Here is a 1,153,433-nt window from a genome sequence, read left to right on the forward strand (position 1 = left end):
CCACCTTGTAAACGGTGTGGAAGGTATGATTCCATGCACAGTAAAGATCCTCCTGGAGGCCCTCAGTGCTCCTGGTACCAGTCTTCTAGACCCAGACAGCACAACATGGCTGCTGCCGACCAGAAACCTGAATCTGCCATCCCTCTGATGATACAAGCCCGAGCAGGGGAAGTCAGAACAATAAGTGTCCTGTCACAGGGAGGTGTGACCACCTCCCAGACAGGGTTTAGTATATTGGGGACGGGTGGGAGCGCTTGCCAGCGCCACTCAGTCTGCTAGAAGGGCACATTTGGTGCCCTCCTTGCATAGTCTCGTTCAAACCAGCTCAGGGAGTCTGTGAAACTGGACAAAGGACATGGGAGTGAGCCTGTGAAACTGGACAAAGGACATGGGAGTATCCGCCCCACTGTCCAACCCCTCCCCAAGTAGGGAACCCTGAATCATCCCAACCCATTCCTTAGAGTACTTAAGGGCTTACTTGAGGGTGGGTCCCTCGATTTGTCGTAGGGCAAGATTCGTTTCAAGACACCACTTCTTCAACCGTCTGGGCACCCTCAACTTCGCTCTGGGCATCAAGGCTGCAACTGGAAAGATTCCTGCTGCTCCTGATCTCGTTGCCCTGCTCGTCTGCTGCAGCGTCTGTGCATGTGCTCCATACAGGAACCTTCCAAGGCACGTGGGCAATGAAGACACCTGAAGAAATCTCCCTTGAAGTGAAGAAGTCTTTTCCCTACATATGCAGGGACTGCAACTAAGCGGACCGGTCTGCTGATCCTGGGCTCCCACGGACTTCCGAAGGCTCAGAAACACAGGTGGTGGTTCTTCACATCCCTCGAGGCCTGCCCTGTCCTCACCAAGTTTGAGGCCAGTATCCCTCGTTGGAGCAGCAGGAACCGAACCCCTATGCACCGCATCAACTTGCTGTTGGAAAGGCTTGTTGGCTTCCTTCCATCAAGATCTTCGGGCTCCAAGTAGCCCCAACCTCAAGCATCTCCTGTGACCAAGATCTTCGTCCTCACCGCATCACATGCACCATGGGCCTGCATGTTTGGTGAGCTGCTCTAGATCCTCTGGCAACTCAATGCCTCCTGCCTGTGGGTCCTCATTAGGGTCTTCTTTGATTGCTGGGGGCTCCCCTGCTTGCTCTTGGCCTGCGCTGGCTACCCTGCTTGTGGTTAGTCACCTGGACCTTGCTGGTCCCAACACTGCACCTTCTTCGCTTTCTACATGGTTTGCAGTTGCTAAGGCTTGTTGGTGCTCCCAACAGACACCGACCCCTCAATTCTCGACATCCCATGTGGGAAAGCTCATGAACGACTTCCACAGCGTCGCCTGGTCCTCACAGCTGCAGGTCCAAGGTCATTCCATCTCTGACACAGGTGGGCATTCGTCTTCTGTGAATCCTGGTCACTTCTGAGTGGCATAGACTCTGTCCCTTCTGATTGCAGGTTCTTCACATCTTGAATCCACCTGGGGGTTCCACTGGACACTTTCACCTTCTCCAGCAGCGGCATCTTCCTGAAGTCTCCCATTGAGTTTGACGGTGGTTTCCGGCGCCACTTCATTTCTTCAGGGTCCACTGGGAAGGGTCTTTAAAAGGGCCTTTTTTAAAATTGCAATCGCGATTTACCCGTTGACTTGTATTGAGAACGGGGTTGTGTTCCCACACTGCACACAACCTTTATGGAGTTCCTAGATACTCACTTTGGGTGGGTCCCCGACACGTCTATGTCATCTGGGTATAGTCTTGACTTGAGTCGTGGTTCGCTTACCACTATTTTAGTATATGGTTTGGTCTCCCCCCTGGTGACCACTGTATTTCGTGCTCCGTACCGGTTTCTTTTCAAAAGTATTGTGTGCATTGGGTTTATCTCCGGCTAGGACATATCTGTATGTGTTAGGGGGTGTCTTATGATAAATGCATATTTTTTAGGTCTCGCCTGACCCAGCGCATGTGCTGGTCTGGCGAGACTTATTGAGAGGGCTCCAAAAAGTGCTACCAGGCCAGTCTAGAGCTACAGTGCATGTGCGTGGGCGCCGCGCTTTACCGAGGTTACTTTCACTTTCACGGCCGCTTTGATGTTTGCTCGTGATCGCCATCGCGATCACTTTCACTTTTGCGGCCGCACGGCGGCTTTGCATAGCCAATAGGTCTCGCTTTTGGGACCTTATAAGTATTTAGTTATGCAACTGTTGCATAGCTAAACACTTATAAGGTCCCAAAGGCGAGACCTATTGGCTATGCCAATGCTTGTTATAAATATACTGTGGTTCTTTTTCACTTAATCTATACCTATGAGATTATGTTCTGCTAAAACAAGCTGCTCTCCACAGCTATCACTTGGAGAGCTTTCAAAGGTTATCGAAGACAACTAAAAATCACCATAAATGTCTGGATTGGTGCAGGGTGCCCACTTACATAAGTGTGCATCATATTCCAAGCCAGCCTCTCACACTGGGGTTCACTATAAACGTGCCAAAGTCACACCTGACTCCTTCTCAGACGATCCCTTTCATCTGAGCAGTTCTGGACACAGTGCGGTTTCGTGCTTATCCTCCCGAGCAGCGAGTACTGGATATTCAGGCTATGATTGCGATATTTCAGCCTCTATCCTGGATTTTGGTGAGACTGACTCTATGGCTCTTGGACCTCATGGCCTCCTGCATCATGTTGGATTATACATGCAAGGTGGTTATATGATGGTTCTGCAGTGGTACTTGAAGTTCAATGGGCACAGCATCAGGTAAATCTCACAGACGTGGTTCAGATCTCGGAAGGAACTTCAAAAGATCTGCAGTGGTGGTTAACAAACCGTAATTGGGGCAATACCAGACATTTCTCCCTTCCCCAGCAAGATCTCACAGTTGTGACATACCCATCACTTCTGGGATGGGGTGGCACCTGGGAGAGATGGAGATCAGGGACCCTGTTATCTGGCGGAGATGGGGTTCCACATATATTTGTTGGAGTTACGAGCAAGACAACACCACCGTCATGTGGTACTGCAACAAACTGGGCAGGGTGGGGTTGTGGACCCTTTGTCGAGAGGCTCTTCGTCTCTGGATATGGCTGGAGCAGCAGGGCATAACCCTGGTGGTTCAACATCTGGCAGGTTCTTTGAACGCCAGAGTGGACAAACAAGGCCGTCGATGCCTAGGGGATCACGAATGGTGCTTCCAGCAGAGGTGGTGCAAGGTCTCTTTCAGCAGTGGGGAGAACCTTGGTTAGATTTGTTCGCCTCCGAAAAGAATCGCAGTGTCAGTGGTACTGCGCACTGTAGTTTCCAACGCGGCTATCGCTCGGCGACACTTCATCACGAGTGAAGCTCAGGCCTGTTGTACACCTTTCCGCCCATACCATTCCTGCACAGGGTACTGCAGAAGATCAGGAGCGACCGGGCCCAAGTCCTTCTTGTGGCTCCAGACTGGTCAAGGAGAGTCTGGTATCCAGAGCTTTTGAGAATGAGAATCGATCATCCGATCAGCCTGCCCCATCAGGAGGATCTTCTGTCGCAGCAGTAGGGGAGGGTTCTCCACCTGAACCGGTCAACTCTGCGCCTCCATGCATGAAGATTGAGCGGCGACAGATGATCGCTTTTGGCCTTTCTCCCGAAGTCTGTAATGTTATTCTGGCAGCCAGGCAGCCCTCCACTAAAACAGTCTACGACTGGCGTTGGCAGAAATTTGTATTATACTGTACAGAAAGGTCCATTGAGCATCTTTCAACTTCTCTTTCCACTGTCCTTTTATTCATTCTAACCCTTGCCCAACAGGGTTCTGCTTTGGGAACTCTCAAGGGTTACCTTTTTGCTCGGTTTGCTTTTTTGCGGCTGCCAGACCAACCCTCACTCCAAGTCTCCTATTTTAAAAAGATTTCTAAAAGGGCTGGCTCGCTTGTTTCCAACCACGCCCTTTGTTGTGCCACAGTGGGACCTTAATTTGGTCCTTCACGATCTGATGTGTGCTCCCTTTGAGCCTTTGCACAATTGTCCTTCCTGGCTGTTGACTATCAAAACAACCTTCTTGGTGGCAATTGCATCTGCCCAGAGGGTGAGTGAGTTGCAGGCGTCATCTTGCTTGCCTCCTTATCTTATGTCCTTTCCGAACAAGGTGGTTCTTTGCACCAGGGTATCTTTTTTGCAAAAGGTTGTGACCCCATTCCATCTGGGTCAGTCCATTGCTTTGGCGACCTTCTTTGCTCCCCCGCATCCCTCTAAGGTAGAGCAGCTTCTCCATCAACTTGGCCCCAAAAGAGTGTTGTTCTACCTTGACCGCACAAAAGATTTCCGGATGGATGACCTTCTCTTTGTGTGGAACGTGGGAACAAAGAAGGAAAGGGCCGTGCAGAAAAGGACCAATTATCACTAGTTTGTTGTGAGAAGCTGGCTTGGTTTACGATGCACACTTACGCAAGTTGGCACCCTGCACCAATCCACATGACCCTTATGGTGATTTTAGTGGGATTAGACAACCTCAGGAAGCTCTTGAAGTGGTAGCTGTGGAGACCAGCCTTCCGGCTTAGTCCAGAAGGAGTGTAAAGCAGCTTGTTTTACCAGAACATAATCTTAATGGTATAGATTAAGTGATAAAGAACCACACAATGTATTTATAAAAATAGGTATTTATTATAAGATACTCACTAACACATACAGATCTCTCCTAGCCGGAGATGTACACAATGCACACAATACTTTTCAAAAAAAATAGGTAACTAGCACGAAATACACAGTGGTCACCAGGGGGAGAACAAACCAAATACTAAAATATTGGTATGCGAACCACAACTCGAGTCAAGACTATACCCAGAAGACATAGAATTGCTGGGTGCCCAAGGAGCCACCTAAGGTGAGTATCTAGGAACCCCACGGAGGTCGTGTGCAGTGTGGGAACACAACCGCGTTCTCATTACAATTCAATGGGTAAGTCGCGGTTGCAATTTTAAAGAAGGACCCTTCCCCGTGGATCGTAAAGAAACTCTGTGGAAGACCGAAGTTCGGAGAGCCACCCCACTCGTGGATACCCTAGTAACCAGAATACCTACACCAGGGAGGTCGGGTGCATACGTGTGAAGTTTCTTCGGAAACCACTGTCTAACTCAATGGAAGACTTCGGGAAGATTGCGCTGCTGGGGAAGGTGATAGTGTCTGGTAGAACCCAAAGGTGGATTCAAGGTGAGTAGTACCTGTAAGCAGAGGGGACCGAGTCAATGCTACTCAAGAGTGTCCAGGAGGCACGTACGACGAATGCCCACCGATGTCGAGCGTTGCAGGAGAGATGACGGTGACCTTGGATCTGCAGCTGTGAGGACCAGGCTATGCTGTGGAAGACCAGGAGCCGTTCACGAGCGGCCCCACGTCGAATGTCAAGAGTTGAGGGGTCGGTGTCTGTCGGGAGCACCAACAAGCCTTGGCAACAGCAAACCACGTAGAAAGCGAAGAAGGTGCAGTGTCGGGACCAGTAAGGTCCAGGTGACTCACTACAAGCAGGGTTGTCAGGTCAGGCCCCAAGCAAGCAGGGGAGCCTTCAAAAATCAAGAAAGACCCTCAAGAGGACACACAGGCGGGAGGCACCGGAGTCGCAAGAGGACCTCGAGCAGCTCACCAAAGGTGCAGGCCCACAGTGCAAGTGATGCGGTAAAGACGAGGATCTTGATCACAGGAGATGCTTGAGGTGGGGGCTACTTGGAGCCCGAAGATCTTGATGGAAGGAAGCCAAAAAGCCTTTGCAACAGCAAGTTGACACAGTGCACAGGGGTTCTGTTCCTGTGCCTCTGACGAGGGATACTAGCCTCAAACTTGGTGAGAGGACAGAGCAGGCCTCCAGGGATGTGAAGAACCACCACCTGTGTTGCTGAGCCTTTCGGAGTCTGTGGGAGTCCAGGATCAGCAGATCAGTCAGCTTAGTTGCGGTGCCTGCAGATGCAGGGAAGTGACTCCTTCAATTCAAAGGAGATACCATCAGGTGTCTTGGATTTCCACAGGCCTTGGAAGGTTACTGTATGGATCACCGGCATGGACGTTGCAGCAGACGGGCAGGGCGACGAGACCAGGAGCACCAGGAGTCTACCTAGTTGCAGTCTTGAGGCCCAGAGCGAAGTCCAGATTTCCCAAACGGTTGAAGAAGTGGTGTCTTGAAATTTATCTTGTCCGACGACTAATCTAGGTACCCACCCTCAGGTAAATCCTTAAGTACCCTAGGGAAAGGGTTGGGACGAATCGGGGATCCCTCCCAGGGGCAGGGTCGGACAGTGGGGAGAATACTCCCATGTCCACTGTCTAGTTTCACGCCAGAGTGGGAGCGAACGGCTCCCTGAGCTGGTTTGAACTAGACTATGCAAGGGGGGCACCAAATGTGTCCTTCAAGCAGACTGAGTGGCGCTGCAAGCGCTCCCACCTGGCCCCAATACACTAAGCCCTGTCTGGGAGGAAGTCGCACCTCCCTGTGACAGGATACCTATTGTTCTGCCTTCCACTGCTCGAGCTTGGATCATCAACAGGAGGACAGAATCGTGTCTCTGGTCAGCAACAGCTATGTGGTGCTGTCCGGGAGCATTAATGGCCTCCCGGAGGAGCTTTACAGTGCATGGAATCTGACGTCCCACACGGTTTACGGTGTAGAGGTACGATTCCAACATGTTTGACACTAAACATGATAGGGTTCGTTACAACCAGTTTAGAGATGGTCATCGAGTAATGACGAATGGCCACTAGGTCTCGTAATGGCTAATGCAATTACAACCCGGGAAATGGACACCGGAGGTTGTAGGGGTGTCTTGCTCATTCAGGGGCACCCTTCCATTTAGAACCGAGCACCCAGCCTTCAGGATTTAAAGGCCTGCTTTAGGGGTGACTTGTACGTTTTAAGTGCAGTGACCACAAATACAGGGAAACCTATATCTGTTGTGAGTGGAGCTTACACAGGCAGGCCTGTAGATACAGTTTGAGGGGTCCCTCATGGGTGGCATAATACATGCTTCAGCCCCTGGTGTACCTATGCCCTGGGTACCTCCGTGCCAAATACTAGGGACTGATAAGGGTGCACCAGTGTCCAACCTGGGATGTACCTAAGTACTTACCATACCAATTTAGGGGAGAGAGCACAGAGACTGGGCTCCTGATTAGCAGGATCCCAGACAGACTAGTCAGCATAGCACCAGGCAAAAAGTGGGGGTAACCATAAAAGCAGATCCTACTTTACTACACAACCCCCCCACCCCCAAACGTAAGGAGATGAGGCTAATCTTTGCCAGTTGAGTCTTCATTTTCTAAGCGAAATATCTGGATAGTCCATCTGCATTGGCATAGTTACTCCCAGGTCTAAGTTCCAATGTATAGTCCATCCCATGTAGGGAAATGGACCACCTCAAACGTATGGGATTTTCACCCTTCATCTGTTTAAGCCAAGAAGGGGTCTGTCTGAACAATGAAGTGAGTGCCAAACAGATATGGCCTCAGCGTCTTCAAGGCCCAGACCACAGCAAAGTCTTCCCTCCCAATGGCTGACCAATGTTTCTCCCTGGGGGTCAACCTACTGCTGATAAAAGCTACTGGTTGATCCTGGCACTCTGCTTTTAGTTGTGATATCACAGCCCCTACACCTATCTCAGATGCATCTGTCTGGACAATGAAAGTTTTGGAGTAGTCAGGACTTTGCAGGATGGGAGCAGGGCACATGGCCTGCTTCAGGTCATCAAATGCCTTTGGACAGCGCACTGTTCACTGAACTTTCTTTGGCATTTCCTTTGTTTTAAGATCATTCAGGGGAGTCACAATGGACCCATTTCCCTTGAAAAATCGTCTGTGGTACCCAGTCAAGCCCAAGAAAGCTCTGACTTGAGTCTGGGTAGTGGGAGCAATCCAGTCCACAATGTTATGGATTTTGCTCCCCAATGGTTGAACCTGGCCTCCACCTACCAGGTGGCCCAATTACACAACCTCACTCTGCCCTATCTGGCACTTAGTCGCCTTGATAGTGGGGGCCTGCCTTTTGCAGGCCATCCATAACATTTGAGGTGGACCAGGTGATCCTCCCAGGTGGAGCTAAAGACAGCTATATCATCTAGGTATGCTGAACTATAGGCTTCCAGATCTGTTAGGACTTTGTTCAACAACCACTGAAATGTGGCAGGTGCATTCTTCAGAACAAAGGGCATCACACTCAATTGGTTATTCCACTAGGTGTTGAGAATGCTGTTTTTAGCTTGGAATCCTCAGCTAGCCTGATATGCCAGCAGTCAGGTAAAATGTACTCAGAAAAATGGCTAAGACCAAAGTATCTAAGTTCATCTGCCATTGGAATGGGACGGGCATCAGTCCTAGTGACTGCATTGAGGCCTCTGTAGTCCACACAAAACCTACCCTTGGTGTAAGGTTTTGATACAGACAGGAGGTGTCTGAAGGCTCAATGACCCCCAATTCCTGCATCATTTGGAACTCTGTCCTGATGCAATCCCTGACCTTATCAGGCTGTCTGTAGATTTTACTCTTAAGAGGCAGGCTGTCCCCTGTGTCCACTTCATGGGTACACCAGGTGGTCTGACTGGGTGTCAGGGAGAACATGTGTACTGATTGAAGACCTGCCTACAATCAGTTTGATATTGGTCAGTGAGGCTGCCTGCCAAGGCTAATCCATCCACTGACCCATCATCAGGGTTCTGAGAGAGGAGATCAGGGAGAGGATCACTCTCTTCCTCCTGTCCCTCATCAGTTGCCATGAGCAAGCCCATGTCAGCCCGGTCCACAAAAGGTTTCAGGTGGTTCACATGAAGTACCCTATGGCGACGTCCACCAAGTAGGTGACCTCACCTTTTTGTTCAAGGATAGTGTGGGGGGCACGCCACTTGTCCTGGAGAGCTGCTGAGGCCACAGGCTCCAACACCCACACTTTCTGGCCTGGCTGGTAATAGTCAAGATAGCCTTATGGTCATGCCAAGCTTTTTGAAGTTCCTGGCTGGCATCCAGGTTTTTGCTGGCATTCTTCATGTCCTCAACAGTGCATGAATGCAGAGCAAGGACATAGTACACAATGTCCTGTTTAGGGGATTTGAGAGGTTGCTCCCACCCTTCCTTCACTAGACACAATGGACCCCTAACTTGATGTCCAAACAGAAGCACAAATAGGCTGTAGCCAACCCCCTTCTGAGGAACCTCTCTGTAGGCAAAGAGAAGGCAGGGTAGTAAGACATCTCATTTTCATCTAAACTTTTCTGGGAGTCCCATGATCATACCCTTTATGGTCTTGTTAAACCTTTCAACAAGTCCATTGCACTATGGATGGTAGCGTGTGGTAAACTTATAGTTTACTCCACACTCTTTCCACATAGCAGTGATCTAACTAGACATGAAGTTTGTACTTCTGTCTGTTGAGACCTCCTTCGGGAAGCCCACTCTGAAAAAGATTCCCAGGAGGTCCCTGGCCACTACAGTAGCTGTAGTGGTTCTAATGGGAATGGCCTCTGGGTACCTAGTGGCATGATCCACCACCACTAGTATATAACTGGCCAGATGCCATTTGAGGGTTCAATGGACCAACAATGTCAATCCCTACCCTTTTGAAGGTGACCCCCAACTACTGGATTTGGAATTAAAGGAGCCTTTGTGGTGCCACCTGACTTACCGCTGGCTTGGCAAGTGGCACAGGAGCGACACAACTCCTTTGTGTCCTCAGACATATGGGGCCATTGAAAATGAGGGACAAGCCTGTCACAAGCCTTGCTTTGCCCTAAGTATCCTGCAAGAGGACTATCATGTGCCAGGGAGAGTAGAAAACCTCTGAACTTCTGGGGTATTACCAACCTCCTAGTGGCTCCATGCTTGGTGGATCTACCTTCCGAGTACAGAAGCCCATCCTCCTCATAGATCCTATGGGACTCATTGATATTCTTAGCTTCCTCAGCAGTAGCCTACTGTCTCAGGGGTTCAAGAGAGGGGCAGGTCTGCTGTGCCAAACTAGAATCTGCCCTGTAAGTGCACCCTGCCCCTAAGAACTCTGCCTGTTCAGACTCAAGTTCCTCTGGGACAGTACCTTCACATGGGTTGAGATCATCTCCCTCAGGAGGCTGATCTTCACTGGGAGTTTGTGAGGAGGATTAAGCTTTACCCTTCCTACGCCTTCTCTTGGGAGGCATCTGATCCATATTTCCAGAATCCAGTGCCTTGCCAGTGCTGAGCTGTTTGGCCCGAGCCCTGGTGACTGCAAACGCACTGGCAGAGATGCCCATCATCTATGCATGAGTCCTGAACTCCACTTCAGCCCAATCTGAAGTCTCTAGACCATTGCCCAACAATCAATCTATAGGGAGGTCTGGAGATACTACAACATTTTTAGGTCCAGTTACCCCTCCCCAGTTGAGGTTCACAACTGCCAAGGAATGGTCAGTCCTGACATTGCTAGCATTGGTGACTTGGTTCATTTGTCCAAGTGTGAGCTGATCAGGGGACACAAGTTTCTCTGTTTATGGGATTGACTAGTAAGGTGGCAAGGTCTATGCCACCATCGCCGACTAGAAAAGCCTGAGCTGGAATTTTTACTAAGTCAGAACCCATCTCAGAACCCAAATTTAACCCCACTAATCCCTTGGTTGCTGTACTACCACTTGTACTTGTGCTAGGGGGAGCAGGTGCCTTAGGAGCAGTGTTAGTAGGAGTTTCCTTGGCCTTTGGACAATCAGCATCCCTATTCCAGTGGGTCTTCACCTTACAGAGGTAGCACCAAAGTTTATTTTTGCCTTTCTTGGAATTTTTGGACTCACCCCCAGATTCAGGTTTTTGAGGACGTTGTGAAGACTTTTTTGTTTTATCTGTAGCCTTATCCCCACCCTTATCCTTTGATTTAGAAGAATCTTTTGCTTCTTCTGTTCACATCCATTACAATGGTTGTTCTGCCTAACCCTGGTGCAGATCCATTTGTCTGCCTTCTTTCCCAATTCTTAGGGAGAGGTCCGACCAGAGTCCACCAGGTACTGATGCAAAAGTTGGTTCTGACAGTTAAAGATGTGCTCTCTTATAATCAAATTGTACAATCCTGCATAGTCCTGCACCTTGCTTCCATGAAGCCAGCCTTCCAGAGCCTTAATAGCACTGTCTACTAAATCTACTCAGTCCTCGGTGTGTGCCTTCTGGGTGTCTCTGAACTTAATCCTATACTGTTCAGTGGTTTAGCCAAATCCATCTGTGATAACTCTTCAGTACTGAGTAATTGTCAGCATCCTGTTCTCTAACAGCGAGGAGCTTATCTCTACCTTTGTTAGCAAAGGATAGCCACAGGATAGCTGCCCAATACTCTTGAGGGTCGCTCTAAACTTCACAGGCCCTCTCCAAAGCAGTGATCTATTTATGCATGTCATCCCCCGCCTGGTAAGGAGGGACTATCCTGCTCAGGTTCCTAATGTCAAAAGAGGTTTCTCTGATTCTAGCGACACTGTTGGTGCCACCATGGAACTCTAGTCTGTTTCTTCCTAGCCTTCTGTACTTCCAGGGACTCTTTGTCACAGGCTAACTGATCTCCCCTGAGCCCAAGTTTGAGTTTCTCAAGTTTGAGCAATTGGTATTCCCTGTCAAAAGAGCTGTCCCTTTTTACTAAAGATGGAGGTCCCTTTGGAAGTGGCTGAGGTATGAGATTCTCTAGAGGAGGATCTAGATCTCCTTGGTCTACATGGAGCCTCCCAAGAGGAACAAAGGTTATCTCCTCTGTGCCATCTGCACTATACCCTGAGGTGGTCAGAGTTTGGCAGGTTGGAATCATTTGAGTCCTACTGCCCATACTCAGAATTGAGATCATCAGGGGGTGCCCCTGATGCTCCCTCTTCAGGAGTATCCTCACCCACATTATCCTGTCCTTTTGCTTCTACATGGTGACCATCATCCTCATGTAGCAACTCTAAAAGCAGCTTAATGGTGGGGTTGCCATCTGTCTTTATCTTTCTAAGACTACACAGGGTCTTTAGTGCCTTGAACTTTATACCACTGTACTTAGCAGACTGGGGTACATTAGTATCTCCAACTAAATACATGATTCTAGGTGTAGTGAGGTGTTGCACCTACTTATCCTAGAGGAAACTAAAATCTCCGAGCTTGGAGAAAGGGTTGTGCTAAACTCTTAACTACCCAGCCCTAAATTCAGTAGAACTTAGTCTAAGCTGTATTATATGAGTCTAATATTAGTGATGGTTTTTCAATTAATCCACACCAAGATTATCTGGTTAAACAATGCAGGCTTGAATCCCAACCGCTGCACACCACTGTGAGTGGGCAACCTGCCCTAATTCAGACTACCCTTTTGGTGATTTTAGTGGTCTTAGACAACCTTAGAAAGCTTGCTAAGTGGTAGCTGTGGAGAGAAGCCTTCAGGCTTAGTCCAGAAGGAGTGTAAAACAGCTTGTTTGACCAGAACATAATCTTATTGGTATAGATTAGGTGAAAAAGAACAACACACTGTAATTATAAAAATAGGTATTTATAATGAGACACTTACAGATATCTTCTAGTCTGAGATGTACACAATGCACACAATACTTTTCAATAGAAAAAGGTAAGTAGCATGAAATACAGTGGTCACCAGGGGGAGACCAAACCATATACTAAAATAGTGGTATGCGAACCACAACTTGAATCAAGACTATACCAAGAAGACGTAGAAGTGCCAGAGACCCAAGGAACCACCCAAAGTGAGTATCTAGGAACCCCACTGAGGTCGTGTGCAGTGTGGGAGCACAACTGCGTTCTCAATATAAGTCAACGGGTAAATTGCGGTTGCAATTTTAAAGAAGGGACCCTTCCCCGTGGACCCTGAAGATACCTGTGGAAGGCAGAAGGTTGGAGAGCCACCCCACCTGTGGATACCCAAGGAACCAGGATGCCTACACCAGGGAAGCCGGGTGCATAGGTGTAAAGTGGCATCAGAAACCACAGTCTAACTCAATGGAAGACTTCAGGAAGATGCCACTGCTGGGGAAGGTAAAAATGTCCAGTGGAACCCAAAGGTGGATTCAAGGTTAGAAGTACCTGCAAACAGAGGGGACAGAGCCTATGCCACTCAGGAGTGGCCAGGAGGAACGTTAGACGAATGCCCACCGATGTTGAGTGTTGCTTGAGAGATGACAGTGACCTTGGAGCTGCAGCTGTGAGAACCAGGCGACACAGTGGAAGAACAGGAGCCGTTCACGAGCTGTCCCACGTCGGATGTCGAGAGTTGTCGATGCCCGTTTGGAGCACCAATAATCCTTGACAACTGCAGATAACGTGGCAAGAGAAGAAGGTGCAGTGTCGGGACCAGCAAGGTCCAGGTCACTTAACACAGGCAGGGGAGTCATGGCAGGCCCGAGCAATCCGGGTTGCCTGCAGAAATCAAGGAAGACCCCCAAGAGGACCCACAGGCCGGAGGCACAGGAGTCGCAAGGGGACTTTGAGCAGCTCAGCAAAGATGCAGGCCCCTGGTGCAAGTGATACGTTGAGGACGGATATCTTTATCACAGGAGATGCTTGAGGTGGGGGCTACTTGGAGGACGAAGATCTTGATGTAAGTAGGCCAACAAGCCTTTGCAACAGCAAGTCGAGGCGGTGCATAGGGGTTGGGTTCCTGGGGCTCCGATGACGGATACTGGCCTCAAACATAGTGAGAGGACAGGGCAGGCCTTGTGGTATGTGAAGAACCACCACCTGTGTTGCTGAACCTTTCGGAGTCCGTGGGAGCACAGGATCAGCATACCAGTCAGCCTAGTTGCGGTGCCTGCAGATGCAGAAAAGTGACTCCTTCACTTCAAGGGAGATTCTTTCAGGTGTCTTGGATGTCCACAGAACTTGGAAGGTTCCTGTATGAATCACAGGCACGGATGTTGCAGCATACAAGCAGGGCGACGAGACCAGGAGCATCAGGAGTCTACCTAGTTGCAGTCTTGAGGCCCAGAGCGAAGTCCAGAGTGCCCAGATGGTCGAAGAAGTGGTGTGTTGAAATTGATTATGTCCCACGACGAATCTAGCGGCCCACCCTCAGGTAAGCCCTTAAGTACCCTAAGGAAAGAGTTGGGACGATTCAGGGTTCATTCCCAGGGGAGGGGACGACATTCGAGAGGATACTTCCATGTCCTTTGTCCAGTTTCGAGCGGGAGCCAAATGGCTCCCTGAGCTGGTTTGAACTGGACTATGCAAGGAGGGCACTAAATGTGCCCTTCAAGTAGACTGAGTGGCTCTGGCAAGCTCCCCCACCCGGCCCCAATACACTAAACCCTGTCTGGGAGGTCATCACACGTCACTGTGACAGGATACCTGTTTTGCCTTCCCCCTGCTCAAGCTTGGCTCAGCAGCAGTAGGGCAGATTCTTGCCTCTGGTCGGCAGCCGCCATGTTGTGCTGTCCGGGTCTAGAAGACTGGTACCGGGAGCACTGAGGGCCTCCAGGAGGAGCTTTACAGTGCATGAAATTATACATTCCACACCGTTTACGGGGTGGGGGTATGGGTGTATGATTCCAACATGTTTGATACCAAACATGATAGGGTTTGTTACAGCCAGTTTAGAGATGGTCATCGCGTAATTATGCATGGCCACTCTATGTATCATAATGGCTGATGCACTTACAACCCAGGAGAATGGACTCTGGGGTGTCTTGCTCATGCAGGGGCACCCTCACACTTAGAACCGAGCACCCTGCCTTCAGGATTGAAGCACAAGTTACTTACTTTCGGTAACGATATATCTGTAAGAAACATTAGTTGGTTATGGACTCCTTCCCTTAGAATTCCCCCAGGCGTCAGACTGGATCCGAAAAGTTTTTTTTCATCAGCAGTAATTCTGCGCATCGGAGGGTGGCGTCTGTCGGCTCTGTGTCTGTCGTGGTCGCCGGGTTGACGTCGCGGCAGCTACTTGGACGCCGCCCTCGCCCGCTGACGTTAGTTCTGTATACGACTTTCTGCGCCAGAAACGCAGAGACATCCAAGACACTGACTACTCGTGCACAAAATTAGGGCCCTTAAAGGATGTCCTTAACCCTAGAAATCAGTTCGCAGAATGGGGAGGATGGGTGGGCAGTAAGGAATCTATAACTGTTTCTTACAGATGTATAGTTACCGAAGGTAAGTAACTTGTGCATCTGAAAGAAACTCGTTAGTTATAGATTCCTTACCTTAGAATAGATACCCCAGCAATACCAACCCCGGTGGTGGGTCTGCGAACCAAGATCACACCAGAAAGTCCTGGAGAACAGAACGACCAAAGAAGCTGTCTCTCTGGACTTGGCTGTCAAGGCATTAGTGTTTGGTGAACGTGTGCAGCGATGCCCACGTGGCCACCTGACAGATGTCATTCAGAGGAACTCCTCTTCCCAAGGCAGACTAGTGGCTGCCGTCGCCCTGGTGGAATGGGCGCGTAGCCCGACTGGAGGCTCCTTTTTAGCCAGAGAGTAACATGCCTTAATACACAACACGACCCATCGAGAAATGGTGCGTTTGTGTACGGCCCAACCCTTCTTTGCGCCCACGTAGCCAACAAAAAGTTGATCATCCACCTGGAACTGTTTTGTGCGATCCAGATAGGAGAGCACACGTTTTGGGTCCAGGCGGTGGAGCATCTCTTCCTCCTTCGAAGGACGCGGAGGCAGAAAGAAGGTGGGCCAAGTGATGGTCTGCCCGATGCGGAAGGCAGTGACCACCTTAGGAAGGAAGGATGGACGGGTCCGTAGAACCACCTTGTCTGGCTGAACAGACAGGAAAGGAGGTTTTGAAGAAAGGGCCTGGAGCTCACTCACCCTTCTAGCAAAAGTAATGGCTACCAGGAAAGCAGTCTTGAGGGTCAAGAGACGCAAGGGACAGTTATGAAGCGGCTCAAAGAGAGCGCACATTAAATAAGTTGGAACAAGATTCAAGTCTCACTGAGGCATAACGAAGGAGATTGGAGGAAAAAGATGTGTTAAGCCTTTTAAGAAATGGTTAACTACCGGGGAAAAGAGAAGGCTGATCTGGCAGCTGAAGGAATGCAGAGATGGCTGAAAGATGGCCCTTGATAGTGCCCAGAGCAGAGCCCTGCTGGGCCAAAGAGAGAAGAAACAAGAGAACCTCAGAAAGAGGGTCAGGAAGGGGATCCACAGCCTTTGCTGTGCACCATGCCACAAATGTGTTCCACCCGCAGGCGTATCAGTCTTAGTGGAGTGGCTGCCAAGATTACGTCACAGACTTCGGGAGGTAGGTCGAAAGACGTCAACTGCCGTCGCTCAATCTCCACGCATGGAGGTGGAGACTGGACAGGTTCGGGTGGAGGACCGTCCCCTGCTGCTGCAACAGAAGATCCTCCCAAAGAGGCAGTCTGACCGGAGGATCGATGGCCATGTTGAGCAGATCGGGACACCAGACTCTTCGTGCCCAATCCGGAGCCACAAGAATGACTTTGGCCCGGTCGCACCTGATCTTCAGCACTCTGGGCAGAAGTGGTATAGGCGGAAAGGCGTACAACAGACCGCAACTCCACACGCGGCAAAAAGCGTCGCCTAGTGAGTGCTGCCTTGGAAATTCCAATGCGCAGAATTGCTGACATTGCACGTTCTCTTCGGTGGCAAATAGATCTAACCAAGGCTCTCCCCACTGTCGAAAGACGTTGCACTACCTCCGAGTGAAGACGCCATTTGTGATCCATCATGCGCCTGCGGCTGAGTTTGTCCGCCCTGGCGTTCAGACAACCTGCCAGGTGTTGAACCACCAGGGAAATGCTCTGATGTTCCAGCCATGTCCAGAGGCGGAGGGCCTCTTGATATAGGGTCCACGACCCCACCCCGCCTTGTATGTTGCAGTACCACATGGTGGTGGTGTTGTCCGTGAACACCTGCACTACTCTTCCCCGGACAGAGGGAAGGAATGCTTTCAGTGCAAGACGAGACGCCCGGAGCTCCAGAAGGTTGATGTGAAGCATGGACTCCGCTGGAGACCAGAGCCCTCTGATCTCCGCCTCCCCCATGTGGCCGCCCCATCCCAGAAGGGATGTGTCCGTCACCACAGTGTGGTCTGGTTGGGGAAGGGAGAGGGATCTGCCATAGACCCAATCCTGGATCATGAGCCCCCACTGCAGTTGTCGTGCAGTGCACTCCAAGATCTGAACGCAATCTGACCGATTCCCTGTATGCTGAGCTCACTGAAACTTCAGGTCCCACTGCAGAGCCTGCATATGCCACCTGGCATGATCTACCAGCAGGATTCAGTAGGCCATGAGGCCCGGCAGCCTCCGAGTCATTCGGTCTGAAACCCGGAATAGGGGATGAAAAATCTGAATCATAGTCCGAATATCCTGGACTCGCTGTTCGGGAGAATAGACCCAAAACCGCCTTGTCTAGAACCATTCTGATAAAGAGGAGCTTCTGAGCGGGAATCAGGTGCGACTTCAGCACATTGATGGAGAACCCCAGCGAATGCAGGAGGTCGGCCATTGTCTGGAGATGGGAGACAACTGCTTGGGGCGAACCCGTTTTCAACAGCCAGTTGACTGAATCCCCTGATCTGCTCATATGAGCTGCGACCACCGCCATCCCTTTTGTGAACACTCGAGGGGCGCTGGTAAGGCCAAAGGGTAGCACGGTAAACTGAAAGTGCTCGTGGCCTATCGTGAACCGTAGGTAATGCCGGTGGGCCGGCAGGACGGGAATGTGAAAATAAGCATCCTGCAAGTCCAACGCTACCATCCAGTCTTCCGGGTCGAGAGCAGACAAGACCTGAGGAAGCGTCAACATTTTGAACTTCTCCTTCTGGAGGAAGCGATTGACGTCCCTGAGGTCCAAGATAGGACGCAGGCCCTTGTCGTCCTTGGGGACCAGAGAGTAGTTGGAATAACAACCACAACCTACTTCTAGGACAGGAAGGCGCTCGATGGCTCCCTTGGCCAAGAGAGCTGCAACTTCCTGCTGGAGATGGGCAGGTGATCCTCCGACATGCGACGGTATCTTGGTGGCATGGCTGGAGGGCTAGTCTCGAAGGGGAGGGAGTAGCCCCTTCGGACTATTTGAAAAACCCACCTGTCCGACATAATGATGCACCAGTGGGGGAGGTGATGGCAAATCCTGCTGCCCACTGCTGTTTGATGGGCCTGAAAGGACGGATTAGAAGGATTGGAGGCTGCTGCAGAGGGGTGGGGGGGGGAGTTGGTGGACTGGCCCGCCCGAACCACTGCGTTGGTTCCCACGTCCCCAGTCGCGTGAAGGAACTTCCTGTGGCTCCCGCTGTGACGTAGTTGCGCACCCCTTCTGTAGCTGCGAATGGGGCGAAAAGCAGACTGTGCCGGACGGGTGGAGAGGCCCAAGGACTTGGCCGTAGCCTGTGAGTCCTTGAAGAGCTCTACGGCGTTGTCTGCTTTGTCGCCAAAGAGGCGACGCCCATCAAAGGGCATGTTTATCAAGGTATTCTGAACATTCTCTGAAAAGCCAGTGGACCTCATCCAGGCGTAGCGACAAAGCGCTACAGACGTGGAAATGGTTCTGCCCAGAGAGTCGGTGGTGTCCAGCCCACAACGTATCGTAAACTTTGCTGCATCCCACACGGGTAACAGCCTGGGAGAGTACTGCCCAGGCCTCCTCCAGATACCAAGGCAGCACTTGTGCCACCGTATCCCACACTGAGTGGGAATAACGGCCCAAGAGACATGCGGTGTTTACGGACCGCAGTCCTAATCCGACAGAAGAGAAACATTTCTTGCCAAGGTGGTCTAGCTTCTTGGATTCCCTTCCCGGTGGAGCGGTAGGGAAGGCGCTCTTAAAAGTGGAAGCTTGGACTACCAAGCTCTCCGGGGTGGGATGTTAGGAGAGGAAATTGGGGTCGCCCGGTGCCGGGGGTGGCATCAGGCAATCATCCTGTCCACGGGAGCCCCCGTGTTGGTCCTGGACCACGTGCCAAAAAGGACGTCGGTGAGGGCCTCGTTAAATGGCAGCAGGGACTCCGAATAGCTCGCAGCCGGTTTAAACACCTCTGTCAGGAGGTTAGTCCTGACCGCCACCGTAGGAAGCTCGAGGTTGAGAGCCTAGGCCGCCCTACGCAACACCACTGCATATGACGCTCCCTCCTCCGTAGCCACGGTAGGAGGAAACTACATGCCAAAGTCAGGGGAGGTATCCAAACCACTGGCATCCCCCAGTTCCTCTCTCCAATCCTGTTCACTGTCCAACTGGTCAGTTAAAGGGTCACTTGACCCTTCCCAGTCGTCCTTCTCCTCATCATCTGGGTGCCATTGTGGTTGAAAAGGGACCCCAGGAGTAAACAGGGGCACAAAAACCCCACCCGGCGCCGGATCCGGCGTTTCGGCTCAGTGTCCACATTGGGATGGAGGCCGGGGTCGACGCCAGCCAGGGGGCGGACCGGTGTCAAGTGTGTTAGTGGTGCCGTCGGAAGCGACGGAGGCGTAACGAGGTCAACCAGCGCCAATCCGAATCCAGGCCTGGATCCAAGGGGGGGCCTGCGGCGCTGTGGCCGGAGACGCCGGCAGCGAGGACCTAGGATACCCAACGAAGTCCGCAAGGCCCGAAGGCATGCCGGCGGGGGTCAGTCCGCCCACAGATGGCACGCATCACCTCGTAGAACGTACGAAGCTGGGCGGGAGTTGCACCGGGTTCCTCTTTGAGCACGGCGGTGAGCCGCGGGAGGGGCACCATCCACGTGACTCGTCGGATGGGCCGACTGACGAGGAGAAGTTAAAGAGCGACGATGCTTCTTCATCTTCTTCTTATGCTTCGACTTACCCGACCCAGAGTGCGACTACTTCGATGATTTCGAACCGGAATGGTGGTGCCTCCGCGACCGGTCCCTCGACCTCCCTCTCGACTGGGACCTCAAACGGCGCAGAATCGACTGCAGGTGTTCAAGCAGCTTTCGGAACCGCTCCCGCAAAGCCTTCGAGCAGTCGGAGCACGACTTGGGGTCATGGTCGCGCTCCAGGCACTGACCCTGCCGGTGCACTTTCGGGCCCTGTGGACTCGGTTGGGGGAGGCCTAGGTCTTCGCTGCCGGTGGCTCCAGCTCCAACGCCGCAGACCCCCCTTGGATCCAGATCTGGATCGGTGCCGGTTGACCTTGTTATGCCTCCACCGGCGCAGCTTTCGATGGCACCACTACCGCGCTCGCCGCCGGTCGGCACCTCGGCCGGCTTCGACCCCAGCCTCCATCCCTACGTGGACACGGAGCCGGACCGGCTTCGTCCGACGCAGGATCTGGTGCCGGGTGGGGTTTTTGTTCCTCTATTCACTCCTGGGGTCCCTTTTCAACCACAAAGGCACCCAGATGAGGAGGAGGACTGGGAGGGGTCAGGTGACCCTTTAACTGACCAGTTGGACAGTTAATAGGACTGGAGAGAGGAACTGGCGGATGCTAGTGGTTTGGACACCTCCCCCCTGACCTTGGCATGTTGTCTCCTCCTACCGTGGCTACGGAGGAGGGAGCATCATACGCAGTGGTGTTGCATAGGTCGGCCTAGGCTCTCAACCTCGAACTTCCTACGGTGGTGGTCAGGACTAACCTCCTGACAGAGGTGCCTCAACCGGCTGCGAGCTCTTCGGAGCCCCTGCTGCCGTTTAATGAGGCCCTCACCGACGTCCTTCTGGGCACATGGTCCAGGCCCAACACGGGTGCTCCCGTGGACAGGATGATTGCCCAACGCCACCCCCGGCTCCGGGCGACCCCACTTTCCTCTCCCAACATCCCACCCCGTAGAGCTTGGTAGTCCAAGCTTCCACTTCTAAGAGCGCCTTCCCTACTGCTCCACCGGAAAGGGAATCCAAGAAGCTGGACCACCTTGGCAAGAAACGTTTCTCTTCCACCAGTTTAGGACTGCGGTCTGTAAACCCTACATGTCTCTTGGGCCGTTATTCCCACTCAGTGTGGGATACGGTGGTACAAGTGCTGCCTCTGTGTCCGGAGTAGGCCCAGGCAGTGCTCTCCCCCACGCTGTTGCCGCCGGGAGGGATGCAGCAAAGTTTGATACGTTATGGGCTGGACACCGCCGACTCTCTGGGCAGGACCATTTCAACGTCTGTAGCGCTTCATCGCTATGCCTGTATGGGGTCCACTGGCTTTTCAGGGGATGTCCAGAACACCTTGATGGACATGCTGTTTGAGGACCGTCGCCTTTTTGGCGACAAAGCAGACAACGCCCTAGAGAGCTTTAAGGACTTGCGGGCTATGGCCAAGTCCTTGAGCCTCTCCACCCGTCCGGCGCAGTCTGCTTTTCGCCCCTTTCGTGGCTACAGAAGGGGTCCCCCACTATGTCGCTCCCAGAGCCACAAGAAGTTACCCAACGTTTGTGCGGCTGCGACGCGGGAACCAACACCGTGGGTCAAGGGGCCAGCGGGCGGGCCAGTCCACCAACCTCCCCTCTGCAGCAGCCTCCAAACCCTCCTAGTATGACCTTTCAGACCCATGAAACACAGCAGGATTTGCCATCACCTCCCCCACTGGTGCACCATCACATCGGACAGGTGGGTTTTGCATATAGTCCGAAGGGGCTACTCCCTCCCCTTCGAGACTACCCCTCCCGCCGTGCCACCGAGATACCACCGCATGTCGGAGGATCACCTGGCCCTTCTCCAGCAGGAAGTTACTGCTCTCTTGGCCAAGGGAGCCATCGAGCGCGTTCCTGTCCTAGAAGTAGGTCGTGGTTGTTATTCCCACTACTTTCTGGTCCCCAAGAAGGACAAGGGCCTGCGTCCTCACTTGGACCTCAGGGACGTCAATCGCTTCCTCCGGAAGGACAAGTTTAAAATGTTGACGCTTGCTCAGGTCTTGTCTGCTTTCGACACGGAAGACTGGAGGGTAGCGTTGGACTTGCAGGATGCTTATTTTCACATTCCGGTCCTGCCGGCCCACCTACGTTACTTACGGTTCACAGTAGGCCACAAGCACTTTCAGTTTACCGTGCTCCCCTTTGGCTTTACCAGCGCCCCTCGTTAGTTCACTAAATTGATGGCGGTGGTCGCAACTCATCTGCGCATATCAGTGGTTTAAGTCTTCCCCTTTCTCGACGACTGGCTGTTGAAAGCAGGTTCGCCCCAGGCAGTCGTCTCCCACCTCCAGACTACGGCTGACATCCTGCATTCGCTGGGGTTCTCCATCAGTGTGCCGAAGTCCCACCTGATTCCCTCTCAGAAGCTCCTCTTCATCGGAGCGGTTCTGGACACGACGCGGTTTTGGGTCTATCCTCCCGAACAGCGAACAGGGGAATCTGTCAGATTGCGTCCAGGTCTCTGAGGGCACTGCACGACAACTGCAGTGGTGGCTCACGAACAAGGATTGGATCAATGGCAGATCCCTCTCCCTTCCCCAACCAGACCACACTGTGGTGACTGACGCATCCCTTCTGGGATGGGGCGGCCACATGGGGGAGGCGGAGATCAGAGGCCTCTGGTCTCCGAACGAGTCTGAGCTTCACATCAACCTTCTGGAGCTCCGGGTGATTAGTCTTGCACGGAGAGCATTCTTTCCCTCTGTCCGGGGAAGAGTAGTGCAGGTGTTCACGGACAACATCACCACCATTTGGTACTACAACAAACAAGGCGGGGTGTGGTCGTGGACCCTATGTCAAGAGACATTTCCCTGGTGGTTCAACACCTGGCAGGTTTTCTGAACGCCAGGGCGGATGAACGCAGCTGCAGGTGTATGATGGATCATGAATGGCGTCTTCACACGGCGGTGGTGCAAGGTCTCTTTCGACAGTGGGGAAAGCCTTGGTTAAATCTATTGGCCACTGAAGAGAACGCGCAATGTCAGCAATTCTGTGCGTTGGAATTTCCAAGGCGGCACTCGCTAGGCGACACTTTTCGTCGCTAGTGGAGTTGAGGTCTATTGTACGCCTTTCTGCCTATACCACTTCTGAACAGACTGCTGAAGAAGATCAGGCGCGACCGGGCCCAAGTCATTCTTGTGGCTCCGGATTGGGCACGAAGAGCCTGGTATCCCGAGCTGCTCAACATGGCCATCAATCCTCCGATCAGACTGCCTCTTCGGGAGGATCTTCAGTCGCAGCAGCAGGGGACGGCCCTCCACCCAAACCTGTCCTGTCTCCACCTCCTTGCGTGAAGATTGAGCGACGGCAGTTGACATCTTTCGACCTGCTTCTCGAAGTCTGTGACGTCATCTTGGCAGCCAGTCGTCCCTCCACTAAGACGGTATACGCCTGCCAGTGGAACAAATTTGAGGCATGGTGCACAGCAAAGGCTGTGGATCCCCTTTTTGCCCCTCTTTCTGAGGTTCTCTTGTTTCTTCTCTCTTTGGCCCAGCAGGGCTCTGCTCTCGGAACTATCAAGGGCTATATTTCAGCCATCTCTGCCTTCCTTTGGCTGCTAGATGAGCCTTCTCTTTTCAAGTCCCCGGTAGTTAACCGTTTCTTAAAAGGTTTAACACATCTTTTTCCTCTAATCTCCTTCGTTATGCCTCAGTAGGACTTGTTCTAACTTATTTAATGTGCGCTCCCTTTGAGCCGCTTCACTACTGTTTCTTGCGTCTCTTGACTCTCAAGACTGCTTTCCTAGTAGCCATCACTTCTGCTTGAAGGGTGAGTGGGCTCCAGGCCCTTTTTTCAAAACCTCCTTTCCGGTCTGTTCATCCGGACAAGTTGGTTCTCCGGACCCGTCCATCCTTCCTTCCTAAGGTGGTCACTGCCTTTCACATCAGGCAGACCATCACTTTGCCCACCTTCTTCTCGTCTCCGCATTCTTCGAAGGAGGAAGAGAGGCTCCACTGTCTGGACCCAAAATGTGCGCTCTCCTATCTGGATAGCACAAAACAGTTCCGGGTGGGTGATCAACTTTTTGTTGGCTACGTGGGTGCAAAGACGGGTCGGGCCCTACACAAACGCACCATTTCTCGATGGGTCGTGTTGTGTATTAAGGCTGGTTACTCTCTGGCTAAAAATGACCCTCCAGTCGGGCTACGTGCCCATTCCACCAGGGCGACGGCAGCCACTACTGCCTTGGGAAGAGGAGTTCCTCTGAATGACATCTGTCAGGCTGCCACGTGGACATCGCTGCACACGTTCACCAAACACTACTGCCTGGACAGCCAAGTCCGGAGAGACGGCTTCTTTGGCCGTTCTGTTCTCCAGGACTTTCTGGTGTGATCTTGGTTCGCAGACCCACCACCGGGTATGGTATTGCTGGGGTATCTATTCTAAGGTAAGGAATCTATAAATAAAGTGTTTCTTTCAGATGCAGCAGTTATTTACCTTCTGTAACGATATATCTGTAAGAAACATTAGGTTCGAGGCATATGAGCTGCAGATCACACACTAAGGATAAGATCGCCATCTGGTGTTGGGCTCGGATGATTGCAGGTTGTTGTTGTCTTCGGAAGAAGTCTTTGGTCACGAGATAGGTGACTCCTCCTCTGGACAACAGTGCGCATCCACTCCATCCTCAGATTGTTTTTTTCCGCCATTGGGTTCGGATGAACTTTTTTCCGCTCCAGCAGAAAACTTCTAGCAATCACAACAACTCTGAAAAATGTATAACTCGACGTCGAAATCCCGTCGGACCGGATCCGGACGCGGCTGATGGAAAGGACACCCTTTAAAAAATGCCCCCAATGTGGAGCAAAGTTCCCCCACAGTGATCACCACGAGGTCTGTAATTTGTGCCTCTCACCAGACCACAACAAACCCAGCTGTCCAGCTTGCGCCGCATTCCGTTCGAAGAAAACTATCCGGGACCAAAGAGCTCGACGCCATATCATGGCCAAACCGGTTCCGGAACCAGAAGACATCTTTGCACAGGATGTCCCCGATGACGATTCCGAAGACCTCCAGATCGTGTCCGAGGCGACTATTCTGATCCGGGGCAGCCTGTGAGTACCAGCTCCCCTACCCCACCCCACCAAAAAAGACATTGGTCAAGACTCTGCCAGCTGGGCCCAGTCGCGATCCAAAATCATCTTAAGAAGCCCCGCCCCCGGACCCGGCTCCGAAGAAAACTAAGCCTGCAGGTGGCTCGGGCTCGAGCAAACCTCATATTATTGTGCCTACAATACCTTCGGCACCGAAGCAGGCTCAGAGGCCGAAATCTCCATCGGCAGCGAAACGTCACTCGGCACCGACGCCTCCACCGGCACCGAAACGTTCTTCGGCGCCGAGGTCTCCACCGGCACCGAAAGGTCCTTCGGCACCAAAAGGTTCTTCGGTACCGAAAACTCCATCGGACTCAAAGTTCTTCGGCACCAAAGACATCCTCGGTGCTGAAAAAAGTCCACAAAGAACCTGCCGATCTCACAAAACCCAGATCGGAACCCAAAAAGTCAGCGCCACAGCCACCATCGGACACTGAGGGACTTTTTCGGCCAGATCCAACGCAAAAACGCATTTACATCAATCCTAAAACCGGACATGTAACAGCGGTGCCATACAAGAAAAGGAAGCTGGACACAACACCTCCTCCAGCTCCTCTAAAGAAGGACTGTGCCACTTCACCCATACGTCCTTCCTCTCCTATATTACCTCCTATCCCATCCCCCCCACCCCCACCGCCTGCTCCTCTACCATCTCCTTCTCACACACCACCTCTACAGGATGATGATGATTTAGGGGGAGGGGGAGACCCGGATTTCTTTAATGATCCCACTGATCCTACTGATTCCTTTACACTCCCGGACACGGCACCCATAGATGACTGGGCTTACCCTATGCCTGACATGCCTGATCCCGCTCCATACCCCTCGAAACCCTCCCCTCCTGATGACCATTTAGGGTTTGGTCAGGTTATAAACAGGGCGGCACTGTTTCATGGCGTCACCATGCACACAGACACACCTGAGGAAGATTTTCTCCTCGACACCTTTGAGCAGTCGCAAAAAACCGTTCACATTTTACCCATGATTAAGGGCGTGATAAAGCACGCCACTGAGGTTTTTAAAGACCCTGTTAGGGCCAGGGTTCTTAACCCCCGGATAGAAAAAAAATACAGACCGGCACCACAGGATCCTGCGTACATCAAAGCGCAACTCCCCTTAGACTCTCTAGTCGTGTCAAATGCCAGAAAGCGGGCGAACTCCCAAACAACCGGAGACACACCGCCCCCAGACAAAGAGTCTAAACTCTTGGAGACTTCCGGCAAAAGGGTTGCCGCACAAGCTGCTAACCACTGGCGTATTGCCAATACACAGGCCCTATTGGCTCGCTATGATAGGGCTTATTATGATCAACTAGAGGACCTTTTGCAACACTTGCCTGATCAATATAAATCCCAGGCCAATGACCTCATCCAAGAGGGTAAACTAATATCAAATGCCTCCATCAAATGTGCATTAGACGCAGCGGACACCGCCTCTAGGGCAGTCAACACAAGCGTATTGCTTAGACGCCACGCATGGCTCCGCATTTCCGGCTTTAAGCCGGAAGTACAAACCACCATTCTTGCTCAACCCTTTAATCAGGAGCAACTATTCGGACCCGCAGTAGACACTGCATTAGAAAAAATGAAGAAGGATAATGAGACTGCCAAATCAATGGGAGCATTACAGTCTCCTCAAGCCAGAGGCTCCGTTAGTCGCTCCTTTTATAGAGGGGCCTCCAAAAATGTGGGAACAGACACCTCTTCCACCTTCAAAACATCAGGTCAAACATCCCCTAACAGAGGATATTTTAGAGGAGGTTACAGAGGAAATGATACCAAAGGCCGAGGGCGGGGCAACAACAACACCCGCACCTCTACCGCCACTAAACAGTGACTTACCACCGCTCCCCCCAGACCATTCCACTCCGGTCGGGGGAAGACTTCAACTGTTCCTACCTGTCTGGAATTCCATCACAACAGACAGGTGGGTAAGACAAATTATCCAGTCTGGCTACTGCCTCAAACTCATAAACACCCCCCCCAAACATACCACCCAAACACCGTCCCATGTCGTCTCACCACCTCACGCTCCTCAAACAGGAAATTCAGTCTTTGCTTCAAAAACACGCAATAGAACCAGTTACACTCCAACATCATGGCACAGGAGTATATTCCCTATACTTCCTCATTCCCAAAAAGGACAAGACCTTAAGACCCATACTAGACCTCAGACTACTAAACCAGTATATACAATCAGACCACTTCCACATGATCACTCTCCAGAAGGTCCTTCCATTACTTCAACAAGGCGACTTCCTTGCCACATTGGACCTCAAGGACGCATATTTTCACATCCCTATGCATCCTGCGCACAGGAAGTATCTGCGATTCGTGGTAGACGGTCAGCACTATCAGTTTACAGTTCTCCCATTCGGAGTAACAACCGCACCCAGGGTATTCACCAAATGCTTAGCAGTTGTGGCAGCGCATCTCAGGAGACAACAAATCCATGTCTTCCCCTATCTGGACGATTGGCTCATAAAAGCTGATACTCTCGACAAATGCGTTCTCCACACTCACCGCACTATTCAAACCCTACACAACTTGGGATTTACAATCAACTATCCCAAATCTCAACTACAGCCCTCCCACGTACATTAATACCTGGGAGCCACCATAGATACATCCAAGGCCATACCTTATCCCAGCACAGCCATGATAGCCAACATACAAAATCTCATCAAACAATTTCAAACACAACACTCTCTTCCAGCAAGAGTGTTCATGCAACTCTTAGGCATGATGGCGTCATGCATCTCCATAGTACCCCACGCACGCCTTCAAATGCGTCCCTTACAGGAATGTCTAGCACAACAGTGGAATCCGGCCCACGGACAACTTACCGATCTAGTGTTGGTGGACAGCCGCTCACTTCGTTCACTGAAGTGGTGGAACACCATCAACCTGTCCAAAGGGCGACCGTTCTTAGAGCCTCTTCCACAAGTTGTGCTGACCACCAACGCATCTCTCACAGGGTGGGGAGCCCACCTCCTTCAACACACCACTCAGGGCAGGTGGACCACTCAACAAAAACAGCTCCACATCAATCACCTAGAACTTCTGGCGGTGTTCCTAGCACTCAAATCCTTCCAAGTGCATCTAAAAAACAAAACTGTCCTCATCCGCACGGACAACATGACCACAATGTATTACATACAGAAGCAGGGGGGGGACACATTCTCTACAACTGTCCCAACTTGCACAACAAATCTGGAGATGGGCGATTCCCCAAAACATCTACCTGCTAGCAGAACACCTCCCAGGGGTTCAGAACCAGGTGGCCGACCTCCTAAGTCGCCACACACAGCAAATCCATGAATGGGAATTACACCCCAAAGTCCTACTCCCATTCTTCCAAAAGTGGGGACAACCAGACATAGACCTGTTTGCCACAAAAGAAAACGCAAAATGCCCAACCTTCGCCGCCAGGTTTCCACACCCACAGTCAAAGGGCAATGCGATATGGATGAACTGGTCACGCAGATTTGCGTACGCTTTTCGGCCTCTCCCACTCATTCCATTTGTGGTACGCAAACTGAAACAACAGTCGCTAATGCTCATCCTAGTAGCTCCCACTTGGGCACGTCAACCCTGGTTCACCACACTTCTGGAACTATCTCTAGTTCCACATCAAAAATTGCGTTTTTTCTCGGCTCTGTTAACCCAGAACCATGGAGAAATCAGACACCCAGATCCGCAAACTCTGAACTTGGCAATCTGGCTCCTGAAGTCTTAGAGTTCGGATACCTCAACCTTCCTCCAGACTGTATGAATATCATAAAAGAAGCCAGAAGACCTACTACTAGGGCGTGTTATGCGGCAAAATGGAAAAGATTTGCCATTTACTGCACTAACAATGACATACGTCCACTTGATGCGTCCATCCAAAACATCATTTGCTATTTACTACACTTGCAAAGATGCAATTTAGCGTATTCCTCTATACGTCTACATCTAGCGGCATTAGCAGCCTACTTGCAAAATAGGCAACACCTGTCCCTCTTTAAGGTACCAGCCATTAAAGCATTTATGGAAGGTCTTAAAAGAATTATTCCTCCAAGATTACTACCTTCACCAGTGTGGAACCTTAATATTGTTCTAACAAGGCTCATGGGTCCCCCATTTGAACCAATGCACAAATGCGAACTGCAGTTCCTAACATGGAAAGTGGCTTTCCTTGTCGCAATCCCTGCGAAGAGTAAGTGAAATACAAGCCTTAACTCTTGAAGAACCCTTCCTACGACTACATCGTAACAAAGTGGTTCTTAGGACAAATCAAAAAATTCCTCCCTAAAGTCATCTCCCCTTTCCATCTAAACCAGTCAGCCGAACTGCCAGTCTTCTTCCCTAATCCAGACTCAGTAGCTGAGAGGGCACGTCATACCTTAGATGTTAAAAGAGCCTTGCTTTATTACATCGAAAGAACCAAACCTTTTCGAAAAACCAAGCAACTGTTTGTTGCTTTCGCTCCACCACATAAAGGCAACCCTATTTCCAAATCGGGTATAGCCAGGTGGATAGTTAAATGTATCCAAATATGTTACCAAAAAGCTAAACGTACTCTTACAGTTCCCCCTAGGGCGCACTCCACGCGTAAAATAGGGGCTTCTATGGCATTCTTAGGGAACATCCCCTTAGACGACATTTGCAAAGCAGCCACATGGTCTACTACACACACCTTCACTAAGCACTACTGTGTCGATGTGCAATCCAAACAACAAGCTTCAGTAGGCCAAGTTGTCCTAAAACTCTGTTCCAAACTGCTGCAACGGATACAGGTGACCACCGCTAGGGGAGACACTGCTATATAGTCTATCCTTAGTGTGTGATCTGCAGCTTATATGCCTCGAACGGAATATGCTACTTACCAGTATGCATCTGTTCTTGGCATGTAGAGCTGCAGAGCAACACACGCCCACCCGCCTCCCCGGGACCTGTATCTGTTCCAGCATTGTCTTAGACACTACACATGGACATCCTTTCTCTTTACTTCTTATACACCATCATTTCCCATCATGGTGAAAAACAATCTGAGGATGGAGTGGATGCCCATGCGCACTGTAGTCCAGAGGAGGAGTCACCTATCTCGTGACCAAAGACTTCTTCCGAAGACAACAACAACCTGCAATCATCCGAGCCCAACACCAGATGGCGATCTTATCTGTAGTGTGTGGCTCTGCAGCTCTACATGCCAAGAATAGATGCATACTGGTAAGTAGCATATTCCTTATAGATTCCTTACCGCCCCACCCATCCTCTCCGTTTTGATTTCTAGGGTTGAGAACATCCTTTCAGGGCCCTAGTTTTGTGCACCAGTGGTCAGTGCGCGGAAAGTCGTGTACAGAGCTGACGTCAGCGCGCGAGGGCGCCGTCTAAGTAGCTGCTGCAACGTCATCCCGCGGACCACGACGCCAACGACGGACGCGGAGCCGACCGACGCCACCTTAAGACGTGCAGAGGTACTGCTGACAAAAAAACTTTCCAGATAGTCTGATGCCTGTGTGCAAATCTAAGGTAAGGAATTTATAACTAACTGATGTTTCTTACAGATGTATCGTTTCTGAAGTTAAGTAACTTGTGCTTTAAGTGCAGTGACCTTAGATTTTTTTTGTTTGAATTTGTTTGAGTTTTGACATTTCAGGTATCTTAAAACCGTATTTCTTGTTATGAATTACATGCAATTGTATAGTTGCAGTGTTTCAACTAGCAGATTAGCGTTGGCATTGTACTTTGCACATCATTGTTAGGTATCTATATTACATTCCTAATGTTACATGTCCATTAATTCAGTTTGTATTGATCATATTCTTCCTGCAGTACACCTGTGAGCATAAGCTCCTGCTTTAGGAGCTATATCTGCCTCCGCTATCGTTGTGGGTCGTAGTGTAATGTCCCAGCGATAGGGTACAGTTCCTACCAGTTGGTACCGATGTCAAAGCTGTTGGGTTGTATCCTTAACTCATAACTTGGCATTTAACTAGGGTAGGAATTAGGGGGTCAACATGGGTGTGTACAGTCAGAAGGGAATTCCCTATTTGACGGTTTATGGCCATTTGGCAGGTCCTGGCTGTGCGTGTAGGGGGATGTGGCAGTTGCACCCGAATTATCGTGGGTTTGCGACAAGTGCGCTGCTTGTGTGAAGTTCTCTCTGATATGTGTTTGGCCCTGCCCGCTGTTCCTGTACACCATGCAGTGACCTTAGATATAGGAAAACCTATATCTTTTGTAAATGGTGCTAGCACCTGCTTATACAGTCTGCAATTGCAGGCCTGTAGTTACAGGTTGAGTGGTTCCTCATGGGTGGCATAATACATGCTTCAGTCCATGGAGGACCTTTGTCTACCTTTGCCCTGGGTACCTCAGTGTCATATACTAGGGGCTGCTAAGGATACACCAGTGTCCAATCTGGGATTTACCTAAGTACTTACCATACAAATTTAGTCGAGAAAGCACAGTGACTGGGGTTTTGATTAGCAGGATCCCAGTCAGACTGTTCAAACACAATAGCACCAGGCAAAAAGTGGGGGGTAACCATAAAAGCAGATCCTACTTTCCTACAGTCGTTTTCTGCATCAAGATCTGTTAAGCCTTGGCAAAGAAGCAGCCCCCGGAGGGATTAATGGGCCCATTCCACCAGGGGAAAGCCTGCGACGGCGGCCTTGGCTCGGGGTGTCCCAGTCCAAGACATCTGTCAGGCAGCAACGTGGGCTTCTTTGCACACGTTTGCATAACATTATTGCCTGGATGGTCAGGTGCGCAGGGACGGGCATTTTGCCCACTTGGTCCTGCAAGTCCTTTTAGTATAGGATGTGAGTCCGCAACCCATCGCTGGGATGGTATGGCTCGGGTATCTGATACAAAGGTAAGGAATCTACATCTAGAAGTCTCTATCAGATGAACCAGTTGCTTACCTTTGTTAACGTATTATCTGGTAGAGATTCCATCAAGCTGCAGATTGCTTACAACCCCACCCATGCCCTCCCGCTTTGTGGACTGATATTGAAGGACTATGGTTGTTTCCCCTTTCAGGCCCCTAGTTTTGCACACAACTACATCAGTTACTTAGTGGCTCTGTGCTTCTGGCGTGGAAAAAACAAGAAGTACTGATGGCTGCGCACCTGGGTGGCGCCTATATAGGCACTGCCATATCATAATAAATGCTGACAACGTCACGCGGAGCCGAATTGAGCCACCATTTGTTGTGCGCAAGAGCTATTGCTCAGAAAAAGTTTCCGGATCCCGCCTGACGCCTGGGTAATTCAAAGGTAAGGAATCTGCAGCTAGATAGTCTCTATCAGATAATGCATTACCGAAGTTAAGTAACTTGTTCTTTTGGATCCAGTATGGCACATAAGGATATTCAAGTGATGGGGAATTTGTTATCTGATATAGACTGCTAGCTGCAGATTCCTTACCTTAGAATTTCTCAGGCCTCAGGCTGGATCTGGAAACTTTTGCTGAGCAATACCCCTTGCACGTGACGTCGGGTGGCTCAGTACGGCTCTGTGTGACGTCGTTGGCATCGGTAATGATGTTGCAGTGCCTATATAGGTACCACGCAGGCGCGTGGATGTCAGTTCTTTTCTTTCCGCGGCAGTTAAGCGCCGATCCCGGAAAAGCTAGCCCTCTGCCGCTTTTTGGCAAACTTTTTCTCAACTTTTGGGTAAATTTTGAATTTTTCCGACTTCGTGTGGGAGTGATCTCTTTGAGGAAGACAGGTTTCAAGCCGTGCGCGACTTGTTCATTTCGGTTATCGATTCCCACTGCGTATGTCTGTGGAGTCTTCAGCGAGACCACTATACGAAGTAGTGTTCAGACTGTCGGTCGATTGCTCCGAAGACCTTGAGGGAGCGAGCGATGGTGTCGACTGCCGGGCAGCGAGTAACTTTGTCAAGCGAGACACAAAGGAGGTCACGGTCCCATTTAAAGAAGAGGAGGTCACGGGACCGCTCATGGAGCCCTAAGTTCTCTTCCTCCCATTCGAGGTCCTCGGGACACTCGGGGCAGAGGCATAAGAAGTCGTCCAAGCGAACTTGTTCTTCACCTCCACTTCCGTCTGTCGTCGAGAGAGGTAAGGAGCACCGACACTCTGGGCACGATTCTGCAGAGCTGGAACCAGAGTCTACTTCGCGTCTCCCTCCCACTTTCTGGTAGCTGGAGCGATTACCGCTCAAATAAGAGTTTTACAAAGCCATGCGCCACGTATTTGAGCGGAACAACCCTGCTGGTAGGCCTTCGGACCCCGCGGAGTCGAAAGGGGCCCCATTGAGTTCGACGCCGTCTGCTGCAGCCATGACGCTGATGGGGCCCTAGGGATCTGGATCCGGTTTGATGCCAGCGTGACCTTCCCCGAAGTCGAAACCGAAGTCTGCCTGCGGCGTCACCAATGCCAGTTGGTGGCGCAAGCCCCATCCTTATCCCTGACAACGCAGAGCCGGAACGACTTGGATCGATGGCAATTCCGATGTCGACAGAACCCAGAGGATCTATGTTGTCGCATGAGCACTTTGAGGATGTACTAGGCTCAGGAGAGGGTTGGGAGGGGTCTAGGGACCCTCTTGAAACCCAGGAAGTCTCTGAGGAGAATTTGGAATGGTAGGGGGAACTTGGGTAGGCCAGTGGACAGGATACTTCTCCAGTTACCGCCATGCTCTCTCCCACTACAGTGAGTACGAAGTCAGGAGCATCCTATGCCATGGAGGTTAAGAGGGCAGCTGAGGTCCTTGGACTGGAGCTGGCCTTGGTGCAGGTCTGGACTAATCTCCTGGCTGAGGTGCTTCAAACTGGGGCTTCCTCTTCCGAACCCCTGTTGCCCTTTAATGAGGCACTTACAGATGTCCTTCTAGAAACATGGTCCAAACCGAACACGGGCTCCTGTGAATAGGACGATTGCACCCCACCATCGCCCATCTCCAGATGACCCAAAATTCCTCAGCCAACACTTCACCCCAGAGAGTTTAGTGGTGTAGGCATCTACGTCCCAAGGCACATTCCCTTCTGCTCCTCCTGATGGCAAATCCAAGAGGCTGGATTAATTGAGGAGTTGTTTTCTTCCTCCAGCCTGGCATTGCGGTCGGTGAATACTGCGTGCTTATTTGGCCGGTTCTCTCATTCCCTTGGGGAGACTGTTGCTCAAGTGCTGCCACAGGTCCTGGAGGAGGCCTGGGCTGTGCTCTCCCAAGCTGTTGAGGATGGGAGATGCGCAGCAAAATTCACCATACGGTGTGGTCTAGATAAGACGATTCGCTATTTAGATCAATTTAAAAAACGACGGCCTTGAGGCACCACGCGTGGCTTTGTACAACTGTCTTCTTGGGCGATGTCAAAACCAATTTGATGGACATGCTCTTTGATGGAACCTGCCTTTTTAGGGAAAAGGCAGACTTTGCCCTGGTCAGGTTAAAGGACTCTCGAGCTACTTCCAGATCCTTGGGCCTCTTCTCGATCCCTGTGGCCAGTCTTCCTTTCGCCCTGTTTGTGGCAATGGTAGGGGTTTCCAGCCGTGCCAGCCATATCACAGCCACAGTCCCGCACAGACTACCCAAGCCCTGCAAGGACGTGGACATCAAGCAATCCAATCTCCGAATGGAGGCCGGAAGAAGTCTATCACACTGTCCCCAGCAGCCCCAGCCTCCAATCAATCCTAGGCTGATTCTGCAGGATCACACTACTCCAGTTGATGGGAGAATTTGTCATCATCTCCCTCACTGGAGATCCATAGCATCGGACAAGTGGGTCTTGCAGTTAGTCCAGGAGGGTTATTCCCTACCTTTTCTTTCTTTTCCTCCTCCTATTCTGCCAAATCAGGAATGGCTGATGGAGGATCATTTAAAGTTGCTCCAAAAGGAAGTTGTGGCTCTCTTGGCAACGGGAGCTATAGAAAGGGTCCCAGTTTCAGAAGTAGACAGTGGTATTCCTACTACTTTCTGATTTCAAAGAAGAATAAGGGGGTACGACCCATTTTAGATCTTCAGACCGTCAAACTCTTCCTCAAAAAGGAGAAATTAATCATGTTCACTCTGGCTCAGGTCATGTGTGTCCTAAACCAAGAGGATTGGATGGTAGCATTGGACCTGCAGAATGTGTATTTTCATATTCCCATCCTGCCGGGCCGCAGACGTTGCCTGCGGTTCAGGGTAGGCTGCTAGCACTTTCAGTTTACTGTGCTCCCCTTTGGCCTTACCAGTGCCCCCTTGGGTTTTCACCAGGGTGATGGAGGTGATCACAGCTCATCTGCGCAGGTTAGGGATATCAGTCTTCCCCTACCTCGACGACTGACTGTTGAGGGCGTCTTCGCCCCAGGCTGGCGTCTCCCACCTTCAGACTATGGCAAACCTTCTCCGTTCGCTGGGATTCTCTAGAAACGTGCCAAAGTCACACCTGACTACTTCTCAGACGCTCCCTTTCATCGGCGCTGTTCTGGATTCAGTGCAGTTTTGGGCTTATCCTCCTGAGTAGCAAGTCCAGGATATTCAGGCTATGATTCCGATATTTCAACCTCTGTCCTGGATTTTAGTGAGACTGACCCTGAGGCTTTTCGGCCTCATGGCCTCCTGCATCCTGTTGGTAAGACACATTAGATGGCATATGCAGGCTCTGCAGTGGGACTTGAAGTTCCAATGAGCACAGCATCATGGAAATCTCAGACGTGGTTCAGTTCTCAGAAGGAACTACAAAAGATCTGCAGTGGTGGTTAACGAACCGCGATTGGGCCAATGGTAGATCCCTCTCCCTTCAGCAACCAGATCTCACAGTCCTGACAGATGCTTCATTGCTGGGATGGGGCGGCCACCTGGGAGAGCTTGACATCAGGGGACACTTGTCTCCGGCGCAGACGGGGCTCCGCATACATTTATTGGAGCTCTGAACGATTCAGTTGGCATTAAAGGCATTCCTACCCTATGGCAAGGGGTAGTTAGTGCAGGTGTTCACTGATGACACAACGGCCATGTGGTACTGCAACAAGCAGGGCAGGGTGTGGTCGTGGACCCTTTGTCAAGAGGCCCTGTGTCTCTGGACATGGCTGGAATGGCATAGCATAACCCTGATGGTTCAACGCCTGGCAGGTTCTCTGAATACCTGGACGTAGGAACTAAGCCGTCAATGCTTAGCGGATCACGAGTTGCGTCTTCAGTTGGAGGAGGAACAAGGTCTCTTTTAGCAGTGGGGAGAACCTTGGTTAGATTTGTTTGCCTCCAAAGAGAACGCGCATTGTCAGCGGTACTGCCCGCTGGAGTTTCCAAGGCGGCTATTGCTCAGCAATGCTTTTCGTCGCGAGTGGAGCTCATGTATGTTGTACGCCTTTCTGCCCATACCATTCCTCCCCAGGGTTCTGAAGCAGATCAGGGGCGACCGGGCCCCAAGTCATTCTTGTGGCTCCGGACTGGGCGAGGAGAGTCTGTTATCTAGAGCTTCTGAGAATGAGTATCGATCCTCCGATCAGGCTGCCCCTTCGGGAGGATCTTCTGTCACAGCAGCAGGGGAGGGTTCTCCACCCGAACCGGTCAACTCTACGCCTCCATAAATGGAGATTGAGCAGCAGCAGTTGATAGCTTTTGACTTTCCTCCTGAAGTCTAACGTTATTCTGGTGGCCAGACGGCCTTCCGCTAAGACTGAATACACCTGCTGTTGGCAGAAACTGGTATTATACTGTACAGAAATGTCCATTGACCCTCTTTCTGCTTCTTTCTACTGTCCTTTTATTCATTCTAACCCTTGCCCAGCAGGTCTCTGCCTTGGTAACTCTCAAGAGTTACCTTTCTGCTTTGTCTGTGTTTTCTGCAGCTGCCAGACCAACCCTCTCTTTTCAAGTCTCCAATTGTAAATAGGTTTTTAAAGGGGCTTGTGCACATGTTTCCGCCCACGCCCTTTGTTATGCCACAGTGGGACTTTAATTTGGTCCTCGCTGATCTTGTGTGCTCCCTTCGAGCCTTTACACAACTGTCCCTTCCAGCTGCTTACCATCAAGAGAGCCTTTTTAGTGGCAATTGATCTGCCTCGAGAGTAAGTGAGTTGCAGGCGTCATCTTGCCCGCCTCCCTACCTTATGTATTTTCAAGACAAAGTGGTGCTTCGCACCCGTGCTTAATTTTTGCCAAAAGTTGTGACCCCTTCCATCTGGGTAAATCCATCACGCTGCCCATCTTCTTTGCTCCCCCGCATCCCTCTAAGTAAGAGGAGCATCCCCACCGACTGGACTCAAAAAGAGCTTTGTTGTTCTACCTTGACTGCCCAAAAGAGTTCTGGGTGGATGACCAACTCTTTGTGGGGCCTGTGAGAGCGAAGATGGAAGGGCAGTGCCGTACCGTAAAGGACCATCTCTCGCTGGGTCGTTCTCTGCATTAAGATCTGCTATGCCTTGGCTAAGAAGCAGCCCCCTGAGGGATTAAAGGCCCATTCCACCAGGGTAAAGGCTGCAACTACGGCCTTGGCTCGGGTTGTCTCAGTCCTTGACATCTGCCAGTCTGCAACATAGGCATCCTTGCACACTAGTCTCCCGTTGTAAATAGATATCTAAAAGGGCTGTCTCACTTATTTCCACCCACGCCCCTTGTTATGCCACAGTGAAACCTTAATTTGGTCCCTCCCTATCTGATGTGTGCTCCTTTTGAGCCTTTGCACAATTGTCCCCTCCAGCTGTTAACCATCAAAACAACCTTCTTAGTGGTGATTACATCTGCCCGGAGGGTGAGTAAGTTGCAGGTGTTATCTTGTTCACCTCCTTATCTTATGTCCTTTCCGGACAAGGTGGTGCTTCACACCATGGCATCCTTTTTGCCAAAGGTTGTGACCCCATTCCATCTGGGTCAGTCCATTACTTTGCCCACCTTCTTTGCTCCCTCGTATCCCTCTAAGGAAGAGGAGCATCTCCACCGACTGGACCCAAAAAGAGCAATGTTGCTCTACCTTGACCGCACAAAAAAAGAGTTCCGGGTGGATGACCAACTCTTTGTGGGGTACTTGGGAGCAAGGACCATCTCTTCTTCGGTCGTTTTTTGCTCCAAGATCTGTTATGCCTTGGCAAAGAAGCAGCCCCCTGAAGGATTGAGACCCCATTCCACCAGGGGAAAGCCTGCGACTACGGCCTTGACTCGGGGTGTCCCAGTCCAAGACATCTGTCAGGCAGCGACGTGGGCTTCCTTGCACACATTGGCAAAACATTTCTGCCTTAAATGTCAAGTGCGCAGGAATGGACATTTTGCACATTTAGTCCTGCAAGACCTCTTAGTTTAGGATGCGAGTCCGCAACCCACCTCCAGGATGGTATGGCTCGGGTAACCGATTCAAAGGTAAAGAATCTGCAGCTAGACGTCTCTATCAGATAAACAAGTTACTTGTCTTCGGTAATGCATTATCTGGTAGAGACACTATCTAGCGGCAAAATCCTTACAGCCTCACCCATGCCTCCCAGCTTTGCGGACTGATATTGTAGGGCTAGTGTTGTTCCCCTTTACAGGGCTCTAGTTTTGCACACAACTACGTCAGTTGCTTTGTGGTTCTGCACTTCTGGCATGGAAAAAACAAAAAGTACTGATGTCTGCGCGCCTGGGTGGCGCCTATATAAGCACCACGACATCATATCCGACAATAACAATGCCGACGACGTCACGCGGAGCGGAATTGCGCCACCCGACGTCGCGTACAAGGGGTATTGCTCAGCAAAAGTTTCCGGATCCAGCCTGACACCTGGGAATTTCAAAGGTAAGTAATCTGCAGCTAGATAGTCTCTACCAGATAATGCGTTACCGAATGCAAGTAACATGTTTGTTAAGCAGAGTATCCATCAGGAAGATAGTTACTAAAGGCATGTAACTTTTTCTTATGGCACATTAGGGTCCTGTGATCCAGTCATATGATTGTCCAAGAGCAGAGGGACATTGGAACATATGGCTTTTGATTCCAAAAGTGTCATCCAAGTAACAGATTTGCACCTCGGCAAAGTTTAAATTAAATGAAGACTGATATCTAACCCATATCGTAGAACATTTTTGTAGTGATTATTTTGCCACTTTAGATCCCAGGGTTTGGAGCCATTTGTCACTGCGTAGTCCTCCCTCACCCTTCAAGGCTAAAAATGTTAGTCTAATAATACATTTATGCAAAAACAGTTGATGGACAGAATGCAGAACAATGTCAAACATTCACCCCAGTACAGAGATCTGGGCCTAAATCAATCGTTTTTTTGCTCATCATGCCATTCCAGTTTGAACCCAGCCATATGCAAATCAGTCTTGACCCTGTGGCCAATGGGAGCAGTCCAGTCCGAACTACCAGGCCAGGTCCTCTCTGGACTGGAAACAAGCATCCTAGGACCAGTTTCGGGGTTTCACCCCTCTTCAACCAGGATAGCTTGACTCCAGTGGCATGGAGAGCACGGGACCCACTTCTGGGCATACCCGTCCTACCCGGGGTGACAAATGCAAAAACAATTGATGGACAGAATGCAGAACAATGTCATACATTGACCCCAGTGCAGAGATCTGTAATAATAAACTTACCCATCTAAATCTTTGAATCTGATGCCTTTCTCCTTAAGAATTCTAAATAACTGCGACTACCTGATTTGTTTTCCAGACACACAAAACATATGCATTGAATGGGGGAGTCATCAAGTGTATGAACAAAGCATAGGTTGTGAACATTTAACAGGAGCATTAAACAGCATTTGTAATGTAATGTTTTTATTGTCTTTTAGAAAAACATGCCAAAATTCAACAAAATTCCCTTCTACCTCCAGCCTCACTCCTCATCTGGGGCAAAAACATTGAAGAAGTAAGTTCTTGTTTTCTTCTCTTTCAAGCAGCTATGGTTTGTGTTTTTGACACATAGCTAACATTATGGAATAATTCCTTTGGTCTGAACATTAACTCTCCATGCCCTTGTCTGTTACGGAGTAATCATTTTCAGTACTGGGATAAATTATTCCACCTCAAATTCTTTATAATTTCTTCATAGGTTTGAATATGAACATTTTCATTTTACTAATTTGAGATGGGGAAAGAAATAATTCCTATTCTTGCAATGCCTCCCGTTGCCTCCTTTGTTTCTCTGCCTTTGTTTTGTCTTTGACGCGTAACGGTTTTCTGGGACTTTCCGGGTGGTTTCGTATTTACTTTGTTTCTACTTCACTCTTGCTGTAGCAGTGCGATGGCTACTTTGAAGAAGACGGGATTCAAGCCTTCCAAGGAGTGTGGGGGACATATGTCCACCACGGATTCCCACAACAACTTTCTCTGGTGCCTTTCGTCGCACCACAACGTTGAAGGATGTTCCAGCTGTCGGAAGATGTATCTGAAGGCGTTGAAAGAGCGCAAGGCCAAGCTGTTCATGGCACGGGTGAAAAAGGAGAAGAGGGGTCGCAAGAGATCTAAATGGAACTTGTCGACTTTGCATACCTCGAAGTCGAGACAGAAGAAGCAGCGAAGGCATGGATCTCAACGTCTATCCTCGAAGACTAGGGCTTTGAGGTCGACTTTCCCAGCTCTGCGACGTCATGCTAAGGGTGTTGTCTCGCTGTCGCCTTCTCCACAGGGGACTCATTCTCTGACGCCCAGGGGTTCATCGGCGCCCAGGGTTTCCCCGGCGCCCAGGGAGTCTTCGCCTTTACCAGATCCGATGACCCCGGCACTGCCGCCGCCACAGCTCTCCATGCGGCCTCGAATGGATCCTGACCCTGTAGTTCTAAATCCTTATCCACCCTTTTCAGGTCGGTCCTGTGTCTGATCCGTTGCATTTTCTCAATGCGATGTTTGGCATGTTTGCCAAGGCATCCTACCCTACTGTGGTGCCGTCTGGCCCTGTGGTTCCGCTTGCCTATAACTTGGACATCCCTCATGCCAACGGCGCCGTCATAGCAGTTTCCGGCTCCAAGTTTTTCAACGCTGATACCACAGTCTCCAATGCCATCTGGTGTTGTGCCGACGCCTTTTCGGCTTCAAGCGGGCTGTTGCCCGCTTCCGAGGGTCCTCCTCCGGCGCCGATGTCCCTGGCGCCGCTGCCGTCGATCCCGAAGATGCGTTCCATTAGAGAAGCCCAAAGGCTTCCGGAGGAAGAGGAGTGCCAGCAGGATCAGGTGGAAGAAGGATAAATCCTCAACTCCTTTGATGAATTTGAGGGCCTTTGTGAGGCCAGTGGCTTAGGGACTTCCCCGTAGTTGGAGTTTTTGTCCCCAAAAGCCTTACCTTCACAGTATGTTACACCATACCATGCTGTCATCAGAAAGGCTGCTGACCTTTTGGACCTTCAACTGTCCATGGCTGAGATCAGGTCAAATATACTTACTGAGGTGTTGCATTCTCCATCTTCTGTTATGGAACCTCTGTTTGTTGCCTTTCAATGAGGCTTTGACTGAGCCGATTTTGGAGGTGTGGCAGAACCCTTATCATCCCCTGCTGTATCAAGGACTGTGGCAAGACAATATAAGCCTGCTGCCCATCCTTCGCCGGAAAGCTTGGTGGTACAGGCTTCTTGTTCTAAGCAGTCGGCTGGGTCTTTTCCCCTCCCCTCTGGGGGACAGGGACTCAAAGAAAAAGGAGCAGTATGTCAAGAAGGCTTTCTCCTCTGCATGTATGGCGTTGGAGTCCACCAACACCACATGCTTGTTGGGGAGGTATATCCATGCCTTAATGGACTCAGCTAAACAGTTGGCACCTAAGTTACCAGAGGATGACCGTAGATCCTTTTTGGAATTTTTGGCAGACACGCAGGCTGCAGTCCGTCAGGTAATCCAGTCGGGCTGGATACTACAGATTCTCAAGCCAGGGTGATGGGTTCCTCCAGAAGGCATGCTTGGCTCAGTTCTTCGGGATTCTCTCCGGATGTACAGGCTACTCTTCTTGATCTTCCTTTTGGTGGGTCCAGACTTTTTGGTACAAAGGCGTATTCGGCTTTGCAACATTTCTAGGACAGTAGAGCTACTGCAAAATCCTTAGGACTGCAGTCCCAACCTAGGAGTTATGGATGTAGGAGGTACCGAGGTTTTGGGAAGACTGCTTCCTTTCGAGGCCGTCAGCAGCCACAACAGCAGCAGAACCCTCTGTACAAATCGTACAGAGAAAAGGGTGGAGGCTGTCTGCAGGGGGCCTCCCGGCATCAGTCCTCCCACTGTTCTTCCTCCCCTATCCCCACCACTGGTACCATGGGAAAGCAGCCCTAGATCCCCCATCTTGGAGCATGTTGGTCCTGTAGGGGGTTGGTGCCCCATTTTCTGGAAATGTATTACATCAGACCTTTGGGTTTTGAATCTTGTAGAGAATGGGTACGCCCTACCCTTCCAAGAGTTTCCACCTCCGTACCCTCCTCACCAGGGCTGGTTTTCAGAGGACCAATTGCTGCTGCTGTAGCAGGAGTTTCTTGCCTTACTGCAGAAAGGTGCGATAGAGGTGGTTCTAGAGAAGGAATGGGGGCAGGGATGTTACTCATGTTATTTCTTGATCCCCAAGAAGGATGGCAGGTTAAGGCCAATGTTAGACATCAGGGTCTTGAATTTTTACCTCAAGCAGGAGAATTTCTAGATGTTGACCCTAGCTCAGGTTCTTCTGGTGCTGCAGCAAGAAGACTGGATTGTGTTGATCGATTTACAGGATGCGTGTTTTCACATTCCCATCCTGAAGTCGCATCAGAAGTATCTCCGTTTTACAGTAGGGTCTCTGCACTACCAGTTTGCAGTCTTCCTGTTCGACTTACTTCCGCACCTTGGGTCTTCACAAAGGTGATGGCGCGGGTGGCAGCTCATTTCAGAAGGTCGGGGATTCCGGTTTTCCCCTATCTGGACGACTGGCTGCTCAAAGCAAAGTCACCTGAGATGGTGCTGCATCATCTGCAGGTAACAACACAGCTGTTATTCGACTTGGGTTTTTTGATAAATGTACCCAGATCTCACCTGGTGCCCTCTCAGCTCAGCCTGTTCATAGGGGCAGTACTGGACACTAATGTGGTTTGAGCTTTCCCGCCTCCGCAGAGGATTCTCAACATTCAGGAGAGGATTCCTTTGTTTCACAATGGAGCGGTTGTTCCAATCCAAGTTCCTACGCCTGATCGGTCTGTTCGCTTCCTGCGTACTGTTGGTCAACCATGCACGCTGGCACATGAGGGCACTCCAGTGGTGTCTCCGCAGGCAGTGGTATCAGCACAATGCAAATCTCGGGGAGATGGTCAGAATCTCCAGAGACACTGCAGCGGAGCGGTCTTGTTGGAGTGTGCCTGGCAACCTGTCTCAAGGGAAGCCTTTTCAACCTCCTCCACTGGTGGTCACAGTGATCACGGATGCCTCCACTGTAATGTGGGATGCTCAGCTGGGGGATCTGGAGATCAAGGGTCTTTGGTCCCCGGAGGAAAGGTTGCTCCACATCTACCTTCTGGAATTGCGGGCAATAAGTTTGGCTCTCAAGGCCTTCCTTCCCTCCCTTCGCGGTCAGTTGGTTCAAGTCCTGACGGACAACACTACTGCGATGTGGTACATAAACAAACAGGGAAGTGTAGGGTCGTATTGTCTCTGCAGCGAGGCTCTGCAACTCTGGTCCTGGGCTCATGGCCATCAGATTTGTTTAGTTGCAAATCATCTGGCCGGGGTGTTAAATGTAGGTGCAGACATTCTCAGTTGGCAGTACTCTGCCGATCACACGTGGCGGCTTCAACCGGAGGTGGTCCATCACATCTTCATGATGTGGAGGTTTCCTCGGTTGGACTGTTTTGCCACTCAAGAGACCGCACACTGTCCCTTGTTCTGCAGTCTTAAAGAGTCGATGCTGGGAGCGTTTGGGGACGTGTTTCAATTGGATTGAGGCTCACAACTCCTTTACGCGTCCCCCCCCCCCCCCCCATTTTCTGGAAATGTTTTACATCAGACCTTTGGGTTTTGAATCTTGTAGAGAATGGGTACGCCCTACCCTTCCAAGAGTTTCCACCACCTTACCCTCCTCGCCAGGGCTGGTTTTCCCTGGCCTCCCCCCCCCCCCCATACCCTTCCTCAAGTTCTGAGTAAAATTTGTCAGGACAGGGCCCAAGTCTTATTGATTGCCCAGGATTGGCCAAGAAAGGTGTGGTGCACAGACCTTCTTCACCTCTCATCACACCCTCCGCCTCATCTCCCCCTCGGGGCAGACCTCTCGCAGTCGCAGGGGCAGATTCTACACTGCCACCTTCAGAGCCTGCTCCTTTATGCTTGGAGATGGAACGGGGCAATCCGAGTTCGTTCTTTCTCCCACCGGATGTGGTGGATGTTATTTTATCATCCAGGAGACACTCCACCAAATCTATTTATTCTTCTTGATGGTCCAAGTTTGTGAAGTGGTGTGGAGAGAGATCAATTGATCCTTTGAATGCCCATTTATCTGATGTGCTTGGTTTTTCATTTTTCTTGGCCCAGCAAGGTTGTGCTGTGGCTACGATAAAGGGTAACTTGTCTGCCTTCCTTTGTTTGCCAGACCAGCCGTCTTTATTTAAGGCCCCCGTTGTCATGAGGTTCATTAAGGGCCTCACTAATTGGTTCCCTCCCACTCCCTTTATTATGCCTCAGTGGAATTTGAATTTAGTACTAACATTTCTTATGGGGTTTCCTTTTTAGTCTCTTCATAGTTGCCCGTTGAGGCTTCTTACTTTCAAGACAGTTTTTCTGATTGGTATTTCCTCTGCCAGGAGAGTAAGTGAGCTTCAGGCTCTTAGCTTTAACCCTCCTTTTTTAACCATTCATGCAGATAAGATGGTTCTCAGCACCAGGCCTGCTTTCCTGCCTAAGGTGGTTACTCCTTTCCATCTTACAGTCAATTACCTTACCTACCGTCTATCCTCTCCCCTCACCCTTCCAAGGAGGAGGAGAGACTTTACCGCTTGGACCCTAGGAGTCGGCTTTTCCCTGTACAAAACCAGGGACTTAAGACTGGATAACCAGCTCTTCGTTGGCTATATTGGAAGGATGAAGGGCAAAGCTGTCCACAAACTAACACTCTCCTGGTTAATCATCTTTTGCATCAAGATCTGCTACACCTTGGCCAAGAAGGAGCCACCTGAAGGTATTGGAGCTTATTCCATCAGAGCTAAGTCATCATCTTCTGTTTTGGCTAGAAGTGTCCCTGTTGTAGACATCTGCAAGGCAGCAATTTCGGCCTCCCTGCACACTTTGGCGAAGCATTACTGCTTAGATTCGGAGGGATGGCCATTTTGCACGTTCTGTTCTGCAGGGTTTTTTGGAATAGGGAGGTGGACGCCCTCCTCCGGGAGAGGAACTGCTTGGAGATTCAATGCAAAAGGTGAAGAATGAACAGGCAGATGCATCCATCAGAAGAACAAGTTACTTACCTTTGGTCATGCCTTTTTTGGTGGATACAGTATCTGCCTGTGGATTCCTCACTGACCCACCCCCTTCCCCGTTGTCCACCTGCATATACAGAAAGAGTTCTTATTGTTTGACATTGTTGTTTATCATGTCATTTTCTTGTCATACAATTTGTTCTAAAGAAATGCTTTGGTTTTAGCTTTTCCTCTTTACATATATACTGTATGTATTTGTGTATGTATTTTGTATGCTGTATGCTCTTGTATTATGTTGTTGGTCCACCCGTTCGCCACGAGGACATGGAAAAAATGGGTGGAACTGACATCAGCACACTGACAAGGTCGTCTTATGGCTCCAATGACATCACGCGGGGTCGAGGGCGGAGCTGTTCCATTGTGACGTCCTCGACGTGGGAGAGCTAGAAAAATATTTCTGTGGAATGCTGGCACAGGGGGAAATGCAAAATGTGAGGAATCCACAGGCAGATACTGCATACACCAGAAAAAGCTTTACCGAAGGTAAGTAACTTGTTTTTCTATTCCCCACTCACACCCCCACTGGCTTCTCGCATCTTGTGCCCCAGGTAATAAAACACTAGTCCCAAAAACCGCTCACAATTATTTTTTTGTCCACTGCGGAATTTTGCAAACCTCTCCCGGTTCTTCAATTATCGGATAGGGATGCAATCCTACAGCTCATACGCACGAAAGGCACCCGGATCGATATATCCTGACTAGTTGGACTCCAGTGGGATACCAGGTACCTGCCTGGTCCCCTCGACAGGGTCATCCAGAGCATCGACAACAGGAGATAAAAACTGAGAGTGACGAAGGGAACCAAGGTAGAAGTCACAATCTAGAAGAGAAAGTCGGGGCAGGATCTGGGTCCGCCCAGACGGAACATTGCAGGCTTCGGACACCGAAACAGTTCAGGAATCGGAAACCGCGACCCAGGATACAGGACTTGATCCTTTTTGTCTAGAGGAACCAGTTGAATGAATGGCACGATGGAGTGCAGACAAAGGTTGGCATGAAGGAGGAAAGGTGAGAGAGACAATAACATGTAATAGTGTGGACATGGTATACAAGTAAGCCCAGCGGAGACTCAAGTTGATAAAGATGACTGTCGTGGGGAGGCATGGGTGGCGACACGCGAAGCACTCATGACTTCCTGGGGTAGGCTGTAAAAACATAAATACATTGCATACCGACACCACCTCCATATGGAAGGTGATACGTCTGGGGCATTATTTGCGAGATTGATTATGTCAAAATCCACAGCCCTCCCAATAGTGCAATTACAAGACGGGAATGGGGATTTGATCTGTACCCAAGGGGCATTTATAAACATATTGGGCCAGCATCTAGCTAATGCCTATCAAACAAGTCTAACACACCCACAGAAATATTAGTCCTATCTAGACCATATTGAAATAACTCAGCTGGACCCTGGGGAGGCAGAAGCACTGGCATCCCCTATAACTAAGGAATAATTATGTTATCAGACTTCTCAAAACCGCCAAGTGCCCAGGCAGTGATGGTCTCCTGGCCGAATTTTATCAGAGATAAAACGTAGATAATTATTGAGCGGGATTCTAGCAGCTAGGTTATTACCTCATATGCCACGCTTGGTACATCCGGACCAAGCTGGATTTATACCCAGGAGGAACACTATTCATAACTTGAGAAGACTGGCACATATTTGGCATGCCCCAATATTACTGACTGAAGACTGAGCTCTGGCAAAGCTAGACATGGAGCAGACTTTCAACTTTGTAAAGTGGGAATGCATCTGGGCGGTCCTCCGAAAAATGGGGATGAGTTTGGCTTTTCTCCAGTGGGTTCAATTGTTATATACGAACCAGACGTCCCGAGTGCGCCTCAGCAAATTCAGCTTGACCGGGAGAACGAGGCAGGAATGCCCCCTGTCGCCGCTGCTGTTTGCGGTGGAGATGGAGCCCTTGGCGATAACGCGAAGAAAAAGTATTGAGGGTTGGAGAATCCGTTTGGGAGATACAGGTCATCTCCCTATATTTACCTAAGATGTCCAACCAATGCAGTGCCTGTGAATGAGTTGGAAAAATTTGGAGTGTTCTCCGGTCTCCAGATAAACCTTGGGAAGTCGAAAATAATCCCAATTGGCAGACTGATGCAGGTGCCATCCGGGGCCCACCCAGAGGTGGGTCTGCCATTTAAAACAGAAGGTATAAGGTGTTTGGGAGTTCAGTGGTGGCACTCCCCCCTCATTATTCCTGGAGCATACTATAGGGAGACTAATATAAGGTATCCGTACCTCTGTGGGATTGTGGAAGTCCCTGCCTCTTTCTTTGATGGGAAGTGTGGTAATCATAGAAATTATAATACTACCCTGATGCCTTTACACCCTACAACATTACTTCTATGAAATCCCGAAGTCATTTTTTACGTTGTTAGTCAGTTTGATAGTGGAATTGTTGTGGGGCAACAAACGTAAACTGGTGAAACTAGGAACTCTCCCACGGAAATGGGTGGATGGAGGACTGGAGATCCCCTGTATGAACCTTTACTACATAGCGGCTCAATTGCAACACTCGGTCCACTGGCTGGAAAGGATAGTAACTGGGGGAGAAGAGAGTACTGGTGGGCACCTACGGGAGAAACCCCCTATCAAGTGACTTATGATGGGTGCTGCAATTCCAAAAGAATACTCCTACATAATTAGACATGTGACAAAAGTGTGGGAGGATACAGTTAGGAGAGTAATCCGGAAGACACCCTATGCCAGAGGTCTTCCAACTTTTGTAGGTTGGTATCAGAAGCAGCACTATAAGCTTACTTATGCAAAGACAACAAATACACCCCAGAATGGAGCAGTGCAAACTTTCATTAGCCAAATAATACAACTCGCTTTGCAGCAGGAAATACTTTCCTCAAGCAAAGAACAAGTAGAGCAAATGCAGCAGTATGCCAAGTTTCCTTAGCCAAACGACACAGGCAGAGCACAGGCAGCAACACAGTAATTGCCTCACACAGGTGGCAGGACAGCACAAGCAGCAGCAGGGCAAACATGGAATGTCCAGCAGCATCAGCAGAGCCTCAAACATCCACAGAACCAGAAAAGCACAAACGAGAACAGTATAGACACCCCTCACACCAGAAACCAGTACAAGAAAGTAAGCAGCATTAGTCAAGCTACTACCACGATCATTGCAGACAACAGATGCACGAGGCCAGAGCATCCTTCCACAAAAAGAGAGGAAACTTTGGCCATGTATGTAGGGAACACAGGGAAAGAAGGAGGGGAGAGGCACTTGAACACCCCCTTTTCCAAAGGAGGGAAAGCAATACCTAGCAGACATTGGGGCCTGTCTGTAGAGACGTCTTCTGGAAAGGTCTACTCGACTAATGGAAAAGAAAGGCCGTGGGGTGGGGAAGACATTTTTTCCTGAAAATAGTTACTGTATGGGCTCAGCAGTGCAGACAAACCTGCCATCGCTAGTCTTTAAAGGAATGCATACTCTGTGGCGGTCTGCATCTTAAATAGAGTGTAAATGCTGCAGTTGGGCATTAATGAAACCATCATTGGTAAAGCCTTTTGTCTTGTGTTTTTTAGGTCTATGTGTTTGTTAGAATGGGTGTATATTGTTTGATAATACTAGACACAAAATCAGAAACCACACTTCCAGAGATGTATATGCAAACATACCACTTCCAGAAGCAAACATACATGCAGAGCAAAACACACACAGATGCACATGCAACCAGAAAATCCATATTGGCACTAGGTGGATGTTGGTTAGATACCTGGATGGATGGATCGATGGCTGAATGACTGTATACAAGGAGAAACAGATGGCTGCCTGAGCACAAAATGGATGGGTGTGGTTATATACATGAATGGATTCAATGTGTGTATGGATATATGTTTAGTTGTGGGTTGATGGAAGAATGGGTGGATGTGAATGGATGGTTAGGTGCTTGGTTAATGAACACATGAGGATGAACCAAACAAAAGTGCGATCAGTTTTATATACTATCACTTCATGTTCAAGCAATATATACATGCATTTAAATACTAATGATAAAATAAGAATATATATATAGCACTAACTATACCAACAACAACAAAAATGTTTCATATACAGTGGACAATGACAGAGCTATTAACCCAACAGAAGAGCCCTTGAGTCCGGAACCCACATCATGGCTCATGACTACACTTTGGTCTCCTTCACCCCATACCCTCTGATTTCATTGGACTTCTCACTTAGAATCAGTCATTTCAGCTGCAATGGGAGGCAAGGAGTCTCCTCTATGAAATCGCGAACGGGAAGGAACAGGACTGTCTGTTCGTTTTGCTTTCGGTTTTAGCTGAGGAGACTTCCTGCCTCCCACTGCAGCTGAAGCATTTCAGCTCTACCAATTAACCCCCTTCTGGGACAGTGAACTGTTAGCTCTTAACAGACAACGGCATGGGCAGGTCGTGCCCCATGATTTCCCCTCTCCCCCCCCCTCCAACCCTCTGTAAATGGAGTTCTCTAATGAAAAACAATTCCCATTTGAAATGGGTGAAGACTTCGACCCGGGACAACAAAGGTAAGATTTTAGAGTGGCGTGCGCGCCCCCCCCCTGAGATGGTGTTGCGCCCCCCTGGGGCGGCGCGCCCCACAGATTGAAGAACTCTGCCCTTGTGCGTTATAAGACCCTTTAAACAAATTGCAGACCCCATGTCTGTCCAAAGTTGGAAAGACGGAGAATGACACACTATGGGGGGTTTTGTATAGTAACAGCAGGTTTCTGACACCGGAGCAGGCTGCAACTACTTTTGAATTGGAAGTGGAACAATACCTGCAGTATGTAAAGATAGCAGCAGTGGGCCCGGGGCGGTGTGGACCTCCTTCCCAGAGGAGCCCCTTAGTACAGCAGTGCTCACAATACTATTATCTATGGCGGGAGTGCGCCCCCCCCCCCCCCCCTGAGATGGTGTTGCGCCCCCCTGGGGGGGCGCGCCCCACAGATTGAAGAACTCTGCCCTTGTGGGTTATAAGACCCTTTAAACAAATTGCAGACCCCATGTCTGTCCAAAGTTGGAAAGACGGAGAATGACACACTATGGGGGGTTTTGTATAGTAACGGCAGGTTTCTGACACGGAAGCAGGCTGCAACTACTTTTGAATTGGAAGTGGAACAATACCTGCAGTATGTAAAGATAGCAGCAGTGGGCCCGGGGCGGTGCGGACCTCCTTCCCAGAGGAGCCCCCTAGTACAGCAGTGCTCACAATGCTATTATCTATGGCGGGAGGATGTCGCTTAAATATATATCTTTTCGAGACGACATGCCAGCCACAGCCCTTCAGATAAAGGCAAGGTGGGAGGAGGAATCGGAGGAGTCCATATCAGAGCAGGACTAGGCGACTAGGCAAGCGTGCATGAGGGAGTACGGGAAGTAAGTTCCAATGCGCGATTTAAATTAATTCAATATAACATCATACACCAAGTATATTTAACCCTGTACAGATTAAGTAAAATGTATCCGGAACGGTCAGATGCTTGCCCTAGATGTGGTGAATCAATAGCTTTCTTCGTTCCTATGATATGGGCATGCCAGAACTTGAGTCTCTTCTGGGAGGACGGGCTGGAAAAAATACACAAGGCTACAGGATGGTCCATTCCTAGGACAATACGCTCAGTCCTACTGGATCTAATTCCCAGTCCAAAACAGAAAAAGTGAATCAGAAAATGTGGTTAATAGATTTCAGTGAATGGGCTACGGCTGAATTGATCCGGATGAAAAAAATTTGAAATGATGAAAAACTCAAAGATGATGTGCAGACGTGGTCTGAGATGACTGCAGATCTAAGAGACCCTCAAGGGGAGGAGGTGGAAAAGGGGGACAATACAAAACAGAGCCCGGGGTACCGAAGGGGCGGGGGTAGGAAATTCTGAAGCTTGATCAAATTTACTGCATTCAGGATGATGGTTATTGAGCTTAAGAAGAAAGTGCAGATAAAGGACTCAAGACACGAAGGGGATGGGTGGGTGAAGTGTGAGTTACATTTTGATTTGAGTGGCACAGAAGTTATAATTGTGTTACAATGAGAATCAGATCTTGTGAAGACAGAAATGCTGCTATTACTGTGTATACTATGTGAAACACAGTATTGGATTAATCAGTGAAATGCCAATAAAGATGGTTAAAAAAAGAGGGCTGCAGCATACCACAAGGTGGATTAGCATGTCACACCTGAGGTAGAGGACTTCCTGGTGGAGACTTTATCTAGAACGGAAAAATCTGTATAATCTTCTCACGATAAAGTCAATGCTGAAGCAATCTGTAGAGATTTTCAAGGACTCAGTAAAAGGTAGAGTACTGCCACCTAGGGTGGAAAGAAAGTATAAGGCCTCTTTCAGACCCACTCCACATCAGTGGACATCCGTCCCCATATTCTCTAGTAGTGGCTACAGCACGGAATCACTCTGCATTACAAGCGACAGGAGATGTACCTCCTCCTGGAAAGGCGAGTAAGCAGATTGAGGCTGCCGCCAGAAGGGGGCTGTAGGGAATCCCAATCATTGGTGCATTGCTAATTCTGTAAGCCTGCTCTGTAAATACAACCGGGCACAATGGGATGAGATGGAAGATCTCCTCCAGCTCCCATGTGAATATAAAAAGAAAGGGTACATGTTGTCACAGATGGGAACCTTGCATCTAATGCAACCATTAGATGTGCTCTGGATGCAGCTTACACTTCAGCAAGGAGTAACATTTCTGCTGTCCTTTTACACAGACATGCGTGGCTGCCTATTTCAAGATTCAAACCTCAGGTGCAGCAACACCTTCTATTAGTGCCCCCAAACATCTCTTCAGCTTGAAGGTCGATGAAATGTTAGAAAATATTGAAAAGGGCACTGAGATGGCCAAAGTGATGGGCGCGCTGCAAACAGCTGGCTCGTGCCAGCCCTTTCAGAAGCAGCAGGGCAGGGGTGGAGGTAAAGCACCCACCACAGATCTGAGGCAATCCTGCCATTGATGCATCAGGCCTACCAACAACAGAGAGGAAAAGGTTTTGGTAGTGGATCATGCAGAAGCAATAGAAACAGGAGAAAGTGCAGAGGTATTCCATCTAAAGGTGCCGCCTCCACTTCTGAACAGTGACTCCCATTGCGTTCCAATCCCCTCGACCACCCAGCTCCTGTCGGGGGTAGACTTCTGAGGTTTCAGACACAGTGGGCTGTAATCACGTGGGACCAGTGTGTACTGTCAATAGTGAAGCACGTTAACTGTCTAGAACTCCTAGCAACCCCATCCAACATTCCTCCACGCAGACACATCCTCAGCCCTCAACACTTACATCTTCTCAAGGAAGAAGTAAAGGTGCTCCTTGCCAAAGGAGCCATCAAACCAGTTCCAAAAATGTATCTGGGCATAGGAGTGTATTCACTATACTTTCAAGTCTCAAATAATGACAGAACATTGTGGTGTATTGTAGACCACAGACCACTCAACCAATACATCCTATCGGAACATTTTCATATGGTGACCCTTCAGGATGTAATTCCACTTTTGCAGGAAGGCGAGTTCGTGACAAACCTCAACCTCAAAAATGCTTATTTCCATGCACTCTTTACAGGAGTGCTTAGCATCACAAAGGTCACAAGCGGAGGGCAGTATAGAGGATCTAGTGGTGATTCAGCCAACAGTTAATTGTTCCCTGCAATAGTGGAACAGCTACAATCTGCTTCAGGAAAGGGTCTTCAAGGATCCAAATCCGCAAGTGACCATTACCATAGACTCTTCACTCATGGGTTGAAGGGCGCTCATATTAGAAATGACAGTACTAGGAGTATGGACTTCTCTGCAAAGAACTAATCATCAGTTTTCTAGAACTCCATGCAATTCAGTTAGTGCTCAAGGACGTCCTAGCATACATTCATCATAAGGAGGTCCTTATAAAAAGTGACAATATGACAGCAATGTATTACATACAAAAACAAGGAGGCACTCATTCTCCACTCATGTCAATTAGTGCAGAACATATGGAGACGGGCATTACAACACCACATTCAACTCCTGGCAGATTATCTCCTGGGAGAAGAAAATGACACTTCGGACCTCCTAAGCAGGACACAGCAAAAAGTCCATGAGTGGGATGCCCACCCACCAGTCCTAATAAGAGATGGGGTACACCAAAACTAGATCTATTCCAAACAGTGGAAAAATGCAAAATGCCAACACTTCGCTTCCACCCACAGTCACTAGGCAATGCACTATGGGTGAACTGGGCAGGGATTTTTGCCTGCACTTTTCCACCTCTCCCAGTACTTCCATATGTGGTGAGGAAATTCAGGCAAACCCGTCTCACCCTCATTCTAGTAGCTCCCACATGAGCATGACAACCACAGTACCCCACATTACTGGAAGTGTCAGTGGTCCCTCACGAGAAGCTCCCCAGGCAGCAAGATCTTCTGACACAAAACAATGGGCCAATCAGGCACCCAGAAACCAAACAGCTCAATCTAGCCATCTGGCTCCTGAAGTCCTAGAGTTTGGTTACATAAATCTGCCGTCTGAATATATGAACCTTCTTAAAGAAGTGAGAGGCTCTACCACTAGAACTTGCTATTCAGCTAAATGGAAATGATCTGTATGTTACTGCATGGCTCAACACATTGATCCTATCAACCCTACAGTACAAAATGTGTAATGCTAGCTACTACATCTCCAAAGGTCAGGTCTAGCTTACACATCCATACGTCTTCACCTCGCAGCCATTGCTGCGCCCTTACGATATAGAGAACATCGCTCACTGTTAAAAACACCTGTTGTCAAAACATTCATCGAAGGTCTGAAAATGGTAATACCTCCAAGAACACCACCGGCTCCAGTATGGAATCTCATTTTGCTATTAACTAGACTCATGGTTCCCCCTTTTGTGTCCTTGCATTGCTGTCCACTTCAATAACTTTCTAGGAAAACTGCATTCTTAGTAGCATTCACCTCTTTGTGAATGGTTAGTGATGTACAAGCACTCACTGTTCTTTCAAATGCATAAGGACAGAGCAATCCTAAAACCTAATCCGAAATGTTTGTCTAAAGTTCTGTTGTCTTTTAATCTTAATCAGACCATTGAGCTCCCAGTGTTCTTTTTCAATCCACATTCAGGAGCTGAAAGAACCCTTCACTCTTTAGATGTTAAAAGAGCACTATTATACCATAATGACAGAACAAAATCATTTAGAAAAACACAGATGTTTGTAGCTTTCTCTAACCCCAGACGGGGCTACGCTATAGCCAAAGCAGGGATTGCTAGATGGATAGTCAAATGCTTTCAGACTTGTTATGTCAAGGCAAAAAGGACCTTACCCGTGCCCCCCAGAAGCTCCTTCTCCTAGGAAGAAGGGTACGTCCATTGCTTTCTTAGGTAACATTCCTATAGCGGACATTTGTAAAGCAGCTACTTGGTCAACTCCACACACTTGCCAAACACTATTCTGTGGATGTCCTCGCACGCCAACATTCATATATAGACAAGCTGTACTGAGAACTTTATTCCAAGCATATGCAACACCCAGTGACTAACTACTACTTGGTGATAACTGCTACAGTCACACACACTGCAAATGGATTATGTTACTTACTTTGCAAGCATCTATTTATCACATGTTGTGCTGTAGATTCACAAGGGCCCACCCACCTCCCTGGAAGTCAGTGGTTGTGCAAGATAATGTACATATATTCTAGATATTCTCTTTAGTTTCATTCACGCTTCATGACCATCACTATGAACACCATCTAGCTCCACTACACTTAAACCTGATGTCTAAAAATCTGAAGATGGAGCTGATGACCATTCACATTGCCTCTAAGCGGAGTCGTCACTGGATCCTGTGACTCAAAAGACGACCTTGAAGAAAAACATGTTGTAAACACTCAAGCCCAACTCTAGATGGCCAGAGTGTGCGCCGCATGTGAATCTACAGCACTCCATGCAACGCATAGATGCTTACAAGGTAAGAAGCATAATCATTCCATCTCATCCACAATGTGTCTTCTGTCCATATGATCAAGTCCCTGGTAAGAATAACCCTTTCATAGGGTCACGAGATGTGCAAGATAATTCATGCTGGTGATGTAGGTATTATGGCATTTTTTCAATGTGCTCTCGAGATCAAGGGAGTAAGATGAAAATGCTCTCCCAACTTGTTTGCTATAGTTGTAACTCAGAAATATACCATGATGTTGAAATTAAAGTAAAGTTTCTTCTGTAACAATACCCATATCATGTAGTGTAGTAAGCAGCATTTATGGAGAATTCTGTTTGATGTTGATGAATGTGCATTATTCTGCAAACTAAATGATGCCGGAGCCTTGAAGAATACAGATGAGCACTCTGCGCCTTTTCTTCCGCTCTTTGTTGCAGAAAAAGAATCCTACTTTCAAACACCCAATCTTATCAGCCTTACTTACAGTGACTTTCCTCTGAGCACAAAGCCCTTCTCACCCTTTTCGTTGTCTCTCTTCCTCACTACTATAATCCCCTCCCAGCTCAACTTGTATAATTTCGCCCTACAGCCCCCTAAGAATTCTGAAAATTAGATCTGGATGGTATCTTTAGGGGAAGGTAGATTCAGATGTGAAAGGGGTACATGGGAGGACTTTGTTCCAGGGTTGGCCATGTAGTCCAATGTGTTTTGACGGCGGGTGGTGTGGGGCTTTGTTTGGAAAGATTCAGGCACTCTTTATCAAAGTGATGAAAGCCCTCAGCACCAATAGTCTTTAGCTGAAAGCATGCTTGTTCTTTTGAAAACTTTGAAAGATAATTTGATTTTTTGCATGTCTTCTTTCTGCAGAGACAGACTTTCAGCAAGTGATATGTTGCAAGTCAGAAAGGTAATGGAGCATGTTTATGAAAAAATCATCAACCTGGATAATGAATCCCAGACCACAAGTTCCTCCAATAATGAAAAGCCAGGAGAACAAGAAAAGGAGGAGGACGTTGCACAGTTAGCTGAAGAGAAAATAGAACTTTTGTGTCAGGATCAGGTAAGTCGGATGGAGGCCCAGAATTGTTACATCTGTTTTAAGGCAAAGATTAATTTCTTGGCTGAAGGAAAATTGTTAGACCTGGCACCATTGGCGTGAGTCTCCCTTCCATTTTTTTGCTGTGTCTCCTCTGTTTTTGCTGGTTATAGATGCTCTGGGCGCTGTGCCACTGCCATTCAGTGCCACAGCGCAAATGCTCCCTTTGTAAAGATGACCTATGAATTGGTACATCCATGATTGGCTTATTTGGTTTACCTGTTAGTCCCTAGTAGCGTGGCCTGTGTGTGCCCAGGGCTGGTAAACCGAATGCTGCTGGTGGGCCTGCAGCACTGGTTTGTGCCACCCACAGAAGCAGCTTGTAAAGTGTGTCTCAGACCTGCCACTGCAGTGTCTGCGTGCAGTCCAGAACTGCCATCTTGGCTGTGAAGTGCACCCACTTCCCAGCCCCTAAACCTTCCCTTGGCATCCTGTAAGCCCCCCTTATCATAGGGCGCATTGTATGTGTAAGGTAGGACATGCCCTGATGTATGTAGCATGTCCTAGTAGTGAATTACACCCCATTTCGTTTTTCACTACTGTAAGGCTACCTGTTCTCCATAGGCCAGAATGGGAGGTCTGGGCTATTACATTCTATAGTCCTAACTGACCCATAGAACATGGTAGAAAAACGAATCTAGTATGCCTGAGCTCAGAATATTAAAATACATCTTTTAGTGAAGGTTATTTTTATATCCTGTTTTTGAAACTACCACTTTTAGAGTATAGGTACTTCCTTGCCTAAGCCTTCCAGTTTACTCTGCTATGATGTGTATTGGCTGTCTGGTTTTGGAGGGACAGGGCAGGCTGAGTCAGACCTGGGGTGAATAGAGCGACCTGCCTTGGTGTGAGGGGAGGGGTAGCTCCTGCACTTAAATAAGACTGTGCCTGGCAAGGTGAATGCTGGCTCCACCTCCCACTGTGCGTCTGAGGCAGACCCCCTCTTTCTGAAAGGAAGGATGCAGCCTGATCAACAATGTGCTCCAGGGCTGGGCAGAACTGGTTCTGGCTGGGTTCAGAGACTTGGGACCCCCTAAGAACAAAGACTTTGGGGGTATAAATATTTGTGCACAAACCCCTACAAATGGTATTGCTCCTGGATAACAAGAAGAACCTCTGTCCGTGGGACTACAAGAATCTGCAGGAGAAGGACTGTCCTTGTGCTTGTGTGCTGTTTCTGGGACTGGCCTGCAGCTGTTACTACTGGACTTCAAGAAGAGGAAAAGAACTTTGATTGGACTTTTATTTCTTTTGCTACAGCAACTACCCAAGGGCTAGGAGAGAGCTAGCCTCCTGCTGGAGTCTCAGGCACATCAGACTCCACCATCAGCCTCCTGTTTCCTCCCAGCGAGGATTACTATCTGCAGGTGAGGCTCCTGTGTGTTCCAGGACCTCTATTTCTACTGCTGAGAAGAGAGCGCTGAAAATCGTCGCTAACCTCCGTTAGCGAGCCGCTGCAGCTGGTGAGCGTGAGAAAAATCGCCGCTCTGCTGTCGCCGAGTGCTCGCTAACCCCGAAGATCGTCGCAGCACCTGTCTGCGGGCCTGAAAACGCCCGCTATCCGAAGATCGTCGCAGCACCTGTCTGCGGGCCTGAAAACGCCCGCTATCTGGAAATCATCGCAACAGGATCATCGCAGCGCGGACGCCGAGCGTTCGCCATTTTTCCCCGCATCGAATCCGGATCGTCGCTTCCTCGCGGAGCGCCATCTTTGTCAACGTAGCAAGATCGCACACGCAACAGGCTCGGTGCATCATCCTCCCTTCGCGGAAAGGATTTCATCGCATCACCGGCTTAGCGTGAGGAAGTTTGTCGCTTTGTCCTGCCCGCAACCCAGCGCATCATCCTCCCTTGCGGTAAGGATTCAACGCATCGCTGGTTAGCGTGAGGAAATTTATCGCTACAACGCCTTAGCGACATTTTTGTTGCTTTGCTCCAGGAACTAGTTACTTTGTGAGTAAAAGGGTCGCAGAGACCACTGCCTTGAACCAAACATCATTTTGTGCATCCTGAACTATTTTTCCTTGCAGCATTTCTAAAGTAATTATATTTTTATAGTATTGTGGATTTTTACTGTTATTGGTCTTGTGATTAAGTCTATATAAAAATACCTATTTTTTCATAACTACTTGAGTGGTGTCCATTTGTAGTGTTCCTCATTATATTACTGTGTATGGTCATAAATGCTTCACACGCTGCCTCTGAGATAAGCCTAGCTGCTCGTGCTACGTTACCACAGGGTTGAGCAGGGGTTGTCAAAGGGTGTAGGCTGCTTACTCTGACTTAGGAAGAAGGGTCCCTACTTGGACAGTGGCCAGCCATTGCCAACTAGAGACCCCCATTTCTAACATTGGTGGTCAGCGGTGAGGATCTGGACTTGCATTTATGATTGCATACAGTAATTATAGTGTACACTACTAGTGAATGCAGACCATAACATAACCACGTACGTTTTTGGAGATTTTCTGATTCTATTTTTGATCGTTATTGCCAGTTATTGCTACAATGGGCAAGCCCAGATCCAATGCCTCTGAGGATCTCTCCTGGGAAGAAGAGAAATTAGACACCTACAATGCCAAGCAGCTCAAATATTTTTGCAAACGCTTCACAGTCCCTATCACAGGTCTCACCAAAAGGGAAGAGTATTACAAGGCATTGAAGGCCTGGCTAGAAGCCAGGGATGCCCCTAGGAATGAGGAAGGGCCTGTGGAGGGGGGAGAGAATGCAGGAGAGCAGCAGGAAGAAACTGTAGGTTTGGTAGGGGATAAAGCAGTTTCCAGCCCGGGCACTAGTGTGTCCTCAAGAGGTCTGTCTCCAGAAGAGATGGAGGACAGGAAGAGAGATAGGCGGCATAATATGGAGATGGCCAAACTTAAATTGGATGGTCAGAAGGACCTAGAGAATAAGAAGTTGGAAGTTGAGATAATGAAGATGAAATTTGAACATGAGACTTTTGAGGGAATTGGAGGTTAAGGCCAAGAGTATTGAGATCTCCCCCTCTGGTGGCAGCATACCAGTAGTGCATACTGAGAGTAGAGTATATATCCCTAAAGATGTTATTAAGGATTTTCATAAAAGTGAGGATATTGGGCAATGGTTTGCCGCTTATGAATTAGCTATGGTGTCCCACCGGGTCCCTGAGAAGGATTGGGGAGCGGGGTTGTGGGGACGCTTTGTGAGTGAGGGGAGGGATACCTTGTTGGACCTACCCCCAGAAAGTAGGATGATTTATGCCCACATGAAGGAAGCTTTGATTACCCGCTATGGTTTGACCCCTGAAATGTACAGGCAGAGATTTAGAACCTGCAAGAAGATAGAGGGTACCACGTGGGTAGAATATGTGTCTTTTTTTGGCAGAGCAATGGAGCGCTGGGTAAAAGGCAGCAAAGTAGAAACTTTTGAGCAACTGTATGACTTGATTGCATGGGAGCATTTTTCTAGTAACTGTTTTCCTGAGCTACGCCAGCATCTGATAGATTGCATTCTGACTAACCCTAGGAAGCTTGCTGAGGAGGCGGACCGCTGGGTGAGCACCCGGGTTCGCAAGGGTCCAGTGGGAGACTTCGCCAAAGGTGGCCAGGGTCCCCAGCAGAGAGGTGGGGGGACAGGGGTAACCCAAGGGAGTTCCACCGAGGGCCCCAAGATAATTCCCAAGGGAACCAGGCAGTGGTATCCCAGCCTCCCCCAGATAAGAAGCCAGTGCCTCCAACAGGTAATCCTGTTCCAAGGAGGCCCCCTACTTGTTTTAAGTGTGGCCAGGTGGCCACAGATACTTTGACCCCCAGTGTCCCCAAAAGGATACTCCTGCACCACCCCGTGCACCGCCCCGCCAGCTTGCTAGTGTAGCCCTGGGGGAGGAGGAGATGGGTGCCCCAGGTGGGTGGGACCCCGTAGAGTTGACCCTTGTCTCACTAGTAGACTTTGAAATGGTTCCTAAGCCTGCACTGCCTGATAACACTAAAAAATACAGGCAGTGGGTAACCATCAATGGCCATAGAGTGGAGGCTCTGAGGGACACAGGAGCCAGTGTAACTGCTGTCAGCTCCCGGTTGGTGTCCAAAGAGCAGGTTGTGCCCCACGCATTCTACCCAGTAGTGTCTGCAGACAACACAGAGAGCCAATGTGAGGTGGCTCAGGTTCCCTTTGAGTGGGGGGGGGGGGGGTCTCAGGAACTCTTCAGGTGGCTGTGAGGCCCGCCATGCCTGTGGACTGTCTATTGGGCAATGATTTAGAGAACTCACCGTGGGCAACAGTGGAGAGGAGAGCTCACTTGCAAATGTTGGGACTGCCTGAGTGGGCATGTGCTACCACTCGGTCCATGGCAGCCAAAGAGAGTGTTGAGAAAGACCTGGAGCCTGAGAATATGGCCCAGGTCCCTGCCTTAGAGGGAGAGGGCAGGGGGTGTGGGAAACCGGCCCCCTTGGTTCCCACGGCCCAGGAGGGAGCAGACCCTGAGGGGATGCCCTGGAGCCTACCAGGGAGCAGAGTACCGACCTGGGGGACCTGCCTGAGCTGACCCAGTGGCAGCAGGAAGGGGGGGCCCACCAGGGAGGAGTTTTGTGAACAGAGAACTTGCCCCTCTCTTGAGGGTATGCGGCAACAGGCTGCAGCCCAGGCAGCAGGTGATATGTCCGGTTCACATCTGATTTATTGGGAGAACAGTCTCCTGTATAGCGAGCCTAAGGTTGCTGAGCCGGGGTCAGCCCGTGTGCTGGTGGTACCCGAGTGCTTCAGAACCTTCCTACTGGCGTTGGCTCATGACATTCCATTGGCAGGACATCTGGGGCAGACCAAGACCTTTGAAAGGCTGGTCACCCACTTTTATTGGCCCGAGATGCGCAAGAGTTCAGATACGTATTGTAGGACCTGTGAGACTTGCCAGGCAAGTGGGAAGAGTGGGGGGAAGATCAAAGCCCCCACTCCAACGCTTCCCAGTTGTTAGCACCCCATTCGAGCGAGTGGGCATTGACATTGTGGGGCCTCTGGACCCCAAGACAGCCATGGGCAACAGGTACATCCTGGTCTTGGTGGACCATGCCACCCGGTACCCTGAAGCCATCCCGCTCAGGACAGTGACGGCCCCCGTGGTGGGACGTGCACTGATGGGGATCTTCTCCCGTGTGGGGTTCCCCAGAGAGGTGGTGAGCGACAGGGGGACCAACTTCATCTCCCAGTATATGAAGTCTCTGTGGAAGGAGTGTGGGGTGACTTACAAGTTCACCACTCCTTACCACCCCCAGGGTAACGGTCTGGTTGAGAGATTCAACCGGACCTTGAAGGGCATGATCATGGGCCTAGAGGAGCCCCTGAGGCGTAAGTGGGACGTCCTCTTGCCATGCCTGTTGTTTGCATACCGTGAAGTGCCACAGAAGTCCTTAGGGTTCAGCCCCTTTGAACTGCTCTATGGCCATTCGGTAAGAGGGCCTCTGAGTTTGGTCAAGGAAGGCTGGGAGCAATCTCCCAGGAAACCTCCCCAGGATGTGTTTAGCTACATCCTGGCCTTCAGGAACCAAACTCGGCGTTTCAGAAACATTGCTGAGGCAAATCTGGAAGCCAGCCAGGAGGAGATGAAACATTGGCACGACCAGAATGCCACTCTGGTCGAGTTTCAACCTGGTCAAAAGGTTTGGGTACTGGCCCCAGTGGAGCTCTGTGCGCTCCAAGATAAGTGGACCGGTCCATTCGAGGTGGTGGAGCGAAAAAGTCAAGTTACCTATTTGGTGGACTTTAAATCTCCCAGGAACCCCCTGCGGGTCCTGCATGTGAATCGCCTAAAGCCCCACTTTCGAGGTCTGAAGTGGGCATGCTTCTTGCCACAGATGCAGGGATGGAGGAGGAGAGTGAGCCTCTTCCTGACCTCCTGTGTGCGGGAGAGAAGGATGGGTCAGTGGAGGGTGTGCTCCTCTCCACCACACTGACCCCAGAACAGCAGAGAGATTGCCACCAGCTGTTGGGGCAATTCCCAGATTTATTTTCCCTGGTACCTGGTGTCACTGACTGGTGCGTCCATGAGGTAGACACCGGGGACAGTCCTCCTGTCAAGCACAAGGCTTACAGGGTGACCGACAGGGTAAGGGCCTGCATTAAGGAGGAGGTCTCCAAAATGTTTGCCCTGGGGGTGATTGAGTCGTCTAGCAGCCCTTGGTCCAGCCCCGTGGTCTTGGTGCCAAAGGCTGCAGCGCCTGGTGACACGCCAGAACTTAGGTTCTGTGTGGACTACCGAGGTCTCAATTTGGTCACGAGGACCGACGCGCACCCCATCCCCAGAGCTGATGAGCTCATAGATCGGTTGGGGGCTGCCCGGTACCTCAGCACGTTTGATCTAACGTCTGGGTACTGGCAGATCGCCTTAACTGATGGGGCAAAGGAGAGGTCCGCATTCTCCACCCCAGATGGGCACTACCAGTTCCGTGTGATGCCCTTTGGGATGAAGAATGCCCCTGCCACCTTTCAGAGGTTGGTCAACCAGGTGTTGGCTGGGCTGGAGGATTTCAGTGCCGCCTACCTGGACGACATTGCCGTATTTAGTTCCTCATGGGAGGACCACTTACGCCACCTCTGGGAAGTGTTGATGGCGCTGCACAGAGCAGGCCTCACAATCCAGGCCAGTAAGTGCCAGATTGGGCAGGGTTCGGTGGTGTACTTAGGACACCAGGTAGGGAGTAGCCAGGTGGCCCCTCTACAGCCCAAGATTGAGACCATCCTGGCTTGGGAGCCCCCCAGGACCCAGACCCAGGTGAGGGCCTTCTTAGGACTCACGGGTTATTACAGGAGGTTTGTCAAGGGGTATGGCAGCATTGTTGCCCCCTTGACTGAGCTGACTTCCAAGAAGCAGCCCAAGATTGTGAACTGGACTGACACCTGTCAGAAAGCTTTTGATGCTCTCAAGACTGCCATGTGTACAGCACCCGTACTCCAGGCGCCCAACTTTGCTAAGGAATTTCTTGTCCAGACAGACGCTTCAGAGCATGGGGTGGGGGCTGTTCTGTCACAGATGAATGAGGGACTAGACCAACCTGTAGCCTTCATCAGTAGGAGGTTACTTCCACGGGAACAGAGGTGGAGTGCGATCGAGCGAGAGGCATTTGCTGTGGTCTGGGCGCTGAAGAAGCTGAGACCATACCTGTTTGGGACTCACTTCCGGGTTCAGACCGACCACAGGCCCCTCAGGTGGTTAATGCAGATGAGGGGTGAGAATCCCAAGTTGTTAAGGTGGTCCATTTCCCTACAGGGTATGGACTTTACGGTGGAACACCGCCCTGGTACAGAACACGCCAATGCTGATGGTCTGTCCAGATTTTTCCGCCTTAGTGATGAGAACCTCCCAGGGGATGGGTAGTTCTCCCCACATTTCAGCTGGAGGGGACGTGTGTTAGACCTGGCACCATTGGCTTGAGTCTCCCTTCCATTGTTTCGCTGTGTCTCCTCTGTTTTTGCTGGTTATAGATGCTCTGGGCGCTGTGCCACTGCCATTCAGTGCCACAGCGCGAATGCTCCCTTTGTAAAGATGTTACAACAAACAAAGATGACCTATGAATTGGTACATCCATGATTGGCTTATTTGGTTTACCTGTTAGTCCCTAGTAGCGTGGCCTGTGTGTGCCCAGGGGTGGTAAACCGAATGCTGCTGGTGGGCCTGCAGCACTGGTTTGTGCCACCCACAGAAGCAGCTTGTAAAGTGTCTCACAGACCTGCCACTGCAGTGTCTGCGTGCAGTCCAGAACTGCCATCTTGGCTGTGAAGTGCACCCACTTCCCAGCCCCTAAACCTTCCCTTGGCATCCTGTAAGCCCCCCTTATCATAGGGCGCATTGTATGTGTAAGGTAGGACATGCCCTGATGTATGTAGCATGTCCTAGTAGTGAATTACACCCCATTTCGTTTTTCACTACTGTAAGGCTACCTGTTCTCCATAGTCCAGAATGGGAGGTCTGGGCTATTACATTCTATAGTCCTAACTGACCCACAGAACATGGTAGAAAAACGAATCTAGTATGCCTGAGCTCAGAATATTAAAATACATCTTTTAGTGAAGGTTATTTTTATATCCTGTGTTTGAAACTACCACTTTTAGAGTATAGGTACTTTCTTGCCTAAGCCTTCCAGTTTGCTCTGCTATGATGTGTATTGGCTGTCTGGTTTTGGAGGGACAGGGCAGGCTGAGTCAGACCTGGGGTGAATAGAGCGACCTGCCTTGGTGTGAGGGGAGGGGTAGCTCCTGCACTTGAATATGACTGTGCCTGGCAAGGTGAATGCTGGCTCCACCTCCCACTGTGCGTCTGAGGCAGACCCCCTCTTTCTGAAAGGAAGGATGCAGCCTGATCAACAAAGTGCTCCAGGGCTGGGCAGAACTGGTTCTGGCTGGGTTCAGAGACTTGGGACCCCTAAGAACAAAGACTTTGGGGGTATAAATATTTGTGCACAAACCCCTACAAATGGTATTGCTCCTGGATAACAAGAAGAACCTCTGTCCGTGGGACTACAAGAATCTGCAGGAGAAGGACTGTCCTTGTGCTTGTGTGCTGTTTCTGGGACTGGCCTGCAGCTGTTACTACTGGACTTCAAGAAGAGGAAAAGAACTTTGATTGGACTTTTATTTCTTTTGCTACAGCAACTACCCAAGGGCTAGGAGAGAGCTAGCCTCCTGCTGGTGTCTCAGGCACATCAGACTCCACCATCAGCCTCCTGTTTCCTCCCAGCGAGGATTACTATCTGCAGGTGAGGCTCCTGTGTGTTCCAGGACCTCTATTTCTACTGCTGAGAAGAGAGCGCTGAAAATTGTTGCTAACCTCCGTTAGCGAGCCGCTGCAGCTGGTGAGCGTGAGAAAAATCGCCGCTCCGCTGTCGCCGAGTGCTCGCTAACCCCGAAGATCGTAGCAGCACCTGTCTGCGGGCCTGAAAACGCCCGCTATCCGAAGATCGTCGCAGCACCTTTCTGCGGGCCTGAAAACGCCCGCTATCTGGAAATCATCGCAACAGGATCATCGCAGCGCGGACGCCGAGCGTTCGCCATTTTTCCCCGCATCGAATCCGGATCGTCGCTTCCTCGCGGAGCGCCATCTTTGTCAACGCAGCAAGATCGCACACGCAACAGGCTCGGTGCATCATCCTCCCTTCGCGGCAAGGATTTCATCGCATCACCGGCTTAGCGTGAGGAAGTTTGTCGCTTTGTCCTGCCCGCAACCCAGCGCATCATCCTCCCTTGCGGTAAGGATTCAACGCATCGCTGGTTAGCGTGAGGAAATTTATCGCTACAACGCATTAGCGACATTTTTGTTGCTTTGCTCCAGGAACCAGATACTTTGTGAGTAAAAGGGTCGCAGAGACCACTGCCTTGAACCAAACATCATTTTGTGCATCCTGAACTATTTTTCCTCGCAGCATTTCTAAAGTAATTATATTTTTATAGTATTGTGGATTTTTACTGTTATTGGTCTTGTGATTAAGTCTATATAAAAATACCTATTTTTTCATAACTACTTGAGTGGTGTCCATTTGTAGTGTTCCTCATTATATTACTGTGTATGGTCATAAATGCTTCACACACTGCCTCTGAGATAAGCCTAGCTGCTCGTGCTACGTTACCACAGGGTTGAGCAGGGGTTGTCAAAGAGTGTAGGCTGCTTACTCTGACTTAGGAAGAAGGGTCCCTACTTGGACAGTGGCCAGCCATTGCCAACTAGAGACCCCCATTTCTAACAAAAATGCATTGTGTTGTTCTTATTCAATGTTGTCCCTCTTTCATACAAGCAGTGCAGATCTATGTAGAGCTATCCTGAATTCTCAAAAGGTACTTGCTAGGAGAAAGAAATGAAGAGGTCTTGTGGTAGGCTGATTTAAGATAAACTTTTCATCATCACATATGCAGTTCTTGATATCAAATGCATAATGGTTCAACTTACTTTACCAGATCTGAAAGAGACTGTTAGTTATAGATTCCTTACTTTAGAATTACCCCCATGCGTCAGACTGGATCCGGAGAATTTTTCTTAGCAGTACCCCTGCATGTCGGTAGGTGGCGTCAGTCAACTCCACGTCCTTCGTCTGTGTCGTGGTAGCCGGGATGACGCCACAGTGTTTATTAGGACGCCGACCCTGTCCGTTCTTTCTTTTTCTGCGCCAGCCTTGCGCAGATCTGGAGAGAGCTTGCCCCTTAGTCACTTTTTGACTAGCGCTTTTCGAGTTTTTGTTGATGGCTTTTTTTTGGGCCTACGACTCCTGGTGCACGAGGGATGTCCCATCGCCGAACCGGATTCAAGCCTTGTGACTCTGGTCACAAACTGATGTCAGTTACAGATTCGCACCTCGTGTGCCTCTGGTGCCTGGGGCGTGACCCGAAGTCGTGCTCCGACTGTCGGGCCATGAACCCGAAGCCTTTGTGGGAGCGGTCCTTTAAGCTTTTGGAGGCCCGGCAGTTTGCTCCGCGCATCTCGAGGTCCCTGTCGAGAAGAAGGTCTCTGGACCGGTAGCGGAGCCACCATCACCACTCGTCTTTGAAGTCTTCGTCTTCGGGTAAGTCAAAGCACAAGAAGGCGTAGAAGCACCATCGCTCTTTGCCTTTGTCCCGTCCATCGGCCGGCGCCATGCAGGATCCAGAGCGTTGTCGCTCCGCCCTTGGAGCCTGCTTCTGGGACGGCTCCGCGCTTCCCTCCCTTTCTGGGAGCCGGAGCGTCCCCTGCCCAGCTTCGTGCCTTTTAGAACGCGCCCCGCAGACTCTGCTAGGGGCCCTGGGCATTCAATGCCGGCAGCTGCTGCGCCAGAGGGCCCCCGAGGATCCAGGTCTCGATCTGCACCGATTCCAGGGACGATGCCCCCGATGTCGGTTGTGCCCCTGACCGGCTTTGACACCAGCCTCACCCCCGACTTGGACACGACACCGGACCGATGTTGCTCGACCTTGGTACCAGCGCTGAAGGGTACTTTTGTACCCCTGTTCATTCCTGGTGTTCCTTTTCACCCTGAGTGGCGACCAGAGGAGGACTGGGAGGGGCCTGTAGACCCTTTGACTGACCAGCTTGAAGAGCCAGACTGGCGAGAGAACCTGGGTGTTGCCAGTGGTTTGGTTAGCTCCCCAGACCTTGGCATGCTTCCTTCCACTACCGTGGCTACGGAGGAGGGAGCTTTCTATGCAGTGGTGTTGCTTAGGGCGGCTGAGGCCTTGGGCCTTGAGCTTCCTACGGTGTCAGTCAGGACTAAGCTCCTGACGGAGGTGCTTCAACCGGCAGCGGCCTCTTCGGAGCCTTCCCAGACGTCTTTCCAAGCCCAGCACAGGGGCTTCTGTGGACAGGATGATTGCCAAATGCCACCACTCTGTCCCAAGCGACCCACTTTTCCTCTCCCAACACCTAAGCCCCGAGAGCTTGGTCGTGCAAGCCTCATCCTCTAACGGCGTCTTCCCTACTCCTTCCCCAGATAGGGAATCCAAGATGCTGGGCCACCTTTGGAAGATGTTTTCTTCTGCCAGCTTAGCGCTGCGTCGGTGAACACCGCATGCCTCTTGGCCCGTTATACCCATACAGTGTGGAATACTTTTGCCCCGTGCTGCCACAGTGCCAGGAGGAGGCCCGGGCTGTACTCACATGGGCAGTGGCAGAGGGTAGAGACGCAGCTAAGTTCACCATCCAGTGTGGGCTGGATGCCACCGACTCTCTGGGAAGAACGGTTTCTACGTCAGTAGCCCTGAGGAGCTACACCTGGTTGAGGACGTCTGGTTTCTCTGGGGATGTCCAATCCACCCTACTGGACATGCCCTTTGATGGCCATCATCTTTTCGGTGATAACGCAGACTTGCCGCTCAAGCGCTTCAAGGATTCTAGGGCTACAACCAGGCCATTGGGCATTGCGTCAACTTCTTGTCCCACTCAGTCTGCCTTTCGTGGCTATGGAATGGTTGCCCTGCCACGCTCGACACAGTCCAGCCATCGGCCTACACAAGCTCACCAGCCTCTGCGTGGCCATGGACATGGGACCCAGCTACTCAGGTCTGGGGGCCAGCGGGTGGGCCAGTACACCCATCACCCCCCTGCAGCCTCCAAGCACTCCTAGTCCAATCTTTCAGGGCCACCAGAGGCCAGTGGGCGGCAAGATTCTCCATCACCTCCCCCACTGGCAAACCATCACGTCAGACTGGTGGATTTTGCAGATAGTCCGAAGGGGCTACTTCCTCCCCTTCGAGACTACCCCTCCCTCCATGCCACCGTCATTCCATTGCATGTCGGAGGATCACTTGGCCCTTCTCTGCCAGGACGTTACAGCTCTCTTGGCCAAGGGAGCTATCAAACGGGTCCCTGGGCCAGATGTTGGTCGTGGTTTTTACTCTTTCTGGTACCCAAGAAGGACAAAGGCCTGCGTCCTATCTTAGACCCCAGGGCCCTCAACCGTTTCCTCCAGAAGGAGAAGTTAAACATGCTCACTTTGGCTCGGGTTCTGTCTACCCTCGACCCCGGAGACTGGATGTGGTAGCATTGGACTTGCCGGACGCATACTTCCATATCCCCATCCTGCCTGCCCACAGACGTTACCTACGGTTCACGGTAGGCCACGAGCATTTTCAGTTTGCCGTGCTTCCCTTTGGCCTTACCAGTGCCCCTCAGGTGTTCACGAAAGTGATGGTGATCGTCGCAGCTCATCTGCGCTGATCAGGGGTTCCAGTCTTCCCCTATCTTGACAACTGGCTGTTGAAAGCGGGATCGCCCCAGGCTTTTGTCTCCCACCTCCAGACTACTGCGGACCTCCTGCACTCGCTGAGGTTCACTATCAACGTGCCGAAGTCCCATCTGACCCCCTTCTCAGAAGCTCCTTTAAATCGTAGCAGTTCTTGCTACAGCGCAGTTTCGGGCTTATCCTCCGGAGCAGCGTGTCCAGGATATTCGGGCTATGATACAGATGTTTCAGCCTCTATCCTGGATTTCGGTGAGAATGACCCTGAGGCTGCTGGGCCTCATGGCCTCCTGCATCCTGCTGGTGGTTTATGCCAGATGTGGGCTCTGCAGTGGGACCTGAAGTTCAAGCGGGCGCAGCATCAGGAGAATCTTTCAGACTACGTCCAAATCTCGGAGGCGACTGCATGTCAACTGCAGTGGTGGCTAACGAACTAGGATTGGGTCAGAGGCAGATCCCTCTCCCTTCCCCAACCAGACCTCACAGTGGGGACAGATGCGTCAGTCCTGGGATGGGGCAGCCATCTGGGAGAGGCAGAGATCAGAAGACTGTAGTCTCCAGCTGAGTCTGGGCTCCATATCAACCTGCTGGAGTTCCGGGCGATTCATCTGGCACTGAAGACATTCCTTCCCTCTCTCAAAGGGAAGGTGGTGCAGGTGTTCACAGACGACAACACCGCCATGTGTGGTACTGCAACGAACAAGGCGGGTGGGGTCGTGGACCCTATGTCCAGAGGCTCTTCGTCTCTGGACATGGCTGGAACATCAGTTCATGTCCCTGGTGGTTCAACACCTGGCAGATTCTCTGAAAGCCAGGGCGGACAAACTCAGCCGTTGCTGTATGATGGATCACGAATTACGTCTTCACTCGGAGGTGGTGCAAGGTCTCTTTCAGCAGTGGGGAGAGCCTTGGTTAGATCTCTTCGCCACCGAAGAGAACACGTAATGACGCTTTTCGTCACAAGTGGAACTGCGGCCTTCTGTGCTCCTTTCCGCCTGTACCACTTCTACCCAGCGTGCTGAAGATGAAGCGCGACCGGGCCCAAGTCATTCTTGTGGCTCCGGACTGGATACGATAAGTTTGATACCCCGGACTTTTGAGCATGGCCATTGATCCTCTGATCAGACTGCCTCTTCGAGAGGATCTTCTGTCACAGCAGCAGGGGAGGGTCCTCCACCCGAACCTGTCCAGTCTCCACCTCCTTGCGTGGAGATTGAGCAGCGACAGTTGACAGCTTTTGAACTTTCTACTGAAGATTGTAATGTCATCTTGGCGACCAGGCAGTCCTCCACTAAAACGGTGTACGCCTGTAGAGGGAGCAAATTTGTGTCGTGATGCACAGCAAAGGCGGTGGATCCCTTTTCTGCCCCTCGTTCGGAGGTTCTCTTGTATATACTTTCTTTGGTCCAGCAGGGCTCTGCCCTGGGCACTCTTGAAGGCTACCTTTAGGCCATTTCGGCCTTTCTTTGCATTCCTGATCAGCCTTCTCTTTTCAAGTCCCATATTGTAAATAGATTTCTAAAGGGCATTACTCACCTCTTTCTCCATTCATAATGCCCCTGTGGGACTTGAACATGGTCTTAACCTATCTTATGTGCGCTCCCTTCGAGCCTCTTCACAACCGTCCTCTCCGGCTCTTCTCTTTGAAAACAGCTTACCTGGTTGCCATCACCTCTGCTCGCAGGGTGAGTAAGCTTCAGGCTTTTTCTTCAAAACCTCCTTTTCTGGCTGTTCATCCGGACAAAGTAGTCCTTCGCACAAGGCCCTCTTTTCTTCCCAAAGTGTTTACCTCTTTCCATATATGACAGACCATCACTTTGCCCACCTTCTTCCTGCCTCCACACCCTTCCAAGGAGGAGGAGAGACTCCACCGTCTGGACCCAAAACGTGCACTGTCTTTCTACCTCGACTGCACAAAAGATTTTTGGGTGGATGATCAACTCTTTGTTGGATATGTGGTGGCCAAGAAAGGTCAGCCTATACAAAAACACTCCATCTCTCAATGGGTTGTCCTATGCATTAAAATCTGCTACTGCTTGGCTAAGAGGGAACCTCTAGTGGGACTGCGTGCCCACTACACCAGGGCAATAGCAGCACATACTGCCTTAGGGCGTGGAGTTCTGCTCCTTCACATCTGTTAGGCGGCTACATGGGCATCTCGGCACACATTCACCAAACATTACTACCTGGGCAGACCAGTCTGGAGAGAGAGCTATTTCAGCCGCTCTGTTCTCCAGGACTTTGTGGTGTGAACTTGGTTTGCACTCCCACCTCCGGGGTTGGCATTGCTGGGGTATCTATTCTAAGGTAAGGAATCTATAACTAACAGTCTTTCAGATGAATAAGTTATTTACCTTCGATAACGATGTATCTGTAAGAGACATATGTTAGTTATAGATTCCTTACCACCCCACCCATCCTCCCCGTTCTGCGAACTGACTTTTAGGAATAGGGACTCCATTCCAGGGCCCTAGTTATGTGCACCAGTGGTCAGTGTCTTGCATGGCTCTGCGCTTGTAGCGTGGAAAGTCGTGTCAGAACTGATGTCAGAGCACAGGGGCGCCATCTAAATAGACGCCACAAGGTCATCCCGGCGATCACAACGTCGACAACGGACGCGGAGCCGACCAATGCCACTTATCGACGCTCAGGGGTACTGCTAAGAAAAAATTCTACGGATCCAGCCTGACGCCTGGGGGTAATGCTAAGGTAAGGAATCTATAACTAACATATGTCTCTTACAGATGCATTGTTGCCCAAGGTAAGGAACTTGTTCATGTGTGCCTCAATGTATATTATTTTGAATGTGCATCAATACATGGTTGCTTTTAAACTTGAAAATACATTACTTATGGATAGTTTGTACCACAGATATCTTATCAATAAAAATATATCAGACTGAACTAAACCAAACCTCTTCATATCAGAAATTGTTGCTAGGTGGTGCCTAAATGATCCCAGTCATGGAGCCATACCAGGAGTTACTAGATGTGATGGAAAAGCTCTCTAAATGTGTCAATGACCGCTTGTGTCACCATAGATAGCTTGTTTTTTTAATGTCTTGCTTCAATGTTATCAGATTTCTCAAATATTTTGTGGTGCCATGTCTCCATCAAAATGTCTTAGATCATGGAAAGCACAAGAGTCTGAAATCTGTGATGGCTGCTGCAGTTGGTGATTGTGGTTTGGCTGCACTCTTTTCTGCAGCCAGAAAACTTAAATAGAAGGATCTGGGTCATTGTAGCAACTACTTCAGTTGCTATTTTCGTGACATTAAAAACCATAAACCATTTAGTCATGATGGATTCTACAGTTATAGCAAGGCAAAAAGGTGATGGACGGAATACTGAACATTGTCATGCATTCACTGCCTAGCAGTTCGGGATGGTCTGTTCACATGGGGAGCAGGTTCAAGAGTGATTTGCATATGGCTGGGTCCAAACTGGGGTGGCATGTTAAGCAAAATAATGATGGATTTAACCCAAATCTCTTACTCGTGGTGAATGTTTGACAATGTTCGGCATTCCGTCTCATCTTTTTGTGTTGCTGTGAGTTCTACAGATATAGATGTCAACATATTTTATCAATTAAAATAATTACTTTCAAAATGCATATAAACCTATCTCAAGCAAATGTTGCCCAATGAGGTGCCTTGATTTCCCATTGTAAGTAAGTTAAAGTACAGATTCGTAGGCATTATTCGGCCTTATATACACTATTTTGTATGTGGCAGACAGAAACGTTTGCAGGCAATAAGAGGAACGCGCTAATATTTTAAAGTGTTACCTTCTTTTTCAAATCACCCTACAATATCAATGCATTGATGTCCCAAACAGAAATACAGGAAAATTGTATAAACTGATCCATCCTCTCATTTACACTCTGCCCAAGGTGGAGAAAAAGGCAATTTAGTGAGGTTACAGGAGCCATATAAATCAAACATTGGCTCCTGGAAACAAACTGAGTTGGTGAAATAGTATGAAGATTGCTACACCAATGATTGAGCTTAGGGAGTGTATGGGAAGTTCACATAACTGCCAATAGCTAGATAAAAGCTACCAAAACGAAACCTACAGTAAAGTCTTCCTCCACACCCAACCCCACCCCCAACACATGAAGTGAGGTAAGGTTGAAGCTGGGAATTGAGTGAAATTGCAGGTCCTGCTACAGCAAGGCAACTGCTTCAGAAATGTCCACTCTGATAAGGGTTTGAAACATTATTCCCTCCCCGGCCTTAATGTTGGATTGGAAATTGGCAGGGATGGGTGGAAGGAGACTGCCACCTTGGGACTGACCGAACAGGAGCCTCTTTGGTCTGTTCAGCGTGTAGTCAATTTGTTTGAAACATTCTGCTGTGGCATCCACAGATGATACTTAGCAGCAGGCCTTAGGAAACTGAAATATCCAGTATAAACAAAGGAATAGACCAGTGGGTCCCATTTTTTGTTGGTAAGTACAGCGTGGCTATAAAAATTGATGGAGCATAGAACCTCCCAAAAGCCAGTTATGACAAAATGCAACCAGAAAATACCACTATTCTGCCCCTTGTAGTCCAGAGCTGGGGTATAGGAGGAATCGATTAGTAATGCCATAGAGCCTGTGGCAGCCAAGCACAGACATCCGAAACCAATATCAAAGAAAGGTTTAATTCTCCACATTGTCCAGCCCACCTCTGATGTCCAGAAAATCCCCCAGTGAGATGAGGGGAATGCAGTATTTCAAGAGAATCCAGAAAATGCCAAACTATAGATCTGCCCAAAATTTGAGGTTGGGAAAAACAAGGCTGGTAGAGCAGGGGAAGAGACTTTCAGAATAAAAAGTTTAGTAAGGATAAAACCAAATTCAGACCACCAAGGCGCGTGTAAATCTGAGGTGGGAGATGCAGAAAATCCTGCTCATTAAAAACTAACCAGAAAAAAAGTGCCAGCAAGTCAACCGCTTCACATTTCCTTCCCCGTCATTGAAGAAAGGTCTCGGAAGAGTTCATTGAGAAGAGCTAGAAGAGGGAACACAGTCCTGATCAACACAGAATTGGTTTCTAAAACAAAAAAAGGAATGTGAACCTTTTACATAAGCATCATCCCATTGTCACCCCGCCAGCCTCCAAGAATTTGTTTCTCCTATGCAGAAATCGGTAGTGTATTGCTGCTGGAAAAAAAACATCTCAGATACTGTAAAGCTGCCAGAGCATTTGGCTTGCACAATTAAAAAGCTAGAAAAGCCGGACTAGGGTTTTGCTACAAGAAGGCTTTAAATTTAAAAAGTTGTACCTCACAGCCCATAAACATGTAGAGAATATATATTGTACAGATGTGGCAAAAAGGAGAGTAATGCTGCAGCATGATCATTTCACAGAACATTAGAAAGCAATAATTGAAGCCTTGGTGAGATGTAAGTTTGCGCTATATAAAACTCTGTAAAATAAAAAAAATTATATGTAGGAGCTTGAATGTCTCAATGTGACGTATAGAGAGCAACCTAACTTGATCTCGAGAGATAATATATAGGACCGAGATACAGAAAGCTGCAAAGTGCCGGGTGCAGTTGTGTATAGGGGTTTACAGGGTTGGGAAGAGTAGGTACTGTGGAAGGAAGAGGGGACCCATTTGACATGCGTAGGGAGTTTGGCCGCTGTAGTAGAGAGAGGTGCACAGGGGGAGTGGACGCTGGAGTCAAATAGTTAGGGGGGTGGAGGAGTTTCTCTGAGAGTTCAGCAACATGTTGATTATATTGCGACTAATATGAATCAACATATATGGAACATCTGCTTTTTCTGGAAGTGGAGAATAGATATCTTTTGCCAGATCTGCACCTGAAAGTGAAGTGGGATGCCATGGGTTTCTGTCTGGAGAAGACTTTGTGTATTGCCAATTCCTTCTTGTATTTTAATAATTGAGTCAGGAGGTGCTCCTTCTACGTGTTGTGCATGTAGTGCGACGATGGTGGAAAGTTGGAGTTCTTGGAGTGTAAGAGTAATTCTGCTATATTTACAAACTTTTGAGACTGGCACTATGTATTCTATTGAATTCAATAGATCAAGTGGCACTATTGGATACTGGCAAAATAGGAATTACTTTCAACAATATGGGATAAAACCAGCCCCTGGACTGCCATTTAAAGTCTTCCTCTGGGAGGAAGGGCTTCACTTTGCAAAGCAAAATCAGACTAGCTAGTTCCACAGTCTCTGATTTATTTGCGTGTGATGTTGGTCTCAATGCTGATGTTGATGCCTCATGACTACAGGACAGTACACTGCCTGCAAATCTTTGAAACATCCCAAAATATCTTTGAAAATGATCCTGTACTGTTTGGTTGCAAACATTGGTGAGGAGTACCGATTCTGTCTTGGTGGTATTCAGCTTAAAGTAGGATTTGTAAATCCATGCTTAAATGGCAGTTTCCGGTGGTCGGTGTTGTGGCCCAATGAAAGTTTGAGGTGCATATGGGTGTTGTCCAGGTGTTATACTAAAATATTGTAATCCGTGCACACCCAAAGGAAGGGTATTTTTAGGTCTCAACTGAGTCAGCGCATGCGTTGATCTGCGAGACATTTAGTAAGCGGGGTTTCAAAGTGCTACCCCATGCTTTTGATGGCCTAGTGCTTGCGTTCGTGCGTGCACGCGCACACCCGCCAGCTTTCACCGTCCGAGGCGCCATCTGGACCGCGATCAGTTTCACTTTCGTGTTCCACTTTCGCGCGCGCACACGGCTCCCGTTCGCGCACACAACTCCCGTTCGCGGCCGCACGTCATTACCAGATTGTTAGTTGAATGAGACCAACTTCTTAAATTGATAAACTCACTAAATTGTGAAAAATTGCTTAACCATGTTAAATTTTGGCAGTCTGTATTATGGAACTTTACTTTTTGCATTACTCATCAGACTTAAGGACCAACAAGTCCCAGCTTGCATAGCGCAATTGCATAAAAGCAGAACAGGTTGGAGAAGGTAACTAGAGCACTTTAATAAAGCGTGCAGTTTTTAATGTAAAAAGTGACATCTAATAGGCTTCTGAGGCGCTGATCGTCCCGGGAGAGGTCTGCAAAAGAGGCCGCAGGCATTGTTTACATTCGGGCAGCTCATCTTTTCGCCAGGTCTCTTCTAACATGACTTGACAAAGGGGGGATAAAGCGAGAAGCGCGCTCGGCACATTTGGTTGGGCTTGTGGTGGTGCACGCGCATTTTATACAGCCTTGTACCTTTTCAGAACTCGTCCCTCCCTCGTCACTAAATCATCGACAAAAGTGCCAACTCTGTGAGTTAACTTAAATGCCGCACTCTTCTACCTGCATTCTGCCTCCTGCCCTCCTCAATGGCGAAACACAGCAACGTATTTTTTTAAAGCCCACTTGACTCCAGTTTTTTTTTTTTTTTTTTTTTTTTTCTTTTTTTATTGGTTTGTGCGAGCTCTTTGCATGCAGTGATGAACAAACAGAACCATTTCCAAGGCACATGTCAAAGTGTATATTTTATAGGTCTAGTGTTGGGTAAGACCTTTTCGATTTTACTAAAGTTATGTGGCGTGTACTTATTTCAGCCAGCCCTTTACCTCTATTGTTTCTGCTATTGTCATGAACATTTTTCTTTAGCCCACTGCAGCATGCTACATGGGGCAACAGGTAAGCCCACTTCAGCCATTGGCTAACACACTGAGTGACGGAAAGCCCCTCTTTCTGCTGACCATTCCGTGCTTCAGCGAGGGTCTCCCTAAATAATCTGTGCTGGCTGGAAATAGAGGCGCAGATGATGAAAAAAATTATTTTAAAAAATTGCATCTTGGGGACACTACCTAGGGTTGCAATAGAAGCTCTTGGCTTTAAAGAAGCTTGTGCAAGTCCCATGGAATGAGCAGCTTATAATAAGCAGTTCCTCAGCAAAGTCCTTGTCTCCACTGCAGGACAAGAACTCATTTGCATAGAGACAACACGCTTGGACAGTTGTCAACACATCAGTTTGAAACCCCAAGCATACTTGATAACCCATTCTTCACTGGCTATAAAACTCTTGTTTATGCTGTTTTGCTTCAGGCAATTTGACACGACATGTACTACTCTGAGGTGCACTTGTGTTTCGAAATACTTAGGAATCAGGGTGGTATTTGCCAATAAATTCCTTGCATTTTATTTAAATGATTTAAATGGAATGTTAAAAATAACCTGGCTTCCCAGCGATATACACCGTATAGAAAGGACTGATCAACATGAAAAGGCTGTCCTTTTCTGTTTGATATTTTTATTTTGAGTCTCTTGTCCAATTTTTAACTCATGATAAAATAGAAGTACCTACTCGCCAACAAGCTTTGGGGAACAAGCATGGCTTAATTGCTTAGTCAGAAGGTGAAGCAATGATCAAAGCTTTAAGTTTGTATTTTTTTAGTAGGTATATTTACATTATCTAGCATTATTGACTGGCTCTGTGGCCAATAACGGTACTTATTGCTTTTCAATTGACCCAGTGCTGAGCTGCAGGCTAGGGTACTGATGGAGCGTTACGGACAGTAACTAGGGATGTTCACCGGCTATACTCCATTTGGTAATAAGTAGAGTTGTGCAGTTCGTACAAACTTTCTTCTTTCAGCCCTGTCTCGTTGCTCAAGGATGTTCGACTATTTTCATAGATGGCTTACTCTGTTCTGAAAGACATTCCAAAACCTGCAGCTATGCATTGCTTTTTGTGGAATCAAGCTGGCTGTTGTGTTCTTAACATTTCAATGTAAATAATAATGTAATGATGGCGGAGCCAGTCAAAAAACCAAGTAATTGACCGTCACCTGACTTATGACCTGCGTTGGAGTCTGACACTAAGGTCAATAATTCCATTATTGTTTAATTCTGTGACTTGCTCCCCATTTTTAGATCGAGCCTGGTGCTCCACATTTCAACATTCTCTAATTGATTTCCTTTCCATTGTTAATGCCCCACTTCTACATGCTACCACGATGCACACAGGTAACTTTTCAACATGCTGCACAGCAGCCTCAATCCTCTACACCGTTCCTTAAAGACATTGGCAAAGCCAATAGCTCTGGCTAAACACTTATAAGGTCCCAAAGGCGAGACCTATTGGCTATGCCAATGCTTGTTGTAAATATTTAGTACATAATATGTTTCTCAAAACAAAGGCTGCACAGATGTCAAGCAGAACAAGAGAACATGGGTTGCCATGGTCTGAGATATAAGGGCGTCCTTGGGCTTCTTAGCAGCTCCGTACAAAATCAACAAACTGAAGTGAATAGACAGTGTTGAGTATGTATAAGTCAATATTAAGGAGAGTAGTTAAAAAGTACTGTTGCTATTGTTTCAGACGTATATCGATCTTCTTTAGACTAGTGATGAGGAGGAGAAACTGAGTGGCAACTCCAATTTATTTTTTCTGCTCTAGCACTTTTCTTTGGTCAATATTGCTTTGCTAAGACAATATTAAGCATACAGAGGTATCAGGTCACAAGTTTCCAAAGCCAATTGAGAATTAATCTGAATTAGAACATCCTTCATAATTCCATGGTTTTAATCTCCAACTATAACACTGGTGACCTACTAAGTTAAAGCCTGAAAAAGTAAATGATAATCCTGCAAAGTTTTATAGTATGCATCAGAATTATATAATTTCCTTCTTGTGAGAACTGGCTTGTAAAATGCAAACTATTATACTTCTTTAATCTCAGATTATAAGCAGGAAAACTTTACACTGAAGAAAAGACGTCTGTTCATGTGAAGTAATGGGTAGTGGTCATTTTGGTGGAGATGTACTACATTTTCGCAGATTTGGCAGAGCTGCACTTTGCAAGCTGGCCCAGAGACAGAGTATGGTGATCTTGGATGGTTAATGAAGCGGTCCTGAATGCCAAACTGCCCTAAAGACTTGCCTCATTCAGTACATTTCTTTAAGCTTAATAGCGATCATGTCTCTCAAGAAGTGCACAATGATTTTCAGTTTTCCTGTAGAAAGCCTGTTCCACTGTCTCTGGCTGTCCACTTCAGAATATGTTTCATGTTTGTCCGCATAAGAAATTGAAAACCATACATTAGTATGGCTAGACAATTTCTATGCTTATCATTTTAGCACTATTTACAAATCTGAACAACAATTGACAGGCCTTTAGGATATTTAACTAACTTGTGATGTATTAGATTTTGTGCAGATCCTTCAGTCGGGGCACAATCTCATGCGTAAGGCAAAAGTGTGTTCGAGGCTTGTATAGCTGTAGATAAACATGCTTTGCATACTCCTGCCATCTAGTGTTGGATCCGAATGTGTGCAAGTTGTTTTTCTTCGAAGAAGTTGTAGGGAAGCTGGCTCTGTATATACTACACCAAAATGAGGTATAGTGTGCACAGAGTCCAGTGGAACCCCAAAGGTATGCAGAGGTATACGTAGATAGCACCTTACTCTCTATTTGTGGTAGTGTGGGCGAGCAGTAAGGCTTTATCAGCGGGTAGTGTTAAGCATTTGTTGTATATACTCAGGCAGCAAATGAAGTCTCACACACAGACTGAACTCAGACCAATTTGTTTGCATAAAAAATATCTAGTTATATTTATTTTCTAGAACCAAGCAAGCCTGGCACAGGTAAGTGTAAATGGTACTTTTCAAGGCAGGTTGACCAATACAAGCAAGCTGAATGAAAATTACTTTGTTACAGGTATGTAAATACGTTGAATACAGTTGAAATTACTGTTGGATTACTTTTGATTACTTTACAGATTACTTTATGGATTACTTTTTCCGTGTGATATGCCTAGATATCCCGTTATGACATTTCCTAGAGAAAAGGTGAGTAAAGCAGTTTTGAGATATTTGCAGTTTTTCAAGTTATACAAAACCAACTCCACACAGAACAATTTTGAGGGAAAACCAGTCCATGTATTCCTGTGGAGAAAATGTCGTTATTGGTTAACAGGTAAGTACTTGGTTGTGGGAGTTGGTATTCTGGGGTAAGAACCAGGGATCCCCCAGGGCCAAGGGTGCACCCTCCGCGGCACCAGGGGTGCTGGGTGCAGAGGCCCAATGCTATACAATGGGGGATAGGCGGCCTCCGGTTGGAGACTGCTCGTGAGCAGGCCACAAGGTTGTGGGAGCAAAGCTCCTGGTGTTCAGCTCAGGGCAAGGGGGAATCCAAGTTAGCACGCAAGGTACACCCGCAGGGGAGGCTGGGTGCAGGGTGCCCTGTTGATTTCAATGGGGATTCTCCAGTTACAATGAAGACTGCAGGCTCGGGGATGAAGATCTTCTGGAGGTGACTTCTGGTTGGGGAGGTAAGTTGGGATGCCTGGGGATGCTGGGACACCGTTGGTTGGTCCACCCAAGGCCCTGGGACGTCAGTGCAGGGGTGGCTTTAGGTGTCTGGTTTTTCTTACCAGCTCCGGTCATGGTAGGGTGTATCCTCCAGAAAGAGGCTGCAGGATTCGCTTGGAGATTCTAGGCAGGTCCGATCACCAAATCTCAGGTCTGTATCGCCGGTGAGACCTCCTCGTAGTGTGGACCATTCAAACTTGGCTGTAGGCATCTGGTGCAGAGTGGTGTAGACTCACGGTTCTGGGTGGGCGCTTGAGTCTGTGGGTGAGCAAATCCGGTGCTCACAGGAGACAAAGTCTGTGACTTGGAAGGCAGTATAGGTCCTCCAAATTCTGGAGTCTGCTGGCTGCAGGCTGCAGGACACACCGGGATTTCGCTGGAGCAGGTTCGAGGTGGGGACAGGCCAGTAAGGCTGGGGCCAAGCCAGTGGGCGGTGTCCTCTTAGTTTCAGCACAGCTTCTTCGGTCCTTCTTCTCTTCTTGTCAATTCTTGTCTGAGGAGGCAATTTCAGGGTTGCCCCTAAATACTAGATTTAGGGGTGTTACAGGTAAGTAAAGGTTGTGACCAATAGGTCCCTTCCTTGGAGTGGGTACACCCCCTATTATGCCACTAGTCAGTAGGAGGGGGGCATATGCCTCACTCTGGTAGACTGTTCCTCCCCCCCCCCCCCCTCCCTCCATCTGCAAGATGGCGGGGACAGAGTTGTGCTTCAACTCGCCTCCCCCACCTGACTGGGGTTGGCAAAGGTGGGCACACCTCCCTTCCTCACTTGGTTTTCCCCGACGATTCTCCTGCCCAAAGTGGGTATCAGAACCAGTGGGGGCTAGTTGCTGGAAGCAGCAAAGACCTGGGGAAGCTCACAAAGGTGGCAAGCCTTTAAAGCTTCCCCTTCCTGGACCCTGCCAATCCTGGGGGAGGAGGCTTGGCACCTCGTCCCATGATGTGCATTGTTTCAGATCCCCGAGAGCAGCAGGCTCTTGACCCAGGGGTCCAGAAACATGTCTGGTGGTGGCAGTTGGCGAGCAGCCACTCAGCCTGGACACTAGTGTTAAGTTATTTTTCAGGGGGCATCTTTAAGATCCCCTCCAAATGCATTTCCTATTGAATCCCACACTGGCAGTGTGGGTTTAATGTGCTGAGAAGTTTGATCCCAAACTTCCTAGTTTTCAGTAAAGCCATTATGATGCTGTGGAGTTCTTAATGAAAAACTTCCAGCACCAACTACTCTTAATGGGATTGCTGCACTTACAATGTCTAAGAATTGGCTTAGACACTGTAGGGGTACAGGGCTCATGCACCTGTATCCTCACCACTAGTATAGCGCACCCAGCTAGAGGGGTGGCTGACCTATGCCACACACCAGTAAAGGTACAGGGCCTCTAAGGGTGGCACAATAAGTGCTGCAGCCCTTAGAGGCCTTCCCTGGCCACAGTGCTCTTGGTACCAGTGGTACAATTTCCAAGGGTCTGACCTGTGGCCAAAGAGTACTAATTGGGTTTTGTTTTTAATGCAGTTTAGGGAAAGAACATAGGCCCTGGTACCTGTTTGGCAGGATCCCACGGCACACTCAAAGTACATCAGCAGTTTAGCAAAAAGTGGGGGAAACCATGCAAAAAGAGGGCACTTACTTACAGAATTCTATTGAGTCATGAGTTTGAGTGACGACTTCTCTTGGTAATAATATGAATGGGCATCAACTCCATTGTTGGATTTAATTACAAAAGAGGTAATAGTGTTCCCAAAATGGGTAGACAACCGCACATCAAATATACATTCCTGTCACATGAAACCAGTAAATGGCGTATTGAATTCACAATTGATGTTAGTATGGCGGGGTGCTGATATGACTGTAAACACTCAGAACTGACACTGAAGAATCAACTCGTCAAAAAGACCAGCTAATAACGCACACCCTTATCTGAAGTATACATGGTCTAAGAGCAATACAATGTATATTGACCAGTATTATTGATAAGTAAATGAACAATTTCAGAAAAGTTCTTGGAGGACTCAAAATGTTCCGTAGTTCCACTGGATGGAATAAAATACTTGTCACAGCTTCAAACAGATGATCTTTTTATTGGTTCTGAAACCCATATTCAGTATCCGAAATTAGCAATCCAATATCCAAAGCAGCCAACACGTGTTTCGTCCGTGCTAAATATGCACAATGACTTTCTCAAGGCTGTGGACATAGAAATAAGTACATAAGTACTGTGATAAAATTTTCCAGAAAAAACAATATTTAGAGTTAAACAAAAACAGCTCAACTTTGATTATAAAACCCAACAATTAAGTAGGAAGAAAAGATCTCACCAATAGTGAAAAGAAAAGTCCCAAAGCCATTGAAGTGCTCCAGTGCGAAATTCAGTGAGCCAAATCTGACACCCAGAGTAGTGACTGCCAAATACTAAAATAGAGATAGACCAAAAATAAACGAAAAAATATAGTAATCCACTAGTGATATGTTGTATGTTAAAGAAATCCGAATCTAGCATAAAGACCCATGTCATGAGTCCTATGATGCTAGAGAAATATATATACAGTCATCTAGTAATCCACCAAACATAGTAGTGTGTGCTGTCCCGGATCTACGTACAGTATGAACAAATGCCAAAACCTCCTATAAGGTAAACTGTAGCAATAAAGGACGGAGATAAATAATTTAAGACCCACCTAATGGTTGGTATTGTCGATTTCAAAATACAAAGCCAAGTGTCAATAACGAGATGTCTAACTACTAAGACATCGCCATACAGTATATGCAAACGTCACGTGAACTCTAGTAAAGAGAATACATAAATAACTATGTCAAAATTTTGTAACCACAATTCAAAGTATCATGTAAAAATAAAAGAAATCACATACAAAGTTTGTTTCTCTCTAGCAGTAAACTGTATTGTACCATACAACCTGTAAGTTTAATTTTAGCATTCCACTCTATAAGGAAACACAGTTGCCTACTATTGCAACAACAGTACTACACAACCACATTATATCTTGGACCATGTATACTTCAGATAAGGGTGTGCGTTATTAGCTGGTCTTTTTGATCCATTGTTAGATTGTTTCCTTTCTGCCGTCTAGTTCCGTCATGTTTGCTTGCGCTCCAGGTCGCGACCGTTACGGATCTCTTTGGTTCCCAGTCCCAAGCGATTCAAAAGCCATACTGGTGCGGGTATTGCTTTCGATTTGCTTTACCAGTCTGCGTATTGAGGGATGACCTGTTCGGCAATTAAGACGTTGGTGCAGAACACCACCATCCACAAGCTTCCGTACTGTAAAGTGGCATTCTCTGGCGAAGACAGTTCTGAATCCAAACATGAACTCAACTTCGAGGTAACAGACATCACACCAGTGGACGAAGTAGTGAGTTATGTACCCTCTGCCCCTTCAACCCTGTGTTGAACACTTGAAAAGACTCACAGCACCTCTAGAACTAGAGGCTGTTTGAACACCACTGCCTCATGGCCATGGTTGGCATCGAGTGGCTGGTTCAGAAGCCCTGCCCTTTGGCTCGGAACCAAAGCACCTGCCTAAGCGAAATCCTTCGGCACTGACAACCTCAGCACCTACCTTCCCATTGGTGATGAGCCTAATCCTTCCACATTCACCGATTCAGCACCGAGCGGAACTTCGGCACCGAAACACAAACATGGGTCTAACCCGAAACCTTTCATCCAGCTCATGCCGCAACTCCAGTCGAACTGATTCTCCATAAATTATAGGAGAAAATGAACTCCAAACAAAGACAGATCCAGATTCAGCCTCAGACTGGATGTATCCTCACAAGGCCTCCGGCTAGAAGACCGCCATTATCAAAAAGACAGCTGTCTTTTCAAAAGGCAATTGATTTACCTACTCTACCAAAAAAGAGGAAGATGAACAAGGCAACTAGTCTCTTACCACTTCCCCCATCCTCACCACCATCACACTCTCCATTTCCACCAGTCTGTTGGAGATCCCCAAGACTTCTCACCTCAGGGATTCAGGGGGGACACAGGTGGACACCATGTAGGGGATTATGCATTTCGAATGACACCACATGATTACCCCTGGAATGCATACAATGTGTACCTTCCAGGGGACGCTGCTCCTGACATATATCCTGCACTTCCATAACCTCCTGATGATTCCACAACATATCAAGAGTTAGTAGGCAGGGCAGCTGCTTTCCATGACTTAAAACTACACAACTCCTAGAAGAGGATATCCTTTTCAACATTCATCTACACATTAGGGCACCCAATACCCATGCTGAAGGCTTTGTTGCGTCACACGGACAACATTTTCAAAGACCCTTTTAGGGCTTGTATGATAACACCCAGGGTCGATTTAAAAAAATAAATAAATAAATAAAATAAAAATAAAAAATTGATATATACATCTCCTCTCTCTCTCTCTCTCTCCCTCTCTCTCCCCCCCTCTCTCCCCCCCTCTCTCCCCCCCTCTCTCTCCCCCTCTCTCTCTCCCCCTCTCTCTCTCCCCCTCTCTCTCTCCCCCTCTCTCTCTCCCCCTCTCTCTCTCCCCCTCTCTCTCTCCTCTCGGTATTCCGCTTCATTTGCGCAGTCCTACGCAAGAAAACAGACGGATACGGACCACAGTTTGGTGCTTGATTTTTATTTAGTGCAAGAGGTCGCCATGACGTGTTTCAGCCCTTCCCACGGGCCTTGATCACATGACTATATATATATATATGTGTGTGTATATATATATATATGTGTGTATGTATATGTGTGTGTGTATATATTAATTAATCGGGCATTGACTGCAAGTGTGTTGAGCTCCGGCAATCTCTGCCATATTGTGGAGTATAATTGGGACATTTATTTTCTCCGTGGGAAACGATGTTTAGTGACGCTGAGAGGCTTGAAGCTGCTGATGCAGTCTTTCAGGGTGCCACAGCAAGGCTTGATCAAACGGCAGGAACGAGCACAGACAGAGGACCAGATAATTTGAAGGGCTGGTTCATCAAACTAGAACGTACCTATGAAAAAGAAATCAGGAAGTGGTGGGAGGCCACCTCCCTGCAAAAATACCTAGATGTAGGACGTATCCCCAGAGGGCTTCGGATATACACAATTCCTTCATACGAAAATCCGGATCCCAATTTGCTGAAGGACTGGGCCGAACATACGGTGGCATCTTCCAAAGGCATGGTCCAGATTCTGATAACATATGCCAAAAGCGACAGAGCAAAACTCCTAGATGAAATTAAGGAGATTGAGCAGCAGATCTCCACACTTGGCGAATCAGAGGAGACGGACAGCCTTAGGAACAAAATGAAAACAAGACTCATAGCATATGAAAATGATATTAAGAGACGTAAGCAAAGTAAGTTTGCAAGAGACCAGCAAGACTATGAGTCAGGCAGAGTACTTACCATCGCCAAAAAGTATGATGCACCAAGGAGAACTCTCCAAACAGCAACTCTGAAAAGTAGAACACTAGATCCGGTGGATACATCGGAGTCTGAGGTGGAAATTGACCGACCAGAGAGAGAAAATGCTCTGAGGGATCTAGGAACAGATGGGATTAAGGAACCGGATTTTCCCAAGGAGTACAAAGTAATGAAGGAATCATGGAGGAGATACCCGCAAAGAGTGAAACCCCCAGACAGAAACATCGCAAAACCAGGAGAGGGGGTAAGAATCGCAAGAGGAGGTGGGACACCCCGAACAACGAGGGGCAGGCGAGGAGCCAACAGAAAATAGACACGCAAACAGTGGTCAACCTTTCTGGAAGAGTGTTGACCGATGAAGAAATTGGAGTCCTCGAGAGGGGCCTAACGTTTTGCCCAACTTCTGAATGGGACTATGTACAAACCAGGATAGACCTCTATTGTTTCGTACGCAAACTGAAATTATAGAAAACTTTTAAATTACGTCCAATCTTGCCACCACCGGCGACACCACATCAAATAACGGATACATTAACAGGACAAGATCTTGAGGCACTGGAAACTTTATATGATCTACAAAAAGGCATGACATCAACGGAACCAGGTGAGGAGGAGATTCCTCTTCTGGGTATCAACCAAACCAGTGGCAAAAGTAAATTTAAGAAGAAGTCCAAGTTCATTCCAAAAATGCCCTTTGATGCAATCGATTGCTTTCATGACTCTGTGATCAGAGATCTCAACAAATTAAGGTCACATGACAGTCAACGGCAATTGAAAAGTTACCATTTTTATAATCTATCTAAAGCTCAGTGGGCAGCAGTCAAGACTCTCAAAGAAGACACAAACATCATCATCAAACAGTCTGATAAAGGCGGCAATGTGGTGGTGATGTCCAGAGAGTTCTACAAAGAGGAAGCATTACGACTACTTGGTGATGCAACTAGCTACGAAACAATCAATAGAGAAAGGTACAACACCAGTGTGACATTATTTTATGATTTGCTTGATAAATGGAAAAACTGTGGTATTTTGGAGGAGGACGAATTCCAGTTCATCAAAGTGGACAGTCCGGTATTGCCGACCTTCTACCACTTACCGAAAATCCACAAGGACGCCCTCAAACCACCAGGGCGCCCCATAGTTTCAAGCAAAGAGAGTTTGTTGGAAAAGGTGTCTATTTATGTAGATCACTTTCTTTTTCCCCTTGTAGCAGATCTAAGCTCTTTTATTCAGGACACTACTGATTTCATTAAACGCATACAAGAGATACAGTGGGAGCCGGACTTTGTACTGATAACCATGGACATAACCAGCCTCTATACCTGTATTGCACATAATAATGGGTTGAAAGCACTCCATTATTTTCTGAAAGCCAGACCTTTGAAGTTCCAGATGCACAATAATATGTTGTTGGAATTTGCTGAATTTTGTTTATGCAACAATATTTTTCTATTTGGTGGTCATCTATATCTGCAAACCCAGGGCACCGCGATGGGCACGTGCTTCGCCCCCAGCTACGCGAATTTGTTCGTAGGCTGGTGGGAGAAGCACGTGGCCTGGGCGGATAACAACGAGGTATGGGTCGAGAAAATTGCCCTATGGGCACGTTACATCGATGACCTATTCATCGTTTGGAAAGGCACGCCCGAAGAGGCAAAAGAGTATATAGATAGCTTGAATGATAATACCCTCAATCTACGATTCACAAGCTACATGAGCAAGACTGAGGTACCATTTTTAGACCTTTCAGTTTTTGTGGCAGATGGCAAAATTTGCACAAAGCTTTATCGCAAGTCCACTGCAGGGAATACAGTTTTGCATTACAAAAGTCAGCATCCTCAGTCATTAATTCGGAGCATTCCATACGGGGAGTTGTTGCGGCTGAAAAGAAATTGCACGCTCCCCGAGGATTATACCCAGGCAGCTAGTGAATCGTTGAGCAGATTTAGATCAAGAGGATATACCAGTGATCTCCTCAATGATACTGCCCTAAAAGTACAGGCAATTGAGAGACAGTCTTTATTGGGCTCAAAAGAATCTAAAAAGACTTCGGCAGCAGAAAAAATGGAAAGTCCCCGACTTATTTTAGGTTTTTCCACACAAGCTAGAACCATCAGAGGACTAGTAGAAAAGAATTGGAAAATACTGCAGACGGACAATGTTATTGGTAAAACTATCTCCGAGCAACCTGAGGTAACTTATCGCAAAAGTAAATCATTGAAAGATTTATTAGTACGCAGTCACTTTTCCGACAGTACCCCCCAAAAAAACTGTGTCTGGTTTCTACCCGTGCCTTTCATGTAAGGCATGCAAGAACAGCAAAAAGGTTAAAGAGTATATGGTCCCCGGCAGAAGGGGAATGTGCACTATTAATAGGTTCATGAACTGCAACACGAACTTTGTTGTCTGTTTGACATGCCCGTGTGGTCTCCAATACGACGGAAGCACCATTCATCCAGCGAAGAAACGAGTGTTGGAGCACACACGGGCAATCACAAACCGGGACACTAATTACCCGGTAGCGAGGCATTTTGCCGAAAAACATGAATCTCGCAGCGACAAGCTAAGCTATTTCTGCCTAGACCATGTCCCCGTTACTGAAAGAGGCGGAGACAGGGTCAAAGAGCTGCGTCAATTGGAGGCACGCTTTATTGTTGAACTCCAGACACGCACTCCTGGGGGTTTGAATATGGAGGAAGAACTGTGGTCCTTTATTGGTTAAATCAAAGTCCAATCCCAGGTGACATTTTGTATGCAATTGGATCTAGAAAAGTAACAGTAAATTGGCTATTTAAGCAGTGTGTGGTGTACATACACATTTATTGCATTTAACACTTATCTATGCATTACTTGCTTGCATGTTGTTGTATAAAGGATTCTGCAATGATGCATTTTCACCTAACGTCAAACCACTACCAGGCAATAGCCCATTTGAGGGCTCTATTTAACCTATATAGGTAAAATCTATTGTTAGCATGATTCTTTGGCAATGTACTAAATTATAGTGACCCTAGACGGAGTTCTCTTAAATCCTTACATGCCGGGTGATGGAGCAACATTTATAATGAATTTTTTGCAATTGATTATGACAATATATGCAAGTGAATGAATTGATTTTTCCCTCCTTTTAGGCAATTTGCAAATTGTGCATATCCGTTTTGCATGCTCCATATGTCTAGAGGGTCGAATGTTGTTTTATGCAACCGCATAGCTGCCATGGTTTGATGAATTACCTTGTTAATTTTGCCTTCAGTTTTTCTGTTTAATTGACTAGGCTAAAATGGCCGACACACAATGATTGATTTTCAGTAATCTATATGATTAGTCCTCTGTCGGTTTTGCTCATTTTCCTTCTTGTCCAATGAAGACAGTTATTATTTATATGTGGCTTTTTCAATGCATCAACTGACACTGACGAAGGCCAGGGTGCCGGAACGCGTGTGTCGGCTTTCACGGAGAGTGATTAATAAAGATTACGTTTTGGAAAACGAGCTCGGAGTGCGCTTCACGTTATCTTGGGAGACGTGGTGTTTTTGGAGATATATATATATATATATATATATATATATATATATATATATATATATATATATATATATATATATATATATATATATATATATATAATCTACTGGTGGTCGCCAGTAGATAGTTATAGTTAGGACCGAGTTTCCATAGGAAATCTGAAAATTCTATTTTGAATAACTTTGGCGCCGGTTGACGAATCCTCGCGAAATTTTCAAAACTAATGGGGCGCTCCGTTCAGCTCCTACCTTGAAAGTCTCGGGGTGATTCGTCAAGCGGGAACGAGAAAAAAGGGGGGTCCCAAAACGCGTTTTCCCCATGCATTTTTCCATAGGACCTTTAGTCGAAGGTACAGCCCGAACGGCTGAACAGAATTACTTGAAATTTGGCAGAGAGGAAGTCCTGAGGTCAGGGAAGTGCCTTTTGCAGGTCTGGTGTCAATCTGTTCAGTAGTTCCTGAGAAAATAGCATTTAAAAGCATATAAATATCTATAAGCGCGCACCGTGCGAGCACCCTAACGTGCGCGAGCGTAATTCTGATCGGTGGTTACATGTTAGTCAACGTTCGAATCGGTCGAAATCAGGAAGTGTCGGCCGCCATTTTGTTTGTTTTCAGTGCGAGAGTGAAAAAGGAAGGTGGCGAACGTGAAAAGGGGGCAGGGTAGAGAGTTCCTGACCCCCTAGCCTTTGTCAGGGGGTCCCTGAAGGACCCCGAAGGCACCTGCTTCGCCCCCAGCTATGCGAATTTGCATATGGGCTGGTGGGAGGAGCAAGTGATCAGAGTGCAGTACCACAGAGAATGGGACAACCATATAATGCATTGGAGTCGGTTCATTGACGACCTATTTCTGGTGTGGAGGGGTACTGAAGAAGTCAAATTGTTCATAGCCCAAATTCAAAGAAACTATTTGAATCTGAACTTTACAAGTGAAATTAGTAATGTAAGTGTTAATTTCCTTGATTTAACAGTTTACATTGACAATGGGAAAGTTGAGACTAAACTGTTCAGGAAACCTACCTCCGGTAATACCCTGTTGCACGCCCATAGTTTCCATCCTGTAAATTTAAAGAGGAGCATTCCTTATGGAGAGAGCCTTAGAGTTAGGCGAAACTGTAGTGCACCAGAAGAATGCAGGAGGGAATTAGATACATTGACTAGAAGATTTAAAAGTAGAGGTTATCCAGACGCTTGGATAGACAATGGTGTGAACAAATCATTGAAGAAGAAAAGAGAGGAAGTCTTGTTTGATACCAATAAGAAGACTAGTAAAAATAGTGATGATCAATGTAGGTTCATCACTACTTTTAGCAGGCAACATGATGATGTGAGAAGAATACTGAATAAACATTGGCACGTAATAAGACATGATCCTCTGCTTGGTAAACAAGTCGCTAAGAGACCGCAAATCACTTTCCGAAAGGCTAAATCCTTCAAACAGGCACTAGTAAGTAATACAATGAGAAAGCAGCCAGTTAAAACAACTTGGTTAAGCAATAAACAAGGTTTCATCAAGTGCACCAAATGCAAGGCTTGTACCTATGGAATTAACATGTCACAATACAAAGTAGGCCTTACAAATGTGATGAGGAAGATTAAAGGCCGATATACCTGCAAAACAGATCATGCAATCTACATACTGCAGTGCCCTTGTGGCCTGCGCTACGTGGGCAGCACGATTCTCGAAGTTCACAAGCAGGTCTTGCAGCATTTGAGGGCGATCAAGAATGGGGATAGGTCATACCCAGTAGCCCGGCACTTTGAGAAAGTCCATAATCAAGACCCCAAAGGGCTAACTTACTATGTGATCGACTCGGTAAAAGCAAATGTAAGAAGAGGCAATAGAGTCAAGAAACTGCGGAGGCTTGAGTCTCGATATATTATAGAGTTGAATTCTAAACAACCTGAAGGCCTGAACATGGAGGAAGATTTACACACTCACTTATAGTTAGTAATAGTCAAGCGTTGCCTTTGAAAAGCATGTTTTAATTAAGAAGAGAGAGAGAGAAACTTGATAGACTCAAAAGGATCACTAAATATGAATAGTATGGAATGGTTGTTACAAGTCGATTGATTTAAGCCCACTTGGGCATGAATTTTTGGGCAAATGAATGAATTATTTGTATTCAAGTTAATTTGTTGAGCCGAGGTTTCAGCAAATTATATAGTAAGTGTAAGCTCACTTGAGCGAAATAAGGATGTAATGCGCTGTGTTAACGAATCTCACTTGAGTTTTATTTATAATATGAGTAAATTTACACAGGCTCTCGTTAATCTAAATGACTACGTTTTGTCGTTTTGCATGCGGTATCAATAAAGCTTACTGAAGCTTGAATTTGCAATATACACAGCAGCGATAACATAGAGAATACAAGAATTAAATTGCCCCTGTGATACGAGTAATTTAAATTAACGAATTGCTCATTAGAAAAATTGTACAACCAAAGTATTATGCGTTAGAAAATATTTTGTGTGATTATGTTGCCATAAACTACGAGTCTGTTTTTTATGTCATTTAAAGTTGTAGTCACAATCTGCATGTGTTGCACTTTAAAAAATGGCCGCGTTTTACAATACTTGTACCAGTGAGCAGACTGCTTGGCAGTCGAAACACGTTTGGTGGCGGCAGAAGAATAAATGTTTGAACCCGCACATGGCGTCGTCATCGTTTTTTGAAATATTTGTTTGACTCACCTCGAGGAGTCTAAATCAACGACGCACGAGGAGTACGAAAGGAATATATATATATATTTATATTTATATATATATATATATATATATATATATAATCTACTGGCCAGTAGATAGTTATAGTTGGGACCGTGTTTCCATAGGAAATCCACAACATTCTATTTGGAATAACTTTGGCGCCGGTTGACGAATCCTCGCGAAATTTTCAAAATAGGTGGGGCGCTCCGCTCCTACCCTGAAAGTCTCGGGGGGGATTCGTCAAGCGGGGGCTGAGAAAAAAGGGGGTCCCAAAACGCCTTTTCTCCATGCAATTTTCCATAGGGACCTTTAGTCCAAGGTACAGCCCGAACGGCTGAACAGAATTACTTGAAATTTGGCAGAGAGGTAGTCCTCAGCTCAGGGAAGTGCCTTTTGCAGGTCTGGTGTCAATCTGTTCAGTAGTTCCTGAGAAAATCAAAAGTAAAATCATATATATATGTGGGCGGAGCCTAACCACACATCTCATCCTGAGATCTGATTGGCTGTCAGCACTTCATCCAAGAAGTGTTGGCAGCCATCTTGGGACCAATATACATGATAGCACCTCATTAAAAAGCATTGCAGTAAATAGAAGGTTTTAAGACTTTAGTTACATTATAAATCATTTGTTGATGGTACCGTACTCATTTTAGGAATTGTGGTATGTTCTAAGGTGATTTCACCATGTGAAAAAGCCTTCTGCTGGGATATCATGATTGAGAGAAAAATATTTTCTCATGCTTTTCCCACAGAGGTTTGGAAGGTGATCTATAAGCTAAATTGAGAGCTTATTTTCTGTAAATTCGCATTATCTTTCTCAGTCATGTGAGAATGAAGTCTGACATTCTCAGTAAAACATGTACATCCAACAAGGGCAGAGACTGTCAGTTGATTCCTTTGTGTTCTACTGCAGCTTCCCAGAGTGTTCCAAAGAACAACTAGAGCGCTAACAGTCCGACTTATGATAAACGTATGGCACACCTGAAGCCATCTTGCTTGGATTAAAGTGGTAACTCTTAAAACATTTAATTTAAAAAGGAACAAAATGAGGGGGTTCATTTTTCCATAACAAGTATGATTAGTGCTGCAGAAAGAAAAACTAGGGCACATTTTGACTTCTGAAATCCTCTTTTATTTCATTAAAAAATTCTGACATGCAGACTGAAACATGCAGTTTCAATACCAGCAGCAGTTTTCCCTGGTGAGCAGTAGCTTTACTACAGTGATCTAATGAGCAAAAAGAGTGCTAACATTCTGAATTCATGGCAAATGTGTGACACATCTGAATGCCTTCTTGATGGAATCAAAGTAAAAAGCTGAAAGTATTTCCTACTGAGGAGACTGCAGTAAATGAGGAAACTTCATAACAAATAAGTCTCCCAAGATGGCCACCAGAGACAAAAGAGCCCAAATGTAGCCCAAATATCACCCAGATGTAGCCCAAGTATAGCCCAATGACAGAATGTCCCAGAGTGTTCTTAAAAACAACTAGAGCGCTTACTGTCTTCATTATGACAAAAGTATGGCACACCTGAAGCCATCTTGATTGGAATAAACTGGTAACACTTAAAACATTTAATTTAAAAAGGAACACAATGAGGGGGTTCATTTTGCCATAGAAATTATGATTAATGCTGCAGAAAGAAAATGACGGCACATTTTGAGTGACTTCTCAAATCCTCTTCTATTTCATTAAAAAATTCTGACATGCAGACTGAAACATGCACTTTTAATACCAGGAGCAGACTTCCATGGTGAACAGTAGTTTTACTACAGTGATCTAATGGGCAACTAGAGTGCTAACTTTCAGAATTTATGGCAAATGTGTGACATATCTGAATACCTTCATGATGGAATCAAAGTAAAAAACTGAAAGCATTTCCTACTGAGGAGACTGCAGTACATGAGGAAATTAGGAAACTTCATAACAAATAAATCTCCCATGATGGCCACCGGAGACAAAAGAGCCCAAATGTAGCCCAAAATCACCCAGATGTAGCCCAAATATAGCCCAATGACAGAAGTGTGCAAAACACTTATTATTTTGTGTTTTTGCAGTGTTATATAGTGCAGACTTGTCAGGTATTGGAGTGCTTTACATGAGCATTGGTTACATCACACAAGAACAAATTCATTTTGGTTGTAGACATGGGGAGATTAAGTGATTTGACCAGAATCACAGAATGTCGAGCTGAAGCAGAAACTCCAACCTGGTTCCCCAGTTGCAAAGTCTGCAGTTCTGGAAGTAACACCACATGCTCTCCCCTAAATGCAACATTTAATCAAGTGGTCAACTGGATAAAAAAACATAAAGATAACAAATAATTTAAAAGTGCTTTGTCGCTATTTGAAAACTCAGAAAATATGTCCTTATTTTAGTCTTTTAGAGCACTAACCATAATTTTGATGCCAATAAGACCCTCTCATATATGTAATTTCTAAAGGAAATGCTCTAGGTATTACAGTTTTGATTACATCAAGAGGACGTCGGGCGTTCCACACTTTTGTAATAAATATAGAATGTTAGCAATCTAGTTGTTCATTGGGATACTGTTGAGAGGCAGAGGCCAGGGGCACGGACTCTGAAAATTAAAGGCAGGTAGGAGGGTGCAAAGGCAACAATTTAACCACACTGAGCAGGCAGGAAGGGCCGTGGCAGCACAACAGACTATGGAGGGCAGTGGAAAGGGGGGCAGGGGCAACAAACCAACAATACAGGACTTGCAAGAGAGGCTGTGGCAATGTAATAGAGCATTGTGGGCAGAAGGAAGAGGCAATGGTAGTACAACCATACATGCCAACAGACACGATTCAGCCAGGAAACGTCCAATGTTTTTAAGCTCAAATGGGCTTTATTTGATCTGTCTCCTGTCTACAATCTCCTCTTTTTCAATGTAACGCAAAGGGGAAAATCCATACCCCAGTTTTTTTTCAAAATCTCCCTCTTACCAAGTTCAAAATGTTCGCAAGTATGGTACATTGAATCATGGTAGGCAGGAGGAATTGGGGTAGGGACATGGACTCGGATAACAGAGGACAGGAGGGACATGGAGAGGTGCACCAAACTGACCCTGCAGGGCAGGCATCAGGGTTTGCAGCAGCACAATACACCACACCGGGCATGCGGGACGGGAGTGCAGCACAACAATCCATAGAAAGCAAGAGGGAGGGGACAGGACCATGCACATGGACAACAGAGAACAGAGGGGCAAGAGGCAATGGTAGCTAGCTGACCATAATGGACAGACAGGAGAGAAAGCTGCAGCATAACAGACCATAAAGGGCAGGAGGGACGGATCAGGGGCATTACAATGGAACAGACAAGCCAGGAGGGAGGGAGTAGGGGTCTGCACATGTAAACAGAGGGCTGGGGGCAAGGGGGCAGGGCAGGAGCAGCAAGATAGCCATGGAGGTCAGGCAGGATGGGCACTAGAAGCAAGACACACCATGAAGAGCAACAGTGAGACTGTGATGGCATACACACAGACCATGGAGGGAAAGTGGGAGGGGGTCAGGGGCAGCTAACTGACCACACAGGGAAGGTGGGAGGGGCCATGGCAGCACAGAAGACCATGCATGGCAAGTGGGAGGGTTAGTGGCAGCACAATGGCTATGATGGGCAAGAAGGAGGGTGCAGGGGCATGCACAAAGGATGATGGAGGATAGAAGGGATGGTCAGGACCTGTGCACAGACAAGAAAGTTCAGGGGAAGGGGCCTCACAACAGACCGCACGGGGCAGGCAGGAGGAGCAGTTGCAGCACAACAGACCAGGGAGGGCAGAAGGGTGTGGCAGTACAATGGACCATGTAGGACAGGAGGAAGAGGATAGGGGCATGGCATGTGGACAGGAAGGGTGGAGGTGGCAGGGACAGGTTACAGTCATCTGTCAATGCTAGGCAGGTGGGAGGGGAGTGGCAGCTCAACAGAACACTCAGAGTAGATAGGAGTGGCAGGTCCATGGAACATAGTGGGCAAAAAGTATGGAGCAGAGGCATGCACAAAGACATCAGAGGGCAGGGGGAAGGAGAATAGGGGCAGCAAGCTAAGCACAGAGGCTAAGCAGGAGGTCAATGTTGGGGCATAGAATTGGGCAATGGAGGGCAGGAGGAGGGGACTGGTACATCATACTAAATTGAGGGCAGTGGCAGCACATCAGACCATGCATGGCAGGAGGGAGGAGGCTAGTCCATGGGTACACACAACAGAGGATAGGGAGGAGGGGGATGGGGCAGCAAGCTAACTGTTCAGACAAGGCGGGTATTAGGAACTTTATTGTTTTTAAAACGTGTCTGTGCGAACTACTTAAAATATGAACACGTATGCAGCATAATCTCACTTTTATTCAGGAAGTAGAGGACGTTTGTGACTGTAACTCCGGGCTCACTTGGCAGAAATACCCCCTGACCCTCCACCCCCTATCGCAAAATGTAATGCCCGTGAAAAGGGTAGGTGAACACAGTGTTATATAGAACATAGTCCTGAGAGCACGATTGAAAATTAAAACTAGATATAGTGTATGGTATAAACTATGCACCAAAAAGTGTGATATAAGATGAACCGGGCGTGAAATATAATATGCAATACATTGTGCGCAATGACAGATTCATTGGAGAGCGCGAGATAGCACAGGCACTAGCGCGTGCTATGCGATGTGCGCCTTGGAGTGTAATATGCACAGGGCAGTGTTGTGTAACCTAACTAGTCTCTAAAGTTGTAATATAAAATATGTGCTGGGGAGTGTAACGTTGCATATGCACTGTGACAAAGATATGGATCCCAGATTGTAATATGTATGGCATAGCACTGTGCGTTATAACATAGGCATCGAGGAAGGCACGTTAGATGGGGCAATATAACCCGTGCGAAGGCAAGTGTGGCATGACATATTCACGGGGTGGTGTTACAGTGCACATGGGCTAGAGAGTGTCATAGCATATGCACTAGCTGGTGGAATACAACACAGAGGTGTGTGGCACTCGGCAGGCAATGGTGGGTGTAACACAGCATTGGGCTCAGCCAGGAGCACGCTGTGACTCTCAAGTGATGTTTGTCCCCTTTCCAGAGAGTAAAATAAAAAGTATTACACATCCGGCAGTGGATGTGTGTTTTATTAACCGTGAGGGGGGGTTTCTTACATAGTTTTGGTCGAATTTTTGTCGAATCCCCTTTGAATGGCTTGGTGTGCATGTGTATTAAATGTGCCCGTCAATAGCTACCCATGTTTTTATAAATAAACGACAAGGGTGTCTACCGGGATTAGGCACGGTAGGGCATCAGACATGTCAGAGCTTTACTAGTGGTGTAAATACATTCCACGTGGATTCATTGTATGCATAGTCGCCTTTTAATGAATATCACTCAAATGGTGATAGGTACGTACGGTTTGTCCAGCATGTCCTAGGTGTCTATAAATATATATTTTTTAAAAATAATAAGAAACAGTGGCCGGCCCTGGGGATTGGGGTCAAAAAAATATAATTAGAAGACAGGCCCGGGGGGATGGGGTCATCAGGGCCAATAAATTAGAATAAGAAGGGGAACCACACAGCCCCCCTTCTTAAAAAATTAAAATAAATAAAAGACTGGCATCGTGCCGGAGGCCACGCCCCTCCTTGCAGCACTCTGCAAATGCGCCCCCTGGCGAGTTGTAAGTTGGGGAATTCCTCTTCAATACTGAGGGTCCCTGAGGGCCAACTAGCCCAACAGGCATCTCCAGTATGCGCCAGGGAGCTGCGCTGCAGACAGGTGTTCTGAGGCCAAGCCCCTTTTTACACCTCTCTGCAACGCAGCTCTGTGGCGCTTACTGGAGGTACCTAGTGGTCTAGTTTGACCCTAGGGACCCTTAGGATTCAAGGGGACTTAATCTCTCAACTTAGAACAGCCACAGGGCGCGTTTACACAGTGGTGAAGGGAGGGGACGGGGCCTGAGGTGACGTGTGCAAACACGCACTATGGCACGTTTTAAATTGGGGATATAATTTCCCTTCAATACTGAGGGCCCCTGGGGGCTAACCAGCCCACCAAGTGCTTCCAGTAAGCGCCACTGAGCTGCATTGCAGAGAGGTGGACCAGACTGTGCCACTTTTTACACCTCTCTGCAACGCAGCTCTGTGGTACTTACTGGAGGTACCTAGTGGGCTAGTTGGACCCTAGGGACCCTCAGGATTCAAATGAACTTAATCTCCCAACTAAAAACGGACACAGGGCGTGTTTACACAGTGGTGAAGGGAGGGGACGGGGCCTGAGTTAACGTGTGCAAAAACGCCCTGTGGCCTGTTTTAAGAGGTAGTTATAATCCCCCTGCCCTATTATATACTAGGGGCTTACAGAGGAGGTCATGCTAATCACAGGGGGACCCCAACGCATGATGTTCCCTAGTGTATGTAGGTGTTTTCACTGTATTCTAAGTGTCTTTTAACATAGCACTGGCTCTAGGACTGGTTAGTCAGACTCAGTTACCACCAGTATCCGTCTGAAAAAGTTGAGGGTACAGGATGATTTTGCAACAAGGATTATTTCTGCTCTTCTTTGTGTTCTTTCTGCACGTTATCCTTCTTCCTGCACTTTTCTTAGTCTTTGAGGACTTCTGTTGCTGCACTTCTTTTTTTTCTTTCTGTGCATTTTTTCTTCTTTCTTCACATGTCCTATCTCTGTAGGCATAGTTAGAAATTAGCATTTAAAAAACCTTTGAAATTCACAGAAAAAAACATAGGTTTCAGGCACGTTATAGTTAGGAATTAGCATTTAAAAAACCTCAGAAATTCACTGGAAAAACCATAGGTTTCAGGGGTGTTCTAGTTAGCTGGACTTTTCACTTGTACAAAACCATTGAAATTCCCCCGTTATAGTTAGTTCAGGCAACTATAACTCACGCGACCGCAATCTTTTGCTGATGACATATGTGTCTTTATGAAAAAAAAATATTTGTAATATATGTATAGCTAAAATTTAATGGAAGAAGACATGGGCAAATAAGTGTCTAAATACATTATTAGCATCAGCAGAGGATTGCGGTCGCGTGAGTTATAGTTGCCTGCACTAACTATAACGGGGGAATTTCATTGGTTTTTTATCAATAAAATGTCCAGCTAACTATAACATGTGTGAAACCTATGGTTTTTTCAGTGAATATATATATATATATTCACTGAAAAAAACATAGGTTTCAGGCACGTTATAGTTAGGAATTAGCATTTAAAAAATCTTAGAAATGCACTGAAAAAAACATAGGTTTCAGGGGCGTTATAGTTAGCTGGACTTTTAATTCGTACAAAACCATTGAAATTCCCCCGTTATAGTTAGTTCAGCTAACTATAACTTGCGCGCCCGCAATGCACTGCTGATGACGTCACATATTACATCACTCATGACATGGTCAGTGACGTCACTCATGACATCACTGATGACATCATCCAGTGAATGTGTTTTTCTGAAAATTACATATGTTTTATATATGTATATCTCAAGGTCGATGGAAGAATAAATGGGTATATAAGTGTCTAAATGGATGATTTGTTTTTGAAAAATTGATTGTATAACTGACTAAGTGTATCTTAGTGAATACATGGCTTAGTGAGTAATGTTTAAATATGTAAATATCTGTATCAGTCTCTCACTTTGTGTATAAGTGGCTGCATGGGTTGGTGAGTAGCTACACGAGTGTCTATATAGGTTATTAGTTGGTTTTTTGAGTATCAGTATGAGTGTCTGAGTGTCTGTATGGTTCGGTGGGGGGTATTACGTAGTGCATAGGTGCATGAATGAGTGACTCACTATATGTTGAAGACAGCATGTGTGCAGGACTGTATGGGTGGATGAGTGTGTGCATGGGTGTGTTAGTGAGTGATAGACTGTCTCAATAGTGTCTTTATGAGTAACTACATATGTTTTAAACTAGTACATGTGACTATTGGTGTATATAAGTGAGTATATGTGAGAGTGAGAGATTGAAAGAGTTCCTGTATGAATAAGTATGTGTTTCTATAAGTGATTGTTTAAAAGACTAAGTATGTGTGAGTTTTTGTAGAAGTAAGTGTGGTGGTGTGTGTAGAAGTGTATATGCAAGTAAATGGATGTTTGATTCTTTATTAGCATGAGTGATTGTGTGTGAGTAACTCTATGGATGAGTGGCGTTGTGTAACAGGATGTATTGGTGTGTGAGTACATATGATGAATGAGTACATGTATGAGTGACTGTAAAGGACTGTTGGTGAATGAGTGGATGTGTATGTGGATTTTAGAATTACTGAATAGGTTGTTGTACCTGGTATTGGTATGTCCATTGTTTTGAACATTGTAGTTTCTATTTTTGAATGTGTGTATCAAAGGTTATATTAGGGGAAGAGGAGGTCTGCCACTCTATCACAAGGATGATGTCATCAGTGATGTCATTAGTGATGTCATCAGTGATGTCACTGACCATGTCATGAGTGATGTAATATGTGACGTCATCAGCAGTGCATTGCGTGCGCGCGAGTTATAGTTAGCTGAACACGCCCTGTGGCCGTTTTAAGTTGGGAGATTAAGTTAATTTGAATCCTGAGGGTCCCTAGGGTCCAACTAGCCCACTAGGTACCTCCAGTATGCGCCACAGAGCTGCGTTGCAGAGAGGTGTAAAAAGGGGCACGGCCTGCACCACCTCTCTGCAACGCAGAGCAGTGGCACTTACTGGAAGCACCTGGTGGGCTAGTTGGCCCCCAGGGTCCCTCAGGATTGAAAGGGAATTATTTCCCCAACTTAAAACGCGCCACAGGGCGTGTTTGCACACATCACCTCAGGCCCCGTCCCCTCCCTTCACCACTGTGTAAACGCGCCCTGTGGCCGTTCTAAGTTGAGAGATTAAGTCCCCTTGAATCCTAAGGGTCCCTAGGGTCAAACTAGCCCACTAGGTACCTCCAGTAAGCGCCACAGAGCTGCGTTGCATAGAGGTGTAAAAAGGGGCGTGGCCTCAGAACACCTGTCTGCAACGCAGCTCCCTGGCGCACACTGGAGATACCTGTTGGGCTAGTTGGCCCTCAGGGACCCTCAGTATTCAAGGGGAATTAATTCCCCAACTTACAACTGGCCAGGGGACGCGTTTGCAGAGTGCTGCATGGAGGGGGCGTGGCCTCCAGCGCGATGCCGGTCTTTTATTTATTTTATTTTTTTACGAAGGAGGGCTGTGTGGCCCCCCTTCTTTTTCTAATTTACTGGCCATGGGGACCCCATCCCCCAGGGCCTGCACCCTAATTTGTTTTGTAGAAAAAAATTCATTTGGCCCTCCCAAGGCCTTAATCAGCCCCGGGGACCCCAACCCCCGGGTTCATGGCCTTTTTTTAACTTAAATTCTTTAGGAGGGGACTACGTTGCCCCCTCCTCAGGCCACTTATGGCTCCGGGGACCCCATCCCCCGGGGCCGGCCTTTGTTTTTTATTATTTTAAAAATATATATATTTATAGAAACACCTAGGACATGCTGGACAAACCGTATGTACCTATCACCACGACGATTTGCGTGATATTCATTAAAAGGCGACTATGCATAGAATGAATCCACATGGAATGTATTTACACTGCTAGTGAAGCTCTGACGTGTCTGACGCCCTACCGTGCCTAATCCCGGCGCCCCCACCGGTGGTTACTCTCCAAGTAGACACCCTTGTCGTTTATTTATACAAACATGGGTAGCTATTGACGGGCACATTTAATATACACGCACACCAAGCCATTCAAAGGGGATTCGACAAAAATTCGACCAAACTATGCAAGAAACCCCCCTCACGGTTAATAAAAAACACATCCACCGCCGGATGTGTAATACTTTTTATTTTACTCTCTGGAAAGGAGACGTACCTCACTTGAGAGTCACAGCGTGCTCCTGGCTGAGCCCAATGCTGTGTTACACCCACCAGTGCCCGCCGATTGCCTCACACCTCTGTGATGTATTCCACCAGCTAGTGCGTATGCTATGACACTCTCTAGCCCATGTGCACTGTAACACCACCCCGTGAATATGTCATGCCACACTTGCCTTCGCACGGGTTATATTGCCCCATCTAACGTGCCTTCCTCGATGTGTATGTTATAACGCACAGCGCTATGCCATACATATTACAATCTGGGATCCATCTCTTTGTCACAGTGCATATGCAACGTTACACTCCCCAGCACATATTTTATATTACAACTTTAGAGACTAGTTGTGTTACACAACACTGCCCAGTGCATATTACACTCCATAGCGCATAGCACGCGCTAGTGCCTGTGCTATCTCACGCTCTCCAATGAATCTGTCATTGCGCACAATGTATTGCATATTATATTTCACGCCCGGTTCATCTTATATCACACTTTTTGGTGCATAGTTTATACCATATACTACATCTAGTTTTCATTTTCAATCGTGCTCTCAGGACTATGTTCTATATAACACTGCGTCCACCTACCCTTTTCACGGGCATTTAATTTTGCGATGGGGGTGGAGGGTCAGGGGGTGTTTCTGCCAAGTGAGCCCGGAGTCACAGTCACAAACGTCCTCTTCTTCCTGAATAAAAGTGAGATTATGCTGCATACTTGTTCATATTTTAAGTAGTTCGCACAGACACACATTTTAAAAACAATAAAGTTCCTAATACCCACCTTCTCTTAACAGTTAGCTTGCTGCCCCATCCACCTCCTCCCTATCCTCTGTTGTCTGAATCCATGGACTAGCCTCCTCCCTCCTGCCATGCATGGTCTGATGTGCTGTCACTGCCCTCCATTTAGCATGATGTACCAGTCCACTCCTCCTGCCCTCCATTGCCCAATTCTATGGCCCATCATTGACCTCCTGCTTAGCCTCTGTGATTAGCTTCCTTCCCCCTGCTCTCCGATGTCTTTGTGCATGCCCCTGCTCCATCCTTTTTGTCCACCATGTTCCATGGACCTGCCACTCCTATCTATTGAGTGTTCTGTTGAGCTGCCACTCCCCTCCCACCTGCCTAGCATTGTCAGATGACTGTAACCTGTCCCTGCCACCTCCACCCTGCCTGTCCACATGCCATGCCCCTATCCCTTTCCTCCTGTCCTCCACGGTCCATTTTACTGCCACACCCTTCTGCCCTCCCTGGTCTGTTGTGCTGCAACTGCTCCTCCTGCCTGCCCCGCGCGGTCTATTGTGAGGCCCCTTCCCCTGAACTCTCTTGTCAGTGCCCAGGTCCTGACCCTCCCTTCTATCCTCCATGGTCCTTTGTGCATGCCCCTGCACCCTCCTTCTTGCCCATCATAGCCATTGTGCTGCCACTAACCCTCCCGCTTGCCATGCATGGTCTTCTGTGCTGCCATGGCCCCTCCCACCTTCCCTGTGTGGGCAGCTAGCTGCCCCTGAGCCCCTCCCACCTTCCCTCCATGGTCAGTGTGTATGCCACCATAGTCTCATTGTTGCTCTCCATGGTGTGTCTTGTTTTTAGTGCCCATCATGCCTGACCTCCATGGTCATCTTGCTGCTTCTGCCCTGCCCCCTTCCCCCCAGCCCTCTGTTTACATGTGCAGACCCCTACTCCCTCCCTCCTGGCTTGTCTGTTCCATTGTAATGCCCCTGATCCGTCACTCCTGCCCTTTATGGTCTGTTATGCTGCAGCTTTCTCTCCTGTCTGTCCATTATGGTCAGCTAGCTACCATTGCCTCTTTCCCATCTGTTCTCTGTTGTGCATGGTCCTGTCCCCTCCCTATTGCTTTCTATGGATTGTTGTGCTGCACTCCCGTCCCGCATGCGCTGTGTGGTGTATTGTGCTACTGCAAAGCCTGATGCCTGCCCTGTAGGGTCAGTTTGGTGCACCTCTCCATGTCCCTCCTGTCCTCTGTTATCCGAGTCCATGTCCCTACCCCAATTCCTCCTGCCTACCATGATTCAATGTACCATACTTGCGAACATTTTGTAAGAGGGAGATTTTGAAAAAAAACTGGGGTATTGATTTTCCCCTTTGAGTTACATTGAAAAAGAGGAGATTGTAGACAGGAGACAGATCAAATAAAGCCCATTTGAGCTTAAAAACATTGGACGTTTCCTGGCTGAAACGGGTCTGTTGGCATGTATGGTTGTACTACCACTGCCTCTTCCTTCTGCCCACAATGGTCTATTATATTGCCACAGCCTCTCTTGCCAGTCCTGTATTGTTGGATTGTTGCCCCTGCCCCCTTTCCACTGCCCTCCATAGTCTGTTGTGCTGCCACTGCCCTTCCTGCCTGCCCAGTGTGGTCAAATTGTTGCCTCTGCACTCTCCTACCTGCCTTCAATGTTCAGAGTCCGTGCCCCTGGCCTCTGCCTCTCAACAGTATCCCAATGAACAACTAGATTGCTAACATTCTATATTTATTACAAAAGTGTGGAACGCCTGACGTCATCTTGATGTAATCAAAACTGTAATACCTAGAGTATTTCCTTTAGAAATTACATATATGAGAGGGTCTTATTTGCATCAAAATTATGGTTAGTGCTTTATAAAACTAAAATGAGGACATATTTTCTGAGTTTTCAAATAGCGACAAAGAACTTTTAAATTATTTGTAATCTTTGTTTTTTTATCCAGTTGACCACTTGATTAAATGTTGCACCTTGGCGAGAGGATGTGGTGTTACTTCCAGAGCTGCAGACTTTGCAACTGGGGAACCAGGTTGGAGTTTCTGCTTCAGCTCAACATTGTGATTGTTGTCAAATCACTTAATCTCCCCATGTCTACAACCAAAATGAATTCTATCTTGTGTGATGTAACCAATGCTCATGTAAAGCATTCCAATACCTGACAAGTCTGCACTATATAAAACTGCAAATACACAAAAAATAAGTGTTTTGCACACTTCTGTCATTGAGCTACATGTGGGCTACATCTGGGTGATATTTGTGCTGCATTTAGGCTCTTTTGTGTCTGGTGGCCATCTTGGGAGATTTATTTGTTATGAAGTTTCCTCATTTACTGCAGTCTCCTCAGTGGGAATACTTTCAGTTTTTTATTTTGGTTCCACCAAGAAGGCATTCAGATGTGTCACACATTTGTCATAAATTCTGAATGTTAGCACTCTAGTTGCTCATTAGATCACTGTAGTAAAACTACTGCTCACCAGGGAAGTCTGCTGCTGTTATTCAAAGTGCATGTTTCAGTCTGCATGTCAGAATGTTTTAATGAAATAGAAGAGGATTTGAGAAGTCACTCAAAATGTGCCCTAATTTTTCTTTCTGCAGCACTAAGCATACTTTCTATGGCAAAATGAACCCCCTCATTTTGTTCCTTTTTAAATTAAATGTTTTAAGAATTACCACTTTATTCCAACCAAGATGGCTTCAGGTGTGCCATACGTTTGTCATAAGTAGGACTGTTAGCGCACTAGCTGTTCTTTAGAACACTCTGGGAAGCTGCAGTAGAACACAAAGGAATCAACTGACAGTCTCTGCCCTTGTTGGATATACATGTTTTACTGAGTGTCAGACTTCATTCTCACATGACTGAGAAAGATAATGTGAATTTACAGAAAATATGCTCTCAGTTAGCTTATAGATCACCTTCCAAACCTCTGTGGGAAAAGCATGAGTAAATAGTTTTCTCTCAAACATGATTAATGATATCACAGCAGAAGGCTTTTTCACATGGTAAAATCACCTTAGAACACACCACAATTCGTAAAATGAGTATGGTACCATCAACAAATGATTTATAATGTAACTAAAGTCTTAAAACCTTCTATTAACTGCAATGCTTTTTAATGAGGTGCTATCATGTATATTGGTCCCAAGATGGCTGCCAAAACTTCTTGGATGAAGTGCTGACAGCCAATCAGATCTCACGATGAGATGTGTGGTTAGGCTCCGCCCAGATATACATGTGATTTTACTTTTGATTTTCTCAGGAACTACTGAATGGATTTACACCATTTAAGCAAAAGGCACATGCCTGACCTGAGGACTACCTCTTTGCCAAATTTCAAGTAATTCTGTTCAGCCGTTCGGGCTGTACCTTCGACTAAAGGTCCTATGGGAAAATGCATGGGGAAAACGTGTTTTGGGACCCCCCTTTTTTCTCAGACCCCGCTTGACGAATCACCCCGTGACTTTCAGGGTAGGAGCTGAGCGGAGCGCCCTATTAGTTTTGATAATTTCACGAAGATAAGTCAACCGGCGCTAAAGTTATTCAAAATAGAATTTTCAGATTTCCTATGGGAACTCGGTCCTAACTATAACTATCTACTGGCGACCGCCAGTAGATTATATATATATATATATTCACTGAAAAAACCATAGGTTTCACACATGTTATAGTTAGCGGAAATTTTACTGATAAAAAACCAATGAAATTCCCCCGTTATAGTTAGTGCAGGCAACTATAACTCACGCGACCGCAATCCTCTGCTGATGCTAATACTGTATTTAGACACTTATTTGCCCATGTCTTCTTCCATACATTTTTAGCTATACATATATTACAAATATTTTTTTTTCATAAAGACACATATGTCATCAGCAGAAGTTTGCGGTCGCGTGAGTTATAGTTGCCTGCACTAACTATAACGGGGGAATTTCATTTGTTTTTTTATCAGTAAAATTTCCGCTAACTATAACATGTGTGAAACCTATGGTTTTTTCAGTGAATTTGCAAGGTTTTTTAAATGCTAATTCCTAACTATAACGTGTGTGAAACCTATGGTTTTTTCAGTGAATTTGTACGGTTTTTTAAATGCTAAGTTACTTTACGCCATATGTGGCGTGCGTGCCCACTTAACGCAGTTCGTTCCGTGCGCGCACCGTGCGCGCACAGTGAGCACGCGGTGCGCTTCGCGCACCGCGCGCCCACTTTACGCAGTTAGTGCCGTGCACGCACGGTGGGCACGCGGTGCGCTACGCGCACCGCGTGCCCACGTTACGCTAGATGGGCCATGTACGCACGATGCGCTTCGCGCACCGTGCGCACATGGAGGACATATGATGCACTTCATTTTGAAAGGTAATATTTTAATTTTTCGTATATTTTATAAGCCATGCACAAATGGTGCCCTTCGGGCACCATTTGCACACGGGGTGGAGAGAGTGTGGATAATTTTTTTTTTTATTATTATTTTTTTTAAATATTTTAGTTTATCTCATAGCTAATAAGCCATGCACAATTGGTGCCCTGCGGGCACCAATTGCACACGGGGTGGAGAGAGTGTGGATAATTTTTTATTTTTTTTTATTTTTTACCGTACGCGTACGGTAAGCGTAATCGGCGAAATTACCGAAAAAATAAAAATTCCGTTTTTGGCCTTGGGGGATCTTTGGGGACTCCCTCAACATGGCTATGTGTGTGGGAGCTGTCTAAACAGCCCCTTTACATGTTTTTGGGCTTTATATTTTAGAAATCACTCAGTGCGAGAGAGAAAATGGCGGCCGCCGCTTCCTGGTTTCGGCCGATTCGAATGTTTACTAAGATCTAAGAGCCAATCAGAATCGCGCTTGCGCACGCCACCGTACGCGTACGGTAAGCGTACCGTAAGCGCACCGTAAGCTGGCTCAGATATATATATTGATTTAAAGGCTATTTTCTCAATCTACTGAACAGATTTACACCAAACCTACAAAAGGCACTTCCTTGACCTGAGGACTACCTCTCTGCCAAATTTCTAGTAATTCTGTTCAGCCGTTCGGGCTGTAGCCCTGTCTAAAGGTCCTATGGAAAAATGCATGGGAAAAATGCATGGGAAAAACGCGTTTTGGGACCCCCCTTTTATCTCAGCCCCCGCTTGACGAATCCCCCCCGAGACTTTCAGGGTAGGAGCGGAGCGTAGCGCCCCACCTATTTTGAAAAATTCGCGAGGATTCGTCGACCGGCGCCAAAGTTATTCAAAATAGAATGTTGCGGATTTCCTATGGAAACGTGGTCCTAACTATAACTACCTACTGGCGACCGCCAGTAGGTAATATATATATATAGTAGTTATAGCTTAGGACCTATTTTCCATAGGAAATCCGCAACATTCTATTTGGAATAAAGTTAATATAGTCCGCTCCTATCCTGAAAATTTCACAGTGATTCGTCAATCAGGGGCCGAGAAAAAAGGGGGGTCCCAAAACGCGCTTTCCCCATGCATTTTCCCATAGCACCTGTTGACGCAGCTAGAGCCCGAAGTGCTGAACGGAATTACACCAAATTTGGCAAAGAGGTAGTCCTCAGTTCAGACTCGTGCCTTTTGCTTAAATGTTGTAAATCCGTTCAGTAGTTCCTGAGAAAATAAAAAGTAAAATCACATATATCTGGGCGGAGCCTAACCACACATCTCATCGTGAGATCTGATTGGCTGTCAGCACTTCATCCAAGAAGCGTTAGCAGCCATCTTGGGACCAATATACATGATAGCACCTCATTAAAAAGCATTGCAGTAAATAGAAGGTTTTAAGACTTTAGTTACATTATAAATCATTTGTTGATGGTACCGTACTCATTTTAGGAATTGTGGTGTGTTCTAAGGTTCTTACCATTTGAAAAAGCCTTCTGCTATGATATCATGAATCATGTTTGAGAGAACTATTTTCTCATGCTTTTCCCACAGAGATTTGGAAGGTGATCTATAAGCTAAACTGCGAGCATATTTTCTGTAAATTCACATTATCTTTCTCAGTCATGTGAGAATGAAGTCTGACATTCTCAGTAAAACATGTACATCCAACAAGGGCAGAGACTGTCAGTTGATTCCTTTGTGTTCTACTGTAGCTTCCCAGAGTGTTCTAAAGAACAACTAGAGCGCTAACAGTCTTACCTATGACAAACGTATGGCACACCTGAAGCCATCTTGAATGGAATAAAGTGGTAACACTTAAAACATTTAATTTACAAAGGAACAAAATGAGGGGGTTCATTTTGCCATAGAAATTACGATTAGTGCTGCAGAAAGAAAAATTAGGGCACATTTTGACTTCTCAAATCCTCTTCTATTTCAGAAAAAAATTCTGACATGCAGACTGAAACATGCACTTTGAATACCAGCAGCAGACTTCCCTGGTGAGCGGTAGCTTTACTACAGAACCAAAGTAAAAAACAAAGTATTTCCTACTGAGGAGACTGCAGTAAATGAGGAAAATGGGAAACTTCATAACAAATAAATCTCCCAAGATGGCCACCAGAGACAAAAGAGCCCAAATGCAGCACAAATATCACCCAGATGTAGCCCAATGACAGAAGTGTGCAAAACACTTATTTTTTGTTTATTTGCAGTTTTATATAGTACAGACTTGTCAGGTACTGGAGTGCTTTACATGAGCATTGGTTACATCACACAAGATCAAATTCATTTTGGTTGTAGACATGGGGAGATTAAGTGATTTGACCAGAATCACAGAATGTTGAGCTGAAGCAGAAACTCCAACCTGGTTCCCCAGTTGCAAAGTCTGCAGCTCTGGAAGTAACACCACATCCTCTCCCCTATTTATTTAGAAATCTGTTTATTGAGTTTGCAGGTATCATCACACATTACATCATACTTAATCAGCGAGCATCATTACATACATCATTCGGCCAAGTGTCAGTGCACAGCGCCTGCAGTCTAGTTGCGTGACATTAACTGAAAAGTAAGTAGCAGTGCCCAAAGGTACAACCTGCGAGGCTATGAGTAAATCTACCTCCGTGCGTGATGTTGTGGCCACAGCTCTTGTGGAGAGCATCCGCTCACCATCTCCTGTACCAGTTACGTGCTAATCCCGGTGCATCCCCAAACAGTTATACAAACAGTGCTAAACTCCCCGTTCAGGAACTGGGTAGCTGTCTCCTCAACAGCCTAGCAACTAAAACAACTCCCAACAGCAGCTCGCAAGTTCTAGTCTAGACGGCCCCTCTCCTCTGACCCCTCTCCCGTCGGGCTCCGACCTCCCCAGCCCCCCCCACCAGGGGGGGGCTGGGGAGGGAGGGATCTGCGGCATGCACTGTCCTGACCTTTAAGCCTGCCATACCCACCAGCGCAGCATCTCGACCAGGCGGACAGCGCCCCATCGCCTAGCGCAGCTCCTACAACGCGTCCCTGCCTCCTCCTGGGGCCACCTCCTCCGATTGCAGCAGGGTCTGCAGCATCTCCCCCCAACCACATCCTCTCCCCTAGGTGCAACATTTAATCAAGTGGTCAACTGGATAAAAAAAATAAAAAAAAAGATTACAAATAATTTTAAAGTTCTTTGTCGCTTTTTAAAAACTCAGAAAATATGTCCTCATTTTAGTTTTTTAGAGCACTAATCATAATTTTGATGCAAATAAGGCCCTCTCATATATGTAATTTCTAAAGGAAATACTCTAGGTATTAGTTTTGATTACATCAAGATGACGTCGGGCGTTCCACACTTTTGTAATAAATATAGAATGTTAGCAATCTAGTTGTTCATTGGGATACTGTTGAGAGGCAGAGGCCAGGGGCACGGACTCTGAAAATTGAAGGCAGGTAGGAGAGTGCAGAGGCAACAATTTGACCACACTGGGCAGGCAGGAAGGGCAGTGGCAGCACAACAGACTATGGAGGGCAGTGGAAAGGGGGGCAGGGGCAACAAACCAACAATACAGGACTGGCAAGAGAGGCTGTGGCAATATAATAGACCATTGTGGGCAGAAGGAAGAGGCAGTGGTAGTACAACCATACATGCCAACAGACCCATTTCAGCCAGGAAACGTCCAATGTTTTTAAGCTCAAATGGGCTTTATTTGATCTGTCTCCTGTCTACAATCTCCTCTTTTTCAATGTAACTCAAAGGGGAAAATCAATACCCCAGTTTTTTTTCAAAATCTCCCTCTTACCAAGTTCAACATTTTCGCAAGTATGGTACATTGGATCATGGTAGGCAGGAGGAATTAGGGTAGGGACATGGACTCGGAAAACAGAGGACAGGAGGGACATGGAGAGGTGCACCAAACTGACCCTACAGGACAGGCATCAAGGTTTGCAGCAGCACAATACACCACACAGCGCATGCGTGACGGGAGTGCAGCACAACAATCCATAGAAAGCAATAGGGAGGGGACAGGACCATGCACATGGACAACAGAGAACAGAGGGGAAAGAGGCAATGGTAGCTAGCTGACCATAATGGACAGACAGGAGAGCAAGCTGCAGCATAACAGACCATAAAGGGCAGGAGGGATGGATCGGGGGCATTACAATGGAACAGACAAGCAAGGAGGGTGGGAATAGGGGTCTGCACGTGGAAACAGAGGGCTGGGGGCAAGGGGGCAGGGCAGGAGCAGCAAGATGACCATGGAGGTCAGGCAGGATGGGCACTAGAAACAAGACACACCATGGAGAGCAACAATGAGACTATGGTGGCATACACACAGACCATGGTGGGAAGGTGGGAGGGGGTCAGGGGCAGCTAGCTGACCACACAGGGAAGGTGGGAGGGGCCATGGCAGCACTGAAGACCATGCATGGCAAGCGGGAGGGTTAGTGGCAGCACAATGGCTATGATGGGCAAGAAGGAGGGTGCAGAGGCATGCACAAAGGACCATGGAGGATAGAAGGGAGGGTCAGGACCTGGGCACAGACAGAGTTCAGGGGAAGGGGCCTCACAACAGACCGCATGGGGCAGGCAGGAGGAGCAGTTGCAGCACAACAGACCAGGGAGGGCAGAAGGGTGTGGCAGTAAAATGGACCATGGAGGACAGGAGCAATGGGATAGGGGCATGGCATGGGGACAGGCAGGGTGGAGGTGTCAGGGACAGGTTACAGTCATCTGACAATGCTAGGCAGGTGGGAGGGGAGTGGCAGCTCAACAGAACACTCAGAATAGATAGGAGTGGCAGGTCCATGGAACATGGTGGGCAAAAAGGATGGAGCGGGGGCATGCACAAAGACATCGGAGGGCAGGGGGAAGGAGAATAAGGGCAGCAAGCTAAGCACAGAGGCTAAGCAGGAGGAAAATGATGGGCCATAGAATTGGGCAATGGAGGGCAGGAGGAGTGTACTGGTACATCATGCTAAATGGAGGGCAGTGGCAGCACATCAGACCATGCATGGCAGGAGGGAGGAGGCTAGTCCATGGATTCAGACAACAGAGGATAGGGAGGAGGTGGATGGGGCAGCAAGCGAACTGTTCAGAGAAGGTGGGTATTAGGAACTTTATTGTTTTTAAAATGTGTGTCTGTGCGAACTACTTAAAATATGAACAAGTATGCAGCATAATCTCACTTTTATTCAGGAAGAAGAGGACGTTTGTGACTGTGACTCCGGGCTCACTTGGCAGAAACACCCCCTGACCCTCCACCCCCCATCGCAAAATGTAATACCTGTGAAAAGGGTAGGTGGACGCAGTGTTATATAGAACATAGTCCTGAGAGCACGATTGAAAATGAAAACTTGATATAGTATATGGTATAAACTATGCACCAAAAAGTGTGATATAAGATGAACCGGGGCGTAAAATATAATATGCAATACATTGTGCGCAATGACAGATTCATTGGAGAGCGCGAGATAGCACAGGCACTAGCGCGTGCTATGCGATATGCACCTTTGGAGTGTAATATGCACAGGGCAGTGTTGTGTAACCTAACTAGTCTTTAAAGTTGTAATATAAAATATGTGCTGGGGAGTGTAACGTGGCATATGCACTGTGACAAAGATATGGATCCCAGATTGTAATATGTATGGCATAGCGCTGTGCGTTATAACATAGGCATCGAGGAAGGCACGTTAGATGGGGCAATATAACCCGTGCGAAGGCAAGTGTGGCATGACATATTCACCGGGTGGTGTTACAGTGCACATGGGCTAGAGAGTGTCATAGCATACGCACTATCTGGTGGAATACAACACAGAGGTGTGAGGCACTCGGCGGGCACTGGTGGGTGTAACGCAGCATTGGGCTCAGCCAGGAGCACGCTGTGACTCTCAAGTGAGGTTCGTCTCCTTTCCAGAGAGTAAAATAAAAAGTATTACACATCCGGCGGTGGATGTGTGTTTTATTAACCGTGAGGGGGGTTTCTTGCATAGTTTGGTCAAATTTTTGTTGAATCCCCTTTGAATGGCTTGGTGTGCGTGTATATTAAATGTGCCCGTCAATAGCTACCCATGTTTGTATAAATAAACGACAAGGGTGTCTACTTGGAGAGTACCCACCGGTGGGGGCGCCGGGATTAGGCACGGTAGGGCGTCAGACACGTCAGAGCTTCACTAGCGGTGTAAATACATTCCATGTGGATTCATTCTATGCATAGTCGCCTTTTAATGAATATCACGCAAATCGTCATGGTGATAGGTACATACGGTTTGTCCAGCATGTCCTAGGTGTTTCTATAAATATATATTTTTTTAAATAATAAAAAACAAAGCACGGCCCCGGGGGATGGGGTCCCCGGGGCCATAAGTGGCCTGAGGAGGGGGGCAACGCAGCCCCCTCCTAAAGAATTAAAAAAAAAAAAAAAAAAAGGCCATGACCCGGGGGTTGGGGTCCCCGGGGCCGATTAAGGCCTTGGAAGGGCCAAATTTATTTTCTTCAACAAAAAAAATTAGGGTGCAGGCCCTGGGGGATGGAGTCCCCAGGGCCAGTAAATTAGAAAAAGGGGGGCCACACAGCCCTCCTTCTAAAAAAAAAAAAAAAATAAATAAATGACCGGCATCGCGCTGAAGGCCACGCCCCCTCCTTGCAGCACTCTGCAAACGCGCCCCCTGGCCAGTTGTAAGTTGGGGAATTAATTCCCCTTCAATACTGAGGGTCCCTGAGGGCCAACTAGCCCAACAGGTATCTCCAGTATGCGCCAGGGAGCTGCGTTGCAGACAAGTGTTCTGAGGCCACGCCCCTTTTTACACCTCTATGTAACGCAGCTTGGTGGCGCTTACTGGAGGTACCTAGTGGGCTAGTTTGACCCTAGGGACCCTTAGGACTCAAGGGGACTTAATCTCTCAACTTACAACAGCCACAGGGCGCGTTTACACAGTGGTGAAGGGAGGGGACGGGGCCTAAGGTGACGTGTGCAAACACGCCCTGTGGCGCGTTTTAAGTTGGGGAAATAATTCCTTTGCAATCCTGAGGGACCCTGGGGGCCAACTAGCCCACCAGGTGCTTCCAGTAAGCGCCACTGCTCTGCGTGGCAGAGAGGTGGTGCAGGCCGTGCCCCTTTTTACACCTCTCTGCAATGGCGCTTACTGGACGTACCTAGTGGGCTATTTTGCCCCTAGGGATCCTCAGGATTCAAGGGGGACTTAATCTCCCAACTTAAACGGCCACAGGGCGTGTCTACACAGTGGTGAAGGGAGGGGACGCGGCCTTAGTTAACGTGTGCAAACAAGCCCTGTGGCGCGTTTTAAGAGGTAGTTTTAATCCCCTGCCCCATTATATACTAGGGGCTTACAGAGGAGGTCATGCTGATCACAGGGGGACCCCAACGCATAGTGTTCCCTAGTGTATGTAGGTGTTTTCACTGTATTCTGAGTGTCTTTTAACATAGCACTGGCTCTAGGACTGGTTACTCATACTCAGTTACCGCCAGTATCCATCTGAGAAAGTTGAGGGTACAGGATGATTTTGCAACAAGGATTATTTCTGCTCTTCTGTTTGTTCTTTCTGCACGTTATCCTTCTTCCTGCACTTTTCTTCGTCTTTGAGGACTTCTGTTGCTTCTTTCTGCATTTCTTTTTTTTCTTTCTGTGCGTTTTTTTCTTCTTTCTTCACATATCCTATCTCTGTAGGCATAGTTGGAAATTAGCATTTAAAAAACCTTTGAAATTCACTGAAAAAACCATAGGTTTCAGGCACATTATAGTTAGGAATTAGCATTTAAAAAACCTTAGAAATTCACTGAAAAAAACATAGGTTTCAGGGGCGTTATAGTTAGCTGGACTTTTCACTCGTACAAAACCATTGAAATTCCCCCGTTATAGTTAGTTCAGCTAACTATAACTTGCGCGCCCGCAATGCACTGCTGATAACGTCACATATTACATCACACATGACATGGTCAGTGACATCACTCATGACATCTCAAATGACATCACTGATGACATCATCCTTGTGATAGTGGCAGACCTCTTCTCCCCCCCAATATAACCTTTGATACACACATTCAAAAATAGAAACTAAAATTTTCAAAACAATGGACACACCAATATCAGTTACAACAATCTATTCAGTAATTCTAAGATCCACATACACATCCACTCATTCACCAACAGTCCTATACAGTCACTCATACATGTACTCACTCATCATATGTACTCATACACCTATACATCCTGTTACACAACGCCTCTCATCCATAGAGTTACTTACACAGATAGTCGCTCATGCTAATAAAGAATCAAACATCCATTTACTTGCATATACAGTTATACACACACCACCACACTTACCTCTACAGAAACTTACATATGCTTAGTCTTTTAAACAATCACTTATATAAACACATACTTATTCATACAGGAACTCTTTCAATCTCTCACTCTCACATATACTCACTTATATACATCAATAGTCACATATACTAGTTTAAAACGTATGTAGTTACTCATAAAGACACTATTGAGACAGTCATTCACTCACTAACCTACCCATGCACGCACTCATCCACCCATACAGTCCTGCACACATGCTGTCTTCAACACATGCAAACAGTGAGTCACTCATTCATGCACCTATGCACTACGTAATACCCCCCACCGAACCATACAGACACTTAGACACTCATACTGATACTCAAAAAACCAACTAATAACCTATATAGACACTCATGTAGCTACTCACCAACCCATGCAGCCACCTATACACAAAGTGAGAGACTGATACAGATATTTACATATTTAAACATTACTCACTAAGCCATGTATTCACCAAGATACACTTAATCAGTCAGTTACACAATCAATTTTTCAAAAACAAATCATCCATTTAGACACTTATATACCCATTTATTCTTCCATAGACCTTGAGATCTACATATATAAAACATATGTAATTTTCAGAAAAACACACATTCACTGGATGATGTCATGAGTGATGTCACCGACCATGTCGTGAGTGATGTAATATGTGACGTCGTCAGCAGTGCATTGCGGGCGCGCGAGTTATAGTTAGCTGAACTAACTATAACGGGGGAATATCAATATAGCGCATATTGCACGGACATTCCAGGAGATATACCACGTGATCCGTGGTGCAAGTGATAAATTTCCTGATCGGTTTATCCTTGCCATCCTGTGTCTTGTAACTCCTGCAGCTAACAGAGTTCTTACAAGCTTTGCAGGAGTTACACTTGTGAAAACCATCCCTGGCATGTAGCCAAGTCTGATTAGATTCCATTTGTTGGTAACTTCTTACCAGTATATATATATATATATATATATATATATATATATATATATATATCTCGAGCTCACATTTCCGTCACGCCCCTTCACTCGCGGTCGGGTGCTTTCTATGCGGCGACGGACTCCGCACTTAGTCAAGGCTCCGGGTACAAAGGCACCAGCACTCACGGGAACAGTTGTCCAATTTTATTTTATTTGGACCAGCTTACAGCAAAACGCGTTTCGGCTATCGCCTTCGTCAATTGCTAGAGGCATCGACTTTTCAGTGGACATAAATACTCCATTTACAAACATAAACATCAACATAGGACTTACTCCAGTCCACTTTGGCGGCCATTGCTAAACATGCAAACATCATTCTCAATTGCAATAAAATTCTGCCCTGAATGGGCCTTTCAAAGCATCACACCCTGGATGGGTTTTGTCCTGCCATATGTTGAAAAACAATTTAAGTAAAAAATAATACTTCATAATCAGGAGCAAATATCAATACATAGATACTTCAGACTACAGGTGGACAGCCAACTCCTCCCCACTATTCAGACCAAGTGGCATTTGTGTCTGTACATCAATAATGTACCTGGATTCAAGTTTCCTGAGTTGTAACTGTCTGTCACCCCCTCTAACATTTAGTGGTACGTGGTCCAGGCAAAAAAAGCTTAATAAATCCCTATTACTCTGGTGAAAGGATTCAAAGTGTCTTGCCACTGGATATGACACATCTCTATTGTTAATAGCCCTCATATGTTCCAAAATGCGTACCTTAGTTGGGTGAATCGGGCTCCCTATGTAATATAAACCACAGGGGCAAACCAGACAGTAGACTGTGAAACTAGTATTGCAATTCATCAGCTTGTTAATCTTTCTGGGGGACTTGAGACCTGGAACTTTATAATGTGTTGTTTTCCTGCTGTTTCTACAGGCCCTGCATTTTAAGCACGGATAAAATCCTGTTATTCTCCCAAAAGGTGATGTTATCCTCTCTGTATTGCAATGGCTTTGTACTAGGTCATCACGTAACGTTCTAGCTCTCCTGAATGTCAATGGTGGTGCCTTGGGTATATCCTTCCCTAAAACTGAATCCGTTTTCAGGATATGCCAATTCCTTCTCAATATATTTCTGATGACCTGAGCATCTTCAGAATAATCAATAATTATCCTGAATTTGTTGTCGATCTTTTTTGCTGGTCTGGTAATGTGATCCTCATTTTTAATCAAATCAAGTCTAGACTTCATTTCTGCTTTTCTGATAGCCTCATTTAGGATGTCCTGATGGTAACCTCTCTGCCTGAACCTATTCATGCTTTCTCTCGCTGCCACTTGATAGTCACTATCTAGGGAACAATTTCGCTTAATCCTGAGGAGTTCACCGTAAGGAATACTACTTGTAGTCTTCTCAAAATGGCAACTTCGGGCATGCAATACGGAATTCCCCGCGGTCGGTTTTCTATGCAAGCGAGTGGACAGTCTACCTTCCATGGGGAACACCACTAGGTCCAAGTAGTTTACACATTTGTTACTGATATCCCCTGTGAACCTAAGGTTTAGGTCATTGTTGTTAAGTATTTCAACAAAATCATTCGCCATTCGTTCAGTACCATTAAAAACAATGAACAAATCATCAATGTATCTTGTCCAACAAATGACTTTCTGAGTCCAACATACATTGGTCTCCGCCCAGGCCACCTGCTCCTCCCACCAGCCCACGAACAAGTTCGCGTAGCTGGGGGCGAAGCAGGTCCCCATCGCGGTACCGCATGTCTGTTTAAACAAGACATCCTGAAACAGAAAAATATTGTTATGCAAGCAAAATCTCACGAACTCAATTATCATTGTATTATGTTCTGCCAAATGAATTGGTCGATCATTCAGGAAGTATTGAACCGCCTGGATTCCTTGGTCATGATTGATGCTTGTGTATAGACTGGATATGTCGAGGGTCATCATTACAAAGTCATTTTCCCAATGTACATTTTGTACTTGTTTCAAAAAATCCTTGGTATCCTTGATGTAGGAAGTGAGTTTAGTGACTGGTTCAGACAAAAAGAAATCAACATACTTGGACATGTGTTCCGTTAGACTTCCCAAAGAAGAAACAATTGGACGACCGGGGGGGTTAACAGGGTCTTTATGTAGCTTTGGTAAGTGGTAAAATGTAGGAATTTTCGGATGCCTACATTCCAAAAAACCATACTCTTCTTTGGATAGCATCCCCTTATGGTACCACCTATTCAAAAGATTCCTGTAAGATATTACACTGCTCTCAAATTCTTTGCGTGTTATCTTCATATAACTGGATGTATCATTAAGTTGATTCAGTGCTTCTTTCTGATAATAGTCAAAGGTCATCAAGACGACATTGCCCCCCTTGTCAGATGGTTTACAGATAATGGATTTATCATTCTGTAGATCCTTGATCGCCTGTTTTTGTTTCTCAGTAATGTTACCCCTCCTTCTGTTGTCCAAGTTGCTTCCTCTTAGTTTAATCAAATCCAGTGTCACTGCCTCTGTGAATGTATCAATAGAGTCAGCCGGCATCATCGGCACAAATTTAGACGTTGGTTTGAATGGGCTACCTGGATTGATTTGAATAATCTCCGATTGATCCACTCCTTTCTTTGTGATCAATTGTCTGGGGTCACCCTCGTGCTGTAGGTCTTCCATAACTGCCAATGTTTCCAAATCGCCAGCTGTGAGATTTTCCATTTCACTGGTAGATGGTGTTTCTTTCTCTTTTGTAGATTTTTTGCCTTGAAAATATTTTGCGAGTTTCATTTTTCGCGCAAATCGGAACAAATCAATCTTGGTTTGCGTGTATTCAGATCTCTTTGAAGGGCAGAAACTTAATCCGTATTGGAGAACTTTTAATTCAGCCTCGGTTAGTGTTCTCGGTGTTAGATTCACCACTGTAAGAGATTCCGTTGTTATCGTCTCGCCCCTCTCCTGCTCCGGGTGATCCGAGGAGATGCGGTGCTGCTGCTTGCTCCAGCCGCCCCTCCTTGTTCTGCGTCTGCTTTTTTCCTTTGTGGCATTGGTTTGCCTCTTCCACCTCTGCCCCACGTTTCCCGGATAATGCGAAATTCCTTGTGAAAAGGTGTTGCCGCTACGTCTTCAGCACGTCTTATTTCTCTTTCATCGCTACTCAACTCTGCATCCGTAACTTCTGATTCTGATGTGTCGCGTTGCTCAGTTGTTGCTTTGCCTTTGCGACTGAGTAATTGTCTTCTAGGTAAATCATACCTTTTGGCAAAAGTCAGGACGCGATGCAATAATAACTTCCTAGGCAATTGACGTGATTAGTAAATTGATATTTAAAATGTGTCCAAATAGTATAGCCAAAACAGTTTTTTAAAAAAATTCACATTAATGTTTATTGTTAATATGATTCTCACAGAATCAAAGACCAGATCAGTAAAAAAAGCGATTCAACAGTGCATTTATACATAATGTAGACATTCAATGTAATAATATTCATCAAACTAGTCAGGACGCGCCCTTGCTCGTAATCTCGCTCATCGCGCTCGAACTTACTTTGTTTCCTTTGTCTGATTTTGAGTTCATAGGTTGTGATACGTTTTTTCATACCCTCTTTGAACTCCTCCAATTTACTCTTGTCGCATTGTTTTTCAATCTCCTCCTCCAATGTTTTAATCTCCTGTAGCGTGGTGTCCCTATTGCTCCAGGCGAACTTGATCAATATCAATAACATGCCCTTAGAGGAGGCCGCTGTGTGCTCCGCCCATTCCTCCAACAATTTGGGGTTCGGGTTTTCGTAGGCGGGAATGGTGTAGATTCTGAGACCACGAGGGACTCTTTCCACATCGATATAGTGCTGTAGCGAGGTGGCCTCCCACCATTTTCGTATTTGACGTTCGTGGAGTCTTTCTAAATGTGCAAACTGTTCCTTCAAAGCATTGGACCCACGGGTCCCATTTTGTCCGCCGTCAATATCGCTCCCACCTGAACGAGTATCGGTTCTCTTTTTAAATATTTCGTTGGCCACTTCACGTCGCGCCTCTACATTGAACATAACTCTTATGTGAAAATCAAAGTTATCTGCTGTTTGTTCCCTCGACCTGCCGCAGTTCAGTACACAGTTATAAGGATTTAAATGTCAAATTCCTACCCGCTCCAGGAATCCCTTCACCAAGTACGAGTCCAAACGCGAAGGAGTTCACGTCTTCCTCTGCTCGGCTACAGTAACGGGCTCTCCACGCGGTGAAACAATGTTGCAAGATTCGTTGCGGCGGTGAAGAGGAATTCAATCGAGCTCACATTTCCGTCACGCCCCTTCACTCGCGGTCGGGTGCTTTCTATGCGGCGACGGACTCCGCACTTAGTCAAGGCTCCGGGTACAAAGGCACCAGCACTCACGGGAACAGTTGTCCAATTTTATTTTATTTGGACCAGCTTACAGCAAAACGCGTTTCGGCTATCGCCTTCGTCAATTGCTAGAGGCATCGACTTTTCAGTGGACATAAATACTCCATTTACAAACATAAACATCAACATAGGACTTACTCCAGTCCAGTCCACTTTGGCGGCCATTGCTAAACATGCAAACATCATTCTCAATTGATATATATATTTTTTTTAATTTAAATACCCTCTCCCTCAGATCCCATTTATATCCGAGGACAGGTACCACCAGATTCACTAGTAAAAACCAGCGCTTGTGAAAGATCACTCAAGCTAGCAGTGATGCGCCCCCACCCGACAAGGAGAGCAAGTGCATTGATGCAGCTGGGAAAATGGTGGCAGTCCAAACTGCAAACTATTGGCGTATCACCAACTCACAAGGTTTTGCTGGCCAGGTATTCCCGTGCTTACTGGGACAAAATAGAGGAGCTCCTCCAACATCTCCCAGATGAGTACCGGAAAAGGGGACAAGAACTTGTTGCAGAGGGCAAACATAGATAACACTTTAAGGACTAGGCAGTTGTCCAGGAGGCAACTAAACTTTAGCAATCTGACCAGGTTATGTCATCCACCTGCAGTTTTAATGAGTTGATCACCAACTCATTGGCTATGGTCCTTCCTGCAAGGTGGCATAAAACCTTCAGCGAAGTAAAAAGTCCCCTTGGTTTAACGCCCACTTATTTGCCCTAAAAATGGTTTGCAAGCATCTGGAGAGAAAATCTTATAACTAAGCCAGCAAACTTCTGTATAGGACAACCATTAGGTCCTATCATGTGAAAATAAAGGCCTCACAATCAGCCTATTTTCCTCCAAAATTGAGCTCTCCAACAACTCCCTTAAAGTGATCCTTCAAATCCTAAAAGACATCACAGGGCTGAAGCTCTCTCTTTTCCCCAGAAGACTTGCTAAAGCACAGTAGTAATCTGGCTCTTTTATTTCAGAAGATGATTCTGGACATCTGCTATTATTTCCCCAACAGCTCAAACCTTGAGGATCCCTCAGGTGGCCCCTTAATGCAGCCAAAAGAAACTCTTGCCTTCTTTTCTGACAATGCGTTAAGCCTCCTCACAGATCTCTTTAGGGCAATACAGTCAGGCTCTCCTCTCAACCCTGCCTTCCTTCACATTCTCAGGCAAAGGTCTGATAGCATTGCTTCATCCTTGGTGGATCTGCTTAACCTCTCCCTCTTCTGGGGGCAGGTCCCTCCACAATGGAAACCACTTTAAAGAAAGTCCAGTCTTGATCCCCTTTGTTTAACTACAAGCGGATCTCTCTGTTACCAGGAGCCTTGAAGCTCCTGGAGAAACATGTTAACCGTCACCTTTCTGCCTTCCTGCATTACAACGAAATCCTCCACCCCTCTCAAATACAGTTTAGACCTCGGAACAGCACAGAAATAGCTTTGCTGGCAGGGGTCGAGGAATCAAGACATTTGCTCTACCAAAGAGGATCGGCAGTCATCATCCTCTTAGACCTCAGTGCGGCCTTCGATGCGGTAGATCATGCCACACATCTATCGAGTATCAAAAGTGGGCATCGATGGCTGTGCACTGAAATGGCTTTCTTCCTTTTTGGAGACTAGAACATTCCAGGTTTTAGATCACTCATGTTATTCAGACATTCTCCCTTTGAGCTGTGGGGTGAATCAGGGGTCCTCCCTGAGCCCCACACTTTTAAAACTTTGCCTGCTCCCCCTAGCTGATATTGTGCATTCCCATAGGTTGATATTGGTCTCCTACGCTGACAACACTCTTTGGTTATCTCAATCTCCCCCGATCCCAGCTCTAGTCATCTCAGCCTGGCCCAATGTCTTCAGGAAGTAGCCAAATGGATAGCTAACTGTAAACTGAAGCTCAATGAAGACAGGACAGAAGTTATTATAGTGGGCAATAATCTCAGCAAAATATTCCAATCCCAGTCCCTGACTGTCTGGAGAGGCTTACTACCCTCAAATGTATGATAAAGGGTCTTGGTATGTGGCTAGATGCCAGCCTCATGATGGACCACCAGGCCAAACATCTTGCCGCTAACTGCTTTTCTTAGACTGTTAAAAAAGGTTATTAATCTCCTTCCTTTTTCAACCAGAAGACTAATCATCCAGGCCCTTATTTCACGCATTGACTATGGTAATGCCTTCTACCTCGGTTCCCCCCAATACTTGATCAAGAGACTGCAGTCACTCGCAATGCCACAGCCTGGCTTCTTATCCATCTTCCAAGCCACCAATTTGCAAAAATGCCTTGAAAGACCTACACTGGCTCCCAGTTAAGCAGCGAGTGCAATTTAAGGCACTATGTCTTTTGCATAGTTCACTTCACAAGAAAGGTCCTCTCCTGCTATGGTCACTAGCCATGCCATACATTCCTAGGAGGTCGCTCAGATTCCCCTCCGCCCATCTGCTGCAGGTTCCCAAGATTGAGATCTTGTTGGGGAGGCCATTCACTCTCCTCTGGCCAACTAACTCTGGAACACACTCCCACTTAAACAGCGTCAGCTGACCAATGAACTCTCTTCACAAAAGGCCTTGAAAACCTGACTCTTTAGCAACTAAGCCCCCCTCAGCAGTGTACTGGCTATTATGAAGACTGTTCTAGTGCTGAGAGGCCTACGGGTAGCCATGTGCTCGATAAGAATCATAGAAGAGCATGCCTCTATATGTTGTGCCCTAGACTCTGCCGACACAGCGGCATGAGGAATTAACACTAGCATCCTGCTCCACCGCCATGCTTGGCTGCGTATTTCAGGCTTCAACCCAGAAGTACAACATAACCTCCTAAGTGTCCCCTTTGATAAGGTACATCTCTTTGGGCCCCAACGTCAACGAGGCCCTAGAAAAAATTGAAAAAGACACAAACTGCGAAATCCATGGGGGCACTTCAGACACCTACACCTCGGGGTTCCTTTCCCTGCTCAGGCTACCATGGAGGCTCCAAAAACACAACTCCAGAAACCTCCTTATCTTACCAACCTAGCCAAAATCAGTGCTCGTCCACGGAGGTTAGTACAAAGACTCCTACAGAGGCAACAACACCAACGGTGAAGGCACATGCGTTTCCCTGCACGGGGAACACCCACCAGCAAACAGTGACTTCCCTCACCTTCCCCCATACCATATAAAACCTGTCTGGGCTTGTAAACAAACATTTCTACCCAAAGGCAGGCAATAACATCAGACCAGTGGGTGTTGGACATTATCCACCATGGTTACTGTCTGGAGCTCATCGCAACCCCCCCAAACATTGCACCTCGCACCCAAAGGCTGTCACTGGAACATCAAACACTGCTCAAACAGGAAGTTCAAGCTCTTCTTCTCAAGGGAGCTTTAAAACCTGTCCCTCTACAACATCAAGGGTATACGCCCTATACTTCCTAATCCCCAAAAAGGACTGATCTTTGTGGCCCATTTTAGATATAAGGCGACTAAACCACATCGCAAATACCTACGATTTGTGATAGCAGGAATTGAAAGTCCTACCTTTCGGGTTACTACTGCTCATCTATGCCAGCAACACACTCAAGCTACCATAGATCTTCTCCATCAGTTGCGTTTCAGCGTCAATTTAACAAAATCTCACCTTCAACCTCAACAAATTCAGCTGTATCTGGGAGTTAACCTGAATATGCAACTAGGATTAACTTCTCTCAATACAGCAAGAATTCAAAATTTTCAAACACTGCTATTCCAATTTCAACCCAATCAGCAATTCCCAGTAAGAATAGTCATGTGGCTCCTATGCATGGCTTCTTGCATTGCCATAGTACCACGTGCATGACTACACATGCACCCTTTGCAGGAATGCCTAGCGCAACTGTGGTCTCAATCATAGGGTCAATTACAAGATCTATTGTTGATAAACAGCCTCACTCATCACTCTCTGCAGTAGTGGACCACCAACAACCTATGAAAAAAGGGCGGTCTTTTCTAGATCCCGTTCCTCACATCACTCTGCCAATGGATGCATCTCTCACAGACTGGGGTACACACTTACAAGTACAATACCTCACAGTCAAGGGTCTTTGGGATTCCAAGCACCAAGTTCTCCCCATCCACTACCTAGAGCTTCAAGCTGTTCACCTAACATTGAAAGTGTTCCTACCTCACCTGATCGGCAAGGCTGTCATAGTCCAGACGGACAACACAACTTGTGAGTGACCAGGAGGCATGGAAAAGTAATGCCGACTGATATCGGACAGTTTAGGTTATTTAAAGACACCCTTGTTGCTGCAGCTGTGTGAGCCAGGTGGCACTGAGTAAGACCAGGAGCTGTACACGAGCTGTCCCACATTGGATTTCGGTGACCAAGGGCTCGGTGTCCAACAGGAGCACCAACAAGCCTTGGTAGATACAACTGGTGTGGAGAACAAAGAAGGAGCAACATTGGGACCAGCAAAGTTCAAGGTACTCACCACTAGCAGGAGAGTCGGAGCGGGCCCGTATCAAGCAGGAAAGCCAGCTGAAGTAGAAGACCCTCAGGAGGAGACACAGTCCGAAGGCACAAGAGTCGCAAGAGGACTTCCAGCAGCTTACCAAGGAGGAAGACCACGGTGCAGAGGATGTGTTGAGGGGGCTGTACTTGGCAGGAAGAGATGCTGGAGGCTGGTGCTTCTTGTAGCCCGAAGATCTCTGGAGTGCAGAGCCAACAATCCTTGAAAACTGCAAGTTGACGCGGTGCACAGGCGTTCGGTTCCAGCGAGGGATACTGGCCTCAAAATTGCAGAGAGGACAGGTCAGGCCTCGAGGGAGGTGCAGAACCACCACCTGTATTGCTGAGCCTTTCGAAGTTTATGGGATGTTGCGAGCAGATGACCGGTCAACTGCTTTGCCTGCAGATGCAGGAGAGCGAGTCCTTCACTCGAAGGGAGATTACTTTGGGTGTCCTTGATGCCCACAGGTCTGTTGAAGATCCTGAAAGAAGCACAGACACAGATGACGACGAAGACTTGCAGATCAGCAAGACCAGGAGCTGCGGGAGTCTTTCTTGGTGCAGTCTCGGTTCCAAGCGAAGTCCAAGTGTCCATATGGTAGAAGAGTGACATGGTTTCAGGCTGGAGTCTTGTCCCACGACGAATCTGAAGTGCCACCCACAGGTTAGCCCTTAAGTACCCCAAGGAAAGGGTTTGAACGACTCTGGTCCCTCACAGAGGAAGGGTGGACATAGGGGAAGATACACCATGTCCTTTTTCCAGTTTTGTGTCAGAACGGGAAGCAAGAGCTCCCTGAACTGGCTCAAGCCGGAGAATGCTTCAAAGCAGTCTGGTGGCGCAGACAAGCATCCCCACCCCAGCCAAATACACCAAGTCCAGTCTGGGAAGTGGTCACACCTCCCTGTGACAGGAAACCTACTGTTCTACCTTCCCCTGCTCAAGCATTGCTTAGCAGGAGGAGGGCAGAATTGCGTCTGTGGTCGGCAGTAGCTCTAGCTTGCTGTCAGACCCTGAAAAGCTGTTACTGGTAGTATGGGAATACCCCAAGAGAGCCCTCCCAGTGCATGGATCATACTTCGAACACTGGAATCTGTGTTGGGGTAGGATCCCAACATGTTTGATACCAAACATGACCGGGTTCAGTGCAGCCTATATATAATTAAGCCTCTTGTAATGACTGATGTCCACTATATGTATTAAAATAGCTGACCGCGCTTACAAGAATCTACTCCCTGGTATGTAGGGGTGTCCTGCTCATGCAGGGGCATCCTCACACTGCTAACCAAGCACCCTGCCCTCAGGACTGAAGAGCCTGCCATAGGGGTGGCTTATAAGTTTTGAATGTAGTGACCTTGGATATAAAGAAACGTATCTTTCGTGAGAGGTGCAAGCACCAACTCACACATGCAGCAATGGCAGGCCTTTAGTCACAGTTTAAGTGGACTCCCATGGGTGGCACAATGCATGCTGCAGCCCATGGGAGACCCCTAGTGTACTTATGCCCTGGGTACCTTAGTACCATATACTATGGACTTACAAGGGTACACCAGTAGCCAATTTTGGATGTACAAAAGTACTTACCAGGGTCAGATTAGGTGGAAAATTGTTTACCGAATACATTTACAGTTCTCTGGGCTTGCATTCACATCCACTAGATTACATCTTGCAGCAGTAGCTGCCTATCTGCAAAATAGATAACACCTGTCTTTATTCAAAGTACCAGTTATTAAACCCTTCGTGGAGGGTCTTAAGAGTGATTGCACCTCAGGTTCCACCTACACCCTCCTGGAATCCGAACGTTGCTCTCACAAGACTCATAGGTTCTCCATTTGAACCCCTACATAACTACCCCCTCCAGTTTCTCTCTTGGATGGGGGCATTTCTAATTGCTATTACATCACTACGACGTGTTAGTAAGCTCCAGGCATTAACCTTAGAACAACCCTTCTTCCAACTTCACAGGGACAGGGTGGCCCTCCGCCCCAGCCCAAAATTCCTCTCAAGGTCTTCTTTCACTTTCCTCTCAACCAATCTATTGAGCTGCCGTTTTCTTTCCACAACCAAACTCAGTTGCAGAAAGGGCTTTCCATACATTAGATATCGAAGGAGTCATCACGTACTACATTGGCATAACTAAAACTTAAAGAAAAACAAAGCAAATGAAAACCTATATCCAAATTTGGCATAGCCAGATGGATAGTTAAGTGCATTCAAACATGTTCCGTTAAAGCCAAAAAATAGTTACCTACACCCCCTAGACCACACTCTACTTGAAAAATAGGGGCTTCCATGGCTTTCCTGGGTAACATCGCACTAGCTGACATATGCAAAGCAGCTACATGCACCACACACCTACACAGCGTTATTGTGTGGATATTCCAGCACGCCAACAAGCTAATGTAAGACAGGCAGCGCTATGAACACTCTTTCAAATAACAGCTACTCCCACATGTTAGCCACTGCTTTGAGAAGCACTGCTTTACAGTCTATGCAAAGCATGTGTATCTACAGCTACACATGCTTCGAACGGATTAGGTTACCCTGTAAGCTTTTGTTCGTGTCATGTAGTGGTGAAGATTCACATGCACTTACCTTCCTCCCTGGACACCTGTGGCCATTGCAGTTACCTTTACCTTATTTTTTTGCTATACATAGACATCTCCTTACTACACTTACTTTACACTCCATTGTCACCCGCCTGCGGAAAAACAATCTAACAGTGGAGTCGATGCCCATGCGCATTATCACCAAGAGGTGTCAGAGGAACTTGTGAATCGAAAGACTTCAAAGAAAAACAACTTGCACTCATCCGGATCCTACACCAGATGGCAGGAGTATGCAAAGCATGTGAATCAACAGCACTACATGCCACGAACAGATGCTTACAGGGTAAGTAACGTACTCATTATGTGCTAATAACTTTGACCCCATTTCACTAATTTGCTTAAAGGTTTGGCAGTAAGGTGCCACACTGCTTCTAGCACAACTTTCTCAAAATGCATGCAGATCTGCGGGGGGGAGGGGCAAAAGATAAAAGGGATGATCAAAACATCTTTTGTTCACTAATGTTTTGTGCTACTTGTACCTAAAAACAGAGTTGTCGTTTTGACTAGTCTTGGATTAATGAAAACTTTATTTCTGATTTTCATGTAAAACATCTTTTTTTGTTTTTAATACCTTGGTCTACAATTAGTGTGGCACAAAGGTGTTACTGCATTGATGGAACAAAGGGTCTTCAGCACACCAACTATTTGTTGCTTTACGAAATAAGGACACTCTCCAAACGGTATAAGTGTTTTAGCATGCATCAGGTTCTGTTTCTTTATGCTTGTAGATTAGAGAATAATACCTTTAAAGGGCAGATGTTGGAACACTGTTGTGGAGAAATATTTCACTAAAGGAGAGCTGTCAATAGGCTAATTGAACAGTGATCAGTAGTTGCTACTGCATTGCTATTTTTAGATGGGCGATTGCAGCCCTTTGCAGAACCTAGTTCAAGCCTGGGCTCCCTACTTGTTTCTTTCTCTATAAGATCATTTCACCTTATACAAGGGACAATTGAAATGTGTGCATGATCCACCACTGTAGAATAAAATGTTAGTAGCCTGTAGCAGTAGTTCTCTTCAATGCTATAATTTATATGCCGCCCTCACATTTTTAGGTTGAGCCTGTGCTAGCGCGCAAGCGCTGCTCTGGTCATCTGGTATAGGAACTGTACAGAGGAGAAGCCCCGCCCACATTTTTCTTGTCTCTGACCTTCATAAATGCTGGTGCCTAATTCCTTCATAGACCTTTAGTCCCTCCTTAGTGACGTCAATGTCGCAATTTGTATCCTCCCATGGCTACTGGACCCTTTACTTCGTTTCTTACTCGTAAGCACTATGTTCTTTAATGAGTTTGTCCTACGTGAGGCACAATGTGCTCTTATTACATTCAGCGCAGTGCGCGCTTTCACTTTTTAAGGTGCCAGGACAATCGCTGCCACTTGTCTTTCTTTGCAGTCAGGCACCCCAGGATGCGAAGCACTCGCCATTAGAGCCCCTTTGTTCGGCAAAGGCCGCCCGTCTCTCTCTCCCTGCGTGTATGTTTCGCATTGTGCAGCCTCTCCCACCGCCGCTCTCGCCTCTACAGAGCACTGCTGGGGCCGAGCTCTCTGCTGTTATCAATTCGCCTGCATGCTCCAGCTCTGCTGCGTCACTTCCGCCCAGGCAAGCCCTGCTGTGGTTCTGCAGCTCTGTTCGCAGGAGGAGAGTGGCTGCCGTGGGTGGTAAATACAGGTATGCGGGGAGGGTTGTGTGGCCAGTGCGGGGCACAGCAAACCTGGGGCGGTCACTGGACAAGAAGGGCCCAGCCCACGGACAGTGTTGGGAGCTTCAGGCGTTCCAGTTCCGTCCTGGCCCGCACTGTCTCTTCCTTAAGTCCGCGGATAAGGTCCGCCTGGGGAATACTGTTGTTCTCCAGGCCTCCCCTGCCAAGGAGTCGCCCCTGCTTGAGCTAGGCTCACAATAGCGATAGCAGGGATGTGAACACTGTGCCAAGCTCCTGCGGGGGTTGGTGGGGAAGTTTGAGTACCAAGCACTGGGTTCAAGTTCATTCTGGCAATAGGGACAGACCCAGGGGTCCGTGCATACGTCCATCTCAACCCCGGTGAGTGTAGAGCATGGCACCATGCAAATTAGTAGACGCTTTCACCATCCCTGAAACGGTTGCTTCTCAACCACTCTCACTATTGAGTTATTTTGGTACCATAAACATGAGCGGTGTCCCCTGGACCATTGAGTGGAAGACTTATTTCTTGTGTCTAAAAGTGTGAAATACGTTATCCAGTGGTGTTTTTAATGATATATCCTGTGATCTATTTCTGTTACATTATGCAGTGTTAACAATCGAAAATTTCTATATTTATTACTAGCCTGAAGCATTGCCAACCCTATAAGGGAGTGATCCAAGGTCTGGGTTGTCTCCGGTGTGTATCGACTGTGCAGATGTTTGTCCCGTTTTATGGCGCTGTGCCGACTCTTTAATTTATGAAATTCTATAAAGCCTGAATTCGGCACAAGGTCGTGCGTGTGTTTATTGTAGATCCTATGTTCCACAGGCATAACATAGCAACATGTCCAAAAAGTGTCTCCAAAATCGGGCAGCGCAGAGTCGTCCCTTGATTTCCCCTCCCCCTCCCCCCCCCTTCCCTTACCCTCCCCCAACACCGTTGTCTGTCGCCAGAATTACACTAGCTTGGTGTTTTCTTCCATAACCTAAGGTGTGCATACAAAGGCCTTGTACATAAGGCAGTCGTCAAACACCTGTCCTTGGAACAAGTGGGAGAAGTGCTGCATTCTTGTAATTGCTTTAGTGGGTAGCTTTTCCTCATACCCTCTCCTCTTTATCCTCCCTCAACAGGTCCCAATGTATTCTCTTTCATTGAGATCTCTTCTCCCCGTTTCTCCCTATCGTTATTACCTGTTCACTCTGGAATAAAACGCTGTTCTCTGCATGGTGCTTAGGAACTATAACACCACCTGTTATTTCACTTTCTCTTATTAGATCTCCTCTATGCTTCTGTTTTTAGTAGCAGTTTGCATCTCTGTGCCTGTAGATCTTAATTAATTAATTTGCATTACCTCGCTTATTTAGCATATTGAGAGCAGTGCAACACGTTGCCGTTATACATATAAGAATACCAGTATTATACGTTTTGCTTATATATGTGTGTTGGCAATCGCTTGGGTACTGTCTGTGGAATTACGTTTGACAGCAGACATTCATTACTTTTAGGTCAGGCCTACATAACTGGTTAGGTCGTGGTTGCCTCATGTAAACAAATCTTATAAATAAAAAATACCTATATATGTACTTAGGAGGTGCTTTGCTACTGCCCTTTTTATTTATTGGTGTGGTCAGCAGTCATTAATACTTTTGCTTACGCCCACCACAGCATTCAGCAGGGGATGATGGGACTGCTCACATTGGCCATTGGATCTTTCTGATCACACATGCACATCTTTCTAACAAGCATTTACAATGCAATAGGTCTCGCATTTGCTACAAGCAAGGCTGGCAGTAAAAGAACTGCAATTACTTCCCAGCCTTGCTTTTCGTAATCAACGACTGAGTACAAAGTGTGTGTTTACACACCGCTTGCAGGTTTAAACAAGCATTGGCATAGCCAATAGGTCTCGCCTTTGGGACCTTATAAGTGTTTAGCCATGCCACACATTATCCCCACTCATTATCCCCACTCACATGCCTACACAGTCCAACAACACATAGCATGCTGGAACCAGGAGGGCCAATCTTATAAGAAGAAAACTCAACAGACGAGGTTGGTTATAAATAACAGAATTGTTAGAAGCGCATCATCAGACATGAGTCAACTTAAAATCTAAGCGGTCTTCAGAAAGAAAAAACTGTCAACCACAGACGCTAATTGCCTTGTTGGTGCTAGTGTGGTGCAGTGAGGGGCAAATATGCTTGAAGGGTGGTTAAATAGCAATTGTAGTGGCAGTAGATGAAGGTTTTCAGGCTAATTCAGGCTGTCAGATCCCTACAGGAGGTAGCATTCTAAGCCCTAGCTGGTTTGCAGCCGAGTCCATACATGCATGCAGCACAGTATTGCACTACCCTGGAGAGCATATCATGCACAGCCTCAAAAGACAGCGTGGGTCAATCTGATGAACACAGATGGTACTAGTGCGTTTGCTTTAGTGTGAAAATATTTAACATCTCCGGGGTGGGATCGTGGGCCGGATTGCAGGGCTGCTCTTTTCTGTGAAGGAGGAAGTCTCCCTCATGGGAGCTAGAATCCAGTGACTCGTTAATGGCTGTATTTTCCTTCTCAGGTTTTAGCATTGACTCATAATGCGCAATGTACATACAACACACATACATTTTCAGAACTCACGAAAACTAAAGAGGAGACTGACTTCTCAGTGATGGACCCAACCTCCCAAAGCGTATTCACAATGCCCCTGCTTATTCAGGACAAACCAAACGAGTGCAAGGACCCCGGTCCCCTGACATGCCCGGGCATGGACCGATACTGGCTGACCAAGGGAACTCTTTTGTTAGGTGTCCGAGAGGCACAGAGAGACATTTCTCCGCTGCACACAATCCTAGCAAGGGTTGGTGTTCACGAGAAAGCATGCTTCATGCGGCCAAGTTTTGAATGGGCACACTACAAAAACCCTAGCAATGGTATATGTGTTCCAAGGGCACACATATACCACTAATGGCAGACAGATGTGCCTGATCCTTGGCACTCCAACTGTATTTCACTGCTGGGAAGCTTGCAAACATGAACACATAGAAGGTATAGACGCGTGCCTAATTTCTGACAACGGACCTAAAATCCAATCTCAGCATCATTCTTTGAGCAAATTGTGTGACCTTGGGCAAATTCTTTTATCCTCCTTTAAACTCGTATCCTTTAAAACCAACAAATGGGGAGCGCTTGCAGACAGTCTGATGGCAGTGATTCGAGTTTTGATTCGAGTTTTATATCAAATTAAAAAACGGGAACGGAACAAACTCATCCCATACATTATTGTGGTAGGTGCCCACGGATATAGGGTTAAATGGTGCATTAGACGCCACAGGCCCCACCAACACGCTTCCTTTATGATAGGAGAATGCCCAACATCTCGGAGATTTGCTCTCTGCTCCTCCCTGATATTTGTATATTGGTACTGTGACCAAATATATGGTATTATCCTTCACCGCAAACGATGCCCAAACTGTAAAAGAAGAGAGTTTTACGGATATGTTAGTCCTTCCGGGCCGACGAAATGACCAAAATAAAGATCGTCACAGTTTAGAGCTCCAAGTGACTCTTATGAAATCAGTGTCTGGAACGCATAGCATCAAAGACGAGCGGGACATCAAAGTGCGGTGTCATTCAATCATAGCTTCAAGGCTTCTGAGCGCTAGCCGATAATTATTTTCTGTGAAGCACTAGTCACTGTGGAAGGTGTCCCTGCTATCCCAGATGTGAGAAGTCAGTTTGATATGATAATAAGCAGTATTTGGAATTATTGTATTTGGCAGGGGGAAGGTGGGGCGGAGCAAGACAGTACTGGCAAGTGAACAGGAGTCATTTTGTACTGAGTAATTCTGCCTGTGTGAATTAGTGTGCATGTAGACAAACCAGGCAGCAGCATGTGATTCGGTTTAAAAAAACGGCGCTTGATGCTCAGAAGGGGGAGCTGGAGGCTACAGGTCCCTGGCATAGAAGGAGGAAGGGTAGCTGCATCCCCTGTGTGGCAACAGGAGACAGGCATTACCGGGGGTACAGGATAAAAAAACATTTGCGGCCGCGAAAGTGAAAGCGTGATGGAGTGAAAGCGCTGCAGCATCCTCTGGACTTCCGGCGCTAGGCTCGACCTAATGAACACAGCTGTTTTTAAGCCGTCGTGCTTGTGCTAGCTTGCCCCTAGCGGGGACACAGACTTTTTTTGCAATTTGATATCTCTATTCAAATTGTGCCACATGCACGGTTTGCAAAAAGGCTAGATAGATTTAGAGGGCAAAACAGAGTTTGATCAGGCATTCCATGAAAGTCATCCATTTATTATGTGCCGCTAAGGGGCCTAGTGTCAAGCAAATGGGGCTCATAACAGACATTGTGATTTTCTTTTCCATCATCCTTGGCAGATGCTTTGTGTCAACTTGCACAGTATAAATGTATAACTTGCAATTTTATTCTAATGGAATTATAGATTGGGGATATTGCTGGCCTGGCACCAGGAAGTACTCCTGTTAAACAGTGTGCACCTGTGGGCTAAGGCAGAGCTACTCCAGCATTTAGTAAAAGTTAAGCAATACAAAAGGCATGGAAGTTCACGGGGGGGGCGATGGGGTCCTTATAACTTTGCTTTAGAAAATCTATACAAAAAAGTAATGTACTATTTAGTTACACAAACGATAAAAACATCGAGTATGCAAGACGTCGACGTGAGAGTGAAAGACATTTTACTATTGTTACCTTTTTGAGGCAGTGGTTTAATGTTGATTCGAATCGAGCAGATTGTATTTCGGCATGTTAACGCGCTGTTAAGTTTGTTGAGCTTGCGTGCAGTTACTGAAATAATTTTGGTTGAATCCTCTCCCGTTGCTCATATGCAGATAATTGAGTCTGGCGTCGTGGGAATGTTTTTGTCATGCTGTTCTGTGCCTGTGAACTTTCTACGGGACACAGAGTGCGGCTTTTAATTCATATAAAGACAATTTAGTTGCAGTTTATGGAATGTTCTAAATGAGCAAAGCAGCTGTAAACGTACGGTTTACAGTGCAACCACATGGTGTTCTAGCCAGTCTTTTTTTTTTTTTTTTTTTTTCTTTTTTGAAGAAATGGTATTAAAAGACAAAAGTATCCCAAAAGGAAAGTGGGCGAAAGAATCACACTGAAAGGGAAAGAGCGCTTTTGTTTAGAAAATAAACACTGCCGCCCGGTCCTGAGTGGTATCCTAAACATAGCTAAACATTCCGGCGTGTTTATTCATTCTGGCCATTTCATTGCGTGCTACCTCAGAGCCACAGATGGACAGCTGGAGTTTCCAGGCATAATTAATATATAATGCGCTGCTCCTGCAGTGTGGCGCTCTTGTGACCAGCTGCCGCCCTGGGGTCTGTGAGCAGGCTTCCCTGAGCCCAGCAGGACCCCGAGTGATAGTTTTGAATTTTAAGATGTGCTTGCGCACATCCTGTGTAGAGAATGCGTGAGAATACGTAGCAAACGGTCAGGTAATCTCCGTGCCACTGAACGGTTTTCTCATCTGACCCCTTATCTTTGAGGTTTGTTGTCGTATAGATTTAAGTAATAGTCCAAGAAATTTACCCCAGACCCTTACACAAATAAACACAGTCCCATTGAAAGAGGCAGCACTTTATTGGATTTCACAGAATGAAGTCCGGGCTGCACATATATCTGAACGCTAGGCCTCGGGTACATCAAACATCAATATACAACAAGCATTGGCCGCAAAAGTGACGCAGCCGCGAAAGTGATCGCGTGTTGCGAGTGCTGCGCTTAATGCGCATGGCGAGGAAAGCCATATGGCGCCTCTGCTCGTAAGCGCGCGCATATGCACTGTAGCTCTAGGCTGGCCATGGTAGCATTTTTTGGAGCCCTCGCAAAAAGTCTCACCAGACCAGCGCATGCGCTGGGTCAGGCGAGACCTAAAAATATATAAATCAAAGGCATTGTCATTTACTACACCAATATCTCAAAATATAGAAAATGCAAGACCTATTGCATTGCAAATGCTTGTTATATTATGGTGCTGACATTGGTGTAGCGTTTCTGCCATTAGTAAGGCCTTGTAGCTCAGTGGCCTTTCTGGGGTTGCCTCTGCATGAGATTCTTAGGTTTCTTCCTCACACCACAGTCCCAGCCTTCTGTGCTGATCTGGACAGGGTGTCCTGGTCCATTTCCTGTTTTGCAGTATTGTTCTGTTGGTGTCAGATTGTGCTGTATGAGGGACTTCAATATGTTGTGCTCTGAAGCATTAATTTGTGCCATCTGTTTAAAATACATAATTCTTAGCAAATCTGCCAGAGGTATTCAATAATCCTTGTAAAGTTGAAAAAATATATAATCTGAAAGAAACACGTTAGTTAGATTCCTCACCTTAGAATATCCCCAGGCGTCAGACTGGATCCGGAAGATTTTTCGTCAGCAATACCCCTTGCGCGTCGCTAGGCGTCGTCTGCGGCTCCGCGTCTGTCGTCGGCGTCGTGCGCCGGAATGACGTCGTCGGAGTACTTAGCCGCCGCCCTCGCGCGCTGACGTCAGTTCTTCTTTTTTCCGCGCCAGTAAGCGCAGATCCGGGAGAGCTACCCCTTTTAGTCTTTTTTGACTAAATCTTTTTTGATCACTTTTGATCCTTGTCTGTCGACATCTGGTGCCGGTAGGATGCCTGGGTTCAAGGCTTGCGAGGATTGCCATCGACTGATGTCGGTGACCGACCACCACCGCCGGTGCCTCTACTGTTTAGGCCCCGACCACGACGCGGAGTCGTGCTCCGATTGCCAGGCCCTGACTTCGAAGGCTCGGCGGGAGCGGTCCCGCAAGCTTCTCGAGCTTCGCCACTCGGCTCCGCGTCGTGCGCGATCCCGGTCCAGGAGGAGGTCCAAGGATCGCTCGCGGAGCCCTAGCCGACGCTACCATCGATCGTCGGGCTCCAAGTCGTCGGGTAAGTCCAAACGCTCTAAGAAGTCCAAGCGGCGACATCGCTCTTCGGACTCCCCTCGCCGGTCGCGCGACTCGGCCGAGGGTCCAAGTGGTTCCACCCCCGCGGCTCCGGCGGAGCCGCAGGCGCCGCGCCCGTCCCCATACCCTCCGGTCCCTGGGACTAACGCGACGCCGGCGGAGGTCAGTGCCTTCCTCTCGGCCATGAGGAGCCTGGCCCCGCCGTCGACGCCCGCTGGCGCGCCTTCGGGCCCCGCGGACTCGACTGGGCAACCTTGCCTGCCGGCGGCTTCGGCCCCGGCGCCGTCGACGACTCCGGTCTGGACGCCGCAGGTCCCCGCGGGGCCCATGCCTGGGCCCCCGTCGACGCCGGTTGACCTAACCACTCCTCCACCGGCGCCGGCGCATGAACCACCGACGCCGTCACCGGCGCCGCCGGCGCAGACGCCTACACCTCCGGTGCCGCCGCCGCCTTTGGTGCCGACTCCGGACGGCGTCCAACCCCAGTTTAGCCCTATTCCGGACCCGGCGCCGCAACGGCGTCGACCGACGCCACGTCCGGCGCCGCTTGAGACCTATCATCTCTACAGTCCGGCTCCGATCATTCCTCCTGTTTATCAGGAATCGGACGACGGGGGCGACTGGGAGGGGTTCGAGGACCCTATGGCTGTTCAGTCGCAGCTTTCACAGGACTGGGCAGATGAACTGGGGGAGGCCAGTGGTCTAGATACCTCGCCAGACACTGGATTCACTTCTCCTCCGACTGTGGCTTCGGAGGAGGGTGCAGCATTTTCTGTGGTGCTGCGCAAGGCGGCCGCAGCCCTTGGGCTCGAGCTGCCTGCCGTGGCTGTGAGGACTAACATCCTCACTGAGGTGCTTCAAACCGCAGCAAGCTCCACTGAGCCTCTGCTGCCGTTCAATGAGGCCCTCACTGACGTTCTGCAGGGCATCTGGTCCAAGCCCTCCACAGTTCCTCCTGTGGATAGGAACGTTGCCAGGCGCCACCGCCCTGCTCCGGGCGACCCCAGTTTCCTGTCCCAACACCCCACCCCGAGAGTCTGGTTATCCAGGCCTCTACCTCCCAATCCTCCTTCCCGACCGCTCCGCCGGACCGGGATTCCAAGAGACTCGAGCAGTTTGGCAAGAAACTGTTCTCGTCCCTTAGTTTGGGCCTGCGGTCTTTAAACACCGCCTGTCTCTTGGACCGTTATTCCCATTCTCTGTGGGATACGGTGGAGGACGTGCTGCCCCTGTGTCCGGAGGAGGTCCGGACACGTCTTACCCAGGCTTTGGCCGATGGGAGGGATGCAGCGCGGCACGCCATACGATGTGGGCTTGACACCACGGACTCGCTGGGTCGGGCAATTTCCACCACGGTGGCGCTCCGCCGCCACGCCTGGATGCGGTCCACGTCATTTTCCGGGGATGTCCAGAACACCCTCATGGACATGCCCTTTGATGGCACTCGCCTGTTTGGTGAGAAGGCGGACAGTGCGCTGAACCGCTTTAAGGACTCCCGGGCTACGGCCAAGTCCTTGGGCCTCTCGGCTCCGCGGGCGCACACCTCCGCTTTTCGCCCCTTTCGTGGCCAAGGAAGGGGCGCCTCCTCACGTCCGCCCAGCCACCAGCCGCAGAACCAACCTGCGCGCGGTCGCGGACGTGGTTTCCGCCGTGGCGGATCTGGAGGACGACGTGGTCAGCCCACATCCACCCCGGCAGCATCCGCCTCAAAGCCTTCCTAGTCCGAGCTTTCAGGCCCATTCCACGCCAGTGGGCGGCAGAGTTCGCCATCACCTGCTCCACTGGCGGTCCATTACATCGGACAGGTGGGTGCTGCAAATCGTCCGCAGGGGCTACTCCCTCCCCTTCGAGTCGACCCCTCCAGCCATGCCACCGCAGCACCACCGTATCTCGGGGGATCATTTGAATCTTCTCCGCGAGGAAGTTTCGGCCCTCTTGGCCAAGGGGGCCGTCGAGCGCGTTCCGAGTCCAGAAGTAGGTCGTGGTTGTTATTCCCACTACTTTCTGGTTCCCAAGAAGGGCAAAGGGGGCCTACGCCCCATCTTGGACCTCCGGAACGTCAATGCCTTCCTCCGAAAGGAAAGGTTCAAGATGTTAACCTTGGCTCAGGTTCTAGCTGCCCTAGACCCCGGAGACTGGATGGTAGCGTTGGACTTGCAGGACGCATACTTCCATATCCCCGTCCTGCCGGCCCACCGGCGTTACCTGCGGTTCACGGTGGGCCAAGAGCATTTTCAGTTTACCGTGCTCCCCTTCGGCCTCACCAGTGCCCCTCGGGTGTTCACGAAAGTGATGGCGGTGGTCGCAGCTCATCTGCGCAGATCAGGGGTTCCAGTCTTCCCCTATCTCGACGACTGGTTGTTGAAGGCGGGCTCGCCCCAGGCAGTCGTCTCCCACCTCCAGACTACGGCGGATCTCCTGCATTTGCTGGGATTTTCCATCAACGTGCCGAAGTCACACCTGAGTCCCTCTCAGAAGCTCCTCTTCATCGGAGCAGTTCTCGATTCGGCGCAGTTCCGGGTCTATCCACCGGAACAGCGGGTCCGGGATATACAGGCCCTGATTCCCATCTTTCGGCCTCTATCCTGGGTTTCGGTCAGGCTAGTGTTGCGGCTTCTGGGGCTGATGGCCTCCTGCATCCTACTAGTGCATCACGCCAGGCGGCGCATGCGGGCTCTGCAGTGGGACCTGAAGTTTCAGTGGGCCCAGCATCACGGCAACCTGTCCGACCATGTCTTGATCTCGGAGGGCACTGCACAACAGTTGCAGTGGTGGCTCACGGACCGCGATTGGGTCATGGGCAGGAGCCTCTCCCTTCCCCAACCGGAGCATGTCGTAGTGACGGATGCGTCCCTCCTGGGCTGGGGTGGCCATATGGGAGAGGCGGAGATCAGAGGCCTCTGGTCTCCGGCGGAGTCTCGTCTCCACATCAACCTGTTGGAGTTGAGAGCGATCCGACTTGCACTGAAAGCCTTCCTTCCCTCTGTCAGGGGCAGTGTCGTGCAGGTGTTCACGGACAACACCACCGCCATGTGGTATTGCAACAAACAGGGCGGGGTGGGGTCGTGGACCCTTTGTCAGGAGGCTCTGCGCCTCTGGACGTGGCTGGAACACCAGGGCGTCACCCTAGTGGTTCAACATCTGGCGGGCTCTCTGAACGCCAGAGCGGACGAACTCAGCCGCCGGTGCATGATGGATCACGAATGGCGTCTGAACTCCGAAGTGGCGCAAGGTCTCTTTCAGCAGTTGGGAGAGCCTTGGTTAGATCTATTCGCCACCGAAGAGAACGCGCAATGTCAGCAGTTCTGCGCGCTGGAATTTCCAAGGCGGCACTCGCTCGGCGACGCTTTTCGTCACAAGTGGAGTTGCGGTCTGTTGTACGCCTTTCCGCCTATACCACTTCTGCCCAGAGTGCTGAAGAAGATCAGGCACGACCGGGCCCAAGTCATCTTGGTGGCTCCGGATTGGGCACGAAGATACTGGTATCCCGAGCTACTCAGTATGTTGACCGATCCCCCGATACGTCTGCCCCTTCGGGAGGATCTTCTGTCGCAGCAGCAGGGGACGGTCCTCCACCCGAACCTGTCCAGCCTCCACCTCCATGCGTGGAGATTGAGCGGCGGCAGTTGATGCCATTTGACTTGCCTCCTGAAGTCTGTGATATCATTCTGGCAGCCAGGCGTCCCTCCACAAAGACGGTATACGCCTGCCGGTGGAACAAATTTGTGGCATGGTGCACAGCAAAGGCTGTGGATCCCCTTTCCGCCCCTCTTTCTGAGGTTCTCCTCTTTCTTCTTTCTCTGGCCCGGCAGGGCTCTGCCCTGGGCACCCTGAAAGGTTATCTTGCTGCCATCTCCGCCTTCTTGCGGCTTCCTGATCAGCCTTCTCTTTTCAAGTCCCCTGTGGTTACACGCTTTCTAAAAGGCATTACTCACACGTTCCCTCCTGTCCCTTTTGTAATGCCTCAGTGGGACTTGAATCTGGTCTTGACATTCCTGATGTGCGCTCCCTTCGAGCCTCTTCACAATTGTCCTCTTCGTCTTCTGACTCTTAAGACTGCTTTTCTGGTAGCCATCACCTCGGCTAGACGGGTGAGTGAGCTCCAGGCTTTATCTTCAAAGCCTCCTTTTCTCTCTGTTCATCCGGACAAGGTTGTCCTTCGGCCTCGTCCTTCCTTTCTTCCGAAAGTGGTGACTCCATTTCATCTTGGGCAGTCTGTCACCTTGCCCACCTTCTTTCCGCCTCCGCATCCTTCCAAAGAGGAAGAGAGGCTCCACCGTCTGGACCCAAAACGTGCGCTCTCCTTTTATCTGGACCGCACGAAACAGTTCCGGGTGGACGACCAGCTTTTTGTTGGGTACGTGGGCGCTAAGAAGGGGAAAGCTGTGCACAAACGGACCATCCCTCGGTGGGTCGTTTTGTGTATCATATTTTGCTATTCTTTGGCGAAAAAGGACCCTCCTGTTGGGCTGCGCGCCCATTCTACTCTGGCCACAGCGGCTACTACTGCTTTGGGACGGGGAGTCCCTTTGCAGGACATCTGTCAGGCGGCGACGTGGGCTTCGTTACACACGTTTGCCAGGCATTATTGCCTTGACAGCCAAGTCCGGAGGGATGGCTTCTTTGGCCGTTCTGTCCTCCAGGACTTTCTGGTGTGATCTTGGTTCGCAGACCCACCACCGGGGATGGTATTGCTTGGGTATCTATTCTAAGGTGAGGAATCTAACTAACGTGTTTCTTTCAGATGAACAAGTTACTTACCTTCGGTAACGATGTATCTGTAAGAAACATTAGTTAGATTCCTCACCGACCCACCCATCCTCCCCGTTCTGCGAACTGACATCTAGGGTTAAGGTTGTCCTTTTCAGGCCCCTAGATTTTATTTTTGGCACCAGTGTCGGTCTTTGCATGGCTCTGCGTTCCTGGCGCGGAAAGCTATGTACAAGAACTGACGTCAGCGCGCGAGGGCGGCGTCTAAGTACTCCGACGTCATTCCGGCGCACGACGCCGACGACGGATGCGGAGCCGCAGACGACGCCTAGCGACGCGCAAGGGGTATTGCTGACGAAAAATCTTCCGGATCCAGTCTGACGCCTGGGGATATTCTAAGGTGAGGAATCTAACTAACTAATGTTTCTTACAGATACATCGTTACCGAAGGTAAGTAACTTGTTCTACAATTCAAGAAGTTGTAATCCTCAGGGTGTCCGGTGTAATTCGTAAGTAACTTTTCCTTGCTTTTCAAACGTTAGATGCTTGGTAGAAATAGAATGTAAAGTATGTGATTTTCAGATCTTTTTCGTAGTTCTTTATAGATCTACTTTATCATTTCATTTGTGCTGGGTTTAAACTGCAAAGTCCCCTAGTAACACAGGTATACAGAAAGACTAAATTCTGCTCTTTTTCTCAGGTATTGGATCCCAATATGGACCTTCGAACTGTGAAGCACTTCATTTGGAAGAGTGGAGGTGATCTTACTCTTCATTATCGGCAGAAATCAACATGAAAAGACTGAAAAAAACTCAGATGGTTGTTGTTTTCTTTGATCTTAATGTACTGGTTCAGAGAGTAGTACTGTAGGCGCTCTCTGGCCCTTTGAGGTTATCAAGACTTCCAGCGAGTGATTTGGTATGGGCAGAACTTGTACATTGAATTGAAGTGACTGTGACACCTGTAACATTGGAGAAGGAGAAACGTTCTGCCAAGATGAGGATGATGCGTTGGAGTGGCTCATGTTTGTAAGATTTACGGGAAGTCAACTTGTGCCCGTCAATATCTTTACAATGTATGTCCTCCTTATGTATATCCATAACATAATGTAATCATCTTTATGCGTGATATGAAACACTCTTTTGCCCATAGTTACTGTTAAGTCTATTTCCAAGCATGCACGCTCTTTTTAAGTACATTCCATTGTTAATGTATTCTGACCCTATTTTAACAGGTTTTTTTTCACAGGAAAAAACAGCACATGCTTACATTCGAAACTAGTATATTCTGCACAACCTGAATCCACTTTTAACTCTGAAATAAGCATAGATTACCAGATTTGTTTTATTTCATAATCTCAAACCTGCTATTGCAGCAAGAGTGATCGGCATCATTTAGATCAACTTTATGTAGCAGGGTAAATTGTGATGCTGTGCATCATAATTGAACAAGATATCTGTAAAGCATTTTAGATGGCTGGAAAATCTAGTTCAAGTCCTGCATACTCTCTCAATGACATTTAAAAAGTCTTTCTGTGAAGAAGACAGGCAGCTGTTCTCTTATATATGGTATCTTTTTACCATTATACCTACTCCCAATTAATTTAAGAATTCCCTACTGTTTGTTCATTATAAAAATAGCAAAGCAAATAAATATAATATTTAGAATATGAAAATGAGTATTGATTTTGTTACTAAAGCTGGATACAGATCTTTTTTCATTCTGCGATCTTCCCAATCAGTCCTATACTTGAATGTCTACTAAACCTATCAGACTTCACAATTCCTCCTTTCCAGGGTCTTTAATTGCCATTATAACCCAAAAAATAGTTTCTGAAATGTGGCAGTATATTGTATCAGCATTCCAAATGTTTAGAAATAGAAGTACATTTTACTGGCATATATCTTACACTTTATTAGGAGCAGGTACGCTTCTTTATCCCATCTATCCCAGCCATATTTAAATTGAAATCACTGGAAATTAAATACTGGGCAAGGTAAAAGAGAAGGTATATTTTTTAGCTTAGATTGATGGTGGGCAGAGATAGATTCCATAAATCCTTTGTTACTTTAACATTTTGTAGTGTTGGCTATCCAAGATTGTATAATTTTGATACGTCATACTAATTTGTTTCCTGGTTCACATTTTTGTTCAACATCGTACATTTTTGTCTGAAGTACTAAATATTATTAATTGTAATTGTTTTAATACAAAATGTCCTGTTACTTTTAATCATGTCTGATTCAAGATTTGTTCTTATAAGCTTGTGTCCTTCCTAGTAGTCTTTTCCAAACCTTTTTCTTGTCTCATTTTCGTGGTTTAAAATGTGATGACATTTCATCACAACCAATCCCACCACTCCCTGCCCCCTTTAATAGATTAAAGTCTGGTAGAATGGAACAAACCTGTCTGCAATGCCAAGAGATCTGTATTTCATGGATGTATATAATAAAATTATTTGTTTAAAGTATTTCTAATTTTGAAGCTTGTTTATTATATTCCTAACATGTCAAAAAGAACCACGATTTTGGCAGATTAGACTGAGAACTGGACACTGTATAAGAACTGCTGTGACAAGCTAGATGTACCTAATCCCTTAATACTGTTAACCCTGCATAGATTCCATTTTTAAGTCTAATTCTAATGTCTTGAGCAAAATCAACTGTACTTAACAGAACCAGTATGTTTGAACCAGTGCTCGCGTGCATTTTTAAAATACTTCTATGTCAAAGCAAAAATTGCCTGTAAACTTGTGTGTGTGTAACAGTAAGCAATCTATGGAGCAGTCCTAAAACACTTCGAGAACAGAATCAACATCTACACCTCACAAGTCAACTCCCAAAATGGAACTTATAAAAATTCATCATTGTCAAATCCTCAACAAAGGAATAATCCTTCTGGCACCATCCCTGCAACCAGACCTGACTTCTGAAAAGTACCTCAAACAACCCAACGTGACCGATTTCAGATGACTGCTCAAGACATTGAAGTGTTTAAGAATTCAAACGGTTTTCCTATCTTTGAGTTGAATGTCAGTCAGTGAAAACAGCTTATCTCCCTTCCACTTTTCAGAGTTCTCAACATCGCAGGTATATTTTGCTCTTCAGATCTAGGGAGTTTATGAATTTTCTAGAGTGGGACATATCTTAGAAGGGATGTAGACAATACGGTAGACACCCTTGTATCCTAGATGTCTCACACCATGGAGCGCTATGTTATACTTAGTCTTAATGGCTGCGTTCATTACAAAGTCTCACAGCTGGGACTTATCATTCTTCCATAGAACTATGACATTTTTTTCTAAGAGTGGTAGATGCATGCTATACAAATTCTATACAAGTGCTAAGTAACATAGGTTTTCAGATCTGTGCTTAGAAGATACTTTTAGTACACTAAAGGTACACCTAAAAGATAGAAATGCTGTGTATTTCGATGAATTAATATCCATGCTTCATTTTCTACCATCAAACAGGGTTTTCAGAAGCAACTACAACTCTAAAGAAATGCCTCTATTTGTAGAATGTATTGGCTGCAGAAACACATCCTGTGCACACTCCTGCCATCTAGTGTTGGGCCCGGACGCTGCAATTTGTTTTTCTTGAGGAAGTCTGTTATGGTCTGCGTCATAGCTCTTCCACCCTGAGGCAATGTGCATGTTGAATGGCTCCTTTTGTTAGATTAGATACTTAATGGAGAAAACAAGATTGGAAATCGACAGCAAAAACAGTTGGAACCGTGTAGGAGTCAATCAGAAAGCAACCAACTTCGACATCATTGCCTTCAACACCTATTGAGACTGCTGGTCTCCGGGTAATGGAGGCTGGCAAGGACACTCTTTAGTATGTGCTCTCAGTGTGGGGCGAAGTACGCCTACTCTAACACCCACAACGTCTGTAACCTGTGTTGCTCGCCGGAGCACAAATAATAGGACTGTGCCACGTGCAACATATTTGAAAATAAGAAAGCACTTTGAAGCAGATGGGATTGGCGGGGCTAGCACACAATATGGAGATACCAACGGAGGCTTCACCTAAAGAACCCCACCAGCTTCACACCAGCGAAGGTGAGATGGATGCCGATGTCACAACTGGAGGAAGGTATGTTATCGCCATCCCCTTCTGATGCCTCCAATGAGTCCAGTGGGTGTGAAGAGTCCGATGTGCAGGTCGATGACACTACGCACCAAGCTCCGCTGCCAGGGTCTGGCCCAGAACGAAACGACTTCAATGGTCGTAGGTACAATTAACCCACCCCGCTAGTAGAAAATCCTGCATAAGTTTCCTCCTCAAGGCCACGGTGCACCACATCCCTCGGGCTCTTATCGACACTGAAAGAGTGCCTCGGAGCCAAGACAGGACGAAAATATTCTCTATCCCGATCTGGTGACAAGGCCTACAGAGAGGCATGGAGCCCACACCAGGCTGACATCGATGTCAAAACAACCATCGACCTCGAACCACAAAACGCCCATGCCATTCTTCGGCACAGGACAACCACTCGAAGCCGAATAAGTGATCGGTGTCAGGCTATAAGGGATTCAAAACACTCCTCTACTCCCACTTAAAAGATCACGGTCTGTCTTTGACTTAGAAGAAAACCATGGATCCAACAGTGCCAGAGAAACAGGCTATAGTATCGCAAAAACCAATAATGCAGGCAGAAGGGAATGTTTTTGAAGGCCTTCACGAATTCATGCAGAAGCGGCACCGTAAGTAAACATCCAAAATGTAGAGTTTATAGGTGCGCATAGACTGATCAACCCACAGGCCCCACAGCTCATAATAATGGACACCAGACTCACAGCTCAACAGTACGAGACGGAAGTCCTGTGCGACCTCCGCTCCTTTATTTAAGCTCTCTGGCCACGCCTGGCCAGAGAGTGATACAATGTGTGGGGTTTATTCCGGTGTCCTTGTCGGCCTTGCCAAACACTAGACCGCTACATCCCTTCTCAAATTAGATTTTAACAAAACTCTCTCATAGTTCAACATACGAATTCCGCAAGTCTCTGGCTCGGCTGCGGATTTGGCCGGAGGTCATACCGCTGCGATCGCATGCGTTGGCTGGCAGTTGGGCTGCTCGTTTCGGGGCATCTTGAGCTGGGTGTTGGTTCACTTTCAGGCTCCCGACTCACAAGCCCCTCGTCTCTACCTGCTCCTTCTGTCTGGCCGGGATGGACCTCTTCTTGGTATGTGTCATTACTCACTTGCTGGTGGCCAGCCGGCACATCAACTTCCGGGGCTTGGACTCTTTTGAACCACGACACGTTCCGGGTGATGGTCTCTCCTCCTTTCTCCGCCGTAACCGCGGTTCCCCTGATCTTTGTCACCGTCCATAGCCCCGGCTCATATGCGGTGCGGAACTTGCCTCCACCCCAGCGATTCCTCACCAGCACTGTGTGGTCTTGCATGATGATTCTGGAGCAGGCTCTTCTCTTTTTGCTGGTTTTATCATTGGTTGCCAGCCTGCGATCTTGCGTGCTTTCTGGGTCATATGGTTGTGGTGCCCAGGTGTCAGCCATGGGTAAGGTGTCTCTCCGAGGTCCTGCCAGCATCAATGACCATGGTGCCCTCTGGGTGGTGCAATGCGGTGTGCTTCTGTATTCCCGCAGGAATGTCTGGAGGGCTGCTTCGGGGTCTGTTTGATCGGCCATGGCGATGCGAAATACTTTGTTTATGGTTCGCATGAAGCGTTCTACTTCGCCATTTGCTTGCGGCCATTGCAGAGTGATGCGGCGGTGCCTGATCCCGAGCTGCGTCAGAAAGTCTTGGAATTCTCCTCCATTGTCTGTTTTGATGACTTGCGGCAGTCCGAATAGTGCGAATGCCTTTTCCCACACTGGCCGCAGGTGGTGGAATGCTGTAGATGGGAGTATTTCCACGATGGGATACTTGGTGTAGCTGTCGACGATGACTGCTGTTACTCTCCCGTCTGGAAAGCTTCCAAAGTCTAGGCTCACCCACGACCACGGGGATGGGGCTGGTTCTTCCGTAATTACCGGTGCTGGAGACTCCTGACTACTGGTGAGTTGACATGCTCGGCAGTTCCTGACGACTCTCTCGACTGATTCATCTAGCCCTGGGAACCACATTTTCTCTCTCATCTTGGATTTCATCCTGTTGATCCCTTGATGGCCTTCATGCGCCAATAGGGTTGTTTGTTCTTGAAGGTCCGCTGGTACTACTACCTTGGATCCCCTCAGAATCACTCCGTTGTAAGCCCCGCTTAGCTCGTCTCGGATCTTCCATAGTTTCCCTAGCCGCTGTCGGTCGGTCTCGGTCCATCTGCTGATATTGTGTAGGAAGTGTTCCCACGACCCAGCCTTCAGGGCAGTTGCCACCGGCTGGAGGACCGCATCATTCTCCGTGTGCCTTTTGACTTCTTCAATTGTGAGGGCTTTGGGACAGGCCCACTGGGAAATCATGTTTAGGTAGTCTTCTATTTGCTGCTCCTGGTGAGAGTGGTCGGCCGTGTGGTCCGATGGGTGCCGTGAAAGGAAGTCGGCCGGGTTTTTAGCTCCTGGTCTGTATACTAGATCTAGTTGGTAGTGCTGCAGCTGTATGGCCCAGCGCTCGATCCTTGGTGGTGGATGCAGCAAGGTGCCTTTGAACACCGACAGTAGCGGTTGGTGATCTGTTACGACCCGGAAGGGATGTCCGCTGAGGTATAGATGGAAATGATTACACCCCCACTTGATGGCGAGCGCTTCACGCTCGATTTGTGAATACCTGGTTTCGGTAGCTGTAAGCGCCTTACTTGCAAATGCTAGGGGAACCCATCTCCCAGGCTCTATTTCTTGGGTCAGTAGCGCACCTAGGCAGACGGGGCTGGCATTGACTATCAGCTCTGTTGCTTTGGCGGTGTCAAAGTATGCCATGGTTGTCTTTTCTTGCAGTGTTGCTTTTACCTTGCGAAAAGCCTCCTCTTTCGGACCCCATGTCCACACTGCATCTTTCTTCGTCAGTGCTCGCAGGGGCTCGGATATTGTGGCAAGGTCGGGTATAAAACGTCTGCAATATGTTGCCATACCCAGGAAACTCCTCGCGTCCGCCGTCGTCTGAGGAGCCGGAGCATGTTGGATCGCCTGAGACTTCTGGGGGTCTACCTTCACGCCATCTTGGCTGAACACGTAGCCGAAAAACCCACTGGATTTCTTGAAGAACTGGCATTTATCTTTGTGAATGGTTACCCCATACTCAGCCAGTCGCTGGAGGGTTGCTCTCAGGTGCCGATGGTGCTCTTCCATTGTTGCCGAGTGGATCAGAATGTCGTCACTGACATTTAGAACTCCCTGAAGTCCTGATAATAGCTCTTTTACTGCGTTTTGAAAGATCTCTGCCGCAGAAGAAATGCCAAAGTTTAGTCGTTTGTAACGCCGGAGCCCTAGGTGAGTAGAAAAAGTGGTAATGTACAGACTTTCTTTGGCTAACCTCAGTTGGTGATAGCCCGTGTTAAGATCCAACTTGGAGAACCACCAGGAACCATTTAGGTCTGCTAGGATGTTGTCTACGGTGGGTGTGATGTGCCTCTTGATGGCTTGGTTGGGCATGCGCATGTCTATGCAAAGCCGGATCTTCCCAGGATGCTTTGGCTTTTCCGCTATCACCATCGGGGACACCCATGGGGTGGGTCCCGTCACTTTTTCTATGACACCTTGTCGCTCCAGCTCTTCTAATTCTTGTTCTACGAGCGGCCGGAGGTGGAATGGTATCCGTCGGTGTCCTAATGCTACGGGCGCTACTGCCTTGTCAATGTGGAGCTTCACAGGCGGTCTTCTTATGCTCCCTAGGCCTTTGAACAGCTGGGGGAACATCTCCAGGATCTCTTCGTTCTGTAGTGTTCTTACCGCGTTTGCAAATGTCACGAGACCTAAATCTTCCGCAGTGTGGCTCCCTACCAATATGTCCGCCTCTCGGTCGACCACGTGGAATGTTGTGATAACTTCATGATCTTCGGCTTTCACTTGGACTGTCATTTTGCCTTTCAGGGGCAGCGGCGTTTGGCTGCCATATGTGAAAATCTTCACCTGTGATGGTAGTAGAGCTGGCCTTGGTTTTAACTGTTTGTATTGTTGGCATCCCATAACATTTACTGACGCCCCTGTGTCGATAAGCGCAGTTACGGAAGAACCCGCAATTTCGATGGAGCAAGTTGGCTGCGGTCGTCGTCTTCGCTTGAGGTCGCTGGCGAACGAAATCATATGACACACCTCTTCTTCATCTGTTGACGAGTCCTCGAGATATTGCCTGCATTGCATTGCTGGCCTACCTCCTTTCGTGACTTCCGCTTCTTCTAGCGTCAGGTGTCTGACTGCTCTCGACTGTGGCTGGCGGTTCCTCTGTTCCTCATGCCACCTCGACATACACTTGCGAAGTGGTTAGGGATGTTACACTTCGAGCACACCTTTCCTCTTGCCGGGCACTCTTCTGGCAGGTGTTCTTCTCTTCCGCAGTATCCACACTGCGATCTCCGCGCGCTTCTAGGTGGCCACCTGCCTCGGGCTCTTTTCTGCTGCGTGCGTATCGCGTCCACCTTTTCCGTTTTTATTGTTACTGGCTGTTCTCCTGGTTGGATCAGGGCAGCGTCCATGGCGGTCGCTCTGACCTCTGATAACTCGTGGGATCGCGCTAGCACTAAGATGTCTTCCAGCAGAATGCGCGGCTGCTGGAGTATGAGGGTTCGTAGGGTTTTGTTGCGGCACCCCTGGATTACTTGTGACCGTACTTCCTTGATTTGGTCATCCTCGGTGCACGTGCTGGCCAATTCCCGTAGTTGTGCGTGGAACGCATCCATTGATTCTCCTTCTCTTTGGCGTGCCTGGTGGAGCTTAAAGCGTTCGTAATCAGGTTTAGCTGAGGGTCGAAATGAGCATTCAGGGCTGTCACCGCTGCATCGTAGTCTGTTGGAGGCCCTGTGTTAGGGAGGTGTGGGAAAAGTTTGTATATTTCGTCCCCTGCTTAATGAAGTAGCAGGGATTGCTTCACAGCCCCATCGGTTTCTCTGGTGGCGATGAAATAGTTATCTAGACGGCCAATCCAGATGGTCCATCTGGGCGACGCAGTGGCCGGGTCGATCAGCTTACTGAACGGAGGCAATGCGCTGATTTGGGAGTGTTGAGGAGTTGGTAGCGCCGCTGGAACCACTGCCTGTGGGCCTACTTGTTGCGACGAGGATGCTGGTGGGTTAGACATGATTCTGGTGGGTTAGACATGATTATGGCAGGGTGCCGGGCCTTTGTCTTGGTGATACTTGATTTATCTGTCTTTCTTCACTGCTGCTCTGTGCCTCAGCTTTGTGTGTCACCCTGTGTTTTCTGGGCCATGTGATGGGGCCTTGCTGACTGTGAGCCATGTGGAGGCACTGGAGGGGCAGCCACTCAAGTTTATGCACCACTGCAGGGCTAACTGGCAGATGGGTGTGCAGGTATGCACTTCCTGCCGCTTGTTTCCCCTCCTGGAGGATCGTCGCGTGAGCGCTGACCTCTGGGTCCTTCGCGCCGGATCGTGCTGCCGGGGGGCGGGGCTTCGCGCCCGTGTTAACTTTAGGAGCGGGCCGGGAGCACGAGCGGGCCAGACGCTGAGCTCACGCGCCAGATGCCACTCACCGATTCACTCTCGGGCACCACGAGGTACGCGCTCGACACAGCGCTCGATGTTTGCGCTCGCTCCGGCGCTCTTGCTGGCAGCAACCGTCCTTCTCCGATGTCGGCAGCTGCAGGGTCGGGCCGCGGAGATTAGCTGGGCGATGCGGGCGGGTCACGTCGTGAAGATCCCTACTCGTCGCCAGTGTAGAGTTTATAGGTGCGCATAGACTTATCAACCCACAGGCCCCACAGCTCATCATAATGGACATCAGACTCACAGCTCAACAGAACGAGACGGAAGTCCAGTGCGACCTCCGCTTCTTTATTTAAGCTCTCTGGCCACGCCTGGCCAGAGAGTGATACAATGTGTGGGGTTTATTCCGGTGTCCTTGTCGGCCTTGCCAAACACTAGACCGCTACACAAGACAAAGTCAGGACTTGGATTATCCACAGCCACTACCAAAAAAGGTAGCAACAGAACATAGGGCCACAAGCTCCATGCCATTAAGTCAACCTGTCACCCTCACCCACTCAAGAAGTTGGGGGCAGAGCCGGCCCAGATCATGAGGCCAACTACTCTGACTTGCAAGGGAAAACAGCCTTAACTACGAGGTTTTTACCTTGTTGTGCATTTACCACGCATTTTTTACCGTGAATATGCATTTACAACGCATGTCAATACCACTCATTTAAGTTAAGTTGAGAGAGAGTGGGGGGGGTCTCCCCACATAAATACATTGTTTTTAAATCTAAAAACAATGCGTGGTATTGGCATGTGTTGTAAATGCATATTTGTGGTAAAAACGTGTGCTAAAAAATGCGTGGCAATGGCACACAATGTATGTACCGTCGTCCAACCACTCGCAGGTTGATACACAATACAGCCCAGACCCGTGGGATGACTATGATGTAGTCCATCCAGATACTGACATATAACCACCTGTCCTGGATAAAGCATCTCCAGCGGATGATACCTCCTCGTTCAATAGAGTGATACTAAGTGCAGCGGAATATCGCAAACTGCCAATGCACAATACAGAGGAGGAAACGTATATCCTGTTAGAAACGTTTTCCAGAAAACAAAGCACAGTCCAATATCTACCCATGATGTATTCTGTGCTGAAGGTATCTAAAGACCTTTTTAAAGACTCCGTCAAATCTGATAGAAACCTCTAGACGCAGATTCCTTAACTTTTGAATTCTACCCAGGCGCCATTCTAGATCCGGATTTTTCAGCAGTACCTCTGCGTGCCTAGGGAGGTGTTGTACAGCTCTGCGATGACGTCTACTCCGGTCAAGATGTTAGTGGAGCCATAGAAGTCCCATACGGCACGCAGACGTCTATTTCTTCTTTAACGCGCTGTAACGCGGAGCTGGAGAAAGGGTTCCTAGAGTCTATTTTTTTTTTTTTTTTTTTTCTTTTTTTTTTTTTTCTCCTTGCTTTGAAACTTTGTGTTGGTGGAACAGTGTGCCTTTGTTTAATGTCTACAGGTTTCAAACCTTGTCGGTCTTGTAGCATACAATTTGTCTGTGTTATCTGTAAGAAACAGTTAATTATAGTCCTTACCTTAGAAATACCCCCAGGCGTCAGACTAGATCCAGAAAGTTTTTCGTCAGCAGTACCCCTGCGTGTCGGAAGGTGGCGTTGGTCGAGTCCGTCGGCGGCGTCGGGGTCTCTGGGATGATGACGTCGCGGTAGCTACATAGAGGCCACCCTTGCACGCTGATGTCAGTTCTTTCTCTGCGACAGCAAGCGCCGATCCGGAGAGAGCGATACCCCAGTCACTTTTTGACTGAATTTTTTGAGACTTTTTTCGACTGAGTTCTTGAGTCTTCAACCGACTCCTGGTGCACGAGGGATGCCCAGTTTCAAGGCATGCGGTTCCAGTACCCGACTGATGTCGGTGACGGATCCGCACCACATGTGCCTCTTCTGCCTGGAGTGCGACCATGACCCCAAATCATGCTCTGGCTGTCGAACCATGGCCCTGAAGTCGTTGCGGGAGCGGTCCCTAAAGCTCCTCGAGGCCCGCCAGTCTGCTCTGCTTCGCGCAAGGTCCTAGTCGCATGGGAGGTCGAGGGACCGATCACGGAGTCATCATCACTCCTCTTCTAAGTCTTCACACTCTGGGTCAGGTAAGTCGAAGCATAAGAAGAAGTCGAAGAGGCAGCCTTTGGTCCTTTCGAGAACACTGCTGGGGCTCATCCCATAATTTTGAGTTAGGCTCTCTTGATCCTTGGGGCACTATATGTCTCACCGGGAGGGGGTCTGCTGTGGGCACACTGACGAGGGGGGGTGGGGGTAGAGAGGGGGCTGGGTGGGGTGGGGGTGTTAGGGAAGAAAATGCTGCGGAACTAGCTTCTCCTGAACTGTCCTAAGTTGCCTAGCTCTCTTGCACGAGGCTATTGTATGTAACCTTGATTTCATGCTGCGATGGTTGGGGAAAAATCAATAAAAATTCTTTAAAAAAAAAAAAAAAAGGCGTCGAAGAAGCATCGTCGCTCTTTGACTTCCCCTCGTCAATCGGCCGACACGACGCAGGGTGTGGGTGATGCCCATCCCGGGCTTCGCGTGCGGAGCCTTCAGGGTCGACTCTGGCCTTCCCTCCCAGCCCGGGACAGGGAGCGACCCCTGCCCAGCTTCCTCAATTTTACAAAGCGATGCACCGCATATTTGAGCAGCCAGACACCGCCGGTGCGCCTTCCGGCACCGCCGACTCTGCTGGGGGCCCTAGGCCTTCGACGCCGGCGGCTCCAGCCTTGGCACCGCAGGGCCCCCTTGGATCCAGGCCTGGATCCAGATTGACGCCAGTAGATCTTGTGACACCGCCACTGGCAAACTCCACCAGCACCATGTCCGCCGCCGATGAGTACTTTTGTCCCTGTGTTCCACCCTGGCCATTTTCAGCCAGTTTGGCAGCCAGAGGAGGGTGAGGAAGACTGGGAGGGGTCTGGGGACCGTTTAACAGACCAGTTGGAGTATGATCTGGACTGGAGATAGGAACTGGGGGATGCCAGTGGTCTGGATACCTCCCCAGGCCTAGGCATGTTGTCTCCTCCTACCGTCATATGCAGTGGTGTTGCATAGGGCGGCCGAGGCTCTCCACCTCGAGCTACCTACAGTGGCAGTCAGGACTAACCTCCTGACAGAGATCCTTCAACCGGCAACGAGCTCTTCGGAATCCCTGTTGCCGTTTAATGAAGCCCTCAAGGAAATCCTTTTGGGCACGTGGTCCAGGCCAAACACAGAGGCTCCTGTGGGCAGAATGATTGTCAGACGCCACCGCCCGGCCCCGTGCGACCCCACTTTCCTCTCCCAAGACCCCACCCCTGAGAGCTTGGTGGTTCAAGCCTCTACTTAAGGCGCCTTCCCTACCGCACCACCGGAAAGGGAATCCAAAAAGCTGACCCACCATGGGAAGAAAATGTTTTCTTCTGCCAGCTTGAGACTGCGGTCGGTAAACACCGCATATCTGTTGGCCAGTTACACCCACTCTGTGTGGGATACAGTGGGGCAGGTGCTGCCTCAGTGCCTGGGCGAGGCCCGGGCCATACCCTCGCCAGAAGTTGCCAAGGGGAGAGATGCAGCAAAGTTTACTATCCTCCGTGGGCTGGATACCACCAAGGCACTTGGCAGGACGATTTCAATGTCAGTAGCCCTTTGAAGCTACGCCTGGTTGCGTTCGACTGGTTTTTCCGGGAATGTCCTTTCCACCCTTATGGACATGCCTTTTGATGGCTGCTGCCTTTTCGGCAACAAGGCAGACAACGCGCTGGAACGCTTTAAGGGCTCTCGGGCTACGGCCAGGTCCTTGGGCCTCTCCACCACCCACCCTGCGCAGTCTGCCTTTTGCCCCTTTCGTGGCTACGGAAGGGGGTGCCTCCCTACTTCCCATCCAAAGCCACAAGCACTTTGACCAGAGAACTGGAGGCGTAAACGACTATCGCAAGAGATTCAATCGTTTACTGTGAGGGATGTTATGACCCACAAGCTTAATTCCAGATGTCTGCACGTGCACTGTTGGCCGCACAGTCTTTCCGTTCATAGAGCTCGTTTGAGCCCAATTTCTTCATTTACACAGCCTGAATCACTAAGCTGTGATTTTAAGTGCTCTTACCAAGTGCTGATGAAGACCCCAATCTAAGGATCTAATCACCTTGAACAGACAAAGGGGAAACGTTAACTATCACCATTACCATACAAGCCCTGATGACTGTAATTTATTAACAGTGTCCCTAAGTGCTATGTATATCTATTAGAACAATTGACCTTTAACAGGACGGATAGGTCTTGCTATATGAATCTGATGTGTATATATGTCACTATACCTCTCCTTTGACCTTTACCTTTACCCACTCACTAAGAACCCAACACTCCCACCCATCCTTCCCTTACACTAGAGCACTTTTGATTACGTGTGCATCTATGATGCTAGAGCAACTTGATTGCCTAAGCAAATGTGCTTAATGTTTTGAAAAGAATTGCATGAAATGCAGAGTATGCCTAATTGAAGTTGTGAATGCCATTTATTCCTTTTCTAAAAGTGTTGCTACTGTGACCATTTGTTTACTATACTGCAAAGCCACAGGCCGGTGCAAGCTGTTCAGCCCCAGCACGGCCGGGGACGTGGGGACCACCGGCGTGGTTCTGGGAGCCAGCAAGCGGGCCAGTCCACCACAGCCCCCTCTGCAGCATCTTCCAAACCTTCCTAGTCTGACCTTAAAAGGCCAGCAAACGCAAGTGGGTGACAGGATCCTCCACTGGCGCACCATGACGTTGGACAGGTGGGTTTTGCAAATAGTCCGATGGGGCTACTCCCTCCCCTTCAAGACTACCCCTCCCTCCATGCCACCTCAGTATCATCGCATGTCTGAGTATCACCTGCCCATTCTCCAACAGGAAGTTTCTGCACTCTTGGCCAAGGGTGCCATCGAGCGCGTTCCTGCCCCAGAAGTAGGTCATGATTGCTATTCCCACTACTTTCTGGTTCCTAAGAAGGACAAAGGCCTGCGTCCTAGCTTGGATCTCAGGAACGTCAACCGCTTCCTCTGGAAGGAGAAGTTCAAGATGTTGACGCTTGCTCACGTCTTGCCTGCCCTAGACCCTGTAGACTGGATGGTAGCGTTGGGACTTGCAGGACGCTTACTTTCACATCCCCACCTTCCGGCCCACCGGCGTTACCTGTGGTTCACGGTAGGCCACGAGCAGTTTCAGTTTACCATGCTCCCCTTTGGCCTTACGAGCATCCCTCGGGTGTTCACGAAAGTGATGGAGGTGGTCGCAGCTCATCTACGCAGATCAGAGGTTCCAGTCTTCCCCTATCTCGACAACTGGCTGTTGAAGGAGGGCTCGCACCAGGCTGTCGTCTCCCACCTCCAGACCATGGCAGACATCCTGCATTCGCTGGGGTTCTCCATCAACGTGCCGAAGTCACACTTGGTCACCTCTCAGAAGCTCCTCTTCATCAGAGCGGTTCTGAACACGACGCAGTTTCAGGTTTATCCTCCCGAACAGCGAGTCCGGGATATTCGGACTATGATTGCGATCTTTCAGCCTCTATCCCGGGTTTCGGTCAGGATGACCCTGAGGCTGCTTGGCCTCATGGCCTCCTGCATCCTGCTGGTCAATCATGCCAGGTGGCATATGCTGGCTCTGCAGTAGGACCTGAAGTTCCAGTGGGCTCAACATCAGGGGAATCTATCCAATTGCGTCCAGATCTTGGAAGGCACTGCACAACAATTGCAGTTGTGGCTCACGAATCAGGGTTGGCTCAGCGGCGGATCCCTCTCCCTTCCCCAACCAGAACACCGTGATGACAGATGCATCACTTCTGGGATAGGTCGGCCACATGGAAGAGGCAGAGATCAGAGGCCTCTAGTCTCTGTCGGAGTCCGAGCTCCACATCAACCTTCTGGAACTTCGGGCGATCCATCTTGCACTCAAAGCCTTCCTTCCCTCTGTCCGGGGAAGAGTAGTGTAGGTGTTCACGGACAACACCACCGCCATGTGGTACTGCAACAAACAAGGCGGGGTTATGGACCCTATGTAACAAGGCCCTCCGCCTCTGGACATGGATGAAACATCAGGGCATATCCCTGGTGGTTCCACACCTGGCAGGTTCACTGAACGCCAGAGCCGACTAACTCAGCCGCCGGTGCATTATGGATCACAAATGGTGTCTTCACTCGAGGTGGTGCAAGGTCTCTTTCAGCAGTGGGGAGAGCCTTGGTTAGATCGATTTGCCACCGAAGAGAACGCGCAATGTCAGCAGTTATGCGTGTTAGAATTTCCAAGTCGCCACTCGCTGGGCAATGCTTTTCGTTGTGAGTGGAATTGCGGTCTTCTTTACGCCTTTACGCCTATACCACTTCTGCCCAGAGTGCTGAAGAAGATCAAGTGCGACCGGGCCCAAGTCTTTCTTGTGGCTCCAGATTGGGCACGAAGAGTATGGTGTCCTGAGCTGCTCAACATGGCCACCAATCCTCCGATCAGACTGCCTCTTAGGGAGGATCTTCTGTTGCAGCAGCTGGGGACGGTCCTCCTTCCAAACCTGTCCAGCCTCCCCCTCCTTGTGTGGAGATTGAGCGGCGGGAGTTGACGTCGTTTGACCTGCCTCTCGAAGTATGTGATGTTATCTTGACAGCCAGACGTCCCTCCACTAAGATGGTATACACCTGCAGATGGAATACACTTGTGGCATGGTGCACAGCAAAGGCTGTGGACCCCTTTCTGCCTCCCTTTCTGAGGTTCTCTTTGTTATCCTTTCTTTAGCCCAGCAGAGCTCTGCTCTGGGCACTCTTAAGGGCCACCTCTCGGCCATTTCAGCCATTCTCAGGCTCCCTGATCAGATCCGGAGAGAGCAGTACCCCCAGTCAATTTTTGACTGAGTTTTTTGCGACTTTTGTAGACTTTGTTTTTGAGTCTTCAACCGACTCCTGGTGCACGAGGGATGCCCGGATTCAAGGCATGCGGTTCCTGGACCCGACTGATGTCGGTGACGGATGCGCACCGCACGTGCCTCTTCTGCCTGGAGTGCGACCATGACCCCAAGTCGTGCTCCGACTGTCGAACCATGCCCGAAGTCTTTGTGGGAGCGGTCCCAAAAGTTTGTCGAGGCCCGGCAGTCGGTTCCGTGACACGCAAGGTCCCGGTCGCGTGGGAGGTCGAGGGACCGATTGTGTAGTCATCATCATTCCACTTCTAAGTCTTCGCACTCTGGGTCAGGTAAGTCGAAGCATAAGAAGTTGAAGAAGTATCATCGCTCTTCAACTTCCCCTCGTCCATCGGCCGACGCGACGCTGGGTGCGGGTGGTGCCCATCCCGGGCTCCGCGTGCGGAGCCTTCAGGGTCGACTCTGGCCTTCCCTCCCTGCCCGGGACAGGAAGCGACCCCTGCCCAGCTTCCTCAATTTTACGAAGCGATGCACGCCATCTTTGGGTAGCCCAACTCCGCTAGCGCGCCTTCCGGCTCCGCGGACTCGGCTGGGGGCCCTGGGCCTTCGACGCCCGTGGCCCCAGCCTTGGCACCGCAGGGCCTGGATCCGGATTGGTGAAGGTAGATCTCGTGACACCTCCACTGGCGCAGACTCCACCAGCACCACGTCCGCAGCCGATGCTGGCTGGACACCCACCCGGCGTCGGCCCTGGCTTCCAACCAGATGTAGACACTGAGCCGGATTAGCGTCGTCCGATGCTGGATCCGACACCGAGGAGTACTTTTGTCCCTGTGTTCCACCCTGGCCATCTTCAGCCAGTTTGGCAGCCAGAGGATGGTGAGGAAGACTGGGAGGGGTCTGGGGACCATTTGACAGACCAGTTGGAGTACGATCCGGACTGGAGAGAGGAACTGGGGGATGCCAGTGGTCTGGATACCTCCCCAGACCTAGGCATTGTCTTCTCCTGCACACAGGATGATTGCTCGGCCCCGTGCGACTCCACTTTCCTCTCCCAAGACCCCACCCCTGAGAGCTTGGTGGTTCAAGCCTCTACTTCTAAAGGCGACTTCCCTTCCGCACCACCGGAAAGGGAACCCAAAAAGCTGGCCCACCATGGGAAGAAAATGTTGTCTTCCGCCAGCTTGGGACTGCGGTCGGTAAACACCACATGTCTGTTGGGCCGTTACACCCACTCTGTGCGGGATACGGTGGCGCAGGTGCTCCTTCAGTGCCCGAACAAGGGCCGGGGGCCATACTCTCCCTTGCAGTTGCGAGAGTAGAGACGCAGCAAAGTTTACTATCTACTGTGGGCTGGATACCGCCGAAGCACTTGGCAGGACGATTTCAATGGACGCGGAGTCGGCCGACGCCACCTTCCGACGCGCGGGGGTACTTCTGACTAAAAGCTTTCCGATCCAGTCTGATGCCATGGGGTAATTCTAAGGTAAGGAATTTATAACTAACATATGTTTTTTACAGATATATCGTTACCGAAGGTAAGTAACTTGTTCGTTTAGGCGAGCACCACGATGCAGAGGATTGTGGCTTCTGCCAGGAGCTAAAGCCGAAGTCGTTAAACAGCGTTTGAAGTTGATGGCAGTGTGTGTGTGTCAATGCCTCGGAGGCTTTCGAGCCTCGGTCTTCATCTCGGGAAGAGCATTTGCGGGGTCGATCTAGGAGCCAAAGCTGTTCTGGAGGACGTCATTCTCTGGGGAAGTCAAAAGGTAAGCGGGTGTGAAGTTGTGGCATTCTCTGACTTCACCGCATCGAGACTCCTTCTCCCATGACTCCGCCTGTTTGACGGTTTAGGAGGCCATAGGCGACTCTGCAACGTCTCTCCTCGTGTTTCCGAGAGTTGGGGCATCGATGGCTCAGATGAGGTAATATTATAATTCCTTGCACCTCCTCTTTGGTCCCCTATCTCCCTTTGGAGTTCCCGTAGGCCCCAAAAAGGTGGGTGGGGCACTATCTGAGGGTTTGCCCTTGGTGACGGTTGAGCCGTTGAAGTCGAGAGGTCAGCGCTGGTTGACGTAGGCTGCCGACGCTTTGGCGCAGGTCCACATTCCTTCTGGATCATGACCTATGATGACTGACTTCCATCAGCTGACTCCGACACCGCTGACGAAGTTGCTTCTCCTTCGTGTAGGCGTCGTACGATGTCTGATGCAAAGTCTACTATTCAGACTGAGGGGAATATGCAAGTTTTGATTCCTTCTCAGGAAGAGGTTGTGGAAAGACAGCATGTGTCGATTGTGGCAGGGCCCTTTCAGTCCATTTCTGACATTAATGTGCTTCAGATGGAGGAGTGCTGGTTTTCTGCTCTGGGAGAGGCTAGTGACCTGGATTTATCACCAGCATCAGGGTTGCTTTCTCCCCCCTGGTCTTGCTATGGAGGCAAGTTCCTCCTTTGTAGATATGCTAAGAAAAGTGGCTACAGTTTTAAACTTGTCACTCCTGCGGTGCAAAGGTCCACAGACCCTTTGATTGAGATCCTTTTTCAGGGATAGACATTTGGGGAGGCCCTTTTTCATATTTTATTAGGTACTTGGACCAAGCCGGAGTCGGGAGTCTCAGTGGACGGAGATTTTGCACGTACCCACCTGCGTTCACCTGGGGACCCAGGTTGTCTTCGTAGACACCCTTCTACCTGTAGCTTGGTGACTCAAGTTGCGACTTTTTCACAGGATGTAGACTCTGTTCCTAAAACTCCAGTGGGTAAGGAGTCCAGGAGTCATAAGCATATGATAAACACATCTTTGCTTCGGCAAGCTCTGCCTTGAGATCCATAAATACATCTTGTGTGCTGGGGCGATATTCCCATGCTTTATGGAATTCGCTACAGAATGTGTTGCCATCTCTTCTGGGTAACCTCAGCTCGGAGATTGGTGATTTGATTAAAGATGGTCAGCAGGCTGCTAGGATTACCATAAGTTGTGGTATGGACTCTACGGACTCTGTGGGTCACGCTATGTCATCGGCAGTGGCATTGAGGCGTCAGTCTTGCTTGGTAACTTTGGGTGCCCATCTTTTTAGGAGTCAAGCTGATGCAGCATAAAGACGCTTCTGTGACAGACGGAGGTCTTCAGAATCCGTGCTTTTCATTGTTTGTTACTGGGTAACTTGTCATTATACTTGAGATGCAGCCTATTGCTTTATACGTGAGTAAGCTTTGTTAGGGCATTTTACATGTCCGTTGTTGATTTGACCACTTGGTGTCCTGCAAGAGCAGATGTTTTATTCTCAGTATCATTTGTTCCTTGTTTAGGATTGGTTTAGATGACCGAGGGAGGTTTCCCTTTGTCCCTTGCTCTCTGAGGATGAGCTTTGTGCCCAAGAGGTTATTGTCAAGAGTCTTGCCTTCTTGTATGCAAGATTTTCTGAAGCAAGCTTTTTTTGAAGCAGTTCAGTATTCTAAAATGTGCATGGCTTTGACCTTTTGTTGTCTCCCATAGGGACATGTTGGTATGCCAGTGGTAAGTCTGGTACATAGGCGTGACATCTATTCTTTTCAATGAAGGTTTTGGACAATCAAAAAAAAAAGTTTGGTACATAGGGACGTTCTGGTCTTTACTCGTTAGAGTAATCAGCGCAGTATGTCCTCTCTGCTAGTGTGGTGTGCATTTTTAGGTCTCGCCTGGCGTTAGCAGCGCACAGCGCTGCTCTCACTATGCGAGGGCTTTTTGTAATCAATTCAACATGTGCAGGCGTATGGAGGGACAAAGATGCCGTTGAGCTGTCAACATACGGCTGCAAATGAACGTGCATGTGGACAGCCCGACGCCATCTTTGTCCCTCTGTACGCGTACACATGTAAAAAGCCCTCGCATGGCGAGAGCAGCGCTGTGCGCTGCTAACGCCGTCGGGCTGTCAACATGCGCGAATGCGCAGGTGGACAGCCCGCTGCCATCTTTGGTTTACCTGAGAGAGAGGGGGCTCAGTAGTTCGCGCTGCTCCTTTAGTGATACAGCTTCCTCCATCTTTGTTTTACCTGAGAGAGAGAGGGGGAGGCGCTCTCCTGTCCCGGGCACACTCTGATCTTCTTTGCCAGGCATAGGGAAGGTACCGGGCGCTTCCCTGTTTTAGCAGTTGATTCTGTATTTGTGTTTTTCTACGTTTCGATCTCCTTGTTCTCTTCTCTCGTCATCTAGAAACACCACATCACTAGGCCTCTCATTGTGTATGTTTACAATGTCCATTCGCAACAGAGTGGGCAGAGTTATTGGGTCATTTTGTGGCAGACTGATTCCGGAAGTACCGTGAGAAAAAAAAATCAGAGGGGTAACAAGTGACCACAGACAGGCCTAAATATCCCAACTACATTATGCTTCAAAACCCGTAAATAAGAAATGACACTGGGCGGTGTACGAGTCGTCAGTCCATGAGACAGCCCTCGCCGCTGCTGAATTGTGTCGGCATATGTTGAACTGCTGCTGTGGAGAGTTCAGTAAATATGTGTCTGGCAATAAGAGGGTCTACATGCCTCGCTGGCTGAGATTAAATCAGCTTTTGTCCGAGTCAGTAACGAAATTTCCAACTGGCTGAGGGTAAGTGTCTGTCTGCGTGCCTCACTGTGTGGAAATGTTTGTCTGGGAGAGGGAAGGAATGAATAACCTTTGAGGTGAGATTGAGAAAGCGCAGCCTCTCTTGGAGACGAGACAGCGAGTTGGTGGGGTTCAGTAAAATCTATCATGGCCTTTGGTGGGTGACAGAAGCATTAGTCAGTGTGTGTGTGACGTCAGTTTAAATAAAACAAACCAGCGTGTCTCATTGGTTGAGGGGGAGCTATTTCCGGTTGGGTAAGACTGAGATTAAATTGGTAGGTAAAACCCAGTGAATTTGCATGTCATTGCATAGATTGCCCATTGCGTTGAGCGAGCTCAAGAAGCAATATATAAAGGCAATTACAACCTAGCTGAGCTGGAGTTGCTTTGAGTGCATAGGTACGGTGTCGCTTCTGGGTTAAAAGTTGGGGCGCCAGACTGCATGTCTGAATGAATGGAAGAGGCTGAATATCTTCCTATTCAAGTGTGACAGAGGGTTTCAGGTTGCTGAGGGAACGTCAAAGGATGTCCGCTCATATAAACCCTGAGCAATGGAGCAAGAGCTGGGCAATGCAGAGAGGCCACAATTGGCCCTTTATTCATAAAGTCACAGTTCAAATGAAGACCGCACGAGCTGGCATCTGAGCTATCGCAGGGGGCCTTGTGAGGCATTGCCACCTTTGGAGGATTAAGCCGTCAGCACAGGGTTCATGGTATGCAGGCGCTTTTGGGAAAGGCTATCGTGTGCATGGACCAGTGCTTCCATTGCACGTGACCTGGGAAGTGCTGTGGCTCCAGGGCGCTTGGTTTCTTGCCTTAAACATTCCTTGCCCTGGCGGTGCCTGGTGGCCTTTTCATCAGTGTCTGTCATATCTAGAGCATACAAGAAGTGCTTGTCATATCTGGAGCATACAGGAGGTGCAGTGGTGGCATGCCCCTGCTCTCTCTCGGGCTCAAAGGTACAATCCTGTCTCGATGGCCACAGCTACCATTCATTCAGCAGGTGCAGTGGCCCAGGGCTCATGGGTGCTAGGAGCCCACCAGTGCAACCCAATTACAGCTGGTCTGTATAATACATCAATGAGTTGGTGGCGGTAGTTTTCTTGCTTGCATTAGAATTAAGGTTACCCGATGACCTCACCGTTACTAAGGACACAGTGCTCCACTCCTGTGATTTAGTTTAACAACCTATTGCATTAGGGGATTTGTTGTCCCGGTTCGCTTCCTTTTAGCTAGTTCAACGTAATGAATGAGGTATTTGTATAGTGAGACAGTTGCCCTAACAAGCAGTGAAAATGCAATAGGTCTTGGCTTTGATTAAGTTAAAGCCATTTACTTTGCTAATGGTATTGTATAGCAAAGCAAATGGCTTTAACTTATTGAAAGGCGAGACCTATTGCATTTTTAATTATTATAGTGCTGATGGATTCAGGGCCTGCGCTTTGTATTCTTTTGAATACATATTCTTGTTGTTCACCCTACATTAAAGTCCTCTTGGACTATGTGTTTTATGGTGCAGGTTGTTTTCTCCTCCTGAATGGACTGCATATCTACATTTTTATTATATGTGCTTCACTTTTTGGAAAATTGTGTGAGTAAACTCAGTTTATGGTGTATTCTTTGAAAGACTCGAGTTAGTTGCATTCTCTTCTGTGGAAGGGATAGGTAATAGAGCTAGATTAATTTTTTCATTCCTAGAACACAATGGGGTGAACTCTGTATCTTATGCTGTGTGATAGGTAGTGTCGGAAACAATCTGATGAAGACTTCTAGCTGCAGTTTCCTTACCTGTTTTCGGTAATACAATTTATGTTTGGAGTTTTTTTAGGCTTTATAGGAAGTTCTTCTTGTTATTCTTCCACAATGCTTTTTTCATCTGTCTAGAAGGATATATATTACCTGTCTTTTTGGGTATATATCTATATCTGTGTTTTGAAAGTCTTTGGGAAATTATCGCTGTGACTTCTTGAGGTGTTCTTGTCATCAAATTGTTTCGTATGAACACTTTGTGACTTTTTTTTTTCTTTTCATATTGCAGGATTATTATTTGAGTCTCCGAGGCAACATTAGTAAGGCTTTCCGGGTAACTGCATGACATTGTGCACAAAGCTGCAATTGGTATTTTGTGTTTCCATGTGTAATCTTTGTGCTGCATCCATAAATAGGCAGACATCACATGGCCAGTATGTCCTGCTTAAGAAATTAACTATCTTAAACTTTCTGGTGAGTTCCTTTCAATTCCAAGCAGGAATCAAGTCAGTTTCACGGAGGACAAAACTTATATTGATTCAAAAGAAGAACCAGTCCTGAAAGAGGTCATCGGCATCATGACAGCCATGAACAAACGCCACTCAGAGAGAGGATAAGGATTCTTCCCCTGTAGTTCAAGACACCGTAATACTTTGTGCCTTTTGTTGATCATTGTGTGCTGAACCGCTTTGTGTTCTTTATTAAATTCAAACCTATTAGTGTCATTTTATTCTCTTTCCAGTGCATTATGTAATCTTGGAGTGGTCATTTTGTTCCAACACAATTCTCTATACCATGGAGGTATTATTCTTCATCTTTCTTTTGGTGTTCTTTCATCTTTGTATAATGGAATGAGTTCTGAGTCCTCTTTTGGTTTTTATCAGGACAGTTCTTTCTCTGCTATTTCTTTGTTATGAAGAATGCTGATTACATGACTTTTGTCTTGCACTCGGTTCTTTTGTCAACAAGTTCTCTTTTTCCCGTGGGGGATGAGGAGAATGTCTGCTAACTGACAGGTGGTTCTTTTTTCCGATTGCCTTCAAGGGCCGATTCTCTTGGGCCTGTAATGGTGTAGGGTTGTTTTTTTATATGTATGTTCTGCAACAGTGATTATGGATTCTATTAAGAGCCAAGCTCTTGTTCTGCTATTCCTACGTACATTTGTTCGGTTATTAGTTATGACCGGCTGGTTCTCCTAGTGAACTTTTGTAGGATTAGTTCACAGACCCTCCTCTAGTGGTGTATAGCTATCGTATTTAATTCCAAAGTTAAGGAATCCGCAGCTAGATGTCTCTGTCAGATGTGAAAGTAACTTACCTTCGGTAACGTAATACCTGGTAGAGACCCAGTCTAGCCGCAGATTCATTAACTCCCTGCCTATTCTCCCCACTCTGCGAATAGCCTATGAGGTAAGCGCTCTTCCTTTTTCAGTACTGGTTTTATGTACCAGTGATCACTATGTCAGCCTATGTTAGGACTAAACAGACCGCTTACCCTGGCCACATTGGTTTTGTTTAGATGTGGCCATACCACCCATTTCCAAATGTGTGTGGTCTGTAGAGTGGGGGTGTTTTTCTCTTTCACACTGGATTGCACACCAGTGGGTAGTATGGATTTAATTGTTCTTTCTTTGAAAGTCTTTGTTTGGTATCATCACATCTTGTTATGGCACTATCAATATGTCACGTAATGGTGTGATTCAACAAGCAGCTTGGTGTTGTCTTTATAGGTTTAGTTTGCTGTTACCATGCCATTCATTACCATTGATGAATGGCCTATGGAGTGTAAGGTTTTCTTCCTTAACATGATGGTAATTCAACAGGGTGCATTGTTTCAAGTAGCCCTGTGCTTTGATTCTTTTGGGGTTTTCTTTAAAATACATGTCTGGTATTAAGGTACCATTTGATGTTTCTTCTTTATAAATGTATAATTAAAAAAAAAATCTTTTTGGCACACTGTTTCTACAAGCATTTTCTATAGTGGCTCTGCGTTCTGGCATGGAGAGTTTCACAGAAGAAACTGATGTCCGTGCTCCAGAGAGGAATTATATGGCTCCACTGCATGACCAGAGTTGACGTCATTGCAGAGCCCACAACGCTGTCCCCGGTGCGCAGAGGTACTACTGAAAAATGTCCGGATCCACACTAGCACCTGGGGAGAATTCAAAAGTTAATGAATCTGCGGCTAGACTGTGTCTCTACCAGATGTTATGTTACTGTTGGCAAGTAACTTTTACATCAAGGGTACTTACCTCTAGGATTGAAAGAAAAAACAGGCCTTCACCTTCAGACCTTCTACATCAGAGGACACCCAACTGCAGACTCCTTAGTTATCATTACACCTCGTAAAAGAGCAGCATCCCAAACCCAGAGGAAGCTCCTCCTCCCCTATAAGGAGAGTAAGCACATTGACGCAGCAGCGAAAAGGGTTGCAACTGGTCATGCAGACACTGGAGAATTGCCAATTCAGTCAGCCTTCCATCATGCTATACTAGAGATACATGGGATGAGATGGAAGAACTGTTGTAACATCTCCCAGAGCAATATAAGAACAAGCATTTGCAATGCAATAGGTCTCGCATTTACGCGAGTTTGAGCTATTGGCATTGTAAATGACAATGCCTTTTTATGTTTTGGTTTTTAAAACATAAATAAAAGGCATTGTCATTTACAATGCCAATAGCTTAAACTTGCGTAAATGCGAGACCTGTTGCATTGCAAATGCTTGTTTAAATGGGTGACTATGTCAGGATAGAAAAAAAGAGAGTTACACATTCTCCCACCCTTGCAGAATTGTTAAACGCAATAACAAAGGGTTCTTCATCCAAGATGGAAAGTGCTGGAATAGTAAAAGATTTCCAAATATGTACAAGCTTGTGAGAATGAGTATGAATGTGATGGGGAAGTTTCTATGAACGTGCTTAACCATTTTAGAAATATTGTCTCTCTAAGCTGTTATTTCTGACTGGCTGGTAATTGTTTTTCCATTCGGTCAAACTTGATATATCAATTTTTCCCTACTTTAGCCTGCTTAGTAGGTTATGGATTTCTTCTCCGGTTAACTCGCCCAGCATGTTTGCAGGGTTGGGGCTTCCTGCTTTTAATAACATTTTAATGCATATGGGGAGATGATCGCTTACCTGGTTCTGGGGTTGCAAGAAGCCTGTAACTAAGGGGGCAGATTTATGTTGCACTTGCGTCACTTTTGCGCCGCCGTTGCGTCACGTTTGTGACGCAGCAGCGGCGCAAATCCTGCGCCATGGTGCGGGGTATTTACAACGTGACGCATCTGGGAGATGCGTCACGTTGTAAAGCCCTGCGCCACATGTAGGCGTTCCAGGGCAGGTGGGGGCGTTCCGGCGCAGGAACGCCTCCTAAAAGTGGCTGAGTGAAATCTACAAGATTTCACTCAGTCACTTTTAGGCCCATGCTGCGTCAAAACCCTGCGCCTGCTTGAAGCAGGCGTAAGGATTGACGCAGCATTGTAAAGATAGGGCCCCCCAGATCATTGCTGGAGCTGCGTCGCGCTTGCGACGCAACTCCAGCAATGCGCCACTTTTCGGCACAGATGCGTCACGTATCTGTGCCGTTTTTGCCCCATGGTGCGCCACATTATAAATGCGGCGCATCCATGGTGCCGCAGCAGTGGCGCATAATAACTGGCGCATCCCTGCTGATATGCAGGGATGCGCCAGTCGTCATAAATCTGCCCCAATGATTGGAGATGAGTATTCATAAAAACATAATCAATAGTTGCTTTTTGACTGCCAGAAGTGCAGATTTGACAGTCATAAGTTGTGACTTGGGTTGATCTCAGGCAGTGTACATTTAAAAATGAAGCTATCATGTTGCCGGCTGAATCCCTCAGTGTATTGGTGTCTTTGTCTGATCCCAGGTTGTAGGTATTGAAATCTCCTGCTATTATTATCCCACAGTTTGGGATGTTCAGTAAGTCTTCCATTGTTCCCACCAGCTCCGACGGTTCGCCTTGACGGGGGCTGTCCTTACAGTTGAAATAAACGTTCAGTAGTAGAGTCAGTGTTAGCCTGCCATTTGTTTTCAACCCTTGTAGGTATAAAGCCTGAACCATGTCTGAGCCTGTTGGGGTTTTTACTACTTTTATTGATGTGTTCAAATTTACCTACATATAGAGCCCCCCTGTTGGCCTCCCAAATAAATTATACTTTTTGGCTGGATGTTGGGATTAACAGTTGTCATGAGCCAGGTTTCCTGTAAGCAAAGAAAGCGTTGATTTCAGCCCAAACACATTCCAAGATATTATTTTTAATGTGTTTTCTGCTCCTCTCCTTACTAGCCCCTTTGTTCCCTTTGTGCTAGGAGCAGGTGTGGTGGGGGCCTCCTTTGGTAGACGCCAGCCAGTTCCCATCGTTGGTGTGGTCGGCATCCTTTGGTCCCTCAGTGATTTATTTCACACCTCATAGTGGCATTCATCGAGGCCAGGCAAATCTTTAAATTAGGAAGTGGCTTCGCGGCCCTTTAATATGGACTTTCTTTGTATTTGTGTTTTTACATCAGAATAATCCACTAACATTTACAGGTATCTGTCTGCTTCTGGTTCCTAAAAATGTATCTCCCAATTGGCTAGTTGGTCTTTTACTGTTATAACCGTTTCGGCTATTGCGCGGGGTTTTCCATGTAACTAACGTTTACTCTCTAGTTGCTTAGGGCCTTAAATTGTACACGCAGTAGATCTTCTATGTTGTGATGAGTTAGCTGTGGTATGTGATGAAGAACTTGTAACATAGTTGCCCTATTTAAAATACCCTTATTACCTCGGGCTGTGTATTCTGGGGTATATATCTCAATTTTGTTCTCTGTGTTCTTTTTAGTATGTTCTCCCGCCCTTGTGCTTGGAACGTGCCTTTTTAGCTAATGTTCGTTGTTTATTTTTAGGCTGGCGTACATTTGTGATCAGCTAGCATCACGTTGCCAATTTATGTCAAATTGAGCAGACTTGTGAGATGGTGACTGGCCCCTGGTATTTTTCGTTGCTGGTGGCCCTGTTTGTACTTGTATTTGCCTGCTTAATCGCCCCATCTGGTCGCTGTTCCTTGTGGGTTCCGTCGGGGTGGGAGGTGGTAGGTGGTAGGATGGCTTGAGGCTGCCCCTCCTCCTCCGTGCTGGCTCCTTTGGACAATGTTAGCTGAGACTGTGAAACTAATTGTATCCTTGACAGTTTATCGGAATTGATGGCAGGCCTTGATGCCAAGAAAATTGGGGACAGCTTATTTGTTGTCTTTGATTGTTGAGCGATGTCTGGCTTCTGTGGCATTGATGTCTTTGATTGCGGGGCGAAATCGAATGTTGCATTGGTGGAGATATTGACCTTATCTCAGACCTCTATCCGTGTATATAGTTAGTTACTGATTCTTGTTGTCTCTTCTGGCGTCGCCCTGGACACATTACAGGCAGTTCAATCAATCAATCAATCAATCATTTGTAAAGCGCACTACATACCCGCGAGGGTCTCAAGGCGCTAGGGGGGTGCTACTGATCGAACAGCCAGGTCTTGAGTATCCTCCTGAAGGTCAGCAGGTCTTGGGTCTGTCGTAGGCTCAGTGGGAGGGTGTTCCATGTCTTGGCGGCGAGGTGGGAGAAGGATCTCCCGCCGGTGGTGGTTCTTCGGATGCGCGGGACGGTGGCGAGTCAGAGGTCGGCGGAGCGGAGCTGGTGGTTGGGGATGTAGGAGAGCCATCTGTTGAGGTAGGCTGGGCCGGTCTTAAGTGCTTTGTGTGCGTGGAAGAGGAGCTTGAAGGATATCCTCTTGTTGATGCGGAGCCAGTGCAGGTTTCTCAAGTGGGGGGTGATGTGGCCGTGTCGTGGTACGTCGAGGATCAGTCGTGCCGAGGAGTTTTGGATGCGCTGTAGTCGTTTGAGCGTGGTCGGGGCTCCCGCGTAGAGGGCGTTTCCGTAGTCTAGTCTGCTGCTGACGAGGGCCTGGGTGACTGTCTTTCTTGTATTTGTCGGGATCCATCTGTAGATCTTGTGGAGTATGCGGAGGGTGTTGAAGCAGGAGGAGGAGACGGCGTTGACTTGCTTGGTCATTGAGAGCGTTGAGTCGAGGATGATTCCCAGGTTGTGTGCGTGGTCTGTGGGTGTCGGGGCTGCCCCCAGTGCCGTCGGCCACCAGGAGTTGTCCCGGGCTGAGGGGTTGGAGCCGAGGATGAGGACCTCCATCTTGTCCGAGTTCAGTTTTAGGCAGCTGATCTTCATCCAGTAAGCGACGGCCTTCATTCCTTCGTGGAGGTTGGCTTTGGCGGTGATGGGGTCCTTGGTGAAGGAGAGGATCAGCTGAGTGTCGTCTGCATAGGAGATTATGTTGAGGTCGTGCTGTCGGGCGATGTGTGCGAGCGGGGCCATGTAAATGTTGAACAGTGTCTGGCTGAGGGAGGATCCCTGGGGTACGCCGCAGATGATCTCGGAGGCTTTGGAACGGAATGGGGGGAGGCGGACGCTCTGGGTTCTGCCGGAGAGGAAGGAGGTGGTCCATTCCAGGGCCTTGTCTCAGATTCCTGCAGTGTGGAGGTGTGCGCGTAGTGTGCGGTGGCAGACGGTGTCGAAGGTGGCGGAGAGGTCTAGGAGGATGAGTGCTGCTGTCTCACCGTTGTCCAGTAGGGTCCTGATGTCGGTGGTGGCGATGAGGGCAGTCTCGGTGCTGTGGTTGCTGCGGAACCCTGACTGGGAAGGGTCCAGGATTCTGTTTTCTTCGAGGTATCGGGTTAGCTGCCTGTTGACGATTTTATCGATGACCTTGGCCGGGAAGGGGAGCAGAGAGATGGGATGGAACTTCTTGCGGTCTCTTGGGTCTGCCTTAGGTTTTTTGAGTAGGACGTTTATCTTGGCGTGTTTCCAGCTCTCTGGGAAGGTCGTGGTCTCGAGGGAGAGGTTGATGACGTTGCGCAGGTGGGGCGCAATGGAGCTGCTTGCTTTGTTGAAGATGTGGTGCGGGAATGGGTCTGACAGAGAGCCGGAGTGGATTGTGGTCATGGTCTTGATGGTGTCATCGACGCGCACGCTGGCCCAGGCTAGCAGGGGGTCGTGGTCGATGGAGGGTCTGTTGTGTTGCTGTCTGTTGGGTCTGTTGGGGCTGTCTGGGTGTTGAAGCTGTCGTGGATGTCTGCTATCTTGCGGTGGAAGACGGTGGCGAGGGAGTCGCACAGGGATTGCGACGGCGGGATGTCGTCGGTGTTGGAGCTTGGGTTGGAGAGTTCCTTCACGATGTTGAAGAGCTCCTTGCTATTGTGTGCGTTGTTGTCAAGGCGGTCTTTGAAGGAGGTCCTCTTGGCCACCCTGATGAGGTGGTGGTGGTTGCGGATGGCGTCCTTGTGTGCTGCGTGGCTGTCCGGAGTTTGTTCACTGTGCCATTCCTTCTCTAGTTTGGCATTTTGTCAGCTGTTGGAAGATCCTTTTTGATAGTTACCTTTCCCCATTGCGACCAATTGTGACATGGTAGGTGGTGTGTCCTTTCCTGCTGTGTTGTCACTTTTGTTATGGGGAGCAGTAAAGTTGGAATTTTCTTGCGGATCTGGATCCTGTACCCTATCCTCTATGTAATTGCGTATCTGGTCTGCCGTCAACTGTTGCCTTTGTTTTAAGTCTGTTATCAAAGTTGTGAAAACTTCCTGCAAAGAACTGAGTTTCTCCACTATGGGGAGGCATGTGCACGTCGTTGTTTGGTGGCTGTTTAATGAGTCCAGTTTGCCCTCCACTGTATCCATTTTTCTGCTATCCCCGTTATAACTGTTGCTATTACCTGTATTGTATCCATTTGGAGCTGCAGTCAGAGTTGTATTTTTTTAAAACAGGAGGCAATTTTCTTGTGTGCATCCAGATGCAGGTGTATACTTAGTTTTGTAGAGTAACTGTGAACAGCCCAGGTGCCTCTCTGTTGTTATCTTCCGAACCCTGGGTGTACCTGTGCACCATACAGGAACCTTCCAAGGCCTGTGGACATCCAAGACATCTGAAGGAATCTCCCTTGAAGTGAAGGAGTCACTTCCCTGCATCTGCAGGCACTGCAACTAAGCCGACTGGTCTGCTGATCATGGGCTCCCATGGGCTCCGAAAGGCTCAGTAACACAGGTGGTGGTTCTTCACATCCCTCAAGGCCTGCCCTGTCCTTTCACCAAGTTTGAGGCCATTACCCCTTGTCTGAGCCGCAGGAACCGAACCCCTGTGCACCGCATCGACTTGCAGTTGCAAAGGCGTGTTGGCTTCCTTCCACTAAGATCTTCGGGCTCCAAGTAGCCACAGCCTCAAGCATCTCCAGTGACCAAGTTTTTTGTCCTCACTGCATCACTTGCACCATGGGCCTGCATCTTTGGTGAGCTGCTTGAGGTCCTCTCGCAACTCCAGTGCCACTGACCTGTGGGTCCTCTTGAGGTTCATCTTCGAATTTCTTGGGCTCCCCTAAATGCTCAGGCCTGCCCTGACTCCCCTGCTTGTGGTGAGTCTCCTTGACCTTGCTGGTCCCGACATTATACCTTGTTCAACTTCCATGTTGGTTGCAGTTGCCAAGGCTTGTTGGTGCTCCTGCCAGTCACCGACCCCTCAACTCTCGACATCCAACGTGGGACAGCTTGTGTACAGCTCCTGGTCTTCCACAGCATCACCTGGTCCACACAGCTGCAGTTTCAAGGTCACCCTCAGTTCGCCTGCAACATTACATCGGTGGGCATTCTTTTTCCGTGCTCCCTGGGCACTCCTGAGTGGCATAGAATCTGTCCCATCTGCTTGCAAGTTCTTCACATCTTGAATCCACCTTTGGGTTCCACCTGACACTTTCACCTTGTCCAGCAGCTGATTCTTCCTGAAGTCCTCCAGTGGGGTCGACGGCGGTTTCCGACGCCACTTCACACCAATGCATCCGGCTTCCCTGGTGCAGGAATTCTGGTTCCTAAGTTACCCCGCAGGTGGGTGGCTCTCCAGCCTTCTGTCTTCCACTGGGTTTCTTCAGGGTCCACTGGGAAGGGTCCAATTGCAACCGCGACTTACCTATTGACTTGCATTGATCCCGCGTTTGTGTTCCCACTCTGCACACAGCCTCCGTGGGGCTCCTGGTTACTTACCTTGGGTGGTTCATTGGGTCCCCGGCACTTCTGTGTCTTCTGGGTATAGTCTTGACTTGAGTCGTCGTTCGCATACCACTATTTTAGTATATGGTTTGGTCTTTCCTTGGTGACCACTGTGTATTTCGTGCTACTTAGCTTTTTCTATTGCAAAGTATTGTGTGCATTGTGTATATCTCTGGCTAGGAGATATCTGTATGTGTTAGTGAGTGTCTTATAATAAATACATATATTTATAAATACACTGTGTGGTTCTTTCTCACTTAATCTATACCTACAAGATTATGTTTTGGTAAAACATGCTGCTTTACACTCCTTCTGGACTAAGCCTGAAGGCTGCTCTCCACAGCTACATCTTAGAGAGCTTTCTAAGGTTGTCTAAGACCACTAAAATCACCATAAGGGTTGTCTGGATTGGTGCAAGGTGCCCACTTACATAAGTGTACACCATATACCAAGCCAGATTCTCTCTAGGGGTTTGTGTCCGAGATGGCTCATGGGGGCCGCTACCTAGACCTTGAAGCGATTCATTGTTTTTCCTGCTTTTGAGGTTAGTTAACTTGCGGGGAGGTCAGGTCCAATGATATTTCAATAAACTCTAGTTCTTCCTGTGCCTGCTCATCTTCCAGATGTAATCATGGATATGCCTCCTGCTTATCTGTGTTCTTTCGGGGCAGGGTTCAATTGGCTTGCATCTGGCCCTTCGTTAAAATTTCCTGCGAAGTGGGGCCTGGAGTAAAGTACTTGGTAATTTTCTCAACATAAGGGGATGGGAGAGTGGTAGGTGTTTACGCACTACGGGCATAAGAGGCTTTGATGGATCCTTGTGATGGGTGGACATAGCTCCTGGTTTCCCCTTTTTCCTCATGTTTCTTTTTTGTCAGTGTTTGCCTCTGTTGTGTTCTTACTTGTTTATGCTTTTTATTGCGTTTCTTGTCTTGTAACTTGACCGGTAATCTGTAATTCAATTTCCAGCTGGAGTTAAGACCCTTGCTCATTTTTTTATGCCCCAAAACGTTTTTGCTCCGTCTTCTTTCTGTACTGTATCCTTCCTGGGTGAAGTTGATATCATTTGTGTCGTTGGCATACTGGTTCCTGTGTAGTGCCACGTGGCTTTGTTCTTGCGGAGGGATGCAAGATTGGTCGTCTGCAGCAGAGGCAGGGAGCTCACCCAGGCCACAAGCCGCACCCGGGCCTAGCTGGGCCGCTTCTGTCATCTTGGGCTCACCCTTGTCAATGCCCATGCTGCAGGGTCTAACCCTGCAGCTACCTTGCTGAGGCCCCTATCCACCCCGAGTTCTGCCAAGAATCTGACCAGGCTCTAATGGGTTTTGTTTGTGCTTTTCCCTGCTCCGGTATTGACCCCACGTGAGTTGGGGATGACAATCTTACAGTCCTCACCCCCCCCCCCCCCGTGGTGCATGCCACTCGGATGCGCAATCAGCAGTTGCCACCTTACCGGAGGTCACGATCCTTCCCTCCCCCTCTGCTCTGGGCGGAACCAGGAACTGGTCAGTGGTCAGAGCCCGTGGTCAGGGGCCATGCCCGCCCTTGTTGCGCGCTATGGCCCCTCCTGGTCTAGCTTTGGTTCGCCGCCTCCCCCCTGTGGATGCTTCCCACTGGTCGTGGCTCCACTCTCCATGCCACGCCGTAGCGAGAGCTGGTGCGGCGGACTGTCCTCTCCGACTCGCTCACTCCGGTTCGCCTTCACCTCACTCACAGTACCTTTCATGTAAATACCAGCTGCTTCCTCGCCTTCGTCCCTTTAACGGGAAGGCCTCGGCGCCAGGTGCTGCTTGGGCCAAGCGCGAACAAAAAATTTGTGCAGCTTCTGGACACAACACTACTGGAGCTGTCCCTAGTACATCATGAGAAGCTTCCCACCATTCCAGATCTTCCTCATTTTTTTCGAATTTGACAAAACGTAGAGAAAAAGCCTGTCAAAAAAGCAACAAAGGGGTAGCTCTTCCAGGATCGGCGCTTAACTGGCGCCGAAAGAACTGACGTCCGTTCTCCTGGGTGGCACCTATAGTGGTACCGCAATGTCATTACTGACGCTACCAATGCCGAGGACGTCGCGCGGAACTGGATGGAGGTACAGTATTGGTAAGGAATCTGCAGCTAGAAGTTTCAATCAGATAAGGAGTTACCAAAGATAAGTACCTAGTCCATCTGATAGAGACATGATCTAGCCGCAGATGTCTTACCGACCCACCCATCCTCCCCACACTGCGGATTGGTTTTTAGTGTCAGGGTTGTTCCCCCTTCAGGGCCCTAGTTATGTTTTTTAACACACTATGGACAGTTATTTTATTGCTCCGTGCTTCCGGCGTGGAAAGTACTGATGTCACCGTGCCAAGGTGGCGCCAATATAGACATCGCAGATGTCATGATTATTACGAACAAGAAGCCGATGATGTCAGGCGGAGTCAACCGTTGCCACCTATCTGCACGCAGGGATACTGCTATCAAAAACCTTCCGGAACCAGCCTGACACCTGTGAGTTCGAAGGTAAGGAATCTGCGACTAGATTATGTCTCTACCAGATAAGGCATCACCAAAGGTAAGTAACTTGTCCATCGATGCATATCTTCAGAAGAGAAGACGACAATCTCTTTTTCGCATACCAGTGATAAAAGCATTCATGAAGGGACTCCTAAGAGTAATTCCACCAATAATACCTCCCGTTCCATCATGATATTTATACCGTGTATTATTAACATGATTTATGTCGACACCCTTTGAATCAGTGCATAAATGTAAAATTCAGTTACTAAAATGGAAAGTGGTTTTCCTGGTTGAAATTACGTAGCTAAGAAGAGTAAGCGAAATGCATGCACTAACTATTGAGGAACCTTATTTCCAATTATTCCAAGACAAAGTTAGACTATGCCCAAACCCAAGGTTTCTGCCAAAAGTGATATCCCCATTCCACTTAAATCAAACAGACTTACTGGTTTACTTCCCAAAACCAGCAACAGTTGCAGAAAGAGTGTTACGTACACTAGATGTTAAAGGAGCCCATATTTACTATGAGGAAAGAACAAACTGATTTAGAAAATCACAACTCTTTGTAGCTTTTTCAAATCCAAGGAATGGTAACCCCATCTCAAAGGCAGGAATTGCTAGATGGATTGTAAATTGTATACAGATTTGCTACATTAAGCAAAACAAACACTACCCACAACGCCAAGGCCTCATTCCACTAGGAAAAAGGGAACATCAATAGCCTTCTTGGGAAATATCTCGCAAACAGACATTTGTAAAGCGGCAACATGGACACACCCACACACTTTTACCAAACCCTATTTTGTTCATATGCAAGCTAGACAGCAAGCTCTAGTGAGACACAGTTCTACGTGCATTATTTCAAGCAAATACACCATCTGATTCCTAAAGCCACCGCAAGAGGAGTACTGCTTTACAGTTGATGCATAGCGTGTATCTGCAGCCAACACTTGCTATGAATGGAGTATGTACTTACCCTGTAAGCATCAAACCGTAGCTTTTAATGCTGCAGATTCACATGCACCTTACTGCCTCCCCGGCAGGTATTTGATGGTGCGACATACACACAACCACTTTAAGCACGTTCAACTGCAAATGCTAACTTAGCAGATTATATCCTCAATTCCTGTGTGGCAGGGAAAAACCTTTACAGTCTAACGAAGAAGCCGTTGAGCATGCATTTTGCCTTGAGGAGGAAATATGACGCACAATGTCGACTATAAAAGACTTCCTTGAGAAAAACAAATTGCAGAGTCCTGGCCCAACTCTAGATGGCAGGAGTGTGCATAGCATGTGAATCTGCACCACTACACGCTATGAATAGATGCTTACAGGGTAAGAAACATACTTCTTTTGCATGATGACCTCCAAAGTTTTAGACTGAAGCTTCTGGTTTTTCGATCAGAGTGCACTAAGGCCTAATAAGCAGATCTCAGTACCAGTGTTCTAACCTCTTACAAAATGTATGTTGATTTGGCTAACCCTGGTGGGCATACGCTGACTCACATTTAAGTACCTGTTTTTATGGTACCCAGGGCATGTGAGACAGTGTCCGTCCAGGGCTGCAGCACTGAGTCTATGTCAGGACCGGAGGTGAGGATTATGCTTTATCTTCCTTCGCTTTATTATTTGATAGCAGCCAGATTTTCAAAACCTATGCAACAACACTACCATTCCCATGAAGCTCTGGGAATGAGAAAAACATCAACAAACTCCCTTCAAGCACCAGTCAGGTCCACATAGTTCACAATATAGTCTTTCAACTGTGTTCCTTCTTCCTCTTTCTTTGCAGCTCGCAGGCGTAAGATAAGTGCCTCGAAATTGCCTGCTTGATTTGTGTGATCTTCATTGTCCTATCTAGAGTTTATAATTGACCATTGCATTGCTTGTATGCTACGTTGCTTGGTAATGCCCGGTTACTTTCTGTTTGTTTGTTTTCCTTGATCACGGGAACGCTCTTCTCTCCTTCGCGATTGGATTTATTGGTGCGGCTCTGAAGTGCGGTGGGGACCTCTCACCGCTAGAGGGCGTGTGCTCCAGCCCAGCGCCGTCGCGCAGCTCGGTTCCCCTCACAGCGGGTACAGAGCCACGTGCCTGAGCCTAGGAGCCTACGCCTGGAGAGTGATGCCCCCACAGGTTGTCTGTACAGCCCGATTGGGCTTTAATTGCAATAGTTTTGTTGAAGCCCTTGCAGGATTCTGTAAAAATCCTTTCCCTGACGCCCCAGGGGTCTGTACCATTATCAGGCACTGACACCACCCAGGACGACACGCTCCTAGGCGGCCCCGCCCCCAACATTATCTCCTGCACCAGAGGTTTTGTGTCCTGGGTCTTTGACCCATTTGAAGTGCGGCACCACCCACTCATATTTTTGGGGCTGTAACCCCACATTGTCAGTAGTTACCTGCTAGCCTTGGGTTCCATGCAGGTTTCTGTGAGCGATTGTTCTATAATCACTCTAGCAGCGTTGTGTCCCTGCCTTAATGTTTTTGCACCCACGCCTAGCCTGCCTTTTGCTCCAGGGTTACTACCTTTTGCTCCAGCTTCTGCGCAGTGCCCCTTATGGTGGGCATGGTGAAGCTGGGAGACGTGTTTCAAGGGGAAGCAGACCCCTTAGGTTTTCTCCAGTGGGATGATAATTTTTACGATGCAGTTGATCAATCAATTTGCAGAGCAGTGTCTGAGGCTATGTCCTCATTAGAAGATCGCCTCTCACAAAAGATTGCACTCGAATGTGCAAAAATTGCAGGGTCGCTTCAGACCCTCCCGGCGAACTCTACCCAACCCGTGGATTCCTAGCCCCCCCTTGCAAAAAGTGCTGGCTAAACGCCGCCGGGAGGCCGGTATAGATTTTGATGCATTTGACAGGCTGAAGCAAGCATTTTTGGCACAACTCACTGCCCCCACCCTGGCGAACTGGGACCCAGCTGGTCTATTTACAGAACCCAGTCCCCAGACCCCCAGAGTGATGACCCCCAAGGAAACTCCGATGAGGAACCGGATCCATCTAGACCGTGGCTTCCCTGTTACCTGCCCCTCCCTCCCCAAACCAAAGTAGTGCTGACCCTACTTCGGACATGCGTGACCCAGATGAACAAATGAATGAATATAAAATTTGTGGAGTGCGGACTTAGCCCAAGGGCGTCAAGGCGCTGTATGCGGAAACTGGGGGTGCAGACAGAAAGACATGCTCAAACCGAGGTCTGGGAAAAGAGCCAGGTCTTTAAGATTTTGTGGAAAAGCAAGAGGGACACCTGGCTCGAAAGCTCATCTGGGAGTGAGTTCCACAGTTTAGAAGCAGCCGTGGCAAAGGCTCTCCCTCTCCATTTGGCTTTCTTGAACCTCGGTACTGTTAACAGATTTTTGTCCGAGGACCGGCGCAACCTACTGGGAACATAGTGATGGACAATAGCCTCAATCCCCTCTGGGCCTGAGCCATAATAGGCCTCATGAGTCAGGTACAGGGTTTTGAAGAGGATCCTACGGTCCATAGGAAGCCAGTGCAGCAGCTTAATATAGGCTGTGACTGAATGATATTTTGGAAGGTACAGCACCAGCCTGGACGCCGCATTCTGCACCAACTGCAGGCGCCTCACTAGACCCTTATTAATGCCCAAATAAAGTGCATTACAATAGTCCAATGTGGATGTTACCAGGGCAATGACGGCCTGCTTGCGAGCATCAAAGGAGAGGAAATTAGAACATTTTCTGAGGATCCTAATGATCCTGAAACAGGTGGAGACAATCCTGCTGACCTGCAAATTGAGAGAGAGAGCGAGATATCCACAATAACCCCAAGGTTCTTACCATTCGATACCGGGCAGGGACAGGCACCAAGCGTGTTCGGCCACCAGTCACTAGACCAGATTTCCTGTTTACTACCAAAAATCAGGACCTCGGTCTTCTCTCCATTCAATTTCAGAAAGTTATCCATCATGCAGGAAGAAACTGCCTGCATGCAACTCCTGAAGTTAAGAGCAGAATCCCTTATACTATGCGAGATGGACACCATTATTTGGGTGTCGTCCGCATAGGACAGCACCTCTAGCCCAAAGGATCTCACAACCTTAGCAAGAGGAGCAACGTAGATATTAAAGATTGTTGGGCTCAGGGAGGAGCCCTGAGGAACACCACACAGCAGAGGTTTAGGGGCTGAGTAGAAGTGGCCAAGCTTCACTGTCTGTGCCCGTTCACTAAGGAAGGAAGCAAGAAGCCCCAAAGCCGAGCCCCCGATACCTATCTCTCTAAGGCATTCAACCAGCCAGTGAGGGGACAGGGTATCCAAGGCTGCTGTAAGGTCAAGTAGGACAAGCAGGGTAGTATGCCCTACGTCCACTTGAGTACGGATGTTGTTAAATATAGCCGTCCATGCGGTCTCCGTACTGTGGTGGCTTCTGAATCCATGTTGTGAACCATCAAGTAGGTGGGGATCCTTTAGGTAGGTGCTGAGATGGGAATTTAAGTACGTTTCCAGTATCTTGGCTGGAACGGGAAGCAAAGAGATTGGCCGATAATTCTTCAGTTCTTCTGGGTCTAGAGAAGGTTTCTTTAAAAGAGGCTTCACTACAGCCGTCTTCCACAGAGTGGGATACAGTCCTTCTGAAATGGCCGCATTCAGGACCACTGTAAGATGAGGGATAATATTCTCACGGCAGGTATTTAGCACCTTAAGGGGGCAGGGATCCAATGGGGAGCCCGATTTAACTCAATCAAGGAGCCGATCAGTCACCTCCAGCGACATGCAGGGAAAGATGAGCAGCCTAGGAGACTCCTCCGTAAGCGAGGCCTCCCTCAGAAGAGGAGAAGGTTGAGCAGGCGACCTAGTGTTGGAGTTAGATGCTTCCAGCAAAGAGTAGATGTCTCGGATTTTGGTGTGAAAAAAGTCAGATATCTCCTGGGAAAATTCTGATGGGTTAGTGATATGAGGGGAGGAAAGAGAGTTAATGACCTTAAAAAGGTCCCTAGGGGATTTCATAGATTCTGTGATCTTTGAAAAGTATAATCTCTTTTCCTCCATGATAGCTAATGTATACTCTTTTAGACACTGTTTATGCAGTTCCCTACTCAGAGGTTCTAAGTCTGCACGCCACAACCTCTCTTGTTTGCGGCAACCCTGTCTCAGCTTTCTGAGTCTCTCCGTGAACCAGGGAGCAGAGGGTTTTGTTCTCGCTGAGTATTGCTTCGTGACAGGCACCGAAAAATCCATTGCTGCTGACAGTTTTTGCGATAGTTCAGCTGCTGCCAGATTGGCATCCTGATGCTTAGCATGCTTAAGGTTATTGAGGAAATTGGAGAGCGCCTCCTTACTTGTTAGGCTAAGGTTCCTCCTTTCCTCCAGAATCCTGTTGCTGAAAGGAGGCATCACTGATGCCAGGAAGTGTAAATGGCAAAGTGATCAGACCAAACAAGGGGAACAGGGTCCCCCACTGTTATACGCGGGTCATTAGAAAAGACACCGTCAAGGATGTGCTCACCTATATGGGTAGGATTTCTGACCAGCTGTGAGAAACTACAGCTACTCAGTTTCCAAAAGATAATGGGTATCCTTACATGAGGCATTGTCTAAATGAAAATTGAAATCCCCCAGGAGAGTGAAGTTAAATATCTCAAACTAGGGTTCTAACAGCCTACTGAAATCCTGAGTAAAAGAAGTCCTGGAACCTGGCTGCCTATAACATAGGACACCAGAGAAGCTTTCCGTGGGGTGAGGGTTAATGGAAAAGTAGAAGGCCTGATAGGGATCATGAGGGGCGGTCAATGCCGGAGTACGGCAGGTCTGGGTTTCTCTATGCAGAATACCCACCCCCCCCTCGCCGTCCAACCCTATCCAAAAACCCACGTTGGCTTTCTTACTGGGATGAAATCTCTGAAGGCGGCCTTATTATTGATCAAAGATCTAACATTGATAAGAAAGCCCTGTGCATTCTGTTCTTTAAGAGGGGGTCTGGTTGCCTTATTATCAGACCGGATGTTGCAATCCTGTTTTAGTGAAGTATTGCAACCAGTGCATACTAGGTGCAACTTCCTAACTTCTCCGGGTCCAAGGTGTGATAACACGGAACCCTTTCTGGTCGAAGACCTAACAATACCTCTCTAGTATAACAAGTCCGTCCCAGCTGGTCACGGATATAAGGGGCAGCATCTCTGGCGCATGGCGCGGTCTTGGCGCGGACGGGCGGAGATGAGATCATTCACCCGCGTTCTTCCAAATGGACCCCTTCGGACAAGGTAGTAAGTTATGTAGCAGGCCGCATTCGCAAGCTGCTGGAGAAGGAATTTTGCAGTTACCGTCTGGCAGAGCGCTCCCGTCCTTCTCTCGAGGGCAAGGTGGGCCTCACCCCAAGCTGGATCCTCGAATGTCCACCTTCCTCCAAAAGTTCATGAAGGATCCAAAAAAGAGGATAGATAGGTCCTGGCGGGCGTGCCAGGACAAACTCCTGGATGTCCTTGGTCCATTGACAAAACTTCTTGACATGGCGAAGGATGTTTTGTCTGGTTGGGCGCAACGCACCGTCATATTTATATGTAATGCAACCTGCACCCTATCAACTCAGGGTAGCCCCTCTTTGTTAATCAAGGTTGACCACAAGCTGGGGGAACCGGCTGACTCTGTGGCAGGGGCGTTTGCTGAGGGGGGCCTCTTTGGGGAGCCCTTTATCAAAGAGCTGGGCAAATTTGTAAATACTTTCACCTCACTGGACCGAGCCAAGTCCTCCAGTAAGAGAATTTTTCATGCCAGAGTTTTCCAAGGGGCTGGACGAGGCAGGGGCCTCTCATCCAGCAATGCTCAAGCACACTATACTTCTAAAGGGCAAGGCCTCCGGCTAGGCCAATATCGAGACCAATTTCTACCCGAGAAGACTTTGAGGCAGGGGTAGCAGAGGAGCCTCGACAACCAATTCTTCCAGTGAGTGTTCTCCCTTCTTCTTTGCTAAGAGTAGAGGGCCTGCTGGTAAATTTCACCCAGGCTTGAGAGTCCATTACAGGTCCCCTGTAATGGACCTATGCTTATAAACGATCAGGAGGTTTCACATAGAGTTCCACGGCTCTCCCAGACAGGATTCCCATCCTCGTTCCATTCAGTTTTCAGGCTTCCATGCAGGGTTGGTGGATGCAGAGGTTGCAGCCCTCCTCTCCAAAGGGGCTGTTGCTCTAGCAACTCCTCACATGTGGGGTTTAATCAGCAATATCTTTCTAGTCCAGAAGACGGTTGGGGGCCAGAGACTGGTCATCAACCTCTGGTATTTCAACAAGTGGCTGGTATAGTGCCGCTTCAAAATAGGAGGGATCTCCCTCCCTGCTGTAACTACTCTCCTAAGTTCCTTTGAAGACGCCTCGGGACACAGGAATAATCTTGCTAAATCTCATGCCCTTAATCTTACTCTTCAGACCTCGGAAGTCCGGGAATTACAAGATCTGATTCCGGTACAGTGGACTGACGTAACAATTCGGTACTTGGGCCTAGACTTGACCCCCACGCTCTCGACATGGACCTCGTCCAATTGGCCTAGATTTAGGAAAGCCATCCGTGAGGAACTGCATAGATGTAAGGGCCTTCCTCTTGCATGGTTAGGTTGCATCAATACTATTAAAATGTCTCTTCTTCCTAAAATCTTATATCTTTTTCAAACCCTTCCCACTCCTATACCACAGTCTGATATTCTTGCCCTACAGCGTGCCCCAACCTTCTGGAATACTATTGGGCCTGTCACCGTTAGACTTTTGTGGAACTTGGCATGGCTACTGCGAGGGGCCCGCCCCCGCAGCGCCTACATAGCCACCCCTACGAGAACAGTACTAGAGATCTGGGATAAGTTGGCGATATCCCGAGGCCTAACGACATTTCCCTCCCCTAACACGCCTATAGCACGTAACCCCATGTTCCCTCCTGCTCTGCAAACCCAGGCATTTAGTGCATGGACAGAGAGGGAGTGCCGGGTTATCCATGACCTCTTTCAGGACAATGACTTCCTTACATTTGAACAATGTAGGCAAACTTTTCATCTCACTGAGGGGACACAAATGCAATATTAACAGCCACGTCATTGGCTTAGTTCCCAGACTTACACCCAGGGAGCCACCTTTGAATCCTTGGTTCGCAAATTTGAGGGTTCGAAAGGTCTGATCTCTAATACATACACCGTTTTGCAACATTCTCAGCGACCCATACCACATGGATACCAGACGCGATGGGCTGTAGACTTGGAAGAGTATATACCTCCAGAGGGGTGGGCTTGACTGTGGCAGGATATCCCAAGGGTATACCGGAGCATGTCCCAACGCGAGTCAGCATATAAATTAATGACGCAGTGGTATTACACCCCAACCCGCTTGCACCAGATGTTCCCAAGCTCCCCCCGACCTGCCTGAGTGATAGAGGCGACTTAATTCACATTTGGTGGTCCTGCCCGATACTCACGATGTTTTGGAAGGAGGTCCTCAGTCATATCAAAGAGGTGGTGAGCTTCCCTATTCCTTTCTCCCTGCTAGTCACGCTCTTAGGCATCAAACCCCCAACTCTAACTGCTATGACAGACACGGACTGGCACTTGATTCTCCACTTACTGGGAGCCGCTCAACAGTCAATATCTTTATTTTGGAAAAAGCCACACACCCCCTCCTCCATAGCCCCCTAGTTTCTATGATTGTGGAATGTTTTAGCCCTTGAATTACTTACAGCCTGCCTCAACCACGCAGATGCAAGATTTGACCGCATTTGGCAGCCACTTGTACACTATTTCACCATGTCTAGGCACTCCCACTGGTTCCCCCCAGATTACTGGCCTTAGTTGTTTGAAGACTCCCTTGAACCATTCTTTAGGGGTTGGAAGCTGGGCCCCCAGAACAGCCCACCTTAATCAGAAGGCCTGCCCTCTTGCCCCCTGATGACCCTTTAGCTCCCAATTTGGGGTCTGAATTCTCCCAGTGCACCCTCCTTTTCCTCTCCCCTCTCCTGAGGGAATTTCTCTCTCGTTTTTTCTTTTGTATCATTATTTTTTATATAATTGCCGACAGGTCTCTGCTTCTTTCTGAGTCTAAAGGGCTCTCTTGGACAGTGAGAAGAACGTATATATTATGAGGTCATGCATACGACGGCCCCAAAGATTTCATCGATGTGTCCATGATAACAACACATTGGGCATTCGGAGTACGGAGAGCCTCTTGTTTTATAGTTTTATCCCTTTACTCTCCCCTGGAAGTGGGTATATTGTTAGGATAGTTGGGGATGGGGCTTAGGCATGTACGGTTCTCCTCCACTATGGCATACTTTACAATAGAAGTTTTGGTGATATCCTGCATGGATTCAACTACGCTCTGAATGTTCTTATTATGTTGTTTCACCACGTAATATAGAATGTGGACTTATTAGATGCTCTTCTTACAGGGACGTGTCCTCAATTTGTTTGAACTTTTGCTTCTGTTCTTTATTCAATAAACAGAATTTACAAAAAAAAGTAATTTAAATAATTGTATATTCTTCAAGCTACCTCTAATGTATTATACAAGGTATTCAAAATCCAAAAGTAAAAATTCAGTGCAGGTTCTCAGCTAAAATATTTATTTACAAAACATGTTGTGTTTTTGAGTGATTGTTATAAAGCACATATTTCAATTAAAGGAAAAGTAATCCAGGGGAAAAATAAATAGGAGGGATCCATCTCCTTCGTCTTTCGTCCGGAGGACTGGCTGGTCCGCCTCGACCTCAAGGATATGTATCTGGCAATCCCAATATTCCCACCACACAGGCATTTTCTGCAGTTCCTTTGGCAACACCAAAACTAGGAGTGTATCACTCTACCTTTTGGACTCTCCTCCGCCCCTTGGTGCTTCACCAAGGTCCTCGAACCAGTCATGGAGCACCTCTGGGCGCAGGGAATCAGTCTTATCGTTTACCTGGACGATATGCTCTTAATGGGTCCATGTTCTGACAAACTTTCTCCCCACTTGCAGGTGGCAATCAACCTCCTACAGGGCCTGGGATTCATCATAAACGAGAACAGGTCTTTTTCTGTTCCACTCCCGAAAGGCGATCTTTCTAGGTTTCTCCATAGAGACACTCTCATCCACCCTCAGCCTTTCCATCTCAGAAATGACAAAGATCCGCCACCACCTGAGGCGTACCTTAGCCAGGCAGAAGGTCTCTCTTAGGCAAATCGCTCGTCTAGTGGGCCTCCTCTCCTTGTCTATTCAGGCCACCTTTTCCGAGCCTCTCCACTACCGTGTCCTGCAGCGTCTGAAAGCTGCCCATTTACACAAGGGCCTCACTCTAAAATGGTTGCCCTGTCCGACGAGGAACACGCCGAGATCCAATTGTGGCTGGATCACATGGACGCGTGGAACAGAGCAATTTTTGGTTCCGCCCTAGACCTGGTCATAGAGTCAAACGCAAGCAGGTCAGGCTGGGGCGCTCGCTGTGGAGAGTTCTCCACTGGAGGGTTGTGGTCGCCAGCCGAACAGAACTTACATTTCAATTGTCTGCTGCTAGGATTCAATCCAGTTGTGCGTCCTCCTCAAAATGGACAACGTATCTGCGGTCCGTTATATCAATCATTTGGGTGGAACCAGATCCAAAGTTCTCTCCGATCTAGCCACCCAGTTTTGGCAGTACTGCCTAGATCATCAGATTTCGGTCACAGCAGAATACCTACCTGATCGGGTCAATCAGGTAGCTGACTTCCAATCCCGACATCTGAATCACCTGTAGCTTAGCAAGCAAGGTCTCTCCTACTTCGGCCAACAGAGCGTTCCCGTAGTCTAATCTGCTAATCACCATAGCTTGAAGCAGGGTTCTGCAACAGTTTATGGGCAGATAAGGAAATATCCTGCGCAAAAGACGCAGGCAGTAGTAGCAGGAGCTAGTTGTGGCAGCAATATGATCTTTCATAGTTAATGTACGATCAAGTTTTATCCCTACATTTTTTACAGTTTGTTTGGGCACAGGAACTGCTCCCAAATGGTTGAGGCTTTCCCCATTAGCATGATCTCCGTTTTTCGAGGGTTCAGCTGGAGGCAATTCTCAGTCATCCAGCTGGATATTGCATTCCAGCAGTAAAACAAATTTTCTCTGTTTCTAAATTAGGGCCAACAGTGAACATAAGCTGAGTATCATCAGCATATGAAATGATTTCAAAACTGAACTGCTCTACAATCTTTGCCAGAGGGGCCATATATATATTGAATAAAGTCGGACTTAAACAGGAACCCTGAGGTACGCCCTTATCCAGGTGCGTTTTTCCTGAGAGATAGGGCCCTAACATAATAGTTTGTCTGTCTGACAAAAAAATGCTGCAGCCATTTTAGGGCTGTATCTTGGATACCGCAGGCCATGTAATCTTTGCACAAGCTTTAAATGCGAGATGGTATCAAAGGCCGCAGAGAGAACTAATTGGATCAGTACTATTGATCCTCTAGCGTCCATTACCTGTCTAAGGGAGTCAGTCACGGCCAGAAGGGCAGTCTCCGTGCTGAACCCAGGGCGGATTCCCGATTGTGAGGGGTCCAGAACTTTGTTGGTTTCAAGATATGACCCCAACTGCATATTAAGCTTTCCAATTGCTTACCCAACAGAGGTAGCAGGGAAAAAGGACGATAATTGCTGAATACTTGTGGGTCAGCCGTAGGTTTTCAATATCGGCCGTACATAGGCTTCCTTCCATATCGTGGGGATGGTTCCCGTTTGTATTGAATAGTTAAACATATTTTGAATTCCAGGAGCGCAGCAGGTGGCTAGGAGAGCCATCGTCTTCGGGGGACAGAGGCCTATATTTTCTGGCCAGTTTGGCATCAGATAGCCTGGCCTATAGGCCCAATAATACTTTCAGTTCAGCCATTTCAGCTGGCCATATGCCTGTGGATGACTCCCCAGTGAGAAGTGAGAGGAAACCCCTTTGTATGTCAGCTTCTCAGTGGGATAAGGCTCTCCTTGTCCCTGGAACCCCGTTACTCTGCCTTTTGGGATGTAAACCAGGTGCTGAATTCGTTTTTGTCCTGGCAACCAAACCAATACCTGTCCAGGAAGGAGCTGTCTGCCAAACTCGCAATGTTGCTTTGCCTGATTTCATGTCGTAGGGTGTCGGATGTTCGAGGACTAGATATTTCGAGCAGAACTTTTTGTCCATCGGGAGTCTCTTTCACAGTAAGTACAAGGACTAAATGTAACACCTGGGTCATATCGTACCCAGCCTTTCCAGGGTTATCAAAACTGTCTGTAGTGCAATGCCTGAAGGCATATGAGGCGATGTTGTGCACTTCTAAATTCCCTCAAAGTCATGCAAAGCAGTGCATCATGGAGGTTAGGGTTACTCTGTCTGAAGGAAGCATTCCATTGGTGCAACATGGGTGTTGGCATTACAATCTCAAATTATATTTTTATTTAAATAAAACACTAGCAACTAACCGGAGTTTACTGGGGCCCAGATTTTCAAAACTCACACACACCACAGTGCTGCACCCAAAGATGATGCACTGAGTTGCGTGACAAGGAGGAAGCAGGAAAGTGCCATATCTACAAAGATATGGTACTAATTTGTATGTAAAACAAACACAAGGAGATGATGGATGGAGCACTGAAGCTTTTCAGACCGTAACCCCCAGTCACAGATCTGGGTTGAATCCATAATCATTCTTTAGCTCACTTCGTCATTGCGCACCCAAGATGTATGTGCATTGTGCTGTCTAAAGTTTTCATCTATACATTCTTATTGACATTTTCATAATCAACATATCACTTCTTACATAAGAAGATATCACAATGCGGTTCTGTTGCAGGGATTTTGCTGGGAAGCAGAACTGTGTTTTGGGATAACAGGACATCAGAATTTAGGGATTGAGGTGTCTATTTACTAAGATTTAACACAGTGTTTGCATCACAAAAGTGACAAAACAATGCTAAATCTTTATCTATTTACTTTCCAAAGTAACACCTGTTTTACACTGGAAAATCACTTGAAAGTAACTGCGCTGCTTAGCATTACTTGGCGCCAAGGGGGCATCGCATGGGCGTTCTCATGCAACCACCTCAGGTTTCTGATGCTAAACCCTATTTACTTAAAAAGGTAGACATGGTTAAGCATCAGAAAATAACTCCCATTTCGGATAGGCACTATGAAGGAGAAACACTTTTTTCTTCTTTATTTTCATACCTTGCGTGTGTGCTGCACAGTACAGCACACATACAAAGTGGGAAAATGTTTTTAAGTTAGTCTAAGCATAGTATTTTGTATTGGAAGGGTATCCCTCTGTGAGAAAGGGCCCTCTTTCTTGCATGGTATGCCCCCACTTTTTGCTGAATTGCTGATGTTCTTCTACTGAGTGTGCCCTGGGCTCCTGCTAATCAGGTACCCAGGACCTATGTTCCTTCCCCAAAACTCCATTGAAGCCTAAACCCAATTGGCATCTCTGGCCACATGTCAGCCCCTGGTAAATGGTACCACAGGTACCCAGGGCACTGTGACCAGAGAAGACCTCTAAGGGCTGCAGCACTTATTGTGCCACCCATAGAGTTCCTGTACCCTGACACACACACACTGCCTTTGCAGGCTGCTTGTCTTTGTGCAGAACAAAGTGAAGAGTCGACATGGCACACATCCCTGTGTGCCAAGCCCACAAACCACCGCCCTGGCATACATCAGTCACTCCTCTAGCTGGATGCCCTATGCCAGTGGTGAGGGTACAGGTACAAGAGCCCTATATCCCTACAGTGCCCAAGTCCATTCCTGGGCACTGTAAGTGCAGTGCTGCCATTAAGAGTATATGGTGCTGGGAGTTTGTCATTACGAACTCCACTACAACATAATGGCTACACTGAAGACTGGGAAGTTTGGTATCAAACTTCTCAGCACATTAAACCCACACTGATGCGAGTGTGGGATTTATTGTAAAATGCACAACAGAGGGCATCTTAGAGATGCTCCCTGAAACTCGACCAACTTCTAGTGACCTGACTGAGTGGCTGCTTATGCTGCCACAAACAGACATGTTTCTGGACCCCTGGGTCGAGAGCCTGCTGCTCTTGGGGCCCTGAAACAATGCACATCCTGGGATGAGTTACCAAGCCTCCTCCCCCAGGATGGGCAGGGTTCACGAAGGGGAAGCTTCAAAGGCATGCCACCTTTGTGAGCCTCCCCAGATCATTTGCTGCTTTCAGAAACTGGTCCCCACTGGTTCTACCCACACTTTGGGCGGGAGAACCGGTGGGAAAAACAAGTGAGGTAAAGAGGTGTGCCCACCTCTGCCAATTCCACCCCTCAGGTGAGGGAGGCGAGGTGAAGCACAACTCTGAGTCCCTGCCATCTTGAGAATGGGGGGACCCACCCAATCAGGGACAGGCTTCTGTCCCCCTCCCACTGGAGAGTGGAAGAATAGGGGGTGTACCCACCCCAGGGAAGGGACCCATTGGTGCCTGCCCTTTACCTACCTGTAACGCCCCTAAATTTAGTATTTAGGGGGCACCCTGAACCTTGAAAAGAAGAAGAAGAAGGACCGAACAGCCGTGCAGCCAGGTAACAGTAGGACAACACCCACTGACTTTTCCCCAGCCCTACTGGCCCCAGCCTTACAGCTCCTGCGAAATCTCGGTGTGTCCTGCAGCCAGCAACCTCAAAAACCCTGGAGGACCTAACTGCCCTCACTTCCAAGACTGCTTCTCCCATGAACACCGAGTTTGTTCAAACTGCAGCTTCTGGCTCCGGCCGGATATCGCGAATCGAGCTCACTCTGCACCCGCCGAACCCGGCCCAAGCTCGAGTGGAAAAACACAACGAGGAGGTCCCCCCCAGCGATCCTGACCCGAGATCCGGAGACCCCTGTACTGCCTCAAGCCTCCAGCCGACGCCTGCAGCCTAAATCCATGAGGCCCCCCTGACCGCGACCCGGAGCTGGTAAGAAGATCTGACCCCAAAAGGCACCCCTGCACCTGATGCCCCACAGCCTTTTGTGCCCAAACCAACGGTGCCTAACCAACCCTTAACTTCCCAAATTACCTCTCGAAGTGGTGGTCGCACCCAGAAGTCCTTCGTCTCCCTGCCTGCAGCGTTTTTGCAAACCGGAGGTTCTCCATTGAAAACAACAGGGCACCCGACCTCAAAACAGCACCCTGCACCCGGCCGCCCTAGTGCCACTGAGGGTGAAACAAAAGTGCATCACTGACCCTGGGGGACCACTGAGTCTAACCCCAGAACCTTAACTCCCACAATCGATTACTTACCTACAAACCAATAACCTGTTTTTCCTCCCTAGGATAACATTGGCAATTTTCTTTCAAAAAGTTTCTAAGTGTGGAGTTCGGAAATCTAAACATATTCTTTAAAAATCGCACAAGTAACCAAAACTTATTTACTTACCTGTTTGCAGGAAATGTCCCAGTGCTGAATCCAGGTATCCAGCACTGAGTAAGAAAAGTAACGTAAAAAGTAACTTACCTGTAATTTACTGAAAAAGCGTATTCATTTCAATGCACTGTTTTTCTCCAAAAAATGACTGTGTGGAGTTTTGAAATCTAAAGATATTCTTTAAAAATCATGCAAATAACCAAAACATAATAACTTACCTGTTTACAGGAAATGTCCCAGTGCTGAATCTTTCAAGAACTTAACATAGCAAAATGGAAAACTAGAGAAAAGACGCTCCTGAACGACTCTGTGCGGAGCGACAGTTTGCAGCGCTTGCTGCAGCCCAAATTGTTCAAGCATGAATATCTGACTCAGAAATTGGAAAAAGTCCAGGATGAAATGAACAAGCAAATTGTGGAAAAGCAAATCCGTGAAACCCTAAGAGAAATCGAAGACATAAACCAGCTGTCTGAGGAGCGATTGATTGGACAAAGAACCGATGAACATGACTGGGAGAAGATTTCAAGTGTCCACTTTGAAGGAACCCGCACTGCGAGTGAGCTTCGGAAGTTCTGGCAGAACAGCGAGCATCCGGACATCAACAAAAATGAGTGGCGCGAGGAGGAGGTGGAAACCTTACAAACGGTAGCAGCCAAACACAACTGTATGGACTGGCAATCAATTGCCAACAAACTTGGGACAAGCCGGACAGCCTTCCAGTGCCTGCAGAAGTATCAGAAGTATAACAAGAATTTTAAGAGAGTGGACCAAAGAAGAGGACGAGATGCTCACTCATTTGGTTGAACAAATGAGAGTTGGAATCCATATACCATACCAGAAAATGGCATACTACATGGAGGGCAGAGATACTTTCCAGTTGATTTACCGCTGGACCAAATCTGCGGATCCCAGATTGAAAAAAGGTCCTTGGACACCAGAAGAAGATGCTGTCAGAATCCCTTGCCTGAGCCCTAGATGGCTGCCTCAGTGTTCCCTACCACGTCGTGCTACTCCTCTGAGAAAAAAACGGACTTCGACCAGAACACGAACACATCCCCCATCCGGCTTAAATGGCAGCCCCAGCTCCTTCTCTGGTTTGTTTTTTACCCCCCCCTTTTTCTTTTACCTCTATCCTCTAGTGGGGACATGCTCTTCCAATACTTGACTATGCTACTGTAGCCCATGTATCTATTCAAAACTGTTTTTCATGAATGCTGAGACCTGAGCAACATGGCTGATGCCCGGTGGAGCTGTCAGTCAGCTATTGAGGAGATTGGCCCTGGTTTCCCCCTTGACCGTCACCTACCCAGACGGACATTGGGCACAGTTCTTCCTCGTCTCCCTACTATGGCTCTTTTCTCCCCTCCCCCCTACGAATTCTCTCAACACTGTTTTTGTGTACTGTACCTTACTATGCTCTTGTAATTGATGTAACTTTTAATGCAATGATCCTAAATGTAAAGCGCTCTGATACCCTCTTGGGTCAAGTTCGCGCTATATAAAACTTTATAAATAAATAAAGGTATGCAGCACGGAGTTAGAAAAGTAACGTAAAAAGTAACTTACCTGTAATTTACAGAAAAAGCCTATTCATTTCAATGTACTATATTTGCTAAGTGTTGCAACCTGCTGAATGCCATGTAAATCAAAGAAAGTACAAGTTCTATTGCATTTTCAGACTATCTATATCCAGTAATTTATTACTGAAAAGTATGTAATGCTTACCTGTGCCAGGCTTCTTGGTTCTAAAAATAAAACAATAGTATATATTTTTATACACAATTGGCCTAGAGTTCAGTTATTGAGTGCGTGAATTCATTTGCTGACTGTGTGTGTACATCAAATGCTTAACACTGTCCTCTGATACTGCCTTACTGCCCGACCACTCTACCACAAATAGAGAGTAAGGTCCTATCTAACTTTAACCTCTGCCTACCTCTGGGATCACTTGCTCTCTATACACACCATACCTCATTTTAGTGAAGTATATATAGAGCCATTTTCCTACACCCTCCAGTACAAAACCTATGCTAGACTCACAGAGACACCCTTGCACTATGGTGCAAAGGTGTGTCTGTGGTGAACGGCTGCACATTTCTGCACCAGCGTTAGGAAGAGGGGAGAGGGGAGTGCCATAGTTCTGTAAATATGGTGGTCTCTTGCTCTCTACTTCTCATGCAGCGCAACACAGCATTTGCAGCTGCTGCACTGCAAAGAAACTGGTAAATCTGGCCCGAGTCTCTCTACTATGTCAGTACCTGTAGCAGTGGAGTAACAAAACTTGAGGGGGGCCCCCCTGCAGGGTACATTGAGGGGCCCCCTTCAGACTCAATCTGGAGCTCTCTAGCTAAAGTTCAGTGCTGAGGGGGCCCCCTGCACTGCAGGGGCCTGTTTTACGCCCCTGACCTGTAGGTCCAAATCCAACTAGCTCACACTGCCTCACATGAACTCCTAACCTTTTCAGAGTAGCAGGCGATTTCGGCAAACCTAGAACATAAACATCTAATCCCCAAGGGGGCCGGGGAAACAGATCATCACCTTTCCTTTCCAACTCATGCATGTCCATAGCAAACAAAAGAAAGACACAAAATAAGTTTACAATATATTTATTGAACCTATTGTAGTGTATTTTGAAGGAAGTGTGCTGTGATAAGTAAACAAATACAACTGAGCATCGTAATTAACATTACTAGCAGACTGTATACAATGAATAACCAAACCATGACAACTAATTTATCTATCTAGGCCTACCCCCACTATGCCAGCACACATATATATTAGTGATCTTTGGGATTAGCACCAGACCCCATACCTGGTGTGTGTAGTTAGGTCGTCCGCATCATAGGTGTAAACTCAGTTTATGCAAGGCTGCTGTCTCTGTTCCAGGACCGGTCTCTCTGCTGGAATTCTCCTCTCTGCTCAGAGGTGGGGGGGGCAGTAGGCAGGGGGGAATGAGACAGTTTATATGATAAGAACTAGTGTGTTAGAAAAATGCTACTGTGTTATGTCTAAAAAGGTTAGATGTTTCTGACAGGTACAAGAAAACAGTGCATATGCATCCCGCTTGACAATGACCACTCTAAGAGGGCTGCCGTAGTCATGAGGCTGTTTAGTTGCACTACTGGTTCGTCTGGACATTATGATGTACTCACGGTGCGTCTGGCAAGCCTCTGTTGGCTACACCTTACACCGGGGAAGTGAGCAGCTTATGAACATCCGATACTCCCTTTCTGGTCAATTAAACAAGCTCTAGGCTCAAATTAAAACAAACATTTGCAACGAGCAGTACAGTTTACCTGCTCGGCCATCCTTAAGTTCCCCGTCAGTTCTTACCTGTCTCACTTTGTTCCCACTCAATTGTAGTAATTACTAACAGCTGACTGCAATTCAAACTAGTTTGACATCATGTGGCAGCCCTACGCTACAAAACCGACCCAAACCCCTCATTCTACACCTACAGGCTGGCAGAGGAGGGTAGGTCTAGTTACACTTTCCTGCGGGGATCACGTGAGTTCATATCTGTTGTGTTTTGTACCTAGTCACTCTGTAGTACCTTTTGACTTACCTGCTTTATCAAATATTTCACACTAAATGTATACTGGGTTTTACTTACTGGTACTGTTTGATATAAAAAATGACTACTATCACTGACACTAAAGAACAGTTACAGAGGATACAGGAGGATTTAGCGGACTATAAGAACTATATGGTAAACCAGAAAATTAAGGGACCTAGAAGGAACCTCGAGAGGTATTCCCATGAATGGGCATTTCCTTATACTGAAGACAAATATTATCAGTCAGGCAGTGAACAAGTTCCATCTACTAGATACCAAAGAGGTGACCGTCAACAGGTCAGACGAACTCCACAGAACTGGACTTTTGACAATACATCAAGTGAGGAGGAAGAGGGGTCACATTCTTCAGGTCAAGGGAGGGTTATATTCAATCCCCAAACACAGTCCAATCAGGATCTGGGATCTCTACTGCGTTCTTTTTTAGGTCAGGCTCAGCAGGGCAACAGAGGGGGAGGACCCAGGGGCAGAGGCAGGGCCAGGCACAATCAGACACAGACAGAATCAGACACAAACATGGCAAATGTTCTCACCACGTCTGACTCGCAGCCGGGGCAGGACGCCGATATAAACAATATTGTGGTAAAACCTCTCTGACTATTAGTTAACGACAAGCGAGTTGAGAGTCCTTTATAGAGGGTTAGGGTATGTCCCCACCCCACGCCATGATCTATTCAAATGCAGGATGGAGGTCCAAGAAGCAATGAGAAAAATTAAGACCAAAAATGTTTTTGCTAATAAGGAACAAGATCCCCCCTCTGTTTTCTCAACTAACCTTCATCGCCCGTCTCAATTTTGTCCTCCATATTCATCACTGGGTCCAGAAGTCTTAGTCTTTGAACAGAAGGTATTGGATGAGATTAAATTGCTGGAGTAATCACATCAGCAAAACCCCTTCAATAATATGAGTAAGATCGATTGGCAGGCAGTTAAATCCTTACAAGATAATGCATCCATAACAATCAAGTCTGCCGATAAAGGCAGGGCCGTAGTGTTAATGAATACCTGTGATTATGAAGCAGAGGTATTGAGGTTGTTGCATGATAGGAAAAACTATAAACCACTCCTTAGGGACCTAGCAGCCGAACTTTTGAGCATAATCACAGCGATGGTATCACAGGCAAGAGAGAAAAAGTGGATAACCAGTAAAGAGGCAGATTTTCTGATTAATGTAAAACCCAGAACACCGGCGTTTTACATTTTACCTAAAATCCATAAGACCCAACGGCCTCCTCCAGGGCGCCCGATAGTTTCGGGTATCTCCTCTGCACTCAAACTGCGGTAGCAATTTGCAGATTTCTTTTTGAGAGAATCAGTAATTAAACAATTGTTCTATGTTCAGGATACTACTGACATTCTGAATATTATTGATGACATGGAATTTGATCCTTTACAACAGTTTTTAGTCACAATTGACATTGAGTCTCTATATACGAGCATACCCCAAGAGGCAACGCTGGTGGCAACAGCTCGCGCTCTTGGGGCTCAAGAATGGTTTTATGACACTCCGCAGTCATTTGTGATGCAGTGTGTCGAGTTGGCTCTGACCCGCAACTATTTCTGTTACAAGGACGATTTGTTTTTGCAAATCTCGGGCACTTCAATGGGCGCAACCTTTGTGCCCAGTCTGACCTGCATTTATGTAGGCCAGTTTGAGGAACACCACCTGTACCAGTCATATAACCCCTTCCAGAGGCTTATTTGCCTCTGGAAGAGGTATATTGATGATGTTTTATGTGTATGGTCAGGACCACATCATCTGTTACGTGAATTTTTGGACTGGCTGAATGGCAGGGATGAATGCTTAAAGTTTACGTGGCAGATAAGTAATGAAAGAGCAACTTATCCCGACCTGGACATCGGCGTGGTTAATAAACTCAGTACAACTGTGCATCAAAAACCAACTGATAAAAATTCATTGCTACACTATCAATCTTTCCATCCAAGAGCTCTGAGGGACAATCTCCCGGTGGGCCAGTTCCTTAGATATCGTAGGAATTGCTCTTCAACATCTGACTACCTGCAACAATCTGAAAGACTCAGTGAGAAATTAGTCCAGCGAGCCTACCCAAGGAAAATTGTCACCAGAGCCCGTAAAAGGGCCCATAATACCCCTGAGATGTACTTCTCGAAAGAAATTGCAAGGAGTCTAGGGATTGTATGCCAGTGGTACTTATGTTTGACCCTCTAGCCACTAAGATTCGGCAAGCAATAAGAAAACATTGGTCGCTATTGTCTACCAGCGACTTCCAAATGCCACAACCCAGATTCGCGTTTAAACGAACGCAGAATTTGAAGGACAGATTGGTCCATACTAGACCGATGCACTGCACTGTGAATGCCACTGTCCCACCGGGTCATTACCCGTGTGGCTGTTGCTCGGTTTGCGAGCTAACAGAGAAGACTACCGAACTCCAGCTGCTTAATGGGAAGACGTGGTATTTAAACCAGTTCAGTAACTGTAACACATCAAATGTGATTTACAGACTGACTTGCCCATGTGGATTGCACTACATAGGTTTAACATCTCGTAAGGTCAAGGTTCGAGTGCAAGAGCATCTTAGCACAATTAAGGCAGGTAAACTGACCACAAGACTGGTACAACACTATAGAGAACATCCACACAGCCATAAAGCATTAACATGGCTAGTAATGGAGAAGGTAGTGGATGATGTGAGTGGCCTGGAGAAAAAACTCACTGTGAAAGAAGAGCGCGTTGGATTTTTTCTGAGAAGGTAGATCAGATTGGCCTTAATGATCAGATTGGTTTTAGACGGCCAATGTTCATCTACTAATCCTGTTCCACTCAACCTTATCCTGATGACATTGATGAAGGGTGCTGAAGTAGCAACATATGTAGCTGTTGATTTTGGATTCATATTATCAGTTTGGACTGATGGCTACTCTATCTGGTACATGGTGATGTAACTTATTTACACCTTTGCCACTGTCATTCCTGGTTTGACCCTATCTATTTGCCCATATGTCTTTCTGAACGTGTTTTGATAGTTCAAGTTATCACTATATTAAAGTATGGGCCTTTCTGTTTTTAACACTAGACATGATGTATATTAATCGCGCAAGCTCTTTCATAGTACTTCTTTGCCACTCTAAGATGGCGCCCGTTCCTGCCAAAATAATATTGATCCCAGAGCGGAGGTCACATGATCGGAGAAACCGTGTACTTTTTAACCGATAAACAATGGCCGGCGGAGTTGCTGCCGGGTTGATTTACCGCTCGAAGTTCCTGGGAAGCGGTAAGAGTATGTGTGAGGAGAGTGATGGGACCTCATGGTTTGCGAGCAAGTATGGGCATGTTTGGTGCTCAATTATTTTTTATCGGGTAACGGGCGGAGAACAACACTCCACCTGGTCATTATGTATTGATTAAGCCTAAGTGACGTTTCTGAGATTCCAGAAATGCGATTATTGGGAGAATGAAACAACAACATGATAAACTGTGAAAAACGTAAACCTCATTCTCGACTTTAGCACGAGTACTTATATATTAAGCAAGGTTGGGGCTCAGTTACCAATAAAGCCCCTGTAATGATGAACGGCGAGTAAGCTGTATGTGCGAGTAGACGAGTAGTATTAGTCGAGAGAGCACTGTGGTATGTAACTGATGGCAATTTGTGGAGATCTGCACTTTTGTCTAGAGTGCTGAGGTTGTCAGCACTTTGTGATGTTTCATAGTTTTAAGCACTTGGTGTTACACTACGTGGGAATTGACTATGGCTTTTGAATATGAATCTCCAAGTACCTGGAGTAGGTGATAGGCTGGTTACTCGAGTTAGTTGATTACGTGACATGAAATTTAGTGTAGCTACTGCACCTCTCATGTACCATGATCAGTAGCAATGTATGATTTCTTTCCACAGATATAAATACTTAGCAACGAAAGTGCTTTTAAAAGGGACGAAAACTGTATTTGATACACTTCCCCTTGACTTGGTGGGAGCTGGTATGTGGGACCATAGCTCCTACTAGGTAAATATCATATGACGGAATAACAGGACTAGTGGTTAGTGTTGATCCACTTGTCCAAGTTCTATGATTTTAACCTGTACTGAAGAGAGCCTCGAGATGGATATATTCCTTTTAAACAAGTTTCTTTCTTTCTTTGTGTGTCTGTCAGTCTCTCTTTTTTGATGTTATTTGTCCAGGGAGGTGATAGTTGACCTGGTTTGCCCTGATGAATTTGCCACAAATTATATGGCAATGAAACATGTTGGCCGTCACTAAAGTGGTCTACAACATGCTGTGCTTTTAACTTGGTACAGACTCGCAGTTCGGAATAAAGGCGAACAGTGTCTGTGAGTTTAGTCCATTTTTAAATAGAGACCTCTTGTGTCTCATTTCTTTCACGGGGGACAAAAGTTTCTTTTTCACTTCCTTCTTTACTGGACACATCACTTTTTCTGTGGGAAAGTTATCAATGCTGATACAAACGTGGACAAGCTGGTGAGAACCTACCAGTAGCTCCTCTGGTGGTGCGCACGTGAGATACTTTCTCCTTTCTCTACACTTTTTTAGCACATATACACTTGAAATTGGGGGTATGTGTTAATTTCAGAGTACTGACTGACCACCTCTTCCTCTTTTTCTTTTCAAGTTTTTTTAACGACTAGCAGGTACATATGATAGGGCTATAGTAAGCTATAAATTAGTTGGCTGAGGATTTTGATAAAAATGTCTTTCCTCTTCCCTTTCCTATATATATATATATATTCACTTAAAAAACCATAGGTTTCACACATGTTATAGTTAGCTGGGCATTTCACTCGTGAAAAACCATTGAAATTTCCACGTTATAGTTAGTGCAGGCAACTATAACTCACGCGACCGCAATCCTCTGTTGATGCTAATACTGTATTTAGACACTTATTTACCCATGTCTTCTTCCATTAATTTTTAGCTATACATATATTACAAATATTTTTTTTTCAGACAAACACATATGTCATCAGTGATGTAATATCTGACGTCATCAGCAGAGGATTGCGGTCGCGTGAGTTATAGTTGCCTGCACTAACTATAACGTGGAAATTTCAATGGTTTTTCACAAGTGAAATGCCCAGCTAACTATAACGTGTGAAACCTATGGTTTTTTAAGTGAATTTGCAAGGTTTTTTAAATGCTAATTCCTAACTATAACGTGTGTGAAACTTATGGTTTTTTTCAGTGAATTTGTACGGTTTTTTAAATGCTAATTTATGTATTTATTTATTTTTTTAAAGTTTTTTCACCGTGCGCGTACCGTGCGCGCGGTGCGCTTTGCGCACCGCGCGCCCACGTTACGTAGTTCGCAGAATTTTTCCGTTTCTACCGTGCGCGTACGCTACGCGCACTCCGCAATTTTTCGTAAAAAAATTAAAATACATTTTTGCCCTTGGGGGTCCTTCTGGGACCCCCCTGACCAAGGCTAGGGGGTCAGGAACTGTCCAGCCTGCCCCCTTTTCACGTTATCCACCTTTGTTTTCACCCCCTCAGACTGCGAGAGACAAAATGGCGGCCGACACTTCCTGGTTTCGACCGATTCGAATGTTTACTAAGATCTAACAACCAATCAGAATCGCGCACGGCAAGCTTACGGTACGCGCTCGGAGCGCGCCTATAGATATATATATTGATTTAAATGCTATTTTCTCAGGAACTACTGAACAGATTGACACCAGACCTGCAAAAGGCACATCCCTGACCTGAGGACTACCTCTCTGCCAAATTTCAAGTAATTCTGTTCAGCCGTTCGGGCTGCAGCTTGGACTAAAGGTCCTATGGAAAAATGCATGGGGAAAACACGTTTTGGGACCCCCCCTTTTTCTCAGCCCCCGCTTGACGAATCCCCCCGAGACTTTCACGGAAGGAGCGGAGCGAAGCGCCCCACCTATTTTGAGAATTTCGCGAGGATTCGTCAATCGGCGCCAAAGTTATTCAAAATAGAATGTTGCGGATTTCTTATGGAAACACGGTCCTAACTATAACTATCTACTGGCGACCGCCAGTAGATTATATATATATATATATATATATATATATATATAATCTACTGGCGGTCGCCAGTAGATAGTTATAGTTAGGACCGAGTTCCCATAGGAAATCTGAAAATTCTATTTTGAATAACTTTGGCGCCGGTTGACTGATCTTCGTGAAATTTTCAAAACTAATGGGGCGCTCCGCTCAGCTCCTACCCTGAAAGTCTCGGGGTGATTCGTCAAGCAGGGGCTGAGAAAAAAGGGGGGTCCCAAAACGCGTTTTCCCCATGCATTTTCCCATAGGACCTTTAGTCGAAGGTACAGCCCGAACGGCTGAACAGAATTACTTGAAATTTGGCAAAGAGGTAGTCCTCAGGTCAGGCATGTGCCTTTTGCTTAAATGGTGTAAATCCGTTCAGTAGTTCCTGAGAAAATCAAAAGTAAAATCACATATATATCTGGGCGGAGCCTAACCACACATCTCATCGTGAGATCTGATTGGCTGTCAGCACTTCATCCAAGAAGTGTTGGCAGCCATCTTGGGACCAATATACATGATTGCACCTCATTAAAAAGCATTGCAGTTAATAGAAGGTTTTGAAACTTTAGTTACATTATAAATCATTTGTTGATGGTACCATACTCATTTAAGGAATTGTGGTGTGTTCTAAGGTGATTTTACCATGTGAAAAAGCATTCTGCTGTGATATCATGAATCATGTTTGAGAGAAAACTATTTTCTCATGCTTTTCCCACAGAGGTTTGGAAGGTGATCTATAAGCTAAACTGAGAGCATATTTTCTGTAAATTCACATTATCTTTCTCAGTCATGTGAGAATGAAGTCTGACATTCTCAGTAAAACATGTACATCCAACAAGGGCAGAGACTGTCAGTTGATTCCTTTGTGTTCTACTGCAGCTTCCCAGAGTGTTCCAAAGAACAACTAGAGCGCTAACAGTCCTACTCATGATAAACGTATGGCACACCTGAAGCCATCTTGCTTGGATTAAAGTGGCAACTCTTAAAACATTTAATTTAAAAAGGAACAAAATGAGGGGGTTCATTTTTCCATAACAAGTATGATTAGTGCTGCAGAAAGAAAAATTAGGGCACATTGAGTGACCTCTTAAATCCTCTTCTATTTCAATAAAAAAATTCTGACATGCAGACTGAAACATGCACTTTCAATACCAGCAGCAGACTTCCCTGGTGAGCAGTAGCTTTACTACAGTGATCTAATGAGCAACTAGAGTGCTAACATTCAGAATTTATGGCAAATGTGTGACACATCTGAATGCCTTCTTGATGGAATCAAAGTAAAAAACTGAAAGCATTTCCTACTGAGGAGACTGTAGTAAATGAGGAAATTAGGAAAAATCATAACAAATAAGTCTCCCAAAATGGCCACCAGAGACAAAAGAGCCCAAATGTAGCCCAAATATCACCCAAATGTAGCCCAATGACAGAATGTCCCAGAGTGTGCTAACAAACAACTAGAGCGCTAACAGTCTTACTTATGACAAAAGTATGGCACACCTGAAGCCACCTTGATTGGAATAAACTGGTAACACTTAAAACATTTAATTTACAAAGGAACACAATGAGGGGATTCATTTTGCCATAGAAATTATGATTAGTGCTGCAGAAAGAAAAATTAGGGCACATTTTGACTTCTCAAATCCTCTTTTATGTCATAAAAAAATTCTGACATGCAGACTGAAACATGCACTTTGAATACCAGCAGCAGACTTCCGTGGTGAGCAGTACCTTTACTACAGTGATCTAATGAGCAACTAGAGTGCTAACATTCAGAATTTATGGCAAATGTGTGACATATCTGAATACCTTCTTGATGGAATCAAAGTAAAAAACTGAAAGCATTTCCTACTGAGGAGACTGCAGTAAATGAGGAAATTAGGAAACTTCATAACAAATAAATCTCCCAAGATGGCCACCAGACACAAAAGAGTCTAAATGCAGCACAAATATCACCCAGATGTAGCCCACATGTAGCCCAATGACAGAAGTGTGCAAAACACTTATTTTGTGTGCATTTGCAGTTTTATATAGTGCAGACTTGTCAGGTATTGGAATGCTTTACATGAGCGTTGGTTACATCACACAAGATCAAATTCATTTTGGTTGTAGACATGGGGAGATTAAGTGATTTGACCACAATCACAGAATGTTGAGCTGAAGCAGAAACTCCACCTGGTTCCCCAGTTGCAACGTCTGCAGCTCTGGAAGTAACACCACATCCTCTCGCCAAGGTGCAACATTTAATCAAGTAGTCAACTGGATAAAAAAACATGAAGATTACAAATAATTTGAAAGTTTTGTCGCTATTTGAAAACTCAGAAAATATGTCCTCATTTTAGTTTTTTAGAGCACTAACCATAATTTTGATGCAAATAAGACCCTCTCATAGATGTAATTTCTAAAGGAAATACTCTAGGTATTACAGTTTTGATTACATCAAGATGACGTCAGGCGTTCCACACTTTTGTAATAAATATCGAATGTTAGCAATCTTGTTGTTCATTGGGATACTGTTGAGAGGCAGAGGCCAGGGGCACGGACTCTGTAAAATTGAAGGCAGGTAGGAGAGTGCAGAGGCAACAATTTGACCACACTGGGCAGGCAGGAAGGGCAGTGGCAGCACAACAGACTATGGAGGGCAGTGGAAAGGGGGGCAGGGGCAACAAACCAACAATACAGGACTGGCAAGAGAGGCTGTGGCAATATAATAAACCATTGTGGGCAGAAGGAAGAGGCAGTGGTAGTACAACCATACATGCCAACAGACACGTTTCAGCCAGGAAACGTCCAATGTTTTTAAGCTCAAATGGGCTTTATTTGATCTGTCTCCTGTCTACAATCTCCTCTTTTTCAATGTAACTCAAAGGGGAAAATCAATACCCCAGTTTTTTTTCAAAATCTCCCTCTTACAAAATGTTCGCAAGTATGGTACATTGAATCATGGTAGGCAGGAGGAATTGGGGTAGGGACATGGACTCGGATAACAGAGGACAGGAGGGACATGGAGAGGTGCACCAAACTGACCCTACAGGGCAGGCATCAGGGTTTGCAGCAGCACAATACACCACACAGCGCATGCGGGATGGGAGTGCAGCACAACAATCCATAGAAAGCAATAGGGAGGGGCAGGACCATGCACATGGACAACAGAGAACAGATGGGAAAGAGGCAATGGTAGCTAGCTGACGATAATGGACAGGCAGGAGAGAAAGCTGCAGCATAACAGACCATAAAGGGCAGGAGGGACGGATCAGGGGCATTACAATGGAACAGACAAGCCAGGAGGGAGGGAATAGGGGGTCTGCACATGGAAACTGGGTGCTGGGGGCTGGGGGCAGGGCAGGAGCAGCAAGATGACCATGGAGGTCAGGCAGGATGGGAACTAGAAACAAGACACCATGGAGAGCAGCAGTGAGACTATGATGGCATACACACAGACCATGGAGGGAAGGTGGGAGGGGGTCAAGGGCAGCTAGCTGACCACACAGGGAAGGTGGGAGGGGCCATGGCAGCACAAGGGCTATGATGGGCAAGGAGGAGGGTGCAGGGGCATGCACAAAGGACCATGGAGGATAGAAGGGAGGGTCAGGACCTGGGCACAGACAAGAGAGTTCAGGGGAAGGGGCCTCACAACAGACCGCGCGGGGCAGGCAGGAGGAGCAGTTGCAGCACAACAGATCAGGGAGGGCAGAAGGGTGTGGCAGTAAAATGGACCATGGAGGACAGGAGGAAGGGGATAGGGGCATGGCATGTGGACAGGCAGGGTGGAGGTGGCAGTCATCTGACAATGCTAGGCAGGTGGGAGGGGAGTGGCAGCTCAACAGAACACTCAGAGTAGATAGGAGTGGCAGGTGCATGGAACATAGTGGGCAAAAAGGATGGAGCAGGGGCATGCACAAAGACATCGGAGGACAGGGGGAAGGAGAATAGAGGCAGCAAGCTAAGCACAGAGGCTAAGCAGGAGGTCAATGATGGGCCATAGAATTGGGCAATGGAGGGCAGGAGGAGTGGACTGGTACATCATGCTAAATGGAGGGCAGTGGCAGCACATCAGACCATGCATGGCAGGAGGGAGGAGGCTAGTCCATGGATTCAGACAACAGTGGATAGGGAGGAGGTGGATGGGGCAGCAAGCTAACTGTTCAGAGAAGGTGGGTATTAGGAACTTTATTGTTTTTAAAATGTGTGTCTGTGCGAACTACTTAAAATATGAACAAGTATGCAGCATAATCTCACTTTTATTCAGGAAGAAGAGGACGTTTGTGACTGTGACTCCGGGCTCACTTGGCAGAAACACCCCCTGACCCTCCACCCCCATCGCAAAATTAAATGCCCGTGAAAAGGGTAGGTGGACGCAGTGTTATATAGAACATAGTCCTGAGAGCACGATAGAAAATGAAAGGTAGATGTAGTATATGGTATAAACTATGCACCAAAAAGTGTGATATAAGATGAACCGGGGCGTGAAATATAATATTCAATACATTGTGCGCAATGACAGATTCATTGGAGAGCGCGAGATAGCACAGGCACTAGCGCGTGCTATGCGCTATGCGCCTTGGAGTGAAATATGCACAGGGCAGTGTTGTGTAACCTAACTAGTCTCTAAAGTTGTAATATAAAACATGTGCTGGGGAGTGTAACGTTGCATATGCACTGTGACAAAGATATGGATCCCAGATTGTAATATGTATGGCATAGCGCTGTGCGTTATAACATACACATCGAGGAAGGCACGTTAGATGGGGCAATATAACCCGTGCGAAGGCAAGTTTGGCATGACATATTCACGGGGTGGTGTTACAGTGCACATGGGCTAGAGAGTGTCATAGCATACGCACTAGCTGGTGGAATACAACACAGAGGTGTGAGGCAATCGGCGGGCACTGGTGGGTGTAACACAGCATTGGGCTCAGCCAGGAGAGTAAAATAAAAAGTATTACACATCCGGCGGTGGATGTGTTTTTTTATTAACCGTGAGGGGGGTTTCTTGCAAAGTTTGGTCGAATTTTTGTCGAACCCCCTTTGAATGGCTTGGTGTGCGTGTATATTAAATGTGCCCGTCAATAGCTACCCATGTTTGTATAAATAAACAACAAGGGTGTCTAATTGGAGAGTACCCACCGGCGGGGGCGCCGGGATTAGGCACGGTAGGGCGTCAGACACGTCAGAGCTTCACTAGCGGTGTAAATACAGTCCATGTGGATTCATTCTATGCATAGTCGCCTTTTAATGAATATCACGCAAATCGTCGTGGTGATAGGTACATACGGTTTGTCCAGCATGTCCTAGGTGTTTCTATAAATATATATATTTTTAAAATAATAAAACACAAAGGCCGGCCCCGGGGGATGGGGTCCCCGGAGCCATAAGTGGCCTGAGGAGGGGGGCAACGCAGCCCCCTCCTAAAGAATTTAAATTAAAAAAAGGCCATGACCCGGGGGTTGGGGTCCCCGGGGCCGATTAAGGCCTTGGGAGGGCCAAATTTATTTTTTTCAACAAAAAAAATTAGGGTGCAGGCCCTGGGGGATGGGATCCCCAGGGCCAGTAAATTAGAAAAAAAAAGGGGGGCCACACAGCCCTCTTTCTTAAAATAAATAAAAGACCGGCATCGCACTGGAGGCTACGCCCCCTCCTTGCAGCACTCTGCAAACGCGCCCCCTGGCCAGTTGTAAGTTGGGGAATTAATTTCCCTTCAATACTGAGGGTCCCTGAGGGCCAACTAGCCCAACAGGTATCTCCAGTGTGCGCCAGGGAGCTGCTTTGCAGACAGGTGTTCTGAGGCCACGCCCCTTTTGACACCTCTCTGCAACGCAGCTCTGTGGCGCTTACTGGAGGTACCTAGTGGTCTAGTTTGACCCTAGGGACCCTTAGGATTCAAGGGGACTTAATCTCTCAACTTGGAACGGCCACAGGGCGTGTTTACACAGTGGTGAAGGGAGGGGACGGGGCCTGAGGTGACGTGTGCAAACACGCCCTGTGGCGCGTTTTAAGTTGGGGAAATAATTCCCCTTCAATCCTGAGGGCCCCTGGGGGCTAACTAGCCCACCAGGTGCTTCCAGTAAGCGCCACTGAGCTGCGTTGCAGAGAGGTGGTCCAGGCCGTGCCACTTTATACACCTCTCTGCAACGCAGCTCTGTGGCGCTTACTGGAGGTACCTAGTGGTCTAGTTGGACCCTAGGGACCCTCAGGATTCAAGGGGACTTAATCTCCCAACTTAAAACGGCCACAGGTCGTGTTTACACAGTGGGGAAGTGAGGGGACGGGGCCTGAGGTGACGTGTGCAAACACGCCCTGTGGCGCGTTTTAAGAGGTAGTTTTAATCCCCCTGCCCTATTATATACTAGGGGCTTACAGAGGAGGTCATGCTGATCACAGGGGGACCCCAACGCATAATGTTCTCTAGTGTATGTAGGTGTTTTCACTGTATTCTGAGTGTCTTTTAACACAGCACTGGCTCTAGGACTGGTTAGTCAGACTCAGTTACCACCAGTATCCGTCTGAAAAAGTTGAGGGTACAGGATGATTTTGCAACAAGGCTTCTTTCTGCTCTTCTGTTTGTTCTTTTTGCACGTTCTCCTTCTTCCTGCACTTTTCTTCGTCTTTGAGGACTTCTGTTGCTTCTTTCTGCATTTCTTGGTTTTCTTTCTGTGCGTTTTTTCTTCTTTCTTCACATGTCCTATTTCTGTAGGCATAGTTAGAAATTAGCATTTAAAAAACCTTAGAAATTCACTGAAAAAACCATAGGTTTCAGGGGCGTTCTAGTTAGCTGGACTTTTCACTCGTACAAAACCATTGAAATTCCCCTGTTATAGTTAGTTCAGCTAACTATAACTCGCGCGCCTGCAGTGCACTGCTGATGACGTCACATATTACATCACTCATGACATGGTCAGTGACATCACTCATGACATCACTGATGACATCTCAAATGACATCACTAATGACATCACTAATGACATCACTAATGACATCACTAATGACATCACTAATGACATCATCCTTGTGATAGAGTGGCAGACCTCCTCTTCCCCTAATATAACCTTTGTAGTTTCTATTTTTGAATGTGTGTATCAATGTTCAAAACAATGGACATACCAATACCAGTTACAACAACCTATTCAGTAATTCTAAGATCCACATACACATCCACTCATTCACCAACAGTCCTATACAGTCACTCATACATGTACTCACTCATCATATGTACTCATACACCTATACATCCTGTTACACAACGCCTCTCATCCATAGAGTTACTCACACATATAGTCACTCATGCTAATAAAGAATCAAACATCCATTTACTTGCATATACAGTTATACACACACACCACCACACTTACTTCTACAGAAACTTACACATACTTAGTCTTTTAAACAATCACTTATAGTAACACATACTTATTCATACAGGAACTCTTTCAATCTCTCACATATACTCACTTATATACACCAATAGTCACATATACTAGTTTAAAACATATGTAGTTACTCATAAAGACACTATTGAGACAGTCTATCACTCACTAACACACCCATGCACACACCCATACAGTCCTGCACACATGCTGTCTTCAACACATACAAACAGTGAGTCACTCATTCATGCACCTATGCACTACGTAATACCCCCCACCGAACCATATAGACACTCAGACATACTTATACTCAAAAAAACAACTAATATCCTATATAGACACTCATGTAGCTACTCACCAACCCATGCAGCCACTTATACACAAAGCGAGAGACTGATACAGATATTTACACATTTAAACATTACTCACTTAGCCATGTATTCACTAAGATACACTTAATCAATCAGTTATACAATCAATTTTTCAAAAACAAATCATCCATTTAGACACTTATATACCCATTTATTCTTCGATCGACCTTGAGATATACATATATAAAACATATGTACTTTTCAGAAAAACACACATTCACTGGATGATGTCTTCAGCGATGTCATTTGAGATGTCATCAGTGATGTCATGAGTGATGTCACTGACCATGTCATGAGTGATGTAATATGTGACGTCATCAGCAGTGCATTGCGGGCGCGCAAGTTATAGTTAGCTGAACTAACTAGAACGGGGGAATTTCAATGGTTTTGTACGAGTGAAAAGTCCAGCTAACTATAACGCCCCTGAAACCTATGGTTTTTTCAGTGAATATATATATAAATTGAGAAAAGTGCCTATGTGTCCCAGATCTTTGTTGTAAGAATAACTGTTTGATTTGTACCAGTTTTCTCAGCAGATGAGTCGTGGACCTCTGCCTCACCTAAAAGGATTTTTTCTCCTGAATTTCGGGTACGGTCTTTAGAAATACACTGCTCATGCTCACTATAGTATCATGATTTTACCATATGGTCTCTCTCAAATGATTATGATGCCTCTACTATATAACTGATATGGTTAATTAACTACTTCTGTCCTCAGCACACATACTATCATTGTAAGTGGTGTGTGTCCTTTTATGTTCTCTTTCTAAAAAAACTCAATTTACAACTGTGCAGCACCACACAGGGAGCGCAACACTTCAATGACCATGAACCAAAATGTTTCAATGTCTATGGAAGTCTGAAGGCAATTCTCTCATAACTACTATATATTTATTTTCTCATCTTCATAGCTGGAATCAACCCCCACTCGATGATGCAGGTGCAGTATCCATTACTCTACTGGGCACCCAATACTTAATGTTGGGCCCGCATACTTTCACACATAGGGTAAGCAATTTATTGGACGTAATGAAATGCCAATTGACCCTTTAGGCAACGCAGGCATGAAACATGTTGAACCCACCACATCTTTCACATATTAGCTATTAGGGTACATTGTTACCTCAAGATAGCGTCCTTGATTTTACTGCGTCAAGGGACCATTACCCCACAAATACTCCCTTAGTTCACTTAGACTCTTACTTCACTCCCTCCACTACCCTATTTTTTGACCCCTCACTTGCACTCATCCAACGGTGTTTACGGTCAAAAGATATCTGCTAAAGAGCCCCTAGGCTAATCAAGCATTGCAGCGCCGACTTGACGAGGAGCACCCTATGATGAAGCATGACACCATACCAGGTGTGTGAGGGCACTATGATCTGACCATTCAGATCCCTGCAATCCTCGTAGTCGGGCTATTGATTCCACTCTAAATAGGGTTCACTCTGTCCCCCCAGAGGAACTATTCCTTTAATATGTTTTGTTACATTATTCCGGGAGGAGTGTGGGTGTAGGACCTCATTAAATATATCTCCTTGTCCCCCTTCGATTACGCACAAAAAAACTAAAACATTTTGAGACAGCCCACTAAGACGTATACTTTGGTAAATCTGGCCCCAGGTTTTTTTCACGTTTATATCTTTGAATGGGTGGGGGCTAAAGTATTGCCACTAATTTCTCCCTTCTTGATGCAATGTAATTGTGGCCTTTGCCTGAATTCCTTTGGCTTGAGGGTGGAGACCAGATGCTGGGTTAGGAAAGAATAGAGACAACTTCTCTTGGAAATTCAATGGGGCCCTCGTTACGAGAGGCTGCTAATTACTTGTTTTTACTGAGCAATGCCGTTTGCAAATGGGAAGTGTGAACAGTGGGAATACAGTTCCTATTCCTCAGGTGAGGAATTTTCTAGGGAGGGCCTTTCCGCTGTGTCTGATTACTGCTACAGGAAGGCTTAATGATAGCCAAATGCAGGATATCACTTAATTATGCCTATGTTTTGGGAGCTCCCAATTAGACACAGCCCCAGTGCTACCTGCCCTCACAAGCATCCACTAAAACACTCTTCCCCTTCCTCCCACCATGATAATCCAATGGAAAGGGGAGGATCATTTCTAGCACAAACACTTCAAGTGCAGCATTCCTATTGCGTGTTTTTCTTCCATCTCATTTTATGGGATAATGAAACCATATTTATATATATATATATATATTTTTTTTTTATAACACCACATTTTATTGACTTTCATTGATTCCAACTGGGCATACTCCCTACATGAAGACATTGACACCAGGATAATCTGGATATACACTATTGACTACACAACTTGTAATACAACGCAAACTTTATGCAGACAGTTTCCAAGCCCATGCAATAAAGAAGGTGAAAATGTGTACTCAAACATGCAGTACAAGTATGCTGCGTGCAGTCTTTGGTGAACATGAGAATGATAATAAATATATCCATCAAGGTGTCCGGGGAGGAAGGTAGATACACCGATATGTTGCCATCTGGACTATATTTTCCTAGGTTTCTGGGGGCAACCTTGTGCCTGAAAAACTGCCAGCTCGGTGCCCATACATCTGTCCAGTTCTTGTCTCCATTTTACCACTGTCGGAGCAATGTCCCTTTTACCGATCGTGAGAGCCAGGAAGAGCAGGTGCTGTTTGTACCGGTTCCCCCCTATCGCATCCATGCTATGTAATAGGAACAGTTTTGTGTCGTGAGGGAGATCCCAACCTAACACCTCACCCAAACATGCCGACACTTTACGCCAGAAGGGCAGTATGGCAGTGCAGCTCCACACTGTATGCAGAAAGGTTCCCTCCTCCCTCCCACAACGCATACATTGGGGAGACTGAACTTGTATAATATACTCTGTGGAAATATTTGAACTGGATAAGTCGATATCTGGAGGACACCGCTGCGCCCCTGGGGCTGGCTAAAGCCTGGGTCCAGTCATCAGCCACTGTTGTGTTTCTATTTAGATACCCGTATATAGGTTTCCCTGAATCATGTCCTTATATAGGCACAATTCGCTTTGCCCTTATTTAGGCATAGAATCCCAGTCCTTATTTAGGCATTAGCCATGCAATCCAAATACAGGCATGGTCACCTACATCTGTCCATCCCACGTCACAACGAGTTCTTAGAAACCAGACCCTTAAGCCGAACGGGAGATCCCTAGCTAGGATTATTGATTTCTCCAAGAACTCATCTATTGTGCATGAACTACTATTCCTTAGGGGTTCATCCATGATGTCTTCCTCTGCCCGACTTTACGTCAATGCTAGCATTCATAAGCACCTTCCAGGTATAAATATACCTTCCCTTACCATGGCAAATCACAGCACGACTTGACTGCACGGTTCGCCTCGGCAAGTTCGGAATAGACCATATCCCGGCCTGACGCACTGACCAGACGCTGTCATCCCTGCTTGCAGAGAATCCAGCTTCCAGTGTTCTGACTCCCTTCGCGGGGTGTTAGGTGGGAATCTCTTTCTGGGTCTCAAACTCTCTCTCATTCTAAAGGTATGGAGCTGACTAGAACCTAGAGGGACTCTTGGCGTACTAAACTTAGTATATACCATACTATAGAAAACAGTACATACTTCTTACCTCGTACTACACTTAGGTAAGGTATATGGGGTAGAACTATTTAGAGGCTTCAGACGAGTATTCACTTTTTAGCCTGTGTTATTTATGTATGTGTATATGATTATATGTCATAGCTAAAAGACAATGCTATTGCAGTATTATTGATTCTTGCTGCTTACTCTGTGCGTATTATATCTTGCTTACTGTCTAATGATTGTAACAGCTCATATCTCTTACACGAGAAACAAGACTGTTCAATAAACCCTTTTTATTGAAATGCCTGTCTATCTATTTCTGTGTAACTCTAGAGAAACTAAGCTTGCACGATTGACTGAGTGAAACTTTTATCTATTGTTTCCACGATTCTGAGACGCATTCCGATTCTAAGGGAAACAAAGTTGTCATGTTTATGCGGTTGTCAGAAACTAATCCCTTCTTGTTCATTCGAGAAGTTTCTAGTGACCTCTGAGTTAGCTGGCACACACAAGTAATTAAGTTTAATGTACTCGATAGGAGCATACTGACCTTAGTCCTATGCAGAAACTATAGTGTATAATATTCCAATGCGCAGAGCCTATAAGGGAAATAGGAACTACACTACACCGCTAGGTCCGGTATATTGTCCTGCCATGCCTGTCTGGTTTTATGCAGTGTTGTTTTAGAGTGTGTGGTTAGGGTCTGGTAGACCAGTCTAATTTTATGGTCCCCTATAAGAGGTCAGTCTTCAAGAGAATGGAACTCTGGCAAGCTGTCCAGGGTACGGATTGTAGGAGCCAAAGTGAGGCGCAATTTCAAATATTTATAAAACTATGACTTATGCAACTGGGATTCCAGCTGCTGAAAGGATTTTAAGGTCGTTCCCTTCATAATATCTCCCAATGTGGATATGCCTACCACGTCCCAATGACGGAATCCAGGCAGGGCAGCAATGTGGCGCAAATGGGTTCCGTGCCAGAGGGGAGTCGCCTGGGTCAGCCGACCACGCAACCCCATCCGCCCAACATACCGCCAGAGTCGAATTACAGTCCTGCCAGCAGGGGGGTAGGAAATCAAGGCCCCGTGCACTATAAAGCAGCTGCAGGAGGGGGGCCCCTTCCAATATTGTGTTCCAGTGTGAACGCAGAATCCAAAACCATATTTATTTTAATACTATTTACCCACAGCGGATGGTGGTGTGTGCACAGTGGTGTTCTCATGGCCTAAAATAATATTGCAACATCCCTTGGGGAGAGTCGCCCTGTTTAAAATGACGATTCTCCCCATATTCCTCTATGTCCTCCAAAACACCCCCTTCTGCTTTCTTCGAGCCTGGTTTCGGGAGCTGGATAGTATGGCCACCAAATTCCTTGGGGGGTGGCGGGGACCTTGTCTTGCTCTGACTCAATGCCGGATTCCTTCCTTCGATGGGGGTATGGGGATGACACATTTATACTTGTACTACTTGGCGACCTGCCTACTTATCATACATGATTGGTTTAATGGGGGCTGGTCCTCCCCAGCCTATAGGCTTGAACTGAGCGAGCTAGGTTTGCCCAAAATCTAGTCCCTGCTGTACGGGGAGTCCATTCCGTCCACCTTACCAGAGGTGACACGCACCGCGATTTTGGCCTGGCGGGCAGCTCTGCGTCATACCCAATGGACACACAAGTTAACTCAGCATGTGCCTCTCTGGCAAGGCATATGGCTCTGGGAAGTCAGTGGCTTGCAGGGATTTAGAGCGTGGGACCTTATAGGGATCTCACAGCACGGGGACATGTGGGCGAGCGGCCACATGCACTCCTTCCAAGACCTTCAGTCCAGGTACTCCCTACACCCAACACAATCTTACAAATATCTGCAACTGTGACATGCCCTCCATGTACACATATCGGAAGATACAACGATCCCCGAGTACAGCGCTCCCGAAGCGCAGATTATGTTGGGCGACCTAGGGAAGGGGGATATTTCCCACATTTACCGGACACTGGTTAATAACACCCCAACCTCACTGGACCGGCTTCGAGGCCAATGGGAGGAGTGGGTGGGTTCACTGGACGAGGAGGACTGGCAAGAAGCTCTCATGGCACCCAAAACGATTAATGCATCAGCTAAGATCCACTTGATCCAACTATACTATTTACACGCTGCTTATTTAACCCCAGTATGCCTTAATCAGGCAGGCTTTTACCCGACTGCTTCCTGCACACGGTGCGGCCAAGCCCGGCTGATTTTTTCCATATGGTATGGGCATGTCCCCTTTAGGCAAGGTTCTGGAGAGACATCGAGGAAGAGCTCACAGAAATCCTGGGGTGGGAAGTCCCCCATGACCCATGGCACTCACTCCTCGGGATTACAGATAGGCTGGAGGGGTCTAGGAACGAGAAGCTATTTTCAACATGGCTATGGTCGTGGCTAAGTGAGACATAGCCGCGTCTTGGAAGCTTCTAGCTCCGCCTTGCTCTGGGAGGTGACGAAAGGGGGTGGACTGGTGTGCGACACAAGAAAAACCTATGTACGAAGCACAGAGTTGTCCAAGTAAGTACCGTGGGGTGTGGGGCTCGCGATTCCCACCGCACACTCGCAGCCAGACTTCAAGACGCGGGGATACAAGGAACCACCCTCGTCTGGATCCAATCCTCCCTCACTGGCAGAACTCAAAGGATCAGACTCCCTCCCTTCATCTCCAAACCCACCGATATCGACTACAGAGTACCCCAGGGTTCCTCACTCAGCCCCACGCTCTTTAACATCTACATGGCCCCCCCTCGCCACCATCGTAAGACTACATGGGCTCAGCATTGTATCCTACGCCGATGACACCCAGCTCATCCTCTCACTCACCAAGAAACCCGAAGACACCAGACTGTTTCCAGGAAGGAATGAAGAATGTGGCAACCTGGATAAAAGACAGCTGTCTGAAGCTCAACTCAGAGAAGACTAGGTCCTCATCCTCGGACCCTGCATGTCCGCCTGGGACAACACCTGGTGGCCCTCCGCCGTCGGGAATCCACCCACCCCTACTGACCACACACGAAACCTCAGCCTCATCCTCGACTCCTCCCTCGCCATGAATCGCCAGATCAACACCGCCGCTTCCACCAGTTTCAACTGCCTGCACATCTGCAAGCCCCTCAAATGGATCCCACCCGACTGCAGATAGACAGTCACCCACGCACTCATAACCAGCAGATTGGACTACGGCAACGCCTTATATGCCGGAATTAACAGAACTGTACTACACAGACTCCAGACGATCCAGAACGCCGCCGCCAGACTCATCCTCGTGACTCCGCGCCATGAACACATGACCCAACACCTGCAAGACCTCCACTGGCTCCCCATCGAGAGGAGGGTCACCTTCAAACTCCTCACCCACGCCTACAAATCCATCAACATCGGACCCAAGTACCTTAACGAGAGAGTTTCCTTCCACGTACCCAAAAGGAACCGCCGCTCCGCAGACCTCGCGCTGACTGAGGTCCCCTGCATCCGCAGAACAAGAACAGGTGGGAGAGCCTTCTACATCGCAGCCAAAACCTGGAACAAACTCCCCGTGCACATCAGACGACGCTCCCCAACCCTGCTAACCTTCAGGAAGGACCTCAAGACCTGGCTCTTCGACTGAACCGAAACTACGACTGATCCGGAGCTGCTCCCCCCCCCCCAGTGCCTTGAGACCCTCACGGGTGAGTAGTGCACTTTACCAACCCTTGATTGATTGGGGCAAATAAATGAGTACCATGGAGTAGTTAAAATTGTGTGCACATTGTTTATATCCAACTGAATCTTATGGGGTCGAGAGTACTGGGAGTGTTCATTTACTCGACTGGGGATTGTTATCCTCTCTGTCCACTGCTGATTTGCTGGTGTTTGTTTACTGTCAAAAACAAAATTGTTAATAAAAAAAGTAATATTGCAACACAAATAATGTTGGCATAGTGCTGGTGAGACGAGGTAAAGATGTTTTTGGCTACATTAATTGTAATATATCTGTTTTGTTGAGAACAGTGTGATAACCGCTGATGTTCATTGTGATTCTTTAAGGATATCTGGAAGTACACTCACTGCTTTCATCTGGGTACGGACACTGCCTTTTTTCTCTCTTGTATTCAGATTCTTTTTTCCATTCAAGTTTTCAGTCCGTAAAGTAGTTGTTCAGCTACAATCAATGTTTTTGGGGGTTTTCTACCCTGGGTGAAGGTACTGCAGCCGTCAATTCCACTACCAACTTATTCCCATTAATGAAACATTCCAACCGCATCCTTAAAATTCCATGTAGTAGAAGGAATGCCACCCAAGTATCCCTGAAGCTGGTCAACGGACTACCCTGAGGTTTACCTGGGAAGTGAGAGAATAAGCATATAAGAACAAGCATTGGAAAAGCCAATAGGTCTCACCTATTCAGGAGCATTTGGCTTTGGTAATGCGTTTTATCCATGTTATATAGATCAGTGTAGCTGCTGTTTAGCAGGGCTAAATGCTAGTAGACTGGAGTAGATTGGAATGAGCGAGTTGGGTAGATTAGCGGGGTAAATAAAGTGGGGTAGATTATGGTAGGGTGAAGTGGTATATATTGGAGTGGGGAAGAGCGGGGTAGATTGGGGGAGAGGGATAGATTAGAGTGATTTGGGGTAGATTTGGGGGTAGGGTAGGCTCTCTGGAATGCACTACCCCCCACCCAAATCAGGAACATCCAAAATCAACTATCTTTCAGGAAGACTCTAAGGAACTGGCTTTTTTCCTGTTAAAATTGTTCTCTTGGCTTCTTCTTGGGCCATTGCTGCAGCTAGTTTTTACTTCTGGACTTGCACTGGGAAACCCATTCTTTGGGGCATTTATGCACTATATAAATTTAACATAACATTTAACATATTTTAATACAAACCTGGCTAACAGAACATCACATCCTAGAGGACTGCCAGGCGAGGTTCAGGGTTGGGATTAGTACCTTGGACTAGGTGTTCCGCTTCAGTGCTCTATGCTGGAAATACGCAGCGCTGAAGCAAGCCCATCATTATGTTGCCTTCATTGATTTGAGGGCAGCATGTGATCTGGTTTCCAGGGACAACCTTTGGCCAGTCCTGGAGGCGTATGGTATTCCACATAATATTCTCGGAATTAAAAAAATTCAACATTTACACTCATATGCTCAGGTCAGGTGGAATGGGGGGTGGGAGACCTTACATCCAAGAGAAGTATCAAGCGTGGGGTTAGGCAAGGTTGTGTGCTTGCTCTAACACTTTAGTTTGTATATAAATGGTGCAGTACAGTGGCTAGCAAATTGCCTGCCCGATGCACCAAAACTAGCAGGCAAGAGTCACCCCATTGTAATGTCTGCAGATGATGCGTTGTGAATATCCCGTACATCCTTTGCCGCTCAAGGTGTCTTGAGATACTCGGTAAAAACAAAATGTATGGCCCTAAACATCCATCATTCTTTTAGGGGTAAAATAGAGATTGAGGGGGTTCCACTGGAGCAGGTAAAGTCTTTCGATTATTTAGGAGTAAGATTATCAGATAACATGGCTTGGTTATAGCATATAAGAAAAAGCAAACTATTTTACTTCAGAGAGCCATGGCCATAGGGAAGAAATTTAAGGCCACCTCTAGGGGAGCTGTAACCCCAGTGCTGGAAGTGTGTCGGGGGCAACCTATGGTGCTGAGCTTCGGGGATATGCAGATTACTGACCTCACTCTTGTGGAAAATAGATGTATTAGGTTTCTTTTTTACCTTCCTATACGTACTCCCCTTACCCCACTTCGTTTTGATCTAGGTCTAGGAAGGATTGATCATATGATCACCCTAAAACCCTTAATGTATTGACTCCATATTTAGAACACCCCAGAATTGAGAACATATAGGGATGGCCTGGCGGAGATTATTAGGTTAGACAAGGAACGCACTTGACGAGAGGCAGACGCCGATATTCTTGGTGAGAGGAGCGCCTGGTAAAGGGCTCCTGTCTCGCTATTGTTACAACTCGCTAATACTGTTTAACTTGTTTTTTTGCACTGTGTTTATCGGAATTTGTTTTTACTTGTTTTGAATTATTAACTAATCATATCGCCTTTACCTGCACTGTGTCCCCGGTCCACCGCCAATTGTTTGGATTGTGTGGAGGGACGTGAATCGCTACCAATCAGCTGCTCTCCAGCTGACTATTCACCCTCCTTAAAAGTAGATGCCTCTCACGCTGCGGACGCGTGCAGCGGGCGCGCCGCTGGCATGCCTAAGGCAAGCCCGTCTGCCAGAACCCCTGCCCGAACCAATAACGGCCACATAACCTATGCCTGCAAAACCCTTTTAGCCTTGGGACTATCCCCAACCCACACTGCCCACCTTTCTTCCCTGATAGTTCCTTCTAACTGCCCCTGCTGTGGACTCACCTTCCCACCATACCCCCATCTGAAATTTACTTATAAATAGAACTCAACGACGATTAAGACTAAGAAGAATGAACTTCATACTCAACTTACCTTTTTTTTTAGCCTCAATTGTCGATCATTATTAGATATTCTTGATCTCCTTACCGACTCTCAACCTGATGCCATCTTTTTAACGGAGACCTGGCTCAATGAGAGCTCTGGACCCAATATTGCATATGCACTTCCCCCTAACTACGCATATATTGGGAAGAGTCGCGCAGTCAGAAATGGTGGTGGCATAGCAATAATTTTTAAAACAGCCTACACGTGCAAATGGGAAGACCTGGATTTTAAGGACTGTGAAGCCGGTCTATTTAAACTTTTGTTATCCCCTAACTTCACTCTTTCTGGGACCCTAATTTATCGCCCTCCTGGACCCTGGGCAGCTTCACTCCCAGACCACATCGCCCCCTTATTATTAGAGGCCACCAATTTTATGATTTTAGGTGACTTGAATCTACACTTTAATGAAGATTCCTGCATTACCAGCTCTACTCTTTCAGCCGACTTTGCTTCTATGAATGTTTTCCTCCATAACTCAGGCCCCACTCCTAAGGCAGAACATTTATTGGATCCAATTTTCTCTAACCTTACCACCATTTCTTGCAAACAAGCTATCCCCATTCCCGAGTCCGACCACTTTCTTGTTGAATTTAAGATTACACAAACGGTGCCTGAAGCATTTAGCTTCTCTAGCTAGTCCTAGAAATTGCAGAAATTGGAAAAATCTAGATATTAACAGCCTGAACCTTCTTCTGAACAACACCATGCATGTAACACCGATAGCTAACTTAGATGACGATAAGGTCATCCACAATTGGCTAACTTCTGCCATTGATGCATGCCTTCCGTTGTCCAATAAAAAAAAATTGGGCCACCATCGCCCTCCAGCTCCATGGTTCTCAGAAAAACTTAAAATAGAAAAAACTAACTGTAAAAATTTAGACAGACGCTGGCGGAAAAACTATGAGCCAGCAAAAAAAAATCCTCGTATAAACTAACTTTGAACTATCATTTAATGTGTAATGCTGCTCGGGCTGAGCACGCCAATCATATTTCACAATCACAAAACTTCCCCCAAAGTGCTGTTTAGACTAGTGAAGGAACTCTCTGGTGACACCTGTCAACCCGAGCCTCCAGGTCTTGACTCCAAACAGTGCAACGATTTGGCAACATTTTTTGTGGATAAATTGATAAAATCTACTCTGAATTTTACAAACATACGACTACCACTATAAAACTACAACCTAATTATTGTACATCACCTTGTACCTCACAAGCAGTAGCCAGAGTCAGTAGCAACAGTCTCCTGGACGAATGGACTCACCTTGACATCATTTCCTTCTGTAACATTCTTATGAGTATTACGTGTGGCTCCCCACAGGACCAGATCCCCCCCCCTACCGTGCTTCAAAAACTTGACCTCCCCATACTCTCCTCTATCATGGAGCTCCTTAACACATCACTCCAGGAAGCTAGGGTTCCTGCGGCATGCGATGGTCCTCCCCCTACTAAAAAAAAGCCAACTCCGACCCTGATGTCCTCTCTAAGTTCCACCCTATTTCCCTGCTTCCCGTTTTCTCTAAGATCTTGGAAAAGCACATCAACCTCCAATTGACTAAGTTTGTTGAGGCTCAAAATATCTTACATCCATCTCAATCGGGCTTTAGAGCCGGCTTTTCCACAGAATCGACACTACTGGGAGTTACCAAGAATATTTGTCAACTAATCAATAAAGGAGAGACGGTGGCACTTATCCTATTGGATTTAAGTGCAGCATTTGATACTGTTTCCCACTCCTCAATCCTAAAGATTCTTGATACTAAGGGCATCGGCGGTAAGGCACTCATGTGGCTGTCCAGCTTTCTATCAAACAGGACCTTCCAGGTCTTTTCCTCTACTGCTCATTCCCGGACTCAGGTGTCCCCCTTTGGAGTCCCCCAGGGCTCCATTCTCAGTCCATTGCTCTTTAACATCTAGGTCAGCCCACTGGCTACAATAGCAGAGCAAGCAGGCCTAACTATTTACTCCTACGCTGATGACAACCAGCTTATCTTTTCGCTTTCCTCCAAGGAAACTTTAAAGTCAACTACTCTCCAACCAGGGTTATTAAAGATAGCCGACTAGATGCACGCAAATAAACTTAAGCTAAATGGAGGAAAAACTGAACTCCTCATCTTCGGTAACAAAAAATCTCTCTGGGGCCCCCTAACACTGGCCTCCGCAGATGGGTGATCTTCCCCTCTCATCATAATCGACACGCAACCTCGGCGTCATTATTGACGATCAACTGTCAATGAAGCAGCAAGTGATTAAAGTTGCTTCAACTTGCTTTGTTATTCAAAAGTATCTTAGGAAAATCCTGTGGATGCTTCCCTCAGCCACTCAAAAAACTCATCTAGGCTTTGGTAGTATCCAGATTGGACTACGGTAACGTGCTCTATCTGGGTGCCGGCAAGGTAGTAAACCGCAAGCTACTGGTAGTCCAAAACTCTCAGCAAGACTGCTCTGCCAACTTCCTAGAACGGCTCCCACCTCTGGTGTACTCCGTGAACTTCACTGGCTGAGAATTGACAAACGCGTCAAATTCAAAGCCCTCTGCTATATGCATAGAATAAACATGGGTTCAGCTCCCCACTATCTAAGTGCCTTGGTCCAACACTATCACCCTTCACGCTTACTTCGATCCTCGAATCAATAAAAATTTCAGGTGCCCAGAATCAAACTAGCTAGAATGGGAGGACGCTCTTTTTCCTTTCTAGCTCCCTCCCTATGGAACTCCCTTCCTATCCACTTACGTCATGAAAAGCAGTATCTCAAATTTTGCAAAAATTTGAAAACATGGCTTTTTAATCAGTAAATCCTGTGAATCCTCCTGCTTGCCCTTGCCTCTTGTCTTGCATTGTCCATAGGCACCGGGAAACCTCCGGGTAGCTGTGTGCCATACAAATTCAATAAATAAATCAAACTCTGTCTCCCCTGGTTAAAAAAAGATAAAAACCTTGTGCGACTTAAGATGGAAGATGTATGGTCACAGCCTGATAAGCTGCCAAAAGACTGCAAAGCAACATTAAAACAAATCTACTGGGAGGGCTCCCTGGAACGCTTATGTGTAGACCATAAAGCGGGGAGCCTCACTGACAAGTTTTTGAGCCACGACTGTGGGATTTTTTTTTTTAGCCCTATCTGGACAGAATAAGTCCAGCCAAAGCCAAAACTTTGTATATTAAATTTAGGTTTGGCATGTTACCCCTAAATTCATTTACATCCACTTGGGATAAAACCAACCCTGTATCATCTAACTGCCCAGTCTGTCTACACTCGGATGAAACTATGGACCACTTTCTATTCTCTCCTGGTTATATTGTGTCCCACAAAAAAAAAGGATCTTATGTGTGTGTAAGCTGATAGCCGTTGCCCACTTTTGGGAAGCCTCCAGACTTTTTTTTAGTGTGATACGAAGGAGGTAATTGTTTTCAGTACGTTTAGATTCCTATTATGGGCATGGCGTCTCGGAACACACAAGATAAAAGCGATATAATGGGAAATCCATGAGGGACGAGGCTTTACCACCCATATAATAAACATGCACTTTAACTGGTTTTAAGTCTATATCTGTGGGAATGTCCCTGAAATAATGTAATGAGGTTTTATTGTTTTAACTATTATGTATAATGGGATAGGCTTATTTTTTAGTGTAATTGTATTGTTTTTGTTAATTGTGTCTTATTCATGAACTTTTATGGCTACGAAAGCCGAAATTAAATATATAAAGTAAACCTTATTTAATAGCTTTTCTGCTGCTAACCTTGCTAGAAAATGTTTGGGTAGTCACTACTGATAATCCTGGGTAGATTGCGCATATTGTAGTGAACATTATTTTACAGTGATAAAAGTTACTAATAGCTCAGGAGACTTTTCTTCAGCAGAATTAGATCTCACCACTGAAAAGGTTGGAGACCCCTGATTTGAGCACTCAGGAGTTGGTCATGAAACAAAAGCAACAATCTTTAGAATTTAACTACAGGATAAATCCCTTTCTCTGGCTGTTATATTGACTACATATAGTAACCACTTGATTTGTCCAAATTTTCCTTGGTTCTGGGCTGGGCTGCATAGTAATAAAGGGCATTTGTAAAGTGCACAGCTACCTCTAGCGTGGAAGATAGCAGAGAAGAAGAACCAGGCCGCTAATCCCTTAGCTTAAAGAGCCAGGTGTTCAGTGTCTTTCTGAACTCCTGCTCAGAGTTCAGCATGTATAAGTGGGGAGGCAAGTCATTCCACAGTTTGGTGGTCTCCACCAAGAACGATCTACCTTCCCCCCCTCCGCCTAGATTTAGAGAGGCAGGGGACAGTGAGCTAGCATTGGTGATTGGATTTTAAGGACCGCTCTTGGTGGTAAGTGCGAAGTCTCTTCCTCAGGTAGCAAGGGCCCCTGCCCTGGTTGCCACAAAACACAATCGTCAGGGCCTTGTATTCAATTGTCCTGGTAACTGGGAGCCAACAGAGTTGTTTGAGATGCAGGGAGATGTGATGGCGCAGTGGGACCTAGCAGACAAGCCTTGCTGCAGCATTCTGCACCATTTGCAGCCTTCTGATCAGACACCTAGGCAAGCCCAGGTAGAGCCGTTAGCGTAGTCAAGGTGAGAGGTCACAAGGGCATGAACTGTGATCCTTCAGCTTTTTTCCGGCACGAAGCCCAGGAATTATCTGATGGTTCTCATTTTTCCAAAACAGGACTTGGGCCAAAAGGGTCAGGTCTTTGTCCCACCTGACACCTAGGTTTTTGACCAGGTCTTTAAGCACAGGTGGGGCATAGAGTTCTCCAGGCCACCATAGGCCTGCGGTGGGGGGAGTCTTGGTTGAAAAATAAGACCTCTGTTTTATCGGGGTTAAGTTTTGCGAAGTTTCAGTTCATCCAGATCGCTAGGTCTTTAAGAGAGTTTCTGAAAGAGTCAAAAGCTGCAGCAGAGTTATCTTTAAAGAAAACACCAGCTGTGTGTCATCCGCATAGGATATCACCTTGACCCCTCTCCTAGTGAGGAGAGCTGCCAGTGGAGTCAAATACTGAAACGTAGCAGGCTCAAGGCTGATCCTTTAGTAACTCCACATCTGAGTGGTTTCACAGAGGAGGTGTACAGGCAGAAAAAGACTTGTTTGCCGTGGCCGTAAAGATAGGAGGGAACAATGCCATCCCCTGGACACCTATATGCTTCAGTCTTTCTAGCAGGATCGAGTGACCGTATTGAATGCTGCTGAAAGGCCGAGGAGCACTACAGGCAGATGGAATCTACTACTCCGAGCAGTGCAGTTTCAGGGCTGTACCCTGTGCGGAAGCCAGATTGCGAATCATGTAGCAGCTCATTGGCTTCCACAAAGTTAGGTAGTTGAAGATGGGCCAGTTTCTCTAGTTTTTTTGGCTGGAGCAAGATAGGCCTGAAGTTGCTGGGTACTTACGGGTCAGCATTGGCCTTCAGGATAGGTAATAGGTAGGTATGTTTCCATGCAGAAGGGAAGATCCCAGACCTAAGTGAGATGTTCCAGATGTGATAAAGGACCGGGTTAAGCCAGTTGGCTACTAGCCTAAACTGCAGAGATGGGCAAGGGTGCCCAGGCGACCCAGATTTGCATTTCCGCAGTTCAGCCAGAGAAACCTCCGAGGGAATCCTGGAAAAGGAAGATCAAACTAGCTGGTTCTTGGGGGCTGTGGATGTCACCTGAACCTCTAGGATCTGGAGCCAGGGGGATCAAGGCAAAGATCTGCATAACTTTTTCTTTGAAGAAATTTGAGAGGCTGCTGCACAGGTCCTGAGGCTGTCAGGCTTCGTGCTCCAGTACTGTGGGATTAGTGAAAGATTTCACTTTCCTGAAAACTTCCCTAGATGAACTTTTTGCACTGGTGATGCGATCAGTCAGGAAATCCCTTCTTTTGGAGAAATTTGTGGTCTTCTTTTAAGACATTTTTAGATAGGTGTTTGGCATCTTGTGAGTAGCACTTTCTCCATTCACGTTCCAATCTGTACTCTTGTTTTTTTTGCATCTGATTTCCTCTGTGAACCAAGGGGCAGATGGTGTAGCTCTAGAGAAGCTAACGGATCTCAGAGGGGCAAGTGTATCAAGCGCAGCCGTCAACCAAGTATTCAGACTCGCAGTGTCGTGGTCGGCATTTCCCATGAGGAGAGGTCTCGAGTCATCCAGTGTAGAACCTAGGGCCTCAGGGGTGGCCCTGTGCCAGTTCCTTTTGACTACCTTGGGTCAGGTAGGTACCCTTGGTGTGGTCTTCATGGGGAACCAGAAAGGGACAAGGCAGTGGTGCGACCAGATAATATGTATCGGCTTGTCGACCCTCACCTCCTGCATATTCGTGCAGATGAGGTCAAGCATGTGTCCGGCTTTATGGGTGGGAGAAGAGACCAGTTGGACAAAGATTAAAGCCAGCAAGGGTCAATATGAAATTTGCACTATGGGTGCAATGGGGGTCGTCTACATGGAGGTTGAGTTCACCTAGGACTGTAAAATTTGTGTACTGGGTGGATGCTCGAGTGATCTGGTCTGCCAGAATCATCGTGGCACTATGACAGCAATCCGGTGGCCTGTATAGCAGAAGCCCCAAGAAGGAGAAGGTGGGGGATAGTTTAATACAGGAATGCTACCAATTTGATCAAGGTTGAGGGTGGAAGTCTCCCATGTGTCTATATACACAATAGCCACCCTGCCCCAGTGTCTTTAGCCCCCCTATTGGAGCAGACTATGCGACATCCCAGAGGAATTGCCAGGGGAACCGAAAGGTTCATGTATTCCCTTAGCGGAGTCTGTGAGAAACATATCATCCCACTTGTTATCTTCGAGGGATTGGTTAGCTCTCAAGTGCGTGCTTGAGTAAGGATCTACAGTTGATTAGGCAGGTTTTCATTTTGCTGGGACTGGAATTCTGAGGTGGGACGCGACCAACCTCAGAGTCCTGATTGGAAAATTCGAAGTTAAGGGCGAAATTGCATGCCGGGCAGCAATAGGTCTTGCGTATCCACCCCCCCCCCCCCCAGAGTGGCACGGGGAGGGTCAGCACATTTATTAGGCCTAAGTGCCAGCAATTCATTTCTCCCCATCTTACCATTTTGCTGCTATTGATTTGGGCAGCATGGCTGGCGCTGGTTGCGATCCGGGCGCGGACGGGCTTGCCTTTGGCACGCCCGCTGTGCATCCACGTAGCCGTGGTGATTAAATAGCAGCCAGACGAGAGAACTGGTCTGCTAATCTGGGGAAAATGGTGGCAGAATGTCACCGCAGGAGCGAGAAAAATTGCGCTCAAGCAGGACTTCACCACGCCAGTCAATGGCCGTTCAAGTACTCCGCTCCGGGGGAGCGGCGAGACCACGTTGAGCAGGGGATCAGAAAGGATATTAAAATCCCCTTTGGGGCAGTGTGAATCATAAGTTTAAAATCAAGCAAAAACATACAAATGAGCAGTAAAAATATTAAATTAAAACTCCTTTAAAACCAGCAAATATAAAAATAAGGTTAAAGAGAGGGGCTGTGCACCCTGCAACACGCAGCAGTGCACAGCGCAGCAAAGACAGAAGATTCTGGAGCAGGAGAAACGCTTACGAAGGAGGAGGAGCATGATCTGGGCCTGGCGGGCGACGTCCACCAGCTTCAACAGGAGGTGCTGCGACTAACGGAGCAGAACTTGGATCTGCAGGCCCACGCGGAAGACCTGGAAAACCGATCTCGTAGCAACAACATCCGTATCCGAGCGGTGCCCTGGGGCGGCGAGGCGGGAGATCTGCGTGGATATGTTGAAGCTCTCTTCTTGCAAATTCTTGGCGACGATGATCTCCATGGGGTCAAGATGGACAGGGTCCACAGAGTGGGGCTGCCGAGAGGTTCGGTGTCCCCCCCCACCAGACATCTTGGTCTGCGTCAATGATTTCTAGCTCAAGGAAAGTATTCTTCGACAGGCGAGGAGTGTCACTAACTTACTCTTCAGTGATCACCGCCCTCAACTCTTCCAGGATCTGGCGGCCTCTACGCTGCAGAAGCGACGTGAATTTCGACCAGTGACAACGTTCCTACGAGATCAGAATGTGGCGTACTCCTGGGGTCATCCCTTTCGCCTCATCTTCTGATGGCAGAACAGGCTGGTCCAACTTAGATCACTGCAGGCAGCCAGGGACCTTCTTGGGCTGGAGGATACAGCACCCTCGCGGGGAGATGGGCATTCGCCGTCGCGGCGCCAGCGGCGCTCCTCGTCCTGGCACAGAGTAGGAAGGCAGGCGGAGCAGAACGGGCCAGACACGGCGGCCAGTCAGCAGGAACGGAATGGAGCGGTGGCCTCCGTGGCGACTGCGACGGGGGTGGCGCCGCGGGACAGCTCGTCGGCGGCTTGATGGCAGAGGGAAGGCTGTTTGGCGGTGGAGGGACGCCCCTCCCTCATCCGCTCAGGTACTGTGGGTAACTATGTACTTTTGGGGAAGACGCCCCGGGCCGGTGAGCGACTGGGACACTGACTGTCTCCTGGGACATCGTTTCCTGAGGGTCTTAACGTCAGCCCTCCTGGTTGAAATGTTTGTGTTGTTGCAATTTTTATGTTGGAGTTGGTTTTTATTTTTTGCCTTTGGTTTTGGTTGGAGTGTTGGGTGGGGGGGTCCTGGGGGGAGAGGGGGGGGCTGCGGGGGGGGGTGGGTGGAGGAGGGCGGGGGAACTGTCAGTGGTGGTGGCCACAAGCTGCTTGAAAGGTGGAAGTGCCGGTCTCCGTTGGTGGGGGCTTGGAGAGCGGGGCCGGGGAGGGTAGTGGGGAGAGGTTATGCGGTAAGGGTTAGGAGGCACGCTAGGCTTCGAGGGGGTCTGTACCCGAGGCGGGGTGGGGGGCGGGGCATCGGCGGGTGTGGGCGCTGTCACTTGGGCTTTGGGTCGATCTGTGGCAAGAGCCAAGGTTGCCGCTGGGGAGGGTTTGGGGGTTCTGGCCCTGAGGTGAGCTATTGGCCGGCTTTGGAGGAGCTTTTTATGGACGGTGATGGTATAGGGAGCGGGGAGTTCCATTTGTATAGTGGGATTCTGGTTGAGCTGGGAGTTGGGCTGTGTGAAGAATGCCTGTTACCTTAGGAACTTGGAATGTGAAGGGGCTGAACTCTCCCCAGAAACGCCAAAAGGTCTGGAAGTATATCCTGGATCACCACTTAGATGTGGTTGGTCACCAGGAGACCAACCTGGCTCGGCGGGATGAAGCCCGGTTGAAGCATAAGCAATTCCCCCTTATTTATAGGTCCCGGCGGCTTCCAAGCAGCGGGGAGTAGCCCTGATGTTTCGCTCGACGCTTTACTTCCAGCCCTTGGGGGTTAGGAACGACAGGGAGGGTAGGTGGCTCCTTGTTAAGGGGGTGCTTCTTGGTAGGAAATGCTCGTTCCCCGTGCTGTACGCTCCCAATGTGGGGCAAAATAGATTCCTCCTGGACCTTCTGCGATCGGCAGAGGATTTTGCGGAAGGGGCACTCTTCGTGCTGGGAGACGTTAACTTGGTGTGGGATAGGGAGTTGGACTGCTCTCACCGCCGGAGAACGGAGACAGGGGTATTCTCCGACGAGACGCGCAGGCGTTTTGAGGAGCTGGGCTTGTTAGACGGATGGCGCTCTCTATACCCCCTCTCCCGAGACTACACTTTTTTCTCCCATGTGCATCACTCGTACTCACGCTCACGCTTAGATCACATCTTAGTCAGTCCCTCCGGGGGTCCCTGAATGAGGCCAAGATTTTTCCTCTTGCTATCTCCGATCACAGCCTGTTTGCGCTGGGCCTCCAGTGGGCGCCGGTGGGAAATGCTCCGCGCCGGTGGTACTTTCCGGCATCACTGGTAAGAGACGATCCCTCCTGCAGGGCACTCCGTAAGGCGATTCGGGAGTTCTTTGAGCTTAACCCGGTGCAGGACACCTCCGTTTTTACTACCTGGGATGCCTTTAAGGCTTCCATACGGGGTAGCTGCTTGGCCATTAACGCGGCTCTTAACAGATTAAGGAGGGCGGAGCGCGAGGCGTTGGAGGTAGAGCTCGCGGTGCGGGAACAAGCGCATAAGGCCCAACCTTCCAGGCAGACGTTGCGGCCCCTGACTGCTGTCCGGGGCAAACTCCGAGCTCACTATAACAATCGGTCGGAGCTCACCCTCCTGAAGCTTCGCCAGCTCTCCTACGCTCAGGGGAACAAGGTGGGGAGGCATTTGGCCCGCCAGTTGTGCCGTAAGCGTGAAAAAGACTACATCGGAGGCATCCAGGATCTGTCCGGCTCGTTACAGCAGTGTGATGCGACCAAGGCTGAGCGCTTCGGGGAGTTCTATGCGGCGTTGTACGCGGGGGAGTCCCTGAACCCAGCTACCCAGAGGGAGTATTTGCGCGCGCTCCCGCTCCCCCAGGTATCTGGGGCATGGAATGACCTGCTTTCTGGCCCTATTACTAGGGAGGAGGTGCTGGGGGCCATTAAGTCTCTGAAGCCCCACAAAGCACCGGGTGCGGATGGTTTCACGGCCCTTTTCTACCAGACCTTTGCCGCTGATATTAGTGGCTTCTTGGTTCAGCTGTTCAACGCTATGGCCGAATCGGGGGCTTCCTCGACGTCTATGGCAGAAGCGGTTATCTCGGTCATCCCCAAACCCGGTAAGGACCCCACGGTCTGTTCATCGTACAGGCCGATCGCCTTGCTCAATCTCGATGCCAAGCTTTACTCTTCCATACTGGCGGCCCGCTTGCAGGATCTGATGCCGGTTCTTATCCACCCGGACCAATCGGGGTTTATCAAGGGGTGTCAAACTCATGATAACACTAGGAGGGTGATTCATCTCATTGAGAAGGCCAATCGCTTCCACATCCCGGCGGTCTTAATCGGCCTAGATGCCGAAAAGGCCTTTGATCGGGTGGACTGGCAGTTCCTCTTACGTACCCTGGCGGCGTTTGGGTTCTCGGACCGCTTCCTGACGATGCTCAAGGCCAATTATAGCGGCCCCCATTCGAGGGTCGCGGTTAATGGCTACTTGTCATCCCCTTTTCCGCACACGCGGGGGACGAGGCAAGGATGCCCTCTTTCCCCCTTGCTGTTTGCGCTGAGTATCGAACCCTTGGCGCTGGCGATCAGGGGAAACCCGGACATACGCGGTTTGCCCTTTACAGGCGAGCAACACAAGATTTCCCTGTTTGCGGACGACGTCTTGCTTACGCTTGCGGACCCTGTGCACTCCCTTCCCCACGTTCAGGCGGCCCTGGCGGACTTTGAGGCGGTGGCGGGTTTTAAGGTGAATTATGACAAATCTTATATCCTTAACCTCACGCTGTCATCGGGAGAGGTGGAGCGCCTCCAGACGCTTTCGCCCCTGTCGTGGGCTCATTCCTCCTTACTGTATTTGGGGGTACGTTTGACCCCCACGGTGGGGAAACTGTACTCTGCTAATTTCCCCCCCTTGCTGGCCACGATCCAATCTGATTTGAACCGCTGGAAGCCGTTGTTTATCTCCTGGCTGGGTAGGATACACGCAATTAAAATGACGCTCCTTCCGAAGCTCCTATATTTATTCCTGGCGCTCCCTATTGTCATAGACGGTGACTTCTTCCGCCGCATAAAGACGCTTATGCTCCGTTTCGTGTGGCAGGGGGGACGGGCGAGATTCTCTTTTGCTACTCTCCGGCGCCCTCGGGGGGAGGGGGGTGTGGGCTTCCTGGACCCGCTCCTTTACTATAAGGCAGCGCAATTGCGGATTTTGGTGGAATGGACCCAACCACTCTCGGAGAAACACTGGCTCCACATGGACAGAAGTGTGACGGGGCACACGATCTGGGATTTAGTGTGGAAGCCTAAGGGGGATAGACCCAAGAATGCGTACATCAGCACGCCAACCGGCACTACCCGTAAGGTATGGGACTCGGTTTCTGGAGACGAGCGTTGGACTACGTTCCCGTCGCCTTTTACTCCCATTCATTTCAACCCGGCCTTCCCGCCTGCAATGCAAGAGGGGCCTTTTGATGCTTGGAGGGAAGGGGGTTGTCTCGCTCTGACGCATCTGTTTCATGGCGCTGCCCCGCTCACGTTTACTAACTGTGGCCGGGATTATGGGGTCCCCCAGACGGAACAGTTCCGCCACACACAAATGCTGCACTGGGCCCTTTCCCCGTCGGTTCGAGAGGCGGCGACGCGGCCGCCCACCCCTTTCGAGGCCTTTCTTTCTCGCACCACGACGATGCGCGGGGCCATCTCCTTTATTTATAGCCACCTCTTGACTACCGCGCTCTCCCCGAGGCCGCACTACATGGGCCTATGGGAGGACATCCTGGGACGCGCCATCTCAAAGGAAGAGTGGTCCCACCTGTGGAGAGATTTGACCAAACACAACCGCTCGGTGGAACTCCGCGAGGCACATCTCAAGACCATGATGGACTGGTACCTTTCCCCCGCCAAATTACACCGCATCTTCCCAGCTGCTTCCGACTGGTGCTGGAGGGGCTGTGGTCTCCTGGGGGACTTACGCCACATCTGGTGGGACTGCCCGATCATTCGGCCCTATTGGGAGGAAATACTGTCCCATATTAGGGAGATCCTGGGCTATCCGATCGCGGACTCCTTGGCCTATGTGCTGCTGGGTCTTCGGGAACCCCTTCTTGAGCACCAGACACGTGCCGATAAAAGGATCCTTTGGCTTTGTGTGGGGGCGGCTAAGATCACTCTGGCGGCGGCCTGGAAGAGGAGGGAGGCCCCGGCGATCTCCTTGTGGCATGCGAGACTGTGGAAGTTGCTGAGCATGGAACGGATGGCTGATGTCTTCTTGGGGTCCTTTAAGAACTTCATTTTCTGTTGGGGGCCACTGGTCCGCTTTCTCTCTAACGGGCTGCCGGCGGCGGTGTGTCCTCCCTCGACTAGAGCTCTCCAATTGTTTCAGGTATAACTTTGGCTAGAAGTTTGTCACAAGTATGACTGATCGCCACCACCACTGGGGGGGGGGGTAGGGGGGGATGTTGGTGGGGGGAATTTGTTACTTTATGTTTGGTTCGTTTTGACACTACTGGAGGTGGAGGGGGTGCCCGAACGTGCTAGGCTTGCAACGGCAGGCCCCAACAGCTTGAGCCTTCAGGATCGTGCTGTGAAGCGGGAGAGGAGCACCACTACTAAACTTTGCACCCCAGGTCTGGTTTGATCCCTCTATTAATGAGTGGCTGGCTGCTTGGTTCGACCGGAGACTTGGAGGCTCTCTACGCTCTCTGGCCCACCCTATTATTATGAGTATCTCCTGCGAGGGCAGTTGTGCGGAAATGTCGCTTGGTTTTCCTTTCCGTGTTTAAAATGTTAATAAAATATAATTTTACAAAAAGCAGCAGTTTGGGATTTTACTGGAGAAGATGTGGGCCTGATGAGAAATGTGGATCCAGTAAAAATTTCTGTAAAAGATGGAATAGTTTACCCAAACATCCCACAATACAGACTGACACCTGAAATAATTGAAGGAATAACTCCTATAATTGAGAAAATGATCCAGCAAGGGGTGTTAAGGGAAATATTGAGCAGCCCATGTAATTCCCCTATAATGGGACTGAAGAAACCTAATGGGAAGTTCAGAATAGTGCAGGATTTGAGAAAAATCAACAAGATTGTTGTGTCATGCTGTCCCATTGTGCCAAATCCATCAGTAATTTTGTATCAGAGTCCCCATGATGCAGAATGGTACACAGTAATTGATTTGTGCCATGCTTTCTTTTCAATCCCGTTGCATCATGACAGCCAGCCGATTTTTGCATTTCGGTTTGGAGAGCGAATTTTGGCATGGTGCCGAATTCCACAGGGGTATACAGAGAGCCCCTCAATATTTAATCAGTTGCTGAAGAAATCTCTGGAGAGTCTAGCAATGCCTGAAAATTCAGTTTTGGTCCAGTACATTGATGACCTGCGTGTGGCATCAAAAACACGTGAAGCTTGTGAAGTAGACGCCATTACTTTGCTGAATCACTTGGCAGATGGAGGATTAAAAGTATCTCCAGCCAAATTGCAATTCTGTAAAAGAGAAGTCCAGTATCTAGGACATAATATTGAGAAAGGCCTGAGGAAAGTGACCATAGACAGGATCAAAATCATCAGAGGAATGAGAGCCCCGATGACACAAAGGGAGGTGAGAATGTTCCTGGGAATGGTTGGTTATTGTCGGCAGTGGATAAGTAATTTTTCCTTAATTGACAAGCCATTGATTAAATTGACCAAAAGTGAAGTAAAAGACCCATTGGAATTAAACCCAGAAGAATTGGCAGCATTCAAAGAATTAAATAACAGGCTATGTGAAGCACCTGCACTGGGAATGCCAGACTACGAGAAAGAATTTGAATTGTACTGCAGTGAGAGGAATGGTTGTGCACTCTGTGTTAATCCAGAAACATGGACGTCTCAGGAGACCAATTGCGTACTTCTCATCAACACTTGACCCAGTAGCTGTGGGTTTACCAGGTTGCCTAAAAGCACTAGCTGCTACATGCAGAAGTCTGGAACAAAGTGAGGGAATCATTATGGGATACCCTGTACGGGTATTTGTACCTCATGATGTGGCAATCCTTTTAACAAGGAGCCGGACACAGTTTATGTCACATAGTCGGCTGACTAAATATGAGAAAGTCATTCTTGGTGCATCAAATGTGAGTCTTGAGAGATGTGTGAATGTGAATCCAGCAACGCTGTTGCCAGATGCTGAAAGCGTGGAGGTAAGAGATGATGTTGATCATGATTGCCTGGATGTGCTTGATTACTGTACAAAACCTAGACGAGACATAAGAGTTCTGCCACTGCCTGAGAGTGATCATGTGTTATTTGTGGATGGATCTTGTCTGAGAACTGATGAAGGAGTGCTGAGTGCCGCATATGCAGTGTGTACAGTTTCAGGAGTTGTGGAAGCATCACCTTTGAGAGGAGTTAAATCCGCTCAAGTGGCAGAATTGGTGGCACTAACAAAGGCTTGCAAGATTGGAAAGAATGTAAGAGTGACTGTGATGACTGACAGCCAGTACGGCTTCGGAATTGTCCATGATTTTGGCCAGTTATGGCTACAAAGAGGTTTCCTGACCTCAAGTGGAACTCCCATAAAGAATGCTGAAGTGGTTGGAAAATTGCTTGAGGCGATACAGCTGCCCAAAGAACTAGCGGTTGTAAAATGTGCTGCTCATAGTCAAGGTGATGATTTCATCACTCTTGGGAACAAATTTGCCAATGACATAGCACAGTATTGTGCAAGAAATAACCATTCCATTAACCGGGGAAAGGAAAGGGAAATGTCTTCTTGTTCCTTAATGTTTACTAACGTAGTAGGAACATGGGAGTAAGTGAAGCAGTTGCAGGATGAGGCAGAAGATGAGGAAATTAAAGATTGGGTGAAAGCAGGCTGTGCACCAAGGGAAAAAGACCACGTGTGGGTCTATAGGGATGGAAGACCAGTCATGCCTAATAGCATGCTGTCAACAATGGCACGAATGTATCATGGCCAGGGACACCTGGGAAGGGATGCTATGATAAGGGCCTTTAAGCAGACCTGGTACAATGCAAAATTCAGGTTAATAGCAGAGAGTCTCTGTCAGAGATGCCTGATATGTCAGCAATACAATCATGGAAAGAAAACAGTGGTGAGCCTAGGTACAATAGGCAGGGAAGGAAGACCCTTCACCAGAATGCAGGTAGACTTCATCGAAATGCCCCAAGTCAATAGGTTGAGGTATGTCCTGGTGGTAGTCTGTTTGTTCTCCAGGTGGGTGGAGGCATTTCCAACAAGAAGAAATGATGGGATAACAGTGGCCAAGCTATTGTTAAGAGAATTCATCCCAAGGTACGGGTTCCCAGTGACAATTGAATCAGACAGAGGAGGACACTTTTATAATGAAATCATGGGTTTGATCTGTGAAGCATTAAGTGTACAGCAGAAACTACATTGTGCCTACCGACCAGAGGCTTCTGGTGTGGTTGAACGAATGAATGGTACCATCAAAAACAGAATTGGCAAAATGTGTCTAGCCACAGGAATGAAATGGCCTGATGTCTTGCCTCTAGTCCTGATGACAATTAGGTCTACTCCAGACAGAACAACAGGTTTGAGTCCACATGAAATTATCATGGGACGTGCTATGAGGCATGCGTTTGTACCAGTCAACAAGCTGATGACTATAATTGATGACATGATTTTGGATTACTGTAAAGGCCTGGCTGACGCAGTCCATTCTGTGTTTCACCAGGTTGGAAAAGACGCCACCACACTTGAAAGGAAACCAGCCCATGATCTGAGCCCAGGGGACTGGGTAAGAATAAAAGTCCACAGAAGAAGAAATTGCCTGGTTCCAAGGTGGGGAAGGCCAAGGCAAGTTGTTCTGACCACAACGACTGCTGTGAAGTGTGTTGGAGTGAAAAATTGGATACATGCAAGTCACACTCAGAGTTCCAAATCCAAGTGACGGCATTGGAAAGAATACTTTGATGAATCAGATTCCAGTGATGATGCAGACAATGAGACAGTAAAAAGAAAAAGGAATCCTGAAAGGGGGGAAAGTGGGCCAAGAGCAACTTTTGTCCCACTAAAAGGAATTCTGAAAAGAACATTGCAAACTTCAGAGACAAGTCCAGATTCTGAATAAGTGCCTGAAGTCCCAACTACCAGTGACGAACACAAAAAGAAAGAAAGAAAAGAAAAGAATATTCCAACAGAAGTGACACCTGAACCAAATGAGAAAATTGGAAAGTTCCACCTGAGATAATTCTTTAAGAAGAAGGGACAGAAAAAGAAAGAGAGGGACAGATTGCGGAAAAACCCCGAGGAGGTGTAGGGAACATCGACACTAAGCTAGGTGAAGGGACAAGTAGACAGCAAGAAGATTGCGTGTCGGAGACCCGAGGAGGGACAGAAGTAGGGCAATCTCAATCGGTGGGAAAAGAGACTGTTGGTGAAAAGGAAGTTGTTGGAGGAGGGAAAATTGTTGATGAACAAGAAGCAACTGAGACAGAATCTGATGAAAGTGAGAATGAGATACATGAAGGTCGAGTTCTGAGAAAGAGAACTTGGATTGGGGAGAAAAACAGTAAAGAAGGAAAGCAAAAAAGAATTGCTAAAGGAGATCTTTGGCCCAATAAGATAAAGAGACTGAGATATCGACTGACACGAGTTAACCCCTCGAAAGCTGAACAGGTGAACGAAGTGTCAAGTCAAAACCAAACGAAAGAAGGAGAAACAGAAATATCTGAAGAAAACAAAACAATCAGAAAACCCAACCAGAAGTATAAGTCACCAGAATGGACGTATGTGGCACTGCCTGAACAAGGAGAAGAGGCAGACAGTCAAGGAAATCCAGAGGAGACTTTGCTGAGAGTGGTTGAAGAAGAAGCAGCAGTTGGAATCCTGAGAGTTATCTTGTCCGACATTGGAGAAGAAACGGATGTTCAGGACTTAATACAGTTTGATGATAATGAGGAAGAAGTGAAAAGTGATGAAAGACCAGATTGAGTAAATCCAAAGAAGTCATTTGAAAAAGAAAGTGAAGAAATAAATTAGAAACTAACAGATTGTAATAACCTGTTGGGTACTTGCTGCCCTAGAAATTCGGTAGTGGAGTAGAAGAGGCTAAATCAAAAGACACGGTCGAGTTAACCAGATGGCTAACACAGAGAATAATCAAAGTAGATGTACCTTCATGAAGAGATGGTGCAAGATGTGCTGCTGCTGTACAGGATTATTAATGCTTCTTTGGAGCGTGCTTGCTCTATTAATTTCTTTCAAAGTAACAAAAGACACTTTAGGAGGGCATACTGAGAATATGACTAACATAGGGAAGAGTTCACAGAAGATAGTTCCGACTAGAACTAGCAATGTATATATACATAAGGATAGGTCTATTAATGATTTTTCTAGCAATGTGTTTTCAAAATTATTGTACGAATACGTAAAGACAATGGATGTAAGGGATTGCTACGTCTGCATGCAATTACCTGCTTCTGTTTCAGAAGGAGTGACTTACCATCACCTTCCAGCTACGTATGGAATATCATGTAGTGTGTTGATTAGTATATGTTATCAATGAGGGAAATTAGATTATAAAATGTCAAATGTAGATAATATTCTTGGGCAATTGCCTATGAATAAAGAACTGAATCCTGCTCAGGAAGCTAACACTTTCGGTGGGATTTTAATAGAAATTAGAGAATTAACATTAGAATATGTTTTTAGAAACAATTTAACATGCAGTTTGAAGGAAGAAGAGAAAACATTCCTAGACATGGTTGAGAGAAGAAGATTGAACATGCATAAGAAAGCAGAAGGACATAAAATTAGTGAAACCATGTGGGACATTGAGAAAGAAAAAGAGTTGAAAAATGGAGCCAGTCCAACTATGGCTATAGATGCACCACAGAAAGGCAAACTATGCATTACCAGGAAGAAATCCCAGTATGATTATTATTTCATAGGGACTAGTGTTTGCCATGATACATATTTTATTGCAACCGGATGGGGATTTAGAGGTGGAGAAGATCCAGTCTTTCCGGGAGTGTATTATATTTGTGGGAACAAGGCTTATTACAGGTTGCCTGACCATTGGTATGGCACACGTTATGTTGGCCTGGTCTTTCCAAAGATTTCACATCTATCACATGGATAGAGTAGAAAACGCTGAACAAACTAATCCATTAAAACGCTATAGAAGAGAAACATGGACAGAAATTGTAGGAGATATTTTTGGAGCTTTAATACCAGCAGTGGGAATATCATTGAATGCATTTGGCATTCGGAAATTGTCAACAGTGGTAGATCGTTTGTCAACAAGCACCGCTGGAGGTTTTCTTTTGGTAAATACTGAAATGGTTGCTTTACGCGCTATGGCAATGCAAAATTGACTTGCCCTTGATATTCTATTGGCAAAAGAGGGTGCTGAAAGTTCAACATTGTTGCACTTACATTCCTGACGAAAGCAAAGATCTAAAGGTCTATATCAAAAATATTACTGATTTGCATGATGAATTAGTACCACTGGAAGCTGAAAGTATCTGGACTAAAATGGCTAATAAGATGATTGCTATTAAGAATTTCGTAGCTAAAATAGGTAGTACCATATTTGGTAAAATATTATTTCCATTAACGTGTGTAATTATTGCATTATTAATCCTTAGACTAGGATGTATGTGTTGTAGATATAGAAGAAATAAAAAGAAAATCAGACGAGAAAATATAAAAAGAAGAGAAAAGAAACCAGAAAGAGATTTACAAGAAATAGAATTAGAAGAATGGAGGGAAAGTGTATATTTAGAAGCAAAAAAAGAAGATGATAAAGAAACAAGAGTTTAAAAATAAACAAGAAGACATTTTGAATTTCTTCAAAAAGGGGAAATAAATTGATTTTTGAGTTTTTTGATTTTGTGGTGATATCATCACCAAAGGGGGGATTGCTGGAGCAGGTTTTATATAATAAAACCTAACACCTGTTCCATTTTCGTATGTCATTATTAAAAGTACTACTGATTAATTATAATAATTAATGATTTGCCGTGTTTTGTTTAATCAACATTATTAACAGAAGAATTACATGTGGGAATGCATCTGCATGGCTTAAATAATAAGTAAACTAAGTTAGTATGCAAACTTACAAAACAGATGTTGCTTATGTGATGTTAGTGTGTTATGCGCTTAAAATAAATATGCATTAATGGCTTTAGATATCGCAAATGGCTAGATAAATACACACACATAAGGGTATTAGCAGGGGAATAACACTGTTTTAATTATTTCCATGTATTAATTATGATTTTATGTCTTTTTCGCTTAAGTTGACCATTGTGGCCTGCTATAAAATGGCCACCAACTGCAGCCTATTCTCGAGTAGATGAAAATATGAAAAGATGCTTTGCACTGACTGCGACCCTGTCCTCTGTGCGACCTGGAAGGCCATGTTGATAACAGCTTTCTGGGAATCCTGCCAGACGCCCCTGAACGTGCAGAATTTGTACTGATTAATGAACTTTTAAAGATGGTAAACCGGACCTATACAAGAAAAGAGACACTTTTTATCGAAGTCAAGTCCGAACGCAATGAACTTTTGCTACAAAGAACCTTGCTATTCAAAACTTTGCGAAGAGAAGCGCATGGGAATATTTGCACATGTTGCAGTGAAATCCGGTTGTTCAATTTGAGCTAACCAATAGGATTCGCGGGAATTTAGAAATGTAACGTTATTAATGTAAATTTTGGTATAAATATTAGTAGACTAGAGAGGTCTAGCGCCACTTCTTCTCCAATCAATGATCAGAGGTCCCGACGCTGACGGAGAGGACGGTGACTCTACATGACGGCATAGAAAACTTTAATAACTGCTGAGGACCAGTTCTGACTTAGAAAACGACTATTAGCCAGAATAGGTAAATATGACAAAAATGATCTTGCATTTATTTGGCATTCCTTGCATTTTGATTTAGATAAACAATATTCTGTTTGAATTACTGTGTCGGGTGGTTATTTCATTGATATGTTTATTGAATATTTAGAGTGTTAAGTTTTGTTACCAAACCTATGTACAACTAGATGATTCGATTGACCTCAGGGTACATGCAGATTGGTTAGTAACAGAAAGGTTTCCCCTTTTATATGGTACGGATAGAGTGGTAGGATGAATGTTGGTGTTATGGGCCCCATCAGCGTGTGATGTGTGTGTGTGCGTGTGACTGTGAAATCACTCCGTCCGTGGAAGTAGAGGGGATTCGGAAGCTCCGATCTGCACAACCACAGTCAATCCCATGAAGGAGATCTTGACAGTAAGTAACTGTGTTCCAAAATAGATGCTGTTCCCGACTATAATCTTGCAGTAATGTCATCTGTATCTTTGCTATGTGAACTCCCCTTGCAAATCAAAGTATTGTAGTTAAACTCAGTACATATTTCAAGGTCTTATAAATGCCATAAAACCTCTTACAGTTACTGAGTATATTATCTTCATATAAATAAAAACCTTATATCTTGTATGTAAAAGAACAACAGTGCTGATAAAAGCGCTGTCTGAACAAGAATTCTACTTCACAGCCCCCTCCAAGAGTAAGCCAAAACTGATCGGCTTCACTACCCTCCGAAAGTCAAAGCCGAAAAAGAAGGTACTTGGCAATTCAGTGAGCTCGCAGTAGTACCAGGTTCTTGTGTTTCCAAGGACAACAGCAATATTTGTCACATGGATTGCCTAACTACCATTGGGCCACACAGGCTCCAAAGGAGTGACCTAGCAGCGTACTTAAAGGCATTCAGGTGGACTGAATGAATGATGAATTTTTTATTTGTGTGGTTACTTAAGACCATTACAAAATACATTTAAAAAAAAACTTTTGAGGGTCGAAAAATAAATATATGTGCCGGGGATTATTAAAATCAGGTTTCTTTTTAGTTTTTTTGTTTGTTCTTTTTTATTTTTATTTTTTAAACATGCGACGTAGGGATGGGATTTTAAGGCTGAAAGAGACCCGAGGTGAGTCAGTTGTTCAGCGATGGCCAGACCTCCGGGACTGTGTCCCTAACATTTAGGGGCCGCCGGGCTGTTCACCGGACTCAGCCTGCGGAGACTTGTTCTTCAATGTTGTACGGGTATGGTAAACAAATTTCCCCAAATTTAGCCATGTGCTTCACAGTTTCCAGAGTGTAGAGCTGTTGGACCACCTCTTTTGCTGTGCAGGTGCCCAGTTGAAGAAGGATAGGTCTAAGATGGATTCCACGAACTAGCCGCAGGGCAGCAAAATAAGATATGTGCCAGAGACTCTCTTTTTTAGTTGCAGAGGTGACACTCTGTAATGCCCAACCATGCTTTCCCAGTTGGATATAATTCTTTTAGGGGGAGTGGATGTCTGGCTGCTAGAATCCGATATAGAGCTTGTCTCCCCACGGGCTGCGGGAGGTGGGGCTTGTGGCTAAGCAGAACGTGAGGGAGACATTGGGTTTCATGAAAGTCTCTGGCTGCCAAGGATTCCATGTCCAGACTGCGAGAGCGAAGGTGTAGTTGCTTTTTTATTGTTGTTTTGATGGTAGCGTAGTTGATTATACTAGGGTTCCAGTTCACTGTTGCAAGTTGCAGAGGATCTTTGGCTGTAGCAAGGCAGGCAGACCAAGGATTGCTTGGTTGTAGAAAAATGAATTTTATGACGGCCTTCATGATGTTCTCCGGAGCCGCAGTTGTTAATAAAAATATTTCGCCAGGGCAGCCAGCTCGTCTAATTTTTGTTAGCTAAGATCGAATTCCAGGCGAATCAAGATATTTCTAGTGCAGGCTGGAAAATGGAATATCTTTTTGTACGCTGTGCAATGTTTTTTTTCCCCCAAGTCCTGCGCAAACCTTCCTGGAAATACCTGTTGCGCGTAGGTAAGGGACGGTAGTAATTTAGCCCTCAATACTCCTTGAATGGCTGTAGTTGTTGGACTATCTAAAATGGCACATCATTTACAGAGGGCATAGGTGACCATCTTTCCTTTCTGCCGCAGTTTGTGGAGGTGGGCCCGTGGGCGTCTCGTTTTGCTAAGCCAGGCCCCAAGGTAGTTATAGGTTTGTACACAGTCCAGGTGGACTGGTGGCCTATTCAACAGGGCTTCCTTGCAGGCCAGTGCCTCTAACAGACTTGTAGGGCTATAGCAAATAGGTCACATTATGGGATCCTGACAAGTGACTGACTCCCAGCTTTAGTGACCTAACAGATAATCAGGCCTTTAAGAAATTATCTTAATTTTCTTGTAGGCTAGTCCTCCTTTGGAAAACCATAAGATTTAGACCAGTCCCAGGTCTGAGTGTGACTTAATCACATCAGATGGGTTCTGCCTAAGTCCTGCCATCCTTACACAGACTCCGGTCTGTCAGGAATGCTCCCTGTATACTTTCCATTCCTAACATCTGGGTGGCAATGGCATACATGCCATACCTACCCACAGGAGCTGAAAGCTCAGCATAACCCAAGGGCTCAGTAGAGACAAACCCGTGTTTTGAACACCATTGGTAACATCAGTAGGTCTTACACTGCATCCAGACCTCACACCGTCTCCTCCGGCACACACCATGGTATCTAGGGCATTCGTACCCCACCAGTTGGGCTGAGAGCAGATGGAATGTTCAACCACTGGAAGCAAAGCCACTTGTAGTCTGTCAGGATAGTCACCATACGCTGAAAGAGAAAAGTAACAGTGGAACTTGACACTTCAGGCAAACGCAAATACCGACCAACTTCAACCATGTGGCAAGTAAACCCCAACTGAGCAAAAAGGTCTAACTTTGTGTTCATAGTTAAAAACTTTTGTGTGACCGGCACAAATATGTGCAAGAGGAACATTTTATAAAGCATTTTCTTTTTGAAATAAAAGTATTTGTAAGAGCATTGCTGGAACAGGAGCCTGTGTCTTGTTAATAATTGTGATGAGAGATATTTTATAATTCTAATGAGGAGAGTGGTTTTCAAAAGCAGTTACTGAATTCACTGTGGGAAAGAAAATAGATTTTTCAAAACAATTTTATTGAGAATGGTCAGTAAAAGACCATTTCAAGGTTCAGTTCCAGCTCCCCACTGAAGACATTGGGCTGCGATGCAAATAGGTGGTCCCTCTCACATAGTGCGTACACAATGTGGAAGTCGCGGAACTTTACCCATACACAACCACCCCATCCCCAAGGTGAGTAAGAGACATATTTAAAGTGTGTGGTTTTACCAAGACGTACCTATTTAATCAAGCAAAACACATTCAAAGAATACAATGGCAGTCCTTAAAGGAGTTTGATATGCAACGCAAAAAAACAAGGAAAGCAACGCAGATTGTACATCAGTGACTCTTGAAATACATCAACCAAAATATATTTTGCCATTATTCCTCAATCCCATGATAAATACTTCCCAAGTGCATTGTAGCCGGCAGACTCTTTCCATTTACTTCTCCTGCAGGGGCAGGAACTTGGTGTCAACACTTCACGTTCCTACCAGGGTTGACTGCATGTGGTCATGGGACAAAAGAGGGAGCTCTCTGGGCCCGCAGAGCTCTTTAGCCCGTGGCCTCGGTGCCCCCAGATACTGTCGCGGCCTGTGCAGGTAAGCGTGGTGGGGCGGTGGAGCGGGCGGGGGGTAAGTCGAGAGATGACGGAACAATTTATTTATTTAATTTTACCTATGACGTTGTCTGTCGACTTCCCCCCTCCTGCCCCGCCCCTGCCCCACCGCGCTTATCTGCGCTGCTCGCCTCTGCTCCGATGACAACACACACCTTGCCGGAGACCCCTTTGCAAGGTCCTGCACGTGGTGTGGCCAATGGTGGCCCTTGGCTACATGCAGAGTCCACCAGCCCAATTAAGCATCCGGTCAGAAACAGTGAAGAACAAAGAAGCAGTAACCAAAATGTCCCTGTATGTTGTAATGTTTGCAGAATGGCCCTGAGACAAAAAACATCACAACCAGGTGACAACATCCTTCCACCTTGGCAAAATCCTCTGTTTGTGAGTAATACTTAAAACAGGTGTTGCAGAACAACACAAGAAAGTGTAACTGACAGGTGGTGGAACACTTCCAATACAGAGCTAGGACCAGTGTAGTATAGGGGCGGGGTGCTTAGAAACCAGAGACATCTACAAATAATGTGCTGACACATCTCTATGAGTGACAAGTGTACCCCCAAAGAAGTCCTACTAAAAGACTCTAAAACAGGTAAGGTGTATCAGCAATGGTATGTAACCTTGGTGTTACTTGAGCATAATATTGAGTGTTAAAAGGTCTAATCGTAGCTGTTTTTTGTCAGTTCTCCCCAGCGGTCATAGCGGTATTGAAGCATGTTGACAAGGCCTGTATTTCTCTCCCTATTTTTTTGCATCCCTGCCAAGTACCACGCATCAGAGATTAAGCGGACACATTTTAGTGCTGATGTCTGCATCACCACACTGAAATGCATTAGTCACTCCTTAGCACAGTGTGTGCATCATGAGTGTCAGACTTGACAGCCTTGGGTTGATCTTCCTTCAAACTTTTCGCCTGCCTGCCTCCGATTTAGATGAATTTGTGCTTCTGCTGGCCTTAGGACACTGTGCATTTTACCACTGCTGATCAGTGTTAAAGGGCTTGATCTCATTCCCCTAAGCATGGTTTGATTGGCATATCCATAATTGACATTTAATTTACCTATAATTCCCTAGTAGAGTGCACTGCACGTGCCTAGGGCCTGTAAATTAAATGCTACTAGTGGGCCTGCAGCACTGATTGCGGCAACCACGGAAGTGACCCTTTAAACATGTTTCAGTCCTGCCATTGCAGAGCCTGTGTGTGCCGTTTTAAACTGCCATGTCAACCTGGCAAGTTATACCTCTTGCCAGGCCCAAACTTTCCTTTTTAATACATATAGGTCACCTGTAGGGTAGGTCCTGGACAGCCCAAGGGGCAGAGGGCAATGTATTTAAAAAGCAGGATGTTTACTTTTATTTATATGTCCTGGTAGTGAAAAACTCTCACCGTTGTTAATTACCACTACAAGCCCTATATCTCCCATAGGATAACATTGTGATTACCTTATTACATCGTATACGATTAATTTCCAAATGGTAAAATATAACTGGTTCATGTTTGGTGCCTTGGACTCCTAATTTAAAATCCTAAATTATGGTGAAGTCGGATTTTAAATTACAATTCTGAAAATGTCACTATTCGAGAGTTTCCATTTTCTTGCATTAGCCACTTGGTACCTGTAGCCTGTCTCTGGTTCCATGACTGGGTGTAGTTGGCAGTTGGGCTGTGTGTAATTGTGTATTTCACCTAGACAGCCACACACAATGGGAGCTTAGGTGTGACTGAGTGGGTTATCCTGACAGGATTAGACTGTGTGCTGTCTCCACACAAAGGATTGCCTATCCCCCTGGTGTTAGTCTGGAGCTAGGGTTCACAGGGCAAGACATCTGTGCACTTCAAAGGGCAGTCTTTGAATTCTATTCCACTTCAAAGGCTCTACTGGGTATAAGTACTGGACCTCAAACACCACCACTTAAGTACACTTCTGACCTATGGATACCCTGTCAGGAAGAAGGACTGTCGTGCTGCTGAAGGACTGCCAATCTGCTAGATTGCTGCTCTCGCAATACTGCTGCCCTCCTTGCCAGGGTGAGAGGACTGGACCAGCATCACCTGAACCCAGAACCCAGAGTGACCCCAACGGCTAGTTGGCTGGCCGACTGATCGGAAGCTTCAGGGACATAACAGCTTCCAAAAACTTTGCATCTGCACCTGGACTCTGCCATCTGTGAGTCTACCCAGCTAAATTGTGCCACCCCAGTCCGGCACCCTTGGAAGTGGGCCTAAGGTGCTTACCAGCAGAACCGATGCAGCTTCTCCTTTGAGCAGTGCATCCTCCAGTCGAACCCATGCACCTCCTCCACTGAGCGGCACATCCTCGAACAGAAAGGACATCGCTGTATGGATTGGACTTGGCACAAAAGGTTCACATCGTCCAACTGGTCAGACACTTTATGAGCATTTCTTTTGCTTTGTTCAGAGACCTGTAAATCCCTTATTAGGTCCAGAGCTGCTAAATTTCCATTGTAAGTGAAAGGTATAGGTAATTTTACAATAGAACTGGTTTCTATGTCTCAAGATACCTGCAGACCCTTCCAACCCAGCCCATGAACATCACCATCATCCAAATGTGGATGAGGCATCCTTGAGTCTTCGTCTTCTTGTTACCCAGCCCTCATTTCAACTAGCACTTCGACAAGGGGATCTTTGACTCCGGCCTGCTCACCAGAGTCTCCGGCATTATCTTCCACTATGCAGACCCCCGCATGCACTTCCCAGTGGAGACCGGCCTCTCCGAGGTATGTGACTCATGTTTCCAGTAGCACATGCTACGGCCGACCTCTCACTGCATACAGGTAGTTGTTATGGCAAGTGCATAAACCCATCGAGGTGGTAGCGGCAGCTGTCGGGTTGGTGAATTCCTTGACAATGTTGAAGAGTTCTTTGTCCTTATTGGAGCAGGAATCGAGCTTGATGATGAGGGCTACTTTCCTGTCTTATTTCATCATTGCGTCAACGCAGACACCCTTGCGTCATGTTGCAAGGGTGCCTGCATTGCGAGGGGGATTGTGTTTGTGCAGGAAGGGACACCCTCAGGCACAAAAGCAATCACTGATGACATTTCCTCTTTTTATGTGTGCTGCAGAATGCAGGATAAATAGAAAAAGGAAAAATCGAGGAGAAATAAAAGTATTTCTCCTCGCTTCATCACTCCTACACCTCTCCTGGGGAGGAGTAGGAATTTGACGTATTCACAGGTTTGCGATTCCTCATAAATCTGGGAATGCTTCAGATGCCATGGGTTTTGTGTGGGAACACCCACAGCAACCCCCAAGGAATGCCGCTTCCACACAGTTTTCTGCGTGAAAGGGGCAGATACTTACAAGGCATGAAAAGCGATGTAAAGTGGTTTGTGTGGCCTTGTAAATATACTACGGCGCATTGCGCCACCGGAGCGTCAGAAAAGTGATGGGGTGGCTGTGCCTGCCAGGGCCTCGTAAATGAGGCCCATAGAATCTGTTATCAGCACCGAAGGTCCGGTTTTAATACCTGTGCCATGCATTAACACAATGCTGTGGCTTGTTACTGTATATCTAGAGATAATTACAATATTTATACTGAGGACTGGGCTCTGTTACTGAGAGGTGCGGGTTTGAGGTGGGTAGGAATGGTGTTGGGAGATTGATGGTCGGGAACAAAGTCCATTTAAATCTGATTTAAATCTCCTTCATTTCCGTCTTTCTGTCCTGTTTTTGGGATAGGTGTTTGGACCCATGGTTAAGGTAGTTGGGGTGACAGGTGTACTTGCGGTAAAGGTCTGTGTCTTTTTTTGGGAGGGGGTTGAGTCTGTGTGTAATCTGCAAGTTACACTTTCAAACAGCGCAGCTCAGGTTATTCGTTTAATGTATATTCATCTTGCAGGGAACGAAGGAGTGCTTGATACAATCATCTGTGTACAGAGAATGAATGGTGTTTATGTCTTCATTGTCATGATTGATGTGTGGCAATATCCATTTCAATGCAGCTGTAAAAGACAAATTGTCAGCATCCCAAGAAATAGTCTCCCCTGATGCCTGACTTTGAAGCCAGGTTTAATTTTCGGGGGACATTTAAAAATGTAGAGGTGTAAAGGGATCAATGGGATTCTGACTGCTCCAGCAGCCAATGCAGTGTAAGCTGCACAGCCAAACAGAGACAAGGACACATATTCTACAGCTATTTTGTTGGTCTTTCGTCTTTAGGTAACTGCATACAAAATAGCCATACACCTATATGAATGATAGGTCAAACAAGTTAAAGAAGTTGATTGGAAATACATTCTTTTGGATTTAGATTATGAAACCTCAATTGGTTAATGTAATCACTGCAGAGGTTTTGCTTGTAACCGGAGAGAAACAGAATTGAGCCCTGGTTGGCGCAATGGGGAATACTAACTTCTGTACAATAGTGCTATGAGCTCGAAGCCGGCAACTTTAATCTCTGTAAACATGCGCATTGTTGTAAAATTGTATTGCATAGTGCACACAGCATAACCTAGGCTTGCCCCAAACATGCAGAGATTTAGTGTTTGTTATAAAGCAACTATTAATCTTCCATTTGGGTGTTTTGCAGTAGTTTCAAGATCTTTCTAAAGCTTCTCATTGCTTTAAAGGGTGTAATTTCTATTTTTTTTTTTTCTATGCACTTCATTGCTTGATTTTACTTGTGAGACAGTTTGACTCTAAGTGTCATACATTTGGGAGTTGAATGGCACATTGAAACCAGGGAAATGTCACACATAAGTAATGTGCAAACTTGGTAGCTATGTTTTAGTTGTCCTTTTGACATCACTCACTAACTAGAGCATAGGAATCAAATGTGCAAAGCATACAAGCATCTCAGAGGGGGAGATGCAGACGGGCATTACCATCTCCGATGCCTCCGCAGCAGATAGAAAATATACAGTTCTCCGGAGCAAGCAAATAAATCTCAACATTACTTGTTCCTTTTCTGCCCAAAATGACCAAAACCACTGAATGGCTATCTCAAAGGACAGGGTAGAACCTCCTATGTATTGAAACAGGAAAGCGTGATACAGGTAATCGAAGGCTGCTGACAGGCCTAACATATTGTGCTGTGGCGTGCCTCGACAGCCTAGACCAGATAATTATACAAGACAATCACAAATCTGTATCCCTTTCATCTTTGGGGCAGACAGGCACTTGTGAAGGAAACCCAATCTTTCTCTAGAATCTTGGGGCCTTCCATGTGGAAAAACCACAAGGGCCGTACATTGTTCAGTACAGTGGTGTCTTAGTCAGGATTCTTTTGCAGAGTGTACATACAGACCTTTGCAGAGACTGAGACACCACCCTTCAACTTAGCAGAAGATTGGCCATATTAGTCATTAAAGCTGCAACCGTTTCTCCATGCATACATTTATTGCAATAACTGGCAGGTCTGCCAGAGAGACTGAAGCACCTACATCACTCATGACATAGTCAGTGACTTCAGTGATGACATCATTGATGACAACTCAAACGACATCACTGATGACATCATCCACAGACCCACTCAAACCCCCATACAGCCTCTCATACACACAAGCACACACTCACATACATACCCATTCAAAGACCCTTAAAACTATTGACACACTCACTCATACAGCCACTCACATAACCACTCACTCACCCATACAGCCACTCACACTCCCACTCAGCCCCATACAGCTACTCACACATCCACAAAACTACTCCCACTCATAGACCCATACAGCCACTCACAGCCAAATAATCGCTCACATACCCATTCACACACCCACTCACACAACCACTCACTCACCCATACAGCCACTCACACAGCCACTCACTCAGCCATACAGCTACTCACTCACCCATACAGCTACTCACACATCCATCCACTCATCTCCAAAACCACTTACATACCCATTCACCATTAAATACAATCACTCTCATGCCCAATCACTCATCCACACAACCACTCACACAAATACTTACTGTGCAAAATAGCCACTCAAACACCCACCTACTTACCCATACACCCAAACAGCCACTCACTTACTCGTGCATCCACTTACACACCCAGTCACCCACCCATTGAGCCATTCAAACAGCCACTCACTCACCCATACAGCTCCTCACACACCCACGTATTCACCCATACAGCTACTCACACACCCACTTATTCACCCACACAGCCACTCACACCCAAACAGCCACTCAGACTCCCACTCCCCCATTGATTCAGACAGTCACAGTGCCACTCAGATGACCTTTATTAGAAATAGTATCACTCATTAGTAGTACAAAAAAATAGTATTTTAACATATGCTGTAGCTTAGTATACATCTAACTTTTATGAAACACTTGCACTCACTGTATGATGCCATCAATGATGTCATCAGTGATGTCATTTGAGATGTCATCAGTGATGTCCCTGACCATGTCATGAGTGATGTAATATGTGAGGTCATAAGCAGCGCATTGCGGGGTTGTAAGTTATAGTTAGCTCAGGTAACTATAATTGGTTTTGAATGAGTGAAATCAGAACCTAACTAGAACGTCCATGTAACCTTTGTTTTTTTTCAGTGAATATATACATACATATATATATATATATATATATGGAAAAGGAAATTGAACCACAAGGGGATCCGCAATCTAAACCAAAAATGGTGGAGGAAATGAATGTGCGCCTTAAGAAAGAGGAAGAAAAAATAAAGAACCGTAAAACATACAAGTTTAGACGTGATCGGAATGATTATGCGAACGGACAGATATTTACGTTCGCAAGAAGGTATGACTCAATGCGGGTTGATACGGCAAAAAAACACACGGGCAACAAAGAGGACAGAAGAAATTATCAAGCCAATACCAATGCATCCCCCTCAGCCTCTGAGTTAAGCTCAGCCGTGGAGAGCGGGTCTGAGTCAGAAAACGTGGGAACAAGATCGGAGGCAAATAATATTAAATTAACATTGGGGGAAGAGTTAGAGATTTTAAAACGCAGCCGGAGAGAAACATTGAGACCACGCACCCAGGTACCCGGAAAAACAGGGCAACCCAACGGAGAAGGGAGCGTAGGAAAGCAAGGAGAAGGCGTCAGGAGACGCGGGAGAGGCAGGGCTCGTCGATAGGGGGTCTAGCAATGGAAAATCAATATGCTGACCCCGCTACCTCAGAAAATAACAACACTATTGTCAACCTTGCGGGAATCGATCTCTCCGCTGCAGAAAAGCAACTTTTATCATTGGGACTTTCTTACTGCCCAGAATCTAATTTCAATTATACTCAGACCCGTGCAGATATCTATAAATTTATACGCAAATTGAAATTGAAAAATTACCACCATCAGCGCAGTGCCAGGGGAGGACTTGAGCAAGCTGAAGGAGCAATTCAGGCCTCAGAGATGCATGGCCTGCGGGGGTCTGACTATGAGATATTCAATGACCTGCGGAGTTTGGAAAGAGGAGACTTAGAGGCCACAGATATCCATAATCAGTCCCAAGGGGCAGTTAGGTCAACCAGCGTGCAAGCATCCCAAATTCTAGGTATGGATGTCAAACCATGGACTCCATTCAAACAAAAATCTATATTTGTCCCTATTATGGCAAGAGACTCCATAGACGTTTTTAATGAACAGATTGTGGCACAAATTAAGAGACTCAACATTGCTATCAATAATGCCAACAATAAGAAATTTACCAATCACGAGAGGAGATATTGGCAACTCATTAAGAAATTGAGAGAAAATCATGAGATCATCATACGTAACTCGGACAAAGGAGGCAATTTGGTGCTATGGCCACTAAAGGAATATTTGGAAGAAGCATACAGCCAATTGAACAACACAGAGTGTTATAAAAAGGGTCTCACCTGTTAAATTCAAGGACACACGAGAGACCTTGTTTTCTCAACTTGTAGCTTGGATAAGTATGGGTTTACTCAGTTGGGATGAATTTAAATACCTTAAAAAGGAGCATGCTATCATTCCCGTGATTTATTTCATACCCAAACTACACAAAGATATGAATAAACCCCCAGGACGTCCCATTATTGCTGCATGTGATGGCCTGTTAGAAAACCTGTCTAGGTACATTGATTTTTTCCTGCAAGATTTTGTAAGAATTTGAAGTCATTCGTGCAGGATACAAGTGACTTTTTGAGAAAAGTGCAGAACATCACATGGAAAACCACTTATTTAATGATAGCATTTGATGTATCATCATTATATACTTGTATTAGGAATAATGATGGTATGAGGGCTGTGGAATATTTCTTGATGAATAGACCGATTGATTTTTTTCATCATAACAAAATGCTCCTTAAAATGCTTTTATTCTGCTTAGAAAATAATTTGTTTCTGTTTAATGGTAAAATGTACCAACAGATTCAGGGAGTTGCTATGGGGGCCAGCTTCTCTCCTAGCTACGCCTGTTTATTTATGGGATGGTGGGAGGAGCTGGTCCTCATGCAACAACATGAGCAGATTTTTACTAGGAGAGTGGTCACTTGGCTCCACTATATTGATGATCTGTTTATAGTATGGGATGGCGATGTTGAAAGTGCCACATCTTTCATTGAAATGTTAAATGACAATTCGCTCAATTTGAATTTTACTTCAGATATAAGCAAAGAGAAAGTCACATTTCTGGATGTGCAAATCCAGATAACAAACAATAGGTTATCTACTACCCTCTTCAGGAAACCGACGGCAGGTAATACATTACTTCATGCCTCTAGTGCACATCCTCCACACCTCATTAAGAGCATCCCCTATGGGGAGATGCTCCGCATTAGACGCATATGCAGTGAGGAGGAAGAATGCAACATAAAACAGAGGGAGAACCGTATTAGGTTCCTGGACAGGGGATATAGCTCAGAAGTAATTGATTCAGCCATTATTAAATCTAAGTCTTTGGCTAGACATGATTTATTGAAATATAAAGATATTTCAGCTAGCCAGAAAAGAGGAGAGGAACACATCAGGTTGATTTTAGGATTCTCACGTCAAGAAAAGCAAATAAGGAATATAGTGAGAAAAAGCTGGCCCATTGTGAAAGATGACCCAATAATTGGAGAATTATTACCCAATAATCCTTCAGTTACTTTCAGGAAAACTAATAGCATGGGTATGGCATTGGTCAAAAGCAACCTGGAGATGGGCAGTAAAGGCTCATGGCTGACGACGAGAAAGGGATTCTTTAAATGTGCATCATGCAAGGCATGCAAATATGCAATCAACACTAAGACCTATATTACAGCATTTGGGTCCAAACTATGTGAAATTGGGCATTTCCTTACATGTAAGTCAGAATATGTAGTTTATGTGCTCACTTGCAGCTGTAATTTAAGATATGTAGGAAGCACAAAGCTGCCTGTGCATAAAAGAATCCTTCAACACATACGAGCAATATGCAACAATGATGAGAATTATCCGGTTGCAAGACATTTTAAGATTAACCATAATAGTGACGCAAAGTATTTGAAATATTATGTTATTGACACTGTCACCCCACAAAGAAGAGGAGGGGATAGGGAATCTAAACTGAGAAGGCTGGAAACAACGTATATTCTGCAGTTTGATTCCAAATACCCCAGGGGTCTGAATAACAGTGAAGATTTATATACATTTCTATAACAGTTGGGCAAAGGACAAATATCACCCTTTGGGGAATCAAAACATAATATATAGGACACAATAAGGATAATATTGTTCTTTATTATTGGTTCTTCCTATAAGGGTGCGCATCATCGATCTTCATTACAGAAAAATATATTTTAAGGCAAATTTTAGGATGATATTTATATATTTATAATGTTTTAGGATAGATTTTAGAAATTGGTAAAGGAAAGTATATTATATGCTTCCACTTACTTTTGAATGATTTCTGGCAGGGTCTACCTAATATATTTAAATACTTATTTATTGTCATCCTGAACCCATTTGCACTTTAAAAATACTCTTGCTGTTTGCACATCCTTTCAACCCACAATAGAGCTGATATGATACAATAAGTGGGGTTGGTAAGGCATTGAGATCTGGATTGGTCACCTTTTGATAACCTGAAATGTTGTAATGTTTATTATATTGTATTGGGTTATTTGCACTTTATTTTAATTTTATTCTGGCTAGCACTTTTGTCAAATGTCAGTTTTGGACACAATGAAACATGGAATGAATACAAGCATTTATGCTAATATTAGTACCTCAGGATATCTAGGAAAATAGTATCCTTGGGGCAATGTGGGGGTACATATATATAATTATGTCAGCATTTATGAAAAAATGAAAAGAAGGGCAAATTGGAATGTTTACATTTATTTAATTATTGTACCGTCTACAGTACCTCTTCGCTACATTGCAATGTTTTCTCTATGTCCATTAATTGAGCCACTTGCACTTGCACTTTAAATAGTGTGGTTACAAGCTAATGAGTTGTCATGTGATCAAGGGCGGGATCGCCCGAAACGCGAAATGGCGGATTTGGCTGAATAAAATATAGCACAAGAATCACTGGGTCTGCGCTCGTTTGTTTCATCAGGAAAAGAAAGTGAAGACGAGTTGTTGCAGATATATATATATATATACACACACATATATGATCTTCACCAAACTCCCACAGCTGCTAGCTGCAAAATGGGACACAGACACCAGTTGAGTGCATTTTCTTAGTGTATTTGCTTTTGCTCTGCATGGCCTGATGGTGCGTTTCTCCCACTTCCTGGGCTTGTTCACATGACGAGACTGGAATCTGTCCATGCCTCTATATACACCATACACCAAGTGATTACATTGTGACACCGTGATAATAGAAAACAAAGTCCACTTATATTGTAGTTTTACATAAACCCGCATTGAAATCAATATTATTAGCTTTGTAATACTAAACAATGTACAGGGAATGCTACCAGCTAGTTGCATAAATATTATCTAGCAACCTGGACCATAGAAATAACTGAAAATGCTATGGTATAATTATAGATGAATCTAAAGTGCAGAGTGCAATCATATTAACGTTGATATTTTGTGCAAAGGTATGCCATGTACAAAGTCATATTTGTTAAAGGTTCATAAAGTAGTTATTCCTACTAGGATATCCTAACACCCCTTCTATTAAATGAATCATGCCCCCACATTGCATTTCATCTGGGTTAATGTACTTTATAATCACGCTTCGCTTAAACTGACCAGGCTATTACTGCATAGTGCAAATTAATGCAATGTACAAATCTAGCAATAAAATGCATAGTGCAAACAATTTCTTATTACGGCATAATGCTTGAAATTGATTGTGGATAAGCGATAAAAGCGCATTAGAGGAAACGCTCATAAGATAAATACATTAGTGCTGGGCAAAATTATGGCTAAAACCAACTTCTAAAAACATAGCGGGGTTTATAATATAAAAACCTATGACTTAACAATTACAAAAAACAAGGCACTGTTCATATAAACCTATAGCATATGTTACAAAATCTATTGTCCACTTTTGGTATGAATATTCCTGTTCCCTTGTTTATAATACCTTAAATTAATAAACACAATGCTACTGAAATGTTGGGAAGTAAAACCTTAAGGTGAATTACCATTGTCATTCATATATATGTGGAAACTCTGTTAAAACCTCCTAAAAGTGCTAAAGTGCTGGTGCGAATATTAAAATGTGATAAAGAAAACTAAAATCAGTTTAATTAAAAACAGACGGGAATTGTTATCAACATTTTCATCACGGAATCAAATCCTGTACTATTAGAGACATTCATGTCTAGCATGAATGTGCATTGGGTTACTGAGGGGAAATTTAAGAGATAATGTAATAAAGAGATACAATTAATTTTAAATGTAATTCTCTCTATAAATAAATGTGAAGTTCTTCCCCATTGTTTAATCCATTTGTGGTTCTGGTGTCCAGTTCTAGTATAAATTTTGACTCCAAAATTTTCATCACGGAATCAAATCCTGTACTATTAGAGACATTCATGTCTAGCATGAATGTGCATAGGGTTACTGAGGGGAAATTTAAGAGATAATGTAATAAAGAGATACAATTACTTTTAAATGTAATTCTCTCTATAAATAAATGTGAAGTTCTTCCCCATTGTTTAATCCATTTGGGGTTCTGGTGTCCAGTTCTAGTATAAATTTTGACTCCAATTGTCTTAAAAATTTCTCCCTATTTCCACCTTGTCTCATAGGGGGCACAGCAGCGATGACAAAGTACTTTAAGTCATTTAGATTGTTGCAATGTACTGCTCTAAAATGTCTGGCCACTGGATTGGTCATGTCAGAATTCACTATGGCTCTTATGTGCTGGAGAATGCACACATGCACTTTTGTGTTGTCCACATATTGCAAATCGCATGAGCAACTCAAGACGTAGACAGCATATTCAGTACAACAGTTGTATCTACCCTGCAGCTTGCTCATGCTGGGGCCATATGGTGTGGTGTATTGGGTAGTATTGATCCCGAATTTACACGCACGGCATGAACTACATTTGGTGAACCCATTCTGCGGTGTTAGCCACATAGTGCTAGATTTCGATTTGTTAGAGACTAGTTCTAGGCTGGACCTCACTAGGGCATTATGCATGGATTTAGACTTTCTAAATGTCAATGCTGGTGGAGTGGAAAACAGAATATTTAGTACAGAATCCGCTTGTATAATCGGCCAGTGTTTATTATGGCCCTCATTTTTCAGTGTTGACTATTGAATGTGGTTAGGAATCTCATTTCTCTATTAACCGTGTTTGTATTGTCGCGGAGATTAGCGGGTACTGGAGGTGATACCTCTTTGTTCCATAGCAGATCTATACAAGTTTGTGTTCTTACTTTAGTTAGGGCCAGTTGAATGATCATTTTACTGTAACCTCTAGCTGCAAATCTGCTACTACTGTCTTTCACACGGCTTTCAAACATCGTGTCGGTACTGCATATTCTGCATAACCTAAGGAATTTCCCGTAGGGGATACTCCTGATTAAATGTCCAGGATGGAAACTCAACGCATAGAGTTCCCTGTCGTGCTCTTTCTGTGGAGGGTAGTTTCTAATATCTTATCCTTAATGTAAATATGTACATCTAGGAAATCAATAGATTCACTGTCTACTTTGGCAGTAAATTGTAGATTGAGGCAGTTCATATTTTATGCCTCAGTTAACATGTTTGCTGATTCCATAGATCCCTTCCAGACAAAAAAAGATATCGTTGATGAAGCGCATCCAACAAAGACCTCTCTGTGTTTCACTTTGAGAACCTGCTCCTCCCACCAACCCACGTGTAAACATGCATAGCTGGGGGAGAAGCAGGCCCCCATTGTGACTCCTCTAATTTGCTGGTATATGTCTTTATTAAACATAAAGAAGTTGTTATGAAGACAGAAGGATATATATACACTATCATTTTCCCATGTTGGTGCATTTCTATAGATCTGTTTTTTTGAGAAAATTGTACTACATTTATACCATCCGAATGGTTAATACTAGTATATAGTGCACAAATGTCTAAGGTAACAAGCAGACAATCCTCTGACCATTGTATATCCTTTGTCTGTTTTAAAAAGTCATTTGTGTCCCTTTTATAGGAGGGCAGTGAAGTAACTAGATCTTGTAAATAAAAATTCACATACTCTGACATCTTTTCTAGTAAGCCCCCTTTGGCACTGATTATAGGCCTTCCAGGGACTGGAGTAGTCTTTTTGTGTATTTTTGGTATAAATTACATGATTGGTATGACTGGAAAGTCCGTCCTCAAATAGGAAAGTTCATCGCTGGTGAGTAAGCTTTCTCTTTTCCATTTATTTAGATGCTGTAAGCATAAAGCGTTTACTGATTTTAATTGCTGAGAGTTAGATTTTCTATAACATTTGTCATCATCTAGATGTTTAGCGGCTTCAATCAAATAATCACTTCTTGGCCATGAGACAATATTGCCTCCTTTATCCGATTTATTTATTATGACTTCACTGTGATCTTGAAGCTTTTTGATTAGATCTTGATAACGTTTATATTTGAATCTGGTTCCTCCCTTTCGGCCTTTAATCGAAAGGCATAGTTTCCTAACGTCCTCTATTACCACATCTTGATATAGATCAATGGCATCCCGCGACATTATCGGGACAAAGATTGATTTAGGTTTGAAAGGGGATGCCTCAGTCCGTGATGTTTTATGACCATTTGTCTTAGAAGATCTTGAGTTGATGATGTGGAGAGTCCTCACTATACTATCCTGATAGGGATCCCAGGAAGGAAATAAATATATATACATATATATATATATATATATATATATATATATATATATATATATATATATCAGAAAAGCATTTCTCGCGCGGGTCCAAGCGCAGGAAAAAGAAGGTTTTTCTTGAAAGGAGATTGTATTGAGAGACTCAGACGCGTTTCGACAGCACGGTCTTTGTCAAGGAGTCATACAGAGCAAACCAGGAAGTGGCAGTGCTATTTCAAACAGTTCCTGTTACAAGTTAATAAACATGGAAAAAACCTTGGTAAATGTTGCTGGTCTACGTCATTATTTTTATAAGACACACTCTACCAAACTTTACACTCATTAGTGCAAGCAAAATGTAACAATGAATTCAACAGTTAATATAGTCACTGTAATTCATGATTAAACATTGGGATTGATTTTCAAGCAATAATGCAATGAATTCATTGGTGCTATTCAAATATAGTGTATGAACCAAAATTTGTCATTGCAAGTTATATTTACACAAGTGCAGAAAAGCCAAGTGGCAGTGAACCCGCATGCATTCAGTGTTCAAATAATATAGGGCTCATATGAATTCCTCCAAGTAAAGTCTGAGTTCAAAACACAAATGTAAATTAATAAATCGAGGTTGGCAAGTGCAGAGATTGTCCATCTTATCAATAGCCAAGGTAGTGTGAATGGAAAAAAACACACTGGATTAAATCCATTCCTGGTTTCATAACAAAAATTAAAAGATGAACATCGGTTACTGTGGTGGTGAGTTGGCATGAGCCGGCGCCATCGGGTAACCAGGGGAATGCGTGGGAAGAACGGGAGGCTGAGTAGTAAGGGACATGAGATCTCATCATTTCAGCCTAAATGGACATGGAGGTCCTCCTCATGGTTATATATATATAGATAGATTTATCATTGCTCAAAGACTCTTTTCCAGTTCCGAAAAAGAGAACAGCACTCGCGGGGGCGGTTTACCGATGTTTAATTACGGCGCAACAAACGCGTTTCGGAAGACTCCTTCAGTGTTTACACACCACACTGAGAAGCGCCATATTTAAATGTTATTTGATTCAAGGAATTAGCATTAAAACGGACCATTTTAATTTCGCCGTTTTTGGGCGCCATTTGGAGGTATTCATATTTGCATAATGGTACTTTACACAGTCAGATAACATTCATATTAATTCCAAACATTCCGTATAAACAGTTAATTGTTTTATCACTAATTCCGCCGTGTATTGGCACCTTTAGCTGTTATACCCATGCATCTGAAAATTAATTCTCTCATACTAGGCGCCAGGCATATTGCTCAGACAGAGAGCACAAGAAATTGCAATGCGATCAAATCATAGCAAATATTCACAATTAATTTAGCCCATTTTGCCGTGTATCGGCTTTGAAAATATACAATTCGGACTACTCTGTCCCACAGTTGCCCTTCATCAAGGTCCTCATCAATAGGAATACATAGAACATCTGAATGACAATAATATGAATTTAAGGTTCACATGGGACATTAGTTCAGTGGCAGAGAATTATCTTGGCCTTAGGGTTTGCGTGCAGGAAGGGGAGCTGGTCACAGCATTAAATCGTAATCCGACGGCAGGTAATTCAACATTGCATGCAGCAAGTAGCCACCCTCCCAGACTGATAAACAGCATACCCTATGGAGAATTCCTTAGGCTAAAATGAAACTGCTCCAGAAACTGTGATTTCAAATCAGCAGCCAGGGAGAGCATCTGTTGGCCCGACCATGAGTGATCCGGAATAATGGTGCCAAGGAGCAGTGATATATATAACTATATATGTGTGTATATATATATATATATATATATATATATATATGATATGCCTATTTCTTATGGACTACCTTCAAGGTGATTTGTTGATCTTAATAAAGCCCTCGCAAAATTCCGGAGTGTGCCGTGCTTGTTTTTCATGGGAAACGAGCATTGGTCTTTGTGTTTGGTCCGCGGGCTGGAAGCGGACAAAACGGCACACCCTCCCGATCTGGAGCACCTTGGAGACACCAGCACCTTTGGAAACTTTGTTTTGTGGCAAAACAAGGCGCCCCCCCTAACAGTTGTATTGCCATCTGGCTTCACGATCTGCAATGGGGAGGGAGGAGGCATTATGGTATGCCTGACGAAGGAACCAGCGAGGTCTTTTACACCCCCGTGGGCACTTGAGCTGGTTTGCGGACTGGGCTCATGAATGTGAGAGCACCACTTGATGTTTGGAGCGTCTTGAAATATATTCATTCGCCCACTCGGACTTCAAGTCCCAGCATCCCTTGCCTGTGGGAGTGGCATCGCCTTGCACTGCACATGATGTGGAGGAGGGGCATGTTGAACTTTTAAACAGACTCAGAAGCAACAGCGACTGGACTGTGTGCTGACCCTCGATGGATCTGCTGACACCGGCACTGACGAGGCGACTCATCGCCGAAACGCGTATGCCATGGCTTCACGACCTGCCAGCATGTTGATATGCCTATTTCTTATGGACTACCAGCAAGGTGATTTGTTGATCTTAATAAAGCCCTCGCAAAATTCCGGAGTGTACCGTGCTTGTTTTTCATGGGAAACGAGCGTTGGTCTTTATATATATATATATATATATATATATATATATATATATATATATATATATATATATTCGTACAGAATCCTCCCTCACACGACAAGATCGTAGTCGCATGAAAGCAAAAGCTAAAGGCAGCCAGGGCACAATTTCTATCAGCGTGTTTATTCTCTTTTTTGCAGCAGAAAGAAAACGCGAGTATCTTTTTGCTGCAAAAAAGAGAATAAACACGCTGATTGAAATTGTGCCCTGGCTGCCTTTTGCATTTATGCAACTACGATCTCGTCTTGTGTGGAAGGATCCTGTATGAATATTAAGGGGCCTGGCACCCCGCCTAGGGCCGCCGTCAATAGGGAGAGGAAATCGGCACCCACACGAGGAATATATTATATATATATATATATATATTCACTGAAAAAACATAGGTTTCACACATGTTGTAGTTAGCTGGCCATTTCCCTCGTAAAAAACCATTGAAATTCCCCCGTTATAGTTAGTTCAGCTAACTATAACTTGCGCGACCGCAATCCACTGCTGATGACGTCACATATTATATCACTCATGACATGGTCAGTGACATCACTGATGACATCTCAAATGACATCACTGATGACATCACTGATGACATCATCCTTGTGTAAGAGTGGCAGACCTCCTCTTATCCTAATATAAACTTTGATACACACATTGAAAAATACAAACTAAAGTTTTGAAAACTATAGAGATACCAATACCAGTTAGAACAACCTATTCAGTAATTCCAAAATCTACATACGCATCCACTCATTCATCAACACTTCTATATAGTCACTCATACATGTACTCAGTCATCATATGTACTCATACACCTATACATCCTGTTACACACCTACACTCATACATAGAGTTACTCACACACATACTCACACATGCAAATAAACATCCATTTACTTGCATGTACAGCTATACACACACCAGTACACTTACTTCTACAGAAACGTACACATACTTACTCTCTAAAACAATCACTTATAGAAACACATACTTATTTATACAGGAACTCTTCCAATCTCTCACTCTCATATATCCTCACTTATATACATCAATACTCACATATACTAGTTCAAAACATATGGACTTACTCATAAAGACACTATTGAGACAGTCATTCACTCTCTTACTCACCCATACACACACTCATCCACCCATACTGTCCTGCTCACATACTGTCTTCAAAATACATACAGTGAGTCACTCATTCATGCGTCCATATGCTAAGTAACATCCCCCACTGAACCATACAGACACTCATACTGATACTCTAAAAACGAACTAATACCCCATATACACACTCATGTAGCTACTCACCAACCCATGCAGCCACTTATCCACAAAGTGAGACACTGATACAGATATTTAAATATTTAAACATTACTCACTAATACTTGTATTCACTAAGATACTGTTAATAAGTCAGTTATACAATTAATTTTACAAAAAAACCCATCCATTTAGACACTTATTTACCCATTTTTTCTTCCACTCACCTTTAGATATACATATATAAAAAATATTTATTTTTCAGAAAGACACATTCACTGGATGATGTCATCAGTGATGTCATTTGAGATGTCATCAGTGATGTCATGAGTGATGTCACTGACCATGTCATGAGTGATGTAATATGTGACGTCATCAGCAGTGGATTGCGGTCGCGCGAGTTATAGTTAGCTGAACTAACTATAACGGGGGAATTTCAATGGTTTTTCACGAGGGAAATGTCCAGCTAACTATAACATGTGTGAAACCTATGGTTTTTTCTGTGAATTTGCAAGGTTTTTTAATTGCTAATTCCTAACTATAACGTGTGTGAAACCTATGGTTTTTTAAGTGAATTTGCAAGGTTTTTTAAATGCTAATTTCTAACTAGAACGTGTGTGAAACCTATGGTTTTTTTAGTGAATTTGTAAGGTTTTTTAAATGCTAATTTATGTATGTATTATTATATTTTTTATATATTTATTTTACAATAAACTACCTATGTATATAGTTATAGATTGACTGTATCCTGTAATATGGAACGGCTCAGCTCTTTTTTTTTTATTTGGATAAACTTGAACAGCATAGTTAATATCTTCTATAAACTTATAAACAGTTTTAAATGTTTTTTTTTAAAGGGTTTTTCACCGTGCGCGCACGGTGCGCGCACCCCGCGATTTAAAAAAAAAAAAATGTTTTTTTCACCCTTCGGGGTCCTTCAGGGACCCCCTGACAAAGGCTAGGGGGTCAGGAACTCTCTACCCTGCCCCCTTTTCACGTTCTCCACCTTTCTTTTTCACTGCGACACAGAAAATGGCGTCCAACACTTCCTGATTTCGACCGATTCGAATGTTGACTGACATCTAACCACCAATCAGAATTACGCTCGCGCACAGCACCGTGCGCGCATATAGATATTTATGTACTTTTAACTGCAATTTTCTCAGGAACTACTGAACAGATTGACACCATATATGCAAAAGGCACATGCCTGACCTGAGGACTACCTCTTTGCCAAATTTCAAGTAATTCTGTTCAGCCGTTCGGGCTGTACCTTCGACTAAAGCTCCTATGGGAAAATGCATGGGGAAAACGCGTTTTGGGACCCCCTTTTTTTCTCAGCCCCCGCATGACTAATCACCCCGAGACTTTCAGGGTAGGAGCTGAGCGGAGCGCCCCATTAGTTTTGAAAATTTCACGAGGATTCGTCAACCGGCGCCAAAGTTATTCAAAATAGAATTTTCAGATTTCCTATGGGAACTTGGTCCTAACTATAACTATCTACTGGCGACCGCCAGTAGATAATATATATACACACATATACACACGCATGTGTACAGCGGCAGCTCCTCCCCAACAGCAGCTGCAAAACTTTGCAAATAAAACAATAATAAACCATGTTTATTATAGTTTTATTTTTCTCCTACCTTGTAATCTTGGGGGTGGTATCACAGGGTGACAGGCACTGAGGGGGATGGTGGACACTGCCTTCAGTGCGCATGATGGTTTGGCCAGCTGTGTTAGGCCAGCCAAACAGTCATGCGCACCAAAGCTGTCTCCAACCCGAGCTGCATTGCCAGGTTGGAGACAGCAGGCATAGGCTCCCAGTCTCACTGGGAGCAGTGGTGGCTCGCACAGGGAGTGCTGCGGGGCGTGGGATGGGGTGGGGGAGGAGCAAGGTGGGGTAGTAGTGGACTCCGACAGAAGGCAGAACTTAGTAAGGTAAATAAATAAATAAAGCTATTTACCTTGCACGCTGCATCGCCAGCTGTAAGCTGTGCATCATCCTGGGAAAAGGGCAGGAAGATGTAGCATACCACTAATGTATATGGGGCGGTTCCAAACAGGTGGGACTTGTAGGCAAGTTTACATACTTCTGGTTTTTTAAAAGTTTAGAACACGATCTCCGGTCTCAACAGCAGATGATTAGAAAGAACCACCTCATCACACTACATGAGATTTTGTGCTCAATAAAAGCAAGCATGCAAACACCTCCATCAAGGATTACAGGTAACTTTTCAGTGGAAATGCAGAGAAAACACACTTGGTGTGCCTTGGCCATGCGAACGAAGTTAGGATGATTAGTACCTTACAGAAGCTGAGCTTCAATTCAGGCACCTGCTTTGTTTGCATCTGTAAGTACTTCCCCTTGAGGTTTTATTCCTGTGAAATGAGCATCGTGCCAGAATGAATCCTCCCCAGCGTATTTATCCAAGAAGACACCACAGTTTTGTGCAACGCCTCTACCCAACTGGAGCACTTTCTACTGGCAAATTAGTAAGTGCTACCATACTGGGTAAATGTATAGTGCATCTCCTGCACTACAGCTGCGTAAGGGACACTGATGAAATGTCTCCAGTGACCTTGTGTGTCTGTAAATTTGCCAATGTGATTTTTCCTCAAGAGTCTTCACCAGATATCTTTACATGGTGTAACTGCAGGGAAAACACACTTGGATGTTTTGTACTTTACAGAAGTAAGTGCTTCTTTGTTTGGTGGAGATGCAATCGTATTCCTAGGCATCAAGACCCTGTCTCCAAAATCAGCAGGAAACATGCCCCGAGGGCTGCACGTAGCCCCTTCCCTCTTTTTTAAAAAAAAAAGGAATTTGCCCCAGGGAGGTGGTGGTGGTGGTCCCTGGGGCCAGCGGGTCTGCCAACCCCCACTAAATTTAACAAATAACCCCGGGGAGGTGGCAGTTCCCAAGCCCTGCAGGGGTCTGCGCACCCGTTCCCTCATTTTTTAAAAAGCCCTGGGGAGTTGGTGGTCTATAACTATAACGTCCCTGTAACCTTTGTTTTTTCAGTGAATATATATACATATATCGCTGCCTCATTAGGAATTGTTTTAACCATTTTGGTTTTATGTCTTAGCACAATTTTGCACATGCGAATCTTTGGGTTCACCAGGTGATAGGTCAAATGCACTAGCACTTTCATTGTAGACATATAGTGACCATTACTACAGCCCACTTGGGCAATATTAAGAATGTTGTTTCAACAATTGATTTGTGCAACAAGATGGTTGTACATCAAGATGAATAACATGCTTTTATCGTGATAAAAATAAGTTTACATTGGTTTGACTTTTTAAAAAAAAAAGCAAGCTGTTATCATATCGATTGAAACGCTGATTACATTACTGAGCATTTGCATCTTTTACATATTTATATATTGAATATTTATGTATTTATATGTATGTATTTATTGGATTGCACACTGCTCGATTTGCACATATTTATTTTTTATGTGTAGGAATTGTTTACCATTCATGATCTTCATGTTGAACAATGCGAGTATTTCCACTATGTCTATCACTTTTTCGTCACCAATTGCTGTGCTTTTCACTTTAAAAGGTTATGCCGGCCCCCTTAATGTGTCATGTGATCAAGGCCCCACGAGGGCTGAAACGCGTTATGGCTGGGTGCACGGGTTTGAAATAAATTATACTGCACCAGATTTGGGTTCGCTGTGTCTTTGTTCGAGGAAACGAATGTGAAAGAGACATTTCATGCGCATATATATATATCAGATTGATAAAGCCTGCTGCAAATGCACAGTTTATGCTCTTTGTCACATAGATATTCTTGTATTGTTAGTGAGCTGTGGCCCGAAATCATGGTCCACAGCTCCATTGCAAAGCTCCACATCAGTACTCCAAAGCCAGTCCTAGTCCCTGAGCGAACATTAATTGTGATTGGAGTAAGAGAGAGAGAGAGTAAGAGTGTGTGAGTGAGAGAGTGAGGGTGAGTGAGAGAGTGAGGGGGAGTGAGAGAGTGAGGGGGAGTGAGAGAGTGAGGGGGAGTGAGAGAGTGAGGGGGAGTGAGAGAGTGAGGGGGAGTGAGAGAGTGAGGGGGAGTGAGAGAGTGAGGGGGAGTGAGTGAGTGAGTGTGTGCACGCGTGCATGCACACACATACATGGTGTAATACTGCCTATGGCATAATTGCAGTAACTATTGATACTGTATGGCCATTAATGGCTTCATGGATTCCACACCTTCATTAAATGCATAATGACAATAATTCCTGGCATATTGTGGGCATTCATGGAATGATGCTAAACCTTGGTGTAATGTTAGCCCTAGTACAATTGTATTAATGATGTGTCTTACAAGGACGACCATTGTATGTGACAGTGATACATGGGACCACATGGCAGGCAGAACCCATTCATGTGTGGCAGTTATATATTTGAGCACTTGATGAAAATGTCAAACAGATGTTTAGGCACAGAAAAAGAAAATGTTATCTATTGGGGAAAAAAGAAATGAGTTGTTGACGGAAATTGCACGCTTTTGTTTTGGGGAATTGAGTTAAGTTTACCAAAAAGAAAAGGTTGCAATAGACAACAAAACAGGTGCATTTCCACAATCAGAAAAGCTGATGTCTATGAACAAAATGATTACATTTTCACATAAATTCTTAAAACTGATATTTGATCACACAATTGCTGTAAAAAAACAATACTCTGTTGGTAATAGTGGTGTAACCTGTTTGCTATCAGACTCTGATAGTTTTCCACAACCTTGGGTCACATCACTACTGTAATAAGCTTGGCACCTGAGAGCTAATCTCCGTTGTGGGGGCAAGATGGAACAATGAAAGGAAGCTAAGTGTATGAGGTGAAGAAGAATACTATGACAAATGAGAGGTCATCTGAAATTGTATGTTCTGAACTATCTGTAGTACTTTTGTAGATACTTGTTACAATTCGTTACAATTTTTCAGAGGTTTTCTGTAGGGAGCTCCAACATCACTGGGATGGCCCTGGAGATTTTTGCATATCATGAAAGTATTGTCATATTTCATGAGTGCACCTTCAGAAACTATGACTCTTTTTCAGCAAATCTATGTGCAATCTGTTCCCCGTTTTTTCACAATGTTCTCAGTGAAGGAGAGGATGACCTCAAGTTATCCCGGAGAATGTTGGGTCAAACAACTTCACTCACTTGCTTTGTTTAATTTGGGGTATGTATCAACACCACACCACTTTGAACGACCACCAGCTGATACTGATCCACCACCATTTTGTCTCCCACTGTTTTGTCTCAACTCTTCCCCTAGACACATATTTGAGATTTTGTTCCACAACAAAATGCAACTCAATCTCTTTGTCACCTGAAACACCATCCCCTCTTGCTGCTACCACGTCATCTACAAAATCGTTTAACAGACCTTCAACACTGTCAAAAATCGATTAATGCACAAGCCTTCCATCTCAACTCTTTCCAACTCTTGAAGAAACCTTTATCTTCACTATCTACACTGTCTTCAGCTTTCCCAGGGCAACCTTTATTTACTATTACCAGCATTAGACAAGCTAGTTTGTGATGGACAAATGTCCTTGTGCCCGTTCCCTATGGCTGCATTCAAATTCACAAAGGGCAGTGCCACCTACCAACCTTGCACAGACTAAATTAAATCACATCCCCACCCACACCCTCTGCTTGAAACACAACAGAGCCAATGGCCATCTCCTCCTGTGCCAACCTCACAGTTGAGATCACTTTTCTCCTGACTCGTCTCCATTGGACTTCTTTCAATCTTGATCTGAAATCCCTCCTGCCCTTCGCACTCTCAATATGCCCCTCCAAAAACACCTTCTCCTACTTGATGGTCTCCCTGACACCACGGCCATCGAAAGAAGACATAACATGGGCAAACTATATCATGACCACTCTGAGGACTTCATGAACCATATGTGTTGTCTTGTATTGTTTGCTATCCTCCCTTCTCACTTTCTGATGTTTCCCACCAAGCACTTTACCTATCCTAAGTGCCACGTCTGATGTAAACTCTGCACAGTGTTCCTCTCTAAGATACTCAACAACTCTGCAAAAGAGAAAATATTTTATAACACTTACGATCAGTCGTTCCCCATCCAGTGACATAGCAGGGATAACCATTGGACAACTTGATGTTCTTAGCCGGTAACTGAGCTATTGCAATATAGCCGTTATTGTAGGCGGGGGAACTCATCTGTAGCAAGGCAATGTCATACCTGAAAAAAATCAGAGCATGCAATACAGAGATTTATTGAGGTATGCTGGAAAGTAGTCACTATAACTAGACAAAGGAAAAGGAATGGCTGTAGTATTCTTTGGTCTCTTGGAAAACGTATAACTGATAATAATAGACAAAAGGGACTGCTGATTCGATGAGTGGAGTATGCATTGACAAAGCCAATAGGCATTGTATTTATTATATGGTCAAATCATTTGATACTAATGTCAAATGACGTTTGCCTCACACTATACAGGAATACACATTCATTTAACATAGGGACTTGCATGTACTTGGAATTTTTTGGGGGGGTACATGGCTTTGGGAACCAACAGGCTGTGTTTTATGGTGGACAAAGCCCCAGCCTTTTAGGGGGCCCCCCTGATAGAGCCAGCTGATTTCTACACACAGTTTGCCGTGATGACCTTGAATTATTCCTTAACATAATTTATTTTAATTTATTTTTAATGTGGGTGATGTTACAAAGTCTATTACAGACATTTTACAATGAAGTGTGTTTATATTTCATACAACATCCATTAAAAAACGTTGTTTTTTTTTTAGATCAAAACAGGACCTCACATATAAGAAATGAGAGGGCTTCACTCACAGAGGTTATTTGCAGTAAATTAATGAGCTGCCGCTGTGTTATAATATTGAAAACACGTCACAATCCCTGACTATTCGATGTAAACACATTTAGAATTTGGAGGAGTGTGCCTGAGCACTGTCAGAGAACAGAACAAAGAGGACATGAAAGAGCTGAAATTGGATCATAAATTCAAATCTAGTCCGTACAGGGGCCCCCAAAATATGTTTGGCCCAGGGCCCCCAAAATCCTTAAGATGTCCCTGGTCTTCTGCAGGCTGTGGGAGGAGTGCTATAGGGGGCAGCAGGGGTAGTTGTATTGTTTTAGGTGCATTTTTTCCAGGTGAGAGGGAACTGTAGAACTTAGTATGCATGTTATGATCCTTGGGGAATATTACAAAGCTAGTATTCTCTTATCAAATTCCAAGAGCTCTCCCATAAGTTCAGCAACTTATTTTCAAACAATCAACCTTAAAGACACAGTGCCTAGAACCAACACATACAACCCTGCCAAGTAGCAACCATAGTCAGACGCCTTCTTCACGGAATCCTTTTGAAGACAGTCAAGCATAACGACCTGTAGCTCAAGGCCATGAAGAAATGTGTAATACCAGGTTGGTGTATATGTTTTCAGTTTGGGAATTTAAGGTTATGCCATTTTTTCATTTTTACCATGCACAAGTAAAATATGGAAGTCTACAGAGAACCAATCCGCTGTACAAACCCTGTTGGCGTAGAATTGTCATCCAAAGTTTTATGGACAAGGCTTAGTACATCAGGTCTAATGTTCACCAAAAGTATTCCTCCAAGACAGTCCGCAAAGGGGACCAGGTGCTAGCAAGATGGACCATCCTGACAGAATGGGAGATGTGGAGCTATGCACAGCACCACATACATTTCTAAGGAGATGCCTTTGGCACACACACAAATGACTTTACACTAGCCTTTTGTCATGCCAGACATCCTGGGACCAGGGCAGGGAGAAAGGAAATTCCAGAGCCATCTGTTTGACTCCGGAAACTTCTTACACTTCACAACTGAAACGGGTATAAAGGACCCTCAGATCAATTCTTTAGTTCATTTCTAGACCTCAGAGTACTGCCCTATTTGCTGAGGCCTACTGTGTACTTTAGAGGACTGCCCTGTTGCTCCAAGAGGGCTTCACCACTGCCCTCCAAGTGGTGACCCCCAGTTCTGGACCCTTGGAAGTGGTGCTAAATGCATCCATCCAGCCAAAATCTAAAACTTTGGACTTGCAAAATGATCTGTCAAAAAGTGCTCTGAGAACTGAGAGCAGACTATGACCTACCTCCTAGCCGATCCGCCCAAGGTGCATCGCCAGTAGGCCTGACTTGGTGGTAGCTCCTGCTACATTCTTCTCCGTAGCAGCAAATCAAGTTCAGTGACTCCTTTCTGGAAGGGTATTTAGCCTCCTGGAGCCCTTGTCAGATACAGCCTGCAACTTCGCCCCACTAGAGATCTTCAACTTCCAAAAAAGAGACTACGTCCGAATGACATCTTCACTGCAGCTTTCTCCAACAGCTCCCTGACGATGACGCCGCCTCCTTCTCAGACACTGCCAGCTGCTTTGCCCCACTGAACTTAACCTTCTCAGACATTTTTCTTAGAAATTTCTCCTGAGTCTGTAGTTAAGCACAGACAGCGTCTACTCTACTTCTAATATCCAAATTGAGCTTCACCACGGTCAGCCAAAACTTTCGACTTTGCCCCAATCTCTCTCGACTCGAAGCCCGTGGTTGGCACTGTGATATTTTAGGTGCTAGATTGCACTAAAAGCTTTCAAAATTTATATCTCCGATTCTACTGATTGAATTTCTGTCATTTGGGTGTCAAATAACGTATTACACGTTACTCTATTTTCTAAATTAGTGCGGGATTTTTCTTGTGGTGTGTTTTCACTTTATTATTGTTTCAGTGCTGTATAAATACTTTAAAAATTGCCTCCAAGTTTAAGCTTGACTACTTTTGTGGCAAGCTACCAGAGCGTTAAGTGACGAGTATTGTGGTTACACCCCCCTCAACCAACATTTCTCACAGGTAGGGATTTTTTTTTTTTTTTTAAGTCTGACGCTGACAAAAACCTTTTGTCATGAACATGAACAGAGAGGCGTTTAGGTCCACCCACTTCAGCCTTTGCTTGGTTTGGGTAAGCTCCCTTCAACTACTGACTGTGTGAAGTGTCTTTCACACTTGGATGAGCCCACAGCACTATTGCACATGTTTACATTTTCTGATTGCTAAAGAAGTTGTCCATCTCCAGAATCACAGTTGTCCCTTATCAAATGTTTCCAGCACCTGTACATTTGCTGGATAATTTCCTTTCCTCAATGGATGAATCTGGATGTTCCAAAAAGGCCCCAAGTTCCATGAACATAACGCCAGGCAAAGACATCAATGCCTGGTTCCATTAGAAGACCTTAGAAGGAGCACAGGACCTGCATCCGGTAGGCCTCCAAGATCACACTCTCTCCCAGACATGACCATGTATTCATGATCAAGGTGAATATTTTTTTTTTTAAATCAATGGAAACTCTGTGCAAAAGTGTGCTCCATGATCTGTGCCTGCAGATGCCATTCACACACAGACACGCACACATGTATGTCCTGTGTGTATGTGCAAGTGTACATGCTGTCAACGTGCCTTTGGGACAGTTTGTGTTGTGTGTGCATATGTATGTGCCACTTTTAATTATGCTCTCCGTGCATGCATATCTGCCAACAGGATCGTCAGTCTGTGTATGCACTATGGAAAAAACAAGACCTGCTGCCTTTACCAATGCATGTTTATATTTGCAGAGGAGTTTTAGCATCTGTGTCCTGAGTGTTCAAAAACTGGAAGAGATCTAGGACTTGGTGGGGAACAGGATGCCTAGGGTGTGCATCCTTTAAATTAATATTTGGCAGATCGTGCCTGCTGACTAGCCTCCGCGAGGCCTGGGTTGCCGACGGGTTGGAACTGGACGACGAGGACTGGATCTCCGCGGTGGCCTCTCCGAAGGAGGTGGCCATCCCGGCTCGCCTTCGCTTCGTCCAGTTTAAGATCCTCCACCGGGTTTACGTGACGGGGCCAAGGCTTCTACGTATGGGCTTTGCTGGTGACGGATTGTGTAAGCGTGGCTGTGGTGCTTTGGCAACTTTCATGCATATTTTGTGGGAGTGCCCAAAGGTGGAGCGATTCTGGCGTGGTGTGCATGAGGTCCTGCGTGTGGTTACGCGTGTCGCGCTGTTGCCTGAAGCGAGGAGATGCTTGCTGAATGTGTGGGAACCAAATGACTATTCGGTCCCGCAGAAGCGGTGGGTGACTCTGGGATACATGATAGCTAAGCGTGACATTGCTCAATTGTGGGGATCCCAGAGGCCCCCGGCGGTGTTGGCCTGGAAAGAACATATGGATTGGTGTATGTTTCGTGAAAAGGTAGTGTATGTGGCGAGGGGTAAGCCTGGGGCGTGGGTGAAAATCTGGGGCCCCTGGAACGCCTATCGCGGGGGTATTTGTGAGCCGCCACTGCTACCGGCCGCCTCACCAGCTCCGTCCCCCTAGCCGACCCCCTCCCCTAGCCGCGGGCATGTTGTTCCCCTGTCCTTGATCTATTCCCATTCCCCTCTTCAGAGTTTGGCTGCTGGTTGGGATCCCCCACTTAAGGAGCACGTGCCGTCACTTTGGATTGCGGGTTGCCTTGCGGGTGTGGTTTTTTGTGTTGTTCTGTTTTGAAAAAAAGGAAACCGTATTTTGGGCTTGGAGTTATGTGGCCTGCGTCATTGATATCTCCTGATTTACCGATCTGCACCGCCAAGAGACTTTTACTGTAGGTATATCATATGCTTCTGCCACTCTAGCGGCCGGCCGGATGGTTGTAGGCCCATACCTGTAACCTTTTTAACATGTAATAAACGGTTTAAAAAAAAAAACAACAAAAACAAATTAATATTTGGGTGACACTGTGTAAATCAGGAACAGCACCATGAGGGCTGGAATTTGATAGCTAGAAAGAGTCAGAGAAAGGAGAACACCATGCATGTTTTGTTGGATGGCATTCTTATTGAATTCATGTTAAGACAGTGTGGGCTAAGGAGCCAATGGAAAAAAGGAGAATGGATTGCTATTAATGCGATGGATGATATAGTTACAGATGGGTGAGCATACAGAAAGTCAGGGTGGGTTGCCTTTGGTGTGAATGACTTGGCTGTGGGAACTGATCAGATTGTAGTCATCGGGGGAGACTCAGTTTAAAATTTTTGATCTTTAGAAATTTCGAGAAGCTTTAAGTGTCCTATTGGTAGGATATGTGTGTTTTGTGAGCATGGATAGGCCAGTAGGCAGTCTAGTTCACAAAATTATCAGTACAGTGGGGTGTGGGAATGAAGTGGAAGTAGGAGGTAGTACATTTAGTGATGTGTCCTTCAGCCTCTGATTCTTTCTGAAATCCCATAGACGGACTCACCTATTCTTCTATCACAATCTATGACCCGCATTCACTTTGGAGTTCTCCTACAATTCTTTTAAAAGCCAACCCATCTGTCCTCCAGAACATCCACCTTTGTTTTCCAAGGGCCTGGTTTCGTGAACTGGACAGTATGGCCACCAGATTTCTCAGAAGGGAGGGGGGGGGGCACTTCTGGCCCTGACTCTATGTCGGATTCCCTCATTTGATGGGGGGATGAGGATTACGCATTTATATCTGTACTTTTTGGCTACGTGCCTCCTGGTCATACACGACGGGTTCAACGGGGGCTGGTCAGACCCACCTTACCGGCTCAAACTGAGCGAACTGGGTCTGTCCAAAATCCAATCATTGATGTATGGGGGGTCCATTCTATGCCGGTTACCAGAAGTGACGCGCTCTGTTCTGTTGGCCTGGCGGGCTGCAATGCGTCATACTCACTTGACACGCAGGCTGACTCAGTGCACGCCTCTCTGGCTTGGTACTTGGCTCCGAGAGGTCAGTGGGTTGCAGGGTTTTAGACCATGGGATCTCATAGGAATCTCACAACTTGGTTATGTGTGGACAAGCTGCCATATGCGCCCCTTCCAGGCCCGTTACTCCCTGCACCCATCTCAATTTTATAAATACTTGCAACTGCGACATACCCTCCACATCCATATCACCGCTGACACCAGGATCTCAGAGTATAGCCCCACCGAAGCACAGACTATGCTGGGAGATTTAGGCAAAGGGGCCATTGCTCGTATCTACCAAACATTGGTTAACAACACCCCCACTACACTGGATACTTTGAGAAGCCAATGGGAAGAATGGGTGGGTCCGCTCGATGTGGATTGGCGTGATGCCCTTATGGTGCCCAAGACGGTCACTGCGTCAGCCAAATTCAGATTGATACAACTATACTACTTGCATGCCGCCTACTTAACCCCCTGCGCCTCAATCAGGCGGGCCTGTACCCAAGCGCATCCTGCACGAGGTGCGGTCATGCCCCAGCTGATTTTTTCCACATGGTCTGGGCATGCCCCCACCTGGCGCGATTCTGGGGTGATATCGAGGAGGAGCTCACAAACCTTGGGGTGGGAAGTCCATCATGACCCACGACACACTCTGCTGGGGATTACAGATGGGCTGGACGGGTCCAGGAATAAATAATTATTTTTTAACACGTCCATGGTAGTGGCCAAACGAGACATAGCTGCGGCTTGGTAATGTCTGGTTCCACGCTGCACAGGGAGGTGGCGAAGGGGGGTAGACTGGTGCGCGACCCAGGAAAAAACCTTGTACGAGGCACAAGGGTGCCCCAAAAAGTACAGCAGGATGTGGGGTAAATGGCTGGGTACCGTGGAGTAGTCAAAGTAATGTATATAATTGTTCTACCTACTTGTGCCTTAAGAAGTCTGGACTAATGAGATGTTATGCTCCTGTAATTAGCGGCGAATTGTCATCTTCCGTGTATCATGCTGATTTGATGATGATGTTTGGTTTTCAAAACAATAAAATTGATTATCAAAAAAAAAAGCCAACCCATCCAGCTGCATGGCACCAGGAATAACAATGTAGGAATATTGTCTGGCATAAATGTTGTACCCTAAATATTGTGAACATAAATATTGTCCTGTTTGTGTTAATAGAAAATCTAAAAACACTCGGCAATATTTTTATAAATGACTATAAACTACTGCCCAGTCTCCCTTCTGCCTCATTTCTCCAGTACACATGACAGAGTGGCCCTCTACTAATTGACCAGCTTCCTCTCTACCCAACATCATGACAAACATTTAGAATTACAAGTCTGGTATATGCAGTGCACAGAGACAGATCTCACACATATCCTCTACTTCTTTACCTCAGCACAATGTAAACACCTCTGCTCTATCTTCACAGGATTTGAGATGCCTTTTTGCGGATCCACACATTCTACTCAACACTCTAGCCACACAAAGAATCACAAGCAGTGTCTTCTTCAACTGTCCTCCTAACTCTATGGATGCTCATTCTTTATGTCATGAGTCACTAACAAAGAGGCCTTCCCCATAGGCATCCCACAAAGATTTAGTCCCCGCGCTTCACTCTATACATCACCCAGTAGCAGCCCGTCCTTAAGGGCGGTTGGGACCCACCCCCTACGTTTTTCACAAACATGAAGAGTGTCTGTCAGGCTGAGCAAAGGTCAGCCCGACAGCCACTCTTCATGTTCAGGTCAGGCAGCCAGGAGCTATACATGCATTAAATGCGCAGGCGTCAGGCTGCCTGAGATAAACATTGCCAGGCTGTAAATTTCAAAGCCCTGTGGCTGTGACCTCTTCAGCCCGGCAAGGGGCTTGGAGGTCCTCCCCTTATAGCGAGGGCGATTGTCAGAGACAGACTTAGATGTAGATTCTTTGGTTTTAAGCCCGAAAATGCCCAAGGTGGATTGTCCATCCGTGACGATCATCACAGAGTGGGCTGGTGACAGCAGACTCATTAACCCCATCCGCTCTGTGATAAGGGACAGCCCTCTTCTCTCCCATAAAAAAGTCAGCCAATGAGAGGAGGCAGCCCAATCCTCCAGGAACCACCTAGCTTTCCCACCTGCCACCCGAGATCACTGGGCGACTGACAAGTTTGGTGTGTGAGTATGTATGAATGTATGTGTTGTGGTGTGGTGTGTGCATGCTGTGAATGGGTTTGTGCATGATTATGTGCTTGTGAATGAAGGGTGTAAGTGTGCGCACTTGTGAATGGATAGGTGTGAGTGAGTATATTGATGGGTGAGTATAGGTATGTATATGAGTGGCCAACCCAACACCCACCCAGGGGTGTAACACAGGCCCCCGCATCCCCCGCAGTGCGGGGGGGGCCCCGAGCTGCAGGGGGGCCCTCTGCCCAGTACTCGGGCCTTAGAGCTCCAAATTAAATCCAGAATGGGGGCCCCTCTGTGTACCTTGCAGGGGAGGCCCCCTCAGCTTTCGTTACGCCAGTGCACCCGCCCCCGCTCGAATAACCAACCACTACTGACACCACCATCATTTCCATTTAAGAATCTCTTATCATCCAAGCGCAAATGACACAATTTGCTCCTCCTTCCCCAACCCTTACTCAAGCCACATATTAAGACAGCTCTCTAGACTCAAACGTTGAATAATGCCTTGCTGCTTCATCCTCAATCCAGAAACAAACCAAAACAAACCTTTTTTTTAGTATTCTCAATTGTTTTACAGCACATGCCATGCACCCAACACTATAATCTTCCAACAACAACTTGGTCATCCACTTCGACACTGCTACCACCTCAGCGTGAGCATAGGATCCACTGCAATATGAGCAAAATACGTTCAAGCATCATACCCATGCTGCCACACTGACAGCAAGCTAGATTGATGCTAAAGTCAATAGGGGAGAGGAGTTGGCCTAACCACTAGGGTCGTCGACCTCGAATCTGGGGAACTGGGTTCGAGTCTTGGCAATGATGTTGAACATCATGTGATTCTGGGAAAATCACTTAATCTCCCCCTGCCTAACCAAACAAAAAAATGAATGTGTGTCCTCATGTAACGTAATTGGTTCTATGTAAAGCACTCCGATACCCGATTCGGGTCAAGTTCACGCTATATAAAACTCTGCAAAAACAAAGTAGCCTGCTTTTCTCCCATCAAGTCCTTGACAATGTCCTCAGCTTTGCAACAAAAGTACTATACATGTTTTCCACTCTACCCCCAACTCCATCCATTAGACCAGTGCCCTTTTGAACATCTTAACCCTATCTTCTGTTCAAGCCACCGCTTAGCCTCTCCACACCGGGCGACAGTAGTCACACCCTAGATTGGTTAATTCCAACCGAGATCGATGGCACGTCATGGTCTCACAAACACTGTATGCATCCTTGCGGTTCAGATCAATTGCACAACTAGCTGCTCTCGCTGAAATGTAATAGCCTAAGAAATCGAGTGTATCCCTTCCCTCTGTTCTTGTAAGATTATTAAATCCTATCTCACTCTTCAAGAAGCAGTGGCGGTGCGTCCATTGGGGCGCAGGGGCGGAGCCCCACTTAACGCGCGAACGCACGCGACGCGGAAGGCAGCTCAGCTCTTACACTGTGTATGTACTGTAGCGGCCGGGAGTCGGGACATCAAGGGGGTGGGGCCGGGGGGCGAGCACTGACACTGACTGACAGCGGCTCGCAATGTATTTGCGCATGCTCGAGTTTGGCTCTCGACAAGCACGAGCATGCGCATTCGCCGCACTGTCTATGATGTACTATGTACTGAGAGGAGGGGGCCGAGAGGCCGAGGGTTGCCTCATGCAGCAGCCCCTTCTCTCGGTATCCGGGCGAGCCCTATCCGTGCTCTTTAGCCAATCCAGGGCAGGCGCTGCTAATGCAGCGTCTCTGGATTGGCTGAGAGCCTGAGGCAGCATACGACGAAACTGCATTGGGTGCCGCGCAACTATGGCCAATCACTGTGGCTTATGTCTGAACACAGTGACAGTGATTGGCCATGAGGTGCGCAGCGCACTCTCTGCAGTCTGCAGTCCGTCGCGTCATCACGCACGCGGTGCCACACTGTCTGCATACACCACACCTCGTGGCGGCGATGTACAGTGTGTGTGTGTCAGCTCTCCGACTCCCGGACCAGTCATGTGGTGTGACTCGTGTCGTCGAGGACTCCTAACGTGACTGCCAGTGCCATCGTGACCGTGGTGTTTCGAGAAAGGTAAATTAGATTCTGTTGAGATTCTAGGTGGTGCGGAGAATCAGAGATGTATTTAGAATTGTTAATTTATAGAAGCTTGTGATTGTTTTGTGAAAGTGAAAGACTAGGGTGACTGATATATATTGTACTGCACGATTTGTATAGTACTGCGGACATGCATCTACATTGCTGCTAAAAGCGGGAGAATGGGGCCTTGAGTCGGGTCTTTAACGTTACTCATGTGTGGGCTAGGCTTTGGAAGTGCATGCTGCTGCAGGATCGGACATTTGAAACGCAAATGCACGTTTTCGTACATGCCAACATTTCAGAAGAGCAAAGTGGGAGATGTAAAAAAAAAAAATCGGGAGAATGGGGCCTTGTATCGGGTTACTGTCATGTGTCACACTACTCCAAGGCATTGCTTCCAGTACTCAAGTATGGCCATCTTTAGCCCCTTCCAAACCAGCTTTTAGTTGTGCAATCCCAAGTGCTGCCTGTCCAGCATAACCTGACCTCAATGGACAGCATGTGACTCACTCGCACTGTTCAGCAACAAAAGACACCAGGTCTGTATGTGCTACTTCAGTGCATCGGAAGAGTTCCACAGGGCTAAGCCTGACCCCCATTCTTTTGGTCATATACTAAAGTGGACTGGTCTCCATCATGAGCGATTCCATCAACATTTGATGTGCATGTGGATGATTGACAGATCTACTTTGCCATCAAAGGGGTCCTTCCATGATCAGTCAACCTTCCTTCGATACCTTTTTAAATTCCCCATACAGACTAGTACATTTTAATTATTTTTAAACACCAACAATTTTGAACTCACATCGACTGGAAAGCCATATCCTAACTATCTCATTTAAATTTGGCTTGCTGAACGAGGGTTCGGCCCTAACAATCTTTAGTCTCTAAAAGTGTGCTTGGCAGTAATCATTTTACCTCATAGCCTATTTTTCAACTCAAATTAATCAAATTGCACATTTTAAAACTACAGTGCATCAGCAATCTAAGCTCATTGCTGAACATCCCTGATAGAGTGTCAATGGCTGCACTCCCAATCTTCCTGGGACAATCTGACCATATCTGCTGATCTCAGAAAACTATTCACAAGCGTCAACTCCTAACAACTGTTGGCCCAGGAATACTTTGCCATCTCAGCCACCAAGACCACATCTCTTCTATTGGGGTTTCCAGTAATACCTGACTATAGGCACATTTTAAACAAAGACATTTTCAGGAATGTGATCTTATATGTACATTACCTTGGGGGATGTTAATTGGTTCAATGTTTTTTCAAAGTTGTATTATTTATTGAGTTTTGTTGAAAAGTTGTACAGAGGTTTGGATGTTCCCATTAATAAGCCAAGTGAAACCTTCCTCAAAGATTCACCCTCCTTTGGTAGGCATTAGGTGGGAGTGGCATGGAACTATCTGCTACAACTAGGTGAACGACTATACAAATATGTAGGTTTGAATTTATAACCTACAACAAGGTAAAGAAGGGATACTTTTACTTCTCTTGCCCAAGTCTAAAGGTAAACATCTCTTGGGAAAATGATATCCGATATGCATGTTAACAACTGAGACAGTGATCTCACTACCCATTTTAAGGCCAAATAAACAACTTGTCCAGAGCATGCATCTACATGTCCAGAGCATGCATCTACATGTCAAGAGCATGCACCTCCAACATGTCGAGAGCATGCACCTCCAACATGTCGAGAGCATGCATCTACAACCTGTCTGGAGGATGCATCTACAACCTGTCGGGAGGATGCATCTACAACATGTCGGGAGGATGCATCTACAACATGTCTAGAGGATGCATCTATAACATGTCTAGAGGATGCATCTACAACATGTCTAGAGGATGCATCTACAACATGTCTAGATGATGCATCCACATGTCTGGAGCATGCATCCACATGTCTGGAGCATGCATCCACATGTCTGGAGCATGCATCCACATGTCTTGAGGATGCATCTACATGTTTTGAGCATGCAACTACAACATGTCTAGAGGATGCATCTACGACATGTCTAGAGGATGCATCTACATGTCTAGTGGATGCACCTACAACAAGTCTAGAGGATGCATCTACCACATGTCGAGAGCATGCATCCACATGTCTAGAGGATGCATCTACAACATATCTAGAGCATACATCTACAACATGTCTAGAACATGCAACTACAACATGTATAGAGCATGCATCTACAACATGTCTAGAACATGCAACTACAACATGTATAGAGGATGCATCTACAACATGTCTAGAGGATGCATCTACAACATGTCTAGAGGATGCATCTACAACATGTCTAGAGGATGCATCTACAACAAGTCTAGAGGATGCATCTACCACATGTCAAGAGCATGCATCTACAACATGCCTAGAGCATTCATCCACATGTCTAGAGGATACATCTACAACATGTCTAGAGGATGAATCTACAACATGTCTAGAGCATGCATCTACATCATGTCTAGAACATGCATCTGCAACATGTCTAGAGCATGCATCTGCAACATGTCTAGAGCATGCATCTGCATGTCTAGCGGCTGCATCTACAACATGTCTAGAGGATGCATCTACAACATGTCTAGAGGATGCATCTACATGTCTAGAGCATGCATCTCCAACATGTCTAGAGGATGAATCTACAACACACCTAGAGCATGCATCTACAACATGTCTAGAACATGCATCTACAACATGTCTTGAGGATGCATCTACAACATGTTTGAAGGATGAATCTACATGTCTAGCGGATATCTGCAGGTGTTTTAATATTGTTAGAGAAGCCAAGTAAACGTGGAAATTTTAGATGGGTCACCTTGGTACATTGCAAGCTTTGGTCATAAAATCCAGACACAGCGTTTACGTTTTTGGTCGTTTGAATTGCGTTAATGTTCATTAAAGCATTGATCATACATTACCCATTTGCAAGGAAGTTGGGATTCCAGAGTTCATGAGTGATTATGTTTTTAATTTTGACGAAATATTCCGTGCCATCTGGTTCAGAAAGACCGTGCTCGCCCAGTGCCACACGATACGAGACTTCTTCGCTGAAAGTGAGTTAAGACATCGTTCCAATTTTATTTTACAAATCTGCATTTAAGAAAATTTCATATGCATATCAATTTTGCATTGCGTTCTTAAAAAATCAATACAATGATTAAAGCTAGAGGCTAAGAATCTGATTAGTGTGTCGGAAAATCCCAACCGTGTGCAATCACCTGTATGCACAGGGGTCAAAATTCAGAGATTTTTCCGCAATTAGGACATGCTAAACTCCAAATTCCCCGATAAGGTTCAGATGGTAAGAGCAGCAGGAATTTAGCAGGGGAAATGATCCTCTATTTACCAGTATATGTAGGTTTTGATTCAATAAGCACCAGAAGCTGCATGGCATTCCCCATTTAATTGGAAAAGGCAGAAATTATAGCACTTGATAAATTCCAAACACTGGAGAGTCCAATTTTATTGGGTGTGATAACTTCCACTCGTAATCAGGTTCCTTATGTCAAGCAATGTAACTGAGGGGCTTGACCTTTATATTGGTCACACAATGGGACATATGTATGAGGGGATATCACCACCAGAATGTCCCTTTTAGCGACGTTCTGAAGGCGATATGCCCTTATCTATATTTACAAAGCGGCGTTAAGCCACTTTGTGTGGCTTAACACCACCTTGTAAATACAGCCCCTTTTCATGCACCACTTACCATGAAAGGGGTGTGCAATGGGCGTTCCACCGCAACATCCATTGCTCGTAGATGCTGCCCCAGATTTACAAGGCTGGTGCAGCACTAAAAACTAAGGCCACGGAATACCTGGTCTTAGAATGGCGATACGTGGAGAAAATATTAATTTCTCTGAGTATTTTGCTTTTTCTATATGTGCAGCACCCATAGGAGGAGCAAATCACCATTATTGATTGTTTATTTGAAGGAAGGCGTACCGTCCTGCAGATGAACAATCACCCCTGCAGTGCAGGCACCCTTGCAACATGGCGGCAGGGTGCCTGTGCCAGCGCTAGGCAGATTTTTTAGCACCAGCACTAGGGGAAACACGGGGTGCACCAGATTTTTGTAAATACAGAGCATCCCTGCGTTTTAAAAATGTCAGAGGGTGGCACTGCCAAATTTAGTATAAGACAGAGCTCTGGCATTTTCTTGTATATATGCCCCAATGTGTCCATCTTTTTTTTTTTTTAAATACCTGTTAATATTCTGTGCCCAAGAGAGGAAAAATGTAGAGCAGTTCAGAAATGACATTAGTATCATGCCCTTGTGACAGTACCTCGACACAGAGTACAATGCATGTTGTTCTCTTCTGTAAAGTTTATAAAAAGTGGAGGAAGCACTGTATTTTAAGTCTTTTAAAACAGTTATAGTTCACTCAATGTCGAGCGGCGTATCTTTTTTTACAGACACTGCCTACTGTTGATATTTGTGTAAGAATGGCATCCTTTCTATGGAGTGTCTTATATGCTAGGAAGAACACTATTATAGAGGATATGAGTAATTTAACTATCTAGGGGAAAAGTGTTTATTGAAATATGAAGGTAGTTCTATCTGTTTGGTATATGGATGGAAACCACGAATACATTGTTTTTATAACGTGATTTTATTAGTTTGACTCAAGGTAAAAGAGCAGAATATGATTATATGGTGGACTTAGACAAGAGGTACTTATTCTCCTGTATGTACATTATTGATAGAACGCATAGAATTTTAGTGGGGATGAGTTAAAAATATGGTATAGATGAATTTTAACAAAACACAGAAATCCTAGGGTCTATAGACTACCTCTAAGTATTAATTAAACCCATGCGGTAGTGAACCTAACTGGTGAAAAGATAATGGATACAATATGTATAAGGGCAGATCCCTTTAAGGACGAAATCCCTCACTCACCAATGGTGACATGCTTCATCATAGGGACTCTCCTCCCAAGGGAAAACCCTAGTTCCCTTGGGGGCTACAACCCCCTCACTGAGAGGGAGGAGCTCAGGGATGTTTTATCTCTAGTATTTAGGACTGACTAAGTCCAAGTATGATGAGCAAGAAGGTGTGAGCAAGGGTGCAGCGCAAAAAAATAAAATTAGTGAATATGTGAAAAACGGTGATGAGTTAAAACTGGCTAGGAGGAACCAAAGCCAACTTTAATCAATAGGTGCCTACTGTCAGAATTTAAAAAGCAGTACACCTGCAGTATGAATTTAAAACTGCTATGGTGTGGGTTTTAGATGGTCAACATGTTTCAGCCCACGAAGACCAAAGGTGGATCGGGCTTTCGTCAGGACCTGTTAGGAAAACGCTACTGCACATAAATAAAGTGAATAAACTATACAAAAAAGGATATCAGGCCAATGCAATGTCAGCGGCCTATATACCGGGAGAGCCTGCTCCGGCAGCAGGCTCTCCCGGTATAGCGGTACCGACGGATAGAGCGGTGCTGCCTTCCTGAGCGGTTGCCAGGCGAGAGGTGAGATCCTGTACCCAGCTTTTGCGGGTGCATGCAGGTTCATATATAGGCCGCTGACATTGCATTGGCCTGATATCCTTTTTTGTATAGTTTATTCACTTTATTTATGTGCAGTAGCGTTTTCCTAACAGGTCCTGACGAAAGCCCGATCCACCTTTGGTCTTCGTGGGCTGAAACATGTTGACCATCTAAAACCCACACCATAGCAGTTTTAAATTCATACTGCAGGTGTACTGCTTTTTAAATTCTGACAGTAGGCACCTATTGATTAAAGTTGGCTTTGGTGCCTCCTAGCCAGTTTTAACTCATCACCGTTTTTCACATATTCACTAATTTTATTTTTTTGCGTTGCACCCTTGCTCACACCTTCTTGCTCATCATACTTGGACTTAGTCAGTCCTAAATACTAGAGATAAAACATCCCTGAGCTCCTCCCTCTCAGTGAGGGGGTTGTAGCCCCCAAGGGAACTAGGTTTTTCCCTTGGGAGGAGAGTCCCTATGATGAAGCATGTCACCATTGGTGAGTGAGGGATTTCGTCCTTAAAGGGATCTGCCCTTATACATATTGTATCCATTATCTTTTCACCAGTTAGGTTCACTACCGCATGGGTTTAATTAATACTTAGAGGTAGTCTATAGACCCTAGGATTTCTGTGTTTTGTTAATAGTTGTTTGGGGACATAATTCTTTAGTGGTCTTTAAAAATTTCCCTAGGACTCCCTTCTCCAAATTGTGTGTTTGTTGATAGATGAATTTTAGACTGTACTAAAGGAGTTGTTTTAAAATACGTGTTTTTGATACATGAAATGGGATTTAACTGTATTGTATCTTGAATTTTACGTGTATCTTTTGTTTTATGTGCTTTTATGGTCTAAACATACTTTGACCGAATAAAGATGATGAATGAATGACATTAGTATAATTTTTCTGAAAACAGTTTTATTTCTTGCTGTTTCTGAACAAGGAATTTGTTTTTACTTATTCATTCTACATTTCTGCTTACAAAAAATATACAACATCTATACATTCACAAGCTTGGTGGCACATTCAATCTGTTGGTATATACTATTGTCAAACTGATAGGATAGCAAACCTGTTACATATAAACAGAAAAGTGTGAAGGTCTAAAAGCTATGCTACTTGCACATATGGCTGTTTAAAAATGAGCATTCTTGTGTGCAGAACAGTAGTACTCAATGCCCCAGTGCTGCATCACATAAAAAGTACCTGCGGTATTGGTGTTTGCCTGCGGTAAAGTTAGAAGAGCAGGAGCGTAATATGGAATTGCAAGATAATACGAAGGAGTGGAACGCAGGAATATAATGTGATGGAGCACAGCAACCCTAGCACCACGTACAGCGACCAGTGTATTTCTTTGTGATAACTTGCAGTTCTCTATTACAGCCATTCTTAACCTGGGATCTGCAGACCAGCAGTGGTCCGCGACTCCAACTCAGTGGGTCTGTTACGGTTTAGAAAATTAAATAATATTAGATTAATAAAGAATATGTACATAATGAAGCTAAATGTAAAACTGCACATTTTAAGATGCTCTGTAGATGTGAAGGGATTTGAAAATAGTGGCTAGGAATCGCCACAGATCTCCGACAGACTTCAGGCAAGTACAGAACACCAAACTAAACTCATCCTCAGCCTTCCCCAATGAATCCACATCACACCCCACCTCAGGAAATTCCACCGGCTCCCCGCACAGAATAGATGCCAATTCAAGCTGCTGACCCACGCACACAAGGCTCTACATAACCAAGGATACATTAACCACCACCAGAACTTCCACAAACCGTTAAGACTACGCTCTGCCTCCATTTCACTTGCCCATACTCCCTGCATCTACCAAAGCAGAAGCGAAGGATGCTCCTCCTCCCACATCGCAGCAAAGACCTGAAACGTGATATGCTAAAGCTTAGTATATATTGCTTCATCATTTAGAAATAGAACTAAAATTTGAAACACTCCAACCATCCCATTAATATTTTTAAAATGTTTTCTTTTTTGTTTGTTAATTAAATATTTCATAATATGTATAATTGTTCGTTTTTTAATTGTTCATTATTTTTGAGTATTGTTTTGTGGTTCAAATTGTAGAAATTGCTTAGACTGGGGGGGTTCTGACTTACAGTTGGGATTCTAGGGGGTTCGCGGAAGTCCAATGGTTGAGAATCACTAGGCAATATTAGAAACAAATGCACTAACTCAGCACCTGTTTTTATGCACTTGCACTGCTTACAGTGCATACAGTACATACCTATAACACAAAGTGTCCTAGAGTTAATGCATGAAATGGAGACCGTGATCAGGGATTGTCTCCCTCTGTTTCTGAGCTGTGATGGAAGCAGTTCATGCATTAACTTAGAGAGAACCCAAGTTATATGAATGCAATTTAGACTGCGCACCAGCAAATAAGAAGGCACTCGGCTCTGAGCCGCTGGAGCTGTTCATGCTCTCTTACCTTTACCATAGGCAAGTACTGATAACTCGGACATAGGGCCTGATTTAGATCTTGACGGACATACTACTCTGTCACAATGGTGACGGATATCCCGTCTGCCGAAAAATAAATCCCATTATTTCCCATGGGATTTATAGTTTGGCAGACAGGCATATCCGTCACCATTGTGACGGAGTAACCCGTCCGCCAAGATCTAAATCAGGCTCATAGTTTAGTTACTTGTTAAGGTCCATATAACAAAACGTACTTGGTGGTCTGAATGCTGCTGCACCCATATGTCTTGCTTTCTCTTCAGAACACCTGAGCAAGACTTCAAAATACCAGGGCACAACGTGAACACTGTTCAAAATAGGACTCTACACACTTTAGAATACCAAAATACAATATAGACAAAGCTCAACACTCTATTGCAGCAAGCTCCCATTTATCAAATGGCAATTATGCACATGTAAAATAAATGCATATAGTGAATGTATATACGCAAGAATAAAGGCATTGAAAGATAACTGAGTAAGTAATTAGATCTTGGAATACTTCAATGGCTGTCTGTTTAGCATCATCCTTGCCAGCACGACTGGGAAACTTATTGGCAATCTCAGGCAGGTGGGTCTCAACCGGGCACAAAGGCCCTGGGCAGTGCGTCCACTCCCAGGAGAGTTTCTCTCAAAGCACCAAGAGGTCTCCATTTGTATACTCCTTACAAACATGTAGAAAGATTACTAAAAGCTCCCCCTCCCTTCATCTCCACTATAGGTGCTGGCTACACTCTCTGTGCCTAGGTCACTCAATGGAGCTGGCCAGGCTCCGATGAAAGCTGAAGTAGAATTCTTTACAGTCTCATCCTTGAACACTATACGCATCCCACACTGTCTGTTCTATCAAGTTATCTCTCTTGCTCAGTGAAGTGAGAAACATAAAAAATTCTGTGTGCGCAAGTAACCTGGGCCTGCCTGTTTTTGCAGCTGAAAGGCATGGTCAGACAGACACAAGAGTAAACCATGCTCACAAAATGTAGTTAAAGCAAAATGGAGTCAATGATCAATACATAATCTCACAATATATAATTGCCTGTAGCATTACACCATAACCCAGAAGCTTTGTTTCGGGTTTCTATTCCCTTTCACATGTACAGTCTGCTGTCATTCAAAAGATATATGGGACAACCTACCACCACCATGCATTACAAGGACACTAAAAGTCACCCAGTTCCTTATAAAGTCACAGAACACTGAGGTGACCAGTAAGAACCCTAAAGAAAAAGTTACTTACCTTCGGTAATGCTTTTTCTGGAGGCTACAGTATCTGCCTGTGGATTCCTCACCTTATGAATATCCCCTGGGCCCACATTCCGTGGAAACTTTTTTCCCTAGCTCTCCACGCCGACGATGTCATCACAATGCCATGGCTCTGCACACGGCTCCGCATGACGTCACAGGAGCAAGAAGACCACGTCGGCGTGATGACGTCTGTTCCAGCCATTTTTCCATGCCGAGGCAAACAGGAGGACCGACCATAGAAACAATGTATACATAGTACACAGAATTCACACCAATACACACAATGTAAAGTGAAATAGGAAAGCAAAGAAAGCAAACATTTCTTATAAACCTACAGAAAGGCAAATAGAGGCAATACAAAATGACAATATGAAACAATCATATTAACCAATACGTTAAAAGTGTGGACAACGGGGAGGATGGTGGGTCAGTGAGGAATCCACAGGCAGATACTGTATCCACCAGAAAAAGCGTTACCGAAGGTAAGTAACTTGTTCTTCTGATGGATACATCTGCCTGTGGATTCCTCACCTTCTGAATAGAATCCCACAGCAGTCCCAATCCCGGAGGAGGGTGTCCACCCTTCTTGCAAAACAGAGCGCGCAAAATGGCCTTCCCTCCTCACTTCGTAATCTAAGCAGTAATGCTTCGCGAAAGTGTGAAGGGAGGCCCAAGTTGCGGCCTTACAGATGTCCAGCACAGGAACACCCCTGGACAAGGCAGAAGTAGACGATTTAGCCCTGGTGGAGGGAGCTCTAATGCCTTCAGGAGGCTCCTTACCAGCCAGAGCGTAGCAGATCTTGATGCACAAGATGATCCACCTGGATAAAGTGCGCTTGTGCACCGCCTTGCCCTTCATGCGTCCAACGTAGCCCACAAAGAGCTGATCGTCCTGTCGCAAATCCTTCGTTCTATCCAGATAGAAACTATTCGCCCTCTTAGGATCCAATTGGTGAAGCCTCTCCTCCTCCTTGGAAGGGTGAGGGGGAGGATAGAAAGTAGGGAGGGTAATGGACTGTCCTAGATATAAGGGAGTTATCACCTTAGGCAGAAAAGCAGCCCTGGTCCTGAGGAACATCCTTTCAGCATGTATGGTAAAAAAACGGAGGCTTAGAACTCAAAGCCTGAAGCTACCTTACCCTCCTAGGCGAGGTGATAGCCACAAGGTATACCGTTTTGAGAGACAGCAGTCTCAAAGGACAATTATGCATAGGTTCAAAAGGAGAACCCATCAAGAAAGTTAAAACCAGATTTAAATCCCACTGGGGCATAATAAAAGGAGTGGGCGGAAACATGTTAGTAAACCCCTTAATGAACCTTAAAACAAATCGGAGATTTAAAAAGAGATGGCTGACTAATAAATGCCGATAAAGCTGACAAATATCCTTTAACAATAGCCACAGCACAACCCTCCTGGGCCAAATGCAAAGAAAAACAAAGAACATCAGAAAGATGAACTTTTAAAGGATCAATAGACTTCTCTCCTCACCATTTAACAAATTTAGACCACCTGTAGGAGTAGATAGACTTGGTGGAGTGTCGCCTGGCCGATAATATAATATCCACCACGTCAGGCGGGAGAGAGAAAGAATTCAGGTTGCCCCATTCAATCTCCAAGCATGAAGGTGCAGGCTCTGGAGGTGGGGGTGTAGAACCTGCCCCTCCAACTGTGAGAGGAGGTCTACCCTGAGAGGGAGACGGAGCAGAGGGTGCGACGAGAGGTGAAGGTCTGGGTACCACACCCTTCTTGGCCAATCCGGGGTGATCAATATAACTTGGGCCCGGTCTTGGCGAATCTTCCTCAGAACCCAAGGAATCAAGGGTATGGGAGGAAACCCGTAAAGGAGTTGTGAGCTCCAACTCAACTGAAATGCGTCCCCCAATGCTCCCTGCCTCGGAAACTGGAGACTGCAGGATGACGGGAGCGCGTGTTCAAGAGTGGCAAACAGGTCCATCCAAGGAGTTCCCCACGTCCAAAAGATGTGTCGAACTACCTCCGGATGAAGCCTCCACTCGTGGTCGGCAGAGAACTGCCGACTGAGACTGTCCGCACGTACGTTCAGCACCCCGACCAGATGATCTGCCATCAAACAAATCCGATGGTCCTGAGCCCAGGACCAGAGCAGCAACGCCTCTCTGCAGAGAAGGTACGACCCTACTCCTCTCTGCTTGTTGACGTACCACATCGCGGCAGTGTTGTCAGTCAGGACGTGGACCGACTGACTGCAAAGGGAAGGGAGAAAGGCCTTGAGGGCCAAACGTATTGCCCGCAATTCCAGAAGATTGATATGAAGCAATCTTCCCTCTGGAGACCAAAAACCCTTGATCTCCAGATCCCCCAGATGAGCACCCTACCCTAGGGTAGAGGCATCCGTTATCACTGTGGCCACCAAAGGAGGAAGATGAAAGGGCTTTCCTTGAGACAGATTGCCCTCCACGCTCCACCAAGACCGATCCGCTGCAGCTTCTCTGGAGATCCTGACTGACTCCCTGAGATCTCCGTTGTGCTCATACCACTGCCTGCAGAGACACCACTGGAGCACCCTCATAAGATAGCGTGCATGGTTGACCAACAGAATGTAGGAAGCGAACAGACCGAGCAGGTGAAGGACCTTCAGAACCGGAACAACCGCTCCATTGTAAAACAAGGGTATCATTTCCTGAATGTCGAGAATCCTTTGCGGAGGCGGAAAAGCTCGACACAGTGGTATCCAGTGCCTGACCCTATGAACAGGTTGCGCTGTGAGGGCACCAGGTGAGACTTGGGTACATTAATCGAAAAACCCAATTTGTACAACAGCCGCGTTGTTACCTGCAGATGATGACGCACCATCTCTGGCGACTCTGCCTTCAGAAGCCAGTTGTACAGGTAGGGGAAAACCGGGATCCCCAACCTCCTGAGATGAGCAGCAACCACTGCCATCACCTCGGTGAAGAATTGAGGTGCAGTAGTAAGCCCAAACGGAAGGACCGCAAACTGGTAGTGTTGCTAACCAACCGTAAAACGGAGATACTTCCTATGCGACTTCAGGATTGGGATGTGAAAATACGCATCCTGTAAGTCGATGGACACCATCCAGTCCTCTTGTTGCAGCGCCTGAAGAACCTGCGCTAGGGTGAGCATCTTGAATCTCTCCTGTTTGAGAAACAGATTCAAAATCCTGAGGTCCAGGATAGGACGTAACCTGCCATCCTTTTGAGGAATCAGGAAATACCGGGAGTAGCATCCCTGACCCCTTTCCTGCTCCGGAACCACCTCTATCGCACCTTTTTGTAACAGAGCAAGAACCTCCTTTTGAAGGAGAAGTAAATGATCCTCCATGCAAAACCCTTGGCAAGGAGGGTAAGGAGGAGGGAATTCCCTGAAGGGAAGGCTGTACCCATTTTCTACCAGATCTAACACACAAAGGTCCGAAGTGATCGATTTCCAATCTTGTAGTAAATGGGTAAGCCGACCTCCTGATGATCCAGGATGGCGGATCTAGGGCTGCTTTCCTGCATTACCAGGAGTGGCTGGGGAGGTATAGGAGGAGGAAGAAGGCTGACGTACGGTTCCACGAAGGCGACCTCTGCCCTTACCCCTAAAGGATTTATACAAGGGGTTTTGTTGCTGTTGCTGTGGCTGTCTGTAACCACGAAAGGAAGACTTTCCAAAGTCACCTGAGACTGCAGGCCCAAAGACTTCGCTGTGGCCTTACTGTCCTTAAATCTTTGCAGAGCAGAATCAGCTTTCTCTCCAAACTGTCTAGACCCATCAAAAGGCAGATCAAGAAGGGTAGCCTGTACACCGGGAGAGAATCCAGAAGACCTCAACCACGCAGGTCTTCTTGTTGCAATGGATAAACCCATCACTCTGGCAACCGAACCCGCTGTGTCCAGGCCAGACTGGATGACTTGGCAAGCCGCAGCCTGTGAATCTGCCAGCACCTCACTCAGATTTCCCCTATCCTCCTCAGACAATTTAGGAAGAAGTTGTTTGGCAGAGTCCATAATGGCATGAATATATCTACCCAACAGACAAGTGGCATTGGTAGACTTCAGAACCATGCTAGCCGATGAAAAGACCTTCTTTGCAGATTGTTCCAACTTCTGGGAATCCCTGTCCACAGGAGCATGCGGAAAAGCACCTGTGGACTGCTTGGAACAAGACGTCTGCACCACTAAGCTCTCAGGAGAGGGGTGGGATGAAAGGAACGCCGGATCCCATGGAGCAGGTCTATATCTTCTGGACATCGACCTTGAAATTGCAGGAGCAGAAAGTGGGTTGCGTCACACATCAAGGATTGGCTCAGTCAATGCTTCGTTGAAAGGCAAAAGTGGTTCAACCACAGAGGACAGAGAATGAAGCACCTCTGTATGTAAATTAGGTTTATACTCAGCCATAGGAAGCTGCAAATCCAAAAGTTCAGCAGCCTTCCTTATCACAATATGGTAAGGTGCAACTTCTTTTGAGGGGGAAGCCTTCTGAGATGCAAAGTCCCACTCTGGGGAAGTATCAAGTCCACTTGCCTCACACAATCCCTCAAACAAATCTTCTGTATCATAAATTTCTCGTTCCTCCATCTCCTCAGCCTGGTACTGTGTATCCTCTAACAACCTCTGCGCTTCTCTCCTTGAGCGCATCTTCGGTTGCGGCGTCGGCGGTGCCACACGTGGCGTCGATGGCTCCGGGAGCGGCATTGAAGGAGGATTCACTGTAGTAACCGGCGCCGATCGAATCCGAGAAGGTTCACGGGATGGAGCCGGGGACTGCCCATACGGCGTCGACATCCTCGAAGCCGGAAACTGCCAGGACGGCGTCATCAGCATAAATGGCACAAAGGGTGCCTGAGGATATTGGTGAGGCACACCCAAACTAAAAGCCATAGGACCCATGGGACTCGAAGGTGCTCCAGAGGGGTACGAGGCTCTGGCGAACACGCCATACATCGCATTTTAAAAATGCGATGGATCCGAACCCGGCGCCGGAAATTGTGGGTACTGTGCCGGTTCAAGATCCAAGCGAGGCACCTCTGAAGTCAGAGCTGCCGGAGCCACAGGCGGAGCTGCAGGAGCAGAAGGAACCTGAGCATCAACCGGATTCGACACACCCTTTCGTGTCGGTGAAAATCTCTGCGTCGATGACTGCTCCGGAGTCCCCTTGTAAGATGGAGAATGAACTGGAGTCACCTGAGGAGACGCTGAAAGAGAAGGAGAGAAAGTCCTTTTCTCAACATCTATGAGCTGGAGAAGGCAACCTCGAAGCTATAGCCTTCGACGACCGACATCGTGAAGCATGCCTCTTCTTCTTCTTATGCTTTCTCTTGGAGTCATGCAATGTAGAAGATCTTGACTTTGATCTTTTGTGACCCCTTTTTTCTTTTCTTGCCTTAGCCATATACTGCTTGGCCTCCCGTTCCTTCAGAGCCTTCGGATTCATCTTCCTGCAAGAAGAACAGCCCTCAACGTCGTGGTCAGACGACAAGCACCAAAGACAGACCTCATGAGGGTCACTAATCGACAGATGACCCCCCGCATTCTTTACAGGGCTTAAAGCCCGACTTCCTCGAGGCCAACATGCCAAAACAGAGAGAGATACAATCAAAAATACAATGTATCCAGACAAAAGTATGGAGAGGCCCATAAAAATAAAACGTTAGCGTCGACAGCGCGGAAAAAAGGAACTGAAGTCATCACGCCGACGAGGTCTTCTTATGGCTCTTGTGACGTCATGCGGAGCCGTGTGCGGAGCCATGGCATTGTGACTACCTCGTCGGCGTGGAGAGCTAGGGAAAAAAGTTTCCGCGGAATGCTGGCGCAGGGGATATTCATAAGGTGAGGAATCCACAGGCAGATGTATCCATCAGAAATACGTGGGAGACTGCAATCTCTGTATAAAAGCTCATCTCGAACTTACTTAATATAGGCGACTTGTTACTCTTCTAGTCACCTGTAATAATGAAATGACGTAGCTGCCCAACTGTAATAGGCTATTACCGCTGATGTCTGTCGTCACAATGCCTGCTGCCAGAGCCGGCAGCCAGGTTGAAAGGCAGGTCATAGAGTATCGTTACATCAGCAGTTTAGAGAAGGAAGATGGTAACTGCCATTTCATTTTTCTGATATTTTTTTCTAAAATTAAAAAGTGATCAGCAGAAAGAATATATTTATAACAACATGTTTATTTTTCTACATTATTGCTTATTACAGGAAAGATAGAATCTCAGCATTTTTCCTCACATTCTGAGGGACAGCATTTCTTTTCAAATCTGACTTACGTTAAACTGATTCTAATACCTTTATTTGGTGTGTTTTATTTGACACGACAGATTCTGCTTTTCATTTTCTTGTCTGCAATGAAAATAAAAGAGCAAGACACTAAGGATTTGAGAGGTTTGAAGGAACGCTGATGGAGTGACCATATATCACAAGGAATAAAATACCCCCGATGTACGTTAAAAGGGTATTGCAAGTCACCTTCCAATATCTTTGAAATATTCCAATACCCTTTTAATATTCAGCAGGGGTAATTTATTCCATATTTAAAATACGGCAGGTGTAGGCAGGTATTTCCTGCAATACACAGTTATATCATTGTACCTTACCCAACTAACTTTCATAACTTTGATCTCTTGCTCGTTCTGATACTTTTATTCTGCTACTTATTTTACCATTGTAGCGGATATGCATTATGCGTGCTAATTAAATAAACATGTAAATAAGGAGCTTGTATTTAATGGCACAATACATTGTAGCAGTTCAACATATCACACTCAAAACAAACTTGTTAAAAATGTGTTGTGACTTGGAGATCGATTGTTGTAATTTACTGTAGTTGGTCCATTCCACCCCCCCCCTTCCCTTGCCCTTTGGAATGTTCCGTACTTAACTGTCATATGAAGATTCCATAGTTGACTGCAGCTGACTGGAACCTGTACTGGTATATGACGCTTGATAAAGGCTCTCATCAACTCACGACCTCTTCACTTTGTAATACTTGCGTCGATTTATTGCTGTGTGGGGACATATACACCATCACCCCCAACTAGTTCTCCAGTGGCAGCTGTACTATACATCATTCTCTGATGTGCCTTAAGGGTAAGACTACTCTGTTCTACTTCCAGCTTTGGAAGGTATTTATTCTTATGTCGCAGCCGGTGCATTCATCAAACAGTTATAGACTATTAGGTTCCTCTTATAACACTGCCATAAAGACTATTAAACTCCTTTCATCGCGCTGCCAGTCACCGTAGCCTTATCCTGTTCTGAGAAATGAACGTTCGATGCGGTGAGGCTTTTCGCTGTTCTCCTCCTCAACCACCACTTTTCCACATTTAACAGGGGCCGCACAGAACTTCTGTTACTTCACCATATTATCATGCTGCTAGCGGGACCCTATATCTGTTTAGGGTGACCAACTGGCCTGGATGCAAATTCAGGATGGTGAGTGTAAAACTTCAGGACAAACGGTCAAAATTCAGGACAAAAATTCAGCACAGAAGGTCAAAAGTCAGGACAAAAATTAATCCAATAAAATGGACTATTCACTTCACGTTTACCTTATTTCTAGCAGGAAGTGAATCCATAGCCCTCCCCAACACTCTGTAAAATTATCTTGTTAAATCCTATCAAGTTTAGGCAATTAATCAGCAGTCGGTGTCCTTTCAAAGGCACTATTTATCACCAGTGTATTGGAGGAGAACGCCCATCCCTCCTGCACGATATCGAATTGTCTGCCATTCCTTTGTTTTCACCAATGACATAGGCCGAAAGTGTTTTAAAATTAGCGATTTGCCACTCCTGTCCCAAAATTATTGGTAGAAAAACCCGCATGTGAACTCTGACTTAAGCCCCTCATTTTTGGAACCCATGATGCATTCTGCCAGTGTTCAATGGTATGTACTGATTTTGCCTTTTTAGTTGTGATATTATATTTCAACTCACGTTCTCTGCTTACAAGTATCTTCTTCCTCCGCCAGAGTGTAGGTCTGTTTGCTGTGTAGTTGCCTTTAGGTTATGATACACTCTGTACTTCATATTGTCTTTTACAAGTAATTTCCCTTACTACCATACCTTATTAGTATATTATATTGGCTGCAGCAAGAATGTTGCAACTCCTACCCTTCCTGAATGAGGCTGAGGAACCGAACCTTCCATAGAAACAATGGAAAGGGCTATTTGAGTTCTATCTTATAGCTATTGGTGGTGAGAAGTTTACATCACTTTGTAAACAACATATTTTACTTCATAATTTGGGGGTGGAAGGGCGTAAAACATACAATATTATTTCAGAATCTCCACAAGATGAAGAGGATAGTGATGAAGAAGTAGATGTCTACCAAACTACTTTAGATAAACTTGAACAGCATTTTGGACAGAAAAAAAGTGTGGTATTGGAAAAGCATATGTTTTTTGCAGGAACACAAGGCAAAAATGAAAAGGTGAATACATAGATTGCAGGCTTGAGAGGATTTTCCAACACATTTTGGTCCTTTAACAGATTCCCTAATTAAGGACCAGTTAGTTAGGGACACCAATCATTCCAAAATAGAAGACAAATTACTACTGCTAAATCCTGATTTGAGACAAGCTATAGACATTGCCATGAGTGATGAACATACTGCTGATTGTATCAAGGAAATGAAAGTGTATAATGACCCCACAGCAGAAGTTAACACAATTAGTAAGCAGGATAGCAACAAAGATGTCAAACACAGAAACCAGTCGGTTAGTGGTAACAAATCCAAGTGTTATAGGTGTGGCAGTATGGGACACCTTGCTAATAATCTGGTTTGTCAGTGCTGTCACTTGCCTGAAATACGGAAAATACATTTTGCCAGAGTATTCTTACCCTGCCCCCCATATGTTTTTATAATTCTTTGCTAGGACAGGGGACTGAGTCCCTGAGTCCTAAAATAGCTGCCACCACATCTTTGTTGATGTGTTGGAAGTCAATCAGATCTTAGCTTTTGATCTGTTGGATCCATGCTCCTTGTGAAAAGATCTAAATTGCTTCTATGTAAGGCACATTTATTCTTGCTTGGGTTTAAAACGTCTTTATTTTAAACTGTTTATTAATTTATACATAAATATGTTACAGAAATGTATATAGATTTTTTTTTATGTGTTATACGTATATCATGATGTATTTTGTATATATTCTCCATAAAATACATTTTGAAGATAAACTAATGACTGCATTGCTACCGTACTGTAATAAGCTGCTGCAGTTGGGTTGTCTTTAGGGTGACCGCCTACTGAAATCAATGATTTGTAGGTGAAAAGTTCAAGACTTGAGACAGCGTTTGGAATGACCAACATGAGGTGGTCACCCTAGTTGTGCTAGCAGACACTGTAAATGACTGGTCACTGAACAGAATCGCACCAGTGGTCTAAATAGCAATATAGGGATAGCCATATTTTCTTCTGAACAATTTTCCTTGGAATCATACTGTCATTAAATTATTAGGAAACACTTATGGCAGAATGCTTATTTATTGTACAGCTGGAGTTTATTACATGAAACCACGACCTATGTTACAAAGTAAAGAGGCTGTGAGTTCAAGAGAGCCTTTATTAAACGACATACACCAGCATAGGCTACAGTCAGCTGGAGTCAGCCGTGGAATCTTCACATGACTGTTGAGTACAGAACAATTCCAAAGGGGAAGGTGGGGGTAATGGAATGGACCAAATACAATAAATTAGAACACACCCCCCTTGGCTGGGAGATAAAATAAACTCATAGTAAAACATGAGCCTACACACAGAAGAACTACGTAAAATGAAGAGTAAGATAAGGAGTAAAAAGATAACTTTACAAATCAACCAACAATTGCTAGAAGGGCTATTACAAGGGTTACTAGAAATAAAACCTAACCCCGTAAAACATAACATAAATGTAACTTCTCAGCTAAACTGCACCCTTAAATTCATAAGCACAAGCATGAACCTAAAAGAATAAAAACTTAGCACATTATATCACAGGAGAAAAGCATAACAAATACATTCATTTTATAATAAACCAAGTCATTTAGGAGCAGATCTTGTTCTCTGGAATTTCCCGGAACTACCTTGATCCTTCTCTACTTGCTGTCTAGTTAGTGTTTCTCTCCTGCTTCCTTCCTAATTGAGCAGGTCTGCCTATTCTCCAATTCCAAAATATATTTACCTAAAGGAGAGGTTCTGAACGGCATAGAAAACCTGGAACTATCCTTCCTCCGTGGTTTGGGAAGGTCTACAGCTACCCAATCTCCCTCTCTGAAGGATGGAATCTTTACATGTTTAGTAATTTTATATCTGTTTTTGTATTTGGCTTTGTGCAAGGATATTTTCTGTGACACCTCCCTTTTGTCCACCACACATGTCCTCCTTTTCTTCAACCATTTATCTGTCATTTTAGTTCTGGGGTTTCTACCCTTCAAGGACACAAAAGGAGAAATACTCCGGCACTGTTAGGCACAGTGCAGGATACACTCCATCTTGAAGGGCAGATTTAGCTGAGACACCTGTCGCTTCTGCTCTCTGTAAACACTCTTTCACCATCCTGTTCATTCTCTCCACTAACCCATTGGCCCGGGGACAAAACAGAGCTGTCCTGCGATGTTGAATTTGTAATTCGCGGAGGAACTCTCTCATGAGATCTGAGGTAAATTGTACTCCATTGTCCGTAACTAAGATTTCTGGGATGCCTTCTTCACAGAAGACATCATTGAGAAAATAGATTCAAGTATCCAGGTTTATCTGATGTACACACTTCGTAATGACTCAACGGGTGTGGTAATCTATCAATACAATACAATAATAAAACGTTCACTTAGCAATTTGAAATTCAAGGGGCCTATTTTGTTATGTTGGGCCCCACATTCTGGAACTCTCTGCCGATGGATATCAGAATAACACCAGACTACATGGGTTTCAGGAAAAAACTGAAAACTTGGTTGTTCACCCAAGCCTATTGTTAGATCATACCTCGGGCGGCTCCCAACCTCCAATTAGCGGCAAGAGACCTTTTGTGTACGTGCGCTTAACAAATTCCCTAAACATAAACATAATTTGGTCCATGGTGTGTCAGGGACTTCGACTGGGGAAAGGGAAGGCTTCCTGACTTGATGGGTTTTGTCACTCTTCATGCACTCCAGACACCCTTTCACCTTGGCTCCCACAATAGTGTCCATTGCTGGCCACCAGTACTCATATCGTATTTTGTTCTTAGTGAGGCTGCGTCCCAAATGGCCCTCATGCACCAGGTCAATTATTTTTCCTCTCTTATCTTCAGGGGGCATTATTTTCTCACCTCAGTTCACTGTCACATTCTGTGTGCTCAATTCAAATCAAACCTCCCAAAACTTAGACAGCCTGGCAGGAACAACAGTTTTACTTTCCGGCCATTCTGTCTGTATGACTTCTTTTAGAGATTTCATCACCTCATACCTTCCAAGTTCCCACGCACTTTTCCCATTCAGTTCTGCTCATGCTCGACAATTTAAGTACAACTTCTCTCTCTCCTTCTTCAATGGTGTCGACAGCACTTTATGGGGGCACGAGAAAGACAATCTGCTGCCACATTTTGTGTACCTGGAACATACTGTACTCTGAGATGGTACCCTTCTAACCCTACTATCCACCTTGATATCATGGGTATGGTCCTGGTCAAACCTTTTGTGGTGAATGCATACTCTAAAGGTTTGTGATCAGTTTTGATGGTGATGGTATGCCCTACAAAAGCGTGTCTGACTGTCCAAAAGCACACCAGAGCCTCCTTTGCCATCACTGAATAGTGTCTCTCCGCACCTTTCAAGGATCTAGAAGCTAAGGCAACTACCTGTTCATTTCCGTCTACCAAATGTTACAGGCTAGCCTCTAATCCCTTATTGCTGGCATCCGTAGTCAAAACTGTGGGTTTTTAGGGTCGAACTTACCGGAAGAAGGAGCCTTAGTTATACTTGACTTCACCGATTTAAATGCAGATGCCCCAAGCAAATAGTACCTTCTTTCTCAGTTGATTACGTAGGGGCTCGGCAATACAGGCATAATTTTATATGAACTTAGACTAATACTCCGAGAGCCCCAGAAAGGATTTAAGTTCTTCCACATTGGTGGAAGCTTCCTTCTTCTCAATGACTTTTTACGAGATTCAATTTGGGTTTAATACAACAACGGTATATAGTGTCCTAGACACTCTATGGACCCTACTCCTAACTGACATTTATCATCATCATCATCATATTCTTTATTTCGGTTCAAAATAAAACCATAAAAGATGCATCTTCAATATACACATACAATTGTAAAATACATAGGACAATTCCGTATATAAATAGTAACACCTCAACATGGTAGGGGCTGCAATCTGAGTGACTAATACATTTTCCGTACCAAGAAGTACTATTAAAACAATAAATACATTAAAACTTAGGCATAAAGATTTATTTTTTTAAAACATTTTTTAGTAAACTATACACAAGAGTAATTATCTATTATTCTAATTTGAGCATGTGCATAATTATATGACATTTCTGACATTTATCCTTTTTCAAAGTGAGTCCTGCCATCCTTAATCGGGGTAATACTTCCCTTAGTATTGTGTTGTGCTCCTTTACATCTCTGCCATGGAACAGAATGTCATCCTGAAAGCACACCGTACCAGGCACTTTTCTCAACACATGCTGCATAATGTTTTGAAATGCAGCAGCTGCCAAAGAAAGTCCGAAAGGCATGCACGTGTATTGGAAAGTACCCAGGGAAGTCACAAAGGAAGTGAGGTGATGTGATGCAGGGTGAAGCTCCATCTGGTGGTATGCAGACGAAAGGTCTTAACACTGAAACTGCTAGTATCCTTATTTAAAGTAAGAACTTCATAAATGCGGGGGAGGGTAGGTCTATAAGCCCATATGTTAGCATTCAGTCCCTCAAAGGTATGCAAAGTCTTATGTCCTTACCCGATGACTTGGATGCTATGACCACCGGAGTCAAACACTGAACTTTCATTAGGTTCAAAGACCCTCAACTCGAGTAATCTATCCAGTTCTCTTCTTAAAAGGCGCATGCATAAGGTAGGGAATAGGCATCACTTTGTGTGCAACAGGTTTAGCTTTAGGTTTCAATTTAATGCTACGTTGACAGTCCTTTAGCAGCCCTAACTCATTGGAAAAAAATCAGGAAAACCACTGAAGACGTCACCACCTCACATTGAGGGGCCCAATAGTAGTACCTGGTCAGGGTTATTAGGATCTAATCTACTCTTTTTGATGGTGTCATCCTAACAGATTGGACCCTTTCTCAGTCCGTAGGCTTTTCCCACAGTATTCCTTCCTTTAAAAAAATTCTTCATAGTGGTTATGCATTGTACAGGATGAGATCAGCATTGTAACCCCCTGGCTTCATGTCTGGTACCTTTTAGTTGACTTTGTCTGGGAACAAACTATAAAACAGGTCCTTATCTATAAAGTGTAAGGCGAACATGACTCTGCAAAGACAGTGATGAGCTTACAGTCAAGAATAATACAGCAAGAAGGAAAATTCACACCCTCAGTGTAGTTTTGTAATTGAAAAATGAATTTAGTTTCTTGTTGGTTTGCAGGCTAAGCCGCAAGGTGCAAGGACAGGTTTGGAGCGCAAATCCCTGCATACTCTGGCAAAATTGCATAAGAAAAAAATTACCTATACCTCTGGTGACTTCAACACTTATTCATATGAAGTAAGATAAACGAAAATTAATACGTTTACCTAAGCAGTAATTTCTGCCTTTTATTTATTTTTTTTTAATAAAAATTAATATCTTTGATCACAAAAAGAACACATAATGAACTACACGAAATACCACATTAGTACTTACACAATGAAAATGAACAAGGTGAGAGATGTATTTTGACATACAATTACAAATAAACTCATAATAATCAAACATTGAAACAACCAAATACAATGTCACAAAGAGCAATCATTATATGCACAATACGAAATGCAAAGTTGTCATACAAATTGATAGATTAAACAAATAACGCCCTTATATTTGGAATCAATCAAATCCTCTGAGATATCAGGGACACAAGGGGGTATATTTGCAATATTTAACCAAGGAGTTGAGATCCTTTGTCTGCCGACGCGTTTCGAGTGCCGGTTAAATCAATTGCCGCACTCTCATCAGGGCTGGATTAATCTTTCTCACGAACAGACTGATTGTGACAGAGGGGAGTGGGGAAGGGAAAAAAAAGAATTTGAATTTTTATTAAAAAAGGCGCTTCCCAAAGCCCTAATTCTTTCTCTATCTGCACAAATTGGTGGTCACATACCTGCATTATGCCGGTTAGATGTAACCATCAGCAATATGTAACAAGCGGTGGTTGCCAAACTGCAATAAAATACATTATGAATAATTTAGCTCATGGGGTGTAATTCTTTTGTCTAATAGCTATGTCTGGGGACAAGGAGGGAAAGAAAAAAGTTACCTGGTTTTCAATATTGCGTGGCCAAGACGATTTATAAACAATAGACGGCAATTGCAGATCTTTGCTTCTGCAAGAAAAATAGTGCATGTAGTTTCGCAGTGTCTATTTAAATGAGTTTAAAACGTGACAACTGAGCACAAATTATTTACTCACTCAGGGAAAGGGGCCCAAAGGCCTGGCCCCACAGAGGAAGTGTTGTAACAAATAACGGTCCTTCGCTCTCTTTAAAAATAGTTCGTGGCTGCAAGGGCAAAAAGATATAAGGATTTGTAAAAACCATTTTTGGCTACAAGCACTTGGATTCAAGTGCAAACTATGTTTTGCTCACCTAATAAAGCTTCAGGCTCAAGGTTTCAAATGGGAATCTGCCTCCATTGTTGCTAGCAGCTCCCCGAGCTGATTGACACATCATGTGATGGTGCATCAGTGTCACATGATGCGATTCTGACCAATCACAGGAGGGAATGATCTAATTGCATTTACAATGACTTCTGGGAGATGTAGTTTATTGAAGTCATGTGTTTCAATTCATTTGCCCAAGGTAAAACTTTTCAATATCACAGGTCGGTTGTGTTTTCCAACATATCGATATTGATCCCATTTTTACTTTATTAGAGAGATACAAGTCCTGAAGCTGACAACAGCGCCATATACTTGATTACAGCTCATGAGCCTTCTAAGCTCTGTTTAGCTCGCTCATGCAGTTGAGGCCCTGGTTGATGCTATCGAATTTCATAATTAAATATGCCTCTTTCCGCAGTAGAGCGGTCTCAATACATGTAGATTTTGAGTCAATCCATGCAAGAACTGTCCAACGCAGTTCATTTTCGCTGTGTTCCACAGCTAGAAAGTGTTCTACCATAGGCGCTGTCAGGACTTTTCTCCTAATTCAAGATTTGTGCTGTGTAATTCTCACATTAACCTGTTGGCTTGTCTTTCCAATATATATTTTATTGCAAGAGCAAACCACTGCATAAATGATGTTCTTAGTCTTACAATTTGTAAAACTTTCATGTCTCCATTTTACTCCATTGTGTTCAAATGAACTTCCTTCTATAGTAGCTGGGCAGGCGACACAATTCCCACACTTGTGGTGCCCACAAATGGGTTTTAAATTCCACTTGGTGATCAAGTCACTCTTTGGTTTAGGAATGTAGCTGTCTGCTCTTATTATCTGCTGGCCAATGCTGGGATTCTTGCACATGGCGAAAATGGGTTTAGCTAAGGGATGTTCCAAACTTTCAAGCAAATGCCAGTTCCTTAAGATGATTTGTCTGAATTTATTGGTATGGGTCCCATATGTTGTAACACATACGAGTTTGTCCATTTCTATCTTTTCCTTTTTCTGTAACAAATTTTCCCTAGGGGTGAACCTTGCTCTTTTTTTGGAATGTTTAAGAAGTTTCTTAGGGTAACCCCTCTTTTCCATTTCCTTACAGAATGACATTGCGTGGTCCTCAAACTCTGCCAGATCTGTACAATTTATCCTAATCCGCAACAGCTGCCCATAAGGGAGATTCTCCTTTAGGCACTGTGGATGCGAACGTGTGTATTGAAGTATAGTGTTCCTGTCTGTCTCTTTTTTATAAAGGCTAGTTATCAATTTTTGGTTATGGGGACATACTGCAACATCAAGGAAAGTCATCCTTGTTTTGCGAGACTCGATGGAAAATTTGATATCATTGTGCCTTGAATTCAACCAGTTATAAAAGTGATTCAACTCGGTCTGGCTCCCCTGCCACAGGAGCCAGACGTCGTCAATATACCTCAGCCATTGATGGATGTTGTTTTTAAATGGATTGTTGTTGTGTATAAATCTCTCTTCGTACTGGGCCATATACAGAACCGCCATTTCCGGCGCAAAGGGACAACCCATAGCTGTGCCCTAAATCTGTATAAAAAAAATCACCCTCAAACTTAGATTAATTGTTTCGAAGGGATATTTCAGCCAATGTCATGATAAATGATGTGGGTACCCTGTGTGGTCTCTCCCTCAAATCCAAGTAAAATTCCATCACTTGGAGTGCCTCATCTTGAGGGATTTGGGTATACAGGGATGTGACATCTAATGTCACCATAATCTGTATGTCATCATCAAATGTTGTTCCCTCCACTTTTGTGATAAAGTCTGTTGTGTCTCTGAGATAAGATTTGACACTGGGCAAGAATGCAGTGGCGGCTCCTCCATAGGGGCGTTTGGGCGCCGCCCCCCTGCTTTCTCGCAGTGCGAGAAGGCAGAAACATAAATGGTAATAGCTACCATTTATGTTTCTGCCTTCTCGCACTGCGAGAAAGCAGAAGTGCCTGGTTGGGGGTGGGCGGTCCTGCTTGAGGGCAGGGGGGAGTGGCTTGCCCACTGTTGTGCATAGGGACTGTTTGGCCGGCCCTGGGGCCGATCAAACAGTCCGTATGCACAACACTGGGCAAGCCACTCCCCCCCTACCCTTGAGCAGGACCGCCCACTCTCCCTTTTCTCTATGTAGGCTGCTGCATGCAGCAGCCTACATAGAGAAAATAGCCCTGGTGGGGCGCGCTCAGATTCGCCTGGAGAGTTCTGATTGGTGGAGGGGAGGGAGGGAGGCTGCGTGTCCCGATGACGCGAGGAGAGCTGCAGCCGGCCGGAATTGAAGAACGCAGGGCGGGAGTCATGTGACGCTGCTGCTCCTGTTCACAAACTGAAGAGCGCCAACGCTGGACCCCAGAGGCCGGTCAGGTAAGTTTTTATTTTATTTTATTTTAAAACTCCCCCTGTCCCCACCCGAGTCCACCCCCATCGAGTATTGCGAGCCGCAACTGAAGGAGGCGGCTTTCACCACTTGTACTAATGGCACTTTAAGCGTTCACACTGATGGCGATCTGTAAAGGCTCTGAAGTGGGTGATGTTCACAAACAAACCTTGGGAGACGCACACGAAAGATAGTCAATGCACGTGGGGGTGGGGTTTCAGCTCAGCTCTTCTTTTTACATTTAGAACTTTTTTTGCAAATGGCACAGCAACTGCTACCTGTTTGTCTTAGACGCACCTGTGGTGGGTGGGAGGACGGAGCACAGAGATGAAGAGACAGCAGGTGAATAAATCCATTAATCGGATTTATGGTGGTTATTTGTGCGGCACTGGAATGTGTTTATGGCAGCACCGGTATGCATGGGATGACGAAGACGGTGGGATCGTGACATTTCACAAGACTGGCCTCAGTATGTCAGGAGTGTGTTTGAAGGGACAGGTGTGTTTATGATTTCACACGCGCTGCTTGTGATGGGGCAATTAGGCTCAATCTGGGGCTTTATCTCACGGGGTGGGTTGTGATAGGGGACCTATGCACTGGTACGTTTATGTGTGTGTGTATTCATTCCATTGTATAAACTGGGTGTCGTAGCACAAGCGATGTAGTGTGATTTCACAAGTGCATTTACGTATGTCTGAATTCACTGTATATTTATAGTGCCAGAAGTGTTTACAGGATAGCGCCTACCATCACTACAGTGCTTAGAAAGGGACATATGTACATCAGTTTGTGCATGACATCACTTATAGATTACCCCCACCCCCCTGTTTTGCCAGCCGCGACTGCATAAGCCCTCCGATGCCCCTTGACCAAGTTTGCGCTGTATAAAAACTACAAAAAAGGCCGTTGACCTGCCTTTCAGGTTAGTACATTCTGTTGTCTTGCTCAAAAAGATCATTATATGCAAAGGGCTGCAAAGCGTTTGAAAATGATACCAATTTGTCACCCTTGAGTTTAATTTCACTTTTCATAGATCTTCACTCGTTTATTTATTTTGCATGTTTGTTGTCAGTTTTTGTCTCAGTCAAGGTTTGCTAACTAACATACATCGACACAAAAGTTGCCTGGATTTCCGCCCTACCACTTTCAAATGTCACCAGCCGCCACTGCAAGAATGGTTTAAGAAAATACAGTACCGGGATTCTTGGTTGTTTTTTATTCAAAAATTGGAATTCTTTTGGGCCCAGGAATCCTTCATCTAAACCATTTTTAGTTATTTAAATAACTAAAAATGGTTTAGATGAAGGATCCCGGTACTGTATTTTCTTCCGAAAATACATAAAAATAGCCAAACGCCCCCAGGCAGACCGATAGTTTCAGGCTGTGACTCTGTTCTGGAGCCAGTCTCTAAATAGATCGATTTTTTTCCTAAACCATTCTTGCCCAGTGTCAAATCTTATCTCAGAGATACAACAGACTTTATCACAAAAGTGGAGGGAACAACATTTGAGGATGACATACAGATTATGGTGACATTAGATGTCACATCCCTGTATACCCAAATCCCTCAAGATGAGGCACTCCAAGTGATGGAACTTTACTTGGATTTGAGGGAGAGACCACACAGGGTACCCACATCATTTATCATGACATTGGCTGAAATATCCCTTCGAAACAATTATTTTAAGTTTGAGGGTGATTTTTTTATACAGATTAAGGGCATGGCTATGGGTTGTCCCTATGCGCCGGAAATGGCGGTTCTGTATATGGCCCAGTACGAAGAGAGATTTATACACAACAACAATCCATTGAAAAACAACATGCATCAATGGCTGAGGTATATTGACAACATCTGGCTCCTGTGGCAGGGGAGCCAGACCGAGTTGAATCACTTTTATAACTGGTTGAATTCAAGGCACAATGAAATCAAATTTTCCATCGAGTCTAGCAAAACAAGGATGACTTTCCTTGATGTTGCAATATGTCCCCATAACCAAAAATTGATAACTAGCTTTTATAAAAAAGAGACAGACAGGAGCACTATACTTCACTACACAAGTTCGCATCCACAGTGCCTAAAGGAGAATCTCCCTTATGGGCAGCTGTTGCGGATTAGGAGAAATTGTACAGATCTGGCAGAGTTTGAGGACCACGCAATGTCATTCTGTGAGGAAATGGAAAAGAGGGGTTACCCTAAGAAACTTCTTAAGCATTCCAAAAAAAGAGCAAAGTTCACCCCTAGGGAAAATTTGTTACAGAAAAAGGAAGAGATAGAAATGGACAAACTCGTATGTGTTACAACATATGGGACCCATACCAATAAATTCAGACAAATCATCTTAAGGAACTGGCATTTGCTTGAAAGTTTGGAACATCCCTTAGCTAAACCCATTTTCGCCATGCGCAAGAATCCCAGCATTGGCCAGCAGATAAGAGCAGACAGCTACATTCCTAAACCAAAGAGTGACTTGATCACCAAGTGGAATTTAAAACCCATTTGTGGGCACAAGTGTGGGAATTGTGTCGCCTGCCCAGCTACTATAGAAGGAAGTTCATTTGAACACAATGGAGTAAAATGGAGACATGAAAGTTTTACAAATTGTAAGACTAAGAACATCATTTATGCAGTGGTATGCTCTTGCAATAAAATATATATTGGAAAGACAAGCCAACAGGTTAATGTGAGAATTACACAGCACAAATCTCGAATTAGGAGAAAAGTCCTGACAGCGCCTATGGTAGAACACTTTCTAGCTGTGGAACACAGCGAAAATGAACTGCGTTGGACAGTTCTTGCATGGATTGACTCAAAATCTACATGTATTGAGACCGCTCTACTGCGGAAAGAGGCATATTTAATTATGAAATTCGATAGCATCAACCAGGGCCTCAACTGCATGAGCGAGCTAAACAGAGCTTAGAAGGCTCATGAGCTGTAATCAAGTATATGGCGCTGTTGTCAGCTTCAGGACTTGTATCTCTCTAATAAAGTAAAAATGGGATCAATATCGATATGTTGGAAAACACAACCGACCTGTGATATTGAAAAGTTTTTCCTTGGGCAAATGAATTGAAACACATGACTTCAATAAACTACATCTCCCAGAAGTCACTGTAAATGCAATAGATCATTCCGTCCTGTGATTGGTCAGAATCGCATCATGTGACACTGATGCACCATCACATGATGTGTCAATCAGCTCGGCGAGCTGCTAGCAACAATGGAGGCAGATTCCCATTTGAAACCTTGAGCCTGAAGCTTTATTAGGTGAGCAAAACATAGTTTGCACTTGAATCCAAGTGCTTGTAGCCAAAAATGGTTTTTACACAACCTTATATCTTTTTGCCCTTGCAGCCACGAACTATTTTTAAAGAGAGCGAAGGACCGTTGAACAAGTTACTTACCTTCGGTAACGATGTATCTGTAAGAAACATTAGTTAGTTAGATTCCTCACCTTAGAATATCCCCAGGCGTCAGACTGGATCCGGAAGATTTTTCGTCAGCAATACCCCTTGCGCGTCGCTAGTCGTCGTCTGCGGCTCCGCGTCCGTCGTCGGCGTCGTGCGCCGGGATGACGTCGGAGTACTTAGACGCCGCCCTCGCGCGCTGACGTCAGTTCTTGTACATAGCCTTCCGTGCCAGGAACGCAGAGCCATGCAAAGACCGACACTGGTGCCAAAAATAAAATCTAGGGGCCTGAAAGGACAACCTTAACCCTAGATGTCAGTTCGCAGAACGGGGAGGATGGGTGGGTCGGTGAGGAATCTAACTAACTAATGTTTCTTACAGATACATCGTTACCGAAGGTAAGTAACTTGTTCATCTGAAAGAAACACGTTAGTTAGATTCCTCACCTTAGAATAGATACCCAAGCAATACCATCCCCGGTGGTGGGTCTGCGAACCAAGATCACACCAGAAACTCCTGGAGGACAGAACGGCCAAAGAAGCCATCCCTCCGGACTTGGCTGTCAAGGCAATAATGCCTGGCAAACGTGTGTAGCGAAGCCCACGTCGCCGCCTGACAGATGTCCTGCAAAGGGACACCCCGTCCCAAAGCAGTAGTAGCCGCTGTGGCCCGAGTGGAGTGGGCGCGCAGCCCAACAGGAGGGTCCTTTTTAGCCAAAGAGTAACACATTTTGATGCACAAAACGACCCACCGAGAGACGGTCCGTTTGTGCACAGCTTTCCCCTTCTTAGCACCCACGTATCCAACGAAAAGTTGGTCGTCCACCCGGAACTGCTTTGTGCGGTCCAAATAAAAGGAGAGCGCACGTTTTGGGTCCAGACGGTGGAGCCTCTCTTCCTCTTTGGAAGGATGCGGAGGCGGAAAGAAGGTGGGCAAGGTGACAGACTGCCCAAGATGAAATGGAGTCACCACTTTCGGAAGAAAGGAGGGACGAGGCCGAAGGACAACCTTGTCCGGATGAACAGACAGAAAGGGAGGCTTCGAAGACAAAGCCTGGAGCTCACTCACCCGTCTAGCCGAGGTGATGGCTACCAGAAAAGCAGTCTTAAGAGTCAGAAGACGAAGAGGACAATTGTGAAGAGGCTCGAAGGGAGCGCACATCAGGAATGTCAAGACAAGATTCAAGTCCCACTGAGGCATTACAAAAGGGACAGGAGGGAACGTGTGAGTAATGCCTTTTAGAAAGCGTGTAACCACAGGGGACTTGAAGAGAGAAGGCTGATCAGGAAGCCGCAAGAAGGCGGAGATGGCAGCAAGATAACCTTTCAGGGTGCCCAGGGCAGAGCCCTGCCGGGCCAAAGAAAGAAGAAAGAGGAGAACCTCAGAAAGAGGGGCGGAAAGGGGATCCACAGCCTTTGCTGTGCACCATGCCACAAATTTGTTCCACCGGCAGGCGTATACCGTCTTTGCGGAGGGACGCCTGGCTGCCAGAATGATATCACAGACTTCAGGAGGCAAGTCAAATGGCATCAACTGCCGCCGCTCAATCTCCACGCATGGAGGTGGAGGCTGGACAGGTTCGGGTGGAGGACCGTCCCCTGCTGCTGCGACAGAAGATCCTCCCGAAGGGGCAGACGTATCGGGGGATCGGTCAACATACTGAGTAGCTCGGGATACCAGTATCTTCGTGCCCAATCCGGAGCCACCAAGATGACTTGGGCCCGGTCGTGCCTGATCTTCTTCAGCACTCTGGGCAGAAGTGGTATAGGCGGAAAGGCGTACAACAGACCGCAACTCCACTCGTGACGAAAAGCGTCACCGAGCGAGTGCCGCCTTGGAAATTCCAACGCGCAGAACTGCTGACATTGCGCGTTCTCTTCGGTGGCGAATAGATCTAACCAAGGCTCTCCCCACTGCTGAAAGAGACCTTGCGCCACTTCGGAGTTCAGACGCCATTCGTGATCCATCATGCACCGGCGGCTGAGTTCGTCCGCTCTGGCGTTCAGAGAGCCCGCCAGATGTTGAACCACTAGGGTGACGCCCTGGTGTTCCAGCCACGTCCAGAGGCGCAGGGCCTCCTGACAAAGGGTCCACGACCCCACCCCGCCCTGTTTGTTGCAATACCACATGGCGGTGGTGTTGTCCGTGAACACCTGCACGACACTGCCCCTGACAGAGGGAAGAAAGGCTTTCAGTGCAAGTCGGATCGCTCTCAACTCCAACAGGTTGATGTGGAGACGAGACTCCGCCGGAGACCAGAGGCCTCTGATCTCCGCCTCTCCCATATGGCCACCCCATCCCAGGAGGGACGCATCCGTCACTACGACATGCTCCGGTTGGGGAAGGGAGAGGCTCCTGCCCATGACCCAATCGCGGTCCGTGAGCCACCACTGCAACTGCTGTGCAGTGCCCTCCGAGATCAAGACATGGTCGGACAGGTTGCCGTGATGCTGGGCCCACTGAAACTTCAGGTCCCACTGCAGAGCCCGCATGCGCCACCTGGCGTGATGCACTAGTAGGATGCAGGAGGCCATCAGCCCCAGCAGCCGCAACACTAGCCTGACCGAAACCCAGGATAGAGGCCGAAAGATGGGAATCAGGGCCTGTATATCCCGGACCCGCTGTTCCGGTGGATAGACCCGGAACTGCGCCGAATCGAGAACTGCTCCGATGAAAAGGAGCTTCTGAGAGGGACTCAGGTGTGACTTCGGCACGTTGATGGAAAACCCCAGCAAATGCAGGAGATCCGCCGTAGTCTGGAGGTGGGAGACGACTGTCTGGGGCGAGCCCGCCTTCAACAACCAGTCGTCGAGATAGGGGAAGACTGGAACCCCTGATCTGCGCAGATGAGCTGCGACCACCGCCATCACTTTCGTGAACACCCGAGGGGCACTGGTGAGGCCGAAGGGGAGCACGGTAAACTGAAAGTGCTCTTGGCCCACCGTGAACCGCAGGTAACGCCGGTGGGCCGGCAGGACGGGGATGTGGAAATAGGCGTCCTGCAAGTCCAACGCTACCATCCAATCTCCGGGGTCTAGGGCAGCTAGAACCTGAGCCAAAGTCAACATCTTGAACCGTTCCTTCCGGAGGAAGGCATTGACGTTCCGAAGGTCCAAGATAGGGCGTAGGCCCCCCTTGCCCTTCTTGGGAACCAGAAAGTAGTGGGAATAACAACCACGACCTACTTCTGGGCTCGGAACGCGCTCGACGGCCCCCTTGGCCAAGAGGGCGGAAACCTCCTCGTGGAGAAGATGCAAATGATCCCCCGAGATACGGTGGTGCTGCGGTGGCATGGCTGGAGGGGTCGTCTCGAAGGGGAGGGAGTAGCCCCTTCGGACGATTTGCAGCACCCACCTGTCCCATGTGATGGACCGCCAGTGGAGCAGGTGATGGCGAACTCTGCCGCCCACTGGCGTGGAATGGGCCTGAAAGCTCGGACTAGGAAGGCTTTGAGGCGGATGCTGCCGGGGTGGATGTGGGCTGACCTCGTCGTCCTCCAGATCCGCCTCGGCGGAAACCACGTCCGCGACCACGCGCAGGTTGGTTCTGCGGCTGGTGGCTAGGCGCACGTGAGGAGGCACCCCTTCCTTGGCCACGAAAGGGGCGAAAAGCGGAAGATTGCGACCGCGGAGCCGAGAGGCCCAAGGACTTGGCCGTAGCCCGTGAGTCCTTAAAGCGGTTCAGCGCACTGTCCGCCTTCTCGCCAAACAGGCGAGTGCCATCAAACGGCATGTCCATGAGAGTGCTCTGGACATCGCCGGAAAACGACGTGGACCGCAGCCAGGCGTGACGTCGAAGCGCCACAGTGGTAGAAATGGCCCTACCCAGCGAGTCCGTGGTGTCAAGCCCACAACGTATTGCATGTCGCGCTGCATCCCTCCCATCGGCCAGAGCCTGGGTAAGACGTGTCCGGACCTCCTCCGGACACAGGGGCAGCGCGTCCTCCACCGCATCCCACAGAGAGTGGGAATAACGGTCCAAGAGACAAGCGGTGTTCAAAGACCGCAGGCCCAAACTAAGGGAAGAGAACAGTTTCTTGCCAAACTGCTCCAGTCTCTTGGAATCCCGGTCCGGCGGGGCGGTCGGGAAAGAGGATTGGGAGGTGGAGGCCTGGATAACCAGACTCTCAGGGGTAGGGTGTTGGGACAGAAAACTGGGGTCGCCCGGAGCAGGGCGGTGGCGCCTGGCAACGTTCCTGTCCACAGGAGGAACTGTGGAGGGCTTGGACCAGGTGCCCTGGAGAACGTCAGTGAGGGCCTCATTGAACGGCAGCAGAGGCTCAGTGGAGCTTGCTGCAGACTGAAGCACCTCAGTGAGGACGTTCGTCCTCACAGCCACGGCAGGCAGCTCGAGCCCAAGGGCTGCGGCTGCCTTGCGCAGCACCACGGAGAAAGCAGCACCCTCCTCCGAAGCCACAGTCGGAGGAGAGATGAATCCAGTGTCTGGCGAGGTATCCAGACCACTGGCCTCCCCCAGTTCATCTGCCCAGTCCTGGGACAGTTGGGCCTGATGGGCCATAGGATCCTCGGATCCCTCCCAGTAGTCCCCATCATCCGACTCCTGGTGTAGAGGAGAAAGTAACGGAGCCGGGCGGTAGACAAAATGTGTCTCTAGCGGCGCCGATCTCGGCGTCCATCGACGCCGAACCGGCGCCGGGCCCGGAGCGGGACTGAACTGGGGCACGACGTCGATCGGGGTCGGCGTCGGGGGTGGAACTGGAGTCGACGCCGGTGGAGGAGGCGTGACGAGGTTGACCGGCGTCGACGGGGACCCGAGAACGGGTCCCTCGGGCGCTTGCGGCGTCGAGGCCGGAGCCGTCAACGGCGCCGGGGCCGGAGCCGCCGGCTGGCAAGGCAGCCCAGTCGGGTCCGCGGGGCCCGAAGGCGCACCAGCGGGCGCCGACGGCGGAGTCAAGTTCCTCATGGCCGAGAGGTAGGCACTGATCTCCGCCGACGTCGCGTGAGTCCCAGGGACCGGAGGGTATGGGGACGGACGCGGCGCCTGCGGCTCCGACGGAGCCGCGGGGGTGGAACCACCCTGACCCTCAGCCGAGTCGCGTGACCGGCGAGGGGAGTCCGAAGAGCGATGTCGCCTCTTGGACTTCTTGGAATGCTTCGACTTACCCGAAGACTTTGATCCCGACGACCGATGGTGACGTCGGCTGTGGCTCCGCGACCGATCCTTGGACCTCCTCCTGGACCGGGATCGAGAGGCGCGCGGAGCCGAGTGGCGAATCTCGAGGAGCTTACGGGACCGCTCCCGTCTAGCCTTCGAGGTCAGGGCCTTACAGTCCGAGCACGACTCCGCGTCGTGATCGAGGCCCAAACAGTACAGGCACCAGCGGTGATGGTCCGTAACCGACCTCAATCGGTTACAGTCCGTACAGGCTTTAAACCCAGGCATCCTACCGGCACCGGTGTCGATATGACAGGATCAAAAAGGATCAAAAAGTTAGTCAAAAATTGACTAAAGGGGTAGCTCTCCCGGATCTGCGCTTACTGGCGCGGAAAAAAGAAGAACTGACGTCAGCGCGCGAGGGCGGCGTCTAAGTACTCCGACGACGTCATCCCGGCGCACGACGCCGAACGCTGAGCCGCAGACGACGCCTAGCGACGCGCAAGGGGTATTGCTGGCGAAAAATCTTCCGGATCCAGTCTGACGCCTGGGGATATTCTAAGGTGAGGAATCTAACTAACGTGTTTCTTTCAGATATTTGTTACAACACTTCCTCTGTGGGGCCACGCCTTTGGGCCCCTTTCCCTGAGTGAGTAAATAATTTGTGCTCAGTTGTCACGTTTTAAACTCATTTAAATAGACACTGCGAAACTACATGCACTATTTTTCTTGCAGAAGCAAAGATCTGCAATTGCTGTCTATTGCTTATAAATCGTCTTGGCCACGCAATATTGAAAGCCAGGTAACTTTTTTCTTTTCCTCCTTGTCCCCAGACATAGCTATTAGACAAAAGAATTACACCCCATGAGCTAAATTATTCATAATGTATTTTATTGCAGTTTGGCAACCACCGCTTGTTACATATTGCTGATGGTTACATCTAACCGGCATAATGCAGGTATGTGACCACCAATTTGTGCAGATAGAGAAAGAATTAGGGCTTTGGGAAGCGCCTTGTTTAATAAAAATTCAAATTCTTTTTTTCCCTTCCCCACTCCCCTCTGTCACAATCAGTCTGTTTGTGAGAAAGATTAATCCAGCCCTGATGAGAGTGCGGCAATTGATTTAACCGGCACTCGAAACGCGTCGGCAGACAAAGGATCTCAACTCCTTGGTTAAATATTGCAAATATACCCCCTTGTGTCCCTGATATCTCAGAGGATTTGATTGATTCCAAATATAAGGGCGTTATTTGTTTAATCTATCAATTTGTATGACAACTTTGTATTTCGTATTGTGCATATAATGATTGCTCTTTGTGACATTGTATTTGGTTGTTTCAATGTTTGATTATTATGAGTTTATTTGTAATTGTATGTCAAAATACATCTCTCACCTTGTTCATTTTCATTGTGTAAGTACTAATGTGGTATTTCGTGTAGTTCATTATGTGTTCTTTTTGTGATCAAAGATATAAATTTTTATTACAAACAATAAATAAAAGGCAGAAATTACTGCTTAGGTAAACGTATTAATTTTCGTTTATCTTACTTCATATGAATAAGTGTTGAAATCACCAGAGGTATAGGTAATTTTTTTCTTATGCAGTATAACAGGCCCTACCTACCCTCTAATCCTTTGTGCCAAACCCCTCCCTTTTTGATAATACTCTGGCAAAATGGCATGTGGCCCCTCTTCCCAAGCCAAAGGAGGGCCCCAAGCACCCCATCCCCTGGGTCGGCTAACTTTTTTAATTGAGAGGGGGCCATGCGGTCCCCTCTCTGACCCTTCAGAAGGTACCCTGAGACACCGTAGACCTATCCCCCAGGGATGAAGTTATTTTGTGGGGGGAGGGGGTGGAGTCATGTGGACCCCCTCCCTGAGGCTTGCAAGGACCCCAGAGACTACATCTCCCAAGGCTGCGTTATTTTTTTTTGGGGCGGGGGGGGGTGTCATTGTGCCCTACTCCCCAGGCCATGTAAGGGCCCAGGAACCCATCTCTGGACCCATAACATTTTTTGCGTGATGGTGCGTGGGCTCCCCCTCGCCGAACCATGCAGTGGCCCTGGAGTCCCCATTCCCCAGAGCCCAATGGCAGCAGTATCCTGGGGATCCCATCACCTAGGATGCTTCTGTTTCTTGCCTGCAAGAACTTCAACCCCTTGCCCGCGCTCTTGGGGGCAGGGAATAAAGGTTAGCTCCCTCCCGGGGTTGCAGAGAAAAGCTTCTTCCATCTAGGCAGGAGCAAAAAATTTAGCCAGCTCTCGCTGCACCAGGGATGGTTGCAGGCAGAGGAGCCAGCCGACGCTGCAATTGCCGTAGGTATCCTAGGAAAGACCAGGGAACCCACAGCATTTTTAAGTGTGTTGCAGCCCTTGGGGATGGGGTGCCTGGTGAGGGGTCCTGCATGCCTCTTTTTTATCGTGTGATGCGGGATGGGGTCCCTGAAGCGGGTTAGTGGCTCAGGGAGTGGAGCCACATGCCCCTTCCCTGTAAAAATCTAATGTGACCCCAGGGATGGGGTCTCCGGGGTCAGATAATGGCCCAGGGAGGGGGTCCGCACAGCCCTCTCCCCTTTACTAATAACAAAAACAAAGATTAGTGAGAGAGTGAAGCTTTCCCAATGCCTAGACTGGCAGTGGAAAAGCAGTTTCCAAGCCTTGCATGCAGAATGTGTGTCTATGAGGCACCAGCTAAGGTATAGATGTATTGTCGAAAGTGGGAAATATGTCCTGGCTCAGTCTGGTGAGCAATGGGCTCAAACGTAGCCCTAATGTGTGCAAAAGCTGCCTTGCATGCGCTCTCCCTCTCTAATTCGCTGTGCTTGTACTCCCATTGGCTGACCATTTGCAGGGTGAACCAGTGAGGAGGAGGACATTCTTTGGACCAAATCCATTTATTATTTTGCAATTTCATCTAATTCATTAGGTAAGAGGGGGTGAAAAAAGATCCTTCATATCTCAGGTGACTGTGGAGTGAGTGACCCAATAAAAGATACTTATGAAATCTCATCATGCTAGCAATATTGTCTTTTCACACTATAAAAAAAGAGACTACAATCATTTTAGCCCTTTGGCTTCGACGAATGGGTTGCAACAGTGTCAAAATCTCAAAAATGAAGATCATCACTTATGCAATGGTTTTTCGATGATTTAATGACTGAGCCAAAAGAATAACGTCCTAAGTAGCATGAGGTTCATTCTTGTGGTACATATGTGCAAAAACATACTGAACTTTAAGACAGTAACTAAAGAAATTGACCGCAGTTCTGTGAATTTATCCAAATCACACATTACCAGATCAGTTTTCTTAACTAATATTAGCTGAGGAAGATTTTTACACTGCTCTTCACTTTTATATTCTACTAAAATTACATTTATTTCAGAATTACTTAGTTCTGGCACAAAAAAGATTATTGGCAAATCCTACCCATGATTACATGGTCCAAATGCAACAGGGGTAGAGAAATAGAGGCTAGGATAAGGCTATGAGAGTTTCTTATGAATAGAAACTAATAGCCCTAATGCTATTTCAAGTGTTAGTCTCTGGCCGCCTGAACATCTTTGCAAAGCATGTATCTGTTATTGTATGTGCACATGAGATGTCGTACAGTATTTCGGCAGCAACACACTACTACTAGACCAGAGAATGGTTTAATAACACTTGAAGGGTAATATCACTACATTAGTTTATACCGTTCAACCCCTATCATTCATTCCATTTGATCTAGTTCTTCCTTAATATCGTGGATCTAGAGGCCACTTGGTCAATTCTACGATAAGTCAAAACTATTCAATTCAAATCACATATTTTGAATGAAAAAATTTATAACCTCAAAATAGTGACTTTAAATTGTAAGTACAATAAGTTTGGATCATTTTTTTCAAACTTGCATCTCGATTGAATTCATATTTTTTTGATAAACTCATGCAGCCCATAGCATGAGATCGCATCCACCCACCTTTGCCGCTGCTTTAGTCCTCCCCTTTAGTTCATAGAGACCATTCTTCATTGTGATGAGATTGGGTTTAAATGGAAAAGGTGTTAATTATAAAAAAAATTGACTTTCTTATCCTCGCAGTCTAAATTGTTTTTCAACTAAATTGCTTTTAGAACTACTCAATGTAAACTAATCGTATTTTTTTCACTGTTTGATTAGAACAAATTACTTATTTCCCTTTCTTACATCATAATCTTTCAGTGTAGGTAGTGTTTAAATTCATATTCATGAATCTATTCAATAATTGTGCTTCTTTTGTTGCAACATCTCAGGGTCTAGGTTAGGAAAGACCTGATACAATGATGCAGTAAAAAAGTACTGGAAATTACCAATGCTGCAGTGTTTGTTGTTACATGTTACTGCATCATTACAGGATTTGCACCTCGAAAAGAAGTATAACTTAAGCAATCGGTCTTTGTGTACCAGTTTCTGCTGAATTTCTCCCATTCTTAGTACTTTCACCTTGATAAATGTCACCAGATTTTCACAGAGGAATTGTGTGCCGGAACAATTTAGGCATTTTAGGTTTTCCCACAAACGCTTCATCTTGAGTAAGCGGCTATCACCTGCTTAGGGTCAAATCAGGATTTTTGACAAACTTACAGTGAGAACTTCAGGCGTTCCTCTTAGTTATTGTATGAACTGCCTCATGCGTTGCAGACAGTAGGGGTAGACAGAAGAATAGGACACTACTAGTTCACTATACTTGGATAATGGAGAAGTGAAAGTAACAGGATTACCTAGAATAGCGAGAAATAGAGCTAGGTGTTGCCCTATAATTTACACAAATAGCAGGGACGGCAAAAACTCCATGGGAAAGAACAGAGTTCTATGTAATAACCAGAAAGTGCATGAAATGCCCGCCTGCCTTGCAGTGGGATACCAAAAAACAAAGAGGGGAAAGAAATAAAATTACCTGCAATATTCACAACACAAAGTGGAAACCTACGAGGTTCCCAAATTTAGATGGAGGGCAATCATAATAAGATACATCAGTGATCTATTTAGTGGTTTTATAGTCAGGTCTCACCCAGGTTAAATCTGAATGGGTAGATGAGTTGACAAAGAAGTTAGCATGATGGCCTCCTGTGGGATTCTGGGGCAACATTACCAGCCTTTCCGAAGTTTACATAGCTTCAGGAGAAAGGTGTATTGGCATTGAGGTGCATCACATCATGGCATCTTTGAGGTCAGTGAAAGTGGAGACTAGGGGTTTACCAGGTAGTACTCTGTATACTTCCCAATCCAAGATGGTGGTGAGCTGTGGTTTCCCTGATGCAGGTAAGGCCCATTCCAAGATGGTGTCCGAGATCTGTGTAACTGGGTAGTACAAGAAGCCAAGGTCTGCAGTTGAACTTTAGCTGGTAACTGCTTGTTGGGAGGCTTCTCGCTCTGTGCTTCAGTTTGTGCCTGACTCCCTGTTTGCTCATGTTGTCAATTTCCTCATACCCTTGCGGGTAGCTTCCCTTAAGCAAGCCATTTTGTTGCTGTTAGAACTTAATTCTGTTCTTTAACTTTACCACTTCTTTTTCCAAAGAATTCTGGATTCAGCCTGCAGGTGGACCTGCCGTGTAGCCTCTAGGCCGTGGGTCATACGTTTAATTTATCTGGCATCTGGTATAGCATTTTCCTAATCTTTCAAATGAGATTGATTCTGCATTCTATTTTTGGTGTGGTGCTGATAAAATCCAGTGTTGTCAGTTTCCTTTCCCCTCTCTTCTTTGTTTCACAGGGCCTGGTTCAGAGTATCATACTTATGTATCCTGAATACTATATAGCTGTTGGACAGTCTTCTTGAGGCCAGCCCTCTCTAAGTTTTCACTTAAATGTAACACAATCAAATATTTGACTCAAAATGGCAATATTTGAAAGTAAATTAAAACATTTCCCACAAATGTCCAAGTAGAAAAAATGTAACTCTTGTTATCATTTAAATGAAAACAATCACATTTTTAAAGCCATGTTGGATATATGGAATGGTGGCAAACCAATGTGTCCCCCACGGTAACACATTTAAAAAAAAAAGAATACACTGTAGTAAAACTACTGCTTTCTTTCTTAGAGTCCTCTAGATGTAGAAGTAGCTTTTTAAAAGTTTTTCTAATACCCACATCTTTCAAACTCTACTTCTTTTTCTATAACTATGTGTTTATGAATTTTCTGAATTGTGCTTGCTGATGCTCAAACACAGGGGCCCTCTGAGACCACAAACCCAACAGTTATAAAACAATCAGAAGCAACAGAACAACACTGACCTACCAGAGAAAGATGGGGACGTTTTCTATTGAAAGTTTACCTCAAGGACTTAACACATGCCCACATATCCCTTTCGAATTCTACAGTACATGGGTATTTCCATGCTTCCAGATATTATGCGAGTCTGAGGAATCCCATAATATTATCCCCGAACCCCTTTAATAAGAGGGTGCCAATCTGCTTCATTGTGGACACACCAAATACTGCAACCTTTATTGAAAAGTGAAGAAAATGGGGTACGAAGGTAGGCGGGCCCAACCATGGTTGGTAAGAAGGCAGGGATTGTAATAAAGTAGAAAGGCCTACTGGGGAGCACCCCATGGAAAAAGGGAACAGTAATATCAATTGTGGCTATCATTTTCCAGGTTCATTCATTCAGACGCCTTCTGATTTTCAGAGACTAATGAAAGGACCAGTGAGCTTTGGTCAATATACTCAAAGATTGTATGGTCAGAGTTATGACATGAGAGAGTTTTCAATATATCTTTACCTGGTTTCGGTGTAAAGCATATAACTGCCTCCAAACTAGATCTAGGGCAAGAATGAGACTTCCAATTAATAGTTAACCAAGTCACTATCTAGTCAGTCATTAATTTATGAAGTTCTGAGAGCAGACCATCTTGACCTGTGTCCTTGCCTGATGCCTGCATTTTTATGGACTCTGTTACTTCTTGCTCAGGGATATCATTCTTTTGTAACGTCATCCAAGGTTAAAGCCATGAGATCCACATCTGCTGATAAACTACCAAAAGACTAGACCTTACACATTAACTCATTTCTGGATAGAGCTTAGTAGATGGGCTTGAAAAATTCTATTATCTCTCCCTGGTATTCTGCCAATGTACCCCATCCTCTCTATGAATTGTCTTGATTATGCTGTTGGTTCTATCCACCATATTCAAGACAAGGTGTCATCTAGCCTTTCTGCTTATTCAAAATGTCTTACTTTGCTAGCCTCTAATGTTGCTGTTGTAAATGTATCTAGTATAAAAATGTGGTTCCACTGTACAAGACTAACAAACATTGTTGGTGGACTTTCTCCTGCGAAGCAAATCAAAACCAACTACATGACCAAGTACGAGCGTGCCCGATTTCTGTAAAAACATACTCTTCAGATCGCAATGCACGCTCCTGTGATGGTAGAATTGGAAGGAGAGACGGAACCACTGCTTTTCATAATGAAGGAGCTGAAATCCCGGAAGTTGCCAATTATCATCCAATGGTACCTGTCGATGGTAACTACCAGGCCTGGGGTGTGGACGAGCTCATCACAGTCTGAAGCCCTAACTGCTTAAGGAACCGCTCTTTCCTTGCTTTCAGAAACCATCTTCTATTCTGCTGCTTCTCTCATATTCAGAGTTTTTACTGCAGCCTGTGGCCATTTTTCTAAGCTGTGTGCTTTCCCTGCCCGTGGCCATTTTACTCAAGTCATGTCCTTTACTTCTGAAGTCTTACTCCACCCTGCGGCTATCTTCCTCAGAATACCATCTCACCTTCTGAAGCCTTTCTCAACCCAGCATCCATTTGCCATAAAATCATTGCTTTTCATCGCCTCCCGAAAACTTACCTCTCTTCCCTGGCTGACGTTTTTATCATACCATCTTGCAACACTTTAGTCAACTTTTTTCAGTTTGCTCGACCAGGAAGGGATTATCCAGCCTTGCATTTTGGCGATATTTCCAAGAATACAATTTATAACCTTTCCCCATCCCCGCCCTTTGCATCTAAGCATCTCGAAGACCAAGATCCCCATGCAGGGGGAGAGGGTGGATGCAGGCTTTGCCTCAATTTTGGAGGAAAAGCTAAAGAGACGGACTACACCTCTCACCCCAAAGAGAGTTTGGAGGCTGGAGGAGGTGTGCCATTTAAACCAGGACCAACTACAAAGAGCTTCTCATCAGATAGAGGGGGCCCAAAGAAGCATTTGGAGTTCAGCATTGACAACTGTAATATCTTCCCCATCACTTTGTTTATTTAAGCCTCTTGAAGGCAACAGAAGGAATAGAGGATACTCAGACAACATTTAAAAGCTCATTATTTACAGACTACACCATTCAGTATTCTAGAAAACAGTCTGACTAAAGCGTAATTATGAAAAGCAGGAATGGGGTTCGAGGAGAGCACAACACTGTACGATGATAAATCCACAAATGTTGGTAATGGGGTTGAGATGATAAATGGCCCACTCACACACTGTGACACCTATTATATCCTTTATAATTTCACTCCCAAACCACATAAGTATACTTGAAGCTATGCTGAAGGTGGGTGTCGACACTGGGGCTAAGGTCGACATAAGATTCGTGTAATGGGTGACGCTGCAAGCCTTGATGAGAATGAGGAGAGCTTTGGTGTAGTTGGGCCTGATGCAGTAAGAGGAGAGACCAACAAGGGAAGAGAGGTGTTGCTTGAGTAAGCCAGTGAGAGGGCTCAGAAGGAGATATGGAGAAATTAAATCTAGATTTGATTGGACTGAGCAACATCAGAAAGATGTGGCATGTGTGTTCATAGACAAGAATCTGTATTATTTATACCTGAAGATTCCCAATTTAGAGGTGTCACAACTAAGGCTGAAACTAAGATTGAAGCCAATGCCCCTAGCTGTTGTAAACATTCAAGGCAACGAGTTGCTACTGGTAAAAAGACGCACTGACCACGGAAAATCACACAAGGCCTAACATTTTGCACATGAAAATGATCCCTGTGGATCAGATGGACTGGATATAAAAGCCTTTGTGGTAAAAGTGTTGATGAACTCAATTCCAAAGGACGAGAGTGAGGAAGAAATAGCTCATGAAATTTAGAGAGTACAACAAAAACCATTTATGTATCTAGGAAACCTCTGAGGGTGTCCTTAGCCTTGAAAGATAATCAGACAGAGGGGTTCAAATTCACAATGTGGTCAGGACTTCTACAAAGCCAAGAGTTTAGGAGGTATAAACTCAGAACAAGAATGTAGTGAGCGAGAACACGAGTGGCCAAAATGTCACAAGTTATCGTTGAGTGAGATGTTGATGATGTGGAGCAAGATTAAAAAGTTTATAAAAGATGATGACTTGGAATCAATCAAGCAGTGAATACATGTGGGAGCAAATGTATCCATTGTTAGTGAAAATGCAGAGCAGCAACCACAATTACTGGACTGTGTTGTGCAAGTGGAAGACGCACAGAGTTATATTTATTGACAATAGCCTACTGCTGCTGTCATCTGCATTGGTACACCAACTGGCTGCCTAGTGCCACACCCAGCATTTGCCCCATGGTGCAGGTGTGTGTGATTGATGTTGAACACAGAATTTGTACTGAGAGCATATGCTTCAACTACAAAATCCTATCCTGAGACATGTTCTAATACATTACACACATTGTATAATAAAATATTTCCAAATTAGTGCAGGTTTCAAGGAGGCGTAATTATTTTCTCAATCTCTTGGTAGATTGGACTTTGCGTAAAAATATGGTGTTTCAGAACCATGTCACCACCCCCCTCCCCGATGCAATAATGCAAAGCAGCGGCAAGCGCTATTTGCAAGGAGAAAAGGGAACATTTCAATACCTTTTGCGATAGAAACAAATGCACTTCTTAGCAACATAAATCAGCAGCATCAAGCACAAAGAAAGTTTTCAAAATCTATGACTTACAAGCCAACACAGTGGGCAGCGGACATGACCCAGTTTCGACTGAGTGATCCACCACAGATGTGAGACCAGTACTCAGGATTAAAATCATCGGCTATTTGGAGGGAGACCTGTATTGAAAGATATAGCATGTTTTGAAACACAAAGCAATATTGCACAGTAGCCACTTGTCAACTTAACAGAATAAACAACCTGTGTTGAAACCAGAACACAATATATCATAGGATTTGTCATACAACTCTTCACTGCTTGCATCACTATGTGGACACTTGTTTTACAGAGCATCCTTATCATTTAAATATTTTCTCACTATCATATTGGGGAGGAACTGTAGTCTAACAGACAGAGCTGTTGACCTAGTAACTAGCGAACCTGGTTTGAGCCCCAGCTCAGGTTTAACAGCATATGATTCTGGGCAAATCACTTAATCTTCCAGTTCCTTAAAATTAAAATCTGTAATAAAATCTGATGTTCATGTAAAGCGCTCTGATGCCTCTGGGCTATGTTTGTGCTACATAAAAAGACCCAAGGGAGGAAGTAGTCTACCTAGATCATCGCCTGATGGCCCTCCTCAGTCAAACTGGGGATTGAATCAGGATATCCTGTTTGGATATTTCACAGGTGAACATCAGCCCACCCCTCTCAGATATGGTGCCTGCCAACCAGACCTTGAGCAGCCACAAACCAATGCTTAGATGCCTTCAAGTCAGAACTCATCAACCTTGTGCACCCAGAGGCAATCCAAAATGCCCACCAGCTCTCTCGCTTAGAAATACCTCCGGTGTGCTTACCTGCTATTTTTAACCGTTCCTCCCAACTTCATTTCCACCAATCACATGGTCCGCTTGGATGTCATTGTGGACGTCGTGGCTGTGAATGTGACCAGAAATAAGACCTATTGCAAAGGAAAATGCAGATAAGTAACATGTTCAGTTTTATTTTGAAGCTATGTCAGGAAACCTTTCTCAATCTATAGATGGTCAATGTTAAATGGACATCACAAGATACATGAGCTTTGCCTAGACTTGTGTAAGTATTTACTTGATGTATAATAATAAGTTTTAGTTATCATGAAGAACAATATTGTAAAGTCATTCAACCATAGATTTACAGTTTAAATATCTGGAATCAGCATGTGGAGCAACAGAATGGGAGAATTGTGATACTCTTGACATCTGACCGATGATAACCACTAATAAAAAGATACCCACTGACATTAGAGTGCCTGCTGCACACCTCAGATACCACCTTGAGCATCTTCTACAGAAGCTACTGAGACGGTGTTTATAGTCAGTCCTCTCCCTCACTTGTAGAGGGTCACATGAAATTCTGAGTCTCACCCCCAGGATTGCCACTTTGTGAAGACATGAAGATCTGAGGCCAAAAGGGAACAAGATCACGGATCTCATGGAACAACTTGGACCAATATATATATATATTTTTTAAATAATATTTTTATTCACAGATTTTCAAATGGATAGGCAATAAAACAATACAGTTTATGCTTCCATAACTGAATCAGCAATTACAGCATTGCTATCTCAAAAATCCAAAAATGAGGACTTAAGTAACTTTTTAGGTGAATTTCACAGTACCCATCTAGAAGTACAAGGTCCATGCATGTACCCTTAATGAGAGTATTCAGAGTACTCAGTGGTACCTAGACACCTGCACAAATCTCTCCAACACTCCAGGCCGCCTTCTAGCAGAGGGTCTAATTGGGTAACGGACAGTCACATTTTTAAGCCAGTGATCATTCGCTCATATCCTTACATCAAAAATCATACACAGAGCTTCGAGCCAGCAGCCAATGGATTGCAGTACACCTCTTGGCAAGTAAAAGATCCAAGACTATTAGACAACAGGACATGCATTTTTTTACTCATACTGCTTAGTTTCTAAACCAATCAAACTTCTCATAAAACGTTCTACAGTTGTCCCATCAGACATTACCAAAACATTGACAATTCTGCACATTCAAACCTTATGCAGAAAATCTCCTTATTCAGGTGAACATCTGGGACAGCTCCCTGAGACAGCACGGTTGATTTTAGGCGATTGATGGGTGTAAGGTAAAACCTCTGAAGATGTTTAAAGTGTGTGAGATGAATTCAAGCATTACTGGATGTCATCTTAGTAGAAGTAATTATCTTAGGCCATACATTATCAGAGACTCACTGGCTCCCCGCAAACTCCATTCCATTTAAATTTAATGGACAGTTTTCGTTTTGGGTACTCTCCACACAGTGATCTGTAAAGAGATGACACCGGACGACCACTCTAGGTCAGAAACAAGATGTCCAAAAGATATTTAGATTTCAGGGTTATGTTGGGGTACCAATCCCATAGATCTGGCATGAAGCAAGAACTGTTGTGTGTGGACCCCCATCTGCATGCTAGCTTTGGACCAAATGTTTATCAGCAATCCTCTAACCCTCCAGAGAGGCTGAAGTGAAACCCCAGTCAAAGAACTATAGGGCGATGAGATGGTGAGATGTCTCACCAACCTTTAGAAAGAAAATAATGGTCTGTCTGCTCAGAAGAGGACTGCTGGCTGGTAAATTCATGATCTAAAATGTGTAGTAGATGGAAAGGTTAAAATTATGTGGCAGCACAGCAGGGTGCACTTACCAGGAAAGTGAACATAAATGAGGTCTCTAATGTGATGGCATTGGATAGGATATGGACTCAGTAGAAGAGAACTTGGATCGGCCTGGTCCTGAAAGCTGGGATCCCAGGGCACTGAACTGGAGCTGCCATCGCTGTCAATGGGCTGGCTGTGGTGCACGAGAACAGAATAGGAGTGCCCACAACCAAATCTGTAGACTGAATCGCTGAGACGTTCTATGCAGTAGGAAAAGGACCCAAAGGAAGAATCAGGGTGTCTACAAATCAGCTGTAGCGCCAGCTTTGGTGTGCACGTGGGTTCATCTGATGCCTCTCTCTTATGTGGTATGTTTTCTGCACCCAAGACAGACATGCTAGACTGACTCATTGGATCTGAAGAACAAGTTACTTACCTTCGGTAACGATGTATCTGTAAGAAACATTAGTTAGTTAGATTCCTCACCTTAGAATATCCCCAGGTGTCAGACTGGATCCGGAAGATTTTTCGTCAGCAATACCCCTTGCGCGTCGCTAGGCGTCGTCTGCGGCTCCGCGTCCGTCGTCGGCGTCGTGCACCGGAATGACGGCATCGGAGTACTTAGACGCCGCCCTCGCGCGCTGACGTCAGTTTTTGTACATAGCTTTCCGCGCCAGGAACGCAGAGCCATGCAAAGACCGACACTGGTGCCAAAAAGAAAATCTAGGGGCCTGAAAAGGATAACCTTAACCCTAGATGTCAGTTCGCAGAACGGGGAGGATGGGTGGGTCGGTGAGGAATCTAACTAATGTTTCTTACAGATACATCGTTACCGAAGGTAAGTAACTTGTTCATCTGAAAGAAACACGTTAGTTAGATTCCTCACCTTAGAATAGATACCCAAGCAATACTATCCCCGGTGGTGGGTCTGCGAACCAAGATCACACCAGAAAGTCCTGGAGGACAGAACGGCCAAAGAAGCCATCCCTCCGGACTTGGCTGTCAAGGCAATAATGCCTGGCAAACGTGTGTAGCGAAGCCCACGTTGCCGCCTGACAGACGTCCTGCAAAGGGACACCCCGTCCCAAAGCATTAGTAACCGCCGTGGCCCGAGTAGAATGGGCGCGCAGCCCAACAGGAGGGTCCTTTTTTGCTAAGGAGTAACAAATTTTGATGCACAAAACGACCCACCGAAAGATAGTCCGTTTGTGCACAGCTTTCCCCTTCTTAGCACCCACGTATCCAACGAAAAGTTGGTCGTCCACCCGGAACTGCTTTGTGCGGTCCAGATAAAAGGAGAGCGCACGTTTTGGGTCCAGACGGTGGAGCCTCTCTTCCTCTTTGGAAGGATGCGGAGGCGGAAAGAAGGTGGGCAAGGTGACAGACTGCCCAAGATGAAAGGGGGTCACCACTTTCGGAAGAAAGGAGGGACGAGGCCGAAGGACAACCATGTCCGGATGAACAGAGAGAAAAGGAGGCTTTGATGATAAAGCCTGGAGCTCACTCACCCGTCTAGCCGAGGTGATGGCTACCAGAAAAGCAGTCTTAAGCATCAGCAGACGAAGAGCACAATTATGAAGAGGCTCAAAGGGAGCGCACATTAGAAATGTGAGAACAAGATTCAAGTCCCACTGAGGCATTACAAAAGGGACAGGAGGGAACGTGTGAGTAATGCCTTTTAGAAAGCGTGTAACTACAGGGGACTTGAAAAGAGAAGGCTGATCAGGAAGCCGCAAGAAGGCAGAGATGGCAGCAAGATAACCTTTCAAGGTGCCCAGGGCAGAGCCCTGCCGGGCCAAAGAAAGAAGAAAGAGGAGAACCTCAGAAAGAGGGGCGGAAAGGGGATCCACAGCCTTTGCTGTGCACCATGCCACAAATTTGTTCCACCGGCAGGCGTATACCGTCTTTGTGGAGGGACGCCTGGCTGCCAGAATGATATCACAGACTTCAGGAGGCAAGTCAAATGGCATCAACTGCCGACGCTCAATCTCCACGCATGGAGGTGGAGGCTGGACAGGTTCGGGTGGAGGACCGTCCCCTGCTGCTGCGACAGAAGATCCTCCCGAAGGGGCAGACGTATCGGAGGATCTGTCAACATACTGAGTAGCTCGGGATACCAGTACCTTCGTGCCCAATCCGGAGCCACCAAGATGACTTGGGCCCGGTCGTGCCTGATCTTCTTCAGCACTCTGGGCAGAAGTGGTATAGGCGGAAAGGCGTACAACAGACCGCAACTCCACTCGTGACGAAAAGCGTCGCCGAGCGAGTGCCGCCTTGGAAATTCCAACGCGCAGAACTGCTGACATTGCGCATTCTCTTCGGTGGCGAATAGATCTAACCAAGGCTCTCCCCACTGCTGAAAGAGACCTTGCGCCACTTCGGAGTTCAGACGCCATTCGTGATCCATCATGCACCGGCGGCTGAGTTCGTCCGCTCTGGCGTTCAGAGAGCCTGCCAGATGTTGAACCACCAGGGTGACGCCCTGGTGTTCCAGCCATGTCCAGAGGCGCAGAGCCTCCTGACAAAGGGTCCACGACCCCACCCCGCCCTGTTTGTTGCAATACCACATGGCGGTGGTGTTGTCCGTGAACACCTGCACGACACTTCCCCGGACAGAGGGAAGGAAGGCTTTCAGTGCAAGCCGGATCGCTCTCAACTCCAACAGGTTGATGTGGAGACGAGACTCCGCCAGAGACCAGAGGCCTCTGATCTCCGCCTCTCCCATATGGCCACCCCATCCCAGGAGGGACGCATCCGTCACGACGACATGCTCCGGTTGGGGAAGGGAGAGGCTCTTGCCCTTGACCCAATCGCGGTCCGTGAGCCACCACTGCAACTGCTGTGCAGTGCCCTCCGAGATCAAGACATGGTCGGACAGGTTGCGGTGATGCTGGGCCCACTGAAACTTCAGGTCCCACTGCAGAGCCCGCATGCGCCGCCTGGCGTGATGCACTAGTAGGATGCAGGAGGCCATCAGCCCCAGAAGCCGCAACACTAGCCTGACCGAAACCCAGGATAGAGGCCGAAAGATGGGAATCACGGCCCGAATATCCCGGACCCGCTGTTCCGGTGGATAGACCCGGAACTGCGCCGAATCTAGAACCGCTCCGATGAAGAGGAGCTTCTGAGAGGGACTCAGGTGTGACTTCGGCACGTTGATGGAAAATCCCAGCAAATGCAGGAGATCCGCCGTAGTCTGGAGGTGGGAGACGACTGCCTGGGGCGAGCCCACCTTCAACAACCAGTCGTCGAGATAGGGGAAGACTGGAACCCCTGATCTGCGCAGATGAGCTGCGACCACCGCCATCACTTTCGTGAAAACCCAAGGGGCACTGGTGAGGCCGAAGGGGAGCACGGTAAACTGAAAGTGCTCTTGGCCCACCGTGAACCGCAGGTAACGCCGGTGGGCCGGCAGGACGGGGATGTGGAAATATGCGTCCTGCAAGTCCAACGCTACCATCCAGTCTCCAGGGTCTAGGGCAGCTAGAACCTGAGCCAAAGTTAACATCTTGAACCTTTCCTTCCGGAGGAAGGCATTGACGTTCCGGAGGTCCAAGATAGGGCGTAGGCCCCCTTTGCCCTTCTTGGGAACCAGAAAGTAGTGGGAATAACAACCACGACCTACTTCTGGGCTCGGAACGCGCTCGACGGCCCCCTTGGCCAAGAGGGCCGAAATATTCCTCGTGGAGAAGATTCAAATGATCCCCCGAGATACGGTGGTGCTGCGGTGGCATGGCTGGAGGGGTCGTCTCGAAGGGGAGGGAGTAGCCCCTTCGGACGATTTGCAGCACCCACCTGTCCGATGTGATGGACCGCCAGTGGAGCAGGTGATGGCGAACTCTGCCGCCCACTGGCGTGGAATGGGCCTGAAAGCTCGGACTAGGAAGGCTTTGAGGCGGATGCTGCCGGGGTGGATGTGGGCTGACCGCGTCGTCCTCCAGAACCGCCTCGGCGGAAACCACGTCCGCGACCGCGCGCAGGTTGGTTCTGCGGCTGGTGGCTAGGCGCACGTGAGGAGGCACCCCTTCCTTGGCCCCGAAAGGGGCGAAAGGCGGAAGTTTGCGACCGCGGGGCCGAGAGGCCCAAGGACTTGGCCGTAGCCCGGGAGTCCTTAAAGCGATTTAGCGCACTGTCCGCTTTCTCGCCGAAAAGGCGAGTGCCATCAAAAGGCATGTCCATGAGGGTGCTCTGGACATCGCCCGAAAAGGACGTGGACCGCAGCCAGGCGTGAGGTCTAAGCGCCACTGAGGTAGAAATCGCCCTACCCAGCGAGTCCGTAGTGTCAAGCCCACATCGGATAGCATGTCGCGCTGCATCCCTCCCATCGGCCAGAGCCTGGGTAAGTCGTGTCTGGACCTCCTCCAGACACAGGGGCAGCACGTCCTCCACCGTATCCCACAGAGAGTGGGAATAACGGTCCAAGAGACAGGCGGTGTTCAAAGACCGCAGACCCAAACTAAGGGAGGAGAACAGCTTTTTGCCGAACTGTTCCAGTCTCTTGGAATCCCGGTCCGGCGGAGAGGTCGGGAAGGAGGATTGGGAGGTAGAGGCCTGGATAACCAGGCTCTCGGGGTAGGGTGTTGGGACAGAAAACTGGGGTCGCCCGGAGCAGGGCGGTGGCGCCTGGCGACGTTCCTGTCCACAGGAGGAACTGTGGAGGGCTTGGACCATGTGCCCTACAGAACGTCAGTGAGGGCCTCGTTGAATGGGAGAAGAGGCTCAGTGGAGCTTTCTGCAGACTGAAGCACCTCAGTGAGGACGTTAGTCCTCACAGCCACGGCAGGTAGCTCTAGCCCAAGGGCTGCGGCCGCCTTGCGCAGCACCACAGAGAAAGCAGCACCCTCCTCCGAAGCCACAGTCGGAGGAGAGATGAATCCAGTGTCTGGAGAGGTATCCAGACCACTGGCCTCCCCCAGTTCATCTGCCCAGTCCTGTGACAGTTGAGCCTGAGCGGCCATAGGATCCTCGGATCCCTCCCATTCGCCCCCATCATCCGATTCCTGGTATGCAGGAGGAAGGATCGGAGCCGGAAGATAGACAAAATGTGTCTCCAGCGGCGCCAAACGCGGCGTCCATCGACGCCATGACGGCGCCGGGCCCGGAGCGGGGCTGAACCGGGGCTCGACGTCGAGCGGAGTCGGCGTCGGAGGTGGTACCGGTGTTGACGCCGGCAGAGGAGGCGTGACGAGGTCGACCGGCGTCGGCGGGGACTCGGGAACGGGTCCCTCGGGCGCTTGCGGCGTCGAGGCCGGAGCCGGCGCCGGGGCCGGAGCCGCCGGCAGGCAAGGTTGCCCAGTCGGGTCCGCGGGGCCCGAAGGCGCGCCAGCGGGCGTCGACGGCGGAGCCAGGTTCCTCATTGCCGAGAGGAAGGCACTGACTTCCGCCGGCGTCGCGTCAGTCCCAGGGACCGGCGGGTATGGGGACTTGCGCGGCGCCTACGGCTCCGCTGGAGCCGCGGGGGTGGAACCACCCTGACCCTCGGCCGAGTCGCGCGACCGGCGAGGGGAGTCCGAAGAGCGGTGTCGCCTCTTGGACTTCTTGGAGTGCTTCGACTTACCCGAAGACTTGGAGCCAGACGATCGATGATGACGACGGCTGCGGCTCCGCGACCGATCCTTGGACCTCCTCCTGGACCGGGATCGAGAGGGGCGCGGAACCGAGTGGCGAAGCTCGAGAAGCTTTCGGGACCGCTCCCGTCTAGCCTTCGAGGTCAGGGCCTTGCAGTCCGCACACGACGCCGCGTCGTGGTCGAGGCCCAAGCAGTAAAGGCACCGGCGGTGATGGTCCGTAACCGACATCAAGCGGTTGCAGTCAGCACAGGCTTTAAAACCAGGCATCCTACCGGCACCGGAGTCGAGACAAGATCAAAAAGGATCAAAAAAAGTTAGTCAAAAAGTGACTAAAGGGGTAGCTCTCCCGGATCTGCGCTTACTGGCGCGGAAAAAAGAAGAACTGACGTCAGCGCGCGAGGGCGGCGTCCAAGTACTCCGACGACGTCATTCCGGCGCACGACGCCGACGACGGACGCGGAGCCGCAGACGACGCCTAGCGACGCGCAAGGGGTATTGCTGACGAAAAATCTTCCGGATCCAGTCTGACGCCTGGGGATATTCTAAGGTGAGGAATCTAACTAACTTTCAGATATCTGACAACGCCTAAGGGTGTTCCTGTGAAAGTATAAAAGTGAAGCTGCTTTCAGGGACTTGATAATGCCTTTGCATTCACATTCCCAGTTTTCTATATGTTCAGTCTTCTGCAAAAAATCCTGTACAGTGGAAGGCTTGCTCTCTTTGCATTACCAACTGAGGGATCATCAATGTGCGACACGCCTAAGTCCCAGACAGCAGAGCTCGATCTGTACTCTAGAAAGGAATTGTAATGTGCGATCTCGAAATAATTGATCTCACAAATAATTGTTTGTAACATATCAAAAGTGGCCTTTCTTAGGGCTAAGCTATTAAAAAAACAATAGAATAATAATAATAATTCCATTTGTAGAGAGTTTGGAAAGTTCGATGATTAGGCAGTTATAGACGTTCATAGCATATGAACGGGGGCGGGGGGCACTTCCTGTTATTAATCACCAGGGTCTCGATAGTATTCACAAACCTAAATTCAAATTAGTGGAGCAAATTTCATCAGCTGTCTTCAAATGTCCACAATAACAACTGTAGGGATAGTGCGGGTTCTTCAGAGGTACTACCTGCAGATGTAGGCCAGCATCCACAAACTTCTAACAGCCCTTACAGGTAGTTTCCCATACTGGAACACTTACAGATTTACTTCAGTCAAGGGCACGACTAAAAATATTTGCAGTTTGGAAAAGAGGAAGAAACACCCTCTTTTCTTATGGGTTGTATCAGAAAGATTTTTTTTAAAGGCGAAATATTTTTGTCTGTGGACAGGCAAATAAAAGTTAAATACAATAATGCACGTTTGTATCTAATTTTTTAACGTAACAATTTCCACTAGTTGGAAATTCTGCATTTGCAAATGTTATGTACGTGAGTACTCCCAGAAATCTATGACTGACATTCATTTCCAGACTTTTGGAATCTTCTGTGAATCCCTGCAAAGTTATGTATTTCTCTTTAATCTATAACTAATCCTATCCTACATGAGCAGATTTTTGACTACCACTGTCCTTTATGAAATGGACAGGTTGTGAATGACAACAGGTCAACACAACTTAGAGTAATGGAGAAACCGCAGCAGCAGATAAAAGTTAGTGGTCAAATTCATTTTAATGGTGCAGCAAAGAGTCAGGGCTAGAACTGAGATTGTGAGAGAGGGCACAGGGTGAGGATCAAATCAATTGGAGGTGGACAACCAAATGGGTGAAAATGGGGCACAAATATGGGTGAGAAAAATGTGTATGGTGCAACACCAAAAACGGAATCCGCTCTAGCTCTTTACTGACTGAAGAGAAGGTGGCACAACGTTTACAAGAAATATGGGCCAGATGTACGAAGCCATTTAGCAGTTGCTAAGCCTGAGATTCGCTAAATCATAACATTTGTGACTAATTATGGCTTTTTTTTTTAAATGTACTGAGCTCATTTTGCAAATCAGTAAGTGCTTACCAATTCGCAAAATGGGTTTAGAAATACATAATGAATTGCAATTTGGAAGGGGTGTGTTTAGGGCCTCCCTTCTAAATTGCGATTCAAAATGCTATGAATCAATGCTTTGTGACCATAATTTCAGTTGTAAACCATTAATAGGTTAGCGACTCCTCAAAGGAGGTGGTAACCCATTCGCAAAGCAAAAGGGGTTTTAATGGGACCTCTTACCCTTTTTAAAAGTAAATAAAAGTTTGTTTGGAAGTAAGAAGCCGTCCACTGCCAGCTCTTAAAAAACGTTTTTAAAGAATTTATTTTCCTAAATGACCATTTCCTATGTGGAAAATGGGCTGCATTGTTTTTAAAAAAATGCCCTTGATATAAATATAATCACAGACTTGGTTGTCTGCTGAGTCCCACATACCAAAAAACATGGATATCTTTTAGTTTACAAGAATAGATCAACTTTTCCCATCTCTTTCTCAGTCTGGATATCTGCCGCTCTCTCTTTAAGGCTCATGGGTTGTGAATTGCGTGAAAAGATACAGGTTGAGATTATGTTACCCATGAGTAGGGATTAATTCATTTTTTTTCTACACAAATCGCTTACAATTGTTTCCCATACATCAGGTTTGATTAACGTCTCTCTTGCCCAGATGTGGTGGGATTATGAGCACAAACCCCTATATTTTCGGGGTATCTCCCTTGAAGAGCCATCTTACATTCTCTCCTACAATGTATTATTGCTTCTGTATTCCTAGATTTATGCTCCAATTCTCTTCTGAGCCCAGCATTTGTGCCCCTGCATACAACTGTAGTAGAGGATTGTTGTCAAGGGACAAACAAGAGCTGATCAATTCCCGATTACCGCCAATGACGACCGCACAAAATTATATACATTTTTTCAGATGTCCTGAGTCTGGTTGAAATAAAGTACCTCGGGCTGGCAAATGTCTTATGCTCTTCCTTTGTAACAACTAAAGAAATGGCTAAAAGATTATGGTCGCTATTTACACTGGCCAAAACGTCCCCGTTGATAATGTACCTAGTTCGGTATTAAAATCACTTGCTAATAGAAGGTTAAACCCAATACCCAAGAATGTATTTCGGTTGGCAACATTGTCTACAAAAATTTTGTTTGTCATTGGTAGAAAGTTAATTGATATAAAGATTCACAAGTACCATCTCAAAATGTATTTCCCTATCTTAGGTCAAAGGCTTGGAGTCTCTCCCCTCAATAGAAAGTGAATGAATATTGCAGATAATCGAGACTTTGAAACAAATGGGAGGACCCGATGGTGACGCAGGTAGGTTTACCGCATGTACTCATTAAAATAAACATCATGCAATATCCATGTCTCCTGCACTAAGATAATATCAAACTAGCTAATAAAATGTATCCAGTTCTCTGACTGAAATTTGGATAACAGACCATCTATAGTCAAACTTAACAGTTTTAGTTCAAATCCATCGGGTAGAGATTGCCTACTGTCCTGCAGCAACCCTTGAGCTGCAAGACAATGGCGTATCGTTGTACAGGGAGACTTTACCCCAAATGGACCACCGGATACACCCACTGTCCCATGCACTTCCTTAACAAAAGGCAGGTTCTTATTGGTTTTATATCTGAAAGACATCAAGGGACTAGCTGGATAAAAAGCTCCCTGAATTCTTAGGGAATTGGTCTACTGCTAAACAGTGTAGATCAAATGCCACAGCCTGGGCACAGTTTTAAATCATGTCTGACCCATGACCCCTCTGTCGGTCATTTTCTTCCAGGTCGGAAAGGAACAAAAATCAATTTGTTAATAAAATGTATTAGCATGATAAAGCTCCAAAACGGCTTATTGCCTGGAATGTGCTGTGGTGCTAAAAGTTCCAGATCGCTGTTAAAAAAAAAATTCGGCAGTAGTTGGATTGGACCTGGGCGAATCAAGACTATCTTGGCTTGGGGCATTAGCTCTCCAACAATGAAAGTCCAACGAAAGTTGACAATAACGCAGTCCCCTTTAAATCTCCCACCTTCCACGCATGGAACGTCTTCCTAATGCAGAGTAACTTGTGCTGTCTTGCATTACTCTGGATTTACTAAGCCACACAGAGCCTTGCAAGGCAGTTCTAAGTTTCTTAGTTCATCTGACTTAAGCACTTGCTTTGTCTATGTCACCTTGGGTGTGGTACTGTAAATTTCGGAACCATGTCGGTAGCATGGTCCTACCCTGCCGATTTTGGTATCAGCGAACCGCAAATGGCTAATGCGGTATGTATGAGTGTTTTCGTCATGTTTCACCGATGAATTCACCGTGTATGCGATACAACATGGGGAACCCTCGGGTTCCATTTTAAAAGGGTAACCATTTTGTGGTTGCCCTCACATAGGCTGCGCATTGAGGCCATGCCTAGGCCTAAAGGACACGCAATCTTTCTTTGACTTCCTTGTGACCTATGCAAACTGACTCCGCTGCCCGAGGTCAGTCCTGCCCGGCCGGTTCCTTTTACTGCGGCCTTATGGGATTAGCATCAGGGCGCAACACATCATAAAGTCGTGTATCTCACGCGACACCTGACTAATCCCTTTCACACCTGACTCTGTTTCCTACTTTATGGCTTGTTTTACGAGGAGGAGGTGTCCGTTTTATTGGGGTCTGCTGATATCTGATGAAGGTTCTGAGCCTCGCTGGGTAAATAATTATGCGCTGACCGAGCTGAAATGTGGGATCATCATCATGACTGTGCTCTTTCTTTGAAGCGAAAATATGCGAACGACCACTTGTAAAATAGGGGCGGTGTTGCCCAGAGCGTAATATTCTGTATATAAGAAAAGACTGGTTTTTGGTTGGGAGCAGTCTCCTGAGAACATACACCGTGTTGTACTTCTCGGATACCTGTGATTGGTCTGCAGCCAATAAATACGATCTTTGACTTCACCTAGAAGACTCTGTGTTTCTGTGGTCCGAAACAGGAAGAACTCGAAGTCTTCGGGTGTGTCCCCTGGCACCGCTGGGTTGGTTCTGAAAAACCCAGTACTTCAGTTGGCGCCCAACACGGGGCGATTTCAGCGGTACTGGTCCAAGCCAGAGGTTCGTGAGGAGCTTCGTGTGAAAATTCTGGAGGAAGGCCGCCACTTCATCGACCCCTGCATGTCGACGTGGTCCGAAAGTCTTTACTGCGAGGTTCTCCGCGTCCCGACGGCTACAAAGGACTGCTGCCCTGACTATCGCCCTGTTTTGGACCCTTGATGATTTGGTAGAGCGAAACAATTTAACGAGTCTTCTGGTGACGTCATCGATACCTCAGTTAAGTATAAGTGGAGCGTCTCCCAGTCCTTAGTTTGGTTTGGTATCCCTTCGGGATCGCTTTGATTTGGAACTTGCAAGTGCCAAAGCCGAAGGACTCGTGTATTCACGAGACTATCGTATTCGATAATCCTTTGAAGTTTGAAACTAGACTAGTGAGCGACGATGTCTGGTTCTAGTATATTTGGAAATATGTTTTGTTTGGGTTGTAATAGGGACTCCCGATTAGAGGATTCGTGTCCGGTTCCTCCAATTGGAACTCCAACGTATGAGCTTTATGTGAAACATGGCGTAGGCCCCATTGCGTATAATGAAGTATGGATTCGATACACCAGGAAGGATGGTGTTTTAAAATGGCCCCAAAATAGTAGTTTCGACACAGAAATCCTAGATAACTTAGAAGTTAAATTATTTAAAAAGAAAGCCCGCTCGCGGGGTTCCCTCCCGCCGGACCAGCGTCTAGCCACAATTGTGGTGATCCACAAGGAGGGGAGGCCCCGTGAACGGGTCACATCCTATAGGCCGATTTCGCTTTTGAACGCGGAGCCCAAAATCCTCGCCAAGGTGTTGGCCAACAGGTTGGTTGGCGTGGTGGGCGATTTGGTCCACCAAGACCAATCTGGCTTTATACCGCACCGCAACACGGCGCTCAATCTGCGGCGCTTGCACGGGGTGCTCACGCGTGTCCCATTTGTGCGGGAGCCGGCCATCTTGGCGTCCTTGGACGCCACCATGGCGTTTGATACGCTTGAATGGCCATACATCTGGGCGATGCTGGCAAAATTCGGGTTTGGCCCGGGTTTCATTAGCTGGGTCAAATTGCTATATTCGGGCCCATTGGCGCAGGTGGTAGTGAATGGGCGAGTCTCGGCCCCATTCGCGCTGGGGAGGGGTACGCGACAGGGCTGCCCCCTGTCGCCTCTCCTGTTTGCCCTGGCCCTGGAGCCCCTGGCGGAGTGGCTGCGGTGGCACCCTTCTATCCGTGGTCTCCGCTGGACCCCCGAGCATGAGGACCGTGTGTCCCTCTATGCTGACGATATCCTTCTGTATCTCGCCTCCCCGCGTAAATCACTGATCGTCCTGGTTGATGTTTTGCGTTCATTCGGTTGCAACTCAGGCCTGGTCATCAACTGGGCGAAATCCTGTGTATATGTGCTTTCCGGGGAGGCTCCGGCCCTACCACGGGACTGTCCGATCCAGATTGCCTCCCAAGGTTTTCGGTACCTGGGTATCTATATCACTCTTGACCCGGAGGCCCGCTACGAGCGGAATTTGTTACCCCCCCTTCGGCGTTTGAGGGAGGACGTGGTGCGCTGGCGGCGTCTGCCGCTCTCGCCGCTCGGCCGAGCGGCCTTGTTTAAAATGATGTCCCTGCCACGCTTCCTCTACGCCCTCCAGAATACTATGGACTTGGTCCCGGCACGCTATTTCCGTGAGGTGGAGGGCCTCCAGCGGCGCCTGTTCTGGGACGGGAGGCCGCGCATTGCTCTGGCTAAATTGACGCTCCCGTGGTACGATGGGGGGGTCGCCCTCCCTGACATTAAACGGTATTACTGGGCCTCCCAACTAGCTGCAATTAATCATGGCCTTTACGGGCCCGCCTTGAACCCGGCATTCGAGATGGATAAGATGCTCCTGCCCGGTGGCGATTACAATCGAGCGCTCTACGCTGGCGCGCCCGACTCCCGTTTGACGGGACCGACGCGTGTCATGGTGCGTGTCTGGCACGCGGCTAATGCAGCTATGGGGTGGAAGGACCGTTTGACCCGGGCGTCACCGCTGTATGCGTCTGAGAGGTTGGGCTCCCTGTGGACGTCGAAGGGCTTCGAGAAGTGGGACACGATCGGAATCAGCACGGTGGGAGATCTCTGGACGAGGGGGGGATTCAAAACTTTTGAGACGCTGCAGGCGGAGTTCCAGCTGCAGGGCAGTGAGTACTTTCGGTACCTACAGGTCCGCCATGCGCTGGGCTCCGTCTTCCCGGATGTCGCATCCATTCCGGAGTCTTCCCCCCTGGAGGACAGAGTCCTAGATGGCCATGTCCCGGACAGCACGATCTCCCTCATATACAAAAAACTGATCAACGATAGATCGTGCCTGCTGACTAGTCTCCGCGAGGCTTGGGTTGCCGACGGGCTGGAGCTGGACGATGAGGATTGGATTTCCGCGGTGGCCTCTCCGAAAGAGGTGGCCATCCCGGCTCGCCTTCGTTTCGTCCAGCTCAAGATCCTTCACCGGGTTTACGTGACGGGGCCAAGGCTTCTGCGTATGGGTTTTGCTGGTGACGGAATGTGTAAGCGTGGCTGTGGTGCGTTGGCGACTTTCATGCATATACTGTGGGAGTGCCCGAAGGTGGAGCGATTCTGGCGTGGTGTGCATGAGGTCCTGCGTGTGGTGACGCGTGTTGCGCTGCTGCCTGAAGCGAGGAGATGCTTGCTGAATGTATGGGAACCGAATGACTATTCGGTCCCGCAGACGCGGTGGGTGACTCTGGGATACATGATAGCCAAGCGCGACATTGCTCAATTGTGGGGATCCCAGAGGCCCCCTGCGGTGTCGGCCTGGAAAGAGCATATGGATTGGTGTATGTTTCGTGAAAAGGTGGTGTATGTGGCGAGAGGTACGCCTGGGGCGTGGGTGAAAATCTGGGGCCCCTGGAACGCCTACCGCGGGGGTATTTGTGAGCCACCACTGCTACCGGCTGCCTCGCCTGCTCCGTCTCCCTAGACGGCCCCCCTCCCTCAGCCGCGGGCGCGCGGTCCCCCAGTCCCTGATCTATTCCCATTCCCCTCTCCAGAGTTCTGCTGCTGGTTTGGATCCCCCACTTATGGAGCACGTGCTGTTATTTTGGATCGCGGGTTGCCTTGCGGGTGTGGTTTTTTGGTGTTGTTTTGTTTCAAGAAAAGGGAACCGTACTGTGGGCTTGGAGCTGTGTGGCCTGCACCATTGATTACTCCTGTTTCACTGCTCTACATTGCCTAGAGACTTTTACTGTATGTGTGCAATATGTTTTTGTCATTCTAGCGGCCGGCCGGATGGTTGTAGGCCCATACCTGTAACTTTTACGAACTGCAATAAACGGTTTCAAAAAAAAAAAAAAAAAAAAAAGCTCTGTAATTTGATAAGTGCTGATACCGTTCACTTAGCTAATAAATGGAGCCAGATACTTGGTATACCAACGGATACCTCCGGGATTGTGTTAGCTTTGGAGGCTCTAAATAACTCTATTCATTCTGTCAATCTAAAGTTGCAACAATTTCGCACTATTTGTATGCTATATTACACTCCTGAGAAAATCAGTACGTGGCAGCAACCATTACCGGGACTTTTTCGAGCGGGGTGGATAAAACATGCTGTCCTAAATGTGGGCAGAGGGCTGCTGATATTCTTCATATGTTTTAAACTTGCTCTATGTTATGGGATGTTTAGGAGAAGGTTACATACTATGCTGGTGAACTAAAGGCTTGTGATAACCTTGCTATTAGGAGTTTTTTTATCTATTGTACTAGTAGCTGACCGTCTTTGCATTGCGAGATAATGGATCTCGTCAATCTTCCTACTTTTCATGAATGGTTCATTTCTATGAAAGACATATATGAAAGAGAACCAGCATTAGCCAAAACAAGAACTATACGCTCATTGCAAAGATTTGGTCGAATATGGCAATTTTTTGATTGAAGGAGGTGGTTATTTTGATTTAGATATATCTATCGACATCCTTATTTTAATAACTGTTTTTTTTCGAAAATGTATTCTACTTTATTATAGTTTTCTTTCTCTTCTTTTGCGCCTTCTGTATATTTCTTTTGAAAGTACTGTACCCTCTGTCGAAATGTTAAAATAAAAATGAAATTTAAAAAAAAAAAAAAAAAAAAAAAGAAAGCCCGGCCGGCAATGTTTGATTCTTTCCGCCTATGGCGAAAGGAAGCCAAGCAGAAAGAAATCAAATTAGCCAAGAAAAATAAAAGAGAGAAAGGTATGTCGATAATGCAAGCAGCCTTGCAGTTTAAAGATAATGAAGAAGAACAAATGAATGAGCAGCTGCACAGGCAACGTAAATTAGCGATTGATAAATGCTACCCAGTTTTGCCGCCCCTTCAGCAAGGTGCGTCAGAAGAAAAGGAGAAAGATCCCCTAATGTCACATTTACTGAGTTCGCCACCCCATATGCGCAGAGTGCTACAGCGCCTCCGCAGCCTTTAAATGTACGGCCTCTAGTTAATTTGCCGTAAGCTTTCCCGCAGCCGCCAGCTCCTCCTCATCCGGATCCTATGCCTACGGCGCAGCCCTCTCAAGGGCCGCCGGTTTCGCTGCCTATCTCTTCTGCGCTTCCTGCGACTTTATCTAGTACATCAACTGCCTCCCTCGGCGCTCTTCCTGATACGACCCCTGTACCTGTATCTGCACCCGTTTTTCTTCCCTCTGTCTTTCCCCCTGTTCTTGCCTCAACTTCTCCTTCTACACGACAACGAATAGCTAGTGCGGTCACTAGTTTTACATCGCCTCTCTTTGGGTCATCTAGTACGACCCCTGGTTCACAACGTACGCAGTTGCGTAGTCAACTGCCAGGTTCTGGAGAGAAAGAAATATTAGACCGCATGGCACGTAGATGGATTGTTTATCCTTCAAGATATGATGTAGAGTCTGTTGTAAATGTTTTTCATCAATGGCAAGCACCAAAGCAGAGATACGTTTGAGAAAATGTGTGAATTCCTCTGTGAGGAATTGGAAGATCATGGTTTGGACTTAAGCCCGCAGGAATTGTGTCATGTACGGTTTGAATTTGGAAAAGGAACGATTGTGGGTCCCGATGTTGAGAAAGCAGTTGCGACATTGTCTTTTAGGATCGAGGGTCCTTCTCAGTCACTGTTTGAACATGACTCCTGATAGGAAGGTTAGACAATACCCTATGAGAGAAGTCCCTCCGGTATGGAAGGACGCGGTTGCGGCTGATGCCGCTAACGGTATTGCTGCTATGCTAGCTCATTTCCAGCGTGTTTGGGTACATGTTCCTTGGAAGCGATCAGAAGTTTTAGCCCTTAAGCCGACATTGCCTGACCCCCGTAAAAACCCCGCAGGATATTATAAGGAGTTATCACAGACTGCAGAATCGTGTGTCATGAACCTAGCTGACATAGATATGTTGTTCGGGAATGTCGTTCCGCAGCCTTTGTGGGGGTTGATTCGTAATGCAGATCATGCTGCAGAACTAGGTGGCACATGGGCTAATATCACTGCTACAGACACTAGACTAGTTGGTGGTGCGAAACCTGAGCCATTAGTAGCAGAACTCCCTGGTAGAATTATTACTTACATGAAGACTTTAATGCCAGCGATGCGTGTGAATTGGGATAAATTATCCGCATGCAAACAAAAGAAAGACGAAACAGTGTCTGATTTCTTCACCAGGTTTGAAGAAACATTTATCGACCACAGTGGTCAAGACATGAGTACGGAAGGTGGTCAACGGTTATTTGTTGATAAATATGTGCATAATTTGCTTCCGGAGTTGTGTAAGAAATTAAAAGATTCAGAGAGTTCTTGGGCTGTTTCCTCATCAGCGCAAATACTGTCTACTGCACAGTATTACGAAAATAGGGATAAAGATGAGAAGGATAGAGCAGACAAGAAAACAAAAGAATTAAAGACGAAGGATCTTTTACAGCAGGCTTACCCGCCACGTGGAGATCAGAATAACTATAAGCAAGGTCAGAGTAACTATCAACAACCCCAACAGTTTCAGAGTAACTCACAAAGGTTCGGGTATTCCCAACCGCGTGTTCCTGTTGGTCCCAATCAGTGTTCGTATTGCAAACAAGAAGGTCATTTTAAGTATAGTTGTCCTATATTGTTGCAGCGCACGAATAATGCTTATGGCGCGAGAGGTAGAGGTGGTCGGCAAGCTCCATGTTCCCCAGAACGCGCGTCCTCTTCCGCCCCAAAATACGATGAACAGTTTTGATCAGCAGGCCAATGTAACTGGTGGGACAGCTCAGTACTATAATGACTATTATGCAGAAGATGGAAATACGGAAGGTGATGATTACTAGGACAGCCATAGACAGAGAGAGGGAGTTGTTTCAGTGCCAGTGGACCAGAGTGGACCGTATGTCAAGGTGACTACAGCGGGTGTATCAGAGCCTTTTCTATTGGATACTGGTGCTGCAAAGAGTTCAATTATGCACTCAAAACTCCCTGGCGCGCCTTTGTCTGGCGAAATGAATGTTTCAGTAGGTTTTTCTGGCGCCCCGGTTAGGAACCCGATCTCTAGTCCTATGCCCCTTTCTGTTGGACCTTGTGAGCTGAAAGCACCCCTTATCCTAACGACAGGATGTGGTGAAAACCTGTTAGGATTGGATTACATGCGACATTATATTGTTCCCCCTCGGGAGTACAACTTACACTGGGTAGGGAAGTGATTTCTCCAATGTATTTGTCGAAGAATAAACTGCCAGCTGAATTGTCGTCTCTTCCGGATGTCCTTTGGGCTACTGGTCCTAACGATGTGGGTCTCTTGGAAATACCGCCATATGTGGTCACTTTGAAAGCCAATGTTAAATTGCCACGCATTCCCCAGTACAAGATCTCTAATGAAGGTGAGAAAGCGTTGTTTGCGATCATCTATGACTTGATTGAAAAGGATGTAATCGAAGAAACAAGAGGCAACATTTGCAATAGTCCTGTTTTGCCTGTTCTAAAACGTACTGACCCCTCTCAGCCACCTGTTTACAGATTTGTGATCGATCTTAGAGAGGTCAATAAGATAGTTGTGCCACAGTTTCCAGTTGTCCCTGATATAACTGCCTTGTTAACTATGATCCCAGCTTCCGCTGCTTGGTTCTCAGTGATTGATTTAAAGAATGCTTTCTTTAGCATTCCGATTGCAGAGGAAAGCAGAGGAAAGCAGGGATATTTTTGGTTTTAGTTTAGGAGGTCGCAGCTTCCGCTTTAAACGCGCTCCGCAGGGCTACTGTGAAAGTCCATCAATATACAGTCAGGCTTTAAAGGCGCAGCTTGACACAATTGTCTTACCTAGTGGTGCTACCCTTATTCAGTATGTTGACGATTTACTAATCGCCGCGGATACTGAGGGGACTTGTAAAGAAGCTACATTGTCATTGTTGCGTCATTTGTCTGCCTTTCATCACAAAGTGTCTCTCTCAAAACTGCAATATTGTCGACAAGAAGTGACCTACTTAGGTCATCTCTTGTCGAAGGAGGGAAGAAAACTGACCCCAGAAAGAATTCAGGCCATTGCACAATTGAGCGTGCCAAGAACACAGAGAGAAGTGCGTGCTTTCTTGGGTATTACTTCATACTGTAGGCAGTGGATCCCGAGTTTTTCTTTGCTGGCAAAACCTTTGATAGCATTAACATGCAAAGATACACCGAATCCCGTCCCATGGTCTGAAGAGTGTCAGAAAAGTTTTTCGGAATTACGCAAGGCATTATGTTCGGCTCCTATATTGGGTACCCCCGACTACAGTAAACCTTTTACATTGTATGTTCACGAGAAAGAAGGTTGTGCGTTGTCAGTGCTGACAGTCTTTTGGAGACAGACAGCGTCCATGCGCATATTTTTCGTCGACTTTGGATCCGGTAGCCAAGGCATTGCCAAGTTGTTTGAGAGCCGCAGCAGCTGTTTCTATTCGACAGTCTGCTGGGTTAGTAATGAACAAAACGTTGATTGTGATGGTGCCACACGCAGTGGACACATTATTAAACAGGACCAAGACACAGCACTTAACTAGTGCTCGATTGTCAGGGTACGAGTTGACACTGCTAGCGAGTCATGTGCACATAAAGAGGTGCAACACGTTGAATCCAGCTACTTTACTGCCGATTTCAGCAGACACAGATGAGATTGAACAGCATGATTGTCTGTTCAGAACAGAAGACGAAACAAAAGAGAGAGTGGATCTTAAAGATACTCCCCTGGTTGAGTGTGATGGTACCTTATGGGTGGATGGCTCGTGTTTCAAGCTTCCGAATGGTGATACGACTGCTGCATATGCTGTCACGACTCTGCACACGATTGTTGAAACTGCACGTATACCACATAATTCGGCTCAAGCAGCAGAATTAATTGCACTTACAAGAGCATGCGTGTTGTCGAAAGGAATGAAAGTGAACATATATACTGACAGTCAGTATGCCTTTGGCGCTTTGTGGAAAGAACGTGGGTTCCTGACTTCGCATGGAACTAAGATTCAGAATGGTCAGTTGGTGAATGATCTCCTTGAGTCGTTGACCTTGCCATTACAAGTTGAGATTGTGAAATGCAGTGCACACAAGAAAGTTACCGATGATGTTGGTAGTGGTAATGCATTTGCTGACGAAGTTGCGAAAGAAACAGCAAAAGATGTTACAAATCGAATGTATGTTGCAGGCCCTGCAAGATGGGTTGGTGATGTTGGAATGTGTGAAGACACGATAGAGAGTGTGAAGTCCCTTCAAGCTGAAGCCACAGAGAAAGAATTGAGCATGTGGAAAGAGAGTAAGGGTAAATTGGATGAAAATGGTTGTTGGATTGATTTGTCAGAACACCGGCGATGGTTGTTACCTGATGCATATGTGCTTCCAGTGGTCACGATGGCACATGGAATGGCGCACATCAGTGTGAAAGGAATTTGTAAGTTGTTGGCTCCAGTATGGCAGAACGCTGGAATTCCCAAGTGTGCAGAGAATGTGGTCAAAAATTGCATGGTATGTTTGAAATACAATCCTGGTAGGGGAACCCCAACTCCAGCTGGTCATTTTGCGCCTCCAACGCATCCGTTCGAGGTTTTGCAGCTAGATTTCATCCACATGGAAAGGTGCAACAATTTGAAATATGTACTTGTTGTTGTCTGCGCTTTTTAAAGGTGGATAGAAGCGTATCCCCTAAAAGACAATACTGCCTTATCCACAGCTAAAGCCCTGGTCAAGGAATTTTTCCCTAGGTTTGGAATGCCAAGAATGGTATGGAGTGATAATGGGAGTGAATTTGTGGGACGAGTGATGAAGAATGTATGTGAGGGACTAGGTATAAAGCAGAAATTCCACGCTGCAAATCACCCCCAATCAGCTGGACTAGTAGAGTGTTACAAGGGCACATTGATGCTCAAATTAGCCAAGATCCAAGCGAGTTCTGGTCTTAAATGGCCTGACGCTCTGCCCTTAGCACTCCTATCAACAAGAATGACTGTGCATTCACGAGTGGGACTTAGTCCCTACGAAATCGTGTTTGGCCGCCCAGCCAATATATGGGGAGTGCCAAGGCCTACAAAATTCAGTGAGATCAAACACCCAGTACTGCTTGATTATTTGTATGAATTGACGGATAAATTGCGTGTTTTACACTAACAGGTGCATGATACTCTGCCCCAGGTCTCTGAAGCTCCAGGACATCCTATCAATCCTGGATCATGGGTGCTGGTCGAAAACTTCAAAAGGACAAAGAATGATGAGCCCCGTTGGACCGGCCCCCATCTCGTCCTCCTTTCCACGAGATCGGCTGTTCGAGTAAAAGGGAAAAAGAACTGGATACACGGCGTTCACTGCAAAAGGGTCCCTTTGCCTTTGCCTTACGACCAGTGGGTCCAGAAAGGGATCGCTGACTCAGAGACTGAGACTGTGCCTCGTTTTCTGCCATTTAGCGATGCACGAGTAAAAGGAACGCTTTCTCAGAAGGAAAGCGATGATATCTTGCAAGAAACTGTGCCACCGTCAATTCAATTGGACACTACAGAGCCTGAACTCTTGTTTCAAGACCAAACAGTACCTACAAGAAGTCGCTACAATCTGAGGCCGAGAACTATGGACAAATAAAAATTCTTTTTTGATATTTTTTGAGAAGTACGGCTCTCTCTTCCATCTGAAAAACGTTCTTATTTTTGCTTTTTCTAACCGCCATCCGGGTTCAGCTGCAGGGTCGCGGTGCCAAGACTTTGGGGTACAAGCCGGAGACGTTAGGTCAACGGTCTGGTTGGTCTAGGGCGTTCCCTGGACTGACAGGTGTACTCCTTAGCAGAAGACACTCACCCGCCGCGAACAGCACGATTAGAGGATGGAGTTTTTTCGAGATGAAGAGACCCGCTGAGGAAATACATTTTAAGACCAGAATATGTAAAGTAATAAATAGCAAACATTTTGTAATATTATGTCTGTTTGTCCTATTTAGCATGATGATCTGTAGGTTATGTATTATTGTCTTTTCAAGTGCCGTTTGCACCCACTATACAGCCCATACCTCCTCCTACTGTTTCCTCACACTCTTTCCACCCTCTGCCTGAACACGAACATGCTAGACGTTCTGAGTTCGTAAACAATTCGTTTATTCAACTTCTGCACCAGCACCAACTAGTTATGAATACAACAAATTGCTGGGTGTGTGGTTTGATGCCGCATACCATTAATAAGGGTATCCCATATCTAGTGCTGCCGTTTAGTTATAATGGGTCATCATGGGCATTCCAGACTATGTTTCTTTTTGTGCTCGAAACCTACTCCCCGCGACCACCGCGTTCCACTAGACCTAGCACGAACAATAAGGCCTTGATGAAAGGAGTTGCTGATATGAGCAGAGATATCGATGCATTTTCATCTATTCCCAAGGATGAGTTGCGAGCTTATGTGGGTTGGAAAGCGACGGGGTATAGCATTAGTCTGGGCGAGAAACAGCGTAAAAGTTCATCCCCGATTTGGGTCGTACCCCACATAGGTCGGTTCTGTTTACAAGGTAATGGTCAGAATCCAAGAGCTCAATTAGGGAAGAGTGACTGCGCTGAAACGTACATTTTCCCATCACAGTTTTCCCCTGCGTTTCTGGCTGCCAAGGGTACATACTTTGTTTGTAATGATCGAGCATATACATGGTTGCCCCCTGATTTCTCTGGCATGTGTTATGTTGCAAATTTGCTACCGCCGACATTTACTGCCGCCTCCGATTATCACAAGACCAGAGTTGTGAGAGGCGTTGTTAGCAAGGAGGATACTGCCGGTCAGGAAGCGGGAGACTTTTTCCTGGGTTTCCTGCCGTTTTGGGGACCAATGGTCAATAGTAGGAACCTGAGACAACTGACTCGTGTAGTTGAAACCACTGTTAATGTAACGGCTGGTGCCCTTGGTAACTTGACAGCTGAGCTCCAAGCGGATCGCCTCATGACGTTGCAGAACCGTATGGTTCTAGATGTCATACTTGCAGACCGTGGTGGGGTATGTAAGGTTATCCAATCAAGCTGTTGTATTTTCATACCAGATACCGCTCTGACAGTCTATCAAGCCATCTCCAAACTGCATAAGATTTCCGAATCCATCCATGTGGATAAAGGAGATTGGTCGATGATGGGGTGGTTCTGGGGACTGATATCAGCTTGGGGATGGAAGATTCTAATAGTCACTGGGACGATCTTAGCTATTCTTTTCCTGTTCTGTCTATGTATACAGTGTGCTCCTGTAATGTGTAGCCTCTGTGTTACATCATGTGTAAGGAAACCTGTATCAAGGGACGAACTAATCAATAGGATGATGCTACAGCAACATCTTCATGACTTTATGAATATAGACCTGGACACAGATTAGTATGAGTATAGTTATTGCCTATGTAAGGGCAAAAGGAGGGTCTGTGGTACTGTAAATTTCGGAACCATGTTGGTAGCATGGTCCTACCCTGCCGATTTTGGTATCAGTGAACCGCAAATGGCTAATGCGGTATGTATGAGTGTTTTCGTCATGTTTCACCAATGAATTCACCGTGTATGCGATACAACATGGTGAACCCTCGGGTTCCATTTTAAAAGGGTAACCATTTTGTGGTTGCCCTCACATAGGCTGCGCATTGAGGCCATGCCTAAGCCTAAAGGACACGCAATCTTTCTTTGACTTCCTTGTGACCTATGCAAACTGACTCCGCTGCCCGAGGTCAGTCCTGCCCGGCCGGTTCCTTTTACTGCGGCTTTATGGGATTAGCATCAGGGCGCAACACATCATAAAGTCGTGTATCCCACGCGACTCCTGACTAATCCCTTTCACACCCGACTCTGTTTCCTACTTTATGGCTTGTTTTACGAGGAGGAGGTGTCCGTTTTATTGGGGTCTGCTGATATCTGATGAGGGTTCTGAGCCTCGCTGGGTAAATAATTATGCGCTGACCGAGCTGAAATGTGGGATTATCATCATGACTGTGCTCTTTCTTTGAAGCGAAAATATGTGAACGACCACTTGTAAAATAGGGGCGGTGTTGCCCAGAGCGTAATATTCTGTATATAAGAAAAGACTGGTTTTTGGTTGGGAGCAGTCTCCTGAGAACATACACCGTGTTGTACTTCTCGGATACCTGTGATTGGTCTGCAGCCAATAAATACGATCTTTGACTTCACCTAGAAGAGACTGTGTTTCTGTGGTCCGAAACAGGAAGAACTCAAGGTCTTCGGGTGTGTCCCCTGGCACCGCTGGGTTGGTTCTATAAAACCCAGTACTTCATGGGTGATGCAATGGCGACGCAAGGGCTTAGTAAATCTGGCCCCCAGTTTATAGCAATTTTGCAATTCACATAATGCGAAAAAATCACCAGAGGATAATGACTGGGTTAAAAGCAGAAGGAATCTGACAAAATGTTGCAGGGATAGCAAAGATCACAAGAGTGTGATGTAAAATTGTCGGTACAATCATTGTGATGTCATCTATTCTAATAATTGTTATTCTTCTAAATACAAATGCGGTCTGAGATGGACTGTTTATCTTGAGACTCCATTGATTCGTTACCTCTTCTGGCACACAAATTAGTGGCAATAGTGCCAGGTCACAACCATAAGCAAGAAATGCCCCCTGGTATAGACTTTTCAGGCCAATATAAATCTGTAATACCTCTGACATACTATCAATGTGGAGAGAACACATTAATAGTATATAGGTTGATGGGCAGAGTGTAATATGCTATTTATTACGATTGTTGAGCGTAGAGAGGGCCATGACTCGAGAAGCAAAGCCACGAGTGAGTCATGATGACCCCCCTTGCCTGTATAACCTGCAAATATTTTTTCAAATGCTCAGTTTTACCTCATTCCCTTTAACACCAATTTGTTTGGGTGCATCCATTCAGTGACACAGCGGGCCCTATTTAAAGCTAAGCACAAAATGGAAAAACCAGTGGAAATAATGTTGATGCCCGCTTTTACACCTGCACCTACTGAAAGGTAAGTGCAGGCTGTTTTGTTTTTTGCACTTAAGTTTACTACATGCTATTAACTGGTGATAAAATGGAGTGCAGCATTTGTGCAATGACAGCACAACAACAATTTGCTCCTTTAGTGCCCATGAACAAATTACTTGCCTTCGGTAACGCTTTTTCTGGTGGATACAGTATCTGCCTGTGGATTCCTCACCTTGTGAATATCCCAGGCGCTAGCATTCCACGGAATTTTTTCCGCAGTACTCCACGCTGACGTGGACGTCAAAATACCACGGCTCCGCTCCAGACTCCATATGACGGCACCGGAGCCATAAGAGAGCCACGTCGGTGTGATGACGTCAGTTCCACCCATTTTTTCCATGCCCCGAGGCGAACAGGTGGACCGACAACAGATTCAAAGTATACACAGTATACAACATTCAAACAAATATACATAGTACATATACAAAAAGGAAAGCTAAAGAACGAAAGCATTTCCTATAAGTGTACCAGATAGAAGATACAATGTAAAACAACATGTCAAGCAAGGCATCCTTTAAGGTATACAAAGGTGGACAACGGGGAGGCGGGTGGGCAAGTGAGGAATCCACAGGCAGATACTGTATCCACTAGAAAAAGCGTTACCGAAGGTAAGTAACTTGTTCTTCTGATGGATACATCTGCCAGAGAATCCCTCACCTTGTTAATAGATTCCCACAGCAGTCCCACTCCCGGAGGAGGGTGTCCACCTTCCTATACCAAAAAGTCCTGCAAGACAGAGCGCGCAAAGTGGCCCTCCCTCCTAATCTCAGAGTCTAAGCAATAATGCTTTGCGAAAGTATGGAGGGAGGCCCAAGTCGCGGCTTTACAAATGTCAGCAACAGGAACACCCCTGGCCAAAGCAGAGGTAGAAGACTTAGCTCTAGTTGAATGAGCTCTAATACCCTCAGGAGGAACCTTAGCAGCCAGGGCGTAGCAGATCTTGATGGCTAGGATGACCCACCTGGACAGAGTGCGCTTGTGCACAGCCTTGCCTTTAGAGTGTCCAATATAGCCCACGAAGAGCTGATCATCCAAATGAAAATCCTGCGTTCTGTCCAAATAAAAGCTCACAGCTCTTTTAGGGTCCAATCGGTGAAGTCTTTCCTCCTCGGAAGGGTGAGGGGGAGGATAAAACACAGGGAGAGTAATGGACTGCCCCAGATGAAAGGGAGTAACTACCTTACATAGGAAAGCAGCCCTGGTCCTGAGGACCATACTTCCAGCATGTAAGGATAAAAACGGGGGTTTTGAACTAAGAGCTTGAAGCTCACTCACCCTCCTTGCCGAGGTTATGGCTACATGAAAGACCGTTTTAAAAGACAACAGCCTCAAAGGACAGCTATGAAGGGGTTCAAAAGGGGACCCCATCAAAAAAAGTTAAGACAAGATTAAGGTCCCACTGTGGTATTACAAAGGGAGTAGGTGGAAACCTGTTAGTAAGACCTTTGATAAATCTTAAAACAATAGGAGACTTAAATAACGACGGCTGATCTGGAAGACACAGAAAAGCCAATAAGGCTGATAAATAGCCCTTAACCGTGGCCACAGCACAACCTTGCTGAGCCAAGGAAAGAGCAAACTGAAGCACATTGGAACAATGGGCTTTTAAAGGGTCAATGGATCTCTCTCCACACCATTTTACAAACTTAGACCACCTGTAGGAGTAAATAGACTTGGTGGAGTGTCGCCTGGCCGATAAAATAACATCCACCACATCAGGCGGGAGAGAGAAAGAACTCAGGTTGCCCCGTTCAATCTCCAGGCATGAAGGTGCAGGCTCTGGAGGTGGGGGTGTAGAGCCTGCCTGAGAGGGAGACGGAGCGGAGGGTGCGATGAAAGGTGAAGTAGATCTGTGTACCACACCCTTCTTGGCCAAATCGGGGCGATCAATATAACTTGGGCCCGGTTTTGGCGAATCTTCCTCAGAACCCAAGGAATCGAGGGTATGGGAGGAAATGCGTAAAGGAGTTGTGAGCCCCAACTCAACTGAAACGCGCCCCCCAATGCCCCCTGCATCGGAAACTGGAGACTGCAGAATGACGGGCAATGCGCGTTCGAGAGTGGCAAAAAGGTCCACCCGAGGAGTCCCCCACGTCCGGAAGACGTGCTAAACTACCTCTGGATGAAGCCTCCACTCGTGGTCGGTGGAAAACTGTCGACTGAGACTGTCCGCAAGTACGTTCAGCACCCCGGCCAGATGATTCACCATCAAGCAAATCCGATGGTCCTGAGCCCAGGACCAGAGCCGCAACGCCTCTCTGCAGAGACGGTACGAACCTACTCCTCCCTGCTTGTTGACATATCACATTGCGGTAGTGTTGTCCATCAGGACTTGTACCGACTGACCGCGAAGGAAGGGAGGAAGGCCTTGAGTGCCAAACGTATCCCCGCAATTCTAGAAGATTGATATGAGACAATCTTTCCTCTGGAGACCAAAGACCCTTGATCTCCAGATCCCCCAGATGAGCACCCCACCGTAGGGTGGAGGCATCCGAAATTACTGTGGCCACCGTTGCAGGAAGATGAAAGGGCTTTCCTTGAGACAGGTTGCCCTCCACGTTCCACCAAGACAGATCCGCTGCAGCTTCTCTGGAGATCCTGATCGACTCCCTGAGATCTCCGTTGTGCTGATACCACTGCCTGCGGAGACCCCACTGGAGTGCCCTCATGTGCCAGCGTGCATGGTTGACCAACAGAATGCAGGAGGCGAACAGACTGAGCAGGCGAAGGACCTTCAGAACTGGAACAACCGCTCCATTGTGGAATAAAGGGATCATCTCCTGAATGTCGAGAATTCTTTGTGGAGGAGGAAATGCTCTACACACAGTAGTGTCCAGTACCGCCCCTATGAACAGGTTGCGTTGAGAGGGCACCAGGTGAGATTTGGCCACATTGATCGAAAAAACCCAAGTCGAATAACAGTTGAGATGTTACCTGCAGATAATGTTGCACCATCTCTGGGGACTCTGCTTTCAGAAGCCAGTCGTCCAGGTAGGGGAAGACCGGAATCCCCGACCTCCTGAGATGAGCAGCCACCACTGCCATCACCTTGGTGAAGACTCGAGGTGCAGTAGTAAGACCAAACGGGAGAACCGCAAAATGGTAATGTTGCGACCCAACCGTAAAACGGAGATACTTCCTGTGCGACTTCAGGATTGGGATGTGGAATGGAAACACGCATCCTGCAAGTCGATCGACACCATCCAGTCTTCTTGCTGCAACGCTTGAAGAACCTGTGCAAGGTTTAGCATCTTGAATTTCTCCTGTTTCAGGTAAAAATTCAAAACTCTGAGGTCCAGGATTGGACGCAATCTGCCGTCCTTTTTGGGAATCAGGAAAAACTGGGAGTAGCATCCCTGACCCCTTTCCTGCTCCGGAACCACCTCTATCGTACCTTTTTGTAGCAATGCAAGAACCTCCTTCTGCAGAAGAAGTAGATGGTCCTCTGAGCAAAAACCTTGGCAAGGAGGGTAAGGGGGGAGGAAACTCCTGAAAGGGAAGGGTGTATCCATTCTCCACAAGGTTTAAAACCCAAAGGTCAGTCGTGACGGATTTCCAACCTCGCAGAAAATGGGACACCTGACCCCCAACAGGCCTCACATGATCTAGAATGGGGGGATCTAGGGCTGCTTCCCTGAAGCTTCATTGGGAGCAGAGGAGGCTGAAGAGGAGGAGGGATTGCGACCAGAACCTCGCCGACACCTTTGTCTTCCTCTATATGATCTATGGAGAGGATTTTGCTGCTGTTGTTGCTGCTGCTGCTGAGGTTGATGGAAGGAACGAAAGGAGAATCTCCCAAATCCTCTATACTTCCTGTAGCCAAACCCTTTCGCTTGAGTCTGCAAACCTAAAGATTTCGCAGTAGCCCTGCTATCTTTAAATCTTTGCAGGGCGGAATCAGATTTTTCCCCAAAAAGCTTTTCCCCCTCAAAGGGTAAGTCGACTAGGGTGGCCAGAACATCAATAGAGAAGCCAGAAGAACGAAGCCAAGCCTGCCCTCTAGTGGCTATAGAAGATCCCATAATCCTAGCCACGGAATCAGCCGTATCTAGGCCCAACTGAATAACATGCCTAGCGGCAGCTTGAGTGTCTGCGACAACCTCCATAAAAGAGACCTTCTCCTCATCAGGCAGTTTAGGGGCTAACTGCTTCACTGAGTCCATTAAAGCTTGAACGTAGCGCCCCAATTAGCAAGTGGCATTTGTTGACTTAAGCGCCATACTTCCAGATGAAATGACCTTTTTAGCTGACTGTTCGATCTTTTTAGAGTCTGTCAGCTGGTGCTTGTGGAAAAGTACCTGAAGATTGCTTCGAACAGGAAACTTGCAGTACAAGACTCTCTGGTGAAGGGTGCGAGGAAAGGAAGCTCGGGTCGCCCGGAGCCACTCTATACCTCCCTGCCACAGTTCTGGAGACCACAGGCGAAGAAAGTGGCTTGCGCCAAATGTCCATACAGGCTCTAAAATAGCCTCATTAAAGGGCAACAAAGGCTCAACAATGGAAGAAGGTGAATGAAGGACTTCAGTCAAAAGGCTTGGCTTGTATTCTGCAGAAGGCAACTGTAAGTCCAACAACTCCGCACAGCGCCGTACGCGGAGTCGGCGGCACCGAATGGACGCGGTGCAGTCTGCGTCGAGGGAGGCTCCGATGAAGGCAAGCGATCCAGTCGAGGCCGGGAGGATGGCTCTCCAGACGGCTCCGGGAACTGCCATGAAGGAGCCATCGGCAAAAAGGGCATAAAAGGTGCCTGAGCATAATGTTGTGGCACGCCCAAACTAAACGCCATTGGACCCACGGGACCATAAGGTGCGCTGGATGGGAAGGCAGCTCTTTGGAAAACCCCATACATTGCATTAAGGAAATGCGTCGGATCCGCACCCGGAGTCGCGAAATGCGGGTATGGGTTAGAACCTGAATCCGGCCAAGGAGTAGCTGGAGCCGGAGCCGAAGTATCCTCAACTGGAGCCGCAGGTTCACCTTCTGGCACTGGAGAAAGATCTACCACCTGCTCCGGCTCGGCGTCGGAAGCTGGAGAATCCACCGGCGCATAGACTTGGGCGAAGGTGACTTCTCCGGAGAAACACAAGGAGAAGGGGAAGGCGAAGGAGAAATGAATTCCTTACTTCAACGTCGAGGCGACGGCGACCTCGAAGCCTTACTCTTCGACGATCGGCGCCGAGAGCTAGGTTTCCTCTTCTTTTTGTGCCTTCTCGACTTCGAAGAGTGCGAAGTCGACGACTCCAGCTTCGACCTTTCTTTCTTCCTACCTCTGCTCTCCATTTTCGCCTTGGCCATGAAAAGCTTCGCTTCCCTCTCTTTCAGGGCCTTGGGATTCATTTATCTACAGCAGAAACAGTCGTCCACATCATGGTCCGATGAAAGGCACCATAAGCAATCTTCATGGGGGTCAGTGATGGACCCCCACATTCCCTACACGGCTTGAAACCTGACTTTGTCGAAGACATGGTAAATCCAGAAACAGTAACCCACAGGGAGACTACAAAGGAACAGGAGAGTGCTGGAAAACCGTTACGCGTCGACGGCGCGGAAAAAAGGGAACTGACGTCATCACGCCGATGTGGCTCTCTTTTTGCTCCGGTGACGTCATACGGAGTCGCGAGCGGAGCCGTGGTATTAAGACGTCCACGTCGGCGTGGAGAGCTGGGGAACAAATTCCGTGGAATACTGGAGCAGGGGATATTCACAAGGTGAGGAATCCACTGGCAGATGTATCCATCAGAATAATGCTTATTCAGATGGTAAGAACTGGCACAATCGGAAAATGTTCCTAAAGGTTTTATTGCCCAACTGAAAGTGAAGCACTAGCAGCCAGAGCTACCGGCTCAAGAGCTGGGGATCCGTATTCGAGTCTCAGCGCAACGTCATGTGATTCTGGGCAAATTACATAATCTCTCCATGCCGATGGACAGCACCTGGATACCCTCACAGTGATACGCTGCGCTATATAAATCTACAAACAAACAAAATGATGACCAAAGAATTTGAGTGTCTCAGCTATGCCTTCTAAAAACGTGATCACTTTATCCGGGATGTCTGCTCTGCCTTCATCACAAACATCTATAGGGATAATGCAGGGGTTCCCAACCAAACGCCCCCATCTGTTGCAAACCCCCAGTTGCTCCACTGTACACAAAAGTGTATGTGTGATCTGCACTCCTCGGGTTTAGACCCACAGCTAGGTTAACTAAGCCTTCCAAAGGAGGTAAACTAATTTCTGTTAACAGTGGTAAGAAGCTTTTTAAATGAAAACTAGTTACAATCAAACAGGGCAAAATAATACAAAATTCTACAGACAACTCTAGACTTCATCAGAACCCCCAGATGATAATTGGGATCCTGTTTGCTGGGTATGGTAGGACACCGTGTATGGAATTGAAAGGGGCGTAGCGGGACACAAAGTATTGGCCAGTGTGATGTAGGAGTGAGAGGGGTATTGCAGGATGCCACGTATGGCGCAGTGGTTGTATCAGGGTATGGGATCATGGCAGGTATAAGGCACATGGTGAGATGCCAGGAGTGGTGCTGTGGTGTTAAGGGATAGAGCAGGGGTTATCTTTCAAGATCTTGTGCTTCATGAACCAGATGTGGGACTGCTTGGCATAGGGGTAGCAGGTCAACCAGGAATGGGATATTTTGGAGCCAAGTGGGCTGGAAGGCAGGTATGGGGCCATGTTTGGAAGCAGGAGGGTGGCACGACAACTAGTCTAAGTCTGCTTTTAGAGGTAGGGGGTCTTAGAACAATCTACCCCTATACTCAAGAGAACAGGAAGGACTCAGAGGAGCAAGGGCTTGAAGTGAAAACTTCAGTAAATTGGGGTGTGCATGTTGGCTGGTAAATTTTTCACAAAGGAGTTGGCAGGATCGTAGGTAATGGATACCTTTGGGGAAGGAGCTGGAGTGCTCATGATAGGGACTCCTTTTGTAAGTTAGCAGGGCACATCGGGACACTGGACTAACCACAGCGACGGAGATCAGTGAGCTGCACCTTGGAGACCACGGACTCACAACTGAGATCTGGAGAGTAGAGTGCACTAGGATTTAGGGACAACTGATCTAGCTCTTGTGTCTGCCTATCCAAGTCAGCTCTCAAAATGGCAGCACCCCAAATACAGAGCTGGGACACTTTGCGCGGCAGGGTTTAGCTCACGAGGTGAAATGAGATCCACTGCAGGGATGTTTAGCTGAGGCAAGGGAGTGCACGGGATGATTTGGGAATGGCGTGTGTACTGGGAATCGCACCCAACCCTGGTGCAAGAGTTGCAGCCACAGGTATAGGCAGCCTTCAGTATACTCCCTAACACAGAAGCAACACAATTCCTTTAGAGATGCAGGACGCCCTTAGGAATGACGGTGGGGACCTAGGACGTGTAACCAGACAGTTACCGAGCAATGGCGTGCAGGAGCTCCTATTTTCCTTCCCCAAGTGAGTGGTCTTCAACATGAGATACTTTTTCATTTTTTCTGCTGAGGACTCGGTTATATTTTACATGAAGAGTGCAAACGGTAGCCCTCATCCCACGATAGCACAGAAGGGTTGAGTTTTTAAAACTTTGGACAAGATTCCTGTGCAAGTCATCAAAAGGTGAGAGGAAGAGGACTGAGGAGGCACAGGAGTGTATGGATGAGAAGAAACCCTGCGGAGACCCTTCAAACCATGCCCCAGAGTGAAAATAGAAAGACTGACAAGGTCGAATTCATGATTAGAGTGTTCTAAAGCCAAACAGTAGGATGTGTCTGGTGGGAGTGGAACAAGCGCAGCTGAAGATGAAACCCGGACTAGGATCCAGAACCAGACTGCCTGTAGGGGGCGCCGGGCATTTTCTGGGTGGAACGGAAGGGCGGTGGCTGGTTTTTACCCGTGGAGGCCGGTTTTTTGGTTACTGGGGGATGGTTTTGCAGAAGTGCTGCAATATCGGCCCCTGTAAGAAAAGCGCCAGCGATGCTTGACGCTAGCACCCCAACCTGGCCAGTAGCACGACCCCCAAGCCCCCCCTGACCTCCCATGGGCCGGTCGAGCGGAATTGCCAGGGCTGGTTTCTGTTCCCAGTCGGCTGCGCTGGGATCCCAGGAGAAACACAAGTAGATCGTGGTTTCCAGCCTACAATATTCAACTCTGATATTGTGCTGTTCGGTACTTCTTATATTTGTAAGATACAGAAGTGTGACAGAGTTATGTGCAAGGAGTCTAATACAAATGTAGCAGAGTCTGTTTACAGCCTCAAAGAGACAAATGAAAGGAGCCACGACTTAAAGAACCTCAAACGTTTGTGCAGCCTGGGGCTAGAGGCAGGGAAGAAGCAGAAGAACACCAGGGGAGCCACACACATCCAAAATGTGCAAAGAGAGGTCCAGTGACAGAGAAAAAGAAGGCCGCTGTGGTGTTCTGTCACTTTGTATGTGTTGGATAGATGGGTGTGTAATGACACTTGTAAGGGATGCACTACCTTGACGGAGGTCTCTTGGTGCCAGTCTCAGAAATGGTTTAGAAGAGATGGGAGTTCAAACCTGCCTAAAACTTGGAAAGACAGAGTAATGCTCTAAGCCATTGGAGAAGTGAATTCAACAGGACAAACAGACCCCACCACATACAAGTCCTTGGACAATTATTAAGGAATTTTCCGACTGTGTAGGCATTGAGCCGGTACATGGAAGGATATCAGTTGGTTCAAAGACTCTGGCCCATATATATGTATCTTTCCCCTCTTGTTATATCAAACACTTTATGTAGTAGTAGAACTAATTAAGGCAGTAAGCTATTTTATGTGCAAAGTTAATGTTATATCGAGCATACTGTGTATTATGTTATCTTCACTATTAAACCATGCCCCTCTTTATGCTGTGTTTGAAATGTTAAGGGCCTTGGAGCACCTACAAATGGTTAAAATGTTCTATAGTTTGTCAGATTAGGAAAATGAAAGTAAAGTCCTGCTACAAGAATCCCATACCCTGGTAAAAGACCGTGATGGGGATTGTAAGGATTAATGCATCTAATCCAGGAATCTGTGTTTGAATGGCAGTTTTAACAACGAGTACTCCCTAAATTACAGATAAAGGGCCATAACTGCAGCCAACATTATAAGGGTTATGAGATGCTTGGAGGAGATCTAGGGCCATATGTAGGAAAAACGTGTTTTGCGATTCTCAAATTGTGATTTTTAGGGATTCGCAATTAGAGAATCGCAAAATGCAATGTAGGTAGGATTAGCAAAATATTTTGCGAATCCCACCTATTCCTTATTTGCGAATCGCAAATTGAGATTCGCAAATAAGGAATACCTTGCCATTCATTCCTATGGGCTAGAAGGCCCATAGGAATGAATAGAAAGACATTCTCAATTTGCGATTCTCAATTAGAGAATCGCAAATTGAGAATGCAATTTCAAGGTTGCAAGGGTGTCAATAGGACACCCTTTTGCAACCCTGAAATAAACGTGTGCACATGTGGCACACATACATGCGCTAAGGGCATGTATGTGCGCCACATGGCACTTTGAAAAATGCAAAAAAGTGAATTTTTCAAAGAAATCGCTAATTACCACCAACCTGAAGTTGGTGGTAATTTGCGATTCCTTAAGCCAAAATCGCACAACTTGGGTGCTTCCTACATTGCATTTAAGGAATCGCAATTTGGGATTCCTTAAATGCATTCACAAAATAAGGAATCGCAAATTTTGCAATTCCTTATTTTGCGGGTTTTTGTGTGCTACATCGCACACTGCACAAAATGCGATCGCAAACGCTGAAATTCTGCGCATTTCAGCATTTGCGATCACAATTTGGCTCCCTTCATATGGCCCCTAATTCTTTCCTTGGAGTAATTTAGTATAAATAAACCAATGCTTGTAGCTATTACAATGCATATAATAAAATTGCGAGAAAACTAAAGCATTCAGTAGAGCAGGACCGCACATTTATTCTAGAATAAATTTGTTCTTAATTTCCAATGATCTCATGATTAGAGTCCGCAGTACAGACATTTTGGTGAAAACTGAGCCTCAGCAGTCCCTATTTAATCCTGTGGAATTCTTATATGTCCAGGTCCATCTGGAAAACTAAGGACACCCAATACCTCACTTTTTCATGATGAAACATTCATAGATTATTTTAATGGAGAAAATACTCAGGGGAAAAGGTATTAAAATGTCACACAATGCAGAATAAGACACCTTGCTGCGCTGCTTGACAGGGAGAGGGTAGGAATGCACCATATTCAACATATGGCACATTCCCGTCATTTCCTACACTGCCGCACTATTTGCTGCCTAGCGCCAATGCAGGCATCCTTCCACCATGGTGTGAGGGTGCCTTCGTTGCAGACAGGATTGTTTTTATCGAGGAGGTGTTTTCCTCATGCAGCACACGTTGAAAGAGGAAAAAAGGAGGAGAACGAAACCTATATCTCCTCGCTACCCATCCCTTGGGAAGGCGAAGCATTTTGAGGCATTCCCAGCTCCTCCACTCATGGTACGACTGGGAATGCGCCAAAATCCATGGGTCGATGCGTGGGAACACCCACGCTCTACCCATGAAATGCCTTCCTTGGACAGAGTAACGCAAGGCCGCAACTTGCACTGCCATGCGCAACTCCAGATTTGCTAAGCCACGCAGGGCCATGCATGGTGGCCTTGAATGGCAGGGTAAATATCTTTTTAGGTTTTGCGTCACCCTTAGTCCCCTTGTGTGGCACAAGACTAAAGCCAAACCATTAATAATTATGCCCCTCAATTTCCTGATCCCACTTTGAGTTCAGGGTAGTCTGGAACCATATTTAGGGAAGAACTGAAGGCATTTCTCTGCAGAAAAGTTTTAGTTTTCGCAAGTACTGTATGTTAGAATATTAAGGTAAAAAATATCGGCCTTCAAGAATGTCATCTCTAGAATACTGACTGAATATTGTAGCACAAATAGCTAAAATATATTAACTATGTGTGTACCTTGAAGCGTATCTATTGTCAATCTAAGTAGATGTGAACGTCAGAATATTAAATCTAGACTAACCTATAAATATACTAACCTTAACGAGATATTTGTATTAAATATTTTAAAGTGGAGGTTTTTATCAGTCATTTATTATAGCAGGCAGCTGGTAAATATGTTCAATATTACCTGGCTGGTCTTTGTTAAAGAGCATTTTAAAGCCCTTGGGAGACCAGAGCTGTTTTTAAACCCTCAGAGAATTATCGAACAAGACATTGCTTGCTTAAGAGACGCATTTTACAATAGAGTGGCTGTTGAGACGGTAGCCTCAGCTCTGGCATAGCCACCATTTCGATCATCTGCAATGGTAAAAACAGTTCCCGGGATAGAGCCAGATCTTCTCCTTGAATTGCCTATTCACCAGTGTCGTTTGCTGACCAATTTTAGGTTGGGTTTTATCCATCAGTTGGTCTGTCCCGAGATCACCTGGTTTAAGAATTCTGAACCACCCACATATGTATGAGAAGTGTTCTTTAAATGGGTTACTTTGCACATTGTATTGATATGTCCTCTTTACAAATCTCTACGGCATAAGTTCCTAAATCCTCTTTTTATTTAAACTTAGGACTTTTATAAGGCCAGACCTCCTTTTTATATTCACAACTTTTAGCTACACATCAAGTTTGTTTTAATGTGTCAAAGTTTCTTACGGGGGTTTATATTGCTGCATGTTAGAGAAGGATTATGTTGTTTGCAGGCATTTGACGACCTTTAAACTAGTTATGTCATTTTATGTAGAATAATGTTTGACTCTTTTATAACGTGTCACTGGTATAATGTTATTTTATAAAATTGAAGAAAGTCAAAATCGATAGATTGACTAGTAAACTCCTGGCTCATAGAATAAGAAATGTCTAAACTTGTAGAGTAATTTTGACCACTGGGAAAAGTGATGGTAGAATTTTAGTAGAAAATAAGGCAATTAATAAGTCATTCTTATCTGATTTGTGTCAGAGTCTCTTTGATGGCGCAAATTCTTTAGTTAAGGCTGGTGAATCTTACTTCACTGGAATAATTTTGCACCTCAAGATTCACTATCGCAAATTGTAATTAGAAATCTTACTCTAGATTAAACTCCAGTGTTGAAAAGCTCCACATTGGATTGTGATAGTAAGTTCAAAGCACCAGTACTAGTCACTGTGTACACAAATGCTAAAGAAAAAAGGTTAAAAGAAAACTGAACCATGTGAAACCAGCTTCAATTACTCCCACTCCCAAACCTGGAAATATTTTAATTACAACAAAGATGATTGACCCATTTTCCTACTTTACTTGGATTTTAAAATCCTAACCATATCTACACTTTGCATGTGTACTACACTTAATTTAAGATATCGTACTTCATTATTCACAAAACTGTTTTGAGTGGAAAATACTGCATGCCAGTCAAGACACCTTTTGTAGCTAGAGGCTGTGTGGTTCCGTCTTACCGTGTAATCAGCATAATATAGAACCTGGATGTGGTCTCCCCCTAGTTTAGGTGGTAACACATTGGTGAGTCACAAAAAGCTTTGGCTCACCAAAATGCCAATGTGACATCATGTATTTTTTAATTGCTTGGGACATCACATGCTTGAATTCGTCTTAACCTTAGTCACTCCGCTATCCATTTTCTGCTGTTTGATGGGTTAGAGATGAAAACTATGTAACTCAAACCTGAGAGCAATGTTTATTATCTTCATGATTACTTTGTAGAGTTTTTATACCCCAGGGGCTTCAAAAACAATGTCCTATCTACAATAGACAGTGAATCCTTAGAGTGCAAGAGGTCGAGGCGAAAGAGTCAGCATATTCTTCAATTATGATAGCAGAAGAAGGGATTAAGGGAAATTATTTTCTTAAATGCTCAGTTTTAAGAAGTCCTGATTTGAAGTAGCTTGGTTAAACGCTCGCTTAGGTCCTGGGCATTTATGGCATTTGGTGTTGAGGCAGAATGGAAATGTGTGGTAACGTAATGTGGGGGCAGTTTTTGTTGCTATACCAGACATTTGCTCCTGTGGACTTTGTGGATAATGCAGAGCATCTTGAGTTTTGTTTGGTAACTAGCGGAGAGCCTTCTGGGGGGTTTAGCGTGGTCAAACGTCAGCAAATTCAGTCTCATTTTAGTGGATTGGTTTTTAATTCAGGATTGTTCAGTAGCTTCTTTGGGGAGGCTCTGTACTAAGCATGTTTCAATAGTCTATGTGTCCCATGATCAGGCATGTAATTAGTTCAATCCTGTGAGAAGTCTGACGTGGGGGGGGCGGGGGGGGAGGAAGTTTCGAAGCCTAGAGAGTTGTAAGTTGGGGCCTTGTACAGCACCATTGATTCTGGTAGAAAGTCAACATTCATGACTAGTAAGCAAATTAAGAGGGAAAGACGTGCTTTCAGGCCTTTTCAGGACAAGAAGTCTTTTTTTTAAATCTCTGTTAAGGCACAGGAAGTTTTCAAAATAGTTGACTGTAGACACTGGACAAGCATAAAATTATTTTTAATGTGGGATAGATTTCGCTGTCTTCTGCATGTATAAGGAAATGGATCGTATAGTGGACTAGCAAGTGTACCAAGGGAATTATGTAACAGTTCAACAGTAGAGGGGAGAATATAGACCCTTGATGTACACGCATTTTAGTCCTCAAGAGGAAAATTCTGGAGATCTTGGGAATACCTATTAGCTTGGTCACTACAGAATAAACTGATCCAGTTTAGAGCATTCTCAGAAACACCAAACAATTCTACAGCTTTGTCTGCAGATTATTTTTGTGAGCAACAGTTTCATACTGCTTAGAGTTTAAGAAAGACCAATGCAGCTTGCTGACACTCATCAAGGGTAATGAGGAATCCTTTTATGGTGTCCACCAGAGCTGACACTGTTCCATTAGCAGGCCTGAACTTTAGTTCAACATTATTGTGTAACAGCTGAAAGTTCCACATATTCTTGCGGGTGGTCTGTCGCTGTAATTTCGACAATTTCACAAGGATATTGTAGGTTACAGATTGGACAATGGTTCACAATAAATTGGAGCTTCTTTAGAAGTGGGTTGATAATTCTCTGTTTCGGTTGACTAGGGACTATAATTATTGAAAGATGAGTTAATCAAGGAGGTCAGGTCATTGGTTATCGATAATAAAACTTTCTTCAGGCAGGATAGAGGACATAGTTCTGCTGATAGACTGGGTGCTTTGAACGTTGAAGGTAACTTGGAATTATCCTCCTCAGAAACTTGATTGAAAGAGATCAAACTCAATATCAGTGGAGCAGAGTGATCAAGAGTGTATGGGATGATTGATGGCTAGTCAGATTTGCATCACAGATAGGTTTAGTAAACGAATTTCAACTAGTCTTCACCGTATTGTGCTGTGGAATCTGGGATATATTTTAAGACTGCCAGGTTGGTCAATTTGTTTTTATAGATGCAGAATCTTTCCTTTGCTTTCCTCTGTTGCCCATTACTTCTCCTCCAAAGCCCCTGCATTGCTTCTCCCTAACCATCAGGCGTGTCAGGCACAGGTAACAATGGTGGGGTGGGGCAGATGGGGGGGGGGGCTGTACAGATGACTCGATAGGGAAAGTAAAATAGAGAAATAAATAAAACCCCTTACCTTGCGCTCGCCGCATCGCAGACTTGGCGATGCGGCCTGGCAAAAAGTATTCCACATTAGGCATACCGACATGGTCACTACAGCAACCATTAAAGTGGAATGAAAAGGACACAACACGAGGCAACAGGGCCATATATTATACAAAATAAAAAACTTCATCTATATTTCAAAATATTGCATTTGGAGACTTTAGACATAACTGGTGGGACTGCTCCTCCATTCAACCCTACTGGAACGAAATTCTGTTGCAGTTAAAAGAGATATTGGGCTGCCCGATCCCGGATTGCACAGAATGTGTCCTGCTGGGTCTCCGAGACCTCTCACTAAAACACCGGGCCCGGGGAGATCGTGCTATCATATGACTCTGGGGGCGAACGTGGCCGCAGCATGGAAGAAACTCGAAGCCTCATCGATTCCCCAATGGCACTCCCAACTCTGGCAGGTCCTAGCAATGGAACAACTGAATGAACTGAATTCAATTCGAATTTATCTCTATACGTATTAATTTAGATTTTTTTTCAGTCTAAGATTTGCAACACTGAAGAAATGTTATATTGTCCTATTTGCTATGAATGATTTGGTTGTGTTTGGCCAATTTTTTTTGATAACCTGAAACTTTCATTAGTGTCTTGTTGCTATTGGCTTGACGAACCATTGACAATGCAATATATTGGCAGACTTTAAATTTAATAAAAACATCTTGACAAAACAAAATGATAATTGCAAATCACATCAGGGTTCCCAGAACATGTAAGGGTATTTAAGCTCAGGCCTCTTGTCTCTATTTGGTCACAGAACTCCTCAATGCATTTTAGTTATATCATACAACATTAACGACAAATCAGAAAACAGTCCACTGTTTAAATTTGCACTTGGGACTCAAATGTAATTCTAGATGTTTACAAACACCCTATCTATTTCACATGAAAGAGCAACACGCCATGGATTTACGCATTTTGTGGGAAGGGTGATGGTGTGGCCAAGTACTATAAGGAAAAAAGTACCTCCTTCTGCTTCGTTCCTCTATATGATCATGGAACTCTTCTGTGACTATCAATAATGTATTGTAGGGGGTACTTATCCCATACATAATCTAAAGATGGGTACAAGAAGTCACTCCAACTAATTAATTTCCATAATTCACAAAATTACATAATTCCCATAAATTAAGTATTTCAACCAATGAAGTAGTGGGAAGACAACAAGAAAACAAATTGTTTCCCATTCTGAGTCATCTACCACCAGAAAGCGATATTTTGATTTCGTGTAATGTCTGCCTACTACGCCGGTGGTAGAAATGTGACCACTTTTGGAACTTATTCACGAGGGTGGTGGAGTTTTCACAAATGAAGTAACAGTCACCACAATAGAGGGACCACCCACAGGTAGGCATTCCAATGCCTGTGCTGCATTATACAATTTCCACAATCCATGTGGGGACTGGACATGGGCCTTCAAATTGGGGCTACATCGTCAGTTTCCACCGGTTTACTGCCCCTAACTTGCAGGGGGCATTTTAGTTAACTTTCAAGTAAATGTCTGACAGGTTCTTCATGGCTGAATTGCATAGGATTAACACCACCAAATATGGTAATACGAAAGACCCCCTAGACAGACAGTGCCTCAGACTGGCACAGTAGTCATTGCAACTTTGCGGACCCAGGGGTGGAGACAGAGGATTTTCCATCAGCAGGGCCCCCCCCCCCCTACATCTCCACTTCAAAAGTAGGCAATGTTTAACTTGGTGGCTCAGCTGCCAAATACACAGACAGGGCTTCTGTTGTTTTTTGGTGGATTCTACATTCTTGCTCTCTTCTAAAACAACCTATTTGTCTACCAGCCCGACAATGCCTTTGAATAATGAAAAGTCAAAAACATACATCCCAACTTAAGAACATTTCCTACAACAGAAACCATGCTATGTAAGATAAACATGAACCTAAACCTTCCATGGTGCAATTGGGTGTTGATTGTTGGCTGAACAGTGCATACAGGAGCTGCAAAAGCCTTCACTTCTAAAGACTAAATATACTTCTAAAATTATAAAAACATTTATAAAAAAACACCACCGATTTACTAATGTAAATGAACCTGTTTTGGCATTATTTGTACTACAATCTGCGGTACTTGTAATGGTTAGCTTGACTGCTCTACTTGGTTATTATACAATAAAGTCTAAGGCAAGCTCTTATTCAATTTTACAAAACAGGTTCTCTCATTCTTGAAAGTATGAGCACTGGTGGCACTTGTCCTCCGTGTGGTTCCTCTATTGTACAGCTACAAGACACATCAATCTGCCCCAAAGTATAAAATTCATAAACGGAAACATTTTAACTCACCAACGAAGCCCAAAAGAAACAGGCACTGCAACATTTTTGCTTGGCTAGAACTGAGGGAATATCAGGGGAGTTTTTATACAGATGTACTTAATTAGGGTTTCCAACGGTAACAAATTAATACAACGAATCAGCTGATATCAAGGTTAGTCCAACCGACTGTTCTCAGAATTAAAAAAAAGATTTTGTGAAAAAGTTGCTGGCATGGCAACTCTAATATTTTACACCTGGTTATTTCTCACGGGAAGTATGAAACAGACACTTTATCAAGGATCTGAAAGCAAACAGACAACATAAGACAACACTGTGAAGCCAAGTAACTGTACATTTCATCGCCCTTTAATTATCAAATGTCAGAGAATGCAGTTACTGTATAGCAAGGCAACTTATATCATCATATATTTCTCTCTCTCACACACACACACACATCTGTCGAGTGGAAGCAGTTTGCATTGTAGTGAATTGGGGGCCATAGGGACTTGAATCTTGTTTTGGGTAGTGTAATGTAAAGGATTTGTCAGCATACATAATGAATTGATACTGAAACAATAAATAATATTGGCCGCCTCTTGTGGTATTTTTCCCACTGCAGCGACAATGAACCCCCCTCAGCCATGTACAAGTCAAATCGACTCTAGGTGGATTTGAGTGGGCAAGTGTAGGAAAGTGCCAGGTGATTATGAGGTGTGCCTTCAAAAAATGTGAACAGGAGAGAATCCCAGTGCTGGGAATTACCGATCCTTGCGATATCTGTAAATCCTGGGGCCAGTTTAGTGTAACAGGTCTATTAGGACCATTTATTAGGCTTTAGGATCAAAAAAGGCCATCTGATGAATTGTTGCAGTCTAGGCTGGCTCCCACGCTTAGTAGGTAAATATTCAGAAGTAGAGCACCTTCACGTCAGCAAATGGTGACCTTTGGTGAAGGAAGAAGCACACAAGGCAAACGCCTCTGCAGTGTTCAGACACACCTAGAGTTCCTTCTGAAACATAAGAGGAACAGAGCTGGCACCACCAGAGGTCCACTAGGCTCTAGAATTCTTAGGAGGTTGCCATGACACCAACGGCTCACTGTACCACAGAATAGAAGAACCTGCCAACTGCTCTGCTGGTCCACTTCCTTGAGGAGGAGAATCTGCTGCTGGTCTCTTACGCCTAACAGTTGTGATCTCAGGATACCAGTGTAGTAAACATTTCATGTCTATTGAGGACACACAATCCAGCAAGTTCGACCCTGGATGGCTTTTCCATCTTCAAGAGTGGGTAAAAGTTGTCACCCAGACAGTGGGTCCTTTCCTGACCATCTCAGACTCATGGTACCAGAGGCTTCTGCACCTTCAGGCATACTGCGCAGGAGCGGTACCCCATGCCATTTCACACAAACTCCTTTCTACTACATCTGGCGAAGCACAGACATCTGTGAGAAAAACAGTCAAAGGCCATCACAGCAAAACCATCTTTGGTTCCAGTCTTTTGGCGCGATGGCCCCGTTTCCTGTCATAACTGTAGCTTGCCATCACCACCAGCTCATCAGAGTGTGGGTGCTAAGCACACTGCAGGGACTATCCATCAGTGCCTTGTGGGGACATATAAGATAAGTCCAGCACATAAATCTGTTGGAATTCAAGGTGACACTCTTGACTTTCAAGTCTTCCAAAGGCAAGAACATTGTCTTCTAATCAGTGATAATTTTTAGGGTGGGGATTATCCACACAGACAACACCAAAGCCTACTTTTACATCAAGAAAAAATGGTACACACACTCCCCGTAGCTCTGCTAGCATAGTGTAACTGAGTGTGTGCACTACAAGATACCTGCTAGCCACTGCTTTTGCGGGGATCGACAACACCAGAGCAGACAGTCTAGGCACACATCTCTACTTGTCAGCCGAAAGGGAGATCCTCCAAGACAAACGTGTTCCCATCTTCGAGGCCTGGGGTCAATCTCCTGTGGGTGCATGTGTGCTCTATCACTATGCCCAGAGTGATCAAATTATTTCTTGGATGAGGAGAGGGCCTAGTTCCCTGTCTGCAGCCTTATGTTAGACTGGATGACAGCCTTTCTCCAAAACTATATGATGGTGCTTATGATTCCAAGAGTTCTCATTAAGATCAGGGATAAGTTTGAGCTTGCAGTAATTCTTGCTCATCCGTTCACAAAACTATACATCACTGCCTTGAGTGACAAATCAGACTGTGTTTTGCTGTTATTTCTTTTCATCTCTGTATTAGCCTGGTACTTTTAGTATCTCGCTAGAGCACATCGCTTCAATTTCTCAGTGTCTAGTGGTTAGCATTCTAGTGCAGCCAGGAAGAGGCCATACGCAGAGCAAGAGACATCCTCATTCATCAACTTTCAGCATGGTTGCACTCAAACCATCAATTCTGGAGACTATCACCAGTTACACATCTGGTCTCCTGCACAGGTTCAGCGATGGGTAACACCTTACGTTCTATTTTATTTATTTAAAAGCCTTTCCTTTTTTATTTCGTTTACTCTACCTTTTGCTATTATTTCTTAGAATCTGTGTAAGCCTGGGTCTAAAATGGTCTTCACTAGAGCATGCCACTGCTATTTCTCACGTGTAGCAGTTAGCAATTTAGCATGCATCAATAACCAGCCGATAGCACGTCCGTATGCAATGCTAACCTGCAGAAGCAAACCCATCAGCACAGGTCCAAACTGGGTCCATTTGCTTGGTGGTTAAAGCTGCCTGTTTTCACCCAGAGTTACAGTGGTCAGGGGGAATATACCTTAATCCTACCTGGTAGGGGACCTTTAGCTTTGGAGGGACCATTCCTTAATATTAATGGAAGCAAGTAGAAACATGCTTGACAAACTTCTTTACACAGACCTTTCACCCTATGTTAAAGTGATTGAGGATTTAAATTGTCAAAGTAATCATGCAATGCTCATACTGAGCCTGTATCTAGGCACTTGTCAGGTCCACTTCTGAAAAGTAGGTCTCCCCTGCTTACCACTGGGGGGGGTAGTATTTCACTGAATTCCTACATGTAATTGGGACGTGATATTCCCGACTGAAGCATGGTGCCAGCCCCACTCTCACCCTGACCTTTAAATCGTCGCCCTATTTGTATATAAGATCTTGAACAGGGATATGGAAATAGACAGGCAGGTGGAACAGCAATAAGTCACAAGAATTGCCTTATCTTTATCCTTGATGTTTCTTGGAATTCCCTCAGTTCAGAGTTTTTTAGTCTGACGTTGCATGACCTTTTTCAGAAACACTCTAATCTTTGTCATGATTATTTGGCCCCTATGAGGCAAGGGTTATGGAGAAGGCCATATGAACAGTATGCTTCAGTCAGCTAAGGTCTTTATTGTTTGTGAAGTCATCCAACATGCTGCCTCACAATATAGTTCCCGTTCAGAGGATTCTATTAATGCGCTTCAGTCGTATGCTTTATTTCAATTGTTTAAAGGTTGTTTGAGGGAGCAACCCACCTAAAAGGCCACACGCTTGAAGCAAGAAGCATACTAGACATTTCACCACAAACCTGGACAGATTACCACTGTGTCCAGGTCAAGATTCCCCAAAACACAAATTAAACCATAATATAAATACTACTGCCACTCAAATGAGGTCTACAGTGGTCATAATGGAGGTGCCCTAGCTCAACCAGACAGATGCTATGGCGCTACTATCATCCAGTCTGTTTTCAGCAGCCAAGTCAGAACAAAACCTACCCACATAAGAACTGATAAGGTTAAACATGCATGGGTCAAAGAGAACCTAATAGCAAAACAGAAAAGTTAGAACGGAAAGAACCAGGCACAGCTCTTCTTCAGATTCAGGAACCCACATGTATAAGGCACAACTGTAAGAATACAAAAAAAGAATGATAACGACTTTGTTGTAGGGAATCTGCTCAGGAATGGAATCATGCTTGGGACCATAGAACATCACTAGATAAAGACCAAGTCACTCTGCCACCTCAGTAATATGAGCCCGTGTCAGACTAGCTATAGTGTCTAACTTGCCCTCCTAGTCATATCCAGAGAGACAAGTGAATTGACACCCCAACCCTCTCAGGGATCACGGTAACAGGACATCCCCTTTCGTACACACACTCGTACGTGTCCACAATAAGATATGAAAGAGTCAAATGAATTTTGAACTGTTTATTTAAACTATTGTGCTCTAGAATGCAGTATACGTGCCACAATCATAAAACAACTGCCTAGCGAAAATACCATCAGCATAGTTAGTAAACTGTATATTATGAAAAGCCCTGGCATATAATAAGACAGATTAGCCTTACTCCTCCCCCTCTTCTACAGAAGCAAAATGATTATACAGCATAAATCTCTGGGATTAGTATCAGACCCTTACCTTAGCATACACAGATGGACTTTCTACATCTCAGATACAGCCATGATCTTCTCAGAAAATCACTCTCCTTCTGTGTTACATTACTGTGCATACCTATATGACAAGGTGTACATGCTCATAAACAACAGCTGCATTCTTGTATCGTGTCTAGGCGCTAGTGCCTGACCAGGACACAATAACAAAGGACATTGTTGTTTGACCTTGTCGGCTGTGTTTAGACTAAATCCCAAGAAAGAACAGAATGAGATAAAAAAAAACTGCAGGTTCTGTGTGAAAATACAATGTTGCACAAAGACAAACATTGATAGAGTAACATGTGCAAAGTTAATGCAGCCTGTGTCTTGCACAGTTAGGCTAACACAAGAAAATCTACAATGGGCCATGTACAGAACTCATGACAACCGAATCCAGTTGCCTTCGCACACAAATCATGGAAGCTAGTATCTCATTTCATCAGCTCTTTCACTTGATAAAATCTGTCACAAATCACAATTGTAAAAGCAAGGGACTCACTCCATCACATAATTAGGTGACAAACTTGCACTATTATTCATTTCAAACATGCAAGGCATATAGCAAGGTATAGAAGGGGAACAATCAGCTAACACAGTGGAGCTTAACTTTAGCCGCCCAATCACCCCTCCTGCTTTGTGGGCCATCCAAATGGGCTCACATGATGAGTTTCTCAACAGCATCCAGGCAGGTTCTTCAGATGATTTCTATCCAATGTCAGCACTTGAATCCCTTGTACCCGTAGCTAGCCACCATGCTGCAACTCTTCACTACTCATGCAGATAACTAGGGCCATACATGCATGGGTGGGAGAAGGGCAATCCCAGTTATTGGGTTCCTGGACTGTGAAACAATCTCCTTCCAGCCATCTGCTTCGCAGACAGCCCCTTTGGATTCAGAACAATGCTGAAAACGTTCACGTTCTGTTGGTCTATTTCTTTGTTTATGTTCCAAGTGGATCTCCCTTCTGGTGCTTAAACAGATGTGGCAATAGTCCACACCGACAGTAAATACCACATCCTTCTTCTACAACATGGAAATCTCCAGATTTGTAATTGGCTTGCTGTAACTCTGGAAATATGAAATACAAGAAGCTATGTTCCTGATAGCTTCCCACATTGCAGAGATTAACAACAGATCAGCAGAAACTTAAAATGGATATCGCTACATGTCACACAAGTGGAATATCCTCCACGGCATCCTTGACACTATCTTCAATTCTGATATCTGGTAGTCACATTTGCGACCCATCTCAATTCCACATTGTTAGACCTGTCAGCCTTGGGATTGTCTTCCACCATCTACCCCCTCCTATTTTTCTGAATTCGTTTTTGTTGGCCTTAGGACTCTGTGCACTTTGCTATTGCTAACCAGTGCTAAAGTGCTTGTGCTCACTCCCTAAAATATGGTACATTTGGCTTACACCAGATTTGAATATTTAAATTACGTATAATTCCCTAGTAAAGTAGTATACCCTATATAGAGGGCTGGTACATTAAATGTTTCTAGTGGGCTTGCAGCATCTATTGTGCCACCCACTTAGGTAGCCCGATAAAACAAGTCCTGTCATTACAGCCTGCAGGCAAAGTTAAACTGCCAATTCGAGTTGGCAAAATAACTCCCTTGCCAAGCTGTAAACTCTTACATATACGTCACCCCCTAAGGTAGGCCATAGATAGTCCATAGAGTAGGGTGCATTGTATTTAAAAAGTTGAACAAGCACTGTTAAGTTGTATATATCCAGGTCGTGAAAAACTCCCAAATTTGTTTTTTACTACTGTGACGCCTACCTGTCCCATAGGATAACAATGGGTTATAATATTACACTTAATAAGTGATAACTTTTGATTGATAGTGTTGGAAACTGGGTTACTGGTTGAGGGGGGTTAAACCCTACTCGAGCAGCAACCACAATCTCTGTCAGGATGAAACACAAGCAAACCCCAAATTAACCTGTGCTTAACCCTCTGGTAGCTTGGCACAAAGTAGTCAGCTTAACTTAGAAGCAATGGGGAAAATACTTATGCAGCACTTCAAACGGTGTAAAAGACCAAAATGACAACATTTTAATCAGTAGAACCAGAGATTTGAAATGTTGAAGATTTTAAGTGAAATCTGTGCTCAGAAACACAAAATGCCAACTAGGGTTATCTGGTCACACTGGACTGGGACAAAGTCACAAGTTCATGCCGCCCATGATGGAGCGTGAACTGCCTGGTCCAGTGCTTCACCAGGCAACAGGGCAGCAAGGCAACAGAGTAGCAGTCCTTCTTGCAGAGCAGCACAGTGGTCCTTTTAAGTCTTCCATAGGTCCAGAGGTGTACTGAAGGGTTGGATTTTTGGATAAAGTGGCAAAGATTATTGGATCCTTCGTGGATAATGAAACTGTCGTCCAGGTCCATGATATACAGGCGACGGAAGGGGATCTGGGTCAGTTGTGTACCCTGGATAGCTTTCAGATCTTTACCGATCTCACTTTTAACGCCGTTGCACAAAGCATATCCTCAGGGTCTCCGCTTGACCCTTTGCCTCAAAGTGTGGAAGACCTATGGCCAAATGACTTTTCCCTGGTTACGACAGATATGTAATCAGTCCCTGGAAGAAGGCACAGTCCCGGAGGGATGGAAGCAGGCAGTGGTGACACCCCTGATTAAGAAGCCCTCCTTGGACAGGACAAATCCGGCTAATTTTCGACCAATCTCTTTCCTTCCCTTTCCAATTAAAATCCTGGAAAAGGCTGTAAGCAGATCTTTATCATGCTTCTTGGAGGAACATCATCTGTTGGACAAGGATCAGTTCGGATTCCGGCCCGGGCATGGGACGGAGTCAGCTCTGTCCACTATGTTGGACAACCTACGGATGCGGGCTGACAACGGGAATGCCATGGTTTTAGTGCTTCTCGATATGTCGGCCGCGTTCGACACAGTGAGCCACTCAATCCTGTTGGAGAGACTGGAGAGAATAAGGGTGAAGGGACGGGCATTGCAATGGCTACGGTCTTATTTGACAGGGAGACAACAGACTGTAACCTCAGCACCATTTACATCCCGTAAATCACCCATAGCCTATGGGGTACCGCAAGGTTCTGCCATCAGCCCTATTCTCTAATATTTATCTGCAGCCGCTTTTTCCCATTATTAAATCATTCGGGGTTGACTTGGTCAACTACGCGGACGATACGCAATTGGCGTTCTCCTTGGAAGGAAAACAGGCAGTCTCTATGGCTTTATCCCAAGAGTGTATGCGTCAGACCGCAGACTGGTTGCGGAGGAACTCCCTGCAGTTCAATGGAGGGAAGACCGAGGTGTTATACTGTTCATCGGAGAGGCTGCCTAAGCATACACCGGTGGAGTTTAGGCTTACCCCGAGGAGGATCCGCTGGCTCCGGCCAGTACGATATGTAACCTGGGGGTCCTAATAGATAAGAACCTCCAAATGGAGTCGCAGGCAAACAAGACAGCCAGCGTGTGCTTTGGTCTGTTGCGCTTGTTACGTCGGATATTTCCGATCCTACAGAAGGATTTGCGCTCCCTGGTAGTAAGCAGCACAGTGATTAGCAGACTGGACTATTGCAATTCCTTGTATTTAGGGGCCCCTCAGTACATCTTTCAGGGTTTGCAAAGAGTCCAGTCTGCCGCGGCAAAACTGGTGCTGAACCTGCGGCGTAATTCGTCTTCTACTCATGCCCTGAGAGAGCTCCACTGGTTAACTATCAAGGAAAGGGTCCTTTTTAAATCCCTCTTTTTGGTGTACAGAGCAATACACGAGTTGGGTCCAGTCCCATTACAGGAAAGGTTTGCGTGGTATCTCCCTCGGAGACAGCTTCGTTCCTCTGGCGCCAGTCTGCTGGTAATTCCGAGATTTAAACGCCCCAGGCTGGGGGGGGGGGGGGGGGGAGGCTTTCAGTGTGGTCGGTGCTCAGCTGTGGATTAGACAGATTGACTCTCTAACTGAATTCAGAAAGAGCCTAAAAACTTGGCTTTTCCCGAAAGCTTGATCCTCCATGCTCTCTCTTTCTGATTCTTCACCATGATGGCTGTGTGTTCCTATATCTGAGCGCCAGGATACCCGTAGGGTGACAGCAGCGCTATATTAGAACTATTACAATTACAATTTGAGGGTCCAATATTTGTACCTGGTGAAGTAGGAGAAGGTTTTTCTGTAGGTTTCCACCTTCAGAGGGGCTTGGAATTTCCTGTCTTCCTGCCCCGGACCAGGTTGTCTGGGGTCACAAAACACTAGTGTTAAACCCTTTGTGAGTGTGCTCGGGGAAAGTCTTTGTGATGTGTAAGTGTGTTAGGTGGCAGCTCCTCCTCATCCTGCCCACACCTATACTTTTGTCTTACTGTCTGGGAGCAATATAACTCAACTGCCAGCTGCACATAGTCATGTGACCCAGGAAACAGGATGTAGGCACCAAATGGTTAGGACAAGAACAAGCCAACATGTTAATTGTGCCGTAAAACCCGACTTAACATTAAAGAGGGTTTTGAATTACAGTGCTTTAAACCGCAAACTCAACCTTCCTACCTGCTCCCATTTGAAAGTTATCACTTATTAAATGCAATAAGCTAACTCAAAGTTATCCTATGGGCAAAGCAGCTTGCAGTACTGAAAAACGACTAAGAGTTTTTCAGTAAACTGCTTAAATACATTGCACTCTGACCTGTGGTTGTTTAGGGCCTATCTATGGGTGACATATGTGTATTAAAAAGGAAGACTTAGGCCTGACCAAAGGTCTATTTTGACAGGTCAAAATGTCAGTTTGAAACTGCACACACAGGCTGCAATGGCAGGACTGAGAAATGTTTAAAGGGCACATTAAGTGGGTGGCACAATGAGTGCTGCAGGCCCACAACTATTAGCGTATACTTTACAGGCCCTGGGTGCATGTAGTACTACTTTACTAGGGACATACAAGTAAATTAAATATGCCTTTTGGAGCTAAGTCATTGTTATGTTTAAAGGAGAGGGCACAAACCCTTTATCACTGGTTAGCATTGGTAAACTGTGCAGAGTCCTAAAGACAGCAAAACAGGGGGATGGGAGGCAAAGGGTTGGGGGAAACCCACATCAAGGGTGTCAGGTCCAACATGGAGCAAGTAGGAAAGTCATGTTTAGTGTCTGAGGAAATGTAGTTCAAACTCCTCATTAATTGTAAAGGCAGATTTTAAGGCACAATTCTAAAAATGCCACTTTTAGAAAGTACAGACAAAAAATGGGGGGAGGTGGAGGTAGTCGTTAGGTTCACCCTCCAACACTTATTTAGTTTACAAAGATCTGTAGATGACAGATCTATGAACCTAACCAAGGGAAAGAAGGTTGGGGCTTCCGCTGTATGTGCGAAAATACCCCGAATATAAGAAAAGGAAGTTCTTTTCTTGAGTCCCCTCACTCACCAAGGGTTGCCCCTAAGTGACATGCTTCATCATTGAGCCTATCCCAAACAGCTACTGTTTGGGGCGTGCTGCGAGTTGTGGAACTACGTAGGCGCACTTTTTGTGAAAAAATGTGTAGTGCAGTGTTGGGGTAGTGGTGAGAGTGATGTTTAAAAATACGTAGCTAGTGAGCGACTGTTTTGCTCATGCTCCTAGTTAGTATAGATAAAAAGGGGGGGGGGGTTAATGCTAGGGAGGATGCGTACTTGTTATGTATATGCTATCGCTAGTATTCGGTCGACATGTTTCGAGGTATCCCCTAAACCTCCTCTTCAGGACCACATGGGGACCAACCCCATGCGTACCACTCCGTGATAAAAAATAAATAAAAAAGAGTCTATAATATGGAATACTCTAATTAAAATACATACGGTTTAAATGACTCGTAGTATCTATTCAGGGAGATAAAGCAACATGGGCATTAGTATACACTGCCTGCCCACCTCTCACGTGGGCAGGTCCATATCATATGCAGTTCCAAGATCAATGTGCTCCTCTATAATTGGTGTCAGTGCCCTTACAAATTCAAACTTTAATTAGTGCTTGTATCCAATGTGAATCTATAAACCACATCAGACAGCTCTGTTGTGAGAAAGCGTGGTTAAACATTAAAAACATTTGTAGAAAGGAAAAGAAACTCGTGAAGAAACATCACAAGACTAACATACAAACATGCTGCTCATAATTCTAAGAACATACTTCTGTTTTGGCAATACTGTGCTTCACAGATTGCCAGGGTGGAGGGGCTTGTAGTAACCCTAGAGGAATGTGTATAAGGCATTAGAGTCACGCACTGCAAAAGGAAAATTCTGATTAGTTATTTCCCATAGCGCGAGCAGAAAAAATGAAAAACTAGCGTTTTTTCAGGGATCCTGGGTTCCTAAAAGGGAAAAGGGTCTTGCTTTGCTCAGCACTCCTCCGTCAATGACACCTACTCATACTCTGGCCGACCGCATATTGGCATGTCTATCGCTAGATGCTGTTTAAGTACTGGCAGGAGAAGCCCAGTCCTGCTCGTGTGCGAGCAAAAATTGGACCGCGGTTGTTGAAGAAAATGGCCGCCCATTCTTGGAACAATGTGCCCACTATTTTGGATCATTTTTTAGTATTGACAAAAGAAAGCCCTTTCATGGTTGTATACAAGTGAAGACTGGACCGCGGGTCTGAGGAAAAATGGCCGCCCAGCCTTGGAAACAAATCAAGGACAGTCTTGGATCAATTATTTCTAGTGACGATGATCGTCACGTAAAGTTTTAACTGGGTTTATAAAACCAGTGAAAATAACATGGGGTGTAAAGTGAGTTTAGAAAAAATTAGTTTTCATGGAGTCACAAAAGCAATTTAATTTTTACATATAGATATATATATCTTAGCCAGGGCGCGTTAAGGAAGCTGCCGCAATTAGGAAAAGACTGCTTTTTTCATGATGAAGTCAGCATGTCATATTGGAAGGAGGACCACTCCCAATTTTTTTCAAATGGGGTGGAGTTATAACATCATTACGGTGTCTTTTGAGCAGAAAAAAACTATAGTCATTACTTGGCAGTGAAAACCTGGGACTCAAAACGTGGCTGTGTTACTGCTACGAGTCAGGTCGTTGTGTGTTGGCATGTTCATCGCGCCATTACTGTAGAGTTGTATAAGCAAAAAGGGGTCTTACGTAGGGGTCTGTGCATGGCACCTTTGCTTGGAGAGGTGATGTGAGCACCTGCCGGTCCTCACATCCGTGATTCCAGTTGTTTTGTTAAAAACAAATAATCCCAGGATGGTATTGTGGTTATTTTTGTCTGTATCTCCTATGTGCCCATGATGTGGTTCACCTTGTGAACCTCCCCCTATAGGATATTATCATTGAGGCCTGTCGTATCTGTGTGGAATTGGAACACCCATCTTTGTTCCTTTTCCAGTAGGTTTTGTTCCAAACTGTCACAGTATGTTATATGTTCCAACACCACCCGTCGCATATCATTAGGGGTGTGTTTCTTTTCGTTGAAGTGGGCTGTCATCCTAGTGCTTGCCCTGTGGCATCTGATGTTGCTATGGTGCTCACATATTTCTGTGCTGACTTTCCTAGTCGTCATGCCTACATAGTGTAGGTTGCAACAGCATGTAATCAAGCATATCACCCCTGAGCTGTTACATGTGGTGAACTTCCTTAAGTCCCAAGTTGTTCCTGTGTTAAAGCTCACCTATTTCAGAGTTGATGTTAGGTGGCACACACTACAGTTGCCACATGTGTGATGGCCTGTGGGTAACGTGCTGAGTGCCGTTGTTGGAACAGGATGTCCTCGAAACGGAAAAAATTCTCAGTCAGTGCCCATTTGAACAGTCAAGGACTAGATGTTGTGGTGTGTGGTAGGGCCATTCTGCTCCATATAAGGTCTCTTTTAGGATGTCCAAGGTTTCTTTGTGTGGTAAGTTTGTGTAAAGGCTCTCCACATCCAAACCAATGAGGACGTTCTGTGTAGGGTTAAAGTTAAGGTCCTTAAGCAGGCAAAATACTGCTTTTGTATCCTTCAGATACGTGTTTTTTTGTATCGGAGGATGGAGAAATACATCTGCAAATTTTGAAAGTGGTTCCAGGATGGAACTGATCCCAGAGACTATGGGAGGGCCTGGAGGGTTCTACAGTGACTTATGAAATTTAGGGATAGTGTAGAAATAGGGCACGATTGGCTGGGTATTGATCATAAATTCACCTTCTTAGTGACCCAATCGTGTGTTAGTGCTTCTTCAATCATGCTGGTAATCCCAATTCGTAATCGTTCCGTGGGGTCTTCTTTGATGCGCTTGTAATTTATTTCATCTGATAGGAGTCTGAGGCATTCTTTTCGGTATCCCTCAGTGCTTTGTAGGACGATACCTCCGCCTTTATCTGCTGGTTTTATTGTACTATCACTGTTGTTGGCCAGTTCCTTGATGGCTGCTTGTTCTTTCTTTGTGGCGTTATGGAATGTTTTTATTGTTCATGAATCAATTTCTCCCACTTTTTAGAACCGCCTTCTCAAAGGCTAATAGTTCTACCGGTAGCGTGACTTGTGGTGGTGTGAAAATGGATTTAGGATATAAGCCAGTTTCTCCTCTTTGATTATCCTTAGTTGTTTTGTTTCCAAAGGAACAAGTTACTTACCTTCGGTAACGCTTTTTCTGGTGGATACAGTATCTGCCTGTGGATTCCTCACCTTGTGAATATCCCCTGCGCCAGCAACATTTGGAAACTTTTGTAGCAGTCCACGCCGATGAGGTCGAAGACGACGTCACAGAGACACGGCTCCACTCGCGACTCCGCTGACGTCACCGGCTCCATAAGAAGACCTCGTCGGCGTGATGACGTCAGTTCCGTCCTTTTTTTCCGTGCCTTCGAGACACACGGATGGACTGACAGCAATATATACACAGTATACACGGTACATAATACACAATTCGACACACACAGTGTGGATAATAAATAGAAAGGCAAAAGGAACACAATGCCTTTGACAGTAACAAATACATCTTGAAACACCATCATATACTAAAGGTATACAAGGATGGACAACGGGGAGGCGGGTGGGTCAGTGAGGAATCCACAGGCAGATACTGTATCCACCAGAAAAAGCGTTACCGAAGGTAAGTAACTTGCTCTTCTGATGGATACATCTGCCAGTGGATTCCTCACCTTGTGAATAGATTCCCACAGCAGTCCCACTCCCGGAGGAGGCTGTCCACCCTTCTATACCAAAAAGTCCTGAAGGACGGAACGAGCAAAATGTCCGTCCCTCCCCACCTCGGAGTCTAAACAATAATGTTTTGCGAAAGTGTGGAGGGAGGCCCAAGTTGCCGCCCTACAAATGTCCTCCACAGGAACACCCCTAGACAAAGCAGAAGTGGAAGACTTAGCTCTAGTGGAATGGGCTCTTAAACCCTCTGGAGGTTCCTTACCAGCCAAAGAGTAGCATATCTTGATGCACAAGACAAACCATTTGGAAAGGGTGCGCTTGTGCACCGCTCTGCCTTTCCTGCAGCCAACAAAGCCCACGAAGAGCTGGTCCTCAATTCGAAAGTCTTTTGTCCTGTCAAGGTAGAAGCTCACCACCCTCTTAGGGTCCAAGCGGTGAAGTCTCTCCTCCTCCTTGGAAGGGTGAGGGGGAGGATAGAAGGTAGGAAGGGTAATGGACTGCCCCAGATGGAAGGGAGTTACCACTTTAGGCAGAAATGCAGCCCTGGTCCTGAGTACCATTCTTTCAGCATGAATGGTCAAGAACGGGGGTTTTGAACTTAAAGCTTGAAGCTCACTTACCCTCCTTGCCGATGTGATTGCAATGAGAAAAATCGTCTTAAAAGACAACAGTCTCAAAGGACACTTGTGTAAGGGCTCGAAGGGAGAACCCATAAGATAAGTTAAGACAAGGTTTAAGTCCCATTGAGGTACAATAAAGGGAGTAGGAGGAAACCTGTTTATAAGGCCCTTAAGAAATCGTGGAACAATAGGTGATTTGAACAATGATGGCTGATCTGGCAAGCAATGGAAAGCCGACAAAGCCGATAAGTATCCCTTAACAGTAGCCACAGCAAATCCTTGCTGAGCAAGAGAAAGGGCAAACTGCAGAATGTCAGATAAGCGAGCCCTCAAAGGATCAACTGACTTCTCTCCACACCAGAGTACAAATTTAGACCACCTATAGGAATAGATAGATTTGGTGGAATGATGTCTGGCAGACAAAATTACATCTACCACATCAGGTGGGAGAGAAAAAGAATTCAGGTTGCCCCGTTCAATCTCCAGGCATGAAGGTGTAAGCTCTGGAGGTGGAGGTGTAGAACCTGCCCCTCCGACTGCGAGAGGAGATCTGCCCTCAGAGGGAGACAGAGCAGAGGGCACGAGGAGAGGTGGAGAAGATCTGTATACCACATCCTTCTTGGCCAATCCGGGGCAATCAATTTGACTTGGGCCCGGTCTTGGCGAATCTTCCTCAGAACCCGAGGAATCAAGGGTATGGGAGGAAACGCGTAAAGGAGATGTGAGTCCCACCTCAGCTGAAACGCGTCCCCCAAAGCTCCCTGCAACAGATACTGGAGACTGCAGAATGACGGGCAGTGAGCGTTTTCGTGAGTGGCAAACAGGTCCACCCGAGGAGTTCCCCACATCCAAAATACGTGATGAACCACCTCCGGATGAAGCCTCCACTCGTGGTCGGCGGAGAACTGCTGACTGAGACTGTCTGGACGTACGTTCAGAACCCCGGCCAGATGATTTGCCATCAGACAAATCTGATGGTCCTGAGCCCAGGACCAGAGACGCAGAGCCTCTCTGCAGAGACAATGCGACCCCACTCCTCCCTGTTTGTTGACATACCACATCGCGGTAGTGTTGTCCGTCAGGACTTGAACCGACTGACCGCGAAGTGAAGGGAGGAAGGCCTTGAGTGCCAAACTAATCGCCCGCAATTCCAGAAGGTTGATGTGAAGCAACCTTTCCTCCGGAGACCAAAGACCTTTGATCTCCAGATTCCCCAGATGCGCACCCCACCCTAAAGTGGATGCATCCGTTATCACTGTGGCCACCGATGGAGGTAGATGGAAGGGCTTTCCTTGAGACAGATTGTCCTCCACACTCCACTAAGATAGATCCGCCGCAGCTTCTCTGGAGATCCTCACAGACTCCCTGAGATATCCGTTGTGCTGATACCACTGCCTGCGGAGGCACCACTGGAGTGCCCTCATGTGCCAGCGTGCATGGTTGACCAACAGAATGCAGGAAGCGAACAGACCGAGCAGACGAAGGACCTTCAGGACTGGAACGACCGCTCCATTGTAAAATAAAGGAATTAATTCCTGTATGTCGAGAATCCTTTGCGGAGGTGGGAATGCCCGACGCACAGTAGTGTCCAGTACTGCCCCTATGAACAGGTTGCGCTGAGAGGGCACCAGGTGAGATTTGGGCACATTTATAGAGAAACCCAATTTGTACAACATCTGAGTTGTATTCTGCAGATGATGAAGCACCTTCTCCGGCGACTCCACTTTAATCAGCCAGTCGTCTAGATAGGGGAAAACTGAAATCCCCGACCTTCCGAGATGGGCTGCCACCACTGCCATCACCTTCGTGAAGACTCGGGGCACAGTAGTAAGACCAAACGGAAGGACCGCAAACTGATAATGTTGTGATCCTACCGTAAATTGGAGATACTTCCTGTGCGACTTCAGGATGTGGAAATACGCATCCTGCAAGTCGATTGACACCAACCTGTCCTCCTGATTCAGCGCCTGAAGAACCTGCGCAAGGGTGAGCATCTTGAACTTCTCTTGCTCAGATAAAGATTCAAGATCCTGAGGTCCAATATCGGACGCAATCTGCCGTCCTTTTTCGGAATCAGGAAATACCGGGAGTAGCATCCCTGACCCCTCTCCTGCTCTGGAACCACCTCTATCGCACCTTTCTGTAGTAACTTCAGGACTTCCTCCTGTAGGAGAAGACGGTGGTTCTCTGAGCAAGCCCCTTGACAAGGAGGGTAATTTGGAGGGAATTCCCGAAAGGGTAGGGCATACGCATTTTCTACAAGATCCAGAACCCAAAGGTCTGTAGTAACCGATTCCCAATCTTGTAGAAAATGGGTAAGCCGGCCCCCCACAGGACCAGCATGATCCAGAATGGCTGATCTAGGGCTGCTTTGCGGTGGTAGGAGGGGCTGAGGAGGAGGAGGAGGAGGAGGAGAGCTGACGGCCACGTGTGCGTCCCCTGATTCTGCCTCTGTATCCCTTATACAGAGAGCTTTGCTGCTGGGGCTGCCTGTAAGTACGAAAGGTTGCCCTTCCGAAACCCCTATATCTTTTAAACGATCCCCTTGACTGGGATTGAAGGCCCAAAGACTTAGCCGTAGCCTTACTTTCTTTAAAACGTTCAAGTGCAGAATCTGCCTTTTTGCCAAACAGTCCAGAGCCTTCAAAAGGCAAGTCCAACAGCGTTGATTGTACATCAGGGGAAAACTCTGAAGACTTAAGTCACGCGCTCCTCCTAGTGGCAACAGAAGACCCCATGACTCTTGCTACTGAGTCAGCTGTATCCAGTCCACTCTATCACCTGACGCGCTGCCGCCTGGGCATCCGTCAGGACCTCATTAAAACCAACCCTATCCTCCTCTGATAGTTTTGGAGCTAATTTCTTTGCAGAATCCATGAGCGCATGAATATAGCGTCCCAAAGGCAAGTGGCATTTGTAGACTTAAGAGCCATGCTGGCCGAGGAAAATATCTTTTTGGCCGATTGATCTAATTTCTTAGCCTCTCTGTCACTTGGAACCTGGGGAAAAGCACCTTTAGATCTCCCTGAACAAGCAGCCTGAACCACCAGGCTCTCTGGCGACGGTTGAGAAGTTAAAAACTCTGGGCCCCCCGGAGCTGCCCTATACCTCCTGGCAATTGTTTTCGAAACTGCGGGAGCAGAAAAAGGCTTGCGCCACACTTCCATCACAGGATATATGATGGCTTCATTAAAGGGCAACAAGCGTTCTGAAACAGTAGTAGGAGAATGCAGCACCTCTGTCAAAATGTTCGACTTGAATTCAGTAGAAGGCAACTGCAGATCTAACAGCTCAGCTGCCTTCCTTATGACTGCAAGATATGGTGCCACATCCTTTGAGGGTTCACCAGAAGGAGGAGTAATTTCCCATTCAGGAGACTGTGGTAAATATTTCATTACCGGTACTATTTTTTATGCGGTAAAGTCTAGTAAGAATAACTCAGTAAATATAAGAGGCAGAATTCGTGGTATTAGAGGTTCTAAAAGGCTTTATTCCTCTATAAAGGAATTACAGTTCGAACTGTAGGCTTCAAATTCCATCACCACGAAGGTTCAGGAAGGGAAGGCAATACATTATTGACAAGTAATGATATTTATATGAAAAGTATTACATTAAGACAGATGCAAGAGGCGTAACAGCTGATAATACAGATAATGATACACATACGTAATGAAAAAAGGCGTAAACATAGGCGTAACTAAATACGTCATTAAACATGATGTCACAAGTGGGTGGATCCATAAGAGAATCCTGCAATGTCAGCAGAAATACTTGGCAGAGATGCGCGCGCAGCCGCATGACGTGTGATTGACGTGCAACTAGAGGGTGAAGGAGACTTGACATTTAGCTCTACATGTGGAGACAGAAGTCTGAGGGGTCATGTCAACCTAATCCCAAATCATATCTAATATCTTATGTTTAAAGAACTGTATTATCCAAAAGGAAAGGTCTCTCGGACGGAATCTATTCTATACTGACTGTTAGTGTGTGTACAAGCGTCTAAATGTCTACATGAGATGCGAGGGGGCAGGAATCTTCCATGGTAACAGGGGCTATGAATTACTTGCATGAGGACAGTGAGGCCTGGCCCTTTGCACGGTAGCTGGAAGAATGTTTACCTAAACTACTAGACAGGAATGCATCGGATGAGGAGCGGAGCAGATAATCTTGAAGGTGAAATACAGTTTTTGGCAGGCAACAGGCTGGATCAGGCACCGTTAGCCGCACAGGGAGTAGGACAAAGTTCATGGATACAGATGCAGGTTCGGACTGGAGCTTTCAGAGGCAGAAGGCAGGAAAAGGCTTGATGGCAGAATTCAGGGCCTACTCACCTGAATCTGTAAAATGTGGAAAGTGAACCACATAAAGTCGGTGGCCTTTCATACTTAGGAATGGAATATCTGACCCATTCATGGCGGATCTGAAAGAGGACATGTTGACGGTGGACGCACATGTATTTGCGTCTTCATAACTGGAACTGGAGGGAACATACATGTACTTGTAACATGCACATGGAGCCGTTGGGGTCTACGATAGGGGACATAACTGATCACAAAATTCATATTTCCTCATTCCCTCCTTGTCCCCTACGGACCCTCAGGAGATATCGATCTTCATCAATCCATTGATCTGGTCATATAGCATCATTTGTTCTTCTTTCTTCTTCCGGGATCTTGAACGAAAACTTGGATGCGGGATACACGATGTGGCACACAGACCACAAATCGCTGGCCCACATTGTAGACATAAGCAGCAACTAAATAGTATGAGAAAGCCAATACCTAGGAAGGATAGGATCCTCCATCCCCAGGCTGACAACACGCTCCAGAACCAACCGGACCAAGTCCAGGTGCCTGGACTCTGGTGTATCTGGCTTATAATCTTATGAAGGCGAGTTATGGCTTTATATACTGACGGCGAGTTTTCTGGTATGAAAACACAGCAACTTGATCCGATGACCCTACAAGCTCCGCCCCTATCGGCCAGGATGACGTCAAGGACAAGACTATTTTGAAGCACAACAATCCGCATCGCAGACTGCTCTTCTGTTAAATTTCCTAAGGCGGAAGTAGTCTCGTTCACTACTGCTTCAAGGGTTCTAGTTAATCTACGTATCAGCTTACTATTAGTGACTGTACCTATATAGGGAAAGAAACCTTTATTGAAATCTGTGTATTGTTCCCATGCCGTTTCAGTGTAATCGACAATCGGGAGATCTCTCTGCTGTCTATTGTGTACTAAATGGGTATTTCTGTGATAATCAGGAGGGGCTAGGAAAACAGGTGGCAGAAGGAATGCTATGTAACAGGTACCATCCCAATCTAGAGGTAGACGTATATATGCGGTCTGGCCACATATGAAGTAGGAATGACGGGAAGCTCTAAATGTAGACTTGCCTTGATCACTGAATTTTATTACAGTGGTGCATTTACTATGGCCCATGTGTATGGAACCATTCTTTCTTACATATAATTCCCCTTTAACTGGGAATACTGACATAACGGATAAGATTGGCGTAGCTTCGGATTCAACATTCAGAATCAGGAGGTTAAGTGTAAAATTACCTAATCCATATACTTCATTTTCTAGATCAGTTCCTGTTCTTTTGGGAAGTCCCTCCTTGTTAGGGTAGCAGACTTTAAGCAAAACTAGGTTCAGGTTTCCCCATACCCAGTTGTCTTGATAAACTACGGGATTTGAATCTAGGGAATTAATCAAACTAAACCATGCTCCACAGGAGCCATTGTGTGTGAACGGATACGGAAAGAGGGGCAAAACTCCCTTATAGTTCTGATAGGGAGGGAGTCGGCCACATATCCAACAATTTGTAGCATTGCTGGTCTGATGGGAATGATGTAACATACTAATGAAAGTGTTGTTGCGCAGCGCAAATCTATAAGACAACTCATGCGGAGGTAATTCGCTAAAAGAATGTTCTGCGGTAACATTGTAAGCATGCTTAGAAATAGGGTAATACATATGTAACAATACACTAGAAATGATGATCAAAAGACTTAGAAAAAACAAAATTAATAATGTAACTGTGCAGTGACTACGAAGCGATTTACAGTACGCATGTTTTTTAAGCTTTATCTGTCTATTTCTCTCTCTATTTCGGTCTAGAGGATACATGTCAGAGACAAATTCAACCGATTCACCTTGGAGAGGACTTAAACAATCAAATTGTCTGACTTGCTAGACCTTAGTTTCAGTTTATAGAGTTCATTTTTTGTCTGTTCAACCAAGGGGAGCTTTGAGTCTGTCTGTGAGGGAATGCAGGGCTGAGTGTTCACATCGGACGGTAGTCCATAAAATTTCTTGATATGAATCGAGTGTAACCACCCTTTACGTCCCTCAACCTTCACGGCTGTCCTTGTTGTCAGCAAGACGAGTTTGGGCGATTTCCACCTGGGCTCCAACTGGGTCTTCCGGTCGAAGTTCCTCACAAGAACCAGATCACCTGGAACCACGTCATGGGGCTTCACCTCAGTGTTATCGGGAAAAGCTGCAGCTACCTGTGAACGACAAGATTGTAGTGCAGACATCAAGGAAGCCAGGTAATCTGTCAGCATATTACAGTCAACATCAGTGATTTTGCGAGGTATAGGCGTCCCCCACATATTTGGTGGTCTACCGAAGATCACCTCGTACGGGGATAGCCCTGTTCGAGAATGTGCTACCATTCTCATATAAAAGAGCGCAACTGGTAAGGCTACTATCCAATCGACACCTTTTTCTCTACATATTTTGGACAATCTAATTTTCAGAGTTTGATTATGACGTTCCACAAGACCTGCTGCCTCGGGATGTCGAACACAGTGGAATTTCCATTGGTAACCTAACAGAAGTGAAACGTGTTTCATTAGTTCAGATGAGAATGGCTGGCCGTTATCTGAGTACACGACACGTGGTAAACCGAATCGTGGGAAGAATTCTCGAACTAGCTGTTTGGCAGTAGTCGGGGCAGTGTAATCTGAAACCGGGTAGGCTTCTGTCCAACGGGAAAGAGCACAGACAACTACGAGAACATATTTGAATCCTCGACATCGTTCCATCTGGATATAATCCATCTGGAGGACTTCAAAAGCATGATCGGGAGGTTGAAATCCACCCTGCTCTACGGGGATGCTTTTACCTGGATTAAACTGACAACATATCATACAGGTACGTACTTTCTGTTTGGCTGCTGCTCGCAAGTGTTTGTTGAACCAAATGTGTTGAATACTGTCTAGCATAGCTTTTTCTCCTAGGTGCGCTGGACTATGTATTGTGTTAATGATGACTTGAACCATGGAGTCGGGAAGAAACCATATAGATTTTTCCTTCGTCATCCATCCTTGATCCGTTTGGATCCCTCCTAATTCAGTCCATTTCTTTATTTCTTCTGGTGTAGCATGTGTCTGTATGTCAATTACATCAAGGGCGGGATCCTTAACTGTCATGCAATGTGTTGGTGTCGGAACTATTGTCTTTGTCGTGTCAGTTGTATGGGTCTGATTCTGAGCAGTCTGTTTAGCTGTTCTGTCAGCTAGGTCATTACCCTGAGAAATGATATCGGTAACTTTTGTATGGGCTTTGCATTTCATAATCGATATTGCAATAGGTAGATGAATCGCGTCTAATAGGGCTTGAATGAGGGGTCCGTGTTGGATGTGGGCACCGTGAGAAGTTAAATAACCTCTCTCTCGCCACAGTACGCCGAAGTCATGGACGACTCCGAATGCATAACGTGAATCTGTGTATATGTTGACTTTCTTATTTTTGGCTTGAATACAGGCTTGTGTCAGAGCGATGAGCTCTGCTGCTTGAGCTGACAAAGTGTTAATACAATTTGTTTCAATGACTTCAGTGTCTGTTGTGACTGCGTAAGCGGCCACTAACTCTCCTGTACTTGTTCTCATACATGAACCATCTACATACAATGTCAGGTCTCGATCTGATAAAGGGATGTCTGTCAAGTCTTGTCTGGGTTTCGTCGTGATAGTAATGACTTCAATACAATCATGTGCTAATGGATCTGTTCCATTTACGGGCAAAAGTGTGGCAGGATTTAACGTATTACAACGTCTGATTTCTATATGTGGCTGAAACAATGTTAATTCATAACCGGTGAGTCTTGCTATAGTCAAGTGTTGTGTTTGTGTGCGGTTCAAGAGAACCTCTACTGCGTGTGGTACTTGTACTGTCAATTGATGTCCTAACACTATGGCATCGCTTTGTCTGATTGCTAAAGCTGTTGCTGCCACTGATTTCAGGCACGCAGGAAGAGCCTGAGCTACTGGATCTAATGTACTAGAGAAATAAGCACATGGTTTGTGTGATCCTGCTTGTTCCTGAGTGAGTACTGACAAGGCAGTACCTTCGCGTTCTGTAACAAAGAGTGTAAAAGGCTTACTGTAACATGGTGTTGCTAAAACAGGTGCTTGGCATAAAGCTTTCTTTAAGCTTTCAAAGGCATGTGTATGTTCTTGAGTCCAAGGGAGGACAGTCGATGTGGCTGCCTCCTGTGTTGTCAACTGGATGAGTGGTTTTGCTAGAAATGCATATTGAGGGATCCACTGCCTACAGTATGAAGTGAGACCTATAAAAGCCCGCACCTCCTTTTGTGTCTTTGGTGGTGACATGTTAGCAATTAACTGGATGCGGTCGGGTGTAAGCTGTCTTCCCTCCTTGGACAGCGAGTGCCCAAGGTAAACAACTTGCTGGACACAGAATTGCAGCTTAGAAGGGGACACCTTGTGCCCCTTGTCGGCCAGAAATCTTAAAACCGTCAGTGACGCTTTTTCACATTCAGGTTCGCTTCGGGCGGTGATCAGCAGATCATCGACATATTGAAGCAAGGCAGTGTTAACTGGCATGTGGATACTGTCAAGTTCTCGTTTCAGTGCTTGGCTATAGATGCTGGGGCTTTCTGTAAATCCTTGAGGTGTGCGTGTGAATTTAAAACTTCGTCCATTCAAACTGAATCCGAACAAATATTGACTTTCCGGATCTATTGGGACGCTAAAGAAGGCATTCTTGAGATCAATTACAGTGAAGAACGTTGCTTCTGAGTCAATAGCTGTTAGTAATGAAGAGATATCTGGGACCACAGGGTATTGTGGTACAATACATTTATTTAATTCGCGCAGATCAATAACTAATCGATATACTGGTGATGCTTTTGGATCCGTTCTTTTAAGAATCGGAATTATCGGGGAATTACATACATTGGAGTCGGTTTCTACAACCACTCCTTGTGCAATGAGCTCGTCAATGATTTGCAGCAAAGCCACAACAGCATCTGGTGGTAACTTGTATTGTCGCATTCGTGGTAGTACTACTCCTGTTTTTAGTGTGACTCGATATGGTGTAATGTTCATGCAACCAACATCAGTTGGGCCTTGTGCCCATAGATGTGTAGGTAAATTCTGCAGCCGGTGATCCATGTCTCTGGACACGTAGTGACCTTTGAAATCACGTAAAAATAATCGTACTCCTTCCGGAGAACAACATATTATAGCTCCTAGAGCTTTCAATGTTTTTATACCTAACAAGTTTTCTGGACATGATTTAGTAAGCAATAAATCTGTGGTTCGTGTCAATGGACCAACCGTAAGTGGAAGGGGTTGCGTTACTTCATTAATGATAGGCTTTCCTGAGAATCCAAGGGAAATATTCTGTGAGCCTGAGAGGGGTGCCCCTGGAACTTCACTGCGTCGTATAGTTGTTCTGCTTGCCCCTGTATCAAGTAAAAACTTTCTGTCTTCCCCTAATAGTTCACTATGTACATAAGGTCCCTCTTGATCTACAGGAACCTCGATAAGGGGTAAGCCAACTTCCCTCTCTAGGCTATTTCATGTGTATCGCTGATAATCGGGATAGTCATTTTGTGCATACTGGTACATCTGTTGCGTTGTTGCTTGTGTGGCAGCAATAGGCTGCGCTTGTGGTGGTGCTACGGTCTGTTGTAGAGCTGCCTGTTGCGGAGCTAGTTGTTGCGGAGCTGACCTAGGTTGTGCATGCTGAGGGATTTGTTGTTGATTCTGATCCTGTCTAGGTGGACGTGGTCTTTCCTGTGTTCTACCCGTGGCGATATTATGTTTCAGAACTGGACAATCGTGTATATAATGACCTTGTTGCTTACAATAGTTGCATGTCCCTTTCGTCGGACCTGCGGAATCATCTTTTTTATGACCATCAGCTGGAACTGACTGGGCAACAAGCATTTTCATTTTCGTATCTTTCATACGTCTTTGTTCATGTTCTTGTTCTTCTCTAATTCTATTGTGGTGATATTGTAACATCTGTAACATCTGTGACGGGGTGTTACCTTGCCAGGTACTCTCAAATTTCAATACTCTATTCTTAACTTGCGGCAGGGAATTTTCAACTAATTTTGTCACAAACAGATGTGGATATGACTCGCTACTTGCTTTTATGCCACTATTGATACCAAAACATTTTTCAAATCGGGAATAGAAATCACTAGTGTCTTCATCTTGCTTTTGTTTACAGGCTGAGATTGCACCCCAGTCCTCCTTTTTCGTAGTTAATAAACGTGGCAGTACCTGTACTAGTAATCCTGGTAGTGCTGTAGTCTTTTCCCCAAGCCCTGATCCTGCAGCTCGGGCCTTTTCTTCGTTTTCTAATGCTGTCCAATCTATCTTTTGGTCTCCCACCTCCCATTCCTTTTCTTTGAGTTTCTCGTAAACACCGGCAGGCATTAACACTTTCAATATTTTCATAATGTCGGGGTAGGTATACTCTCCCATGAGCAACATGTCTTTTATCTCACGGTGGAAACCTGCTGGATCCTTGTCATGGCTGGGTACTACTTCCTTCATTTCTAATAATTCAATTTTAGTTATAGGCGTGTACACAAACACGCGTGTAAAGTTATTATCTTCACCTCTGATTGGGTGTACTTCGCGTAACGGATTCTGTCTATCTATGTGATACATTTTTCTTCCCATAGTGGGATTTGGAACGTGTTCTGGGTATGCGGAAACTATATACTGGTTTCGAAATTCTAGAATTTCTTTAATCAAATCAGTACCTGACCCTCTCCATTTATCCGTGAGTAGTTCTGTCAATATGTCAGGTAAGGGTCCAGGATCGGAGTGTTGGCTTTTATATAATATAAGGAGGTGTTGAATCATGTATATACTAGCTAAACGCTGTTCGTCTGGGGCAAGATTCAGAAACGTGTGTGCTAGTGCATCATCACTGTATTTGCTGGGACTGTCAGCCCATTGTACTGCTGACCTGGCTAATTCTTGTTCATCCATGGAATCGAGCATATGGTACCCCCTTCGATCTCGGAGTAATTTATCAGCGGCTTGGAATAGGTGTTCAGGGGACCTTGTATTTAACATAGGGGCTTGAAAATGTCTGTTACATTCTGGACGTATCGGACGTATCGGATCATTAAAGCCTCTAGTATTATTATGGGGTCTTCCTCTACCTACGTAAGCTATCGTATCTAATTGTTCTGATTCTTGCTCCTCCTCTCCTTCTGATTCAATTCTGTCTGCTTCTCGTCTTTCTTTATGTATTCGTTCTACTTCCTTGCGGATCTTTCGATACATGGCGATTATACACGCCTGTCTATCATGTTTCTCGTCTGATATGTTCTGACCCCATTTGGCAAGTTTTTGCATGGTATCATGATCTGCCTCAGGCCTGTCTTGGATCCTGATCACGCAGTTTATGAAAAAACGTAGTAGTTGTCTTTGTACATCCACTTTCTGGTATTCCATAGCTTCGTTAATACTTTCTGGGCCTCGCCCTGTTTGGACAAAATGATATATATTGTCTAGGTGTTCAACCATTCCTGGTATCGTCATTAAATACAATGTAGCTCGTCGTATACGTAGTGATGATAGTAGCAATCTGTCCTGTTTACCTGGCACTGGATCGTATCTACAATCCACAAGGTGTTCTTTAAACATGTCGGATGTCGCTAGTTGGGGTGTACGTTGGAGTGCTAAATCTCTAAGGGTCTGTTTATTTCGCGGCGGGGTGGCAAACATGTCTGTCGTACCTCCTGTAGCACCATCTGAGGTGCTGGGCAAGAAAGGATTTGTTGGATGCAAGATAGAAATTGTAGATGCGGGAAAAACGGTAGAAACGGACGGACCTGTGGGAATGGGCGTAGGAGTTTGTTGTTGCGGGGATACAGACGGATGATCTTGGCGTTGAGCACCATCGGTGGGCTGTGCGTGTGGCGGAGCATTAGCATATTCAGGAGCTACATCATCTAAATAGGAAGAAAGGAAAATATCTTTTGCTGTTTTGGGATGTGCTTTTATCGGGAGCAATGGGGGTGTCAAGTTTTTCGGTATTTCCGGGGTGGCCTGAGGTAACCCTTCGGCCAAAAGAGGATACATACCATTCATAAGAGTGTTTCGTTGTCTGTCTACTTGTTCTGCTTTTACTCGGGTACCTTCCTCAATTAATAAATTTTCTCGGGTTTTATTCGAATTCTCCCTACCTTTCTCTTCTTGTCTGAGCGCTTTTTCTGTACGTCTATATGATTCTTTACGCCATAATTCAATGGCATCTTTCTGTGACTGTCTGGCTTTCTTTTTCCATAATTCTTCTTCTACTCTCATGATGCAATCTGCATCCCAGGTCCCCGCTGCGGGCCACCTCTGACTTTCTGGCAACTCTTCGGTGTAGTCCACCCATAAATCAAGAAATAACACGGCATCTAGGTCATGCTTATGATACATAAAGTATCCTGGAGTGTCCCTAGGTGGAATGGGAACAGCTTCTTCGAGTACCCCTTTTCTGGTTTTGATCTGTCTTAGTTTTGAAAAGAGCGGCATTTTTAGACCTTATTATTTGAACACACTTAATACAATAAATACAATAATGAACAATCATTCACACCACAATATGTAGAACGTATTAAAACATTTAACATTTAATGAACGATGATAATTAATAGAAAACTAGTTACTGACATAATACTGACACTAAATAATACTGAATTATATGCAAGACATACTAGATATACTGCTAAACAGTACAGATACACTGCTAAAACAGTGCAGACCGGATTTGTGTACCCAAACCCGTCTTGACCGGCACAACCTATGTGCACGTTTAAATGCCTCCCCGGCAATGGTACTCACCGGGTAGCGCGGAACGGAAGGCCTCGGAACTGAACTGAAACTGGACCGGACTGGACTCGACTCGACTCGACTGGACTCGGAACTTCGGAACCTGGTGGGCCTCTGTATACCTCGGATCTTGCTCTCTCAGCTAGGCTCTGGTCGGGATACTTCGCACTTCTCACCGCCTCGTCTGGGTGTTGATCGCAGCCTCAGTCGCCCCCGCTTGGCCGGAGGGAGATACAGGAAATCCTGCAGGTACGCGTTTTTGTCCGTTCAGCTGTGGCAGGAGACCGGGCCTGCAACGCACCTCCGGCGCGTGAGATGAGAAAGTGTCCCTATTCGGGCGCCAATTTATGTGGTAAATATTTCATTACCGGTACTATTTTTTATGCGGTAAAGTCTAGTAAGAATAACTCAGTAAATATAAGAGGCAGAATCCGTGGTATTAGAGGTTCTAAAAGGCTTTATTCCTCTATAAAGAAATTACAGTTCGAACTGTAGGCTTCAAATTCCATCACCACGAAGGTTCAGGAAGGGAAGGCAATACATTATTGACAAGTAATGATATTTATATGAAAAGTATTACATTAAGACAGATGCAAGAGGCGTAACAGCTGATAATACAGATAATGATACACATACGTAATGAAAAAAGGCGTAAACATAGGCGTAACTAAATACGTCATTAAACATGATGTCACAAGTGGGTGGATCCATAAGAGAATCCTGCAATGTCAGCAGAAATACTTGGCAGAGATGCGCGCGCAGCCGCATGACGTGTGATTGACGTGCAACTAGAGGGTGAAGGAGACTTGACATTTAGCTCTACATGTGGAGACAGAAGTCTGAGGGGTCATGTCAACCTAATCCCAAATCATATCTAATATATATGTTTAAAGAACTGTATTATCCAAAAGGAAAGGTCTCTCGGACGGAATCTATTCTATACTGACTGTTAGTGTGTGTACAAGCGTCTAAATGTCTACATGAGATGCGAGGGGGCAGGAATCTTCCATGGTAACAGGGGCTATGAATTACTTGCATGAGGACAGTGAGGCCTGGCCCTTTGCACGGTAGCTGGAAGAATGTTTACCTAAACTACTAGACAGGAATGCATCGGATGAGGAGCGGAGCAGATAATCTTGAAGGTGAAATACAGTTTTTGGCAGGCAACAGGCTGGATCAGGCACCGTTAGCCGCACAGGGAGTAGGACAAAGTTCATGGATACAGATGCAGGTTCGGACTGGAGCTTTCAGAGGCAGAAGGCAGGAAAAGGCTTGATGGCAGAATTCAGGGCCTACTCACCTGAATCTGTAAAATGTGGAAAGTGAACCACATAAAGTCGGTGGCCTTTCATACTTAGGAATGGAATATCTGACCCATTCATGGCGGATCTGAAAGAGGACATGTTGACGGTGGACGCACATGTATTTGCGTCTTCATAACTGGAACTGGAGGGAACATACATGTACTTGTAACATGCACATGGAGCCGTTGGGGTCTACGATAGGGGACATAACTGATCACAAAATTCATATTTCCTCAAGACAAATCCAAACCACTAGCCTCCTTTAGCTCTTCAAAAACGTCATCCGACTCCACAATCTCTCCTTCTTCCTCTTCCAAAAGGTACCTTTGCTCATCAAGCACCCTTTGAGCCTCCCTCCTAGACCGGATTCTTACAACCGGCGTCGGTGACGCCGTGTTCGAATCCGACAGCGCCGGCGTCGAATGTGGATCCACAGGAGCAGCCGGCGTCGAGCGAGGTCAAGTCGGCGCCGGTGAAGAAGAGAGCGGCGTCGATGTCCTCGGCGCCGGTAGATGCCAAGACGGCGTCGCCGGAAAAAATGGCATGAAGGGGGCCTGAGGATAGGTTTGAGGCACCCCCAAACTGAAGGACATGGGACCCGAAGGTGCACATACATGGCTCTTGAAAATACCCCGTACATTGCATTTAGATAATGCGTGGGGTCCTGACCTGGTCCAGGCAACGCAGGATACTGATCAGGCATCACCGGACTCGGGCCAACCGGCACCGACGGTGGAAATTTGTGGGGCCGAAGGCTCACCCAGAACTGGAAGCTCCTCAACCGGAGCCGGAGACGAAGCCGGAGCTGGAATCGGCATCGAAGATGGAACCGGCGTCGGAGATGGAGCCGGAGAATGAACCGGTGAAGCCACTGGAGAAGAAGGGCCAACAGGTGAATCCGGAACGGGCGAGGGAGATACAGAGTCCTTACGGCGTCGAGATGGTGACTTTGACTTCGGAGCCGTACTCTTGTCAAAGTGACGTCGAGAAGAAGGTCTCCTCTTCTTCTTGTGCTTCTTAGATCTTGAAGCATGCCCCGAAGTCGACTTAAGACGCCGACCTCGATCTCGATCTTGACCTCGTTCTTGATTTTCTCCTACCTCTCTTCTCTTTTTTCATCCTCGCGATGAAAAGCTTCGCTTCTCTCTCCTTGAGAGCCTTCGAACTCATCTTGCGACAGCAAGAACATCCATCCACATCATGGTCTGAAGATAGGCACCATATGCAGTCGTCATGTGGATCCGTGATGGACATATGCTTTCCACATGCACGACAGGGCTTGAAACCCGACTTCGTTGTCGACATTTTCACAAAAAAAGGACAGAGAAAGCCAGTATAAACACAAAGTAACAGTGAAGCTATAGATAGAGATTCCCGAAATACGTTGGCGTCGACGGTGCGGAAAAAAGGGAACTGACGTCATCACGCCGACGAGGTCTTCTTATGGAGCCGGTGACGTCAGCGGAGTCGCGAGCGGAGCCGTGTCTCTGTGACTTAGTCTTCGACCTCATCGGCGTGGACTGCTACAAAAGTTTTCGAATGTTGCTGGCGCAGGGGATATTCACAAGGTGAGGAATCCACTGGCAGATGTATCCATCTGAAAATACCTGTAGCTTTATTTTTCTTATGAACTCATTAAGCTCATAGCTGAGTAGGAACTTATCTAGAGCTGGTGTAGGTACAAAACCTAATCCTTTTTTTAGGACCGTTAGTTGTGTCCTTGATAGGGTATTTCTTGATAAGTTTACCACTAGACTGGATTGTTGCTGGTTATCGGATAGTTCGGTGGACCCATGCTTGCATGCAATGGGGGCGTCATCCACAGAAACATGTTGATGAGGCCGCTGTCGAAAACACCATAGTTAGGTGGAGCGGACGACGTCAAGGCGTCCGTGATGTCATAGTCGACGCATATGTAGACATCATTGGCGTCTATGAGGCAGTAAAAATGTATGCCTTGCTGTCAAATGTATTTAGTTGCATTTAGGTAGAGTGAATGCCAGGAAAACAGCCAGAGCTGTAGGCACCGACAGCGAAGTTCATGAGGAGAGGTATTTGCATTTCTCCTGTGAACTGTCCTTCTCTGACCCGAAAAGAGTAAGAAGGACCTTAAAGAGCATCTGGAGTACCGTACTTCTTTGGCGCTGTCCTCATTTGACATGTATTCTGTTGGACACTATAGGAAAGGAATATCCTTCTCTCTTACCTTATAAGGGTGGATACCATAAATACATCCATAGTGGAGTATCTGAAAGAAAAACAATTAACTCAGCCACAGGGTCTAGAGTGTCCCCTTTTTTTTTTTTTTTTTTTTTAACTGCTTCCGTGGTAATAATAAAGATGAAATGTAAGATATATGAGTTGGTATAGCTGAGCAGAGCTCAGGAGACTCCCTGCACCCGACATGCAGTAAAAAATATGAGGGATCCAGCCTCTGTTGGGAGTGTTCTAAGAGAGTTCTGTCACCTGATTGGTTATAGTTCAAGTTTGGTCCATTTTTTTTTTAAAAGAACAAAGATAGGCTATTAAAATGTCTTTGCATTACCATTATAGCCTCGTATACTATTAGATACTGCTTTACTATAGTACCTTGGGACTCCCACCTCAACGAAGGGGAATGATCAAGCATGTGAATCTATGAAAGATCCAATACTAGATGAACAATGTTCCATCGATGATCCAATTTCTATTACACTGCACCTCAATGAGCTAGGGGTGCAGGTGGACGCCTGCAAAATCTACTTTGCTCTCATAGAGCTCTGGACTAGGGCTAGTGAGTCCTTCACAGCCAATGAGAGCATTAAGAGACATCAGATGCATTTAAATCCTCTGGTACTATGTCCTGCCAACTCTATGGACCAGGATTTGCTACTCACCAGGATGATGCACAACTCTTTCAAATCAATGGCATTATGCAACTTAAGACTACTTTAATGGAAGACAGCCTTTTAGTGCCCGTAAAATCAGTCAGGTGCATAAGAGAGCTTAAAGCCCTTTGTGTCAGAGCCCTTTACAATGTTTTACAGTGTCATTCTTCAAGTTCATCCTTCCTTCTTCTCAAAAATGTTGTCAGATTGTGACCTAGATTGGAATTTGGTTATTCCCACTTTCTTCCCACCGCACAAGCCTCTTTGCTGAGGAGTCTCAGCATAACTAGACTTATCTAGATTAAACCAGGCATATGTGTTTGCCAGACCTGCTTTTTGTGAACCTTGAGGGTAATAGTGCTGGCACAGTATGTCCTAAGGCCACCATGTCTAACTGGATAACATCATGCATCACCCATCCTTGTTCCTGCTTGTACACAGTCCCAAGGAATTATTTTCCTTAATGACTGAAAAATTCAGAATAAATGGCAGGCATTAGTCTCCGCATCAAATTTTATAAACTAGATTTTGTCAATGATACTAACCTATTTCTTACCTATAATCTTACTCCCACATGGAGAAGTAGTTTAGTGCATGAGGCTTCTTAATAATTATTTGATCAGCAGAGTCAAATAGATTCTCACTGGGTCACTGGAAATTGATCAAAATGGGATAGGTGATTCTATCGCAAAGAAACAGGGATTGTAAATGACTCTCCAACACTTAATTCATCAAATAATATCATTATAAATCGTGCCTTGAAAATGTGTTTTTATATGTGACATCGGTTGCATGAATTAGACAAACATAATTGATTCAAATTATAGATATATTTATTATAACAATATAAAAATATAACTTTGTACAATATATGAAAGAAATTACAATTCATAAATAGCACTATGAACACTAACCAGATAGGTATAAGATTGCTACAGAATAACTCTTCCAGTTTAGACGAATAGTTCATTTTCTAATATGATGTTCAGATGTGCTTTGACCATTTATATTCTTCATTAAATAGTTCCCTTTGATATAAAAAAAAAGTCTGTCCAATGGGTCTATAATTATATTGTGAATATTTCAGCATTTTGGCACTACAATATAATTTTTTCATAGTAATATTAGATTAGATGAAACCTTTATTATATCTTTGGCAATTTTATTATGCTTTCAATGTATCAATTAAACAAACACAGACCAAATAGGTGGAGGGAGTCTTCACAATGGGAAAGATTTGAGCAGATATGTAAAATTGGTGGGGTGAACAGAGAATTGTAACATTCAGCATATTGGCTAATTCAAGGGCCACAAGATGCAAACATCTTTGGAGTATTACCCATAGTTTTTTTCACCATTGAAAACTGCATAGGCATTATGAAACTAAATATCTAATTCAACTGGCAACTTTAAGCAAATTGGATATTTTTATTCTTAAGGTTTAAGAGCTGCTTGAGCCTTTTCCAGAATTTCTTCTCGAATCCTCGGGTAACTGGGATGAGTTTTAAGAACCTGAAAGCAAGAACAACAGTCTGTAAGGTGAGTGAATTTCCAAACATAATAGACAAACCAGTAGCGCACTGGAATCATGGGAGCAGCACTCAAGATAGTGGAGAGGCATGGAGCCAATAATTAAGCTTTATAGCCTGACAGTGGGCAATCTCAGCCAATAAAGACCCAAGCTGAAGGCAAGGGCCTTTAACAAGGGAGCGAGCTTTTGATGGACAGGATATCTCAGCTACGGCAGGCTATAAAGCTATCAGAGCATTCTGCCCCATCAGGACAGAATGTTCTAATTAGTAAAACAAAGGCCTCATGGAGCCTGAAGGGGTCAAAATCCTCTTGGGCTCCATGAGGCTTTTGTTCTCAGCTGTTGCTGTGAATGTTCTACAGCTAACAGCCACGCGCAGGGCCAATGCTGTTAGCTTTTCAACATTCACAGTAAGAGTACTTAAAAAGGGGCTGAATTCAGCCCCTGGTGCTCCCCAGCTTGGCTGAAGTGCTTTTTGTATTTCAGCCAAGCAAAGGAGACCCAGGAGCTGAGCAGCATTCCCCCACCCTACTTCTGATGCTCAAGTGACTCTGAGCTAGGGAGGGGGAAGGCTCCGGTGTGCCCTGCAGCACAGCCTCTGCCTTTTGCTTTCCCCTGCCTACTCCATGCATTTTGGAGAGGCAGGGAAAGAAAAAGGCAGAGGCGGTCTATTAGAGCTTTGAAATGTTGATTGAGGCGGGAATATACCAGTTCCTATAGGCCGCTGTTGCTCCATTATCTTCAATGGAGCACTCAACATTCCATTGTTCTAATTGGTAACATACGTCTTCTCCAACATTTCAATGTTTGTCATTCTGTATCTCCCTATTTAATTCACAACAGTGGATGACATGTTTTAATAGCCATGTACCCCTCACGCCTGAAGCTTTATCAATATTTAAAGGTCTTCACTCGGTTTATAGACCCTCGCCTTTGCTCAGGCCTTTAACTGGGGAAATAAAAAGCAAGACTTACCTTGTGACAAATGTCTATTGCATTCAGATATTTCTTCCCCTTCAAATAATTGAATGCCAGTTTAAAACCTAGAAAATTAAGGTGGAACAAGAGTAAAAATAAAATATATATTATTTACCAACCCACCTGAACACAATCCAACGTTAACATGTTTCTCGTTAGAGTGTAATCATTGTAACACAACTACACAAGTCTACTTAGAGAGTAAGCTTGAGTGCAAAAGTTGCAAGAGCTCACAAGAATGGCTATCAGGTAGATGCTCTATGAAAAACCACAGTTTTATTGTAAGGCTGCATGGATGACATGCTCGAGTGCTCCCCTTGTTGATAAAGAATGTGGTTGTTGCTTGTGTTGATCAACACTGAAAAGGAAGGAAAGCAATATTGTGGAGCTAGAAAAACTACCTTAACTCCAGCGTGTTGATATGTATGAGGGAGTTTAAAAAAGGATTATAAGTTGCATTCTTGGAAAGTCCCATGGCTGTACTCAAATCATACTCCGAGGGCTCAGTAGTGATCATCGGCTGATGGCTGGAGGAAATTAAATAACTACTTGAGACCACCATTGAAGGCCATACAGGAGATCCTGGAAAACTGTCAACAATGGAAAATTAACCATGCCCTGCTCAAACGACTGGAAGAAAATCATCTGCGAGTGAGAAACTTCTTTCAATACTAGGTAGGTCAAGTTGGAAGAGTAGAACTACTAATCCAATGTTATATTAGGCGACAGGATGATCCAGTCGATCCTGAACATGCCCATAGAGTGCCCTCTTTCAAATCTAAGAACATGTCCACCCCAGGGACACTGATTTTCCAACCTTTGTGCTATGAGCATACAGAACCTATCCTATCACATATGAACAAGACCAGGTCACTTCTCTGCCAAGGTGCAAAGATCAACATTTCCCAGGACTACGCCAGAGATACAGTTATCAGGAGAAAAGGGTTTTTAGACCTCAAATGAACACTGCTGTACAGAGCAATCCAACACTCTCATTGACCCAGCCAAATTTAAGATGGTTTACCATGAAAGACCCATGTATTCTTTAACCCAGTGATTTGTGAGTATTCTTAGACCACACGATAGAGTCTCACATGGAAGACTCTGAGTGGTCCTGGTTGATGACAATACTCACTCCACACCTCAGATTCACAGATCACTGCTGAGGAAGTATTGTCGCCAGAGGGAGTAACAGTCGACTGAGGGCCCTATGGGTGGAGGTTGGATTACACTACCTGTGTTCTTACATACAAGTTAGCCCCCCACAAGGCATTGGTCAGCGGTGTGAAGATCTGTAACCACAGGGGATATTGCTCTTACCGTTGATATAATTGTATACATGATACCCCTCGTATACCAGATTTATGCCTTTGAGTACAAATGTATTTGTATGCTGTTGTGATCGGATATATTTAACTACCTGTCTATGCCACGATCGCGTTTTTGAGTTGTCTGCATTTGGTTTTATGCTAAAAATAATTAAAAAATATATATATTTACTCACTCCACATTTGATCAGCCCACCTAAACGATATCCTTTACAATCTATCACGATGCTTTATAAAACCAAGTACTGTTCTAGTGTTCATATTGCTTGTAACATTTTGATTGTTTTGCTTTTCAGAATTAACCTTATACCACATGCTCCCACATACTATTCATTTTCCATGATTGATCCACACATGATACACATACCATAATCTCTACCTACCCTGCATCACTGCACCATGTTCATATAGCCATATACACAATACACGCACTCTACTTTTCTCCCCTGTATGTCTTCTCCTAACATTACATATTACCACTGATGTGTGTAACTATCTTCCACATGGTCTCTGCCTATGTAGGCTATGTGACTTTGACCTGTCTCATGCTTCACTCATCACCTCCTATGATATGTTCTACTATTATAATCATAGGTCCTGCACTCCATGGTAAGTCTCACATTCCCCTGATGTGTTTTCCAATGATCCATCATACGGTCTTGCACGGAACCAGACACATGACACATAAGGTATCATATATATTCTAGCCTTGTGTGACCTCTCAAAATGGACCTTCACTCATTGTTCCCTGTCTAGTAAGCAGCTGTCCTGCCCACAAACTATGTGAGCGCCTGGGTCATGTCTCCCCTCACCTTCCCATTCATAATATGCTAGGCACAAAGTTTCCCATCATTAAGTTCTATTACCTATGCAATGCCCCACTACAGCTACAGTGTTTATCCATGACACTTTATCACACTTCAAGCTACATCCATCTGCTCGCATACAGCAAGTCCACATTATAACGTCCCTTGACACCTCACAATGTCTCCACACACTCAATGTTTATGTGCATGCTCATGTATTATTATCCTTGTTATTGATGTTGACAATGATTGTAATACCGTGCATTAAGCCATGTGTTTTACTCGCTAGCATTTATTGCCTGTCAGGGTCCTACTAGTTATATACTGTTTACACCTGGTTATTCCACATGCGTTGTTGCGGGTTTGTGCCCTCCTTTTTGCGCTTATTGCTTATATCCTGCAGCTGACATCCACTGCCCCACACTCCACACCTCGCCTTTTCATACTTTTTTCCCAGTTCGAGAACGATTGCTCTCCCCATGACACCCCGACTCAAACACCACCATGCTTAAAGTGATTTCACTTAAAGCCAAAGGACTCAACCACCCGGTAAAGCACAGAAAGATTTATGATACTGCCACTCTCTAAAAGGCAGTTTGGTTTTCTTGCAGGAGACCAAAATTACCTATACAGAAGCACTTTCCTTCCGTATGGGTTAGGTATCAGACATTGCTTGCTTGCCCGCTATCACCCAAAAAATTGAGTTCTTACACTTATCTCCAAACTTTCAGGGCTCTCAATTATTTCATCAGAACCAGATAACAATGGTAGATGGTTACTTACACAACTACAAAACCCCACCACAGAAATCTATGCAGTGAAGGTATATGCCCCCAACATAGACAACCCTAAATTCTGGGATGCCCTTTCTGCCAAACTTGCTCTCTTCCCCCGGAAGCGAGGATTATACTTGGTGGCGATTTCAACCTTCTATTGGACCCTCTCTTTTAGATACAGAATCCCTACATCTCATAAAGCGCTTCACGCCCTATGTTCGGCTCACAAACTGGCTGATGTCTGGAAACTCCACAACCCCACTGGCTGTGAATTTACCTTTTTCTCACCTCCTTATAACACTTTCTTCAGAATCAACCACCTCATGGTGATTCCACTCTCCTTCCACAAGCCGCCTCTACCTCTATACAACTGATCCTTATTTCGGATCATGCAGCCATCTCATTGCAACTCCAACTCCTTCCCCCTCCCCGAAATCAAAGGCCTGGCGTATGAATTTAGAGATCCTGGAGGACTCTTATACGGTGAAGGAACTCCACGATGAACTATCCCAATTTATTCAGATAAATTATAACTCTGTATCTTCTTCGGTTACTCTCTGGGGCTCCCTGAAATGCTATTGTAGAAGTAAAATAACAGGTTGAGTGTCGCGGGAAAACAGACATAAAATCATCCCTAGACCTATTGTCCTCAAAAATTAAATCGAAAGAACTGAGTTACCGGCAAAATAATGACCCAGCTACATTATCACAACTTAAATGTTAATTTAAATCCATAGTCAGTAAACGCATGCATCTCTGGGTCCATACACAAAAAGGCAAAAAGTTGTGCTACCTTAATAAGGCTGGTAAGTCCCTGGTGGCCTATCTGTAGTTTAAGTGTAACTCTAATCTCATCCAAAAAATCAAAGATGAACACTACAAACTTCAACTGAAATGATACAAAAAGTCAACATTTCTACACCAAATTATACACTCCCTCGGCAAACAGGCCTTTTAACGATTGCTCAAACTTCCTGAAGTCCTTACAAATCAAGCAAATCTCCAACTCTGATAGAATCTCGCTTGCCAGTCCAATCACAAGTGAGATCATTCACGCGATAACAAGTATTCCATCTGGTAAGGCACCGGACTGATTCTAGATCACATTTTATAAAACCATTCGCCCGCTCCAATATCACCACATTAGAATTGACACTCTCCCACTGTGCTACTGCTGGGTCAGAATCAGGATCCGCGTCCAAAGCCACCATAGTGGTGATCCCCAAAGATGGGAAGGACCAATCTGACCCCAAAGATTTTAAGCCTATTTTCCTCATCAATATGGAAGCTAAAATCTATGCAAAAATTCTTGCAAACCGTCTCACCTCCCTGATTCTCAAACTAGTCCACCCTACTCAATCTGGTTTCATCAAAGGACGCCTAGTTAGTGACAACATCCGTCTCTTCTCCCATATTACTGAAAAAGCCTCCAACCCGCTTTCCCCACCAGTGGCGGCCACAGCCCTGGACGTGGAGAAGACTTTTGACAAGGTCTCCTGGCCATACCTCAAAGCTGTTCTCTCGAGACATGCTTTAAGAAAAGAATTCACAACAATGTATAAAGGGGGTTAGCCCTATTAATCCAACCGCATCTGGGCAAACAAGCATACATAAATACAAGTAATGCGTTGGAACCAATCTATCCTAAACAATAAATAGATGGACAACATCAATTATTCCTTCGAAACAAGGTTCACTCTCTGGATTAATCATATATCAATCAATATAATTGACAGAAGGCAGTTTTAGAAAAAAACTTTTTATGTATCTTTATGCAAAGAAATAGACACTTTTTATGTTCAACTATACATGCCAATATAACATTGTTTTAAACAAACTAAAGGAAATTAAATCTCCAAAAAATTAAATAAAAAAACTCAATCAAAAAACAAGGAATATATCCTCTATTCCCTATTCCCCTATTAGTGAATATGGATGCTCATACTTTTTTATAAGAGCATTCCGTTGTCTCAGATAGCCCTACTACACAGTACTATGAGGAAAAAACAATATTCTCTGAACAATTTTCTTAGTACTTTTTTAAAACTATTTTACAAACAATTTTGATTTGTCAAGGGCTTCTTCAATTCATAAAGTCGACGCGTTTCAGCTCAACTTGCTTTGGGCCTCATCAGGACTAGGGTGTATAAGGATATCTTTCGATAAAGACACCAGTCTCATTGAATAGTCCCGGCTCATCAATATAGTAAAGTCTGGAAAGAATATCCGCCGGATAAACAGATATCTCAATAGTTCAGTTCGTAGTGATGTAAGTGCAATGTATTATTTGCGTCACATAATTCATCTCGCAGGGTTTAACTTCCTTAATCCTTTATTCATGCATTCATTCAGTGTGCTGTGCACGCGTTCTCATCCGACTCTCAACTTAGTTCCAAGTCCATAGTAAATGTCACGAAAATGTCAAAGAAAAGAATTCATCACAATGACTATGGCCCTATACTCCAATCCCTCAGCAATAATAGGATCAATGGAACCCCGTCCCAGCCCTTTATGCTGCTACAGAGAACCCGTCAAGAATGCCACCTATCCCTGCTACTGTTCTTACTTACCATTGAACTTTTGCTCCCGATGCTAAATGAATTGCCAGACATCCCAGGCGTCTCCTTTAACATCCCATACAAAACAGCTGCATATACAGACAACATCTTGATATTTACAGAATCTCCGGATCTCGCGATTACTGCAATCCTATTGTGTATTGATCGTTTTTCCAACTTGTCAGGTTACTCCGTGAATAGAGACAAGACTGAAATCCTTTAGCTGAATATCCACTGCCATCCCCTCAATGGGTGGTTCATCCAACTTCCAAGGGAAATCTACTATCAAATATATTGGGATATGGTTTTGTAAAGACCTCGCCGAATCCACTTCCGTCAATTAGAATAAAACCCTGAATAAAATAAAAGACCTACTATTAACGTGGTCAACGAAGAGCGTATCCTGGTGGGGTAGATTCAAAACCATCAAAATTATGGTTTCATCCTTGATTAACTTCTTACCAAATATGTTACCTACTCAACTCTACGCCAGACTTTTTTCTTAAAATTGACAACGCTGTTTCACACTTCCTATGGGAGTATAAAAGACCCAGAATTAGTCTTAAAAAACTAAGGACAAACACAAAAGTGGGTGATTGAGATTTCCCTAATTGGATATTCTACCAAACTTCCTACCTGGCATCCAAGGGCTTACAGTGGTTTGAAACAGACCCAGTAAAAAAACCTATATGGGTCGACATGGAGTCTTCTATCTGCCACCCCTTTCCACTCTGACTATGTCACAACATCCTTATACCCAGTCCCGTACCATCTTGAAAGACACTGTGTACACCACAATTTCCTTAGATGCAACACTGGCAACCAATATTCGTAAAGCAACCTTGATATCACTACGGCACAATAAGAAACTACATATTCCTTACTCCCTTACCACCGGACCGATATGGGCAGCTAAAGGGATTGCAACGATACCAGACCTCTACGATAAAGCTGATCTGATCTCCTTTGCCTCCCTACAACATAAATACAATCTCTCAAACATGGACTTCCATGACTTTCTTCAAATTAAGGCCAAAATATGTAAGCTTGGTCCCTTTCATAGCTCACCCATACAACAGAAACTTCGACTGATACTATCAAGTGATCATGCTGCTTCATAATTCTACAAAATCCTTACCACCTCTAAAACCCCACGCCATCCACCTTTGACACAGAAATGGGCTTAAGTGGGTTTACACCTACTTCAGCACAAACTGATTCCTTCTCTAACCCAGACCAAATGTTTTGCAGCACACTTCATGTACTGGACCCCTGCAAAAATATTTCAATTAAAACTCAAGGATGCCAACACTTGCTGGGCATGCAACTCATCCCCTGGCGACAAGGAACACATGTTCTTCTCTTGCCCTTTCCTGCATTCCTACTGGGAAGATGTTTCCCTACAGCTACAAAAAAAATTCAAATCGACCATTTCCTTATCCTTCCCATAATTTTACTAGGACCTCATCTGGCCAATACCCCAATTGATCTCTCTGACATAGATCTTCCCCTCCTTGATGTTTTACTCACCATTGGTATCAAAGTAATGCTGATTGATTGGAAATCTAGTAACAACGTATCTTATCATATCTGGTGGGCCTGAGTTACCCATCTAAGAAGCACACACATAACCCAATCTAGTAACAAAGGCTGACCTGTAATCTCCCAACGTATTTGGGAAACGCTTGATCTCTTTATTCACAACACTCCCCCACCCCTAAAGGGAAATCTGCATCTCACCCCCTGGCCACAGGTTCTCCCTGGAACAACACAACTTAGGTTTTAACTCCTCTCCTACTGACTCACATGACTGCACCTCTCCCCCTTCTGTATCCTCTCACCCCTTCCCCCCTAAGATATAGTACTGGACACAATCGTACAGATGTGTACAATATGCATATATTTCTGCTTGCATTTCCCAAGACTCATAATATTTCCTACAGCTACATACCTCTCCTATACATCAAAGCTCTATCCCTACACTACAATCTGAGTATGGTTTATAGTTAATGGTGTTCTAAGAATTCTGTCAATAACAAACGCAAGCATCACATGGATGTACATATCTTGACATTAATTATTTTATTTAACCTTTTCTTCTCCCTTTTTGTTTCCTTCTGTATTGTTTTTTATTCATTAAAATGACAAAAATATCTAACTAAAAAACGGATAAAAAGATAGGACAACTACTCTCTTTTTGGGTCCAGATGTTGGAGTCTCTTTTCCTCTTTGGAGGGATGAGGCAGAGCAAAGAATGTAGGCAGGGTACTGCTCTGGCCTACATGGAAGGGAGTGACAACCTTCGGAAAGAAGAATATGTGTCAGGAGGACCAGTTTGTCCGGGTAAAAGGAGGTGTAGGGAGGGTGCACAGGGAGGGGCAATGTAATGGCCACTAAAAATGCATATTTAATGGACAGTAGCCAAACAGGGAAATTAAGCAAAGGTTTGAATGGCGTACACATCAGGAAAGTGAGAACAAGGCTGAGTCCTCAATGATGCATGATATATGGCGTGGGGTGAAACATCTGCTGCAGACCTTTAAGGTACCTGGCTACAACAGGGGATTTGAAAAGAGTAAGTTGGTCTGGCAACCTAAGGAATGCATAGATTGCAGAAAGATACCAGTGCCAATAGCATAGCCCTGCTGGTCCAACGATAGGGTAAACAAAAGAACCTTGGATAAAGGTTCCAAAAGGGGATTAACACTGTGTAAAGTGAGTGAGTGAGTCTGCATTTGTAAAGCGCATGGCTACCAAAGGCTTCCCAGCGCTGGAGACAAAGCCACCAAACAATCAAGTGATCAGAAGGTTCCAGACAACAGCAGTGTCTTCAGTTGTTTGCGAAAAGCGAGATGATTGGCCTCGAGTCGGTTAAGATCTGGGAGCTGATTTCAGCATTTGGCCGAGATGAGGGAGAAAAGACGACCCCCACTCCGAGCTCGGTATACTCTGGGAACTATGGCTAGATGTTTTTTCTCAGATCGCAAAGATCTTTTAGGGAGGTAAGGGGAAATAATAGATCGGAGGATTGGTGGGGCCTTAGCTGAGAGTGCCTTATGGGCAATGCATAAAGCCTTAAACTGAATTCTCTCGGCCACTGGAAGCCAATGCAGGGATCTAATGTAAGGTTTAGCTGATTCCTGCTTGAGAACCTGCATCAGCAGTCGGGCCGCACAGTTTTGAACCGTTTGCAATTTTTTAATGGTTGCGGCTGAAGACCCTAGATAAAGCACATTGGCATAATCAAGCTTCAAGAAGATCAAGGCTTGCACCAAAAGCTTCCTGGCAGAGAACGGCAAAAGTGGAAGAACCTTCCTAATCATTTTTAGAATGCCATTTCAGGTACCTGCCACCCTGCGCGTCTGTTCCTTAAAGTTCAGGCTGTCGTCCAGCCACACCCCAAGACTTTTTATTTGAGTTTTGGGGGTAGGCATCACCCCAAAACATTTAGGCCAAAGGGTGTTGATGTCCATATTAGTGGTTTTACCCAAGAGCATCAGCTCGGTTTTGGCTGCATTCAGCTTTAGGAAGGAGTCATCCATCCATGCAGAGATCCCCTCCAAACAGCTGGGCGAGTTGCTCTTAGCATTGTCCAAACTGTTGAGGGACACAATCAGCTGAGTATCATCAGCATAGGAAATGATGTTAACCCTAAAGGGTTTAACCACCTCGGCCAGAGGGCACAAATAAACATTAAAGAGTGTAGGGCTCAAGGAGGAGCCCTACGGCACTCCACATCGTAGTGGTACTCTTTCGGACCTATCATTGTCCTCAAAGACCTGGAAGGATCTATCCGTCAGGAAAGACTCAAGCCGTTTAAGCACGATTCCTGACACCCCAATCTCTCTAAGTCTTGTAATCAGAAGTTGGTGATTAACAGTGTTGAATGCCGCACTGAGATCGAGTAATATAATAACTGCGGAACCGCCACTGTCTAAAATTTTCCTGGCTTCTTCGACCACAACTAACAAGGGTTCACCTCCAAAAAAGTGGAGAAAACGGAATTGACCTATTTTTCACATATCTTTGCAATCCCTGGTAGGAGTGAAATCGGCCGATAATTAGCAAACACTTCAGGATCCAGGGAAGGTTTCTTCGATAGGGCTCTAACCATAGCTCGCTTCCATGAGGATGGAATAATCTCTGAGGACAGCAAAATGTTAATGAGCTCCAGAATAATTGGGGCAACAGAGTCAGAAACCCGATTGAGAGTCATAGGGGATGCAGCATCACTTGAGGAGCCAGATTTCAACTGCTCCATGTAGGTTTTTAGAGAATTCAAATCCATAAGAGGAATGGTCTCAATGAGACACTCCAGTGATCGAGGCTTTGCCTCTACGGGGGTCATTATGCAAGTTGATAAAGGAGGAAAGCACACCATGATACAAACTTGTCCCATCAGCACACGTATACGGACTTGGTGGAGGGACACCTGGCTGCCAGAACAACATCACAGACTTCGGGCAGAAGGTCAAGAGCGGTCAACTGTCGCTGTGCAATCTCCATGTATGTAGGTGGAGAGTGTGCAGGTTGGTGTGCAGAACCCTACTGTACTGCTGCAATTGAAGAACCTCCCGAAGAGGCAACCTGACTGGCAGACCAATGGTAATGCTCAAAGTTCAGGATACCAGACTCTCCATGCCAAATCCAGAGTCACAAGAATGTCTTGGGCCCTGTAGTCGAGAACTTTAAGCAGGAGTGGTATTGGCAGAAAAGCATACAAGAGATGGAAGCTCCACTCGAGATGAAATGTGTCTCAGAGCCACTTTGGGAACTCCAGCATGCAAAACTGCTGACATTGTGCGTTCTCGCCGGTGGTGAAGAGATCTAACGAAGGCTCTCCCCACTGCTGAAAGAGACCTTCCACCACCACCAGATGGAGACGCCCATCATGTTCTGCTGCACATCTTTGACTGAGTTTGTCCGCTCTGGCGTTCAGAGAGTCTACCAGGTGTTGAACCCACAGGGAAATGCCCTGACTTTCTAGCCATGTCCAGAGGTGCAGGGCCTCTTGACACAGGGTCCATGACCCCAGGCCGCCCAGTTTGTTGCAATACCACATGGTGATGGTGTTGTCTGAACAGATATACCAGCCTTCCCTTCATTGAAGTAAGAAAGGCTTTTAATGCAAAGTGAATCGCTCAAAGCTCCAACAGGTTGTTGAGGAGCTCGGACTCCACTGGAGACCAGAACCTTCTGATCTTCAACTCTCCCAGATGGCCACCCCAGCCGATGAGTGACATCTCTCACTACTGTTATATCTGGTTGGGGAAGGGAGAGGGGGTTGCCACTGACCCAATCGACCCCTACCCTTTCAAAAGGGATCCCAACAACTGAAAGGGGAATTAAGGGGGGCTTGGCTTGACAGGTAACACAGGAGTTACAGAACTCCTTTACTTTCTGGGACACGTTGGGCCAGTAGAAGTGTGTAACCAACTTACTCGAAGTTTTGGACTGGCCAAGTTGCCCAGCTAGGGGATGTCATGGGCCAAAGTGAGTAGAAACTCTGTACATCTGAGGCACTACCACTCTCTTAGGGGCACCAGGTTTGGGATCCCAGGCCTCGGTGTATAGGAGTCCTTCCTCCCAATAGGTCCTGTGGGAACCACTGACATCCCCACCTTTCTGTGCAGCAGCTTGTTGTCTCAGGCTTTTAAGCATGGGACAGGCTTTGTGTTCCTGGCATAGATCTTCCCTAGAAGGTTCCCCTGGACCTAGGAGCTCTGCCGTCTAAGGCCCAAGTTCCTGAGATTCAGTTCCCTCAAGAGCTGATGGGTCTTCTCCCCGGGGAGAGGGGACCTGAGCTCGGGTCTGTATGGAAGTTGGTTTCCCAGCCTTCCTGCCTTTTCTCTTGGAGGTTTCGTGGACCATAATTCCAGGCTCCAAGACCTATTTTCCACCCTGGGCTTTTCGCTGTTTAAAGGATATCAGTTTTTCAGTCATCACGGTGACGCTTGCACCTGTATCTCTCATTGTCTCCACCTCAATCGCATTGAGTGCTTCTGTCTGCATTTCTTCAGGTTACTGGGCTGGACAGCTACGGTAGCCATATCCACCCCACCCTCAGACTAAAATAGCTTCAGTGTGCAGTCTGACTTGGGCATGGCACAATAGGGGTCTCATCTGTAGTCAGGCAAACCTGAAGATTTCTTGTCGATGTCCCACCCCTTTCCCCAGGAAGGGAGCAGTAACCTCTTTCTTTTGGTCACACTCACCCTGGGCTTTTCTGTACACCCTTGTTTTGACCCAATGGCCAGCCTTCTTCCCTAACTCCTGAGGGGAGACTAACCCTAAGCCCACCAGGTACTGATGCAATTTCTTAGATGTACAATTACTCAACAGATGCAACTTCATCAGCAAATTATAGAGCTCATCATAATCTTGCACATTACTGCCCTTCAACCAGCCACTTAGTGTATTGACTGAATAGTCAACAAAGTCTATTCATGATGGACTCAAAGTTTTGTGAATCTCCCTGAACTTAACCCAGTACTGTTCAGTTCTGAGACCAATGCCTTCAATTAGGGTAACCTTCATGAGGTCATAGGACTCAGCTTCTTCCTCATCAAGCGTCAGGAGTCTATCCATGCACTTTTCTGAGAATCACTCCCACAGTACAGCTCTAGTGTCTCTGGTGTAACTGTCTCATTTGACAAGCCCTCTAGAAGGCTGTAAACCATTTTGGAATGTCATCACCTCAACATATTTAGGGATAATCCCTTCGGGATTTTGGGATCAAACGTTTCCTCCTTCTCCCTATTTATTTTGTTGTGCAAACACTCATGGATGCAAGACCCATCTCAGCCCTTTCTTTTTCCATAGCCAGGATTTTGGCTTCAAAGGCTACTCTCTTGGCTAGTCTAGAAAGATATACAGCTTCCTCGTCTACTTCTTCTATTTCTCAGTCACATGAGTTGCCTGGCATAACCACAGAAGGAGAAGGCACTCAAGGTACAGGGACAGGATAGAGGCTTTGGTACTCATCCTCTCTGGTTAGGTTAGAGGGGCTGCCCCCTTGGGAACTGACTACAGTCTAATTTTCACTGTCATTCTCCTCTTCAGATGTGACAGGACCTTTTATCAACTGGGCTGCATCAAAGTCTGCAAGGGCCTCCTGGAAGCTCGCCTTGGTAGGATTTGAGCCAGTAGCAATGTTAATGGCTTTACAGAGGCTATTTAACTGCTGCATACTAAGCTTCAGATAAGGGGTCAGGCTGAGTTCCTGCACTGTATCCTCTGGGCCAACAATGTTTAGTACAGTTGGGACCTTTTCAGAAAATTGTGCAAAATATTCTAAAATAATTTTAAAGACCTAACTAACTAGCACTCTTTAACTTTCTGATGCAGTGGGACGAAGGACTTAACACAATGCCCTAACAGTTGCAATTAGAACATTTTGCAAAAATAAAAAAATAAACAAATGTACAAAATATTTTGAACTAGTGTCAATTGTGGATTTCTTAGTGGAATCACCATTGACCAAGTGGTATCAGCAAATACAAGTCTTGTATCCCATCGCTGAACCACCTAATGTAGGAAGCTGGCTTTTTATGTACTGATGCCTATGAAAGGGCACAACAAGCAAGAAGTTCAGACGACCCTTATTTTGTTTACAGGGCTTAGTTACATAATCCCAAGTGCTCTATTAAAAGTATTGTGGTCAAGCAGCATAGCCTTATCAGAGGGGAGTGTGAAGCATCTGTTGTACATACAAGTCAATAAATGGTTCACACACTCATTAAGAAATCTGAGACCCATTTATAAAAATAAAGTATATATTTTTATAGGAATTTAGACACCAAGAACTTTAGAATAACTTTACAACATTCGGAGATATAGATTTTAGAAGAAAAATAGGAAAATGGTTTCAATAACCATTTTAAGGCATGCGTCTCGAACTCTACAATGCTAACCTATGGGAGGAAAAACTCATGTAGCAAAACGGTACTTGCAGTCCGAGTTCAGAGGTGCCCTTTGGGACTTATGTGCTAAGGGGCCAAGGTCCAAAGTACCATCCTCAGTTTCACTTTACCTGTCCTAGTGTGTCCGGGTGCAGAGGTGCTGGTCGGAATGGTAGCCTTGAGCGCTACACCGGTAAAGTCAATGGGACTTAGAACAAAGGCTGTAATGGGGGAATTGGGGACAAGTCCGGCTGAATCCCAAAGGGGAGGTCAGGTCCTGGGGACCCCTATACCAAAGGGATGCAAACAGAAGTTGTGAACCCAGGCTGGGGGGGTTCAGGTACAGAGGTGCTTGGCTGGCTGGCCACTTGCAAATGAGTCTCCCACCATTGTTGGTATGGAGGGGAAAAACAAGACCGCAGGGCCACTCTGGTCTTGGGTCTTGGGTCTTGTTGGTCCTAAAGTCCCTCAACAAGCAGGAGTAGTTCCAAAGAGGTGGTGTCGACGCTGGACGAAGAACAAGCCTTGGCTGGTGTCAGTGTCCCTGGTACTCGAGGTATTGTTGCAGGTGGGCTCCTGGATGGTCTAGTGTCTCGAAACTCGGCAGGGAGCTGGGGCTGACCTGCCAGAGCCACAAAAACCTCCTCCTGAAGTGTTGCTCCCTTGGGGAGATCATGGACCAGCAACGCAGTGAACTGGGCAGATGCAATCAGTGCCTGCAGATACAGTAGTATGGCTCCTCCACCCCAAGGGAGATGATAGCTGGTTGTCAAAGTGCTGGGCAGTCCTCCAAGCTTTGGGAAAGATGCACAGATGCAGGACAAGTGGGCTCTTTGCAGTTTTTTAGGAGCAAGCAGCAAGGCAGGGTTTGGTGACAGTTTCTTTGCTGGTCCTTGGTTCTCACTGTATCAACTCTGTCTGTGTTGGGGGACCCCTAAATACTCAATATAGGGTCATTTAGGGGACTATAAGGTAAGCTACCTATGACTAGGGTGACTACACTCCCTTTATGACCACTTCCTGCTGGGAGTGGGCATAACCCTGACCCAGAAGTCTCTATTTTCACCAAAAACAAGATGGTGAAAACCTTCTCTGGTTGTTCACTTCAGGCAGCCCACCTTTCAGGTGTGACTAGCTGTGAGTGAAACACGCTTCCTGAATATCTAAATTCCCGCCTGCTTTGGCTTCCAAATGGGCCCCAGGGCATGGGTGGTATTCCCCAGGTCTGGGGGGAAGCCGAAGTTGCATATCAAAAGCGTCAGAGGCTTTGAAGCCTCTGGATTTGATATATTTTAAATTGCTAGCCATCTTTCTTGAGGAAGTGAGAGCACCTTCTGCCAAGCAGGTATTGTTCCTGGCCTCAGAGAGCAGCTCTCCTTTGCGGGGGCCAGAAATCCATCTATGGTGGCAGGCTGGAAGATTCCAGTCAGCCAACACACGTACAGCTTTAGTATGGCGAGGTGTTTGATACCAAACACCATTACTTTCAGTGAAGCCATCATGTAGCTGGGCAACTCGTAATGACCAGTGTCCAGTATAGTTCTTAAAATGCCTTCCTGAACACTTGTAATTACTAGTAATGGATCTAGGTGTCACAGGGGCACATCTGCTCATGCCAGAGGAAGGAGAGATCATTTAATAAGGGAGTGACTAGAGCCCTGCTGGGAGCTCCTCCAGAAGGAAAAGGGTTCTGCGACCTTGAATTTAGGGCTTCTGGTAAGTTTTACAGTAACAAGTTTAACTAAAGGGATAAAATAAATAGGATAGGGAAACTGCTCTATTCAGTGGCTACTACACAGGATAAGACTAGCACATCACCACCAACCTCCCCAGAACATTCCTCAGCCTGGAAAGAACCCTCCTGAAGGATAATGCCCTGCTGGAAGAAAGAAGACACTAGACTCCTGAATTCTGCCTTACACCCTTGGATTAAAAGAACAAGTTACTTACCTCCAGTAATGCCTTATCTGGTAGAGACTCTCTCTAGCCTTAGACTCCTTACCTTAGAAGTATCCCCAGAAGTCAGACTGGACCAGGAAAGTTTTCAGCAGTACCCCTGCGTCCCGGTAAGTGGTGCTGTTCGGTTATGCGTTGGCCGTACCAAAAGTGACATACACTGGACCTATATAGACGCCACCTTGGCGCAATGACATCAGCTCAGGTTCTTGACTTTACACGCTAGGAGCATGGACCCAAAATGAAGACTATACACTGGTGTGAGTTTCAAGGGAAACCCTCCTCCTTTAATCAGGTCACAGAGCAGACAGGATGGGAGGGTCTGTAAGGAATCTGTGGCTAGACACAGTCTCTACCAGATAAGGCATTACCAAAGGTAATATCTTGTTCATCTGATAGAGACTTCTAGCCGCAGATTCGTTACCTTGGAATAAATACCCAAGCAATACCTCACTGGGGGCGGGTCTGTGAATCAACTTAAGACTAGAAAGTTCTGCAGGATCGAATGGGCAAAATGCCCATCCCAACGGACCTGCCTGTTCCGGAAGTAGTGCTTTGTGAAAGTGTGCAATGAAGCCCACATTGAAACCTGACAGATGTCCAGGACTGGAACTCCCCGAGCTAATGAAACGGTTGCAGCTTTTGCTATAGTAGAATGAGTGCACAAACCCTCAGGTGCTTGCTTTTTGGCCAATCTGAAGCAGTTCTTTATGCAGAGCACAATCCATCAGGAGATGGTTCATTTCTGCAGTGACTTTCCTTTCGTGGCCTCGATGTACCCTACGAAGAGTTGGTTATCCATCTGGAATTCTTCAGGAAGGTGTAAGAAATTGGGTTGTTAGTTGACTGGGGTGTGAGCCCTGTTCAAGCAGGAACGACAATCCTTGTCATGTTGAGCCACAACATGACAGAGCTGAACCCTCTGGTAGCTTGGCACACAGTAGTCAGGCTTAACTTAGAGGCAATGTGTATGTGTAAAGTATTTGTGCAACACTTCAAACAGCAATAAAGTGAAAAACACCACACAAAAACGATCCCACTCCAAGTTACAAAGATAGAGTTGTTTCTAATAAATAAAACACAACCAAAATGACAAAAATCCAATCAGTAGAACAGGAAATATGCAATTGTATAGATGTTAAAATAATGCAAAAAAGCTCAAAGCACAATGTAGTACCACTTTACTAGGGACTTATAAGTTAATTAAATATGCCAATTGGGTACAAGCAATTGTTACCATGTTAAGAGGAGAGAACACAAGCATTTCAGCACTGGTTAGCAGTGGTAAAGTGCACAGAGGCCAACAAAATGAATTTAGCAAAAACTAGGAAGGAGGAGGAGGACAAAGTCTGCGGATGACCAAGTCCAAAATGCAGTCAAGGTAGAACGAAAATGCTCTTTTTGGATCCAGATGGCAGAGTAGCTCCTCTTCCTTGAAAGGATGAAATGGGGTAAAAAAACTAAAAGGTAGGCAGGGTGATCATTTGGCTTACGTGGAAAGGGGTGATTACCTTTGAGAGGAAGGAGACAAGTGTCTGGAGAACCAGTTTTTCAGGATAAAAAGTAGTGTAAGGCAGGTGCACCGAGAGGGCCTGCAACTTGCTGACCCTCCTGGTTGATATAATGGCCACCAGAAGGGAGGTCTTGGTGGTTAATAACCAAAGAGCCTATTTGGCAATGTTTAGTTCCAAGTTCATTTTATACTCCAAGTAATCCATTTTAGAACGTCTCTTGAAATTCTTTCTTTTCTGTTTTTAATCTGTTTTTAATCATCCACACACAAAATGGTATGCCAAATTTTCAAATTTCTAATACTCAGGCTGTGCCCTGCCGGGCCTCTTTTTCAAGAATATGAATGACGCAATTTCATCGAAGACAGTGTTTAATTAAAAGCCCAATGCATTTCGGGCAACTGGTGCCCTTTGTCAGGGGTCACTATAAATGACAAACAAAGTATTAAAAATTGCAAATTACAAACCATCGCTGTTTGAATCTAGATTTGTTATCATACATTGTGACATATCCAAAAGTATTTTTATCAAAGATGTTTTTATCAAAGTGCAACAATACCAAGCGATTTACGTGTATATCCCCATGTCGCTTCCTTCAATCAGTAGCACTGATGGTAACCAACCATTAACCCATCAAATCAATCCCTACGCTACGATCCTCCTCATCCTCCTTCTCGTGCGATAACCCAATCACTCCTTCTTACTTGCTTTTAAAGTAACATTCAGGTTCTCCCCTTCTAGCGTCTCACTTCGCATATGTGTATATTTCAATCTCTCGTTTTCTAATGTTACCTTCATCGTGAGTTTAGTCAGTGCTACTGATTGAAGGAAGCGACATGGGGATATACACGTAAATCGCTTGGTAACGTTGCACTTTGATAAAAACATCTTTGATAAAAATACTTTTGGATATGTCACAATGTATGATAACAAATCTAGATGCAAACAGCGATGGTTTGTAATTTGCAATTTTTAATACTTTGTCATTTATAGTGACCCCTGACGAAGGGCACCAGTTGCCCGAAATGCATTGGGCTTTTAATTAAACACTGTCTTCGATGAAATTGCGTCATTCATATTCTTGAAAAAGAGGCCCGGCAGGGCACAGCCTGAGTATTAGAAATTTGAAAATTTGGCATACCATTTCGTGTGTGGATGATTAAAAACAGATTAGAAACAGAAAAGAAAGAATTTCAAGAGACGTTCTAAAATGGATTACTTGGAGTATAAAATGAACTTGGAACTAAACATTGCCAAATAGGCACTTAGCTGTGCGATCGGTAGGGGCGGAAATGACGCCCCTATTCACATTGAATTGTCTATTCGGTGCCTAGTGGGCATGGCATACAACCGATCTGCACGCACTCTGAAATACAAATCAACAAACTTTAACGAAACATCAAAGTATCTGGTGTGCATCCTACTCTCATTGATAATAACCAAAGAGGACAGTTGTGCAACGGCTCAAAAGGTGCACACATCAGGAATATGAGGACCAGGTTCAAGTCCCACTGGGGCATGAAGAATGGCCTAGGGAGAAATGTGTGTTGCAAACATTTGAGAAATCTCATCACAACGTGCAACTTAAATAAGGAAGGCCGGTCCAGCAACCACAAAAAAGCAGAATTGGCTAAAAGGTAGCCCTTAACTGCAGCAGTTAGGGGATCAATGCTTTTTGATGCACACCATACCATACAATTAGTCCGGATGGCAGGCATATACCAATTTTTGGGGGGGACCACACCTGGCTGCCAGAATACCATCAGAGACTTCGGGAGGAAGGTCGAAGGATGACACCTGTCTCTCCATGCCCAATCCGGAGCCACAAAAATGACTTGGGCCCGGTTGTTCCTGATCTTCTTGAGAACTCTGGGCAGGAGTGATATTGGTCAAAAGGTATACAGGATGTCGCAGCTCCACTCAAGACGAGAAGCGTCTCCGAGACAGAGCCGCCTTGGAAAGTCCAGCATGCAGAACTGCTGACATTGAATGTCCTCTGCAATGGCGAATAGATCTAACCAGGGCTCTCTACACTTTTGGAAGAGGGCTTGCTCCACCAACAGATGGAGACTACATTCATGATCCACTAGGCATTGACAGCTGCATTCGTATGCTCTGGTGTCCAGAGAGCCTGCTAGTTGTTGCACTATCAGGTAAATGCCCTGGAGTTCTACCCATGTCCAGAGATGCAGCACCTCAAGACAAAGGGACAACAACCACATCATCCTCTGCTTGTTGCAGTACCATATGGCGGTGTTGTCCGTAAACACCTGCACTAATCTTCCCTTGATGGAGGGTTGAAATGCCTTCAATGCCAAACAAATGTCCCGGAGCCCCAACAAGTTCATGTGGAATCCAGAATCTGCCAGAGACCAGAGTCCTCCGATCTCCACCTCCCCTAGATGTCTGTGCCAGTCCAAGAGAGACGCTGTCCATACACTCAATTCTGACTGGGGAATGAAGAAGCGTCTGCCCCTGACCTAATCATGGTTTGTCAGCCACCACCTCATGCCTTTTGCAATTCCCTCCATGAGCTGGTCCATGTCAGAGAGTTTCCCCTGATGCTGCTCCCAGTGGAACGTAGTCCCACTACAGAGCCCGCATAGGTTAATAGGCATGTGTTACCAGCAGGATGCAGGAAGCTTTGAGGCCCAGCAGCCTCATAGTTTGTCTCACCTAAATCCAGGGTGGAGGCTAAAACATCGATATCTTAGCCTAAACATCCTCGCCTCGTCATTCGGGAGGAGAAGCCAGAAAATGTACCAAGTCCAGAACAGCTCTGATGAAAGGGAGCGTATGAGAGAGAATCAGGTGAGAGTTCGGCACATCGATAGTGAACCCCAGTGAGTGCAAGGGGTTCACCATAGTCTGGAGGTTGGAGACTACTGCCTGGAGCGAACCTGCCTTTAACAAGCAATTATCGAGTCAGGTGAAGACTGGAACCCCAGACCTCCACAGTTGTGCTGCAACTAACGCCATGACCTAGGTGAACATACAAGGGGTGCTGTTAAGGAAGAAGTGAAGAATGTCAAACTGAAAGTTCTCGTAGGCCACCATGAACAGCAGGTAACGTCTGTGGGTGGGCAGGACAGGGATGTGAAAATATGCATCCTGAAAATCCAATGCTACATTCAGTCTCTGGGTTCTAGGGCAGAGAGAACTTGAGCAAGTGTGAGCATTTTGAATTTCTCCTGCTTGAGGAAGAGATTTAGAAGGCACAGGTCTAGTATAGGGTGAAAGCCTCTGGCCTACTTAGGCAACAGAAAGGAGAGAGAATAGCAACCACAACTTACTTCTGATTTCGGCACCCTCCCTATAGCTCTCTTCGCCTAGGGAGCCAACGCTACCTGGCAGAGTAAGGAAAGATGGTCCTCCAACTGTTCGTAAGTGGTTGGCATGAGTAGAGGGCAGCCACACTGGGGACGGAGTAGCCCCTTTGTACAATCTATAGCACCCAACGGTCTGATGTTAAGTTCCAGTGGGGCAGGTGATGGCATATCCTGCCCCCCCATTGGATGCCCATGATGGTTGGGGGCAAACTAAAGGGGCTTGAAGGCTGTGGCTGCCTGGGGAGTAGTGGACTGGCCCGACCTCTGGCTACATGTCCTGCGTGGTCTGTGGGAACCACATCCTGAGCCAGGAAAAGTAGAGAAGCTTGTTGGCCATGGTGGCTGGTAGGGGACTGATGCAGTTGGAAACCAACACCATGGCCACAAAAGGGATGAAAGGCGAACTGGAGGTGGCAAGGGGCCATAAAGAGGCCCGAGGCCCAAGGGCCCGGCACTAGCCCTGAAATCCTTAAAGCGCTTTAGAACTGAGTCTGTCTTCTCTCTGAAGAGACAGGAGCCATCAGAGGGTATGTCCATAAGCGATGCTTGGACATCCTCAGAGAAGCCAGTAGTCCCAAGCCAGGTGTGGTGCCAAATGGCCACCGATGAAGAAATTGCTCAGCCCAGTGAGTCGATCGTGTCCAGACTGTAACGAATTATGAACTTTGCAGGGTCTCTACTGTCTGCAATAACCTGGGAGAGTATGGCTCAGGCCTCCAAGACCATCAATTGTTCTTTTTGCATTTGTCACCCCAAATGGGACGGGTATGCCCAGACGTGGGTCCATGCTCTCCATGCCACTCGAGTCAAGCTATCCTGGCCTGATCTGAAACCGGTCCTAGGATGCTTGTTTCCAGTCCAGGGAAGACCTGGCCTGGCAAATCGGGCTGGACTGTTCCCATGAGGCACAGGGTCAAGACTGATTGGCATATGGATGGGTTCCAACTGGAACGGCATGAGGAGCAAAAAAAACAATGGTTTTAGGCCCAGATCTCTGTACTGGGGTGAATGTATGGCATTGTTCTGCATTCTGTCATCGATTGTTATTTTTGCATTTATCACCCCGAGTGGGATGAGTATGCCCAGACAGGAGTCCTGTGCTCTCCATGTCACTGGAGTCAAGCTATCTTGGCTGATGAGGGGTCAAACCCCAAAAACGGTCCTAGGATTCTTGTTTCCAGTCCAGGGAGGACCTGGCCTGGCAGTTCAGGCTGGACTGTTGCCATTGGGCGCAGGGTCAAGAGTGATTTGCATGCGGCTGGGTTCAAGCTGGAATGGCATGGGGAGCATAAATATGATGGACTCAGACCTAGATCTCTGTAGTGGGGCAAATGTAGGACATTATTCTGCATTCAGTTAATTCTGTTTATCAATTGTTCTTTTTGCATTCCTCCAAGACCATTGGTAGCACTTGCACAACCAAGTCCAGATTGTGTGGGAGTAACCAAGAGGCATGTAGTGTTCACCGATCACAGTGTTAGGCTAGCGGAAGAGAACATTTTCTACCAAAGTTATCCAGCCTCTTGGACTACTTATCCAGTAAAGTGGATAGGAACGTGCCAGGGTTAAATATGGAAGTGGAGGCCTGGACCACCAAGCTCTCTCGAATGGGGTGCTGGGTGAGGAAACTGGGGTCACCTGGAGTAGGGCGGTGGTGGCTGATAATCATCCTGTAAACAGAAGCCACTGTGCAGGGATTGGACTAGGCACCAAGGAGGACGTTGGTGAGGGCTTTATTAAAGAGGAGCAAGGGTTTGGAGGGGACAGTCCCTGGTGAAGCACCTCCATCAAGACGTTAATCTTGACCACCACTGTGGGCAGCTATATGTCCATGATCTCAGCTGCCCTACGCACCACATTAGCGAAAGAGGCCCCCTCCTCCGTAGCCACAGTCGGAGGGGAGACCGAGCCAGTGTCAGGTGGGGTGTCTAACTCATTGGCATCCACCATATCCTCACACCAGGTGTCCTCACTATCATCCAATGGGTGGCAATGTTAATCAGGGTTGCCATACCCCTGCAATTCATCCCCTGTACCAGGCCAGTCAAAGATAAAATATCCTGGCTCGGACCTGGAAGGCACTGCTCAGGAATTGGTGTCATGTGATACCAGTCCTGCTCTGTGTCGAAGTAAAGGACGATGGGGATGGCATCATCAATAGGCGTCAGCACGGAGCGCAAAAGTAGATCTGTCTCACTGGCAGTGCCACTCCAGATCCAACAACGGTTCAATGGTGCCCAACTAGTGCCGAGGGCATACCTTCAGGTGGAAAACAAGCAGAGGCACCCGCCGAACCCAGGGGGCCCAAAGGCTCTCCACAGGGGTTGGGACACGCAAAAATGAGGTACATGGCCTCAAGTGTCTTTTTCTTAGCAGTGTGTGTGTGAGTGAGAGAGTGAGAGAGTGAGAGAGTGAGAGAGTGAGAGAGTGAGAGAGTGAGAGTGAGAGAGTGAGAGAGTGAGAGAGTGAGAGAGTGAGTGAGAGAGTGAGAGAGTGAGAGAGTGAGTGAGAGAGTGAGAGAGTGAGTGAGAGAGTGAGTGAGAGAGTGAGTGAGTGAGAGAGTGAGTGAGAGAGTGAGTGAGAGAGAGTGAGTGAGTGAGAGAGTGAGAGAGTGTGAGAGTGTGAGAGTGTGAGAGTGTGAGAGTGAGAGAGTGAGAGAGTGTGAGAGTGTGAGAGTGTGAGAGTGTGAGAGTGTGAGAGTGTGAGAGTGTGAGAGTGTGAGAGTGTGAGACAGAGTGAGAGTGAGAGAGTGTGAGACTAAAGAGAATGAAAAAGGCTTTTCTGATCACCACAGTGTCCCTGGATCTCTAATTAGTAACACATACGCATTGACACAAATTCAACTATGTATTGAGTGGCGTTCTGAGAGCTACAAAAATCAGTCTTTCACATTCAAGCATTGGCGTATTGAACTAAGTTCACTCGTGTCACTGTGGGTTAGAAAGCAAACCTTGTAGCTCTTATACAGAGAGACAGTTTACGCAACAAGAGGAACACAACATGGTGCTGAGGTGTGCCCATTAAGGTTGCACTCCAGCCACTCAAAATGATCAGGCTCGTACTGCTCAGGGCATTTTAGCATGCTGAAAATATATTCAGTAGGACATCTTGTTGAAAGCATCCAACATTGTGGAACCTTGCCTAGCTGCAGCTTCCAGCCTTGCCCTGCTGGAGAAATGAAATTACTTGTAGGAAAGTAGGATCTGCTTCTTATGGTTATCCCCACTTTTTGCTTGATGTTATACTGTTTTGACTAGTCTGAGTGGGATCCTGCTAATCAGGACACCAGTATGTCTGCTTTCTCCTTAAAATGTATTGACATGTACTTAGGTACACTCCAGATTGGATACTGGGGTACCCTTATAAGTCACTAGTATATGGTACACAGGTACCCAGGGCAAAGATACACCAGAGGCCTTCCATGGGCTGAAGCCTGTATTATGCCACCCATGAGAGGCCATGCAAAATGGAACTACAGGCCTGCCATTGCAGCCTGTGTAAGATGGTGCATGCACCACTTACGATAGATATAGGTTTACTATATCTACAGGTCACTACACTTAAAATCTATAGGTCACCCCTATAGCAGGCCTTGACAATCCTGAAGGCAGGGTGCTGGGTTTTACGTGAGAGAGTGCCCCTGCATGAACAGAGCCCCTCTGCAGCCTTCGTAGACCATTCTCCCGGGTCGTCTGTGACACAGCCAGACATATAGGTAGAGGTGAATTATATGCATCAACAAAAGAGAAAGGGGGGTGGGGGGGGGGGGGGGACAGGAGCCAGTTGTGGTCCAATGTCCGTGCTCCTAACGCGAAAGTCTAATCAAAACAAAAGGGACACAGTTCCGGAACAGGGGTTTACTCGGGTGCCGGCTCAATCGCACCTACCCAGTCCATACGCCTGCCTGCAGTCAATGACCATGGCAGGGACTGCCTGATATAGTGTTGGTAATTGGTACTCAGAAGGTGCCCTCTTCCGGAAAGCCCAGTCATGCCACTGGGTATTGCGCATATGTAGCGAGGCAGAAGCAATGCGCATGCGCCCAGGAGGAACCTTCTCACCAGGAACCTGCGCATAGCATGCTGAGAGAGACCTGGACAGCATGACGATAGTTGACGCCGGAGGTGCATGTGTGTGTGTGTGTCCGGATGCAGTTTTAAAATTCAGTGTGCGGCAGGTGGAAGCCAGTCCTCAATGGCACTCATACCCGTACAGATAGTATGGGTGCGGGAGGGGGGGGTAAGTACATGCGATATTATCACATTCAGTGGGACTATAGTAAAATAAAATAAAGTATGGTGCCAGCTCCCTGGTCATGTTAAGATTTACAGATACATGAAGGCACGGCGGAACTGCCTATCAAGGGACTGGCATCCACTAGAGCTCTCTGACAGGTTAGAGAAGAGATAAAAGGAAAGGTGTGTCATGTCTACAAGTTATGGTTAGTCCCAGGTCCCAAGGCACAAAAGTACGGAGCCCAAGAACCACATGAATATGGTTAGAGGGCGTACCTGATGTTGTGCGGTAACCCCAATTAGGACGTGCCCTCAGAGAGGGGATAGGGGAGGCAGGGATGGTGTGGTCCTGCCCTACATGACACTATGCTAACGTCTCCTCTGTCCTTAGTGTAGATTGTGTGTGTTAGGCGGCCCAAGGTACTGCAGACTTGGGCATTATTTTCATAGTTCCACCCAGGGGACCTCATCGTTGAGACGCCGTTCGTGTGTGCAGAGACGGTGTACCCATCCATGTTCGCTGAGTAGAAGGGAGGCACTGCTCCAGCTGGTTTGCCTCCAAAACCACTCACTGAATGTCATCACAAGTGTGGCCTTTCTCAATATAGTGGTTTGTCACTCTTGTGGCCGTCCAGCCACGTCTGATGGTGCTGTTATGTTCACTAATCCGTACTTTGATCGCTCGAGTCGTCATCCCCACGTACCTCAATGAACAACAACAGGTGACCAGGTAGACAGTTCTTTTTTTTTTTTTTTTTTTTTAAAAACCTTTATTCGTGCATATTCAATTCAAAAATGCTTTATTCGGTATGTACGAGTACAACCATATAGCAACATACATCAAAACAATAAAGAATCAAATTTATGAAAATAAAATAAAAAAAAAAACATTTAAAATCACATCACTATCCATGCCAATATTGTTAAATCAATAAAGTATATCACATTGAATACAGAATTAAATTTAATCATTAAGTACATTTTAGTAATGGTTGTTAAGGGGGGAGTTAATTCGATTTAGACATTTTAGCAGCAGTTTGTTTGTAATAAAAGTTTGTGCAAATATCAGTACAAGAATAAATACACAACAAACAATGTAACTTAACAGTAAATCACCAATAGTCATAAAATATAATAGCCAACGGGGTGAACGGGGATAACGGAAGGAGGGAATCATATAATAATTGATTTCCTGTGCCAGGTGCATTTTAAAATGTAGGTGGCCACGCGATAGCACACATTTGGGGAAGCCAAATCAAACAACAATTGTATTGCGGCTCTTGTATTGTATGTCTTATATTCTAAAAATAATTGCTTCAAATAAAACTTTCTAAAACCAGAATAAAAATTACAGAAGAGTAAAAAGTGGCAGATGCTCTGTTTAGATTTCCCATCGCATGGGCACAGACATAACCCGGGTTTTTTTACGGTTGGGAAAGCCACCAAATGGTGGACTATTCCCAACCTCAGGCGTGCTAGAACGAAGCGATGAGAATTAATACTAACAAATGTAAGATAAGGTGGGAATCTTGTACTAAGGTTATACTCCAAATATAATTTGAACGTACTTTGCATTGCATACTCGTTCGTTCTGGTCCCTTTTGTATGGTCCAAGTAAGTGGTTTTAAGGTTACGCTTTGTTAAAACCGATGTTGTTAAAATATCTTTAAAAATATCCTGGCCAAAGAGAATCTTATACCAGGAATGAATATGTTCTAACCAGGGGATTTTCGAATGCCGATCTAATTGGATACAGTCAAAAATTACTTCCTGGGTAAACCTAGTTTCTTCTTTGGCCCATATGGACCGCCATAGGGACAAGGGACGCAATGCAATCAGATCTGTGACATAATTTATGCCTAGCTCTCTGTGGGTAATCTCGTTTGAGGCAGAAGCAGGAAGGCATAATAGTCGTTTCAAGTACTTGTTTTCCTCTTGCTGGATGGACAGCGCAATCTGGCGATTATATCCCCATATCCCTGCTCCATACAAAACAGAGGACATGCACCTTGAATTATAGATGGAAATCATCTCTCGAATTCTACGACCCCCCAATTTCGAGGCGAATCTGAAGATGCAATTTGTATTTCTGGTCATCTTCATACCAACACAGGATTGCTCGTTTACCCATCTCCCATCACCTGAAAAGGTGATACCTAAGTAGCAGAAATGTCGAACTGCCTCAAGTTTATCCCCATCTAAAAAGAATGACTTGTTTTTCTTTATTTTCTTACCACAGGTCATAGTCATAGTCTTACCCTTGTTAATTTTAAGCTTTCTGCCCTGAATAAAAATATGAAACTTCTCGATTAACTTTTGCAACCCATTTGCGGTCCTGGAAATCAGGACCGCGTCGTCCGCATATAATAGGACGGGTATTTGCTTACCATTGATGATGGGAGCATCAGCATAAAATTCTTGTAAAAATCGATCAACCTGATTTATAAAAAGGGAGAATAAAAGGGGAGCAAGCACACACCCTTGTCGGATCCCTCTACCAATTTTAAAAAGGGGGGTGCATTCACCATTTGTTCCGAATCTAACCTTACTTGAAAGATTACTATACATTCTAGCCAAGAAGTGGATGATTTCAGGTGGTGCGCCCATGTCAAGTAGTACTGGCCAGAGCAGTGCGTGTTCCACTAAATCAAATGCAGAACTTAGATCGGCAAAGCACATAAACAAATTCCCCTCCTTGGCTTTAGTGTACTTGCCGATAATAAGTTCAAGGTTCACGCACTGCTCCATAGTTCCTAGACCCCTTCGGAACCCAAACTGAATAGGCGAAAGAACATTATTGTCCTCGGCCCAGGTCTCTAGTCTCACCAGAAGTATACGACTCAAAATCTTTAACGACGAGTCTAAAAGTGAAATTGGGCGATAATTTCGTGCTTCAGCCCTAGAACCCTTTTTAAAAAGTGGTACTAAGATGGATTGACCCCATGAGGTTGGTAACTCGTCCTCGATTGCAGCATTAAAATAACGGGTTAAAATGGGGGCCCATAACACAATCTCAGATTTGAAAAAGTCCACGGGGACCCCATCTGGACCCGGGGCTTTCCCCCCCTTACTCTTTTCAATTGCCACAATCACCTCGCTTAGTGTCACCGAGAACAATAATTTCTCCCATTTAAAACAGGTTGGAGTATCAGTTAAAACATTAGAATTAAAAACAGTAGTAAAATCAGAATTAAAAATCCCAGTGAAGTGAGCTATCCAGGCCTGACAACTGACATGCGAGGTTAGTTGAGGGACATTGTCGTTCTTCAAGAATGGGCTATTTACGGTGTCCCAAAAAAGTTTATGATCTTTGGTATCTGCAGCCAGATCTAATTTTTCCCATGCCGCATCCTGCAATTCCTTCTTCCTAATGGAGAGTGCAGTTTTATAGTTAAGGCGCTCTTCCCTGATCTTACAAACGTCTCTTGGTGTGGCATCAAGTGAAATTTTTAACCTTTTTAATGACTGCGCACAATGGTCATCGAACCACACCGCCTTAACTTTCCTTGATTTCCGAGGTTTGTGTGTCAGGGATTTCTCAATAGTTTTTGTAATAGTTAGGAATTTAGATAGCAGAATTCGTGGGCATGGGTCCAGCAATAAGCAATACTCAACCTCACCACAACAGTTTGTGATCACATTGGCAACAAGTTTAGTAGGGTCAACTTTTATCCATTTCACTCTCATCCCATTCGGTCTTACTGCAACAATGTCCTGAATTGGTTTACCAAAGGTATTCCTTTTGATTCCCCAACCCAATAGTTCAACCGTTACACTGTTGTGATCACTGACCTTTTGTTCAATCACCCAAACATTGATATAAGCTACAGAGCAAGATATCATAATATGATCAATAAATGATTGACTGTTCCTCCCGTGAAATGTCGGACATCTAACATTGTTTTTGTTCTTATCACACTCTAGGAGGTCCAGGTCATATTTGGCAAATAGGTTATTCAGAGCACTACCATAGTTGTTATGCGGGAAATGATTATATACACATGTTGTTTCCCTTCCAGAGTACTCCTCCCTATGGCCACAAGCCCCCTTGAGTGCATAGGTACATGTTTTAATGTTAAAATCTCCCACCCATATGATGGCTGCAGGTTTGGGTGTACTCAATAAAAAGGCATCAATGGCCTGCTCTATGTCAGAAATAAACTTTCCCTGTTTGTGCCCGGCTATGTTGTTATAAAAGTTCACTATTATTAAGTCTCTGCAACCGCTATGAACCATACGCAGAACCGAGGCATGTTCACCTAGAACTACATGATCACTAGCACAGAACTCAGTCAGTGCAGTGGATATCAGGGTCACGAGTCCGCCCTTGGCTCGACCAGCTTGGGATGCCACAGCCTGCACATTAAAGGAAGTATAGCCCTCAACATGTACTTCAGCCCTATCCCAAGTTTCTTGCAGGCAAATAATATCATAACCTTGTTTGATAAAATCAGCCCATATGGGGGTGTTTACCTTAGAAGCTAGCCCAGCTATATTCCATGTAATAGCCCTTAGGTTCTCTTCTAAGGCGACATGGGATGGGTTGGTAACTATTGTGGCCGATGATATTGTTGGATTTATCATACATTTTCCGGCAGTACATATGGTGGTATCTGACACATTAGAAGTTCTTAGAGTGATGTTTTCCGCATCCTGGAGAAGCCCATCACTGCTTTGAGGGTCATCAACCACATTGGGTAACACAGTAACGTTCCCCACAACTCCAATTGGACTCTCCCGCTTCCCCTGCCCAAACTGTAATTTTCAATCACAATCATCCATGCTGGAAAAAACATCAAACCTGTTCCCTAATTCTAAAGGTGTAAAAGGCCTCAGGTGCTCCAATCTCCGAATGTTGTTATTCCTGGGGCCGCTAGGGGGGACCATATTCCAACCTTGGTGATCGATTCGCTGATTTGGTGCATAAAGGGCAGTGGGGTCATTAGTGTAGACTGAGCGATTTTTCCTTACATAGGATGTGGGGAAAACCAAGGACCTAGGATAGAAATAGGTCAAAGATCGAGGGCAAATTTGGCTATTACCGTTGCCCAGGGGCCAGTTCAATATAGAAGCTACCGCTTCTGGGTCTTCGAAATTGATCAAAACTATATCTCCATCCACGTCTTTATTCCTTCCACCAAGCCATGGGAGACGTCTAACATGTAATATCTCACCATTTACTTTCCTATTTATGGGTCTATATGTTCTTAACCAGTGGATAGTTTTATTTTTAAGCTGGGCGTAATCCTCACTCTTATTATCAGTTAAAACAGGAACCCCAGTCAACACCACCACTAAGGGTGCGGCTTCTGGGGGTAAATCAACCCGAAGACCATGAATCCCAGGGTCCCCCTCCCACCTAGGGTTACCCTGCGCCTGGACGGTGCTCCCTACTGGGGCAATACTGGCTTCCTCCCCCAACTCCATGACGGGCTTGCTAACTAAATGTTCCTTCGGCAACAAAGGTTCATTTCTGCCCTGGTCCGGAGCTAGGTGGGCCGCAGTCTGCATTACGTTCCTACTAAGATCAGGAGGTTCCCTAGGTGGATTTATAGGGGGAGCTCCAGCCTGTTGACTAGTACCATCCTTTGTAACCTTACCTACAACGGCCATATTTCTCATTGTAGATTCGATGTTTGCTAGCCTATACTCCAACTTCCTTAAGATGTCAGTAATGGGTAAAAGGAGAATGCTAATCATATCCCCCAGTTGGGGTAAAAAATCTGTGGGAATAGGCACCTGTGGGATAACTACAGTTGATAGAGCAGGCTCTAAGGGGGTCACAACAGGGTTCACAGCCTTTGAACTTGTACTAATGGCCGTCGTCTGGCTATGATCTGGCCCAATTAATAACCCCGGAACAGACCCATTAGAAGGATAGTGGCCAAATTCTGAATGCAGTGTCCTGGGCCCATTGATCACCCCCACCCTACGCCTTTTTTTTCTGGGAGGAGGGCCGTGAATAATCCCCTTGTTCAGATTCTTAGCCTTTTTTCCTACCCCCCGTCCCACAAGGCGCGTATTGAAAATTTTAGAATGACTTGTGGCATGTGGGGGGAGAGAGTCGCTGATAACCTGAACACTAGGGACACAGTTTGAGGGCGAACAGTCACGTAACAATAGCGGAACACCCTCTTGCGAGAGGGGGGTGTCGTTTACACCATTGCTACCACTATCGACAGCAGGAATGTTTGGGGAGACAACCTCTGGAGCTCTACGTTTCATGTTTTCAATTGAGCGACGACGTTCTAGTCTACGCTCCTCCAGGGTAGTGTCCAGCTCCTTATCCATTACGTAGGATTTTTTAAAATAACTGTCAAGGGGGCCATTTACCACTGGCCTTGGTTTCTCCCCAGGCATGACATTCACACTAGAATCCATGGCAATTTTTGAAAGAAAATGAGGAAACTCCCAATTACCACAATGCAGCGGAGTCACTCCCGGCCCAGCCCAGCCTCGATCGGCCTCGGAGGGTCTCAGAGGGTCCGCCCTTAGTCTGGGCTTTGTCCCGGGTGATGTCCCGCAAATGCGTCCCGCTGACGCGTAATACCTTCAGGTCTTATACTGGCTGTAGATAGAGGGGGCGGAGTCACGGGAAGAGGCGGCAGGTGTGCTGGATAGAACACGCACAGCCTGCTGGTCCTCGCAGTCCCGCCCTCCTGTACAGCGGCTCACCGATCAACTTCCAATGCCCAACGGGGCTCCCTGGACACAGGTTAAGTGAGACCAATGCCCTACGGGGCTCCAGTAGCTGCAGGCAACACGGGTCAATTACTCCTCGGCGAGCGGCACCCGCGAAGCGGGGGCCGCGAGCAGTTTTCAGCGGTCAGCAGGGGGCGGAGTCACGGGAAGAGGCGGCAGGTGTGCTGGATAGAACACGCACAGCCTGCTGGTCCTCGCAGTCCCGTCCTCCTGTACAGCGGCTCACCGATCAACTTCCAATGCCCAACGGGGCTCCCTGGACACAGGTTAAGTGAGACCAATGCCCTACGGGGCTCCAGTAGCTGCAGGCAACACGGGTCAATTACTCCTCGGCGAGCGGCTCCCGCGAAGCGGGGGCCGCGAGCAGTTTTCAGCGGTCAGCAGGGGGCGGAGTCACGGGAAGAGGCGGCAGGTGTGCTGGATAGAACACGCACAGCCTGCTGGTCCTCGCAGTCCCGTCCTCCTGTACAGCGGCTCACCGATCAACTTCCAATGCCCAACGGGGCTCCCTGGACACAGGTTAAGTGAGACCAATGCCCTACGGGGCTCCAGTAGCTGCAGGCAACACGGGTCAATTACTCCTCGGCGAGCGGCATATTAAAAGAACAAATACGGGCCTACAACCTTCAGGCCGGCCACGATACGGTTAAGCACTGATACAAACATTACGGCCCCTGTGCTTCAACGGTCAAGGTTAGCGACGATTTATGAAACATACACTGGAGAGATCCTTGACCCCAGGGAAAGGAGAAGTGAAGGTTAATTTTAAAGTTTTCAAAATAAGTTTATCAGGGAAATAGTCAGTGAAGAATAAGAACCAAGGAGATTCGAGTCCGCACGCTATCTTCACCACACAGGAGAGCAGCAGCATCATTAAAACAGCAATGGAAGTAAAATCACAGGCAGTGAGGCAATGCAGTTATATAACAGGATAGTCACATGAGCAATTACGCACCCCTCCAGTGCCGCCCCCACTCAGTCAACCCCCCACCCGGACCCAGAATCGAAACAAGTATAGCGCAGAAACATAAAGAGAAAAAAGGCCCATAGAACTAATTAGAAACAGTAAGTTACCCCCCCACCCTACACCAATGCGGAGGCTACGGCCTTCCCCCCCCCCAGCATAGTGCCTGTCGCCCAATAAACCCGAAATATAGACAAGAAAGGGAGTAAGAATAAAGTAAAGAAAGATAAGAAAACAATACACCTATGTTAAAGGGGGTGAGAAAAGAATAGGACTATTCTAATCTAAACTCCCAAAAAGAAGAAGGTGGGGAGGAGCCTACGTATCATCAGAGCGCCCTGAACCATCGGCCATCTTTGGCTTCCACACACTGAGAACCCACTACCCCAAAAGCGGTCGTGTGAAAATGAATTGTCACAACAATTTAGATGAAGAAAGACAAATCGCGACGAATGCGCACAAAGTACACATACAGTTCCAGTCCCAGTCCAGCCCCTCCGTGAAACCATGGCGATATTAATCAGTCTAGCCCTGGCCCGATCGCGGGCTTGAGATTAAGCCAGCCCCTACATGAAGGCCCCGCATCCCGTGCAGACAAAGACAATATGGCCGTTTGGGAGAAGATGGTGAAGTAGAATCCCAAAATGGCCGCCGACCATCTGTAGAGGTCCCTTTGTGCACCACATAAAGTCCAGACATGGCATGTAGAGTACAGGAGTTCCACAGAAAAGAAGCAGTAGGCCACCGTGAACGATTCCTCGAGGATGTTAGGTGTTGCTCAGCTGGATACTCTTGCAGACGCGGTGAGGCAGGCAACAATGAAGCAGGCAGCAATGAACGGGGAAACAAAGTATCCGCTGTTAAGCTGGAGAGCAATTGATCCTGGGTGCCGGGAAAGCCAGATGCAGGCACCAGTGTAGCACGGTCACACACAGCCGTTGCGTCCCCGCAAGAGGACAAAAGCACTGGCGGACCCACGCCGTGTTGATGACAGACGGAACGCTCACGGCCCGCAGCCGACAACAGGGAGTCAAACTGCTCACTTAGCGCCTGAAAGCGAGCAAACATTTGTAAACGAAAGTCCCGCAGGACGGCCAGTACGGAGCCGCATGTCAGCGGAAGCTGCACCCCCACATCGGCAGCAATCCGGGACGGCACTGTGGAGCTGGTGTCTGGTGGAGGGAGGGCGAAGCGGGCAGCGGGCAAGACCGGAGTATCACCCCCCAGCCGCGAGCAGGCAAACAACGCCATGTTTTACCGCCAGACGGCACAATGGCCAGGGGGGGGGTCGTAGCAAGGAGTCAGTTCCCCTCAGGTCTGCGCCGCAACTGGGAAAGCCAACAGTCGCCTCCCTTCCCTCGGGTTCTCTTTGCAGCCGACTAGGCAATAGAAGAAGGGGGTCAGCAGCCTCCCACAGCGCGGTCCACAGATCGGGGCAGGCGACCCGCCTCACCGGGGCTTACCCTACAGCCCCAGCCCTTCAGGCGCAGGGTGCAGGAGGTGTCTGGCCGTCCCTCCCCAGGCCCATCTGGCGACAGTCCGTGGTGTTAGGTGAGGTCGGGACCGCGGGGCTCGGATTTGCGCTAGCGGGTCCGGGGACTGCGGAGCTTCCCGGGGGCCGGCAAAGGCCACAATGGAGCAGGGGTCCAGGGCGGAGAACAAAAGCACCAAAAACTCCGGCATGCGGGCGGGCTGAGACTTCGGGGAAGTGGCGGCGTGGACAGCGCGTCGTCGTACACGTTTCACCTCGAGAATCGGCAAGGATAGGAATCAGGATAATAGTCCGGGGCCAAGGGCCGACGGAGCCGGGCGCTCAAGCGTCTGCTCCGGTCGCCATCTTGGCTCCTCCCCCAGGTAGACAGTTCTTAGTATTACAGTTGGTGTGTGCCTGCTGTTGCCAAGTGAAGTCGTCAAGGTGCAGGGTTTTGGTGCGTCTGGTAGAGGAACATGCACTGCAGGTGCCACATGGGTAGTGGCCGGACACTGGTTGTAGGTTCCATAGAGTCTCGTCCTGTGGTTTCCTTTTTGCATTTGGTCTGGTGTTGACCAGCTGATCACGCAGATTAGTGGTTTGTCTGAACGCGAAAAGTGGTTGATCAAGGTTGAGGGAACTGGTATTAAGGATACTCCAATTAGGTCTAATTATGTTTTTGATTCTATTAGACAGAGGTGAAGGTCGTGATGCAGGTAATCACCTCACTGGATCGTTTTTCCCTTGGTTCAAGAAGTGCCTGCCGGTCGACGTTCCTAGCGCGTTTCCTGGCCTTGCGGATCACCTTCATGGGGTAGTCCCAGTCATGTAGATTCCTGGCAAGTGAGCTAGCTTGGGTGACATATTCCTTGATGCTGCTGCAGTTGCGTCGTATCCTCAGAAACTGGCCGTACAGCAGGTTTTCCCTCAGGGCCTTAGGGTGGTGGCTCTTAAAGCTGAGGAGGCTATTACGATTGGTCGCCTTCTTGTAGGTCTTAGCGTGGAGGTGTCCATTCTCCAAGGTGATGAGTAAGGTCCAGAGATGGAATCGCCTTATCACTAGCGGTCTTAGTGAAGCGAAAATGAGGGTTGAGGTTATTCATCCACTCATGAAACTTGACGCTGGTCTCCTCATCTCCTTTCCAGAGGATGAGGACATCGTCGATATACCTCTTCCAGGTTATGAGGTTATCTTTGAACGGGTTATTATCCATGAAGATGTTGGTGGCCTCAAAGTATGCCATGTAGAAACCCGCCAGACTCGGCGTGAAGGTGCTCCCCATGCTGGTGCCCTGTACTTGGTGATAGATGGTGATTTTGTACATAACGTTATTTTTTAGTGCGATGGCGATGTCAGTGATAAACTCAGCCGGTTTGTTGGTCAGGAGGTCAGCTTCATGTAGTAATTTACCCACCGCCTCAATGGTGCCATCCTGAGTAATGTTGGTAGAGAGCCTCTACGTCAAGCGTGAGAAGATGGATTGTCTGTGTTCTCATCATTGATTTCCTGTATCAAGTTTAGGACATCACGTGTGTCCTTGAGATATGCCGGTGTCGACTGGACTAGTAGGCTCAGGAAGTGGTCGCTGAACTGGCTCAGTGGTTCAAGTAAAGAGTCTATGCCGGATACAATCGGGCGGCCAGGAGGAGGGACGGTGCCCTTGAGAATCTTAGGCAGAAGATAAAAATACGGCATCCTGGGGTTCCCATTTACCAGGAATGCCGCATCCTGGGGGGGGGGGGATCCACCCCTCAGTAGCTGCCTCATTTACCATAATCCGGATCTGTGATAGTAGTCGGTCCGTAGGGTCTGTCTCCAGTTTGTGGTAGTCCTTGGTGCTGCTTAGTTGCCAGTAGCATTCAGTTTATTGTCCTCGATGTTAAGGATGACGGTCGAACCCCCTTTGTCCGCGGGTTTGATGATGATTGTCTCATCTTTAAGCGAGTTGATCGCGTGGCGTAGTTTCTTAGGCATGTTGTCATAGGTCGGTTTCCCTCTTAAGCGATTCGCCTCCTTCAGTACAGCTTTTTCAAAGGTAAGGACCTCGCTAGGGACCATCCCCGTCGTGGGAGTGAATTTGGAGGGGGTTCTGAGGCCGGAATCTTGGTGCTCCGGTGTTGGATTGTCGCTAAAGAAGGACTTCAGTCTTATCTTGCGGAACAATTGGTGAAGTTCTTCATTCATCCTGAAATTATCCTCTTTGGGTGTGGGTACAAATCCAAGAAATGATGAGTCACACGCATTATTTGCTTACACACGCCTTTATATTACTGAGCGTATAGGTCGTTTCATCTTTGCTTGTTTTAACTACAGATTCTTCTATTTTTATTATCACGTGACTTGGGACGCTTCTTTGCCCATGAATCGAAAGGTTGGAAAATTACTAATTTTGTAATCTTCATAGTCTCTTGCCTTGCTTTTCATTCACAATCTAATGTTTTTCACATTTATTTACAATACTCTCACACTCTTTCCCATACAATTTGCTCGTCTAATTTCTATGAATGGCACAAAGTTTCACCACGTACTCGTTCGCTGCTCACATATCAGGTGATCCCTGACATCATTATATGGCACCATACTTTTCACGGCGTTTGAATCTCGCCGGACTTACATTCGGGACTGCACCTGTTTTAATCCATTGAAAAAGCATCTTTTCGGATTGCTGCTTTCAGAAACTTATTTTCCTGCAACATTGTTGCCTTATAGTAGCCTCTACGGACTCGAGTTACTTTCTTTATTAATTTATTCACCGTTTTTCCAGATTGTGAATACGCGTTCACTCGGGACCAGGTTTCAAAGTTCGACATTTTCAAGTATGAGTTTCTATACTTTGTTAGCCTAAACAGTGTCCCACATCGAGCTCACTCGTTTATACTGTATTTTACTTCACCCATTTATAGATTTATCTTTGATTCAACTAGTAAACTACGGTATATACCCGGTAAGCATTCTTCAACTCATCGTGCACTTTTCCTTCACTTACTTCACCACTCCGAGTTCAACCGTATTTTTCACCATCACTATATGTTATTGATAAAATCCGAACGGCGTATTTTTTTTTATTTTTAAGGTTTGCCAAATGTTTACAATTTTATCTTTATTTTTATCGTGGCGAACACAGCATGCGATATATTCTCGACTATTCACTATCGATTTGGGCACATTGCACATTTTATTCAGTGACTTAACTGAGATTAGATCCTGTGCTGTAACTGATTGTATAATTTCTCAAATACTGCAGAAATGTATCCCCTGATGAAGGGCTACAGGCCGAAATGCATTGGGTAACAGGATGATTCACCATGGTTATTGTATAAGAATTATCTTCTGATGATTTTGAACAAAGAAACAAAACATGTAGTTCAATTAAAGAGGAAAGCAAATAAAATTTGATTGGATATAACTAAAGACTAACATTGGTCATCAACATCCATTAAATTTAAAGTCCTGCATTTTTGAGTGCGAATGGGGGACGCTCCTCTATTGTGGAGGATAGCGCTATTTTGATACAAATCCAAGACCCATCTCCAAGACAGTGATCTCATCGGTGCCGAGTTGTCCTTTATATAGGTTGACAATCAAGGTCTTGGGTGCGTCATGCTCCTCGTCGTTCTCCGTTGTGCCTCCGTGTCCTGCCCTTGTACTGGTTTCTGCCCTCTTCTTTTTCCACTGCCTCGCCCCCTGCCTCTGATCTAAAAAGGAGGAGGCGGGTTTTGGAAAAAAGGTGGTTGGAATCCCTGTTGTGGTCCAGAGAAGGCCGGGTACCACAAGGGTCCTTGTAAGGGGTAGGGTTGGTGGGGGTACCCATACAGGAGTGGCATGGAGGGGGTGGAAGGAGTCCTTGTTTGTTTGGATTTCTTCCCCAGCTGCTGTTGCTTGAGTTGCTGTGTGAAGAGCATCTAGAGCTAGCTGAGGTCGATGAGCCATCATCGGACAAGGCATCATTATCGGATGGAAGGAAGTCCTCCTTTCTATAAGGGTATATCTTCTCACTGTCGAATTTCTTAATATCCTTCTGCAACTTGGTGATCTTTTGTTCCAGAAGGTAGTCCCGGTGGTCAAACATCTAAGCATTAATCTCAGCCAGGCAAGTTTTAAAGGTGGATATGTGGATGGTCATCTTGAGGCCGTTCTCCGCAATATTGATTTTAATAATCAAAGCCTCCGAAAGACGCTTGGCCGTGCCAATAATCAGGATGAGCCAGTAGCGGATGCATTTCCACGCGATCTGGCTCCATTCCCATCTAAAGACTAGGTCGTCTAGGAAGATACTCAGTGCTGTACGTATTATCAAGCCATTGGGCGCAGCATTTGCCCTCAGGTACTCAGTCATGACAGAGCCATGAAGTGCAATCTTAACCTGTAGTTTTTTCAAAGAGGCTAGTGAGTTCCAGTCGCCTTGCAGACTGGCGCCTGCCATGTTACCCTCACTGTTCAGTAATGAGGGGGTTCTAAGGATCTCAGCCTCGACGTCCTCGCCGAAGACGAGCCCTAAGTTCTCACCCATAGTAGAGGTGGTCATGTCCAGTGTGAAAAAAGGGCAATGAGAAAGCAAAAGGATAGAGGTTGAGTCCCTAGGCTGAGCAGCCATGCTTCAAATGTATCAATAAAAGAGAAAAGGGGGGGGGGGGGCAGGAGCCAGTTGTGGTCCAGTGTCCGTGCTCCTAACGCCAAAGTCTAATCAAAACAAAAGGGACACAGTTCCGGAACAGGGGTGCAACACTTCAACCCTACCGGTCTCGTGTTTTTGTCTTTTTATGTGACTTGCGAAGCTCTGCTGTTTTCTGTTGGGGCATGCCTCACATGTGTGGGGTACACAGTTCTTTGGCCCGCTCTGACACCCTCAGAGGGTATTAACCCTTTCACTTCTCACATGCACATCACCTCACTGTTTGTTTCGGTCCTGAAGAAGCACCATGTTTCCTTGAGACCACATAGGCGCGCTACATGTCGACCTTTTAACCTTGCAGGTATCTGGGCACATTGAGCCTCTTGGGGTAACACACAACCTACAGGTGTTTTACTCTGCAAAGGGTACCTTCACAATAAATATTTTTCTGGTAACCCTTAGACCGTTTTAGCTTACGCTACGTGCACTTTATCACCCTCCACATAGGACCCACCCCACACACCCGCATGCATCTGACGGCAGTTCTCTAAAAAGATCTCCACTAAAGTGACCCTCCGAAGGACCCATGGGGCATTGCAGAGCCGGTCTGATGAGGAGCAAACGCCTGATGATGAAGCATGATATCCTTTGGGGTGCGTGAGGGCAACAAGAGGCAAGACTTGTTTTTCCCTCTCACTAGTGGTTCCTAGTTACCTAGGATACTCTTCACCTCCTGTTTCTCTGTCTCTTTCCTTCCTCTGAGTGAGTGGGTGATACGCTGCACCCCTCTTCTGGAACAGTGTCTCCTTTGTCTTGATTAGACTTTCACGTTAGGAGCACGGACACTGGACCACAACTGGCTACTGGTCCCCCCTTTTCTCTTTTGTTGATACATTTGAAGCACGGCGGCTCAGCAGAGGGACCCTACCTCTATCCTTTTGCTTTCTCTTTCCCCCTTTTTCACATGAGACATGACCACTTCTACTATGGGTGAGAACTTAGGGCTCAGCTTCGGCGAGGACGTCGTGGCTGAGATCCTCAGAACCCCCTCATTACTGAACAGTGTGGGTAACATGGCAGGCGGCAGTCTGCAAGGCGACTACCTTGGAGTGAAGGAGTCCCTCCCCTGCATTCTCAGGCACCTTAACATAACTGACCGGTCTGCTTATCTCGAGCTCCTGCGGACTCCGAAGGCTCTAGTAACACAGGAGGTGGGTTCCTACGTTCTTTGAGATCGAGCTATCCTCTCACCAAGTTTGAGACCAGTATCCCTCGTGTAGACCGCTCAACCCGAACCACTGTGCACCGCATACTTTTCCAATTGCATATGCATGTTGGTGTTCCCCAACCTCGGCATTTGGGCTGTCAATAGCCCGCACTTCTGCGCACATTTCCTACAAAGGACTTCGGCCTCCTCGCACTCTGTGCCTTGCAAGATGTTGCTTTGTGAAACTGCTAGAGGTCCCCTCGCGACTCCTGTGCCTTCAGCCTGAGGGACAACACTGCTTTTCTTGGGCTCCCCTGGTTGCTCCAGGCCTGCCCTGACACTCCTTGCTGTAGTGAGTCCTCTGGTCCATGCTGGGCCAGACCGTACCAATCTTTGATCTCCTTCATGGGTTGCCACTGCCAAGGCTTGTTGGGGCTCCCACCGGACACCGACCCCTCGGCGCTCGACATCCTTCGTGGGACAATTCGCATCCGGTTCCTGGTCGTCCTCGACGTCTCCTGGTTCCTGCAGTTGTAGAGTCAATGTCTTCTTCTTCGCACCTGAAGCACCCGACATCGGTGGGCATTCGTCTACCAAGCCCCTGGTCACTCCTGAGTGACCCAGACTCTGTCCCCTCTGCTTTCAGGTTCCTTCCATCAAGAATCCAACTGCGGATTCCACCGGACACTTTCCTTCTTTCCAGCAGTAGCATTTCTTTGAAGACTCCCATTGAGAACGATGGCGGTTTCCGGCGCCACTTCAAACCTATGCACCCAGCTTCCCTGGAATAGGTAACTCTGGTACTTCTGTATCCACAGGTGGGGTGGCTCTCCAACCTTCTATGTTCCAAAGGGTTTCCACGTAATGCACTGGGGGTCCTTTAACTCAAATTTCAACCGCCACTCTCCCATTGAACTGCACGTAGCACGCGATTATGTCCTCCTACTGCACCTGTCCTCCGTGGGGTCCCTACGTACTCACCTTGGGTGGTTCCTTGGGGTCCCAGCAATTCTACACACTCTAGACTGTCTTGACTCGAGTCGTGGTTCTTATACCACTATTTTAGTATATGATTTGGTGTCCCCCTGGAGCACACTGTATTGTTTGAGCGAAAGTATTCTGTGCTTTTTAGCTGCATGAGCTATTTAAGGTGTTATAATAAATATATATTCTTATAACTACTGTCTGGTTCTCCTTTCATTTAACCAATACAATAAGGTTGCAGTCTGGTAAAACAAGCTGCTTAACATTCCATCAAGATTAAGCCTGAAGGCTGCTCTCCACAGATACCACTTGGATAGCTTTCTAAGGTTATCTTTGACCTCTTAAATCACCATAAGAGTTGTTTTGACTGGTGCAAGGTGCCCACTTTAACTAGTGGACATCAAATACCAGGCCAAATTCTCACATTGGAGTGCAGCGGTTGGTATTCAAACCTGCATTGATTTTACCAGATAAATCTTTGTATTGATTAACTGAAAACCACTAAGTACTAGGTACATATAATACTAGCTTAGAATAAGTAAGCGCTACTGAACTTAGGGTTGGGTAAGTGAAGGGTCTAGCACACCCTTTCTCCAACCTCAGACAGATTAGTTCCCACTAGGTTAGGTAGGTGCAACATCTCACTACACTTAGTATGTCTTCTAAAGGAGATGCCAGTGGCTCTCTGCACTCTAGATACCGTGAGCTTTCATTCCATGAATTGAAAGCCCTGTGTGCCTCTAGAAAGCTGAAGACAGGAAGAACTGCAAACACCACCCGACACAGAGGCCTTGGTGCTAGATGACCTTAGCAAGACCCCTGGGGAAGATGAACAGGAGTAAGTGGGTGGGACAGGGAATGAGGACAGGTCAGGAGGTGACACCTTCTATGACCTAGACTCAAACCCTGGCCAGGAGGATCAAGACGATTCCCACCTGGACAACTCAGGTCTTCAGGGAGATGGTGAGGAAGGCCAAAATGGCCCTCTCTTCACCCCTCCTGGAAGAGTGCAGAGTTTACCAAGGAGATCTAGATCTCCCTCTGCAGAGTCACATCACTCAGGACAGTCTGTAGGGACCTCTGTATCTAGCAAGAGGGAAAATTCTTTGGACAGGGAGTACCAACTGCTTGAACTTGAGAAAGCTAGATTTAGGCTGAGGCAAGAGCAGTTGAGCCTAGCTCTCCATGCCACTGGAATCAAGATATCCTGGCTGAAGAGGGGTGAAACCCCGAAACCGGTCCTAGGATGCTGGTTTCCGGTCCAGGGAGGACCTGGCTTGTCAGTTCGGGCTGGACTGTTCCCATGAGGCACAGGGTCAAGACTGATTTGCATATGGCTGGGTTCAAACTGGAACGGCATGGTGAGCAAAAAAATTATGGATTTAGGCCCAGATCTCTGTACTGGGGTGAATGTTTGACATTGTTCTGCATTCTGTCCAACTGTTGTTTTTGCCCTAGTCAAGGAAGCACCAGAAGTAGAGAGATCTAGAAAAAAGTTGGGACTAGAGTCCTATGGTGGCAGCAACAGTGTCCCTATAGTTAAAGAACTTTCTTTTGACAATAGGAACCTGAGCAAGATTGTCCCTCCCTACCATGTGATGACATCCATAAATGGAGAACTGCTTTAGAGAGGGCCTGTAAAGTTCAGAGGGTCCCTCAAGAGCAGTGGGCAGCTATCTTGTGGTTCTCCTTTTCTGACAAAGGTAGAGATAAGCTTCTCACTGTTAGAGAAGAGAATGCTGACAACTATTCGGTCCTAAAGAGTGCTCTTGGTGATGGGTTTGGCTTAACCACTGAACAATACAGGATTAAGTTCAGAGACACCCAGAAGGCACTGAATCAAGACTGGGTAGACTTTGTGGATAGTGCTATTAAGGCTCTGCAAGGCGTGTTACTTGGCAGCAAAGTGAATGATTTCAAGGGATTGTACAATTGGATTATGAGGGAGCAGATCCTTAAAAATTGCCAAAATCAGTTGTTGCATCAATACCTGGTTGCCTCTGATCTGACTTCTCCCCACGAATTGGGAAAGAAGGCAGATAAGTGGGTCAGGACCAGGGTGAAGCAGAAAATACAGAACTCTGGTAGTGACCAGAAGTACCAAGATCCTAAAACTCCAGATAAGGGTGGGGACAAGGGTAAAGATCAAAAGTCTTCATCAGGGCCCAAAAAACTTGCATGGGGGGGGGTCACCATCCAACAAAGGAAAAGGCAAGAGAAAACCTTGGTGTTACTTTTGTAAGGTAAAGACACATTGGCCAAACGATGCTTATTGTCCAAAAGCCAAGGAAGGTCCTCCTACCACCACTGCCCCTAAGGCAACTGCGCTCCCTAGCACAAGTACAGGTGGTGGTACAGGGAACAAGGGATTAGTAGGGTTAACTTTGGGCTCTGAGCTGGGTTCTGGCCTAGTCAGAGTGCCAGCTCAGGCTGTACTAGTCTGTGATGGTGGCATGGATATTGCCACCTTATTTTTCAGTCCCAGTAACCTGGGCAAATAGGCAACAGCCTTTGATTAATGGCAAGGAGGCCATGGCTAACAGGGACACAGGTGCAAGTGTCACTATGGTGACAAAACATCTTGTGGACCCTGGTCAGATCTTACTTGGTGAGATGCACCAAGTGACCAATGCTAACTATGTCAGGACTGATCATTCTTTGGCAGTTGTTAATTTCAGCTGGGGAGGGGTAACTGGCCCAAAGAAAGATGTGGTTATCTCAGAACTTCCAGTGGAATGCTTATTGGGCAATGATTTGGAGACTTCAGCCTGGGCTGAAGTGGAATTGAGGACTCATGCAGCAATGCTGGGCATCTCTGCAGATGTGTTTGCTGTGAGCAGGACACATGCCAAACTGATGTCCACTAAACAAGCCCTGGATTCAGAAAAAATAGACCAGGTGCCTTCCATGAGGAGGAGCAGGTGGGTTAAGGCTGCTTCTTCCCCCCAGGCTCAGAGAGAGGATCAGTCTCTTGAGGGAGATGATCCCAGTCCCTGTGAAGGAACTGTCTCAGATTAACTGGAACCTGATCAGGTTGAGTTCTTGGGGACAGGGTGCCGTTCCAGGGCAGATCGGAGTCAGGAGCACAGCTGCCCCTCTCTTGAACCCCTCAGACAGCAAGCTGCTGCTGAGGCTGCTGTGATTGTTAGTGGGTCCCACAGGATATATTGGGATGAGGGACTCCTGTACTCAGAGGGTAGAGACCCCAAGCCTGGTACCACCAGGAGGTTGGTCATACCTCTGAAGTTTAGGGGCTTCCTACTCACCTTGGCACATGATATTCCCTTAGTAGGACACCTAGGCCACAGTAAGACTTGGGACAGGCTTGTCCCACACTTTCACTGGCCGGATGGGGCAGTGCAACTAACATTATCTATCGACCTTGGTTCAGGGGTCGCTCCTCTAGCAGCACGCCATTACCCGTTAAAGATCCAACGATACTCTGATTAACAATTGGTGTGCGTGATATCTCATCTTCTCATCTTCTCATCTTCTCACACGTCAGAGGACACCAAGGAGTTTTATCGCTCCTGTAACACCTGTCAAGCTAGTGGCACGTCAGGTGGTGCCACAAAGGCCCCTCTAATACCACTACCTGTGGTGGGGGTTCCCTTTGAGAGGGTTGAGATTGACGTAATTGGTCCCATGAACCCTCCAACTACATCTGGGCACAGTTATATTCTAGTGGTGGTGGACCATGCCACTAGGTATCCAGAGGCTATACCCCTTAGAACCACCACAGCTCCTGTGGTGGCCAGGACACTCCTGGGAATTTTTTCCAGAGTGGGTTTCCCTAAGGAGGTCTTAACTGACAGATACAAACTTCATGTCTAGCTACATCACTGCAATGTGATAGGAGTGTGGAGTGAATTACAAAGTCACCACTCCCTATCACCCACAATGCAAGGGGTGAAAGGTTCAACAAAACCTGAAGAGCTTGCTCATGTGCCTCCCAGAAAAGCTTAGGCGAAAATGGGATATCCTATTGCCCTGCCTTCTTTGCCTACAGAGAAGACCCACAAAAGGGGGTTGGCTACAGCCCTTTTGAACTTTTGTTTGGCATCCAGTTAGGGGTCACTTGTGTTTGGTGAAGGAGGGGAGAGAGTTACCTCTAAAACCTCCCAAAATAGGCATAGTAGATTATGTACTTGGTCTCCACTCCAGGATAGCCGAGATTATGAAGAAGGCCAGCAAAAAACGTGAGGCAAGCCAAGAAATACAAAAAGATTGGCGTGATCAAAAGGCTGTACTTACTGTGCATCAGCCAGAAAAGAAAGTAAGAGTGTTAGAGCCTGTGGCCCCAGCAGCTCTCCAAGACAAGTGGAGTGGACCCAATAGTATTATTGAGCAGAAGGGAGAGGTCACCTACTTGGTGGACTTTGGAACTCCCAAGAGCCCCCAAGGGTGCTCCATGTATACTGGCTCAAACCCTGTGTGGACAAGGCAGACATGGGCTTGCTTAGGGACTCAGACGTGAGTCCCTTGCTCACTTTGCCACTGGATTCAAGCAAGCCTGGCTGAAGACGGCTGAAATGCCAGAAACCGGTCCTAGGAAGCTTGTTTCCGGTCCAGGGAAGGCATGGCTTGGCAGTTCGGGCTGGACTGTTCCCATGAGGCACAGGGTCAGACTGATTTGCATATGGCCATATCTGAACTGGGGTGGCAGAGTGGGCTAAAGAACGGTGGTAGATTAAACCCAGATCAGTTGACTGGGGGTGAGTGCTTGCAATGTTCAACACTCCGTCCATCATTTCCTTTGGTTTCACTAATTAAAGTGGGCACCTTGCACCAGTCCAAACAACCCTTATGGTGATTTAAGAGGTCAAAGATGATCTTATTAAAGCTATCCAAGTGGTAGCTGTGAAGAGCAGCCTTCAGGCTTAGTCATGATGGAATGTTAAGCAGCTTTTTTTTAACCAGAATGCAACATTATTGTTTTGGTTAAATGAAAGGAGAACCACACAGTAGTTATAAGAATATATATTTATTATTATAACCCCTTAAACACCTTACAGTATCTGCTACACGCAGATAAACAAAGCACACAATACTGTAGCACAGAAACAATCGTAAGTAGCACTAATACATAGTGGGCTCCCGGGAGAGACCAAACCATATACTAAAATAGTGATATAAGAACCACGACTCGAATCAAGACAATGTCTAGAATGTGTAGAATCGCTGTGACCCCAAGAAACCACCCAAGGTGAGTAAGTAGGGACCCCACGGAGGACGGTGCAGTGTGAGAACACGACTGCGTGCTATGTACAATTCAATGGGAGAGTCGGGGTGGCAATTTTAAACTTAAAGGACCCTTACAGGTGGATTAGGAGGAAACCCTTTTGAACATAAAAGGTTGGAGAGCCACCCCAACCGTGGATACTGAAGTACCAGGGAAACCTTTTGTCCCAGTTCCTGAGGCGGAAGCCGGGAACTGGAGGTACTCTGTTCTTTTAAAATTTCTCTGTGTGGTGTCACAATTTGATCACTTGTATTTTAAAGACCTAAGCCTCATACCTCACTCAGCGCTCACGCACAGCTGATGGAAATAGCTGCTTCGCGCCCTTCCTGGCTCTTCTAGCCTGCCGCCGCCATCACCACCGGCGTGCACGCTGACTCCGCCCCTTTCTGAGGCCACGCCCCCCGCTCAGTGTATATAAACAGCCGATTCTCGAGCTGCAACCGGAAACCTTTTGACCCAGTTCCTGAGGCGGAAGCCGGGAACTGGAGGTACTCTGTTCTTTTAAAATTTCTCTGTGTGGTGTCACAATTTGATCACTTGTATTTTAAAGACCTAAGCCTCATACCTCACTCAGCGCTCACGCACAGCTGATGGAAATAGCTGCTTCGCGCCCTTCCTGGCTCTTCTAGCCTGCCGCCGCCATCACCACCGGCGTGCACGCTGACTTCGCCCCTTTCTGAGGCCACGCCCCCCGCTCAGTGTATATAAACAGCCGATTCTCGAGCTGCAACCGGAAACCTTTTGTCCCAGTTCCTGAGGCGGAAGCCGGGAACTGGAGGTACTCTGTTCTTTTAAAATTTCTCTGTGTGGTGTCACAATTTGATCACTTGTATTTTAAAGACCTAAGCCTCATACCTCACTCAGCGCTCACGCACAGCTGATGGAAATAGCTGCTTCGCGCCCTTCCTGGCTCTTCTAGCCTGCCGCCGCCATCACCACCGGCGTGCACGCTGACTCCGCCCCTTTCTGAGGCCACGCCCCCCTTGGTCTCCCATAAATGTGCCTATACAAGACGCGCAGCGGACGAGCGCAGCGGGAGCGCCGTTTGCGCGCCGAAGGCGTGCCTAAGGCAAGCCCATCTGCGCCCGTCCGCGACAAGACCGCGACAGGCGCAGGAAACTCTGCCCATTTCACCTGCCACATCTCCTACCATTCTAACGACCTCCTTCAACTACAGGTCACTAAGCAGTGTCCATGTATACTCGACCCAGCCGCACTTTCAGGCCCAGTCAGTTGCAAACACTGCCACTGGTCCACCGGGCTCTATTTAGCAGTTCCACCGGCCAATATGCCTCAGGCCCCTCGGCCCCCCTTCAAAGGCGGCCTGATCAACGCGCGCTCCATGTGCAAACACAACCAAGATATACACGATCTTATCTTGGAGTCCGACCTCGACTGCCTCATGATAACTGAGACATGGCTAACAGCAGACAGTAACCCTGATATTGCTGTCGCTCTTCCCCTGGGCTACTCACTCTTCAGGGAAGACAGAGCCAAGGGCCGTGGCGGAGGTGTTGCAATCCTTCTCAAAGACACCTTCTCCTGCCACACCTTTAGTCTAGAGTCCCTAAAAAAGACTGAAGGACTAGGCTTCTCCATTAAACTAAACGACCATACTTCGTTCTCAGGCGGACTCATTTATCGCCCACCCGGCAACGCATCTGAGTTCCTCGACTCACTGCACGACTCTTTAGGACAACTTTCACTCAGATACCCTTTCTTCACCCTCCTTGGTGATTTTAACCTCCATCTAGAATCGACAACAGACATTCATACCATCAATTCCGTTCAAACCCTCGATATATTCAATTTTAAGCAATTTGTCACCTCACCCACCCACTCCCTAGGTCATACCCTCGATGGAGTCTGCACAAACTTCTCTCTCTTGACCACACTATCGCCCTTGCCCCAGATCTGGTCTGATCACTTCTTGATCCCATTTCACATCCTGAACGAAAACCTATCCAACCGCAACAAATCCGTTTCCCTCCCCGCCAATCACATCAATTGGAAAAAGGTCCAGGATAACATTACTCTCAATCCGTCAATACAAACTCAAGCACCCACCCTCTCCGGTAATATTGATACCGACGCCGATCTTTTTCACAACTGGATCACCCAAGAAATAAAATCCAGAATCCCGCCCTCACGCCCCCGCACCTCCCGGGGCAAAACTAAACCCAATGCCCCCTGGTTTACACCAGAACTCGCTAATGCACATCTGCTTTGTAAAAAGGCAGAAAGAAAATGGCGGAAGGCCTACGAGGTTACTTATCGTACCTCTTATATCGCAACTAGGAAAAACTACCTTTCGGAAATCAAACTGGCAAAGAAAAACTACTACATCAACGCCATAAAAAACGCAGGCCAAAAACAAAAGGCGCTGTTTGCGATAGTCAAATCATTTACGCAACCCAAGGCTCTTTTGCCTGAAATCCCCCCCTCCCAGAAATTCTGCGATCAAATTTCTGACTTCTTCGAGGAAAAAATTGCCTCGATCCAGATCAACTTCCCCCCCCCCGCCACTCTCCCAGTGCCCCCCCCACTGGTCCCCCAAAGCTGTACGCTAAGTCGCTTCTCCCCTATCACTCTTGAGCAGTCGAAAAAAGCCATCCTGGCCTGTAAATCGGGCTCCCCGTCTGATCCTTGTCCTCCCAAGATACTTCACCAACTAATCGACGAGGTTAACCCGACCATCAACAACCTAATCAACTCCTCGCTTAGCTCAGGCACAGTTCCTAGCCGCTGGAAAAAAGGAATCGTCAAACCCCTTATGAAGAAGGCGAATAAACCCCCGACGGATCTCACCAACCTCCGCCCAATCTCGTTACTCCCGGCCTTGGGAAAAATCACGGAACATCTAGTCCACAATGAACTGAAACACTATCTAGATGAAAACAACCTTCTCCATCCTCAACAATCCGGATTCCGCCCCAAGCACTCGACAGAAACCGCTCTCATTGAACTGTCTGACACTATAAAAACCCTGCAAGATCAGAGAAAAAACTCCATCCTCATCCTTCTCGACCTTACGGCGGCGTTTGATACCGTCTCCCACACCATCCTTATCAGCAGACTCTGGGACATCGGCATCTCTCACTCTGCCCTATCCTGGATCTCGTCTTTTCTCTCCGACCGTTCCCAAACCGTTTCTTTGGGTCCATTTCACTCCAAAGACAAACTTGTCTCCTCAGGTGTCCCGCAAGGCTCGATCCTGAGCCCTCTCCTTTTTAACGTTTACCTCATTCCCCTCCTTAATCTAATAGAATCATTCGGCATACCTGTTACCTCCTATGCCGATGACACTCAGCTCATTGTGCCATTGGACAAACTATCTACCAAAGCTGAACTCAACCTAAAACACTGCCTGACTGAAGTATTTCGATGGATGGACAATAACCACCTGAAATGCAATTCGAGCAAAACGGAGATCCTTCCGATCGGTACAAATATCTCCTTTTGTCCAGCACTTTGGTGGCCGGACAATTCTGTTGCCCCCCCCCAGACAGTTTCGTCGGCCAGGAACCTCGGCGTTACCTTTGACTCCGACCTCTCCTTCGATCAGCATGCCAGAACCGTCGCAGGCAAATGCTTTGGAATGATCAGATCCATGAGAAAGTTCTTTGACTTTCTTCCCATCGATGCCAGAAAGACGGTGACAGTAGCACTCATAATCTCGCGACTGGACTACTGCAACGGCTTGCTCGCAGGAGCCAAAAAGAACACCATCCAAAAACTGCAGAGCGTACTACACACAGCCGCCCGTCTTGTCCTGGGCCTTCCCCGCAGATCCTCTATTTCTGCAGCACTTCGTTCACTTCACTGGCTCCCCCTTCACAAAAGGATTCTCTTCAAGATCCTGATTATAGCCTTTCGTGCCTACAACAAAACAGGCCCTAAATACCTCACCAAACGCTTCCCCCACTACCTGCCCAGCCGTCACCTTCGCTCAACCAACGACAACCTCATTCTTCTCCCCAAATACAATCTGAAAATGAAGGGTGAGAAGACCCTCAGCTTCCTTGCAACTAAAGCCTGGAACAAACTACCCAAAACCCTCAGACAACAAACCCAGGAAAAACCTTTTCGAAAACTGCTAAAGACCTGGATCTTTAATCTCCCGGACGATCACTCCAAAGCTTCCATCTAATCCTCTTGGACTGGCTCACTTAGGTTCCCTAGCGCCAAGATGCTCCCTCCGGAGCGAACGTCGCGCTCTATAAATACCCCACAAAATACAAAATACAAATACCTATCCCAAGGAAGCCGGGTGCATAGGTCTGAAGTGGCTTCGGAAACCGCCGTTCTCAATGGGAGCCTTCAAAGAAATGCCACTGCTGGAAAGAAGAAAAGTGTCCAGTGGAATCTGCAGGTGGATTCTTGATGGAAGGAACCTGAAAGCAGACGGGTCAGAGTCTGGGTCACTCAGGAGTGACCAGGGGCTCAGTAGACGAATGTCCACCGATGTCGGATGCTTCAGGTGCAAAGAAGGAGACCTTGACTCTACATATGCAGGGACCAGGAGACGTCGAGGATGACCAGGAGCCGGATACGAGCTGTCCCACGAAGGATGTCGAGGGCTCGGTGTCCGGCGGGAGCACCAACAAGCCTTGACAGCGGCAACCCATGAAGAAGGTCAAAGAAAGATACGGTCTGGCCCAGCAAGGGCCAGAGAACTCACCACAGCAAGGGGAGTCAGGGCAGTCATGGAGCAACAGGGGGAGCCCAAGAAAATCAGGATTGTCCCTTAAATGGGGACACAGGCCGAAGGCACAGGAGTCGCGAGGGGGCTCTAGCCATTTCACCAAACAGCAGCTTGTAGGGCACTTCGTGCGAGGAGGCCGAAGTCCTTGGTAGGAAATATGATCAGAGGTGAGGGCTACCCACAGCCCAATGCACGAAGTTGGGGAACACCAACAAGCACATGCAATTGCAAAAGTACGCGGTGCACAGGATTTCGGGTTATGCGGTCCGCATGAGGGACACTGGCCTCAAACTTGGTGAGAGGGCAGCTAGACCTCAAGGAACGTAGGAATCCACGTCGTGTGGTGCTGGAGCCTTCAGAGTCCCTAGGAGCTCAGGATTAGCAGACTGCTCAGTTGCATTGTGGTGCCTGCGAATGCAGGGGAGTGACTCCTTCACTCCAAGGGAGATACTTCAGTTGTCCTTGAAGCTCCACAGGTCCTGCACGGAGCCTGTATGGTGCACGGGCACAGAATGCTTTGGACGGAGAGGGAGATGAAGTTGGGCCCAGTCGAAGTCCAGAGTGTCCAGACGGTAGAAGGCCAGTGGTTTCTTGTTCAGAATCTTGTCCACGTCAAATCTAGGGTCCTACAGCCAGGTAAGCCCTTTTGTACTCACGGGAGAGGGTTGGACAGATTCAGGGGACCCTCCTAGGGGAGGGTCAGGACAGAGGGGTGGTTAAACCCATGTCCTTTGTCCAGTTTCGGGCCAGAGCAGGAGCCAACGGCTCCCAGAACTGGTTTGAACTTGACTGTGTACAGGGACACCAAAAGTCCCCTTGTGCAGACTTTCAGGCACTTTGGCAGTGCACCCACCCAGCTCCAATAAACTAAATCCGGTCTGGGGGGTGGTCACACCTCCCTGCGATAGGATGCCTATTGTGCTGCCTTCCTCTGCTCGAGCTTGGTTTGGCAGCAGGAGGGCAGAAATTGGTCTCTGGTCGGCAGCATCCATTTTGTGCTGTCCGGGTTGAGAAGGCTGCTACGGGGAAGATCAGGGACCCACAAAGTTTGCCTCAAAGGGGTGGAATCATACCACCCACACTGGTTACTGGTCTGGAGGTATGATTCCAAGGTGTTCGATACCAAACACGAAATGTTTTGTTTCAGCTGTCCGAGATAGCATTTACCGCGAGGTTATAATGCACCTCTACCTATATGTCTGGCTGTGTCACAGACAACCTGGGAGAATGGATTCCGAAGGCTGCAGAGGAACTCTGCTCATGCAAGGGGACCCTCATGTAAAACCCAGCACCCTGCCTTCAGGATTGTTAAGGCGTGCTATAGGGGCGACTTATAGGTTTTAAGTGTAGTGACCTATAGATATAGTAAACCTATATCTATTGTAAGTGGTGCATGCACCATCTTACACAGGCTGCAATGGCAGGCCTGAAGTTCCATTTTGCATGGACTATCATGGGTGGCATAATACATGCTTTAGCTCATGGGAGGACTCTGGGGTACCTATGGCCTGGGTACATGTGTACCATATACTAGGGACTTATAAGGGTACCCCAATATCCAATCTGGAGTGTACCCAAGTACATGTCATAACATTTTAAGGAGAAAGCAGATTGACTGGGGTCCTGATTAGCAGGATCCCAGTCAGACTAATCAAAAACAGTGTAACATCAAGCAAAAAGTGGGGGTAACCATAAGAAGCAGGTCCTAATTCCCACACAACCCCCCCCCACCCTCAAACGTAAGGTGAGGAGACTAACCTTGCCCAGTTAAGTCTTCATTTTCTAAGTGGAAATAACTGGAGAGTCCATCTCCATTGGCATGGTTACTCCCAGGTCTATGTTCCACTGTATAGCCCATCCCCTGAAGGGAAATGGACCAACCCAAAAGTTTGGGGTTTTCACCCTTCATCTGCTTTAGCTATAAGAGGGGCTTATGGTCTGTCTGAACAATGAAGTGAGTGCCAAACAAGTATGGCCTCAGCTTCTTCAGAGCCAAAATCACCGCAAAGGCTTCCCTCTTAATAGCTGACCAACGTTTCTCTCTGGGGGTCAACCTTCTGCTGATAAAAGCTACTGGTTGATCCTGACCCTCTGCATTAAGTTGTGACAACACAGCCCCTACCCCCAACTCAGAAGTATCGGTTTGGACAATGAATTGTTTGAAATAGTCAGGACTTTGCAGAATGGGAGCAGTGAATATGCTTGAGGTCATCAAATGCCTTCTGACAGCTAACTGTCCACTGAACTTTCTTGGGCATTCTTTTTGATGTAAGATCATTCACGGGAGTCACTATAGACCCATATCCTTTTACAAATCTTCTGTAGTACCCAGTCAGGCCCAAGAAAGCTCTGACCTCAGTCTGGGTAGTGGGAGACTACCAGTGCATGATGGTCTGGATTTTGCTCTGCAATAGCTGAACCTGGCCTCCACCCACAAGATGGCCCAGGTACACAACCTTACTCTGCCCTATCTGGCACTTGGTGGCCTTGATAGTGAGGCCTGCCTTCTGTGGAGTCTCCAAAAAAGTATTTAGGTGGACCACGTGATCCTCCCAGGAGGAGCTAAAGACAGGTACATCATCAAGATATGCTGCACTATAGGCTTCCAGGCCTGTAAGTACTTTATTCCCAAACCTTTGGAATGTGGCAGGTGCATTCTTCAAGCCAATGGGCATCACAATAAATTGATAATGCCCACTAGGGGTTGGAAATTATGTTTTTGGTTTGGCATCCTCAGCTAGTCCGATTTGACAATATCCAGCAGTAAGGTCAAATGTGCTCAAGAAATTGGCTGAGGCCAAAGTGTCAATGAGCTTATCTGCCCTAGGAATAGGATGAACATCAGTCCTAGTGACTGCATTGAGCTCCCTGTAGTCCACACGAAACCTAATTTCTCTTTTACCACCCAGGGTGTGAGGTTTGGGTACCAGGACCACTGGACTAGCCCAAGGGCTTTGAGGGTTCAATCACTTCCAATTCCAGCATCTTTTGGACCTCCATCCTGATGCAATCCCTGACATGGTCAGGCTGCCTGTAAATCCTATTTTTAAGAGGCAGACTGTCACCTATGTCCACTTTATGGGTACACCAAGGGGTCTGACTAGGAGTCAAAGAGAACATGTGCCTGTATTGATTGAGGACACTCCTGCAATCAATCTTCTATTGCTCAGTGAGACTTCCTGCCAAGGCTACACCATCAACTGAGCCATCATCAGGGTTCTGTGAGAGGAGGTCAGGGAGTGGGTGACTCTTCCTCCTGTCCCACATCAATAGCCATGAGCAAGCCCAAGTCTGCCTTGTCCACATAGGGTCTGAGCCGGTTTACATGAAGCACCCTATGGGGGCTCCAGGGAGTTCCAAGGTCCACCAAGTAGGTAACCTCTCCCTTTTGCTCAAGAATAGTATGGGGTCCACTCCACTTGTCTTGGAGAGCTGCTGGGGCCACAGGCTCCAACACCCATACTTTCTGTTCTGGCTTATATACAGAGTACAGCCTTTTGGTCATACCAAGCTTTTAGCAATTCTTGACTTTCCTCACGAATTTTGCTGGCCTTCTTTATGTATTCAGGCATCCTGGAGCGGAGTCCAAGTACACAGTCCACTATGTCTTGCTTGGAAGGTTTGAGAAGTAAATCCCATCCCTCTTTCACCTAACACAAGGGACCACTGACTGGATGCCCAAACAAAAGTTCAAAAGGGCTGTAGCCAACCCCCTTTTCTGGGACTTCTCTGTAGGCAAAGAAAAGGCAGGGCAACAGGACACCCCATTTTTGCCTCAGCTTTTCTGGGAGGCCCATGATAATTTCCTTTTTGGTTTTGTTGAACTTTTCAACCAACCCATTACTTTGTGGGTGATAGGGTGTGGTGAATTTGTAATTCACTCCATACCCCTTCCACATTGCAGTGATGTAACTAGACATGCAGTTTGTATCTCTGTCAGTTAGGACTTCCTTAGGGAAACACACTCTGGAAAAAATTCCTAGGAGGGCCCTGGCCATCACAGGAGCTGTGGTGGTTCCAAGGGGTATAGCCTCTGCATACCTAGCCTAGTGGCATGGTCCACCACCACTAGAATGTAAGTGTGCCCAGATGCAGTTGGAGGGTTCATGGGACTAATTACGTTAATCCCAACCCTATCAAAGGGAACCCCAACCACAGGTAGTGGTATTAGGGGAGGCCATTGTGGTACCACCTGCCTTACCACTTGCTTGATAGGTGGTACAGGAGCGACAAAACTCCTTGGTGTCCTCTGATATGTGGGGCCAGTGAAAGTGAGGGACAAGCCTGTCCCAAGTCTTACTTTGGCCAAGCTGATCTGCTAAGGGAATATCATGTGCCAAGGTGAGTAGGAAGCCCCTAAACTTCAGAGGTATGACCAACCTCCTGGTGGCACCAGGAATGGGGTCTCCACCCTCTGAGTACAGGAGTCCCTCATCCCAATAGATTCTGTGGGACCCACTGACACTCCCAGCAGCAGCTTGCTGACTGAGTTCAAAAGAGGGGCAGGTTTGCTGCTCCTGCTCAGATCTGCCCTGGAAGGGCCCCCTGTCTCCAAGAACTCCAACTGATCATTTACCAGTTCATATGAGAGAGTTCCTTCACTGGGACTGGGATCATCTCCCTCAAGAGACTGATCCTCTCTCTGAGCCTGGGGGAAAACACAGCCTTAACCCTCCTGCTCCTTCTCTTGGAAGGAACCTGGTCCATTTTTTGCAGAATCCAGGGCCTGTTCAGTGCATATCAGTTTGGCCTGTGACCTGGTCACAGCAAACACATCTGCAGAGATGCCCAGCGTTGCTGCCCGAGTCCTTAATTCCACTTCAGCCCAGGCTGAAGTCTCCAAATCATTGCCCAATAAGCATTCCACTGGAAGGTCTGAGCTCACCACAACTTTCTTTGGACCAGTTAGCTCTCCCCAGCCGAAATTAACAACTGCCAAGGAATGATCAGTCCTGACATTGTTAGCATTGGTCACTTGGTACATCTCACCAAGTATGATCTGATCAGGGTCCACAAGCTGGTTTGTCACCATAGTGACACTTGCACCTGTGTCCCTGTAGGCCATGGCCTCCTTACCATTGATCAAAGGCTGTTGTCTGCATTTGCCCCGGTTACTGGGACTGACAAATAAGGTGGCAATATCCATGCCACCATCACAGACTAGTACAGCCTGAGCTGGAGTTCTGACTAGGCCAGAACCCATCTCAGAGCCCATGGTTAACCCTATTAATCCCTTGTTCCCTGGACCACCACCTGTACTTGTGGTAGGGGACGCAGGTGCCTTAGGGGCAGTGGTGGTAGGAGGATTTTCCTTGGCTTTTGGACAATCAGCATATTTTGTCCATTGGGTCTTTATCGTACAAAAGTAACACCAAGGTTTTCTCTGCCTTTTCCTTTGTTGGATTGTGAGCCCCCCCGATGCAGGTTTTTGGGGCCCTGCTGAAGACTTTTGATCTTTACCCTTGTACCCACCCTTTATCTAGAGTTTTAAAATCTTGCTTCTTTTGATCACCACCAGAGTTCTGTTTTTTCTGCTTCACCCTGGTCCTGACCCACTTATCTGCCTTCTTTCCCAATTCTTGGGGAGAAGTCAAATCAGAGGCAACCAGGTATTGATGCAACAACTGATTTTGGCAATTATTAAGGACCTGCCCCTTCATAATCAAATTGTACAATCCCTTGCAATCATTCACTTTGCTGACCAGTAACAAGCCTTCCAAATCCTTAATAGCACTATCCACAAAGTCTACCCTGTCCTGATTCTTTGCCTTCTGGGTGTCTCTGAACGTAATCCTATATTGTTCAGTGGTTAAGCCAAACCCATCACCAAGAGCACTCTTCAGGACCGAATAGTTGTCAGCATCCTCTTCTCTAACAGTGAGAAGCTTATCTCTACCTTTGTCAGCAAATGAGAACCACAAGATAGCTGCCCACTGTTCTTGAGGGATCCTCTGAACTTTACAGGCCCTCTCTAAAGCAGTTCTCCATTTATGGATGTCATCACATGGTAGGGAGGGACAATCTTGCTCAGGTTCCTATTGTCAAAAGAATGTTCTTTATCTCTAGGGACACTATTGCTATCACCATTGGACTCTAGTCCCAACTTTTTTCTAGCTCCCTGTACTGCTAGTGCTTCCTTGTCCAGGGTTAACTGCGCTTGCCTGAGCCTAAATCTAGGTTCCTCAAATTCAAGCAGTTGTACTCCCTCTGCAAGGAATGGTCCCTCTTGCTAGATACAGAGGTCCCTACAGACCGCCCTGAGTGATGTGACTCTGCAGAGGGAGATCTAGATCTCCTCGGTAAACTTTGCACTCTTCCAGGAGGGGTGAAGAGAGAGCCATTATGGTCTTCCTCACCATCTCCCTGAAGATCTGAGTTGTCCAGGTGGGAATCATCTTGATCCTCTTGGCCAGGGTTTGAGTATAGGTCATAGAAGGTGTCACCTCCTGATCTGTCCTAATTCCCTACTCCTACCAACCATCTCCTGTTCATCTGACCCAGGGGTCTTCCTAAGGTCATCTAGCAGTAAGGCCTCTATGAAGCCGTGGGTGTTGGCAGTTCTTCCTGTCTTCAGTTTTCTTGAGACACACAGGGCTTTCAATTCTTGGAATGAAAGCTCACTATATCTACAGTTCCACGAGCCACTGGCATCTCCTTTAGAAGACATACTAAGTGTGGTGACGTGTTGCCCCTACCGAACCTATTGTGAACTAAACTCTCTGAGGCTGGAGAAAGGGTGTGCTAGACCCTGGACTTACCCAACCCTAAGTTTAGTAGAACTTGCTTATTCTAAGCTAGTATTATATGTACCTAGTATTCAGTGTTTTTTTGTTAGTTAATACAAAGAATTTTCTGGAAAAACAATGTAGGCTTGAATCCCAATTGCTGCACACCAATGTGAGGAGTTGGCCTGGTATAGGATGTCCACTAATGAAAATGGGCACCTTACCCCAGTCCAAACCACTCTTAAGGTGATTTAAGAGGTCAAAGATAACCTTATAAAAGCTATTCAAGTCGTAGCTGTTGAGAGAAGCCTTCAGGCTTAGTCTTGATGGAATGTTAAGTAGCTTGTTTTACCAGAATCCAACCTTATTGTATTGGTTAAATGACAGGAGAACCACACAGTAGTTATAAGAATATTTATTTATTATAACCCCTTAAATACCTCACAGTATCTGCTACACGCAGATAAGCACAAAGGACAATACTGTAGCACAGAAACAATTGTAAGTAGCACTAATGCACAGTGGGCTCCTGGGGGAGACCAAACCATATGCTAAAATAGTGGTATAAGAACCAAGACTCGAGTCAAGACAGTGTATAGAGGATGTAGAATCGCTGAGACCCGAAGGAACCACCCAAGCTGAGTAAGTAGGGACCCTACGGCAGACGGGTGCAGTGTGGGAACACGACGGCGTGCTACGTACGATTCAATGGGAGAGTTGTGGTTCAAATTTTAAAGTTAAAGGACCCTTCCCAGTGGATTGCGAGGAAACCCTTTGGAACATAGAAGGTTGGAGAGCCACCCCACCCGTGGATACTGAAGTACCAGTGTTAGCTAGCCCAGGGACGCCGGGTGCATAGGTCTGAAGTGGCATCGGAAACCGCAGTCGTTCTCAATGGGAGTCTTCAAAGAAATGCCACTGCTGGAAAGAAGAAAGTGTCCGGTAGAATCCGCAGGTGGATTCTTGATGGAAGGAACCTGAAAGCAGAGGGGATAGAGTCTGTGTCACTCAGGAGTGATCAGGGGCTCGGTAGACGAATGCCCACCGATGTCGGATGATTCAGGTGCGAAGAAGGAAACCTTGACTCAACAGTTGCAGGAACCAGGAGACATCAAGGACGACCAGGAGCCGGATACGAGCTGTCCCATGAAGGATGTCGAGTGCTGAAAGGTCGGTGTCCGGTGGGAGCACCAACAAGCCTTGGCAGTGGCAACCCACGTAGACAGTCAAAGAAAGGTACGGTCTGGCCCAGCAAGGACGAGAGGACTCACCGCAGCAAGGGGAGTCAGGGCAGGCCTGAAGCAACCAGGGGAGCCCAAGAAAATCAGGATTGTCCCTCAAATGGACCCACAGGCCGAAGGCAGAGAAGTCGTGAGGGGGCCTCTAGCAGTTTCACCAAACAGCTTGCAAGACACGGAGTGTGAGGAGGCCAAAGTACTTGGAAGGAAATGTGCGCAGAGGTGAGGGCAATCGACAGCCCAATGCACGAAGTTTGGGAACACCAACAAGCATGTGCAATTGCAAAAGTACACGGTGCACAGGGTTTCGGGTTATGCAGTCCCCCGCAAGGGATACTGGCTCCAAACTTGGTGAGAGGGCAGCTCACCCTCAAGGAATGTAGGAACCCACATCCTGTGTTGCTGGAGCCTTCGGAGTCCGTAGGAGCTCAGGATAAGCAGACCGGTCAGTTATGTTAAGGTGCCTGCGAACGCAGGGGAGGGACTCCTTTACTCCAAGGAAGATACTTCAGTTGTCTTTGAAGCTCCACAGGTTCTGCACAGAGCCTGTATGATGCACTGGCACAGACTATGCTTTTGACGGAGAGGGAGACGAAGTCGGTCCCAGTCAAAGTCCAGAGTGTCCAGACGGTCGAAGGACAGTGGTTTCTTGTTCAGAATCATGTCCACGTCACATCTAGGGTCCTACAGCCAGGTAAGCCCTTTTGTACCCACGGGAGAGGGTTGGACAGATTCAGCGGACCTGCCTAGGGGAGGGTCAGGACAGTGGGGTGGTTACACCCATGTCCTTTTTCCAGTTTCACGCCAGAGCAGGAGCAAACGGCTCCAAGAACTGGTTGAACTGGACTATGCACAGGGACATCAAATGTGCCCATCGTGCAGCCTTTCAGGCACTTTGGCAGTGCAGCCACCCAGCTCCAGTAACTTAAATCCTGTCTGGGAAGTGGGCACACCTCCCTGTGACAGGATGCCTATTCTGCTGCCTTCCTCTGCTCGAGCTTGGCTCAGCAGCAGGAGGGCAGAAATGTGTCTCTGGTCGGCAGCATCCATTTTGTGCTGTCCGGGTTGAGAAGGCTGATACCGAGAAGACCAGGGACCCACGAAGCTTGCTTCTGAGGGGTGGAATCCTACCTCCCACACCGGTTACCTGTGGAGGTATGATTCCAAGGTTTGATACCAAACACAACATGTTTTGTTTCTGCTGTTTTCGAGATAGCATTTACCGTGAGGTTATAATGAACCTCTAGCTATATGTCTGGCTGTGTCACAGACACCCCGGGAGAATGGTCTCCGAAGGCTGCAGAGGGGCTCTGCTCATGCAAGGGCCCCTCTGCAGCCTTCTGAGACCATTCTCCCAAGTTGTCTGTAACACAGCCAGACATAGGTAGAGGTGCCTTATAATCTCGCGGTAACTGCTATCTCGAAAACGGCAGAAATTAAACATGTTGTGTTTGGTATCAAACACCTTGGAATCATACCTCCACACCAGCAAACAGAGTGGGATGTACGATTCCACCCCTAAGAAACAAACTTCAGGGGTCTCTGGTCTTCCCGGTACCAGCCTTCTCGACCCAGACAGCACAAAATGGATGCTGCCAACCAGAGAAACATTTCTGCCGTCCTGATGGTGAGCCAAGCTCGAGCAGAGGAAGGCACCACAATAGGCATCTTGTCTCAGGGAGGTGTGACAATCTCCCAGACAGAGTGTCGTGTATTGGAGCTGGGTAGGTGCACTGCCAAAGTGCCTGAAAGTCTGAACTAAGGGCACACTTGGTGTCCCTGTGCATAGTCCTGTACAAACCAGTTCTGGGAGCTGTTGGTGCCTGCTCTGGCACGAAACTGGACAAAGGACATGGCTGTAACCAACCCCCTGTCCTGACCCTCCCCTGGGAGGGTCCCCTGAATCTGTCCAACCCTCTCCTGTGGGTACAAAAGGGCCTTCCTGACTGTAGGACCCTAGATTCGACGTGGACAAGATTCTGAACAAGAAACCACTCACCTTCGACCGTCTGGACACACTGGATTTCGCTGAACTTCGACTGAGCCCGACCTAATCTCCCTCTCTGTCCAAAGCATCATCTGTGCCCGTGCACCATACAGGCTCCGTGCAGGATCTGTGGAGCATCAAGGACAACTGAAGTATCTCCCTTGGAGTGAAGGAGTCACTCCCCTGTGTTTGCAGGCACCGTAACGCAACTGACCGGTCTGCTGATCCTGAGCTCCTGCGGACTTAGAAGGCTCCAGCAACACAGGAGGTTGGTTCCTATGTCCTTGAGCTCAAGCTGCCGTCTCACCAAGTTTGAGGCTAGTATCCCTCTTGGGGACCGCATAACCTGAACCCCTGTGCACCAAGTACTTTTGCAATTGCATATGCTTGTTGGTGTTCCCGAACTTCGTGCATTAGGCTGTCAATAGCCTCACCTCTGCGCATATTTCCTACAAAGGACTTCAGCCTCCTTTCACTCTGTGCCCTGCATGTTGTTGCTTTGTGAAACTGCTAGAGGTCCCCTCGCAACTCCTGTGCCTTCGGCCTGTGGGTCCATTTGAAGGACAACAGTGCTTTTCTTGGGCTGCCCTGCTTGCTCCAGGCCTGCCCTGGCTCCCCTTACTGTGGTGAGTCCAATGGTCCTTGCTGGGGCAGACCTTACCCATCTGACCTCTCGTGGGTCGCCGCTGCCAAGGCTTGTTGGTGCTCCAGCTGGACACCGACCTTTCAGCACTCGAAATCCTTCGTGGGACAGCTCACATCCGGCTCCTGGTCATCATTGACATCTCCTAGTCCCTGCATTTGTAGAGTCAAGGTCTCCTTCGCACCTGAAGCACCGGACATCGGTGGGCATTCGTCTACCGAGTCCCTGGTAACTCCTGAGTGGCCCAGACTCTGTCCCCTCTGCTTTCAGGTTCCTTCCATCATGAATCGCACCTGCGGGTTTCATCGGACACTTTTCTTCTTTCCAGAAGTGGCATTTCTTTGAAGACTCCCATTGAGAACGACTGCGGTTTCCGACGCCACTTCAGACTTATGCACCCGGCTTCCCTGGGATAGGCAATTCTGGTACTTCGGTATCCACGGGTGGGGTGGCTCTCCAACCTTCTAGGTTCCAAAGGGTTTCCTCGTAATCCACTGGGAAGGGTCCTTTAACTTAAAAATTGCAACCGCGACTCTCCCATTGAATTGCACGTAGCACGCGGTCGTGTCCACACACTGCCCCCGTCCTCCGTGGGGTCCCTACGTACTCACCTTGGGTGCTTCCTTGGGGTCCCAGTGTTTCTACACACTCTAGACTCGGTCTCGAATCAAGTCGTGGTTCTTATACCACTATTTTAGTATATGGTTTGGTCCCCCCTTGGAGCACACTGTGTACTAGTGCTACTAACCATTGTTTCGGTGCTAAAGTATTGTGTGATTTGTGTTTATCTGCGTGTAGTAGTTACTGGGAGGTATTTAAGCGGTTATAATAATAAATATATATTCTTATAACTACTGTGTCGTTCTCCTTTAATTTAACCAATACAGAAGGTTGCATTCTGGTAAAACAAGCTGCTTAACATTCCTTCAAGATTAAGCCTGAACGCTGCTCTCCACAGCTACCACTTGGATAGCTTTCTAAGGTTATCTTTGACCTCTTAAATCACCATAAGGGTTATTTGGACTCTTGCAAGGTGGCCACTTTAATTAGTGGACATCATATACCAGGCCAACTTCTCACATTGGTGTGCAGTGGTTGAGATTCAAGCCTGCATTGTTTTACCAGATAAATCTTTGCATTGATTAACTGAAAACCACTAAGTACTAGGTACATACAATACTAGCTTAGAATAAGTTCTATTGAACCTAGGGTTGGGTGAGTCAAGGGTCTAGCACACCCTTTCTTTCTCCAACCTCAGAGAGTTTAGTTCCCACTAGGTTAGGTAGGTGCAACATCTCACCACACTTAGTATGCCTTCTAAAGGAGAGGCCAGTGTCTCTCTGCACTCTAGATACAGTGAGCTTTCATTCCAAAAATGTAAAGCCCTGTGTGCCTCTAGAAAGCTGAAGACCGGGAGAACTGCAAATACCCACCGCCTCAAAGAGGCCTTGCTGCTAGATGATCTTAGGAAGACCCCTGGGTCAGCTGAACAGGAGAAAGTGGGTGGGACAGGGAATGAGGACAGGTTAGGAGGCGACACCTTCTATGACCTAGACTCAAACCAAGGAGGATCAAGATGATTCCCACCTGGAAAACTCTGATCTTCAGGGAGATGGTGAGGAATGGCACTCTCTTCACCCCTCCTGGAAGAGTGTAGAGTTTACCAAGGAGATCTAGGTCTCCCTCTGCAGAGTCACATCACTCAAGAGGGACCATTCCTTAGACAGGGAGTACCAACTGAATACATTTGAGAAAGCTAGATTTAGGCTCCGGCAAGAGCAGTTGACTCTAGACAAGAAAGCCCTAGAAGTCCAGAGAGCTAGAAAAAAGTTGGGACTAGAATTCCATGGTGGCAGCAACAGTGTTCCTAGAGTTAAAGAACATTCTTTTGACAATAGGAACCTGAGCAAGATTGTCCCTCTTTACCATGTTGGGGGATGACATCCATAAATGGATAACTGCTTTAGAGAGGGCCTGTAAAGTTCAGAGGGTCCCTCAAGAGCAGTGGGCAGCTATCTTGTGGCTCTCCTTTGCTGACAAAGGTAGAGATAAGCTCCTAATTGTTAGAGAAGAAGATGCCGACAACTATTCAGTCCTGAAGAGTGCTCTCATTGATGGGTTTGGCTTTACCACTTAACTATACAGGAATAAGTTCAGAGACACCCAGAAGGCACAGAATCAGGACTTAGTAGACTTTGTGGATAGTGCCATTAAGGCTCTGGAAGGCTTGTTACTTGGCAGCAAAGTGAATGATTTCAAGGGATTGTACAATGGGATGATGAGGGAGCAGATCTTTAATAATTGCCAAAATCACTTGTTGCATATATACCTGGCTGATTCTGATCTGACTTCTCCTAAGAATTGGGAAAGAAGGCAGATAAGTGGGTCAGGACCAGGGTGAAGTAGAAAAACCAGAATTCTGGTAGTGACCAGAAGTAGCAAGATTCGAAAACTCCAGATAAGGGTGGGGACAAGGGTAAAGATCAAAAGTCTTCATCAGGGCCCGAAAAACCTGCATCGGGGGCAGGCGAAAACCTTGGTTTTACCGTTGTAAGGTAAAGACCCATTGCACAAACAATGCTGATAGTCCAAAAGACAATAAAAATACTCCTACCACCACTGCCCTAAGGCAACTGCACCCCCTGGTACAAGTACAGGTGGTGGTACAGGGAACAAGGGATTAGTAGGGTTAACCTTGGGCTCAGAGCTGGTTTCTGGCCTAGTCAGAACACCAGCTCAGGCTGAACTAGTCTGTGATGGTGGCATAGATATTGCCACCTTATTTGTCAGTCCCAGTAACCTGGGCAAATACACACAACAGCCTTTGATTAATGGTAAGGAGGCCATGGCATACAGGGACACAGGTGCAAGTGTCACTATGGTGACAACTGATCTTGTGGACCCTGATCAGATCATACTTGGTGAGAAGTACATGCAGTACCATGCTAACAATGCCAGGACTGATCATTCCTTGGCAGTTGTTAATTTCAGCTGGGGAGGGTAACTGGCCCAAAGAAAGTTGTGGTTAGCTAAGACATTCCAGTTGAATGCTTATTGTGCAATGATTTGTAAAGTTCAGCCTGGGCTGAAGTGGAATTATGGATTCATGCTGCAAGGCTCGGCATCTCTGCAGATGTGCTTGCTGTGACCAGGTCACAGGCCAAACTGATGTCCACTGAATAGTCCCTAGATGCTGAAAAAATGGACCAGGTGCCTTCCAAGAGGAGGAGCGTGAGGGATAAGGATGTGTCTTCCCCCTAGGCTCAGAGAGATTATCAGTCTCTTGAGTGAGATGATCCCAGTCCCTGTGAAGGAACTGTCTCAGATGAACTGGATCCTGGTCAGGTTGAGTTCTTGGAGACAAGAAGCCCTTCCAGGGCAGATCTGAGTCAGGAGCAGCACACCTGCCCCTCTCTTGAACTCCTCAGACAGCAAGCTGCTGCAGAGGCTGCTGGGAGTGTCAGTTGGTCCCACAGGATCTATTGGGATGAGGGATTCCTGTACGCAGAGGGTAGAGACCCCAAGCCTGGTGCCACCAGGAGGTTGGTCATACCTCTGAAGTTTAGGGGTTTCCTACTCACCTTGGCACATGATATTCCCTTAGCAGATCACCTTGGCCAAAGTAAGACTTGGGACAGGCTTGTCCCACACTTTCACTGGCCTCACAGGTCAGAGGACACCAAGGAGTTTTATCGCTCCTGTACCACATGTCAAGCCAGTGGCAAGTCAGGTGGTGCCACAAATGCCCCCCTAATACCACTACCTGTGGTGGGGGTTTCCTTTGAGAGGGATGGGATTGACATAATTGATCCCATGAACCCTCCAACTGCATCTGGGCACAGTTATATTCTAGTGGTGGCGGACCATGCCACTAGGTATCCAGAGGGTATACCCCTTAGAACCACCACAACTCCTGTGGTGGCCAGGGCCCTCCTGGGAGTTTTTTTTTCCCAGACTGGGTTTCCCTAAGGAGGTCTTAACTGACAGAGGTACAAACCTCAGGTCTAGCTACATCACAGCAATGTGGAAGGAGTGGGGAGTGAATTACAAATTCACCACACCCTATCACCCACAATGCAATGGGTTGGTTGAAAAGTTCAACAAAACCCTAAAGGGCATGATCATGGGCCTCCTAGAAAAGCTTAGGCCAAAATGGGATGTCCTGTTGCCCTGTCTTCTCTTTGCCTACAGAGAGGTCCAAAAAAAGGGGGTTAGCTACAGCCCTTTTGAACTTTGGTTTGGGCATCCAGTTAGGGGTCTCTTGTGTTTGGTGAAGGAGGGATGGGAGTTACCTCTCAAACCTCCCAAGCAAGACATAGTGGACTATGTACTTGGTCTCTGCTCCAGGATGGCTGAGTACATGAAGAAGGCCAGCAAAAACCTTGAGGCAAGCCAATAATTGCAAAAAGCTTGGCATGTTCAAAAGGCTGTACTGTCTGTGTATCAGCTGGAACAGAAAGTATGGGTGTTGGAGCCTGTGGTCCCAGCAGCTCTCCGAGACAAGTGGAGTGGACCCCATACTATTCTTGAGCAAAAGGGAGAGGTCACCTATTTGGTGGACCTTGGAACTCCCTGGAGCCCCAGTAGGGTGATCCATGTAAACAGGCTCAAACCCTATGTGGACAGGGCAGACATGGGCTTGCTCATGGCTACTGATGAGGGACAAGAGGAAGAGAGTAAGCCACTCCCTGACCTCCTCTCACAGAACCCTGAAGATGGCTCATTTGATGGTGAAGCCTTGGCAGGCAGTCTCACTGAGCAACAGAAGACTGATTGCAGGAGGGTCCTCAATCAATACAGGCACATGTTCTCTTCGACTCTTAGTCAGTCCACTTGGTGTACCCATGAAGTGGCCACAGGTGATAGTCTGCCTGTTAAAAATAGGATTTACAGGCAGCCTGACCAAGTTAGAGATTGCATGAGGACTGAGGTCCAAAAGATGCTGGAATTGGGAGTGATTGAACCCTCAGACCGCCCCGGGGCTAGTCCCGTGGTCCTGGTGCCCACCAAGGGTGGTAAAAGAGAAATGAGGTTTTGTGTGGACTACAGGGGACTCTATGCAGTCACTAGGACTGATGCTCACCCTATTTCTAGGGCAGCTGAACTAATTGATATTTTGGCCTCAGCCAAGTTCTTGAGCACATGTGACCTTACTGCTTCATATAGGAAAATCAGACTAGCTGAGGATGCCAAACCAAAAACAGCATTTTCAACCCCTAGTGGGCATTATCAATTTATTGTGGTGACCTTTGGCTTGAATAATGCACCAGCCACATTCCAAAGGTTGGTGAACAAAGTCTTTACAGGCCTGGAAGCCTATAGTGCAGCATATCTTGATAATATAGCTGTCTTTAGCTCCACCTGGGAGGCTCACCTGGTCCACCTGAAGAATGTTTTGGAGGCCCTGCAGAAAGCAGGCCTCACTATCAAGGCCACCGAGTGGCAGATAGGGGGAGGTCAGGTTCAACCATTGCAGAGGAAAATCCAGACCATCATGGACTGGGTTGCTCCCACTACCCAGACTCAGGTCAGAGCTTTCTTGGGCCTGACTGAGTATTACAGAAGATTTATAAAAGGATATGGGTCCATAGTGACTCCCTTGAATGATCATACCTCAGAGAATGCCCAAGAAAGTTCAGTGGACAGTTAGCTGTCAGAAGGCATGTGATTACCTCAAGCAGGCCATGTGTACTGCTCCCATTCTGCAAAGACCTGACTATTCCAAACAATTCATTGTCCAAACAGATGCATCTGAGTTGGGGGTAGGGGCTGTGTTGTCACAACTTAATGCAGAGGGTCAGGATCAACCAGTAGCTTTTATCAGCAGAAGGTTGACCCCCAGAGAGAAACGTTGGTGAGCTATTGAGAAGGAAGCCTTTGCTGTGGTTTGGGCTCTGAAGAAGCGGAGGCCATACTTGTTTGGCACTCACTTCATTGTTCAGACAGACCATAAGCCCATCTTATGGCTAAAACAGATGAAGGGTGAAAACCCCAAACTTTTGAGGTGGTCCATTTCCCTACAGGGGATAGACTATACAGTGGAACATAGACCTAGGAGTAACCATGCCAATGCAGATGGACTCTCCAGATATTTCCACTTAGAAAATGAAGACTCAACTGGGCAAGGTTAGTCTCCTCACCTTACGTTTGAGAGTGGGGGGTTGTGTAGGAAATTAGGACCTGCTTCTTATGGTTATCCCCACTTTTTGCTTGATGTTACACTCTTTTGACTAGTCTGACTGGATGCTGATACTCAGGACCCCAGTCTATCAGCTTTCTCCTTAAAATGTATTGACATGTACTTAGGTACACTCCAGATTGGATCCTTGGGTACCCTTATAAGTCTCTAGTATATGGTACAGATGTACCCAGTGAATAGGTACCCCAGAGGCCCCCCATGGGCTAAAGCATGTATTATGCCACCCATGAGAGGCCATGCAAAATGGAACTACAGGCCTGCCATTGCAGCCTGTTTAAGATGGTGCATGCACCACTTACAATAGATATAGGTTTACTAGATCTATAGGTCACTACACTTAAAACCTATAAGTCACCCCTATAGCAGTCCTTCCCAATCCTGAAGGCAGGGTGCTGGGTTTTACGTGAGAGGATGCACCTGCATGAGCAGGGCACCTCTGCAGCCTTCGGAGACCATTCTCCCAGTTTGTCTGTGACACAGCCAGACATATAGGTAGAGGTGCATTATAACCTCGTGGTAAATGCCGTCTCAAAAACGGCTGAAACAAAACATGATCACCTTGGAATTATACTTCCACACCGGTAACTCTGTGTGGGAGGTATGATTCCACCCCTTAGAAGCAAGCTTCGTGGATCGATAGTCTTCCGGGTACCAGCCTTCTCAACCCGGACAGCACTAAATGGATGCTGCCAACCAGAGATACATTTCTGCCCTCCTGCTGCTTAGCCAATCTCGAGCAGAGGAAGGCAGCACAATAGGCATCCTGTCACAGGGAGATGTGACCACCTTCCAGACAGGATTTAGTGTATTGGAGCTGGGTGGGTGCACTGCCAAAGTGCCTGAAAGTCTGCACGAGGGGCACATTTGGTGTCCCTGTGCATAGTCCACTTCAAACCAGTTCTGTGAGCCGTTGGCTCCAGCTCTGGCACAAAACTGGACAAAGAACATGGGTGTAATCACCCCCCTGTCCTGACCCTCCACTGGGAGGGTCCCCTGAATCTGTTCAACCCCCTCCCATGGATACAAAAGATCTTACCTGGCTGTAGGACCCTAGATTCGATGTGGATCGTCTGGGCCTGTGCACCATACAGGCTCCATGCAGGACCTGTGGAGCATCAGGGACAACTGAAGTTTCTCCCTTGGAGTGAAGGAGTCACTCCCCTGCGTTTGCAGGCACCGTAACGCAACTGACAGGTCTGCTGATCCTGAGCTCCTGCGCACTCCGAAGGCTCCAGCAACACTGGAGGTGGGAACCTACGTTCCGTGAGGTCGAGCTGCCTCTCACCAAGTTTGAGGCCAGTATCCCTCGTGGGGACCGCATAACCCGAAACCCTGTGCACTGCGTACTTTTGCAATTGCATATGCTTTTGGTGTTCCCCAACTTCGTGCATTTGGCAGACAATAGCCCTCACGTCTGCGCACATTTCTTACAAAGGACTTCGGCCTCCTCGCACTGTGTGCCCTGCAAGCTGTTGGTTTGTGAAACTGATAGAGTTCCCCTCGCGAATTCTGTGCCTTCGGCCTGTGGGTCCAGTTGTGGGACATCACTGCTTTTCTTGGGCTCCCCTGGTTGCTCCAGGTCTGCTCTGACTCCCCTTGCTGTGGTGAGTCTTCTCAGTCTTGCTGGGCCAGACCGTACCCATCTTTGACCTTCATGGGTTGCTGCTGCCAAGGCTTGTTGGTGCTCCCGGCAGACACCGACCCATCAGCACTCGACATCCTTCGTGCAAAAGCTCGCATCTGGCTCCTGGTTGTCCTCAACGTCTCCTAGTTCCTGCACCTGAAGCACCCGACATCGGTGGGCATTTGTCTACCGAGCCCCTGGTCACTCCGGAGTGACCCAGACTCTGTCCCCTCTGCTTTCAGGTTCCTTCCATCAAGACTCCACCTGCGGATTCCACCGGACACTTTTCTTCTTTCCGGTACAAAAGGGGTTGGTGATGGACGGAGCATCAGAACCAATCAAACACTCACACCCAGTCAAAAGATCCGGGTTTGATCCATCACCGTTCTTTAGCCCACTCTGCGACCCCAGTTCAGACATGGCCATATGCAAATCAGTCTGACCCTGTGCCTCATGGGAACAGTCCAGCCCGAACTGCCAAGCCATGCCTTCCCTGGAACGGAAACAAGCTTCCTAGGACCGGTTTCTGGCATTTCAGTCGTCTTCAGCCAGGCTTGCTTGAATCCAGTGGCAAAGTGAGCAAGGGACTCACGTCTGAGCATACCCTGCCAACTTATGGCGACCAAAGCGGTACAAAAGGGGGTGGTGATGGACGGAGCATCAGAACCAATCAAACACTCACACCCAGTCAACAGATCCGGGTTTGATCCATCACCGTTCTTTAGCCCACTCTGCCACCCCAGTTCAGACATGGCCATATGCAAATCAGTCTGACCCTGTGCCTCATGGGAACAGTCCAGCCTGAACTGCCAAGCCATGCCTCCCAGGACCAGCAGTGGCATTTCTTTGAAGACTCCCATTGCGAAAGACGGTGGTTTCCGACGACACTTCAGACCTAAGCAGCCGGCTTCCCTGGGATAGGTAACTCTGGTACTTCGGTATCCACGGGTGGGGTGGCTCACCAACCTTCTATGTTCCAAATGGTTTCCTTGTAATCCACTGGGAAAGGTCCTTTAACTTAAAAATTGCAACCACGACTCTCCCATTGAATTGCACGTAGCACGCGGTCGTGTCCTCACACTGCACCCGTCCTCCGCGGGGTCCCTATGTACTCACCTTGAGTGGTTCCTTGAGGTCCCAGTGATTTTACACACTCTAGACACTGTCTTGACTCAAGTCGTGGGTCTTATACCACTATTTTAGCATATGGTTTGGTCTCCTCCCTGGAGCCCACTGTGTATTAGTGCTACTTACGATTGCTTCTGTGCTAAAGAATTGTGCGCTTTGTGTTTATCTGCGTGTAGCAGATACTGTGACATATTTAAGGTGTTATAATAATAAATATCTATTCTTATAACTACTGTGTGGTTCTCCTTTCATTTAACCAATACAATAAGGTTGCATTCTGGTAAAACAAGCTGATTAACAGTCCTTCAAGATTAAGGCTGAAGGCTGCTCTCCACAGCTACCACTTGAATAGCTTTCTAAGGTTATCTTTGATCTCTTAAATCACCATAAGGGTTCTTTGGACTGGTGCAAGGTGCCCACTTTAACTAGTGGACATCATATACCAGGCCAACTTCTCACATTACTGAAAAAGGTCGAAGGTTAAAGCCCGGCAACAACAAAATCCAGCCTTATCCTGCTTGGAGCTTTTGGCACCAAAACCAACGGCCTCATCAGGTGGTGAATGATGACGTATCTGACTTTGATGGACCCTCACAGCCATTATCTTGGACCTTGCCCTGCTAAAGGACTTTGACTGTTATGAAAAAAGAAAAAGTCTGAAGGGAAAAACTATGACCGGGACAACCTGCTTGGAATATCAGACCTCCGCTCCATCGCGTTTGGCCTAAAATCATGCCTCAGTCCCAGTCAACAAAAACTGTAGCTTTTTAAAGCCACTTTACTTTTTCTAGGTGCTTTTTGTCTTAACACTTTCCATTTTCATAACTCCAGTTCTCCATTTTCATAACTCCAGTTCTCCACATCAATTGTAATGATCTTGATGTCTCGTTAAATCATTCTTTTTTTCTCTAAACTGGTTTCAGAATTTTATTTTGTTGTGTTCTTTACTTCAAAATGTTGATACTCGTCGAACTTACCATGCATTTCTCTGGTGAACTGCCTTCTTGTGGCATTCTACTAGGGGCTGAGCAGAGCTTCTCAGACTTGTTTTGAGACCTAACCAGGATGTATTTATTAAGTTGGTAAGGGACCCCCATTTTCAAACCAATAACTCCTTTTCTATCAACACATTCCTAATTTTTGGTCAAAGCATGTTTTGGTGCTGGAAGAGGTTGCTACGATGGCGAGTTCTGACAAATCAATATTAAAACGTTTTATTTTTATGATGTATATCTGCCAAAAAATCTCCACCAGCAACATCACTTTGACAAAAGTAAGACTATGTGAATAAAAATAGCAAAATGTGTTTTCATAACTCACCAATTGTTGGGTTTGATTCATTGCTGTATTTCCATGCCAATTCATAGTTAATGGATGCGTCTTGATAGGATTGCTCTTTTTCCATGATGAAGCCAAGGTATTCATATGCTTTACAACATGACTAAAACAAAACATAAATGAAAGCTTCACAATGTCTGGCATTTCATTACATAGAGAGTACATAATAAATAATATCAGAGAGAAATTTTTGTACTCGACCCCCAGTGTACAAGACTAGCTTGAGTTACAAATAAAGCCATGTTCTTCAAAGTTCTTCACATTTAATTGGTAGAGCAATTATTGGTCTCCAACCATGTCTTCTCAGAAAAGAAGAAAAACATACTCACTTGTAGTTACACCTAACTAGCCCTGAGACAGCACCAGGAACACAATATCTCCGACTAGTAATAATGCTAAGAGATAGTTGAGAATATCAGTAAATACTCTAGCTACATTTCCTGGGGTTTATGTACCTGCACAGAGAAATTGTAATGGCTTCTCAGGGATCTAATACTGAAGAACAAGGTGTACACACATACTGACACGTTTCAAGCATGCATGCATACAATCCCCCTCCTTCTCCCATTGTTTTTGGCGGATACAATATATTCCTAGCAATAGATTCCAGAGACCAAGTTAAGGGTTTGTTTTTTTGTGGTCACCCTTTGAAGTAATCATTAAATCATAGGATGTTTGAATAATGTTACAAACTGAGCGTAGTTAGAAATAAAATGTCTGCGATTAGTTTACTGAAAAAAATGTATGTGGGAGAAATACATCTCACCTATAAATTCACCTTTAAACTCACTGACGTCACACACTCAAATATTTACCATTCCCCACTATATTTGCCTTATCTCACCCTCCCTCCACATACCTCGATTTGCCAGATCCATTTCCACCACAATATGCACCACAAACTTATACATTATTTGTCCTCATAATGGCAAGAGAATACGGTTTCTGGCGCAGGGTTGGTGCATGGAGCGCAGTGGTAGCAGCGTACCATGGTTGGTGGATTATAGTGACAAGCTTGTGTGGCACATAAATGCACTTACAGACTCATTCATACAAAGTTCCACAGCTCACAATGAACCCAGAATCTAGAATGGGACATCCTATGCTTGGTATATGTGCACTAAACGTGACAGTGTGCTGTGCATGAGTGATAAAGGCTTTTGGGTTCCATTTTGAAAGCCCACAGCCTAGACCAGAGTACAAGATGGAGGAGTGGTTGCTTTCTCCAAACAGCACATGTATTGATGGCGTCTCCGAGATGGGAGGGGAGCACCAGATGCTATAGTGAGGAAAGAGAAGACAGGCTTTCCTTAGACGTGCCAGGGCCCTTCTTGATACATGGGGCTGTAAGTGACTGACTGCAGCTGCCAGTAGGAAGATGGCTTGAGATAAAGGATGAGGCCTCCAGTATCTGTTAATAGGGAAAGGAGCCTTTTGATGGGGCACAGATTCTTGCCTCTCTAAATGATCCCTGTGAGGAGGGGTTGTAAATAATTGAATGTGGCCTGCTCCCACCTCTTAGTAATTCTATTGTGGCCACTCCACCTGCACAGTGCCTTGCTGGGCAGAGCATCCTTGCAGAAATAGGACAAGCTTGGAAGGTGGCCTGGCCAGGACCCAAACCGGTTTCATGGAAGCAGACCTGGAATGCACATCCTGCAGCTGCAAAACCAGTATAAAAATGGAATCTCAAGACCCATCATTGTTCATTGGTATGGTCTCTTCTACACAGGAGGGGTACTCACAGAGTACTTAGGGATGACTATGCAGCAAGGGTTGGGATTGCACTGACAGCCGACTTCACAAAGGCATGGGAACATGGCCTGGAATCGGATTTGAAAGAGGAATCACTGGACTGTCCTGGGTTCCAAGATAGCCTACCTGTGAGTGAGGGAAGGAAGCGCCAACCCTGGCATCATATCGGTCCGGCAGAGTCTCTCTGAACAAGTGCATCAAAGGTCTTGCAGCACTTCCAGGTCGGGCACTTTAACCTTCATCATTTACCCCCATTGTATCTACCAGGCTCCTAGAGCAGTGCACGTGTGTGGTAGGCCACACTAAAGCTGGGATAAAGGCCAGCTGATTGTCCGTGTGCCCTACAAGTGGAATACATGATTGCAGCACTGATACGTGCCTTGGGGCCACTTTTGGAAGAATTTAGGTCATCGCCTCGAGGTACTGTATGCCAAAGATAGTACCTGGCATTCGTTGTGCCAAAGAACCGTCATCTGCCGGTGTGTAGCCATCGCCATCAAGAAGAAGCACCAGGTGACTCATCGTTGTGCAGGAGTACGCTGGAACATGAATGTAGTATCCACCGAAGCGTTGGAATGAACTGGGAACTTGAGCCCACTACCCAGAAGAGGGGCCCCATCAGAAGGTTCCACTCCTGCTGTGACCTTCAGAGTGATGTGCTGTGTGGTCAGATGCCACATGGCTCCTGATGAGATTTCCACCGGTGAGATCCTACTGCAGTAAGAGGGAAGAGTGCAGTATCGTGCGGCGACTATGAGCTTGGTGAGAGACTGAATGGGCCTAGACCTGAGAGACTGAGTGCTAAGACTAGATAAAAGGAGGAAGAAGAATGAGCTGCACCTAGCTCGAAACGCAGAACCAAAGTGTTAGAGTAGAAGTGGAATGCAAGTTAAGCATCCAGCATTGGGCAGTGGCTCCTGGCTGTGTAAGGGTTGGCTGCCATATGATGGTTTTACTACATTTAAATAAAGTCCAGATTACTTTTCACTCGTATTGCCCTTATTTGTAGACCAACACAACACATTGTAGTCAACCTTTCCACAGCAAGGAGCAACTATCCAGGATTCCTAACTTGCATTCCACTTTTAATTTGTGACAATCCATTCTGTGAACAAAAAGAAAACAGTCCATGATAGTTGCCAGCCAGTATTCCACATACAGTACTGCCGGTTAATGTTTACAAATTTCTACTGTTTACTGCCACTATCAGCCAACAAACACTATCAAATGTGGCTCTTCCACTTCTGACAGATGATGACAGGAAGGTGAACTTAAACATTTTGAGCCTAGGACGTTGAGGCCCTAATTCCGAGATTCTTTCAAGCTGTGTTTTCTGAGATGTAAGTCATTGTTCCGGGCATTCTAATGGATGTTGTGGGTATTGACGTTCACATAAGTTTAGGCCATCACTTGGGATCTGGACTCGCTGGGTGCCTGGTATCTTTCTAATCTACTCTAGACCCATTAAATGAGGATTGTGTGGAGTCTTTTCTGTCAGGACACCTATATATTTAATAGAATATTAATGCAATGGGGGTTCCTTGGCAGACAGACAGCGTCACTAAGGCTGAGCTGGAAGCTGTATCTGCTCCAGGTGAGGCCATTCATGTACCTATCTAACGTACAATAACCCATCTTATCAAGCCTTGTGTACTCAGTACTATTAAATAGATCATTCAGCAGAAAGATGCACCAGAGTAGCTGCTGTTCAGTTGGGAGGGGGAGGAGGGAAAGGTGTCGGACCTTTGAGGTAAGCACAGGAAATAAACAAGCCACATGAGATTGGGTACTGTGCTAATTATGCGTGCACAGCTTACATCACACCCATCCTCAGATTAATCTAATGCTTGTTAAAGAGATCAGTTTTCTGTACCTTTCCAAAGCTAAGGTCATTTGGTTAGGCTCTAAGGGCCTTTTAAGCGTGTTAAACAACTTTTGGACTTTTATGCTGGGACATTTCCCTCATATTTCATTGATCTTAAATTTTATTTTGGAATGGCTTGCAACTATGCAATTGGGAGATTCTGGTCAGGGCATTGCGAGTGACCAGATTATGCCCTTACAGTGGATCACGGACACAATATTGTAAACAATATCGTTGACAAAAACATTGTGTCAAAAGTATTGTTTACCACAATATTGTGATCCTATTCTTATAATGGCAAGTTCAAAAATATCAGAAAAAGCTCCACTGTAGGGGAAGCGTTAGACTTCGAGGGGTCAAATGTACTATTCCCACTCCAACCTGTGCAGCAATAGGGAAAGCGCTGGTCTTTGGTGGGGTGAAATGTACTATTACCAGCCCAAACAACATAACAGAAGGGAAAGAGTAGAACTTCAGAGGGGTTACATTTACTATTCTTACTCCAAACAGGGCAACAGCAGGGAAAACATTAGATTACAGAAGGGTGAAATGTACAATTCCTACTCCAGTCAGCACAACAATAGAGAAAGCGTTGGACTTGAGGGGCATTATTAAAATTTCCATTCCAGTCTGTGCAACAGTAGGGAAAGCATTGGATTTCGTAGGAGTGAAATGTATTATTTACGCTCCAGTCAGCGCAATAGTAGGAAAAGTGTTGGGCCTTGCAGGAGTAAAATATGCTATTCCAATTTTAGTTTCTGCAACCGTAAATAAAGCATTGGATTGCTGAGGGGTAATACTTACTATTCCCACTTCAAACAGCACAACAGTATATTACATAGTCAAAAAAGAATTAAATAATTAAAAATTAACACATTTTAAAAATTACTTAAATTCTCACCCTAGACCCCTACAACTCTAGCAGCCTGCAACTAAAATATAAGTAAAATGAATAAGTATTCCAAAAATTACATAAATAAAATTAATTACTTAACAATTAACCATTCATTGTTAATCATTTTTTAATTAACTTTCCACCCTATACCACTACAAACATAGCCCACAAATAACATATAACTAAAATAAATCAATAGTACATAATTTACATTATAAAATATCCATAAAAATTGAAATAAATGTATTAAATAATTCATCATTATTAACTAATTAACTTAATTTCCACCCTTTTTCCCAATGAGCTCAACAACCCACTACAAAACTATAAATTACAAAAAATTCAATTAAAAATTCTACATTTCTTAAAAATGTCAATCTATTTTAAAAAAAAACCTTTATATAAACAATAGTAAAATGAATATATAATTAAAACATTCCAATAATTCAAAAACAAATTTTTAACCACTATATTATTGAAAACTATATTAAAAACATTGATATTATTGAACAAGTTACTTACCTTCATTAACGATATATCTGTAAGAAAAATTAGTTAGCTATAGATTCCTTACCTTAGAATTACCCCAAGGCGCCAGACTGGATCTGGAAAGTTTTTCGGCAGCAGTACCTCAGCGCGTCGGAAGGTGGCGTCGGTTGGCTCAGCGTTCCTCGTTGGCGTTGTGTTGCCGGGATGAAGTTGCAGTAACTACTTAGACGCCGCCCACGCGTGCGGACGTCCATTCTGTACACGACTTTCTGCGCCAGAAACGCAGAGCCATGCAACACACTAACCACTGGTGCACAGAACTAGGGCCCTGAAAGGATATCCTTAACCCTAGAAATCATTTTGCAGAACGGGGAGGATGGGTGAGGCGGTAAGGAATCTATAACTAACTAATGTTTCTTACAGATATATCGTTACTGAAGGTAAGTAACTTGTTCATCTGAAAGAAAAACGTTATTTATAGATTCCTTACCTTAGAATAGATACCCCAGCAGTACCAACCCCGGAAGTTGGTCTGCGAACCAAGATCACACCAGAAGGTCCTGGGGAACAGAACGGCCAAAGAAGCCGTCTCTCCGGACTTGGCTGTCAAGGCAGTAGTGTTTGGTAAATGTGTGCAACAAAGCCCATGTAGCTGCCTGACAGATGTCATTGAGAGGCACTCCTCGCCCCCAAAACAGTAGTTGCTGCCGTCGCCCTGCTGGAATGGGCATGCAGCCCCGCTGGAGGGTCCTTCTTTGGCAGAGAATAGCAGGCTTGGATACACAAAACGACCCACCGGGAGATAATCCGCTTGTGTACGGCCCGACCTTTCTTGGCGCCCACGTACCAAACAAAGAGCTGGTCATCCACCCAGAACGTTTGGTGCGATCCAAATAAAAGGAAAGCAAACTTTTGGGTCCAGACAGTGGACACTCTCCTCCTCTTTCGAAGGAGGCGGAGGCAGAAAGAAGGTGAGCAAAGTGATGGTCTGTCCAATGTGAAAGGCAGTGACAACCTTAGGCAGGAAGGATGGACTCGTCCTGAGAACTACCTTGTCCAGATGGACAGACAGGAAAGGAGGCTGAGAAGAAAGCCTGGAGCTCGCTCACTCTTCTGGCAGATGTGATGGCAACCAGGAATGCAGTCTTAAGCGTTAAAATTCTCAAAGGACAGTTATGAAGCGGCTCAAAGTGAGCGCACATTAAATAAGCTAAAACCAGATTCAAGTCCCACTGAGGCATAATGAAAGGAATAGGAGTAAAGAGATGAGTTATGCCTTTTAAGAAACGATTGAAAACCAGGGACTTGAAAAGAGAAGGCTGAACTGGAAGCCGAAGGAAGGAAGAAATGGCCGAGTGATAGCCTTTGATAGTGCCCAGAGCAGAGCCCTGCTGGGCCAAAGAAAAGAGGAACAAGAGAACCTCAGAAAAAGAGGCAGAGGGGATCCACAGCCTTTGCTGTGCACCATGCCAGAAATTTGTTCCACCGACAGGCGTATACCGTCTTACTGGAGGGATGCCTGGCTGCCAAGATGACATCACAGACTATGGGAGGCAGGTCAAAAGACGTCAACTGCCGCTGCTCAATCTCCACGCAAGGAGTTGGAGGCAGGACAGGTTCGGGTGGAGGACCGTCCCCTGCTGCTGCGACAGAAGATCCTCCCGAAGGGTCAGACGGGTCGGAAGATCGATGGCCATGCTGAGCAGCTCGGGCTACCAGACTCTTTTTGCCCAATCAGGAGCCACAAGGATGTCTTGGGCCCGGTCACGCCCGATCTTCAGCACTGTGGGCAGAAGTGGTATTGCCGGAAAGGCGTACAGCAGACCACAACTCCACTCATGATAAAAAGCGTCACCTAGCGAGTGCCGCCTTGGAAATTCCAACGTGCAGAATTGCTGACATTGCACGTTCTTTTCGGTGGCAAAAAGATCTAACCAAGGCTCTCCCCAATGTCGAAAGAGACTTGCACCACCTCCGAGTGAAGATGCCATTCATGATCCATCATGCACCTGCGGCTGAGTTAGTCCGCCCTGGCGTTCGGAGAACCTGCCAGGTGTTGAACCACCAGGGAAAGGCCCTGATGCTCCAGCCATGTCGAGAGGCGGAGGGCCTCCTGACATAGGGTCCACGAACTCACCCCGCCCAGTTTGTTGCAGTACCACATGGCGGTGGTGTGGTCTGTGAACACCTGTGCTTCTCTTCCCCGGAAAGAGGGAAGGAATGCTTTTAGTGCAAGACGAATCGCCCGAAGCTCCAGAAAATTGATGTGGAGCCCGGACTCCGCTGGAGACCAGAGGCCTCCGCTCTCTGCCTCTCCCATGTGGCCACCCCATCCCAGAAGGGATGCGTCTGTCACCACTGTGTGGTCTGGTTGGGGAGGGGATCTGCCGTTGACCCAATCCTGGTTCGTGAACCACGACTGCAATTGAAGTCCAGTGCCCTCCGAGATCTGGACGCTATACGACAGATTCCCCTGATGCTGCGCCCACTGGAACTTCAGGTCCCACTGCAGAGTCCACATATGCCACCTGGCATGATCGATCAGCAGGATGCAGGAGGCCATGAAGCCCCTAAGCCTCAGGGTCATCCTGACCGAAACCTGGGATAGAGGCTGAAATATCGGAATCATAACCTGAATATCCCGGACTCACTGTTGGCGAAGATAGACCCGAAACCGCGTTGTGTCCAGAACCGCTCCAATGAAGGAGGAGCTTCTGAGGTGTGACTTCGGCACATTCATGGAAAACCCCAGCAAATGCAGGAGGTCGGCTGCAGTCTGGAGGTGGGAGATGACTGCCTTGGGCGAGCCCGCCTTCAACAGCCAGTCATCGAGATAGGGGAAGACTGAAACCCCTGACCTGCGCAGATGAGCTGCGACCACCGCCATCACTTTCGTGAACACACGAGGGGTGCTGGTAAGGCCAAAGAGGAGCACGGTAAATTGAAAATGCTCGTGGCCTACCGTGAACCGTAGATAACTACAGTGGGCCGGCAGGACAGCGATGTGAAAATAAGCTTCCTGCAAGTCCAACGCTACCATCCAGTCTTCCAGGTCGAGGGCAGACCAGACCTGAGCAAGTGTCAACATCTTGAACTTCTCCTTCCGGAGGAAGTGGCTGACGTCCCTGAGATCCAAGATAGGACGCAGGCCCTTGTCCTCCTTGGGGACAATAAAGTAGTGGGAATAACCACCACGACCTACTTCTGGGACAGGAACACGCTCAATGGCTCCCTTGGCAAAGAGAGGCATAACTTACTGCTGGAGAAGGGCCAGATGATCCTCCGACATGCGGTGGTATTGCGGTGGCATGGCTGGAGGGGTAGCCTTGAAGGGGAGGGAGTAGCCCCTTCGGACTGTCTGCAAAACCCACCTGTCCGACATGATGGTGCGCCAGAGGGGGAGGTGATGACGAATCCTGCCACCCATTCGCGTTTGACGGGCCTGGAATTTCGGACTAGGAAGGTTTGGAGGCTGCTGCAGAGGAGGGGTTGGTGGACTGGCCCGCCCGCTGGCCCCTGGAACCACGACGGTTGTTCCCACATGCCCAGCTGCGTTGGGGCTGAACAGTCTGAGCCGGCCTGTGGCTGCTGAACAGCCTGCGCCGGCCTGTGGCACTGGGCGGGACGTAACAGGGCACCCCTTCCGAGCCACGAAAGGGGCAAAGGCAGACTGATCAGGGCGGGTGGTGGAGAGGCCCAAGGACCTGGCTGTAGCTCGAGAGTCCTTAAAGCACTCTAGCTCGTTGTGTGCCTGGTCGCCGAAAGGGCAACGGCCATCAAAGGGCATGTCCATAAGGGTGGATTGGACATCCCCAGAAAAAACAGTCGAACACAACCAGGCATAGCGTCGAAGGGCTACTGACGTGGAAATCGTCTTGCCAAAGGCGTCAGCGGTATCCAGCCCACAGCGGATGGTAAACTTCGCCGCGTCTCTCCCCTCGGCAACTGCACGGGAGAGTACGGCCCGGGCCTCCTCAGGGCACTAAGGTAGCACATGCACCACCATATCCCACACAGAGTGGGTGTAACGACCCAACATGCGGTGTTTACCGACCGCAGTCCCAAGCTGGCAGAATAAAACATTTTCTTTCCAAGGGGGTCTAGCTTTTTGGATTCCCCATACGGTGGTGCGGTAGGGAAGGCACCCTTAGAAGTGGAGGCTTGAACCACAAAGCTCTCAGGGGTGGGGTGTTGGGAGAGGAAAGTGGGGTCGCCCGGTGCCGGGCGATCATCCTGTCCATAGGAGCCCCTGTGTTGGGCCTGGACTACGTGCCCAAAAGGATGTCCGTGAGGGCTTTATTAAGCGGCAGCAGGGGCACCGAAGAGCTCGCTGCCGGTTGAAGGACCTCTGTCAGGAGGTTAGTCCTGCCTGCCACCGTAGGTAGCTTGGAGGTGGAGAGCCTCGTCCGCCCTACGCAAAACCACTGCATATGACGCTCCCTCCTATGTAGCCAAGGTAGGAGGAGACAATATGCCTAGGTCTGGGAGGTATCCAGACCCCTGGCATCCCCCAGTTCCTCTCTTCAGTCCGGATCATACTCCAACTGGTCTGTCAAAGGGTCTCCAGAACACTCCCAGTTTTCCTCACCCTCCTCTGGCTGCCAATCTGGCTGAAAATGGCCAGGGTGGAACAACGGGACAAAAGTACCCATTGGCACCGGATCCGGCATCGGTCCATGCCGGTCCGGCTCTGTGTGCACATTGGGGCGGACCCCCAGCCGGCGTCGGCTGCAGAGATCGTGCCGGTGGAATCGGCGCCGGTGGAGGTGTAACGAGATCGACCGGCGCCCATCCGGATCCAGGCCTGGATCCAAGGGGGCCCTGCAGTGCAGAGGCCAAAGCCACCGGTGTCGAAGGCCTAGGGCCCCCAGGCGAGTCCGCGGGGCCAAAGACGCGCCGGCGGAGTTGGGCTGCCCAAAGATGGCGTGCATCGCTTTGTTAAATTGACGAAGCTGGGCAGGGATCGCTCCCAGTCCCCGGAAGGGTGTGAAGGCCGGAGTCGACACTGAAGGCTCCGCACACGGAGCAGCGGGCGGGGCGCCACCCGCACCCTTCGTCGTGTCGGCCGACGGATGAGGGGAAATCGAAGAGCGACGATGCTTCTTCAACTTCTTCTTGTGCTTCGACTTACCGGACCCAGAGTGTGAAGATTTAGAAGAGAAGCCGACTGCCGGGCCTCGAGGAGCTTTCAGGACCGCTCCTGCAAATACTTCAGGGCCATGGTTCGGTAGTCGGAGCACGACTTGGGGTCATGGTAGCGCTTCAGGCAGCAGAGGCACACGCAGTGCGGATCAGTCACCGACATCAGTCGGTTACAGGAACCGCATGCCTTGAAGCCGGGCATCCCTCGTGCACCAGAAGTCGGTTGAGACTCAAAATCGAAGGTGACAAAAGTCCCAAAAAAGTCAGTCAAAAAATGACTGGGGGATACCGCTCTCTCCTGATCTGCACTTTCTGGCGCGGAAAAAGAAAGAACTGACTTCAGCACGTGAGGGCAGCGTCTATGTAGCTACCGTGACGTCATTCCGGCGACCACGAAGACTGACACAGAGTCTACCGATGTCACCTTCCAACTAACAAGGGTACTGCGGACGAAAAACTTTCCGGATCCATGACATCTGGGGGTAATTCTAAGGTAAGGAATCTATAACTAACTGTTTTTTTCAGATGAAGATAAAATTCAAGCTATGGCCAGGAGTACGCTGAGGAACTAGCTCTGCATCTGCACATAATGTATGAGGAAGCCAGGAACGCTGCCACCCGCCTCCCTCCATTCAGGCAGCCTTAATAGTAACTACCCTAAAGCCCAATCTGTATGCATTGTACAGAACTCTATCCACATAGATAAAATACTGAGCAAACTTCTTGCTCCTAAGACCCTTCCTCTCTTCCCAGATGTCATTAGCCCAGATCAGTTGGGCTTCGTTGCAGGACGTTCCACTGACCACAACCTTTATACCCTTTTAGCATTGCTCCACACATTAAATCTGCAAGTATCAGCGACAGTGGTGTTTCTGGATGCTACGAATGCAGTCGACTTACTAGAGTGTCCCTATCTTTTGCATCGCTCCAACACATACACTTTTGCCATTAATTCCTTCAGTGGATCAGGATGTTGTATGAATTACCTACTGCCAGGTTCCGTGTCAATAGTGTGGTTTTCCCCCTCTTTACAATTAGCACAGGCACTTGACAGGGATGCCCAGATTACCTGATTCTACATGCCTTTGCCATGGAGCCACTAGTGGCAACATCAGCCGTACGTGGCCTAAATTATACGGCTCAAAGCCTTATGGTATCTATGCACACAGATGATGAGACCATTTATGTGAATGACCCTGTATTAAAACTTGTGCCTATGCTATGTGAATTCCCTACATTTGGTGCTCTTTCTGGAATCACTATTAATGGGTCCAAGTCGTTTATCTTCCATCTGACTGAGACCACGATCCCCAATGGCGTTCCCAATGAAGTGGGCTAACACAACTGTACAATACTTAGGTATCTGGATAAGTGGTGACTTGGGACAAACTTGGCAAGAAAACTATGGTGCAGTTGTTGGGTGCCAGAAGAGTGTATTCCTGTCTGGTCCATTTTGCCCTTGTCCCTTGCAGGGAGAATAGCCATCAAAAAGATAGTAGTGTTGCCCAAAAATCTTTATATTTTAATGAAAAATCAGATTCCACTCTTGGAGGTCTTTTCTAAACAAGACAGATCTATCTTGACTCTCCTGGAGGGGGCTGGTAGCATCTGAGATTATCTTGGGATGTGCTAACCCTACCATTCAAACTGGGAGGACTGTGTGTGTCTGCTATAGAATGGTGTTATTACTGCCTGCAGGCCCAATTTGTGCACTACTGGGTTCATCCCATGCTGTATCTGCCCCAAGCTGCGGTAGAGGTGGATAACGCTGCCTTCATGCTTCTTGGCTATGGCAGTATGTGCAATGCCAATACTCCCCAGGGACACGATTAACACTGTTAAATGTACAGTGTAGGCATGGACTGGCTTAGTAGTAGTGCCTGTTTGGACTGTCTTTATTTGGCTAGCCTGAGGCTGGCTAACAATCCAACGGTGCCTCCCACGGGAGATGGGTGGGTTCTGTAGCAGCTGGGCTGACACGTTTGTTAGTTTGCAAGACATTCAGTCTCATACAGACTGTACTCGGCATATTCCTATACTGTCTCTTGCGCAGTGTCGGATTATAATCAAATATGTAGGACAAGGCCGCTGGGATTAAAACCAGAATGCTAGAAAAATAAGTCAGACCTGGAAGAGGTTTTGACTGAGGAGAGGTGGTGCTATTGCATTATCACTATCCCAGACAGCCATGCTCTCTCCTAACTACTGAATGCGACTCACTTATATTAAATTCCTACATCGATTATATTGTACACCTATTGGATTGCTCTATGCACTGCTGCACAGCTGATGCTTATTTTATGCACTTGGGGGTGTAGCAGAGTTCTACACTTTTGTTTTTGATTGTATAGATAAAGCGATCTGTGATACGGTACCCAAAACACCTCCAGTCGCCCTGCTGGGCTATGTCAGGGGCAATCCAGATGGCACTCAAACTCACAGCTATGATGTGGTTTCTGGACGAGAGAGAATGGCACTGCATTGGAAGTGAAGTGCCTGCCCATGTATATGCTGCTGGTTGAAGGCTATGTCTTATTGCTAGGAGAAACTGGAAAAGAAGTGAGCACTTATGCCAATTAAATCTGGCTCAAAAGACATCTGGAGCCCCCTTAGAGCCTATTTATTTTTACAAGCTGAGCAGGAAACATGCAACAGCTGACACTGTGGGAACCATCAAGCAGTGACAAAATGCTATAGACCTAGGCACAATCACAAGGCAAATGGAACCTAACACTGCTGTATAACGTTGAATTTTACTTCTCATTCATAGGGTCGCACACACTCATATTGTTCAAATATGTGTAAAGAAGTATGCACTGTGGGAACTCTATTGTTTGCTTTATATCTTATGTAAATGTTTCAATAAATAAATAGAAAAAACCCCATGAAGCTGTACATTTCTGAAAAGTAGACAATTCTCATTTCAGGGAGGAGGTATTTGTGTAGACGGCTCATGGTTTTACCAAAAACTAATGAAAGTAAGTAGGAAAAAACATATGTGACAATGTTTCCATCTGTAATTTCTTGCACGATGGCCAGTCGACTAAAGTAATCTATTATGTTCATCAGGTCCGTCTGGTGGCAAGAAAGTAGTGTGTTTGTTGTTTGTCCAAAAACAAGCAACACCCAGATCCCTCACCCAAGCTGCAGATTACATCAGTTATTTCTGTGCACCACCCACGCATCAATTCATAAGGTAAAATCTTATGTATGAAAAATGGGTATTAAGGAATGCTATACATGTTTTTACAATTTGCCCAAATATCAGACTTTTCGAATAGTGGCTACTTGTAGGACTCTGAATCTTGGATTAACTAATGTCATGCGATTCTATGTCAGGACCGGAGGCTCGGATTATGCTATACTTTCTCCGCTTTATTCAACAGCAGCCATTCAAAGTATACAAGAAATCACTACAATTCCCATAAAGCCTTGGGAATGTGGGGAAAAAAGGCAGATAGTCCATCCCAGTCTCCAGCCAATAAGCGGGAAGCCACGGTGTTCATAATCCATCTTCTCTATTCACCATGCCTCTTTCTTCGCTGCTCGCAGCCTAGATAAGTGGCTTTTTCTCTCTTGTCGCATGACTGTTTAACGGCATTTAGCATGTTTAATTGTGCTGGTCTTGATTATATACTTGTAAATCGATTATATTTTTCTCGCTTTGTGAGTGTCTTAAGTATCCTGCACGGCTGCGGGAATGTTCTTGCACCTTTGCGGCCGTTTCGCTTTTGTGGTGTGGCTCTGCAGTGCAGTCCTCCCGCGGCTAGGTGGCACCTGAGCGCATCATTCGGTTGCAACGCGCAAACCGAATTCCTGTAATTCCTGAGGAGTTGGAGCTGCGCGCCGCCGGCCTGAGCCTTTGGCCCCTGGGGAGAGACGCCTCCACAGGGGTCCGTACTGGCCATGAGACCGTGATTTGCCTAGTTATTTCTGGCGAACGCCCTATTCAGGTTCAGTACTGTGATTTAACACCCCCCAGTGGGAGGGTCCGTATCACATATTGCAGGCCAGAGACCTGCAGCAACACACTCCAAGGAGGGCCCCCCCCCCTTTTGATTCTGCACCGGGGTGTTTGTAGGTGTCCCCGGGCGTGACCAATGACCATGAGGCTTGCCCCACAAAATATTAGGCTGCCACCCAGCCCACCTTTTAATTTGCCAGCCCCAGTGCTGTGCTAAATGATAATCAGTGCCCCACACAAAGCGCTTGGTACCCACGTGGTTTGTCGCCTACCCAGGGCTCTGGGAGGGGTCCAGCTAGCCCATTTAAGTTGGTACCTTGATAATGGAGCCCTATGATGAGGACCAAGGAGAGAAAGACCCCTTGGCTGACTTCCCTTGGGATGATAGGTTTATGATGCGGCGGATGCTTCAATATATAGGGCAGTGTCAGAGGCAATGACACCCTTAGAGGAACGCCTCTCAGCAAATCGCACAGGCCTGTGCAAAATTGACAGTCCTTGCCCTGGGACGGGGGGGTACCCAAACGCCCAGTGAGAGTACCCCCTCGGCCCCACTTGACCAAGATGGGGTTCCGGCGAAACGCCCTGGCGAGGCTGGTGTGGATCTTGATGACTTTGCCAGGCTAAAAAAGGCCTTCCTGGCCAGCAAAACCCCGGCCCCCTTCTGCCCCTGTAACTCCGACTGAGGAAGACCACAGGGACACAGATGACTAGGGCCCCTACCGACCCTGGTTACCTTCTTCCAACCCTCCCATTCCTGCCCCAGGGGACCAGGGGTTGATCGCAGATATGTTAGACCCGAGGACATCCTTCACCCGAGGTCTTCCGAATGGGCCCTGGCAGAGAAGGTGGCAATCCATGTGGCGGGCGCATTCGGAAACATTTGGGGAAGGAGGAACGTAACTGTCTTAGAGCATCTTTTTGGGCAAGGGAAAACTGTGCGCTATTAATGGAGCGTCGCCGCTCCCTGATGATTAAGGTCGACCCCAAACTGGGTAATTTAGCAGACTCCGAGGTGGGGCATATTGCGCAAGGGGGACTCTTCAGGGAACCCTTTATAAAGGATTTAGGGAAGTTCATAAATACATTTACATCCCTAGACAAAGCAAAAACTTCCATGAAGAAAGTTTTCCTGAACCGGGATTTCCATTGGGCTTGCTGAGTTAGGGGGCGCTTGTCCGGCCGTCCAAATAACCAATATCCTCCCAAGGGGACAAGGCTCCCGCCACAGCCAGTTTCAGGACCAGACTCGCCAATTTCTACCCTGCCCTATAATAGCAGAGGAAGAGGTGGCACAGGCGCAGATGCAACCAACGGCTCCGGTGAGTGTTCTCCGTTCTTCCCTTGTAAAAGGAGGGGGCCGGCTGGCAAATTTTTTCACAGCTTGGACTTCCATCACAAACAATGTCTGGGTGGTGCAGCCTGTGCGGGGATTTCAAATAGAGTTCTACGATTCCCCCTGGCAGGCCGCCACCCGCGACTGCTTCGCTTTTCGGAAACCGAGAAGAAGTTGGTGGACGAGGAGGTGTGTTCCTTCTTAGCCAAAGGGGCCATATCACAAGCGACAACGAATCCGCAGAGCTTCATCTGCGACATCTTTTTGGTCAACAAGGCCAATGGAGGCCAGTGGCCGCTTCGCAACCTCTGCAAGTTCAACGAATGGTTAGTCTACCACCACTTCAAAATGGAGGGAATCCACCTCTACCGGGATGTGCTTCAGCCCCGGGACTGGATGTTGCATCTGGACCTCAACGACGCGTATCTCGCGGTTCCCATTTTTCCTCCTCACTGCGGTTCCTGCAGTTCCTGTGGAACAACTAAACTTACAAATTCACCACCCTGCCTTTCGGGCTCTCTTCCGCTCCTTGGTGCTTCACGTAGGTTCTCAGGCCGGTCGTATAACGCCTGCGGACGCAAGGACTCCGGTTAATAGTTTATCTCAACAACATCCTCATCATGGCGCAATGTCCACACAAGCTTGAGCTCCAGTTACAGATGGCAGTTGATCTCCTTCAGAGCTTGGGACGCATGGTCAACGAGACCAAGTCCCTCCAGGTTCCTTCCCAAGCTTCTTGATAGACTCTGTCAATGCTACTCTCAGCCTCCCTTCTCAGAAGGTGGCAAAGATCCGACACGAGTTGCGGAGAACCTTGATCAGACAGTGGGTCTCGCTGCGACATCTAGCCCGGGTCGTGGGCCTTCTATCATCTTCGATTCAGGCCATTTTTTCTGGCCCTCTACATTATCAAGCCATACAACGATTTAAAGCCGAGCACTTGCGCAGGGGCCTGTCTTACTCTCAAATGGTAACCCTGTCAGGAGGGGCAAGGGCTGATATCGACTGGTAGGTGACCAACATGGAGGCCTGGAACGGTCAGGCAATCTTCAGGTCAGTTCCAGACATCGCCATAAAGTCAGACGCCAGCAGGTCAGGGTGGGGCGCCAGATGTGGCGAATTCTACACCGGAGGATCGTGGTCTCCTCACGAACAGTTACATACAAATAGCCTCAAACTGTTGGTGGGGTCCTTCGCGGTGAGATGCTGGACCAAGAGCTCGGTGCAGACATGCGTCCTTCTCAAGATGGACAATGTATCTGCAGTACAATACATAAACCACTTGGAAGGGCACTCGCCCCAAGGCCCTCTCCAATTTCGCAATTAGCTTCTGGCAATATTGCCTGGACCATCAGATTTCAGTCACAGCAGCGTACTTGCAGGGCCAAGCCAATCAGGGGGCGGATTTCTAGTCCCACAACTTCCGGGATTTGTCTGGAAACTCCACTGATGGTGTTTTCTTCCCTTTGGGAGAAGTGAGGTCCATTCACTGTCGACCTCTTTGCATCCAGACTGGAACATCAGACGCCCAAGTTCTTCAGTTGGAAGCCGCATCCCCTGGCGGCTGCCACGGATGCGTTCCTTCAGGACTGGTCACCAGAGACGGGGCTATGCGTTTCCCCTGTTCGCAATGATTACAAGGGCCTTGGTGCAGATCAGGCATCAGAGGGTGGAGGTGGTGATGGTCACCCCGCTGTAGAGATCTAAAGTTTGGTTTCCAGTTCTTCTGAAACTTTCTTGGATTTTCCAATCCTTCTCCCCCTCTTTCTAGAGGTTTTGCTCAACCCGGATCATCAGCCTCATCCATTGATCCTGGGAGGGTGGATGTCGCTCAGGGCATGGAGGATTACAGGGGACGATGGTCGCTCCCAGGCCTTTCGGACGCAACTGAGGGACTCTTATCCAGAGCCTTGGCCGACAGCACAGTCAAATACTACCAATCCCTCCTGGAACCGATGGACCCGTTGGTGTTTACAACAGGGTCTTGATCCGGTGGCAGCAGATGTGATCCACATTCTCAATTTCCTGGCCTCCCTAGTAGAGGAGGGTTTGGCCTACAGGTCGATCAATTCCTTTCGCTCGGCGATTTCGGTGGGACACCTCCCAGTGGATGGCGCTCCTATCGGCGAACACCCCTTTGTGTGTTGCCTGTTGGGGGGTGTATGCCTGTCGCTCCTGCCACAACCAAGATACTCGGCGCTATGGGATGTCAACGTGGTCCCCAACCTCTTCCTATCCTTGCAGCCCAATCGCTTTTTGTCCAGAAAAGAGCTATCGGCCAAGCTGGCCATGTTACTCTGTTTGATTTCCTGTCGGAGAGTCTCAGACATGCGTGCCCTGGATATTACGGGCGCACTTTCTCACCTTCTGGTATTAGCTTTACGATCCATAGATGGACGAAATGTGGTACCAGGTCAGTTTCCCACCCGGCTTTTCCAGACTTCACTAAGTTGTGTGTCATGGGTTGTCTCAAGGCGTATGAGTAGATGTCCGCAGAGCTCGGACCTCCGGGGGAACGTCAGATGGGTGATGCAAGAGGCTGGCCTTAATCTGCGCACGTTTGGCGCCCATTAGACCGGCGATGCAATACCTTCCAAGGCCTTCGCCCTCGGAGCCTGACTGGAGGATATCCTCAATGCAGCGGATTGGTACTCTAACTCAACCTTTCAGAGGTTCTATTTTAAACCCATCCTGAATATGGCTAGTTTGGTGGTAAGTAAGCTTTGAACTAGCATAATCCGAGCTCCAATCCTGACATAGAATAAAAAAATTCCTAGCTATTGTTACGGAAAGTTTCAATTCTATTAAGGACTTTATTAAGGCGAGGATTATCCCACCCGGAGGTTCTGGAATGGAATAGTCCCCCCGTAACTAGTAAGTAATTAATTCGTTATTTTCTGCTGTGTTGAGCATGCTGGTGTTCACTGTCTTTGTCAGTTTGAGATTGAGATCATTGCAAGGTTTTGTTCACAGGATAAACCTAATCCACGTGCTGGGTGTAATGTGGGCCTGTCGTCGTAGGAGGCGACGCAAATAAACAAGACTCATGAAAAAGAAGAAGTGGCTTTCGCACGTCGAAAGAGGCATGGTGAATAGAGAAGATGGACTAAACACTGTGGCTTCTCTCTCATTGACTGGAGACTGGGATGGACTTCTGATTGGACTATCTGCCTTTTTTCTTTCCACATTCCCAAGGCTTCATGGGAATTGTAGTTGTTTGTTGTTTACCTTGAATGGCTGCTGTTAAATAAAGCGGCGGAAGTACAGCCTAATCCATGCCTCCGAGTCATTAATAGAATTGAAACTTTCTGTTACGATCGCTAGGAAATGTTTTTCAGTTTGCATTTTGCAAACTGTTGTTCTATCTTGTACTCTGACATATATTTGGAACCCAAAAATGGAGATAAAAACCAATTGATAATAACAAATGTTCTACTATTCTGTGTTACCACGTGTTTCCTGCTAAATATGGTAGCCCACTTGTGTTAGTAGGCCTTTCATGCGCAAAAGGAAAAGCCCCAATATGCAACATGGAGACATCAAGATTAATCCTTGGAATTAAAACATTTGAGGATAAGGGTTGTGGCGGTAATTTGGCCTGGGTGGTAAACATCCAGCATACCCTACCAATCCCAGACATTTCTGACAACTAGACACTCAGGGGAGTCCACAGTAATGTGTCTTACATGATTCCCAACACTTTTTCTTACCCAGAACGCTCAGCAAATTTCGAGCTTTGGCTAAAATAATAGATTTTCCTCATCTATCTCGGGGAAAGTTCTGGGATCTGTGAGGACTGACAAAAGTACTGCTATCCAGCGTTCCTACACTTTTCCCAAAAAGAACGGTAACACACTTGTGTGGGTGGGCCTATCACCCATAGAAGGAAAAGCCCAAAAATGAAGCATAGGTACATTAAGTATTTTTTGTGAAATTTCAAACATTTGGGAGACGTGGGTTGCTGTAGTATTTGGTCCCAAAGCCAGTTGGCACTCCTAGGAACCTACCAGCCCCAGACACTTCTGGAAACTAGACATCTGGGGGCTTCAAGATTCTGTGGCTTATGGGGATATCACCACATGTTCTTACGCATATTTTTCTCCAAACATCAAACCTTGGATAAAATATATGATTTTCTGCACATTTTTGAGAGGAAATGTTTCAGGAAGTGAAGGGATTGACAAAAGCCCTGCCACCCAGAATGTCCACACTTTTACTAATAGAATTGGTACACCCCTTACATGAGTAGGACTATCACCCGCAACAAGAAAGGACTCAAATTGCAACATTTTGTCTGAAATAACAGATTTTCCCAACATTTCTGAGATTTTCCAATCCCTCTGAGCTGTTAGGCTAAGGGAGGATTGGAAAATCCTTATTTCAGATGAATCTCTGATATATACATCATGCATTGTGTTGGCACTGAATCAAGAGCAAGAAGGGACAGTGACCTAAGAAGTAAGAAAAGCTCCTCTCAGGCATGGTCTGATCCGATTCATATCGCATACCCCGCTGTCAAGAATGTCGAAGGAGCCACTTTAACAAGAGTCGCAGGAATGATATTGACATTTACTACATAATAAAGACAATTTCACTTTGTGCTCCGAAGAAAACTTCACAACCAATTCTTGACTTAATCTTTCAGCCTGAAGGCTACTAGTGACAAGTGATTAATTGGGTACTGGATTCATCAACACTAACCTTATTGTACTGTAAGCAACGTTTTAGTAGCTCAGTGGCAATATCATATTTTGCCGACTTGATGTAGATGTCAGATAACAAAAGCCAGCTCTTCTCCAGGACCTCTGCATCCAACAAGGACCAACTCACTTTGGAAAGCCGCTTCAGTTGATTTCTGGCCCGCGGAGTCTGTTTCAGGAGCATGCAACACTGCGCTACTGCCAAAACAGCATCAACATTTTCTTTCTGGAAAGCATATTGAAATAAGAATAAGGCAAATAAAAATAGAGAGGACAGGTAGTGGCAATGTTCACAGATCAGCTGCTGATTGATGGTGGTCTGCTTATAATCATGCTTATATTATATAGGCACATTGCTAATCACGGTCTGAAATAAGTTAAAGTTGTTGAGTATGCAAACAATACAGAACCTCTTTGTGTGACAAGAGTTGTGTGCTTGTTGACTACTCATTAGGAATTCAAAGAATTCAAGAACCTAAACATTAGGAACGACAACTACCACAAGAACTATGCATTTGCACATACATCACAAGACCATATTTACCCAAGTAGCATAATAAGAGAACACCAACATCAAGGAATTTGTTATTTACTTTCAATAATGATCTTTCTGGTAGGTACTCTATCTATATGCCGATTTCCAAACTGGGAAATCGCCCTGAGGTGCCAGACTGGACCTAGAAACTCTTACTATGGCTCCTCTGTGCCAAAAGGTGTCACTGTGTGGTTCCACTCAACTTTGGATGTGAAATCACACAACCAAATAAGAAGTCGCACTACTAGCTGATAAGTATGTATGTATTGATATTTATATAGTGAAAACCTAGCTAGGATGCAACACAGCTGTAGATCACTGGGGGGGGGGGTGATGGAGAAGATCTGCAAGAAAGTGTACTTCAAGTGGCTATAACACAAAGCACAAGTTACTTAGCTTCGGAAAGGCCTTATCTGGTAGAGACTTATCTAGCCGCAGATTCCTTACCTTAGAATAATCCCCGGGTGTTAGATTGGATCCAGAATTTGTTTTGGGAGCAGTACACTTGCGTACGGTAGGTGGCATTGTTCACCTCCATGTAGCATCATCATCTGTGCCAGAAGTGACGTGCACAGAGCCTATGTAGGCGCCACCCCAGCACGCTGAAGTCTGTTTCTGTTTGTGACTTTCCACACCAGGAGCGGGAAAGGCACAAAGAACACTGACGTGAAAAACTAGGGCCATGAAAGGGGAATAGCCTTCACACTAGAAATCTGTTCACAGAGCAGGGAAGATGGGTGGGTCGGTAAGGAATCTGCGGCTAGATAGAGTCTCTACAGATAAGGCGTTACTGAAGGTAAGTAATTTGTTCATCTGCTAGAGATTTCTAGCCACAGATTTCTTACCTTAGAATGGATACCAAAGCAATACTTCCCCGGAAGTGGGTCTGCAAAACAATTTCACACTAAAAAGTCCTGCAAGACCGAATGGGCAAAGTGATCATCCCTATGGACCTGACTGTCTAGGCAGTTGTGCTTGAGAAAGGTATGGAGAGATGTCCATGTTACTGCCTGGCAGATGTCTAGGACTGGAACTCTGCAAGCTAATGCAGTGGTCACAGCCTTGGCTCTAGTTGAATGAGCAAGCAAACAGTCAGGGGGATGTTTTTTGGCATGCACAGCAGATTTCAATACATAGCACGATCCATTGGAAGATGGTCGTTTCTGCACGGCCTCCCATTTCTTGGCCCCGACATACCCCATGAAGAGTTGATGGTACACACAGAACAGTTTTACGTGATCAAGGTAGAATGACAACAGTCTAATTTTGGGCCCAGCCAGTGGAGTCTCTCCACTTCCTTAAAGAGAGGAGGCAGAACGTAAAAGATAGGCAAAGTGATAGACTGGCCTATGTGGAACTGGGAAACTACCTTCTTCAAGGAGGACACTCAAATCTGAAGGACCAGTTTCACTGGAAAAAAGGAGATGTAGGGAGGTTGAGAGGACAGTGCCTGTAGCTCACTGACCCTCTGGCAGATGTAATTGCCACCAGAAAAGCCATCTTGATGGTGAGGAGCCTAAGTGGACAAGAATGAAGCAGCTCAAAGAGTGCATATTAAGAAAGTAGGAACCAAGTTAAGGTCCCATTGAGGCTCAACAAAGGGAGCTGGGGGAAACATATGTTGTAGACCATTAAGGAACCTATTTACAGTAGGGGACTTGAAGAGAGAGGGCTGATCTGGCAGACCTGAAAGTGGAGATGGCAGAAAAATAGCCCTTCAAAGTGCCCAATGCAGAGCCTTGCTGGGCTAGGGTAAGGATAAACAAAAGAACTTAAGAAAGGAGAGCAGATAATCAGTTTCCTAACACACCATGCCACAAATGGATTCCAATGGACGGCATACACTGTCTTGGTGGAGGGAGGCCGGGCTGCTAAGATAACATTGCAGACCTCAGGTGGAAGTTCAATAGCTGTCAACTGTTGATGCTCAATTTCCATGCATGAAGGCACATCGTTGACCGGTTCAAGTGGAGAACCCTCCCCTGCTGCTGTTACAGAAGATCCTCCAGAAGGACCGATTGCCAGGCTCTACAACTCGGGATACCAAACTCTCTAAACCTAGTCTGGAGCCACAAGGATGAGTTGAGCCTGGTCGTTCCTGATCTTCTTGATAACTTGGTATGAGTAGTATGAGCGGAAAGGCGAACAAGAGCCCTGAGCTCCACTCAAGACGAAAAGGGTCTCCAAGCGAGAGCCGCCTTGGCAACTCCAGAAAGTAAAACTTAGATTGAAGAGAGGAGAAAGAATGAGGAAGAGATGGAGCGGAGCAGAAATAGAGAAAGAAAAGTGGGGAGCGTAAAGCGGAGCAGGAAGAGAATAAAAAAAGCAAGGAAGGAGAGAACATAAAGCACAGAAATCAAGTTGAAGATGACAGGGTGCAAGGAGGAGATAAGAGTGGCATGAAGATAAGATAGCAAATAGAGTGGAATTATAGGTAGAATGATTAGTGCACAAGATGCAGTGGCACCCATGCCCAGGGGTGCAAGGAGTCCCCTGCACCACAGTAATGGTTGTCTTTCAATACCACACAGAGGTGGGGGGGGGGGGGTCATTAATTTCTGGCTTGCATTAAGGCCCATGGCTCCCTTCCTATGCCACTGATTCTGGTGGTTTGCACACTGCACATGCTTGCTAATTCAGTTGCTGTGTGTCTTCAGTGCACACAGCCTTAGCTGCAGAGTATGAAGCACCTTTATTGCTGCACATAGAGGAATATTGCCTCCAAGCTACGTTAGCAGCTGAAGGAGCCCCGTTGATTAGTTCAAGTCCTTTGCCATAAAGAAATTTGAAAAATGCTATTTAGGTCATTTAAACCTAGCACTGGCTATATCTAATGTACATGTCAATATACCTAAATCGAAGATGCAAAGCAAGGTAGAGATGCTACAGTCCGGTGCTCAATTCGAGCCGGTGGTTTCCGGTGCTCGGCACAGGCCCTTAATTGCCAACACCGGCATTTATGACACCTGCCACATGGTGGTGCTGTTTCTGTAATTTATAGATGAGCAAATAACAGTTGTTCATGAATTCCATATACATGAAAAACAATTAATACCGACCACCCAAGCCATTCTTATAGCTTTGGGGACCTCGAAAAACTGAATAGTCACACATGTAGCAGTGTGATGGTTAGTAGTTGTGGTCATTGGCAATGTTTGCAAAGACAAGGGGTAGTGGGAGCTACGGTGGCCTCCTGGCAAGGACCCAGGTAATCAAGTTTTTTACACATTAAGCACCGCTACAGCCCAGTGTGCCTTACCAATGAAAACTTCACAGAGGTCAACTGTTCACATTACGAAGGGGACTTTTAACCAGTCCTATTTTCATTGCTCAAACTTGCAGGGACATAGTAGAGGAACCGTGAAACCCAATACCCCGGCATATTTAGCTTTGTTGGCTGAAATATCTTGATTGGTTGAAATTCACCCTCATAACATGGGGCTATTTGACAGATATGTAACACCATCTTTATTGAGTCACTTCAATGACGGAAACTTGGGAGAGCCATTAACTCCCTACATATAAATTAGGGCTTCCTTAGCTGCCTTTTCACTGACAAGCTGTACTTAGCTCTCCATCTGCATTCTACCCTCAGTCCTTCAAACACGTTTTTACTGATGTAGAAACCTTGGATGATGGTTCAGTGTCATGTGAGTATGAGGTACTGAATAAATTAAGCCAGCAGTGGCACTGGCATACAGAGGTAATTCTTGGGGAAGGGAGTGCACCCGTGACAAAATTCAAGCTCTGGCATACTGGAGGTAATGTGTTGTAATCATCTGATGGTAATTCCCTTTTGAACCCCCCACCCCCTTCCCATCCCATCGGAATGTTCCCTGTTCACAACTGTCATCCTCAAAATTCTACTGCAGACTCTGACAGCTGCTCCTCTGACTGGAAATGTGATGGTGCAAGTTCTGTTCTAATGAACTCTTACAAATATTGTGTCATGGACTTCACTTCATGACAGTAGTCTTTGCATTTGTGGCTAAACATCGCATAATAAGTCCTGGCGTACAGGAGGCAATTCTTGGTATTTAGGTCACCTATGGCAAAACAATGGCATATTGGGGTAACTCTTGCTGTTAACTATGGCATATGGAAGGGAGGGAAAACCATAAGAAAATGCTGCCCGTCTCATACTGGAGGTAATTTTTGATCCTTGGGTCATCCATGGTATGAGACAGCATACATAGCTACATTTTGGCACTGGCATATTGCACATAATTCTTGGCATAATGGGTGACCCATGCAATATGCATGGGACGAATGACAAGATGCGGACAATGGCGTACTGAAGGTAATTCTTAACATACGGGGGGGAACCATTTTGAAAAACTGGGGTCAACTTTTTTAAGCATTGGGCTTAATTGGCACACCATGAAAGCATTGGTGGTTTAAAATACACTATTCGGTGCTATTTTTTCAAACTTTACCCAGTTGGGGGGGGGGGGGGGGAAGAGACCCCACAAAATCTGCGCTCACTGGAATTCGAGACAAGTATTAGGCCTTACCACTTTCCAAGTCCACCAGCCACCGCTGGCAGTGACTGACCCCTACCTCAGCTGTGGCTATCTCTGTAAAAGAGTTCAGGGCAGACTCCACAAGAGCTTTGTCCTTGGTGGCCATCATGCAGTAGGTATGGAGCACTTTAAGTTGTTCCTGTCCTTGTGTTGTGCGGGGGTGAAACTCTTTCAGTAACTTCTCGGCTGTGCGCAGGCCCAGTTTCTGAGAATCCCTCCGTTCAGGCGAGTCCCTGTTAAAACAATTTTATTGTATTCAGTTAATCACTTATTTTACTCTCTTGTACAGTGCCTTCCTGTCACATCAGTTATTCAAGCCCATGAAAATAGAAAGGGAAAGGGAAATTGAGTGGGTGGGAGGAGAGTTAACCTGTGGAAGGGTCGAAGCAGAAAGGGGGAAAAGAGGGAGTAATGACCAAAGCGAATGAGATGAAGTAAGTGTTGAAGTAAAGAACGTTTTGTAAATGAAGTGTCAGCGCCTGGATACTCTCACGGGTGATTAGCCGCGCTCTATAAATCCTATTTGATTGATTGATACCCGGGGCGGATTCTCCACGTGGGCAGAGGAGCGTCGCCCCAATGCTTTCTCGCAGTGCTAGAAGCAGAAACATAAGATGGTATTTTAAATACCATTTTATGTTTCTGCTTTTCGCACTGCGAGAAAGCAAAAGGCAGGGTTTGGTTGGGGGTGGTCGTTCCTGCTCCAGGCAGGAGAGTAGTGGCTAGCCCACTGCTGTGGGCGCTGACTGTTTGGTCGGCCCCAGGGTCGACCAAACCAGTCATACACACACTGCATTTTCGCTCATGCAGCTTGCATAGAGAAAATGACCATACCATAGACGTCTGTGGGGTAGGCGTCCTAGCCAATGACAATGCTGCTATTGCAGAGTCGTGATTGGCTTTGGGGAGGAGAGGGAGGCAGCCTGCTTCCTGTAAGGAGCAGAGAGAGGAGAGGGGAGACGTGACACAGGACTGGAGGTAAAGGTAACTTTAATATTCTTTTTTAAATTACCCTCTCCTCTCGCGCGAAGCTTTTCCCCTCCCCTTCCCCTTCCCCTTCCCCTTCCCCTTCCCCTTCCCCTTCCCCTTCCCCTTCCCCCCCCTCCTCCCCCCCCCTCCTCCCCCCCCTCCTCCCCCCCCTCCCCCCCTCCCTCTCGCGAGCCATACCGGCAGCAACAGATTGATAGTGTCTTCCGTTAGTACCACTGACCTTTAAAGTAACTGTGGATTTTTGGTTGCAGTGTTCCTCCCTACTGTCAAGAATAATCAGAAGGAAGGTACCACACACCTGAATTACTTGTACCACAACAGGAGCAGCTGAATATTGGAAGGCCTGGACTCAAATACGAGGACTATTTCCCCAGCTCCCCTGCCTCACTACAGCGAATAAAATTCACTTCCAGCAAGACGGGGAAAGGGGAATTGGGATAGACAAGAGAGACTCCACTGTTATGCCCGCTTCTCCTGGATTCTTAGTGAGGAACGCTCTGGCATATGTTAATACAAATTAAAAACGGTTACAATAACTGGTTCCCTCCCACTGTTCTCCTAGATACCCTCTCCTAGATACCCTCTCCCTCACGAACTACATCTTAACCTGAATTTTACAGTGGAATAGCCTTTCTCCATCAATATTGCTGCAGATACTTAGGACTAAGCTGAGCTGAAAGAACTGATGTAGCTTATTTTCTAGGCAGGTTGTAGAAGGTTGGAGGTAAGCATTATATATATATATATATATATATATATATATATATATATATATATATATATATATATATATATATCTTCAAAGTTTCCCCCGGACTGAGACCGCACTCCAACAGCAGGTAGGTACAACCTTTTATTTAACAGCATGCAGCTTCCAATCCCCTGGTACTGCCCTCGGCCTGACGCGTTTCGAAGCGCTCAGCTTCTCTTCAGAGGCCCGCATCAGCAGTCCATTTAATCACCTTACCACCATCCCCTGCGTATTTAAAAGATTTCTTGGCTTCCGGTGCGCCATGCAATTGGATCATTCCTTTTCTCAATGTACGCCGGGATCTGTGGTCTTTGGTCTGTCAATAATTACCCTCCAGTGGGTTTGACTGCTGACACGCCATCATTCAGGACACAATTAATCACCCTCCATTGGGTTTTAAGATTGAACGTTGCATGCCGGCAATGATAACCTGCTGTGCATATCAGAACGTGATTGGTTTACTTCTGCAAGTCCGCTGTTTTTGCGGTGGTGCGTCGTCTCATGCGGCTGGGACTGCCGCTACGAATTGCTTCAAAGTTTCCCCCGGACTGAGACCGCACTCCAACAGCAGGTAGGTACAACCTTTTAATTAACAGCATGCAGCTTCCAATCCCCTGGTACTGCCCTCGGCCTGACGCGTTTCGAAGCGTTCAGCTTCTCTTCAGAGGCCCGCATCAGCAGTCCATATAATCACCTTACCACCATCCCCTGCGTATTTAAAAGATTTCTTGGCTTCCGGTGCGCCATGCAATTGGATCATTCCTTTTCTCAATGTACGCCGGGATCTGTGGTCTTTGGTCTGTCAATAAATAAATACGCAGGGGATGGTGGTAAGGTGATTAAATGGACTGCTGATGCGGGCCTCTGAAGAGAAGCTGAACGCTTCGAAACGCGTCAGGCCGAGGGCAGTACCAGGGGATTGGAAGCTGCATGCTGTTAAATAAAAGGTTGTACCTACCTGCTGTTGGAGTGCGGTCTCAGTCCGGGGGAAACTTTGAAGCAATTCGTAGCGGCAGTCCCAGCCGCATGAGACGACGCACCACCGCAAAAACAGCGGACTTGCAGAGGTGAACCAATCACGTTCTGATATGCACAGCAGGTTATCATTGCCGGCACGCAACGTTCAATCTTAAAACCCAATGGAGGGTGATTAATTGTGTCCTGAATGGCGTGTCAGCAGTCAAACCCACTGGAGGGTAATTATTGACAGACCAAAGACCACAGATCCCGGCGTACATTGAGAAAAGGAATGATCCAATTGCATGGCGCACCGGAAGCCAAGAAATCTTTTAAATACGCAGGGGATGGTGGTAAGGTGATTAAATGGACTGCTGATGCGGGCCTCTGAAGAGAAGCTGAACGCTTCGAAACGCGTCAGGCCGAGGGCAGTACCAGGGGATTGGAAGCTGCATGCTGTTAAATAAAAGGTTGTACCTACCTGCTGTTGGAGTGCGGTCTCAGTCCAGGGGAAACTTTGAAGCAATATATATATATATATATATATATATATGCCTTTGAGTCTTCCGTCAATGAAGTGCCTCCACCTAATCGAGAGTTGCTTCGTTGCAAGGAACCGCACGGAAGCCGGTTTCTGTCAATTAAAGAAATTTTTCTCCTCTGGATACGGAAGAAAAACGAAGCCGTGTGTGGTCGAAAATTGCTTTTATTCCTCAGTCAGCCATCCGTCAAACGCGTTTCGAGTGCGCAGCACCCTTGTTCACTGACGCTGAGTAAAGTTTTTACAGCCATTTTAAACTTTGTGCTTTCCACGTGACCAAACAACTACAAAGCAAGTGTATTGGAAGACAGACTCGTAGTTTTCAATATGAATTTCACACTATTACACTTAAATAGAGAATCAGCAAAATTTGGTATTGAAAACCCATAAATACTCTGTCATCCGTAATAATAATGAATAAATAATAGTACATTTGACAATGTATATATTGCCCAAGTGGGCTTTTAAGTAGTTGTTACATATATCTATCACGAGGCCGGTCATTTCATCACAATATAATTTCATTGTAAACTGAAATAGAATCAACAGAGATAATATCTTCTCCAAAATCCATTACATTAGTCAGTCAATCAAACCAATGAGTCAAATGAATCAAATCAGTTGCACTCTGTCACTAGTGCCCCAGTGGGCCTATGACCATATCCATATTGGATAGTATTTTCTATTGCACGTGGAAATCTTTGTATAACCTGAGTTTTGGCTAGGAACATTAGTTCAAATTTCATTAACCTAGATGAGTGTACAAATCCTCCTCGACATTCAAACCATCTGGCTGCTTCGAATTCAATTTAATAATATATCGAGACTCCAACCTCCTTAACTGTTTTTCCCTGTTGCCTCCCCTAGGATTCTTCTCTACTGCGTCTATCACAAAATATGTGAGACCATCTGGTCGCTTGTTGTGGAATTTCTCAAAATGCCGTGCGACAGGATATGATCTGTCGTCATTTTTGATTGCTCTTAGGTGTTGTAACACTCTCTTGTGTACTTCCAGAATAGTGCTGCCAACGTACCTCAAGCCACAAGGGCATTGGAGCACGTAGACAGCATATTCGGTTTTGCATGAGAATTTACCTCTTATTGTTTGCATTTGTTTGTTTAAGCCTGGTGCATACTTTTCAGTGTTCACACCATGCTTACATGCTTTGCACTTTGAACATTTTATAAATCCCTGCTTTTTTGTTAACCAAGTCGTTTTCGGTTTGGGTTTTCTTAAGGTACTTCTAACCAGGGTCTGTTTAAACGATTTCGCTCTGCGAAATGTGATCTGTGGTCTGTTTGGGAGAACTTTTCCTAGGATTGGGTCATTCTTAATTACATGCCAGTGTTTGTTTAAAATGCCTCTTAGTTTAGTGTGTTGTGTGTTGTATGTTGTAATGAATCTACCTGGTGTGGTTAAAGACAGTTTCTTACTCTTCCCCTGTTCCTCCTCCTTTTTATCAAATAGGATATTTTCTCTTTTCCTGTTCTGCACTTTGTGGATTGCACTTTCTATCCACACATCTGGGTATCCTCTATCCAGAAATCTTTCCTTTAGAACCGATAGTTCTTGTGCAATAATCTGTTCTTTGCTACAGTTGCGTTTGGTTCGTATACATTCACCATAAGGTATACTCTTTTTGAGATTAGTGGGGTGAAAACTTTTTGCGTGTAAAATAGTATTACTGGAAGTAGGTTTTCGGTACAACTTCGTCTCAATTTTTCCATCTTCAATATATACTGTCAAATCCAAAAAATTAATTTCAGTCTTGCTAATTTGACTAGTGAATTTTAGATTGAGATCATTAATTTGTAGGCTATTGATAAATGTCGCAGCCTCCTCTTCAGTCCCTTTCCATATGACGAACAAGTCGTCAATAAACCTACTCCAGTGCAAGATATTATTCTCCCACTGTTGTTGATACTGCGACCTGACCACCTGCTCCTCCCACCAGCCCATATGCAAATTAGCATAGCTGGGGGCGAAGCAGGTGCCCATCGCAGTACCGCATACTTGATGGAACAGTTCATTGTGGAACAAAAAATAATTGCTTGTGAGACACCTCTCAATCATTGACAGAAGCATTTGGGTGTGGGCCCACATAGATATCGGCCTTGAACCTAAAAAATATTTAACAGCCTTTATCCCATCAGTGTGTCGTATGCTCGTATAGAGTGTTGTTACATCTATCGTGATCAAAAGATAGTCATCTTCCCATGGTAGGTCATAGATACCCCTCAGAAAGCAGCCAGATGGTTTGAATGTCGAGGAGGATTTGTACACTCATCTAGGTTAATGAAATTTGAACTAATGTTCCTAGCCAAAACTCAGGTTATACAAAGTTTTCCACGTGCAATAGAAAATACTATCCAATATGGATATGGTCATAGGCCCACTGGGGCACTAGTGACAGAGTGCAACTGATTTGATTCATTTGACTCATTGGTTTGATTGACTGACTAATGTAATGGATTTTGGAGAAGATATTATCTCTGTTGATTCTATTTCAGTTTACAATGAAATTATATTGTGATGAAATGACCGGCCTCGTGATAGATATATGTAACAACTACTTAAAAGCCCACTTGGGCAATATATACATTGTCAAATGTACTATTATTTATTCATTATTATTACGGATGACAGAGTATTTATGGGTTTTCAATACCAAATTTTGCTGATTCTCTATTTAAGTGTAATAGTGTGAAATTCATATTGAAAACTACGAGTCTGTCTTCTAATACACTTGCTTTGTAGTTGTTTGGTCACGTGGAAAGCACAAAGTTTAAAATGGCTGTAAAAACTTTACTCAGCGTCAGTGAACAAGGGTGCTGCGCACTCGAAACGCGTTTGACGGATGGCTGACTGAGGAATAAAAGCAATTTTCGACCACACACGGCTTCGTTTTTCTTCCGTATCCAGAGGAGAAAAATTTCTTTAATATATATATATATATATATTTCTACATACAGACATCTGACATAAGTAGTTCAGTCTCTGCCTAGTGGTTCTTTGTAGTCTTCCTGTGCAGCAATAACTCGAGGTAAAATTGGAAGACTGCTCTGTCCTTTTAGAAGCCGTCAGTCACAAAATCCGAAGGTTAAAATTTGCCTATTAATAGAACTGAACTGAGTCTTTATCTGTGACTGAAAGGCTGCAAGAGAATTAGGAAACTGCTCTTGAGGAGCGCTGCAGTAATTACTTGTCCTTTCTTCTAAAGCCTCTAAACTCGCTGCTAGCTCCTTACGCGCTGTCTTCTGCTGACCAGGCACGCACAAATAATTAATTGACTCACCAGAAGGAATCCACAAGCTTTGGACACACAACAAACTGGAGAGATACAGCCCCAATAAAGTTTACGAGGCAAGTCTCTGCCGAACTCGGAAGGCTGCCGAGCTCTTCTAAACCGGAGAATGCCAGGCAATGAAGATTAAACTGGATTCATTCACCCCTGAGAAATAATTACTTAAATTCTGTGAGAGGAGAAAATGACCCAACCTCCTCACAGGAAATATCAGTTGAAGTGCGTCGCGGGCAGAGAACGTGCGCACGATCTTGAAGGCAATTTGCTGAACACTAGACCGCTAACCAACTAGATCGCTCCGTGGACGGGCGCCATGTTGGAAGAGGTGTAAGAGTAAACTAATCTTCTTTTGAAACGTTTCTGGGAAGGGAAATGATGCAGCCGGCTCCAATGGTAACAAAGTTGTTTTCTTTTGCGGTCGATCAACGGGTGATCAGTGAAAGCACACATCACCGTTCCTGACAGTACCCCCCACCAAGAATTCTCCCCCTCTCTCTTTTGGTTTATTAGATGTGTCTTATGAAATTCGCGAACCAGTCTGGGGGCATGAACATTTGAACTGGGTTCCCAAGAATGATCCTCTGGACCAAACCCTTTCCAGTCAATTAAATAAAAGATCTTCCCTTTCTTCAATTTAGAGTCACTTCAAATTCTTCTCCAGACTGACCTTGGATAGGATCTGGAGGTAACTCCATTCTCATACCTACAGGGTTTCGTTTAACTAATGATACATTAAATACTGGCTGTATCTTAAGTCTGGAAGGAAGCTTGATGTTAACGCTAACTGGGTTTACCATTCTTTCTACCTCATAAGGACCTACAAATCTAGGCTGGAACTTCCGATTTCCCTTGAGGTGCATATATCGAGTGGATAACCAAACCTTATCCCCTGACTCAAAAACGGGATTCTTCCTCCTTTTCTTGTCTGCCTGATTCTTGTGTGCAGCCTTAGCCTTAACCAAGTTCTGGGTTGCTATCTTATAGGTCTCTTGTAGCTTTTGCACCTTCTCTTCCACTGCTGGTACTAAACTTTCTGACTAATTCACTAAGGTATTTGGATGCCTGCCAGAATTTAAAAAGAAAGGGGAAATCCCTGTGGATGAGTGTACAGCATTATTGTATGCAAATTCAGCTGCCCAAATTAACTCTGGCCAATCTCCCTCATGGTCCATCAAGTAGAGGCACAGATATTGCTCCAGCTCTTGATTGACTCTCTCCGTTTGCCCGTCAGTCTGTGGGTGAAAACTGGTGGACAAACAAAAGTCTACCCCCAGTCTGCTTAAGAAAGCTCTCCAGAACCATGAAATAAATTGGGGTCCCCTATCTGAGATGACCACCTTGGGAATCCCATGTGCCTTAACTATATGTTGAGTGAACAGAGTGGCCAGTGGAGTTGAATTGGGAAGTGATTTCAGTGGAACAAACTGAGCCATTTTGGAGAAATGATCTACCACAACCCAAATGGTGGATAACCCCTGACAGGAAGGAAGGTCCACAATGAAATCCATTGAGATTGTGTGCCAGGGTGCTGGTGCTACGGGCAAGGGTTGGAGCAAACCTTGCGGGGCCTGTCTTAAAGCTTTTCCCTTAACAGAAATTGCGCAAGATGCCACATACTGTCTCACCTGAGCTTCCAGATCGGACCACCAAAAATCACGTTTAATCAATTCAATGGTCTTAGTCACTCCTTTGTGGCCCGCTAGGGGGTCATCATGACAATGCTGTATTACTTCTCTTTGTAACCTTGCACTAGGGACGAACAAAATTCCATGATAAGGTTTCCCATCTCTAATTTCTCTTCCCGGATCTTCTTTTATCCAACTCGTCAATTCTTCCTCTGTCATAGAATTCCTGATCTCTTTTTCAAATTCCAAATAATGTATGGTACCAATTATCTTTTCCTCAGGAATTATGTGAACGTCTCTGGAAGTTTCTTTGTGTTCACTCTAATTTAGCCGAGACAAGGCATCTGCCTTCCAATTGGCTGTTCCAGGTTTATATGTCAAAACAAAATTGTATTCTGCAAAAAACAAAGACCACCTAAGTTGTCATGTCGAGAGAGTTCGAGCTGACTTCAAAAACTGTAAATTTCGGTGGTCAGTATAGACTGTTACTTCATGCTTGGCTCCCAACAAGTAATGCCGCCAATCCTGGCAGGCATCCTTCACCGCCAACAGCTCCTTATCTGCTATGGAATAGTTGATTTCAGCTGCCGATAGTTTGTGACCTGTAAGCAACTGGATGGAGTTGGCCAGTATCTCAATGTCTTTGAGACAAGATTCCTCCAATGGCCTGATCGGAAGAGTCAGCCTCCACAAAGAAAGGTTCATCAATATTCGGATGTAACCGGATAGGAGCAGAAGTAAAAGCTTATTTCAAGGACTTAAAAGCTTCCACGGTTTCTTGTTTCCACACAAAAGGTTCTTTGTTCTTCAAAAGGCAAGTAATTGGGCGAACCTTCTCTGAGATGTTTGAGATAAATCGTCTGTAGAAATTAGCAATGCCAATGAACCTTTGCATCTCCTTGACATTATGCGGAGAGGGCCATTCTCTTATTGCATTCCCTTTCGAATCATCCATCGCCACTCCGTCAGGAGATAAAATGAATCCCAAAAATTCCACTTCTATGGTGTGAAAAACGCACTTCTCCAACTTGACAAAAAGCTGATGATCGAGCAACTTCTTCAAAATGGCGCGCACATGTTGTACATGCCCTTCAAGGTTGGCCGAGAAAACGAGGATGTCCTCAATATACACCACTGCAAAGCGGTCAACAAATTCTCAAAGGATATCATTAACAAAATGCTGAAAAGCAGCTGGGGCATTACACAGGCCGAAAGGCATTACCTGGTACTCAAAGAGACCAAACAGAGTTCGGAAGGCGGTCTTCCACTCATGCCCCTCAGCCATCCTCACCAAATGATAGGCCCCACGAAGATCCAGCTTGGTGTACTCTCGAGCATCCTTCACCTGATCCATTAGTTCTGAGATCAAAGGCAGCGGGTATCTATTCTTTGTCACCTGGTTCAATGCACGATAGTCAATGCATGTTCCAAGTTTTCCTTCCTTCTTAGGAATGAAAAATAAAGGAGAAGAAGCTGGAGACTGGGAAGGCCGGATGAAACCATCGGCTAAGCATCGATCCAGATACTCCTTCAGATGAACATTCTCAGCTTCAGAGAGGGCATAAATTCTGCTGCACGGCAGAAGCGCCCCAGGTTCCAGTTCAATCGTACTCCCTATGAGGGGGTAATTTGTTGGCCTCCTGCTCATCGAATACAGCTCTAAAATCCTGATATTCACTAGGAATCGCTGGAACTTCCAAAGCACAGACCACTAAAGATGGTTCCGCCAATAAGGTAGATTGGGAAGGTTGAAGATTAGATTCCTCTACATGAAAGCAATGTTCATTACAATAGTCTGAATTCATTTCCATCTATCTTCGAGCTCACTCAATCCTTGGGTTGTGTTCGGTAAGCCATGGAAGACCCAAGATCAGCTGAAACTGAAGGGCATCAATTAAGGCAAACTTCAATATGTTTCTATGCCGCCCTGGACCTTCCAAGATGATTTCTTCGGTATCCCAAGTGATTGGGCCTGAAGAGAGGTTTGTACCGTCGACTGCTCGCACCGCTTCAGGCTTGATCTTACTAACAAATTGAATTCCTAAGGATTTGGCAAATTTGATGTCGCAAAAATTTCCAGTTGCCCCAGAATCAATCATAACTGAAATGTTATCAGGTTTTCATGGACACTCCTTGACAAAATGCCCGGCAGTTCCACAGTACATACACAATTTCCCATTATGTCATCTCTCCCTTTCCTCTTTGGTTAACGGGCCCCTTACTGACCCAATTTGCATTGGTTCTTCCACGGAAGTAGACTCGAGAGACTTAACCGGATCTGACCTAGCTCTATCGAAGCGCGGTGGGATGGGCCGAACCTCCTTGCGACGCTCACTCCTTTCATTTTGTCTCAAATTGATCTGGAGTACAAGATCCATTAACTCCGAAACGTCTGTGGGCCTCTTAGGAATTTTTGCTAATCCATCCTTCAATTCATCGGAGTCCTCGATAAAAAATTGCCACTCTTTTCCTTAGGCCACTTTGTTTCCCCTATCAGTTTGTGAAATTGTGCAATGTAAGCAACTAATTGCCGATTCCCTTGTTTAAGATCCATGAGTTCGTTGTCGGTCATTTGAGATACAGTTCGGTGATCAAAAATTTTAAGGAATTCTTCCTCGAACTCCCCAAAATTATACAAAATAGGATCATTGCAACTTACTAGTGGCATAGACCACGCTGCCGCATCTCCGCTCAGGTAAGACAGTACAAAGGCCACCTTAGATTGATCTTCCTTAAAAACTATGGGCTTACAAAGGAAGTGCAAAGAGCATTGGGTGAGAAAAATGTGGGCCTTGTGTGGGTCCCCAGTAAATGTTTCTGGAGCTGCCAAAGGTATTGTGGGGAACATGGCATGTATAACTTGGGTGGTTAATTCAGACGTGGAAGGAGAGGGCGTGAATTGGAATGGTTTGGGGGCCTTACGCTATGCACTAGCACCTGTAACTAATTCCTGACTGGACTTCCTAACCTCCTCACTAAGCGTCTTATTAGCCTCCATGGTAACATTTAACTGTTCCTGAATTCCTTCTCACACTACAGCCAGCACCTTGACATCCAGTCCCTCCGCCATACTGCCCAGGTGAAAATTTAGTAAATGGCACTTCAATCTGTCAAGAATAATCAGAAGGAAGGTGCCACGCACCTAAATTTCTTGTACCACCATGGGAGCAGCTGAATATTGGAAGGCCTGGACTCAAAGGCGAGGACTATTTTCCCAGCTCCCCTGCCTCACTACAGCAAATAAAATTAACTTCCAGCAAGACGGGGGAAAGGGGAATTGGGATAGACAAGAGAGACTCCACTGTTATGCCTGCTTCTCCTGGATTCTTAGTGAGGATCGCTTTGGCATCTGTAAATACAAATTAAAAACGGTTATAATAACTGGTTCCCTGCCACAGTTCTCCTAGCTACCCTCTCCCTCACTAACTACATCTTTACCTGAATTTTACAGTGGAATTAATGTTGCTGCTGATACGGAGGACTAAGCTGAGCTGAAAGAACTGATGTAGCTTATTTTCTAGGCAGGTTGTAGAAGGTTGGAGGTAAGCATAATATATATATATATTTCTACATACAGACATCTGACATAAGTAGTTCTGTCTCTGCCTAGTGGTTCTTTGTAGTCTTCCTGCGCAGCAATAACTCAAGGTAAAATTGGAAGACTGCTCTGTCCTTTAAGAAGCTGTCAGTCACAAAATCCGAAGGTTCAAATTTGCCTATTAATAGAACTGAACTGAGTCTTTATCTGCGACTGAAAGGCTGCAAGAGAATTAGGAAACTGCTCTTGAGGAGCGCTGCAGTAATTACTTGTCCTTTCTTCTAAAGCCTCTTAACTCACTGCTAGCTCCTTACGCGCTGTCTTCTGCTGACCAGGCGCGCACAAGTGAATAATTGACTCACCAGAAGGAATCCACAAGCTTTGGACACACGACAAACTGGAGAGATACAGCCCCAATAAAGTTCACGAGGCAAGTCTCTGCCGAACTCGGAAGGCTGCCGAGCTCTTCTAAACCGGAGAATGTCAGGCAATGAAGATTAAACTGGATTCATTCGCCCCAGAGAAATAATTACTTAAATTCTGTGAGAGGAGAAAATGACACAACCTCTTCACAGGAAATATCAGTTGAAGTGCGTCGCGTTCAGAGAACGCGCGCACGATCATGAAGGCAATTTGCTGAACACTAGACCGCTAACCAACTAGATCGCTCCATGGACAGGTGCCATGTTGGAAGAGGTGTAAGAGTAAACTGATCTTCTTTTGAAACGTCTCTGGGAAGGGATCTGATGCAGCCGGCTCCAAGGGTAACAAAGTTGGTTTTCTTTTGCGGTCGATCAACAGGGGATCAGTGGAAGCACACAAATTACCGTTCCTGACACCTACTGCAATAGGTGGGCAACGTTGTTCCTATTGCAACAAGGATATTTTAGGGAAGCCACCAACAAAGTTAACTGCAGACTGTCAGACCGGTTAATGGCAGGACTGGGAAGCCTAACTAGTATGCAAATGAACTCCCGTGTAGCAGGGAGCTGCTCCTGTCCTCCTGGCTTAAGGTACTCGGACTGCAAGTGCTGGCAGGGATCAGAAAGGCCTCACCTGGGGGCTTTCAAGCTTTGTGAAAAATGATGTATGAGACAGCGCATCCTTTGGAGCAAGGCCGGCGCTAGGCATGGGCAGTGTGGGCAACTTGACAGGGATCGTAAAGTGGTGCCCTTGTGTTTCTACAGTGTGGGCAACTGCCCAGGGCCTCGCACTCAGCTCACCAGCATGAGGCCCTGCATCCGTGGTGTCCTTTTGTTTCCCGGCCAATCCAACTGAAAGAAAGGTGTCTCCTTGCAATTAGGATTCTTGGGAGGGGCCCTCTCCCCCCCCAAACCCCCTTCCCCCCCGCGCGCCTCTCAGGGATGGTGCTGGGAGGTCTAGGAGAGGAAGACACTTCCTCTTGTCCTAATTGCAAGGAGACCATTCAGACACACTGCGGGACGCCCATTGTCCAGCATTTTAGCGCCCCCACAGTTTTAACTTTCAGCTCTCAAGCAATTCACACCTTCAGCCCAACATGAGTTGTAAAAGAGGTGCTTGTAGGAGGCTGGTAGGAGAAGCTGCAACCTAGGAGGAATCTGCACAAAGCAGCTTCCTGAGCTGTGTCACTTATCTCAATTATAGGGACTACGCACATTCCCTTTTGGCCCGTGGCCCCAGAACTGCTGGAACCGGACCTGCTTTGGAGCATGACGATTATGTGACACATGATAATACGGGAGGAAAACATTGTCGTAATGATCGTATCCAGTCTTTGTTACATAGTCGGCGGCCTGGCCTGACATGAGCTTTCTTATGAGGAACTACATTGTGTGGCAGGTTATGCACGTTAGATACAGAGTCCTAGGTGGTAGATTTCTACCCAAGGTGCGGACGCTAACACCCACAAGAGACCCCTTTTGTGCAAGCATTTGATTTGCAGTTTGAAAACTCCTGCAGCTTTAACATGCAGCTTCGCCAGGAATGGCAGTGACACGATGGTCATGATGTTCTTCATGCTTTTCAGACCTTGTTTTAACCTGTAATAGGTTTGGTGAGTCATCCTCCTCCAAGACGGTGGATTCAACATTAGTTCAGTTCCAAACATCACCAGTACTCATGTCATGTTTTCTAAGCAGAACTAACATGCTAGTTGGAAAATGAGGAACCCTGGCAACCAGTTTTTATCTGGTTATATATCTTGTTACTCTTGCAGTACAAAAGTGGTGTTACAGTGACTGCAGGTTATTTGAAGGTCCTCCATCAACCATGGTAAGATAAAACCAGGATATTTTTTATTTGTATGCAAAACACGAATGTAGCCATGTTTGTTTTAAAAAGCGTCTCTCTTACAAAGACCATTTTATTCTTTTTGCCTCTCTTGTTCTGCTGGAAGATTATGTCAAAACCACCAGCATGCCAGACCTGAATATTTAGTTAGGCAGGGCCGCACTAGGTTGGTACCCAGCGTGGCTGCTCTTCGGCTAATCACCTCATTGCCCTAATTGAGGGTCCTTTGCGAGCTAGAATGTGTCTTTATTTCCTCCAACTGCTCAAGTTTTGAAGGGCTCCAGTGGCGGCGTGTGGGTTTAAGGGGAGGGGATGTGGTCCGTCGGCTAGACTGCCGACTTTGGTGCTGGAAACCAGGGTTCGAGCCTCGGGGTCGCATTCACATCCTGTGATTCTGGGCCTGAATGTGTAATGTAAATACGGTGCTCGTGTAAAGCGCTCCAATACCTTCGGGTCAAGTTTGCACAATATAAATATGCAAAAAAATAAAATAAGGGATGCCCTTGTGTTTCTCGTCAGATGACAAGGAGCACCGCTCTCAAGTTACCCAGTCCTGAGTGTGATGGAGCCTCACCGTCCGGGTCCTCTCCCAGCGCATTTAATCACAGGCACTTCTCGGTGTATAAATACTGGTGTATAAAATTCCATAGCGCACCTAGAACAACTCATAAAATCAGGGGCACAAAACTAAATCGAAAGAAATGAAATATGTCCTCCTTGTTCGTAGCAGGACGATACAGGGAAATCTGAAATTGTCGGCGATGAGCGGAAATCGTCACCATCTCAAAACAAGTTCCGGCGTCGCGTGAGTGCTGCGTGGGGCGGCACCCTTTGTCAAAGTGAAAGCGGCACGGTGCGCTGCGAATACAAAGAAGCAGCCACAATTGATTTGGAAGCTACCGATGTGGCGTAGCTTATTTACAGAGCTGCCAACCTTGTGCCTGGGGAACAGGATTGATCGTGTCAGCTCTCCAAAAAACATCCCAATCCAAATAAATAAAATTAAACTCCTACCAAAATAAATTGAAACTGGGGAATCTGGAACAAATGGTGCAGAGCAATTAAAAGTAAACAAGCAAATGCCTTCTGTTGAACAGGAAGCAGCAGCCATTGCTTTAGTCCCAGGAGTCCTGTGTACATTAATTAAGTAAATAGTTCTCTGTCCTGCTAATGAAAGCTCCCGAGTTAGGACACATGTAAAAGGGCCAGTCCTCATGGTAGGTAACAGAATACAGGGAGGTATAAAGGAGGGACTAATAAACCTATTAACAAATCAGAAGCCATTGGAGGAGCCTAGCGCGCATCCAAGATGGTTGCGTGAGCACAGGGCTCCCCGGACCCTCGCTGCTCCTCGGAATTTATCCTGACAATATCCTGACGTGGTTTATGGAATCTGGGAGATGACGACCGGCTGAGCACGTATCTCTTTTCAGAAATTTAATCGGACCTGGGAATCCTGAGTTATCGTTGTTTGAACTTTTGGGACCCACCCGACGGAGGTGCCCGGGGCGAAGGTGAACCGTGGAGCCGTGTCGCAATTGAACAACAGCGGCTGCGGCTCGGTGCCAGGGGCCGCTCGACCACTTTCGGTTTCACTTTCAGACCTCAGGGGGCTGGCCGGTGGAGCGCTTGAGGTGGCGGGGTGTTTCCTCGACCTCTGCACAAGGCTTTGTCTCCACCTGCCACTAGAGTGCCTATCGCCTTGGGTCCCCCCGCACCGCCATATTGTTGCCTCGGGTGAGGCGCTGGTTTCCAGGGCCTGTACCCCAGCTACTTTTGATCGGCGGTCCCCCTCGGAGTCTGTGACCACATGGGGGGCAAGGGGGGCCCCGAGGGGCGTAAGACTAAGGCCTCCCTCCGTGGGGGATCGGTCCAGACCAACAACATGGACCGCTACACTCAGGGCAGAGGCTCCCCTGGAACGGCCGGTCCCCCCTCAGACGCCGCCGGTGGGGGCACATCCGTCTCTTCGGAACTTTCCCTACAGGATATCATGGGCGCCATTGATGGCATCAGGGAGACCATCGCCACGCAATACGAGGCCCTGGCCCGCAAGATCGATACGGTGGCGATTGATGTCACCTTAATACGGGCGGATCTCTCCAAAACAAACGAGAGGGTTCAAACTCTCGATGCGCGGACCTCCACCCTTGGTGCGGATGTGTCGGGCCTGCAGGCCGCGCTTGGTGACATCAAGGTGGTCAATGATCAGATGGCCCGGCGGCTGGAGGACTTCGAGGGACGGGCCCGACGCAACAACATTCGTGTCATCGGCGTACCGGAGTCCTCCGACGACCGCCCGGTTGACCTCCTGGTCGAGGAACTCATCCTCCAACAGCTGACCCCTGCGGGCTTGAGTAAATTCTTTGCCGTTGAACGGGCTCATCGAGTTCCGGGCGGGCGGCCACGGCCGGGGGCCCCCCCGAGGCCTATCGTGGCCAAACTGTTTTACTACAGAGACCGGGATGCGATTCTGCAGGCCTCACGTGTCCATGGCCCGGTTCGACATGAGAACTCATCCATTAACTGTTATCCGGACTTTACTCAACTTGTCCAGAAACAGCGGATGGGATTCCAGGGGGTGAAACGTCGTCTTCGTGAGCTGGGCCTAAAGTACTCTATGCTCTACCCTGCCAAACTCCGAGTGGAACATGAGGATCGGACTGCCTTCTTTGACTCTCCTGTGGCCGTGAGTGACTGGCTGGACTCGCTACCGGACAGAGGTGGCCGTCCCGGGCCCTCTGCAGGTGCCAACGGTGACGGGTCCCCTTTGGAGTGACTCGTGGTCCTTGATTTTGCCATTTTGCACTGCTCAGCTGGGTTGTACTTCTTTGGTTCAGTGTGTTTTGCTAGGACCTGTACGGGGGGCGGGCGGGGACGGGTCCCTTTCCTCCTCCGGGGTCTTTTTGTAGACTGGGGTTAGTTGGGCGACAGGCACACTGCAAGTTGGGGGGGTTTTTTGGCCCGCAGGGGTGCAGGGTGGGGGGAGTTGGGTGTTGGGGGGGGTGGGGGGGAAGGAGGGGTTGTTTTGTCGTGTGTTTTTTGTTTGCAGGGCGAGGTATTGATTTTCTTCCACTTTTGGGACTTGTGCTACTTGCGGGGGGACCTTTGATCTATTGGAGGGGATGGGGGGGGACGGGTTGAAGCTGATGTCATGGAACGTCAATGGGTTGGGGGACCGTATCAAACGGGGTGTAGTACTGCAGTATCTGCGTCGTCTGACTCCTGATGTGGTGTTTATCCAGGAGACGCATCTGGTTGGTAATGTCTGCCATGCAATGAACAGGGGGGGATACCGCCTCGTGGCCCACTCTGGTTTCACCACTGGCTCCAGGGGGGTGGGCATTCTCCTGCGATCCTCACTTCCGTTGGAGATCACCAGGGTAGTCTCAGATGACAGAGGGCGTTATGTTTGTCTGACTGGGAGGTGGGAGGGGCATCCCCTTGCCCTGGTCTCAGTTTACGTCCCCCTGGGCCTCCAGAACTCCACCTTCGCGGACTTGGGTCGAATGCTGCTTGAACTTCCGGGCAGTCTTTTGCTTATGGGCGGGGACTTTAACTCGGTGGTCTCGGGTGACTTGGATCGTCACCCACCCAGGGCCCTCCCCGCTGCCCAGGCTTGGCTAGGTGGCCTGTTGGAGACCTTCGGCCTGGTGGATAGTTGGCGATTAATGCATCCGACCCAATGTCAATACACCTTTCACTCTGGGGCACATGGGAGTCTTTCTAGGTTAGACTATTTCCTTATGCCCGCGGCGCAGACGGGTCGAATTCGAGAGGTCAGGCACCTGGCGAGGGGTATCTCCGATCATTCCCCGCTGTGGCTTCTCTTTGACACCGAGTCGCGGTCTGCAGGGCGGATCGCTCCCATTCCCGATCTGATTCATCCTGATCAATGCGGCTTCATCCCGCATCGCAACACCGCCCTCAACTTGCGGCGTCTCCATGGCGCCCTCGCCAGGGCAGAATACCTCTCCGAACCGGCCGTGCTGGTTTCTTTAGATGCCACGATGGCCTTCGACACCATCGAGTGGCCATTCCTCTGGGCTGCCTTGACCAAATTCGGCTTTGGGGAGGGATTTCTTGGCTCGGTGAAGCTTCTCTACACGGGACCCATGGCTCAGGTGGTGGTTAATGGGCGGGTCTCTCGGCCCTTCGCTCTCGGTAGGGGTACGAGGCAGGGGTGCCCGTTGTCCCCTCTGCTCTTTGCTCTCGCCCTGGAGCCACTCGCTGCTTGGCTCCGCTGGGAGCCCTCGATCAGGGGGATCCGGTGGGCCCCGGGCTTTGAGGATCGGGTCTCGTTATATGCTGACGATATTCTCCTGTATCTTACCTCGCCGCGGCAGTCGCTTAACGTTCTCTTCGATGTTCTGACTTCCTACGGGAGAAATTCGGGTCTCACGATTAACTGGTCTAAATCCTGTGTCTATCCTATCTCCGGTGGCCCCCCTCTCCTGCCGCCTCGGCTTCCGATTCAAATATCTCTGTCCGGCTTTAAATACCTGGGGATACACGTCTCGTTGGACCCGGTGGCTCGCTATGAGCACAATCTCCTGCTTCCACTTCGGCGTTTGAGGGAAGACACGGCGCGGTGGTGTAGGCTGCCCTTGTCCCCACTGGGTCGGGCGGCATTGTTTAAAATGATGTCCCTTCCCAGATTCCTCTATGCACTTCAGAACTCCTTCGACATCATTCCAGTGGCCTACTTTCGGGAGGTGGAGAGCCTGCAGAGGAGACTGGTGTGGGACGGACGGGCGCGTATCGCCCTGGCCAAGCTTACTCTCCCCTGGTACGATGGGGGCATCGCGCTTCCCGACATTCGCAGGTATTATTGGGCCTCGCAGTTATCGGCCATTAACCATGCCACGTATGCGCCTGGCTTGAATCCGGCGTATGATATGGATAAATTCTTGCTCCCCGGTGGGAACTATAACAGGGCGCTTTACTCCCGCTCGGCTGGACGGACCCTGACGGGCCCTACTAAGATCGCGGTACGGATCTGGAAGGCGGCCAATGTAGCCATGGGCTGGAGTGAGCGACTAACATGTGCTACTCCTTTATTTGCCTCCGACCGACTGGGAAGCCTCTGGACAACGAAGGGGTTTGACCGTTGGGACACGATCGGCATCAGTAGAGTGGGAGACTTATGGATGAAGGGCGCGGTTAAGACCTTCGCGGCGCTCCAGAGCGAATACGAACTCACGGAAAAGGAGTTCTTCCGATACGCCCAGGTTCGGCACGCCCTGCTCTCTGTCTTTGGGGAGGGGACCAAGATCCCTGCCTCTTCGCCCCTCGAGGACCGCATACTCGATGGTCATGTCCCCGACAGTACTATCTCTTTAATCTATAAAAAACTTATTAATAATCGGGCTGACCTCTTGGTGCGCCTTCGGGAGACGTGGACGGGGGACGGGGTGGAACTAGACGACGAGGACTGGCAGTCCGCACTATCGTCCCCCAAGGAAGTAGCCATTCCAGCCCGTCTCCGCCTGGTCCAGCTAAAGATTCTCCACCGGGTGTATGTGACGGGCCCCCGTCTGGTCTCGATGGGATTCTCGGAAGATGGGCTCTGTAAGCGGGGGTGTGGGCTCAGTGCCACCTTTCTCCATATCCTTTGGGAGTGCCGGGAGGTGGCGGAATACTGGCGTCGGGTTCATGGGGTCATGGGACAAGTCACCGGGGTTGCGCTGCTGCCGGAGGTGCGTCGCTGTGTCTTGAATGTGTGGGAGCCCAATGATTATAACGCGGCTCAGACTCGGTGGGCGGCCCTGGGATACATGATTGCCAAGAGGGATATTGCGCAGCTTTGGGGCTCCCAGCGGCCACCCACCGTGTCAGTATGGAAGGAGAACATGGACTGGTGTATGTTCAGGGAGAAGACTGTGTATGTGGCCCGCGGTAAACCCGGGGCTTGGGGTAGAATTTGGGGGCAATGGAACGCGTATCGTGGGGGTATCTGTACGCCCCCCCTAGTGGACACCGATATTGCCTTGTCCCCCTGACCCTTGATGGTTCCTTGCAACTGGTTGTAATAATCGAATATAGATGTTTCTCTCCCGTTACCCCCCCCCGATCTTTCAGTACTCCCTCCTGTTGATAGCTAATTGAAGGTTTGGAGTAAAGTCCCCCGGATGTAGCCTGACCCACGCTTTTTGCCCTTATGCCTCGCCTTTTGTTTTTAGTTGTTATTTATGTTAAATGTATGTCTCCTGCTTCTTTCGAGCTATCCTGAGCCATTTACGGGGCTGGGCCCCAGGAGTCGCCTACTGTTTTAACTAATGTACGATCCTTTCTGAATCTAGCGGCCGGCCCTGGTGGTTGTAGGCCCATGCTTGTAACTGACTTAGTGTTTCAATAAAAACTTTAAAAAAAACAAAAAAAAAAAAAAAAACAAATCAGAAGCCAACCTTTACAATGATAAAGTCAATGAAAAATATGAGCGGAGAGTGGGCGGAGCTTCAATGCTATACTTTAATACAGCATGTCTCTCAGGGGTGGCAAAGTGAGCTAAAGAACGATGATGGATTCAACCCAGATCTGTGACTGGGGGCGAGTGTCTGAAAAGTTTCAGCCCTCAGTCCATCATCCCCTGATGTTTGCTTTGTTCGCCCTAAGTTGGCAGGGTATGCCCAGACATGGGTCCATTGCTCACTTTGTCACTGGATTCAAGCTAGCCTGGCTGATGAGGGGTGTTACCCTGAAACTGGTCCCAGGATGCTTGTTTCCAGTCCAGGGAAGACCTGGCTTGGCAGTTCGGGCTGGACTGTTCCCATGAGGCACAAGGTCAAGAACAATTTGCACATGTCTGATTCTGAACTGGGGTGGCGACGTGAGCTAAAGAAGGATGATGGATTCAACCCGAATCTGTGACTGGGGGTGAGTGTCTGAAACGTTTCAGCACTCTGTCCATCATCTCCTTATCTTTGCCTTTCTCCAGAGATGCCATGTTCCTATTTTAGCACTAAATCTACGACTTGGAAAGTTCACAATACTTGCAGATTTTCCACAGTCACACATTCAATCTAAATGTTCGCAGACCCCATCCATGTGAGTCAAGATCTGCTATTTGCTCCACCAGGAATTTCTAGGCACCTAGGAGTGCAAACATACGTTAAATTGGGCTCACAAAAACCTATAATCAAGTAAAACTCAAAATAGTCAAATATGCAGCACATCCAAAGTATGAAATCTTGTAAAAATCTATGCTTGCGCAAACGTCTCTGCAAAACATGAAAATATTCAACATTACATAGATGTTTACAGCTAGGCACCATGTACAAACCGATGACTCACCTAAGAATTATTGTGCAGGTAGAAAAGTAGAGAAGACAAATTCTTATGGGAGATAAAAGGAGTCAATAGGTAAAAGAGAAAAATGAACGCAGCGAGCTGTGCTTGATCTTTGCTTTAGCACTTCTTGCCACCCACCAACGCTCACCCCACCTCTCTAAGCAAAAGCCAGAATTGTGTAAGCCTAGTATAACTCTGTATTGCGGAAATCCAGCACCCTCCTGAAAAGGCATTATTTTTCTTTTTTTTTTTCCTCTCCTCCACTGGAAAAGTATTTTTCCCCGGGAGAAACCCTTTCCCCTACGCCCCCACGAAGTCTGGGTCTGTCTGTTCCCTTGGCCACTCTGGAAAATAATTTCCTTCTATGTTTGATAGAAGTACATCTCCGACCATTTCCACGGTGGGGAAAGTTCAGAGAGCAGTTTCTGAATGGTCACAAACTCACGGTTGTGACCATTCTCCAATTTTTTAAGCTAACCATGCTATTTATAACCAATAAAAACAGTTCAACACAAAAAAAACAGCTTTATGGTCATCGTCTGAAAACCCTCCGGGTTTGTCCAGTTTTGGTTATGGACACAAACAGAACTACAATGCGCTGAAAGTAAAACTTTAACACAAAGCAGCTTGGAATTTGGGTGTAGGACAAGAGGTAACCATTACCATCGCTGGCAAATTCACAGGATTTTAGTTGTTATACTATAACCAAAATATTTTTTCCTAATATTTGCATTGATGCTCATTTAGGTACACAAACGCACACATATAGTAGTCATAGGGCTTTTCTCAAAGGAAAAAAAACTGTTGCAACACAGGTTTGCCGGTATTTGGGGTGCTGCAAAATACTAGTTTAGCTCACTAGGGTGGTGGGAGGACCTGGAAAACGAGTAATTAACAACTTACCGCAGGTAACGCTTTTTCTGGTGGATACAGTATCTGCCTGTGGATTCCTCACCTTTTAAATTCTCCCCTGCACCAGCATTCCGCGGAAACTTATTTTTCCGAGCTCTCCCACATCGACGAGGATGTCGCAATGGCACGGCTCCGCTCGCGACCCCGTCTGATGTAATCGGAGCCACAAACAGACCTCGTTGGATTGCGGACGTCAGTTCCACCCATTTTTTTTCAGTCCTTCTGAGGCGAACGGGTGGACTGACAACATAATTGAAGTATACATAGTATACAATATAAATATAAATACACACAGTATAAAGAATAGAAAAGCAAAAGAAACTAAGCATTTCCTACAAACGAAAAGCAAGGGATTCAAAAGACACAAGAAAACAACCATATCAACTAACCAATATTACCTTTGGTATACGAAGATGGACAACGGGGAGGAGGGTGGGTCAGTGAGGAATCCACAGGCAGATACTGTATCCACCAGAAAAAGCGTTACCGAAGGTAAGTAACTTGTTCTTCTGATGGATACATCTGCCTGTGAATTCTTCACCTTTTGAGTTGAATCCCACAGCAGTCCCACTCCCGGAGGAAGGTGTCCACCAACCTATACCAAATAATACTGAAGCACAGAGTGTGCAAAATGACCGTCCCTCCTAACCTCAGAATCCAAGCAGTAATGATTTGCAAAGGTGTGGAGGGAGGCCCAAGTTGCTGCCTAACAAATATCAACAGGAACACCTCTAGCCAAAGCAGAAGAAGAAGACTTGGCTCTGGTGGAATGAGCTCCGATACCTTCAAGCGGTACCTTCTTGGCCAAGGCGTAGCAGATCTTGCACAGCCTTGTGTACAGCCTTGCCTTTCATTCGCCAAACGTAGCCCACGAAGAGCTGATCGTCCAGCCTCAGATCCTTGATTCTGTCCAGATGGAAACTGACAGCTCTCTTAGGATCTGACAAATATCCCTTTACTGTAGCCACAGCACAACCCTGCTGGGCCAAAGAAAGAGAATACTCTAAAATGTTTGACAAATGGGCTTTCAAACAATCAATGGACCTCTCTCCACACCATTTAACAAATTTGGACCACCTGGGGGAATAAACAGATTTGGAGGAGTGTCTCTTGGATGATAATATAACATCCACCACATCCAGTGGGAGAGAGAAAAAACTCAGATTGCCCCGTTCAATCTCCAGGCATGAAGGTGCAAGCTCTGGTGGTGGGGGTGTACAGGGACGGCTTTAGCGCTGGTGGTGCCCTGTGTGACAATGTTTGTTGGTGCCCCCCCAATGACCACCTCCACCACGGCTTCTTTCACTAGCACCCTTTAACAGTGACCAAGTCTCCATAACCACTCTCTCTCAGATGCATTGAATTAGTTATATAGCCCCACTCATACCAGTGTAGGGTGTCAGAGCACTTTACATCACACACACATTACACAGAGACAATCAATCATACGTGTGTAAATCAGTATATAGCAAAACTTACATAAGCCGAAGGACCAAAAGTGTAGGAGTCACATGTCATCCATACTGGTAGGCAGTATAGTTTGAGTGCTTGCTGTGGAGAAGCACAAACTCAGAGTTGAAAAAGAAACCGCATAGTTGGGAGTTTGTTAATAATAGAATCGATTTCTAGTCAAATTAGCCCTTTTTGTAACATTAATCAATATTCTAATGTATACTTTGCAGTGTGTATGCAAGTCTATGATGAAAGTTAATAGCTCACTGTTCTATATTAGGACTTTGTTCTAAATTGTAAGAAACAAAATGTATTTTTTAAAAGCAGTAACCTGCTGATCTATTTACATTATATGCACTCTGTAATCTACTTGGTACACGTTCTTTGCAGCAGGCACATTAACCCTCTGCACTAACTTCACATAGGTCAAAATCTCAACTATACAAAACTCTGATCTCTCTCCAGCAAGAACATTAATCACAGGAGTTATCTTGGCATTTTTGTGAGGCCTGGTAATTGCCAAGGAAAGGAGCACTGCAGCAGGTGCTTTAAAAACATAATAAAAATGCAAACATGGCGCCTCCAGGAAGCCAGCACCCGGTGCAGTGGCACCGGTCACACCGCCCTAGAGCTGACCCTGGGGGTGTAGAACCAGCCACTGCGACAGAGAAGGTCTGCCCTGAGAGGTAGACGGAGCGGAGGGTGCGATGAAAGGTGATGCAGATCTGTGTACCACACCCTTCTTGGCCAATCCAGGGCGATCAAAATGCCTTGGGCCCGGTCTTGGCGAATCTTCCTCAGAACTCAAGGAATAAAGGGTATGGGGGAAATGCGTGAAGGAGATGTGAACTCCAATCCAACTGAAACGCATCCCCCAATGCTCCCCGCATTGTAAACTGGAGACTGCAGAAAGACGGGCAGTGCGCGTTCTCGCGAGTGGCAAAGAGGTCCAACTGAGGCAATCCCCACATCTTGAAGACGAGATAGACTACCTCTGGATGAAGCCACCACCCGTGATCGGCTGAGTAATGCAGACAGACTGTCCGCACAAACTTTCAGCACATTTGCCATCACACAAATCTGATGACCCTGAACCCAGGACCAGAGTCGCACAGCCTCTCTGCAGAGGCAATACAACACTACACCTCCCAGTTTGTTGATGTACCACATCGCGGTAGTGTTGTCCGTCAGGACCTGAACTGACTGACTGCGAGGGATGGAAGGAAGGCCTTTAGTGCCAAACGTATCGCCTGCAATTCCAGAAGGTGGATATGAAGCAACCTTTCCTCTGAAGACCAAAGACCCTTACCTGCAGATCCCACAGATAAGCAACCAACCCTAGAGTGGAGGCATCCGTGATCACTGTGGCCACCGGTGGAGGAAGCTGAAAGGGCTTTCCTTGAGACAGGTTTCCCTGCACACTCCACCAAGACAGATCTGCTGCAGTTTCTCTGGAGATCCTGACCAACTCCCTGAGATCTCCATTGTGCTGATACCACTGCCTGCGAAGGTACCACTGGAGTGCCCTCATGTGCCAGCGTGCATCGTTGACCAACGGAAGCGAACAGACCGAGCAGGCGTAGGACCTTCAGGACTGGAACAACCGCACCATCTTAAAACAAGGGAATCATTTCCTGAATGTCGAGAATCCTCTGAGGAGGTGGGAAGGCTCGACACTGTAGTATCCAGTACTGCCCCTATTAACAGGTTGCGCTGAGAAGGTCACCAGGTGAGACTTGGGCACATTTATCGAGAAACTCAAAATGTACAACCGCAGCGATGTTACCTGCAGATGATGAAACACCATCTCCCGCGACTTTGCTTTGAGCAGCCAGCCGCCCAAGGTAAGGGAAAACAGGAATCCCTGACTTTGAGATGTGCTGCCACCACCGCCATCACCTTTGTGAAGACTCGAGGTGCGGAAGTAAGCCCAAACTAGAGGACCTCAAACTGGTAGTGTTGGGACCCTACCGTGAAACGCAGATACTTCCCATGCGACTTCAGGATGGGGGATGTGAAAATACACATCCTGCAAATTGATCGACACCATCCAGTCTTCTTGCTGCAGGGCCAGAAGAACCTGAGCTTGGGTCAACATCTTGAATTTCTCCTGCCGCAGGAAAAAATTCAAGACCATGAGGTCCAGAATAGGCCTTAGCCTGCCATCCTTCTTGGGGATCAGAAAATACCGGGAGTAGCATCCCTGACCCCTTTCCTGTTCCGGGACCACCTCTATCGCACCTTTTTGCAATAACACAAGAACTTCCTTCTGTAGAAGCAGCAAATAGTCCTCTGAACACCCGCCCTGGCAAGAAGGGTAAGGAGGAGGAAACTCTCGGAAGGGAAGGGCGTATCCATTTTCCACAAGATTCAAAACCCAAAAGGTCAGATGTTATAGACTTCCAATCTTGTAGAAAATGGGACAATCGACCCCCTACCTTCCCTCTGTAAGATTTGTACTGTAGGCTGTGCTGCTGCCAAAGTTGTTGGTGGCCTCGAAAGGAAGACATCCTGCCAAAACCATGATACCTCTTAAAACCAAATCCTCTAGATTGGGATTTGAGACCCCAAGATTTAGCAGTGGTTCTAATGTCCTTAAACCTCTGCAGCACAGAATCAGCCTTTTCCCCAAAAATCTTGGAACCATCAAATGGAAGATCAGGAAGAGTATTTTGTACATCAGGAAAGAAACTTGAAGACCTAAGCCAGGCATGCCTCCTTGTAGCAATAAAAGAGCCCACCACTCTTGCCACTGAATCAGCAGTGTCCAAACCAGACTGTATACCTTGACAAGCAGCCGCCTGGGTATCCGTCAAGATCTCCTGAAAGGAGCTTTGATCATTCTCCAGTAACTTTCGAACTGTTTTGCCAAGTCCATCAAGGCATGAATATACCTCCCCAACAAGCAGGCTGCATTGGTGGATTTCCAAGCCATAATTGAAGAGGAGAAAACCTTTTTAGCGGACTGTTCTAATTTTTTCGAGACCCTGTCACCCGGAGTCTGGGGGAAAGACCCCATCGATTGCTTTGAACAAGAAGCCTGCACCACTAAACTTTTAGGAGAAGGATGAGTTGAAAGAAAAACAGGATCATTTGGAGCAGGCCTGTACCTTCTTGCTATAGTCCTTGAAGCCGCCGGTGCAGAAAGGGGCTTCCTCCACACCTCCACAATAGGCTCAGTCAAAGCCTAATTAAATGGCAAAAGAGGCTCAACCACAGAGGAAGTAGAGCGTAATACCTCCGTCAGAATATTCAGTTTGAAATCAGCAGTGGGTAGCTGAAGATCTAGAAGTTCCGCAGCCTTCCTAATAACTGCATGATGAGGTGTAACATCTTGCGAGGGTAAAGCCTTTAGAGATGAAAGTTCCCATTCTGGGGAAGTGTCTAATCCACTTGCCTCCTGAAGGCCTTTAAACTCATCCTCTTCAATCTCACCTTATTCAGCCTCATCCTGATGATGTTCCTCTTCCTGTAATAGTCTCTGCCCCTCTCTACTAGATCTCCTCTTCCGAATAGGAATCTGCGTGGACGGCGCCGCACGCGGCGCCGATTAAACTGGCACCGGCGTTGAAGGTGAAGCTTTCGATTCGGGCAACGGCGCACTCGAAGTCAAGAATAAGAGTGACCACCAGATGGAGCCAGAGACGGAGACCAGCATCGAGAACCTCGGAGCCGGAAAATGCCAGGACGGTGCAGTAGGCATAAAGGGCATGAAAGGTGTCTGGGCATATTGTTGAGGAATGCCCAAATTAAACGCAAGAGTACCCACGGGGCCCGAAGGCGCACCAGTAAGGTAGGCTTCACAGGCAAACCTGCCATACATCACTTTGAGGAAATGCGATGTATCCGACCCAGGCCCAGGAAAGGGTGGATAATGAGCCGTATCTTGATCCACACAATGCAGAGAAGGCGCAGTTGATGTCGGACCCAAGACAGGAGAGGCTGCAGGTGCAGGTTCATTCGAATCCCTCGGCGCCGGCAAAGAACTCCCCCAGGAGTACCCTTCGGTGTCTGTGAATGCGCAGGAGAACCTCTCTGTGTCGGAGAGCGAGCCGGAGTCGCTGGAGGAGAAGGAGAAGGCGATGGAGAGATGACATCTTTAGAACGATGCCTAGTAGCCGGAAAGGGCGATCTCGAAGCCCTACATTTCAACGAACGACATTGAGAAATATGCCTTCTCTTCTTCTTGTGCTTCTTTGACTTTGAAGCATGCGAAGTCGACGACTTTGATCTTTTTGGACCGCTTTTCTCCTTCCTAGCCTTCGCCATGAACAACTTGGCCTCGGGCTCCTTCAAAGCTTTCGGGTTCATCTTCCGACAGCTGGTACAACCATCGATGTCATGGTCCAAGGAGAGGCACCACAAACCAACTTCGTGGGGCTCCGTGATGACATATGGCCCCCGCATTCTCTACAAGGTTTAAAACCTGATTTCAACACCATCGCACTGGCACCCTAAGGGAAATGGCGGAGACAAAGTAACCTAAGAAGTATATGGAGAGTCCCAGAAAACCGTTACGCGTCTTTGGTGTGGAAAAAAGGCAACTGACGTCAGCATACCGATGAGGTCTATTTGTGGCTCCGATTATGTCAGACGGAGACGCGAGTGGAGCCGTGCCATTGTGACGTCCTCATCGACGTGGGAGAGCTAGAAAAAAAAGTTTCTGCGGAATGCTGCCGCACGGGAGAATTCAAATAGTGAGGAATCCACAGGCAGATGTATCCATCAGAAATAATACTGCGTGGTTTGGTATTTATAGAGTGCAAGAAACATCTCATATTACCAAATAAGTCCTACGCAATGGGGAATGACATGCAGCCTTCAGTGCTTAGTGCACCGAAATTTGTATAACTGAGTGTTCCCCCCATTTTGACTTACCAATATGAAACAGGGAAAAATTACAAGGTATTAACCAAGTCAGATAAACTCCACACAACTCATAATTTTCACCCCTTCCCCACCCTCGCAAAGAGTGTAAATAATGCTAATAAACTCAAAGCGTACACCCTTACACCGATGAATGGTCTACTGTCTAAGATCTGTAAAGGTTTGTGAACAGTACTTATAAAAAAAAGATGCTACAGAATATGAATATTTACCAGATGCATTAGTATGTTTTGTTAAAATTAGGGAATGAAAGGAGAATGCAGTACTTTGCTGCTTTGACTGCTACATACTCCTGGCTAGAGCAATTGCAGCAGCAGATACATTCACTAATTAAAGATGATTTTGCTATTTAAGCAGCAATTCTGGCATCCATGTCCAAACAGATGAAGGAAGAAAACAGAGAAAGGCCAATACACAGAGGCCGATATCTTTTTTCATCCTGCTTGAAAGGATGTGTGAGTTTGTCAACAATCTCTATTAAGTTTATTACAATTATTTAAAGTTTATATATTTAAGATCGCCAGGCACCTATAATTGCTTCTTCATTATCAGCTTTGAAAATGTTATTGTTCTCTGGATTTGAGAGCTAGAAATTTTCTGTTGAACTAAGTATTGGAAATCATTTCAACCCATTTAACAAGGCGGTCGGCATACACCGGGTTGTATGAATTTGCTTACACTATTTTCTTGCTGAATGTCCTGTAACCATGGTTAAATCAAAGGTTAAATCTCAAGATGTTACAACCATTCTGAATAGACTAACTTAGAGATGTGTAAAGAGTGTACACAGAGGCGCTAGAGGGCTACAGTTTTCAGGCAAAGAATGACAGCGCAGCTGCCTGCAAGACCTACTGCTTACCAGATAAATTGAGCCGGCATTATGTCTGCCATGTCAGTCACAGGATTCAGCCATAAGAGATTGTAAATCACATTGTACATCAGGTCAGGGGAGTATTTCTCTCTCATCTCTTTCTACTGCCAGTTTAGTACATCATTCCATCACCATTACATTCACCACAACCAACAACACAACCACCAATACTACCACCAGCACCACCACCTCAACTACCAATACTAATATGATTTCCAATACCATCACCATATCAATTACCAAGCACTACACTACCAATACGGTCACCAATACAACCACACGAACCACCATCAATACCACACCACTAGAAGCGCTACCAAGCATGAATGTCCTATTGCATGAAAATTAATTTCTACATGTCTCCAAATTATCACATTAAGCCCAGTCCTATTGCCTTTGCCAATGGTTGTTCCTACATGCAGCACATACCCATGCAAAATAAAGAAATCAATGTGAAACATCCTGCTCATTCTGTAAACGATACTTTCCCTGAGAAAGGCACCTAAAAATATTTAAATAGATGCTGCTTTTTTTTTTTATTGAAAACACCACACACTTCGGTATTTAGATTAAAAATTTAGAAATCACAGGCAAAACCTTATATTTAGAGCAGTAGTCAACTAAAAAAACAAAAAATTTCAAATGTCATTATACAATTTTAAGGATGTTGCAGATGTTATAATTGTTTATATGCTGAGTTTGTAATGGTTTTCATGAACTGCACAAATAGCTATAATTTAGTTGAACATCCATCCCTGAAATATTACAAATAGAACAGCTACCCCCTGGGCATTTGATTCACAAACCTGGAAGGAGAAATGACTATTGTGTGACAATGATGGGCATCTGAAAATTACAACGTGTCCCCATTATCCAATCTAATATAGTTAGAGAAACTCACACCAGAACCTGTCACTCTAAGGAGCACAATGAGTTTTTCTGCACATGTTTAAAGTTGGTAGCCAAGAATACCTATTTGAACAGCTATGTTCAACCACATTTTTTCATCTGAAGACAGACTTGAAATTAACATCAGAGTTTCCTGTACAGGTTGATAGCGAAGTTGGCACTGAACAGGACGGACCAAATTCACAAAGATAAATGCGCATTTACAATAAAATTAGGTGCAAAACCGAATCTATTTACAAAGACAATATCATAATCTGATTTACAATTCAAGATTGGAAGAACTTTAGCCTCACAAGATGAATTTGCAAATCCGGAAGTTCTGCCCTAAATTGAACTTTCTGCATTTACAAATATACTGCGATATGGCCGCCTTCTGAGACGGCTCCGCCGGTCAAGCCGAAAATGCGAAAATAACTATCGAAAGAGGGCTTGCAACTGCCCGCAATTGGAGAAAGTAACGATCGGAACCATCTAGCTCTGAAATGTAAGTGGCAAAAGGCGGTGAAAGTGCCCCTGGACCCCGTAAAGCGGGATTAACTGCCAGCTGCGAGCGAAGATACGGCGCGAACAAGATGGTGGCGCCCAGCGGAAGATAATGAGTCGCAGAGCGGAGGCAGCGGTGAAATAGCACCCTGATCGCGGCCGGGAGGCAGAGGACTGCACATAACCTTTGGACTGGCCAGTTGCATACCTATTAATTATTTGGGATACCGGAACTCCATCTCGTAAAACGGACAGAAACTGGGACCGGGCAAAATGGAGACGTGCAGTAACGCGGAGAGAGCGGATCGGCTGTGAGGCCGGCGGAATGCTGCTGATCTATGGCTGCTCCAGCGAGATATCGACCAGCGACACGGCGCCGAGGGGTGCGCTCGAGGAGAAGGTGCATGCTGGACTAAATAGGTTGTGAGGAGAGCAGTGCCTTCAGTTTACGCGCAGTCCTTGTGCGACGTTGGGAAACCGTGACCCAACCCCCCCACTGCCCGAAAAGCGCTAAGATGGAGTGCTGCGGCCGGACCAGGGCGGGAAACCAGAGGGGGATTGTGAGGCACCTCTTGGGCGTGACTGGCCGTGTTCTTGTGCACTAAGACCCGAAGGTACGGAGGCTGCGAGCGAGGCGTGGGGGCAAAAATCATTGGTGCAATACTGGAGGGTCAATCGCTGACTGATCGCAAGTGTGCCACCCTGACGGGATCGCAACGCAGTTCTACAATTGCGCTTGGAGGTGGGGTGTGAGTGTCGTGGCGTGTCGCGCGCCTCCCATGCCGCTGGCCGGAACAGACTCAGAGGCTGCATAAGAAGGGTGGTGACTGAGGACGGGGTGTGCCGGACTGGTGGTCGCAACTAGCAAAGTGTGCTGGGTTCCCTGATCCCCGCGCTGGGCTGGGCTGTGCTGCGGAATCAGCTGATACACAGGTCGTGGGATCTCAATAACGCAAACATGGGAAAGGCGGACAGGATGCAGACCAAGCTCCAATTCGAGGCAAAAAAACAAACCAAAGGTGGGATAGCGACGCCGGACGCCGACTCTCAAGCTGATCCTGAAGTACCTGCGGGTATGGAGGGGGTCCTGCAGGCCATACAGAGAAGCTTGCAAGATATAAATGGCAAGCTGGACACGATTACCCTGCGGGTGGATAACATGGCGGCCAAGCTGGACAAGCACGGAGAGCGCCTTGTTGAAGCGGAAACTCGCATCGCGACGGTGGAGGATGAATCGCGTGACACGACCCGAAAATGCACGGAGATGGAAAGGATACTGGAAGTTATCAAAGCTAAAGCGGAGGATTTAGAAGCGAGGTCCAGACGCAATAATATGCGCATAGCGGGGATTCCAGAATCGACAAACACGGGTCGCATGGAAACCTATGTTGAGGAACTAATCCGCAATGTCTTTGGCACGGAAAGCCTCTCTACAATGTTTTGTGATTGAAAGTGCGCACAGGTCCCTTGCCCCACGGCTGAAACCAGGGGCCACACCGCGACCAATACTTGCCCGTGTCCTTAATTACAGAGACCGCGACACGATTCTGAGGCTGGCACAGGAGAAAAAGCAGATAAATTATCAGGGAAACGCTCTAGAGTTCTACCCAGACTTCACTATGTCGGTGCAGCTGGCGCGGAGAGAGTTTAAAACGGTCAAACAGAAGCTGCGCAAATTAAAAATTGAATACGCAATGCTGTACCCGGCGCGGCTCAGAGTGATGCATGAGGGCCGATCTACCATTCTACAGACGCCGAAAGCAGCGCAAGACTTCCTTAAGAAAATAAATGCTAGGCGCAAAGAGTCGCGGCGAATGGAGCAAGATAATGACCAGGACTAGCTGCGGACATACGGTGTGATTTGTTACGAAAATATGTCATCATGAGCTGGTAAGATCTAAATAGGCTAACTATTGTGGGGCAGTACTGTTGATGCCCTGGGTGACTAGGCTGCTACAGGGACACAGGGTATGGAAGACACTGGCGAACAATGGCAGATGGCCATACCGACAAACAGGCCGAAATGGCGCTGAACTCATGAACTAGTAGGGAGTTATCTGTCAACTATATGCAGGGGATGGACTGGGGAGGCAGTGCTGCTGCCGTGTTGTGTGTCGCTCTTGGGCTCAGCGGGTTTGCTTCAGACGAGACATTAAGTGGAGATGCGGAGGGCTATCTAGCGGGGCCGACTGGAGGCTACCTCTGTGCTCTGGGTGATGACTGGACGTGCATCTACGTTTACAAGCACATCGGTGGATCCGCGCCAGACTGCGACACTGGGTTTGAGTTGGATATCGGGGGTTGGGTGGCGGCCGTGCTCTCGGACCCTTTGGTCGGGATGGCATGGCCACTGCTAGGATTTGTTAGCAATGTGTGAGCTCGTGAGGGCACCAGTGCGATATGGTAGACAGCGCAATGTATGGAGTCGATAAGTGGTCATTAGATACAACTGGGATTGCGGGTTGGGGTGAGTCTGACACATATACATATGCTTGACCACATCCATTACGATGGATGGAGTTGTGTGCTCTCGGTGGACCCCCTACGCGGGTGCTCCCCAATTTCAGCTGAGTTAAGTTTCTAATTTGTTATGGGATATGTCTTTGGCATGGTTGGGATGCTGAAGTGGGTGGAGGGTGGGTAAAAGGGGGTTGGGGAATGTTCTACAGGCTTAAGTACTTGAGACGCATTGCTGAGTCCATTAACCACGTTCAGATACCTATAACCATGATGCTGTACTTGCTTCTGTGCTGCGGTGCAGACTGCAAACGTGCTAAATCTACAGAGCTAGTTGACTGCTGGGGACGTATATGAAGACACGACCTAAACACTTAAACCTGTTAACCTGGAATATCAGAGGTCTTAATAACCCCCAAAAAACCAGGCAGGTATTTGCATATCTAGACAGACACCGGATTGATATTGCCCTCCTGCAGGAGACACACCTCACACCCACATCTAGGGCACAGTTGGGGCGCTGGTGGGCGGAGAGTACACGTTGTTCCTCATATTCCTCCTATTCTAGAGGGGTTATTATACTGGTTAAAAGGGGAAGTACAATTCAGTATAGATACCACTATTGCGGACGAAATTGAGAGGTCGGTTCTCATCACAGGGACGATACCGGGGCAGAGAATTGCCATACTGAATACATATGGTCCGAACACTGACGACCCTGATTTCTACAATAAGATATGGCGTACACTTAGTGAGCTGCCTGACATACCAGTACTTTGGGGGGGTGATTTTAATCTTGCAATGCACAACACACTGGACAGATCAGGTGCAACGCACGAGCCTCATAAAAGGGCGGTGTGTAAAGTGCGAGATGATATGATAGACAGGCGTCTGTTGGATATCTGGCATACCCAGAACCCGACATGTATAGAAGCCACACACGTTTCAGCTGCACATGGTAGCTGGTCACGTATTGACTACTGGCTGGGCTCGGAGGAGATAAGGCAGTGGGTGGAATCCATACGACACCTCCCCAGAACACTATCAGACCACAACCCGGTGTTATTGTCTTTAGCCATACCACATTACACGCCACCTCCGTATAGCTGGAGGTTTAATGCCAAAGCGCTGTTGGATACGAGGTATACGGAGGCGATAACCCAAGCCATTAAGGAGTATTTTGATATTAATGCACCCTCTACAGACGATCCTGGCTTACTGTGGGAAGCATTTAAGGCCACGATTCGGGGTGTCTGCATAGGCACTTCTGCGGGCATCCTTAAAGATAACAGACAGCAAATTACCACTCGTGAAAATAAACTACGTGCCCTGGAACATGAATATGAGCGTACACGTGATATGAAACTGCTGGGGGAAATTAGGACTGTACTATCGGAATATCAAACCTATGCAGATGATGAACTCAAATACATAGGCAAGCGACAAGAAGCGAGAAATTACGGTGAGAGCAGCAGACCGGGCAAAAGTCTGGCAGCGAAAATATGCACTGGCCGGGTGCCGCAGGTGGTTCGGGCGGTCAGGGATGGCAAGGGAGAGCTAAGGTATGATACGCATGGCATACTAACAGAGTTCATGAGCACGTATGAGGCTTTGTATGCTTCGCAGTCTACGGCAATGCCGGAAGAGATAATGGAATATCTGGCTGATGTCGCGATTGCATGGCTATCGGATGCGGAGAGAGAATACTTGTCGATGCCTATCACTGAGGATGAGGTGACGGAAGTCATTAAATCCCTCCCAAACGGGAAAGCACCGGATGGGTTCACGTGTGAATCTTATAAGACATTTGTAGATCTATTGGCACCTCACTTGGTGGAAATGTACGGAGATGCCCATGAAAAACAGAGGCAACCACCGACATTACGAAAAGCCATGATTATAACCCTATTGAAACCAAATAAAGATCCTGAATGCTGCGATTCATATCGGCCATTGTCCCTAATCAATGTCGATACTAAAATACTAGCCAAGCTCATGGCCACGCGGTTACAGCCACTAATGACCAAACTGATATTACCGGACCAATCAGGGTTCATCCCTTCTAGGTCCACAGCTCATAACACTAGAACACTATTTGCCTTATCGCACTATTTAACTCCCAACATTAAAGCAGCAGCTGTGCTTCTAGATGCTGCGAAAGCATTCGATTCAATTGAATGGCCCTATTTGCAAACGATTCTACAGCGAATGGGATTTCCTCCGGTTTTTCTTCAGGGGATACAACTATTGTACACGGCGCCAACAGCATGTATCAGGGTTAACAAATACATGTCGGAACCAATACGTATATCGAGGGGGACGAGGCAGGGATGCCCACTGTCGCCCCTGCTATTTGCGATAGCGTTAAAGCCATTGGCCCGTAAAATTAGACAAAAACATCACTACTCGGCGCTGCAATTCCCACAGAGACCCCTACATATCTCGTTGTATGCAGACGACAAGGTGCTATACGTGCGTGACCCTGAGCATAATTTAAATCCTTTACTGAGGGAATATATCAAGTTTGGGCAGCATTCGGGCCTCAAAATAAAATGGTCTAAGTCCCTGATCATACCGCTAACGGACACCACCAGCCCCTGCGCTCTGGAATACCCACTAGAGTGGCAATCAGACCCTGTTAAATACTTGGGTGTCTGGTATCACCGTGATCCGGAAATTGTAATCCGCACTAATTACGGGAGAGCAATTGGGGCGCTAGACGATAAGATAGGGCGCTGGATTCAATTGCCGCTATCCCTGGCAGACCACCTAGTCATAGTAAAGATGGTCATCCTACCTAAATTGTTGTATCTATTCAATAACATTCCGATCCAGCCTCCACCAGAGGTTTTTCGCAGGATCTCCACCATGGTTATGCGATTGATCTGGGCGGGTAAACAAGCCCGGATCAAAATGTGTGCTCTCACACTGCCGTATTCGCAAGGAGGGTTTAAAGTTCCGGATTTTTTCTTTTATTATCTTTGTGCACAGGCTCAATATGCACATGTTTGGTATCATCCAATCCCCTATCTTACACACGCGGCGATTGAAGAAGGTGACGCGCACCCGATTCCACGGAGGGCTATTTTAACCCACCAGAGGCCCCCGCTGCACAACCGCGATCTCAATACTATTGATACGACAAACAACGCTTGGCGGACTATGGGTAGAAAGGCAAGTAAATTGCCACTGTACGCTCCGGCGTTGCCAATACACCATCACCCCGAGCTGTCTGTCACCCAGGAAGAAGTGGGTATGGGATTGCTTAGGCAAGTGGGATTTGTTACCATGGGAGATCTATACGGAAATGGGGTCTTTAAACCGCTTGCAGAGTTGACATTTATTCGTAATAAAACGCTACTATTCCAATTCACATATCACCGGCTACAGGGAGCGCTGAAGGCGTTATACCCGACACACCCTGCGGAGCCACCACAGCTGACCGCTTTGCAGTTACTGATCATGACCCCCACTGCTAAGCGACTGGTTTCGAGGCTATATACAACATTGCAGGAAGACATAGCGGGCAATACACATAAAGCGATGGGCAAATGGAGCAGGGACTTAGGAGATCCACTGACAGTGGAAGAATGGTCCACTGCCTGCTCTCTAACTGGTATGTTGACACCTAATGGAATTTTGCGTATGCTACACTACAAATACCTCCATCAATCCTATTACACTCCCGCAAGGCTTTGTAAATATGGTCTGCGGGCAGAATCTAAATGTTGTCGATGTGGTGCGGAGGTTGCAGATTTCATACATCTGGCATGGTATTGCGATGCAGTGGCTGGGTACTGGGCAAAAGTGATACAGATGGTGGGGACAATGGTGGGTGTTGATATTGCATGCACTATTCGAATATGTCTGCTGGGACTACTGCCTGGAATAGGGGCGAACAAGCGAATGTTCTGTGTGGTTGCACTGCTTCTGGCCAAGAGATGACTGTCGTTGTGTTGGGGCGGCAGGAGAGCTCCACGGATTAAGCAATGGATTCAGGACCGGACGTATTGTAAAGAAACCTTGCAAACTTATGAGGAGGAACTACCAACGGGGTCTAAGCCTAGAGACTACTGGCAATACTTGGTTCAATACTTACAAACATACCAGGTTGACTAACTATGATTGTAAGTTCGCACTGTACATGATGTAATCTCCAGTAACATGGTTAAATTATCCACAATGGATGCAGGATGTTGTTGTACCATGGCCTGTAAGTTGCCTATATGTTGACTCTGTATGTTTTCTATCGTTAACATATGCCAATAAAAAAAAAAAAAAAGAAAAAAAAAAAATCTGCATTTACAAATATAGGGTTGAGGTCGATTTGTTAGCGATCTAGAAGGTCTACCTGAACACCAAAAAACGTGTACGTTTGAGTATTCGCATACCCTTTGCAAACAGAATCCCAGCCTGGAAATGTTTGCAAATTTACTTCTGTCAAGGGCAGGATTTAGAGTGGGAGCAGGAAGGAAACATCTCCAAAATGAATTATATTAATTGGGGTCAAGGGCAAGAAGTTCCTTCATCACGAAAATATGTTACACAGAGAAACAAAAATACATTTAGAAGTTCTAATGCATATTTGTTTCACATTAATGCATTCAGAATTTTAGGCCGGGTGGAAATTCTGCATGCATAAACGTTACAGATGCAAGTACTCTTACAATACTACAATGGTAATAGTTTTCAAACGCAAACGTTGTACTCCCTTAGGATTAAAAGTTACAAGGATAAACTCCTGACTCTTCCATCTTGCCCTTTTTTACTCTGGTCCAATGATGGTAAATGTTTACAAGCCATAGTAGCCGTGAATGGACACATACAATTTTGCTGTGAATCACTGTAAAGTTATCTATTCAGAAAATCCTTGTTGATGTGGGATGGAAGGCAGAATTCAGCATGGGTAGCGTGTGAGGGTAAGGTAGAACTATGAGTGGAGAAAGGTGGTAGGGATGGCAACTAGAGTTTTTGTCTAAGTAATCTCAAGTGGAAGCAAGCAGAAAGGCATAACTGGCAAGACAATTTTAAGACTATGGAATTGTCAATGGAATCAATGTTATTCTATACGGCCCAGAGCAATGAGCTGTCCAAAATTAGAACTAACTTGGAAACAGAACTTTAATTGCACGGTGACAGCGCATTAAAAAATTAATACAGAATGTACTTTTAGAAAGTTCATCGTTCTTTGCCCATGCAAATACATTACAGCAACAATGAACAAAAATTTAATTTTTAAAGTATATCAAAACGTTCATTCTTAATGGTGAGAACAAAATTTACCTTTTGTTTTCATCGAGTTCCTCAAACACTTCACCGCCCACAATTTCATTGTCTGGGTTGAGGCAGATCTGAACCATGTTGTAAATGGCACGTTCCCCCCAGTCACTGTCTTTTCGTGCCTTGTTAAAAAACTTTAGAGCCTCGTTGGGTTCACCCTTGAACCTGTGGAAGAAATAAAAGAAAGAGCAGGAAAAATATGGCTACAGAAATACTGTGATAAATAGGAAGGGGCACGTTTGCTTTGAAATTTGAACTTCAACACCGGATATTTCAATTACACTGTATTTTCATCAAACTAAAGCCTGTACTGCCTTAAACCCGTGGCAGCCCACTGATACCAGCATCCTGATTATGGATGTGCCCTAGGGGCGCAAAAGTCATTGGCGCCTGCTTATTGTACACTCTGGGAACTCTTTTAAATTACAGCATAAACTTGTATGGTCCCATCTAGAATATGGATGGAGAGGGCGCACATCATGCATCTCCACAATGCCAAGGGTTACTCATTTACATGGATTGCAGTGTGTGAAGAAGTCATCCTTTTTGCCCCGATCGCCCCTATGTTTTTGCTTGCTACCCGTGGTAACGGACTGACTGCGCCCTGGGCCTTGCTTACCAGGCCCAAGGCCATTGCTGTGATTAAAAGGATATGCTAATTAAGTGTAATAATAATTGGTGCCGACAGCCTAGCTGTAAGTCCCTAGTATATAATAGGGCATGTAGGTTTAGAGGTCCAGTAGACTTAATGCACTTAAGTGTGCCTTACTGTGGTGCCTGCTTTCATCTTAAAGGCAGCACTGCCTTTCAGGCTGCCTTTATCTTAAATTTATATGCAAATTCGATTTTTGATTTATAGGGACTTCCAACGTATCAAACTACCTTATGTTTACATATAAGTCACCACTAAGGTCTTCCCTAGGTGCCCCAGGGGTAGGCTGTCTTGTAACTATAAGCTGGGACATTATAAAAGATTTTCTATAAGCCCTGGTGAGGGAAAAACTGCCAATTCTCTTTTTTTCCCCATTGTTGCGAATGGCTCCATGGGCTAACATTGAGATATTTTTATTTAAGTATAAATATTGACAGGAGCCACCTAAACATATACATCAAGGAATCTAATTAACACCTAAGATGAATCCAACAACTTGCCACTGTTAGATTTATAATAACTATGACAGAAAATAAGTTATTAAACTTTCTTTTTTATGAGCCAAAATACAGCCTTTCAGCTGCTCTCTGATTAGCCAGCCTCTGCCCAGGCTGGCCTGGCTGCTCTAATGATGTGTGAATAGCCCTGCTAGAGAGACAATGGGTTTCCTGTGGGCGGAGAAGTACAAGCTGCAGAGCAGATGGCAAGAAGTGGGTGAGGGGAGCCAAACTGGTCTTCAAAGGGAGAATGACAGCATAGGCTGACCCCAACCACATCCTGCCACACAGGAGCCCCTTTAATTACATTAGGGAGAGGGTTGGAAGAGGAGTGTTTAGGAAAATTAGCCACACCAGTAGGTGGGGTTAGCATGATCCAGCTTTTCTGGGGAGACTTTCTCCAGGTTGGATTTTGAGATAATGGTGCTTTCTGGGACAAGAATATGTCGCACTTTGGAGGAAGTGGTCATTCACCTGGGTGGCACGCAGCATACCATTGGTCAGTGTTGCCCCTCTGCTTGATGGCCAGGAACACTGGATAAATATGGAAGAGCTGCATAGCTCCTCACATCTACTGCCTAAAACTACAAGGAGAAGGACTGCCCTGCTGGAATCTGTATTCCCACCCAAAGGACTGCACTCTGAATGACAGCACAATCTGCTACTTCAACCGCAACGACTTTGCCTTGCTCCAAGAAGGATTAAGGAGCAAACTCCATGCAAGCTACAGGTTAACAGACCCCACCTGCATCACCTCCACCCAGAGTCCCATCCTGGAGTGTGTCCAGTGGATTTTTTGGGCAGGTGAATTGTGGGAACTGTAGTCCATACATCCCAATGACCATTTAGGAGATTCCAGACCCGTGGATTTGTGTTTTGGACACAAGAGGAACTTCAGGGGGAAGTTTGAGAAGTTTGGAGCAACTTTTGGCCAAAGCTCCATAAGGTGACTACCTACAACCGGGACCCAGCATAGATTTCAGGTTCGTCCCGCTGTAAACTCTGGAGCTCTAGACTTCCAGGATTTGAACGGGGCCTCACGGAGAAGCAATCCGACGATGTTGCATCTAAATCGGCCTGCTGGAGGGGACCACTCGACGTCAAGAGGAAATCCTACAGAAGTTTAAGTCCGAAGGTGACATTTTGACCAAGGCTTCCCGCTTAGCTCATCAAGGTTGGCCTCAAACTTTGACTTTGTCCCGATCAAGCACGATCAGATGTACCAAAGTGGTACTATATGTTTTTAAGCACTAGAAAGTGTTTATTCTTTAAAAATTCATATCTCGGGGGAGGAGCTTCGCGCGCATCCAAGATGGTCGCGTGAGCACAGGGCTCCCCGGACCCTTGCCGCTCCTCACAACTTATCCTGACATTATCCTGGATTTGTGGACGGATTCTGGAGGATGAACCTTGGCTGAATCCATAACTCTTTTCAGAACGAAAATCGGATCTGGGAGACCTGAAATACAGCGTCTTGCATTTCGGAGGCCCACCTGGAACCTGTGCCCGGTGCGTTGGTGAACTGTGGGGCCGGGGTGTAGTTGAACAACAACGGCATTGGAGCCCTGCCAATGACCGCACCCCCACTTTCGGTTTCGCTTTTGCATTTCTGCATGGCCTGATCGAGGAGCTACTTCGCGTGGCTGGGACGCTCTCCGGCCTTTGTACTGGACTGATTTCTGCCTTTTCCTCAACTCTTCCGAGCGGGCTCTGGGACAGTCTGTGTCTGATCTGCTGACGCCCCTTTGCCATCGGTCCGGGCGGACCCCTCCGGTGAGCATCGCCCAATATGGCGGGCAAGGGAGATCCCGAGAAACGGAGGGCCAAGACATCCCACCGTGGGGGACCAGTCCAGAGTAACATCATGGATCGTTATACCCAGGGTAAAGGATCCCCCGGGCCAGCAAGTGCCGTCGTGGAGGACTCCGGTGGCGGCCCGTCCGTTCCCACGGAATTGTCGCTGCAGGACGTTATGGGCGCCATCAACGGCATAAGGGAGACCATCGCCCAGCAGTACGAGGCTCTGGCCCGTAAAATTGACACGGTTGCAATTGATGTTACTTTAATTCGGGCAGATCTCTCTAAGACTAACGAGAGGGTCCAGTCGCTGGCCCTGAGGACCTCCACTCTTGTTACGGATGTCTCGGACCTCCAGGCAACTCTTGGCGATCTAAAGTTGGCCAACGACACGATGTTCCGGCGGCTGGAGGATTTCGAAGGTCGGGCACGATGCAACAATATCCGCGTCATAGGTGTACCGGAGACTGTCGACAGCCGTCCGGTGGACCTCATTGGCGAAGATCTCATCCTCAATCATCTTGCTCCTTCAGGCCTGAGCAAGTTCTTCACCGTGGAGCGTGCCCATCGTGTCCCGGGCGGCAGGCCTCGACCAGGAGCCCCCCCGAGGCCTATCATTGCAAAACTTTTTCATTACAGAGACCGGGATGCGATCCTGCAGGCCTCGAGGGTGCACGGCCCAGTTAAATATGAGAATTCCTCCGTTAACTTCTTTCCGGACTTCACCCAACTCGTTCAGAAACAGAGAATGGGCTTTCAGGGGGTGAAGCGCTGTCTTCGAGATCTGGAACTCAAATACTCTATGCTTTTCCCTGCCAGGCTTCGTGTGGAATATGAAGATCGGACTATCTTTTTTGAACGCCCTGACACCGTGAGTGACTGGTTGGATTCCCTGCCGGACCGGGGCGAACGATCTGGGCGTACTGGCGGTGCCGAGGGCGGAGGGCCTCTGCAGGCATGATTTTTGGTCCTCCACTTTGACATTTCCTTCTGCGCTCAGCCAGGTTCTACTTCAATTGTATATTTTGTCTATTAATGGTTCGTTTGGGTGCGGGAGGGGACGGGTCCCTTTCCTCCTCTAGGGTCTTTTTGTAGCATGGGATTGTTAGGGCGACAGGCACACTGCAAGTTGGGGGGGCTGTCTTGTCCGCAGGGGTGCAGGGTGGGGGGAGTTGCAATGGTGTGGGAGTGGGAGGGTGGCAGTGGTTGTTGGGTTGTGTGTTTTTTCTTTTTAAGGCGGTATGTTTGTTCTCTTTCAGTTTTAGGTGTCTGGCTGCGTGCCCGGGGACTCCAGCTTCTTGTGTTGGGATGGGGGGGGGACGGGTTGAAACTGATGTCTTGGAACATCAACGGATTGGGGGACCGTATCAAACGGGGGGTTGTGTTGCAATATTTGCGCCGATTGGCCCCTGATGTGGTATTTCTTCAAGAGACGCACTTGGTGGGCAATGTATGTCATGCTATGAACAGGGGGGCTACCGACTGGTGGCACATTCTGGCTTCACCACTGGCTCCAGAGGGGTGGGCATCCTGCTGCGATCTTCCCTCCCGCTTGAGATTGACAAAGTCACTCTTGATGATAGAGGGCGCTATGCGTCCTTGACTGAACAGTGGGAGGGGCAGACTCTTTCATTGGTTTCGGTCTATGTTCCCCCGGGACTCCAAACCTCTACTTTTTCGGATGTGGGTCGTATGTTACTTGACCTTCCTGATGGTCTCCTGCTTGTGGGTGGGGATTTTAATTCCGTGATTTCTGGCGAGTTGGATCGTTACCCTCCCCGGGCCCTCCCTGCCACCCAGGCGTGGCTCGGCGGGTTCTTGGACACTTTTGGTCTAGTGGACTGCTGGAGGTTGATGCATCCGACACAGGGTCAGTACACATTCCACTCCGGGGCCCACGGGAGTCTCTCCAGACTAGATTATTTTCTTGTGCCCGCGGCCCAGACCACCCGGGTCCGGGAGGTTAAGCACCTGGCCCGGGGCATTTCCGATCATTCCCCATTGTGGCTCCTTTTCGATACCGGGACGCGATCCGCGGGGCGGATCGCCCCCATTAACCCCTGGTACCTGCGTGACCCCAAGATTCGCAAGGGTCTCATTAAGTCGCTTGAACAGTATTTTCTTGAGAATGAGGGGTCCGTCCTGTCCTCAGTGTCCTTGTGGGAGGCTTTCAAAACGGTTCTCCGAGGACATGCCCTATCCCTGATCGTGGAGGCCAAGAAAGCTAAGAACGGGGTGGTGGTTGCGTTTGAGGCTGAGATATCGGGGTTGGAGGCTGCCTTGGAGACGGGTGTCACTCAGGACGGGCTCCATGCCCTCAGCCTGAAACAGTTCGAATATAAGTCCCTTGTTACGGATGCTGCTCGGACAATGTATAGGGAACAGCAGGGCAGACTGTATGATGCTGGGGATAAGGCGGGTAAATTGATTACTTGGCTTGATAAGAAGGAGAGAGTGAATCGAGTGGTTCCCGTGATTCAGACGTCGGAGGGAGTGAGTGTGACTGACCCTGGTGAGATTGTGGAGTGTTTTGCTGACTATTTCAGTGCTGTGTACTCCCCGGTGTCTGCTAGAGATGAGGCTGACTCATCACTTGTTGAGGGATATTGCTTTGCCCTGCCTGTCGGTGGATGAGCGTGAGCAGATAGATGCCCCCTTATCGGTCGACGAGATTGCTACCGCGATTCGCTCCCTTCGCTCCGGCAAGGCTATGGGCCCCAACGGACTCCCGATTGAACTCTACAAACTGCAACCGGATAAAATTGCGCCATTTCTCTGTCGTATGTTTTTGGAGTCGCTTGAACTTGGTTCTCTCCCTGACGACCAACGTCTGGCCACTATAGTCGTGATTCCCAAGGACGGTAAGCCTCGGGACCGTTGCGCCTCGTACAGGCCTATTTCTCTGTTGAACGCTGAGCCGAAAATCCTTGCTAAGGTCCTTGCTAACCGCCTGCTTACTGTTATTTGTGATCTGGTGCATCCGGACCAGTCCGGTTTTAACCCGCACCGGAATACGGCCCTTAACTTGCGGCGCCTGCATGGCGTACTTGCAAGGGCGGAATATCTCTTAGAGCCGGCCATCTTGGTTTCCTTGGACACCACGATGGCCTTTGATACGATAGAATGGCCGTATCTTTGGCCGCCCTGGCAAAGTTTGGCTTCGGGGCGGGATTTATTAGTTGGGTTAAACTCTTATACGCTGCTCCGTTGGCACAGGTTGTCGTTAATGGGAGGGTTTCCCGGTCTTTCGTTCTTGGGAGGGGAACTAGGCAGGGGTGTCCGTTGTCTCCTCTGCTCTTCGCTTTGGCTTTGGAACCGCTCGCTGCTTGGCTTTGTTGGGAACCGTCGATAAGAGGGATCCAGTGGGCCCCTGGCTTCGAGGATCGTGTTTCGTTGTATGCGGACGACATTCTTTTGTACCTCACCTCACCGCGTAAGTCACTCAATGTGCTCTTTGACATCCTCACTTCCTTCGGCAAGAACTCTGGTTTGATCATTAACTGGTCCAAATCCTGTGTCTATGCTATATCCGGTGGCTTTCCTCTCCTGCCTTCTCGTTTTCCCATTAAGGCGTCCCATTCCGGCTTTACGTACCTGGGGGTGTACGTCTCATTGGACCCGACTGTTCGCTACGAACATAATCTCCTCTCTCCACTTCGGAGATTGAGGTTAGACATGGCCCGTTGGTGTAAGCTTCCCCTGTCTCCCCTCGGTCGTGCGGCACTTTTTAAAATGATGTCTCTCCCCCGATTCCTGTACGCACTTCAGAACTCCTTTGATATTATTCCGGCGGCCTACTTCCGGGAAGTGGAGAGCTTGCAAAGGAGACTTGTTTGGGACGGTCGTGCACGTATTGCTCTTGCAAAACTGACTCTTCCCTGGTATGACGGGAGCATTGCACTCCCGGATATCAGGAGGTACTACTGGGCTTCCCAGCTATCAGCTATTAACCATGCAACGTACGCACCTGGTCCGAATCCGGCTTTCGAAATGGATAGATTTTTGCTGCCTGGCGGCAACTTTAACAGAGCGCTTTACTCCAGATCGGCTGGGAGGAACTTAACCGGTCCCACTAAGATTGCAGTACGCTTGTAGAAGGCTGCGAATGTGGCCATGGGCTGGAATGATCGTTTGACGTGTGCGACCCCTTTGTTTGCGTCTGAAAGATTGGGAAGCCTCTGGACGACGAAGGGCTTTGAGCGTTGGGACACAATTGGCATCAGCAGGGTGGGTGACCTCTGGGTGAAGGGTGCGGTTAAATCCTTTGCTGCGCTGCAGCGTGAGTACGAATTGAGTGAGAGGGAGTTCTTTCGGTACGCTCAGGTTCCGCACGCCTTGCTCTCGGTCTTCGGGGCTGAGACCGCAGTCCCTGTATCTTCGCCACTCGAGGACCGCATACTCGACGGTCACTTGCCCGACAGTACTATTTCCCTTATCTACAAAAAACGAATAAACATTCGGGCGGATCTCCTCGTGCGTCTTCGGGAGGCGTGGATCGGGGATGGGGTGGAACTGGACGATGAGGATTGGCAGTCAGCGCTGTCCTCCCCTAAGGAGGTGGCTATACCCGCGCGTCTCCGTCTCGTCCAGCTTAAAATTCTCCACCGTGTCTACGTGTCGGGCCCTCGTTTAGTTCTGATGGGTTTTTCTGAAGACGGGCTCTGTAGGCGTGGCTGTGGGCTCAGGGCCACTTTTATCCATGTTCTCTGGGAGTGCTGTGAGGTGGCAGAGTATTGGCGCCGGGTGCATACTGTCATGGAATGTGTCACTGGGGTCGCTCTGTTGCCTGAGGTTCGCCGATGTTTGCTGAACGTGTGGGAGCCTAATGACTATAATGCGGCTCAGACTTGGTGGGCGGCCCTGGGGAACATGATTGCTAAGAGGGACATCGCACAGCTTTGGGGTTCCCGGCGGCCTCCCACCGTGTCAGTTTGGATGGAGAACATGGACTGGTGTATGTGCAGAGAGAAGACCGTGTATGTGGCCCAGGGTAAGCCGGGGGCGTGGGGTAGAATCTGGGGTCAGTGGAACGCGTACCGAGGGAACATCTCCACGCCCCCCCTCGTGGACACATCTGATGCGGCCTTGTCCCCCTGATCCGGAGGTTCCCGGACTCTTATATTTTACCTGTAGATGGTTTTGGCTCTCCCGTCGCCCCCACCTCCCCCTTGATCATCCTCATTAACCACCCGAGGGTGGAGTATGTATTGTGTGGTCCCCCGGCTGTGGTTAGACGCCCTTTTTCGATTGTTTCCGCCTTGCTTTTTTGGTGTTATTTTATTTTTTCTTCCTTTGTTTGTATTTCCAAAAATTATGTATCCGGATAGCCTCTGAGGTGCACTCAGTAATTTGTTAATTCGACTGAGCCCCAGGGGGCCTGTTGCTGCCTTGATGTTGATGACCATGTATATATTAGCGGCCGGCCCTGGTGGTTGTAGGCCCATGCTTGTATTGAGTTTTATGCACAATAAAGGTTTAAAAAAAAAAAAAAAAAAATTCATATCTCCAGTTCTCTACATAGTATTTTTGTAGTTGTGGTGTCTATTTGTTCCCAATCTATCATTATATATTGGAGTTGGATTTTTATTGTGTGTTGAGTATTACTTATTTCATGCATTGGTGTTTTTAAATGCTTTGCACACCTATCTCCTAAGTTATGCCTACCTGCTCATTGCCAGCTACCAAGGGCATCATTTATTGAAAGCTTGACTGACCCTTTTATTGTGTTTGTGGTCTTATTACTGGTGGTAAGTCACTACTTATCAAGACTAATAATCCACTTTCCAACAACGGCCCATTTAAATGAGGGAATGCTTTTGCCTTTGGCCTCGCTCCATGCTACATACAGAGGCAGGGCAGGCCCTAAATTGGACTGACCCAGACAGTGACCTAAGCAGAAAGTAAATTTGGAGTTTGTTGTGGGGGCGTGGATCGTTGTGGTGTGATGCAGTGGCGTAACGAAACTTGAGGGGGCCCCCCTGCAAAGTACATGGAGCGGCCCCCTTCGGACTCAATCAGGAGCTCTCATGCCAGGGTACTGTGCTGAGAGCCCCACCTGGAACTTGCCCCTCACCCCTCACCGTGAGGGCTTCAGGGGCATATGTTACGTCACTGCTGGACATGAAACACAACTGTATTTATCGAGTCCTGGTTTCAGGGGTTTATTTGCGGAGATGGCAATTATTTTATCTCTTATCCTCCAGCCTAGGATCCTTTTTCTTTTATCCGAATGAACCATTAATCGTTTTTGCATACTTGTAGGTCTTCTTTCAATCAAATGCTTCTAGACAATTCCTCTATCACTCTTGCTTATTTCTCCTCTAATAGCATTGCCACCTTCACTTGCTCCATTATCCCGGAGTGTGTGGCCAATGGTGTCAACTTCCCATTCAATAAGATGACGGTGCTGGCCATAACATCTTAGTTGAAGAAGGTTTAACTATTATAACCTTTATTTTCTGGCATTCATCATGCTATTCTTTTTTTCATAGATACTCTTGCATTTCCCTTCTCCAGCTACCGATTGTCCCAAATGTATGTTGAACGTTCTTATCATTTGTTTTATGGAGAAAGAGTCATCGGGCCCCATCTTCTTTATTTTTCTGTTCTACTTGGGCCCGCCACGCACACAATACTCCAAAAATGACCGAACATTTTGTCACGAAGCCTCACCCTCTCGGTGCTTGTATGTGTACAATACCTCCAGAGAATTCACTGAAGACACACATTACTCCCCAGCGCATTATTATACTGTGGGTAAGACCCACAATGGGCCTTGAGCGAAAGGACCAACCCCACAGCCTTCTTGGGTTCTCCATCTTAAACACTTAACTTCCACCTATCATTTCAAATGGCTCTACATTGCTATTTATCAGTGTGAGCATTGCTAGTGAGCCCAACATCAAAGTTAAAACTACTTGCTTTCTGTATATTTACCAGCGTCCCAAATTACCCCCAACTAGTGTCAGAGCCTCAATATGCCCGCTAGCATCTCAAAAAAATCCAGCTCCAGTTTATGTGTCAGTATTATCACAATCCCATGGGTCATCTCCTGCATCATCTAGAGGCAACGCTTAGTACTTGCCACGGCCATGGTATCAGTGCCAAAATATAGTGGTGTCCCCATAGTCCGCTCCAGCAACCCATAAATTACCTATGGTCTGAGAAAATATCTCCAGTACTTTCAGCATTAGTGGCTGCACATGCCAAGAGATAACTGCCAGATTACACCTACGCCGTCCCAAAATAAATCCAGTGGCCATATCAGAGTTTTTCATTGGACTAACGCACACATACACAGAATACGAGGATTCCAAAAGCTAAGAACAGCGTTCAGGAAGTTGTTTATTTTTACTAAGGGAGGTAGGAGAGTGGGGACCAAGTGGTGTATCTCGTTGAAAGAAGCAAGTCTGTATTTGCTGTCAATGCGTTCCTCCCTCACACTGCCAGAATGGAGCTTCCCAGAGCTCCATTTTGTACTCACGGTGCATGGTCAGTGCCTCCAGCAATGCAACGCAATCAGCTCCTGAGCTCTGGAGTTTAATCTGCAGGTCGCCCGTGCGAATCTCAGCAAGATACACTTAGCCTTTCATTCTTCCAAGATCGATAAAATGAATATCGATTTCGGTTAGGCAATAATAATTGTGTATAGAAACCCTACACCACACCGTCCACCTGGAACATAGGACCTAGCGAGGAATTGGAATTGTCAATGTGGATGGGAAAGAAAAAAGAAAATAGGGAAAAGGGTCATGAACTTTGTTCGGTTCTTGAAAAATAGAGCATTTTAGGGAAAGCGCAATGTAACCATCACATCTGGCTTCTGCGCTGAGAGTACCAAATCTCCTTTAGTACCGAAAAAATAATAATCACTAACTTCTCTTAGTATGCTGAACCCCGTTCTAAAAAACACAATCGGAGAATGCACAGTTTCTGAAAACACGCACCTACAAGATAGAGAGGGCGAGGAAACGCTTATTGCTTGGGGAAGTCAAGAGGGGGTAATGCAGATGATGGCAGAAGGTGTGAGGAAATGGGAGGAGGGCAGGGGGTAGATGGGGTGCTAGCAATTAAGCTGAGGTACATTAAGGTCTGATTACAAAGTCTTTAACAGGATCTGATTGAGACCAAGTGGGATGGACAAGCTGTTGTTTGTATGACATTAAGTCAGGCAGTGCCCTGCTGCGCTCCTCAGAATATATGGCGCCACGAACCTGGGTCCTGCTTGCCCATGCACAAGGCCGGCCCTGGACAGAGGAGGCACAAAGAAGGCGGTCAGAGGTTGCACTTTGTGCTACCTAAGAAGCAGTGCACAGTCAATAAGTCGCCTGAGGGTGCACTTTGTAGGGAAGCACCGGCATCCCACAGTCCCCTAATCATTCTCCAAAAGGAGGGTGTATTCATGCACTGCACTCGTCTGCAGAGGACTCCATGATCCATCTCAAAACCAGACCAGGTCTGCTCTCCATGAGGAACGGAGCCACTGCTTCAAACAAGGGCGGCATCTATCACTGCTGTGCTTTTGCCAGAACAGGAACAAACTTGGCGGCTAGCACCTATGCTAGGAAGAGTGCAAATCTGTTTCCTATAAACAGATGCATGCTCAGACTCTACACTGGGTGGATCCGACACACAACATTTCAACATGCCTAATTACTGTGCTGTGTATATTAACTGTTGATTAATACATGTGTATCCGATCCGGCTAACAATGATATTTCATGCATCTACAGGGATACTTTAAGGCTCATATTTAGAACTGGCTCTTTTCTTTAACAGCCAACATTTATGTAATTTCATATTTTCAAGGGCGCGCAGGGAATTGTTCATTTAAAGTTTGTGTTATTCTTAAGACAGGTTTCCATTTCATGGGCTGTCAGTAATAGTACGGTATATAAGCAATGTTAACAGGGAAGTTCCACCCAACGCATTTTTTGGCTTTGAAAGGCACTAAAAAATAAATTAAAAAAAAGAAATCACAAAATAATCCAGTCTTAATTTCTTTTCCTAGGGCACTACTCCCCATCTTTAAAAACTTAAAGATAATGATACACTGCTGCCAATGAAACGAAATATTGGGGGTGTCAGGAATGGAGTTTTTGCTAAAGGAAACATACTTCCCTTTGAAGAAAAAATAAATAAAAAAAGTTAGAACGTGTAATTTCACTTGAACACAACCCACATCATGTCTGCATGTGAACATTATTTCACGTGTGAGTAGCCTGGAGTTCATAAAATAATTTAAAAACCTAATAATGGGAGACAGTGACTGCAGCTATTACACATTGGGAATCCTGGAGTCCTTAGTGAATAAAAAAAAACCTGGAAGTGTATGTATACGTAGACCTTAGTGTAAAGGAGTACATTTCCAACTGCTTTTGATATATTTGTTATGTAGAAGGAAGAACTGTCAATGCGTAAAGCCATGGTTTATGCTCCTGCTAATGAGTTTCTTTTCTGGTATTTTCCGAATTTAGGCTTAGTGTTAATGTAGTGACATATTGAGAGCTGGTGGTTTTAACCTGCTCTGGATTCAATCCTGGATACAAGTGCAACAGCAAGATTCAGACATTCTTCAGCTATGAATGTAGTAAACGACATGATTAAAATTATAGTCTTATAACTCTGTGGAGAGCACAACTGTACAGAATGTTCATACCCATTCTCTTAAGCCACACATGGTTCTGTCTCTAAATAGGTATTCTCATTTCTAAAAAAAAAAAAATGCTTTAAACTGAGGTTAATGCATGAACATGTATTATTTGTCTAACAGATTGTGTCCAAATCTTTCTTGACTTACTCCTTGGAAAGGCATGAAGAGAAACTGAAAGGGTCATCTCAGCAGAAGAGGATCTTAAGGTGACACCTGGTAAAGTATTAAGATCCTCCCACTAAGGGTGCACTTAAGAGGTTGACTAACGTAAAATATAAAATTATTGGAGTTTAGTGGCAGGGCATAATTTGCTATGATAAAAAACTACATCATAAAGTTTTGGCAATCAATAGAAAAGATTTAGAATGTCTCGTCTGAGATAGTTATTCATGTTCTTTTTGTGGTTAGGCACTTCACCACATCCATTTATGCTCAACATTAGGAGAGGTTCTCTTCTCGTTTTGGAGACTGGGAGGTGGATCCTATTTTTGGCAGAGCCTCATAAATAACTTTGCGATCTCCTTGGCTAGAAGGTCCTCAGCATAAATTCAACAAAGAGGATTCGTCAGAGTAAGGATCTTTGTTTAATCCCTGCCTGTTATCGAGTCTACTGAAGATTCTCCAGAACACTTTCTCATCTATGTGTTTTTTCTTTTTACTGAGACTTTAACTTGGTCCTTACAATTTTGTTGTATGGTTGATGCATTCTGGTTCTCCAGTAGCCTTGACCTATGAAGGCCGTGCTCTTTTTGGGCACCACTACTACATTGAAATACCATACTCACACAGCATTACATGCATGTCACAAATCAACATATGTTGATTTGGCCCTTGGGTCACTTCTGGGGTCATGTGTTCAAGCCATGCAGGTCCAGTCTTCCTTCTGGCATCTCAGGCAACGAGGCGGTCCTTCTTCTGATTCCTTACAGGACCAGGAGTATTCTTAAGGGAGGTCTGTGGGATCCACACTGATGCTCTGGGCCAAACTCTCGGTGGAGGACAAGCCTTTGTCTACACCCTCAACCCATTCTGGTCAATTCCTCTAACCCCACTGCGTTTGGTGCCAGCCTGACTAGTGAGACAAAGCAGCAGCAGGCCTGGGTGGGAGGTTCAACTGCCAGTGACAAGTTAGACATTCTTTGAAGCCTAGGAATGGGCTGGGCACATAGCCCAGGCCATACCGTCAAGGGAGGAGTCCCTATCCCTGCTCCCAGGGCCTTTTGTCCACTGTCTCGAAGCAATACACATTTCACCACTGAGGAGTCATCAGTGCTCAGATGACAGGTGGACACTGGTTGGAAAGCCTTTTGACTTAGGAAGGAAAATGACAATATCCTAATTGTGTCAGTTCTAAAATAATAATATAAATTCCAACTTCACCATTAAGTTCGATTTTAAATTCCTCTTAAAATGAGTCCTTGAGCCATTTTTTTTTTTTTAGCTACGCCCAAACTGAAATTAGCACTTGTAAGGAAATGCCTCTTTTCGTATAGTCACCCTCAAGTTTTTCAACGTATGCTGCTGGTTTTTCGACTCTGAGAATGCACTGGGGCCTGCTAACCAGAGCTCAGAGCCAGTGCCCTGACCGTAAAGAGTATATTGAATTGGCTATATGGAATTGGAAATGGCCAACTTACCTGTAAGTCCCTAGTAAATGGTACTCTGGTAGTCAGAGCATGTAAGGTTGAGGGGTTCCCATAGGGCTTGCAGCACTGATTGTGCCACCCTGGAAATCCCTCAAGTAAAGCAAATCCCCCAGTCTGCCACTGAAGACTGGTAAAGCAGTCCTGCATGGCAAGCCCGACTTTTGCCATTTGAAGCAATTGCAAAGTCACCACTTACCCTGGACCAGTGTGCAAGTCACCTCTGTGGCAGGCCTACCGAGCACTAAAGGCAGGGCGCAGCATATGACACAGGATGGACATGGACTTTACATGTCCTGTTAGTAAAACACACAAAACCCTGGTTTTACTAGGAAAAGACTTGGTCGTCCAATTGGCAAGTACAGGATTACATGCTGACCCGTAAGCTATGCTAACTCCTCAATGGTGCGACCAAAGTGAGCACACCAAGGTATCAAACAACTTGTTACATTAATCCCAACTTGTAGCTAAGGTCGAAATTAATGTTACTTGTTGCTGTGTGCAGCTTTAGCAAAGCTGCCACTTTGTTGCCATTTAAAAAGCCTATGCCTTCCTGAGCACATGGAGCCTGCTCGATGAGACAGCTTTCTGCCCTCCTGGAGAGATGTGCCAACAACTCTCAGGAAGGAGAACAATGAGGGATTGCAGGCCAGGGAGGCATCCCCGCCCTCCTGCAGGAAGCCACTTACGTGTTAGCCCCAAAAGGCAGGCTTCAGAGGTGAAGCCACCTTCGAAGAACTGATATAGGAAACCAGAGAGAGGGCTGCCCCATTGTTGAGGTAAACAGGCTGGCAACAGGAGCAGAGAGGGGAAACCAGTTGCAAAACCAGTTTCCCGAGGGACTTGTAACGCTGAGGTAACCACACCCCGTGGGTGGGCTACTGAGGTCTCTACGACCATAGAGGGGTCTAGCCCTCTTGGGAGTGGACAGAATGGTTCATCTTGGGATAGCCAGATGCCACACTCCACAGGAATTGGCCACTAGGTGGGAGAGAACCTGACAGCCCATTGGCTACCAACTGAATCCTGCCCCAAGGGCACTTTGAGCATAAAGAGGGCACCCCTGGAACCTACACCTCAGATCTCAACAGACTTGTAAGAGGACCAAAGAAGGACTGCCGTGCTGCATGAGGGGCAAGAGAAGAGAGGCTGCAGAGGCGATAATTGCACCTGTGGCACCTGGTGACTAGAGAAGAGAGGGACTGTGCCTGCCGTGTCCTGCTCAGGGAGAAGCCGCTCCAGAGCCCAGTCAAACCAAGAAAACCCAAAGGGCCAGCTGACAGACGTCGATCCAGCAACCTGGACCCCCTCATCACCTTCATGTACGAGGAATCCCTGAGGGAAGACACCCATTGATCATGGCGCATCCACAGAATACTGAGAGCATCTTCAGAATCCTTCATCCTTTGCATCAGGCGCACTCCATAGGAAGCAAACGCAACGCAGATAAAGAACCTGGAACTGTTGAAAGATTGAAAATCAATCAAATGATCAATGGAATGCTGAACAATGCAAGCATTCACCCCCAGTCACAAAGATCTGGGTTTAATCCATATTTTTTTTGCTCACCACGCCACCCCAGTTTGGACCCAGCCATATGCAAATCAGTCTTGACCCCGCTCCAACAGGAACAGTCCAGCCTGAACTGCCAAGCCAGGCCCTCCCTGGACTGGACACAAGCATCCTGGCACCAGTTTTGGGGCATCACCCCTAATCAGCCAGGCTAGCTTTAATCCAGAGGCGCAGTGAGCATGGGACCCACGTCTGGGCATACCCTTCCCACTTAGAGCGACAAAAGCAAATGAAACACCAATGGCTGGGTTCAAACGGGAATGGCATGGGGAGCAAAAGAACGATGGATTTAGGCCCAGATCTCTGTACTGGGGTGAATGTATGACATTGTTCTGCATTCTGTCCATCAACTGTTGTTTTTGCATTTGTCACCCCGAGTGGGACGCGTAAGCTCAGACGCAAGTCCTGTGCTCTCCATGCCACTGGAAACAAGCTATCCTGGCTGAAGAGGGGTGCAACCCCGAAACCGGTCCTAGGATGCTTGTTTCCAGTCCAGGGAGGACCTGGCCTGGCAGTTCAGGCTGGACTGTTCCCATTGGGTGCAGGGTCAAGACTGATTTGCATATTGCTGGGTTCAAACTGGAATTGCCTGGGGAGCAAAAAAAAAGCTATGGATTTAGACCCAGATCTCTGTACTGGGGTGAATGTATGACATTGTTCTGCATTCTGTGCATCAATTGTTCTTTTTACTGTTGAAGGACTGCTTCATCTGGGAAGGTAACTGCTCTTGAGGATCCTGGACGGTCTTCCTGACTAGCGCCCTGATGGTGTTGGTCACCCTAAGTACTTCTAACTGACCTCACTGGCACTTCCCTGATTGTTTAATTTGTTGACTTTGCTGAAGGCTGGATTGCGGTTGAGTGAAATTGCTTTAATGTGTTATTGCTTGTAAAATCTGTATCTCTGGAACCCTCCTGTGAATCATTTTTATTCTAGTGTCTACATTGCTAAAAAATATAGTCTATTTTTATAAATTGGTGTTTGGTGTTATATGTAAGTTTCTTCAGCAATTGTTTTTACGCTGTTTAAATGCTTAACACGTATTCCTCTGTCTAAGTGTTGCTGCTCAGTACCACAAATACCCAGGATTGAGCTGAGGGTTTGACAGATGAAAACCAAGTGTCCTAAAAGGTTTGGTAAGTGTATTACATGGTGAGGTTACACTACCACACCATGTAATACACTCAATGTCCTCACAGCAATAAATGTATTCGTGTAAACCAGGGTTTACCTATGAGAGAGACAACCTTGCCACTGTGAAAAAACACTTTGTATGCTTTTCATTATCAAGACATGTAAAAATAAAATTAATACATGTCCTGCTTTTTAAATACTATGCACCCTGCACCATTGTCATTAAGGACATACCTTGGGGGGCACATAGTTCCATGATCAACAAACCAACAGAAAGAAAAAATCTGGGGAGCCCATGCTGGAAGGGAAAATAACCAATAAAGAGAATTGCTCCTTCCTACAGTGCTTTTTAGGTCTTGCCTGATCCAGCGCATGCGCTGGGCTGGCTGAGACATTTTATGTACGGTTTTTCAAAGTGCTGTCTGTGGCCTAAAGCTTGCGTGCATGTGAGCGTGCATGCGCGCAGCCGCCATGTATCTTACCTCTGCAGTGCTTGATCGGTCCTCGATGACTTTCACGGGCCGCGCGGCAGTGTCATTTTCACAGCAGCTCGGCCAATGCTCGTTTTATTTTCTATCATGCTCAAAGTAAAGTTTGCGGTTTTAAGAGGTCCTAGCACAGTGCGGGTGCTTTACTTTAGTCTGAATGCGGCCTTAATTTCCATGAGAATAATTTCTAATAAAAGCTAAGTATTGCCTATCTGCTGTCGGGGGGTATTTTCGGGGGCACTCATTAACATGGACTGGCCGGGCCCTGCTGGCCCCCCTGTGGCTAGGGCCTTGAAGGGCCAGGGAAGTGACAAGGAGTAGAAATTGCAGAAATCAAATCACATAGCAAGAGCCCTCTTTACTCTCTGTCCCTTCCTCTACGATGATATTCCCGAATACCAGGTGTGGCAAGGGCACTGCCAGCGGAGCAGTCAGCGAGCCGTTCGCTGCCTTGGCGTTCTGTACAAAAGGGTTCAGCGCCCAGCGGTTGTGTAACACGGCACCTCCCGAGACTGATAGTCATTCGCTCGGCTCGCTAGGGTGTGGTTTGAAAAAACGCATTTTCCAATGTCAATCTTCAATACATTTTCACTTTCGATTATTTTAAATAATCTAAACAATGCATGGGCTATTTTACAAAACTGGAAAACTCCGTGAAGAATTGTTCATTCAGTGGGTTACTGTTTAAGCCAACAAATATGGTTTAACTCTAGGCATAGGGTCGATGCCGATAGAGAACAAATTAATTCATCACAGCAATTAACAAAAGCAGCGGAGCGGACGGTTGCCAGAGAGTAAGCTTTACAGCATGACAGAATGACTCGGCTGGCAGGTTGTAGCATTCATTTCCCTGAGTTCTACGGCAAGTCATTTTTCACGTGTCTTATTGTTTAGACAAATAAATGTCATATGAAGTAAGCTTATTTACCTTGTAATTTTAGACAGCAGGTTTCATAGATTAGAAAATCTGTGCAAACCACAGTACATTTACATAATCTTTTTGGAATCAAAAACTTTAATATTATAGGTCACTTCTTGTGCTTCACTTTACAATGCACATTATAAGAAGGCAAAATGAAAGAAAATGCAAAATGGATAACATTTCCTTAAAGTATGCAGAATGCACCTGCACAATCACGTTGTAGTAACTTGGTGGAGTGGATTTAGAAAAGGAAAAAATGTCTTCGCAATGCCCCAGGGGTTCTTACTATTATATTAATGCAAAATCTTAATAAAACGATGCTCGCCATAGCACAGGTTCTCAAGGTCCGATACCTGCCCGTGGCCGAGGCTGCGTCATATCAAAGAGAGCCACCTCTGCACTGCTGGCCATCCTCACCGGTGAGGGATGCTTTGTTGTCACTCTTTCAATGCGCCTCGGTTGTCCTCCCCATTCAGCAGTTTGACCCTTTTCTGACCTCTTGCCCCTGACAAACACTTTCTAATGAAGCCCTGCAGCCAGAAGCATTGGATACCCCACCTATGGACATCGCTCATAATTCAGGCCTGCCACAGAAGCACCAGCACTCAACCAGCACAAAGGAAGGTTAACATGCTCTCCTGAGGGGCTAGGGCCACTGAAAGAGATGCCCTGGCTTTTAATTACAAAGGAATGGCGCCAAAATCTCCATAAAGATGTTGGCCTGGCATTCTTTGTTTTTTGTTGCAGTTTTATATAGCGCAAACTCGACCCGAATGTATCGGAGCGCTTTATATGAGCACCATTTACATTACACAAGGATACATTCATGTTTTGATAGGCACGGGGCGATGAAGTAATTTGCCCAGGATCACAGGATGTTGAGCCAAGACTGAACCTGGTTTCCAATCTCCAAAGTCGGGAGATGTGGCGATTGGAAATAGTATCTGCCCTTTTGTTTCTTTAGTTCAGAATTTGTTCTCTTTCTTGCAGATAGGCTGTGAACTGAAATCTTCTGTGAACGGAACATTATTTGTGTTTACATTTCTCATAAAAGCTACTCTTCGGCTGCACACGCTGCTTTGGTTCCACCTGGCGCCATCTTGACAACATCTATATTTGTTTTAGAATGTTTATCGAAGCTGGAAGTCAGCATCAAATGTCACCTAAAACTGTAGGCAAAATGTAAAATCTGAGAATCATTGAATAAATGCCTGGTGGAGATCATGTGCTATTTCTTACTACTGCTTAACAATCTGTATATAATGCAGACCTTGTTTTGTAAGAGGGCAATTTAATGTCTCTTACTACTGGAATATATTAATTTGCTGTGATTAAAATTATTTCTAACTGTTAACACGTTGGGTGAAGCAACCCATAGGCAGAAGAAGGTATGCAATAGTCGACTTTTGGAACTAGGAGACCTGGGCTCTTGAGTTAACAGGTACAGAAGGCCTGAAAATTAATTCTACTAGTGAGCCTGCAGCACTTATTGTGCCATCTACTGAAGTAGCCCCTCAAACCTGTTTCTATCTTGCCATTACAGTCTGTGTTCGCAGTTTTGAACTGCCATTTCGACCTGGCAAAATAAAGCTTTTGTAAGGCCCAAGGCTCCCTTTTAAATACATTTAAGTTCTCTCTAGTGTAGGCCCTAAACAGCCCATAGGACAGACAGAGTGTGTTGCATTAAAAAAGGTGGACATGCACTTTTAAGTTTTCACATGCTCTGGTAGTGAAAAACACCTACATTCGTATTTTATTACTGTGAGGGCAACCTCTCCCATAGAATAATATTTGGTTACCTCATTACATTTAAAAAGTGATAGCGTTTGCATGGGAGTAGGTGGGCAAGTCATGTTTGGTGTCTGAGCAATTGTAATTTAAAACCCTCTTTAATGGGAAAGTCATATTTTAAGTCACAATTCTGAAAATGCCACTTTTATTAAGTTAATAACTTATAGCACATATATTTCACTGTTATCAGCGAACCCAAACATTTATCAATGAATCAAATGAAATCCAAAATAGTCATTTGTTGATTGTGAAACAGTTCATTCTTTACTGTCACAAAAAGTCGAAATTCATAACTTTGTTACAGCAAAATCCCGCTGTGATGATCATATTTTCACGTAAATAATCATTTTCACAATTTCCCAATGCATTTCGGGCTGAAAGCGCAAAGCCGTTCGTCAGGGGAATCTACAAAACATAAATGACAGCAATGTACACAATTGTTCAACCTGTCAAAGAAAACAACTTCTATCAGCATTATAAAGTTAACAATTAAGGCTCATGAATTCGGCAGGACTAGTGCCTCGTTGTAAGAATAAGGTAGTGAAAGTATCAGAATGTCAGGAGTGAAAAACCAAGAAAAAAGATTGAAGATTCCCATCACCACGAGTGTTTTTTGACTGTGCATTAAATATCAACATATGCGTATCAGTACTTCAATTACAGATTGCAGGAAGCCTGAACATAAGGCAAAATGGAAATTGAACAACGTGAGTGAAAACCAAAATGAGGTGTATGACTGAAAACGCCCAGATATGCTAAAAGTTATCTTACCAACGCAAGTCTGTGCCGGATACGGCAATTACTCGACGGAAACCAGATAGCTGAAATGTGAATGAAACACGCAAATAAATACGTGACTTACGAAGATTTACTACGTGCACCTTACCGGTGCGTGAACAAGAGAAGCTTACCCTTAGTTAAGAAACTAGCAGACCATCACCAAAAAGTATCGACTTCACCGGAATAATAGGTGCATCATAGTGCGGAGCGTGCGCGTTATATGTGAAATTCAGTGCAATCGAAAGAGGACTGCGTCGAATAACCACCGTGGCCATATTGAAAGATGAAATGTCAGAAACAGTACTAATGTACATACAAGTGTAGCTAGAAAATCAATAATACAACTCTCGTTACCATCAGGTGATACAAGCAGTACAGTGATCACATATTATATTTAAAAAAATGAATAGTGAAAAACTCATGCTGTACAATAAACTTCACGAATTCAAAAAATAACCTGACATTATATGATTCTTTACACACTATCCCTAAATGACTGCGAAACAATTATAACAACATACATACAGCAGTCATAGATATATAGCACAAGAAACAATATAAACAATATAAACAATAGAGTACCAAGCAGAGAGATGACAGTTATATGCAAAGTAGGTAGTGTGCAGAAAACAATCAGAGAAAACATGCTAATTCAAATTTATTATTTAGCCCCGATGGGGCAAGTGTTTGTAGAAGCCAAATCCAATGTGACTCCCTCTGTGCAAGAATTTTAGACAAGTTTCTCCCTGGAATATCCTCAATAACTTCAAGAACCCCAAATTTGAGCTGAGCTAATGAATGTTTGGAATTAGTCCAGTGTTGTGCGAGCGGGGAACTGATAGTTTTAGTACGAATCCGGCTTTTGTGCTCTGTAATCCGTGTACGGAGAGCACGTTCTGTTTTTCCTACATAGTATAAATCGCATGGACATTTAATAATGTAAACTACGTGGTGACTATTGCAGTTAGCATTAAAGTGTAAATCAATCTTTTTACCTGTTCGTGGGTGGGATAGGCTGCTGCCTACCATTACATTATTACAATGTGAGCAATTCATACATTTAGACATGCCTTTGTGGACCTTCTTAGGTTCGGTTTTACATTTGGTCAAAAGTTCTTTCAGATTCCGTGATCTCTTGTATGCATTGGGAAATTGTGAAAATGATTATTTACGTGAAAATATGATCATCACAGCGGGATTTTGCTGTAACAAAGTTATGAATTTCGACTTTTTGTGACAGTAAAGAATGAACTGTTTCACAATCAACAAATGACTATTTTGGATTTCATTTGATTCATTGATAAATGTTTGGGTTCGCTGATAACAGTGAAATATATGTGCTATAAGTTATTGAATTATCTCTGAAATACGTACACTGGATAGTGTTTTTTGTAGTGCACTCGGTACCTCCAGATACACCTCTGGTTATTTATAGTACTTTTGTATCCAGTGGTCCGCAGAGCCACTTATCCTGGTGCACACATGACCTGAAAAGTTATTTTGAAATTGTAGAATAATGATATATTGTTTGAACTAGAGAACTTTTTTGAGTGCATCACAGCTGCTTTTCTTCCAGTTATTCAATTTTTCTGCATTCAGCTACAGTTGCACCACAAATCTAAGTGTTTTACCGTTAAGCAATCATGTCGTTTGACGACATTGCACATTTGACCGAGAATAGAGCACAAACTAAAGCATATTCTGCTGCTGAAGCAGCTGACATTTATGGTCTCATTAAGGAGGTTAGGACTTTTGACCTGAATTCCGGTCCTATACAGCAACAAGTCCGACAGTTAGAGTACCTGATGCGCAGAGAGATTAATCAGCGCCTGCATGCCACCACTTTAATCCAATATCATAAAGCAAGTCGCATACCCAGGGGACTGCGTTTAGCAATTAAGCCTATGTTATTTAAAATGAACAAAAAGTTTATGGAGAAGTGGTACACTATTTTAAATAAATGTTCCCTTGATCTGATTTTGCTTATTGTAGAAGAACTTTCACTAGTCCTAATTGGTCTAGAAACTGAAATTAAGGAACTTCAGGCTAATCTTGTGTTACGTATGGAGAATGAAGCATGGTCCACTACCCTCACAGATATTAACACGAAACTTGATGTTTACGCCAAAGAAATACATGAGCGAAAAGTGAGAAAATTCCGTCGTGACACAATTGATTATAAGCTGGATGAAGTTTATTCTTGGGCGGAAGTCTATTCTCAGAGACGAAATTGGCAAAAACCAACCACTACATCTTCTGAAGAGAGTATAGCTTCCACTAGTGATACTCAATTATCTCGACCACCTGTTACTGTAAGTGCTCCACCTCCACCCCCTCCGGGTGAGCGTCAATCTCCGGTTCCTAGCACATCCAAGGTGTCTTTTTTGGCCACCAGTCCGGCCTCAAATCAACCACCCACGCAGCCACCGACAGAACATCCCAAACACGTAGAGGTCACCGATTCCACAAAAACAGGGACAAGTCGTCGCACAAAGAAACACTAGTGGTTAACATTTCTTCTAAGTCATTGACTGACAAACAAATTTCAGTACTTAACAAAGGCTGTTCATTCGTACCCACTTTCCAGTCTAGAAACTTGGATTCTTTAATCGCTCTCTACAAATTCACTAGGAAGCTACGTCTAAGACTTTTCTTCTCAACAATTGTTACAGACTCACAGTCAGATACAGAGGTCGAATATCTTGAGTTCAAGCCACGTAGCACTTTTGTGTCCCCCGTTACACACAAGGCTATAGATTTGTTTGAGACTCTTGTCAAACAAGACATATCTAAGTTCATTTCTCGTCCCCAGGGTAATTCAAATCTATCTAAGAGCGAGATTTTTGCTTTGAAATCACTGCAATCTCAGAATACGTTACACTTCACCAAAGCGGATAAAGGTGGCGCTCTAGTGGTCATGGACCTCAGTAAGTACGAGTTAAAGGTAGACCAGATGCTACAAGATCGGTCCACATATTTGCCATTAGAGTCAGATCCCACAGATGAATTTTTGAAGACATTGGATTCTATTTTGTCCCATGCACTAGACATGCAATGGATTACTACTAAAACCAGAGACTATCTATTCACTCAATTTCCAAGAAGGCCGAGCCTGTATATGCTCCCAAAAATTCATAAAAACTTGAACGATCCTCCCTTGAGACCTATAGTCTCGGGATGTGACTCTATTCATGACCCTCTTGGTCGCTATTTGGATACTTTTCTTCAACCAATTGTTCAAAGTTGTCCATCTTACGTTCAAGATACTACTCATTTATTGACAATACTCCAAGACATCCACATCCCCGAAGGTGAACAATTATGGTTATGTACAGTAGATGTTGTTTCTTTGTACACATCTATCCCTCACATGGACGGCATTGAGGCCATTGAATGGGCTTTATTGCGTCAAAATGATGTCAGAGCAAATAAAGTTTTTTTAGTTGAAATTTTGAATTTCTGCTTGTTCCATAGTTACTTTCAGTGGAAGAGCCAATTTTTTCTACAATCCAATGGCACATCGATGGGTTTTTCCGGGGCTCCCAGCTACGCGAACATTTTCATGTTCAAATTTGAAACGGAGCACATTCTTACAGACATCACATGGACTTCAAATCTCCTTTTATACCGTCGATATATCGACGATATATTGATTGTCTGGAGAGGGTCACAGAGTAGCCTTGAAACTAAGATTTTGGCACTCAACCAGATTAATCCTCGAATTCAATTCACACACCTGATTGATTGCTCCAGTATAGCATTCTTGGACGTGCAACTGACTTTATTTGATTCTTCTATCCAGACCACTGTTTTTTTACAAAATCGACAGATCGAAATAATGCGTTGCTGTTTCAAAGCTTTCACCCATGGTCACTAAAACGCCACCTTCCGTACTCACAGTTCCTCAGGATCAAGCGTATCACGTCCGATTCAGAGGTTGGCAAGCAGGCTATTGAAGCCTCTAAGAGTAAATTTCTTGACAGAGGATACCCTTCACAAATTGTTGAACAAGCGGCCACAAGGGCCATAGTGTCTAACCGTGAAGATTTGATCAAGAAGAGAACACCACTTATTGAGAAAAAAAGAGAGGTTTTCGTTTCTACCTATTCGACAGACTCTCACTTGTTAAAAAAAAGTATATTGCAAAGATGGGATTTATTAAAATGTGAGCCAGACCTTCAAGGTCTGTTCACTGAAGTTCCATTGTTCGCATACAAGAGATCACGGAATCTGAAAGAACTTTTGACCAAATGTAAAACCGAACCTAAGAAGGTCCACAAAGGCATGTCTAAATGTATGAATTGCTCACATTGTAATAATGTAATGGTAGGCAGCAGCCTATCCCACCCACGAACAGGTAAAAAGATTGATTTACACTTTAATGCTAACTGCAATAGTCACCACGTAGTTTACATTATTAAATGTCCATGCGATTTATACTATGTAGGAAAAACAGAACGTGCTCTCCGTACACGGATTACAGAGCACAAAAGCCGGATTCGTACTAAAACTATCAGTTCCCCGCTCGCACAACACTGGACTAATTCCAAACATTCATTAGCTCAGCTCAAATTTGGGGTTCTTGAAGTTATTGAGGATATTCCAGGGAGAAACTTGTCTAAAATTCTTGCACAGAGGGAGTCACATTGGATTTGGCTTCTACAAACACTTGCCCCATCGGGGCTAAATGATAAATTTGAATTAGCATGTTTTCTCTGATTGTTTTCTGCACACTACCTACTTTGCATATAACTGTCATCTCTCTGCTTGGTACTCTATTGTTTATATTGTTTATATTGTTTCTTGTGCTATATATCTATGACTGCTGTATGTATGTTGTTATAATTGTTTCGCAGTCATTTAGGGATAGTGTGTAAAGAATCATATAATGTCAGGTTATTTTTTGAATTCGTGAAGTTTATTGTACAGCATGAGTTTTTCACTATTCATTTTTTTAAATATAATATGTGATCACTGTACTGCTTGTATCACCTGATGGTAACGAGAGTTGTATTATTGATTTTCTAGCTACACTTGTATGTACATTAGTACTGTTTCTGACATTTCATCTTTCAATATGGCCACGGTGGTTATTCGACGCAGTCCTCTTTCGATTGCACTGAATTTCACATATAACGCGCACGCTCCGCACTATGATGCACCTATTATTCCGGTGAAGTCGATACTTTTTGGTGATGGTCTGCTAGTTTCTTAACTAAGGGTAAGCTTCTCTTGTTCACACACCGGTAAGGTGCACGTAGTAAATCTTCGTAAGTCACGTATTTATTTGCGTGTTTCATTCACATTTCAGCTATCTGGTTTCCGTCGAGTAATTGCCGTATCCGGCACAGACTTGCGTTGGTAAGATAACTTTTAGCATATCTGGGCGTTTTCAGTCATACACCTCATTTTGGTTTTCACTCACGTTGTTCAATTTCCATTTTGCCTTATGTTCAGGCTTCCTGCAATCTGTAATTGAAGTACTGATACGCATTGAAAAGCGTGGTCATTTCGATCTTCCGGTATGATATGAGCCAGAGTTGGTTTTGAATGCAGCTTCGCGCATGGAGTTGGGAGAGGGCAATTTTTGATTCATTTATTTGTTTTTGGACACATCGTGTTGATATTTAATGCACAGTCAAAAAACACTCGTGGTGATGGGAATCTTCAATCTTTTTTCTTGGTTTTTCACTCCTGACATTCTGATACTTTCACTACCTTATTCTTACAACGAGGCACTAGTCCTGCCGAATTCATGAGCCTTAATTGTTAACTTTATAATGCTGATAGAAGTTGTTTTCTTTGACAGGTTGAACAATTGTGTACATTGCTGTCATTTATGTTTTGTAGATTCCCCTGACGAAGGGCTTTGCGCTTTCAGCCCGAAATGCATTGGGAAATTGTGAAAATGATTATTTACGTGAAAATATGATCATCACAGCGGGATTTTGCTGTAACAAAGTTATGAATTTCGACTTTTTGTGACAGTAAAGAATGAACTGTTTCACAATCAACAAATGACTATTTTGGATTTCATTTGATTCATTGATAAATGTTTGGGTTCGCTGATAACAGTGAAATATATGTGCTATAAGTTATTGAATTATCTCTGAAATACGTACACTGGATAGTGTTTTTTGTAGTGCACTCGGTACCTCCAGATACACCTCTGGTTATTTATAGTACTTTTGTATCCAGTGGTCCGCAGAGCCACTTATCCTGGTGCACACATGACCTGAAAAGTTATTTTGAAATTGTAGAATAATTATATATTGTTTGAACTAGAGAACTTTTTTGAGTGCATCACAGCTACTTTTCTTCCACTTTTATTAAGTTGCCATTTTCTTGTACTAACAATTTGGTACCTGCAGCCTGTTCCTGGGTCACAGGACTAGGTGTAGTTGGCCTGTATGTATTCCCCCCAGTTAGCGTCACAATAGAGGGTCTGTGTTTTGGCAGGATGGGCCATTCTGGCTTAATGGGGGGGGGGGGCAGAGCTGTCACCCTACCCCACTTGCATTGCAAAAGCAGTGGGCCAGCTTACACACAATTGACTTCACATTAGCTTACTGTGCCACCAGAAAGACTTGGACTATGGCAACCAGGAAGAAAGTTCCCGACACCTCTGCAGGGAGAACCACCAGTAACTTATCCCATTTCAAAGTGGGCACCATGTATAACAAGCATTGGCATAGCCAATAGGTCTCACCTTTGGGACCTTATAAGTGTTTAGTTATCCAGCACAATATCCTTGGTGCAAAAACATCAAGTGTTGCATGGCTAAACACTTATAAGGTCCCAAAGGCGAGACCTATTGGCTATGCCAATGCTTGTTTTTTTTTTAGGTCATTTGGGGGAAATCCTTCCCTGCCTGGGTACTCATGAGAAGGATAATTGGAGTCCATCAGCATATTCTTTGAAGACCTTATTCACAAACAGTTTGGCCTCCTGTTCTTTGATGGCCATCAGGTGCATCAATAATCAGAGCAGAGAGCCTGATTTAGATACAGAGGCGTAACGAAACTTGAGGGGGCCCCCCTGCAGGGTACGTTGAGGGGCCCCCTCCAGACTAAATCTGGAGCTCTCTAGCTGAAGTGCGGTGCTGAGGGGGCCCCCTGGAGGTTGGGGCCCCCTTGCACTGCAGGGGCTGCAGGGGCCTGAGTTACGCCCCTGTTTAGATATCGGCAGACGGGTTACTCCATCACAACAGGGATGGATATCCCGTCCGTTGAATCCCATAATATCCCATCGGATTTCGATTTTGGCCGACAAGATATCTGTCCCCATTGGCAACGATTGACCCATCCGCAAATATCTAAATCAGGCCCAGAGTCTAAACACCATAAACACGTGTCCAAGTATTTTTTGTGGCACCTATGACAGGGCGCGAATCACAAGATCTTAGGGTGAGGTATTAGAACTAAATGTGAAAAGCACTAGAATTATCCATCAGATAAGACTATTATGACTGAGTGATAATCCAGTAAAGTGAAGGGCAAGTTGGAAGGTTCTTGCACATATTGTTTGGCTGAGTATTTCATAGCTCCATCATAACAACTACACAAGCCAGGCCAAATGCAAAGGTTCTGTATTTGAATGGTTTCCCATCCAAAGTAATTTTATGCACTGCACAAATTTCAAATGCATTCAGCACAGTTGCATAAAATGTGTCGCTACAACATAAGTAAATGTAGAGTCTCAGCTCATGGTGCTAAGTATTTTGCTTTGCAGTTTCCACAAAATAAATCCTTCTAAAAGAGAATTTTTGTTTTAGGCAATCTGTTTCTTACACTTTATACCCTGCCAAATTCACAAATGAAATTTCAGGCCGATACAGGAATTAGGGGACATCAATACTGCCACATCTTGTTCATGATGTGACAAAAAATTACATTTTTCAGTTAATTTCTTAAAGGATTTTTAATTTAAACATAGGTTATTATTACATTTCTGTCACCAATTGCAAATATAATTTTACGTTTCAAGGATATTATCTGAAGAAAGTTACCAGCAGCAAAGGCCTTTGCAGTAGTTAAAACCTGGCTCCATCGGAATTCGGGACGATTTGGCTAATGCCAAGTCAAAAAAGGTTGGGGCTTCGTCAAGTTTTCCACTTCTTCTCAGCAGATCAGTTAGCTTGCTCAGTACTATGAAGTTGTCTATAAAAAACAACATATCAAATTACAGCACAGACGCTAAGGTCAGATAGCACACTACAAACAAACGTGACCATCCAGAAGCAACGTAAGACAGCATATGATCATTATGCACACTTGTAAATTAGAGTGTTATCCTTAAGAAAGGTAGTACACATTCTGGTTAAGAATCTGATCTGTTTTCATAGCAATAACATTTATTAGGAAAGTGGATTCCATCAGCACCGATTTAAATGACTCAATAAGCATTTAAATGAGGAAAACATCTCATAAAAATATGCTCAGTTCCTGGCAATCTCCCAGCCTCATTCTCTACAGCCAGCTGTTAGCGGTCAGCTTTCTCCTTCATTATCACAAAATTGTTTCTTCTGAATTACACAAGCTTTTGTTATCCCTCTCAGCATCACACCTATCACATTTGTGGTGCCAGCGAGGATTATCATGTTTTCCTTTACTTGCTTTAGACAACTCTCATTCAAGATTGATTTAGTGAAATTGTAACATTGTAGCTACCTGCAATTTGAGCGCTTGCTTATGTATGACTGTAGGAAGGTAGGATCTTTCTGCATGGTTACCCCCACTTCTTGCATTGTGTTGCTATATTTTTCTGATTAGTCTGACTGGGATCCTGCTAATCAGGACCCCAATCTCTGTGCTTCTTCCCTAGACATGGTGAGTACTTAGGTACACCCCAGATTGCCTGCTTATGTACCCTTGTAAGTCCCTAGCATATGGTACTTAGGTACCCAGGTCATAAGTACACCAGGTGTCCCCCATGGGCTGAAGCATGTATTATGCCAGCCATGGGAGACCACTCAAATTGTGACTACTGGCCTGCCATTGCAGCTTGTCTAAGTTGGTGCTAGCACCACTTACGACCAATATAAGATTCCTTATATCGGAGGTCACTGCACTTAAAACCTAGAAGTCACCCCTACGGCAGGCCTTTCAATCCTGAAGGCAGAGTGCTCGCTTATAAGTGTGAGGGTGCCGCTGCATGAGCAGGACACTGCTACAATCCACAGAGTCCATTCTCCCGGGTTGTAAGTGCATCAGCCATTACGATATATAGAGTGACCATGCGTCATTACATGATGGCTAACTCTAAACTAGCTGTAACCCTGTTGTGTTTGTTATCAAACATTATGGAATCATACACAAACACATGATTTCATGGACTGTAAAGCTCCTCCGGGAAGCTTTGAGTGCTCCCGGTACCCGATTCTGCTCTCCTACTGAGCCAAGCTCGAGTAGGGGAAGGCAGGACAATACGTTTCCTGTCATGGGAAGGTGTGACTACCTCCCAGACAGGACTTAGTGTATTGGGACAGCGTAGGGGCGCTTGCCAGCACCACTAGACTGCGTTGAAGAGCACATTTGGTGCCCTTCTTGCATACTCCTGTTGAAACCAGTTCAGGGAGCCATTGGCTCCTGCTCTGGCGTGACACTGGACAAAGGACATGGAAGTATCGTCCCCATTGCCTAGCTCCTCCTGTGGGAGGGTCCCCTGAATCATCCCAACCCTTTCCTTAGGGAACTTAAGGGCTTACCTGTGGATAGTTCCTTAGATTTGTTGTGGGACAAGATTCAGATCCGCAACCACTTCATCTTCAACCGTCTGGGCACTTTGGACTTCGCTTTGGGAACTGAGACTGCTTCTGGGAAGACTCCTACTGCCCCTGGTCTCGTCATCCAGCCAGTGCTCTATGTCATCTGTGCCTGTGCTCCATACAGTTTCTTCTACAGGCCTGTGCACATCCAAGACACCTGAAGGAATCTCCCTTGAAGTGAAGATGTCACTACTCTGCATCCAACTGCACCGCAACAAAGCTGACCGGTCTGCTGTTCCTTAGCTTCTACGGACTACGAAAGGTTCAGCAACACAAGTGGTGGTTCTGCAACTCCCTCGAGGCCTGCACTGTTTTCATAGCATGTTTGAAGCCAGTATCCCTCGTTGGAACAGCTGGAGCAGTACCCCTGTGCATCACATCGACTTGCCGTTGCCAAGGCTTGTTGACTCTCTTCACCAGAGATCTTCAGGCTCCAAGAACCTCCAGCCTCAAAAATCTCCTGCAACCAAGATATTTGCCTGCACTGCATCCTCTGCACAGCGGACCTTCATCCTTTGGTGAGCTGCTCAAGGTCCTCATGCGACTCCTGTGCCTTCGACCCGTGGGTCCTTTTAAGGGTCTTCTTTGGCTCCAGTGGGCTCCTCTGCTTGCTCGGGCCTGCTCTGACTTACCTGCTTGTGGTGAGTCACTTTGATGGTACTGACACTGCACCTTCTTCGACTACTACGTTGGTTGCCGTTGCCAAGGCTTGTTGGTGCCCCTGTCGGGCACTGACCATCTGGCTCTTGACATTCGATGTGGGACAGCTTGTGAATGGCTCCTACTCTTCCACTGTGTCGTCTGATCCACACAGATGCAACTTCAAGGGCACCGCCAATTCACCTGCAGCTCCGACAGCGATGGGCATTCGTCTTCCGTGCCTCCTGGTCACTGAGGGGCATAGAGTCTGTCCCCTCTGCTTGCAGGTACCTCATACTGAATCCACCTTCAGGTTCCACCAGACTCTTTCACCTTCTTTGCGAGTAGCATCTTCACTGAAGTCCTCCATTGTGGTCTACAGCAGTTTCCGACGTCACCTCTCACCTATGCACCCGGCTTCCCTGGTGTAGGTATCCTGATTTCTGGGGTATCCACGGGTGGGGTGCCTCTCAAAACTTCCATCTTCCACTGGGTTTCTTCAGGGTCTTCTGGGAAGAGTCCTTCTATAAAACTGCAACGGCAACTCACCCATTGACTTGTATTGAGCATGCGGTAGTGTTTCCACTCTGCACACGGCCTTTGTTGGGTTCCTGGGTACTTGCCTTGGGTTGTTCCTTGGGTCCCCAGCTCTTCTTAATCTTCTGGGTCCAGTCTCGACTTAAGTCGTGGTTCGAATTCCACTATTTTAGTATATGGGTTGGTCTCCCCTTAGAGACCACTGTGTTTTTGTGCTACTTACATGTTCGATTATCCAAGTATTGTGTGCATTGTGGTTATAAACTCGGGTACGATTGTTAGTGAGTTTTTATAACAAATACATATTTTTAGAACTACACTGTGTGGTTCTTTTTCACTTAACCTACACCATAAGATTAAGTACTGATAAAACAAGCTGCTTTACCCTCCTTCTGGACTAAGCCTGAAGGCTGCTCTTCACAGCTACTACTTGGAGAGCTTTCTAAGTTTGTCTAAGACCACTAAAACCACCATAAGGGCTGTCTGGATTAGTGCATGGTGTTACACTTTACATAAGTGAGCACCATATACTAAGCCAGCCTCCTACAATGACTTATTGTTGTTTCGTTGACACATGATAATAAAATGGAAGACACAACTGAAATGGTTATTTCTGTTTTAAAAAATATCACTAGTAAGACAGCCACATAAGTGGATGTTTTTATTTTTTATTTCAAGCATATGAAGGCCACATTTAGGTGACTGCTCATTTCCTTTTTTCTATTTATATATTTGTGACATGAGCTTGCAATAAAATATAATACCAAAAATAACCATTGTAACAGTTTGCCAAGGCCAGACGGATTCGCTTTGGCAACATGTTTTAGAATTTAAGCAAATCAACAAAATTATCTCCATCCACAGGATTGCTTTTTTTCCTCTGCATTCAGTTTTTTCTTGTTAGGTTCTTTCTGACTTATGGTAGGTTAAAATTATAAACTGGCACATAAAATGCCTAAACTGGTATGAGAAAAAAACAAAATTGAGTCTTTCAGACTTTAAGGAATTTAAAGGCTAATATGATATGACAAGTCACCAACAGAGATCGAAAGTGGCTATTGGCAAGATGGAACAATTTATGACTACGATAAAAAAAAAAAGCGAAACCAGACTACTCTCAAATTGCAATCACTGGGCCGGGTGGCTCATGGTCGCTAAATAAGTTACTAAAAGGTGTAGGAGTGGCCCAAATCAGGAATAAAATAAAAGACAGCTTATCGTGGTCAGGATAAAAGCTGCTGGCCTAGATAGTTATCCTCCTAGGATGACTGTACCGAGGAGCTTTTAAAACCATAATATAGGGAGGGAATTTTGATATGCTTGAGCATCAGGTGGACAAAAACAGGGATAGACAATAAGCGTTAGGAGGTAAATGGGAAATGTGCATGGAGAAATTTGTCGAGAGAGTCTGATGTATTGGATATTTGGTGATTACAACATTAAGGTCTTCGGGAATATACTTACCATGGTCATTTTTCTGAAACAGACCGTTTTTTGCTTAGTGTAGCACAGATGTAAGTAATCAGGAATAAACACAATGGGTTGTTGTCTGACTGTGCTAAGGTGTAACAAACACTAAGTAAAGTAAGTAAGTAAAACCTTCATAGAGCACATGAATGCCGGGGTGTCTTGGCGCTGAATGTAACGTGTACGGTTTCATGGAGGGCAATGATTCATTTCCCTATGAGGGGAATAGCCAGGTCTTAAGCATTTTCCTAAACAGGGGTCTAATAGGTTGTAACCTAGTGGCGACCGGCAATTCATTCCAGAGCTGAGCCACCTGACAGGAAATACTTCTAACCCCCCCCCCCCCCCCATCTGGCCCTATGGATTTTGAGGACCTGAACTAGTCCTTTGTTGGCAGATCTAAGATGTGCCGTGGGCAGTACCATCAGAAGAGTTTCTGCATATCCGATGACCCTCCACCATACAATACTTAATGCACCAAGCATAGAGCCTTGAATTTGATGCAGTGCTTAACCGGAAGCCAATGAAGCTCCCTAATTCTGCTGGAAATAGGATGGTATTTGGGAATGTTGAGCAGCACTCGTGCTGCAGCGTTCTGTAAAGATTGAAGTTTTACTAATTGGCACTTGTCAATGCCCAAGAAATGCCCATTGCAGTAGTCAATTCTTGAAAGAATTATTGCGACTACTACGGTTTTCCTGAGATCCAGGGGAATAACATGTAGGTCTTGCCAATTCCAAAGCCTGAAGCTGGAATATAAGCACATAGGCCCTAGGATATCTGACCCATGTAAGGGGAAACGCCCCCCTAATGCAGTTATTTACTCCCAAACTTCTCCAGAAAATACTATTAGCAGTTCTGTCCATAGCTGGAACCGCTTCTTAAGCAATGTTAGATCCTTGCCTAAGCACGCAGTAGATGTTTGGGACCTACTCACCTCAAAGAACCCCGATATAGGATTCTTGACGGAAACCTGGCTTAAACCAAGCTCCACCCCCGCTATTGCAGTGGCACTCCGAAGGGCTACCGCACTCAAAGGCTGGATAGACAGTCCAAAGTGGGTGGAGGTTTAGCCATCATTCATAAAGACTCCATTAAAGTAGCTATGCTCGAGCAACGCTGCAATGAAAAATTTAAATCTTAGTCTTTAGAAAGGATCTGCTATCACAACATAGTTGGAAAGGTGCCCTTGTATACCGGCCTCCAGGTCCACTTTTGGATTTCTCGCTCCAACTTATGGAATTAATAGCTCCTCATGTCATCTCCACTAAAAATGTTCTACTCCTGGGAGATTTCAACGTACATAGTGAGTGTACCACAAATCAGGCTTAGCCACTCTAGATCTTGGTAAGATCAACGACAGCCCCACACATTCAGCAGGACATACATTAGATCTTATTCTTACTAACTCTCCCAACATCTTCTGTAAAATTCCCTGCCCACTTACATGGAAGGACCATGCGTTAATTTACTTTCAAATCAAGGGCCCCAGGGTTCACGACACTCCACCTTTGGCTCCCCACAATCTTCGCAGACAGTGACACAAAATCACCCCGGATCATTTTCTGGATACAATTCCAGCATCTTGGAACCTTGAGTTAGATAATGTTGAGGAATGCCTGGCTCGCTACAACTCTACAATAAAAACGGCCATTGTTCATCTGGCCCCTCTGAAACAATACCCTAGTTCAGCCGGACACCCCCAGGCAGTGTGGTTCTCATCGGACCTACAGCCAGAAAAACGTCTGTGCAAGACTCTGGAAAGGCGTTGGCGCCGTTCCCATGATGTACAGGATAAGAGAGATATAAGGCCGCTCTGACCCAATATCACAAAAACATAAAAATGGCAGGTAGAGCCCATATTCCGCTACAGCTCAATCAGGTAGGTAATGCCCCCAAAGTCTTATACCAAATTCTTAAAACTTTCACTAATTGGAAGGCTTGCAATATTGAGGCGGCCCCCTCACAAGCACTCTATGATAACTTAGCAATACAGGAGGGGGGTGGGTGCACACTGCTTCACACTCCAGCACTCAGTTCACCCCGATGCATCATAATAAATGCAGTGCATCATAACACTTTCTTTAGTGTAAGGCTTTCGTTTTTCACCCTGGTTGGTGCAGCCAGTGCTGTGTATCTCTAGTGATATACAGCAATGTCTGCACCAACTTTGGTGAAAAACTCCAGCTAATTGTAAAGTAAGTTTGAACCGTGTACTGCATTTACCAGGATGCAAAGAGGTGAACTGTGCTGGGACTGTGAGGCAGTGTGCTCCCAACCCCCATTAAATTAGCAATACATTTTACACAGAAAACTGAGCTGATTTATGATCAAATCACCTAATCTGGGAGCCCTTACATTGATTTTGTATCCTGCTGCTCCTCTGCCCCGACTAAGGTGCAGCCGTTGGAAAATTCCCCCCCCCCCTCACCGAAGGTGATGTGGAGTTGCTGTTGAATACAATAAAATCAGGCTCCCCTCTGGATATTATTCCAGCCAAAATTTCCACTCAGCTCTCCAAACCTCTATTCCCCCAATCTGCTCCATCATCACTCTGTCAAGGAGAGAGGGTTAACTTCCCGCTGAATGGAAGGCGGCACAAATAATTGCAATCTGCAAGACCATCAAAGCACCCATGGAGGACTTGTCCAACTTTCGACCAATTTCTCTTCTACCTCTCCTGAGTAAGATATTGGAAAAACACATCAACAAACATCTATCTGACCATGTCGAATCCACGGGATGCCTTGATCCATCTCAGTCTGGATTTAGGCCTAGGCACAGCACAGAGTCGGCTTTGATTGCTGTTACCAACAACATCAGGCAGTCCCTGGACAACGGACATGCAGTACTACTTGTACTGCTTGATCTATCAGCCGTCTTCGATACGGTGTCTCGTCAGATCCTGCTCAGGAGACTTAAAGAGGTTGGAATCCAAAGACAAGCCTTTCAGTGGATGTCGAGCTTTCTCTCCCTCTGAACTCAGACTATTAACCTAGGCCCCTTCCGCTCGAAAATCATGGGACTGATTAAGGGAGTGCCACAGGGCTCCTGTCTCAGTCCCACTTTATTTAACATTAATGTTGCTCCCCTACCGGATTTACTCAGGAAGTTGGGCTTTACACCAATGTCGTACACTGATGACACTCAGCTTTTATTCTCATTTAACAAATCCCCTCCCAAGGCCCAATCTGCCTTCTTGGAAGGTATGATTGACATAGCTAGCTGGATGAGGAACAATTTCCTCCAGCTCAGCGCAGGGAATAACGAGATTTATGCTGTTTGGAAATGCACCACTGCTGTGGTCCCCAAATTGGTGGCCGGAGGATCTATGCGGCCCTCCGGAGCCCAAGACTGTGGTCAAGAACCTTGGCATACACTTAGACCAGGAACTGAACATGAAAGAGCATGTTGCAACCACCGCAGGGTCCTGCAGCCATGTACTTGGCCTGCTACGGAGAGTCTTCCCCTTCCTCCCATTGTCTACACGGAAAACTCTCATTCAGGCATTAGTGCCGAGCCGCCTGGATGACTGTAATGCTCTTCTGATCTCAGTTAATGAGTCCTCGCTGAGCAGATTATAAGTAGTCTAAAACACTGCGGCTCGCCTCGTCTTGAACGCTCCCCCTCGAACTGCCTCTCTTCCTCTCCTACAGCAACTTTATTGGCTCCCGGTACGCAAACGAGTCAAATTTAAATTTTGTTGTATTGTGCACATAACCTTGAACGGCAAAGGCCCCAGCTATCTTATAGGGAAATTCAACTATTACACACCTTCTAGGCCACTCCACTCAGGAACTAAATCTTTGTTTCCTATACCGCATTTCAAAATATGTGACTGGGTGGGAAAGCTTTCTTTGATCTAGCCCCTTTCTACTGGAATCCACTCCCTATCCATCTGTGGCAATGCCCTGATCTCCTTCAATTCAGAAGGCTCCTTAAAACTGCATTGTTTAACCTGTACGTCCATGGCCTACAGCAGCTCCTCCATAGCATGGAGATACCCCTTCGGGGGTGATTCAGGTGCTTTATAAATTAAAGGCAACATTTTGAGCAGGGTTTTTAGTAAAAAGAAGCAGAAGGATGCCAAGAGATTGATCTGACCTGAAAAGTTTAGTTGGTCATCGAACATGAATCCCAAGTTCCTAGATTTTACCGACTGGTCAGGGCAGCGACCTGCTTCTACTGACCACCATATTTGGTTCCAGAGAGGAGGCCAGTTTCCAAACTCCATGACCTCCGTATTATCTGTATTCGATTTGACATTTGGCGAGTTCCCAACAGGCTTGTGGGGGGTTATTTTTCCCTTTTGAGGGATTAAGCAAGGGGGCCAATGAAAAAGTGGCTCTAGTGACTTCAGTAACTGAGTCTAATGAATTATTATTCCTCTTGGGAGGACAGAGCGGGTGTGATAGTGGGAGTGCTTGTAGTCTCCCTGACCGTTAATGAAAAGTTGCAGGAACTGCACTGAAATGGGAGGTAGTCCCTTTTCCCCAACCTGAATAGGGGAGTTACACCACTTATTGTAGGCCAGTAGCTGTTCCCTAGTGTAATCTGGCAGGGAAAACAGGCAGGGGACCTGGCGCATGACCCATTCCCGCACTGACTGGCACAGACGGGCTTGCCTGTGGCACGCCCGCTGCGCGGTCGTGCCAGCATGCTCATTTTATCCCCTGCGTGCTGAAACAACTAGCACGCTGACCTTGTAAAGGGCAGGCCCGCTTTTACATAGGTTTATCACAAAAAAGCAGCACCCCATGAGGTGGTCGTTCAAAAGAAAGTTTTGAACAATAATGGATGCTTATAACTCCTCAAAACTGAAGCACGTATATTGTGGCCCTGTAAATGAGAGATCTGCAAACCTTTTGGTGGTATGATTATGTCGAATAAAGCTTGTTTGACTGACTGACTGAAAATCTGATCTCAGAAATTAAGAGCCTCGAAAAAGAGCTGGTGGATGATGTACACTGTAGTCGAGGGGCGGAGTGGAAGCAAAGTCTTCCCAAGACAAGAGAATTAAAGTTCGAATAGATTATTGGGCAAGAGGTCTAAGTAAACCACACAGAATGAAAGTCGCAAACCACAATAATAACAAGCATTGGCATAGCCAATAACGCTCGCTTTTGGGACCTTATAAGTGTTTAGCCATGCAACAGTTGCATAACTAAATACTTATAAGGTCCCAAAAGCGAGACCTATTGGCTATGCCAATGCTTGTTTCTGTTTATTACTGCTCTGTAGTAATGGCGGTCCCCAGGTGCCACCATTACTACAAAGGAGTAATAAACAGGAAAAAAAACCTGGCTCACGGAAAACATCAAAGTGGCCATGCGGCCGTGAAAGGGGTCGCAATCGCGATCAAACATCAAAGCGGCCGTGCGGCTGCGAAAGTGAGGCGCGCGCGCCCGCGCACATGCACTGTAGCTCTATGCTACAGTGGTAGCACTTTTTTGAGCCCTCACAATAAGTCTCGCCAGACCAGCGAATGCGCTGGATCAGGTGAGACCTAAAAATGGTAAATCTGTAGCACTACTAACCTGCACAGGCAACACAAGTAATCAAATCGGGAGAGTAAAAGATTCAAAAGGAAATTTTCCGTGTAAAACTTAAAAATGAAAGTCTTTTAGAGATTGATACAGACCTCACGTTGAGAGCAAGAAAAGGGGAGTGTGGATCACTGAGGAGCCTGCCTAGAGAAGATTGAACTTAAAAACCTTAAGGGCTGCATCAGTTAATATCTGGCCAGGAAGACTAGTTTTTGAAGGCCATTAAGGAAGCTATAGCATCTCTAAAGGAAGGAAGAGTGAGTGGATGAGATTGTCAGGAAATGATACTTTAAAAAAACTTGGAAACAAAAGCACCTACATTGTATACGCTGTTTAAAGACAGTGAGGGTGGTACAGGCCAATCCACCCGACTATAAAATATATGCTGTAAAAGACTAAAGAAACTAGTCCCCCAGGTTTATTATGAGGAGCAGCATGGGTTTATTCAGTCCCGGAAGTACATGATCATGTGACTGACCTTCCAATTGGAACTTTCTATAGTTCTTAGAGAGGGCGAGCCACAATCTTTAACAACCGTTGATGCCTAAAAGTTCTGTTCTTTGGGAATTGTATTTTAGAGATAATTACTTTTTCGGATTAGCTGGATAGGAATATCAAACCTCTATTTAAGAGTCAACAAATAACTGATAATCAATCAGGAAACTACAGCTATATTTAAAACAGATACGGGAAGACGATAGGGCTATCTAATAAGTCATGTCCAGTTTGAAGTGCATATTCAGCCCTCCTCAAGTTATTTAACCTTTGCGGGTTGATGAGGAAATCTGATCTGAAGGGACGGTTGCCAAAGCATTTATGCAAAATGAACTATTGATGGACAGAATGCAGAACAATTCACCCCAGTACAGAGATCTGGGCCTAAATCTATTGTTTTTTTGCTCACCATGCCATTCCAGTTTGGACCCAGCCATATGCAAATCAGTCTTGACCCTGTGCCCAATGGGAACAGTCCAGCCTGAACTGCCAGGCCAGGTCCTCCTTGGACTGGAAACAAGCATCCTAGGACCGGTTTCGGGGTTTTACCCCTCTTCTGCCAGGATAGCATGATTCCAGTGGCAAGGAGAGCACAGGACTCCCGTCTGAGCATACCCGTCCCACTCAGGGTGACAAATGCAACAAGCCTTGGCATAGCCAATAGGTCTCGCCTTTGGGACCTTATAAGTGTTTAGCCATGCAACAGTTGCATAACTAAATACTTAAAAGGTCCCAAAAGCGAGACCTACTGGCTATGCAAAGCGGCCGTGTGGCCACGAAAGTTAAAGTGATGGCGATCGGGATCACGATCACACATCAAAGCGAAAGTGAAAGTAATTGCGGTAAAGCGCGGCAAGCGCGCCCGCGCACATGCACTGTAGCTCTAGGCTGGCCTGGTAGCACTTTTTGGAGCCCTCTCAATAAGTCTCGCCAGACCAGCGCATGCGCTGGGTCAGGCGAGACCTAAAAAGAACAGGTGATGGACAGAATGCAGAACAATGTCATACATTCACCCCAGTACAGAGATCGTGTTTCGCTGTTCGCCCTATGTGGGAAGGGTATGCCCAGACGTGGGTCCCGTGCTCACTACGCCACTGGAGTCAAGCTATCCTGGCTGAAGAGGGGTGAAATCCCGAAACTGGTCCTAGGATGCTTGATTCTGGTCCAGGGAAGTCATGGCTTGGCAGTTCGAGCTGGACTGTTCCCATGAGGCACAGGGTCAAGACTGATTTGCATATGGCCATGTCTGAACTGGGGTGGCGTGGTGAGCAAAATAACGATGGATTAAACCCAGATCTGTGACTAGGGGTGAATGTTTTGCCAATGTGCAACTTTCCATCCATCATCTTGTGTGTTTTGCCAAAGCATTTATGGCATTTTTGAAATTTGCAACGGTTTGCACGAGTATGCCTGAGTAGTCAAAACAGTCGCAGGATTACTCCTAGAAAAGCTTAATGAATTTCCATTTACACATATCTGAATGCATTTCTGCATGTATAAATACACACAGCGTACATTTATGCACGTGAAAATGTTTTACAGTGCAATTGTACTTTACAACTTTTTTTTTCTGCACGGAAAATAGTTTTTATCATGCTCCAAGGCAAGATTAACAGATCAAAAAGCACACAAATGATTGACAGAATGCGAAAGAAATCAAACATTCACCCCCCAGTCAAGAGATCTGGGTTACATCCATCATTCTTTTGCTCTCCATGCCACTCCAGTTTAGGCCCAGCCATATGTAAATCGATCTTGACCCTGCTCCTCATGGGAGCAGTCAAGCCTCAACTGCCAAGCCAGGTCCTCTCTTGACCAGAAACTAGCATCCTGGGACCAGTTTCGGGATATCACCCTTCATCAGCCAGGCTAGCATGAATCCAGTGGCTCAGTGAGCCCGGGACCCAAGTCTGGGCAGTTCCAGTGCACTTAGGGTGAGAATGAAAATTACATAGAAATGATGGATGGAATGCGGAACAAATCAAATATTCATCCCCAGTCAAGAGATCTGGGTTAAAGCCATAGTTATTTTGCTCACCATGCCACCCCATTTTAGACCCAGCCAAATGCAAATCAGTCTCGACCCTGCTCCTGATGGAAACAGTCCAGTCCGAACTGCCAAGCCGGGACTTACCTGGAACAGAAAAAAGCATCCTGGGAGCAGTTTCAGTGTACTACGATGGATTTTAACCCAAATCTGTGACTGGAGGTGAATGTTTGATTCCAGCATTCCATCCATCATCTGTTCTTTTTAAGATTAAGGTAGCTGCAATATTCTAATACCCAATTAACAGAGTGAAAAAATGGGGTTGAGTAAGAGATATTGCGCCCACTTCACATTTCTTTTTTGTGATATGTAAAACTGAACTATGATAATGGTTTGCAAATGATGTAATATTGTAATATTTATGCACTATTGCATCTAATATAACACTTCGTTAAATTGCTGGTGTGTATGGGTTTCAATTTTACATTTTTTGTCAGAAATGTGTGATACACTATCTAGGACACCTCTGCAGGAGTAGCTTTGGGGATGGGGAAGTCGAATTACATAAACCGGCACACACATACATACTCACACACCCATCTACATGCACTCTCACACACACCCATACATTCATAAGTGTACACACATACACTCACCATTCACAAGCACACACACCATTCACAGAACGCATGCACTAAGACAAATTTATACATGCACACACCCATACACAAAACAACAAAAAAAAAACACAGAGGCAGGAGGGAAAAGAAACAAGTTACTTACCTGTAACTACAATTATCCAGTATTGGTATCTTTCATGGATTCACATGCCTGAATCGTTCCCCGTCGTCGTAGTGGGAGTCCCACGGTACATAAATAAAGTAGTAAATAGTACCCTTCCATAGGCTATTATGGTAGCAACCATATACTCTATAGCCTATTAGTCTCCTTTTACGAAAAGGATCAAACTGAAAACTCAGCCAATCGGCACCCACCACCCTCTAGAACCTTCCCAAGAGAGGCTGAGTCCCTCAGATTTTCCAGCACGAGTATAGTCAGTACTGTATCCTAGAGGTGCCTCTCCGGGGGGGAGGGTGGGTTGCATGTGAATCTATGAAAGATACCAATACAGGATAACTGTAGTTACAGGTAAGTAACTTCTTTCTTATCCAGTATTGGGGTATCTTTCATAGATTCACATGCCTGAATCAGAATAGTAAGCAGTTCCTTATCTAGAATATATATATATATATATATATATATATATATATATATATATATATATATATATATATAACCTACTGGTGGTCGCCAGTAGGTAGTTATAGTAAGGCCCTATTTTCCATAGGAAATCCACAACATTCTATTCCCAATAAGTCTGGCCCCGGTTGACAAATCTTCGCTTAATTTTCCAAACTTTTGACCAGCTCCGGTCCGCTCCTATCCTGAAAGTTTCGTGGTGATTCGTCAAGCGGGGGCCGAGAAAAAAGGGGGGTCCCAAAACGCGTTTTCCCCATGCAATTTCCCATAGGACCTGTTGACGCAGCTACAGCCCTAACTGCTGGACGGAATTACACCAAATTTGGCAAAGAGGTAGTCCTCAGTTCAGACTCATGCCTTTTGCATAAATGGTGTAAATCTGTTCAGTAGTTCCTGAGAAAATTAGAAAAAAAAAGATAGATATATTTATGGCCTCGGAGGATCCGCGCACCCTAATCGCACCCTCCCCGAACCTAGCGCGCACCCTCCCGATCACGCGCTGAATGCTAATTGGCTGTCGAGTGTCTGTCTACATTCGAAACCAGGAACTGTTGGCAGCCATTTTGTGCCTCGGTAGAAGCGAGGCTGAAGAAGTAAGGGGAATAAGTGTTTAAAACATATAAAGGGGGCAGGGTAGAAATACTCTGACCCTCTAGTGTTGCTTAGGGGGTCCCAGAAGGACCCCCTGGGGCCCCCTTTTTAAAAAGAACAAAAAACGGTGAAATGCGCGCAGGGTGCGCGGATCCGGCCCGAAAAAAAAAAACCCGAAGCACAGGCTTCCGCGCTTCATTAAAAATTAGCCCCCGGGGGGCCAAATCCTGGGGGCAAAATGGTTATACATTAATAGGGGGAGGGGGACTGCGTGGCCCCTCTCCTTTAGCCCTAGAGGGCCTGGGGACCGCCACCCCCCAGGGCCGGCTCCTACAGTGTCCTGGGGTGCCCACCCCCAGGACACTGTTTGCTATGAGAGGGCGGGAGTCTCCCGCCCTCCCATAGCAAACTTCATTAGGATTTTGAAAGAGAGAGCAGGGAAACCTGCTCTCTCTTTCAAAATCCAAACGATACTGCTTTTCCACACGGGGAGCTGCATGTCAGCAGCTCCCCATGTGGAAAAGCAATGCCGGCTCCCGAAGGACGCGGGGAGCCGGCATTGCTTTTCCAGCTTTTTTTATAAGCCCCAGGGGATGGGGTCCCCGGGGATAATAAAAATTAGTGATAGGGGCTATTTTTTGTTTTTACGGTAAAATTAGGAGTCGCGCATCCTAACTCGTTGGGTGCACGGTTCCTCTCGCGTTGGGTGCACGGTTCCTAATGCGTTGGGTGCACGGATCCAAGGAAAAAAAACAAAGTTTTGGGAGATAAACATCTAGCGTAAGTGTTTTGTTCTTGAGTGGCTCTAAAAAGAGCTGTTGTGTTCATTGAGAGTTTTTGGTACTTATAAGTAAGTACCCATACAGAGTCTAAAGTTGTTGATGAAGACTCTGTTTCCTTCATCAGTAAAGTGTACTCCATCTCTCCTATACATCTCTTGCATATGAAAGCGCAGATTGTTATTGTAAATGGACCCCATTCTGTAGTCTCGGAGAAAAGCAGAAACAGATTTATTCACATGTTTCCTAGCTTTCTCAATTTGTGGACAACAATGATTGGACCAGTTCCACTTCTGCCTTTGGCATATGTTAGAATACACAAAGGCAGTTTTGGGAAAAAGTGAAAACAATTCTGCAAAGGTGTCCTTCATAAGCATTTACAGACCTACCCCAGTCAAAGTGCCTGGGTCATTGCCACCACAGTGCACTATTATGAGGTCAGGGTGTTGGATATGCATAAAGGTTTTTACCAATGGCATCAATTGGTGCCACTTTAACCCTCAATGTCCAATCCATTTAATGTCTACATTTGGCAAACCTAGGTCTTTGTGAATGCCTTTGTTTTCTGCATACCTTTGGCTCCAGAAAATATAGCTGTGTCCCACAATCCACACTCTAAGCATCTTGAAGTGAGGTCTGGATGCACTCAGATGGTCTCTGTAAATGAAATGGTAGTTTGAAAAGTAAGATTTTTCTAAAATGGTGGCTAAGAAGCAGTTTTGAAAAAAGACAAGAAATCATTGGTTGTTTGACAACCTTCTACACTGAAAGGTAGACCCGTGTGCTCAGTTCAGTGTTCCATGACATGTTGCTATGGTAACAAGCAGAAAGCAGATTGGGGGTAGGGGGTAAGGTTCAATTTTGTTATTTGGAAAGGGTTGAAATGTTTAACCAATAGAAATGTGTGTTTGCTTTTGAATTTATGTGGGAAGGAATGTGATTTGATGTTTACATGTATATGTATGGAAAATGAGAGGGAAACTTTGCCATTCTTTGGTTTTGCTGAGAGGTGCACAGTGCAGAGATTCTGTATAAGAAAATATGGCGAGTGACTGATATACTTCTTAATATACAAAACAACTTGAAAGGTGAGTTATTTAATTGTGAGGGGATGTATGTAGACTATTTTGATTTTAATCAGACTAATGTATTTCTCCTGCTAAAGTGCAGGGAGTACTTTTTTTTGTCTACAATCTTATTGACAGTGTGTGTGCATGTAGAAACCATTCTGTGATAGGCATTTGTGTTTTTCATGTGTTTGCAGACAGATAACTGTGCTGTTTTTATATTTTGGTAAAATTAGAAATAAGTCATTGTTTATGAATTTGCAAAATGAGTCATGTTTCTACACTAAAATGTAGTACTCGTAGATTAAGAAATGTGTTTTGGTAAACTCCTAGGGATAGTGTTGTTTGTCTAGAATCACACTGAGTGTGTGCATTTGGGTAACCATTGTGAGAGAAGCATTTAGTAACATCATGTATTTGCTGACAGATGACTGTTTTAAAACCTGTCATGTTGTCATGTTTTAGTAGCATTAGAAGCCAGTGTTTGCTTATGCATTGATAAAATGAGTCAGGCATTGACAGTAAAGTGCAGTACTGAAATATGTAGATTGTGTGCAGTACCCTTATCCCTTCCAGAGTAGTGAATGAGTTTTGGTAAACTCGTAGGGATAGTGTTGCTTGTCTAGAATCACACTGTGAGTCTGTGTGCATTTGGGAACCACTGTGAGAGAAGCATTTGGTAACATTATGTATTTGCTGACAGATAAGTGTCATGTTGTCAAGTTTTAGTAGCATTAGAAGCCAGTCTTTGCTTATGCATTGATAAAATTAGTTAGGCTTTGACACTAAAGTTCAGTACTTACATATGTAGATTGTGTGCAGTCCCTGTACCCCTTCCACAGTAGTGAATGAGTTTTGGTAAACTCCTAGAGATAGTGTTGCTTGTCTAGAATCACACTGAGTTAGTGTGCATTTGGGAACCACTGTGAGAGAAGCATTTGGTAACATTATGTATTTGCTGACAGATAAGTGTCATGTTGTCAAGTTTTAGTAGCATTAGAAGCCAGTATTTGCTTATGGATTGATAAAATGAGTCAGGCTTTGACACTAAAGTGCAGTACTTAAATATGTAGATTGTGTACAGTACTCTAACCCCTTCTACACTAGTGAATGAGTTTTGGTAAACTCCTAGGATACTGATGCTTGCCTAAAATCACACTGAGTCTGTGTGCATCTGGGTAAGGATTGTGAGAAAAGGATTTGGTAACATCGTGTATTTGCTGACAGATAACTGTTTTAAAACCGGTCTTTTTGTCAAGTTTTAGTAGCATTAAAAGCCAGTCTTTGCTTATGCTTTGATTAAATGAGTCAGGCATCAACACTAAAGTGGAGTCCTGAAATATGTAGATTGTGTGCAGTCCCCTTACCCCTTGCACAGTAGTGAATGAGTTTTGGTAAACTCCTAGGGATAGTGTTGCTCGTCTAGAATCACACTGAGTCTGTGTGCATTTGGGAACCACTGTGAGAAGCATTTGGGTACTTCATATGTTTGAATATGCATAACTGCTTAAAAACTTTCCTGTTCTCAAGTTTTGTTAGAATTAGAAGGCAGTTATTGTTTATGTAATCACCCAGGAAGTGTCCTTGCAATACTGTAAACATTCAGTTAATATTCAAGTAGTAACTAAGTGAGGCAGGCCTTAGCACATGCATTGATTCAAATGCTTATCCACTATGCATGCAGTCCTCTAACCATCTACACAGTTCTCTTTCACACCTTTAATTCCACAGTCAGTATTCATACACTTCAAGCAAACACTCTGTTACTCCCCATGTACTCCTCTAGTGACCCATTCAGTAGCGTATACTAAACCATTCACTTTGCCAAAACCCAAACACTTATAAATTCACTCAGGCACTCTCTTTGTAGTACTCTTATCATTCAGTCAGTATCAAAGTGCTCATGCAGCGAGCCAGGCCTTACAACATGGACTGCTTGAAACCCCTATGCAGTATGCATACAGGCCTCTAGTCACCTACACACTTGTCTTTCACTTCTTTAATTAACTAGTCAGTATCTATATACTTCAATAAACATCTTGTCACTCATCTTGCACTCATCCAGTGACTGATCCAGTACCATGTACTAATCTTTTTACTGTGCCAAAACTGAAACAGTTTTACCCAGGCACTCTTCTAGCAGTAGTCTAATGATTCAGTCAGTTTCCAGGTACTTATGCAGTGAACCATGCATTACCACATAGAGGGCTACAAATGTCTATGCAGTATGCATGCAGTCTTCTAACACACTATACACTTGTCCTTAATAGCTTCAATTCCCCAGTGAGTATCCATGTACTTTCAGCAAACATCCTATCACACCCCTTGTACTCCTCCAGTGACCCATTCAGCACCATGTACTAATCCATTCACTGCGCCAAAAGTGAACGATTTATAAATTCACCCAGGCTCTCTCCTTGCGGTACTCTAATCATTTAATCAGTATCCAAATAGTATTGGAGTGAGACAGGCCTTAACATATGGATGGATTGAAACATGTGTCCAGTATGCATGTAGGTCTCTAATCACCTACACACTTGTCTTAGAAAAAGTGGACATGTCCAGATGTGAAGAAATCTATGAACATTACAGTGTACATCCACTTCATTCCAAAGAGGTGATTGGGAATACGATTGAGTTGTTCCAAATGAAAAAAGCAACAGGAAGTTCCATGAGAGTATGGGAAGAGAGTTTGGAAGCTCGTTTTCCACAGTTGTTTCCAACAGGAAAAGGTGGACGATATGATGAACGTCCTGTGCAGATTCCTGCATCTGCATATCGGACAACAAGATTATATGCAGAAGATCCAAGTTTTCGACAATGTATCCCTTATATGTTTCATCTTCTGTTTGAAAGTGACCTGTCTGGACTTTCATATGCAGTAAATCACATTTTAAAAACTGGAATGCATCTGCAAAATGTAACTGCAAAGGATTTTATGGATAAAGTGCATCAGAGAGATGATCATTTAGAATCTCAGTTGATTAATCAGATGGCATGTCAGCGAGGGACTAATGAATATTGGTACAGTCGTCATGGAGAACTGAAATGTATGCTACGTAACTTGGGAACTCCTACATGGTTTGTTACATTAAGCTGTGCTGAGTATGCTTGGGATGATTTACTTGAATTTCTTCGAGAGGCAAATTGCAATATAAAAAAATATTGACTACAAGAAACCTGGAGAATTGTGCTCATTGGATCCTGTTAATGTATGCAGATATTTCAATCATAGATTTGAAGCTATGATGTCTTTCATCTGCAATAAAAAGAATCCTCCTCTTGGAGAAGTTGTGGATTTCTTTTGGAGAAAGGAGTATCAAGCAAGAGGTGCTCCTCATATACATATGTTGTTATGGATCAAGGATGCCCCCAAATTTGGAACAGATTCAGATGAAACTGTTTTGTCTTTCATTGAAGATTATGCCACGTGCTGTACCCAATAGCAAAGAATATAAAAACTTAAAAAACAAGTCTTACGATTCCAAAGCCATCGATGTGGAAAATACTGTCGACGAAAGTACAAGTCAAAGGATAAGTTCTATACCAAATGTCGTTTTGAATTTCCACGTCCTGTATTATCCAAAGGAAGAGTGAACAGTTTTATGTCAGCTATGCGACATACCATCACAAGAAAGTCTCCGAAAAATACCTACAACTTAAAAAGTGACGAATCAAAATACATAAATGACTACAATGCAGTTCTTTTATCCATGTGGAATGCTAACATGGATATTCAGTATGTTGCGGACAATTCCATTGCTGTCGCTCGGTATGTAACGTCCTACATTACTAAATCAGAAAAGACGGAATTGAAAGAAATGTGGGAAGAGATTTCTCACGAGAAGACTAAGTAAGAAATTATACAGTTTCAGTTTGAAGATGTTATCGCATCATGAAATTGGAGAATATGAATATTCAGATCGGTTATCATCTGCAAGTCTATATTCCAAAAGTAGAAGAATCATTTGGGTGAGTCTAGGTCTTTCAGGAATGCGAAATCGGGTACTGAAATCTGTTCAAAAAATTGAATATTTAGCAGAAAAAGAACCAGAAAGTACAGATATTTTGAAAACGAATATGTTCGACACATATTACCCGAACAGAAGTCATCATCTTGAGAGCATGTGTCTCTATGAAGTGCTGCAAAACTACACTTTTAAACGGAATACTACAGAGAACATCAATGATGGAAAATATGCAGTTATTGGTTCTGAAGGATGTCTGGTGAAACAGAGGAAAGGAAATTTAATTAATCACAGGAAACTGAGTTGCGACACTGCTGATAAAAGGGAATTTTACTATTTAGCCCTTTTGCAAATGTTCAAACCATGGCGTTCAGAACTGGAATTACTTGGAGATTTTCAGAGCTATGAAGATTCATTTAATGCTTGTAAAGATAGCATACAATGCAGAGCTTTTGCAAATTATGTGAAAATGTTGAATGATGAAATTGATCAAGAAGCTACAATTGCAGCTGAGATTGCTAGAGACAGTTCTCAAGACAGTCAAAGTTCTGCTGCACTGAGTCAAGATCCACTAGGACAACCAATTGTTGAAAATGAAGCAGAAACTGCCATGAATGAGGTGGAAACAGCAATGTATCAAGCTCAAGAAGATGTAATACAGTTAGGAAACTTAGAAGAACAACTAAATGTTGAACAGAAACAAATATATCAACAAGTGAAAGAGCAGATTGACCATGGATTACTTCATGAAAAGAAAGGGTGCTCATGTACATCATTTCAACCTATCCGAATGTATGTGAGTGGTGAAGCTGGAACAGGAAAACGTTTCTTAATTAAAGTAATTACAAGTTATCTGCAGAAAACAACTGAGTCGCATTTGTCTTTTGTTGTCACTGCTCCAACTGGGTTGGCAGCACATAACATTAAAGGAATTACTTTACATCGTTTACTAATGCTACTAGTAGAGCATGAGAACAAATTGGAATACCACAAGCTATCTGGAGAAGCTTGTTGTGAAGTTTTAAGAGTCTTGAAGAAAATGAAACTTCTCATTATTAATGAGGTGAGCATGGTCTCAAACGTGATGCTTGCCTTTGTGCATTTAAGAATGCAACAAATTCTTAAAACAGAGTATGACGTGTTATTTGGAGGAAAACACGTCATAGTTTTTGGAGATCTATTGCAACTCACTCCGGTAAATGGACAACCGGTATTTAAAACACTTGCACATGAAGATACCAGAAAGTCTCTTGGTAGTGTTGGTAATGTGAACATTTGGACTAATTTTGAATACAAAGAACTGACAACAAATATGCGACAGGTAAATGATGTTGAATATGGAAGTATTCTTCAAGATATTAGAATTGGAATTCTTACAAACATGGCAAACAAGCTTTGGAAAGTCGATTACTTTGCAATGTCTTTCCAAATGAAAATGTAGTTCCTGCAAAAGTGTACATGAAAATTGCCGAAAATAAATCAGTGATCTGTTTAATGCCAACACTGCGAGAGTGTTCCATATTCAACGAAGAACTATTGAAACTGGAAAATGAAGAAATTCTAAAAATGGAAGCCATCGATAAAATAGAGCATGAAGGAATCACTATTATTTTGACGGGAAAGTTGAAAACAAAACTGGATTCTTTAGAGAAAAAAAAATCTAAAACAGCTGGTTTAGAAAAGACACTGTATGCGTGTGTAAACTGTCGGGTAATTGTAAGGTGAAATTTGGATGTAGAAAAAGGGTTAGTTAATGGCGCAATGGGTAAAGTGGTAGATTTTGTTAATTATCAGAAAAAAGAAGGAATTGAATTTTTAAAAATTAAATCTGATCAGATTGAAGAAGTTAAAGAAATTGGTCGTGGTTCAGTTCGTTGTTTGCTTGTTAAAGATTTATTATGTCCGTAGGAAACAATTTTCATTTTCTCTGGCATATGCATTGACTATTCATAAATCTCAAGGATTAAGTGTATTGGGGAACATTGGATCTACTGTATTTAAAGAGGGTATGGCATATGTTGCTTTGTCGCGAGTCAGAACGTTATCTGGTTTGTTTTCAATTGATTTTGATGAGACAAAGGTTACTGCAGATGCAAACTGTGTAAAAGAGTATAATAGGTTAAGAAGGGTGTAGGCTCCAAATTTAGGTCAATATCCTGTATTTGAAAAGCGTGTGGTTGGTCGAAAAAGAAGGTTTGAGAGTATCTGTTCTGAAGGTGTTGAGAAGGGAATAGAACAAGATAATGTTGTGATTGCAAGTAAAAAGAAATTGGACACTGTTGAAGAGGTTGTTGGTTATCAGTTTGAAAATAGTTCAGGTGTCAACTGCTATGCTAATGTAGTGGTCAATGTTGTTTTTTATCTTGAAGGTTTGCAAAAACAAATTATGCAGAATCGGCAACAAAGATTTTGTTCTCTGTTGCATTCTGTTTTTGAAAAATTGACAACAGATACAAGTAAAATATAATCTGTTTCAGATGTTCGTAATCTTTTGGATGTGTGTTCTGGTTCTACACAATTTACATAAAATATCCAACAAGATGCTCAGGAATTTTTAATGTATATGCTTACCATTTTTGAAAATGAAGGTGTAGAAATAGAAAATATTTTTGGCCTTTCTTACAAATGGTAACATCATTGTGAAAGTTGCATGTATACATGTTCCAGTAATGTAGACACAGAAAGATTATTGTATTTAACATTACCAGAGTGTAAATCAGTTTCTTTCAATAAATTAGTTAAAGGTGCAAATCAAAACATGGAGTGTAGCCAATGTAAATCAGAAATCTTATCCACATTATTTTAAAGAAAATATGGACAATACATAATTTTAATGATGCAACGTTGTACAGCTGATGGAAAAAAATTGGATACTTTAATAAAGCAATTTGTAGCAACACAAGTATCAGTATCAGGAAGGACTTTTGTAGAAATTGCAATAATTTAACATGATGGTCCTTCCACCTCATCTGGACATTACACTGCCCATATGAAATGTGACAAAGGCTGGACACTTTGTAATGATTCCCAGTTGGTTTTCAAACAACGTTTGCCTAGGGAATTACTAAATTCCTAACTAATATTTTTAAAGTCAAAGTTTTAGGAAGATAATTCACTCCCTGAGAAATTTATTATCATTCAATAGGACTATCATTGTACAATTTATATAAAAAGGAGTTCAAAAATACCATTTGGCCTCAAGGAAAGGTATAGGTTTGAATTATGGACTTTTTTGTGCTCATTGACTCGGTGAATATTTTTAAGCGACAACATTTACAGTTTTTGTAAGTTAAACTTATAAAATGTTGTTAGCCATAAGCATTTTATATGTGTGAGATTTGTATCTTGTGGTATTTTACTGAGAATAGCATGTTTTTTTTTTTTTAACAATCTTTTTTTTTTGCCCGCTGTTAAGTGATGAGTACGATTGAAATCACTATTTCTAGTGAAATTTAATATATTCTGAGAACAGCAAAAAAGGCAAACAAATTATTTTGTTGAAATTATGCTGTGTTATAAAAAATTTATTATTACATGCTATAACTATCTTTTCTTTACAGATCCCAATTCCAAAATAAGCAGTTTACATCAATTTTTATTGCAAAAAAAACAATCTGAAAAAAATGTATACCATTTTTAATTTCTATTACTGTGAAGGTAAGTTTAAGTAAATATAAATATGCAGAATGGGCAGATATGCAAGAACCTACAAAGATTAAAACACGTTTTTAAAACATTCTGTTTATACCGATGTAGTTTTGAAATCTCTCTGTTACCGGATATTAGGTGACCTGCAAAAAAACAGATTTGAGTGGTTCATAATATTTCCCATTGTACCTATCGAAGGACCGCAATCATTTCAATCATTCTTCTTTGAGCATCTTTGCAGACAAAACTCTGTGCTTACCTTAAATTATTTGGAAGCAATTTTAAAACAGAAATATGTCCGTTTTTGTAACAGTTATTGCGCAAGATACTCTTTCATATTTACAAAGAGAGGTAAAGGCGCTCTGTGTACTTTTTCTACTCCATGTAAATACAACCTCATCATACGCACCACTTTGCGTTGAAAGGTTGTTCTATAAGTGTTGTTGTGTATGATTGCACTGAATACTCATAGAACAAGACATCTTCACATTTATCACAAATCATAAATCTCGATATGTCTGAATGCTGCACCATTCTATAATTGGTGTACGGAAGCAGAACAAGGAGAATTGTTTTCTTTTCTCCTCATTTTTAAATCTTCAATGCATGCTAAAATGTTCAGCATACATTGAAGGAGAAAAATGCGTTTATTGATTGTTTTTGTGCAGGAACGTGTGTCTTTCTGCACAAAACCAAACAGCACATGACACAGATATCCTTGCACTATGGTGCAAGTGTGCCTGTGTCACCACATGGCTGCAATTTAAGCAGCCGTGCAGAGAGAAGCATAGATTTGCAACATATTTATGTACATATGTTGCATCCCTGTGCTTTGGAAGTACTACAGCACACTGCAGTTAAAGAGGTTACTGTGTGATGCTGCAGCACTTCCTCATAGTTCTGCACTTATTCATTCACCATACGATATTAATACATTCATTCAATCCCATACTACACATACACTCATCTAAACTTTCACACACCTACAAACAAATATAGCTCTTTTTTAAAACCAGGAAAGTTAGTTCTTACAAGAACTTTTTTTTCTTCTTTTTTCTTTTATATATTTTTTTGTTTGTTTTTTGAACAATTTTTAATTTTTTGGGGTTTTTCTTGAAAAAAAAAAGGAAAAAACATAACTGGAGGAACAAACAAGGAATTAAAAAAAAAAACCAAAAAACTAACACTGATGACTTTCTTGCATCCTGCAAATTAAGTCAATAGACTGCTCTCCGTAGCATAGCACTGCATTACACTTCAAGCAGAGTACTTTCAGTGTGGCAAACTGAGGACGGATGTCCAAGTGTTGGTCCGATGGATGGACGCGGGAAGTTCTTAGCTGTGATGTCGTCTGTGAAGGTCCAGGAAGAACTCTCATTCTTCGGCACTCTTCACGTGCCAAGTCTATTGGATGCATGGTTTTAAGATGTTTTTTCATGCTCGCTGTACCACATGAGTATTTATTTTCTGGATCGCCACGGGAGAGCACCCTTTGACATATCTTGCATGTCACTTTGGTGGCATTGGTCTTCGATTGCCCCTCTGGAAAAGTAAAAAATTTCCAGACGATGGATGAATATCTTTCCGGGCGTGGTACTTCAGCCAGAAATTCATTTTCAGAAGAATGTTGAGATGCTGGAGATCCCTCCTGCCCTGAAGCCATTGTTTTGCAAAAAAGTTTGAACTAAGTGAAAACTTAGTAAAAAAAGCTTCTTCTCTGCAAAGAGATGCTCCTCCAAAGAAGGTCTAAGAAGAATGATTGAAATGGGTGGGGTCTTTCAATAGTTAGAACAGGAAGTGTAATGCACCAATCAAATCTCTTTTTTTCAGGTCACATGGGATCCGCGCACCATGCGCTTAGGCAGCACGCACCCAGCGCGCATCCGCGAAATTGAAATTAAAAAGAATATAGGATTAAATGTAAAAATATATTACTTTTATATATATATATATATATATATATATATATATATATATATATATATATATATATATATATATATATATATATATATATATATAAACTGCTCCAAAAGTTGTCCACCTTTAAGTAGCACTCGACCAGCAGCTTGGTTTATGTGTAGGTAGGGACGGGGATCCGCTTGTAGGAGCCACTCCGTAGTGGATTTGCCCGACGCGTTTCGAAGCTCCATATGCTTCTCTTCAGAGGCTTTAACGGAAGCGGTGTGCGCAACCACTGACCCACTTCACCATTTTCCATATGACACACCCACCAATGGGAGGCTCAGATGAGACTGTGCATTATGGGAAGGGTAGTGCGGAGAGCACACAATCAAGTCCTGTATGGACCCTGCAAGTGGGCCCGTCCTCGATCCTACAAGCGGATCCCCGTCCCTACCTACACATAAATCAAGCTGCTGGTCGAGTGCTACTTACAGGTGGACAACCTTGGAGCAGAATATAACACGCGGCCGTCCAGCCGCGGAGTATGCACCACCCCGGAAGCCTTGGGGGCCACGAAAGTGGAACAGCAGCCGTACATAGGATCGAGGACGGGCCCACTTGCAGGGTCCATACAGGACTTGCTTAACTGCTTTCCGCACTACACTTCCCATAATGCACAGTCTCATTTGAGCCTCCCATTGATGGGTGTGTCATATGTTAAATGGTGAAGTGGGTTAGCGGTTGTGCACACCGTTTCCGTTAAAGCCTCTGAAGAGAAGCATATGGAGCTTCGAAACGCGTCGGGCAAATCCACTACGGAGCGGCTCCTACAAGCGGATCCCCGTCCCTACCTACACATAAATCAAGCTGCTGGTCGAGTGCTACTTACAGGTGGACAACCTTGGAGCAGTGTGTGTGTGTATATATATATATATATCCATCCATCCATCCATCCTACTGGCGGTCGCCAGTAGGTAGTTATAGTTAGGACCACGTTTCCATAGGAAATCTGCAACATTCTATTTTGAATAACTTTGGCGCCGGTCGACGAATCCTCGCGAATTTTTCAAAATAGGTGGGGCGCTACGCTCCGCTCCTACCCTGAAAGTCTCGGGGGGATTCGTCAAGCGGGGGCTGAGATAAAAGGGGGGTCCCAAAACGCGTTTTTCCCATGCATTTTTCCATAGGACCTTTAGACAGGGCTACAGCCCGAACGGCTGAACAGAATTTAATGAAATTTGGCAGAGAGGTAGTCCCCAGGTCAAGGAAGTGCCTTTTGTAGGTTTGGTGTAAATCTGTTCAGTAGATTCTGAGAAACTAGCCTTTAAATCAATATATATATCTGAGCCAGCTTACGGTGCGCTTACGGTGCGCTTACCGTACGCGTACGGTGACGTGCGCGAGCGCGATTCTGATTGGCCGTTAGATCTTAGTAAACATTCGAATCGGTCGAAACCAGGAAGCGGCGGCCGCCATTTTCTCTCTCGCACTCTGAGGGGGGGGAGGATGAACAAAGTGTAAAAACATGTAAAGGGGCTGTTTAGACAGCTCCCAAGCACCTAGCCATGTTGGGGGTGTCCCCAACGATCCCCCAAGTGAAAAAAGGCAATTTTTATTTTTTTGTAAATTTCGCCGATTACGCTTACCGTACGCGTACGGTAGCAAATAATAAAAAAATAAAAAAATTCCAAATTCTCCCCACCCCGTGTGCAAATGGTGCCCGTAGGGCACCATTTGTGCATTGCTTATTAAATCCAAACAAAACATATATTTTACCAGTCACAACAATGCTCATCATATGTTTCCTCCATGTGCGCACGGTGCGCGAAGCGCATCGTGCGTTCATGGCCCATCTAGCGTAACGTGGACACGCGGTGCGCGAAGCGCACCGCGTGCTCACTGTGCGCGCATGGTGCGCGAAGCGCACCGTGCGCGCACGGAACGAACTGCGTTAAGTGGGCGCGCACGCCACAAATGGCGTAAAGTAACTTAGCATTTAAAAAAACGTACAAATTCACTGAAACAACCATAGGTTTCACACACGTTATAGTTAGGAATTAGCATTTAAAAAACCTTGCAAATTCACTGAAAAAAATATAGGTTTCACACATGTTATAGTTAGCTGGACATTTTACTGATAAAAAACCAATGAAATTCCCCCGTTATAGTTACTGTAGGCAACTATAACTCACGCGACCGTAATCCTCTGCTGATGACATATGTGTCTTTATGAAAAAAAAATATTTGTAATATATGTCTAAATACAGTATTAGCATCAGCAGAGGATTGCGGTCGCATGAGTTATAGTTGCCTACAGTAACTATAACGGGGGAATTTCATTGGTTTTTTATCAGTAAAATGTCCAGCTAACTATAACATGTGTGAAACCTATGGTTTTTTCAGTGAATATATATATATATATATATATATATATATATATATATATATAAATGTAAAATATAGCGCGGGATTCGCGCACCCACCGCGTCATACACGCACATGACGCATCGTGGAGTCGCGCCAGTGCCGCGTAACGTGCAGCATACATGTCGCATATAGGCTTGGATTCACGTACCGGTCTCTTTGTAATCGCGCACTAAACACGTACCCAACTCTTACCTTATGTGTATGCTTTCGCGTACGGGTCGTGAAGGGTGCGCATAGGGTGCGCGGATCCCCCAAAAATGGAAAAAAAAAAAAAGTTTTCAAAATATAGTTTAAAAAATATTTTAAAAATATATTTTAAAACATTAACAATTTTTTTTTTTTAAACAAAAACAAATAACATTTTTTAATTTTTAAAAGAAATAATTGAAAAAATACGTTTAAAAATGAATTTTCACAAAATATAATTAAAGGAATTGACAGACTGAAATAGAAAAATGTAGAAATCCAATGAAAATCATTAAACATCATAGCTTTAGTGATAAATTATAGATAGGAATTAGCATTTAAAAAACCTGTGAAATTCACTGAAAAAACCATAGGTTTCATGCACGTTATAGTTAGCTGGACATTTCCCTCATACAAAACCATTGAAATTCCCCCGTTATAGTTAGTTCAGCTAACTATAACTCGCGCCCCCGCAATGCACTGCTGATGTCACATATTACATCACTCATGACATGGTCAGTGACATCACTGATGACATCACTGATGACCTCATCCATACGATAAATTAGTGCATCTTGTCACACCCTAATATAACCTTTGATACACCGAGTCAAAATTCTCAAACCATAGATACTCCAATACCAATAACTACATACCCACTCATTGACTCTTAGGTCTACACACAGCTCCACTCACACACCTCTACAGTCAAACATAATTACAGTCACTCAGTACAGGACTATCATATGCAATATACACCTATATAGACACTCCGACACCGCCAATCATCCATAGACGTACACCTAGTCAGTCATGCAAATAATAAATCCCACTCCAATTTACACACCTATACAGTTATACACAAACAAGTTCACTTACTCATAAAAATACTACCACATTTGGACGCTCTTATACAATTACTGCTACAAGCACACACTCATCCATACAGCCACTCTCACAATCACACACGCTCACATATAGGCAGTTATATACTCTTACACACATATACACTGCGTTTCACATATGTAGTTACTGACACATGTACAACTGAGATATACATTCAATCAGTAACACACCCATACATACACTCACCCAACCATACAGTCCATCACAGTTGCACTCTTAAAACCATGCACCCATAGAATCACCCACTCACACATGTATGCACAGAGTCACACACACCCCACCCACAGAAACACTCAGGCACCCATACAGATATTCAGACAACCAATCAATAACCCATATAGACACTCATATAGCTATTCACAAAACCATGCAGCCACTTATACACCAACAGACACATACAGACATCCACACAGTTTAGTCACTAGTCTGCAGTAAGATACATTCAATGACTCACTTATAGTCAGTTATGGACTTAGAAAATCATCCATTCACACACTTGTACACCCACTCATTCTTCAACAGGCCTTTCCCTATATATGATACACAATACAAGACCTGGTGATATCAAAGCACTTCTTCCAATTAGACGGGATTGTTAACAGGGTAATATAAGCATCTGTTATACCCTCAACAGTAATTCATGTCATGAACTATCAGTAACATCCCTAGTGCCACAAAATTTAATATTTCCCAAAGACAAATATTAAAAAAAAAGGCAACCAAACATGTGCAATTTATTCCACCTAGAGCATAAACAAGAAAAAGTGTGGAGAAAGAGAAAGCATCTCACGTGCGCAACACCAGAGGAGCTGCTGGCTGGTTCTCGCCAGTGTGCTCACGAGTTTCTCATCATCGATGTCTTTCTCATGAAAAATAATGATGTGAAAAAATAATGTGTGAAATAAACCGGGGAGGATTTGTTTAGGCAGCCCAAAACCAACAAAAGGAGAAAAAAGGAAGGAAGACCCGTGTGGTCTTGCAGATAAGATTAGGTATGACCCACGTATATAATTCCAACTGTTTTATTCCGCTCTGTGAGTCATCCCAAGGTTAAAAACACGGTCATGTTCTGTAACCACATTTATGAATTCCCTATATATATCAAACATATTAAAACTTTACAAAAACACAGACTCACGGGATGACGTCATCAGTGATGTCATCAGTGATGTCACTGACCATGTCATGAGTTATGTAATATGTGACGTCATCAGCAGTGCATTGCGGGGGCGCGAGTTATAGTTAGCTGAACTAACTATAATGGGGGAATTTCAATGGTTTTGTACGAGGGAAATGTCCAGCTAACTATAACACCCCTGAAACCTATGGTTTTTTCAGTGAATATATATATATATATATATATATATATATATATATATATATATATATATATATATAAATAAACATACATGTAAACCTATGCATGAATATGCATGAAACAGACTTCTGTATGTTCGTCAGAGAAAAGCACCCTTGTGGACGGTGGGTAGTGCTATAACATCCTTACATGCAATATTAATCCAAAGAGCAAAGATTTGAACATAAAACAGTGGATAGAATACTTGTAGTATTAACAAGCAAAGTAGTCAAAACCATTATGCATAGATACATTTAAGAGACATAGGCTTAGCTTAAGAAAATAGGTTCCTTAACACTGCCTGTCCCACAGATGTGTCAGCACGTTGTGATGACTCCAGGCAGTAATGCTGTGTAAACGTGTGCGTCGTCTTCCACGTAGCAGCCCTGTAGATTTTTTCAAGTGCGTTATCAGTTCTTGATAATGGCTTGCCAGCCTTGCATTGGCAAAATTGAATTGCGCTCGCTATCTACCTGGATATGGTAGCTTTAGAGACTGCAGTGCATTGACCGCTTTGACCATAAGCTATGAATAGCTGATTTGATTTCCTTATGTCTTTAGTTCTTTGCAAATAAAATTTAAGGCATCTCTTGAGGTCTAGAGTGTGCAACGCTCTTTCCGCAGACGTGGAGGGGTTAGGGAAGAATGTCCTCAGAATGACTGGCTCTTTCAAATGGAATTGCGTAGGGACTTTAGGGATGAACTTGGGGTTCATCCTCAATATGACCATTTGATCCGTGAAGCACAAAAACAGATGGGATATGGTGAAGGCCTGTATTTCACTAACCCTCAGGGCCGGACTGGTGATTCCGGGCACCGGGCAATCCCCCGGTAGGCCGGATGGGGTGGGGGCCAGTTTTTTCAGAGGGGGCCGGTTTTGCTGGGGATGATTTTGGGTCCTTGAGTCAGAGTCAGACTCTACTGTAGATAGTAGCCTGTCTGTCTGACCTACACTCCGTGTGTGGAAAAAGCATAACTGCCATTATGGGCCTTTACTCCTCATATAGCTCTTGCATCCTCCGAACATTGGCTGGGTGGGTACCAGAGGGTCACTATCACTCACTTCGCATGGCGTCTATGTGCATCACCTTTGTTTAGAGGCCGCCCTGTATGTCCTGCGCTCTTGAAACGTGCAGCTCCCGGCGCCGCTGCTACCTCGTCATTTTCTTCTAATGTGCACGGTACTCCGCTTTCAAAGCCAGGTAGGTCTGCGTTCACCTATTGGCTGCCGACTTTCTGCAGCTGCTCACATCGGGAACGTGCAAGGCAGCAGCAATGGTTTTCAGTGGCTGAGCACATTTATCTTCAGCTAACTTCTCTGCCGCCTTTTCATGTCTTTTCCAGCAAACATCCTGCTTTTCAAGCCCCTCTCCTTTTCACTACCTTTCTCACTTCCTCTTTGTTGGCTGTTTTCCTCTCTGATCCATTTTCTTCCCTTTTCTCTAGTGTTGTTCTCTCTACTTTTGTTCCATTTTCTTGGCTTTCTCCCATTTAGTTTCAACCTTTCTTTCTTCGCTTTCTTTTTTATAAGATGATTTTTTTCTTTTTAGGTCCTTTCCCGGTCCCCTTTCCTTTTTTTTGTGCAAATCTGGCTTCTTTCTCTGCCTCCTTCCCCTTTCCTAATTGTGTTTATTTCTTCATGCCTCATCAACACTCTCTCTCTTTAGCTTCTTTCTCTCATCCCACTCCGCTCCTTTTTATTTGTGATTTTCTCTCTGCCACATTTTAGCTTTTCCATTTTCTTAACTTGATACCCTTATCTCCCTGTTTCAAGCACCCTTTCTTTTATTTCTGTCTTCTTCATTTCCCCTTCGTTTTCATTTGCTTCGTTCTCGTTGCCTCATATTCCATTCCCTTTCTTTAATTTCTTCCCCCATTCTCCCTCTTTACTTTGTCATATGCCAATTTCACCTTTTGTTTTTGCCAAATTTCCCCTTCTCTTTCTTTACTTTCTTTAACTCTTCCTCCTTTTTCCTTTCCTCTCTAATTTCCAATTTCCTAAATTGTTTCATATCTCTCTTCCCTTATTTCTCTCTCATTCTGTTTGCTTCCTTTATGTAGATTGCCTTTCACTTGGACTCCTCCACCAGTTCCCTTTCATTCATGCCACCTTATTTTCTTTGCTTCCTTTTGCACCATATACCAGCCCTTTCCTATTCTTCAGATCCTTTGTCCGCTGCTCCTTCTTCCCTTCTCTCTGTTATAGTCTCTCTCAGTCCCCTTTCCCTCCAGAGCTCAATGTTCAGTAGAACTGTTGTCTCCAGGGTGGTGCTGGCTGTGAGTGGTGGTGGCGGCGGGGGGAGGGGGGATAACTGCCTGTTAAATCGTCTGGAGCACAGGTACAATAATTTACCTGAAAGAGCACCAATTACTAGCTAAAAATATAGATGCATGATTCTATTGCTGAAAGAAAATTATGCATGGATGCAGATTTACCTAAATGCCAAGTTTATAGGAAATGACATCACAAACCCTTTGACCACTGGTGTCATCACTGAGCAACGGCTCCACTGCAGGTCCTTCAACAGCCCCTTAATTGCTACGGGAGGGGTAAGGGCAGGGAGTGTACATACGGGCACTTTGCCTCCGGTTCAATTGCTATTCCTGGCGCTGCCTTTATGTCCTCAGAGTGCAGGACAGGGTCACTGTGGTTATCAAAGTATACCCATAGGTGATACCTTGGAGCCACATAGGCCCGGTTCTGCGCAGTGGAGTATTTGCTCCAGTCAGGCCTGGCTCCAGTTTGTGAGAGCGGTGGAGCGAGGTGGCTTGCGCACCGTCGCGGGCTGTGGCTGGCAGTGGCTGCAATAAATCAAAAATTTTAATCGTGATGATGGTCATTATGACAGTGACAATCATCATGATTAAAATGTCAGATTTATTGCAGCTACGCGTGACGCGACGGTGCGAGGCGAGCAGGGCAACTGCAATGAGCAGGCGCCGCGTCCGGGCCACGATTAAAGTAGAAAGAGCCTCAGGCCCTCAGCCGAGGTAAATTAATACAGGCCCGGGCCCGGTTCTACTTCTGCGCAGTGCAGTGGACACGACCGTGAGGAGATGATTGTCAGCACCCCACCGCCACAATCTGCCCCCGGGTCCGACTCTGATCGGAGCCACTTGCTATCAAACGGTTTACGGATTTGAAAGTGAATCAGAGTCGGACCCAGGGGCATATTGGGGGCGGTGGGGTGCTGGCAATCATCTCCTCACCGCCGCAGACATGTTAAGGCAAAGGGGTAGTGGAGACACCAGCAATAATGGCAGGAAGGGAAGAAAAGATGAAAGAGATGAAGAGATGAAGGTGGGAAGAAGGGATAAGTAAAGAAGGCGGGAGAGAGAAAGTGAGGAAAGACTTCTAGAAGAGAAAGATATATGAAGCATGAGAGTGAAGGGCAAGGGGTTGTCCAGAGGGATGACAGGAGAATGTGTATGGGTACATATGACTGGGTGGGTAACCTGGTGCTCTTTAAGGTCATCTACTATTTACTGTGCTTTGTAAGTTGACACAAATATGTAATGAAAAATGTGCTGTAAAATGCACCATTTTGGTCTGTCTTTTTCCCCAAAAAATTTGGGGAGAGAATCCCTCTAAATCCCCCTTGTAGTGGTTGGGCTCGTGAGCTGCGCTCACAACGTGCCGGATGGGGGCTGGTCTGGCAAATTTCCCAGGGCTGCTCTCAGTTCTCCGTCCCGCCCTGCTAACCCTTCTTGTCGAAGTAAGTGCTAGAAGAAGTGCGACTTTCCAGGTCAAGTACTTCAATTCTGCCTTGTGAATGGGCTCGAATGGTGGTTTTAGCTACTGAGACAAAACCACATTAAACTGCCGTTCCGGAGGTGGAGCTTTGATGGGTGGAAAAACTCTAAATAGTCCTTTCATAAATTGCTTTATGACTCTTGATGACCATAAAGGTGGAGTATGAGGCGATCGTCTGTATCTTGATATAGCAGCCAGGTGAACTTGGACTGATGAGTGTGCAAGACCAGATTTTGCTAGAGAAAGCAAAAAAGGCAGGATCTCTTCTGGAGAAGAGAGAAATTGATCTAAAATGCACCATACACAGAAGTGTTTCCACTTAAGCCTGTAAGTCTTATTGGTGCTTTCAGCTCTAGATTTTCCATTAATGTCTTTGCAGTCTTGTGCAATGCTCAAATCTCTAAATTCAAAGAATTCAAGAGCCACGCATGCAGTTGCAGAGAAGCTGGCTCCGGGTGACGCACTTGGCCCTTGTCCTTTGTCAACAGCGTTGGAGTCGGCAACAGACGGATGGGCTGCGATTCCGACAGGAGGAGTTCCGTGTACCAGTGCGGTCTGGGCCACCTGGGGGCTATCAGCAGAATGCGGCAACGCTCCCATTTCATCTTCGTGAGGGCCCTGGGTATCAGAGGAATGGGAGGAAAAGCGTATGCATAGATCCCTGACCAGCGCATCAAAAGAGCATTCCCCCATGAGTTTGGGAGAGAGAATCTGCTTGCAAAGAACCAGCATTTGGAGTTGAGCTGGGTCGCAAATAGGTCCAGCGCTGGCTTCCCCCAGATTGCAAATACCTCATCCAGCTGTGCTTGTCCCAGCTCCCATCGTTACAGCTGTCGCTTGTTCTGCTCAAGGTATCGCCAAGGAATTCCGGAGACCCGGGACATGTTCTGCTGTCAGGGAAATGTGGTGGAGCGTCAGCCAGTTCCACAACTGTTCCCGTCCTGTGACAGAGTTAAAGATTTTGTACCTCCTTGCTTGTTGATATAAAACATGCTTGTGGCGTTGTCTGTCCGGATCAACACCGACGACCCTTGTATTCAAGGAAGGAAAGCCCGAAGAGATAGGAAAATGGCGTTCTGTTTGTCTGTTTATGTGCATCTGCCGCTGAGCCAAGGACCACTTCCCTTGCACTTGCAGGTCCTGTAAGTGTCCTCCCCAACCTTCTGTAGAAGCATCTGTTACTACGTAATCCGGGATGATTGAAAGAAAAGATTGGCCTTGGGACAGATGTGAAGTCTGAGTCCACCACCTTAGGGCCTCCTTCATCCGAGAAGTGACATTGATTACGTCGAAGGAACCTGAGGTTTAAATCCATTGACGCTGCAATTCCTCTTGAAGAGGTCTCATGTGCAATAGAGTTAGCGGCACAAGATCTATTGCAGCAGAGAGCATTCCCAGTAAAGATTTGAACACTATCAGAAACTCACTTTTTTTCTGTACAGCTTGAGTGTTAATGCTCGTAACCTTTGTTGCCTTTCCTCGGAAACGAAAGCTTTGTTTTGGATGGTGTCCAGCTTGGCTCCCAGAAATGTTATCCGGTTTGGGAAAATTGAAAATTTCTGAAAAGTGACTGAGAGACCCAGTTCGTGAAAATGAGTGAGGCATTCTCCACTAGGCGGGAAGATGGCGCCTTTAGCAGCTAGTCGTCGAGGTAAGGGAATACCTGATGACCTTTGCTTCTCAAGGCTGCTGCCACTGGAGCTAGGAATTTTGTGAACGTCCGTGGGGCCGATTTGAGGCCAAATGGAAGGACTTGGAATTGTTAGTGGGTACCAGCCACTGTGAACCTCAGGAACTTCCTGTGTTTCGGATGAATAGGGACATGGAAATATGCATCCTCGAGATCCAATTAAGTCATGAGATCGCCCTTGTTGAGGCGTCGTAGGATGTCAAAGAGTAACCATCCTGAATGTTTGACTCTAAAAATGTGTTCAATTTTCTGAGGTCTAGGATAGGCCTCCACTCTCCCGACTTTTTGCGAATGAAAAGCGGGAGTAAAAGCCTTTCCTCCTTTGGGGAAAAAGGGATCTTTTCTATTGCCCTTTTCTGAAGCACTTCACGTGCTTCTGTTTTTGATTAATTGAAGGTGAGGGGGGGTGTGATCCCTTGGGAGGGGTATTGGGCGGTTTTTGGACGAATGCTAATGTGTGGCCATAAGAGATGAGATCCAGGACCCACTTGTCTGAAGTTATGTCTCGCCACTGGTCGATATGCTCGGAGATTGACGCACCATTCGGGGGGGAAAAAAAAGCAGCTGGTACCCTGTTGCAATCACGGCTTGCAGTCGGTGTCACGGCCTTGGGATCCTGGCTTTCGTTTGGAGCCTTGCCTGGAGAAACCAGCTGTATTCGCTTGACAGTAGGATTGCTGCTGATATCCCTGATGGTATTGCGGCTGAAAGGTCTGATAGGACTGGGAACCTTTGTAAGTCCCCCTATAATTGGAGAAGCCCCTACCTCGGGCTCCTCGAAAAGGCACCTTGGGATACTGCAGGGTTCCAAGTGCCTTAGCAGGGTCAGTATCCTTCTTAATGGCGGTAAGTGCCTCATCAATATGGCTGCGGAAAAGGCTGTCACCATCAAAGGCCATATCCAATATCTTGGTCTGGACTTCGGGTGGAAATTTGTTGCCTTTAACCACCCTTGATGTCTTAAAACGGCAGCGCCAGCTAACTGTCTGAAACCAGTTGTGGCAATGTCAATTATTTCAGACGCTGCTCTCTCTCCTTCCGTGAGTATTTTAAGAAACTCCTCCTTGCTATCTTCTGGGATGACCTCCTTCATTGAACCGATGTCAGACCACATTTGTCTATCATAACGGGCTAAAATGGCCAAAGCGTTAGCCGCCCTGAGACTGCCGCCATTGAAGAGAATCTTTTCCCAATTGAATCCAGGCGTCGACCTTCCTTGTTTTGTGGAGAAATGATAGGCGTAGATGGATCTTTTGATCGTCTCTGAGCCGCCTGAGAGATCATCGAGTCCGGTTTAGGGTGACTTGCAAGACACGCAGGAGTGCCCTCCGGTGCTCTATATTTTTTATCGAACCTTGACAGCACAGGAACCACGGAAGCTGGTGCCTTCAAGACCTTGATCCATTCTTGCCAGATATGGCCAATGATGGGTATTGACCTGACAGTCTTTCTTGCCTAATCCTTAAAATCATAAAGGAAACAGTCCAGTTGATGCACAATTGTTGGCAGATGAAAGCTGTTAACTTCTCTGTCCATAATATTATGGAATCCTCCGATATCCTCAGGAGGTGAGTCCAAAGGATGATGAGGCAGTGGGGTTGGCGTTGGCGCTATATAGTCATCCCACTCATCCGCTGGTGGAGGAGAGTTTGCTATCTCTCCTTCTTCCTGCTCCTCCTCCGACGTAGTAGTGTCTTCTCTGGGAGGAAGAGGAGTCATGGGACATGGTGCCATCCCAGGAGTGACTGGAGGTGGAGGCAGCGCTGCTTGTGGAGCTACCTGCGGAGGTGGGGGAGGTATGACAACATCCTCTTGAGGAGGAAACCTCTTATAGTCTGCCAACATATTCTGAAGGTCTAGAATTAACGCCGAAGGAAATTGCGCAGGCTGCTGTCTAGGCTGCGAAAAATATTGTTGGTACTGAACAGGAGGGGCCGGATAATGCTGGTAATACTGTTCTTCATCGTCATATTCATTGTCCTCTTCCTGATATTTAACTTTCAGTTCAGAAGGACTACGTGCGGCTCGAAACTGGCCTTCGTCCTCTTCCGAATCCTCAACATCCAAAAGATGGCTGGGATGTAGCAGAGACATTTTTGGTGTCCTGAATTGAGGTTGTGCAAATTGCTGGAACGGGGTTGACGGACCTGCATAATAAACTGGATTTTTTTTATTCGACGACGAGAATTTCTCGTCGCCGACGGGGCCGTGGTCTATCGCAAACGGGTGACAGTCGACGGTACTGTCACAGCCGGTGGGATTGCCATAGTTGGAACATCTCCAGTCGACGACTGTCGTCGATGGTAGTAATGTCTTCGGCGACGATGGTGTCATCTACGGTTTCGTCGTCGTTGACAATGGTGTCGTCGTCTACGGTTTCGTTGTCGGCTGTCTCAACGTCGAAGGCGGTGTCATCGTCAATGGCTTCATCAACGACAGCTGTTCTGACAGGCTCGTCGACGATGAGGTCTTAACTCTCGTCGACGGTGTAGTCGTCGTCAATAAAGGTAGCATCGACGGTATAGAACCTGTTGTACTTGCAGTCGATGTGGTAAACACTGTAGACGATTTCGACGACGAGAGAGTCACAGACGTCGAATAAAGTTCCCCCTGCAAGACCTAAAACAACAAAATGAAACAAGCGCACTGAACTTTAACTGAAAATATTAGGAGCTCTGCCCAATAGCAGCGCATTATAGGAACCGATTTGCACTGGCAGCACAATACGAGCACTTGGCACTAAACAGCAGTGGGAACACTGGCTTCAAACTGGAAGCTATGGACACCAATAGCACACACAAGGAGCTATGATGCAGGACCTGTCATCACATTTGAATTCTAGGCACTGGATGCAATGGTCACAAGGGCAGTTACATGGAAACACCGGGCACTTGAAGCACAATGAATAATGCTTGGACACATGAAGCAGCCACTGATTATTGTGAGATGACCTGTAACTCTACACAGTTCCACAACATCCGGAATACCGTAATTAAAAACCTAACCATAGGAAGAACAGGGATTCCACTGAACAGGTGTGAAAAACCCCCTTTCCAGAAAGAAAAATTATCTTTTTTCTTTCTGGAAAGACCGTTTTTCACACCTGTTCAGTGGAATCCCTGTTCTTCCTATGGTTAGGTTTCTAATTCCGGTATTCCAGATGTTGTGGAACTGCATTCAGTAAGGAGGGTGAACTTAACCTTAACCTCTACCGCCCTCCGTTTTTTGACTGTTACTGTAACGCTATACGCCAGAAGAAAACTTGCAGAAAACATTAAGATCTGGGCTAAGGGTCACAATTGACAACCATGGGCACTAGGCGCCCCTTTTTGTAGAGACACCATTGGAAGTGCTGTGTAGCAAGGCAGGCGCACCATTCGAGACAACAAGAACGAGATGTTGCAAAATGCTTACAAGGTCCAGCGAGAACAATGGGGAGAGAATGATGCAAAACTATACATGACCCATTATAAGAAATAAAGACATTTTGCACATTTATTACAAGCTCCGTTGAAACTTACGGGAGCAGAGTGCTGCAAATGTTTGCAGGCCACTGTGAGAACATGGGGGCATAAGGTTGCAAATAAGTACAAGATCCATTGGGAGGAAAGAATGTTACAAGTTGTCACCAGTCCAATGAAAACAATGGTGCAGAATGTTAGAAATTAATACAAACCCATTGAGTGGATTGGAGCAGAATGCTGCAAATTATTACACCACCAATTTAAAACAGGAACCGAATATTGTGAATAAAAAACATTTCTAGAAGAAAATGAAGGGGTAGAATGTTTAAAAAGGATTCTCAGACCCATTGATATCATTCAAACCAAATTTTTAAAATGCATAGAAGTCCTGGGTTGAACAATTAAAAGTCCCAATCAGAGCGATAGGGCAGGATGTTTGAAATATTGTATGCTCCATCGAGAACGTTATAGATAATGTTACAGCAAAGGACAACATCTGATTCCATGAAACGTCATATTAGTGTGAAATTCTATATTGGAGATTTTGTCAAAGGAAACAATTAACAATATTTTATTGTGCAGAACTCTGGTTTAACTCTAAATTGAGTTAACATATATTGCCTCCACAATCTGTCTACGTTTCCTGATTTATTCTGCAACGTTATCCGGTGCATACTCAAGCAAGCTGGCACAGTAAGCTATGTATATCTTGTAGGAAGTCAGATAGTATCCCCTTTCATATGTAGTTTTGGTACTAAGCATCATTTTGTAAAACCTCCCTTGCAATGCTTGTAAAATTACTTAACTTGTCACAAATGCCACAGTGTCATTATGCATAAAACAGAATCGCTTTTGCGTATGTTATAATATTCTATTTCATTAAAGTCCAAGAGTAAAAACCAGCTAATATTTTGACTTTTCATTGGTTTACATTTGATTTGAGCAAGGTCTACGGACAGACAGGTGTACTGGGTTCAGAGTGTAGGCAGAAGCACTGGGGTGCAGTCACTTATTTAGGTAGTTGTTTCAAAGTGTCTCTTGTGACTGACACCTCTGGCTTGCTTGCAGGCTCGTAAACAAGCAAAACACCTTATGTCCTGGCTGACTGTTCCAACAGAGTGCTGCAGTCTGTAAAATGTGCTGACACTTCCAGCAAGCAATGGTTAAAGGGGCTGACCCATTGCCCCTCTCTGTGTATTATTATGATGACTTTATTTCAAAAGCTCTGACGAGTTACCCAGTTTATTACAAATGTCCAACTTTAGGAAAAGTGGGATTACAAACAGAAACTGAAAGGTACCTGGTGCCTTTTGCAATATTTGTTGATAAAGCTGTATGGCATTTTCATATTCCTGTTTCCGAAACATAATATCTGCAATCATCTAAAAGAAAATAAAGACATTTTCATAAAGTTGAATATTATTAATTTAACTGTTATTAATCACCTTTCTTCCTCTAATAGGACATGCCTTGGCAACTTGGTACGACGATAACATTTTTAATTTTTAATTTACTGCGTATGCCAAGAAAATAAAATGAAGTGCACCCTAAATGTGATGGCCATGCAATCGGATTAAACAGTTTAAATTCAAAATGAAAATTAACCATCACATGTCATTTTAATGGAACATAAATGTTATTTAAGAGAAGACAGGTGTATTTAAAAGAGGGCTGTCTCAAAGACCCTTTATTTATATACATATAGAAGCATGCATTTTTTATAATTTATGACAGTTTTATTACATGAGGCTGCAAGACAATTAAAGCGGTCCCTAGAATAGACCTAAAAAGAAAATCAATAAAAATGTACTGAACAAAAAAAAAAAAGGACGTTCTTGAATATAATGGAAAGGTTTCTCATCTTTATGGGCTAGATGTATGAACAATACTAATAGTGATTACCATATAGCGAGGTTTTGAAAATCGCTATTCAGTAATTGCTACCACTAATGTACACAGGGGCTATTTAGCCCCCATTTCTTACATAGAGATTCATAGTGGGTCGCAAATAGACCTACCTCATGAATATTAATGAGGTAGGTCAAAATTTGTGACCCACTATGATTCGCTGCCATCACAGCGATGGTGGCCTGCTGGGCTCAGCAGACCACCATGTCTGTGACTGCTTTTAAATAAAGCAAGTTTAAAAAAAAAAAAAACAGACTATTTTCCTTAAAGGAAAACGGGATGTGTTGAAAAATACAAAAATGAAACGTTTAAGTTTTATTTTTTAAGAGTAGGCATTGGTACCTTGGACCGCTGCCTACTCAAACATTTTTTTCTCCATTCTCAAAGGGAAAGGCATCCCTTGGGGACCCCTTCCAATTTGCGAATGGATTACTACCAACTTTGAGTTGGCAGTAAATTGCAAAAGTTTTGCGACCGCTTTGGGTCGCAAAACATTCATACATACCAATGCGAATTGGAAGGGATGCCCTAAACACGCTCCTTCCAAATACCGATTCGCAAAATCAAACTACAATTCGTTAACAGGTTACCGAATTGCAATTAGGACATTGTACATTTGAAAATGCGTTCTTGCATTCACAAATGGCCCGATTCTGCAAATTAGGCCGTTTGTGGCCACAAAAAGGCTTCGTACATCTAGCCCTCAGTTCGAGTAATAAGAGATGGCCTGTGAGCTTTCTGTAATTGCTCACTTAATGAAAATCACTTCAGTATCCTGTGCAAGTTTTTTTGTACTTAAGGACCCTGGCTGGGAGGAGATGAGAGGTCAGAGCGCCTATAGCACAGCTGCATGTCTCAGTTTACAAGTCAACTAAGAGATTAAACGAGATAAGAAAAAAATCAATGTAAGATCACGAGCCCTGAGTGAAAATGTAAATAATTTTTCACATAAGTGTACCAAATTTATGTAGAACAAGAGACCGCAGAAGTTACTGTCTCTCGTTCACAGTCATTCTTTTGTTATTCATACACATGAAAAAGTGTGCATCACGTCAGTGTGTTTGAACACACCATGTGCATAGTAGGCTATGATGTGTTCTCACATTACAAAAATGCCGCCACGTGTCCAGTAGATATACCTCCCGTTCATTTCCAACAAACTTTAAAACAGTGTGAATTTAGTCGTTTTTAGGTCTCGCCTGCCCCAGCGCATGTGCTGGTCTGGCGAGACTTATTGAGAGGGCTCCAAAAATTGCTACCAGGCCAGCCTAGAGCTACAGTGCATGTGTGCGCGCGCGCCGCGCTTTACCGCGATTACTTTCACTTTGATGTTTGATCGTGATCGCAATCACTTTCACTTTCGCGGACGCATGGCCGCTTGGCATAGCCAATAGGTCTCGCTTTTGGGACCTTATAAGTATTTAGTTATGCAACTGTTGCATGGCTACACACTTATAAGGTCCCAAAGGCGAGACCTATTGGCTATGCCAATGCTTGTTTAATATAGAACAGAACTACAATTGAAAATAAAATCCAACAAAGTATACAGATCACTTGTCAGACCTAATACCCCCACAGGCAGTCTTGCTCTAGCCTTATTAGACAAGTTTGTGTACATTTTTATGTGAATTTTATATCACAGGTGTTGTCATTTCCTTGCAGGCAGCGAGAGCTAGTAGACACCCGCTTACATAGAGTTGGCTTTTTTGGTCCATTGCTTTCAACCATTGGCTTTCTTTGACTAGCCTTCTCAGCCATCGACTAGAGAATCTCTCAATCACATCTTGCCTCAGCCCCATGAACTAATCATATTTCACCTAATGCTATTGGCTGTTTAGATGCATCCTCCCACCATCTCTTTAGGGATTGTAGTGAAATGTAAGAGTGACTACTTTACAACTATTGCCCTCTCTATCCGCTCATGCTGGCTCCCTCTCATGTGTATCAATCTAATGTGCTAACGCTAAGTGTTAACACAATAAAGCCATGACTATTATCTTTCCAATACTTGTTACTTGTTAATAAGAACACAGTAATACCTAAACCACCTGACAAAGGACGAACTGTCTCGGGGTCTCCTTTTTGATGGTAAAATGTCAATGCTATTTTCTATGTAGGAGTCCTTGGTAACCGATTTTGGGAAAGGGAAAAAAGAAAGTTACTAAACACAAAATATCCACGGGTGTAATAGGCGAAAATAGCACCAAAAAGGGCGACACACAACAAAGACACCTAATCACTGATGAAGGAGTCCTTTAGATAGGACAAAATCCCATCACCGACCGAGGTGGCATGCTTAATCATGTGTGATTTCTCCTCTTAGCGGAGACATCTAGCTCGGCCAAGGGCTACAACCCCCCTCACTGTGAGGGAGGAGCTCAGGGATGTTTTTGATTGCTACTCTTACAAAGGATGTACTAAAATCATCCAGATGTGAAACACTAGAATAGTTAGGTGATTGGCGCAGTGCAAAGAAACTTAACCAAGTGATGTGTGTGATGCTAAAACAAACTCCTACTGTCAAGATTAAAAACAGTGCATGTGCAGTATAAAAATATTAACTGCGTATGTCCAATAAAAAGGTCTACATGTTTCGGCCAGTATGACCCCTGTGGTGTCGTGGCCTTCCTCAGGACCTAGATGTCAAATGCTACTGCGTTACAAAAAGTGACACAATTAAAAATTAATAAAGATAATACTTTTAGGTGTAATATAGAACAGATACAACCTACAACACCAGTAGTCTCACTTTTGGTGAATAACTATATACTGGTGGTAACCCGATGATTACGAGTAAGAGGCCTCACCTCACCTGGTAACAGCTCAGGACGGGAGGCACCACTCTATCCGTTGAAACCCCGGACGATTAAAGAGCTGTGACTGGAGGTAGCAGTAGCATTTGACATATAGGTCCTGAGGAAGGCCACAACACCACTGGGGTCATACCGGCTGTTAGACCTGGCACCATTGGCGTGGGTCTCCCTTCCATTTTTTGCTATTGCCTCCTGTGTTTTTGGTACATGTTTTACTGGTCTAGATGCTTTGGGCACTGTGCCACTGCTGTTCAGTGCAATTGCTGCCCTGTTGACTTGGTAAGTGCATCCACTTGCCAGTCCCTAAACCTTCCCTTTTCTGCATGTTAGCCACCCCTAAGGTAGGCCCAAGGGCAGGGTGCATTGTATGTAAAAGGTAGGACATGCCCAGGTGTGTGTGTGTGGCATGTCCTGATAGTGAATTACAGCCATTTTCATTTTTCACTATTGCTAGGCTACCTGTCCCCATAAGCCAGAATGGGTAGTTTGATTATAACACCTTATAATCATAACTGACCCAGGGAACATGGCAGAAAAGCTAATTTAGTATGCCTGAACTCAGAATGATAAAATACATATTTTAGTGAAGTTGGTTTTAACATTCTGTGTTGGAGAATACCCCTTTTAGAAAGTAGTTTTTTTTCTTGCCTAACCATCCAAGCCTGCCTCTGCTAGGTTGTGTATTCCATGTCTGGTTTGAGAGTGACAGGGGCTGGGGGGCTCCAGGAGACAGGGTGAGTCAGCACAAGGCTGAATGGACCTATCTGCATGAGGTGTGGTGGGAGGAGTAGCACCTGGGCCTGAATAGGGCTGTGCCTGCCTTCCACAATGCTGGCTCCATCTCCTGGGGTGCGTCCGATGACCCTGTCCCATGCTGACAAAGGAAGAAGTTGTGCACTGGCAGAATGCTCCCAGAACTGGTTTGGACTAGGTACAGACACTCTCTGCCTTCAGAGACAAAGGATTTGTGGATATAAAAAGGGGGAACAACAAAAAATGAAAGGACACTGTTCCAACAATAGGGTGCAAACAGACACCCTTGTGCTTAAAGATAAAAAAAGGGGGAAAGATTGTAGGTTAAACGGACCCACCAAATGAGGGGAAGAACGTGTCTTGCCTCTTGTTGCCCTCACACACCCCAAGAGGTGTCATGCTTCATCATCGAGCAGTTGCTCCTCGTTGGGCCGGCGCTGCAATCCCCAACGGGTCCCCCGAAGGGTCACTTTGGCGGAGATCTTTTGAGACATGCCGGATGGTGCATGTGGGTATGTGGGGTGTGGGTCCAAAATGAGGGTAGCAAAGTGCTTGCATCGTGATTTAAAACTGACCAAGGGTGGCCAGAAAACATTGTAGTGTATAGCAACACCCTTGTCAGAATAAAAAATCATAAATCGAGTACAATCCCAAGGGGCACATTTGTGCCTCGGTATCATAGACATGGTCAACAAGTTTCACGCCTCTGTTGCCATGAACGGTCGTTGGCGCTTCTTCAGGACCAGGATTGAAGAGTGTGGTGAAGTGCACGTGAAGAAATATTAAAAGATAAATACCCATAATACATGTCAGGGCGGGTCATTGTACTGCTCCTGATCACAACCTAGAATAGAAAGGAAAAGAAAGAAAGTACATCGAATGTGCATTAGCATTGCTTAATGCAACATAGTGTGCCACTGCTGTGTGCACCACGTATCAATGCCACGAAAAGAAAACAGCACGAGACCAGAGAGGGGTCAAGTATCCCCTAATTAGACACAGGACATGTACGGAAGGCTCAGGGCCGTCATATGGTGGGCCAAAATTATCAAGGGGCCCAAACTATGGGGAGGATAAATACTAGCCCACCCCATAATGAAAATAGGGTACCCTTAGCCCCACCAAATCCCCAGAAGAGTCCTAAACCTTCATAAGAGAAACCTACACATTACTGGAGAATGTCCTTACCTCCCAAATAAACTGCACTCGCTCCAAAGACTGTGGGCGGAAGACGCCCGCACCATGACGGGCTAACAAAAACAGACATTACAAAAGAATGTATAACGAAGATAAACATACATCCAAAGGTACGAGCATTATGCTCAAAGATGAAACTCAGTCGCACATCCTCATCGTCCATTGTCTTACTCACAAATGTCACAAGTGCCCAACGCCCATGCACCTATCGTATGCCGCCACCAAGCCAAATATGCAGCAGTGGCCGCGCGACGGAAGATTTTTAAAAAGGCGCATAGGTGCCATGGGCGTGCTCTAGTTCCGGGGTGTTCCTCTGTCCCAAGTGGGGACAGCACATGCGTACAAACTGGCCCCAATGCGCATGCGTGACCGGGGAATGCTAATCCCCAGCGTATCGACATCTCGGGTGGAGACTAATTAACAAAGCAGTATGAGGGAATACGTTAAGCCACAACCCAGTGTACAAATAACAGCGTACACCGGGGGAAGTGTGTGCCGCCTCAGGAGTTGCCGTCGCATCGCCGAGTATGCATGCTGCCGCTGTCACCATCGCATCGCCAAAGCACGTCGCATCACCGGAGAAGCGGGCCACCGCCGTAGAGGTCGCCATCGCATCACCGGAGAAGCGCGTCGCAGGGCCTGTCGCGGCTCAGAAGATCACCGAATCGCTGCACGGCCGTCGGGCATGCACGCATCGCATCTAAGTTGTCGCATCATAACCAAGACGCCATTTAGTCGCATTGCACCGGATCATCGCATCGAGGCGCCATCTTGTCGCATTGTACCGGACAGTAGTAAGAAACCGACGCATCACCTCCCCACACAGTAAGGAAATGAGCATCAACTCCCCTGCGCAGCAGTAAGGAACCGACGCATCACCTTCCCTGCGACCCTTTTGTTTGCTTTCGTTACGCATCCAAGGTACTTTGAAGTAAAGTGTTGCATTTGCAATCTAAAGTGAACTGAGCTATTTCCTACCATTTTAAAGTGTATTTTTGATTACAGTATTGTAGATTTTTTTCGTTTGGTCTTGTGTTAAGTCTAGTAAAGATTACTTATTTTTCTAAACTGGTGTGGTGTCCATTTGTAGTGTTTTCACTGTATTACCGTATGTGTTCAGAAATGCTTTACACACTGCCTCTGAGATAAGCCTGCCTGTTCGTGCCAAGCTACCAAGGGGGTGAGCAGGGGTTATTTTAGGAGTGTAGCCCCTTACCCTGACTAGACACAAGGGTCCCTATTTGGACAAAGGTGCAAACCATTGCCAACTAGAGACCCCCAAATCAAACACTGGCCGAAATATGTAGACCTGTTTATTGGACATACGCAGTTAATATTTTTATACTGCACATGCACTGTTTTTAATCCCGACACTAGGAGTGAACCAATAAAGTTTTAACGCCCCTAGTAGTTAGTTTTAGCATCACACAAAAGTTAAGTTAAGTTTCTTTGCACTGCGCCCATCACCTGAATATTCTAGTGTTTCACATCTGGAGGAATTTAGTACATCCTTTGTAAGAGTAGCAATCAAAAACATCCCTGAGCTCCTACCTCACAATGAGAGGGTTGTAACCCTTGGCGGCGCTAGGTGTCTACGCTAAGAGGAGAAATCCCAGATGATGAAGCATGCCACCTCGGTGGGTGATGGGATTTCGTCCTAACCTAAGGACTCCTTCATTAGTGATTAGGTGTCTTCGCATGTGACCACCTTTTTGGTGCTATTTTAGCCCATTGGACCCGTGTTTATTTTGTGTTTAGTAGCAGGTTTGTTTGGGGAATCTATCCGCGCTGGTCTTAAAGCTTCCCTTGGACCCTCCACTCCCAGTTTGTTTTTCTCCAAAAAAGAAAGAGCGTCAGGGGAGATAAAGATAAGGAGGACGAATTTTTGACAGACGAAAGTGCAGTAGGATGTAAGCCCCACACACTTCGCCTTTGGACAATAACTGTAAATAATTGTAATACACTTTTGCCAAATTGCAAGCCACAGAAACAGCCAGTGTTATAGCTCAGTGGGTCAATATTCTTCCTTTGGAAAACTGTAAGAATCTTTAAGGGTAAAATGTAGCTGACATCAACACAGCTCTTCATACTTTTAAAGGTTGATACAATAAGTACCACGAAAGTGGGTATTAACACTAATTAGAGACTGTACTACTTAACAGTAGATAGTAGTAACAAGGGAATTATAAATTACAATTGTGGCATCTGTGAGCTGATTACAGATTTCAGTTAGTTAGCATAAGCTTCTATTCCACGTGCAGTACTGAGCCACACAGTGAGTTTCATAGGCTAAGTCCTTTATGAAGTTATGAAGGCTTCTTACTAGGGGTGTGCAATTCACGTAATTTGCTTTAATGTAATTATGCGAAATTTCGGGCAAATTACATGGAATCTCGTGGAATGACGCATTATGCAAATCAGTTTTTTAGCTCTAGATTTTAGCATGAAATGCATCCTTGCATCTTTTTAGATGTGAGAACACATTTGAGTACAAAAGCGAACACCACAATAGCCATGAACAACAGTCACTTGTGTTCTGGTTGTTTGCATTGTTCCTGCCGTCCTGTGCTTTAGCTTTGATGTGAACGGCAGCGTAATTACATGTTGTGGCATAGTTTCAAGAATTTGCTGTAAGGCAATCCTCCCAAAATTAAACGAATTATGCCAGCATCATTTAAATTTCGCCCAGGCCTCGTTCTTAGCCAGGCCACACAGCTTTGAGGTCAATAGATAGTTCTTTTGTGCTTCTTTTTCAGGACAAAGGTAGAAAGTGAGGGGAAGGATTATACAGATTTCCCCTGTCCCAGGCAATTATGCACTGATGATATTTTGCTCCATTACCTACACCAGCGGTTCTTAACCTTTTGACTTCTGTGGACCCCAACTTAATCATTACTGGAACCCGGCAGCCCCACTGAATCAGTTCAATTCAAATAACTTTATTCGGTCTAGTTAGACCATAAAAGTATAAAAGCAATCACAAGACTTACATAAAAACAACAGTATACAGTGATCTAATAATAAATCATCATTTAAAAAATCATGCAGACAAATAAAGCCCATAAAACATCACATAAAAACTGGTGGTCCTCTGCTTTATGGCACGTTCAAGTTATAAAGCAGCAAGAATACAGAGCTTAAAGGTGGGCAAAATTTGCAGATAAGTGAAAGCCGATCTACAGTAGCAAATGTTTGCCTCCATAAGAAAGGGCAATAAATAACGTTCCCTCAACAGCATATAAAATTTACATTAAATATAAAGTAGTTTGTTGTGATTGATCATCACAGGGAGACAGAGGTAGGTGGGAAAATAGGAACCCTGTGACGGAAAAGCAGCCACTGAATGATTATTGGAATCCGGGGACCCCACTGCATAATTACTGGAAGCCAAGGACTCCGACCTCAGCATTTTCAATTATTTGAATTGCAAAACAATACATACAAAATGCAAAAACAAGCATTCAACAAACAAGATACAAAAGATTCAATATTTTATTTAATTCATAAACAAATCTTTAACAAAAATCGAAATATTAATGGGAAGGTTGAAGCTTTTCTAAATACAATTGAGGCCACTCATGAGCCATAATATTTCCTGTTTGATGCACTTACACTGCTCCCATGACACAATCTGAGGATATTGACTTAAGTTTTAGTCTCCAATTTCAAACTCCTTAATACTTAGAAAGTTTAACATTTTCCAATTCTATATGTTGCTTCTTTATTTATATACACTTTATTAATTTGTTATTATCTACTTTCCTAAGCAGTCATGGACCCCCAGGGTTCACTGGAACACTGACCGACACCAACTGAAAGGTGCAAAATTGACACGTGCACTAGCAAATGCAAAACGTTAGTTTGTACTAGCTAGTCAGCACAAGCTTTTTTGCACTGCGGACCTGGTGAAAATAACTACAAAATTGTAATGGAACAAGAGTGCTTGACACCTGTAAATTTTATTAAAGAAAATGCACGTTTCACGTATTTGCACACACCAAGTGCCCATGACTGCTTGGCCGCTGTCCTGGACTGACCAAACAGTCATGCGCACTTTGCATTTTCCACACCAGGCTGCATTACACAGCCTGGTGGAGAACATGCCCAGACCCCTAGTCCCCGTTTGAGCGCTGATCCACAGCACTGAGACCAATCACAACGCTGCAATGCAGCATTGTGATTGGCTTTGGGGAGCCTGTGTGCTTCCGGAATCTTCAGGAACGAAGGAAGAGAGAGGGAGGCGGCCGCGGCTCAAGGGGGTAAATTTTTTTGTTTGTTTTTTTAAATATTTTGACTTGCACATCTTACCATTGAAGCATCATCTTTGCTTTGGTCATACTGAAGGAGAACTGTACATTGTTCATTACAAGACTCCATGTCTTCCCGTATCAAGTACAGCCGTGCTAACTCCAGCATCACCTAATAAGACACAATTAACCAAATCTAATTAACTTGCAATATAATCAGTCATGTTCTAATGTTAATTTTAAAAAACGTTCAATTGTGATCCCTTTCTACGAAGTGTTTTTGCTACAGTTGAAAAGCCCAAAGCGTGTCATTAAGTTCAGAGGGTTATGTAAGTTACTGGTTGATAATTCAGCACCTTGAGACTCTTCACTTGAATACTAGCCAGGCATCATTGTGGATATGACATCGGCTTTTTATCACATATTTAATATCGCACAGAATTCTAGACTAATGCAGGAAGTTTTCAGCCCCAATAGCTTCAGATGTTCCCTTGCCGTATGATGTGCTGATGCTGTGAACTTCACAACCGTGTTCTATGTATTCAACCACCTGTCATGTAGAGCAAAAACATTTAAATGAAAGTTATCCAGAACTGCACCTAAGAACTAGTGGCGTAGCTAGACCTTTTGCCTCCCGTGACAGTTGGGCTTTTGCTGCCCCACGACGACTGCAGGTGAGGTGGGGGGGGTCTGGCGATGGTCCCTGCATCAGCCGCGCCGCAACAGCACAGTTAAGAGCAAGGGGGCAGTTGGGGGTGGGTTGGGGCGTGCCACCACTGCCCCAAAGCTCCTGCCGCCCGGGGCAGACCACCCCCCCCCCCTCCCTTGCTATGCTACCACTAAGAACGGGAGGACGTGAGGTGGAACCAAACACAAGACTTTCGCATTCAGTCTGAAACCCAAGAAGCACAAAAGAAGGATTGTATTTCGTAAAGTTTCCTTGAGTGGAGGACGTGACATTGCCCTAAGGAGAGAGTCATTCACATGCAGAAAGAGAAAATACTCCAGATGGTGGAGATGAGACACCACTACTGTCATCACTCTGGTAAAAACTCTAGGAGCTGACTTCAGACCAAAATGCAGAGCTGCAAATTGATAATGATCATTCCTCGATACTAAAGTAATGTTTGAACAGTTGGTAGATGGTAATGTGGAAGTAAGCATCTGTGAGTCTAGAGACACTAGCCGCTCCTGCAGTGCTTGTAATGACTGCTGAATTATTAGAATCTTGAATTTCTCTGATTTGAAGAAGAGATTTCAAACTTGAAAAAAGTTGTCCCCTTTTCTTGGGTAACAGAAGATACTTTGATTAACCCTTACACTTTTTCAACAAGGGTGCCAGCTCTATGTCAACCTTTGCCAAAAGAGAAATAACCTTCATAACCTTACAGGATCACCCACCCCCCCTTATACTAAGCATACCCTATCCTATGCAATCATCTCTCCAAACTCCTCCTTCGAGACACATTTGCTGCACCATGATTCTATATCTGTTCAGCAATAGAACCACAGCATGTCTTCAGAACCTCCTGACAACACTCTTCAAAATATTGTTGTGTAGTTCCTGTAAAACCTATATAGGATCTGCACGTTTAGACAACATACACTGCGGGTATGTTGGCCTGTATAACAGCTAGCTCACAGTGCCACTAGAAACTCCTCTTACCAAGGAGAGAATAGTTATTGGCAACTATGGAACATGACAACCCTGATCCCTCAAGACCATGGAAACAGTGCAATACTTTGCGCTCAGTCACTCGTGCTCACTTTGTCTCAGAGAGACACTCAGGATAAAAGATAGATGTTTTAAAAAAAACATTTATTGAACATTCATCATTCTATTGTACAATAGGTGTGCTGGAACAACCACTAGACAGAAACAGATATAAATGATTAGAAGCACTAAAAAGGTAAAAGGATGGTAGATTTCTACCATCTTGCTATAACCATGAATACAGGCAAGTATATAAAATACATGATAATAAAATTCGTACTCCTACGATGCTTCCCTAACTAGATGTTCCTAAGTGTACCTAGCATGTTTGTAGGTGTTAAGCCAAGAATCCCTTTAGGATAAAGTCAACACCTTTACCTGAAGTGAGACACTGTGGGACCCAGTCTTGGTCTCGAGTTGGACACTCCGCAAGGGATGCTAGACCACTGCGAGCTGGAGTATCTGCATGCAGGAAGAGACAAGTTACTTACCTGTAACTATAGTTCTAAAGGTATTGGAAGCTTTCATAAATTCACATGTTTGAATCATTACTCGTCATCATGATGGGAGTCCCCGGTATTTAAAAATAGTAGTAATAGACTTAGTAGAAGTAATAGTACACTGATAGGTATGGACTAGAAAGGCCTAGGCCTCTCAGTTATTTAACCTATCATGGTCATTATTAAAATAGAAGCAAAGTTCTGCTTCAACCAATCAGCATCCAGTCACCCTCTAGAACTCTCCAGAGAGAAGGTCAGCACCTCAGATTTTCGAGCACAAGTGCCAACCCAATTATGCCCTGGGGAAGAGGGTGGGTCGCATGTGAATCTATGAAAGCTTCCAATACTCGAGAACTATAGTTACATGTAAGTAACTTGTTTCTTACTCCAGTATTGGAACTTTCATAGATTCACATGCTTGAATCAGAATAGCAAGCAGTTGGCAGCATATTTACCATAGACTTTAGAGCTTAACCAAAACATATATATCAGTAAGACTTTCAAGAATTCATCAAATATTATACTAGATGATAATAATAGACATCATTAATACAAAACTCCTGTAAACTGCAGCATGGTAAACGGTAAAACATGTGGAAATGTGATACAGAAGAAGAGGTGAGACAGGGGTGGCTCACCTTAATGGAACATGAGACGAAGTACTGCTTGACCATCTGCTGTATCATTTAGTATTGCTGAGTCCAGGCAGTAGTGTTGGGTGAATAAGTGTCTATTCTTCCACGTTACAGCCCTGTAAATGTCTGGAAGCAATACTCCAGCAAATAAAGCTGCAGACATCGACACCGCCCTTGTGGAATGGGTTTGGACTCTTGCGGATAGAGGTCTTCCTGCTTTGTGATGACAACATTTTATGGCACTCGCAATCCATCTAGATATACTATGTTTGGAGAGCGGAAAACCTTTCCTTGTTGCACTGTATGCAACAAACAATTGAGATGTCATGCAGAAAGGTTCCGTGGTATGTAGATAAAATTTCAAGCAAGGCCTGACATCCAGTGACTGCAGAGCCCTCTCTGCCAATGTCGTTGGATTTGGGAAGAAAGTTTTAAGTACCACCAGTTCGTTCAGGTGGAAATCAGAGGGAACCTTGGGAATGAACTTCGGATTTGTGCATAGCAGAACTCCATCCGTTTTATATTGCAAAAAGGGTTCCTCTATTACAAAGCCTGAATCTCACTGACCCTTCTAGCAGATGTCAAGGCAAGGAGCAGAGCCAATTTCCAAGACAGGAACTTTATATCTGCTGGGTGAATTGGTTTGAACAGGGGTTTCATTAACTGCGAGAGGACAGTGTTCAATCGCCATGTTGGAGGTGAAGGTCTTACCGGAGGAAACATTCGAAACAGTTCTTTGAGAAATTCTCTTATAACTCTACAGGACCAAAGAGGTGGCGAAGAAGGTGATCTTCTATATTGGGAAATGGCCGCTAAATGAACCTTTATCGAACTATGAGCCAAGCCAGATCTCACGAGCTGTAAAAGGTAAGGTAAGATTTGTTAAGAAGAAGACGACAGTGGGTTTATGTTCTCTTGATGACACCAGATGCAGAATCGCCTCCATTTGAGGTGGCAAGTCTTGTTGGTACTATCCGCCCGCGCCCTGGTTAGTACATCTCTGCACTCACTAGAAATGTTCAGGTGTTGGAATTCATTGTTTTCAGGAGGCATGCAGACAAATGCAAGCTCTTGAGATCTGGGTGAAGTATCTGGCCCTGGTTCATGGTCAGAAGATTGGGTAATACTGGTAGTCGGTGGTGTGGGACCTGCAATAGAAGAAGCAGTTCTGTGCACCACTGTTGGCATGGCCACGCCGGAGCGAGGAGTATCAACTTGCATGGTACGGTTCTTATCTGCATCAGAACTCTTGGGAGAAGAGGAATGGGAGGAAAGGCATAGGCAAAGATGTTGGACCATGCAATTGAAAAGGCATTCCCCCCATGACCCCTGTTGGGGATGCCAACTTTCATAGTACCCGCATTTGCGGTTCTGGCGAGTTGCAAACAGGTCCAATTCCGGCTTGTCCCAGATCCAAAATATGTCCTGTAGCATTTGATAGTGAATCGGCTATTCGAGACACAATGTTGTCAACCTGTTTGGAGTGTCAGCAATCGTGTTCTGACGTCCCAGAACATGCTCTGCCTACAAGCGGATTCCTTGAGCTATGGCCCATTCCCATAAAACCTGAGCCTCTCTGGAGAGATGGAGCGACTTCGTGCCGCCTTGCTTGTTGACGTAGTGCATCGTAGTGGTATTGTCCGTCCAGACTAAGATGAGTTGCAAATTCTGGGATGAAATGCCTGTAAAGCTAGATGCACCACTTTCAGTTCTAGCACGTTTATGTGGGATTGAGTTTGATTCCACTTGCAACTTACTTGGAGTTCCTCGAGGTAAGCTCCCCATTCCTCTAAGGACGCATCCGTCGTAACCACTAGTGGAGCAGCTACTCGTTGCAAGAGAAACCCCACTGACAGATGGTTCTTGTCTATCCGCCACCCTAGGGATTTTACCAGGCGTGGAGTTACGCGGACGATGTCATCGAAGGATCCTCTTGATTGGACTCACTGCTTGTCCAGCTCTTCTTGAATTGGGAGCATCTTGAGACGGCAGAAAATAACTAGTGGTATGCACAACAACATCATTCCCAAAAGGGATTTGTAAAGTCAGACCGAAGGAGACTTTTCTTTTGATGGAATTTGCCAAATTGAGAAGACGCTGTTTATGCTCTTCCGCAGGACTTGCCTTTAAGGAGACTGTGTCTAAATGAGCTCATAGGAAGACAATTTTTTAAAACTGAATTTGATTGGATTTTTGTAGATTGATCGCAAGACCCAATCTCTTGAAAAGAGTAGTGCAGACTTTTGTGGATTTTATTGCTGCTGCTTCGGACGGAGCTTTGATCAGCCAGTCGTCCAGAGATGGAAAGACTTGATGTTGCTGTTGTCTGAGAAATGCTACGACTGGAGCCAAGCACTTGGTAAAAATCCTGGGAGCCGACTTCAGGCCAAAGGGAAGGACTCTGAATTGGTAGTGGCATCCGGCTACCACAAATCTCAGGTATTTTCTGTGTTTTGGATAAATAGGAATGTGGAAGTAGGCATCCTGGAGGTCTAAGGTTGTCATAAAATCTCATTGATGTAGGAGCTTCAGCACCTCTTGCAATGTTATCATTCGGAACAATTGTTTCCTTAAGTACAGATTTAGGTTTCGGAGGTCCAAAATCGGTCTCCACTGCTTTCACTTCTTTCTGACCATGAAGAAACAGGAATAGAAACCAGTGCCCCTGCTGGATAATGGGACCTTTTCTATTGCTCCTTTCTGAAGCATGTTTCTGACCTCCTTCTGAAGTGCTTTGAGATGCCTGTGGACGGAGATTTGAGGAGGGGTTGTAGGTGGTTTCTGGTAAACTCTAGAGTGTGTCCGAATTGTACTAGGCAAAGGACCCACTGGTCCGTAGTAATGGACTGCCATTGATGGAGGCAGTGGGAGATATTGCCTCCTAGGCAGGTAGGATGAGTTGGACATAAACGTGAAGGAAGGAGAGATGGAGCCGGAGCCTGTGGTTTATCATTGTCGACGGCCAGCATCCTTGCCAGCTCGTTGTGTTTTCCCTCTATTTGGTAAGATGTAGGATGATTGGAGCGGCTGCCTCTGCTGGTACTGAGGCCGGTATGACTGAGGTGTCGAAGAGTATGTTGGGTAGCAGTATTGCTGATACCCCCCTCTGTAGGAAGGCTGTCCTCTTCCCCTAGAACCTCGAAAAGAAACTTTTCTGAATTGCAGCGTCCTCAATGACTTGGCAGTATCTATGTCTGCCTTGATTGTTTTGAGGGCCTCTTCCACATGGCTACCAAAAAGAGCTTCCCCATCATATGGGAGATCCAATATCTTATTTTGAACCTCTGGACGAAATTAGGTGGCTTTGAGCCATCCCTGTCTGCGCAATACTGAAAGCTCCAGCCAGTTGCGTTAATCCTGTCACATTATCTCATTGGATGCCCTCTCTTCTTCATGCAGAATCTTTTTTGCTTCTTCCTTCAAATCTTCTGGCAGCCGGTCGATATATGAGGCAATGTCCGACCACATTTGGCGATCGTAGCGCCCTAGAATCGCCAGGGAATTTGCAGCCTTAACTGTTAGTGCAGACATCGCAGAGAACTTTTTGCCAATGGAATCCAGACGTCTGCCTTCTCTGTCCGGGGCTGCAGATAAAGGCGCCGCAGGATTTTTGGAGCGTAGTTGAGCGGCCTGCATTACCACAGAGTCTGGCTTTGGATGACCTGGGAGGCACGCTGGGGCATCATCTGTGGTCTTATATTTCTTATCCAGACGTGGCAGTACCACTGGTACTGAGGCTGGGTTCTTCTTGATCCTAATACCTTCATCCCAAATATAATCTATAATGGGAATAGTTCTAACTGTCTTTGGAAAAGGCTCTTTAAAATCATATAAAAAGCAGTCAGCTTGTTTGGATGGCATAGGTATAGCAAATTGTTTCACTGCACGCTCCAACAAGTTGTGAAATACCCCAATATCCTCAAGTGGGGAATCTACTGGAGGGGGTGTTGGTGAGGCAGGCGATGACATTCTGTAATCGTCCCATTCCGAGGCCATGTCATGCAATTCCCCCTCCTCACCTGAAGAGGCTGGTTCATGGAGAGGAACAACTTGTAAAGTACTAGGGACCCATAATACAGCAGGAGTATTTAGTCGTAAAGGTGAAGCCACCGGAGATGGCAGGTGTCTACTGGCTGGCCCTGGCCGGTGGAAAGTGTGCCTGTAATCTTGTAGCATGAATGAAGATATGCAGAGATATGAGATGTACTGCTCTGAACAAATTGTGGTTACAATGGTGTCATGGACTATTAGCTTACGTATTAATTACTTGTACTTAACAGTGCAATGTCACGAAGGCACTCAATAAGATGTACACACAATCTGAATGCTCACATGTAACCATAAATGAAACTATCTTATATCATGATGTGTATCGCCAACTTCTAATAAACTGGTGCTGTAAAAATAAAAAATAAAAGAGTTGGTGTACTTGCGCAGGCTGTAAAAAATAGGCTTGATCATAGTATTGTTAATCATCATCCTCATCATCATATGGTTGACACTTAACGTGCAACTCCGATGGACTATAAGCATCCCCAAATGGACCACTATCTTGTTGGGAATCTTCATCATGCCCTTCCAGTAGATGAGTTGGCAATAAAGGCGTAATTCTACTGGGCGAAGTGTGCTGTGGTGTAATTTCCACTTCCTGTGTCTTTTATGGTGATTTTTTCTTCATAGACAATTATCGTCAACTACTGCATCGATGACGGTGTCTTCAGTTCCAAAGATTTTGCCTCAGTTGTCGACGGTGACGTTGTCGACGGTCGTGACTTTGACGATAGTTGCGGTTTCGTTAACGCTAGAGATCTAGTCAACGCTGGCCGGCGATTGCCTCTTCGTCGACTGTTTCTTCAACGACGATATCTTAGATGGTGGCATGCTTGACAACATAGACTGTCTCGTCTACTACTGTAGTTTCGTCAACGCCTCCGTCGACGACGACTTCGTCGACTGTACCTTACTCGACGAAGACTCATAGAAGATGCTTCTCCTTGGGTATCAGAAGAATTGTCGACGAAATTGGACCCTGTGTCGACGATATCAAGGATGTCATCGACAAAGAGCCATAGAACAAGTTATTGACGTGCCTGCAGAGCAGCCTCTCATCGACTAAATGGTTGAAACACCCTCCTTCACAAGAGAACTGACTGATGGCTTGTCAGAAGAGGTTTTTTTCCATGTTAATTTTAGATGAGCTGGGGGTGTATCCGGCTCAGAAACAGTCTTAGGAAGTTGATCTTTTTTGTGAGAGCCCTTACTGCGCTCAGAGAAAGATTCGTTAGAGGACTTCTTGGCGCATTTCCTGGCAGTGACCGTATCCGACTGTGAAGGATCCCTGGCTCTGTTTGAAGAGATTTTTGAAGCTTTAGAAGTTTTAGAAGAGGTTGACTGCTCACTTTCTGAATCTGATACAGGATCAGACCTAGTTTTCAATTTTTGAAGCCAAATTAAAAGACGTCCTTCTCAGTCACTCTGGGTTTTATTTGAGAATGTACGACAAATTTTGCAGTCTGTAGCCTTATGAGGAGGGTACAAACAATAAATTCAGTCTTTATGAGGGTCCTCTACATAAAGCCTCTTCTTCAAACAAGTGGCACATTCTCTAAAGAGAGCCTACTTAATCTTATCAGCCATAGTTCAGTCCCAACAAATAAGTAAATCCACTCTAATATCAATATAATGAGGTTAAAGTATTTTCCTGACAGGAAATCCTGAAAATGTCCTTTAGAAGAGAAAACTGAGCAGAGCTCAGAGGAGACCCCCTTAGCACAATGTGCAGTAGGAAATCTGAGGTGCTGACCTTCTCTCTGGAGGGTTCTAGAGGGCGGCTGGATGCTGATTGGTTGAGGCAGAACTTTGGTTCTTTTTTAATAATAACCATGATAGGTTAATAACCTGAGCGGCCTAGGCCTTTCTAGTCTATACCCATCAGTGTACTATTACTTCTACTAAGTCTATTACTACTATTTTTAAATACCGGGGTCTCCCATGACGACGGGGAATGATTCAAGCATGTGAATCTATGAAAGTTCCAATACTGGAGTAACGTCAGCGTCTCTTGTCAGTGTGTCGGCAGGGAAGTCCTGATCTCCTCTGACTATCTTAGCAAGATGTGATGTTTATATATCCAAAGGTATTCCCAGGGGTTCTACCTTGCTGGTCCACTAGAAAACAACTTTCTTTTTCTAACATGCATGCTCCCGCACGCCACCGATTGCGAAGTAACAGCACTTTGAGTGACAGTTATGGTAAAGGTCAGTACAGATGCAATGATACGAGGAGATGTAGATTTCTCTGGAAAATCCCACAATTTGAAATATTTAGAGGCTTCATGTTAGAGAACGACCAGTAATGGTCTGGGGCCTGAATCTGCAAAAGCACTCTTGCCTAAGTACCAAATCTGCCTCTCTGATGGCATTTTCATTGTCAAGACAAGCAAGTTCATGGTGCTACCTGCCATTAGCTTACAAATGTACCTTTCGATGTGTGTCTGGTACTGCATGCAATTCAACAGTATTAAGCACCACAGTCGTCCGGTTTTATTCTAGGCATCATAAAGAGATCAAATTGGTGGTTACATCTGCACTCTAAAATCCCACATAGAAGCCCCAACATTAATGCAGACAAGTACTATTGGACATGACTCTGTAAAATCCTAAAAAGCTCATTAGAAATGGAGGCAACAGTTCTAGACATGAGAAACACCTCAACCTCGAACCAAGTAGAATGGTTGAATGTAGTTACCAAGAAGAGGGAGCCGTCAGCAGAGAAATCTACTCACCTTTTAAAACTCAATGAAGCCCAGGAACCTCCTATTGGTGTGAGTAATGCAACCAAGGTAGACAACCCTTAGACAAAATAATAACATTGTGGTATCCACACAAGGCAGAGAAAAAGTGTATTGGTAGGGGAAACCATAAAGCATGTCAGTGGTATGAGGGCTGTAGAATAGCTGTGAATGCTTCAAGCTGCCAAACTGTGTACACTCTGAAACCTGCTTCAGTTAGAACAGGCATTCAAACAGTGTTATAGGAGATGGTAAGATGTAGAAGACCTCCTGATTTCATAGAGCTTTACACATTACAACTCCTATTAATATGTGTTCAGTAGGAATGTTAGTATTTGGACCTTAGCAGAATTTTACAACATGATGATCTTAAACCTTTGCTAGTGCTGAGAAGCAGTGAACAGTGATATTAAACCTTATATAGTTCTATGCTAATAGAAGCAGAGCAGAATTAGTTATGTACTCACCTTGCTGTCTGACTCTGAGTAGAACAGTGCATCTTTGTAGTATTTTATGGCTTTCTCAAAGTCTTTCTGGTCCAAGTACTGCTCAGCAAGCTGAACGCAGATAACAGACGCCTGCTGCTTCTGGGATGGTACCATCTCTGGCTGTTCAACATGGACACGTTTTAGGATCCTGGACTGGATATCAAATGCCTAAGGGAATACAAAAGAGTGTCCAATCAGTAGAGAAAAAATAACTAAGTGCCAAATTCTACAAGAAAGCCCCCTTTACCAAGAACCTATAAGAAGGAGGCTTCTAACGAGATTCATTGTATTTAAAGAGATCTTTTCAGTTGAAGAAACAGATGCAAATGCTTTGTACAGGAATACAAAGAATTTGAACATTTAAAAATAGCAATGTGGTATAGTCTGAGACATTAAAGTCAATGGTAAAATGAAAAGTGACATGAAGTCCAAGCGCAAATGCCAATATACATTTAAAAATAAAAATACATTGGAATTGTGCAATATGTGGGAGAACCAGACACAAATGAGGGGAGGTGGGGACCCCTAGTCTTGGGCAAGGAGTAAAGATTGAGTGCAGAAGCAATAGGGAAGGAAGTTGCATCTATAGAGGCCTCTGATACAAAACACTGATGCTTCAGGAACTGGCAGCTGCAAATTTCCAGTTTTTATTTACTAAAAATCATATAAAAATGTTCTATATAGGGCTTGCCACTGCAGATGCGCGGTAGCAAAGTAACACACAAAAGAAACTTTTACTCAACTCATATATTGAGTAAATAACTAAATGAGATGCCTTTCAGAGGCTTAATATTGATTCCATTTCAAAGCTCTTTCAGTTTTGTATTGCATTGGTGTTTACGTATCGCATCCCATATTCCTTGAGAGGCCTACAAGTGTTTGACTGTCGAGTAAGTAGCTACTCCTTATGTATAATTTATACAGAGCAGTGTGACCTTACCCAGGTCATGGAAACACTTGAATGCTTATTGGTTTCTAAGATATAGCACACACAGGGGCACCAGGAATGTTTGTTCTCACCATTTCATATTGTTAGCCTTGTCAGCTCAACAGCTGGCCTGCATAATGAGACTCAGGTGCTGGGACTGTGGAACTGAATGTATGAGAATTCCACACCTTATAATATGTAGGTTGCGTGTTGATTTACATGACTGATTCTATAGCGGCCTTCCCTACAGTTTTGGAATTAGATGAAGACCTCAGAATGATATGGGGAGAGAATGGTGCATAATAGCTAGAGTGGTCGACCTCGAAGCTGGGGAACTGGGTTTGATCCTCAGCAGGGACGTTCAACATCCCAGGATTCTACTGGTGTAGCCGGGGGGTGGCACAAGTTTTGGGGGCGGCGGCCGCCCCCTGCTCTTACCTGCTGTGCCAGGGAGATAATCGGCAGCCTCCCCCCCCCCCCACTCTTCAATCGGCCGCCGCGGTAAATTGAAGAATCTTGGCAGCACCCCCCCCCCCCCCCCCCCCCCCCTTCTTCAATGTGGCCAAAACTGGGACTGCCTCCGGCGGCCAAAGGGCTCTGGGCATATTACTTATCCCCCGTGCCTAACAAAATGAAGGTGTCAGTCTGTAACGCAACTGGTGCTAATGTAAAGCACTCCGATACCAGAGTTCATGCTATATAAAACTACCCCCTCCAAAACAAAATTACATACAAGGACAAAGGATTAACTTGCAAAAATCGGTACTCTACCCGCAGCCTAGCATCAGGTTACAACAATGGCTTGCTATCCCTTTAAAGTATCCAGGGACCCACTTTAAAATCTAGAAATCTTGGATTAGTTGAACTGCAGAGGAAACTTTCCAGAAATGTGTTAATAAAGCGACAGGGCAGTACACTACACGCTGCTGTGAAGTCTTTTCAAAATGTTTTTGTTTTCTAGATTATTGTACATTTCTCAGGTTCTGCTCCTGCAATACATAAGAGCTTTTATTGCACAAATGGTTCTATGAAAAGAGTATTTCACACATTTCTTACATTTACAGAAGGGGAAGCAGAAGGTAGACTCTTTGAATCCTACTACAGTGCAGCAGTGCTCCAATGCGTATTAGAACATTGAAATGTTGAGCGCTCCATTGAAGACAATGGAATGCTCCGGGCTTCTAATGGCTGTTAGAATCCCGGAGAGCAACATTACCATGTTATTTTCATTTCACAGCTGTTGCTGTGAAAAAAGGCCTCTCATAGCCCATGGGGATTTAAACTCCTTCGGGCTCTGAGAGACCTTTCTTTTTACAAATCAAGCATTGTGTCCACTAGGGACGGAATGTTCTAATAGCCTTAGAGCCCTTGGTATCGTGCTCTACCGGCCATTAAAAGTCCGCTCCCTTGTGAAGCTCGAGTAGGACTTTAATGTATGGTAGAGCCTGCTACGTCGGACTCTAAGGCTAAAGATGACTTGTTGAAGGGTCACATATGGCGAGATGTGTTCCCCAAATATGAAGGTAGGAATCTCGATGGTACCAAATATCGTGCACACAAATTCAAAGGACAAAATACTGAAGGGTAAGTCTAAATTTTCTCTACCTAGCTTCACATATATGTACCTTGACAATATATATCTTAAATGTGCATATATTTGGAGTTCAGAATAGTTAATCTATACTTCCTCAATATGTGCTTACCTATCAATGTTTTGTCCCTTGATATGCGGTCTATGATATTAATGTACTGCATTATTCCGAGCCTCGAAATTCTATAGTACAATCACATGGTGGGGGTAGCCTGAAAGGTAACACCTTATAATCGGTTCCGATGGTGTCTGCAAATAAACAGCTGTGGTATGCCAGAACCTGTGGCCCTGATACAATAGCTAAGAAAAGCTCCAACTCCAGCAAGTGTAAAGAAAAAATATATATTGCTGAATTTCTGATAAGTGAAACCTATTCCTTTTCTGAATAGAACTGTGGCCTATAGTGTGGAGAAACAGAAGGTGTTAGACTGGAAACTGTACGACAACTGTATCTTGAAGAGAGGGTCAAAACCTTTGCAGCATACACAACTAGGAATGGTGTTCGGCCATGGCTTTCCTTAACCTTTCCATGTTGGCCTGTAATGTTTATCATACAGGAGTGCCTTCTTAAATATTAAAACTGGCAAACCCAAAAAGTAGTACAAGACATCAGATCCAGTTTGAAAACGATACCACTCCTTACCTTGTTAAATGTCTCTGCCACTTCTTCTTTCTTAATGATTTTATAGGTCTTTGCTAGTAAAATCAGGTACTTAACATCATTGACCATTGAAGGCAAATCATTCACTGAAAGAAAATGCAAGTAAATTATTCACACTGACATACCTGGAGAATGTTAAATTAATTAAAATGAAATTTTCAGTCTGGTCACATAAATCATTTAAATACATAAATGGAAGCAGTAATACACGAACGCTCGCAGAATCTGTAACTCACTGCCTCAATTTTACGTGACAATCATTCCCTCAAATCTGAAAGAGACAGTTATAGATTCCTTACCTTAGACTTACCCCCAGGCGTCAGACTGGATCCGGAGAATTTGTCAGCAGTACCCCTGCGCGTCGAAAGGTGGTGTGAGTCGGCTCTGCGTTAGTCGTTGGCGTCGTGGTGGCCGGGATGACGTCGGAGTAGCTACTTAGATGGCGTCCTCGCTCGCTTACGTCAGTTCTTTCTTTTTCCGCGCCAGCCAGCGCAGATCCGGAGAAAGCGGTACCTCCAGTCACTTTTTGACTAACAAGTTACTTACCTTTGGTAACGATATATCTGTAAAATACATAGATTAGTTATAGATTCCTTACCTTAGAATTACCCCCAGGTGTCAGACTGGATCTGGAGAATTTTTCATCAGCAGTCCCCTGCACGTCGAAAGGTGGAGTCAGTCTGCTCCGCGTTAGTCGTTGGCGTTGTGGTCACCGGGATGACGTCGCAGTACCTACTCAGACGCCGCTCTTACGCGCTGAGGTCCGTTCTTTTACACGACATTCCACGCCAGAAGCGCAGAGCCAAGCAAGACACTGACCACTGGTGCACAAAGCTAGGGCCCTGAAAAGGATTCCCTGACCCTAGAAGTCAGTTCACAGAGCTGGGAGGATGGGTGGGTCGGTAAGGAATCTATAACTAATGTATGTCTCTTAAAGATATATCGTTACCGAAGGTAAGTAACTTATTCATCTGAAAGAGACAATTAGTTATAGATTCCTCACCTTAGAAAGATACCCCAGCAAGACCAACCCCGGAGGTGGGTCTGCGACCCAGTTCACACCAGAAAGTCCTGGAGAACAGAACGGCCAAAGAAGCAGTCTCCCAGGACTTGACTGTCCAGGCAGTAGCGTTTTGTGAACGTGTGCAGAGATACCCATGTAGCTGCATGACAGATGTCATTGACTCCCCGTCCCAAAGCTGCCGTCGCCCTGGTGGAATGGGCAGGCAGTTCCACTGGAGACTCCTTCTTTGCCAAAGAGTAGCAAGCTTTGGAGCACAAAACAACCCACCTAGAGATGGTCCGTTTGTGCACGGCCCAACCTTTTTTGGCGCCCATGGAGCCAACAAAGAGATGGTCATCCACCCAGAATTGCTTGGTGCGATCCAAATAAAATGAAAGTGCACGTTTTGGATCCAGACTGTGGAGCCTTTCTTCCTCCTTAGAAGGATGCGGAAAGAAGGTGGGCAGAGTGATAGTTTGACCAATGTGGAAAGAAGTAACAACCTTGGGAATAAATGAAGGTCTGCTTCTCAGGACGGCCTTATCCCGATGAACAGCCAGAAAAGGAGGCTTTGAATAAGAGCTTGTAGCTCACTCACCCTGCAAGCAGAGGTGATGGCAACTTGAAAAGCAGTCTTTAGAGTAAGAAGTCTGAGGACAGTTATGAAGTGGCTCAAAGGGAGCACACATTAGATATGTAAGAACCAAGTTCAAGTCCCACAGGGGCATTGCGAAGGGAACAGGAGGGAAAAAATGAGTAAGGCCCTTAAGAAAGCGACTTACAACAGGGGACTTGAAAAGAGAAGGCTGATCAGGAAGCCTAAGGAAGGCTGAAAGGTAGCCCTTTAGAGTGCCCAGAGAAGAGCCCTGGTGGGCCAAAGAAGGGAGGAACAAGAGAACCTCAGAGAGAAGGGCAGAAAGGGGATCCACAGCCTTTGTTGTGCACCATGCCACAAATTTGTTCCATCTGCAGGCGTATACCGTCTCAGTGGAGGGACGCCTAGCTGCCAAGATATCACCACAGACTTTGGGAGGTCGGTCAAATGAGGTCAACTGCCGCAGCTCAATCTCCACGAAAGAAGGGGGAGGCTTGACAGGTTCGGGTGGAGGATAGTCCCCTGCTGCCGCGACAGAAGATCCTCCTGAAGAGGCAGTCTGATTGGAGGGTCGATGGCCATGTGTAGCAGCTCAGATACCAGACTCTTCGTGCCCAATCCGGTGCCACAAGGATGACATGAGCCCGGTCGCGCTCGACCTTCTTCAGCACTCTGGGTAGAAGTGGTATAGGCGTTAAGGCGTATAGAAGACCGCAACACCACTTGCGACAAAAAGCGTCGCCTTGTGAGTGCCGCCTTGGAAATTCCAACGCACAGAATTGCTGACATTGCACGTTCTCTTCGGTGGCGAATAGATCTAACCAAGGCTCTCCCCACTGTCGAAAGAGACCTTACACCACCTCTGAGGGAAGTTGCAAATACGTGATCCATCGTGCACCTGCGGCTGAGTTTGTCCGCCCTGGTGTTAAGTGAACATGCCAGGTGTTGAACCACCAGGGATATGCCCTGATGTTCCAGCCATGTCCAGAGATGGAGGGCCTCTTGACATAGGGTCCATGACCCCAACCTGCCCTGTTTGTTGCAGTACCACATGGCGGTGGTGTTGTCCATGAACACCTGCACTACTCTTCCCCGGAAAAAGGGAAGGAGTGCCTTGAGTGAAAGACTAATTGCCCCGAGCTCCAGCAGGTTGATGTAGAGCTCAGACTCCGCCAGAGAACAGAGGCCTCTGATCTCTGCCTCTCCCATGTGGCTGCCCCACCCTAGAAGTGAAGCATTTGTCACCACCGTGTACTCCGGTTGGGGAAGAGAGAAGGATCTGCAGTTGACACAATCCCGGTACACTAGCCACCACTGTAATTGGTGTGCAGTGCCCTCTGAGATCTGGACGCTATCGGACAGGTTCCCCTGATGTTGTCCCCACTGGAACTTCTGGTCCCACTGCAGAGCCCGCATATACCATCTGGCATGGTCCACCAGCAGGATGCAGGAGGCCATCAGGCCTAGTAGCCTGAGGGTCACCCTGACCAAAACCCGGGATAGAGTCTGAAAGATCGGAATCATAGCCCGAATATCCCGGACTCGCTGATCGGGGGGGGGGGGCGGGCCTGGAATAGACCCGAAACTGCATTGTCTCCAGAACCGCTCCGATGGAGAGGAGCTTCTGAGAGAGAGTCAGTTGTGACTTCGGCATGCTGATTGAGAGCCCCAGCGAATGCAGGAGGTCGGCCGTAGTCTGGAGGTGGGAGACGACAGTCTGGGGCCAGCTCGCCTTCAACAGCCAGTCGTTGAGATAAGGGAATACTGGAACCCCTGATCTGCGCTGATGAGCTGCGACCACCGCCATCAGTTTTGTGAACATCAGAGGGGCTCTTGTAAGGCCAAAGTGTGGCACGGTAAACTGAAAATGCTCCTGGCCTACCATGAACCGCAGGTAACGCTGGTGGGCCGACAGGACGGGGATGTGAATATAGGGGTCCTGCAAGTCCAATGCTACCATTCAGTCTCCAGGGTTGAGGGCAGACAGGACCTGAGCAAGCGTCAACATTTTGAACTTCTTCCGGGGGAAGCGGTTGAAGTTCCTGAAATTCAAGATATGACGCAGGCCTTTGCCCCTCTTGGGCACCAGAAGGTAGTGGGAATAGCAACCACGTCCTACTTCTGGGACAGGAATGCGCTCAATGGCTCCCTTGACCAAGAGTGCAGACTCTTCCTGTTGGAGAAGGGCCGGATGATCCTCCGACATGCAATGGTACAGAGGTGGCATGGATGGAGGGGTAGTCTCGTAGGGGAGGGAGTAGCCCCTTCGGACTATTTGCAAAACCCACCAGTCAGACGTGATGGTGCGCCAGTAGAGGAGGTGATGGAAAATCCAGAGGCCCACTGGCTTTTGGTGGCCCTGAAAGATCGGACCAGGAGGGTTTGGAGGATGCTGCAGAGGGGACTGTGGGGGACTGGCCCATCCACTGGCCCCCAGAACCTCGGCTGTGGTTCCCTCATCTCTGGCAGCACAGGGGCTAAACAGCTTGTGCTGGACTGTGGCTCTGGGCGGGACGTGGCAGGGCACCCCTTCCGTAGCCACAAAAGTGGCGAAAGGCAGAATGCACAGGGCGGGTGGTGGAGAGGCCCAAGGACCTCCCTGTAACCCTGAGAGTCCTTAAAGCACTCCAGCGCATTGTCTGCCTTGTCGCCGAATAGGCGGTGGCCATCAAAGGGCATGTCCATAAGGGTGGATTGGACATCCCCTGAAAAACCAGTCGACTTCAACCAGGTGTAGCATCGAAGGGCTACCAATGTGGAAATTGTCATGACTAGTGAGTCAGCGGTATCCAGCCCACAGCGGATGGTAAACTTCACTGTCTCTCCCGTCGGCAACTGCACGGGAGAGTACGGGCCAGGCCTCCTCAGGGCACAGGGGCAGCACTTGCGCCACCGTATCCCACACGGAGTGGGTGTAACAGCCCAACAAACATGCAGTGTTTACCAACCGCAGTCCCAAGCTGGAGGAAGAAAACATCTTCCCAGGATAGTCCAGCTTTTTGGATTCAGGTGGTACGTTAGGGAATGCGCCTTCGGAGGTGGAGGCTTGGACCACCAAGCTCTCAGGGGTGGGGTGTTGGGAGAGGAAAGTGGGGTCACCCGGAGGCGGGCGGTGGCATTGGGCAATCATCCGATCCACAGCAGCCCCTGTGTTGGGCCTGGACCAGGTGCCCAAAAGGATGTCAGTGAGGGCTTCATTAAACGGTAGCAGGGGCTCTGAGAAGATTTAATGAAGCCCTCACTGACATCTTTTTGGGCACCTGGTTCATGCCCAACACAGGGGCTCCTGTGGATAGGATGATTGCCCGACGCCACTGCCCGGCCGACCCCACTTTCCTCTCCCAGCACCCCACCCCTGAGAGCTTGGCGATCCAAGCCTCAACATCCAATAGGTGCATTCCCTAACGCACCACATGATGGGAAATCCAAAGAGCTGGACCACCTTGGGAAGATGATGTTTTCTTCCTCTAACTTGGGACTGCGATCAGTGAACACCACATGTCTGTTGGGCCGTTACACCCACTCTGTGTGGGATACGGTGGCGCATGTGCTGCCCCAGTGCCCGGAGGAGGCCCGGGCCGTGCTCTTCTGTGCAGTCGCCGAGGGAAAAGACGCAGCCAAGTTTACCATCCGATGTGGGCTGGTCACCGCACACTCGCTAGGCAGGACGATTTCAACATCGGTAGCTCTTCAACGCTACACCTGGCTATGGTCGACTGGCTTTTCCAGGGATGTCCAAGCTACCCTTATGAAAATGTCCTTTGATGGCTGTCGCCTGTTGGGCGACAAAGCACTGGAATGCTTCAAGGACTGCGGCCAAGTCCCTGGGCCTCTCCACCACCTAACCTGCGCAGTCTGTTTTTCACCAATTTCGTGGCTACGGGAGGGGTGCCTGCTACGTTCCACCCAGAGCCACAGGCCGGCGCAATCTGTTCAGCCTCAGTGCAGCCAGGGACGTGGAACCCGCCGTCGTGGGTCTGGGGGCCAGCAAGCAGGCCAGTCCCCCACAGTCCCCTCTGCAGCAGCCTCCAAACCCTCCTAGTCCGACCTTTCAGGGCCACCAGTGGGTGGCAGGATTCGCTATCACCTACCCCACTGGCGCACCATCACGTCAGACAGATGGGTTTTGCGAATAGTCCGAAGGGGCTACTCCTTCCCCTTCGAGGCTCCCCCCCCCCACCAGCCATGCCACCTCAGTACCATCTAATGTCGAAGGATCATCTGACCCTTCTCCAACAGGAAGTTACGGCTGTCTTGGCCAAGGGAGCCATCGAGCGTGTTCCTGCCCCAGAAGTAGGTCGTGGTTGCTATTCCCACTACTTTCTGGTGCCCGAGAAGTACAAAGGCCAGCATCCTATCTTGGATTTCAGGAACGTCAAACGCTTCCTCTGGAAGGAGAAGTTCAAAATGGTGACGCTAGCTCAGGTCCTTTCTACCCTCACCCTAGAGACTGGATGGTAGCGTTGGACTTGCAGGATGCTTATTTTCACATCCCCCTCCTGCCGGCCCACCGGCGCTACCTGCGGTTCATGGTAAGCCACGAGCACTTTGTTTACCGTGCTCCCCTCTGGCTTTACCAGTGCCCCTCGGGTGTTCACGAAAGTGATGGCAGTGGTCATAGCTCATCCGCACAGAATAGGGGTTCCAGTCTTCCCCCTATCTCAAAGACTGGCTGTTGAAGGGGGGCTCGCCCCAGGCTGTCGTCTCCCACCTCTAGACTACGGCCGACCTCCTGCATTTGCTGGGGTTTTCTATCAATGTGCCGAAGTCACAACTGACTCCCTCTCAGAAGCTCCTCTTCATCTGAGCACTTCTGGACACAATGCAGTATCAGGTCTATCCTCCTGAGCAGCGAGTCCGGGATATTCAGGCTATGATACCAATCTTTCAGCCTCTATTCTGGGTTTCGGTCAGGGTGACCCTGCAGCTGCTGGGTCTGATGGCCTCCTGCATCCTGCTGGTGGATCATGCCAGATGGCATATGCAGGCTCTGCAGTGGGACCTGAAGTTCCAGTGGGCACAGCATCAGGGGAATCTGTCCGATTGCATCCAGATCTCGGAGGGCACTGCACGCCAATTGCATGGTGGCTAGTGAACCGGGATTGGGTCAACGGCAGATCCCTCTCCCTTCCCCAACCGGAATACAAGGTGGTGACAGATGCATCACTTCTAGGGTGGGGCGGCCACATGAGAGAGGCGGAGATCAGAGGCCTCTTGTCTCCAGCAGAGTCTGAGCTCCACATCAACCTGCTGGAGCTCCGGGCGATTCGTCTTTCACTCAAGGCATTCCTTCCCTCTGTCCGGGGAAGAGTAGTGAAGGTGTTGACAGACAACACCACCGCCATGTGGTACTGCAACAAACAGGGCGGGGTGGGGTCGTGGACCCTATGTCAAGAGGCCCTCCATCTCAGGACATGGCTGGAACATCAGGGCATATCCCTGGTGGCTCAATACCTGGCAGGTTCCCTGAACGCCAGGGCGGATCAACTCAGCCGCAGGTGCACGATGGATCACGAATGGAGTCTTCACTCGGAGGTGGCGCAAGGACTATTTCGGCAGTGGGAAGAGCCTTGGTTAGATCTATTCACCACCGACGAGAATGCGCAATTTCAGCAATTCTGCACGTTGGAATTTCCAAGGCGGCACTCGCTAGCTGACGCTTTTCGTCGTGATTGGAGTAGCCGCCTTCTCTCCGCCTTTCCCTCTATACCACTTCTGCCCAGAGTGCTGAAGAAGATCAAGCACGACCGGGCCCAAGTCATCCTTGTGGCTCTGGATTGGCCATGAAGAGTCTGGTATCCCGAGCTGTTACACATGGCCATCGATCCTCTGATCCGACTGCCTCTTCGGGAGGATCTTCTGTCGCAGCAGCAGGGAACGGTCCTTCAACGAAACCTGTCCAGTCTCCACCTCCTTGCATAGAGATTGAACGGCAACAGTTGACAGCTTTTGGCCTTCCTCCTGAAGTCTGTGATACTATTTTGGCAGCCAGGCATCCCACCACTAAGACGGTATACGCCTGCAGATGGAACAAATTTGTGGCATGGTGCACAGCAAAGGCTGTGCCCCTCTTTCTGAGGTTCTCTTGTTCCTCCTGCCTTTGTCCCAGCAGGGCTCTCCTCTGGGCAGTCTTATGGGCTACCTCTCAGCCATTTCAGTCTTTCTTAGGCTTCCTGATCAGCCTTCTCTTTTCAAGTCCCCTGTTGTAAGTCGCTTTCTTAAGGGCATTACTCATCTTTTTCCTCCTGTTCCCCTCCTAATGCCTCAGTGGGACTTGAACTTGGTTCTTACTTACCTTATGTGCGCTCCCTTTGAGCTGCTTCATACCTGTTCTCTCAGACTTCTTACTCTAAAGACTGCTTTTCTGGTTGCCATCACCTCTGCTCGCAGGGTGAGTGAGCTACAAGCTCTTTGTTCAAAGCCTCCTTTTCTGGCTTTTCATCCAGACAAGGTCATCCTGAGAACCAGACCTTCCTTTCTTCCCAAGGTGGTTACTTCTTTCCAAGGTGGTTACTTCTTTCCACATTGGTCAAACCATCACTTTGCCCACTTTCTTTACGCCTCCGTATCCTTCTGAGGTGGAAGAGAGACTCCACCGTCTGGATCCAAAACGTACGCTTTCATTTTATTTGGATCACACCAAGCAAATCCGGGTGGATGACCAGCTCTGTTGGCTACGTGGGTGCCACAAAAGGTCAGGCCGTGTACAAAAGGTCCATCTCTAGGTAGGTTGTTTTGTGCATCAAAGCTTACTACTCTTTGGCATAGAAGGAGCCTCCATTTGAACATTCCACCAGGGTGACGGCAGCGACCACTGTTTTGGGATGGGGAGTCCCCCTCAATGACCTCTGTTAGGCAGCTACGTGGGCATCTCTGCACACGTTGACAAAACACTACTGCCTGGACAGTCCGGTCCGGAGAAACGGCTTCTTTGGCCGTTCAGTTCTCCAGGACTTTCTGGTGTGAACTTGGTTTGCCGACCTACCTCTGGGGTTGGTATTGCGGAGGTATCTATTCTAAGGTAAGGAATCTATAACTAATTGTCTCTTTCAGATGAACAAGTTAATTACCTTCAGTAATGATATATCTGTAAGAGACAGGTTAGTTATATATTCCTTACCGCCCCAACCTTCCTCCCCGCTCTGCTTCTAGGGTCATGGAATCCTTTCCAGGGCCCTAGCTTTGTGCACCAGTGGTCAGTGTCTTGCATGGCTCTGTGCTTCTGGCGTGGAATGTCGTGTAAAAGAACAGACATCAGCACGCGAGGGCGGCGTCTAAGTGGCTACCACGAGGTCATCCCGGCGACCAATATGCCAACCACCAATGCGGAGCCGACCAACACCACCTTTCGACGCGCTGAGGCACCGCAGACAAAAAATTCTCCGGATCGAGTCTAACGCCTGGGGTAATTCTAAGGTAAGGAATCTATAACTAATCTATGTCTCTTACAGATATATTGTTACCGAAGGTAAGTAACTTGTTCTTCAAGAAGAAACTTATTCACTTCAATAAATTCATAAACCCTCTCCCTTAAACCATCCGACTGGCCTGTTTTACTCCCACCCCATACTCAAAAAAAGAAAAAAAGAAAAAAAGGAGAGTCACTGCCTTGGGGAAAAAACTGCGCATTTACTCTGGTCGAGGGACCAGTTGTGGAGCCACCACCACCAGTCCTCTTCCAAGTCTTTGCACTCCTCAGGTAAGTCGAATCACAAGAAGAAGTCGAAGAAGCATTGTTGCTCTTCGACTTCTCCCCGTCCGTCGGCTGACGCGATGAGGGATGCGGGTGGTGCCCCTCCAGCGGCTCCATGTGAGGAGCCCGCTGGGTCAACTTAGAGTTTCCCTCCCTTCCCAGAACCCGGAGCGACCCCTGCCCAACTTCAGAGTTACTACGAAGTGATGCATGCCATCTTTGGGCAGCCCGACTCTGCCGGTGCACCTTCGGGCGCCGCGGACTGGGCTGGGGGCCCTGGGCCTTCAACACCGGTGGCTTTGGCCCCGGTACCGCAGGGTCCCCTTGGATCCAGGCCTGGATCCAGATCGGCACCGGTCGACCTTGTAACACCTCCGGCGGCACCGACTCCGGCACCGCAGCAGATGCCGGTTGTGTCCCCAGCCGGCGTCATCCCTGGCCTCCACCCTCAGGTGGACACGAAGCCGGACTGAATCCAGCACCGACGGCTACTTTTGGGCCTCTGTTCCATCCTGGTATTCCTTTTAGGCCAGATTGGCAAACAGAGGAGGGGGAGGAGGACTGGGAGGGGTCTGGAGACCCTTTGACTAACCAGTTGCAATGTGAACCGGACTGGAGAGAGGAGCTCGGGGAAGCCAGTGGTCTGGATACCTCACCAGACCTTGGCATGTTGTCTCCTCCTACCGTGGCTACGGAGGAGGGAGCATCTTACGCTGTGGTGTTGCGTAGGACGGCCGAGGCTCTCAACCTCGAGCTACCTAAGGTGGCAGTCAGGACCAACCTCCTGATGAACAAGTTACTTACCTTCGGTAATTATATGTCTGTAAGAAACATAGGTTAGTTATAGATTCCTTACCTTAGAATTACCCCCAGGCGTCAGACTGGATCCGTAAAGTTTTTTGTCAGCAGTACCCCTGTGCATCGAAAGGTAGGGTCGGTACGCTCCGTGTTCGTCGTTGGAGTTGTGGTCACCGGGCTGACGTCACGGTAGCTACATAGATGCCACCCTCGCGCGCTGACTTCAGTTCTGTACACGACTTCCCACGCCAGAAGTGCAGAGCCATGGAAGACACTGACCACTGGTGCACAAAGCTAGGGCCCTGAAAGGAAGTCTTAACCCTAGTAGTCAGTTTGCAGAACGTGGAGGATGGGTGTGGCGCAAAGGAATCTATAACCTATGTTTCTTACAGATATATCGTTACCGAAGGTAAGTGACTTGTTCATCTGAAGGAAACAGTTAGTTATAGATTCCTTACCTTAGAATAGATACCGCAGCAATACCAACCCCGAGGGTGGGTCTGCAAATAAAGTTCACATCAGGAAGTCCTCGAGAACAGAACGGCCAAAGAAGCGGTCTCTCTGGACTTGGTTGTCCAGGCAGTAGTGTCTTGTGAATGTGTGCAGAGATGCCCACGTAGCTGCCTGACAGATGTCATTAAGGCGGACTCCACGTCACAAAGCAGTGGTAGCAGCCGTCGCCCTGGTGGCATGGGCTTGCAACCCCACTCAAGGCTCCTTTGCCAAGGAATAGCAAGCTTTGATGCACATAACAACCCATCTGGAAATGGTCCGTTTGTGCGCGGCCTGACCTTTTCTGGCACCCACGTAGCCAAAGAACTGGTCATCCACCCGGAATTGTTTTGTGCGATACAAGTAAAAGGAAAGCGCATGATTGGATCCAGACAGTACAGCCTCTTCTTTGGAAGGATGCGGAGGTGGAAAGAAGGTAGGCAAAGTGAAGGTCTGTCCAATATGGAAAGGAGTAACCACTTTGGGAAGGAAGGACGGACAAGTTCGAAGGACAAACTCGTCCGGATAAACAGTCAGAAAAGGAGGCTTAGAAGAAAGTGCTTGGAGCTCACTCACCCTGTGCGCATAGGTGATGGCCACCAGAAAAGCAGTTTTCAAGGTCAGAAGCCTGAGAGGACAGTTATGTAGTGGCTCAAAGGGAGCACACATTAGATATGTAAGAACCAAGTTCAAGTCCCACAGGGGTATTACAAAGGAACAGGAGGAAAAAGATGAGTAATGTCCTTAAGGAAGCGATTTACAACAGGGGAATTGAAAAGAGAAAGCTGATCAGGAAGCCTAAGGAAGGCAGAAATGGCTGAGAGGTAGCCCTTTAGAGTGCCCAGAGCAGAGCCCTGCTGGGTCAAAGAAAGGAGCAACAAGAGAACCTCAGAGAAAGGGGCGGAAAGGGGCTCCACAGTCTTTGCTGTGCACCATGCCACAAATTTCTTCCATCTGCAGGCATATTCCGTGTTAGTGGAGGGACGCCTGGCTGCCAAGATAACACTACAGACTTCAGAAGGCAGGTCAAACTACGTCAACTGCCGCCGCTCAATCTCCATGCCAGAATCTGGAGGCTGGACAGGTTTGGGTGGAGGACCGTCTCCTGCTGCTGCGACAGAAGATCCTCCCGAAGAGGCAGTCTGATTGGAGGATCGATGGCCATGTGTATCAGCTCGGGATACCAGACTCTTTGTGCCCAATCCGGAGCCACAAGGATGACATGAGCCCGGTCGCGCTTGATCTTCTTCAACACTCTGGGCAGAAGTGGTATAGGCGGAAAGATGAATAGAAGACTGCAAATCCACTTGCGACGAAAAGCATTGCCTAGTTAGTGCCACCTTGGAAATTCCAACGCGCAGAATTGTTGACATTGCACATTTTCTTCGGTGGCGAATAGATCTAACCAAGGCTCTCCTCACTGTCGAAAGAGACCTTGCACCACCTCCGAGTGAAGACGCCATTCGTGATCCATCATGCACCTGCGGCTGAGTTTGTCCGCCCTGGCGTACAGGGAATCTGCCAGGTGTTGACCCACCAACGAATTGCCCTGATGTCCAGAGGCGGAGGGCCTCCTGACATAGGATCTACGACCCCACCCCGCCTTGCTTGTTGCAGTACCACATGGCGGGTGTGTTGTCTGTGAACACCTCCACTACTCTTCCCCGGACAGAGGGAAGAAATGCTTTGAGTGCAAGACGAATCGCCCAAAGATCCAGAAGGATGATGTGGAGCCCAGACTTGGCCGGAGACCAGAGGCACCTGATCTCCGCCTCCCCCATGTAGCCGCCCTATCACAGAAGTGATGCATCGGTCACCACTGTAAACTCTGGTTGGGGAAGGGAGAGGGATCTGCCGTCGACCCAATCCTGATTTGTGAGCCATCACTGCAATTGGTGTGCAGTGCCATACAAGATCTGGACGCAATCGGACAGGTTTCCCTGATGTTGTGCCCACTGGAACTTCAGGTCCCATTGCAGAGCCCGCATATACCATCTGGCATGGTCCACCAGCAGGATGCAGGAGGCCATCAGGCCTAGTAGCCTGAGGGTCATCCTGACTGAAACCCGGGATAGAGGCTGAAAGATCGGAATCATAGCCCGAATATCCCGGACTCACTGTTCGGGGGGGGTATAGACTCGAAACTGCGCTGTGTCCAGAACCGCTGCGAAGGAGAGGAGCTTCTGAGAGGGAGTCCGGTGTGACTTCGGCACGCTGATGGAGAACAGCAGCGACTGCAGGAGGTCGGCCGTAGTCTGAAGGTGGGAGACTACAGTCTGGAGCCAGCCCGCCTTCAACAGCCAGTCGTTGACATAGGGGAAAACTGGAACCTCTGATCTGCGCAGATGAGTTGCGACCACTGCTATCAGTTTCATGAACACGCAAGGGGCGATGGTAAGGCCAAAGAGGAGCACGGTAAACTGAAAAGGCTCGCGGCCTACCGTGAACCGCAGGTAACGCCGGTGGGCCAGCAGGACGAGGATGTGAAAATAGGGGTCCTGCAAGTCCAACGCTACCATCCAGTCTCCAGGGTCGAGGGCAGACAGGACCTGACTGATCTTCAACTTTTTTAACTTCTCCTTCCGGCGAACGCAGTTGAGGTTCCTGAGATCCAAGGTAGGACACAGGCCTTTGTCCTTCTTGGGCACCAGAAAGTAGTGGGAACAGCAACAACGTCCAACTTCTGGGACAGGAACACGCTCAATGGCTCCCTTGGCCAAGAGTGTCGAAACTGCCTGTTGGATAAGGTCCAGCTGATCCTCCGACATGCAACCATGCGGTTTCATGGCCACCAATGGCGAGGGGGCGGCAGGATTCGCCATCACCTCCCTAACTGGCGCACCATCACGTCAGACAGGTGAGTTTTGCAAATAGTCCGAAGGGGCTACTCCCTCCCCTTCGAAGCTACCCCCCCAGCCATGCCACCTCAGTAATATCGAATGTCGGAGGATCATCTGGCCCTTCTCCAACAGGAAGTTACGACTCTCTTGGCCAAGGGAGCCATTGAGCGTGTTCCTGCCCCAGAAGTAGGTTGTGGTTGCTATTCCCACTACTTTCTGGTGCACAAGAAGTACAAAGGCCTGCATCCTATCTTGGATCTCAGGAACATCAGACGCTGGATGGTGATGCTAGCTCAGGTCCTTTCTGCCCTCGACCCTAGAGACTGGATGGTAGCGTTGGACTTGCAGGATGCTTATTTTCACATCGCCGCGCTGCCGGCCCACCGGTGCTACCTGCGGTTCACAGTAGGCCACGAGCATTTTCAGTTTACCGTGCTCCCCTTTGGCCTTACCAGCGCCCCTGGGGTGTTCACGAAAGTGATGGCGGTGGTCACAGCTCATCTGCGCAGATCAGGGGTTCCAGTCTTCTCCCTATGTCGACTGGCTGTTGAAGGGAGGCTCGCCCCAGGCTGTCGTCTCCCACCTCTAGACTATGGCCGACCTCCTGCATTTGCTGGGGTTTTCTATCAATGTGCCGAAGTCACAACGGACTCCCTCTCAGAAGTTCCCTCTTCATCGAAGCGGTTCTGGACACAACACAGTTTCAGGTCTATCCTCCTGAGCAGCGAGTCCGGGATATTCGGGCTACGATTCCAATCTTTCAGACTCTACCCTGGGATTCGGTCAGGGAGACCCTGCAGCTGCTGGGTCCGATGGCCTCCTGTATCCTGCTGGTGGATCATGCCAGATGGCATATGCAGGCTCTGCAGTGGGACCTGAATTTCCAGTGGGCACAGCATCAGGGGAATCTGTCTCATTGCATCCAGATCTCGGAGAACACTGCACGCCAATTGCAGTGCTGGCTAGCTTACCGTGATTATGTGAACTGCAGATCCCTCTTTCTTCCCCAACCGGAGTACACGGTGGTGACAGATGCATCACTTCTAGGGTGGGGCGGCCACATGGCAGAGGCGGAGATCAGAGGCCTCTGTTCTCCTGCGGAGTCTGAGCTCTACATCAACCTGCTGGAGCTCGGGCGATTCGTCTTTCACTCAAGGCATTCCTTCCCTTTGTCCGGGGAAGAGTAGTGCAGGTGTTCACGGACAACACCACCGCCATGTGGTACTGCAACAAACAGGGTGGGGGTGGGGTCATGGACCCTATGTCAAGAGGCCCTCCATCTCTGGACATGGCAGGAACATCAGGGCATATCCCTGGTGGTTCAACACCTGGTAGGTTCACTGAACACCAGGGTGGACAAACTCAGCCGCAGGTGCATGATGGATCACAAATTGGCGTCTTCACTCAGATGTGGCGCAAGAACTCTTTCAGCAGTGAGGAGAGCCTTGATTAGATCTATTCGCCACCGAAGAGAACGCGCAATGTCATCAATTCTGCACGTTGGAATTTTTAAGGCGGCACTCGCGAGCCTACGCTTTCGTCATGAGTAGAGTAGCGGTCTTCAATCTGCCTTTCGTCTGTATCACTTCTGCCCAGAGTGCTTAAGAGGATCAAGCACGACCGGCCCTATGTCATCCTTGTGACACCGGATTGGGCACGAAGAGTCTGGTATCCCGAGCTGTTACACATGGCCATCGATCCTCCGATCCAACTGCCTCTTCGGGAGGATCTTCTGTTGCAGCAGCAGGGGACGGTCCTCCACCCGAACCTGTCCAGTCTCCACCTCCTTGCATGGAGATTGAGTGCCAACAGTTGACATCTTTTGACCTTCCTTCCGAAGACTGTGATGTTATTTTGGCAGCCAGGCGTCTCTCCATTAAGATGGTATACGCCTCCAGATGGAACAAATGTGTGGCATGGTGCACAGCAAAGGCTGTGGATGCCCTTTCTGCCCCTCTTTCTGAGGTTCTGTTGTTCCTCCTGTCTTTGGCCCAGCAGGGCTCTCCTCTGGGCACTCTGAAGGGCTACCTCTCAGCCATTTCAGCCTTCTTAGGCTTCCTGATCAGCCTTCTCTTTTCAAGTCCCCTGTTGTAAGTCGCTTTCTTAAGGGCATTACTCATCTTTTTCCTCCTGTTACCTTCATAATGCCTCAGTGGGACTTGAACTTGGTACTTACTTACCTTATGTGCGCTCCCTTTGAGCCGCTTCATAACTGTCCTCTCAGACTTCTTACTCTAAAGACTGCTTTCCTGGTTGCCATTACCTCTGCTCGAAGGGTGAGTGAGCCTCAAGCTCTTTCTTCAACGACTCTTCTTCTCTGGCTTTTCATCCGGACAAGGTTGTTCTGAGAACCAGACCTACCTTTCTTCCTAAGGTGGTTACTTCTTTCCACATTGGTCAAACCATCACTTAGCCCACCTTCTTTCCGTCTCCTTCTGAGGAGGAAGAGAGGCTCCACCATCTGGAACCAAAACGTGCGCTTTCATTTTATTTGGATCACAACAAGCAATTCCGGGTGGATGACCAGCTCTTTGTGGGCTACATGGGCGCCCAAGAAGGTTGGGCCATGCACAAAAGTCTTTTTGTGCATCAAAGCTTGGTATTCTTTGGCAAGGAAGGAACCTCCAGTGGGACTGCGCACCCATTCCACCAGGGCGACGGCAGCAACCACTGCTTTGGGACGGGGAGTCCCCCTCAATGACATCTGTCAGGCAGCTACGTGGGCATCTCTGCACACGTTCACAAAACACTACTGCCTGGACAGTCAGGTCCGGAGAGACATCTTCTTTGGCCGTTCTGTTCTCCAGGACTTTCTGGTGTGAACTTGCTTCGCAGACCCACCTCCGGGTTTGGTATTGCTGGGTAACGCCATCGCAGGATCTGAATCCCTTGCTTTTACCATCAGACTGTCCCCGCAGCAAGCCCTGAAAGGGCTGTTGGTGTATAGATGCCCTGGCCCAGTTGGATCCTTTTTCGACGATCTCCAGGCCGCCACTGCTGAGCTGGTCTTGAGTGCGCAGCACTCTCTTCTGGCAGGAGACTTTAACGTCCATATGGATGTTGCCGGTGATTCGGATGCCAATAAACTGCAGGATATCACGGCTTCTCTGGGCCTTGCCCCTTTTCTCACAGGTCCTACTCATGATAAAGGACACACCTTGGACCAGGTCTTCTCTTTAATCCCTCTCTTTGATATCGAGCTCCTTCCGGTGCTTTGGACTGACCATAGGCTGGCCAGATTCTCGATATTAGCCAGCAAGAAACCCCCTTGTAGTGGGCCGAGACAGCATGGCACGGCGCGGAGGGCTCTGCATAGAGTTACACCTGAGATGTTAAGTCAGGCGGCCGAGGACCATCCGTGCCCTATATCAGGCAACTTGGAGCAGGACGTTGAGTCCCTACAGGGGTGGTTGACGGAGAGGTTGGATGATCTTGCCCCAGTTATGGCCCCGAGAAATATGATCAAGAGGGTCTCGGCCCCCTGGTTCACTGAGGCACTGCTGGCCACTCGTCGCCAATGCAAGGTGGCAGAAAGGGCGTGGCGCCTCCATTATGATCTGGAGGCCAGAGCGGCCTATAGGTCAAGGGTTAAAGCCTACCACTGTGATATTCTCCGTGAAAAAAAGGTTTTCTTGGCCAGGAGGATTGAGGCCGCCTCAAACTCATGCAAGGAGATCTTTGCGGTAGTTAGGGAGTTTATGGCCCCCAGATCCAACCTGCCCCAAGGGGTTCCATCTGAGTTGTGGGTCTGTAACCTGGCCAGATTTTTCACGGATAAGATTAAGTCCATTCAGGACTCTTTCGCAGTGGGCTCAGCCGTGGTGCATGCGAGTGTGGTGGTGGGACCGGTGTGGCGGCCTTCACAGGCTGTGGTCCTCGCAGAGTTTCCACCTATTTCCACCGATGCTTCCTTGGCGCTTCTGGCCAATCTTAAGTCTGGTTCGCCATTAGATCCTTGCCCGGCCAAATTTTTGGCTAAGATGGCGACTGTGGTCAACCCTGTAGTCAACCCACTTGTGAATTTGTCTCTGAGGGAGGGGCAGGTTCCATCGCCCTGGAAAAGGGCGATGGTGATCCCCCTCCTCAAGAAGCCTGGGCTGGACTCGGAGGTATTGGCCAATTACAGGCCGATCTCCCTCCTTCCGGCGCTGGCCAAGATCACGGAGAAGCATGTGCACGGCGTTCTTACCAGCTTTCTTGAGTCCAGTGATCTGCTACACCCTTCACAGTCTGGTTTCCGTCCTAATTTAAGTACGGAGACGGCACTGTTGGAGGTGTCTGAGATCATTAGGGAGACGCTGGACTCTGGAGGTCGCGCTATGCTTGTCATGCTCGATCTCTCGGCGGCCTTTGACACCATCCCCCACGAGATGCTTCTCGCCAGACTTTATGACATCGGTCTGAGGGGGACGGTGTTGGATTGGTTTTCATCTTTCCTGGAGGGCCGCCGACAAACGGTCTGGGCCTCTCCGAGCTCCGCCGAGATGCCGCCATTGGGAGTCGGTGTTCCGCAGGGATCTGTGTTGAGCCCGACTCTCTTTAACATCTTTATGACACCTCTGGCGGCACTGGTGGAGTCTTCTGGGGCCCAGATCGTTTCCTACGCCGATGACACGCAGCTGCTTTTCGCGTGTGGGAAGGATCAGGCTTTTGATGGGGAGAACATCCGGGGCTGCTTGGAGTCGGTCTTTAGCTGGTTCCAGTCGAATGGCCTTAAGGCCAATTCAGATAAATCGGAGGTGTTGTTTTTTGGCTGCTCCCTCGACCCTGATTGGCGGGCCTGGTGGCCGTCGGATATGTGTCCCCCCTGCCCTGGCTTCGCTGGTGACAAAGAATTTGGGTGAAAAGATGGATAATAGCCTGACACTGGTGCCACATGTTCGTGGTCTAACGGGCACTTGCTTCGGGCTACTCAAGATGCTCCGGAGGTTTTTGCCTCTGCTCTCGGAAGAGCACTGTACAGGCCTTGGTTGGTTCCAGATTGGACTATGCTAATGTCCTGTAAAGTGGTCTCCCGGACTATCTTGTTCAGCGGCTGCAGGCTGTGCAGAACGCTGCAGCTCGCGCTATTTTTGGCCTCCATAGGCGAGTTGGAGCCTCCGGTTTGTTGCAGTCGCTTCATTGGCTGCCCATCCGGAAGCGGATCATGTTTAAAGTTCTGACGCTGGCGCATAAAGCGCTTTTTGGCGTGGGCGCGAAATACCTCCAACGCAGGCTCGCCTTCTACCGCCCTGCCAGATCCTTGCGATCCGAATCTCTCTTCTTGGCTGTGGTTCCTCGAATTAGGAAGGCACGCTCTGGAGGGCGCTCCTTTAGTCTGAGGGCCCCTCAGTTGTGGAACACCCTCCCTTTGGCCCTACGGTCCTCTATTAATCTGCTTCACTTTAGGAAGAGCCTGAAGACCTGGCTTTTTAACCTTTAGTATTTCTGCTGTTCTTTTTTTTCAGTTGTTCGCTGTATGGTGTTATGTTTTTTATTCTGAGCTGCCTCGATAAAGCGCCGGGACACTCCTTTGGAGTAGCCGTGCGCTATAAAAATAAATGTATAAAAATAAATGTATAACATAACATCTATTCTAAGGTAAGGAATCTATAACTAATTGTCTCTTTCAGATGAACAAGTTACTTACCTTCAGTAATGATAGATCTGTAAGGGACAGATTAGTTATAGATTCCTTACCACCCCACCCATCCTCCCCGCTCTGGGAACTGACTTCTAGGGTCAGGGAATCCTTTTCTGGGCCCTAGCTTTGTGCACCAGTGGTCAGTGTCTTACATGGCTCTGCGCTTCTGGTGCGGAATGTCATGTAAAAGAATGGACAAGAGCGCAAGGGCAGCGTCTAAGTGGCTACCACGACGTCATCCCGGCAACCACGATGCCAACGACGAACACGGAGCCGACCGATGCCACCTTTCGATGCGCTGAGGTACTGCGGATGAAAAATTTGCCCGATCCAGTCTGACGCCTGGGGATAACTCTAAGGTAAGGAATCTATAACGAATCTATGTCTCTTACAGATATATTGTTACCGAAGGTAAGTAACTTGTTCTTCAAGAAGAAACTTTTTCACTTCATTAAATACATAAACCCTCTCCCTTAAACCATCCGACTGGTCTGTTTTACTCCCACCCCACACTCTAAAATAAAAATAAAAAATGTCGGGTCTGGTGGCTCAGTGGACTAAAGCAGCCACTGCAGGGGCCTGTGTTCGACCTCATGGTCACAGGTTCAAATCCCGGTGGGTCCACTCAGTCTTTCATCCATCTGAGGTCGATAAAATGAGTACCATTGAGTTGGGTAACAATAAACATCTGTTATTCAGCGCCAGGACACCTACGGGTAATTGTGCGCTTTACAAATACACATGTTATGTTTACTCTCCCCACCTTCTTAACACCCTGCCGGAGCTACCTCAAAATGTTATTGTCCGTCTCTACTACGGTCCATCGTAAATTTATTTTATATATTGTTACTATGTATTTTAGTTTACTCCACATGCAATTCGTGCAAATGCTGCAGCATAAAGCGCTTTATATACATCTATATATCAACATATACTACTGTCTTTCGCATACTTTTTACATACTGTCACTATGTATTTATATTTACTCCATATGAAACTAGTGAAATTGCTGCTGTTGCCAACTTTGTAAAGCGCTCGAATACCTTCGGGTCAAGTTCAAACTATACCAACCTCGATAGATAAATAAATAAATATAAATACACTTCTAGTTCTAATCTAATACAAAACAATATATATTTACATTTGATCAACTACAATCAATCAGCAGTTAGGAGAGACTTTTTGGGGAATTCACTGTAAGGACAATATCAATGTAGTTTCTTTGATATTTTGTTCTTTATTATAGAGCAGAACATTTAATTAAGATACAATTTCAAGAGCAACAGTTAAGTTTGGAAAGGTATAGTTATAGACAGGATGGTAAATAAGACAATAACTATAAAGACTGAACCATTTCCATATAAAAGTTTCTAAAGCAGGTTGCCTTAGCATCAATTCCTGACTTAATCAATTGCAGACAGCATTTTGCTTCACCAACACAAAACCTTGGAGAATATGGGTGCACCTATGCCCAATGAAGCAACTAAAGGAGCCACAGCCCAAACACTTAGTGCTGATGTAGGCACGTTTGCTTGAATCAACTACTAAAAAACGTGAAATCTAGGAATTTATAAATTGTATAACTAAGAGACTGATGGAGCCGTCTCTGGTGCAAGAACAAGATTGAAAGAGCTTCCTTCTCCAAGTAGAACACAGCCACACCAGTAATTCACTCTCACACAGGTCCTCATGCAAGGTTTTATGACTGCCGTCAGAATAAACAGACAAAGGACAAGTATTAAGAGGTACTTCTATTGAGGTGCAGGAATACCATATGGTCAGTATCCCCGTGCTCAAATCTGCAGATTACAGTTGCCCCCAGAATGGGGAATAACACGCAGACTTGGGAATGTTGGGTATGGATCTTCATATTTTCCCTCATTCCAACAGGCCCAAATCTGCACATAAAAAAAGACCTGATGGTAGCAGGTGGTAAACCGGTTTGAGCTATTTTAGGGCCATTGTAGGAAGGGTGAAGTGGGGGGGAGAGTAGAGCAGGTGATTGGAGTGGGAGGTGAGGGGACAGCGTTTACTGCTGTCTTCAAGCTGCCTCCGGCTGATGTGTGTGTGGGGGGGGGGGGGGTGGCCTGCAGCCTGTGCATCTCCACTCTACAGTCCAGAGTTTGTGGACCCAGTAATGCCAGGCCTGGGGACATTGAGAATCAAAAAACAGCTGACAGTGGTATCCCTCGAGGATACTTCTCCAGATCACTTGTAATGTGGGGGGGGGGGGGGGAAGAGTTAGAAGGCGCAACACAGACAAGACAAAGGGGGAGATAAATAAATAGAGGGAGTTGAGAGAATGAAAGTGTGTGAGAGAAAGAACATGAAAGTATACTGGTATTACTGAGTCTGGCGGTATCCACCTCAACAGCCACTAATATGACTCGTTTCAGGACACTCTTGGCATCTCCTAACTTGTTTCTTCTTCATCTCCACATGCCGGGTCTCTCTGATGTATGGTGGCCTAGCTTTGGCAAAGTAGTGCTAATTGTAAATGAGGATAGGCCATTCATCTAGACAGCTACCCAATAAGCAGATAGGGGCTGTAAATAGCCCTTAACGTTTTTTGTTCATTTTATGATCAGTTTCATTCATGATTATACTAAACACGACAGAAATAAACATGAAAAATCTCACCCGGATCATGTTCCAAAGCTGATTTCAGAACTTTTTCTGACTTAAGATACTGCTTGAGCTTAATGAGGAGTTCAGCGAGATCGTAGGAAAGGAAATCCTGTCCACTGATCTTCTCGGCTGCTTCATAGTAGTTTATTGCCTAAAAAACACTACAATAAGTCACCACCTGGTATGCAGATAATGGAGCCTACAAGATCATGCAGACTTTTTTCATTGTCTATGAAAGTCACACATTTACCCCTAGGAAAGCTGGTAAACTGAGCCATGGGTCTCAGAGTTCCTAACTAACCAAGGAATGGAATTAAAAAGCGAATTACATTGTATTTTATGGATTTTGGGTCAGGCCATACAACTTTCACAGACATGGCGCGCATGCTCAGGCAAGTTAAATAGTGTAACTGACCGCCACACTTGCCCAGGCTGGAGCCAGAGTCACATGACATGAAATTTGGGGACTTTTGCTTTCCTTTTCAATTCAAAGTTATGGTTAACAAAAATAACATTTAAACATGGACATATCTTTATTACCTGTTAATGGTTCAACCGTTAGACATTGATTTTTGCACACATTTGAGCTTTTCCATTTTCACACACAACAGCGTTTTAACCCAAACTACTGAATCTATACCTCCAGTGTCTAGGTATAATTCTGTTTGAGATGTGTCAAGAGTGCTTAACTATCTGGAAGGTTTGGGGACAATTCTGGTCTAGAATTGAAGATTTTGACTCAAAAGTTGACTATTTTGTTGTTATGTAAATGTAAATGTAATGTAAATGTATAGGTATTTATATAGCGCCGATCACCACTACGGGTATCTCAGCGCTGTACTCATACCGCTGAAGGAACCCTTCCTGGCTTTCCATGTGAGGTGTCCACTCCTGGGCACCCCCATGGTGAGGCCAGGCATCCCAGCGCTGTTGGGGCCGTTGTGGAGATTAAGCAAGCTATTGCCCAGAGTTGCAGCGTGGGACCCATGATTAGAATAGGCACTGAGGCGAGAATATCCGGTCCGCGGAATTTATAGCCCGAGACCCTGCCGCGACGGGAATCGAACCCTGGTCCCGGACCAGTGCTCTGCATCGAGGTCTGCCACTCTAACCATTGAGCCACACTTCTCCACTTCTCTCATTTAGTAGAGTTTCAGCTGTTCGAGCATTAGATGTTTGGGGAAGCATTTTTAATCCAGAGGGGGGGTTGTTTTTATTTGAGAAAAAGAACAAAGTCAAATTCAGAAACTACATTATATCCATATTTTGATGAACATGAAGATTTGTGTGTGGTGCATTGTATGCAAGAGTATGAAAAGAGGATTTCAGGACTTCGTTCCCTTTCTGAGCATCAGTTGTTAATATCTTTTATGCACCCATATAAGGCAGTATCACCTCCTACTCTTGCTCGTTGGGTGAAAGAGAGAATGAGGAATGTAGGGGTGGGTGCAAGTTTGTTTGGTGTACAGTCTGAGGAGTGCTTCTGCTTCAAAAGCTTTTATTCTGGGGGGTGCTTTGCAAGACATTTTGAGGTGTGCGGATTGGTCCAAGGATGCAATTATTCTGAAATTGTATTTTAAACTGGTTGTGAATGCAGCTTCTTGTTTAACAGAGAAGCTTTAAACTTGAAATAATGGGGCGTGGCCAAGATGGCGGATGGGAGAGATGCACTTTCGGCTCTCCCCACTCCCTGCCGCTAGGCCCCATTGCCAAAATCACCTCTAGCAATTGATTTGCCTCCCCAGCCACGACATGGCACTCCCAGAAGATACTGGGGGTGCCTGGACAACCGTAACAGCCCACCAGACCCTGGAGGAAATATTGCGGAGACCAGGCACGGTCTAAGCACACATCGGCCTGAGCTATCGGGGTGGGCAGTCCCAGACCGCACACGATGTTATGTTATGTTATGTTATTATAATTTATAGAGCGCACGATTACCATACGGTGTCCTGACGCTAAGCATTGATAACCTAAGATAACAGAATGACTAAAACGGAGAGAAAAACCATGTTTTAAGACCCTTCCTAAAAACGCAGAAGTCAGAGGTGTTTCTCAACATGAAAGGGAGTTTGTTCCAGATTTTAGACGCACTATTTACAAAGCTTCTACCTCCCCAATTGACTTTTTTGAAACAGGGAGTTTTCACTAGCTTAGCGCCAGTAGATCTAAGAGTTCTGCAAGGGATGTACCAAAAAAACTTATTTCTTAGAAACTCTGGACCAGTCCCGTTCAAGGCGCTGAACACTATACATAGTGCCTTAAAACGGGATCTCAGATGAGTTGGGAGCCAGTGCAGCTTCTTTAATTCTCCTTTGACTGAAACAGTCCTAGGAGTCCTGGTCAGCAATCTGGCAGCAGCATTTTGAAAAACCTGAATAACGATGAGACCTGCGCCGGCGGAGATGGATCGCCCACTTGCACCAGTCTGGCAACAGATTTCCCTCCCCCCCCCACCCCCGCCAGGGCAGCGGCTCGCAGCAGAGGACCTTCAGGAGCGAATCGGCAAAGTTAGGCGCGGACGCCTCTTGCAGCCTGCCTTCAATCTGCGGACTCCGGAGGGCGGGTCGGCCGGCGACTGCTTCGTTTGTGCTGGATTGGCGCCACTGGCCTTCCGTCCTGCCTGCGACTGTGCGCCTCTGCGGAAAGCAGAGACTAAGCCGGATTCCCTGCCTCGGACGGCTGGGGCCCTGCTGGGATTGCCTGGGGACCCGCACCATGCAGCAGCACTGCTCCAGAAACCCTGCAACACACCCGGAGACCTGCAGAGGACCACAGTGTTGTGGCCGCTCATGGCTGGGCCCTGAAGGACTTGCGCCTCACGGAGGCGACCTCGCAATGGGAGAAACCAGGAGACCTGCCGTTGCCTGCCCTGGCCCAGGTAGTGATCACAGAGGGAGGAAAACCTGCGGCGGTGCGCCCCCCCCCCCCACCGGCGAGGCTTGCTGGGGTAACGGACCCCGCCTTCAGTGTCAGACAACTACAGCATTGAAGGTGAGGGGGTGGGACTGTTGGCCGGCCCATCTGCTGTGTATGCCCCCCTCTTCTCGCAATGCTATGCCCCCACCTAAAGGTGTTCCAAAGGGCTGTTCCACAATTACAACTACCAGTAATGATAACAAGCACCCCTGCACAACAAACACACACAAAGCTCCCGTCGTGCTTATTTTTTTGTACACCACCATTTTACGTGATACAGGAGACATACTAAGTTTATTAAATTCATAAGGTAGCTCCAGCCGCACATGTAGACCACTAGCGGTCGCAGTTCTTCCCTCACTACAGTGTTATGCTCCTTTTGCATTCACAGAGTTTCCAGCTGCCCAAAGCGAGATTGGATCAGAACTATATGTCAGTCCCCTTCCCCACGGGCGAACCAAACGGGTATGTAAAGACCAATCATATACAACCCTTTTTTGAAACATGCCAACAAAAGACAAAACCACGAGAGAACCATCTAGCTCATAGATCTGTTCTCCTTTGTATGCCACAGGTAAAGAAGATGACAGCACCCCACACCCGCTAGTACGTAAGTTTCTCTATTAACAAGGTTTTTACACAAAAAAAGAAAAGAATCTAGTTTTAAAACCTATATTAAGAGTAGATATATTATTATCTTTTCAGGAAAAAGATGTCCATTTGGAACCATACATGAGCCCTGACGAAGACCTTATGAATAAAATATAGGTCCCCAATAACACAGGTCGAAACGCGTCGGCTAGCAGAGAACGAGATACGTTTGCGATAAAAATTACACAATGACGTCCCCAGAAGAGCGAAAACAACATAGTCAACGCTCTCCACGACTACTATGAAATATTTTTCTCTGACCCTGCATAGGACCATAACAATCATTTAACGTGGAGGCAACAATGAGTTTGAATCCCCACACTCTATAAAATAGGATATCTGAGTACTGAAGTGTAACAATTTTACTGTTTGTTTAAAGTACTGTCTGTTTGAAGTATTTTGTTTATATTCGTCGAGTTGTTATTAAGTTCCTGTGAAAAAAAGTAAAGTCTGTTTAATGTTAAATGTAAAGGACATGTATTTGTCACCATGAAGAAGTGTTCTCCCTGTTTCAAAGTAATTTAGATTGTCATAAATGAAATAAAACTCGCAGTCAATAAACAGGCTTGCTGAGAAAAGTAGAAATTGTGATTTATGGTGTCAGAGGTATTTGCATTTCAAAAAGCCCACCTAATGCGGTAGCTGAGCACCACTAACATACGCCACCATCAAACTGCTTGCTGGGCGGTTCCAGCCCTTACATCATCACGCGGTTTATGTGGGCACCTGATTTGCCTGGGAGGAGAAAGTGGGCCGTGGCTCCGGGGCCCAGCCAACACCACAAGTTTAAGCTCTCCTGCATACCCCTTCTCCTGATTGTCACCACAGTGCCCGTTATTTGGTACCGAATTACAGCAAGCTGATTTGCCCTCCCATGCTGGTCCGCCCTTCCATAAGGAGGTCCACTGCTGCTGGGCCCCGCCCTCTGGCTCTGTGACCTCTGCTGATCCGACCCAAGGGGTGGTCTCCGACTGCAGGATGAAGCCTTTCTCTACCTACCACCATGGCCTCGGGAAAAGGCAAGAGGGGCAGGAACGTCAAGGACATGCTCGTTAAAAAGCTGTTGAGGGCCCAGGTGGGCGATGCAGTGGTAAGGGGCGCATGGAAGAGCTCACAGACTCTACGCACATGAAGGTGCCCATCACCCGCCCCTACCTAGAGACGCTGTTTGCCTCTCTACGAGAATACCTTCTGTCTATCAAAACTGAACTGGCAGGAGAATTTAGAGAGGTCCACCAAGATGTTGATGAGCTAGGTGAACGAGTCTCCACGCTGGAAAATCATGAACAAGGACGCGATGAAGAAATTGAACAGCTCCAATAGGAAATTCTCCACCTGGATCTGCAAGTCCACACTGAGGATCTAGAGAACAGGTCCTGACCCAACAACATACATATCCAGGGTGTTGCGTCCGGAGCGGATGGAAAGGACATCAGTGCGTTTGTAACGGATCTGTTTAGATACATCCTATAGGCCCCTCCAAGCACAGAGATCAAGATCGATTGTGCCCACAGGGTAGGTACCAGGAGAGCTCCGGCAGACTCTCCTCTGGATATCCTGACCTGCATCCACGATTTCTCACTGAAGGAGCAAATTCTGCAACATGCCAGAGAGGCGCACCCCATCTAGTTCCAAGGTCAGTCTCCGGTTCTGTACCAAGATCTGGCGGAGTCCATATGCAAAAGCGCAGGGCCTTCCAACCCGTCACCTTGTGCCTCCGGGAGAAGGGGGTGCTCTACTTATGGGGCATCCCTTTAGAATTGTCTTTCGCCTGGTGGGGAAACTGCACCAGATCCATTCCTTGGACGAGGCAAGCCGTCTCCTTGATATGAAGGACCTCCTGCCTGTGCGCTCCTGGGGGAGGGGGGGGGGGGGGGCGGCACAGCCGTGGGAGCGCGGAGCCCTCGGTCCACAGTGGCAGTCTCTCTTCCCTGGCTGGGCTTCAATCAGATCCAGAGATCAGTGCTAGAGAGGGACAAGCTGTCCTTGTTACACTTGCCGGAGATCCAGCTGGGACAACGACATGTTGCAAGACACCTACACATCACCTCATTCTCATTGCTTTTTCCCTATTTTGCATCAGTAGGGGGCTGGGTGGGGAGCGGGGAATAGGGCCACTACTAACCCACTTTCTACTTAATACCCTAAGGAGATCTACACCCTGATCAGTGACTCTTGCACTAAGGACACATTGTTAATGTTTTTTTGGGCCACTTCGCTTCTTTGTTTGGGGTTTATTTTGGGACCTATTTGATGCAGATGGCCCCCTTCCCATTGAGGCCTTACGCATGAACTTTGCGCTCCCAGTATCACTACATGCAGATCCGCTATTGGGTAATGCACCGCTCTGTTCGCACGGGAGCCAAGCGGCAACGTACTGCCGTCGAGCGGTGGCTCCTGGCCAAGATGTCTGACAAACGCATGATCTCAGAACTGTACCGACTAATAGGCTCTGACTACAGAGACTCCTAAGCTTAAGAGCCAGCTCCGATGGGAGACAGATAGGTAGGGAACTACCGTTAAAAGAGTGGGATGACATTAACTACCGGGCATGTCACATGGTCCACAATATGGTTAGCATCTAAATACTCCACCGATTACACAGCTATAACCCATCCAAATCACCAGAGTGCTGGTGCCAATGCGGGCAAACCGCCACGTTGCTGCACATTCTATGGGATTGCCCGAAAATACAGTAATACTGTGAGCCGGTACTCGCAGATATAGATACACTTTGACATGGAACTCCAGATTTCCAGCATGCATTGTATTAGGACTCCCCAACCCTCTCACTTCCTCCTTAGGTTGAAGCAAGGCAGAGAGATTGGCCTGGCCCTGGGGGCGGCCTTAAAGAATATCCTATCCCACTGGGCTAAGAGCTGCTACCCACAAACTTAGGATGGCTGTACCGGTTACAGCATACACTAGGGATGGAACAAATCTCGCTCTCCTTGTCCAACCAAAGTGCTTCCTTCTCTGAAATATGAAGGCCATTACTAACCTTGCTGACATCGGAATTTAGGGAACTTGTCCAAAATATCTGCAGCTCTTGAAACTGGCTGAGGCCCGTGGCCCCTCGTAGCCTCCACATAGAGAGTACGAATTGGGACAACTGAGGGCATAAGCTACGTTAAGATCTTCCCCCTCCCTTTTCCTTCCTTTAATTGTTCCCTTCTTTTGTAGTCACCAAGGATGGAGAAGGGGGTGTTGATTGTGGACAACCTACAGCGTACACGGCCCTGACAGTAGGGCCTTACTTGTCGATATATCATTGCTTGTTGTCCTTTTTTTCTGTTGATGACAAATCAATAGAGAGATTTAAACCATAAAATTGCAATAATGTTAGCCTCCGGTGTTGCCATAAAATGTATATTTTCCCCAGTTTTGATTGTCAGAAAATCTGGATATTAAAGACAAGGAGACTTATACTATCCTTCCCTTGTACCCAAACCAGTTTTGATGTTTGTTGTTTTTTTTTATCTCGTAGCTTGTGCACAACAGTAAAGGAAGATGGAAGGAAACCTTGAGAAATGGATAAAGTATTTTCGTACAATAGGAGTTGTTATTTGGACTTTTGTGAGAAAGAAATCTAGTACATTTTATAAGTGATGTTTTTATGTTATGTTGGCAGTTCACTAAAAAAAAGGAAGAGGGATGTGGATTCTGGCCTTTAGTTGGGTTTGGAATTTTGATAGAGTAATGTATTCTTTAAAGGGCTGCTGTGAGTGGTGCAATTAAAGGAGATTTAAATAATATTAGCCTCCGTGTCTTTAATTTAAAAAAAAAAAAAAAAAAAAGACTTTCTAACCATCAAAGCTGGGGAAAATCTTAATTTCCCCTATATGATGTACAGGTGTTGTATTTCTAATTATGTTATTTTTGTACAAGACATTTTAAATATCAAAAATATGTTTTATTATGTTTAAAAGAAAGAATTAAAGGCACATTTTATTTTAAATTTCATTGGTATATGGTCTTGTGAGTTAGGTGGGGTTTGGTATGTGTGAGCAGTGTGAGTATTGAGATAAAGGTACTCAGTGGAATTTAATGTTTTCTAAATGCTGTAGCTTCATATACGTTACAAACAACTCAGAAACAGCTGCAGCCACTGGTAACACAAACCTTAAAATACAACTCGAGTCAACATCCTGTGCTCAATCACCTGAAATAGTGCCTAACCGCTAAATGTTGAGACCGATTCATAAAACTATTTGTGCACTTTAGAAAAACTTGGGGGTGCATTAGCGGCACTTATTTAGATGTATTTCATCATATTAGGGAGCGTGAAGTAGATCTTAAGGCCTAAGGTTGTTGGTCAGAGAAAAAAGGGTTTGTCAAAAAACGACAATGTGATACACAAGTGGATACAAGATAATAAATTCTGAGGTGCAGAAAAACATGCAGCGATGGTGGCATATAGGTTACTTATGATCAGAACGTGATGGAAAACTATGCATTCACGCCTGGCAAGTGGGGTTAGGGAAAAACAACATGCGGCACTGGATTTGAATACACTGTATTAAAATATTTAAATACAATGTCAGCGCACTAGAATTGGGATAGCTTGGTAAGGGAGGTCTTTGTTCATTGAGGATAAAAGAGAAGAAGATAGTGGTTTCAGGTTAGGGTCATGGTCAAGAACATTTAACTGAAAATATTGCGTGGCTATGCTGCAAAGGGGCATGTAAATGCTATGAAGATATACTGTTTTATACGCTAATAACATCAGAGACTGTATGACTAACTGAATCTAGTTAGGCTTTGTTTTTGAAAATAATATAAAAAAAATTTAAACGGAAAATATAATCAAGCTTTAGATGTTTGAGCTTATGTTTATAGACTCTGATGCAAGGGGATGTCTCATGTAAATGGCTGAAGGTTTCTGAGCATAAAAAAGCAAATGGCTAAGAAAGACGGACACTAAAGTCCCATAAAGTATAAAATTCAATGTTTGCCATGAATGGAGCATCCACAAATTACAACAAACCTAAAGATTTATAGTTTTCCTTGATGATCAATTTCAATTGATTTTATTTTTCCTTATCAAGCGTTGCATGGTTGGTACACAATGAAAAATTATTGCAATCTATGGTTCCGTTACAGGCTCGGAGTGTTGCCTGCTTTTAGACAAACTTAAAAAACTATACATCTTTGTAGCCAAAACAGTCTGGGAACTTAAAAGCCCTAGACACAAAAAGCCACAAGACCCTGTCGCTAATTTTTCTTTTCCTCCACTTTTTATTCCATGTTTTCTGAGTTCAATGATAAGTTTGGAAAAATCTTGCCCAATCTAAAAGAAAAAATTACCCCAAGTTGAATCCAACATGAGTGGATAAATGTTTTCCCTCTTATACAGTATTAGAAAGCTGGGATAACGTCATTCAGCACAGCAACATTTTTATTGATGCAGATTTTAGGGTGCAAAAAAAAAGATGGATTTAGGTCCAAATCTCTGTACTGGGGTGAATGTTTGACATGGTGCAGCATTCTGTCCATCAATTGTTCTATTTGCATTTGTCACTCCGAGTAGAACGGGTATGCCCAGACGTGTGTCCTGTGCTCTCCATGCCACTGGAGTCAAGCTAATCTGGCTGATGAGGGGTGATGCCCTGAAACCGGTCCCAGGATGCTTATTTCCAGTCCAGGGTGGACCTGGCCTGGCAGCTCGGGCTGGACTGTTCCCATGGGGAACAGGGTCAAGACTGATTTGCATATAGCTGGGTCTTTGGTGGAATGGCATATGGAGCAAAGAAATTATGGAATTAGGCCCAGATCTCTGTACTGGGGTAAATGTTTGATTTTGTGCAGCATGCTGCCCATCAATTGCTCTTTTTGCATTTGCCACCCAGAGTAGGACGGGTATGCCCAGATGTGGGTCCCGTGCTTTCCATCCCACTGGAGTCAAGCTAGTCTGGCTGATGAGGAGTGATGCCCTGAAACCGGTCCCAGGATGCTTATTTCCAGTCCAGGGTGGACCTGGCCTGGCAGTTCGGGCTGGACTGTTCCCATGGGAAACAGGGTCAAGACTGATTTGCATATAGCTGGGTCTGAACTGGAATGGCATGAGGAGCAAAAGACGATGGGTTTTGGCCCAGATCTTAGTACTGGGGTGAATGTTTGAAATTGTGCAGCATTCTGTCCTTCAGTTGTTCATTTTGTTTTTAGGGGAAAAACATACTTTTTGCACAACAGTCTTTTGGCATTTTTCCTCGATCAGGTTAAATCTTTACAAATCACAACATGTGTGGGGAAAAATACATGTATTTAGCTTGGGAATCCTTCATTTAAAAAACTAAAAAACTGTTATGAAGGCATAAATTGAAACTGTCCCACCAAGAGGGGGGAATACCCTTAGCGCTTAAAGGGTTAATAAACATCAGAGGGAAGCATGTGAGTCACACCCACTTCACAGTTTACACATAACACAGCTGCTGATGGGTGTCTATTGTTTTCAAATGGTATAAATGTATTGCTTCAATTGTTCCTCAGAGGTAAGGTGGCTGGACATTGCATAATACAATGCTCTATACTCATCCAAATGTGTCTGAATAACAGCAATAATAACTGCGTGTGATCCTAAAATAAAAATATGGCTGCCGTGTCCCAAAAATGTATGATAAAAGATAACACTTCTGCTATAGAACAATCAGTCAGTGAACACCTGGAACACATCTCAACAACCTGCGGATGAAGCCCCTGAATGTCAACCCCATATATTGCCATCATCATTTGTGAAATAGTTTCTGTTCCAGACCTTCTTGTACTGATGAGTCTTGACTAGGGCTTGCCCGATTCTGCTGGCCAGCGCTGCATCGGTTGGATTCCTCCTATGGGCTTGGTCATACACCTCCAAAGCTTTCTCTGGCTAAGAAAGAAAGAGAAGAAAGACCTATCAGCAACGGACATTTTTCGATCTCAGCAAGCATTATTCGCTTCTCTCTTAATCGGATAGCATTGATGTTATCAGTTTTTAGAGCTCCATCAAAAACATACATACCTCTTGAATTTTCATATATGCATCTCCCAACAGAAGGCTGGTCTGAGGGCCGGCCAAATGCTCGCAAAGCTCTCTGCAAAAACAAGCAAATGGAAGGTTAGAATACGTTTCAATACAAAGCATCATTGCTTCTACAGATTCATTATGAAAAGCAACCAAGACCAGTAACTAAAATGAATTTCATTTCAAAAGGTTAAATCAGTAATGGTAGGCCTACTTAAAGAGCTAAATATTTTCATACTAAGTATATCTGGCGCACGTTCAAAGTTGTGGCATCATTTCATCCTCTGACTCACTTCCAGAAATGACTGGAAAACATAGAACTTAAAAATAAATAACTGTATACATTTTTTCAGTAGGGCCTGTCAGATCGACTTATAGCTTTTGAAAATAGCCCGAAGTAGAGTTTACCGCTCCCAAAACAAGGGGGAAAATGACGTACTTGTAAATCGGGATAGTTGGAGCTTTCATCACAGGGGCTGAATATCCCCGGCACTATTACAGGATTTCACCTAAAGTGTCTGTCAGGAGAGTAAGGAATTCAGGAAATTCTACGGCTAGCAAGAACCCGGGAAGGTAGGATTGAGGACAACAGTAACGCTGATAACTTTTCTTTTTCAAATAATGAATAATATGCCAATAATATGCAATAATAGAATATTTTTATACATTAATCATTCTTTAAATTGCATCTCAGTTCAAGTACTTTTTTGTATTATGGACTCTTGAGTTCATGACTTTAGGATTCAGGATTCCTTTGTGTTTGGTTTCTTCAATCACATGGGATGAAGTTACAAGGAAGTTCGTAAAGAAACGATTGTTTCACAAGACTTGTGCCCTTGGGTGCTAATTATTTTATGTTTTTAACTGCTACAAGGCTGATTTTTATAGCAATGCTATTTTAGGTGTATCGCCGTTATAAAGAGATAGAAGCAACCATAAAGTGACAGAAACCTGGAAATATTTCCTTTATAATTAACTATTTGTGTCATTTGATCAAATTATATACTAGTTGATGAGTGGTGAAATGACTCACAAATGCCACAGTAAAAAAAAAATGAATCAATATCTAAACCTGCACGGATGACCTCTGCACAATCCTCTGTGTCAGTATCACAGTTGTCTCCAACTACATCCTGTGGCTTCCATCTCAATATACTTTACAATTCTTGAGTCCTTCATTTATTATAGACTCATGGGCCAAACCAGCTGTGAGAATCTGTGTGTATTATATGGTATGGTTATGCAACCTTACCTTGTAATACACTCACAAAAACGCTCTTGGGTCCAGGCAGGCTTGTTAGTAAAGCTTTAGCTCAACTCTGGTTAGCTGTGGCTTTCAGCAGCAAGGCTTAAACAAAGCAACTAGTGTAAAGCATTTAGAAGCACCAAAAAAACAAAATAAGAAAGTCACAGCATGGAAGAAATTATAAACAAATTTAGAAAAATAGATAATATTTTTATGAATTTTTTGAGCTCAAGATGAGCAAAATCCACCGGAGGGTCCAGGAGTGTTAGGAATTGAGTTTCTGGTTGGAAGAGTTATGCACCCGGTCCAAGCAAGAACCACAATCCTAGCCAGGGTAAGTCAGATACACATCCTAAATTAATCTGTGCTCATCCCCGGTAGCTTGGCACAGAGCAGTCAGGCTACACTTAAGAGGCAATGTGTAAAGCATTTGTGCAACACTTAATATATAAAAAACAGGGACAACACCACACAAAAATAATCCACAAGAGTTTAGAAAAATAGAGCTTAAATTAATGAACAAAGCAAGACCAAAACGACAAAAATCCAAATAGTAGATTCCAAATTATGATTTTTGAAATAATATCTTGATATATAGTGCTTACAGTCATAAAGCAACAACCGGGGCCATCTTGTCGCACTGGACCAGGTCCAATGCGAAAAATAAAGACAAACACGATGGAGCACAGGTCTGATATGGGAGCCATGCAGGCCGTGCTGAAAACAGTACCTTCACGGAGCAAGTGTCAACCTTGAGGAGCAGCTGTAAGGAGCGATCAGAGGCGATGCGTCAACATTGATCCGAAGGATTGTAGGTGATGCGTTGGTTCCGAGTTGCACAGTTTGGGGATGCGTTCAACCCCTTGGCAATGAAGGCAATGCATCGTCGTCAAGCCGCACTGACTGCGCTCTGATGTCTTCGGAGCAGCAATACATTGGCGTAGAAGAGAATGTGCCGGTTTGCAGATCTTGCCGAAACAACCAGAAAACCCACCTCCAATGGCACAGTACTGGATTGGCACCACTTAGCAGGGCAGGACTCACAGTTGCCGGAGTTCAGAGGCTGTAGCAGGGTTAAAGGAAGTATTTGATGTCCCTGAAACTTCAGAACAGGAGGCAAGCCAGCAAGCCCTTGGAGTCACTTGGTTCTGGGGATGTAGAGATTCAGGTCCAGTCCTTCTAACCACCAAGCAAGGAGGGCAGCAGGGAAAGCACATCAAAGCAGGAGTCCAGCAGAGTGACAGTCCTTTTAGCAGCACAGCAGTCTTTCTTCTTGACAGTGTCCTCAGGTCCAGAAGTGTACTGAGTTGGTGGTGTCGGGGGTCCAGTACTTTTAACCAGTTGGGCTTTTTAAGTGCACTAGGTGCCTGCCCTGGCTACAGACTACCTAAAGGGGGTATGCAGCTCTGTGTGGGAACAGGCACAGCCTTATTCAGGTGCAAGAGGCAGCTCTTCCCTACCATCCTGCCCAGGATGACCCATCAGGATGTTAATGGCCCATCAGGATGTGAATGGCCCATCAGGATGTGAATGGCCCATCATGCATACCTCAGTTTCCTTTGTGTGTGACTGTCTAGAGGGACTGCACAAAGCCCAGCTGTCACTTACCCAAGAGATATATTCAGAGACAGGCAAAGGCACAGAAAGGTCAAAGTAAGAAAATGTAAACTTTCTAAAAGTGCCATTTTCAGACTTACAATTGTGAGTCCAACGAAACCAAACCTGAAATATATATCTTGTACCAAATGGAAATGACACTTATAAGATGTAATAAGGTAATCCCAATGTTAACCTATAGGAGAGAGAGGTCTTACGGTTGGAAACAACAAATGTAATTTTTCTTCACTACCAGGATATTTAAAACTTAAACATTCATGTCCAACTTTTTAAATACACTGCACCCTGCCCTTGGGGGTGTTCCGGGCCTACCTAAGGGGTAACTTATATGTATTAAAAAGGAAGGTTTGGGCATGGCAAGAGGGTTAACGTGCCAGGTCGACATGGCAGTTTAAACTGCAGACCCAGGCTCTGCAATGGCAGGCCTGAGACATGTATACAGGGCTACTTAAGTGGGTCGTACAATCAGTGCTGCAGGCCTACTACTACTAGCATTTAATTTACAGGCCCGGGGTACAAGTAGTGCGCTTTACTAGGGATATAAGTAAATTATATATGCCAACAGTGGATATGACAATGTTAACATGTTTTAGGGAAAAAGTGCCTGCACTTTAGCGCTGGTCCGCAGTGGTGAAGTACCCGGAATCCTAAAGCCAGCAAAAATGAAGTAAGCAAAACAAGATGTCAGAAAGCAAAAGGTCAGTGGAAACCACACCAAAGAGGCCTGGTCTAACACGAAGATATAGATTTTTTGAAGAAAACATAAATCTCAGTTCTTTTAGTCAACTGCAAACAAGCATTCATACCAGTAAAGCTTGGAAAGAGTTGTGTTTGGCCACTCCGGTCTGACTAGGGCAACCAAATCTGACAGGGAGATGGTCGGGGGGGGGGGCCATTAAGGAGTATTTGGACAGTTAAATGCCACCAAAGGGTTCTCCAGCCCAGTTCTGGACTTTACACCACAACCACCATAGACTGCAATGGATTAGTCCTGAAGCTGGGGACGCAGGAGATGGAGGATGCTCAAGGATGCTCTGGGTGCTATGAAGTCGACAGGGGGTGTCCTTGTGGTTACTCCTCAGTCCAAGGGTCAGGTGGGACAATTTTGACCAAAGAAGATGGGGTCCCTACAGGTCCTCTTTGAACCAGTAGAAGTCCAGCTGCTCCTGAGCTAATGGTCTCCGGTCACAGAGGGTCCAGCAGTATGCTCTGGTGGAGGCTACTGTCCCTCTTGGGCGACGAATCTGGACTCATACAACACTCCTAGGTCTGGCATACTTGGGTACAACTTTTGGCAGGTGAGGATCGGTCTCTTGGGGCACCCAGCGGAGGTCAGTGAAGATTCACCAAAAGTATCTACTGACTTGCCAAGCTAGGCTACTTCAGCTTTGATAGCCTTGGTGCGGATTTCAGGGAGTCAGACCGGCTGACACTCCTAGTCACTTCTTTGGCCTTGGGCTTGTGAGTGACTTTTACACAAGCCAGCAGACACTGTCCTCTTCACTAGCCAAAGGTACAGCAGGTGCAGCCCAGCAGATGGTGCAGCCTCTCTTTGTCAGGTCTCCAGTTACGTAGTGATCTGAGGTTTAGGGTGCCATATTTATGCACAGAAAGTGCCCCGGAGGATGACGCGGTCACTAGCCAATATGCTACCAGGATCCCTTCCGCTTTTGACTACTTTGGCTATATGCGGTATCTATCAATCCCAGGGTGCACTATTCTGCCCACTCCCAAGACATCTGAACCCTTCCTTGGATGTTAGGAGATTGGTAGCCCACCCTAAATGTGTGGTTACCTGGGGGCTACACTTCCACTGGAAACTGGTTTGAGAACTTGTCTCCCCTCTCTGTTACCGCTGCCAGCCTATCTACCTGTACAAAGGAGCAAACGCCAATACCCCGAGTGGCTTCCTGAGAGGGGAAGGTAACACAGGCTGCCATTGTTCCTAACCCTAGGAGTTGTTCGCACTACTCCCCAGGAGGACAGAAAGCTGCCTGGTGGCCAGCAACTGTGTTAGGCCACTGGACAACCTGGGCTACAAAGTGGCATCTGTCTAAAAACTGTTTTTCCTTACAAGTGACATCAAAGATGACTTGGGCATCAAGTTGGGCTCAATGCCACGAATAATTTGATACCTTGAAGCACCCATTTCAGTAGTCCCATTCATAAGTTAGCCAGGCTGAGGGGGGCTTCCAGTAACTCTGAGTTAGCCAATGGGGCTACTAACTTTTCCACAGCAAAAACGACTATTTGGAAGAGGTGCTGTCAGGACAGATTAAAAGCATATGTCCTACTTCATGATATATAGCTTCCTGATGTAGGGCTCCATTGGCCTTCCTTAGGGGAGACTTACATGTATTGTTAGGGGAAGAGGGGGCTTTGACATTGGTTTATATGGTCGAATTGGCAGTTTGAAAATGCTCTTCCAGGCTGCAGTGGCAGGCTGGGAGCCATTTGGCACTTGGTCATACACAGGTTGGCGCAACCAGTGCTGCAGCCCTGGAGGGACACTCTGTCTTACATGTCCTGGTGCCCTTGGTGCAGAAGAAACCATCCTCAATAAGGGGACATCATTTGTGCCCACTTACAACAGCACAGAACTAGAAAATGAAGTGGCATTTTTCAACTTCATGAGGGTACTCAGATTACGGAACTATTTTACGAATATAGTGCCTGTAGACTTTACCAAAGAAAAATCGTAAGGCACGTTTGAAACATTAGTCCAAAAAGACTAAGAAAATCAACTACACTAAATTGAGGAAAATAAAATCTTAGTAGAGCAGAATACAGCACATTATCCAGATTGGCCAATAACTCCACAGTAATTTTTCAAAAAGCAGACAAAGGAGGTGGGCTGATCATGATGGATAGGAGCTTTTATGAGCAGAAAGTGTATGAACATGTGAATGATAGATGCATTTACACTCTTCTTGAGACGGATCCTACATCAGATATCGCCGCTGTACTTGACGAAATACGTGGCAAGCATGAATTGGATTGACACCACTATTAAGCAATATCTCACTAATCGGTTCCAGAGACGCCCAAAACTGTACATGCTGCCTAAGGTACATAAAAGCCTTGTGGAGCCACCATTCAGGCCAATCGTTTCGGGTTGTGAGTCCTTATTTGAAGGTCCAGGATGATACATAGATGCCCAGCTTCAACCAATAGTACAAAGTTGACAACAGACTTCCAACGGAGACTTGCATCCATTGCTGATCCGGTATCCGAAGATTGGCTTTCATGCCCAATAGATGTGGTATCTCTTTATAACTCGATACCACACTCAAGCGCCTCGAGGCAGTAGCATGGGCTCTACTAAGGCAACATTTTTACACCTCCAAAAGCATTGTGATAGAACTACTTGAATTTTGTTTACTGCACAGTTACCTTGAATGGAACAAAGAATATTTTTTACAACTAAACGGAACATCAATGGGGTTTCCCGGTGCACCGGCTTAAGTGAACACGTTTATGGCTAAATTTGAGCATGATCATATTCTGACAAATCCAATGTGGCAAGAGGGACTAGAATTCCTCCAGAGATTCAGTGATGACATATTTTTGATCTGGAAAAATTCAGAAGATACACGGATTGAAAATATTGGGATATTAAATTCAAAGGATCCCAGGATATAATTTACATACACAATTCAGAAAAGTGAACTAGCGTTTTTAGACGTGTGGATCAAACTTAAATCCAATCAAGTCGGCACACGGCTGTTTAAAAAGCCCACGGAGAAGAATAATTTATTGTAGTTCGGAAGTTTTCATCCACAATCACTTATTAAAAACTTACCAGTATCCAATTTCTTAGAACTCGTAGAATATCATCTGAAATTAACACATGCAAGGAGACCCTGGAAACACAAAAAATGAATTACATGGCCAGAGGATATTCAGAAGAATTACTGGACAAACACCTTGACCAGGCCTTAGTTGCCCGTAGAGAAGATCTTCTACAGAAGAAACCCAAAATGACGTCCAATAGGGTAGCCTTTGTGTCAAAGTACTCTACAGCTTCCAGATGGATTCAAAAGAGTATCTGCAAGCGTTGGGAATTACTGGAATCAGAATCAGTCTTCAATGGTTTGTTTCATGATAAGCCACTATTTGCATATACAAGAGCACGGAATCTAAAAGATGTTTTATCTTCTAATAAAAAAAAAAAAGAACAAGATCACCAGCGGTCAAGGCAGGAACAAAAAAATGTTGGAACTGCATCCACTGCAACAATGCCATACTTGAAGAAATACTATTGCATCCAAGAACTGGAGAACGCATTACATTAACTCAAATGACAGATAGCAATTCCCAAAATGTTGTTTACTTAATAAAATATCCTTGTGGATTATTATACGTCGAGAAAACAGAGAGGAAAATTAAAATTGGTTTGACGGAGCACAAAAGTAAAATTAGAAATAAAAATATAAAACTCCAACCTTGCCGTACATTGGGAACAGAAGCCATACCATTGGGCAATTGAAGTTCCAAATTATAGAACAAGTGCCTATTCGCCAAGACACAGATAATTAAAAAAAAAACTCCTGCAGCATGAGGCATTCTGGATAAAAAGCTTGAATACCTTAATACCTTATGGGCTCAATGACAGATTTGAAATGGCCTGCTTTCTTTAATCAAGGATTCAGTGGAGTGACACGAGCAGACCGAAAATTTAAAAACATCCCTTACATTCCCCACGCAGACACAAGATTTTTGATAAGTAACATGGTTTCATCTATGAAAGTTCATGTGACACAATTGGATTCTTTTTTTTTTTTAAACAAAACATGTTTAGATATCTTTTTATTGAAATGTGAACATTGACAGTCGGCCAAGCAATATACACTTACACGGGATCGATTCAGACAGCGAATACATTTCAACATCATAGGCAGCTGGAACACTCATTGGGTACATAGATGGGTTTCAAGGAGACAGAGGTTCATCCTCCAAGGGGACCACAGGATCCGCACATATATCTCCCCGGTAGACATTCCACTTAGACCATACAGAGGACCAATTCCCCATTCCACATACACCATTTTTTCCTTGAACATACACCAATCTAAGTTCTTTTTCCAGGTATCCAAGGTCGGAGGCCTCCCCGCCCCTCACATTTGGACATCATCACGTGTGGCCACCATTGCACCCAGAGTAGCCCAGAGCCTCTCCACACCGGTCAAATCGGTGGGCTCCCAATTATCTTTTCATCTCCGGGCGTATGTTTTTGTGTAACACTTTCCGCATGACCTCGTGCAACCCCCGCCAATACTCCTGGATCTGTTCACACTCCCATAGAATGTGTAGGAAAGTGCCCATCTGAAAACAGCGCCTTCTGCAATCTCCCCCCTCCCTATATGAACAAGCTGGGGCCCAGTTACATACGTTCTATGCAATATTGTGAGATGGACCAGGCGTAGCTGAGCGGAAATCGCCACCTCACAGGGAGGAGGCCACTACCTCTCGCCACTCCTCGTCGTCAAGCTCTAGGCCACCCCCCACCCAACAATCACGCAGTCGTTCACGGGGATCGTGGGTATTATCAATCAATTTTTTATAAGTTACCGAAATTGCTTTCTGCGGGAGGTACCCATTAAGTAATCTGTCTGCTAACGGTGAAGACTCAGGAGGGGAAGAGCCCGTCTGTAGGGCTGTTACAAGAGCATGACGGATCTGCAGATAATGGAAAAACTGAGTCGGAGAGTTCGTATTGCTGTTGTAGAGTATCGAATGCAATCATATCACCTTTCACCCAGAGGTCACCTATCCGGGAGATACCAATGAGATACCATTTGTCAAATCCCTTTGAGGAACGAAGGTTGCCCAATTGTTCAGCGTCCCACAAGGGAGTTGCCAGTGTGATCTTCCTGTCCCAACCTAAGCTTTTAGTAGCTGCATGCCAAACCTGGACAGCGTGGTTGAACCAGTTAAAGGGAGTTTCCTGGGGTTCGAAAAAGGGCTCTGTTGTAGTCACAATTAGATTCTTAATGTGTAAATAGCTATTAGGGACAGTCCAATATGTCAGACAGTGATATGAGTAACTTAAACATTGTTGCAAGAAGTTTCATGTAATCTCAGATGCGTAAAATACATTTATGTAAATGACTATGGTGAGAGTTACATCATGTTTAAAGCTCAGTACCCATATATTTATTCACATCACCTGTTTTCTGAGCAATGGCACATCTTTTGAGCACGTTTGGAGTACCCACATACTAATCAACATATAATGTATTCTAGGTAATAGTACCCTCTCTTCAGCTATCTGCACCTTTCATTAAGCATTACACCATTTTAAGATGGTGGCCGTTTAGCGGTTAAGGATCGTAAAATACCAGGTTCATTTTCCAAAACAAATGGTCTTAAATAGGGGTATATAGGTAGGAGAGTATAATCCTATAAATCGTCCTACTTTATGGTGGTCATCACTGTTTTGATGGTGGGGTTGAACGGATTCCAGTGATTAGACGGTACACGGATGATGTTAGTTTGTTGTTTAGGAATGGCGCTCGTGATTGTGGAGTACTCTCGCGAGATTCAATGATAGTGTTAAATCATGACGGCCGTGAGTCGGAAGACGCGTTTAGCCAGTAAGCGGGAGACTCGGATCACAGTGATTAAGGACGAGAAGGTAATTTGTTTTGAATGAGCATTGTGATTACGGACGAGGTTTGAGTTCGTTATGCTCTTGGAGTAATGGTGGTTATTTTATCCTAACAGCATTCAGAAGTGGTGACTATTGAAGGTACTAATATTATTAACAGAAAGGATGACGGATTACCATGAGGTAAGCGACAGCATAGTCGTTTCAGAGAGTGAAATTTGATTGTTGTATTTAGGAGTATAATGATAGATGACTGGAATGTTATTGCAGCATCAACACAATCTCAATTGTTTCAATGTTCGTCTTTGGTACCACAACCGAGATGACAAGCGGTCTGTTCAGCATCCTAGAGGTTTACCATTACGCGGTGAACATAACAGCTGACTCCGCGCCTCACAAGTTTGTCTTGAGGTAGTCAGGTATATTTCACGAATAGGTGTTTTTTTTAACCAACAAGTGAAAACATCACTAGATATAATGTTAAGTTTATATGTTTACAGGTAGATTGGAAGGCTGTTCCGCATATCCGTTCTTTCTTCTTTCACGGATGCAAGTGTTTATTCAAGCAGCGCGTCATAAAAGGGGTAGCACTCGGGTGTCAATGCAACTTAATAAAAGTCAACTGGTTTTCTACACTATGAGGTGACACGCTCCTTCTAAACTGAAGTTGCACAAAATAGAATGATGTTTCTTCATATTAATTTGCACATCATCTGATGAGTTTTCTTTTCACCCAACAGGTTTTCCCCTGATGAAGGGACAGTTGGTCCCGCAATGCATTGGGTGCTGTTCTACTGAAGTTGTATACAGCATCAATTGATTGTATTAATGCATGTAAAACAACATTTATGTTGTAGTATAAATGTTTGATATTTAGAACTATTATGTTTTGGAATGTTTAAAAGAAAAGTAAAAATTTCCTTGTTAAAATATGAAAAAATTGGTTTACACAGGTTATCTTTAAGTATAGCAAACACAGCAGTGCATGCTAGTGTCCAAGTTACCTCCGGGACTTGGCCACCCTATTTGTATCAGTCATATGCTAGGCAGGCATATCACGAAGGTATTGAAACTCAATATTAAGATTATTGGAATAATATAATTGAGTGCACAATTTCCCACAATTTTGAATTTCCTGGTGCCCTTGGTACCATATACTAGGGACTTATAAGTCAGCCTACCCCAATTGGGGGTAGCCAATTTAACATGCAATGGGTAAGGGGTTAGAACACTGGCACTGAGGTCTGGTTAGCAGACCTCAGTGCAATCTCCGCGTCGAAAAAAAACAGCAGCATCAGTCCAAAACTGTGGGGGTGGTCATACAAAAAGAGGCATTTCCTTACACCAGGTATCATGGAGTATGCATTGTTTTAAACCTCCGATGGTCTACATGAGTGAAAAGGGTTGGGTTACAGCTTACGTCTATCTGGTTTCGATTGGTAGAGAATTTCACTTTAGATGCAATATGTGTAAATAGCATTCTGGTGTATGCGTTCTCGCCGCTGTGCACAAAGCTGAAAATAAGAGGAAGAGGTCAACAATAAGAGGCATTGTAGTAAACAAATACAAGAGATATGTTACCGATAGCAGGCAATGTAGAGCTTCTTATCCTTTCGCGTTCCAAGGTAAATCTGTGCCATTTTTTCTTTAACATCGATGAAATATGGCTGGCTTGAAGTGATATTTCTCAACATTCCCAAGGCGGGCTCCACTTCTCCTTTACTTAGTGCCAAATCCGCGTTTGCAATAGTGATGCGAATTTCTTCTGGTGTCCCATGGAATTGATGTATCGCATCTTGCATAACCTTCGTAGCTTCATGCTGAAATATTACAAAGTAATAGAAATTTTATTACAACCGTTAAATGTGATTATAAAAGATTCCTCATAAATGCCACTCACTGATTGATTGTAGGCCCATAGTCTAAGAAGCCAAATATTTGAGATGATCTTTAGGATTCTAATTGCATATCAAACCAATATCCTCCTACTGGAGGAACACTCCCACAGCAGTTAGTCGGTCCTGTGGTAAAATCCCGTGAGAGGTGCACCAGGCCAGCAACTGCAAAGGTTAGATCATCCTCCTCTATATCTCATACCATTTTATATGAACATATTTTTGCAGTCAAATATCACTTTAAGGTCATCATGATCCTGTGGGGAAAGCCTCAAATAAAGCACTTCATGAACGTAAAAATTAATATCCACTGCTATACCCATGAAACAGAAAAAAAGAACAGATTCACTTACAATGAGCAAACTGTCTGAAAGCAGAGATCTTTTCAAACCATACTTCAAACTGAGGTCTTCCATTGGCAGAAGATCAGCAACTAAAAGCTGTTTAAGTCTGCAGTTAAAGTTTCTTTTTACACTCACTCTTTCATTGCCTCACAAACAGTTCAAAACATTATATCCATGCATTAAAAGTCAGAAATCTACTCTCTTTAATTGTGCACTTTAAACTGGTATCAGAATGTCATGGGATTTGACAAAGAATTGCACGAGTGCACCTGGAAAACTACAAAAGATGTACAGTACTAAAGGCTGCAACACAAAGTGCAAAAATTCACTAGTAAATGGTGTCGAAATATTAACAAATCAATGTATTTTTTCTTTAGTTTCCTCTCAAGCAGGAAAAATAGTTTACGCTACATAGTTATTGCTTGCATATCCAGAATGGGAAACTAAACAATGTTTGTGAATATCTACAAGCTATCAAGTGTGTGGGTAGTCACTGCAACCTCCGGGGCCACCAATCCCACATTAACCACTTATCAGAGTATTTACGAAGGAGTAAAGACATCTAGCAATTTTTCTATATTCAAAAGTGCAATTTAAGGAATAAATTATAATTTACCCTAGCAAGTTGTTAAGCAGATACACATGTAAACCTTTAAAAGTGAGAAGCAAAATAATGACCACAGAATCCACAATTTCCATCATTAAAATCTAGTTCATGCAATGTTCCTTACCTGCTCACCATTTAGGCGAAGAACCTCTGCAAGTTCCAGATAAATGGACACACGTTCACTGATGCTTATGCTACTCCCTTTTCCCTTCTTACTTTCTCCCTTTCTCATTTCAGGAAGATTCATGATAATTTTGAGTGTTTTAATAGCTTCTGGCAGATCTCCTGTCATTTTCAGTGCCCGAGCCTTGATGAGATGATACAGTGGATAGTCTCGAACCTGGAAAATGAAATGCATTTATGTATATTACACAAGTAGATGCACAGTGAGCTGGTTTTCAAGGCTTTTCTAAACATGAGTATGTACCTAGTGGGATGATGGACACTAGCTAAAACATTTAGGAGCCTATTACGAGACGGACTCGTGGGAGCGCAGTGGTCTCCCAACCGCCACATTCCGATTTATGCGGTCGGACAGCCATTTTCCTGCCACAGCTGCCAGGGAACCACCATTACCTGGCGGTGTTGCGGCAGTCAAGAGGCCACAATATGCCGCTGAACCGCCAAGCATAATACGAGTTTCCTCTCCGCCGGCAGTGTCACGGAGGTACCTACTCTATGAATACTGACCGAGAAAAAACAAAAGGGTGCACAAGGGGGGCACATGTGTCCTCCTATGTACATGCACACCAGTTCCTGGATGGCATGGACTTTACAGCCCATGTCATGCAGGAACGGTTTTTGGCGTTCCCATTGCGGTGGCCATTTTCTGAGGCATCACTGTGCAAATGCTAAAAAACAGCCCGCCAGACAGGAGGAAACTCCTAATCTGGCGGGCGGCTTCAGCACAGCTTTGGCGGTGCAGGGCGGACCCGGCGTCACACCGCCAAAGTTGTAATCAGGCCCCTTGTGTTGAGTTGCAATGACTGTAAATTCATAGCACCCACTTCAGGTTTTACAATCAGAAGATTGAAGTATTAAACAAGCCTCCAAAGAGCAGAGGTCATGTGCAGGTGAGTGAACCTTTCATTTCTCTACATGGAAAGGGTGAACATTACATGGATTTTCTTGGTGAACGTCCATAGCTTTCTGCATTCTGTTCTTTACGAATCCCAAATCTGTTATGCATGAAGATTCCTTGAATTGGAATTTCCTACAGGTCAAGGTGCGAGTCAAATATTACGCATCAAAGAGTATATTCCAGAAGATAGCAGGTAGGAGCAATCATCAATATACTGGACCCATAATTTGACTGCAGGCATCAAATAATAATTCAAACAGTGCTTCTCCATCCATACTCTTCTATCTTTGCCCAGTGTGATGGAAAAGGTAAGTAGTTGTAATCCTAGTTCTTCAGCATTAGTATTTGCGATTTCTTAAAATGTAGAATATCTAACGTGCTTCTGCAAGATCCCAGAGCTAAAGTCAATTTTACTTTTTAATGTTTTTCAGTTAAAACATATAGCAAGAAAATATGCGAGAAAGGCACCATCTAGTGTTTTCCCTTTGTAACTATTTATCCAAAGTATAGGACACAATGTACATCTGGCTGAAAACTCCACTCTACAAAACAGTGTATTTCACATTAGGAGATAAACCCTGGTCATTTAAGAATCTTGGAGTCAGCACTATCTCATTATGCCCAGCAGGGCGACAGTTGGGTTGTTCGTTTTTGCAACAAAAAGAATATACGTATGCATAGAAACCAGTTAAAAATCTTTGGCCCTAAAAGCAGTAAAGTGGGTTGGGCTTTTATGAATTTAGAGAGACCAGCTATGGCTGTTAACTGGGATTATAAGAAAATAACATTTCTTTCTTCACCATGGAATTCTTTCAGGTCTTGATAAAAGATAAAACAGAATGGTAAAATAACCCAACCTAGAACTTGCAACCAGGGCCACAGAATTTAACAAATAGGTAAATAAGGTACGAAGAGAAGTCTGGCCCACTAAAGTATCCATCCGGAGTCAGACAATAATTGGTAGTCGTACAAATGGGAGGAATAGGAACATTTATTATCAGAGATGCAGTAACAGCCATACCTTTGAGAAATACGCCCTAGACTTCCACCATAAGGGCCTATTAGCTTGTGAGTTACAGGTAAGAATGCAAGAAACTATCCACCAAGCTATAATCTGTTCAGAGGAGGCAGGACCTGCTGCTCACTGCATTATAATTAACAAGGAGCTTTTTGACCGTGCGTATATCTTTAGGCTTGCCCAAATAATAACTTATGCCCACTTTACGTTGAGGCTATGTAAAGAACTCTATCCCAGTGATGATGTATTTGGTGGAAAAATTAGGCAAGGACATTTTCAGAATAACGTGAAAATCATAAATCTCTTTTTGGACAAAAGAAGGGTGAATTTGTAAGGATAGTTTGTTAAGATAGAACACAGTGTATGGTTCATCGGTGCACAGGGTGCACAGGGTGCTTGGACAAAATATCAAGAAAATATAGTGTGCACAAAATATCGTGTCAAGAATATCCAGTACAAAATTATTGTGAAGGTAAGTTTCTATGGGAAAGAAAAGTTTTACTTCACTTAACTCCACATTTACGTACCTTGAGGGTATACATATCTTCAAGGTATGTAGATGTGGAGTTAAGAATAGTAAATCTGAACTTACCAATTAGCACTCGCCTGCTTGATATTTCGGTTCTCCATATCTTTAATGTGATTTTCTGTCCACACTAATATTTTGCAATCGATATTCTATCAAACATCCTATGCACAGAGCTTAAAGTTCACTCATCCACGTGAATGATGTAAAAGCCACTAAAAAAGCAACCTTCCACAAAAGGTTCTGTTAATCAGCCTTGTGCATGGGCTCACGCAGAGTTTCGATCACTTTAGGGAACACACATTGAATGGCCAGGGAGGAGAAGGTCTTTTAACAGGAGAAAGCACTGTCCTAAGACCCTACAGGAAATCCTGAATCAGTGGAATACTGAAAACAGCCTGAGAATAATAATAAAGGTAAGCAGCGACAGTAGCCAAATGCACTCTAATAGAAGATTTCTACAAACCAGATTTTGCCAAATAAAGCTGATAAGGTGGTACTTTCTCTTCCTGGCAAGTTTGCGGGTCTGCATGCTTGATGTTGCACTATAAGCAGAACCTGTTCCTTTTGAATGCATATGAAGAACTCATAAAAGGATGCTTTGCATCTCTCAGAATGTTCATGCAGTTTTCAGGTACATTGCTAAGTCTTACCTCGGTGATCACCTTGAAAAGAACTGGGATTGGTGGAAAAGTGTACAGAATCCTTGGGACCAACACATCAAAAGTGCATTCCCCAGGGGTGACGGCCCAAGAAACCCGGAGGCATAACTGGGGAATAAAACCGGTCCATTTCTGGATCAGGTGTAAGCCTCTGAAGTAGCTGTGGTCTGTAGATTAAACTTTCTTGCAGCTTTCTCTGAGAGTTTATGGAACGTCCATTGAGCTCTCAAATAGAGCTGTGAGAAGGTGTAACCTTTGGATCAAAGCACAAGAGTTCTAACAATCAATAATCTTTTAAACAATCAAAACAAAACCACAAGCTTGTCCTATGGTTCCAATTGTTCTTGCAACCAGATCATGGAAAGGAGAGATCCTAGACGTAACAGACTTCAAAAATTACTGTTCCCACTCTAGTGAGTGCAACTGCAACAAATGATGGACGGAATGCTCAATGATTCATACATTCTCCCCCAGTCAAGAGATCTGGGTTAAATCCATCGTTCTTTTGCCCACTACGCCACCCCAGTTTGGACCCAGCCATATGCAAATCAGTCTAGACCCTGTGCCTCATGGCAACAGTCCAGACCGAACTGCCAAGCCAGGTCCTCCCTGGACCGGAAACAAGGCTGGCTTATGAGGGCTGAAAGCCCGAAACCGGTCCTAGGATGCCTGGCCAGGCAGTTCGGGCTGGACTGATCCCATTGGGCGCAGGGTCAAGACTGATATGCATATGGCTGGGTCCAAACTGGAATGGCATGGTGAGCAAAACAACAATGGATTTAGGCCCAGATCACTGCACTGGGGGGAATATATGACCTTGTTGTGCATTCTGTCCATCTATTGTTCTTTTTGCATTTGTCACTCCAGTGAGTGCAACAGTAGAGAAAGTATTGGATAGCGGAGGGGTAACATTTACTATTCCCACTCCAGTGAGTGCAACGGTAGGGAGAGTGCTGGATGGCAGAGGGGTAAAACTTACTATTCCCACTCCAGTGAGTGCAACAGTCCGGAAAGTGTTGGATAGCGGAGGGGTAAAAATTACTATTCCCATTCCAATGAGTGCAACAGTAGGGAAAGTGCTGGATAGCGGAGGGGTAACATTTACTATTCCCACTCCAGTGAGTGCAACAGTAAGGAAAGTACTGGATAGCAGAGAACCAAAAATGTATATCATTTAAACAATAAAAAAAAGGATCTTAAAAATAAAGAATGTTTAAAAAAATTAGATTAAATATATTAAACATTAAATATAATAATTACATATAACCAAGAGGTACAACTATTTGAAATAAATTAATAAATACCTTTATAAACAATATTTAAAAGGTAAATATTAAACAAAAACATAATTAAAAAAAAATGTATTTTCTTTATTTCCTACCCTATAATTTACACAATTAATAATTTTAAAAATTAATAAAAATTATTATGACAGATTCATTGAATATGCATTCTTTAACACTATAATATGCACTACACACGTAAAATTAATTACCCAATTACAATCATTAATTACTAATTTAAAATAATTAACAAATTATTAATTCATCAATTAAAAATAAATTACTTCCCAACCTTCCCACCATTTACACCTGTAAACACCCCAATACACACCTAAAATTAATTACCCAATTACCATAATGAATTACTAATTATTTAATTTAAAATAATCAACTAATTATTAATTCACCAGTTAAAAATAAATTACTTCCCATCCTTCCCACCATTTTCACCTATAAATTCCACAACACACCTAAAATAATTACACAACAAATAATTGCCAAATAATTAATTACAATTAACAAGTAATTATTGCATAACTAATAAAAAAATTATTTACATAGTTAACACTAACATCTCAATTCAACAATTAATAAAAATATTATATAAATTTACTATAATTAAATTACTTCCCACCCTATTCCCCTATAAACCCACAACCTGTAACGGTACTAAAACCGCAAAATTCAAATAGAAAAAAATAACTACTAAAAATAATCAATACATTTTATATATTTAAATTACTTCCCACCCTATTCCCCTATAAAACCACAAACCGCTGTGGAACTAAAAATGCAAAATTCAAACTTCTTTTTCTAATGACTACTACATTTTTAACACATATAATAAAAATACAAACAATTATTATACAAAAAAATACATGCATCACGTATAAAATATATACAAAAATACACAAAATTAATAAAAAAATCAATATCTTTAACATCTATATTTTTGAAAACGATGTTAAACAGATATTTTTTTACATCGATATTACTTACCAGAGTCGATATTCTTGACCCACAATTATTTTTGCCACGCTATTTGTGCAAGTCGATATTTTTAGGTCGATATTCTGTCTCTGCACCACTCCAGGGTAAAGGTGAGGGATACCATCAATCAGAAGATGATCCATCCAAGTCTGAATCCTCAGGCGATGACCTGTGCCAACTTTTCTTTTCTTGGAGTGGGAGATTCAGATGGGGAAAAGCATAATATCTACTTGTGCCAGAACTCTTCACTGCTCTATGCCTCTTGCAGTAACACCTAGATGGAGACGCATCACTGGACTCAGAGCTTTTCACTCAGAGAGCACATACTTTCCTGGGAAGACTGGAGGATACATTATTCAGTGTAAGGATGAAATAGGACTTCCAAAGATGAATGAGAAGAATCTTCTAGTGATCCCTTGCAGGAGGATGAGTCTGAGCATCATCTAAAGAGAAAGAGACCTGGCCCATTCTGGGTTCTGGCGACATGCTGTGTATTTTCCCGTTACCCAGAGATATCCTAGTTCACACTCAGAGGACAGTTTATTTCTATGCACCTGACTATTGCTGTTAGCCTATACGGGGTTATATGTACCTTGCTGTGTGATTCACTTGCTCCTTTCTATATTAATAATAAAAAAGATATAATCCTACAGAGAAAGACTGCTACCTCTTCAAAATCACGAGGAGATGAAGCAGATGGGTTGATTCCCTTCCAGGTCTTATGATCTGAAGGCGATCCAATTTTTGACAAATAGGAAACATTCCGGATGATGAGGACTGCCAATAATGACATCACTTCAACGTCAACAGGAGCCTTGACTTTGACCCTTAGGTGTCTGAACATTTCTCAGAAGGCACCAGCATAGTGCCCAAAGCCACAGAGAGGTCAAGCATCACCAGGAAAATCAGGGAAAATATAAACTTTCTTCAGAAAAAAAGTGTAAAGAGAAAGAAAACCACCTTAAACATCGATTAAACCCAAACGCTTCCACAAAACAATTGCTGTTAACTGCCAAAGCATCTTTAAATAAAGCAGGCTTGTGTCCAGGATCTTCCCCACAGAGAGGGGAAAATAACTGTCTAAATGCTGGACATGATGGTATGGTGCACTCTTCCAAGATTTTAAAAACAGGTTTTAATTCCTAATGTCTGTATGCTTAGCATTGAGGCACATTTTCCTGATTTCCCTTTTTGCCTAAATACACTGTTTTCAAGTTTAGTGTTTTCAGCAAAATGAACCATTTTCTCCTATTTTTTTGGGTATTTGGTGAAAAAGGAAACAGCAATTGATGTCATTCTGGCATGTTCTCGGTTTAGGTTGTTTAAGTGGAAAACGCATAAATAAATAAGTTGCATTCTAGTCTATAGAACAAGTACAAGAATATTCAGAAATCTTGTGTAAGCGTCTACCTGTTGTGAATATGCCCACAAATCCCAAGGTAAAGAACTTTGTTATGTGGCCAGCGATTCATAAGCATAAAATGATTGAATTTTTTACTTTTTACAAAAAATCCTTTTTTTTTCAAATAACGTAAGCTAAACTGGGCTTTCAGGAACACGCTTCCATAGTTCCTAGTGCCATTCCCCAAATATCAAGCAATAAGGAGCCTTGCAGCTAAAGTGCCCTGGGGATGTAATGTTGCCTTTACTCATTCATTGCACCCAGGCATTACTTCTGTATTACAGAAGGGGACACAAACACTTGTGCTGCCAATCCTGTGACACCCATTGTGCAGGTGCACATATTGCACCTACATTGCAACAATGTGGCATCCCCTTATTTGAATGGGGGAATGATACCATGCATATAACCCATTTGTCCCTCTGCCTGCAGAGCAATACCTACACGGGCACTAAATACCAGAAAAATTAACCATTTATAAATCATAGTTATTTTAAGACTGACAATCTATGTTGTGTCTTTTCCTTTAGTACACTTAAAAGTTTAGATTTCTAAGACACACCGCAGCGCCTACCTTAAAATTGTGGCTAACTCCTGTTTCCAAAGAGAGTGAACACTCAGAGAAGTTGGCTTGAGACAGGTAGATCTGGGCCATTAGAAGATGTGCATCAGCAGATGTTGAATCCAGTTCTAAACAACGTTGCAATGTTCCTTGCGAACCTTCTAAATCACCTGCAAATATAAGGGACGATTCTGGTTACACATTTAATTTTTAATCTGGAGCAAGATGATCTACTTTTCTTTTCTTGGTACTATTCCTTCGGGCAGATGTCTAGTGAAATCATATAAATACATACACACACAAATATAGAATTGATCTAGAGCTTCATTCACAATGAAGACATAACTGCTTATCTACAGAGTGGCTTGTTAGGTCTTAAAGAAGGATATTTCTGTATCTGGAACCGTTTGGACCCTGACAGTGCTCATGAAGATGTTTGTCGTATTATCTTGCATATACTATTAGGAATGAGCATCAATCTATGTGCTTGAGGGCATCAGATGTTGGGAAAAATAGATCAATGTTAGAAGAGAAGAATGGTGAGAACAGAAAAAAATGAGAACTTTTCTATTTGATAGAGTAGGCTATGAGTATATAAGCAGTCCAGTTATTTTGTGTTATAAAATCTCCAGTCTCAATCTGTTCAAGGTATTACTGTTAGAAGTGCTCTCAACTCCCATCTTCGGGTGGAGCTTTCTTTACAATGTTCAAATGTATTCAATTACATTTGGATACAAGTTCTTGTATCTACCATACCTACTGTGATGGGACCACCCATAACGCCAAGCACTTTTTAGGTTTGGTCTCAACGTCACAGCACAGTAGTGAATTATAACATAACGTGTATTTGTAAAGCGCACGTTCATCTAGAGGTCTCTTGGCGCTGAATAACAGATGTTCATTGTTACCCAACTCAATGGTACTTATTTTATCGACCTCAGATGGATGAAAGGCTGAGTGGACCCGCCGGGATTTGAACCTGTGACCATGAGGTCGAACACAAGCCCCTGCAATGGACAAATTAGTCAACTGAGCCACCAGACCCGAATTAAGCAGACAACTATTGTGGGTGAAAAGAAAAATTGTCATTTAATGTAACACCCCATCCTTTCACATATTTGGGCACTGCCCTCTACACTTGCCCTCCACTCCGTCTTGATTGCCTTATCCACTCGTCCCATACTCCTGCTTGCTGTGTGTGTGTAGCACACAACCCATCCAGGTTGGCATCCTGGTGTTGAACCAGGAGCTGTATGGACAGAGACCGTGTTGGGGCTAGGTGAAGAGCCAGGCCTCCAGTTTCTTGTAGAATTCAAGAACTGAGAAGGCAGGTCTGATGTGCAGGGGCAGGTCGTTCCAAGCTTTAGGGGCAAGAGAGAAGGCATGAACGCTGCTATATCTGGTTCTGGATTATGCAGGGTGTGTGCAAGTAGGAGTCTGGCAGAGCGGAGGTGTCCGGTTGGTTTGTGGAAGTCTACGTGGTTGCTGATCTCCTGCTCCCTCAGGGTTCTGGAGGTACTCCTTCTCCCCCACCTCCTCTAGGGAGTGCAGATCAGGAGCTGCATTAGCCCAAGAGCATAGTTAAGAGGCAGGGCTGCCGAAGTAGCAGTCGGGTTAGTTAAGAGATGAGTAAAAAAAGATCTTTGTGTGCACTCAAGTTCATCTGCGCCCGTCTGGGTGTGTGCATGACCGAGAGTGTATTTCTGCTTGTTTGTGTGCATGCATGAATGTCTGTATGCGGAGGTGAGGAGCAACTATTTTGACCAGTGCCCCAGCTGTGAAATGGTGGACCAGATACAATGGTGGTTATCCCTTCCAACATGCTGACCTTGGAACAATGGTAGTAATTCCTGTATTTTTCATCAAAGATACGACCAGCTCCCAACGTTTCAAAAGTGGTGTTTATGGTTATTCATGGCTGGACATACAAAGCTAGCATTTCACAAACTGCTCTCTCAGGACCAAACTGCAATAACTTTGCAGGTCATTGTGAAACTGAAATAGATAACAGTAAAGCTTGTATAAGGGCACTGAAAAAATGTTGTATGAAGGTGGACAACCAACCAACCAATTGCGCAAGTTGGATCTTGACCAATATGACACTTTGATAAAGAAGAGCAATAGAACAGGCTCAGTAGCATATGTTCTCACAGGAATGCTACACAAAGAACTGAAGCTGAAGTCAGCAAACCATTTTAAAGATATTATCAACACCTCTCCGAACAAAGGTACTATTCCCGAAATTTTTAAAAAGGCACAAATCGTACCACTATTGGAAAAAGTCCCACTATACAAAGGCTGTGTGGAGTATTATAGGCCAGTTTCCCACCTGCCATACCTAGCAAAACTTTGAGAAGGTGCAATCTTTGAACACATTTCATTATCTATCAAAGCTCAAAATGTATTTCATGCGATGCAAGCTGTGTGTCGTACTGGCTAAAGAGATGAAACTGTAGGAAGAGCATCTTTAGACGAGATTTGATGTTGCACCCACCAAGACATCCCAGCCGCCTGATCCTTTTGAATATGTCGGCCACATTTGGTAGGGAAGACAATCAGGTCCTAATAAACCTTTTAGAAGAGTTAGGTATTAAGGAAACCACTTTAACCTGGATTCAAAGATTCTTTAAGAACAAATCAACAATGGTAGACTTAAATTCCTGCTGATCAGAGATGAGGACATTGACTTGGAGTACCACGGGGTTCTATTCTGTCCACTGCTTTTTAATACATACGTTGCCCCTTTTGGAGGACTGAATATCTTCATATGGGTTATCGGTTTTAATGTACACAGACTATACCCAAATTAGTTTCAAAATTGACGAGGATCTTACAACCAGAGCAGATAACCTCCATAACTGCCTCCAAATAGTTGAGGGTGGATGTTTTGGAAATACAAACCTAATGGAGCAAGACACAGATGTTTGCTCGTTTCGAAGCGTCCCTAATACGGACACTTCCTTTTTGGCCAGAATCGATAGGAGAAAAACTCACCTTGCTTCAAAAGGTAAAAACTCCAGGTAACAGGTTTTAATTTGTAATAACTGGTTTTGCACTGAAAAGGAGGGTAACACATTTTATAATTTCCAAAATGATCATGTTTCAGCATGCGCACATAGTGCCACCAGAACAGTCCCAATCTTTTTACAATATTGCAATAACCATTAAGTACACAATAAAATACCCTAAACCAGTTAACTTGACAAACGTAGTCACTTTCATGCTGTTATTGTCCATCTAGTTATCAAGTTTGATGAGCAACTTACTATGATTCACCAAGTACATGAGGTGGCAAGAAGTTGTACATACCAGGTACGCATCCTGAAACACAGCATATGTACTTTCATAGTGCCACAGATAATTCAAATTGTGAATGTGTCAAGAATTCCTGTCATGCGAGGGGAGGAAAACGGTAACCAGCGAAAACGGACTACATCTCCCAGGATGCTTAGCGGTTGAGAGGTTATGTAAACAGGAGAGCTGTTACATAACTCAAGGAAAACACGCCCTTATGTAAACAGGAGAGCTGTTACATAACTCAAGGAAAACACGCCCTTATGTAAACAGGAGAGCTGTTACATAACTCAAGGAAAACACGCCCTATAAAGGGAGGAACCGGGAGGTACAACGCTGTCGGATATTGTGTTTACACCGACGTACCTGCTTAGTGAAGAGCAGTGTTCCGGAGTGGTGCTCCAGTAAGGCAAGAACGGAGGTAGGTCGAGTCGTTACTCCCTGGGCCGTGTCTTGCCCCATCGTCACCTGTGAAGGACCCGGAAGCTCTACCGGATAACCATTGAGCTTCGCTTTTTGACTCGGCTGAGTCAAAGCGCAGTGGCGCTTTTGCTGGTTGGAGTCGTAACTCCCAGCCCGACCAGAGATACAGGGACTGCCAGCTGTAACGCACACCAGGAGGTGTTTGCCGCGTTACAGACTCGGAAGTCCACAGGATCGATCGAGCGGCTGCTCTCGGTTCAGTCTTCTTTGCTTGTGATTGGGGTATCGGTGACGCATCACCAGGAGGTGACTCCGCGTCCCGGTGCAGTCTGAGGAAGAGGTTGAGCGGCTGCTCCCTTCAGGTAGAGACCCCGGCTGGGTGTTTCCCTGACTCCTCGATTCTCCCCAACACTCTTCGTGCCCCTCGCAGCCTACCGATTGGCATTGTCGGCCATTTCATTTCTGCCCTCTGTTGGCATACGCCGGGATCGGCGTATATGCAGAGGACGGTTAGGACCATCCGTGCTGTGGGCTGGTAACGTACTTAGCCTGGAGGATTCCAGTGACTATAACCTTTGTTTATTCCTTGTATTATTTTTGCCTTCATTAAAATAACTAAACCTTCACAAGTGGTTGCGTTCTCATTATCGTGTCTGTTAAACGATCCCGAGACGTTCAGGGCGTTACAGAATGCGTTTATATAATCAAGAGTTGATTACTGTAAACCCATTTATCTTGGCCTTCCAGCCAAAACGCAAAGGAACTACAGCTTGTGCAAAATGCAACAGCAAGACTAATTTTCAAGTGTGATTTTATCTCATCTTGATTAGTCAAATTGTATTGGCTGACAATTAAGCAAACTTATTTTTAAGTCACTTTGCTAAGTCCATACATTTTTCTATAACAGCTGTCAAAACCCTTTGTTAAGGAATCCCATGATGTATAAACCAAACCATCACCTTAGATTTGAAAAAGCATTTTTGACTCATGCACCCAGATTCCATTGTACCACTATGGGTGGTAACACGTTTAAAGCTGCAGCATCCAAGCTGTGAAACAGCCTACCAATAAACTTACCTAGCACAATGGTGGCAATCCTTGGCAATATGCTTAATGTAGTAAAACTATGTTAATTTCTTTGAAAATGCTGACCCTGACACAGTGGTGGCAATCACTGCAACATAGTGCTCTAGTACAATGAAGGTAATATTGGCAACACACTGTCATATTGGTGGTAATTCGTGGGAAAATAATGGTAATAGTGAAACCTGGAAACATGCTGGTCCTGGCATTATAAAGGTACTTTCTGTGAACATGTAAACCCTGGCACAGTGGTGGAAATTCGTGGTAAAATGCTGGTCATGGCACAAAGATGGTGATCTCTGGCAACATGGTAGCCATGGCACAATGATGGAAATAACCTGCAACATGCTGACGCTGGCAAAATGGTAGTAGTTTCTGGAAATACACTGGCCTTGGCACACTGGTGATAAGGAACGCGTTACTTACCTGTAACTGCGGTTATCCAGTATTGGTATCTTTCATAGATTCACATGCCTGAATCATTCCCCGCCGTCGGGATGGGAGTCACCGGTAAATAACAAAGCAATGTCTTAGAAGACATATAGAGTAACAGGCCCTAAAAGGCCTTAGCTTAGCAAGCTATCCACGTCCTTATGTAAAAAGGACCAAAGTTTGGCCAGTAGCCAATCAGCTAGCACCACCCTCTAGAACCCTCCTGGAAGGAGCTCTAGTCCCTCAGATTTTCGTAAGCACAGTGCTAAGTAGTTGTATCACTAAGAGATCCAAGAGAGCCCTTCAAGGGGAGGTGGGTGGGTTGCATGTGAAACTATGAAAGATACCAATACTGGATAACCGCAGTTACAGGAAAGTAACACGTTCCTTATCCAGTATTAGGGTATCTTTCATAGATTCACATGCCTGAATCAGAGTAGTAAGCAATAATAAGCACATTTCGACAGGTACAGTAAATATACAGTCACTAGATAATAACATATCCATGTGAAAGATAAAGTAGCAGAGAACCATGACTCAGGTAATGTAAACATTACAGTGCGAAATGTGCGTAAAGAGACCAGGATGGTGGGATGAAAAAGGAAAGGGCTCACCTCTACTATTGAAATAGATGACGGAGTACCGCTTGACCCACTGCAGCATCCTTCATGATCTCCGTGTCCAGGCAGTAATGCCTGGTGAATGTATGCGGCGTCTTCCATGTGGCCGCTCTACAAATGTCCACAATGGGCACCCCTGCAAACAGTGCCATGGAAGTAGACATCGCCCTTGTGGAATGGGCACGAACTGCTGATTGCAGTGGACGTCCTGCCTGCTGGTGACAGAAGGTGATGGCTGAAGAAATCCAGCGGGAGATACTCTGTTTGGTGAGCGGTAGCCCTTTTCTAGGCCTACTGTACGCCACAAAAAGTTGATTAGACTTTCGAAATGTTTTAGTTCTATCAATGTAAAACTTGATGCAGCGCTTAATATCTAATGAATGAAGAGTCTTTTCTGCCACGGTTTGTGGATTCGGGAAGAATGAACGTAGTTTGATAGGTTCATTGAGGTGGAACTGAGTCGGAACCTTAGGAATAAACTTCGGATTTGTTCAAAGAATGACCCTGTCCTGTTTGAACTGAATGAAAGGGTCTTGGATTGAGAACGCCTGGACTTCTCCCACTTGTCTTGCCGAGGTAAGGGCCAGTAGGAGCGCAGGATACATACTTAAGGTCTGCTTTGTGGATTGGCTCGAACGGGTGTTTCATCAGCTGAGCCAAAACCGTGTTAAGATGCCAAGCCGGTGGTATAGGCTTTACTGGAGGAAAAGTTCTAAACAGCCCTTTAAGGAATTGTTTGATAAGTCTATGAGACCACAAAGATGGACCTGTAGAGGATCTCCTAAAGCGAGATATTGCCGCTAGGTGTACTTTGATGGAGGCATGAGCTAGACCAGATTTTGCGAGGTGCAGGAGGTACGGTAAAATCTGTTCCGGGGTGGAAGAAAGAGGGTGTAACCTGTTTGTTTTGCACCAGATACAGAATCGTTTCCATTTCAATGAATAGGTTTTGTTGGTACTATCCGCTCGAGCTAGGATTTGTCTGCAATCCGGAGTAATGTCTAAGCCCTGGAACTCTCTGAACTCAGGAGCCATGCAGATAACTTGAGAGATGCCGGATCCAGATGCTGAACCTGTTGATTGTGGAGCGTTAGCAGAGACGGAAACGGCTTCAGTTTGATTGGAGGTTCTAGGGAGAGGAGGTGAAGCTCCGTGAACCAGTGCTGGCGTGGCCAAGCTGGGGCTATCAATATCAGAGTGCAGGGCTCCGCTTTCATCTTCCGTAGCACCCTGGGAACCAGGGGAAACGGCGGAAAGGCGTACGCAAAGACGTTGCACCATGCTATCGAAAAGGCATTCCCCAGAGACCCTTGTTGGGGATGCCAGCTTGTAAAGTGTTGGCATTTGGCGTTGTTCTGGGTGGCGAATAGGTCCAGAAGAGGGGTGCCCCATTGATCGAAGATGTTGCTGAGGACTTGCTGGTCCAGTTCCCACTCGTGGCATGTTGTCTGCCTTCTGCTGAGGGAATCTGCCAACACGTTGTGGACGCCTGGAACATAATCTGCTCGAAGAGAGATGTTGTGACTGAGTAGCCAACTCCAAATTTTTTGTGACTCGCGAGAGAGTGTCAGCGAGCGCGTTCCTCCCTGTTTGTTCAAATAGTGCATTGTCGTCGTGTTGTCTGTTCTGACAAGCACCATGGAGTTTTTGATTCTTGGGAGGAAGGCCACCAGAGCCAGATAGACTGCGCGTAGCTCTAGGAGATTGATATGAAGTGCCCTCTCGGAAGGGGACCATTTCCCGCTTATCTGAAGCTCCTGAAGGAAAGCCCCCCAGCCCTCCAGGGAAGCATCCGTGGTGATTATGTGAGGTGCTGCAGGAAGCAAGAAAGGCAAGCCTTTTGAAAGGTTCTGGGGATACACCCACCATCGTAGAGCTTTCCTGATCACAGGGGTGACCTGGATGACGTCGAAGGACCCTGTACACTGTACCCACTGATCCGACAGTTCTTCTTGAACGAGTCGCATATGAAGACGACAATGCGGGACCAAGAGAACGCAAGAAGACATCATCCCGAGAAGGGATTTGAAGAGACACACTGACAGTGTCTTTTCGGACATTATCCGGAGAGCTAACGACTGAAGCTTGTCTTTGCGTTCCTGCGATGGAAAAGCTTTCCGTAGTACAGTGTCTAGTGTAGCGCCCAGAAAGTTCATGCGCTGAGACGGCTGAAGGACGGACTTCTCGTGATTGAGAGTTAGTCCTAGTGAATCGAAGAGCGTTAGACAAGCGTTGGAAGACCTGGACGCGCCCTGTAGAGATGGAGACTTGACAAGCCAGTCGTCTAGATAAGGGAAGACCTAATGATGATGATGGCGTAGGTAGGCCGCCACTGGAGCTAGACATTTGGTGAAAATGCGGGGCGCCGATTTGAGGCCAAATGGCAGAACCCGGAACTGGTAATGTCTGCCAGCCACCATGAATCGTAGGAATTTCTTGTGGTTGCGATGTATGGGTATATGAAAGTAGGTGTCTTGCAGGTCTAACGACACCATGTAGTCGTTCGCATTGAGTAGATGTAATACCTCCTGAATGGTGACCATACGAAACGACTGCTGTTTCAGATATTTGTTTAGATTTCTTAAGTCCAATATTGGTCTCCATTTTTTCTCCTTTTTCCGGATGAGGAAGCAGCGGGAGTAGAACCCTTTTCCCGGTTGATTTGGGGGAACTCCCTCTATAGCTCCTTTTTGGAGCATAACCTTCACCTCCAAAAGTAACAGACGTAGGTTTTTGTGAAGCATTGGGCGGGGAGGGGTTTGAGGATCGATTTGTATGAATTCTAGAGAAAGGCCGAATTGTACTAATTGTAGGACCCAACGGTCCGTAGTTATTCTTTGCCAGTTTGGGAGAAAGTGGGAAATTTTTCCGCCAATCTTGGAGGGTGGCGAGAAGGTGGAGACCGGCCGTAGTTGGAAGTCATTGCCGTCGGGCGGCTCCCTTTTGTCGTCCTCCTTTACCATGAAAGGAGGACTTCGTGTATGCGGATTGCTGTCGCTGTTGATATTGCGGACGATATTGCTGGGAGGAAGAGAATGAAGAACATTGTTGGAATTCTCCCCTACCAGAAGATTGACCTATTCCCCTGGAACCCCAAAAGGAAGGGTTCCGAAATTGCAAGGTACCTAACGCCTTGGCAGTATCCGTATCTTTCTTAATCCCCTGTAATGCCTCATCAATATGGGTGCCAAAAAGAAGTTGGCCGTCGTACGGCATGTCCAGCACTTTGGTTTGGACCTCCGGTCTGAAGGAGGTTGCCTTTAGCCAAGCCTGGCGTTGGAGAACTGCTGCGCCCGCTAGTTGTCGGAATCCAGTCGAAGCAATATCCATTGCACAGTCTATGATTTCAGAGGCAGATCTTTCCCCCTCTAGCAAGATCTTCTTTGCGTCTTCTTTGGATTCCTCTGGTAAGTCTGCCATGTATGGTGCAATGTCCGCCCACATTTGACGATTGTAACGCCCCAAAAGTGCCAGGGCGTTGGAGGCCCGCACTGTTAAGGCCGACATTGAAGAAAAGCGTTTGCCTATGTTCTCTAAGCGCCTGCCCTCCTTAGCTGGTAGAGCTGTCAATAGAGCAGCCGGGTTGCTTGACCTCCTCTGTGCGGCCTGCGTAATGACCGAGTCTGGCTTTGGATGGCCTGTGAGACAAGCCGGAGCAGTGTCTGGCGCTTTATATTTTTTGTCCAGGCGTGGTAACACTGGAGGGACTGAGGAAGGATTTTGCATAATTTTTATGCCTGGTTCCCAAATGTAGTCTATAAGTGGAATTGCCCGTACAGACTTCTTAAAGGGTTCCTTAAAATCATAAAGGAAACAGTCTTGTTGGTGCGAGGGCATTGGAATTTGAAAGCGCTGGGCCGCTCTCTCTATGATGTTATGGAAGCCGCCAATATCCTCTGGAGGCGAGTCGGCCGTGGTAGGGGCAGGAGAAGTCGGGCAGGGAAGGATGTAATCATCCCATTCATCATGGTGAGAATGGACCTCCTGAAGCTCTCCGTCAGGCTCCTCCTCATCCTCATCCTCATCTGTTGTGTGAGGAAGTGGCGTTGTAGCAGGCTCTGATTGCAGTACCAATGGAGGCGGTCTTGGCCTTGGTGTTGGTGGCGCAACTGGCGTCGGGGGAGGTGCCAGCGTCGGAAACCGTTGTTTGTAGTCCGAGATCAGGAATTGGAGATCCGTGACCAGTGATGCAGGCAAGCAAACCATGGAAGGTGGTGGCTGCACGTATTGTGGAGGTGGAACCTGTTGATACTCCTGGTCAATGTCCTCATAGTCTGAGATATCTTGGTATTTCACATGTAGCTGTGAAGGGCTTGTCGCAGCCGGGAACATACTGCCGTCCTCTGAATCTTCCTCCTCAAAAAGTTGAGCAGGCGGCAAGGTGGAGACCCTACTGGGCGATGTAAGGGCCGGAGTTAGTGCACGTTTGGTGATTTTGAGGTGCACATATGTACTTTGCGTCTCAGAGTCAATATCCGTCGACGGGCCCGTCGACGGTAGAATTGTAGGCGGTGTAATAGGCATGTGAGACAGCGTCGACGAGGTCATCGTCGACGGTGTCGTCGTCAGTGAGGAAGATGAGAATTGTTTCTTCGTCGACAACGGCGACGAAGGCTTAGTCGACGGTGTCCTCGTCGTCAACGACGAAGGTCTCGTCGACAGTGTTCTCGTCGACGATGATGTGGGCGTCGATGATGGAGCTGTCGTTGACGAACCCGCCGTCGACGATGTCGTCGGTGGCTTAGCTGACGACGACGATTTTCTGATTTTCAGTGTCGACGAGATAGTTTTACCTGCCGTCGACGATGGATTCGTCGTCGTCGACGTAGTCATTGATTGGGATGTGACAGTAGATATCCTCGCCGTCGACGAGGTAACAAAGACTGCCATCGATGGAGATCTTTTCGGCAGTGAAGCCACCGTCGACGAGGTTGTCGACGGGGTGGAAACTGGTTTTTTAAAAGTAACTTGGACATCCTGAGGAGAAGCAATTCCAGGCGGAGGCAAGGCCAGGACCTCTGAAGACTTTTTGTGCGTCTTCTTTAGAGGTGGCTGTGACGAAGGGCCCGGAGATGACGCCCTTGGTCTTTTACGTGAGGAGTGAGAAGAAATAATAGAACTCTCACTCTCCTCAGAGGACACTACCGAGTCCTTGTCCTTCAGCCTTTGCAGCCAGATTAAAAGGCGCCCTTCTGGGTCCTTCAGGGTCTTAGATGAAAAGGTACGACATACCTTGCAGTCTTTTGAGCTGTGGCTGGGGTACAGACAATAAAGACAGTCTTTATGCTGATCATCCACGTGAAGCCTCTTCTTCCCACAGGAAGCACAGGATCTAAATATTCCTTTCTTAGGAGTATCAGCCATGGCAAATCAAGATAGGTTTGTGTAGAAAACACTGGAAATCCAGAAGCAATGAGCAGAGCTCAGTGGAGACTCCCTTAGCACGACTTGCGGTAGAAAATCTGAGGGACTAGAGCTCCTTCCAGGAGGGTTCTAGAGGGTGGTGCTAGCTAATTGGCTACTGTCCAAACTTTGGTCCTTTTTACATAAGGACGTGGATAGCTTGCTAAGCTAAGGCATTTTGGAGCCTGTTACTCTATATGTCTTCTAAGACATTGCTTTGTTATTTACCGGTGACTCCCATCCCGACGACGGGGAATGGTTCAGGCATGTGAATCTATGAAAGATACCCTAATACTGGATAATGTCTGGTAAAGTTCTGCTTCTGGCACAATGGTGGTAATCCTAGGCAACATGATGGCCCTGGAAAATAATGGTAATCCCTAGCAACATAATAAACATGGTACAGTGATCGCAATTTCTAGCAACACTCTGGCTCTAGCATAATGGGTGTAATTCTTGGTAAAATGTTGGTCCTGCCACTATGGTGGTAAACTCTGGCAATATGCTGGCCCTGGCACAATGGTGGAAATTTCTGGTAAAATAACAGCCCTTGCACTATGGTGGTAGTCTCCGATAACATGATGAGCCTGCTGTAACGGTTGTAATACCTGGAAACATGCTGGCCCCGTCACATTGCTGTCAATTTCTGCCAGCATGCAGACCGTGGCACAATGGTTGCAATCCATGGCATTCTGTTGACCATGGCACAATGAAGGTAAGACCTGGCCACATGCTCACTCTAGTACAATGGTAGTAACGTCTGGCAACACAGTGGCCCTGGCACAATGGTGGTAATCTCTGGTAACATACGGGCTCTGACTCAAAGGCCATAACCTGTAGGAACAATCTGGCCCTGGCACAATAGTGGTCAATCCAGGCACACGCTGGCCAGGGACATTGGTGGTAATTTCTGGCAACATGGTGGGCCTGGCACAATGGTGGTAATCTATGGCATCATGTTCCCCATTGCCCAACAGTGGGAATCTGTGGTATACTGTGGGCCCATATTGAAAAGTGGTGCCAAGGGCATATGTAAATCAATTTGAATGATTTAAACTTCAGACAGGCTCCAAGAAAATCTAGTAAAAGTGAACATATGTAACAGGTAGGTGGGAGAAGGTGGCCTGGTATATGCGGTCCACTAATTAAGAAAGCTACACAAGTGGTAGCTGTGGAGAGCAGCCTTCCGGCTTATCCTTGAAGGAATGTTAAGCAGCTTGTTTTGCCAGAATACAACATTTTAGTATTGATTAAATGAAAAGAGAACCACTCAGTAGTTATAAGAATTATGTATTTATTAATATAACACACTAAAAGTACGACACAGTATCTTCCACAAGAAGATACTCACAAAGCACACAATAGTGTAACACAGAAACAATAGTAAATAGCACTAATACACAGTGGGCTCCAGGGGGAGACCAAATCATATACTAAAATAGTGGTATAAGAACCACGACTCGAGTCAAGACAGTGTCCAGAGGATGTAGAATCTCTGGGACCCCAAGGAACCACCCAAGGTGAGTAAGTAGGGACCCCATGGAGGACGTGTGCAGAGTGGGAACACGACCGCATGCACCACAAAATTCTATCGGAGAGTCGTGGTTGCAGTTTTAAAGTTTAAGGACCCTTCTCAGTGGACTTCGAAGAAACCCTGTGGAAGTTAGGAGGTTGGAGAGCCACCCCACCTGTGGATACCGTAGTACCAGAGTTACCTTTCCCAGGGGAGCTGGTTGCAAGGTCTGTGGCGTCAGAAACCACCGTCGATCTCTATGGGGGACTCCAAAGAAGAGCCACTGCTGGGAAGAAGAAAAGTGTTTGTCGGAATCCAAAGGTGGATTCTTGATGAAGCGTACCTGAAAGCAGAGGGGACAGAGTCCGGGTCACTCAGAAGTGACCAGGGACTCGGTAGACGACAGCCCACCGATGTCAGGTGCTTCAAGTGTGTTGAGGGGGTTCTCGACTATGCAGTCGCCGGGACCAGGAGATGTCGAGGACGACCAAGAGCTGGATATGAGCTGTTCCACTTAGGATGTTGAGTGCTGTAGGGTCGGTGTCCGTTGGGAGCACCAACAAGCCTTGGCAGCGGCAACCCACGAAGGTCAAGAAAGGTTAAGATTCTGACAAGCAAGGTCCAGCAGACTCACCAAACACAGGGGAGTCAGGGCAAGCCTGGAGCAACCAAGGAAGCCCAAGAAGAGCAGTGTTGACCCTCAAGAGGACCCACAACAGGCCGAAGACACAGGAGTCGCAAGGGGACCTCGAGCAGTTTCACAAAGCAGCAGAGCACTCAGTGCGAGGAGGCCGGAGTTCTTTGTGAGAAATGGTGCCAGAGGTTGGGGCTACTCTGAGCCGAGTGCACTTGTTTTGGGGACGCCAAAAAGCATATGTATTTGCAAAAGTAAGTGGTGCACAGGGGTATGGGTATTGCAGCCCCCACAAGGAATTCTGACCTCAAAGTCAGTAAGAAGGCAGCTCGGACCTCGAGGGACTTGGAAACCCACCTCCTGTGTTGCTGGAGCCTTCGGAGTCCGAAGGAGCTCTGGAGCAGCAGATCGGTCAATCGTGATGTGGTGCCCGTGGTTGCAGGGGAGTGACTCCTATAGTCCAAGGGAGATACCTTAAGTTGTCCTTGATGCTCCACAGGTCCTGCATGGAGCCTGTATGGTGCACAGACAATGCTTTGGACGGAGTGGGAGACGAAGTCTGGCCCAAACGAAGTCCAGAGTGTCCAGACGGTCGAGTTCAATGGTTTCTGGTTCAGAATCTTGTCCACATCGAATCTAGGGTCCGACAGCCAGGTAAGCCCTTTTGTACCCACTGGAGAGGGTTGGACAGATTCAGGGGACCCTTCCAAGGGAGGGTCTGGACAGTGGGAGGTTACTCCCACGTCCTTTGTCCAGTTTTGCGCCAGAGCAGGAGCCAACGGTTACCAGGACTGGTTTGAACTGGACTATGCACAGGGAAACCAAATGTGCCCATCATGCAGACATTTGGTCGCTGGCAAGCACACCCACCCAGGCCTAATACACTAAATCCTGTCTGGGAGGTGGTCACACCTCCCTGTGACAGGATGCCTATTGTTCTGCTTGCCCCTGCTCAAGCTTGGTTCAGCAGCAGGATGGCAGAAATGTGTCTCTGGTCTGCAGCAACCCTTTTGGGCTGCCAGGCACTAAAAGGCTGGGACCGGAAAAACCAGGGACCTCACAAAGCTCGTTTAAGTGGTGGAATCATACCTCCCACACCGGTTACCGGTCTGGGGTATGATTCAGTGGAATCACATCTCCCACACCGGTTACCGATAGGGTTACTTTCAGCCGTTTAAGAGTAGGTCATCACACGGTGGCATAATGCCACTTTATAGGTCGTAAATGGCTGCAGCACTAAAAACCCGGAAGAATGGACTCCGTAGCCTGCAGGATTGTCCTGCTCATGCAGTGGCACCCTCTCACTTGGAACCAAGCACCCTGCCTTCAGAATTGTCAAGGCCTGCTATAGGGGTGACTTATAGGTTTAGTGACCCTTAGATATCGTAAGCCTATATCTTAAGTAAGTGGTGAATACACCAACTTACACAGGCTGCAATGGCAGGCCTGTACTTCCATTTCACATGGCCTCTCATGGGTGGCATAATACATGCTTCAGCCCATGAGAGGCCACAGGGGTACCGATGCCCTGGGTACATGGGTACCATATACTAGGGACTGACAAGGGTACCCTAGTATCCAAGCTGGAGTGTACCCTAGTACCCAACATAAAAGTCTAGGGAGAAAGCAGATAGACTGGGGTCCTGATTAGCAGTTTTCCAGTCAGACTAGTCAAAAACAGTATATTATTAAGCAAAAAGTGGGGGTAACCATAAGAAACAGACCCTACTTTTACAGTATGTTAGTGTACATGCTTTGGCATCCTCTCCAAAACCAGGTATAATTAGCTTCACCATTGCCCAGTTTTTCCCCCCAAAGTTATATATAGCACTAACTTGACCCGAAGGTATCAGAGTGCTTTAAATTAGCACCTGTTGCATTACACAAGGACACATTCATTTTTTGTTAGGCACGGGGAGATCGAGTGATTTTCCCAGAATCACAGGATGTTGAGCGTCCCTGCAGAGACTCTAACCCTGTCCCCCAGCATAGAGGTCGACTGCTCTAGCCATAAGGCCACATCCTCTGCATTTATAAATGGGACGCCTTTCTGACAATTTCCAACGCTGTTTGCGGACAGGACTCGGACTTCCAGTGTCTGCTTCGCTACTGTAAGAAGTTGGCCTGATATATGATGTCACTAATTCTAGTGTACACCTTGTATCAGTCCAAACAACCCTTATGGTGATTGGTTGTAAAGTCAACCTTATAGACCAGCTATCCTAGTGGTAGCATGGACAAGAGCAGTCTTAGGCTAAACTCTGAATGGCATGTGAAGCCAGCTGTTATACCATATGTAACCCCTTCAATACCAAATGAAAGGACACCACAACCGATATATATAAAAATAGAATGTATTTATTCTAGTCAAACCCTCAGCACTCTTTATGAGATTTGAGGAAAGTACAACACAGTCTTAATTATGCATACATTAAATCACACAGGTAAGTAATACAGTTAGGCCCTAGGAGCCACGCAAACCATATACTAAATAAGTGGTATAAGGACCACTGTCACGGAAATAGGATAGGCCTAGGCCATCGCTGGGGCTACACTACACTACACTACCAACAGTTAGGAAGTGGGAGGCCCACGGGATTCAGGTGCAGAGTGGAAACACTCACGCGTATAATCGATAGAAATAGTACAGTTTAGAATTATTAAGATTTAGGACACTTCTGGAGTAACTAGGAAGTCGAGACTTGAAAACTAGACACTAGGATAGTCAATAACCTGATGAGCACCGGAGTACCCAAGTTACCTAGCCCACGGGCTGCGGGTGCATAGGTGTGAACTTGCGTCGGGTTTCGTCGTGGACTCCTATGGATGCCTGAAGTTAAGATGCTGACAGGCAGTCAGTGCAGAGTGTCCGGTGGATCCCAAGGCCGGTGTGGTAAATAATTTAATTACCGGAACTTAATTTGATGCGGAAAATCTATAACAATAGCTCAGTAAAATAAGAGGCAGAATCCGTGGTATTAGAGGTTCGGAACGGGCTTTATTCCATAATCAATTTAAATCGATGAGCTCCATGTTCCATCACCACGAAGGTTCAGGAAGTGAAGACCGTACTTTATTGATAAGTAATCATTTTTATACAATAGGCATTACAGTGAAACAAATGGAGGAGGCGTAACAATTGATAGTAAAGATAAAACATACATGCGTAGCAAAAGTGGGTGTAACTGGGTGTAACTAGAGAACGTCATCAAGTATGATGTCATAATAGGGTGGTACCATGAAAGAATTTCGCAATGTCAGCAGAAATACTTGGCAGAAATGCGCGCGCAGCAGCATGACGTGTGATTGACGTGCAACTAGGGGATGAAGGGGACTTGACATTTAGCTCTACATGTGGCGACAGGAGTCTGGAGGGTCAAGTCAACGTAATCCCAAATCATATCTAACATCCTATGTTTAAAGAACTATGTTATCCAAAAGAGAGGTCTCTTAGAGTATAATCTTATTCTATACTGACTGTGAGTGCGTGTACAAGCGTCTAAGTGTCTACACTAGATGCGGGGGCAGAAATCTTCCATAGAACAGGGCTATGAATTACTTGCATAAAGACAGAGAAGCCGGGCCCTTTGCTCGGTAGCTGGAAGAATGTTTACTTAAACTACTAGACAGGAATGCATTGGGTAGGGAGCGGAGCAGATAATTTCGAAGGTGAAATACAGTTTTTGGCAGGCAACAGGCTGATGTCAGGCACCGTTAGCTGCGCAGAGAATGAGGACAAAGTTCATGGATACAGATGCGAGCTCAGACTGGAGCTTTCAGAGGCAGAAGGCAGGAAAAGCTTGATGCCAGAATCAGGGCCTACTTGCCTGGACTGTAAAATGGCATAAGTGAACCATATAAAGCCGGTGGCCTTTCGTACTTAGGAATGGAATATCCAGCCCATTCATGGCGGATCTGAAAGAGGACATGTTGGCGGTGGACGCACATGTGTTTGCGTCTTCATAACTGGAACTGGAGGGAACATACATGTACTTGTGATTTATACATGAAACCGTTGGGGTCCAAGATAGGGGACATAACTGATCATAAAAATCCATATTTCCACATTCCCTCCTTGTCCCCTACTTGCCCGTCAAGAGATATCAATCTTCATTAATCCATCGATCTGTTCATATAGCATCATTTGTTCTTCTTTCTTCTTCCGTGATGAATGAAATCTTGGTGGTGGAATACACGATGTGGCACACAGACCACAGATCGCTGGTCCACATTGTAGACATAGACAGCAACTGAATAATATGAGGAAGCCAATACCTAGGAAGGATAGGACCTTCCATCCAAAGGTAGATAATACACTCCAAAACCAACCGGACCAAGTCCAGGTGCCTGGATTCTGGTGTATCTGGCTTAAATCTTATGAAGGCGAGTTATGGCTTTATATACAGATGGCGAATTTTCTGGTATGAAAATGCAACAACTTGATCCGATGACCCTACAAGCTCCGCCCCTATCGGCCAGGATGACGTCAAGGACAAGACGATTTTGAAGCACAACAATCCGCATAGCAGACTGCTCTTCTGTTAAATTGCCTAAGGCAGAAATAGTTTCGTTCACTACAGCTTCAAGGGTTCTAGTTAATCTACGTATCAGCTTACTATTGGTAACTGTACCTATATAGGGAAAGAGACCTTTATTGAAATCTGTGTATTTTTCCCATGCGGTCTCAGTATAATCGACTATTGGGAGATCTCTCCTTTCTCTATTGTGTACTAAATGAGTATTTCTGTGATAATCAGGAGGAGCTAGGAAAACAGGTGGCAAAAGGAATCCGATGTAGCAGGTACCATCCCAATCTAGTGGCAAACGTATGTATGCCGTCTGACCACATATGAAGTAGGAATGGCGGGAAGCTCTAAATGTAGACTTGCCTTGATCACTAAATTCTATTACAGTGGTGCATCTACTATGGCCCATATGTATGGAACCATTCTTTCTTACACATAATTCACCTTTTACTGGAAATACTGACATGGCGGGCAAAATTGGAGTAGCTTCGGATTCGACATTCAAGATCATGAGATTAAGCGTAAAATTACCTAATCCATATACTTCATTTTCTAGATCAGTTCCTGTTCTTTTGGGAAGTCCCTCCTTGTTGGGGTGGCAGACTTTGAGTAAAACTAAGTTCAGATTTCCCCATACCCAGTTATTCTGGTAAACTGCAGAATTCGAATCTAGGGAATTAATTAAACTAAACCATGCTCCACAGGAGCCGTTGTGTGTGAACGGGTATGGAAAGAGAGGTAGAATTCCTTTATAGTTCTGATAGGGAGGGAGTCGGCCACATATCCAACAATTTGTAGCATTGCTAACCTGATGGGAATGATGTAACATACTAATAAACGTGTTATTGCGCAGCGCAAATCTATAAGACAATTCATGCGGAGGTAATTCACTAAAAGAATGTTCAGCAGTAACATTGTAAACATGTCTAGAAATAGGATAATATATGTGCAACAATATACTTGCAGTAATTATTAAAAGACTTAGGAAAAACAAAATTAATAACGTCACTGTGCAATGACTACGCAGTGATTTACAGTACGCATGTCGTTTCAATTTTATCCTTCTGTTTCTCTCTCTATACAGGTCTAAGGGATACATGTCAGAGACAAATTCGACCGCTTCACCTTGGAGAGGACTTAAACAATCAAATTGCCTGACTTGTTAGACCTAAGTTTTAGTTTGTATTGTTCATGGCTATTCAGTTCAACCAAAGGAAGTTTAGAGTCAATCGGGGAAGACACGCAAGGTGTGTCATTTACATCGGACGGTAGTCCATGAAATTTCTTGATATGACTTGAATGTATCCAGCCTTTTCGTCCTTCGATCTTTACGGCTGTCCTCGTCGTTAGCAGTACGAGCTGAGGCGACTTCCACCTAGGATCCAGCTGAGACTTCCGATCAAAGTTCCTCACTAAAACCAAATCCCCTGGAATTACGTCATGGGGTTTCACCTCTGTGTTGTCGGGAAAGGCTGCAGCTACCTGTGAACGACAAGATTGTAGTGCAGACATCAAGGAAGCCAAGTAATCTGTCAGCATATTACAGTCAATATCAGTTATTTTGCGTGGTATAGGCGTCCCCCACATATTTGGTGGTCTACCGAAGATCACCTCATACGGGGATAGCCCTGTTCGAGAGTGTGCTACCATTCTCATGTAAAAGAGTGCAACGGGTAAGGCTACTACCCAGTCGACCCCTTTCTCTCTGCATATTTTGGACAATCTAATTTTCAGGGTCTGGTTATGTCTTTCCACGAGACCTGCTGCCTCGGTGTGTCGGACACAGTGAAATTTCCACTGATAGCCTAACAAAAGTGAAACGTGTTTCATTAATTCGGATGAGAACGGCTGGCCGTTATCTGAGTAGACAGCACGTGGTAAACCGTACCGTGGGAAGAATTCTCGAACTAACTGTTTGGCAGTAGTCGGGGCAGTGTAATCTGAAACCGGGTATGCCTCTGTCCAACGGGAAAGAGCACAGACAACTACGAGAACATATTTGAATCCTCGACATCGTTCCATCTGGATATAATCCATCTGGAGGACTTCAAAAGGGTGATCAGGAGGCTGAAATCCACCCTGCTCTACGGGACTGCTTTTTCCTGGGTTAAACTGACAACAGATCATACAGGTACGGACTTTTTGTTTAGCTGCTGCTCGTAAATGTTTGTTGAACCAAATGTGTTGAATGCTGTCTAGCATAGCTTTTTCTCCTAGATGCGCTGGACTATGTACAGTGTTAATAACGATTTGGACCATTGAATCAGGAAGGAACCACACAGATTTTTCCTTTGTCATCCATCCTTGATCCGTTTGGATCCCTCCTAATTCAGTCCATTTCTTTATTTCGTCTGGTGTAGCATGTGTCTGTATGTCGATTACGTCAAGAGCGGGATCCTTAATCATCATGCAATATGTTGGTGTCGGGACTATTGTCTTTGTCATGTCGGATGTTTGAGTTTGAGCAGTCTGTTTAGCTGTTCTGTCAGCTAGATCATTGCCTTGAGAAATGATATCAGTAACTTTCGTATGAGCTTTACATTTCATAATTGATATTGCAGTGGGTAGATGTATTGCATCTAATAAGGCATGAATAAGGGGTCTGTGCTGAATGTGGGCACCGTGAGAAGTTAAATAACCTCTCTCTCGCCACAGCACGCCGAAGTCATGTACAACTGCGAATGCATAACGTGAATCAGTGTATATGTTGACTCTTATTTGTGGCTTGAATACAGGCTTGTGTCAGAGCGATGAGCTCTGCTGCTTGAGCGGACAAGGTATTTATGCAATTTGTTTCAATGATTTCAGTGTCTGTTGTGACTGCGTAAGCGGCCACTAGCTCTCCTGTACCTGTTCTCATACATGAACCATCTACATACAACGTCAGGTCTGGGTCTGACAATGGGACGTCTGTCAAATCTTGTCTGGGTTTCGTCATGATAGTGATAACTTCAATACAATCATGTGCTAGTGGGTCTGTTCCATTTACAGGTAACAGTGTGGCAGGATTCAATGTACTACAACGTCTGATTTCTATATGTGGCTGAAACAATGTTAATTCGTAACCAGTGAGTCGTGCTATAGTCAAATGTTGTGTTTGTGTGCGGTTCAAGAGAACCTCTACTGCATGTGGTACTTGTACTGTCAATGGATGTCCTAATACTATGGCATCGCTTTGTCTGATTGCTAAAGCTGTTGCTGCCACTGATTTCAGGCACGCAGGCAAAGCCTGAGCTACGGGATCTAATGTACTAGAAAAATAAGCACATGGTTTGTGTGATCCTGCTTGTTCCTGTGTGAGTACTGACAAGGCAGTACCTTCGCGTTCTGTAACGAAGAGTGTAAACTGTTTATTGTAACATGGTGTTGCTAAAACAGGTGCTTGGCATAAGGCTTTCTTTAGGCTTTCAAAAGCTTGTGTATGTTCCTGAGTCCAAGGGAGAACAGTCGATGTGGCTGCCTCCTGTGTTGTCAATTGAATGAGGGGTTTTGCTAGAAATGCATACTGAGGGATCCACTGCCTACAATATGAAGTGAGGCCTATGAAAGCCCGCACCTCCTTTTGTGTCTTGGGTATCGGCATATTAGCAATTAGCTGGATGCGATCTGGTGTAAGCTGCCTTCCCTCCTTGGACAGCGAGTGACCAAGGTAAACAACTCGCTGGACACAGAATTGCAGCTTAGAAGGGGACACCTTGTGCCCCTTTTCGGCCAAAAATTGTAATACCGTCAGTGAGGCTTTCTCACATTCAGGTTCGCTTCTAGCGGTGATCAGCAGATCATCGACATATTGAAGCAGGGCAGTGTTGACTGGCATGTGGATACTGTCGAGTTCTCGTTTCAGTGCTTGGCTATAAATGCTGGGGCTTTCTGTAAATCCTTGAGGTGCGCGTGTGAATTTAAAGCTTCGTCCATTTAAACTAAATCCGAACAAGTATTGGCTTTCCGGATCTATTGGGACGCTGAAAAAGGCATTCTTGAGATCAATTACAGTAAAGAATGTTGCTTCGGAATCAATGGCTGTCAGTAATGAAGAAATGTCTGGGACTACGGGGTATTGTGGTACTATGCATTTATTTAATTCGCGCAGATCAATAACCAATCGATATACTGGCGGGGCTGTTGGATCGGTTCGTTTAAGAATCGGAATTATCGGTGAATTACATACATTGGAGTCAGTTTCCACAACCACTCCTTGGGTAATAAGCTCGTCAATGATTTGTAGTAAAGCCACTACAGCATCTGGGGGTAACTTGTATTGTCGCATTCGTGGAAGTACCACTCCTGCCTTTAGTGTGACTCGATATGGTGTAATGTTCATGCAACCAACATCTGTAGGGCCTTGCGCCCATAAATGTGTCGGTAAAGTCTGTAGTCGGTGATCCATGTCTCGGGACACGTAGTGCCCTTTGAAATCACGTAAAAACAATCTTACTCCTTCCGGAGAACAACATATTATAGCTCCTAGAGCTTTCAAAGTTTTTATACCTAACAAGTTTTCTGGACATGCTTTAGTAAGCAATAAATCTGTAGTTCGTGTCAAGGGACCAATCGTAAGTGGAAGAGGCTGTGTTACTTCGTTAATGATAGGTTTTCCTGAAAAGCCAAGGGAAATATTCTGTGAGCCTGAGAGGGGTGCCCCTGGAACTTCACTACGTTTTATTGTTGTTCGGCTTGCCCCTGTATCAAGTAAGAATTTTCTATCTTGACCTAACAGTTCACTGTGTACATAAGGTCCTTCTTGATCTACAGGGACCTCAATAAGGGGTAAGCCAACTTCCCTCTCTAGGCTGTTTCATGAGTATCGTTGATAATCAGGATAGTCATACTGTGCGGTCTGATACATCTGTCGGGTCGTTGTTTGTGTGGCAGCAATAGGCTGCGGTGGTGGAGCTGGCATAGACTGTTGCGGAGCTGGCATGGACTGTGCATGCTGCGGAGTTCCTTGTTGATTCTGATCCTGTCTAATCGGTCGTGGTCTTTCCTTGGCGTTACCTATGGCAATATTATGTTTTAAAACTGGACAATCGTGTACATAATGACCTGGCTGTTTACAATAGTTGCACGTCCCTTTAACAGGACCTGTTGAAACACTGGACTGTGTTATACCCTTCTTATGACCGTCAGCTGAAACTGTCTGGGAAACTAGCATTTTCATTTTCGTGTCTTTCATGCGTCTATGTTCATGTTCTTGTTCTTCTCTGATTCTATTGTGATGATACTGTAGCATTTGTAACATTTGTGACGGAGTGTTACCTTGCCAGGTACTCTCGAACTTCAATACTCTATTCTTAACTTGGGGCAAGGCATTTTCAACTAACTTTGTCACAAACAGATGTGGATACGACTCGCTACTTGCTTTTATTCCACTATTTATACCAAAACATTTCTCAAATCGGGAATAGAAATCACTAGTGTCTTCATCTGATTTTTGTTTACAGGCTGAGATTGCACCCCAGTCTTCCTTTTTCGTAGTTAATAAACGTGGCAGTACCTGTACTAGTAGACTTGGTAGTGCTTTGATCTTGTCCCCGAGCCCTGAACCTGGACCTCGAGCTTTTTCTTCGTTTTCTAATGCCGTCCAATCTATCTTCTGGTCTCCCACCTCCCAATCCTTCTCCTTGAGTTTTTCGTAAATGCCCGCAGGCATTAATACCTTCAATATTGTCATAATGTCGGGGTAGGTATATTCTCCCATGAGTAACATATCTTTAATTTCACGGTGGAAACCCGCTGGGTCTTTATCATGACTGGGTACCACTTTCTTCATTTCTAATAGTTCTATTTTAGATATGGGTGTGTATACAAACACACGTTTAAACTCATTGTCATCACCCTTTATCGGGTGCACTTCGCGTAAGGGATTCTGTCTATCCATGTAATACGTCGTTCTTTCCTTGATGGGCAATGAGACATGTTCAGGACATACAAAAAGAATATACTGCTTTCTGGATTCTAGTATTTCTCTAATTAACTTAGTACCGGAACCTCTCCATTTATTCGTGAGTAATTCAGTCAATATATCAGGTAAGGGACCAGGATCGGAGTGTTGGCTTTTATATAATATAAGGAGTTGTTGAATCATATAGATACCAGCTAAACGCTGTTCATCTGGGGCGAGGTTCAAAAACGTATGTGCTAGTGTATCATCACCATATTTTCCAGGACTATCAACCCAGTGAACGGCTGACCTGGCTAATTCTTGTTCGTCCATAGAATCGAGTATATGATAACCCCTTCGTTCTCGGAGTAATTTGTCAGCGGCTTGGAATGAATGTTCGGGGGACCTTATATTTATTATAGGAGTTTGGAATTTTCTGTTATTATCTGAACGTATCGGACATATCGGATCAGTAAAGCATCTAGTATCATTGCAAGATCTTCCTCTACCTACATAGGCCATGGTTTCTAACTGTCCTGTCGGCAGTTCTAATTCTTCCTCGTCCTCGGTTTGTTCAGGCTCGTCTACTGCTAATCTTTCTTCGTGTATTCGTTCTATTTCTTTGCGGATCTTTCGGCTCATAGCTACTATACATGCTCGTTTATCGTGTCTCCCCTCTGATATATTCTTACCCCATGTGGTAAGAATTTGCATATCTTCCGGATTTACCCCCGGTTGATCTTGATTTCTGATCACACAGTTTATGAGGAAACGTAACAGTTCCCCCTGTATTTCCACCTTTTGGTACTCCATGGCTCTGTTAATACTCTCAGGGTCTCGCCCTGACTGAACAAAATGATATATATTTTCTAAATGTGCAGTCATTCCTGGTAGCTTCCCTAAATATATTGCAGCTCGTCGGATACGTAATGATGCCAGCATCATTTCGTCCCCTTTTCCGGGCACAGGGTCATATCTACAGTCTATTAGAAGTTCCTTGAGCGTGTTGGGAGTTACTAGTTTGGGCGTACGTTGGTGGGCTAATTCTTGAAAGGAAAGTTTGTTTGTTCTGGGTGGCGTAGAAAAAATGCTTGATGTACCTCCGGTAGCACCACCTGGGGTGCTGGATGTGAAAGGATTCGTTGAACGAGATATAGCAACCATAGGTGTGGATGCGGATGTAGAAACAGATGTGCTTGCCGGAACTTGTGTCGGGGTTTGCTGTTGCAGAGGTACAGACGAAGGAGGGTCTTGGCGTTGAACCCCCTCGGCAGACGGTCTATGTGGCGCAGCATTAGCATACTCGGGAGCTGCGTCGTCTAAATAAGAGGAAAGAAAAACATCTTCTGCGGATCTGGGATGCCCTTTGGGATGTACTTTTATCGGAAACAATGGGGGTGGCAAGTCTTTTGGTATTTCCGGAGTAGCCTTAGGTAGTCCTTCGGCCAGAAGAGGATACATACCATTCACAAGGGCATTTCTTTGTCTGTCTGTTTGTTCTGACTTTACTCGAGTACCTTCTTCAATTAATACACTTTCTCGAACTTTATTTGAATTCTCCTTACTCTTCTCTTCCTGTCTACGTGCTTTTTCTGTACGTCTATACGATTCTTTACGCCATAATTCAATGGCGTCTTTCTGTGATTGTCTAGCTTTCCTTTTCCATAATTCTTCTTCTACTTTCACAATGCAATCTGCATCCCAGGTCCCAGCTGCGGGCCACCTCTGACTTTCTGGTAATTCCTTGGTGTAGTCTACCCATAGATCAAGAAATAATATGGCGTCTAGGCCATGTTTATGATACATGAAGTACCCTGGAGTGTCCCTAGGAGGAATGGGAACAGCTTCTTCGAGTACCCCTTTTCTAGTTGTGATCTGTCTTAATTTCGAAAAGAGCGGCATATTGAGAACTGATCTGATCTGATACCTAATTTTGAACACGTTTTAATACCATAAAACACAATAATGAACAGTCATTCACACCACAATATACAGAACATATTTAAAACATTTTAACATTTAATGAATAAACAATAATGGTCATTTAGGGAACTAGTCACTAAGCATAATACTCGATACTAACTAGGTAAATCTGAATTATATACTAGACATACTTGATATACTGCTAAACAGTACAGATACACTGCTGAAACAGTGCAGACCGGATTTGTGTACCCAAACCCGTCTTGACCGGCACAACCTATGTGCACGTCAGAACGCCTCCCCGATAATGGTACTCACCGGGTAGCTCGGAACGGAAGGCCTCGGAACTGAACTGAACTTGAACCGGACTGGACTCGACTCGAAACTTCGGAAACTTCGGAAACTGGTGGGCCTCTGTATACCTCGGATCTTGCTCTCTCAGCTAGGCTCTGGTCGGGATACTTCGCACTTCTCACCGCCTCGTCTGGGTGTTGATCGCAGCCTCAGTTACCCCCGCTCGGCAGGAGGGAGATACAGGAAATCCTGTGGGTACGCGTTGTTGTCCGTCCAGCTGTGACAGGAGACCGGGCCTGCAACGCACCGCCGGCGCGTGAGATGAGAAAGTGTCCCTATTCGGGCGCCATTTATGTGGTAAATAATTTAATTACCGGAACTTAATTTGATGCGGAAAATCTATAACAATAGCTCAGTAAAATAAGAGGCAGAATCCGTGGTATTAGAGGTTCGGAACGGGCTTTATTCCATAATCAATTTAAATCGATGAGCTCCATGTTCCATCACCACGAAGGTTCAGGAAGTGAAGACCGTACTTTATTGATAAGTAATCATTTTTATACAATAGGCATTACAGTGAAACAAATGGAGGAGGCGTAACAATTGATAGTAAAGATAAAACATACATGCGTAGCAAAAGTGGGTGTAACTGGGTGTAACTAGAGAACGTCATCAAGTATGATGTCATAATAGGGTGGTACCATGAAAGAATTTCGCAATGTCAGCAGAAATACTTGGCAGAAATGCGCGCGCAGCAGCATGACGTGTGATTGACGTGCAACTAGGGGATGAAGGGGACTTGACATTTAGCTCTACATGTGGCGACAGGAGTCTGGAGGGTCAAGTCAACCTAATCCCAAATCATATCTAACATCCTATGTTTAAAGAACTATGTTATCCAAAAGAGAGGTCTCTTAGAGTATAATCTTATTCTATACTGACTATACTGACTGTGAGTGCGTGTACAAGCGTCTAAGTGTCTACACTAGATGCGGGGGCAGAAATCTTCCATAGAACAGGGCTATGAATTACTTGCATAAAGACAGAGAAGCCGGGCCCTTTGCTCGGTAGCTGGAAGAATGTTTACTTAAACTACTAGACAGGAATGCATTGGGTAGGGAGCGGAGCAGATCATTTCGAAGGTGAAATACAGTTTTTGGCAGGCAACAGGCTGATGTCAGGCACCGTTAGCTGCGCAGAGAATGAGGACAAAGTTCATGGATACAGATGCGAGCTCCGACTTGAGCTTTCAGAGGCAGAAGGCAGGAAAAGCTTGATGCCAGAATCAGGGCCTACTTGCCTGGACTGTAAAATGGCATAAGTGAACCATATAAAGCCGGTGGCCTTTCGTACTTAGGAATGGAATATCCAGCCCATTCATGGCGGATCTGAAAGAGGACATGTTGGCGGTGGACGCACATGTGTTTGCGTCTTCATAACTGGAACTGGAGGGAACATACATGTACTTGTGATTTATACATGAAACCGTTGGGGTCCAAGATAGGGGACATAACTGATCATAAAAATCCATATTTCCACACCGGGATCAAGAAGGAAGGATACCTGCAAGCAGAAGGGACAGAGTCTGGGTCACTAGTCAGTGACCACGTAGAACCAGGAAGGAACCAGGCGATGTCGGGAGATTGCAGGTGAAGAGGTGAAGCTTGTCGCAGCAGCCACGGGTACCAGGAGACGTCGAGGACGACCAGGACCAGGAGGCGAGCTGTCCCACGAAGGCTCTTGCTGTCGGCAGCATCGAAGTCGAACTAGGACTCACCAAGCCTTGGCAAGCGGAACCCACGCAGAAAGGAGGACTTGCTTCTGGTGCAGACCAGAAAGGTCTGGGGTGCTTCTCTTTTGCAGAGGAGCGGGAGCCAGTCTGGAGGAGCCAAACCAGCAGTGGAAAATTGAAGGTGTGTCGTCGCAAAGGTTACTAGCCAGCGGGCAAGCAACCGGACAGACGCGGCAAGCAGGAAAATGCAGAAGGGACCCACGCAGGACTCGTGGAGTGTGGGGGGCTGATCTTCGGCGCAGATGGTGCTTGGGGTTGGGGCTTCTCAATCCCCGGTGCACAACTTCGAGGGTGCCTCAGAAGCTGCGCTGGAAGATACTCACCACTTTTCCCAGGTAGCCGGTCCCACATCTCTCGTCGCCTCCACGGATCTCAGCTCGGCTGTGGATGTGGATCAGGGTCGGAGAAGTCTGGAAGTCAAGGCTTTGGTCAGGCTCTGCAGTCGGTCCCTCGTAGAACTTCAGCAAAGCAAAGGGTAAGTCTCTTGATGGTGCCTGTTTGCACAGGGTGGCCACTCCTTGGCCACAAGGGAGATTCTTCAGTCTTCTTCTTTCGTCGAATGTCGAAGGTCCAGAGTTTCTGTTCAATATGCAGGTTCAGGATAATCTAATCTCCTGAGGCCCAGCTACCACACTTATACTAATCTGGGGGGCTGGGTTGCCTGCTAGGTCACGCCTTATGGGTGGGACCTGGGAGGGGGGTGGTTACTCCCCCTTCCCTTTGTCCAGTTTCGCGCCAGGACTGGGGCTGGAGTGCCCCAGCACCGGTTTGAACTGGACTATGCATGGGACACCTTGTGTGCCCCAGGCAGTGTCTCGTTTCTTTCATCCCTCCCTGCCCCAATACACTAAGGCCTGTCTGGGGTGGTGCTCGCACCTCCCAAGGCAGGAAACCTATTGTCCAAGCCTCCCGTGCCGGGATCACTTCCAGCAGCAGGAGGTCAGACTTGTGTCGTGGCAGCAGCATCCATTTTGTGATGCTGGGGCTCTGGTTAACTTTAACCGGGTAAGTAGGTTGCAACATGTCTTCTCCCTCTAGAAGGAAGGGATAATATCCTCATCACCAGAAATGGGATGGGGGTATTATTCCAAAGTGTTAGACACCTTACACGACATGTTTTAATAGAGCCAAACCATAGTTACCATAACTGTTTAAGATTATAAGGCCCTTTAAGAGTATATGGTAGGCTATATCATAGAACAGCTATAAGGACATGGTTCCGAAAGCTGCAGACAGGCTCAGCTCATGCTAGAGCACCATCTCACATGTTACCAAGCACTCTGCCTCCAGGATTGTTAAGGCCTGCAATAGGAGTGGCTGATAGGTACACATGTGTCTATATATAAGGTAGGTATAGGAATACTACACCTAAGCAAGGGGTGATTACACGACCTTGCCCCAGCTGAGTGATCAGCCAGTTGTGTCATAATGGAAGGCCAGGCCAGGGGTGGCATAATACATGCTGCAGCCCCTGGTAGGCCTAGGGTACACCTATGCCCTGGGTACCTAAGGTACACTGTACAGGGGCCAATAAGGTGATCCTATCCAATTGGGTTATGCACCTAAAGTACATAGTATTAATTTAGAGCGAGAACAGCAGGGCTGTGGGTATGATTAGCAGGCCCACAGCCACATCTAAGTCGAAAACCAGTAAAGCAAAAAGTGGGGGTGAACATAGAAAGCAGACCCTACTCTCCTACAGCTACAAGGAGGGGGAGCAGGAGTATGCCCTCAGCTGACCCGCGCTGGACATCGTAAAGGTGCTGCTCATCTCCCACAGTTGGGAGACACCTTTCTGACAATTTCCAACGCGGTTTGCCGACAGGACTCTGACTTCCATTGTCCGCTTTGCTTGTGGACCGTAATACTCCTATTCAATTCATTAAGATAATCTGTCTGCTGTTGGTGCCTGTTGGGTCCGGTAGGGTACTCCTGGATTTAAGCATCTCCACAATGGGAAAAACCAGGGGGGCGGCAGAACCCACATCTAAAGATCCATTGACTATGGTGAGCACCATGGACGCTTTACCGCAGCGAGCCATTGGGGTCCTGGGTAAGAAGATCGAATTGGCCACCAGGCGATTGTCCCGTTCACCCATTTCCCACCCCCCATAAGGGTTTTTCCCCACCCTCATAAGAAGGATCTCCAGTACTGGCATAGGCACTACGTGTTGGGCTGATGGACATGACACAAGATCGTGCTGGGGTCATCCGTCTTTCCACGCCAATCGCCTCCTCGCAGGATAGTGCCCAGTTAACAGTACCTAGGGTACGTACTGGTGTGAACACTGGAGTGGGGAAGAGAGTAGGGGGTGCACAGAGGAAATTCCCTTCAATGGGGGGGCCTTGCTAAACGTAGAAAGAGTAATGGCCCACAGTTAAACACAGCAGTGCCCCAAGCAGGTCCCAACACAGATACTATCTTGTTCGACAACTTCAAAATAGCCCAGTCGTCAGCGCTGGATACCAAATTAGACACTATCCTACTTCGATTATCCACGTTGGAAACAACGTATCCATACTGACTGCTTCACTGCGAAGGGACAGCACTCCACCTCTTATAAGCCCCCTTCTCCAAGGCCCACGGACAATAATTCCGGTGGTAATGAAACGGGGCTTGGCATTAGAGCATAGACTGTCAGGCAGCGGTCAAGTCACGTTATTGCTAAAGCCTGCCCTGATATGATCCCACTACCCGTGAACAGTAATGAACTTTACGCCCAACAAGTCAATTGTAGGGGGGAGGGTCTCTGAAATCCAGAGTTTCTTCAGTCTCATCAAGCCCAGGGTCCCAAAGTGGGAGGAGTCAACAGCTTTTCTGATGAATGGCAGGGAGGCACGTTCCAAGAGGAATTCAACAACCCTCCCCCTAACCTGTGTTCCTTCTACCAGAGTCTACACCGCTTGTCGTGATCTTAGCCAACGTGCCCAGTCTTGATCCAGGGACCATGGAAGATTTTGTTCAACTGAAGAATAAGGTGGTGCACTGGCTGAATTCGAACATTGCCCCAGGGCAGAGGATGGTAAGCCAAATCATTATGGTGTGCAGAACAACTTTGGTGGGCAGTGCCAAGAGAGCCTGGGCGGGGGGGCTGTGTTATCATTAATTTTAATAACTTTTACGGCAAACCACATTTTAAGCACATTCGCACAAACTAACTACAGGTGTTGGAACTCGGCAATTGTAGCACTCCCGCTGGGCTACTTTTATAGGTCCAGAAGTCACCACCCCGGGTATCCACAGGGGCGGCTTCAAGATGTGGGCTACAGGAGTCATTTTGAGGTGACAACAGGAGTAAGCTTAGCAAACGGGTTCACTCCCCTGAGCTCACTGGAAGGTTGTAATTGACAGTGTGTTGGCTCACAGCACCCTGACGCACCTCCACCTCAGGGGAAGGTACGACCCTTGGACCAGGGACTTAATGAGTTTGAAGAGTGTAAGTGTATCTCCTGGAACATCGCAGGGTTTGAGAGTAAGATAGAGGATCCTGAATGGTTACTCCTTGTTAAACGCATTGACGTGATCTGCCGCCAGAAAACATGGGCTGTAGAGAACAGTTTCCATCTGGAAGGCTATAAAACCTTCTTCGTACCAGCTACCCCCTGCATGGGAGGGGTGAAAGCCATGGGCTGCGTGCGAAATGCTGGTTTGCATATCAAACACACCCCTCAGGGCACCGCACTTAATGCTATCTTGCATGAATTTGATCTAACATCGCCATGAACAAACTGCCTCTGGGAATAACTGATATTGCTCCCACTTTTATCTGGAGAGGGTGTGAGACAATCATCGACTTCATCTTTGTTCCTACACCTTTTAATTTCTTGATTACGGAATTCTCAGTTAAGGCATGTGTACACAGCGACCACAATCCTGTTTGCGTTTCAAAAGGATGGCCTTGAGTAAATAAACACATTAAGGAGGCTTCAGGAGTTCCTTTAAAAGCAGTGGAAGGGGGAAAGAGACTAAAGTGGGGGCAAATCGTCCCAGAGCAGCTCCAAGAGTCTCTTAACTCAGTCCAACTGAGAATTTGCCACCTGTCTAGATAGCAAGGCCACTCCGTCGGACATCATGGATGCATTTGGAAGCATGTCCAGTGCTATAGGTAAGTTATTACGGGGACCGGGTGGGGGCGTTTTACGCAGCTAGGACTGAGATGAATTGACTGAGTGCTCCCATGCATCTAGGAAACTGAAACAGGTCTTGGGAGTGACACCTCGAGACAAGGTAGCTGTTAAAAGCCTCCGGAGAGCCTACGAGGCTGCCGCAGCAAAACGCAAATCTGTCCTGAAGTAGGAAGCCTGGTCAGATCCAGAGGAGGCTAGCACATTAAGCAATAGTTCAAAGTTCCGGGGCATCATCAATAGTCCCTTTCTAGCAGAAGACAGCGGCAACCTACTGGATACCCATATCCCAGAGGATGATTCGGTATCCCATTTTGAGGGTATCTTCCAGTCTGATACTTTAACAGAAGGGCAGGAAAGGGTGGAAGGCAAATCGGAGGTTGTTATCACAGCACAAGAGGTAACGGCCGGCATCATGGAACGGTCTAAAAATAAAGCCCCGGGTCCGATGGGATCCCCCCATCCCCCCAGACCCCTACATCACGCTTGTGGAAAACTGGGTGCCTGTACTTACAGCTGTCATCAATTCATCGGTCCTGGCCAGCCGCCCGGACTCCTGGGCCTTATCGACCATTGTCCATGTCTTTAAAAGGGTGATCGGGATAGCACACTTTGCCACAGGCCCATCTCCCTTTTGGATTCTGTGGTGAAGGAGGCGAGTCATATGGTACTGGACAGACTTGTATCATGGGCAGATGAAAACAACATTTTAGCCGAGGTACAATATGGTTTACGCCCAGGTCGTTCCACAGTGGAACAATGTTTAAACCTGTACATGGTTTTGAATAAGCACACTGTGGCTCGCACCGGCTCTATCCACCTAGCCTTTATAGATCTGTTCTCAGCGTTCGATTGTGTAAATAGATCGAAGCTTTGGCAGTTGATGTCCTCTATTGGCATTAACAGGGATATCGCTTTGTTTCTAAGTGATCTTCAGAGATTCAAAAGCGGCTGTCTGTTATCCAAAAGATCACGAGGTGACCCACAATTTTGATATCAAGAGATGCATACTGGCCCCCTTCTTTAATCTGTACATTAACTCCCTGGAGAAGGTCCTTTTGGATGCAAAAGCCAATTGCCCCCAGGTGGGTAAGCGCAGCCTGCCGGTCCTCCTATATGCACATGATGCGGTCCTCATGGCGAGGACAGCCAGGAGTTTACAACTCCTGTTAAACTCTATTTATTTTATGGAGAACCTGGACCTGATGGTTAATCATATCAAATTATTTGTTATGCAGGTGGGACCTCGTATAGCCAAGCAGTCTACCTTTAAGATAGGAAACTAGTCAATCCAAAAGACAAAATTATTTTCTTACCTGGGAGTAGTGTTTGACGATGCACTGAGTTGGGGCCATTTGATAATTCGCAAGAAAGGGGACCTGATCAGAGCGACCGCAGCAGTTTTTAACTTTGCTTCCAGAGTGGGGGGAAACCGATAGGGGCCCTTTTTAAGATTTACAGAGCGAAAGGTATTGCAAAGGCCAGTTATGAGAGCGAGATATGGGGTCACACTGGATTGGAGGCTTTGCGAATTGAAGCAAATATTTTCTGAAGACGGGTTCTCTCAGTACCGCAAAGCATCCCGTCCTATGCTGCGCACAAAGAGCTGGGGATGGCTTTTCTCTCAGACAAATTGGCTTTCCGCCCACTAGCATTGTGGTTAAAGATTTTGGCCAAGCAAGAAAATGCTCTTAGCAAGGACATTTTAAAGGACTGTCTTTCCCTTGACCATGTCACTCTCATCCGATGGCTCCAGTATGTAGGAGTAGGCCTCTGTAGGCTAGGAAGGGCAGATCTATTCAATAACCCCAAAGGCATATGCAAGAGGGACTTTACCTGGGCTAAAGAGTGTTTTCTTAGATGGCGCTGTTGTGACAGAGAGGAAACAGCTGTGCAAGCCCAGCGTGCGTAGGCATATCGCACTAAAAACCATACTAACTATTGAACCATAACTCTTAGGGCTCAGAAGCATCCACGATCACTTCCTACTGACTAGATTTCAGCTTGATCTTTTTCACTATCTCATGGCCCAACCATGTGGTGTTCATAGAGGGCAGTGCCTCATGCCCTGTGGCTGCGACAGCCAGTATACTCAGGACATGATGAACTTTTTAAATGTTTTGCAGTTTTTAGGAGGTTCCCAGAAAGTATTTTATTATTCCCATTTTTAAAAAAGGCTTGTTTTAAAAGGTTGATACCTGCTTTTATCGTTTTACAACTTCTCTCACACAACACCGTTTTGTACACACTTAGTTTTTTAAGGGCCGCCATTACGCTTAGGTCAAGCGCTGACTAACCTTGCCATCAGGATTAATGCTTCTTATTCTGTTAATAGACAACATTGGATGTACTGGATCACGATTTTGTACTGTGAAGTTTTTATTGATGTTTGTATGACTTTTATGGTTTTAATTGAAAAACCGGATAAAGCTTGATGAAATGCTTGTTTAAAATATATTACTTCATGAAAATATAAATGAACAAGCAAACACAATAGCAGTTCAGGTATCCCAAACCTATTTCAATCCACAGCCTCAGCCCAGTAAGCCCTTCCTAATATTTTTAATGGTTATTTACCAGCTGTCCTCAAGGAAAGATTGTTCAGCCTTTTTAATTAATTAATTTTAAATATTGTTGGAACTTATACTGCTCACAGTGCAAACCAATTCAAGTTTAAACCTGGCACAACAAAAAGCAGAGGAGATTAGAGACAAAAGAGAACTTCATGAAGAGATCAGTCTTAATAATCTTCCAGGAAAACAGAAGGGTAGAAAGAAGTATAAAGGGACAGGGGGGTTGGTTCCAAAGCAAATAGTACAGAACAGCAAAGCATCCATCAAAAAGTTCCACCCTTCTAGAAACAGAGGTAAAAAGGAAAATATTCAATAGGGCAGAGTTTTTTTAAGGGAACTGAAGACTATTTTTTGTATGGGTGAAATGAGGAGTGTTTCCAAATATCCACTTAAGGTTACGCAGAGACCACTGAAATGGTTTCTACTGAGCACCGGATGCCGAGTGAGGCTTTGCTGCTATTGACCTGAGAAAAGTATTAGGATCTTAAATCATGGCGAGGATCCCACAATGCAAAACTACTTAGACATCCAACTCTTTGGCCTTAGGAGGACGCTAGGCAAAATCACAATAACTATCATGTCTTACTAATTTATGTTATAATGTGCTTACAGGGAGACACTAAAAAAGATCTTTAAATGTACCTACCTGACATATATTTGGCTTCTGCCATGAAAAATAGAGGTTCCATCATAGCAGGAGCTACAGTCACCACTGGATTTAAGATAGCAATCGCCTGTTTCAGCAGTGGAGACACAGGTTGGCCAGGAGACTTGGGCTGCCAAAAATATATATATAAAATCAGCTTTTGAACTACACGTGTGAACTGATAAAGAATATTGCTCAATTCTCAAACAAAAATGATACAGTGGCAGATACCTCTTAATTTAACCTGAGGGAAAAATAAGAATTTTAAAATATTTCCCACCTGTTTGGGGCAGAAGACCAGGTATTCTTTCACAACGTCAACGAGGAAGCTGGGGTTAAGCTTTTCAAAGTACTCCACACTCAGAGGAATTCCACGAAGGGATGCAAAATGAAGTTCGACAGCATCTTTGAGAAGAGCAATGACAACTTTCTCATCCTTCCCTTTTTTCGTGGCTAGTACAGCCTCAATGTAAGACAGGTCCTAAAAATGTTAAAAAAGAAACCTCAGTGAACCAAATTGTGATGTGCTAAACTGAACACAGGAAAGCGCTATATTTTACCTCATGTAATGTGGACTGTTTCTTTAATGTCATGTGATAGGATCGTCGAATCAAAGGCAACAGAGTTGTTACAATATACGATGAATATTATACATACTTTTTTTTTTTTCAAAAACAATTTTTATTGCATAATTCAAGTACAATAGCCATCTGCAATGACCAGCATATCATTGGTCTTCTCCTAGTAATATACTCCAGTGCATAGTACAGTGCAGACCACTTCCAACTATCAACGCATTGCCCCCCAACACTACCCAAACACAAATGTTCCCTCCCCCCACCCGCATGTCAGTGTGCCATAGTCGCAGGTACCGTGAGAAGTCCATCTCATGATTGGCCGTGGGAGCGGCCGCGAGCCACTCTCCACCCCCATGATCAGGCGCCAAGCAGCAAGGAGAAGAGGAGCCCTCCCGCCCCCACGTGTGACCCGTCAGTTGCCTTTCCACCGCTACTCTGCTGCATGCTGCTCCTGTGCTTCAATACCCTCCTCTGCTTCTGCGCCCCACCCCCGGAGGTGATGAATATTATACATACATACACACACTTCAATATGGCAACAGATGAAAAAAAAAATATTTCCAATAAAAATAAAAATGTATAAATATTATATATATATACATACATATATATTCACTGAAAAAACCATAGGTTTCACACATGTTATAGTTAGGTGGATATTTCACTCGTAAAAAACCAATGAAATTCCCCCGTTATAGTTAGTTCAGATAACTATAACTCGCGCGCCCCCAATCCTGCTCATGACGTCACATATTACATCACTCATGACATGGTCAGTGGCATCACTCATGACATCATCCTTGTGATAGAGTGGCGGTCGCGCGAGTTATAGTTATCTGAACTAACTATAACGGGGGAATTTCATTGGTTTTTTACAAGTGAAATATCCACCTAACTATAACATGTGTGAAACCTATGGTTTTTTAAGTGAATTTGCAAGGTTTTTTAAATGCTAAGTTATGTATGTATTTTTATTTTTTTATACATTTATTTTACAATAAACGACATATTAAAAAATTTTTTGGGGGGGGGGGGGTTTCACCGTGCGCGCACGGTGCGCGCACCCCGCGATTTAAAAATTTTAAAAAAAAAAGAATAATTCTGCCTTCGGGGTCCTTCAGGGACCCCCTGACAAAGGCTAGGGGGTCAGGAACTCTCTACCTTGCCCCCTTTTCACGTTCGCCACCTTCCTTTTTCACTCTCGCACTGAAAACAAACAAAATGGCGGCCGACACTTCCTGATTTCGACCGATTCGAACGTTGACTAACATGTACCACCAATCAGAATTACGCTCGCGCACGTTAGGGTGCTCGCACGGTGCACGGCTATAGATATGTATGTGCTTTTAACTGCAATTTTCCCAGGAACTACTGAACAGATTGACTCCATATATGCAAAAGGCACATCCCTGACCTGAGGACTACCTCTCTGCCAAATTTCAAGTAATTCTGTTCAGCCGTTCGGGCTGTACCTTCGACTAAAGGTCCTATGGGAAAATGCATGGGGAAAACGCGTTTTGGGACCCCCCTTTTTTCTCGGCCCCCGCTTGACGAATCCCCCCGAGAATTTCAGGGTAGGGGCTGAGCGGAGCGCCCCATTAGTTTTGAAAATTTCGCGAAGATTCGTCAACCGGCGCCAAAGTTATTCAAAATAGAATTTTCAGATTTCCTATGGAAACACGGTCCTAACTATAACTATCTACTGGCGACCGCCAGTAGATGATTTTATATATATATATATATATATATATATATATATATATATATATATTCACTGAAAAAAACATAGGTTTCACACACGTTATAGTTAGGAATTAGCATTTAAAAAACCTTGCAAATTCAGTAAAAAAACCATAGGTTTCACACATGTTATAGTTAGGTGGAAATTTTACTGATAAAAAACCAATGAAATTCCCCAGTTATAGTTAGTGCAGGCAACTATAACTCACGCGACCGCAATCCTCTGCTGATGACATATGTGTCTTTATGAAAAAAAAATATTTGTAATATATGTATAGCTAAAATTTAATGGAAGAAGACATGGGCAAATAAGTGTCTAAATACAGTATTAGCATCAGCAGAAGATTGCGGTCGCGTGAGTTATAGTTGCCTGCACTAACTATAACTGGGGAATTTCATTGGTTTTTTATCAGTAAAATTTCCACCTAACTATAACATGTGTGAAACCTATGTTTTTTTTACTGAATTTGCAAGGTTTTTTAAATGCTAATTCCTAACTATAACGTGTGTGAAACCTATGGTTTTTTCAGTGAATTTGTATAGTTTTTTAAATGCTAAGTTACTGTACGCCATTCGTGGCGTGCGCGCCCACTTAACGCAGTTCGTTCCGTGCGCGCAGGGTGCGCTTCGCGCACCGTGCGCGCACAGTGAGCACACGGTGCGCTTCGCACACCGCGCGCCCACTTTACGCAGTTAGTGCCGTGCACGCACGGTGGGCACGCGGTGCGCTACGCGCACCGCGTGCCCACGTTACGCTAGATGGGCCATGTACGCACGATGCGCTTCGCGCACCGTGCGCACATGGAGGACATATGATGCGCTTCGTTGTGAAAGGTAACGCAATCCTCTGCTGATGACATATGTGTCTTTATGAAAAAAAAATATTTGTAATATATGTATAGCTAAAATTTAATGGAAGAAGACATGGGCAAATAAGTGTCTAAATACAGTATTAGCATCAGCAGAAGATTGCGGTCGCGTGAGTTATAGTTGCCTGCACTAACTATAACTGGGGAATTTCATTGGTTTTTTATCAGTAAAATTTCCACCTAACTATAACATGTGTGAAACCTATGGTTTTTTTACTGAATTTGCAAGGTTTTTTAAATGCTAATTCCTAACTATAACGTGTGTGAAACCTATGTTTTTTTTCAGTGAATTTGTATGGTTTTTTAAATGCTAAGTTACTGTACGCCATTCGTGGCGTGCGCGCCCACTTAACGCAGTTCGTTCCGTTCGTGCGCGCACAGTGAGCACACGGTGCGCTTCGCGCACCGCGCGCCCACTTTACGCAGTTAGTGCCGTGCACGCACGGTGGGCACGCGGTTACCACGTTACGCTAGATGGGCCATGTACGCACGATGCGCTTCGCGCACCGTGCGCACATGGAGGACATATGATGCGCTTCGTTGTGAAAGGTAATATTTTAATTTTTCACATGTGTAATATGACTTGCCCAAATGGTGCCCTTCGGGAACCATTTGCACATGGGGTGGGAAGAGTATGGAATTTTTTTTTTTTTTATTAATTTTTACCGTACGCGTACGGTAAGCGTAATCGGCAAAATTATCGAAAAAATTAAAATTCCGTTTTTGGCCTTGGGGGATCTTTGAGGACTCCCTCAACATGGCTAGGTGCTTAGGAGCTGTCTAAACAGCCCCTTTACATGTTTTTGGCCTTTGTTTTTTAACCCCCTCTCAGACTGCGAGAGAGAAAATGGCAGACGCCGCTTCCTGGTTTCGACCGATTCGAATGTTTACTAAGATCTAACAGCCAATCAGAATCGCGCTCGCGCACGACAGCGTGCGCCTACGGTAAGCGCACCGTAAGCGCACCGTAAGCTGGCTCAGATATATATATTGATTTAAAGGCTATTTTCTCACAATCTACTGAACAGATTTACACCAAACCTACAAAAGGCACTTCCTTGACCTGTAGACTACCTCTGTGCCAAATTTCAAGGAACTCTGTTCAGCCGTTCGGGCTGTAGCTGTGTCTAAAGGTCCTATGGAAAAATGCATGGGAAAAACGCGTTTTGGGACCCCCCTTTTATCTCAGCCCCCGCTTGATGAATCCCCCCGAGACTTTCAGGGTAGGAGCAGAGCGTAGCGCCCCATTAGTTTTGAAAATTTCGCGAGGATTCGTCGACCGGCGCCAAAGTTATTCCAAATAGAATGTTGCGGTTTTCCTATGGAAACAGGGTCCTAACTATAACTACCTACTGGCGACCGCCAGTAGGTAATATATATATATATATATATATATATATATATATATATATATATATATATATATATATATATATATATTCACTGAAAAAACCATAGGTTTCACACAAGTTATAGTTAGCTGTACATTTCACTCGTAAAAAACCAATGAAATTCCACGTTATAGTTAGTGCAGGCAACTATAACTCACGCGACCGCAATCCTCTGCTGATGACATATGTGTCTTTATGAAAAAAAAATATTTGTAATATATGTATAGCTAAAATTTAATGGAAGAAGACATGGGCAAATAAGTGTCTAAATACAGTATTAGCATCAGCAGAGGATTGCGGTCGCGTGAGTTATAGTTGCCTGCACTAACTATAACGTGGAATTTCATTGGTTTTTTACGAGTGAAATGTACAGCTAACTATAACTTGTGTGAAACCTATGGTTTTTTCAGTGAATTTGCAAGGTTTTTTAAATGCTAATTCCTAACTATAACATGTGTGAAAACCTATGGTTTTTTCAGTGAATTTGTACGGTTTTTTAAATGCTAAGTTACTTTACGCCGTTCATGCCGTGCGCGCCCACTTCACGCAGTTCGTTCCGTGCGCGCACTATGCGCTTCGCGCACCGCGATCCCACTTTACGCAGTTAGTGCCGTGCACGCACAGTGGGCACGCGGTGCGCTACGCGCACCGCGTGCCCACGTTACGCTGGATGGGCCATGTACGCACGATGCGCTTCGCACACCGTCCGCACACGGAGGACATATTATGCGCTTCGTTGTGAAAGGTTATCTGTTAAATGTTCATCACTTCGGGCACCATTTGCACACGGGGGGGGGGGGGAAATGTGGAGTTTGTTTTTTATTGAATTTTTGCCGTACGCGTACGGTAAGCGCATTCGGCGTTTTTTCCCCCAAAATTTTTTTTTTATTTTTGTCCTTGGGGGCCCTTCTGGGACACCCTGACCAAGTCTAGGGGGTCAGGAGCTGTCTAGCCTGCCCCTTTTCATGTTATCCAACTTTGTTTTTCCTCCCCCCCTCAGAGTGCGAGAGAGAAAATGGCGGCCAACACTTCCTGGTTTCGACCGATTCGAATGTTTACTAAGATCTAACAGCCAATCAGAATCGCGCTCGCGCACGGCACCGTACGCATACGGTAAGCTTACGGTGCGCGCTCGGAGCGCGCTTACAGATATATATATTGATTTAAATGCAATTTTCTTAGGAAATACTGAACAGATTTACACCAAACCTACAAAAGGCACATCCTTGACCTGTAGACTACCTCTCTGCCAAACCCTGTTTCCATAGGAAATCCGCAACATTCTATTTGGAATAACTTTGGCGCCGGTTGACGAATCCTCGCGAAATTTTCAAAATAGGTGGGGCGCTCCGCTCCGCTCCTACCCGGACAGTCTCGGGGGGATTCGTCAAGTAGGGGCTGAGAAAAAAGGGGGGTCCCAAAACGCAATTTCCCCATGCAATTTTCCATAGGGACCTTTAGTCCAAGGTACAGCCCGAACGGCTGAACAGAATTACTTGAAATTTGGCAGAGAGGTAGTCCTCAGGTCAGGGAAGTGCATTTTGCAGGTCTGGTGTCAATCTGTTCAGTAGTTCCTGAGAAAATCAAAAGTAAAATCATATATATATGTGGGCGGAGCCTAACCACACATCTCATCCTGAGATCTGATTGGTTGTCAGCACTTCATCCAAGAAGTGTTGGCAGCCATCTTGGGACCAATATACATGATAGCACCTCATTAAAAAGCATTGCAGTTAATAGAAGGTTTTAAGACTTTAGTTACATTATAAATCATTTGTTGATGGTACCATACTCATTTTAGGAATTGTGGTATGTTCTAAGGTGATTTCACCATGTGAAAAAGCCTTCTGCTGGGATATCATGATTGAGAGAAAAATATTTTCTCATGCTTTTCCCACAGAGGTTTGGAAGGTGATCTATAAGCTAAACTGAGATTATTTTCTGTAAATTCACATTATCGTTCTCAGTCATGTGAGAAGGAAGTCTGACATTCTCAGTAAAACATGTACATCCAACAAGGGCAGAGACTGTCAGTTGATTCCTTTGTGTTCTACTGCAGCTTCCCAGAGTGTTCCAAAGAACAACTAGAGCGCTATCAGTCCTACTTATGATAAACATATGGCACACCTGAAGCCATCTTGCTTGGATTAAAGTGGTAACTCTTAAAACATTTAATTTAAAAAGGAACAAAATGAGGGGGTTCATTTTTCTATAAAAAGTATGATTAGTGCTGCAGAAAGAAAAATTAGGGCACATTTTGAGTGACTTCTCAAATCTTCTTCTATTTCATTAAAGAATTCTGACATGCAGACTGAAACATGCACTTTCAATACCAGCAGCAGTTTTCCCTGGTGAGCAGTAGCTTTACTACAGTGATCTAATGAGCAAAAATAGTGCTAACATTCTGAATTTATGGCAAATGTGTGACACATCTGAATGCCTTCTTGATGGAATCAAAGTAAAAAACTGAAAGTATTTCCTACTGAGGAGACTGCAGTAAAGGAGGACATTAGGAAACTTCATAACAAATAAGTCTCCCAAGATGGCCACCAGAGACAAAAGAGCCCAAATGTAGCCCAAATATCACCCAGATGTAGCCCAAGTATAGCCCAATGATAGAATGTCCCAGAGTGTTCTTAAAAACAACTAGAGCGCTTACTGTCTTCATTATGACAAAAGTATGGCACACCTGAAGCCATCTTGATTGGAATAAACTGGTAACACTTAAAACATTTAATTTAAAAAGGAACACAATGAGGGGGTTCATTTTGCCATAGAAATTATGATTAATGCTGAAGAAAGAAAATGAGGGCACATTTTGAGTGACTTCTCAAATCCTCTTCTATTTCATTAAAAAATTCTGACATGCAGACTGAAACATGCACTTTTAATACCAGGAGCAGACTTCCATGGTGAACAGTAGTTTTACTACAGTGATCTAATGAGCAACTAGAGTGCTGACATTCAGAATTTATGGCAAATGTGTGACATATCTGAATACCTTCATGATGGAATCAAAGTAAAAAACTGAAAGCATTTCCTACTGAGGAGACTGCAGTACATGAGGAAATTAGGAAACTTCATAACAAATAAATCTCCCAAGATGGCCACCGGAGACAAAAGAGCCCAAATGTAGCCCAAAATCACCCAGATGTAGCCCAAATATAGCCCAATGACAGAAGTGTGCAATACACTTATTATTTTGTGTTTTTGCAGTGTTATATAGTGCAGACTTGTCAGGTATTGGAGTGCTTTACATGAGCATTGGTTACATCACACAAGAACAAATTCATTTTGGTTGTAGACATGGGGAGACTAAGTGATTTGACCAGAATCACAGAATGTCGAGCTGAAGCAGAAACTCCAACCTGGTTCCCCAGTTGCAAAGTCTGCAGTTCTGGAAGTAACACCACATCCTCTCCCCTAAGTGCAACCTTTAATCAAGTGGTCAACTGGATAAAAAAAATAAAGGTAACAAATAATTTAAAAGTGCTTTGTCGCTATTTGAAAACTCAGAAAATATGTCCTTATTTTAGTCTTTTAGAGCACTAACCATAATTTTGATGCCAATAAGACCCTCTCATATATGTAATTTCTAAAGGAAATGCTCTAGGTATTACAGTTTTGATTACATCAAGATGACGTCAGGCGTTCCACACTTTTGTAATAAATATAGAATGTTAGCAATCTAGTTGTTCATTAGGATACTGTTGAGAGGCAGAGGCCAGGGGCACGGACTCTGAAAATTGAAGGTAGGTAGGAGGGTGCAAAGGCAACAATTTAACCACACTGAGCAGGCAGGAAGGGCCGTGGCAGCACAACAGACTATGGAGGGCAGTGGAAAGGGGGGCAGGGGCAACAAACCAACAATACAGGACTTGCAAGAGAGGCTGTGGCAATGTAATAGACCATTGTGGGCAGAAGGAAGAGGCAATGGTAGTACAACCATACATGCCAACAGACCCGATTCAGCCAGGAAACGTCCAATGTTTTTAAGCTCAAATGGGCTTTATTTGATCTGTCTCCTGTCTACAATCTCCTCTTTTTCAATGTAACTCAAAGGGGAAAATCAATACCCCAGTTCTTTTTCAAAATCTCCCTCTTACCAAGTTCAAAATGTTCGCAAGTATGGTACATTGGATCATGGAAGGAAATGGGGTAGGCAATCTCCTCTTTTTCAATGTAACTCAAAGGGGAAAATCAATACCCCAGTTCTTTTTCAAAATCTCCCTCTTACCAAGTTCAAAATGTTCGCAAGTATGGTACATTGGATCATGGAAGGAAATGGGGTAGGGACATGGACTTGGATAACAGAGGACAGGAGGGACATGGAGAGGTGCACCAAACTGACCCTGCAGGGCAGGCATCAGGGTTTGCAGCAGCACAATACACCACACAGGGCATGCGGGACGGGAGTGCAGCACAACAATCCATAGAAAGCAAGAGGGAGGGGACAGGACCATGCACATGGACAACAGAGAACAGAGGGGCAAGAGGCAATGGTAGCTAGCTGACCATAATGGACAGACAGGAGAGAAAGCTGCAGCATAACAGACCATAAAGGGCAGGAGGGACGGATCAGGGGCATTACAATGGAACAGACAAGCCAGGAGGGAGGGAGTAGGGGTCTGCACATGTAAACAGAGGGCTGGGGGCAAGGGGGCAGGGCAGGAGCAGCAAGATAGCCATGGAGGTCAGGCAGGATGGGCACTAGAAGCAAGACACACCATGAAGAGCAACAGTGAGACTGTGATGGCATACACACAGACCATGGAGGGAAGGTGGGAGGGGGTCAGGGGCAGCTAACTGACCACACAGGGAAGGTGGGAGGAGCCATGGCAGCACAGAAGACCATGCATGGCAAGTGGGAGGGTTAGTGGCAGCACAATAGCTATGATGGGCAAGAAGGAGGGTGCAGGGGCATGCACAAAGGACGATGGAGGATAGAAGGGAGGGTCAGGACCTGTGCACAGACAAGAAAGTTCAGGGGAAGGGGCCTCACAACAGACCGCACGGGGCAGGCAGGAGGAGCAGTTGCAGCACAACAGACCAGGGAGGGCAGAAGGGTGTGGCAGTACAATGGACCATGTAGGACAGGAGGAAGAGGATAGGGGCATGGCATGTGGACAGGCAGGGTGGAGGTGGCAGGGACAGGTTACAGTCATCTGACAATGCTAGGCAGGTGGGAGGGGAGTGGCAGCTCAACAGAACACTCAGAGTAGATAGGAGTGGCAGGTCCATGGAACATGGTGGGCAAAAAGGATGGAGCAGGGGCATGCACCAAGACATCGAAGGGCAGGGGGAAGGAGAATAGGGGCAGCAAGCTAAGCACAGAGTTTAAGCAGGAGGTCAATGATGGGGCATAGAATTGGGCAATGGAGGGCAGGAGGAGTGGACTGGTACATCATACTAAATTGAGGGCAGTGGCAGCACATCAGACCATGCATGGCAGGAGGGAGGAGGCTAGTCCATGGATTCACACAACAGAGGATAGGGAGGAGGGGGATGGGGCAGCAAGCTAACTGTTCAGAGAAGGCGGGTATTAGGAACTTTATTGTTTTTAAAACGTGTGTCTGTGCGAACTACTTAAAATATGATCAAGTATGCAGCATAATCTCACTTTTATTCAGGAAGAAGAGGACGTTTGTGACTGTGACTCCGGGCTCACTTGGCAGAAACACCCCCTGACCCTCCACCCCCTATCGCAAAATGTAATGCCCGTGAAAAGAGTAGGTGAACACAGTGTTATATAGAACATAGTCCTGAGAGCACGATTGAAAATGAAAACTAGATATAGTGTATGGTATAAACTATGCACCAAAAAGTGTGATATAAGATGAACCGGCGTGAAATATAATATGCAATACATTGTGCGCAATTACAGATTCATTGGAGAGCGCGAGATAGCACAGGCACTAGCGCGTGCTATGCGATATGCGCCTTGGAGTGTAATATGCACAGGGCAGTGTTGTGTAACCTAACTAGTCTCTAAAGTAGTAATATAAAATATGTGCTGGGGAGTGTAACGTTGCATATGCACAGTGACAAAGATATGGATCCCAGATTGTAATATGTATGGCATAGCACTGTGCGTTATAACATAGGCATCGAGGAAGGCACGTTAGATGGGGCAATATAACCGGTGAGAAGACAAGTGTGGCATGACATATTCACGGGGTGGTGTTACAGTGCACATGGGCTAGAGAGTGTCATAGCATATGCACTAGCTAGTGGAATACAACACAGAGGTGTGTGGCACTCAGCAGGCAATGGTGGGTGTAACACAGCATTGGGCTCTGCCAGGAGCGCGCGGTGACTCTCAAGTGATGTTCGTCCCCTTTCCAGAGAGTAAAATAAAAAGTATTACACATCCGGCAGTGGATGTGTGTTTTATTAACCGTGAGGGGGGTTTCTTGCATAGTTTTGGTCGAATTTTTGTCGAATCCCCTTTGAATGGCTTGGTGTGCATGTGTATTAAATGTGCCCGTCAATAGCTACCCATGTTTGTATAAATAAACGACAAGGGTGTCTACCGGGATTAGGCACGGTAGGGCATCAGACATGTCAGAGCTTCACTAGTGGTGTAAATACATTCCACGTGGATTCATTGTATGCATAGTCGCCTTTTAATGAATATCACGCAAATCGTCATGGTGATAGGTACGTACGGTTTGTCCAGCATGTCCTAGGTGTGTCTATAAATATATATTTTTTAAAAATAATAATAAACAGTGGCCGGCCCTGGGGATTGGGGTCAAAAAAATATAATTAGGAGACAGGCCCTGGGGGATGGGGTCATCAGGTCCAATAAATTAGAATAAGAAGGGGAACCACACAGCCCCCCTTCTTAAAAAATTAAAATAAATAAAAGACTGGCATTGTGCCGGAGGCCACGCCCCCTCCTTGCAGCACTCTGCAAATGCGCCCCCTGGCGAATTGTAAGTTGGGGAATTAATTCCCCTTCAATACTGAGGGTCCCTGAGGGCCAACTAGCCCAACAGGCATCTCCAGTATGCGCCAGTGAGCTGCGCTGCAGACAGGTGTTCTGAGGCCAAGCCCCTTTTTACACCTCTCTGCAACGCAGCTCTGTGGCGCTTACTGGAGGTACCTAGTGGTCTAGTTTGACCCTAGGGACCCTTAGGATTCAAGGGGACTTAATCCCTCAACTTAGAACAGCCACAGGGCGCGTTTACACAGTGGTGAAGGGAGGGGACGGGGCCTGAGGTGACGTGTGCAAACACGCACTATGGCACGTTTTAAATTGGGGATATAATTTCCCTTCAATACTGAGGGACCCTGGGGGCTAACTAGCCCACCAAGTGCTTTCAGTAAGCGCCACTGAGCTGCATTGCAGAGAGGTGGTCCAGGCTGTGCCACTTTTTACACCTCTCTGCAACGCAGCTCTGTGGCACTTACTGGAGGTACCTAGTGGGCTAGTTGGACCCTAGGGACCCTCAGGATTCAAATGAACTTAATCTCCCAACTAAAAACGGACACAGGGCGTGTTTACACAGTGGTGAAGGGAGGGGACGGGGCCTGAGTTAACGTGTGCAAAAACGCCCTGTGGCCTGTTTTAAGAGGTAGTTTTAATCCCCCTGCCCTATTATATACTAGGGGCTTATAGAGGAGGTCATGCTAATCACAGGGGGACCACAACGCATAATGTTCCCTAGTGTATGTAGGTTTTTTCACTGTATTCTAAGTGTCTTTTAACATAGCACTGGCTCTAGGACTGGTTAGTCAGACTCAGTTACCACCAGTATCCGTATGAAAAAGTTGAGGGTACAGGATGATTTTGCAACAAGGCTTCTTTCTGCTCTTCTTTTTGTTCTTTCTGCACGTTATCCTTCTTCCTGCACTTTTCTTCGTCTTTGAGGACTTTTGTTGCTTCTTTCTGCACTTTTTTTTTTCTTTCTGTGCATTTTTTCTTCTTTCTTCACATGTCCTATCTCTGTAGGCATAGTTAGAAATTAGCATTTAAAAAACCTTTGAAATTCACAGAAAAAAACATAGGTTTCAGGCACGTTATAGTTGGGAATTAGCATTTAAAAAACCTCAAATTCACTGAAAAAACCATAGGTTTCAGGGGTGTTATAGTTAGCTGGACTTTTCACTTGTACAAAACCATTGAAATTCCCCCGTTATAGTTAGTTCAGCTAACTATAACTCGCGCGCCCGCAATGCACTGCTGATGACGTCACATATTACATCACTCATGACATGGTCAGTGACATCACTCATGACTTCACTGATGACATCTCAAATGACATCACTGATTACATCACTGATGACATCATCCTTGTGATAGAGTGGCAGACCTCCTCTCACCCTAATATAACCTTTGATACACACATTCAGAAATAGAGACTACAATTTTCAAAACAATGGACATACCAATACCAGTCACAACAACCTCTTCAGTAATTCTAAGATCCACATACACATCCACTCATTCACCAACAGTTCTATACAGTCACTCATACATGTACTCACTCATCATATATACTCATACACCTATACATCCTGTTACACAATGCCACTCATCCATAGAGTTACTCACACACATAGTCACTCATGCTAATAAAGAATCAAACATACATTTACTTGCATATACAGTTATACACACACCACCACAATTACTTCTACGGAAACTTACACATACTTAGTCTTTTAAACAATCACTTATAGAAACACATACTTATTCATACAGGAACTCTTTCAATCTCTCACTCTCACATATACTCACTTATATACACCAATAGTCACATATACTAGTTTAAAACATATGTAGTTACTCATAAAGACACTATTGAGACAGTCATTCACTCACTAACACACCCATACACACACTCATCCACCCATACAGTCCTGCACACATGCTGTCTTCAACACATACAAACAGTGAGTCACTCATTCATGCACCTATGCACTACGTAATACCCCCCACCGAACCATGTAGACACTCAGACTGATACTCAAAAAACCAACTAATAACCTATATAGACACCCATGTAGCTACTCACCAACCCATGCAGCCACTTATACACAAAGTGAGAGACTGATACAGACATTTACATATTTAAACATTACTCACTAAGCCATGTATTCACTATGATACACTTAATCAGTCAGTTACACAATCAATTTTTCAAAAACAAATCATCCATTTAGACACTTATATACCCATTTATTCTTCCATCGACCTTGAGATATACATATATAAAACATATTTAATTTTCAGAAAAACACACATTCACTGGATGATGTCATCAGTGATGTCATCAGTGATGTCATTTGAGATGTCATCAGTGATGTCATCAGTGATGTCACTGACCATGTCATGAGTGATGTGATATGTGACGTCATCAGCAGTGCATTGCGGGCGCGCGAGTTATAGTTAGCTGAACTAACTATAATGGGGGAATTTCAATGGTTTTGTACAAGTGAAAAGTCCAGCTAACTATAACACCCCTGAAACCTATGGTTTTTTCAGTGAATATATATATATATATCCATCCATCCATCCATCCCAAAACCTTGGACCTCCAGGTTGGGACCCAACAGCTACGGTGCGCGGACGGGTGAGGACCCCGTATCAATTCAGCCACTCCTCCACATTGCGATTTACAAAAATTTTACATTTCCTTTTATGGAGAAACAGTGTGACTAAACCCCTTTGGTGTGAAGGACGGTCGCCATCTTCTATGTCTTTGTAGAACCTTTTTAAACTGTGTATTTATTCTATGTATTTTTAAATGGATATTGTGGACGATTTTGTAGTGTGTGATGGCTCGCTTTACTTCTATGGTTTTTAATTCAAAGACTGAATACAGTTTATACTGATTGATTGATGGTTGTACCTCAGCAGTCCATTAAGGAGTATGTTCAATTATGCCCATTATGACTTACTATGTTTTAAGATGGCCGCCGCTATCACTCTAGACTATCCTCATGATAGCCTGTAACCCATCATTTATTTTTATGCACACATGCGTTTTCTATTTCTTTGTATGAACAAATGGTAAATCAACCTGTGACCAAGGAGTGCAAGGCGCCGAAACCCATTGGGTTCTTGGTGGTGAGGTGTAGCTACGGTTGCGGTGCGGGCACCACCACACCAGCGGACCAACCGCCATTTTACAAGTTGGGTGGTCAGACAGCCATGGGACCGCCGGTGTTGCGGTGGTCTTGAGGCCGCAATATGCTTGGTGGTGCCACTGCGGCACCGCCAAGCATATTTAGGAGCTTCCTCTCTGCCACAGTTTTCATGGCGGTGAGCCTGCCATGAAAAGTGTGGCAGAGAGGAAACAAAGGGGACCCTAAAGGGCCCACTGTTGCCTCGGGCCATGGGGTGCATGCAGGGGGACACGTTGTGCCCCCCTGTGTGCATGCACCCTAGTTCCTGCACAGCATGGACTGCAGAATCCATGCCGTACAGGAACTGCCTTTGACGCTCCCATTGTGGTGCTCTTTTTCAGAGACACCACTGTGGGACTACCAAAGAAACGCCTGCCAGACACGAGAAAACTCATAATCTGGCAGGCGGTGCCCACATGGCTTTGGCGATGTGGGTGAAGGGCAGCAGTGTGGCGGCCCTGCTCTCACACCACCAAAGTCATAATCGGGCCCAGAGTGTGTAGTGTTTTCGTCTGTGCCATGGGCTATGATTTAGGATTCTTGATCATTGTGACATCAGGACTGATTGATTTTATGGTCTTGCACATTCTTGCCTATTTTTACAGGTGAATTTAGGTGAGTGGGTACATTTTGGTGGCAACCCGCATGGGTAATCGGAACCCCAACCTCTATGTAAATTCGGATTATATGCAACACCGACCATTTATAACAATTTAAAGTCTGCATAAGGGTGTTGTGCACGCAGCATCCTTGATTGGCACTACTTGAGTGCATTAAGTTTGGAAATCACTGGTCTGCAGGGGTGACTAAGTGGCACCCGGTGGTTGACTGGTGCATCAACAAACGCTGGACAATCATTTCAATATCAATGATTTGCTAAAGTACAGATTTGAAATGGTTGGGTAATTGGAGCATGCTGATGGGAGACAGCAATTGCAAGGCCGATAAAGGGAAGCTTGCCTTGGTTGTCTAGGAGAATGACACGAACAAACAACGGCTAACTATTGTGTTTTTTGATGATTCCGAATAGCACGATTGTAGTATGATGGGGAAATTAGTGCATGTTGATGTGAGGTGCGAATCACTAAGTCGTGACGGGCTGTCTGCCTTGAATTGGTCAGGCACACATTACTAGTGTGCCAATTAGGGTGTGCTCATTAAGGTAAGATAGATTGTGCATGGGAAAGTTCACAGACAATGTTAATTTGAAATCTTGTCTCTATTGCAGAGTTTTGAATATTCTGATGGCGACTATTGGAGTGCCTCAGTGCTCACACTGAGTGTTGTGTACATTCATTTGTTGGTTAAATTGTGTTGGATGCTGTACAACAATTGTACATGGACTGAGTCAAATTTCTTTTACACAATAGGTGCATCAGTCCGATGATGAAGGCCCTGTTGAGACACAACATGGGTCAAAATGTCAACATCTCCTCCCTTGGTTGTTTAGCATTTGATATTGCGAGGAGATATTGTAAACACACAAATGCAATCCCTATTCATAATTGATTTGAATTATCTTGCAACCCTGAGCTTTGTACAGTGTTCCTTTTGTATGTTTTTGTCTATATGTATATATGTTGTTTGCGCACTGCGTTGCCTCCACCACTATTACTCTGTAGATATTGAACCGTGTTCCTACATAGCAAATTAAGTAATGGTGGAAATAAAGAAAAATCACCTCTACTCTTTTTTGGGTATTATTTGATAAGAGATTAAGGACTGAATTCATTTGTGTACCTTCAAAATATATGAGAGGTTCTGTGAGAAGGGAGTACTACAAGACATTTGTTGCTTTCTATTCATGGACATTTAGGGGTCGCCATGGGGTCTCAGTTGCGACCCCTAGCTTGCCCTTTGCTGCGCTTGGCACTGCCAATGCGACCCCTAGCCTCAGAGGTGACAAAATCAGTGCCAAGAACAAAAGGGTGACTCGCATTATCAGAGTCAGGCTCTAAACTTGTTTTCTGCTCATTTTCATTACTTTAATATTGAATAATCGTTTATTATTCACTATTAGTTTAATAAAGTGGAGCAAGAAGATCTGGACCTTCAATGGCATCTTAGGTAAGAAAAATAAAATGGCTTTAAATGTATGTTGTGTGCATGCATGTGGGTGAGAGTGATTTGTGTGAGAGCGTGTATGTGTGAGCATGCATGTGAGATCGTTGGTGGGTATCAAAATGAGAGAGCAAGCATAAGTCAGATTAAGAGTGAGTGTGAATGAATGATTCAAAGTGAGAGTGAGTGCAAGAGACTAGGTGAAAATGAAAGAATGCAATTGAGTGCTAGTGAGAGAATAAGTGTGAGTAAGTGCATGTAAGTGAAACTGTGTTATGCTTGCAAATCCAATGTTGGACCTGGCATGCTTCTTGGCATATAGAAGCACCCGTGGCAAACTGTTGGCACTTGGATACTGAGTCAATACTTGGATATGGGATACTCTCAGCAAAATGCTAGTGCCGGCACAAAGCAGGTACTTTTTGGCATTGGGCGCCTATGAAAAAAAGGCAGGGCTGGCCTACTGGATGAATCCACTGCATAGGTAGACCGTGTGGCAAATTGCTGATGGCAAATTGGAGGAACTTCTTGACATATGGGAAAACTGTGGCAATGTCATGGGGGCATCCATGGTAAAATGTGGTCAACAACATATGAGACATAACCTTTGACATAAGGCACATCCATAGTGTAAGAGAAGCATTATGAGGAAGATTCTGGCACCGGCATATTGTATGTGATGTTTGGGCAAAATGGTCCACCATAAAAAAGGCTGGTCCTAGCAATGGAAGTAATTTTTGACGTAAGTGGGCACCCATAGGATATTTTAAAAACATAATTGGGTGAACTCATGGGGACTGTTAGGTTTCATTAGCTATGCACACCATGAAAGGACTTGAATATTTAGTGAGTGCCTTTACAGAGCCTACGGCTGTTTAGCAAATTTATGTGACAATTGTGCATTAAAATCCACTAGTAAAGCACATATTTTTCAAACTTTTCTCAGGGGAGAGATAACCCCACCACTCTGTTCTCCCCTAAAAGAATATAGAATATTAATTGTGGAATTATTACATAACTTCAGAAATGTTAATTATTGAAATGTCATCAGGATTAGGGTAGTGTGACATTACTTCGTGGGATGATTCAGAGACAAAGGTCATATGATGTAATTTCGAGTGACATCATTTAGGTCAACGGGTATATAATGTCACTTCCGCTACCCCAGGGATTTTGGTGAATCGACAACCATGATTCTATTATTGATTTTACTTGAAAAAGATACAGCCCCATATAGCATACTGTTTGTATGCACTTCCACAACACATGTGAATTGAAAAATGGTTCCTTGGGCGATACCTACACCAAGAGAGGGAGGTGGACTGTAACAGTGAGAAAAGAAAATAACAGACGAGAGCCTGTTCTCGATAATGTTTGGACAACAGGTCAAGAGGATCACGAGTGAAGGTATTGGGGGCTAGGTTTCTAGTCGAGTTTTTTTAACTTGTGTTGCTTTACCCATGCCCGGTGAGTAATACTGGTCTCAGAAAGAACTTCTTGACCAAGGAATAGTTTGTGTCACCAACAAGGTTACATCCTTGTATACCACCCTAGGATCCAGATGGCCATATGTAGGATTTCCAGTGGTCCACTTGGTGTTTGAAGCAGATAATTTAGATCAATACACAATAAAATGTGTAGGCCTTCTTCAACTTTTTTTAATTGGTGTTGTTTTTTCCATCCTTTCTATGCTTCCATCCCAATTGGTAACATTGTTTAACTTCTGTAATGGACATTTCAAGAGAGTACATTTATTCTAATAGGCAGTAAGCCTTAGCTCCATGGCATGCAGCTTGTCATGGGCTTTCATTGTAATGTGATCAAAAGCCTCTCAGCCCTTGTCAGGGCGGAGAGATCTTTGTCTTTCTTCAGGCGGGAGGATGTCCATAGCTGGAAAAACTGCTCCACAGGGACTAAGTCTCCTACTTGTATTCCTGTTGTGTCCCTGGGTCCAGACTGGCTTCACCATTGCATTTTATTCATATATACAAAGTCTCTATGTCGTCCCTGTTGCTGCTTTGCAGCCATTCAAGTAATCACTGGGAGCCACCGGATGTCGGAAAGCCTCTCTGATCAAAATAGAAAGGGAGCTGTGAAAAGGCAGCAGTCTATGCGCTTGAAGCAGGTGTGCCACCTGTACTGCACATATCAATTCACTGAGTCTCGGTAATAGTCACCTCCTGTCCTGAACACACCAACAGCCTTGGACCATTAGTCCTCAAGGGGAAGGGCGAGAAGGAGCGTGTCTCTCGAGTCTACCACAACCTTCCCTCCCACAGCCCAGAGCTTCCCTTCGCCACCCAGCAGCTGAACCAAAGTGCCTGCTGCAGCTCTTCCATGCTTTCCTCTCAAAGGAGTAGGGATCACACTCTGCATCTGTGGTAAAAGGTTGTCACTGTCTTGCCCCTGAACATCAGGAAAGGGGCAGTCACATCTCAGGATATGCATAGACCTACACGAACCAAGGCCCCCTGGCTCTCTGCTGCTGCACAAGCGAATCGAGCAACAAGCATTGGCATAGCCAATAAGTCTTGCCTTTGGGCCCTTATAAGTGTTTAGCCATGCAACAGTTGTTGTTGCACCAAGGATATTGTACTGCATAACTTATAAGGTCCCAAAAGCGAGACCTAATGGCTATGCCAATGCTTGTTCATGATTACTACTTGCTTAAGTTGCTTAAATAGGTTTACCCGAGATATGCATAACTTAAAATATGAACTTTAACAATTGTGCTAACTTTTCCAATAGGAAATGTGCAGTATTCATACAGTATGTTACGCTGAATGTGCACGATGTAAAAAGTAAACTAAATGTGCATCGATTTCTAGCTTTCGCTCATCCATTAATCAAAAAGAGTTAAACAGGCTAGAGCATGTTTGGAAGGCAGGTTTGGCGAAGTAAATGAACAGTACCAAAGTACAGCCTACACGAAGAACGGGTCTAATTTTCTTTCAGAGCAAGTAAGGGCAGAAACCCTACACAAAGTATCCTAGTGCATGACATTTATTAGCAATTCCAATCACGTCGAAGTAGAACTGGGAAGTCCGGGTAGGGCATTGTCTTCTGAAGATGTAGCAGTCATGTCTACTCTTCTGTCACCTGAAACAACAGACAGCTATTGTTCATAAACTATGTTTTCTCTTGAATCAGAACAGTTCGGAACTAGCGAGTGCCGCACTAGAAATGCACGAGCTTCAAAATAACAGTTTATGATTCTTACTGTCTCGAACGTTTTTGTAAATTATGAATATTGCTTTTAAAAAAAAATATATATAAGCGCCAACTTGTTACAAAGTGTTAAATTACAGAGCAATGGTTAGTAGGCCTGAAAAACGCTCAGGTCCGTATTAAATATAGACCACAACGATGCGTTAAAGCTGCATCTGGCAACGAGGTAAATATAAAAGTTAATAAAAAGGTTAAAAAAAAATGACAGCCAGCATATTGAGTCGTCAGGTGTACACTTTTTTCAGCACCAAACTTTGTTTGTTTTAGCCCACAAGAATGTATTAACAAGCAAGAGGAAAGACAGATGGTGGGGAAGGCTGGCGGTTCGCGCGTGAACGCAACGTGCATGCTCGCATGAACGCAAGCTTGTCGCCAGCCAGCAGCACTTTTAAAACTCACCTACTAAAGTCTCTCTGAGCAGCGCATGCGCACTGACACAGCGAGACTTAAAAAGTGAGGAGCACAGAGCCCCAAACTCAATGCTAGTGCAGTCGAAGTAGAAAGGCTGAAGGCGCATACAGATTTGAGAGCGACACTACCATCAGAGTCTGTGTAGCCTGGTCACCACCAGCCATTCCACTTTAAAAAAAAAAAAACAAAAAAAAAAAAAAAACTTTGAGCTAAGATGATCTTACAAAGTTTATGGAATGTCAAACCACTCGGTCATGTAAAATGTGCCAAGAAACAGTAATCTTTCAAGTACAGAATTTCATTATGATTTTCTAGATTATTTCTACTCTGAATTGCAGAAGCAAAATGACAGAGGCAACACCTATTGCCTGGATACTCCCTTTGAGTAGGTTTTTCTGTGCCCTCTTGACAACATTTGATGTGTTCTGTCTTCCTAGTCGACTGTGTAGGGTCTAGGGATAAATAGGGTGACTCCAAAAAAGCGCTATATTAAATGGTCCCAAAAATAATGAAACACACGGCCAGTAGAACAAGAACGGGTAGCTATAAATAAGAAAGATTGCACAAGGAACCCCTTGTGTTGCCTTCCGGTATAATTCTTTTATGAAACATTTTACAGACATCTTTCTGTATGCGGAAAAGAACTTTGATGCTGCTGACGCTGAAGATCACCGTTCCATTATACAAAAGGGACAGGGCCAGATTGGCCTACAGGGCAATCAGGGTGTGCCTGATGGGCTGGTCTGGAAGGTCGGCGTGTAGGCCGGTTTAGTGGCTATAGGAGGGCCGGTTTTATGGACCCTGTTTTAACTGTGGATTTCCCGTATACTAAAATAAATATTGCCTGCAGCAAACTTAAATCCATGTGGTCAGCCATTCCTTGCAAAACATTTATTCCCGCGCGTCTTTACAAGTTTAAATTTGTCCCAGTCTGAAAACATGGGGAACGTTTTTACTTCTCTAATTCATAAATGGGGGCCACTTTTATTTTGGTGCCCGGGCCTATGGTCTGTCCGAGTCTAACCCTGGAAAGGGAGCAGTCAGAACGAACAGCGCACCACGCAGCCTTAAAAACTACTTTATTTGGCAGCGTACACTACAGGATGTAAGAAAATAAACTACAACAGAAACCAAACAAGCTAATAGTCCAAATAATAAAAACAACAAGGTTATTAACTAGCTTTTACATCGAGTTACATCTAAAGTTTCTGGGCACTGTAAACAAGTGTTACTATTACCATATTTATCAGCAGGGCACTAGTCGGGGTACATGCGGGTACACAGCGTCCAACCACTCTTTTCACATGGTAAATGCCGTCCCCCCTACCAAGAAGTTGGGCCCCACAGAAGTATGCTGAACGTGTCCCGGTGTAATTTTCAGACACCAGGACACATTCAGCAGCGCCTGCACATTGTCTGCTTTCGATTCCCAGCAGCAATGTGCAGGCAGCAAGGGAGCTTTTTTTCACCTCCAGTTGTGCCAAAGTTAGGGGGCCAATAAGCCTCCTTTTGTTTGAATATCCTGGCTGAAAGCGGCCTGGAAAATCACTTTTAAATGTAAATACCACAGAGGGGAAACAAAGGCACACAGCTGGTTATCTCTTCACAGGTACAAGAGAGGCAACTTTTGCTCAGTCCCTAGATGCAAGAGATGCAGGCACTATAAGAAAGTCAGGCGTGTAGGTCTGTACCTGTATTTACACAAATAAGAATTTCAGTAGCACTATTATATTTCTTTTATAACGCTACCCAACCCAAATGCAGGGTTTCAGAGCTCTATACACATACTACATTGACAAATCATGTACATGTGTAAATCAATGGACAAGGCGAGTTACATGAGACAGGGTTACAAAGTGTAGGAGTCATATGTCCTTCAATGCTCACTGTGCTATCTTACAAGGATTACAATTTATGCACAGCAGGTGACAAAAGGATCTCTGTGGTGAAAGCAGTCACACACTTACCCATCTACATAAAATAAAAATGTGTCATCTGCATGTTACGTGATGTGATTTGCAGGAGACGCATTAACCCGCTATGCTACTTTGATTTAAATCTGGGACTTCACAAAACACAGATCTCTCCAACCAATGCTTTAACCTCCAGAGTTATCTCACCATTATTACTATTTCCTGATATTTACACGGCACCATTACAGCAGATGCCTTAACCCATAAAATGTTTTAAAATGCAGACTTTGCAACCAATTAAGCAGAACATGTCTACTGCCATGCTTCTCCTTGTTGCCAATTTCTTTGTGGCAGGGTTTAAAACAAGCATTGGCAAAGCCAATAGGTCTCGCCTTTGGGACCTTTTAAGTGTTTAGCCAGAGCGATTAACTTTGTCAATGGATGCACCCACAGTCTTTAAGTCTGCGACATATGTCCATTGACTGGTCCTTCCCACTGCAAATCGGACACAGGAGTGAAGGCATCTGGTGGGTCACCACGATGTCAATGCCCACGTGACCTGGCTGGGCTCCACCAATAAGTCAGTAAATTCGTCTTCTATGAAATAGGTTTAAGAAGATTACCATCTCATGCCATCCTGTCGCTAGTGCTCATAGAGGGGGACAGAGAAAGGCTTAGAACGTTGTACCCGGTGGTAACAGCGCGCTAAGTATGGTGACATGAGAATCTTTAGGAACCACAGGACGTGCACTTTTCAAATACACCCTTTTAGGGATACAAAGCGGTCCTTAACGACCCATGCGACTGACCGGTGTCAGTCAAGTAGTTAGGATGAACTGCCAGCCAATCCATTGGCTGACAACTCAACTCCAAAACAAACACAAAAAACGAGTTATATTCCTGGCTTTCCCAGTTGTACAGGTTTGCTCCCTGGCAAGTTTCCTTTTGCTAAGATTACTTTATTCTCTAGGACTGGGTGTGCTTGGAAACAGGCTAAACGCTATATAGAAACATGGATTGATGCATCTACAAAGAACGTTTTTCGCGCTCATTAAATAAAGCAGTTTTAGTTTCAAATTAAATAATTATGTGGCTTACAAGACACAGCCAGAGAGCAGATATATCTGCAGCTATAGAACGTTCCAGGCGTATACAACAGGGCTAAGTTGCTTGCGGTTTTCGGATGTGTGCATACACAAGTGACAATGAAGTTTTCCTACCAGTTCCGGACGGGTGTGTGCATACACAAGTGACAGTAACTTTTTCCTACGGGTTCCAGACAGGTGTGTGCATACACAAGTGACAGTGACGTTTTCCTACAGGTTCCAGACAGGTGTGTGCATACACAAGTGACAAGTTTTCTTATGGTTTTAGGTGTCTCCGGCAGTCCCCTTTCCGCCTCTCCTTCCCAGGAGTGCAGCATCCCCCCCGCTAGCAGCGGAGCCATGCCCCCCTTCTCCTCCTGCACTTGCGCCCCGGTGGTCGTTCTGGGCTTCTGTGCGCTGCCGCAGGTGTAGGGGCACAGTTTGTAGCTGGCACACTGCTGCAAGGGACCGTCCTGTGGCCGCTGGGTCGGGTTACAGCTGAGGCTTCCTGGTGAAGCCGGCGGTGGGAGGCGCTCTGGGGCCAGCCTCCCTCCCTCCCCGAGCAAGTACCAGAGGTTGAGGGAGGTGGACAAGAACAGTCAAGCCACACGCAGATGTCAACCTGTTACCTAACTCATTCCGACCTACAGCGTGTTTGTTCATGTGCGTCCTCAGTGTTTTAAGTAAATATCTGTGAGTAACTTGCAGGTCACGAGTTCGAATCCCGATAGAACCACCGCGGCTCCTCACTCACCTGAGGCCGTGGGTCTGAATATCATTGTTGGGGTGGCAGCAGCGGTGTTTGTTATTTGCAGCACTACGCATGGGCATAGAAAGAGTGGGGGACATGGGGGGTGTTCATCCCCCCTCCCAGATTTTGGAGTGGAGGGGACACGGGGGCAAAAACAATGCGCTCTTCCACTGTTCGCAGAGCCATTGGAGCTTATAACTAGCATGTGCATTGCAATAGGACTCGCATTTAAGCAAGACCTGTTGCACTGCAAACGGGATTGCGGGGAGGGGGGCCGAGAAGGCATAGAGTGCGGACGAGCAAGAAGGCACGAACACCGGGTGTGCGAGGGGGGAGAAGGCACGGACTGAGGGGAGGGCACAGGAAGAAAATATTGCTCACATTGTAAATAAAACATACTGTAAAAACACGAAGTAAAGGGGCCAGTAACCATGGAAGGATACTAATGACGACATGGCAGCCATAAGGAGGGACTAACAAGCCTATAACCAATCAGAAGACAGCATTCAGGAACTAAGCCAATGAAAAATATGGGCGGAGCTTCCACTCCATACTGAATTCTGCATGCCTCGCAAAGCGAGCAGTGCATGCGTGCTGCCACTATAGGCTCGACCCAAAAATAAATATATTAGTCGAGGCCCAGATTTTGCGCCGTGGTTGAGCCACGTTTTTGGCACAACCTCGAAGCCAAATCTCATAATGTGCTGAAATGTAATAATTGTTTACCTGATAAACATGTATGAGGTCTTAATTTCTGATGTCACTTCTTGTGAGGTCACTTCCTGTGATGTCACGAGTCATGCTTTCACTTGCATACTGCCTAACCTGGTTAGTCCCCTCAATTCTGTTTTTTTAGGACTTGGGCCCTGTTTATCAGGACTTAATTCATGAAGCTGGAAAGATGGAAGGCTATGTCACCCTTCAAACTCAGCTCACTGCATATTTCATTGGCAAGGGTTGAACTCATTGAGCCATTGAGACAAAGAATTCTCCCTTCGGTTCCAGAAAAAAATAGCTTTTCAAAAGGTGGAGAGGTACATTCAGTACTGAAGAGGCAGTACCGGAAGTTGAAACTGCGAGAATGGGATTTTCCCCAAAGTCGCTCCCTTATTAAGGGCCTGATTTAGTGTTTGGCGGAAAGAGTACTCCATCACAAACGCAACAAAGCACCCTGCTCACCAAACCCCTGGTCCACCCGCCTCATTTAGAGATGGGCAAAACCTAATCATTCTGACGGTCTGAACATCTACTGGCTCTGTCAGAATATTTCCTTCAAAAGAATACTTCCTTCCACGGCCCAAAAGAGAAGGGGTCGTCGGAGGAAGGACATTATGTTGTCTGTCCTATTTAAGGTGAATGTGTTAACATACATTTTTCCTATCAATCATCGCCTGTTTTTTGGGGCGGCGAGGGAAAGAAACATATAATGGTCACCACACCCTGGGAGAAAACTCCCATTCTGAAAAACAAAAAACTGTCAAATATTTAGGGACGCCGTCAAATGCACTGGAGGGCCTCCAATAAACTTTTAGTACATTGAGAGACACCACCAGGGCACACGTTGGGGGTACACGCGGGTACAGGGCGTCCACCCCCTATTTTCATAGGGTGAACACGGTCCACCCTACAAGAAACCCCCACTGAAATATGCTGAACTTGTCCCATTGTATTTTTCAGGCAACGGGACACTTTCAGCAGCACACCAGCCCCTTGCCTGCTTTCTTTCAGAGCAGCAACGTGCAGGCGGTGAGGGGGCAATCGTATTTCAAACTTAAGCTGGGCCCATAATAAATGCCGAATTTAAGCGACCATCAGGCTTCCTTTAGGTCCACTATCCTAGTTGGGAGGAATCAGAGCGTCACGCCTAGATGCACTGAGGGGGAACAAAGGCACACAGCTTACCTCTTCACAAATACTTAGGAGAGACATGCTTTACACTTTGCATAATACCTGGATCTAAGAGCAATGCATGCACTATAAGAATGTCAAATGTACATTTTAAATACCATTTGTTAGACGGCGACCTCAGAGGAGCCTGGAAGGGGTCCTGACTACCCTGAGACCCACCCTCAAAGTATCGTAGCCGGGCACTGGCGGGAGACTCCCCAGGGGGAGGAATCTTGTATCTAGGATCGTACTTCTGGCACCACACGACACAGAGTGACCACACCGGGTATTCTGAGAAAACAATCTTTATCAAGTAGGTTATCACTGCAAATATGTACAAGGTGAGCACGGGCTCAAGAGTCTCGGAAGGGGTAGGGGGTAGCGGGACAGACTCTGGTAAAGGTTCAAGCAGGGACGTATCCGGCGCACAGCTCACAATCCTCGAGCTGGGGGATACGATGTTGTAGTCGGGGTCCGGCGGGACCGTGAGAGTCGGTTGGAGCCGCGAGTCACTCAGCGGGCTCAGGTACAGGTTCGGAGGTCTTACGATCTTCAGGGAGCTGCGAGTCACTCAGCAGGCTCAGGTACAAGGTCGGAGGTCTTACGATCTTCAGGGAGCCGCGAGTCACTCAGCAGGGCTCAGGTACAAGTTCGGAGGTCTTACGATCTTTAGGGAGCCGCGAGTCACTCAGCAGGGCTCAGGTACAAGTTCGGAGGTCTTACGATCTTCAGGGAGCCGCGAGTCACTCAGCAGGGCTCAGGTACAAGTTCGGAGGTCTTACGATCTTCAGGGAGCCGCGAGTCACTCAGCAGGGCTCAGGAGGGTCCAAGTTCCAGGAGCCGCGAGCACGTCGGCAGGCTCTCGTTGTTCCAGCGTCGAATCTCCGGACAGACCCAGAGCACCCCTTGTTATAGGTCGACCCCTCTTTGATGTCCGGAGTCTGTGCAGGCAGGGGTCTTGTCACCTGGGGGTCGCTTGTCGGGATTTCCTGCTATAGTCTTTTGATCCTTTCAGGGCCGGGTCGGGAGGAGTCCCAGACACCCAGCAGGCACGGAGCCAGCCCTCAGGGAGGCCGGAGGGCCGATCGAAACCCATCGTCCCGGGGGAGTTCAGAGGTGCGATAGAAACTGCTCCTCCCTCTCTCATCCCCTGGAAGCGTGATGTCCTCCAGCCGGAGTGGCGCCTCTAGGCCCGGGTCGCGCTGGGGCCGGGCGGCCATCTTGGTGCATGAAGTGGGCACGCGGGCCCGGGGTGGCCGAAAGGAGAGAGGCCATGGACGGGGACGTCCGGGTCGGTGCGTGTGTCCTGGTGGGGAGGTTCGGCTGGGCCGTGTGCTTGGGCTGCAGGTACCAGGTTTCGGTGGTGCGGGGGCACGGAGGGCCATTCTACGAGGCCGGGTCCAACACCATTATTTTATTTTTTATAGGCACTAATCATCCCAATGCAGGGAGTCACAGCGCTTTATATCACACATGCACATTATACATTGACAATAAATCGTATACATTTGTAAATCAATGTACACGATGTGTTCCATAAGACAGTTAGGGTTACAAGGCAAGGAGTCACATGGCCTTTATAGCTCGCTGTGCTATATTAGAAGGATTAGAAGGATTACAGTATATGAACACCAAGGAACAAAATGATCTGTGCTAAAAACAGTAATCCACTTACCTAGCTACATAAAACACGAATCTGTCATCTTCTGTTAGATGATGTGCTTTGCAGGAGACACATTAACCCAGAATGCTACTTTGATTCAAAACTGGAACTAGAGAAAACAAAGCTCTCCAGCAAATATGTTACCCCCCAAAATTACCTTAACATTACTATTGTTCCTTGGGATTTACTGGGCACACAAAGATCTCTGCAGCAGGTGCTTTAACCCCCTAAGTTATTTACATATGCAAACTTTGCAACCAATTAAACAGAATATATTTACTGCCACATTTCTCCTTTTTTGACCATTTGTTTATATTCACTTTATCAAACCAGATGGTCCTGGTGAACCTAACCAGCCAGCTAACATCTGTCACTCTCTTTTAACGGTCACTGGTTTCTCCACTATTAAAATTCATTTTTGGATAGAACCCGTCACCTTTTAAACTGTACTTCACTCCCAAACACTCACATCCCTGTACCTGCCCCAAAAAGACCAGCTCCGCTGTAAACCATTACAACAAACAAATGATGGACGGAATGCTGACAATGCAGACATTCTCCCCCAGTCAAGAGATCTGGGTTAAATCCATCGTTCTTTTGCCCACTACACCACCCCAGTTTAGACATGGCCATATGCAAATCAGTCTTGGCCCTGTGCCTCATGGGAACAGTCCAGCCCGAACTGCCAAGCCATGTCTTCCCTGGACCGGAATCAAGCATCCTAGGACCGGCTTGGCAGTTCGGGCTGGACTGTTCCCATGAGGCACAGGGTCAAGACTGATTTGCATATGGCCATGTCTAAACTGGTGTGGTGTAGTGGGCAAAAGAACGATGGATTTAACCCAGATCTCTTGACTGGGGGAGAATGTCTGCATTGTCAGCATTCCGTCCTTCAATTGTTTGTTGTAACGCTTTTCGCCCTAAGTGGGATGGGTATTCCCAGACGTGGGACCCGTGCCCACTACGCCACTGGACTCAAGCTATCCTGGCTGATGACGGCTGATAGCCAGAAACCGGTCCTAGGATGCTTGATTCCGGTCCAGTGAAGACATGGCTTGGCAGTTCGGGCTGGACTGTTCCCATGAGGCACAGGGTCAAGACTGATTTGCATATGGCCATGTCTAAACTGGTGTGGGGTAGTGGGCAAAAGAACGATGGATTTAACCCAGATCTCTTGACTGGGGGAGAATGTCTGCATTGTCAGCATTCCGTCCATCAATTGTTTGTTGTTCCGCTGTAAACCAGGCGTTGTTGCACACCAGGGAGGCACTCGGCCTCCTTGGTGGGAACCCGATGATGAAGCATGTCACCAACCAGGTTAGTGAGTGAGGGTTCTTTTAAAAGAAACACTTTTTCCTCTGTGCTACCCTAACTTTTTAAGTTCTCATAGTTGCTCTTTTGTTGATTCTGAATACATAGTCAAGGGGGATTAAGACTGACTCACTTTCCCTCTCTCTCCTGTTCTTTACCTTTCTCCTTTTGTCAATTTCTTTGTGACAGAGCTTTTACAAAATAAATGTGCAAGTTGAGGCCCAAATTTTGCGTTAGGGGATGTGTCACATTTTTGGCACAACCGGGACGCAAGCTCATTTGGTTAATCTCGTAATGGACTCAAATGTACTCAAGTTAGACCTGTGACACATTTGTGAGATGTTAAGATCTGATGTCACTCCTTGTGATGGCACTTCCTGTGAGGTCATGGGTTTTGATGCACTTCCTGTGATGCAGCGCCGTGATGTTGCACTGTGATGTCATGCGCCATGATGTCAGTTGCATACTGCCTAACTTGGCTAGTCCCCCCACTTTTTAAATTTTTTTTTAGGACTTGTGCCCTGGAAACCACCTTTGCTTAGGGCCTTATTCATGGTTTGGCGGACTTGATACACTGACATACACGTGGTGGTTGTCCCGTATGGCACTTATAATACGCCGGATGAGATAACCCTCACGTTTTGATAGAGTATCTAGGCTGCCAAACTCTAAACCATGTCCTAAGTATTGTTGATATATAGTAGCATGCTTTATTTCATTTTATTAACACCCTGAGGTCAAAATAAAACATACAGGCCCGATTGCTTCTAGGCCTAGGTGGCACGCGCTCCAAAATACTCTAAAACCAGTTCAGCTTTCATTGCATCAAGAATCCCTTAATATACGGAGGTGGGGCTAAGGGCTGCCGAAAGGGTAATTGGTCAATAAAGATGCCCATAAAGGTCACAGCAGTTGAAAAGCAAAGTCTAGCACGTTGGCAGCACTGTATCCACACCTGTGGCTGACCTTAGATTTTCCAATAGACTGCTGAACTTCACGAAGGAATTCCAACTGCTGTTCGGCTTCGTCCAGCTGTCCCTCTAGGATCTGGCACCAGATGATACCTATAATAGAATGGGAGCCGATAAGAGTGGATGAAACGTAAACAGAAAATGTAGATAAAGTGTATCTATAGGCAGCACAACGTTAAACTATTTAAACACAGTTTGTTCGTATGAAATTACAAGTTGAAGTTACCAGTAGTCGAGTCTGGCCAAGAAAGAGAATGAGAGCGAGAGAGAGAGAGAAAGAGAGCGAGAGAGCAAGACAGCGAAAGAGAGAGAACGAGAGAGAGAGAGAGAGACAGACAGAGAAAGCGAGAGAGAGAAAGAGAGAAGAGAGAAAGAGAGAACGAGAGCGAGAGCGAATGTGTATGCGTGTTGTAGTGTGGTCATGCGCGTGCACGCACGAGGTCTACACAGCCCCTAGTCTGCCGTTCAGCTTAGCCTTTGCCTTTAACATTACGCCATATTGAATTATAACACTCAAAATTAGCGTTCATTAAACTGTCTACGAGTTCAAAGTGATTTCGGCTAATTCGTAAGCTTCAAAGCAAAAGGCACGTCTACGACCAATGTTTAAAGTGCGCCAGTGACTGGCGCTTGTGCAAACTTTTGAGACCGAGGTATATTTCGTATCATCAGACTCTGCCACAGAGAGAAAAGGGAGAAAGAACGGGGGCGAGAAAGATGAGACCAAAAAGCTGCAAAGGGAGAAAGCAGGAAAGAAAAAGAACCTGCAAGAGCGAAATAGAGAGAGTCCGGAAGTCTGTCTAGGGTCGGGGGAAGAAATCAATCAATCAAGAAATTTGTATAGCGCGCTACTCACCCGGAGGGTCTCAAGGCTCGAACAGCCAGGTCTTCAGTTGCCTCCTGAAGGAGAGGTGGTCTTGGGTGAGGCGGAGGTGGATGGGGAGGGAATTACAGATGCGTGGGACGGCGGCGAGGGCGTGGTTGGTCGATCGTAGTTGGCGGGTGGGAGTGTAGAAGGTCATGCGGTTGTTGAGGTACCTGGGGCCCAGGTCGTGGAGTGCTTTGTGTGCGTGGGTGGGTGAGGAGGCGGAACGTGATTCTTTTGCTGACGGGGAGCCAATGCAGGTCTCTCAGGTGTCTGGAGATGTGGCTGTGGCGGGGGATGTCCAGGATGAGTCGTGCGGAGGCGTTCTGGATGCGTTGGGAGTCTTTTCTGCAGTTTGGCTGTGGTTCCGGTGTAGAGGGTGTTTCCGTAGTCTAGTCGGCTGGTGACAAGTGCCTGGGTGACCGTCTTCCTGGTTTCGGTGGGGATCCATCTGAAGATCTTTCGGAGCATGCGTAGGATGTTGAAGCATGAAGATGAGACGGCGTTGACTTGTCTGGTCATCGGCAGGGAGGAGTCCAGGATGAAGCCCAAGTTGCGTGCGTGGTCCGTTGGTTTGGGTGCGCAGCCTAGGGCCGGGGGCCACCAGGAGTCATCCCAGGCAGATGGTGTTGACCCAAGGATGAGGACTTCCGTCTTGTCCGAGTTCAGTTTCAGGCGGCTGTTCTTCATCCACTCGGCTACTTCTTTCATCCCTTCGTGTAGGTTAGTTCTGGCGGTGGCGGGGTCGTTGGTGAGGGAGAGGATCAGCTGGGTGTCGTCGGCGTAGGAGATGATGTTGAGGCTGTGTCGGCGTGCGATGGCTGCGAGGGGGCTCATGTACACGTTGAAGAGGGTGGGGCTGAGGGATGAACCTTGTGGTACGCCGCAGATGACTTCGGTGGACTCGTATCTGAACGGGGGGAGGCGGACTCTCTGGGTTCTTCCGGCGAGGAACAAGATGATCCACTCCAGAGCCTTCTCTTGGATTCCGACGTTGCTGAGGCGTTGAACTAGGGTGCGGTGGCAGACAGTATCGAACGCTGCGGAGAGGTCCAGGAGGATGAGGGCCGCTGTTTCCCCGTTGTCGAGCAGGGTTCGGATGTCGTCAGTGGCTGCGATGAGGGCGGTCTCGGTGCTGTGATTGGCTCGGAAGCCGGACTGTGAGTGGTCGAGGGATCCGTTCGTCTCGAGGAAGGCGGCCAGCTGTTTGTTGACGGTCTTCTCGATGACTTTGGCGGGAAACGGGAGCAGCGAGATGGGGCGGTAGTTCTTGAGGTCGGTGGGGTCTGCCGATGGTTTCTTCAGGAGGGCGCTGAGTTTGGCGTGCTTCCAGCTCTCCGGGAAGGTGGCGGTGTTGAAGGAGCAGTTGATGATGTCCCGGAGTTGGGGTGCGATGACGGAGTCTGCCTTGTTGAAGACGTGGTGAGGGCATGAGTCGGTTGGTGATCCGGAGTGGATGGTGTTCATCGTCCGGATGGTGTCATCGGTGTTGACTGGGGTCCAGTCGCTGAGGGTGGTGGTGGGGAGCGTTGGTTCTATGGTAGGGTGCGTGGTCTGTTCGCCGAAGCTGTGGTGTATGTCTGCGATCTTGTTGTGGAAGAACGTGGCAAGTGAGTCGCAGAGGTCTTGTGAGGGAGTGATGTCGTTGTTTCCGGCGCTGGGGTTGGAGAGCTCTTTGACGATGCTGAAGAGCTCCTTGCTGTTATGTGCGTTGTCTAAACGTTCCTTGAATGCTGTCTTATTGGTGGTGTGGATCAGCTGGTGGTGTTTGCGCGTGGCGTGCTTGAGGGCGGTCATGTTGTCTGTGGTCGGGTTCTTTTGCCAGGTTTTCTCAAGGGTGTGGCAGTTCTTCTTGGAGTTCTTGAGGTCATCGTTGAACCACGGGGCTTTCTTGCTTCCGGGCCTGCTGGGATGGGTTTTCAGGGGTGCGAGGTCGTCAACGCAGTTGGTGATCCATTGTGCGAGGTTGTGGGCAGCTTGGTTGGGGTCCGATGATCTGGCGGGAGGGTTCTGGTTCAGTGATGCGGTGAGCTGGTCGATGGTGATCTTGTTCCAGTTCCTGCGGGGAACCTGTTGCGGGAGGTGGTGAGTAGTGTTCTTTCTGAAGCTGAAGTGGACGCAGCTGTGGTCTGTCCAGTGAAGTCCGGTTGAGTGGCTGAAGGATATGCGCTTGCTGGAAGTGAAGACTGGGTCAAGCGTGTGTCCGGCATAGTGGGTGGGGGTGTTCACCAGTTGCTTGAGTCCGAGGTTAGCGAGGTTGTCCAGTAGGGTGGTGGTGTTGTTCTTGTTGTTCTACAGGTGGAAGTTGAGATCCCCAAGGAGGATGTAGTCGGCGGAGGGGAGGGCGTGTGGGCTGATGAAGTCTGCGATGTCTTCGCTGAATTGTGTGCGGGGTCCTGGGGGTCTGTAGATGAGGGTGCCTCTGAGTGTGGTCTTGGGGTCGGTGTGTATCTGGAAGTGGAGATGTTCGGCGGCTGTGAGGGTGTCTTCGGAGTTGGACGAGATGCGGATGGTGTTTTTGTGGACGATGGCGATGCCTCCTCCAGTCTGGTTGGCGTGGTCCCTCCGGATGATCTTGTAGCCTTCCGGGATGGCAATGGCGATGTCGGGCGATGAGGAGGCGTTCATCCAGGTCTCTGTGAGGAAGGCGACGTCCGGGGATGTGGTGTCGAGCAGGTTCCATAGTTCCGCTGCGTGTCTGTGGACGGAGCGGGTGTTGAGCAGGATGCATTTCAGGTGGTTGCTGTGGGTGCTAGGTTTGGCGGGTGCGGTGGGTTGCGGGTCCGGATGCAGGTGAACTCGCAGGATTGGCAGGTGAAGGGTCCGTGGGTGCGTCCTGGGGTGGCTCGGTGGCATCCGGGGAGGCGTCCGGTGTTGAGTGTGCTGAGGGTGGCGGCGTCGTACGCCCGGCGGGTGGAATGGCATCTGCAGGGGCCAGGGGTTCTGGCGCTGGGCGCGGTCCAGGCGCGGACGGGCGCAGACGGGCTTACCTTTGGCGCGCCTTCGGCGCACCATTGGCGCGCCCGCTGCGCGTAACCACTGCGCGTACGTGTGGACTCCACCATAAATGGCGTAGTGGGGGGGAGGAGCGAGGGAGGAGCAGCAGGGAGGCGGGAGCAGGGTGGCGAGTGGGGGGGGGGGGGAGCGTGCGAGGATGCTGGAGGGAGCGGGGGTGGGGCCGCGGGGGAGCAGCGGCAGGGAGCGGGGTGGGGCAGGGAACAACGAGGACAATGGGCACTTACAGGGCACACACGAGAAACGGCAGAAAAATGGACAACGAGGACAAGCAGGGACAGTCAGGGACAACAAGCAGGCACAGGGACAACAAGCAGGCACAGGGACAGTCAGGGACAGCTTACAACTTACAAGTATATGGGCAACACGAGAAAACCGAGGAAACGCGAAAGCGGCAGCAGAAGTACAGCTAACAGCACAGGGACAGGCAAACCAAGACAGGGGCAGTCTTGACTCGGCTCAGCGGCGGCAGCGGGAGCAGAGCGTGCACACTCGGGTTGGCCACGCGGCAGGAGGAGCGACCGGACTGAGAAAGAAGCACTTAGTAGAAACAAGCCGACGCCGCCGGTGGTGGGCTCCAAACAACTTTGGGCTGCTGCATATGTTTATTTGTTTATCACAAATTATGGAGTGGCTTAGACAACTGTTAAAGGAATACAAAGGCTGAAAATCTGGCCCGCTGACTGGTGCTAGTAGAGATTTGTTTGCGATCTGTGTGACAAGACCCTCCCTAGTAAAAGGCGAGAAGAGAGTTATGGGGACCCCAGCTAGACTTTATTAACGTACGATTACTTAAAATCGTTACAGTATAAAACACATAAGCAACGCCCCCCTCCTGTCTGCTCTCCCCCAAAGAGCTTCCTGGCATTCAAAGTAAAAATGCACCATGCCTGCATGGGCACTGTTTACTTTCGTCCTTTTAAGACTTCAAATTAAAATGAATTACAATGTGGGATCAACTCCGTTTCACACCAATTTTCGATTAGTCCTGTAAGGATCAATGGTTATATAAAATCCATTAGGGTAATTCCTTCCGTAATATCAGTGGTCATTGATAAAAAGTACTTGATGTGCCCCCTACTGCTCCCCACACTCGCTTTGTGATCCGATTGTCCATACTGAGAGCCCCTGGGTTGAGTGACATTCGTCGGGGCTAGGGCTTCAGCTGGTTTAATTACCGAGTGATTGGGACCATGGAATCTGCAACCTGTTGCTGGGGATCAAGTGAATTTCTTCTGAAGACTATTGCACCATTTTATGAATATTTAGCCAGTTAGACTAACATCTTAAATTTTATTTGATTAAACTACAGAACAGTAATGCTTCATATCCAGTAAAACAAATCTATATGCGGTTGGTTAAATAAAACAAATTCTTGGCTTTTCACCAACAATACAAAGAGTAAACACAGATTACTTGCTTTAGTAAGACAGCAAATTAAATAATAATGTAGAAAGTTAAATGCCTCAGTGACAACTCAAATGGATCAAAGCAAAATCAGTACCAGATTTCAATCTAATACCAGCGAACCTTCATATACAACCACTCATTCCACAAACTGTAATAATGATGACAAACTGTCAAGTAGTCATGTATTTAGAGGTAGACAACCACTGTACTGCACGCCGTATACTGCATGACAAAAACACTGCACTACATCATAATGTAAGTCTAGGTAAAGGAATGTGGATGCAAGAAAAATATCTATATACTCATGTTGATGATATAGGGGTTAGTGAAGCAATTATATTGTAGATTGGTGTTATAATGACAGAAAATTCATGGGTGTAGTTAAACAGTAGCTTTATTGGTCAGCAACCAGAGCGTGAGCGTGGTCCTTCTTTGCCAGTTAGTAGAACCAACATGCTTTGGAATTCCCTCTTTCAATCCACAACAAAGATAGGACATAGGTACTTAAGAAGCTATTACTAAACACAGAATAGCACGTTTCGAAGGTATAAAATATCTCATTCCCTTCACTATACAAATTACATATTCTTGCAAATATAAAGGAGGTGTTTGGAACCGCTGTTTCCGTGGATGGTCAATCCTAATCGGTTTCCTTAAAACAGTGCGTCTCTGATAAACATCACTCTTCCATTTATCTCCACCTACTACACTCATTGAGGTTCTGAGCCTCCGTCCCACTCACATTTGATCTACCCTACCCAAAACGTCATCATTCTTCCATCATTATAAAACTGCTACAACATTCCTCCTCACCTTTTTCCATGCCTCAATTCTTTCCATAAAAAACTACTATCCTATGGTTAATTTCTCTCCTTTCATCCGAACCACAGAAATCTCATTTTTATTTTTTTCTTTAAATGGACCACAAGGTTTAGTTAAACCATTCCTGGGTTCCCCAGATTATTTTTTTTTTTTTAAACAATCTTCAGGCACTAAATCACTTTCATTTTTAGCCCTCTCTCATTGCAAATTCTCATCACTCCTAATCAATTATTTCTTCCAGACTGGATGTAGGCCTTCTACCCCTCATGAAGGCGAAAGTTGGCTCAATCGTAACTCCATTCTTAGTGGTGTAGTACAAACCTTTCCTAGCTGCCAAGTTATACTTTGCAGGCATCTTTAGGACCAGGAAGAATCAATTAAGAATGTCATGAGTATTCAAACCGTTCCCTTGGCTGTGATCGCGTAATCAGGTAAAGGAGAATGCATCGGATGCGTCCCAAGAAACCAAACCTCACACAAGAAGATAGTTGGCTAGATTATTCTTGAAAATAAGTAATGTAACTATGGATCCTATTACTTAAACTAGTCAACTGCACAGGACCTCAATGATAATAGACTGCCAATCTGGTGAAAGTGCACTACTGCATATGACACCCATATGGTTTAGTAAAAAAAAAGGGGCACTGTCATAAGATGCATTTCCTTAGGGGATGTAACTAAATATATAGGTGCCTTGTAGATATGTATTGTCAGGCTACCTGTAGGAGAGGTTAGGAATGGCAAATCTATACTTACCTATGTGTGCTTACCTTAACAATATTGTAATAATGTGATTGGTAGGAATTTTTTTTTTATAGCACAAATTTTAAATAGCTGAATGACATCAGAGCCCTGTACAGGGTCGAAATCAAAGATAAAGTTAACGAGGGATTATAGGAGTAGCTGGATTCTGAGAGCTTCAAAGAGGTGCGTCTTCAGCTATCTCCTATATTCAACCAGGTTGGAGTAGTTCTGGGGTTTAGTGAAAAGAGTTGGTATCCAGTCCTCTTGGTTTTCTTGGCTATGTGTTTCTTGAGGGTGAGGTTGGTCTCTAGGGTGAACAACATCTGTGTTGCTCCTGTTCTTAAAGCCCCTTAGGTTAGGCAGGTAGTTACTGCAGAAATGGGGTAAATGCTGCCGGCCAGTTGAACATTCAAGCTTGATAAATGTCTTCATTACCATAGTCGCAAAACCAACTGAATTGGGCTTACTATTAGGGCTGTATCACGAGTGTTAGACCTGTCAGCCTCTGGGTTGTCTTCCCCCCAAACTTTTTGCCTCACATATATTTTTGTTGGACTTCTTTTTGTTGACCTTAGGACTCTGTGCACTTTACCACTGCTAACCAGTGCTAAAATACGTGCGCTCACTTCCCTTAAACATGGCTAAATTGGCTTCTACCCAATTGACATATTTAATTTACCTGCAAGTCCCTTGTAGAGTGGGGGCGCTAGGTGGCGCAGGACCAAGATGGCTGCGCTTAACTGAGGCTCTGGCTGCCTGACCCGATGATGCTTTAATTATTTGCTGAAGGACCCCTCGCCCACAGTCGCACCACCCGCGAAAATGAGCCCAGCGCGACGCTGAAGACTCGCTGCAAGTTTGAAGCCGCTACGCGATTTCGCCCTGAAGTTATCCGGCTTGGTTGCGGACCGGGGGAGCGACGCCCGCTTCTGCTGGAAGTGCCCGGCGGCCGCTGGCGTTACGCTAGCGTCGGTGCGGCCATGCGGTGCTGGGCCTGAGACCGCATTGTATACGCCGCGGCTCCTCCGAACGGACCAGTCGAAAGAAGAGAGCAGCGCGAGCTATTCGCGACCTGCAACCTGACGCTGGCGGACCACCTGGGCACAAGTGCTGCTGCAGTTCCCCTATAAGAAGCAGCGGTGATTGCTGGGCCTGGCGCGAGGGCCCGGAGCCTGCGGCCCCGCGGGTGAGTTACCTGGGGGGCCACGCTGCGCGGCCGGGACCGGACCCTGGGCATTGAGGAATCGCTGGAGCGGCGCAGGACGGATCGGCCCCGTCGCCGAGGGGGAGCTGCTGACGCCGGTAAACACAGGGCTGAGACTGGGCGGGCCGGCTGCGGAGCGGGCGCTTGCCTTGCCGCCTCGATACGGGGCCTGTGAAAAGTGACGCATCGACTGGGCCCCGCTTCGGCAGCTGAGGTGGGGCACATGCGACAGACACGAGGCGCTAACTGGCCTGCATATTGGATGGGCTCTACCTGAGAGGCGGCATACGATATCACATAGAGGACTGAGGTGCCGCTTGGTGTGGGGCAATCCCAACAACTAAACAAAGCAGAGACGGGGAATAAATTCAAGAGGGAGAATCCCATTTACAGAAAAGAGCATATAAACTGAACGGCGGAGAGTGCAGATAGTGCCGGGAACGAAGCACTGCTGCGCCTGGGGAGGCGCGTCACTGCTGTGAAGGCTGTGGGGGCGCCCTGGCGTACAGGTATTTGTGAGGCTAGCATCATGGGGAAAGCGGAAGCACGCCAATCAAGACTGCCTTTCGAGCAGAAAAAAGAAAAAAGCGACTACGCGCTCCACTACTGAAGATGCGGGCGAACCCGCCCCGATGCTGACGAATCCTCCGGAAGCCTCCCCTAGTGAGGAACTAAAGACCATGCTCATAGCAATGCAGCAGAGTTTGAATGCCCTCTCAGGGAAAATGGACACCATGAACACCCGATTCGACTTCTTGGTGTTGAAAGTGGACAAACATGAAGAACGGCTTAAGGAAGCGGAGAAGAGGATCTCTGACACGGAGGACAACACCAATATCATGGCCAAGCAAATGTCACATATGGACAAGCTGCTGAAGGTGATCGCGGCCAAAAACGAGGATCTTGAAGCACGTAGCCGAATAAATAAAATTTGCCTGATAGGAATTCCAGAGACCACAGCCACGGGGCGAATGGAGGACTATGTGGAACGGCTACTTACCTCCACACTGGGGGCGGACTCCTTCTCAGCGCATCGGATAGTCGAGCGAGCGCACAGATCGTTGGGCCCACGGCGTCTGGCTGGAGCACCACCGAGACCCATAGTGGCAAGACTGCTTAACTATCGGGACCGCGATGTAGCTCTGGCTGTCCAGGAAGCGAGACGGAAATATGACCAGGTGAAGCAGAAACTGCGCAAGGCAAATGTCGAGTTATATGTTATATCCAGCCAAACTGCGGATACGCCATCGAGACCGCACGATCATTTGCACCAACCCGCAGCAAGCGGAGGAGTTCCTCAGGTCACTACGACGATCCTCCCCAGCACATGACGGCAATGACGTGCGCCCAGGATCCCAATCACCCGTGGAAGACGACTGAATGTTGAGCACCGTAACTGTTGATGGCTAAGTCAAGAACCACTGTGTATGGATTGCGCACTATTGTGGCGATGAGGGAGAAGAAATCCCGGAAATACTCTGGGACAGGGACGACAATTAGCGGTCTGGATGGTGGAGGTCGCATATACTGAGCCACGCAGGAGCTACCAGAAACGAAGTTGTCCTGGGGCTGCACAGTCACTGTCAGATGAGTACCTGGGCCCGGGGCGGAACTGTTTTGTTAAATCATTGACTGGGGTAGTATCCTACACAGAGAGGCTCATGATGTTCCGATTTACATAGGTCTGACCGGAATGTTCAAATAGATTGGGCTTGAAGGGGGTCTTTCGAATAAGAGTCGGGCACCCTCTACCCTGACCCTCCTCCACCCCAGCTCCACTGGGGAGGGCTCAGGGAGTTCCGCTGACCGGTGGGACACGAGGTATTAAGAGACACACCAGTGCCCCACTAAAGGAGGTCCCCAATACCTTCAGATAGCTTGGAAAGGCTCTGAAACTGGACTGTTTTTTTCTTGCTTGATGTTATTGTTTTGCTACTGGTTTGTGTTATTGCTGGGGGGAGCGGGGGGGAGGGTTCTAGGATGCCGGCGCATTTGGGGTGCTGATGTGGGAGGGAAGAGTGGGAGGGACAGTTACGGGAGAGCCTCACGGGAAAACGGGAGTCGGTCACTATGATTAGATTCCGATGCGCTTTTGGAACTTTACAGCTCTGCACGACGACAGTAGAAATTGCATTACACTACACGCCACAGGAGGATATTGCATCTTGCGCCACGCTTGCACGAACGTTCACCCCTGACACTGGTTTACGAACATGGAAGGGACGCGGCAGGACACGGTGAAATTCCTGTCATGGAATGTAAGGGGGCTGCGAGATCCCAGGAAGAAGAGACAAATCCTCTCTTACCTGGACCGACATGACATTAGCATAGCGGCACTACAGGAAACACACACTGACCCTAGATGCCCCCGACCTTTGGCAGCAGATGGGCTTCCAGTAGGCTATTTTCAGCTTACTCCACATATGCGCGAGGCACGGCCATTCTGGTCAAGAGAGGGACCCCTTTTAGATGTGGAGGGGTGTGAAGTGACGGAGGGGGCAGATTCTGCATGATGTGGGGCACCCTCGGTGCACATTCGGTGGTTATCATTAGCTATTATGGTCCCAACATCGATAGCCCTGACACTTTGAATGCACTGTGGGGACAGACACTGGACATAGGGGCCACTCATGTTCTAAGGGCGGGAGACTTTAATACGGTCTGCGACCCTGTCAAGGATCGGTCTTCACACTTGCCTCATCACTACACGCGCAGCCAGGGAACATTAAAGGGATTGCTGGGAGACGGCGGCTTAGTTGATCTGTGGAGATGCAGACATTCAGAGGGATGGGGGGGGGGACCTTTCACTCTTCAAATACACGCGTCCTGGTCGAGGCTGGATTACTGGCTTGGGTCTCGGGAGATCTGCCCTTGGGTGTGTGCTGTTGATCACCTAGCTCGTACACTGTCCGACCATGCCCCGGTGTGTCTCACTCAGAACATCCCCAACTTGAACGCCAGCCCCGGGTGCTGGAGACTTGCCCCTGAGGCGCTGCTCAATGAGGTATTCAAGACAGAACTAGGAGAGGCTATAGCTGAATTCTTCGAGCGGAATAGGGGATTGGTCGAGCAGGTGGGGACAATGTGGGAGGTGTTTAAAGTGACCATACGGGAGATTTGTATGTCCAAAAGCTTTGTTGTACTGAGGGACATCCACCGACAGCTCCGACGGCTGGAGGGAGAACTTAAAGACCTGGAGGTGGATGCCTGGCGGACCAGTGCTGGGGAAGGAAGGGCTAAGATGAGGGAGCTACTGACCGAATACACGGATACGGTAGAAAGAGAGGCGAAGTTTATAGGGAAATATGCCCAGGCACGACGTTATGGGGAGGGAGGCAGACCTGGGAAGGCCTTAGCTCGGGATATCAGACTGCCCCGGTATGCTAACTATATACTTGAGGTGGAGGACGAAGAGGGTACTTGCCAAAAGGACAGTGCCCGGATACTGCAGACCTTTACTGACTTTTACGCAGAGCTTTACAGCTCTAAAGGGACCAACGCAGCGGACTTCCCACGCTTTTTTGGGGACATCACGCTGGGGTTTCTGGAAGACAATCAGAGAGAGTTTTTATGTGCGCCATTTTCGAGTGATGGATTGAGAGAGGCGGTCCTTCAGTTGCGGTCCGGGAAGGCGCCGGGGCCGGACGGGCTTCCAAGCAACTTCTATAAACTATACCTGGATCAGCTCGCCCCCATTCTGCAGGAGGTGTACGCAGAGGCACTGGAGACGCAGGCACTGCCGCCCACAATGAGAGAGGCCCTTATTATGTCCATCCTGAAGCCAGGGAAACCGGCTAACAAGTGTGACTCATACCGGCCCTTGTCCCTCATCAACGTGGATAGTAAAATCCTCACAAAAATGATAGCTAATCGACTGAACCTCCTGATGGACAAGTTAATTTTACCAGATCAGGCGGGCTTTATTCCCAGGAGATCCACTTCCCACAATCTCCGCACCCTCTTTTCGATTATCCAACAGGTGGCCCCGCAGTTGCCGCTGGCGGCAATTTTTTGGGATGCCACCAAGGCGTTCGGTAGAATGGGAATATTTACATGCAGTACTTCGTTGCATGGGGTTCCCGGTAGGATTTTCTGCTTGGATTAAATTGATCTATAATGCTCCGGTGGCCCGTGTGCAAATTAATGGCCACACGTCTAAGGCAATACTGACTCGGGGCATGTACTGCTCGATTTTCCCGGCCCTATTGTGTTGACGGGTGATTAGTGTGACTTCAGTCTCTTACCATCCAAGTCTAAGGGTTAGAGTAGTGAATGGAGCCTATTTACTAGGCACTTCGACATGATCCTGTGTTCTTCCCCATAGATCAGGGCTTGCACACATATCCTAGGGGATAGATTCGTTAGTATTAGGGATAACCTGTCCTGTAGTGAGGGTATTTCATGGAGCCGTGCTGAATTCAGGCCTGGTAGGCCTCAAACGGGAGAGACTCCATCTTTCTTTCTGCTCCGGCAGCTTGAGATGCTTCTAGGTTAAGGGTGATGTTTTAGTTATGAGGTGTTATTCGCTTGGAGAGAACCGGTTCAGGCCAGCCCTTATCGAAGGATTGTATTTTTCTTCATGCCGAAGACACTACATCAGGCCGGCCGGCTGGGAACGTGTCCTTGGTACGGGGAGGTACAAGAATTTGGTGGGGGGCAGGTTAGGGGCCGGAATTTTCCATGAGGAAATGCACCTCTATATTAGTGAAAGTCCGAGGCAGATACGGGGCACTTACTTCAGTCCGTAGGCGGCATCTAGCCGTTAGCAGTAAAGCTACTACTTATTCCAGGGAAGACAGATGACAAACTTGAAGGCGGAGAAAAACCGAGAGACAGATACTCTTCTAGCAGAATAGCCAGAGAGGAGAGAGTAGCCGATGAGGAAGAGGTCCCAGTGACTCGGAGAAGGGAGAAGGGAACAGATCCGTGACTGCGGAGGTGTGACTTCCAGGCGAGCCGAGGCACAGACGAGAAGGGAACCTAGATGACCATTGAGTGCAGGCTACACACGACTAAGGTGATGTCGACCCCTTTCTTATTAGAGTGTACAACCTAATCTTTCACTTTTCTTTGCAGGTTATGTGTTACATAGTAATGTTATGTGATTGCATATGTAATGAGTAATAAAGTACCCAGTTTGTAGTGAATCAACATGTGCTGCGTGTTCTTGTATAAGAGGGTAGCCTATTCTTCTAGTCAGCTGTGACTTGACATGAACAGATGTTAACCCTGATCAGGTAAGTGGTAACTGAATAAGGGAGAGAGGAGCCCCTCGAACCAGAGAACAGGTTGTGCTCAAACTGGCAGTTCTTGTGTGATCTGATAAATAGTAAAACTGATTCCCTTGTTGTATGTTATGGTAATCATAGGATGAACTTGTACTGAGGCTGCCGTCTGGGCAGGAAGTCCTGGGTCCGTCTGGGACCACGAGGCTGAGGCTGCCGTCTGGGTAGGAAGTCCTGGGTCCGTCTGGGACCGCGAGGCTGAGGCTGCCGTCTGGGTAGGAAGTCCTGGGTCCGTCTGGGACCGCGAGGCTGAGGCTGCCGTCTGGGTAGGAAGTCCTGGGTCCGTCTGGGACCACGAGGCTGAGGCTGCCGTCTGGGTAGGAAGTCCTTGGTCCGTCTGGGACCGCGAGGCTGAGGCTGCCGTCTAGGTAGGAAGTCCTGGGTCCGTCTGGGACCGCGAGGCTGAGGCTGCCGTCTGGGTAGGAAGCCCTGGGTCCGTCTGGGACCGCGAGGCTGAGGCTGCCGTCTGGGTAGGAAGCCCTGGGTCCGTCTGGGACCGCGAGGCTGAGGCTGCCGTCTGGGTAGGAAGTCCTGGGTCCGTCTGGGACCGCGAGGCTGAGGCTGCCGTCTGGGTAGGAAGTCCTGGGTCCGTCTGGGACCGCGAGGCTGAGACTGCCGTTTGGGTAGGAAGTCCTGGGTCCGTCTGGGACCGCGAGGCCGCCACTTGTATTATAAGAGGTCTAGATATATATATATATATATATATATATATATATATATATATATATATATATATAGTAGGAATTCCCTGTCCTTAGGTGGTATATATCTGTGGTTACTTGTTGTGAATAGGCCCTAGGGAGAGGGTAACGTTCTGGCTGGGTTAGAGAGGCTCTGATGAGCGGGTTCTATCTGATCCGAAAACCCAAGCAGAACAGGGCACTAGGCAAGGGTGCCCGCTGTCGCCACTATTTGCCCAGGCGATGGAGCCGCTAGCGGCTAAGGTGCGCCAATACCATCAGGAGAAGGCTCTAAGATGCCTGCTGCGTCCCAGCCTGATTTCGCTGTACGCGGACGATGTCACCCTATATGTTAAGGACCCAATGCACAACCTCAATCCGCTCCTGCGGGAATTCGTGCAATTTGGGGGACTCTCTGGAATACAGATTAACTGGTCGAAATCTCAAATCCTTCCTCTTACTCCAGCTGTTACCCCCTTTGTGGTTGACTTCCCATTGGAGTGGTGCGACACTACCGTTCGATACTTAGGTGTGAATGTCACCGTATATCGGGAGGAGCTGATCCGCGACAATTATGGGCGTGCTATCGATACGCTACGCGACACAATAACAAGGTGGATAGCCATGCCACTATCCATTGCTGACCGGATTTCTCTGGTCAAGATAATAGTGCTACCTAAGTTTCTTTACTACTTCCTGAACATGCCCCATCACCCGGGCCACCCCTTCTTCTCTACCTTGAGGACAGAACTTTTGCGCCTTGTGTGGGGCGGTAAGCAGCCACGGATTAAGTGGGAGACGCTTATGCCCGTCTGCGAGAGGGAATACGGGCCTGTACCCCGGAATATCCCCAGGAACCGCCGGTGCTCCCCCAGGTGCACGCACTGCTGGGGGCGAAAACTGCGTCTCACTTGGTGTCCATCCTATTAGGTCTATATACGTAGAAATTGGCACATCGCAGAGCGCTGCCCGAGCTAAATGGTCTCATGAACTGGGACAGGAAATCTCGGATCGGGAGTGGCTCTATTGCTGCATGCAGACAGAGAAGGTGTTTGCTAGCAGCAGGTTGCGTGTCACGCACTTCAAATACTTGCAAAGATACTATTACACACCCGCTCGCCTGTACCGGTTTGGGCTGCGAGAGGACGCCAGATGCGACAGATGTCGAGCTGATGGCGCTGATATGCTGCATCTGGCCTGGAGCTGCCCGGCCCTTCAGGAATATTGGGAACAGATATTTGATGCAGTTGGGAAAATGTTGGATACTCCGCTACCGCCGTCTCCGTTGATGGGCATACTGGGCTATACGGAACGGCTCCCTGTGATACATAGGAAAATCGCCTCCGTTTGCTTCCTTCTTGCTAAGTGGAGGGTGGCCTGTAAATGGGGCAGAGGGAGGGCACCTAAGTTCAAGGACTGGCTAGAAACGATGATATTTTGGCAGGATCAGCTTGCCCTGTACTCTGACCTCCTTCCGTCGGCTTCCCGACCCCGAGACATATGGGGGCCCCTGAAGAATTACTTATTGCTGACCCCACTGGTGCCTGGTGCAGCTGCCCCTTCCTCCCCATCCAGATAGATGACTAGGCTACACGCAGCGGAGGTGAGAATGACCTTGGGAGTACCTGGGGTGCGGACTGCTGATGGGTATGCAAACAGCAGCTTCCGACACCTCGCGGTAGTCGGGCACCTGTGGAGACTGGTTGGGAACTGTGGTATTCGGGGGAGACTGCACAGCCTACTGGGTGTGTTGGTGTGCTTGATGAGGTGGCATGAGAGGTTGGTCATGATGTTGAGACATCCACTGCAGTGCTCACGCCCTTAAGACTGTGTTCTGTTGTTCCGGGCGCTCTCTGAAACGATACGCTATTTTAATTTTTTGAACCACTCTCACCGTGAGGCTAGTTGGTTGTGTTCTTAGTTTGTTGTTATTTAAGGCTATTAGGGTTTGTGATCCCTTGTTCCATTAAACAGCAAAACCCACATATATTTTGACGCGGCCGGCCCTTTTGGGTTGTTGGCGATACGCTGTGTAGACCTCTGCCTCTTCCTTAATATAGCACGCTGCCGGCCAAGAGTGGTTGTAGGCATTATGCTGTGTACGGACATCATATGCTAAATAAAGGTTTTGAAAAACTAAAAAAAAAAAAATAAAGTCCCTTGCAGAGTGGTATACTATATACCGAGGGCCTCTAAATTAAATGCTACCAGTGGACCTGAAAAAAGAACAATTGATGGACAGAATGCTGAACAATATCAAACATTCACCTCAGTACAGAGATCTAGACCTAAATCCATTGTTTTATTGCTCCCCATGCCATTCCAGAACCTGCAGCACTTATTGTGCCACCCACTTAAAACACCTCCCAGGCCTGCCACTGCAGCCTGAATGTGGTTCTAAACTGACAAGTCGATTTGGCATTATAATCTCCTTGCCATGTCTTTAACTCCCCTTTTATTCCGCATAGCAATAGCCAAAGATTCAATTAAAAAAAGCAAATAAAAAGGGGGTTGGGGGGGTGGGGCGGGGGGGGCAGTGGACACCCTTGTTTGGTCCCCCGTTTGACACCGATTTGTCCTGCCTCTGAGGTGTTAATTATATTGGCTATTGGCTTCGGCGTTAAGGTACATTCTCTGAATCAACCCCATGATATTCGTCCCCCTTTACCTACCATGGGGAAACTAAAATGATGTGCGGATGATGATATGCTCATAATCAAAGACGATAAGGGGGTCCAACCAAAAGTCTGAGGTTTTTGAGCAACTTGAATTGCTCGGCGGGTATACAAATAACAAACAGAAAAAAGCCCTAGGTTTTACACTAATATTTTGTCCTGTCTAATTTTGATTACATTTTAATTAAGAGCTTACATTTTAAATGCACTCCTAATATGCTGAAATTTTACTTGATGTTGCATGTGTTGACATATCTGTACTTTGTTTTGCACTTTATTGCACTATAGACACTTTAGCTTCTTTTTTATAAGCAGTCGAAGTTGTCATAACATGACGAAATAATATTTACGGCACATAGGTTGATATTTCTGCATAGTTCAATGTACCTAAGGCACTATAGATACCGTAGCTCATTTTAAATCAGACAGGCAATGTTGTATCTGATCTTGATTACATCAATACACTATTAGCAGCCTAATTTCAAAACTTTACCCGGATTTATATTTCAATGCATTATGGGCATTTTAGTTATCTTTTAAATTATGTTGTATCTGGTCTCTATCGATTTTTTTAGTCCGCGATCACTCTGGATTTTATTCTATGTTACTCTTCTGTAGCTGACTTTTTATGCTGTATTGAAAGGCTCTATTACTAAATATTCACATTGCATTATATGGACGAATTTGCAAAATCTTGATGGATCTCAATTAAAAAAATAAACTAAAAAAGCTCCTCTTTTATTACATATAGGTGCTCACCCTGAAGGTTGGCCCTAGGTAACCCAGAGGGCTGGGTCCTCTGGAATTAAAAGGTTCAACATGCACTTTTACGTTTTACAAGTACTGGCAGTGAAAAACTCCTAAAATCATTGATCACTACTGTGAGGCCTACCCTTCCCATAGGACAACATAGGGAATTTCCTTATTACGTTTAATAAGCTGTAATTTCCAATTGACTGTTGTAAAACAAGCTATTCAGTTGTAAATGGGGCTGAGCACAGCCCCATTTACAACTGAATAGCTTGTTTTACCTTCACACAAAGAGCCTAACGACCAGAAAGAGTCTAACAACCCCACATTGTTACTGCAGCCAGCTTGGAGCCACTGGAGGCAATAAAATTCCATACACTTCAAAGCCACTGTCTAAAGGTTTCTCACACCCTACAAATCCTGGGTACCAAGGTACAAAAAGGGGACATCAGAAACCAACTCTTCAGTACACGCCCAGATCTCTGGATACTCGCTCCATCACGGTCGGCCTGGAAGTATGACTTTTACCTGGTCCAGTGAGACCAGATATCCTGAGATGGTGCTTTTTGGCACTATTTTTGTTAAAATATTTAAAAATACATAACTGCTGTTCTACTGATTGGATTTTTGTCACTTTGGTCATGTTTTATTTATTACATTTGATCCTGTTTTTCACTTTATTACTGTTTGAAGTGTTGCAGCAGCAACATTACACATTCCCTCTAAGTTAAGCCTGACTGCTCTGTGTCAGCATATCAGAGCGTTGAGCACAGGTTTATTTATGGTGGTCTTGTTCCTCACCCTGACAAACATTCTGGTTGCTGCTTGATCAGGGCTCAAACCCCAATCAACCAGCAGCCCAGCATCTCACAATGAGAATCAGTTTATCTTACAAGTCAAATCTGCCCCCTGAAGGTACCTATACTGGTAACTCCACTTGCCAGAGTTTTACTAGGTGATAAATGGGAATGTGAGGGTCCCTTTAGAAATGAGGAATTAAGGGGTAATCAGTAGTTCCGGGTCTGATTCACTCCGCAATTCCTCATTTTCCAGTGGAGTTTCACACAGATTTCAGCTTCATTCAGCAGATCAAATAACTAGGTGAACCAAAATAGATCAGTGGTTTTCCTGTGGATCTCATATTCCTCAAGTTCTTAACAGACGTCTCTTGAGAAAGTACGGGAGGGCTGCTGAACATTGGAGAAGCCTTGTCCACAGAATAGATCTGGTGATGACTTCCCCAAAGTCTAGAAACACTCTGAATGGTAATCAAGCCTTGGAGCATGAGGTGTGCAGACTTCCAGGAGGTTGATGGAATAGATGAGGTCATTGATGGGTACTACTCCATTAATAATCACTCGGGTGGCATTTGTTGCCAATCAAGCGCATAAGGCACAAAAAGCCAGCTACCCACTAGAGAGATTTGCTGTGATGGCTGGAAAGGGAATTATAACTGACCCTGTGACTGAATTAAAAGTTCAAAATACAAGGCTCAAACGTTTGGGTGCGGGGAAAGCGAAATATTAAGAGGCTCAAATGGCAAGTCATACATACCAAGAGGACTCAGTGTTATGTGAACAGAATTCTTTTTGCATAGAGTTTTGACAGCTATGTACAGCAAAACTGCCAACCATGTGGCCAACCACCCATTGTCATTTCAAGTCAAAGTGTATCTAACAATACAAATGTCTACGCTGGCTATGAGAGAAGTGGGCAACTGGCGGCTCTTTCGCAGGAGTCCACTATAACCCTCAAACCTCATGATATGAACTTATAGAAAAATATATTGCCTCGGACTTCCTTCTCTTGTAAGCTAGATGGCAGGGAAAAAGTCGCCAGGGCCACAAAAACACAACTGTAGCTAATTGATAAAAACGAAAAATACTTTTTTATTCTATCTCTTCATTGGAGTTACAGTTCCCACGCTGTGAACTGAAAACTTTTAAGATGCAGCTCATCTTGCAAGCTGCATGCTGAATAGATGTTGAAACCATGGATACATCAAGAGTAAAACAGAGAAGCCAGTGGTTCCCAAATAAGAAAACTACAAAAGACAAAATGTGTTAGAAAGGAAAAAAATCAAAATTTAAGAAATTTAAACTTTGGCAGAGGTCTCAATATTAAGTGTACTACACACTTCTAAAGGTTAAAATTAACTGAACCTCAAGAAGGTCTCCGACAAAACTCAAGACGTTTGACTGGAAAAATGCTGCTATTCAGGGTGCTGAAGGAAAGCTGTAATGCTGTCCATAGTGATGACATTCAGTAGTATTGTCAAAAAGGTATGAAAATGGTCAATTAGTTAGAAGTGAGAGGGGAGTATGCATAACAGTCAAGGAGAATAAAACTGAAAAGAAAGACACCAGAGCCGCTTTCCCCGATAACAATAACCCATTTTAAAATTTAAGTTATGAAAATTTGGAAGGGATCATGTTAGATTACGGATGCTGTGTAGATAAAAATAGTTTTTTGGGGGGTAATGTTTATAAGGGTACTTTTTACCAAAGATGTGGCGGTGCACGGTGTTTCAACTCTGCTCTCCCAAACATTAATTGAGGATCATTGAATTACTGGAGATCCACAACTGTGAGACATCTATTACAATGTATTTGACTCTTCCAGCTTAAATTGTACTCAAATTGTACCTGTGAGTGCAGCTACACAGCTCCCATCTAGCTTCATGGCTGTCGAATACCAAACCGAGGCTTCCTTCACCTTCCCCTGCAGAGTCTTCTGATACGCTAGCTCCGTTGCTATTGCCGCATCCTCTGGAGCCATTTTAAACGCCCTTTCTGTGAAAGCATAGAGCTGATGCAGGATAGGCTGATTTTTTCCACACTGGAAGTAACAAAAGGGACAGTGTTCAATTACTAAGTACAGTAATGTATACACCAGCCTTGGAAAGGTATATTTCAGAGGGCTGAAATGTATACAGAACACCGCCATTGTGAATGTTCACATAAATTAGGACGAAAATTAAGTAACGTGCTGCCATCACATAGTCTCTGATGTTTATATACTTGCTCAAAACTACATGTGTATCTTAAAACTACCAGCAATCAAATCATTGACAAACCAGGGAAAAATTGAAATGTGAGGTTATCCCCTATACAACAAACAACTTCGAATCTACTGTTGCAAGTAGGGAGAATAATATGTTTGCCACACGAAAAGTACAATTTGGTGTCGCAAAACTAGCATAAAAACCAATTGGCGGTCTTGCACAAACCCTACAGTCATCTGGCTAAATCATATTTTAGGTTGCTCACCTTATGGTTGCAGTTTGCACTTTATAGATTACATTCACACAACATAACATAGGTGTCAATACTATAGATGTCTACTGTGGAGGATAACAAGGCCTAGAGACTCAAGATTAATTAATGATATGCCCATAAGGCGTGAGAAGGCCTGCGAGTAGGGCATAAGGAAACACTCTAAATTGCCTATCATTTTTCCCAGCTAATATATTTCTATCCCCTCGATTATGAGCTGCCGCTGTGAATACAAGATTTTGAAGTCTGAAAGTAATATGTATGTGTTATAATCCCATTATTTTTATATATTTAGGTTTTTATATAGCACAACCTCGACCCAACAGTATTGAAGCGCTTCTCACATGAGCATCAGTTACATTACACAAGGACACATTCATTTTTTTGGGTTGGAAAAGGGTGTTTAAATGATTTGCCCAGAATCACAGGAAGGTGAGCCCATGCCAAGACTCAGACCTGGCTTCCCAGTTCCAAAGTCGGCAGCTCTTGCCCTTACACCGCATCCACCCCTTATTGTAGGTATGTCGCAAATATAGAGGTTGGTACATAAATCCTTCAGTGCTTAGCTCACACAGTCTTCTGAAGCATCAGCAACATGGCTCTCAACAACTTGATAATATCTTCATATAAGGGTTGCCGAGTCATTGGAGAAGGGACTGCACATAGCACCCTTGACAATATATTTTGTACTTTCCAGCTTAAGCACAGAGCTCGAGAATATATCTCCACAGTCTAATTGGTTATGTGTTACAAAATTAATACAAAACCGTTCTTAAACAAATAAACAAGTGAATCCCATTCCATACATTGGCAGCTGAAGGCATAAGGTTTTCTCAATCAAAATATTTTAGATACCAGATACCCAGGCGGCAAAGTACCTGGGTTAATTTCCAACCAGTCCAAAACACCACGATCGAATATTTTCAAAAATGTAAACCTCCATGCTCAGGTTCCCGAGCAGACACATTAATTTTAATATTATAGACCTATTATGTCAAATGTTGTCAATGTTTTCCCTGATAAGAATAAAAGGGTTAATCACTTAACATGGAAAAATCACAGCCATTTCTGTATCCTATTAGTTATAAGATGGATAAATACATTTGATTTGATCTCTGAATCCACCTATATTTTAAAGGTTAATGACACAAGAAACAACTATGTATATGAAATCAGACAACTGCATAATTTAAAAAACTTACCAGTCTACTGACTACTTTAATTTTTTCAAGTTGTAGTTCTGGATTTCGAGGCTCCATGGTTTCTAGAGCATTAATAAGGTTTGTGATATACTCCAGTGCCTATAAAAGTAAAATATGCAATGAATTAGAGAAATGCAGAGCTTGGTACCTCTTACGAATTCTTGATTGGTCCATCCAGCCAATACAATTCAGATTGTTAATTGCACAATGAAGATGCAATAGAGAATGTCACCCTGTTGAAGGCGAGCATCTAGCCCAGGAGTTTTGTGCCTTATGAGGCCGTGTACAAATCTAATGTCCATATTTTAGTCACTCCCTATCCAAACATGCCATTATCTCTGTTAAGCGTGTGCACACCATGACCGAAAAGACTGCCTGGAGCCAAAGACCATGGTGGCTTTCCTGCAGAAAGGACACATGAAATCCATCCTCCTTTACAAATTGCCCCAGATTTGAGATCTTCTTTTGGGGTGCAAGGGTCTTTAGAAATGTTAGTTAAGGGGGGGACAGAAGAAGGTACCAAAGGACCCAAGTGATCTACGCATCAGACCAAAGTATTACAATGCAGGCGAGGACCCATAAACAAGTACAGCAGCAACACATCTTTTACCACCAAACACTCAGACAGCCTTCAAGTGGGTTTGGACCCATAGTGACTAACATCAGGCATACTGAGGTCAGATGTTTAATCAATTGCATACCAGACATCTTTCCAGAGGTTTTCTCACATAGAAGCCAGCAGCAGGAATCCTGGTTGATTGTTTAGTATCTAAGAGAACAAAGTTCAGTTTCCTGAACCTTTAGTCCATTTGGCGCCATACAGGGCATTCTATAACTGGTTAATATACTGTAAACCACCAGGCAAGGTCCAGAGTACCAGCCCCATCACTTAGAGGCTTGATGTCACAAAGACCAGGGTATCACTTTGAGAACCGAGTATTAGTAGACAATAAGATCGATCAGGATGGTCTGGTGCTAGTAAGCTGGTAAGGGCCCACAGGAGGTGAAACCAGCTACAATGAGCTTTTGAGATGGTAAGATGAGGAAGAAAAGGTAGCAGGAACACAGAGATACATAGATTAGAGTCTTGGACTTCACAGGGAAATGCCAACAATTTCAGAACGGAACGCAAACAGAGCAAATATTTGCCAGAATTAAATGAGGGTCAATGCTACTGAGGGGAGGTTCTGTGGGGGCTCTGAAAAGATCGGAGTGAAGAGACAAATATAGTAGAGGTTCCCACAGATAAAGCATCTAAAGAGGGCAAGGTGAGGACAACGTATTTGAGAAGGGTCAGCTGAAAGGAGAAGGACAAAGTGCTGCGAATAAACTATATGGAAAAAGGAAAATTGGCCAGAGAACATGAAATGGCCTGGTTAGTGGCATCAGTGGCGTCACTAGGGTTGGTGTCACCCGGTGCGGGTAACTCATGGTGTCACCCCCTCACGACTTACCGCATGGACCTCCTCCGCTCCGAGTCCGCTAGCCTACAAGCCCTAGATTAGATTATATCTACTTGCAAACAGTCACCAGTATACAACGGATCAATTCTGTGTGTATACAGAGCATGTGGAGAGTTATTTGAAAGTAAGAGCGATGTCTGGATGTAAGTGCAAACCCTCAAATTCCAACAGGCCAGGTTTTAACACAAGTACTTCCAGGCCCGATTATCCACTGTTCGACCATCCCGCTCCTGTGTACCTTATCTCACAGCTGACCTTCGGGCCCCAGCCCCATATCAGCCCCATCCAGCTCTACTTTCATTATTCCCGTAAAAAACATTAGCAAAATCACCTTCAAACTTAAAACATTAAATATAGCAGTAAATATAATTAGCACGCACTTTAAAATATGTTCCACAGTTGCCCTAGTGACCTGATTGCTAATTAAATAAAAACAGAAAGGCAATGACAGGGCCGGTTTTATCGCTAGTATGTAATTCCGTCTACAGGGAATGTCACATGAGCCAATGAGGATTACAAGATGTAGGAATCACATGGCATCCATACTGGTGGGCAGTAAATTTAAAGAGGGTTTGGGCTGGGGAAGCACAAACTCAGGATTTAAAGCATACCGTAGTGGTTGGGGCTTGGCTTTACTAATAAAAATGTATATCGGCCCAAACTCTTTTTAGCAACATTAAAATAATGAAAGACTGGGGAATTTCTAACTTTATAGTAACACAAAAAAAGTGAAGTTCTAACTATACCATTCATGTTTGTCTGCAGGTCTTTGATGACAGTTCATAGCCACTGTCCTATGTTAGGATTGTAACTTTTGAACTGCAAGTAACACAAGAATCTCTGTGACAAAGGCAGTAACCCACTGAGATATCCAAATAAAATACAGTTTATCTGCATTTCAAAACTACCAACAGGCAAAGGACTGCTCTACAGCAGGATCATTAATCACCAGTTCTCTGGACATGTTTTATTGTTGCCTTGCATCCATGGCCATGATAATGATGTGCCTTGCCGGGCTCTGTAAGGCCTTTGTTCACAGCAACAGCTGTGAACAAACATTGGAATATTAATGCTCAGGGCTTCTACGAGCCAAAAGAAGCTCGGAGCACTGCATTGTCTTCAATGGAGCGCTTGCCATTCCAATGTTCTAATAGCCTGTACAAGACTTAAGCCACGGAACAGTTGGGTGTACACCTTTCTTTACATTAAGTGGTCAGTGGTTTTCGGGCCGTATTGCCTTAAATGTTCTTACCCAAATAACTGACTGATATAAAAAATAATATATGTCCCCTGCTTATTTCTCCTTTCCCAAACTTGTAAACTTTGACCGAAAAAGGTTTAAATTTAGAACGATATAGTTTGTGTAGGTGTAAACCACCAGAACTTTGCAGGCGTAACTTTCTGTTGTTCCTTTTACTGTTCTTTCTTCATGGCTCTGGTCCGCACTAAACTGCACACACAGATTAAATACTTGGCTTTGGCAGTAAGTCAATAACTATGCATTCTCCAATTACTATTATGACAGTATAGCAATATTTACTGATGAAATAGGATTAAATTGCTGCGGCCTCATAAATACATCCTACTAATGAGGAAAACAATGAACATTAACGGAAACCAATGAGTAATTTATCCCCCCAAAAAAACTAAACATTTTTGGCAAATCAAAACATACCACTGGGTCATAAAAATAAAAAAAAAATTATAAGATGCTCCCACAGATCTGTTGATGTTAACAGATGTCTCCGCGTTAATCATAGCCAAACACTTCTTTTTGCTCCATATGGTTTCCTTCTTATACTGGTATCTACCTCGACCCTGAATTCATATTACACTACGGTTATACTGACCTATTTCTGGTGTTCAGAGTGCTTTTAGACCTGGAGGGAGCAGAAGTGAATTACAGATGGCAGCCAAGAGTGGAACAGAAGAGGGAAGAAAAGAAAGAAAACACTGGCAGCTAGGAGGGGCTGTAGGAAAATTGGACTACGGCCCAGTACTTAATTTGTGGGCAACAACACTCATTTCTAGGGACAAGGTCTTATTTTAGGAAGCAAGAGAGGAAAGGGAGGAAGAAGAAGGAAGAGAAAGGGTAACAAATGGAGAACGCAGGAATGAAAAAGAACTTAAGACATAAAACAAATGGGGGATACTAAAGAAATCAAAGTAAAGAAGGGAAGAGCTAAAGATGGAGCGCTTGAGTAAGGGAAGTAGAAGTCAGGAGAGTGGCAGAAGATCTAAAAAGCAGGAACCATCGTAAACCTTGGGGAACAGGACATCAGAGAGTTGAAAGGAAAAGAATAGATGTAAAGATGGCGAGAGCTGGACAGGGAATAGAGGAGGAAGAATCGAAGGAAAAATAGGAAGTTGTCTGGAAGCACAGAAAGTCGAGTGAAAGCCAAGATGGAGTGTGAGAGGGAAAGAAGACAGAGAAACGATGAGGAAATAAGGAACGGGAGGAAAAGAATGCATGCAAACCTAGAGAGACTTGGAGACTGGCGGCAGGGTTTGAACAGAAGTAAAAATGAAGAGAACAGAAGGGCACCCGGGAGGCAGGAATGGCGGTAAAAATGAAGAAAGTGTCAACAAAGGCACAGGCAAGAATGGAAGTAAAGGTGGGGAAAAAGTGGTGTGTGGGCAAAGGAGAGAAATGTAAGTAAAGAACAGGAGAGCTGGGAGAGGGAGATATAGAGAAAGTACAGAAAGAATGGGAATGAAGTAGAGCAGAGCACTGGTACAAGAATAAACACAAAGGCTGGAATAGCAGGATGAAGGAGAAAGGACATTAAAGATACGAAGATTAAGAGGGGCCAACTGGGGTAGGGATGAAAAAAAAAGGCGTTAGAAAAAACAGCAAGGATTGAAGATCAGAAGTAAAAATGCATATTTTATTCTTTTACAGTGCACTGTATTGTGTCACAATCCATTTTTCCCACTGCTTCAAGAGCATTAATGGACGTTGATGCGAAACAATAGGAGACTATGAAGTGAACAAAAATCAAAGGAGGAGAAAGTGAAAGAAGAGAGGGAGCGAGGAATGTAAAGTTGTGTTTGGCAGGCAATTATCATAATGGCTTCCTTCAGCAAGCCCTTTCCTCCATTTATTTAAATAAAAATAAAAAGTCAGTACAACAACAAAAAATTGCAACATTAGATGTACTCATTTATAACCTTGGTACAATAATAAATAGGAACCTAAATTCATCAAACACAGGCAATACAACTTCAGGCAGCCACGTCTTGCTTACACTTTTGTAGTCCATCACAGCCTAGGTTTCTGAGTCTATGCTCCCTCTCGAAACTCCGGAGAGCAGAAGATGAGGGTGAAGGAAATACCCAATACGCGCATCAGACAATAATCACTCAGAATCATTCGTGAATATTAGTGTAGATTGCTGGAAAACAGATCGCTTAATTGAGGACTTTGTGAAGCCGAAAGCCAAGTAGGATCTAAACAGATCCACACTGATTCAATCCATCATACCACTGAACTGCTCGTATTGTTATTCCACAACATTATGGTTTCAATATCAACCTGCCAAAATACTGAGAAAAGTCACGTGTCATCATTTCTTCCTGTAAATACAGGAAACTATGACATGAAATATGGTATCACAAGAGCACCCCTTATGTCTGGTTAACCTTGCCCATAATTTTGGAAAAGAAGGGCCAGATGTGCTTGTCACCCAGATCCTACATTTCAAAAACCTTTAATGACCACATGATAACCCAGGGATCAGAGCGGAGTAGGATGAATAGTCATTCATTGAATCTTTATTCGTTTTTTTATAGCATAAAAGATAAAATCATAATACTGAACATGAAAAAGCAGAGATTGGTCCGATCCTGCCTACCAGTTGGAGCTGGCATCCCTGGGGCTCCCTTGGATTATGAGCATGATATATGGATCCCAAGTCCCTGCGACTATCCCTGTAGTGACCCAGGTGGTTTTCCTCGCCTGGAGGGCTGCGCTCCGATATACTAAATGGGACACCAAACTAACACTCCAAACCCCCTTATGGCACGGCACATGGCTTCAGGAGGAGGCCGCGCTAGAGGAGTTTGGGAGATTGGACCTCACCGGAATAGCGCAACTAGGCGACTTGTGGTCCGAAGAACATATGCGCTCCTTTCAGGAGCTCCAAGACCCAACGCACTCACCTTTTAGCAATTTTACAAAGAGCTGCAACAATAGCACGCACTTCACACCCACATACCATGTGACGCCTCCCTCCCTGAATTACCCTCTCGAGGCTAAGTTTCTCATGGGCACGCTGGGCAGGCATTTCTCAGATTTTCTGTACCCTAATCATCAATGCCCCAGGCGCACTGGACCATCTTAGGACACGTTGGGAGGGATGGTTGGGACCTCTTCATTATTTGCCAATCTATTTTGGCTGTTTTTCCAATCTCTGTGTTGTTGATGTTGATGCATTAACTTTTTTTCCCTGCACCTACTGATGTTTGGACAGCGGTTTTACACTGGGGGTGATCCTGAGGGGACGCTGCCGTGCAGTCAGCACATCACTGGGCCGCGGTGGTATCGATCCGCGGTTTTTATTGGATTGTGGCGTGAGCGTTTCGATCAGCTCAGCTCTCTCTGTATCACGTGGCGAACATGCTTATTCTGTTTTTAGAAGAGATTCTAAAGTCCAGGCTTTTTTACCCACAAGGCCACGGCAGTTCTGGAATCGTGAAATGGGGGGAACCGGTTGTGCGGAAGAAAAGAGCATTGCTTCTAAATCGCTACTGTCCCTCCTGCAAGGGTATTATATACAGACTGTCTATCCTATGAGGATGTAATATTCACACTGTCCCTTCTATGGGGATACATGTTCACTCACTGTCGATCCTGTGAGCATATAATATTCACTTTGCCCATCCTCTGAGGATATACAGTCACATACTGTCCTCCTCAGGAGGACATAATATTCACATACTGACAGTATGTTAACTCTGTCTGTGGGGCCTATAGAGTTTTACTGTCGTACTAGGGGGCGCGAAACATTCCAGCAAAGATTCAGTGTTGAAATTCACTATGAACTTGGTTCTATGTGCACTAATAAAGTAACACGTACTCCAATAATATATTGTCCCACCCACCCGGACCACCCTCTAGATTAGTCTACAAATGGCGCCCTAACTTGGCATCCGGTGCGGCGGCACCGGTCGCACCGCCCTAAAGCCGGCACTGAATAGGCAATATACGCAATAGGCCACTCACCTGCTGAGTTGGTGGCAGACAGGGGGGGAAGGGGGGGGGGGGGGGACGACTACCTCGGTCGGCGGCCCGCGGCCGTTAGCCTTAAACCTGACTCCGCTCCTCCTTGCTTGGAATAAAATTAAATTATAGTGCGCTGTGGCGACCTGAGACCTCCTCGTCCCTCGTGATGCCAAGTCACGCGCACTTGGGGCCTAATGCGCATGCGGGATTCGGATTCCCGTATTAAACAACATCGCCGACTGCACCCCTCTAGTGACGACGTGACGTCACTGCCGAGGCGCGCAGACGCGGCGGAGGAGGAGACAGTGCGCGCTGCGCACAGGCACCTCCTGCTGAATAGAAGGTTAGGTTGCGACGCGTCGTTGCGTTTCTGGACTGGTTTAAATTTTGCACGGTTGCACCACACCACACCGACCGGACCGGCCCTTTGGTGTCACCCCCCGTGAGGGTGTCACCCGGTGCGGTCTGCACTCCCCTCACCCCCCTAGTGACGCCACTGAGTGGCTTGATGAAATGAAGGAATGTAGATCAGTTAGAAGCAGAGAGAAGGAAGGGGAAGCATGATGAAAAGAAGAAAGGGGGCAGACGAGAAAAGTAGTAATGTGGAATGAAACTGGTTAAAAAGCGAGATGGAAAGCAAGATGAAGGAGAAGACTGGTGTTGTTCAACTGACAAAACATTGGAAAGTGTGACAGAAAGAAAGGATGACCTGGATATGTACATGTAACATGTTACTCTAATCCTAAAACTAGTGCTTGCATCACTAACGTTTAATTTATTTAAAGTTAATTAAAACAATCAACCCAATAAACGGATTTTGAAAAATAATCCTAAATCTAATTATAACCCCAAAAACCGAACTAGTTCTCCCAAATTATTTCAAAACACGGTTGAACAATGATGCCCTTACCCTTGTGCTAACCATATCAGCAACCCTAGACAACATTGCCTACTTTATTATAATAAACGTCAATATATTTGAGTAAATTCAATTAAGTATTTTATTTTGCTGAACTAAAAAAATACTGTTAAATATTTAGTTAGTTTATCCCTTTTATACTTTGATGAGATAATGGTGCACTATGCACTGGCAAAAGAGATAATGGCATTTAAGGGTAATTTTGTTGAGGTACTGATCAGATGGAAATGAATGGTATGCCTTATAGAAACTACGATTCATAGTATGCAGGATAAACATCTTTGATAGAGAAACTTCATTGGCTGCCCCTCAGCTATATACTGGAAAGAGCAGTAGTCGCTCTTAATCACAGTAGGTGCTTCAGGAGGCTTTCTAAAGGTGCAAAGCATGGATTACAGGAATGGGACAATTATTTGGTGACTTTAAGGGTGAATCCAAGCAGTGTGGTAAGAGGACCTCAAACTCAGTTTTACAAATAGTCACCGGTTTAGGATTTATTTTGCAGTATGGCCAGGCAAATACATTGTGTTAGAGTTGTCTAAATGGTGGGACAATAGCCACTTTGGTTCTCACGTTCCTTTCCTGAAGCGCTAATGCTTGTAGCAATTACAATTTGGTGGGTAGAAATGGACCAACAAGTGAATTTTTAAAATGTTGAACAAACACTCAACTAAATGCCTTACAATAAGAGAGTGGCTCAGATCATTGGTCCCGAAAAGTTAAAGCTCAAACATCTATTTCAATGCACACTTTGGGGAAGAATATAGCTAGGAGATGGCTCATGCCCTACCTTCTTTAAAGATGGATACACTTGGGGCTCTGGCCCCAGAAGGAGATAAAAGATATCCTTCCTCATCCTGCACAATCTGTGGCATTTTCTGTATCCCCAATCCTAGGGTTTACGGTTCAGATCATAAAAAGGGAGTTCATATTAATTGTATTTTTTGAAAGAAGGTCTTCCCAATTCAGCTAATAACTCAAATGGGTTACTTTGCCTTTCAAAACACCCTTAAGCACATTAATCTATCCCTAATAAAAACACTAGACTAAATGCATCATATCGTAAGGGAACTAACTTAAACTCACCGCAGCTAATTCTACAGGGGAAAAGAAAGCATAAATTACTGATCAAATGCCTACTTACATCTAAAGTTGGGTTCCGAAATTGCGTGCTACTTGCCGCAAAGTGCTTCAATGCCTCGTCCGGTTTAGTAAGCGCTACTTAAATACAATTTACAATATTGTAAAATTACCTACCTTACTGAGGAGGTCCGGCATCAAGTTGATCCGTTGCAGAATCCAACCAAGGTGTCCATGTCCTGATACTACCAACATCTCTCAATGAGTGATGAACGGATAGGGCAGATGCAAGTAAATTAAAACCTACATGAGAGAGGAAACCTCGCTGCCTATAGAATGCTTAGTGGACACACTGTGCAAGAAGGCACAATTTTGTTTTACTGTCCAGAGCTGTAGGCATGGACTTATATGTTGGACCTTTTCTGGGCTATGAGAGGGAAGGAGCTGGCAGTGACTTTGAGAAATGAAGAGGCTGATAAAGGGATAGAGAAGACGAGCTACATGGTAGAGGAAGAAAGGATGGAGCTTATAAAACTGAAATCCAAAACAGACATGAAAAGAAGGAGTGCATGGTATAGTACCTTTGCCTGGTGGGTGCAATTAAGACACAACCAAACCCCAAAACCACCATCAGGGAGGCTTGATGTTGTATAATGATAAATCTAAGTTTAACAGTGTGATAAAAGTAGCACCAGGCAAGTGCAGGCTGGGACACAGTCAATACGAGTAATTTTTTTCAGACTGGTGCAGTTAAATAAAATAAACTGAGAATAGTGTAATGGAAAATCAATCTTTTAAAGATATTTGCATCTGGTAAAAAAAACTTCTCTAGTGAACCAAATCAGTGCTGACTTTTGTGGGGGTGTTGCTTTAACTTAACTGGTTGCAGCTAGGGGCACTAATTTATTTTTTCTGCTTTACGTTTGGATTTGGGGTGGTAAGAATACTGTCTCCCAGAAATTACTTGGGCCCAGATAGGAGGAGGTGCTCCGCCAGATAGTGCAGCAGAGGCCCACATCTCACTGCACAGCCACGTTTAGCAACAGCTTCGTCTCTTGATGCAAGTGATCTGGTTATCACTTATTGGTGGCTTAATATTAAAATCAGAGGGATTCCTCGCCGCTCAGCCTGGTGACTGCAAAGTTGGGTGAGGGACGTGTATACATTTTTATTCATGGTTCTCATTCGTGAACTGAGAGTGTCTGTTTGACGAGTGCAAGTTGTTGGATTGTTGAGTCATACATGTGCAGTAACTGATCAACTCATAACAACTCAGGACCCACAATTTTAAGAAGGATATTGCAAGCTCATCAGTGGGGGTGTCCTGCTTAAAGATTTTTGTTTTAATAACATGAAAGAATACAACAAGTCTTAGCAGCCCCTAAAAACACTTTTCAATATAATCATATGTTTCTGTGAGGGGGCTGGTCAAAGAAGGCTGAGTTCCTGTGGACTCTGCAAAGGTTTTCCAGCACCAATTCAGGAGGAGTGAAGGGCTCCAACCTGGTGAAAGTGGCTGGTAAGCTTGAGCTGGCATCCTCTCAACCTGCATCTCCAGTCTACTCAGCACCATGTGGCCTGTAATTCAACACCAGAAGCTACAGGAATACAACACAGCTCCAGCACCAAAAGGTGGAGAATGCAGAAAGGTATATTCGAACCTAGTGAAAAACAATTCTGCAACATTACCGCAGTATAGTGAAGCACCTATGGAGTTATCAGGAGCTGCAAGGGTCTATGCCACGGCAAGCAGGTGATCAATGCAAATACCAGGAGCTTGAATTCCTGCAACAAAACACCTGAGAGTTTCAGGAAGTAGCGTGCATTTATTTCTGTGCACTTACCATTGCAGCGTTCTTCCCTCCCCCGGTCAACACTGTCAATGGGGTATTAGTATTTTCTACCTTTCCTTGTAGGGCCCTTCAGACATTGGGGGTCACTGGACAACAGTCAGTGGGGAGGGTTACAGGTATGGCAAATTTCGCAAAATAGCAACATCTTGCAATGTATTAGTCTGAACTCAAACCTTCCCTTAGTGGCCACATCAACCATGGTGAAGTCATTTAAGTATCCTAGTAGTGCCCTAGTAAAAGAGAAAAACAGTATAATGTATTGTCAAAGTTGCAGTTTTTAAACACTTTCCACAGCCCCCACATAGGACTAACATAGTCCAAGAGCAATGGCAGACAATTTACACTGCCCTGGCACCTCTGGACAGCCTCTATCTAATACAATTGTACACTGGTTGCCATCCCAGGACCGAAATGATCAGGAGCTTGGCGTCATGGATGGTGTGCGGATGATAGAAGAGACAAGTAAAGTGTTTGGAGAAGATGGGGCTGGCACAGGAACTACTGAGGCAAAAGGAAGGACTCCCTAAAAAAAGCAACTTTTAATACAGGTCTACTGCTGTTAACTGGGTTATTGCCCTATTGCGAAGAGCATTTCTTATAACTTTTTAAATCCTCACACTGCACCTTTACACTTTACCTTAAATTACTGTAAATTCTTCAGTCTCACTGACTGCCTTGACGTTTAATCCCCCACGACCTGCGGTGCCAGTATCTAAGACCGGGCCGGCCCTTAGCAAGGTCGGCGTGCTAGTTATTAAAGCACAAGGGGGATAAAACCAGCATGCAGATGCGACCACACAGCAGACGCGTGCAGTGGGCACGCCAAAGGCAAGCTCGTCTGCGCCAGTCAGTGCCCGGAATGCGCCATGCGTCTTGCACCAGGACCCCTGCAACTTTTTTCCCGCCAGCCATACTCTAGGGCTCAGTTACTGGCATAAAATAAGGGTAAGTGCTGCAACACTACATGAGTCGGGGAAAGGGATTTTCTTTCATATCAGTGCACTTCTTGCAACTTTTCATTCGCGGTCAATAACTCTCCCTCTAGTACCTTTGGCCTCAGCCCTCCCATCAGGGATAATAACTCACCAGACTTATTTACTGAAGTCTGCAGAGTCACCTCTATCTCCTCTTCCACACAACCCCTTAGAAGAGAACAAGTAACTTACCTTCGGTAACGCTTGTTCTGGTGGATACAGTATCTTCCTGTGGATTCCTCACCTTGTGAATATCCCCTGCGCCAGCAACATTCAGAAACTTTTGTAGCAGTCCACGCCGATGAGGTCGAAGACGACGTCACAGAGAGACGGCTCCGCTCGCGACTCCGCTGACGTCACCGGATCCATAAGAAGAACTCGTTGGCATGATGACGTTGGTTCCGCCCTTTTTTCCGTGCCTTCGAGGCACACGGACGGACTGACAGCAATATATACACAGTATACACAGTACATAATATACAAAGCAACACACACAGTGTGGAGAATAAATAGGAAGGCAAAAGAAATAACACACTGCCTTCAACAGTAACAAATACATTTTGAAACACCATCATTAGAATTGTAGGTATACAAGGGTGGACAACGGGGAGGCGGGTGGGTCAGTGAGGAATCCACAGGCAGATACTGTATCCACCAGAAAAAGCGTTACCGAAGGTAAGTAACTTTTTCTTCCGATGGCTACATCTGCCAGTGGATTCTTCACCTTGTGAAAAGATTCCCACAGCAGTCCCACTCCCGGAGGAGGGTGTCCACCCTTCTATACCAGAAAGTCCTGAAGGACGGAACATGCAAAGTGTCCGTCCCTCCTCACCTCGGAATCCAAGCAGTAATGCTTCGCGAAAGTGTGGAGGGAGGCCCAAGTTGCCACCCTACAAATGTCCTCCACAGGAACACCTCTAGACAAGGGAGACTTAGAAGACTTAGCCCTAGCAGAATGAGCCCTTAAACCCTCCGGCCAAAGAGTAACATATCTTGATGCACAAGACAATCCATCTGGAAAGGGTGCGCTTGTGCATCGCTCTGCCGTTCCTGCAGCCAACAAAGCCCACGAAGAGCTGGTCGTCCACTCGAAAGTCTTTAGTCCCATCAAGGTAGAAGCTCACCGCCCTCTTAGGGTCCAAGCGGTGAAGCCTCGCCTCCTCCTTGGAAGGGTGAGGGGGAGGATAGAAGGTAAGGAGGGTAATGGACTGCCCCAGATGGAAAGGAGTTACCACCTTAGGCAGAAAAGCAGCCCTGGTCCTGAGTACCATTCTTTCAGCATGAATGGTCAAGAACGGGGGTTTTCAACTCGGAGCTTGAAGCTCACTTACCCTCCTTGCCGAGGTGATCGCAATGAGAAAAACTGTTTTGAAAGATAACAGTCTCAAGGGACACTTGTGTAAGGGCTCGAAGGGAGAACCTATCAAGTAAGTTATGACCAGATTTAAATCCCATTGAAGTACAATAAAAGGAGTAGGTGGAAACTTGTTTGTAAGGCCCTTCAGAAATCGTAAAACAATAGGTGATTTGAACAATGACGGCTGATCCGGCAAGCAAAGGAAAGCCGACAAGTCCGAAAGATATCCCTTCACAGTTTCTACAGCAAAACCTTGCTGAGCAAGAGAAAGAGCAAACTGAAGGTTGTTGGATAAACAAGCCTTCAAAGGGTCAATAGATTTCTCTCCGCACCAAATAACAAATTTAGACCACCTACAGGAATAGATAGATTTGGTGGAATGACGTCTGGCAGACAAAATTACATCTACCACATCTGGCGGGAGAGAAAAAGAATTCAGGTTGCCCCGTTCAATCTCCAGGCATGAGGGTTTAAGCTCTGGAGGTGGGGGTGTAGAACCTGCCCCTCCATCTGAGAGAGGAGGTCTGCCCTGAGAGGGAGAGGGAACGGAGGGCAAGAGGAGAGGTGGAGAAGATCTGTATACCACACCCTTCTTGGCCAATCCGGGGCGATCAATATGACTTGGGCCCGGTCTTGGCGTATCTTCCTCAGAACCCGAGGAATCAAGGGTATGGGAGGAAATGCGTAAAGGAGATGCGAGTCCCATCTCAACTGAAACGCGTCCCCCAAAGCTCCCTGCAACGGATACTGGAGACTGCAGAATGACGGGCAGTGAGCGTTCTCGTGAGTGGCAAACAAATCCACCCGAGGAGTTCCCCACGTCCGAAAGACGTGACGAACCACCTCCGGATGGAGCCTCCACTCGTGGTCGACGGAGAACTGCCGACTGAGACTGTCTGCACGCACGTTCAGAACTCCGGCCAGATGATTTGCCATCAGACAAATCTGATGGTCCTGAGGCCAGGACCAGAGACGCAGAGCCTTCTGCGGATACAATGCGACCCCACTCCTCCCTGCTTGTTGACATACCACATCACGGTAGTGTTGTCAGTCAGGACTTGAACCGACTGACCGCGAAGGGAGGGGAGGAAGGCCTTGAGCGCCAAACGTATCGCCCGCAATTCCAGAAGGTTGATGTGAAGCAACCTTTCCTCCGGAGACCAATGATCCTTGATCTCCAGATCCCCCAGATGCGCACCCCACCCTAAAGTGGATGCATCCGTTAACACTGTGGCCACCAATGGAGGTAGATGAAAGGGCTTTCCTGGAGACAGGTTGCCCTCCACACTCCACAGAGACAGATCCGCTGCAGCTTCTCTGAAGATCCTCACAGACTCCCTGAGATCTCCCTTGTGCTGATACCACTGCCTGCGGAGGCACCACTGGAGTGCCCTCATGTGCCAGCGTGCATGGTTGACCAACAGAATGCAGGAGGCGAACAGACCGAGCAGACGGAGGACCTTCAGGACCGGAACGACCGCTCCATTGTAAAACAAGGGAATAATTTCCTGAATGTCGAGAATCCTTTGCGGAGGTGGGAATGCTCGACACACAGTAGTGTCCAGTACCGCCCCTATGAACAGGTTACGCTGAGAGGGCACCAGGTGAGATTTAGGCATGTTTATCGAGAAACCCAACTTGTACAACAGCTGAGTTGTATCCTGCAGATGACGACGCACCCTCTCTGGCGACTCTGCTTTGATCAGCCAGTCATCCAGATAGGGGAAAACTTGAATCCCCGACCTTCTGAGATGGGCTGTCACCACTGCCATCACCTTGGTGAAGACTCGAGGCGCAGTAGCAAGACCAAACGGAAGGACCGCAAACTGATAATGTTGCGACCCTACCGTAAACCGGAGATACTTCCTGTGCGACTTTAGGATAGGGATATGGAAATACGCATCCTGCAAGTCGATCGACACCATCCTGTCTTCCTCATGCAGCGCTTGAAGAACCTGCGCAAGGGTGAACATCTTGAACTTCTCTTGCTTTAGAAAAAGATTCAAGATCCTGAGGTCCAGGATTGGACGCAGCCTGCCATCCTTCTTTGGAATCAGGAAATACCGGGAGTAGCATCCCTGACCCCTTTCCTGCTCCGGAACCACCTCTATCGCACCTTTCTTTAGCAACGTTAGGACTTCCTCCTGGAGAAGAAGAAGATGGTCCTTCAAACAAGCACCTTGGCAAGGAGGGTAATTTGGAGGAAATTCCTGAAAGGGAAGGACGTACCTATTTTCTACAAGATCTAGAACCCAAATGTCTGTAGTAACCGATTCCCAATCTTGTAGAAAATGGGTACGCCAGCCCCCTCAGGACCAGCATGATCCAGAATGGTGGATCTAGGGCTGCTTTGCGTTGGTGGGAGGGACTGAGGAAGAGGAGGAGGAGGAGGAGGAGGAGGAGGGGGAGAGCTGTCGACCTCAAGCACGACCTCGGACTCTGCAGCTCTTATAAAGAGTGTTCTGCTGCTGTTGCTGCTGGGGCTGCCTGTAAGTACGAAAGGATGACCTTTCAAAGCCCCTGTACCTCCTGAACGACCCCTAGGCTGAGTTTGCAGACCCAAAGATTTGGCCATGGCTTTGCTCTCTTTAAATCTTTCGAGTGCAGCATCCGCTTTCTTACCAAAAAGACCAGAGCCGTCAAAAGGGAAGTCCAGGAGCGTTGCCTGCACATCAGGGGAGAACTCGGATGACTTGAGCCACGCACTCCTTGTGGCAACAGAAGAGCCCATAATCCTGCGACAGAATCAGTGCTATCCAAGCCGCTTTGGATTACTGGACGTGCAGCCGCCTGGGTGTCCGACAGTACCTCATTAAAGTTCAGTCTATCTTCCTCTGACAGTTTTGGGGCCAGTTGTTTTGCTGAATCCATAAGAGCATGGATATATCGGCCCAAAAGACAGGTGGCATTTGTCGATTTTAAAGCCATACTGGCAGAAGAGAAGACCTTCTTGGCTGAATGGTCTAATTTCTTTGCATCCCTGTCACTCAGGACTTGGGGAAAACCACCTGAAGATCTTTTGGAACAGGCAGCCTGCCCCACCAGACTCTCCGGAGAAGGATGGGAGGTCAGAAAGTCTGGGTCTCCTTAGAGACCGCAGGAGCACAGAAGGGCTTACGCCATACTTCCATTACCGGTTCAATAATGGCGTCATTAAAAGGAAGCAAGGGCTCCGATACAGAGGAGGGAGAGTCTAGAACCTCTGTAAGGATGTTTGGTTTAAACTCTGCAGATGGTAACTGCAGATCCAGAAGCTCAGCCGCCTTTTTAATAACAGAGTGATAGGGAGCCACATCCTTTGAAGGAGCAGGAGAAGTAATATCCCATCCAGGTGACAAGTCCAGGCCACTAGCCTCCTTCAATTCCTCAAAGAGATCGTCTGATTCCATCAGCTCACCTTCTTCCACTTCTTCCATCTGGTACCCCTGTTCCTCCAGTACCCTTTGAGCCTCCCTCCTTGATCGGATTCTCACAGCAGGAGTCGGTGGCGCCGTAACCGAATCAGACGGCGCCGGCGTCGAGCGCGGTTCCAAAGGAGCAGCCAGCGTCAAATGAGGCAGAGTCGTCGCCGGTGAAGATGGAAGCGGCGTCGATGTCCTCGGCGCCGGTAAATGCCAAGACCGCGTCACCGGAAAAAATGGCATGAATGGAGCCTGAGGGTAAGCTTGAGGAACTCCCAAGCTGAAAGCCATAGGACCCATGGGACCCGAAGGGGCACAAGGCTCTGGAAAAGACCCCATACATCGCATTCAAATAATGCGTCGGATCTTGACCTGGGCCTGGAAATGAAGGATATGGCTCAGGCTGAGGCATCACCGGACTCGGGCCGATCGGCGCCGACGGTGGAATCTGCGGAGTCGAAGACTCGTCCGGAGCTGGAAGATGTTCAATTGGAACCGGAGACGAAGCTGGCGCCGGAGATGGAGCCGGAGATGGAGAATGCTCCGGAGAAGCAGCAGGCGATGTCAGGCCAACAGGAGGAACAGAAACAGGGGCAGGAGATACAAAGTCCTTACGACGTCGAGAAGGTGAGGTCGATCTTGGAGCCGCATCTCTGTCCGAGCGATGTCCAGATCCATGCCTCTTCTTTTTCTTATGTTTCTTGGACTTGGAAGCATGCCCCGACGTCGACTTCGACCTCGATCTTGATCTTCTCCGACCTCTCTTCTCTTTTTTCATCCTGGCGATGAATAATTTGGCCTCCTTCTCCTTCCGAGCCTTTGTGCTCATCTTGCGACAGCAAGAACATCCTTCAACATCATGGTCCGATAAAAGGCACCATACACAGTCCTCTTGCGGATCCGTTATCGACATGTGCTTACCGCACTCCCTGCAAGGCTTAAACACGGACTTCTTTGTCAACATCTTCAGCTGCAGACAAGAAGAAAGAGAGAGATACCAGCAGAAAAAAAAGTATCCAACTAAAGCTACAGAGAGAGTCCCGAAAACCGTTAGCGTCGACAGCGCGGAAAAAAGGGAATGGACGTCATCACGCCGACGAGGTCTTCTTATGGATCCGGTGATGTCTGCGGAGTCGCGAGCGGAGCCGTGTCTCTGTGATGTCGTCTTCGACCTCATCGGCGTGGACTGCTACAAAAGTTTCCGAATCTTGCTGGCGCAGGGGATATTCACAAGGTGTGGAATCCACTGGCAGATGTATCCATCAGAAAAATTATTACTATGAACCGGTTGGGAGCTCGCTAAATGCCATTTTGCTTAACACTAGATTAGTGATAGTACGAATACGAGTTTGAACGTATGTTGCAGACGTTAAACCTGGATATGCTTTTCCTAACGGAAACCTGGGCAAATGAAACGGCCGAACCAGACTGGGTTATATATTTACTACTAGGATATGTATTGGCCAATGTAGACAGGTAAGGGCAAAAGGGGCGTGGCTTAGCAATCATTTATCGGTCTATCTTTAAAGCCACCTTTGAGGCTACTCAGCTGCCAGGTGCAGAAGCTACGACCTTTAACATTAAAATTTCTAACACCTTATCCTTCCCCGGTCTACTTCTATATTGGGCCAGAGCCAAAATCTGTTCACTCAAGGTATACAGACCTTCATGGAATCCGGTCTGGATTCCCTGCACTTACGATACTGGGGGATTTAAATTTTCATCTAGAATGTGATAAGAATGGAGACACCTCCACTCTATTAGACAGTTTGGCAGGCTTTGGTCTCACACAATTAGTTTCACAGCCAACAAATAAGGCCCATCATATTCTTGATGGTAAGTTCACCAACAATTCTAATATTATAGTGGACAAAGTACTACCCCTAACATGGACAGACCACAAAGCTATTCTCTTCAAACTCACCCATTTGGAGGGTTATATGTCGCAGTCTAAGAACTTACCCCCTGCCAAATTCAGACCATGGCATAAAATCAATAAAGACAATTTAGCAGAGACGGTTCACAAAAGTCCACACTTGTTAGAGCCAGACGACAACAAGGACGCCGATAACTTTGTTGGCTCGATTAGATCAGCTATAAATCGGGTGGCCCCAGAAAGAAAAAGCAAACAACGGAGAAATAAAGCTCCAGCCCCCTGGTATAACTCAGATCTTAAACTTATAAAATCTAAGTGTGGCCGCTTAGAGCGGACGTGGAGGGTGGACTACAGAGAGCAGGGTAAACTTACCTGCAAACTTGCACTAGCTGAATAATAGGAAGCCATTAAAAACTCTAAAATGAAATACTTTACAGGCAAAATCGAGGTGGCTAAAAACTCTTCGAGAGAGCTTTTTAAGACTGTCACCACTTTGTCCAAACTGAATCAGGAGAATCAATTTGTACCAGATCAAGGTCTCTGCGATAAGGTGGCCAATTTCTTTCAGACCAAAGTGCAAACGGTCTACGACGAACTTGCAGGACAGGTCCCTGCTTCTATTAAACCACTTTTACAATCAACTCTGGACTCTACCTCGGATACCATTGCCTGCCAATTGACCAGTTTCACACCCTTATCAGTGGACAAAGTAAGTGATCTGCTCCTATCCTCAAAATCTGGGTCACCGACAGACCCTTGTCCCCCGCTATAATACATCTGGCTTCAGATAAGATTAGTATTCAACTAGCCCCACTTTTGAACAATTAAGTCGGGTCAGGAATCTTTCCGTCCTCTCGGAAGAAAGCCTGTATTAGACCGATCTTAAAGATACCATCTCTGGACCCTTCCGAGGTTAAAACCTATCGGCCTATATCCTGCTTACCATTTGTGGTCAAAATTCTAGAAAAATCAATTAACCAAGATCTAACTGGATATCTTGGTGCCAATGACCTTCTGGAATCCACCCAACATGGCTTCAGACCACGGCACTCCACCGAGTCAACTCCGATCATGGCCACAGAGGAAATATGCAGACAGCTGGATAGGGGAGGAAGAGCCATTTTGGTCCTACTTGACCTATCAGCCGCATTTGATACTGTTAACCACCTGGTAATAATGTAGCAGTTGAAGGCAATAGGAATCAAAGTGGCGGCCCTAACCCTTCTTACCTCGTTCCTCACTGCGAGGGAACAGAGGGTGTGTTGGGACCATTTTAAATCGGAGAGGTTCTCCCACCCCTGCGGAGTTCCCCAAGGCACAGCACTGTTGCCAACTTGATTCAACATCTATGTTACACCTCTGGCCAAGCTGACTAGGGGTCATGGTTTCTGCCTGGTATCGTATGCCGGCGATACTCCGATTGTCATGTCTATTTCTTCGTGTGTGGAAACTATGGCCAGGAGATTCTACAGCTGCCTGAAGCACATTATGGGGTGGATGCATAGAATTACCTCCAATCAAGCACAGGCATAATGGAGGTCATGGAGTTTGGGAATGGGCCACGATCTAGAATCAACCCTGGTTGCCGACAGAAGCAGGCTACTGCCCGATCCACACGGTATAAGCCAGGAACTTAGGTTTCCTGTTTGATGACCAACTACACTCTGCAGGACAGATCAATTACTTGGCATCTTGCTTTTTCCTACTAAAAACCTTGCGCAAAATCTTGCAGTTTATTCCCCTTGACCTCAGAAAATCTGTTGTAGTCTCACTAATTCTCCCACGAATCGACTACTGCAATGCACATTTCTTGGTGATAAACAAACGCCAACTGTCAAAACTTCAATCCCTCCAAAATGTTGCAGCGCGAATGCTGCTAGATTTTTCTAAATACCACCATATTGCCAGCAGCATTAGGGAACTGCATTGGCTCCCGGTCAAGCAGCGCATTGAATTCATTAGACCTACAGAAACTGTTTCACTGGCACTCCCCACGGCGTAATCTTAGATCTGCCAATAAAGGTCTAGTCCAGGTCCCCAGAATACAAAAGGCTAGATTGGTAGGTAGAAGCCTTTCCTATCAAGCATCTAAGCTCTAGAATGAATTACCGGTCATCATTAGGCTACAATCTTCTAGACCCCCGTTTAGGAAAATGCTTAAGATCTGGCTATTCCCCCTTACAGGAATTAAGCTTTCACCTGATCGTTCACTTGTTTCCTCGCCCCTCCCAGCGCCAAGACGCCTTGGCATTTGTGGGCTTTATAAACTATTTACCTACTTACTTACTAAGAGTGATGGGCCAACAATTGCTTCAGATAGTGTCTCTGAAACCCTTGACAACTGCACAACCCCACAAAGTGGAGATGGGAATGCATTAGGGGGCAGTAACAAAGGAGAACCACCTCCAGGCCACACTATGCCAAGCCCATAGCATTCTGGGGGTCCTGCAATGTAACTAAAATAGGGTACCAACATAGGTCAAGTCAATAAAGACAAATCTAGGAAAACAAATCACCATGCTCTGAGTGAATGATCCCAAGACAAACTACCTGGGACAGAGTTGTAGAAGGCAAGCCCTCATTTAGGAGAGCCTAAACATCCTGGCATGGGTTATCACGGGTCACATTCACAATGGGAGCAATAGGGGGAACAAGGAGTCAGACAGCTCCCACTCAATTATAAACAATATTGGGTCTGACCCCAGAGAGCAGTGAATCACACTTTTTTTTCAGAATTTAGAGAAAATGTGTGAAAAGGCTAGAAAGCACCTCACGTGCGCAAACCCACAGGGCTGCTGGATGGTACTCGCTAGTATGCCCACGTTATCGTCATCGGTCACTTTCTAGCCACAACAAAAAAGTAAATAAAGCAAGAGAGGTGTGTGTGAGAGGTGGAAAGTCAAGCAACATAAATAAGTGTGTGACAGACGACACTGAAATTCTGTAGCTCTCTGTATTTGCTCAACCCCAACCGTGCAAAGAGAATACGGTTCTCAAGTTAAAAATGAGGTATCACTCACAAACAGCACGTCCTTTATTAATTGTTGTGAGCGTCCTCAGTTTAAAAAGCAGGCATGTCACTGGCCACTTTTAACTGCAAAAGGCCAACATGTTACGTTGCCATGCACTCTTCGCAACTTCATCAGGGCTGTTGGGGAATCAATCTTCACCTCAGTCCATTATCCACACCCAGTCTGTGGTTATTGACAAAAATAAAAAGTGGAAGGAACATATAGATCATGAGCAAACTCTATATACAATGGGAGTGAAACGCCCCTTTATCCCCACCTTACATTTAACTAATAGCTGCTTATGTCCATCGTACCAGCAATGACTATCATTAAAAGAACATGCGCCAACTGGTCGCGTTCCACCATGCAGACCACAAGTGTCAATCCCCGTCTGAAATTTACATACAACATAACTTATTCAAAGGGGGTTCATTTACCATCGCAAAGTCACATTACATATATCCTCTCCTTCTCCTATTGCTCAGTGCCCATTAATGCTCACAGGTCCCTAACCGGTTTCCAACTTAACACTACCTGCTTACTCTCCTGTCAGTTTCAAAGATTGACTTTGTTTTTGCCGCGTCATCTTGGCGGCTCCTGACAATTATCGCGCTCCAGTATTGTTCAAATGCCCATTGGTGCACATGAGTCCCGGATCGGTCTCCAATTTAAAATCACCGACTTGCTATGCTGTCAGTTTCAGATACTGACTTAGCATTTGCAGCGTTTGCTGGGCAGTTCCTGCTAGTTATCACGCTGCCAGTAAATAGCCAACACTTCAGAACCCCTAAGACTGCCGCCCTAATAAAGCATTCAAAACCAGCGCTTCTACCTTCTGTACCCTCACGGAACCCCGTTACCGCGCTACGGAGTTTACTCTGCGTTCTCTCTTCCAGCACGGACGCCCGATCGTGGCGCTGCTATAGTTTCAATGGCGCCAGGCATCACATGCTGAATAATCGTGACCAGCCAACCCCTGTGAATGCGGCAGCCATCATGGAACGGAGCACTTTCGTATCTCTATTGCTCCTCTCCCCATTTCAACCAGCTTCAGACCCTCCCCCCCCCCAGTCTTGCTGATAATGTTACAATTGAGAATTCACATACAGTGTATAGAAACCCACTATATTCATCAATAATAAAGGCTTCCAAAAGGAACTATTCAACAACCGTTTTGTCAAGGCAGTTTTTTCAAATGAGAATTTTTCAACAGCTTTTTAGAGAGGGAGCAACATCACGACCTAGATGGTATGCCTGGTTTGACTGTATACAAAACATAGGGTAATGACTGCCTTAAAGATGCCTCACAAGGTCAGAGACCTATTCTATTCCATTCAATGGAATAGTTTGAACCATGCCAATCCACCCTCGGTAAAAATCCATTTTGCCTCTTTCCCAGCCAGGATATCATCTAAATTGTATTTCTCTCCCACAACACGTTCCACCACTGTCCATCTCAGATCCCTGAGATGATGTTTAGATTAACAGAAATGTTGGACAAGGCGTGTGGTTAACTTTCCTGACTTCAGGGTGCTCAAATGCTCTTGTATGCGCACTTTAACTTGCGGAATTGTAAGGCCTATGTAATGCAACCCACAAACACACGTAATCCTATAGATGTGTGGTGTTGCAATTACTAAACTTGAGGTACCATGTTTTCCCACTAACAAGTTGGACACTTTTTGTTGCTAAAGTAAGCCCACATACCGAACATCCCCCACAACGGTAATGACCTGTGGGTAAGTTTGATGCTCTCTTTTCTTGTCCAGGGCGTGTATGGACTAATTTATCCTTCAAATTTGGAGCCCTCCTGAAGGCAAATCTAGGAGGTGGCATTTTCTTCCCCCCAGTATCCAACAAGGACCAATGCTTCCGTACCACCTGTCTAATTTGAGTAGTCAGGGGATCAAAGGTTGTAACTACCTGTAAACACTGGTCTTTTTGTTAGTCCACTCTTTCTAATAACGCTTCACGGGGTGTATTCAGGGAGCGCTTATGGGCCCTTTTGATCACATTATTAGGGTACCCTCCGTTTTTCAAGTTCACGACTAGGTCATCAGATTGCTCCATGAATGATCCACTCGAGGAGCAGTTCCTCCAGTATCTCAAAAATTGCCCACTGGCAAATTATCACGGAGGGCTCTGGGATGAAAAGACCGGTAATGTAACAGAATTCCGGTCAGTGGGTTTCTGGTGCACAGTTGTCACCAGTCCATTGTTTTCAGCTACGATGTCAACATCCAAATGTACAGCAGTGTCTTTGCTTATACTCCAAGTGAACCGCAGGCACTCATCTTGTGCATTGAGCAAAGAAAGAAATTCCAAGAGCCTGTCCTCTGATCCAGTCCATATACAGAGGACATTGTCTATGAACCTCCTCCAGAGAGTAATATTCTCCCTGAAGGGGTTCGAGACGTGGTGTTCTCCTCGAACTGGCCCACATAAATGCAGGACAGACTCTGCGCGAACGTGGCACCCATTGAAGTTCCTGACACTTGAAGATATATCTTATCTGGTCCTTGTATGCAAAGAAATTTCTAGTTCGAGCAAGCTCTATGCATTGTAATACGAAAGTTTGAGGTACATCGTAAAACCATTCCAATGCCCCAAGAGCAGGCGCTGCTGCCACCAGCGCGGCATCCTGTGGGATACTGGTGTATAAAGACTCAATGTCTATTGTAACCAGCAATTGTCTAGATGGATTGTATTCCATCGCCTTCAGGATATTCAATACATCGGTGGTATCCTGCACAAATGATGGTTGGGTGATCACAGATTCCCTGAGAAAGTAGAAGTCCGCAAATTGGTACAAGAGCTCCAATATTGATTGAATCACCGATACGATTGGGAGACCTGGTGGAGGGCGCTGGGCTTTATGTATCTTCGGCTGAATATAAAAGGCCGGCATTCTAGGTCTCACATTAACAAGAGAGTCTGCCTCCTTATGGGTTATCTATTTCTTTCCCTAGCGTCCGCCACCAGGGTCCCAATACTTTCTTGGAGTTGAGGTGTGGGGTCATGTGCCAGTGATTGGTAGTTGGTACGAGCCTCCAGAAGCCTCAAGACTTCTTTTTCATAATCCTGTGTATTTAGGACTACCACCGCACCTTGTTGGCTTGTTTTATTATCGGTTTATCCTGCAGTGACTTGACCGCCAACCAGTCAGTTCTATTCATATTGCATGGATGAATTCTTTTGTGCATCTCTTCCAATGCCTCAATGTCCTGAAAGACACGTTGCTCGAACACAGCAACCTCTGGGCCAACAGCTGAATTAGGGGGGCAAAAGTGTGACGGGCAATTTAAATTGGTGGAAAATATTGACGGTACTTTAACCTCTTGATTTTCAAAGAACTTACTAAACTTAATCCGTCTCATCAGTTAAAACAACTCGACTTTACATTTAAAGGGGTCATGCTTGGGTGTAGGGACAAACCCCAATCCTTTGTACAATACTTTAGATTCCTCAACAGATAGTGGATAGTCAGAAAGATTCACTACATTGTCCCCAGTCTGCGTTAGGGCAGTACGCCCTCCCCCTTGTCCATTGTTCACAAGGTGACTGCAGTGGTGTCCTGCCTCTGCTGCATGTTATATTGTCCGGTCCCTCATTATTTCCAGAGACACCACTAGCTAGTACTGCAACAGCTAGGGAAGGGTGGGAAAAATTAACTAACACTAGGAAGCGCCAGGTTCGGGTAGCCCTCCATGGGGCGTTGATGACAGAATACCTTCGGGCAGGTGCAGCACCACCAAGCCTGCTCCTGAGTATAGAACCTAAAATCTTCCTTGAAGACAAACCGTTCCGAGTGGACTGGAGCTATATAGCCAATAAGTGCACTTGTGATTGGTTATTTTAATCATTAACACTGCTAAGAGGCTCAGTGAGGCGCTGTTGAAAGATTTTTGATCTAGAGGAAGCAATCAAGGGTGACAACAATCACTGATGCTAAAGAGCAACTGGATCGTATACAAAGTGATTAGGCAGATCACAACATACATGGTAAATCTGAAAAATCAAAGGTCTTAAAAGAAATCTAGAATGATTCTCGCATGAGTGGGCTTTTCCGTATTTTGATGATAAGTATTACCAGGCGCCAGAACAGCAACAGGTGCAGAGATTCCCGAGAGGGGGGCGTAGACAGGCAAGGAGAACTCCTTATAATTGGACTTTCGACAATACAAGCAGTGGGGAGGAGGACTTGGGTGAGCAGCCTTCAACATCAAACTAGAATAGGGTTAGATTTACATCACAGAACACAGCAGGTGAGGATCTAGGGGCGCTTTAAAGATCTTTTTTAGGCCAAGGCCAGATAAGCAACAGGTGAGGAAGCATACAAAGGGGAAGAGGCAGGGGTAGGGCCAACCAACAGCAACAAACATGGAGGGCATACTCTCCCTGGATAACACGCGGCAGAGGCAGGACACCACAGCAGTCAACCTTGTGAACAATGGACAAGGGGGGGGGCTACTGCCTTAACACAGACTGGGGACATTGTAGTGAATCCTTCTGACTATCCACTATCTGTTGAGGAATCCAAAGAATTGAACAAAGGATTGGGGTTTGTCCCTACACCCAAGCATGACACCTTTAAATGTAAAGTCGAGTTGTTTGAACTGATGAGAAGGATTAAGATTCGTAAATTCTTTGAAAATAAAGAGGTTCAAGCACCGTCAATATTTTCCACCAATTTACATCCCCCTTCACGCTTTTGCCCACCTAATTCAGCTGTTGGCCCAGAGGTTGCTGTGTTCGAGCAATGTGTCTTTCAGTACATTGGAGGAGCTGCACAAAACAACTCATCCATGCAATATAAATAGAACTGACTGGTTGGCGGTCAAGTCACTGCAGGATAACAAACAGATAACAATAAAACAAGCCAACAAAGGCAGTGCTTTGGTAGTCCTAAATACACAGGATTATGAAAAAAGTCTTGAGGCTTCTGGAGGTTCATACCAACTACTGGCACGTGACCCCACGCCTCAACTCCAAGAGACTATTGGAACCCTGGTGGCGGACGCTAGGTAAAAGAAATGGATAACCCATAAGAAGGCAGACTTTATTGTTAATGTGAGACCTAGAATGCCGGCGTTATGTATTCTGCCGAAGTTACATAAAGCCCAGCGCCCTCCACCAGGCCGCCCGAGCGTATCGGGGATTCAATCATTATTGGAGCCCTTGTCCCAATTTGCTGACTTCTTTCTCAGGGAATACGTGATCCCCCAACCATCATTTGTGCAGGATACCACCAATGTAATGAATATCCTGAAGGCGGTGGAATACAATCCATCTACATAATTGGTGGTTACAATAGACATGGAGTCTTTATGAAATGAAATGAAATTGTATTTATAAAGCGTGATGGCTACCCTGAGGCCTCCCAGCACTACGGACAACACAGCCAGACCAGTAGGATGCAAATTAGTGCCAGTTTTTATAGAGCCAAGTTTTTAAGAGCCTTCGGAAGACAAGCAGGTTGGATTCCTGTCGAAGAGAAATAGGGAGAGTATTCCAAAGGATTGATGCGTTATACGTGAAGGACCGTCCACGACTTCTAGCTCTCTTTATTCTGGGTGGAATAGAGAGGAAGGCGGTGGTGGATCGGAGAACCCTTCTCGGTTGGTAAGGAGTGATTAGAGAATGAATAATCGGAAGGCCAGTCTTCCAGAAAGCTTTCTGGGCAAGACACATGGCTTTAAACTGAATCCTCTCTTTGATCGGCGCCAGTGTTATGTCTTAATGGCAGGTTTTGCCGACTGCCACCGCGGGATCTATAAAAGGAGGCGAGCAGCACAGTTTTGAACAATCTGGAGCCTATTGATGGTTGAATGCAGGGCACCCAGATAAAGAGCATTGCCATAATCGAGGCGAGAAAGAATAAGCGCCTGGACCATGATCCTTCTGGCTTGAAAAGGTAGGAGAGGAAGGACCTTTCGAAGCATTCTAAGTATGCCAAAGCAGGAGGCAGAAAGTTTTACCGCTTGATGGCTAAAAGTGAGAGAGCGGTCCAGCCATATTCCCAGACTCCTAATTTGCTCTTTAGAAGCTGGCATGGGCCCAAGGCAGTTGGGCCACAGCAAAGCGGAGTCAAATACGGGGGCATTACCCAAAAGCATAAGCTCCGTTTTGTCCCCATTAAGCTTAAGGCATGAGTGGTCCATCCATCTGGCAATCTCTTCTAGGCAACAACCTAGAGCGCTGGGTGATCGCTCAAGGTGGTTTAACGCCACCACTGAGTGTCATCTGCGTAGGTGACCATTTTTATGCCAAATGGATGGACAACATCCGCCAGCGGCCTCATGTAGACATTAAACAATGTGGGGCTCAGGGAAGAGCCCGGAGGAACTCCACAGTGCAACGTCATCTGGCTGGAAACTGTCTCTCCTTCAAAGACCCTAAATGATCGTTCGGTCAAAAAAGATTGCAACCAGTGGAGAACTATACCGGACACTCCCAGATCTCTTAGTCTGCAAATCAAGATGTTATGGTTTACAGTATCGAAGGCGGCACAGATCAAGGAGGATGATGGCAGCATTACCTCCTTGATCCAGGATCCTCTTCGCCTTTATACACCAGTATCCCCCAGGATGCCACGCTGGTGGTAGCAGTGCGTGCTCTTGGGGCACTGGAATGGTTCTACGATGTACCTCAAACTTTCGTATTACAATGATAGCGCTTGTTCTAACTAGAAATGTATTTGCGTACAAGGACCAGATATATCTCCAAGTGTCAGGAACTTCAATGGGTGCCACGTTTGCGCAGAGTCTGGCCTGCATTTATGTGGGCCAGTTAGAGGAGAACGTGGTACACCACTTCTCGAACCCCTTCAGGGAGAATATTACTCTCTGCAGGAGGTTCAGAGATGTCCTCTGTATATGGACTAGATCAGAGGACAAGCTCTTGGAATTTCTTTCTTGGCTCAATGCACAAGATGAGTGCCTGCGGTTCACTTGGAGTATAAGCAAAGATACTGCTGTACATTTGGATGTTGACATCGTAGCTGAAAACAATGGACTGGTGACAACTGTGCACCAGAAACCCACTGACTGGAACTCTGTTACATTACCGGTCTTTTCATCCCAGAGCCCTCTGTGATAATTTGCCAGTGGGGCAATTTTTGAGATACCGGAGGAACCGCTCCTCGACTGGATCATTCATGGAGCAATCTGATGACCTAGTCGTGAAATTGAAAAACAGAGGGTACCCTAATAATGTGATCAAAAGGGCCCGTAAGCGTGCCCTGAATACACCCCGTGATGCGTTATTATAAAGAGTGGACAAACAAAAAGTCCAGTGTATACCGGTAGTTACAACCTTTGATCCCCTGACTACTCAAATTAGACATATGATATGGAAACATTGGTCCTTGTTGGATACTGGGGGGAAAGAAAAGGCCACCTCCTAGATTTGCCTTCTGAAGGGCTCCGAATTTGAAGGATAAATTAGTCCATTCATGCCCTGGACAAGAAAAGAGAATCAAACTTACCCACAGGTCATTACTGTTGTGAGGGATGTTCAGTATGTGGGCTTACTGAAGCAACAAAAAGTGTCCAACTTGTTAGTGGGAAAACATGCTACCTCAACAGGGTTAGTAATTGCAACACCACACATGTTATCTATAGGATTACGTGTGTTTGTGGGTTGCATTACATAGGCGTTACAACTCGAAAAGTTAAAGTGCGCATACAAAAGCATTTGAGCACCCTGAAGTCAGGAAAGTTAACCACACGCCTCGTCCAACATTTCCGTGAATCTAAACATGATCTCAGGGCTCTGAGATGGACAGTGTTGGAACGTGTTGTGGAAGAGAAATCCTGGCTAGGAAAGAGGCTAAATGGATTTTTACCTTGCCAGTGGATTGGCATGGTTCAAACGATTCCATTGAACGGAACAGAATAGGTCTCTGACCTTGTGTGGCATCTTTAAGGCAGTCATTACCCTATATTTTGTATTCAGTCAAACCGGGCATACCATCTAGGTCGAGATGTTGCTCCCTTTCTTAAAAGCTGTTGAAAATTTCTCATTTGAAGAAATTCCCTTGTCAAAACGGTTGTTGAATAGTTCCTTTTGGAAGCCTTTATCATTGATGAATATAGTGGGTTTCTATACACTGTATGTGAATTCTGGATTGTAACATTATCAGCAAGACTTGTGGAAAAAGGGTCTGAAGCTGGTTGAAATGGGGAGAGGAGCAATAGAGATATGAAAGTGCTCCATTCCTAGATGGCCGCCGAATTCACATGGGTTGGCTGGTCCTGATTATGCAGCACGTGAGGCAGGGCTGCATTAAAACTATAGCAGCGCCACGATCGAGCGTTCGTGCTGGAAGAGAGAACGCAGAGTAAACTCTGTAGCGTGGTAAGGGGGTTCCGTGAGGGTATAGGTGGTAGAAGCACTGGTTTTGAATGCTTTATGAGAGCGGCAGTGTTAGGGGTTCTGAAGTGTTAGCTATTTACTTGCAGCATGATAACTATCAGAAACTGCCCACAGAACGCTGCAAATGCTAAGTCAGTATCTGAAACTGACAGCATAGCAAGTCAGTGATTTTAAATTGGAGACAGGTCAGGGACTCATGAGTACCAATGGGCATTTGAACAATACTGGAGCGCGATAACGGTCAGGAGCCGCCAAAATAACGCGGCAAAAACAAAGTCAATCTTTGAAACTGACAGGAGAGTAAGCCGGTAGTGTCAAGTTGGAAACCTGTTAGGGACCTGTGAGCATTAATGGGCACTGCGCAATAGGAGAAGGAGAGGATATATGTAATGTGACTATGCGCTGGTAAATGAACCCCCTTTGAATAAGTTATGTTGTATGTGAATTTCAGACAGGGACTGACACTTGGGGTCTGCAAGGTGGAACGCGACCAGTTGGCGCATGTTTTTAATGATGGTGGTTGCTGGTACGCTGGACATAAGCAGCCATTAGGTAAACGTAAGGTGGGGATAAAGGGGTGTTTCACTCCCTTTGTATATAGAGTTTGTTCGTTCCAGTTTTTTTAATTTTGTAAATAACCACAGTCTGGGTGTGGATAATGGACTGAGGTGAAGATTGATTCCCCAACAGCCCTGACGAAGTTGCCAACAGTGTACGGTGACGAAACAGGATGGCCTTTTGCAGTTAAAAGTGGCCAGTGACATGCCTGCTTTTTAAACTGAGGACGCTCACAACAATTAATAAAGGACGTGCTGTATGTGAGCGATACCTCATTTTTAACTTGAGAACCGTATTCTCTTTGCACGTTGGGGTTGAGCAAACACAGAGCTACAGAATTTCAGTGTTATCTGTCACACACTTAATTATGTTGTTTGACTTTCCACCTCTACAGAATTCTCACACACACCTCTCTTGCTTTATTTACTTTTTTGTTGTGGCTAGAAGTGACCGATAACATGGGCATACTGTCGAGTCCCATCCAGCAGCCATGTGGGTGGCGCACGTGAGGTGCTTTCTAGCCTTTTCACGCATTTTTTCTAAATTCTTTCATATTTTGAGTTATGTATACACATTAATTTTAACCAGGGTGGGATGTGTATTTGATGTGGTTATTGACAAATCTTTTTTAAGTTGAGCAGTAACGATTAATCAGTTCATGGATTGTTAACCGGAACTGTACTGGGAGGTTTTTTTGAAAAGTTTTTTTGAAAAGTATTAATAACCCCCAGGAATCAGAAAAAAAGTGTGATTCACTGCTCTCCGGGGTCAGACCCAATATTGTTTATAATGGGTTATCACAGGTCCAAGCAAGCAGTATGGAGAATGAAGGAGGAAACAAGGTAAAGCAAAGACATTAAGGACAACAAAGAACAGCAAATGGAGTAATTATGAAGTGCCAATGTAGCTGCAATACCACCAATTAGTAGGGGACAGACGTCCATTATCTCCCACCATACAAATTCTTAACTTCTTACACTAGGATCTCACTTTTGTGCAAGCAAGAGGGTTCTTCAAGTTGAGTTAAAAAGATACTGGGAACTTGAGGCACTCCGAGTGTCAAAAGAAAATTGAAAGATGGAGCAATAACCAATCTATTCCTGAAATACAAGACAAATGGCTATGGGAATGGACTCCAATATGTTTCAGATTCATCAAAGTGTGACAAAGCAGAGTTCGTCATGGATAACCCGAGCATACTGAGCAAACAAAACAATATGGTAAACCCATCCTAGATAATTATGCTGGAACTCCACACTGGTCACTGAAACCAGAAAATCAGGCTTGCATGACAAGGATAGGCACAAATATTAAGCATAGAAAAAGAAGGGAGAAAGACAACAGTTCACTTCTAAACTCAGGTATTACAGATTTCCTTACCAAAGGTGCAAGTGACTGACTCTACAGTCGGCGATGGAATAAGATAACTTGTGCTGACCTAACGGCCGCCCTGGACCATTCCCCGCCAATATTAGATAGCAACAACGAGGTGGCAGCAACTCAGTTTAATGACTGGATCCTGGGAGCAATTAATCGTGTTGCCCCCTACAGGTTGCTACACTTAATAGACGTCCACTGGTATGGACCAGAGGTTAAAAAGTTAAAAGTAGAGTGTAGAAGGCTTGAGCGACAATGGAGAGTGGATTATAGTAGGGTCAGCAAGACAACCTATAATGGTGCCCTGAATAACTATAAACAGGCCATTCTGATTACAAAAAAAGCTTATTTCACCCGGAAAATTTTGGACGCCGGCAACTCTGCCAAAGAACTTTTTTAATCTGTGTCTTTTTTGGCCAAACCCCAGCAGGCCAATTTGTTCAGTCCCGATCAGGCTTTTTGTGATCAGTTGTCAGTCCTCTTACAAAACAAGGTGCAGACAATATATGACGACTTGGCCATCTCATCAAATCTAATATCTGCTGTAGGTAAGCAGCAGACACCGTGTGGAGGAGGAGAACCTGCTGTGTAGTCTCACTTCCTTTGGTCCCCTGTCTAAGGAGGTGGTAATAGAGATTTTAAAATCTATTAAATCAGGCTCAGCTACCGATACCTGTCCCCTGCTAACCATGCATCTGGCGGCTGAAAGGATCGGTTCCACCCTCACGTTCTTGATTAAACAAGTTCTGGCTGCTGGGACCTATTCCGCTGCCTGGAAGATGGACAGTATCAGGCCTCTTGTCAAGAAAGCCTCATTGGAGCCGGCAGATTTTAAAAACTACCAACCTATTTCGGGTCTACCACTGGTAGCTAAAGTAATGGAAAGAGCTATAAATATAAGTCTAACTGACTACCTAGACATACATGGCCTGCTTGACCGGTCCCAGCATGGTTTCAGGCCAAAACACTCTACTGAGTCGGCCCTTATTACGGCAGCTGAGGGAATTCGGGCAGCAGTTGATGGAGGAGGGAGGGAAATTCTTGTCCTCCTTGACTTGTCTGCCGCTTTCGATACCGTGAACCATGCGGTATTGGTACAGCGACTAAAAGAGGTAGGGATTACTGAGCGGGCCCTGGCCCTCCTTTCCTTGTTTCTGGACGACAGAAAGCAGAGCCTGAATTGGGCGGGCTTACAATCAGGTAACTTTACCCTGCTTTGTGGCGTCCCACAAGGCTCAGCCCTCTCCCCTACCCTTTTCAATGTGTATGTCAGGCCATTGGCCAGAGTAGTCAGGAAACATGGCTTTACTCTTGTGTCCTATGCTGATGATTCGCAACTGGTGATATCAGTATCTGACAGACCAGAGTTAGCAGCGGCTAGATTTCATGCCTGTTTAAAGGAGGTTATGGAATGGATGCGCCAGAGCTTCCTCAAGATAAACACCGAGAAGACAGAAGTCATAGAATTTGGTTGGGGCTCTCCTCTGTGGAGTACTCTGTGGTGGCCACCTGAGGCCGGGCAGTGTCCTCTACCGGTTACTAAGGTGAGGAACTTGGGGGTGATTTTTGACGATAAGCTGAACATGTCAGCCCAGGTCAACAGTTTAACCTCTTCCTGTTTTCTTCTGCTTAAAACGCTGCGAAAAATCTTTCCTTTCATTCCTCAGGCGTTGCAGAAGACGGTAATGGCTGCTCTCTTTATGTCCAGATTGGACTATTGTAATGCTATGTTTCTGGGTATTGATAAGCACCAGGTCGGTAAGATCCAGTCACTGCAAAACGCTGCTGTTCGTGTTATTTTAAATCTACCTAGGGGCCATCCCACTTCCAAGGGAAGAAGGTCACTACACTGGCTTCCGGTCCAGCAGTGAATTGAGTTTAAGGCGCTCTGTCTGGTGCGCGGGGCACAGTTTGGTGGTGGTGCAAGAAACGGGAGGGATAGGTTCAGGCCCTACATTCACCCTCGTGACCTGCGTTCGGCCAGTCTTGGCCTCATGTGCACCCCCAGATACAGACTGGCAAGATGGGGCGGTCGCTCATTTGCCAGCTTTGCAATTAAACTATGGAATAAGTTACCTGTGCGACTTCAACAGAATCTTTTCTCCTTTAGGAAAGTCCTGAAGTTTGTTGTTTAACATTCATTAGCGACTTGCCCCTCTTTCCATTGACCGCACACACTCCAGCGCCAAGACGCCGTATGGCATTTGAGCGCTTAATAAGCTTCTTTATACTTTTATACTTCTACCTCAGAGTTGAAAAATAGGAAAAGAAAAGGAGGCTCACAAAAATGGTCGCTAGAACCTTGGCAGTAATGTTTGTCAGTGAGGAATGGGGAGATGCTCATAAAAACCCCAAAATGGAGAAAAAGAGGCTTTGCATTTGGACAAGATGAGGCAAATTCTATTCAGCGGCGGCCGGCACAGGTAAACACGGTGAGGCAAAGCATGGCAAGGCGGGGGGGAAGCTGACAGACAACGGAATAGGTGTTATTTATTTAATTATACTTATTCAGTCGTCTGTCGACTTTTCCAACCCCTCCCCCGCCCCACCGCGTTTACCTGTGACGGCGGCCACTGCTACTATTGCCACATATCTGACTTCAGAAGGTGACACTCAAGTACAAGGGAAATGGAGTGAACTTGAAGACAACAATGAAAAGAGTGCCAGCCAGGAGGTGCGTCTGCTAGACATAGAAGAAGAAAAGAAGAAGACTGCCCCAAACAATATAACAAAGACAGAAGTCCTCCCTCCTGCACTCTGCTCAATGTCCATCTCTGGGGAAAACAAAATAAAGATAATTGGAGGTCACTTCTAATAAAAGAAAACCTCTAAGTATGACACAAGTTTAGCCACATGACGTTGCAATGAGCCCTTTGAAAACACCCAAAGTGAGTCCTAGTCTCCAGTGAGAACTTTTATTGAAGTAAATTAAGTCAAAGGGAAGAGTAAAGTTGATAAAAACAGATGTTGATGCCTGAAGAAATTTAGTGAACCTAAGCATCTTTCAATCTACAATTTTAGGTCATATTTAAGGGCCTTATTACGAGTTTGGCGGTCCTACAGCAGACAGTGCAATGCGCAGTCCGCTGTAGGACCACCAAACCCATGTTGCAGCCCCCGCCAGATCAGGAGTTTATTTCTGGTCTGGTGGACGGTCCTTCGGCGGTCTTACAGCGGTGGTCTAGTAGGCTCATAGAAGTGCCACCTGCCACGTCACACCGTGCAAGAACTGGGAGTGCAACTCGAGGGGGGTACTAAAATGTGCCCCCCTACATGCCCTCTTGGGTCCCGACGTTTAAGAGGGCCCCTCTGCTGCCTCTCCGCCAACCTTTTCATAGCAGGCTCATCGCCATGAAAAGGGTAGAAGACAGCCAATTTGAAATATGGTCAGCGATGCCGCAGCGGCACCGCCAGCATATTTCTACCTGTGACCACTGCACCACCACCGCAGGATCCTTGATCCCCGGCGGCCGCAGCAGTCCTGTGGCGGTCCAACCTCCACACTCGTAATGTGGCGCGCAGTGCCGCAGTGTGGCGGTGGTCGAACCGCAGGTACTCATAATGAGGCCCTAAACCTTTATATGCAGCTCTATGTTCAAAGATCCTTACTCTGGAGCAGAAAAATATTGTCCATGTGACTCCAAGGTATGTTACAGGAGAGCATGTTGGAGGAGGGCAGTCTCAGTAATTCTTTTGAGTGAACAGCGTCCGGTGATTCTCATTATGTGTAAACAAAATATATGAGGCTCCAGTTCTGGCTTGATTTTTCTTTCTCTGAAGGTTTCAGAAAAGTGTTCTCACGCAAATATAATTTATAGAGCCGATTTGCAAATAACAATTAAGCAACAAAAACAAAATAACATGTCTCGCATAGGAATAGTTCCTTTGCAAAAATTTATTTAAAAACTTGCATCAGTCCACTCTCAAATATGTCCCAAGATACCGTACAAAGACAGAGATACTGTTTCTGAAAATGAAAGACAATTTCACTGTGGAGAACTTATGATGTTGATAACTACATATTTTCTGATCACAGTATGAATATTTACAGCTACCGAGGTATGACGGAGTATAACTTACCGTGGTCATATTTCCTTCCCTGGCCAGACTAAATACAGTAAGAATCTGGAGGGCATCGACATTAAGAACATCCTTAAGCTGGAGTCTAAAAAAAAAGCATGGTGTACTAAGTCAAAGATTTTACAAGACAATGTTACACAATGGTTAGTGAGTCAATAAAGATGTTGATATGTCCTTAGGGGACCACTTCTTCCACACATAGGATATCTACTGTCAGTACCAAGACATTATAGGGAAAGTGCACATGCGCATCAGTGTACATAAGCTCTGTCTCCCATTATTCGCCTGCTTGAGTTCCCCTTCGTTCCCTTCTCTTAGCTCCTAGTACTATCTGGTTGTGGCTTCACGCTATTCACATTTTTTGGTTTTCGCTTGCATTCCCTTTTGGGTTTTTCAATGACAAAGCAACAGATTCACACGTTTGTCCCTTCCTTCTTATTCACATATCCATTCGTATTTTTTATTTGTATCTTATTTTTATTTGTAAACGTTCAACAAAGGCAGGCCAAGTCTAGCTTCAAAGCACATGTACAAAAGAAAACAATAATACAATAAACATAGGTTAGCTACTATGCAATTGTCTATGGAGGTAAATGCAACTATATTGTAATTTTTTTTAACTTTCTTTTAAAAAATCAATACAGATTTTGAGCAAAAACATAGGTTAGAACTCCAACAAATAAGTAAAAAAAAAAATGGACCACACAATTTAATAAAATGCAATTTCAATTTGTATTTAAATGAATGGAGAGTAATGACATGCAATAGATCAAAAGGTAAAGCATTGCACAGCTTGACTCTAGATACATTCAACAAACTACCAACCAACAGGGAATGTCTTGACTGATTACAAGGTTAACGGATTTTGGTGCGGGACGACTACTTGTCTTGAATCTCTGACTCCATCCAGTATGCCCGGGCCAAAAAAACAGCAGTCACTACTTTTGACCCTGGAATTTGGACTATTTAGCTGAACCCAGGAATACCAGACTCTTTTCTGCTAGTTTTCCTCGATTCTGAAGACAAATCCACTAATATTTTGCAACTGCACATAGCAGGTGGAAGATGCCAGCAGGAGGGTCAGTGGGCGGTTGAGGTGTGAGGAAGGGAATCGGAGAGCGGCTGGTCTGTAGTACTATTGGTCGCCCAGGTCAGTGCTGTATTCACAACATATGCCGATTCACATGCAGTGAAAAGGAGCCCAGTGTCTCTCTGGTCCCAGAATTATTGGATCAAGCATGTGAATCTATGAAATGTTGGAGAAGAAAAGGTTACTGGGTCTCAAATTGTCATGGAGACACTTACAAAGGTGGGGTTATGTTAATATGAAGTTTAGTTCAAAACTGAATGGCATTTTGCTAGCGAGCTGAAGGTAAGATTTGATGTTATGTTGTTGAGAAGCATCTACTAGTTTGCGGGATAGAGTATTGGGCTGGTTGAAGTGCAACAAAAGGAAGTGTGCCATGCTGTTGAAGAGTGCCATGTGAGTTAGATGTAAACCTTTGGGTCCATTAACCAAGGCAGATTGTCATGCTTCCGGGAAGCACAATGCAAAGGATGTGTTAAGTTGTTGAGAAACGGAGAATCCATTTGGGAACACAAATATACTTGCCGCAGTAGTGTTAATTGCAAGAGTGATATGGAAAAGGTAAACAATATACAGTAAAATGTGTTCATGCGGGTCTGGACCTACCTTTGTGCTGTTTCCAGTGCTTGATCCCAGTTTTGCTGAGCTAAGAAGAGGTTCATTTTGAAAACAAGGGCTGGCAGGAAACTGGGGAAACCAACTATAATCTGGTTGATAATATCCAGGGCTGCTTGAAACATATGCTGCTTGAATAAGTATATTACCTGTGAAAAAAATAAATCTGATGATCTTATCTGCTCAGTTCTTCTAACAATGTTATACAGAGGTTGACTCTATTTGAGGGTCAAGGTTAGTTTGTGTTGTTCATAATATGTGCCTAAGTACTAGGAACAGAAGACTTAAATGATGGATTTCTAATCAAGGACTTCTCAAACTTTAATAACACGATCCCTACTTTTAAGTAACCGAGGTTAGGCCGTGGAAACATCACAGTACCCCATTTTAACTATTAAAGAACCAATATTTATTCTTTTACAATTTTTGAAGACTGCTAAAAATGTAATCTATTTCTCAGTTGAGAGTTCCTAATACTGATTGATCTGGCACCACCAAAGCATTCAGCCGACGTAATATGGTTTGAATTAACAGGTTTCGAAAACTCAGATCTATTTTCATTCATTGGCAAGAGGAGACATAGCTCAATACTTATAAGTTATATTCACTGAAATTCAAATTAACCCGCACCACATTTATGAGGTGATGCTAATTCAACAACAGTGAAGACCCTTACTGCTATTTCAATATACTGAAGAATTAAGTGATAGAAAACAATCTTTAAAAATATCACTATAGGAGATCTATCTGTCCTTTGTGGTAGCGCCCTCTCTGGGAAGTACCATGGGCCCCAAAGTCGGACAAGCTGTACGTTTCCTGTGACTGGGTCGGCTATGCAAGTGATGATATAGGGACAAGATGCGGATAAGCTAGCTGCCCCTCACCATTGACTCGGTTGTCTGAAAATGAAAACATCAAAGCATTACTTACAAGCAGACAGTTCAAGGCCTGGAAGGAAAGGGACTCTGGTGCCTGGATTAATAAAAATGTATTTAAGAGAGCGGTTAGGTCGTTTGTCCAGGCCATGCACGTTTTGGCCAACCGGAGCCGAGACTTCCCGTTACATACTGACTTGACTCTGGTTGTCCCACTTGAACCTGAGAAAGAGGATTACCAGTGGTCTTGCAACACTTGAGAAATTATTTCTCATACAATCTCACAAATATGTAAAGTGCTAAATACTGCACAGTTGTGAGATAAATTATGTTTCCAAATCTGATGATGTATTGTATTGTGCAGACCAAATAATTTTACTAGGTAGGCCCAGTTCAGGGAGGCAGACTACAAAATACTTTATAGGTGGCATTTTACACCAGTCTGTATGCATGTCTTTGACAATTCTCACACAGGTACAGGTTAAAAGTATATGGAGAGGAAGCAACTATTCGGAATATCACATTTATGTTACATCTACTGATTGCTTACTTTTGGAAATTCAGACATCAGCCACAGGAATGACAGTGGTGAGATACCCACAGGGGTTCAAAATATAGTTCCCTCTCCAATACTCCACAGGGAAGAAAATCTCCTATTTCTAACTGGCGGCAAAACAAGCACTGCTGTCAACGAAGTACAGCACAGGCACCACTGGTGGAGTTTGGTTGCAGTGGGTTTGGTCATTGTTGAGGTTTGAGAAGTTGGCCCACAGCACCCACAAGAAGGCTACATTTTTTTGGCAAAATCTGGGATTCAAGATTGGGGTACCTAGCACACAACAACATGAACTTAATTTCCCCACAAAAAGGCTGAGTCTGTTTACCCTTTCGGGTCAATACTATCTCTGAATCATAGCGCACTAGATGGGGCTGGTTGTGTCTAACAGGTAGTTAAACTGAAGAAACTGTGGCCAAGTCTACTAAAGTTTTGACGGTTGCAAACAGCGAGTAGCTTTTTTTTTTATTACTTAACCAATTTTAACTGCAAAATTATACAGAGTAAACTAGGTTTGCAAATTCATACCAACTTGATATTTGGAACGGGAATGTTGCCGACACCCAGTCAATATACACATATGAATGTGATGTATTACCGACTCCCAGGTTTGGGTTGGTAAGCCATTTGCAAAAGGTAAGGGGTCCCCTCGGGACCTTTTCCCCTTTGTAAATGATCAAACGAAGGTTTGTTGGAGAGTGAGTAGGCAGTGGTCCATGGGCAACTACCAATTTTCAAATACACACAAAAAAAGCCCCATTTCCTTTAAGCTGCATTTAAAAAAAGATTTAACTTTATTTAAAGACAAACACAAACGTCATTGCAACCAATCGGAGTGAGCTGCAATTAGCGACCTACCTGATTAATATTCATGAAGTAAACTGGATTATGACCTCTGTTTGTACATAGTCTCCAGAAAATTGACAGAGTGGAAGGGAGTAGTGTTGTTGGAAGATGGGAAAAATGTATGTCAGGAAGGTCACAAAGTGCAATGACGTAGAACGTGCACATCGTGGTACTACGTCTGGCAATGGTGTGGGTACGACTACTGAGACATCTGAGAAGTGACTGTGTGGGTAAACGTGAAGTAAGAAAACCTGTCATGTTAAATGATTAGGAGGGTTGATATTTTGTTATATAGCATGCTCTGTGCTTTTCATTATTTTCGTGTGATGTTGATTTTATAATACTTATAGCGATTGTTTTAGCAGATGTTTACTGGCATACTCATGGCAGCCAAGCATCACGGTGAGTTTGCGTAAGAGGTGGGATGTGATCTGTTTTGGGCATGTTCTTTATTCACTTTGACGCTGTATTATACGTTATATTTTGGGCCTCCTAGGCCGGTTCTTAAAATTCAATACAGGTCGCAAAATGCGGTTTGTTTTCTTTTGGCCAGTATTTAGTACATCTGGCCCCCTGTTCAGTAGGCGGAAACGTGGGTACCACGAGCAGAGGGAGAAATTGAGGATTGGGCAACCTTTTCTTGAAGAAAATGCAGAGTGTTCTACTACAAAGGCGTTCTTCTCAAAGCATAAAATCGGTATTCAATTCTGGATTACTATTTTCTCTATTGAAAATCCTATAAAAATGAATTGAAAAGTAAAAACAAAATTGTGAGTGGGAAAACAGTTACAAATCGAGGCCATGGTGGTTTATGAACCTATCTGTCCGAAAAACTGCCTTCGGATTGATAATCTCTCTCTAAACAATAAAATTGCACCAGTTCTTCCCCAATCAACATTTTTACAATGCATTTGTTACATTGGACACCTGCTCGGCTGTACAAACTGAAGCTTAGGGCAAATGACAGGTGCTAGGGTTGCGATCTGGAACCAGGCACACATCAACACATGTTCTTTGAGTGAACACGGTTATCTGAATATTGGGCCTCTATTCAGAGACACTTATCAGATATCTTTAAGGTTCTTATAACCCTATCCTTCTCTATGGTAATATTGGGTTCCTGGGCCTTAACATCCCCTCTATCCCGAGACAAGACCAACATATCACTATTGGACTTTACTCTTAACTATTGCAATTAAAGTGTTTCTCACCGAGTGGAAGTCCTTTCAACACCTATCATTTCACACATGGTGGGCCTGGGTGTCTTATCTTCGTAGCGTACATACGTTGCATTCCGATTGGCACTCCACACCACTAAGTTCTACCTCAGTCTGGTGTTCCCTGGGGCCAGACTGAGAAACGAAACCGGCCCTGGCAAACGGTTTGGCCGGCCCCCGTTTAGGAGGGCCGATTTTGTAATTATGTGCAACTCTGCCCCCAGAACTCCGGGGCTTGTACCACTGCTGCCCTTTAAGCCTTTTTAGTAATTATTACTTTTATTAACATACTTATGAAGCAGATGTTCCACTTGCAACCTCCACCCCCCTTCCTAACCTTGCCTCTCCTCCTTTTTCCCCTGATAAGCAATTACGGTAATATTTGTGATACAAGGCTTTATTCCCCTTCAGCCTCCAAGCCTTGTTTACGTATCGTTTTGCCATTTCATGTTGTTCTGTATAGTTGTATGCCTTTCCATTTTTGTACTAGTTGTTCTCTCACTTTTGTCGTTGGATATATGATTTATATCTGCCTTCGGATGGTCTTCATATATTCCACACATGTACTGATTTTTTAGCCTGTATCACTTATTGTATTCACCAATCTGTGTATCTCTTTTGCTTAAAATATAATATAATACTTTGAACATAAAAAATTAAGGCCAGGAATTTCCTTACAGCTTCTCATCAGCCCTTTGAAGTGGTAAGTCTAAGTGTTTCTTTGGACATGCAGACACACAACCTGCATGCCAAGCCATGCTTCCATGCTCTTACATCTTCAATAAGCAAACTGTAAAGGTGTATGGTTGCATTGTGACACCAATAGTTTGTTTTCCTGGGACATTATATGTAGTTCTCATTAATCACAGTAATGCTAAGGTCCTCTGCATTGGCATATTGCATTTCTGCTGTTTGAATGGCCCACTGTGGCAATGGAGTTTTGAAGCTCTTTCAATTATAGCATTTTGTGCATGTTCTGCCACAGGGCATATGCAGAATTATACAGGAAAAGCACCTAAAAAACATAATGCAATATATAAAAGAACATCAACTGATAACTGGGAAATTCATTATGTGGTCAAGGACAATTAAACAATTTTAGACACATACACCTGAAGTGAAAATGTCATTTTGAAGCCAATTACATACATATACATGTATAAGATGGGGTCAGCAATATATCATACCTTCCCCATTGCTCCAAATACATCACTGCTGTCTTGACTTCCTTCTTCAAGGTACTTAATAGATTTCTTCACAACAATATCTTTATCAGAGGAAGAATCCACCCATCCTTTGAGGACTAATCCCTGAAACAAAGTGTAGTTAAACAGTTGGTTTATGCTACAAAAACACACATTTTTAGAGCAAAATATCCAAATAAAAGTCACTGTTATTTTTGTTTCATGCACAATGAAAAGTATCTTTTCACTCAGCAGTGGAGTTAAAAAAGCAAAAAAGGTAAATTTGCCTTCATAGTTATTACAATAGGATTGGTCCTTGATCTCCCTGCTTCACAACTGGTCTGAAATTACCAGTGTACTATAAACAGCACCATGAAGCATGTCCAGAGCAGCAGCAAAGGGGGGGTGGGGCTGTGGTCCGCCCCGGGCTGCACGAGTTTTGGGGACGGCAGCCCCCTCCCACCACTCTTACACAGAGCTGCCGCGGGCAGCAAATGCAGGGACCGCCACATGCAGCCCAAGGTCTAGCTACGCCACTGAGCAGGTCTAAAAGAAACCTGTCTCGCTTCTATCAATGTGTCACCAACCATCCCAGTCCAGTTTCCATACAATTCATAAACAATTGTAGCACAGCATGTACTTTGAGACAATGGCTGAGAGTTTAATAGGAAATAGGACATAGATTAAATGTACTGGAATCACCATGAAGGTAATGGTTAATTACTCGGTCACTCTACTGTACATTTTTTTCAGCTGGTTAGAAATCGGATTCCGGAAATGGGAGGAGAAGGAAAGCATAAAACTGACCAATCTTCAAGCAAACAAACTGTATAGAACCTCCTCGTCAAAAGCTGCACTTTTTCTGGATGAATATTCCACTGTGTAATGATTCCAGGTCTGCAAATATCTGTGACAGAAAGCTGCAAGTGTTGCCTTTACTCTGGTGGTATGAAGATAAATGCTCTGAAGAGCCAGAAGTGCTCTAATGTCATGATATTTTTTGAAACAAGAAACTATACACATACAGAAGTAACTTTAGCCACTTCGTTACTAGAGTATAGTTCGCAAGTTATGAAAATATGTTCAGACACAATGGGAAGAGCTGTTCAATCCATGTACAATTTGAGAGCTCTAGAAAGAAACAAGATTGGGTGAGGCTTCCTCAGTTGTAGAGGCACTGATTTGTGGATGAAACAAGAGAATTATGTATTTTTCTCCAGTAGGTAAAATTCCAGAAGAACTTTGAGGATAATCAAAAGAAAAACCTTGGCAAAGTGGAACTACAAAAAACCCTAAAACTCTGGCAAAAGTAAATGTCTCCAAAAAGTCAGCTTTTCAAGTGAGAAAATCTATGTCTCAAAAACCGATAGACTCAATTGGTCTGTACATCAGATCCTCTTTTTTAAGGGCACTGCACCAATGAGTGTGCTCAAATGTGCCCCATTAGGGGACAGGTAATGTTTTCAGGATTCACTTAAGATCCCTGATCCATCCAAATAAAGTAAAGGGCTAGTCGGTCACTATACCTTCGCTACAAGGCAAAGATCAGAGGGACACGCAAAAGTTAGATGAAACCTGGACTGAATGACTTGTTGCAGATTTAAAAGGGTGACTCACTGCATGCTATCATTTGATTTAACTCTCAGCCAGCTATCAACCAAAATGGGTGAGACAGTGTGTTTCTCACAGTGTACTAGGTGGCCACCTGGTACACTGTCCAGAACTGGGATGTGCTCCAGACTGCGCCCAAGCTAGGTAACCTCGTTACTGGTCCCCTGGTATGGCAGAATAGGCATGTCCAGCATTTGTTGGGCTCTTAGGGAGCTTATGAGGCTGGTTCTTCACACAGTCTCACTTGTCCCACTTTTCTTACTGCTCACTACCTACAAGAAAGGGGAAAGACACTTCTGTGTTACCGCAGGGGAGGAAAGAGGTTGTCACCTTATCACGTTAAGGAGCCATAAAAGCCAGTAGGGATGCTACTTGGTATGTATTCCTGTATGATTAGATTTACTTTATATGTGACCCAGCTTTTCGGATGAGTCATGGTGTGTAATGAACGTGAGCTCAGCATTCAGCAAGTAGGTCACTAATGGATCCGCTTTATGTAAGGACACCCTTTGCCATCTAGGAGCCTAAAATTAGAGTAAAGATCAGTCCAGTCTTTATCGAAAGAGGTGATTAATGAACATGAGCAGGGATCCTGAATCCAGGTAACCAGGAGGATGCAAAAACATAAAAAGAGTAAAGTGTACACATATCCGTGACCTAGGAACACACAATGCCCCCCTGGCACACCATTTCAAGGTTGAGTTACTTCTTGTACTGGTTCTAGGACAGGCCAACTGTGGGAAATTGGGTTGTTGGGTGACTGGGTGCGAGCTATGGTCAATCAGCAACCACAATCCTTGTCAGGGTGAGGTACAAGTCAACCCTAAATTAACCTGTGCTCAACCCTGTGGTAGCTTGGCAAAGAGCAGTCAAGCTTAACTTAGAGGCAATGTGTAGAGTTTTGTGCAACACGTCAAACAGTAATAAAGTGAAAACACTGCACCAAAAAGAATCCCACACCAAGTTAGGAAAATAGAACTGTCTTTAATAAATAAAGCATGACCAAAAGGACAAAAATCCAAACAGTAGAACTGAAGATATTCAATTTTAAAGATTTAGACCAAAATAGCACCTAAAAGCACAAAGCGCCAACTGTGGATATCTGGTCATGCCGGACCAGAACAAAGTCACAAGTTCAGGACGACTGCGATTGAGCACGGGCGGGCTACCGGGACCCAGTTATGTCCGCTGAACAAATTACCTTAAATCCTGCTTTCCGGAGAGCTGCGAGGCTCCGCATCAAAGATGCTTTCGGCAGCCAAAGCGATGCGCAGGTTTCAACATGCAAGTCTGCAATATGAGGGCTTGTATCATCGTTGAGGAACACGTCGACAAGGCTTGTGATGCAAAGTCTGGCATCAAGGACGTGGCACGCAGTCAGGGTAATGTGTCAGGTCTGAGGAGATGTGTACTATGTTCCCCCAGTGCACTCCTAGCGTCCGAGGAGCTGCAAGACTGAGATGTGGAGTCAGACGTAGTTGTCGAGGCTGCTGTTGACGAGTGATGAAAGGGCCTGCGCTGAGGAGGCTTCACGCATTTGGGCAATGCTACGGTTCCAAAGAGCTGCGTTGCCAGCCTTTGTAATGGGCCCAATCCAAACAGCAGCAGAAATGCATCTGTTCTTCATGGGTTTGCGCCGTGCAGCAGAGGAGATGTGCCAGTTCTGCTACATCCACAGAGGTTAGTAGAGCACTTTAAGCTCACTTCCAAGGGTCCAAGGCTGTGGCGGCACCACTTGGTAGAGCAGAATCACAGATGGCAGAGCCTAGGTGCAGGTGCAAGGTTGTTGGAAGCCTGTTATGTCTCCGAGGCGTCATGTCAGGAGGCAAGCCTTGGATTCATTCAAGGTTCGAGAGAGGCAGGTCTAGTTCTTTTTTTTGTTTGAATCTGTTAATTGCATTTTGTATGCATCATCATTTCTATTGCTAAACAAGCAAATACAGCATAAGTAATACAAATACATAACATCTCCGGTGATAATTATTACTGTTACATAATGTAGGAAACTGATCGATAAACCTAACTTCACAGCAGTTCTGCAACCGGCAGGGGGTGACCCGTGACTTGATGATCGTTGTAGGGAGGTTCGCCTATTGATGGAGTGTGCATGTATTACTGTTCTATGATAATGATGGTTGGGGGGGCAATTAAATCGGGGGTAAAAGACTAACTGGGTTGGGATATAGGTTGGCGGGGCACCTCCAAGCAATTGATAGTCGTTAGGTTGTGATATTTGCTGGGGCTGGCGTGTATTCTTTGCGTGGCGCACAGGCTCTGCGCGTTACATGTTTAGTATTTTCCTTCATAGGCGCGGTGAAGGGTGTTGTGTATATGAAAGGCCATTTCAAGGCGTGCATAGGGGGCCCCATTGCTAGCTATTTATTATTGGTTCTGCTTCAGGTTCTGGGTTCTCGCACCTACCCAGGAGTTCCTGCAGTATTGTATCCCAGCATTACGTAGACCCAATACATCTTCCTTGCATAGTGCTACCCTCTCCGCTGTGGCCCACACCTGCAGGGAGCGCGCCCACTCTGGTGAGCTCCATCTTTTTGTGATCAGCCTCTGTGCAACAATCAGCCCTAGCGCCATAAGCCGGGAGGTGACTCAGCCTTTTGGCATATGTTGGAGATGCAGAATGCAGGTCTCCAAATTCAGGGGTATTGTTCAGTCTGTGCAGCGGCTTGTTGTGGACACTACTGACTCCCAATATTCTCCTAGTCTCGGGCAGCTCCATATCATGTGCAGTAGGTCTGCATCGGCAGCCTGGCATCATGGACAAGCAGCGTCCAACAGGTCTAGTCCTTCTTACCCAAGTAAAAGGTCAGCACAGCAGGGCAGCAGTTCCTTCAGAACAGCAGTCTAGCAGATTGGCAGTCCTTGTAGCAGCACAACAGTCATTCTTGCAGAGAATCCACTGAACGAGAAGAGTTGGTGTCCAGGGTCCTCTTTTTTTATACCCTGGTTCAGGAAGGTGGGAGAAGCTTCTAGACAGTGGCTTTGAAGTGCAAGGAATCTCCTGCCTCCGCTGCCCTGGCTCAAAGCTGGCTGCAGTAACAATGCAGGGTCGTTAGGCCCTTTGTGTGGAGGCAGAGCGCAGGCTGTTCAGTTGTAAGTGGGGCTGTGCTCAGCTCCACCTCCCTCAAGTTCATTACACACTACGACTGTCTGGGAGGAAGGAAAACATTCTGTCAGTTACAACCAGTCATGTGCCCCAAGACAGGCTACAGGAACAAAAGGGCTAAGGGTAGGACAAAACTAACTTTGTAAAGGTGCCATTTTTCAAAATTGTAATTTAAAATCAGACTTCACAATATGTTCGGATTTTAAATTCCATTTCCAGAGACACCAAACATGAAATGGTTACCTGGTCTCATTTGGAATTTACACATGTAGAACTTAAAAGTGCATGTGCAACCTTTTGCTTATACAGCACAGTTCCCTAAGGGCTACCTTAGAGGTGACTTATGCAATAAAAGGTGAGTTTAAGGCTTGGCAAAGGGGTCTAAATGCCAAGTCAACATTGCAGTTTAAAACTGCATTCAGGCAGCAATGGCAGGCCTGGTACATGTTTTATAGTGCTACTTAAGTAGGTGGCACAATAGGTGCTGCAGGCCCACTGGTAGCATTTAAATTGCATGCTCAGAGTATATGGTATACCACTCTACAAGGGACTTATAAGTAGATTAAATATGCCAATTAGGTATAAGCTAATTTCACCATGTTTTAGGGGAGCAAGCACAAGTTCCTTAGCACTGGTAAACAGTGGTAAAGTTCACAGAGTCTTAAAGTCAACAAAAATATGTTCAGAAAAAATGAAGGAGGTGAGGGGAAAAATGTGGGGGAAGGCCACCCTAATGCTGACAGGTCTAACACCAACATACCACCTAGGGGGTGGCTGTCTGGAACATAGAAAGCAAGGCAAGAAGAAGAAAAAAATAGGACATCACGAAAGGAAGCTCTAAGGGGAATTAAAGTTCTACCCAAGGCTCAGTAGCAGAATCTCAGCCATTATGCTTTGGAGCTGCTTCGCAGTGGAATCCTTTCAAATAGTTCACATGATGGTGATTGTTGGACCTGGCCCTCTCTGCAGGGTCACCCCAGATTTTTGCCTTCCTTTGCTGAATCAGTTTTTGTTGGCTTTTAGGACTCTATGCACTTTACCCTGGCTAACCGGCAGTAAAGTGCTTGTGCTCTCTCCTTAAAACATGGTGAAATTGGCCTATGCTTAATTGGAGCATATAATGTACTTATAAGTCCCTAGTAAATGGTACCATGTGTATCTAGGGCCTGTAACTAATGCGGCTAGAGGGCTTCAGCAGTTATCGAGACACCCACTTATGTAGCCCTTTAAAACATGTCCCATGCTTGCCTCTGCAGCCTGTAGTGCAGTTTTCAGCTGCTAATTTGACCTGACAAAATAAAACTTTAGCTAGGCCTAAATCTCTTTTTTTAAGAAACTCACCCCTAAGGTAGGCACTAATTATTCCTAAGGCAGTGCGCATGGTATTTAAAAAATAGGAAATGTCTTTATGTATTACATGTACCCACCTGTTGTAAGCCCTCTCTCTCACTCACAGACTAACAGTGGGTTGTCTCATTACAGTTAATAGGTGATAACTTCAGATTTTGAGCAGATATAGATATGCTGTTTACACTCAAATGAATTGTAAACTCAAATAAATTGTAATTTAAAATATTCTTTAATGATGAGGTTGGATTTTAAGTTAGAATTTTGAAGATGCCACATTTAGAAAGCTGGCATGTTCTTGTCCCAACCAAATGCGCCTCTCTGCCAGTGTCAGATTCCAGCTCCAGACCACAGGAGTCGACGATGGACCCAATGCCCCACCACCTGAACTGCCACCCGAAGGAAAACTCCTAGGTCACAGCTGAAGTAGGGGGGAAGGGGAAGAGGGAGAGGGAGAAATAGAGAGACAGCCTCCGAGTCGGAGAACCAGAGTCCTCACTTGCTTCCGGGCGATATGGTGGAGAACGTCTTCTAACTGCACCTGTGAGGGAACACTGATAAACTGCTGCAATCTTATAATGTTAGTTCAATATACTGCTGATTTCGATTTAACTATAATTACCCCATTGACCAAAGGCTTTGCTGCTCTCCAATTGGTGGTATTGAAGATGTCTGACGTTACCACACCTGCAAGGGCGACAAGAAAACATGAACAACCTACATCCCTAAATTACTGGTCTAAATCTGTTTCTGGGTTAGTGTTTACCTCACAATACTATGTAATTTTTCATCAAAAATCCTTGTATTTCACTTCAGTAGCAATTGTCTTTTCTACAATTCCTTAGCGTTCTTTCTGAGCTACCTGTGGGTAACTAGGAATGAGCATAGTCGCTAAATAAGTTCACAGCATAAAGTTCCAACAGGAAAAGAGATTCTCTGTACCTTGTCTTGTCACGTTAGGAGCACAGCTTACCACAGTCTGAATCCTGAAACGTTTTCTGACAGAGAACCGCTTGGTTACCTCAAGTAATAGTTAAAATGACACTAAGCGGTCGTTGCCCTTCAGTTTGTTTTCTTTTGTTTTCTCCACAGAAACACTCCCATATTGCGCAGGTGTTGTCGACCTCAGTTAAAACGTAACAGGAAACCAAATCAATAGACGCTACTTGCGTCTCCAAAACAAGCTCGAAAATTGCCTCAAAGTCTGTGCGCAGAGGAGACACTATCTCCGGTCACAGTCACAGTCAAAGTGCGCAGTTCCTTCGTGGAGCATGCGCATTGAGGGCACAGCGGGTCGCGCGAGCTGGAACACTAGACCGCGACCCTGAAAACAAACAATCCTTGCCAAGACAGTCATTTTCCAAGCAAGAGTTTTTAAAATCATTTTCACACAATGTTTTATTGCGAGTTTTGAACCCAATTGCTGTCTAATCCAACAAGGGGATTTCCTGACCTTCAACAAACGTGAATTCTTGGTTCTTTGTGCATTGGCCACTTGTACCATCGCTACGGTGGTCTTGACCGTACCTCCCTCTAAAGAGAGTTTCCTCATTTTTGGTTTTGAAGGGTAGTTTTTAATCAATCTACATACATTAAGAGCGATCGATTCATCATCTTAAAAACATTTAGTATTAAGTAGCTGGGTTCATGAGCTGTGGAACCATGACTAACAGCAAATATTTTGTTCCTCAATCATTAAGCAAGGGGAAATTTATAAAGATAAGAAGAAATTTAAGTTTGAGAAGTCCAACTTGGAAACAGTAGAACAAAGAGGAATATATACAAGTGGAAAGCATGAATACGCAAATGAGGAGATAGAGGAGCTACTGGTTAGGGGGCCATGAGTAAGTAGTGCTAGGCCAGATCCACTACAATATTAGTTTGGTGGCCATAAATAAGTAGTGTGGGGCCAGATCCACTGTAAGCCCCGTTATTCCCCATCAGAAGAGAACACTGGAGGAGTAGACTGATGTGAGGTGTTAGAGGAATACTCTGATACATGTTCTTTGAATTGTATTAGCATGTCCCAGGCTGCTGCTATGGGACGTTCTTATTCTTCTGGCTTCCTCCCAGTGCAGCGCAGAACTTTGTTTCACTCCAATGGGTCAAAGCTCGAAATCACTGAAGAAAGGGGGGAGGCTGTTGTGCACGCCAACGCATGGTTAGTATGTGCTTGGCTAAAAGAAGGGCTAAATTTGCAAAGCGCCCCCACACCTTAATGCTTTTCTTCTTTGGAAAAAAATGCCCAGCGCTGTATCTTCCCATGAGTTGAGTGTGGTTAGTTGTGTAACTGTAGCTAATTAGGTGTGCACTGAATGCCAGAAACTGGCAATATCTGGGCACACCCAAAGCATGTGCCTAAGGTCAGTTGACAATGCTCGGCATCGAGGGCAGGCACAATCAGCCAATGAGAACGTACAGTTTATTCGAGAAGGTGTGAGTTAAGTCCTATGAAGAATCCTATATTGAATGTTCTTGAATTGCACTTTTCTGGAGATAGCATGAGGAGATTCAGTGCCAGCGTCCATTAAATGTCATGCAGGGGGTCTGCTAAATCCTGCTCCCATTCCTGATGGAGTTGGCCCAGAGAGATCCTGTTGTGATCCCTAATTGCTCTGTAAATTCAAGTGATTAGGTGTAAACCTGTTTCAAAGGAATATAGCGTATGCATCACTGCATGTGTTGGTGGCTCTGTGTTCATCACACCCCACAGTGTCCTGAGGACTCCTAATACCTACTCATGTAATTGAAATTGGGTTGGGGTAATGCTATATTCCTGACATCTCTGACTGAATGTAGGCAAATTGTCATTCTGAAACAAATCCCCCACAACATCAATGGAATGCTTCACTTCCTCTATAGTGATCAAGTCATCTAGTTCCTCACATTTGATGGCAGTAAAGGCAGGTAAGGCCAAGGGATCAAGAAATTGCTGAATGACGTCCAGGGGAGGCACAGACAATTACTGATATAGTGCAGATAACATTTTTGATATATCAATTTGGGTTTGTAGGGCTGGCCCACCATCCTGTGCAATCTCCATAAACGGCGGAGACTACCGCTTGATGAGCGAGCCATGTAAGCAGGCACCCAGGCCGGTCACTCGTTGCATGAACTCGAGCGGTATATTCTGCATAATAACAACATCGGAGGAGTTCTAGCAGTGAAGCATAACACACTTTTGCATCACTTAGGGTGAGACAGGTTATCGCATCTGAAGGGTGATGATTGTCCAGGGTTTTTACTTCCCCCTTCAGAAGTGCTCAAGTCCCAGGCAAGCTCTATATGAACCCCAGATATATTTTGCATGCAAAAGTCCTTGGTTACTACCTTAAAAGAATCCCATTCTATAGCACGACTTGTAGCAGTGACATGATTATCCGCAAAGTAGCGGGTAATATGTGTGCACTGCCCTACACAAAAGGCCGCATCAGCTAATGCGTCCTTTGAATTATGCCAGGTAGGGACTGGGGAATGCAGCATACCCCATCTAATATTTTTGATGTGGGCAGAGTTATCAGACATCACCCACCCCAGGTAGTTAGAGTATGCAATCGAGGGATAGAATCTGGGGAGCAAAGAAAACTGTGTCGTTGAACATATAGATCATGGTGGGAGGAGAAGCGAGAGTATAGACACAGATGCGGATTACAAGCTCTCTACGCATCAAGGAGGGAACATTGCTGAGTCCACTGAACAAATTGCTGTGAATGCGGACAAGCCAGGGCAATGGGAGCGGTGGGTGGTATCGATCAAGAGAAAGATTTAGAATGCTGGTATAGTCCCCTCCCAGCAACCAAGGAATGCCCACCCATTGGACAAGGATCTCGGATAGGGTAGTCCAAAAGGCTACCTGCTCTGTATTTGGGGCGTTGGGGTGTAAATACATCCATAGAGGACGTGTTCACCATCTAATCTGCCCTCCACAAATATAAATCTTCCTTCCTTATCAACTATCATTCGAAGGGACTAAAAAGGTGTCCCTGGACGGATCCAAAACAAGGCTCCTCGTGCCTAAGAAAAATATCCTGTACCATCAGTTTGCCCTCTCCAGCGTTTGCTGAGCCGCTGAAGTTCACTGTCAATTATATGAGTCTCTTGCAGGAAGCAGATATGCGCCTTTGTCATTTGATGGATGCATACACAGAGTATCGATGGTATCTGAATATATCCCCATACATTTAGGACTCGGAATTTGATATTACTGTGACTGTCCATGTTGTCCTGTAAATTACGTGTGGGGTATACAGCCCTCTACCCCAAGCCCCTCTCGCTCGTTTGGGAAGGAAGTTCTGCCGCACTTGTATCTTGTGGGGATTAACAACGGGGTATAACCAATAACCTTTAAACCAAAACCAGAGTCTGCAACCAATGGCTGCCCACCCAAACAAGTGGCCTAAAGACTGACTCTTGAACTAGGGGGAAGTGACAATGCACTGTGTAGTGACCATTGTCAAATAGGAGGGGTAATGGCAAGCAGAACGCAAACTATATCACGCTACATGTATATAAGCGGTTGAGCATTGTGCACAACAATTAAAATGTCAAAGTAAATCCACTGTCTATGGTGTGATAACTGGTCTGATCAGAAGCCCCCCACGACGCAAGTTTGTCGAAGCCGCATCAGCTTCGTCACTTTGAACTGGAGTCTCTCCGACATGAAAGTAAGGGCAGACGTAAATCGTAGGCAGCCTCTATAGCGGATTTTTGGATCTTCCATACCTCATTTGGAGAGGGAACTCTGGGGGCCCACCACTGCTCAAGCCTCGTCGACCCCTTCGCCACCCAGTTCGTGGTGTTCGAGTAGCAACCGCCATGGGGCAATAGCTTCAAAGTAAGCTTCAACCCAGTCCCAGGCTGATTCCGGATCCATGAAAAAAATTAGATCGCTGTTCATACACAATCTATAGTTTTGCTGGGAACATCAAAGCATATTGGATATTCAGGTATCAAAGGTGTCGCTTCAATGAGAGGAAAGCAGTGTGTTGCTGCTGGGTCAGCAATGTATAGTCGGGGAAAAATAGATTCTTGGCTATTCTCGTATTTGAGGGGAGCACAATGTCTTGCAGCCTGTAGAATTGCATCCCAGTCTTTATAGTGAAGCAGCTTTGCGACTACTGGGCGGGGAGGTGCTCTCGGTTGGGGCCTATGAACCAGCACGCAGTGCGCCCTTTCCATGAAAAGTGAGGGGAGTGAGTTTGCGTTGGAGTGAAGAATTCACCCATTCCTCCAGAAATTCAATCATAGATCAGGAACCCTCCAGCATGCCTACTACACAGTTGTTATTTCTTCAGCCTCTTCCTTCAGCATCGCTTGGTACTCCAATTGCCGCATTCTGTCCTGCAAATCACAAGAGGTCTTTTCCTGGTGTGTTAGCTACAGTACCGCATCTGAGACACTGCGTTAAGTTTCTGTGACTCTGGTGTTTAGTTCCAAAGAAGTCCAAATTTCATCCGGATTTCCTCGATTTGTGACTACACTGAAGAGCATGAAGTCTCCATGGCTTGTAATAGTGTGTCTAACTTTTTAGAGTCTTGTGTTAACTGGCTTGGCAGGGGCACTTGGTCACGACAGCCTGGTGAATGTGGCATAGGAGAAGGTGGGCAAAAATGGCTTCACTGTGTTTTAATTCTGCCAATAGTGACATTTAATTCCAACTGGAAGTCATATTAAATATTTCTTGCCTGTTCAGGTGGTTAGGCAGAGCTTCACGAGAGTATGGCTAGTGTTTCAGAGCAGGCCGGTGTTTCACTTGGTATACCTTTATTTCTCTATATATTTTAGGCAGGCTAGGAGAGCCCATTTCTCATCTTGGCTTTTCAGATAGGCAGGCAGGATTTCACCAGAGGTAAACTATGCCCAGGCTTTACCGTATCTTCACATTTTAGGGAGGCACCTTTATTTAATTATTTCTTGATACTTTAAACTTTAGGCAGTTATGGCTCCACTTTTGAGGTAGGCAGGGTTTCAGTGCCGGTCTTGCATTTACTTCTGAGGAAATTGTCGAACTTTGAGACAAGCAGCAGGACTACATTGCTGGTTCAGTGTTTTATTTGTTTAAAAAGGCACAACTTATGAGGGAGGCGGGCAGGCAGGCAAAAAATGGCTCAACTTATGAGGCAGGTAGGCAGGGCTTTGGTGTTGGTCTAGTGTTTCCCAAATCTTCGCCCTCCGATCGATGACAAAGCAGATGGGTTCCGCTAGCCCGCCCATCAACTTCCCGATCCGGCATCTGCAGGTAGTTGCAAGCATATACCATCCTTGCCCCCCCAGCCACAAAATGGCAGCAGCAAGGTCAGATCAACCCATGGAATGGCAGCAGCAAGGTCAGATCAACCCATGGAATGGCAGCAGCCAGGTCAGATCAGCCCACAGCAGCACTGTAAGATTCACTGGAGAGCCGCGCTGAGCCCAATGTCAGTATTTGGGCGCTCTCCGTAACTGCAATTTGACCTCTTCATGCCGAGAATTAACAGCCAGCGAAGACCGCCAATGCGAAGTTCCAGCAGGATCTGCTGGTCGCACCCATAGTGAGCGTCCACAATTCTCAACCTGCTTTTTGCACCAAAAGCCTACTCCTTGCTGCCTCATCCAACACAAAAGGAACTCCTCGTGCTGGACTTGAGAAGGCGACTCTTAGGCAGGACTAACTCGGTCCCTGTATCCGACCGGCACTCCATTGCGGTCACCTGAACTTGTGAATTTCCTCAAGTCTAGTGCAACCAGAAGACCTCGAGTGGCGCTTTCTGCTTCTTGGCCCTATCTTCACAAAAAACTTTAAAAATCAATATCCCCGGTTCTATTGATTGGATTTTTGTCATTAGGTATCATAGAATTTGCTCTAGTTTTGTAAATTGGTTTCGGATTTTTCTTGTATAGTGTTTGCACTTTATTACTGTTTGTGTGCTGAATAAATACTTTACACATTGGGTCTAAGTTAAGCCTGATTACTTTTGTGCCAAGCTACCAGAGGGTTAAGCACAGGTTAATTTAGTGATTTTTGTGTTTCACCCAACAAGGATTGTGGTTGTTGTCCGAGTGGGGCGTCCACCCTCTCAACTAATAACCCAATTTCTTAAAGTGATGTTATTTAAAAAAAATAGTTTAAGAAGTAAAAGAATTTGGGTTGACAAATAATCCCTCACCTTACTGTGTACGGGATCTAAAACTTAAGGAAGCATGAGAGTGCTCTGCGAAAGGATGGTATTTCCAAAAATCAGAGTTGGTGAGGCTAGAATATGGCAGTGAGACTGGTCTTTAAATTCAGGATCTAATAAACGATGGAAAACTGTGACAAGACAAAAAGAAACTTCCCAAACCACTCCTCGAGCTAAGCAGAACCCTAGCGTTCGAATTTGCGTCTCTAATTGGCGGACGTATTTACTCTATCCACGTAGGGACCACCATCCTAGTCAAGGTGAGCTAGGTACACACTAAAAGATAACCTGTGCTCACCCTCTGGTAGCGTGGCACAGAGCAGTCAGGCTTATCTAAAGAGGCAATATGGAAAGTATTTGTGCAACACAGGTGCGCACACGCACACACACACACACACACACACACACACACACACACAAACACAATGAAAACACCACAAAAGTACTCCACACAGGGTTAGAAAATAGATTATATATATATATAGTAAAAAAGGAGCAAAATTTAAAAAAATCCCAAAAGAACTGGAGTTATTAATTTTTAAAGAATAACTCAAATAGTAGTGCTTAGAAGTCAACAGCACTAAGAGGTCACGTTAGGTCACACTGGACTGGGACAGCTCCAAAATGTCACGCCAACCGCAATGGAGGGCAGGCCAGTGATGAGACTCACACAGGTCCTGCTGAAAAAGTACTTTGGATGGAGCAAAGCGTTGATGCCGAAGTCTCGATGCGTCGGTTCCAATCCGCAAAGTCGCTGAAGGACATCTTTACGATGCAGGCACGGTGATATCATTGAGCTTTGCTGTCCGTTGTCATCAAGCCACGCAGTCCTTTGAAGGGATGTCATCAATCTGCTCCTGCGTCAGCGTCAAAGGGCAATCCATCGGTTCCAATTGGGGCAAAGTTGTAACTACATCGATTTTGATGGTTCTGGACAGCAGAAATCACCTTTCAAGGGTCCATGACTGGATTGGCACCACTTGGCAGGGTAGGACTCACAGATGACAGACTCCAGGTGCTGTTGCAGAGTTGAAGGAAGTCTTTGATGGCCCTGAGACTTCTGAACAGGGTTCAAGCCAGCAAGCCCTTGGAGTCACTCTGGGTTCAAGTGAGATGGGTCCAGTCCAGCAGGTGGCAGGGCAGCTCAGCAAAGCAGAACGTAATTCCATCACAGCAGCAGTACAACAGAGTGGCAATCCTTGTTGCACAGCAGTCCTTACTCCTGGCAGAGTTCTTCACAGATCCAGTAGTGAACTGTCTGGCTAGGATCAAAGCTCCAGTACTTATACCCAGTTGTGCCTTTGAAGTGGGGGTGACTTCAAAGTAAGCCCTCCTTTCATCCCAATTCCTGTCTGGAATGCTATCTGTAGGGTGTAGTCAGCCCTTTGTGTGGGACACAAAACACACTTTTTAGGTGTAAGTGTCAGATCCCCTCCATCTTCCTGCCCAGGAAGATCTATCAGAATGTAGATGAATGCAGATGAGTTCTCGGTCACACCCTCCATTTCCATGTTTGTGGCCGTCTAGAAGGAATGTACAAACTGTAGCTGTTACCCACCTCAAACGTGTATTGGAGACAGGCTGCAAGGCACACAGAGCAGTAAGCGCAGAGAAATGTCCACTTTTTTAAAAGTGGCATTTCTAAAACAGCAATGTTAAATCCAACTTTACCAGTAAAAAGGATTTACCATTACCTTTCCAAAGATATGAAACATGATGCAACAACTCCTTACTAATCAGGAAATATAGCTTAAAAGTGTATGAAGGAAATCCCAATGCTAGCCTATAAAAGGAGCAGGCTTCACAGTAGTGACAGATAAATTTAGCTGTTTGTCACTACCAGGACATGTAAAACGTACAAGTACATTTCCTACCTTTTACTTGCACTGCACCCTGCCCTTAGGGCTACCTAGGGCCTCCCTTAAGGGTGATACATGTGTAATAAAAGGGTAATTTTAGTCTTGGCAAGTGATTTTAAATGTCAAGTCGAATTGGCAGTAAACTGAACATACAGGCCTTGCAATGGCAGGGCTGAGACAGGTTTGAAGAACTACTTGTGTGGGTGACACTACCAGCGCTGCATGCCCACTAGTAGCATTTAGTTTACAGGCCCTGGGAATATGGTATATCACTTTATAAGGGACTTATAAGGAAACTAAATATGCCAATCTTGTATACACCAATGTCACCATGTTTAGGGGAGAAGCACATGCACTTTAGCACAGGTCAGCAGTGGTAAAGTGCTCAGAGTCCTATGGTCTACAAAAAGATACAGCGAAAACAGGAGGTAAGAAGGCAAAAACGTTTGGGGCAAGTCCACCCTACGGATGACAGGCCTAACACCTAGGCTTTCTTTTCTAAGTCTTCTCCTCTTACATGTATAGCCCCAGCCCCTTCTGAGCTAGGAGGCAAACTTTGATCGAACAGTTTTTCTTTGTTGAGGAAAATCCTATGTATTTGCTATAGCATGCTTCACTATCAGAGGATGACCTGCTGGACTAAGGGGCCTTGCTGTTCACCTACACATTAATCAAGACCATCTATCCAAACCAAGGCAGTAACTAAAAACACTTGCTTTCAATTTGGACAACTGAAAAGAAAACGGTTACAAAGGTGTGGAGCAAGGTGCTACAATAATGTGTCTCATCACAACAGTAAACTTATAGTACACACCCCTTTTCCAGACACCATAAACACTAGGTGAACATGCTGCAGAAGGTACAAAACAACCTGTTTTGAAGTAACTGTTCAGATTAGATCTTCCCAACACTCAACTCTTTGAAGAGGGCCCCAAACACTTCCACATCACAATCTAAAGGGGGAACTACTGATGATTGTTACCTGTACATAAAGTTAGAACAAGGAGAGTAATGTATCAAATTAAGCAAACGGTAATGCAGTAAATAAAGTAGGCAGGGGTATGGCCAGGCGCAGACCCAGGAAGTCATGTCTCATGAGCTCCACTGCGGCATGTAACGGTGGTGCTGAGGTGTAGACGTTGAGCCCGGATGGTGATGGCTGTCCTTTAGCCACTGGACTCTTCTGTGAGTCCTCCACACAAAGTCGTTTGGCCCTTTTGTGAACAGCAGAGAGCTCCAGGGTTCCCACAGTGCAGCGGCCAAGATGGCGGCCTCAAAACTTACCAAGCACCATGAGACCCATGAGAGGGGGATGGGCCCTCTAACACATTGAATATCACCCCTGAAATAGAAGAGATCAACCACAGTGAGTTCCCACCCAGCGGAGCTGCCATTAGTGACGGTGTTACAGCCTGATAAATCACGCGGCGACCGACAAAATAAAATGGCTCCTCCCAATCCCTCCCTCCCCACAATTCACCAGCACCTGGCCCAAAGGTTTCAGCAAATGCACGGGCTGATCCACCTTAGGACTCAGAACATCACTTAAGGACAGCTCTAGAGGATTCCCAGAATGAACCGCCCGCCGGGGGTGCCACTAGAGATGCTTAGAATACAGTCACTATAAACAGCTCTTGCAAGGAACAGAGATGATTAAAGCGAATGAAGCACAGATTAGACCATATGGCTACCACTGAAGATGCGCAAGATGAATCAATATCCCATTCTAATCCTTTGGAAATGGCAATTCAAATTCTGCGCCATTCTAATGGAGCGCACCCACACTTATTGGAGCTCTCTTCTTGTAAAGCTATGAAGGGCCCTCATCTTGAACTGCCCTGTGGCTGGACTGCCTGTGGCTTCATATCCGAAACCACCATCATAACTCTCTTTAGGTACTCTACAATATATCGACATGTGCTTGCCATTAACCACCTGGAGCTAGCCCCCACTCTGTTCTTGGACCAGACTGCACCTCAGATCTGGAAAATTGTATTGTGAGATGATTTGTACTTTCGCGGTTTTCCCTGTTTTGGGTTGTTGCACTGTTAGGCTTTGTTAACATTTACACTAGCTTACCAAGTACACTCCTGTCACTTAGCCACGACTTAGTAGAGCACAACATCTCACTCACTCTCCAGACTCAGCAACTCAGTTTTTTCACACACTAAAAAAGAAAGAGGGGCATTTCATACTTTAACTTCATGCTTTATTCAGTATCACTCAGAATTCCTATCACTCTACTATGACAGACATCACAATTGTAACACTAAACATCCAAGGCCTCAATTCCCCAATCAAGCGGAGGGCACTTCTGCAGTGGCATCACTACAAAGCTGTGGACATAGCTCTCCTATGTGAGACATCAGGGGAAGACTAGGTAATCTATCCATGACACCATACTCTACGTATGCGCCAAACAATGATAAAGAAACGCTCTATGCCCACCTCTACTCAGCAGTGGCACGTTTTACCAAAGGTAATTATGGACCGAGATTTCAATACAATCCTCCATTCCACAGAAAATAGGTATCTCCCTCACCCCACAAGCCCCAGGGCCCCTCCATCTCTACTCAAGGGCATGATAGATCTCAATATAGAGAATATATGGAAAACAACAACAGGGAGCGAGGAAATACTCAAATGTACACAGGTCTTACATGTGTATCAACTTATTTTTGCCTTCCACTACTTTACAACTACAAATTATCCACACTGACAATGACCTGAAAATCTAATCTGACCATGCTTCAGTTTTGCTACACTTAGACATCAATGAACCATATAATCAGACATGCAGGCCCTGGCTTATTAGTGAGGTGGCACTGAGGGGCATAGTGGTCAGGGAACGCATAAGAATAACCCTTGACCAGAACTTTTTGGAAAACGATAATAGGGAGGTCAGCCAAAGCGCAAGATGGGACGCTGCTAAAACAGTTATTAGAGGGGTGCTCATATCCCACACAACTACTTTTAAGCTGTTGGGAAAGCAAAAGAGGAAGAAATTTCAGGATGATCTGCGCAAGTTAGAATCCCTACACAGTGTAACCCATCCTTCTGCACGCAGCAAGACCTGGGCAAAGTGACAGGTAAACTTGAGCAATCATTAATGAAGGATACGGCCAAAAATTACGATATATCCGACAACAGCATTATGAAAACGTTGGAAAAAGCAGACCGGTGACTGGCATATAAACTCCACCCGACTTGCTTGAGAAAAAACAAACAAAATTAAGGATGCATGGCTCACACATCCACTGCGGATATTTTGAATTGTTTCACCACTCACTACAAGTCCCTTTTGACAGGCGAGTTCCTTTCCACAGAACAAGATGACACTTATCTCAACACTTACAAGCCGAACATAATAGGGATGACCACCTCCTTTTAGAGGATGAAATTACAGCTGAAGAAGTCAGAGCGGCTATACCTAGACTTCCAGGCCGAAAGGTATCGGGTCCAGATTGCTTGACAGCCTCACTCTACAAAGCTTTCATTACCATTTTAGCAAAACCACTAACCCAGATTTTAAATGAGATTCTAACTAGAAGTATCGTCACAGACAATGCATGAATCTTAAATCGCGCTCCTACTAAAACCAGGAAAGGACTGAACCCAATGCTAATCAAATGGCCCTGTTGCCCTCTGTAATACTGATGTGAAGATTTTCGCATAGATATTGTTGCCATGCCTCCATAGGATATGCCCTTGCCTTATCTCTCCACAGCAAACTGATGTTGTACAAGACCACCATTCTGGTAATACTAACAGATTAGCGGTTTTCACTCCTGGAGATAGCGGAACAAGCCCACACACAGATGATTCACCATCCATTAGATACAGAGAAAGCTTTTGATTGCGTTGATTGGCCTTACATAACAAAAATTCCCCCAGGCCCTTGAATGAACTGATTTTAGCAAACTATTCACACCGGGTGACGAGGATCAAGGTTAATGTAAAGTGCTCCTCATAGCTACCCCAAATCTTTCCTCCTAACCCTGAAACATGAATTAGCTAGCTTCACAAACACTGCTCGCTTCACCATATGTTATTCCAAATCCTGTAGCATTGTCGTCTCAGCTAATCCCAATACGCCACAAACAGCCCTCAAGATGCTGAATCTTTTGAAAAAACTCATCATAAAAGAATCTTGTAAATAATTCACAAACTTATAATCAACTCAGCTGTCTAATAACCGTCATCTCATAAAATATGGTATCTTTTTGCTATATACAAATGTATATCTAATATGGCGCACTGTAGAGAAATGTCCTAAAAAAAAGTTGAAAAGTTTATTTTAAAAGGGAAGCTCTCATAAAATGTATGCATCTCACAATCATCTATCAAGTAAAAAGCACTGCCATACCGTCTGAGACCTATTGGACACCTTCAGCATTCTATCAATGTACTCCTTGGCCTTATCATTTCGACCCATGAGCCATAGAAACATTCCCGCAAAATACAGCGCTTTTTCTCCAGCAGTCTTTCGACTTCCTTTAAGGTTGCTTTCAAGTTCCAAAATAGCATCTCGATCTAAAAAAGAAAAGAAAAGGTTAATAAAGAGGCTCTGAAATGAACCCTATAACATCTAGACATACATATATTTAATTGTTTGAAGTCAAAATTAAGAAGCAGTGGTTCTCCTTTTAAAACTAGGGTCACAACAAAGTCAAGAGTAGGCCTGGGAGGGATTTCAATTGCCCCGCACCAATCAGAGTAATTTTGGTAATTCCGTGTTACTCTTTGACATGGAATTACCGATAATAACCGGATTACACTCGCTCGTGTAATTAAGAGAAATTTAAGGGGAAAAAATACTACTGCAAGAGCAGATTTAGGGAGTGCGAGCAGCTGCTCGCACTCTGGATTTCTATTCTGTTGCATTTAGGGCAAATTTCTTAGCGCAAAATGCATACTCACGTCTATTTTGAATACAAGGCTGCATTTGCAATTTTAATCTAATGCTAAATGCAGGGAGTAAGTTGAAGGAAATTCTACCCCAAGTGCAAATTTAGCGACTGCAAGGGGCAGCTTGCGCGAGCCTCTGCGTGTCTGAGCTCTCTCTGTTCTGTTGCATTTAGCGCTATTTCCTAGTGCAAAATTGATCCTCGTGTCCATTTGAGATGTGAGGGGGACTTTTGTGCTAAGAACACCGCAGTAAATGCCGAATTACACTTCTCTCGAAATTCCACATAATCTTGAGCAATTTTTAGGTAATTTGGCATGATTACGCTAAATGAAATTAAGCAAGTTAGGCCTACCCCTAGTCCACGGTGGTTTGTCCAGGGTTGCTTAATTACAAACGTGCTTTATTCTGGTATGCTGATTTGCAATATTCATACAGGCATTCACTAGTACTCCTTATCTTAGCGTTATATGTCAGACTTTCTACTAAGTCCCTAGTACCGTGCACTGTGCGTGCCCAGGACCTGCAAGTCAAATGCTGCTAGTGGGATTGCAGCACTGATTGTGCGTCCTACCCAAGCAGCCTTGCAAAAGGTTCTCAAACCTACCATTGCAGTGTCTGTGTGCAGTTTAGTACTGCCATGTTGACCTGGCAAGTGCACCCACTTGTCAGGACCTAAGCTTCCATTTTCTTACATGTAAGACACGCCTAAGGCAGGCCCACGGTAGCCCCATGGGCAGGGTGCAGTGTATGTGAAAGGTAAGACATGTACTGAGGTGTGTGACATGTCCTGATAGTGAAATACAGTGCATTTCGTTTTTCACTATTGAAAGGCTATCTGTCCCGTAGGATAGAATAGGAGTTTATTTATAACATCTTATAAATATAACTTCCCATTGGGATAAGATAGAAAGGTGGTGTTTAGTATGCCTGAACTCAGAATATATAAATGCATCTTTTAGGAAAGACTACTTTTATATTGTGTTTGAAAATACCACTTTTAGAAAGTGGGTATTTTCTTGCTTAGCCATCTGGTGTGCCTCTGCTGGTTTGTGGATGGACTGTCTGGCTTCTAAGTGACAGGGGCTGGGGATGTGCATTCTCTCAGATAGCCTCGGGGGGTGTTGATGTGTGTCCTGCCTTTCCTGAATGAGTCAGGGCTGGGCTGAATAGACCTGGGCTGCATTTAGAGTAGGAGGGGGGGGAGATTTTTCACACCTGAATGGGCCTGGTCTGCCTTGGACAATGCGGTCTCCACCTCCTGCCAGGAAGCTGCACCGGAGAGGACAGAACTGGTTTTGGCTGGGCAAAGAGCTTCTCTGCCACCAGAGAACAAAGGAATTTGTGCTATAAAGAGTGGGGCCCAGACCCCTGAACTTTAGATGACTTCGGAAATTCAAGAGAAACCTCTGCCAAGGAGAAGAGCTGGGAAAACTGAAGGAGAAGTACTGACCCTTTGCTGTGTGTTGTCTGGGGTTGGCCTGCAGTGGCTGTTTCTGCCAAGGAAAGGACAAGTACTTTGCTATGTGCTGCGTCACCTGCTTGAGGAAGATATCCAAGGGCTTGAAGTAGAGCTTGCCTCCTGTTTTGAAGTCTCAGGGATACAAAGACTTCACCCACAGATCTCCTGAACTTCGTTGCTGGGAGTTCTGACCTGCCAAGAGGTGCCTGTTGCTGTTCTTGGCCTCTGGAGGTTGTTCCTGCAGTTGGGAGCTGGAAAAGTAACGCAACGACATGAAGCACAATGCATCCGCACCGGTTTCTGATGCATCGCCGAAAGGACCGATGCAGCGCATGCCCGCGGCTGTAGAAATCGCTGCACACCGTATCTAGTGCTCCGATCTACGAAGTCCAAGATCCGCACACAGATTCCCAAGCAGTCCCTGCTGTGCGGCTGCAAGAATCAACGCATCGTGGGACCGCGGCTGGAGAAATCAACGCAGCGCCATTGCCGCCGCATCGAGAACCACTGCATCCTCGATCCTCATGCATCGCAGCAGGGCGCCAAGTCTACATCAACGCTGGGGCTGTAGTAAGAAACCGACATCACCTTCCCAAGTAGTAAGAAACCGACGCATCACCTCCCCTGCGTGGCAGTAAGGAACAGACGCATCACCTCCCCTACGTGGCAATAAGGAACCAATGCATCACCTTCCCTGCGGCTGTTTTTATTTATGATTTTGACGCATCCAAGGTACTTTGTGTTGAACATGTTGTATCTATAGTTTGCTATGGACAGGACTGTTTCTACCTTTTGAAAATCATTTCTGTTACTGTATTGTGGATTTTTGTTGTTTTGGTCTTGTTTGGTTTAGATAAAGATTACTTATTTTCCTAAACTGGTGTGGTGTCCATATGTAGTATTTTCACTGTATTACTGTATGCATGCACAAATGCTTTACACACTGCCTCTGAGATAAGCCTGCCTGCTCAGCCAAGCTACCAAAGGGGTGAGCAGGGGTTATTTTAGAAGTGTATCCCCCTTAGCCTGACTAGGAAGAAGGGTCCCTACTTGGACAAAGTTGCGAACCATTGCCAACTTGAGACCCCCATTTCTAACAAGAACGCTACTCCGGAATCCAAAAGGATTAGTGGTGGATTAGTATAGAGAAATATAGGCTCCTAATTTGAGCAGCGGACATGCGAGTCTGTTTGATCAAATAGGATAAAGGAGAAATAGAGGTTTTGTTGGCCTTAAGACTCTGCACACGTTACCACTGCTAACCAGTGCTTAACTGCTTGTGCTCTCTCACTTAAACATGGTGAAATTGGCTTACACCCAAATGGCACATTTAATTTAGTTGTAAGTTCCTAGTACAGTGGTACTACATCTACCTAGGGTCTGTAAATTAAATGCTACTAGTGGGCCTGCAGCAATTATTGCGTCACCCACATAATTAGCCTTGTAAACATGTCTCACTCCGCCATTACAGCATGTGTATACAGTTTTAAACTACCATTTCGTCCAGGAAAAACAAACCTTTTGCCTTGACTAAACCTTCCTTTTTTAATACATATAAGTCACCCCTATCGTAGGCCCTAAATAGCCAATATGGCAGGCTGCAGTGTATTTAGAAAGTTGGACACATACTTTTAATGTTTACATGTCCTATTATTGAACAATTCTTAAATTAGTTTTTCACTACTGCAAAGCCTATCTCTCCCATCGGATAACATTGGGTTGCCTTAAAACATTTAACAAGTAATAACTTTCAATTGAAAGCAAGTTGGAATGTTGAGTTTAGTTTATTTAAGCAATTTGCAGAACGCGCAAATACCCTTGGGTGTCCTGGCGCTGAGACACTTTAATGGTAAAGTCAGATTTTAAGTCACAATTCTGAAAATGCCACTTTTAGAAAGTTAAAATAAAAGATGGACGGAATGCTGAACAAATCAAACATTCACCCCCCCCCCCCAGTCACAGATCTGGGTTAAGTCCATCGTTTTTTTTGCATGCCACGCTGTTTCAGTTTAGACCCAGCCATATGCAAATCAGTCACGACTCTATTCCCCATGCAAACAGTCCAGCGCAAACTGCCAAGCCAGGTCCTACCTGGACCAGAAACAAGCATTCTGGGACCAGTTTCAGGGAATCACCCCGCATCAGCCAGGCTAGCTTGAATCTGTAGAGAGCACAGGACCCACGTCTGGGCATACCCTGCCCACTTAGGGCGACAAATGCAAAAAGAACAGATGATGGACGTAATGCTGAACAAATCAAACATTCACCCCCCAGTCACAGATCTGGGTTAAATTCATTGCTTTTTTTTGCACGCCACGCCATTCCAGTTTAGACCCAGCCATATGCAAATCAGTCTTGACCCTGCTCCCCATGGGAACAGTCCAGCCTGAACTGCCAAGCCAGGCCCTCCCTGGACCAGAAACAAGAACCCTGGAACCGGGTTAGAGGTATCACCCTTCATCACCCAGGCTTTTAGAAAGTTAGCATTTTATTACCCTAACCATTTGGTACCTGTAGCCTGAATCCTAGGTCACGCAAATAGGTGTAACTGGCAGTTGGTCTTTGTGTATTGCTCCCACAAAGTGAGATAAAGGGGAAATAGATGTATTTGCAGGCTGGGCCATCTCCGACTTGATAAAGGGGAGGAGCGGTCATCTACCACACTTGCACATTACAAAGGCTATGCCTGAGCACCCTCACAAAGGGTGTGACACTAGTCTTTTGTGCCCCCAGTCAAGCTGGGGCCAGGGCAGGTAGGCCACTCAGCTCCCTGGAATCACTGCTGCACGATGCATCCTCAATGCAGGGCCTCACATCGCAGCCCATTGAAACCGCCGCTGCGCGACGCATCCTCAACTCTTGATCTCGCAACGCTGCGCAACCTGGATTTAAGGTACTTTGTTCAGCAGGCCTAACTTGGTTACTGTATCCTGTCCGTGTTCCATCGCGGTCAACCTGAAATCGTGACTTTGTCCCAGTCTGCAAGACCAGATGACTACAGTTGGTCTGTTGTGCTTTTAGGCACGATTTTTAATTAAATCTTTATAAGTACATAGCTCTGTTTCTACTAATTAGATCTATAATAATTTAATCAATTTGTCTATTTTTCTAAACAGGTGTGGGATTTTTCTTATGTTCTGTTTTCACCTTATTACTTTCTGAAATGCTGAATAAATACTTTCCACAGGGCCCCTAAGTTAAGCCTAAATGCTTTTGTGCCAACCTACTAGAGGGTGAAGACAGGTAAATTTGGGGTTTGCAAATGTTCACCCTGACAAGAATTGTAATTGCTGCTTGAGCAGGGTTACACCCCCCTCAACTAGTAACTCCATTTCCCACACATACAATCACCATGAAATTGTGGCTATAGTAAACTATTGGTCTGCTTGGACCATACGGTGTCCTTTTTACAGGCAATGAAGTACACAGGGGAGGTGAAGAGGAGTGTGGGCTTGGGTGTGTAAGACGAACAAGCAAGCACTACCACAATGTGTGCCTTTGAGGTAGTTTAGACACTGTTCCACCAATGGATCCACTGTGGTGCTTTCCTCCCTCAATTCCAGAGGTTTCGGAAAAGCATAAAAGTACTAAGCATTGCTGGTCATTTTCAAGGCTGGCATTTTAACCAGCCAGGCCCTTCAGATGTACTGTGTGAATGGGAGAAAATAGTGCAGCACCATGTTTAGTAGGAAAAGTGTGGTGATGATGTGATCAGATATGCTAATGGTAAAAATTCTGCGTGGTGTTTGTCGCAGTTGACACCACACTAAGGGCAGTATATATGCCCAGTTGTGTGCCCTGTGCCATAGTGAGTCCTACTGACGAGGCCCAAATAGGTTGAACCCGGTCTGGGGTTGTTTGTGGATCCTTCTGGTGGGTGCCTCATCTGGCATTTTTTGGTGGACACTTCCGATGAGGAGCAGGATCAGTACTGTTTTGTATAAGGCATGCCTTTGTCTAGAGTGGCACGGTGGGCAAAAAACTATGGAATGGAACATGATTGCAAGCAATCGCCAGTGGCCCCAAGAGTTCGCCAGCATTCCACCCATCACCTCCATGTTTGTTGCTGGTGTTGTGCCCAGCAGAACGAGTGATGTCTGATTTGAGATCTGCACTTAAGACACACACTTCACTACAAATTTCGACGCATAGACAACCATATAAGAGCAAGCCACAAAAAATGTGCTTTTTTGCAGTAATCTCATGTTACATATGGAAACAGCATCTGATATTCAGCTTTCCAAGACTGGCACCTGATTTAATGCATTAGTTAATCTGGCTTTGTTTGGAATACTGTTGGTGTATTCACTGCTCGGTCCCCGTAACACTACTCTTTTTAGATTACCCCGTGTTTCGTCCTAAATGACGTAATGCTGTGTCATCACTACGTTCATATCAACATATCACAATATTGCAACCGGTGGCACCCCTTTGCATTGAGCGAGTGCACATGCAAAACTTGAATAAATCTGACAATCTTTATAAATCCAACTATCACAACATTATTTGAAATTCTTGTGTGGAAATAATCAACGTAAAAGATGGGCATCCCTTCGTACATCTTTACATGTGGCATATTCTTTGAGTTTATACTTTTTAACAAAAGACTGCAAAGGTTGTGTGCTAAGTAGATAAACATGGGCAAATATTTCTTCTCTGATCATATAATAATAAAAATATGTCTACATCATGTAAGCTATAATAATTCAATTTCCCTCTAATAGACTGTACATACAGGACTTAAGACACGCCAAGACCAACTCACCGACTGATTCACTTTTCTTATGGGCATATATAAGCGCCATAATGGAACACAGGGAGACCTCAGGGACATTTTTCAATAGCTCAAGTTCTCGAATAGCCTCTTGAGTACGACCTGTGATGAAAGACAATTTCTTAATAAGCGTAACAGGGTCTAGATTCTTCCATTCCGATTTCAGTTCGACAAAGCATAAAATTACACCCATATACATAAATACACATTTGTATTTAAGCAGTTGCTTTGTCTCATATGTGCTACAAAAATACTTCGAGGGCATGTAAACTCTTTAAATAAACAAGCATTGGCACCGTCAAAATGCTGAGGTTAATGTGCTAATGCATGCGGTTTAGCATACTAGGACAAAACACATAGGATGGAGTCAGCAGAGAGAGAGAGAGAGAGAGAGAGAGAGAGATAGAGAGAGAGAGAGAGAGAGAGAGAGAGGGGTATCATTTTACAGGACTCTCTCAAGCAGTTTAATACAGATACTCAAGAAGAGGCGGAAGGATAAACACCTAACCGCATTGGGAAAAAAATAGGACTACTCCACTGGGCTGAGTCAAGACGGAATGGACACCTTTTTTCAAGCCAATGGCTGAAAGGGGAGGACCCAAATCCCTCTCAATATACATTGAAAATGATAGGCCTGCCTGAATAGCAATGTTGACAAAACCCAGACCTAAAAAAGGTTGCTTAGTTATGCAATGTTTCTTTGTCTTTTGAGCTTGTCTTTAAGGATATTTATTGAGAGATGGCCAATTACAATGTGCATAGAAGCTTCGAATCACAAGGTATTAAGTCAGCAAACGAGTCTGCATTATGTGACACTAGAGTATTCTCAGTTTTCTATTTGTATGTGTGTGAAATGTAGTCAGAGCCATTGGAATTATGTGGCAGCGGAGGCCTAATTATGCGACACCCTTTTGCATTAAACCTACTCTGTAGAACAGTATTAGTACCTTTCATATTCATAATATAATTCTCTCAGTAAAAGCTAATGTAGGATTTGTGACATGGGACCTTCAAAAGGGATGCAATATAGTTATGATCCTTCTAAACCCCAAAGCCAAGTTACAATAACTACGGATTTGCGAACAGGGTCTGAGATGTGTTAATAGTGAAAAACATGTAAAAATGATGGCGTAGGAGGAGGAGCCTAGCGCGCAACCAAGATGGCCGCGTAGGTGCGAGGCTCCCGAGGACCTCCGCGACCTCCTGAATAAATCCTGGAAATATCCTGTCCTTGTTAAGGGGACTGTGTCGGGGAACCCGAGCTGAGGCACTACCCGTTTTTTGGGCTCGAATCGGACCCCGAACACCGGTGGGAACATCGACTGAAGGTTGCGGCCTTCTCCTCGCCGGCCCCCCGGATTGGAGTAGTGGCGCGATCCGGGGACAAGGTGAATAACAGCGGCGAGCGGGGCTGGGCGACTCGCGCACCCCGCACTTTCACTTTCGCTTTTGCGCCCTCCTTGCTCTCTGGCGAGGTCGGGCCGCGGAGCGGGGTGCGGTGGTGTGGCCTTGTCCAGGTACCCAGCTGGCCCGCCGGCGGTGGGTCGACCCGCGGCTCTGTGGTCGCCCCCTTGACACCCGTGATCTGGTGTGACGGCCCGTTTGGAGATCTTGGCGCGACGGTGGAAGGGCCAGCATGGCCACCAAACAAGATGGCGACCGGGCGAAGGTGAAGACGACCCGCCGTGGCACGGCGCACCAGGCCAATAGTATGGACCGCTACACGCTCCAAAAGGGTTCTCCGGAGACAACGCGGTCATCCCCGGTGGGACCGACGGAGACACCTGCCCATCCAGTGGATCTAACCCTCCGGGACGTCATGGGCGCCATCGCTGAACTGAAGGCCTCAGTGGACCAGCGTTTTGATACCTTGTCGCAAAAAATTGACTCGGTCCTGGTGGATGTGGGCCTTGTGAGGGCGGACTTGTCAAAGACGAACGACCGAGTCGATTCCCTGACCCACACCACAACGAGCCTCACGACTGACGTGGTGGCCCTCCAGAAGGAGGTGCGCCGGCTTGGCCAGGCGAGCGCCCTGATGGACCGGCGACTGGAGGATTCCGAGGGTCGCGCCCGGAGGAATAATATCCGCATTATTGGTGTGCCGGAGGGACGTGAGGCGGAGGCGGCGGATCTCTTCGTGGAAGACTTGATCCTGACCCATCTCCAGCCCCGGGGGCTGAGTAAGTTTTTTGCGGTGGAACGTGCCCACCGGGTCCCCGGGGGCCGCCCTAAGACCGGTGCCCCGCCGCGGCCCCTTATTGCCCGAATCTTTAATTTTCGGGACCGAGATGCCATCCTCCAGACCTCCAGGCAACAGGGACCGGTCAGGTTGGACAACATGGACGTAAACTTCTACCCAGACTTTACCCCGGCAGTCCAGAAGCAGCGGCAGAGCTTTATTGGCATCAAACGTCGTTTAAGGGACCTAAATCTTAAGTACTCAATGCTCTTCCCGGCTAAGCTGCGGGTGGAGGTGGATGGTCGCACGCACTTCTTCGACCGGCCCGAGGCGGCTGGGGACTGGTTGGACACCTTGCCTGGGGATCGGGGCCGGGGGGGTGGGGGGAGCGCAGCTGGCGAGGAGGGCCCGCTGGTTCAGAATTGAGGGGTGACTGTATTGCCTTACTCGGGACATTGTTCCTTCACCACATACTGCTTCTGTAGGTTCCCCTCCCATGGAGGTCATGTGGGGTCTGCTGGGGGCTTCCCTCCTCCTCTGGGGGACTAATTAGTATTTAGCTATGGGGCGACAGGCACACTGCACTTTGGGGGGGCTGTCTGGGCTCATGCAGGGGTGCAGGGAGGGGGGAGTTTTGTTGGGACCGGGGGGTGGGGGGGGTGTGTTGTTTGTTCGTACCGCAAGGCAATCCTGCGACTGTTTTGTTGTCTTTAGACTGCTCGGTGGGGGACGACCGATTGTTTCGACGTATGATGGGGGGTAGGGACTTGACTGTGTTGTCATGGAATGTTAACGCCTGGGGGATAGGATTAAGCGTGGTGTGGTCCTGCAGTATTTAAAACGTATTTCCCCAGATGTTGTCTTTCTGCAAGAGACGCACCTTATAGGTAACACCTTTCATGCAATGAATCGGAGGGGATATCGTTTGGCGGCCCACTCTGGCTTCACCTCAGGCTCGCGGGGGGTGGGTATTATGGTTAGGAACTCGCTCCCGTTGGAGATTGATGAGGTGCACCACGATGAGAGGGGACGTTACACTGCTCTGGCGGGACGTATGGAGGGTAGAGTGTTCAGTTTTGTGTCGGTGTACGTCCCGCCTGGGCTACAGGCCACTACATTTGCGGACCTGGGGCGCCTCCTTCTGGAACTTCCGAGTGGCCTATTGGTGGTTGGAGGGGACTTTAATGCGGTTGTTTCTGGATCTATGGATCGCCATCCCCCTAGGGACCTCCCCCGGGCACAGGCGTGGCTGCCTGGCCTTTTAGACACACTGGGCCTGGTGGATTGTTGGCGCTTAAAGCATCCCGTATTGCAACAATACACCTTCCACTCGGGGGCCCATGGTAGTCTTTCGCGGCTTGATTACATCCTTGTCCCAGTGGCCCATGCGGGGAGGGTGGGAGAGGTGCGCCATCTGGCACGGGGTATTTCAGACCACTCCCCATTGTTGTTGCATTTCGATGTCTTCCCGAGGGGGGATGGCAGGGTGGCCCCGATTAACGCCTGGTATCTGCGCGACCCCACCATTCGTGCCGACTTGATCACATCCTTGCAGCGCTATTTTGAGGAGAATGTGGGGTCGGTCCCATCTGCCATCTCCCTATGGGAGGCTTTCAAAGTGGTTCTTAGAGGGGAGGCCCTCTCCTTTATTGCCAGTGCCCGGCGGCGTGAGCGGGAGGAGGTGACCCGGGTGGAGGCCGAGATTGCGGAATTGGAGGGTGACCTGGGGAACGGGGTAACAGACGCCAAGTTACATGTTCTGCAGTTAAAGCAGGCGGCCTACCGGGCCCTCGTCACGGAGGCGGCCAGGGGCCTTGGTAGAGAGCAGCAGGGGCGCTTGTATGATGTGGGTGATAAGGCCGGTAAATTGATTGCGTGGTTGGATAAGAGAGAGAGAGCGAGCCGAGTGGTGCCTTTGATTGAGAGTGTGGATGGTGCGTGTGCCACGGAGCCGGAAGCCATTGTCTCCTGTTTCGCGGATTATTTCCGCGGAGTCTACTCCCCTGCTTCTCCCTGTTCGGAGGCGGACTCCCGTGCCCTGCTTCGGGATATTGCACTCCCCTCCCTTACGGCGGAAGACAGAGATTCGCTGGACGTCCCTCCCACCTCGGACGAAATTGCCTCGGCTATTCGCTCGATTTCATCCGGCAAGGCCATGGGCCCCAATGGCATTCCCATTGAGCTATATAAGTTACGCCCGGATGTGCTGGCACCCCACCTGCGAGCGATGTTCCTCGCGGCCCACTCGCAGGGCTCCCTCCCGCCGGACCAGCGTCTGGCCACAATTGTGGTAATCCACAAGGAGGGGAAGCCCCGTGAACGGGTCACATCCTATCGGCCGATTTCGCTTTTGAACGCGGAGCCCAAAATCCTCGCCAAGGTGTTGGCTAACCGGTTGGTTGGCGTGGTGGGCGATTTGGTCCATCAAGACCAATCGGGCTTTATCCCACACCGCAATACGGCTCTTAATCTACGGCGCTTGCACGGCGTGCTCGCGCGTGTCCCATTTGTGCGGGAGCCAGCCATCTTGGCGTCCTTGGACGCCACCATGGCGTTTGATACGCTCGAATGGCCATATCTCTGGGCGATGCTCGCGAAGTTTGGGTTCGGCCCGGGTTTCATCAGCTGGGTCAAATTGCTATATTCGGGCCCGATGGCGCAGGTGGTGGTGAACGGGCGTGTGTCGACCCCGTTCGCGCTGGGGCGGGGCACGCGACAGGGTTGTCCCCTGTCGCCTCTTCTGTTCGCCCTGGCCCTGGAGCCCCTGGCGGAGTGGCTGCGGTGGCACCCTTCCATCCGTGGTCTCCGCTGGACCCCCGAGCACGAGGACCGCGTGTCCCTCTACGCGGACGATATCCTTTTGTATCTCGCCTCCCCGCGCAAGTCCCTGATCGTCCTAGTTGATGTTCTGCGCTCCTTCGGTCGCAACTCAGGCCTAGTCATTAACTGGGCGAAATCCTGCGTCTACGTGCTTTCCGGGGAGGCTCCGGTCCTGCCGCGGGACTGCCCGATCCAGATTGCCTCCCAGGGTTTCCGGTACTTGGGTATATATATCACTCTTGACCCGGAGGCCCGCTATGAGCGGAATCTGCTGCCCCCTCTCCAGCGTTTGAAGGAGGATGTGGTGCGCTGGCGGCGTCTCCCGCTCTCGCCGCTCGGTCGAGCGGCCTTGTTTAAAATGATGTCCTTGCCGCGCTTCCTCTACGCCCTCCAGAACACTATGGATATGGTCCCGGCACGCTACTTTCGTGAGGTGGAGGGCCTTCAGCGGCGCCTGTTCTGGGACGGGAGGCCGCGTATTGCTCTGGCTAAACTGACGCTCCCGTGGTACGATGGAGGGGTCGCCCTCCCGGACATTAAACGGTATTACTGGGCCTCCCAGCTAGCTGCAATTAATCATGGCCTTTACGGGCCCGCCCTGAACCCGGCATTCGAGATGGACAAGATGCTCCTGCCCGGTGGCGATTACAATCGAGCGCTGTACTCTGGTGCGCCTGACTCCCGTCTGACGGGACCGACGCGTGTAATGGTGCGGGTTTGGCACGCGGCTAATGCAGCTATGGGGTGGAAGGACCGTTTGACCCGGGCGTCTCCACTGTATGCCTCTGAGAGACTGGGCTCCCTGTGGACATCGAAGGGCTTCGAGAAGTGGGACACGATCGGAATCAGCACAGTGGGGGATCTTTGGACGAGGGGGGGATTCAAAACTTTTGAGACGCTGCAGGCGGAGTTCCAGCTGCAGGGCAGTGAGTACTTTCGGTACCTGCAGGTCCGCCATGCGCTGGGCTCCGTCTTCCCGGATGTTGCATCCATTCCGGAGTCTTCCCCCCTGGAGGACAGAGTGCTGGATGGCCATGTCCCGGACAGCACGATCTCCCTCATATACAAGAAGCTGATTAATGATAGATCGTGCCTGTTAACTAGTCTACGCGAGGCTTGGGTGGCCGACGGGCTGGAGCTGGACGACGAGGATTGGATGTCCGCGGTGGCCTCTCCGAAAGAGGTGGCCATCCCGGCTCGCCTTCGTTTCGTCCAGCTCAAGATTCTTCACCGGGTCTACGTGACGGGGCCGAGGCTTCTACGTATGGGTTTTGCCATGGACGGACTGTGTAGGCGTGGATGTGGTGCGTTGGCGACTTTTATGCATATACTGTGGGAGTGCCCGAAGGTGGAGCGATTCTGGCGTGGTCTGCATGAGGTCCTGCGTGTGGTCACGCGTGTAGCGCTGCTGCCCGAAGCGAGGAGGTGCTTGTTGAATGTATGGGAACCGAATGACTACTCGGTTCCGCAGACGCGGTGGGTGACTCTGGGATACATGATAGCGAAACGTGATATTGCTCAATTGTGGGGATCCCAGAGGCCCCCTGCGGTGTCGGCCTGGAAAGAGCACATGGATTGGTGTATGTTCCGTGAAAGGGTGGTGTATGTGGCGAGGGGTAAGCCTGGGGCGTGGGTGAAAATCTGGGGCCCCTGGAACGCCTACCGTGGGGGCATTTGTGAGCCACCACAGCTGCCGGCTGCCTCGCCTGCTCCGTCTCCCTAGCTGGACCCTCTTGCTCGGCCGCGGGCACGCGGCCCCCCAGTCCTTGATCTCCTCCCATCCCCCTCTTCAGATCTTTCCTGCCAGTCTGGATCCCCCACTATGGAGCAAGTGTTGTCATCTTGAATCTCGGGTTGCCTTGCGGTTGTGGTTTTTTGTTGATGTTGTTAGTCCTTAAAATGAAACCGTACTCTGTGGCAGGACGCCGTGAGGCCTGCACCGTTGATTACTCCTGTGTTTCTACTGTACACCGCTGAGAGACCTTTACTGTCTGTATGTACTATATTTGTGATGCTTTAGCGGCCGGCCGTGCGGTTGTAGGCCCATACCTGTAACCTTTTTATGGATGCAATAAACGGTTTCAAAAAAAAAAAAAAAAAAAAAAAAAAAAATGATGGCGTAGATGGATTTTCAGTCCCCCCCACTTTAACTTGCATTTAAGTATTTAAAGTTTTTAGTTCCCTCCTCCAGGCAAAAGCTCCTTCCTGGTCCATCAAACAGGAATGTTTACACCATCTGGGCAACACTGTCACCACTTTCAATGGCTGGTTACAGAAATCAACACTCAAAGGAGACGAGTTAGCCGTAAGTTTCTGATCAGTTAGCTTTACATATCTGGATCAACGTGTGCCCAGCAATTTAAAGAATTTTTGATCTGTTAGCAACATTTTACTTGCTAAAACATGCAGCCGATAATGGATTATGTGACTTGACAACTATGCAAATTCCTATTTGTGTCGAATAAAGTAGACTCACAAAGGCGTTTTCCCATTGGCCCTTCATACAGTTTCTAAAACCTAGAAATAAGCAACTGGAATAGGAGACATTGCTTCGCTCTTGAAGCATTAGTTAAAACGGGACACTAGACAGAAAAGGTCAGGTAAAAGATGAGGAGTGATGCTGCTGCAATGCTGAACGCTAATTCAAAGCCCATTCATTGTTGGAGTACTCGTGTGGATTGCTATTTGGGGTACAGTACATGCTTCATGAGGAGACATTTCAGAATAGGTCTTGGACAAGTGTGAAATATGGCACAGCCAGCCTTAATTGCCTAATGTTCTGTGCACACTTGTGTAAACTTGGGCACGATCAACCTGAGGGAACATTGAAAAGGTGAAATGTAGAGAAATCAGAGTGGAAATTCCATGAAGAATTGTATTAAAAAAAACTAATTTCGGTCCTTGCCTTGCCTTTCCGTTTTACACGCTTCAAAGAGTTTGACGTGATACTTTTCTAACAATTGACATTTGAACCGATAGTGTTTAAGGTCGAGCCATGATATAAAAGATCTCAAAAGTTGAGTAGCCTTGAGTTAGAGCCACAGGGGCAGATTTACAAGCCACTTGCGCCACTTTTGCGTCACTTTTACCATGGCAAAAGTGACGCAAAAGTGGCGCAAGGGGCTTGTAAATCTGCCCCACAGGGTCTAATTTAGAGTTTGACAGAGTACTGTGCCAAATATGTAAAAGGGTTCCCTTTCTGCCAAGCTCCAGTTCTCCCCCTCTGTTCAGAGTCCGGCAAACCGCCAGGTTTCCATTGGCTTATCCTGTGTTGGGTCTTCCATTTGAAGCCTTTGAAGGAAGGCCTGCTTGACAATGGGATGTCAGTCACAATACCTCAGACAATCTGCTCCATTCAGGGTAGACATTCTGATGTATTTTATTCCTGTTTGGGACACCCATGGAAACCTGGCATGCCAGAACAGGAAACCAAATAAATGACCGCCATACAGTGGAAAACAATTTCCGAATGTCAGGGACATTTATTATCTTATTTTTATTTTATTTTCAAACAAACTCCTACCATGGGAGTTTGCTTTAGAAGAGGTAGAGGCCAATTAAAATGAGAAGTGTGATAAGTCACTGGGTCTGGGACATGACCAAACCAAAGTTGGGGCTTATATGTTCCGCAACTAGAACATTAGTGGAGCTCAACAGGTGCACACCATGGATTAGTCTATGACAATTTACCTTATATGGTGAGGATAAGTCTATAAATAACACACTCCACTGTGCATACCAGGGTAGTATACTTCCTACACTATAATGTGTCAGTATTCACCAATGTTTACATTGATCTGTTAGGAAAACTAACATTCCATCTCAATACTTGCTCACATCTAACCTAATTTACAAAGATTGTTCAGTGAGTAGGTGAGACTAAATCTTAACTTTCATTGCGTAAAAGACGCCTGCTTATGGAACAAAGCTTTGTCATTGGAGCCTTGAACATCTTTTGAACCCTACAGATCTTTCTGTGTAATCCTAATGCATACACCGAGCACAAGACCACCAACCTTTTTGAGGATCTTACTTAAAGCTGCCTCAAAGAGGTGGTGGGGTATTTACAGACCTGCCTGGAAATGGCTGGTGAACATGCCAAGAGTACTGAGTACAGTGGCGTAGCTAGAGCTTGTGGCGCCCGGGGCTATCCCCCAGATTGCCGCCCCCCCACCCCCGGAGGGAGGGCATGTACTTCAAAGAGGTCCGAGAGACACGTAATATCGCCGCTAATAGTTACCTTGATCATGCAAGTTACATGCACATACATGACACGGTCCAAGGCTACACAGTTGAATACACAGGTGACTGGCAGTACAAAAGAGAACACACAGACTGCATGATCTATCTGGGGACTCAGAAAAACCGCATATGACATCCATCAGAGAGCTGCGTGAACAATTACCTGGTAATCCCCTCAACACAATGCAAACATTCACACACATGACAATGTTCATGTAACCTTCATCTACAGCGGACATTAAATGACCATACATCATGGTCCCCCCATTAAAGCAGTGGGGACCTGCACGAACGTGATGTGCTCTGGGGACCCAAAACCAACTTAACAGTGTCGAAGCCTGTGATTCTTTATCTTTCAAAAACAGCAAATTAATTATTCACAGGGAATGACTCACTGTGTGCCCTTAAAACTAAACGCAGCATAAAGGGGTCAGTCAGCTCCACCTTGCCAACACAGACCAGATACAAAGCCCACTCTGGTGGCCCAAAGGCAACAACCAGGGGTCGCTCCCTGTCATTACTTCCAAGCAGCAGCAACCAACTCCCTGGGAATGAAAAGACGTGTGCTCTTGGTACCCAAAACCAGCTTGTAATAGTGCTTCTCTCCTTCACAGCAGCCTCAGCACACACATGGTGCACAGCCTGCCTGGGGGCCGAAAGCTAAAATACAGGGAGGGGCGACACATTATGATCACAATCCTTAAACACAGTTGTGGGGGCCATGGGAACTTGTTCAACTCTATCCAAGACCCGGGAAAAACTGTTCCGGCGCTGCGGCACTCCTTGAATATTCAGAAGAAACAAGAAATATTAAACCACAGTGATGTCGGCCAAGAATGGTCAATGTTTCGAAATAAAGAAATGTGCAGGGCAAATAAATAGATACAAGACAAAGACGACATCAAGCATGTTAAGTGTGATTGTCAGCTGCTAAAATTTAAGTGAAATACATCTAGATTAAAGGAAGTAGATGTACATAGGTGAGTCTTGAGCATACCAGGTAGGCTGCATTATGCTAAACTTACATGAGATGCTGTTAGGTGTGTCTATTTAAATATATTGCCAAACTAATACCACACATACATTATGGCTAAATTAAAGAAGACAATAACAATCAAACTGAAAATTAAGGGATGTAAAGCCAGGGAATCGAACCCTGGATGTACATGAGATAATCATGGAGATTATGGGATGGGCTGTATTGTGCTATACTACTGTGCCCCCCTGTTATATGTGCCCATTAAAATCTATTACCAACATAAGTTAAAATAATTTGAGTAAGCTACATCTGAATTATACATTAGAGAAGAAAATTGTGCAATCTACATGACTTATATGGGGGTACTGCCAAAGAGATTCAACCCTTGATGTGCATGGACAAGTCACAGATGATACACAGTAAGAAGAGTTCTACTGTACATTGTTGTTTTGAGTAGTTCCAACGTCAGTTGGTAAAGAGCAGCCTCAAAGTGCATAGCTGCCAAGCTTTCAGATTGCTAGGTGTGATATTTTCATAATTTTATTGCAATTATGAGTCTGCCGCCGCAGACATTTGCACCAGTTTTAGTCTTCTTAGAGTTTCTCATTGCTCAAATGGGTGTAATTACTGATATATATATATATGTTTCCCTCATCTTCATTGCTTGAGTTTTGCTCGCAAAAAAGTGTCACTCATAGTCGTTGAAATGTCACTCACAATTACAATTGAATTATGAAAATGTCACACATAGCAATTTGAAACCTTGGCAGCTATGCTCATAATCGTTGAAATGTCAATCATAATTACACTGAAGTTATGAGAAAATGTCACACATCTGAAACCTTGGCAGCTATGCTGCCACTCACTAAATATCCCCTCTGAAAACGTTTAGCTCTTATCTCACTCAGCCTCCAGCAGCACTCCACAGTGGTGGCAGCCAGAGCCAGGGTCTCTATGGCAGGGGTTGGTTCACGTCTAGGGACGGAGGACACGAAAGAACCTGGGAGGGCAATGCACAGCAAGACACACTCCGGACAGGGAGGGGACCTCATGGAAGAGGTCGCGATGCAGGAAGAAAAAAAGAACGTGCAATAACATGGTCAGGCTTGTCTCAGAGAGCAGCGGTAGGTAATGAAGGAGTAGAGGCAGGCAAATTGGTAGAGGGACTGTAGATGCACATACTTAGGGGGGGAGACCAACAGGTGAGACAGGAAGAGAATGAGGAGGGCCAGTGTGAGGGAGAGAGGCCAGGGAGTGATAAAGAGAATGAGGAGGGTTTCCAGAAAACGACATTAGCCGCTCGGGCAACCGGAGAGAGGGCTTCATTTTCCTAATGGGCTGGAAGTGCAGCCAATGGTGGGAAGCTGAGAGCCGCCTGTCCTGTGGGCTGAGCCTGTAACTTACCCCCAAGTCTACCCAGGGCACAGGAAGGGAGCCACTGCCGAGAGAGACACGGGCTGGGAGGCAGTGCCAGGGCAGGGCTGCTCTGTGGAGTGCCATGCTGTCAGCTTCAGACATCCATTGTTTGAATGTAAATGGTCGAGGATCAACTAAACCCCTGGGTCCAAGCTGTTACATTCTTCCTCAATGTGGAGTGGGATTTTAATGTGTGTAATGGGTCTTAATTTTGGAAGTACTGCTCAGATGCTGGAACCACAAGATTTGTCTGTTAACATTATTATACACCCAGTCATTGATCACTTATGGAATGCTTTCTGAAGCCCCATGCCTCTTCTCTGTGGAGAGCCATGCTTTCAGCTTCAAACCGTTTAGAGCTGTGCTCACCCATTCTTTGAACGTAAAGGGTTGAGGATCTTTAACACTGTGTGGCCATTCAACCCTAACCATACATATCACTATCCCCATCGCACATAAATGTTCATTGTAAAATACTAGCATGCATCATAGCCAGCAGGATAAACCCACTGAGGCCCAGTCTGATGCCTCCAGATGAGGCAGCTTAAAAACAGTCACCACCACAGAGCAATGCCACACAACAAACATGCACAAATATTCTTGCCACACATCAGGCCCGGCTCCAGGAATTTTAATTTGGGTAGGCCAAGGGTGCATTTGGGTAGGCCACTGCGGGCTGGATTTGTCGCATATATGTCTGGGCAGGCCTGCTTCAGGGCCCTCCTTTATCTCTTCTTAGTCTTATAAGGACCAGTAAAACTCACTCTTTTCCAAATCTCTTTCTAAATATTATCACTCACAAAAAGTGTTTTTTCCATGTAATGTTCCTTTGATGGGAAGAGGATGTTTCTGAGGTGGGAGTATCAGGCAAGTGATACTACTCAGGCTCCATCTGTTTGAGCCTTCATGGAGGATCCCTCTTCATTACTACCTCCACCTGAACCCGGACTCGGCAACGCTCTCTCTTACAGGCTTGATTATCCACTACTCCTCTCTCCAGTGCACCTTATCTCACAGCTGACCTTGGGCCCCAGCCCCATATCAGGCACCATCGGGCTCCACTTTGCTTTTTCCCAGTAAAAACATTAGTAAAATCACCTTCAAACTTAAAACATTGAATATAGCAGTAAATATAATTAGCAGCACTTTAAAGTATGTTCCACAGTAGCCCTTATGACCCGACTGCTAATTAAATAAACAAAAACAGAAAGGCCATGACAGGGCCGGCTTTAGTGCTGATGCGAAAGTCTTTTTTGGCGCCACACTAATAACCTCTTTCTCCGTAAATACCTTTACTACCACCTTCCAACAGTGCCCCTCATCCCTCCATGGCCCCCCTAGTGACCTCCTCCTCAGAATCCCTCACTGCCTCACGCCACAAGTGCCCCTCATCTCCCCATAGCCCCTCCCCCTCATGACCTCCTCCTTGGACTCCCTCACTGCCACCATCCACCAGTGCCCCTTATCTCTCTGCAGCCTCTCCCCCTCATGACCTCCTCCTCAGACTCCCTCACTACCACCCTCCACCAGTGCTCCTCATCTCACCCTAGCTCCCCCTCCACACCATGACCTCTTCCTCGGATTCCCTCACTGTCACCCAGGGCACAAGTCCTAAAAAAAGAAGTGGGGGGACACTGACGTCACTACAGGAAGTAATGTCACGAAAGTGGCTTGCACCATCAGACTCATTGCCTCCCCTCGCTCACCCCTTAGATGCCATTGCATCAGAGAAGCCAGCGCGTGAGCAGCGTTCTGAATGAGCTCCGATCTCGCCCCAGAGTGGCCAAAGAGTAAATGTGTGGCTCCATTTGCTCCAGTAATCGAGCTCCCGTTAAAATAAGTGAGGGGGCACCGTCCACCCGCCTGGTACCCCGACTCGAGCCCTGCAGTCACCCTCCACCAGTGCCCCTCACCGCTCCACAGCCCCTCCAACTACCTCCTCCTCAGATTCCCTCACTGCCACCCTCCACCAGTGCCCCTCATCGCTCCGTAGCCCCTCTCTCATATGCATTTGTTGTTTAGCGCTACTCATATCAGTGTAGTGTAGTGTGTCAGCACTTTACACCACAAACACATTATACAGAGACAATGAATCATACAAGTATGTAAATCAGTCTACAGGGAATGTCACATAAGCCAATGAGGATTACAAGGTGTAGGAATCACACGTCATCCATACTGGTGGGCAGTATATTTTGAGAGGGTTTGGTCTGGGGAAACACAACCTTAGGATTTAAAAGAGTATTCCATGGGGGTCAGCTTTACTGATAACAATGTATCTCTGCTCAAACATACTCATTTTAGCAACATTAGAATGATGAAAGACTGAGGAAGTTCTAACTATATCACAAAACAAAAAAAACGATACCATTCATGTTTGTATGCAGCTCTTTGATGACAGTTCATTGGTCACTGTCCTATGTTAGGATTGTAACTTCTGAACTGCAAGTAACCCAAGGATCTCTGTGACAAAGGCAGTAACACACTGAGCTATCCACATAAAATACAGTTCATCTGCACTTAAAAACTACCAACAGACAAACGATTGCTCTCCAGCAGGATCATTAATCACCAGCGTTATCTGGGCATTCTGAATTGCGTTGTCATATTGTGTCCTGCATCGGCCATGAGAAGGATAAAAACTGTTTAAATGAAGCGCACACGAAGTATGTGTCCTGCTGGGCCTGCACATATTTTTAAAAGAAAATAAATAGTAACACATTCTCTTACCTACTAGTCGAACTTTGTGTCACAGCCTGATGTGATAAGCAGCTGCAGGGGTAAGGAAAGGGGAATAGGAATAAACAAACTTATTTTCTCCAACTCCGACCTGTGCTGCACAGTATTGGGTCCTCACGAGAGTGCGTAGTGGTGAAGCGCGTGACGCGTCACCACTACGTTCTCATCGCGAGGGCCGGGCAAAAATGTAGCCCAGGGCCGTCATTGGTAGCGCTGGCGCGCGCTCTCCAAGATTGACGGCCCTGGAGCAGGCTGGGATGGGACGGACCAATACGAAGTCTTGGCTCTAGTCTTGCCGAACCGGAACCGACCGACGTCATGATGGAAAGGCAGCACTGCAGCAGGCGCTGACGCACTGGCGCACCACAAACAAGTAGGTCTGCTGGTTAGGTGCGCGCAGTGCGCAGCGCGCTCACCGCGCTGCTTGAAGTTGAACTTTTTAACTGGGCCGCCGGCCGCACGCGCCGTTGCAGCCGCGGCGGACCTTATAATTTATTTAGTGACAGTCACTGTCCCTAAATAAATTATAAAGGCCGCCGCAACGGGCCACCAATGCTGAGCGGCCGCCCTTAAAATAGTGCCGCCTGGGGCGGACCGCCCCCACCGCCCCCCCCTAGCTACGCGCCTGACTGAGTACACCCTCTCCCAAGTTCTTTTTGCCAATAAAAAGATGGTAGGGGCTGAAGTATATGTGGCAAATCTGCATGGAGGGGACCTTAGACGGGGGGTGTTTGCTCTAGTTGTTAAAATAATGTATTGTTTTTCTCTAATGCATAGACAAGAGATACCTACAATGATTAAGAAGACCAAACAGTAAGGTTGTAGTAAGGTAGCATCCTTCTGCATGGTTACCCCCACTTTTTGCCTGGTGCTGTGAAGGTTTAGGACTAGTCCTACCGAGAACCTGCTAATCAGGACCCCAGTCTCTGTGCTTCCTTCTCTAAATTGGTATGGTAAGTACTTGGGTACATCCCAGATTGGATACTGGTGTACACTTAACAGTCCCTAGTATATGGTACTAAGGTACCCAGGGCATAGGCACTACAGAGGTCTCCCATGGGCTGAAGCATGTATTATACCACCCATGGAAGATCACTCAATTTGTAACTGCAGGCCTGCCGTTGCTGCCTGTGTAAGCTGGTGCTATCAGCACTTACGAGAGACATAGGTTTCTCTATATCCAAGATCACTGCACTTAAAACCTATAAGTCACCCCTAAGGCAGGCCTTACAATCCTGAAAGCAGGGTGCTCGGCTCCAAGTGTGAGGGTGCCCCTGTATGAGCGGGACACCCCTACAGCCTACAGAGGCCATTATCCCGGGTTGTGAGACAGCCATATAACATATAGAGGGGCATTGCATCATTACGCAATGACCATCTCGAAACTGGCTGTAACATACCCTATCATGTTTGGTATCAAACATGTTGGAATCATACCCCCACACTGTAAACAGTGTGGGAGGTATGACTCCATGCACTGTAATGATCCTCCAGGAGGCCCTCGGTGCTCCCGGTACCAGTCTTCTAGACCGGGACAGCACAACATGGATGCTGTCGACCAGAGACACGATTCTGCACTCCTGCTGCTGATCCAAGCTCGAGCAGTGGAAGGCAGAACAATAGGTATCCTGTCACAGGGATATGTAACCACCTCCCAGACAAGGTCTAGTGTATTGGGGCCGGGTGGGAGCGCTTGCTAGCGCCACTCAGTCTGCTTGAAGGGCACACTTGGGACCCTCCTTGCATAGTTCAGTTCAAACTAGCTCAGGGAGGCGTTGGCTCCTGCTCTAGCGCGAAACTGGACAAAGGACATTGGAGTATCCTCCCCACTGTCCGACCCCTCTCCTGTGAGGGAACCCTGAATCGTCCCAACCCTTTCCTTAGGGTACTTAAGGGCTTACCGGAGGGTGGGTCCATAGAGTCGTTGTGGGACAAGATTCATTTCAAGACACTACTTCTTCAACCGTCTGAGCACTCTGGACTACGCGGACTTAGCTCCGGGCATCAAGGCTGCAATTGGGAAGACTCCTGTTGCTCCTGATCTCTTTGCCCTGCTCATCTGCTGTAACATCTGTGCACCATACAGGAACCTTCCAAGGCCTGTGGGCATCCAAGACACCTGAGGGAATCTTCCTTGAAGTGAAGGAGCCACTTCCCTGCATCTGCAGGCACCGCAACTAAGCTGACCAGTCTACTGATCCTGGGCTCCCATGGACTCCGAAAGGCTCAGCAACACAGGTGGTGGTTCTTCACATCCCTCGAGGCCTGCCCTGTCCTCTCACTAAGTTTGAGGCCAGTATCCCTCGTCGGAGCCGCAGGAACCGAAACCCCGTGCACTGCGTCTACTTGCAGTTGCAAAGGCTTGTTGGCTTCCTTCCACCAAGATCTTCGGGCTCCAAGTAGCCCCAACCTCAAGCATCACATGTGACCAAGATCTTTGTCCTCAACGCATCACTTGCATCGTGGGCTTGCATCTTTGGTGAGCAGCTCGAGGTCCTCTTGCAACCCAAGTGCCTCTGGCCTGTGGGTCCTCTAGAGGGTGATATTTGAATTCTTTGGGCTTCCATGATTGCTCGGGGCCTGCCCCGACTCCCCTGCTTGTGGTGAGTCACCTGGACCTTGCAGGTCCCGACACTACACCATCTTCGATTTCCACGTTGTTTGCAGCTGCCAAGGCATGTTGGTGCTCCCGCCGGACACCAACCCCTCAACTCTTGGCATCCAACATGGGACAGCTTGTGAATGGCTCCTGGTCTTCTACAGTGTTGCCTGGTCCTCACAACTGCAGCTCCAAGGTCACCGTCAACTCACCTGGAACACCTGACTTCGGTAGGCATTCGTCTTCCAGGTCACCTGGTAACTTCCATGTGGCATAGACTCCGTCCCCTTCGCTTGCAGGTACTTCTCGACTTGAATCCACCTTTGGGTTCCACCGGACACTTTCACCCTCTCCAACAGCGGCATCTACCTGAAGTCCTCCATTGAGTTTGACAGCGGTTCACAACACCACTTCACACCTATGCACCCGGCTTCCCTGGTGCAGGTATCCTAAGGTATCCACGGGTGGGGTGGCTCTCCAACCTTCTGTCTTCCACGGGGTTCCTCAGGGTCCACTGAGAAGGGTCCCCCATCTTGAAAATTACAACTGTGACTTACCCATTAACTTGTATTGAGCCTGCAGTCGTGTTCCCACTCTGCACACGGCCTCCGTGGAGTTCCTGATTATTTACTTCTGGTGATTCCTTGGGTTCCTGGCACTTAAACTTCTTCTGGGTACAGTCTTGACTTAAGTCGTGGCTCACATACCACTATTTTAGTATATGGTTTAGTCTCCCCCTGGGGACCACTCTGTATTACGTGCTACTTACCTGTTTCTATTGAAAAGTATTGTGTGCATTGTGTATATCTCCGGCTAGGAGATATCTGTATGTGTTAATGAGTGTCTTATAATAAACATATTTTAAAAAATACACTGTGTGGTTCTTTTTCACTTAATCTACATCAATAAGATTATGTTCTGGTAAAACAAGCTGCTTTATGCTCCTTCTAGACTAAGCCTGCTCTCCACAGCTACCACTTAGAGAGCTTTCTTAGCTTTTGTACAACCACTAAAATCACCATAGGGATTGTATGGATTGGTGCAAGGTGCCCACTTACATAAGTGTACACCATATACCAAGCCAGCTTCTCACAACAGTATATCAAACACAGCATGAAAAGTTCAAAATACAAGAAAACCATAGCAATACTTAAAATGTATACACAAATTATACCCAAAGTCAAGTTGCAGTGGTTGGTTAAATTAGGAAATACCATTTTGCTTATAAACAAAGAAAAGGAGCAAAAGTATGAACTCCCCTTCCAAATGTAGAAATTATCTGGAGGGACATATTAGAGCTATGGGATGCATAAGATAAAGCTATGTTGTACATATTACTCATCTGCATGCACATCAATGTCGTCATTCCACTGTTACCTTCCTTTAACATTCCATACACTTTGAAGAACAGCAGCACGGGATCGTTGTTGTATTTCTGAAGACCTTCTCTTGCAATATTCTGCACGTGGCGGTAGTATTTTTCTTGACTGTAGTATGCAATATTTGCCTAATGTGAAGTAAAGCACACAATTACCTACTTTCAGAATCCAAAAGGTACACAATTAATAGTCTAGTATAGAAAAGGTTTAATTATCGTGTATGAAGTCGTCATAATTTGAAACTTGCTTCTTGCAGCCCTATGCAAAGTATAATCTGTAATCTTTCAGGAACATGTTTAAAATCTAGCCCTTAACAATTACACATGGTCACAAGATCTAGGTATATTGTGATCAATATCTGTAGTAACGGATTTATAATTTCCATGGATTTAGAGTTTCTTTTAAGTACCCATACTGCATTTGGGTAGCTTTTTCTAGGGGTGTGTTGTACTTTTTGTAAGGAATACCTTAGATTTGGCAGGTGACCAGCTGACTCATCCAAATCAATGCATGCCGCCTTTCGCCCATTTTGGTCAGCCAGAGAAGATGAGCCTGCCATAGCGCCCACAGCCTGTAAATCATCTCAATAAACTTATAAAACACAGGCTGAGAAAGCATATTGAAACATGCCTACAAAGCCCACCAAGACCTAGGAATGGCATACCTCAACCCCTGCCTGACCTTTCACTAACCATCCAGAGACCTTCGCTCCGCCTCGCTCGCCGTCGCCCATACATCGCGCATCCGCCCAAAGCATAGGCTGTTCCTTCTCCTACCTCGCCCCAAGTCCTGGAACCTCCTTCCCCTTCACCTCCAAACATCACTCTCATTGGCAGAACTCAGGAAGTGACTCAAGAACCTGGCTTTTTGACTGAGCCCAGCAACCTAGCGCCTAGATATCTTCACGGGTGATTAGCAGCGAATACTGATTGAGAGCATTGTGTTGTGTTATAACATCCACATATGTTTGACACTTGCTGTGCTTTTCCCCGATTAATTGTTTTTACACAGTTACCGCGAGCAGCCATAGGATGAGCTGTGGCATTATTTGGACCGAACGCTTTAAATAGTGTGCTAGGTATATTTTGGCAATAAAAGTATTCACATGCTTGGTCACATCATGTCACCCTGCATTGTATGGAACCTCATAAACGCAAATATTAATCATACAGTTAAGATATTCAAAAATCTCTGGGGTTGTATTTAGTGCAAATATTTATTTTCCCATTGGACACACCCGACAGATCCAAAGTGAACTTCCATCCGTAGCAACGATGGCCACTGCCAAGCCATGGGATGACCATTTGTGACAGCTGATTTTAGTCTCAGGTCCACAGGTCTCTTTATATAGAACCACGCTATCCCCAGGGTCAGGTGGGGGGAGGAAACTAGAGGCACGGGCACCAGGAGCAGGCCAGCCTCCAACATACAATGTTCAACACAAATTGAGGCCGCTCCTAGAGAAGTGACCTGGGTAAAGTTTAAATTGTGAGTGTGGGCATCTCACAAAATGTGACGGACTGGTCTCACACACCACCTGGTGTCATGCTTCATCATTGACCAATCCTCGCCCTCCAGAAACTCGGTTTCCAGCGCCTTGAGACCCTCACAGTTGAGTAGCTATATAAACCCCCTGATTGATTGGTTTGGTGGAGGGCAGGGATACACCGGACGACAGGGATGCACTTCTAAGCTAAGTGGGGGCCCGTGATAAGTGAGTGAGATTAAAAAACCATTATAGTTACCAAATTGAATTTAATGTGACTTGCAGCTATATGGTATCAAAAACAGGTGAACGGTGAAATTATTGTCCCCTCACAGTCATTGGTGCAGTCGACATGTTTCTGCCATGTGGCCCGGTTGGGTCCATGGCATTCATCAGGACCTAAAGTTAATGGACTTCATTCTTACCAGCCATGCGGTGATAAGATGCCACTAGGTGGGGTGACCTTTGTCACACTCCACGAGGAAAAGGACTCATTGCGAAGTCTGAAAAGCAAGTGAAAAAATGTAAACACAATAAACACCTTGAATGGTCACTTATGCCATTATTTTCAACCACATGCACAATTTATTAATGGTGGGTGGCTAAATGTGCAACACGTTACGTACTTTTGTGTACATTTTGGGACACCGGATATCGCAATCTGGTAGACACTTAATTACACTGCCCATTATTTCGACCTGCCCAATTAAGAGCACTGTAAGAACCACTCACCACCCCATACCCAGTTATCGTCGGGGAGGAAAGAAGCACACACATAGGTGCACTTACGGCAGACGCACCTTGATGCAGTAAGTGGATGACTGAAAAGAAGGTTGGGAAAAGGGGTTTCCAGCTCTTTTTCAACTATGTGTAAGCATATCGTGTAACCTACCTGAACTTGCACAACTGTTTGTTTTTAATTTTCTCCCACTTCAAGTTTGACTAAAGGGGTCTTCCCTTCCGATGCCCTCCTCCCATGGGGTATTTAGGTCTCCATTTCAGGGTAAGATGGACCCATTCTCAGGTATTCTGTCTCAAAAAATGCGCACGAAAGTGAACTTTTAGAAAGTTGCCATTTTTCTACTCTATTTGTTGCCGGCATCCTTTTCCTGGGTCACATGACTGGGTGTAGTGGCAGTTGGACTTTGTTTATTCCTCCCAGACGGCCACACAAATGGAGGGAGTAGGTGTGCCTGGATGGGTCATCAACTGGCAGGATGCAGAGGGGCAGAGCTGTTCACCACCCCACTTGCAACTCAATAGGCTATGCCCTGCTTTTTTAGACCAAAAGCACAGGTGCACCACACTTTGAGAAAATGGGGAAGATAATAATATGATTCATTCCCAACGTAAATGTAATTTTGAAAAAAGTCATTTTTTATTCACAACGCTCATACTTGATCTCTTTTTTTAAAAACAATGGAATATAAATACAGTCTGTTCTTGACAATACAGCCGACGCGTTTCGTCCTTGAAGCGGACTTCTTCAGGGCTGTTTGGATACAAACATATAAATATACATAAGCATACATAAAAAACAAAATATACATAATATACAAATATATATATACAACCCACACCTGTGTGTGCTACAAACTACTCAGGTGATAATTTTCTGTACCTTTCCGTTATTTTTTCTTATTTTTCTTTTTACAAATTTGTCAGCATGTTTAACTGCTTTCATAATATTATTCCTAAACACTCAATAAATACATTCCATGTAGATCATTTTGTCCCATTACAACATATACAGCGCTGTATTGTTGTTTCTAATAAAGGTTAAGATGTTCAAATTTGAACATAATTCAGGTATGGAGAGATGATGTGTGATCTGAACAGAGGAAGAGGGGTGAGAAAGGAAAACCAATTCCACATTTCCCAAACCAGGGAGAGAGAGTACAAGCAGGTAAGGTCACAAAACTTTCTGTCAGTGCCAAACACAAGAAACAAATATAGAGTCATGATTGCTAACATGCCCAGGTCTTGGATCATATGCAATTTCTGATTAATCTTAAGCTTTGCAGCAATAAGGACGCGACGTAAATAATTACCAATACCCACCATATGATAAGTTGCACTAGACCTTAAGTCTTTAACTGCACTGAAAGGAGCACTGGTAGTGCAAGGGTGACCAATATAGGCCTATTTTGTTACTTGACACTTATGTATGTTGTCTATTATAATTCTTTTTCATTTTTAGATAGTCTATATTCTAATAAGAATTTGGGGATTCCAACCACGGTCACCCTTGCACTACCAGTGCTCCTTTCAGTGCAGTTAAAGACTTAAGGTCTAGTGCAACTTATCATATGGTGGGTATTGGTAATTATTTACGTCGCGTCCTTATTGCTGCAAAGCTTAAGATTAATCAGAAATTGCATATGATCCAAGACCTGGGCATGTTAGCAATCATGACTCTATATTTGTTTCTTGTGTTTGGCACTGACAGAAAGTTTTGTGACCTTACCTGCTTGTACTCTCTCTCCCTGGTTTGGGAAATGTGGAATTGGTTTTCCTTTCTCACCCCTCTTCCTCTGTTCAGATCACACATCATCTCTCCATACCTGAATTATGTTAAAATTTGAACATCTTAACCTTTATTAGAAACAACAATACAGCGCTGTATATGTTGTAATGGGACAAAATGATCTACATGGAATGTATTTATTGAGTGTTTAGGAATAATATTATGAAAGCAGTTAAACATGCTGACAAATTTGTAAAAAGAAAAATAAGAAAAAATAACGGAAAGGTACAGAAAATTATCACCTGAGTAGTTTGTAGCACACACAGGTGTGGGTTGTATATATATATTTGTATATTATGTATATTTTGTTTTTATGTATGCTTATGTATATTTATATGTTTGTATCCAAACAGCCCTGAAGAAGTCCGCTTCAAGGACGAAACGCGTCGGCTGTATTGTCAAGAACAGACTGTATTTATATTCCATTGTTTTTAAAAAAAGAGATCAAGTATGAGCGTTGTGAATAAAAAATGACTTTTTTCAAAATTACATTTACGTTGGGAATGAATCATATTATTATCTTCCCCATTTTCTCAAAGTGTGGTGCACCTGTGCTTTTGGTCTAAGATTGTAAGGTCCGTTTGGACTGGCATTGTATCAGTGGGTGCGATTCAGTGTGCACACTTAACCCTAGCAAGTATATAGGGACCTACATACAGAAGGGATAGCAGCTTAGGTGCTGGCATATAGAGGGTTCCACTGATTTGGTATGATTCATACCTTATTTTCTAAATTTAGGCTATGCCCTGCCTTCACACAAAGTATTTGTCACCACTGCATTGCTCACGCAGCCAAAATGGAGCCAGGGTAGGGGAGGCAGGAGTCTTCAAAGGGAATTCTAAAAAGTGTTTCCTACCTCAAAGAAGGCACCAGGTATAAAAACAGGACCCTCAGACCCACACTTCAGTACACCTCTAGACCTGTGGATACTACAGAAGAAGGAACGCATTGCTGCTCTGCTGCCAGAAGGACTACTAAACGGCAGCCACGCTCTGTTGCCTAGCTGCCTGCTGCCCAGCTTGCTGAGAAGCAAGGCTGGACCTGCACCATTCGTCCCAGACAGAAGTGACATCACGGGCCAGCTTACTGAGATCCTGATCGGATCTACAGGGACATAAGCTCCAGAGGCTCCCTTCAACTGCTAATTGACCTGCTGCCTGGCCCTGCCTGAACCATGCTGGAGTGAGATCATGACACCCCCCCAACCCCACCCCCACCCCCGTCCCTTCCTCACCAGCCCAGAGGTGTTCCTCAGGTCCCGAACCCTTGGTGTGGCATCAGTTGAGCTCCTCTCTCAAGAAAGGGAGACATCATGTAGCTTTTGGCTCTTTGCAGCTGCAAATGGGCTGTTAGCACCGAGATCATGCTGCCTGCCAACACAAAGCGTCATTGCACCAGACTCTTTCAACACAGTGAGAGAGTATTATCTATTGAAGGTTGCTTAAAATGGGTTTCTGGCACATTCTAGTCACTGTTTGTGCAATGGACAAAGATAGCAACTGCTGCTCTTGCTAGCTTAACCCTAGTGCCGGTAAACCGCTCACCTAGTTTATAGAAGCCAACAGGAGGCTTCCTTACCTGCTGTCAGGTGACACATTGCTCCTGAGAACAGCTGAAGGTTATCAACCCAGCAGATATGAATTTTATATTTTACTTGCACTAGTGCTTAAAACTCAAAAATGTACTATTTGTTGACAAAGTGAAAGTGCATATTTTAACTTATGCTCAAGTATGAGCTCTAATCCTTTCAAAACACTCTCCCATTTGTATACAACTGCACCATTTTTAAAACATCACAAAACGTACGACATTGTGACTCGTTATACAGAAGATTTTTTTTTAAAGTTAAGAAGGCTGGTGACATTTGTGTCAGTGCTATTAGATGCATTAAATACAAGACTTTATAAAAAAGAGGTCAAGTTTACGACATATAGCGAAGGTAGGAAAGAAAAGAGGTAAATGTTTTATTAAGTGGAGTAGAAGGTCTAGATATTAGTTCACGATAAATAAGTTACATTTATGGTATGCAAGCTACTTTAATTCAAATGTCAATTCAATAAATCCTTTGCCATTGAAAAATAGAACCAAATTTCAAGGTGAGAAAAGAAAGAGAAAGAAGGAGAATAACAGTTGAATGAATTATATTTTCCAACTCCACAAGAATTAACTCAGTTTGCCAAATCTTAGATTCAGTTCCCCTGGAAGTGGAAGACTGAATAGAATGGAATAACTGAAAACTCACAGATTAGAAAATCTTAGTTCCCCTTCTGTTGTGGATGATGTATATAAGCTTTAAATCAGCATAAACAGGGTAACCAAGTTCTTTCACAATATAAAGAGTTTCATGTCAAAGAAGATGAAGTCAAACACGATAAGTTGCAAGACAATCTGCTCCCTATACTACATTTTTCAGTAAAGGTGGAGCTATCACCTATAGTACTGAATGAGTTTACACCAGATGTGACACAAAAGTCTGAGGAATACTCAATGTTTTTGCTTGCCCTTTCCATCTCGAAAAAGTAATCTCTAGAGGTCTCGTATGGACGGCTAAGAATATACCTGGACACATCTCATCACAGACATTGCACATCTTAGGACATGAAGAGAATGATCAAAAGGTTGGAAACAGTGAGCAAGAGATCTCAAAACAGTGGAACAACAATTAGATTTTGCAGTTTTGATGTACTAAATCCAGGTTAGGGAAATGGCTATTAATAGTGCAGCAGGTTCAGTGGCACAGTAGTATGAAGGTCCACCCCACCACATTAGTGATGTTTTATACACCAAAACCAGAGGACAGGGTACATAATTTGCTTGCTTGCATAGGGTCCATTGCACCTCTGCTACGCCACTGATGCAAGCCCTGCAGGACAAATGCAATGCCTTTCAGAAGAAGTGATAAGCTTAAGTTCCACATCTTCAAGGAAATTTCTGAGGTGAATAGCATGGCAGCAAGCCAGGATATACTATTGAGAGATTCAATCATACAGGACCAAACATTTTTAAATAGCACCCTAGAAGGAGTATAGGTTAAGCAAGCATAGAATGGATTGCTGAGAAAGACCGATATATTATCTAAAGAGACTACACTCCAATTGAAAGAATAGAGTTTTAAATTAGCACAAATTGTAATTGTAATAAAGTTTATGACCAGTGAAGTGCAATTATTTCAAAGTTTAGCAGCCTCCTTCTTACTCAAACGCACACTGGATACATTTATTATTACATATTTCAATTAAAAGAACATGCAATATAGGTGGACATATTCAGTGTGCATTAACTTTATGAAGGACACAAGGATCGCAATATGTCATAATCTGAAGAAAGATAAGTGGTGAGAATCTCTGTGACTCTTAAAGGATGTTGACAATAAGAAGAAAAATTAACTTACTTCTGAGAATTCTGTACCTGTTCAATGCCTTCCTATTTATCTAATAAATGAGAATCAAACACTCAGCTTAGTTACTTTATATGGGCTAAATCAACAGCAGCATATGTAAGAAAGTACTATATGTAAACAAAATTGATAGTGGTTTAGCCCTTCCAAACTCCAGGAACTACTATCAAGTGGCCAAGTACTTCTACCAAGGCAAATGACTTCAATGTAATTTGTCATAGTCATTGGTGGTTATATGATTAAAAATAACAAGTACCTTGACCCATTAATTGCAGCAGTCGTATACCAGAATAAGACCTGCTTATCCCCAACGGTGAGAAGAGACTTATTGCACCCCTTTATAGACGACAACCTGAAGCTTTTGAGATTTCTCACAACAAAACACAATCTATGCATTGAACTAGTGATTGCTCTGAGCGGAGGGAAAATTTAAACTGCCCCATACACACTTAAACATATTTGCAAACTGAGCATTACATTCTGGTACACCCAAATGGAAACCCAAGGCAAATACTAAGAACTGTCTCCCAACGGTTGCTATGCTTGATCAAACTCAAACACACCAGAATTGTTAGAATCTGGTTTCTACATGTTATGGCACATAGTCTCCACAAATTGTCCTCAAAAAATGTTCAGGCATGCATCTGCCAAGCTTGGACCAGGTATACGACATGGAAAAATGACATCAGTAATTCCACATGGCCCACAAAACAACTACTCCCCACTTGTAGCAGGGGTTCAGTGGAAGGGAGTCAGTATTTCATTTTGGGTTCCTGTCTGGACCTGTCCTTGTGATGACAGATGGGCATTATGTTGGCAGAGGTATGGCCACACAGGCACTTTGGGCCACATCTTTTGGACATATCCTGAAATTATCCATTTAAAAATGAAAATACACTCTTAGGCTCAAAGATTTTTGGGGGCCGATCTGCATGAACCTATCCTGTTTGGGACCTGGCAAGTGGACACGATCTTCTCCTTATTAGAGGTAAATAAATGTGCAACTTATTGCTGGAAGACAAATGTTGTCCCCACACTGAACCAATGGCGGATTACACCCCAAACGATTCTAGATAAATAGGCTCCAACTGAAGGAACCTCTATTCCAACAGCAATGGACTTTGTATGATGCCAAGGTTCTCATGAGGGGATAGGCCAAAGACAAATATACTAATGTACCAAGAAAAACCTTATAGATTACTGTGAGAAATTAATTTGTTGGTTGAGGGGGATGTGAGCCCTTCTCAAACAGCCAAAAATACTTGATAGGATGAACCACAAAAAGTTCCTAAATTAACCTGTGTTTAACTCTCCAGTAGTGTGGAACAAACACAGTGAGGTTTACCTTAGAAGTATTTATGCAGCAGGCAAACAGTAATAGTTGTTACTAAGCAGCGGCACCCGTCATTTGCTAACTTTAGAGACAAACTGAGCTGGACATGCTTTCAGGTTAGGGGACTTGCAAGCCTAGATTTAGCAGATTCCCTAACTGAGCACTCCTGTGCCTCTAAGTGATGGTCATGAGATGGAACAGGAGAACAAATATGTTAAGCAAAACGAAAATGGTAAAATGTCTCAACCAGCCGAGAAGGTGGCCGTGGGAGGAGGCACGGGGTGCTAGCAAGTAGGATCTGGAGCTATGGCATCCTACTTAAGACGAGGCAAACATGGAGATAAATACATCAAACCTCTCATGCAGAGTCCATTTCAGGATAAGAAGTGATTGTGGCCCCTGCAGAGTGTAAGCACTGGCTGGGCTGAGGCTTTATGTGTGTGCAGAACCATTATACAACAGCACCCAAACAAAGAACTACATTTCCTAGAAGGCCACATTTTTTCACGTAGTTCTGGAGAGGCAGGGACTAGCTTGGATCGCTGGGTATAACTATTTTCGTGGGTCATGGCATCGTTACTAGCCAATCAGAAGCCAAATGTCGCTGCAGCCAGCTAGGACACTGCTATGTGGATCTATATTTACTTTACAAATAACAGTTGCCCGTTTGACTATTTAAAGGACGGTTTGAACAAAGATCAATATTTCTGAAAATCAAGTTGTATGGTGCAATAAAACTGAACTATTTGAATGTTTAAATATGAAATCTCCTACGTTTTCGGATTGTCCAGGAAGGATTCTTATGTCTGGGCAAGGTAGCTCATACTATGTATACAAGTCAAATCATAAGGTATTAAACTTATGGTCGGAGTTGCTAAGATAGGAAATTCATAATAGAAACAGTTAATGTACACCGGGAGGAGTATTGATGGGCTTAAATTTAAGATATTCATCGCTTGTAGGTTTCGTTTTCAGAATTACAAGTTTCACAGCAAAGTACACGGAGTTGGTCAAGTAGAACCATCACTAAGGTACATCCATTCACTGATACAGTTAAGTGCATAACGTTTGCGGCAAGTTAATGAAAATATATTTTTTCCTTTAGACACCCACCATGTCCTACAGACATCAGTGACCAGCAGAAGTAACGAATTGTTGTGGCAGAATCAAGTGTATCTCTTTTCTCTCTTATCCCATTATGATTACCCTTTGCCCGTTTTTATTAGTGGCCCTCATATCCCTTTGTATTTGGTCTTTCATTGAGGTGGGGAGAGACAGAAAAGTGCATCGCTCCCATTGGAACTCCAGCACAAGGTTTGTGCATTCTAACACAGGTCTGCTTGAGACCATGAGGCATGCACCTCATCAACTGAAGGGTCAAATTTGAGGGTGGAGCATCAGTTTCAAATATCAAATTCAGTGAAAGAAAGAAGCTCCCAGCCAGCAGGGAGCGATATCAGAGAAGCTGGCAAAGGTTTCAAGTTGTCTCTTTCAAGTCAAAAACAATAAAGAACAGGAAAAGAGTGAATATGACACTGGGGCCCAAAGTATGTGTGCTCAATAGGGTGAAACCTAGGGTGAGCCATGAAAAAAAGGATATATGTTCTGGGACCCAGAAAAAACAAAGGATCTATTGGAGACCGTAAAGAAGACAAAAGGAAGGTAGGAGAGAATGATGTAAACAGAAACTAGGACAGGATCACTAACCCTTACAGTGAGCACATCAGAGAGGGATGTTTATTTACTCTAATGAAGGGCTAGGTTCATGATTTTGGGGGGGGGGGGGGTCAAATAGAAAAGAGAAGGTTCCGGCTCGCAAAGTTTTGACAAAAGTAGTTGACCACTGAATCTTTTGAGACTTTCCCTTATGTTCATCACCATTTTGAGCTCTTGAAGTAGACAGAAACCAAAGCTCTTCTATATCAGCTGTTGATGTTTGTCTGGAGATAACATTCAAGTATCATGGATCCCTTAATACGTGAATTACTATCCTGTTCCTTCGTATTTTTGTTGTTTTTGTTACAAACCAATGAGTGGAATTGTCCAAACAATAAAGGTAATCAGAGGTGGATGAAAAGCATAATGCTATAAAATAAATAAACAACGCCCAGTCCCCAGATACCTCTGTGTATGCATGAACAAATTGGTGGGGCACAACCTAAGTTTTGACATGCGGGAAAATTACTACAATTCCCCATTTCTGTATTGCTTATCGAAACGAAAGACACCAGACGGTTACTCAATCATATATACCATAGGTGCTTCACAGTATTCATTTGCATTCGTAGAAAAATCCTTGAAGAAAAATCATCTAAGATCAAACTAAGTGTTGTAAATTCATCTAAAAACAAAATCTTTTAAGATATATATACGGACAGAAAAACATGGTTGATAAAATAAGTATTATTTATGGGACTATCAAATAAAAGGGCCATACTAGAAGGTGGAAAACTGTATAGAAAGTAGTGTGTGGGATACAGGAGTCTTTTCCTGTAGGAAAAGAAGATCATTGCACTGGATAGACAACTGTGCCAAATTGCCTTTTGCTGAACTTTCTTGCAAACATTGTGCTTTTCGTAACGAGCTAAACATCTGTGAGCCGAGGACACATGCTCCCTATTGCTTTGGCTTGCTTCACAAATAAAGCACCAGACTATTAGAATGTGGTATCCAAAATGGGCCACCTTCTGTTGTTATGGTGGCAATGGCACACTCACCAGGCTATGGAGAGATATATGGTTGGTGTCAGCTGAGAACATTTTTGGGTAAAGGCCTCTGGGGAGAAGTCGCCCACCGGCCTCCATGTAAAATCCTTTCTTATCCTCTAAGGAGGTGTGTGTTGTTTCTTCCTAAATGTATGTTATGTGTGGTGGCATAAGAGTGAGCATATTACATGTGCTGTGTGGATGGTATCCTCCATGTGACCACAATAGAGGTTCTCCACTATCATGCTTTGTGAAGCTGGCATTTTCATGTACTAACCCCTTGAAATACATTGTGGTCGATTTGGGAGCTTTTAGAGGATTCACTGTCAGTTACAAACATATCCAAGCTTGACTGGAGAACAAAGCAAGAATCAAAACTGGCTTTGCTGCTTTCGTAATCAGGAAATGTAAACGGTTTAGTTCCTTTGTGAGGTTTCTGACTGTCCCATACCATCCTACATAGAGCAATCCCAAGAAGATATGTTCTGCTGTAGTTGGGCAAGTTATTCGATTTTGAACATGGGACAACTTTTGGCTGGCCAAGCTTTCCCGCCAGTGCTTCTCTGAAATGGAAAATATCTGTACTTCCCAGACCAATTTGTGTTTAATCATATACTCTTCAGAAGCTTGGCAGCATCAGCATAAACCAATGTCCGCCTAGTACCAGGATGCAGAGAGTGTTGCTGTTTCCTGACAATTGCTGAAACCATGCCTTAGCTGCTAGAAACACCTGCTGCAGTGCTCTGCTGGGACACAGGAGCTGTACTACCCAAAAATGGAGACGAGGAAGGAATGACTCTGGGAAAGGAGTGTCATCCAGGAGCCACAAAATTCTTCAGAGAATGTGGCCCTATTTGAAACTGATGACATTTGCTTCACTAAAGCGTTGAAGACCAGCTGACAGCATACTAGGACTGCATGTAGTAAGCCTGTGATACCCCTTTAACACCCTCCCTCTCGGACTTTGACGGCAGGCATTGACACCCTGCTTCCAGCCTGAGAGACGTAGCTGGTTTTCCTTTTCACATTACATGCTAAGGTGGTGAACCTTTGACTAAGTCTGGCAATCGTGATTCTAGATTTGTTTAAATCTTCTCTTCAAGCCCAAAGATTCGAGATACATTGTGGTTTAAAGCTATTGTAGATCACTTACCCTAAATCCTAATAAACATTTCAACCACAACTGGTGGTTAGACAATACAGGTCCCTACAAATTAGTATCCCTAAGGCATCTACCTTGGCTTGCATGTCTTATCCCACAATAAGTATTCCTGATTAAAACAATAAAGTGGACCCTGGTTTGAGTCTGAACTGGAATTGTGTCCAGAGCCCACAGAGTTCACTGGCCATTGGATCCAGAAGTGACCCCACTAACTTGAGAATGGAACTCTGGACCAAGTCCCTTTTTTCCTATCCAAAACCCTGTTCCACCCCCCATTTTACATTGGGTTAAGAATCACATTTCACATTTGAAAAGGTGGATGTTTTTATGTTTAAAGCAGTTTTGAATATTGTACCATTTTAGACAGGTTTTAAGTAGTATAAACCTTCTGAGTCGTCCTCCCTTGCACCCAGGGCCTAGGAAAAACTAAGACTTACGATTCTGCCAAGGTTAGGACATGATACTTGAATAAAACTTTACATGCATCAGTCTATATTCATCTCTAAAATGGCTTTTCGGTCTTTGTTTACTTTAATTATCAGGCAGTGATCATTAAGGAAGCTATACAAAACATTTTAACCTGCATTCTTCTTACATCTAATGTTAAAAGCGAGGATGGGGAATATAATGGCATTAGGTAATTTACCTAATTTTTGTACTGATCTGGGCATGAAAATACTAGTTATGTTGGTAAAAAAACAACCAGGTGGCAATGCTGTGTAAGCGATGGATAAATGTACTTCAGGATATCTATCATACATTAAAACTCACCCACAGCTCAATTAACTTGGCACCAGCACACATAGAAAAACAAGAACGCAATTCCAAGAAATGATCATCACAGGAGGACTCAAATTCTGGTCTGCAATGGAAAACCTGGAATCAAATGCTGAGGCGCCCACAGACGACTAACAGTGCCACGAGCCATTTTAAAAGCTGTATAATAATATATAAGACACAAAACAAACATATTAATGGCTGGGAAGCGGAGTACAAATATAATCTGATGGTTAAGGGTGTCTTCATTACAGGAAATTATATTTTGAAGAGAAAAATTATATTACCCATTTTAAAAAGGCAGGGGTTCCTACAGTGCAGGCCAGCCTTTTATTTTCTTTGCATGGCAGCAAATACAGTTAGTCTTGCAGTGGGAGCTTCTCTCGAAAACGCAATATGTTGGCGTAACTTTGTGAATTTTTAATGTGTTACCTATTTATGCCTCTTTAACTTATTTATTGTAATTTGACTGCATATTTTTTGTGATGCTGGTCTGTTCTTTTACGGTTATTTTTAATAATCCAATAAAGAGAAAATTGATTGATTGAAGAAGAAATTTGTTTTGTAGATTCAGGTCTACCTTTCATTTCTCACTTCTATCTGTTATCCAGTAGTCACTGTAAAGTGGTATGACTTTGCTTAATCAACCCTCCTGGAAGCACAAACACAACCTCACTGCTGAGAACCACACCAGTAAACACAACCATCAATGTAGCACCATTGGTACGCCTAGTTCCAGCTCTTCTTGCTACAGAGTAACAAGACATCATATGTCTCAAGACAGACCTGTTTTTTAGGTCTGTCCCAGCAACCGAACAGTTTTTTAAAAACTTTATATTGCAATGTTCTAATTTGGCGGTTAAACGTGGTTCACCAATTCTAATGGAATATCAAGTTTGTACAAGGGGCTCCGGTGTTTTCTCTTTGTCTCATACATATAGAATATTAAGTTTAACAAATCTATGTGAATCCCTCCACATACAATTATACATTATTATTATTATTATTATTAGGAAGTTTATAGAGCGCAATGGTTACTCCAACCGGAGTGTCCCCGCGCTAGGACATAATGAACCCCAACGACCCCCCAAGTTGCCCACCAACGAGCGCGGATAACCACAGCAAGAAGACACCCTGCTACTTTGGCCCTCCCAGGGGGTGATGGAAGAGCCAAGTCCTCAGTTTCTTACGGAACAGAGACTCGAACTCAGATGTCCTCAGATCCACTGGGAGCTCATTCCATGCCTTAGCTGCCAGGAAACCGAAGAATCTCCCGCGACCCGCACCTTCCACACCCTGGGCACAGTCAGTCTTGCACTGACCAGCGATATCAGATTACGAGCAGGCTGATAGACTGTCAGGAGAGGAAGTAAAAAACACGGCCCACTTTTCCTAAGGATCCTATGACTAAAGCATAAGGCCTTAAAAGTAACTCTGGCCCGAATAGGGAGCCAATGCAGTTCCTTCAAATCTTCTCCCACGAGGCCCTCCTTGGGACATTCAAGTTAAGCCTGGCTGCGGCATTTTGGACCTTCTGCAGGATGTTAAGGTATTTTGCAGTCACCCCTAGATACAGGAGAATGCAATAGTCAAGGCGAGACGTGACCAAAGCCTGTACAATAGTTCTCCTAGCATCCAGGGGGAGAAGGTCCAGAATCTTACGTAGCATCTTTAAGATGCCAAAACATGTCCCGACCACAGCAGATGTTTGCTCGAAGAATGAAAGAGTTTCGTCGAACCGAACGCCCACATTTTTCACCTTTGCTTTAGGCACAGGACTAGGCCCAAGTGTATCTGGCCACCAGTGCTGCGACCAAAGAGAGGGCCGTTTTCCAACCACCATCACTTCAGTCTTCCCAGCATTTAACTGGAGGCAGCTCAGTCTCATCCAATCCATAAGCTCCCCCAGGCAATTTCTGACATCGGCAGCCCCTCCAGATTCCTTCTGTTCCAGTGTCACAACTAGCTGAGTGTCATCAGCATATGACACCAGCTGAATTCCATGTCCAAAAATAATATTTGCAAGTGGGTGCATTTAAATGTTAAACAGAGTAGGGCTGAGAGCCGAACCCTGCGGCACCCCCTGGTTTAAAGGACAAACACTGGAGCTGAAAGGATGCCGCCGGAACCTGGAAGGATCTATTTTCCAGAAAATTCTTCAACCAGGTCCACGTGACACCTCAGACCCTGATCTCCCGTAGCCTCTCTAGTAGGAGGCCCGTGGGATACCGTGTTGAACGCTGCACTTAGGTCCCGCAGAATCAAGGCCGTTGTCCGACCTTCGTCAACCACAGCCCTCAGCACTTCGGTTGCCAGTAGGAGAGCGGTATCATCGCACATCTTATCGAGTCCGTGAAAGATCCTATGTATTCTTGTACAATTAGTCCTGCACTTATGAAGGTAAAAACAAAACTAAAAGCCCCATACATTTAAAGAAACCTGGACTGAATGAGGTACCATTAACACTGGACAACTTGAGATCTACTTTATTGCTTCCCCGAGTCAGTAAAAGGCTTCTGAAATTGTACAAACCACAAAACCATTGAACTGCTAGTCTCTTGAAGGTCTGGCTACAAACAGCTTTAAATATATAAAAGACTACATGTCATCTACTCTTTAAAAAAAATAAAAAAAACAGAAAAACATCATACAAGACAGACACTAGCAGGTACACCAAGGCACGGATACATATTGGCCTCATCATTGCCAAAATGGATAACACATGTAAATGGATTGCAGCAGAATTTCCCAACCTGAAGGTTTGGGCTTGAGGCCTAGACAGCTGTATGGCTTTGCAGAAGTCGGTACACCTGGCTAAGGGATGTCCACAGAAGCACCCCAAAATAACGTGTGTGGGGAAATCCATAGGGGGCTCAGACTGAATTATTCTATGAGACGAAGATATATACAGCAGAACCCGGGCATGATCATAAAAAGACCCTACCTGGTATGGGAGGAGGACTACGAGTGGATCTTTAGTGTATCACTGACCGAGCGTATCTTGCACAGTCATTGCTCTAGAATCCTCTTGTGCACCTGGATAGGTGAATGAAAGAATGCACCTTGTAAACCCACAAACCTGTCTGTTCTGTCTTTGTATTGACCATGTACTCTGCAATATACATACTCACGGTTGATGAACGTTAAAATGCCAATAAAGTTGTTTACAAAAAAATAGTACAATACTAGAAGTTCAGGGCGAGAATTAGTTTTGGGCCAGCCCCTTTCAGTCATAGACTTCCCTGTGTTTTTCATGGTTCGACATTGCTTGGATGGCCTGTCCGTCAAGGTCATGGCATTGCACGGATAGTTACACAGTCCTATTTGTGTTCTCATTAGGTTTTGGTGATGGGGCATCATATAGTCTTTGTTAACTTTCAGATGAGACATGACAGTTAAGCGTCTATGTGTATTCTTTTAGATTTTTAATTTGTGGCTGGCACAACATCCTTTTAATTGCTGCATTATGGCTATTTTTTATTAGGAAGTAGCTTTAGCCTGTCATGAACACAGTATTACACACTAATCACCGTTGCATGTTCATTTGTTTTTATTTTTTTTGTGCTTTCATATTATTTGAGTTACTTATTATGTATGTAAAATTGTATTCACACACATGGTTTCTTAAATAAGCAAAAAATGCTGGCCGTTTGTGTATGTGTCACTGCTACTACCATTTCACAAAGTAAAGCATGCACACACAGCTTCTAAAAAACAGAAAAAAAATGTTATAAAGCTAACTGAGAAAATGGGTTACTGGTTGAGGCAGATGGAAGTCCCACTCAGGTAACAACCGCAATCTTTGTCAGTGTGACCCACAAAAAGTCGCTAAATTTACCTATGCTTAACCCGCTGGTAGTTTGGCAAAAAAGCAGTCAAGCTTAAATTAGAGGCACTGTGTAAAGTATTAATGCAGCACACAAAAAGTAAAAAAGTGAACACACAATACAAGATAGATCCCAAACCAATTTAGTAAAATAGAGTCAATTTTAATAAATTAAATGACACCAAAACGAATTGAATCAAATTAGTAGAACTGGAGTTATGAAATGTTTACATTCATTTTTTTAATGAAATATAGTGCTTGAAAGATCAAAGCACCAACTAGGGGGATCTGGTCGCGCGAGACTGAGTCAAAGTTAAGGCCAACCGCGATGGAGCAAGAGGCGCATACAAGGGATAGAGTGAGCCCGATCTCTGCTTACCTTTAGACTTAGAAAGATTTTTTAGAAATGTTTTTGGAGAAGGCTGCAGTCTGTATCTGAGAAAGTCATTGACGCTGGGGAGGCGCTGGACGAAGTCTCAGTAAAGCCGTCGACGAAGGCGAGAAAAGCTCTGGGCACAAAAAGATAGATTTTCAGGCTGAGGTGGTCGGTGTCACTAGGGAGCCAGTCATTTTGCACTGTATACATTTTTATCTGCAGACCTAGACAACTTTTTGGAAGTTGGATTCCTCCAGAGGGACGTAGCTGCATGCTGTAGCTGAAGAGGGCTCCATGAAACTGGATAACTTCCCCAAGAGGTCCAGCTGAAAAAGATTTGCTGTGGCAGAGAAGAACGTAGCGTGAGCTACCGTGAAGTCAGGCTGACTCGCAATGAGCCTTAGGCGGATAGGCTGGCAGGTACGTCCCGGTGTCCTGTCAGTATTCCAAGAATTTTCTAAGTCTCAGGTTTTAGAATCAGGCAGGAGCAGTACCACCAACACCACTCTCAACAGTCCAGGACCTGGGACAATTCACTTGGGTGGGTCAGGACACACTCCACCAGAACCCAGTATCGGGGTTGAAGACCCCAGGAGCTTGATATGTCCTTGTAACTTACACAGGAAGCCGGCACACTTGTCTCTGGAGTTACTATGGTAGACTGGGTTTAAGGAGCTGGTCCAGTTCTCCTTCAAGCAGCAAGGAAGTCCATCTGGCAGCAGGGAAGTCCTTCTGAAGTCTTCCACAGATCCAGGAGTGTACTGAAGAGTAGCTCAGAGGGTCCATATTTATACTAAGTGCCAGCCTTTGTATGTGGGTGGGAGCATCCTGCCCCTCCTCCACATCTGGTTCTGGCTAGTTCTTCCCTTCTCTTGCCCTGTCAAGACTCCAGAAAGTCTGGGGCGACAAAGGGCTAGTGTCCGGGTCCTTTGATTGAGCTGGAGATCAGCCCTTTGAAGTGCAAGTGGCGCACAGAACAGCTCCACCCCCAGCCATCTTGGCAGGATGCTCCATCCTGCCCACACCTAGTCTCCTGTGGGTCACTGTCTGTGAGGAATACACAAATCTCAACAGCAAAGGCATTCAGTCATGTGTCCGAGTTTACCATTAAAGAGGATTTTAAATTACAGTCCATTTGAGTCTGAATCGTATAGCTCTATCTGCTCCCGGTCCAAAGTTAGCACTTATTAAATAAACAGGTAACCCAGTGATAGTCGATGGGAGAGACAGGCTTTGTAGTAGTGAAAAACAACTTTAGGAGGTTTTTCACCACCAGGACATGTAACAAATCACATGTCCTGCTTTTAGGACCTATTTTAGGGGTGACTTATAAGTATTAAAAAAGAAGGTTTAGGCCTGGCAAAAGGCTTATTTTACCAGGTCAAAATGGCAGTTCAAAACTGCGCTAGATGCTGCAATGGCAGGCCTGAGAAATATTTAAAAGTGCTACCTTAGTGGGGGGCACAATGAGTGCTGCAGCCCCAGTAGTAGCGTTTAATCTGCAGGCCTTCAGTACATGTAGTACCATACATTAGGGATTTATAAGTACATTAAAAGGTGCAAACAGGTATAGGGCAATTTTACCAAGTTTTAGGGAGAGATCGCAAGCACTTCAGCACTAGTTAGCACTGGTAAAGTACACAGAGTACTAAAGGTTACGAAAACAAATGCAGAAAAACAGGAGTGAAGGCAAAACGTTTGGGGGGGAATACCATGCCAATGTCCGGTCTAACCTGAAACTGGGGAGAATTACCTACCCTCATAGGAGTTCTCATGGCTTAGGCAGGAGAATCTGAAAAGACATTCAAACAGTGGTGTGGTCAGTTCCAGGGCAATGTTTCACTATAAAGACCATTCCATGTAGAGAGATGGCACACCAACAGTTTGAGATTCTTACCCCTCATCTATATTAACCACCTGGGGGACTGTGGTCAGTCTGAAACCAGAACTGAGTCCCAAACAAGTATGGTCTCAACTTCTTCAGTGCTCAGACCACTGCAAAGGCTTCCCTCTTTCTAGCACTCCACTTCTGTTCCTTGGAAAGTAGTCTCGGGCTAATAAAGGCTACAGGTTGATCCTATACAGGAGATCATTCTCTCAGTAAATCAGGTGATCACAAGAGGTGTCGCCAGCTGCCTGGCCCTCGCCCTGCAGCCATAAGCCCTCAAGAGTAGGGCACTCTTTCTGGTATTTTCAGAATTTCTCCCTGGATGGCCCAACTTCAGCTTGCCAGGTGACCAGCTCAAGTAGGTCCCCCAGCGCAGCAGTGTCCTCCCCTGTAGGGTCTCGGACATCGCCTACAGTCTCAGCCTCCTCCCAGACAATGGGTGCCCCGGTCATTCCTATTTTTACCAAATACCCGAGGGATTTGTGCATGGTCCAGGTTCTCTTGACTTCCCTCTCGGGTTGCCATGGATGTATGGTCACAAGCAACCCTAACATCTCCAGGTGGGACCGTAGCTCCACCTCCTCCCAAATTGTGTGTTCCATGTCACTTCCGAGCAGGCAATCCACCGGCATGGCTGGACTCTGTTATCCTTAAAGAACCGGAGACCCTTCCTCTAATTCAAAGGGAACCAGAGCAATGGAACTGACTCACGTTTGTCTGCTACTACAACCCGGTGGAATACATTAGGAATTACCTGTTCTGAGGACACTAGATGACACCTGACAGTAGTCGCCCTGTCTCAGAGCCTTCATCTGCTGGCCACTGATGGTGACTCACTGTCTATACTTGGAAGTATTGTTAGGTACGAGGGCCTTCAGCACCATTTCTATGTCACCCTGGGACACTAGGGTAACCTCTGCACTTCCCAACATGCTAACTGGGGCAACCTTCTCCCCAAACGCTACACTAGCCATCCCCGGTGAATGCCCACCTGTGGGTGGCTGGGGCCTCTTAGGGCAATTGAGCCCCCCCCTTGAAGTGCCTGTACCTGTAGGACTCGTAACATCTGGGGGGAAACTTCCCGGAGGATTTTTGCTCAAGGAAACCACTTTTGATTAGGCTGGTCTCTGGAATCCTTCTCTTGAGAGCTGTTTTGATTGCCTTTGGATAACTCCTTGTTTTTAATTGCGGCTCCCTCTTTCTTTTGCTGGGGAACCTGTTCACCCTTTTGGTGATCCCTCCCCCTAGTACCTTTTTGAATACTCTGGTGCTGACCCATATGTCCGCCTCCTTGGCAAGCTGTCTAGGAGAAGTGAGCTGCTCTTATATGGAAATCAAGTACGGAGTATGTGCTCTCTCAAAAATCAGGTCACAAAGACCATTAAAATCACTCACTTTATTGCCCCTCACCCACCCACTCAATGCCTTAATGGAATAATCAAGGAATCTCTCCCCAAAACTGGTTTGGTAGCTTCTGGCTATCCCTAACTCCCATGCGGTTACGATCTGGGGTGAGTCCAAACTTAGTGAGATAAAGGGCTTTGATGGGAGCATACCTCATCTGGTTTGCTACCTATGTCGCACAGTATCCCTCTCTACCATTGGCATGTGCTTCCAGAGACTAACACCCCCCCAAAATCATCCCATGGGACCCTGTGCACCCTTAGCTACCTCATATGCTAAAAAACATATATAAATTTCATCCCCCACCGCATAACTAGGCATCGGTCCCTGGGGCATGTGGACCCTCATTTCTCCATTGTGTTACTGCCACTATTGTTACTGAAGCCTGTGTTCCTTTAGTCTCACTTCCTGAGCCAGCAAAAGTGTTTTTCCTCTAAGGTCCTCTCAGCCTCTTCCTCCTCCAGGGCCAGCATTCTCTCCTCCGAGGCCCTGTCGGCAGCTGCCTCCTTCATTTTGAGTTTTGCCAGCTCTAGCATGAGCTCTTTTACAAACCTCCTATCCTCCAGTTCCTCAGTGGACAGATTGTGGTAGGATACATGCTCCCTGCCCTGGCAGGGAACTTTACTCCTGTGGGCAAGGTGTCCTCCCCCGCCTCATGGTGCTGTAGCTCAGGGACTGTGGCCAGGCCATTTTCTTGTTCACCCTCATGGTCCAAGTTCACCTCCCCATCCTCAGGACCATTCTATTCTTGTTCCTCTGGTGTGACCTGCAGCCTCCTGCTCTCCTCAAAGGCTCTGAGGCTAATTGGAGGTCCACCTTGGGTGGCCGCCTTTTCCACTTTCAGCCCTCTCTCCTTGCTGAACCTCTGCAGCTCTTCCATGCAGAGGCCACCAATGTTCCTTAGCTCCAACTCCATTGTAGCAAGAAAGGTGTGAGGCAGGACATACATTTGAAGAAAAAAAATAAACAAATCAGGAACAAAGGCGAATTTTGAGAAAAAAAGAATTTGATATATCATTATTTGGGGGGTTTTAGTTTTACACACATCACCGAGTGGCACTGAAGAAACACAAGTACTGGATCCCACCAATGAGCATCGATGTAAGAAATGGGGTTATTGGTTGAAGTGGTGGAAACCCCACTCAGGCAACATCAACAATTCTTATCATGGTGAACCAAAAAAAGTCTCTAAATTAACCTGTGTCTGACCCTCCGATAACCTGGCAAAAAAGAAGTCAGGCTCAACTTAAAGGCATTATATAATGTATTCATGAAGCACACAAACAGTAATAAAGTGAAAACACAAGAAAAATCCCAAACCAATTTAGAGTAAATTTCAATAAACAAAATGAGGCCAAAACAAATGAAATCCTATCAGTAGAATCGCAGGTATGATTTTATGTTTTTAATGTAATATTTTGCCTAATCAAAGATCAGAGCGCCAACCACAGGTATCTGGTCACACAAGACTGGGTCAAAGCCAAAAGTTAAGGTTGACTACTATGGAATGCAGATCGGATGCAAGGGGAGGATTAGGCTCGGTCTCTGCTAATCTTCAGACTTAGAAAAATGTCTCAGAGAAGTTCTTGGAGAAGGCAGAGTTCAGTGGGGCAAGACAACAGTCTGTGTCACAGGAGTGCCGCTGCCCGCATCCCACGCAGTGGGACATCAGCAGGGCAGCTCTCTAGTGGCCGCCCGTCGCAGCCTTCCCCCTCCTTCTGCCTCGCGCGCGAAGCCGCGCCCAGGGAGGAGATCTCCCAATGAGGGTGGAGGCGGGCCGTTAGGGGGGCGAGGCTAGCCCCCCCCCTACATAGGCGTCCCTCTCGCCCAGTTCCTCCTCTGCTTCCTGCGCGCTGCTCCTGCCCGGACACGCGTATTGCTGCCCCACTCTCACGCCGTTCGCCTCGTCGCTCCGGTCGCCGTCGCCTGGCCTCGCGTTCGTCCACGATTCACTGGTGAGTCTTGCCGCCACTACTCCGCCCCGGCCCTGTCCCTGGGCAGTACCAGGTAGACGAGGGCCCTGTGGCTTGGAGTCGCCACGTGCGGAGGGGGCGCAAGATGCTGCTATGGCGCGGCGGTGAGTTTGAGGGGGGGAATGGGAACGTCGGCATCGAGTTTGGGGTGTTTTGGAGCCGATGTTCAGGCCGTGCGTGAGAGGTCAGGGGGGGCCGACTGCTGGTATAGCGGTGGTAGCATGGGGCCTAGAGCGGCTGAGCCGGGATCTGTGAACGGGGGTTTCGGATCCCCGCCTCAGCTCAACCCCCCCGGTGATTTCGAGCAGATCATTTCAGCCTCAGTACCCGCTACAAAATGCAATAACTTGCAACGGACTCCGGCAGCGCCCCTGCCACCTTGCTTGCGGTCTCCTGGGGACGGGTTTCACGTGCGGGGCTCGTTCAAAGGCCTCTTTGTCGTACCTCGCTTTGACCTCGCCTCCCTGCATCGGTGCGTTGTCCGCGCCGTCTTCGGCGCCTCCGGCAGCCGCGGCACTGTGTTTTGGTTGCCTCCTCGATGATGAGCGCGCGCTGCTGTGGATGCGCTCGGACCCGGGGGCGGGCCTCGGGGCGCGCCCCCTTTGATTGCACTGGGGGAAGTGGGGCGAGTGCTGCAGGGCTGCCTTCGCTTAGTCAATGGCTCCGAAGCTCAAGCATCCCGTGTTTCTGGGCATATCACGTAACCTGTGCCTGGGAGTTGACATGCCCGCTTGTAAAGCGCTGGTGCTCAGGTGGTGGGGTCTGACACATTGGGTGGCGACGTTGGTTGGTTGCGTGGATTGTGCAGGCGATGCCAGGCTGTGCGATGGCGCAGACGTTGGGGGCACGGGGAGAGGCTCGTGGCCTCCGCACGAACAGGCGGTGGGTCTGGAGGGTCTGCGGTGCTGCCTTCTGGTCGCGGTCTCCTCGGGAGGCATGGGTTCGATCCTACTGTTGACAGTCCTGGGTTTGCTCTGCTTTGCTGCTTGGGAAACGTGATCGTCGATTTGATCGGGCCCAATTGAGCACTGCTTGTGTGGTGCTGTGGCTCAGTGGGTTGAGGCGCCTGTCTAGTGGACAGGAGGAGCAGAGTTCGATCTTGGCGGTGCCTTCATGCTGTGAGCGCGTTCCTGGGGAGCTCAGCGGATGCCGTTCTTGTAGCACAGTCATCGTTGTGGATGTCGCGGACATTCGCTTCCGCGTGGGCTCGCCTGCTGTCGATGCCACGTCATCTGGTTTCGATCCCGCGTGGGGTGTCTACTGTTTTGATTTGAATATGTGCGCGTGCGAGGCGCCCCGCCGCCTGCGGGTCGAGTTTGCGCTGTGTGGGTACTTTGCAGGTGTGGTTTGCAGTTTGTGGGTGGCGCCGCTGCACGAGGGCAGTTTGTTTTGGTTTGTTGTGCCCAGGTCGCTTGGCTCTCCGTTGCCTACTGGTGCGATCTAGATATGGCGCGCGTGTAAAGCACGCTGCTGCCTGCGGGTCGATTTCGCGCAATATGGGTCGTGTCCCGGGTTTGACGCTGAGCATCCGGTGATTGCGAGCAAAGCGCCTTATCTACCCCTGCCTAACAAGGGCTGGCATGTGCAAGGCAACCGGTCTCGCTTTGCCTCGACGCGTGATGGTTCGCGCTTTACAGGTACGATTTTGCTAGTTATGGGCGTGGCGCCGCCACACGAGGGCAGTTTTGCTCGGTTCGTTGTGCCCAGGCCGCGCGGCTCCGCGTTACCTACTGGTGTAATTCAAATATGGCGCGCGTGTAAAGCACTCCGCTGCCTGCGGGTCGAGTCGCATGGCGACTGGCCATGTGCATGGAGCCGCTGCACGAGGGCAGTTTGTCTCGGTTTGTTGTGCCCGGGTGTATGCACACCTCTCGTGGGGCACAGGGTCCGAGTCTGGGGGTCGCTTCCGCTTCCCGGGATTCTGGGGCGTGTCGCTTGGTCTCTCCGTGCCTGCTGGTGTAATGTAAATATGGTGCTCGTGGGAAGCGCTCTGCTGCCTTCGGGTCGAGATCGCGCTATATGGGTTCGAGTCTCGGGAATGACGCTGAGCATCCTGTGATTCTGCAAATCACCTTATCTACCCCTGCCTAACAGGGGCTGGCTTTCCCCCCATCTACATGGTAATAATTGCAAGGCAATCGGTCTCCCTTTTCTCCGGAGCCGGCGGCAAATTGGCGCCTGGAGGCCCTGACGCGTGATTGTGCGGGCTTTACAGGTGTGGTTTCTTGTTTGGAAAGCCGGCAGCTGAAACAGCCCCGTGGGTTGATGCAAACATTCCCAATGTCTGTGTGTGAAAACCGAAGGTCAAAGGTTCGATCCTAGTTGGTGCATTGGGTAAAAGTAGCCTGGGTTACATTTTGTGCGTGTCGCCGCTACACGGGGGCGGTTTGCCTCGGTTGTTGTGCCCAGTTGTCTGCACACGGTCTCGCCGGCAGCCACGTGGCCATAAGCCATTGAGGGGGGGCTCACAGTCGGTGCTTGGGTGCTGGCCAGGCGTGCTTGAGGCCCCGGGTGCCCCCCCCCCCCCTGCCTCTGGATTTGCATGCGGGGCTTTGAACCGCTTCGCGCAGGCGCTAGGACATGGGTGCCGCCGCGACTTCGGGCGGCCGCCGCTGGCGTGCACGGGTGTCGGGCTTCTGGAACTGGTGATGGGTTCCGCCAGCCGTGGGGCGCTGCTTCGTGCTGGTGCAACCGGCGGAGCTCGGGCCAGCCCCCGCCATTGTGTGAATGCTGCCATGCCCCTCCCCCCCCCCCCCCACACCCGTTTGAGGCCGGGCGCGATGTCATGGACGGCACTACCTGTGTGTCTGCATTGTACTATGGAAATGTGGAGGTGCGTTTACAATGTCTGCTGGAGGACTCCTCTGAGGCTCTTGTTTGCTGAAAGACGGTTTGCACGGGTTTTTGTCGTACATACACATTTTGGTGCTTCTAGATTACACGTACCGGAATGGTTGCCTTTTGCTGCCCAACATGCAGAGGCGGGATATGTTGGTGTCTTTAATGTTGCTTTGAAGCACCTGATGCTGCGTTTCTTTCCGCGGCAATTCCAGGCCCCACATAAATGTCAGGATAACTCGTGTGATTCGTTACCTTCCTGGAGAAAGATCAAGAATTTGTATAGTGGAGGTTTTGACTTCAGTGTAGTAGTGCAGAGGGTTAAATATGCCCGCTGCAAAGAACGTGTGCCAAGTAGATTTTCAGAGTGCGTATGATGTATAGAGGTCAGCAGGTTACTGTGTTCAAAGGAGGCACCCTTTTGTCACTTGCAATGTAGATCTTACAGCCCTAATAGTCAACCGTGAGCTACGAACGCTCATCCTAGAGCTGCATACACACCACTAAGCAGACATCATTAGAACATTGATTAGTGTTGCAAAGAGGGTTAATTTGGCTGACTCGACCGAGCTTGTGCTTCTCCACTCCAAGCAGCCTTAAACTATACTGCCTGCCAGTGGGGAAGGCCATGAATCGCCTACACTTTGAGTCCTTTGGCTCAGGTCACCTTTCCTATACACTGACTCATATGCATATGATTGATTGGCTCGGCGGTTTTTGTGTGAGATGCAAAGTCGCGGACACCCTACACTGGTAGGAGTGGCGCTATATAACTAATTAAATGCATCTGAGAGTGTGGTCATGGAAACGTCGTCATCAGTAACTTCTGGTATTTCATGCCCTGCGCAATTGAGTTCATTTCTCTCCAGTTCCCTGGGAAAGGTTTGGGGGGCCAGGGTGATCTATGACGAGTCTGTACTCATTACGGTTTATGGTAAGCGTTTTGAGAAACATATGGTATAGTTTTTACTAGTTTAGCTCTTGGCCAATGGCAGTTTTCGTCAGCCAGATTCGGAATAGCTGGTATTGCAGGACACTAGAGGCGGTTGTGTGTATGCCCAAGTTGGGGAGTGGCATGCTTTGCAGATTAATTGATTAAATGAATAAAGTCGCAGGTTCTAGCTCGAACAGAGCAACTGTTACTAATCGCAATGACATGGGTTCACACACACTCGAGAGCCCCCCTTTGCATTTATTCCCTGGTATCTTTGTCCCAAAATGCAGCATTTATTAGGATTATCCGGTACTAGGGGGGAATCTCGTTGGCATTAGTTCCATGCCGGTGGGTACAAAAGGACGAAGTTGTGTCCCAAGTGGTGCAACAGGATAAGGGCAGGTCTATAGGTAGATATATGTTCCCTGGCAGCAGGTGTACACATATGTCAAGGTTCAGCCTAAATCCCAGTCTCAACCATGATGCAATGGTCAGCTTGTGGAAAGGTGTAACACAGAAATTGAGCGACCAATGTTATTATTTTAAGTTCAACGCTTGAGTCAGGAGATGCTGCTGTCTCTCATCTTTGCCTTGCTATTAAAAAACAGCTGGGGTAAGGTTTCTCCCAAATTAGTCATAGTGACAGCTTAGCGTATATAGAAAAGTCAGCAGCCTGTGCTGTGTTGAGGCAAGTTGTGGGCTTGGGTTTGTGTATCATACATAACATCTTGAAGGTATTGTGTAGTTCCACGCTTAAGTCAAGAGATGCGGCTGCCTTTCATCTTTAGCCTTGCTATTAGGAAACAGCTGGTGGGATATTTTCTGCAACTCAGTCATAGTGGCAGCTTAGTCTATATAAGAAAGGCAGCAGCATGAGCTGTTTTGAGACAGGCGGAAGGCCTGGGTTTGTCTATCATACTTCACATCTTTGAGGTTATTCTCCCTGTTCCACAGGGAGGCCAGGGAAAGCACGGAGTGACATGGTTGACCAAGACTTAGCCTGGCTTGCCGCTTCTGCGACCTTGTGAGGTTTGTTTATGTATTGTATGAAGGTGACAGAGGCTGTCACTGTGGTTTGATAGGCGCCAGGGCCAGATGAAGTTTCAGTGCAAGGCCACATTTGGGGGGGCAATTCCAGGCGAAAGCATTAAGCCAGACAGCCCTGGGAATTAGGCAGGCGTACGATTAGCTAAGATTTTGGTCAAACTGAGGGAGAGCATATCGACCACAAATAATTGGGGAACCAGAAAACGCTTTACGAAGCAATGCTGTAGATTTCCGGTAGAATGCTGTATGGATAGGCTTCAGGGATAAGGCCATGACCTTTCTGGAAGGGGCATTCTTCTTCGACCTGTGTCGAACTGGGAAAGGAAGTAAGGAGGGCTGGATAACTCTTTATTCTACCTGCGTTGGCACATCTTGCCAGGAGTGATGGTCAAAGGTTTTGCCTTCAGCCAGCCTAGGCTAACGCCCATCCACTCCAAGCTAATTGTTCATGGTGGTATTGGGCCGCATTTACACAGCCCAGTATTTGGCCCCTGGGGTGGTCAGTGTCGTGAATTACTAAATTTCACTGAACTGGAGGTGTGGCCGGGTTTTACACGAGCAGAAGTTTGGGAGTGCAAGCCTCCACCTAGGGGCGGCTAGCTGAATCTGATGAACTACTTCAAACGGTTCACAGCACTGCACGTGGGAGAGTGTCAATGACCTGTGCATACTTCAACCAGACACCCGTGTATGGCATGCCCTCAGCTACATAGTAATAATTTAGAGAGCAGAGAGTGGCCATGAGCATGACCAGAGATGTGCTGCTCTCCACAGACATTTGACAGGTTAAAGGGCAAGGCTAGCAGAAAAGCCAGATGTAATGTCGTCATTTAAGGCAGACGTGACCCAGGTATTGGCAAGATAGAGACACTGTCAACTATGAAGATATGAACGAAATCATAACTGGGGCTCACAACAAATCATTTGATAAAATAAGACGTTTCATTTTCAAGCCACTATGGCGGTGCCACGAATTACCTATAGCACAGCAACACCGGTATAACAAGGACTGTAGGCACACCTATTGACCCTTTCCAGCAGCAATAAAGTCCGAAAGCTAGCTTCTATTCAACAAGCGAGGCAATTGGATACGCTGTCCCAGTGGAGAGCAAGAAAAGATTGGGATGTACAGCGGGACTAGTATAAGACTATCGTCCAATTTAATGTAACTTAATTTGCAAGTAGAAAGGCTAAAACAAGGGGATGTTGCTAAGATATGGGTCAGTTTGCAGTAAACAATAGGATAATACCATGTGAAAGGAAGCAAATTTATATACCCGTGATGTCAGCTTGTGTTTATATACGTAGGTAAAATGGCTGACTCACACGCTACCTTCACCCTGCTTGTTGTGCTGTAGCTGTTGGGAACACAATCACAAGCCAGGAAGGCACTTAATTTGGCCAATTGAAAAATCTTAATAGGATTGCAGGTCCATAAGTGCCTAATTCACCTATGCCTTGTTACCAATGCCATATTTCCCAGCCTGAGAAACAGATTTAGGTGTTGCTCTTCCCGCTCAGCCTTTCTTGGAGCCAGGGAGTTGGGAAACATTTACATATTTGGGTCCCCGAGCTGAGAGATGTATTCTTCGGCAGCTCAGTCAGTCATATTGCCTTTATCCGGAGTCATGATAATCGGCGTCCGATTAGCAGTTGCGTTAAAAATGTTTTGCCCAGCCGAGAAATCATGCAATCCTCGCAGTAGCAGCAGCAACTCAGGAACCATGACGCTATCAATACATCACCTTTGTAGATAGAGTGGAAATTAAAACCTTCGTGCTAGGATATGAAGGGAATCGATGGATTGAGGAATTCAGCTATGGTTCAGTTCTGGCTCCATATGCAGGTGCTAGATCTTCCCATAATTACGTTAGGATGATCTGCTGTGGCATCGCTTAGAAGGTTAGGAACACCAGTCACGTCTAAGCTTACGGCAGTGGGGCCAAAAGACATCCTTTGTTCGTCTGCCCTGGGCTTCTGAGTAATGTTGCAAATTAATGCCGTCTTTTACGGGTTACAGAACAGGACCCCTAATTTAGCCCATTATAAGCTGGCTCGCAGGGGCAGGGCACATATAACAGCAAAGGGAGGACGGGGGGGCTCTGGCAGCGACGGTAGCCTCCCCAGAGCTGTGGCGGAGTTACAGGGCGATCTGGAGGCAGACGGGTACAGTAAGGGTACCTCTGCGACAGGCAGTACAGTAAGGGTACCCATGTCCGGCACAGTAAGGGTGCCCGAGCCAAGGTCCACGAGCCGAAGGGGGTTCTGGGAAGACCGCGACGGCGCCCCGTTAGTCCTTCGGGCGGTTGGGGGGCCTGACCAACCGGGGGTGTGCCACAACACGCTCCGCCCCTGTCAGAAGGGGCGGGAGTAGGAGACAGATCACGTGACCCAGTGGATGATCTGAAAATAAATATGTGCCGCACTGCTGGGCATCGACCCACCGTGCGTGCTGGCTCACCAGGCGGGCGGAGCAGCGAGGGGCTGCTTGCCCTGGATCGCCCGTAAGATAACCCATTTATCGTCATACTTATGTTGTATGAAATAAACCTGCAGCAGTTCTTCACCCACAATGAAATTGTCAGTGTAATCCTTGGGTGACGTCTGTGCATGCGTGTTGAATGAAGCGGATGACGGTGTGGTCACTATTATCGACGCCAGGGAGACACTGGACTAAAGTCTTGGAGAAGCTATTGTCGATGTAGAGAAATACTCTTGGCGGAAAAGGCTGGATTTGTTGCTGTAGAGAATGCGCAGCCGGACCTACCAAAAAGTTAGACCAAACAGCGACGCACCTTGGGCAGATCAGCTTATAGGTAGGTCTCGGTCTACTGTTGGTTCTTCGGGACGTTGTGTTGAAAATGTTACTAGGTCCCATCTTTTAGGGTTAGGGGTTTAGTACTACAAGCATATGCATACGTATTCGCTTTTTTGTACACTACCACTACATCCAACTCTGATTCATTCACTACTTTGGGCAGTAATATTCTATATTTTGCAGTCTGGCTTGTAAGTTCGCCACTTAAAACTCAAACTTCATCTTATGGCTTCTTATCGTGGCACTGTTCTGCGATGGTAGAGTTTACCTCGGAGTCTAACGAGCAAAAGGGCTGTTGCTGCCAGGCTAGTGGGCTGTTGCTGCCAGGCTAGTTTCCATATTGTTATAGCAAAGGTGTTGCTTCGTTGTGGATTTTTTTCTAGGAAACCTGAGGCACCACAGACACACGGTCGCCCAACTATTACCAAATATTTGCTTTTAGCAATGCTTTGTTTTTCTTATTTCTAGTCGGTCTTAAAAGGTATGTGGGATGTGCGTCATCCGTTAACCTGAGTGGTCACCTTAGTCCTTTGAAATCCATGTCTGTGACCATATTTAGTCCTACGTCTGTGTTTATGGCATGACCCGGGTTTTCTTTTTGACTTTGAAAATCTCTGGTGATAAACCCCCCCTCCTAAGAACGGCAAAAATGTCACTAAGCGTAGGCATATTCTAGATAGTGTAAATCTGGGGCAGACGGTGATAGAGTACAGCGATCTATGAATGTATACTATTTAGGAGCTTGGAAAGAGACTTCTATGGTAGTCATGGAGGACCAAAGTTACAAGTGAGAAGTACAATGATGGAGAGTTAGTCGGAAAATAAACACCCACCATTATCAAGGAGTCTGTGCCCGCCATGGCTGCCACAAATCGGTAATCTTCCCTCTTTTCTGGTATGCGCCTGTGACAAGTTGCTGCCGCGTCCCTAGTTACCGACCGTCGGCGCGGTTGCTAGGAGACGTTGTCGATTTGAAGCGTAAGGCCAGGTAATCGATGACAGATCACTATGATCCTAGATTTTAAAGAGATGCCGTACAGCTCAGAAAGAGAAGAGACTCCGAAAATCGCGAGCGGCGTTTCGAGAGCATTATTCATCGCTAATTGAAGAAAAACTTGGAAGTGTGCTATATGGTCGGGGACACTACCTGTTTTTGTTGAAACCACAACACAAACATTAGCCTGCCAGAGATTATAATGTTGTCCGCGAGAGACCGGAGCATTAATTTAGTACTTCGTATAACCCAGGCCTCTTTGTGTTGGTGGGTTCCTCAACGAACCGTATCTTATGAGGTAGCTGCCAACTTGTCTTTGTGCAAATAAATGGATGACATTTGTATGTTTTCTTTGATATATGCACATCAGTCAAGCTTTCAGTTTGCCCAAGTCTGATATTGCCATGTTTTGAGTGTGCTTGTGTGTGAATAATGCTGGCGTATATACGAACGTATATATGTATCCGCACCCTTTTGTACAGTGCAATGGTCTAGAAATGGCCTTAAAACCACTACAAGGTTCCCGAAAGCGCGTATGCAAAATCACAAACCTATTTCCGTTTTCCTCCAGGAAATTTCTGTGATGCCATAATAGACCACATACAAGTCATGGTGGCATTAAATATATATATTTTTTGTAGCAGACTGGGGTGGCTCGGACGGCTGAAACAGTATGTTCCTTGCTTGACCCTGTGTACCGAGTCCATCAGCTGTGAAGAAGTGACACTGAATGATATGCAACTCTTTACATGGAAGATTGGTAGAAAAAGCTGCAGGACAGAAGGCATAATGTATAACTGGACGTTAAAACCGTGTTGGTTCTCCAAATAACGAGAAATTTGATTATATCATTTGAAACAGTCCCCAATCATCAGGTGACGAGCCATAGAGCCTTCAATGCGACCGGCTGAATAGGCCATATATTAAAGCTTAAAACCAGTCTGCCCCTGGCAAATATGTATCCCAGAATCCAAAGTGCTCTTTCTTAAAAATCCAAAACAGGCGTAAGATATTGTTACATAGCAGCTAGTTGGCTACTGTATTCCATGGACTTACTTCCTCACATTCCCATATTGATCGATGGGGGTTAGTTAGCCTTTATTTGCATTATAAATAAAGGGTGAATAATTCTGTTTAACATTTTACCTTCATCATATATAAAAGCATGTGCTGAGGATGAGGCACTGGAGAGAGGTGGTTTAGTAATATAGCTGCGTGAGACCTGCACTGAATTCCATCTTCTTCAATTGTCTGAACTGTTTTATCTTAAGTTAATCATGTATTCTCCGGAGTTCCAACATACAGTTCATTTTGGGGTGTGCATAAGTCAATTAATTATATGTGAGCATCTGGCAGTAAAAAACTTGTTCAAGAACATGTGCAAGAAACAGTAATTTGCATTTTTGATAATGTATTGATACTAGAGAATACTTTATGTGCTGTAAGGTAGCAGACAAGAAAATGTAGAGCTTCAAACCGTATGGCGTTTTCAGGCTCCATTCTATTTTTTTTCTACAAATCACAATCTGTACTATGAAACGTAGCCAAGAGACATTTGATAAGAAGGAATAATTATATCGTTTTAGAAACACGATTAGCATAATGTGACTTTCCTCTAAAACCTTTTAGAGGATTCTCGATAATTAAACAATGAGAAAGCGGACAGATAATCGATCTTGGTTGTAAAACAACTATAGCATCACTGTCCTGCTGGGACTTTTATATTTATGCCACACTTACACTGTTTAAGGTTACAACATGCTACTGGCTAATGAGCCTTCAAATCATGCCAGTAGCTGAAATTGATTTAGCTTTTGGTGTTCACATCCTCAGGGATCCATGGGTAGTTCTTCTGGGCGTGCAACACCCAGGTGGTAAACCTCATAGATCCGGACTGAAATCAGATCAGTCGCTGCCAGTGCAGCGATACAGGCATTCCTAGCACACTGGTGGAAACACGCATCCCGGTGCCGGAGATTGGCTGTTTATGCTAGGATATCCTAACCATGGAAAAGATTAACGGTCTCTATAGAGCACAGATTTAAGGCATTCGATCTAGACTGGGCCCCTCTAATCCATATTCTCTCCTGAGTGTGTAGAGAACTAACATGTCCTAAATTCTTGAAGGATTTGTGCCTCAAGCCAGTAGCTGGCACATAGCTGAAGCCTCGTCAACCCCTGCGGATTAGTATCCCCTGCAAGTTAGACTACCATTCACTGAGCTTAGTTGCCGTGTCCCCACTATCCCCTTTTGGGCTAACATAGCAGTCCTGATGGCTTTTGGGGGGGGGGGGGGGGGGAGTGAGGAGTTTTGTATTGTGGCACTATTTATTCATTGTTAAGTTACTACAAACTTACATTATGCAATGCTCCTCGCTAACAGGAGGTTTGTAGGCAATAGTATGTGTATCTTGGAAAAGAATAAAATAGCATTAAAACCATAATCAAGTCAGGCTTCCACCAGGTTTACTTTTAATTTGATTAGATTAACTAAACAGGCTTCTCCAACGAGTAGCTTGTAAGCTAGTGGTAGCTCTCCAGCAACCTGTAAGTAGCTCCTGTGTGCATCCCAGCCTACTAAATAGGAAATTTTTTGCTTGGTGAATTAATGAAATTACTGGTGACAAAATGTGCGTATTTTGATAACACGTAGGCTGATAGAGGAATATAGTTGAATTTCCCAAATATATTAAAAGTTGATATTTGGGTGCCAAATCATGCGGCCTTGAAGAGACAGATTACTAGTATTATTATTACCTTGGTACCAGAGGCATTGCAGCTACGATTCTTAACTTTTACCCACATAGAGGCATTCTACATTGACAAGTTTTTTTTCTGGGCAACCGTGCCTAATGCAGTGAGGTGGTCACTGCAGGTAACCTTGCATATGGTGAACACTAATGTAATCTTGTATGATGTGCCCACTTTTACATCAACAATAATATTACTAGCTTGGGCTGATTTCCTTTGAACATAGGTAGCTCTCATTACAGAAAAGGTTGGAGACCCCCGGACTAACATGTTGTGAGAATCATGGTCAAACATTTCTGGCTGGGATGGATTGCCATTCTCTTTCTTCCCCCACTCCACCGGATTAGGGAAAAACGACTGCGATGTTATTTGCTGTAGGTTTCTAAGGAAACATTTCCCATTAAAAATTGAAATTAAAAAGGATTTTGTTGGACTTGGCCCTTCTGGCAGGTTCACCCCTGAACTTTTTGCCTTAAGCTCTGACATATTGGTAGTGATTTGTGGCCTCTGCGCACTTTAGCACTGTGGCCCAGTGTAAAGTGCGTACGCTCTCTGAGTGCATGTGGTGAGATAGGCCTGCCCTCCCATAGGAATGCATGGGGGATATGTGTGTCCTTGGTAGTTCCTGATGTGAGAGGAGTGCAGGGTCAAGTTTAGTATGTGCGAACTCCTAAGAATAAATGCTGCGCAATGATGTGCGTGGATTTATTATAACTATAGGAGAAGTGCCACTTCTAGAAGTTGGCATGTCTGTGTGCTGTATGATGTGAATTGCCTGTCTGGCTTGTGATTGACAGGAGCTGAGAGGGCTGGGGAATTCCAGGAGCCAGGGTGTGTCTGCCCGGTGGTGAATGGAGAGATCTGCATGTAGATGGGAGGGTGGAGTTGCACCTGAGACCTGAATAGGGCTGGGCCTTCCCTCCACAATGCTGGCTCCACCCCTATGGTGCGTCTGATGTCCCTGGCCTGTCCTGTGAATAGAAGAGAGGAGCTGAGCAAAACAAAGAGCTCAAGTGCTCCTGAACCAGTTGTATCTGGTTCTCCCCTTGCCCTACAGTTGTAAAACAAAGGATTTGATATAAATAGAGGGGCTGTGACCCCATGAAAATGTTCTTGTTCTGGACTTGAATCTACCAGGGGCGTGCTGCTGCTGGGGCTCAGGGGAAGGCTTGCCTCCCTGGGCCCTGCCCTGACCCTGGATGCCTGGAGGACTTTACCTTGCTGGGAGCTGTTGTGCTCCATCCCTGATGCCCAGGACTTCTTGGACCTTTTGTTTTTAGCGTTGCCTTTCCTTTGCCAAGGCTTGATGGAGCCTGGGCTCTCCTGAGGAGGAGCGCTTGCTATTGCTGGTGATTTGCCCAGCTGAGGGGAGAGCCTGGGGGCTGAGCAGCGCTGAGCTGCAGCCCCTGTGGGAGGGAACCCCCACCTTGGGGATGCCCCCGTGATGCCAGCCTTGCGGATGCCCACCCCGCTTATTTTTATTATAGTGCGCAGGTGCCCACCCTGCGTCTTCGCTGGCCTTCCCTTTTGATTAGTGCGCGACTTCGCTTTATTTAGCGGGTGCCCACCCCGCATTGAGTATTTTTAATGTCAGTGCCCACCCCGCGTTGTGTGCCTTAGCGGGAGCCCACCCCGCATTTTACTGATGAGAATCACTGCCGTGGCCCGAGCCGCACATTGAATTCCTTCAGGGTCGCTGCCCAGCGCGACCCAGAAGGCAGGGACTCCGTGGGCAGGGCTTCCGGGAAGGGAAGCCCCGCGCGAGAAGAGCCCTGCGGGGACTGGAAGGCTGGCGCGACTCGAAGCGGAGCTCTCATGAGGAGAGAGAGCCCCGCGTGGAAGGCGCCGCTCCAGAGTCCCCGGAGACTGAGTCCTGCCTCCGCCCCCCAGCCGGTGAGTTGTGCGAGTGAGTCCGGGTGGGGAGAGGCAGAGTCAGAGTGGCCCCACCTGGCAGCGGGCCGCTCCAACGACATGGCCAAATGTTCCTAGAGCCTAGATGGCTCCAACCACGGGCAAAGCTATTTTGACGGCCCCGTGGTGCGTGCCCGCATACCTTGTCCCCAGCTGCCCCGATGCCAAGAGGGCAGCTGCCACAGTTGGCCAGGATTATTTAGAGGGCCCAGAGGAGACCATGCTTTTCACCGTGTAGGGGCACAGTGGTGCCCGCGTTTTTGGCTGATCTCAGCTGCCCTGCGAGAGCGCAGGCAGCTGCAACGTTTTCTGTGCAAGTATTGGATTTAGGAATCTCTGAGAGGTGCAGGAGCGGCACAGTGGTGCCAGGCCTCATTGGATTCCCAGCTGCCCAGCAAGTAGTGGGCAGCTGCACCGTGTAGGTCTTTCTTTTTAGGGGACAGGTTTTGAATGCAGGAGTGAGACGCCCTCCTTCGCCGCCATCTTTTTCTTCCCAGCTGCGCAGCACTTAGTGCCAGCTGCTACGTTTAGGCCTGCGCAAAGAGCGCACCCCTGACTTTCGCTGCCTTTGCAACACGCCTTGACTCTGGGGACCTAGGGCATTTGAGCCCCTTTTGAGATGGCCAGTTGGCCAGGGGGACTAGAAGCTAAATAGGGCGCCAGGCCCTAATGTGATCTATGTGCTAAAAATATTATGGTGCTAGGAAATGTAATTCATGGAGTATGTTTTACGCACCCTGTGTTATGCCTCTAAATGGGGTCTTTCATGATTATGAGGTTGTTTTGCAGATCAGGGTTTATGCTAGTGAGATTATGTTCCACTGTGTAATTTATGCCCCTAATGTAGTTATACTTAGGAGGTTAGGGTCTAATGCTTTTAGACTTGTGAGAGAATTGTATAATGTGGTTATACTGATGAGGTTGGCGTACAATGCGTTTGGCGCCTAATGTGATACTGTGTATAAGGTAGTTTATGTTACAGGCTGATGTTAAGTGCAGTGATTACCAGTAGTACTGGTTGTGTTCTATGTTTATGCTAAAGTCTACATTTACTAAGTTCCCTTTGTGGCGGTACTGACAGTGGTCCAGTGGGCCCTGTCAGGTGTAAATAATCCATTGTAAATATGACCTAGTGCCAGGTGGCACCATGTATAATATGTGTTCCCTATTCTAATGTGTTATGATAATACAAAGGCTATTTTTATATATAACCTGGTGTGGAGTTTCCTTTGTGGTGGGCCTGGGATGTTGTTGCTGTGTGCATGCGCAAATGCTTTACACATTGCCTCCGGGATAAGCCTGACTGCTCCTGCCAAGCTACCAAGGGGGTGAGCAGGGGTTATCTTTGGCGTGTAACTCCCTTGCCCTGACTAGAATGGTGGTTTCTGCCTGGCTTTGGCGCACGCCTTAGCCAACCAGAAATCCCATTTCTAACAGATTTAATGAGAAATTATTTGGGGGCAGAATGCCCAATTATAGTGCTTTATGTGAGAAGTAGATAAAGAGCCAGATGGACTTTTGGAACTTTTTGTGGAAGTTACAGAGTTTGACCTACGTACATGAATTTAACATAAGTAATGTTAAAATCGAACATTACTATAACAAACTCGAGGGTAACATGCAGAATTTGAAAATGCCAGCAGTTTTAGAAATGAATATGTAAACATTGTACTTGAATACATATGCTCTACCCACAGCACCAAACATTGCCCCCTTCCAGCCATGCTCCTGCTGTACTTCATGTATATGATCTCTAACTGTTGCCAGTTTGCACAGTAGTACAGGACCCTGATTTCAGTGAGGGGCTGCAGAACTGATTGCACATTTAATCTGAACTTGGTCAGCGTTCAGAGCAGCTGCAGGCAGTCACATGCTTGCAAGATTCCGCGTAGGCAGCACAGTTGGGGATCTTGTGTACTAATGGTGAACTGAGTGCATACATTGGGTGCGAGAGCTATTGAAAGGGAAAACTAATTGTTGCAACAAGTACCTGACCCTGTAAGGAGGCGGGGATTTAGACAAAATGCATTTGCATCACATGTGAAGCACGATACCTGGTAGACCCGACTAAGTTGCAAGCAGTTAAACAAGAAAACAAATAACATCCCCGTTTGTGATTATTCTTTGAATTCTGGCACTTGTAGTGCTGAGTTAATAATAAAGATAGAAAAACTAAAAGTGCTTTATGTCGTCAAAGAACCACACGTTGAGCAGAAGTATCGCCCCCGGTCAAGGCCGCTAATTAATTGAGTCTTTGACTTTATCGACATCTTTAAACACGCTGCATTAAACCTTAAATCCATGTCATAAAAGCCATACATTGTAGCTCGACCTACCTTACCTAGCTCCCTTTCTCAATTTTCACACTTTATGCTTTTCTTTATTTTCAAACTAGTGAGAGGTTAGATAAGTATCATTGAGTTGGGGCACCATAAACACCTGTTATTGAGTGCCAAGGAGCCCCAAGGGGTGAACATGCTCTTTACAAATACATGTGTTATGTTAGTTTATGTTTTGTTATGTTACATGTGTGTACGGCAGGAAAGAGGAATTTTAGAAATTATGGCGCATATCAGTACAACAGTATTAAAGTTATTGTTTTCCCCTGTTGACGGTCCTCTGAAACAACATGTTCCATTGAAAGATAACTAGCAGAGATAGTGTGACAGTGCCAGGTGTTGTGTTATACAACTATGGCTAAGTTGTGTTCTGTATATTTTGTGCTCTAGTATCTCCTGAATTAGAATGTCAGTCATAGGAAGGGATTGGAAGTCCTGGCTGGTGGTTATGCTGTGTGCCACAGGAGTCTTGAAGAAAGAATGCGTTTACCAGTTAACTTAACTCATGTACTGTGGTGGAACAGTATACATTTGGCAACGAGTACTCAAGCCTGTAACCCGTGCAGGAAAATCATCCCATCTACAAAACGGAGACTTGTTTGTATCATATTTGATGACACCGCTCTACTGATTTAGGAGCCCTGAGACGCCTAAGGAATACTTCTGGTATTAGCTGCCGAATGTTACACAATTTATGATTGGCAACTGCAGTACATTGAAGGAGGAACATGGAAGCACTGGGACTTGTGCTTCAATTTTAAAATGCATCATAAGATTGGCTGCCAAACTGAATGACGTCCAGTCACCTAGCAGCCATTTTGCATTGTGATATGCTATGAAATGAGTATCAAATTAGTTGTGTAAGTGGTACAGAGCTGAGATACGTCCTTGTCCTCACAAGTGAAACGTTGGACAGCTTTTCTAAGGAAGCTATAAGAACCATATGAACAAAGTATTTGACGAGAACACAACCTTTAACATTGTCGTAGTTTAATCTTATTGACTTTATTAATACATTCTAGCATGTCTGCATTTAATTTACACTCTCCACAACACTTTATGGTTACGGAAGGAGAATCTTCAATGAAATGGTATGAGTGGAAAGAATATTTTATCAATTATCTGTCTACTTTTGGAGATTTAGAGTTTGTCAGAAAGGAAAAAAAATCAGATTAAACTTTTTAGGTCCAGGAGGACTAAAAGGTTTATAACAGAGAAAAAAAAAACGAGATCAGGCGATGAGGGCAATGTTTTTTCCTATGCCAGTAAAGATCTTGATGTATATTTTTCTCCAACAGTTTATGTAGCTATTGCCCGTTATAACTTTTTTCCCCACTGGAAACCAAGTATCAATGAGAAATACGTTTTTGCATTAAAGGTAGCTCTGTCGTGTAGATTTGGGAATCTACACAATGAATTGATTAGAAATCAAATGACAATGCTTTACAATTATTCTGGTATACAAGACAGGCTGTGGGTTAATGGGGATTCAAATTTAAAGAAACTGATATCCATATTCAGGGAGGAAGAGCAAACATCCAGGTGTGAAAAAGTGATGTTAAGTAATTTTGATGGGAAAGATTTTGTAGAAAAAGTGAACATGAGGGGACACAAATCTTCAAATGAGAATAAAGAAGATAGTAGAAAGAAAGATTAGACAGTAACTAGCGTAAAATGGATAACTTGAATATAAATTATATAAATGTGGAAGTTTGGACCACCTAGCATGTGATAAGAAAAGCCCTGCCGTTAATCAAATATGTTTGAAATGTGATTTGAAGGGTCATTTTGCAAGAGTTCGTCAGTAATAATTTGAATTGGGACAATGAGATTAAATAAAACTTTGTGGGCATACAGAATCACACCTTTTGGTGCCACTGGGTATAGCCCTTTCACCTTAATGAGAGGTAGCCCATCTAAAGAGAGGTAGCCAGGGCTGGACTGGCCGTAGCGGGCACCGGGCATTTCCCTGGTGGGCCGCCAGGGTGGGAGCCGGTTTTGGGCCCCTGGGGGGGGGGGGGGGGCATTTTTGCTACCGGGGGCCAGCAATATCGGCCCCCTGTAACAAAATAGGCCAAGATCAGCTCTATCAAACAACGCAGCCGCACACACCCCTACCCCCCCCAGGGGGGCCGGCCGAGCAGTTCCCAGTTCGGCCCTGGAGGTAGCGCATCTTAATGAGAGATATCCCAACTACGGAGGGCCAAAAACTATTAGAACATTCCACCCCATGATGGCAGAAAGTTTTAATTAGAAAAACAAAGGCTTCTCGGATTCAGAGGGGGTTGAAATCCCCTTTGGCTTTGAAAGCTTTGTTCACAGCTCTTGCTGTGAATGTTCTGCAGTTAACAGCCGTACGCATTGCTACGCTGTCTGCTGTTGAACATTCAAAGCAAGAGCTGTGAAAGGGCCCTGAAGTCAGCCCCTGGATCTCCCTGGGCTTGGCTAAACTTATTTTTATAGTTCAGCCAAGCCAGGGAGACCCAGAGCTGAGCAGCATTCGCCCCTCCCTGCATCTGAAGGCCTAGTGACACTGAGCTATAAGAGAGAAGGGTGAAGGTTCCATGTGTGCTACTACACGGCCTCTGCCTTTCACTTTCCTCGGACTAGTTATATATTTTGGAGATGCAGGGGAATTACTGTCGTAGCGTCACTGGGCCCTTTCTGATCACTGACTTTTCTGTCTTCTTACTCGCCTTAGTCCTCATTCACTTGGTCATCCGATGGATCTTGCTTGGTGCAGAGAGTGGTCGGACATAGGGGAGCCAACTCCAGTTATCCAATGAGGGTCAAGAATTGGATAACTGACCTACAAACTAGTAATTAGATTCATGTATATAACTCTAAGAACTAAGCTATACAAGTAAAGTATTTCACTGCTAGACCAAATCTCCTGAAGAAATTCAGTCGAACCAAGATCATACAAACCAATAATTCACTTAGAGCTATGTAGAATAATAACTACATATCTACTGTCCAGAGATCTATTAGCATTCCCTTCAATCATTAATAACCCAATTGGAATGCACAACCAATTGTTTGAGACAAATCATGGACAGAAACAGGATTTAGTTAAAGTTAGATTTTATCATAATTATTAAATGAGTAACTACATCAATATTAGGCAGTTAAGACCCAAGAAAACAAGATAGTCAAATCAAAATTTTGAGTTTGCCATTTATTACCAAAGCTCTGAGAAAGTTCAGGAAGGAACATGAACCACGACAGTTCAAAAGTACTCTCCCATTAGAGGGAAAGAAGTCAGAGAATAGCACAAACAGCGTATGCGTCAGTTGAAAGGAAAGCTAATAGAGTCCGCAAGGAAGTTCCAAAAAGCTCTGCCCAACAGGTGAAGAGTAAGTCCAAGGAATATCCATCCCTCTCTCCATCACATCAACCTATCATATAATCCTCAAATTCTGGGGTGACTCCTCCTCGGTTACCTCATCTCGTCGGAACACTCAGTCCACTGGTCAGTTTGTATAGGGTGATTTTTATGCAGCATAAAGAAGACACATTATAGCAAAAAGGTGGTGATCATCATGTAAGTTGTCGAACCATCCAGTATGTATAGCTTTCAAACAATAGTCCTTTTGCAAAAAGCATTTGAGGGAGATCAAGAGGGTAGTTTCTCATGGTAAATGTTCTCAAAGAAACAAAATTGTTGCAAGCATTCCTCGTATGCGAATGGCAACTCTCCCTATGAGACATAGTTTCTCTTCACATTGCAAGTTTATGAAGCCTTTCCACAAGAACAGAATCAAGCAAAGTAAGAAAAAAAAATGCAGGCCTTAAGGGAATTCGGTTAATGAAATTCAGAATATAAAATAAGGGAAATATACATTTCATTTATAACCTTTGGTACCTTATATTTGTATTTCAACTTATTGCACTAATAAAGCGTTTTAGTTTCGTAACTGCATATTAAAAGTACCAAAATTAAGTCAAAACAAATTAATATAGTTTCTGGTGATTCTTTTTAGTATATGTATGAAGCCTATTCCCTAAAACTTACAAAACCTTTGGTTTTAATATAAACGTGCAGCACCCGTTTCTCCTTTTCCACTTGGTGCACAATTTCACATGTGCAGAAATGGAGTTTAGAATGAGACTCCTAAATAGCACACAAAATGTCACCTTAATTACTTTAGTTTTCATTAATGCTTCATGCACATTATTATTACACAGGTGTAATTAGTTAAATCTTAGACCATGTCGATTCGTTACTTAAACTCTTCCATTACGTTTTGGAAAGATACACCAATATTAGTAAATAGAGTACAGCCTATGTTATTCAAATTACTATTTTTCATCTAATTTACTCGTCTGCATGTTTTTACAGTGCAGTAACTAAGTCTTCAAGATTGTTTCCTCATATTTCTTCAGCGTATAGTTAGCATAATTAGGGTATATGTTGTATTGTAACATGTGTAATTTGTTAATGCTGCAGCCTACCTGCACTCTGATGTATTAGTATTCTAGAATGTTTACATGGTTACCAGGGAATGTGTGATTACATTCAGACTGGAGCTGTTGGCAGAGTGGGTCCTGTCTCTCTGCTCTGTATGTAGCTAATAAACTACCAACTCAACACTACTTGGATTGGCTTCATTACTACAAAATATTGGCGACGATCTTAGCTACATGCAAGAACCCATGCAGCCATTTGAGAACCTTTTATTCAGAAATTTACTTGTGCGTTGATTGGAGAACGCACTGTAAAGTTGTTGGTTGATTCTGGGGCAAAGATCACTATGATTACTCAAAAATTGTTTGAAGAAACATGGCAGGGTTCTCAACCCTTATGTCCTCCTGATCGTTCTCCTGTCTCCTACGAAGGACGTAAAATAGATCTTTTGGGATATTTTGAAGACGAATTGCAGTTCAGAGGGAGGAGGATTCAAGGGAAAATTTATGTTGCCGTAAAAGGTCTCAATATTCTAGGGTGGTTTCACCAAGGCCTTTTTCGAATAATATTGAGACCAGGTGAAAAAGAACAAGTGTTAGTTGTGGATTGTGAAGACACTAGTTCTCAATGGAAAGAAAAGTATCCTGAGGTTTTCAGTAGTAAACTGGGGAAGATTAAAGGTTTTAGACACAAGATTATTGTAAAAGAAGGTGCTCTCCCCATTAAACACAAACTAAGAGGTGTTCCTTTTAGTGTTAGGGACGATTTGGAAAAGGAGTTAAAAGACTTGTGTGCCAAAGGAATTATCGAGCCTACAGACTCTTCGTTATGGCTTTCTCCATTAGTCGTCGCGAGGAAAAGGGGGGGGGGATCTTCGTGTCTGTGTCGACTTGAGGTCCCTAAATAAAGAGATTTGGGTAGATTCCCACCCCTTACCCAAAATCAGTGATTTGTTTGCTTCAACAAAAGGTGCACGGTATTTTTCTAAATTAGACTTAGCCAGTGCATACCATCAGGTAGAACTGGATCCTGAATCACGACATCTAACTGCGTTTGTTTCGCCTTTAGGTACGTTTCGTTACTGTCGCATGCCTTTTGGACTAGCGTCTGCAGCGTCCGTCTTTCAGAGGATAATGGGGAACATGCTTAGAGATCTTGATGGTGTTCTTGTATTTCAGGATGATGTTCTGATTTTTGGTAAAGATATTTCATCTCACGATCTTGCTTTAGATAAAGTGTTGACCCTCTTCAAAAAACGTGGTGTGATTGTTAAAGAATCCAAGTGTAAATTCTTGTGTTCTAAAGTAGAATATTTGGGACATGTTATTTCCCATGAAGGAGTCAGTCCACGACCGGGTCTACTCCAAGCTATTGTGGAGGCGCCGGATCCAATAGATAAAGCAGGAGTTAAGTCACTATTGGGTCTATGTGAGTATTACTCTCAATTTATTCCAAATTTTGCCACTATTGTCCGGCCTATAAGCGATCTCTTAAAAAAAGGGGTCAAGTTTGATTGGTGTCATGATTGTTCTGTGGCTATTAAGTTTGTGAAAACTACTTTGAGTGAAGGTCCTGTACTCAAACCGTTTGACCCGAGTTTGCCATGCTGTGTCACTGTTGATGCAAGTCAGGTGGGTTTGGGTGCGACATTGACTCAAATGGGAAATAATGTTGAACACACTATTTGTTTTGCGTCAAGGGTTCTGAGGACTCCTGAACTTCAGTATTCGGTTATTGAAAAGGAGTTACTTGCCTGTACATGGGCCATTGAAAAGTTTAGACCGTATATTTGGGGGAAAAGGTTTATGCTTTTGACAGATCACAAGCCATTGGTAAATATCTTGGGTGGAAGTATGAGCAAGTGCTGTTCTCCCAGAATTATGCGCATGGTCACTAAACTTCTTCAGTATCAGTTTTCAGTACAACATATTCCTGGTGGGAAGAATGGGAGGGCGGATTTTCTATCCCGTTTTCCCATCAAGCACAGTGAGATGGACGATGTGAGTCTAGAGGAATTTGTTAATGAGGATTGTGATGATTGTTTGGTTGCTGTACTTGATTTACCTGTTTTAAATCTTGGTTCAGAGGATTCTTGGAAACAAGCAATGGGGTCTGATAATGTATTATGTGAAGTAACTCATATTGTCAAGAATGGGTGGCCAAGAGAAAAAGCACTTTCTCCTGCCCTGCAACCTTTCTGGAAGGTTGAGGATGAACTTTCCATTGAAGATGGTTTATTACTTAGGAATGACAAATTTGTTCCTCCTACTTGCTTTCGCAAAACTGTTATTGAAAGAGCTCATGAGGGCCATCTGGGTTCAACGCTTACAAAGCGGCGCATCCGGGATGTGTATTGGTGGCCAGGGATGGATTCCGAAATTGATGTTATGGTGGCCAACTGTTGTGTTTGTGGCTCTGCTGACAAGAGTTTGAAAGTGGCTGTTCCTCCGTTAATGCCCATTGAATGCCCAAAAAACCCGTGGTCCAAATTGGGAATTGATGTGATGGGTCCTTACGAGGTCCTCCCGGGAGGTTCTCGTTTTATACTTGTCCTTATGGATTACACTTCCAAATGGCCAGAGATTAAATTGGTGAAAGATGCCAACTCAATGGCGATCATAGATTTTCTCAAGGATGTGTGGTTGAGAGAGGGGTTTCCAGAAATTTTAATTTCAGACAACGGGAAGCAATTTATCAGTACTGAATTTGAGTCAATATTTTGTAGTAATGAAGCCAATCCAAGTAGTGTTGAGTTGGTAGTTTATTAGCTACATACAGAGCAGAGAGACAGGACCCACTCTGCCAACAGCTCCAGTCTGAATGTAATCACACATTCCCTGGTAACCATGTAAACATTCTAGAATACTAATACATCAGAGTGCAGGTAGGCTGCAGCATTAACAAATTACACATGTTACAATACAACATAATGTTTTATCATTTTTCTCTCAAATGTGTCAAAACCGGTTTTATGTGTCCGTTAAAAGTTCAGCAGCGTATCTGCTTTATCACAGGGGAAAGAGAAAGGAAGAGACTGTATTAGGATATTGAAATGCTGAGAGCAGCGGACCTCGAACAGTACATATAGGCTGCTGCTGCTCCATGGTCTTCAATGGGGCTACCAATATTCCATTCTAATAAAGAATGAATCAATCAGTCAACTTAACTCAAGCATACTACCATCGTCCTGGGAGGTGCAGCTTGCTACACCTGTGATGATCCCCGAGACAGTCAGGGTAGTTGTCATGGTTAGGGGAGCAGCACCTCTAACTAGAGTGCCCCTCAACTCAAAGGTTGTCGTGCCTTTGTGTCTATATAGTCACTGCCATCTGAGCCCAATCACAACACAGAGGGTGATGTTACAATTGGGAGCTGCAGCCCTCATGTTGTTGAATCAACCAGGGCCAGGTGTAGGCTGTACCAATGATAACCATCACCTCTGTTCCATCCAAGGCCAGAGTTCTCCGACTATCTGGGGCATGTAACTTTTGAAGACCTCAATTTGTGCTGGGCAGTGCTGATTTAGCCAGTGCTGTGAATAGAAATATAGAAGTGCAGGTACTCACTAATGAGAATTGCAGGTATCTCTTCCAATAAACGTTTTGCAGCATTGCTAAGTGCAGGCACTCTACCTTTTAAACTGAAGAAGTGCAGGTTATAAGTACCGGACAGTACCTGCCCTTTTAGGGCACTGGATTTAGTAGAGTTATTCATGAAATATGCTGAAGTAGGAGAGTTATTATATATGTATGACATTGTATAATAGTGCTGTGATGCACAAACTAGCACTATTTAGCGTGGTCTGCGATTTAAGAAACTTGGAATGGCTGTCTTCCTCTAGACTATTACCCAGACGCATAATGGAAGGTGTTCCATTCCCCCGCCCCCTTTCTCTTCATGCTCCACCTACTTACCTTGTTCCTTTGCCCTCTTCTTTTATGATATTGCCTTTTGTGGTATTGTGGCCCAGGGCCTAGGAATTAACGGGGACACCACACGTGTTCTCTTGTTGTGGCCAGTCCAATGCTTGCCACGCCCAGCACTCCGGGCCCTTTATTCTTTTCATCACGTGCCTCCTCTGTGTGGACGTCGGGCGCGTCCACGGAGTGCACGCACAAAGGGGGAAACTCCTTTCCCTATTGCCAGGGACACCCGTGACAGTGGTCGGGTCCACTTGGCAAGCACTAAATTCCTCCTTTACCCACAAATGCAAAAACTAAACAAACGTAAGGCCTAGCGACAAAACATCTTTAAAGTCTCAAACTCAGTCTCTGCAGGTTTCCTGAACAAACAAAAAGAACAGTCTTACTTGGTCTTGGCAGAGGTGCAGCTCACTTCCGCATCGGGAGTTGACAGCGGGCCACAAAGTCTCAGTACCTCTGGGATGGCTGCGGACATGGGCGTAGGTGGTACCTGCTCTGGCTGCGCCCTTCTGCAGGGGTTGGAAACATGTCCTCCGAACAGTCTGTACCCGCCGTGCTGGGGCGGCTCTGTGTCCCTTGCGACTCCCGGTCTCCTTGGGCTGGTGTGGTCGAGGCGTTCTCCGCGTTTTCAGTTCTGCATGGAGTCTCTCCTTCCGCCGCTGTCATCTTCCGTGGCCTCTCGGGGACCCGGGGGTGCCGCTGGCCGGTAGCCTTCTGGCTCGGGAAACTCTTCCCCTCCTTCATTTGGGACTTTCTTAAAGAATGTTTACCACAAAAAGCTGCTCCTAGTGTGTTAACCCAAACGAGTTACGAGAACGTCGTGAGTGTGGGCATCTCACAAAAAGTTACGGACTGGTCTCACACACCACCTGGTGTCATGCTTCATCATTTACCAGTCCTTGCCCTCTAAAACCTTAGTTTGACAGAGGGCGGGCATACACTTGACGACAAGGATGCACTTCTAAATGACTAAGTGGGGGCCCGTGATATTGTGAGTGGATTTAAAAATCATTATAGTAATCAGGAGTGTTTTTTTAAATGTGACTGATAACTATATGATATAAAAAATATATGTGACGGTGAATGGGGTAATTAGTGTCCCCTAACCGTCTCGTGAGTGGTCAACATGTTTCTGCTGTGTCGGCCCAAATGAGTCCAAGGCATTCATCAGGACCTAGTGATATCAGGGGGGCTCCGTTCTTACCAACCGGTGGTAAGATACTACCACTGCGTGGGTGTGGCGAAGGCCACCCTCCACTTCCTAGATGGCTTCCAACGGTGAAGCCTGAAAAAAGAGAAGAATGTTACTTCGAACAGGTCGGGTCAACAATACCTGTAAAGGAAAAGAGAACAATGCATGCATTGGTTTCTATAGGTGATTGATAATTGTGCGCGACTTCGTGACGCTATTTGTGTACACATGTGTGAGAATTCAAGAGGTGGTAGCAGCTGAAGCTGCCACCAGTCTTACCCTAATTCTATGGACTACTTGTCCCATAGGGGGAGGAAAGAAATCCTGTTTTTGTCCGCTCTGCAAAAGAAAGCATAAAAAACCATAGTTCCCATCAAACACAGTGGTGGAGCAAGATCTCCAAACATTCTGAACAACATCCACTCAAGCACCCTTGCGAGTAAGTGAAAACTCGCATGTCTCTCAGTTCATTCGCACTCTTACTGTGACAAGTATTGGATTGCTCCGGAGTCCTATGCGTCCGCTCCCGGTCCTCCCGATTGTAGAAATGAGAGGGAGCGGCCGCCGTCTTTTATAGTGTAGCTGGGTCACTTAGTATATGTAATCAGCGTTAATGAGGGAAGAATGTTGTCAGGTGTGCATTCCCCGGTGTCCCGAGCGTTTAAAAAAATGGTTTGCCTGGACCCAATGTGGCGGATGTGGGCGTGTCTATGACAGTAGTACGCGAGGAAAGGGAGCCTATTCGATATAAGGCTGGGGGCGATCCACGCGGTCGCGTGGTTGGCTAGAATGCCAATAGGGGCGTTAACCAGTTGCCGCAAAGGTAAACAACGGGGCTTGCGCTACGCCTGTAACAAAATGAGTCCCTTATACTGGGAAAGGTACCCCTTGGTTTGTTCCCACAGCCATCAGCTGTACGTAAATCTAATCACAAGAGAACTCCACTGCATGTGTGGAGAAGGGAACAAGAGGCATCGTGTTCTAGGAGCTAGCAGCCTCCAATACTAAATGTTTACCACAAAAAGCTGCTCCTAGTGTGATAACCCAAACGAGTTACGAGAACGTCGTGAGTGTGGGCATCTCACAAAAAGTTACAGACTGTCCGTAACTTTTTGTGAGATGCCCACAACGTACAGCTGATGGCTGTGGGAACAAACCATGGGGTACCTTTCTCAGTATAAGGGACTCGTTTTGTTACACAGATTGCTGCAAACAGAACGAAGGGACAGACAAAATTAAGTCTCGCCTTGCAAATAAGAAGAATAAATTTAAGGTCTGACTAAGTGCACGATCCCATTACCCTATCATTCAATATGGACACCGAACTTTCGTTCGGGGAGGAAATTCTAGCAGAGATTTTAAACACACCATCTCTACTAGCCGAAACCATAGTCACACAAACGGTACAAAACTCAGACGAGTGGGAAGCACTATCCACGAAGAAAAAAGAGCAAATCCGTACAGCCCTCCACGGGGCTTTTATGACGGAATACCTCCGGAAGAACACGGCCCCCAGAGGACTCATCGTTACCAATGAGCCAAGATTGTTCCTCAATAATAAAGAGTTCAGGATTAACTGGTCTAGCATTGAGTGGAAATGCACAAAAGACTGGCTGATCCTTATTATCAATACTGCCAGACAGCTAGCTGATGCTCTCCTAGTGGAGATCCAGCAGAGCGAGTGTAAACTGAAAACAACAGTACAACTCTCGATCTTCAAGAAGAAATTGGATGAAATCAATAAAGACCATTCAGAATACAAAGAATATGACACAATCTAAGCTGACAAAACTAAAGAAAGATGTACAGAAGTTTAGCAAAAAGATTGTTTATCCATATGTCACTGATGAGCATTACAACAAACCAGTACCACAGCAGCCAGGGAGAAGACAACGGTTTAGACCCACCCCCAGAACTGGACCTTCAGTTCGGGAGAGGAGAGGAGTGAGTCCAGCAGTGACGAGAGCTCAGGACCACACTATGGGAAACAATCCGCGTATCAACCTCTGATGCAAGCACCACAACCACAACCCCCTCCCTTTGGCTACTGGCAACAGCCTTATTTTCCACCAGGCTTCGGATACCATTCAGGCCCACCTTCTTTTTTTATTCCAGGGCAGAGGGAGAGGGAGAGGCAGACAAAAAAGAAGAAACACAAGGGTACAGTGGGAGGACCAACAACCCCCCCAAGGAGTGACCACCAGGAGCAGAGGGAGAACGGAGATGCCCTGGACAAGCAGAGAATAACAAACATTGCCAACATCAGCAGACATAGACTCACATGCGACGAAGAAACCATCCTCTCCAAAGGCCTGGGCTTCGTCCCCACACCCAAAAATGACCCCTTTGTTCTCAACACAGAACTGGCTCAGATTTTTCGGAAACTTAAACTTCGTGATTACTTTGGAGACACCACAGAAGTTAATGAGGACAATAATAAAAAATCAACTGGTTTACGCAAAATGTCAACCTTCCAACCTCCAAATCAAAGTATCTCATGCCAAACACTCTCCTTCGAACAGGCTGTACTCAGGGATATAGAGGATATCAACTTCCATAACATAAAAGGGTTTAATAACCTCACCGGGAAGGAGCGAACTGCCCTACAAGCACTTAAAAACAACCATGACCTCGTCATAAAACCTGCGGACAAAGGGGGCGCCACTGTCCTCATGGACCTAACCATGAACCGGGATGAGTGCCTACGACTGTTAGCCGACACAAACAGCTACGCCATACATCAAACGGACCCCACTGGCCCACTCCTGATCAAAATAAAAACATAGTGGAGGAAGCACTCAGCAATGACTGGATCACGAGACAAGAGGCTGGTTTTCTCATCAACGAAGAACCAAGGATGCCAAGATTTTACATTCTCCCAAAGATCCACAAAGACCGGATGCCCCCACCGGGTAGTCCAATCGTGTCAGGCATTGGGTCAGTTTTGGAACCATTGTCACAATTTTGCGACTGGTTCCTACGGCCCATTGTAAAAGAGACACAATCTTATCTGAGGGACACGAAAGATGTCCTCTGCCTCCTAAGAGACCTGGAGGTGGATACAACCAGCGACTGGCTCATAACGATGGACATTGAAGCTCTGTACACGAGCATACCTCAACGACGAACATTGGAAGTTGTGGAAAACCTCATTCTACAAAGAGAATGGGATTTTATCACTCCTCAACACTTCGTGATGGAATGTGCTGAATTGGCCCTTACAGAGAACTTTTTCCAATATGAACAAGTTATTTACCATCAAATAACAGGTACTTCGATGGGGAGCACTTTTGCCCCCAGTATGGCATGTCTATACGTCCAGCAATTTGAGGATGATTTCATCCACAATCCAGCCAACCCATTTCTGAGACATCTCAGAATCTGGAAACGGTACATAGACGACGTACTCATAGTATGGAATGGAACAGAAGAGGACGTAACAGCCTTTGTCCATTGGGTCAATTCTCAAGACAGACACCTCAAGTTCACACATGCCATCAATAAGAACCATGCAGTCTTCCTGGACTTGGACATCACATTCACCAATGAGGGGATAACAACCAAGGTACACAATAAACCTACTGATAGGAACAGTTTACTCTTATACGAGAGTTACCACCCAAAAGTCCTCAAACAAAACCTACCAGTCGGTCAGTTCCTCCGAGTGAGGAGAAATTGCTCTAACAAAGATACCTATGAAGAACAGGCAGAACACCTTGAGAAAAAACTCATCGAATGCCATTATCCCAGGAAAATGGTGAGAAAGGCGAAGAAAAGAGCAAAAAACAACTCAAGAGAAGCACTTTTGGAAAATGTAGAGAAAGAAAACACAGGAAGACCAGTGTGTGTTACCACGTTCACGCCAGCATCCAACTTAGTCCAAAAAATTATCAGAAAAAGATGGCATATACTGAACAGTGCCGGCAAACAATGGGAAACCCCTTTGTTTGCTTTCAAACGCAACAAAAGCTTACAGGACGAACTAGTACACGCCCAGATGACTACCAAAGAGAGTGCAGAACAACTAAGACTCTGGGATCAGCCGAGAGCAGTGGGCCATTTCTCCTGTGGCAGGTGCAACTCATGCAATCTCACGAAAAACACTAAAGAAGTGGACATAGGCACAGGCAAACCATGGCAGCCCTGAACATTCAGTAATTGCAACACAGAAAATGTTGTGTACCTGATAACATGCCCCTGCAACCTTCAATATGTGGGAATGACAACAAGGAAGATAAAAACCCGCATTAACGAACACCAAAGTACGATCAGGTGTAAAAAAACAAATACAAGGTTGACGCAGCATTTTTTGGAAAAAAAACATAATGACACGGATCTAAGCTGGACCATCCTCGAGGTCATGAAGAAAAGCAAATTCGACCTAACCAGAGCCCTGCATGTAAGGGAGCAACGATGGGTCTACCGCTTACGATCCCACGAGAGGGGCCTCAATGATGACATCCCATGGCTGCAGCTAACGCGATGATAATTTCTCACTAGTATGGCACCTGTTGTCTCCAGTTCATAATCCACTCATATCTACATTTACATGAAAAGCATGCTCAGCATATATAGAGCACACGCAATAAGACACCGACATCACATGCTCGCAACCTAGTCTAGTTCACACACCTTCAGTAATCTCTATTGAACCAGAGGTATATATAAACATACCCTCCCAGTATATCTGTTTACTGCACACATTGACCCACTGAATGTTTTCATGGCAGGCCTTACTCAGATGGCCAACCTCCCCCTAATTAGGGGACACTAATTACCCCATTCACCGTCACATATATTTTTAATATCATATAGTTATCAGTCACATTAAAAAAACACTCCTGATTACTATAATGATTTTTAAATCCACTCACAATATCACGGGCCCCCACTTAGTCATTTAGAAGTGCATCCTTGTCGTCAAGTGTATGCCCGCCCTCTATCAAACTAAGGTTTTAGAGGGCGAGGACTGGTCAATGATGAAGCATGACACCAGGTGGTGTGTGAGACCAGTCCGTAACTTTTTGTGAGATGCCCACGCTCACGACGTTCTCGTAACTCATTTGGGTTATCACACTAGGAGCAGCTTTTTGTGGTAAACATTTAGTATTGGAGGCTGCTAGCTCCTAGAACCCCATGCCTCTTGTTCCCTTCTCCACACATGCAGTGGAGTTCTCTTGTGATTAGACTTTCTTAAAGAATGACACATTTCTTGTGACCTCTTCTCCATTCCTGACTGCCATGATCAGTGTTCCATTGATCGTCGTGACCGTCCTGGGGTCTAGCTCGAAGGGCAGGCGGAACTCTCCCCCTGGGTGGCGGTCTTTCACAAGCACTCAGTCCCCAACTTGGATGGGGCTGTCGGCAACTCTCCTCTTCCGGGATGCTTCGCGGTTAGTTTTTGTCCTGTGTTCCATGGACCGGTTAGGCGGGGTCGGTGCTGACGCCCACCTGGGATGGTGTGGGATAGTGTCGGTGACTGTTCTGCCAAAACAGAGGCGGCTTGGAGGGACCCCCGTGGTGCAGTGGGGCATCAACCTGTACTCGCGTAGAAATTGATAGAGGGCTAACTCTATGCCCTAGCCGTCCGCCAGTGCAATCTGAATGGTCTTGTTTAGGGTTCTCATTAGTCTCTCGACTTCCCCGTTAGTTTGAGGCCACCTCGGGGTGATGCGTCGGTGCTTGATACGGTGGGACTGCAGGTACTCTGCTAGCTCGGCGCCATTGAACGGGGGACAATTGTCCGTGCGCAGCTCCCCAATGAGGCCGTGGGTGGCGATTACCTTTTCCAGCTTGGGAACTACCTCAGATGCGGCTGTCGAGGACAGGAATTCCACTTCGGGGTATCGCGAGAAGTCGTCCACCACCACCAGCATGTACTTTCCCCCGGGGAGACTGCCGAAATCTGCACTGGCTCGCACCCATGGAGACGTTGGTCCTTCCTCGGTGATTATTGGCGCGGGAGGGTTGGGTAGGCTGGTCGCTAAACACACTGGACATCGCTAGACGATTGCTTCCACCATTTTGTCGAGGCCAGGGAACCAGAGCTTGCTCAGAAGGCGGTTCTTTGACTTTACGATGCCTTGGTGCGCGCCATGCACCAGGAGGGCTGCCTGTTGGGTGAGGCAGTCAGGTAGCACCAGACGGGGCCCTCTCAGGAGGCATCCTTCCGGAGATACGGACAGTTCGTTCCGGACTTGATGGGAGTGCCTTAAGCGTCGCTTGGGCACCGGGTGTGCGGAACGACGATGGGCTTTGGAGTGGTTTCCAGTTGCCTGACGTGACGGCTTGGATGGCGATCTGTAGGCAGTCGTCATCTTTGGTGGCTCGCGCCACTTCCTCCAAAGAGATCGGTAGCTGCCGTGACCTTTCCATGATCATCCTGACATACTCCTCTGTGGCCGCGGCTTCTGCAGCTTCAGAGTCCGTGGCAGGACGTGCGTGCCTCGACAAAAAGTCAGCCGGGTTCCGGGTGCCCGGCCGATACTCCGTGAGCTGGAATTCCTGGAGTTGGAGCACCCATTTTTCAATCCGAGGAGGAGGACGTGTGGAGGAACCTTGGAACAGCGGGATTAGAGGTTTGTGATCTGTGATGACCAAAAAAGGGTGTCCTTACAGGTAAATGTGGAAGTGCCGGCACCCCCACAGGATGGCGATGGCCTCTCGTTCAATCTGCGAGCACCGCTGTTCCGTTGGTGTGAGGGTTCTGCTTGCATATGCGATGGGGGCCCATTCTCCGCATGCTTGTTGTTGGGTTAGCACGGCCCCCAGGCCTGTCGGGCTGGCATCCACCACAAGTTGTGATTCGTTTCGGGGATAGAAGTAGGCCAAGGTTGTGTCAGCTGAGAGTGCCGCTTTGGTCCTTTGGAATGCCTCTTGCTGTGCCGGACCCCACTCCCAGGTGGCAGCCGCTTTTGTGAGGTCTCGGAGGGGGCCGGTGAGGTCAGACAGATCCTTGATGAACCTCCCGCAGTAGGTGACCATCCCGAAGAAGCTGCGGACTGCTGTCACCGACGTGGGGGCGCGGGGCCGCGTGAATATCCTTGACCTTGTCTGGGTCCAGGCCGATTCCCTGGTCCGAAAACCTGTAGCCAAATAAACTGATGTCCTTGCGTAGGAAGTCGCATTTTTCTCGGTGGAGGGTCAACCCTTGCTCTTGAAGCCGGGTGAACACTGCCTGGAGGCGTTGGATGTGCTCGTCCAAGGTAGGTGCGTGGACCAAAATGTCATCACTGACATTTAGAACTCCCTCAAGCCCTTGTAGTATGTTCTGGATGATATTTTGAAACACCTCCGCCGCACTTGATATTCCAAAATTGAGCCGGGTGTAACGCCAGAGGCCCGCATGCGTGGAGAAAGTGGTAATCGGGCGTGAATCAGGGTGTAGAGGAATCTGGTGGTATCCAGACCTCAGGTCCATCTTTGAGAACCACTTTGAGCCAGACAGCTCTCCGACTATTTCGTCTATGGTTGGTGTCAGGTGGCGCTCGCACTTGATAGCGAGGTTGGGGATGCGCATGTCCACGCAGATTCCCACGGCGTCCAGCTGTTTTGGCTTCTTGGCCACCACGATCGGTGACACCCATGGGGTGGGCCCGCTTACCCTCTCAATGATCCCAGCTCGCTCGAGTACCCTCAGCTCTGCTTCGACTTTGGGTCGTAGGTGAAACACAATGCGTCGGTGACAGAGGGCTATCGGGGTGACCGACTTGTCTATGTGGAGGTGGATGGCGGGTCCCTTCAAACAGCCGATCCCTTCGAATAGAGATGTGTGTATTAGAACCAGATGGTCAAGGCTGCGGGCTTGGACTGTGAGCGCGAAATGGATCAGCCCGAGGTCTTGGGCTGTTCGGCAACCAAGCAAGAATCCCGATCCCTCTTGCGACACATAGATCTTGGTTTGCAGGCGAGTGGTGTCGTGGAACAGATCCGTCCGGAACACCCCGCACAGGCGGAGTGGGCGACTGGTGCCGTAGGCGTATACTTGTACCCTCGTGGGATGGAGTGCTGGGGCATTTGCTAGCGTCCGGTACACGCTGGCGGCCATCAGGTTGATTGATGCGCCTGTGTCGATCAAGGCCGCCACTGCTTGGTCTCACACGTTGACCGTGCACATGGGTTCTGCGGATGGTGTAGCTGCCAGAGTGTGAATCACTCTCACGACATGGACGGAGGCCACGTCCGCTTCATCATCATCCATGTCGCTGCTGGTGGCTGTACTGGGTAGTGGCTCTACCGGTCTTACCCTCCTGGTTGGGCCACTCTGTTTTTTCTTGGGTGCCGACAGACATACACTTGCGAAGTGGTTGGCTTTCCCACACGCGCCGCATACTTTGCCTTGTGCCAGGCACGCACCTCTGTGGGGTGTCGCGCCTCCACACCGCACGCAGGCGCGGCCGGGGGGGGCTTGCGCCAGTCTTGGGTTTCTCCGCCAGGGTTGCTTCGTGTGGTTCTCGGCGGCGTGTGTCTAGGGCGCACACTGGCTCTGTCTTGATTGCGACCACCGGCTTTGGCTCCATGTGCGCGGCTCTGGCCTTAGACAACTCTTTTGACCGCCCAAGTACGAGGATGTCGCGCATGGGCATGTTGTCCGCTTCCAACACTCTCTCTTGCAACTTAGAAGACACACAGCCCTGGATGAATTGGGCGCGGATTTCGTTGTCCACGTCGGGGAGGGTGCACGTGCTGGCTAGCTTCTTTAACCTTGCATAAAATACATCTACTGACTCCTCCGGGAGTTGGCGGAGTAGGAATCTCTCATAGTCGGCGCAAGTGAAAGGTTCAAAGTACGCTGTGATGGCGTCGCGCAGCGTGGCATATGTCCTGGGCGGGCCAGCCTCGGTTACGTCCTTCGATAGGTCGTTGATGGCTTCTCATCCCAAGTGTAGAAGCATGGCACACCGCCGCTCGGCCGCGATTTCTGCCGCCACACAGTAGCTCTCGAGCCGTTTCACCCAATTCTTCCACCGTGCAGCTTGCGACAGGGAGGTGCCGGTGACCGCAAACGGCTCCAAAGGGGGTACGTTGGCCATGGCCGTTGGGGATGGGTGCAGCAGCAGGGGTGGGCTCACCTTCACCCTTCCGGGGGCGGTGCACTAGTCCTCCAGGCGTCGAGCACTGGTCCCTAGTGCCGCCTCAGTTTCCAGGGGCGTCCAGGGAAGCAAGAGGGGCGACACGGGGCCTCAGAGATTGAATTTGCATCTCACGCGAGATGCGTGAGAAACGGCAGGTCCGGACCTCGCGTTGCACGCGAGATGCGTGAGAGATGGCAGGTGGGTCGCGCTGTTCCGCGGGTGCAACCTCCGCGGGCCCAGAAGCTTCCCGGGCAGGAAGGAGGCAGTCGCTGGGGGTCCAGGGGGGCTGCAGTGGGCCTGGCCAGGCAGGGGGTGTGTGCAGCACGTCCGGGCAAGAAGTAGGCAGCCTGGAGATGGCTGGGGCCGCACAGGGGCTGGTGCACGGCCTCCGGAGGAGGGGAATCAATCCGCTCCTTGGGCAAGAGCGTGAGGCGGCAGTGCACGCGATGGGGTGGCTAGACCACCTCGTCTGAATACAGAGGATTCTCACAAAGTGTGAAAGTGGAGGAGGGTCCAAGGGACAATTTAAAGACCTGCTACAGTATAAATCCCCTAATCCATATATACTTTACAACAAATACTGAGGGTCTAATGTTCCGTATACACACAACTCTAACAGACTAGGCAAATGAGACCTCCAAATCAACTACAGTGAATGACATAACAAAGGTATAATTCCCATCACCCACCTAAGGTGGCTTATCATCATCTGGGAATTCAGGACTGAGCTGAGAGGACCAACCACTCTGATGGTAATGGTGGTCATTCAGTTGTCCCAGTAGTGAGAACAAACGGTGGGGTGATGGTTGCAGTGCAAGAAATAAACAAAAGACTGCTATTAAAAATGGCTATCCAGATGCTATAAATTTTATTCTGGCGCTATCGTGATGCCATTGATAAAACCTGTGCGTAAACAGCTTAACAGATAACTGTTGGATCGGTGGTCTACATGTTTCGGCTACTGGACTTTAAGTCCAAGCTCTCATCAGGACCCAAATACGCTACTGCAAAAAGTGATAAACAATACAAACAAGAAAATTAAAGATTTCCACCAGTAAAGTATACCATACAACCTGGTCTGCTCTGTATGTCCCAATGGAACTGTTACAGGTTAGGAACCTAAATGTGAATCAAATGGAAGGAGGTTCAGCTGAGTGTTAGTGGCAATACAGAACATATGTATAAAAACACAGTGTGTATTATCATTTGTCATAATCATAGTGTTTACATGACTTGAAGTAAAGTAGTACTTAAACTGTGCACTTACCCAGATGATTATGGGCATGCACCTCACCTCGCCTGGCATCTGCTCAGGATATTGAGGCACCGCTCTACAAAAGGGAATTTCAGGTAGACTTATTTAGGATTAATCCCAGTGGACATGATATGTTCAGAACACCAGAACTACCAGAAATAGTCTTTTGAGCGTTAAGCTAGACAAGTGTAAAAACAAGGCAGAGTGTTGGTCTTAAAAACAGAGCAAGTGGAACACCTCTCTGTCAGATCTTTCGTGAAGAACAATAACCGCATCTTAATGCCAGGAACAACAGTGTGTATCCGTGTGTATATGATAAGACACTGTTGTGCATCTTAAAGAAAACGGAACGGTCTTAAATTATGCAAATCCGAAGTAGATTTGCAGTTTGTCAAGCTCCGTAAGGCATAGATTTAACAGAGCCTCCTCCAATCTTATGACCACTGGATTAAGATACTGGAGTGAGTATTTAGCACAAAGAGTTACACAAACATGCTGATATTGACACGCAACCTCGCGACGTTCCGATGTTGTAATAACTCGGATATTTAAAAGTGAAAGAATGCAGCACTCACCTGTCCGTCGGTACCCCGCTCTGTCTTCTGAGCTTGAAGGGGAGGTACTCGATGGACAAAGCTCGCGCCGTAATAACGCGTGAGGCTGCGTCGAAACGTCACGGCGTTAAGAGCACTTCCGGATCAGTGTACCAACACGTGGTTAAGGCAAACCAGCGTAATACCAGAAGTGGCTGAGAATTGTAGTTCCAAGCGGCCAAAGTGTGATTTACATAGTTTAGACGTGACTCGGGCATTGAAAGACATTAGTCATGAGTGTTTGAAAACCTAGGCTGACATTCAGGACGATATCAAAGCACCCAAATGTAAAATAGGTGACAAAAATTGTAAAAGTTGACCACAGAAGTGTTGTGAATAGTAGACAATAATGCTACTACACTGTATGTACATAACAAAATGCCTGTTGTGATCTGACTTAGATGTATGTGAGACATAAAGGCAGATAGAAAATCAGATGTCTCGTCTAACAAAAGTGACGACCACGGGATTTCGTCGTTCAGGCCATAAATGTCACTTTTGAGTTTGAAAACCCACTTCTGTTCTTTTTGGAACAGGAATTTGGTGAAATCTGTGACATGGGCTGGAATAAACGGTTGTTCTAGGACCAGCCATCTCAAGTCTTCTGGTTTATGTTTAAGTGACAGGAAATGGTTGGTCAGTTTTGTGGCCTGTTTATTACGTCTGATCGTGCTCTTGTGCTCATTTATGCGTGTCTTCACCATTAAACATAAACCAGAAGACTTGAGATGGCTGGTCCTAGAACAACCGTTTATTCCAGCCCATGTCACAGATTTCACCAAATTCCTGTTCCAAAAAGAACAGAAGTGGGTTTTCAAACTCAAAAGTGACATTTCTGGCCTGAACGACGAAATCCCGTGGTCGTCACTTTAGTGAGACGAGACATCTGATTATCCATCTGCCTTTATGTCTCACATCCATCTATGTCAGATCACAACAGGCATTTTGTTATGTACATACAGTGTAGTAGCATTATTTTCTACTATTCACAACACTTCTGTGGTCAACTTTTACAATTTTTGTCCCCTATTTTACATTTGGGTGCTTTGATATCGTCCTGAATGTCAGCCTAGGTTTTCATACACTCATGACTAATGTCTTTCAATGCTCGAGTCACGTCTAAACTATGTAAATCACACTTTGGCCGCTTGGAACTACAATTCCCAGCCACTTCCGGTATTACGCTGGTTTGCCTTAACCACGTGTTGGTACACTGATCCGGAAGTGCTCTTAACGCCGTGACGTTTCGACGCAGCCTCACGCGTTATTACGGTGCGAGCTTTGTCCATCGAGTACCTCCCCTTCAAGCTCAGAAGACAGAGCGGGGTACCGACGGACAGGTGTGTGCTGCATTCTTTCACTTTTAAATATCCGAGTTATTACAACATCGGAACGTCGCGAGGTTGCGTGTCAATATCAGCCTGTTTGTGTAACTCTTTGTGCTAAATACTCACTCCAGTATCTTAATCCAGTGGTCATAAGATTGGAGGAGGCTCTGTTAAATCTATGCCTTACGGAGCTTGACAAACGGCAAATCTACATTGGAACGTCTCGCTTTTGCGTGTCAATATCAGCATGTTTTTGTAACTCTTTGTGCTAAATATTCACTCCAGTATCTCAATCCAGGTGTCATAAGATTGGAGAAGGCTCTGTTAAATCTATGCCTTACGGAGCTTGACAAACGGCAAATCTACTTCGGATTTGCATAATTTAAGACAGTTCCGTTTTCTTTAAGATGCACAACAGTGTCTTATCATATACACACGGATACACACTGTTGTTCCTGGCATTAAGATGCGATTATTGTTCTTCACGAAAGATCTGACCGAGAGGTGTTCCACTTGCTCTGTTTTAAGACCAACACTCTGCCTTGTTTTTACACTTGACTAGCTTAACGCTCAAAAGACTATTTCTGGTAGTTCTGGTGTTCTGAACATATCATGTCCACTGGGATTAATCCTAAATAAGTCTACCTGAAATTCCCTTTTGTAGAGCGGTGCCTCAATATCCTGAGCAGATGCGAGGTGAGGTGCATGCCCATAATCATCTGGGTAAGTGCACAGTTTAAGTACTACTTTACTTCAAGTCATGTAAACACTATGATTATGACAAATGATAATACACACTGTGTTTTTATACATATGTTCTGTATTGCCACTAACACTCAGCTGAACCTCCTTCCATTTGATTCACATTTAGGTTCCTAACCTGTAACAGTTCCATTGGGACATACAGAGCAGACCAGGTTGTATGGTATACTTTACTGGTGGAAATCTTTAATTTTCTTGTTTGTATTGTTTATCACTTTTTGCAGTAGCGTATTTGGGTCCTGATGAGAGCTTGGACTTAAAGTCCAGTAGCCGAAACATGTAGACCACCGATCCAACAGTTATCTGTTAAGCTGTTTACGCACAGGTTTTATCAATGGCATCACGATAGCGCCAGAATAAAATTTATAGCATCTGGATAGCCATTTTTAATAGCACTCTTTTGTTTATTTCTTGCACTGCAACCATCACCCCACCGTTTGTTCTCACTACTGGGACAACTGAATGACCACCATTACCATCAGAGTGGTTGGTCCTCTCAGCTCAGTCCTGAATTCCCAGATGATAAGCCACCTTAGGTTGGTGATGGGAATTATACCTTTGTTATGTCATTCACTGTAGTTGATTTGGAGGTCTCATTTGCCTAGTCTGTTAGAGTTGTGTGTATACGGAACATTAGACCCTCAGTATTTGTTGTAAAGTAGACCACCTCGTCGCCAGTGTGGTATTGTGGCCCAGGGCCTAGGAATAAACGGGGACACCACACATGTTCTCTTGTTGTGACCAGTCCAATGCTGGCCACGCCCAGTACTCCGGGCCCTTTATTCTTTTCATCACGTGCCTCCTGTGTGGACATCGGGCACGTCCACGGAGTGCACGCACAAAGAGGGAAACTCCTTTCCCTATTGCCAGGGACCTCCGTGACAGTGGTCGGGTCCACTTGGCAAACACTACACCTTTATGTGCTTAGAGTGGTTCTAAGGCTTTTGCATGCAAGTTTGACAATCGAGTAGTTCCCTGGGATGCCAGCCCTGATGGATGGATGTTTTAACTGTAAACGTGCACTGGAATAAATCACATTTTCCTCATTTACTTCCTTGGACCATTTTCGTCCTAAAAAAAAGTCTTAGGTGACTCCCACAGAGTCCTGATAAAGAACTAAGTGCTAACGTAACTCAAATAAGACGCCAGGAATAAGCACAATTCTGCTGCTCAGAAAACCTTTAGAAGCCCTCATCTTCCCATGCACCCACCTGAAATTAAGAGCAAAACCCAATTTTAGGGGGGCGTGGCTGCAGCATGGCTGACTAGCCACATTTGCCGACGCTACGATCGCCCGACATAGATCCTGTCACAAAAACCGGTCTTCCAGCCACGAACACTGCGCTAACACCCAAGCAGAGTGGGTCTTAAACCTCAACCCTGCAGAGGAAGCCGCCTTCGTAGCTGCTGCGACATAATTTGGGGCAGAAACGCGATTAATACGAAGATGGGTCTCGGCTGCCAAGATGGCCGACCGGACCCGATAACTGTGCAGCACTAATCTGGGGCTCCTCATAATAAACAACAGGAGGGCTGCCCATATGCCGTACAGAGACTGCTGCAGTGCCTGCCCATTGGTGAAGACCCAATTCTGGTGACCGGCGGAGAAGCGGGTAACGTCCAAGTAGAGTACTGCTGACCCCACGGTGCTGAAGCAGACGTCTCCCCTATTTGCGAGGACGTGGAGGTACCGGTGCTGCGGAGAGAGGGGGGGCCCCCTTCCCTTCTCTCCTCGACCTTCTGCGGCGTGAGGTGCCGCACCGTGATCCTAGTGAGGCGCAAGCCGTGGACGGGCCAGTCTCAGTGGCTCTACATGAACTCAGGCCCCAGACCGGGCCGCGGTGAGAGCTGGGAACGAGCTGCGGGCATGCCCGGAGGTGGTGCTCGGTTGCCGGTAGGAGAGGCCGGTGGGGGCACAACATTGACACTGATGTGGCCATCTACCTACCTAGAGAAGATGTGGGGCCGTTTGCTTGATGCGTGGCGAGTGTGGGCTTCCCTTTCCTCCCCCCTCGGCCCACTGAAGAGAGGTGCCCCGCCGAGGTCCTGAGGAGCTGTGCGCTGTGGACGGACCCGTTTGAGTGTAGCGGTCCTCCCTGTGCTCAGCTGCACGGCCGGCCTGCTTTGGAAGACGGGCTGCAGATACACCTGGGGGCAGAGTGCAGCCACTAGCTGGACTGGCCAGAGAAGTTGCAAAGCGGCAGCGTGTGCCAGAGAGCCAGAGTGCGAGTGGCGCCAGACGCGAGAGACGGCTTGGTAGCAACCCGCATCACTGGATTCCCCCCTCCCCCAGTCCCTAGACACACCATGGGGCTGGCAGACTGAAGGGGCATGCCCAACGGCACATAAGGGAGGTAGAAACCCCTGTGGCAGTGAATCAATGGAGAAGCCATGCAGTAACTTGCTAGGTCTGCTGCGTTGTTCCCAGACCGGTCGCCTATAGATCCCCTAGGGTGAATGGGCCAGCCATAAGCACACATAACTGGTCTCTTTCCCTTCAACTGGAAGATTATTCTGGGGCCCCACCACGCCAGACAACAAGGGCTGAGATATTGCTGGTATGCGGACGAGACTGGGCTTCCATTACTGGCTGGTCCTGCGAGGTCACACAGGCCGGAATATCTGAAGGGAAACGTAGAAGGAGCCCAGAGGAAGCACCACTGGGGACTAGGTAAGTGGTGCAGCCTATAGAGAGGTCCCTGCAGACAGAAGAGCAACACACACTAGGAGATGCACTCTAGGCGGACCTTGCTGAGAGACACGTTTATGCAACGTAGTAAAGGAAGAGGACGTATGCTAGCAGCCTCACAGTTAATACCATGCGCATGGGTGTGTGATAAGCCTCTCATACACTGCTTAACATAATAGCTTCCCCGAAATGAGCTTGTGATCCTCCCACTGGTACCTTCGGTCTCTAGACGTGCGGACGGTGGTAATCAACTGCTACACCTGACAACGGCCAAAGATAAAGAACCCAAGACGCAAAAGCAGGGGAGAATGAACAAGTACACTAAGGTGCTTCCCGCGCCCACAGAATCAGAGGGGGAGAATGCCAGTGCACCAGATAATGCAGCCATCTTTCAGGCAATCCATGCCTCGATAGAGGCCATTGAAGGCAAAATGGCCGAGATACGAACGGAGGTGTCTGTTCACCAAGACGTACGTAACATCGCGGACTGCGTCACACAAACGGAGGCTCGCATATCAGCGGTGGAAGACACGACAAATCCAAGGGAGACATCAAGGAGCTCCATGCTGACATGAGAGGTGATGTGGAAGGTCAATGATGCGCAGAACAGGGCTCGGAGAAATAATCCCTCCTTTATTGGAATACCAGGAGGACAGGAGAACACTGATACAACTGCCTTTCCGATGACATGGTTGAGAGAAGCCTTGCCAGGTGCTAAGTTTTCCACCTGTTTGCTCATTGAACGAGTGCACTGGATGCCGGCTATGAGACGCCGCGCCCCCTGATCGCGCGATTCCTGAACTATCGAGATGTAATCCTAAGAGAATTGAGGAAAGTGGGAGAACTCAAATTGGCCAACACTAGAATCCTGATCTTCCCAGATTACTCTAGGGAGGTGCAGAAGATGCGAGGTCCTCGACTCAGTAAAAGTTAAACTCCCGGCCCTGCGCATCCAATATATGCTTCTCTTCCCGGCCAAGCTCAAGGTCATCTTCCAAGACTCGACCCAGTTTTTTCAAACACCTGAAGACACCTAGGTGTGGATTGAGGAACGCCTGAGGCCTAGACCAGACATAGGTAGCAATGCGATTCGTTCTGGGGACTCGCAATCGCGATGGGAGCCCAGACCACAGAGAGCAAGACCGAGGAGGCGTATTATTGTGAGAAAACCGAAGTGCCCGGGGACCACGCAGCCTCCATATCGGCGGAGAGTGGGACCCGGGCCACCCACAGAGACTCAACCCAAGGGGACAGTACTCATGCTGATCACTCCGATCAAGAATCCCTGCAGGAAACTGACAGCGACCATCCCGGGCTTATGGCCATTCACAATGTGGAAGGATCTGGGGAGACAGCCCCGGAAATGGCACCCGAACGTCATCTGCAATTAAACAAAAACAGCAAAGAAATGTGAACCAAGGGCATGATGGAAGAGCATGCCGGCAATACAGCAACTGCAAGGAGGCCCCCCCTCCTTGACTTGTTTGCACCAGGGAGAGACTGTGACCTACTCTCCTGGATTAGGATAATATACTTTGTTGTTTTGGTCTTTCTTTGGGGATTCGACTGACTCCTTGGTGGACACATACACCTGTTGTCATGTTGGCAATTGAAGGGTTAGACGTAGTGTGCAAGAGGATGTGAGGTGAGGGAGTTTGGAGTTTTTCGATTTAAAGTGTTTTCGTTATTAGTTACAGAAGGATGTCTTAAACTACAGGATAGGGGTTGGCAGGCTAGGGAACACTATTAAAAAAGAGACCCTTGGTGAGCCCAAAGGACTAGGGTTCAACAAGAACTTTCAACTGAAGCGTCCTCCGGGAATAATCTTTTTTATGTCTCTACCTTCTACTTTTCATATCAATCACACACTCACAAGTATAATCATGCCCAACACATCCAAACTCTAAGGTCCACTGAATATTGGCACAAAAATTTGTAGTAAATGTAATAACAATTGAGTTTATTAAAAAAGTGTTTTCAAAACATTACATAGTAAAAGTCATTTCATTATGCAAACCAAAAACAAATATAAAAACGTTATGATCCATTTAATATGTGAACTAATAGATCCCAATTAAAAAACAATCAGACATATATGCAAAAAACTGTGTGTTTTCACAAGAGATTTCAATAGACAATCACCTTTGTCATGAATGGCCACAGTCAAAAAAAGAGCACAATTCTGACACACACCTTGTTGCCTTACACATTATATGCATCTAAGGTGGTATTCAGACAAGTAGATTTGTGGCTACTATCAATAGCGTTGACGCGTTTCGAAGGTATATTTCGCATGGAACCTTCTTTTTCAAGACTAATGTTCTTACTCTCGTTCTTTAAAATTTGAGGCGATTTAATCAAGTCTGTCCTACACTCATGCGGACACTCCAACAATACTTATGCGGTAGTAATGTAAAAGCGAACGCACATCAACAATATTTTTATAATCATACTGGGTAGACAATAGTATTTTCAATTTAATAATTTTCAAAGAACAAAAGCAACCATTTTTTTGGTGGCACTCAGGATAAAAATGCACCTTACTACCTAGATGCAAAACTACACGGATTCCGCGCTGCATTCACCATGATAAACAATATTATATACAAATATCCCTCCACTCAAAAGTAGCAACTATTAATCATATTGGTATGTAACCGAAAAAGAAACCATTGGATATTATCACAGTATCACTGGCAACCAAACAGATATGGATTCGTACAAAATGCGTGCAAATAATTTTTTTAATTTAGAAAAGCATTGTACGAAAAAACATCACAATTCTAAAACAAGACCAAGAAAAAACCAATGTCCCCTAAATGAGTATGCCTGAGACGGTTCATAAAAAAATAATTGTAGTTTCAAGGTCTTGATCCAAATGAGCAACAGCCGACACGTGTTTCGTCACGTCTTGTGACTTCCTCAGGGCTCTTTCAGATTTGAAGGTTTCTATGTTAATTCAGGCAATTGATTTCTGATATTTCTTCAACGGTAGGCAAGTGTTTCCAAAGTCAGGTTTCTATGGACAACGTCCACCCATTTCTTAAAGTTCAGATTATGAGGGAACTGCCAGCACAGCTAGTTTGCGAAGTGTATCTCAAAGAATGTTGTTATATCGTAAGTTGTAAGTGTTCCCACCGCACGTTCGGCCCAAAAGATCTACGGTATATTGTATTCATTCCCGTTGTTGAGTCTTCATTCCATATTTTATGTGATGGTTTTCATTTAATCTCTAGTATCACCATCACAATCGTCAAGATCTCAGCAGGCTACGATAGGCCCTTATAGTATTATGTGAAGTACCAAAAATGTGGGCCCGGCGAGATTCGTCCGGCGTATACATACCGTAGATCTTTTGGGCCGAACGTGCGGTGGGAACACTTACAACTTACGATATAACAACATTCTTTGAGATACACTTCGCAAACTAGCTGTACTGGCAGTTCCCTCATAATCTGAACTTTAAGAAATGGGTGGACGTTGTCCATAGAAACCTGACTTTCTGGAAACACTTGCCTACTGTTGAGGAAAATATCAGAAATCAATTGCCTGAATAAAAATAGAAACATTAAAATCTGAAAAAGCCCTAAGGAAGTCACAAGACGTGACGAAATACGTGTCGGCTGTTGCTCATTTGGATCAAGACTTTGAAACTACAATTATTTTTCTATGAACCGTCTCTCAAAGTCATACTCATTTAGGGGACATTGGTTTTTTCTTGGTCTTGTTTTAGAATTGTGATGTTTTTTCGTACAAAGCTTTTCTAAATAAAAAAAATTCTTTGCACGCATTTTGTACGAATCCATATCGGTTTGGTTGCCAGTGATACTGTGATAATTTCCAATGGTTTCTTTTTCGGTTACATACCAATATGATTAATAGTTGCTACTTTTGAGTGCCGGGATTTGTATATACAACTCATGCGGACACGATGGTCCTTCAGATACTTCTAGCGAAGCCGTACCCTTTTGTTCTTTATTTTATCAAATATTTAAGGAAATAAGCATCTGATTTGTAGACTTATTTGATTCAAAAGTCCCCGTCACTTTTCGATTCCGATATTGAGCTGGTTTTTTATTTTTAACAAAAAATTCACTGCCTCGTGTATGGAAATTCATAATTTTTTTGCGCGCATGCGGTACAGGATTGTAGTATGTTAATTTTATTCCTGACGTGTGCTCTTTTAATATTTCCGTTCCTTACTGCTTTTGCAAGCCCACCAGCTGCGTCTTGATATGTCCGTCCTGGTAACGCGTTATCCGTTTGTATGTAATGTAATGTTTTGAAAACACTTTAATAAACTCAATTATTACATTTACTACAAATTCTTGTGCCAATATTCAGTGGACCTTAGAGTTTGGATGTGTTGGACATGATTATACTTGTGAGTGTGTGATTCATATGAAAAGTAGAAGGTAGAGACAAAGATTATTCCCAGAGGATGCTTCAATTGAAAGGCTAGGGAACACTCCTTACACAAACCGCATGAACCACAAACGTAATGCATGACACCATATACCGCGTTGATGTGGAATGTCAATGGATTGGGTAGTAAGATTAAAAGGGGCCTAGTGAACAGATACATCGTTCGGACCAAGCCAGACGTGGTCCTCCTACAAGAGACCCATCTCCAAGGTACCCAATGTGCATTTATTGGGAGAGGGACCTACGTTACATTGGCTCATGCTGGATTTTCGCCTGGAGCCCGTGGAGTGGCCGTTCTTATTAAAAAAAAAACTCAACCCTTTCATGAAGTTAAAACCTGGGTTGACCCTAGGGGCACATATGCAGTGGTCAGGGGTACGTGGGGAGTTTACCCTGGCCAGTGTTTATGCCCCGCCGCGACTGCAGCTCCAGACGTTACAGGTAGTGGCTAAGATATTGTTAGACTCAGACTCCTCAACCCACATAATAGAGAGCGACTTCAATGATGTGATGAACCCAGGCTTGGATAGATCTCATGCAGCGACAGGCACTCAGGCGCCTAACCCACTGGCGGAATTTGTGAGTCGTTAGGGCTGACTGACCTTTGGTGCTGACACCACCCACTTGACCGTAGCTACTTTTTTTTCTTAGGGGCACATACAACCTTTTCCCGAATTGACTACCTCTTTGCCCCGGCAGGAGAGAATCAAGTCATTGAGGATATAGTATATCTGGCCTGGGGTATCTCAGCTCACTGGCAATTGAAGGTAAAGGTAGGGAACACCGGCCCAAGTCAGACTGGAGGCTGAATGCCTGCGAGTTACGTGACAAAATAGTAGCAGATACCGTCACCATCAAGACCAAATTATTTTGTCAAGATAGCGAAGGCTCCGTACCCCACGGAAGCCACCCTCTGGGAGGCATACAAGGCAGTCCTCCGGGAAAGGTTGCAAGACGTAATTGCACGACAGCATAGAGAGGAAACGTTGCAAATACAAGACGTGGAAGAAAAATTGCTAGAATTAGAAAAGAAACTATCCCCGGACAATGAGGTTGGGGTGCTTCGGCAATTAGCGGTCATGCAGAGGGAACTCTGGGCTTTAGTAGAGGGAGAAGCCTGCACCCATATTCAGACCACCCACCACAGACTATGCGAGTAGGGGGAATAGAGCAGGGAAGTTACTAGCCTGGTTAAGCTGGAATGAAAGAGAAGCAAATTGGGTAAATCAAATAGAAGAGGCTGGGACATGACATACAACGGCACCCGCAATTGTGACAGCAAATTATCACACTAATTTATACGCAGCCCGATTGACGACTGACTAGAATAGCATAGATGACTATCTCAAAGCAATAGATATGCCCATCTTGCAAACTGAGGATATGGCGGCCTTAGAAGCGGAGATCACTTTAGAAGAAGTCTGTGCTGACATTGCCAAACAGAAGTTGGGTAAAACTCCAGGGCCAAACGGACTGCCAGGATAATTCTACAAACAAAACAATATATTAGCTCCATGTCTATTAAACACGTTTTTAGCGGCAAAGGATGAGGGAGCACTCCCTCCAGACCTCTGCTAGGCCACAGTAGAGGTCATACCGAAACTGGGCAAGACCCCAGATAATTGTGGCTCCTACCACCCAATTTAGCTCCTTATTGTCGAAACCAAGATTTTGGCTTCCATACTCGCCACATGACTATTGAAGGTCATTACGTCCTTGGTGCACAAAGACCAGTCGGGCTTTATGCCCAAGCGTGCCACACATCTTAACCTCTGTAGGTTGGCAACCTGGCTAGACACGGCCAAAGGGAGTGAGGTTCCCCATCTGTTTCGATCACTGGACGCAGAAAAGGCATTCAATACGGTACATTGGCCTTTTAGGAGACGAGTCCTCGTAAAATTGGGCTTTGGGCACAACGTCCGGACATGGGTTGATATTTTATACACAAATCCCAGGGCTAGAGTAAGAGTAAATGGCGTTAAATAATCAGTTTTTCCCATCCAGCGGGGGACCAGACATGGCTGCCCGCTGTCCCCCTTGCTCTTCGCGCTTGTTCTGGAACCTCTAGCATACCCGATTAGAACACACCCAGACTTAACACGGTTCCAGGACTCAAAGGTACGTCTATTGGATGAACGAATCTAACTCTACGCAGACGACATCCTATGTATATAACTAACCCTGATAAGACACTCTGATCATTTTTCATGTTATGTCATGTATGGGATTTATAAAGCGCTGGAATCACCCCCATAGGGGCATCTGCGCGCTGCCAGAAAGAGAAGGTACAGGACGAGCACAAATCAGTCCCGGAATAGTTCAGTCTTCAGGAGTTTCCTGAAACGAAACAGACTGGGGCACCTGCTCAGGACCTCCAGCAGAGTGTTCCAATATTTCGGGGCAAGGTATGCAACAGTTCTGCCACCTGTTTGCAATTGCCTGTAGCGGGGGACCACAAGCAGCCCTTTACCTTCGGATCTAAGCAGTCTGTTTGGGCAGTAAACTTTGAACAGGTCTGCCAAATAGCTAGGACTTCTACCATAAGGCGCTTTATGGGCGAGGCAACAAAGTTTAAATTCAATTCTCTGGCGGATAGGAAGCCAGTGAAGATGTTTTAGCTGTGGCCTAGAGGAGGAACGAGACGGCATTCTGAGAGCCAAGCATGCGGCACCATTCTGGACTATCTGTAGTCTGCTCAGAAGAGATTCCTTTGCAGATGCTAGCAGAGCGTTGCAGTAGTCAAGATGACCAATGACCAGTGCCTGGATCAAAGTTCTTTGGGCAGAGGAGGGCAGCCATGGAACACTGTGCAGAAGCCTCAGGGTGTGGTAGCAGGTCCCTGAGGTGGTCATGACTTGATCCCTCATAGATAACGAGACATCCAAACAGACCCCAAGATTTTTTGCAGCAGGTGAAGGGATATGGGCGGGGCCCAAGGGAGCCGGCCACCAAACAGGGGACCAGGATGTTTGGGCCGAGCTAAACAGCAGGATTGCTGTCTTGTCCGCATTTAACTGGAGGAAGTTATCTGTCATCCAGGCTGATATGGCTAGCATGCCTTTAGCAAAACAGTGTTTAACTAGCTCTGAATCCTTATCAAAGAATAGGGAGTAAAACTGTACTCCCTGAAAATCTTGACATGGGGGGGCCACATAAACATTAAACAAGGTAGGGCTCAAACAAGAGCCCCGAGGCACCCCCTTGGTAAGCTTCAAGGTTTGGAGCAAAAGGGGCCTAAATTGATCATCTGTATACGCCGATCTAGAAAGCTAGTAAGCCATTTGAGTGACTATCCCTACCCTCCAGACTCTCTCAGTTGATAAATCAATTTTTGATGACAGTATCGAAGGTTGCTGTCAGATCTAATAAAAATCAACAGCACAGCCTTGTTGTTGTCCAACGCCACTTTTATATATCGGTGATACCAAGGACGGTAGTCTCGGTAGAGTGATTGGGTCTAAACCCAGACTGGGAAGGGTCGAGGGTGCCTTGAGATTCAAGATAACCCATCAACCGAGTGTTGACATACCCTTCCACCATTTTGGCTCATTAGTGGCAGAAGCAAGATCGGGGCGATAGTTGGCAATCACTTCAGAGGGTAACTGAGCTTTCTTCTTGATTGGTAGCACTTGAGTGGCCTTCCAATCAAGAGGAAGTACCCCTTCATGCAGAGAAGTATTAAGAATGTCGCAGATAGAGGGTGCCAAAAGAGGAGCTAATAGGGCAAATACATGTGCAGTCATAATGTCTAGTGGGGATCCAGATTTCGCTGCTCTTAGCATGGCTTCAGCTTGAGGTGTCTGTATCACGTTAAAATGCTGAAGGCCTTCATCATTACTTCGTAAGGTAGGGGGTCCTGAGTTGGAAAGATCCCCATGATGGGGGCCCGGAGGAAATCTATTGTAAATTAGGTTTATTTTTTTCATCGAAAAAATTGGCTATGCTGTCACATAGACCCTGAGAAGGAAGCATCTGCTGGGTACAGGCTATGGGATTGGTTAAAGTGTTGACAATTTTATAGAGTTCTTTTGTTGAATTACCTGCCTGATTGAGTTTTAATATAATATTGGCTTTTCGTGCCTTTTTAAAATTCTTGTGATAGGAAGTGAGAGCTTTTTGATAGTTAAGTTTCTCCACTTCCGAATGGGTTTTGCGCCAAATTTTCTCCAAGTGTTTGCATTTAGATTTATCATTGCATAAGTCCGGGGTATACCAATCTGCCCATTTTTTAGGAGTGTTAGTTTGTTGCAGTTTCAGGGGGGCAAGGTCATCTATCACTGAAGTAATGGCCTCATTGAAAACCCTAAGCTTGACAGTATTTATGTGTTCATTGAAAATAGGCGGCACAAACTTTTTGCTAAAGGAGTCAGACGTGACTATACCATTGCCTTCGGAGATTTTTTTTGTGAGTCCGAAAGAATTGGATTTCTAAAACAGCTTTTAACCTGAAACTAAATCCAAAAATTATCTGACCACGTCACTGGACAAGGGGAAATCAGAAGATATGAGAGGTAAATTAGTGAAAATGATGTTCAGGGTATGCCCTGCTGAATGAGTAGGGCCAGTATCGATCTTCGCAAAGCCCAAAGAGGCCATATCGGCTAGAAAATTAGCAGCCTCTGTAGTCACACTATCTTCAATATGAATATTAAAATCCCCTAGTAGTAGAAAGTGTTTGGAAGTGATAGTGTGAAGGGCAATTTTCTCCATCAGTTTTAAATTAAAATCTTTAAGTGGCCCTGGAGGGCGATATAAAAGGGCGCCCTTAAGACTGTCCGGGGGGGTCAAGACAATTTTAAATATACAGATCTCTATATCATTATCAGAGGTGGAGTCAATGACAGACTTTCAGCACCTTTTTGTAAATTATGGCAATGCCACTTAACACTTTTCTTTCTCGGTCTAATCTAAGAATCCAATATTTGTCAGGAAGGGCAAGGGCAATATCTGGTAATGAGGTGGGTTTCAGCCAGGTCTCCATTAGGAAGCTTAAGTCTGGAGAATCGGAGTTCAGCAGATCCCAGGTAAAGAGTGCACATTCGCTAAAAAAGAAACTCTCAAAAGAAGTCAGGTTTGTGGTGGTAGGTCTCATTTGCCTGTGAGGGGACACACCCACCCCTGCTAGTGTATCAGAGCTAGTATTGCCACCCCCCCCCCTCGACTTGGGAGAGACACACAATGTCACAGCTGTGGAAATGGCAGTGTAAACAGGTAAAAAGGTCCTTCAAGATTGGCAAAACTAGGGAACAACAATATACCCATTAGGGGCCGCATTGACATGCAGTCCGTACCGGTGCGCCTCCCCATCGCTGAGGAGGGCTTCAAATATTTAGGACTCTTCGTTTCCGAAACCATGACGAACTGCCTCACCCATAATAGTCAGCACGTTCTAGCAGACTTCCGAGGCGACGTGACTAGGTGGCGGCGTCTCCCCCTGACATTACTAGGTAGAGCTGCTATGTTCAAAATGATCACACTACCAAAGCTATTACACATTATCTAAAATACGCATTGTAGAATAGCGGAGGTAATCTTTAGGGTAATAAATAATGAATTGCGAACTTTGCTATGGGACGGGGGCCACCCCCGAGTGGCGCTGCAAACGTTGCAACTCAGCCAGTATAATGGAATCGCGCTACCGGATGTCAGAGCATACTATAGAGTGGCACACCTCGTAGTTATCAACGAATGGGGGCACGACCCCAGGATCACCCCATATACACCCTGGAGAGCCTCCAATTTCAAAATCACTCACCTCCACTACATATACAGGGGTCACGGGGTGAGAAGTCTGCTGCCAGCAACGCAGAGGGTGATTGAGGCATGGAGGGAAGCCGAACGTGTGATGAAATGGGAAAAAAGACTAACTAGGTCCACACCCCTGTGGGAAGGTAAACAGCTGCCTGAACTGGCAAAATGACTGAGGTTTAAGGAAGGGACGCGATTGGGATCACCACTCTGGGGGACATAACACGACAGGGCACCCCTTTACAATTTGTGGATCTACAAACGGAATACAGCTTGATGGATAAGCAGTATTCTAAATATATTCAACTCTGCCACGCTTAACAGACGCAAAAACCTGACATTTTGGATCTCCCGGAATATGCCCCATTAGAAGGCCGGCTACTACAGGAAGAGATACCGGAGAAAGCAGTCTCCTGGACATAAAAAACCCTAATAAATAATATGCCAGATAATTTAATAACACTTCAAAGCAAGTGGGAGGACCTCGTAGGCACATTGGAGGACATAGATTGGGAGACGGCCCTAATGCCCCCTGGGGAGGTGGTGATTAAGCTTAGGCTACAACTGGTCCAGTTTAAAATCTTACATAGGGTATATCATGACAGGGATAAACTACATACGAAGGGTAGGGCGGAGACGCCAGAGTGTCTGCGTTGTATAACAGAACGTGGATCCTTCGTCCACTCTTTATGGGCCAGCAAATAAATAGCTACGGGACACAGATAGTTCCTGCACTAAGTAACACACTGCATGCAAAAATCCCGATGGACCCCAAGTATGTTCTGTTAGGCATCCACATAGATGTTGACATTCCTAGATACAACTTCTGCTTAGTAATCTAGGCCTCGTAGTGGCAAAACGTGATATAGCCAAATACTGGGGGAAGACCAGAACTTCCCACCCTGAAAGAGTGGCAGACTGGCATGGACATGTACATGGGTGCCGAAAAGACAGTATATAAAGCGAGAGGTGCCCGAGAAACTTTGGAAAATCTGGCAGCCATGGCTGAGCTACTACAATATAGAGATGGAAGAGGAGGAGATCGGTATACTGGAAGGCACATAAAATGGTGCGAAGGGTTCGTTACTGTAGGCCCACACCTAGCTGAGCGACTCGAGGGATATCTAACACAAGGGGAGAGAGGCCCCATAGGGGCCATGAAGAAAAACCATAATGCCATAAACTCTGTATCCTCACTAATTGTAAATCTTGTCATTTGTAACCAATGGACACGGATTGAGAAGTACCCGCTGAATTGTTTGATCTGCTAATCAAAAAAAAAAAAAAAATTTAAAAATAAAAAACATTACGTGTCACAATACATATGTATAGACAATGAATAATTATTTTTGAAGAATGCTGGGAATTAATTTGACCTTGTAGTAATGGTTTATGTTTTTGTGTGATCCAACCCGGCTTGCCACAGTGTAACACCATCGATTCATCAGCTCTTAGATCATGATGCCTATGGTGCTATGTTTGAAGGCTACTGGGTTCCTTATGCTTTTTATTTATTAGTGTCTGTAGAGTGTTCAAGACCAGGTAAGTTGAACTGATATTCTGCATTTCCCAGAAGAAGTTCTCATCTTTTCACAATTCTTAGAAGTGCCACCGAGCTGAAAGAGCATCAGAATCCAGGTGGAGGTTCATTACATCCCGACAGCATAGCAAACCATGGCAGAAAGAAATGTGTGTTATCATTAAGCATAGAATAGAACTTATTGTAATACATATCCCAGTAGGATAGGCTGCTACCACTTCAGAAGAATTGGTATTCATCAGGAGTTTTTTTAAAGAAACCTGGCCTTTAATATACTGCACTAGCTTTCTAATACAACACCTCATTGCTTTAAAATATGTTGCCTTCGCAGTTTCAGGACTACCAAAACTTCTCTGGGTTTGTATGGCTTTGTAGTCAGTCCCACTGTAGTGGGAGTGTTAAGACTCAGAGCTGTGAAGGAAGCAGTTTGAATTAGGAATAACTACTCTGAAACAATGATATAAAAGACCTATAATGGTGGTCCCGGCACACTTTATTGTAACTTGTGCATGTGTTGTCATAGACTGCACTATGCATTGCATTCTTCTTCTAACATGGAATGCTAGCTTGGCTGCTTGTCTTAAGCTACAAAGTCCTCTCCAATTAAAATATTACCTCTTGAGAAGTGCAGGTACTCTCCCTCTCAAAATAAAAAAGTGCCCAATGTTTAGCGTGTGTTAACTTTTTCCACCTGATATTCGTCGGCCTGGACTTGGGAACCAAAAGCAGCACTGGCAATAATACTCAAACCTGCCCCGCTCTCTTCCACTCCTCGCCCTGTCTTGCTCTTTCCATCCATCAGTTTTCTCTATTTTTCTCCCTCCCTGATCTCTCCTCCTTTCTCCCTCTCCCTCTTGAAACCCCCTGTGCCTGTTGAAAATAATCTTTTGGTGCTGGGAAAGATCACAGAGGCAGCAACAGTAGCCTTGGAGTTTCAAAACTGGTCTCCAGAGACTCAGCGGGGCAATGCCAAATGGAATAAAAGGCTTGGGTCTTTATCGTTTGCGATGTTCACTCTTCTTAGTCTGACTTTTGAGTGCTTGAAGTGGGGGCACCTTAGTGATGGTACACCCAATTGCTGTGACAGCAACAGACTTTCAGGTTAAAAAAAAAAAAAAAGAAATGTTCCTAGTGATATCCTTCTCAGTGACTTTCATTACTCCTTTCTAGGTCACCCTCCTCCGAGGTCAAAAGTTACCTGTAGTTCAGCAAAAGTGTTATCAGAGCATGGGAGCTCCCGATCCTGAGTTTACACTTCAGTCATGCTTCATGCTATCGATATTACTGTGTTTTCCACCATTGTATTATCCATCTCGTTGCTTTTATGAGAATGATAATTGCCACCTTGCATATGAGGAATCATTATGTTTGTTGGCCGTTGAGCTAGCAAATATCCGCTGGTCATCAATTTTTATTTACCCTAGGAAACCCTTTACACCTGTAATCTTACTATTGCTGTCTCCTGAGTAAATGTACGTTCAAAAGATCTAGTAGTAGATTAGAATAGGGAGGAAATGATAATAGTAATAAACAATACATTCAATTTTGTATTCAAAGAACCACAGACTCAGTAGGAGTTTTAAAGGTTTATCTGAATTAATACTTTTTGTGAGTCAAATCAAATACACAAACACATCAAGATTCTCCATCAGGAAAGACAGTTCAATTAGTTTATAATTCAATTCACATTAATTAAATTGCATATGATGACAGTACCCGAAGAGAGAAAGTACAGAGAACAAATACGAAGCACAACCCACAAAACTATATTTACCTAGATTGGTGCGAGGACCTAGGCATCGGAGTATCAAAGATTCAGGACAGGTTCAGAACAGGGAAGGTGACCTCTTCTAGTGTAAAGCCAGCGTTACACCCCTCTCTGGGGCTACTCTCTCCGGCTCGGACTCTTCCGGACCCCTTCCTACATGTATCTCTTCGGTTGTTCTGCGATCTTTCCCTAGTGTAGGATTCTTCAATCAGATTGCAGCAAAATCGGGCATCTCAGCATAGCATCGGCATCTCGTGGGTCAAGTGTGTCTAACTATCTAGAACGTACCTCTGTTATACCACTTCAAATGTATGGTCCACCCCCAAATGTTTCAATTCCATGTACACCCGCAATTTGATTGGGCCAAGCAGTGGGGTGAGGACATCACACCATACTAAGTGCAATAACTTTCTTTAGTTTGATTGTCTAGCTTCTCGCCCCTTAATTTTAATACCCACAAGCTTTATTCCCACAAGCATTTCATATGTAGATCGATAAATCTGTACTACAATGTTTCATCTTCTTCCTCTTGTAGGGTCAGAAGTTGTTCTTTCCATGTACTTGCTAGGCTTAGAGTTTGGCAGCCAGTCAATGATCTCATTGGTCTCAGATGCTCTGCATGAGTAGTTGCCACAAGGAAACAGACGTGGTCACCCTCCAAGGCCCAAATCTGAGATATTAATAAAGTCAGAGAAGAACATGTTAGAATACAAAATTAAATGAATTCACTGACTACCACTTACTTCTACTCTAACCCCTTTTAATTAATAAATTGTTTGCATTAACGGTTTAGTAAAACTTGCATAGGTTAGTTTCAGCACAGCATGTGCATTAGTGTGAGGGTTTCGAGCAGCCATATTAAAAGCTATTGCACAGCTGCAAAGATTTCCCCCCCAAGCGACAAAAAAACGCCATACCACATAGATGTGGTAGACGCATGCGCAGAAGAGTTCCCGTGTTTTCTGCGGCCATTTTTAGGACACTCTGGTTATTCATTAGTAAAGCACATAGAAAAGCTTCCCCTACATACGATATGTAAAATGTGGTGCAAAATTTATACTTACAGATAGGTTGGTTATTATGTTACAGGTTGGTTATTATGTTACAGGTTATTGGAGAGCATTGCATATGAGCAAGTTTCTTTTTTATACGAAACCTTGCTCCATCACAGTCCTGGGAGGACCACCTTTGGATCCACTCTACAGTGGCCTGGTATGCTCTTTTGAATTGATTGACAGCTGTTGTGATCAGCTATTGCACCACATGAGCAACTCTCAGGGTCTTCTTCAGTGGCGGCTCCTCCGTTAAGGCGGAGGAGCGCCACCCCACTGCTGCAAAGCAGTGAAAGAAAGAACAAATAAAATGATAACTCCAGGTTATCATCATTGTATTTGTTCTTGCTGTGCAGCTTTGCAAGGCGGGCAGGGCTGTTCTGCTCTCAGAGCGGGGGGGAGAGGGGGAGTGGTTTGCCCACTCCAAGTGCGCAATGACTGTTGGGCCGGTCAAACAGTCATTGCGCACTCCACATGTTCTCCATGCAGGTATCATTACTGCTTGCGTGGAGAACATGCCCAGGCCCCCATTCCCTATATGAGCGCCGATCCACTGCACTCAGACCAGTCACAATGCGGCATTGCAATTTTGTGATTGGCTGGGGGGGGGGGGGGGGGGGGGGAAACCAGGGTTGCTTCCCGTCTGTCCCCAGAGAGACAGACGACATGGGAGGGAAGAGAGCGGCGAGGAGGCAGTTAAAAAAATGTTTTACATCCCCCACCCCTCCGCCCTTGTCCTGCCCCTCCATCCGCGAACAGTGCCAGCCACTACTGGTCTGCTTGAGGGTGCCCATGTAACGCTCCACCTTTCTGTTAAATTCCGGTCAGACTGGCGAGTTGTATGAAATTACAACGTATGCTTTTACCACGCATGCCTTTATCAAACATGATTCACAATGCTTGCCTCTACCTGTTATGGCCACACGTTGCGCACCCACGAGCACCAGGAGAAACGCTGACATTTGCGCGATTTGTGCCACCCTCCTCTCGTACCTGCACGCAGGAGAGAAGCTTCGCCAATGGTGGGGGTCATATGCAGAGCCGGTTAAGACAAGCGGTTCACCGCCACAGTCCACAAAGGGAAACCAGAACTTGCGTCATCATCCAGAAGCGAATAAAAGACACTTCCGGGTTCAGAATGGCACAGATTATTCAGATGAAACCTTGGATTTTGGCGGATCATGCTGTGGAAGATAAGCACTTTCTTCTGGTGCTGTAAGGCTGGGGGCTCCTCCTAAGTGGAGAATTTCAATTGTTGTTCTTGATTCTGCCGTGCTGGATGGCACCTTGATTTTCTAAAGGCTGCAGTTGGAATTCTTATTGTTTGGCCCGCATAACTTTAGAGGGATCGTGGTAATGTGTTGTTAACATTCTACCGTCTCACAAAGCTGCATTGGTAGGAGTCTTCTGGTTTATTAGAACCTTATTGAAGAGTGGATTACAAATTCTTCCTTCCAACTACCAAGACATTTAATTCAGAGACTTTACTCAATCATGATATTTTATTTTGAGTGTAGTACGACTTGGAGCCCGATTGTCGGATATCAGGAACTCATGTTTTTTTTTACAAAACTTCTAACAACTGATGGTTGTATCTATATCCTGATATACCTTGTTCACAATTCTTCTACTTGCCATTTTCTTAACAGGGTGTTATGAGGTCATATTGAATTCATCCCCTGTGAAGCTTGGCACACTTATTGTTTTGGTGGGTATTTTGAGAATATATATACATCTACTACGTGGGAATGTCCTGGAGTGAGAAGTGATCCAATACTGCAGGCTATTCCCTAGTAATATTAGTTATTTGTTACAACATATATTCTACCAACAACCCATGAATAGAAAAGGAATGAACATTCCATTGTGAGTCCCATAGTGGTACAGGACACTATTTTCTTTACAGCTAATAAGTGAGAGGATATCATTACATCAGGCTGTGACATAAGTTATAAATGGCTCATGGTATTACTTTTCTTTGCAGGTCTCCTTCCCCGCTGTTCCCTTCCTTTCCTTCCCTCACTTGCTCACCTTAATCTTCTTTGCTATTATAGCATTCGGAATGGAGGCTATCAAGGGGTGGACCCACTTAAGCCACAAATCGATCCAGAGGATGCTACGAGGTTACTTTATGACATAACTGCATGGTAAAGACATGCGAGTGGTTAAGTATAAAGATAAGTGAAATAAATTAATTTGTGTATATAGTGCAACTTGTTGTGGGACATATATATGTATATATTTATATGCATTTATAAAATATATACATATTCATCTTTAAATGCATATGAATATGTACATATATGTCCCACAACAATTTGCTATACATGTCACTTATCTGATTTATACTTACCTGCATGGTAAAGGCATATGCGTGGTAAAGGCAGGTATATATTACATCCAATTCCTCATCACTGCATAAACAAGGAAGTCGATGCTTCTGAAGAGTTGTAGGTTGTAGTTTATTGGGTTAAAGTGCTCCTGCTACCCGGACACGTTTACGCAGCCATGCTCCTAGTTTGCGAAGCACCATTTTGTGTTGTGATTTACATTTATTTACGTGTGACATAATAAACATTCAAAACAGACTGCCCACTGTTCTACATTGTTATCCACTTCAGATATTACTGGTTGATTTAAAAGAGATCATTCCTCATACAAGGACGAGTCGCAGTTATTTCAATTCTGACAGTGTAGGGTGTTTCATTATCATGTAGCAATTAATTAATACAGTCAAATTCCTGATATTAAATTTTTGGATATAATTTCCATGACTCAAAGATTTCAGTTTCATGATGAGAGGATCTAGGGCATCAATATGTTATTCTCAGGATACAAATAGTTGAACCCTGTGTCAGAACACCCCGATTATACCATTGTAATATAGCCCAAGTGTGCAAAATCTCATTGCACCCTTACAGATCAATGCATTGTGACAGACAGTTTCTCATTTAATAAAGTTTTAAGTGGACAATGAATCCACTTATCTGACTTCTTCCTTAATAAAGTCTTAAAAATTAATTATCATCACTATGATCACTCATATTGCAGTCCGTCATAAATACAGAGTTCCTTCACCTGTGTGCGTCCTAAAAGTGATATATGCCAATTTAAAAATTCTGATTTCCCTTTTCTATATAGGAGAAAGTCATGTGGTACTTATAATTATGCATGTAAATCTTCTTCCATATTTAATCCACCTAGGGCTTTTGTGTTCAGCTCTATAATGTATCTGGACTCAAGTTGCCTCAATGCCTTTTCTCGGTCTCCTCCAAGGATGCTCACAGCTATTGCATCCACTACAAATTAAGCTAAACGCCACACTCCACTTTTGTGGTGTTCAAAAGGTCGAGCTACAGGATATGTTCTGTCTCTGTTCTTCATAGCTCGTAAGTGCTGGAGGATTCTCTTATGCACTGGAAGCATAGCGCCTCCAACATACATTAATGCACAAGGGGACTAAAGGGTACAGACTGCATAGTCTGTCTTACAATTGTAGATGGCTTTAAAAAGCTTCATGGATTTTTCAAAAATGGGGATTTGTACTCTTTGGTGTTCTTGCCATGCTGGGATGGTTTGCACCTGCCACACTTTCAGGAGCCTGTTCTTTGACTTAGCCAGGTTGTCTTGAATAACTTGTTATTTTCAGGACTACTTCATCAACTCTTCCTTCATTGGTTTGGCTCTCCTGGAAGTAACCCGTGGTCTATGTGGCCAACTTCGCCCAATACTGGGTCATTCTTTATTAGATGCCAATATTTCTGAATTATAGCCCTAAGTGCACCTCCTGTCTCTTGAAGGCTGTGATTAATCAGAAATGAGGATCAATTCTCATGCGCTTCTTCATTTGTTTGTCTTAGAGAGGAGTTGCTCTCTAGGTGTTGATCTCGCTCTGACGGTCGCTTGCTCAATACAACTACGTGAATAACCTCTTGCCTGACCTCTTTTGTTAAGTCATCTAATGCTTTGTTCTCTTCATTGATCTCGCTACAGTTGCACCCGACATGCAGGCTCTGCCCATAAGGGAAACTCATGTTTAAGTTGTGAGGATCAACAAGTAAGTATACAGTGTCACTTTAAAATGTGCTAAGAATAGCAACGACTATCCATAAAACACCTGTACCTAATACAGTTGGTCCCAATTACTAATTAGTACACTACACAGAGGCTGCGGGAAAGCTTTTTGGAGGACGGAATGTTGTCAGCAAGACAGTAAGCTTTAATTTTTTTAGCACATGCTTGTTAACTGGAGCTGTAGCTGAAAGGCAACACTCAAGGCAATTGCCATTTCCATGAGTTCGAGACTACAGTGAAGGAAAAAGAAACATTTTAGTGTTTTTAACAGACTGTTTTTGAGGAGTACAATTCATTTGGTTTGCATATATTTCTGCATGCATTGGGGTTTTCTTTTATTTTTCACAGGATTTATAAGTACGTTTTCAGTACAACCGAGGCCCTGAACTATTGCTATGTGAAAGTATACAGTGTCACTCTAAATGTGCTAAGAAGAGCAACGGCTATTCAAAAATACAGTGACCAAGAGAGAGTTTCCCAATTCCCAATTAGTCCACTATATAGACACGTTAGGAAGTCATTCTTGTGGGAAAGCTGGTAACTGTTGCATCACGTGCTCATAGTGCCAATATCGGCAACACTCCTCAGTTCTCATACAGCAATATATAAATAAACCACACGACACCTTGTTAGTGGAGAAAATTGCTGCAGGTTTATTTGCATAACAAATATGCCAACATGGTGGGTTATCTTACGGGCGATCCAAGGGGAGGCCAGCCCCTATGCGGCTGTCCGCCTGATGAGCCAAATTACACCGTGGCCGTAGCCTATCTGTGGTTATCAATTTTGGGAGAGGCCACCCCTCCCATCAGTGGACCGCCAGTCCACGCCCTTACTCACGCCCCCCAAAAGGTGGGCATAGCGTTTCAGGCAGCCCCCGGTTGCTCAGACCCACAACCACCCGTAGGACTAACGGGACAACGCTAAGACATCCCTGGGTATCCTTGGCTTAGCACCCTTGTTGTGCTGCTGCATATAGTACCCTTCTGTACCTTGCAGACTCTGGATCGCCCTGTAACTCCTCCTGCAACACAAAACAATAAGTTAGATTCTTCCCCTCCGCCTACCACCCTTTGGTCGTCCGCAGGGTAAGCGGTAGGGCGGGAAACAGCGAGACGGGCAGTGGTCAAGAGGCTGCACAGTGGGCAGGGGGGGGGGAAGGCATTTGTATCCCCCCCCCCCCCACAGCTGGAAGTGACGCGGTCAGCTGACCCCCTAGTCCCTAGCCCAGGGAGCCTCGTCTGCTGACTCCTGTGGCACTAAGGCGGCCGCCCTGTTGGAGGGTCCCCTACGTGGCCCCCCGGGCAGCCTTGGCAGGAAGAAGTCCTCGGAAGTGTGTGCGTGTGTCCTGTATATCCTGTATATCCTGCCCTGCCAACTGGAAAACATGTCCAGAGCAGTGACCAGTATACGTGAGGTCCTAGTGCCCTGCCACATTCCGCCACTGCGATATCTCCCCCCCCCTTCATCAAACAAAAACATTCCCCAGTGCAAAGAGTGAGAGGGAAAAGAGGGAGAGAAAAAGAGTGAGTTTAGTAGTCAATCTCGAAGAAGTCCAAGTCCTGCAACTACACATCATATTTCTTCAATCAGTCGGTTGGGCTTCCGAATTACTCGCAATGGGCATGAGCTCTCTTGAGTCAGGCGTCGCCGGACCATGATTAGGTTCCGTTTCCTAATCACGAAATGATCCATTATCATTGCAAAGAGTCGATTCATCTGCTCAATGGGTTTTGAAACAGTTTTTGGGTGTCCTTTCTCCCCTTCACTTCCTCACCTTCCGACATCACATCCGGAACTCTTTGAAGTGAGAGCTATTCCTGGTGATGGAATAGGGTCCTGCCGGTGCTGTGATTATTTTCTCTTTGAAGTTCATCATCATCAGTGACCGGCTTAAAAACAAACTGTCCGACTTCCATGTTTGACGTTGATGCACGAGGACCAGGTCTCTGGGCTGGAGTCTGGAGGTGGTAGCATGACGTTGTGTCTGCCTGCCTTTTCATCTTCTCCTTGGTTTTCTGGTCACGTACGACTATGGCACTATGTTCCGGCAGGGCTGTATCTTTCAGCTGTGGCAGGTGGGTTCTGTTTTTTCTTCTCAGTAGCAGTTACGACGGGCATCTCCCCGTGGAGCTGTGTGGGGTGTTGCGAAAGTCCTGAAGTACTTGGCACAAGGCTTGTCCAATTGTAATTTGCGTCAGCTTAGCTCTTTGGACTGCTTTCTTTATGGTTACCATGAACTGCTCCGCCATGCCGTGGCTTGTGGCCATAGTGAAATTTTATTTTCTGATGAAGTATTCCTAGGTAAGCCATAACTGTGAAATTCTTCTCCTAAGAAGGGGGGGGGGGGATGACAGGGAGGGGGGGGGGAGGAGGGAGGAATTATCAGTTTTCAGCATTAGGAGAGCACCTTAGGTTGCGAATATCTCATCCAGGATGGGTAGAGTGGCAATGGCTGAGGTGGAAGACACTTGATGTACTAGAGGGAAATTACAGCATTCATCAATGACAAGTAGCTATCCACCAGTGTTCAGTGTCCCAAAAAAGACTGCTGCCAGTGTGGACCACACAGCATCAAGGAGGTCAGACATGCGTCGTCGCTCTGGCTTGGACGACCTCTCCGTGGTCTGACAGATGACAGGTCACGATCATCTCCTTCACCAGGTGGTGAAGGCCTGGTTACCATACCTTTTCTCTCAGTATTTTTCTGGTTGTCACCACTCCTGTGTCGCTTATGTCTGTCGGCATAGAGTCTGCGATAGGACTAATCGGGTGTCTCAAAAAAAGTATCCTTGCTCTGTTTCAGACAGTTCTTCCTGCATGTGTTTGAATACAAGTATTTCCTCTTGAATGACCCCTTTACTGACCTGGCTGTTATTGTTCATGTGTCTCCACCTCTGTTGCCTCAATGCTTTTCACCGCTTTCAGCGCAACATCTTTAATTGTTTCCTGTACAATAATAATCCACATTTGTAAAGCGCGAACAATCAGCCGTAAGGGTCTCTAGGTGCTGGGTGCCGTCGGGAAGATTAAGCAAGCTATTGCCCAGAGTCACATGGTGCTGGGCTAATCTGCCACCGGCGCCGGGGATCGAACCGTGATCCCCAGATTCCGGAGTCAGTCGCCCTGGCCGCGGCGCCACACCATCAGTTCCTCCACTGTAATCTGGGTTGGAGTATTTTGCCGCAACACAAAATTTATGTATTCTTCAGCCATGGAAGGTGTCTCTTTTGCATTTGGCACAGGGTGTCTTGACATAATCGGCAGGGTTGTGTTCCTTTCCTGGTTTGAGAACAATTTTAAAGTCATAGTCCATCAAACATATTGCCCACTTCTCAATGTGTGGTGGAATTTTTGCATTTGGGTTACCATATATTGTAACTAATGCTTGGTGGTCTGTCACAATTGTGAATGGCTTCCCATATATTAACATGCGATAGGGCTCACAAACCCGCACAAACGCTAGGCTCTCTTTCCCTTCTGCTTCCGTTAGGTTTCTGCTTGCGTAGGCAACAATGCACCTCAGGAGTCGCGACCAGGCTTGTGTTGTGCTATATAGACCCCTAGCCACACTGGGCTAGCAGCCACTGTGAGTTCAGTGCACAGGGAAGTAAGCAAGGGTATACCACAGCTGTGACAGCATATCTGATGTCTGCAAATGCCTTTTCACACTCGAGGATCCAGATGAATGGTTGACCTTGTTTCACGAGTGCGCTAAGTGGGGTGCTCACCATGGCAACATCTTGGATGTAACAAACACAGTAGCTTGCTAGCCCTAGGAATGACCTCACTTCTGTAATGTCCACTGGAGCCCTTGTCTTGTGAAGAGTTAACACTTTTCTTGGATCCGGCTGCATTCCCTTCTGGGAAAAATGTGCCCGATGAAGAGGAGTTTCTCCTTCTCCAGCTCACATTTGTCCTCATTGAGTGTCAGTCCCACTTTTTCCAGTTGACTGCATACGTCCCTTAGTGCTCTGTTGTGCTCTTCTTTCGTGCGGCAAAATACTACAATGCAGTCTCTGTAGTTCAGACAGTTTCTTAAGGGGCTTGTTACCCACCTAACATTTTCTGGAAGATTATAGGTGGGGATGGCACACCAAAGCTGAGGTGTTTGTACCGGAACAGTCTCAGGTGTGTGCAGAATGTGGTGATATAGTGTGACTGAGTGTCAAGTTCCAACTGGTTGTAGCCTTCGCAAAGGTCTAGTTTAGAGAACACCAAGCTCCATTTAGACAGCTAATCAGGTCATTTAGTTGGGGACCTGTGTGTCTATCCTGTTCTATGGCTTGTTTCGGTGGATGCAGGTCTACGCAAATACGTATTTTGTTTGTATGTTTTTTCAGCACCACAATGATGAGATGCCCATGGAGTTGGCCCTTTAGCCAGTTCAATTATATCTTGTTCTAGTAGGCTCTTAAGTTCTTCTTTCACCAGCGGTTGAAGATGCACTGGAACTCTGTGACGATTCAGACCTACAGGTTTTATTACTTCGTTGATATGAAGGGTGACCTGTGTGTCTTTTGACTTTTTAACCCCTTTAAAGAGCGCTGGGTAGGCCATCAATATGCTGTGATGCCCTGAAACATAATATGAACAAAGCAAACACAAGGAGATGATGGACGGAGCACTGAAACTTCTCAGACACTCACCCCCAGTCACAGATCTGGGTTGAATCTATAATCATTCTTTAGCTCACTTCCCCACCTCAGTTCAGACCCAGCTATATGCAAATCAGTCATGACCCTGTGCCTCATCCTGACAAATGCCCTTGTTAGGATGGGTTGCCTGACCTTGGAATGGCGATTCCTTTGGACTCCTATGGAAAAATGTTACCCGTTCAAAATGACCGCCCTTGTTTTCTCTGTAGTTGATGGCTGCTCCCATTAGTTTGAATAGGGTCTTGCCTGACTCCAAGATGGCCCCAAAGTCTTGCAAGATCTTGTGTACTTTCCAGTTGCCTGGGACAGCCGCTATGGCTTCTGGGGTGCTCCTGAGCCTTTGTTTGAACCAGGTGGTGCCTGTGCTACTGCGATGGCTTCTGGGGCGCTTCTGAGCCTGTTATTGAATGAATCAGAATTCGCGCTGGCATGCACATTTTCTGGCCTTATTATGAAGCTGCTCACCATGAAGACCAGATATGTTCAGGCCTCATCCATGTCCCCAGTAGCTGCGGTGGCACTACACTTTGTTTGGAAGTTATGGTGCTTTCCCGTCTTTCTCACCAGATGTTGCTTCCTTGCTCAGTAAGAAGTACTCTGAGACAGGCAAGTGGAGAATGACAAATCTTTATTCGGTGCTCGATTAAGATCGGTAGATACAGGCTGGAGGTCCCAGTCCCTCTTCTCCCCACCAATGCAAATGTTTGTGTGCTCTGTACATCCTGCCCTGCCCCTGCTGACCGGAAGCAGTGTCCAGAACAGTGACCAGTGTGTGTGGGGTCCTAGTTCCCTTACTATAGAAGAACTCGTCAGACCTATATTCCTTATCTAGTGGCCTACAAAAGGCGCATTACCCTGGCAGTTAAACAACATAGAATCTTTCCAACAAAAGTTATGCAAAATTCATTAGTTTTTATTAAAATATTTTTTGTGTAACCAACATTTTTAATATATTTTTTGACTTTTCGTAAGAGATCAGTCTGTGCAGACTTGTACAATTGATTCCAAATATCCAATTAGCGTAAAACATTTCATATTTCACACAGAAGAGTGATACTATTTAAAGATAAAATATTCCAAAAGAGCATTGCAGAGAAACATGAAGAGATCATTTTATGACTTCATGCATATAACCCCACAAACCACCACCACGCAGTCACTCTCACCAATCAATACACTCTCACACAAGCAACACACACACACACACACACACACACACACACACACAACAACCCTAGGGAAACTTCTGTTCCCTCATATGACATACACGGATGGTAATTCTGTGGATTGATTCAATCTTAGAAATGTCCACTAATGTGTTGAAGATTTCCCCCATATGGTCGATCAACGTATTTTTCGGTGGATAAACATTACAACCACCTTCATCAGGACCACACTTGGTAAGTAGTAATTTAAAAAAATATATAAAGGGGGTGGGGGTTCTCTGTGGAATAATACAAAAGAAAGTTGTTTTCCAAATGTTTAGTACTAGAAGGGACTAACTACCCAGGGCTAATGAATTCAAAAAATTGTATTGATTTAGAGGAATGGCATCCTTTGGTGCAAAACCATAACAAGTGCTCTCAGCTGAAATCCAAAAAGAGGTAACAGAGTTTTGAAATTATAACTATATTCACCATGAGAGACCCTTCAGAGTGCTTCAAAGTGCAGCTCTAGGTCACATGTCTTGATATGGAGTAGATATTTGAAAAAATTAGGAACTTTTTCAGGGGTACCCTTAATCAGGGTGCATCTAACAATTGCAAGCAAAGCAACTTAGGAACAATTATTATAATAAAGTGGACCTGAAGAGCAAACAAAGAAATGTGTACATATGCCGATAGGTACAAAAATATAAATTCTTTATTTTATAGCATTTTGTATTTTATATATAAAAAGATAACCTATTATATTCACATATCTTCATGTATCAAAAACATCAAAATGAATCAAGAAGAGAAATGATAACCCATATGTTTAGCAAATATTTAAACACATGATTTCATATACTTGATCAAAAAAACACATGGGCGATATTTCCAAACATGAAGAGCATTTAGATTCTAACTTCAATCTCTGTTAGATTCTTAGAAAGCAATATATTCATGTATGCATGGCTCTGTAATTGTTGAATCCTACGCGCGTTTTGGCTTGAAGCCTTCATCAGGACGCCATGTATATAGATTTCATGTAACCTAAACAGAATATATGTAAACAAAAATGAATATCAATGTTGCAGGTAGGTCCTATTTACAAAAATATTCCCCTAAACTAGGAGGGGTTTGGCGAAATGGCTCATAATTAAATATAACAGTTCTTATATAATTTAAAAGAACACTACTCCATCAGTTACATAGATACTAAAAAGAATTATGTAGTTTATACATCTTTGCAACTAAATACCTTATAACCCTCACCCAGTGTGTGATTCCATAGAAAGAGAAAAAGTGAAATATAGGTAGCTTATAACCACAGCTTATGATTTAGAAACGCCATAAAACATGTAAGGTGTACCTTTTCTAACATGTTCAGAGCTTGCCACTTCTGAACGATGAAGATGTTAACAGAGTAGTGGTTTATCAAGGAAACTACCTGAGTGATAGAATAAAAAATAGAAATGGGCAAATTAGTGAAGGTATGGGAGAAATCCTAAATGTTGTTCCTGAAATAGCCTGTATATTACCTTGAATTGTTATCAGGAGAGAGATATAGCAATTATATACATCAGTGGATGTGGTTTCATCCCCATTTGTGTGTTCTGATCTAAATTGTTATGCTCCCTGTAGAGACAGAACGATGTGTTCATACACTGAAAATGCCGAGGAAAGTACTTTATTAATTCCACAAAAATACCAATGCGATGATCCAATATTGGGATATAGAAGTCCTGTGCCTTAAATTCATGTTACAACTAAGGTACTGGTCCATGGGTCCATGTATATACAAAAATGGACTGGGAATCGTCTATCTGACTTGTATCTGAATTGATATGGGGATTACCATATAGCGAAAAAACTTGTTGACCTATGTATCTAAGCTATAAGATGTAACGGGGCAGAGTAATGAAACTAATCCAAAGAGAGGGAGGGTGAAATGTACCTCGAGTATTGGGCAGGAATGTGTTCCCCTCTACCTTCTGAATGCAAAAAAGATGTAATGTTGTAAGGTCACGACGAACTAGAAGGAAAGAAATGAAGTGAACAGCCATCCCCTATAACTATGTCGACATTCGTCTGACCAATAATTGTTATATTTATGAATTGAACGCTTACCCGCTAGTGTAGTTGTGGGCACCGGATATAATAAAATATTGCTCCAAAGTAAATATGAATATCATCAATTCGTGAGGGCAATAGCCTACAACGTATGAAAAACAAGGAAAGATTTAAATATAAAAATCTGCTGTGCCCATGTGGTGGAAAGTTGTCACTTGTTTGGAGCATATATAACCAACCCTTAAACTTACTTAGTAGCGACAATATGCAAGCCGTCAAGAGGAAGGGAACCGAGTGTGGGTGAATGGAGAATTCGTCTGGATGTAGTCTCACCTCGTTCGGACCAGCGATGAAAGCACAAAAACGCGGTTCTATTTATACCGCGTATTGGAGACCGATATCGTGCCTGATATAATGGAAGCAATCTGTGCAATCCGGAAGTGAAAACTATTAGGACTTAAGAAGATAATCTACTCTCTCGCCAAATGGGAGAAAAAGTAGCGGCCATCTTGGAATGGTTAACCTGTAGATACATGTGCCGATCCGGAGATACTAGATATGACCAGAAATGGAACTTTAAGTAAACTTGAATGAGAGGTGTATAGTGTGGCCGGATGAAAAAATATAGCGGCCATTTTGAAAGCGTGTTCACAAAAATTGAACATGTTTGGATATGATGTAACTGATGTGATTAATGCACTAATGGGTGTATGAAACAGAACTCTGTTCTTTGTTAGGCTTGGAAATCTGACGTAACACAAAACCTGGAATTATAAAGAAAACAGGTACATGTATAGTAACCGAAAAATATGCAGATAATGTTATCATAAAGATTATGTGAGAATGACAAACTTTGCTGAGGTTCTCTATCGTATACATGAATGACCCCAGACCTGAATTATTGTGATAACTACACTAACAGGGTTAATCTAGAAGTTAATTGCAGTTATATTTTATTACCTGATCCCACGGAATTTCACTATTCATCCCATTTTGATAGGTATTTAGTGAAAACATCCAATAGACCTCTCTGCACTTGCGTGTGTGTATACTGGAAGTGCCAATGTTAGTGCGGATTGTTTCCAAAAACCACCATCTTATTTCATCCTCATTGTGTTGTGCTTCCATGTAATGTCGCACTAAAGGAGCTTGACTTTTCTGGGTGCGAATTGCTGACCTGTGTTCAGTTAGTCGTGTGGCCATGGTGCGTGCGGTTTCACCCACGGAACCTTTTTCGCATGGGCACAAAAGTAAATAGATGATATTAGATGTTTTGCATTTGTTAGAGTTTTAAGCTTTAGATTAACTTTGTTGAAAGTAAATGTAGATGTTTCTATTGCAAATTGGCAAGCTACACAAGACAGGCACTTAAAATTACCTATAGGTCCGATAGAACCAGTAAGCAATGTTTGAGTCGTCTGCCTTGTTGTGGTTAGCATCCGAGAACGAACGATTAGATCTTTTAGATTCTTGTTCTTGCTGTACGCATACAGGGGTTTAGGTATCTCATTCTCTTTGGCTTTTGTGGCGTTAAGAATATGCCAGTTGGAGTTTATGATATGACGAATCTTTTCGTTCATGGTGGAATGTCTGGTAACAAAAACCATCCTGGAATTGGTAAGTTTAGGTTGCGGTATGAACAGATGTTGCCTGTCAAAGAATCTTGCTCGTTTATATGAATCCCGCACTAGGCGTTTTGGATAGCCACGGGCTAGAAACTTTATTCTCATCTGTTCAGCTCGGGTATCAAAGTCTTGCACGCTGGTACAGTTCCTACGGAGTCGTAGGAACTGTCCAAATGGAATGCTGGTCTTTTGTATGTGGGGGTGGTAGCTGTCAAAATGGAGCAAGGCGTTACGTGCTGTGGGTTTGACATAGAGATCCACCTCTAGGTGATCTTCTCTACTTTGGATAAGAATATCCAAAAACTTCACTTTTTGATTACTTGTGTTGGCTGTAAAACGTATATTTTCATCACATAAATTAAGCCAGGACACAAAATCTGTGAACTATGTATGAATCTAGTTGCAAAGATGTATAAACTACATAATTCTTTTTAGTATCTATGTAACTGATGGACTAGTGTTCTTTGAAATTATATACGAACCGTTATATTTAATTATGAGCCATTTCGCCAAACCCCTCCTAGTTTAGGGGAATATTTTTGTAAATAGGACCTACCTGCAACATTGATATTCATTTTTGTTTACATATATTCTGTTTAGATTACATGAAATATATACATGGCGTCCTGATGAAAGCTTCAAGCCGAAACGCGCATAGGATTCAACAATTACAGAGCCATGCATACATGAATATATTGCTTTCTAAGAATCTAACAGAGATTGAAGTTAGAATCTAAATGCTCTTCAGGTTTGGAAATATTGCCCATGTGTTTTTTTGATAAAGTATATGAAATCTTGTGTTTAAATATTTGCTAAAGATATGGGTTATCATTTCTCTTCTTGATTCGTTTTGATGTATGAAGATATGTGAATATAATATGTAATCTTTGTATATAAAATACAAAATGCTATAAAATAAAGAAAATTATATTTTTGTACCCATCAGCATAGGTACACATTACTTGGTTTGCTCTTCAGGTCCACTTTATTATAATCATTGTTCCTAAGTTGCTTTGCTTGCAATTGATATGGAGTAGACCCATAAGTGTGAAGGAAAAGACAGAGAAATCAAAAACAAGAGGAAAACAAAAGAGAAAAAAAAGAGAAAGAGGAAAGAAAAAAGAAGAGAATAAACAGATGAAAATGAGGACCGAATGTCCTTCATCTGGCACCTTATTATAAGAAGATGAAAGTCTTCAAATACATAGGTACAAATTGGTGGGTCGCAGGCGATGGAAATCACCCTGTGCCAAAGTGTCATGCGTTTCAAAGCAAACGATTCCTTATGAGTTTTGTCATACTTAGTGATACAACTGTATCCAGCTCTGTAAGGCATCATTAATGGAGTGAGCTTTCTAGGCTTCAATTTACTATACCTGGCAGCATGTGGTAATTGTCTAGACCTCTTGTAATCTTACCCTCATGCTGTACAAAGAAATGCTCCTCCGTCTGAAAGCCTAACGTCCAGGGCCAATCTAATTAAAGAGTCAGTGCCGCAATATGGCAATGTATTGTTTCTGTGGGGAACACGGTACAAGATTTTATGAGCCACTATAAAAGTGGCCCCTAGGTCTTTACTGCGTATGGTTACTTTCATAGGCTTATAAGGTCATTTGCGCACAAGTGCCTCATAGAATATACAAGAAAATGATTATAAGTAATGTCCCATAACTACAAGTCCTAGATTTACATTATTATACTCTTGCAGTACGACCCGCCATAGTACCTGAAAAGGTTACCGTAGCGTGCTGAATGAACGATAGCCCATTGCTTAAAAACGATACGGCTATGGAGGTTTGTGTTCTATTCTGACCCAGCGGGGGGCCGGGGGTCGCGCTGCGCACTCTGCCGCTAGCGCGTAGCGCTGAAATGAGGAGCCGACCCGGTTGATGGTTGGGCGCAAACTAACCCAGTTCACCCGCCCCTTTATTTTGATACATACGCGCTCACGAACGTCGACCTGAGCGCAGGTTGCGCAAATGTCACCGCGCTCTAGTCGGAGGCTAGAGCGCTAACTGTAACAGTTTGAACTGGTACACTCCGTATTCTCAACCAACGTAAACGATGGCGCACACAGTGAAGTGAGCAACAGCCTGATGTCTAGACCCATATGTAGCTAATATGATCGCGGTGGTACCCTCCGCTACGCAAAGAAAATAAAGTTTTAAAACAGACACATTTTGAAGTGAGTTCTATCAGTCTAGTTTGGGAAGAGAAGAGAGACCAAGTATGGCTCAACAACCTCGTATGTAGCAGAGGGGCAGTTGATAACTCCACATAAAATAGGCAACAAAGATGTGGACATAATATACTAATGAACCGCCCATATTTAGACAATAAGAAACCTTCCCTGGTTCCACCTTGCACTTACTGTGAATCTTCCTGTTGTCCGCGGACCGCATGGCTGGCCCCCGACATACTCCACACCGAACAAGTTTGTTTGTGGCGGCCGGCTGTTTATAATATGCTGGCCCGGATTTGAAAGCGCGTCAGGTGATGCGGGAGAGGGTCGTGCCTTCAGACACTGGCCCGGACATCAGTGTTTTCTGGGAAAGTCCACAGCATCTGAAATGTCAACGCCATGTTGGAAGGGAGTCTTTGCTTAACTCGTAAGTGGGGGATACATCGATTAGTGTTACATAAACCTATCCTCCCTACATTTCCCAAATATAAGCAAGGAAAATAGCCACAAAACTTATGAACTTATCGCACTATGGAAGAAGGTCAATATGTGACTCTTCCTACTGATTTTTTTGGCTAGATCATCCCGATTAGTGTACTGTGAGCGCCACCTTAGAAGGGTTTAAATATACACAAAACACTATAGCCAATGTCTAATCTACACCCGTGCGTCTCCCCCACCATCAGTGGCACATCGTGTGCGCACTAACCATACTTAGGAAAACACTGAAGAGTACAAGGTCTGTTTATAATAATGACACGAGCACTTATTGCAGACTGATCTTGATGTTATCATGTGTGACAATTGTCCCCCACATGCACCTCATGTAGAGATCATCTTAGAATATCTACAGTTAGGAGAGCGTCTCAATTGAGAGTCTAGTATATGTATGTTACACATCAATTATACTCCGTGTCAGTAAAAAGTTAGTGCCTCATTTATAAGGAGTAAGTTAAGGACCTTTCTGTACTGTGTACAAAGTAAAAATCCAATGAGTCTCCCTTTCTCTGCAGACTTTATCCATACGGATTCATGGCTTTCTTTTGACTTGCTCCAGGATAAGCCATTTCAACTCATCTCCAGTATGTTTGAGATCATGGGAGCGTCTGACCAAGGGTGCCTGCAATTTCTGAGTTCTAATCGCCGATTTGTGTTCCGAGAAACGGGTGCGAAATTCTCTCCCTGTTTCTCCTATACAACCGGAGCCACAAGGGCAAAGACTGAGGTAGGCAATGTTGGAACTTCTGCAGTTGGTCATCTCTCTCAACTGTCCCGTCTTTCCCCCATAGTCCCATTGCTGTGTAGTAATAGCGGAATCAAAGGCATGACAATTGCTGCAACTATGATTTCCTTTGTTTGGCAGGAGACCATCAATCACTGTTTGTTATTTGCCCCTCTGGGGTGGCAATCTGCTGTGCACTAGTTCATCTTTGAGGTTAGGGTTCCTCCTACAGGCCACATTAGGTTTCTGTAGTGGTCCATCTTCTGTGTTAATATTAAGGATCTTCCAGTTTGTCAAGGATTTGTTTTATTTTGCAGTTGATATTAGAGTGGCTGATGCCACATACTAGTTTTTCTTGTTGTTTTGTTTGTCCTGAGATAAGCGCATCCCTATTGTAAAATTCCGCTCACTCAAAAGCTGGTCTTACTAGGCGTTTAGGGTAGCCTCTAACTAGTATTTGTTTTTGCAATAGTTCTACATGTTCCAAATACTCCTGGATATTGGTACAGTTATGCCGTGTCCTTAAGAACTCTAAAAACGGTTTTCAGTACAGACTCACCTGCAGGGTGCATCCTTCACCTGTAATCCATATATCAAGGAACTCACCTTTCTCCTGAGAGTATTTAGCCATGAATTTGAGGTTCTCAACACCAAGATTAAGCCATGTGATGAAATTCAAAGGTTTAGTTGCCTCGCCTGTCCAGACAAAAAAATATTTATGAACCTCTGCCAACACTATATTTTCATAGACTTGTGCTACTTCATTAAAGATGTGCTCGAGTTCATATTCTCCCATGAAGATGTTAGCTACACTGGGGACACATGAGGCCCCCATACTGGTACCCTTAATCTGTTGATATAAAGTGTCATCGAATTCAAAATAGTTGTTGTGTAGGACAAGATCTAGGCATTCTAAAATAAATGAGTCCCGTCTATCCCCAGGAATTCTAGACAGAAAAGATGCCACTGAATCAATGGCTAGATCCTGGGCAATGTTGGTATATGATGCCTCTATGTATAGGGTTACCAGAAACTGAAGCTCTTTGTTAATGGCATATGTTCTATTTTAGCTATCATGTGCCTAGTGTCTCCAATATAGGATGCATACTGTGTTGTAAGTGGACATAAAAAGGCATCCACATATTTAGAAAGTGGCTCTGTGCTCGAATTAATGGATGATACGATTGGTCGCAATGGGGGGGGGGGGGATCATGGATGTCTATGTGTTTTAGGAACTCTGTATGTTGCAGGAATAATAACATCTGTTTTGTTGAGGAAATCCCGCTCTTTCTTAAAGATGTGTCCCTCAATCAGGGCTCTAGATGTAGTAGTTTCGATCTGTGCCTTCAGTTGTTCTAAGACTACTCTGGTTTACTCTTTAGTAGTGTTCTGGAACTTCTAGCATGCATGTAATTTTGCCCATGTAGATCTCGGTATCCATGACCACTATGCCTCCGGCTTTATCGCACAGCTTGATCGTGATATTAGCATTATTCTGTAGTAGTCTTTGTGCATCCATTTCTTGAGTGGTCAAGTTGGGTGGAACATGCTTGGTAATACCTTGAAGATCTCCGATTACTGATTTTTCAAAGACGGCCACCTACGGGCCACCATTTCTGGAGTTGGCGCAAATTTAGAAGGAGGCCAGCACCCAGAAAGGTGTGTCTCTTGTTCTAACGGTGTGTTTTGCTCGAAGACGTTTTTAAATCTCACTTTACGGAAAAGTGCAAGGACGTCTTGGTTTAGTTTGAATAAATTATTCCGAGTACTCGTAACAAAAGACAGGCCTTTGCTGCGGAGGGTGCTTTCCTCCTCTGCGAGGTCATATCCGGACAAATTAAAAACTGGGATGGTATTTGTATTGCCATAACATACTCCCTTCATGTTCTCCAATACTGCTAATTTCTTGTACTCGTATATGGTTGCAGATGTTGTGGCGCCATCTGCTGGTAATAGTTCCTCTCCAGTCTCTGGTATCTGTTGCAGCTCCTGGCACGGCCCCTCTGCAAAAAAGGGTACTGTGCTTGGTGACAGTACTGATCTCCTTGTTGGCCTCTTTGATTTCTAGGGTTAAAAAGGTAGCTCCGTCACTAGCTCCTGGACAGTCGCAGTCAGAGTCAGATGAGTATTTTTCTTAGAATGTGAGCATTTTATGCTTTTTGGCATAGGATTGATTGTTTTGTCCTCCCTCACGCTTTCCATCTTGGTAGAAGTTGCTACCCAAGCATGGATACGCTTTATCTTGTGTGAACCATCATATATTTTTTTAGCTTGTCCGTTTTTAGGTCTCGCGCCTAGCGTTGCACTGCGCAGCAGTGCTCACGCAGCAAGAGTCCTTTTGGCCGGGGTTCAGAAATGGACTCTGGAATCGTACACGCTCGTGCGTGTGTTTTGTCTTCTATTATTGGGCTTTTAGTGGCTATATTTTTTAGACAGAGCACGCAATAGGCCAAAGGCGGGCGCATCTCTCCGCCCACCGCCTATTGGTGTCTGTTATGTGCACTAAAACCTATCTGGTTTCAATTATCGTGCCCAAACACGGGTGCAATAATTGAAAGCATATGGCTGTCTGTGGCGCGCGCACCATTGGCAGCTGTCTCTGCTTCCAAAAGCGATTCTTTCAGTTTGCAATCACTTTACTTGTGGCTTTGCGGCTGCAATACAGTTTGTTGCTTAATTGGGAGGAATGCTTGGCTAATCTTTACGCGGTCACAAGGTAAAATAAATGAAGGCGGTTACAAGGCAAAGTAAAGGAAAAAGCGCGGCAAATATTTACTTCGTTACAAGGTAAAATAAATGAAGGCGGTTACAAGGTAAAAAAAATGAAAATGCGCAGCAAATATTTACTTCATTACAAGGTAAACAATGTGTGCCTAATAATTGCACTATGCTTCTCTTTTTCTAATGTCGCGTCAGGCTTTCTGAAATAATTGACTATCTGCTTAGCTACAAAAGCAAGGACTCGTTGGGGCTAAGTCATACTTTCTGACTGGACTGAAAACGTGTGATTTTGGATAGAGTTCTTTCTCTTTCTGTTACCAGATTCCCTTAAGGCGAGTGGGCGAGAGTGTGTGTGGGCGAGAGTGTGTGTGGGCGAGAGTGTGTGTGGGCGAGAGTGTGTGTGGGCGAGAGTGTGTGTGGGCGAGAGTGTGTGGGCGAGAGACCGGCCTCACGGCGTGGGCCCTCCCGATCATCCAGCCAACCTGCAACTACCCCAAGACACGGCATCTCTGACTCCAGCCGCCCCAGCCACACAGACCCGAGGGCCGGCCAGAGCCCCCGCCAAACTCGACACCCTACCACGCATGTCCGACCAAGGGAGCGGGAACCCCCCGAGCCAGACCAAGAGGCGCCAGCCCAGTCACACCTCGGATCGCCTTCCCCCGGGAGGGCTCGATCGGCCACCAGGCCCCTGTGGCGTAGGCGCCTCGCCTGCCGAGCGTCTGGGGTCCCTCCCAGACCCACCTGAAAAGACCAAAGGAACGAGCGGCAGGAAATCCCGCCGAACCCCCTCAGTCACCAAAGGCCCCTCTCTGCGAGGACTCCGGACTTCAAAGGGCAGGGGGAGTATAATAGGGGGTGCCGGAGGGACGAATGGCAGAGAAGACCTGGAACCATCGGAGCCCTGCTGACGCTGTCGCGGCTCCCGAACACCGAACCACCTGGGCCTGCTGAGTGACTCGCGGCCTCCAGCCCTTGAACCATCTGAGCCCTGCTGACGCGGTCGCGGCTCCCGAACTCCGAACCACCTGTGCCTGCTGAGTGACTCGCGGCCCCCGACCATCGAACCACCTGAGCCCTGCTGACGAGGTCGTGGCTCCCGAACTACCTGTGCCTGCTGAGTGACTCGCGGCTCTCCCCTCGCGGAAGAATTGGCAAGAGATCGCCAAGAGAAACAACACCCTCCAGCTCGAGGATTGTGAGCTGTCCGCAGGGTACTTTGCAGAGACCCTACATTCAAAGACTGTCCCGCTACCCCCATTCCCCTACCACCGATTTGTAGTATCTTGTGCCACTGATGTACTACGTGGATCATAAAGATCCCTTGAAACCTTCGATAAAAGTACCTATCGTCCTACGAAGAAATACGTGTGGTGTCCCTCTGTTCGTAGTGTTAGCTCAGGGTGTGCGCGCCTGGTTCGGCCTACTGGGGAGAGGTGGATCAAAGGGGTGGGCAAGACGTGTATCGAACCCCTCTCCAGCGAACGCCTTTCCAACAGTGGGCGTGTGTGAGGTTGGGCGTGTGTGAGGTTGGGCGTGTGTGAGGTTGGGCGTGTGTGAGGTTGGGCGTGTGTGAGGTTGGGTGTGTGTGAGGTTGTGGGGGTGTGGGGGTGTGGGAGTGTGGTTGTGTGTGTGGGGGGGGTGTGTGGGGGGTGTGTGGGGGGTGTGTGGTTGTGTGTGGGGGGTGTAGTTGTGTGTGGTTGTGTGTGGTTGTGTGTGTGTGGGGGGTGGTTGTGTGTGTGTGGGGGTGTGTGGTTGTTTGTGTGTGGGGGGGTTGTGTGTGGGGGGGTTGTGTGTGTGGGGGGGTGTGGTTGTGTGTGTGGGGGGGTTGTGTGTGTGTGTGGGTGTGGTTGTGTGTGTGGTTGTGTGTGTGGGGGGGTGGTTGTTTGTGTGTGTGGTTGTGTGTGAGGTTGTTTGTGTGTGAGGTTGTTTGTGTGTGAGGTTGTTTGTGTGTGAGGTTGTTTGTGTGTGAGGTTGTTTGTGTGTGAGGTTGTTTGTGTGTGAGGTTGTTTGTGTGTGAGGTTGTTTGTGTGTGAGGTTGTTTGTGTGTGAGGTTGTTTGTGTGTGAGGTTGTTTGTGTGTGAGGTGGTTGTGTGTGAGGTGGTTGTGTGTGAGGTGGTTGTGTGTGAGGTGGGTGTGGTTGTGTGTGGTTGTGTGTGTGGGGGGTTGTTTGTTTGTGTGGGGGGTTGTGTGTGTGTGGTTGTGTGTGAGGTGGTTGTGTGTGAGGTGGTTGTGTGTGAGGTGGTTGTGTGTGAGGTGGTGGTGTGTGAGGTGGTTTGTGTGTGAGGTGGTTTGTGTGTGAGGTGGTTTGTGTGTGAGGTTGTTTGTGTGTGAGGTTGTTTGTGTGTGAGGTTGTTTGTGTGTGAGGTTGTTTGTGTGTGAGGTTGTTTGTGTGTGAGGTGGTTGTGTGTGAGGTGGTTGTGTGTGAGGTGGGTGTGGTTGTGTGTGAGGTGGGTGTGGTTGTGTGTGGTTGTGTGTGGGGGGGGGTGGTTGTTTGTGTGGGGGGTTGTGTGTGTGTGGTTGTGTGTGAGGTGGTTGTGTGTGAGGTGGTTGTGTGTGAGGTGGTTGTGTGTGAGGTGGTTGTGTGTGAGGTTGTTTGTGTGTGAGGTTGTTTGTGTGTGAGGTTGTTTGTGTGTGAGGTTGTTTGTGTGTGAGGTTGTTTGTGTGTGAGGTGGGTGTGGTTGTGTGTGGTTGTGTGTGTGGGGGGGTGGTTGTTTGTGTGGGGGGTTGTTTGTGTGGGGGGTTGTGTGTGTGTGGTTGTGTGTGTGTGGTTGTGTGTGTGTGTGGTTGTGTGTGTGTGGTTGTGTGTGTGTGGTTGTGTGTGTGAATGGTTGTGTGTGTGTGTGAATGGTTGTGTGTGTGTGTGAATGGTTGTGTGTGTGTGTGAATGGTTGTGTGTGTGTGAATGGTTGTGTGTGTGTGAATGGTTGTGTGTGTGTGAATGGTTGTGTGTGTGTGAATGGTTGTGTGTGTGTGAATGGTTGTGTGTGTGTGAATGGTTGTGTGTGTGTGAGGTTGTTTGTGTGTGAGGTGGTTTGTGTGTGAGGTTGTTTGTGTGTGAGGTGGTTTGTGTGTGAGGTGGTTTGTGTGTGAGGTGGTTTGTGTGTGAGGTGGTTTGTGTGTGAGGTGGTTTGTGTGTGAGGTGGTTTGTGTGTGAGGTGGTTTGTGTGTGAGGTGGTTTGTGTGTGAGGTGGTTTGTGTGTGAGGTGGTTTGTGTGTGAGGTGGTTTGTGTGTGAGGTGGTTTGTGTGTGAGGTGGTTTGTGTGTGAGGTGGTTTGTGTGTGAGGTGGTTTGTGTGTGGTGTGGTTGTGTGTGTGGTTGTGTGTGTGTGGTTGTGTGTGTGTGGTTGTGTGTGTGTGGTGTGTGTGAGTGGGGGTGTGGGTGTGTGGTTGTGTGTGTGAGTGAGAGTGGTTGTGTGTGTGGTTGTGTGAGAGTGGGAGTGGTTGTGTGTGGTTGTGTGAGAGTGGTTGTGTGTGTGGTTGTGTGAGAGAGTGGTTGTGTGTGTAGTTGTGTGAGAGAGAGTGGGCGAGAGTGAGAGTGGTTGTGGGCGAGAGTGGTTGTGGGCGAGAGTGGTTGTGGGTGGGTGTGTGTGGTTGTGTGTGTGATTACACATCACATAATTACACTGAATTCAATACAACAAATACACTTCACATACCACTCAGTACTACATAATTGCATGTCACATAATAACTCTATACTTAATGCAAGATAAATACACTCCACACAATACCACTCTGTGCCACATAATAACACAACACATAATTACACTGTACTCAATGCAACATAAATACACACATTTCACACAAGTTTGTGCTATATAAAAAAAAACAAAAAAAAAAAACAATTGCAATGCAATAGGTCTCACATTACTGAATCTTTTAGCTGCTATTGGTGTTGCATTATTATTAGCAATGCCAACAGCTCAAACTTTAATAATGCGAGACCTATTGCATTGAAAATGCTTGTTTTCTTTATTACGTATTCAAAGTCCTGCATCTCTGTTAATACTCACCAATTTGTTGTTTGCCTCCTCGAAAGCTGTACTAGCCTTCATCTTCTCCTCAAGTTCTGCAATTTCCTGGTTCAATATCACTATCATCTCTCTGACAGTTTCAACAAGGAGAATCATCTAATCTCTGGAGCAATGATTCGCAATTTGGGACCCTCTCTCCTGAAATGTTCGTACCTCCACAAATACGGCTGGAACATTCCTCACCCTTAATACTGATGGTATCACACCTACTCGTAAATACTCAAGCATAAAGTGGGAATGTGATTCCATTCTTTTAGCTTTTCTTCATATTAAAAAGTTTGTTCCACTCACAAGTGCCACATTTCGTCAGTAGCGAGAGGAAGTGGAAGCGGCCGCGGCCAGAAGCTATAAGGTAAGTGTAAATCCATGCCATAGGGAGGTTTTAAAACTAGAGCAAACCCGTAGACTTTATTTTGTGTTGCAAATTAAGCAAGCTCACTGAGAAAGTATGTAAAGAGAGCTCAGGGAGGTTTTGGAACCAAAAGCAAACTGGTAGGCTGTTTATGTTGTGTTTTCTTTTGAATGTAGCAATTACATCGAGCTGTGTCCGTTAGACTGGTAAAACGGAACTAGGAAACCAGTCTGCCCGCAGCTATTTAATTTATACAATTCACTGCCACATTTGAACTGCTTCTGCCTCTAAATATTAATACTTATATAGTGGAATATGGAATCTATGCAGCCCCCATTTATCTAATTTATTTTAAGTGGCACAATAGAACTGCTTCTTAAAATTGGTGTATGTTAATAGTAATATGAAATAACAGCATGGGATGTAATGCAAGTTTAATGAGTCTGCTCTTGCTGCTCGGCTGCGACATACGGAAGGCAGGCAACTATGTAACAATTGCAATGAGGAAGTTACTTGCTGTCCACTTGGCTAGCGGAATGCGAGACCAAGCTATTAGGTCTTCTCTATAGATAGGAAAAACAGACAGCAATTGAGCTGTCTAACGTCCAAGTTTGATTATTAGACAGAGCATACAGTGAAGATAACCATGTAGATTAAAAATGGTACCTCACTTGTGTGGGTGGCCCAAGTGCCCGTGACAGGCAAGGGCCCAAAACGTACTGTTGAGACATCAAAATTACCTAGCACAAACCAACCTAGTTTTGCAAGGGGGGTCACCTGGGTTTTGGCCCCCGGGTTTGGCAGCTATCTAAGGAAACCTGCCAAATGTTTTCCTTCCCAGAAGCTCAAATTTAGCTGGGGGGGGGGGGGGGGGGGGGGGGAACAATTTTCTACATATTTCTGTGTGGGATCACAGTGCGGGCACAAATATGTCCTAGATGGCCGCCGAGCCAGGGGGAAAAAAGGTGACATCATTATATTCCTCAAGCCGCGCAGGCCATACCTCTCTGGACTTCCCTGGGTGTCCAGGTTTCAGAAATGTGTGGGTTTGGTAGGTTTCCCTGGATGGCCGCCTAACCCAGGGCCATAAACCCAGGTAACCCCCCTTGCAAAACCAGGTAGTTTTGTGATAGGTAATTTTGATGTCTCCTCAATACGTTTTGGGCCCTTGCCTGTCACCGGTACTTGGCCCTCCCATACGAGTGAGGTACCATTTTTAAATCGGGAGACTTTGGAGATTGCGGGGTTGGTGAAAGTTTCCGGATCGACACAGATTCCAGAACGTTCCATTATAAAAATGTGAAGAAAATGTGTTTTTTTGACAAAGTTTGAGATTTGCAAGGGATTCTGGGTAACAGAATCTAGTGAGAGCCACACAAATCATCCCATCCTGGAATCCCCTGGGTGTCTAGTTTTCAAAAATGTTTAGGTTTTCTAGGTTTCTGTTAGACCCGGCCTTGTGGCATGGCCATCCCTGACCCCTAGCCACACCTCCTGACCCGTACACCTCATTCAGTCCCTCAGTACACGGCCTAGCCGGTCCTGCCCGCCAGGACCCACACACACCCGACCCGGACTTCCCTGTCCGTGCCCTCCATCTTCCCAGCACCACAGGGCCCGCGTGCCCACTTCATGCACCTACGATGGCCGCCCGGCCCCAGCACAACCCAGGCCTAGAGGCGCCGCCCCGGCTGGGGAACCTCGCACTCCCATGGAGTGAGAGAGGGAGGAGCAGTTTCCATCGCTGTTAGAACGTGACCCCAGAGGAGTCAGGGAGGTTACCTGAACACCCTGAGACCTACCCTCGGGGTATCGTAGCCGGGCACTGGCGGGAGACTCCTCAGGGGGAAGAGTCTCGTATCTAGGATCGCACACACGGAACCACACGACAAAGGGACACCACACGGTAGGTTCTTGGGAACAGATCTTATCTATTCAGCTTCGTCAGATCTTTATGATCACCAAGGTAGCGATGTACAAATTGAGCACGGGCTCAGAGAGTCTCGGTAGGGAAGGGGGTAGCGGGACAGTCTTTGGGGATCCGGATAGATGCAGGGGCGTACCCAGCGCACAGCTCACAATCCTCGAGCCGGGGAACACGCCGCGGTCCAGGAGTCTTCAGGGGCCGCGAGTCACTCAGCGGGCTCAAGCACAAGTTCGGAGGTCTGACGATCTTCAGGGGAGCCGCGAGTCACTCAGCAGGGCTCAGAGGTTCCAAGGTTGCAAGGGAGCCGCGACCACGTCAGCAGGGCTCTCGTCGTCCAGAGTTGAATCTGCCGGATAGCACCAGAGCACCCCTTGATATAGGTCAGCTCCTCTTTGATGTCCGGGGTGCGTGTAGGCAGGTGCCTTAGCGCCTGGGGGCCACTCGTTGGAGTTTCTGCCATGTTGTCCTTTGATCCTTTCAGGGCTGGGTCGGGAGGAGTCCCAGACACCCAGCAGGCGTGGAGCCAGCCCTCAGGGAGGCCAGAGGGCCGATCGAAACCCATCTCCCGAGGGGAGGCCAGAGGTGTGATGGAAACGGCTCCTCCCTCTCTCATTCTATGGGAGCGTGATGTTCCCCAGCCGGGGTGGCGCCTCTAGGCCTGGGTTGTGCTGGGGCCGGGCGGCCATCGTAGGTGCAGGAAGTGGGCACGCGGGCCCGGTGGTGCTGGGAAGATGGAGGGCACGGACAGGAAGTCCGGGTCGGGTGTGTGTGGGTCCTGGTGGGCAGGACCGGCTAGGCCGTGTACTGAGGGACTGAATGAGGTGTACGGGTCAGGGGGTGTGGCCAGGGGTCAGGGATGGCCATGCCACGGGGCCGGGTCTAACACGCGTCCCCCCCCCAGCTGAAAGCCGGAGAGAACTACCCATCCTCTTGGGGGTTCTCTTCGCTGAGGCGGAAGAACCGGGAGAGGCCGTCAGCGTTGGCGTGGTCAGTACCAGGGCAGTGCTCTACGGTGAAGTCCATCCCCTGGAGGGAGATTGACCACCGCAATAGTTTGGGGTTTTCCCCTCGCATCTGCATGAGCCATCGCAGGGGGCGATGGTCGGTTTGGACTTTGAAGTGGGTGCCGAACAGATAGGGTCGGAGTTTCTTGAGGGCCCAGACTACGGCGAACGCCTCACGTTCAATGGTGCTCCATTTTCGTTCTCTGGGTAACAGCCTTCGGCTGAGGAAGGCTACGGGCTGGTCTAGGCCTTGGTCATTCACCTGCGACAGGACTGCCCCAAAGCCATGCTTGGAGGCATCGGTTTGTACCACAAACTCCTTGGAGTAGTCGGGGCCTGGAGCACGGGGGGGCAGTACACATGGCCGCTTTCAGGGCATCGAATGCCTCCTGGCAGGCAGAGGTCCACTGCTCTTTCTTGGGCTGTTTCTTGGACGTGAGTTCCGTGAGGGGACCGACAAGGCTGCCGTACCCCCGGATGAATCTCCGGTAGTAGCCGGTGAGGCCCAGAAAGGCTCGGGCATCCGTTTGGGTCGTGGGTGGTTCCCAGGCTAGGATGGCGTCGATCTTAGGCTGTAGAGGGGTGACCTGCCCGCTTCCGACTTGGTGCCCTAGGTAGACCACCGAACCTTGCCCAATCTGACATTTGCTGGCTTTTACTTTGAGGCTTGCCTGGCGCAGGGCCGTTAGCACCCTCCGGAGGTGCTCACTCCATTCGCAACTGAAAACCGCGATATCGTCCAGATATGCGGCGCTGAACTTCTCCAGCCCGGCCAGGACTCTATTTACCAGTAGCTGGAAGGCGGCCAGGGCATTTTTCATCCCGAAGGGCATCACGCGAAAGCGATAGTGCCCATCCGGGGTGGAGAAGGCGGACCGCTCCTTGGCTCCTTCTGTGAGTGCAATTTGCCAGTACCCGCAGGTTAGATCGAATGTGCTGAGGAAATGAGCCGACCCGAGACGGTCAATGAGCTCATCTGCTCGGGGAATGGGGTGAGCGTCGGCTCGGGTGACTTCATTGAGTCCCCAGTAGTCCACACAGAATCGGAGTTCTCGGGCGACACCGGGTGCCTCTGCTTTCGGGACCAGTACCACAGGGCTGGCCCAGGGGCTGTCGGAGGGTTCGATCACCCCCAAGGTCAACATCTTCGAGACCTCGGCCCGAATGCAGGACCGGACTCGATCAGGGACTCGGTAGGCTCGTTGCTTCACCGGCGGGCTGTCTCTGTCTCCGGTGTCCACGTCATGGACACACCAGTCGGTGACCTTGGGGACGAGAGAGAATAAGTCGGGGAACTGCCCTAAGAGCTGGCGGCAGTCCTCGCGTTGCGGGGACGTGAGGGATGGAGAGAGGTTCACTCCTACCACGGAGCCATCCTTCTCCTGGGTACACAGGAGGTCAGGGAGGGGGTCTGACTCCTCCTCGGCCCAGTCATCGGTGGCCAGCAGCAGACCCAGCTCCGTCCGCACGAAGTGGGGTTTGAGGCGGTTCACGTGAAGGACCCGAAGGGGGTCCCGAGGGGACTGGACGTCCACCAGGTACGTGACCGGGCTCTTCCGCTCGATGACTTTGAAGGGCCCGGTCCATTTATCCTAGAGAGTGCAAGGTTTCACGGGGGCCATGACCCATACCTGCTGGCCCGGCTGGAACTCGACCAGAGTGGCATTCTGGTCGTACCAGCGCTTCATTTCCTCCTGGCTCGCCTCCAGGTTGGCCTCGGCCAGTTCTCGAAATTTCCTCGTCTGGTTTCGGAGGGTCAGAACGTATCGGAACACATCTCGGGTGCGGCCTCGGGGCGCCGCCTCCCATCCTTCCTTGACCAGGCTGAGGGGCCCCCGGACGGGGTGCCCGTAGAGTAACTCAAAGGGGCTGAACCCCAAGGACTTCTGGGGAACTTCCCAGTAGGCGAACAAGAGGCAGGGGAGCAGGACGTCCCACTTACGCCGAAGGGGCTCTTCTAGGCCCGCGATCATTCCCTTCAGAGTCCGGTTAAACCGCTCTACTAGGCCATTTCCTTGGGGGTGGTACGGTGTGGTGAACTTATAGGACACTCCACATTTTTGCCACAGGGACGTTATGTATTTTGAGATAAAGTTCGTCCCGCGATCGCTTACGACCTCGCGGGGAAAACCCACACGGGAAAAGATCCCCATCAGCGCCCGGCCTACCACGGGGGCGGTGATGGTGCGCAGGGGAATGGCTCCGGGTATCGGGTGGCATGGTCCACTAGGACGAGGATGAAGCGGTGACCTTGTGAGGTTGGGGGGTCCAGTGGCCCCACAATGTCGATCCTGACCCGCTCGAACGGGGTATTGACGACCGGGAAAGGTTGGAGGGGAGCCTTGCGCTTTCCTCCACTTTTTCCACTAGCCTGGCACGTAGGACAGGACTTGCAGTGGGTTTCTACATCTGCTTTCATTTTAGGCCAGTAAAAGTGAGTCACTAGGCGGCTGTAGGTTGTGTCTTGGCCCAAGTGGCCTGCGAGGGGGACATCGTGGGCCAAGCCCAGGAGGAAGTCTCGGAAGCGTAGGGGTACCACCAGCACCCGGGCTGATCCTAGCTCCACTGACTTCTGCTCGCTGTACAAAAGGTCATTTTCCCAATATAGCCGGTGTGTTCCAGATTGGTCACCCGCGGCTTGGACCTCTGCTTGCTGCCGGAGTCCGACCAGGGAGGGACAGGTGGCTTGCTCCTGGCAGAACTCCTCTCGGGAGGGGCCTCCCTCGTGGTGCCACTGAACCAACTCGGGCAGATCGCCTAACTCGGCGATCTGTGCGGGGTCGGACGGTAGGGGTTCGTTGCTGGTGACCGATTCTCCACGTGGGGAGATGTGGGGGACCTCGGCTGGGACAATCCTGTCCTCGTTGGTAGGTGCGTCCTCGGCTTCCCCATGGGGGGGACAGTCGGGCCGCCATAGATCGGGTGGTGGCGCACACCCACTCAGGGAGACCCATCATCCCTAGGTGGGCCTTGCGCTCGACTTGCTTCCAGGGAGAACTTTCTAGGTCATTCCCCAGGAGACAGTCGACCGGCTGGGTGGTTCGCACTGCTACTTTCAATTTTCCGACCACTCCGCCCCATTCAAAAGGCACCAGGGCTACCTTACAGAGACTCTCAGTGTTGTCGGCTGTAATTACAGGGCAAAATAGGTTGGGGAGGATCTGGTCTTCGTGGACTAAGTGGTTGAGGACACCGGTGATGCTCGCCCCAGTGTCACGAAGGGCCTCTACCTGTTGGCCATTGATCGTCACTAGCAGCCCATATTTCTTCGTGTTGGAGGGCAGGAGGCTCCCAGGGACCATTTCTCTGTCTCCTAATGATACTAAGGCCATGGCGGCGGGTTCCCATTCTACGGTCTCCTCCATCTCCACCCCTAGGGCTATGTTGGCTATCTGTCTGGCGGGGGGGCTGTAGTGGGGACACGCGGGGCCATGGGGCATTCGGGGTCATTGGCGTAATGGCCGGGCTTCTGGCAACGGAAACAAGTGATGGTCACCCGGTGCCCCCGTCTCACGGGTGGACCGGATACAGCTGGTGGGGGTGCCGGGAAGTGTGGAGGTTGGCTTTTCGGGGGACTGGACTGGGGTTCCCTCTGCCCTCCCTGGTTCCCCCCCCCTCTCTCGCGGGGTGGTCCCTGACTGGCTCGGGGGTATTCTCCTACAGGGCCCCGGGAGACCCGGGTTTTGGTCCAACGATTCGCTTCGACAGCCAGCTTCCTCGGATCCATGAGCTTGCTGTCGAGTATATGCTGGCATAGCTCCACAAAGCAGTTCGCCGCCAGGTGTTCCCATAACATGAGGTCAGTCAGTTCGTCCAGGGTGGTTACTTTGCTGCCCTTAATCCACCCGTCGAATGCACAGCTGAAAAAGTTCACATACTCCACCCACGTGGTGCCGGGGATCTTCTTGCAGTCCCGGAACCGCTGGCGGTACATCTCCGGGGTGAGGCCGTACCTCGTGAGGAGGGCCTACTTCATGTGGCTGTAGGAGGTCTGCATGGAGGATGGTAGGTCGAGCAGGGTGTCTCTCCCTTCGCTTAAAAATCGGCCACACAACCCGGCCCCCCAATCTCTCTGCGGGACTCGGTGGGAGGTCATGTCGACCTCATAGGCCTTGAACCACTGTTGGATGTCATCGTTCTTGTAATATTCCTTGACCACATCTTTGGGGATGTGGACCTTCTGTTCCACCTGTGGTGGCGCCCCCCGGTTCTCTGAGGGTCGAGTTTCTTCGCTCCTTGCCTTGAGCTCGATTTCTTTCAAGCTTCGTTCGTGCTCCAGTTGAAGTCTTCATCCTTCGTGCTCTCGTTGGAGTTTCTTCTCTTCTAGCTCGCCTTGTACTCGCATCTCTTTCACTGCTAGTTTTTTCTCAGCTAATTTTAACTCGCCCTCAATTTTCAGTTTGGCCAGTTCGAGTTCGTGATTACGGCTTCTCTCTCTGTCTGCGAGTTCTTCCGGGGATAGTCCCCCGTCTGGTACGAAGCTTCGTACCTGGTTGCTGCTGCTTTCTCTTAGGGAGAGTCCAGCTTCGTCATGGAGCTCCACCGCTCCTTCTGGGCGGGGGGCTCCAGATTCCACCCAAGCTTTCAGTGCCTTCTGCATATCTTCTTTGGTGTTGAGACCAGTGGTAGCAATTTTTAGTTCTTTGCAGAATTGCTTCAGTTCTTTGTGCGTGTACTCTTCCAGTTGTTCCGCCTGGAACACAGCACTCGCGTTGGTTTCTGTGAGGCTCATGGCGTTTTCTTCTGCCGTTTTTGCCAGTGGAGCGCCCACTGCTTATAGTACGATCTCTAGATGATGGGCCCGAATCCCGTCGCTTGCCACCAATGTTAGGTGACCCCAGAGGAGTCAGGGAGGTTACCTGAACACCCTGAGACCTACCCTCGGGGTATCGTAGCCGGGCACTGGCGGGAGACTCCTCAGGGGGAAGAGTCTCGTATCTAGGATCGCACACACGGCACCAAACGACAAAGGGACACCACACGGTAGGTTCTTGGGAACAGATCTTTATCTATTTAGCTTTGTCAGATCTTTATGATCACCAAGGTAGCTATGTACAAATTGAGCACGGGCTCAGAGAGTCTCGGTAGGGAAGGGGGTAGCGGGACAGTCTTTGGGGATCCGGATAGATGCAGGGGCGTACCCAGTGCACAGCTCACAATCGTCGAGCCGGGGGACACGCCGCGGTCCAGCCGGACCAGGAGTCTTCAGGGGCCGCGAGTCACTCAGCGGGCTCAAGCACAAGTTCGGAGGTCTTACGATCTTCAGGTGAGCCGCGAGTCACTCAGCAGGGCTCTCGTCGTCCAGAGTCGAATCTGCAGGATAGCCCCAGAGCACCCCTTGATATAGGTCAGCTCCTCTTTGATGTCCGGGGTCCGTGTAGGCAGGAGTCTTAGCGCCTGGGGGCCACTCGTTGGAGTTTCCTGCCATGTTGTCCTTTGATCCTTTCAGGGCCGGGAGGAGTCCCAGACACCCAGCAGGCGTGGAGCCAGCCCTTAGGGAGGCCAGAGGGCCGATCGAAACCCATCTCCCGAGGGGAGGCCAGAGGTGTGATGGAAACGGCTCCTCCCTCTCATTCTACGGGAGCGCGATGTTTCCCAGCCGGGGTGGCGCCTCAAGGCCTGGGTTGTGCTGGGGCCGGGCAGCCATCGTAGGTGCAGGAAGTGGGCACGTGGGCCCGGTGGTGCTGGGAAGATGGAGGGCACGGACAGGAAGTCCGGGTCGGGTGTGTGTGGGTCCTGGTGGGCAGGACCGGCTAGGCCGTGTACTGAATGAGGTGTACGGGTCAGGGGGTGTGGCCAGGGATGGCCATGCCACGAGGCCGGGTCTAACAATCGCACCTCTGGCCTCCCCTCGGGAGATGGGTTTCGATCGGCCCTCCGGCCTCCCTGAGGGCTGGCTCCACGCCTGCTGGGTGTCTGGGACTCCTCCCGACCCGGCCCTGAAAGGATCAAAGGACAACATGGCAGGAAACTCCAACGAGCGGCCCCCAGGCGCTAAGACCCCTGCCTACACGGACCCCGGACATCAAAGAGGAGTTGACCTATAACAAGGGGTGCTCTGGGACTATCTGGCAGATTCGACTCTGGACGACGAGAGCCCTGCTGACGTGGTCGCGGCTCCCTTGCAACCTTGGAACCTCTGAGCCCTGCTGAGTGACTCGCGGCTCCCCTGAAGATTGTAAGACCTCCGAACTTGTGCTTGAGCCCTGCTGAGTGACTCGCAGCTCCTAACGACTCACTCGGTCCGGCTGGACCGCAGCGTATCCCCCAGCTCGAGAATTTTGAGCTGTGCGTTGGGTACGCCCCTGCATTGATCCGGATCCCCAAAGACTGTCCCGCTTTCCCCTGTCCATACGGAGACTCTCTGAGCCCGTGCTCTATTTGTACATCTCCTCCTTGGTGATCATAAAGATCCGACGAAGTTGAGTAGATGAAAGATCTGTTCCCAAGAACCTACCGTGTGGTGTCTCTTTGTCGTGTGGTGCCGTGTGTGCGATCCTAGATACGGGATTCCTCCCCTGAGGAGTCTCCCGCCAGTGCCCGGCTACGTTACCCCGAGGGTAGGTCTCAGGGTGTTCGGGTAACCTCCCTGTCTCCCCTGGGGTCGCCTTCTAACATTGGTGGCAAGCGACGGGATTCGGGCCCATCATCTAGAGATCGTACCGTAAGCGGCTGACGCACTACCGGCAAAGACGGCAGAAGAAAACGCCATGAGTCTCACAGAAACCAACGAGAGTGCTGTGTTCCAGGCGGAACAACTGGAAGAGTACACGCACAAAGAACTGAAGCAATTCTGCAAAGAACTAAAAATCGCTACCACTGGTCTCAACACCAAAGAAGATATGCAGAAGGCACTGAAAGCTTGGGTGGAATCCGGAGCCCCCCGCCCAGAAGGAGCAGTGGAGCTCCACGACGAAGCTGGACTCCCCCCCCCCCCGAGAGAAAGCAGCAGCAACCAGGTACGAAGCTTCGTACCAGACGGGGGTCTATCCCCGGAAGAACTCGCAGACAGAGAGAGAAGTCGTAATCACGAACTCGAACTGGCCAAACTGAAAATTGAGGGCGAGTTGAAATTAGCTGAGAAGAAGCTAGCAGTGGAACAGATGCGAGTACAAGGCGAACTGGAAGAGAAGAAACTCCAACGAGAGCACGAAGGACGAAGACTTCAACTGGAGCACGAACGCAGCTTGAAAGAAATCGAGCTCGACCCCCGGAGAACCAGGGGGCACCACCACCGGCGGAACAGAAGGTCCACATCCCCAAAGATGTGGTCAAGGAATATTACAAAAACAATGACATCCAACAATGGATCAAGGCCTACGAGGTCGCCATGACCTCCCACCGAGTCCCGCAGAAAGATTGGGGGGCCGGGTTGTGGGGCCGATTTTTGAGCGAGGGGAGAGACACCCTGCTCGACCTACCATCCTCCATGCAGACCTCCTCCAGCCACATGAAGGAGGCCCTCCTCACGAGGTACGGCCTCACCCCGGAGATGTACCGCCAGCGGTTCCGGGACTGCAAGAAGATCCCCGGCACCACGTGGGAGGAGTATGTGAACTTTTTCAGCCGTGCATTCGACGGGTGGATTAGGGGCAGCAAAGTAACCACCCTGGACGAACTAACCGACCTTATGTTATGGGAACACCTGGCGGCGAACTGCTTTGTGGAGCTACGCCAGCATATGCTCGACAGCAAGCTCACGGATCCGAGGAAGCTGGCTGTCGAGGCGGATCGCTGGACCAACACCCGGGTCTCCCGGGGCCCTGTAGGAGAATACCCCCGAGCCAGTCAGGGACCACCCCGCCAGAGAGGGGGGGGGGGAACCAGGGAGGGCAGAGGGAATCCCAGTCCAGTCCTCCGAAAAGCCAACCTCTGCACTTCCCGGCACCCCGACCAGCTGTATCCGGTCCCCCCGTGAGACGGGGGCACCGGGTGACCATCACTTGTTTACGTTGCCAGAAGCCCGGGCATTGCGCCAATGACCCCGAATGCCCCATGGCCCTGCGCGTCCCCACTACAGCCTCCCCAGCCAGACAGATAGCCAATGTAGCCCTAGGGGAGGAGATTGAGGAGACCGTAGAATGGGAACCCGCCGCCATGGCCTTGGCATCATTAGGAGACAGAGAAATGGTCCCTGGGAGCCTCCTGGCCTCCAACACGAAGAAATACGGGCAGCTAGTGACGATCAATGGCCAACAGGTAGAGGCCCTTCGTGACACCGGGGCGAGCATCACCGGTGTCCTCAGCCACTTAGTCCACGAAGACCAGATCCTCCCCAATATATTTTGCCCTGTAATTGCAGCTGACAACACTGAGAGTCTCTGTAAGGTAGCCCTGGTACCTTTTGAATGGGGCGGAGTGGTCGGTAAATTGAAAGTAGCAGTGCGAACCTCCCAGCCGGTCGACTGTCTCCTGGGGAACGACCTGGAAAGTTCCCCCTGGCAGCAAGTCGTGCGCAAGGCCAACCTAGGGATGATAGGTCTCCCCGAGTGGGTGTGCGCCACCACCCGATCTATGGCGGCCCAACTGCCCCCCCTTGGGGAAGTAGAGGACGCACCTGCCAACGAGGACAGGATTGTCCCAACCGAGGTCCCCCACGTCTCCCCACGTGGAGAATCTGTCGCCAGCGACAAACCCTTACCGTCCGACCCCGCACAGATCGCAGAGTTAGGCGATCTGCCCGAGTTGGCCCATTGGCGCCACGAGGGGGGCCCCTCCCGAGAGGAGTTCTGCCAGGAGCAAGCTACCTGTCCCTCCCTGGTCGGACCCCGGCAGCAAGCAGAGGTCCAAGCCGCGGGTGACCAATCTGGAACACACCGGCTATATTGGGAAAATGACCTTTTGTACAGCGAGCAGAAGTCAGTGGAGCTAGGATCAGCCTGGGTGCTGGTGGTACCCCTACGCTTCCGAGACTTCCTCCTGGGCTTGGCCCACGATGTCCCCCTCGCAGGCCACTTGGGCCAAGACAAAACCTACAGTCGCCTAGTGACTCACTTTTACTGGCCTAAAATGAAAGCAGATGTAGAAACCCACTGCAAGTCCTGTCCCACGTGCCAGGCTAGTGGGAAAAGTGGAGGAAAGCGCAACGCTCCCCTCCAACCCTTCCCTGTCGTCCATACCCCGTTCGAACGGGTCGGGATCGACATAGTCGGGCCCCTGGACCCCCCCAACCTCACAAGGTCACCACTTCATCCTCGTCCTAGTGGACCATGCCACCCGATACCCGGAGGCCATTCCCCTACGCACCATCACCGCCCCCGTGGTGGGCCGGGCGTTGATGGGGATCTTTTCCCGTGTGGGTTTTCCCCGCGGGACGAACTTCATCTCCAAATACATGACGTCCCTGTGGCAACAATGTGGAGTGTCCTATAAGTTCACCACACCGTACCACCCCCAAGGAAATGGCCTAGTAGAGCGGTTTAACCAGACTCTGAAGGGGATGCTCACGGGCCTGGAAGAGCCCCTCCGGCGCAAGTGGGACGTCCTGCTCCCCTGCCTTTTGTTCACCTACCGGGAAGTTCCCCAGAAATCCTTGGGGTTCAGCCCCTTTGAGTTACTCTACGGTCACCCCGTCCGGGGGCCCCTCAGCCTGGTCAAGGAAGGGTGGGAGGCGGCGCCCCGAGCCCCCCCCCCCCCCCCGAGATGTGTTCCGATACGTTCTGACCCTCCGAAACCAGACTAGGAAGTTTCGAGAAATGGCCGAGGCCAACCTGGAAGCGAGCCAGGAAGAAATGAAGCGCTGGTACGACCAGAATGCCACTTTGGTCGAGTTCCAGCCGGGCCAGCAGGTATGGGTCATGGCCCCCATGAAACCTTGCGCCCTTCAGGATAAATGGACCGGGCCCTTCAAAGTCGTAGAGTGGAAGAGCCAGGTCACGTACTTGGTGGACGTCCAGTCACCTCGGGACCCCCTTCGGGTCCTGCACGTGAACCGCCTCAAGCCCCACTTCGTGCGGACGGAGCCGAGTCTGCTGCTGGCCACCGATGACGGGGCCGAGGAGGAGTCGGATCCCCTCCCTGACCTCCTGTGTACCAAGGAGAAGGATGGCTCCGTGGAAGGAGTGAACCTCTCTCCATCCCTCACTTCCCAGCAACGCGAGGACTGCCGCCAGCTCTTAGGGCAGTTCCCCGACTTATTCTCTCTCGTCCCCAAAGTCACCGACTGGTGTGTCCATGACGTGGACACCGGAGACAGCCTGCCGGTGAAGCAACGAGCCTACCGAGTCCCTGATCGAGTCCGGTCCTGCATTCAGGCCGAGGTCTCGAAGATGTTGACCTTGGGGGTGATCGAACCCTCAGACAGCCCCTGGGCCAGCCCCGTGGTACTGGTCCCGAAAGCAGCGGCCCCCGGTGTCGCCCCAGAACTCCGATTCTGTGTGGACTACCGGGGACTCAATGAAGTAACCCGAGCCGACGCTCACCCCATTCCCCGAGCAGACGAGCTCATTGACCGTCTCGGGTCGGCTAATTTCCTCAGCACATTCGATCTAACCTGCGGGTACTGGCAAATTGCACTCACAGAAGGAGCCAAGGAGCGGTCCGCCTTCTCCACCCCGGATGGGCACTATCGCTTTCGCGTGATGCCCTTCGGGATGAAAAATGCCCCGGCCGCCTTCCAGCGACTGGTAAATAGAGTCCTGGCCGGGCTGGAGAAGTTCAGCGCTGCATATCTGGACGATATCGCGGTTTTCAGTTCCGAATGGAGTGAGCACCTCCAGCACCTCCGGAGGGTGCTAACGGCCCTGTGCCAGGCAGGCCTCACAGTAAAAGCCAGCAAGTGTCAGATTGGGCAAGGTTCGGTGGTCTACCTAGGGCACCGAGTCGGAAGCGGGCAGGTCGCCCCTCTGCAGCCTAAGATCGACGCCATCCTAGCCTGGGAACCACCCACTACCCAAACGGAGGTCCGAGCCTTTCTGGGCCTCACCGGCTACTACCGGATATTCATCCGGGGGTACGGCAGCCTTGTCGGTCCCCTCACGGAACTCATGTCCAAGAAACAGCCCAAGAAAGTGCAGTGGACCTCTGCCTGCCAGGAGGCGTTCGATGCCCTGAAAGCGGCCATGTGTACTGCCCCCGTGCTCCAGGCCCCCGACTACTCCAAGGAGTTTGTGGTACAAACTGATGCCTCCGAGCATGGCATTGGGGCAGTCCTGTCACAGGTGAATGACCAAGGCCTAGACCAGCCCGTAGCCTTCCTCAGCCGAAGGCTGTTACCCAGAGAACAGAAATGGAGCACCATTGAGCGCGAGGCGTTCGCCGTAGTCTGGGCCCTCAAGAAATTACGACCCTATCTGTTTGGCACCCACTTCAAAGTCCAATCCGACCATCGCCCCCTGCGATGGCTCATGCAGATGCGAGGGGAAAACCCCAAACTATTGCGGTGGTCAATCTCCCTCCAGGGGATGGATTTCACCGTAGAGCACCGCCCTGGTACTGACCACGCCAACGCTGACGGCCTCTCCCTGTTCTTCCGCCTCAGCGAAGAGAACCCCCAAGAGGATGGGTAGTTCTCTCCGGCTTTCAGCTGGGGTGGGGGGGGGGGGGACGCGTGTTAGACCCGGCCTTATGGTATGGCCATCCCTGACCCCTAGCCACACCTCCTGACCCGTACACCTCATTCAGTCCCTCAGTACACGGCCTAGCCGGTCCTGCCCGCCAGGGCCCACACACACCCGACCCGGACTTCCCTGTCCGTGCCCTCCATCTTCCCAGCACCACAGGGCCCGCGTGCCCACTTCATGCACCTACGATGGCCGCCCGGCCCCAGCACAACCCAGGCCTAGAGGCGCCGCCCCGGCTGGGGAATCTCAAGCTCCCATTGAGTGAGAGAGGGAGGAGCAGTTTCCATCGCACCTCTGGCCTCCCCTCGGGAGATGGGTTTCGATCGGCCCTCCGGCCTCCCTGAGGGCTGGCTCCACGCCTGCTGGGTGTCTGGGACTCCTCCCGACCCGGCCCTGAAAGGATCAAAGGACAACATGGCAGGAAACTCCAACGAGCGGCCCCCAGGCGCTAAGACCCCTGCCTACACGGACCCCGGACATCAAAGAGGAGATGACCTATAACAAGGGGTGCTCTGGGACTATCTGGCAGATTCGACTCTGGACGACGAGAGCCCTGCTGACGTGGTCGCGGCTCCCTTGCAACCTTGGAACCTCTGAGCCCTGCTGAGTGACTCGCGGCTCCCCTGAAGATCGTAAGACCTCCGAACTTGTGCTTGAGCCCTGCTGAGTGACTCGCGGCTCCTAACGACTCCCTCGGTCCGGCTGGACCGCAGCGTATCCCCCAGCTCGAGGATTGTGAGCTGTGCGTTGGGTACGCCCCTGTATTGATCCGGATCCCCAAAGACTGTCCCGCTTCACCCTGTCCCTACCGAGACTCTCTGAGCCCGTGCTCTATTTGTACATCTCCACCTTGGTGATCATAAAGATCCGACGAAGTTGAGTAGATGAAAGATCTGTTCCCAAGAACCTACCGTGTGGTGTCTGTCGTGTGGTGCCGTGTGTGCGATCCTAGATACGAGACTCTTCCCCTGAGGAGTCTCCCGCCAGTGCCTGGCTACGTTACCCCGAGGGTAGGTCTCAGGGTGTTCGGGTAACCTCCCTGTCTCCCCTGGGGTCCCCTTCTAACAGTTTCCCTAGGTGCTGGCAGAGCTAGGGTTCAAAATTCACAGTTAGGCACTTTGCTAAAAAGGGACAGTTTTCACTGTAAAAATGGAATAGCACTCATTACAACGCATGCCATTACAATGCAAGTCGTTATAATGACTTGCTGTGGGAGCGCGCTGGAGTTTGGAATAGTATCATTTACTATTCCAACTCCATTGTGTGCAACAGTAGGGAAGGTGTTGGATTGAAAATCCAACACCTTCTGCTCCCTACAGCAAGTCGTAACGACTTGTGTTGTAATGACTTGCGTTGTAAACAATAAGTTGTAAACGTTGATCCACCGTAAAAATGTTTTGAGTCCACATTGCGTTTTGGCCTATTTCCTGTTGCAGGCACTACGCCTACCCACACAAGTGAGGTGCCATTTATCGGGAGACTTTGGGAAATGCGGGGTTAGTGGAATTTTGTGGATCCGTGCAGATTCCAGAACTTTCTATTACAGAAAGGAGGAAAAAAATTGTTGTTTTTTTAAAGAAGGTTTGCAAGGGATTCTGGGTAACAGAACCTGGTGAGAGCCACACAAGTCACCCCATCCTGAATTCCCCAGGATGTCTAGTTTTCAAAAATGTATAGGTTTGCTACGTTTCCCTAGGTGCTAGCAGAGCTAGGCACTTTGCAAACAAAAGGTCAGTTTTCACTGTAAAAATCAGGTGTTCACACGTTGCCTTTTGGGACGTTTCCTGTCGCGGACACTAGACCTACCCACACAAGTGAGGTAGCGTTTTTAATCGGGAGACTTGGGAGAAGGGGGGGGGGGGGACACACAATAGTAGAACAAGTGTTATTACCAATTGACTTTCTTTGCATTTCTGCCTTCCAAATTGTGAGACAATTTGTAAAAAAAGATGTCATTTTCAAAAATGACCTCTAATTCCCATGCTTGTATCGGTAGTCACAATTTTGGAGATGTGCAAAAAAACACTGCTTCTAAACTCCCTATTTTGTTCCAATTTCAGAAATATATTGGTGTCTATTTTTCACTCTTTATATTTTACCAAAATAATTGCTATATACCCGGTACACAAAGAAAAAACCATTGCAAGACGCAGCTCAGTTATTGGCTCTCGGTTCCTCAGGTTCTTCGTGAACCTACAAGTCTTATATATCCCCACAACCTGAAGGGCCCTACAGCTGTAACGGTATATTGCTTAAAAAAAAAAAAAAAAAAAATTGTCATACTTAGAAGTTACAGGTGAAAACGTTGGCACAACTCAATTTAAATCTTTTCTATTTTCAACCATTAATTTATATAGGAAACCCTTTTAGGAGCTACACAATGACCCCTTGCAGAATTCAGAATTGTGTCTAGTTTTCAGAAACGTATAGCTTTCTGGGATCCATTATTGGTTTCACCTATTTCTACCACTAACTGGAAGGAGGTTGAAAGTGCAAAAAATGACGAAGCTGTATAGAAAATGTCAGTTTTCTGATAAAAGTCTGCATGTCCCTGAAAGCTGAGAAGATGGTGATTTCAGCACCACCAACCCTTTTATTTGCAGGGAACAAACCAGATGCTTTCTTCTGCCGCAAATTTTTCCAATTTTTTTTTTTTTTTTTTTTACAAAAAACCCAAAAATTTGCTAGATTTTTACTAATTTCTGGGTCCCCCTCAAGGGGAATCCACAAACCCTGGTTACCCTTAGAATCCTCTTGCTTTTGGGAAAAAAAGGACATACATTTGATGTGGATACTTTGTGGACAAAATGTTACAGGGGCCCAAGCGCAAACTACCCCAAATAGCCAGAAAAAGGGGCAGGGGTGGGGAAGGCCTAGCAGCGAAGGGGTTAAATAACGCTTGTTTCCTATTCCGTTTTTGTGTAAAAACGCTGGCTCCTCACGGCATCACTCCATAGTACTCGGGTGCACAGCTGCTTGCCAGCGTGTGCCTTACAAGACGGCAGCATCACACCCCAGCGCCAAGTTGCAAGCGGCCTCCTCTCTGCTCCTCGGCGTACACAAGAAACTAATCAGTGTTAGCGCGCTTAATAAATGATTTAATAACATAACATAACACACCGAGCGCCAACAAAGTATTATGGTCAAAAATGCACAGAGCGAAGACTTTCACAAAAGCTGTTTTTGCTATAACCCGGTGTGTTGGTCAATGGGGGTCCAATTATTTGTTTCATAGTTTTGCTGAGCACGCCTTAACATTGTGTTGACGGGCTTCTGCACTTTGGTGAGTCACTTTTGACGAATTGTGTACTCAACCACACTAGAACCAGCACTCAGAATGTCATACTAGGAAAAATGTTAATAAACAGGTGAAGCACCATCTCTATAATGCCAGTAATCTATCTCAGAGAGTGAGATCCATGCGCAGATATCAAGGGTTAACAGGCAGATGCAAGATTGACGCCCATAATAACAGGGACGAGTCAGCCTTTAAACGTGTAAAATGAGTTATTTTCAGTTTGAATAAAATGGCACGGTTGTATGCAGGGCTTTAAGTGGACCGGGTCCCACCGGGTCTGAGCACTGGCAGTTTTTTTTAAGGGGAACTCGAAACGGGTCTCTATCGGGCTGCGTTTTGTGCCCTGGCACAGGCGCTCCATGTGTGTGTTTTTCCGGACTGCAGGCACATCGATGTGCACGCGCTGAGCGTTGTAGGGGAAGGGAAATCCTTTAAAGAGAGTCGTTTTCTCTCTGGATTTCCCTTCTCTTTTTGAATCTCAGGGGCAGCAACATTGTGGTGTCACCACCAGGGCTTTAAGTGGAATTATTTTCAATATTATATACAAGCCATAGTTGCTGCTTATTTATCATATGCAACCATTGACAAAGCCAGTAGTCCTGACTTGTAGTGATGTGACTTGTATCATATCTGGACGCAACGACAGGAACAGCAAAACAAGTCGGGCGGCACACTGTGCTAAACTCAGATTTTTAGTTTAGGCGTTTGTAAGCCACGCCCTTAATTACATTGACTATGCCCCTTTAAGAGGACCCCCCCCCCCCCCACACACACATACTTAAAGCCTTGGTTGTATGAAATTTAAGTGTTGGATACAGCTACCTGTGCGCGATCAGCATGTCATGCACTCAATTCCTACAGGACAAACGCAACCTTTCATCTTTGTATATATATTTTGTCGTACTTATTAAATACAGCATATAGAAACAAATTAATACGTCAAGTACTAAAAAAATATTAATTTGGTAGTATCACCTGTTAACCATATATTACAAGGCAACTGAGTGAACTGACTAAGTTATTTTCTAATAAATGCACGGGCTTCAACTCTTACACATTTGCTGTCTTTATGTTCTACCCCACTCCTTGTTTCGCGAAAATAGGTATATACACCTTTTTCATTCACGCTACAGGCCCTTAATTTGATACTTCACACGTAGGACCTCTGTAGATATTTAATAATAAATAAATAAAATCCCACAACACTTCCATTGCACTCTTTCTAACCAGGAGCCATAGGAATGAATGTTCGTCACTGAGATCTGCGATAGGAAAAGATGGACTGGATTAAAGGCTTTTTAGCTTAATATATCAGTCAAGACAGCGAAGGTTTACAGACCTGGCTCCAGGTGAAACGCTACCAATACCATAGCGCTCTTTACATCCAACACTCATTAAATCGATAAATCATCGGGGTAATCTAACGGAATCAAGCGTGGACTACAACTCCCACAATGCACCCATTAGTTAAATGAAAGTGCACTTCTTAGCCATCAAGGGATTGGGGGAATGCGCAAACGCAGCAACTGTGACATCCAAACTGAGGAGCAGCCAGGGGCATTGGGGGGGGGGGGGTTCAACTTTCGATATTCCCCTGGGAGCAGCGTGAACCAGCAGTAGGCCTTGCTCGAGTATGTCAATGCAATTCAAAAATAATACGCTATTATAGTCTGTCCAGTTCCTTTTCGTTGTCATAGAGACTAGCGCTATGAAGAGAAGGTCGTGCCTAAACATTTTCTTACCAGTTATGCGGCCACTGGCGAAGGAGACAGAACCATCCCGGTTTATGTCCACGGTGTCCTGTGGTGGGGGAACTGCTTAGAAGAGCCCCTGCCTAGAAGCTCCGTTCGGCGGCAGCACCCGTAGCAGACGGCCCAGGCCTCCTCCTCTGAGATGGGCTCGCCGATACGCATTGGCAGGTTTCAAAACGGGGCCCTTTTCCTTCATCTTGCCACGGGACAGGGCATCAGCTCACGCGCTGCCTGTTTCTCCGACTCCTCCCGGAAGCCTGTGTCCCTCTCTTGCTCTTGGATTAACACAGGTGCATGCAATCCTGTCAATTGGGAGCGAGGCTGGTGCTCATCAGTAATGACCATGAGTGACTGACCGCCCTCTCCCGGACCCCTCCACTTCACCAAAGGTGGCGCAGGTCATGACTGCCGCTGACCGCGGCCCCCGCAGGGGGCCACTCGGCGGTCGGCGCCTTAGTGGCCCCGGGGCCCTGGTCACCCCTCCCCACTCCCTCCTTCGGGGGGGGGGCGGGGGCAGGGATCCTGACTGTTGCCCCCCTCCGTGTCAGGGGCCGGAAGTGACGCGCCATGCGCGTCACTTCCGGGCCCAGGTGTGAGGGGGAGGCTATTTAGCCTTCCCCCACCCTCACTGGCGACCTCTTTGTCGCCCACCTCGCCTCATCATCGGTCGTGTCTCGTCGCCGTGTCCCCGGATCCACGCCGCTTCGGTCGTCGTCTCGTTCAGATCTACGGTGAGTCTTGCTGCTCCCACTCCGCCCCGGCCCTGTCCCTGGGCAGCACCAGGAGGACGGGGCCCTGTGGCTCGGATGGCCACGGGCGGAGGGGGCGCAAGATTCAGGCATGATTGGCGTCTTGAGTGGGCGGCTATGAGCAGTACAGGGGCGGAAGCGTAGCGGGATCAATTTTAATGGTAGCGAGATCACGCCCGCACCCCCCCCCCCCCCAAGATTTTCGCCCGCGCTTCGAACTGCCATCCCGTGCTAATTATCACCCTACATCGCGCTAGGGCCGCAGGGGTTTCGATTCCCTTACCCTCCTCGCGCACTCAATTATTGTGGCCTACCGTTAAGGTCGGAGACTCTTATGCGCACGCCTGCAGGCTCAAATCTCTTGACTGGGTTCAAGTAGGTCCGCGATTATTACTCGCAGGGCTGCGGTTTCAATTCCCATGCACTGCGTGCGGGTAGATATATCTTACAATGGTCTTTGCTTGAGTGTTTGTCGGGCGAGGGCTGGTTGCCGCAAGGCCGTCCGGGGGTGCCGGGGCGAATTTCGAGCCTCGTGGTCGCCTCCACATACTAAGCTAGTAGGACAGATCAGTGGGTGCACGCAGGCTCCATGGTAATGCTGCCTGCAGGTTACAGGTCCGATTCCCATACAGTGCTTTATTGATTTAAGGGAAGCATCCACCCCCCCCCCCCCCCGGTGCGGTACGGGGGGGGGGGGGGGACGGGTAGGCAGCAGGCCTCTTTTTCCGGGCATAATGGTGCGCTGTCGCCGAGGAAGGTTGCGTGCCTCGCGGTGGTCGGAGCACGCGGGCTCCATGGTAATGTTGCCTGCTGGTTACAGGTCCGATTCCCATATAGTGCTTTATTGATTTAAGGGAAGTCATCCTCCACCCCCCCCTCACGCTGCTTGCGCGGCCGCCGAGGGTGCAGGGGGTAGGCAGCAGGCTTCGTTTTCCGGGGCATAATAGTGCGCTGTCGACGAGGAAGGTTGCGTGCCTCGCGGTCGTGGCGCCGTCCTTTACTGGGCCCCCCAGGTGCGATACTGTCCGGGGGAGGGGCCGCGAGGAGGTGTCGTCTGCTGCACTAACGTCGCAATGAGGGGATGTAGCTCAGGGGTAGCGCGTATGCTTTGTAGGTACAGGCCCCGGGTTCGAGCCACGGCTTCTCCACGTAATTGCGATTTCTCGCAAAGAACCTTTCGTATTTGCAGGGGGCTACCGGTTGTGTACATTCAACCGTAGCGCAGCGGGTCAGTCCCTCTGAGGTATGTTTATGCGAGCACCCCTCTTCAATGCGTCATTGCATAAGTTGTTTCGGCGAACGGCCCGAAATGCTTCTCGAGAGCGGGTAGAACGGGCCCTTGTTCGAAATAAGGGGAGAGGATGGGGTCCGTCGCCTGCGCTGCCGCCTCTGTTGCATGATACCAGGGTTTGAGTCTCGGGGTCGCGTCCGTTATGGGATCCCGAGCAAATTTCTTAATTTCAAGAGGCCTTCTCTTTATCGGTGCCTGAATCTGTAATGTAAACACTGTACTATGTAAAGCGCTCCAATACCTTCGGGTTGAGCCCGCGCTGTATAATGGGAGCAAATTATTTAATTTCAAGAAGCCTTCTCTTTATCGGTGCCTGAATCGGTAATGTAAACACGGTACTATGTAAAGCGCTCCAATACCTTTGGGTATTGCTTGCGCTATATTATATGAGCAAATTACTTAATTTCAAGAAGCCTTCTCTTTATCGGTGCCTGAATCTGTAATGTAAACACTGTAATATGTAAAGCGCTCCAATACCTTCGGGTCGAGCTTGCGCTATATAATATGCAATTATGAGCCCTTCTCTTTATCCTGTCGTCGGAAATGGCAGGGGTTGAACTAGGTGTCTTCACGGGTTGGAGTTAGGCGGGAACCCTAGTCGCGCTATCCCCCATTTGCCTGTGATATATACGTGTTATATTCCCGGTCTGAACTGGCTGCATGCTCTGCTGCTGCTGTCTTAGTGCATGGCTTCCTGATTTAGTATTGGTCAGTACTACGGCAAGTCACCCACCAATACCACAAAGGTAATGCGGTATAGGTACCATACAGTGTACGACGTGTCTGTTGGTGCCACGCTTAATGGCCCGTGCATGGTATCACGGGAAATGGAACCCTGTCACTTATGCCAAATCACCCAAAAAAGTTTTGAGTGGCTTTTGATAGACAAAAGACTCGAAGAGGTGCATGGTGTCGCTGGGGAGGCAGTTCCGTTATGGCGTATTTACCGCCACTGCTATCCACCTGTCTGATACTTTTTCCCCCCAATGAAATGCACTCAATGGATTGTCAGGAAATGACGTCAGGCTAGAATATTCACTCATTTGGAGATAGTGCTTATCCATGTGTCCTCGCATGGGCTTTACTGGCTAGGGTTGTAGAGCTGGGTATGTAGCTTCTTCAAGGGTGCCCCGTGGAGAGGAGTTCAGCTTTACCGAAAGTTACGAATCGATAAAAGATGTAGTTAATAAATAGTGATTATTTGGCATATGTCCTTTGTAAAGACCTAACTAAAACGTCAAAATGCAAACCTGGTAGCTAGAGGGCGTAGTGTTCAAACACTAGTACCATCACACATATAAGGCGCTGAAAGGGCTGTGCAAAGGGGGTGACCAAGGATTGCCTGCATAGAAGGTGACATCGCTGTAATCTTTCTTGTCAACTCGGAACCCAATACACTTTAAATCTGCATCTGCACATGCATAATATTCAACTTTTTATGATGTGATGGTTGGACGCTAAGATGTACATTTTTGGGTCGTGGGTGAAATCAACAGTCTCTACTTTGTGATTTAATGCAGACTGTTGACGAGTCAGCCTGCAAAGGGACTAGTAGAAGTAGTAGTTATAGTTTATTCGATCATTTTTTGACCATTCCCATAAAAGCAAATGAATCAGGGTGGTCCGCATGGGGGCCATGCCCATCCTTTTATGCCCATCTGCATTCGTGGTGCGCCCCATCCTCGGTGATTTCGGCCAGTATGACACCCCCTGCTCCGGAATGGGCGGTGCTAGTGCCCGGCGCTTTAGGGTTTTCGCGCACAGTACAGGTTTGAAGGAATTTCGGTATTCCACGCGGCTGGGGCGAGCGGGGGCAAGGGGTAGGCGTTGTAACCTGTGAGTTGGCTGTTGGTTTAGGGTAACCAGTTCCGGCCCGCGGGGTTGCGTCCGCATTCGGCCATTACTATACCCCCCGCACCTCACTGGATAATCGGGTGCGGTGCTCGTGTTATCTGGTACACTCGATCACGTAATATTGTATTTTGAATTAAGCGCCCAGTGCCTGGATGAGTAACGTGAATAGGGCACTCATGTAAAGCGCTCCAATACCTTCAGGTCGATCTCGCACTATATAAATATGCAACATGTAATTGCGGGCTGCCTATATAGGCAGATCCATGATACCAGTGCATGTATTGCTCGCAAGATTTTGCTCCATATACTCGAGCACGTAGGAGACTAGCGTGGGTTCACGGCCCCAAAACACCAGCACTGCACGGCTGGGAGCTGCCTGGGTCCCCGCTGATCGCGGGAGGTGCAACACATGTGGCGCTCCCTGGTTAAGGTTATCGCCCCCCCTCCCGTCGGCTACGCTGCCGTTGAGGGTGGGGGGGCATGCAGTGGGCTGCGTGCGGCAGGCGCAATGGACCTGGCACGGGGATCGTTTAGTATGATACGAATCTTGTAAGCTCCCCGTGCTTGAATGTGTAATGTAAATAGGGTGCTCAGGTAAGGCGCTCCAACACCTTCAGCTTGCGCTATATAATTATGCAACATGTATTGCTGGCTTCCTATAAGGCAGATAAATAATACAAGTGCATGCAATTTTCACATACGCGATTACTGGCATTAATAAACCCCCCCGCACCTCTATGGAGAATCTGGTGCGGGACTCGCGCGGTTCGGTCGGGGAGCGGGTAATATGGTATGAATGTCGTAAACACCCCCTGCCTGAAGAGGTAATATAAATACGGTGCTCATGTTAAAGTGCTCCAATGCCTTCCGGTCAAGTTCGCGCGATATAACTATTCAGCATGTAATTGCAGGCTTCCTATAAGGCGGACACATGATACCAAGACATGCACTGTCCACATCACGCGATTACGGGTATTACTAATCCCCCCCCCCGCTCCTCAAGGGTTAATCGGGTGCGGTGCTCGTGTGGCCGGGCACGGCGATCGTGTTATATGGTACGAATCCCCTATTCTCCCCGTGCCGGCTTGTGTAAGTACGGTGCTCATATACAGCGCTTCAATGCCTTTGGTGTCGAGTTTGCGCGACACAAATATGCAACATGTATGTGCTGGCTTCCTATAGGGCAGATACTTGATACAAGTGCAGGCATTGTTCACAAAATTTGCACCAATACCTTCCGGCCGAGCGCGCGCTAGATAAATAGGCAACATGTGGTGGCTGGCTTCCTATGATGCAGACACATGATACGGGTACATGTATTACTCACAAGAAGTTGCTCGTGCCCACATTCGCGCGCATTAGGCGATCCCGGGCATTACGACTCCTCCTGCACCGGAACGGGTTATTTGGTCGGTGCTTGTGTCCGGCGCTCTAATTATTTGGTGCGCAGTACGGTTTGAGCTAATCACTAATGGACCGTGCCCGAATAAGGTATGTAAATACGGGGCTCATGTTCTGCACTCCCAACACCTTCGGGCGGGTCACGCGGTGATTCTGGCCAGATAATTATTATCCACGTGCCTGATGATGTTTGTATATACGGTGCTCATGACCGGCGCGCCATTACCTTCGGGTCGAGTTCGCGCGACATATAAGGGCTAATTACAGTAAGGGTCGCGCAGTCCGATCCTGACCACACGTGACCACGTGTCGCTCGTCTCCAACCTTTTGCTGAAAGGGGGCTTGGGTCGCTTGTCATTGTTGTTTCGTTACCCACCCCCATTGCTTACGGCCTCGCCCTCCTAGGTGCATCAGTCCTTGGGCAGGGCGGACCAGTGTGGGGATAGTCCTAACGTAGAACTGTCATTGCCATGTTAGTAACAGTTAAACACGGGTCGCTGCCGACAGTCTAAAAGAGGTATGCTTAAGCCCGCAACTTGGCCCCGCCAACATGCTTATGTGGGCCGCCTTCAACGGTCACTGACATGGGGAACTCACACATATCTAACTGTAACCTAGACACACGGGTGGGTGCCTAGTCGGGCAGGGCAACGCAACCGAGATAGAATGGTAGTTATTATCTAATGCTAAAGGAAGTCTGGATTGAGCCACTTGATGGGTTAGATATGGGTGCAGCTCAGCGCCCCAATCGCATTGAATTCGGGGACGCACTGACATAGCGGCAAAAGAATAAGTGGTCACCACATAGCGCATCACTAGGGCCTAAATCACGGCACAAGGTTACCGGCGTGATTGTCCAAGTGGTGGCGGGTGCGCCGCTCGCGAGCGGATTGCAACCCGTGGTTTACCTCTGAGCCGATTGGCCTGCAGAACACTGAGCTGGGCACCATAACCAAGAGTTAGGCCTGCAGGAGGAGTAGCTGAAGGAACCATATAGGAATAGGTCCAGATGTACTTTGGGGGGCATTCCCCTGCAACCAAAGACAGATTTCGGGTTGCTTCAATGAAGACCATCCACCCGGCTGGTGGGTGGTATGGTTGTTATATAGCAAGTGTGCGGCCGTTCAAAGTTTGGTAAAGACCACGTAGAGCCCCAGGGCATCAGGGCATTATTGACCGTGCAGCACTCGCTACGTTCAGAATAGGGCCGGTATTTGCACCAAAGTTTCCGGTTGGTTCCCACAGACTTGTCTGCTCCCAAGGTTATCCTCTAGGGGAAGAACTTGAGACTAAGGGGGCATTGCCTGCTTCGGCGGCACAAATAAGCGATAGCTACGCCGGGATGGAGTTACCATGCAGGTCCTGCCACCACTGGTTTCCCCCCAGGTGATGGGATCAAGTTAGGTGGGACTGCGAAGTCTACGGTTCTTGGGAAACTTCCTGCAGTAGGGCATTTAGCAACAGATAAGGTACCAGCGTGTGAGTATCAGATATCTGCTTTCCAGCAGCACCGTGCCCTGGGAGCACACGCGTTGCCCTAACTCTGTGGCCCTCCCACAAGGGAGCCGGGTAGCAAAACAAGTGAATAGGCTCCTTAGGCGGGCCTCTGGCCTTCAGCTGGGTGTAATCACCATCAATTGGAGAGAGGCCCAGGAAAAAATGGGCTTTCCGTAATGCTTGGAGGACCATTGCGGTTGGTGGCACTCCCCACCGGAATCACTGGTCGCGTACGGCAGCTGCAGGAGACTGGTGCTGCTGTCCCAATATCTGGGGTGTCAGCGGGGCAAACACAAGGGGACATTATGACAGCGCGCAACGCTTAAGCCAAACAGATTCCCGAAGCTGGTATGCCTAAGGGATCATCACTGAGGGATCCGTAGGGGCATAATTCCTATAAGGTATAAGGGATGGTGGGCAGGGGCAAGAGTCGCCCCTTGCCCATGGTCACGCGCTGGCAGTGAGGTGCACTCCCGTGCCCCAGGTTAACTATCTGAGGGGACTGTACAAATGTTAAGTAACCCTTCTCGTCATAATAGTCAAAGCGGGCAGGCCCAGGATTGTGAATAGGTTTAACCTTCCCGCTGGGGGGCGAATAGTTATCGCACATCTTCACAGGCCCCTCTATTTCAACAGACCCTATCCGATTGGGATAGCGTCTAGGGATTGGGGACATAGATGGGGCCATCTACAATCCAGGAGCTATAGCTCACTGGTATGTCTTGGGCCTGGGGTTATAAGGGATCTCACAGGGTTTAAGTCCCGCGAGCACTGTCAAACTGTCATGAGGTGGCAGAATGTCAAACCCTTCTGTCTGCAGGGATGGTTCCCTTCCAGCTAGTTGCAGGAAGCCCTAGATAGGAGAGGTGCAGGTAAGACTATAGCGGGTTGGTGGGGGGCCCTGGCTGCGACGGTTAGCCGCCTCCAGGGCTGTGGCGGAGTTACAGGGCGATCTGGAAGCAGGCCGGTACAAAGGGTACCTCTGCGCGGCACCACGTGGTGCCTGAGCCAAAACGAGGAGCCTCCAGAGAGGTCCCGGAAGCCGGTCGGCGCCCCGCTAGGCCTGCGGGCGGTTGTGGGCCTGAACAACCGGGGGCTTGCTATGCGACGCTCCGCCCCGAGAGGGGGGGTGTGAGTAGAATCTCAACGGCACGTGATCGAAAAAAGAATCACTTGGGGGGCAGCACTTGCGGGTCGTTCCCGTGCTGCCCGGCTCATCAGGCGGGGCAGGTGAAGTAGATGGCCGCCTGCCCTTGGATCGCCCGTAAGATAACCCACCTATTACATATCCTGGAATTATGTAATAAAACCTGCAGCATTTGTTACCCACTTACAACTGTTTCTTGTGTCTTCTTTGGGTAACCTAATTTGGGGGAGGGGGGAAAGCGGGGTGCCCCTGGGGGTACTATGGGTTTTCTGAGGAAAGATCCCAGGTGTAACTCATTTTCCCTTTCTGTTGACTCTGTTTCAATAGAAGGCGACCGTGTAAAGAATAAAATCCATGATAAAGAATAATACTGGAAGTTGCATTAGGCAAGGGGGTTTATTACGTGGTTCACATCGGGGGCGCTACTCGCACAAATAGCAGGGTTGGACTGGGATTAAAAATCGGCCTGGGCACGCTGAAAAAAGTGGCCCATATTGCCTTTCCACAAAACACCACTTCCGTAAAGTTTTATAAAAAGGGTGGGGGGGAGGGGTCTCTTACAGAGGCATGTTTTATTAACTTTACTTAGATTAAAACAATGCACGTATTATGTCAAGAATTCCTGTCATACAAGGGAAACACGCCCTTATGTAAACAGGAGAGCTGTTACATAACTCAAGGGAAACACGCCCTTATGTAAACAGGAGAGCTGTTACATAACTCAAGGGAAACACGCCCTTATGTAAACAGGAGAGCTGTTACATAACTCAAGGAAAACACGCCCTATAAAGGGAGGAACCGGGAGGTACAAGGCTGTCGGATATTGTGTTTACACCGACGTACCTGCTTCGTGAAGAGCAGTGTTCCGGAGTGGTGCTCCAGTAAGGCAAGAACGGAGGTAGGTCGAGTCGTTACTCCCTGGGCCGTGTCTTGCCCCATCGTCACCTGTGAAGGACCCGGAAGCTCTACCGGTCAACCATTGAGCTTCGCTTTTTGACTCGGCTGAGTCCAAGCGCAGTGGCGCTTTTGCTGGTTGGAGTCGTAACTCCCAGCCCGACCAGAGACACAGGGACTGCCAGCTGTAACGCACACCAGGAGGTGTTTGCCGCGTTACAGACTCGGAAGTCCACAGGATCGATCGAGCGGCTGCTCTCGGTTCAGTCTTCTTGCTTGTGATTGGGGTATCGGTGACGCATCACCAGGAGGTGACTTCGCGTCCCGGTGCAGTCTGAGGAAGAGGTTGAGCGGCTGCTCCATTCAGGTAGAGACCCCGGCTGGGTGTTTCCCTGACTCCTCGATTCTCCCCAACACTCTTCGTGCCCCTCACAGCCTACCGATTGGCATTGTCGGCCATTTCATTTCTGCCCTCTGTTGGCATACGCCGGGATCGGCGTATATGCAGAGGACGGTTAGGACCATCCGTGCTGTGGGCTGGTAACGTACTTAGCCTGGAGGATTCCAGTGACTATAACTTTTGTTTGTTCTTTGTATTTTATTTGCCTTCATTAAAAGAACTAACCCTTCACAAGTGGTTGCGTCCTCATTGTCGTGTCTGTTAAACGATCCTGAGACGTTCAGGGCGTTACAAAATATCCGACCTTAATAACACTAACTGTCTCCCGGTCGATAACAGACATGGCAACACTTGATGATGTGCTGGCTGCTTTAGCGGCCATGCAAGTTGAAGTGGCTGCCTCTAGGCAAGAAACAGCCGATGTAAAAGCCAGACTGGATGCTATCCAATTGGACCCGCTCACGCCCAGCACCTCCCTCACGAACCAGACCCCTGCGGTAGTAGTGGAAATGCCGGTAGCCATCCCCTTGGCAACACCAGAGAGGTACAGTGGGGATCCTAACACAGTGCAGGTATTCCTCACACAAGTGGCGCTACATTTATCGTGCAAACCAAAGGCGTTCCCCACGAGTCAGGCTCGTGTGGCTTTCCTTATATCCTATTTGGCTGGAAACGCGGCACAATGGGCCGTACCTCTGGTGAGCAGGGACGACCCCCTCTTATGTGATTGGGGTGCTTTTCGCGAGGAATTCCTGAAGGTATTCGACAGAAGGGCTGACTCGTACACGGCGGACCGTGAAATGCTTGAGTTGAGACAGGGATCCAACGACCTGGTGCAGTATCTCAACGCGTTCCGAAGGCTGGTTGCGGAAACCAAGTGGCCTGTTGCTAAACAGACGGCGCTCTTCCATCAAGGGCTGTGCGATGAGCTCAAGGACGCCGTGGCTCATATTGACCCTCAACCCAAGACATGTGAGGGCCTTATCAACCTGGTATTACGGCTGGAACATAGGCTAAGTGAAAGAAAGGGGGATCATGGGAGAAAAGGAAAATCCCTTCCATCCTATGTGACGGTGGGAAGTCCTGAAACTTCCACCGCATCCAAGGGAGAACCCATGGACATCAGCGCAATACGAGCGAGCCTCACAGCCACGGAGAAAGAGTCACGCCGTAAACAAGGATTGTGCCTATATTGTGGCAAAAAAGGCCACTACGTTCGTGAATGCCCTGCCAAACCGAAGACGTCACGTTATCGGGCCAACCGGTCGGTAACAGCCGTGGTGGACATACCGGCGGAAAACTAGAGGACTCCAAGACCAGAGAAGGGGCATCTCGGAGTCACTCATCCATCCCTTCACTTTCCAACTCGGTCACTAAGGGACAACGACACCTGTTTATCACGGTGCACGTGGGAGTGCATGACCAGTGGATACCCGTTGTGGCCATGGTGGATTCAGGGGCCACTGGCATGTTTATGGACCACAATGAGGCATGCAGGCTAGGGCTAGTGCTTCTTCCCAAAGCAGTACCCGAAGACGTCTATGCGGTAGACGGAAGGCGATTGGTGACGGGGCCCATCGGACAGCACACGGGGGTCCTTCCGATGAGATATGGGAGGAACCATTTGGAACAAATCGATTTTAACATCATCCGAGCGCCCCAATATGGCGTCATATTGGGATTGCCGTGGCTACAGAAACACAACCCCTTTGTGGATTGGCCAACACATCGCATCGAAATGACGTCACCGTATTGCATCCTGCATTGTGGAATAAAGAACGGAATCCCTTGACGCAGATGAGAGCGGGAGTCAGACGGTGGCTACAGCGGCAGAAAAAGATGTGGCTCTCCCCCAGGCTTATCACAGTTTTGAGGATGTATTTGATGAGGTGAAGGCGGAAGTGCTACCACCACATAGACAGTTTGACTGCCAGATCGACCTGGTGCCAGGGGCCAGCGTTCCCAGCGGCAGGCTGTATGCCCTGACGGAGCCTGAAAACGTGCATCTCCGGGGGTACCTGGATAAACTCCTCAAGCTAGGATTCATCCGCCCGTCCAAGTCTCCGGCCGCCTCGCCACTCTTCTTCATCCCGAAGGCTAATGGGGAGCTGAGAGCCTGTGTGGACTTTAGGGCATTGAATGCGATAACCATAAAAAATCGGTACCCCTTGCCTCTCATCAGTGTACTTCTGGAACAGGTCAAGAAAGCTCGTATCTACACCAAGTTGGATTTGAAAGGGGCATACCATCTGGTGCGCATGAGGGACGGAGACGAGTGGAAGACCGCCTTTAAGACCAGGTTCGGCCTTTTTGAGTACCTCGTCATGCCGTTCGGTCTGTGCAACGCCCCGGCAGCCTTTCAGTACTTTTTGAATGAGGTATTCAGAGAGGAGTTGGATATCTACGTGGTCGTATATATCGACGACATCCTCATCTATTCGTCCAGTGTGGAGGAGCATGTACACCACGTCAAAGCTGTGCTCCAAAAGCTGAGGGAAAACATGCTGTTTTGTAAACTCAGCAAGTGTGACTTCCACGTCACATCCGTGGAATTCCTCGGAGTGATGCTGAGTCCAGAGGGACAGGAGATGGCAGAACGAAAGATCAAGGCGGTGAAAGAATGGCCGGTGCCCCAAAGCGTGAAGGACGTCCAAAGTTTCATTGGCTTCGCCAACTTTTACAGGCGGTTTATAGATGGATTTTCAGGAGTGGTGGCCCCAATCACACAGCTACTGAGGAAGTCCAAGGAGTTTGTCTGGTCCCCTGAAGCGAACAAAGCCTTTGAGGCCCTGAAAAGCGCCTTTGGTAAGGCGCCGGTGTTGGCTCACCCCGATCCGGATCTCCCCTACGTGGTGGAAGCGGACGCGTCGGATGTGGCGCTGGGGGCTATCTTGTCCCAACGCAACCACGACACAGGGGTGCTTCATCCCGTTGCGTACATGTCCCGCAAACTCAACGACGCCGAACGCAACTACCATATTGCGGAGAAGGAGCTTCTCGCAATCAAGGACGCCTTCACCGAATGGAGGCATTGGTTGATGGGGGCAAGACATGTGGTATCGGTGTACACGGACCATCGGAACCTACAGTTCATGACGGCCACTAGACACCTTTCTCCCAGGCAGCTGCGGTGGATGATCTTCTTTGCGGGGTTCAACTTCCGCATCACATATCGGCCGGGGACGGAAAACCGGAAGGCGGACGCCCTGTCCCGTCAATCTGCAGTTAAGGAACCATTGCCTGCAACCGAGCGTTCCATCATTTCCCCGAGGATGGTATTGGGGGTTATCCAACCGGATACTTTCCTGAGGGGAATAAAGAGAGGGATCAGGTCATTCGCATGGCGGAGGTGGCTCCTCAGTCACAGAGAATGGCAGCTGAAGGACGGGATACCCCTGAAGGGCAGGTGCCTATTGATACCCACGCCTAGGCTAAGGAAACAAGCATTCATCTGGTGCCATGACTCTCCATGCGCAGGTCATTTGGGCTTTGAAAAAACGGTGGCTAGCATGGGACGGCATTTCTGGTGGCCAACCATGAGAGTGGATGTCAGGAGGTGGGGACAGGAGTGTCCTACGTGTGCTACCATGAAGGCCGACCATGGCCGAACCCAAGGGCTCTTACATCCACTTCCGACCCCGGATAGACCATGGGATAGCATATCACTGGACTTCGTGGTGGGCCTACCGGTAGACCAGGGGATGACGGCAATACTGGTGGTAGTGGATTACTTGACGAAAATGGGGCACTTCATCCCCTGCAAGAGAGTCCCTACGGCCGGGGAATTGGCGTCACTACTCCTAAAGAATGTGGTACGACTGCATGGATTACCTGGGGTGATCGTGTCGGACCGGGGGTCGCAGTTTACTGCGCAATTCTGGAAGACTTGGTGCACTGCGCTGCATGTTAAGACCGCCCTGTCCACCAGCTACCACCCTCAAACGGACGGCCAAACCGAGCGCCTGAACCAAACGCTCAAACAGTATCTGCGATGTTTTGTGGACCAGGGCAGGGAAGAATGGGTCGACTTGCTATGGGTTGCAGAGATAGCCTATAACAACGCCACTCACAGCTCCACACAGTCATCTCCGTTCTATAGCAACTATGGCCAACATCCCAGGTTCTTGCCATTTCTACATCCGTTCAGAGAGGACAGGATTCCCGCCACAGCGGACAGGGTGGCACACATAAAAGACACGTTGATGCGCTCAAGGGCTGTCCTAATAGAGGCCAAGAGAAGATACAAGGCTGCGGCAGATAGGAAGAGAAGGCCCGGGCCACTGTACCGCACTGGAGACTACGTCTGGATATCCACAAGAAACATGAGGTTTCGAAAGAACAGTGTGTTCCATCCCAAGTACATGGGCCCCTATCGAATTACCAAGTGTATGGGTCCCGTGAACGTGAAGGTGTGCTTGCCCCAGTCATTGCGGATACACTCTGTCTTTCATGTATCATTGCTCAAACCAGCACCCTCCAAGCCGTCTGGGACACCTAGGCCGGTATGCGTGGAGTCGGAGGTGGAGTATGAAGTGTCGGGCATACGGGCGTCCAAATGGCGCAGGGGGAAGCTGTGGTACCTGGTTGCGTGGAAAGGCTATGGCCCGGAGGAGCATTCATGGGAACCGGCTGAAGGGGTTCATGCTCCGCGCTTGGTCTCCTTGTTCCATCGGCGTTTTCCTGCCAGCGCTGGACCCGTGGGGAGCCGCTGAGGGGGAGGATGTACTGTCAAGAATTCCTGTCATACAAGGGAAACACGCCCTTATGTAAACAGGAGAGCTGTTACATAACTCAAGGGAAACACGCCCTTATGTAAACAGGAGAGCTGTTACATAACTCAAGGGAAACACGCCCTTATGTAAACAGGAGAGCTGTTACATAACTCAAGGAAAACACGCCCTATAAAGGGAGGAACCGGGAGGTACAAGGCTGTCGGATATTGTGTTTACACCGACGTACCTGCTTCGTGAAGAGCAGTGTTCCGGAGTGGTGCTCCAGTAAGGCAAGAACGGAGGTAGGTCGAGTCGTTACTCCCTGGGCCGTGTCTTGCCCCATCGTCACCTGTGAAGGACCCGGAAGCTCTACCGGTCAACCATTGAGCTTCGCTTTTTGACTCGGCTGAGTCCAAGCGCAGTGGCGCTTTTGCTGGTTGGAGTCGTAACTCCCAGCCCGACCAGAGACACAGGGACTGCCAGCTGTAACGCACACCAGGAGGTGTTTGCCGCGTTACAGACTCGGAAGTCCACAGGATCGATCGAGCGGCTGCTCTCGGTTCAGTCTTCTTGCTTGTGATTGGGGTATCGGTGACGCATCACCAGGAGGTGACTTCGCGTCCCGGTGCAGTCTGAGGAAGAGGTTGAGCGGCTGCTCCATTCAGGTAGAGACCCCGGCTGGGTGTTTCCCTGACTCCTCGATTCTCCCCAACACTCTTCGTGCCCCTCACAGCCTACCGATTGGCATTGTCGGCCATTTCATTTCTGCCCTCTGTTGGCATACGCCGGGATCGGCGTATATGCAGAGGACGGTTAGGACCATCCGTGCTGTGGGCTGGTAACGTACTTAGCCTGGAGGATTCCAGTGACTATAACTTTTGTTTGTTCTTTGTATTTTATTTGCCTTCATTAAAAGAACTAACCCTTCACAAGTGGTTGCGTCCTCATTGTCGTGTCTGTTAAACGATCCTGAGACGTTCAGGGCGTTACATATTAGCTCACACTGGCAGGGCCGGCTTTAGTGCTGGTGGCGCCCTGTGCGACAATGTTTGTTGGCGCCCCCCCCCCCCCAATGACCACCTCCACCACGGATTCTCTCACTAGCACCCTTTAACAGTGACCAAGTCACCATAACCACACTCTCTCAGATGCATTGAATTAGTTATATAGCGCCACTCATACCAGTGTAGGGTGTCCGAGCACTTTGCATCACACACACATTACACAGAGACAATCAATCATACGTGTGTAAATCAGTGTATAGGAAATGTTACAAAAGCCAAAGGACTAAAAGTGTAGGAGTAACATGTCATCCATACTGGTAGGCAGTATAGTTTAAGAGTGCTTGGTTTGGAGAAGCACAAACTCAGAGTCGAAAAAGAAACAGCATAGTTGGGAGTTTTCTTTAAAAATAAGAATCGATTTCAAGCCAAATTAACCCTTTTTGCAACATTAATCAATGCTCTAATAATGTATACTTTGCAGTGTGTATGCAGTTCTAGGATGAAAGTTAATAGCTCACTATTCTATATTGGGACTTTAGTTATAAATTGCAAGTAACAAAGGATGTCTCTTTTGAAAGCAGTAACCTGCTGATCTGTTTACATCATACGCACTCTGTAATCTACTTGGTACACGCTCTTTGCAGCAGGCATATTAACCCTCTGCACTAAAGTCAAAACCTCAACTATACAAAATGCTCATCTCTCTATTTGCAGATGATACCCTCCTGATATCTAAAACCCCGGTGGGTTTGCAGAGTTTAATAGCAAATTTCAAGTCTTTCTGCGATACGAGAGGGCTAGTTATTAATACTGCAAAGACCAAGTATTTGGTCCTCAACCCCCCGAAAAAGTTGGCCAAACCACCGACTCTAGATCTTGTCGCCCTTGAGAGAGTCTCAGAGTTTGACTACCTTGGTATTCGACTCTGCGACTCCATGAGCTGGAATTGCCACCTCCAAAAGATGTTGCTGACCCACAAGAGGGTGGTGGGTGTCCTGCTTAAGGAACATCGCGCTTCAGCCTTGAAACCCATCGCTGCTGTTCTAGATATTTACAGGGCAAGGGCTGTTGGTGCTGCTCTATATGGGGCTGAACTTTGGGGGATTCACAAGGTGGACCTTCTTTCCCGCTCGGAAAACAAATTCCTTAAAGATCTAATGGGGCTCCCCTATAGCACCCCAACCCTCCCTTTGCTTCTAGATACAGGTATTCGTCCACTTAGCGATCAGGCAAGGCTCCGCCCTCTTCTCCTATGGGCGAGAATATGGAGAACACCAGAATTAACCAGCTAGGCGGATGGCTTAACTGATGTGTTGGGATCTCCAGCCTGGGCCAAGATTCCTTGGCTGAGGGAGGTCAAGCGTCTTCTCTTCAGCCTTGGACTCGGCGAAGACTGGAATAACAGAACTGCACCTCCTAAGCCAGAGCTGAAAAAGATCTATTGGAGCTGGGTTGCTGGCACCAGAAGTAGCAATGCCAATCTGTGTAGGTCCTCCATGGATTTTCTCCTGATAAAGGAAGTGCACTTCTGTGAACCTTACCTGGACATTATTTCAAACCGTAAGGACAGGGCCTTATACTTCCAATTCAGAGTAGGCTTACTCCCCGTTGGTGAACTGACATGCAGGTGGAAGATTCCAATCCAGACAACTCCTTTTTGCCCCTTTTGCGAAAAAAGGTCTGAGTCTGTCCCCCATTTTCTGTTTGAATGCCCGGCCTATGCAGCCCCCCGGTGTAGATGGCTCAAGCCTCTTTGCAGAGAACTTGGAACTAGACTCCACGTAGAGGCCATGCGAATACTAAAAAATGATCCACGGCCCCTTTTTGCCTGTGGGTTAGCCAAGTTCCTAGGTTGGGCTTGGCGCATCAGATCAGCTAGGCTTTCGTATCTTGTTTAATATGTTTTTTATTCCAGGTTTTTACTTAATTTATTGATACCAGTAGCTGTTTGAAATGTTTGTATACTTCTTTATGCACTGGTTCCTTTTTACTATTTTATTGTGTATTATTGTATTCCTGCTTTTTAAGATATAATCATATCGAAATAAAGCCTTCTTGACTGACTGACTGGATATTAGGACTTTAAGTTATAAATTGCGAGTAACAAAAGGATGTCTCTTTTGAAAGCAGTAACCTGCTGATCTGTTTACATCATACGCACTCTGTAATCTACTTGGTACATGTTCTTTGCAGCTGGCATATTAACCCTCTGCACTAACTTCACCTAAGTCAAAACCTCAACTATACAAAATGCTCATCTCTCTCCAGGAAGATAATTAATCACACGAGTTATCTTGACATTTATGTGAGGCCTGGTAATTGCCGGTGGAAAGAAACACTGCAGCAAGTGCTTCAAAAGCATAATAAACTTTCAAACACGGCGCCGCCAGGAAGCCAGCACCCGGTGCGGTGGCACCGGTCGCACCGCTCTAAAGCCGGCTGTAACGCCCTGAACGTCTCAGGATCGTTTAACAGACACGACAATGAGGACGCAACCACTTGTGAAGGGTTAGTTCTTTTAATGAAGGCAAATAAAATACAAAGAACAAACAAAAGTTATAGTCACTGGAATCCTCCAGGCTAAGTACGTTACCAGCCCACAGCACGGATGGTCCTAACCGTCCTCTGCATATACGCAGATCCCGGCGTATGCCAACAGAGGGCAGAAATGAAATGGCCGACAATGCCAATCGGTAGGCTGTGAGGGGCACGAAGAGTGTTGGGGAGAATCGAGGAGTCAGGGAAACACCCAGCCGGGGTCTCTACCTGAAGGGAGCAGCCGCTCAACCTCTTCCTCAGACTGCACCGGGACGCGGAGTCACCTCCTGGTGATGCGTCACCGATACCCCAATCACAAGCAAGAAGACTGAACCGAGAGCAGCCGCTCGATCGATCCTGTGGACTTCCGAGTCTGTAACGCGGCAAACACCTCCTGGTGTGCGTTACAGCTGGCAGTCCCTGTGTCTCTGGTCGGGCTGGGAGTTACGACTCCAACCAGCAAAAGCGCCACTGCGCTTGGACTCAGCCGAGTCAAAAAGCGAAGCTCAATGGTTGACCGGTAGAGCTTCCGGGTCCTTCACAGGTGACGATGGGGCAAGACACGGCCCAGGGAGTAACGACTCGACCTACCTCCGTTCTTGCCTTACTGGAGCACCACTCCGGAACACTGCTCTTCACAAAGCAGGTACGTCGGTGTAAACACAATATCCGACAGCCTTGTACCTCCCGGTTCCTCCCTTTATAGGGCGTGTTTTCCTTGAGTTATGTAACAGCTCTCCTGTTTACATAAGGGCGTGTTTCCCTTGAGTTATGTAACAGCTCTCCTGTTTACATAAGGGCGTGTTTCCCTTGAGTTATGTAACAGCTCTCCTGTTTAGATAAGGGCGTGTTTCCCTTGAGTTATGTAACAGCTCTCCTGTTTACATAAGGGCGTGTTTCCCTTGTATGACAGGAATTCTTGACACCGGCCCTGCACACTGGTGAAACACACCTGAAAACAAGTAAGGCCATTTCTGCTCAGGTCCCCTGCCCCCGCTCCATGTGAATACATACATTAGTGGGCGGGCCCAGCTAGAGAAAGGGAGTGACACCTCTGCCCTTTCATAAAAGGGAAGTAATGGACGCCCATCTGCCTCCAGAAAGGCCACTCAGGCACCCACTGGGACGCTGGGGGCATCCGAACGGAGACACCACCCAAATCTGCCCCCCAGGCTGCCCAAAAAAGCAGCCCATAGCTGTAACTCGGATATCGCCCCTCGGCCATAGTGCCAGTATCGGCCACACTCACCAGCCCTCACGCAGCAACATACAGGTAACATAAATAATCCATCAAGACACCTTTTGGTGGAAAAAATTGCTGCAGATTTATTGGCATACCAAATATGCCAACATGGTGGGTTATCTTACAGGCGATCCAAAGGCAAGCCGCCCCTCGTGGCCTACCACCTGATGGGCCAACTTGTATTGTGGCCCTAGCCAATCGGTGCTTAGCGGTTGTGGTGAGGGGATAGCCCCTCCCACTTCCGGTGAACCATGGGTCCACCTCCTTACTCACGCCCCCCCCCTACGAGGGGAGGAGCGTTCAAGCGACCCCCGGTTGTACAGGTTTCCAACCGCCCGTTGGACAGACGGGGCACTGTCGCACCTCAGGGTCCACCGCAAAGACTTCCTGGGGATATTAGGCCGCAGCACCCTTTGTGCTCCTGAAGAGGGTACCCCTGAGTACCTTTCTGCCTCTGGATCACCCTGTAACTCCGCCATAGCCCTGTGTGTGGCGTCCGTCGCAGCCAGGGCCCCCCACCAAGGCCGGCATTCCTACTTACGTCCTGCTATTGCAAGGGCCTCTCCCCTATCCAGCAAGAACAGGTCCATGCTTATACTGGACAGATGTACCCCATCGTCCTCAAAGCACCCTGTGAATTTGGCGTGTAGCACCCATGTCTAATGAAGCCAAATCCCCTCTGCTTAGTGATTTTACGCATACCGCAGATAAACCTCTTGTGCGCAGGCTCCATCGCCTCCCCCGACCGAGCTCCATGCCCCGGGAGCCAGGGACTGAATTCAGACCACTAAAGTTCACCTCTCCCCAACTGATTGCTAATAGGCACCTTGTGGTCTTATTCTAGGGTGCATTACTTCGCCACATTGACCAGTCAATTTCATAGTTCTTTTCGATTGATCCCTGGTGAACATAGTAATGGTGTCACAACAGGTTTGAGGGAATAAGTGTATGGTGCCCGTTATTAGACACTGCACCCTTTTGTGAAGTGACAACTTACGCAGCCTACTCTGCTTGCTGAACCTTCGACTGGTCACAGATGCCCGGTCCCTGCTATCCACCTGTGACCCTTGATACTTACACCAGTAATGGTGTCGGACTACCAGATTCTGTGTCACATGCTTCGCTGTAGTCCCTTTGGTGGATCCGCTGGGACCCTTCTGTATCCCTGCAAATGCTGTGTCACGCACTACGGCCTGTTAATGCCCTTGCCCGTCCCTCAAAGACACCTGACAACCTGATGCCCCCCGCAGCTATGGTGAAGGGTTTTGGGCCCAGCACACCCAGTCTGTGTTTCTAACATTTATCTTTCTAGAGGCGCCAGTTAGTGTGAGTGGCTATCCCTGTCCTAGCAAGGCATGTCAATGGCCATTCCCCCCTTTTGGTGACTATCCTGCCATGGGATATGTGACATAAGCACGGGTGTCCTCGTGTACCTGCCGTGTAAGAGGGTGAACAACATGAACAAATACTTGCTCCTTCTTGAGCAGTGGGAACGGCAAAACAATCCTTCTTAATCATGGTAGCCAAATATGCTCTGACCCCATGTTCCCCTCAGCTTATTGCACCGCAACCCACAGGTTAGCTGGCAGCTTCCGCAAATGCCTGTCTCCCTGGCTATAGGGGAGGTCTTTTTGTCTGTCCTGGATGGTCCAGAGGATCCATCTCTTGGTGCATGCTTGCAACCCTTAACATTATCACATTAGTTGGACAAGGCCACTGCCTGGCCGCAAGCTTAGCTAACGTTGCCAACGTTGGCGTTATGCCGTCTATGGTGTTTAGCTTCCCTTTGCTCCAGGGTAGAGCAGCCCTGTCTGGCGGTGTGTGTACTGAAGGAGATGTGTCCTAGAAGTACCATTGATATGAGTTCAAATGTCACTACTTCGCAGTACTTGGTGTGTTTAATAAAATTAATAACAGGTCCAACCTATCACTCGGACATTCCTCGCTTACTTAGGCATGTTGGATCGACGGAATTCCGTGAAATATGTAAGCTATCTCCCTAGGCATACCCTTCCTTTAACACAGGCTTTTCCTCTTTAGGCATGTCACTAATCGTCTCCATCATGCGTTTAAGGCCAGTTTGATTTCTGCTTAGGCAACATCCCTTCTAACACACTGTGTTGAGTAACTACTCATGTTTATCTCTTTTACAAGTCGTCCCCGTTAACCTGGCACTCGTTGGACCCAAGGAAGCTTTTAACTAGCACCCTATACGAATGTATATACATGTTGCGCAACTAGGGGAACTATTACTTCCTCACTAAGTACTTCCTGGCATGTAAATACTGCAAAAGGTATCCCTGCTGTAGTACCTGAATAACCACTAAATAAATACTGTCTGGGTAAAAGCTTACCAGTGCACCTAGCCAAGGGCCCTCCACTGTGTGTCAACCCCTGTTGTTGAGTTTTCGACTGTTGATTTTGCCTGCCCACATCCTGACCCTGTAAAGGAAAACCAGCCAACCAATCGTCTACATGGCCATTAACATGTTAACATGTGTCCAATGAGATTAAACCAGTTAGAGGCTTTATTGTCTCAGCCAGACCCGAAGTGGAGCCAGAGCTGAATGGTCTTAGTGGGGTGAGACTGGAGGAGGTATGTGTGGCTAATGCAGGCTCAAAATCTGTGCAAATTGATAATGCATCACCATAGTGCCAATGGGCCTGAGTATAAGAAACTGGCGATGCTGTGATACAACTTATGTAAATGTCTCAGATTGGGCCAGAATGTAGGCGGTATATGTGTGGCTTATTCAGGCCCATCTAATCTGCAGGGCTACCCAGCTTGCTCAGGCAATGTGCTGAATATTGCCTGGTATTTAGCCGCTATGTCATTGCCTCCCTATATTTACTACAAAAGGAGCACTACACCTACAACAAGCCCATCAGTTTGCTTAGTCAATGCTTCTTAGTTGCATAAGATAAATAAGCCACAATTATAGCTTTTTTGCATAGCCAATCGAGAGCTAGTCTCCCCCATACATGGCTGCCAAGGTTTTCAACTGCTATGTGTGACATTTCCATCATTTCAGTGCATAAAGAGTGACATTTAAAAGAATATGAATGACACTTTCATGCTAGAAATCAAACAATGAAGATGAGGGAGACATACCGATATCAGTAATTACGCCCATTTGACCAACAAGAAACATTAAGAAGACCAAGGTTTAAGGCTGCTTTTGTGAGGTATTCCCTAGCTTGGAGTGTGCATGTGTGAGACAGTAACATATATATGATACTTTGGGAGTCAAAGTGCCTGGTATGGTATGAGACTGACGTAGCTCAAATGGAGCAGAGTATCACAAGTATACACAGTCAGTCTGAACAGCCTGGCACAGTAAGTACAGGAGATGGGCGCATGCAAACTACAAGCCTTGCGCAATGTACACACCTTGCGCTGAGGGGGGAACTAGCTTGTGCCGGCTTCGCCTCATACTGAGCACGCCACTCACTGGCCCATGGTGCCATCATCAAGCTGCACCCCAAAAGCCCCCCATGCAGCAGCTGCACCTAGAGAGAGAGCAGTGCCCTCCCCTATCCGGGGACAGGAGGCCCAAATCTTCCCCTCTCGAGCACAGGACACCAACCAGGCAAACAACCCCAATATGGCTTTGGTGTAGTAGTATACTGAAAATGCAATGATTCTGAACAGGTGGCGCATGTGCTTGCGAAGAACACAGTCCCTTATCAAATTGGCGCCAACCAAGTACAAGTCTCTTTTTAATCTTCTCAACCTGTGAGAGCAAAACTAACACCAACGGTCGCACTACCGACACACAGCGCTCCGGTTACCGAGCCCAATATGCCTCCCTGCAAAGCTTCACCATGCGCCGCTTGGGCCATGTGTTCCACCCTTACAACGTCACTAAAAGGTTTCTTTTAGACCTAAACAGAACCCCCTATATGCTAGCTGGTAGAGTCACCTATTATTTTCATTACTATTAGTGAGCTGCTGCTGTGTTACCGTATTGCAAACACGTCACCATCCCCCAAAATTGTATGGAAACACAGTTAGAAATTTGAAGAGTATGCCCGTGCACTGTCACTAACTCTTCCCAAAGTGGGCATGAAAGAGCGGGGCTGTATCAAGATCAAATCTGTTCCAAACAGGGGCCCCCAAATAAGTTTCTACCAAGGGCAACTGGTAATACTACCGCATGTTCATCAACGCATCTAGGCTCTCCTAAACCAGCGGTCCGCCCACTGAGGTGCACCAGAGTTTTACAAACTTGCCTCCCCTAATAGCTCTGCAGTCTTTCTTCAGGCAGGAGGCAAATGGCAAACTTCATAAGGTTCGACAGTGTGCTGTATGTGAAGTTAAAATGGAGGTCTAAAGCAGCCCTTCCCATATCCTTATGGTGCTTAGCTTGGTGAGCCGCCGGCCGGTATTTGCTGCATTTGTCATTGCCTCCAGATATATCCTCCAAATACTACACTACACCTACAACTAGCAATTATTTTTCTAGGCTTTGTCAATGCTTGTTAGCTGCATAAGATACACAAGCCACCATTATGGCTTTGTTGCATTGCATATTGAAAAATCTTCAATTCTACATGGTGAGACTGTTGCGTTTATGTTTAACATTATATCCAATGACTTAATTCAAATCAAAAGCAAGTTCTACAGCAATTGAGGGCATTACCACTAAACCGCACGCCAAATAAACAGAAATCAACAGTGCCGCCCTGAGAAGCCGATAAATGTATGTAAAACCCCATCTGTACCAGCTAAACCAATAATAGCGGATTAAAACAGGGACACTGCAGTGACCATCAGGTGTCCTGCCTAGCCCTCCATACTTCCGCAACAGCCAGCTCGGTCACATGCACGCGTGCCGTGGGCCCAAACTGGAAAGCAATGGCCATTTTGAAGCCGGACTGGTGATGTACAATCCTTACGCTGGCAGTGAAGCAGACCGCCTTCTAGCCGGCTCCTGCTAAGAGCCCCCTCTTTGCCTAGGAGACCCTGAAGCACAGACCTTCCTTACACCACTAAGGTCTTGGAGCGCTGGCCGTTACTGCACAACAGGAAAGTGCGTATCACTGCGGCTTCGTTGCCAGGGGTGAAACTGTTACCAGCCCAACCCCCTGCAGTCTTCAATATACTTAAGCAAGGCCAGTAACGGTTGTGTGTATGGAGATGTTTGTTCAACCTATTGGTTGGCAATGAGTTGCACAGACACTCCTTTCACCCACGGGCTTGTGACAGCTTGCGTTCGACGGCCAATGACCCGCGCGTGCGGGAAGTATGACCATAGTGACACCAACAATAGCACAATGAGGTGGACACGACCATTGTCAAAGCTCGAGTCCCAGCCAAGCAAACTGCCTGAGGTCATGTGATTTGTTGATGTGCCCTTAATTTGTCGCAGAGCCCTCTGACCTGAAAACGCCATGAGAGAATGCATAACCGGAGCAGGCTGGAAATGAGCAAAAGGGGCCTGGGCGACGCAACAGTAACTTAATTATGCATGTTAGGTTCTGTAGCGCGAAAAGGCCCCCGAACACGGGCACCAAGCTCATTACGAAAGATAAACCGTTTTAAACAATGAGCCCACATCTTTGCTGACACTAAAATATGTCAAAATTCCCCCAAGACGGGTGCTGATCCAAGAAGATTAAACCTCTCGCCTCACCTGTGAGGATTGCACAGCTAATCTAATCACGCTGTGCTGCCCAGAGAACACGGTTGACAATCTCAGCATTGGCACCCTGCACATTTATGAAACGCACACCACATCAAATTAATCTGGGATTGGCAGCAAGATGACAGACATAACATCAACACCATGTATTATAGCTGATCAAACATTCAACACTGACCGTAGAACAACAAACCCCCCTACTTGCTACTTTACCCTGTCACAGCGGTTATTCGTACTTCGCTCTTAGCAGTGCTGCCTGGCGGCCAGGACACCCCCTGCTGATACACCACCAGCATCTGCTTGAGCAAGGATAAACTTCTTGGCCTGCACCGCTTACGAAACCATTAGCATTATGGCGAAAGAAGGCATACTGCGACGTGCGGGTCAGGGAACACCAGGAACTAAAGGTGACCCCTAACAGCTATCCACCCCTGTCTCACACCGAGAGACAAATGTCGCGCAGCAGCACGACATAACGGCATCAGGGGAGCGGTGTTGCTTTCCACAACCACCCTCCTAGCCTCAGTGATTACCGTCAATTGTTGGCAACCTCCGTGGAATATGGCTCGATCCTTGAGGCTCTCACTTGGGCTTGTGTTAAAACTTATCAGCTGACATCTTAGCATGGTATAGCGTGTCGCATAGTTATAAGTCTACTGCAAATATATCCATCTATTTCTTTCCCTATAACATTAGACCTAAGACAGTGACCAGAAGTGGTACCTTTATGGTCAAGTGACAAACACTTTAAACATATCTGTGCTTTTACCCTTCCCTCAGTGGATGGTGCCTAATCCTTTCATCAAAACAGTTCATTTTCCAACAATGATCCTCCCTTGTCCAAGAGTGATGTATGCATGGTGCACGTTACTGTCTGTTGGAGGGGCCCCATTCAATGGGAATCATTGATATAAATGTTTAATTTATGGCTTCCGTACAATATGCCCCAGACGTACAGAAATGAGGGCGAATGAGGAAACTGTTCCCCAAGCTCCATGTCGTGGTTCGGGATTCAATCATCACAGATTTAGACAAAACCATATTTACATTCACAACACGCAGAGGGGATTGCCTAAAATAGAAAGCACTGCTCGAAGAAGTGGCAGGACTGGCAACAACTGCTGCAATTGGATACTCCGAGTTATTCACAGTAGATAATCACAGTAGTCCTCCGGAATGGGTTCCGACACTATGACTAGCCAGGGTCCCGCAGGCGTTCTCCATATAGGTGTTGCATCGTAGCAAAACCACCCGTCGTGACCAGACGTCAGCCCTGGGAATGCCTGATATGGAAACCGCAGAACAGTTTGCGAAACCGAGGCTAGTAACAGTAAAACATGGACTTCACTGTACGAGCGCGTGGTAGAATCATGTTGGTTGTTGCAGCGCCCGCATCGTGCTCAAATGTGACCCGACTACCCAGATGGAGTGCGGAAGCTAGCGGAGGCATTGCACCCGTCCCCACCGTGTGCATTTGCAAGGGGGCGCCGGATAATGTACTCCGGAACGGCAGGGGTTGAGCGAGACACAGCCTTTACTAGGGGAGAGAATAGGAAAAACGGGAACGGCCCGCGCTCCCAAATAGGCCCCCGCGGGCCGGGGATTGCCACGCGTTGGCCCCGATGGAGGACCCTGTGGCCACCGGGCAGAGCGTGTACAAAGTCATTCACGCTGCTTCGCCATCTTTGCCCTCGCACTGGTGTGCTCCCCGCTGCCCCTCCCCGACGGCCCCAGAGATCCAAATTCAATCGCGGGCTGCAGGGCATTTCCATTAGAAAGCAGACCGAAAACGCTGATGTGCAATGGGACCCAGACCAACCCCTCGTGGTCCCATCCGAGCCGGCCTGGCCCAGTATGGGCGAGCCCTGTCGCCACCGGGCAGAGCGGGAACAAAACCACCTGAGCAGAGAAACTGCCGCAGGCCCTTGCGGGCCAAGGTCCGTCAAGGGGAGCCCCAGGTCAACCTGGGTCTGGCACTTACTGTCTTTCAAACCCGTCCCTAAACAGGCCCCAGGGCAAACCCGCTGATGGATCCCCCTCGCCTTCTCGCCCGGCCTGTTCGACGTCGTAACGTGAGGCCCTAACTGAAGGCCCACTCCCTCGCAGCCCCCACATGGGGTGGCCGTGCTGGGGAAGAAAGACCCCCGCACTCCAGGCCATGACCTCGGCCACTGCCGGGCCGACCTGCATGGCTACTGCCTCCAATCAACACCCCTCCGGCCCCGGCACCCGTCCCACTCCCTAGCCCCGAGCCCCACCGGTACCGACTAAAGCGGACCTCCTGGGGGCCGGGCTGGGAGCAAGTAATTGGGACATGGTCCCTTCCGGGCCTGGCCCGCATGTTGGGACCCAAACGGGGGGGAGTAATTGGCTAACCTGTGATCTCCGGCAGCAGTCCCCAGCAGGACCTCAATGGCGTCAGGGTGAGGGACAAAGAGGCGGCCAGGTGGGCGGAGAAGGAACTTATACCTCTCCCCTTCCCCCACCTCGGCCAGAAGTGACGAGCGTGACCCCGAAGAGGTCTCCGGACATTAGACAGTCCAGTGTGCCATCCTGTGGCACTAAAGGGGCCGTCCTCTTATGAGGGTCCCCTGCGGGGATCACGTTGGTCAGCCCACATTGCCCGAGTGCCCGCCTTACCAATCTGACCCTGACAATTAGTTACCCCCATTCATATACTCATTTAGTACTGACTCTTCGAAAACACTTCCTCATTTTATTTTTGTTTCCTGCTGACGGCAAGTGCTCCAGCAAACCAGACCAGCATTCTGGGAGGCAAGTGGTGATGCCAAAAGCCTCCACAGGAATATTTAGTAGAAGATGCAGGTGGCCGCAGTGGCGGCTGGTGAAATTTGAGGGTGGCATGGCAGAAAGAACCAAGATATATTGCTTGGTGAGGGAAAGTTCTTCCATAGGCGTTCAAGGAGTTTAGAATTGAGGCTTCACATATAATATGCTCAGCATTATTCATTTTAGGAACAGCTAACCTGTTAAACGTTTTAGTAAAGATATAAGAGCTGATAAAGGAAATTTCCAAGTCCAGGATAAGTGAACCTCTGCCAAAGAGATGTGGCCAAAGGAGAGTTTCACTCAGCATTGCCCCATCCAGTATTGCCCATTCTCCACTGGCCCATTCGATCTACTTCCAGAAACCTTCACCACTTACTGAACCACTATTTCCCTCCCATTGCCGATCCCTTGTTCCCAATCAATACGTTCCAAATGTACCACAAACGAGCCACCGAAGACCCATAACCAATCCCAAATCCTGTTTACATTCTTCCTCAAAGTTACACAACTTATTCCATGCTGTACATTGAATGAAACACAGCGCAATGGTGCATGCCATCACTTCACAATTATCGGTGGAAGCACAGAGGAGTTCTTTACATTTTAATTACTTTAACCAACAGTAGAACCATTTCAGAAGGTGGCGCTATTTACTGAAATGCCTACAGTGTAGTATCAGTTTTCAAATACACATATGCATGAGAAATAAGTACTTACCAAATGTAGAATGAGTTATATGCTGCCACTTCTCCCTCGGGTTTGCTTATTCAAAACAGTCCAGCATTTTTCATTTGTAAAAACGGTAGTGATGTATTTCTGCCTGAACCTTAATTGTAAAGCACGAGTTCCAGCATGTTAAATAGAGTGTATATTACGGAGGCCTTTACGCAGTTTAAAAATCACTGGCATCCAACAGCTGTGCCAAAATACACCCACCATTTAGCTATGTTCCTGGGAATCGAACCAGTGACCTACAGCTTACACTTGGGTACCAGTAGCAGCTGGTGCACAGCCTACGGAGCTATATGAATCAACGCTGGGAAAATGCATGGACCCTGGAGGTTTACAGCAAACACCTAGTTCCAGATGGAAAGTGTAGCCTGTTTTTGGGTCTGTGTATAATCCCATTTCTGTTGGTTAATGAGTGATCTGTTTAAGGCCACAAAGGCAGGGCTTTAAGTGGGCTGGGTCTCACTGGGTCTGAGCACCCGCAGTTTTTTAAAGAGGGCCTCAAACTTTTTTAAAGAGGGCCTCGAAATGGGGCTCTGTTTTGTGCCCTGGCACCGGGAATGCGTTTTTTTTGCGAACTGCAGTGACAGCAGGCACATCATGTCCGCTGCTCACACTGCTCACCTCTCACTAGTGGAGAAGTTACGACATGACGTCATGCCAGGTGAGTGTTGTAGGGGAAGGGAAATCCTTTAAAGAGTCATTTTCTCTCTGGATTTCCCTTCTCTTTTTGAAATGCAGGAGCAGCAACATTGTCGTGGTGTCACCAGGGCTTTAAGTAGAAGCTTTTTGAATATTATATACAAGCCTTAGTTGCTGAGTTGGTGTAGGTATGATGTTAGTTGTTGTATCATATATCTGGGTTCAAAGATGGAAACAGCAAAATACAAGCCGGGCGGCACACTATGCTAACCACAGATTTTTAGCTTACGTGTTTTAAGCCACACCCTTAATTACATTGGCCACTTAAAGCCACACTTATGACGCTATCAGTGAGATGAAGAGGCTCACGCGACCTCCGCCGACCTGACTCTCTGGGACCAGGGCCGGACTGGCCGTGGCGGGCACCGGGCGTTTCCCCGGTAGGCCACCAGGGTGGGGGACGGTTTTGGGCCGCTGGGGGCCGTTTTTGTTACCGGGGGTCGGCAACATCGGCCCCCTGCAACAAAATCGTCCGAAACCGGCCCTCGCAAATAGCTCGGCTGCACCCCCCACCTCAGTCCCCAGGGGGGCCAGCCAAGCAGTTTGCCAGGGCCGGTTTCGGTTTCCAGTCCGGCCCTGTCCGGGACTATGCTATTTGCTATCACCTAGGGCAGGTCTCCCAAATGGGCAACCACGGGGCCAGGCAGAGCCAGCAGGCATGTCCTGGCAGAGTGCCAATGGAAACCGCAACACTGATCTCCAAGGGTCACTAAAGGCCTGGCACAGGATGGCAGATTCTTCCTTCTTACCGAAAACAAGTAGTGAAGATATGCGAAAGTGCAGTAGTCTATTCCAAAGTGGTGGATGCTGGTGATAAACCCCTTCTTATCTGTTCGCAGGATACCTACACAAGCACATTTTGGCTTTGGGGAATTAAAGTTATTTTTCCAGGACCACATAGTTATTTCAAACAGATAAACTTGGATTTGTGCTTGCGGGATGCAACTTAATAAACACTAGACCACCAATCCTAACATTGAAGACAGACTTCTCTAAAATGCATAATTTTCTATGACGATTGACGTTAAAACCCTTACATCATCACGCAGGGCTTCTGTCACGTTATACGGCGCTTGCCGTTCCTCTCCACTACGGCGCTTGCCGTTCCTCTCCACTACGACGCACACAAAGATACGACCCGGAATACTCACTTCCGGGTGGAAGTCGAGTACCGGTCTAGTCGTTCGCATAGCGCAAGGGTCAGGGAAGCGCTTCCGGGGGAAACGCTTAAACACCGCGTTTCCCGCCGGCTCGGCGCTTCGTATTCCTTTGGATTCCCCGAGCCGCGAGGTGCGAGATAGCGTCCCGAAGCAGACAAGCGGAATAGCGAACGCTTTCCCTCTCCGCTGGAACCCAGCTAACTGCCTTCGTCCTCACTTCGGAAAAACATTCCAGGTAACTCAGATTCCCCAACCCTTGCCCCCCTGACTCTCCGGTCCGTTGAAGGGTTTTCTCCTCTTTGTGGTGCCTGAGTATGAAGTGAGCCTGCCTCTGATGATTTTTGCCACTGATGATTTTGCCTTCTAGCGCACAGCGCCATTTCTGAATTTGCCATTGATGATTTTTGCCACTGATGATTTTGCCTTCTAGCGCACAGCGCCAGTTCTGAATTTGCCATTGATGATTTTTGCCACTGATGATTTTTGCCTTCTAGCGCACAGCGCCAGTTCTGAATTTGCCATTGATGATTTTGCCATTGATGATTTTGCCTTCTCGCGCTTAGCGCCTCTTGGATGATTTTGCCTGTGATGATTTTGCCTTACCGCGCCTTGCGCCATTGCTGATTTTATTTTTGACTTATTTGCCTTTCCGCGCAGAAGCGCCTTGATGTTTTGTTTTCTCTACCCTGGAGCAGCGTTTAACTTTGCGTTCACCTTCCAGGGTTGTTATTGGGAAGTTAGGTTTACTTTCCACTGACCATTGTGCGAGAGCACTGAACATTGATTTACTGCATAGCCTGTCCTAAGCACCTCACCCGAGCTACTGCCTAGTAGCGACCTTCGTCACCGCAGTATGGTGAGTTCCCTGAGTCTAGGACAGGAATAAATCTGTGTGTGTTTCTACGGTGTGTTGGGGTTCTTCACTGACCTTAGTCTTCCTGTTTATAGGCCATTCCGAGCTACCCTGCACGCCTACCTACCGCTTTCGTTCAGGCTCCTTTCCCTGCGTCCATCTCATCCCTGCTGGGTTCTACTGTCCACGAGGGTCAGGTGGGTACAGGGACGGGCGCTCTTGTCGTCTCTGTGGAATCGCTGCACAAGCAGAGGTAAGTCTTGTGGAGCACCGGACAGAATACGAAGCCCACGTTTACCATTCTGCCTAGACGACATGGGCGACCCAGAGGTCACCTTGCAAGACATTGCCTCCATGCTAACTGCCATACAGGCAGAAAACCTCAGCTTACGTCACGACATAACTACCCTACAGGGCCAGATGTCAACTGGGGTCACCAACCCTTGGGGACCCACCCCAAGCCACAGGGTCATACAGGAAGGAATATTACGACAGCCGACGTTTACGTTTGGGGGGTCCTCCACTGCCAGCAACCCGAACCCTGCAGTCCAAGTTATCGCTCCTCATCCCGTACAGCTGGCACCACCAGAACGGTTCTATGGCGACAGTACCAAGTACGGCATTTTCATCCATCAATGCCACCTGCATTTTATGGCCAGGAATACTGCTTTTCCTGACGATGCATCGAAGGTAGCCTACATCCTGTCGTACATGGGCGGAGACGCCGCTCAGTGGTCAATAGCGTTGGTTGAACACGACGACCCCATGCTGCACCACCTGCCGACCTTTAAGGAAGCTATGCGACGTATGTTCGCTCGGCACACCTTTGTGCAAGCCGCTGATAACGCGTTGCTCAGCCTCAAGCAAGGCAACCAAGACCTCCTTCACTAGATAACCACATTTAGTAGGCTGGTGATTGAGTCCCAGTGGCCTGAGGACAAAAAGGTGTCAGTGTTTTATCGGGGATTGCGAGACGAACTAAAAGACCTCCTTTCACAGTTTCCCAACCCACCCGAGGAAATCGGCCCCTTCATCGATCTGGTGGTGAAGATGAACTTTCGTTTGCAGGAAAGAAGGACAGATAAAGGAAGAAGCAGTGACAACCATTTCCTGTCCCTGGGGGAGAAGGAGACCCGGAAGACCAAGGAAGAGCTCGGTCCCCAGAGTGAAGCACCCGAACCTATGCAAATCGGGGGCATAAGAGGTCCTTTGTCGAGTCAGGAAAGGGAACGACGGAGGAAACAGAATCAATGCCTGTACTGTGGTAAAAGCGGACACTTCGTCAGGGAATGCCCGGTGAAGCCCACGAAGCCCCGGAGCGGGAGGCCGTTCGCGTTGCCCATCACCAAAACGGAGAAGACGGGAAACGAGACAACCCAGTAGATAAGGGGATCCGTCCTCTGGGTTCTTCGTATTGCAATGCCGCGATCCCTGCTGTATTCGACGGTACCCACCATATAGGGATGGATGTTTCCTTACAAAACCAGGAGGGCAGAACCTGGCAAGTAACGGCTATGTTGGACTCCGGGGCTACAGGCTGTTTTATAGACACCGCATTCTCACGTGCCTTAGGCATAACCACAGTATCAAAGGCCCAACCCGAGACCGTCAAGGCAGTGGATGGAACGGACCTAAGATCCGGCCCTATCAGGCACCACACCGAGAACATGACTATGTCCTTTATCAATCATCACGCCGAAGTCATCAGCTTTGACGTCATCGATGCTCCTCAATTCAAGGTGATATTGGGGTTGCCGTGGTTGGTGAAGCACAATCCTCGCGTTGATTGGGTGTCCAGAATCATCCACTTGGACTCGGAGCATTGTTGTGACTCCTGTTATACCAAAGACCACCTCCTCGGGAATCGCTCCATACAAGCGAGATCGCTGCCTTTACAGGGAATGGGGTTGGTTTCCCAAGCAGCTGTGCCCAAGGAATACCTGGACCTAGCCGACGTGTTCGACAAAAAAGGAGCCAACACCTTGCCACCGCATCGCTCGTTCGATTGCCGGATAGACCTGATTCCCGGTTCCACGTTGCCCTGCAGCAGGATATATTCTCTCACGGAGAAAGAGAACGTCCACCTTCGCTCCTACTTGGACGAGTATTTGGACAACGGCTTTATTCGTCATTCCAGGTCTCCAGTTTCCTCTCCTCTATTTTTCGTGGCTAAGAAGGAGGGCGATCTGAGGACATGCATTGACTTTCGAGCGATGAACAACATCACCGTGAAAAACCGTTACCCGTTGCCTTTGATTACTAATCTCCTGGAACAGGTAAAAGACGCCTCAGTGTATACTAAGCTCGACCTGCGGGGTGCGTACCATCTAGTCAGAGTCCGAAAAGGCGACGAATGGAAGACCGCTTTCCGAACAAAATTCGGTTTATTCGAATACCAGGTCATGCCTTTCGGACTCTGTAACGCCCCCGCAGCGTTCCAGTACTTCATCGACGAGGTGTTACGGGATTTCATAGACGTCTTTTGCATTGTCTACATAGACGATATCTTGATCTATTTGCAGACCATCGCAGAACACGTGCAGCACGTGCGTTCTGTCCTTCAGCAGCTGGGTAGACATCGTCTGTACGTAAAGCTGGAAAAGAGCGTCTTTCACGTCACCACTGTCGAGTTCCTGGGGCATGTCATCACTCCAGCAGGCATTCAAATGGACAACAAGAAGGTGGAGGCCATCCTGTCTTGGCCCCCCCGGAGTCCGTAAAAGGGGTACAACGGTTCCTGGGTTTTTCCAATTACTACCGCCGATTCATTACGGGCTTCTCCGAGATGGTAGCCCCGATTACCCGGTTATTGCGTAAAGGAGTGCGCTTCTGTTGGGATCAGAAGGCGGACGACGCCTTCCAAGAACTGAAGAGACGTTTCACCGTTGCCCCGGTGCTGATGCACCCCGACACCGAGCAGCCCTTCGTAGTGGAGGCGGATGCCTCTAAGGATGCCATCGGGGGCGTGCTGTCTCAACTGAGCACCCGCACAGGACTACTGCATCCGGTGGCATTCTATTCCAAGAAACTCCAACCAGCGGAACGCAACTATTCGGTGTCGGACAGGGAACTCCTTGCCATCAAGACCGCTTTTGAGGAATGGCGCCACTTCCTGAAAGACGCCAAACACACCGTAACCATCTACACGGATCACAGGAACCTTCAGTTTCTCCGGTCAGCACGTGCTCTCACCGCCCGACAACTCCGATGGACCCTTTTCTTCAATGACTACGATTTCGTGATCACGTTTCGTCCAGGGAGAGAAAACGCCAAAGCTGATGCCCTCTCTCGGTTGGAAGAGACTGACGAGGAAGCCGAGAACACCGAGCCTGTTCCTATCATTGCCGAGAAACACTTCCAGGGTGTTGTGACTTCTTCAGGCTTCTTATCTCAAGTACGGACGGACACAAAGCAAGTCGACCTGGAGGGTCTGGCAGAAGGACGCAAAGAGGTGTCATACGCGGATGGATTGCTGTTTCATGGAGAGCGGCTGTATCTACCTGGGGTGCCCAGTCAGCAAGAAGCGGTCCGCCTGTGTCACGATCACGTTTTGTCCAGCCATCCCGGTTTCCATAAGACACTAGAGCTCTTGCAAAGACAATCCTGGTGGCCGACCATGGTGGCCGACACAAAACATCATGTAAAGAGCTGTACCATCTGTCTCTTGAGTAAGAACACATCTGAGCCTCCGGTGGGCCTTCTGCGTCCCATTCCTGTACCACCGTATCCTTGGCACACCGTCTCCATGGATTTCGTGGTAGAACTCCCTATCACTAAGACGGGGCACACCACGATTCTCACCATCGTCGACCATCTCTCTAAAATGGCGCATTTCGTACCTTTGCTGAAGGTGCCCACAGCTGCGAACCTGGCCGGGATCTTTGTGCAAGAGGTGGTCCGACTTCATGGCATCCCATCGGTGGTCATAACAGACCGGGGATCGCAATTCGTGTCCCACTTTTGGAAAGAGGTGTGCAGTATCCTCGAGATGGACGTATGCTTGTCCACAGCGTACCACCCACAGACGGACGGTCAGGCAGAAAGAACTAACCACACCATGGAGCAGTACCTCCGTTGCCTGCTGCTTATGGTTAACAAAGACTGGTCTGAGGTTCTATGGATGGCTGAGTACGCCTACAACAACAGCAGGCATTCGGCCATCGGCATGTCTCCCTTCTTTTGTCTCCAAGGCCGTCACCCCCGCACCTCTGCCTGGGAAGTACCCCGGGACTGCTCCTTGCCGTCAGTACGTTCTTATCATGATGCCTTGCGCACTATCTGGCAGCAAGCTCGGTTTGAGTTGGCCAAGGCGAAGGACACCTACAAAGCGCATGCTGACGCCCATAGGCAGAAGGAACCCGATTACCGCTTGGGTGACCGAGTGTGGTTGTCTATGCGACATCTCAACGTGCATGGCCCCAAGAAACTGTTACCCCGTTATGTGGGTCCATTTGTCATTGAGAAAGTGGTCAATCCTGTGGCTATGAGACTCACGCTCCCTCCGCACATGAAGATCCACCCCGTCTTCCATGTCTCTCTTCTGCAGGCGGTCCGTCCTGGTGGCGGGGCTCCCTCTCCTCCTTCTCCGGTGGTGGTGGAGGACCATGTTGAGTATGAAGTCCGGGCCATCCTGGGTTCTCGTCGCACCAAGGGAATGTTGTTCTACCTGGTCGATTGGAAAGGATACAGCCCGGATGAGCGGTCTTGGGAGCCTTTGTCCCATGTTCGCCATGCTCCTGTTCTGGTCCGTGCGTTTCATCTCAGTCATCCTTTCTGCCCTCGCCCTGCTGTCCCTTTTTGAGCCCCTGGGGAGGAAGGGGGGGGACCTGTTTTGAGGGGGGGTACTGTCACGTTATACGGCGCTTGCCGTTCCTCTCCACTACGACGCACACACAGATACGACCCGGAATACTCACTTCCGGGTGGAAGTCGAGTACCGGTCTAGTCGTTCGCATAGCGCAAGGGTCAGGGAAGCGCTTCCGGGGGAAACGCTTAAACACCGCGTTTCCCGCCGGCTCGGCGCTTCGTATTCCTTTGGATTCCCCGAGCCGCGAGGTGCGAGATAGCGTCCCGAAGCAGACAAGCGGAATAGCGAACGCTTTCCCTCTCCGCTGGAACCCAGCTAACTGCCTTCGTCCTCACTTCGGAAAAACATTCCAGGTAACTCAGATTCCCCAACCCTTGCCCCCCTGACTCTCCGGTCCGTTGAAGGGTTTTCTCCTCTTTGTGGTGCCTGAGTATGAAGTGAGCCTGCCTCTGATGATTTTTGCCACTGATGATTTTGCCTTCTAGCGCACAGCGCCATTTCTGAATTTGTCATTGATGATTTTTGCCACTGATGATTTTGCCTTCTAGCGCACAGCGCCAGTTCTGAATTTGCCATTGATGATTTTGCCATTAATGATTTTGCCTTCTCGCGCTTAGCGCCTCTTGGATGATTTTGCCTCTGATGATTTTGCTTTACCGCGCCTTGCGCCATTGCTGATTTTATTTTTGACTTATTTGCCTTTCCGCACAGAAGCGCCTTGATGTTTTGTTTTCTCTACCCTGGAGCAGCGTTTAACTTTGCGTTCACCTTCCAGGGTTGTTATTGGGAAGTTAGGTTTACTTTCCACTGACCATTGTGCGAGAGCACTGAACATTGATTTACTGCATAGCCTGTCCTAAGCACCTCACCTGAGCTACTGCCTAGTAGCGACCTTCGTCACCGCAGTATGGTGAGTTCCCTGAGTCTAGGACAGGAATAAATCTGTGTGTGTTTCTACGGTGTGTTGGGGTTCTTCACTGACCTTAGTCTTCCTGTTTATAGGCCATTCCGAGATACCCTGCACGCCTACCTACCGCTTTCGTTCAGGCTCCTTTCCCTGCGTCCATCTCATCCCTGCTGGGTTCTACTGTCCACGAGGGTCAGGTGGGTACAGGGACGGGCGCTCTTGTCGTCTCTGCGGAATCGCTGCACAAGCAGAGGTAAGTCTTGTGGAGCACCGGACAGCTTCAGTCTGCATCGCCCTGTGGGAAAGGAGAATTTCATGGGATGCAGGCTACATCACTGCTGGGGCTAGCTTATTATGAAAATGATGGGAAGCAAAGAGGTAAGCCCTGCGTGAGAGACTCCCGTACCTGACATGTATTGAAATTACCATAATTTCTCTGGTGCTGTTCAGGCTCCTAGCAAGTAAAAAGCAGCATAGCACTTACGAAATGCGTAAGTGCAAGGTTAATGGAAATATTTTTAAATGCCGGGAAATAGAGTGGGCGCCGCACCTGCTCCCTAGTGCAGAAACCGCCACTGCAGGTGGGTGTTCCTTGTTACTGAAGTGAGCAAGCAGGGACCATGGACTTGCTTTGCTTTGTTGCGATCATGCAGCTGCTGTACAGTTTGCGGACCTTCCCGACACTGTAGCTGGCCCGCGATGCCGCAGCCGACCTAAACTGTTGTATTTGTTGGTTCACGATGTCGTGATATCCCCGGATGGAGCTATCAACTTCAAGGAACTGTCTTTTGAGTCTATTTTTTGCAATATTCATATTTTGAGTACTGTATGTTGAATTCCTATTGTTTTGGTATTGTTTTACACGGATAAATACTGGTTATTTTTCTAAAACTGGTGTGGTGTCCTTTTGTAGTGTATTCACTGTGATACTGTGTGTTATGTGCAAATGCTTTACACATTGCCTATAAGATAAGCCTGACTGCTCGTGTCAAGCTATCAAGGGGATGGGCAGGGTTATTTTAGAAGTGCAATCCCCTTACCCTGACTTGTGGCTACTTGGACATAATGCATACCTCTGCCATTTCTAACAGAACTTACCGGTAAACTCCGCTCTTCAGGCAGCTGGCAGAGTTTAGTTGCAACACTCCGTGACCTCCACCCGCTGAGCGCAGTTTACTCACCATGCCTAATTATCATGCTTTCCATGGTTTTGCTGAACCTTTCAACTAAATAATTTATCTGAGGGTGGTAGTGAACTGTTATCTCACACCACATTCATCCCACATAGCTTTTAGGTATTCAGACATTAAGTTAGTCCTTCTATCAGAGACCAGCTCTTTATGAAACCTAACCCTGGTGAAGATCCCAAGGAGGGCCTTTGCTGCTGCAGGAGCAGTTGCAGTCCTGAGGGGAATTTAGTCTGGTCCACTACCACTTGGATAAAGATATTCCCAGATTTAGTTTGAGGGTCAAGGGGCATAACAATGTCAACCCCTACCCTCTCAAAGGGAGTCCCAACCACTGGTAGTGGAATTAAGGGAGCCTGGGTTATGCACCTGTCTTGCCACTGGCTTGATAGGTCACACAGGAGCGACAAAACTCCTTCATTTTCTCAGAAATCTGGGGCCAATAAAAATGGGCAACCAACATGTCCCAGGTTTGGTTTGTCCCAGCTAGGGGGATGTCATGGGCCAAAGTAAGGATGAACTCTTTGCAGGGCCGGCTTTAGGGCGGTGCGACCGGTGCCACCGCACCAGGTGCTGGCTTCCTGGAGGAGCCGTGTTTGAAAGTTTATTATGCTTTTGAAGCACCTGCTGCAGCGTTTCTTTCCCCCGGCAATTACCAGGCCTCACATAAATGTCAAGATAACTCGTGTGATTAATTATCTTCCTGGAGAGAGATGAGCATTTTGTATAGTTGAGGTTTTGACTTTAGTGCAGAGGGTTAATATGCCTTCTGCAAAGAGCGTGTACCAAGTAGATTACAGAGTGCGTATGATGTAAACAGATCAGCAGGTTACTGCTTTCAAAAGAGACATCCTTTGTTACTTGTAATTTATAACTAAAGTCCTAATATAGGATAGTGAGCTATTAACTTTCATCCTAGAACTGCATACACACTGCAAAGTATACATTATTAGAACATTGATTAATGTTGCAAAAAGGGTTAATTTGGCTTGAAATAGATTCTTATTTTTAAAGAAAACTCCCAACTATGATGTTTCTTTTTCGACTCTGAGTTTGTGCTTCTCCACACCAAGCACTCTTTAAACTATACTGCCTACCAGTATGGATGACATGTGACTCCTACACTTTTAGTCCTTTGGCTTATGTAACATTTCCTATACACTGATTTACGCACGTATGATTGATTATCTCTGTGTAATGTGTGTGTGATGCAAAGTGCTTGGACACCCTACACTGGTATGAGTGGCGCTATATAACTAATTCAATGCATCTGAGAGAGGTTATGGAGACTTGGTCACTGTTAAAGGGTGCTAGTGAGAGAATCCGTGGTGGAGGTGGTCATTGGGGGGGCGCCAACAAACATTGTCGCACAGGGCGCCACCAGCACTAAAACCGGCCCTGACTCTTTGTATATGTGGAGGACCATTATTCTCCTGGCTGCCCCTGGTTTGGGGTCCTGGCCTCACTGTACAGAGGCTCATCCTCCCAGTACACCCTGAGGGTACCACCAACATTTCCCCTGGTCTTGTCTTTTAGCTTGCTGCCTAAGGACCTCAAGAGTAGGGCACTTCTTTTGCCCTTGTCATAGGTCCGCTTTGGTGGCTCCCTCTGCACTTGAGTTCTGCCAGGTCAGGCCAAACTCCATCAGTTGCTGTTCCCTCATCAGGCACCAAGGCATCTCCCGCAGGAGAACTCTCTACTTGGTCCTGTGACCTCTTAGAAGCTGCCTTAGCAGACGTCTTTGGTTTGAGGTCACTTGGTTCACTGTTTCAGGATCCAAATCCCCATGACTTACCAGACGTGCTGCCTGTGCTCTGGTAGTAAAACACACCCACTCAGGGAGACCCAGCATTTCTGCAGGAGCCTTCCTCTCCACCTCTGCCCATTCAGAAGCCTCAAGATCATTTCCCAACAGACACCCCACTGGGATGGCAGGGAACACAACCACCTTTTTTGGACCAGTAACCCCTCCCCATTCAAAGCTTACCAAGGCCATTGGATGGAGCTTAGTCTTATTGTCAGCACTGGTAACCTGGTGACTGACACCAGGTAACATTGGATCTGGGGGGACCAGTCTCACTGGCACCTGTATCCCCCAGAGCCTTTACTTCAGTCCCATTGACCTTTGGCCTCTGTCTATACTTCTCCAAGCTTGAAGGCAAGACAGCCTGGGCATCAATATCCACTCCACCCTGGGAAACTAGAGTATCCTCTGTGTAACCTCTGGCCTCTCCAGGGTACACCTCTGCCCAACTCCTATGTTAGCCAATCCCTTAGACCATCCATCATTGGGGGACTTTTTGGAGCATGCCGCATCCTCTTTCTTATGACCTGCCTGATGACAGTCATGACATAGTCCAGAAGCCTTTTCTCGAACCCTATTTCTACCCTGGTACCCCTTGCCTTTGGACTGGGAGAAGTCTAGGGCCCACCCTAGAACTTTTCTTTTTGCCTTGTTTGTTGCTCACCTCCTTCCCCTACTGGGAAGTCTGTGAACCCTTTTTCTGGTCACTCCCACCATGGGTCTTTCTAGACACCCTGGTTCTGATCCATTTGTCAGCTATCTTCCCCAGGTCTCTGGGAGAACACAGTTTAGAATCCACCAAATGCTGATGCAATTTCTCTGTGGTAGAATTGGTTAAAATGTGCTTGCTCCTTCATAATCAAATTATACATCCCATCATAAATGTCCATCCCATTGCCTTTTATCCAGTCATCTAGTGGTTTGACTGAAGAGTCCACAAAATCCATCCATGTCTGGTTTAGACCTTTATGGGTGTCTCTGAACTTTGCTCTGTAATCTTCTGTAGTGAGCCAACTCCTATCAAGGTTTCCTTCATATGCTGATAGGACTAAGCTACCTCCTCATTAGGGGTCAGAAGTCTATCTCTGCCCTTGAGTATAATTCTCAAAGTAGAGAGCCCCGGTGCTATCCTCCTCATTCTGCAAGGTCTTTCAAAAGCTGCAAAGCACTTGTCAATATAATCACCATCACTAAACGTATGGATAATCCCTTTGGGGATTTTAGGGTCAAAGAATTCCTTCTTCTCCTTGGTACTATGATTGCTGCCACCATCTTTGGGCCTAAGGCTCAACTTAACCCTTCTCTCTTAAAGGGCTAGTCCCCCCCCCCCTCGAGTTCAAGCTTTTCCCCCTCCATTTAGAGTTGGTCAAGATCATCCTCAAGGGTTCCTACCACCTTACCATTAGGGGTCTACTAGAATGACTTCTGACATTTCCCACCGGTGAAGTGGGCATGGGGAAAAAATGTAGGGCTTTGACCCTCACCATCCTCTCCATCATTCTCTATTTGGGAGGACATCATCCTCATACTCTTCAGGATTATCTTCTGAGGCATGGCCCTCCCTCTCTAATCTCTCTTTCTCATAGGAGCTAAGGAGCTTCTCCAGGTCTTCCTTTTTGGCTGTCACCTTGTAGCTAATGCCCCCTGCTTTGCACAACACCCTCAGCTCTATAATTCTCAGGTCTGGGATGACTGCCCGGTCAAGATTCTGACCGGCCTCCTTTGTGACTAATGTTTAATAAGTAGTTGGGACCGTAGTAAAAAGAAAAAAAAAGTTTAGAATTTTTCCTAACGTACTAAGTCTTTTTAAATACCGCAAGATCGCAGACATCCACGACAGCTTCAGCAATCAGGCCCCCCCGACAGACACAGTCACCTCAGACTCACCACCCCCCAGCCACGTCACCCCCTGCTTTCCTGGACCCACGTCCACGACGAAGACACCATCAAAATCATGAACACCATCCACTCCGGTTCACCATCCGACCCCTGCCCACACCACATCTTCAACAAAGCAAGCTCCACCATCGCACCCCATCGCCGCAAGATCATCAACAGCTCCTTCGAGACCGCCACCTTCCTGGAGAGCTGGAAGCATGCCGAGATCAACGCCCTACTCAAGAAACCCAAAGCTGACCCCAAGATCTCCAGAACTTCCTGCCCATCTCCCTCCTCCCGTTCCCGGCGAAAGTCATCGAGAAGATCGTCAACAGGCAACTGACCCCCTTCCTCGAAAAGAACAACATCCTGGACCCATCCCTATCCAGATTCTGCAGCAACCACAGCACCGAAACAGCACTCATCGCCGCCACCGACGACATCAGGGCCATGATGGACAACGGAGAAACCGCGGCCCTCATCCTCCTGGACTGCTCGGCCGCCTTCGACACTGTCTGCCACCACACCCTCCGCACACGCCTCCACAACGTAGGGATGCGCGACAAAGCACTGGACTGGACCACCTCCTTCCTCACCGGCAGAACCCAGAGTGTCCGCCTCCCCCCATTCCGATCTAAAGACACCAAGATCATCTGCGGCGTACCCCAAGGATCATCCCTCAGCCCGACACTCTTCAACATCTACATGGCACCGCTCGCCAACATTGCCAGATAGCACAACCTCAACATTGTCTCATAAGCCGACGACACCCAGCTGATCCTCTCCCTCACCAAGGCCCCCACCACCACCAATAGCAACCTACACGAAGGAATGAAGGCCATCGCCGAATGGATGACAAACAGCCGCCTGAAACTGAACTCAGACAAGACAGAGGTGCTCATCATCGGATCCACCCCCTCCGCCTGGGACGACTCATAGTGGCCGGCCGCACTGGGAGCTGCACCGACGCCCACTAGCTACGCACGCAAACTTGAAGTCATCCTGGACTCCGCATTGTCAATGATTCAGCAAATGAACGCCGTCTTCTCCTCCTGCTTCAACACTCTCCGCATGCTCCGCAAGATCTACAGATGGATCCCCACCGGTACCAGAAGGACAGTCCCCCAGGCCCTCGTCAGCATCAGACTGGACTACGGCAACGCTCTCTACACAGGAACCTCAGCCAAACTCCAGAAACGACTACAACGCATATAGAACGCCTCTGTACGCCTCATCCTCGACACCCCCCACCACAGCCACATCACAGCCCACCTGAAAGACCTGCACTGGCTCCCCGTCAACAAGAGGATCACCTTCAAGCTCCTCACCCACGCTCACAAAGCTCTCCACAACACCGAACCAGCGTACCTCAACGAACGACTCACCTTCTACACCCAAACAGCCATCTTCGCTCTGCTGACCTCACCCTTGCCACCGTCCCCCGCATCCGCCGAGCGACCGCTGGCGGCAGATCGTTCTCTCACCTCGCCACAAAAACCTGGAACACCCTCCCCATCCGCCTACGACAGACCAAGGACCTGCTGGCCTTCAGGAGACTCCTCAAGACCTGGCTGTTTGAGCAATAGCAGCCCCCCGCCCCCCCAGCACCTTGAGACCCTCACGGGTAAGTAGTGTGCTCTACAAACGGATTGATTGATTGATTGATTGATTGATTGATTGATTGATTAAATATACTAATGGAATGGAGGTCTCCACAGGGCCCTAACAATCCAATAACAAAAATTGAAAAAAATCAGTGAAAAAATATTTTTTAATGCTTAAGCCAATTAAGTGGATTTCTTGTGCAAATCCACTTATGTCCAAGTGGTACTGCGAAACAGAGGTTCAGGACCCCCAAGGATGTAAAACCAATTTAGGAAAGTGGAATATTATGTGGTATGGCTGGGTAGCCTGACCATGTGAAATGATCACAATACCCCATAGATGGTCCTTAGATTCACACTAATAAATTCTTAGCTCGGTCCTGGCAGAGTGGCAAAGAGCAGTCAGGGTTTACTAGAGCAACATGTGTTAAGTGTTTCAGAATATCAACACGGACAATAAGTAATTAACACAACTTGACAGAAATCCGACACCAATTTATACTAGAGTGTATTTGTATCTTAATTTAGACACCAAAGCGAACAGAATAGCTTTACATATAACCGGAGTTTTAGATTTTTGAAGCAATATTAAATCAATGCAGAAAAATACAAAGACAAAATAACTTTGTGTTCAATGACAAACCCACTAGTGACAATCGGCCACTTGCAGGTTGAGTTGCTTGGAACCCTTATAGGGTTATGGTCATGTGGGCCTGTCATGATTCGGGGGCCGACGGCGCTGCTCCGAGGATAAGGACTCCAAATCCCAGCAGCCCCCGCGGCCACCCGCCGGAAGAAACGTCATCGCACCCCGGTCAAGTATAAGAGGCGCGGCAACCTGGTAGGCGGGGCCAATGATTCTCGTTCGAACTAGCGAATCCTAACGGCTACGACCAAATACCCCGCATTGTCCCGCATTGTCCCGCAAATCCCTGTCCTCCATCCAGCCGGTGACCCGACGTGGATATCTCGACAATTGATCTCTCGACGACCCTGAGGAGGTAAGCAGGCTGCGGTTTTCCCGGCGCGCCTCTGCAGATCCTGAGGCACTCTCTGCTCCTCCAGACTTCCCGGCGCTCCTCCGCCCCTGGATTTCCCGGGCGTGAGTGGCAGCGCCACCTACTTCTGCGGACCTCCCGGCGCTCCTCCGCCCCAGGACCTCGGGGCGCGAGTGGCAGCGCCACCCGCTCCCACTGACCTCCAGGCGCTCCTCCGCCTCCCGGATTCCCAGGCGTGAGTGGCAGCGCCCCCGACACTTTCGACGCTAACCTAACGGCAGCGGCTCCTGCGCTCCTCCGCCCCCGGAGTTCCTGGGCGTGAGTGGCAGCGCCTGAGTCCGCTGGTTGTCCTTCCTTGCGCCTCCCCGTGAAGGAACGAAGAGCGCGAGCGAGACCTTTACTCTCCCTTAGTCCCATCCGTGAAGTAACGGAGAGGGACTCACAGAGAGCTGCCAAAGGGAAGGCAGAAACCCCAGGTAGGGGGAAGAACGAGTTGGGGGTGTGGGGGAGGTAGAGAGGAGCCTGTGGCTAACCCGTCTTCTTGTTTCTTCCAGGTCTCTCCCCTGCTGTCCCTTCCCGACCTTCCCTCGCCCACCTGTCTCCTCGTCCGAGGGTGTTTTCACGTGCACCGGACAGGGGTCGGATGGGCGGGGGGCCCACACATAGCATCAACGTGATCCTGAGGAGAAGAAGCACTGGGACCACGACAGGGCCCCAGGACCAGGCCCCAAAGTCAGGTCAATTTTACCTAGCCCGTGGAGTCCGGGTGCAAATTTACTCTAACTGTCCTTGGTACTGAACGGGAGCCGTGGGTGGTGCTGGTTTTACCATTTACACGGTGCTGCATGAAATAGAATGCAAAAACACAACAGATAAACAGCTGTTGACATTGCATGATGTTTTCACGGTGTTCCCTGTAGACCCAGCTTCGAGTGTGGGGGTCGGTTACTGGATTGGTGACCAAAAAGCATTGGGAGCAGTAAGCAAAATGAAAACCTTCTGGAACTTTACGGAGTTCGGAGGAGTGAGGCTGAGGCCTAGAACTTAGAGACAGATGGGACTACAACTCCCACAATGCACTGAAACACCTGTATTTGGGCAATCCCACGGAGGGACGATGGCCACCAATTTTTTTGGACCCAGTGAGTGTTTTATCCTGCAATTTGCAGAGGCTAGTGCCACTAGTCCAGGGAAGAGTGAGGCTGCTTCTGACTTCCACAAGGGTCTCTCTCTTTGGGAGTGTTGAGTTTTCGCCAAGGATGAGGCTCAGTTCCAAGTCTGTTGCCTCAAGGACAAAGTATCCCTCTTTTGCTTTGGTCTGGATCCTTCTTGATGGCGACACGGGTCTCCTCTTGGTCCTTCCTTGAAGTAAGGTGTTTAGAACTGAGGTTCTAGTGGCAGGGGGGTCCCTTAAATCCTAGATGTAGGGGAGTTAGGGGTGTGGGAGCTAGTAACCAATGGGCAAATAGTCCCTGCAGCTAATTCGCCCAAGAGGTGAACACATCTGGTGGTGTAGGTCACCTTGTCTACCCAGAACCCACTATTGCTGCCCTCCTAAAGATGTCAGAAGTTGTTTTCAGGTGTACAGATCAGGCTGCCCACCCTAGAAGTGTGGCCAGCCTTCCTGGAGGTGCACACCTCCTGCATAGCTAATTTTCCGCCTTGACCAGGTGCAAGCGCATCTGAGGCAAGGGGAGTGCTGTATCCTTATCAGCGGGTGAGCACAGATGCAGATCAAAGGCGATGTAGCCTTTGAAGCTCACCGCTCTGATGTGCTGCAGCCCTGGGGACCACTTTACCACCAATGCCCTGGGTACCCCTGGTACCATATACTAGGTACTTATAAGGGTATAAGGTATTTACCAATTTGGTATTATTAGGTCGACAGTTTTGGGAGAGAGCACAAGCACTGGGGCCTGGGCAGCAGACTCCAGTGCACTATCAGAGTCATAACCATCAGCATTTGAAGCACAAAACGAGGGGTGACCATACAAAAAAAGGCACTTTTCTACATGAACCCCCAACACCCCCTCCCCACCCCCCAGACAAAAGGTGTTGAGCAGCTAACCTATTCCCTGGTAATTCTCATCATCTAAGTGGAAAAACATGCAAAGGCCATCTGCATTGGCATGGTCAGTCCCTGGTCTGTGTTCCTCTGTAAAGGCCATACCCCGTATGGAAATGGACCACCTCAACAGTTTGGGGTTTTCTCCTCTCATCTGCATCAGGCATCTAAGAGGCCTGCTGTTGGCTTGAACCTTAAAGTGTGTCCCAAACAATTAGGGTCTCAGTTTCTTCAGGGACCAAACCACAGCAAAGGCTTTCTCTCAATGGCACTCCAACGCTGCTTCCTAGGGAGGAGACACCTGCAACTGGTTGATCCTGGACCTCATCATTTGTTTGTGCCAACACTGCCGCAATCCCATGTTCAGAAACGCCTATTTGGACAATAAACTCCTTCCCAGAGTCAGGTGCCTTCAGTCATAACAATCAGCATCTGTAGTAAAAAGTAGGGGGTGACCATAAAAAAGCGCACTTTCTTAGAAAAGGTTTGGCTCCTTCTTTCAGGGGTATTGAATTTCTTGCATATTTGTCTGTTCACATAGGCACTGGAAGTAGGGGTGCTGCGGGTGCTGCTTGTGCTGCGGGTGCTGCAGCACCCCCAAAAATAATTATGCTGGAGTTCAGAAGGTAATGAGCAATAAAGATGCCTTTAAATACTGTGTTCCTCTTGTGTCATTTGCCACTTGTTCAAAGACAAATGTCAAATGTCAGGCTTTGTCTTGTGACAAGTTGCTGCTTATTTGGAAACTGGAGTGTACTTTTATTTCTCTGACTGCAAAGTGAGAAACGTTTATAAAAGTGACCTAGTAAACACTCCTGCTGGGATACAGGAAATGAAAGGAAAGATTGCAGATTGTCAGTTTTTCCCAACATAGAGGAACATTTAGATATTTGAAAATAAGTATACACATATTTGACATTATATCAGCAATTAGGAAAGCACTTATGAAGCAGTTTTTTGAAATTTTGAAGTGTGATGGAAACAAAGGTTTCATTAGGATCAAAACAAATCAATACACTTTACTTAGTGATGCACAAATATTAATTCACTGAAACCTGATATCCACACAATATCGTTTTTGTGCTATATAGGTTTACCAGTAAATTATATTTCTATGCAAATCAAGTGAATATTTCAAAACAGAATGTGCTGTCTGTAAATTGCAGTCCACTACCTCACCAGTGTTCCATACAAAAGCATACAAAAGTCCTAGTCATTTACCTCTTCTCACTGTCTCTTTAGTGCTTTATCTACCTGGGTTATACCTGTTCTGTGTGTGAGAGAGAGAACAATGTGATGTTGCTTCTACAACTTCCATCAATAATTTGCTTTCTTTTTGTGTTAGAGAATGTTACACTGCTGCTGTCCTAATTGTACCTGTATTGTTTTGTGAAGCTTGGTATAAAACCTTCCACTCTGCCAAAGACAAAACGTTTTGGATTGCCAATGCTTGCTTTAGTGCATGATGTAAATGAAAGGGTGAACCTTCAAACATATGTGAGCCAAGTTTACTTTTGGTTTTACGTGTGCAACAAGCCATTTTTTAAATGGACTAGATGACATTGTAAACTTTTAATACATAGTTGCCAAGTGGCTCTGTGTCATGTACCACTTAGATATAGCCAGCAGCACTGTGCATTTTGGAGTTTTGAGCGCATAATGAAAACATTACAATTGAAAACCTACAAGCCCATAACGCATCCAGCTATTGGCTGGAAAACAAGCCATGGCTGATGGCATCAAATGTCATAGTACCAGTTGGCATGCTTGTGAAATGCAAAATAAAATGTAGTTCCTGGTTTTCTGGCCCTTTTTCTTGTAGGAAATTGTAGGTTAGGAGAGGGAAGAGAGCTGTTAATGCAAAATGGGAGTGCCTCATTTGTAACGCGTTAATGTTGAAATTCCTTGGAAAAACAAACCAGCATGCTTAAAATAATTTATTCACCAGGACAATGGGAGCAGTAGTGCCTGAACATGTTTGAAGAAACACTGATTTAGGAAAACAAATGTGTCAGCAATAGTGGCTCCCGGCAACATTAAAATATGGCAGGCCTCGATGTCCAAAAAACTCACCATATATTTGCACTTGCTGGCACGCAGGCTCTTTGTCCTGTCGCTCTCCCCCGCAGTGACTCGGCAGAAAGGAAAGTGCTTCCGCTCTTGTGCAACGAGAAACCAAGCAAGGAGTGGTTAGAGCAGGCTAACCCAATGATTATTTTGAGGCAGGTGGCCTGTGGCTGTAATCCCTCAGCTGTTTCTCAGCCCTGGAATTGCTAGCTCTGAAGTGCGCATGTCAGATTGGCCGGCTCCAGACAGCTTGCCAATTTGACATGCGCACTGCACTCTTAGGGGCTGAAGTAATAGTGCAATTGCACTAATCAGCCATGTCCCCTGCACTGTAACAACACGAGTCTGTGACACATTATAATAAAATGGTATTTCTTATAATTTGAATGATATGTGTGCCTGCTGTGCTTGCAGCAGGCGAGGCGATGCTCTTCCGACATAACAGAGGAGCCACCGCTGGTCAGCATGCCTCTTCTCAAACCCATCCTTGTCCTACGGCTTAGTGTGGCAATACCACTGTGATGCCCCTTCTTTCAACAGTTGCAGCACATGCTGCAAAATGCTGCCCTGGGAGGAATGACAGTGCCCTGATTGGTCGCTTCCCGTGTATGGTTGCACCCAAAGAGAGGTCCAACATCACCTTTGACTAAACAGATTACATCTTTTCAACACTTATCAGTTCATAGTAACGAAATTTCAATTTAAATAACCTATGCGGAGCATACTGGACAGAGGATGACAAGGCGACATTGAGACACCTGGTGAGATAATGCACTGAAAAAGGGAGCAAGCACCACACTATATAAAATGGCTGGCTTCAGACTGTGGCACGCTTCACTCTGGCACTTTGAAGGTTCTGGCTCAAAACCAGGGTCTACTCTGCAGCTAAGGAATATGTGGTGAGGAGGAAGTATTTGGGAGAGTTGCTTTGCACACTGTAGAAGACTGGTGGAAAGGCTCGGAGCAAGATATTGAGAGACTCGGGTCAGATGTACGACCATTCCGTTTTGCAAGTAGCAAATTGCGATTGTTTGTGACTCGTAAAACAGAACGTACTAATGTGTCTCAAATACATTTAGCGATTCCTAATGGGATCGCAAATGATCTGCCACATCAATATTCATGAGACAGGTCGCAATTTGTGACCCATTAAGAATGGGCTACAATCACAGGAATGATGGCCTGCTGGTACAGCAGACTACCATGTCTATGTTTGTATTTTAAATAAAGCAACGTTTTTTTTTCAAATGCAGCCAGATTTCCTTAAAGGAAAATGGGTTGTGTTTAAAAGAAAAAAATGAAAAGTTTTCTTTTAATTTTTGAGGTCAGGCAGTGGTCCGTGGGACCACTGCCTGCTCTTAAAAAATATTTTTGCTGCCAAACACAAGGCGGAAGGGATCCCCTGGGGACTCCTTCCCGTTTGCGACTGGTTTACCACCAAGTTGAAATTGGTGGTAACTGCAATTGTTTTGAAACCATATTTGCAGTCACAAAACAATCGTACATCCACCTGCGACTCGCTATTAGGAAGTCACGCCATTGGCACGCCCCTTCCTAATAGCGACTCGCAAACCCTATTTTGCAACTTGGTAATAGGTTACTGGCTCACAAAATAGGGTTTGTACATGCTACAACCCTTTTTAGTGGTTGCAAACGGCCCGATTTTCCATTTGCGACTGCTAAAAACAGTTATGCATCTGACCCTCAATCTCTCAGTGCTTAACCTGTAATATAATATGTGCCATTGCCCAAATTGTTTCTCAGAAGCCCTCAGCCAGCACTGACTAATGTTGGGATCGCTGAATACCAAGGCTGTGTAGTCTTGATTCCACCTCATGCCTCTTTCTTCCACCACCAGACACTTCCGTCCCCTTTGTTTTCAATGTTGCAGGCTATGTTCTTTTCTACCACTGCTTCCTTTCTTTGTCACTGTATCCCCGTCTTTCTCTTTCTCCTTCTTGCCACCTGTTGTGTTTTTCTCTCTCTTTCTTGGGTGCAAAGTCTGATGAGGATGTGAAAGCACATGTCCCCAATAATGTGTGCAGTGTGCCTCACCTGCAACCACCGGCTCAAATTAAGCACTGCAATTGCTACAGTTGACAATTGCTACAGTTTAACTAAAGTGTGCAATTAGTTAAACATTCAATTCCCATGGCATTCCTTTCTTTTAAATGATGTTTATTGTAATGAGGACACTGTACCTGATAATGTAAACATAATTGCTTCAACATCTATGTTTGTTCTACAAGTTGCCTGCAGCTTTAGTTTAGCATACACAATTCGTGAACATAGTACATTTCTCTTCTGAGTCAGGATTTTTTTATTGATTGTGTGAAAACTAATATGGTCTATGTATTGATGCACAATTATTCCCACCACAGTTCTCCATGGGGTAAGTTGATACTGATATATCTCTACCTGCATGTTTCTGCCAGTGCCTAATTTGAGCTAGTGGTTGCAGGTAGGGCCCACTGGCCCTTATTTTTTCCTAATCAAACTTTGAACTAGAACAAGAGAGAGAGATCACAACGAGAAGGAAAAAGACAGAAAACCGTGACAAAGAAAGAAAGCAGAGATGAAAAAAATCAGCAAGATAAGGGGGCAGGGAGTGTCAGGTGGTGGAAGAACGAGACAATACTAAGACAGAATCAATACTACACATCCTTTGTCTTCAGCACTCCCAAATTAAGTAGTGCTGGCTTCAGAGCAAAACTTTGGGCCCTGCATTTATTACTTTATAAATTAAAAACTGGCCTCTGCTCTGTAGATAAACACGCCCCGTTGCCTAAGCATACAGGGTGGTCTTGGAACTGTTTACAGGTGATCCCAGTGCTTAATTTGAGCCTGTGGTTTCCGGTGCTCGGCACCGGCACTTAATTTTCAACACTGCAATTTTGACAGTCTGCCACATGGTGGCACTGCTCTTCTAATTTAGGGATGATCAGAACAACGGTTGTTTCTGAATACAAAATAGATTTAAAATTACTAATACCTGCCTCCCCAGCCTGCCCTTTACCTTTGAGAACCTGGAATAATCTGAACTGTCGCAGTTTTAGGCGAGAAAGATGGTTAGAAGTTGTTTTGGCAGTGATGACAAGGGCGATGGGTGGTGTAAGCTGCAGTGGCCTCCTGATCAGGGCCCTGGCACTTATTATTTTACAAACTAAGTGCTGGTGATCCTGGCTTCCAATTGGGATGAGAATCCTGGAAAGATAAGGATCTCGACAGCGCATTATTCTTCTCCTGGTCTATGTGCTTGATATTTGCCTAATGGTAGATCTATCACACTGTGCTGAGAAAAGAGCTGAAAAAAATGACAACTTCAACCTGGTAGACCCGTGGGAGTGACACCTGTCACAGCTCAAGCTGAGGAAGTAACTACAGTTTGCCAGAGCACGCATCAAGAGGTGGTCTTGAAACTAGGCATGTCTGTGGTGCTGCAGCAGAGTTTTCCGGAGAATAAGCAGCAAAACATCCAGTCCGTAATTTGTTAAAAAATAGTGTCAGGAGCCAGGGCCCTTGCGAGGAGGCCACTGCAACTTGCACTACCCCTTGCTCCCACCAGCACTGCCAATGAATGTCTATCACTACTAGCCATCACACTCATACAAGTGTGACAATTCACACTTTAAATGTACTTTAAAATGATGAAGACATGCCGCCCATGCTATTCTTTTAGCTTTGGGTGGCAGGTATTAGTGATCTGCTCCTCACAGAAATAAGACAAACAGCACCACCATGTGGCAGGCTGCCGGTGTTGATAATAAAGTGCCCGTGCCGAGCACCGGAAACCACTGGCTCAAATGAAGCAATAAAAGGGGCCCTTCAAAGGTTTTTCTTCCGGCAGCATTATTGTGTCATTCATTTAAAAAAAAAAAGAAAACTGGCAAATATCTCCTATTGCTTTAGTGAGGTGAGGTTATTGAACAGTACCCCACTGTATATATATTGTTCCTGCACCAGTGGCATTATGTGGGATGCAGAAGTAGGTCATGGCGGATCACACAGAATTTCATTGCGCGCGCTGAAATGCCAAATGTGTTTCAACGCGCGCAATGAAATTTGTTTTATTTATTTATTTACTTACCTTACTCTGGTCGCCCGTGAGCCAGAGTTTACTACCCCCCCACCCTCCCCCTCACCCGCCCCACTGCCCTGCGGCACTCCCTCCATGAGCCACCACTGCAAACAGGATCCGAAAAACTCAGTTACAAGAAAACTAAACTTTCCACATTTTACCAGGAAAAATGTACTTTAGTGGTTCTTAACCTTTTGACTTCAGTGGATCTCCACTTAATCATTACTGGAATCTGGTGCCACCACTGAATCATTACTGAAAGTAGGAGACCAGGTCAACGCAATTTTAGTGATATGAACTGCAAAACAATCCAGAAAAGTACAGAAACACACATTCATCAAACAAATCCACAAATTATTAAATATTGCTTTAATTCTCAAGCAAGTATAAAAACAAAATCAAATCTGTATTCTGTTTGATGCACTTGCACTACCCCTACAAATCAATCTGAGGATACTTACATAATTTTTAGCCTCCACTATCAAATTCCTTCACATTTACTGAATGTTTAAAAAAGTTCCATTTTACATTTTGCTTCTTTATGTATTTACACTTTAATAGATCAACAGGTAGCAGAAAGAAATGCAAAGTGGTGGACAAAACATAGGGAGGGAACCTTCAGGACTATTTCATATTGCTCTCACACACCCCTGGGGATGTCATGCTTTATCTTTGGGCTTTTGCTCCTTTTAGGGCCGGCGCTGCAATGCTCTACTGGTCCCTCGAAGGGTCACTTTGGCGGAGGTCTTTTGTTGTTCCTGCCGTATGATGAAATGTGAAAGTATGAGGGTATCCTAAATGTGTCGGGTGATTGTGTTTGTGAAAGTGGCTAAATTAAGACTATCTAGGAGAAATCAAATGATTATTTAATGTGGGTATTCTTTCGACAGAAAAAAAAGGTTAGGGCTACTGCGGAGGCGTGTTGCACCAACTAGCTTCAAATTCATGAGTGTAGTGTAATCAGGTCAACATGTTTCGTGCCTTACGGTCTGGTAACGATCCATGGCGCTTCTTCAGTACCAAATACGAGAGGTAGTGAACCTATCCCGCACCTATACCGTGATATATAGTGGAGGCATCCCTTGTAAAAGCAAATACCTGCTTCAAAGTTAAAATGATCGTCCAACCTAGAAAAAAAAGAGAAACAATAGGAGAGAGCAATAAGTTGAAATTTTGCATATCTGGCATCTGGTGTCCTTACGATCACAGTCCCAATACCAGAGTGTCTCCAGTGGTAGATATATGAATGCTGTGATTGGCACTAAATTGTTGCCAGTTAGTGAAATATGTGACAAATAGACATATAAACACATCATAGCAAGTGGGTTGGCAGACACAGTACATGTTATGGTAAAATCTGTGCAAGTGTCACACAGTGAAACGCTGTGTGACAGGCAATCTTAAGTATGCCTGAGTACAAATAGAAGAAAGAACATATTCTTTGACATCAGAATAAACAGTAAGCCACCAAAGAGATCATAAGACTATATATAATGTAATCTTCAATCCCCTATGGCAGTGGCAGCCGGCATGACTCGCGGGTGGCGGAGGCGGGCGCGGTGGTGGGGGTCAGGGTTGCAATGGAAAAAGAGAATTATGCACTTACCTTGCCGCTGGGTCCCGCATCTCTGATCCTTGCTCCTGCTCTCCTCGTGGGACAGGAAGCCAGGAAGAACAGCCAGGCTGCCCTGACCAATCACAATGCTGCTATGCAGCATTGTGATTAGTTTTGAGTGTCCTGGTTCAACGCTTAACCAGGGAATGGGGGTCTGGACTTGTTCTCGCGAAGAGGCCGAGAGGCTGAGAGGGCTGACCAAACAGTCATTGTGCACTTAGGAGTGGGCAAACCACTCCATCCCTACCCTGCTCCGTGAGCAGAGCAGCCCCGTCCACCCACAAAGGAAACTTAAAATGAAAATAACCCGAAGTTATTATCATTTTATATTTCCTTTCCTTTACACTGCTCAAAAGCAGTGGGGTGACACTCCTCCGCCAAAGCAGAGGAGCCGCCACCGCCCTATGGTCAGAAATAGTAGAATCATGACACATACACATCGCCTTAAACTGTAGTTCTTCCGTAGGGATCAAAGTAGTGGCCTGGCTGAAATACAACTCATTTCATTGTACAGGAGGTGTTTTAAGATGAAGATTATCTAACTCCTTTGGATCAATTTGTTCTTGAGCCATCTTAAACCTTTCTAAGATAGGATGAACAATCCCAACAATAATGAGAAGGAATTATAGGTTATTCATTGACAAGTAAAGACATCATCCAAATGATTTTATGAATATAGGCTATTCTGTAATCAGTTTGTGCAAAGAAAAATGCCAAGTCGCTTGCCGGTTGTTCCTACATTGTAAATTTTAAAGCAAATTTTGATTACCAATCTGGATTTCAAACAGTTTTCTGATGCCCTTCAAAATATTTATTCATTTAGTACAAGTCATCTTTATAGTTAGTGATTGTCTTTGAAGGACTTGGTAATTCTATTCACTCTCTGAAAAGACATGAGACAAACAGAAGCTGAGATGTTGTTGTCCCTCATTTTCTTGCAGTTGTAGCAGAACTGCCCCCACTGCTCTTTTAGAAGCATCAGTCTCTGCAGTAAACTTATTCGAAGTATCTGGTGGCACAGTCTTGGGGCTTGAGTGAACATTAAATGCCTTTGCAGCTGAAGCATCTTAGCAAAATTCTCGCTTCATCTTTTTATTCTTTAAAACACAGGTTTTATCACTAGGTAACTCTGCAAAACTTTAATGAACTGGAAATAAAATTGTGAAAATCCAATGAATTTTTGTGTCCCTTTAACAATAGTAGATGAAGGTATTCACGAATGGCTGAAACCTTCTTTGGGTCTACAGAGTGGCCTTAGCATACTGTCTGTGAACATGATCTCCTCCTTCTCAAATTCATTTCTCAGGTTTACAAGGGAAACAGCGTTTACAACGCTGTCATTACATCGCAGTACTATTACAACTCAGTCGTTACAACGACCCCGTTGTTAGTACGCGATGCATTTACATCGCAAGTCATCAACGACTTGCTGTAGGGTGCGCTGAGGTATTGGGAATGAATTCCAACACCTTCCCTACTGTTGCACAAACTGGAGTAGGAATAGTAAATAATATTATTCCTCAGTCCGGTGCGCCCCCTACTGCAAGTCGTTGTAATGACTTGCGATTTGAATGCATCACATACTAACAACGTGGTCGTTGTAATGACCGCATTGTGAAAGCACGCGATGTAATACATTGCGTAGTAATGTGCTATATTCGGGTTACAAGTTAGATGATCTTTCTAGATTCTTGATAACTCAAAATTCACATGCTCCCGGAGTTCCATGACAATCTTAGGAAAAAAACAAATATCATCCACATACAGCAACACAAATTGATTGTTTCAGAACATTGGATAAAGTTGAAATCATAAAATGTTGAAAGATAGCAGGGGCACTGCACAACCTAAATGGCAGTGCTAAATATTTAGTGTCCAAATAACGTGCAGAAAATCGTTTTCCCTGCTCAATTGGTATAGCAAAATCAAATTCACTATGATGGTGAAGCAAGCAGAATTCAGCTTTAGCAAAAACTGACAAAAAAGTGTGGTACTGGGGTGGTACCACAGAACGATTAGCCAAAATTACATTTCATGTAAAAAAAATGTAACTCTTTGATTGGTGACCCATAATCTTCTGAAGCATAACAATGATCATGACAAGGCTGTGCTGTGATGATGATGAAAATAGTTCTCGTAGTCCAGTTAATGTATGGTGTGTGCCTCTTAAATGTAGGAATCCCAAAAATCATGACTTAAATACTTTTGGATGGTTTCCCTTAGATCCCTGTAATTGTAAGGAAGGCTCCAACTGGATCTGAAGCCAGTGGCAAAGAATCAAAAGTTTAAACTGCCGCCAGAATCGTTTTTGCTCTTTTAGGAATGTTATTAATAATATTTAAAACTCCCTATTGTCTGTTTTTACAGATTTTTACAGATTTCAAACAGAAGGAGGGTGGGCGCACACTGCCTCACATCCCAGCACTGAGAAGGACAACTATCCTGAAACACGTGTCTAGAGATACACAGCACTGGCTGCACCAACAAGGGTGAAAAACTAAAGCCTGACACCGAATTAAGTGTTATCATGCACTACATTTACTAAGATGTTTCGGGGAAAACTGAGTGCTGGCATGTGAGGAAATGTGCGCCCACCCTCCTTCTGTTTGAAAAGGCTCCCTTGAGCTAATGAGCTGACGAGCTCTGATTGATGCACCTGCGCTCAGCGAGTGGTACAGATACCTGAGAAGACTTTGGGCAGCATTTCCAGCACCCCCAAAAAGAATGTGTTGCTCTCTACTGAAGGACAACTATCCTGAAACACGTGTCTAGAGATACACAGCACTGGCTGCACCAACAAGGGTGAAAAACTAAAGCCTGACACCGAATTAAGAGTTATCATGCACTGCATTTACTATGATGCATCAGGGCAAACTGAGTGCTGGGATGTGAGGCAGTGTGCGCCCACCCTCCTCCTATCATTTTCAGGATTCTTTCATAGCATAGCAATCAGCACTTTGTTTACTGTATTAATCATCTGAAACTAGACAGCTCTCCCATACCTTTTCACAGATTTCTTTATGTAATTGCTGTTTTGTATTTATGGTGCCCAAGGGAAAAATACCAGATTTCAGTCCTTTTCCTGGTATTTTTACCAGCTTGGACTTAAAAATTCAGGCCAGGCCAGTAAAACAAAATTACCAGGTGGCAAACCAATAATGCCAATAGTGCTTTTCTTTGTGACAAGAGGAATCATATTTTCTTATGATGCATCCCTGTCAAGTTTCCCAGCTACAAGTGTGGTTATCTGCTCCAGTCCAGCTTTTTTTCTTTGAATTCCGGGACTTGTAGACTTGTTTATTTCATGTATAGCTGCCTGGTTTTCAGATTGCTTATGTGTGACGTTTCTGGAGTTGCATTGTGCATATGAGTGGCATGAACAGGGCACTGGTTTACGTTTTGCACACATCTCTCCCAAGTAACAAAATGAGGAGATACTTAAAGACAATTTATAGGAGAACTTACAAAAATTGGCTGAATGTACATTTCTTATCTTCAGCGTAGACACCTTCCTTAAAGTCAAATGTGTGACTGTGAATTTTCTGTTGCTGAATTCAGACATGTCACACAGCAATGAACATATGCCTAAATGTATCCAAATCTATCGGCTTTGCTAATGCTTGTTACCAGTATAGGATCAATGAGTAGTACTGGTAATTACAATTATCACATGTGTGACAATTGGTCTATGTGCTCTGCAGGGAGGCTACGAATTGGATTAGGATTAGGATGTAGTCGAAACATCTTTATGTCCCACCGACAGGCACTGTGAGAAACTTCACTGAATTCAGCCTCAACACCAGAGTAAATCAATCGAGCATTGTCCTTCACAACCCACCCATAACCTGAATTTCACCAGATATTTGTATGCACTATACAAGAGAAAGAGATTGCATGAAATAAAACTACAGAAGCACAACATTTGGAAAAAGGGTGTACTTGTGTGCTCTTAGGGAATGCAAGATCAGGTAAAACGCAAGATTAAGTAAAGCAGGGCTGGACTAGGAGAGGAAATAAGCCCAGGCACCAACATAAAAGTGGCCCCATTAGCGAACCAGATTGCTAGAAATTGGCCCATATTCACAAATTCTTGTAGTTTTGAATTTGCAAAGACACGCTATATGGGTGTTTTGCAAAGTATGGGAGGCTGCATCCATTTGATTGCTGCAGGCCTGTTTGTGGTCAAGGAGGCAACGCCCATTGTGCTAAAAGGGCTTCAACTCCTTACCACGTCATCTTAGCTTGGGCTGCTTCAGCTTCCAATGTCAGTAATTCTTGCAGTAAAGCCCCATCCAGGATGCTTAATTTGAGCCGGGGCTTTCCCGTGCTAAGCACCGGCACTTAATTGGTTTCCGGTGCTCAGCACCGGCACCTAATTGTAAACACCATACGTAGAACAGCCCACCACATGGTGGTGCTGCTCATCTAATTTAGAGATGAGTAGAACAACGGTAGTTTAGGAATAAAATATACATTAAAATTGCTAATAGCTGCCTCCCCCACCATTCCTTTAGCTTTGGGGGACCTGGAATAATCTGAACTGTCGCATTTACATGCAAGAGAGATGGTAAGTAGTTGTTTTGGCAGCGATGACAAGGGAAATAGGTGGTCCAAGCTGCAGTGGCCTCCTAGTCAGAGCTCTGGCACTTAATATTTTACAAATTAAGCACTAGGTCTCAGCATCTAAGAGAGTGAGTGCTCAACTTAGCTTACTGACTAGCCTTGTTACTAAAACTTGTCAGTGCACACACCCATGTATTTATTTGAATCTCTGTCGCGCACTGGCACCGAATTGGGAGCGGTGCAGACCGCACTGGACTTTGGTGCTCTTCGCTGGATCCGTCCCTCTTAGTTAGCTGACAAAGCTGAACGCAACAAGCAAGAGAAAAGCATTTCTCGTATGGATGACAACAAGGGTCTTAGTTTAAGGCTTTACAGATATACAATAGAGAAAGCTGGGTCATCAATGTTAGCATCAGTAGGCATCAAATCAAGCATATAGCTTAGCACAGTTAAAATTCAAATCTAGCATATATTTGCCTTCATTGAATGGGGAAAGGGTCCCCTCCTTATGTGGAGAATCCATCTCTTTTTATGTGGATTTAGACAAAGAATAAACTCATCTGCTACATTAGTTTGCAGTTTTCATGCTCAGAACCATTAGAAACAGAGTAAGAAGCAACAGTTGTAACAAAATACATTTGAAGATATTTTCATGATACAGACACATAGAGTTTAGATATTTTCAGCATCTGTTCTCAGTGCATGAAATATTACATAGTAAATCGTACAGCCTAGGACAGTGCTCTCGTCCTTGAATTGGTACATCCTGCTTACAGAGCTACTAGACTTTATTTCTTTGACTAGAGAAATGCATGAATCTTTATTATGGCACAGAATAAAAAGAAGATCAGATAACATCCTAGACTGAAATGTCACAATAAAAGCTGACTGTGAAGGCCTAAGTTGACCTAAGCTAGCAAAACATAGTTTATTTCATAAAAATTTCAAAAAATCATAACAATCTACATTCACAAACTTAACCAGTAAAGGCTGGATCCAGAGCAGCGTTGCCCATGAGCAAATGGCCTGCCTGAGGCAGCAGCAACACTATCACTCTTCTTCCCACCATTCCAATTCAGCCATCTTGAGAAAAGCCTACTCTTGACAAGCTGCACTGAGAGCAGCACAGTGGCAGGGGATGGAAATGAACATCTGTAAAAGCTTCAATCAGTTTGGGGCTGCGAGAGCAAAGCCATGACCGAGGGGTATCCATTTGATCACACATCCATCTTGGAGGGGCCGGGCGCTCAATCATTAAGGCATGCAAGAGATGCTGAAACACCCCAATGGGTACACGTAATGCGCCCGTGGCCGGAGTATGGGCGCTAGACGAATTACAGTCTATGTTCTAATATCAGAAAATCAGCAGTAAAAACAGCCCACCGGTCTATAAAACAGACCCACAAGTAGCCAATAAAAACGGTCCACATACTGACCTGTCAGAGGCTTCTCTGTGCCATATGAGGATCTACCTAGTCAAGTCAAGTCAAGTCAAGTCACCAACACTTCTATAGTGCAAACATATCACTCCAAAGAGTCTCATGGTGCTTGCAGCGGCTGGAAGCAGAGAGACAAAGGCAGAGCGAGATTACTGATCAAACAGCCAGGTTTTGAGTTTGTTTCGAAAACACCCAAGAACGGGGATGGACCGCAAGTCAACCGGCAACTTGTTCCAGGAAAACTGAGCTAAGTATGAAAAGGATCTACCACCCTGCCTGGTGGTATAAATTCTAAAAGGAGTGAGCAAGGACTTAGCACTTGACCGCAATACTCTCTGGGGCTTGTACCAGCAGAGTTTTCTGGACCAGTACTGTGGTTTATTTCCATAAAGGTATTTATGGGTAAGGCATAAAACCTTGAAGAGAATGCATTTATTTGATTTTGCTAATAGATTATCACTCCAAGTGGTTATATCATATGTTTTGTGATGCCGCTAGTACCTGGAATGCCATTAAATTTCAGATACAAGTGTTTGCAGTTAAGGGTTTGCCTAGAGCGATTGTTACAGACAATGGAACACACTTCTTGTCCCACAAAATGCGCATGTTTCTTGATCTTGCTTCATGTACAGCATGTTAGAGTTGCTTTATATTTCCTGTCTTCAAACTGTTTATTTGAGTGTCCAAATAGAATAGTGAAAGAAGGAATTCAAACAGCACTTTCATCAGGACAGGATGTGAAAGAGTTTGTTTAATATTAAGATCTGGAATTACAAAAGTACACCACACAGCACCACAGGTGTTCTTTTCGTTTACACTATTGAGAGAGAGAGAGGTGCACCCAAGATTGTTTCCTGTATGGTTGCAGTGCAAGAGCACGTGGAAAGATGTTGGGCTTAAGAAAGCGTCTGTGGATTCCCATGTGTTGCAGAAGCAGAGTGCAATGAAGGAAAGATTTGATGCTGGCAAGAGTTTCAAAAACATGGACATACAAGTTGGTGACTGGGTGTTAATAAAAAAATCCTAGGAGAGTGCTGAGGGGTTTGTCGAAATTCACCTCTCCTGTACAGGTCCTATGAGTGAGCAAAGGGTCAGATCGTCTAGGTGATTAGGGAAGGTGGAACAAGAGGACTCTTGTTCGCTTTTCTGATGTTCAGGTGGCCTCCTTGAGAAAATATTCTGAAGTAGAAGTGGATCAATGTGATTGTTCTAACTGGTTGCAGGGCTCACAAGAGGGGTCTTCTACTTCTCTAGGTGAACCTTCTGCAGATTTAATGATTATGTATTGTTCTAAAAACGTGCTTGTATCTTGCCATGGTTACAGGAGAAATGTGGTGTCATCAAAGAAAGCCACTTTGCAGATTCAATGTCAAGGTATGGTTCCATATCTTGCAGATTTAATGCTTATGTACTGTACTATACTTGCTTGATTTTATGTTTAGAGATGTTGATGTATATTTCTATATGTTGCAGATTTAATGCTTATGTATTGTTCTATTCTTGCATGTGTTTTACATTTATAAAGCCATAACTTGTTTTCCTGTTTTAAAAAAAAAAAATGAAATAAATAATGCAGTATGAAGTATCCTTGCGTGATGATACGGTGTCATAATTCAGTATGAGTTCTAAACTCGGGAGTGGGTAAACCCTGGGTGGGTAACAGCAATGTAATTCAGTTGCTGGATATGCCTCACAGATGCCGGATGCCCCTGGTTGTGGGAAGTTTGTGAATGAAAATTGATAATAAAACCGTGAAACGTCACTATTTCCTCCCTGATCTCCTTCTCACAGACCCCACAATTAGGCGGAGAATGTGAAATGTTTTTCTGGCATACTCTTGCTAAAAAAGTTAATATTGTCTCTGTCAATATTTCTTTTTGGTATGAAATGAGTTCTCCCACACAGCTGAAGCAGTCTCTACCTGTGGCTGAAAAAGTAGTGCCTAAAGCAGGGAAGAGCACAGATGTGAGGTTCTAGGGTACTGGTATAGGTACTACAGGGAGCTCCCAGGCTAGGGATCACCTTACAGCGTGCATCCCCGGAGGGTTCCCCCCCCCCCCAGCGAGTCGCCACTGCCTGGCTGGCAAACCGCCATGCGGTGCCCACTGCATATCGCTGGTCACAGTGGAATGGACCCTGAAAAGGGGTGGAGTGATGAGGAGGGAGCCTGTGATAATGCCGGATTCTCATCTTATCTCTTATCATACCATTCATAAGAATCCTCGGTCGACTGGATCTTTTTATCTGCTAGGAAGTGTAAAGGAAAGAACCCAAAGTCCCTATCCCAAAATAATATGCATCAATCAATTTAGACTCGGAAAGGATCACTGACTCCGATTTTATTACATAGCCAAAAATAACTGAACATACAAACACCTCATGACGAGGTTGAAAAAATACATGGGCACTAATACAAAAAGCATTCGATGTACCAATCTGATTCGGTGTAGCATAAAAAGGATCAATAATTCTAGAAAAATTAGGCAAGCAATGACTGCTCCAGTCTTCATTAGTTACATAAAGAAAAAGAAGTGATCAGTTAGTTCTGTCCCTGCTCTAGCACTAAGGTGACATCCCTGCTTAGCATTTCCCAACCCAAATCGAGAGAAAAAGGTGTGAGCTCGTGAAGACTTCCTAAGAAGTACACTCACGTTGCATAAGTCAATGGTCATTCTAAGTCTCTCTTCTAAGAATCGATCCCTCTCTTCCCTTCCTAACCGTTCTCTGCTCCTGTCTGCTCTTCTCTGCTGCTCCTCCCTCGGGGCACTGTCCCAAATGCAAAATGAACAATGAATAGAACACGACCCCGAAACACCTCCTTTGGCTGAACACCTCTGGAAGGTAATTTTCCAGAAACTTGCACACCGTCCAATAACGGTTGGTACAACCTTGGGTCTCAGGCTTCTCCAGAGAGCTTCCAATTATCAGCATTCCACGATACACTGTAGCAGGTCTCCTTCCTCCATACCTAGCTCCTAAAACAAAGAGCATCAGTCTAACTAACGAAGACGATGTCCTTGCACCTGCAAAAGAAAGCATGTGAATCGAAATAACCTTGCACATACATGAAATCTGCTGACTGTCCTAAACCGAGAGCTCTCCCAGGGAAACACATTTCAGGCCTACATAATTCAGCTAACATAAGAAATAATTAGGCCTCTCGTAGCAAAACGTGAACATCCATTAAGGCCTGTACACATCAAGGATTACACATTTTAAACATTGCATTTATGTGCATTGCATTTCATCACTTTAAGCACAATTAGTCACTTGCACACATGCAGACTCTATAATGCACGTTTAAATCTAAGGCATTTTCATTACTTGTGAATTAATACACTAGGCACTCTGCAATAAGTGATTACATTTATGTGTCAAGGTCCCAGAAGCACTGAGGCAACCGGGTGTAAAGATACGGTTCCAAACAAATGTAGACGATTGTAAATAAAGTCTCAAGATTGATAATCCTTGCATTAAGTAGATTTATTCTTCTGATAGGGAAAGGAAGTCACTGGAGTACGTCTGTTGCGGAAGAAGACCAACTGCTGACAACCCATTCTCCAGTTCGGAATTCTAACCGCAACAGAGGCAAGACGCCAGCACTCCTTGAAGGTAAACACACCTTCAAGAAGCGCACGCCACAGAATACAGAATGCACAATAAACACAAGACATCAAAGAGGGCCAATGTATAAACACATATTTACGTACTCTACATCATCTCCCCTTTTTTAATAAAGGAAAAACAGACTGTTAGAATAAGAAAAATTAAGACAAATAAAAATCCTTAAATTTTGCAGGGAATGGACAGTTCCTTGTAGGTCTGATTGATACAGATGTTGTGGGTGTGGGAGAGGCATAATTGATCTGTGAATTTGAATCTTGGGTAGTGCATTGAGAAGGGCTGTAAGGAGCAGTTTGAAAGGATTGTGTGTGAGAGTTGTCAGAAGGTGAGCCAATGGGGAAATGAGAACAAGAAGATATGTCAACAGGGTGTTTAGTCATCCGAATTCTATTGGCTTGTTCAAGGGAAAGTTTAACTATAGCTCGTTTATTCCACCACCCCTTTTTATCCCAAAAAACTGACCCCTTTGCAACTTTTATAATTTGTGTGGGTAGAGAAAATTTTTAAACACCTTTAGTGACTCTACATGGATTTTTGAACATGACCCAATCACCAACTTGGAATGTATGTACAACAGGTTTAACAACAGAATCAAAGCTTCTCCTTTGTACTTCCAGTTGCGCCAAGACATTTCTTTTAAGAATATGCTTATCATTACAAGCTAAGCAATTATTATCTTTACTTGAAATACCTTTTATCCAAGATGGACAAATGTTCCCATTTGAATTTCTTTTTTTGAGTAATCTAAATGGAGATATGCCAGTAGTGGAATGAGGAGTAACAATGTATGACCAAATATTCTTTCTCAGAAAGTCTTCAACGTCCACATTGGTGGAAATTGCAGACTGAATGTCCTCCTTGATGAATCTATTCATTCTTTCAATGAGACCGTTCGAGGAAGGAGAGTACAATGCAAACCTTAGATGTTTAATGTCATGTGTGTTAAAATACTCCTGTATTGAGGAAGAACAGAAATGTGACCCATTATCCGTAACAATTTCTCTTGGTGAACCCTCAGCTAGAAAAACTCTGTTAAGAAATTTGATGACAGCATGAGAATTTGGAGTTTCACAAAAATCAAAATCAACCCATTTTGAATGATAGTCAATGAGTGTAATAATATACTGTCTATGCTGAGGTAAAACAACAAAAGGACCAGCAAAATCAATTGCAATGTTGGACCAAGGCTCCTCAGGCAAAGGAACACAGTGTAAAGGAAGATGAGATGTCTTCCAATGTTTATCTGAAATCAGGCATGTATTACAATTGTTAATCCAATTAGTTATATCTCCATCTAGACCTGGCCACCAGAAGTGTTCTTTAAGTTTTCTTTAGGTGGCACCTATCCCTAAATGTCCTTCATGAGCTGCATGAAAAAGTTTGCTTCTAAAAATGGATGGAGGGACTCATTGATCTCCACGAAAAATCACATCATTGACAATGGATAAATCATTTGATACTTGAGCAAGTGATTTTAAGGGGGCAGGAAGGGAACGTTCTTTGGGCCAACCTGATATAATCATGTTCTTAACAGCAGAAAGTGTGGAATCATCGCAATAAGCTTTGACCCAATCCGATCGTGAAAGGAGAAAGGAGAAAGAACTTACTGGCACATGCATCAACGTATTCCTTAATTGCGATTATTAAGGAATCGCAATTAAGGAATTACAAAAGCCTATGCATGTAGGAATCGCTAAAGAAATAGCGATTCCTACACATTCCTTAATTGCGACTCGCAAATTGCGAGTCGCAATTAAGGAATGCCGTCCCATTTATTCCAGTAGGTACTCGCAAATTGCTCATGCAATTTCAAGGGTGCAAGGGTGTCAAAATGACACCCTATTGCACCCCTGAAATTGATCTGTGCACATATGGTGCACACACACATGCCCTAAGGGCATGTGTGTGCGCAACATGAAACTTTGAAAAATGCACAAAAGTGCATTTTTCAAAGTTTTTGCAAATTACCATGAAGTCCAACTTCATGGTAATTTGCTCCCCTTATTAGCGAAATCTCAATTTTTATACTTTAATGCATTGCATTTAAGGAATCTCAATTTGGGATTCCTTAAATGCAATCACAATTTAAGTAATCGCAATTTGGAGATTCCTTAAATTGCGATTTTTGCATTTGGGATGATGCATCACAAATGCAAAAATACCGGTCGCAAAGGGGCAGATTCTGAGAATCTGCCCGTTTGCGATCGGTTTTTCCTTTGATGCATGTGCCTGTAAGTCCTCAATTGAAGCAACAACACATTCTACATCATCAAAACTTGAATCAGGGAGGAGGAGCCTAGCGCGCAACCAAGATGGCCGCGTAGGTGCGAGGCTCCCGAGGACCTCCGCGACCTCCTGCATAAATCCTGACAGAATCCTGTCCCAGATGAGGGGACTGTATTTGTGAGCCCGAGCAGAGGTGACGCCCGTTTTCCGTTTTTAAATCGGACCTCGGACACCGGCAGGAGCATCGATTGAGGTTTGCGGCCTTCTCCACACCGGCCCCCCGTACTGGAGTTGTGGGGCGATCCGGACACAAAGTGAACAACAGCGGCGGGCAAGGCTGGGTGACTCGCGTACCCCGCACTTTCACTTTCGCTTTTGCGCCCTCCTTGCTGCCAGGCGAGGTTGGGTTGCGGGGCGGTGTGCGGTGGTGTGGTCTCGCTGGGGTGCCCTGCCGGTCCGCCAGCTGCGGTCCGTCCTGCGGAGCGGTGGTCGCTCCCCCCTGGACCCCTTGAACTGGATTGTCGGCCCCCCCCCTTTCTTGAGGAGACTGACTCGTCTTGGGGATTGAAACCATGGCCACCAAACAAGATGGCGATCGGGCTAAGATAAAATCGACCCGCCGTGGCGCGGCCCAGCAATCCAACAGTATGGACCGCTACACCCTCCAGAAGGGATCCCCAGAGGCGCCGCGTAGGTCCCCTACGGGCCCGACTGATGCTTCCGCTCTGCCCACGGACCTGACCCTCCGAGACGTCATGGGCGCCATCGCCGAGATGAAGGCCTCGGTGGACCAGCGCTTCGACACTCTGGCGCAGAAGATTGACTCGGTCCTCGTGGACGTGGGCCTCGTGAGGGCTGATTTGTCTAAAACCAACGACCGGGTCGATTCTTTGGCCCACTCTACCACGGGCCTCACAACGGACGTGGCGGCCCTCCAACAGGAGGTGCGCAGGCTTGGCCAGGCGAGCGCCCTGATGAATCGTCGGCTGGAGGATTCCGAGGGTCGGGCCCGGAGGAACAACGTTCGCATTATCGGGGTGCCGGAGGGACGCGAGGCGGAGGCGGCGGATCTATTTGTTGAGGACCTGGTTCTCACCCATCTCCAGCCTCGGGGGCTGAGTAAATTCTTTGCGGTGGAGCGTGCCCACAGGGTCCCCGGGGGTAGGCCTAAGGTTGGAGCCCCTCCGAGGCCTCTCATCGCCCGGATCTTCAATTTTCGGGACAGAGACGCTATCCTACAGACTTCCAGGCTACAAGGGCCGGTCAAACTTGACAATATGGACATCAATTTCTATCCTGACTTCACTCCGGCAGTCCAAAAGCAGAGACTGAGCTTTCTTGGTGTTAAACGTCGCCTAAGGGACCTGAATCTCAAATATGCGATGCTTTTTCCAGCTAAGCTGAGAGTGGAGGTGGATGGCCACACGCACTTTTTTGATCGACCCGAGGTGGCCGGGGACTGGCTAGACACTTTGCCCGGAGATCGGGGCCGGGGGGGTGGGGGGGGTGCGGTTGGTGGGGAGGGCCCGCCGGATCAGGACTGAGGGACTAATGGTAGGCCTTGCTCTGGACTGCGTTGTTGTCACTATTGACTGTTAGGGTAAGTTCCCCTCCTGTGGAGGTCGTGTGGGGTCTCTTGGGGGATCTCCCTCCTCCTCTGGGGGACTAGTTAGTTTTCTTATCAATGGGGCGACAGGCACACTGCACTTTGGGGGGGCTGTTTGGGCTCATGCAGGGGTGCAGGGTGGGGGGAGTTCTGTTGGGTTGGGTGGGTTGGGGTGGGGTGTGGTTCGTTTCTACCGCAAGGCAAACCCGTTATTGTATTGTTGTTTTTGAGATGCTCTGGGGGGGACAAATGATGGCTTCGTTATGTGATGGGGGGTAGGGATTTGACTTTGTTGTCCTGGAATGTTAACGGACTGGGTGATAGGATCAAGCGGGGTGTGGTCCTGCAGTATCTGAAACGGATTTCGCCTGATGTGGTCTTTCTGCAGGAGACACACCTTATTGGTAACTCCTTTTGTGCCATGAATCGCCGTGGCTTTCGCTTGGTGGCCCACTCGGGCTTCACATCAGGCTCACGGGGGGTGGGCATCATGGTCAAGACCTCGCTCCCGCTAGAAATAGACGAGGTGCGCCATGATGAGAGGGGACGCTACACTGTCTTGGTGGGGAGGATGGAGGGCAAGGTAGTTGTCTTTGTCTCTGTGTACGTCCCACCGGGGCTACAGTCCACCACCTTTGCAGATCTGGGACGCCTCCTCCTTGACCTCCCGGGGGGGCTTCTGGTGGTTGGGGGGGATTTCAATGCGGTGGCTTCTGGGACTATGGATCGTCATCCCCCTAGGGACCTCCCCCGGGCACAGGCGTGGTTAGCGGGCCTTTTAGACACACTGGGATTGGTGGACTGCTGGCGTTTAAAGCATCCCACCCAGCTGCAGTACACCTTCCATTCGGGTGCCCATGGTAGCCTCTCGCGGCTTGATTATGTCCTTGTCCCTGCGGCCTATGCTGGGAGGGTGGGAGAGGTGCGCCATCTGGCGCGGGGTATTTCAGATCATTCCCCGCTCCTATTGCACTTGGGTGTCTTCCCGAGGGGAGAGGGCAGGGTAGCCCCAATCAATGCTTGGTACCTGCGTGACCCCACTATTCGTGCTGACCTGATTAAATCATTGCAACGGTATTTTGAGGAGAATGTGGGGTCCGTTCCGTCGGCTATCTCCCTGTGGGAAGCCTTCAAAACAGTTCTCAGAGGGGAGGCCCTCTCCTTTATCTCCCATGCCCGCAGACGCGCACAGGAGGAGGTGACCCGGGTGGAGGCCGAAATTACTGAATTGGAGGGTGGTCTGGGGAGTGGGGTGACTGACGCGGCGCTGCATGTTCTACACCTTAAACAGGCGGCCTATAGGGCCCTCGTCACGGAGGCGGCCAGGGGCCTTAGCAGAGAGCAACAGGGGCGACTGTACGATGTGGGTGATAAGGCTGGCAAACTGATTGCGTGGTTGGATAAGAAGGAGAGAGCTAGTCGTGTGGTCCCGCTGATTGAGAGGATGGATGGTGTACGAATTACTGAGCCGGAAGGCATTGTTTCCTGCTTCGCGGATTATTTCCGCGAGGTATATTCTCCGGTCTCTCCCTGCTCGGAGGAGGATTCCCATGCCCTGCTGCGGGACATCGCGCTGCCCTCGCTTTCAGTGGAGGACAGGGATTCGTTGGATGCCGCTCCCACCTCGGATGAAATCGCCCTCGCCATACGCTCGGTCGCCTCGGGCAAGGCCATGGGCCCGAATGGCCTTCCTATCGAATTGTATAAGCTGCGACCGGATGTACTGGCACCTCACCTCCGCGCGATGTTCCTTGCGGCCCACTCGCGGGGCTCCCTCCCGCCGGACCAGCGTCTAGCTACCATCGTGGTTATCCACAAGGAGGGGAGACCGCGAGACCGGGTTACATCCTATCGGCCGATCTCGCTCTTGAATGCGGAGCCTAAAATCCTCGCCAAGGTGCTTGCCAACCGGCTGGTCGGCGTGGTGGGCGATCTGGTCCACCAAGACCAGTCCGGCTTTATTCCCCATCGCAACACGGCCCTTAACCTGCGGCGCTTGCACGGGGTGCTCGCGCGTGTTCCATTCGTGCGGGAGCCGGCCATCTTGGCGTCCTTGGACGCCACCATGGCGTTTGACACGCTCGAGTGGCCGTACATCTGGGCGATGTTGGCGAAATTTGGATTTGGCCCGGGATTCATCAGCTGGGTCAAATTGTTGTACTCTGACCCATTGGCGCAGGTGGTGGTGAATGGTCGAGTCTCGGCCCCATTCGTGCTGGGACGGGGCACGCGACAGGGTTGCCCCCTGTCGCCGCTCCTGTTTGCACTGGCCTTGGAACCCCTGGCGGAGTGGCTGCGGTGGCACCCTTCTATCCGTGGTCTCCGTTGGACCCCTGAGTATGAGGACCGCGTGTCCCTCTACGCCGACGACATCCTGTTGTACTTAGCCTCCCCGCGTAAATCACTGATTGTCCTGGTCGATGTTCTGCGCTCCTTCGGCCGTAACTCAGGTCTTGTCATCAACTGGGCTAAATCCTGTGTCTATGTGCTTTCCGGGGAGGCTCCTGTTCTCCCGCGGGGCTGCTCGATCCAGATTGCCTCGCAGGGGTTTCGTTACCTGGGCGTCTATATTACGCTGGACCCGGTGGCCCGCTACGAGCGGAATTTGCTTCCCCCCCTCCAGCGCTTGAAGGAGGACGTCGCGCGCTGGCGGCGCTTGCCGCTTTCGCCGCTCGGCCGGGCGGCATTGTTCAAGATGATGTCATTACCGCGCTTTCTGTACGCTCTCCAGAACTCGATGGACCTGGTCCCGGCGCGTTACTTCCGTGAGGTGGAGAGTTTGCAGCGCCGCCTGTTCTGGGACGGGAGGCCGCGTATAGCCCTGGCAAAGTTGACGCTCCCGTGGTATGACGGAGGGATTGCCCTCCCGGATATTAAGCGGTATTACTGGGCCTCCCAATTAGCTGCAATTAATCACGGCCTTTACGGGCCCGCCTTAAACCCGGCATTTGAAATGGACAAGATGCTCCTGCCCGGTGGCGATTACAATCGAGCGCTCTACACTAGCGTGCCCGATTCCCGCCTGACGGGACCCACGCGTGTCATGGTGCGAGTATGGCACGCGGCCAATGCAGCTATGGGATGGAAGGACCGTTTGACCCGGGCGTCACCGTTGTATGCGTCTGAGAGGTTGGGCTCCCTATGGACCTCGAAGGGCTTCGATAGGTGGGACACGATAGGCATTAGTACAGTGGGGGACCTCTGGACGAGGGGAGGATTCAAAACATTCGAGACACTGCAGGCGGAGTTTCAGCTGCAGGGCAGTGAATACTTTCGATACCTGCAGGTCCGTCACGCACTGGGTTCTGTCTTCCCAGACGTGGCCGCCATCCCGGAGTCCTCCCCACTGGAGGATAGAGTGCTAGATGGCCACGTTCCGGACAGCACGATCTCCCTCATCTACAAGAAGTTGATTAATGACCGCTCGGGCTTACTGACTGGGCTCCGCGAGGCTTGGGTTGCCGATGGGTTGGAGCTGGACGACGAGGACTGGATTTCCGCGGTGGCCTCCCCGAAGGAGGTGGCCATCCCGGCTCGCCTTCGCTTCGTCCAGCTTAAGATACTTCACCGGGTGTACATGACGGGGCCAGGGCTTCTGCGTATGGGCTATGCCGAGGATGGACTGTGTAAGCGTGGGTGCGGTGCATTGGCGACTTTTTTACATATTCTGTGGGAATGTCCGAGGGTGGAGCGATTCTGGCGTGGTGTGCATGAGTTCCTGCGAGCGGTTACGCATGTCGTGCTGGTGCCTGAAGCGAGGAGATGCCTGCTGAATGTGTGGGAACCGACCGACTACTCGGTTCCGCAGACGCGATGGGTGACGCTGGGTTATATGATTGCTAAACGTGACATCGCTCAACTGTGGGGATCCCAGAGGCCCCCGGCAGTGTCGGCCTGGAAAGAACACATGGATTGGTGCATGTTCCGAGAGAAGGTGGTGTATGTGGCGCGGGGTAAGCCTGGGGCGTGGCTGAAGGTGTGGGGCCCCTGGAACGCCTACCGCGGGGGTATTTGCGAGCCGCCATTGTTGCCTCCCGCTTCACCAGCTCCGTCCCCCTAGATGACCCTCTCCCTCAATCCCGGGCACAGTGTTTTCCCAGTCCCGGACCTATTCCCCTTCCCCTCCTTCAATTTTAGGGTATGGTTGGGGTCCCCCCATTTGAGGAGCATATGTTGTCACTTTCGCTCTCGGGTTGCCTTGCGGGTGTGATTTTATGTTGTTGTGTTGTATAAAACGAAACCGTATTGTGGGCTCAGAGTCATGTGGCCCACGTGGTTGATACCTCCTGCTTTAGCGTCTCTGTAACGCCAAGTGCCTTATTGTATATATGTCATTTATTTCTGTCACTTTAGCGGCCGGCCGGAAGGTTGTAGGCCCATACCTGTATATATTTGAGATTGTAATAAACGGTTTCAAAAAAAAAAAAAAACTTGAATCAGATGAGTTTTCTTTTAATGATAGTCTAGAAAGACAATCTTCTGTCAAATTATGTCCTCCAGAAATGTGTTGTATGGTGAAATTGTATTCATGTAATCTTGACAAAATTCTGACTAACCTGGCTGAGGCTTTACCAGTGCCATTGCCATTGAGGAGGTGCAACAAGGGCTTATGATCACTAAGAAGAATGAAGTGTGAACCCCAAATATACGTTTTACATTTTTCAACTGCCCATGAGCAGGCTAAAGCTTCTCTCGCAATAGTGCTATAATTTCTTTCAGCACTACTTAGAGATCTGGAAGCAAACCCAATGGTATGCTCTTTTGAACCTATCCATTGACAAAGAACTGCACCCAATCCATGTTGACTGGCGTCAGCAGAGATTGTACATTTTAATCCTGGAGTAAATGATGACAAGGCAGGAGCCTCAATTATAACTTTTTTAACTAGGCTAAACGCATATTCAACCTCACTTGACCAATTAAATTTTTCATTTTTCTTGAGAAGTGCACGCAAAGGCTGAACAATCTGGGAGTAACCCTGGATAAACCTTGAATAATACTCTGTCAATCCTCAAAAAGATTTCAACAAATCTTTATCAGAGGGAATTGGTACATTTGATATTGCCTGAGTAAGTGAACATTTTGGTTTTATTCCATTTTCTGAAACTGAGTGTCCCAAATAATCTACTTCCTTTGCAAAAAATCTACATTTGTCTTTTCCTAAAGTTACACCAACGTCCTTAAAACGGGATAAAACTGCCTTCAAAGTGTGAATATGATCAATCTCGGTTTTTGAAAAAATAAGAACGTCATCCTGGTACGCTTGTACAGATGGAATATCTCTAAGTAGGTCATCCATAAATTTCTGAAAAACGCTGGCTGCAGAAGCCAAGCCAAAAGGGAGTCTTAAATATTTATATGCTCCAAAAGGAGTGATAAATGTTGTAAGCTCAGATGATGATGATGACAAAGGAATTTGGTGATATGCACTCCGTAAATACAGGAAAATGAAAATTTTTGAACCATAGATACCAGTGAGTAAATCTTGAATTTTTGGAAGAGGATGACAGTCAATGATTATATTTTGATTTAATGAGTGAAGGTCAGCACACAAACGAATGCTAGAATCCTTCTTTTTAACGATGACTATTGGACTGACCCATTGTGAGGAATTGGTTGTTTCAATTATGCCTTCAGACACCATTTTATCTAACAAATTTTTAAGATCATCTTTAACATTTAAGGGTATTGTTCTTAATTTGTGCATAACAGGGATTGCACCTGGTTTAAGCTTGATTAAATGCTCGTAGTTCTTGATTTTGCCAACTGATTCTCTGAAAACTTCTGGAAGCTCTGAAATAATACCACTAACTAGATCATTTAAGTTTTCTGAAATTAATGAAATGGACACATCATTACCTTGCACTGGAGAATCAGAACCTGGAACTAGCTTAAGGCCCATTTTTGCAAGATCTTGCCAACCTACAATACATCTTCCTTCGATTGCAACATAGATTTTTGTACAAATGCACCTTCCCAAACATGTCACATCACCCATAAAATAACCCAACATGTCGATGTCTTTGCCACCATAACCCTTTGGAACAATATCTAAAGGATGTAATTTCATGGAATGAGATGGCCAATGAAAATTAAATAAAACATCAGAAATTATGGTTACAGGTGCACCAGAGTCTGCCATCATGCTGAAAGAAATGTTATTAATCATAACTTCACACGTAGGTTCTTTTGCACGACTATTCATCGATGACTCTCCATCAGTATCAATTGAAAGTATTATCTTTTTCTTTAAAGACTGCGATGAAACATCAACAGTATTAATATCCAAGTTTTGCAGAGACGAATCAACAGAAGCGATATTTATGTCTGGGTATTCTATTGAAGAGACAGCACTGACTTGAACAAATCTCTTGCTCCTACAAACTGTGTAAAAATGTCCAATCTTTTGACAATTTGAACATTTCTTTCCAAGAGCCTGGCAAATAGGACTGTTCCCAAGATGTGTTCTTGAACCACATCTATAGCATGAAGAAGTTATTCTCCTTTGAAAAGGTTTTATAAAAGGTTTCACAAATTTGTTTTAGCAGTAATAGCATTGACTTGTGATTCGTTCTGTGAATTTGGTGAGAAAGATGTTTCTTGTGAAATGCATTGTGATGAAATGATAGATCGCTCAATGCTTTCAGCCATATCTATTACTTCTGATAATGTTGGAACATGGCAGCTTAAGATTCTTGTATTTTTTTATGAAAACACTTGTATACGAATTGAGGCCTGATGACTATATCAAGATAAGCGCCAAAATTGCATTAAACTGCTAAATTTCTGAGAGCCGAAATAAACTCTTCCACTGTTTCATTTGGCTCTTGTTTTCTTTTCATGAAATTATATCGTTCAAGCATAACATTTGGTTGTTCTAGAAAAATTTTATTCAGTCTTTGAACTGCATCAGTGAAAACATTCCATCCATCTCCATTTCCAGGCGGGGGAATACCGGGAGGAAGATTATCAAATATTTCCCGTCCCGCTTTTCCCAAGTGACTATACAAGAGCCTTTAGGGAGATATATTGACTTCTTCATAAAAAACATGGTACAAGATACCACCACATACGTAAAGGATACTACACACCTGATCAATCTTATTGAATCTCAACCTTTCGATCCCCAAACAGAACTCCTTGTCACCCTTGACATTGAGTAATTATATACAAACATCCCTCAAGACAAAGGCATAGAGGTCATCAAAAAACACCTCAACCTGCGTCCGGCTCCACATCAGGTCCCCACAGAGTTTATAATTTCACTACTTGACATAGCCCTCACTAAGAATTACTTTATGTTTCAAGATCAGTTCTACAGACAATGCAAGGGTACTTCTATGGGGGCCGTTTTTACTCCTAATTTTGCCATTCTTTTTGTTGACGATATTGAGACTAACATCATTCTCAATAGAGCCAATCCGTTTCTTCAGAAAATCCGGTCCTGGCGTAGGTACATAGATGATGTCTTTATGATTTGGGCTGGCACCGACATTGAACTCTGATCATTCTGTTCTTGGCTTAACAACACCCAAACTGATGTTAAGTTTACCTATACCTTTGATAACACCAAAATTGATTACCTAGATGTCACTATTAGGAGCGCCAATGGCGAACTCTATACTACCTTATTCAGGAAACCCACAGAGCGTAACACCCTGTTACAGTATAACAGTGCTCATCCCAGAGCCTTAAGAGACGGTTTACCTTACGGACAATTCCTCAGAATCCGAAGGAATTGTAAATTTAAAGAGGATTTCTTTTTAGAGGCGGAAATCCTATGTAAAAAGCTTACTGACAGAGGCTATCCTAGACGGCTAGTGAAACGCTCAATGAAACGAGCTTGGTACTCACATCGCAAATTTTTACTACAGCCCAAAGAAAGAGCACCCAATTCTAAGATCACGTGTGTGACCACTTTCTGCCCAGTCAGTAATAAACTTACCAAAATGATAAAAAAACATTGGTCAGTATTAGGCCCACTGGAGCTTTCCACAGGAACCCCTCTATTTGCTTTCAAAAGAGGCCGTAACATTAAGGACCGCTTAGTCAGGGCCCAAAAACCCACACAGAAAGACAATACCTTACATTCTTTTCTTGGCCTCCCTCCTCTTCAAGGCCACTACAAATGTAACAATTGCATGGCTTGTGATTCTACTGTCAACACTAAGTTGTTTGAATTTGATGGCATTAAACACACGTTAAAGTTTTTTTCCAATTGTAACTCACAAAATGTGATTTACTGTATAGAGTGTCCTTGTAAATTGCTTTATATCGGACAAACCACGCAGAAAATCAAAGCAAGAATCTCGCAACACAGAAGCAGGATCCGCTGCAAAATACAAACTGCACCGCTAGTGGAACATTTCATGGCTAAAGGACACTCAGAGACTGATTTTACGTGGCAAGTGATTGAAAGTCTACATTCTAATCACAGAGGAGGAAATCAACAACAAATCCTCAACCGCCTGGAATGCAAATGGATTTTCAAATGTCGAACCATTGAACAGGGGTTGAACACCCTGGACGCATATAATACCATTCTATAACATGAAACCACTGTTGTATATCCTGGTATGCCTCCACACTCAAGTTCTTGTCTTTTAGTCATTCCTGGCCACCTACTATGATTACTGTCTGCTATGTACAAGGCTAAGCTGTTGATAACAGAATACTGGGTGTCATGTATACATCTAATCCCCTGGTAATGCTGCAATTACTCTCTGTTAACCATTGAGTACATAAGTTGTTGATAACGGAATACTGGGTGTCATGTATACATTTATTCCCTTGGTAATGATGCAATTACTCTCTGTTAATTATTGTTTTTTTCGTGCATGTGGTGTTCCACAGCCATATTGCCCAGCTGCTTTTTAACTTGTAAATACCATCCCTCCCTTGTACACTGCCTACATTATTTCTGATTATTTCTGATGTTTTAACGTAACACCAGCTCAGATCTGCAATTTGTTTTCACATGCGCCCTCAGATCTGTAGTCTGTCCTGCACACGCGTGCTTTACCCATATCCTCACAGCGGTGCGCGCAGATCACTCCCACCTGCTCATTTCGAGCTAATTACCGCCCGGTGCCTAGACATGCATGATTGCACGCTCAGCTGCCACCCATTAGCTTGTAACTCTGACGCCTCCTGACTCACGTGTATATATGCTGAGTTTAGCCGGCACCTGTTCTCTTTTCCAGCGCATAGCAGCACCCGAGCAGGACTCGCTCTACCCTACCTGGAGGCACGCATTCATTGCATCGTTACCGGCCCAATAGTAAGTTACCACTGGAGATTCTCTCCTTCACTACCTTCGCTGTTTCAGCTGTTCACTTTCCTCGCTGTTTCAGCTGTTCAGTGGTTTAATTTACACACACCCCCTCCATTCCTTGCAGATTGTTTAAACTCGCCCGGCACCTGAACTTCTTCATCTCCGGCCAAGTGAATTCATAGCGCTGTTCAAGTAAGTCCGCATCCGCTGGCTTCCCTGGTTAATTCCACCCCTTCCTTCTCCTCCGTTTAACTCGCTCTAAAATACTCCCACATTCATTTCTTTCCAGGCCTCCCGCTCTGACAAAGGGCCTCACTATGGTGCAGTAACCCGCACCTGGACCTTTTCGTGATCAGTAACTAATTCCTTGTTGATAAACTCGACCCCTACTTTATGACCACACTGACAGTAAGTGCTATTAACCGTTTGACTTGATATATAAGAACCTTTTGTTCTATTTGGTTTACAGACTAATTGGCTGATCTGTGATCTTTTGTGATTATATTTCCTCCCTTTTCATTAACTATGATAAGGAATTACGTCAGAATTTTGAATCTAATTAATTTTTCACTGATGAATATTGTGCTAAATGTATATTTATTCACTACACGAATTCAATGCTTTTTTCTAAAATCAGTTTTTGCTTTAATTTCTATACACGGCATCACTCTATGGAGAGCAAAATGTAGGATAATAATTTTTTAAGTGATTGTGATGCTTCTCTAAGGGACTAGATTATGGTTTACTTATACTTTGAATTTTTGCTTTCTAGATTCTAGCTGCTCACTATTGTCCTGAAGATGAACTCAACTAACTGAGTTTTAAACGTCGTCGACCGCTTACAACATGAACCCTTCATATTAAGTTAAAAAAGAAAGTGGTTCAACACTTGTTGTCAATGCGATGTCTTCTTTTAAAGTCCACCTTCACTTTTTATGTCACGCTTATTGTCACTGAATATGTGAGCACTTGAATTTACTATTTTGTATAATAAATATCTGTCATATCTTGACCTTCTTGTCCCTGTTCTATATTAATTATCGCTCTCTTTCATAAATTAAGTCCTAAAAACCTGTAATAGCCCGGTGGGCAGTAGGGCTGTGTGAGAAGTTGGCCTGGTATATGCTGTTCACTAGTTCTAGTGACCACCTTGTACCATGCCAAGCAACCCTTATGGTGTGGTTGTAAGTCAACCTTTTCGGACTAGCTGCCCTAGTGGTAGCGTAGGCTAAGCAGTCTTTGAGGCTAAACTCGTGAAACGTGTTAAGCAAGCTGTTTTACCAAATGCAACCCCCTTTTATACCAATGAAAGGACACCACACAGATATATATTCAAAATATATATGTATTTATTTCTCAAAGTAACCCCTAGTCTCTTTATGAGCACAGGAGCACAAATCGTCAAACAAGATTATAACAGAATACACAGAAGTTGCACTTTATATGGATAGGCCCTGGTGGCCGCTCAAACCATATACTAAAATAGTGGTATAAGTACCATGAACAGAAAAGGGAAAAGGCCTAGGGCCTCTAGAATCGCTGGGCCTACAAGGAGCTAACTTCAGTTAGTGACCAGGAGGTCCACGGGTTGCGTGTGCAGAGCAAATAGTCACACGCGAGCTCCCATAGGTTTTCAATGGGTGCGTAAAAAGTACAAAGTTACTGCAAAGAGGATCTTCCGGATGGACTAGGAACTCAAGATTTGGAACACAGGCACTAGAGATGTAATACTACACTGGGGCACAGGAGTGCCAGCTTTACCTCACCCACAGGAAGCGGGTGCATAGGCCTCGAAGTGCGTCGGGTTTCTTCTATCTGTTCCGTGGAGCCTGAAGACAAAGATGCTGCAGGCGACCGGTCCGGAGGAGATGCAGTGGATCCAAGGGTGGATCGGAGATGTTGAAGACCTGTAAGCAGAGGGGACAGTGTTCACAGTCACTAGCCAGTGACCAGCGTGGCACCAGGTGGGTACCAGGCGATGTCGGGTGCAAACAGGAAGAAAGGTGTAGCTTGTCTCTGCAGCCACGTGGTCCCTGAAGGTCGACGACGTCCAGGAGTCAAGTCACGAGCTGTCCCACGCAGGCTCTCGCTGTCGGCGGTGTCGGCGACTTGATCGAAGCAAACAAGCCTTGGCAAAAGCAATTGTAGTAGGAGTCGAAATAAGCTGATGGTTCTGACCAGCAAGGTCAGAGGGATTGCTCCTTTGGAGGGGAGCAAGGGCCAGTCTGGAGCAACCAGACCAGCAGTGTAGTTTTCGTAGTTCATCGCCAAGATGGCCACTAGCCAGCGGGCCAGCAACCGGTTAGGCGCGTCGAGTGGCAAAATGCAGAAGGGCCCCACGCAGATCGTGGAGATGCTGGAGGGCTCACCTTTGGTGCAGATGCTGCTCGAGGGTTGGGCTTCTCAGATCCCAAAGCACAACTTAGAGGGAGCCTCGGTTGTTGCACTTGTCAGCTTGTCGTAGTCGTTCCAAGATGGCTGGCTCCACGTGTCTCGGTGCCTCCACGGGTCTCCTCTTTTCAGGGACTGTGGATCGGGCGGTGAGAGGTCTGGAGGTCCAGGTCTTGTCAGTCTCTGGGCTCGGGCTCCGGCGGGAGGCGGCGGCAAAGCAGACGTTGATTCGCTGGATGGTGCTTGCGTTAGCAAGGTGGTCACTCCCTGACCACAGGGGAGATTGGCTTCAGTCCTCTGTGCGGCAGAGCGTCGAAGTTCCCGTCTTCTTCTTAGTTTCAAGTTGATTCCAGGATGTCTGAAGTCTTAGGACACAGCTCCTACCTTTAAGCGGATTCTAGGGGCCGGACTACCTGCTAGGTCCCTCCCTAAGGGTGGGACCAGGAAGGGGGGTGGTTACACCCCCAATCCTTTGTCCAGCTCGCCCCAGGCCCGGGACTGGTGTGCCCCAGGACCGGTTTGAACTGGCATATGCACCGAGGCTCCTTGTGAGCCTCAGGCATGTCTGGTTTCTTTCAAGCCCTACCTGACCAATACACAAAATCCTGTCTGGGGTGGTGCATGCACCTCCCCTGGCAGGAAACCCTTTGTCCACACCTCCCAAGCTGGAAGGACTCCCAGCAGCAGGAGGGCAGACTTGTGTCTGTGGTGGCAGCATCCATTTTGTGGAGCTGAGGCTATGTCTGATTTTACCCGGGTTTCAGGTACTGTACATGTCGTGTCCCTCTAGAAGGGTGGAATGCTAACCCCGGCGCCAGAATTGGCGAGGGGTTAGTATTCCAATTCGTATGACACCTTACTCGACATGTTTTGATAAAGCCAAACCAAAGATAGCATTTAACCGCGAGGTTCATAATGCACTTAAGAGTATATGGTATGACGATACCTGGAAACAGTAGAAGGAAGTTGTTCCGACCACTGCAGACAGGCCCAGCTCATGCCAGAGCACCATCTCACATGGAACCAAGCACTCTGCCTTCAGGATTGTTAAGGCCTGCCATAGGAGTGACTTATAGGTTGCCATGTGTCCCATTTAAGGTTAGGTATAGGTATACTACACCTAAGTAAGAGGTGGTTACACCAACTTACCCCAGCTGAGTGATCAGCCAGTTGTGTCAAATTTGTTAGGCCAAGCCTGGGGTGGCATAACACATGCTTCAGCCCCTGGCAGGCCTTAGATACACCAATGCCCTGGGTACCTAGTGTACACTTGGTACAGGGGCTGACAGGGTGATCCACTTCCAATTGGTTATGCACCTAGGGTGCATAGTTTTAATTTAGTAGAGAGAACAGCAGGCTGGGGGTCTGATTGGCAGGCCCACAGCCTCAATATGTCAAAAACCAGTGAAGCCAAAAGCAAAAATTTGGGGTGACCATAGGATAGCAGACCCTACTCTCCTACACAACCCCCCCCCCCCCAAACGCAGGGACATTAAACTAGCCTTGACCAGTCTCGTCTTCATGTCCTAAGTGGAAGTACCTGGAGAGACCATCTGCATTCCCATGGTCAGTACCTGGCCGGTGCTCCACTGTAAAGTCCATACCCTGTAGGGAAATGGACCACCTAAGCAGTTTGGGGTTTTCACCCTTCATCTGATTTAGCCACAAGAGGGGCTTATGGTCGGTCTGAATCTTGAAGTGAGTGCCAAACAAGTATGGCCTCAGCTTCTTCAGGGCCCACACCACAGCAAAGGCCTCCCTCTCAATAGCTGACCAATTCTTCTCTCTGGGGGTCAACCTTCTGCTAATAAAAGCAATGGGTTGGTCTTGACCATCTACATTAAGTTGTGACAGCACAGCTCCCACACCCAACTCAGAAGCATCTGTTTGGACAATAAACTCTTTGGAGTAGTCAGGACTTTTCAGGATAGGTGCAGAGCACATGGCCTCCTTCAGGTCATCAAATGCCTTTTGACAGCTTACTGTCCACTGAACCTTTTTGGGCATCTTCTTGGATGTCAGATCATTAAGAGGAGTCACTATGGACCCATAGTTCTTAACAAACTTCCTGTAGTACCCAGTCAAGCCCAAGAAAGCTCGAACTTGAGTCTGGGTGGTTGGAGGGGACCAGTCCTTGATGGATTGTATCTTACTCTCCAGTGGTTGAACTTGGCCTCCACCTACAAGGTGGCCCAAATATACAACCTTACTCTGCCCTATCTGGCACTTAGTAGCCTTGATAGTGAGGCCTGCCCTTTGCAGGGCCTCAAGAGCCTTCTTCAGGTGGATCAGGTGATCCTCCCAGGTGGAGCTAAAGACAGCAATGTCATCAAGATATGCTGCACAAAAGTCATCCAACCCAGTAAGGACTTGGTTCACCAGCCTTTGGAAGGTGGCAGGTGCATTCTTCAGACCAAAGGGCATCACCACAAATTGATAATGCCCACCTGGGGTTGAGAATGCTGTTTTGGCCTTAGACTCCTCAGCTAATCTGATTTGTCAATAGCCAGCTGTTAAGTCAAATGTGCTCAAAAACTTTGCAGAAGCTAGTTTGTCTATGAGCTCATCTGCCCTTGGAATAGGGTGTGCATCTGTCCTGGTGACAGCATTGAGACCCCTGTAGTCCACACAGAACCTCATCTCTCTCTTGCCATCTTTGGTGTGAGGTTTGGGGACCAGAACCACTGGGCTAGCCCAGGGGCTCTCTGAGGGTTCAATGACACCTAATTCCAGCATTTTATGTACCTCAGCCTTTATACAGTCCCTGACGTGGTCAGGTTGTCTGTAAAGCTTGTTCTTTACAGGCAGACTGTCACCAGTGTCCACCACATGGGTACACCAGTCAGTTTGACTAGGTATCAAGGAAAACATATGTGAAAATGATTGTAGAACCTGTCTACATTCAGTCTGCTGATGGTCAGTGAGGTTGCCTCCAAGGGTCACTCCTTCCACTGAGCCATCTTCAGGGTTCTGAGACAACAGGTCTGGGAGAGGGTCACTCTCTTCCTCCTGTCCCTCATCTGTAGCCATGAGCAAGCCCATGTCTGCCCTGTCAACATATGCTTTAAGTCTGTTAACATGGAGTACCCTGTGGGGACTCCTGGGAGTTCCTAGGTCTACCAAGTAGGTGACCTCTCCCTTCTTTTCCAGGATTGTATGGGGTCCAGACCATTTGTCTTGGAGTGCTGCTGGGGCCACTGGCTCCAACACCCATACCTTCTGTCATGGCTGAAACTCAACCAAGACAGCCTTTTGGTCATGCCAAGCTTTCTGTAAGGCCTGGCTTGCCTCAAGGTTTTTGGATGCCTTCTCCATATACTCAGCCATCCTGGAGCGGAGACCAAGTACATAGTCCACTATGTCTTGTTTAGGCTTTTTGAGAGGTAACTCCCATCCTTCCTTCACTAAACACAGTGGGCCTCTTACAGGGTGCCCAGACAACAATTCAAAGGGGCTGTAGCCAACCCCCTTTTGTGGGACCTCTCTGTAAGCAAACAGAAGGCAGGGTAGAAGGATGTCCCATCTTCGCCTGAGCTTTTCAGGTAATCCTTTGATCATACCCTTTAGGGTCTTGTTGAATCTCTCAACAAGCCCATTGCATTGTGGGTGATAAGGAGTGGTGAACTTGTAGTTGACACCACATTCCTTCCACATAGCTGTCAAGTATCCTGACATAAAGTTGGTACCCCTGTCAGATACTACCTCCTTAGGAAACCCCACTCTGGAGAATACTCCCAGCAGGGCCCTGGCCACAACAGGTGCTGTAGTGGTCCTAAGGGGAATTGCCTCTGGATACCTGGTGGCATGATCCACTACCACCAGTATAAATCTGTGCCCAGATGCAGTGGGAGGATCCATGGGACCCACTATGTCTATTCCCACTCTTTCAAAGGGGACCCCTACCACAGGTAGTGGTATTAGGGGGGCCTTTGTTGTGCCACTTGATTTGCCACTGGCTTGGCAGGTAACACAGGAGCGACAAAACTCCTTTGTATCTTCATTCATGTGAGGCCAGTGAAAGTGAGGGACAAGCCTGTCCCAAGTCTTGTTCTGGCCTAAGTGTCCTGCTAAAGGAATATCATGGGCCAAGGTAAGAAGGAAGCCCCTAAATTGCAGAGGTATAACCAACCTCCTGGTTGCACCAGGCTTGGGGTCTCTAGCCTCTGAATAAAGGAGCCCTTCATCCCAATACACTTTATGGGTACCTTGAGCATTCCCAGCAGCCTCAGCAGCAGCCAGCTGTCTGAGGGGTTCAAGAGAGGGACAGGATAACTGCGCCTGCCTCAAGTCAGCCCTTGAAGGTCCCCCTGTCCCCAGAAACTCAACCTGATCAGGTTCCAGCTCTTCAGGGACAGTTCCTTCAGGGTCCTCTAGATCAGCTTCCTGGGAAGGCTGATCATCACTCTGAGGCAGGGGGGAAGGCACAGCCTTGACCCTCCTGTTCTTCTTCTTGGTAGGTGCTTGGTCCATTGTTCCAGGATCCAAGACCTGTGGTTCAGTGAGGCACTTTTTGGCCTGTGACCTGGTCACAGCAAGGACATGTGATGATATTCCTAACATCTCTGCATGAGTCCTGTACTCCACTTCTGACCATAGAGAACTCTCTAGGTCATTGCCCAACAAACATTCTACTGGGAGGTCTGCACTAACCACAACCCTTTTGAGGCCAGTTACCCCTCCCCATGAGAAGTTAACAACTGCCACACTATGTGAAGTAGTGGCATTGCTGGCATTGGTCACCAGGTAGTTCTCACCTGGTATGTACTGTCCAGGGTCCACAAAGCCTGGTGTCACCATAGTGACACTGGCACATGTGTCCCTGTAGGCTTGAGCCACTTTTTCGTTTATTAAAGGAGTCTGTCTGTACTTGCCCAGGTTACTGGGGCTCACAGTCAGGGACAAATCAATGTCCCCATCACAGATCAGGACTGCCTGTGTCAGGGTTCTGTCTAAGTCAGAATCTCCTTCAGTTCCCATAGTGATTCCCACTACACCCTTTGTCTGGGGACCAACACTGCTAACAGTAGTACTGGGAGCAGGTGCCTTAGGGGCAACAGTGTTGGGGGCTCCACCCTTTTTGCAATCACTAGTCCAGTGAGTTGTATTCTTGCAATGATTGCACCAGGGTTTCTTTTGACCTTCTTTCTTCTTTTTGGACTGTTGGGACCCACCCTCCTTAGCAGTAGTTTGGGGCCCTGTTGAAGACTTCTGGTCTTTAGGTTTCTGATCTCCACCCTTTTGGTCTGTTTTCTTCTGATCACCCCCTTGGCCCTGGTTCTGGTTCTTTTGCTTAACCCTGGTTCTGACCCATTTGTCTGCCTTCTTTCCCAATTCTTGGGGAGAGGTCAGATCAGAGTCAACCAAGTGTTGATGCAGTTGCTGGTTTTGACAGTTATTTAAAATCTGTTCTCTCATCATCAAATTATACAATCCTGTAAAATCAGATACCTTACTTCCCAGCAACCAACCCTCCAAAGCCTTAGTGGCACATTCAACATATTCAGACCAGTCCTGAGTCTGTGTCTTTTGGGTGTCTCTGAACATTAACCTGTACTGTTCAGTGGTTAAGCCTAACCCATCAACCAGAACACTCTTCAGGACTCTGTAATTTCTGACATCCTCTTCTCTAACAGTGAGGAGTCTGTCTCTGCCTCTTCCTTCAAAGGAGAGCCAGAGGATTGCTGCCCACTGGTCTTCAGGAACCTGCTGCACTTTGCAGGCTCTCTCAAGAGCAGTTATCCATTTGTGGATGTCATCCCCACTTTTGTAGGGGGGCACAACCTTAGACAGGTTCCTATTATCAAAGACCCTATCTTTGTCCTTAGGGACAATGCTGCCACCAGTGGGTATAGACCCACTCTCTTTAGGTTGCCTAGCCTTGTTCAGCTTTTTTTCCATCAGGGCTACTTCTAGCTCCTGCTTCCTGATCCTCAGCTGGGCCTCCTGCATTCTGGCCTCATGTTCCCTCCTCTGAGGGGTGGTCATCCTTTTCCTGGAGTGACCTTGAGAGCCTCTAGAGCCATGGGAAGCATTGGATTCACCTGAGCGATTCCTTTGCCTCCCAAGCCCTGGGTTAAGTCCACTGGGGAGATCCAAGGGGGTAAACCCACTGTCAGTCCCCAATAGCCTTAGTTTAGCTGGGCCAAGTATAACACTTGGCACTGGGCTAGTTCTCCCTTCATCCTCACTACCTTCTGTATCAGTACCCTTCTCACTTTCGTCCTCTGTAGTAGGAACCTCATCTAAGGGGTGACTACTGGAAAGGGGTACCTCGGTAGCATCTTCAGAAGGGGGGCCTCCTGTTCCTGTCCCTAAGGGGGCTAACTGGGAAGCTTTCTTGAGCTCTCTTTGATTTTCATCATTTTGCAAGAGTTCTCTGAGCTCAGCAGAGGTAGGGTTCTTGGGCTGTTTAAGGCCTCTAAGAGTTGCCAAATGCCTGAGCTCATTCTGATTAAGGGTAGCAAAGATGGATGGTGCCCTCTGGGGGTCACTCTCAACAGAGATGGGTACAGTGGACCCCTCTGCCCCAGCCATTGCTCTTAAGTGTGGGTGGATGTGTTGCAATCTACCTACACTTGGGTTTACCTACTAAACCTATCTAGTAGTTGTAGTCAGGGTGTGCTACTCCCTTTGCTCTACAACAACTAAGTTCAGTAGAACTTAAGTATATCTAATCTTGTTTTATATGTACCTACAGGTACCTATGTGATCTTTCAATTGGTAACCAAGAGATTACAATGGTAAAACACAGCAAGCTCAAATCCAACCGCTGCTCACCAATGTGAGAAGTTGGCCTGGTATATGCTGTTCACTAGTTCTAGTGACCACCTTGTACCATGCCAAGCAACCCTTATGGTGTGGTTGTAAGTCAACCTTTTCGGACTAGCTGCCCTAGTGGTAGCGTAGGCTAAGCAGTCTTTGAGGCTAAACTCGTGAAACGTGTTAAGCAAGCTGTTTTACCAAATGCAACCCCCTTTTATACCAATGAAAGGACACCACACAGATATATATTCAAAATATATATGTATTTATTTCTCAAAGTAACCCCTAGTCTCTTTATGAGCACAGGAGCACAAATCGTCAAACAAGATTATAACCGAATACACAGAAGTTGCACTTTATATGGATAGGCACTGGTGGCCGCTCAAACCCTATACTAAAATAGTGGTATAAGTACCACGAACAGAAAAGGGAAAAGGCCTAGGGCCTCTAGAATCGCTGGGCCTACAAGGAGCTAACTTCAGTTAGTGACCAGGAGGTCCACGGGTTGCGTGTGCAGAGCAAATAGTCACACGCGAGCTCCCATAGGTTTTCAATGGGTGCGTAAAAAGTACAAAGTTACTGCATAGAGGATCTTCCGGATGGACTAGGAACTCAAGATTTGGAACACAGGCACTAGAGATGTAATACTACACTGGGGCACAGGAGTGCCAGCTTTACCTCACCCACAGGAAGCGGGTGCATAGGCCTCGAAGTGCGTCGGGTTTCTTCTATCTGTTCCGTGGAGCCTGAAGACAAAGATGCTGCAGGCGACCGGTCCGGAGGAGATGCAGTGGATCCAAGGGTGGATCGGAGATGTTGAAGACCTGTAAGCAGAGGGGACAGTGTTCACAGTCACTAGCCAGTGACCAGCGTGGCACCAGGTGGGTACCAGGCGATGTCGGGTGCAAACAGGAAGAAAGGTGTAGCTTGTCTCTGCAGCCACGTGGTCCCTGAAGGTCGACGACGTCCAGAAGTCAAGTCACGAGCTGTCCCACGCAGGCTCTCGCTGTCGGCGGTGTCGGCGACTTGATCGAAGCAAACAAGCCTTGGCAAAAGCAATTGTAGTAGGAGTCGAAATAAGCTGATGGTTCTGACCAGCAAGGTCAGAGGGATTGCTCCTTTGGAGGGGAGCAAGGGCCAGTCTGGAGCAACCAGACCAGCAGTGTAGTTTTCGTAGTTCGTCGCCAAGATGGCCACTAGCCAGCGGGCCAGCAACCGGTTAGGCGCGTCGAGTGGCAAAATGCAGAAGGGCCCCACGCAGATCGTGGAGATGCTGGAGGGCTCACCTTTGGTGCAGATGCTGCTCGAGGGTTGGGCTTCTCAGATCCCAAAGCACAACTTGGAGGGAGCCTCGGTTGTTGCACTTGTCAGCTTGTCGTAGTCGTTCCAAGATGGCTGGCTCCACGTGTCTCGGTGCCTCCACGGGTCTCCTCTTTTCAGGGACTGTGGATCGGGCGGTGAGAGGTCTGGAGGTCCAGGTCTTGTCAGTCTCTGGGCTCGGGCTCCGGCGGGAGGCGGCGGCAAAGCAGACGTTGATTCGCTGGATGGTGCTTGCGTTAGCAAGGTGGTCACTCCCTGACCACAGGGGAGATTGGCTTCAGTCCTCTGTGCGGCAGAGCGTCGAAGTTCCCGTCTTCTTCTTAGTTTCAAGTTGATTCCAGGATGTCTGAAGTCTTAGGACACAGCTCCTACCTTTAAGCGGATTCTAGGGGCCGGACTACCTGCTAGGTCCCTCCCTAAGGGTGGGACCAGGAAGGGGGGTGGTTACACCCCCAATCCTTTGTCCAGCTCGCCCCAGGCCCGGGACTGGTGTGCCCCAGGACCGGTTTGAACTGGCATATGCACCGAGGCTCCTTGTGAGCCTCAGGCATGTCTGGTTTCTTTCAAGCCCTACCTGACCAATACACAAAATCCTGTCTGGGGTGGTGCATGCACCTCCCCTGGCAGGAAACCCTTTGTCCACACCTCCCAAGCTGGAAGGACTCCCAGCAGCAGGAGGGCAGACTTGTGTCTGTGGTGGCAGCATCCATTTTGTGGAGCTGAGGCTATGTCTGATTTTACCCGGGTTTCAGGTACTGTACATGTCGTGTCCCTCTAGAAGGGTGGAATGCTAACCCCGGCGCCAGAATTGGCGAGGGGTTAGTATTCCAATTCGTATGACACCTTACTCGACATGTTTTGATAAAGCCAAACCAAAGATAGCATTTAACCGCGAGGTTCATAATGCACTTAAGAGTATATGGTATGACGATACCTGGAAACAGTAGAAGGAAGTTGTTCCGACCACTGCAGACAGGCCCAGCTCATGCCAGAGCACCATCTCACATGGAACCAAGCACTCTGCCTTCAGGATTGTTAAGGCCTGCCATAGGAGTGACTTATAGGTTACCATGTGTCCCATTTAAGGTTAGGTATAGGTATACTACACCTAAGTAAGAGGTGGTTACACCAACTTACCCCAGCTGAGTGATCAGCCAGTTGTGTCAAATTTGTTAGGCCAAGCCTGGGGTGGCATAACACATGCTTCAGCCCCTGGCAGGCCTTAGATACACCAATGCCCTGGGTACCTAGTGTACACTTGGTACAGGGGCTGACAGGGTGATCCACTTCCAATTGGTTATGCACCTAGGGTGCATAGTTTTAATTTAGTAGAGAGAACAGCAGGCTGGGGGTCTGATTGGCAGGCCCACAGCCTCAATATGTCAAAAACCAGTGAAGCAAAAAGCAAAAATTTGGGGTGACCATAGGATAGCAGACCCTACTCTCCTACAGGCTGTGACCCCTGACCGCGATGACCCTCCCCCTCGGGGAAGTGGTTGGGTTGTTGGAAGAATGACAGCAAATAAAGGTTTGTTTAAAGAAGTAGCTGCTTCTTTTAATATCTTTTCTTCCAGAACTGGTGTAACGTAAATATGGAAGTCTAAGCAAGTGGAGGAGGTAGAACAACCAGTGGTGTTCTGTAAGGCCAAAAAGTCTTCGGTTGTAAAGTCCAACACTTGGTCCCGCTTTCCGCTGCTCTCTTCTCTTGTTGCTTGCAGAAGATTCCGGTCCCGGGACATGAAAATAACAAAACAAACTGGGTTACTGGTTTGTTCGTGCGCTTGTTTAGATCTTGTGCTACCTTCACCAGGGTTTGTGACTCTACAAGGGTTTAGTGCTTAACTGGGTATAAGGGGGGGGGACAGGGTGCTGTTCGGCGCTAGGAGCATAAGTCAGTGGCGGCAACGTTTCACCCCAAACACTCTTTTGTGCCCTGTTTACAGCCCCATGCAACCCTGCCCAGCCCACCACCACAACGATCCCCGAGCGGTCACTTGCCTTGAGCCACAACCCCGGAATAGGGCCGCGGCGCTGGGACCTTGGACCTCTTCGGACGTAGGTGTGTTTCCGGGTCTGTCGAGGTGCACCTCTCCCGTCTTCTTCTCTTCCTCGATACCGCTGGGCTCCCCTTTCTCTGGTCTCTCAGCTGGTACTTGCTTCTTTTCAAACTCGTGTTCTTCTCCGTTCTCGTCGTTCACCTCCTCCGGTCCCGTCTCTTTCTGTTGGGGGACGACTCCTCCTTCGTTTTCCGCCCCTTTTCCGTGCTGGACTGCCTCTGTCTCCGCCTTCGTTTGACCGCCGCACCAATCCTGTGTCTGTGACGCGGGTGACGTTTGGTGGTGTGTCAGAAGGGCTTGGGCCACTAGACCGCTCCGTCCTTCCGGTGGGAAGCCGCTTTCTGCCGCGCATGCGTTCCGAGGTCCTGACGTGTCGGAACTCTCACAAAACCTTTATGAAAATTCTTACCCATTTCAAGGTTTTTCTATTCTGGACCTTCTTAGGCCATTAAGAACCATTGTGTCTCTCTCCACATTATACAAGATTGCCAACTTTCTTTTTGCAGAATAATCATCAGCATCAATTGCAACCAAATAACTCTCAAAACTACGAAACCAGGTTTTCCATATTTCTTTGGGTTTGCCAGAGACAGGAAGAAATTGTTCAAGAAGCATAATTTGTTGATTTGCTGCCATTATATTGTATTGTATTAATCCAAAGGTATATTTGAATGCTTTCACTAAAGTTACTGTTTAAACAAGTGTTATTGTCAAAATGTAAATTATGTAAAAATAAATATGTATTTTCTCCATAAAAATTATTTTCTTCTCTCTCCTGTATTGTATAAATAAAATTAAAAATACCTTATATATTTCTCCGCAAAATTTCTTTCCTTTCTGTGTTTAAAAAGACTTTTCTTTCATAGACTCCAAGTGCAGGCTTTAAATCTCAAATTTGCATATTTAGCGTGTATATCGCTGAAGAATATACACAATGCGCAAGCCTGTGTGAAATAATCTCTTTTCCGATCGTAATTCGTCCGATCGGAGACTCCGTAGTCATGGAAACAAACTTGTTTATTCCTCAAGATGGCCACCGGTCCGTGCGCGATGATGTGCAACGTTGTTTTTTGTTGTGCACGTTGCTAGGATACCACGTTAGGAGCGTGAGGCGTCAGATGAGAGTGTGAGCCAGGAAAAGGCAAAACACTCAAAATTCTGCCATTGGCTCCTCAGAGATGGTAACAGATCGCTAGAAAGCTCACCAATTATCTCGAAAGGCTGCCGGCAACAATCCACGCTTTGTTTGTAGAGGTAGGGCATGCAAATCTTGTGAAATCTTCCTTTTGACAAAATCGTCGCCAAAATGTAAAGATACGGTTCCAAACAAATGTAGACGATTGTAAATAAAGTCTCAAGATTGATAATCCTTGCTTTAAGTAGATTTATTCTTCTGATAGGGAAAGGAAGTCACTGGAGCACGTCAGTTGCGGAAGAAGACCAACTGCTGACAACCCATTCTCCAGTTCGGAATTCTAACCGTAACAGAGGCAAGACGCGAGCACTCCTTGAAGGTAAACACACCTTCAAGAAGCGCACGCCACAGAATACAGAATGCACAATAAACGCAAGACATCAAAGAGGGCCAATGTATAAACACATATTTACGTACTCTACACCGGGGCAACAAGCTTTGAGGACATCTGGCCATCACCAGCTCAGGGATCTCTCCAGGCCCAAGATCATCACCCATTAGTGCAACAACACCCTGAAGGCCTGGCTGAATGAGCACCGCAAGAACCCCAGCGATGGCGAAAAGATCATTTTCTGTAAATATGTAATATATTTTTGTCCAACCATAATCGCTTCAACTTTTCTTAAAATTTAATCGAATGAATTTGCATCTTGTATATATGTAACTCTAACCGCTAGTATCTGTAGTACTTACTACCATTCTTTGTGAGTTTAGAGTTTATCTGTTTCGTATCTTTTATGTAATTTATGCACTTTGAAGTCCTTATGTAATGTAACTGGTTCTATTGTAAAGCCATCAGACTCCTACGGGTAACGTTCGCGCTATATTAAAAAAACGCAAAAATAATTATTTGCCACATCGCTTCGTAATGTTAGCAAGGGCCTGTTTATTCCAAGATGGCCGCCAAGTTGTGACTCACCATATTAGTTGCGCAGTTTAAGACTATTTCTGTTTCTATCACCTCCCCGTTGGGCGGCAGAAGTCCACGTTACAGCTGATGCCAATTGACAGCTTGCACTCTCCGTTTTCGATTGCTTAGGTCTGACTGCGGAGGTGTTAAATCTAAGTTTCCTGATACCCGTACAGACGATAGCTCTGCACACGCCCCCTGTCAGAGTGGGACATCGTAGGGGAGTTGCCACCACCATGGGCATCTCTCTGAGCCGAAGCGAGGAGACTCTGGGGGGTACCGAGGGTTTCCATGTGCACGGGGTGAGAGGCCTTTTACGATTGATTACCGTTCCTAGCTGAGTTCCTGTTTCGTTTAGTTTCCCATGTATTAATTTATCCTTTTCCCCTCGCCGTTGTTTCATTGTTCACGCCTTCCCTATATAACTTCATTAGTATCCTCTTTTCTAGACCGTTTTTATTAATTTTACTCCTTCCTATCATTGTCCTGTTCGCTTTACTTCATTGTCTGGCTTTATGCGCGACACTTTGTTTAATTTGATATGCCCCTTTGTTTGGCCGTTTTTCACGTGCTGAGGGGCAGTTTTCCCAACTTGTCACAAACCAACGAAATTGCTGCCTTTTTATTCTCGCTGGTTAGCTCTTGCCACACACGCCGTATCTCTACTCTTGTATCTCGGCTCTATTTATCACATTCTCTCCTCTTTCTCGGTGGTTTGACTATTAACAAAGCCAGCTCGGGTCTGGTAAGTATGCCACTTTATCCTATGTGTGGGTCAACTTCTGTGGTCTGGTCTCTTTCCTCGCACGCCATTGGCAGTTCCAATCTCACGCCCCTTTCACCACCCACGGAAGATTGACCGGTGTCACCCACCTTTTCTGAAATGAGCCCTATTTATGCTCAGTAAAAACTCGAGCTACTAATATTATTGGTATTATAGTAACCACATCAGACAAGATTACATTTGTGGCCACCATATTCAGTATTACCAGTGATCACCTCAGTGCATCAAGCTTGGTTGCCAGCAGTAATGTAAACAAAACAAAGTCAATCTATAATGTACATGCTTAATGTATAAAAGCCATAGTTGCAATGTCTTTGGCACCAAGATAATGTTTGTAAAAAGCATCTCCGATGCCACATGATTTATCACTCAAATATCACCTACAAATATATATTGAAAATGCAGCCATTTTCTCCAAATATCAGCTAATGAGTTCTGAAAAACAGTTTTGTCTTAAGTATATTCTCTCAATTTTGGTATATGTATGTTAATGCAACAAAGCAAAAATTTAAATTAGTCTGGGCTGCAAACAGGAGTGCTAATTACAGGTAGCTGGAGAGCTATCAGTAGCTCACGAGCTACTTGTTGGAGAAGCCAACAAGGAGAGAGGATATGGCCTAACAGCTAGAAGGGTTGACCTCTGAGCTGGGGCACCAGATTAGTCTCGCAGGAAAGCTCAACATCCTTTGATTCTGGGCAGATCACTTAATCTCCCTGTGCCTAAAAAAAAAATGAATGCGCCTGTAATGCAACTGGTGCTCATGTAAAGCGCTCTGATACCTTTGGGTCTAGGTTGCGGTATATAACCCCCCCTCCCCCCCTCCCAAAAAGCCTGGTCTAGACTTGTCTCTTGCCACCCTCACGCTTGGGTAGTTGGTTCAATCTCTTTCCAGGCATAATCCAGTCCCCTTGAGACCCCATTCTCACATCGCACTCAACCATCTCTTGGTTGCCCCTGTTCTTAATACGTTCGTTGGTGTTCGTGTTAAGCATCACTGGTCTCTAAAATGCTTGTGAAAATGAAGTAAAGTTCACCAGTTAAGTGTGAGATTCTGAGACCCAGTGTTAAAATTAACTTTATTCTTTATTCTTTTAGCAGCTGTTTAGCTCATGTGCTTGGACGAGTAATAGTGTTGTTCCTGTATTAGCAGTCTTTCACTATTACCCTGTGCTTCCCTGCCAGCTCATATTTTTCTTTGTATCGAATCAGTGTTTCTACTGTTATATATCTGTATGTTAGCATCTGGCTTCGGTTTTCTACGTAGCTCACATTTGAGCCCACTCATATCTAATCCTCCTTTTGCCTGATTTTCGTGCCCAAGCCCCACTTTAGTGTTGGCGGATTTAAGGCAACTTTCATTTGTCAAAGTTGGACTATTATAATTGAAATCAGGGCAGTTCATTTAACTCATGTGAGACAGTTACTGAGGTGAAAGGGTTGGTTTTGTAACTGTATATAGTAGTGTAGTACTGGTGGCATTTATCCTGGACCCCGTGCATAGCAAATCTTCTGGTGAATTTGATCTACCCAGCAGCACTTATATATGCTTTTTTTGTTTAACCTGGTGCTGTCTTTGCTGGGTTAATCTGGCAGTGTTCCATACTGCGGGTGGAGACAATTTGAAGGAAATGTGTTCTCAGAAAAGAGCACCAAGAACCAAACTTGTTCAACCAGGCTTTCCGAGATGGATCAACCATCTCCTGTAGAATGAGAGCTTTAGTTTCTAGTCGATGAATTGCTCTTAGCTATCTCTGTGAGATTTAGTGGTATACTGATGCTAAATTCTGAGAGAATTGGCACCTCATTAGAGCACGCTGACATATCTTCATTTTCCTCATATAGGGCCGTAGATGCATCTGCGCTAAATGCTTTGTCCTCATCTTGTCCTCATCTCAGAACCTTTGCTTTTGCAACCTGTTTATGCATCTGCAATTGCATGCGCTATGCCACTGAAATGGTCTATGCCTTTTTTGATGGCTATTGAAACATACTTCCGTTAAGCTTCTTGTTGTGCTTGTAAGGAGTCTTTGAATGGTGCTCAAATGGTCAGGCATGGTGTCTTAAGGTATAGTAGGCATGCTCTTTATTAGTATTGATGGCACTGAATATAAAGGAACTGAAAATGGACATTGTGACACAAAATACCATTGAAATTTCAGCGACAGAATAATTCACACAATGAAAATCCTACTCTGAATTCACCTTATTGCCATTAGGTAACATAATGCTATAAACTAAGTTCCAACAAGATAACAGAATGGAACACCTTACAGTGGGTTCAGTAGCACAGAACTCCAATGGGCTGTGGGTAGCCAGAGGTAAAGCTGTACATATTTAAAGAGGCCTCAAAGTGCATGATTTTATAGGCTAACCAAAAATCCTTGGTTTCAAATGTGCCCTTTCCCTCAAGAGATGATTCGAGACTTGTTGTTCTATTTGTGTTCTCTAATCATTGTCTTGATAAGTCACCTAATATGCCCTCTTTATAAGGGGAGGGGGGGGCAAGATTGGTGTTTACACTTGAAGAAACAATTCATATTACCTTTCAATCTGCCGCCCGTAAGTTTGCAAGTTACTTGAAAACCAATTCTAGGATCCATCGGGTGCGTCTTGCTAGTCTAACTTCAACCATCATGTCATCCACTTATCTTCTGTCAGAAGCTATGGTGTTAGTATGTAATGTTTTAATTGTGGAAAAACAAGGGCACTATGGTACACTTGTCTGAGTGCTCTCTGTGGCGTTGTTTCTTACTGTGGCTCTGTCAATAATGGATTTTTATGTGCTGTTTTTTTCGTCTCCCGAATTGCTTGCCAGCAAACAACGTTTTACAAATTATATCGTTTGGGCACTGAAGCTAGGCTTTCCTACGTGCTCCACCAGATCCAAAATGTAGCCGCTCAAATCCTTTCGGACATAAGGAAAACAGTTCATTTTTCATCAGCCTTCTCGTCTGTCCGTCTGTTACGAGATAGGACATTAGTCGCGCGCTAATCCTTCAGCCTGACTAAAAAGTGACTCCTTTTAAAGTTTCTCAGGTAACCGTTCTCATGAAATCCTACTGTGACCTTATGTGCTTTAAAATTCCGAAATAACCCGGAGACATGAACCGTTTAAAGCCAATCTTTGAAGTTTACTCCTGGTTGTAGCTTTTTAAAGTTTAGTAACTGTTTATAAATACAAATGTTTATTCTTTAGGGAATGCTTAGATCATATGATACTTTTTGTTACAAAGATTTCCTCATACATTACCTTTAAGTTGTTGACCACGCACGTTCTGAGCAAGTGTAATGTAACATAATCTGTTAATGTTAGAAAGACTACTGTGTAGTAAATAAATACAATAATAAGGTAACTGATTTCTGGTAAGACACATAGTTTAACACAAACCTTAAATGTTTTGTTTCAAGGTAGGCTCAAACTGATCAGAAGCTTAATTTCCGGAAATATAACAATTGTGATTAAAAGGCTTACAACCTGAAATCTTACATTGATATATTGTTTTTCTCAACCTTTAGGCCAAAACCATCCTTCCAGGAGACAAATTATAAACTTTTCTGCTTGTTTAATATTGGAGTTAGTTTCTCGGTCCATTAAGCCAGTGATGAAATTGATGGAATGCTTCTCATGTCAATCGGAGTCTAGAAAGCGTAGCCGCACTATCATTTTGGAATTGTCAATAAATCCCTAGTTTCAAGTTAACACTGTCACCAAGTGCATCTTTTTTTTTTTTTTTTTTTAGTGCTACCCTGTTTACTGGATCTAAGTTCTGCCCTCAAGAATCGTGGTTGTGCTGAAGTTAGAAGTTTCTTGCCTGGGGAAGTTCCACATTTGCAGTTCTGGGCAGTTTTTAAACTGAGCTGGTCAAATAAATTGCTCTAATGAAATACTCCTGTGTACATTTGGGACTCCTTGCGACTGACCACTCGCATAAATGTCACATTAAATTTATCTTCCTAACAAACTCTTGGCTTCTAAGAATCTTGCCATTCTCTTTGCTGTCCTTATGCTTTATTAGCTTATCTGGTAGCCCTGCTGTGGTACTGTGTGTGGGACTGGTTTATATTCGTTCTTCTGTTCACATGCGATAGTTGATCACAATGTACACACTACTCTCAATTTCTATCCTCTGGCAGACGATGGCTTCGCAGTTGGTCCTCTCAACCCCAACAGGCCCCTTCTTTGATCCATTAATGTAATGGCTGAATGCCACATTGGGGACATACTGTGTTGGCCTGATATGCTGTACTGGCCGAGAGCCAAAGGAGAACATATTTCCATTGATCAAGATTGGAGAACTGTGTACAGTGCATTTTTTTAAAATTCAAACTCTTTATAATGTTATTTCAAATAGCAGTAGTGTTAAGCTACAAAAGAGATCACATTAGTCTGAATGTTAGGCTATTAATTGTTTATTGGTGTGTAAGTTTGCAAAATATGATTTTCAGGAATATTAATATTCTCTTTAGTAGCTATAAAAAGGTTTTTCTGTGGTTCCAGTTGTTTTTGGAGGCGAGTAGTTTTAGGGGCTAGAATAAAATGTGAATAAATGAACCTAAACATCTTAATGAGTAATGCTACATTTTGTGGGGGAAAAAACTCTTGTGCACGGATTGTTCAGATTTATTCAAGTACTGGGGAGAATATCTCTACTACCGTTTCACCAAATGGTGCAAAGTTCCTCAGGGAGCCTTTGCAGGCTTTTTATGGTCTGGCTTGACAGCACAGCTCTTGCCAGGAAAGTATGTGAGAATCACCGGGAGAAGGGCTTTGGCTTGGCTCACATGTAGTGAGTGGGGGTAGGAGTACATGTTTTGATTGGACAGTTGTGCTTCCTCACGGTAGAGCTCTCCACACTGCTGTGATCATTTTGTTTATTTCTCCAGCTGCCTGAGATTAAACTTTCATGGGCACACTCATGACATAGTAATGATATTGAAGTTCTTATATAACTAGATAATTTTTCTCTGCCAGCAGCACAAATGGGAGGAGGTCAGTCATTAACCTACATTGAGTTTTGGGCCTGGCTTGACAATTCAACAGTCACCTGACATTTTACCTACAATAGTATTTTTCAATTCTTGCTTCCACAAATACATAAACATTCCCATTGTATCTGCTTGTAATGCCTCACACTACCATACACCATTCTTTTAAAGCTAGATCTTTTGGCATTGCCAATGCTTGTTATTATTAAAGCTGCTTGTTTTACAGAAGCTGCAGCTGTTCGTGTTCATATTGTGCAGAGGCTGGTTTATCTGCTGTCTGAATTGGTGTCCCTTGATGTTGGTAGTAGATGCACCGTATTAGGCCTAGTGATCATATTGGTTGGACGGAAAAACCTACCTGGAGGAAACTCTGTAGCATTATAGACGTTCCCCATGTAGTACCTGGCCAGTAACTATTGAAGTGCTTAAGTGACAGCTAGTTTAATCTATTACTTTGATGCAAGGTTAGGTGAAAAATCTAACCTCTTCAATTAGTCTCCTGCATTTAAGAATCACAAGGCTGCGTTATCAGATGGCATGCTCTTATTATGCCCCCGAAAGATTTGCACAGTGCCCCAGAATAGCTTTGTTTTTTCATCAAAATAGTTAGAAGTAGATAAAGTCCATTAACACTAGAAAATACTGTAGCAGTGCAATTAGAGCAGCTATATTTTTATCTTTTCAATTTGGTAATTCTGAAACATTTGACCCTGACATTTGAAAACATGCTTGTGTGTCTAGGTACTTGTTTGCTCTTAGATTAGAATGTGCTGTACGCACAATAGTGCCCAAAGCGACTCTTAAGTGTTTGAAGAGGTGGTTTCGGGAATGTTTACATTGAGTACTTAATGGCTTGTGGTGTGGGGTTCACCGATCGCTTGGCAGCTGCCATAGAGCACTACTCCACATTGGTACACACTGCAGCGGATGTGGCTACACAATGAATAGTTCAGGCATGTTTCTCTATGAACGCAATGTTTATTCAGAATTGTCAATGTTCTTCTTATGAATTCTGAATTAAAATGAAGTGTAAAAAGACTATTTTCTCATTTAATTGCTTAACATTGGACTAGTGTAAGGGAGTAAACTACAGCCATATTAGTTACCCTTCAAGTTCCTTAAAGCATACCTTTCCTTTATTAGGATTCGGCTGCACAGTGCTTGCTCTGTGCTTTTGAAATCTCTTGTATTTAACATATCTTAAAAGGGGGCCCTTGTCAGTTACAATCACCGAATTACTGTTAATTCACTTTTGTCCGGAGCTTTTTTTTTTTCTAACTTCCCCTGGCAGCACACATTTACAATACTTCTACTAAAGCTATTCAGTGTTTAAGCCCCAATCACTGTCAAGATACAATCTCTCCCCGCGGAAAAGGCAGACAGCTTCTAATAGTATGTTGGAATGCTTGCTTTTTATTACTTAGTTGTGGAAAGCAGATGCTTTAGCCTTAGAACGTTTGTTGCATTTCCTGTTCATGCCTCAGTACCTTTATTTGCACTTTGTAGGCATTATCGGGTTGATTTTTTTTTTTCAACTTCATATATTTTGTCATTATGATCAAATTCTAAATGTCATCAATGCAAGTTAAAATAAAGTTAATATACAAGAGCTATGCTATATTTGACTACTTATCAGACAGCCACAAGTGTGGTTACCTTGCGGACAACAGGGTCATGATTTAAATGGTGCAGCAGGTGCAGTAGCACCGAACCCAAAAGTTGTCAGAGCAAATATTGCTATATTTATCTACTAAACAGGCAATCACAATTGCAGTTACCTTGCAGTTAATAGGTACTTGATTTGAATGGTGCAGCAGGTGCAGTGGCACTGGGGCCAAAAACTCTAGCGACCCTATTAAACCCAGATTATTGCTAAATTTTAAAACTAAACAGGCAGTCACAAGTGCAGTTATCTAGCAAGCGCTAAGGTAATGATTTCAATAGTGTAGCAGGTGCAGGGGCCCCGTGGCCAAAAGCTCCAGACACGCCACTAAACACCTAATATAGCTAGCTATATATTATTCCCAAACAAGCAACTACAAGTGCAGTTACCTTGTAGACAAATTATCTAGCAGGCACTAGGGACATGCTTTGAAAGGTGTAGCAGGTGCTGGAGCGCTGGGCCCAAAAGTTGTCAGAACTCCTCTAAACGCATACTATTCCTCTATTTGATTACTAAACAGGCAGTCCCAAATGCAATTACCTTGCAGTTAAAAGTGGCTTGATTTGATCAGTGTGGCAGGTGCAGTGGCAATGGGGCAAAAAGCTCTAGGGACCTCACTAAACCCAGATTGTTGCTAAATTGTACTACTAAACAAGACAGTGACAAGTGCATTTATCGAGCAGACAATAGGGTCATGATCTGAATGGTACAGCAGTTGCAATAGCACAATGACCTAAAACTCTAGGTACCCCCACTAAACACCTAATATTGCTATATTTTACTACTAAACAGTCAAGTGCAGTTACCTTGCAGATAGCCGGGTCATGATTTGAATGGTACAGGAGGTGCAGTGTGGCACAGGGCCCAAAATTTGTCATGACCTCCTCAAAAAACACCTAATATTGCTATATTTTACTACTATACAGGCACACAATTGCAGTTAAAAGGGGCTTGATTTTAATGGTGCAGCAGGTGTAGTGGCATTAGGGCCAAAAGCTCTAGGGACCCCGCTCAACACAGAAAATTGGTTAACTTTACTACTAAACAGGCAGTCACAAGTGCAGTAATCTAGCAGGCGCTAGGGCCAATATTTTAATAGTGCTGAAGGTGCACTCTCACCAAGGCCAAAAGTTGTCAGAGCTCCTCTAAATACCAAATATTGCTAGATTTAACTACTAAGTAAGCAGTCACAAGTTTAGTTACCTTGCAGAGACTATGATCATGATTTCAGTGGTGCAGCAGGCACAGTGACACCGGGGACCAAAGCCATAGACACCCCTCTAAACACCAAATATTGCAATATTTTACTAATAAACCAGCCGTTACAAGTGCAGTTGACTTACAGGCAATAGGGTCATGATTAGAATGGTGCAGCCCGGGCTCTAGTCCCAAAAGTTATCAGAACTCCTATAAACACACACTATTGCTATTGCATCAATTAATTCGATTTCCCTCTTTCATTTAATTTTTCAAGATTTTGCTATTACTTTCCCGCACTATACCACTAGTAACAGAACAATATACTGCCCCTTTTCAGTTCAGAAAAACGCCTTTGGTCATTAAGACCATAAAAGTATGTTTACAGTAAAACACATTTCATTAAATAAGAGTAACAAGCATTGGCATAGCCAATAGGTCTCGCCTTTGGGACCTTATAAGTGTTTAGCCATGCAACAGTTGCATAACTAAATACTTATAAGAATCACAAGGCTGCGTTATCAGATATCAAATACTTATAAGGTCCCAAAAGCGAGACCTATTGGCTATGCAAAGCGGCCGCGAAAGTGAAAGTTATCGCGGTAAAGCGCGGCGCGTGCACCCGCGCGCATGCACTGTAGCTCTAGGCTGGCCTGGTAGCACTTTTTGGAGCCCTCTCAATAAGTCTCGCCAGACCAGCGCATACGCTGGGTCAGGCGAGACCTAATAAAAAGGAATCTATCCATCTTAGAAAAGTGTATGTGCATCATCTTAATATTCCATAGAGACAATGACACACGTCCAAATCCAGCAGCCTCATTAAAGTGCATGTGCGATATAAATGCATTACAAAAAAAATAACCGGGAGAGTCGAACACAAAATAGGTCCAATCATTGGTAGCTACAGAAATGTAGTTGGTTTTAGACGGCATTAAGGTGCTTTACAGAGATCATAAAATGGTGGATCCGAGGGAATCGTATCACAAGCCACTTGGTGGATAAAAAGTTACACATACAAAGGAGTAAAGCGTATTGCATCTATAAAATTAGTGCGAGACATTAAAAAGGTTAAACAAATTAGATTAAGCTATTAACAGATAAAACCAGTGTGTGCGTTTGCGACTGTTGTAACACATTTTAGAAAGGTCCAGTGCCTGCGCCACATTGAAATTAAGTCGAGAAACAGAAAAAACAATGTGCTTATGGGCGTCAAAATTCAGTACTCTAAATGCCTCCTGACAGTGCACAAACCCTAAATTCCTGCACAGCTGTATGGCACAGCGCTGCCTTGTAGCCTGGACAGAAAAAAACCACATGTAGCTCTTACTCTTCCTCACAGTTGCAGGCGGGGCACCCTCGCAAGGCAGTTTTTCTCAATTTACAGGAGAAGACACGGAGCGGTGGGGTATCAAATCTAAACTGATAATTTCCTTGTCAGGAATGGTTGGATATCATCCAGGAAGGGCTCTATTATGTACTCATCTTTTGTTATCAGAAATCTGGCTGTCAAATATCCTGAGGTCGAACTACCTTGGATGGATTGTGTCAGTGATATCAGCGAGGGGCTCAAATTGACAATAAAAATCTCCCCAACAATCAACCTCCTATTTGGGGGGACTGTAGGAATAAAAAGGTTCAAATGGTCGAAGGTCGGGGATTCCTTGCTCAGACTTACAGGTCAGGAATAGATGTTAATGAAAGCCAGTTTCAGTTTTGTGGGAAAACTAAGTGCTACACATTGAATATCATTAGACGAGGATTTCAGCTGGGTAGCTTTAGTGTGAGCCAACCCAGATACATAAACCCCCAGATGGTCTACCCCTGCCCCTTGAGGTGCCTGGAATTTTAAATGATACAAACTCCTCCCTTACAGTCATCCTGTGCCATGTTTCCTGGAACCTGCAGATGTCATATTGGTCCACAAAAACCCCCAGTCCGAGCAAGACAATTTACTTTTAAGGCCGGCAACATTCCAAGATAGGACCTTGAGCTTGCTCCCTGTATAGTGCATGTCATTAGAAACATCAAACGTGAATGTCAGGGGTTTAAGTGCCCCCTAATGGGGCCGAGGGGGGGTTACAAAGTGTTCTAATGGGTTGTTCTGCCCTCGTGGCATTGGTGTTTAGAGGAGCTGGAATTATGGGGGCGGGGGTTCCAAGGAAATATTCCTGTAACCCTACTGCACCTGTGGTCACCTGTTGTGTTAATACAACCAGGTCCTTTAGATCTAACCCTACCCCACGGCTAATGGACTGTCTTGGTTGGCTGTAAGCGAGCTCCACTGATTGTCCAGGAGACCTAGAGGTTCTCGTTCCCTGACCTGTTCCCATTGTCTCTACTTGTCAATCCACTTCTTCCAGAACCCTAAATCTGTTTTTTCCAGGGTAAGTTGTAGAACAAGGGTCTAAAAGAATACCTGTGGCTAGTATTCTGCTATTCTATTGGCTGCCTACCAGGATCTAGGATGGTATTGACTAACTGGTATATAGCAGTGGGAGTAGAAATAGTCCAGTGGAAGGGCCCCAACCTCAGTGTGGGGCTCTAGGGGACTGCGTTTCTGGCTTAATAGCCTGCATACGGTCGGAGAGTTTTTTAAAATTGATGATCACAGTCCCCTTGTGGTTTTTGGCTGTTTCCCACCCAACCATCTCTACGGACCATTAGCATTTCCCCTGCCCGGTCGTAGGGGAACTGTCTATGCCTTGCCAACCAAAACAGGCTTTTATTCCGGAGGTCCAGCTCTGACTCCCTCTGGGTGTTAAGTTCTGGTACCCCTGTCAAAATGATCACATAGGGGGATGAGGCTGGAGGTCGATTTATAGTAGGCTGGATTATTACTTATGTCCTACCCACTGGAAACAGTGCTTCTCTACTCTCGCCCCTGTTAAACATTTATTTATGCTCCGCATTGTGAGTGAATGGTTGTTGTTCCCAACCTCACAATTAACATTCCTTGGTGCAGTGTGTAGTGTGGTCTTGTGTCTGCTGTACACCTAGACTTGATGCAGGCATCATGATGATGATTTTGTCTCAAGCGAGTATGATTGTTGGCCCAACTGGTGCCCCAGAGACTGGTAGGATCTTGGTTCCTTAGCATTGTGTGCTTGTCTGGGGTGTCAAGCTTGGGATATCCACCTGGCAGCTAAAATCTTTCCCCCCTCAATGAAGTTTGTGTGGTATTAGTGCATATGTGTGCTTGCCTAGTATCCCCCAAGTTGAGTTTGGGCTGTTTCCTGTCGCGGGCACTAGGCCCACCCACACAAGTGAGGTACCATTTTCATCGGAAGACTTTAGGGATTGCGGGGTTGGTGCAATTTTGTGGATCCACACAGATTCCACAACTTTCCACCACAAATGTCAGGATTTTTTTTGTTTACAATGTTAGGTTTGCAAGGGATTCTGGGTATCTGAACCTGGTGAGAGCCAGTCAAGTGACCCCATCCTGGGTTTCCCTGGGTGTCTAGTTTTTAAAAATGTATAGGTTTGCTAGGTTTCCCTCGGTGCCGGCAGAGCGAAGGTTCAAAATCTACATCTACAGCTAGGCACTTTGCAAAAAAAAGGGTCAGTTTTCACTGTGAAAATGTGGTGTTTCCACATTGCGTTTTGGGCAGTTTCCTGTCGCGGTACTAGGCATACCCACACAAGTGAGGTACCATTTTTATCGGTAGACTTAGGGTAACACAGAATTGTAGAGCAACTGTTATTACCTATTGAGTTTCGATGCATTTCTGTCTTCCAACTGAAAGACAATGTGTAAAGTCATTTTGAAAAATGACCTATAATTCTCAAGCTAGTATGGTTGCTCACAATTTCGGAAATGTGCAAATACCTACTGTTTCTAAACTCTATATTTTGTTTCAATTTCAGAAATACATGGGTGTCTTTCATACCGATCTTTCCATGTATATATTTTCCCAAATTGCTATATTACCGGCACATAATAAAAACCCATTGCAAGACACTGCTCAGTTATTGGCTCTGGGTTCGTAGGGTTCTTGGTGAACCTACAAGTCCTATATATCGCCACAACCCAAGGTCCAGCGGATGTAACGGTATCTTGCTTTCAAACAGCTGTCCTAATTAGAAGTTACAGGTGAAAACATTGACACAAATGGCGGTATTTTTCAACTAATTTTGGATTGTTTCTATATTAAACTGAGTTTCTATAAAGAAACCTTGAAGGATCTACACAAAAGACCCCTTGCTGAATTCAGAATTGTCTACTTTTCTAAAATATATAGTTTTCCAGGATCCATTATTGCTTTCATACTCATTTCTACTATTAACTGAAAGGTGCTTGAAATCACAAAAAAATAGCAAAAATAGGCTATGTCCCAGAAAAATGTCAAACCTGTGTAAAAGATTTTGGTTTTCGGACAAGTCTGCTTGACCCTGAAAGTTGGGAAAATTGTGATTTCAGCACTACACCTTGGTTGATATCATTTGCAGGAAAAAAGACTCATCTGTAGCCCTTTTCCCATTTCCCCCCCAAAAACTAAATTTATCTATATTTTTGCTAATTCTGGGTCCCCTCCATGGGAATCCACAAACCCTGGGTATCTTTAGAATTCCCATGATGGAAGAAAATGACACAAATTTGGCATGGATACCTTATGTGGTCAAAAAGTTACAGGGGCCGAAGCACAAACTACCCCAAATAGCCAAAAAAAAGGCTTAGCACGGGGGGGGGGGGAGGCCTAGCAGCGAAGGAGTTAATGACAAACACCTTTCAATGAGTTTTATTTCTGTTACCACACCTATAGCCCTCTGTAGCATTTTATTGATTGAGGTTGAGGGGTGTGGGGTTTTGCTTGAGTACGGAGCTGTTTAACAGTACAGGTTCGTTTTCCCATTATTGGACCTTAGGGAGCCCACAGTGTAACCACCCAACTAGAAACCAACAGGCACCTAGGATTGATGTGGTCAACAATCAAACGAGCTCAGTGTGATTGATAAATAGACCGGGAATAATATTTTAACCTGTATACATGCAAGGGAAGCTAACCGTTCCCCACCGCCTACAATCCGTGCTAAAAGGAGTTAAGTAAATGCGAGCTAATCATACAGCAGTCAAGATAAAATTATCATAAGGGGCACAGGAGCAACCCAGTCCACTGCTGTGGGGGAATGATGAGCAAGACTCTTCCTTTGAGGTGAATAGTAGGCACTATCCTGATCCCCCACAGCAAATACTCTTCCCTGAAAACATCCATAGGCTCCACTGCAATACGACCAGGTAGTAGCGAGTGACTGCACAGGGTTCAACACGAAACAGGCAGTATAACAGGAGAATAACCCAGCAAGGTCTTACCCGCAGTTTTTAGCAGAAAATCAAAATCATGGGGGGGTGCCCTGCCTCTTCCTGACAATGACGAGCCCGCCATTGGCGCGGGAATGCCCGGGCGCGTCCCACCCTCCAGGATGCCTTTGGGAATTAAATGCACCTCATTGCACTTGTGGGCAGTGTCGTTGGCGGCTCGCCGGCCGCAAGGCACTCTGGGGATTGTGGTTCCCCCTCAGTGGTGGTCCCGGGTGCAAAGACAGCAGTCCGGTCTCCTGTTCTGCATGAGTCCTCCGGGCATTAAATGCGCCTCCTGGTGCATGTGGGCAGCGTCGTTGGCGGCACGCCGGCCGCAAGGCACTCTGGGGATTGTGGCTGCCACTCAGTAGTGGTCCCTGGTGCAGAGGCAGCAGTCCGGTCTTGCCTTTTTGTACATAAACCAGTCATAACACTTTAACAGACTCTCTGTAATTTGTATTGTACAACTTCTCTGCAAGCTACAACTTGCAACATCAGAGATGAAACCTGATGCATTTACCAATGATTGTTAATCTTACAGGTGCAAGAGAACTCCCCAGCTCAACGTGGAGGCCTGGAACCTTTCTTTGATTTTATCATCTCAATAGGTCATGCAAGACTGGTGAGTAGAAGATGGTCAGTTGGAATTGACGCATGTGCATGAAACGTGTCTTAGTAAGTTTTACAATGCTTTGTATGAGAATCCTGTTCTGGATTTCTCCTGGAGATTGTTGTGCGTTATTGGAATTGGAATTCTGGTGAATAGTGCACCAAAGTGTGGGATTTTTATCAGTTATGCCGGTTGGTTAGTTGCAGATTTTAACTATGGTGTGCTGAAATTTACACCAGGCTCATTCATCTGTTACCTTCTGTCTTCTAATTTTCAGGTGATAAGAGCTACACAAGTCTGCTCCTTTAGTCGCAGTTTGGTCTGTATTGCCTTATCGATTAGGTAATCACGCTTAAGACTGCACAGCAAACCTTTTTACTTCCTACTTTCTTGATTAAAAAAGGAGTAAGATATGAAACAACTAATCCCCGCATGCAAGGGCTTGTAACCCAAAAGTTGAGGCCACAGGTTGGAGAATGCTGTGACTTTAGGGCTGCGTGTTGAGCATTTTTATTCATGTGGCATTAGTGAAAGGCTCAGACTAAATCACGGAAGATCATTGCTTTCAAAGTGGCTGTTCTCTTATTTCCAAATCAAACAAATACATACTCTTCAGCCATCATGTAATGTTTTGGCTGTTACTTGGTGGTAAAGAGTTGACTTGTATAAACACGTAATTGTGGAGTATCCAGCATCCTGTCTTGCAAATATAGCAATATGTATCAACCCATTTAAAACTATAGTAGCATGCTAAGAAAAAGCATATATTCTTACCTCCTTACTTACCTGCCTCCACTCTTCGCCATTGTGCCAGTAGCTTGTAAATATTCCTTCTACATGCAGATTCGGTTATGTCTTTTTTTAAGCTGCCAATCTCGCTTCCAGTAGTGAAAGATGTTTGAGTCTTGTTCCAATTTTAGTTAGTTATCAATTGCTCCAAGTCTTACATTTCTTTTAAACATTGTAATAGTTGAATATAGCAAAACGCGAGCCTCTGGTGGTGTGATGACCCTTCTGTATCAGCGCGGTGTAGCCATCAGGACCATTAATCAGTTAAGTTTGAGTTCTGCATTTAACATAGAATTAATTCTTGATCGTAAGATCAAGTTTCAACTCCCAGTTACATGATTTCTGTAACTAAACTTGCGCTCTCGAGGTTGTATGCCATCTGGGGCCCATCTACGAAGAGCAAAGGAGCAAACAAAAGGTGACATCTAGAACCAGAAACCAGGGTCAAAATTTAGGAGCCAATACTTTCTATATAAGCATCTTCAAAGTCAGGAAAAAAGCACAAACGTGAACAGTATCATTGATATTGAATCCCATCAGCCACAAAGTAGCGCACATCATCATTTAGGATTCAACCATACACTCGACTCCAATTCAGGAGAACCATGTGGTGTATGAACAGAGAGGAAGAAATGAAATTTACAACCCCAGATTTCCTATGATGTCGCTAAGGTGCAATTAGATGTGGTTGATGGTGTTGAAGCAGTGCAGAAAAACAAAATCAGTGAGTGCATGTGTTAAAAACATCTACTGGGTCAGTACAACCATTTTATTAATAACTGACCAAGTGATGAGACTAAAAAACAGTGCAAAAGCAGTTTGAAAGAATAACTGCTAATGTCCTAGAGTTGGTCTACATGTTTCAGCCTATCGATTGAGTGCCAATCAGGCTTTCGTCAGGACCAGAATAAACATGCTACTGCTGTATGGTGTAATATCCAAAAAAGAAACGAAAATACAAAACCTACTTGAGTGCAGGTTCTGAAGCACTCCCCAGTATTCGTGGAGTAATACTCAAATCCTAAAATTAACAATAAAGAGAATTATAATAGAAATATCAATGGTGTTCACAGGCTTTTTTTCACAACATTATCTCAGAAAAAATAGACGCTTACAAGGCTCCACTTGGTTAATAATAATGTCTTTCATTTAACTTAAATAGACAAATCTGTAGCAAATTATGCTGAATTCAAAAATTGTTTAACCAAAATGAAAACTTATTTGGTAGAACGCTTACCCCTCAACGTAGGGGGTCTCTCTTCACCCCACCTGGCATACGCTCAGATGAATGAGGCCCCGCTCTCAAGCAATGTTTGCTGTCAAAGTTAAAAATCACTACGCGCTTGTCCTAACTACAGGAACATGGAGAACAAAACAGCGAACCATCCACGGGCCTGCCTTCTCAAATGTTGTCTCAAGTATGAATTTAACGACAGACAGGCTGAAAAGAATAACATTACTTATATTGTCTAGATAGCTATCTATGAGACTGCTGCCGTAACGAACCAGTCTCACTAACTTGGGATTCACAATATAAGCGGAGCACTATGTAAGGACGCTCACCTATCCGTCGGTACCTCCGGCTGTGTAAAGCTGGACGGGGAGGCACCGACGCGTGCAACTGACGCGTATAAATAAACGCGCGTCATAACAGATGCGTCAACGACGAAGGAGACTTCTGGAGGTTGAAGTCTTTCAGCAAAGGCTTGAACATTATCAAGTACCCAGTTGTACTCGAATACAGTGACAAACACATTGCATTGAGTGTTCCCATTTAAAAGCAATATGGGTCGATAGCACAAAGTTGTTGAAATGTAGCTTGATGTTAAAATGTAAATGAGCATACAGACAAACATTGCGAAAGTGGTGTAAGAAGCTGCTCATGAATGTAAGGCAGGAACATTATATTATAAATACGACAATATAATGATATCGTTAAAGAAACGTCAGAACCCAGTTTGACTAAATGTACTCCGCTAACACCAAGGTGAGAAAGGACTAAAAGATTGTATTAGTCATATAGCCACGGAGAAATTTGCATCATGAACTCAGAGGCTAGTCCAAGGTATATCGTCGTTTAACCCTTGTGTGTCGCTATGGAGCAAATAAATCCATTTCTGTTCCTTTTTGAATAGGAAGCGGGTAATGTCACTGACATGTGTCGGAATGAACGGTTGTTCTAATACCGTCCATTGTAATTCCTCTGCCTTATGTTGAAAGGTGAGGAAGTGATGAGTCAATTTAGTCGCCTGTTTCTTGCACCGGATGGTACTTTTGTGTTCATTGATGCGCAGCTTTATTTTGCGTGTCGTCATCCCGACATATCTCAATGAACAGGGGCAAGTAATGAGGTATATAACTCTTTCAGAGTTGCAGTTAGTATTGTTTTTAATTACCCAGGGTTTCTGTGTCCCAATATCAACCTCTTTAGTTGGTGTGGTCTGTGGACAAGCTGTACATGTACCACAGGGAAAATGTCCTTGAACCCTCGGTAAATCCCATAGTGTGTTGAATTTGACAGTTTTTGGTCTGGTATGTACAAGGGTGTCTCGCAAATTAGTACCTTTTATAAGAAAAAAGGGGCCTTGGTAGGGTGTTCTGCCCAATATTTAGAATCGGCCAGTGTCTGCGTACGCTCTTTTGAACCTTGTTTGTCTGAGTACAAAAAGTGTGTACAAATGTAAGTCTCGACAATGGTGGTTAAGTTACAGGTGGCTCAAGCAGAGCATCTCGGTTATTGTTCAGCGCTCTCTTCATTGCCTTCTTCACTAAATGTGAGGGGTATTGATGCTTTTGTAGCTGAACATTAAGATTCTGGGCATGCTTTCGAAAACTCTCCGTGTCCGAACAATTTCTGCGAAGTCGCAAAAACTGTCCCACCGGCAAATTCTCTCGCAATGCTCTGGGGTAGTAACTTTGAAAAGTAAGCAGAGTTTCTGGCCATGGGTTTTTTGTGTAGTTCGCAGCCTAGACCACCATTTGCAGGGTATATACATATATCCAGAAAAGGTAATTTCTCGTTGCTCTACTCCATGGTGAATCTTAAAAAGGAATTTTGGTTATTCAACCAATCGTAGAATTCCGAGACCGCTTGGGTGGTACCTCTGAAGATGACAAAAATATCATCAATATAGCGTTTCCACACTCTTATTTGCTCACGGAATGGATCATCAACGTTGAGTACATGGTTCTGTTCAAACACATGAACATACAGATTGGCTAACGAAGGGGCAAAAATACTCCCCATCGAAGTTCCTGAGACTTGAAGGTACATCTTCTCTTCGAACTTGAAAATTTTTTCAGTCATTGCCAATCTTGCACATTCCATAATGAACGGAATGGGTGTAATGGTTTCTGGATTTTGAGGAGTGATTTCCAGTAGTTCATGTATTGCCTCCAGAGTTTCCAATTGCGGAATGGCTGTATACAGTGATTCGATATCAAAGGACACCAGGAGATCTTGATCAACGTCAAATGTTGTAACTGATAACAATCTCAAGACATCCTTGGTATCTTGTAGATAAGTTGGCATTTTTCTCACTAAGGGTTTTAAGAAGAAGTCAACAAAGGTAGACAGCGGTTCCAGCAGGGAGCCTATTCCTGATATAATAGGACGACCTGGTGGGGGTCTTTGTACCTTGTGAATTTTCGGCAAGGTGTAGAAATAAGGCACAATAGGATGTTTTGTGATCAAAAAATCGGCTTCGTTGGAAGTGATCGAACCTTCAGCTTTAGCTTCTTCTACTAATAGTTGAATTTCATTAGTTATTCTTGAAGTTGGATCAAGAGGAAGAAGACGATAAGCAGTAGTGTTATTCAGTTGTCGTAAACACTCCTCTCTGTAAGCCACTGTATCTTGAATAACAATGGCTCCCCCTTTATCGGCAGGTTTGATTGTAATAGTTGTGTCATTTGCTAACGTGGAGAGAGCTTTCTTCTCTCTCAAAGGTAAGTTCTGGTAAGATTTAGACTGGCAGCCTCCTAGACTTGTGATGTCTTCTAAGACAGCTTTTTCAAACGTCAGAACTTGATCTGGTATCTGATGCAAAGGGGGATTAAAACTCGAAGGTTGCTTCAAACCCGTATTAGTGAATGGTGACTCAATTGGGTCAGCAGCTCGATTTTTGAAGAAAAAATGTGCCAATTCACATCTGATCGCAAAGGGATCTCCTGTATTCGTTGGTACAAAGCCTAGTCCTCGGTTGAGAACTGAGAGTTCATCTTGATTGAGAGGTCGTGCACTCAAATTGACCACTAGGTCATCTGGTTTGTGCTGGTGCTTGGTTGTGATAGACCTGTTCTGCTCCTGGTGTTCAGAGGAGGAGGGTCTTGTTCCCAGTGTACCCGTGGTTGAACTTTCCTCCTGTCTCGGTTCCTTCCACGACTTTGTCCTAAAAAAGTCTGGTCAAAAAACTGTGATTGAGGTTGAAATTGTGTCATAGGATGTGGGTATTGTGGAAATGGATAATGCCATGTGGCCGGTGGCCACCAAGGACCTGGTTGTTTAGAGGGACCGAACCTACCACGTCTACGATTCCTCCTATAAGGTGATGGCATACCTCGACCTTGTTGAATGTCTAGTGATGATGTTTCAGAGTCACTAGAATAAATCTCTGAACCCGAAGAGGAATAATTAGACCCTGTCCGCTTCCCTTTCCTATTAAATTCAGGGACTGTATACCCTTCTTTGGTATACGGGTATACCTTCTCATGTGAAAAGCGTGCAAGATCTTTTTTGAATTTCTCTATCTTGGTCACTAATATGGAGTCTTTGTATTCCTTGTTGGATTTATTAGTCTCTTCCTTGTTCTGTTTGAAGAGGGTATTGGTCACAGTGGTTTTAATTTGACCTTCTAAGACTTGAATCTCAATCAGGATAGCATCCGCTATCCTCTTGGCTGTGTTAATAATCAATATTAACCAGTCGCGTGTACACCGCCACGCGATTAGGGACCAGTCTTTCATAAAAGTCTTATCTGAGAGGAACAAACTAGGTGCATTTGTTACCAATAATCCAGTGGGAGCACAATTCTCACGCAGATACTCAGTCATGATCGCTCCATGAATAAACGTGCGAGAATGTGTTCGTTTCAGATTAAGAAGAGTAGGCCAGTCACTCTGAGTGTTAGGTGTCGTGTCTTGTATAGTGTTCAATATGCTAGGATTCTCAGCAAGAATAGATTGCAAAACACTCTTCATAGGACAGTCCTGTGTGTTTAGCCATGTTCAACTGAAAAAAGGAAACAAGCAAGGAGCGTAGAGATTGAAATGATCATTTAATTGGAAGATTGATCATTTCAATCTCTACGCTCCTTGCTTGTTTCCTTTTTTCAGTTGAACATGGCTGAACACACAGGACTGTCTATGATAGTGTTTTGCAATCTATTCTTGCTGAGAATCCTAGCATATTGAACACTATACAAGACACGACACCTAACACTCAGTGACTGGCCTACTCTTCTTAATCTGAAATGAACACATTCTCGCACGTTTATTCATGGAGCTATCATGACTGAGTATCTGCGTGAGAATTGTGCTCCCACTGAATTATTGGTAACAAATGCACCTAGTTTGTTCCTCTCAGATAAGACTTTTATGAAAGACTGGTCCCTAATCGCGTGGCGGTGTACACGCGACTGGTTAATATTGATTATTAACACAGCCAAGAGGATAGCGGATGCTATCCTGATTGAGATTCAAGTCTTAGAAGGTCAAATTAAAACCACTGTGACCAATACCCTCTTCAAAAAGAACAAGGAAGAGACTAATAAATCCAACAAGGAATACAAAGACTCCATCTTAGTGACCAAGATAGAGAAATTCAAAAAAGATCTTGCACGCTTTTCACATGAGAAGGTATACCCGTATACCAAAGAAGGGTATACAGTCCCTGAATTTAATAAGAAAGGGAAGCGGACAGGGTCTAATTATTCCTCTTCGGGTTCAGAGATTTATTCTAGTGACTCTGAAACATCATCACTAGACATTCAACAAGGTCAAGGTATGCCATCACCTTATAGGAGGAATGGTAGACGTGGTAGGTTCGGTCCCTCTCAACAACCAGGTCCTTGGTGGCCACCGGCCCCATGGCATTATCCATTTCCACAATACCCACATCCTATGACACAATTTCAACCTCAATCACAGTTTTTTGACCAGACTTTTTTAGGACAAAGTCGTGGAAGGAACCGAGACAGGAGGAAAGGTCAACCACGGGTACACTGGGAACAAGACCCTCCTCCGAACACCAGGAGCAGAACAGGTCTATCACAACCAAGCACCAGCACAAACCAGATGACCTAGTGGTCAATTTGAGTGCACGACCTCTCAATCAAGATGAACTCTGAGTTCTCAACCGAGGACTAGGCTTTGTACCAACGAATACAGGAGATCCCTTTGCGATCAGATGTGAATTGGCACGTTTTTTCAGAAAAATTTGATTACATTTTCCTTCAAAAATCGAGCTGCTGACCCAATTGAGTCACCATTCACTAATACGGGTTTGAAGCAACCTTCGAGTTTTAATCCCCCTTTACATCAGACACCAGATCAAGTTCTGACGTTTGAAAAAGCTGTCTTGGAAGACATCACAAGTCTAGGAGGCTGCCAGTCTAAATCTTACCAGAACTTACCTTGGAGAGAGAAGAAAGCTCTCTCCACGTTAGCAAATGACACAACTATTACAATCAAACCTGCCGATAAAGGGGGAGCCATTGTTATTCAAGATACAGTGGCTTACAGAGAGGAGTGTTTACGACAACTGAATAACACTACTGCTAATCGTCTTCTTCCTCTTGATCCAACTTCAAGAATAACTAATGAAATTCAACTATTAGTAGAAGAAGCTAAAGCTGAAGGTTGGATCACTTCCAACGAAGCAGATTTTTTGATCACAAAACATCCTATTGTGCCTTATTTCTACACCTTGCCGAAAATTCACAAGGTACAAAGACCCCCACCAGGTCGTCCTATTATATCAGGAATAGGCTCCCTGCTGGAACCGCTGTCTACCTTTGTTGACTTCTTCTTAAAACCCTTAGTGAGAAAAATGCCAACTTATCTACAAGATACCAAGGATGTCTTGAGATTGTTATCAGTTACAACATTTGACGTTGATCAAGATCTCCTGGTGTCCTTTGATATCGAATCACTGTATACAGCCATTCCGCAATTGGAAACTCTGGAGGCAATACGTGAACTACTGGAAATCACTCCTCAAAATCCAGAAACCATTACACCCATTCCGTTCATTATGGAATGTGCAAGATTGGCAATGACTGAAATTTTTTTCAAGTTCGAAGAGAAGATGTACCTTCAAGTCTCAGGAACTTCGATGGGGAGTATTTTTGCCCCTTCGTTAGCCAATCTGTATGTTCATGTGTTTGAACAGAACCATGTACTCAAAGTTGATGATCCATTCCGTGAGCAAATAAGAGTGTGGAAACGCTATATTGATGATATTTTTGTCATCTTCAGAGGTACCACCCAAGCTGTCTCGGAATTCTACGATTGGTTGAATAACCAAAATTCCTTTTTAAGATTCACCATGGAGTACAGCAAAGAGAAATGACCTTTTCTGGATATATGTATATACCCTGCAAATGGTGGTCTAGGCTGCGAACTATACAAAAAACCCATGGCCAGAAACTCTCTGCTTACTTTTCAAAGTTACCACCCCAGAGCATTGCGAGAGAATTTGCCGGTGGGACAGTTTTTGCGACTTCGCAGAAATTGTTCGGACACGGAGAGTTTTCGAAAGCATGCCCAGAATCTTTCTGTTCAGCTACAACAGCGTCAATACCCCTCACATTTAGTGAAGAAGGCAATGAAGAGAGCGCTGAACAATAACCGAGATGCTCTGCTTGAGCCACCTGTAACTAAACCACCATTGTCGAGACTTACATTTGTACACACTTTTTGTACTCAGACAAACAAGGTTCAAAAGAGCGTACGCAGACACTGTCCGATTCTAAATATTGGGCAGAACACCCTACCAAGGCCCCTTTTTTCTTATAAAAGAGGTACTAATTTGCGAGACACCCTTGTACATACCAGACCAAAAACTCTCACCTGTCAAATTCAACACACTATGGGATTTACCGAGGGTTCAAGGACATTTTCCCTGTGGTACATGTACAGCTTGTCCACAGACCACACCAACTAAAGAGGTTGATATTGGGACACAGAAACCCTGGGTAATTAAAAACAATACTAACTGCAACTCTGAAAGAGTTATATACCTCATTACTTGCCCCTGTTCATTGAGATATGTCGGGATGACGACACGCAAAATAAAGCTGCGCATCAATGAACACAAAAGTACCATCCGGTGCAAGAAACAGGCGACTAAATTGACTCATCACTTCCTCACCTTTCAACATAAGGCAGAGGAATTACAATGGACGGTATTAGAACAACCGTTCATTCCGACACATGTCAGTGGCATTACCCGCTTCCTATTCAAAAAGGAACAGAAATGGATTTATTTGCTCAATAGCGACACACAAGGGTTAAACGACGATATACCTTGGACTAGCCTCTGAGTTCATGATGCAAATTTCCCCGTGGCTAAATGACTAATACAATCTTTTAGTCCTTTCTCACCTTGGTGTTAGCGGAGTACATTTAGTCAAACTGGGTTCCGACGTTTCTTTAACAATATCATTATATTGTCGTATTTATAATATAATGTTCCTGCCTTACATTCATGAGCAGCTTCTTACACCACTTTCGCAATGTTTGTCTGTATGCTCATTTACATTTTAACATCAAGCTACATTTCAACAACTTTGTGCTATCGACCCATATTGCTTTTAAATGGGAACACTCAATGCAATGTGTTTGTCACTGTATTCGAGTACAACTTGGTACTTGATAATGTTCAAGCCTTTGCTGAAAGACTTCAACTCCCAGAAGTCTCCTTCGTCGTTGACGCATCTGTTATGATGACGCGCGTTTATTTATACGCGTCAGTTGCACGCGTCGGTGCCTCCCCGTCCAGCTTTACACAGCCGGAGGTACCGACGGATAGGTGAGCGTCCTTACATAATGCTCCGCTTATATTGTGAATCCCAAGTTAGTGAGACTGGTTCGTTACGGCAGCAGTCTCATAGATAGCTATCTAGACAATATAAGTAATGTTATTCTTTTCAGCCTGTCTGTCGTTATATTCATACTTGAGACAACATTTGAGAAGGCAGGCCCGTGGATGGTTCGCTGTTTTGTTCTCCATGTTCCTGTAGTTAGGACAAGCGCGTAGTGATTTTTAACATTAACAGCAAACATTGCTTGAGAGCGGGGCCTCATTCATCTGAGCGGATGCCAGGTGGGGTGAGGAGAGACCCCCTACGTTGAGGGGTAAGCGTTCTACCAAATAAGTTTTCATTTTGGTTAAACAATTTTTGAATTCAGCATAATTTGCTACAGATTGATCTATTTAAGTTAAATGAAAGACATTATTATTACCCAAGTGGAGCCTTGTAAGCGTCTATTTTTTGTGAGATAATGTTGTGAAGAAAAGCCTGTGAACACCATTGATATTTCTATTATCATTTTCTTTATTGTTGTTTTTAGGATTTGAGTATTACTCCACGAATACTGGGGAGTGCTTCAGAACCTGCACTCAAGTAGGTTTTGTATTTTCATTTCTTTTTTGGATATTACACCATACAGCAGTAGCATGTTTATTCTGGTCCTGACGAAAGCCTGATTGGCACTCAATCGATAGGCTGAAACATGTAGACCAACTCTAGGACATTAGCAGTTATTCTTTCAAACTGCTTTTGCACTGTTTTTTAGTCTCATCACTTGGTCAGTTATTAATAAAATGGTTGTACTGACCCAGTAGATGTTTTTAACACATGCACTCACTGATTTTGTTTTTCTGCACTGCTTCAACACCATCAACCACATCTAATTGCACCTTAGCAACATCATAGGAGATCTGGGGTTGTGAATTTCATTTCTTCCTCTGTTCATACACCACATGGTTCTCCTGAATTGGAGTCGAGTGTATGTTTGAATCCTAAATGATGTGCGCTATTTTTAGTGGCTGATGGTATTCAATATCAATGATACTGTTCACGTTTGTGCTTTTTTCCTTACTTTGAAGATGCTTATATAGAAAGTATTGGCTCCTAAATTTTGACCCTGGTTTCCGTTTGATATTGCATTAAGGTAAAGGGATTGGTAACCACAGGGTCGGTAAATATTTTTCCCTTTGACCCCCCCATTCAAAATTTATTATTGTTATGACATCTAGAACCAGCCCATGGAAATGAGCAGTACAGAGCTAGCTTTAGAAAATGCAGAGGTACTCCCAGAAACAGCCGTTAATTAACCAGCCATGGTAGATGTCTCATGAACTCACCCAGGATTTCCTGCCACACACTGTTTCAAAGCAGGGATATCAAGATACGAGTGTTAGCATGGTGGTAGGAATTATTAGGTACCAAAGAGGCCTATAAACTAGGAAAGGTGAATGTATGTTCATTTTTACATCATCTTGCAATAAAGGATTGCGGAAAATGAAAAAACAGCCGTAGGCACTGGCAACCACGAGCCCGTTTTTTAAATAGCCCATGATTTGTTGGCTCACTTGAAGAGAAGTCTATTAACAAATAGCCTAAAACTGAATAGTATTGTTGCTCAACAGCAAAGAAAGCTGTCTTACCTAAGTGCCGAAGCATGCCTCACCATGTCTGTGTTGGCCCCTGGCTGCTAGTTACTCCTACTTTCATTAACTGCTGACCTCCAGAGATCTGTGCATCCGTCCAGTGTGGCATTGATGCCTGGTGGGCAAAACAGATAATTTGAGATTAGAGCCTGGGCCAAACCAAGGGTCTGTTTTGGCTCTTTGGGCCAAAGCACAAGCTGAGCCACCAGAAAAAGCTTGCGAGGAGGCAGCATCCATCCTTATAAAAACTGGGAATGTTCTTGTGACGCAGAACCATAGTAGGAGCAGCCTTCTCACACACTTTTTGCAGTCCTTGCTGTGCTCTGCTGAAGCCAGCAAATCTTCTGCTTACATAGTTCATAAATTGACTGTGAATAAAAGAACTTTAGGTGCTAATCCCAGATACTCCTAATGAGCAAATACTGCGATCCTTGACCCTCCCTAGGGCTCTGGTCCCTTTTCTTACAAATTTAGAGTGGCCTGTCACAGGCTACCATGTATCGCCCATGTCTCCGCTGAGTGCCATCACGGGGTGCTGGAGGAGTTTGTCAACTATATCCTAAAATGCGATCTGCCTTTACAACTAAAAGTTATGCAAGTCCTAACCTGATAATAAAAAATGTCTCATCAGCTGTGGGAGCTCAGTGAGTAAAGTGCTCCCCGCTAAGAGCTGCGTGCATCCTGATGATTGCACATTTGAATCCAAGCAGGGCTGAAGTATCTTTTAATCATTCCAGGGTCCATACATTCTGTTCCAGAATGGAGCCATTTGCAGCGCCACGGAATGACAAAACGGTGGTAGCAACCTACTCTTATTCTCTTGACTGCCTTCATTGGGTATCTGACCTTCACATGTCTGGTCTCAGTGCCCCAACCAGTATTTATATTTTTATGTATTTACTTGCTGTGCATCTGTGACAGAATGCATTAGCGGTTTGTTAAAATTATGCAGACGATCTCATTGATATATGGTGAGAAACTAGTGTTTAGATGTAGTGACAAGATAAGTTGAAGGGCAAGTTCTTTGAAGTGTTTGGGACGATAACACTTTTGCAGTGAGTAAACTGAAGGAAAATATCAGCTGAATCTTAAGGAGACACGGTGAGTTTTAAGAAATTAGACTAACTTTCATTCGGAACTTCAGGGAGCGACAGGATTAATTTGTAAAAGATGCTGGTTTGTGGAATGTAGTTCGGTTAAGGGATGGCGTGAAGCGTTGTCCCACATACTGTTAACTCAAGAAATTACTGCAACTCGGCTGGCCACTTTGAAGGCATTGACGATGGACCCCAACCCCCTTGTTATTCAGGTAGTGAAATTCAATCTTAAATGTGGTGCAGAGGACCCTTCAGTCACACTCCTAGTACCTGTTGACATACTGCATTCTGCAGTACTGATCACTATCCTTAATGAGCAAACATGCCCTGGCCTTTTTCTTAAAATTTGCATTGAAATTCAGTGTCACGTTCTCACAATCGGGCAGAGCCCTTGCACTCCCTTCCCTGACTTCACTTCAGAAATGCTAAAAATGCTAAAAGCAAGGCATGATGTTGCCCTTTACTGCAGGGAAAGGTCTGTAATTAAAATTACATTTAAAAAGGCAAAGCTTTTACACCTTTCAGACTATGTAATATGTCCTGTAGGTGCATGCAGCTACTGCATTTGGACTGTCTTTTCTTCCAAACGACGGAAAGACTACCCTAGTCTATAGACAGCGGCCATTACAGGGGCAAGTGCTCTGGATACTCAGATCAGATATCCTACCACAAGCTTTGCTCTTTTTGGGCTTGAGGGTCTAAGAGAGCCAGACGTCTAGCTCTAGCCTTCAGTGGCTTGCCTACCTCTACTCTAAAGTTCTTAGAAATGAATTCTGATCCTGTTGGCTGATGACCGTTAAGTACACAGAAGGATGCGTGGTTTGTTCCAATTTGAGTTACCTCTGTCCCAACTCATCACTGACAATTGTGTGCTGCAATGTGAGGTGAGACATCCTGCTTGCTGACAATGAAGGGCCAAGGGCATGAATACCTTGCCATGAATACCAAGGTATTTAACCCATACAGTATGCGCAGTAGTCTTGTGATGTACCATGCATGCACTTCTGGACGAGCACAGTGTGGTAGAAAGAATAGCGCATTCTATATACAGCTGTTCAAAAGAAATCTGTTTTGTGGGTATAAGTGAAGTCTCACTACCCTGAAGTATTTGTATCTGGTGCAAATTGAGTACATCACTTGAGACGGCAGACAACTTGAACTGCCAATAGCTCAAACTCGTGTAAATGCGAGACCTGTTGCATTGCAAATACTTGTTTAATACTGGTTTCCCTATAGAGCCTCGTAACAAAGGAGGATATTGCCCCATGATGACTATCAAGTAAAAACACATGCGAGTAGGCCCTAGCCTACCAATCGCTGTTTGTCTTAAAACAGCGGGGATATTGTCTGGTCCAGCGGCTCTTAACTTAATACGTGCCATTACCGACCTCCTCTTTTATAGAGAACCAAATAAGCTTCATACTCTCAAGATAGCCCACCTGGGGACTTGTCAGCATGGACGATGGGCCAATCCCTCCATGTACATAACCCAGTTATTCTCAATCATACAGCAAAGCGCCTCCCTCTTAAGGATTACGGGTTTCTTTTACTTTCTGCCAGAACTCTCTGGTCTCCTGAATGTTTTACCTCCAGCATTCCATTCCACTCGTAATAATACAAAGTTGTTTTTTTACCTTCGATTTAATTAACTGCCTTGACTGAGATCTTAAACTTTCAACATCCATTTAGGACATCTCTCTAGTTTCCGCCTGGGTTATTTAGATACCTTTCTCAAACAGGCTTTTCATTTTCTGACCAGCATAATCAATCTAACTTTTGCCATTACCTAGGCCCACTGGCAGCACACCATAGTTTTTTAGGTTTAACATATACAATCCAGCACATGTTGTAAGATCATATTAAACCACACAATTCTATGTATGTTTCCCACCGACTAAACATCGATTTTCCCGAAATTTGATGCAGGGCCAAATGCTGGAGGTGTGGTAAATCAAGAAGAGGTGCAAGTCTCCGGGGGACACTTATACCCAAAGGAAGACATCTTGTTCTTGGAAGCATAATACCACTGTGGTAGCCCAATGGTCACTACCCTGGTAATTCATTTACTTTGCAATCCGGTAAAGTCCATAATGCCAGGCTGGGATAAACATATAATCAGTAGGACCCTCTAGTCAGTCATAGCGGAATGTTGCAGCAGCTGGAATGTCATACTCCAAACGTCTGTTTAAACATGGCCTGTTTACCAGCCATTGACCCAATGCCTTGGCCTCTGTGCTTTTGTTCGGAGGGAAAGAGATTACTGAAATATTCCCATACATTTTCATCCAGCTGTTTGGGATACAAAAGTGCATTAAAATCTTCAGCCAATTTTGCAATGGCCCACAAATTTCCTCAAACGTATGAAGAGATTGATCAGACTTCCAGCCAATTATTCATCCTAAAATACTCCTCTTTATGGAGATATATAGCCAGCATGATTAGTCCTTCAACCCGTACTCTACTACTGAAATTTGCATTCCACTGAACAGGTTGACTACATCAAGAGTTTTTAATTACCTTAGTAGAAGTTCATATCCACACACCTGCGGAGGCTTTCCTTCTTTCTGCTTGAAACCCTTACTTTTTATGGCTACAAAGCCCTCCACCATTCTGTCCTCTTGTAGGAAGCTAGCTCTTTAGATATTGGGCACAAATAATGTGCATTGTGTAAAGAGTCCAGGCAAGCCTTATTGGTTTACAGAGGCAAAAAAAATTAATGCTAAGGGGCTCGTTATAATGTTGGACGGAATCACCCCCGACACGGCCTCGGTCATGGGACCCACCGACACCTGGCCGGTGGTCCCGAACGCCTCATTAGGATACAACTAAACACTGTTCGATTGCATTCTAATATTTCACTATGGGAGCATGCATTACTGCCGTAAAACTGCTGTTTTGCATGCTCCTAAAGGGACCTGAGAGGTGCGGTGCGGTTCATCCCTGCACCACGTGGCAGGCTCCTCAAGCTGCCTGCCACAAGGTGCAAGTTTAAGGAACAAGGAGACCCTAGGAGTCAGAAGGGACCGAGGGTAGATACATTTTTGTAAGGAACAGTGGTCCCATTCAAGCAGAATAAAGTGACATGCCACAATTAGTAGAATGAAAAATTGGGTTTTATGTTTAAGGACAATGCAAAAAATACTAGTCAATTACAGTGAATATTAAGGGCGAAAAAATATAGAACAGTGAGTGAGTTGGTGGCAGGGTAAAAGGAAATCAGCCGATTTCGGGTACCCAGGCAAGTGATTTAAAAGGTGACTTTTTTTTGTGCATGAAGGTAAGTGATAAAGTCAGTAAGGCATTTCATACTCCGACATTTCAATTAGCGATACAATGGAGTTTAGAAATGGTTGTCAACGACGTTTCGATCCCAGTGTGAATCGTGGGATCTCTTCAGGACAGGAGAATGACAAGATTACCTGGGGGATAGCCTAGTAGGGAGGGGGAGAGAAAAATAAGGGTTGCATAATTAGGAGAAGGGGTTAAAATAAAATAAAGCAAAGGCGCAGGGAGGATGGGTTGGAGAAGAGTAAAAGGGAGAAGAGCGAATAGTGAATCTTAAAGTACGAAAACTCCCGAGAGAAAAGGTGTACCCCAGTGGTAGTGAATAACACAACAGTGAGAGAAGGGGGGGGGGGGGGAGGAAAAAAGGAAACGGGGGGAGAATTATGAAAAACTTACGCTGTCAAGAATGAGGAAGGAATAATTGCCACACAAGGTGGGGAGGTCTGAGGCGCAAAGGCGTCCGGTCACGACGGTGATGTCGGAGTGAGGGCCTCGTTCTGAGATTAGAGTCCCGAGGAAGCGGGAAGGTAGATCTGCGGGGAAACGGAAGGTAGACTGAGAGGTAGGAAGGTGAGCGAGCGTTACGGGCATGGGGCAGGGGGTCCTGCGAATGCTTACCAGGTTGCTCGTGGTGAGCCAATTTAATCCGTAGGAAGGCCCGTCCGTTGCGGATGAAGGCGGGTTCCGACTCCCGGACAATGTTTAGTTCAGAAGGAAGTCCCGAGGGGGCCGGGTCTTCCGAGGTCGGGGCGTATAATAACGCGGATACCTGCGGGAAGGAGTGAGGGGTGATGAGCAGGGTAGAGGGGGCGGGGGGCTGCAGGACACTGTATACGAAGGGCAGCGAGGACTCACCATGGGAGGATGTGAGGATCCAGGATAGGAGTTGTGGAGGCTCGTGGAGTGCGAGCGAGGGGAGAGCCTAACTAGGACAGGGGTAGAAATAGAGGCGCCCAGTGGTAGAGAGAAGAGGGACAGTCAGAGCAGGCGATAGCAGCGGCCATGATGGAATGGTAGTCATAACCCATAATAAGTGTGTTTTTTAAAAGGGAAGACTGGAACAAGGGAGAGGTAACGAGAAGGAGAAGGAAGGGATGAATAGCCGGAGTATACGCGGCTCGGGGTAAGGGTCAGGAGCCGGTGGAGAGGGGAGGGGGGGGGAGAAGAGGGGGATCAGAAGAGGGAAATAATTAGTATAACAAATAAATAAAAAATTGGAAGGGGGAAGGAGTAGGGTACAAAAGGCATGGAAAAATAAGAAGACAGGATAATTAGCCGGTTTGGTAAATTTGACATTTAAAATTGAGGAAAAAGACATTTCAAAATTAAGGAAAGGCTGATAATACGGCAATAAGGATTGCAAGGGATTCAAAGTAAGTTGGACCAATCCTCAAGTCGGTTCAGTCCTGTATGATGGCTGTCAGAGTGGATTATCCATTTAAGTTCCTCTTTGTTGAGGACAGTAGCTATGTTCATGTTCCTTGTAGTCTGTATGATCACGCTGATAACCTGCCATGTCATGTCGTCCTCAGTATGATTAAGTTGTGTGAGATTTTGACTAGAGGATCGTTAGCGGTCTTACAGCGGATTCTGCTTCTATGTTGGCAAATCCGGACTCTGATCTTCTGCGTTGTTTGCCCCACATAGATCAAATTACAGGGACAGGTTATGGCATATATAACATTATTAGTGTTACAATTGGAAAAGTTATTCAAGGTGATGTTAATGTTCCCATGTACAAAAGTTTTGGTGTCCAATGTGAGGCAACAAACGCTACAGCTGGTACATTTGAAATGGCCTACCAGCGGTGGTAGATTGCAGAAGGTTCTAAGGGTGGGATCCCTTTTTAGTTCTGGGAGCGCGGCCCTGACTAGGTGGTCCTTAATGCTCCTGTTATTTTTGAAAGCAAAGAGGGGGCATTCTATTTTGAGGTTGCCAGCATTTAGTGTAGGCCAATGTCTCTTGATACATTTTTTCACTACGTTGGAAATGGGTGTCAATGTGGTGACACACACAAGTTTGTCGTTATTTTTCTTATCCTTGGGGATGAGTAGAATCTCCCTAGGGCAATACCAGGCTCTCTTGAGCGATCTCTTCACTAGTTTGCGTGGGTAGCCTCGATCGGTCAATTTCGTGAGTAGCAGGTTAACTTCAGAAAAATAATCTTGTTTAAAGAAGCAGTTACGCCGTACACGCAAAAATTGTGAGTAGGCAAGTGAGTCGCGAAGGGCTCTGGGGTGGTGACTGCTATATGACAGAAGAGTTTTTCTCGGTGGGTTTACGGTAAAGGGTGGTGTAGAGACCCCCATTGTGAGCAATGATGGATAGATCCAAGAATGCTATTTGTTCTTTGCTACTGTTGACAGTGAATTTCAAACCATTGCTGTGATGATTAAGCCAGTTATGGAATTGGGCGAGGTGGTCTGTATTACTGTTCCAGATAAGGAAAATACCATCGATGTAGCGTTTCCATTCTAAGATGTGAGACCTGAAGGGGTTGTGGGGTGATAGTATTGTTTGTTTCTAGCCAATCCATGTAGAGTATCGCGAAATTTGGAGCGAAAACTGCTCCCATGCTGGTACCTTTCACTTGTTGGTAAAAGGTTCCGTCAAAAAGGAAGAAATTCTTAGTGAGGCAAATCTTGAGGAGGTGAGTGATAAAGGAGGTGGGAACGGAATGGGGTTGCGGCCTAGTGTTGAGAGTAGATCTAATGACGTCAATGCCTTCATCATGGGGAATATTAGTGTAGAGTGCCTCCACATCGAGGGTGCAAAGGAGGTTACTGAGGGGGTTGAAGGGAAGCTCCTCTATAAGGTTAACCATAGCCATGGTGTCCTTAATGTAACATTGTGTGGTGGGGACGAAATCTCTGATAAAGTGATCAATGTATCTTCCCAGTGGTTCCAAAATTGAGCCACATCCGGACACAATAGGGCGCCCCGGGGGGGTGGTAGGGTTCTTATGTATCTTGGGTAAGGTGTAAATGACCGGTGTGCATGGGCATTTGGTGTTGAGAAACTGGAATTCGTTCTTGGTAAGAAAACCTTGAGCAAGGCCTTCTTCAGTGATATCCAGAATGAGTTTTTGAATTTCTTTGGTGGGATCAGTGGGCAGTCTTAGATAGTGATCAGTTCCGGAGAGTTGTGCCAGTATACCCTGTTTATAGGAATCAGTGTTTTGGATGACAATACCACCACCCTTGTCTGCTGGTTTGATGGTCAAATTATTCATTTGCTTGAGTCCCTTCATGGCATTTTTTTCGGACAGTGAAAGGTTGTAAGGGATGTAAGTACGTCGGTGTTCAAGTGCAGTGATGTCATTGAGAATCAGCTTTTCGAAAGTTAGAATTTCTGCCGGGACGCTGTGAAGCGGCGGGAGAAGGTAGAGGGAGGACGAAATGTGGTGAATGCTGTCGAGGGTGTGTATGGTCTGTTCTGAAAGAAGGCGTGAAGGCGTATCTTTCTAAAAAAGCGTAAGAGCTCAATTTGGAGTTGTAGATAATCTGGTTTAGTAGTCGGGACAAAGGACAGCCCTTTGCTAAGTAATGTGATTTCTTTATCAGAAAGTGAGTCGAGAGATTAAAAATGGGAATAATTTCTTGCTCAGCCATGGTGACTGTGGGAACAGGGTTGGAGGAATCAATGTGGGGAACAGTGTTATTCACCATTGGTAGTACCTTTGGCGTGTTTGTCTGTCTCCAGGGGTACTGTGCCAGTGAGGGAGACGAGGTGGGCCACGGCTGGGTGGGCGCCCCTGACCTTGCCCTAAAAAATTATTAGGATTGTTAGTTCTAGTTCCGGATGTACTAGGGCCTTCAGTGGAGTCAGAATTGTGTGAGGACTCAGCCGAGGTGTCAGAGAAGCCAACTACGTGTTGCTGTTTGTTGAATCTCCCCCAGGGTCGTTGTGTTCTAGGACCCAGGTATGCCCTGTTGGAGTAAAAATCCTCAGGTAAGTATGGATAGGTCCTTTCTATTTTGTAATTCTTGATGTCTCGCTTAACTTTGACAATGTTTTTGTTTTGTTCAATGCGATGAAATTCAGATAGGGTTTTCTCAACTTTATCAAGTAAGTTCTTAGCATCAGTGAGAGTACTGTTCTCTTTGATCTGTTTTTCTATATCATTAATTTCTATCTCTAATTCTTTTGCTTCTTCGTTGGCTATATCTATGCCCAAGACCATCCAGTGTCTTGAGCATGTGGTACCGATATGGCTGAAACCAGTGAGATATTTCTTAATGTCAGTGAAGACTCCTGGAATATTGCGGACTTGGAGTCCCGCGGGAATTGTCTGATTTCAGGTATTCGGTTAGCATGCGAACCATTAATTGGAGTCTGATTAATTTTTTGGTAGATTTCTCCAGTTGCTCAAAAATAGTGTTTTGAGTAGTGTCTGTACTTTCTGTAGTCTCAGTAAAGAGAGAAGGACCTTCTAATATTCTTTTGATATAGTCATCTGAATATAGGGGAGCGTGTTGTGCCATGCCCAAGGGAGGGGAGGGAGGTAGGCAGATACCCAGGGGTCGGGAATATAAGGGTAAAAAGTAAAAGTAAAAAGGTAACAGAAAATTAAGGAGACCCTAGGAGTCAGAAGGGACAGTTGTAATTGACTAGTAATTTTTGCATTGTCTTTAAACATAAAACCCAATTTTTCATTGTACTAATTGTGGCATGTCACTTTATTCTGCTTGAATGGGACCACTGTTCCTTACAAAAATGTATCTACCCTCGGTCCCTTCTGACTCCTAGGGTCTCCTTAATTTTCTGTTACCTTTTTACTTTTACTTTTTACCCTTATATTCCCGACCCCTCAGACAATTCTGACTCCACTGAAGGCCCTAGTACATCCGGAACTAGAACTAACAATCCTAATATTATTTTAGGGCAAGGTCAGGGGCGCCCACCCAGCTGTGGCCCACCTCGTCTCCCTCGCTGGCACAGTACCCCTGGAGACAGACAAACACTCCAAAGGTACCACCAAAGGTGAATAACACTGTTCCCCACATTGATTCCTCCAACCCTGTTCCCACAGTCACCATGGCTGAGCAAGAAATTATTCCCATTTTTAACCTCTCGACCCACTTACTTTCTGATAAAGAAATCACATTACTTAGCAAAGGGCTGTCCTTTGTCCCGACTACTAAACCAGATTATCTACAACTCCAAATTGAGCTCTTACGCTTTTTTAGAAAGATACGCCTTCTTTCAGAACAGACCATACACACCCTCGACAGCATTCACCACATTTCGTCCTCTACCTTCTCCCCGCTGCTTCACAGCGTCCCAGCAGAAATTCTAACTTTCGAAAAGCTCATTCTCAATGACATCGCTGCTCTTGAACACCGACGTACTTACATCCCTTACAACCTTTCACTGTCCGAGAAAAATGCCATGAAGGGACTCAAGCAAATGAATAATTTGACCATCAAACCAGCAGACAAGGGTGGTGGTATTGTCATCCAAAACAGTGATTCCTATAAACAGGGTAAACTGGCACAACTCTCCAGAACTGATCACTATCTAAGACTGCCCACTGATCCCACCAAAGAAATTCAAAAACTTATTCTGGATATCACTGAAGAAGGCCTTGCTCAAGGTTTTCTTTCCAAGAACAAATTCCAGTTTCTCAACACCAAATGCCCCCGCACACCGGTCATTTACACCTTACCCAAGATACACAAGAACCCTACCACCCCCCGGGGCGCCCTATTGTGTCCGGATGTGGCTCAATTTTGGAACCACTGGGAAGATATATTGATCACTTTATCAGAGATTGTGTCCCCACCACACAATGTTACATCAAGGACACCATGGCTATGGTTAACCTTATAGAGGAGCTTCCCTTCAACCCCCTCAGTAACCTCATTTGCACGCTCGATGTGGAGGCACTCTATACTAATATTCCCCATGATGAAGGCATTGACGTAATTAGATCTACTCAACACTAGGCCGCAACCCCATTCCGTTCCCACCTCCTTTATCACACACCTCCTCAAGATTTGCCTCACTAAGAATTTCTTCCTTTTTGACGGAACCTTTTACCAACAAGTGAAAGGTACCAGCATGGGAGCAGTTTTCGCTCCAAATTTCGCGATACTCTACATGGATTGGCTAGAAACAAACCAATACTATCACCCCACAACCCCTTTAGGCCTCGCATCTTAGAATGGAAACGCTACATCGATGATATTTTCCTTATCTGGAACAGTGATACAGACCACCTCGCCCAATTCCATAACTGGCTTAATCATCACAGCAATGGTTTGAAATTCACTGTCAACAGTAGCAAAGAACAAATAGCATTCTTGGATCTATCCATCATTGCTCACAATGGGGGTCTCTACACCACCCTTTACCGTAAACCCACCGAGAAAAACTCTTCTGTCATATAGCAGTCACCACTCCAGAGCCCTTCGCGACTCACTTCCCTACTCACAATTTTTGCGTGTACGGTGTAACTGCTTCTTTAAACAAGATTATTTTTCTGAAGCTAACCTGCTACTCAAGAAATTGACCGATAGAGGCTACCCACGCAAACTAGTGAAGAGATCGCTCAAGAGAGCCTGGTATTGCCCTAGGGAGATTCTACTCACCCCCAAGGATAAGAAAAATAACGACAAACTTGTGTGTGTCACCACATTCACACCCATTTCCAACGTAGTGAAAAAATGTATCAAGAGACATTGGCCTACACTAAATGCTGGCAACCTCAAAATAGAATGCCCCCTCTTTGCTTTCAAAAAGAACAAGAGCATTAAGGACCACCTAGTCAGGGCCGCACTCCCAGAATTAAAAAGGCATCCCACCCTTAGAACCTTCTGCAATCTACCGCCGCTGGTAGGCCATTTCAAATGTACCAGCTGTAGCGTTTGTTGCCTCACATTGGACACCAAAACTTTTGTACATGGGAACATTAACATCACCTTGAATAACTTTTCCAATTGTAACACTAATAATGTTATATATGCCATAACCTGTCCCTGTAATTTGATCTATGTGGGGCAAACAACGCAGAAGATCAGAGTCCGGATTTGCCAACATAGAAGCAGAATCCGCTGTAAGACCGCTAACGCTCCTCTAGTCGAACATTTCACAAAACTTAATCATACTGAGGACGACATGACATGGCAGGTTATCAGCGTGATCATACAGTCTACAAGGAACATGAACATAGCGACTGTCCTCAACAAGGAGGAACTTAAATGGATAATCCGCTCTGACAGCCATCATACAGGACTGAACCGACTTGAGGATTGGTCCAACTTACTTTGAATCCCTTGCAATCCTTCTTATTGCCGTATATTCAGCCTTTCCTTAATTTTGAAATGTCTTTTTCCTCCATTTTAAATGTCAAATTTACCAAACCGGCTAATTAGCCTGTCTTCTTATTTTTCCATGCCTTTTGTACCCTACTCCTTCCCCCTTCCAATTTTTTATTTATTCTTTATACTAATTATTCCCCTCTTCTGATCCCCCCCCCCCCCCCCCCTCTCCTACACCGGCTCCTGACCCTTACCCCGAGCCGCGTCTACTCTGGCTATTCATCCCTTCCTTCTCCTTCTCGTTACCTCTCCCTTGTTCCAGTCTTCCCTTTTAAAACACACTTATTATGGGTTATGAATACCGCCGCTATCGCCTGCTCTGACTGTCCCTCTTCTCTCTCTACCACTGGGCGTCTCTATTTCTACCCCTGTCCTAGTTGGGCCCTCCCCTCGCTCGCACTCCACTAGCCTCCACAACTCCTATCCTGGATCCTAGTCTCCTCCCATGGTGAGTCCTCGCCGCCCTTCGTATACAGTGTCCTGCAGCCCCCCGCCCCCTCTACCCTGCTCATCACCCCTCACTCCTTCCCGCAGGTATCCGCGTTATTATACGCCCCGACCTCGGAAGACCCGGCCCCCTCGGGACTTCCTTCTGAACTAAACATTATCCGGGACTCGGAACCCGCCTTCATCCGCAACTGACGGGCCTTCCTACGGATTAAATTGGCTCACCACGAGCGACCTGGTAAGCATTCGCAGGACCCCCTGCACCATACCCGTAACGCTCGCTCACCTTCCTACCTCTCAGTCTACCTTCCGTTTTCCCGCAGATCTACCTTCCCGCTTCCTCGGGACTCTAATCTCAGAACGAGGCCCTCACTCCGACATCACCGTCGTGACCGGACGCCTTTGCGCCTCAGACCTCCCCACCTTGTGTGGCAATTATTCCTTCCTCATTCTTGACATCGTAAGTTTTTCATAATTCTCCCCCTGTTTCCTTTTTTCCTCTCCCCCCCCCCCCCCCCTTCTCTCAATGTTGTGTTATTCACTACCACTGGGGTACACCTTTCCTCTCTGGAGTTTTCGTACTTTAAGATTCACTATTCGCTCTTCTCCCTTTTACTCTTCTCCAACCCATCCTCCCTGCGCCTTTGCTTTATTTTATTTTAACCCCTTCTCCTAATTCTGCAACCCTTATTCTACTTTCCCCCTCCCTACTAGGCTACCCCCCAGGTAATCTTGTCATTCTCCTGTCCTGAAGAGATCCCACTATTCACACTGGGATCGAAACGTCGTCGACAACCATTTCTAAACTCCATTGTATCGCTAATTGAAATGTCGGAGTATGAAATGCCTTACTGACTTTTTGTTATCACTTACCTTCATGCACAAAAAAGTCACCTTTTAAATCACTTGCCTGGGTACCGGAAATCGGCTGATTTCCTTTTACCCTGCCACCAACTCACTCACTGTTCTATATTTTTTCGCCCTTATTATTCACTGTATTTGACTAGTATTTTTTGCGTTGTCTTTAAACATAAACCCAATTTTTCTTTGTACTAATTGTGGCATGTCACTTCATTCTGCTTGACATGGGACCACTGTTCCTTACAAAAATGCCACAAGATGCAGGCCTCAACGGGGGAGCGGGAGGTGCGCTCCTATGGTACCCCCTTGACCTCCAACTAGAGGCAGTGAACCTAAGGGGGACCCCCTAACATGCTTTCTGAAATGGTTTTCATGTTGGGTGAACCGACATGGAAACTGTTGGAAACCGGGCTAGTTATCTCCAGGGCGGAAAGAGCCTCCCTTGAGATTAGACCTGATTCCGACTGGCCGACTAGCTCTCCGAGCCCGTCTGAAGCCAGCCAGAATGCTTGGGGGGGAGGGGAGGGGGTTACCTTTCCGACCGTCTCCATCCTAATGAGGCGTTTGGCAAGGAAACCGACCTGCCCATTACTATGCGGCCCTAAAGGCTCCGACTGAAGGTCAGAGCCTTTACAGGGCATATCTTAATCGCCTCTTAAATGCTCTTTTGTGTTGGTGTAGGTGGTCAGTTTAGGTTTACCAGTGCAAAACATTTGTTGTACTCTGGGGAATAAATAGGACACACACTCTAACAAAACTGAGACCATTTCAGAAAAAATTTAGTTTTTAAACAGTTTGATACTACGAACTTCCTTATCAAGTACTTTTTAAAAATATTGAATTTTACAAGTAAGTAAACGGGTCACTTAAATGCGTCTTTACTCAGCAGTGCTTCCCTAAGGGAGAAAAGGCCTATTTTACATAGTTATTTACAGTTGGTTTCTGGGGTATCTCTTTTGGGACTTGGGCCATAGGGGGCCAAGGCCCAAAGTACTACCAGCAGTGACTTGTTACCTACGCTGAGGCATCCAGGTGCAGTGGTGCTGGTCTGGGTGGTAGCTTTACGTGCTACACTGGTGAAAAGGGGGCCACCTAGAAACAGTCTGTAGAAAGGGACTTGGTGCAAAATCTGGGAGCTCCCAACGGGGGGCTCGTGTCACAAGGGTCCTAGGAACATGGGGCACAGTTGGTTCGTCGGTACCCGGGCTACGGCGCTCTGGTGCAGAGTGGAATGGTCATCTAGGCTCTGTGTCCTAGGGCCTTTCGGTTGTGCAAAAATCGGGACTGCTGGGACGCTCTGGAAGTGGGTCTCTGTGGTGCTGACGCCCCTTGCTGGCTGCTCAGTCTTTGTGCTGTTGAGTCATGACTGGACTTAAGCAGGCCTTGGGTGCTGCAAGGGGTCTTTTACCCTGGGTATTGGTCCTCTGCGGCTCCGGTTCGTCCTTGTGTCCACAGTCAGTGAGGGACAGATCTGACCTTCAGGAGCACAGGTGCTTCTTTGGGTGTTGCTGCGTCAGGCTGGCCAGGGAGCAGCAACTCTGTGAACAAGACTTTGCTTCTTTGGTGCCTGCGGACTGCAGGGGAGAAGCTACTCTACTCCGAGAAAGATTGGTAGCAATTTGCAAAGGGCAGGCAGTCTACTGGAGTTCATTGTAGTTTCTCCGCTGCAGGATGAGTCACACGGTCACGATTGCCAAGACTGGTCAGGCAGGCAGAGTTTGGCACTAAAAGTCCACTGGAGTATTCAGTTTTCATTGTCTCGCTGGGGGCATATCAGCTCATGCAGATCTGTCCACACATGTAGCATAGTGCACCCTGCCTTATGGCTTGCTGTAGGGGTGGCTTACCTATACTGCATGCAGTGTCTGCAGGCATGGCACACAGGTGTGCCATGTCACATCTTCACTTTTCTCTGCATCATGGCAAGCAGCCTGCAATAGTAGTTTGCATGATGTAGGGTGGTACAATACATGCTGCAGTCATTAGGAACCTTCTTTAGCCTCCTTTCCCTAGGTACCAGGGGTACCATTTAATAGGGACTTGAAGGGGTTGCTAAAGGTATTGTCAAATGGAGGAAACATTGTACAGTTGTAGGGAAAAAGATCGGGTATTTGAAACCTGGATAGCAGGAACCCAGTGGACTTCTGTCAAACTTGCATCAGATACTAGGCAAAAAAATGGGTGACCATGTCAAAGAGGGGGTCAATTCTGTATTGGCTTTGGGAATTACATAGAATGTAGAATATGCATTTCCGCTCATACAGTTGTAATTGAAGTGAGGTAGTTTTTCATGATATCATGGATTCTAACAGTTGCAATAGACTTTATACTTAAAGACCTAGTTTTATCTTTGCATATTCTTTTAATGGGTTAATCTATAATCACTGTGTATGCATTTGTGTTTGATGCCTTGATACGTGCTGACTGAGACTGCAAGATGTCAGGATACCTAGGATGGACTCCTTTACGTTCTGTATTGTCTGTGATCTCTTTAAACCAATGAAGTTTATTGAAAAATTACTAAATGCAAAACTAGTAAAAAAAATAAAATTAAGAGTAAACTACCTCCACCTTTAGCGCTCAGTCAAGTCTCACACTGCTGCTGCCTCACCCACAGGAAGGACCAAGCACCTCCAAGGAGCCAAGAACCACTATCCAATATAACCAAAGATCTATCCAGTATGACACAAGATCTTGATCCAAGACAGTACTTAATGATCAATAAAGAGGCAGAAGCAAGCCAAAGGAGTGTTTGGGTCATGAGGAGCAAATCGACCCCACTCACCCTGCTGTACGTCCAAACCCCCCCAGGCAGCCTGGGGGAGGGGGCTAAACTCAGTAGTGAGGGAAGACCCTGCATACCCCCCCCCAACCCCTGCAGCTCCTGTGTTCATGTGTCCCAACCACTGCTTACCAGCTCTGTATGTCTCAGGCTTTCCGTCCAATGAGGGGCCTGAAGCCATAAAAAAAAGCTGTCACTTGAACCAATCTCCTTGGATCGGCTCGCAGGTTACTGAATGATGTCTGCACCCGGTGACTGTAGCCCATGTGAGAAGGTGGCCTGGTATATGCTGTCCACTAATTAAACCACGCACCCGGTACCAGTCCACACGACCCTTATGATGTATGAGAAAGATAACCTTTAGAAAGCTATCCTAGTGGTACCTGTGGAGAGCAGCCTTCAGGCTTAATCTTGAAGGAATTTAAAGCAGCTTGTTTTACCAGAATATCACCTCCTAAATAAAAGAAAGGAGAACCACAGTGTTGTATAAAAATATTTATTCAGTAATATAGCACTCTACTAGTCTCTATATGAGCCTAGGGCACAAAGTACACAATACTGAATCAATAGAACATTCGTAAATAGCAAATTACACAGCGGGCTCCAGGGAGAGACCAAACCATATACTAAAGAAAACGGTACAACAATCATGACTTGACTATACAGTGCCTAGAGCACGTAGAATCGCGGGGACCCCAAGGAACCACCCAGATCAGTGACAGGGAGCCCATGGAGGATGGGTGCAGTGAGGAAACACGGACGCGTGCTCCGTACAACTCTATGGGAAAGTCGCAGTTAGAAAGTTACAAGTTAAGGACACTTCTAAGAGGACTTCAAGAAAACCCTTTGAAACATAGTAGGTTCGAAGGCTAACCCACCAGTGAGTACTGAAGTACCCATGTTACCTATCCCAGAGGAGCCGGGTGCATAGGGGTCAATTGGTGTGGTAAACCTTTGTCGTTTTCAGTGGAGAGTTGCAAAGAAGTACTGCTGCCAGGAGGGCGAAGAATGTCCAGTGGAATCTAATCCTGTATTCGAGGTGAGAAGAACCTCGAAGCAGAGGGGACAGTCTGGGTCACTTCAGGTGACCAGGGGCGCAGTCAAATGCCCACCGATGTCGAGTGCTTCAGGAGTGAAGGGTAGCTTGACTCTGCAGCCACGGGGACCAGGAGATGTTGAGGATGACCAGGATCTGGAGGTGAGCCGTCCCATGAAGGATGTAGTGCTGAGGGGTCTGTCCGGCTGGAGCACCAACAAGCCTTGGCAAATGCAACCCACGTGGTCAGAGGAAACAGGTTATGGTGTGGATCAGCAAGGTCCAGGGGACTCTCCAAGCACTGGAAAGTCGGGGAACATCTGGAGCAACCAGGTAAGCCCAAAAACATACAAGGTGACCCTCGCCAGGATCCACAGGCCAACGGAGCAGGGATTGTGAGTAGACCTCAAGCAAGTTTGCAAAGTACCAGCTCACAGGACACTGTGCGTGGAGGCTGGAAATCTTTGGTGAAAATACTGCTCGGGGGTCAGAACTACACGGAGTCCAATGCATAAGCTCGGAAGTCTTCAACAAGCATATGCAAGTGCATAAGTATGCGGTGCACAGGGGTTCGGGTTGCACTGTCCCCATGAGGGATACTGGTCTCAAAATCGTTGAGAGGGCAGATCGACCTCAGGGACCTTCGGGAACCTACCTCTTGTGTTGCTGAAATCTTAGGAGTCCTCTGGAGAAGCAAACCGGTCGGATGCGTTTAGGTGCCTGCTTTTGCAAGGGAGTAACTCCTTTACTCCAAAGGAGATTCTTCAGTCGTCCAGCGTCATGCAGGCAGTCAAAGTACTTGGTTTCTTCTTAGCAGAATCTTGTCCAGGTAAAATCTAAAGTCGGGTAATCCACTTTATACCCATGAGAAGGGGTTGGAAAGATTCTGTGGACCCTCCTAGGGGAGGGGCAGGACAGAGGGGTGGCTGAAACAATGTCCTCTGTCCAGTTTCGTGCCAGAGCAGGAGCCAAGGGCTCCCAGAACTGGTTTGAGCTGGACTATGCACAGGGACACCAAATGTGCCCCCAGTGCAGATTTTCTGGCCACACCTCCCTGTGACAGGATGCCTTTTGCCTTGCCTTCCTATGCTCAAGCTTGGCTCAGCAACAGGAGAGAAGAATCATGTCTGTGGTTGGCAGTGTCCATTTTGTGCTGCCCAGGTCGAGAAAGCTGGTACCGGGTAGACCGGTGACCCACACTTGTCACTTTGGAAGGGTTGAAATCATACCTCCACACCAGTAACTGGTGTGGAGGTATGATTCCAAGGTGTTTGACACCAAACACATGTTTCTAAGCAGCCGTTTTAAAGTTGGCATTTACCGCGAGGTTATAATGCACTTAAACATATGTCTGGCTGCATCACAGACCACCCCGAAGAATGGTCACTGAAGGCTGCAGATGGGCACCCTCTCACGTAAAACCCAGCACCCTGCCTTCAGGATTGATGAGACCTGCCATAGGGGTGACTGGGTTTTTAAGTGTAGTGATTCAGAGAGATGTAGTGAACCTATATCTTAAGTGGTGCTGTAGCAGGCTTGTGTCAATTTGAATGGCCTCTCAGGGGTGGCATAATACATGCTTCAGCCAATGGGAGGCCTCTGGGTACCTATGCCCTGGGTGCATGGTGTACCATATACTAGGGACTGATAAGGGTACCCCAGTATTCAATCTGGAGTGTACTTGAAGTACATACATAGCAATTTAAGGGAGAAAGCAGATAGACTGGGGTCCTGGATAGCTGGATCCCAATCAGACTAGTCAAAAACCTGCAAAACACCAGGAAAAAAGTTGGGGGTAACCATGCAGTCAGATCCTACTTTCAGTCCTTAGTTCTTCACGGAGGCCAAGGAATCTTTAGCTTGCAAAACTCACAAGAAAGTGGGTGGGTGGGTACGAGTGAGCCCAGCATGTCAATCTTGCGTCATCGGGAGGAGGAATACGTTTCAGCAGTGAACCAAGGCCTGCAGGATTGAGGCCTCCATTTGATTCCACAATGTCATGCAATCCTCATACAACCATTGTAGTGCTAAGGGTGTTGTGTGTTTTGGCGAATAAGGGAAACCATGCTGTGCTTAATTTGGTTGTATAGGAATATTAAAATAACTCCTGTTGGTGAAGCGCTTCCTTACAGATCCAGAATATACATAGGGTCTATGGTCTGTTATGATTGAAGATGCAATTGTTGTCCCTAGTTTGTGGGATGAGGTCGTTATCTAGAAAATACCCATGTTTTTATCTCTTCTGACGTGTATATGCTCCTAAATGCTTTCGAATTTGCTTTGTGGTGTGTTCAGAGTTTGGTGACATTTACTGAGAAAACGGTGCCACCTCTGGATTTTGTATATTAAGGTGGCGTGATCTATGATGAACCTAGGAAGCAAATAGCTATCCCATGACAGGTGTATTTTGTTTTGCAGTTTTAATATTTACTCCATCAGTTTTCTGATTTCTGGGAGCTTTGTCCACCTACTGAAGATGATTTCTTTATTCACATTAGTTTGTGGTAGTTTTAAATGTATGTGTTACTTACAGTTGACACTGCAAACCTATAAGTGTTGGCTACAGGAGAACTTTAACACCTGCATACAACATTACTGATAACATATGTCCTCCCAGAGCAGGTGGGTTGCCTAGAGAGCATGATCTATTGTACTGCAGCTAGTTTTAAAACCTCCCTGATACGTAGTAAATCCATCCTTTATGATGGGGCCAGGCTTGCAGAAGTTCAATCCTTCTTTTAGAAGGATTATTCCTGCTGCATCAAGTAATGCAGCTACCTGGCCACTAGGACTCTTTTGTAGGTCTGTATTTTATTGCCTTCTCAAATAGAAAATACAGCACTCCCATACAGAGGCACAAAAACTGCGAAGTAATAGAAACAGCTGTAAAGGGATTTTACACTCCTAAAATGAGGCACATGAAAAGACAGTTTTCAGAATAAAGCATGTGGGTTTATTTGTGCAACACTTTCTAACAAAAAGGCTTCCCAGATGTCAAATGAACATTCATATGTATGTGTGTGTAAGCAATAACACAGAAGTAAGCAAATGCAACTGTTAAATGCATGGAATAAAATACAAGCCAATTATATTGGACATCCACTGCAAGAAATAAGCACTGTTAACTGCAAATAATCAGACCGATATATACACTAAATACATCAGATGATTAGAACCACTGGAGACTTGAATGTGCACACACACACATCACAATGCCAATAATCAAAAAGAAATGCACCACTGATCGCTCTTTCTCTGCATTTTTGCCAACTCTGCTGAAGGAGCCCTTGACAGCCAGGCAGAAGCCTCGATCAAGACCCTAAAAATAAGTTCCTTGTGGCAACACATCTGCTACACAGCAAACTCCTGTCTGAGCGCCAAGATTTCCCCCTTAATACCCTTTACTCAACCTGAGAAGGTTCTAGAAACCTCGCCCCTTTCTTCTGTACTGGTCTCTGTCTGTCAAAACAGAAGCTGGCCAGTCAACTGTATTTTGACTCGGAGACAGAGCTGTACATTCCACACATTTCTCTTGCAACAATCTCTGCCCTGAAAGATACCAAGCACGCAACCCAAACATTATCTCAGTGAAGCTTACAAAAGTCTCCAAGTGCAGAAAACAACCTTGAACGCGAATAGCCTAAACGCAAGTAATCTGGGGGCCTGCCTGTGTGCGCAAAGCTCAAGCTAAACAGTCCGAATTCAAGATGGCATGAGGGCATGTCATAGCCAATAGTACGAACTTCATAATACTTCCCAATGTATAACATATTGCACATTTGAGCACCACTGCATGTAACACTACACCCCAAGACAGAAGTACATTCCCCACCTTTCTCTTTCATGCTTTTAAATACATATCCCACATGTTCTGTTCCTGGCATGGCTGTAAGAAGCAAACACTCCCCCTCTGAAACTACAAGGAGACAACGAAAAATCTTGAAGGAAAAAGGCACATGCAGGAAAAATAATGTCATACATTCAAGAAAACAAATAGTCAATTAGAATAATGGTAGTCCAAGGTCATCACGTGGTCCCAATACATGGGAGTGCCTCTGGCACTACAAGGTCGTTATGGTTAAACCGTCTGTTCATGAGAGAGATTTAAGACCAACTATTGATGCAGTTCAATAATGTGGAATTTGACTAAATGGTCAACATATTCTTAACGACATTTCCCATGAAGCCTACCTCACACCTTTTGGCAAAGTCCTTTCTCATTCTTTTGACCCGATTCACACCAAACCAGGCGAAAAGCCCTCTCCTAAGGAAAGATCTATTTTTATTTCAACCGTGCAGTTCGCTTCTGTGTTTTTGTTGTGTTCCTGTCAGTTAGCATTGAAAACGCAAACTTTATCAGCCCCCACCCCTTTCCTTTGCTTTATGTTCACCCTCGACCCCAGATGGATGAGCATGAAGCTTGACCCACTGAAACTTGTTCAAGAAAGCTATGTGATTAGAAAGTTTCATCCAGATTAGTTAAATTGTGCATAAATTATGCAATGACTGAAAAAGCATATTAAGTTGAAATGGCGCTTTAACCCAACTATGGTCGCTATTGCCAACTATTAAATGCATGTGTATTTAATGAATACAACTTATGATCTAATTAAATACCTTTTATGGCAGCCGCATAAAGTCTGTACTGGGCCATATTCCTTTTACTGTCTTGTAAGAGTTTTGTTTGAAACAATGTAGTTGAGCAAGTTCTTATTAACGGTGAATTGGCCAGTTCCATTTGTTTGGGGAGTTCGGGCGATAGTTCTTAGTCTTCTCCTTCCTAGGTTGTTTTTCAAATTTGACTTCATGCAGGCAGCACGTTTGGAACTTGGTCACATTTTATTAGGTCGAGCATCAGCGATGACCTGTTGTATCTGTGTGGCTTTGGCAAACCCACCCATTGCTATTGACTGTTAGCTGCAGTATTCAGAAATGCTGGTTTCTTATTGGTGCATTTCTGTTAAAGTCCCTCCTTTGTGTGCTTGCTCTGAGTGAAATCACCGGAAAGAGCTGTTTTGGTTGGCCAGCACACAGTACAGTGTGTGATGGCTTCTCATCCCTCCTCCCGTCTGGCTACTGCAGGTTAGCAGTGCCTGTTATATATGAAGTATTATGCTGTATCTTTGACAGATTTTCTTTTTGCTCCTACATGGCATGACTTCATTGTCACACGCCTTTTAAAAGCGCGGCATCTGCGCTTTTGTTTTAAACATCCTAAACTAAAGCGCAGGTGCCACATTGCTTCCAAACTAAAGAAATAGAAAAACACATTTGCAGTGGAATAGTGACTTGGGTCGGAGACTTATTTTTGAATGGCGACTTGACAAACTATGGAAAAGCAAAGTGAGCATAAATTATCTTCGACATAGTTACAGACAAAATATGTGCTAAAGTCAATTATGTTCCCCAGTCGGACACAGTAACCATTACAACCGCGCTTTAAATTTTCTAAAAGCAAAACCAGTAGCAGACTTGTAAATTAAACATGTTACTGTGGGAGACGTTCACAGTACAGGATACTTTGCACCTACGACCATGTGATAGACGTGAAATCACTTGGCGCCTCGAATTTATTTGCTCTAACGAAGGTGGTTACGTTCAAAATGCTGCTGTGATTGGCAGAGTTATATAATGTGTGTCAATAGAAATCTTAGGATCGCATCCGTCGCTCATATAGCAGTGCAAGATTTACCTACACCAAAATGGTTACCTTGATGGGTATTTCAATTCGTGAGCGGAATAGTGTTTGAAATGTGTGATTTCATCTGGCAACCTGATAAAGCAGCTGCAGCTCGTTTGCAGTTCCCCTTCCTTTTCTTGCTTTTTGCTGTGATGCTTCCTTGATTAGTTTATTTAATTGACACGTTTTCAATAAGGAGTACAAATTTATAAACTCCTAACTAATTCAATCAGAAAAAGACGCAAGGACAAAAATAAGAAAAAAATTAAATCATTTTGAAAAAATTAATTGAAAAATTAACTCTGTAACCTGGAAGATTATTTACTTCAGCCGAAGTAAATATTATTTATTTTATGAATAACAATTTACTCACAAAACAGTTTGGTCACAGATTTTTTGATGATATTACAGGCACATTAATAGAAAGTGCAAAAGTGAACCCAGTGAAGTGATCATAGCCTTCAAAGTGAAAATAGGTGAATAAAGATTCAAAGAAAGGTCTTAAACAATGAGAGGCATTCAACAATAGCATGAATCTTTCTTGCTCTCTCTTGGTTTGTGTCGACGACGTTTCAACCCACATTGGGTAAGGGGTCTCTTCAGGACAATTATCTGGGAACTAATATTAGTCTCGTATTTCCACAATTTTCTGCGTTGAACCACTGATCGAAACAGGGTATGTGATTGCAGCCTGAGGAATGGAGACGCTTAAATCGTCGTTCGGAGATATCGCTATTAACTAAAAATCAGTTTTGCTGCCAACATATATCACGGACAAGTCAAAGAGACTAACTACATATGCTGGATTGAATTGATTAAGTCCCTCACATACCCTGTTTCGATCAGTGGTTCAACGCAGAAAATTGTGGAAATGCGAGACTAATATTAGTTCCCAGATAATTGTCCTCAAGAGACCCCTTACCCAATGTGGGTTGAAACGTCGTCGACACAAACCAAGAGAGCAAGAAAGATTCATGCTATTGTTGAATGCCTCTCATTGTTTTTAAGACCTTTCTTTGAATCTTTATTCACCTATTTTCACTTTGAAGGCTATGATCACTTCACTGGTTTCACTTTTGCACTTTCTATTAATGTGCCTGTAATATCATCAAAAAATCTGTGACCAAACTGTTTTGTGAGTAAATTGTTATTCATAAAATAAATAATATTTACTTCGGCTGAAGTAAATAATCTTCCAGGTTACTGAGTTAATTTTTCAATTAATTTTTTCAAAATGATTTAATTTTTTTCTTATTTTTGTCCTTGCGTCTTTTTCTGATTGAATTAGTTAGGAGTTTATAAATTTGTACTCCTTATTGAAAACGTGTCAATTAAATAAGTTCCTTGTGGACCCTGTTATTGCTTACTGCAAAATACCCAGTTCACAGGGACATATGGGTTGCTCTTGTGTTTGTTAATAATAATCCTTGATTAGTTTGTCAACAGTAGAAACAGCACCACCCTGATTGTATAACAGCCAATGCTGGTGATGCGGGAGGAATCCTTGTGTTAGGCAGCTATTTCTAATGGTATATAAACACTGACTATATTTTCTTTCTTTTTTTAAGATTGTAAAAGCCGTGAGCTGGCACTTTATGTAATATGGTCTATATTAGCTTTACTATACCAGTTTTACCTTTATGGTTTAATCTTTTAGGAGTAATGTTATCTATAAAATACTTTTGATGTGAATTCCTCATGTATTTGCTGTTAAAAGATAAAATACATGTATGTGAGAAGTTGGCCTGGTATAAGCTGTTCACTAATCAAAGTGGACGACCTGTGCCAGTCCAAACAGCCCTTATAGTGATTTAAGAGGTCAAAGATGACCTTAAAAAGCTATCCAAGTGGTAGCTGTAGAGAGCTGCCTTCAGGCTTAGTCTTGAAGGAATGTTAAGCAGCTTGTTTTACCAGAATGCAACCTTATAGTACAGGTTAAATGAAAGGAGAACCACACAGTAGTTATAAAAATGTGTATTTATTGACCTAACACTCCAGTACGACACAGTACCCTCTACACGAGGATACTCAAAGCACAACATACGGTAGCACAGAAACAATTGTAAGTAGCACTAATACACAGTGGGCTCCAGGGGAAGACCAAACCATATACTAAAATAGTATAAGAACCACGACTTGAGTCAAGACTGTGTCTAGAGGATGTAGAATCGCTTGGACTCCAAGGAACCACCCAAGGTGAGTAAGTAGGGACCCCATGGAGGACGGGTGCAGTGTGGGAACACGACCACGTGTGCTGTACAATTCTTTGAGAGTCGCGGTTGAAGTCTTAAAGTTTAAGGATCCTTCCCAGTGGACTTCAAAGATCCCCGTGGAAGTTAGGAGGTTGGAGAGCCACCCCACCCGTGGATACTGTAGTACCAGAGTAATCTATCCCAGGGAAGCCGGATGCATAGGTCTGCAGTGGTGTCGGAAACTGCCGTCTATCTCAATGGAGGATTTCGAAGAGCCACTGCTGGAAAGAAGGAAAGTGTCCATCGGAATCCAAAGGTGGATTCCTGGTGAAGAGTACCTGGAAGCAGATGGGACAGTCTGGTTCACTCAGGAGTGACCAGGGGCTAGGTAGATGAATGCCCACAGATGTCTGATGCTTCAGGTGCGTTGAGGGGGATCTTGACTCTGCAGCCACCTGGACCAGGAGATGTCTAGGAGGACCGGGAGCCAGAAACAAGCTGTCCCATGAAGGATGTCAAGTACTGAGGGGTTGGTGTCCGGCTGGAGCTCCAACAGGCCTTGGCAATGGCAACCCACGCAGAAGGTCAAAGAAGGTTACTGTTCAGACCAACAAGGTCCAGGAGACTCACCAAACACAGGTGAGTCAGGGCACGCGTGGAGCCACCAGGGGAGCAATGTTGACCCTCAAGAGGACCAACATGCCAGAGGCACAGGAGCCGCTAGGGGCCCTCTAGCAGTTTAACAAAGCAACAGCCCACGGAGCACTCTGTGCAAAGAGGCCAAAGTTCTTTGGTGGAAATGGTGCCAGAGGTTGGGGCTACTCGAAGCCCAGTGCACTTGTTTTGAAAACACCAACAATCATATACACTTCTTGTAAACGTACACGGTGCACAGGGGATTGAGTATTTCAGCCCTCACGAGGGATTCTGATGCCAAACTTGGTAAGAGGGCAGCTCGGACCTAGAGTGAGTTGGAAACCCACCTCCTGTGTTGCTGAAGACTCCTGAGTCCATAGGAGCTCAGCAGCAGTAGACCGGTCAGTTGAGATGTGGTGCCTGCGGTTGCAGGGAATGACTCCTTCACTCCAAGGGAGATGTCTTCAGTTGTCATTGATGCTCCACAGGTCCTACACGGAGCCTGTATGGAGGTTTTCGGGCCAAAACAAAGTCCAGTGTGTCCAGATGCTCCATGGTCAGTGGTTTCTTGATCAGAATCTTGTCCACGTCAAATCTAGGGTCCTACAGCCAGGTAAGCCCCTTTGTACCCTCAGGGGAAGCTTGGACAGATTCAGGGGACCGTCCCAGGGGAGGGTCTGGACAGTGGGGAGGTTACTCCCATGTCCTTTGTCCAGTTTAATGCCAGAGCAGGAGCAAACAGCTACCAGGACTGGTTTGATCTGGACTATGCACAGGAACACCATATGTGCCCCTCATGCAGACTTTCGGTCACTGGCAAGCACACCCACCCAGGCCTAATATACTAAATCCTGTCTGGAAGGTGGTCACACATCCCTGTGATAGGATGCCTATCCTGCCTTCCCCTGCTCAAGCTTGGCTCAGCAGCAGGAGGGCAGAAATGTCGCAGGTCGGCAGCAACCATGTTGGGCTGCCCAGGATTAGAAGGCTGGTATCTGCAACACCAGGGACCTCACAAAGCTCATTTCTGAGGGGTGGAATCCTACTTCCCTCACTGGTTACTGGTGTGGGGGTAAGATTACACAATGTTTGACATCAAACGCGATGGGGTTACTTTCAGCCGTTTTAGAGTTGGTCATCACGCGGTCGCATAATGCTACTCTGTCTTAAATGGTCGCAGCACAAACATCCCGGGAGAACAGACTCGGTAGGTTGCAGGGGTGTTCTGCTTGTGCAGTGGCACGCTCTCATTTAGAACCAAGCACCCTGCCTTCAGGATTGGTAAGGCCTGCTATAGGGGTTTTAAGTGTAGTGGCCCTTAGTTATGGTAAACCCAAATCTTAAGTGGTGCGTGCACCAACTTACACAGGCTGCATTGACAGGCCTGTAGTTCAATTTTTTTGTGGCCTCTCATGGGTGGCATAATACATGCTTTAGCTTATGGGAGGCCTCTGTGGTACCTATGACCTGGGTACCATATACTAGGGACTGGGAAGGGTACCCCAGTATCCAATCTGTAGTATATCTAAGTACATAACAGTTTAGGTAGACCGCACATAGACAAGGGTCCTGATTAGCAGGATCCCAGACAGACTAGTCAAAAACAGTATAGCATTAAGCAAAAAGTGGGGGTAACCATAATTAGCAGATCCTACTTTCCTACACCCCCCACATGAAAGGAGATGACTTACCTTGCCCTGTTGAGTCTTCGTTTTCTAAGTGTAAATATCAGACAAGTCCATCTGCATTGTCATGGTTACTCCCAGGTCTATATTCCACTGTACAGTCCATCCCCTGTAGTGAAATGGACCACTCAAAAGTTTGAAGTTTTCACTCTTCATCTGTTTCAGTCATAGGAGGGGCTTATGCTCTGTCTGAACAATGAAGTGAGTGCCAAACAGGCATGGCCTTGGCTTCTTCAAGGCCCAAACCACAGCAAAGGCTTCCCTCTCAATAGCTGACCAACGTTTCTCTCTGGGGGTCAACCTTCTGCTGATAAAAAGCTACTGGTTGATCCTGACCCTCTGAATTAAGTTAACTCAGCCCCTACCCCCAACTCGGTTGCATCTGTTTGGACAATAAATTGCTTGGAGTAGTCAGGACTTTGCAGAGTGGGAGCAGAGCACTTGGCCTGCTTGAGGTTATCAAATGCCTTCTGACAGCTAACTATCCACTGAAATTTCTTGGGCATTCTTTTAGATGTGAGATCATTCAAGGGGGTCACGAAAGACCCATATCCTTTAACAAATCTTATGTAATACCCAGTCAAGCCCAAGAAATCTCTGACCTGGGTTTGAGTAGTTTGAGCAACACAGTGCATGATGGTCTAGATTTTGCTCTGTAGTGGTAGAACCTAGCCTCTACCCACAAGGTGGCCGAGGCGCACAACCTTGCTCTGCCCTATCTGGCACTTAGTAGCCTTGATAGTGAGGCCTGCTCTCTGCAGAGCCTCCAAAACATTCTTCAGATGGACCACGTGATCCTACCAGGTGGAGCTAAAGACAGCTATAGATGGCATCATGATATGCTGCACTATAGGCTTCAGGCCTGTAAGGACTTTATTCACCAGCCTTTGGAATGTGGCAGGTGAATTCTTCAAACCAAAGGACATCACAATAAATTGAGAATGCCCACTAGAGGTTGAAATGCAATAGCCAGCCGTTGGGTCAAATGTAACTAGATACTTGGCTGAGGCCAAAGTATCAATAAGCTTATGTGCCCTAGGAATTGTTCGAGCATCAGTCCAAGTAACTGTATTAAGTCCCCTGTAGTCCACACAAAACCTCCTCTCACTACCCTGGGTGTGAGGGTTAGGTACCATCACTACTGGGCTAGCCCAAGTGCTATCTGAGGGCTCAATCACTCCGAGTTCCAGTATCTTTTGGACCTCTGTTCTGATGCAATCTGACATGGTCAGGCTGCCTGTACATTGTATTCTTTATAGGTACACTCTCATCTGTGTCCACTTCATATGTACACCAGGTGGTCTGACTGGGTGTCAGAAAACAAATGCCTGTATTGATTGAGGACTTTCCTACAATCAATCTGCTGTTGACCAGTGAGGCTGTCTGCCAAGACTACATTAACGGATCCATCAGGGTTCTGTGAGAGGTCAGGGAGTGGGTCACTCTCTTCCTCCTGTCCCTCATCAGTTGCCATGAGCAAGCCCAGGTCAGCCCTGTCAATGTATGTCTTGAGCCTGTTCACATGGGGCACCCTGTGGGGGCTCCTGGAGTACCAAGGTCCACCAAGTAGGTGACCTGTTCCTTCTGCTCAAGAATGGGATTGGGTCCACTCCATTTACATTGTAGAGCTCCTGGGGCCACAGGCTCCAACACCCATACTTTCTGTCCTGGCTGATAGTCAGAACAGCCTTTTTGTCATGCCAAGCTTTTTACAATTCTTGACTTGCCTCAAGGTTTTTATTGGCCTCCTTCATGTACTCAGCCATCCTGGAGCAGAGACCAAGTACACTATGTCTTGTTTAGGAAGGTTTGAGCGGTAACTCCCATCCTTACTTAACAAAACACAAGGGACCTCTAATTGGATGCCCACACAAGTTCAAAAAGGCTGTAGCCAAACCCCTTCTGTGTGACCTCTCTGTAGGCAAAGAGGACATTCGAACAGTGCTTCCCATTTTCGCCTATGCTTTTCTGGGAGGCCCATGATCATGTCCTCGAGGGTTTTGTTGAACCTTTAAACTAACCAACTGCATTGTGGATGATGGGGTGTGGTGAACTTTTAGTTCACTCCACACTCCTTCTACATTGCAGTAATATAACTTGACATGAAGTTTGTACCTCGGTCAGGTAAGACCTTCTTAGGGAAACCCACTCTGGAAAGATTCCAAGGAGTATGGCCTCTGGATACCTAGTGGCATGGTGCACCACCACTGGTATGTAACTGTGTTCAGATGCTGTAGGAGAGTTCATGAGACTAACGTCATCAATCCCATCCCTCTCAAAAGGAACCCCCACCACAGGTAGTGGTATGAGGGGGCCTTTGTGGTACCACCTGACTTTTCACTGGCTTGACAGGTGGTACAGGAGCGACATAACTCCTTTTTGTCTTCTGACATGCGATGCCAGTGAAAGTGAGGGGCAAGCCTGTCCCAAGTCTGTCTTTGGCCAAGATGTCCTGCTGAGGTAATGTCATGTGCCAAGGTGAGTAGGAAGACCCTAAACTTCAGAGGTATGACCAACCTCCTGGTGGCACCAGGCTTGGGGTCTCGATCCTCTGAGTAGAAGTCCCTCATCCCAGTAGATCTTGAGATGCACTGACACACTCAGCAGCAGCTTGCTGTCTGAGGGGTTCAAGAGGGGCAGGTTGCTGCGCCAAATTCAAGTCGGCCCTGGAAGGACCCCCGTCCCTAAGAACTCAACCTGACCAGGTTCCAGTTCCACAGGGACAGTGATCATCTCCCTCAAGAGATTGACCCTCACACTGAGTCTGGTGGGGGGAGACACAGCCTTACCTGTCCTGCTCCTTCTCTTGGAAGGCCCTTGTTCCCTTTTCCAGGATCCAAGGCCTGTTCAGGGTTATCCAGCTTGGCCTGTGACCTGGTCACAGCAAACACATCTGCAGTGATGCCCAGCATTGCTGCATGAGTCCCTAACTACTTTAGCCCAGGCTGATTTTTCCAAATCATTGCCCAACAAATACTCCACTGGAAGGTCTGAGCTAACCCCTACTTTCTTAGGGCCAGTTACCCCTCCCCAGCTGAAATTAACAACTTTCAAGGAATGTCAGTCCTGACATTGTTAGCATTGGTCACTTGGTACATTTCTCCAATTATGATTTGGTCCGGGCCCACAAGATTTTCTGTCACCATAGTGACCCTTCCACCTGTGTCCCTGTTTGCCATGGCCTCCTTACCATTGATCAAAGGCTGTGTCTGTATTTGCCCAGCTTACTGGTACAAACAAATAAGGTGGCAAGATCCATGCCACCATCACAGACCAGCCCAGCCTGAGCTGGAGTTCTGACTAGGTCAGAGCCCAAGGTTTTTTTTTTTTGTTTTTTTTTTTTTTGTTGAAACCGTTTATTACAATCTCAAATATATACAGGCATGGGCCTACAACCTTCCGGCCGGCCGCTAAAAGTGACAGAGATAAATGACATGTATACAATGAGGCACTTGGCGTTAGAGACGCTGAAGCAGGAGGTATCAACAACGTGGGCCACATGACTCTGAGCTCACAATACGGTTTCGTTTTATACAACACAACAACATAAAACCACACCCGCAAGGCAACCCGAGAGCGAAAATGACAATATATGCTCCTCAAATGGGGGGACCCCAACCATACACTAAGATCGAAGGAGGGGAAGGGGAATAGGTCCGGGACTGGGAAAGCACTGTGCCCGGGATTAAGGGAGGGGGTCATCTAGGGGGACGGAGCTGGTGAAGCGGGAGGCAACAATGGCGGCTCGCAAATACCCCCGCGGTAGGCGTTCCAGGGGCCCCACACCTTCAGCCATGCCCCAGGCTTACCCCGCGCCACATACACCACCTTCTCTCGGAACATGCACCAATCCATGTGTTCTTTCCAGGCCGACACAGCCGGGGGCCTCTGGGATCCCCACAGTTGAGCGATGTCACGTTTAGCAATCATATAACCCAGCGTCACCCATCGCGTCTGCGGAACCGAGTAGTCGGTCGGTTCCCACACATTCAGCAGGCATCTCCTTGCTTCAGGCACCAGCACGACATGCGTAACCGCTCGCAGGACCTCATGCACACCACGCCAGAATCGCTCCACCCTCGGGCATTCCCACAGAATATGTAAAAAAGTCGCCAATACACCGCACCCACGCTTACACAGTCCATCCTCGGCATAGCCCATGCGCAGAAGCCCTGGCCCCGTCATGTACACCCGGTGAAGTATCTTAAGCTGGACGAAGCGAAGGCGAGCCGGGATGGCCACCTCCTTCGGGGAGGCCACCGCGGAAATCCAGTCCTCGTCGTCCAGCTCCAACCCATCGGCAACCCAAGCCTCGCGGAGCCCAGTCAGTAGGCCCGAGCGGTCATTAATCAACTTCTTGTAGATGAGGGAGATCGTGCTGTCCGGAACGTGGCCATCTAGCACTCTATCCTCCAGTGGGGAGGACTCCGGGATGGCGGCCACGTCTGGGAAGACAGAACCCAGTGCGTGACGGACCTGCAGGTATCGAAAGTATTCACTGCCCTGCAGCTGAAACTCCGCCTGCAGTGTCTCGAACGTTTTGAATCCTCCCCTCGTCCAGAGGTCCCCCACTGTACTGATGCCTATCGTGTCCCACCTATCGAAGCCCCTCGAGGTCCATAGGGAGCCCAACCTCTCAGACGCATACAACGGTGACGCCCGGGTCAAACGGTCCGTCCATCCCATAGCTGCATTGGCCGCGTGCCATACTCGCACCATGACACGCGTGGGTCCCGTCAGGCGGGAATCGGGCACGCTAGTGTAGAGCGCTCGATTGTAATCGCCACCGGGCAGGAGCATCTTGTCCATTTCAAATGCTGGGTTTAAGGCGGGCCCGTAGAGGCCGTGATTAATTGCAGCTAATTGGGAGGCCCAGTAATACCGCTTAATATCCGGGAGGGCAATCCCTCCGTCATACCACGGGAGCGTCAACTTTGCCAGGGCTATACGCGGCCTCCCGTCCCAGAACAGGCGGCGCTGCAAACTCTCCACCTCGCGGAAGTAACGCGCCGGGACCAGGTCCATCGAGTTCTGAAGTGCGTACAGAAAGCGCGGCAATGACATCATCTTGAACAATACCGCCCGGCCGAGCGGCGAAAGCGGTAAGCGCCGCCAGCGCGCGACGTCCTCCTTCAGGCGCTGGAGGGGGGGAAGCAAATTCCGCTCGTAGCGGGCCACCGGGTCCAGCGTAATATAGATGCCCAGGTAACGAAACCCCTGCGAGGCAATCTGGATCGGGCAGCCCCGCGGGAGGACAGGAGCCTCCCCGGAGAGCACATAGACACAGGATTTAGCCCAGTTGATGACAAGACCTGAGTTACGGCCGAAGGAGCTCAGAACATCGACCAGGACAATCAGTGATTTACGCGGGGAGGCTAAGTACAACAGGATGTCGTCGGCGTAGAGGGACACGCGGTCCTCATACTCAGGGGTCCAACGGAGACCACGGATAGAAGGGTGCCACCGCAGCCACTCCGCCAGAGGTTCCAAGGCCAGTGCAAACAGGAGCGGCGACAGGGGGCAACCCTGTCGCCTGCCCCGTCCCAGCACGAATGGGGCCGAGACTCGACCATTCACCACCACCTGCGCCAATGGGTCAGAGTACAACAACTTGACCCAGCTGATGAATCCCGGGCCAAATCCAAATTTCGCCAACATCGCCCAGATGTACGGCCACTCGAGCGTGTCAAACGCCATGGTGGCGTCCAAGGACGCCAAGATGGCCGGCTCCCGCACGAATGGAACACGCGCGAGCACCCCGTGCAAGCGCCGCAGGTTAAGGGCCGTGTTGCGATGGGGAATAAAGCCGGACTGGTCTTGGTGGACCAGATCGCCCACCACGCCGACCAGCCGGTTAGCAAGCACCTTGGCGAGGATTTTAGGCTCCGCATTCAAAAGCGAGATCGGCCGATAGGATGTAACCCGGTCTCGCGGTTTCCCCTCCTTGTGGATAACCACGATGGTAGCTAGACGCTGGTCCGGCGGGAGGGAGCCCCGCGAGTGGGCCGCAAGGAACATCGCGCGGAGGTGAGGTGCCAGTACATCCGGTCGCAGCTTATACAATTCAATAGGAAGGCCATTCGGGCCCATGGCCTTGCCCGAGGCGACCGAGCGTATGGCGAGGGCGATTTCATCCGAGGTGGGAGCGGCATCCAACGAATCCCTGTCCTCCACTGAAAGCGAGGGCAGCGCGATGTCCCGCAGCAGGGCATGAGAATCCTCCTCCGAGCAGGGAGAGACCGGAGAATATACCTCGCGGAAATAATCCGCGAAGCAAGAAACAATGCCTTCCGGCTCAGTAATTCGTACACCATCCATCCTCTCAATCAGCGGGACCACACGATTAGCTCTCTCCTTCTTATCCAACCACGCAATCAGTTTGCCAGCCTTATCACCCACATCGTACAGTCGCCCCTGTTGCTCTCTGCTAAGGCCCCTGGCCGCCTCCGTGACGAGGGCCCTATAGGCCGCCTGTTTAAGATGTAGAACATGCAGCGCCGCGTCAGTCACCCCACTCCCCAGACCACCCTCCAATTCAGTAATTTCGGCCTCCACCCGGGTCACCTCCTCCTGTGCGCGTCTGCGGGCATGGGAGATAAAGGAGAGGGCCTCCCCTCTGAGAACTGTTTTGAAGGCTTCCCACAGAGAGATGGCCGACGGAACGGACCCCACATTCTCCTCAAAATACCGTTGCAATGATTTAATCAGGTCAGCACGAATAGTGGGGTCACGCAGGTACCAAGCATTGATTGGGGCTACCCTGCCCTCCCCCCTCGGGAAGACACCCAAGTGCAATAGGAGCGGGGAATGATCTGAAATACCCCGCGCCAGATGGCGCACCTCCCCCACCCTCCCGGCATGAGCCGCAGGGACAAGGACATAATCAAGCCGCGAGAGGCTACCATGGGCACCCGAATGGAAGGTGTACTGCCGCTGGGCGGGATGCTTTAAACGCCAGCAGTCCACCAATCCCAGTGTGTCTAAAAGGCCCGCTAACCACGCCTGTGCCCGGGGGAGGTCCCTAGGGGGATGACGATCCATATTCCCAGAAGCCACCGCATTGAAATCCCCCCCCAACCACCAGAAGCCCCCCCGGGAGGTCAAGGAGGAGGCGCCCCAGATCTGCATAGGTGGTGGACTGTAGCCCCGGTGGGACGTACACAGACAAAGACAACTACCTTGCCCTCCATCCTCCCCACCAAGACAGTGTAGCGTCCCCTCTCATCATGGCGCACCTCGTCTATTTCTAGCGGGAGCGAGGTCTTGACCATAATGCCCACCCCCCGTGAGCCTGATGTGAAGCCCGAGTGGGCTACCAAGCGAAAGCCATGGCGATTCATGGCACAAAAGGAGTTACCAATAAGATGTGTCTCCTGCAGAAAGACCACATCAGGCGAAATCCGTTTCAGATACTGCAGGACCACACCCCGCTTGATCCTATCACCCAGTCCGTTAACATTCCAGGACAACAAAGTCAAATCCCTACCCCCCATCACATAGCGAAGCCATCATTTGTCCCCCCCAGAGCATCTCAAAAACAACAATACAATAACGGGTTTGCCTTGCGGTAGAAACGAACCACACCCCACCCCAACCCACCCAACCCAACAGAACTCCCCCCACCCTGCACCCCTGCATGAGCCCAAACAGCCCCCCCAAAGTGCAGTGTGCCTGTCGCCCCATAGATAAGAAAACTAACTAGTCCCCCAGAGGAGGAGGGAGATCCCCCAAGAGACCCCACACGACCTCCACAGGAGGGGAACTTACCCTAACAGTCAATAGTGACAACAACGCAGTCCAGAGCAAGGCCTACCATTAGTCCCTCAGTCCTGATCCGGCGGGCCCTCACCAACAACCGCACCCCCCCCCACCCCCCCGGCCCCGATCTCCGGGCAAAGTGTCTAGCCAGTCCCCGGCCACCTCGGGTCGATCAAAAAAGTGCGTGTGGCCATCCACCTCCACTCTCAGCTTAGCTGGAAAAAGCATCGCATATTTGAGATTCAGGTCCCTTAGGCGACGTTTAACACCAAGAAAGCTCAGTCTCTGCTTTTGGACTGCCGGAGTGAAGTCAGGATAGAAATTGATGTCCATATTGTCAAGTTTGACCGGCCCTTGTAGCCTGGAAGTCTGTAGGATAGTGTCTCTGTCCCGAAAATTGAAGATCCGGGCGATGAGAGGCCTCGGAGGGGCTCCAACCTTAGGCCTACCCCCGGGGACCCTGTGGGCATGCTCCACCGCAAAGAATTTACTCAGCCCCCGAGGCTGGAGATGGGTGAGAACCAAGTCCTCAACAAATAGATCCGCCGCCTCCTCCAGCCGACGATTCATCAGGGCGCTCGCCTGGCCAAGCCTGCGCACCTCCTGTTGGAGGGCCGCCACGTCCGTTGTGAGGCCCGTGGTAGAGTGGGCCAAGGAGTCGACCCGGTCGTTGGTTTTAGACAAATCAGCCCTCACGAGGCCCACGTCCACGAGGACCGAGAATCTTCTGCGCCAGAGTGTCGAAGCGCTGGTCCACCGAGGCCTTCATCTCGGCGATGGCGCCCATGACGTCTCGGAGGGTCAGGTCCGTGGGCAGAGCGGAAGCATCAGTCGGGCAAGTAGGGGACCTACGCGGCGCCTCTGGGGATCCCTTCTGGAGGGTGTAGCGGTCCATACTGTTGGATTGCTGGGCCGCGCCACGGCGGGTCGATTTTATCTTAGCCCGATCGCCATCTTGTTTTGTGGACATGGTTTCGATCCCCAAGACGAGTCAGTCTCCTCAAGAAAAAGGGGGGCCGACAATCCAGTTCAAGGGGTCCAGGGGGGAGCGACCACCGCTCCGCAGGACGGACCGCAGCTGGCGGACCGGCAGGGCACCCCAGCGAGACCACACCACCGCACACCGCTCCGCAGCCCAAACTCGCCTGGCAGCAAGGAGGGCGCAAAAGCGAAAGTGAAAGTGCGGGGCACGCAAGTCACCCAGCCTTGCCCGCCGCTGTTGTTCACTTTGTGCCCGGATCGCTCCACAACTCCAGTACGGGGGGCCGGTGTGGAGAAGGCCGCAAACCTCAATCTATGCTCCTGCCGGTGTCCGAGGTCCGATTTAAAAACGGAAAACGGGCGTCACCTCTGCTCGGGCTCACAAATACAGTCCCCTCATCTGGGACAGGATTCTGTCAGGATTTATTCAGGAGGTCGCGGAGGTCCTCGGGAGCCTCGCACCTACGCGGCCATCTTGGTTGCGCGCTAGGCTCCTCCCTCCAGAGCCCAAGGTTAACCCTATTAACCCCTTGTTCCCTCTACCACCACCTGTACTAGTGCTAGGGGGCGCAGTTGATTGGGCAGTGGTGGTAGGAGGATTTTCCTTGGCTTTTAGACCAACAGTGTCTCGTGTCCAATGGGTCTTTACCTTACACAAGTAACACCAAGGTTTCTTTTTGCCTTTACCTTTGTTGGATAGTGACTCTCCCCCAGATTTAGGTTTTTGGGTCCCTGATGAAGTCTTCTGATCTTTACCCTTCTCCCCACCCTTATCTGGAGTTTTAGCCTCTTGCTTCTTCTGGTAACCACCATTGTTCTGTTTTTTTCTGCGTCATCCTGGTTCCGACCCACTTATCTGCTTTCTTTCCCAATTCTTGGGGAGAAGTTGGATCAGAGTCAACCAGGTACTGATGCCACAACTGGTTTTGGCATTTATATTAGATCTGCTCCCTTGAAATCATTCACTTTGCTGCCAAGCAACCAGCCTTCCAAAGCCTTAATGGCACTATCCCCAAAGGCTACCCAGTCCTGATTCTGTGTCTTCTGGGTTTCTCAACTTAATCCTGTACTATTCAGTGGTTAAGCCAAACACATCAATGAGAACACTCTTCAGGACTGAGTAGTTGTCAGCATCCTCTTCTCTAACAGTGAGGAGCTTATCTCTACATTTGTCAGCAAAGGAGAGCCACAAGATATCTGCCCACTGCTCTTGAGGGACCCTCTGAACTTTACATACCCTCACCAAAGCAGTTATCCATTTATGGATGTCATCCCAACATGGTAAGGCGGGACAATCTTGCTCAGGTTCCTGTTATCAAAGGAATGTTCCTTAATTCCAGGGACACTGTTCCTGCCACCATGGGACTCTAGTCCCAACTTTTTTTTCTAGCTCTCTGGACTTCTAGGGATTTTTTAATCCAGAGCTAATTGCTGTTGCCTAATCCTAAAATTAGCCTTCTCAAGTTCCAGTTTTTGGTACTCCCTATCATAAGAGTGGTCCCTCATGCAAGATAACAAATGTACCTACAGACTGTCCGGAGTGATTACTCTGCAGAGGGAGATTTAGATCTCCTTGGTAAAGTCTACACTCAGCCTGGAGGGGTGAAAAGGGGGCATCATGGCCTTCTCCACTGCCTTCTGGAAGATCTGAGTTATCCAGGTGGGGACCCATCTTGATCCCCCTGGTCATGGTTAGATTCCAGGTCATAAAAGGTGTCCTCTCCTGACCTGTCTTTATTCCCTGTCCCATCCACTCTGTCTGGTTCATCTGACCCAGGGGTCTTCCTTAGTTCATCTAACAGTAACATCTCTATTAGACTTTGAGTGTTGGCACTTCTCCCCGTCTTCAGCTTTCTAGCGCCACACTGGGCTTTCAATTCATTGAATGAAAGCTTAATGTATCCAGAGAGGGCAGAGAGCCACTGGCATCTTGTTTAGTAGAAATACTAAGTGTGGTGTTGCACCTACCTAACCTAGTGGGAACCAAACTCTGAGGTTAGAGAAAGGGTGTGCTACACCCTCGACTTACCCAACCCTAGGTTCAGTAGAACTTACTTATTCTAAGCTAGTATTATATGTACCTAGTGGTTTTCAGTTAATCAATACAAAGATTTATCTGGTAAACACAATTAAGGCTTAAATCCTAACCGCTGCACACCAATGTGAGAAGTTGGCCTGGTATATGCTGTCTGCTAATTAAAGTGGTCACCCTGTACCAGCCCAAACAGCCCTTATGGTGATTTAAGAGATCGAGGATAACCTAAGAAAGCTATCCAAGTGCTAGCTGTGGAGAGCTGCCTTCCGGCTTAGTCTTGAAGGAATGTTAAGCAGCTTGTTTTACCAGAATGCAACCTTATAGTATTGATTAAATGAAGAGAACCACACAGTTATAAAGATATGTATTTAATGATCTAACACTCTTTAAGTACAACACAGTACCCTCTATACGTGGATGCTCACAAAGCATACTATACTGTAGCACAGAAACAATAGTAAAAAGCACTAATACACAGTGGGTTCCAGGGGGAGACCAAACCATATACTAAAACAGTGGTATAGATCCACGACTCGAGTTAAGACTTGTCTAGAGGATGTAAAATCGCTGGGACCACAAAGAACCACCCAAGGTGAGTAAGTAGGAACCCCACGGAGGACACGTGCAGTGTGGAAACACAGCCGCGTGCTACGTACAATTCTATGGGAGTCGCGGTTGAAGTTTTAAAGTTTAAGGACCCTTCTAAGTGAACTTTGAAGAAACCCCGTGGAAGTTAGGAGGTTGGAAATCCACCCCACCCGTGGCTACCGTTGTACCAGAGGTACCTATCCCAGGGAAGCCAGATGCATAGGTCTGAAGTGGTGTTGGAAACAGCCATTGATCTCTGGAGGACTTCCAAGAAGAGCCACTTCTGGAAAGAAGGAAAGTGTCCGTCGGAATCCAAAGGTGGATTTTTGTTGAAGAGTACCTGAAAGCAAAGGGGACAGTCTGGGTCATTCAGGAGTGACCATGGGCTCGGTAGACTTAATGCCCACCAATGTCTGGTGCTTCAGGTGCATTGAGGGTGATCTTGACCCTGCATTCAACGTGACCAGAAGACGTAGAGTATGACCAAGAGCACAATAAGAGCTGTCCCACGAAGGATGTATAGTACTGCGGGGTCGGTGTCTGGCTGGAGCACCAACAAGCCTTGGCAACGCAACCCACGCAGAAGGTCGAAGGGTATGGTTCAGACCAGCAAGGTCCAGGAGACTCACCAAACTCAGGGGAATCGGGGCAGGCATTTAGCCTTCATGGGAGCCCAAGAAAAGCAAAGATGGCCCTCGAGGACCCACAGGCCGTAGGCACAAAAGTCGTGAGGGGACCTTCTAGCAGTTTCACAAAGAAACAGCCCACGGAGCACTCTGTGCGAAAAGACCGGAGTTCTTTGGTGGACATGGTGCCAGAGGTTGGGACTACTTGGAGCCCAGTGCCCTTGTTTTGGAAACGCCAACAAGCATATGCGCTTGCTAAAGTGCTCTGTGCACAGGGGTACGGGTATTGCAGCCCCCAAAAGTGATTCTGACCTCAAACTTGTTAAGAGGGCAGCTCGTAGCTCGCGGTACTTGGAAACCCACCTCCTGTGTTGCTGGAGCCTTCCGAGTCAGGAGCAGCAGACGGTCAGTTGAGATGTGGTGCCTGCGGTTGCAGGGGAGTGACTCCTTTACTCCAAGGGAGATATCCTCAGTTGTCCTTGATGCTCCACAGGTCCTACACGGAGCCTTTATGGTGCACAGACTATGCTGTGGACGGAGAGGGAGACAAATTTAGGCCCAGTCGAAGACCAGCCAAGTCCAGAGTGTCCAGATGGTCGAAGGTCCGTAGTTTCTTGATCAGAATCTTGTCTACGTCCAATCTATCTTAAGTGGTGAATGCACCAACTTACACAGGCTGCAATGGCAGCCCTGTAGATCCATTTTGCATGGCCTCTCATGGGTGGCATAACGCATGCTTCAGCCCATGGGAGGCCGGCCTCTGGGGTAACTATGCCCTGGGTGCATGGGTACCATATACTAGGGACTGACAAGGGTACCCCAGTATCCAATCTGGAGTGTACTTAAGTACATGACATAGTTTATGGAACCAGCAGATAGACTGGGGTCATGATTAGCAGGATTCCAGTAAAACTAGTCAAAACCAGTAACATGAAGCAAAAAGTGGGGGTTACCATAAGCAGATCCTACTTTCCTACATTTACTATATCTAAGGGTCACTACACTTAAAACCTATACGTCACCCCTATAGTAGGCCTTACCAATCCTGAAGGCAGGGTGCTTAGTTCTAAGTGAGAGGGTGCCACTGCACGAGTAGGACACCCCTGCAGCCTACGGAGTCCATTCTTCCGGGTTGTGAGTGCTGCAGCCCTTTACGACAGTGGCATTATGCGACCGCATGATGACCAACTCTAAAACGGCTGAAAGTAACCCTATTGTGTTTGGTGTCAAACATTGTGGAATCATACCCCTACACCGGTAACCGGTGGGGGAAGTATGATTCCACCCCTCGGAAATGAGCTTTGTGAGGTCCCTGGTGTTCCTGGTACCAGCCTTCTAGTCCCAGGCAGCCCAAAATGGTTGCTGCAGACCAGAAAGAAGGCAGAACAATAGGCATCCTGTCCCAGATGGGCTTTAGTGTATTAGGCCTGTGTGGGTGCACTTGCCAGCGAGAAAGTCTGCATGAGGGCCATATTTGGTGTCCCTGTGCATAGTCCAGTTCAAACCAGTCCTGGGTGTCGGTGCCTGCTCTGGTGCAAAACTGGACAAAGGACATGGGAGTAAGCTCCCCACTGTCCAGACCCTCCCGCGGGAGGGTCCCCTGAATCTGTCCAACCCTGTCCCGTGGGTACACAAGGGTTACCTGGATGTAGGACCTTAGATTCGACGTGGACAAGATTCTGATCAAGAAACCACTGACCTTCAACCGTCTGGACACTCTGGACTTTGCTGTCATTGGTTTTGGCCCGACTTAGTCTCCCTCTCCGTCCAAAGCATAGTCTGTGCCCGTGCAACATACAGGTTCCTTGCAGGACCTGTGGAGCATCAAGGACAACTGAAGGTATCTCCCTTGGAGTGAAGGAGTCATTCCCCTGCAACCGCAGGTGCCACATCACGATTGACCGGTCTGCTGCTCCTGAGCTCCTACGGACTCCAAAGGCTTCAGCAACAGCGGAGGTGGGTTTCCTAGTCCCTCGAAGTCCGAGCTGCCCTTTCACCAAATGAGGTCAGAATCCCTTGTGGGGGCTGCAATACCCATAACCCTGTGCACCGCGTACTTTTGCAAGTGCATATGCTTGTTGGCGTTGCAAAAACCAGTGCTCTGGGCTCCAAGTAGCTCCCAACCTTTGGCACCATTTCCACCAAAGAACTTCAGCCTCCCCGGACTGAGTGCTCCGTGGGCTGTTGCTTTGTGAAACTGCTCGAGGTCCTATCACGACTCTTGTGCCTGTGGGTCCTCTTGAGGGTCATCTTTGCATTTCTTGGGCTCCCCTGGTTGCTCCAGGCCTACCTTGACGACTCTGTTTGAGTCTCCTGGAACTTGCTGGTCCGAACTGTAACCACCTTCGGCCCTCTGCGTGGGTTGCCGTTGCCAAGGCTTGTGGGTGCTCCAGCCGGATACAGCCCCTCAGTACTCTACATCCTTCGTGGGACAGCTCATATCCGGCTCCTGGTCCTGGTGGCTGCAGAGTCCAGAACCCCCTCAATGCACCTGACGCACCGACTTCGGTAGGCATTCATCTACCAAGCCCCTGGTCTTTCCTGAGTAACCCAGACTCTGTCCCTTCTGCTTTGAGGTACTCTTCAACAAGAATCCACCTGTGGCTCTTCTTCGAAGTCCTCCATTGAATTTGATGGCGGTTTTTGACGCTACTTCAGCCCTATGCACTCGGCTTCCCTATGATAGGTAACTCTGGTATTACGGTGTCCACTGGTGGGGTGGCTCTCCAACCAAAGTTCCACTGGGTTTCGGCAAAGTCCACACAGAATGGTCCTTAAACGTTAAAACTGCAACCATGACACACTCCTAGAATTGTACGGCGCACGCGGCCGTGTTCCCACACTGCTCCTGTCCTCCATGGGGTCCCTACTTACTCACCTTATGTTACGTTAATCTTTATTTGTATAGCGCACGTGCACCAGGTTGGTTTCTTGGCGCTGCTCTGAAGGTGCTAGACTAAGATGTTACTAGTAAGCCTGTTTAAATAGCCACGTTTTTAGCAGTTTGCGGAAGCTCATGAGGTTTGTGCAGGATCTGATCTCAAGTGGCAGAGTTCCAGAGTTTGGGGCCTAGGGTGGCGAACCTGGTCCCCCCAGCGTGTTTTAGCCTGAAAGATTGTGTGGTCAGGAGGTGCATGTGGGTAGATCCTAGGTTGCGGGTAGGAGTAGATCTGTTGATCAGACTGATGAATTTTGGGCTTTTACTATTCAGGGATTTGAAAATGATGCATCCTACCATGAAGGCGCATCTCTGGGGTATTGGAAGCCAATGTAATTTCTTAAGAAGAGGAGTGATATGTTGATGCCTGCTTTCTTGAAAGATGTCTGGCCGCCTGGTTTTGAACCATTTGAAGGTGGTGGGTGAGGTAGGCTGGGATGCCAAGGTAAAGAGTTGGTATAATCGATGTGGGATATCACCATAGCGAGAACGGCCTGTGTTTTTGCTTCCTGAGTGAGTAACCTACTGATTTTTCTTATTTTCCTTGGTTGAAAGCAACATGTTGAGATCACGGACCCAATTTGATTTTTCATGGTGAGGTCTTTGATTATGACTCCCAAGGTTTTTGCAGATGTAGAGGGGACGGGGGGCTGTCCCAGTTCTTTAGGCCAGAAGTGGGAGCTCAAGGGGTTCAATGAGCCTCCTGTGAGGATCACTTCTGTTTTATCTGGATTTAATTTGAGGTGGTTGCTGTTCATACAGTCGCGGATGAACAGCATAGTGGGTGGTTCCTTGGGGTCCTAGTGATTCTACATCCTCTAGACACTGTCTTGACTCAAGTCGTGGTTCTTATACCACTATTTTAGTATATGGTTTGGTCTCCCCCTGGAGCCCACTGTGTATTAATGCTACTTACGATTGTTTCTGTGCTACAGTATTGTGTGCTTGAGAATATTTTAGTGTAGAATATACTGTTTTACGTTTAGTGTGTTTATAATAATAAATACATATTTATGTAACTACTGTAAGAACTATTGGACAAGAGATGCTGATTGTCCAAAAGTGGTAGGAGGATTTTCCTTGACCACTGCCCACAAGGCAACTGCACCCCCTAGCGCAAGTACAGGTGGTGATACAGGGAACAAGGGATTTGTAGGGTTAACCTTTGGCTCTAAGGTGGGTTCTGGCCTAGTCAGACCTCCAGCTCAGTCTGTGATGGTGGCATGGATCTTGCCCCCTTATTTGTTAGTCCCAGTAACCTGTGCAAATAGACAATAGCCTTTGATCAATTGTAAGTAGGCCATGGCATTCAGGGACACAGGTGCAAGTGTCACTATGGTGACAAAGAATCTTGTGGGCCCTGACGAAATCATACTTAAAGAAATGTACCAAGTGACCAATGCTAACAATGTCAGGACTGATCATTCCTTGGCAGTTAGTTTCAGCTGGGGAGGGGTAACGGGCCCTTAAAGGTGTGGTTAGCTCAGACCTTCTAGTGGAGTGTTTGTTGGGGAATGATTTGGAAACGTCTGCCTGGGCTAAGGTAGAGTTAAAGACTCATGCAGCAATGCTGGCCATCACTGCAGGTGTTTGCTGTGACCACGTCACAGGCCAAGATGGATAACACTGAATAGGCCTTGGATCTTGAAACAATGGACCCAAGGGCTTTCCAAGAGAAGGAGCAGGATGGGTAAGGCTGTGTCTCCCCACCCCCCGACTCTGAGAGGATCAATATCTTGAGGGAGATGATCTCCGTCCCTGTGAAGGAACTGGAACCTGATCAGGATGAGTTCTTAGGGACAGGGGGCCCTTCCAGGGCTGATTTGAGTTTGGAGCAGCAAACCTGCCCCTCTTGAACCCCTCAGAAAGCAAGCTGCTGCTGAGGCTGCTGGAAGTGTCAGGGGATCTCAAGATCTACTGGGATGAGGGACTCTTCTACTCAGAGTGTAGAGACCCCAAACCTGGTGCCACCAGGAGGTAGTCATACCTCTGAAGTTTAGGGGCTTCCTACTCACCTTGGCACGTGATATTCCCTTAGCAGGACACCTAGGCCAAAGTAAGACTTGGGACAGGCTTGTCCCGGACTTTCACTGGCCTCACACATCGGAGGTCACAAAGGAGTTTTGTTGATCCTGTACCACCTGTCAAGCCAGTGAAAAGTCTGGTGGTACAACAAAGACCCCCCTCATACCACTTCCTGTGGTGGGGTTTCCCTTTGAGAGGTTTGGGATTATCATTGGTCCCATGAACCCTCAAACTGCATCTGGGCGCAGTTATATTCTAGTGGTGGCGGACCATGCCACTAGGTACTCAGAGGCTATACCCCTTAGAACCACCACAGCTCCTATAGTGGCAAGGGCCCTCCTGGGAATTTATTCCAGAGTGGGTTTCCCTAAGGAGTTCTGAACTGACAGCAGTACAAACTTCATGTCAACTTGCATCACTGCAATGTGGAAGGAGTGTGGAGTGAACTACAATTTCACCACACCCTATCACCCACAATGCAATGGGATAGTTGAAAGGTTCAACAAAACCCCTCAAGGGCATGATCATGGGCCTCCCAGAAAAACGTAGGCGAAAATGGGATGGCCTGTTGCCCTGCATTCTTTTTGCCTACACAGCGTCTCACAAATGGGGTTGACTAACTACAGCCCTTTTGAACTTGTTTGTGCATCCAGTTAAGAGTCCCTTGTGTTTGAAGGAGGGATGGGAGTTACCTCTCAAACCTCTAAAGCAAGACATAGTGGACTATGTACTTGGTCTCCGCTCCAGGATGGCAGAGTACAAGAAAGCCAGCAAAAACCTTGAGGCAAGCCAAGAATTGCAAAAAACTTGGCATGACGAAAAAGGCTGTCCTGGCTGTTTACCAGCCAGGGCAGAAGTTTTGGGTGCAGGAGCCTGTGGCCCAGCTGCTCTCCAGGATACATGGAGTGGGCACCATACCATTCTTGAGCAAAAGGGAGGTCACCTACTTGGTGGACCTTGGTACTCACAGGAGCCCCCACAGAGTGCTCCATGTGAACAGGCTCAAGCCATCAATTGACAGGGCTGACATGGGCTTGCTCATGGCAACTGATGAGGGACAGGAGGAAGAGAGTGACCCACTCCCTGACCTCACAAAACCCTGATGATGGGTCAGTTGATGTTGTAGCTTTGGGAGGCTGCCTCCTTGACCAACAAAAAATTGATCGTAGGAAGGTCCCCAATCAATACAGTTTATGTTCTCTGACTCCTAGGCAGACCAACTGGTGTATCCATGAAGTGAACACAGGAGAAATACTACCTGTTAAAATAGGATTTACAGGCAGCCTGACCAGGTCATCGACTGCATCAGGACTGAGGTACAAAAGATGCTGGGAGTGATTGAGCCCTCAGATAGTCCTTGGGGCTAGCCCAGTAGTCCTGGTACCTAACCCTCACACCCAGGGTGGTAAGAGATGAGGTTTTGTGTTGACTGCTGGAGACTTAATGCAGTCACTAGGACTGATGGTCATCCAATTCCTAGGGCAGATGAGCTTATTGATAATTCGGCCTCAGCCAAGTTTTTGAGCACGTTTGACCTCACTGCTGGCCATTGGCAAATCAGACTATCTGATGCCAAGCCAAAAATATCATTTTCAACCCCTAGTGGGCATTATCAATTTACTGTAATGCCCTTTGGTTTGAAGAATGCACCTGCCACATTCCAAAGGTTGGTGAACTAAGTCCTTACAGGCCTGGAAGCATATTGTGCAGCATATCTTGATAATATGGCTGTCTTTAGCTCCACCTGATGATCACCTGGTCCACCTGAAGAATGTTTTGGAGGCTCTGCAAAAGGCAGGCCTCACTATCCAAGCCACCAAGTGCCAGATAGGGCAGAGCAAGGTTGTGTGCCTGGGCCACCTTGTGGTTGGAGGCAAGGTTCAACCATTACAGAGCAAAATCCAGACCATCATGCACTGGTTGCTCCAACTACCCAGACTGAGGTCAGAGCTTTCATGGGCCTGACTGGGTATTACAGGAGACTTGTTAAAGGATATGGCTCTATAGTGACTCCCTCAAATGATCTTACCTCAGAGAGAATGCCCAAGAAGGTTCAGTGGACAGTTAGCTGTCAGAAGGCATTTGATATATCTCAAGCAGGTCATGTGCACTGCTCTCATTCTGCAGAGTCCCGACTACTCCAAACAGATGCAACTGAGTTGGGGGTAGGGGCTGTGTTGTCACAACTTAATGCAGAGGGTCAGGATCAACCAGTAGCTTTTATCAGCAGAAGGTTGACCCCCAGAGAGGAACTTGATCAGCTATACAGAGGGAAACCTTTGCTGTGGTCTGGGCTCTGAAGAAGCTGAGGCCATACTTGTTTGGCACCCCCTTCATTGTTCAGACAGACCATAAGCCCCTCCTATGGCGAAAACAGATGAAGGGTGAAAACCTCAAACTTTTGAGGTGGTCCATTTCACTACAGGGGATGGACTATACAGTGGAATATAGACCTGGGAGTAACCATACCAATGCAGATGGACTTGCCAGATATTTCCACTTCAAAGATGAAGACTTAACTGGTCTAAGTCAGTCTCATATCCTTTCATTTGAGGGGGGGTGTAGGAAAGTAGGATCTGCTTATGGTTACCCCCACTTTTTGCTGAATTTAATACTGTTTTGACTAGTCTTACTGGGATGCTGCTAATCAGGACCCCAGCCTATGTTTTCTTCCTAAAATGTTATATCATGTACATTCCAGATTGGCTACTGGGGTACCCGTGTCAGTCCCTAGTATATGGTACCCATGTACCCAGGGCATAGGTACCCCAGAGGCCTCCATTGGCTGAAGCATGTATTAAGCCACCCATGAGAGGCCATGCAAAATGGATCTACAGGCCTGCCATTGCAGCCTGTGTAAGTTGGTGCATGTGCCACCTACTTAAGATATGGGTTTACTATAGCTAATGGTCACTACACTTAACTTATAAGTCACCACTATAGTAGGCCTTAACAGTCCTCAAGGCAGGGTGCTTGGTACTAAGTGAGAGGGTGCCACTGCTTGAGGAGGACACCCTTGCAGCCTACCGTGTCCATTCTCCCGGGTTGTTGGTGCTACAGCCATTTACGACAGAGTGGCATTATGCAACCGTGTGATGACCAACTGTAAAACTGCTGGAAGTAACCCTATCGTGTTTGGTGTCAAACATGGTAGAATCATACCCCCACACCAGTAACCGGTGTGCGAGGTATGATTCCACTGCCTCCGAAACTAGCTTTGTGTGGTCCCTGGTGTTCCCGGTACCAGCCTTCTAGTACCGGGCAGCTCAAAAGGGTTGCTGCCGACCAGGCACACATTTCTGCCCTCCTGCTGCTGAGCCAAGCTCGAGCAGGGGAAGGCAGGACCATAGGACTCCTGTCACTGGGCGGTGGGACCACCTCTCAGACAGGATTTAGTGTATTAGGCCTGGGTGGGTGCACTTGCCAGCGACAGTCTGCATGAGGGGCACATTTGGCGTTCCTGTGCATAGTCAAGTTCAAACCAGTCATGGGAGCAGTTGGCTCCTGCTCTGGTACGAAACTGGACAAAGGACATTGGTGCAACCTCCCTACTGTCCAGACCATCCCCTGGGAGGGTCCCCTGAATCTGTCCAACCCTCTCCCGTGGGTACAAATGGGCTTACCTGGCTGTAGGACCCTAGATTTGACGTGGACCAGATTCTGAACCAGAAACCACTGAATTTCGACCGTCTGGACACTCTGGACATCGCTGGACTTCGTTTGGGCCCGACTTAGTCTCCCTCTGTCTGAAGCATCATCTGTGCCTGTGCACCATACAGGCTCTCGATCATCAAGGACAACTGAACATATATCCCTTGGAGTGAAGGAGTCACTCCCCTGCAACTGCAGGCACCACATCACAATTGACCGGTCTGCTGCTCCTGAGCTCGTACGGACTCTGAAGGCTTCAGCAGCACAGGAGGTGAGTTTCCTAGTCCCTGGAGGTCTGAGCTGCCCTCTCACCAAGTTTGAGCTCAATCCCTCGTGGGGGCTGCAATGCCCGTACCCCTGTGCACTGCATACTTATGCAATTGCATATGCTTGTTGGCGTTCCCAAAACAAGTGCACTGGGCTCAGAGTAGCCCCAGCCTCTGGCACCATTTCCACCAAAGAACTTCGGCCTCCTCACACTGAGTGCTCAGTGGGCTGTTGCTTTGTGAAACTGCTTGAGGTCCCCTTGTGACTCCGGCCTGTGGGTCCTCTTGAGGGTCATCTTTGATTTTCTTGGGCCCCCCTGGTTGCTCCAGGCCTGCCCTGACTCCCCTGTTTGGTGAGTCTCCTGGACCTTGCTGGTCTGAACCATAACCTTCGACCCTCTGCGTGGGGTGCCATTGCAAAGGTTTGCACGTCCTCTGACCTGACCCTGATCCCTCAGTATTCAACATCCTTTGTGGAACAACTCATGTCTGGCTCCTTGTCGTCTTTGACGTCTCCTGGTCCCGGTGGCTGCAGAGTTGAGAACCCCCTCAATGCACCTGAAGCACCTGCCGTTGGTGGCATTTGTCTACCGAGCCCCTGGTCTCTCCTGAGTGACCCAGACTCTGTCCCCTCTGCTTTCAGGTACTCTTCAACAAGAATTCACCTTTGAATTCCGACAAACACGATTCTTTCTTCCAGCAGTGGCTCTTCTTTGAAGTCCTCTGAGTTTGGCGGCTTCCGACACCACTTCAGCCCTATGCATCAGTCTTCCCAGGGATGGGTAACTCTGGTACTACGGTATCCACAGATGGGGTGGCTCTCCAACCTCTTAGTTCCACTGGGTTTCTTCAAAGTCCACTCCAAAGGGTCCTTAAGCTTTAAAACTGCAACTGCGACTATCTCATAGAATTGTACGGTGCATGCGGTCGTGTTCCCACACTGCACCCGTTCTCCATGTGGTCCCTACTTACTCACCTTGGGTGGTTCCTTGGGGTCCCATTGATTCTACAAACTCTAGACACTGTCTTGACTAGAGACTTGGTTCTTATACCACTGTTTTAGTATATGGTTTGGTCCCACCCCTGGAGCCCACTGTGTATTAGTTCTACTTGAGATTGTTTCTGTGCTTCAGAATTGTGTGCTTTGAGAGTATTTTCGTGTAGAAGATACGGTGTCGTACTTTTAGTGTTATATTAATAAATTCATATTTTTGTAACTACTGTGTGGTTCTCATTTCATTTAATAAATACTATAAGGATGCATTCTGGTAAAGCAAGCTGCTTAACATTCCTTCAAGACTAAGACTAAGGCTGCTCTCCACAGATACCACTCTGATAGCTTTCTAAGGTTATTTTTGAACTCTTAAAACACCATAAGGGTTGTTTGGACTGGTGCAGTCTGTCCACTTTTAATTAGTGGTCAGCATATATCAGGCTTACTTCTCACAGTAAACCTATATCTTAAGTAAGCGGTGCATGCACCAACTTACACAGGCTGCAATGGCAGGTCTGTAGTTCCATTTTGTATGGATTCTAATGGGTGGCATAATGCATGCTTCATCCCATGAGAGGTCTCTGGGGTACCCATGCCCTCGGTACATGGGTACCCTATACTAGGAACTGACAAGGGTACCCCAGTATCCAATCTGGAGTGTAACTAAGTACATAACAGTTTAGAGAGAAAGCAGATAGATTGGGGTCCTGATTAGCAGGATCCCAGTCAAGCTAGTCAAACAGTATAGCATGAAGCAAAAAGTGGGGGTTACTGTAAGAAGCAGATCCTACTTTCCTACAATGATTTTTCTGGTATTACAAATTTGCTAGTCCCCTAGTCTAGCCATAAGAATACTGTCTGTACCTGCAAAATACTGGTCAGGTGGCGACCCTTGGTGGCATTGGCAAAGATGATTTAAAAGATGGGTGTGATGGTGGTAACCGTTAAAGCTGAGAAACCTGCCTGCTCATCAGTTATTTTTGTTGTGCCTGTTCAAGCGGGACTTAACATTCTTTCAGGATGATTTCAATATGCAGTTGTGACATGAAAAAGTAAATTCCAGAACGGTCAAATTTTGTTTTGAAAACGGTGGAATGTGAGAGTACAAATGTAATTAGCGGAAGTCTGTTATTGTCAGTTAAATTTACAGTTCACTCCTAGGCTCGGTTAGTTAATGCAGGCACTGCACTGGCTTACTGCTACTCGTTCTCTGTTGGTGCTGCTTGTCTATTTGTTCGAGGTTTTGCGGTGTTTTTAGGTCGATCCTAGAGGCAGCACGTATGCACTGCGAGGCATGATGCAATCCTGTGGGCTTTAAGCATGCTGCAGTTTTACCAAGTGAAAACACCGTTCTTCTGAATCGGTCAGCCTCTTAATTACCAGCGGGCCAGTTTGCCACTGTATTTTGAGTAGCGTACCCTTTGTTCAACCACGCTTTCAGGCACATACAGCGAAAGTGTAATCCAACCAATTTAGAAGCACTGTGGCAAAGAGTATAGGTGTCCGAAAACAAAAAGCAGCGCCTTTAGGCACTGCACCGCACAAGCTTAGTGGGGATCTCACTGTGGTTTAATCTTTAATAGCCCCGATATAAAAGATATGACCCAATAACTAGTCAAATGTGAAATAAACACGACTTCTTATCCCCAGTGCCAAATTTTGCCATGTCATGTGTTCCTGGGCACATCAAATAATGCACGTATGCTAAAGTTACTTTATCTGCCAAAAAATTTCACATTTATAAACTACTATGAAAGGCTATATGTGGCGATGGATATCTCCACTCGCTCATCTGCAAGCTTGGGCATCACTTGTGCTTTTCAAGGCTCCTAGTTATTGCAGCCTACGTCACAAATACCTAAACGTGATCCTGCCCATTTTACACTTTTCGCAGCACGTGGCTGATCCTCCAGTGATCACATCTCTTAACTTTCCCCAATACAGCACACACTTTTCTCTCTCTCGTGGCACTAGCCAGTTACCTCACTTTACTAATACCTTATTCACAGCACAGCCAAGAAAATGCGCAGATGCACTATATAAAGGCAAGTTACTTTATAAAAAGGCAGTGGGACCTCCCTGTACAGACAGGACAACCAATGTTGTCCATTATTTGCCCCACCTCTAGGCAACGAAAGGCGTGGCATGTGCTTGTTCAAGTGCTGCCCCAGATGTCTGTGTGCTATGGTGTTCTGGCAATGCTTGGAAGTCCAACAGGCGAGTAATTGATGATAAATGGTCATGTCTGTCTTTTATGCAGTGTGAGGTTGAAAGAACACACAAGCAAAGCTACAGCTACTTAACACTTGGTCCGATGCCTTCTGGCAATTAGTTATATATCAATTTCTGACCAAACAATTAATAATGGGCTTGCATAGTCATTTATTTGGCTTTTTTCAACAGAATATTCATTGTCTCTCACCATCAATTTACCACAAACTTTGATGTCTTTAATTGCTAATATAATGGATAATGTGCTGAATGGTTAAACACTTACAAGGTTCCAAAGGCAAGACCTGTTGCCTATGCCAGTGCTTGTTTTTAAAAGCTACACCCTTAAGTATTCTGTGAGCCGCCTTTGCAGCAGTGCATCAACCGGACTTGAAATTGTACACTGAACAGTCGGGCACAATTAGTGATAAGCCGATTGCCTTTGTAGTACTTTCTTTGACCGTATCATTTTAAATGTTTTCCTCTTTTAGAACAAGGACAACAACACGTTTAAAGACTTGTTGAAGGCCAATGCAGAGAAACCAGTGAAGCTGGAAGTATACAATATCAAGACCATGAAAGTGCGGGAGGTTGAAGTTACACCAAACAACATGTGGGGAGGCCAGGGACTTCTGGGTGCCAGTGTGAGGTTCTGCAGTTTTCAAGGAGTTCACGAATATGTGTGGCATGTTCTGGTAAGAAACCAATATATGGACGCTTTTTTTCTAGCATTTGTGGTATTACATTACCTTAAGTTCTCCCTGTCCTAGCAATCTGTTCCGGCAGAAAAGAGCAGATATTAAATGAATTGGTGACTGTATCCGCGATCATGTGTTTTTGTTAGGCCTTCTTGTGGGAAGCAGATAAAATATGGTGTCCTGATAGTACTTTATGCTAACTACTAGAAAAGATGGCTGTACTCGGGGAAAATGAGTGATCCATCATGCCACTAATTTTAAGCTGCATATTGAGTAACGCACCTTTCTGCATATGGGATTTGTGAAGACTCCCAACAGTTTTTCTGTTGCAGAGGCCTCCATACAATGTTGTAACATTCTTGTATTTTTTTTTGTTGGATTTTTCAAAGCAAAACCTGAACCTCCGAGTTAGAGCAAATGCAGCCAATCAGGAAGATTTCACGTACATTCAGTTCCATAGTGTACAGTACATAGGTCTTGTCCAAATCAATTTGCAAAAGTGTCTCTGACCACCCCCGAATATCTTGTCCTGCCAGAGTCCAGGCAATGTGTTTATTTACCTATAAAGTCTACTTGCAAGTTGTTCATAATATTGATATTTTGTCAGCTGTTCATTTAGAGCATCACTGCCATGTTGGAATGGGGTTTCAACTATTCACCATGTTTTTGTTGAACATTTAAGAGAGGCACCACTGACTATATTCATTTTGTTTCACTATATCCTTTTTAATATCAACCTCCTTTCAAAGCGGTCTTACAGCAAGTATGACTGTTAAACCCCCAAAAGCTTCAACCTACACTTCTTTCAAGTAAAACTTTCACTCAGTAGTGCTCTTCAATAATTTCCACCAATGGCTCTCTACATAGTGGTTTGCCTTTAAACAACCTATTATATAGACCTCTTCAACAAAAGTTGACATAGTTCAACTCTGACCTGAAACTGAGCACATACGCTACAAGACACAATGGAATTCCATAGAGCTCTTGAAAATAGTCTGAATGTTGTGACCTAGTATGCGTGCCAGATGGCTTAATGCGAACTGCAAAGTTCTGCCACCTTGACAAAACACCTCATTGAAAAGGACGATGACCTCAAATTGCACTTTCCTTTGAACAGGCAGGATCAGCCTTGCTTTCTCCAGCTCAGCAAATTTCACAGCCTCCACAACTCAATCAAAACTGTCTTTACCTTGATTATGATAAAAGAAAATCAGTGATTAATCAAAGCTATAAATATAACCAAATTGCCGGTAGATCTCTGCCCTCTAATCATTTTCATATGCATTCTTATAATGCTCTGCTGGCATACTGACCAAAGCAAATATTTTTTATCAAATTGCTATTTCCTGATGACCTGAAAACACTTTTGCATCAAATGGAGAAGCAGGGACTGGGCTATTTGGCACATTGAAGACTACTAACTGAAAGGGCAGCCTTTTCACAGATCTTTACCTCAATTGAACAAAAATACTCGTTTTAGAATGGATTCAGACCTGAAAGTGTCCATCTAGGCAATTTCCTATACAAATAGATTCTAATAAGAGTTTCTGCAGTACTCCTGCTCGATCTATCATGTGTATTGACAATATTTTGACACAGCCAGATTTTGATTCAAATGCTAAATGGCGAAATCCAGGTCACGTTCCTCAGTTGTATAAACACCTCACAGACTGGGCCAACATTGTCACATTTCCTTGTTCTTTTTTGCCAGTCTTCAGTGTGCATTTTGTTGTCTGCCCTTCATTTTCTAAACACTTTTTAACTTTCTTATAGCTGTGCTGATATACAGATCCTCTTCAAACTAAACTTTAAAAACCTTTAGACTTTAAGATCTCTGGCTTTTTGACAGCTGACCAGTGGATGCTAAGACCATCTTCAGCTTAAGACATCCTAAACCTAAATGCCTGTGAATTATGTCCACAGCTTGGATCTGTAGCCGCATGTCCTTGGATGAGAAGGGTGCCAACAGGCCCAATGAAGACTGTGAAGGGAGCTCGATATAATGGACTTTAACCTCTTACCTCAAACCCAAGTTAGTAATATGAATAGATGTTTTGTTTACAATGAGCATGCTAGAACACATCCCTACTTGAGATGTTCTCACAGGGCTCAGCCACAAACATCTTGTGTTGACACTTGATTTTGCAAATGGACTTTGCATCAAACTTCTAGACAGTTATACGTCAAGCCACAGTGAAACCAGATTGAGGCATCCAGAAAGCCCTGGGCACAAGCAGACAAGGTAAAATGTATTCTATCAATTCTCTAAACTAGTTAAGCCTCTCCTTCAAAACCTGCATTGCTCACTGGGTGATGATGGATTGTCACCAATTTTTGAATCTACACTCTTACCGTGCTGCTAAGGGTGACACTACATGCCTACACAACTGAAGTTTACCATTTCAAAATACTCTGTTAGGAGCTCCTATGCTGTATGGAAGATCTGATTTATAGCAGCCATGGTATGTGTGCATATATTGTCTAATTTCTTACAATAATGTCCCAACTGTTTCCCGCAGCGAAACCCATCAAGCAAGCATTACAGAAGTGTCCAGTTCAAGTCCCCAGTCAGAGAGCCCAGGTTTCAGTCACGTCTCACCCAATGGTTTTATATGCAATCTCTACAACCTCTTTGACTTAGCTGTCCTAAACATCTCCCACCTCCTCCGTAATTGGTGGAGGGTCATCACCCCACTAAGTCAGAGGATAATAAAATTATAATAGAACAATTACCTTTTTTTTTACACGGAGTCAGGTAGTCTTGGGCGGGGCCAGGCATAGCAGGGAGGAGGGGGTACTGTGCCCTGTAAAGTGCGCATTTTGATTTGGTTGACCTCTTATGCCATCTATCTGTGGTAAATATTTCATTACCGGTACTATTTTTTATGCGGTAAAGTCTAGTAAGAATAACTCAGTAAATATAAGAGGCAGAATCCGTGGTATTAGAGGTTCTAAAAGGCTTTATTCCTCTACAAAGGAATTACAGTTCGAACTGCAGGCTTCAAATTCCATCACCATGAGGGTTCAGGAAGGAAGGCAATACATTATTGACAAGTAATCATTTTTATAAGAAATGCATTACAGTGAATCAGATGCAGGAGGCGTAACAGTTGATAAGATAGATAAAATATGCATACGTAACTAAAAAAGGCGGACATATAGGCGTAACTTAGAAAACGTCATTATACATGATGTCACAAGTGGGTGGATCCATAAGAGAATCCTGCAATGTCAGCAGAAATATTTGGCAGAGATGCGCGCGCAGCCGCATGACGTGTGATTGACGTGCAACTAGAGGGTGAAGGGGACTTGACATTTAGCTCTACATGTGGAGACAGAAGTCTGAGGGGTCATGTCAACCTAATCCCAAATCATATCTAATATCTTATGTTTAAAGAACTGTATTATCCAAAAGGAAAGGTCTCTTGGACGGAATCTATTCTATGCTGACTGTTAGTGCGTGTACAAGCGTCTAAGTGTCTACATGAGATGCGAGGGGGCAGGAATCTTCCATGGTAACAGGGGCTATGAATTACTTTCATGAGGACAGCGAGGCCTGGCCCTTTGCACGGTAGCTGGAAGAATGTTTACCTAAACTACTAGACAGGAATGCATCGGATGAGGAGCGGAGCAGATAATCTTGAAGGTGAAATACAGTTTTTGGCAGGCAACAGGCTGGATCAGGCACCGTTAGCCGCGCAGGGAGTAGGACAAAGTTCATGGATACAGATGCGGGCTCGGACTGGAGCTTTCATAGGCAGAAGGCAGGAAAAGGCTTGATGGCAGAATTCAGGGCCTACTCGCCTGAATCTGTAAAATGTGGAAAGTGAACCACATAAAGTCGGTGGCCTTTCATACTTAGGAATGGCATATCTGACCCATTCATGGCGGATCTGAAAGAGGACATGTTGACGGTGGACGCACATGTATTTGCGTCTTCATAACTGGAACTGGAGGGAACATACATGTACTTATAGCATGCACATGGAGCCGTTGGGGTCTACGATAGGGGACATAACTGATCACAAAATTCATATTTCCTCATATCCCCGTGCTCAAACACCACAAAAGTCATGCACTTCTCTCACTCTAAACGGTCCTTGGAAATTTGTTAAACCAGCACCAGACTTCTCCTAATGCCCCACCTTTATTCGCTTTTCCTTCCAACTGGATTTGCTCCCACCAACTTCATCCATGCTAGAGACCTCTTTGTGTTGACCTTCTTCATGACGCAAAACTGAATTTTAGTAACCTTATTTTCTGTAGTACGGTACACCCAAACCAAATCTCTCACCATGCTTTTATCACCACCTCTCTTCTCAACTTCCATTTTAATCACCCCCTTCACCATGTGATCATCACTCTCAGCAATGTCATTGGCTTGTGGGTTGTATGAGGTGCGAGAATGCAACATACCACAAAAGTTGAGATACTTCATCATTTCCTTTTGATGAAAGTTGGATGCCATTATCAGTGATTAACTTCACTGGGTATCCTTTATCTTTAAACACCTTATTAAAAACTTTAATGGTACTCTTTGTAGTAATATCTTTTATAATGTGACTGATCATTCTTTGGTAGGCACTCGCTGCCGTCACGAGGCCAAACTGCCTTTGGGTAAACTGCAACATCTTCAGTTGTAATAAGTGCCATAAGATATTTAGATTCTGGGTGCAATTTAATCTGGTGATGGGCACTCAAATCAAGCTCGCCCCCCCCCCCCCCCCCCCCCCCCCCCGGAGCAACAACACAAATGTATTAATATTGGGATAGGGGATAGTTTATCACAACATTGTTTTGATTTAGCGTGCGCAGATATACACAGAACCTAAAACTGCTGTCAGATTTTCCCATGATGACCACTGGAGAAATCCAAAAAGGTGCCTCTGTGGGCTCAGTTATTCCCTGTCTCACCATTTCTTCAAGCAACTGTTTGACCTTTTGTCTTGCTATTATAGGACCCCTGCGTACTTTGTGTTGATCCTGTACAGCGCCTGGTTTAAGCATTATTTTGTGCGCATATTTAAGTAAGTCCATATCCGAAAATACCTAATTCGCCCCCTCACAATTTCTTCTACAGTGACTTCATCCAGTGCCATGACCTGATTGGATGCTCTCGGACTGATAAGGACTGATAAGGATATGAAAATCATACGGTTTCCAACCCAATATTGGAGGTCCACTCTCTGCAACATACACCTTTCCATGATCACACCTCCCTTGAAATTGATTATTTGTTAACATATAACCCAAAATATCAATCTTCTCACCTTGATTAGCACCAGGATTGGTATCTTTTGAAAGAAAACGGACTTTCGGCCAATGCATCAAACATTTCCTGGGGAATGATGGTAAATGGAGATCCTGAATCCACCATCAGTTGTACAGTTTCTTCCTTGATTTTTAAATGCATCACCTTCCCAGACCATCTTGCGTTTCAGATAAGCAGAATACTAATCATCCCTCTTGCACTCTTGTATGGATGCCACTTTGGATCTGTTATTGACATTGCACATTCGGGCAAAATGCCCCTTACGACCACATTTTAAAGTCTTTCCCTAAAGCATAACAATGTCTGAATTCAGAATTGTGAAAACTGCTCCTACGCCTTGTACACATTTTCCAACAGTTTGGGAGCATTTGAGTTGGCTCCACTTCTAGTGTATCTCTCACTAGCTATCCCTTTCTTGTTCTTGTTATACCCTTTACTAGTGGTACTGATACCTCAGACTCCTTTTGCTTAATGCAATTCACACTATTACTTCCCTCTTTCTTCATTTCCATCATACATAACTCTGATTGCTCCACGATTTTGCCATCTCAATAGCATCTATCTGAAAGAAACAGTTATAGATTCCTTTCCTTCAAATTACCCCCAATCGTCGGACTGGATCTAGAAAGTTTTTCGTCAGCAGTACCCCTGTGCGGGGGGCGTGGCTGAGAGGCTGATGGGGATGTACGCGTGAGCCGAGAGCTCCGCACCCAGCCCAGCCGTTATCCTGATTGCTGACGGCCCGGACCCGCTAAAAGTCTCCCGGGGGCCGGACCTGGCCGCCCCCGACTTCCCCCACTGTGTTGCGATCGGCCGGGGGCCGCGACGGCTGGCCTGGCGCCGGAGGCGGAGCGGGCTGCTGCCGGCCATCTTGTGAGGCCTGTTCCGGCGAACAGAGCATCGGAGTGGCGTGCCGGAGGCGCCGGCCGGAAGTGCGGGGCCGCAGGCGGAGAGCAACGGAAGCCGGGGGTCGACACCAGAGACCCCCACACGGCGCTGTGGTGGTGGCAGCTGCGGTGGGACAGCGGAGTGCGGGCACCGGGACTGCGGGCCAGAGGCAGCCCCGGAGCCCTTGCGGCGGATCCTGTGGTGGTGGGCGGCCCCCGGGCCGCTGGACGACGAGCGCGAGCCCAATCGAGAGGCTCCGGCTGTGGGACCTGCTGTGCTGGAGCGGCGGGAGCTGCGAAGCGCCACTGGCGTGGCGACGCCCTGCACCAAACGTCGGCGGCCAGTCCGGTGACCGGACCTGGGTGGCGGCGGTGGGGCACTCCTAGAGCGCTGTGGGCCTGAGGCCGGGGCAACCTGGCTGACTTGACTGAGCGAGGCGCGGAGGGTGGCCCGCCCCCCCCCCCCCCTTGTCCCCTGTGTTGGATCGGTGGGGGTCCCCTTGCAGCTGGACAGATCCCTTGTGAGGGCGGCGAGCTCTATTGGACCGCGAAGCGGGATCGCTGCGCTGCCACCCACGGACCACTGCGGAGTTGCGGCCCACCCCGGCATAGCGTGGACAACAGGAGGTCGGGGCAGAGGGGCCTGGGACGAGCCGCCCCTGAGTGGCGCGATGGGAAAAACACGCCCGAGGCAGGGTGCTGCTGCTGCGACCGCAGACATGCTTGGAGAGAGGGACGGCGACGAGGCTGGGGACCCATCGGGGGGCCTACAGCAAAAACAGCTGGACCAGATACTACAAGCCATTGCGGACACTAGGATCGCGCTGCAGACCGACATAGCACAAGTCTCCACGGACTTGGGTTGCTCCGGGGGGATCACCGGAAGCTGGCCGACCGAGTCAAACAGACGGAGGTCACGCTTGCGCAGCTGGAACCGGCCCCGAAAGCTTCGGAGGCCACAGTGGATGATCTGAAACGGAGAGTGCAGTTATTGGAGAAGAGGGCTGAGGACGCGGAGGGGCGCAATCGCCGCAATAACATACGGGTGGTGGGGCTGCCGGAAAAAATCGAGGGGACCGACATGCTTGCCTACCTTGAGACTTGGCTGAGAACAGTGGTTGCGCCAGAGGGGCTAACGCCGTTCTACACGCTGGAGCGAGCGCACAGGGTCCCGTCCCGACCCTTGGATCCGGGGAGGCCGCCGCGGCCGGTGGTTGCGCGTCTACTGCACTTCAAAGACCGGGACATCATACTCCAGAAGGCCAGGACTCAGGGTCCCTACCGAGTGGACAACGCATCGGTCTCTATCTACCCGGACTACCCCTTCGAGGTCCAGCGACACCGGTCATCGTTCCTGGCGGTCAAAAAGGCTCTCAGGGACGAGGGTATCCAATACGCGCTGTTATTTCCGGCGCGCCTGCGGATCATATTGGGCGGCGAAACATTCTTTTTTAACAACCCTGACGCTGCGTGGGGCTGGCTGGAGCTGCACAGAACCGGGACGGGGGCGCGTTCTACTGCAGGGGGCATGCGGAGATCTTCGCCGGGGCCGACGTGCCAGGACTCGGCGGCCTGGGAGGGGCTCCCCCCTGGCGTCCCAGACAGAGCTGGAGCGGAAAGCAGCGCTACAGGCGGTTTCTGCCATCTCCGGCGCCCAGGTGATCGCCCCTGCTGGGGAGGAGGGCTCCCATACAGGGTCTGAGACCCAACGCAGTGATGACGCAGCGGAAGAGGATGATATGACAGTGCTGCCGCATGTCACACCTGGGACAGCGGACGGCATACTGGACACTTGAACTATCCCCGAAGCACCGTTGACAGTAAGGAGGCTTGTACGGGGCTGGAGGCGCGCTGTACTACACTGCTGACTCTGCGCTAGGTGATGGGACTGCCGTGGATCTTTGGGGGACTGTCCGAAGCTCCTTGACTATGGGGGTGGGGGTGGGCTGGGTCGGGTGCACCGGGGGCGGGATGGGTCTGGGACGGCACTATGGAGACTGGGCTGGGACTCCTGCTTGGAACACTCTCTGCACCCGTTCGGCCCCGGCCTACCTCCTCTTACTCACACTAGCTGTGAGGCTCTGGTGGCTATCAGAGAAGTTGGGTAATTGTATTGTATTTAGATGGGTGACTACGGTTGGGAACCTGTTCTGGGGGCGGGAGGGTTTGGGGGTTGTTGGGGAGTTGAGGGGTTGGGGCAATGTCAGTGTGCCTGGGACGGGGAGTGATTGGATAGCATATGTTGCACGGTGTGATGGCTTTCCCCCCTGAGTTGAAGTGTATAACCTGGAATGTGCAGGGGCTCACCTCCATGACGAAACGCTGCAAAGTCCATGCTTATTTGGTGCGCAGGGGGGTGCAGGTGGCCTTCCTGCAGGAGACTCATTTGGATCGAGCGGAGGGGCGGGCACTTCACAGGCGCTGGCGGGGGCAGTTGTTTTACACCACCTATTCTAAGTTTGCCAGGGGCGCCCTTATCTGGGTTAGAGCGGGTCTTCCCTTTCAACCCCTAGCCACGCAGGTGGACCCAGAGGGACGGTTTGTGGCAGTGCAGGGCAGGCTGGATGGGAGAGACGTAACATTATGTAGCCTTTACGCCCCAAACATAGAGCAAGCGGCCTTCTTTACGCGAGTTTCAGGCACCTTGGCGGAGTATCTAAAGTGACCGACCATACTGGGGGGTGACTTTAATTCCATCACTGATGTCCGCTTAGACCGGTCGCACCCGCCCTTGACTCAATCGGCAATCCATAGGTTAGCTAGAAGTAGGCGGGACTGGCAGACTGCGTGGGGGTTGGTGGACACCTGGAGGGAGCACCATCCAATGGAGAGGGACTACTCCTTTTATTCTACCCCACATGACCTGCATGTGCGTCTGGATGGCATATTATGCTCTCCGGGCATACAGGCTCTGACTCGCCATAGTGAGTACCTGGCGAAAACCATATCGGACGACAACCCCTGTCTGGTCATAGCACACTGGAGTAGGCAGCGTCAGACGATACCCACCTGGCGCCTGAATCCGCGACTGCTGGAAGACTCTGTCTTCCACGCGGAAGTCCAGGCTGGCGTCACGGATTATTTCACTGAAAACTCTGGGACGGCGTCCACGAGGGCTTGGGAATGGGACTCGTTCAAGGCGGTTATTAGAGGTATATGCATCTCCTCCACGTCCGGGGTCCGGAAAACGTTATTAGGAGACATAGAGAAGGCGGAGGCTACGCTGCGCGTTATGGAGAGGGCACAGCACTCGGGGGAGCAATCCCAGAATGAGGTGGTCGCGGCGCGCGAACGTGTTGCAGTGCAGGTAGAGCGGCTCCGCTGTTTTGACTATAAGGCATACCTCGCTAGGGCGCATGCGGAGAGGGACAAAGTCGGGTCGCTTTTGGCCTGGCTGGCGACTCCGGATGCACGTGGCTCTCCCATACTCTCGCTGACCCTCGGGGAGGGGGTAACGGTATACTCTCAGAGGGAGATTAATGGTCAGTTTTTGGTGTATTATACCGCCCTTTATACTAATACCATGCAAGACGCTCCTGGGGACCTGGAGGACTTCCTGGCGATGGCCCAACTACCGAAACTGGACCCCACTCTCAAGGAGACGCTGGGGGGGGGATAACTCGCTAGGCGAGATTCACATGGCGATCAAACATATGGCGCGCAAGAAAACCCCGGGCACTGACGGGCTCCCTGTGGAGTTCTATGCTGCCTACGCGGACCTACTTGCCCCCCAGCTACAGTCAGTGTACCGGGAGGCCTGGAAAGAGGGTCAGTTGCCCGCCTCAACACGGGAAGCACTGATCATACCGCTCCTGAAGAAGGGAGGGGACCCGAGTGCCAGGACAGCGTACCGGCCACTCTCCATGCTCACCGTAGATTATAAGATACTGAGCAAAATCTTAGCCACGAGGTTGTTGGCGCATATGCCCTCCTTGATACACCCTGATCAGGCTGGGTTCATCCCTCGACGGAACACGTCGACATGTATCCGGAGACTGTTGCGGGTTATGGAAGTGGACCGCTTGGCTTATCCGACCGCTCTGACGCTGTCGGTTGATATGGAGAAAGCCTTCGATAGTGTGGAGTGGCCCTATTTATTTAGGGTCTTGCAGGAATTCGGCTTGGGGGATGGGTTCGTGCGCTGGACGAGGTTGCTCTACGCTAATTCGGTGGCTAGGGTGCGGACGGGGACCACGATATCGGCCCCCTATCCAGTAAGAAGGGGAACAAGGCAGGGTTGCTCGCTGTCGCCTTTGCTGTTTGCCTTGGCGGTTGAACCCCTGGCGGCCCATGCTCGGCTGGGACGCGCATACGCTGGGCTGCTACTGCGGGGGGAAACCCATTATATTTCCCTCTATGCAGATGATCTGTTGCTTTTCCTGGCTGACGCGGAAGGGGCCCTCCACGGCGCCAAGGCGCTGCTGAAGGACTTCGGTTGCCTGTCGGGCCTGAAAGTCAACTGGGGCAAGACTTGTGTGTACCCCATCGCACAGTGGGAACGGACCCCCCCCCCCCCCCACCCTGGGAGCAATCCGCTGTGAAGCTAGCTGTCTGCCGTACCTGTGAGTGCACATCTACCGCACCCAACAAGATCTGTTGGAGGGGAATGTAGGGAGGGCGATCAGAGGCCTGGCGGGCAGTATTGGATTCTGGAGCACCCTCCCACTTTCAGTAGCTGGGCGGGTAGCGCTGCTAAAGATGGTGGCGCTCCCGCGGCTGTTGTATTTCTTCCGCACGCTCCCTATTTGGGTGCCCGTGTCGGTCTTCCGCAGGCTCACAGCCATGGTCACGGGTTTTATCTGGGGGTCTGGCAGGCGACGGGTGGCGCTAGCCACATTGCGACGGCCTAGAGCCGAGGGAGGGCTTGCTGTGCCAGACTTCGAATGGTATTATTTGGCTGCCCAGATGCAATGGCTCACGCAGGCAGTGGCGAGGGAGTTTAGGGGCCCCGAAGACCCACGGGGCAGGGTGATCCCGCGACATGTCCTCTCTTTTATTGTCTTCCAGTAGCGGCTGGAGCTGTCGCAACTGACGCTTGAGGAACGAACGCTCCGGTTGTGTTGGAACCGCAGCCTGCGGAGGGTCGGCACTGTTCACCCCTACGCCCCGGAGATCCCTTTGGGGATGTGCACGGCCCTCCCTCACGGCGGAGATTGGTCGGGGCTGGCTCAGTGGGAAGACCTTGGGATACAGATGGTGGGGGACTTATACCTCAACGGAGTGCTTCAGCCATTCCAGGAACTGCAGGACTCCTTCGGGATCCCGAGGGGAGACTATCTACTCCACGCGGCCCTGGTGGCAGCTCTACAAAAACACT

General features: G+C 46.4%; 4 protein-coding genes across 7 annotated transcripts in view; 2 read left to right on the forward strand and 2 right to left on the reverse strand.

The window, feature by feature from the left end:
- The window catches only part of WDR48 (WD repeat domain 48), a 589,407-nt gene extending 446,182 nt beyond the window's left edge, over nt 1-143,225 (forward strand). For both annotated transcript variants that reach the window (XM_085632038.1, XM_085632039.1), the window contains exons 17-19: nt 39,521-39,597; nt 55,927-56,119; nt 141,456-143,225. In XM_085632038.1, coding sequence (XP_085488164.1) covers nt 39,521-39,597; nt 55,927-56,119; nt 141,456-141,551 — 366 coding nt within the window. In that variant the 3' untranslated portion in view covers nt 141,552-143,225. The remainder of the gene's footprint in view (nt 1-39,520; nt 39,598-55,926; nt 56,120-141,455) is intronic.
- Nucleotides 143,226-240,194: 96,969 nt separating this feature from the next.
- On the reverse strand, nt 240,195-321,601 carry LOC146789707 (chymotrypsin-like elastase family member 1). Its single transcript, XM_085631179.1, has 6 exons — nt 321,498-321,601; nt 320,710-320,816; nt 278,830-278,958; nt 266,020-266,156; nt 240,724-240,959; nt 240,195-240,230 (listed from the first exon to the last, which is right to left on the reverse strand). Exons 2-6 carry the CDS (start codon nt 320,733-320,735, stop codon nt 240,195-240,197), a joined length of 564 nt encoding a protein of 187 aa, XP_085487305.1. The 5' UTR covers nt 320,736-320,816; nt 321,498-321,601.
- A 75,168-nt stretch (nt 321,602-396,769) lies between these two features.
- Nucleotides 396,770-973,300, reverse strand: LOC146789708 (tetratricopeptide repeat protein 21B-like). 2 transcript variants are annotated; one of them, XM_085632041.1, is made up of 29 exons: nt 882,629-882,707; nt 851,303-851,432; nt 832,940-833,050; nt 826,173-826,339; nt 806,715-806,837; nt 802,025-802,182; nt 800,332-800,416; nt 764,783-764,881; nt 762,951-763,143; nt 742,851-742,948; nt 713,140-713,340; nt 712,860-712,989; nt 677,710-677,867; nt 670,298-670,513; nt 668,909-669,147; nt 657,852-657,924; nt 657,609-657,719; nt 647,297-647,435; nt 625,595-625,698; nt 622,412-622,600; nt 612,367-612,477; nt 602,688-602,769; nt 561,957-562,107; nt 533,024-533,185; nt 494,539-494,734; nt 489,445-489,669; nt 469,281-469,401; nt 398,126-398,193; nt 396,770-397,131 (listed from the first exon to the last, which is right to left on the reverse strand). In XM_085632041.1, the coding sequence occupies exons 1-29, from the start codon at nt 882,653-882,655 to the stop codon at nt 397,054-397,056; spliced, it is 3,945 nt and encodes a 1,314-aa protein (XP_085488167.1). In that variant the 5' UTR covers nt 882,656-882,707; the 3' UTR covers nt 396,770-397,053. The 2 variants fall into 2 exon arrangements, with proteins under 2 accessions (XP_085488167.1, XP_085488168.1); XM_085632042.1 differs by lacking the exon at nt 882,629-882,707 and adding an exon at nt 973,165-973,300 and having other exon boundaries at nt 396,920-397,131.
- A 90,968-nt stretch (nt 973,301-1,064,268) lies between these two features.
- The window catches only part of LOC146789709 (Golgi reassembly-stacking protein 1-like), a 380,315-nt gene continuing 291,150 nt past the window's right edge, over nt 1,064,269-1,153,433 (forward strand). The window contains exons 1-3 of one of the 2 annotated variants that reach the window (XM_085632043.1): nt 1,064,269-1,064,461; nt 1,078,631-1,078,711; nt 1,141,751-1,141,954. In XM_085632043.1, the coding sequence (XP_085488169.1) occupies nt 1,064,396-1,064,461; nt 1,078,631-1,078,711; nt 1,141,751-1,141,954 (351 nt within the window). In that variant the 5' untranslated portion in view covers nt 1,064,269-1,064,395. The remainder of the gene's footprint in view (nt 1,064,462-1,078,630; nt 1,078,712-1,141,750; nt 1,141,955-1,153,433) is intronic. The other variant, XM_085632044.1, reaches the window with a different exon arrangement.

This window comes from Triturus cristatus, chromosome 10, assembly GCF_964204655.1.
Source record: "Triturus cristatus chromosome 10, aTriCri1.1, whole genome shotgun sequence".
Taxonomy (NCBI): domain Eukaryota; kingdom Metazoa; phylum Chordata; class Amphibia; order Caudata; family Salamandridae; genus Triturus; species Triturus cristatus.

What these genes read in the sequence shown, in the direction of transcription:
- LOC146789707 (XM_085631179.1), bottom strand. Translation starts at nt 320,735, where the DNA reads ATGTCCGCTGCCCACTGTGTTGGCTT. An exon ending in GCTGCCCACTGTGTTGGCTT is followed by an intron (nt 278,959 to 320,709) that starts GTAAGTCATAGA and finishes ACTCACTTTCAG; the next exon opens with CGAAGAAGTCTCGTATCGTG. An exon ending in TGGATGGGGAACGACTGATC is followed by an intron (nt 240,960 to 266,019) that starts GTAAGTGTTATA and finishes TTTCTCTTTCAG; the next exon opens with CGTATGGTGACTATCCTGAC.
- LOC146789708 (XM_085632041.1), bottom strand. Translation starts at nt 882,655, where the DNA reads ATGGCGGGCACAGACTCCTTGATAATG. An exon ending in GCACTGGAAACAGCACAAAG is followed by an intron (nt 800,417 to 802,024) that starts GTAGGTCCAGAC and finishes CTTTTTTTTTAG; the next exon opens with ACTCCAGCTTAAGGATGTTC. An exon ending in GAGTTAGCCACAATTTTAAG is followed by an intron (nt 670,514 to 677,709) that starts GTAGGCGCTGCG and finishes TTCATTTTCCAG; the next exon opens with GTTCGAGACTATCCACTGTA.